At 45.4% G+C, this 1,153,433-nt stretch overlaps 1 protein-coding gene across 2 annotated transcripts; it reads left to right on the top strand.

The window, feature by feature from the left end:
• The first annotated feature begins 230,378 nt into the window (after positions 1–230,378).
• RMDN1 (regulator of microtubule dynamics 1) lies at positions 230,379–1,087,589 on the top strand. Of its 2 annotated transcripts, none has more exons than XM_069621304.1 (9): positions 230,379–230,541; positions 341,323–341,410; positions 412,188–412,347; positions 519,259–519,348; positions 546,479–546,534; positions 669,123–669,210; positions 831,851–831,881; positions 934,363–934,496; positions 1,087,508–1,087,589. In XM_069621304.1, coding segments are annotated over exons 1-9 (696 nt in total). In that variant the 5' UTR covers positions 230,379–230,540; the 3' UTR covers positions 1,087,556–1,087,589. The 2 variants fall into 2 exon arrangements, with proteins under 2 accessions (XP_069477405.1, XP_069477404.1); XM_069621303.1 differs by lacking the exon at positions 230,379–230,541 and adding an exon at positions 322,847–323,122.
• The last annotated feature ends 65,844 nt before the right edge of the window (positions 1,087,590–1,153,433 follow it).

Below are 1,153,433 nucleotides of genomic sequence, written 5' to 3'. Positions count from 1 at the left end.
CTAACATTGATAACTCGTCTACCAGAACCTTTGTCTTGGATCAAAGACATTTTGTGATTACCAACGTTAAGAATTTAAGAATGTGGATGGAAAAGTGACCAGAGAAGCCTTGTGAAACAAAGTGCTTGCATGGCTGCGCCAAAGACCAGGGCCTCGAGTTGTCAGGGCATCGGACCTGAAGATCTTACGCAGGATCGACCCGAGTGTCTGATGCTCACAGCAAACAAGTGACTGCGTCCTAGTGGGCTGTGGGCTCAGCACCTTACCCTCATATCTTAGCTCATGTAATTATCTCCCCATGGGTTGCAAACTAATACTCTGATGCATGAACATACTTTCTATAATCCTCTTTGTTTGGATCCTATGATATACCTTTTTGGGGACTAGACTCCCCACTGTCTTTCTGTTTCTGGGAATTTTGCTGTGATGATATACCTCCTCCTCTCCTCTTATTTTATGTTTTTTGTTGTATAGTTTTCCTTGTTGTTTTTGTCTGTATGCGCCATCATGCCTTCGGGTCCATTGAGCGCTATATAAATGTATAAATAAATGAAAATATTTGCGCTGCTTTCCTTGTGCTTCTCGATTTAAACAAATGCTCCTTTTCTGAAACCTGGGAGGCGTGGGGTTTACTAAGCTCACAAAGGAAATGGCTAATTTCCACAGTTCAGAAACCGAAACTGAAGTATAGTTGATTTCTGCAGGTTGACATCAGGCAACACGGCCATGGGCAGGATGGAGGAAAGCAGTGCAGACAGAAGACAGGGAAGGTTGTAATGTTTACAAGTATGGACCAACGCAGAGCATTACAGATGTTTCCTTGAACACTCTGCCCATATTTCTGTACTGCTACAATCACATGTAAGTTATTCTATTTCGCTCTAGCTTGGCCTCAGTCCCAGCAGCAGTGATTTCAAATTCTCCATCCATCGAACTCTCTACAACCCATGCACCCAACCTCAAACCCACTCTCTACCCTTCTCATCCTTCCTCTCACACACTTGCTTTATTTCTTACCCTCTAACGTCTTACCTTTCCCACTCTTACTTCCTCTTGCTCATCATCGATGACACCCTCTCTTAAGCATTTCCTCCCTTGCTCTATTCTCCTTCCTTCTCATTCTTTGCCATGTCTGCGCCCCTTATTGCGTTCTCCGTTGAAACTTTGCACTCTCCTCCTTGCGACCTGGTACCTATAACAGCAGTAAATGCCAAAACTATTGCCATTGCCAATGTTTTCATTTCAGCAATTTTTTCCTGCATAATTGTTGCCGATTATTTTACCGCAAAATGCAGAGGAATGGGGATGGGAAAGGAAATATGGGGTGAGTAATAGGAGGCGGTTTGTGGGTGAGAGGGTGGTTGTGGGCAGTCTCTCCACTCATTTTGAGTAGAAATTCAAAATCGGCGCCAAAGAAAGCTCCAATGAAAAAATATGTGGTAAAAAGACGTCGTTTCGTCCGTACTTGTTGCATGCCAGGGACCCAGACACTGACTGACGTTTTACTCAATAAATAGATGTCTTCCTTTAGAGAGCCTGCTCATTGTTCTCCTCGCCTGTTTGTATGCACTCACACGCTTCCAAGCTCTGTATGGTTGTGTCTGGATCTTAAATCACTGTCCAGTAATTTATCTACATTTTTTTACTACAATGTTGTGATGTGTGTTACCTCATTGCACATTTCATTTTCTGCGATCAATAAACAGATTTTGAAGAAAGAAAAACGTCCAGATTCTTACTGTTCCTGTCACCGGGGTAATGACACACCGATTGCCACCACTCTAATGCCCCTTCAATATGCTGTGGCTCTCTCCAGCCTTCCAGGTGCGCTATGGAAGCATAATCTCGCCACCCGGTTATGCGAATCAAATGGCTTGCACTCACCTCATAGAAAAAAAAAGAAATGAAATTACTCCAGTGAACAACAGTATTAGAACATTTCACGTTAGACCAGTAACGTGTGTCAAGAACGAAAACATTTACAATGGGGGCGGGGCTGGCCTGCTGATGACAACCATCGTTTCGAGCACAACCGGTCTTCACGGACGAGTTGCTGCCTGAAATGCTGAAACTGGTTTTCCCATGCAAGAGTGACGTATGTCTCAATAATCAGAAATGCTGCTATATTGTTCAGTGCTATTTGTATACGCTGTAGTACATTGTGTATGTTTTTATTCTGGTGCAGCTTGTTTGAATTTGGAACAGGTACAGTTGAATACACGTATTCACGAAATATTTGAACAACACTGCTGTTTATTTTATTGGAAACCTTTCAATTCTGTTTGTTCTAGGATTTTGTGACGTGCACACCCGATACTCACAAGCAACGCACCCAACCCTTACTAAGAGAATTGTATCTGTCAGTTGGGTCTGCTGGACATACATTAATTTAGATACGCAGCGGCTGCAAGAAATTGTAACTCCAGGTAACGCAGGACAAGTCCTTCCTCTAAATAATTCTTGGTTAGCACACCATAACTCACTCTTGGGTCTTTGTGTTCCCTATTGATCAAAATGATGACTAATCTCTACGACTGGCCACAAAATCTGCAACCGAAAGTGGGAGGTTTTGGAAATAAAAATAAGCACTGTAACACATGGATCATTTTAACATGGGAATTACTTCCATGCTACTTATCTACACTCCCGTCTTGCATATTTTTTCTCTAGCTATGGAATCATTTCTGCTAGTTAACTAATACCGCTATGCTGTGGTGAAGCCGGAATGGGGTTGTTGGGGCACAGGGTCCAGTGGCCCCCTTGAACCCTTCTCAATGCCCGGTTCAACCCTCCCACCGATCTCACTTGGGCCGGGCCCTCTTTCAGCTCAAAGTGCTTGCTTTTTAAAAGGAAATACATGTAGAAATGATTGCTCTTCTCTGAGGTTGCTATTGTCAGAGCAACCAGGCTTACACACCTATTTCGGGTGGTGGTAAACAGAGGTGATTTATTTTATTGGCTTATAAATCAAGGTTACACAGTATTCTGTCTCTTACTGGGACCCACCTAACTGGCCTGCTATGCCCTTTAGACCCATTACCTTTGTAGGCCATTGGTCACCTGACCAGGGAAGGTTTGAAAACGCTTCAACTGGGCCTTCAGGCACACGTATCTCGCCTCCCGCCAAAATAATAGCCTGCATTCATCTGACTCTGGTGTCTATCCTCAATGTTCATTAATGGATGGAGGTGGGGACCTCTTCAAACAAGCGTACTTGTGGCCTCACATTCTGACGCGAGGAAGGTCTTCCAACTCAGTGATGACTTTGGTTTCCACCAATGATCCATTATCCTTTCCAGTACATACCAGATTGTTCTGCTGCGCTCAGGTCTGCGGCCTTGTTCCAGTAAACCCAGAGGGGGATGAAGCCCATATTCCTCAGTCCTGATGCACAACAAATCATCCATTTCATGGTTAACAAGCACTACCTTCAGACAACATAGGGAGGGGTGGCATAGTCAAAGTCTGCTGGAAACGGAAACTAAGGGTTATATGGACATGATATCATAAGGGTGGGGAAGATTTGTTTATGTTATATAGGTTTTCCTCATGCAAAGAACACCCCTCTCGATCATCGCGTATCCCATACTTATTCTTTTATTTATTTAATTATTTAATTGAACAATACACTTCCACAGTTCCCCATTGGGCACTTTTAGTGCAACAAAAATCACATTCGATTCTTTCATTAAAATGCATTTCTTCCTTTTGTTTACACGTGCAGCACATTTCATGGGAACCAGGCAAATGCAGATAAGCCTTTCATAATCCCCTAAAATACAATCCAATAAAAAAATAAGCATTTGGATCTTCATAAATATTTCGAACTCTTACTGGATAATGGATAGATGCAAATCTTCTTAGTATAGCTTTTTAACGAGTCTAGAGGACAACATATGTACTACACCCTTGCTCATCTGTTGTAGAACCATAGAATCAAACAAGAGTATTATACACACACTGATGGTGAGGTAAGGCTATTCAGAGATTTCCTTACCAATCGAACAATTGACATCAATACAGAGAAGAACCAGAAGGTGGCTGTACAATGAGCAACCTCAAAAGTCTTCTTTTCGTCATTAAATACAACTTCCAATACGTGCACGCTTTTTTTTTTTACATCAATTATTTTCTTTACCTTCTGCAACAACTCTAGCTGACTCTCTGATGAGAACTATGGCCGACCTTTAGCAGCTGAACATCAGATTTTCAAACCTTCTGGAAATGACCTTCGGCCATCTTTACTGATACTCTATTTACAGGCTGATCAACCTTCTTTCCTCTGCGGGCAAGAAGACATCAAACTGCTGTGTCCCCATCTGTAAAATTAAATGTATATCTACTAATGTTTATTTGTCTTCCTTTTGAAACAATAGCTGACCATTCAAAGTTCATTTCCCCTTCCAATTCCAGCATATTCTGTTTCACACCAGCATCACCTGACGTTGAACTAACTTACTAAAACATTGCAGCTGGGGTGGCTGCAGGGGTCATAGGTTCCAGCTTGTAACAACACCTAACTATAGATCAGTGGTTGTCCCTGGGGCAGAAGTCAGGTAATGTGCAGGAATTCCAAGAGGTCACACCTCCCACACATCTTAATGAGTGACGCTGTGCCAGTTACAGCCTGTACAGGGGCAATCTTGCTAGTCAGTGGCCAGACTCTCAACATCGGAAATTTATCCTTGAACGTTCAATGCTCTGTTTTTGCATCGCTGTCTGCTGCACTTCCACAAGTCTCTCCAGGGCTCCAACTGCACCGGAATCCCAGAATCATTTCAACCAGGATACTTGGCCAGCTGTTGTGCAATACATCTTCTCTGATGCTCAAGAGTTAAATGTTCAGATAGTCTTGCACTACCACACAGGCAATGTCCCACTGTAACATCTTGCATGCTGATATGACTCCTTTGATCAGTTGGACAGACACGTCTCTGGTCATAGCGCTGTGAGTGCCAATCACATGAAGCCCCCCAATATTAGTATCTGTATTTGTGCACCAGTCATAAACCCTGTTGCTCATTGTAATCAACCTAATCAATCAGTTAGTTCTTGGTCCTGGTAAATTCCCTAAGCTACAAGGGCTTTATTTGCATCATACCAAACCTGATTAACCACTCCCTTCTACCCATCCTAGTAAATAATTAATCTACATGCTGCTGCAATCTTACTGCAACTCTTTTTGAACAATTGGGAAACTGTTTTGTGACCTGAAATGCACATAAAGAAATTGAGAAAACCATAGTGCCCAAGAAACATTGACAATCATATATTGAAATCCTGACCCATCTACCTGACTTACAGCATTATACCACGTGGACTGTGACAATCTCAGGATGGTATAAAACCTCTGTCACCTTAAAAGCATGTGGGACCATATATTGTATCATAGAACAAAACCTATTCTCCTTGTGGATACTCTGCTGACATATCACTTGCGACAGATATTGGAACAAACCTTGTTTACTGCTGTGTTGTTTCTGAAATTCAAAGTCATTGTTAGAAAGAAAAACAATTCAACAGTCTCATTGAAGACTATTCCTGACTTGAACTCCTGTTCTTCTATACTGTAAATGCCTGGTACAGCCATCCGGTGTAACGCCTGAGGAACATTTACCGCCCTGTAAGTTTGATTCTCGCTTGACCGTTGCATGGTTATTTTCATCAAGACTGTGGCAACTGACCCCTTGCAAAACCATCAGTTGCATTTCCCATTCCCTTTGTCTAAAGTGTAAAACAGAGAAACAAGATTAGATCAGAAATGTGCATTTTCTCAGGCAAAACTACAGTTGCATCAGCAGGATTAAGGCTAGGCGAACTCTCCTTTTGAATTATCAAGCTGGGAGTTAATAATGTCTTCTGTTCATCTGCTAAAGCTCAGTCATAGTTCTCATCAGAGAGCCAGTTTGGGAGAGCTTTGCATGGGTAAGGAACTTACCTTGGTGCACACTCTGAAGGTTTAGGAAGGAACTCTAGCAGTAAGTTAACTCCACATTCCCAGCACCTCACGAATGCACCGCCTCTCCCTTGCCAATAGGCAACATAGTGCTTGTACCAGTGCCAGGATTCGATTTCACATGTGGTTGCCAATTCTAAAAGTTACATTTTCTTCCAAACCAATGTTGGGTGGGAGAAAGAGGTTTCAATTAATTTAGAGAGAATGAGCAGCTTAAGATAGTAAAGATGCACGTTTTGGACATACATCATCCATTATACTCATTACATTGATGCCACAGCACATTTACACAGGGTAAATGCCTCCACATAAGAATCTCCTGCACCTTAATAGATTAGTTAGTGACTAGTACGTGGCAGGGTCCACGCCACTGTGATGCTAGGACCTCTGCTGGAAACTCTTGACAAGGACGTAATCCCCCAGTCTCATCAAGTGGCAGTCTTCTGTAGGCTCCTTAGGTAATGTCGCCTACATCTTCAGTGGGCAAAGATTATCTCAGCTCTCTTTGCCAACATGCTTTCTGAAAGGCATATCCCCAAGTCTTGGAAACTCGCAATCGTTGTAGTTATCTTTAAAGGGGCGGATAGATTCTCACCTTTAGATATCATTTCTAGATGCAAGCTGTAAGATCTTTTCAAAGCTGGTTTTGCAGGTACTGCGTAGAGATTTGCATGGTAGCCTGGCTGCGGTCGCGCGCGCTCTCTTGTGATTGTTTAGAGCGAGAGCCGCGTGACCAAAGCGAGGCGGTTGATATGTTTGAAATAAGGCTGCGCTGACTAGGGCTCCGGGGAGCTCCTTAAATAAAGAACTCTACTTACATCTTACCGTGCCGCCTCATATCCTTCATTGGCAACGAGGCACGGAGCTCGCCACGGAGCCAGGTTGACGTCCCCCTGGATAAAGCTGTGGTGCCGGGATGTCCACGGTGCTGTTGTCGGGTCCTTGTGACCGACAGAAGCCGCACAGCGAGCGGAGAGGTGCGGGGCCGCAGGGGGACTGTCTCCGCGGCAGCCAGGGGGCGTGGCTCTGCAGGGGGATGGTCTCAGTAGCACTGCGGGAGAGATTTGCATGGTAGCCTCGCTGCGGTCGCGCGCGCTCTCTTGTGATTGTTTAGAGCGAGAGCCGCGTGACCAAAGCGAGGTGGTTGATATGTTTGAAATAAGGCTGCGCTGACTAGGGCTCGGGGGAGCTCCTTAAATAAAGAACTCTACTTACATTTTACCGTGCCGCCTCATATTCTTCATACTGTTAACTTGGGACCGACATACATGCAAATTGGACCTATTTCAATCTGGGCTTAAGAAGGCAGTGGGGACAGGCCTAAATCGTTTTTTGGTGAGTCGTTTAGATGTCCTGGTGTGGGATCAAAAGCAGGCTCTGTACCTGATCTTTCTAGACATAAGCAAGGCCTTCGATTGTGTAAATCAGGAACTACTGTGGTTAAAACTATCTAAGCACGGCTGCCCAAGTGCATTAATAGACATCCTTGTATCACTACACAGTGATACAAAGATCAGGGTAAGATTGGATGCTAGAGGGTCTTGCACTGTCTGCATTGATACAAATAGAGGATTACCCCAGGGATGTGTCCTGGCGCCTTTTTTGCTTAACTTCTGCATAATGGACATGGCCATTTTTTGGGACGCCGTATGTACTAACCCCCCTCGTATAGGCTACACTAAGATCTAATACTTAAATTATGCAGACAATGTCATCATATTTGATATGACACCAATAGGAATTCAACGGACCCTTGATATGCTAAATCTCTATTTAGAAAACCTAGACCTTAAATTACATATAATTAAATCAAAGGTCTTGGTTTTAAACAAAATGAAAACCAAATGGAGATCCTTCAAATGGTCGATCCAGGGGCAGTCCCTGGAAGTGGTGAAGGAGTTTAAATTCTTGGGGTCCATGGTGACGTCAAATAAGTGTAAAGTGGAAACCCACTGGAAATTTAGATCTTCCTTCTTGGCGGCGGCCTCCCAGCTGTGACTGTTCGATAATATGTTTTTCAACTTTGCCTATATTAAAACTCTATACGCAATTTATTTGATCAAAACTCGTTTTTGGTGTTGAAAACTTGGGAGTTACCATAGACTGGTCATCCTTGGTGGTCTTTCTGTGGAGTAGGGTTCTTCACCTTCCCCCCTCACTTCCTATGGCAGCTATAAGGCATGAACTGGGATTGGGTGCCCCTTGGTGCATTAGTTCAATGGAAAGTGCTGCAAACATATGCTTTAATTCGGGCCCCTCGGCATGCGTCAATGTATATAAAATTGGGTGAAGAAGTAAATAAAGCTAACTGTAAAACTTTAGTGGCACAGAAGGATAACTGCAAGAAAACACTGGCGAGGATTGAATCCTCAGCAGTGGAGTTCATAAGTAGCCTAAATAAAGTGAAACTCAAGTTACAAACATACAAATGGCTAAAGAATAGGGCAGCTCTGGTGAATTATGCTTGTTTTAACAATCATTTTGAACATAACATAAAAAGTTTGAATACTTTGTCTTTTTATTTGAAAAAGCATCCCTTTAGGGCTTTTCGAGCAAAGGCATTGAGATTGAGATTTAATCGTTATTTTACAAGGGATGTCCTGGGCTCGATAGAGGGCTTGGAACTTAGTTGCAGAGTTTGTCGCTTTTGTAAACTGGCCCAGGAATCATTGAGACACTTATGTGTGGAGTGTCCTTTGCTCGACTACCTCCAACATGACAAGTTGGTTAGATGCATTCCATCACCCCAATATTGGGATAATTCCTGAAGACCATTTGTGGACTCTTATTCTAAACTTGAATTAAATAAGTTCATTAATAGCAATTTTTGAATTGTTTGAAATAATTTTGAATCCTGAATTTTTAATTGGAAAATGAAATGTTATTATCCTTATATTTTGTACACACTATACATCATGTTTTTTGTGTGTGATGTAGGGATTTCCAGATGAAAATATTTTTGTACTGGTGATTTGTGTGAAAGGTTTTAAATATTAACCAAAATGCACAATAAATAAATTAATAATAATAATAATAATAATAATAATAATAATAATAATAATAATAATAATAATAATAATGTCACCTTCACCTGCTTATGGATGGAACTGACATTACATAACAATGGCTTAACAATCTCACATACGCAAATACGTTCTTACCAGAAAGATGCAATTATGTATCAATAGTTTTCACAGGAGGATGTGAGCTTAGTCTCATGGGGTGCCCATATAGGATCTCATGCAAGGCTTAACCCTATCCTCCTAATGCGAGAACTGCACATATTCAACACTCCTAGAGGGAGGGCCTCTCCTCTCTCCTGGCACAGTTTTTGTTTAATCTAATTCTTGATGATACAATTATTTTGCTCTACTACGCCTGCTAACTGCTGGGTATGGGGTGGGTAGCAGAGATTATGACAGTGCTTAATTTGTAAAAAAAATGTGTGCCAGGGCCCAAAAATGTTGGCCCCATAATGATACTCCATGTCACATGTTTGGTGCTGCAGCAACTGCTGGTACAGGCTAGTAGTGGGATGGATGGGGAAGGGGGGCACACATGGGTTGAGGAAGTATAATGCTTTAAAGTTGTAAAACATTTGTTATGTAGGTGTAGTGAATCCGGCCGGCATTCTGGCACCCCCAGAGGCAAAAGAGTGCATTTGAACGCACTTCTAGTTTTAGACCACAATTGTTAGACGTCTGGACAATACTTGCTGTCCTCGAAGTGATAATGCATTTGATTAAATGGTTGCAAACCTATGGATGTTATCTTATTTGTCAATTTTGTAAAATGCCCCTTGACCCCCTCCCACCGCCCAGTTTCCCAAATGGCTCTGAGCAGAGCTGGGGTCTCTTGTGGGAGTATCTTTCTGTTTTGACGTACACTAATAGACTGTAGTTAAAACATAGGTTTGATTGCATGAAAGTTAACAGATGTTGCAGTAATGAAAAATCTGAGACATCATCAAAACATTTTTTTATTTAACCTCTAACTGATTAAAGAATAAATAAACACACTAAGAATAAATAAACACATTGAATATGGAACAGAACCAAAAAAGAAAGTACAAGGTGCCATGTTTGGCTTTCGTTTTAAACTTAGAAAAGGAGGCAGAGAAGGCATTGCATCTATATCAATTAAATAGACTGTCAGATGCTATTTAAATGTTGTGTTTGTTTGAAGTAATTTACATTCTGCCAGCCACAGTATTTAGTATAACATTCTGTAGACAATTTCACAAAATGTCATGGTAACTCCAATTAAAGATTCTATCACATCTTTGTCAACAGCTGGTTGGGGTCACCATGGCTAAGCTGCCATAGTTAAGTGCAAATTGCAATATATTAACGAAACATACAAATGCAAATAGCAATTACTTAATAAAGTCCAAATACATAATATATTAAATATTTACAAGTGTAATAGTGTGTATAGTTGTCTCTATTCACTCATAAAAGCCCATAAAATGTCTAAATCTGACCTTGCCATGTCCTCTTTTCGTTCCTTACTCCTAGGGTCATCAGCAGCTCTTCATCCTTTTGCAACCCATGAATTGACATAGAGGATGGGGTTGAACTTCTTCAATGGTGGACCAACGTGATTATTGAATAATAAGGATGAAATGGTGTCAGTATGCAGGGATGCTCCTGTTGATGTGCAGACAAGATTCATTTGTGAAAACCCTTGTTCACACTCAGAAGTGGAGATAGCAATAGTGTTCACAGCTGTCAAAAGTTCCTTGTACTGTCTATTAACTTCTTTTCCACCTGTCTCCCTATGTTCCCTGTAAACCCGATTGGTTCGACGAGTTTCATCAATGTCAAATCTTTCCCACAGAGACTATCTCACTTTCTCCATACTTAGGTGGTAACTCATCTGGCCAGTACTGCTTGTACAAAACTTGGAGTTCGCTTATTAGTTTCTCATATGCAACTCTTCTGTCAGCAGCAGCAGAACCTCCTGTAGACAACAAACGACTGCGTACATTTTCTGCAAGACTGCAAAAAACTGTCCATGTTCAATTCTTTTGTCGCACGCCTTTCCTTCATGCAGGGTGACTCCTTGGAACCTATTTTCTTCTATGGCCTTTCTACCATTGCCTCAAACACTGATATTTGTCGGCAAATAGCACGATATGCATCAATAATTGTGTAATCACTTTTTTGTAAGTCAAGAGACAAGTCTGATAACTCTTGAAGTGCATCAAACATAATGCCAAGATTAACATCGAACTGCACAGAAGAAAGGCGCCTTCATAGTCCAGTGTACATGTAACGTGTTGTGCCATCACGAGAACCATCACTAGATGCCAATGTAAAGTTTTTGTAAAGAGCAGGATAAGCATTCCAAAGAGCCTCTACTGTTCTGTAACTTGAGGCAACCCAGCGAGTATCTAACACTCTTCCTATTTTACAAAGCTGAATGTCAAGAGCATCTGCACATTATTTTAGCTGCTAACGATTTTTCACAGATGTGCTAAAAAGAGAATACAGTTTGTGTCTAGAAATGCTTTGAAATGATTTGAAGCTCCTATGTCTTTCATGACATCATTGACTGCGAGTTCTAAGCGGTGTGCTGAGCAGTGCCAGGCTACAATATTGGGAGAAATTCTTTCTTGTAACCATTTCACAACCCTGCTATTTCGGCCAAACATTACTGATGTTCCATCACAAGCGACTGACACCAGACATGTCATGATGCCTACCCCCGGGCATCAGGACCAAGGCCCTCAGCTCCGGGAGCAGGCATCCAGACATTTGTTTAAACCTCAGCAGCCCCGGCTAGGGGCTGTCTGGGTTCAGTCCTGGCGCCTTAGGCTCCAGGCTCATCATCGAAATCAGTCCTGGCGCCATAGGCGCCAGGCTAATAGACTTTACTTACCTGATGCAGACCATGCTGCAAAAGAGTCCAAGCCTACATGAGGCCTGGATGGGACTATTTTGTTACAGGGGTTATTTTTTTTTTTACTCGGGCGTGGCTCTAGGGAACTTCTTACCTGGAACTACTTTGGAGGCTATTTAAACCACACCCGAACAGCAGCACATGCTTCGCGTTATTCTGCATCCAGCAGCGTGACGCTCACCGTGCCTGCAGCCAGCATCCAGTCTTCTGCCACGCCCGCGTACCTGCAGCCAGCATCCGGTCTTCTGCCACGCTCGCCTCGAATCCGGAGCTCCTAGAATAAAGAAGAAGAAAAGGACAAGGTTAGAAAACAAACTTATTTCAAATTCCTCACCTAATTCCGGAACCATTTCATCTCCGGACCTGGAAAGTACATCAGTCCTGCACGCGTCGCTTCGCCAGCTCCAGCACGGCGCCATACTCACCAGTTCTCACAGCATCTTTCGATCCGGCACGGTCTCCATCATTTCTTCGCCGTAATCTGGCACCTAGCGGACACAAGAAAAAACAAGGTGAGCCAAGGGAATCAACAAATATAACCTCTTACCCCCATAGACTTACCTGACATACCACCGGCGGTATTATTCCATAACTCTCCACATTTTCATATGCCGCATCTGTAAAGAGGGAGAAAAACAACACGTTAACGCATGCAATAATTACCGGACAGCGTTGGGTAACACAGACTCTTACCTGAACGCCAGCAGCAGCTACGAGACCTTCTTCTCATGAACACAGTTGCAACTTAAGGAAGGAAGGGGACAAGAGTGAACATCGGGCACATTGAACTCTTCGAACTTGATACTTACCAATCCCGCCAGGGACTTCAGAGTCATTACTTACCGGAACTCTCCCAACGCCTTCAAACCAGTGAAGTAACTGGTATCTACGCGCCCCTGCAAGGCACGCAGGATGGAGAGCTCATTTTTACGAACATAAGGAAAATACTTCTTCGGGTCCAGCAGACAAGACTAGGCGGGCCAGTCCAGACAGTCATCTCTGCACTACGCATCACGTTGAAGGAGACCGCAGCTGTCCGGGTCCGATTGACACCCCTGTGGGGTCCAGGTGAGCGTAACAAGACATTTGGTGAGAAAGTCCTCAATAAAGTTAATTGGGTCCTTTTGGAGCGAAGACAGCAAACTGTTCACTATACCTTCAGCAGACACATCACTGAGCTCAATAAGGTCAACAAAAATATTAGCTGGAGAGTTCATATCCTGTAGCTGAGTACGTAGATACACAATTAAAGCACTTTTTAAAATTTAAGGCAGTTGCCTCATCCAGCAAAAGGCTCACTTTAGGAGAAAATGCAACTATTTTGGCAAATGCCTTTCATTTAATTCCGATGAAATGTGTTGCTGTATACTTGAGCAAGCCAAATTGGAATGTAAAATGCGTCCCATATCTAGCCCATTCAATTGCTGGCAGTCTGGTATTACCCAAATTGTTTGTTTACAATTGACCGAATTTAAAGGGTCACAATTGACCTTTTCACAATTTCACAGATGACCGATCCCCCTCCAAGGAGCAGGAGCTCCCAACCATCACTGCTGGAGCAGTGCACCCCCCCCTAGAAGGTGTAGCTGGAGCTTCCCTTCCCCGAGGCTATCCCAGGTACTGCCCTGCCGTATGAATCAGCGTTTATTTTTCTTGAAGTGCGACTCCTGCGCACATTTCATCCGCCGCGCCTGCTACATGTAAGCAGCAAGGCTCGCTGCGGCTCCGCACGTCCGTGCTATCTGGGCTCCATTCCCGAGGCTGCGGGTGGCGACCTTTCCAAGATGGCGGCCCTGCCTCGCTGACTTCACCTCCACCGGCCCCTCCGACGACATCCCTGCCCATTGGCCGACGACGGCTACAAGGCAGCCAATCGGGCACCGGGAGGCGTGAGCCGGCCCCACAGAACGAAGGCCAGCAGGAACTAAGGCTGTTTCCTGTCTCAGCCTGTTCCAGATGACCGATCCCCCTCCAAGGAGCAGGAGCTCCCAACCATCACTGCTGGTGCAGTGCACCCCCCCCCTAGAAGGTGTAGCTGGAGCTTCCCTTCCCCGAGGCTATCCCAGGTACTGCCCTGCCGTATGAATCGGCGTTTATTTTTCTTGAAGTGCGACTCCTGCGCACATTTCATCCGCCGCGCCTGCTACATGTAAGCAGCAAGGCTCGCTGCGGCTCCGCACGTCCGTGCTATCTGGGCACCATTCCCGAGGCTGCGGGTGGCGACCTTTCCAAGATGGCGGCCCTGCCTCTCTGACTTCACCTCCACCGGCCCCTCCGACGACATCCCTGCCCATTGGCCGACGACGGCTACAAGGCAGCCAATCGGGCACCGGGAGGCGTGAGCCGGCCCCACAGAACGAAGGCCAGCAGGAACTAAGGCTGTTTCCTGTCTCAGCCTGTTCCAGATGACCGATCCCCCTCCAAGGAGCAGGAGCTCCCAACCATCACTGCTGGAGCAGTGCACCCCCCCCTAGAAGGTGTAGCTGGAGCTTCCCTTCCCCGAGGCTATCCCAGGTACTGCCCTGCCGTATGAATCGGCGTTTATTTTTCTTGAAGTGCGACTCCTGCGCACATTTCATCCGCCGCGCCTGCTACATGTAAGCAGCAAGGCTCGCTGCGGCTCCGCACGTCCGTGCTATCTGGGCACCATTCCCGAGGCTGCGGGTGGCGACCTTTCCAAGATGGCGGCCCTGCCTCGCTGACTTCACCTCCACCGGCCCCTCCGACGACATCCCTGCCCATTGGCCGACGACGGCTACAAGGCAGCCAATCGGGCACCGGGAGGCGTGAGCCGGCCCCACAGAACGAAGGCCAGCAGGAACTAAGGCTGTTTCCTGTCTCAGCCTGTCTATGCCTGCCTTGCCTTTTGCCAGAGACCCTACTCGTTGCCGCCTGTATCCAGACTATCACTAGTTATGTCAGCCTAACTCCCCTAAAAGAAACAGATAGGTCCTCCAGCGACGCAAGCGTGCATTCGCCGTTGCCACGCATGGGGTACTTGACGCAGCCCAATATGGCTGACCTATTCTTGTCGCCGATGGAACTACCTACATCCAAGTAAGGACTCTTTCAGTTACTTGATTGCCCATACTGTCCAGCCAGCCATACCCGGGTATTGCTTCTTCCAGTCACTGATTGCCCTCACTGCCAGATGCACATCTTGCCTATTGTGATGTTGTGAGCCCTAGTCACTGTTGCTTTTGCACACAGGTGCATATCCAATCTTGCCTATTGTGATGTTGTGAGCCCTAGTCACTGTTGCTTTTGCACACAGGTGCATATCCAATCCTGCCTATCTTGATGTTGTGAGCCCTAGTCACTGTTGCTTTTGCACACAGGTGCATATCCAATCTTGCCTATCTTGATATTGTGAGCCCTAGTCACTGTTGCTTTTGCACACAGGTGCATATCCAATCTTGCCTATTGTGATGTTGTGAGCCCTAGTCACTGTTGCTTTTGCACACAGGTGCATATCCAATCCTGCCTATCTTGATGTTGTGAGCCCTAGTCACTGTTGCTTTTGCACACAGGTGCATATCCAATCTTGCCTATCTTGATATTGTGAGCCCTGGTCACTGTTGCTTTTGCACACAGGTGCATATCCAATCTTGCCTATTTTGATGTTGTGAGCCCTAGTCACTGTTGCTTTTGCACACAGGTGCATATCCAATCTTGCCTATTGTGATGTTGTGAGCCCTAGTCACTGTTGCTTTTGCACACAGGTGCATATCCAATCTTGCCTATTGTGATGTTGTGAGCCCTAGTCACTGTTGCTTTTGCACACAGGTGCACAACCACTTTTTGTTATTACTATGTCGTGTGATTCATCTACTGCTGCCTTGCACATAGGTGCATAGTCTCATTCTCCCCTTAGTGAGTTAGTCAGCTCACAAGAGAAACCCCCACTTTAGATAGCTAACACCTGCCCACTCCCCTATCCAAACCAAGCCATACCATGCAAGGCTGCTTACTATTCATGATGTTCCCCTTCTGTGCCATCCCGTTTGATACACGTTGCACAGGTGCCCACTTCCTTTTCCACGATAATGGCCTATCCAGAGCAGCCTGCCCCCGTCATCATCCCATCCCATGCCCCACTCCCTTCCTGCCCCGCACCAACCCATTCCACAACCTGCACCCTCCGTTCAACAGTTTAACAGATCACAAATGTATCCAAATGCTACGAAGCAACAACACACCTCACTTTTCACCTATAACAACTACCCCAGTCCTCAGTGCACTTAGACGCACCAGACTCATATCACGGACTTCCACATCTTCCTATCTCACAACGAGAGGACTACCCAAAGTTAATCAACCCAATCATATCCCAATTCTAGGCACATCAAGAACCCTAAGACTCAGATCTAGAACCTTTAACCCTCCTCGTAATATCACCCTTACCAATCATGCTAACACAGAAGGCATACCTCTATCAAGAACTCAAGATAAACACCCCAAAAGTCCCATCATAAGCAAACAACAATCTAACGCTACTGAAACTACCAACACTCACCCACCCACCCCAATCCAAGAGCCACCCCCGGCCTCACACCTCAAAGCAGCCCTCATTAACGCGCGCTCCATACATGCTCATGCCACTGAAATTCACGACCTCATTACTGAGCAAGAACTTGACCTACTCATAGTGACAGAAACCTGGCTCCACCAAGCATCCGGCCCCTCGCTCTCCATTGCCATTCCCCCAGACTATACCATTCTCAGAACTGACAGAACAAAATCAGTAGGTGGAGGAGTAGCCATCATCTCTAAAGACCACCTCAAACTAAGAACCAGCCCTATCGAGAGCCCAGACGGTTATGAAGTCCTGCTAGCTAAACTAGCTACGGACCACAAAACCACTATTAATTTAATAACCATCTATAGAGCACCTAACACCTTATCCCAACCAGAACTAGACATACCATTACTGCTAACGCCACTCATAAAACCAAACACAAAATGCTTAGTACTAGGGGACCTGAATCTAGGATTCAACGACCCCCAAGACCACAAAGCAGATGCACTACATAGTGCACTTAAAGACATGGCTTTCACGCAACTTGTGAACACCCCTACCCACATAAAAGGGAGGACTCTAGACTGGATACTATATCTTAACACTACAGTATCCATAGATTCCATCTCCCCGGTACCATGGTCAGACCACCACTGCATAAACTTCACTATCCTGAGCAAAAAGCCAGATGCACCCAAAACGGCCATGAAAGAATCATATGTAACAAGAAACACACGTAAACTCACAGCAGAAAATATCAACCCACTATTAGCCAAAGCCCTCAATACCAAAATCATTAACGCCAAAGAACCGTGTGCCCTGGCAGACTTTTACCACAACTCTCTTACTAGTACAATAGACGCCCTAGCACCCTGCGTTAATAAAACTAAACGTAAAGACAAAAAATCCTCCTTCTGGTTCAATGAGGAACTAGTCGCCCTTAGACGAATTAAAAGATCGCTTGAACACCGCCTAAAGAAAAACCAGACCCCAGAAGCTTTGGAAGAATTCAACTCGGCAAACAAAACCTATAAATCAGCCATCATCGCCCATAAAGCAGATGCCTTCAACACAAGAATCAGTAATGCGTCCTCCGATAGCAAAGAGTTATTCACCATACTCAAGGAGCTGGAGAACCCGATCCCTATAATTAACCCAGTCAAACCTAGCAAAGAATGGTGCACCACCATCCAAGATGCCCTAGACACTAAGATTAAATTACTACAAAACAAAATTATCTCTAAAAGAAACCTCCTATCCGACAAACACTCCATGGCCAACCAGATCTCCACTACCGGAGTAAACACTGCCCCTTCCTTCAACTTCACACCAGTCTCTCACGATACAGTACTTAAGACTATAGCCAAACTCAAAGCGTCCAATTGCAAAGGAGACAACTTCCCAGCACACCTAATTAAACTCTGCGCCCCCATCCTCACGCCCATAATCACCAACTTTGTAAATGCCTCCTTATCCACCAACCAGGTCCCAATCAGCATTAAAGCAGCCTGGGTCACCCCCCTTCTAAAAAAGCCCACGCTAGACCCACTAGTGCCTACTAACTACCGGCCCATAACAACTGTCCCATTTCTACTTAAAATCATTGATAAAATAGCGTATAACCAACTACAAACTCACCTAGAACAAAATAATTTGCTAGGAGCCAGACAATCAGGCTTTAGGCCTAACCACAGTACTGAGACAGCACTCTTGGATCTAAAAATCCAATTAGACGCTATCAGAGACTCAGGCAAACTAGCTACACTACTGCTACTGGACCTATCAGCAGCATTTGACCTAGTAGATCATGACAAACTATACAACACTCTAAAAAGAGATTTTAATCTTTCCAACAACGCCACTTACTGGATCAAATCCTTTCTTACGGACCGTACATCCAGAGTTGCCATTGGGAACTTTGCAGCGGACCCCATATTAGTGCCCTTAGGGGTCCCCCAGGGATCCTGCCTATCCCCCACACTCTATAATGCATACACCAAACTCTTATTCTCAGCCCTAGACGATATGGGTGTCATCTACACCAATTTCGCAGATGACACACAGATCCTCATCCCTATCTCAGGCGACTACACCCAAGACACCCTCACCATCAATAAAGTTTATTCCATAATCCAAAACTGGATGGCCCTGAACAGTCTTTGTTTAAATGATGAGAAAACGGAGATCCTCATTGTGGGCTCCCAAAAAAGATTAAGCACCCTCCAGCCGGACTACTCCCACATTAACATCGACGGTACCCGGATCCCAGTACTTAAACAAGTCAAAACGTTAGGTGTCTACATCGATGCCAACCTCTCCATGCACAAACAAATAGCAGCCCTCTCCTCATCCACAGCTTACACAGCAAAACTTATTGCTCTCAGTCGCCAATTTCTCACCCCTGCTAATTGTATCACTCTGGCTAGAGCCCTAATCCTAACAAAACTAGATTACTGTAACATCCTCTTCCTGGGAACATCCAAAACCAATATAAACAAAATCCAATTACTGCAGAATAAAGCCCTTAGAGCGGCTCTAGGGATAAAGAAATCAGAACATATCTCTAACATTAGAAGAGAAAATCACTGGCTGCCTATTGAAGCAAGGATCATATTCAAAACCCTTAGCATTGTCTACAAATGCACCACTAACAAAGCGCCCAGCTACCTCAACAACTCTATCAAAAACAAAATGGCTTGCAGATCACTGAGATCCAACAATCTGGCCCTCTTAGAAGTTCCCACATTCAAATATAGCAGAGCAGGAGGAAGTAGTTTCAAAGTTCTAGCCCCTTCGCATTGGAACGCCCTTCCTCTAAGCATCAAAAAGGAGGAATCCTTACAAAACTTTAAAAAAGCTCTGAAAACCTGGTTATTCAATAAATATTGAACTATCTCACCAATTGTAATCTGATTTAGGACCATATTTTCCATTGTAACGTCTGTAAAAATATTACTGTCTTGAAACTGTAACATTGTGTATTAATTGACTACCTTCTGTATCCATTCGCCGTGATACCCCAGGGTCTGGGCGAGTAACAAATGTATTAAATAAATAAATATATATATATATATATATATATATATATATATATATATATATATATATATATATATATATATCATGAAAACATGGAGGAAAAAAACCGCACTCCACGTATGAGGTCAGGAAATCCCAAAAAAGAAATAACCAAAAACTCGAGTGAAGTAAACAACACGAGTTTAATATATGGTAAAAAAATATTTGTACAAAATGGACAAAACACACAGGAAAACAAAACAGGACGCCAGAACAGTGTCCTGAACGACGCGTTTCGCGCTACACACAGCGCTTGATCACGTTAGGGAGACATGGAAACACTGACAATAGATATTGTAGGTTAGTCCTTTTTCCATGTCACCTCACATCACAAGTTAACAACTTAGACAAGAAATCATGGTGGCCATTTTGAAACGTAACAAAAACCAGCAGTGTATATAGGAAGAGCAAGTTAAAAAAGACACATTTATACATGGCACATTGGAATCATACTAAGAATATATAAAAATGTAATATGCATAAAAATGAAGGGACATATAATTTAATAAATTTAAAAGAAGTCTCACTCAGAGAGATGAATAGTGGTAAACAACTGCGACATAAAGTGCAAGTGCATTCCTATGCTGATAAATGAACCTGAGAGCAAAAATGCAGCGTAAAGCTGACAAATAAAATGCAAAGGCATATCTGGTTAAATATGACAATATAGTAGTCATGGACAGAATGTAGACAGCTGGGATAGAATAATACTATCTAATATAAACTCTCTGATGACAATAATAAACAATATATACAGCCCTTGAGATAAAAACATGTTAAAAGCAGAGACCAAAAAGTGCCAATTGTCAGTCTTCCAACAAGCGGACACATAATGCTATAATATATAGTGCAAATGCATATGACAGTAAACATATCCACTTAGCAGCAATAAACAGAGAAGATAGAATAGTAGGCGTTAAGTGCAAGTGCAATTCAAGTGCCAGTATCCTTGTAATATGTGTGTCTAGATTAATACACAAATAACTGCTGACTGGGTGCGAATACATACCCTACGCACCCACTAATCAAAAGAGCCAGTGATACTTGAAAATTCAAATGCCCACAAAGAAAGGGATTTCAACCGTGAATTATACCTAAACAGTGTAAAAACGTGTGACAGAAATAGAGGCAAACGAAACAAAAAAAAAAGGGTAAACAATACAAAAAACAATATCAAAAGTCTAAATTACAAGATATAAATGTAGTCACAAACTCATGAAATTACGTCCCGCTAATATCTCACAGAGACAGAAACAGCCAGGATAAACCAACTAGAAAGGTAAAAAAGTGAAATGACAAAAATAATATAAGTTGTAGAAAATGGAAAGTTCCAGGCCAAGGCAAACAAAATCTGAATATAGAACAAGAGAAACAGCATGCCATTATAAGAAATCAAGATCAAACAATGCAGGAAGAGAGAAAGTAAGTGAAAGCACAGAAGGAAAACAACATAATTTGATTAGGTTCCAAAAAAAGTGCATAACTCCTCGTCAACATTGTGGCCATTGGGATATTTGGTGTCAAAATCCAAGATGAACTTGGTTTCCGGTTGCCTCAATTTTAAAGTGCGATCCCCACCTCTTGGGTCGATCGGTACATGAACCACAGCAAAAAATGTAAGCAAATGGACATCACTATCATGTTGCTGCCTGAAGTGTTTAGCCATAGGGTACGTGGGATCAAAGTTCTTAATAGCTCTAAAATGCTGCAAAACGCGGAGCTTAAGTATACATGTAGTGGATCCCACGTACCATTTCCGGCAGGGACATGCAAGAACATGTACCACAAAAGGGGTCTCACAGTTGATAAAATGTTTCAACCTAAATTCAATGCTCGTGATGGGATGTATAAAGGATTTGCAAGAAGTGGCATGAGGACAGGCTTTGCATTTTTGACACTTAGTAAAGCCTTTAGGTAAGCCAGATAACCAATTGGCCTTTTGGACAGGAGGCAAATAACTGGACACCAGTTTGTCCCTTAACGAAGGTGTTTGTTTATATGTCAAAGTAGGACAATTAGGTAACAATGGGCCAAGGTATTTGTCCAATCTGAGAATATGCCAATGTTTCATAACAATCTTGCGAACATCATATGAGGCATTGTTAAATGTCACAATAAGGCGGGGGCCATCCTGATCCTGATTTTTCTTCCTACTAGTAGTCCCATGTAGTAACGTTTCCCTTGACAATGACCGTGCTTTAAAAAAAGCCATTTCAATAATCTTTTTTGATACACCTGTTTAAGAAATTCTGCGGCAGCCAGACTGCAACAATGATCAAACTCATCGATGTCACTGCAGTTGCGCCGGCAACAAATTAATTCACCATAGGGGATACTGTGCTTACAGGAAGGCGGATGACAACTTGTTACATGTAAAGGAAGGCCAGTATTGGTGGGTTTTTTATGCAGAGAAGTATGGATGCCTAGATTGTCTAATCTTACAATAACATCCAAATATATAATTTTGGTGGAGCTGTGGCATTCGGTGAAACTCAGATTTACAGCATTGTTGTTAAGGCTGTCAACAAATGAACCCCACTCATTCTCATTACCCTTCCAAATGATAAAAACATCATCGATGTACCACCACCAACCAATCCCTTGTGTAGGATAACTAGTTGAAAGTAAATCAGCCAAAAAAGTAGACTCCCACCCCATAGTCAAGTTGGCATAGGAGGGTGCAAATGTACTGCCCATAGCAGTACCCCTAACCTGATGATAAAAAGAACCCTCAAAAAGAAAAAAAATATTGGTCAAACAGAACAGAAGCATATCCAAAATCATACAACTGTGTCAAAAGAAATTTAGAGAATGAGTGTCCAAAATATATTTACAGGCTGTTAATCCAATTGTGTGATCTATAGATGTATAAAGAGAAACAACGTCAAGGGTAGCTAGCATTAACCCCTCCTATATATATATATATAAATATAGGGGTTTTGGGGGGTTTGCCATTGGGTGGGGGATTGTGGGGAGTTCCCCCCACATATATGTTACAATTGACCTTCACAATTCGGTCAATTGTGAAAAGGTCAATTGTAATTCGAACAGTTGTAAAATGAACAATTAGTATACAACCGGCAGTCTATCTCTGATTCAAAACCATAGGCTGGCCTGTTCCGCTTTGCTTCTTTATAAGCCGCTCTGACTATTATGGCAGTTGTTGCTATTTTCCCTGACTGGGCTCTAGAAGTTACTTTAAGAAATGTATCTTTTTTTGCCTGCTCTAATATTTTTGATGCTATGTGTGCCTTTGTCAGTCCAGGTTCGGTAATCTTCTTTCGTAAGAATCTTTGTTGCTTGTCTTTGTTGGTACCATATGAGCTAGCAGTTGATTCAGTCCATTCTTTAGACAACTTCATCCCATGAGTTTTCTCTGCACCAAAGCTATTGACTTGATGGCAAATGGTGCATGCAAGAGTGTGCACTCTAACAATCAACCATGGGTACTTGCTTTGAAAATATTGTTTCTGGTCCAGCTTCCAGCCTTTAGGGAGTCTGCCTTTCGTTAAGGAAGCTGAACGTTGGCATTTCCGTGTCACTCACAATCTTCATCAGTGATACCAGTGCCACGCAGTCCCTCTCTGAGTGGAACGCTTGCTGTCTGGATTTCTGTATGGATGTTGGCAGTAATAGTGCTGGTGGTGTCATCTAGTGTTTTGTCTGGTTCTTCACAAACACTATCTGACTTAGAACCAGATTCCTGTTTACTGCGCTTGCTTTTTTTTTCCAGGTTTTGAAAAGTATGAAGACATTTTCTTCTGGGCTCCAGACATTCTAGAGAAGGAAATGAGAAGTAGGGATAATCGATATCATGGGATTCCTTCCAAGTTTCAATACACACAATGATCAGGCCAGGGTTCAGGACAGGACAACAGACCTCTTAAGTACTTCAAACGGAATCAAGGACTGGTGAACAGCAAATGCATAAGAACAAACACATATAATGATGCACAGTGCACACATGGAATGCAGTTTCCCTTAGAGCCGGGCTAATAAATACAAATGTGCACACATTTGACTTGTCCTGGCTGAAGAAAACATTGCAAAAAGAAATCTAACAACAAATAGCATGTGGGTGGTTTGTAAATTGCTGCAAAGTGCAAGTTGCCTCCTTTTATCCCCCAACACACCACACTGAACCATAGAGTTTTGCAACTTTTGAAATGTCGCTCTGTAGTGTAGTACCCATGGCTGTCTTTATTATTAAAAAACTCCACTTTCCTTGAGTCAGTAAAACAATTACACCCCACTTATGCTTGGTAATGTACGTCTTACCTTGTTTTCAGGGACGGGGATGCATACAACACAGCATCTGCGACTCTCAGACTCTGACTGCCAGCACGATTAACAAACCTCTGATGAAGTCGCTCACTGCAAACCCAAATGAGGCAACGGCACTACGTCAATGAAATTGCAAACCACTGGCATGATACCTTGTATGCTCAATAGGAAATTCAACAGCTGGAGGCAGAATTGGGATATTTGGGTTCACACAAAAGGCACAACCATTGCCCCCTGAACTGTATGCACCAAACATGGGCCAAATCTGTAGGTATTGCAAGTGAGACATTTTACTAACAGGGCAAGGTTTCTATGACAGGACGTTACACACTGCACAATAATTTACTGACCTCCATCACAGCACCCGCAGACATATGTTTGACTTGCACTTGTCTTCAAAAATGCAGAGGGGAAGAAGGAGGTAGAGTGACACCCTTTGCAGTTGAAGTCAGGGTGAGGTTACATTATTTGCCCAGGATTGCACACTTATGCTGAACAGCGAAGCAGGGATTTTAACCCACTTTGCAATTTGGGAACAGATCAGCCACCTTCTTCCATGCTTTACATGGAACAAATATTTAAGTTTTGGTTGTCAACAAGACCTACAATACTGTCCTATAGTTTACTTGCAAAATACACAAATTGCATAAAAGCTTCATGACAACATGTAAATCCTTATAGCGGCATGTTGGGCCAAAATAATATCAGTGTACCTTTATTTTCCACATTCTGGATGGAAAACTATAAGATGCAAAAGGCAAAATATTTATTTACCCACTTTATTTTCATCATTTTAAGACGCACAGTAAAATAAGCTGTGTCATAAACTCACTTAGGTTTGGTCTATGCTGATTGCTCTAGCTCTCTGGCTATGTGTGCCAAAGAAGACAAAGTCCTCACTGGCGCCTACAAGAGCGTTGTTTTTTCAGATTATGTTCTTGCCATCTTTTCCAGGGTGGGAGGTAGGTATCCATTGTGTACTCCCATCAAGTAAAGGTCCCTTTTCACTGCTTCGCTGCAATCACTGTCCCGGGCCTCAGGATAGCTCAGCAGCAATGTGCTCGCCTTGGAAGCAAGACGACATCAAGCAACACAGTTTCGATCCCCGACTCCTCGCTTAGAAACCTCTGGGTATTAAGCGCATTATAAATATGCAACTAAGACATACTCCTCCTGTAACTGCACCACGATGCCCCCAGGCTGTGTGAGCGCTTTAAAAATGCAAATAAATAAAAAATCATTCTGTTTCAGTCAGTGTTGCACTGTATTTGTCTCTACCCTTTCTACCCCATCTGACAGTCGGTTAAAGTACAACAAGTATTGTTAATCGGTCACCTCCAGGAAGAGCACCCTCCCCTCAGCCCGTTCTTCAGTCACCTCATCCAGGCGTTTTGTGTAATCAATTTACTCAAGCCCTTATCAGTCATCACATCGCATAAATGCATCCCCCTTCACCCTTCCTTCAAGCATGAGCATGGTGTTGTATAACTTGGAAAAAGTCATTTCTGCAAGACATTGTTGGGAAATCAACAGCCTGTGCTACTTCTGCTTTAGGACCTCTTTCCACCTTAACATATTAAAAAACGAAATATGTTTTTTCACTCAATATTCAGGAGCCAGAGGAGAATGCATATTCAGATATATCCTTTCCACTCACATGTTCTTGACATACTTCACTAAACTGCGGGGTGTGCTAACAGACGCCCACCTCCCTATCTGAGGATTGTACCTGCTCGGAGCATTGTATTGTACCCAGGTTAAGGGGCCACATCAAGTGTATTGTACTCGGTTCTGGGGGACACATCTTCAGAAGAATGTACACCTATTTGACGCTATCTTGCGCCACTAGTTCACAGCACAGGCCCTGGGATAGGGAGTGAATGCTGTAAAGCTGGGGAGTGGTACATTTGAGAGACAGTCAGCATTATTCTTGACTTAGCAATGCCAATGCAAAGCTGGAGACTATGTAGCGTGTGTGAGTTTAGAGCAGGAATGAACCGAAGACCAGGAACAAGATGGGTTTTCTCCATACCAATTCTCTGGATCTTTAAACAAAATATATGTTTTACTCTTTAAATACGCTGCCACAAGATGAACATCACAGTTATGATTTGGCATTTATAAGTTATTATAACGGGCCTAATACACAAGTGTTTCAAGTTAGTTCTAAATGAGGATCTGACTGCAACTAGAAGTCTACTTTTTCCCGGCATTCCTTGGCATGGTTACTTACTTCCTCTCCCAGCACCAATGAACAATAATGTCATTATAATGGAAAACCTGGAGAAATAGTTATACTCCACCCAGCAGCCAATTTACGACTTATCCATGTCTTCACCTTCGGCAGCTGTACTTAATACGTCACAAACAAGTAGAAAACTATACAGGAAATCTATATATAAAATCTCCCATCAAGAGCTATTCACACGAAACTGCAGCTTGCATTGCCCCTTCAGTGAGCCTCCTGTGCCTGACTTCTGTATACAAAATGGCGCTGAGCATCTTTCCGGTCACCTTTCAATGCCTTAACCTGTGATAACTGCACCCAGCTGCACTTCTGCTCAATAGAATGCACACTCCGTCAAAGGCTGTTTCTCATCACTTTAGGATGCTTCCATTTACATGTTGTAAAGGATAAATGAAAACTTTGCCCTGTGGCATCATTTGGAATACCACCATGTGTTCTGCAACATCCCCTTTCAAATCAGATGACTTTTTATCATCAGAAGCGTTTTGCTGATTTATGGACATCCCATAGGTGTGTGTGCAATGTAAGCATATATATCTGTCTGCTCTTGCTCCACAATAGGTGGTGGTAATGGCTGAAGACAGCCCTCCCATCAAGGCATGTGTCTGTCTACCCCTGAAAGCCTCGTATGGTGCAAAGCCAGGCATACACGGCTGCAGTGAAAAAAGAACGCGGCGGGATTGAACCAAGTGCATTTCTTTGCAGAGCCTTTTAATAAATGAACACACGATATTAATGTATCATCCAAAACCACACTTCAGGATAGAAAACATGAGCTGGAATTATGTAAAAAATGACAGCAAAAGACGGTTGACGGGCATACACGAATACTCAACAATGAAAACTAGTGCTTTTATTTATGACGAGAATGTTTAGTCTCACAGACAGTACAAACAAATATAAAATAAATCGGCAAATGTAAGCAGTTTAAAAGGTTGGCTGCAATTAACTTTTAAAAAATATCCGCGAACATACGAAAAAGCAAAATAATGCTTTGTCAGTGACGGTTATGGCGGGTCACAGAACCAGGAGTCAGGACACCACCAGGGACCAAGCTGCCGCCTGGGCCCCACCCGGACCTGGGCCTTGCCTCAATCACTTTAGACTACTTTCCGTGGGACCACCACGGCCATGCTGATGATGACAAAAACAGGTGTGCGGTGCTGCGCAGCGGCCCCACCGAAGGTCAGATTTTAAAAGAAAAAAAGTATATTTGGGCGCCACTTAAAATAAGTAATTTCTTTTAAAACCTACCTTCCGTGGGGCAGAACCCCGGCAACTGGACCCATGGAAGGTCAGGTTTTAAAAGAAAAAAGTACAAAAAGTACTTTTGGGCACAAGCCACGGGCCTGCGGCAGAGTCATCGGACCATCCGACTCAGTCCGCGGTAGCAGCCCCTGGCCACGGAAATTGGCGTGGGCCTGGCACTGAAGTCAGAAGCACAGGTCACACAGACAGGACCCCGGGCCCCTGGTGGGATCCTGACTCCTGGGTCCTTGCAGGACCCAGGAGTCAGGACACCACCAGGGGACTGCGTCGCCGCCTGGGCCCCGACCTGGGCCTTCCTTGCCTGATCACTAGACTGTGATAGGCTCAGGCTGCTGCTTTACGGTCCAACTTGTTGGCAACAAGTGACTTACCTGCTTTGCCGGCTGGGACTCAGTCCCCTGTCAGAGCCTCAGGGTGGGGGGCCGCAAACTGGCACGTAGTGGCACAAATGAAAAAGCAGGCAGAGGGGGCCCCAGGAAGCAACTAGGTCGCACCATGCAGTGCAGCAGGCTCTCTCTCTCTCACAAGTCAAGACCGAGGCCACGCCTAGACACCTTCACTTCACAGTAACTTGTGAAATGAAGGTGGTACCGCGCTGCCTCCTCTGGCAACAACAACATTTCACCATGTAATTTCACTGGCTCAGAAGAACAGCCAATGAAAACTGCACATTCCGTGTTACTATACAGAATTTATCAAATACTGCATAGTAACAACAGAATGGTAGTTTTCATTGGCTGTTTGTAACAGTTTGTTGTTCATTGCTATTGCTGTTCCCTCCCAGGCCCAGCCAGCCATGGCCTGCAACCTGCAAGCACGAGAGAGATCACAATGACAAATCCCAATGATTTCTAATCGAAGCCAACCAAAGTGGAAGAACAAACAAATCAATTGTACATGCGCTGGCTCCCGCATGAGTAGTTCCGGTGCCCAAAAAAGCACTTATTAGAGAGCTGTTAAAAGTTCTTTCATAACTCCATTGGTAGCAAAATGGGTGCCCTCACTGTTCTATAAGTTAACAGGTATGCCAAACCTTGGCACAAAATTGATGATGAGACTCTTTACTGTAATTGCATATGCTCTACAACAGGAGCATGCCTCTTCCCAGCCAGAGAAAATGTCTAGTATCACCAAAGTGTATTTCAGTTTATTACAGATAGGGAGTTAGAAAAAGTTGAATTGCAAACAGACAAAGCAACCATAATGTGGTTGATGTGCTCCTTGAGTGTCGGGGAACATTCTCCCCACTTTGTCTGAAGGCATATAGCACATCTTCTACAATACCCCTGTGCCATAGCCCCACATTCTGGCACATACCAGTACTTGTTTAACAACATGATCATTCCTTCTTTCCCCACATTGCTTGTCCATGATACTGTTAAGTACTTCAATCAGGCGATACGCCCTGGTCTTAGCCCAGTATGCAGTGCACAACCAAAATGCTTATTTTATTATATATATAGGTTCAATATTTTGAGTGATACACCACTCATATCACACCCTTTTTCAAATACCCCAGGTCAGGATTGACCAGGAATCAGGCTGGTTGTTAAAGGTAATATTTATTTATTTATTTAAAATTCAAATCAAACATATGTTTTTTTTTCAACTTTATTTAACTTTGCACACAGATTAAGCAGTTACATATGCGACATTCAATTTCGGTGAACATAATACATATATTGGCCGATTTTACATTACATTTACGTCAACAGGGGCAGGTAAATCTGCTAGATATTGCTTGTAACGTGCCCATAACTTCCTGGGTCTAGAGGGGGTCATTACTGAGTCTATGTACAATTCTTTGGTGTCGTTAGCCCACAACATGTCGCTGTTCCAGTCTTCTACTGTAGGCGGCCGAGCGTTTTTCCACCTCATCAGTATGACCCTTTTTGCCAACAGCAGACTTAAATTGAGCAGTTTTCGCCAAGTTGGGTTCATTTTCCCAATCGCACCTAATATACACAACTGCGGTGTCCATTCAACCGGTTGGTCCGCCATCTTATCTAGAGCTCCACAGACCCCGGCCCAGTATTGACTCAGTTCTACACAGTCCCACAGCATATGGTATATGTTAGTATTTTCAGAGTTACATCTTGGGCAATTGCCAGAGAGAGCAGGGTATAGACGCTTGAGTTTCGCTGGCGTGTAGTGGGTTCTATGGATAATTTTATAGTGGATCAATTTGAATCTAGAGTTGCATGATATCAGCTTAGTCAGTGCACAGATCTGGGACCAATCCTGTTCTTCTATCGGCTGGTCCAGATCCCGCTCCCAACCGGCCTTTGCAGTGTGGGGTGGTTTCAGGAGTGTTTGCATTATAGTTTTGTAGAGAGTGGAGGCCGTGACCTTCTGAGTCCCCCCCGTGAATATGGAACCAAGACCCATGTTAATTTCGGGTTTATTCGGGAATGATGGGTAAATCCGTTTTGTGGCTGTTGCAATCTTGTCGAACTGCTGTCTGTGTGTGTTTGTGTTTCCTACCGTGTCTTTAATCTCATCCCACTTCAAAAAGTGTTTATCACAAAACATCTGTCCCCATTGTGTGATGCCTCTGGCAGTCCAGTGCATTGCCACCGCACTGTCTATGGGGAAGGGTGTGCGGGGGTCGCCCCATATTGGCATGCTTGGGTGGTATAGTTTGCTGGCTCCAAACACATCATTTATTTTGGCCCATGCAGTGATTGTGACATTGGATGGATGTATAGTATTATATCGTTTAGGTGTGGGCCTAGTGATTTTCTGTAGGGCCAGTATCGCCTCCTGTTCCCTCGCAGGAGGGGTTGGGGGGCCAGGGTTGAGGAAGCATGTAGCCCAGTCGGCAGCATATTGTGCCTGCGCTGCCAGGTAATACAATTCCACGTCGGGAGCCATTAGGCCGCCTCTGGGATACGTATCTGTTAGCACCCTCCAGGTCAGCCTCGAGTGGTCTCCCCATACAAACGCTATGCATGCACTATTAATTCTGGAGAATAGTGCGCGCCCCGGCCACACCGGTACTGGACTGAACAGATAGAAAAGCTTCGGCAGAATGATCATTTTAATTAACGCTATCCTCCCCATCATTGATATAGGAAGGGCATTCCAGCGCTTTATTTTGGTGCAACGTGCATCTGCCAGTGAACTGTAGTTCAGTGTTCGGGACAGTTGAGCAGATCTGATGACAGCAGCACCTAGGTAAACAATGTGTAGTGGGCTCCATATGAGGCCGTGGAGGTTTTGGGGCTGCATGGTGGCATCTGTCAGTGGGAATATCTCTGACTTATTGGGATTTAGGCAAAGACCTGAATATTCGCCAAACTCTTTCACTGTAGCCAGCACCTTGCCCAATGTGCGGTCTGGGTTCTTCAGGTATAATAGAATATCATCCGCATAAAGTGTTATAATATGTGGTTTACCTTCAAGCCACATCCCGAATGTGCTATAACGGAATCTGATTATGTCTGCAAGGGGTTCAATAACCAGGGCGAAGAGTAGTGGGGAGAGTCGGCAGCCCTGCCTGGTGCCCCCCAGTAGTTCTAGTATGTCCGTGAAAGACCCATTAATTCTGATTTTAGCGTATGGTCACGTGTAAAGAATTTGGATCCACCTTATGAAGTTTGGGCCAAATCCATAGTTTCGTAACACCCCGAACAAGAATGGCCATGAGACAGTATTGAATGCTTTCCGCATATCTAAGGAGACCGCTATTCCTTGGGTTTCTGGGGGTATCGTGGCAATGATTTGGTGGAAATATATGCTTTTTAATATATGGGCCAGCAAGCACCAATGTGGTGACAATAACAGATGAGAAAGTATGTAATGCACTTAAATTTACTCTTTAGCAACACAGATGGAAAACACCAGAGAAAAGAACACTTTTGGCTTGTTTGGAAAGATAGCACTTAAGTTAGAATTTTCCCCTGCAATATTCCTCAACCCACAAATAAGCAAATCTAAATATATATAAGGAAGCAGCAGGTAATCAGGAATAAGGAATAAGAAGCAGTATTCGAATCCAACCTTCCCTCCCCAAACAAGAGAGAAAAACGATTTGAAACCCTACTGTTTAAAATGACATGTCAGAAATGGCCGTATAAAACACTGAAAACGTGCAAGAATCCCTAAATCAGTACACATTTCTATGGGAGCAACATTGGAAAGATACTGGCAATCATAAGCAATAGTGTGAGCAAAAGTAAACAATTCAAATTTCAATGGAAGGTTGAAAATAATTCAGAATGAAAATCACACGTGCAAAACTTTGCAAAAATGTTGATTCCCGCCTAAAATTAACCAAACAGTTTTAAAAAAAAAACAGGTGAAATAAACTAATTTTGAGTGCGTTTTTAGAAAAATCGGGTAGTGAAAACAGAAAAGAAACTCAGTTTGGACAAGAAAATATTTACTATAGTTTTACTCTAGACTAGAGCCTTCAGGCTTAGAATACCAAAGAGGGACACAGTAAGCTCTGGAGCTGATTCATGACTTCAACCCCAGATCCCTAGTGCCCGCTCTGGCGGAACCAGTCGGATCACTCGAAATAGGATTGATAGTTTAGGATTTACACAAGATAAAAATTACTTAAGAAACGGCGCTTAGCAAGATAAATCAAAGACAGGATTGCAATAAGGATTCTGACAAGGCTACAAGTTATTAAGGTAAGGATAGGATGGTTTAGAGATTGGGATAGGACAAGGCAAGGCAAGGTATTCTATGGTTTTCTATTATTCCTATTAATACTTACAGTCCACTTTAATTTAGGATTTTGGACCGTCAAGGGTTCTGGTCACCACACGGATTGGGTCTAACCCAGGACAGCTGTGCAATCTAGCAGAACAGGATCAGCTGAGCCGCCCTGGTCATCGGACTGCACTGGACTGGTTATTGGATACTACAGATCAGCGGGATGGTGAGTTTGCAGGCATGAATCTAGTAGCAGCAAGCCAGGCTGGATCAGGATACTTCCCTTGGGATTTTGGGATTTTTTAGAATTTGAGGCCTAGCTGAAAAGGGGTTCAGCAATGCATAGGCCTTGGCTTTGCAATGAAAATCTGGAATCAGGATCAAACAGGATGAAGAAATCAGGAACAGAACGCCACACAGGAATTCAGGAAGAAAGTCAGGAATCAGTGTCTGTCCTGTGTGCTGTCAGGTTCCCTTATTTATCATACTAGATGACATCACTACAGTATATGGTAGGGGCAGGCTTACTACCCACGCCCATAACGCTAAGATTGGGCAAGAGCATAGTTTCCGCCTTGCCTACAGCTGATTGGATCACAGAAAAGGATGTCATGTTTATGAGGTGATTTTTACAGGGTTTAGAAACCTTGCCTAGCTACTTTAACCAAAATCTAATTTTGCCACAAATACATTTTTATGCAGTTATAACCTCTGAGAAAATCAGATACACAGGTTACATATTTTGTGCGTCATATTTCAATTCAAATCCTAAGTCTGTGAGACCTGGTTTTGCCTTTCTGCTACATTTTGGCAATTTAACCTTGAAAGATTTGGCCTAGAATTCCCCAATTTTGCACACAGATGCATGTAGAAAATGTTATGTTTGCAACATCAATACTTTCCCCGTAATCTGTAATTTTTTTACAACTTCTGTTCCTTAAGCAGTAATGAGTTCTACCAAGTTTTCAAAGAAAGAGCATAAAATTCGATTTCGAAAGACAAACTTTTCATATTTTTCCTAATTCTTGCCGCAAAGTTAAACGTCTTTTAAAGTTCAGTTACAAAATCACCTTTAAAACTAAATGTCACTTGATCATTACAAGTAGCTGTCAATTCCTTTGAAGCAGGATGAGGGTCCTCTCTCTTGATTGAAGGTTTTATTGCCCCTCACACTGGACAGGTGAGAGTCTCAGCCTACTATTGTCCCAGCCTGGAGCAAATACGAATGTCTGATGAGCTGGGGAAGTCCCTTTGTTCTGGTGCATTCAAAGTCCTCCAAGCAAGCAATTAGCGCTTTCCTGTGCCAGAAGTTTATGAGGTGTCACCCTTTCCCAGGGCTAGCAACTGGCAGAGCAAGTTTCTTTTTACATATTTTGCCAATTTAGCTTTTATTTTCTCATTTTACACCTTGACTTAAACCTATGGAATCAAAACAGTTTATAGGTGCAATTTTACCAGCAACAAATCCTTTAAGCAGGCCTTCACACAACAATTTACTTTTAAATAGGTGATTTTCTCTCTTCAGTCAGAAAAAGCACATTTTACTATTTCTTTAAATTTGGTTTTCATCTCCAGCAAATACACACTTTCTGCAGCTATAGTTCTTTTCTTGGGTGCTAGAGTTGTTTTGCAGCATGGATACATTTAACAGGCATCTATTTAGAATCTTTCTCTGAACAGCTGATTCCTGCTACTTTTGCAAAGAAAATAGACACGTTTCCTGTGTAAAATGAAAACAAAGCCCCTGGTTGATTCTTCAAAGATACTTTGGACAGGAGCTGTCATTCAAATGAGGCCCGGTTCCTCTGAGACACAACGAATGATCCTGGGTATTGCAGGGCCTTTTTAATCACAGGGGTTCGTGGTAAATGGATTGATTTAGCGCCAATCAGCACTTTTAAGGTTGAAAAAGTGTCATTTTAAAGAGGCATTTTGTGTTTTCAGCAAAGTAATGCTGCCTCTTTCACTTCACTCCATGTTAAATGTTGCAGAGCACACTGGCACATTCCTGCAGTGAGTACTCTGTTCACCCCACCTGAAATGTGTGTGGCAGGGTGGTGCAGCCACTTTCTGGTTGTTGCAAAAATGCAGTTTAGAGATCTTGGCACGCACAGGAGTCAGCGCAGCCATTTTGCTGTTTCTTGCCACAATGCAGAAAAGTGATGTAGCATAGCACAGCTGAGTGGGTCAAAATATCCCACTGATTCCCCCCTGACTTTGTCTGGACTTCCACTCGTGGGGGAGTTGGGCAAGTGGGATTGTTTGTCTTGAAAAGCAGGTTCAGTCGCGTATGAGTCCTTCTTCTATCAGCAAACAATGCAACATGCTCTCCTCGCTTCCTCTGGTTGGAATGTGGAATGATACCGACAGCCTTCTCTCAGGTTTTCTTTTCTGGTGTGGAGCGACACCCCGGATATCCTTGGGTTTTCTTTTCCGGGACCTCGAGGAGGTCCTCCTTGGTAAGGACAGGGCAACGGGTACAAATCTATAAGAGAGAACACAAACCGGTTACGACAATTTCCTCCAATTGGGATGACAGCAGTGGGATACACATGCATTTAGTGACAATTGAAATATTCCTATGCTTCAGGTGTATCCCCACTCGGTTTTCTGTGGACTCCTCTATTCGCTGCAAAGTGTGCCTGGGGTGGCAACTCATTAGCTGATTGATGTGGACCCACTTCTCTTCTGTCAAATCATCCTTGGGGATGCAGATTCTGTAGGCGACTGGTGAGATTTTGTCCACAATTTCAAAAGGTCCCCGTCAGCTAGGCAAAAATGTGCACTCTTTGCTCTGGTTCCTTTGGAAATTGTACAAGTAGACCCTGTCTCCTACTTGGTATTCCTTTTTGGTTGTCTTTAGATCATAGTGGGTCTTCATGCTGTCTACAGATCTTTCTAGATTCCACTGAGCGTACACAAAAGCATGTTGAAGGTGTTTTCTCAGATTCTCAACATACTCATGAGTTGTGGAGGCATGGGGGCATTTATCCTTCATCCAGTCATCAGCTCGAATGGAGACATCTTAGTTGCAGAAGAAGGGGTAGATCTGATGGCCATTAGCACAAGTGGTAATCGGATGTCCCAACTTGGCCCAGAGACTTCCACAAACTATTTTAGTATGCTCACAATAATTTTATTGTACCTCTGAACTCCACCACTAGAGGACAGAGGTATGCAATGTGTAGTTTCCTTTTTACCCCAAGTATCTCCCACATCTTTTTCATCACTTCACTGGTGAAGTGACTACCTCGATCTGACTCAATCCTTTTGGGTAGTCCAAAACGCAAGAAGATGTGATTGATCATCAGGGCAGCTGCTGTTTCTGCCTTGCAATTTGAGGCCGGGAGACATTCCACCCATTTAGTAAACAAGCATGTTACGGTTAACATGCACTTGTTCCCCATAGAGGAGCGAAAACAGGCCCAATTAAATCTACTTGTAAATCTGACCAAGGCAGTGTCATCCTGCTCTTTTGGAGGGGAGCACGGTGTGTGAGTGATGTTGGCTGAAATTGTGCACACACGAGACACCCCTTCAAGTATTGGTCAAGGTCCTGCCCCATGTGTGGCCAGTATGCAACCTCTCGCAAGATTTCTAATGTAGTATGAAACCCCCAATGACCGGCGGTGGCCGCATCATGGGTGTGCCTTAGCATCAGGCCTCGGAATGAGGTAGGGACCACCCACTGGTCACAGCCAGATATGGATCTCCTCACCAACAAACGGTCTTGGATTCGGAACATTTTTGGACATTTCATCAACACCCTGAGGTCCTCTTTCCCAATGCAGTCGGTATCCATCAAGGGAACGTTCTCAGGGTCCTCAATGTGTTGATAAAACTTTCCAATGATTGGATCCCCTTTTTGAGCCATGATTAAATCAGCATCTGGGGTCTCCTTACTCCACTGGGCAGTTGAGAGTTCATTGTGAGCATTTGTCTGGGACCTAGTAATAGCAGTGACCTGGATTTCCCCCAACAGGGACTCAATCTCGAGGCGATCCCTCTGGATGGCTCCGGTTTTGGCCAGCTGATCAGCTAGGTCATTTCCAGTTTTGTCTGGTCCCTCGATTCTGCAATGACCCTTGATCTTTTTCCAGTAGATGGTCATCCCACTATAGGTGACCAGATCATCAATATTTTGTATTAGCTTGCCATGCCTGAGTGGTTTGTTGTTAGCACATAGCATGCCTCTGGTTTTCCAATTAACAGGAGCTTCACAAACCCGTTCCGGACATGATCTGAATCAGTGATTACGACCAATTCGTGGAGTTGGTGTTGGACAGCAATGAGGATGGTTTGATGAACTGCCATCAGCTCTGCCACCTGACTACTACGGGGACTGATTTGGTACCCAGCAGAGGGTTCCGGGGCATCATTCACCCAGGCATTCCAAACGCCGGCCACCAGTTCCTTTTCCCCGTTGTTGTCAACATGGTAGGAGCACCCATCCACATAAACAGTGGGAATTCCCTCACACTTGTTTTCTTCATAGACTTTGTGCGGGGAATTCAGGTACGCCTCCATGTTGTCCTGGGTTTTAAGACTTTTGTCCTCGAGACAGTTTTCTCTGGCACAATCATGTAAGTCAGCCAGACCTTGCACGAGGGGACTCTTCTTGTTATAGCCATATCTGACCTCCACAGGAAAGCCTTGCATTGACAGAATCCAGGAAGTAATTTGGGAATTACTCACATTTCCGGCCCGGATTCTATCGCTTTGAAGATATTGCAAGGGTTGGTGTGGAGTCTCCATGATGTGTTCCCCCTGGATAAACGGGCGGTAATTCTTCAATGCCCACACCGTTGTCAGGTGTGCCTTCTCACAATCGTTGAATTTTTCCTCCACAGAGGATATAGTCTTGCTTGCAGAGGAGATGACTTTATTGACCTTGTCATGCTTTTGATATAATACTGCGGTCAAGCATGTATTTGAGAACCCTGTCTCTAAGAAGAACTCCTTGTTTTTGACAGGGTAAGCTAGACAAGGCACTTGTGAGAGGCTTCTTTTGAGTTGCTTTACTGCCTCAGCTTGTTCTGGACCCCACTCCCACTTGACCCCCCCTTCAACAGGTGGATCAGGGGTCTTGTGATCTCCGCGTAATCCTCAATGAACTTTCTACTGTAATTAGTCAGTCCAAGGAGGTTCCTTAGCTCACGCAGAGTTGTGGGTCTTTTAGTTTCAGGAGTGCTTCCACTTTCTTTACCTGGGGACAGAGACCATCAGGAGTTATCTCATGCCCCAAGAAATTGACCAAGGTCCTGCACCACTGTGCCTTTTGGAAGGATAGTTTTCCTCTGGCAACCCTCAACTTGGTAAGAACATAATAGATTTCCGCTATGTGTTCCTCCACAGTTGAGCTTTTGCTCAGCACATCATCTACATAGGCCAGGTTACCCCTTTCACCCAAGTCTGGCATGGCCTTGTATAAGAAGATGTTAAATTAATTGCTGAGTTGATGCATCCAAAGGGAGTCCGGGTCCATGTATACTGCTGCCCCCGAAGGTAAAGGCCAGCTTGTATTGGTCCTCTCTACTGACAGGCACGGTCCAGTACCCAATGGTCAGGTCAATGGTAGTATACACCTTTGACCCCTGGATCTGGGCCAGCGCATGGACAATGTAGGGAAGAAGCCATCGGGACATATGGACCTGTTTGTTGAGCTCCCTTAGGTCAGCACAGAGTCTACACTGGCCGCTCGGTTTTAAAATCCCCAGCACTGGATTATTAAAGTTGCTGTGGACTGGACGAATTATCCCACGGGACTCAAGGTTTTTGATGATTTCCGTCAGGGACTCCATGGATGCGAGAGGCAAGCGGTATTGCTTCACAAACACTGGATTCATACCAGGGTCCGTGGGAATTGTTGTTGTGTGGATTTCAGTGCGACCACAGTCATATGAGTCCACCGCAAAGAGATCTTGAAAATCTAAGAAAACTTGTTTCAACTTTTGCTTTTGCTCCAGATTCTCACAGGCAACAGCTAGGTTGACTCTCTCTTCAACCATTTGCCTTAAGCCCGGAAAGACTTCTGGCTTGGCTATTTCAGCAGCCTCCTCCAGCTGGGTGAGAGCTCCCTGGTTAAAGTATTGACCTGGACAGAGAATTTCAGGCAGGGCAGGCAGTCCATGTGGACCTGGAAAATCACTTCATCCCTCCTGATGTCACAGGTCACCTCTTCATAAGGGCAGGTGAAGATCCTGTCTGGTGTCATGTCATTGTCGCTATCATTGTCAAAACAGTCATTGGGGATTGGTCCTACCAGTTAATTTCCTAAATCTATGGAAAAATGTCGGTCATCAACCGCTATTCCAATATTGGTGCCTGCGCCCAAAGTGATACTCCTAAGGTTGCTGTTATCCATCAATATTGGAATGGTGTTGTGTTCTATATTGACTAATGGTGTTAGGTTTCACCCCCAACCCTTGCTGTTGGAGATGGGCATTGAGGTGAACATATGCGTCAGGATTTAGCAGTTTCTGTCTCCTTTTAATTTTTAATTCAAGTGGGAATAGTCGTGCCTGCCCTGGGATGGCGATTTCCTCTCCAATTTGAACTTCAACTGCATACGGCACCAATTGGGCTGACCAAAATGCTTTTTCTGAATTATCAAAGTCCATGGGATTACCCCCTAATCGGGACCAGGCTTTGTAGTTTATCAGGTCCAAATTAATGGCAAAGCGATTGAGAATATCACTGCCTAAATAGAATGCAGCAGGGACATCTCGCACGACCCAACAATTATGAACTATGCTTTTGTTACCTATAGAAATTTTTAGCATACACCTGATAGGCAGGAAATGTTTGGAATTGGGAGTCTCCAGGTCCATTTCCCATTCATCGATCAATTTAACTGGGAATGGCTGGATCTTTTGGGAGTTTTCGGAACATGGCTTCGCTGATGAAGCTCTTACCGTTGTTCATGCACACTCGGGTGAGAACAGATTCCTTCCCCTCATTTAAATGAATAGGGATGCAAAACTATTCTCTAATTTTCTGAATGTCAGCAAAAACCTGAGCTGGTTTCTCATTACTCTATGGAGTTGGGATTTTCAGATTGTGAATCAGGGTAGAACTTCAGAGTATTTCCTTCCAGTGTGGAATGCCACTTGAAACTGGAAGGAAGGTTGATTTTCAGAAATGGAAAGGAGTTCCCATCAACAGTTTGTTGTCCTACAGCAATTACTGTCACGTCAGGGATTTGGTTGTTCTGAAAATGGAACTCAATATGATCATGTTTTTGTTCAACCATGTGGCATGTGCCATTTAAACTAACATGGTTGACACTATGTTTTAATTTTATTGGCCGGTTAGTCTGGGTCCAGAGGTCTTTGTTCACACAGTCTATTAGGGGGGGACAACCTTCGAAGGATGTCATTCCCCAGTAGACAGGGTGTTCCCTCTGGAGTCATGACTATGACCAGGTGTTTCCCCTTGTGTCGCCCAATTTTCATTTCCAGATCTGCAGTCCCCTCGACAGGAATTTAATTCCCATTGAAGTTCGGAAGTAGTCCAGGAAGAGGGGTGAGAGGGATCTGGTATCTCTCCCCCCTTCCTGAATTCAGCTGATCAAAGGCCCTCTTTGACAGAAGAGTTGCATGGGATCGAGTGTCCACCAGTGCCAACACTGTACACTTCCCTTGTACTTGGACCGGAGCATAAAATCTTCCCTCCTTCCCCTCAAGGAGGCAAAGATAATGTGCATTTTGGGCAATTTGGTTGGTCAATTTCCTGATTCTTGACTCCGACACAGGGGTAGTTTGGGCATGATTCTGTGTGGGAGCTTGGGGATCTGCAAGAAAAATGTGACAGTTGGATATATGGGGAGGTTTGGGCTCCCCTTTTTCTGATTCTGGGCAGGCTACCCCTTTTTGGAGGCAGTCACCAGAATAGGTTTGGACAGTGTGGTTTCCTTGATCATAATTCTGGTGTTCAAAAATGGGTGATTCTGACTCAGTCCCCACATCCCCCCAGTCTTCATAAGGATCTCTTGGGACTCAATTTTCTTTGTGTGGAGTGCCCCCGTCCTTGAAGAATATATTTTTCTCAGAATCCTCTAAGGACCATTCCCCTTCAAATTGGAGGACACTATACTCCTCCACAAAATGGGCCTTTTTGGGTTCTTTATTTCTCCTACCCGCCCTCTGTTCCTTGGGTTGCAGACTTTTTGGTGCAGGAGATTTTTGTACCAGTTCCTGGGTTTCCAGGGTCTTTTCACGAGTGAGGAGGGGAGCTCCCTCTAAGGCTTTACACCTCCCTTCCCCCCGTGCCTCCTCCTCTGGAATCAGTGAGTTGTCGGGGTGCTCTCCCCATCATTGTTCTGGACTACCAGACCCTTGGTTTGTGGGTTTCTGAGCCACCATGTTCATCTGAGGATTCTGTTGAGCTCTCAACATGCGACCCAGATACTGGGACAGGTTCTGGACCTGGCGCTCCAGTTGGGAAACCCGTTCCGGCTGTCTCTGGTCAATCCTAGGTGAATCACAGGAAGGGTAACTATCCCTTTTCCCATAGTACCCTGGGTTTGGAGAATTCTGGTAACCCTCCGCCCTTGGCCTCTCCTCTCCCGGATTGGGCTGTCTTAGCTCTGGAAATTGGGGAAAGAAAGGAGGGTTGTTCTGTAGATTGGGGTTTTGAGGGTACCGGGGGAAGAAACTCAACCCGGCAGTTGGGGGATTACTGCCCTCCTGGGGAAAGTTAGGAGGGAAGTTTCCTGGGGTGGTACCTACCTGGTTGGATCCCCCCTTCGGCTGGGGGAGTCCACACATACCCCAGGATGGGTTTGTTACACTTGTATCAGGGGCTGATGTAATCAGGGGAGTTAGGGGCCCGATTTATGGGATTACCCCCCTAACTACAGCCTGTCTGGGATTGGCCCAAGGGCCTTCTGATTCTTTGGTTGGATGGATTTTGCACAGGTATATTTTTAGGCCCCCACATCTCCAGATCTAAAATGGGGGCAACCTTCACCTCCGCCACGTTAGCAGCAGCAAGCTTGTTGGCTGGTTTGGGGTTTTTGTTTGTGTTTTTGTTATCTACCGGTATTTGTACCTCATAAATGCAGGTCGCCTGTTCTATGTCCCAGTCCAGTGATCTCTTCTCATTAAAGTCCCTCACCAGCTGGGTCATTATATATTTGGGGAGTGTATGGAAGAAGGTGGTGATGAACTCCCGACTATCTGTGCGCACCCTCCTGGTGGTCTGCGCAAAGGCGCGTTTGAGCTCCTGCATGAATTTGTGTGGGGCCTGATCTTCCCCGCACTGCAAATTGTAGGCCACCTTGCGGTCCTCTTGGGGGTTTATGTGTGCAGAGAAATGTTTTAAGATGGCCACCTTGTAGGTGGACCATCTTGATTGGTTCTGATCCTCCAGTCCCGCAAAGAAACTGGAGTATTCAGGTGAGAATATCCATTTCACATACTGTATGCAACTCTGCCTGTCCTTTAAATGAAAAGTGTCCATCATTTGTTTATATAATTCTAGGTATTCCCAGACAGAATACTTTGCATTTTTATGATATGGAGTTATAACACTCCTAATGGCCTTGATCTGCCAAAGGGGATCTTTTTGCATAGCTCTCTAATTTTGTTTGCCTTCTTGGTTTTAGTCACCCGAGTCCACTCGTCCTCAGACTCAGAGGCACTGCTACTGGAGGTGGCTTCTTGATCGTCTAGGCATTCCCTGATTCTGTGAGCTTGAGAAGGGCTTGCAGAATGTTGGGGCCCAGTTTCCCTATTCCTGTGGTGCTCAGAAGAATCTTCTGACTCTCCCCTACTCCCAGGATTGGCGGAGTACTCCCCCGCCCCCACACTGCCTTAACTGGGTAGAGGTCTTCAGGATATTTTTTTTGGGCTTTATTTCCTGGAGCTCCCCCCCACATTTAACCATCTGATCCTTTGGAAGGCGGTATTTTTGTGGATCCAATTCCCTGACTCTCCCCTCATAGGAGTCTTCCTTATCAGAGATACCAGCCCTAACATGTGGGGATGTGTACAGGGACGCCCGTCCATCAATTTCTGGGGGACACTGATCTGTCAGTCCCATCTTCCCAACCCTATTGAATTCTGCCATCCCCATGGCCCCTGGCTCATATGAGCCAGTAGACATGAAGCTGGCAGTGTTCATGGTTTTGAAGGGGTTTTGAGTCCCTAAGTACAGGGGTCCTTATGTTATGATCAGAGGTTGCTCTGTCCGTCTCTACCATTTCTTTTTCAGCCCCTATTTCCTGGTAATAAGTAAAAATCTGAGCCTTTTGTTCCTCTATCAAGGCTGTACTGGTCTCAATGATTTGCTCTTGCATTGCCACTTGTTGGTGAAGTTCATCGATTTTTCACAGAGGGCCTCATTGTCCCTCTGCACTTCCCACATGTTTTGGGAGCACTGGGACATTCTCTGTTGCAAGTGATTCATCTCCTGGGTTTGGGTGTCTTTGGCTTGGGTGTTCTCTTTCAGAGCACCTTCTACCCATCTGGTGGGCTCTAGTAGCTTCCCATACTCTGTCATTAATTCATTGAGCTCCTGGAGGGCCAGCTTTCTTCCCTCTAACTAGGTGTTTGATTGGCTTAACTCCTGGCCTAAGGTGTCTCTCTACTGACTTAGGGTGCCCCTCTGTTCAGCCAGGTCGTTTCTTTTTTTGGAATGAAATGTATGGCGCTCCTCATCAAATTCTGTTTGAGAGTGTAGGTCTCTCATAATTAATTTATTATTTTCCTCTTTCAAGGTTTCTATCTGGTTTTGTAGGGTAACTATCTGTTCTGTGCAGGCTCTATTATAATTTAATTGTTGCGCCAGTTTCAGTTGACTATGTTCAGAGAGTCAACCCTTTCCTGACACTCCTCTTTTAGTGCCTGCAATTGGGTGTCTTGCTCTGCATTCTCTTTTTGTAGGAGAGCTAGATCTTCTTTTAGTTTTGTGACATAATGTTTAGATTCTGTCTCCAATTCTTGGCACTTCTGTAGCCTTTGTTCAGCAGAGTCTAGACCATTCTGGATTCTCTCTAGTGATTCAATTTGATTCTGTGCCAGAAGTATGTTTTCAGCGTGCTTTTCCCACATCACTCCTATGTGGAGGTATAAGTAGGCCGTAATTCTGGCAATTTTGCTTTGCTCCTCTTTAATTTTTGGGGCCATGTACCATTCACTGAGAGCTTGGTGTAATGGTCCATTGTCCTGCCATGTATCCAGGTTCATGGCAGTGACCTGATCTGTGATTTCCTGCAGCCAGACATGTTCATTATGTTCTGGCCACTCACCCCTGACAAAAAGCTTGTGCGGGAGGTGCTCCCTAGCCATATTGATTTCCACTGGGATCGCCATTTTGGTAATATAAATTTCTTTATTAATTATTACAGGGTTGATTTACTTTTACTTTTACAGACCGGCCTGGTCTTGGAGTATTTGTTTTGGGAGGCGCTTGCACAGTGTAGCACAGTACACCAACCAAGCAAAGTGTCCCTACCCTGCAGGTTAGTCTGCTGTGCCACACTGTCATGGGTGGTAATCAAGCTCAAAATCACGGCACAAGCCCCCAAATGTGTTAAGTATTTCACTCAGCCTACTATGCACAACCAAAATGCTTATTCAATATTTTTAGTGATACACCACTCATATCACACCCCTTTTCAAATGCCCAGCATCACGATGGACCAGGAATCAGACTGGTTGTTAAAAATAATATTTATTTATTTATTTAAAATTCAAATCAAAGATATGCTTTTTAATACATGAGCAGCAATCACCAATGTGGTGACAATAACAGACAAGAAGGTATGTAATGCACTTAAATTCACTCTTTAGCAACACAGATGGAAAGCACCAGAGAAAAGAACTCTTTTGGCTTCTTTGGAAAGATAGCACTTAAGTTAGGATTTCCCACTGCAATATTCCTCAAACCACAAATAAGCAATTCTAAATAGATATAAGGTAGCAGCAGGTAATCAGGAATAAGGAATAAGAAGCAGTATTCGAATCCAACCTTCCCTCCCCAAACAAGAGAGAAAAACGGATTTGAAACCCTACTGTTTAAAATGACATTTCGGAAATAGCTGAATAAAACACTGAAAATGTGCAAAAATCCCTAAATCAGTACACATTTCTATGGGAGCAACATTGGAAAGATACTAGCAATCAAAAGCAATAGTGTGACCAAAAGTAAACAATTCGAATTTCAATGGTAGGTTGAAAATAATTCAGAATGAAAATAACACTTTGCAAAAATGTTGATTCCAGCCTAAAATTAACCAAACGGTTTTCAATAAAAACGGGTGAAATACGGATTTTGAGTGCGGTTTCTGGGTTGAGATGTATCTATAGGTCTTAGGTATAATCCAGAGTTGAAATGAGGTCTCTAGCTATTAAATTGAGGGAGATGTGCAATGTAGAATGAGAGGTGTTTTTCGGAAAATCGTGTAGTGAAACAGAAAAGAAACTCAGTTTGGACAAGAAAATATTTACTATAGTTTACTATAGTTTTACTCTTGACTAGAGCATTCCAGGCTTAGAATACCAAAGAGGGACACAGTAAGCTCTGGAGTTGATTCATGACTTCAACCCCAGATCCCCAGTGCCCGCCCTGGTGGAACCAGTCGGATCACTCGAAATAGGATTGATAGTGTAGGATTTACACAAGATATAAATTACTAAAGAAATTGCGCTTAGCAAGATCAATCAAAGACAGGATTGCAGTAAGGATTCTGACAAGGTTACAAGTTATTAAAGGCATGGTCTAGTAAAATGTTTTATTGTCCCTACGGGTCGGCCATGTTTTTTTAAGCCTAAGTGGCTCGATTTTAGAAAACTTTCCTATGGACCTTACCCAAGTTTTCGTCCATTAAACGCACGCGAAAACAAGCACCAGGGAGCCGCCATTTTCTGATAATCCTATCTTTTCCCCGATCACCCTGGCTGACCTGTTTTTGCGGCACTAAATCAATTCCCCCGCCCCTGAGCCTGACATTATCAAAACATTCATATTCCCCGCCTCTCTCCGTGACGTTACTGTGCTGCGTAGGCAAACGCTCCCAGTCGTCTTCTGCGCGACTCCACACAGAAACTGGAAACCAACACAGATCAACTCACAACACAGCGCGCCACAATTCGGAATATGAAACTGTACTTTAAAATGAAACATCAACACGGTACATTTGGTGAAGTACATTTATTTGACATTAAACGTTTAGAGAATATTCAGCAATTGCCATATGAACTCCGAAAGCCATTTATTTTCTTTTATCTGTATCCGCAATAACTGTTCTGTTTCATCTTGAGTCACGCGCTGTTCCTTTATGGTACACAGGGTGTTCATTTTTGTAAAAAGAATCACTTTGGAAGCACGGTGAACCGCAAGGCTGTTCCATCAACTAGGCACTAGTCCAGCCTAAAGGTTGATATGTTGCTTCTAGCCACTAGTACAGCGTAAGGGCATGTGGGCCCTTGGCGATCGTCCCATAATATGGTGATCGTGCTCCAGTTGTTGACACGAAGCTGCAGGTGTCTGCTGAAGAATCCATCCGCCGGTGTCTCAAACAGATGGCAGTGGCAGAATGGGATCAAATACCTGTTATGAAAACAAAAAAATTATAATTAGTCTCGCTAGCCGAACTTCATTAACATTACACATTTTTTTTTATTACGGCCAATCAGAAACTATTTGCTTGCAAGGATAGTTCAATGGAGTATGTTCGTCTCTAAAATCAATGCAAAAAGTAACGGGATAAATCGAGGCCAACACACAATGATAAACGACAGTTAGTCTACATGCGTGAGGAATGATATGATATATGATATGGCATTTGTAACGCACCTATACTCAAGTGTTTCTAGGCGTGACGAGGCAGGTGGGGAACAAGGGCAGACAGACAATGATCCTACTAGGCCAGGTGTCTTTCTGATCGCGCATGGGGAAGGGCTGTACATGGTTAGTTGAATACAAATTAAATAATAGGGCCAGCTGGTGGCAAGTGCAAGGTAAATGCCCAGAGAAGGGGCTGAAGGATACAGAGACAGTCCCGTAGTGCAGGTAGGCAGTGCAGGGAAAAGTGGCTGGGCCAAGGACCGAGATCGGTGAGACCAGTGGACCTGCATGCCCATGTGCCCACTACGACCACGTTTTACTTGCTTTTCCTAGCTCTTCATTCATTCATTTATTCACGCATCCATTCATTAAATCTTCATTCCGGTATAAAAGCGTGTAAAGATTTACTTACATTATATTTGAAATTTCCATTGTGTCTCTTCGTAATGCAGTCTGTAAAACGGACCGTGTTCTTGACAACGATTTTTCGTATACTGAACTAAAATGAAACTCGGTCTAGTTTCTGAATTTTTTGCCTTATCGTCTCTTACGTTATTGCGCACTCCCTTCAAATGTAGTTCTTTCGGCATGGTCCCTGTCTCAAGGTCAAAAAACAATAGACCCTTATACTTCCAGTGCGACTTGTGGGCCTCATCTGGGCGCTGTCCTTCGCATTCTTTATTTGCAACATCACGTAGTATAGGCATCTGTGAGAACTTGAAGTTTAGAATCCATCTATGTAGTGCGCCTCAATGTGCAAATGCGAAATGGCTTCTCTCCCAAATGCCACGGCCCGCTTGGCTGGCGCGTTCTAAGTGCCCCAATTTTGTCCCCGTTGTCTGCGAGCTTTGCAGCCCAAATTGAGACATTTAATTTTTGGCGGAAGGTCAGGGAAAGTATAAAGTACCACAGGAGTTGAGTTAAAAGTGAGATTTATTGTTTGTTTGTTTGTTTCATTATTTGCAATACGCAAGCCTCCCCTCCATTAACTGTGCGCAGCATTTACATTTACATGAGATGAGACATGAGAAAAATATATACATACACATATGTGAGGTGAATAGAGAGAATTCAAAGATGACACCCAGCTTGTTCGCCAACCATGATGGTGAAGGTAGGGGTTAGGTTTACAGGTACACTGTACAATAACATTTATTTACAAAAAGACAATCGTATTGCAATTATTTAAACCGGGATTTGTACTTCACAATCAGCTGTGCTTCGGGTGGGCATGGCACAGTCGCAATGTTCGGTGACAATGGATCACTGCTCTGCACAGAAACATCCAAAATTCCATATCTGTGCTTCTCTAACACAGCAACAATAAGGCCTTTCTCAAAGTTGAACTGCATTTCATCATAGACTGGTTTGATCACCCATTGCTTACTTCGTTTTGAAAACACCTTAGTGTAGCGAGGCATCCTTACTTTACCCCTAGTCCTAGATTGTTCACGTCCGACATTGCTGTTATGGGCCAAGACCGCTAGTAGAGTGCGATGTTTCATGCCCCGAAAGCTAAAATGCAAGCGTTTTGGCCTGTACTTTAGGCACATATTGTGGAACACCTCCAAATCTCCTGTGTGACAGAATTCTGTCAGTCCTCTCAAATATCTTGATAGAGTTTTGTCGAAAACAATCTTCTCAATGGCTTTGTGTGTCGGTGAAGATGGAATCAACCACTTCTTCTTCCGTGCCTCCTCTGGGGACAAAGGGCCATGTTCACATTGGTGGAAATGTTCATTTGCTGTCCAGCGGTGAACGTTGGTACAGTGGTGCATCAGTGACCACCATTTTTCAAGTAGTATTTCCACTGACCCCTCACAAGTTTTTTAGCTCCACCAAAGATGGTTGGTGATAGAATGTGACCACTGCAAAATACTTTCAAAACTTTTTTTTTTCCCTGCAGCCGAGATTTTCTTATTGATTGATTTAGCAAGATGCCATACGTCAAATTGATGTTTAATATGTGGGAACTGCTCTCTCATTGTCTTGGCAATTGAAACGTGTCTATCCGTGGCTATGAGGTTGATGTGCATTCCCCTTGATTGTAGATATTCCACTGATTTTATAAATCCTAGTTTCTCCATGGCCACTGACGATGTACATTGTGTTACCTGCACGACCACCGAACTCACAATTTTCTAACTATCCATGCCCTGAAAGTGGTAGGTGCAGTACTTGGCAGAAAATCCAGGGCTGTCGCACTGTCCATCGCCGGCTAACCTGAATCGTTTGCCTTCGAATGTACTTGCTAGAGACAATTGTTCAATTTTCCAAGCATCACTAATGACAGGAAACAGATAATCACGTTGGTATATGTAGTACAGCGCTTCAGAAATGAAATGGAGTCCCACAAACTGAAAGAAAGCCTCTAACTTTCTAAAACTGGAGCCACTAAAAAGTGATGCAGCTGCACACAGTAGATTGCCTGCTGGCAGATTCCCCAGCATCGGTTGTGCAGACCATGAGAACGTATGATTTAATCTACAGGCGGCATTTATTTTGACGTTACTGCCTTTTATTTGACGAGTCACATTAATCAATGGCTTCCCACATACTTTCCCTCTAATGGAATGCACACATTTCAGCATACTTATAATTTCCATCAAACAACTGTCGAATACAATGTATTTGCTCTCTTTCATTAGACTGTCATCCTGCATCAACGTTGTTTCGGCCTGTGACGTTGTGGAGATTTCAACACATTGGAAAGTAATATCGCTAATATCAAGTTCTGATGTGTCTATGGATGCTGAGGCTGGTTAATTCTCTGTCATTTCGACATCTATTACTTCAACATTGATGGGAGAACACAACAATGTCGACAGGTTTTTTGGTGGCAAATTTTTGGCGGGTGTAGATTGTGTAAATTGATCTGCAACTACTTCAGAGCTATCGTCAATACATTCAATAACATCTTCTTGTGGTGGTGCGGTCGCACTGTAACTATTGCCCAATGCAACTTTGCTGTAGTCTCCAAACACAGTTAACTCATGTTCTGGCCATTGGACATGAGCATCTCGAGCCTGAACACGCCTCGCCTCAATTAATAGTTCCTCCATAGTGTACACGGTCTGGCAAGCCACATCTCTCATTCGCTTCACTGTCTGTGTGTGTATAGTTCTGACACCCACGGGTAACTGGAGGAGAGATTGGAAAAGGGATGTTCAGTTTAAACACAAGATTGAGTGTAGTAGAATTGACTGGAAAAAAACATAAAATAGTCCCCAGCACAAACGTTTTTTTAAAGTTATGAACTGTTTGTAACTAACGTTTTTTTGTTTTTTTTTCTTTGCAACTTTTTTGACTCGCCTTCAACATCTGCACGCTGTAGCTCCGATTCGTTTCCGCATGTCCTCCCTTCCTCTTGCGCTGCAACAACTATATTTTCTGTATCCGCATAGACAGCACGGAATGAGGCTCCATCGTCTCCCTGGAACATAGTACTTTCATTACTATGTATCAAAATATTGTTAGCATAAAACACACGTGAGGACGAACACACAGGTACATCTCAATAGCCAAACACGATTTAAATATTGTGTGCAACAATCAAACGACAAGTATTCGACCAGTGATGATCTATTTCGATGGAACTGTCAGTATCCATACCTCTGGCTCTGCATGGACTGCCATGAATGGTTGCATTGGAGAGGAGGCATCCGCATCTCCCTGAAACACAGTACTTGCATTAGTATGCTTTTTAATATTGGAAACACAACACACACTTGTGGTCGACGGCACAGGTACATATAAAGAGATAACCACAAATGATGCATTGTCCAAAAGAATCAAGGAAAATCCAAATATGATCACATTTCATCGACTTATTTCAACGATTCCTTTACATCTGCATCATCTAAATGAGATGTTGTGATTGTGGTGGAAGCTCTGTCGTCTCCCTGAAACACAGTACTTGGATTAGTATGGTTTTCAATATTGGAAACATAACACACACTTGGGGTCCAACGCACAGTTACATATAAAGAGATAACCGTAAATGATGCATTGTCCAAAAGAATCAAGGAAAATCTAAATATGATCACATTTCATTGACTTATTTCAACGATTCCTTTACATCTGCATCATCTAAATGAGATGTTGTGATTGTAGTGGAAGCTTCGTCGTCTCCCTGAAACACAGCACTTGCGTTAATAGGGAAGAAAGTATAGCAAATGGAATCACGTTATATGATCACGCACGATGGAGCTGTCATTATCCATACCTCGTGCTGCTGAAGAATATCTATGGATGTTGCAAATGTAGTGCGCACTTCCGAAAGCTGTTGCGCCGATTCGTATACGCATGGTCCCGCTTCCACTTCCCCTGGATTTACTTGAATGTCAGGCTCTGCATCAAGTGCAGGGGTTGACGCTCCATCAACTGCCTGAAACATAGTACTTGCATTAGTGAGGATTACAATAGTGAAAACATAACACACACCTGGGGTCGATAGCACAGGTACATATCAACGGTTAACCACGAATGAAACATTGTGTAGAACCATCAAACGACAAGAATTCCAGCTCTGATGATGACGCTCGATGGAGCTGTCAGTATCCATACCTCCAGCTGTTGAACATCTAGAAATGTTGTAGATGTGGCGGACGCTTCAGCATCTCCCTGAAAGACAGTACTTGCATTAGTGTGGATAACACTAATTATAACTGAAAACAAACACCAGTGAACGATAACTAAGGTGTATATCAATTGGAAAGCACTAACCAAACATTCGGTACAATTATTACATGATAAAATAAAAATATTACTTGACATGCATAAAACAGGTCTGTAGCGGATTAGTCTAGTAAGATTACCTGATACGCGCTAGAAGTGGTTGATAACTGCGACCACGTCAAGGATGTAGAATGCTCTTGCTTCAGATTCAAGGGATAGTCAAGAAGTTGTAAAGGTAAATTAATGATTGATAATGAAATGCCAATATTAAAAATAGCCATGTAAGGCGACAGAATACTTGTAAAATGCTCAATACAGCGCAGTTCCCTGTTCCCATATATATACATTGCGTTTGTGGGTTATGAAATCGAAAAAGAATATATTGGTAAATGTCATTATTCAAAAAACTATACACTCATATCAATATCGAAATTATTACAAGGGATAGAACACCTACAATATCAATTAATCCGTTTGGATACCTACACACTACGCAAGGCCTACAGCTAAATCCGGACACTTGACTCGCCGGTGGCGGAATGTGGACGAATAGAGTGGGAATAGCGTTTTCGAGCAATTTCCGTGTCGTTCGCCATTTATTCTTCTTTGTTACCCAAGATGTTGTGTACATGTCCAAGGAAAAGTGCCGGCTGCAGATGCGGTATCGATCACCCCTCTTGTCCTGTAAGACTTGTTGGACTCTACTTTCCAGCTCATCCAGTGGATATCCGCAATGTCTGACCCATTCTCTTATTCGATCAACAGTTTTCGGGAATACATGTATTGTAGTGCCTTCAGATTTAGCATGGGTCTTCGAAGGGCAACCGCTAATCGAACAGGCAGACATTGTTGATAAACCTGAAAAGTAAATATCGACATTATTATACAATCTTCAAGAATAAAGATTTGATACAAAAGTAAATGAATCATACAATGATAAATGCAAGGTTTGTTTTGGTCGCAGGAACTATACCAGTTCATTATGTGCGGCTTAGTATTTGCATAAGTTGCAGAAATGTATAAATGCTGTGACTAAAAACTGAACATGTGACTCATCCCTTGGATGTTCTGTATTGCACGAGAAGGAAACATGCTTACATTATAGACTGGACCCCCGAAGGGTGCAATTCGATGACAATAGACACAGATGAAAATAAATAGATCTATTGATAGCATAGCAATGGAAACTCAAGTCAATAGCAATGAGACCAATGAACCTAGCACTATTGTGTACTCAACTCGCAAATAGATAGAAATTTAAAAATCTGCAAAATATGACTAGGATACATGGCCTTACCTTGACCAACAAACAGTTGGATTCAGCAAGCAGAGCAGTATGTTGCAGGAGAATAGGTGGGTGGCCACAGGTAGCACACTGATGGGTTTGCTCTAAGCGGTCACAGAAGTTCACGGATAGCACGACGACGAGCAGATTAGCGTAGATCTCAGTGGTTGCCAGGTAACACGTTCAGGAGTTGACTTGCAAAGCACAAAGATGTTCTCATGAGACATATCAAGTGGTTTATAAAGTATTAGAAACAGGGGTGTGTTTGTGAATGAATGACGTATGTATGTCGTGGTCTTAGGGGGGCGGCCTGCTTCAAGGGGAGGCCTGGCTGGAGACACGGGGTCTGAGGAGGCCATGTGACCGATGGGCCCTTGGCGTGGGACACCTTTTGAAGTGTACATGTAGTTTGGCACCTTGGCCTTTTGCGCCCCCGACAGCCACCCATGCCAGCGCGCATCCACCGGCGCGAACCGCCTTTGATACAGGGGGGTGGGATAGATGGGCCTGGGGCATGCAGATAAGGCACAGGAAGACTGCTGAATGGAGACACACTTATGTGGATTGCAGGGGGGTGGCCTGCTTCAAGGGGAGGCCTGGCTGGAGACACGGGGTCTGAGGAGGCCATGTGACTGATGGCCCCTTGGCGTGGGACACCTTTTGAAGTGTACATGTAGTTTGGCCCCTTGGCCTTTCGCGCCCCCGACAGCCCCCATGCCAGCGCGCATCCACTGGCGCGAACTGCCTTTGATACAGGGGGGTGGGATGGATGGGCCTGGGGCGTGCAGATAAGGCACAGGAAGACTGCTGAATGGAGACACACTTATGTGGATTGCCGGGGGGCGGCCTGCTTCAAGGGGAGGCCTGGCTGGAGACACGGGGTCTGAGGAGGCCATGTGACCGATGGCCCCTTGGTGTGGGATACGTTTTGAAGTGTACATGTAGTTTGGCACCTTGGCCTTTCGCGCCCCTGACAGCCCCCCATGCCAGCGCGCATCCACTGGCGCGAACCGCCTTTATATCAGTATATCGTAGCTTATCAATAACAAATGCCACATACCGGAGATTCTTGTGAGCACAGACCCACACTTCAACCTGTGTATTACAGTGGTCAAGACCCTAAGGCCTGTATAATCCAATGGTAATTGTTAGTATAGACATATGTGTGACTTTTATAGAGACATAACCTACTGAAAGACTTTGAACAAGTGTTATTTAGTGCAAGCATTATCGAGAATATGTTATGTTAGCTTAGATAGATAGTGACCACCCTGCTTTACAGAGACCAGACCTTCACCCATTCGGAGCGCAGATGTCTGACGTCCATCCTTGAATGGAGACACACTTGATTCATTTAAAAAATCGAAACAACCGTTGTTAAAATATATGTGGTGTTTTATTTTGTATCTTATTTTCATGACACAAAAATACAAGACTTTAAAGATTATACAGGTCAGGTTGCAGCACAGCGAGAGAAAATCCCCTGTACTGACCGCTGTCACTTGGGAACGTTTCTCTAATGGCACGAACGGCACAGGCGTGTATCACTCTTCCAACGTGTTGTCCAAGCCTCCCGTGGAGCCACCATGTAAAGGAACGATAGGCCACCAGCCTGTATCACCTGTGAAAAGGAATGAAATAAACTGTTTTTAAATTACCAAGATAAGTTTAATAAAAGTTTGTTGTCAATGACAATTCTTGTAACTAATGGCATTCTGCACGGACAAATGCTATCTAGACAATGCACACTATTGAACGACTTACATGCGTTACAATGATATGTAGATGTAATTTTGGATATAGTAGAAGAACATGAAATAGGAGTGGCATGACAAGCAGAGTATACTTACTCGTTACTCGGATTACGAGGACGAACAGTTGCGCGAAGTTCGTGCATAAGCACCATCATTATTCTCAACACTGCCCGTGTGAGGCAGGCTGCCCTGAAGTCTGGCAGCTCGGTGATGCATTGCGGTCGTGGCTCGCCTTCCGAAATGTAGCAGCAGTTCTCGTCCTCAGTTGGCATTAGCTCGCACCGATTGCATGTGCACCAGGTGGAGGCGCCGTCCATTCGACTAGGCTCAGGCTCTTCACCTGTTGATTCGTCCTGCCAACTGCCGTCCGAATCCCCATCGTTTTCACGTGCTTCCCTTTCCAGTAGTTCCTCCTCGGTATACTCGGGCTTGTACATGTAGGGCATTATTGTAGCCATTGTGTGTTAAACAAACTAAAATAATTTATAGCAGTGGCGCTGGTATCTGTTCACACGGGCTACAAGCGGCGAAGGTAGCTGACCAGAGCACAGAAACGAGTCACAGAATACTCAAAGTAACACAGAGAGAGGAATGGAATCGAAAATCTGCTGCTGTGTGTTGGGAAACGGTCTGTTTATACTAATTGAGGAAAGAGGCGTCCTGCCATTTCCATGGCGACACGTCATTAGCTGAAGCGCAGCGAATGTTGACACAAGACGCGCTTTGGCGTTGGGAAATGGGCAGTACGAGTCTGCTGATGACAGGCTCAGGGGCGGGGGAATTGATTTAGTGCCGCAAAAGCAGGTCAGCCAGGGCGATCGGGGAAAAGATAGGATTATCAGAAAATGGTGGCTCCCTGGTGCTTGTTTTCGCGTGCGTTTAATGGACAAAAACTCGGGTAAGGTCCATAGGAAAGTTTTCTAAAATCGAGCCACTTAGGCTTAAAAAAACATGGCCGACCCGTAGGGACAATAAAAATTTTTACTAGACCATGCCTTTAAGGTAAGGATAGGATAGTTTAGAGATGGGATAGGACATGGCAAAGTATGCTATGATTTTCTTTGATTCCTATTAATACTTACAGTCCACTTTAATTTAGGATTTTGGGCCATGAAGGGTTCTGCTCACCACAAGGATTGGGTCTAACCCAGGACAGCTGGGCAAATCTGGCGGAACAGGATCAGCTGGGCCGCTCTGGTAACCGGACTGCACTGGACTGGTCACTGGATACTACAGATCAGAGGGATGGCGAGTTTGCAGGCATGCATCTAGTAGCAGCAAGCCAGGATGGATCAGAATGCTTCCCTTGGGTTTTGGGGATTTTTTAGAATTTGAGGCCTAGCTGAAAAAGGGGTCATTAATGAATAGGCCTTGGCTTTGCAATGAAAATCTAGAATCAGGATCAAACAGGATGAAGAAATCAGGAACAGGACACCACGCAGGAATTCAGGAAGAAAGTCAGGAATCAGTGTCTGTCCTGTGTGCTGTCAGGTGCCCTTATTTATCATGCCAGCTGACATCACTACAGTATATGGTAGGGGCAGGCTTACTACCCACACCCATTATGCTAAGATTGGGCAAGAGCATAGTTTCGCCTTGCCCACAGCTGATTGGATCACAGAAAAGGATGTCATGTTTATGAAGTGATTTTTACAGGTTTTAGAAATCTCACCTAGCTACTGTGACCAAAATCTAATTATGCCACAAATACATATTTATGCAGTTATAATCTCTGAGAAAATCAAATACACAGGTTACATATTTTGTGCGTCATATTTCAATCCAAATCCCAAGTCTGTGGGACCTGGTTTTGCCTTTCTGCTACATTTTGGCAATTTTAACCATGAAAGACTTGGCCTAAAATTCCCCCATTTTGTACACAGATGCGCTCTTACCCATAGAATGTGTGTACAATATTTTATGTTCACAACATCAATACTTTCCCCATAATCTGCAAAGTTAAACATCTTTTAAAGTTCAGTTACAAAATAACCTTTAAAACCAAATGTCACTTGATCATTTTTTTTCTTTCCCCCAACTACAAGCAGCTGTCAATTCCTTTGAAGCAGGATGAGGAGCCTCTCTCTTGATTGAAGGTTTTATTGCCCCTCACACTTGACAAGTGAGTCTCAGCCTACTATTGTCCCAGCCTGGAGCAAAGACGAATGTCTTATGAGCTGGGGAAGTCCATTTGACCTGGTGCATTCAAAGTCCTCCAAGCTAGCAATTAGCACTTTCCTGTGCCAGAAGTTTATAAGGTGTCACCCTTTCTCAGGGCTAGCAACTGGCAGAGCAAGTTTTTTTTAACATATTTTGTCAATTTAGCCTGAGTTTTAGCTTTTATTTTTTAGCAACAAATCCTTTTATATTGCTAAATAAGCAGGCCTTCACACAACAATTTACTTTTAAATAGGCGATGTTCTCTCTTCAGTCAGAAAAAGCACATTTTACTATTTCTTTAAATTTGGTTTTCATCTCCAGCAAATACACCCTTTCTGAAGCTATAGTTCTTTTCTTCAGTGCTGGAGATGTTTTGCAGCATGGATACATTTAGCAGGCATCTATTTAGAGTCTTTCTCTGAACAGCTGATTCTTGATACTTTTGCAAAGAAAATAGACGTGTTTCCTGTGTAAAATGAAAACAAAGCCCTTGGTTGATTCTTCAAAGATACCTTTGACAGGAGCTGTCATTCCAATGAGGCCCAGTTCCTCTGAGACACAATGAATGATCCTGGGCATTGCAGGGCCTTTTTAATCACAGTGGTCATGGTAAATGGATAGATTTAGCGCCAAGCAGCACTTTTAAGGTTGAAAAGTGTCATTTTAAAGAGGCATTTTGGGTTTTCAGCAAAGTAATGCTGCCTCTTTCACTTCACTCTATGTTAAATGTTGCAGAACACACTGGCACATCCCTGCAGTGAGTACTCTGTTCTACCCCACCTGAAATGTGTGTGGCAGGGTGGTGCAGCCACTTTCTGGTTGTTGCGAAAACGCAGTTTAGAGATCTTGGCGCGCACATGAGTCAGCACGGCCATTTTGCTGTTTCTTGCCCCAATGCAGCAAAGTGATGTAGCATGGCACAGCTGAGTGGGTCACAATATCCCACAATACAGCATGTCTGTATGTAATAAGTAATATATTTGGGGTGACCAAGCGACTTTGCCCATCTCTGCACAGAGACTTTATGAAACTGGCACTCTTTGCGTATCCAACTGTCTTTTTCTTTTTCAATTGTATTGTTGCCAACTCCTCTAGAATTGTAAAGTGATATAATTCAGAAATCTTTCCTACTTTCTACAACTTTACCTCTCTTCCCTGAATGCTCTGAAGTACTCTTGATAAAGCTAAAAGGGAATTTTACCTAACCCTCATTCATCTCGCTCAAACCATCCACACCGTTACACTGTTACACTCACTCCTCACTTCTCCTAATTCTATGGCTATCACTCCATTCCCACAGCTAATGATTTAGCTGAATACCTCACTGCAAAAAATTACCAAAATTAGCAACTCTCTCCTGACTTTCCTCATTTTAAAGAGGCATTTTGGGTTTTCAGCAAAGTAATGCTGCCTCTTTCACTTCACTCCATGTTAAATGTTGCAGAACACACTGGCACATCCCTGCAGTGAGTACACTGTTCTACCCCACCTGAAATGTGTGTGGCAGGGTGGTGCAGCCACTTTCTGGTTGTTGCAAAAACGCAGTTTAGAGATCTTGGAGCGCACATGAGTCAGCATGGCCATTTTGCTGTTTCTTGCCCCAATGCAGCAAAGTGATGTAGCATGGCACAGCTGAGTGGGTCACAATATCCCACAATACAGCATGTCTGTATGTAATAAGTAATATATTTGGGGTGACCAAGCGACTTTGCCCATCTCTGCACAGAGACTTTATGAAACTGGCACTCTTTGCGTATCCAACTGTCTTTTTCTTTTTCAATTGTATTGTTGCCAACTCCTCTAGAATTGTAAAGTGATATAATTCAGAAATCTTTCCTACTTTCTACAACTCTACCTCTCTTCCCTGAATGCTCTGAAGTCCACTCTTGATAAAGCTAAAAGGGAATTTTACCTAACCCTCATTCATCTCGCTCAAACCATCCACACCGTTACACCGTTACACTCACTCCTCACTTCTCCTAATTCTATGGCTATCACTCCATTCCCACAGGTAATGATTTAGCTGAATACCTCACTGAAAAAAATTACCAAAATTAGCAACTCTCTCCTGACTTTCCTCACACTCCCTCCTCCTACATTTTACATTCCATCTGCTCTACCATCATCCTCTGTCTCCATCTCCCACTTTAGTCACACTTATACTGATGACGTGCCTCATCAGACCATCTTGTTCCTCAGCCAGTCAAGCCTATTGCCCCTATTATGGCTTCTCCCTTTGCTGAACTCTTCAACCTGTCCTTCGACTCTGCTTGCTTTCCATCTGTTTTCAAAACAGCCACTGTCAACCCTCTCCCAAGAAAGCAGGGGCTGATTAGAATCTACTGGCTAACATTCACCCTCTCTCTCTCCTACGCAGTACTCTAAAGTGCTCAAAAGGGTTGTGTTCAACTGTCTTAACAATTTCTTAGACTACCACAACCCTGGACACCACCTATAAACAGATTTTTGCTCCTGTCACTCCACGGAAACTGCTCTCATGAATGTGGCCAACTTCTTCGCCTCTGCTAAGCACTCAAATCTATCCGATATCCTAATTCTCCTTGACCTGTCTGCTGCCTTTGACACTGTCGATCACTCTGATCTCCTTAATACACTCTTTCTTCTTGGGATTCGCAATCAAGCCCTTGCCTACATTGAATCCTACCTTGCACCTTGTCAATTCTCTGACTCCTGGAGCAACAACACTTTTTAACTCACTCCTCTAACTGTTGGTGTTCCACAAAGCTCTGCCTTGGGTCTGCTCTTTACACTCTACACATAATCTCCTGGGGCACTAATATCCTTCTTTGGGTTCTCGTACCAACTCTTCACAGACGACACCCAAATCTTCTTCTCTTTTCCTGAACTCTCCTCTGATCTCTTTATCAAAATATCCAACTGTCTCTCTGCCATTAAATATTGGATGGCCTCACACTCTGATGTTAAATTCTGCCAAAACAGAGGTACTCTTCTTCTCTGCCAAAAACTCTTTCTCATCTCTTCCTCTGCCTATCCAGTTCCCACCTGACACTCGCCTCTCTTCTTCTGCAGCTAGAAACCTGTGGTTCATCTATGACCATTTTCACACGTTCACTAATTTCCTCTCCAAAACTGGAACAGCAGCTCTCCTCAACCTCCTAAATATTGAGAAAATCAGGCACCTCCTTCTTTTCAAAACCATCAAGCATCTCTTAACCACTCTTGTTGTTATCCTCTTTGGTCTCCCCAAATATGCTTTCTGTCCTCTTGACAAGAACCTTAACGTTGCTACCAGGACTCACTTTGAACTCCCTTACTTCACACCTACTTCCTCATAACATCACCAAGCTGGATGGCTGATGATGCGAAACAGGGCCAGATTTAAATTGCTTCTCCTGGTTCATAAATCTATCCACAGTAAGGCACCACTGTATCTACCCTCCTCTATCCCTCTATCCAACTCTATAAGCCTTCTTGTAATCTCTGCTCTTCCTCCCCGACTTCCCTTGTGGCTCCTCGCCCTCCCTGTCCTTCCTCTCACTTCTGCTCTTTCTCTTTTCTTGCTCCACTTGCATGCAATTCTCTCCCCCTGGACTTCTGCAGCTAGAAACCTGTGGTTCATCTATGACCATTTTCACACGTTCACTAATTTCCTCTCCAAAACTGGAACAGCAGCTCTCCTCAACCTCCTAAATATTGAGAAAATCAGGCACCTCCTTCTTTTCAAAACCATCAAGCATCTCTTAACCACTCTTGTTGTTATCCTCTTTGGTCTCCCCAAATATGCTTTCTGTCCTCTTGACAAGAACCTTAACGTTGCTACCAGGACTCACTTTGAACTCCCTTACTTCACACCTACTTCCTCATACCATCACCAGGCTGGATGGCTGATGATGCGAAACAGGGCCAGATTTAAATTGCTTCTCCTGGTTCATAAATCTATCCACGGTAAGGCACCACTGTATCTATCCTCCTCTATCCCTCTATCCAACTCTATAAGCTTTCTTGTAATCTCTGCTCTTCCTCCCCGACTTCCCTTGTGGCTCCTCACCCTCCCTGTCCTTCCTCTCACTTCTGCTCTTTCTCTTTTCTTACTCCACTTGCATGCAATTCTCTTCCCCTGGACATCCAAGAAAAAATCCACACAGATTTGTTCAAAACCAAACTAAAAGCCTACCTACAGCCACAACTCCGAGTAACCCTCTTAACGTAGCTATGCTAGCTAACATTTTTCCCTTGCCTCTAACCTACTTCTGTCTCTCACTTCCTCTGCCTCCATTCTAGCACTTCACTCATCAAGGTCATGTCCTGAGCACAGCTGGCTGTACCACCTACCTGCACTTAAAAATGTCCATGTTGGTTTTACTTACTCTGTGTGTGTCCACTCAAACTCATCCCATTGTAATAAGCTCACTGCTTCCCATTAAATATGATTTCTTATCTATTGCACATACTTTTGTGATCAAAACAGCAGCATCGTTCCTCGTGTGTATATAAATAAACAAATAAATAAGATGTACTCATCCTGGAACTCAGTAACTGCTGCTACCTTTGTGGTAGAGTCCGTAAAGTCATTATCATAACCTATCTCTTTGTTATTGCTGGTGGGCTGCCCACTTAATTATGCAAATGTGTTGCCATTATCAAGTGTCCTTGGAGATCATGATGGTGCTTTCATGTAGTTATTGTTCTTAGTAGGAGATCTTGAAGAAGTCCAAAATCCTCATTGACACCACAACTGTTTGAAGTCATGGGCAAGCCCAAAGGAACATCTTGCGTCTGTGTATATGTTTGCTGACTGCTGTTAGGCCAACTTACATGCCTTTGAGAGTGCCATGGGTTCAGACACCTGCAATGAGGTAATGAGCCAATTCTCCTCTTTCCACCACCTCCTCCGGGGCACATACAGAGTACCCCACTACCAGTTTACAATTTTGATCTTAGGAACAAAAACCATACACGATATATATCAGGTCTGAATTTTGCGAAAGAATGTCATTTAAATCGTGTTGTGGTGTTAAAAGGAAATCAGTGATGGCAACACAATCATGGGGCTTTGTTTCATGGGATTCACCACCTTGGAGAGTGGGAAGTAGAGGGGCTGAGTTCATCACAGGATATCTAGTCAGAGTAGTGTCGGATGAGTTTCATAATAGAACCTCATACCTATTAGCACAGGACACATATATGTGTTATGATTGAGTCTTCAGTAACAGTAATAACATAGGTTAAGGAACAGCTACTTCTAATGGGACGCCTAATATGTAATTTTTCCACGGTTGCACAGCAATAGCAGCTGCACCAACTGACCTCAAACAAGGTGGCATTCCTGCTGCTATTTGATCTAATATTTTGCTACATCTTTTAATAGGCTCTTGATGAAACCTGTGCTTCTGTGTCAGTACTGCAAGGGCAAAGCTATTTCTCTCATGACAGTATAGAGTGAACAACTTCTTGCAATCGAACAGGTGCAAAGCAGTTGCCTCCACCATTTTCCTCTTAGTATTTGTGAATGCCTGTTCAGCTTCAGATGGTCATTGAAAAAGCTCTACAGTGTTTAGCTTTGTATAGTTATAAAGGTTTTGTCATCTTTGCGTGACCTAAAGTCCATTGCCTACAATTGTCTACAATGCATAGAAATTGTATTATCTGTGTTATTATCTGGGGTTTGGGGATTTTGTGTACCACCTCTTTTCTTAAGGAGGCTCGGACCTGATGACCAATCACAATATTATTCCCCAAATAGTGTATCTTTTCTCTACACAATTGTAATTCTGGTTTCAAAGCTTATGACCTGTATTATACAGTTAATTTAATAACACTTTGTGTATACATTTTAGAAGCCTTGTATGATTGAGATGATATCAAGAAATCCTCTACATACTGCACCAGCACAGATTTCCCTGGGAACCTGATATCATTCAAATATTTCTTCAGCTGTTCTGAAAACATGGTGGACACTCAGTGTACCCTTGGGGCAACCTAGTCCAGGTGTCCTGGATTTCTCTAGGTGGAAATGCAATTAAATATTGACTATCCTCATGTATAAGAATCGAGAGGAAGGTAAAACATAGGTCTACTACTGTGAAATGAGTTGCGTTCAATGGTATGCACGCCACAATAGTAGCGGGATCGGCACAGTGGGAAAGGATGGAATTACAACTGAATTTAATGCCCTCAGGTACAAATAAGTATTTCTACAAGGCTCAGGCAAAATTAGAGCATTACAAGGGGTGGAGGTAGAGTTGAAAATTCCTTGTTTGAAGAGTGATTCTATATAAAGGTTTACAGCTTTCTCAGCTTCTGGTTGCAAGGGACACTGAGGAATGCAGGGCAGTGTGGAAGAAATCGGTCTCCCTTGTTTATTCTAATAATGGCAAACAGAGGCAATTTATTAATTGGCTTGCCAGTCAAGGAATGCGACTTAGGAACCCCACCTAATTAACCAAACCTGCTTTCCAGGCGCAGTATCTTTATATCTTCATGGTCACCTGATCACAGAACATTCGAGATAATCCCCTTTGATGCCGTCTGTCACATTCATCCGGCCTCTGCAGGGACAATAAAACAATTCTTATATCAAATTATCTGTTGTTTCAGTCTATGAATTACTATAACACAGTTCTGGTGTGATGTAGCCCATCAGGTGGTGGAGATGACTTCCAAGAAAGTCACTCTGGCCCTACTGGTTCAGCCGAAGGGCATCCGTCCATCACGACCATGTGTCACTCACTGGGTTGATAACTGCTAGAAGCAAGAAGATGGGACTTGGAACCTGGAGTTGTTATTTTGATTGCAATGCTCGGGTTGAATAACACCAGAGCCTCCACTCTGTGAGGAAAGGAACACTTTTCTGTGATAAGACCTTTTGCTGAACCAGTGAGGCAGACAAAGGGGCTGATCACCTAAAAGAGCGGCAGCGCACACCGACATGGAACCAGCTGAAAAGGAAAAGTAACAGGTCAGTAAGGTCAAAAGACCATATATCAAGGTGCGCATTATCGATCTACCTGTGTCAGTGATTCCTTTTCTTCCTAGCAGTCAATTCCCCTTCTTCCTAGCAGATGGTATCAATGAGTACCCCTACAAGAACAAGGATATTGCTAACCTGGCACAAGTGAAGCACAAGACAAGAATGTAAGAGCAGGGGGTACCTTACCGGTTAGCAGAATACGGGCATGTCAAAGAAGAGTCCAGTAGAAAGGCAACGACAGGAGAAAATAACAAAGAGGAGGATTAGTAGGGTGAGCTGTACCCGGGCAGCACCAGGGGCGCAAAAGGTACGAGGAGGTGCACCTCTCTGCAGAGCGTCCTGTGGTGCACGAAGGCAATCCAAGTGGGCACTGGAGAAGAGTCTTCCAAGGCAAGAAGCTGAAAGCAGGAGCAGTCCAGGTATACAAAAGGGAAGGTTCGGTACACAGGAGTTCGTAAGTAGTAGAATGTTGAGCAGGAGCAGTCCGAGTACACAAAAGGGAAGGTTCGGTACACAGGAGTTTGTAAGTAGCAGAACGTTGAGCAGGAGAAATCCGCGTACACAAAAGGGAAGGTTCGGTACACAGGAGTTCGTAACAATAATGAAAGCACAAGTAAATGAAGATGGAACTTCGGTTCACCAAGCAACTTTAAACAGAAGCAGCGTTTGGCAGGCTGCTGATGCTTAAATCCTTTAAGCAATAGGGAGGCTCTGAACGCTAATTGGTGGGTCGAATCATGTGCGTGTTCCAAGACTAATGGGAAATGTAGGAAGCCTGCAGGCATTACACGGCTGCTGAAGTCCGTCTGCATGGTAATCCGGAGTAACCGAGCAGAGAAGCGCTGTAGGCCTCTCCGAATAGCAGTGAACGACGGAGTCGAGTGCCGTGGTGTAACAGCATCCACCCTCAAAAGCGGCCCCAGCCCCCTGAGAGCATGGAACTGATGCAAAAGCACCGGGGAGTGGATGTTGGTGAGTGGCTCCCAGGATCTGTCTTGAGGTCCATACCCTTTACAATCAATGAGATAGAAAGTACGTCCCTTCTGCAGTTGAAAGTCCAGAATGTTAGCCACCTCGTGCTCCATATCACTACCAACCAGGATCAGAGGAGGCAGGCGAGCAGTCAGAGAGCAGGGTTTCAGCAGGGACACATGAAACACCAGGTGCACCTTGCAGGAAGCTGGCAAGGAGAGGCGCACTGCCACAGGGTGGATGATGGCAGAAATTGGATAGGGACCCATGAAGCAAGGAAGAAGCGACCGCTTGCCCGGAATCCTGAGGTGTCGCTTGGAGAGCCAGACACGCATCCCGGCCTTATAGGTGGGGGCAGGAGAGTGATGTAGATCAGCGTAATGCTTAGCTCTGTCCTGGGCCTTAACAAGATGCACACACACCTCCTTATGGACAGCATCCATGTCACGGAGACAAGCCAGAGCGGCCAGGTTGTCTATAGGAAGAGCAGGATCCAATGGTAAAGATTGCGGATGTTGTCCATACAGGGCAAAGATACCGAGGACAGAGGCATCGTAAGTATTGCCCAATCGTAGCATTGACCCTATAAGTCGGCCTGCCGGTTTGTGGGTGATAGGCAGAACTGAACCTATCGTCAATGCGAGGAGAGGAAGTCAAAGCCTTCCAAAAAACGGGAGGTGAATTGAGTACCACGGTCTGACTCTATTATGGAAGGTAACCCGAAATAGCGAAAGACGATCTTGAGAAAAAGAGATGCCAGGGCAGGAGCTGGCTGGAGACCCACACATGGCACGAAGATGGCTATCATAGTAAAGTAGTGAAGCACGACCAGATTGTATTGTAGCCGCACACAGGAGGTAAGTCAACAATAAAATCCATAGAAATCATATACCAGGGTTTGTGTGGCACTGGTAGAGGAAGCAAAAGACCAAAAGGTTCTGGAGAAAGAGGATTTGCATTGGGAGCAAACCGAACAGGTGGAGAGGTAGTCAATCACATCCTTGGAAATGGACGACCACCAGGCCCAGCGGTGCAGGGATTCTATGGTTTTCTGCTGACCAGGATGCACCACAATGATTGAATTGTGGGACCAGGTAAGGGCATGAATGCGTGCCTCTCTGGGGGGCATGAACGGGCGTCCTTGGATGTATGGCATACCCCGCACTTCATCCAGGTTGAGGGAAGCACACTCTTCCTGGTGCGATGACACCCACTCCGAAATAATCAAACGCAGTGATGGAAGCGGGGTACAGCCGCACACCACACTGCATGGTAGCAGCAAGGACTGCACCCCTGAATAGCTGCAAGGCTCCGTGAGCAGGCAAGACAAATCGTCTGCAAACGTGTTGAAGCGAGCCAGATGATACGTGATCGCGAAATCAAAATGAGAAAAAAACAGGTGCCAGCGAGCCTGCCGGGCGGTGAGACATTTAATGGATTTAAATGACAGGAGACTACAATGGTCAGAGAACACAATCACCAGATGGCGGGCCCCCAATAAATGATGCCTCCATTCAGAAAAAGCCTCCTTAATAGCAAGCAGTTCTCGTTCTGTGATAGGATAGTTATTTTTATATTGGGTTAACTTTCTGGAGACGAAGGCCACAGGGTGGATTTCACCGGAATCGGGACACTGCTGATACGGCACCACCCCGACCGCGAACCCGAAGCATCTGTCTCACCAGGTACGGTAAGACCGGGTTAGGATGCTGCAGTGCTGGAGCTGTAGAAAAGGCTGCCTACAATGCATCGAAGGCTAGTTGGGCCTCGGAAGTCCAGTGATAGGCCCGTTTAGAACTGGTCAGAGCCATCAGAGGGGCTGAAATGGAGGAAAAAAAGAGTGGCTGAACCTTCTATAGAAATTTGCGAACCCCAAAAATGACTGAAGGGCCTTGGTAGTGGTAGGAATTGGCCAGTCGATCCAAGCTTTGTCCTTTGACTGACTCATCCGGATACCATGGTTTGTTAAGTCGTAGTCCAGGAACACCACTTCCGTGGAGTTGAAGACACATTTTTCTGCCTTCACAAATAAATGATGCTCCCTCAACCTCTGATGCACAAGACAGATATGTCCGGTGTGGAGCTCAAGCGAGGAGGAATTAATCAAGATGTCATCCAGGTAGACCTCCACAAATTGGTCCAGGTAATCACAGAAGATGTCATTCATGAATTCTTGAAATTTGGCAGGGGCATTACATAACCCAAAGGGCATGAGCAGGTATTCAAGCAAACCGTATCGGGTTTTGAAGGCTGTTTTCCACTTGTCCTATTTTCTCCTATGAACCAGATTGTATGCTCCTCTAAGGTCCAACTTGGTGAACACCACAAAAGACCCCAGCTGGTCAATTAAAACGGATATCAGTGGTAGTGGGTACTGTTTTTTTACTGTGACCGCGTTCAGTGCTCTATAGTCGATACATGGCCAGAGGTCACCTTCCTTCTTAGGAACAAAGAAGAGGGGTGAGGCCACAAGAGACTTTGACAGGCGAATGAATCCCATAGCCAAGGCCTTGTCAATGTATTCCTTTAAGACTTTGTCTTCAGGCAGGGTAAGAGAGTACACTCTTCCGAAGGGATTTTGGCACCGGGAACCAAATCAATGGGACAGCCGCAGGGCCTATGGGGCAGTAAGGTCTCTGAGGCCCCTTTGTCAGACACATCCCGGAATACTAGTAGCTGAGACGGAATGCTGGATGCTGAATCTGACGTGATGGCACCAATGAGTGCCATGGAGGCTACCATGGCTTGACAAGAAGATTCCGGTGACACACTTGTGTTTTGGAAACAGTTGTCATTGCATACAGGCGAGGGAAACTGTATGACTCTTTTGGACCAATCAATAGCTGGATTGTGGTGCTGTAACCAGCGTATGCCTAGTATTACCCTAAATTGGGGAGCCTTGATCAGAAAAGATATGTTCTCTGCATGTCCATGGTATGCATGAGGAGGGGAGAGGTGTGTTGCGTGACCAACTCGGATACCAAACAGACTGGGTTTGTTCTTTGGTTAAGATAGGAATACTGTTGGTGACAGTATAGCCGTAATCAATGTAATTACCAGTGGCCCCGGAAGCGATAATAGCCAAAGCGGGAAATGACACATCAGGTGCTGGGGTAAAGGTTACTGGAAGACTGATCAGAGCAGAGGCCAGGATACCTTGAGAGTCCAAGGAAAACACACCCGGCGTAGGGACTCCTACTACTGCCGGGCTCTTGCGTTTCCCGGCTTCTTAATGGTTTTTTTTTAGGGCAATCCTTAAATTGATGTTCTACTGAACCACAATACATGCACGCATTGTGCGATCAGCGGTGCTCTCATTGAGCAGGTGTCAAAGGACCACATACAGCTCCTACATGTATAGGTTCAGGAGCCGAGGAATGAGGGCCAGTGGCGTCACACGATAGAAGATGGCAGGGTTTTCCGTTCCCCTTTTTTTTCTGCCCTGCGAGCATCAATATGCAGAACCCGATCCAAGAGCTCTCCAAACACTGTAGGGATGACTGGAACAGTCGCAAGCGTGTCCTTTAAATCTTCCGAAAGACCCTTGTAAAACACAGCCGATTTCTTTTCTTCAGGCCAGTCAGTTTCATCAGCCAGCTGATTGAATCGTGCCAAGTATGTGAACAAGGAAGAAGTACCCTGGCGGAGATTCAAGAACTCCAAGTCTGTGGCCTGTGACTTACAATGGGTGTCAAAAACCCTATTCATAGCCGTAATGAGTGTGTCACAGTCATACAAGACGTGGCTCTTCATTTCTAAGAGGGGATTAGCCCAAGCTGCAGCAGTGCCAACAAGACGTGATAGAACAAATGCTGCCTTTGTGGTGGAGTTGGGAAAGTCTGTGGGGCGACAAAGGAAGTGTAGCTTGCACTGATTAATGAATGAGCGGTATTGTTTGGGGTCACCAGAAAACCTTCCCGGAGGGGGCAATGGAAACTGTGTGGCCATAAGAACAGGGGCTGACTCCTGCCTATAATAGGAGAATCCAGAGTTGGATGCAGTTGCCCCTGAAGTTTCAAACCCTTGAGAACGGGTACTTAACAAATCCTGTGGACTATCAATCCTATGACGCAATGCGTCATGTGCTGCTGTCATATCGGACCGCAGGTCAGCTACCAACTGCACTTAAGGTAGCCAAGGGATCTGCATTCTCCATGGCTGTTGTTTCTGTCACTCACCGGGTTGATCACTGCTAGAAGGAAGAAGATGGAACCTGGAACCTGGAGTCAGGATTTTGATTGCAAACACCCAAGCCTCCTCTCTGTGAGGGAAGGAACTCTTTTCTGTGATACGACCCTTTGCTGAACCAGTGAGGCAACAAAGGGCTGATCACCTAAAAGAGTGAGAGAGCACACCGCCACGGGAACCAGCTGAAAAGGAAAAGTAACAGGTCAGTAAAGTGGTAGATGTTAAAAGACCATATATCAAGGTGAGCGTTACAGATCTACCTGGGTCAATTATTCCCTTCCTTCCTAGCAGACAATTCACCTTCTTCCTAGCAGATGGTATCATGGAGTCCCCCTACAAGAATAGGGATATTGCTATCCTGGCACAAGTGAACCACAAGACAACAATGTAAGAGCACAGGGTACCTTACCCGTTAGCAGAATACGGCTCCATTGGACACAAGCCCACGTCCTCGTTCCAGCAACCACAGAGGGGTGAAGCATAGCTGTTCAGTGTTATTAAGCATACATTTAATGTATATCATTGTCTACAGCCAAGACGGAACATAGAATACCTAATAAATGTTTGCTAAAAGGAAAGAAAATGTAAAAAATCTAAGGACCCACAGGCAACAATATGCTCCCAATCCTCAAAGTAACCCCTGCTCCCCATCTTCCTAGTACTTATGTTCATGCATGTATTTATTTGATTTTAAAAAGAATGTACTCTCGCTCCTTAAGTAGTCTCTTAGAGAAGTCAATTGTGATCTTTACAGGCTCAGCATTTTGAATATGGCCAATGTCATTCTCCACCAAGACTGTGGCATTAGTCTATTAAATCGTTCAAATCAGTAGATCCGCCCCCTTCCTCTGATGCTTTGTATTTGTCGGTCAGAACATGAAGGGCTGCTAAGGCAGCTTCAGTATTCTGACTAGGAACATGTAAACACTCCTTCTGGGGTGCAATAGATAGTACATATGAACACAATCCATATCTACCTAATGGGTACATGGGGGCCTAGGGTCTAAGAAGGAAATATGTTCATCAGTTATGGGATCTAGGGTGACTGTAAGGGGTTCTGTAATTTGACTCACTATGGAATGTTAGAAATGTCTACTGCTTCCACTGTGTCTGCCAATGATGGTACATCAGGAAAACATACAGAGCATAAGACAGATCTGCTAGTGTCAGTGTTAACTTAGTCCACTAGTGGTAAGTGGCTAATAGTGTAGTCTTCTCCCGGACTAAATCAGAATGGATCCTGGTCCATTTGTGGTATCAACTAGGGGGAGAAGTCTGGTGCATTAGGGTTTGGAACATGGTCTAATGAACCCATTGTATGGTTTGGAATAGAACCCCTTTCCTCTGCATGAGGGCCACTAGGGGAATACATTTTCCAGTGGCCAGGTTATTTACAGCAATTGCACGCTGACGAGTGAACATAATGTCCCCGTTGTCCTTAATATCCCTACTGTCCCTGTTGTGCTGGATGTGGGGTTCCTCTGCCCCTGGCTCCAAAATCTCCCCAAAATCCACCTTTCGATGAAGGGGGTGCTTGCACCTGGGCGTGTAAGGTCTGTAACTGTAAAGCTGTTAGCTTACTTTTAATATTCTCCTTCTGTTCCTGTCATGCCACACAATTATTTGCAACCTAAAACACTTCTGATAGAGGCTGTTATGCCACCCAATACAGATCATCTTCAACTGGGCTTGTGTCTTGGGTGACAGACCAGAAACAATATAATTAGCTATTGCTTCCTGTGCTCTCTAATTCGGGTTGTTTAAACATCATCTTTAGTCAGTCTAAATATTCTGCAGGCAATTACTCCCTTATTCTCCTTACACTTCCCAATTATACCCTAATCATTTTTTTCAGTGAAGGATTCCAGGGATGCCAGTGGTTAACCTGTTCTTGATATGATATGATAGGTTATTTATAACGAGCTTAACACCCAGAGGTTTCTAAGCGCGGACCGAACCTGTGTTGCTCCGTCCAAGGCGAGCACGTTGCTGCTGATCTATCCTCCCAAGACAATGCCGTCTTGGCTTTTTCAACGGCATCCACAGTGCCAGGATGTACTGCTGGCCATTTAGCTTGCTGAGTCAGTCATTGCTTAGACCTCAAAGGCATTAGCATCCTAATGAGCTGGTTCATATGAGCCCATAGAGGGCCATAGCACTGCATAACAGTGAGTATCTCATGCAAATCCCCAGGAGCCCAGGGAACATGGACAGTAAGTAAGGGAGGATCCTCCCCTTTAACCGCTGGGGCTTCCGGCATATGCTTGAGTGGCCTCTGAAGGAGTATAATATTGACCCCATACAGTGGGCCACACCTCACAGGAAAGAGGTGTAAGAAGGACGGTCACCGAGCATATTCGAATCCCAAAGAACACTTTAGGTGCTAAATCCTGGATACACTGACACAGTTATTACCTGCATTTACAGCAGCCCCATAGCAGCTGCCTGCAAAGCCCCTGGAATCGGGACATGCAGACCTGCCACATTAGTGTCACTGTACGGACGCTAACAAAGAAGTCAATTAATGTCGTAAGCAGATCCTTCATTCTGTTAATCTTCGAATTTTTCATCTATTATCTGGGGGCACAACAAAGTGGTTAACCCACCAGCCCCTTTTCCTCTCGGAAATCATATCAGTCCCTTCAATTCTCATTTTAATCCTTCAATCCTCTTATCTTTGATGCGTTTAACCTCGTTGTTGCCTCTTCTAACTATATAACATATGCTCCGCACTGACTGGGACTCACCTTTCCCACCTACGCCACTAATGCTTGTATTAAATACATTAACGATTCCAAATAAAAGAAAATTACCTTCTGCTGGAAATTGGGTGTGTCATTGATCTTGCTTCAACATATGCCAAGCCTTGGGAAAACTAAAGCAAAACCAAATGTTGGTGGCTGGAAGATTTTGAAAAAATCATAACCATGGGCACAGCTCTGTGCAACCCTACAGACCATCGTTTTTCAGCCTGCCAAGCCATTACACAAGGGGAAAAGACCATATGGAAATCAGGCTCGACCCACCCTAAATGGGGCAGTCCAGCCCGAAAGTCTAGGTCACATCCCTTCTATAGCTTGGGTTTCTAGGCCCAGCAAGCTTGGGACCCATGCCTGGGCATAACTGTCCCACTGGGGGTAACTAAAGCAATACCAAACGTTGATGGCTGGAAAGTGTTGAACAAATCATAACCACATACACAGCTCTGCGCAACCGTAGGAATGTGGCACTGTTATAGTTAGCATACATGAAGTGGCCATCTGCGTCCTTGGATGGGCTTCCACCTGCTAATCAAAAGCAAAAAGGGGTGCCTGGTTATAAGGCCTGGTCCTCCAGGCTATACATCATATATAGGAACAATGGACCAGAGAGTGAGGGATGACCCTAAACTAAGTGTTAAGGGTCATCCCTCACTCTCACTTCCACCTGCTTAGAGTGTTCCTTGCCCATGTCTGCCCCTTGTTTTAGTGCCAGTCACTCAATCTCACTCACCCTTGTATCATACACACTTTGACTCCAGCCTTATGCGGTCCTGATAAAGTAGGGGGATTTACAGAGACTCTGCCGAGTGGTCCTGAAAGCTCTATAGGGCAATCACCCTGTACTCGCCCTAACTAGCCCAGTTTAGTCTGGGCAATATAGTGTCCCCTTTGTTAACATATCCCATTCCTTGTCCCTCTTCTATAGTTTTAAATCCAGTTACTAGCTAACTGTACCAGAAATTGTTGGGGATCTAAAAAGCTTTACCATACCAGAAACCTGAATATACTTGAGAGCCTATCAGCTCTTACGAGACCAGCCCAACTATCCTAAAACTGCCAGTGCTCAGGACCACATAAATAACCCCAACAATGCTTGTTGGACAGAACAATGCAATCACTACTGCTTGATAATGAGAAACTAGCTGCAAACTTGAAGATATAGTTCAGGCAAGGCAACAACCAACCTATCCAGCCCAACCACGGTTTCACTTGCCTATTTTGTATTGTTTGCCTACTAATACTAACAGAATGTACTAATTCAGTATGGACGTTCTTCGACAGATCAATGCAATGCACATTGAAGTCACCCCCGATGATCAGCCCATCATCTCCCATTTGATCATCGTGTTTTGAAAGTACATCATACACATTCGCCATGATTCCCTCTGTCTCCTTACCCCCCGGCTGGTCATATAAATTCACAAGTAGCAGTTGACTCAGTTTACCAACATGATGTTAATACATGATTACAGAAAGACTGTTTTAATTAGTAGCTGTATCTATTTCAATGGTTGAGATAGGGTTAGGGATGCCAGTCAATAAACCACCAGAAGGCACCCCCTTTCCCGTGGCTTAGCAAGGCATTGATACATATTGTACCCATTCATATAAAAGGCATCTGTAAGCCAACTTTCTTTCACCAATGATATATCAGCCTTGTTCAAGATCAGATGGGCACCATTGCTACTTTTTTAGTTTTTATGTCCCTGTCTGTTCCAGAATAATGATGTATTAGGTCACGGTCTCTGCTTAAGCCTGGTGGGGAGGAATCTGGATAACCATAGCCAGTTTTCTTTGGCCACGTGATGCCCAAATTCCTCCTGGCCCCTACTGATGTTACCTACCACACGACTTGAACTAGTAATAGTTATTTTGAGGTTTGGGTCGCAACTTTTAGTAGTGTTTGACATTTAGTAGCATTAAAAGGACCTGGCCAAGAAACAATCAGAGCATAGTTATTTATATCGTAGCCAAGTTTGATAAAGCATTGCGTGTGGGCTCTAATCATGTTGACTATTACTGCTGATGCACAGTAGACATATGTAGTAGGCGTGGGTACCTGCTACAACAATTCGATAAAATCAATATCCTTCTAGTTAGGCACCCTCAAGTGTTGAATGTACAACGATATTTGCAGTAAGCCTCCCCCGATTCAACACTTCATTGTTTTTGTCCGGAAATAGATTGCCTATGGTAAAAAACATTTGAGGATATCCTTGAGGACAGTATATGCTGCACGCCTACACATTCCAACCCTATGTCGTTCAACACAGATGTCTTCGGTCTTCGATCAGCCATAACATTACTATCTCTAATCGTGGAACACAGGTAGCATCTAGATAGATGTTTGTGTTAATTTGAAGAGAGTCATTATTAGCGTCCCCGTTGAGAGCCTTGGTGGGTTGATTGGATTTAGGTTTTATAATCCATTTACTGAGGTGCCCACGTTGTTGTGTCCTCTTTAATTGTCTTTTTGTCCCTAACTTGGCTTTCCTTATGGTTGTAATCACTTTTGCATGTTCGGGGGGAATCAAGATCTATAATCGAAGCGTCTGGGTTCCCTCATCCAGATTTTTCTGCACCCTTTCCAACAAGCGACTTGTTGACAGTGTTGACATTTTACCTTAGTTTATGTCCAGTATGGTTATAGTTTGCCATCTTCCACGCACCACCACACACACGCGTTTGTTTCTGCACTCCCTAGTGTATTTCATTGCATATCTGCAGGAGAATTTACAAAGCAAACTGCATTGGCTCTAGACAGGCAGTGCTGAGCGAGGTATCAATAGTGGGAATACTGGCCCTTTGATCGCCAAGCTCGCCATGATCATTCAATAAGTCTAGTGTGGCCATGAGACTGGCATTCAATTGACCGCCCAGTCCCTGGCCGTTCCTGATAGTTTCATGTGCAACACAGGGCCCATAACTGTTAACCTATTTACCTAACTCTGCAGCAGAGGTTGAGGAGAGAGTTATTTTCAATACTAGTGAATTTAGATTATGTTTGTACGTTAGCAAAGTAAGTGGACATTTTGCCTCTGTCAATATTTGTGTTCTTTTCTGTGATTTCGACTTCAGACTCTGCATTGTTACTATGTTAATTTTGCAGAGTTTTGGAACCACTTGTGAGTTTGGACAGGCTTTCTCCCTGTTTTCAGGCACCGTTGATATCTGCTTTATTGCCACAGAGGAGTAAAGGTAAAATGCTGATTCTTACTTTTGTATCAAAAATCAGAAGTTACTCACTGTCAGCCGTGGCCGTTTGATCTTTAGCGCTCTCCTGCTGAGGACTGTAGAAGACTGCACTCCTGCTGCACTTGTAGCACGCTCCGTGCCGAGGAGTCATTTTAATGCTATAGTCGGCGTGCCACGCTTTCACTGGTCCTCCTGGAAACCGCTTATTTGAAGTTGTTTGGGTTAATTTGGTAAGATGCCGACTTCTGTCAACTTTCGTCGAAAAGATTTTTTCAGATATTATGGAATGGAATTAGGCAGAAGATATTTGACAAGCCCATCGTCCACCTTTCCACAGAAATCCCCTTCAGCTTCCACTCCTTCTGCCAGGATCCCTGGATCACCTTGTCTATCTCTCTCTTGGGCAGGGACTCTCCAGATGCAGGGGGACTCCAGCTCTTCCCCCTGGGAACAATCAGGGCACTGCAGGACTTCCCTCCAAGCAGCTTCACAGGGTGGCTCTCCTCGGCAGGCAGTGACCTCTCTCAGGTGGTATCTTCCTGTTCTTGGGGCTCTGTTCCTCTCTCCATCAGCGGCTCTTCTTCCTTTACCCCCAGAAGCTTCGGGGATCCCTCCCTGACTCTGTCACCAGAACAGATATAAATACTGACAGGCATAAGCAGCCAAGCAGACCATGAAACTACAGTAAAACCTGAATTTGTCAGCAATGTGACCCGGGCCTTGTGGAAAACGAGATTTACTTCCTTTATTTATTTGATTTATTTGGGGTGTGCGTATTTATTAAGCACAGATCTAGCTTTTAGAAGGAGTGGAGGGAGCACAATGGGTAATAAGAATACTGTTAAGGTGCTAAAGTTACAGCATGGCAGTAAAGCATTGAAAATAAGCAGCAGGAGCAGTAATTAAGGATGAGGTGGGACTGGTTATCAGGCGTTTCTAATGCGTGTTAAGAAGGTGCTCCTTCAAGAGGCAGGTCTTGAGCTTCTTTATGAACTGCATGATGGTCGGTATGAGTCTAGAAATGGGGCTGAAATTGGGCTACATGTTGTATGACAGAAATTGGGCTACATGTCCGGAGAACATAGAATGAGAATACCTTTGATTTTGCAGCTGCAATCTGACAGCATCCTGGCTTGTTGTGGAGCGCTTGCTGCCGACATGGTAACCTTGTTGACTAGGTAGGAGGGAGTATGCAAAGGGACACCTTTGTGAATGGCGTAGGTGGTATAAGGCAAAGTGCTCTTTTAGGGACAACCAATGTAGTTTTAGGGCATGTTATAGAGAATGTTATAGAATGTTATAGAGAAACAAGGGAATGTTCTCTTTTCCTTCTACGCTGATCCCTTTTACTTCCGTTCCTAGGCAAGAGATGTAGTGTAGGTGTATCCATTTGAGGACACATAATGTGGCATAATGTGGCACACACTGGAGGAACATAGATATTTCATCTGAATTGACCAACCAAAGTGCTTGGGGTTTTCACTCCCAAGAACATTTTGTAAATCATGGGTTTAAATGGTGCATTTTGCAGAATACCTTTTATACCAATCTGGGTAAAAAGTCATATAATGTACAATGTTTTCTGTAGGGTAATTAACACTTGAACGGTAACCAGTGATATTAGTGTCGAGAAAAACAGTGTTAGGTGAAACAACAGTAAAACAATAGCGTTTTCATTGAACATTGACATTGCTGAACAACGCTTTAATACATTAATTAACTTTGTCATCGTCTTGCTCAGCGGGAGTTTGGAGCTGGAGTGGTGGCACCTTAGCTACAATACAGTGTTCTGAAGTAATTGCTAGCAGAAGCGGAAGAGGCCATGTAAGGCAAAAGTAAAGGGGGAAATAAGGGAGAGGAATATAGATCAAACGTCAATGGGGAGGAGAGGGTGGTGGGGTCTTAGGCGGGGCAGTGGTGGAAAAGGGAGTGCCTGTATGTTATTGCCCAAGTAGGCGCACTGCAGACAATGAGATGGCTCACTCCAGCTGACAAGGAATGGACGTGCATAGCAGGCCGTGTTCCTCATGTCCTGGTAAATAGATGTATGTGTTTACATTGCTGATGATGTTTGTTCACTGCCGAAGCTCTTTGAATCAAGGAACCAATTTATTTACTGATCTTCTATGTGAATTCCTAAATGCTGCGTGTGTGCAGGTTTGGTCGATGTTTCATTACTAGTCCTTTGGCACCGTGCAATAGCAATGTAAAATCTCACTTTATTAATGGAACAGTATATTTCACAAACAGTGATTTAATAACGGTAATATCACATACAACCCTCTTGAACATATTCAATAAATACAAGGTCACGAACAGTACACAGTAGCGTTTTACAAGACATTGTTATGATGGTTGCGCCCACATCAAATCCATGCATTGCCACTATGAAACACACTTCAGGGCACCTGTGCCCTCAATACAAGTCTGTATTGCCACTGTGAAACACTTTAATGATAACGTGCCCACAACATATGCCAGCATTGCCACTGTAAAATACACTTCATGATCATTGTGCCTAGCATATTTACCAGTGCTGCCACTGCAACGCATGATTGTGAGACTGTTGCCAGTGTATAACACAAATCATGATGCATGTGCCCACTCTATATGCCAACACTACCACTGTAAAGCACATTTTGATGATGCCTCTGTCCACAATATGAACCAGCATTGTTAGCGTAAAACAACATTTTGATGATGCCAATATTGCTACTGTAAAACATGTTCTTGCTAACCGTGCCCAATATTTGCCAGCATGCTACCCTATTGTGTCCCCGTGTTACTCCAAAACTGCTCAAGGGAATGTTTATATCGCATTTGAGGGTAAACAGGATTACACACGTGTGTACATGTCTCCCCTCTCTTTCCCTTGAAATTCCTCCATTTTCTGATGTCCCTCTTTGATTTCTCTCCACATACCTTGCATTCTCCATTTCTCGTAGCTGGAAGAAATGAAAAAGCACATGTAAACATGTGGGAAGCTGAAGCTACCTCTATAGACAGGTAATAATGATGTGCATGCAGCTTCAGAGCATTGTAAAATGACTTATTGATGGATAAACACCTAAATAAACCCACACAATTCGAGCCTACGACTACAGGTTGCACACAGATTTCAGAAGCAGCAGGTCAGCCGACGGAGCTACTTTATCACCACTTTTGCAGCTTGCATTTTATAGGGCCCTTTCATTGATACTAGCATAATTGCATGAATAATGAATGACCTTGGTCATCATCACAGTGATTGCTTTTATTCGACTGTCAATGGAGGCTAATAAACCTGCTCTTTGAGGACCCACCACTCACGCACTTAACACTCTGTGGATGGTGGCTGACCTCATCTCTATGATGGTGGATGAACTCATCTCCAGTTTACACCATCCTCCATCAGTCTTTGTACCAGCTCCAAAGGAGATTGAATGCAGTGTATTGACCCAGTGACAAATCATGACAGTTTTCTTCCTATCACCTCAAGTTTTGTTTTCTTCTGAAACAGTGGGCTGAACACTCATAATCACAGTGTATTAGTCGATAATGTCTCCAGCTTCTGAGCGCTGTACACAAAAAACTTTTCAATTAGTGTATTAAAAATAATCCTGAAATCCCTGCCATTTATTTTCTGATAACGAGACAAGCCATTCACTGTATTACTCTTTTGGTTGTCTTATCACATAATTTCAGCAAATAACACATCCTACTGATCCCAAATCCAAAGCAAAATGGCTCAAAACAACAATTGACCCCTGTAGCTGACCTGCCCTGACCCTCCGAATGCAGTGGAAACAGCATGCCTCCTCAGTCCCCCTGCACTGATGGCTAGATGGCAAAGCATTTGACCAGAACGAGACATTTAGCAGAATGCTTTCATGGCGTTCTTTTAAGCAATGTAATTGAAACATAGTACAGCACACGTAAGCACTCCATTTATGTAATTGGTGACGAGTGAGAAAATAAAAGAAGGTGTCCATTTTACTTTAAAGGATTCTTACACAGTCATGGTAGGTTTTTTGGTAAAACGAATGGTAGGTTTTTTGGTGGGAGAAGTATAAATACTTGAGGGTAAATTGAAGGGGTGTATCGAACTTCGGCTTCGAGTAACTATTCGGCCGAATTCTGGCTGAAAAAAAGCTATTCGGCTCCAGACTAATAGTTTCTTGCTATTTGGTTCTTGCCGAATACTTTGACATTCTCATTTGAATACATGCGACATGAACTCAGAAAGGCAAATATAGACTTCAGTTTGCAAAACTGAATATAATTAGACCAGACAAATTGCTATCACACTGCTGAAAAATATCTTATATTGTAATTTGCTCTTTAGGGCATGTTTTGTTACAGATTCTAAGACAAAAAGGGTGCGCATCTTTTATACTTAACCTGCAACAATACAGGAACATCTTTTCTTTTGGCAGTTGTTTATATGCTAGGTGCACTTTTTTCAGTTGGAAAAAACAAACTGAAAGAAATGTGCATAGATACTTTCAGTTCCTGTCATGTCACTTTCCATTGCGTCATAGTCCCCCCCTTTTAATTGTTTAAGGACTTGAGTCCTGAGTTTAACATTATTTTATCAGGAATTATAAGTTGCATATGTTTGTGTATTGGAGAGAAAGAGTGGTTAGGGTAAGTGAAAAGTGAGCATCATTTTTTTGGGTGGGGTGAATAGTTGTGAGATAGAGTTAACACATTTCAGATCACCTCTAGACTTGTGTCCTGCATGAGCCGACATGGATCATTTTATACATTCCTATGTGAGCTGCAAAGAAGTTTCGTAACTCGACTGCATCAACTTTGCAACTGGATAGAGAATGCAATGCATCTGATTCACAAAGGCAGTCCTTTTGCATTTGTGAAGCCTTCTACTTTAACTGGCACTGAATATGCAACAATCTTCTGTACATTTGGTCCTTTCATTTTGGTTAAATCTGCTTAATTTCTGGATTTTATACTTTAAATAAAGATGCTACATTAATTACAATGAAGAGAAATAAAATTATAGAATGCATTTAAAATGGTGCTTTATTTGTTTTTTAAAAAAGTGTTTTTTTAAAAGTTTGAAACATGATTTATTAAATAAAGCAACTATTCGGCTTGGGTTCTTTTACCAATTCTTCGTGGACGACACTCACATCTTCTTTTATCCTTCTTCTCTGATCTCTCTATCAACATTTCCAACTGCCACTCTGCCATTAAATATTGGATGGCTTTGCACTCTCTGATGTTAAACTCTAACAACACAGAGGTACGCTTCTTCCCTGCCAAAGTCTCTCTCTCATCTCTTTGTCTGCCAATCCAGGTTTCACCTGACTCTCTCCCCTACTCTTCTTATCTAGAAACCTCAGGGTCATATATGGCCCTTCTCCTTCCTTCTCTACTTTCATCTCTAAAACTGGAACAGCAGCTCATCTCAACCTCCTAAATATTAGGAAAATCAGGCACCTACCTCCTTCCTTTCAACACCACCAATCATCTCTTAACCACTCTTGCCTTCTCTAAACTGGACAACTGTACCAACATCCTCTTTGGTCAACCTAACTATGCTTTCTGTCCTCTCAACAAGATCAGTAACTTTGCAACCCGGACTCTCTTTGAACTCCCTCACTTCACACTTACCTCCTCGTACCGTCACCAGGCAGGACGGCTGATGATGCAAAACAGGGCCAGATTTAAATGTCTTCTCCTGGATCCCAAATCTATCCACGGTAAGGCACCACTCTATCTATCCTCCTCTATAAGCCCTTTCTTAATATCTTCTCTGCCTCCTCGACTACCCCTGTGGCTCCTCGCCTTCCTTGTGCTTCCTCTCACTTCAGCTGTTTCTCTCTTTTTGCTCCACTTGCATGAAATTCTCTTCCCCTGGACATCCGAGAAACAGTCCACACGGATTTGTTCAAAACCAAACTAAAAGCCGTCCTCCTCGCCCCTGAGCTACCCTCTCATCTGCCTGTTAGCTAACAGTTTTCCTTTGCCTCTAACCTGCCCCTGTCTCTCACTTGCCCCTGTCTCTATTCTAGCACTTCACCCATCATGGTCACGTCCCGAACACAGCTGGCCGTACCGCCTCCCAACACTTAAAAATGTCCAATGTTGGTTGTCCTTAATCTATGCATGTCCATTTATGCATGGACCCCGGTGACAGTTCCATTTACTCCCCTCCACAAACTGGTTAGAATGTCCCGCAAACTCAATCCATTGTAAGAAGGTCACTGCTTTGTGTCAAATCTGATTTCTTTTCTATTGTACTTTCTTTCGTGATCAAAAGAGCATTGTTCATCCTGTATATAAGTAAATAAATAAACATACTGCAAGGGAAAGACTGCAGAGGCTGCATTTCAAACAGAGTAGCTCTCCTTGCTCTCAGTGACAGACTGACTTCCTTCTACAATTGGAGATCTCGCTCTCTGCAAGATTCCAGGTTTGGGTGGGCCGGTATTTGTGGCCTCGAACCGTGGGACCGCAGATTTAGCACCGAGAACTGCATGGATGCTTGTACTCCCTTCTCCCCAACCCAGTAAAGTACTGACTAAGGGCTTTAATGGGGCTCTGGCTAGCTGGGGCATAGTCTCGGCAGTCTCCACAAACAGTTCCTCAGCTGGGTCTTTGTCTGGGCTCCTGTCTGTCAAACCCTGAAAGGGTTAAGAGGAGATGTTAGGAGCCCATGTTGTATGATCCTCCCCCAGCAGCAATTGCTCTGCCTCCCATCACTCAATGGGTCTTTGAGGTAGACAACCCACTCAGCTGTTTCAGGACTGCTTGGGGACCTACTCCCATTTGTGTTTTTATGTCTTGCACCCAAAGGTGGTCTGCCATAATGGGAGGGGGCACAGTCCACCCGTGTTCTTTATTTGTATGGGGCACTGTGCTGCCTGCCTCTCAGCAGGTGGGCGTCCCCCACTACGCATTTTATGTTTGTTTGTTTTGGAGCACTTTTGGCTCTCCAACAAACTTAGCAACTAGTAATCAGAGGTGGCGGGCCGGCAGAAACCTGGCACTGCCGCCTCCTATTATTCTGCTAACAATGGGACACGCTAACTAACAAGAGAGGAGTCCTTTCCTGTCAATCAGCATGTTTATGTTGCAGAGAGGAGGGGAGGGCCCTCTGGTCTTCTATGGTTGCACGTGCACATGTGGAGGCTGTGAGTAGGTAGGATTAAACATGTTGTGTAGTGTGTGTGTGTGTGTGTGTGTATGTGTGTGTGCCAGCTCCCACACCTACATTTAGTGGCCCCCACACTCCACAGGCCACAACATCTAGGTTTGGGGGCTGTTGGGGTGTGGCATTCCATTTGCTTTACCCTTGATGCACAGTAAAGATACTTTCCTGTGCATCGCAGGTAACGCATGAGGTGATTTCTATCACCTCTACCTCACAGAGCCTTTCCACCACCCCTAGGGGAGTTCCTTAGAACACTGTCCCGCCAGTAGGAGCTGTGGCAGGAGTAGAGGTTGAGAAAAGCAGATACCTGTCACAATGCATTAGAAGAGCGAGTAGGCAACAAACCCCTTCAGTGGGGAGCTATACTGTCTCATTCACACAGGACTTATTTACTAATGTCACATATATTTTTTGATTGATGGTCCACTCCTCAAACCTTCTCCTAGCCCCTTTCTTTTCTTATCAAAACATGCACCATATACAGTATGTCAATTTACAGTACTTCAAATAGATGCCCCACACTTATACGTGCTATAATGTTTCTGACTTGATGCTAAATAATGACCCCTCAAAGAGTGCTCTTACACTCTCCTGTATAGTGTAATTTGTTTTATTATATCATGGCACATTAGGAACGTATTTGCGGACTGGCACTAGCATTGCAAGTCTGCATGTACTTTTGTAATGTGGCATGGGATTTCTTACTTTGCATCAAGGGTAATGCAAACCTGATAAGTTTTATTACGCGGCTAGACTAGGCTACATTAGTGGTGCCAGTCTCCATATATTTTCTTAATGTGGAATGTCATTTTTACTTGGCCTCCAGGATAAGGAAAACGTGATATGTGTTATTACATGGCTAAACTGGCCTACATTAGTGGTGGCAGTCTCCATATACTTTCTTACTGCAGGGATCGAAATTGGGGTTTGTTGACTAGGAGCAAAATCAGCTCCTGGGTATTCCGGCATAACCAGTTAGGCGGGAGCTACCTCTGGGGAACCAGGAGCTAGTATGTCCCTTAAGTGTGTCCTTTATCATCCTTTATATACATCCTCAAACATACATAGTTCGTATCACATAGCTAGGTTTGTTTGGCACCACTTGCCGCAGGAGTCAAAAGTAGCTCCTGGTAGCTGTTGGTTTCAAGCTAACCAGTCTCCCCATGGTTATATCCAGGAGCTAAATAGCTTCCATCTCCTGGGAATTTCGAACCAGTTACTGTGGCATGGCATTTTCTTGCTTGGGATCATGGGTAAAGCAAACAAGATACGTGTCATTAAATAACTAGCCTGACCTACATTGGTGGTGTCAGTGTGCATTTAATTTCTTACTGTGCCATAGAATGTCTTACTTTTTACTTTGCATCAAGGGTAAAGCAAACATGATGAGTGTTTTATGTGGCTAAACATGGATTGCACTGGTGTCCCTGGTATGGCCATATATTCTTTGTGTGTTATGGCATTTTTTCACTTGGCATCAAGAGTACATGCGACTATAAGTGTGAGTACGTGGTACACTGTCTTACATTGATATTGCTAGTCTGGTACTTTCTTTCTGTGGCATGGACTTTTCTACTGACTGGGAGTCCTTACATGGTAATACTGGCATATATTAGTGCAGCCTGCATGGACATGTATGGGCACAGCTAACATTACAATGTTTTATATACTGGCATATTTTGTGGGCAAAGGCATCATAAAACTGTCGGAAAATGGTCCTGTGCACTGTTGGTGACTTGCATCTATTAGTTTTTTCATGTGCTACCATTCAAAACCAATTGCAAACTGTGTGGCTTTTTACCCAATTGCTCACATATAATGCTGTGATATGCACCATTTTAACTCATTATTTAAAAATATGAATCGATTGGAGACCCCCCCCCCCAGGTTATTTGGCCACTTATTGACTGCTCATGACTGTGCTAATCCCTATAGCCATTCCCACCCAGTTCCTGTCTCTCCCTGCCCAAAACACCTCCTTATGGGAACATTTTTGACCTCGCTTTAATCTAGCCTTACCATCAGACATAGCACTGGAATTGCCTGCTAGTGTTTTTTCAAAGCAGTCTGCTGAGAGTTAATGACTTAATTGGAGCTGTAAACATGCTACTGATGTGAACATGTCGTTACCAGGTTTGCCTTCAGCCACTCGATTCATAAGCACTATGCATGTCTTTTACGGAAGTCCTGGTAAAAACAATCATTGGCAAAGCCAACAGATTTGGTTTCTTCATAAGTATTAGGCATTTTCTAGGTACTGCTGCTGGATGCCCAAGTACTCGCAACATTTTGCACCTGCTACCACCAATAGCCAGCTAATACCACTGCAGCAGTGGCTGGCAAATGCCTTTCCCATGCCTACACAAAACACCAAACTGTTGGCATTGCCAGTGCTTCTTTTATCTAGCAGGTGCATTGGGATTGAGATAGCTTGTTGGTCCTTTTCCCATATTGCACAGAGAGACCTACACATAGCAAGTCTTCTTTGTGAAATGTGTATTGATTTTAACATGGAACAACCAGCTGACACGCGCCTCCATGCAGATTCTGCACCAAAAAAGGAAAGGGCTAAAATATTTATGTTTCCTCTGACAAAAAAGGAAAGGGCTAAAATGTTTATATTTCCTCTGATAAAAAAGGAAAGGGCTAAAAGGGTATGTTTCCTCTGACAAAAAGAAACAAGTTTTCTTTAGGAAATGTGTAGATGTGTGTGCAGTCCAAATTGAGAGAAACTCTTTGGACACTGATATAGTACAAAACCTTGCAGAATTTGTAACTCCTATGAGACTAAATTGTCAATTGTTGGATCCAAGGTCATCTAAAGCACATCCTCAGCAGAGAGAAAGGGAGGAGCTCTAGAAATTGTAGATCACTGCGCTTGCCGACAGTGTTTGCTGTTGCGACCTGCATCTGGTGGGCAGTTCCAGAAAAGACGGGGCCCTAACGTCTTATTTGCAAGTTCAAATTGGGTTTAGTGGGGGAACTGCACTCAAACCAAGCTCTGGAGCCTTACGAATCTGGGCTCTTATGATAAATATGAGCCGAGTCTTGGGTAGTGGTTAATTTGTAAGTGCTTTTATTAGCCACTTTTGCCGAATATTCTAGGTTTTTTTTTCAAGGCTGTGGTGATCGTGCAGTGTTGAGGTAAAGTACATCAATGCACCCTTAGCAGATCCCTTGACTTTCAATTGAAACAGTCCATTGAAAAACAATTTGATGTCATCGAAGGAAAGATAAGGTTTGCTCTTAACAATTTCGAATGCTAGTGATTTCTGTTGTACAAAGGCTCGGCATGGAGAATGTAATGAAAATGAGTAGCCAGTAGAGCAGTCTACTGGGCACACAAACCACGGCACAGAAAACATTGTTGATGTAAGATGTAAGGGATCGTTTGAAGGACAGTAAAACTTGGATGTGTGAGATTTATTTTAATTAGTGTTTTGACTCAGTGTCAGATCGACATCTCCCGTATCATACCCCCTAATAATATAGTTCGACCCCACAATCCTAGGCAAACAACAAGCAGTGTGGTCAAAACTTGAATTAATTTGAATAAAGAATTACAGTCAGATACAGACAATAGTGGTCTCCAGCTTCATGCAAGGGAAGTCACTACAATGGTGCACAATGACAAACAACTTTATCTACAAAAACTAATTTGACCTGCCTGCATTAATCTCACTGTTTCCCTCACATAGGCACTCATTTCTACAATCAAATCTGTGTATATTAAGCTCTGAATAATGCTACACATCCCAATTACACTTCTGTTGCTTGTCTGTGTCTGTTAATATCTCTTAAAACCCCTTGACTTCACAAAAGCATCTCTGCACTACGTATAAGGCCACATTTGCAAATGTATCGAAAATACACTTTTTACATTCTCCAATGTCACCCACCATTTACAGAATTAGCAAACTGCGGCAGATTTTACAGATTTTCACATACACGAGGTGCAGGGGATTCCTAACCTGCGTATGCAATTATCAATATGCATATAATACCTTTCATTAGAAAATAAAAAAAAAATGTACAAAATCACAGCTCCTCACCCAACTTGGACGAGTATTCAGACTGCTCTAAATGGTATAAGCAACTCAGCCCTTTCACTTTACACATGAGATCCCCCCCCGTGCAGTCCAGAGTAAGGAGATATGTGGATTTGATATTTTTCACTATTGTCTGTGCTACCTCTCATCCACAATGTTTTTAATAACCTTGGGTCCCACCAGTGGCAAATTATCAATATTGTTCTGTCAGGTTATGAAGCTTCATGACTGCTTCATGGCCCAAACCATTCAGTATGGCAGTAGTAACACAGAGACTCTATTTTAAATTGAGCTTAATTGTACTTTAAAAAAAAAAAACTGTGTTTAAATTGCACAAAAGCGTTGTCAGTTTTATACTGCACACTCAATACAAAAATGCAATGGATTTTATAGAAACTATATTTCACTTTGCGCTTAACTGAAATGAAGAACACAGTGCATTTTGTCCTTACATTGCTCCTGTGTCCCTTTAAAACGAGTGCCCCCTTTTGCTCTTACCCCACCCACACCAGGGAATTATCAATGAAAGTCATATGAGGTCATCTGGATTTACATTGGGGCTTTAGTGTTTACTTTAAATATTGTCTCCCATGTTTGGAAATCAGCCTGAGTCCTCTCAGATGAGAAACCCTCAATAAGCAAGGTCTTCGGGCTGCTCTGTACAGGTTCCCATATGGACTGCCTATTTCCTTGAAATCCCTGATGTCAAGTTCATCCATCCATCTGCCTCTTCCCATATTTTCATTAGCTCCTTTTCTTTTTTTGCACTCTACTTTATAATCAAAATCTCCCTCCACCCCAAGGGTGCTAGGATTCTTCTTATTTTCATTTGCTTGTTCTATCATCATACACTGCTTAATCTTTATTGGATAGTAATGCATCTTTGGCTTTGTGATCAGAAACATTTTGAGGGCCATCCTACACCTCATGCTGTTGATAGCAAATGTGTTTTTATCTTATACGTTTTGACAGGAAAGTGCTAACTTAATAAAAAAAATATTGGGCCTCATTACAACCCTGCCGCCAGGGTCGTTTTATTCCCGGCGCCTGGCAGTGGGGAATTACCGGGGAATTACAGCCCCGGTGGTCCCGGTAATTCCCCATTGCCAGGCGCAGGAAAAATTACTCCCATTCCCATTGGAGTCCTTTAGGACTCAATGGGATGGGGAGGATGGTAGCACCGGCACCATAATTAATGGTGCCGGTGCTACCATCAAGGTCTGCGAGCGGGTGCCGTTCTGGGCTTTGATCATAACCAGATTGGGGTTTACTCATCAAAAGTCCTTCTTGAATTTTGAACATCTTCTGGGATTTCATTAACAATCAAATATCTTCTTTTCCCTGCCAAACCATTCAGGATCTTTTAAGTACTTATAAAATATCCATTTGATGGATTCCTTTTTGTATTTATCCAAGGAGATGTTCCATATCAATGTATTTGCCTTTGGTTGCTCCAGTTTTGGCTTGTTGATTAGCTAAACAGTTCTCTGTTTTATCGGGCCCTTCAACTTTCAAGTGGTCCTTTATTTTCTTCCATCTATCATTTGCATTAGCTTCCGGTGTTTCAGGGGTTTGTTGTTTGCACAAAACATACTTCTGTATTTCCAGATTAATAAATGCTCAACAATTCAATTTCAGACATAGTCTGAATCGGGTGTGATTACTAGTACCTGGAGATGCTCGTTTAAGGCATTAAGAACAGCTTTATATATGACCATCAGTTCCACCACCTGACTACTCCGGGGACCAATTTTATAACCGGCTGTGGGTTTAAGGATATCATTCATCCAGGTGTTCCCAACGCCAGCTACTAATTCCTTCTCATCATTTCCTTTAATAGTGTAAGAACATCCATCCACATAACCTATAGGCATTCCCTGACAGGTGTTCTGATCATACACCTTATGAGGAAAGCTAGATATGCAGCTATATTACTGGTTGTTTTGAGTTCTTCATCCTCGAGACAATTGTCTTGGACACATGTAGATCGGAAAATCCCTGTGCCATAGGGCCCTTTTTATTTTGTCCATATCTGATTTCTACAGGACAACCCTGCATTGAAAGAACCCAGGAAGCAATCCTAGATTTACAGATAGTCCCACTTTGTAGCTGGTCACCCTGCAAATATTGTAGAGGTTGGTGGGTGTCTCCACTATTATATGCTCCCCATGGATCAACAGACAGTAGTTTTACAATGCCCATACCATTGCCAGGAGTGATTTCTCACATTCAATAAATTTGATCTTGTGATAAAGTTTTACTTGCATAAGAGATAACTTTATTAAACTGGTCATGATTCTGGTATAAAATCACAGTTAAACCAGTGTCAGAAAATTCTATCTCCAGGAACAATCCCTTGTTTTCTATGGAATGATCCAAGAATGGAGGTTGGGATAAACTTCTTTTCAGTTGTTTCACTGCCTCTGTCTAAGAGTCCCCCACCCACATGCGACCCCTGCCTTTAAAAGATGGACCAAGCGTTGAGTCATCTCTGCGTAATTCTCTAGGAATGTATGACTGCAGTTAGTCAATTTTAGCAATTCCAAGTGCTGGATTATTAAAAGTACTGTAGATTGGTCAAATGCTCCCACAGTATTGTAATTGTTTATTTATAACGCACTTAATACCCACAGGTTTCTAAGCGCGGACCAGGGGATCGAACCTGTGTTGCTACGCGTCGTCTTGCTTCCAAGGCAATCGCTTTGACCCTGAGCTATCCTCCCAATAATTCCACATTATTGATAATCTGTGAGTGATTTCATGGACACTAGAGGTAACTGGTATTGTCTTAGAAATACTGGTGCCATATTAGGGTTTGTAGGTATGGTTGTGTAATGAAGAGAAGTATGCCCACAATCATAGGTGTCAACATAGAAACCTTTTTGAAATCCAAAAATATCTGTCACATATTGATTTGTGTTCTTCTGTCTCACAAGCATCAGTCATATTGATCTTTTTTCCTCAGCCTGGGAATATTTCTGGAGTGGCTATTTCTGAAGTGTCTTCTAAATCTGTCGAGAGGTCTTTGCCGATGGCGTCTACCTGGGTGATTGATTCCTTAGCATCAAGGTTGTTATTGGTGATTTTGAATACTATCTCACCTTCCAGCATCTCACAATTAACATCCTCCACTCCATAAGGCCACAGGGAGTATACCATAAAATACCCCGTAAATATTTTCTTGTGTGCTACCATCAGAGAATTGTTTAAATCCATGGAAACATGTCTGGAATTGGAATCAACAGCCATTCCAATGGAGGTATCTGGGGATAGAAAAACACTTTGGGGATCATTATTATCAACCAATATTTGGATAGTGTTATCTTTGAGGGCTACTAATTGGGTTAGCTAAAGTAAAAGCCTGTTGCTGAAGAATATTATTTAAATTAATACAAGCTTCTACATTACACAAGGTCTGACTTTTTTATTTTTCTATTTATTGTGATATTGGTCTAAATCAAGTAAACCTTACACACAGTAAAACAAAAAGAACACAATAAATTGCACAGACAGATCCATTTTTAACAATAATAAAAAATGTAACATGCAAACAATCACTTCAATTAATTATCTAAATATATACAGGTAAAACAGAGAAAAACAGTTTCATACAATAGAATATATCAATTTTAAAGTGCTCTGTGACTTGTGGAAGAAATATGTGATCAGGAAATCTAAAACAAGGATTTAAAATCAAATAATTATTTTTAAAAATACCCAATAATAAAACATTAATCACAGACACTCACAGCCTAACGTAGAGCCTTGATTATATTAATTTTGTGTAGACATTTTAATACAGAAATTGTGAGTGGTGTTTCATTCCCATTTGTTAAACGAAACCAAAAATCGTCTTTTACAACCATTCCTTCTGATTCACACAATTCCCCAGTATTAATATTGATACATTGTGTATCTTTGGACACTCAATCATCAGATGCTTCAAGGATTGAGTAACAGCTGGTTTCCCACAGAAGCAAGATCCTTCTAAACCTACGGATTTCTTACATAAAGTCGAAATTTGACCATTTAATCTGAATCTAAAAAATTGAGTTCGCCAGGATATGTTTGGAAATGTAGTCAAGTATCTTGGTAATGAGCCCAATGATTTATCAAATTTGAGAATGTGATTATGTATTTTGTATTGACCCATTTTTTATATTGTGTCATACTAATCCTGCAAAAAGAGCTTTTTCTTTACCCATGCATGGTTGGTGAGTACAATTTCAGCTGACTCTAATAAATTACTTACAATTGCGTCACTCTGTAACATAAAACCGTAGACAAGGCCAACTTTCTAATCCAAAACAATTCTACAAAAATCGCAGAACAACAGGTTTTCAGGCCGTTGTGCAGTGTACAAGGGGGGAGAGGACCGGGTTATGAAACTCGCCATGCATATAATACAGCACAAACGAAAGCTAAATAACCATAGAATACGCATGGAAAGAAACCCCATCTTGTAATTATGTTGGTGGCACAGTCTTGCATGGCCGCGCTACACAGCTCTTAGCTCCATGAAAGGGCTCAACGAGACCCAGATCATTAAGACAGGATGTGTCCATATAACCAGTTCCCATGGAAGCGGCCTCTTGTCCCTCCACTGTTGCAATTACTGTCACTGAGAGGAATGTGCCCTGCAAGGCTGTGAGACAACACTAGGCTCCTCACAGTGCCCATTCATCACAGCCAAGCTGTCAGCAGGCCTCTAACCCCCACCAAGCCTACCTAGAGCCATGGCCCACACCACTGACCTGATCCCAACACCTCTGCATTCTGAGATAGGGAACGACCCCAGTTCAAATCTGTAGCATGGGACGTTGCTCGGGAAACCTACAGGACATAAAAGGTCTAAGTATGAGCGACTGTTTCACCTTGTCCCATAAATACATCCTTTGTAATACAAGGTACAGGGAGGGATACATTATAGATCAATACAAGGGTGGAAGCCTTGGATGCAAGAGGAGCGGTATCAACAAAGCACAGAATGTGTGGGTCAGTGTGACTGTATTTCTTCTCCCTTCCCCTTGGCACCAGTCCCGAACCTCCCAGGTGCATGCCATAGTGATGTAGTAGTAGGCTTAGCATATAATCACTGTTTGTACAATGTAACTCATAAGAGACCTAAGCTTCACTCAGCGGAGAGATGAGCCCTGCTGACCCACGTGGGAACTGACCGACGGTGGAGAAAGCTAGCCAATTGTAGCCTGGCATCCCCTATGAAGCAGGACCATGTATACTGTCTTACCAATGAACTGTGCAGGTTTGCACCCTATATGTGACGCCCTTAGTGAAGAGGGCACTAGCAATAATTCCAGAGCCAGAACATTCTCGAGCAGCAGAGTCCTTTGCTGATATTTTGTATTCTGTACAATTAAACCTTGTTATCCTTGCAAACCATCTCATGGCCTAGAGGGTCGTATTCATTCTGGCATGAGCATAAACAGGGACTTGCCTTGATTTGGTGATACTGGGGACGTGATCCCATTGCCCCCATACCTGCAGAGGTATCCAGGTGGCCTCTCCAGAAGGGCCGTGCCCACCTACAGTGACCAGTCCCAAAATGAGTACCCCGAGTGGCCTTGTGGGAGACGTCTTTGCACAATCCCGCCTGCTCTTTGGAGGGCAGTGTGGCCCAAAAGAGAGGTGTAGGGCGGTTGAGGAACCCCGTGAACTGAGGTCTCCAGGAGAACACGCGCACGTGAGTATGGGCTGCAAGGGATAATGAAGTAGGGGTGAACGTATGGAGCAGTGTGTATAGTGTGAACACGCGGTGACTTGAACAAAGAGTGTAGAGTGCGTTGATTTTTGAGTTTTTGATTATTATTGACTTTTTAAGGATATTAAGGAAACTCCCTTAACCTGTGGGGAAAAATATAAGGATGAATATAGGAGCTCTGCATAATTAGAGATCTTGGGAATAGTCGTGGTTGTTGTTTTAGCTTGTTATTTTAGTTTATTTTGTTGGTGTGTTTTAAAAGTGTAAGGAGGAGGCCCACCTTCTGCCTTCTCTGCTGCCAGGATCTTGCTGCCTGGGCTACGGCAGCCCTGATCTTGCCTACAACATCTCCATAATGGAGCACCCATTTTGCCAGGGTAAGCCCTGCATTTTTGCTGTGCGCATGACGCCTGTGCGTGTTTAACATCTTCATGCCCGAAAATTCGATTCTGCTGCTGGCGGGCTGTTGATACATAAAACAGCAACCTTTTACCATCTTTAGACCAAATTCGTGACATTCCGCATTTTCTGCATTATTCTGCAATTGGACTTCATTGTTTTAGAAAGCCTTCCAAGATAGTCATTTTCCTTTTTTGCAGTGCTAAGGCTCCATTGTCTGGCCTGCTCTCCCTTACCTCATTGGCTGACTGGGCTTTGATAGTCCAATCAGCACAACCGGGAGGCGGGAGCTGGTAACCAACTAAGGGCCACGACAAAGGCCCTGTCTACCCCTGTCCACCATGGTACTCCGCATCGCTGCCCCTCATTAGTGTCTGTGTGCCCCCCATGCCCCTGTGTGTCTGTGTGCTCCCCGTCTCCCCATTGAGTGTCTGTGTGCCCCCTTGCCCTTGCCACTCCCTCTATTTCCCTTCTTGCCTACCTTTTTCCCTCCTCCCCACCCCTTCCCTCCTCCTGTTAAATTCCGTCTCTACCCCAATTGTCATCAGGCATAGTAATCGTAGCCGCCTATCTTTCGCAGCAACACTGCCCTCCCCACCCCACCCCACCCCACCCCAATCTTTTATGTCAACTAGCACTTACTCTTATCATTTGTCTTGTGACCTTTGATAGATGCTTGTCTGCTTCCCCCTTCCTTCCTTGTCTTCTCCACCCACGTCCCCCCAGTACCTGCCTAATTTGTCTTGACCTATTATGATAGTTGCTTGTTTTGTTCCTCTCCTTCGCCCTGACTCCACACCCTCCTCCCCGCCGCCCCCTCCCCTTGTATACTCATGCACTACATCAATTGTCGTCAGGCATAATAATGTTATTGCTGGTTTTGTCTTTTTTTTCCCTTCCCCTCTTCGCCTTAATTGTTCCTTGGACTTGCACCATCGGAAATGTTGCCAGGCTGATTATGATAGTTATTTTTCACATTCTGTATTGTTTCAAGGACTTGTAAGAATGTAACTGTATTTTCCCATGTTCCCTCCCTCCTTGAAGTGCTTTGAAACACATTGTTTATAGGCGCTATGTAAATAAACAATCAATTCATTTCAATTCAGGAGGGGCGAGAGTGGTGTGTGTGAGCGTGTCAGGAAAGCATGAAGTGCGGATGTAAAAAGCTCTGTTAAGGGATAGTGGGGTAGAGGAAGTGAATTGATGATTTTTTGCCCTGTGAAATTTGCTGATGGTGTTAAGGTATATTAGAGACGAAACCGAACTGTACATTTGGTGAACTGATCGAATTACTTATTAACTGTGTTATAGTAGCATAGATGCAGTCCCACAGTCAAGGCACACGAGAGACACGACAATGGGGGTAGAAACGCCCCTAGACCACATATGCAAGGCCCTGCCCCTATATTGTGAGAAGATTAAGAAATATCATAACCAATGGGTGACGGAGAAATGCCTGACCAGACAAGGGCTCTTTTGATAAACATGTATTGGAACATATGCCCACATAACTGACAGCGTAATACAAGGGGAAAACATTGCAGAATAGAAGGGAAGTATTGAACCTATGAAAAAATGTTGAGGACACAGAGGGTGCTAAGGGGGAGGGGGTGACATGCAACAATAGCAAGGAGACAGACAAAGGGGAAAACAAGAAGAAGATAGAGGGGGGAAAAAGTGATATATCCCCTAGTAACTCATCCAGCGGAAGGGTGTACAAATGGAACATATGTATCGGCGGGCACGATGGTAGCTATACAAGGCACAGCCCCACCCCCACCATATTTCTCACGCCCAGAAGTTACTGCCCATACTGGGGTGTGCGGTAGAGACCGAGAAGTAGCACTGGCATCAACATGGACAGAAGTTGCCAGACTAAGGGCAGTATGCATTGCGATCAAAGTAGATACACTGTTGCCGCCTATAGGGGCGCCAGCACAACCAGCAGGAGATGAGTGGAAGTCGGGTGATTTTTTATTCAGAATAGACAGCGCACCCATATGAACTGTTCACATATAGCGGGACAGAGAAACAGATAGTTTGGGGTATAAGAATGTGGGGTCCCAAAGAGTAGACGAAAAATACTGGAGTGACTTCAATGAGACAGAGGACGATGGGGAAGAGGATGCAGAACAAGCACCCATGCCCTCCCTAAGATTAGAAAGTATGTGGGACGGAATACTGAGGGAGAGATTTGGTAGAATAGCGTTAGCAAGGAAAAAGGGAAGTGTGATTAAAGGCGGAAAAGGGAAAATGCAAATGCCGCTGATACACACAGGAGCAGGAAGACCCCATTATGTACCGTGGGCACAAATAGACAAAAATGACCTCCTTAAAGCACTCCCACAACTCACGGTAGGGGCTGGTAAATAGATTTATGTATTTGAAAAGAACACAGCGGGGGTGCCCTTAGCAATTGGGGATATTAAAAGCCTATTAGTGGCTGCAGTTGGGGACCAGGCAGAATCATTGTGGGTCAAAGCGGGGTGCCCCGGAGTAATGCTGAGCAATGATGCCCATGATGGAGCATCTGTTAAAGGTGCCTGTGTTTGCATGTAGGAGTGTCTGCACGAGCACTGACATTACTGTATATAGTTAACCAGCCTTTAATTGTAAGTAGGAGTGTTTGCAGGAAACCTGACTTCTTGTACATAGTTAACCACTTCTGTCCACCACTTTACCCCAACCTGGCATGTGCCCATAGCTACCAGTTTGTTGTGTACATAGTTGCCAGGCTACAAGTTTAGTGACAGAGTACAACTTTAAGCCTGGTGCATAGAGGGCTCTGATTCTGTGGGAAGGCAGTTAAAGGGAGCTTCCCTGGCTGGGGGTCATTATGGATCAAGCATAAACTGATCTGAGGATTAACTATCAATAAATGATAAGTGTTGCAGTTTCCTACCATGTCCATGTCATTCCTTCAATCCTAACACTGTCATTTAACAACAAGATTAGAGCGAGGGTATGGGATGCGTGGCGGCGAACGTTCCCCAATACTCCAGACTTGCAATCAATTATGCAGTGTACAATGGGGGATGATGAAGACGCAGCCCAGTACATTCCCAGGGCACAAGAGATGTGGAGAGCAGAAACGGACAGCGCCTGGGACCAATCAACATCACGTTTTTATTTTATAGTGAAAAGGGGCATACCAGAAGAAGTACAGAAAGCACTTGACAAAATAGCAGGGGTAGAAGCCAAAGGATGGCCTGAACTTCAAAGCCTCATAGTTCGCCATTGTAGTAGAATAAAAGAGCGTGAGAAGAAAACGTTTCAGAGATGACAGGCTGAGAAAGCAAAACTAGTCCAAATTAAACTAGTGAACGTAGCTGCAGTATCGACAGGGCCAATGCCAGAACAGATGGAAGAGGGAGGGTACACCTCTAACATGGTACAGGCAAGAATAGCAGCAGTGTGGGCCGGAGGAGGACAATGACATTGAGGAGGGAACCCACAATTCCCAGGACTCCAGTGGTGGGAGGACAACAGCAAGGACGAGGTGGGTTTCGAGGTTCGGGGGTGGTGAATTTGGGGGTCCAGGAGCAAGAGGAGGGAGCACAGGGCAATGTTGGACATGTGGGAGATGGGGGCAGTCAACAGCAGTACTATGGTCCACACCAAGTGAACCCCCAAGCGATGCCACCCAGAATGACTTCAATACCATATGAAATTCACCAGGCTTACACACAGCTACCACCCCAGATCCCAGGCCCCTGCCCCCCACAACACCCACAGCAGGTAGTTCAGCATTACCAGCCCCGCTCTAACCCACAACAGGCGGAGAATAGGAACGCTTTCGGCAGCGTGGCTAATGGCACCGTAGTCCCATTTCAAGGAGCTACAGTGGTAGGGGGAAATTGCTTTCACTGTACAAGTAGCAATCTATAAAAAGTTAACATTTTCCATTTTAACCAAGAACATAGAGTGAGGATAAACCAAATTCAAACAGGATAATCGAGATTTGAACACAATTTGGGAGTCCAAACCCCTTTTTCGAAATGTTGCTCTCCAGCTTTAAAATAGTTACTTTCCAAATAAATGACACATTTCCAATCCATAGAGGAGTGATGGTATTATTTTTGATACATAAAACTTTGTGAGTGGAACAATAGAAAATCTGCAATACACTTCATTAATCTGCCTCATTTAGGAGACAAATGAAGCTGCTTTTGTGAAAAGCCTGTGCTGGAAGTTGTTTTTGCTAGGGTACGAATCCCCCCTTAAAAGCAAGCATGTGATCTGATTTAAAGGTTCAATCAAGGCACTACCAATTTTCCTAGAAAATGTATACGGCTTCTTAGCGTTAGTATAAAATCTTAGCATTTGCTATTTATTTGCATTGATCACAAGGTCATTGTTCTCTGCATATTGACTAATGGAATTAATGAGACAGTGAAGACCCAATTGCGGATGATCTATAAGATAACGTCATCAGCGTATGCAAGACAAAATATTTAAGTTATTGATATATACAAATTAAAAAGACATGGTGCCAAGACACATCCCTGTCATAATCCTCTATGTATCGACAGTTCTGGGGAAAGGATGCCTTGCTGGTCTAGCCTAACTTGTAAACATGTATCAGAATGTAGGTGGCCTTGTATAGAAAGCAGTGATTTTGAAATAAGCCACTCATCCAACTTCCTCTGTAATAGGCATCCATTTACAGTGTCAAAGGCAAGACAAAAATCAATACAGACAGCGTGTATAGAAGAGGACTTTTCATGCCTTGCTTTTTGTTGGATGATATCTACAATAAAGCCATTTAAGGTTGTACACAACCCTTTCCTTAAGCCTGTTTGAAAAGTCTGCCCTTTTCCAATCTTTACTGTCAATTTGCAGTGTGACGTGTTTTCTGGAAAAGTGAATTCTTCTTTAATTTGAACTTCAGCAGCATAAGGAAGCAATTGAGCTGACCGAAATGCCTTTTCTAAATCATTGCAGTACATCAGGGTTCCCCCGATTCTGAACCAGAATGTGTAATTAATAAAATCCAAATTATTTGCGAATCAATGTAGAGTGTAATTGCCAATTTAAAAATCTCTCCTGACCCAACAATTATGATTTACGTTTTCATTTCAAATTTGGATCTATTGCATGCACATGCTGGTAATCATATGTTTGAGTCCATTATATCAAATCCACATTCATTCCCACTGATCTATCAGATTAAATGTGGAAATGTTCTTGTCCTTCCATAATTTACTCAGCAATCTTTTGCTGATGAAACTTTTTTCTTGAGTTAAGCAAACTTTGGAGAGCACAGCTTCCTTAATTTCACTAAATTGGATATGGAAAAATATGAGTTCTCCTCTTCTATTTAGTGCAGCAAAACTGCTGATTCTGTTTACTGAGTTATCCTTCGGTTGATCTTGATCCTCACGTAGGTCTGCAGCAGATAAAACCTCTAGGTATTTACCTCCAAAGTGGAAAACTGCTCTTTGTTTAGAAGAAGATGTATTCTCAACGGTTCTGTGGGAGTCTTTTCACTTTCATCTTGTTCTTTCACAGATGCAATAGCGATGTCTGAGACTTGAGTGTTCTGGAAGCGAATCTCCAATTCAGTCAGAATGTTTTTCAATTAAATGGCAGGTGCTATTCAAAATGACATAATTGGCATTTCTCTTTAGTTTGATTGGGCAGAGAGTTTTTCTCTAGAGGACCTGGTTCACGCAATCTATCAGAGCTGACAGTCTCCAAAATAAAAGTAAATCATTTCCCAATAAAATAGCTGTGCTCTGAGGAGTTGGGTGAGTCTATGTCGCCCCACTTTGATTTCTATTTCAATATCCCCATCTGCTGTGGTATGCTTCCCATTGAAATTGTGAAATGTCCCCAATTTGAGGTTTGAAGCTAATACAGGGACTTTGCCCCCTTCCTTGGATCATAGTTTCAAGCTTCTCCAGATAGCAATGTAGCCTGAGACCCTGTATATATGGCAGCCAATAAGTCAAACTATCCTTGAATCTGGCTAGGTGCGAAAAACCTTTCATCTTTCATCTCCAATTTACAGAGAAAGTGTGAGCTAGTGGACAATTGCAACTGCATTTTGTTGATATTGGGGATTTCGTGAGCTTGACCTTGGGTATCCACCTCATGGACATCCTGCTCTGGGCCTAATTCCTGTGGGTTGGCCAAGGGGTCTGTAGGAATAAAAACTCATCTAGAAATCAAGATTTGGACAGGGACATCATCCCTTTCTATGGATTCCAGGTCACTGCGGCTGCTTGGATTGTGATGCCTAGAGAGAGGAAGGAGGAGTTGTTCTGTTGAAATTGACAGTTTTAATTGTTCTTGTGATTTGTGTCTGGGGGTTTCTTCGTTACTCTCTTTCTTTTCATTCATGTTCTTTGTCGGAGTTCTTTGAACTCAGATTCTCTGCTCCTTTGGAGGAAACATTGCCTCTGGGAAGGAAGAAACGATCGGTTCTATGTCCACAGAATTCTCTTCTGTCTCAAATGTAATAGTCTTATTCTTTTCACTAAACTTTACCTTTTTATTTTTCTCTGGTCTTACTTCAAGGAATCAAGAGGGTTCACCATCAGCCTTTGCACCTTTTTCAGCAAACTGAGCTGTACTTTTACTGGAGGTAAAGGAAGCATCCGATATAGAATATACAGGTTAGCAAGCATAAAAAACAGGACCCTTTATTATATAGAGTAGTTCAGCATAATCAGTCGGTCTCTTCTGTATACATTGCTTATTTGAATAGGACTTGGGGCATCAGGTTTCAGATTCTGTCTCGAGAAATTGTTGTTTGTTAAGCTAAAATGTTTCATTAAATTAAAGACTCTGCTTTATTCTATTGAAAATGCTTAATAGGCTTTCTGTTACCCTCACCTGATATCCCCAAGGACGTCTGGAAGGCTCTGAGATCTGGAACCCTGGATGCGTAGTTGACCAGTGCTGAATAATGAATCTGAGTTATTTGTAGGGTGAGCTATCCGTCCTGCGTTTCTTGTGCAGGGGCGCTTGATGTATGTTGGTGAGCTGCCCGAGTTGCTTTAATGGTGCAGTACACCTTCCTTGGGCCCAGGCCTGCTTTGACCCTGAATCTGCTGGTAGGCAGCTATGTTTGTTAATTGTAAGCCTTTGCTCTGTTTATGGTGGGAATTCGTTAATGTCTTTAGCTCCTTCTTTTCAGGTGCAAAGGTCTTGATGCTGGTGTGCCAGATGGAGAGGCACGTTTCTAGGTAAGAGAAAGCACGAAGCGCAGCGGCTTTATTGTCTTTTAAAGCTAACCTGTGTTTTCTTCTTCTCCTCACAGGCCGCTGTGGTGCTGCGAGTGGATGAGAGCGTGATGAAAAACAGGCCCCCGGAATCCGTTAAGGTAAGTACAGCGCTGTGCGGTTGTTTAATATTGAAAGCGAACCTGAATATGTCTCTTTTCCTTTGCAGCGGTTTTGTGGTGCTCCGGATGGAAGCGTGGCGTAGCGCGATGGAATTCAGGTAAGACTGATGGAATTCGATGTTTTGGAAGCGCACATTCTAATATTGTTTTTCGTTTTCTCGTTCTTGCAGGTCGCAATGTTCGAACAGCAGCTGTGGTAGCGGTTCGCCGAAAGTCCTTAAGCTAGTACTCACATGTGAGTGATGTTTCTTCATCTCTCGGTTTCCACAGATTGCATCCCAGTTGAGATGCTGAGTGCTGGATGGTGTTTTCTTAGGTAAGACAGAATAATCTTGTTCTTGTTCTTGCAGGATAACAGGAAGATGCTGAAGACCAGGAGCTGGACACGGTGAGCGTCACGCTACTGGTTGCAGAATAACACGAAGCATGTTCTGCAGTCAGGGTGTGGTTTATATAGCCCAGGTAAAGTAGTACTAGAGAAAGTAGTTCCAGGCCTGCCACACCCAAACCACTAGACCGCATGGCTTGCTTCTTAGAACTAGACTGTGTGGGTGCTTCCATGTTGGATTTAAAGGCCCATGTACATAAATGGGACCTAGTTTGAACAGCCCTTCCTTCCTACACATGAGCCTGGTGCCTAAAGCCAGGACTGGCTCCAGGAGCCCATTTGAAGTGGTTTTAAGGCCCTCAGGATTCTGGTGGGAGCCTGCTTGTGGCACAACTTGTGCCCCCTCACAGTGGTCATGACACTTTCCTACACTCCTGCCAAGGTTGCCAAATTTGCTATTGGTACCAAAGTTGCATGCCCAAAGGCCTACATACACCAGCTCACTTTATGCATATGTTTTGGTGTTGTACATATATCTCCTCCTTTTGGTCTGAAGTAGTGGACACTCTTGCTGAGAATACTGGTATACCTCCCTCACTTGTACCCATCAAGTACCTATTAGGTGGCATAGGTAAAGTTTCACTTGTTAATCGCAGGTTAGTCAATTTTGGTTGTTTGATCGCTAGTAAATGTGTGCTTAAAACATGGAAATCTACCAAGTCATGCGGAGTGGATTCGAGGACTGCCTAAAGTTAATAGCCGAGAGGAACTTTACATCAGTATGGTCCCGGTCGGCCAAAGGCCTAATGACATATAGGATGGTTTTCATATTTACTTGCAGAACAGTACAGGATCTTAAATGTTCCTGTAATATTGATGTGAGCATGTTTCACATGAATAGAGGTCTAAGCAGCTTCCTCTTCTAAAGGTTTCTTTTTTTTCTGGTCTTTGTTCTACAGACATGTCACACAGTAATTTCTTTATTATTGCCAACAATTAAAGTTTGACAATTTACATTTAAAAAAAGCTTCCTCTAAGGCTTGGCATATTTTTCTGTCATCTCCCCACTTTCCTTTTCTCCTTGTATATTTTGAACTAGGAGAATGTCATTGTACACCCTGACCTGTCTATTGATTCTGGCTTAGATTTCTATGAGCATTAGAATCTGGATTTGCCTTTTGGGAGCTCATGAGTTGGCCAATGCTCTCTGTCAATTGCTTGCCCTGTTACTGAAGTTGTTGGAATCTTTCTGCACTTTTCAAACTATAGGGTGGTCTTTGGCATAGCTCTGTCCTTTAGAATATTATCTGTCTTTCCTAGGAGAGTAGTTTTGGTAGTTTGGGGATCTAGTGTTGTATGTATTGTTTGATCTCCAATCATCCTTGTATTGGCACCTGTTATCCTGGAACTGAGGAGGATGAGGGTAACTTTCTTGGTAATTGGTTCTGGGAGGAAGGGATTGGCTTCTTTCCTAGGGAACATTTTGATTCAAGTTTCGCTGGGAACCCACTCTTGGGTCCTGAGTATTTCTCTCAGAAGGAGGAAGAAATGTATAGCACAAGATATGCCTAGAAGCTAAATACTGAGGACAAATGCAAGTCTCTGGTTTTGTGAGATCAGTATGCCAGGAGGAAGACTAGTCAGCTGGCTTTGAAGAAAAGGTCTTCTCTGTCTGTTAGGATTCTTAATAGCAGAGGAATAGGTCTTTGACCATCTGTCTCTAAGTCCAACTGGGACATACTTTTGACCTCAGCTACCTTAATGGAGGATGCGGCAGGCGTTTGTTTGGAGTTCTTTTCTTTATTTTTGGGAGTTGTTGGGTTCTGTACTTCAAAGACCCTTGTAGCCTGTGTTATTATCCACTCAAGAAATGTAGTTTTGAAATCTCCAATTTCGGTATCGTCACGTCGAGAAATGGGGGTGCGCTGGAGTTCTTGAGCAAGCTCCTTAGGAGATTGATCTTCACCGCACAGTGAATTATAGGCTGCCTTGAGGGCTTCTTGGAGATTTCTGTGAATTGAAAATATTAAAAAATTGCCCCCTTGTAAGAGGACTGTTCCGGATTGACTGTATGTGACAAGGTCAATACCCTGCCCTTGTCAAGAAAAGGAGAGGGAGTCCTGCCACATTACAGCTCATTGCCAGCCCTAGCCCTGATGGAAAAAGGCTGCTGTGGAGAGTTGAACCCTTACCATTTCCCTTTGTGCCTACCCACAATATACATTTGTCTCAGGCCATACCTCTTTGCCAAGCAACTCGCCAGTCTCTTTCTATTATTTGTGGGGACGGTGAAGCAGCAGAGTACCAAACCTCAACTGATGTCCCATGTCTATGTCACAATAACAGAGAGTGAGTTAACCATGAACAGAAGAAACCCTTCTGGACGCCGTAAATCTTGCATCACGTGGTGGCAGCAAGGAGAGACTGAGAAAGAGAGGGTGTTGACAAACCTACATGAACACATGCCAATAAGCAGGCTTGCTTTGGCACCCATGCGGGCATGCCGCCAGAGACTTGTGTTCAATCCTCGGCTACCAGGAATATGACAGAGGGGCCATACACCCCGAAGGACTTTACTTACTGGGGAGAGCGACTGCCATGGATCCCCTGACAGAGACTAGAACAGTGAACTGGCAGACCGACCATGGTTAACCCACAGTAGCACAGTCTAGAGAGAGTGGGTGGGGCTTAGTACCATTCTAAAGATTTTCTTCTGCACATACATGCCCCGGGAGGGAAAGAGGAAAGAAGATTGGCTAGGGAAAGCTAAATAATAGCTGGATGAGGGGAAGTATAAAGGAGGAGACAGGAAGTTGTGGGTTGTAAGGGTGAGATAAGAGTAGGAAAATGAGTCATACCAAGATGCCAGCAGAGGAAGGAGGAGGCAGTGGACTGTGGAGACTGTGAGGATGCTTGTTTGTGTGGTGAATGTGTAGAAAGTCGAGTGTAGAGAGTGTATGATAACAGGGTGAAAGGAGAGCGTTTGAATATGAGTAGTGGTTTGAGGGAGAAGTAGAGTTGAAGAGGGAGAAATAGAGGTGAGGAGGGAGGAATAAAGTGGAGGAAGGAGCAGTTAAGTGGAGGAGGGAGCAGTGGATTAGAGAAGGGAGAAGTAGAGTGGAAGAGGTAGGAGAGGTAACATCAAAGGGTGGAGGTGATTACTAGGAGGTGTGACACATTGGAAGGACAGAGAATTGGTGGAAGAAATAAGAAGAGGAAAGGAAAGCATGGCCGTGAGTGAACAAGGCTTAATCCAACTGAGCAAGTTCAAGGCGCATACCTAATTCTCTCAAAACGCTAACAACTGGATAGAGTAGGGATAGATAGGAAGTCTCTAAGGAAGTTTAGCGAGCCCGCGTCATAGGTAGTCATCTGTGGCCTAAGACAGAAAACAGGCAGTAGGGGTTACCGGTCAATAGTACTAACCTGGGTTTATGGAGGCATGGGCTAGGGAGGGAATCCCACGGGAGCTGAATGAGAGAGGGGCAGCCCTAGGGCCCACACACCTTAAATAAAAACCCTTTGACCTTCTTTAAGTCTCATGATTTATTTCTGTGCCACCTGTGACACTTTTTGGTATATTCTGTAAAACTGTGCAACTCACATACATTTTCAGCCAGTATATTCTCCGTCATTTGAAGGTAAAAAAGAGATGTGCCAAAAAGTTCACAAACATTTTTTTCTCATCACTAACTGTAGAGGTTGGGTATCATATTTGTAAGGCATCATCTAGCAGACCTTGTGAGGCCGAAATAGCTCCATCTATATTTTGCACCATTTCTTTTATTGCGTATTTCCATTTTTCAATATCTTGAATCAGCCATTTGCCATGCAGGACATATCTGGTTAAGGCATGGTCAATAGCCCAAATCAGCCCTGACATCATGGCTGGATTGTATATCTGATTGCAAATCTAATTATTAAATATATTTGGTTTACCAACCTCTCATCACCTAAACAATCCATTTGAATTATTTTTCTCTATTTCACAATCCACTATTTTTCACTTACAATTCCACAACCAATTCACCACCATTGCCTGTATACTCTATGAGACCATACAACAGGTACACCTTATCCCATGCACTAATGCATCGTGAAACGCACACGTAAACTTGTGGAAATGTGGGTGTTACTCAATGCATGAGTGCATGGACATCAGTGATGTCATCAACCTAACATTACTGCAACAAATCCCTATTTTCTGTGAAGGATATTTTGATTAGTGTTTTGATTCAGTGTCAGGTGGACATCTCTAATATAATACAGTCTCGCCCAGCAATCCTTGGCAAAAAAAACAGGCAGTGTGGCTAAAACTAATTTATTTAAACGAGTTCAAGTCAAATCCAGAGAAAGGTGATCTACATCTTTATGCCAGAGAAGTCACCACAATGTTGCACAATCACAAACTACTTGTCTACAAAATGTTAATATCTCTCAAAAACCCTTGAATTCACAAAAGCATATCTACTCTACAAATAAAGTCACATACAAATGCATCAAAAAGAAACTTTTTAATTTCCCCAATAGCAACCACCATTTACAGAACCAGAAAACTGCTGCAGATTACACAGCTTCTCACATAAATGTGGTGCAGGCACTTCCTAACATGTGTATGTAATTTTCAATATGCATATAATAACTGTATGCTCAGTTAAATGCTGGTCTCTCTTCATTAATTTGTTCCATGTAATAATTAAATGTCACATTGTATTGACAGAGGTTTTAATTTGCGCCTGATGAAGGGATATCAATCCCAAAACAAGGGGTGCATTCAGAACATAAAAGAAGTTTTAACCTATCATCAAGTGGAGTTTGGAAATGTTTCCTCTTGGAACTTTTCTTTGATTCATCATTGTTTGAATTTATAATTGTTATGAACTGACTTGACTGATTTATTTACCAGTACAAAGGTGTGCAGCGGGCGTGTGCTCAACCAATAGCACTACCCCTGGGTCCCAAGTAATGTCCAGGTTCGGTACTTCCCCATATATCATAAGACAGCCCTCCGCCTTCTCAGAATGTTACCAGAGCTGGGCATGACAATCAAACCTGAGCTAAGGAGCCTACACAATTTCTCCAGCAATGCTGGGAGATGCTGGCATTCCTCTTAAGTAGTTTTGTCAGATCTAAGTATTATCTGTGTGTATGTAGATGAGCAGTTCACCCTGGACTAGATGGACTACCATTATTCAACTGCATAGGGTGTCCCCAGTCTTGCTTGCATCGCAACTGGTGTTCAGACATTGAGAATGGCTCTGCTTCTTCTAGAATTCTGTACAGATGGGAGAAGAGGCACCTTGCTCCCTGGAAACTCTAAAAACTTAATCTTAAAACATGGCTCCAATCTAATTGCCCCCCTAGTAGCACCCATCTGCACCTCCTTCTGCATTACCCAATGTCTAAGTTGGAAACATTCCTCTCTGTTAATTATCTATAGGTCCAACGTCTTCTTTACATTCTGGGATCGATTTGATGTTATTTTAAAAAAGATCCCTCAATCAGATACAACCTCCCTCCCGCACTTGGCAAATAAAGTTCTGAAAGGCACAGAGGAGTAATGCGATCCTTCCTAGTCATCTGCCAATCCCACACCTCCAAAACAGAACACATAACTGGATGAACATAAATCAAAGGGAACCTATGCAGTTTAGGGAGCCAGATCGGTTTCTAAAGATTCTTTCCTGCCACTACACTGTCCATCACCCACCATTGCTTGATTGAAGAACTTTTCATTCAATTTCCAACTATCTGCAATTGAGAGGCCACATAATATTTGACAAGAGTGGGACAACTAAAGCCTCCTCTGGCACTACTAATATTGGCTTGACTGTCGGAAGCGGCTGTGAGGGGAGGCGCAGTGCAGCTTGACGGGTTTCCTGCTTCTACATTGATTCATTGACACGCTGGCACGCCGCTGGGTTCCTGCAGGGTTCCTTCCTCTTAATTGTGGTAAGGCCCACCGAGAGAAGCGGCGAGAAGTTGTGAGAAAGTCCAGAGACAGTACGGGTCTCAGAGCCGTGCGTTGACATGGCGGAAAGAGACAGCAGAGTGGTAGCAGTGTGAATTACGGTGCCTGGCTCCTTGAGAGTCGAGACCGTGTGCTTGATGTACACAGGCAGCTTGTGAGGCAGAGACCAAGATGCCTGGGACAGTGCAGAGGCACAGTGAAGTGACATTTGTTCACTGGCGCTCCAGCTCGTAGAGGCGGCAGTAGCTGAAGCAGGGGAAACAGGGGCACCCTCAAGCACATGGGTGAGGAAGTCTCGCCTGTTTCAACCCTGTTTTAAGCACTACATTAGTAGCTGGTATCTCTGCCTTCCACCTGGCACTTGCGTGTGGTTATAGAAAAACTGACCAATATATTACTGTTTAGTTGTTTGTGGTATTGTGTGGCTAGGATTGCTCAGGATTGCCTTCATTTACAATTGGAGGAAGCTGGCAGTGGGAGTGGGTGGCAGGCTTCTTTCATTGCAATCGCGTAGGTGCCAATGCAATAGTGAGCAGCCACGAGAAATAATTGCTTTGGCTGATATGGGGATTGCCTGAATATCACAGTGTCAGTGGTGATGTTTTAGATAGCGAGGCTCTTATTTCCCACAATTTCGGCAATGACTGTTGGGCTATTGTGCTCTTTGGACTGCCTTGCGCATTTACCCAATTATCTGCAAGCTTAAATGTGACAAGCTACAAGGATGAACAGTAAGGTCCCCACCTTTTTTCAGGCTGTGCTCTACACTGACGTGGATAGGACCACAATGGAGGATGTTGGGGCGCAGAAAGAAACCAACATACTGGAATGCACCAGGTCCTCACCTATTGATAATAACTTGCTTCAAAATCTCTGCTACTCTGTACAAAACGGCATACTTAATGCAGTTGTGATTGAGAATAATAACCCATCGGCTACATTGACACAGGAACCAATTGAGGTTGGTGTTGCACTCACTAAGGATGGAAGAACTCCTCACTATCCCTACCCTGACAAGGATTTCTCTGCCTAAAATAAACTAAAGGAAACACTCTAACAAAGGATAGCTGACCCTCACACTTAAACATACAACAAATAAACAAGGCAATTAAAAACAACAATGATCGAGTTCACAAAGCAAGCAAAGTCTCTCTTCAGAACATGAGTGAACTCCCCTTCCCCAGGTTTTAACCCGATTCTGCTTCACAGTTCAAAAGAAGAACCCAAGGAACTCCTGATTCACAACCAAGTTCCAATATAGTCTGATGTAAAGTCAACTTGTCAACAGAAAGTTCTAACACATGGATTATAATATCCTTCTTCTTCCTTGAACAGGTTTTCAGTCTTTCAATAACAGCAATGTTTCTATTGCTCAGGATGATGTGCTACTTTAACACTTTCAGGAAATATAGCTTTCATACAACAGTCTCGCTTGGCCTCCTTCTAGTATTACTAAAACTTACAATGTCTCTGTCAGCACCACCTTCCAGCCCTCCTCCAGCATCCACTTGCCTGCCTCCTTGCCAGACCTACAATCTGTTTTTGTATTCAATGCCAACTGACTAGAGTTACAACAGCTTTACAGCATTTAACAAAGGACAACTTCAAGACTTTCAACACCTTTTCAGGGCAGACAAGATTCACATTCATGCTCTTCAACACTTTTCTGTAAATGATGTTCCTTTCCTTCTGGACACTTATCCACAGAAGGACAGTCTTTTCGCCACTCTTGTTTATCCACTTGACAAACAACCAAAGACTGACAGGGATAGGGTCTCCTTCTACCTCTCCTCTGGTTTTGACAAAGCGTGGGACTCCCATCTTGTACCAGATATTGCATATAACGTGGGCACTTAGTTCCAGAGTTTATATCTCTTGCATTAGCCCCCTTGTGCTGTTTGCAATATTGGCCAGATATCGTTTGCCTTATTTCTAGCCTCTCTTGGCTTGGACAATGCTTACTGACGTCAACTCTCAATAAGGTCCCCCCCCACAGTTGGTTGGGTTTTCCACAAACTTCCACTTTGAATATTACAGTCAATCGTTTTTTTTAATATTAAGTCTTTGCTGCTTTTCCTTAGCTAGATATGCAAAAGTATCTTGGAAACCATTTTCATAATACAAGTGCTGCCTCTGTTGTTTTACAATTGTTCGGTATTCAAAATCAGCGTATTATTATTTGCATTCACACGCGAGTGCTGCTTTGCACTCGTTCTGCTACTACGCAAGTGTCTCTCACTCGCACAACTGCTTCCAGCCTCTGAGCGGGGGCAGATTGCTACGGGGTCACTCAATGTCTCGACGTGCTCCTCTGTTCACCTCGCATTCCACAGGACTTCTGCTGCTCTGGCTCTTCAAGACACAGCAAACATCCTCTGTAAGTCTGCCTTCATTCACGCCTCTACCAATTGGAGCGCCTCTTGCTCCAGAGAGCTACCAGAGACGACCTCGATGCTCACAGGTGCATGCTAGCCACCTGAAACAGTCTCCCTCCTGCTTCCTGCTGCAGAGCCTTTGCAGAAGAGGTCACAAGTGAGAACGCCTTCCTTCTGCATGCTTCCTGCTGTGTGACCTCTGAACCTCGGTTTTCTGGAGATATGAACCCTCTCAGGAACAGCAGCCGAAATCAGCCTTGCAGTGGTCCTGGCGCTCTCTCGTTCCTGCAGCTTCTGTTTGGGCTGCCAACTCGAACAATGTGCCTTCTGCTTCTGACTGCCTCTGCTCTTCGCCAGTTGAGTCAACTCCTTCTCTATGGCCTGCACCTGAAGAGGCTTTTTAAGCCTCCCAGTCTCCCTCAGGTGTGGGTCATCTGCACTAATGAATTGACCACTCCTGCAACATTGTGCCTTTTCAGCCCTCTTCCTCATCCTGGTACTTAGGGAATTCTGGAACTTGACTCTTACATCTGTTGTTTGTTCCTTATGACATTCTTTGAAGGAACTTTATAAGAATTAGTCAGTATCCCTGATTGTACAGAAAGGGGCAATTATTTTACGCTGGTGTTATTCCCAACTTTCTTTTCACTGCCTGCTTGGGTATAAGGGAGGTTCTTAACTTTATATGTCTTCCAGACTTTAGAAGAATCTTGATATCTCTCCAAGTTCAGGGGTGTAGGAGTGAATTCACCCCTATGTGTATAGATATCTTGTGGGCCAACCAGAAGTTTGTTACAACAAGCCATTACAGACTTTGGCATTGCTGGACTATCCTCCCTAGAGGCAGATGAATACCATGTCTTATCCCATGGATTCCTCTCACTCCCCTGCGCACTTTCTCCTCTCAGGTGATCCTCCCACAGAACACCACCCCCAAGGTCAGGATCAGGAAGCATCTGCATTTCCCTGGCCAACTGGGAGGAGACTTTAGGCAGGGAATTAGTGAGGGGTCTGTAGGATTCATCACACTCCACATGACCGATTTTCAAATCATTGCATTAATCCAGTAGATGAACTGTAGAAGTTTGCAGGGCTAGCATGTCTCCTGACAGATTAGGGATCGCGAAGGAAATGTATGTGATAGATTTTTTATTCATTGCTACTCTTTCTCCTAGTGACTGAATCTCCAGGTGTACATTCTCCAGGGATTTCTTCATTTCCTCCTTAAGAGACTGGTTGTCCGGAGTTAAACTATCTTTATGGTTCCCCATGCAGGCTGCCAGATCTTCTTTTGTAAATACTACAGTAGACCCTCCCATTGTCTTCTCCCCAAGCCTCTCATCGCATCACTCCTTAGACATAGATGGGTCTTGTTCTTGTAGTCCCCTTCTTCCAAAGGGAGAATGAAGCTGTCGGGAGCGCTTCTTGGTTTCTGTTTCTGCTTCTCTAGCATAAATATGTTGTTACTTTACTCTGTGTGGACCCCATTCAAGGAGACTCATTTAGCACTTCAGTGATGTTCTCTTAAGTCTCAAAACATTTGCTTACTAATTCCAAGCAATGCCCTTCTGCTGGTTGTCACTGGAATTCACATCTTATTAATTAATAGGGATCTGAATAGGATAAAGGGCCTCTTTTTCTCCCGCACCTCTCTGGTCAATGTAACCCGCTGCCAATCATGTCATCACCGAGTAGCCACGTACATTCACTCTTCTCACTCAATCTTTTTTAGGTGCTTTGGGAGACACATTCTTCAGATTACAGTGACCAGAGTTGAGAAGTTCAGCAGCTCCCAATGTCCGCTACCTTCCCTCCTCAGATCAGCTTTGCCGCCATCACAATACTAAGAGGCCTTCATTCACCTCCTTCTCTGACATGTGTGCGAATATTTTCTGAGGTTCAATCACTCTGCAGTGTTTGGGCATATCTCTGCTTCTCCACTAGCACTCTCACCCGTCACTGAGAGCTCACAGGAGGCAAATTCTTCACCCCTGGAAAGAGAGTCTCTCTCTTTTCACCAGGTTCAGAAACTCAGAAGTATGCCTGTACAGTTATGGGCAGTACTCTGCGTCAGCTGCTCCCATTATCTCTGCAGATTACAGGCTCCAGTTTTACTTCAGGGTTTAAGAGATGTTCTCGCCTTCATTCTTTGCTAATGCTGTGTTGTGGGCTTCTTCCCCAACACTTCCGATACAGAGGAAAGCTTTGTATGGGGCAATTACATACATTTCTTCCTCGTGCAGGATGGGATCTCAGCAGGTTCTGCCCTACCAAGCCGCTATCTTGACTCCACCACCCTGATAATTGTTTGTTCTTACTTCGGTAATGCATGGCAGGGTGACAATTCTGTGTGACAAGTCCTCTGCATATTTTCCAATGTTTATGTGAAAACAACTGATGAGCATGTCTGGATCTGTAAACTTCCACCCAGCCCCGGTTAGCAACCACATCGGTTGCATTTTTAAGGGCTTGTATACAAATGAGGAACACCATGGAAGAAAGCAAACCGGTCAACCCTGGTTGTAACTTAAAAAGACTTCACACAACGACCGGGTGCTTATATTAGATCACACGTCAGAGTAACTTGCATAGAGCAAGTCTAGAGGGGCAAAAGAAAATGAAATTGACCCTCTAAAATATAGAAAAAATATAGTACATTTTATTCAGAAAATTCATAGGGCCTCATTATGACCCAGGCGCTAAGTGTTTAACGGCGCCGTAAAAGGCTGCGTCGCCGTTAAACACTTAGCGCCTAATTACGAGGTCCCTTTGCGGGACCAGACCTTAACGGCTGGTTTTACGTTAAAGTAGGGTGCCGCAAAGGGACCTTGGTGCTAAGTACGGTGCCGCAATTTGCGGCACCGTACTTAGCGCCTTCCCCATTGAGCCCTATGGGTCAAAAATGGGAATGGGGAAGGGCCCAGGGTGAATGGAGAATTAACGCCCCGCCAATCTTGCAATGGGGCGGTAATTCCGCCATTCACCATGGCGGACCCCGGCATGGACCATGGTGCTAGCACCAAGGTCCCTTTGTGGCACCCTACTTTAACGGCTGGTAAAACCAGCCGTTAAGGTTGCCATGATCCACCTTCTTCCCCTACCCAGCCACTCCCCTACTGATCACACCATATTCCTTTCAGTGGAAGGTGCCCAGACTATGGGGCCGTTTCATGGAACAAATCAGCGCCGAAATTAGTGGCGCAAGCTGGCGCAAGCGTCCGATTCATGGAAGGCCCTACGTGTATTTTTCCCGGGATGTGCGCCAAATCCGCGGGTTGCGCACACAGGCGCACACGTCACTGCGACATCCCGAATGCCATGCGCAAAGCGAAAGCGCACAACGTGTAGCGCACACATCAAAAAGGGGGCGGCACATGCGGAATGGGGAACAATGCGTGAAAATGAGGGCGTAACTGGGGAAGTGCTGCTGGGAAATACACAGAACGCCCACACGCACGCGAACAACGAGTATTCATGGAATGAAATACGGGAAACCTGCGCACGCCAAAAGACACGCACAGGCGTAAACATGTCTGCCACACGAAGGCAGGTGGAAGCGTCCCCGCGCAGTATAAAAGTGCGTGCAAACAACAAACGCGCATATGCAGCTACGATGAATGTCCCATTTCTCTCGGCACTGATCGTGGGACACCGCAGGAGGAGCAGAATAGCCAGGCCCTGCATTTTTTTGCCCAGGGCCAGCCTTTTTGGGATGCCTGATGACAAGGTCTATGGCAGGTAAAGGTTTCCACCTCGTATCATCCTAGACCTGGTCACTGAGTGGGAGATGACCTCACACTCACATCACCCACCTTGTGCTCCTAAGCACTGAGCCCTTTGGAAAAGGTGCTCAATGTCCTGCATTTTTTGGCCACTGGGTAATTTCAGCGGACAACTGCCATAGTTGGGGGTGTCTTACAGCCCACGCAGTCACGCTGCCTACACCAGGTGTTGGCAATCATGACTGCACGCCCCTCAGTCTGCAGGCACATATACATGCCCAGAACAACCGCAGAAAGGCAGGCCGTGGTCCAGGACTTTTACAGGGTGGCACACTTCCCCAAAGTGCTCGCTGCCATAGATTGCACCCATGTGGCCCTACGTCCACCTAGGGCCACTGATCACATCTACCGCAACCACAAGCACTGGCATTCCATCAATGTACAGGTTGTATGCGATGCCCATGGAATCATCACCTCTGTCTATGCAAACTATCCTGGGTCTACCCATGACATTTTCATATACAGAATGTCCCCCCTGAGCGGGGACCTGGAAGCTGGGAAGCATGGCGACACATGGCTCATTGGTGAGTACAAATGTCTGTGCACATACATGCATGTCACACACAGACAAATACACAAACCCAACTAATGACAACCATCCTCAACTCCCCAGGGGACAGTGCCTACCCTCTGAGCAACCACATGATGATGCCAATACGAAACCCCACCACACCACCCCAGGTAAGATACAATGTGCCCATATTGCAACCAGGGGCATAGAGGAGTGCACATTCGGAGTGCTCAAGTCACGCTTCCGCTCCCTTGACCACTCTGGTGGGCAGCTACTATATGCACCCCCAGTAGTGTGCAGGATCATTGTGGCAGCATGTGTCCTGCACAATGTTGCAACACGGCAGGGCATACCGGTGGACATGGTGGTGCCCCCAGATCCCCAACCACAGGCACAGGCGCTGCTCATGCGAGGGGAAAGGGCACGTGGCGAGGCAGCCCGGACCCAGTTTCTGGCCACATTTTTTCACCTAAACTCCCACCCCTGCAGAGTGCACAAGGGCCTGGCACATACCAGGTGACAATCGATGATGATAAACAGACAGTCAACTGTCACAACCTTACCACCCTGAGAATGTTGCCACGGAAGTGCTACAATGTGTGCATCCCTAGCTACTTAAACATAACCAATCCTGCAAAACCGGCCATGAAAATCACTGGTATATCACCCAAACCCTCACAACCGACATCTTTCTTGTCGTTCACACCATGACATGGCATGCAACAGCAAAAGAGCAAACCAAAAGCAAAACACATGACCAATTATATACAAAGTGACAAGTGATACATGGAAAGAGGCCTGTGACAATCACGCCTGACATGGAATCAGATGAAATGACTGACCAACAACCTCTCACACATACAAAGTCATACACAAATGCATGCCACCAGCGGTACCATCAACAAAACACAGAATGCCTGTTGGCATGCACATTGGCCAATCCAAATCCGCAAATCCCAAACCCATATGCTCTGTGTGTCTCCTGCAACACACCGCTCAGCACACAGCACAGTGAGCAGCCATTGTTTTGGGGATACACCTTGAGCATCGTATAAAAAGGACAAGCAAATGGTAAGTGATCATGTGCTGCAGGGACAGAGCATGCCAGAGAAGGCCATCTGTGTGCACGTGTGGGCATGGAAGGGTGGTTGTATGTGTGGTAGAGCATTGTGTGTCAGTAGGGACATGTACTCAATACATGCATGTGAAATCAAGTGACCCTCAGTGTCATGTACAAATCACATGTGAACAATGCCCATGTGTACACCTCAGTATGTCAAACCACAACAATCCCCTGACACCTGAAAAGTAAACCCAACACAGGAACATCCATTGACCAGCAGAACACGTCATGTACATATTACCCCACAATGAGAATGTCAGAGCATGCCCAAACACTGTAGCCCAAGCGTACTGTCTGACAACAAAAGGCCCTCCCTCATTTACTCATCACCATGACCTTCAGAAGAACTGTGTCTGGAGTGCATTGGCTTCTTCATTCTAGTCTACCTGGCTTCAAGATCCCCTTTCCCCTTCGTTTTCTTGTTCTTACTTTCGCGTAAATAGGGTCCAGCCCCCTCAGAGGCCACTTTGACTGGTAAAAATACCAAATCGCAGAGAACTCCAAGGAGCCAAACTCCCAAACCAGGGAAAAAGTCTGTAGATACCAAAAAACCCTGGAAGAGTCTCCAGTAGATGACTTGAAGTCGCTGAATATGGCCAAGCACATGTCCAAGCACAATGATAGAATAACTACCAAGGTAGCACACTTGAACAATGGTTCAACAGGGTGGGTAGCAATTTCAGTACACAATAATCAATGAGGATGCCACAACTGATGGGTAGTGTCACACCTCCGGTCTTCAGCCGCAGGAGTGGCACGAACCAACCACCCTGTTAGGCAGAATCCAGGGCAGTTCCCTTAGGGAGCACTAACCCAGATTAGGACTACAGGTGAGAGCAATAAATCCCCTCTGGTATCAGTCCGTACCACAATGATTTAGTTGGTAGCTGTGGCTGAGCAGTCAGACTTATCTCAAGAGGGAGATGAGCAGTATTCAGGGTTGACACAATAGGTAGCACAGTACTATGGAGCAAGGAAACACTGACCAAGGTTTTGTATTAAAAAGAGATATTTATTTTATACACTTCTGAGTGAACACATAGATCACAGTTAATAAAGTAAGTTGCGTTTAGTCAAAAGAAAAGCATATACAACTCCCTATACAATTGTAGACAAGTTTGCGGTGTAGTGAAAACAGCAAAACCGCACAGTGAAAACCAACTACAAATGGCACTCTACCATTTCAACGAAAGGGAGGGAAAATACAAGTTAAACCGAAATGTCTTCAGACACCCCCTAGCAACACTTCCCTGAAGTTTTGTGAACAACTAATGCACAGTAACACTTTAACCAAAAGACAAGTGAATGAAAATTGAGCAAAATGGCACTCCACAAGTTAAAACAGTAGGAAGGAAGAGGGGCTTAGAAGATTTAGGTGCATCAACACATTTCTCATTGAAAACTAATCTAGTGAGAGCAGATCTAACAAATCAGCCAGAGTCAATAGGCCTGAGCCAGAGTCAGTAGTACAGGACCAAGAGCTTAGGAGCAAAAATGTTCTTGTAGCTGCAGTCAAGTCTTTAGTAGAAAACCTTTGAAGCGGTAGATGCAAGGCGAAAGACAATGTTAAGAGAGAGGGCGGCCGACCCTACAAGTAGTCAAAGGATTTAAAACACCTTTAGGGCTACCACGGAGAAAGGGCGGCCTGGCGGAACAATGTACCTTAAACGTGGAGAAGTGGCTCCTGCGGTGGCGGTTGTTCCTGGTAGTTCCTGCAGGTCGAGGGATCCAACAGAGGAAGAAAGGCTCTTGTCGTGGAGGAAGGTTCGAGTCGCTGCACTACCCAGGGATGAAACCAGCCGCAGTGCTGTCAAACGAAGGTAGGTACGCTCCTTTTAATCGCGGTCCGGGTCGATAGCTGCGTGGCTATCCGGTCTTCAAGTGCGGGGCACTGTCGAGTCGAACAAGGCAGGTCCGAGGATGTGATAGGTGAAATGGTTGACCCCACCAGCTCAAGGGAAGGAGGCTCCTCCGCTGAAGATCTCCTCTCGTCGTGTGGAAGGAAAGTGGTGAGACGACCTGGCAGGGCTTCACCGGTGGTGTAGATGCTGAAGATGTCTCTGGCTTGTCTACCCTTCGTAGTTCCAGTGGCGACGTCTTGCTCTTCCAGTCCTCAGGACCCTGCTTTTATGCAGAAAGAGACCCATTCGTACAGCCTAGCTGTCACTCACACAGTGGAGTGGTCTTCTTGGCGGGAGACCCTCCAGTCTATCAGGTTAGAGTGCGACCTGAGTTGCTGTGGCAACTCTGTCTGGGGGTTCTACTCCCCCCCCAAACAACAGACCCACCCCAGACTCGGTGGCGCTGAAAGCAGAGCTTCTTGGCAGAAGTCCGCCAAAAGGACGAACAAAGGATCCCCGACCTGGGTTAGGAAAATGGAGTAAGACTCGAGAAAGAAGTTTTATCAAAGTTCTGGCAAATAAAACCTACCGGAGTAAAGTTAATAATAAAATAAACCGGCGGTATGTTAGAGGCTGTCAGTAAAAGTGGTAGCCTCGAACAATGGGAAGATCCCATAGAGAAATATTTGCGGTCTAATATAAAAGGTAGTAACCACTGCCACCAGCCAGAAACTTTGTAGAGGAGGACTTTAAGGTGCCCTCTCGAAAATGAACATAGGGGAAAAACTATTAACCCCTTCCAGTACTTCCATATTAAGATGGGGTGTACTGGTTAAGTTCATAAAAATCGACTAGTAAAGTCAATGGGGACTTTACATGCCTGGGAGACAGTAGTCAGTCCCAGGGTATGGAGTCTATGTTTGGGGGTCGCTATGACACCCCTATGTCACGGCACGGAGGGTGCTGTGTGACACAGGTGCTTAAAGATGGTTCCTATGGGTGAGAGAAAAGATCCCATAGGCATTAAACACAAAAATAGCCTAGAACACACATAGCAAAAATGCCTAAGAGTGGGAAAAAGAGTTTCACTCTTAGCAGGTAAAAAGAAATAAACCCTTCAAATCCAGCAAAGCTGCTCGGGAACTCTATAGGTAATGGAAATTATCCATGAAATGAGAATTCTCCCTAACACTCGCCCCCCCCCAGACTAAGGGACAGGAGGATCTAATCCACTCCTGGATGAGTCTCATACCTCTAGTCGGTTAAAAACATCCTAGAGAGAACATCTGCATTTTGGTGGTGACATCCTGACCTGTGCTCAATGGTAAAATCAAAGGTTTTCCTTTGTAAGCTACATGACCTACAAACCCTTTGAGAAGCATCTTTCTTTTTAAATCTATAGGGGACTGGTTGACCAGTCCCTCAGAAGTTCGTACTACTCCTGAACCTAAAATAGGCTTTTCCAAGGGGTCCTTATAAAGGATTCCCGTAGATCTAGAGGGGCCTCCAGGGTTCCTCACCACCTCTCTTGGGGGAGCAGGTTGGGTCTTAGGTGTCTTGGTTGGAGGTTCTGGGGTTAGGCAATGTACCTGCTGCCCATTCCTCTTAGATCTAACCTTGCCTACTTTAATACTAGGATTTGAGTTGGAGTCTTCAGGAGAAGGTCCAACAGTCTGAAGGTTTTTGGCCTTAGACTTTTCTTTTCTGGTTTTCCACCAGCACTGAAAATTACCAGTTCTCTTAGGCCTAGATAGGGGCCCAGTTGGTCTATCCACCTCTTGCTCAGGAGCAGGGGGAGTCAGAGACTCTAAAACTGGGGGGCCAATGATGGAGCTTGATTTGGGCTCCCATTTCCCTAACATACTAGCCTGAAATTTGCCTGGGTTAGAGGTCAACGTACTAACACCAGGGCTTGTAGTGGGGTTTTCTGTAGAGGTTCCCACAGGCTTAGAGTGGTTCCTTAAGGTGGCCTCTCTAGCCAATTTGGTTAGGTTCTGCTTCTCCATACTGGGAGGCCTGGGGGTACTGGATACTACTCCTAGAGATTTTAGATCATTCCCCAACAGGGCTCTCCCAGGCACCTCAGTCTGAACACTGACAGGAATCCTCACTGTCATGTTATTACACTGAATGAGGGCTGGTAAAATAGGAACCAACTGGACAGGACCTCCAGAAAATTTAGTGGGACCTTTGGGTGCCTTAGCAACATCCTCAGGCTTGAAAAAGCTTTCATCCACTACTTTTTTGCTGGCCCCAGTGTATCTTCTGGCAGGTGTATCCTGGCTGTTGACAAGAACACTGTGTCATGATGCCTATCCCCGGGCATCCAGACCAAGTCCATCAACCCCGGAAGCAGGCATCATGTTACCCAGAGAAAGCCCAGCAACCCCTGTTAGGGTCTATATGGGTACAGTCCTGGAGTCTGTGGGGCATCATAGGCGCCAGGCTCATATGTTAAAACTTAACTGATGCAGACCATGCTGCAAGAGATCCAAGCCCATGTGAGGCTTGGAAGGGACTACTTTACCTAGGGACTATTTTGTTACTCGGGTGTGGTTGTGGAGGAATACTTACCTGGGACTACTTTGGGGGCTATTTAAACCACACCCGAAGAGCAGCACACGCTTCACGTTATTCTGCATCCTGCAGCGTAACGCTCACCGTGCCTGCAGTCAGCATCCAGCCTCTTGTCACACCCGCCTCGAGTCCAGAGCGCCTAGAAAAAAGGGAAAGAAGAAGAAAGGTTAGAACAAGAACATTATTGGGTTTCTTACCTGATTCCGGATTCATCGCACCTTTGAACCAGAAACAGACTTTATTTTAAACACGTCGCATCACCAGCAGGAGCGCTGCGCCATACTCACCGTTCCTCGCAGCATCTCTACAATCCGGCGCAGTCTCCATCATTATGTTGCCGCATTCCAGCACCTAAGGGGGACAAGAAAACAACAAGGTGAGCCAAGTGAACAAACAAGGACAATCTCTTGCCACCATATACTTACCTTATTTTACCGCCGGAGGTATTATTCACCAGCACGCCAAATCCTCTTACGCCGCACCTGTAAGAAAAGAGAAAGCAGCGAGTTAAACCTTGGCATCATTTAACGGACAGTGTGGGATAACACAGACTCTTACCTGAACGCTTTCAGCTGCACACAACGATCTTCTTTTGGGTCTAAGCTGCAAGATAAACAAAGGAATTGGACAAGAGTGATTATTCAGACATTTTTGAACTATTAAGAACTATATACTTACGGTCCTTCGCCAGGAGGTTTGGAGCCAAGATTTGTCTAGAACTCTTCCAATATCCTCAAACCAGTGAAGTAACTGGCCATCAACGTGCCCCTGCGTTCCTCGATGGATGGAGAGCTCATCATTCAAAACTATAAGATGAGCTTTGTGAACAGGAATATCAGAGGTGATAAATGGGGACGCAGTGAGGGGCTATTACTCAAATCCACGGATGGCTAATTCCCTTTCTCCACCTTTAGGAGACTACTTCTACGGGTCAAGCAGAGGAAGCTAGGTGGGCCAGTCCAGTCAGTCATCTCTGCACTACGCATCACGTTGGTGGAGACCGTGGCTGTCCAGTTCCGCTCGACACCCCTGTGGGAACCAGGTGAGCGTAACACACTGTCCATGTAATATACTTTAGAGTTTTCTGGAAGGGAGTCATTCACATCCCTATTCTGTTTGCTAACCAGACCCATGGACTCTAAGGATACAGTTGCTTGAAGTCTCAAGGGTTCTTCAGCAAAAAATTCAAAGTGAGCACTAGGCATTTGTACTTTCTCCTCAAGAGTGAAGGCTAAGGAGACTGTGCTGATCCCTGTAGGTTTACCCTTACACCTGGGATCTCCTTTGATATGGTCAGTTGCCCCACAGACATAGCATGTTCCAAATGCTCTCTGGAATGGGGGCTTTGGCTGACCTCTCTCTGGTTGAACACCAGAGGACTCACTAGCCCTATTTGGTTTCCCTTGGGGCTTACCCTAGTTATTTTGTTGTTTGTGGACCTCTTCGGTATGGGAGGTATTAGAATTCTCTTGGCTCTCTTTTGGTGGCTGCTTCCTCTCATCCTTCTTCTGAGTTGCCCCAGATTCCTTGTGAGTAGCCCTGTTGGCAACCCACAAGTCAGCAGCCTTGCCTAACATTCAAGGATCCATTTCCTTAGAATCAGCCAAGTGCTGTCTGAGCTCAGGAGAGCAGGCATCATAAATAGACTCCAACATCACACGATTTCTCATTCCCTCATAAGTGTTAACTCTATAACCCTTAATCCATCCCTCTCAGTTCTTCAAACATTCATTCACCCAAGTAGCCCAAGGGGTACTCTCAGGCTTTTTGAGGGTCCTAAACCTCTTAAGGTACTGGGAAGGAGTCTTCCCAAATCTAGCTATTTAAGCTAGCTTTACACATTCATAATCCTTTCTCTCCTCCTCCCCCAACTCCATTACCACATCAGATGCAACTGGGGGGAGCCTAGAGAATAACCAGGGGATCAACTGATCACCTGTGATATCCTGGAGTCCATGATTATATTCAAACATAGCAAGCCAATCTAATACATCCAACTTAGGTTCATACATACCCAAAATCTCTTTAGGCATTCGGGGTCTTTTGGACTGGAGGATCTAGAGGATTCGGGGAGAGAAGCATTTTCCAAAGACAATTTCTTCATCTCAAGCTCATGGTTGAGCTCCATTTCGTTCAGCCTTTGTTCTTGGTGTCTCTGTTCAGTTTGGGCACTAATTCTTTTGAATTCAAGTTCAAGTTTCATTTTTTCTAGGGAGATAAATTCAGGACTTAATGTGGGACCTGTTAAGGGTCCAGTAGCTACAGGTTGAGGCCCTTGAGAAGGCAGAGGACCAGAGGGGGTGACATAGTTATCCCCCTCTTCCTCATCTGTCTCAACAATAACATCTTCAACATTATCCTCATTACTGTTTGCCACCTTTGCTGGAGTAGTCTATCAATCATTTCTTGTTTCTTGCCTTTGACAGGAAGACCTTTCTGTCTACACAGATCCCTTAAATAATCAGCAGTATTAGTAAGGAGGGTCTCCTGGCTATAACTTTCCATAATTTTGACTTTTGTTAAAATAACTTTTGTGATTGTTAACCTTGTGGCTAGTTGCACCAAAGCACTAGTAACACACTAAAATGTCAATCCAATACCTTTATCCCTCCGCTGTACACCAGTGTTGGGCAGAAATCCAGGGCAGTTCCCTTAGGGAGCACTACCCAGATTAGGACTATAGGTGAGAGCAATAAATCCCCTTTGGTATCAGTCCGTACCAGAAAAGATTTAGTTGGTAGCTGTGGCTGAGCAGTCAGACATATCTCAAGAGGGAGATGAGCAGTATTCAGGGTTGACACAATATGTAGCACAGTACTATGGAGCAAGGAAACACTGACCAAAGTGTTGTATTAAAAAGAAAATATATATTTATTTTATACACTTCTCAACACATAGATCACCGTTAATAAAGTAAGTTAAGTTTAGTCAAAAGAAAAGCATATACAACTCCCTATGCAATTGTAGACAAGTTTGCGGTATAGTGAAAACTGAGCAAAATGGCACAGTGAAAACCAACTACAAATGGCACTCTACCATTTCAACGAAAGGGAGGGAAAGTACAAGTTAAACCGAAATATCTTCCGACACCCCCTAGCAAAACGTCCCTGAAGTTTTGTGAACAAGTAATGCACAGTAACACTTTAACCGAAAGACAAGTGAATGAAAACTGAGCAAAATGGCACAATGATTTAGAAGATTTAGGTGCATCAACACATTTCTCACTAAAAACTAATCTGAGAGCAGATCTAACAAATCAGCCAGGGTCAATAGGCCTGAGCCATAGTCAGTGGTACAGGACCAAGAGTTTAGGAGCAAAAATGTTCTTGTAGCTGCAGTCAAGTCTTTAGTAGAAAACTTTTGAAGCGGTAGATGCAAGGTGAAAGACAATGTTAAGAGAGAGGGTAGCCGACCCTACAAGTAGTTAAAGGATTTAAAACACCTTTAGGGCTACCACGGAGAAAGGGCGGCCTGGCGGAACAATGTACCTTAAACGTGGAGAAGTGGCTCTTGCGGTGGCGGTTGTTCCTGGTAGTTCCTGCAGGTCGAGGGATCCAACAGAGGAAGAGAGGCTCTCGTCGTGGAGGAAGGTTCGAGTCGCTGCACTACCCAGGGATGAAACCAGCCACGGTGCTGCCAAACGAACTTTAAGAGGTACGCTCCTTTTAATCGCGGTCCGGGTCGATAGCTCCCTGGCTATCCGGTCTTCAAGTGCGGGGCACTGTCGAGTCGACCAAGGCAGGTCCGAGGATGCGATAGGTGAACTGGTTGACCGGTGGCGTAACACAAGATGTGGGGGCCCCCTTGCGAGCCATGCTGAAGGGGCCCCCAACTCAGCAACAAGTCAAGGGTCGCGCCACACTCTAGGCCGGCCTAGATTATCACACTTGCGCAATACGCACAAACGTGCTGCTGAACAGATATGCCGCACACTGCACTAGGAGAAAGATATAAATATGTATTTTAATATAACATACAGCACACTGTCTGAGAAAAATTTGCTAAAAAGCCAGAGTGTTTGCAATTGTTTTGTAGCGTAACACCAATCCAATAGATCCGAGTCACCAACAGTGCACAGGAACAGTCATTCTTTGCTATTAAAAATTCCATGCCACAATGAAAACTTGTCCAACTGGCTGCACAATGTAGACCAGTGTAGACATGTAATAACAATATAGTAAAGCTTCCCAGCCCACATTTAGACATATCTAGACTGGTTGCACCAAAATGGCAGTCCAAGCAATAACACTCATCGAGAATAGAACACACATTCAAGCCTGTGTCTCTGTGGCCTCTAACAACATGGCCAAACTCTTTAAAATCTGAAAAGAACAGGTCAATCCTGTTGCAGTCTTTACGTCTCCTGTTCCCGCCCAGGCCCTCTGTATGGATCTGTCGTCTCACTTCTACGCTAAAACTCAGGACATCCTGTCCTCCATCTCCTCTTCCTCTCCCTCTTCCTCTCTCGGCCCCCATTTGGCCAACTCTACCTCTCTTCCTCCTTTCTCCTCTTTCTCTCTGACAACACCTGACGAGGTTTCTAGACAAGTCCGATCTATGAAAATGTCATCCAAACAGGTGCTCTCCTGCTCCACCAGAACCATCAAGAACCATATTGACACCCTCGCTCCAGCCTTGACCAATTTCTGTAATCACTCTTTCCCCTCTCCCGTTAAGCACTCCCTTATGCACCCACTCCTCAAGACGCTTTCTGCCGATCCTGCCTGCCCGGCAAACTATCGCCCAATCACCATCACCCCTTTCCTGGGCAAACTGTTGGAACAGCTGTCCATCTCCCAGCTTACTCTCCACACAGAATCTGTTGGTTGTCTCCATGACCATCAGTTTGGCTTCAGAGCTGCCAGAGACATGAAAACTGCTGTCCTGAACACCTGTGAAGTTCTGCTCTCTAACCTTGGTTCCAGCATTCTTTCTGTCCTCATCCTCCTTGATCTTTCCTGTGCTTTCGACACGGTCCACCATGCCATCCTGATCAACCCTAATCAATCGACTCCATGAGAACCTGGGCATCACGGATCAGGCCCTTGAGTGTCTGACCTCCTTCCTCTTGGACTGCCCCTCCCACGTCCAACTTGGTCCCTCTCTCCCAGCTCCATCCTCTCACTCTGGTTTTTCAACCTCTATGTGGCCCTTTTGACCCATCTGATCTCTACATTCTCCTCTAACTTTCAGTGTTATGCGGATGACACTCTGCTTTCCTTCAGGCTCCCCTCATACTCCTCTCATCTCTCGCTCATTCCCGACTGTCTATCTACGATTCAGGATTGGTGTGCCTCCAACGATCTCTGCCTTAATGTCAGTAAGATGGAGATCCTTCTCATTTGGACTCCTGCCCCTGCTTTCCCTCTCTCACTCTGGCAGCCCGCCTTGGTCCCTCTTCGTTCGCCTTCCTGTGAGGCAAACACTGGTGTCATCTTTGACTCCACTCTCTCTTTCTCTCCTCACATGTCGGACGTCGCCAAGAAGTCCCACTACCAGCTGCTCCTCCTCAAAGGGACTCTTCCCTTTCTCACTTTACCCCAGAAGCTCACTGTCTGCAGAGCCCTGGTTCTCTCTAGGCTGGACTACTGCAACAGCCTCTTTCTCAATCTGCCTTCCTCTACTATCCAGCCCCTGCAACTAATCCAGAACAGGACTGCGAGACTTATCCTTGGCCTCAAGCACAGGGATCGCATCTCTCCAGCCCTGAAATCTCTCCACTGGCTCCCAGTTGCTGCAAGTATCAAGTTCAAGACCCTTTGCATTGTCCACAAGGCTTTCTAGGCCCAGGCCCCGCACTACATCCAAGGCTCTCTTCCAAAATATCTTCCTTCTCCAGCCCTTCGCTCAGCTACCTACAACTCTCTAAGGGTTAGACGCTTCTCCAGGAAGAGAGTGGGGGGTAGATCTCTCTCCTCTGCAGGTGCCTCCCTCTGTAATAGCCTCCCTGCCCCTCTCAAGCTTTACTGGACCACCTGAAGTTCTGGAAGCAGCTCAAAACTGTCCTCTTCTCCTCTGCTTTCTCTCTCTCCCTCCCCTGCTGGCCTACCTGACCTACTTGTCTGCTGTACGGACTGGTTGCTTGGCTATCCTCAGAGTCTCACTGAGTCGAGACACTTTCTTGATCAGTCACCCTTGCACTGCCTCTGGTCCTACCATGCACTTAGGGGCTGTAACTGTAACCCTACAGTTCCTTGTTCTCCTTGCACTACCCAGAGCTGTGCTGCCCTTACAGCACTTACTTAGAGAATTGCTGCCCTGTTTTTCTCTCCCCTCTCCCTTGTACTTCCCCCGTCCCTTTCCCCTTGCGCTTCTCGTTATCGCACTTGCACGATCTGAATGACACAAGGCCTAGTAAGATTGTTTGGCTTGTCATCCCTCTATCTTCCATCCTTGTCTTGTCGCGCCTAGAAACACTTGAGTGCAGGTGCGTTATAAATGACTTATATCCTATCATTTGATCACAGATGCCCAGAAAAATATACAATGCCGCAGTAAGAAACGGCTAGACTGGCAGCACCCAAATGGCAGTCTAGCCAGGTAATTCACTTAGCAGGACTGCTTTATCATAAATGCCCCATTAAAAAAAAGTCATACCAAACTGAGGAATGACTAGACTGGCTGCACCAAAATGCCTCTCTAGCCACTAATACCACATATCATGCCTGCTTAGGCTGGACATGGACAGCCATTATAATTTGTCATACAATCCTGCCCCCACTCACACATCCCCTCTCCCTCACACCCCAACCTCCAAAATCAGCTCCTTGGCCCAGAATTACCTCCATGTCCCTCTTCCTTGCCCCAGAGCTTAAGGTTGAGGCTCCTTGCCTCATAGGTAAGTACTGGGATGCAGACGAGTGGGACTAGGCGTAATGAAGATTACAGGTAGCTAAATCAAGCATTACCTCCATGTACCTCTACCACATACCAGTACTTGTGTATGAGGCAGAGTGCCTTATACACAAGTACTGTCTCATACACACTGGGACGAGGAAGAATAGGGCTAGGAGTAATGAAGATTACCAATAATTAATCCAGGCATTAAACACAAGTAACGGTGCAACACCATTGAGTTGAATGGGATTCAGCCCCCCCCCTGAAATGTTGGGCTATGTTGACTAGACCTGGCTGACCTTCAGAGCAGTTGCCAGACAGAAAAGGACACATATGTTAAACAAAACAGCACCTGGGTTTCTCTGTTAACAAGAACCCACCAATTACTAACATAAAGCAATTCACTGTTAGTAACGGCATTCAAATGCCACATTTTTTAGGCAATTGAAATTGTGATGTGGGTTTAAGACTTGCATGCCAGGGGAGTGATTGGAAGGGTGGAGAGGGAACAGGAGACCACTCATTCTCACAGCAGTCCATAAGTGGGTGCTTTAAACCTAAAAGGAGAGAGTTAACTGCTTGTAACATTGAAGCTGCACTAGAATAGTCTCATACAAAATGCATAAAGAAATTAGATGACCCAAACAAATAAGTTTGCCCCTCCTCCACCGCCCATGAAGTTGGCACCCCTCCCAACATTTGAAGGGTTAGCCCCCGAAATGTAGGTTTTGTTGCGCTCCTGAACACAAGCACACACACCATTCACCATATACACACACGCACACCCAGCCATCCATACATTTAAGTGTGAATTCTTTCAACATACTGGCACACCCAGGCAGCCATCCATACATTTAAGTGTGCACCCTTTCACCATACAGGCACACCCAGGCAGCCGCCCATACATTTACGTGTGCACCCTTTCACCATACAGGCACACACACCCAGGCACCCACCCATACTTTTAAGTGTGCACCCTTTCACTATACACTCACACAGGCAGCCACCTATACATTTAAGTGTGCAACCTTTCACCATATAGGCACACCCAGGCAGCCACCCATATATTAAAGTGTGCACCCTTTCACCATACACTCGCACAGGCAGCCACCTATACATTTAAGTGTGTACCCTTTCAACATACACTCACACACGCACACATCATGGGGTTGAGGGGAGCCCTAACACTTAAAAAAGAAATTGGGCCTCATTACAACTATGCTGGACTGTAAACAACGGTGCTGGTAAACTTACCGGCACCGTTGTTTCCGGGCCAGCATATTACAGCTCTGCGGGCGGTTGCCGTCCTGCCCGGCAGGTCAGACCTGCCGGGCAGAACGGCACCCACCCGCATATTTTTCACGGAAGCACTGGCACCGTTATTAACGGTGCCGGTGCTTCTGTGGTCCCCATTCCCATAGAGTCTGATAGGACTTTATGGAAATGGGGACTTCCCAGGCCCGCTGGGATTGTAATCCCCCGGTGTTACCAGAAATCATTACGGGTCCAGCGGCAACCTGCTGGTAGCAATGGCACGGTTGCCGCCAAACCCGTAATGAGGCCCATTGTTTCTTTTTGAAGTCACTCTGACTTCATAAAGAAATTATTTCTGTTACAGAAATAATTTCTTTATAAATGCAGAGTGAATTCAAAAAGAAAAAAAAAGATTTTTTTTTTGCCAAAAAAATATTTTTCTTTTTTCTTCCTACAAGTGGGTGTCCCTCCCAGGACATGTGCTAGCGGGGGCCCTCGCACCGCGGGGGATGCGGGGGCCTCTGTTACGCCAGTGTGGTTGACCCCACCAGCTCAAGGGAAGGAGGCTCCTCAGCTGAAGATCTCCTCTCGTCGTGTGGAAGAAAAGTGGTGAGACGACCCGGCAGGGCTTCACCGGTGGTGTAGATGCTGAAGATGTCTCTGGCTTCTCTTCTGTAGTTCCAGTGGCAACGTCTTGCTCTTCCAGTCCTCAGGTCCCTGCTTTTATGTAGAAAGAGACCCATTCATACAGCCTAGCCGTCACTCACACAGTGGAGTGGTCTTCTTGGCGGGAGACCCTCCAGCCTATCAGGTTAGAGTGTGACCTGAGTTGCTGTGGCAACTCGGTCCGGGGGTTCTACTCCCCCTCCCAAACAACAGACTCACCCCAGACTCAGTGGCGCCGAAAGGAGGGCTTCTTGGCAGAAGCCCGCCAAAAGGACGAACAAAGGATCCCCGACCTGGGTTAGAAAAATGGAGTAAGACTCGAGAAAGACATTTTATCAAAGTTCTGGCAAATAAAACCTACCAGAGTAAAGTTAATAATAAAATAAACTGGCGGTATGTTAGAGGCTGTCAGTAAAAGTGGTACCTCGAACAATGGGAAGATCCCATAGAGAAATATTTGCGGTCGAATATAAAAGGTAGCAACCATTGCCACCAGCCAGAAACTTTGTAGAGGGGGACTTTAAGGTACCCTCTCGAAAATGAACATAGGGGAAAAACTATTAACCCCTTCCAGTACTTCCATATTAAGATGGGGTGTACTGGTTAAGTTCATAAAAATCGACTAGTAAGGTCAATGGGGACTTTACATGCCCTGGGAGACAGTAGTCAGTCCCAGGGTATGGAGTCTATGTTTGGGGGTCGCTACGACACCCCTGTGTCACGGCACAGAGGGTGCTGTGTGACACATGTGCATAAAGATGGTTCCTAAGGGTGAGAGAAAAGATCCCATAGGCATTAAACACAAAAATAGCCTAGAACACACAGCAAAAATGCCTAAGAGTGGGAAAAAACAGTCTCACTCTTAGCAGGTAAAAAGAAATAAACCCTTCAAATTCAGCAAAGCTGCTGGGGGCCTCTATAGGTAAGGGAAATTAGCCATGAAATGAGAATTCTCCCTAACACACTCCCTCCGTGGTCTGAGCACCTTCAAGGTAAAACTTACACAGGCCTCCGAGACCCGGGCGGGGAAAGAGGGTTAGGGATCCGTTGGTTGGATAGGTATCGGTATTTATGATAACTGGAAAGAGGGTCAGGAGAGGGGAGGTGGATGGGAAAAGGGAAAGTAGGCAAAATACAAAATACAACATTTGACAATTACACATACTGAATCAGAGAAACCATGTTCTTGTACTAAATGGCACAAAGGTGAGTCAAAGAGAGACTTATCTCTGGGGTGAGTTCTGGCCTTCTGCCTGCGCACTCTCAGGTCCGGTTACAAGAGCAGTTCAATGCTGCAAAAAGAGCGTGAGTTACTTTTCTGTGTGTGTTTTCCCCACACACACGTAACACCATTCATGACCCGAACTTAGTGACTTCTCCCTAAACAAGCACTCTTGTCTGCTGCTTCGTTCGTATACTTTTGCTTGCCCCCGTGATGGTTCATACACTGTTAATGCGGTAAGGTAGCTGCATGTGGCCCCGCGGTAAATGGAAGACCATGTGTTAAGAATCACACATGATAGAATGGGCCTTGGATGAGCTGCTAGCCGCGTGTGGTGAGGTGCGATTTCAGTACAAGTCACGTTCTGCCAGCCGCGGCTTTCTATAGGCAGCGCACATGGCAAATTGCATATGCTAATGATATGCACTGCACTCGACTTTGTGCATCTCTGGGTGCCCCCTCTTGCGCTGTATTAGTTTGTGGCTAGGAACGCTACTGCGCTAATAACTTATCTTCTCTGGAGCAGGGGGGACTCGAGGATATGGGCGACGCCCCCAGCGTGTGCCCCTGACAACTTGGAAATCTTCTTGGCATTTGCTCCTCAGCGCAGCTTAGCTGTAATGTGCGCGTCTTCCCCAATGCCTGGCTAAGCACCCCAGCACTGGCGCTACTTATCTTGCATGTGTGAGGGGCCTGGAGGAAGGTCGGCTGGGGTGTGGCCCCTCGTGCAGCTCACCTTGCTCGGAGCTCCTGGAAACACGTCTGCTTCTGTCAGACGTCTGAGCAGAAGTCCCATGCATGCACACGTGTGCCCCACCCAACATGGCCATGGTTTTTGTAGTTCTTGGCCCTCTTGGGAAAGGTGGTCTGGAGTCTCCTTTTCCTGCAGAAAGGGATTAAAAGCCTTTCATAAGGCTGGAATCTTTTCCGTGTGTGTGTCTTAATGCTGCTTGTGACTGGGCCATGTCCGAGACCTACATCTGACCTCCTCCCACACAACCCCAGGGTCTCTACCCTGACAGGTAGAGCTGGAACTTGAGTAGAAAATAACCAGGGAGGCTGGCACAACTGGATGGTTGAGCTGAAACCCAATCAATCCTTGATAGCGTGAACAAAGAAAGGCAGAGACAGCACAAGTCTGTAAAGGCATAGTGAATGTGAGATAGCTGGAAACAGCTGGGAGTAAGTTAAGAGCCACAACAGTTGAATAGCATTGTTAAAAGCCAAAAGTCAACATAAAGACATGGATGTAATAGATGAAAGACAGGAGTAGCAACAGAAGTGTACGGAGGTAAACCGAGGCAGTGTAAGAGTACGTGGAAATAACTGCCTAGGAGACAGGCGGACAGATCTGTAAAAAGGACAGTAGCAGGAAGAAAAACAGGGACTAAAGGCACCAGAGTGTGAAAAACAAGTAAAAGAGCTGTAGTCCAGTAGGAAAACTGCGCCATCAGGCATCATCAAATTCCAAGAGGGAAGACAGCCACAACGTGCCGTCCAAACGGAATGGAGCATAGTAGTAGTATAGGCAGACATCTCAGGTGAGGATTGGACCGTGAGTTGTGCCTCTGGGGTCACATTCCTAATGCATCTTCCTTTGACACAATCCCCAGGGGCTGAGCTCAACACGTACCAACTTGACATTGTCAACACCCGGCCCCCTCCCACCATCAGTGTGACTTTGACAGCTAAAGGGTGCAGGCTACCGTCTACAGCATGAAGTGCATCAACCACGTGTACAGGCAAGAAATGAACATACATCACAATCAACATCAATAAATGGACAGTTCAAAAATGTACTCACCAAAACTGATTGCAGACATGCCATGGAGAAACCATCCATAATCCCCACTAGGGGTTTAAACACAAGTAGTACAGCAGCAGACAGGCCACAGATATTACAAAAGTCCAATGCCCTTGTGTATATGGTTGTCACACAGAACCATCCTTGCAAGCCCATGGAGAGAGGAAGCAGGAGTGGCATATGTGTCAGGACCCCAAGCCACAAACACATACACGGGACAAGCTTGAATCGGTCCAGCTGGAACAGACAGTGGATGCTTTCAAAAGCACCACACCGTCACATGAATGCACAACAGACAAACAATTTTAAACTATATTAACTAATTAAACAAAAAAATGGCCACATACGACCCGGGGGAAGGCATCCAGGAGGGGGGAGGTACAGGATGCACCTCAACACCCAAATGCGATGATGTTGAGATAAAAAAAAACCTCCATCGACTCAACGCTTGCACGGTCCGACCTGTGTGGGAGATATGTCGTCGTCCTGCTCACCCTCTGGATGGAAAGCAGAGGTGGACGTTGCACAGTACCCTGACCATGCCTATGTGCAGCTTGCCCCTCGTCGGCAGCAAGTCTGCGGGACTGGTAAGCCTGGTCCTGTGCGGCGATGACATGTAGGTCAGCATGCAGCACATCACGTGATACGCATGCTTCCTCTTGCAAGGTAGCCCGTGTAACGCGGAGTTCTGCCTACATGGCCTCGCATGACATCCGGAGCACCTCCCGACATGCACGTAGCTCAGCCGAGATGGTATTCACAAGCTGCTCCACCCTCTCCTCTGACCGCTTCCCCTGGGATACGTTGAGCACACCCAGAGAAGATTTGAGGGATTGATGGTCATCCCTCAGGGCCTTCCTGTGTGCCTCTGCGTCAGCAGCAAGTGCTTGACACAGAGACACCATTTCAGCCCGGCGTGCCTGCTCTGAGGCTGCCATGCCCAGCCTGAGTGAGCGGGCGATGGACTGTGCTGCCCGCTGCTGGAGATCCACCTGCCTAGTAGGGGGGAGCACGGGTTGGGCCACACGTTCCATGCTCTGAGCGATCTTATCAATAGCTGCCCACTGTTGTCCTGAATTGGCATACATGGATTGCTCCCACTCAGTATACCGCGGTGGCGCACGGCCACCGCGTTGCTGGCCTCAACTCCCGCGGGGCCCAAGGAGCTGTGGTCCTTGCTGGATTGGCACCGACCGCGGCTGCAGGACTGTATCCCTACATTGACGTGATGCCCCAGGCACATCAGCAACTGGTGTGGAGTGTGACCGTGCGTCCCGATCCACCACAGGCAGAGATTTCAACACCGTCTGACCCCTCAGTGCAGGTGTCACGGACAGAAGATTGCCCACATCAGAATCACTCACCGTCGACGAATGGACATGACGTGCATCCAACTCAACATCGTTGTCAGGGTGATCATCCGAGCAAGACTGATTGCCAGCCCTGGACACGATGGTCTGGAGCAGAAGTGGGTTCTCATGGCCTACCACCCCACGACCCACACTTGTGCTGGTTTGCTGATGTGATAGCAACCCTGTGTCAGGATTGACATCACCATCCTCTGGCGACATTGCGTCATCATCTGTAATGTGGAAAAAACAAACATGAGTACACATGTCAGAAGCACATAACCCACACGCACATAGACATCACATCGACAGCCAACACATGAAGCAGACATGTCACACAAATGAAATTCTGGTATGCATCCAGTGGCATTGATATGCAAACACATCCCAAATGTAGAAATGGATGTGTGTAAATAACAAAGTCTACACATGCACTGAATGTAGTAAATCACCTCCATCACACACCACCTCTGTCAGGCACATGTCACAGGCAGGAATGACAGATGGGAACAAAGAGATGGCACATACCATAAGTATGTCTGAACTCCCAAATGGCCACAGCTGCAAGTGAATCCAAACACATCCTGACACAAGTAATATGCATGTACACATGCATCACTAAATCATCATCACCAATATAGCTACACCCATCTGCAGCTCGGCCCGTAACGGGTGTCATGGACCATGTAGACATAGTGAATGTCCCGAGCAAAGTGAGGGCCTGCAACCAGGCATGAGGGACCATAATGCCCGGTACTGTCCGAGCTGCCGGCCACAAAGCCTTCAGGACACCCCTCAGTGCCTGATTGAGCACGTTGTGCATTGATTGTGCCCTAAACCATTTTTCAGTGTGTCAAATCATCACGGCCAGGCCCCACCAGAATAGCTTAGTGGGCCTGGGCGTACACATACTGCATGACAGTGCACCTTCAGGATTGTGCAAGTTGAACATAACGGGCGCAATGCTGAAATCTCAGCAGCATTAATGTTAATCAACTACACATGAGTCATTCAACAAAAAAGCTGCAGAGGACACATGTGTAAATGAACACTATCACACACACACATAAGTGAGTAGCCACAATGTTGCACTACATAGCGTTGAAGCTGCTTGCATATGTACATGTGAAAGTGTTCAAAAACACCCGTGTCCATATAGACCCGTATGGTGATTATGAACAGCATCCTATACAGCAAAGCAAACAGCTAAAACGCTACTTGCTTTGATGTATGTGAAAGTGTACACATACACACATGCAGGCAGCTCCACAGTCATTACAACCCGACTGGCAGGCTATAGTCAATCTGCAGCCTATACCAGTTAGTATAGGCCGCAGATTGACCAATCAACTTTGCTAAACACCACTAGAGTGTTCCTATACTGAGTACATGTGTCACAGGAAGCACCTGTGCATGTGCCTTTCATGACAGTGAAGGGATGACAATCTGACCATACATGCCGGGTCACTTTGACATTGCTGCAGTGAGTCGGCATGTAGAACGGTGTAGCATGGTTCAGAAGTGGGTTGGTGCATTGCAGAACATGTGTACGTAACCGACTATGTACATCAACAAGTACATTATGATGTCAATCAATAAACATGAACGCAATGTTAGGGCAAGGTCAGGCATCACGTGCTATGTGCCTGCAATGGGTTGCATGGCTGTAAGCAAGCCCCCTCTTAGTGAAAATGCAGAAATGCAGGGAGGCATAGCATGGCAGTGAAAGGTTGACCAGAGAACTGTGTATTGGCAGACAGTGTTGAGTAGCATCAATTGCATCATCTGAGTCAACTGACAACACAGCAGATGAGGATGGGACAGTAAGCAAGACACATGATGAACCATATGTAGTACACCCATTTGTGCAGAAGTCACTACACCAGTGGGGGGCCTGAAACCGGGGGAGGCCTGTGCCCCACACAGACCATGACACCCTAAACATGTGCAAGATGCAGGACTGAGCCAGACTGGGCATGGCATGGATGATCAAAAGCCATTAAATGTATGTCATCCTGGAGACGTGCTACTATGATAATCCTGCCAAGGACACATAGGGGCATGCATGGAATGCACATGGAGCATGAATGGGCACTCATGTCCTTGCGGAGCATCTGCCATCTGCACAGTCCCAGTGAGACACCCTGCATCAAGGACAAAGGATGCACCCCACAGTATGTGTCTGGCAGGTTGGCAGGGGGAAGTGTGCATGTACACAGGAACATTGAACAGGCCATTGCAGTAGTCCAACATGTTACCCACCATTGCAATGGTGTAATAGTGGTGCAGGGGAGTGGAGAGGCAAGGGAGCATGCCTACGTGGAGTACCCGCATGCAGGCAGAACACACATGCACGTCCGTCATGCAATGAAATAGTCCGAGTGCTGAGTGGAAAGACACCCCAGGCTACATGCAGAAGGGCCAGTGAGCTGGAACATGGACCGGATGGGCAGCCGGGTGACTAGCATATGAGTAGGGTGCAAGTCTGGTGATGACGACAGTCCCTGTCTGCACTACATGTCCAGCATCCTGCACAGCAGGCACGCATTAGTGAAGCATTGCATGACTCTCACATGAGAACCATGTACACATAGCATGTATTGGCAGTCAAGCACAACACATCGAACAAGCAAACCACACATGGCCTGGAAAAACACGCAAAAACACTCACTGGACGGGGCATCAAAATCCAGCATTTCTCCCACTCCTTAGACCAATTCTGCCAGGATGAAATCTGCAGCGATCACCTCGTGCGGTGTGAGTTCTTCCTCCTCAGGTGGTGGCCCACTGCCAGTCACCCGAGTCATGGCATAATTGGAGGCACGCTTTAGCTTAGCACAGTGTCATCCCAATGCTTTTTGCACTCCTGAGCTGTGCGAATGAACTAACACCCTCTGCAACATGTTCCAGTGGTCCCAACACTGGGCAGCCGTAGTGTGACAATTTGGGCCCACTAGCATATCACGGTCGTGTTCCGACATGTAGCCTACAAGGAAGTCCAGTTCCTGCTTGCCAAAAGGCTTCTTCCTCGACGTGCCGGAGGCCGGAGCCATGTCTGGGGTCCCAGCCTCTTGTGCAGGTGCAGCCTTCCTCCTCTTGGGCAGTGATCCGGACCCTGACTGGTAAATGCCGTCCTGATCAGTAGGGGCATTGGCGCTGGTGGATTGAAACAAGGGAGTGGCAGGTGGAACTAGGACAAAAGCCCTGACTTGAGTCAGTGGCTGCTGGGTGTTCTTGACAGCACCCTGCACAGCAACAGCCGCTGTGCCAAGGTCATTGACCGAGACAGTCCTTGCTGGCAGACTCACAGCCGGGGTGGTGTCGGCTGCATCTGCCCATGCAGTTGCCAACACCCGGCTGCTCGGGGCAGCAGATGACAACACTGCCCCAGGGACATGTGCCTCGGACTGTGCAGCCCTGCGTGCACTTACCACGTGCCTCCTGACCACCTGGAAATCATCTTGGGACTCTTCAGGTACCAACACAGCATGCGCTGGCAGATCCTGAGCCTGGGTGGTGGTGGCCACAGCTGCACCTGCAGCTACCACTACCCTTGGGCCTGTGGCAGTCGATGAAACGGACTGCCGGGTCACTTGGGCGCCAGTGCCAGATGCAAGAGCTGCATCTCCCAGAACCACATGGGGGTGGTGGCATGTCTGCACCAACACATGGCAGAACATCCTGCTGACGTGGCGCACCCCTGCCTCTTCCCCCTCTGCAGCCACCCTGGACACACTGGAGTCTCCCTACCCCCTGGTTACCCCGGCTAGGCCACATCTCTGACCACGCCCGGCACATGGAGGACGCCTCACCTTTGGTGGCCTCCCAACCATGGCACCGATGTAGTAGTGCCAATGGGAGGTGTACACGACAATTGTCCTGGGCAATTTGGGTGAAGGGGGTGGGGTACTAGATGTTAACAGCATCCCTGTGTGCCTGCAAGGCTGTATGTGACCCCAGTGAGAAAATGACGGGTCATGCAATGCAATGCTCAGGCACCCCAAAACTGCAGTAAAACCGTGCACACAACCCCCGGTAGCTCACGTGTGTGGAATTAGCCTCCCGCAGTACGCGGTGGCACCCAGGTACACAAAAAACATGTACGCATGGGACACGCAGGCTACTATGACCTTGAGAACAGGTAAGCGATACACAGGGGGACCTGCAGTGGGATAAATAGTGTGCACGACTCACCGTCTGTCTAGTGTGGTAATGAAAAACATGCGTAGGCAAGACCCCCCGCCAAAAGACGAGATACGTCCTTGATCTGCTGTAAAGTAGTGATGGCACGTGAAACAACCAGAAGTAGCAAAACATGCATCGGTCTCCACGAAAAGCACATACAGCGAACTGCTGGCCCTGCTCACCTTTAACCCGTGCTGAGGGAAATGCCCGCTCACGTCACTTACGCGCTTAGGCCCTTTCCTCGAATTACACGCTTTAACACGCGGACGTGCTGTTTTTTCACATGCTGAATCACTATGCACCCATGCCAAGGGACACACCTGCGCGTGTTATGTCACATATGCGCTTATGCGCTAAGGGCCTTTCCTCGAATTACACGCTGACGTGCTGTTATTTCACGTGCCAAATCACTCTGTATCAAGCTAGTCACGCGACAACACACGGAAGACCACGCTCCTGCCCAGATAGCCATTTTCCTGCACCCTAGAGCCCCGAGCAGACTCCCACCAGCCATCTGCTGCTGCCTACCTGCCTGCTGGCCATGTGCCCTGCTATTTGATGCCTGCACGTCAGCCATCTGCAGGGGTCCAGTTGCTGTGACCACCCCTGCTGGAACAGAAGACACAAAACTGCAGTTCCATCGCTCCACAGCCCAGCACCAGTTCCCAGTTGCCCACCCACACCTGCCTCAGGGGTTGCCATGTTGGGGAAACACCATCTGAGACCACTGGCAACCCCCAGCCAGAGAGGCAGAGGGCTGCCGGCTTCACAGCAGGAGAGGTTGGCATCCTGGTGGAGCAAGTCCTGGTGCATTATGATGCCCTCTTCGCGCCGACAAGGATGGATGGAGGAGGATCTGGATGGACATCGTGGTTGCCATCAACACAGAGGGGGTGGCAACCCGCCACCTACCACACGTCCATAAGCGCTGGGAGGACTTCAGGTCCAGTACCCTCAGGAATGCAGCAGATGCAGTGGGGTGCCGGTCCGCCTTACCAACGACCAGATGAGGGTCCTGGAATGCATACGCCCAACGCTTCACCTCCAGGTCCTCGAGAGGCAGACCCGTCCGGAGTCAAGCGGTAAGTGTCCATGCGTACTGATTGGACGCAGTGCATGTTCAGGTGTGCCAGGAGTGTGCAGCTTGGACATATGGCTTGGACATATGTCTGGCAAGGCCCATGTATGAGCGGACTGTGGTTAAATGGGGTGAGCGGCCATGATGAGGTGCGCGAGGTTGGGGTGCCCGTGGGGGTGCCTGACCCAAATGCCTGACCCGAATGAAGGGCGCTAACTCCTCAAGGTACAAATCAGAATACTGGTAAGACTACACAACTCTCAGCCAAAGAGGGGCATGCTAGTGTGTACACTACTGCTGGCGGGGATACGTGGCTCAGGTGGGTGATCCATGTCTAGGCAGGCGGGCGGAGGGCGCCTCACTCTGTGAGGCTGGGTAGCTGATAGGTCAGCATCCGGCAGGTGGTGGTGATGGAGTCAGGAGCTACTAAAGAGGGGATCCCAACATATCACGATACATATTTGCATGAAATGCCTCATTGGTGATGGTTATGTTTATCATTGACACAGAAGAAGGCACATATACCCCAGTGGGGTGGCATAAACAGAGTCCCGCAGTTCCACATGAAGTCAAATGTGAGTGGAGGCATTGTCTCAATTACAGGAAGTGTTTCCACTCTACACAGATGTTTAAACCTGACCTGACAGAGTTTAATTTGTGAACCCATTTCTGTTCTAAACGGGTCAAAATTCTGTCGACATCTCCCCCTCTGATGGTGGCAGACACTTTCTGAATTACCACCCATTTAACTTCCATGTTGGTGTGGTTTTTCTTGACAAAATGACCTACCAGTGGTTTATCAGGTATTTTGTTTTTTATGCACGAGCGGTGCTCGTATATCCTGGTCTTCACTGGTCTCATGGTTTTGCCCACATATATGAGTCCACATGGGCAAGTTATAGCATAAATGACCTGCTTTGTGTTGCAATTGGTGTGGTCCTGCAGAGTCCAATTGATGTCATTGGCCCTCATTACGACCCTGGCGGAAAGCGACTGACCGGAGCGCCACAGCGTAAATAGCGTTTCCGCCATTGCACGAAGGAGCAAAGTGCGGGCCATTCCGACCCATCGGGCACGAGCACCACGGCATGGCGGAAGTGCAAAGTCCGCGATGGCGGAAATGACCCCAAAACGGCCCACACCGCCGCCGTACGGCGCCCTAGGTGCAATACCGCCACCCCACTTAGCGGTCACCGCAGTGTGCGCCTACCGGAAAGTACGGTGGCCGGAAATATACGGAAACGGAAGTTAAAACATGGGGCCGGAACGGGAAACATCCCGGCGTACACCTATAAATACACTAAAACCACACAACCACTAAAATCACTACCCTGAAACACACCCCAACCCGTCAACCACCCTAGCGAAACCAAGAAAAATGGGAAAAGTAGCGAAGAAAGCGTGCGACCGCAAGCGGCAGGTCCACTTCTCCCGTGAGGAACTCACCGTGCTAACAGAGACCCTCCAGGAGAATGCTGCCGTCGTCTTCTGCACGCAAATGACCAGGACGGCACTTGCAAACAAGAAGGCCATATGGGCTCTGGTGGCACAGCGGGTAAGTGCGGTGGGGACCGCACCCCGCACCCCACAGCAATGCCGCAAGCGATGGGACGACCTGCGGATACGCGTCCGCAGCATACTCTCTGCCAACCGCAACATTGCCACAGCCACCGGGGGAGGTCCTGAATCACCCATCAAGTTGACCCCCTGGGAAGAAATCTGTGCCTCCACCATCGGAATGGAGAGCATAGAGGGAGTCGGAGGGATGGAGAAAGGAGTGCAGACATCCGAAGATTCAGGTAGGTGGGCCAGATAAAACAATGCCAAATCCACACAGTCCATCCATGTGAAGTACCATGCGTCCACATAGTGCAACAGAAACACATGTCCAGGAGAACGCCCACACACATCGGCCTGATAGCGCACGTTAAAACCCACAATAAATACATAAATAATTAAAAACCCCAAATACACGCACTACACGTGCAGCAGGCACACCCTAACTGCAGGCTGCCAAACAACTGCACCCTCACTCCACACACAAATCAAAGCACCTCCAAGGCCCCGACCCAAATCACCCTCAGGTACCACCCCAATGCATGTGATACAATGCCATTCCAATTCCCACAGACCCATCAATAACCCTCGCCCTCCTTTACTCCACCACAGGGTCCGATCCAAACGACGAGCTACAGGACACCCCGACCAGCACACCTGCAAAGAGGGCCAAGACCAACGGCCAGAGACCCTCCACCTCAGCTGCACGCATCAAGACACGGCAGCAGCACAAATCAGGTGGCAGCACAGAGGAGGGAACATCAACAGGCACCCCAGCAGCCAGCATGCCCACAACACCACCACCACAGGTCCCCCCAATGGATGCCACAGAAGGCACTGCCTCTGGTGGCAGCAGCACCATAGGTGACACCCCATTGATGGCAGCATGCTCGGACACAGAAAACGGGGATGCCGAAGTCAGATCCATCCATGACCTGTCCCAATCCCCCTGTCTGTCCCATCCCGTACAACATGAGGATACCACGCAGGGGCACCCACAAGACGACGACTGGCCATCCCCCACAAGCCCTGTGGCAAGGCAACATGAGGACAACAGCCCCTCTGTGACACCCCCGCAAATGGCCATGGCCCAGCAGAGGCAACAGTCCCTCGACCAGTTGATCGAACAACAGCAGCAACTGGCCACGCTCCTCAAGGACCATGCTGATGAATGTGGGGGCACTAAGGCAGACATAGAAACATCAACTGAGACACTTAGGGCACAAATCGAGAGTAGCACCGAGAGCCTGAGAGTCCAAATGGAGAGTAGCACCGAGAGCCTGAGAGTCCAAATGGAGAGTAGCACCGAGAGCCTCAGGGGGGAACTGCATGCGACGGCCAAGGACGTATGTGCCGAACTTGCCGCAGTGCGCCGTGTGCTCACTGAGCTCTCGCAAACCCTTAGGGACATGCATGGACGTGAGCAGGCAGACACATCATCCGTTGCAAGTTCCGTCCAGGGCAGCCCCCAACGTAGATCTGGAAGGAACCTGCGCTCCACAGGCAGGGGTGCCCCTGATACCCGCAGAGGGGGCATGCAATAGCGACAGCCCACTGACAATGAGCATCTTTGGACACTGGTGTTCGGGGGGGAGGTAGGAGGGTGGAGGGGGTGTGTTGGGCTCACTTGGGTGGCGGGTCGATAGGGTGTTCAACATGACATCACATATGCCATTAAAAGTGCACGATCAACCAATGAGATGTGTGGACATTGATCTTTGTGTACTAGGCCATCATAGGCGTACAGTCCATGTTGTGCATGTCCCAGACACACGCAGTGCCACGAGTCCCGTGTCCATGTATCAGCCGGCAGGCGTGAGTGCTAGAAGCATACATCAATGAGATGCTGACGAATGTCACGGGCCTCCGGTGCCTCGCAGACTCCATGAGGTGCTGCCACATCCCCACCCTCATCATGACCATCTTCAGGTGCTTGCAGTTCTGCGTCAGGGGGCATGGGCACATTTCTACGTACGCACATGTTGTGGAGCATGACACATGCCATCACCATCTTTGCAACCTTCTCATGGCGGTACAGGAGTGCCCCGCCAGACCTGCTGAGGCAGCGGAAACGAGTCTTCAGTAGGCCGAATGCCTGTTCTATGACTACACGGGTACGTGAGTGGGCATGGTTGTAGTCCTCCTCATGCTGGTCCCGTGGGTTCCGGACTGGTGTGAGGAGCCATCTCTTCAGTGGATATCCAGCATCACCTGTATGTGGACGAGAAACGTATGATGTGGAATGCCATTGATACGTACGCACACCCCCCCCCCCTTCCTGCCAGGTCATTGCCAATTCACATACCCCACATCATCATGCATGTAATGAGACTCACCGAGTAGCCAGGATCTGTTCCCTGCGTGTCGCTCCATGTAGCGTGGTATTGTAGAGTTCCTCAAGACCATAGAATCATGGGTTGATCCAGGGAATCGGGCACAACAAAGTGTAATGATCCTGTTGGAGTCACACACCTTTTGTACATTCAGGGAATGAAATTGTTTTCGGTTGCGGTACTGGGCCTCCATGGCATGTGGGACGACCAATTCCACATGGGTGCAGTCGATGGCACCAATGCAACCCGGTATGCCGGCAAGTGCATGGAATCCCACTTTCGTGTTTGTAAATTCCTGCTCCGAGCGTGGTAGGGAGATGTAGTCGTCTGCGTGCTGCAGGAGGGCATCGAGCACTTGCAATAGTGTCCGTGAGAACAGTGTCTGAGATATGCCATGCAACTGTCCGACTGTGTGCTGGTAGGTGCCTGTGGCCAGGAAGTGGAGTACAGACACCACCTTCAGTAGGGGTGGGATGGCGGTTGGGCTATCTATCATGCTGACAAGGTCAGCCTGTGTCATGTCCACAATGGCGGCTATGGTGTCCCGGTCCAGACGGTAGAGGGTGTGGATCTGCTCATCAGTGAGGTTGAACGGATGTGCTCGGAGGCATGGTATTGCGGGCTGCCTGCGTGGTGGTAGTGGCTGTGCTGGTGGGCCTTGCTGGCCCTGCCTTGGCCTCCTCCTCCTCCTGCGTCTCCTCCGTGCGGCTGGTTGTAGTTGGTGTTCGTCTTCTTCTTGGAGTTGGAGCACTTGCAGTGCTATCAGGTCCCCCAGGGCCAACATCGCGAGTCCTGCCGGTAGCATTTCGGTGTGGTTGTGGGAGGAGACTGGCTGTGCAATTTATGTGTTTTCAGGCTGTATGGCCTCCACCTGTGGTGATTCATTCCACCTGTGCAAACTGCTCTCCCCTTTGGCCGAGCACGTCACGCGCACAACGCTGCAATTCGGGGAATGGTATCTTGCTATTGCTATCATGTATCTGTACCCGATGGCCGTGTAAAATTGGATTGATATGTTCATTCTGCTGTGGTCCCATTGTTTCCCATACTATCTGTGCAGTCGCGAACAGACTTGTGAAGGGTCAGTGGAACGTAGTACTCGAGTAACGGTGGGCCCTCATGCATCACTGTACCGAGTTGCAACGACGGGCGGGGCGTCCCATTCGTGGGTGAAGGCAGTTGCCATTTTCACACACAGCCGCACTCGATGGAATAATTAGTGATTTCAAACGGCCACAGATGCCTTTCCGACGTGATGTTGCAAATGAGGAATTCGAAGGGCGGCGCTTTCGGTTTCCAGCTAGCGGCGAGGAGATGCCCACAGGTCTGACTGCAAATATAACGTTCTATTGTTCAATGTCCTTGAGACAGGGCCCATGGCGAGGGAGCAATGATTGATATGAATAGTTTGGGATGCGCAATAGCTACGTGGGCGATGAGGCCGGCCGTTCCCAAATACATGTTACTTCACAACACTGGAATTACGGGCTGGGGCACTGTGGATTTTGCAGGCTGCATAACGCACAGACTCAATGGATGTTTCTAATGTTATGTGAGTAATTGTTCAGGCGTTTTGATCCCGGGATGAGGGAATGATGAATGGATGCATGGGCAGGTGATTTGATACAGAGTTTGCCATGTACAGGGCTTCTTGGGATCTATCCGCCTCCCCTACGCTATGTGATGCAGGGCTGCCATAGTGGGACCATCGTCTATCTGGCCTTGTTGAGCCCTCCCTGTCTCGAGGCGCACTCAGACACTTGTGTCCATGCACGTTAACATTCCCATCTGATGGATTCTGTTTTGACAGACGCATGCACAGGTACACTCGTTTGTGATGGTGTTTGCACCTCGATATAGATGTTTATGAGTCGCAAGTGGTTTTAGGGTGGTGATGATCCTTTGGAGTGGGCTAGCATGCATATGGCTGTGGATTTCGTGTGATCATTGAAGTGAGTTGTTCGAATGTAGTTCTGATGGCCATTCTGTTCTTTTTCTTTTCTTTTGGTTGACAGGTATCTCCTCCCCTTTTGCCACTGCCATCTGTATGCCACTCCTGCAGATGGATTTTACTCCCGACACCTGCTGCTTCGTGTTAATCAGTGGAGCAGCATTACGATCTTATGGGACGATCGCCAATGGCCCACATGCCCTTACGCAGTACTGGTGGCTCGGAGCAACATTTCGGCCTTTCAGCTGGACTAGTGCCTCCCCATTGGGACGGCCCTGCGGTTCTGTGCGCTTCCATGTTGCCTTTTCGTACGTGAATGTGGCTCTGTGTACCATGGGGGAACAGGGCGACACACAAGTAGTGGCTGGTCATTTCTTGCGGATGCAGCCCACAATGGTGATTAGTGTTTTGGAGTTCATGGCCTGATGGCTGTATGGGCTTGGTGACTTTGATGTGCATAAATTTCTATTCTGATTTGGCCCGTGTAGCGTTTTTCTTTGCAAGTGGTGTGGCATATGCCTATTTGGGGGGCGATGTATTGTGAGGAGATCTGCATTGGGTTCCAGCTTCGGGGTTTAGTTGCGTGGTACTGTACTGGGCGCGTTTGCCTACTAAGCCCGTGAGGTCAGGGATGGGGGCTGCCTATATGACAGTTTGAATGTTGTCATGCTCAGGGGCGGGGGATTGGGTTTTGTGTAACAGATGCCGGTCAGCCAGGTGGACTGGTGGAATGATGTGATTATCGGAATATTGCTGGTCACAGGTGCCTGTGTTTGCGTGCGTTTCTTGGTGGGGGACTGTGGTCATGTCCATTGGGATTGCTTCTGTATTCGTGCCATCTGTGCCCTGCAGCTCCCATTGGCCCCTCTTGTGTTTATTTTGTTCGTTGGCATGCATGGGTGACTTGTACATTTCAATGGTTGCATTGTGACTTCATTGCACCTACGGGGGGTTGTACTTTGTGGGCAGGGAGCGGTGTACAGGCACTCAGTGGGGCCGTTTACGGTTGATTCGCGATGCCGTACTTCTCGCCATGGCGGAATGGTACATTACGCCATGCCTGATGGCGTTAGGTACATGTCCGCTAGGGTCGGAATTGGCGTACCGTTGCACCATGGTGGTGTTTGCGGTTTGGCATGGCGCGCGCGCGCGTGCTTGGTGCAGTTAGCGTTGGCGTTCACTACGGTGTCGCTAATGGCTTCGTACTTTGCGGTGACGGGTCATAGTCGCACCGAGCGCTATTCGATGGCGGTATTGCATTTCCGCCATCGTTTTTCGATTTCCGCCAGGGTCGTAATGAGGCCCATTGTGTTTGAATATTTTGGTAGTCTCTGTAAATTGGCAGACTGTACATTTGCCACATCAGTAGTGGCCTTGTACGGGTGGAAGATTCCATAGGGTGCTTGTGGACTTGGTGGGCTCGATGAAGGTGTGTACCAAGGATTCTCTGATGTTCCGGTTTTTCTCAAAGGCAAATAGTGGGACTTTTTGTAGTGATCCTGCGTTTCTGATGATGGGCCAGTGTTGTTTGACGGTCTTTTTGATGAGGTCGCTGAGTGGGCTGAACGTGGTGACGCATACCAGTCTGTCAAGTTCCTTTTTAGTTGTTTTGGTGAGGCATATCGTGCGGTCGGTGTTGGCGGCCCGCTTCTTAGCGTTCTTGATGGCTTTCCTGGGGTACCCCCTATCGGCGAGCCTGGTTTGGAGGTCAGTGGCATGTTTGTCAAACCAGGTGGGTTCGGTGCAGTTTCTTCTGATGCGAAGGAATTGTCCCTATGGTAAATTGTACTTCATGCTTTCCGGGTGGTAGCTTTTGAAGTGAAGCAAGGTGTTTCTATCGATGGCTTTGCGAAATAGTTCCGTATTGAGATGGTTGCCAGATCTGTGCAGATCTAGAAAATCTATCCCATGGAAATCCCAATGTATGGTGAATCTGATGTGTTGGTTCCGCTGGTTGAGCCATCCATGGAAAGCCATCAGATCTTCTGTAACGCTCACCTGATTCCCGTAGAGGCGCCGGTCTTGACTGGGCGTATACCGTATCTTCAAAAGTGATGTGTAACACACGGCTGATAGAAAATATGGGATTAAGGAACTGGGTTATTGAATGTCTCTCTCTTCTTCCCTTTCTCTTCTCCTGTAGAACCCCAAAGGTTAACGCTCTCACCTTAGGTAAGTGAACGCCGTGCTCTCCATCTGCCTCGGGGCAGGGTGCTGTAACCAGTTTCTTCACTGGATAAGGGGAGCAGGCCTCTTGACTTCAGAGGACTGCTGTCCGTCGTTTACTGCACGAACGGTAAGTTTCGAGTAATTCTAATGTCTTTAAAGTCTTTAGTAATGATGTTTCTTGTTTTGCAGGGTTCCGGCGATGGCGGATGACGGGCTGAAGTGAGTTGAAGATGGAGCCCGTGTGATGAATAGAAGCGCCTGGAAGCACGTAAGTAAGCGCTTGTTGCCTGCTTCACGATGCGCTCTAACTGTCTTTTTATTTTGCAGGTACAAGTTCGGAGCGGCTGCAGGGTGCCGGAATACCCACTGGGTTAGATGTGGAAAGGAGTAATGGCACGTGAGTATTAAAGTTCCCCAATGTCTTTAAACGCACCTTGTTTTGTCTTTCAGATGCGGGATGCAGCGCCGAAGGCCTCCGGAGCGTGCGAAGAGTTGGTAAGCTTTTGTCTTTCAGATTCCGGAATGCAGTGTGAAGACCTCCGGAGCGCACGAAGAGTAGGTAAGCCTTTGTCTTTCAGATGTCGGAATGCAGCGCGAGGCGTTGGTGACAGCCGATGGACCAGGTAAGTGAAGAGCTGTCACTGAAGCCCGTAATGCTAACCTGTTCTTTCTTGTCTTTATAGGTGTTGCTGAAGACTGGATTCAGGATGGTAAGCCTTTTTCCTTAGGCCCAGGATCAGATGCAGAAGACACGATGAGCGTTCTGCTGCAGAGGATGCAGAATAACGCAAAGCAAGATTCATCCATCGGGTGTGGTTTAAATAGCCTCCTGTAGTGCTTAGGTGTCTCCTTCCACAGCCACGCCTAGGTAAGAAAAGAGTTCCTGCTTTCCAGAAGAGTTCCAGTGTTCTGAATCTAGGGAGTGGCTCCTGCCCCACCCAACAGGAAAAGTAGTTCCAACAGAAGAGGATCAGAGGCTCAACTGGCAGGCAAGTAAGCAGCATGGTCTGCTGCAGGTAAGTCCACCCAAGAATTATGAGCCCGGCGCTTCCAGCGCTGGGACTGGGCATATTTATGAGCCTGGTGCCAATGGCGCCAGGACTGGGTCCAAAAGGTCCCAATTGGGACTGGTTGGCACTCGGAACCTGGGTTATGGATCTGCTTCCAAGGGAGTTGGGAAAACCCTGACCTTTTGGAAGCAGAGATCATGACATCTTCAGAGTTGCCTTTCCAGATGAGAAGAACGTCGTCGATATATCTCTTCCACAGGATGATGTTCTGTTGGTAGGGATTGTGTGCTGACAGGATGTGTTCTGTTTCATAGTGGGCCATGTATAGGTTCGCTATGTCAGGAGCGAACGTGGCGCCCATACTGACCCCTCTGATCTGTATGTACAATTGGTCTCGGAACAAGAAAACGTTTTTGGTCATGGCCAATCTGACACACTCCAAGATGAACTCAGTGGGGACTGCCGTGATGTTGCTTCTGGTGTTGAGAAAAGGTTTTAGTACTGCCAAGCTTTCTAGCTGGGGTATTGATGTGTACAGAGCTTCCACATCCAAGGTAGCCAGGATGTATTCAGGTTGCATATCAATCTCATTCAGCATAAGGATGGTATCTGTGCTGTCCTTTAGATAGGAGTCCATTTTGTTGACGAAGGGTTTAAGAAAAAAGTCGGTATAAACCGAAAGGGGTTGGAGTATTGAATCACAAGCGGAGACAATGGGTCTACCGGGTGGATTGGTGAGGTTTTTGTGCACTTTCGGTAGTATATAAAATGCTGGGATGCGCGGGTAGTTTTTGTTCAAAAATCGATGTTCCTCGTCGCATATCCAGGATTCTTGTAAAGCATGGTTTGTCAGGCTCAAAATTTCTTCCTGCAGTTCTTTGGTCGGATCTCTGTGTAGAGGTGAGTACGCATTGACGTCGCTCAACAGACGTAAGCATTCCGTGTCGTAGTCCGTGGTATTGGAAATGACAATACCCCCGCCTTTGTCAGCCGGTTTGATGGTGATATCGTGATTGGCTTTAAGTGAGGAGAGAGCCTTTCTTTCTTCTGTCGAGAGGTTATCCGGATAGAAATTCCTTTCGGAGAGACCTTTCCGGATCGCGTTGGTCACCATTTTCTCATAAGTGTCGTATTCACAGGGGATAGTGTGCGGTGGTGGCATGAATGTGGATCTAATTTTTAATCTTGTGATGTTTTCTTTATCCCTTTCCGGGGGGTTGTATCTGGATGGTGAATGTTCAGGTAAGTATACCTCAAAGAAGTATTTGAGACGAATGTTGCGAAAAAAGCATTTGAGTTTGACCTCTGTGTGGAATGCTTGGGCCTTGGCCGCAGGAACAAATGATAGGCCCTTTTCCAGGAGGTTTATTTCTGCGGTCGTCATTGTGTGGTTGGATAGGTTGAAGATGGGAATCCTCTCTGTTGTTGTCCTTGGTTGTTGTACCACTGTCGGGTGCGCATCGGTGGTCCCTGTTGTGCCGATCTCCTCTTGAGGCGTCCTCGTTGCATGCCTCTGGGAAAAAAAGGTTGCTGTGGGTGCTGTTGATTTCCTGGGCCTCCACTGGACTTCCGCTGCTGTTGGACGAACTGCCTGAAAAAGTAACCGCGATTTCTTCTGTTAAAGGTGCCTTGTTGTTGGATTTCTATGTAATAGTTCTCTCGGAGATAAGGGTACGTTTTGTCCTCGGCATAGTTGTGTGAGTCCTTCTTGAACTTTTCTGCCTTTCTTTCGACGGTGATAGCTTTGAATTTGTCGATTTAGGTCTCTAGTTTCTCAAGTTTAAGTTTGGCGTCTTTGATGGTGGCGTCCTCTTGGAATTTCTTTTCCATTTCCATGAGTTCGGTGCCTTGTTTTTGACATTCCTCATTCGCTGTGTCGATGACAAGGATCAGACAATCACGGCTGCATTTATTACCGACCCCACTGAAGTTTTTGTTGAATTTGGTGTTGTCGGTGAAGACACGTGGTATATTTTTCACTTGTAAACCCTCTGGTATTATGCCTGCTTTGAGATATTCTAGCATGAATTTACCATGCATTTCGGTGTGGATTAGTTTCTTCTTCTTTTGGTTAATATTTTCTAATTTGTCTTTGGCGAGGCCAAGGGTGAGTATGCCTTCTGGGTTGCTGAGAGTGGAAGTGGTCCCCAGAAGTTTTTTAAAATAATCATCTGAATAAGACAAGATATTGACATTCTCCATGGTGTAGGTTGATGGTGGAGATAGTGTTGTGTTGTCTGGATTGTTTCTTTCTTTGGTTAGGAAGTTGCGAGGATTTCCTGGAGAGTAGGGAACGGTTGCAAAAGCCCACAGCCACGGGCTGTACTCTGAAATGTTTCTCAAAAAGGGCACCTGGTTGATGCCTTGCTCTAACCAGGTGGGTAGTCACGTATTAAAGAGCAAAATTGAGCATGGTCATAGAATACCTGGCTGATTAACGAAGGATGAACACACACCTATGGGGGTTACACCTTGGTAAGTGTGTACAAGTAACTGTGAATGACTTCTGACAACAATATATCAGGACAATTTTGGGTACTGCAGTTAGATTTTTAATAAAACTGCAGTTTACATGTTTTTAGATACACTTGATAGAAAGTAACACAAGATACAACAGTATTTACACATTTTGAAGGTATACTGACCAGTTTGTGAGTGATAAAAATTTCCAATATTTGTAACATCTTTTCATTGCTTACACATCCACTGAGTGGTCCTTGGGAAGGAAACCAGTGGATTTAGTGAGGTGATAGCATGTGATAGTCAGCACATATACATCAAAACAATGAGGGGTTGAACAAGGACAACGCAAACAATATAACAGTCAACACGACAGTGTTTCGGCCAGAAAGTGAGCTTGGATGAGCTCTAATGGTGTGGCCTTCATCAGGACGATTTATTCCAAGGCGGGAAGTATCTTGTGAGGTCTGTTGAAATAAACAGACGGGGTGTTATAGGAGTGGACACATTTGTTGAAAACTAGCACAGGTAGAGGTATCAATACATGAAGGACCGGTGCTTACTGGAACTTCGGAGCGCAGTGGCTCAGGGAGCTGCAGTGTCAACAGTACACTGGAGGATTTTTGAGGTCCTAGAAGTGGCCGTTCCTGTGGAAGTAGGAAGGACATGGAGGCTGTATTAAGCCGTGTGGAGTAGTGGAGCACATAAGGGTAAAAGGGGTAAGAGCAAGCTTACCTTGAGGGCCTGTTGCTGCGCATAATATGGGTAGAACAGGCTGGCGTGATGAGTACGCTGAAGTCAACCGCAAGCGTGAGGGGCTGCTGAAAGAGGGGAAACACGGGGCTAGGATGAAAAGCCTTGGAGTATGTCAAGTGTCAAGGTGCACGTGAGGGTTGGTGAGACGTGCAGGTCACAGATAGCCACGAACCAGGTGTGGCTGATGCAAGTGTGTGTGTTCCAGTGTGATTAATAAATGGACGGAATCGTCCGTGATGTTAAAATTACAACCTCTAAGACAGGCAGCGGAATTGCGGGATAGCCCCTGCAGGATAGCAAGCTTGGCGAGGACGGTATAAAATGGAGGCTGGGTTCCCGTTTTAAAGTGAGACATGCAGCCGGGAAATGGGTGCACGATATCATGGAGCTGCGGTGGTTGCATGCGCATGTGCTTACCTGCGGATGAAGGAAGGAAGAGCGCTGCAGAACAAGCTGTCAGCGGTCGCGGTCCCTGGCTGCACACAGAGTGAGCTGTTGAGCGTACTGTAGTTAAATGGGGTGAGCGGCCATGATGAGGTGCGCGAGGTCGGGGTGCCCGTGGGGTGCCACGGGCACCCCGACCTCGCGGCTGCTGACAGCTTGTTCTGCAGAGGCAGGGTTTGGAGGTGGACTCCACGGCAGCAGTAGGGGCAGCTGAGCCCCCACAAGGGCCTATGGAGGAAGATGGCACAGAGTCATCCAGGGTGGTGGGGGGTTCAATTGAGGAGGAGGCAGTGGAAGGCCCACGCAGGGGGCCTGGAGGGGACGATTCCACTGGTGCAAGTGGTGCAGTCCAGGGCCAGGGACAGGAGGCAGCACAGGCCGTGGAGGGGCCTGTGTGTAATCCTTCCCCGATCCTGTGACTGCATCATCCGGCACCAGCAGGGATGCCTCCTTCCAGACCCATTTTCAGGGAGGGGATGCGCATACAACAACTGGCCTTCAACCTCCTGCGGACGTTGCAATCCATGACTGTATTGAGCCTGTCCTAGCTGTGTTGGCGTTGCGACAACGTGGTATCCGGGATGACGTGCAGGGTTCTCGTCTGGACAATGCACATCATTTCAAATACCTCTTTGGCCGCATCGACCTACTAGGACAGGTCGTCGGCACTGGGTTCATCCATGTGCTGGAACTTCTTGCGACCCCCTCCTCAACTGACCCCCTATGCGCCAGTTGTCCTCCATGCCATCTTCCAGCCCAAGTATCACCTGGGCACCCTGTGGAGCTGCCCCAGAGCCAGCAGCCAGGCTGGTGGAGGACACATCCCTGCCACAGTCGGGAGTCGGAGGTCCAGCAGGGGTGGCCACCCCACCAACTGGAGGACGACGTTCAGGCATCAACAGGCAGGGCACGTGCACGGCAGCAGCAGGCTCAGGGTGGGAGCGATCATAGCTCGGGCCATTAACATCACAGGGGCAGGCATCGACCATCAGGCAGGAGGACCCAGGATTGGGAGTGTCTTCGGTGTGGCAGCGGTTGGGCTGGCAAATAGATGCGGAGCGGCGGTGGGCGGAGAGGGCACAGCTCACAATGGTCAGGGCGGGGAACGCCATGCGCCAGGCGTTGAGGCGGGCTGCGTGCCTCAAGGCAACTCGCAGGTAGTTGTAGTAGGCCATGGCTGCATCCCTGCGAGATCTCAAGGCCAGGGAAGAGGCCCGCCTCAGGGACATTGAAGTGGAGTTCGATGATGTCCTGGCCCGGGACATCAATGAGTGAGCCGTCGGACTAGCCCGCCGCCTTTGTAAATAGTTATGTAGGTGTAGGTTTCCTTATTGTTTTCTTTTTTTCTTTGGGGCGCCTGGACTATGCCCTGCCTTTTTGTATATAGTTATTTATTAGGTAGGATTTTGGTTAGGGTTCCTTTGGATTGTTGGGCTCATGGACCCTTGGATGTTCTTTTGTATATAGTTATGGACCTGGATTGACTTTTTTTTTACCCATGGTGCTTTTCAGTGTAGCATTTGTGGACACAGGGTGATGGGCTGCCTGCGGGGTATGCCCAGTGGTGATGGGCTGCCTGCAGGCCATGCGGAGGGGGTATGGCCACACCCAGGAGGGCGCACATTGCCAAATCGCGTGGAAAACTCCCGCGCACCCCTCCTCATGCCCCCAGGCAGCCCATCACCCCTGGCCATGCCCCGCAGGCAGCCCATCACCCCTGGGCATGGCCCGCAGGCAGCCCATCCACCCTCTCCATGGCCCGCAGGCAGCCCATCACCCCTTGGCATGCCCCACAGGCAGCCCATCACCCCTGGGCATGCCCCGCAGGCAGCCCATCCACCCTCCCAATGGCCCGCAGGCAGCCCATCAACCCTGGGCATGCCCCACAGGCAGCCCATCACCCCTAGGCATGCTCCGCAGGCAGCCCATCACCCCGTGAGGCTCAGCAAGTTTTACGTCCATCACTCAGATGTGCATGTTGGATTGTTTCTTTGCAATCGTGTCCCCACAATAACTCAGAATTTTAGAAAGTTGCAACAGGAAGACAACCTGGTGTTTTATTATTTTCTAAAACCATCCTATATTTTTGTGTTTTCACTTTTATTAACCCCTTTCAAGGGCCTCCTCTTGTAGTCTGTAAAGTGTTAACCTGGAGACCGTGCGAACGGTGCCACCTCCCTCGTTTCAGCTCTTAACGTGAGTGTACCCAGGCACTTAACAGGAGCATGTTATAGAGAGCCATGGTGGGAGTGTGTAAGGAGTAGCACAAAGATGTGCAGGGCTGCAAAGCCCAACGGGAACCTGGCACACGGGTATGGCGACACAAATGAGATAGAGCAAATGGTTTTGCCGGGCTTTCCGCGGGCAGTTGCTGCCAGGGCTCCCTAAATTGATTTTCCTGCATGTTAAAAATAAACGTTAAGGGAAGTGATGCCCAGTAAATGTCCCTATGCATCAATCTTTGTTAGGAGGGTTTTTCTAAATCCCACTGGTGTGGGGTCCAGAGAGATCAACTATTAGTAGTGTGCAGTGCCTCCCTTAACTTTGGCCAACCTCTGACAGGTGAGTGTGACTGAGCTACAAGGCCTGAATCTTAGGGGGATAGTTTAGATTACACACATACAAACACACCAAGAAAAAGCGTGTCCACAAATGCTACACTGAAAAATATACTATGTTTATTAACAAACAAGTGAAAAGCAAACTAAGATCTACAAAAGGTAAGGAAAACACATTAAGTATAGATAAAAACAGTAATGGGTCCAAAAAAGACACCCCCAAACACACTTTGAAGTACAGCAGCACAGTATCAGTTGGCAACAATGAAGTATGCACAGTTGAAGTGAAAAATTAGAAGAAAAGTGGGTCAAACACAATGCTGCTATAACAATTTAAAAAGAGGTGCAGTAATGTCTTAAATGCAACTCTGGCCCTTTACAAAGGTTATGTCAGTGTTCAAAGAGAAGTACTGTTTCAAGATACATAAATTAAATTAAAACACAGTTGGAAGCATCCTCCCTTTGGAAACAATGGTACAAAGACAACACGCAACCGTTCTCTGAAACTCAATCCCCTTACCAGCTCGCAATGGCCCTACAATCCTCCTACTCCTAAAGACCCCTAAAAACGTGCCCTTTTCATCAATACTTGTCCATGGACTAATCCAGATGGACACATAGACTGACGCCTAGACCACAACTCACAGACCCCCCTACCTGACCAACAAACTCACTCTTAAACCCAACACAAGAGTCACCAGATCATCCAATACTCTCAGCCTCATCGTGCCCAGATTCACCGCCAAAAGAGCAGGAGGCTCGAGCTTCACTGTCCTTGCCCCTCAACTTTGGAACACCCTGCCACTGAATATTAAACGGGCCAAATCCTTCCAATTGTTTAGAAAACTAGCCATCAGCTGGCTTCTGGAGAGGGTAATCCTCAGATAGACTAAGCCCAGTACTAATTGTTTATATTGTACATACTCTGAAATGTTTCCTACTACCTGCCTGTACATACCATATATGGCATATCTCCGCCACAATTGTATAACTGTTTGTATTCTGCAACCTTGTAACTCGTCCTTAAGCGCCCATTTACCCCTGGGTCTGGAGCGCTATACTAAATAAAATAAACAAACAAACAAACAAACAGTACTACGCTACTGTTGAAAGACACAATTATAAACCTTGGCTACCTACACCCTGTACACCGCTCCAGTGCTCTCGTGCTAGGTGCACACTTAAATAATAAAATAAAATAAAAAACAAAATAACATGCCATGGTTATGGTGACAACACAAGTAATAATGTAATCATAGGACTCAAAGGTATGAAGGAATTAGGAGAGACCCCACAGATGAATCACAGGCCCAAGTTACACTGCCAAAGTCAAGAGGGGTGGCTGCAGAACAAAGATATCAACATAAGGTAAGAGCATTACGATGTAGGGGCACGACAAACCGTATGAAAATGAGCCCTATGAGTAGATTCAGTGACCCCAGGTAGCTCCAAGACCTGGCAGTATCTACTCTCACTGACGGAAAATGCAATGGGTGTCCAGGAGTTTTGCGGGTGCAGAGGTAGGTTCTAGTATTGGCACTGGGTTTGCCTGGCCTTGGATCCAGTCTCCCTTGATGGACTCAGGGTTAGAAAAAAATGACAGGGACGGGATATTTGGACTCTCAATGAAAGACAACCTCTTTCCTACAACCCTCAAAGAAAAAGGGCACAGAATATGCTGCAGGAGTGCATCAAACGTGCAGGTGACCTTTCCAGCATGTCACAGGTGATGAAAGTGTAAGGGAGAAAAGGTCCTTTGACCCCCCCTACATCCCGTATGAAGTTGAAGTTATGCTCATTCAATTGCTGGAGACGTACCTGGGTCCGGGCTACTGGCAACGATGCTTGGAAGCCATTGCATGACATAACAAACTCCACCTTGTACGACCCCAGACTCCATTTTGGATTATTCCTGGCTCCATTTTTTACTAGGCCGCACTGTGATTTCTAATAAGCTCTCTCTCCCTTCTCCCAGCGCCGTGCATAGCTCACCCCACCTCTTCCGCCCTGTCTGCGTCGCAGCTGTCCTATTCTCACGGAAGCTTGGCCGCAAATTGTTGCAAACTGAAAATGTATTCCTTCTTCTCCTCTGAGATCATTGCCCTGTGTGTGACCGGGCCAAAGCGCCTGGCCTGCGAAAGCCATCTGTCTCCGCAAACCTTCCCCAGCGCCTCCAACCCCCCCCCACCACCTTCAGGAATTATTGCCTGTATAACCCTTGCTCCCCTGTGTTTCTTTTATGTAGCAGACGGTGGGACCCATCTCCATGGGCCACCCTAGATGGCCCCCCATATAACTGATCCAGAGTGATCATATATTCTCCCTGTACTAACACCTATCAATCCATTTGTTTGAACCATGAGGCACCATGTCGATGAATCTCAGGAGGGCACTATCAGATAAGGCACCTGTCCTCACTGAGGTCAAGGTCAAGAATATATGCAGTTCATTACAATTTATAGACGGCCCTACATTTGTGTACATATTTTACACATTAGATTAATGAATTGCATGTCAGTAATTACTGTGTAGTTTAAATTAGTTGGATGACAGGTGTTGTGGACTCAGCCTGACCTTCATCCCTCCCAGAGGAGCCCAGCTGACCCACATGCCACAAGAAGCAACAAACTCAGCATCAGCCAATTAAACAGCACTGTTACCTTATATTGTATACTGAACTAGCAAAACGAGCCAATGAAGTGGTATCATGTAACACTTATAGAAATCATCATAGATGACAATTATTGTGCTTATAATGTCATGTTTCTGTATTATTGGCAGAGCGCTCTCGGAGCAGCAGAGTCCTCTGCAAGCCTCATTTTACTATTATATAAAGCATCCTTTGTTTTTATCCGCAATCCTTCTCCTGGTCTCATTCCCTACAGGGATATGTCCAATGATGTCAATTTAATCTAATTTTATAGTGTATTTTGGGGAATGACCACTTTCACTTGGTGATCCCGTCTAGGCGATGATACGGGAAAGCCCCAGAGCGTTGCGGCGAGATCCAGGGCAACCCCAACAAGGTCGCCTCCACCTACGGCTGACCGTTACCCTAAAACACATATGCTCCTGAACAGGTTCTGCGGGTCCCAGCTTTGCAAATACCCAACCTATTGCTCGCCGGGTTCGGCTCTTGATTGGGAACGGCACTGCGATTGTGGATAGACCACGCACGGAGGCTCTCGGATCAACACGGACAAGTGACTATTGATTGTGAGAAAAATGTAAGGAGGGGTACGGGCAATGGGAATAGAGTGAGATCAAGTAACTGGGGAACGACTGATGGGGTGGAGCATGTATGATTGAGTAATCTTTCTTTCTTTTTCTGCATATGGCCATTAGGATTTTGTATAAGGTGACAGGATAAGATAAGATACAGGAACCTAGCTCCAAAACGGGGTGGAAGGCGGCACCGCGTAGTGCTGTCTTGACCAGTATAGGATTATAAAGGATGAACAAGAAATAAGGGGGAGTCTTGTATATAGAAAAGACTCGGAAAATATTAGTTGTTCTTTTTCTGAAAAAGGTTCTCTAGAGGTCAGCCCAAAAAGGGACAGGAAGGGGTGACTGTGGAGAGTGAAAGGAGGGGGGAAGACTTGGGTTTTATAGCACTGGGTACTGAGCTATGAGGGAAATATAGGTACATGTTTTATGTTATTTGTTGTGAGTAAAGTACAACAGTGCGTCATGTCACTGTGTTAAGTGTTCAATGGTCTTTGGTTATTTGTCATCACTATGAAATGTTCAAAATTTGACTAAAAGCATGATCATAATGCTTTGATGTACACTGGTAGAAGGTTTTTATTTGTTGTGGTAATAGAATTACAAGCATATACAGAATTGATAGCAGCAAGTGAGAGATCCATACATACACACGCTCTTAACTAGTAGACACAAATAATGGGTGTGGATACGCCCCTCTTGCACATATGTCAACACCTCCAACTCTATAGTGAGAAGATAAAAAAGTACCAGGAGCAGTGGTTAACGGAAATTAAGGGAGAGGGGTCGTCTCAAATATGGGCACATGGAGGGACTTTCGATAAAACAGTGTTGGACCTTGTGGCAACATACCTATCGATAAAATACAAGGGAAAACAGCTCCAAAATAGAAGAGAGGTCTTGGACCTCTGGCGTATGTTTGAGGAGCTAGCTTCCTGCTAAAAAGAAAGATAAGGAGGCACAGCCTCAGGTGGCAGCAACACAAGAAGAGGGAGGGGTAGAAAAAGGGAAGGAGGAGGAACCCAAAAAGCTGTATCCATTATTAACTAGACCTGCTGAAGGATATTGTGACCAATCCTATTTCCCCCTGCCAAGCGCACCCACCACACCGGCAGCAGCTCCCCCTCCCCCTTACAATCCTAAAGGTATGTACGGCCCAACGAGCGCACCCCCAGTACATTTAGGATGTCTTAATTGGGACCTGGAAAATGAAATGAGCACTACCCAAGAAGAGCTAACCCGGCTTAGAGCACTGTGTGAAAGTTTGCAGCTTCTGCCGGGGGGTGGGCAGACACCCCACCATCAAAAACTTCCTCTGGCATAGCCGAGGATGAGTGGAAGTCAGGAGACTTCCTCTTCCGTGTTGATAGTACACCCGTTAAGGTATTAAGAATAGAGCGGGAAGAGGAGCAGGTGAGTACAGGACAAGGAAGTGTGACATCGGACAGGGAAGAGGAGTGCTGGAGCGATCTTGACGAGTATGAGAAAGGAGCAAGGGCGGGGAGCATACAACTGCCACGGCGGACACCACCGAGAGAGGAGGAGGAAGAAGAAGGGTGGCAAGGAAGGTTGAGAAACAGGATGGGACGGATGGTGCTGGCAAAGAGAAAGGGAACAAAGGTAAGTAAGGGGAGAGGAAAATCTAACTTGCAGATGCCCCTCATCCACAAGGGGGCAGTGAGGCCTCACTATGTGCCTTGGGCATTGATGGATAAAGCTAACTTGCTGAAGATGCTACCCCCACTTTCCGGGGGTGCGAGTAAGGGGAAACATGCCTTTGAGAAAAATACTGCAGGGGTCCCATTAGCAATATGGGATGTCAAGAGCTTGTTAGTGGCCACAGTGGGTGACCAAGCAAATGGAGAGTGGGTGAAGGCGGGGTTCCCGGGTGTAACAATAGATTGTGACTGCCACGAAGGGGCATCATTCAACAATGTGAGGGCCGTGGTGTAGGATGCACTGCAGAGTATGTTCCCCGACACCCCTGATCTACAGTCAGTGATGCAATGCACAATGGGGGATGAGGAAGATGCTAGGCAGTACATTCTTCGAGTGCAGGACATGTGGAGATGGGCATAGCCTGGGATCAGTCCACCTCCCTTTTTCACTTCATTATCAAAAGAGACCACATGAAGGAAGTACAGAAGGCCCTATGTAAAATTGCTGGGATAGAAGCCAAGGGTTGCCCAGGAATACAGAGCAATATAGTACACCACTGCAGGAGGATCAAAGAAAGGGAAAAGGAAACCGCACAAAGGAGATTAGCAGACGAAGCAAAGCTTGTACAAAATAAATTGGTGAAGGTCGTGGCTGTAACGGCTGCCCTCCCCGTGTAGAGACAGGGAGATAGGGAGCAGGGGCCGGTAGTGGTAGTACCAGCAAGAATGGCAGCATCCTGGGCGGCAAACGGACAAGAGCAATGGGCTGGAGAGGAACAGTATGGAGGGCCCAATAGCAAGGAAGACCTGGAAGAGGAAGAGGTGGGTAACGAGGACAGAGAGGAGGGTATGGAGGACAGCGACCCAGAAGGGGAGGAGGACAGGGAGTATGTTGGTCATGTGGTAGGTGGTGCCACTTTGTGAGGGAATATCACGCCCGTCCCATGGCATACTATCCAAATGCACCAGGGATGAACAGTGAACAGCAGTATGGTCACCCCAACCGGGGTAGCCCATATGGCCTACCTATGGGCATATACAGACAAGAGAAGCAGGTTGACACACGCCATATACAAGGGCAGAGAGCACCACCACAAGGAACACATCAGCGATTAACATGACAGAATCAAATAACAAACATGCACAACAACCCTTTTGTGACCACTGCTAACGGGGCACCAGCACCATTCCAGGGAATGGCCATGGTGGGGGAAAATGCTTTCTCCTTTCCAGGAACAGATACACACCCGACTAGGACAGCCCACAGAGAGCACATGCGTGTCCAATCCTATCGACTACCCTACGTCCAGACGAGGAACCACTGTTGGGGGTGGAGATAGGAAATAAACAGTTCATCTTTATGGTGGACTCAGGGGCAGAAAAATTGTGCCTAATGGAAGGCCGGTTTCCGCTGTCAGACCGGAAGTTGGAAACGCAGGGTTTTTCTGGGGCTGTAGTCACAGTTCCATACACCAAGGATTTGGATATAACATTAGGTGGTAAGACAGTGCGAGCACCCCTATTGTACCACAAAGACTCGCCAATTAATTTGCTGGCGAGGAACCTTCTCAGCAAGCTCAACATGACCCTCTCCTTTACTGAAAGAGGCATAGTGTGTTCAACCCCGGGAATATGTCCCCTCATAGCAATGCTGCTAATTAATACTATAACAAATGAGATAGCGGTCAGGGTGTGCCCATTGACACAGAGGTGCCCCCGAGGTGGTACCTGTGTCCATATTGTCCCTAGATTTACATGGTGTACAAATATCAGCACAACGTATCACATTGATAGGTTTGGACACACTTGGATGTGAGTGGCGAACAGTCCTATGCATAGACCCCAACATAGCACTGCGCGATTTAACAGATGAAGAACTATTCACTGACAATGACAATGATGGAGAGATCATAATGGAAATTTGCATGCCTTGTGACATAATGATTCAACACAGACAAGTGACAAATCCCCTCATGGCCATTGTCAGTACACCCCCAACATTTTTTGATGAAGAGATCCAAGTCCACACTGACTACACGAAGGGCCACAGCATACAAGATTATACTCTCCAGCTCTAACATTCATCTAGTACGCTGCAAAACAGTAAACCCAGCTACATTTCTCACAGAAGCATGCACAGTGGAAGACATGAAAAATCATGACTGTGCCACATATGAAGGGGTGGGCAATGACATTTCCAAAGCAAACGAGAACGCCCTAGAGGAGGGGGAGGTGTATTTTGTGGATGGGTTAGCTTCAATTTGTCCAGAGACAGGGGAAAAACACGTAGGAGCAGCAATCGTGAGATTGGAAGACGGGGAGTACGAGATGATTGTACAGAAACGTTTACCCATTAATTTTTCAGCACAGGCAGCAGAACTTGTAGCACTGATTGAGGCATTATGCACGGCAAAGGGGTGTGGCATGACAATATATACCGATTCGGCATACATGACGACAACCGTACATGGTGGGTTGTCAAGGTGGAGGCGGAGAGGTTTCAGGAGGGCAGATGGATCCCCTGTGCAGCACGCTGAGCTCCTAAAGGAACTAATAGAATCACTAGCAGAACCCTCTGTAGTGGCCCTGGTGAAGTGCCAAGCACACACTAATAACAGTGATGTCATATCATTGGGAAACATGGCAGCAGATGCAGCTGCAAAAGAGGCAGCATACTTTCAAAAACCCCAAATAGCCAAATACATACTAAAAAGAAACGTACAGGAGGAGAGAGAGGAGGGATATAACTAAATGTCAGTGTCACAAATAATAGATTTACAGAAAAAAACTCCAGCAGAAGAACAAGAAATGTGGGCAAAGAGGTGGTGCACACAGTCAGCAACAGACCTCCTGTGGAGCCTAGACAGCACAGGAAAAGTAGTAATGCCCGTAGAGATTTTACAGCTCACATTTCAACAATTGCACTTCCCAGCACATACGGCAAAGCAACACATAGCAGCAGACATACAGAAAGATAGGCTTGTCCCACAATTGCAGGAGCACATAGCAAAATTAACTATTGGATGCATAACATGTCAGACATACAACTCGCGAATAACTTTGAGAACGCTGCGAGGAACGTTGCCCCACCCCCTTGGACCCTTCCGTGACTTGCATATTGATTATGCAGACATGGGGAAAGGTGAAATGGAGCAAGATACCTCATTGTGGTGGTCTGCCCCTTTTCACGCTGGGTGGAGGCAGCACCCTGCACACACACAGGTGCAAAATGTGCAGCAAAGCTTTTAGTAAGGGGGCATTTGTGACATCATATTATTTTAAGATTATTTGACACAACTCACACGTGCAATAAGAAGCATAGCCAAATAGGTTGCACCTGTAACGCTCACCTGGTTCCCACGGAGGCGCGGCGTCAAAGGCGCAGAACTCTGAAGATGGACAGGAAGGGCCCCTCTATTCTGGCTTCCCTGGCTCGTTGGATACCCTCCTGTGCGTGAAAAGGGAGTATTACCAACTGTGGAACAATGCTCAAGCCTCCCACTCCCTTCCAACCCTCCACGATACCTCCTCCACGATTCCCCGTGAAGCCTCACCTTAGGGTTTGGAAGGATGAGCTCTCCATCCTGCTTCTGATGCAGGGGCGCGTTGAAACCCAGTTACTTCACTGGATTGAGGATTGATGGGAGTTCAGGTAAGCTTGACTGTTCAGGTAAGGCGCTGTAAAAGTTCTGTTCAAATGTTCAAGCTTAATAATAATGTTAGTTGTCTAATTGCAGCAAGCGCTAATGCTTATGTCTTTTTCCCCTTAGGGGCCGGGGTTCGGAGTGCCGGAGATATGGCGCCGACCCGAAGTGAAACAGTTCTGGATGAGCGCTCAGGTAATGTCTTTGCATTCGCTCATTCAATGTCTGTCTTTTTTCCCCATAGGGGCCGGGGTCCGGAGATGCCAGGAAGCGGCAGGACCTGAAATGCAGTGGGAATAATCCAACAGGTAAGACTTAAAAGGAAACTGAGCTTTCCTTATTCCTTTTCTCCCTCTCACCTTTGTTCTTGTCTTTTTTCCTCTAGGCGCCGGGGCGTAGCTGAATCCGGAAGATCGCTGCTGAAGATGGAAGCGCCTTGCAAAGGTGAGTAAAATGCAGCGCTGCAGCGATCGAAACAAAATGCCTTTAAAATGATGTCTTCCTTTTCAGGGCCGTTGGAGAAATGACTCCGGGATGCAGATTTAGCAGGTAAGGGCTTTTCTTCTCCTATTCTCTTCCTTTCTCCCCTTGCAGGTGTTCCAGGGTGCTGGCAGGCGTGGCTGAAGTCAGGATGCAGGAGCTGACACGGTGAGCGTCCAGCTGCTAGGTGCAGAACAACGCGAAGCACGTGTGGCTGTTCGGGTGGGGTTTAAATAGCCTTGGAAGAAGTTCCTGGTATGTACCCTTCCACCAATCAGGTATGTATCCTTCCCCGACCACACCCGGGTGGTGAAGTAGTCCTACAGGTAAAGTAGTCCCATTCAGGCCTCAAGAGGGCCTGGATGAAGCAGCAAGGTCTGCATCAGGTAAGTGTGCACCCAAGCACTTAAACACATATCCTCTTCTATGAGCCTGGCGCCTAAGGCGCCAGGACTGGGGTCGGCTATGAGCATGGCGCCTAAGGCGCCAGGACTGAGTCCAAAGGGCCCCGACTTGGGCCCGCTGAGACTTCCCTGGGGAAAATGATGTCTGCCTCTGGGGTTGCTGGGCCTGGCCTGGCTCCTTGGAGGTAGGCATCATGACAGTACCCCCCCTCAAGGCCCCTCCCAAGGTCTTTTCCTCCGGGGTTTTTGGTTTGTGCGGGAATCTTCGATGGAATTGTTGAATTAATCGTGGTGCGTGAACATAGTTACTGGGTTCCCAAGATCTTTCCTGAGGTCCATATCCTTTCCAATCAACAAGATAGAAGAGTTTCGACTTAACTATCTTTGAATCTAAAATGTCTTTCACTTCGAATTCTAATTCTCCATCAATTTGGACAGGGCCTGGGGGCTCAGACAGTCTGGTTCCAGGTTGTACTGGTTTTAGAAGAGATGCGTGAAAAACGGGATGAATCCGCATGTTGGATGGTAAATCGAGTTTAAAGGCCACTGGGTTGATAATAGCTTTGATGGGGTAAGGCCCAATGAATCTGGGATTAAAAGTTCGCTGACCCTTGAGGGGTAGATGTTTAGTTGCTAGCCATACCTGATCTCCTACTTGGTAAGGAGGAGTTTTACTTCGGTGCAAATCAGCGTTTTCTTTATACTTTTTCTTGGCTTGCTGTAAGTGGGTTGTAGCTTCTTTGAAGGCTTGGGTTATTGTGGAATGTAGGTGATTTACTGCAGGCATCTCCAGGGTCAGAGGTGGATCTAGGTCAGAGGTCCGAGGATGGTGACCATACAGGGTATAAAAAGGAGTCTGTCCGGTTCCAGAATGCACTGAATTGTTGTACGCATATTCTGCAATCCAAAGGATGTCTTTCCAATTTAACTCGGATTGGTGTAACATGCACCGCAGATATTGCTCGAGAGTCTGATTGGTTCTCTCGGTTTGTCCGTCGGTCTGGGGGTGGTGGCTGGTGGATAACCGCACGTCTATTTGTGCTAGTTGGCAACATTTCTTCCAAAAGTGGGAGATAAATTGACTTCCACGGTCTGAGACTAATATGGAAGGGAAACCATGTAACCGCACTATATTTTCCATAAATTCCTTGGCCAAGGTGGAAGCTGACGGCAATCCTTTTAAAGGGATAAAATGGGCCATTTTGGAGAATAGATCCACTATTACGAGAATCGTGTTGTAACCACCACAAGGAGGCAGGTCAGTTATAAAGTCCATTGACAAGGTGTGCCAAGGTGCTGGTGGAATGTCCAAAGGTTGAAGTAGGCCGGCTGGCCTTTTCTTTTGACTCTTATTTTGGGCACAGATTCCGCAAGACAACACAAATGACTTTATGTCTTTTCTCCAAGAAGGCCACCAGAAGTGGCGTTTGATCTTTTCTTCTGTTTTCGCGATACCGGGGTGTCCTTCCATTAATGATTCATGATGACGGGTAATGACAAGTTCCTGCAATTCTTTACTTGGCAGAAATAACCGCTCTTGGAAGTAGGGTAAATCATCCTTAACGGTGTAGTGAGGACCCTTTTGACTCCATTCCAGTAAGGCAGAAGAGTCAAAAAGCTGTTTTACTTGAGCTTGGATGTCCTCAATGGTTTGCAATGAAGTCAAGCCCAGAATTCTTTGTTCCGGTATGATTGGCACAGGTTCTAAACTCGAATTGGGTTCTTCCATGCCTATTCGGTATAAGGCATCTGCCTTACAATTCTTGCAGCCAGGGCGATAGGTAATTACAAAATCAAATTCCGCAAAGAATAAAGCCCATCGGAGTTGTCGCGAAGATTGAGCTTTGGCCGTCTTTAAATACTGCAAATTTCTGTGGTCCGTAATTACGGTGATGGTGTGTCTTGCACCGAGAAGATAGTGACGCCAAGCCTTGAAAGCTGATTTAATAGCCAGTAGTTCTTTGTCGGTAATTGCGTAATTGAGTTCAGGTGGAGAGAATTTTCTGGACCAAAAGGCTACAGGGTGTAGTTGGTTAGTTTCCGGGTCTCTTTGCGACAGGACAGCTCCCATGGCCGAACTGGATGCATCGGTTTCCACGATGTAAGGGAGATCTGGGCGCGGGTGCTTCAATACAGGTGCAGAGGTGAATTTGGTTTTCAGGTCCTGAAAGGCTTGTTCAGCCTCAAGAGTCCATTCAAAGCGTTTATTTTTCTTTAGGAGAGCTGTGATGGGTTGAACAGTTCGAGAAAATTCCGGGATGAACCTTCGATAGAAATTGGCAAAGCCAAGCATGCTTTGCACTCCCTTCACAGAGCTAGGAGATGGCCATTTGAGAATGGCGTCCACTTTCCGCGAGTCCATTCGGATTCCTTGAGGTGTCAGGATGAATCCGAGAAACTCCACTTCTGTGGTATGAAAAACGCATTTTTCGAGCTTGGCAAATAATTTGTGCTGGCGCAATTTCTCAAGAACTGCCCTAACATGGTTTCTGTGATCAGATTCTGAGGAGGAATACACCAGGATGTCGTCAATATAAACGATGACACAAACATCGATAAGTTCCCGAAGAACATCATTCATGAAGTACTGAAAGGCGGCAGGTGCGTTGCACAAACCGAAGGGCATTACTTGATATTCGAAGAGTCCAAATTTGGTGCGGAATGCAGTCTTCCACTCGTCGCCCTCTTTTATACGTACCAGGTGGTAAGCTCCTCTGAGATCTAGCTTGGTGTACACACGAGCATCTTTTACTTGGTCGATAAGCTCACGTATCAGGGGCAAAGGGTAACGATTCTTAATCGTTATCTGATTTAGGGCGCGGTAGTCAATACAGGCCCTAAGGTCTCCTTCCTTTTTAGGTACAAAGAACAAAGCGGAAGAGACTGGTGACTTTGATGGGCGAATGAAGCCATTGGCCAGGTATTGATCCAAATACTGGCGCAAATGCAGGTTCTCAGGTTCAGTAAGAGCATAAATCCTACTACAAGGTAGTTGTGCATTGGGTACCAAGTCGATTTGGCAATCGTAAGATCGATGGGGAGGTAAGGTGTTAGCCTGCTCTTTCTGAAAAACGTCTTGGAATTCTTGGTATTCAGATGGTAGCTGTACAGGGGTGGAAGTTACAGAGGCTAGACCCATAGCTGGATTCCTTGGGTAACAGGTTGGTTCACAATCAGGAAAAGTTATCTTCTTTGCTCGCCAGTCTATTCTCGGATTATGTGTTTCTAACCAAGGGATACCAAGAAGTACTTGAAATTGTGGGGCCTTGATCACATCAAACACGATTGCTTCCCGATGCCCGTCCTGACCCACCAGAGTGATTTCAACTGTGGAATGCGTTACAGGCACTGAGGCTATTTCGGTTCATCAACTGTAGTAATTACATCTTGGATTACTTTCGGGCGGAGAGGAAGCTTAATCCTGGAAGCCAATTCACGGTCTATGTAATTTCCAATAGCTCCACTGTCTATGTATGCTTTTATAGCATGCAACTGCTGAGGCTGTAGTGGGTTCACAAGCACCATTGGCATGACAAAATGCGAGGTCAAAGAGTTTGTTTTCAAGCTCGGCAAGCGGACCCCTACGCTTGTCGGGCTAGGTCGTTTCCCGAACCAGGTGTCAATAACTCGTTATCAGTGGCTCCAACAACCTTCTTGGGTGGTTTAACTGGACAACTTTGAAGAAAGTGACCGGAAGTTCCGCAATACAGACAAAGTTGCATTTGTCCCCTTCTCTCTCGTTCCTTCTGCGTTAATGGTCCTTTAACACTGCCAATTTGCATAGGTTCGGAAACGTCAGTACTCTTGGAGTTAACGTGGGTCTTGATAGGTACTCTGGTTTCATACTTGAGCCGATCTGCTTTTCTATTTTGAAGTCTGTGATCAAGTTGAACCACTAAGTCTATGTAGTCTGCGCAGGCCTGGGGTGGATCTACTATCTGAGCTATAACATCTTTAAGCTCTCCGCGCAGGCCTCGATGAAACAATGTGATCCTTTTATTTTCAGGCCATCCGGTTTCCACAACTAGTCTATTAAAGGTGGCGATATAGGACAAAAGATCCTGATTACCTTGTCGTAAGGATAGCAGTTCGTTGTCAAGGGCCTGTCCCTGCGAGTGTCGAGCGAACAATCTTTCCATGCTGGCCTGGAAGCCCTGGAAATCCCGGAGAATGCGATCATCCTGATTTACCAATGGAATAGACCAATCGGCAGCACAGCCACTGAGGTAAGATAGTACAAAGGCTACTTTGGTCTGGTCGTTGGGGAAGGCCCCGGGCCTGCATAAAAAGTGTAAACGGCATTGGTTCATAAAAACGGCATATTTCTTGGGATCCCCCGCAAAACGTTCCGGCGGGGCCAAAGGCATGTGTCCAGGTAGATTGATTTGTACCGGGTTATTCGAACCAATTATTGTAGAAATATCTCCGGAAACAGGTAAAGGAGTGTGCTCTGCCTGGCCCTGCAATAACCTTTTGGCCAGATCATCAGTTCTTTCCTTGGATAGGATTAGTTCCCTGCTGAGAGCATTAGTCTCCTGGCGGGCTGAGTGCACTTCTGCCCGTAATTCCCCTAAAAGATGGGCCAGCTGATCTGTCTCGGAAGTCTCCATAGCGCCCAGGTGGGAAATTGTGGTAATGCTTCGCGTTCTGTAACGCTCACCTGGTTCCCACGGAGGCGCGGCGTCGAAGGCGCAGAACTCTGAAGATGGACAGGAAGGGCCCCTCTATTCTGGCTTCCCTGGCTCGTTGGATACCCTCCTGTGCGTGAAAAGGGAGCATTACCAACTGTGGAACAATGCTCAAGCCTCCCACTCCCTTCCAACCCTCCACGATACCTCCTCCACGATTCCCCGTGAAGCCTCACCTTAGGGTTTGGAAGGATGAGCTCTCCATCCTGTTTCTGATGCAGGGGCGCGTTGAAACCCAGTTACTTCACTGGATTGAGGATTGATGGGAGTTCAGGTAAGCTTGACTGTTCAGGTAAGGCGCTGTAAAAGTTCTGTTCAAAAGTTCAAGCTTAATAATAATGTTAGTTGTCTAATTGCAGCAAGCGCTAATGCTTATGTCTTTTTCCCCTTAGGGGCCGGGGTTCGGAGTGCCGGAGATATGGCGCCGACCCGAAGTGAAACAGTTCTGGATGAGCGCTCAGGTAATGTCTTTGCATTCGCTCATTCAATGTCTGTCTTTTTTCCCCATAGGGGCCGGGGTCCGGAGATGCCAGGAAGCGGCAGGACCCGAAATGCAGTGGGAATAATCCAACAGGTAAGACTTAAAAGGAAACTGAGCTTTCCTTATTCCTTTTCTCCCTCTCACCTTTGTTCTTGTCTTTTTTCCTCTAGGCGCCGGGGCGTAGCTGAATCCGGAAGATCGCTGCTGAAGATGGAAGCGCCTTGCAAAGGTGAGTAAAATGCAGCGCTGCAGCGATCGAAACAAAATGCCTTTAAAATGATGTCTTCCTTTTCAGGGCCGTTGGAGAAATGACTCCGGGATGCAGATTTAGCAGGTAAGGGCTTTTCTTATCCTATTCTCTTCCTTTCTCCCCTTGCAGGTGTTCCAGGGTGCTGGCAGGCGTGGCTGAAGTCAGGATGCAGGAGCTGACACGGTGAGCGTCCAGCTGCTAGGTGCAGAACAACGCGAAGCACGTGTGGCTGTTCGGGTGGGGTTTAAATAGCCTTGGAAGAAGTTCCTGGTATGTATCCTTCCACCAATCAGGTATGTATCCTTCCCCGACCACACCCGGGTGGTGAAGTAGTCCTACAGGTAAAGTAGTCCCATTCAGGCCTCAAGAGGGCCTGGATGAAGCAGCAAGGTCTGCATCAGGTAAGTGTGCACCCAAGCACTTAAACACATATCCTCTTCTATGAGCCTGGCGCCTAAGGCGCCAGGACTGGGGTCGGCTATGAGCCTGGCGCCTAAGGCGCCAGGACTGAGTCCAAAGGGCCCCGACTTGGGCCCGCTGAGACTTCCCTGGGGAAAATGATGTCTGCCTCTGGGGTTGCTGGGCCCGGCCTGGCTCCTTGGAGGTAGGCATCATGACAGCACCCCGTTCACATGAGAAAATGAAACTGACACAACCACTGCAGCAGCAGATAGCCCCAATACGCAACTAATGCCCGGAGAACGGGTCTACATTAGGAGTTTTGTAAGAAGATGGAATTCTCCAAGATTTCATGACCCTTATGAAGTAGTGTATTGCACACCATCTGCGTTGAAAGTGAAAGGCCTGAAATATTGGATACATCTCTCCGACGTCAGGAAAGCACACAGCAGTACACTACCAGAGGGGGAGGAGCCAAGACAAAAAAGCACAGCTGTACCCTAAGTGAAATTACAAATTAATGAATAAATAAGGACACAGGGGGTAAAAAAAGAATGTAACACCGGTAAATATAAGAACATGTGGAAATGATGTAAGTAATCACAGAAAAGGTGAGATATTGTAATGTTATATAATAGACAAAAGTGCATTTATGATTTGCTCCCTATTAACCTACCTCTTTTTATGCCCCCTAAAAGTGTGTTTACTACAATTAGCACTCTGCCTGCTCTCTCTCTCTCTCTCTCTCTCTCTCTCTCTCTCTCTCTCTCTCTCTCTCTCTCTCTCTCTCTCTCTCTCTCTTTTACTGGTTTGCCATGAAAGAAAACTCTATAGGTACAAACATGGCAGAAAGGAGGGCCCTCAATTGCAGTGTTACACCTGTTGTTAGCAATAGGGGAAATATTAGAGCATACTCATATGAGTATGGCTTATGTTTTACTTCTTTTGTGCTCTCTACAATATTGCTATGTTTAGGAATGTACTGGGCAATTTCTTTCATTGTTGATGCGATAAAAGAAGGGGCGAGGAGGTAAAACTGATACAAGAAGGAACGCACCTGATATGGGGTGGTTTTAAACTCATTTGAGCTCACAATGTTTCCGCAAACCTCACTACTCTGCATAAAAACATAACTATTAATGTGCCATTGGTCGAACACTCAGTGATCTGTAATGATTATAATGAGTTTGATGTGTATAATGAGAACAATCCAATTCCTGATGTGTTACTATTGCCACACGAAAATATACAGACAACCACAGACCCTACCTCAAGCGGCAATTACATGCATTTTGAAACTCAAACCCTCACCCGCTTACCCACCCTACCTCGCAGTACTGGCAGCCAAGTTATGAAGAATTCGTCACCAGAGGAGAATGAGGGTGTAAAGTGACCTTGGGTGCAGAAGGAGGAGAAAAAGGGGAGCAGGGCCAAAAAGATATGATGCCTACCATGGACTTTGTCTTGATGAAGTAGAAATGTAGAAGACCTGCACTACCCAGACCAATCTAATCGTTGGTAAGCTGACATGAGTACCATGGGAAGACATGCAAATAACAAGAGTTGCTATGTGTGCTCTTTGATACCCCACACCTCGGGAACACCTAAAATCCTAATACCCCAGGAAACACCTATTGCGGATGCCCAGTGTCTTATTCAACTTGCACTGTGTCGAATTTGGAGTACCTTCCAAGCACACACTGTCTCGTTACAACTGCTGAGAAAATGGGAAAACCTGCCACAGCAAACCTCAAGGAGTACTCTGCATAAAGGAGACGTTTTTTTGTTATAAAGGGGACAATATTTGCAGAAAATGGATGGCAAGAAGAAACCGTCATGTGTAAAGCAGAAGCATTGCAAGGACTATCGAATGAAAAACTTCAATGGGTCAAAAAAACATGCACTCCAACCAGGTCCCTGAACATCGCCAAACTAACGTGGGTAACAGCTCTCGAAAAGCCAATCAATATCCAACGTGAACTAAAATACGAACTGTGTTTCCATTGAGAAGGAAAAGTGCCAGTGGGTGCAAACAAACAGTGTAACAAGACACTCATCCTGCCTGAAATGAAGAAAGGAACAGCGGCTTTAATGGACACTTATTGGGTGTGCAGCAAACAGGTGTATTTGCACCTCCTGCCGTCATGGAGAGGTACTTGTGCCCTGGCCGTGCTGCACTCGGCCCTGATGGTAATCCCTGAGAGCCATATCCAAGGGGAGAGGGTGCCAGCCAAGATGTCCCTGTCACCCCAGTCAACAAACGAAGAACCCCGTTTGTATGATGTACTGTCAGAAGATGAGCTGCACAACCGAGTGTCTCAAAAAAGGAGGGCCTCGAATTACATCTCCACAGACTCTTCTGAAATCTTGGCGCAAATACCTGACAAATTTAAGCTCTTCACATCAGCAGAAGTATTTTTTGCATCGCTCATACCAAGTATCCAGGCTAGAGCAAATGCCAAATGGCTCCAAATCATTCGCTGGTAGCTGATTCAATTGGCCAATGACACCGAAGAAGGCCAAATAATTTTCTTCACACTTGGTTACTTTTTCAAGATCTTTGGTATATTTATTTCATATACAGCTCTTATACAATTTTTTCTCTCTACACGTGTTTCACATTTGTTCATGTCACAAAGGATCTTCAGGAGAGATATGATTGCTATCTTTTCTTAAAAAGAAGAGAAAAACATACATTTTATATTCTTAATTACAGAAGGATAAATTATTTAACTTGAAAAACAAGTGTCAAATGCTATTACATTTTCTAAACATTTTCCAAAAACCAAGTTATTGACAAAATAATTCCATGTATATGACACTCACCAATTTTACGAACTTTCGGTTTGTTTTTCCACAATTCTACCATTCAACTTTGCTTTATGTACTTTCTGTGGATTAGCTTATTGAATTTCCTGTGGGTGTTTTATGCCCTATTTAAACAAGAAAGCACATATAAGTATATTTTAAAGTTTTAGTTAAGTTGAGTTAGATTATTGTTAAATTACATTTCAGTATGCTATCAAGATTTTAAGTATGAGGGGGAATCAGGGTTTCCTTGGCTTACCTATTACTCTGTGGTGATCCGCTTGTCACTCTCTAGCTCCTTTATTTGCGCGCAGTAATTACTAACAATTCACGCGTTATATACTGATTTTAGCGTGTGACGTCATCACGCTCGCATTTTTTGCGTGCGCGGTGACGTCATCACGCGCTTACGTGTGTCACGATGGCCATTATTGAATGCCGCTATTGACAAGACTATATAAGGGAAGTCTCTAAACAACTAAATGAGCAACAAAACTATGAAATATTGGAGCAAAGTCCATTAAAGCAACTAGCTAAAACTTGGAATGAAATGAATGAGTAATAATTGGCTTGAAAAAGGTCTCTTAACAGAGGAGGAACACAGATACATGAATGTTCAGAATCCAATAATGCCCACGATTTACTTCCTCCCAAAAATACACAAGCATTACAATGAATACCCAACTTTCAGACCCATAATAAATGGAATAGGTTCGATCACAGAAAAAATATCACAATTCATCGACATACATCTGCAACCTCTAACAATGCAAATGGCATCTTTCATAAGAGACACAAAACATATTATTCAACAATTGGATTCAATCCCCTGGCAAAATAACTACAACTTGGCAACGTTAGATGTTGTATCACTATATACTAGCATCAACCATAATCAAGGAATTACTGCATCTGAATTCTTTCTGAAAACAAGATCGATATCATTCAAGGAGGAGAACAATATGCTCTTGGAAATGCTAAACTTTGCCCTACAAAATAACATCTTTTGCTTTGACCAAAAAATGTATAGGCAAAAGCAAGGCACCGCGATGGGGTCAAAATTTGCCCCAGCATATGCTAATGGGCTACTTCGAAATAAAACATGCCTGGAAGCACAAGGCCTTTACCCACTCCAAGAATATCATCTTTTGGGGTAGGTTTATTGATGACATTTTTGTGAGCTGGGAAGGAAACAAACTTGAATTTGATCAGTATGTGGAGTATCTAAATGAAAATTAATTTAATCTAAAATTCACCACTAATTTCAGCAAAGAGAGAATTCAATTTCTAGATTTAGAAATCTATGCAGCACAAGAAAAAATCCTTACAAATCTATATGTTAAACCAACTGCTGGTAACAGCCTTCTATATGCTCAAAGTAATCATCCGAAGCATATCATAGCAAACATCCCATATGGAGAAGTACTAGGAATTAAGAGGAACTGCAGTACAGAAGAAGCATTTGAAACCAATATAGAAAAAATGATCACCAAGTTTACACAAAGAGGATACAAAGAGAAAAAAGTAAAAGAATCAATCAAAAAAGCTGAAAAAATTTCAGTATCTGTTGCAAGATAAACCAAGAAGAGATAAGCAACCGACCAAAACGAAATTCATTACCACCTATGGCTCAGATGCCTCAAAATTAAGAAAAATTCTAACAAAACACTGGAATATGTTGAAATTGGATAATGCCCTACTAAAACATATAGATGAAAAGCCAGGTATATGTTTTAGAAAAGCACCAACATTAAGAAACAAGTTAAGTCCCACTCACCTAAAATCCACGGAAAAGGCAGACATAAGAAGTATGTTCCCTGAGCAACCAATTTATGGCTCATTTAAATGTGGTAATTGTAAATATTGTCCGCAAATGGTCAATGGAAAGAAAGCAATCATGTTACCGAATGGAAAAGAACACAAAATGAAACAATTTATCAACTGCAACAGCAAATATGTGGTATATGCAATTGAATGTATCTGTGAAAAAACATATATAGGAAGCACAATAAGAAGTCTAAAGACAAGGGTATTTGAACATTTACGTGCTATAAGGAATCAAGATCTTAAATATCCATTATCACTACATTGCCTAATGGAACATGAAGGACTTAATGTGGAACAATTGAAAATCTATGGAATAGATAAAATTGCAGATCTGCCTCGAGGTGGAAACAAGGAACAAATCCTGAGACAAAGAGAATCTAAATGGATTTGTTCTATGGACACATGTGAGACTGGACTAAACTCAGAGAATGAATTCTGTAATTGGCTTTAAGAGAGAGTAAAAATATTGCTCTAGAGAAAAAATATTGCTTTAGTTAACTTATTTTTGATAAAACATAAGTAGCGCTTTAAATTCCTCTAGACCAAAAAAGGTAAACCTTTTTGTTTAAAAAAATGCTCCAACAATATTTAAATGAAACATCTTTCCTTACCGACACCATAAAAATGCCACTAAGAATATACACGTTGAAGTAAATCATGTTATTCATGTCCCTTTGCAATTGCAGCATCCAAAATGGCCGCCGTGACGTACGTTAGTGGGAAATGATGCCACCACGAACGCAAAAACGCGAGCGTGATGACGTCACACGCAATAATCTTTTGCCTTAAATTTAATTTATTTTGTTTAATAAATGTTCCAACAATATTCATAAGAAACATATTTCCTTACCAGTACCAAAAACATGCCACAAAGAAAATACACGATGAAGTAAATTGTGTTATTTTTGTCCCTTTGCAATAACGGCATTCAATAATGGCCGCCGTGACGCACGTAAACGCGTGATGACGTAACCGCGCACGTAAAAATGCGAGCGTGATGACGTCACACGCTAAAATCAGTATATAATGCACAAATTGTTAGCAATTAATGCGCGCAAATAAAGGAGCCAGTGAGTGACAAGCGGATCACCACAGAGTAATAGGTAAGCCAAGGAAACCCTGATTCCACCTCATACTTAAAATCTTGATAGCATACTGAAATGTAATTTAACAATAATCTAACTCAACTTAACTAAAACTTTAAAATATACTTATATGTGCTTTCTTGTTTAAATAGGGCATAAAACACCCACAGGAAATTCAATAAGCTAATCCACAGAAAGTACATAAAGCAAAGTTGAATGGGAGAATTGTGACAAAACAAACCCAAAGTTCGTAAAATTGGTGAGTGTCATATACATGGAATTATTTTGTCAATAACTTGGTTTTTGGAAAATGTTTAGAAAATGTAATAGCATTTGACACTTGTTTTTCAAGTTAAATAATTTAGCCTTCTGTAATTAAGAATATAAAATGTATGTTTTTCACTTCTTTTTAAGAAAAGATAGCAATCATATCTCTCCTGAAGATCCTTTGTGACATGAACAAAGGTGAAACACGTTTAGAGAGAAAAAATTGTATAAGAGCTGTATATGAAATAAACATACCAAGTATCTTGAAAAAGTAACCAAGTGTGAAGAAAATGATTTGGCACTCATAAGAATTTAAAAACTTTAAAGGGAGTCACAAGTGGAAATGTACAAAAATTTGAAAAATGATTTAACCCTACCTTTGGCAATCTAGGTATTGATGCAATACCACAGCTGACAAACCCTACAATCATAAAAAAGCTAAAAAGAAAGAATTTGCCGGGAGCAAAGTCCAGTAAAGGTTGCCATGTGAGTGTTTAAAGACACTGAAGAAGGGTTCATCGTCATCAAAGTGGAACTCAGAGCCCTAAGGTTGATGACCATGCAGAATAAATATGTGCTGGACCTGCTCACAGCAATGGACAGTGGTGTTTGCTGAAAAATCGTGAGCGCATATTGCACATTCGTGCCTTCTGCCGATGCTGACAATGGGACATTATCTCATTATAGTACACAATATTGGCAAAAGAATGAAGAATGAAGGTGGCAAACAGTCTAATAACTGGTTCAAGGCACTTTTTGAGTGGGTACCATTGTGGCTAGGGACTGTCATGAAGCTACTGGTGCCCATCGTAGTATTTTTCCTGCTGATTTTTTGTGTGTGCCAAGTAGAAATTCAGTGTTGTGTAAAAAAATCAATTCTGAACAGTGCAATGATGATGGTGATAATGGGCAAGCAAGCAAAGGTGCTACAGAGTGCAACAGATGCTCAAGTACAAACAGGGGAGAACCCTGAACCTAAATATTGAATGACAGCGGTATATAACACAGGGGACAGAGTAGACAACCTATACCATACCCCTATTAAGGAACATATGAATTAGAATGGTACAAGGAGGTATGGGTGGACCTAGATGGAGAAGAAGGGTGCATTTATATGACATGCACCCCTGATGAATATGCAAGAAGAGGACAAAGCCTGAGGTCTGTCTGTAGAGCGTGGATGCCCATCAATGGACCCCTGCCTGGGAGGAAGCAGTGCTGGAGGTAGAAAAACAGAAATGTTTACGGGCCCTAGCATCTTTGTTACTTTAGATGTAATCAAAGTGGGGAATGTAAGGGAGAAAGGGTCCTTTTGACCCCACTACATCCCGTATGAAGTGGAAGTTATGCTCATTCAATTGCTGGAGACGTTGCTGGGTCCGGGATGCTGGCGACGGAGCTTGGAAGCCAATGCATGACACATAGCAAACTCCATCTCGTACGAGCCCAGACTCCATTTTGGATTATTCCTGACTCCATTTTTTACTAGGCCGCACTGTGATTTCTAATAAACTCTCTCTCCCTTCTCTCAGCGGAGCGCACATCTCACCCCCACCTCCTCCTCCCCTGTCTACACCGCGGCTGTCCTGTTCTCACAGAAGCTTGGGGCCGAATTGTTGCAAACTGACAATGTATTCCTTTTCCTCCTCTGAGATCATTGCCCTGTGTGTGACCGGGCGGAAGCCTGGCTTGCGAAAACTATCCATCTCCACAAACTTGCCCCAGCTCCTCCAACCCCCCCCCCACCACCTTCAGGAATTATTGCCTGTATAACCCTTGCTCCCCTCTGTTTCTTTTATGTAGCAGACGGTGGGAATTATCTCCATGGGCCACCCTAGATGGCCCCCCATATAACTAATCCAGAGTGATCATACATTCCCCCTCAACTAACACCTATCAATCCATTTGTGTGAACCATGAGGCGCCATGTCGATGAATCTCAGGAGGGCATTATCAGATAAGGCCCCTGGACCACCGTGCCCCTGTCCTCACTGAGGTCAAGATCAAGAATATATGCAGTTCATTACAATTTATAGACGACCCTGCATTTTTGTACATATGTTATGCATTCAATTAATCAATTGCATGTCAGTAATTACTGTGTAGTTTACATTAGTTGGATGACCGGTGGTGTGGACTCAGCTTGACCTTCACCTCTTCCAGAGGAGCCCAGCTGACCCACATGCCACAAGTACCAACAAATTCAGCATCAGCCAATCAAGCACCACTGTTTCCTTATATTGTATACTGTACTAACAAAACGAGCCAATGAAGTGGCTCCTATAGATATCATGATAGATGACAATTATTGTGCTTATAATGTCATGTTTCTGTATTATTGGCACAGCGCTTTCAGAGCAGCAAAGTCCTCTGCATGCCTCATTTTACTATTATATAAAGCATCCTTTGTTTCTATCCGCAATCCTTCTCCTGGTCTCATTCCCTACAGGGGTGTGTCCAGTGGTGTCAATTTACTCTGATTTTATAGTGTATTTTGGGGAATGACCACTTTCACAAGGCAGGTCGACAGGGCTCAGCAATATCCGACATCTTAGTTGCTAAACTCAACCATATATGAAACTGGGTGATCTAATCCCCACTGTTTCCTCCCCTGGTTACTTGTAGACCCATTACTGACAATTGCTCCCTGCCCTGTTGTTAGATCTCCACCCTCTAGTTTATTTGCTCCGTAATCTTGTTCATCACCCTATGAATGGAAAGCGCTCTGTTGCATCCTACAGCTAGGTATGCACTCAATAAATACCCTAAGAATAATAATAATAATAAAAGAGCAGAAATGAAGGCCAGATTAATGTCCAGTTCACAATAGGACCACTATTCCACAGAGTCTAGGGAGGGAAGCAACTAAACAGGTTTCCGTTAGTCGGGAGAGGAGGAAGCATTCCCTTTGCATGATCTGGAGCAGCAGTCAAGGTTTCTGGCAGTCGCCTGTTCCTAAGCCATCATGTTTTTTTTACATTGAGGGTCAAGTGGTCAAATGAGGAATGGCCACAGATCCTCGCCAGATGAAAACATAGCCCTTCTGTCCGAAGGCAAACAGCATTCGAAGTGTTGGTTGCCATCCAATCCTGGGTGGCCAGCCAAACACTATTTCTGACATGCCTTGAGCACGGATGTGGATTAGGGGGTATGGCAAAGCACTACTGCCAGGTGTCTTGACCCACGTTTGAATTATTATGCTACAACATTTGGTGCTGTGGGCTTAGAAAATCCAAGATGGCCGAAAAGCCCACATTTGCGCCAGAATCCAGGAAAACCGCACAGTTTTGCGCACACCAAAATGGTCGCCTGACCTGCCACCCACCAGTGCGAGCGTGATGGGCCAGAAGCGCCATGAGTGAAACATGGTGCCAAAGGAAAAACAGCAGTGCCTGTTAGCTCAAAAAGCACTTTGAAATCACATTTCTTTCTCTGAAATGCAAGCTCAAAATGCCTATTTCAAACATTGCAAGATATTCAAAAATCTTACTAAACACCAGCAGACGTCTTGTAGAATGAAGTCTTGTGTGCCTACCAAATCTGGAAAGATGAGTGAGGAGCCTAAAATAATGTTCATAACAAAACTGGCTGAGCTGTGGATGTCAGCAGCTTAAGTGAAATTGGACTTAAAGCCACTAAAATCGAAATGTTTAAAATAAATGAGTGATTTACTTTGAGTGTCACATAGGTTGAAACTGTTTAAATGTCATAGTTTTGAACTTAGAATCAGCATTCTAGCTGCATGTGTAAAAATTGTAAGTTTGATTTGAATGAAGAAAACTGGAACAAAAGTGACATTTAGCTGAAGCCTGGCTTGAAGAGATTGAATTCTGCCCGGCAACTACCCCCGACAGGAGTTGAAACTTGCCCATCAACTGCATTCCCAGGCCTGGCCTGTCTTCTCCTGCCCCCACCAAAAGGAGATTACACCTCTCTGATTGAATTAGGGGAAGGGTACCTGGGGCTGCAGGAAAACAGAACAATGAACTTTCCTTGGCTCAGGCAAATGCTAAATCAGAGGTCGTAAATGGCTTCCTCTTGGAAGGAAATGGGAGGGGCACTGCCTCTGGGAGCCACCTGAGCTGGAGACAGAAATTCCCCCATGTACTTTGGAACCTAAACCACATCCATCTGGGCCAGAGCATAATTTTAAAAAGATGGATAATTCATAGTACGGAAGTGTCAAAATTATGTAAATAATATCATTATTCCTGTGATTTTTCTGTACACATTTTAAGAGGTGTTAGGACTGTGTGGTATGTTCTGGGGAGTAGTAGCGGAAAATAGGGTGTTACTCCAAGTGTGTATGTTAAAAATCTGACACTTCATCATATGATGCCCATATTCCTTGCGCACATTTGTGTAAATTCTGGAAAAGTTTGAGGTTGTGTTCTGGATGAAAAGGGCAGAATTCTGCAGAAGTGTACACAACATCTTACAAAGACAGGGATCGGATGGTTTGGTGCTATAGAAAATATGTTAACTGGACATATAATATTAGAAAAATTGTACATAGATAAGTACGCATTTGGATCAAAAATAGATTTGTGTGCAAAATGACAAGCGGGGTGTTCTTTCTGTATGCCATAAAAATGACACCGGATGACTCACAACTCTGTTCTCCAGTGAGAGCACAGAAAATCCGCTAACCTATCAGGATCTTCAGAGGGCTGGGCATAGAAAGTCAGCCTTTCCACCCACTTTCAAAAGACATAAAAAGGACCACTGACACCCAGGTAGGGACATTCACTTCTCACTTCAAACTGATTTCCTGAGAAGTGCTTTGCGGGGAGACTCCAGACTTCAAATCCAGACAGATCCAGAGACCAGAAATTAGAATTCAGACTCCAGAACTTGAAGCAGAGGGGCCAATCCACAAGCTGAATCCTTTTCAGCAGGCCTCAAAATCTTTTTGCAAACTATTCAACAGCCGGGCTGTGCTGTTTGACTCTGGCTAGAACCCTATGCCAGAACCCAGAAAGCAGTGCTGTATCCAGAGATAAAGACTCTGGGTAAGTCTCTTGTAAACAGGACTAATGTCTGGCAGAGAGACTCCCAGGATCCCCCTTGTCAATTTGCATATTTAAGCAACTTTGGGTCTCACCCTAAGGTACTAGGGGAATCCAGACGTGGACCCCTTGCTCACTATTCTTAGAGAGGCACAGCTCCTCCCTACTGATGAGGTCCAACCAGACCGAAACACGTGTCTGGGGATGCTGTTGGTACTCTTGTTCAGAGGAGAATTGCCTAGCATTTCAGTGCTGGACTGCCCCAGGGCAGGACAAAGACTGATATGTTTGGGATATTTCTTCTCTGTGAAAGATAGTGAGCTAAAGACTCTGGGTAAGTCTCTTGTAACCAGGACTAATGTCTGGCAGAGAGACTCCCAGGATCCCCCTTGTCAATTTCCAGAGAGACCAGACCATACCGCTCTGCAGTGCCGATAGCAGACCCAGAACAGATTGCTGTGAGCAGAACCAGTACCAGAGACCGTCCGTGGCGAGTGAAGCCCACACCTGACCAGACCTTGGCGGCCTATTTCAAATTTATAGTGTGAGTACTCAGCCAGAACTGTGCAAAACCAATCTCTTAGTCTAACATAATCTAATTCAAACCAGTTCCACCTATTTAGAACTGCATCATAGAAATGGTGTGTTCATTCTGTGATTTCAAACCTGTGAAAGTGTCATTTGCCATTCTGAATCATTATTTCATTTCTGAAAATCTACCTCCACAAAATCATCCGTATCTTTTGAACCGCGTGTGCTAGGAACAAGATTTAACTTAAGCCCTAAACCAACTTTCTACTCCTTATAGTTTTTCTGTAAACACGCGTGACGCACTCGGAAAAAGTGCTGCGAATTGCAATTTGAATCAAATTTCTCCACATGTCAAAATCGCTGTCCTTTGCTTGCAACTGCTGAAATCCGTTTTCAACCTGATAATCCCTCATGAATCACTGATAGTGTTGACCTGAACCAATCTTAAGCAGCTATCACCTACCCTGAATCTCCTATAGGGAATTGAAATCATTTTAGCATATTTTCATTTCTTTGCAAATCACATCAAAAGTATTTCTGCATGTTTTAAAAGCATACCGGTTGCTCTAAGCTTGCTAGGGGGGAACTGAATTGGTATTGCATTTGATTGTATTCCTGAAAATTGTGTGCTCCCCTTCCATCTCCTTATATTGCATAGGGGGGAGTAAATTGTCAAAAGAAAAAGTGATCATATTATCTCTTGTGGAAACCATCTCAGTTATTTCTGTGCTGCATTCTTTTCCATCATTGCATTTCGTTGAACCCATAAAAGCATTCTCAGCTACTTTATCCTCTCTATACCAACTCCTATGTAATTAAAAAAGTGTGCTAGTGTAATATTATCCATTGTTGATCACTGTCATATTCATAAGTGTGCTATCAAATATTAATTTATCTATAAAAGTGTGATATATATTGTTTAATTTTTCAAATAAATCTTTTAATTTGCAAAACAAGCCTACTTCTTGGCTCAGTGAGGTCAGGGGGATTCAAAGAGAGGGGCGCTATACAAGGGTTTAACATCCAGATCTATGAACTTGTCATAAAAATATATAAATAAGGGCTTCCCTTGGGCATCCCAGACTCGGCATTGACTTAGTTGGAGCGCTGAATTGAGGTCACTTAACAGAGTGGGGGCTCGAGCCTTGACGTCTGGATTAGATCTACCACTTCTGCAGCTTAATATAGTGTGCTAACTGACACGATACATAAATCCTGTAGGATCACCACGCTGTGTTACACTGTAAAATCACCCCTCAAAAGAAGGACGCTCTAAGGAGACGGTCTGTTTTGCAAAATAAAATACAAACTTCTGTAAGTCAGGAAGGAAATCAATTTCCAGAATGACGACATTGGTAGATATGAAGATAGCTAGAGAGCACCTCTTACATAAACTGTTTGTGAGAGGTGAATGGTCTGAACAGGACCAGAATGTGTAGCTGCAGGCGATCACACAACAGGTCAATGCGACTGGGTTAGACAGCTGGAAAGATCAGGGTCCCTTACACGTGGCCCTGAGCGAACTATACATGACCCCTAAGGCCAAAGATGAGCACAACAAGATTGTTAGGGTAGTGGCATATTTGTATTTATATATGGGAGCCATACAGGACAAAGGTGCTGAAGGCCAAGATCTGGCAAATAGGCAACAGATGGCATTAGAGAAGGCCCAATCTGACATGGTCTCTTCCGAGCAGAGGCTGCAGAGGAGCCAGGAGTCAGAAAATGATAGTAGGCAGTATATCATTAAAATAAAAGAGGATATGGGTATCCTGCAACAGGAAAAGTCTGACCAGGATATCAGATTTCTGGCCTTGCAGAAGGAGTACCAAGAAGGTTTGGATGCCCTACTGCAGAGCCAGAAAAAGCTGGAGCAACAACTGGACTTCAATAGGGCATGCGCAGAGCAGGTAGTCACCCTGCAAAGGCACCTAGATAGGGAGAAGGCAGAGAGCAACAAACTGATTCTGAAAGACCTGGATACCCAGACAGAATTTGAGGAGGAGCGCCAGAAAGCTGGTGCCTTTCAAAGGCAGAGGGACGACCTGGTGGCACAGATGCAGGCTCTTAGTCAGGAAAGGGACACCTTAGGCCAGGAAGTCTGCCACTTTAAAAGAAAAATGGAAGAAAATCACCTGGCCCTCCATGGACTGGGTGACCTCCAAAAAGAGCATCAGAACTAGTTAGAGCACACCAGGAGGGTGGAAGATGCTCTGGCAAGAAAGGAACAGGCCAGTAGGGATGGGACTCAGGAGGTAACCCTCCTGCAGCAAAGACTGTCCCAGTATTCCAGGACCAACCAGGAGGCACAGAGAGAAAATGAGGCTCTCTGTCAGCACAATGATAGGCTCCGGCAACAGGTAGCCATGCAGGAGAGACTGATAGAGTCTAGTAAGGCCTTGACCGAGGAACTGAAAGCACAGGCTGTTGCATGGCAACAGGGATCAGGGGCTGATAGAGATGAGGTTCGCTGGGAAAGGGAAACACCTGAGCATAACCTCAGGAGCCCTAGTACCAGAGGCCTTCACCTCTCCCAGTCCCTGGACTCTGCCACCCCCATGTCCCCTGGTGCACATGAGCACAGGGCGACAGGGATGGCAGATTACTATCCAGCCAAAAGTATGGGTCTCATAGGCCAGTACCACCCAGGAATGGATGGGCGGGCGTCCGGGTATGGGCACCTAAGTATAGTGCAATTTAGTGGGGAACCCCAGGAGAGTAGGCCCACTAAGGGCATCCTGAAAACCTCTGCCCAGTTAGGTCAGTGGGGGGGTACCCATCACTTCCTGGCAACAAGGAGGGATCTGAAGACTCCTCTGAGCGTCACAGGACACAAGAGACCAGGTCCCCACATTCTGCCAGCCATTCCCAGGCTCGCAGAATCCGGGAAAACCTGGAAGATCAGACGGGCACCTCTGGGAGCAGTGCTTCTGAGTCAGAGGATGAATGGGGTTACCCGAACCAAAAAGGCCAATAAGGCAAAAAGGGCCTTGCTTAAGGACCCCGTAAAACAGATTAAGGCGATAAGGAATGTCATCACCCCTTATCACAAGAACGCCACGTATTCTGTTCGGGAACACTTGGAGCTTTACGAGCAAATGATGGAGACTTTCCATTTGAAGGACAGCAGTAGCTGCATTCAGTATGTAAAATGGACATTCTCCCCAGAATACTCCAGTTTCATTGCGGGGCTGGAGGACCAAAACCATTCAAGATGGTCCACATATAGGGCGGCCATCTTGAAACATTTTTCTGTTCACCGGAATCCCCAAGAGGCTCGCAAGGCAGCCTACAATTTGCAACGTGGGGAGGATCAGGCCCCACAAGAATTTGTGCAGGAATTGAAGCATGCCTTTGCGCAGACTACCAGAAGGGTGCGCACGGACAGTAAAGAGTTTGTAAATACGTTTTCCCATGCTTTGCCCAAATACATCATGACCCAGCTAGTGAGAGATTTTCACGAGAAAAGATCAATAGACTGGGTCATTGAACAGGCTACCCGGATCTATGTGGTGCAGAAGCCCATAGAAAATAAAAATAACGCCCAGAAAAGCCCCAAATCGACCAGCACCCCTGCTGCTGCCAAGGTGGCAGAGGTAAAGGTTGCCCCCATTTTAGATTTGGAGATGGGGGGGCCTAAAAACCTGCCTGCACCGAATAATTCTCAGCCTAGAAGGCCCTCGGGCCAGTCACAGACAGGGAGTCAAGGAGGTAGTCCCACAAATGGGGTCCCTCGCTCCCCTGACTATGTAAGTCCCCGCTACAAGGGAAACCGACCCATCCTGTGGTATGTGTGGACTCCACCACCACAGGGGGCATTCAACCAGGCACCGAACCCACTTCCCTCCTAACTCCCCACAGGAAGGCAGAAATTCACCAAACCCTGGGCAGAACTTTTTTCCCAGGTATCCACCCAATTTCCAGCCCCAAAATCATCCATCCTTCTTTCCCCAATTCCCTGAGCCCAGACCACCTAATCCGGGAGAGGGGAGGCCAAGGGTGGAGGGGTACCCAAATCTTACCAACCTGGGGTAGTACCAGAGAAGGGATAGCTACCCTTCCCGGGATCAGCCCAAGGGAGAAAATAGAACCCCGTATCAGCCTGAGCGGGTTTCACAGTTAGAGCGCCAAGTCCAAAATATGGCACGGGATCTGGGGCACATGCTGAGGGCTCAACAGAACCCTCAGATGAGCATGCTGGTGCAGAATGCCCCAAACTCTGGGCCTGGTGCTCCAGAACAATGACGGGGGCAGCACCCCGATAACCCACCAGTTCCCAGGGAGGAGGCACAAGGGGAAGGGGGTGTAAAGCCTTGGAGGAAGCTTCCTTCCCCACCTTTAAACAGCCCCTGGAAACCCAGGAACCAGAAACAAAATATCCTACCCCTGAAAGTCTGCCACCCAAGGAGCAGAGAGGAGGTAGGAGAAACAAAGGACCCAAACAGACCCAGTTTGTGGAGGAGGTACAGATCTTCCAATTTGAGGAAGAGGGATCCTCAGAGGATCCTGGGAAAAGGATCTTCTCCTTCAGAGATGGGGGAACTCCTCCCAAAGAAAGATGGGTCCCAAGGGATTCACATCCCGACTGGGGAGATGTGGGGACTGAGCTAGCGCCGCCCATCATCTCATCTCAGAACCAACCGCATCAAAATCCCCTGGTTCAAACCCATCCTGGTGACTGCCTCCAAAAAGGGGGGGGCGGCGCAGAACCGGAACCAGGGGAACCCACAATGGCTCAGATTTCCAGTTGCCAACCTTTTCTTGCAGATTCCCATGACTCTCCACAGAATTCTGCCCAAATCTCTTCTCTTGCAATGTCCAAAACTAAAAAATTAGCCCACCAGTTGTCCAAAAATGTGCATTATCTGTGCCCCTTTGAGGAGAAGGAGGGAAGATACTATGCCCCGGTACAAGGGCAGGGGCAGGGTACAATTTTGGTACTGGTGGACACTGGATCCCAAGCTACCCTTTTGTCCAAAAGGGCCTTTGATGAACTAAATGCAGGAAGGGGGGAGAATTACCGTATTCCTCTCACCCCTCTTCCTGGACAACTTCAGAACTTTGACGGGAAGGAAATTCCCGTCGAGGGGACTGCAGATTTGGACATTAAAATTGGGCGACACAAGGTGAAACACCCGGTCATAGTAGTGACTCCAGAGGGCACCCCTTGTTTACTAGGGAATGGCCTCCTGGGAAGGTTGTCACCCCTAATAGATTGCGTAAACAAGGTCCTCTGGACCCAGACTAGCCGACCAATAAAATTAAAACAGAGCGTCAACCATGTTAGTTTAAACGGCACCTGCCACATGGTTGAACAAAAATCTGACCAAGTAGAATTTCACTTCCAGAACAACCAAATTCCAGACGTGACAGTAATAGCAGTAGGACAACAGACTGGTGACGGGGGATCCTCTCTATATCTGAAAATCAACCTTCCTTCCAGTTTAAGGTGGTATTCCACACTGGAAGGAAACACTCTGAAATTCTTTACTAATCCACAATCAGACATTCCGACTCCAATAGTCCAGAAAGATGTGAAATCAGCTCAGAGCCTGGCTGATATTCAGCAAATTGGCGAACAGTTGTTCATCCCTGTTCAGTTAAATGATGGGAAGGACTCTGTTCTCGCCCGAGTGTGTGTGAACAACGGTAAGAGCTTCATCAGCGAAGCCATGTTCCGCCAACTCCCAAAAGATCCAGCCATACCCACATTCAAACTGATAGACAAATGGGAAATGGATCTGGAAACACCCAATTCCAAACATCTCCTGCCAAGCAGGTGTATGCTCAAAATCTCCATTGGCAACAAGAGCATAGTCCATAATTGTTGGGTCGTGCAAGACGTCACTGCCGCCTTTTACTTAGGCAGTGATATTCTCAATCGCTTTGCCATTTGTTTGGACCTAATAAACTTCAAAGCTTGGTCACGATTAGCGGATAATCCCATGGGCTTTGATGATCCAGAAAAAGCATTTAGGTTGGCTCAATTGCTACCTTACGTAGTTGAAATTCAGATTAAAGAGGTAGTCACCATCCCAGAAAGGACCCGAGAATTCGCCCTGGAAGTGAAAGTTAAAAGAGGACAAAAATTGAAAAACCCTGATGCTTATATTCATCTAAATGCTTCTCTCCAACAGCAAGGGGTGGGGGTAAACCCAACACCATTAGTCAACATAGAACATGACACCATTCCAATAGAGGTGGATAACAGCAACTTAAAGAGTATTACTCTAGCCGCAGGCACCATTATTGGAATAGCGGTTGATGACCGACATTTTTCCATTGATTTAGGAAATGAACTGTTAGGACCAATCCCCAAGGACTGTTTTGACAGTGATAGCGATGACAATACAACACCAGACAGGATCTTTACCCGGCCTGGCGGGAACTTCCTGGTGTACACGTCCTGCCCTTATGGTAAGGAAGAGGTTATTTGTGACTTCAGAAGGGATGAGGTGATTTTCCAGGTCCATGAGGGCTGCCTTTCCCACCTGAAGTCTCCAGTCCAAATCAGCACTATGACCATGGACTTCTCCACCCAGCTGGAGTAGGCCTCTGAGATAGCAAAACCAGAAGTCTTTCCAGGCTTCAGGCAGATGGTGGAAGAGAGAGTCAACCTAGCTGACGCCTGTGTGACTCTGGAGCAGAAGCAAAAGTTGAAACAAGTTTTCTTGGATTTCCAAGATCTCTTTGCGGTGGACTCATATGACTGTGGTCGCACCGACATCCACACAACAATTCCCACGGACCCTGGCATGACTCCAGTGTTTGTGAAGCAATATCGCTTGCCTCTCGCATCCATGGAGTCCCTTACTGAAATAATTAAGAACCTTGAGTCCCGGGGAATAATCCGTCCAGTTCACAGCACCTTCAATAATCCGGTGCTGGGAATATTGAAGCCAAACGGCCAGTGGAGACTCTGTGCCGACCTTAGGGAGCTCAACAAACGGGTCCATACTTCCCGATGGCCTCTTCCCTACATTGACCAAGGGCTGGCCCAGATCCAGGGGTCAAAGGTATTCACTGCAATAGACCTGACCAATGGATACTGGACCGTGCCTGTCAGTAGGGAGGACCAATACAAACTGGCTTTTACCTCTGGGGGCTTGCAGTACACATGGACCCGAACTCCCTTCGGATACCTCAACTCCGGAAATGAATTCAACATTTTCCTACACAAGGCCATGCCCGACCTGGGTGAAAGGGGTAACCTGGCTTATGTAGATGATGTCCTCATCAAAAGTTCATCTGTGGGGGAACACATAGCGGAGATCCGTTATGTTCTGACACAGTTGAGGGCTGCCGGAGCATAACTTTCCTTTCAGAAAGCGCAGTGGTGCAGAACCCGTGTTAATTTCTTGGGGCATGAGATTACTCCTCAGGGTCTCTGTCCACAGGAAAAGAAAGTGGAAGCACTTCAGAAACTGAAAGACCCCACAACTCTGCGGGAACTAGGGAGCCTCCTAATTACAGCAGAAAGTTCATTGAGGCCTACGCAGAGATCACCAGACCCCTGATTCATCTCTTGAAGGGGGGGTGAAGTGGGAATGGGGTCCAGAACAATTTGAGGCAGTAACACAGCTCAAAAGAAGCCTCTCACAAGCACCTTGCCTAGCTTACCCTGTCAGAAACAAGTAGTTTTTCTTGGAGACAGGGTTCTCTAATACATGCTTGACTGCAGTATTATATCAAAAGCATGACATGGTCAATAAAGTAATCTCCTATGCGAGCAAAACTTTATCCTCTGTGGAGGAAAAATTCAACGATTTTGAGAAGGCACTCCTGGTAACAGTGTGGGCATTGAAGAATTACCGCCCATTTATCCATGGGGAACACATCATAATGGAGACTCCACACCAGCCTCTGCAATATCTCCAAAGTGACAGAATCCGGGCCGGAAATGTGAGTAATTCCCCAATTACTTCCCGGATTCTGTCGATGCAAGGCTTTCCTGTGGAGGTCAGATATGGCTAAAACAAGAAGAGTCCCCTCGCGCAAGGTCTGGCTGACTTGCATGATTGTGCCAGAGAAAACTGTCTCGAGGACGAAAGTCTAACAATCAAGGACAACATGGAGGCATACCTTAATTCCCCCCACAAAGTCTTTGAAGAAGACAAGTGTGAGGGAATACCCACTGTCTATGTAGATGGATGCTCTTACCATGTTGACAACAACGGGGAGAAAGAACTGGTGGCCGGCGTAGGGAATGCATGGGTGAATGAGTCCGCTCCGCTGGGTACAAGATTGGTCCCCGAAGTAGTCAGGTGGCAGAGTTGATGGCTGTACATCCAGCCATCCTTACTGCTCTCCAACATCAACCTCATTGAACTGGTCATAATCACAGGAGCACCTGGTTAATTGGAAAACCAGAGGTATGTTATGTGCTAATAACAAACCCTTGAAAAATGGGAAGTTAATTCAAAACATTGAGGATCTGGTCACCGGGAATGGGATGACCATCTACTGGAAGAAGATCAAGGATCATTCCAAAGTAGAGGGACCAGACAAAACTGGAAATGACTTAGCTGATCAGCTGGCCAAAACCGGGACCATCCAAGGGGATCTAATAGAGATTGAGTCGCTGTTGGGGGAAATCCAGGTCACTGCTATCACTAGGTCCCAGACAAATGTTCACAATGGTCTTTCAACTGCACAATGGAGTAAGGAGACCCCAGATGCTGATTTGATTACGGCTCAGAAGGGGATCCAATAATTGGTAAGTTTTACCAACACATTGAGGACCCTGAGAACTTTCCCCTGACGGATACCGATTACATTGGGAAAGAGGACCTCAGAGTGTTGGTGAAATGTCCAAAAATGTTCTGAATCCAAGACGTGTTGTTGGTAAGGAAATCCCAAGCTGGCCATGATCAGTGGGTGGTCCCTACCTCATTCCGAAGCCTGATGTTAAGTCACGCCCATGATGCGGCCACCGCCGGTCATAGGGGGTTTCATACAACACTTGAGATCTTAATAGAGGTTGCATACAGGCCACACATGGGGCAGGACCTCGACCAATACTTGAAGGGGTTTCTTGTGTGTGCACAATTTCAGCCAACATCCCTCACACACCATGCGCCTCTCCAAAAGGGGGGGATGACACTGCCATGGTCAGATTTGTAAGTCGACTACATAGGGCCCGTGATTCGCTCCTCTAGGGGAAATAAGTACATGTTGACGGTGACATGCTTATTTACTAAATGGGTGGAATGTCTCCCGGCCCCAAACTGCAAGGAAGAAACAGCAGCTGCCCTGATGATCAACCACATCTTTTCACGTTTTGGTCTACCTCAAAGGATTGAGTCAGACAGAGGTAGCCATTTTACCAGCGAAGTAATGACTAAGATGTGGATGATACTGGCGGTTAAATGGAAGCTACATATTGCTTACCGGCCAGCCTCTTCTGGTGCAGTAGAACGGTACAACCGAACCATTGAGAGCATATTAAAAGAGTTTGTGGCAGATTCTGGGCAAAGTTGGGATATCCAATTACCTCTGGTCGTAATGGCCATCAGATCTACCACTTCATCTGCAACTAAAATGTCACCATTTGAGCTGATGACTGGGCGCAGGATGGTGCTTACCCAGCATTTGCTCTACAGGACCCAAGAGCAGACGTTGATCAATGCTTCCACTACTCATGAATATATTGATAATTTAAGGAAACACCTTCAACATGTTTTTGCCTATGCTCAGCGAAATCTAGAAAGATCAGCCGATAGCATGAAGGCTCATTATGATTTAAAGACTACTAGGAAAGAATACAATGTGGGAGACCGGGTCTATCTATATAATTTCCAAAGGAACCAGGCCAAACAGCGGAAATTCCTGACTACCTGGAAGGGACCTTTTGAAATTGTAGACAAGATCTCCCCAGTGGGTCCATATTAATTAGCTAAAGGGTTGCCATCCCAGGCACACTTTGCAGCAACTGGAGGAGTCCTCTGCAATCCCAGAGGGGACCACTCTAGATTAATACAAGTCCAACCCTAAAATATTCCACATATAGCCTATAAAATTCTATGATTCTGGAATGCAAATGTCTCCTGATGTATAAAATGTATATGTTCGCCCCACCATTAATAGTGGTGGGGAAATGTCTACGAATATGTTTCTGCCGCTTTGCTTTGTCATCCTAGGAGAGATAAACCATGGAGACTGACCAAGGTGGACGACCGGGGGACCGGGAGCAAAGGTCCGAGGGGCCCGGGGTACCGCCCAATACTCCCATCAGGACCGGCGAGGAGAACCGATCGATCCACCCTTATGGAGGAAAAGATGCTGAACTTTGCCATCTGCGGAATCGGAAGAAGATGATGCGGACATCCCAGCGCATGCATCAAAACATCCTTTGCACCCGACTTCCCATCGACTCGAAATCAAAGTGCAGTCGGGCGGGGGGGCTTGTCAGGTGTCTTGACCCACGTTTGAATTATTATGCTACAACATTTGGTGCTGTGGGCTTAGAAAATCCAAGATGGCTGAAAAGCCCACATTTGTGCCAGAATCCAGGAAAACCGCAGTTTTGCGCACACCAAAATGGTCGCCTGACCTGCCACCCACCAGTGCGAGCGTGATGGGCCAGAAGCGCCATGAGTGAAACGTGGTGCCAAAGGAAAAACAGCAGTGCCTGTTAGCTCAAAAAGCACTTTGAAATCACATTTGTTTCTCTGAAATGCAAGCTCAAAATGCCTATTTCAAACATTGCAAGATATTCAAAAATCTTACTGAACACCAGCAGACGTCTGGTAGAATGAAGTCTTGTGTGCATACCAAATCTGGAAGGATGAGGAGCCTAAAATAATGTTCATAACAAAACTGGCTGAGCTGTGGATGTCAGCAGCTTAAGTGAAATTGGACTTAAAGCCATTAAAATTGAAATGTTTAAAATAAATGAGTGATTTACTTTGTGTCACATAGGTTGCAACTGTTTAAATGCCATAGTTTTGAACTTAGAATCAGCGTTCTAGCTGCATGTGTAAAAATTGTAAGTTTGATTTGAATGAAGAAAACTGGAACAAAAGTGACATTTAGCTGAAGCCTGGCTTGAAGAGATTGAATTCTGCTCGGCTACTACCCCCGACAGGAGTTGAAACTTGCCCATCAACTGCATTCCCAGGCCTGGCCTGTCTTCACCTGCCCCCACCAAAAGGAGATTACATCTCTCTGATTGAATTAGGGGAAGGGTACCTGGGGATGCAGGAAAACAGAACAATGAACTTTCCTTGGCTCAGGCAAATGCTAAATCAGGGGTCGTAAATGGCTTCCTCTTGGAAGGAAATAGGAGGGGCACTGCCTCTGGGAGCCACCTGAGCTGGAGGCCGGGACAGGCAGAAATTCCCCCATCTACTTTGGAACCTAAACCATACCCATCTGGGCCAGAGCATAATTTTAAAAAGATGGATAATTCATAGTACGGAAGTGTCAAAATTATGTAAATAATATCATTATTCCTGTGATTTTTCTGTGCACATTTTAAGAGGTGTTAGGACTGTGTGGTATGTTCTGGGGAGTAGTAGCGGAAAATAGGGTGTTACTCCAAGTGTCTTTATGTTATAAATCTGACACTTCATCATATGATGCCCATATTCCTTGCGCACATTTGTGTAAATTCTGGAAAAGTTTGAGGTTGTGTTCTGGATGAAAAGGGCAGAATTCTGTCAGAAGTGTACACAACATCTTACAAAGACAGGGATCAGATGGTTTGGTGCTACAGAAAATATGTTAACTGGACATATAATATTAGAAAAATTGTACATAGATAAATACGCATTTGGATCAAAAATAGATTTGTGTGCAAAGTGACAAGGGGGGTGTTCTTTCTGAATGCCATAAAAATGACACCGGATGACTTGGCCAGAGAGGGCGGCAAGGGCGAGGCGGTCAAGCAACATGCAATGGTCAATGTCGGACGCCACTGAGAGGTCTAACAAGATTAGGGCACCCCCACACCCCCCTTTGGCAAAGAAGGACAAGTCATCATGCACAGAAACTAGCACACTCTCCATGCCTCAACCAGGACGAAAACCTGATCCAGAGAAGAGAAGTGTTCAAGAAAGTAAGTAAGAAGAGGATAAACAAGGGACTCCAACAGCTTCATAAAAAATGGAAGGAGCGAGATGGGACGGAATATGGCTGGTACAGAACGATCAAGGAATGGCTTTTTCAAGAGAGGGAAGGTTTGAGTTCAGAGGGGATAGAACCAGAACGGCAGGAGTTGTTAACTGCTTCCGTGATCCAGTTAGAGATAAATGGTGTGATTTCATTCATGATTCTAGGAGGAATTGCATCTGATGGAGAGGCAGATTTGAGTTAACTAATCACCACCTCAACATCTTTAATAAAGAAGATAGGTAAAGTGGACCATTTATGTTCAAGCAAGGGAACAGTGGTTATAGCATCTCTGCAATCAGTACAGGTGCGGGATAAATGTATCTGATCAAATATTTTGTTAACTTTAGAGAGAAAAAAATTAGCCACGCCATCACACAGAGCCTGAGAGGGGATCACCTTTCGTGCAGTCTCTGGATGGGAAGATAACAAACATACTACTGAGAAGAGCTCTCTGGGCCAATTGAGGGTCTTTCCACCCTCTCAGTATATTAAGTAATTGTAAAGTACACCAAAAAGGTCTTACTCGCCTGGTATAACTATGTGTTATCACAAAAGTAGTAGAGGTATATACTGTTCCTTGAATCTGTGTTAAAATTTCCAGAAAAGTATGTTTGCAAGTTGGTTGACTATGTGATTTCCTTGTTGAGTGTCACTGCAAAATTGGTGTGCCCTATACAGAATGTGTTTACAAAGGTTTTACCCTTCTAGAAATACTGTTCGATGTTCTAAATAAGGTCTGTGCGTTGATCTGTGTATTTAACGCCTAGTGTTGTGTTTTTATAATGTGTTTATATGCTTTCATGATAGTAGTTACATACCCAACAATCTCTTGACCTACGTGTATATCAAATAAACCTTTTTTTGGTATGCAGTAATAAAATCGAGGTAAGAATGTCGCCATTACAAAAAATCATTGCAAAAATGCTGTGGTTTGACCTGGTAAAGATGTACCCCATTATACCATTTAAGAGGAGCGGGGGTTGCAGTGGTTGCGGGGGTGTCCCCTGCTCCCTTTTAATGGTATAATGGGTCTGGTGGTTGCGGGGGTGTCCCCTGCATCCTTTACATGGATTGGGCGGCAAAACCACAGCCTTTTTGCCACAATTCTTTGTGTAAACAGCCATTTTTGCCACGATTTTAACATATGGAACCCTTTTTTTTACACAATACACAATGTGTCAGTTTTTCTTTGGACCATATGTATAATACAATTTCATTGTACTGATTCAACAGCCCTCTCTCCCTCCTAAAATAAGTCTGGCTTCTCTGTCTATGCTTCCATGAACTCAGGTGGTACAGCCTTATACTAAGAGTGGAGCCGTGTACTGTCTCAGTTAAATGGATTTACTAAGCCCTTGGTTACACTTCAGAAAAACTGTCCTAGCACTGTTGGAATGCCCTAGGATACATGTAGATTGCATTACATTGATTATTGAGACACTGTGTGCCCAGGGAAAACCATGCAGTAGGTTTGGTTTAGCCACTAGTGAAGTGTTGTCATGATGCCTACCCCTGGGGACCCAGACCAGGTCCAGCAACCCCGGAAGCAGGCATCAAGTTATTTTGAGCAAGCCCAAAAACCCCTGCTAGGGGCTGTTTGGGTGTGGTCCTGGCGCCTACGGCGCCAGGCCCATATGGAGTGTCAGTCCTGGTGCCATAGGACATAGGCGCCAGGCTCATAGAGTGGAACTTACCTGATGCAGCCCATGCTGCAGAGCGCCAAATGAGGCTTGAAAGGGACTATTTTACCTAGGGACTATTTTTTACTCGGGTGGGGCTGGGGAGGAATACTTACCTGGGACTACTTTGGAGGCTATTTAAACCACGCCCGAAGAGCAGCACACGCTTCGCGTTATTCTGCATCCTGCAGCGTAACGCTCACTGTGTCTGCAAGCCTGCATCCAGTCTTCTGCCACGCCCGCCTCGAGTCTGCAGCTCCTAGAAAAAGGGAGGAACAGAAGGAGAAGAGGTTAGAATAAGAGCAACACCTTCGATCCTTAGCTGAATTCCGGATCCACTGCGCCTTCGAGCTGGAAGAAAGAAGCATTTTACACGCGCTGCCTCGCCTGCTGCAGCGCCGCGCTTAACTCACCGGCCTTTGCAGCATCCTCACGATCCACCGCATCCTTCTGCATGTGTCCGCCGCACTCTGGCACCTAAGGAGAACACAAGAACAGCAAAGGTGAGCCAAGGGAACAAACAGAGGCAATAGTAACTACCCCAATAGACTTACTTGATTACCGCCGGGGGTACTATTCCTCTTCACGGGTCAGCGCAGTCTCCATTGCATCCTCGCCGTACCCCGGCCCCTAAGGGGAACAAAAAGACTTCAAGGTGAGATGAAGGGACAAACAAGGGGAACTCTTCTCACCACAATAGACTTACCTAATTTTACCGCCACAGGCATTATTCCCCGAACTTCATATTTTCTCTCCACACCTGAATAAGGGAGCAAGCCACAGGTTACATTCTGGCCTTATTTTACTGAACTGTGTAGGATAAGCCAAATCCTTAACTGAACTTCGTCAGCTACCACGAGGAACTCTTCGCTTGGGTCAAGCTGCAAACTGCAAGGAATCGGACAAGAGTGAAAGTCAGAACTCTTACGAACCACATACTTTTCAGAGTCAATATTGTTCTGGAAATCACCAATTCCTTCGAGCCAGTGAAGCAACTGGTTATCAACACGCCCCTGCGCTCAATGCAGGATGGAGAGCTCATCTTTTCAAACCATCAGGTGAGACTATAAGAGGGGACATCAAAGGTGATCTGTGGGGAGAACAGCGGGGGTGGGGGGATTTACGCTCAACCCCATGGGTGGTTAATTCACTTTCTCCATTTACAGAAGAATATTCCTACGGGCCAAGCAAACAAAGCTAGGTGGGCCAGTCCAGTCTGTCATCTCGGCCCCACATTGGTGGAGACCGCAGCTGTCCAGTTCAGATCGACACCTCTGTGGGAGCCAGGTGAGCGTAACAGAACGCGAAGCCTACCCACAAATTCCCACCCGGGCGTTATGGATACCTCAGAGACTGACCAATTGGCCCAATCACTAGGGGAACTGAGGGCTGAAGTGCATTCCGCCCGTCAAGAAACCAATGCTCTTAGGAGAGAACTGATTTTGTCAAAGGAGAGAACTGATGACCTTGCTAGGCAACTATTGCAAAGCCAGGCTGGACAAGCACCCCTACCTGGTTCCGGGGGAAATCCAGCTGCTGTGTTATCCAGTAACCCTGTGCAAATAAACCTACCAGGACATATTCCATTAGCCCCACCCGAACGCTTTGCCGGAGATCCCAAAAGGTTTGCTGTGTTTATGAACCAATGCCGCTTGCACTTTTTATGCAGACCTGGAGCCTTCCCAAACGATCAAGCCAAGGTAGCCTTTGCATTGTCATATCTCAGCGGCAGTGCAGCTGATTGGTCAATTCCACTAGTTACTCAGGATGACCCAATTCTTCAGGATTTTCAGGGCTTTCAAACTAGCATGGAAAGACTATTTGCCCGGCACTCCCAAGGACAGGCCCTGGATAACAAACATTTGTCCCTACGACAGGGTAACCAGGACCTTCTGTCCTACATCGCAAACTTTAATAGGTTAATAGTGGAAACTGGATGGCCTGAGGTAAAACGAATCACGTTATTTCATTGAGGGCTTTGAGGAGAACTCAAGGATGTCTTGGCTCATGTCGTGAACCCACCTCAAGACTGCGCTAAATATTTAGACTTAGTGGTCCAGTTAGATCACAGACTTCAGAACAGAAAGGCTGATCGAGCCAAGTTTGAGAATCGGGTGTTGGTAAAAACCCACGCTAACCCCAAAGGAGCAGATGCTTCAGAACCCATGCAAATCGGAGGGGTTAAAGGATCCTTAACCCAGAAGGAAAGAGAAAGGAGACGGCAGATGCAATTGTGTCTATATTGTGGAAATTCTGGACATTTTCTACGGGATTGCCCTGTAAAACCACCCAAGAAGGTGGTAGGAGCTGCTGATAAAAGCTATATGGAGTCAGACTCGGGAAACGACCACGCCCGACAAGCGTAGAGGTCCGCTTGCCGAGCTTGAAGAAGGATACTCAGACCTCGCATTTCATCATACCAATGGTCCTCGTAGATCCAGGGCAGCCATCGCGTATGGACGCAGTAAGGGCATACGTTGATAGCGGGGCCATAGGAAACTATGTGGACTATGAATTGGCTTCCAGGATGAATCTACCTCTCTGCCGAAAAACCACCTCAGATGTCATCACCACAGTCGATGGAACTGAAATTGCCTCTGGGCCTGTAACTCATTGCACCGTAGAGATGACACTATTGGGTCAGGATGGGCATCGAGAGACTATTGTGTTTGATCTAATCAAAGCCCCACAGTTCCAAATAATACTGGGGATACCTTGGTTGGAAACACATAATCCTTGTATTGATTGGCGAGAGAAGAGAATAACCTTCCCGGATTGTGCACAAACCTGTTACCCAAAGAAAAATCAGAACGCAGGCCTGGCCACAGTAACCACAGCAGTCATGCAAGTACCTCCAGAATACCAAGAATTCCAGGATGCCTTCCAAAAGGAACAGGCAAACACCTTACCTCCTCACAGATCGTACGATTGTCAAATCGATCTCATACCCAGTGCACAACCCCCTTGTAGCAGGATCTATGCCCTTACGGAACCTGAGAACCTTCACCTACGACAATACTTGGACCAGTACCTTGCCAATGGCTTTATTCACCCATCCAAGTCCCCTGCATCTTCAGCTTTGTTCTTCGTACCCAAAAAGGAAGGTGACCTCAGAACGTGCATAGACTACCGCGCATTGAACCAGATAACTGTTAAGAACCGATACCCGTTGCCTCTGATCGCTGAACTACTAGACCAAGTGAAGGACGCTTGTATATACACTAAATTAGATCTCCGGGGGGCATACCATCTAGTATGTGTAAAAGAGGGCAACGAATGGAAGACTGCTTTCCGCACTAAGTATGGGTTATTCGAATACCAGGTGATGCCTTTCGGGTTGTGCAATGCACCAGCAGCCTTCCAATGCTTCATGAACAATGTCCTTCGTGAACTCATTGAAGTTTGTGTTGTCGTGTATATCGATGATATTCTGGTATACTCCTCTTCAGAATCTGACCATGTGAAGCACTTCCGAGCAGTCCTTGAGAAATTGCACCAGCACAAACTATATGCAAAACTAGAAAAATGCGTTTTTCATGCCACAGAGGTTGAATTCCTTGGGTTTATCCTGACCCCAAAGGGAGTCCGAATGGACTCACGAAAGGTGGACGCAATCCTTAAGTGGCCATCACCAAGTTCAGTTAAAGGAGTACAAAGCATGCTCGGCTTTGGCAATTTCAACCGCAGATTCATCCCAGATTTTTCACATGTTGTACATCCCATCACAGCACTCTTACGAAAAAATAAACGCTTTATGTGGACTGAAGAAGCAGAAAATGCCTTCCAAGAGCTGAAAGCGAAATTCACATCTGCACCTGTGTTAAAGCACCCGCGCCCTGAACTTCCATACATAGTGGAAACTGATGCATCCAGTCTAGCCATGGGAGCTGTCCTCTCTCAAAAGGACCCTGAAACTGGCCAGCTTCACCCAGTAGCATTTTGGTCCAGAAAGTTATCGCCACCCGAGTTAAACTATGCGGTTACCGACAAGGAGTTATTAGCCATTAAATCCGCCTTCAAGACTTGGCGGCACTATCTTCTCGGTGCCAGGCATACCATTACTGTGATCACAGATCACCGGAACTTACAGTATTTAAAAACAGCCAAGGCCCAATCGTCACGTCAACTCCGATGGGCATTGTTCTTTGCTGAGTTCGATTTCGTGATAACCTATCGACCAGGTTGTAAGAATGGTAAAGCAGACGCCTTATCCCGAATAGGGATGGGAGAGGCAGAAGTGAACCCAGAACCAGTACCTATAATTTCCGAACAAAGGATTCTTGGCATGACTACTCTACAGACACTAGCGGACATTCAGGTAAAGATCCAGCAACTCTTTGATCCTACAGCCCTGCAGGACTGGGTAAAGAAAGGCCCAGACTACTCTGTCACCAATGATCTGCCTTATTACCAAGGGCGGCTATTTCTGCCACACAAGGAACTACAAGAGCTAGTCATTTCCCGTTATCATGATACCCTAATGGAGGGGCACCCAGGTATTGCAAAAACTGAAGCTAAAATTAAAAGACAATTCTGGTGGCCCACCTGGCGAAAGGATATTAAATCATTTGTGATGTCTTGTGGTATTTGCGCCCAAAACAAAAGTCACAAGAAAAAACCAGCTGGACTCTTACAACCTTTAGACATTCCGCCTACACCATGGCACACCTTATCGTTAGACTTTATTACCGATCTACCTCCTTGTAATGGGTTTAACACCATTCTAGTTATTGTGGATCTTTTTTCCAAGATGGCCCATTTTATTTCTTTAAAAGGACTACCTTCAGCCTCAATCCTGGCCAAAGAATTCCCCGAAAACATTGTTCGCATACATGGATTTCCGTCCGTGTTGGTCTCTGACCGGGGCAGTCAATTCATTTCACATTTCTGGAAGAAATGTTGCAATTAGCGCAAATCGACGTGAGATTATCGACCAGTCACCACCCCCAGACCAATGGTCAAACAGAGAGGACCAACCAGACTCTTGAAGAATACCTGCGTTGTATGTTACATCAGACTGAGAGTAATTGGAAGGACATTCTTTGGATCGCCGAATAGGCATACAATAATTCAGTACATTCTGGAACTGGACAAAGCCCCTTTTATACCCTATATGGGCACCACCCTCGAACCTCAGACCTTGACTCATCCCATCACTTAGAAATGCCTGCGGTGGACAATCTACACGCTACGATTACACAAGCCTTTAAAGAGGCAACTGCACATTTAAAACAGGCGAAGGAGAAATATAAGAAAGATGCTGATCGGCATAGAAGTGATACTCCACAGTACCAGATAGGGGACCAAGTATGGTTGGCCACAAAACACATACCTCTCAAGGGAACGCAGACCTTTAACCCTAGATATTTGGGACCTTACTCTATTAAGGCCATTATCAACCCGGTGGCCGTCAAGTTGGACTTACCTGCTATTATGCGAATTCACCTCGTCTTTCATGTGTCACTTTTGAAGCCAGTGCAACCAGGGACAAGACTAACCAAACCACCAGACCCCATCCTTATAGACGGGGAACCCGAATTTGAAGTTAAGAACATCCTGGACTCCAAGATGGTGAAGTCAAAACTTTTTTATTTATTCGACTAGAAGGGTTACGGACCACAGGAAAGGTCTTGGGAACCTAGTGACCATGTGCATGCACCTCGATTGGTGAAAAGATTCCACCAAAATTTCCCAGACAAACCAAAACTACGGGGAAGAACGACTTTAGGAGGGGCCTTGGGGGGGAGTGCTGTCATGATGCCTACCCCCGGGGAACCAGACCAGGTCCAGCGACCCCGGAAGCAGGCATCAAGTTATTTTGAGCAAGCCCAAAAACTCCTGCTAGGGGCTGTTTGGGTGCGGTCCTGGCGCATATGGCGCCAGGCACATATGGAGAGTCAGTCCTCGCACCATAGGCGCCAGGATCATAGAGTAAAACTTACCTGATTTAGACCATGCTGCAGAGCTCCAAGCCAAATGAGGCTTGGAAGGGACTATTTTACCTAGGGACTATTTTTTACTCGGGTGGGGCTGGGGAGGAATACTTACCTGGGACTACTTTGGATGCTATTTAAACCACGCCCGAAGAGCAGCACATGCTTCGTGTTATTCTGCATCCTGCAGCGTAACGCTCACCGTGTCTGCAAGCCTGCATCCAGTCTTCTGCCACGCCCGCCTCGAGTCTGCAGCTCCTAGAAAAAGGGAAGAACAGAAGGAGAAGAGGTTAGAATAAGAGCAAAACCTTCGATCCTTACATGAATTCCAGATCCACCGCGCCTTCGAGCTGGAAGAAATAAGCATTTTACGCGCGCCGCCTCGCCTGCTGCAGCGCCGCGCTGAGCTCACCGGCCTTCGCAGCATCCTCACGATCCACTGCATCCTTCTGCACGTTCCCGCCGCACTCTGGCACCTAAGGGGAACACAAGAACAGCAAAGGTGAGCCAAGGGAACAAACAGAGGCAATAGTAACTACCCCCATAGACTTACCTGATTACCGCCGGGGGTACTATTCCCCTTCACGGGTCCGCGCAGTCTCCATTGCATCCTCGCCGTACCCCGGCCCCTAAGGGGAACAAAAGGACAACAAGGTGAGACGAAGGGACAAACAAGGGGAACTCTTCTCACCACAATAGACTTACCTAATTTTACCGCCGGAGGCATTAGTCCCCGAACTTCATATTTTCTCTCCACACCTGAATAAGGGAGCAAGCCACAGGTTACATTCTGGCCTTATTTTATTGAACTGTGTAGGATAAGCCAAATCCTTACCTGAACTTCGTCAGCTACCACGAGGAACTCTTCGCTTGGGTCATGCTGCAAACTGCAAGGAATCGGACAAGAGTGAAAGTCAGACATGTGAACTCTTACAAACTACATACTTTTCGGAGTCAATATTGTCTGGAACTCACCAATTCCTTCGAGCCAGTGAAGCAACTGGTTATCAATGCGCCCCTGCGCTCAATGCAGGATGGAGAGAGCATCTTTTCAAACCATCAGCTGAGACTATACGAGGGGACATCAAAGGTGATCTGTGGGGAGAACAGCGGGGGTGGGGGGATTTACGCTCAACCCCACGGGTGGTTAATTCCCTTTCTCCATTTACAGAAGAATTTTCCTACGGGCCAAGCAAACGAAGCTAGGTGGGCCAGTCCATTCCGTCATCTCGGCCCTACGCGTCACATTGGTGGAGACCGCAGCTGTCCAGTTCAGATCGACGCCTCTTTGGGAGCCAGGTGAGCGTAACAAGTGTACTGATTGTATTTAACACAAGAACCAACATCATGGCCTGCTTTAGGCCTGAGGACTACATACATGTATCATTCCAAGAATTGATTGTACTGTGTAGGATATGTGGCCTCAATGATAAAGGATGTAAGCTAGACGTATTACAAGGGTTGTGGGACCATAGCATGTTAGGCCTCTCACCTGAGTCCACTCCTGACAATACTGATGAAAATGAGATGATGAGGGTTCGGACAGCTGTGCAAACCCCTTGAAGGATGAATGTGAAAGTTTTGATGAAGAGGATGTTAGTTCACCCCCTAAGTCCCTCTCCTTCTCCTGCCTCTACCTTACCTTATACAATGACTTCTGTAATGTCTCTGGAACTTTATAAAAGGCAACTCTTGTGGAATCACAACTTGAAGATATGGGAAAGTGGGAAAATGTATAACCTATCGGTAGAAGACAGGTTTCGGGACACTTTGTGTTTTCAGGGTCTTCTGCGCCTGAAGCTTCCAGGATCCCAGAGCTGGTGAGTCAGTATGACAGAGAATGTGACATTGCTGTATGGCTGAAAACCTTTGACCTCACCTGTAAAAGGTTAGGTCTGTGTTAGAGTGATAGGATACCCTGGGTTCTTTTTATGCTTTCGACATGTGACTACCAATTGATCGTGGGTATGCATGAAGTTGAAAGAAGTAACTGGGATAGGGTAAAAGGAACTCTCATACATAGATATAAGAACAAAGCTTCTCCTCCATATCAAACCCCCTTAAGGTACCCTGAGAATAAAGATAGGTCTAAAAGTGCTATCCCCTCATCCCTTAAGGAATCCGTTCACACTGAGTGTAGCAGAAAAACTGTGGCCTTAGGCTCAGCTGAGCCACCTTGTAGAAAGAGTGAGGCTCTTAAAATGGAAGTAAGAGAGGTCCCTTTAGGAGACCCCTCCTTACAGATAAACAGCATTAACTGACACTCCATAGGGCGCGTGGGTGTAGCACCCATAACTTAAATAGGCCCACAAAGCTAGAGGTCAGGCCTGTGATCCCACCTTTAGCTGCTGCTAAGGTGATAGAGCCTCTTGAAAAACCAGCTACAGTGGAAGTGGTTCAACTAGTTCCCATAAACTTAGAAACCTCTGTCATATTACCAATATGGTGTGATGCCACCTTCAGTTAACACTGAGGTGAAAGAACCTCTTGAAAACCCACCTACGGTGGAAGTGGTTCACCCTGTGGATAGGAATATAAGTGTTCCTATTCACTCTATAACACTGTGTAAAAACGCTGTTAAAGTCACTGATGTGACTCTACCTTCAGCTGAGCATGACGTAGGAATTCCCTCTGAAACCTCACAGAAAGTGGAGGGGGGTCCTTGAATTTCAAAACCTGGACTCTCGATCATCTGTTGTGGAGGCAATTCCTAGTGCTGACAAGAACATTGATGTTCATGTCACACACCCTGTGTGGTGTATGTCCTTAAGAATAAAGGCCCCTTCAGTTAAATCTGTTGTGGCTGAACTAGTTGAAAATCCAGTTACAATGGAAGTGGTTCCTAAAACTCTAAAACTGTATACACCCGAAAACCCACCTACACTGGAGGTGATCTAGATGGAGGTAAAGAACGTAGGTGTTTTTAACTAACCTAAGAGGACAAGGAGTTTCCTTGACTGCAAGGCAGGAAGTAGGGGAGTAATTTTCCACTCCCTTGAATTTTGTCTGCCACCGGGCCTGAATAGGTCCAGCTCCAACAAGGGGTCTGGCTGTCCTGATTGGACAGCCAAACGCCGCTCTGTAAAATGCTGAGAGAGATTGCAGCAGGGTGTGTGCTGGAACTGTAGAAAAGGTGAGGTGTCTGGAGTGAAAAGCAAGTTGACCACTGGAAAAAGATGACCAGAGATGCCTGCAAACCCTTTGCAACACTGTGAAGCGATCACTCATGCACTGTCCCTGTTTTCTATTCAACAGAGGTGCTCCGAAGAGGACAACTCCTTCCCTTTGGCTGGTGAGAACAACCAGTCCCTAGACAAACTTTGCAATAAGCCTTCTCCCGAGTTTCCAGAGCTGCGGAACCACAATACCAGGATACCTGATGCCCATTTCGAATGCATCTTTGTGGAAGGGCCAAATCTGTCAAAATCTTTGCTGAACCAGTAAGAATACTCCAGAGATCCGATCCAATTCGCCCAGACCCCCTCACCAGAGTGTGGCACTGCAGGAAGGGAAGAAGATTCACCGGGCGATCCGTGTCCTTTGTTGATGCTGCAGAAAAGGTGTCAAAACGGCAGAGTGAACCAAGAAGCTGCTGAAAGTTGTGCCACAGGTCCTCCCTTGAGACTGCTACTGAGAGATCCCATGCACTATCCTGCCGTCAGTCACCAGACAAAGACATCCAGAGCTCGGGACCAGAGCTGCAACATCACAGAGCATCTAGTAGAAACATTTTCTTCTAACCTAAGGTACCAGGGGAAAAAGTTATTGCTTACCTGATTCCAGGAAGTCACTTCAGAGCATTGGAGTGCATGTAGAGGTGTTCAGGGCAATGCCCTCTTACATCAGATGCAAGCCGCTGCTTGTGTCCCCTTCTTGAGTCTGTTTTAACGCCTCCTTTGTTAGTTGTTAACTTGCTGCTTCAATAACACTAGAACCTGGAAGACATCCACAGGAACTCTTCATAATTCGCTGCTTGTCAAGACTTCAAGTCTTCTCCAAACTGCCTTTAGCTAGGGTTGCGTTTTTGGACATAAAGGACTTACTAGGTGAAGAAACCCTCTCTAGAACTTTGAACTAAGCTTATGTTACACTAACTAGCCATTTTCCTCCCTTTAAGTGACTTTACTATATGTGTTTGCAGAGTAAATGTATTACCGTATAAACCATTGAAAACCGCATGAGTGAGCAATAACCAATACTACAATAATATTATCCCTCATGGCGGGTCCGGCAGAAACCGTGTCGGTAAAACCGGCAGGTAGCCCCCGGACCCGTAATGATTTACTGCCGCCTGACTTGCCGGAATCGCAGGGGGATTACGACCCCCACGTTCCGGGAATTCAGGTGGCGGTAAATGTTAATCCCCATTCTCATTCGAGTGGATGCTTGGCCGTTAATAACGGTGCCAGTGCTTCCGTGAAAGTCTGTGGGCGGGTGCCATTCCACCCGCCAGGTCTGCCCTGGTGGGCGGTATGGCACCCGGCCACAGACTCGTAGTTTGCCGGTCCGGAAACAACTGTGCCAGTAAGCTTACTGGCACTGTTGTTTTCGGACCGGCAAGCTTGTAATGAGGACTATTGTCTTTTCCCTTTCTAACATTGCTACAAATGTAACCGCAAACAAACACAAAAGTGAAAGTGGCCTTTGAAGTTAATTATCAAGTGATTCTAAGTGTTGTAGTTTGTTTGTTTATTTATTTGTAGTGCACGCCAGACTCAAGGGTATCAGGGCGCAAGGTACATGAATATTTTCAGCTTATGGTTACATAGTTACAAAGTTGCACAAATATAATACAGTCAAGGTTCAACTACAACAACAAGATATATACATACAGTAAGCAAAGCCGGAAGACATTACATAGAAAGAGAGGTTCAGCATGATATAGTCTATTTACAGTCCATTGTCTATTTACAGTACAAATGAGTGGGGATAGTAGGACGGTAGCTGGCGTATATTTAGTGGTCATTTTCTTTAAACCAGTTGATGTTATGTCTGAAGTTGGAGTATGTCTGGTCCACCGTCAGAAAGGGGTGTAAGGAATTCAGGAGCTGTGCAGCTTTGACTGGGAAGCTGCTACCTCCAGCTTTCATCAGTGTGAGCCTTGGTACCAGCAATCAGTTAGTATTAGCAGCTCCAGTAGGCCGGTTGGAGGATTTTCTATTAATTCTATCTATGAGATAGCGGGGTGCAGCATTGTTTAGGCACTTGTGAGTTAGTGAGGCAGTTTTTAGCAGGATTTTGTCGCTGGTGGAGAGCCAATTATTCTGTCTCCTTACCTCAGAGATATGCTCTTTCCTGGCTATGCCCACTGCTGCTCTAAGAGCGTTGTTCTTTAGAGTCTGGATTTTTCTGACGGTATACTTATTGGCGCCCAGATATAGGGCGTTACAATAGTCCAATTTGGACAACATTAGAGCTCTATTTCTATTTCATTTATATTGTGCCGGTAACTCGCGAGTCTCGGGGTGCAGAAACATGAACACACGAGCTACAATCATGATACATGGGACAGAACGAGGACAGCAGCTGGATGAATGATGTTGGTCAATTAACTAAAAATACAAGTCTTCACATGCTTCTGAAAGTTTAAGTAATTCACTTCTTTTCTTATGTTGATGGGCAAATTGTTCCTAAAACCAGCAGTAACTGTCGGGAAGGATTTGCCTAGACGTAGCTTACGATTATGCTTCGCTACCACAACTTTGTTTTTGTCAGCCGATCTAAGAGAGCGAGTGGGAACGTTTGTATGGATTTTTGATTTCAAGTACCCAAGAGCTTTTCCATGAATACAGCGATGTGCGATGGTAAGAGCTTTAAATTGAATTCAATTCTCTATTTTAAGCCAATGCAATTCTCTCCTGGAATTGCTGATGTGGTCGTGTTTGGGTATGCGCTTAATGATACTGACTGCATTATTTTGTAGAATCTGGTAGGCTTTAATGCATTTGTTATTTGCTCCTACCAACAGAGCATTTCCGTAATCCAGCCGAGATAGGATGGTTACCCTAGCCACTGTGGCGCAATTGTTCTCTGAAAGATAGGGCCTGATGATTATAAGGAGTCTAAGATAATAGCTGCAAGTTTTTTTTGTGTATTGCGACTGTGCTTTGGCTCCTAATAATGCTTCCATCATTATGCTGAGCGTTTTAACTTTATCAAGGACCTTAATCAGTGTGTTATCAATCTGAAAAGAGTTGTATTCTGGGGAGAGGGAATTTCTGACCTGCTGGGAACCGAAGACCATCAACTCAGTTTTCTTTCTGTTTAAACACATCCAATTCAGATCCATCCATAGCTCAATGCTGGAATATATGTTAAGTAGATTTTCATTATCTTTCTTATGATCTCCAATGAGTTCAATCACTAACTGAGTATCGTCTGCGTAGTTCGTAAAGTAGACATTTAACTGCTCCAGAGGCAGAGAAATCTAAGATACAAATTAAACAGCAGGTGAGACATGCTGGCTCCCTGGGGAACCCCACAGAGGATTTCTCTTTCTGACGAAAATGTGTCACCCCAGTGGACCCGTGATGTCCTATTGTTTTAGAAATGGCATTATCCACCCTTGGCTGCCTTAGAGCATTTGGCTGTTTTACTCAGAGCAACCTCTCGAAGGTCATGGCCTAGAAGATCGAAGGCTGCACTGAGATCCAATAGGATCAGGAGGCCTGCTTGCCCATTGTCCATAATACTCAGCATCTTTGTCTGAAAGTCTAGCATCGCTGTCTCAGTACTATCGTCCGTTCTAAAGCCCGACTGTTGGGGATGAAGAGATTCAGATGCTTCTAGATGCACCTGTAGTTGTTGTGTGGCTGTCCTATCCATAATTTTCAAAAGGAAATCACAGTTAGTAATTGACCTGAGATTACTAGGGTTTCTGGGATCCAGGCCTGGTTTCTTGACTAGTGGAGTAACAGTAACCCTTTTTATGTCCAAAGGGACTATTTAGTCCCTAAAAGAGGAGTTAATAATTTTGGATAGTATAGGTGAATAAAGATCAGAGTTTTCCAGGATCATTTTTGCTGGAAGAATATTTTCAGCGCAAGAAGTTGGCTTCATGGTAGTGAGTATTTCTTTCATCTCCTCTGGCGTAATATTGAAGAAGTTGAAAATGTTAACATTGCCAATGGCCTCTTCCGTAGGTAGATTTAAGTTTTTAGGTTTGTCTGATTGGGATTTGGTAATTAACTCTCTAGCAGTTTCAATTTTCATAAAAAAGGCTTGTTGTGTATTCACACAATCTTGTTGGCACAGAATGAAGGGGGGTGAAATGGCCTTAGGCTTTTTAATAGACTTCAGGATTCTGAATAATTTGCCTGTGGCATTACCTGCGAAGTAATTTGGTTGTCGTAGTACAGTTTTTTTGCCTCAGTTATCTCTTTCTTATATCTTAGCTCTATGTTCTTCCATGTTTCCTTGTTCTCTAATGTAGGGTTTTTTTTCCATACATTTTCTAGCTTTCTTTTTTCCCTTTTTAGCTCTAGCAAATCTTTGGTAAACCAAGTGAGGGGTTTAGCAATCGATCTGCGAGTTTTAGACTGAAGGGGAACATTGTGGTCTACCAATTGTTTGAGATGTTCAAGTAGGTTGGTCATCATGCCTTTGCAGGAGTCTTCCTCTTTGATGTTATTATTAACATCTTTTATGCAGGATTCTAACTGTTCCCTACTGATGTTTTTAAAATCCCTTTGGGCTATTTTCAAAAGTGGGTTTTGGATTTTGTCACCGTGAGATGGCGGGTGATTTGAAAGGTGACACTGAAGTGATCTGACCAAATACATGGTTCTGTCTTGTAGTCGTGAGTCTTTAAATTTTTTGTCACTACCCAGTCTACGTGATGTCCATTTTTCATTGTAGGTTCATTGTTGGTAACCTGGAAGTCAACATTGTTTAATAATCGCTCCAGGTTGGTGGCATGTTTATCTGCTGGGTCATCGTATCATCTATTGATATTACCCACTACCAATGTGGCGCAATTAGGGCCTTTGAGAAGGTTAAGAAGGTGGGAGAACTCTTCATTAAAGTCGGGAGTGATAGAGGGTGGTCTATATACAACTATTAGTTTGAGACAGCTGTTTCCGGTCAACAAGTATTTAAGGTGTAAGATTTCACTACCCTTACATATGGATTTACCTGGAAACAGGGAAATCGAATTCCTGGCAATGACTGCCACTCCTCCTCCTTGGCCTGATTCTCTATTAGTGAAATATATAGCATATCCCTCGGGGATTGCAATATCACATGTAGGGCCTATTGGTTCTTTTAACCATGTTTCTGTAATGCAGAATATGTCGATGTCCTCCTCAATGATCCTATCATGAATACATAGAGCATGCTTATTCAAGGATCTAGCGTTAAGTAAGCAGATTTTAAGCTCTATGATAGTTAGTATTTTGGATGCTGGTTTACAGGACTGTGTCTCTGTCCGCTGACCTTTTTTTAAATATCCTTTAATGGCCAGACTCTCTTCTTTCATGGGTGCTGAACATTTACTATCTAACATGTTGTGTACTGCCTTAAAAAAGTTATTAACAAACTGTTGCTTATGATTGTTCATGAGGATTTTAGCCAGTATTGGATTCGGCGTGACTTTTTCAGTTTTGGTGTCCTGAGATAAGGGCTGTATTGGTGGCACTGCACCTGATGGCCACTCACGCAGTTTCCTGGCTGCTGTGTCTAAGTAATGCCATTCAGGAGAGTCGTGGCAGAGAGCTTCCTCCACTTGGAGGAGTTTGGGTCTTTGGGGCTGTATTGGTGGTGTAAAAGAAACATCCTGTGTATGCTGGGGGTTAAACTCCACAATCTTGGTTACTGTGGAGGTACTTACAATCGCAGGCAGGGACATGCTTCCTGGTGGATTGCTGAAAATATTTCTCGCTGCGTAATTGCCTCCAGAACCTCCTGGAGCCCCATCTAACTGGAGAGAGATACCACGTAACCACGTCCGGTTAAGGACCAACACAAACCGGCTTGTCCCCTTCGTGCCGGCACGTTTACACTGGGTTCGGCAAGAAATGCGCCAAAAAGAACTACGGCGCTGCTGGGAAATGTAGTTTCCCAAAAAGTTGTGTGTGCAGGAAGCTTCTCTCCCTGATTCAAATCGCACTGAGGCAGCTAGTATTAGGCTAATCAAAACGTGCTGCTGCAATGCTAGAGGGTACAAACCCAATACAATTATTAAAATGAAAAAGTAACACAGTAAAAAGAGCTGAATAGCAATTTAAAAATAGCGAAATATAAAATCTACAATCAATGCACACACAAACCTGAAGAATCAGGAGAGAGTTATGAACTATATAGTCCGGCCAGACTGGCACAGACCGGCTTGTCCCATTCGCGCCGGCACATTCGTGCCCGGTTTGGCAAGAAATGCCAAAAAGAACTATGGGCGCTGCTGGGAAATATAGTTTCCCAAAAAGTTGTGCGTGCAGGAAGCTTCTCTTCCTGATTCAAATCGCACTGAGGCAGCTAGTATTAGGCTAATCAAAACGTGTTGCTGCAATGCTAGAAGGTGCAAATACCATACAATTATTAAAATGAAAAAGTAACACAGTAAAAAGAGCTGAATAGCAATTTAAAAATAGCGAAATATAAAATCTACAATCAATGCACAAACAAACCTGGCCAGAGTAGTACAACTACTTTTAGATGACAATGGTTTGCCCGCTCGAATCAGTTTACATGTATAAGCCGTGGCAGAGGCCATGGAATTCATCTGTTTGGCAAAGGTAAGGCTAGAATCCAGGTAAAAGCCTAAGGCTTTTACCTCTTTGACGACCTTGATGGTGTTGCCATCAATATTAAAGGAGGTGTATTTGTGACCAAGTTTATTGAGATTAGGCGTAGTTCCCAGAATGATGAGTTCAGTGTGTCATCATTCAGGCATAGACCATAGACTGCCATCCATGCCTGGATGATAAGGTACATTTTATTTACCAAAGCCAAATCCTTATCATAATCCCCAGTATGGTATGAGAATCTGGGTACTATCTGCATAGTTAGTGTAGGTGATACCGAGATGATCCAGATCATCAAAAAGGGGCTTGGTGAATATATTATACAATGTGGGTGAGACACATGAGCCCTGAGGCACTTCACAGGCAATGGGGATGGGGTCTGCTGCTGCTGATAGCGAGAAGACTCTCATAGTCCTATTGCTTACAAAGGATTGGATCCAGACTATGGCCTTCTGTGAGAAGTGTACTGCTGAATTGAGGTGGTTACATAGGACCTTGTGGTCCATCAAGTCGAACACTGCCAAGAGATCAAGAAGGAGTAGTAAGGCTGATTTCCCTTTGTCTCTCAGCTCAATTTGGGCCTTGAGGTCAATCAGCGCTGTCTTAGTGCCATGATGGGGCCTGAATCCTGATTGCCGAGATTCTAGCAACTGGTTATGCCCTAGGTAGTCATGTATTTTGAGGTAAGCCATCCTATCTAAAAATATTAGTAGAAATGGCACTGTTGTTATAGGCCTATAGTTGGTGGGTATAGTAGGATCTAATGATTGTTTTTTGATAAGTACCTAGGACTCCTTTAGATTACTTGGGATGGTGCCAGTAGAGAATGAGGCATTGATTAACTTTGAGATGAAGGGTGCCAGGTCTCTAGCTGCATCTTTAATGATTTGGGCTGGGCATTTATCTCCCTGACAGTTAGACGGTTTGAGGGAGAGAATAATTTTTTCAACTTCAAGAATTGAAACTTTGGCAACATTAAAGCGTTGTGGTGGTTTGGGTGGAGGTGATGTAGTGCTAACCTATGTGGTCATATTGGGTAGGTTTCGTTTTTTATTGGCAATTTTATCCTGGAGAGTGTTGATTTTGTTAGCGAGGGCCTTCTGTATGTCGGAACACCAAGTGTTGTCCTTTACACAGTTGTCAGGCACAGTGATTGGGTTTTCAAGTTCTTTTAGGATAACAAAGAGTTCCTTTGTACTTGATTTAGCTTGCAGGATCCTATTGTTGTACTTTTCCTGCTTAGTACGCAGTATTTCATTTTTTTACATGGTTGAGCTATTGATAAGGTTGGCTCTGTTTACATCGGACGGTATCTGCCTCCAGGTAACTTCACTTTTTCGTTTTTGCTTTCTCAGGGTTTTGAGGTGTGGGGTGAACCAAGAGTTCAGATGTGCTCTGGGTGTGCCTTTTCTCATTTTTAGAGTGGCAATAGTGTCTAGGGCTCCGGTCAAGGTCTTGTTATATTCATTAACTAGGACGGTGGGTTCAGTAGTATCTGGTAGAGAGTTGAGGGTAGGTAGTATTAGAGGTAGTAGTTTATCTGCAGATATGTTTTTTTTTGTTCCTCGTTACGGTGGGAGAAGCGATTAGGTTATTTTTAGTTGAGAGGAGTTTAGCATCTAGTGTAAATGCTACAAGATGGTGGTCAGTCCATAACAGATGGGTTATGGCAGTGATAGAGGTATTGCAATTGTAGTCTGCCACCCAGTCAAGCGTTCTACCTTTGTCATGGGTTAGTAGTATCACTCTTTGAGTGAAGCCAAGTTCAGTGAGGACATTAGCTATTGTTGCTGCTTGCTGGTCTTTGGGTTTGTTGAAGCCCAGGTTAAGATCCCCGAGCAAGAGTACATGCAAGGTATTTGTTAGGTTGTCGGAGAGGATTGTGGAGATGTCCTCCTCAAATGCGCCGATGGGACCTGGAGGTCTGTAAATCAGATGAATGGTAAGCGTTTGGGAGTCAGAGATGGGAAGTTTGGCAGTGAGGGATTCACAGGATTTGACATAAGGAGAGGCGACTAGTCTCAGTTCTAGGTTGGATTTGGCTATGATAGCTATGCCTCCTCCATGAGTCTCGGTTCTGTCTGCTCTAAGAATGGTGTAGTTGTCTGGTACTGCAAGCATGAGGGCAGGGCCTGCTGCTGCATGTAGCCATGATTCAGTAATGGCAAGAAAGTAATAGTTTTCTGCCTGAATTAAGTCAGCTACCTCTGTGGCATGAGCTACTAAGAACCTGGAGTTTATTAAGGCCCCTTTAAGGTTTGGAATATCAATTCCTGTTAGTGGGACAGGTGAGGTGCTGTTGTTGACTTCATCAATCAGTGTCGGGATGTGAGGTTTGTTCTGCTTGTATTTTCTATAGGTAGGATTCTCAAAGTTATGCATGGTGGCTAGAGAAGTAGGATTCATATGTTTCGTTAAGATAGTTTGTTTGTTATAGAGGCATTTTCCCCTAAGGCTAGTATTGGTTATTAAGCTGGCATGCGGTTAGAATCATTTCGTCAATCTAGAGAGGAGTCTGATGTTTCCGGACGAAGAGTGACAGGGTGTATTAGTTCTAGGTGAATTCTGGGTGAGATTAGAGATAAGTGACAGTTGGCCCAGATTGCTTGGTGCTGATGGGGTACCTACGTCACCTGGTGTGGCTACCATGGTGTTTGTTGCAATAAAGTCTGGAGCAGGAATACTAGTGGAGTCTGTGGGATCTAGAACTAATGCCAGTATGGCCCACAGTAAGATTGGCTGTGAGGCAGTAGCGTACATAGTGCACTTAAGGCTGGTTAGGGTAAGGTGGGATAGCGGGCAATGGGCTAATTACCGTTTAGTCAGGTATTTCCAACTACAGAGTGCAATAGGCTAGTTAGCAATATAGTTCATATGAGCTCAACTGCATACAACATGGAGTAGGTTAGTTCAGATAAGCTCAAATGCATACAAAATGGAGTAAGCTAGTTCAGGTAAGCTCAGATGCATACCAAATGGAGTAGGCTAGTTCAGATAAGCTCAGATGCATACACAATGGAGTAGGCTAGTTCAGATAAGCTCAGATGCATACAAAATGGAGAAGGCTAGTTCAGCTAAGCTCAGATGCATACAAAATGGAGTAGACTAGCTCAGGTAAGCTCAGATGCACACACAATGGAGTAGGCTAGCTCAGGTAAGCTCAGATGCACACAAAATGGAGTAGGCTAGCTCAGGTAAGCTCAGATGCACACAAAATGGAGTAGGCTAGCTCAGGTAAGCTCAGATGCACACAAAATGGAGTAGGCTTGTTCAGGTAAACTCAGATGCACACAAAATGGAGTAGGCTAGCTCAGGTAAGCTCAGATGCACACAATATTGAGTAGGCTAGTTCAGATAAGCTCAAATGCATACAAAATGGGGTAGGCTAGTTCAGAAAGCTCAAATGCATACGAAATGGAGCAGGCTAGTTCAGATAAGCTCAAATGCATACACAATGGAGTAGGCTAGTTCAGATTAGCTCAAATGCATACAAAATGGAGAAGGCTAGTTCAGAAAGCTCAAATGCATACAGGAAGGCATGGGCTAGTTCGTGTGAACTCAAATGCATACAAAATTAAATAGGCTAAATTCAGGTGAGCATAAATGTGTGAAAATGCAATAGATTAGTTTGAGCACAGCAACCTGGGCAGGTTGGGCATGAATGCTATGGGCAGGTTCAAGCAGAAGCCAGAGCAACTATATATAAAGTAAGCTGGATCCAGAGGGGTACACGTGGATGGTTAAATGCGTCTACACTGAATCACTTAACAGAGGAAAATATAGGCATATAAGATGCTTATGCATACAATAGGCCGACATTGTGCAGGACCATCGTGAGGCACAGTGATGATCCGGTGATCCGACTAAGATGCAGAAAGTTATTTTAGCATTCGGGAGAGAGAGAAGTGTTCATCGATCATGGTCAAGTACGAGTAGGAAAGTGTCAGGCGGGTAGTTGCTGAGTATAAAAGTCTGAAGTATTTAAAATGATTGTGGTGTAAGTATAATACATATATACTTTTTATATAATTATAGGTGGAATTGCTTCTTGGTTGTGCCTGTCTAGCTAAGATTCAGTCTACTTTACAGCTCACATCTTCCTCTTAAAATAAGCCTGACTGCTCTGCCACTCTACTAAGGTCCTGAGCTAGTACAGACTGATACTAAGAGTTGGGGATCTCCAAACCACTGGAATAGCTTGCTTAAATCTTACTGCCAGTAGGACTTTAGGAAAACTCCCCTAACAAACACCACCAGACTGTCCTGAGCACACTGCTTGCATTAGAAAACTCATCCAGGGTAAAAAGAAAAAGTGGTATGTATGCATAGAATGCTGCTAAAAAAGCAACAATAGAAATCTTAATTAACATATTTAGTTTCATACATTTAAAGTTAAATGATTTGTTTTGTAAGAATACAGATTATTCCATTGAAATCTTGTTATTAAAATTGTTAAATCCAATAAATACATATGAATACTTAACCTATTTTGATTTGATTTTTATATTTTAATATTTTCATTTGATTGTATTGTATTGTATCGTATCGTATGTATTGTATTTTGTCATTTATATAGTGCTCTTTTCCCACTTGTGTGGCCTCAATGCACTTTTTCGGTCGGAAAGCCCTTAGTGACCGTGGTCAATGTGCTGGAAAATTCGAAAGAGTTTAGCCTAGGAGATGCATGTGTGCATTTTGCCGGTCTAGGACTTGGATGGCTGGCTAGGCTCGACTAAGCATCACAGAGAGAGGTTAGGCACGTGAGTGGCAGCTGTTGGTGATTTGCGATAGATTGCTATTGTTAAGACAGTCGATGTGTGTCCAGCTATACCAAGTTCCTTTCAGGTGGTAGTCGATGTATGCTAGTGGCAGAGGTGTTGCGGTAGGTCAGGTGTTTCAGTCTGGATGGCTATATGGAATGCTAGACCGGAAGAGCGTAGACATAGCAGCATTCTATGGTGGATGGATGTGTGGCCGTGCCTGTGGCCTGTGTCCACACTGGTGGTGTGAGATATACCGACGTTAGGCTTCTAAATTGTTTGGCTGGAGCGATCTTTGCCCAGTGCAGCAGAGGAAACAGGCCTAGATTTGAGGATCCTGAACCATGGGGGGGGGGGGCTAGGTTTCAAATAAATAGGGTTTACAGTATAAGACAGTTATTGGTGGATACGACTAGATTACCGGATCCTGTATGTTGGGTTTCACGTTGCAATCTGGGTAAGGGAGAGACACACCTAGATTTGAGAGTCCTGTATAGTGGGGACAGAGGCCTAGGCTTCACAATACAGTCAGTTTCACACTATAATAGGCAGAAATGGAGAAATGGTCTAGGTTTCACAGTGCAGTGGGTTTTAACAGTAAGCAGGCAGAAATGGAGGACACATCTAGTCTTGAGAGTCCTGTATAGTGGGAGAGAGGCCTAAGTTTCACTATATAGTAGGTTTCATATAATAGGCAGAGATGCAGGCTACCCCTAGATTTCACAATACAGTAGGTTTCACAATATAATAGGCAGAGATGAAGGCTACACCTAGATTTGAGAGTCCTGTATGGTGGGAGAGAGGCCTAGGTTTCACAATACAGTAGGTCACACAATGTAATAGTCAGAGATGAAGGCTACACCTAGCTTTGAGAGTCCTGTATAGTGGGAGAGAGGCCTAGGTTTCACAATACAGTAGATTTCACAACAAAATAGGCAGAGATGAAGGATACACCTAGATTTGAAAGAGTCCTGTATAGTGGGAGAGAGGCCTAGGTTTCACAATATACTAGGTTTCACAATATAATAGGCAGAGATGGAGGATACCCCTAGATTTCACAATACAGTAGCTTTCATAATGTAATAGGTAGAGATGAAGGTTATACCTAGAATTGAGAGTCCTGCATAGTGGGGGAGAGGCCTAGGCTTCACAATACAGTCATTTTCACGCTCTTATAGGCAGACATGTTCTGGATGTCATGGTGCAGTGGGTTTCAACAATAAATAAGCAGAAACGGAGGACACACCTAGATTTGTGAGTCCTGTATAGTGGGGGAGAGGCCTAGGTTTCACAATACAGTCGGTTTCGCAATATAATAGGCAGAGATGAAGGCTACACCTAGATTTGAGAGTCCTCTATAGTGGGAGAGAAGCCTAAGTTTCACTATATAGTAGGTTTCACAATATAATAGGCAGATATGGGGCTACCCCTAGATTTCACAGTACAGTAGGTTTCACAATGTAATAGGTAGAGATGGGGGATTTACCTAGATTTGAGAGTCCTGCTACTGCTGGTTTGGGGTTGAGCTATGCCTCTGCAGCCACCTCGATGTTGGCTGTTGGTGGGGGGGGCTTAGGGTATGATACTGTGCCTGGAGCCTCAGGTGGGGGCGCTGCTGGTTCTTCTCATGAGCTCTGTGCATAGAGCTAAGACTAGGTAAAAGGGCGCAGAGTGCTTGTTTCATTGTTATGTGCCATTGAAAGAGGGTGGGTGATTGTAGGTGGGATGGGCTTAGTATATGTTAGTGGCTGGGCCCTGGCCACCTGCTGACACCTGCAGACACTATCTGGAGCCACTACTGTAGTCACCACCCTTTGCCTTGGGGCCCTTAGCCGCAGGGGCTGCACGGGCAGAGAGCTGCCCTGGAAGGGTGAGTTAAGCGCATGGGTATGGGTATGGGGGCGGGGCGAGAGGCGGGAGGAGGGAGGGAAACGGGGAAGTGAGTCAGGGAGAGGGCCGGGACATCGAGGGAGCGAACGATGGCTGGGGGTCTCAAAAAACAAATACTGGATGCAATCAAAGCCCAGGAGGTCCCACACTCACCTGCAACGCCAGGCAAAAAAAGTGGCGTGCAGGGAGGACTGTCAAGACATAGGCCAGGCAGGCTCACTCCAAAGGAACCAATCATGGTACAGGGTGGGACGGGAGGCGGGAGGATGAAGGAGGGAGGGAAATGGGGAAGTGAGTCAGGGAGAGGGCCATGGTGTCCAGGGAGCGAACGGGGCCTGGAGGTTTAAAAAAAATAAATACTAGATGCAATAAAAGCCCAGGAAGGCCCACACTCACCTGCAATGACAGGAAAAAAAAGTGGCATTAAGGGAGGACTGTCGAGGCATAGGCCTCGATTTATAGTTGATTTTTTGACTGCTGATTCATTATATTACATTTAGCACAGATTTTTAAAATAGATGTATCTCTATTTTATGCTAGGTTAAAAAAATATGACTGGATTCTTTTTTGCCACTCCATAAATTACAAAGGCTGCATGTCTTTAAAGAATTCCTCAGCTACTTGAGGTTCTCTGTGATAGACACTTCTTAGGACATGTTCAAAATATTGTTTTATGACTTGTTATGTCTCCTTGATTTCATGACCCACTTAACGCACTAGTCATGGCTGCAAAATGGAAGGGGCAGCAGGTTTCCCTGGCTACTAGTGACTTCCATCTGCACTCCAGCTGTCCACCCGTAGAAGAATCGTCAGCTTGCAATCCAGAATGTCTCCCGTGCTTTTTCTCTAAGATGATGAGAGGGGAAGAGATGGTGTGAAAGTGAAGCCTTGTTCTATTGGGTCACTATAAAGATGATACTGGATACAGTCGGAGTTGTGGAGGAAATGGAGCCCAGATTATTTCCCTACAGTCAACTGAAAACATGGGCCTTGGATTATATTTATGCAGGATGTCTGCCTCTTACTCGCTACCATGATAAAAAGGGTGCAGCTGCGAGATACAAATATTTACGTATGCACCTGAGAGAAATCCTTCAATAAGTAAAAGAAAGTACCACACGCTATCAGCATTTCTAGGCACTTTTAGTATACTGTGTCTGGAAACTGGGTTTTCGATGGCAGGAAAAAGGGCATGCAGAACTACCCCTGTTAAAATCAGAACCTTACCACATGTAAAAGAATAAGGGCCAGATATTTGGAGTGTAATTATGAGCAAAAGAATTCAGCCCGGGTCCCATGACATTTATTATACATCTCTAAAACTGAACAATCTCAGGATTTTACCATGTTCTCATGTTCCTAATGTTGTTTGCAGAAGATGCACTTGTGAAGTATAAAATAATATAATTTGTTTTCAATCAGTGTATCTTGTAATGCAGTTCATTTAACTAATTTGAAACAATGCATTGTATTCATCTTGAAAACGGTGCACATCTAAACTTGTATTTGACTTGGAGTTGTTAGCCCTAACACCAGGAATTTGTGTCATAAGACTTCAGATCAAGAGATTGTGCAGTAATATTCACCTGCCTTAATCCTGTTTAAACCAGTTTCCCAGGATCTGTTCACAAGACGTTGTTTACCCCAAGTGAAAATCAGATTTTAGCTTCATATTAGAGTATCATGGAAAGTGGCGCATTTGCAATGTGCCACCAGTGTCTTAAAGTGGAATGTATTTGACATATATTTCTTGTATAACAAAAAACAAAAAGTTAATTATGTTGCATTCAACCCCAACAATATAATAGATTTAAGGGAATAACTTTATAGTAATAAATGCTAGGGATCTCAAACCAATTGCATTTTGTAGACAAAAATATGTCTTTCTGCCAATTTTGAACATTTATGAAAGAGCAATATCTCTGTAAATATGCATCCCGCAGAGTCAGGAAGTGTTCGAATTGTCTGTCCTGATATGTAGATTTTAATTATCTTTATTTGAGTAAGCTAGTATCTTTACAGTGAGCATTATAATAAACACAATTGCTAGTTTAACATGAAGAGTGATGTACAAGTCTTTAGGAGTGGCTCAAGGCAGAGACATCCAATGAAAATTAGCAACATGTTATTGCCAAGGGAAGGATCTTGGGTTATTAAATATCCTGCACACAGACAAAGCAGGGGATTGTCATAATTATTCTGGATATTACTGGAAGGAAGAACAGGCTCCAGCACAAGGTATGTATTTCCATGGAGGCTGCAGGAAGGATGATCTCTATTCAGAAGGCGACGAGCAGTCCATATTAGTACCTCTGCAGCAGCTAAAAGATAACTTGCAGAATGAGACATTCCACATTGAGAGGTTCTAGGATTATTACCAAAGATACAAAGCAACATTTACCCTGGGAGCAAGGATGGCCTGAGAACAACAGAGAGGATGCTAGTTTTAAAAAGACACAAGCGCAGAATAAGATACAAATGTACTGTGTTTTTTCTTTGTAGTTAAGTATGAATTGAGAATTTAATTTCTATAGACCCATTTCATTCGATGATGAGTGTCAGTGCAAAACTGACAGCATTTTGTGCGACTTAAATGCTGTTTTGTTCTGAAAAATGAAAGAAAATTCAAATAGAATCCATGTGTTCCTGTCCGCATAGTCTATGATTCAGGTCATGAAGGCCTCATGAAGCATTATCACCAGAGAGAATTTTATTGATAATGGTGGGAGCCGAGTCATTAAAAATATATGTTCAAAGGAAAATATATTACAGAACTCATGCAACCCATTATCCTAAAATGCAATGGAATGCGTAGCTGTAATGTGAAAGGGCAAGGGTGCTTTTACAATTGTACCTTAATGAAGAATATTACATCTTGCTTCTCAGCTAGTCAAGTCTATTGTCTCTTTAGTGGCCTCTCACCTAGCGAACTCTTCAACCTGTCCTTTGACTCTGCTTATTTTCCCTCTGTTTTCAAAACAGTCATGGTCAACCCTCTCCTAAAAAAGCAAGGGCCTGACCCCAAACTACCGGCTAGCATTAACCCTGTGTCTCTCCTTCTGCACTACTCTAAAGTGCTTGAAAGGGTTGTCTTCAACCGTTTTACTAATTTGTTAGACATCCACAACCTGCGTGACCTCTGCAAGCAGGTTTCCGCTCCTGTAACTCCACGGAAACTGCTCTCATGAATGTGCCCAACTTCATCGCCTCTCTTAAGCACTCCAACCTATCAACCTATCCTCTATCCTAATTCCTCTTGACCTGTCAGCTGCCTTTGACACTGTCGATTATTCTGATCTCCTTAATACTCTCTTGATTCTTAGCATTTGCAATCAAGCCCTTGCCTGGATTAAATCCTGCCTTGCACCTCGCAATTTATCGGTCTCCTGGAACAATAACAACTCCCAACTCACTCCTATAACTGTTGGTGTCGACAAGGCTATGTCTTGGCTACACTCCTCTTTACACTCTACACCTCAGCTCTTGTAGCACTAATCTACTCTTTTGGGTTCTTGTACCAACTCTTCGTGGGCGACACCCAAATCTTCTTCTCTTTTACTGAACACTCTATAAAAATTTCCAACTGTCTCTCTGTCATTAAATATTGGATGGCTTTGCACTGTCTGATGTTAAAATCTACCAAAACAGAGGTTCTCTTCTTCCCTGCAAAAATTCTCATCTTTTCCTCTGCCTTTCCATTTCTCATCTGACACTCTCCCCTACTCTTCTTCAGGTAGAAATCTCAGCATCTTCTATATCCCTTCTCACACCTTCTCTACCTTCATCTCCAAAACTGGAACAGCAACTCCCTCAGCCACCTAAATATTAGCAAAATCAGGCACCTCCTTCCTTTCAACACCGCCAAGCATCTCTTAACCACTCTTGTCTCCTCTAAACTGGACTACTGTGCAAGCATCCTATTTGGTCTCCCCAACTATTCTATCTGTCCTCTCGACAAGATCATTAACTTCGCTTTGAACTCCTCACTTCACACCTACATCCTTGTACCGTTACCAGGCTGAATGGCTGATGATGCAAAACAGGGCCAGATTCAGATTTCTTCTCCTGGTTCACAAATCTATCCACGGTAAGGCACCCCTGTATCTATCCCCCTCTACAGGCCTTGTTGTAATCTCTGCTCTGCTTCTTCGACTTCACTTGTGGCTCCTCGCCCTCTCTTTGCTTCCTTATCGCTTCTGCTCCTCCTCTCTTCTTGCTCCACTTTCATGCAATTCTCTTCCCTTGGACATCTGATAAACAGTCCACACGGATTTGTTCAAAACCAAACTAAAAGCCTATCTCTTTGGCTCTGAGTTTCCCTCTTAACCTACCTCTCATCTGCCTGCTAGCTAATATTTTTCCCTCCCCTCTAACCTGCCTCTATCCCTCACTTCCTCTGCCTCCAATTTAGCGCTTTGCCCTTCATGGTCACATCCCGAGAACAGATGGCCATACCGACTACCAGCACTTAAAAATGTCCAAAGTCCAATGTTCATTGTCGTTAATCTGTCTACTTATGCATTATCTGTGGTGACTGTTCCATTTGTTCCCCTCCATAACCGGGTCAGAATGTCCCTCAAACTCACCCCATTGTAAGAGGTTCACCACTTCCCATCAAATCTGATTTCTTATCTATTAGATTCTTTTGTGATCAAAGAGCATTGTTCCTCCTGTATACAAATAAATACCATCTCCAGCCCAAAACCTGTATATATGAAAGCAAATGATTAGAGGTAGATTGAAAGCTGTACACACACGTTCCGAAGCCAATGCATCACATCAATGGTAGAATTAGTGTTCTGATCTGGTAATGGTGTGTGTCATTGGGGAAAATAACTTTATTATTATGCATTTAAAATGGAATTGTATGCCTCATTTTGAAATGCTTTTCTGAAACTAAGCAAGGTGAGCGAGATATATAAATTGACAAGTTATAGCAGTGTAATTTGAATGTCCAATTTATTTACAGTTTGATATATGTAAATGAGTGCCTGTGTGTGCATTAGTGAGATTCATGCAGGCAGGTACATTTTGTTTTTGTATATAACCTGTGATTGAGTGATATTGCGGTGACTTCCCTGGCAGAAAAAGCCGGATCCCTCTATTTTTGGATTTGACTTTTAATTCGTTCAACTGCCTGATTATTGCACATTTTTATTTTTTCAAATTTGTTTATTGGCATTTTTCAATAATATCAAACAAGTTGCGTACAATGGAGTCAATCTCAAATAGTTATAAACATATGTTTAACTTAACGTCAAAAAATTACAAATACAAAAACAAAACAACCATAACTGTCTCCATATTCTGTCCGTTTCATATATCGTTAACTGTTTCGGGGGGAGGGTGGGAGCAAAGGGGAACCATCCGGCAACTACAAGGCTTACGCAAGGTCTCTATCCTCTGCAGTACTTCCGCTGCTGCTGGCTTTATGACAGGTCCCACATGAGCCTGGATTAAGTTCCGATTCAGGGGGGTTTATCATCCGAGGGGTGGAACATGTGTCTGGTGTGTTCCTTCCATGCCTCGAGTGACATACTAGAGTCATCCGTGGAGCTGGCCACACAATCCTCCCATGCCACGGTCTCAGCCAGCACCCACCGTTCAGTCTCTTTGTGCCATAGTTTGAACTGAGGGCCCATAGGTTTCTTTCAGGCCATTGCTATAGTTCTTTTGGCCACTATGCACGATATGTCCATGAGCCTTGTTGCATGCTTGAGTTTGGCTTGTATGGGGTAGGTTCCTAAGAGGCACTCGCCGGGTGTCCAATTATATTTACTCAGGCCTGCTTTTTCGCAAGTTTGTTGGACACTGTCCCACAGAGCCCTTGTCCTGGGGCATTCCCATAACATGTGGATCAGATCCGCCCTTTCGCCCTTGCACCAGTTGCAGGTCGGTTGTGCCTGGGGATTGAAGGTGGCTATGCGGCACGGGGTCAGGTAAGTTCTGTGTAGTATGTTCAACCTAATCTGCCTAAATCTATGGTTTCTGGACACCGTTTTGGGGAATGTGAGAGCTCTGTTCCACTCCCCTTCAGTCATTTCCGGGCCTATATCCTCCTCCCATTTGCTTTTCATTTCCATGCCCCGAGGATTTGGCATGTCGATCAGGTGGCCATATATTTGGAAAACGGGTTTACCGCCCTCTCCCAAGTTGTACATCAAGGTGAGGAGTGGGTCTGTATCTGGTTCCATCGGCCACGAGTCCCATTTGCGTCGGGCACAGAAACTGGCCGGGTGATTATTGCACATGATTGTGGGGTGGGACTGTATGAGCAGGGGACATGAGATCAGCCATGTCACACTAATAAGAGCTTATACTGTATATCAGAAATATGTCTTACTGAGTAATGACCTGGGTTTTTTAAATAGAAGGGACGTGGCCTGATCTGAACTTCTCCATGCCTTACTCTCTGTGGTGACTAGCCGAATGCTGTCCTGTCCTGCTGGCCATCTATAAATGCTTAGAGAATGTTGATGGAAGTATGTGACTGACAGCTCCGGAACATTTTCACAATTACTTATTGTGTGAATGTTCTGAATGTGTCAGATGCACAGGCTGGAGTACATGGGGATGTCTGGTGGGTAGTTTCTTCTGTATTATACTCAAGAGAAACTTGAGTCTTAATATAACTATATGTATGTAAAATAAAATCACCTGGAATTTCTAACAAAGAGGCTCATCGCTGATTTGTGTCCGGACTACCATCAATCCTCTTTTAAATCACAATATTTACAACAAGTGGAGACAGGACCCACAGGGACCTCAAGGAATTAATAAGTAGAATTGGTGTTGGTGAGCAGTGAAAGACAGACCACCCACCTTCCCCAAAGGTGTCACCCATCCTCCAAAGTGAACTGCATGAAGCTGCATGGGAAGCAGAGCTGCAAGTAATGAATTGGGAACTGTGCTGCTCAGTGAAAGGACCTCTAAAACACAGAGACTTGTGCAGGGCAAGGATAACTGATAGCAGGAAATTAGGATTCATAGATAAAAGAAAAGAAAGGCCCTCTCAGAATATCATGGCTTATGCTAACTCCAGCAACATACTCTGCCAAGTGTTGCAACCTGAGGGAAAGGACAGTGAAGGAATAGGTGCTGGCCCTAGTTGTATGTTGGTGTTTGGCCACTGGTGTTGGCCTAAAACGCTTCTTGCGTGTAGAGGAAAGAGTTAGGAATGTTAAGATAGAGGCCCCCAACAGTGCTGCAGCGTCATGTTGAACCAGGAGGAATGTTCTCATATATGTGGTCATGTGGTAAGGGTCAACCAATAGTGTACAATATTGTCTCTCCTACAGCTGTCACCTGATGGTGCACTAAGCCTGCCAGGAGCCAGCACAAGGAAAAGGAAGCAAGATGTTTCACGAGAGATTGATGGGGCGAGCACCCTGCTCATGGGAGTGGTTGGGAACTTGTCATATTCTGCCGCTCACCTCCAAATTATGATGCCTCTGGCCGCAGAAGCTGCCAGGCATTTGGCTACTCATCTATGCAGCTCTTCTGCTTTTCATACATAGAGCAACAAAAAGAAGAATGCTCTCAGTGCAGGATGCTGGTGCTGAACTTCTGCTTACTTTTTATTTTTTATTTAAAGTTGCTGGTCGTCAACACAAAAAGCACATCCACATTTCACATAAACAATGCAACTAAATAGAAGGAAGAAAAAGAAAAAATCCAAGAGTCTAGAGAAACGTATCTTCCAAGTTCCCCTGGTATTAAACTAGACATCAAGTCACTCCATATCCAGATCAAGAAATCTGCCCCATATGTCTTCAAATAGTTTGCCTTTCTTCTGTTGTGCAAGGCAACCCTCTCCATGTTGCAGATGGAGTACATGTCCTGGAGCCACATATCCTTGATAGGGGAAGACTGAAGATTTCCAATTCTGCAGGATAACTCTCTTGGCCACCATCGAAGCCCTGAGAAGCCAGATAACCTGCTGGTATGACAGCTACTCTAGACTTGAGTCCTCTCCCAGAATTAAAGTCACACAGTAATATTCTCTATCCACACCAAGGACCATGTTCATTACTCTTGTCATATAGCTCTAAAATGTCTTTACTCTGTAACAATCCCATAACATATGTTCCAACGAACCCATTGTCCAGCCACATCCCCAGCAGGCAACACCTGCTCGGAGTGCAAAAAACCCTGTTCAGCAACTTCACCTGATGTGCTCTCTCTCCAATGTTAATCGACATTTGGGGAATATTTCTGTAGAGGCCCTCCTATCTTGTCACCAACATCTCCACAGGGAGATGGACTGGCCAGGATTCCAGTAGTTTAGCATTCCCCTTCAAATAACCACTTAAGAGTTTGTACACTGCTGAGGCCATGTGTTCCTGACCACCCAAATGGACAATAGATTCAGACAAGTCAGCCTCCACAAGGTTCTTCAGAGGTACAGCAGATTTAATTGACTTATACTCTCCATATACACAGCTGATGAGGTCATACTTAACCTTCATATCTTTGAAGGAGAGCCAAGAATCTCCTTCAAAAAGGTCTCCAACTTTCTGAACACCTCCCAAATACCAGCTGGGCCAGAACATCACTTTGTTGTCGAGTCTAATTGAGGGACTCAATTATATCGATACTGAACCCAACAGAAAATGATCCACCCTCAGATGTTTCGCTATATTATTCCAGCAGACCTGCAGAAATTCTGTAGAACCGAATTTTGTAAGAACAGATTTTCTCCTCTCATCTCATCTGCAGAGGACAGCAAAGGAGAGGGTTCCAGTGGACCTGATACACTCGGTTCAGCAATTAACCACTTATCATGGGCACCTTTAAAAATGGCAGAACATGTCTTGACATAAATGCCAGATGATACATATTAAAATAAGGAACACTCAGACCCCCTTTGTCACTCAAAATCTGATGTTTCCAATGTTTAAGACCTGGAGGCTTATGCTCCCATAGAAAGGTCTGAATCATATTGTCCAATTTTCTCATCAAAGGCTTGCAGGGTTGGAGGGGGATCATACTCATATTGGAGGGGATCCGTGGAGCAGCTGTCATGTTCAAAATGTTCACTTTACCTCTTTAAGAGAGATTGGGGGAATCTCATTTTAGCAGGTCCGCTGATAATTTTTCAATCGCCAATTTCAGATTAGTGCCCATCATGAATCTCAATCCTCTAGTGAACCAGATTTCCAGGTACATGATCTTCGAAGGACACCACTTGAAGCCATGTACCGTTAAATTGGCACTATTGCAAAATTGTAAACTAGGTAAAGCCTCTGATTTGAGCCAGTTGATTTTGTAGTACGAGACCTTGCTGAATCTCTCAATTTGGTCCATTAGAAGCTGGCAAGTCCTGTAACACCAGAAGGAGATCCTCTGCATATAAGCATAGTTTATGTGTCACTCCATGAAAGTTGACACCAGCAATCCTTTCCTCCAATCTAATGGCAGCAGCAACAGGTTGCAATGATAGAACAAAGAGCAAAGACCAGGGAGGACAACCCTGACGAGTTCCCCTATGCAATTCAAACTTTGAGGAAAGAATACAAGTGGTTAACACTTCAGCTGTCGGGCCTTCATGTAAAATCTTCACCCAGCTCATAAACTCTGGGACAAAGTTCATTAACTCTTCCATTTGAAATAAGAAGCCCCAAGGACCACGGTCAAAAGCTTTTTCTGCATCCAAAGAGAGTGCTGCTGCTTCTGTTTAGTAATGGGCTGGGTGGAAATTCAATCTATTATTGTGCACCACTGTAAACGGTTGAAAGAAAAGGGGAAGGAAGCAGCACAGCGAGCGCAAGTGGAGGATGCAAAACTGGTGCAAAAGAAGCTAGTGAAGGATGAGTTGGAAGGGGCTGTTGCGACGACACAGAGAGAAGGACCGGTAGAGCTTAGGGCGGTTCAGGCTGACATGCAAGCGTCACCTGTGTGGGTAAGTGAGAACGACTGGGCAGGTGGGTATCAGCCTCAGGATAAAGGGTTTTTGGGAGGGTTCAGCAAGGTAGATGGGGGTTTTAAGCAGCTCGGGGAGGGTGAGGAGGATTCCGAGTAATGGGAGCACAAGGAGGATGAGCAAGTCAGTGTTGGAGGTGTGGGCGAATGGGACATTTTTTCAAGACAATGCAGAAGTAGACAAACGTTTGCATACCCCCAACAAGAGATGTATCCATACCCTCAGGGAGGACAAGCCCAATACCCCAACCTTATGGACAGTCACCCCCAGCAGTTTCCTATGGTGCACCATTGCCCACCACCCCGCCCACTCCCCCACTGTCATTTCCGCAGTTATCAGCCCCAGGCTCCTGTAACATGTCACCATACGCAGTGCATCTGGGCAACAGCTTGGCCCTCAAATACTAAACAGTAATGCAATACCTGATGGTACAGATGATGTCCTGATTCAGACACTATCCGGGGGCCATAGTGGTTGGATAAAATCCATTTGTTTTTCCGGGAACAAACACTTTTCGAGTCCAATCAGTCACTGCCGACCCAGAAGATGAACCCTTGATGGGATGGAGATAGGTAATACGCCATTCATTTTTATGGTGGATACAGGCCCCACTAAATCGTACCTTAGTAAGGGAGGATTCTCTTTGTTAGGCCAGATAATAGTCATGCAGTGCTTCTCTGGGCATTTCAATTGGTTCCCTTCACAAATAAATCGCTCATTAAGGTGGGGGCAGAGAGGTATGGGCTCCATTGTTGTATTCCAATGCACCCCTGATTAACCTGTTGGGCAGGAACATCTTAAGAACACTCAACATGACCATCTCATTCACCGAAAGAGGTGTGCTGTGTTCGGCACTTGGTATGGATACTGTGAGGGTAATGTTGACCCTACATGCATTGGGCAGTGATTCAGTGGCAAGAGGAATACCAGTTGCCCCTGATTTGTTCATATGTGGGATTACAGTACTTCTCACCACAGTGCCGCAGGTAGGCAATAAGTACTGGTGGGTGCCCTCCGAATTTTTGTTTATGCCTGCTCAACCTCGAGGAGTAGTTGTAGGGACCATTATCATGCTTGACATAGAAGGAGTTTTGTGTTGAAGGGCAAGATTGTGTTGATAGCAGTTGACTTTGCCAATGGTGAGTGAGCACAATTTTGTGTATTGATACTGTCCAACCCTTGAAAGATACCTCGGGTGAGGACCTTTTAGAGAACAAAGATAATAAGGGTTGAGATAATATTGGAGGTATGTGTCACCGGTGAAATAATGATAAAGTAAAGGCACATCCCATGTTCTATGTCACTTTTAGGGAATGCCCCCTCTTTTATTTCAGAAGATATGTGGACAAATGACCGCATGAGTTAGGGACCCTTGCAGAGTGTTGCACCAATACACATCACATTAAAACCAGGTGCTGTGTTGCACAAAGTTAAACAGTATCCTTTATCTAAGGCAGCATAGGAGGGAATCTATGATACCATAATGGTGATTTTGTATCAGGGTATTATAGTACCATCTGATTCTTTGTGTAATACAGCTATTACCCAGTAAAAAAATCGAAGGGGGCTAGTTGGAGGATGAAGCTGGATGTGCCCCCCTCAATAAAGTTTCCGGTGGTTCCTAACCTGCTACAATATACGCAACATACCCACTGAAGCCACTCATTTTACTGTGGTGGACCTGAAGAATGCCTTTTTCTCAGTTCCCTTACATCCAGACTCACAATAGCTCACTGTGTTTGTGTTTGCCGGGAGCAGATTCCAACACACTAGACTCCCTCAAGGGTACAGTGAGTCCGCAAGCATTGTCAACAGTGTCATACCCTTAGACTTAGGGAATATTCATGTTACCAGCACATTATTCAATTTGTGGATGATCTATTGGTGTGTAGTACTACTGAGCAACAGTGCAGGGAAGTATCCATTGCTTTGTTGCAATTATTAGCTGATAAATGATAAAATGTGGACAGGGCAACGTTGCAGCACTGTCACCAGAACGTGCTGCAGTGCTGCACAATACCACTCAACCAGTGACTGTTAAAGATATGCAAACATTTCTTGACTTGTGTAATTACTGTAGAGCATGGATTTTCGACTATACGTCATATACTCAACCACTGCTGCAGGCCCTTAAGGAGACACAACGGAAAAAGAATACCATTATTTGGACTGATGATCACCAGTTTTCGGGAGTTGACATTTTTTATCTCTACTGCTCCTGTTTTAGCAACCCCTGATTACATTAAAGAGTTTTACCTTTTCTCACACTCTAATGGCCAGATGATGACAGCAGTTTTGACACAACAGAATTCCATGTGCCATAAACCCATAGCGTATTATAGTGGCTTGTTGGATTCTGTTATGGAATGACTGTTTCCTTTCGAACAAGCATTGGCTGCAGCTGCTTTTGCCATTGAAAAATGGGCCACTATTGTCGTGGGATGTTCCCTGAATCTGTACATTGAATATGTAATATTTGCACTACTGGAGAGGTCCAAATCAATATTGACTACACAAAGGGCCTCTGCATATATGGTCATTCAATACAGCCCATCTATTCACATTGTTGCAAAAACAGTGAACCCTGCTACCTTTGTGACAGAACCCATCACTAACGATGACGAGGTCCATGACTGTGTCACTTACGAGGTACCGAGGATGACATTCCCAAAGCACGTGACTATGCCCTATATGATAGAGAGGTGTTCTTTGTTGACGGGTCATCAACTATTGACCAGGAGTCAGGTCAGTGACATACTGGTGCATCAGTGGTTCATCTGGTTGACGGGGAGTATGATGTTTTTGTGCAGCAAGGACTACCTGGCCATTATTTGGCCTAGGCAGCAGAACTTATTGAAGCACTTGAGGCAGTGCAGGGGTGCCGATTGGCCATATATTCTGACTCGGCCTATGTCACAACCACAGCACATTCAGGGTTGTCAAGGTGGATGAGGAGAGGGTTTCACAGAGCAGATGGGTCCACAATGCAACCTGCAGCCCTTTTGGATAGAATTATTCATGCCCTCTCACAGCCCACACTCTCTGCAGTCGTCAAGTGTGCCACCCATACAAGTGACAGTGACTTTGCCTCCCTAGGGAACGAAGCAGTGGACCCAGTGACAAAATTGGCAGCATATTTACCAGTAGCAGACATTCCGGAGCATCCAGCCCTTGTTAATATGCAGTTGCAATTACAGTCTCCCTATAGTGCATTACCCATCCCTGAAATCATTGAAATACAAGGTCAGGCAACACAAAGTGTGAAGTTGCTATGACAGAAGAGGGGGTGCACACAAACTCCAACTGATTTGGTATGGAGACAGGCTAGTACTGGAAAGGTAGTCATGACTCAAGAATTGGCTCTAGTAGCATTTGATCAGCTCCACTACCCCGCCCATGCCTCCAAGCAGCATATCGCTGTTGATATACAAGAAGATTGGTAGGTGCACACAGGGGTCGAAATTGGGATTGGTTCACCAGGAACAAAAAGAAGCTCATGGGTATCAGGCATAATCAGTTAGGTAAGAGCTACCAGTGGGGAACCGGGAGCAAGTACATGGCACACAGCAAATCTAATTTTGCGCAAGATGCAAACTCTAACTTCTTTTTCGATTTTTTATTATGCAATATGCTCTAAATGTCCCTTACGTGAATTCTTTATTCTCCTCGATATAAATTCCCAAACATACACAGTTAATATCACATAGCTAGGTTTGTATTGCACCAGTTTCAACAGGAGTCAAAAGTATCTCCTTGTAGTTGGTTGTTTCAGGCAAGCCAGGCTCCCCTTGGGTAAATAGCCCCCACCAGCTCCTGCCAATTTCGAACCCTGGCCCAACATACAAGAATGACTGTCTATGTTCACGTCCAATTGTATTGTCTGTCAGACGTAAAGTACTGGGCAAACTTTGAAATCTTTGAGAGGCACATTGCCCCACCCAATTGGTCCCTTTCCTGATTTTACAGAGTTCGGGCAATGGATGAAAAATGTAATATGTTCTGTTACCTCATAGTTGTGGTGTGTCCTTTCTCATGTTGGATTGAGATTGGTCCATAAGCATATCCTGATGCCAAATCTGCAGCCACGTTTTTGGTGAGAGAATACACTTTCTATGTTTTGTGAGACATTAAAAAAGAATTGGGTCTATTGCTTCCCCCTTGCTTTATTAAGTCTGAGGACTCAGCCCTGTAAGGATCATCACCTTTACCCGCATTAAATAGTGAAAGGGAGATGCATGCACATGCCATTGGCCGCGGTGCATAGTGCGTCTGATGCTCACAGGGCTGTGTCAATTTTGGCAACGAATTTCATTTGTATTTGACTCAGTTCACAAAATGCATAAAATACCTTTCTCAACGGATTGCTCCACGCCAAACTGAAGGTGAAAAAAGCACTGCAACAGAATCTGGGAGCTCGCCACCATTACAACTGTATCCTGGGCATAGGGTTTATATGAAAAACGTTGACAGCAGGTGAAGTGAGCCGCGCTACAATGGAACTTACACAGTAGTGCAAGCTACCCCGCTTGGGGTCAAAGTCAAGTAGTTACGATATTGGTTGCACCTGTCTGATTTAAAAAAAGCATCACAAACATTGCCTCCGACAATAAGCATCTTATCTGAGTGTTTTTGATTCAGTATTGTTTTTGTAATGCAAAAAACCTTTACACCAATTTTTTAAGACTACCTTTATGTGATTGTCCCCTTGGGCATTATTGTATTGTGTTTCTTTTTATGCAGAGTTTAAATGAATTCTTCAAAGGCTTATTTGTGGGTTGTGACACTCTTTTCAGGTATTCGTTTTAACATTTTAAGTGTTTTTCTAGTAGAATATCTGTTCCTTTAATGTGTGGATTTTTCTTTGGTTTATTTTTGTATTTGTCTTGTGAGTTTATATGGTTAGGACATATAAGGGGATGTGGGGATTTATAAGGGAAGGTGAAAACAGTGAATGTTTTGATCATAAAACACCAGTTGATACTTGTATGACTACAGTAGTGAATTTTAAAAGAATATGAGTACACAATATAGTAATATGGCAATTAAAGTTGCGGGTTATGCAGGGATTAGATGAAGAGAATGAATATGATCAGTATAAAGCAGCGGTTTTTGATACGAAGGCTGATGTGCAGCATCCAGAATTTTGTAATATGTGGTACAGCCATATGAGCTCAGTAGGGAAACAGAGGTATAACGACTTCCTGGTGATTTGTCCAGTGTACTATTCATGGGCAGGTTTAAGTCCCTTCCCAGAATAATTCCTTCTCCTTGTAACATTTATAATATTTTCCCTATATCTAGGTAGAAACTACCTCAATCCATGTTGGGGACATAAATATTCCTGAGAATAAGGGGTGCTCCATCGAAAGTAACCTCCATTGCTATATATTTACCCTTTGCATCTATTAATGTACTACTCCTGGTCATTCATGTTTAATTTGGTCTTAACAGTTTGTGTACCCCTCTTGATCTTTGATTATTATATTTCTTAGTTAAAATACACTCTCTGTCTTCTTCCAATAGGTCTCCTGCATGAGAACTATGTCTGTTTCCATTTTACATTTGTGTGTTAATATCTTTCTCCTCTTAATGGAGGTTAATCCCTTTAACATCAGCTTCAGTACAACATATCAGTATATTAGCCTGCCTCTGCAGCGCTATTTCAGCTACATTGTATTTGTCACACACTATTATGACTAAAAAGGGAACATGTATAGGACCCATACAAAAGTACATCGATCAATATATATAACAAACCCAGGGCTCTATTACTCACCAAGAGAAAAAATAAACCATAAGCAATATAACATTCTTATGCTTTGGATGAATCTGACTTGGTTAATCGAAAGAAGTCCATGTGAAGATGCTACCTGTGTTGTGAATGTGTTTGACTGTATGGTTGGATGGATGCATGCTTGTAATGTATGATATCAGAGTGAATGAGGTAAAGATAGAATGGGTTTGTGTGAGTGTAAGAATGCTGTGTCTCTGGTGGTCCACCACTGGCAGCAGCAGAGATGTAGCCTGGGAGTCAGTGGGTTCCTGTCCTGCCACTTACTTGGACATATGTTGCAAGGAGTTAAGTCGAGTTATCTGGAGTGTCATGGATTAATTATTTCACCACTTTGGATAAAGGTACCTTGGTTACTCCAAAGAAGTCCATATGAAGATGTCACCTGCTCTCATTAGGCAGTTAAAATTGTCCCAATCTAGTATTTACTGGGTGGACAAGTCTTACATACCTATTTAATCTGCCACAGCGATTGCTAAGATCTTCATATATACCAAGCAGGTAACTTGTCCCTCAGGCTATTAGGAGGTTTACACAGCAGCCTAGTACGTTATTATGCATGCACAGTCTGTACAGCCAGCAGCCTGAAATTATAGCGTTCTTTTTTCACTATGCAGTTTGAGTTATTGTCATGTCATTCAATGTGGCTCTGATCTGTTTTCCCCACGCCCAGTACAAAAGTGCAGTACACCTCATCTACTCATCTACTCATGGTCCTTCTGTAAATGTCACTGGATGCATTTCATGGAACACCATACTTGTTCCATTGTAATCTGTAGGTGCCTATCCAGTCCTGGTTTTTCTGTGCATTCTGGGATTTGTAGTCAGAGTTTTATAATTGGAAAAGCAGAAATGCGGGTCCCAGAATGCAAGGAAAACCACAAGACTGGATAAGCACCTGCAGCTTGGAAGGGATTATGCTGCTGGAAACTATGGAACACTGACACAATACTTACTGCATTACGTACAACAACACCAAATGGGTAAGGTAAATGGACATATAGCAGGGGATTACCATACAGATAAATGATGGATATAACAACTTGTACTCCTCTGACACTATGTTCTCACTTTGCCACACTCCATGTTCCATTCCGTGGCTATGTTCCGGTTTTCCCATTTTGCCATGTTCAACAAGCATAGTTTCTACTTATAGCAAAATCTTACATGACAAATGCGTTCGATTTTTTAAAGTCATAAGGGATCAGAATACCCAAGGACAATACGAACCTAAAGGACTGGCTTGTACGATGAATCAAATCCTTGCTTTACTTGTATCAGCAAAGAAACACGACATGTCTTTCTGGAGTGACAAAACAATGCCCTCCTTAGCAACCAATGACTGGGCATCACTAAGGGTAGGTCTGCAGATAGTTGAATGTTTTCTGTAATGTAGGGCGTAGAGTGGGGGTTCCTAGCATTTCTGGAAGTGCTGTTACATACAATCGCTGGTTCAGCCATTTTGGAAATTGACATCAATAAGTAAGTAAAGTTGCGAGAGAAATTTGATTAACAATTTTTGTGTATATAGAAAATATAATTCAGTGAAGCTTCAGTTTTAAACATTTTAATCAAGGTAGAGATGGTGGAATATTATTTAATGTGTGCATTCTGAAGTCAGGCAGGAGATTTAAGAAAGTACAAATGGATTTTGATTCATGGAGATCACAATTCAATTCTAGAAAAATAGAAAAAGAGTGAGTACATTAGAGGAGGCTCATTACAATTCTATTTTACATAACATTTGTCAGACAAACATGCTTAGTTAAGTATATGGCAAGATAGTTAATTGTTTTCCTGGAAGAATCATTTTCAAGAAGGGATTAGGAAGTAGCTTATTCCGTATTGACTATTCAGAGGGGGAACAGAAAATAAAATTAAACAGGTAAGGGGGCAACAAGTGCAGATACCTCAACAATTAAGAATTAACATTAACAGAAGTGGAGCCAACTAGTGTTTATGGAGATAATAATGGTAACATTATTATGTTTTTTGTTGTATTTAATATAGATTGGTCTTACATTCACCAATCTCGGAATGTAAGGGTAAAGGGCTTATTGCGCCATGCTGGAGTTCAAACATTTGAAGTGCAGGATCATCTTGTGTCAGAGGCGAGCACTTAACTCACCACCAGGCCTCAGCAGTCCCACTTTCCACAATCATGCATCTCCCGTCCTCCTTTACCAGACACAACCAGCACAAAGGTTTACCGACATAACAACAGTTGGGGGTTGGCAAAGTTACCAAACATACAGGCTATGGAAGCAATATATGGGTCAGCAAATAAGTAATGCATGGAGGAAGCAGCAATTGAAGCATACCCCACATGGCATCGTGTTATAATATGTACACACTGACCTTACGTCAGTGTGGAATGTTTGGAGTTGAACGCTCTCACACAGAGTGTTCAACTCATTCCCATCATAGCAGCCCACCCACCGGGGGCCTTTCATTAAAGCTTATACAAAGCTTACTTGGGTCGTCTCCTAATTACTTCAAATGGCGACGAGGAACACCCCGTAAGGCCCCCAGAGCGGTTTGTGTTCCCTGCCCCTGCCTGCGACACTCATCCTGTACCAGTCGCTCCCACAGCATCCTGCGCCGCACCTTTTGTCCTGCCCTCCCCACCCGGCTGCCAGACGAGACACCAGAGAGGCCTTGCTGACTCTCCCCACGGCCTCCGGTGTTCTGCCAGTGAAGGGCGCCGCTCCTCCCTGCTGGGAGTTCAGAACGGCGCACATTCCCATAAAATCCGGCCTCAACGGTGCTCCACGCAGCAGAAGAGCTGTCCAGCCATCAGGTCAGAGGTGGGGGGAGGACATAACTAAGATTTCTGAACTGTCACGCAAACGCACGCGTTTTCATACAAACGCACGCATTTTTTTTGTTGTTTGTTTGAGCTTTTGAGCTTTAATTGGATACACCTCATTTGCCATTGAAACTGACACCGCTGCCCTGATTAGAACGTTGTCTCTCTTTCAAAAGCTGCCACTTTGTTGCCCTGCAGTGCGCACGCAGCAAGAAGGAATTTCAGGAACTTTCACTCTGCTTCAAGCCTTCATTGCTGCCATTGTGATCCAATTTCAGAACCCGATCTGGACATTCCATTAAAGACTTTCCAGGACCAGCTATCCTACATGTCAGCCCATTGTGAGGTCACAGTCCATGCCACTCATTGTACTGATACCTAGAGACTTTGCAGCACACAATAGTCCCACAAGATTCCATAGGCATCTCATCTCCACCCATAGCTGTGCACAACTTGCCGTGCTCCACCTACGCAGGTTCCCACTGAAGCGCACCACGGCATGCGTCCAGAGGGCTAGCGTGTAGGACACACACGCAGCCACTGATCCATCGCCTGCAAGCCGGAACTATCCCTCGCAGCCCCATTTGATCTCATAGGGCGTCTTCTTCGTGCACCGCCATGCAGACTGTTCCTCCACCAACCAAGTTTCTTCCGTGTCCTGGAACTCCCACATGTCCCTGGGAACAGTGGATAGATGGCTTTCAGGTTTACCTGAGGGCCATTGGTGGTAACAAATTCAGCGATGACCTCAAAGAGGCGACTCTACTTAACTGTACTGGGGCAGAGGCCCTCAGGATATTCAGGGCGCTTCCTGAGCCGGATGATGCAGGGGGTGACGCCAATGGCAACTGCAAATATGTGTCAGGGTCCGGCTTGAATGAATTCCACAGGAGCTGATGCTGGCCCCACAGACCCTCACTAGGAGTTCACCTCTCAACCCTTAATTATAAGCTGAGCTGAAAACCCCAAGAAAGGGAAAGGGGAATTTGGATAAAATAACAACGGAGACACTGCAGCCCTGCAACCGTCTGGTAGGCTCTGGTATCTGTGGTAAACAAATACACCTGGTTATTTATGTAATAAGAAAATTCTGTTTTCTAAAAGTATTCTAAATAAACTCTAAACTCATTACCTCTTAACCTCAGTAAAAGACTTAGAGGCTATTAATCTGTGTGTGATTTCTTGTAAATGTCTCTTGTGTTGTGCATACAGTTCAAACCACGTAGTCTCTCTAGAATTCTAAAGTGATGGTTTTTTGCAAACACCTTTTCTGGATTAAACTTTCCTCTTGCTTCAGAGTTTTCTTTAACCTTATGTAATTTTCAATGCTTTCATAGTGGCAGCCTTTCTCTGAAATATTGAAGTCCATTTGCATAAATTACATTAAGAAAATAAGCATTCTTCAACTTCCTGGAATATTGCTTCCTTATGCGTGTGAATAGTTTTCTTTATTTACATAAGAACGTATAGTTTCTTCCTTAAATAGCGTGTGCGATAAACACGTAAAAATCAGAAGACGTGAAGAATTGTCCTCGCGTTAAAAATACACACGCGATACCTAGCAACACACGCGCTCGCGTTTAAAAATCCACACGCGATTTTTAGCAAACACACGCGCATGAAAAAATACGTACACGCGATAAAAATCACACGCGCTGGTTAAAAATGGACTCGCGCTCTATCGCTACCGAACTCACGCGGAGAGACGAAATGGATTTCACATAAAACAGTTCACGCGCTTAAAACCACTCGCGCTTCACCAAAATGGACTCGCGCTCTATCGCAAACCCACACGCGCTTTGCCATGAGACGTCATTTACGTTAAAATGGACATGCGCTAAAATTCACTCGCGCAATCTTTTGGACACGCGCTCCATCGCTCCGAATACCTGCGCGTCTTCAAAAAACACGTAAATAACAACTTGCGAGCTCGCGCACACATTTAACAGTCTTTAAGAGCATTACACGCAATTAATTTCATTTAAACTCCTACGCATATCTTCAAACTTGTCTTCCTTAATAATAACTTCAACTGTAAATGTCTCTTTTCTCAAAATGACTTTGAAATTTGGTTAACCTTTTAAATGTTCTTAAAAAAATGAAAGTTCTCTGTGACAATTTTAAATCTTTAAAGAAACAATCCCACCTGATGACTTCTTGTTTCAAATGGATCAGCAAACAAAATTCTTACTTCTTTAGTTGATCTTCTGAGCTCTGAAAAGGCCTTACTTAAGGAGCTTAACTAAAACACAACCAGCCACTGAATTTCTCTGGATGAAAGGCAGTTTAGAATCTTGCTCACCTCCCAAGAATCAAACCCATTGTTCTCTCCACCAATCAGGCAAACCAAACATATCATTGTTCCTTTAACCAATCAGATTGAGTTTCTTTCGCTCCATCTTGACTTGGGCAAGCACAATGTTAATCCTATGAACAAACTCTTCCTGTTCCTAACCCAGCCAGTCCTGACAGTACCCCCCTCTTCAAAGCCCTGTCCCAGGGCCTGGCTTAGTAGGGAACCTCCTGTGAAACCTTTTTATCAATTGAGGGGCATGTACATCTACTTGATCCTCCCAAGATCTTTCCTCCGGACCGTATCCCTTCCAGTCAATAAGATACTGCAAGGTACCTCTAACAATCCTGGAATCTAAGATTTTCTTAACTTCAAATTCTTCTTCATTTTCTTCTGTGTATACTGCTGGTGGTGGTTTCCCCAATCTAGTTCCTGACACACAAGGTTTCACTAAGCTGACATGAAATGTAGGATGACTTTTGATACTTGCGGGTAATTTTAATTTGATTGCTACGGGATTTATTATTCTTTCTATTTCAAATGGACCAATAAATCTCGGACTAAATTTAGTTCTTCCCTTTAAACGTAGGTTTTTTGTGGACAGCCAAACTTTTTGACCCACCTGATAATGTGGTGCTTTACGACGTTTCTTATCAGCAAATGTCTTGAATCTTAACTTGCTTTTTTCTAAAGTTTCTTTAGCTTTTACTAAACCATCTCTAATACAAGTCAATCGCTGCTCAACCTCTGGATTAGAATACTCAGATGGCCACACTTCTTTCAAAAATCGTGGGTGAAAACCATAATTGCTAAAAAATGGAGAATACTTAGTAGAATCCTTGACAGAATTATTATAACTAAACTCTGCTAGCCAAAGAAGATCTACCCAACTTCCTCTTTCTTGCCAAAAAGCTCTAATATATTTTTCCAATTCCTGATTTACTCGCTCTGTTTGGCCGTTGGTCTGTGGGTGATAACCTGAAGAAAGTTTTACCTCAATTCCCAACTCTGTACAGAAAGCTCGACAAAACTTAGAAATGAACTGAGACCCTCGATCTGATACAATTTGTGTTGGTAGATCATGTAATCGTACCACTTCTTGCAAAAAACGTTTTGCCAGATTCCTTGCAGAAGCCTTTCCTTTCATGGGAATGAAATGCCCAGCTTTAGTGAGTAAATCCACAACTACTAATACTGTAGTGTAACCTTGATCTTTGGGAAGATCTACAATATAATCCATAGAGATTGTAAACCAAGGACTAGGGGGTACTGGTAATGGATTTAATAACCCAGATGGTTTTCCTCCTCCTGACTTTACTCGAGCACAGACTTCACATGTTTTCACATAGTCTTCAATAGCTTTTTTCATTTCTTTCCACCAAAATTTTCTCTCAACCAGTTCAATAGTCTTAAGAATTCCAGGATGACCTACCAACTTGGATTCATGACATTCTTGTATAATTTCCTTTTGCAGTTCCTTGCTTGGAAGGTAAATTTTAGAATGGACACATGGAAATCCTTCAATTAAATGTCTTCCAGAATCCTCTGCTAACCAAGATTGAATTTCATCTTCTGGTAATTCCTTTAGAATCTTTTTAAGAAGCTGATTCTCTTCCTTTGTAGTACTTAGGATAAATTTTTCTTCTGCAATCACTGGTTCTGGTAATAATTGATTTTCAACTTCTCCGGAAGATCCTTGTCGTGATAAAGCATCCGCTTTACCGTTTAACCGCCCAGGCTTGAATGTTATCACAAAATCGTATTCTGAAAAGAAAAGTGACCACCTAAGTTGTCGAGTTGATAGTGTTCGAGCAGATTTCAAAAACAGAAGATTTCTATGATCGGTTAAAACGGTTACTGTGAATCTTGCTCCCAACAGATATTGTCTCCATTCCTGAAATGCCTTCTTGATTGCCAAGAGTTCTCTGTCTGTAATTGTGTAGTTCACTTCTGCTGGAAGCAATTTCTTAGATAGATAGGCCACAGGATGCAACTGTCCAGTTTCAGGGTGCCTTTGAGAAAGCACTGCTCCAATTGCAACATTAGAAGCATCTGCCTCCACAAAAAATGGTTGTGAAGGATCTGGGTGTAATAAGATCGGTCCAGATGTAAAACAGTTCTTCAATGTTTTGAAAGCTTGATCCGCCTCATCTTTCCACTCAAATTTCATTCCTTTCTTCAATAATTTGGTGATAGGAGCAACAGTTTGAGAGAAATTTTTAATGAATCTCCTGTAAAAATTTGCAAAGCCCAGGAAGCTTTGGATATCTTTAACACAAGTTGGAGTTGGCCACTGTTCAACTGCCTTAATTTTCTTCATATCCATTTCCAAACCTTTGGGAGAAATCATAAAACCTAAAAATTCCACTTCCTTGGTGTGAAATTGGCTCTTTTCTAACTTAGCAAATAGTTTATTCTCCCTTAGTCGTTGTAACACCTTCTTTACATGTTCTTCATGTTGCATTATATCCTTAGAATAAATGAGAATGTCATCTATGTACACTACTACAAAGATGTCAATAAAGTCTCTTAATACCTCATTTATAAAAAATTGAAAAGCCGCAGGAGCGTTACACAATCCGAATGGCATTACTTGATATTCAAAAAGACCAAATTTTGTTCTAAATGCTGTTTCCCATTCATCACCTTGACGTACTCGCACCAAATGATATGCTCCACGAAGATCTAGTTTGGTGAATACTGAGGCTCCTTGAATTTGGTCTAACATTACTGAGATTAAAGGTAGCGGATATCTGTTTTTAATTGTTATCTTGTTTAATGCCCTATAATCTATGCATGTTCGTAAGGTGCCTTCTTTTTTAGGAACAAAAAATAATGGAGAAGCTGCTGGCGACTGAGAGTGCCTGATGAACCCCTTATTCAAATTTTCTTGGATGTAATCTTTCAAATGTTGATTTTCTTTTTCTGTTAAGGCATAGATGCGACTGCAAGGAATGTGGGCCCCTGGTTCTAAGTCAATTTTACAATCATACTCTCTATGAGGAGGTAATTCATTAGCTTCCTTTTCGCTAACTACATCATTGAAATCATGGTAACATTTTGGTAATTCTCCCATTACAGCCCCTATAGAATGTACTATAGTTCCCAAATTCACCAAACCTTCCACTACTTCTGAACAATTACCACTAGAAACATTTTCCTGAATTATTTCTCTACAACAATTTGTAACACAAAAAGTAGAATCCAATTTCACCACTCATTTTCCCCAATCAATCTGAGGGTTATGATACGTCAACCAAGGCATTCCCAAAATGATTTTCAACTGTGGGGTGTCAATCAATTCAAACACAATTTCCTCCCAGTGTCCTCCAATTTCCATTTCCAATGGGATTGTTTCGTGTGTAATTAAACCTGATGTCAGTTGAGACCCATCCACCGCTCTCACATACTCTGGTATACTTTTTACCACATAAGGCACATTCATATCTTTAACCACATTCCAATCCATGAAGTTACCAGTGGCTCCTGAATCTATTACTACTGGACCACTTCCCTTTAATTCCTCTTTAATATATAAGGATACATTCAAAGTAATATGTGGTACCGCTGCCTGAATAGTATTTGCCACTTGTTGATTTCTAGAACTGTTAGGAGAAGCGGAAGTCTTTGGACACCAAGGGCAATTTCCAACAAAGTGTCCTGATTTCCCACAATATAAACATAAATTATTCTGTCTTCGTCTATCCTTCTCCTCCTTAGTTAAAGGACCTCTCACCTTATTTACTCTCTCTACATTCCCAGTTCTCAATTCTTTATTTACAAATTCTAATCTTCCTTTATCAATTCTAGGGAAAACTCTGGGTTGCTCAACTCCTCCTCTTCTACGCTCAGCCTTACGTTCCCCTAATCTATAGTCAATTTGTATGACAAGATTAATTAAATCCTCACATGAAGTAGGTCTATTAACAATTGTAGATAATGCATCTTTCAATTCCTCCTTCAAGCCTCTATAGAATAAAGAAGATCGCTTCTCTTCTGGCCAATTGCTCTCTAATACTAAAGATCTGAACTGTGTAATGTAAGACACCAAACCTTTGGTTCCCTGTTTTAACTCTAATAATTCTCCATCTACTTCTTGAGATAATTGGCGTCTATCAAACATCTTTTTAAATTCTAACTTGAAGGCTAACAAGTTCTTTAGTATAGGATTCTCTTGACCAACTAATAATACTGACCAAGTTGCCGCCTCACCAGTAAGGTAAGACAGTATAAAAGCTATTTTAGAAGCGTCTGTATTAAAAGCTTCAGGTCTACAAAGGAAATGAAGTTCACACTGGGTAAGGAAAATCTGGCATTTCTTGACATCTCCCCCAAAACGCTCTGGAGGTGCTAAGGGGACTGGACCTATAGGTACATTCAAACTTCCCCTACTTCTTCCCTGAGAACTCGTTCCTTCACCCAAATCCTCTCTGATTAACACTGGTAATTCCCTACTAGTATTTTCTGAATCTCTTGACTCCAAAGAAATTTCTTCACCCTTACGGGTAACCCTGGAGTTTAACTCTTCAAACTTAACTTGTAATTCCTGGTTTTCTTTTCGCACAGCCCTCATTTCCTCCCTTAACTCTGAAAACATGTCCCTATGGAACTTGCTAGTGCCTCTGTGGGATCCATATCAGCTCAGGTGGAAAATATTATCGTGGGCCTTTCATCCTGTCAGGGTCCGGCTTGACTGAATTCCACAGGAGCTGATGCTGGCCCCACAGACCCTCACTAGGAGTTCACCTCTCAACCCTTAATTATAAGCTGAGCTGAAAACCCCAAGAAAGGGAAAGGGGAATTTGGATAAAATAACAACGGAGACACTGCAGCCCTGCAACCGTCTGGTAGGCTCTGGTATCTGTGGTAAACAAATACACCTGGTTATTTATGTAATAAGAAAATTCTGTTTTCTAAAAGTATTCTAAATAAACTCTAAACTCATTACCTCTTAACCTCAGTAAAAGACTTAGAGGCTATTAATCTCTGTGTGATTTCTTGTAAATGTCTCTTGTGTTGTGCATACAGTTCAAACCACTTAGTCTCTCTAGAATTCTAAAGTGATGGTTTTTTGCAAACACCTTTTCTGGATTAAACTTTCCTCTTGCTTCAGAGTTTTCTTTAACCTTATGTAATTTTCAATGCTTTCATAGTGGCAGTCTTTCTCTGAAATATTGAAGTCCATTTGCATAAATTACATTAAGAAAATAAGCATTCTTCAACTTCCTGGAATATTGCTTCCTTATGCGTGTGAATAGTTTTCTTTATTTACATAAGAACGTATAGTTTCTTCCTTAAATAGCGTGTGCGATAAACACGTAAAAATCAGAAGACGTGAAGAATTGTCCTCGCGTTAAAAATACACACGCGATACCTAGCAACACACGCGCTCGCGTTTAAAAAGCCACACGCGATTTTTAGCAAACACATGCGCAGGCTTTTAAAATCCACACGCGATTCTTAACAAACACACGCGCATGAAAAAATACGTACACGCGATAAAAATCACACGCGCTGGTTAAAAATGGACTCGCGCTCTATCGCTACCGAACTCACGCGGAGAGACGAAATGGATTTCACGTAAAACAGTTCACGCGCTTAAAACCACTCGCGCTTCACCAAAATGGACTCGCGCTCTATCGCAAACCCACACGCGCTTTGCCATGAGACGTCATTTACGTTAAAATGGACACGCGCTAAAATTCACTCGCGCAATCTTTTGGACACATGCTCTATCGCTCCGAATACCCGCGCGTCTTCAAAAAACACGTAAATAACAACTTGCGAGCTCGCGCACACATTTAACAGTCTTTAAGAGCATTACACGCAATTAATTTCATTTAAACTCCTACGCATATCTTCAAACTTGTCTTCCTTAATAATAACTTCAACTGTAAATGTCTCTTTTCTCAAAATGACTTTGAAATTTGGTTAACCTTTTAAATGTTCTTAAAAAAATGAAAGTTCACTGTGACAATTTTAAATCTTTAAAGAAACGATCCCACCTGATGACTTCTTGTTTCAAATGGATCAGCAAACGAAATTCTTACTTCTTTAGTTGATCTTCTGAGCTCTGAAAAGGCCTTACTTAAGGAGCTTAACTAAAACACAACCAGCCACTGAATTTCTCTGGATGAAAGGCAGTTTAGAATCTTGCTCACCTCCCAAGAATCAAACCCATTGTTCTCTCCACCAATCAGGCAAACCAAACATATCATTGTTCCTTTAACCAATCAGATTGAGTTTCTTTCGCTCCATCTTGACTTGGGCAAGCACAATGTTAATCCTATGAACAAACTCTTCCTGTTCCTAACCCAGCCAGTCCTGACAATATGAAAACGCACTGGCTAAGCTATCCAAACATTTCGGCAACAAGACAAATGTCGTCATGGAGAGGTACAGATTTTTCTCCAGAAAACAATTGAAAGGTGAAACTGTTGATGCCTTCCTTACGTCTCTCAGGACACTCATGTCGACTTGCAACTTCACTGGTGTCGGAAATGAATACCTCAGAGACCAGCTGGTGCTGAATGTCGCTAATCCACAAATTCAACAGAGACTGTGGCAATCCAAGAACCCATCCTTGGAGGAGGCCACCGAGATCGCCAGGAGCATTGAGTTGGGTGACCGTTGCTTGAAGGAGAGATTCGACCAGACAGGGACCTCTGAAGTGAGATCCATCGAAGCTAATATAAGGAAGACATCATTGCATGCCTTGAGGCCCTATCCACCTAGAGGGAGGAACTTGCTACGCTTCAATCAACCTTCTCAACGATGCCAAAAATGTGGTTGGCAGAAACACAGCGATGTTGACAGAGAGTGCCCTGCAGCAGCTGTCGAGTGCTATAGATGCAATCAGATTGGACATTTCGCCAAAGTGTGCAAAAATACAAGAGGCAGGTCGAGTGGCTTTAGGAGGCCATTTACCATGCCAACGAGAGGCACTGTGCGAGCTGTCGAAAATACTCAAGAACACGATGAGATGTTAATTGTTAACATAAGGAGCCCACCCATACAAATACTGACTGTCACCTCTTTACAACACTCTAAGGGCCCTTGGGTCAACATGCAGATCAACGGAGTGTCACTGCCTGTGATGGTGGACACAGGATCCCCATACACAATGGTTGGTGTAGAAACCTTTCTGTCTGAGCTATCTGGTAAAATGAGTGATTTAAAGAACACCACAGTACGAGCTACAGGGTACGGGAAGAGTCCCATTGGCATTATTGGCTATACATGGGTACAACTCAAGTTCCACGACAGAATGACCTACTGCAAGCTTTTCATAGCAAATAAAGGTTCATCCATAGTAGGCTGGGAAGAGCAAGCCGCTCTTTGTGTGAGAATCCATCCCGGCGAGGAGAACCCCATAATGGCTGTTCTGAGCGACGTGAAAAACATCAAAGATACCCTGGCAATACAGTTTCCCAAAGTGTTCTCTAAAAAAATTGGACTCCTGGAGGGGTTTCAGCATAAGATCATTCTCAAAAAAGGGGCCATTCCTATAGCCCACAGAGTCCGTGGAGTCCCCATAGGAACAAAAGAAGCACTCAAGAAAGAACTAATGCGCTTATGTGAGCAGGACATTATACAACCCATTGAGAGCTCAGAATGGCTTTCTCCCATAGTGCTTGTGAAGAAACCGGATAACTCCATAAGAATGTGCGTTGACCTGAGAGACTTAAACAAAAACATATGGATTGACAGGCACCCCCTCCCAAACATATCTGAGCTGTTAACGACTATGAAGCCAGCGAAGTACTTCAGTACCCTAGATCTTTCATCTGCATATCACCAAATAGACCTGGAAGAGGGTTCCAGAAGCCTCACCTCATTTGTAACTCCTCTAGGAGCATTCAGATTTAAGAGGATGCCTTTTGGTCTCGCATCTGCCGCTGCTGTGTTCCAAAGACTAATGTCACACTTGTTTGGGGGTTTGGGAGGAGTACATTGTTTCCAAGACGATATCCTCATATCGGCTGTATCAGAACAAGAACACGATGCAATACTTACCAGCGTATTAAGAGTGATTGAAAAAAGTGGCCTCACCTTAAAATTAGAAAAATGCAACATCAAATGCAACAAAGTGTCCTACCTTGGCCACTCCATAGACTCCAATGGCATCAGTCCCAAGAAAGAACTAATAGATAACATCCTAAGCATTGCCGAACCGATAAACAAAGACCAATTGAGACGCTTTCTTGGAATGACCGAGTATTATTCAAAATTTGTAGGTAACTATACCGACAAGACCAAGAACATGAGGAGTATCATGAAGAAGATGAACAAGTTCGACTGGTCCGAAAAATGCAAAACAGAATTTGAGGAAATAAAACACAACATCAATCAAGCACCCGCCTTAGGTATGTTTGACTGCAAGGCAAAAACAATCATATCGGTGGATGCTAGTAAGATCGGTCTAGGTGGGGTCCTGGAGCAAATCCATAGCAAGGGCAAAGTAACGATTGCCTTTGCATCCAGGGTACTAAGAGGAGCAGAATTAAATTATTCCACGATTGAGAGAGAGGCACTGGGAGTAAGATGGATCCTGCAGCATTTTCGGAATCTAATTTGGGGTTTACCCATTACACTCAGAACAAACCATAAACCACTTGTACACATTCTTCAGTCAAAGACACCGCATCTCATATCCCCGAGAATAAGACGGTGGATCCTCGATATTATGCAATACAACATCAACATATGTTGCACTCCAGGGACACAAAATCGAGTGGCTGACTGCTTCTCCAGGCTATCGACCAATCAGGACATTGAACCTGAAGATCCAGACCAAGACATAATAGCAACCATAAATCCAGCCATTCCCATCGATGAGTGGAAAAGCAAAACAAACAGTGATCCTGAGCAAAGAGAAATTAGGAAAGCAATAGCAGACGATTGGACAACGCCATCCCAAAGTCTTACAGACTTCATTCCCATCAGGCAAGAAATATACATGAACAAAGAACACATCTACAGAGGTGACAGATTAATCCCACCGATACAGCTCAGCAAAAAGTTGCTGGATCTGGCACATGAAGGGCACCTTGGGAGAAGTCTAACGAAGAACCGATTAAGGTGCAACTATTGGTGGCTGAACATGTGGAAGGGTAAGCGGAGGAGTTAGTCAAAAACTGCTCCGCCTGTTCCTCAAGCGATAAGTCCAAAACCACCAGGAAAACACCATTACAGCCAATTGAAAGCCCACAGAATGTATGATCTAAAGTGGCCATAGACATCATGGGGCCATTTGAAAATCTAGAAGCGGTCAAAATCTATATTATAGTCTTAGTAGACTATACATCTAAATGGATGGAGTGGGGTGTAGCAGAGACAAATGTAACCACTAAGAAAATCACTGAATTCCTAACGGACATATTCAATAGGGAAGGTGATCCCAAAGAACTATTCTCAGACAATGGTCTAGAATTCCAGGAGTTCCTCAAAGACAAAGCTATCCATCACATCACCACCTCCTTGTACCATCCAATCTCCAATAGCCTTGTAGAGAGAATGAACAGGCTAGTGAAAAGTGTGATTCAATTAGCCATCGTCAACACACTTCCGTGGAAGGAGACACTCAAGGAGGCCTTATGTGCATACAGGACAACTCCACACTCCACCACCAGTGTTGAACCATTCACAATGATGAGAGGCAGAGTTTCCTGCAATCGACTGAGACCAGCCTGGATCTTTATGGACAATGGAGAGGTGAGATTGGACATGGATCACATTCAGGAACGTGTAAGAGAGAAACAGAGCAAATACAAAACATACTACGACTCAAAGTAAGAGAGATGGTAATTCAAAAAGGAGATTTGGTATGTGTTAAAGAACCCAAGAAGATCCTCAAGGGAGAATCCCGCTTTAGATCCCCGCAAAGGATAGTGAGATGCTTTGGCAAATCTGTACTGTTGGAGGATGGAAAGAAGTGGTCCGGCGATGACCTAGTGAAAATAGAGAGAGACCACAAAAAGCCCAGTACAAGTAAGGACATACTAACGAGAGAGGTTATCCAGCCAGAAGACACACATCAACAAGACTGTGATGAGTACAGTGGCTTGACCACTGAACCTACAGTCAGTCTCTCTAAGAGGAACCGGAGAATCATCCGAAATTATAACGATGACTACGTTTATTACTGATGCACCAAGCACTGCAGTCTACTGCCAAGAGGAAACCTCCGATGAGAAAGTGTTACAGTTCTATTTCATTGTCCTCCTTTCCCTTTTCTCCCCCCCTTCCTTCCTTCCCTTTCTTTCTTCCTTGTAAGGGAGATGTTATAATATGTACACACTGACCTTACGTCAGTGTGGAATGTTTGGAGTTGAACGCTCTCACACAGAGTGTTCAACTCATTCCGATCATAGCAGCCCACCCACCGGGGGCCTTTCATTAAAGCTTATACAAAGCTTACTTGGGTCGTCTCCTAATTACTTCACATCTGTTTCCATTACTGCCTTGATGTTCTCCTCATACCATTCCAACATGGAGACTTACGGAAATGAGGCTTGTTATCATAACAGTCCTCTTATCTATAATCCCAAATGTGCATAATTAGTAGGTAGTACATCTACCAACATAGTGGAGGCTAGTCATTCTTCCATGCATTCATTGCCCTGGTTTAGATTCAGGGGTAGCTAGCATGCTCTTTTGTACTCCTAGTTTCCAGTGTTCGTGCTCTTATTCTTGAGTGGGCTCATATTGTTTGAGCTTGGTCGTGTATAGCTGGAGGTGGATTTCGAATATATAATTCCTGTGATCTTGATATATACCTTTGTTGCAAGTACAACACTCACACTCCTTATTTTTTTACTGTATTTTTGGTAGTTTGATATAGCAAGGACCAAGCCCAAATGCGGGACAGAGAGCTTTACAGTGAAAAGGCTCTGGTGGTATCAAGGTCATGCATGCGGATATCCAGCATCACAGTCAAAATATTTACAATTACCTCTGCTTTTGGCGAAAGACAAACTAAATAATGATTGTACCGATTGTCGGAAGCGACTGGTAACAGTGTGGCTTGAAGATCTCGCACAACGTGTTGAGATCCCTTACTCTAACAGGAAGTCTGAGAAGACTGGAGATGGACTGGATACGACCAGGGTCTACGGACTGAAGTAGTGCCATTCAGGCTGCTGCCATCTAACAGCTGTGCTGCAGACCAGAGCTATGCTGTATTGTGCCTGCATCAGCATGTCACCCTAGCAAGCCCCCTTCTCCTCCCTCGAGATTCTTTGGAGTTTTCCTTGCCAGAGTTGTGTACTGAAAACGGCATCCATGGACGTCCCTTGATGTCGGGGTGCTTCTGATGAGCGCTGGTGAGTGTGTGCATGATATTAGCATTTTCTGGCTTGCTTGCCTGCCCGAAAACTTGAGGTGGCCTGGCAGGATGAAGGTTGTGATCGTTGAACTGTGATCGTGGATGTGAGGTGGGTTGAGGGACTCTCACTCTTCGCAAAATTCATATCTCAATAATTGTGCATTGTTAAACTGGGCAAAGTGCTTGGAGCAGTCTGGTGTGTAGTGGGTAAGGTTACCTCCTCTTGCCTAGTTTGCATTATGCAACCGGCTTGCTTGCGGGATGCAATCTCCTTCCCGCTTAATGCCTTGTGTGCTTTAGTTTTGATCGACTCCTTCACTTCACGGCAAGCCCTTTGTTTTGCTTTGTTTTCCTGTATTTGCAGCTACTTTCTGACTGCATGAAATCCACAACCATGCAAAGATATAATCTGTGCAGTGGGCCTTCCAGTAGGGGGAAGCACTTGTGGAGTCCTACTAAACGCTCTGAGGGGCTAAATGAGGCACCCCGTCCAAAAAAAAGATAAAAAAGAGAATTCCAATGTGGCCTCTGCCTTGCAGCCAAAAATAACTTGCTTCCTTGACAGAGCAGCAATTCCTGGTGTGGTTACGTACAATTTACCAATGCAACCTCCTCCTGCTGCACTTTCTTGCAATATATCCTGCAGTCCTGATAACAGTATTCACTGTTTCTCGCCTCCAAAGGCAGTACAGACTCTTTGTCCTCTCCAAGAAAAGAGCCTACATCCAAGCCCGCATGTCTGTGGCATCTAACAACTCGCACAAACTTTTCAAAATCTGCAAGGAGCTGGCCAATCCTGCTGCAGTCTCTACCTCTCCTGTTTCCCCCAAGCTCCTCTGTATGGCCTTGGCCTCTCACTTCACTACTAGAACTCAGGACATCCTATCCACCCTCTTTTCCTCTACCTCCTCCTCCTCTACCACGCCTGGCCTGTCTGAGGGCATCTCTCCTCCTCGTTTCTCCTCCTTTCCCCTGTTCGCCCCTGACGATGTTTCTAGACGAGTCTGATCTGTGAAAGTCTAATCAAAGCAGGTTCTCCCCTGCTCATCCAGAAGAATCAAGGACCACATCGACAACCTTCCTCCAGCCATGGCTGATTTTTGCAATCACTCCTTTTCCACTGGAATTTTCCCCTCCCCCTTAACACTCTCTTGTGCACCCCCTTCTGAAGAAGCCCTCGGCTGATCCTTCCTCTCCGGCTAACGATCGCCCGATCTCCATCACGCCTTTCCTAGGCAGACTCTTGGAAAAGTTGGCCATCTCCCAGCTTAATCTACATATTGCATCTGTTGGTTGTATCCATGACCATCCGTCTGGCTTCAGAGCTGCCAGAAGCAAGGAAACTCCTCTCCTGATAACCTGTGAAGACTTTCTCTCCAATCTTGACTCTAATCTCCCTTATGTCCTAATTTTTCTCAATCTATCCTCTGATTTTGACAAGGTCAACCATTCCATCCTGCTCAATCGTCTCTGCGACAACCTTGGTATTACTGATCAGGCCCTGGCCTGGTTGAACTCCTTTCTCACTGACCAACCCTCTCAGGTCCAACTGGGGTCTTTCCTCTCTTCTATCTCTCTCTCTACGTGTGGCGTTCCCCAGGGGTCTAGCCTCTCTCCCTGGCTCTGTAACCACTATGTGGTACCTCTTGCCCACTGCATTGCTACTTTCAGCTGCAATTTTCAAAGTTATGCAGATGACAGTCAGCTCTCTTTCAGGCTCCCCTTAGCCACCTCTGCTTCTTCTCTCAATTCGAGACTGTTTGGCCGCAATTCAGGAATGGTGTGCCACCAATGATTTCTGCCTTAATGCCAGTAAGACTGAGGTCCTCCTCATTGGGACACCCACTCCCTCCTTTCCTCTCTCTCTGGCCGCCACTCTGGGCCCTCTTCCTGCTGCTTCCTGTGAGGCTAAGAACCTTGGTGTCATCTTCGACTCCACCCTGTCCTTCTCTCCTCTCATCTCTGACATCTCTAAGAAGTCAAACTGTCAGTTGCACATCCTCAGAGGTATTCTTCCTTTTCTCAATTTCCCCCAGAAGCTCACTGTCTCCAGAGCTCTAGTCCTTTATAGGCTGGACTATTGCAACAGTATCTTTCTAAATCTTCATGCCTCTACTCTTTGACCTTTACAACATATCCATAACAGGATTGCAAGACTTGTCCTTGGCCTCAAGCTCAGGCATCCCATCTCTCCAGCTCTGAAATCTCTTCACTGGCTCCCTGTGGCGGCAAGGATCAACTTCAAGACCCTCTGCATCATCCACAAGGCTTTCTGGGGACTGGGATTGCTCTGCCTCCATCTTTCTCTTCCAAATCATCTTCCTTCTCGAGCTCTCCGCTCATCCACCTCCAACTCTCAGAGGGTCAGACATTTCACCAAGCAGAGAGTTGGGGGCAGATCTATCTCCTCGGCTGGGGCCTCCCTCTTGAACAGTCTCCAAGCCTCTCACAAACTTGAGCAGAACCACCTCTGGTTCCGGAAGCAACTCAAGACCTTCCTTTTCACTTCCGCTTTCTCTCTTCCTTTCCCCTGCTGATGCACTTGACTGCTCCATGCACTGGCCACCTGGTCACTCTCTGAACTCGGGCCGAGGCTTCTGCATGTCCAGTTGCCCTAACACTGACTCCGGGCTCCCCAGCACTTAAGGGCCTGTATCTGCAACCCTACAGTCCCTTCTCTCTGCAACTCCCCCTTCCCCTCCTCACTAGGACTTCTTCCCTTCCCTCTTCCCCGCACTTGCACAATCTGAATGACAGATCGTTATTTTGCCCTCCCTTTATTTCCCTCCTTGTCGTGTCGCGCCTAGAATCACTTGTGTACAGGCACGTTATAAATGCCACATCATATCATATCATATCCTGTAGATAACAACAGCTCTTTACTTAATCGATATTTAAATCTGATACGTAATTCCTAACTCAATTTATTTTGATAATATCATTGGATCAAATTTGTCAGCTAGCCCGAAACTTGAAGCGCTTGTTTCCAACTCTGACTCCACCAGTGACAAAACCGACAGTACTGATGACATCCTAATCTCTTCAAAGAGCATTCCCAGTGCAGAGGGTGCAATTTCTTCCTCTTCAATTAATACAATCCTCTCTAAGATTGATGCATTGTTTATACTCTGCTCTAACACGACTGCAGAGCAGCGTGAACTGAAATCTATTGTAGCCAAAGTTGTTGATGTTATCCTCAACTGCAACTCTGACACTTGGTATGCAACAGCCGGTAGACCCAGAGGGCAAGAATGATGCCCCACCTGAGAAGCTTGATGTTCATAGTAATTCTCATCATATCCAAGCATGTGTACACATTGTTGATTCTTCTAATACTGTATAGGAAATTGACAAGCCTAGCCTTACACTCTTGGGAGTCTCGGCATTGCAACAAAGTTCTCTTAACATAATTGCTGATACCAAAGAAGATGCAATGGAAGCTTTGTGTAATGAGATCTCTATTGTTAACAGCTCCCCTATTGTATATAATAAGCAACGTCGTAAACATCAGCTAGTACGCAAACCCGCTCAGCAAAATAAGCGGCTGGTGTTTGCACCCACTCCCAAGCGCTGCAGTGTTGCATGTAGCCAATCCCATCCAACTGAGTCAAATGCTGTTATCGTGTCTAGGGAGGAAACCACATACTCTGCATCTTCACCTTTTATTCATTCAATGACATAATGCAATCTGTGCAGGTTCCAGGATGTACTCCTGCTGGGGACGTAACCCGCCTGATCCGGGTGTACTAGTGTGCTGATCACTCGCTTCAATCTGGCCGGGAATAGTGCCGCTAGTATTTTACAGTCCTGATTGATCATTGAGAGTGGTCTGTATAACCACATTCTAGCAGTGGTTTCCCAGGCTTCAATATTGGTATTATCACCGACTCCAGTAAACTGGCTGGCAGTAAACCCTCTCAGAGACCTCTTCCATCATTTGCAGGAGGTGGGGCGCCAGTACTGCTGCATATTCCCTATAAAATTCTGCAGGGAACCCATTGGCTCCCAGTGTTTTGCACATGGTTAGCGAGTTTATAGTCTTGTGTAGTTCCTCCTCTGTGAGCAGTGCCTCTAACATGTCCGCATGCTCCTGTTCCAAACGGGGCAGCTCTATTTCCCCCCATGCTTTCTCAATTTACTCGGCTCTGTCCTTCCCATCAGCCTCATACAGGCTCTAGTAGAACCTCTTAAAGACTGATCATTTCCCTGCACCCTTCTGCCCTGCATAACCAGGCTAACAGTTTCCCCTGGTTTATCTTTCCACACATTTTCTATAGTCGTGCTTGACTAATTTTTCCCAGGCAGCTATGCACTCCTGCTGCAGCTCCATGTATTCCCGCTCCCCGTCCCTCTGTAGCCCTTCTCCCTCCATCCAGCTTCTATCTGCCTTTCCACTCTAAATATGGTACTCAATAGATCCTTCTGTATCTTGTCCCCGCCTTCTATATTGCCTCTCCTCTGATCGCTACTTTGAAAGATTACCACATGGTGCATGCGCTGCTCACCTACTCGCGTTGATCTCAAAGAATTTCTCTATCTCCAACCCCCCAGATGTTATCTTAAGTGATCACCCAGCAATGCGTCTTACCATAATCGCCACGTCGGTATGGGGGCTCTGTTTGCTATGTTCTGCCATGTCACAAACAACGGTGCATGGTCCAAGAGTGCCCTAGCTTTCTATGACAATGATACAAATTCCCCTAATGCCTCAGTACCAGTGAGCATATAGTCAAAGTGTGTGTGGACTCGAATAGTAGGAGTACCCTTTCTGATCTCCATGCAGCTGTCACCACACATCCTGCAACTTCAGCTCCCCCAAGAGATCCACCAGCTCTTCAGTGGCCGACGCCCTCCTCCTGCTTCTCCCATCTAATATATCTAGTGTTGGGTCTAGGTTGCAATTGAAGTCCCTCCCACAGCCATAAGGCTCCTCTATATGGAGCTAGTTGTGGGCCCAGCGACTTGAAGAAGGCGGTGGCGTAATGGTTGGGTGCATACGTGGTGATTATGCAGATTTCTCTCTGTTCCAAAATCCTGTGTACAATCATCAATCGACCCTCGTTGTCACACTTACATTCCAGTAGCTTAAACGGAACCTTGAAGGCATGAGGGTGCCCCTTGCATATGCAGAGTATGTTGCGCACCTAACTACTCCCCCCACTTCTTCCCAATCACAGATTGCTTGGCAGCAGTTAAGTGAGTCTCTTAAAGGAGTGCCTCTTGATATAGCTGTTAAGCCCCCTCACATTCCAGGAAGCGATCTTAATACCACTAATTTTCATACTTCGGCATCTGTTTGCAGGGGCGTCCCACTCGCCCTTCTCTCTCAACCCATCCTTTCCTCCCCTGAATTGTGTGTCTACACCCCGACAGGTCGCACTTTGTGTCCTCCTGCCGCCCAGCTAGTCGTACCTTTACCTCCCTCCCCTCCCCGATTCCCCCCAAGGTGGGCCAGCCCAGAGTGCAGGTCAATTTAACATAAAACTCCCCCAACTTCCCAACATGCCAAACGGGTGCCCAACGGTTCATAGTCCATTCATGCTCAGCTGCTTCTTGCTGTAAACGGTGTCCCACACCCCTCTCATCAGGTCCGCACATGACAGCTGAGTGCTTCGTGGCCACACTCTAATTGGGACCTCCCAGGGTTGGTAGGTCGTGCAGAGCTCCCAATTTCCCCATTTTCCTCTGTTTACATTGAAGCCCTACCAGCCGCTAGTTGTTGTTCCCCAATTTCTTACAGCTTGCACCAGTCTCCTCCCGCCATTTTTCAGTGTCTCATGTTTCTGTCTTGATTGTTCTTGGAGCTCAACTAGTATTGTCGAAAAAGTACAAGGCTTCATTGTGGAGTACTTTTAGCTTGGCTGGGAATATCAGCATATATTTCATGCGCGCCTGTTGCAGCCATTTTTTTTGTGGGTCCAAAGGCTGCTCTTTGCTTCTGTACTTTTAGAGTGTAGCCAGGGTAGACTGCAAACCTGGCCGCGCCCCTCTCTATTAGCCCTCCTTGCCTTGAGAAAGCCAGGATCGCCTCTCTGTCCCTATAATTCAGAAGCTTATAATTCAGGTCTTGGTGGCGCACACGGGGGGTCTCCTGGCCAAGGAGCCATGGGCATGTTCAACTGTGAATCCCTGGGACAGGTTTTCTGCATTGACTTCCTGTAGCAGCATGTTCTCCATCTGTGTTGTGGGAACCCTTCCTTCCGTCCCTTTGGGTAGGCCCAATATCCAAATGTTGTTATGCCATGCTCTCCCCTCTGTGTCCTCAGCCCTGCTCTCCAATGCAGCCACCTTCACCTTCAGTTCTTGGACCTCCAACTGGGTTGCTTCCATACCATGCTTATTTTCCTCCGCTTGCACTTCCATCGATGGTACTCACTCCGCCAGCCCCCTTACATCCTGTCTCAAGAGTCCCACATCTTTTCTGACTTCATCGATCCCCATCTCCAGGGTCCTCTGAAGTGTGGCTACAGCCTTCAGGATTTGGTTGTCATCTGTTTTCCCTTCCGGCTGCACTGGCGTGTTGAGACTTGTTGCCTCCTTCCCTTTTGCGAGTAAATCCCTCCATCTTGGTCTGTTTGGAATTGCCATTGTGATGCTTATCCGGCATGTGCATGGCCCACGATCTCTGTGTGGCTGCCTGGTTGTCTATGTGGGTTTCCGCAGCAAGTCTGTGATGGGTAACATGCCCGTCGTTCAGTCAGCCTGCATATGAAGGTGCCAAGAGGGGGTCCGCCGCCGGTGCTCTGTCGTCCTGAAGTCTCTCCCCTCTGTGCGCACCCCCGCTGTTTCCAACTCAGTGTCAGGGCTGGAGGCGTCTGTACCATCCACGTTTAAGCATCCTGCTTTGGTCTTGTGGTTACCTCACGCTGTGGCTCCCTCCACAGGTCGCAATGTCCTCCCAGTACAGTCACTGGCTCCTGTTGCAGTGGTTTCAGTCCACTCCTTCCCCCACAGGTTCCCATTGCAGCTCTCTGGTCGTAGACTATGGACCAGTGTTGCATAGATAGCCTTCTTGCATGAAGGAGGTGGGAAGAGGTAGGAGAGTAGCATGGGTGGTTGTAGAGCTAATGAGTTGCAAAGTAAATTATTTTATTGAGGGTGACAAAAGATCACAAGAGAATGTTGAGGAGGCTGGTGCAGTAGTCAGGCCACATGTGCAAAATGATTTAGAAGAGTGGTAGGTGAGGGCAGATTTTGCAACAATTAAGTATGCCTGCTCTAACACCCCTGGTATTTATAAGTAATGATTTGTAGAGTTTAGTTTTGCTGTCAAAGAGGAATTCAAGGTTGCACGATTTGTGAGATGAGCTCAGGGGATAGGGAAAAGGCTAACCAGGACGGGTAATTGAGATGGTGGGAGCTACATTAATTTGGTTTTGGGGGAGTTGTGTGTAAGGCATTGAAGTGCTATCCAGTGGAGCTTAGCAGATAGAGAGTTAAAGATAGAGGAGGATAGTTCAGAAGTGAAGAGTGGGAAAGAAAAGATGATTTAGGTGTTATCAGCGAAAAGGTGGTAGGAGATGTCAAAAAGTAGAGGATGCTGTGTAGAGAGTGAAGAGGAATGGATACAAAAACAGACCACTCTTCTAGTGGTGGAGGTGGAGGTGGAGGTTGAGATACCAGTGTTCTAAGAGACACAGAAGGACAGCTCAGGGGCAAGGTGTTTATCTTGGAAGCAAGACAAAGCTGTGTAACATAAGTTAAAATCCTGATTTCATGCTTAGAAACAACTTGCTGATATTAAGCGCTTTATAAAAGAATAATTATAGGTAGAAGGTAATCTAAGCAAAGGAAGAGTCATGGGTCAACATGTTAGAGAGATTGAATTGAGTGACCGACAGTGTCAAAGGCACAGAAAGATCAAGGAGGATGAGAAAAGAGGAGAGTTTGGGGTGGTGGACAATTGTGAGGGAGTTGAAGATGTGATTTTGGGTTCAATGGAATGCTCATTGGAGTGATTCACAGAGTTAAACCAATTAAGCAATACATGCTGAAGGAGTTTGGTGATTTTAGAGAAGAGACTTTGGCCCTCATTAAAAGTTTGGCAGTAGATGTAAAAACTGTTTTACCAATCTTTGCATGGTGTTGGGCTGATTAGTCCAAAGGTTGGAGGACAGAACATCAATTGGTTAGCTTATGCTGATGATGTCTCCCTTCTTGATGCTATGCCAATTGGTCTCCAACGATTATTATTGGCTTTGAGTGAATATGCAAGGTCGAACGATCTGATGTTAAATCAAAAGAAATGTAATATTTACTTTGATAGGAACAGAATTAAAAGATGTAGAATTAAACGGATTATTAATAGGATTGAAATTGATGTGCTCTGTGAGATTATTATTTAGGGTTCCACCTTACTGTGCAAACAAATAGGGATATGATCATTAAGCGAATGGAGTGTAAGAGTGACCAATTGATCTTTCAAATGAAGAACATTTTTCATCAGTACTATACATTTTCTGCCAAACCACTTTTGAAATTCTACATTGGAAAAGTAATTCCAAAGTTTCTGTATGGCCTTGAGATTGATCCATTGTTGTTTGGACTAACTTGCATAGATAGGCTAGAGGGCTGTGTTTGGAAGAAAGTCTTCAATTTACCACTTGCAATTACAATGGCTTCCATTCGTTATGAACTGGGTTTACTTTCACTTCAAGCCTGGTTCCAATTGGCAAATTATATCACTAGTGTGTAAAACAAATGTCATCTACCAAATGCTCCTTGTGTTACTATCTATTCAAGGACACGAGTTCTGGTTGCATTAGAGACATACACTGCTAATACCTTGGAACAGTGCGGGAAACAGCGGAATGGCTTGGTCTTCAACCCACTATGGGTAAAAAAAAGGTCAGGAATTGGATTGGATAAATAATATAACAAAGGTATGAAGCTACACTGTCATTGTTAGATAAAGCCTTTGGAACTGTGTCTAAATATTTAGCCTGCTTTCCTTGCCAGGAAGTAAGAAACCAATATGTGCGCTTTCGTTTAAACTGGTGAAATCATGTATATCTGTGACAAAAACCATAGTCTTATTAATAGCACTTGTGGTTATTGTAAAGACTCTGCAGTGCTCTAAACTCTCAAACACATTGTTGTCGAATGAACAATGGTAAAACATCTTAGGACAAGTTTTTGGGGCTGTTTCTTCACATTACGAAATGAAATACTATTTGAAGATATATGGAATTGAGTGAATGCGGGTAATGAATTGTTTTTAACTATGAAAGTGGTGAGAATGCTTGGTGCGTTAGGGCTCATTAAAGAAAGATTATATGTATGTTTTTAGAACCTTTTTATCTTTTTGTACAATTCTAATGATTGTTAATATCTTCTAAATTCAGGTAGTGAAATTGGTTGAAATACTAGAATGTATTATTATTATGTATGATGACATTCAAATGTTCATGTCAATTTTACGAATGATAACATTTAATTTGAAATATTTTCATTAAAATCATGTAATCATGAATTAATATTTTATTGTTATTGCTTTTCTATGCTTATGAAAGATAAATGTATTATTCATAACACAATAAATACAAAAATGTTTTACCAATCAATCTGATTGTAAACCTGTAACCTGTACGTTTTAAAGCTGCCTGCATGTGAGTGGCTGTAGTCTCGCAAATAATAGCAGAAATGGTGCCAGTGGAATTACTATTGGGGGCAATTCCTGTTTTCACTTAAGAAGCTCAATGGGACATCAGAATGAGAAAGAAACAGAATAAACGTAAGAATCAAGCATTATAGAGATGTTGACATGAAAACAAAGACCCAGAAAAGCATACCTAACTTAACTCAAAGGATATGCTGCCACCATCATCGCGATACATTGCATATTTCCAAACTGCAAAATCTACAGAGATGAGGACTCTTCTTGAGCCTCATATCTAGTAGAAAACATGTCCTCCTTTTTTCATGAGATAACATCAAATCAAGCAATCATCACCAATCAAGTAAGATCTTTTCGAAGGTGATGTTGTTGAACAGGGGCCGGCAGGATCTCTATCTTGAGGGATGCCGTCTATTAGTTTGTATGCATGATTTTCATTGCAGGGGTACATTGTGGATGATGTTGGGAAGTAGCGTTGTGCTGTGTTGTGGAGGTGATACGTGGATGTGTGTGTTTTTGGGTATCTTATGTCTTGTTCATATTGTTTTATGTTTGTTGGTTGCATACCTATGGGATGTTATTCTGTATTGTTGCTGTTTGTTTCACATTTGTGGAACTGTTTTGTATATGGCTCGGACACGAGAGAATGTTGTGGATGTTCTGTCACACTGTATTTCAAATGTTTGCATTTTGTCCAGGATTATGTGAAAACTGATAAATAAAATGTATACAAGTAAGATCATTTGATGTGTCCTCTCCAACGGCAAAAATGACTGATGTCAGCTTCACCTTCTTTGACCCCATCACCCAAACAGATGTCACTTCCGTAGTAGAAACATGTAAACATTGTCAGAGAAGATCCTCCATTGCCCAGCAAAGGCCATTAATATAATGAAAACTGTTTTTCTCAGCCGCTAACTGACCTGATCAGCCACTCACCGGACAGTAGAATCTTTAAGAGCCTTCAAAAAAGGCACACATATCTGCACTCCTCAAGAAAGGCAATGATGTGCTGAATTTTCCTTCCAACTACTTGCCCATTTCCACCACCTCCTTCACTGGCAATATCTTTGAAAATGTTGCCACCCAACAAGTGTTGAATTATAGTGAAACTCATTGGGCCTCATTACACGGTAGGCGGTGGACCAAGGTGCTATTAGCACCTTGGTCCATGCCGATAAAATACCGGCACTGCCTTGTAGGAAAGGGGAATTCCCCCTTCCCCCATTGCCCTTCCCCATTCCCATTTTTGCCCCATAGGGCATAATGGGAATGGGGAAGGTGCTAATTACGGTACCGCAAATTGCAGTACCGTAATTTGCACCCTGGTCCCTTTGCGGGTTGGTTTTTAACGCCTGCTAAAAAGCAGGCGTTAAAGTCCCAACCCGCAAAGGGACCTCGTAGTAAGGCGGTAAGGGTTAACAGTCACCGGTTCTATTACCGGTGACCGTTAACCCTTACCGCCTTCCGTGTAATGAGGCCCATTATCTCCCGCATTACCACCAAGCAAGGGCACTGAATCAGCAGACCTATACATGAGGGATGTGCTCTTGAAGTTCCTTTACTGGAGCACCCCCTCTATACTTATTCTCCTGAGCAATCTCCAAACATCCTTTGGCATCAAAGGCACTGCTCTTAAATGGTTCTTGAAGAGACCTTCAAGTTCGATCATACCTCTATCTCTCCTCTATCTCTCCGCCCCACTGTCCTCCATTGCGGATTCCCATGAGATTCCATATTCTTATCCTGGTATTTCAACACATACATCAAATTGCTGACCAACCTCATCACCCTGTTATGTACTACTTTCCAGACCAACGCGAACAACAGTCAGATTGCCTTCAGTTTGAATGATCCCTTCACTAACTCGGACCAGGGCTCCTACAGCCTGGCCAGATACAAGGCTGAATGAAGGACATTTGGTCAATAACAGAAAGTATCTATTTTATCTATTTTGGAACTCCCCCCATCCCCACACATCTACAGTTTGCCTGGCCTACCACAACTCGTTTAATATCCTCTCCCTGGGGGCTACAAAATGCCTGACCTAAAATCACTGTATACATGTCTGCTTATATCAGCTTAAAAGCTCACAGTTTCATTCACAGAGCCTATTGAGAGAGTGATCCAGCTTACCTCCCTTTAGGAGATTTTAGAATATCGGCCTCAGAGATGCCTCAAATTAATGTTAATCTCATAATTACACAGCGATACCACTATTAACACTTGTGATAACCTTAATTCCTTTGGGTGTATCAGCACTAATAATACCGCCAAACTCGCAATGGGATCCAAAGTCTTTAAAGGAGGGAGAGTCAGTGAAGAAGCAGGTGGGGAGAAATGGTGAGCATGCCTTGGGGTTCATGCCAATCAAGAGAGTCAGCTGTTAGATGAGGGGTTCATCAAAAGCTGGGGTCATGGGCATGAGGGAATGAAACAGAGCAAGCAGGTTGTTGTACTCAAAGGGAGTGGCAAGTGCTGTATTGAAGTCCACAACGACTTGCTCAGTAGGGCTGGTATGTGGTTGAGCGAAAGGTAGGAGGGAGGACTTCCGCTGAGTAGGGAGCCATGAAGTCAAGTTTGGATTTGCATCAAGTAATGTGGGGGAGTAGGTGTGGAGAAAAGAAATAAACAAATGTAGCAGATTGAATGGCCTTGGACAGCAGGACAGGAATGAATTGGTATTGGTAATGGTATTGTTAATTTATATAGTGCCTATACACAGGCAAGTGTTTCAACGCGCTCAAGAAAGGTGGGAACATGGGGAAAAAACAAACAGTCGCCCAGAGCCCTTGAAATTCTGAGATGATAATAGTCGGCACAGGCACAGTACGTGCATAAGAAATACATTTAACAGTTTGGGAGACAGTGGGCCTCATTCCGAGTACGGCGCTAACCAATGGCGCTATTAACGCCTTGGTTGACGCCGTACCCGGACCGGCAGCGCCTTGGTGGATGGCGGAATTACCGCCCCATTCCAAGGTTGGCGGGGCGGTAATTCCCCATTCACCAAGGCTCTTCCCCATTCCCAAATGAGCCCCCATAGGGCTCAATGGGAATGGGGAAGATGCAAATAACGGTGACCGTTCATTACGGTCACCGTTATTGGCTTGGAGGCCCCTTTGCGCCCTCGACTTTAACACCTGCTCAAAGCAGGCGTTAAGGGCGAGGGCGCAAAGGGAACTCGGAGTATGGCGGTAAGGGATTACCGCCACCGGTCTCGTTACCGGTGGCTGCTATCCCTTACCGCCATACTCGGAATGAGGCCCAGTAAATAGGCCTAAGGGCGATTCTGCAGTTTTAACAGTACAATAGGTGAGGACAAGGGAGAACAGACAGACGATTTTAGCCGGGGTTGAGAATGGGGCAAGTGCAGAAAGAGCCACTCTCATGGGTTAATTTCTAAGTGCATTGAGTGTGGGTGGGGTGTAGGGCCCGGAGGCAAGTGCAAGAGAGGACTGGCAGGGGTGCCGGGGACCAGTGAGACACTGAGGTACCACTGGCAGCTAGTCAAAATTATGTAAGGACAAGGAGGGAGAGAGGGAAAAAAACAGAGAACTGGGTTAGCAGGGTAGAGGGAGAGAGAAGGAGGAGGAGAAGAGGAAAGTCTTGAGGAGTTTCTGGAATTTAAGGAGATCCGGCTCAAGACGGAGGGTGGCAGGGAGGCTATTCCAGAGGGAGGCACCTGCTGAGTATAAGGATCTACCCCCAAATCTCTGCTTAGAGAACCTACTCACTTGCAGAGGGTTGGAGGTAGATGAGCAGAGGGCTCATGAGGGACAGTATTTTGGCAGGCAGCATTGCAGGTATGTAGGACCACAGGCCCCAGAAAGCCTTGTGGACAATGCAAAGGGTCTTGAACTTGATCCATGCTGCCACGGGGAGCCAGTGAGGGGATTTCAGCGCCGGACAGATGCGGTCCCTGGGCATGAGGTCAAGAATAAGTCTTGTGATTCTGTTCTGGATGAGTTGCAGAGGGCGCAGGGCCAAAGAAGGGAGGTTGAGGAAGAGGCTGTTGCAATAGTGGAATGGAGGGGGTAGTGAATTTGAGGGGCAGAAGAGGAAGACCATGTCAATAGAGCTACCGAGATTTTGTGTGGGCTGGTTGTAAAGGGCAACTAGGGAGTAGTCAGAGTGGATAGAGTCAAGCTCAAGATATTGACAAAGGACAAAAATCAAGCCAGCGGATATGTAAATAAGTCTACTGAAAGAAGCACAATCCCACCAGCAGTCGGGAGCGGTCCCTCTATAAACTCCTCAGATCACTGCACATAATTCACAAAAACATTTATGAAAAATGTGTTTTCCTTTATTTAATTAGAAACATTAAAATGATTATTAAATAAGTCAGAGCTCATACATGAATAAGAGTAAATGTAAATATAGAACATACAACTATACAGCACAAATAAAGTGCATAATGTGAAGAAAATACTAATTTCCCAAAAGGACTGCTAAGAGCTTGCTGCCAGATCACAAGCTGCAGGATGATCACCATCGTCCCCAAATAGGTCTAAGTCAGTGTCGGTGGATTAAACCCACTCGAGAGAAGGGAATCCCTCGGGTAGGAAAAATCCTGGTCAACCGAACAAAGTCAGGATGGTTTAGAAATGAATTCAAAGATGGATTGAATCCTGAAAGTGGCAGAGAAGAAAAATCGTTGTTTCCAAATGTAGCAGTTCAAATATTTCATAAAACGAGAAACTGAAGAATCTTCACAAAAGTAATAATAATAAACGCATACTCTAAAAAATCTAACATGGGATGCTATACGTCAACTACTGAGGTGACATGCGAAATAAACCACAAATACATAAAAACAGTATAGTGAGCATGGCGCCTTGGAACAGGTAGTTTCGATGGAAAACACATCTAGCTGAATTACAGATGATGTCCATCTTCATCAGGACGTAGCATTCCCGTATAAACTTTCTTGAAAATTCATCTCTGTCTTGGATTTACCTACACAAATGTTACACATTACAGAGAGACACTAAAATGAATGTTCTCCAAACAGAAAATAATAATAAAAAGATATAACATCAGAACAACCATATATGTAAACAGCACAATAGTTCATACATAATATCCGTACATAAAAACAAGTGATCTGAGGATCCCAAAGAAGGACCAATCCCCCAACATTGGGTTGGAACGTGCAAAGTGACTAGTAGGGGAGAAAATCTAATTAGAGAAAATCTAATTACCATAATCTCAGATCCTTTTGGGGTGGGCCCAGGAGCCTGGCAAAAGAGTCCAGGAAGTAGCGATCCAGCCACACCGAAACAAATCTCAAATAAATTAGATCTGTAATGGATAAAAAATAAAAAAAGCCACAATGTGGTCATAAAATGTCTCTGGTAAAAAAGACTCGAGTGAGATGCAAGCAGCCAAAGAGGAAAACCAAAAGTAAAGAAATAAATAAATTCCATTCTAAATAAAGTAGACATATAAAAATGTAAAGGAAAACCCAACAATGGGACGACCCATGTGTCAAAGATTAATTGAAAAATAAGAGACGGAAAAGCCGAAAAAGTGATACAATAGTAATGATAAATGGACAATGCAAAGGGTCTTGAACTTGATCCATGCTGCCACGGGGAGCCAGTGAGGGGATTTCAGCGCCGGACAGATGCGGTCCCTGGGCATGAGGTCAAGAATAAGTCTTGTGGTTCTGTTCTGGATGAGTTGCAGAGGGCGCAGGGCCAAAGAACGGAGGTTGAGGAAGAGGCTGTTGCAATAGTGGAATGGAGGGGGTAGTGAATTTGAGGGGCAGAAGAGGAAGACCATTTCAATAGAGCTACCGAGATTTTGTGTGGGCTGGTTGTAAAGGGCAACTAGGGAGTAGTCAGAGGGGATAGAGTCAAGCTCAAGATATTGAGCATACAAGATGTTTGGAAAGTGTAAGTCATCAATGAGAACAGTGCTGAGGGACTTCAAGGGTGAGGTCAAAGCCAGAGAAGAAATACTTGGAAGTCCTAGGGGTTTGATAGATGGGAAAATTAATACAGGTGGGTGCGTGACGTTGAACGGTAATGTATTCAAAGGAAGAGGAGAGTCAGTCAGAGGGGAAAAACACAGCAGCAGGCAGACTCTGTTGATCTTGAGAACTACCCCACCACCTTTCTTCGCCAGTCAGAGAGAGTGGGAAAAATCAGTATGGAGAGCTATTGCAGTCAGTGTTGGCAAGGCTTTATTTCTCATTGATTCCCATAATGGAAAGATGGGGGTTGCAGCCAAACTTGTCAGTGAAGAAATATATTTTGTTACCCAGTGATTGGATGTTCTATAGATAAATGGTTAGGACCAATACATTAAATCACAGGCAGTTATCACCAGAAAATCACAATGCAGGTGGTTATGGTGAAATAGCACAAAGCCAACTGGATTCCAAATGCGTCACACTTAGTAACTGATCACATGATAGGCTAAGACTGAATCAAAGACTTGGTAGCAGATGGTTTAATATCCCAGTGCCTTCTCTCTGAACCACTGCAGGTCTTGAAACCTCTGGTGGAGCAATGGGCCTAGCAGGCTCTATTCTCCTTCTTCTGGTCCAGTCATGTACAGGACTGGGCTCTTTCAAGCCATCAGCAGCAACAGGTACATTGTCCCAGTTCCTTCTGAGGAGCTGCAGGTCTATCATGATACATGGTGAGGAGTGTCTAATTTTGTTTTTAAACTGATTGTGTTGACTTGTCTTTGTTTTAAGATGGTAATTCAAGAAGAAAAACATCCAAGTGTGTCATAAAGGTTTCAATAGGTTCCAATAGAGACAATCAAGCATGCCAGAGCTACATTAAGTCTCATGCCTTAACATATGGGCCGTTGCATGCCAACATTTCACCTCCCTCTTCCATGTCCCCATCTCCCAAATGTCCATACAGCCAAAATCTTAGCCAGGTGTTAGCCATACATATGATGCTTCTCTCAGTGTTTACTATTTTATGAGAAAGAGCCTTAAATAACTTGGAAGTGCATTCCTTTGTCTTTTTCCAAGCAATGTTATGAATATGGTGAGACGCCTGGTTACAATAAAAAACCTTTCTTTTTCAGATAGGCCAAACTCTGTTTTCTATCATTTGATGGGCCTGAACATCTCCCCTGTCTACACGAATAGCTACTTTACCAAAGTCATACCTGCCCAATTGTCACCCTGTAAATGTTCTTCACTGATATGCTGAATTTGAAATATGAGTGGTATGAATTCTAATTAAGGGGAAGGCAAATAATGTCAGACTGTCATTTATGGTCCATTAACCCCAAAACCTTTAACATTTCATTGAAAAATCTCAGTAGTTCAATTGATCTTAATGTTCCATTATTAATTTTCAGAACGTGATACTCAACGTGTTTTCAGAAATCTGTTCCCTTCATCAGGGAATTCCCTTTATGGATAATTGTCAGACTATTTCACAGATGCGTTTTGTGATCTTAGAAGTTGTTAAGGTTTTGCCTAGGGGAGGAAATTTAATTAGGAGACTATCCCAGAGAGAATCATTTTGGACCTGCTTGACACACTTTCACCAAGGGGAATGAATGAGGAATTCACATTTATTTTGCTACATTTCAATTCACTATATTTAGTGCACTGAAAAAGCTACAAATTATTCTGTTTTTCTCTGTTGTTAGGAATAATGCCCAGTTTAGGAACATTATTAGGCATATGTTTTTGGTGTCATACAGATGTACTATTTTGAAACGTAATTTCTCTGATTTTATTCTTTTGGATGCTTTTTTGCGTTCTCTGAGTATTCATTTTTGATCATATTTGATTAAATATTTTGGAATTTACACTATCATTTACTATGACTGAAAATCAAATATAACTGTATGTATATGCGCATGATTGTGTTTTCTATTGTTTATGCGTTGAGATTCTGATCCAGCGTTATGTATATATCAATTCCATTATTGAGTATCTACAGCTATTTTGGCTGTTTGGGCCCATCACTTTGACTATGCCCAATCCCTGTTGACCTTCTCTGTCATGAGAACTGTCTTTAGATTGTTAATGTGGCGACTCGCAAGTTTCAGCGTCTTCTAAAATAAATTGAATTTGGTCTGCCGTCTTTCTTTTTCAGTTATCACTCAGACAACGTTCATTTATTTTTGCACATCTGTAGAGTTTTTGGGTGCCTGTTCTTTAATTCTATCATGGGACTTATCGACACGATCTAGCGCGTCCCAATGATAACGTCATTGCGTTTCTTATATAGAGGCGTCATTGCATACTGTCTATAAGGAAGTATTCACAGGTTTTGAGATTTTCGGTCAGATACCTTTTCGGCATACGACTGTACAGATACACATACTATTTCTTAGACTCATTTTTCTTTTTGCACTTTTCTTAACTTGGTTTCTTATGGACTTGCACTTTTACTTGTAGATTTTCCAGCAACACAAGACCCTTTTGATTGCTGGGCTTAAGCACCTAATTTTCCCAGGAACTTTTATTGATCACAGGCTTTAATGTTTATAGCCCACTTTGGGTATGAAATGGAACATCTCCATAGACTATATAGGGATTCTCATTCAAATTGAATGCTTGTTATGCTGACTTTACATGCATTGGTATTGTAACATTATTATCATACCCTAGTGTGAGAATGGATTACTTTGTGAGTCAGGATTAATAATGAATTTAAAAACAGATGGTTTCCCTCCTTAAAACTATATTTGACATATATTTTTTTCATTGTTTGTTAGATGATTGTATACTTCTCCTCATAAAAGGAATTGATTTCCCGAAACGTGTTGAATATCACGTTCAGAAAATAAATAATGAAATGTTAAGATCAATTGTGTTGCCTTCTTCAAGGCCTGAAAGGAGGACGCGCACACGGAGGGGTTTCTCAACACGTCTTTATTTTACTTTCTCTAACAGTAACTGGCGCTTCTCGCGCCTTACCCAGAACTCCCTTCGTTCCCCAACTCCCTGTCATAAACTCTGCCTCTCCAACGGCGGGGGCTAAACAAGTTAACCCAGTGGTGGCCGGCAACACCACCCCTGAACAATATGTCCAAACATCAACTCAACACTCTTCAACAAGCCTCATAGGTTTCTTGATGGCTCGCCGTGGTCTCTCATCTCAGGCAACTGGCCCTAACATTTCCTGAGTTCCTGCTTCATGGTTTGTCCCTCCAGGGTCTCCTACCTGAGGGGTCCACAGGTCGTCTCGCGGCTCTCGCGGTTCTGGGGAAACCGGTCTCTGAGGTAACTCCACTCCCTCTCACCTGAGATAGTGTCTGAATTGCTGACAGTTCCTGGTGACAGCTCTGTTTTGATCTTCGGCTGTCACCATCGTGCCTTTCACTGCGGTTACCCTCATGGGACTTGGGGCAAACCGCGGGTCTGTCTTTCTAGGTGTTGGCTGTTGGACGAGAACTTCATCTCCAATGTGGAAATATTTTGTCACTGCATGGCGGCGAGTGTCAGTGTCTCGTCTTGCTCTCTCTTTGGCATCTGCATCCTTTTGGAGTATGTCCATGTCCGGCGGCTCATCGCTTGACGGGTTGCATGGTATGCGGGTTCGCACTTTGTAGCGGAGCATTAACTCGGCGGGTGTCTTGCTCGTAGCTTCATGGGGTGTGTTTCTATAGTTTCGTAGGAGTCGGCACAGTGCCTGGTGGGGATTGACTGCTTCGACTCTGGCCCTCTGTATCGTCTTTTTAATTGACGCGATGAAGCGTTCTGCCATTCCGTTCGCTTGCGGGTGGCGGGAGTCATCTTCATATGTCTGAAACCCAGATGCTCCGCCAGTGCCCTGAACTCATGTCCACAGAACGGTGGTCCATTGTCAGATTTAACTGTTTTGGGGATTCCCCACTCACTGAATACTTCCTCCAGTGCCGCTGCTACTTGGGGAAACGCTGTGGTGGTAACCAGTTTGACAATCGAGAATCTTGAATGTTCGTCTATTAGAAGCAGGAGATAGTCACCCGCTTCTGTGGGCCCATAGAAGTCCATGGCTACTCGCTCCCACGGCGATCGGGTATCTGCGTATGCTGTAGTGGGGGTGGGTTTTCAGCCGGGGCCGTGCACTGGCAGGCATGACAGTTCTTCACCCATTCTTCTACTGCTGCATCTAAGAAAGGGAACCAGACATGGCACCTCAACTGTTTTTTGGTGTTTTCGGCCCCTCTGTGCCCCTCATGGGCCGTTCGGACAACCTCGCTCCTTAATGTGGCAGGGATGACAATCCTGCACCCTCTGAGAAGAATATTGTTGTCCTTGACAGCCAGTTCCTTGTGCACCCCTGCCAGTCTTTCGATCTCCTGTCTGCTCACTCCCGGGTGTGCCAGCATTGCCCTGTGATGGTCTTTCCACTTATTGGTCAACGTGAGGCTGATAGCGAGGGCTGTCGTAAGGTCAGCAGCTGATGCGGTGGCAACCATCTCAAGGGATAGGGCCGGTGGCAACGAGTTGGATGCTACGTACTCCACATAGGCGCCATCACCTTTCCGGGTCAGTGGGGATCCAACTGGATGTCGCGACAGATAGTCAGCGGGGTTGAGGTCCCCCCCCGGGATGATGCATAATGTCATAGTCGTATTCCTGTAGACGGATGCCCCACCGCTCAATCCTTGGGGGCATCTTGGTGTGCGGGTTCCCGAACAACGACAGCAGCGCCTGGTGGTCAGTGATCAAGGTGAACCATTTTCCAATGAGGAAGTTGTGAAAGTGCTCACATGCCCAGACCGCTGCCAAACTCTCCTTCTCCGCCTGGGAATAGGCCAGTTCCGGGGTCGACAATGCCCTGCTTGCATAAGCAACCACGTGTCTGGGGTTGATATCTGCGCCGCTGGTTTGGGCTAAGATGGCTCCAAGGCCAACTGGGCTCACGTCTACCACCACTTCTGTGTGCCACGAGGGGTTGAAGTACGTGAGGCGGTGGGCTTCCGTTAGCGCTTGCTTGATGCTGGTGAAAGCCTGGCAGCATGCAGGGGTCCACTCAAAAGTTGAGTCTTTTTGCAGAAGCTTTCTCAGCGGGTCAGTGAGAGAGGCATAATGGGCTATGTACCTCGCACAGTATCCCGCCATGCCGAGGAAGGAGCGGACATCCGGGACCTGCTGTGGTTCGCTGAGGTTGGTGATTGTGTCGACTTTGTCGGGATCTGGCATCATCCCTTCACTGGAGAAGATGTGTCCAAAGAATTTTAGTTTTGTCTTGCTGAATCGGCACTTGGTGATGTTGAGTGTGAGGCCCGCCTCCTGAAGCGCTGCACAGGTGGCGTGTAATGCTTTGTCGTGGGACTCCTTTGACGATCCAAAAATGAGGATGTCGTCACTGTAGTTCAGAGTGCCCTTTATGGGTCTGATGACCTGGCGTATGGCTTCCTGGAAGATCTCCGCGGCGGACGAGATACCAAAATTCAGTCTCCGGTATCTGAAGAGTCTGTCGTGCGTCGCAAACATTGTGATGGGCCTGGATTCAGGATGTAGCTCCAGCTGATGGTAGCCTTGGATTAGGTCGAGCTTGGAGAACATCCGGCCATTGTTTAGTTGCACAATCATGTCCTCGATGCACGGACCTGGATGCCTCTCTCGTTGAATGGCGGTGTTTGCTACCCTCATGTCCACACACAAGCGGATCTTGCCTCCTTCCTTGGGCACGACCACAAGGGGGGATACCCATGGTGTTGGCCCCGTTGCCGGTTCGATAATACCATCGGAAAGCAGTTGTTGGAGTGCTTCTGACACTGCCCCTTGCATGTGGAACCCAACTCTTCTGGGATGTTGTGGCACAGGTTTCACCGAGGGGTCGATGTGGAGTCTGATGGGAGGGGTCTTGAGTTTACCCAGCCCTGTGCATAAGTTGGGGAATTTTCTTGTGATGTCGCCTTGTGTGATGAGGTTCTGTGATTGGTAGCATGCTATAGTGCCGACAGAGTCCCTCGGATTCAGTCTTAAACTATTTCAAATCTGTACTTGTTGACTGACATTGTTCAGTACTGTAGTATGCAGGGGATGGCAGTATATGTATTTCAGTTGGATACCATTCTTCGCACATGTGCTTATGTGGCCTATGTGTAGGGCTATTTTACCTCCCCTGCTCCCAAGTGTGATTTGAATAAACCTTACATTGTATTTTAAGTTCTTTAGTTTGTGGTGTGCATGTGGATGCTTATAGATATTTTCTATTAGCTACAACATGTCTGTTTCAATAAATGCTTCAAACTCCTTATGCAATAGTTTGAAAATGATGATTGTTGAGTCTTTAGACATACAGTATGAGCATTGTTTTCATTTCCTCTCTGCTTTGAGAATGGCCGGAAAGGAGATCTCACTTACTGTATAGACTGGAGATTGTGCCGAAGTGTTCAAATTAGTGGATGAGTTTTGGAAGCAGATACATAAGAGTATATGCTAATTCCTTATATAAGGGCAAGAAACGCTCACAACCCTTTTCAGATGTATGGCAAAAAAGAAATCTTCTTCATGGCGACTTACCTAATTCTTACCTCTGGAAAATCATTAGTGGGAATGAAGACCATATCAATGTACGTCAATCATTTAGGCCAGCCGAGAAAAAGACTTGATCAAATTCTAAGGACTCCAGCCATTATCCCCTACTCTCCTGCAAGACCTTTAATCCAATGTCTGCTTTAATATAATGTATTTATTTTTTAATGTATTTTACATTTTTTGCCAAACAAATTTGAAGTATAATGTACAGAGACCACCAAGGAAAATCTGCTTCTTGCATAATTTCGTTACATTCGAAGTGAGCATGAAGTTGCATGCACAGCCATTTATTTTAAAAGAGATGCCCTATCCTTGTCCCGCCTTATCTGTCTGAGGCACATGAATGGCTTGTTCATTTTCTTCTGTTCATCATGGTCATCATTACTCCACGTAGCAGGGCTTCAGACCACTAAGGTGGATGGAAGCCCAGGAAAAGGCATCCCAACATAAGAGACACGTGATTTTGTTGTTAGGAATTAGAGGCCAAGGCATCAGTGAGGAGCTCCTGGAAACCTGAACTTCAAAGACCTTCCCTTTAGGAAACAACCACTGGTTCCTATTCAGTGGGAGGGGGAAGAACCATTAAGAGCCAGCAGACACTCAGTTGGCCTCCAGATTCAAGTCAGAGGATGTGCAGAAAAGCTCACAGTTCCTTCTTCAAGCTCAAAACTCTTTGGGAGGCCACATCATCACTCTCCTGTCCTCCAGCATCAACACTGAACCCTTCACCTTCCATAGTTCTTACAGCCTAACCAGAATGGCCCATGACATTTGCTCATCTCTGAACAAGCAGACTATATAGCAAGAGAGACATGTCATGATTTCTGTCTAAGCTGTCATCAGCCTTGCCGAAAACCCTTTGTTGGGCAAGGAACTCCACAACCATAATGTAGCAGACAACCACCCACTGGCTAGCCCTTCACACTTCACACCCAGATACTGCCTATTTCACCCTATTGCAGCCAAAAGGGGCCATGGTGGTCTGTTTTCTTTTGCCACGAAAGTTCTCTCTTCAGACTCGCCCCGCTCCTGAATCGTGATCCCTCCCTTTCTCCATATACAGCATTTTCACTATGATTCTTTTTCACTTATTTTACTGCATATGTTTGGCAAGAGGTCTGCGTCCTTCGACAGACCTGCTTTTTGCATTTCCTGAGCAACTATCATAATAACCATTGATCAATGGCATATTTCTGTTTCTCGTGGTTACTGTTCTAGAAGATTGTATGGGAACAGAACCATAAACTCTCAGCCTCTAATGTTACTCTAGAGCTACAATCTAAAAAAGAGCAGACACTTTATTAATACTGTATCCTTTCTTAAATTTCTAGTATCCTTTCTTAAATATCTAACACTCTTTCAGTTCTTGTTGGAGTGTATCCTTTTCTTTACTTACTTTGTGCAACATGAACAAGGGGTATAGGTTTGGAGTGGTGGAACGTGGAACAGCACTGCATTAATAGTAGTGTTTTTCTTCTTATTGTAACACCATCGATAGCAGAAAACAAGACCTGCCAATCGTAAGAAAAATAAAATTATACACACAGAAGAGGTGATGTAAGGTTTCTATGAAACGGTATTGCTGCATGCACATATTGTATAATGTATTTATTTATTGGTTTACAGTTTTCATAAACTTTTACCATTGGGCATCATAATATGATAAGATGCTAGATCCTAATCATTTAAATGTACAATAGTTTCTCTAAAACAGTTTCCAAAAATGTACTTAATGCATAGGACCAACTAGGTCTCTCCCCTGCATAAAGTGCCTCCCACCAAGCTTCAGCGTCTAAACCAAACAATGCCACTAAATGATTACTCCTGTATAAGGTTCTTAGATTTCCCAGTTCTTGGCAAAACAAGACCAGGGGCCTCATCACGACTTTGGCAGTAACCCTTAAATCCGGCGGTAGCGCTATTACCGCCGGATTTAAGGGTCCGCCAAATCAGGACTTCGGCGGATTTCGCCCCAGCTCTGAGCTGGGGGGAAATCCGCCGAAAATTTGCAAAATCCGAAGGCGGTAAGAGTGCAAATTTTCCCCATTGAGCCCAATGCTGGAATGGAATTCCCTACTTTCTGCGCCAGCCGCGTGCGCTAAAATCCATTTCCGCGCACAGCATATTCATAGATTTTAGCTTCCAAAACCAGCCGTGGCGCAGAGTGGCGCAGCGACCCTGCCAGAGCCCCATTACGCCCCCAAACCCTCCCCATGCTCCATGCACAGCGCACAAATCCCGTACATGGCGCACAGGCCCCCAACCACGAAAACGCCTGTAAAACTCCCCGCGCACCCCTCCGAATACACGTACCCCACTGCACGGGGAGTCTCACACGCGATTGGAGCGGGGTACATGTATAACTGGGGTTCACGGGAAGTTTCACATGCGATTGGAGCGGTGTACGTGTATTTTTCGTGGGTGTGCTGGAAGTTTCACACGCGATTGGAGAGGGGTACGTGTATAACTGGGGTTTGTGGGAAGTTTCACACGCGATTGGAGCGGGGTATGTGTATTTTGGGGGTGCGCCGGAAGTTTCACACGTGATAGGCCCTGTGCCAGTCGGGTACGTGCATTACTGGGGTTCGTGGGAATTTTCACACGCGATTGGAGCAGGCTACGTGTATTTCGTGGGTGCGCTGGAAGTTTCACACGCAATTGGAGTGGGGTACGTGTATAACTGGGGTTCACGGGAAGTTTCACATGCGATTGGAGTGGGGTACATGTATAACTGGGGTGCGCGAGAAGTTTCACACACGATTGGGGCAGGGTACGTGTATTACTGGGGTTCGCAGGAAGTTTCACACGCAATAGGCCGTGTGCGAGTGGGGTGCGTGTATTACTGGGGTGCGCGGGAACATTCACACGCGATTGGAGCAGGGCACGTGTATTTCGGGGGTGCGTGGGAACTTTCACACGCGATAGGCCCTGTGCGAGTGGGGTACGTGTATTACTGGGGTGTGCAGGAAGTTTCACACACGATTGGCCCAGTGCGAGCGGGGTACATGTATTTCGGGGGTGCGCGGGAAGTTTCACAAGCGATTACGCTGTCAGAGCGGGGTACCTGTATCCAGTGGGGTGCGCGTGGAGTCCCACACGTGAATTAGCACTGTAGGTCCTCCCAGGTGTCCCCACTACCCCCTCCATGGCCCCTGCAGGCAGCTAACACCACAGGGGACTACCCTGCACCCCTGGTCATGTGCCGCAGCCAGTCCACCCACCATGGGCATGCCCCCCAGCCAGGCCACATGTCACCTTGCACTAGTGATCACCAACTCATGTCCCCCAGCACCCCCACCCCCCAGCAGTCAGGGGCACCTGCCAGCAGGCCTCCACTCATGTCCCCCAGCACCCCCATCTCCAAGCAGTCAGGGGCACCTGCCAGCAGGCCCCCACTCATGTCCCCCAGCACCCCCAGCAGTCAGGGGCACCTGCCAGCAGGCCCCCACTCATGTCCCACTCATGTCCCCCAGCACTCCCATGTCCCAGCAGTCAGGGGCACCTGCCAGCAGGCCCCCACTCATGTCCCCCAGTGCCCCCACCCCCCAGCAGTCAGGGGCACCTGCCAGCAGGCCCCCACTCATGTCCCCCAGCACCCCCAGCAGTCAGGCGCACCTGCCAGCAGGCCCCCACTCATGTCCCCCAGCACCCCCACCCCCCAGCAGTCAGGGGCACCTGCCAGCAGGCCCCCACTCATGTCCACCAGCACCCCCACCCCCCAGCAGTCAGGGGCACCTGCCACAAGCCCCCACTCATGTCCCACTCATGTCCCCCAGCACCCCCACCCCCTAGCAGTCAGGGGCACCTGCCAGCAGGCCCCCACTCATGCCCCCCTACATGAAATACAGATGCACAATCATGTCCCACTTCTACACCAAAATACCACAGCACGCCACCCCATTCTTGAGACGCAATGATTTCCCATCCACCCCACACTGACATGCCTATCTCAAGACACAAACCAATAGTCAACTATGTACATCAACACATGTCCGTCACACACACACACTGGTTGGCATTGATTGTGTAAACCCACATTTTCACATGCATCACCCAATGAGCGAATCCCACACATGGAACTAAAATATGAACATGTATTATGTACAACAAAAAAATCAATGACATGATGTCAGGATCAGGTTCAAACTCCCCCTTCTCCTCACCTGAATCTTCGGAGGTGCGATCCTTAAGTGTAGCTTCAGGCTTCTTATTGTCCTTCTTCCTTTCCTTGGGTTGGTTGTCCTTCAGTTTCCGACCTTTTCTTTCGTGTAAATAAGGTCTGGCCCCTCCAGAGGCCACCGTGACAGAGATGAGAAACTGCCAAAGACCAATATCCAGCAATGATTAGAGTACTGCAAGATGAGAAGAGCTCAATAGCGATGAAGGAACCGGAAAGGATAGTAAGAACAGAAATTCAGGGGGAAAAAGGCACTGGAGCTGACAGGAAATGTAATAGAAATAATAATCTGTGGTAAAGAAACCCCAAACACCGAAAGAATTGGAAGCTAAAGTCAGGTAGGAACGGCCAGGCGCCGGGTGCAAGTAAGTATGGAAATGGAAGTTGCGAGAGCTGCTCGCGTACAGATAAGAAACACTGCCGCTCGCGTGCAAAATCAAAGCGGCTGGGTTTATCTGGCAAGGCGCCGTGAATGCAAGCAAGGAGGACGAAAGCGTAAATAGCGAGAGCAAATAAACAGAAACTGGGTAGAACTATAACGGCAGGATACCGTACAAGAAAGAAAGAACAGAAAACACAGATACAGGAAGAGATGGATCCCGGAGGCCCGGGATACAGCGAACGGGAGTAATAACAGAAAAAATGCGCAAGTAATGACACAGGAGTGCGAGCGAAGTAGCAAGAGGAAAACAAATACAACGCACCGGCAGAAGGGGTGGAGCCGGAAGTTATAGTGCAGACCGCCATGTTAGTTGAGGACTAGAGCGCTACCCGGAATAGATTAATGCCGCCCGCAATTTCATAGTTTCCACCCGCAGTTCCTGACACACGAAAGCATTATATAAATAAATCAAATCAAATCAAATAAAAAAAACAGCAATCATGAAATGAAAAGCATGTGCAAAAGATGAGTAAATGAAAAGTATAAACAATCCAAACAAATCTGAAAGAAAAATAGTCCAATCTCTCCCTCCAACAACGCAAATCCAAAGGAAACGTAAAAAGAAAAATCCATTGATCCATGGTGAAATCAAATGAAAAAGGTCCAAATAATCCATTGTCCAACTATGTACAATCCATTGTCAAGGGTCCATGAGCCCAACGAAAGAAATGAAACCTACCTAATAAACTACCTAATAAAAAAACTATTTACAAATGTGTGTGGCATAGTCCATTCACCACAAATCAAAGAAAAAAAGAAAAGGAAACCTAACTCTAAAAACTATTTACAATGGCAGCGGGCTAGTCCGACGGGCCAGGGCATCATCGAACTCCCGCTCAATGTCCTGGAGGCGGTCCTCTTCCATGGCCCCGAGGGTTCACAGGGACGGCGACATGTTCACCTCCAACTACCTGGGAATTGCAGCGAGGCACTCAGCCCACCTCAGTGCCCTCCGCATGGAGTTCTCTGCCCTGACCATTGAGAGCCGTGCCTCTTCCGCCCGCTGCCGCTCCGCATCTATGGCATGGCCCAACCGCTGCCACACGGAAGGCACTTGAAATCCTGGGTCCTCCTGCCCTCTGGCCGATGCCTGCCCCTCCGATGTTGAAGGCCCCGAGCCATCATTGCTCCCACCATGTTGCTGCTGCTGCTGTGCCTGTGCCTGCGCCCTGGCTCTTGCTGCCTGCACGTCCTCCTCTGGCTGGGGTGCAGTTGTTGTGGTGGCCACCCCTGCTGGACGTCCGACTCCCGACTGTGGCAGGGATGTGTCCTCCACCAGCCTGGCCGCTGGGTCAGAGGCAGCTTCACAGGATACCCAGGTGATACATGGGTGGGAAGATGGCATGGAGAACGACTGGCGCGTAGGGGGTTCAGGTGAGGAGTGGGTCGCAAGAAGGTCCAGCACACGGAGGAATCCAGCACCGGTGACCCGTCCCAGGAGGTCAACGTGGTCAAAGAGGCATCCGAGATGACGTGCAGTCTCTTCACGAAAAGACCGCTGGTCACCTCGCATGCCCTGTTGACGCAACGCTATCCCGGCCAGGACAGGCTCAACACGGTCCCGGATAGCCACGTCCGCAGGGAGAGGAAGGCCAGTTGTTGTGTGCTCATCCGCCCCGTGAAAACGGGTCTGGACGTAGGCATCCCTGCTGGTGCCAGATGATGCAGTGACAGGATCAGGGACAGGATTGCACACAGGCACCTCCGCGGCGGCCTGTGCTGCCTCCTGTCCCTGCCCCTGCACTGCACCACTAGCACCAGTGGAATCCCCACCTCCAGACCCTGTGTGTGTCCCTTCCGCGGCCTCCTCCTCCACCAAACCCCACACCAACCTGGATGACTCGGTGCCATCTTCCTCTGTTGGACCCTGTGGGGTCTCAGCTGCCCCTTCTTCTGCCGAGGAGTCCACCTCCGACCTCCGCCCCTTGGACCTACCCTTGGCAGCTGCGGCCTGGGACGCGGCACCAGACTCCTCACTCCCCGACGAGATAACAATCTGGGAGGGGACCCGGGCCTTGCTTCTCCGGCTGGTGGTGCGATCCCTGCCGCTGTGCTCCACAGCACCCTCTCCGCCCTCTTCATCAGTTGACACTGCAGACAGGGAGAGATAAAACACAGACATCAGGGCACTGTACAATGGACTGATACACACATGACAGTTGCACATGAGTGGCAGTGTCAAACTTCAGACATGGCATCACACTCCACGACACACATGTCATTTCAACTCACACACATGAGCATTTCCACAGCAATATTGCACCAGGCAGCACCATCCATACACATACAACAGCATGAACAGCCAAAGGTGAGCCTGACATCACATGAAACACAGGGAGTGCACTAGACATGCACACACGCCACCACACTTACATGCATGTCTACATCTCCTCCAACTGTCGCAGTGATGAGATCGGCATACATGTCACATCTGGCATTCAGCCTTCTACATATCAGTGTCACGTGCATCCATGTTGCATCACAGTTGCACACTTGTCAAATACACACACATGCACATGTACACAGTGCAGATACATGCAGCAGGAACCACCATCCATGTGTGACACCACAACCATGCCAACGTACATACACAGAAAATCAAACATGTGTGCTCCCACACCTGCATTTGCACAGCATGCTTACCAACACAAACACCATCGATGTGTCTCACACCTAAGAGGACTCACATGTGGCAGCCTCACGACCCTGTTCATACACATCCCTACATGGCCCTACGAAAACACATGTGCAACCTGCAAACTACTGGCACACCACCACACGCACAGCGTCCAATCAGTATGCATGTACACTCGACTCCAGACGGGCCTGCCTCTCAAGGACCTGGACGTGGAGCGCTGGGCATATGTGTTCCAGGACCGTCATTTGGTGGTCAGGTGGCCCCGGTGCCCCTTTGCATCCGCTGCCTTCAAGAGGCGCCAGGCCTTGTTGAGGGTCCTGGACCTGAAGTCCTCCCAGTGCTTCTTGACATGTTGTAAGTCGCAGACTGCCACCCCCTCCACGTTGATGGCAGTCACGATGTCCATCCAGATCCTGGTCCGTCCTTCATTGTCGGCGGGTGAACTTCCAAAGAGGGCATCATACTGCCCGAGGACTTGCTCCACCAGGACACCAACTTCCCTGGCACTGAAGCTGGTGGCCCTCTGCCTCTCTGGCTGGGGGTTGCCAGTGGTGCCAGATGGTGTTGTGTCCGACATGGCAACCCCAGAGGCAGGAGTGGGTGGGCAACTAGGTTCTGGGGCTGGGCTGTGCAGCGATGGTAACCCAGTCGGGAGTCTTCGGTTCCAGCAGGGGTGGTCACAGCAACTGCACCCCTGGCTGATGTGCAGGAAGCAAATAGCAGGGCACGTGGGCAGCGGGCAGTCAGGCAGCAGCAGATGGCAGGTGGGAGCGTGCTCTAGGCTCTGGGGGGCAGTAATTTGGCCTTCTGGGCAGGAGTGTGGTCTTCCGTGTGTTGCTGCGTGGCCAGCTTGATACGGAGGGATTTGGCATGTGAAAATCTTGCACGTCAGCGTGTAATTCAAGGAAAGGCCCTTCACGCGTAAGTACGTCAGCACACGTATGCGGTTTCATTGGACCAAAGGCCTTTAGCGCGTAAGCGCTTCTGTGACGTGACTTGCGCGGGCGTTTCCCTCGTGACGTGGGCATAGTGGTTCAGCACGTGTGAAAAAACTGCACGTCCGCGTGTGAATGCTTGTAATCCGAGGAAAGGGCCTACGCGCCTAAGTGACGTGATGCGCGCGGGCGTTTCCATCAACACGGGTGCATGTTCATCGTACACGTCCAAAAACTGCACGTCCGAGTGTCAGCTCGTGTAATTGGAGGAAAGGGCCTTGTATGTGTGGGCAGCTTTAAAAGGTACGTGTAGGACCCCATTTCCTTGTACGTGCTTTTCGTGGAGAGCGAGTGGGTGAATTCTGTACTTGTCGGGTCACAGGCGATTACTTCACAGCGTTTCATGTTCGTACTCCCTGTTACCTCTGACAGCGTTCTTTATTTTTTTTGTCCTGTTTCCTCAGACAGCGTACAATTCTTCTTTTGGCGGGGTGTTGCCTACACGCACACGCCCATTTTTGTTCACGTTATTTTTCCAGGCAGACGGTGAGTCGCGCACGCATTTACCAACTGTGCTTGCCCCGTGTGTCGCGTACCCCTTCAGAGGTCATTGTAGGCTGCGTGTAACACGCGTACGCTTGTTGTGCACGTTACTTTTTGTTTTCGGGGTGCCTGTGCATTGCGTGACCTGCCATCTTCCCCCAGGGGTCACAGACAGCCTTGCTAGAGCACTAGGGTACGAATACCATCTAGTACCCTACCCATTTCACCCCCAATTGCCCAGGACAATTGTTTACTGCAACTCCCATATGCACAACAACATCAGTGCCATGGTTGGGAGGCGACCAAGCGGTAAGGGAGGCAAAGGTGGCAGACCTCCAAAAGGTGGGCGTGGTGGGCGTGGTAGGGGATGTGGCCAGGATTTGCAGGGTGCCTCTAGACCCCCATGTGTGGAGGACCAATCAGGGACCCCCATACCCCCCCATGGTTGAGGGAAACGTGGCTGATACCATCCCAGCTCAGCCCTTGTTGGACCAGCCCATTGTGGCACCTGACCCGGCACGGGATGACTCCCAGGCTGACTTCCAGGTCAGCAAGTCTAAGCCACGTGTGCCGGTGCAAGTTGGTGTCACCAGGCCACGTGGATCTGGGGCAGCGATGTCATCTGCTGCCCCAACTAGGCAGGGTGGGGAGGCTGCAGGGGCAGCTGCAGCTCTATCCACCCCATCTCTGAGTCTCCCAGCCGGGACAGTGTCGGTCATGGTCCATCAAACTGACGTTGCCCCTGCCAACATCACACTTTAGACAATGCCTGCACCAAAACCTATGGTCATTGTGCATTTGCACACTCCCAGTACCCAGTCCACCTGCGCTTCTGCCCCTACTGACCAGAGCGGCGCAAGCCACTCAGGCTCTGCTCCACATTTGAAGAAGAGGAAGAAGGGTGCTCTGCCACTACAGGCTGAGACCCCAGACACGGCTACACAGTCCGGCAGGTCAAGGAAGCCTAGCTTTAATGACGCCGAACTTGATGCACTTGTGACCTATGTGTCAGCACATAGCCGTGAAATGGTGGTGACTGCAGGATGCAAGACCACACCTGGTCAACGTAGGGCACACTGGCAGACCATCGCGGACCACATAAGTGCCCTTGGATTTGTGAGGCGCACAGCTGATGATTGCTACAAGGGGTGGAATGACCTGAAACGCAGAGCAAAGAACAAGCTGGCCTCAAATCATGCCGCTACTCTGGTGACTGGCGGTGGGTCTCCACCAGAGGACAACGAACTCACTGAACATAAGTCTGCTGCTGGGACCTTTGTCACAGAGAAACAGATCCAAGGCGTGGGAGAGCTACCTGATTACGAGGCATTGTCCGGTGAGTGCCCATGCATGTGTGTAATCCATATGTATGTTGTTTGGGTGACGGGTTCTGATTGAGTGCCAGGTGAGGGTGTGTACTCCTGAGTGTTATGGGTCACCCATGTGCTTCCTCCAATACATTCACATGCCTTTGATTTGGGTATGACAGTATCCCTTCTGCCCACAGTAGCCAATTAGCCCCACATTACTGCTGTTGCACTTGAACTACCATCTTGCAACAACATTGTTCAGTTTTTTTCTGTGTTCATTCAGGCTGATTGTTTAGATTATCCAATTTTTCATATGCTTGTTTCATCCCTAATGCCACATATGTGACATGCTTCTGTCATTGTTTACACCCCACATTGTGCCACTTTAGTTACCTGGTTATGTGAATGATTAAACCATTCAAGGCGAGGGAGTATTGGCCTGTTGAAATTTATTTTTAGGGCCTGTTTGCATGTGGAACATGATAGTTGTTTCCCGTCATGTTGAAGTGACCAACCATTGATGTGTACTGCCTACAATCAGTGTCTAATTGTACACTGCATGTGTTGCAGTGTGCGGCACATGCATATTTTGCAACACTATTCTACATTAATCTTCTCATCATGTCCATGTGACATGGATGTGTGACAGTACTCATTCACTGACATATCGCTGTAGTTGTCTAATTTACCATGGCTATGCTACATGACATCTGTGTGCTGGCATGTGTCATGTATGTGTATTGGACATCCCACTCACAGGCTGATGAGTGATGCCAGTGCTACACGACATGCTGCGAATGTGTTGCTTTTCCATCTTGGTGTCCTCATTGTCTGCCTTTTTGACTCCCCTTCAAAATCATTGACAGTGCATGCATGCCAGGGTTATAGTCATGTGGGACATGTGTAAACCATGTACAGGATCTCTGTCTTGTCAGGCTTATGTTTGTGCTATGGTGCTCATGCCTGTTTCCATTTCTTGTGTTTCATGTTTTTGCAGGTGACGTTGCACTTGATGCTGGTGAGGTTCAGGAGATGGTGCAGACCCAGGAGGATTCTCAGCCACGACCAGGCACCAGTGGGGGACGTGGTGTGGTGGTGGGTGAAAACACTTTGGTACTGCAGACCATACTGTCGAGGGGTGCCTCTGGGTGCAGCTCCCCAGACCTCTATTCAGGTGCTGAGTCGGATGATGAGACTTATGTGCTGTCGCAGGTCAGTGCTTCTGGCAGGGATTCTGTTCTGTCCAAGCCACCTGCACCAGGGTTAGAACCCTCTATGGGGATGTCAGTGTTGGTAGGTCCGCCTTTGGCACTTACGGATGCAGGGTCACACTTCACAGCATCTGATCCTGTTCCTGGGCCAGCAGATCAGAGGGGGGATGCAGTCCTGCAGCCTCAGGCAGTGCCAGCACAGCAAGGTGCAGATCGCCTTGCCCCGAACAGGTGTGGTGCCCGCCGACGTGGTGGCCATGCGCCACCAGGCAATACTGTATGGGAAAACTCCATGTACGGTATGGCAACCCAACAGGCAGCATCAGTGGAAATGATGGCTCAGGCAATGGAGAGGGTGGCCACTTCCATTATCCCCCCTGAAAGGCAGATGGAGCAACAACAGCAGGCAACAGACTCCATTTGCCAATCACACAGGGAAGACATGTTGGCGTCCAACGGGCGGCACTGGAGACTCAATAGAGTAACAGGACCACAGGGAAGCCCTGAGGGTGGAACTCCATAACCTCAGGCAGAGTCTGCTTGAACTTGAGGGTTCCTGAAATGTTAGGGCAGAACAGCAGCTGGAGCTGCAGGCAACACGTGAGGAGATCCGGGCATCCCACGAGGCTGTGCGTGCAGAAGTGCAGGCAACCCCTGACGTGCTGCATGGGGATCTCTGCACTTTAATCCTCCAGAAACAGACCTTGCCAACCTGCATGCTTGCTGCCATGGAGGACCATACCAGGGCTTTGCGTGGGCTGCCTCCCATAGTGCCACCACCTCCTGATGCAGGAGCAGTTCTCCCACAATGGCATAGCCGTGCAGGCCATGAGCCCATGGAGGTATTTTTTTTTGTTGCAACATCCACACAGGTGGGTGTTGGTGTGCACCCTGTCCTCGAACCTCCTGGGTGCCCCCACCCCCTGCCCCCCACATGGCCATTTTTGATTTTGTCTTTTTTTTTTTTTTACAGTGTGTTGCCTTGCGTGGCTCCCGTGGGCATCCACTGTATTCTGGCTGGGTACATGCAGGCTTGTCCTGAGTTTGGGTTAGATGCTTGGGTTTGTGAGACACACACCCCTCCTACTTCCCGTTTCCATGGGCTTGCAAAGGGTGTGACCAAGGGACAGTGACTTACACAGTGACATTGGGCTCCCATGAGCTGTGTGGGCAGTCTGCAGTCAATATTGTGTGTACATCCCTAGTGGGTATTGTTGTTGTATTGTACAATGCATGGTGTATTGATATGTGCTTGTGCATCCATGTCTTCCTCCTAATTTGCAGGTTCATTCCTCATGTCTTCACAAGGCCGTCTCCTTTGCAGATGGAATTCATGTTGTATGCAGTACACTGACACATTTGCGTGGCAGCAACACTCTACAGTTGGAAGGGGTCGATGTGCTGCCTTATTCAGGTTGTAAGACTACCACTACGTTCACTTAGTACTGTCATGTTTTTGCAATGTTTCATGGTGTGTTGCTGTATTGTGTTGGTGGTAAGTATTTGTTCATGTGTGCTGTTTGTTACTGATTACTGGGAGCATATTGTCTGTGGGCAGTTTCCATTTGGGACAGTGCACTTTGTGACACTTGTGCCAGGTCTTGTGCATTGCTTTGTTTGTTTTCACATTGCTTGACATGCCATGGTGTGTTGGGTGGCAGAGCTGGGGAGGGGTTGGGTGACATGGCACTATTTTCATGTTGTATTTTGCAAGGGGGTAGTCATTCATGCAGCATAAATGTGTGTGTTTTTTGTGACACAGCATTGGTTGTCTTTCGGCAGGTAGGGATGCACACAATGTAACAATTCCAGGTGACCAAGCTCAGGCTGGTATGGTTGTGACAGTTGACTGTCCCTTATGTCATCATCATTGATTGTCAGCTGGTATGTGCCAGGGCTGTGTGCACTTCACAGGGGTGTGATTTTAGGTGAAGTAATTAGCCACCAGCTGCGTACAGGCTGCCTCACCATGTGCCCTTTCCCCTCCCATGCTCAGCGGCCGTGCTTGTGGTTGGGGATGTGGGAGAACCACCATGTCCACTGGCAGGCCCCGGCATGTTGCAACGTTGTGCAGGACACATGCTGCTACTATGATCCTGCACACTACTGGGGGCGCGTTTAGCAGCTGCCCACCAGAGCGGTCAAGGGAGCGAAAACGTGACTTGAGTACTCCGAATGTGCGCTCCACTATGCCCCGGGTTGCAATATGGGCTGGGTTGTATCTTACCTTGGGTGGTGTGGAGGGGTTCCGAATTGGCGTCATCATGTGGGTGCTCAGTGGGTAGGCACTGTCCCCTGGGGAGGTGATGATGGGTATCATTAGTGGGGTTGTGACATTACTCAGTATCTGACATGCATGCATGTGCAGGGGCATTTATACTCACCAAACAGCCATGTATCACCATGCCGCCCAGCTTCTAGGTCCCGGTTTAGGGTTGACATTCTGTAATTGAAACTATCATGGGTGGACCCTGGATAGTTGGCATATACTGAGGTGATGATTCCCTTGGCATCACATACCACCTGCACGTTGATGGAATGCCGGTGCTTGCGGTTTCTGTAGATGTGCTCAGTTGCCCTGGGAGGACGTAGAGCCACATGGGTGCAGTCAATGGCACCTAGCACTTTGGGGAAGTGTGCCACCCCGTAAAAATCCTGGATGACAGCCTGCCTTTCTGCAGGTGTTCTGGGCAGGTATATGTGCCTGCGGACTGATGGGCGTGCAGTCATCGTGACTGCGTGGCCTGTGAGACCCCCCCCACTATGGCAGTTGTCCGCTGGAATGAACCAGTGGCCAAGAAATGCAGTACATTGAGCACCTTTTCAAAGGGGCTCAGTGCTTGGGAGCACAGGGTGGGTGATGTGAGGTCATCCTCCCATTCACTCACCAGGTCGAGTATTATGTGAGGTGGAAACCTGTACCTCCCATACACCTGGTCATGAGGCATCCCAAAAAGGCTGGTTGTGGGTGTAAATATTCTGGGCCTAACTATCCTCCTCCTCCCCCTGCGGTATCCCACGACCACTGCTGCGAGGAATAGTATATTCATCTTGGCGTCTGAGCTTGTTTGTTGTTTGCGCACACTTTTATGCTACGCAGGTCCACATACACCTGCTTCCTGCTGGCGTACGTGTTTCCGGATTAGCATGTCTTTTTTGGCACACGCATTGGCCCCGTTCGATTCCATGAATACGTGTTGTAGACGGGCGTGTGGGCGTTCCACGCATTTGGCTCCTGTACTTCCCCCGTGACGCCCACATTCTCATGCGTTGTTCCCCATTCCGCGTCTTACGCCCCCTGTTCCGTCTACTTTAGTTGTGTGCGCTGCGCTATGTGCGCTTTCGCAGTGCGCGTAGTGCACGCTGTTTGAAGACATGTGCACCAGCGTGCGCCACGCAGGATTTTAGCGCACATCCAGGGATTGACACGCGCACGGACTTCCATGAATCGCTGTGCACTGGTTTCGCTGTGATTTTCACACTTGCACTGCGATTCGCACGCTTTCGCACGCTTGTGCGGGAATTTTCAGCGCACATTAATTCCATGAATCGGCCTCCAAATCTTTTAAAGAGAACCAATGTACTTGGGAGCTGGGGAAAAACATTTTTGAGGGGGCTGCTATTTTAGTTGGATTATGTTTTGCGACATCTGAAGTGGTAAAATAACAGTGAACAGCCATGGTAGTCTGCAGTTTAAGCATGGCCTTTAAAAGTGGATCATTTAAAAAACAAAGAGTGGTTGGCGTGGTAATCCACAGCCTAAAACATTGTCTGTGGAAGTAGTCTGCAGCCGGTAAGCATGGTGAATGTATGGTGCTTGGAAAATTGCCTTAATTATGTTATGTTGCATGCAACTCTCCAGGGGTCTTCCTGACCGTAAGGAGTCAACAGGGAAAGGTACAGCAGTAGAATATCTCTATATAAAATGCTCAGGTATGTTTCCGTACTCAGCTGATGCAATTTATCAGTGTTACGTTGCCCTCTGCTGTCCATATGGCATGGTGCACCTACTTCAACAACAGCTATCATCTCAGAAACAGCTATCATTTCGATATACAGGTGCAATTTATCAGTATTAGGTGACCCTGTGCTGTCCAAATGGCAAAGTGCACCCACTTCAACAACAGCTATAATTTCAACAAACACAATGAGCATGGTTTTACGTGGTCACCTTCACCTCCCACTATCGCAAACATTCAGAATAATTTCAAGTTCCTTCTTTCCACCCCCCACTTCTCTTCACACAGGGCACGGCGGTTCCATTGTCAATGAACTGTTAATTACCGGCTCAACGTTTCAGTCTCTAAAGAGCGAAACGCTGTAGGACGAATACCTCCTCACGGCTAAAACTGAGAGTAGGTACTGTAATTATGCTACTACGCAATCTTCTTATGCCATCACAGGGACTCTGCAATTGAACAAGGTTGACAATTATGTGTCTACAAAGACACATCATAGAGGCCCCTGCGATCGATGGAACTTAGATACTGTTTTTATAACATGCGTACCTATCATTCCATCTGATAAATTTAGCCTTTTCAATGACCATTAATAAGTCACAGGGACCTTCCTGGAAGAGATCGGTGGTAATTCCGATATGTAAGAAGGGGGACAGAAGTGACCCTTTGAATTACTGACTGATATTGACCTTTAAGATATGCTGGAACGGTGCATGTTACGCTAGGAACAGCTAGTTTGTTAAAAAAGTTTTAAAGGAACAGTGATAGTCTGTGGTCTAAAATGTGCATGAGAGGTTAGATTTAAAAAAATAATATGAATGGTCACAACAGTTTGCAGGTTCACAGGGGTAGAATATGTCGGCATAAATATGGTGAACTGTCGTGGCCTCAATCCTGGTAAGCAGTGGTGGTTAGCGGGCAGTAAGCATGGGTCATGAATGTCTGCGTTTGGTAAAGAAAACCAGGAGGATAGTTCAGAGCAACGTGCTTGCCTTGGGAACAGGATGGTGCATGCAACATGGGTTTGATCTCCAGTCTTGTAGCTAAGAAGCGGAAGGAGTACAGCAGTGAATGCAATGTAAGCCACCAATTACAATAATATTAGACCACATTAAGAGTTTGGTGGTAATTCTGTGATAAATCAGCCGAATTACCATCAAACTCAATTAATGATACCAAGCTCATTATTTTATGCGTATTTAAAACAAAAAATACAAGTTCATTAGTATTCTCCAATTACTCTAGTGTTTTAAATAAAATATTTCTGGACCATTCTCAATTTAAATGACAAATTGGACCTCTGTTTGTAATTCTAGAGTTGATAGAATGTCACTGTTGCAAGAAGAAAACAAAATGTTGGGGTTTGCTTTATTCAAAGGTTCTAGGAATGGGACTCGTTCACAATTTGGTATGGATTGATGCACTAATTGTTGACTAGGCAGAGTGGCAAAGAAAACATGGCTGCAAAGACTGCATGCATATTTCCATGCGTATGCAATCTCAGAATCTCATTTGACAGTAATTACTTTTTGTGTCTAAAACTTCTAACACATAAATGATAATTTTTTGTCGATCCTCTTATATGTTCAATTTAACAATTTCTGGACATGTATCCTCAATGTCTCTTATGGTGGACAAACTTTGATGAACACATGATTTGTTGTTTCATTTTCTTCGTAGGAAAGCAAGTGCACCAGATTGCTGTTCTGAGTCATGCAAGTAAATGCTATTTACAAGCGGTTACGGTTGAAACAGTAGATTCACAGCAATAGTTACATAGCAGTTGGTGTTTTCAAATGTGAAAGGACCACCTACCGCTGAGTCTGTCAGTGTTTTAAATCTGCGTTTTGCCTTTTTCAGTTTCTTGAACAGAGACAGCTTTTGCAGTTAAATGGGTGGTAGTACCGTTTTTGGAGGTGTACGCCTTTCCGGCACTAACTGCATGTCTAAGTGTGGTGTGTACAAAGAAGAAGGGGCCTCCGTACAAGGTTGGCGGTGCGGGTAAAACGTGGCGGTAAGACCATGACTGCCACTTTTCCAGCACTGCCATTTACTCCCGGAGGTATTAGTGTGTGGTAAATCTGCCAATTTGGGGAGGAAAAGTGGAGCAATCACCTTCAGCTTGTTGCTGAAGGTTAATCCTCCACTTTAACTCCAGAAAACAGTGAATTTACCACACAGTAATTCCGCCGGCGGTAAATCCGGCAAACGTCCCCATGGAGTCCTATCGACTCTAAAAATGGGGAATTACCACAACTTGTAATTCGATGGTAACTCCACGGGACAACGTGGCAGTAATGGTAATTGAGTTTGGCAGTAATTTGGTGTATCTACCCCCAAATTACCACCAAACTCATAATGAAGCCCAAACTCTATTGTACCACACAATTCAAGGGGTGTCATCATTGATCTTGCTTGCACCAAAGTCATGTAGAGACCTGTGATTGTACTTTATTTATTTATTATGCTTTCACTTATGATATAACCTTTCACAATTACATTATTTCTATAAAACACAGTACAAAACAATAAAATACAATACAATGATAAAAAACAGTTTTCAGTTACTTCGGAACAATCTATGTAAAAACCTCACAAAAGCTATGATCAAAGAAACATGATTGCCAGGTACAATTCGAAACCAGGTAGATAAGACATTGGGCCTCATTACGAGGTGGGCGGTAGCCATGGACTAATCGCACCATGGCTGTCTCCCATACCGTGACCGAGTCTGGTGTTGTTCAATGGGGACTTACCGGTGTAGTCCGACCCTGGCGGGACCGGTAAATCCCCATTGAACAAACCACTCCCCATTCCCATTGAGCCCCCATAGGGCTCAATGGGAATGGGGAGGGTGCTAATAATGGGCTCGCGAATGGCAAGCCCGTTTTTAGCGCCCTGATCCCTTAGTGGGACCCGTAAGGGACGTGTGGTCAGACCACACGTTCCTTACGGTTCCCTCCAAGGGACCTCGGAATAGGGCGGTAGGGGATTACCGGCACCGATCTCCTTAACGGTGCCCGGTATCTCTTAGCGCCCTACTCGTAATGAGGCCTATTAATATCTGTTTCGGGGGACAACCCTGCAGCACATCCGATTATTTATTTTTTTTAAAACAAAAAACTGGGGCTGCGGGGGTGTCCCCCTGCAACACACCACTCACTATACGTTACAGTATACTGAGTGGGGGTTACGGGGAAACCCTTGCAGCTCCCGAAAACAAAAAAAAAAACAAAAAAAGAAAAGGACTCTGCGGCACCAGTTCCCGATCACGTGAAAGGGAACTGCCGCTGCAGGGACACAGCGCGACGCAATGACAGGTAAGTGGGGTGTGGGTATGTTGGGGGTGTGGATGTGGGGCGTGTCATGTGTGTGTCATGGGTGCGGGTGGGGGTGTGGGTATGTAGGGGTTATGGATGTGTGTTTGCATGGGAAATGTACAAACCTTTTGTGGTTAGTACATTTCACATGCAAACATTTCAGCCGGCAAAATCAGCCACGGTCGGATCACATAGATCCACTGGCGTAACAGGGGCCCCCACACCTCCCGCAGTGTGGGTGGCCCGCGACCACATGTCCTGGGAGGGGGCCGCACTTGGAGTTTAAAAAAAAGAAAAAAAATGTAGATGTTTTCACATTTTTTAAAAAAAATGTTTCTTTTTGAATTCACTCTGCATTTTTAAAGAAATTATTTCTGTAACAGAAATAATTTCTTTATGAAGGCAGAGTGAACACAAAAAGTCCAGGTTTACGGGTGGCTGCCTGGGTGTTCGTGTACGGTGAAAGGGTGCACACTTAAATGTTTGGGTGGTTGCCTGGGTGTGTGTGGTTGTATGATGAAAGGATGCACAATTAAATGTATGGGTATCTGCCTCGGTGTGCCTGTATGGTGAAAGAGTGCACACTTAAATGTATGGATGGCTGGGTGTGCGTGTGTATATATAGTAAATGGTGTGTTTGCTTGTGTTCAGGGGTGCAACAAAACCTACATTTCAGGGGGGCTAGCCCTTCAAATGTTGAGAGAGGCGCTAACTTCACGTGTGGTGGGGCATCTAACTTCTTTACGCATTTTAGTGAGACTATTCTAGTGCAGCTTTAATGTTACATGCAGTTAACTCTCTCCTTTAAGTCTGAAAGCACCCAGTTATGGACTGCTGTGAGAAGGACTGGTCTCCTGTTCCCTCTCTATTCTTCCAATCCCTCCCATGGTATGCAAGTACTAAACCCACATCACAATTTCAATTGCTTAAAAAAATTGGCATTTGAAAGCAGGTACTAACAGTGAAATACTGTACATTAGTAATTGCTGGGCCGAGCCCTTGTTAACAGCGAAACCCAGGTGCCATTTAACATCTGTGTCCTTTTCTGTCCGGCAACTGCTCTGTCGGTCAGCCAGGTCAAGTCAACATAGCCCACAATTTCAGGGGAGAGAGGGGTGCTGAAGCCCAGTCAGCTCAATGGTGTTGCACCACTACTTGTGTTTTAATGCCTTGATTACTTATTGGTAATCTTCATTACTCCTAGCTCTATTCTTCCTCATCCCAGTACTTGTGTATGAGGCAGTACTTGTGTATGAGGCACTATGCCTCACACTATGCCTCATACACAAGTACTGGGACGGGGTAGAGGTACATGAAGTTAATGCCTGGCTTAGCTACCTGTAATCTTCATTACTCCTAGTCCCACTCTTCCTCATCCTAGTACTTACCTGTAAGGCAAGGAGCCTCATACGTAAGCACTGGGACCAATAAGAGGGACATGGAGGTAATTCTGGGCCAATGAGCTGATTTTGGAGCTTGGTGTAGATGATGGGAAGGGGGGGGGGTGGGATTGTGAAATAAATCATAATGATTGTCCATGTCCATGCTAAGCAGGCATAATAATTGGTATTTGTGGCTAGAGAGGCATTTTGGTGCAGCCAGTCTAGTCATTCCTCAGTTTGATATGACTTTTTTTATCTGGGCATTTCTGATAAAGCAGTCCTGCAAAGTGTAATTACCTGGCTAGAATGGCATTTGGGTTCTGCCAGTCTAGCCGTTTCTTACTGCGGCACAGTATATTTTTCTGGGCATCTGTGATAAAATTATATGATATGATATGTCATATATAACGCGTCTGTGTAAGTGTTTTTAGGCGCGACAAGATAAAGGAAGGAAAACAGAGGGAGGACAAGACTAATGGTCTTACTAAGCGTTGTGTCATTCAGATCATGCAAGTGTGAGAATGAGAAGTGACAGGGGAAAGGGAAGGGGCAGTGCAAGAGAGAGGGGGGGGAAAACAGGGCAGCAATGCTCTGAGTAAGTGCAGCCAGGGCAGCACGGGTCTGGGTAGTGCAAGGAGGACAAGGGACTGTAGGGTTACAGTTACAGCCCCTAACTGCGTGGTAGGCCCAGAGGCAGTGCAAGGTTGATTGATCAAGAAAGAGCCTGGACTCAGTGAGACTGAGGGTAGCCAAGCAACCAGTTGGTACAGCAGTCAGGTAGATCAGCACAGGCGAGAAAGAAAGCAGAGGAGAAGAGGAGCGTTTTGAGCTGCTTCCAGAACTTCAAATCGTCCGGCTCAAGTTTCGGAGGGGCAGCAAGGCCATTCCAGAGGGAGGCACCTGCAGGGGAGAGGGATCTACCCCCCCCCACTCTCTGTCTGGAATAGCATCTAACCTTTAGGGCTCCAGAAGGAAGGTATTTGGAAGAGAGTGTTGGATGTGGTGCGGATTCCAGCCCCAGAAAGCCTTTTAGACAATGCAAAGGGTCTTGAACTTGATCCTTACAGCCACCGGGAGCCAGTGGAGAGATTTCATGGCTCGAAAGATACAGTCCCTGGGCTTGAGGCCAAGGATAAGTCTCGTAGTCCTGTTCTGGATTAGTTGCAGAGGGCGGATAGTAGAGGAAGGGTGATTGAGAAAGTGACTGGTGCAGTAGTCCAGTCTAGAGAAAGCCAGGGCTCTGGAGACAGTGAGCTTCTGGGGGAAAGTGAGAAAGGGAAGAGCCCCTTTGAGGAGGTGCAGCTGGTAGTGGGATTTCTTGGCGATGTCCGAGATGTGAGGAGAGAAAGAGAAAGTGGATTTGAAGATGACAACAGGAATAAGCGAGAGAGTAGAGTAGGCTGAAGGGAGCCTGAATTAAAGCTGAGTGTCATCCGCATAACACTGAAAGTTAGAGGAGAAGGTAGAGATCAGGTGGGCTAAAGGGGCAAAGTAGAGGTTGAAAAACCATGGTGAGAAGAGTCCTGAGGAACGCCACAGGTAGAGAGAGGAGGCAGAGTGAAAGGGACAAAGTTGGACCTGGGAGGGGCGGTCCAAGAGGAAGTAGGTCAGTCACTCCAGGGCCTGATCCATGATGCCCAGGTTCTCACAGAGTCGATTGGTCAGGGTGGCGTGGTTGATCGAGTCAAAAGCAGAGGAAAGTTTAAGGAGGATGAGGACAGAAGGAATGCTAGAATCAACGTTAGAGATCATATCTTCATAGGTGGTCAGGAGAAGAGTTTCCGTGCTTTTGGCCGCTCTTAAGCCAGACTGATGGTCATGGAGACAACCAACAGATTCAGTGTGGAGAGTAAGCTGGGAGATGGCCAGCTTTTCCAAGAATTTGGGAGAGGGGAAAGTTCCAGTGGCAAAAGAATGATTACAGAAATCAGCCAAGGCTGGAGCAAGGGTGTCAATGTGGTCCTTGATGGTTCTGGAGGAGCAGGCAAACACCTGTTTCGATGACACTTTCATAGATGGGACTTGTCTAGAAACCTTGTCAGGTGTTGGAGAGAAAGAGGAGAAAGGAGAAGGAGAGGGAGAGATGGCCAAAGGGGGCTGAGAGCGGAAGAGGGAGAGGAAGAGGAGATAGTGGACAGGATGTCCTGAGTATTAGCAGAGAAGCGAGAGGCCAAAGCCATACAGAGGGCCTGTTGAGGGAACAGGAGAGGTAGAGACTGCAACAGGATTGGCCAGTTCCTGGCAGATTTTAAAGAGTTTGGATGTGTTGTTAGAGGCCGCAGAGACGCAGGCTTGAAGGTGTGCTCTCTTTTTGATGAGTCTTATTGCTTCGGCTGGTATTTTGGTGCAAACAGTCTCAGTATGTCTAAATGTGGCCTGGCATGCTTTACTGTAATGTTATGTGTCTACACTGGTCTGCATTGTGCAGCCAGTTGGTCATGTTTTCATTGTGTCATGGCATTTCTATTAGCTAAACATTAATGTTCTTGTGAACTGTTGGTGACTTGCATGTATTGGATTGGTGTTACCCTACAAAACAATAGCAAACCCTGTGGTTTTTTAGCCAATTCTTCTCAGAAAGTGTGCTGTATATGGCATTAAAATACATATTTATATCTTTCTCCTAGAGCAGTGTGCGGCATACCCCTTCTGCAGCACGTCTGTGCGTATTGCGCAAGCGTGGTAATCTAGGCCGGCCCAGAGTGTGGCGCGACCCGTGATTTGTTGCCAAGTTGGGGGGGGGGGGGCTTTCAGTAAGGCTCGCAGGGGGGGCACCAGATCTTATGTTACGCCACTGCATAGATCCGTTAAAAACATTGCAGCCTCTGTTAGCAAGGGGATGCTTGTGACTGATGCCTTACGACTTGTGAACAAACTCTCCATGTGCGAGACAAAGAGAGAACTGTTCTCTTCATACACATATGACTTTTAAGAGGAGGAAACATACTGACCTGTGGGCATGTTCTTGATTTTAGGTACTTTATCAAACTTGACCACGACAAATTGAATAAGCTCTTGATTGAGATATAGATGTAAACCAACCATTGCTCTGTTCACAGAGCCATGCTCTACATCCAGGTTCCATCAAAATATGACTCCACAGTTAAGGGAAAGAGACAGCACACTCTCCGAACTGCCAATGTTGGAGTTTACCAGTTGCTTGAGGTCGTTATGGCTAGTTGGAAAATTAACAGTGGTAAGCTATAAACCTCAAATTGGCCCATACTTTGAATATGGGGAGTGGGCCGTTTTTCATTATGAAGCATGTTTTCTTTCAACTGTGCACAGTCTGCCAATGGAGACATCGATAATGTAAATGTTTCCCTGTTGGCTGATCGATTAGCTGAGCACTATTTTGTTTAGTTTTGGCAAATTCAGAAACTACACACATTCTGGTGCTTTGTAAGGATTTGAGCAAAAATGGAGTCTGTGGCCTGAACACATATTTTGGAGTACTCCTTTGTACTGGAAGTAAGTCAGAGGTTGATATTTCCTGTGCTCCCTAAAGTGCTATGGCATTCTTTGTGTGTTCATATTTGGAAAAATGCCTGCGCCTTGACTGGTGTCAGTTGAATGAGGTCCACAAACACAATGATTTTTTTCCTGCAAGAGTTGTTCATATCCAGTGTTTAGTACTTCCTGCATTCATAGGCGAATGAAAGCTCGCATTAAGTGGAATCATGTTCACCCCATCTGTTAGGAGGGCCTTCACTTCACACGAGTTTTGCCATTTTAATTTGTTGATTCGGCAGAAAATGCCTGTACTCTCCTTTCCTTTTGTGTTGAACTGGTATCCTGGAAGTAAAACCACCTATGTTGTACGCTACTAGTATAATGGGGGCTGTAACAAAAAAAGGCAGATTATTACTTATCTTTTAGTGTAAGTATGTATAGTGTCATAAATTGTAGCAAATGAAGCAACAAGAATATTTACGTTCATGCTTTTTATTTACGGTGTCAAGATGGTTGTTATTTTTAGTGTTCCCCAACACTTCACAGGGACACAGTTCTCTCCTGGGTAAGTCCCAAGCAACCTTTCCCTTTCTTAGCCTCCTTCCTCTCGTCACTTGCTCTGTCTTCTAGGCCAGGGTCTCTACCCTTCCATTCTCTACCACCTTTGGAGCATGCTCTTTGTTCAGGGCCTCCACCCTTTCTTTCTCTTGTCAGGGCCTCTGCCCTTTCCTGCTCTGCATTCTGCTATGAGAGCCTTGGCCTTAACCTTTACTGTCTTCCTGCTCTGCCTTCCCCCTGCTCAGAGCTTTCACCTTCACCTTCTCTGTCTTTCTCTTGTCAAAGGCCTCTGCCTTTGCTTCCTGTGCCCGTTTCTTTTCTAGGGTTGTAGTCAGGTCTCTACCCATCTGCCTTTTGGTCTCTGCTTCAGTCTCCTTCCTTTTCTGTTTTTCAGGTCTCCAGCTTTCAGTCTCCTCCGGTCTTCAGGTCTTACAATCAGCCTCTCTTCTCCAGAAGTTACATTTCACCACTCCACTACAGGTCTTACATTATGTATGGCAAGTTTCCCCACCTGTTTAAGTCTTGCAATCCATTCTTCCGCTCTAGATCTTACAGCCAGTACAGCAACCTTCCTTTCTTCTCTGCGTCTTAGAATCTGATCTTCCACTCCTGGTTTTACAGCCAGCCCTCAGCCTTCCTTTCCTCTCTGGGCCTAGCACAGCAGCCTTCCTGTCGTCTCTGGGTCTTAGAATCTGGTCTTCTGCTCCAGGTCATACAGCCAGCCCAGCAATCTTCGTCTGCCCTCCATCTGCCTCCTCATTAGCACCAAAACCCGCCTTCTCTGTACCACAAAACTCCCTTTCACTCTTGTCATGGGAGCTGGTCCTTATATAGTGCTTGGACTGACTAGCTTCCTGCTGATTAGCCAGAGGGGTCAGATGCCCATTCTGGACATGCTACATGGCTGAGAAGCTTTTTAATCCTGTATTCATGGGGAGAGTCTTCAAATAGGGGAACTATCATGTTGGATCCCACTTCAGTCTATGTTTGTTGCTGGTTTGTACCCCTGTCTCTGGACCGAGATATTCCTTTCTCTGAATTTCATTTGGTGTCCTCCTGTGTCAGACAGCTCAGGGTATGTATTAAGCATTAGTGCTGTGGGGTGGGAGTTTGGAGAAATGTCCCTCCTTTCTTTGGTGCAGTGGTGGTATTTATTCCTTGCTTTTAATGGAGGCTGCAGCTGCAGGCAATTCTGTCTCCCTTGTGCTGACAGTTGTGACGAAGACATTAGTCCTCTCCTCCCCACTGTTCCTGATAGTGTGGCAAGGAAATGGGGGTCTGTTTGTGTGTCCATTAACTGTACTGATGAGATATGGACTTCCTGATGCCACTCTGGTTTTCAAACAGAGGAGTGTGTTTTCCGCAAGACTGCTCCCTAAGGAGGGTGTAAAACTGTTCCATGGGTTAACCCGGTGTTCCCCATTATCTTCCTAAACCCAAATCTGTAAGTAGTTTTGCTAGTCAGTCTAGGTATTCCTCTGTTGGAGACATATTGGAGATGTAGACCTTTTCTTGTTGGTATGTTTATATGGTTTTGACCTGGCCTAGGTGTCCTGACTGGGTTTTCCGTATGGACCAGCCCCTCATTGGTCCAAAACTTCACTCCCTGAATCCGGTCTGGGTTTTAGATTGTTCAAGAAGGGAATTATGCGCCGTGTTTTTTTCTGGTTAGTTTATGACCGAGGATATGCTTTTACTGCAGGCAGGTGATGTGGACCTAGTGATACTATACACAGGTCGATGTGGTAAAGTCATTGTGGTCACTTCGCCTAAATGGATAAATTGGATTGCAAAACTCTTTGCCAGAACAAACCTCTCCACTAATATGTAGGAGCAGGGGTTGAGATTCAATGTGCATGCATGATCTGTTATCATGGGGTAATCCAGGTTCCACTGCTTTAGTGATGTGAACATAAATGCTGAGTTGTTGCTAAGAAATGCAATGTCTTGTTCATGTTTGTAGCATGATGTCTGAACCTCACTCTTAACTATCTCATCTTTATTCTGAATAAGTGGTCCCACAAGTGGCTCTTGGATTCCTACTTTAGATTGCTGCCTCCCTTAAGGGTTTCTGGCCAGTTTCAAAGGCTACATGTTCTTCTTAGCAAACTTCATCTTCTACCATTTGTTTGGAAAATGTAATCCTTTATACCTAATGCTATTTTTGTTTGCCCCAGAAGTTGCCTAATAAAGCATTGTCCTCTCCTTTCAACTCTTATTCAGTTCACCAAAGTTTGTCAAACCTTTGAAGAGCCATGAAATAGAAATCTGCGTTGGTGTGGTATTTAATATCGATGCAATCATTTGGTTATAATCATGATGTATTTGGAGGCCTTATCAGTTTTGAAATGATATCTATTTTTGGGAGACTTGCCAGTAACAATGCGCCTGACAGCAGACATGAAATTGTTCACCTGACCCTTGGCACATCGAAGTCTATAGAAACTAAAACTTCATTTGGTATAGTATTTGCCCTTGTTCCTGTAACACTGTTGGCAGTATATGTCACACTTATGTCACTGGAAATGTATCGCCTGGGCGCATACGTCTTTGCTACTGTGTTCTAAGTGACTCACAGATCTGATATGCATTTATATGAATTGTAATACTGTGTCATCAGCACCAAGGGCAACCTTTATCCGCAGCAGCATGTATATGTGCAAAGCTCATCTTTACTGCTACTCTTTTTGATAGAATAGAAGAAAAGCTCACCTTTTCCATGTGGCAAGACATCTTTATTGTAGATAAAATGCGACATGACAGGGCAGTGGTGGCGAAAGTAACAAGAAAAGTTTAGTAAAAGATTTTTGGCAGAAAGGGACTGGTTGAGAGTTAGAGCCCTGACTGTAAATTAGTGTGTTAATAGGCTGCAGGTCGAAGCAGGGTGTGGACAACCTGCCAAAGTTGCCTACAAGAAGGAGCTATAAAGAGAGGGTGTAACAAGAAAGGTTCACTGAATCTATTGAATAGACTTCACTGGCACCTTTTCAATGATATGTCTTCCTTGTTTGGTAAGCAGTGCCTAAGAAGTCATGTAAATCATCCCATGCATACTATGCACCCCTGTGACAAACAAAGGGAATGATCCAAGGAACCAGTACCCGTTATCACATGCATATCTTGCAAGGCGTTGGTAATGCTTGACTCCAACACGTTCGGGCCCGTTCAGAGTTTGGCTGAGTGGTAAAAAACGTGGCGTTTACTGACAACGTATTTGGCAGTAATAGAATTACCCCAATTTCAACTGCATCCCCCAAATTACGAGTTTAACGTTCAAGTGGATGATTCACCACCAGCATCATGCTGGAGGTAAATCCTCCAATTTAACTGATAAAATCTGCAGAATTACTGCTCACTATAATTCTGCCAAAATCCCAATGGATTCCTATGGACTCCAAAATGGGGACTAGCCCCACCCTACCACCACTTGTAATCCTGTGGTAAACCCACAAGACCAAGTGGCGGTAACGGAATGAGGCCCTTTGTCTTTATCTTTTTGACAAGTTCATTTCCAGATTCATTTACAAAGTGAGTTCCACATTTCAATGTATGGGACAAAGCAAAGCAGAAGGCGGCCTGGAGTGCATATACATTTTATAAGAGGACCATTGTGTGGCCTCTTGCTAGTACATTTTCAATTGAAGAATTGAAGAAAAGTTATTTTTGAATGATACATGTTTTATTAGAACATTAGCCGGTTAGCAGTTGAATTTCAGAATGCAATGGTAGCGGGGAATACTGATTGATCTACCGTACGTCTCTTGTGCCAATAATCATGTGTTTCATCTCTGTTTTACTTGTTTTAGATAGAACATTGTACCCTGTTGGGTAAGATGTTCTAAAAAGCATAATGCCCCCTCTCTCAGATCGCTTAACCTCACCTTAAGGTCCCATCACCTCTTAATGACTCTTACAATGCAGTGTTATCGATTAATTTAAGAAAGTGTCTAAGGGATACTTTGGTATTGTGCAATGGTAGTGTCCATTTTCTTTTGACCAACTTTGTTCAGCTCCGCAACAATGACATCGTGATGGCGCTAAAACACCAGATACAATCAGAAAAAGCTCATTATCCATCAATAACGTTTCCACCCTCTGCCACTGCTGTCTACCACTTCCCTCCTCCCAGTCTCCAAAAGAACGCTTAAGCATTCCATCTATAAATGGCCTTGCAGGAAGTGTGCTCCTTGACATGGATTGCTTGAATTGATGTAGCACTCCCTCTTTTGCAGCTCTAACTTTTGGCGCCACTAGGAAGTCCCAAATCTGTGTCCACCACCAGGGAATGAGAGGGCCCTCAGCAGACTTCCAGTCCTTGCAGCCAGCAGGAGGTGGGTGATTAGTTTGGCCATCACCCCTGATCTTTGGTACTTATCTGAGACTGGCACCCCTACCAATGTCACTACAGGCTCCAACAGTAGCTGGACCTGGGTTATGGCCTATTTTGTGGAGAGCACCTTACCCCAGAAAGTCTGGACTTGTGGACATTCTCACCACATACGAAAATATGATCACTGTGTCCCACAGTGCCCCACAGTTATGCCAACCGGACTTTTGCTGGCAAGTTGAATGTGTTCTAAGAACACTCGCGGTGTCCTGAAATGTTCGTAAATAAACAAAATGGGGTGTCCTGATGACGCTGTCCGTATTGTTCTCTGGTAAGTTGAATGTGTTCTAAGAACACTCGCGGTGTCCTGAAATGTTCGTAAATAAACAAAATAGGGGTGTCCTGAGAATGTTCTTAAATAAACAAAATGGGGGTGCCCTGAGGACGCTGTCCGTATTGTTCTCTGGCAAGTTGAATGTGTTCTAAGAACACTCGTGGTGTCCTGAAATGTTCGTAAATAAACAAAATGGGGGTGTCCTGAGGACGCTGTCCGTATTGTTCGATGGCAAGTTGAATGTGTTCTAAGAACACTCACAGTGTCCTGAAATGTTCGTAAACAAACAAAATGGGGGTGTCCTGAGGACGGTGTCCGTATTGTTCACTGGCAAGTTGAATGTGTTCTAAGAACACTTGCGGTGTCCTGAAATGTTCGTAAATAAACAAAATGGGGGTGTCCTCAGCACGCTGTCCGTATTGTTCTCTGGCAAGTTGAATGTGTTCTAAGAACACTTGCAGTATCCTGAAATGTTCGTAAATAAACAAAATGGGGGTGTCCTGAGGACGCTGTCCGACTTGTTCTCTGACAAGTTGAATGTGTTCTAAGAAATCTCGCAGTGTCCTGAAATGTTCGTAAATAAACAAAATGGGGGTGTCCTGAGGACGTTGTCCGTATTGTTCGATGGCATGTTGAATGTGTTCTAAGAACACTCGTGGTGTCCTGAAATGTTCGTAAATAAACAAAATGGGGGTGTCCTGAGGACGCTGTCCGTATTGTTCGATGGCAAGTTGAATGTGTTCTAAGAACACTCGTGGTGTCCTGAAATGTTTGTAAATAAACAAATTGGGGGTGTCCTGAGGACGCTGTCCGTATTGTTCACTGGCAAGTTGAATGTGTTCTAAGAACACTCGCAGTGTCCTGAAATGTTCGTAAATTAACAAAATGGTGGTGTTCTGAGGACGCTGTCCCTATTGTTCGCTGGCAAGTTGAAAGTGTTCTAAGAACACTTGTGGTGTCCGCTAAATGTTCATAAATTAAAAAAATGGGGGTGTCCTGAGGACGCTGTCCGTATTGTTCTCTGGCAAGTTGAATGTGTTCTAAGAACGCTCGCGGTGTCCTGAAATGTTCGTAAATAAACAAAATGGGGGTGTCCTGAGGACGCTGTCCGTATTGTCCTCTGGCAAGTTGAATGTGTTCTAAGAACACTCACGGTGTCCGTTAAATGTTCGTAAATTAACAAAATGGGGGTGTTCTGAGGACGCTGTCCATATTGTTCTTTGGCAAGTTGAATGTGTTCTAAGAACACTTGCGGTGTCCTGAAATGTTCGTAAATAAACAAAATGGGGGTGTCCTGAGGACGCTGTCCATATTGTTTTCTGGCAAGTTGAATGTGTTCTAAGAACACTCACGCTGTCCTGCAATGTTCGTAAATTAACAAAATGGGGGTGTTCTGAGGACGCTGTGCGTATTGTTCACTGGCAAGTTGAAAGTGTTCTAAGAACACTCGTGGTGTTCGGTAAATGTTTGTAAATTAACAAAATAGGGGTGTCCTGAGGACGCTGTCCATATTGTTCTCTGGCAAGTTGAATGTGTTCTAAGAAGACTTGCAGTGTCCTGAAATGTTCAGAAATTAACAAAATGGGGGTGTTCTGAGGACGCTGTCCGTATTGTTCAATGGCAAGTTGAATTTGTTCTAAGAACACTCGCGGTGTCCTGAAATGTTCGTAAATAAACAAAATGGGGGTGTCCTGAGGACGCTGTCCGTATTGTTCACTGGCAAGTTGAATGTGTTCTAAGAACATTCGCGGTGTCCGCTAAATGTTCATAAATAAACAAAATGGAGGTGTCCCGAGGACGCTGTCCGTATTATTCGCTGGCAAGTTGAATGTGTTCTAAGAACACTTGCGGTGTCCGCTAAATGTTCATAAATAAACAAAATGGGGGTGTCCTGACGACACTGTCCGTATTGTTCGCTGGCAAGTTGAATGTGTTCTAAGAACACTCGCGGTGTCCTGAAATATTCGTAAATTAACAAAATGGGGTGTTCTGAAGGCGCTGTCCGGATTGTTCGCTGGCAAGTTGAAAGTGTTCTAAGAACACTCATGTTGTCCGGTAAATGATCGTAAATTAACAAAATGGGGGTGTCCTGAGGACGCTGTCCATATTGTTCTCTGGCAAGTTGAATGTGTTCTAAGAAGACTTGCAGTGTCCTGAAATGTTCAGAAATTAACAAAATGGGGGTGTTTTGAGGACGCTGTCCATATTGTTCGATGGCAAGTTGAATTTGTTCTAAGAACACTCGCGGTGTCCTGAAATGTTCGTAAATAAACAAAATGGGGGTGTCCTGAGGACGCTGTCCGTATTGTTCTTTGGCAAGTTGAATGTGTTCTAAGAACACTTGCGGTGTCCTGAAATGTTCGTAAATTAACAAAATGGGGGTGTCCTGAGGACGCTGTCCGTATTGTTCGATGGCAAGTTGAATTTGTTCTAAGAACACTTGCAGTGTCCTGAAATGTTCGTAACTAAACAAAATGGGGGTGTCCTAAGGACGCTGTCCGTATTGTTCACTGGCAAGTTGAATGTGTTCTAAGAACACTCGCGGTGTCCGCTAAATGTTCATAAATAAACAAAATGGAGCTGCCCCGAGGACGCTGTCCGTATTATTCGCTGGCAAGTTGAATGTGTTCTAAGAACACTTGCGGTGTCCGCTAAATGTTCATAAATAAACAAAATGGGGGTGTCCTGACGACACTGTCCGTATTGTTCGCTGGCAAGTTGAATGTGTTCTAAGAACACTCGCGGTGTCCTGAAATATTCGTAAATTAACAAAATGGGGTGTTCTGAAGACGCTGTCCGGATTGTTCGCTGGCAAGTTGAAAGTGTTCTAAGAACACTTGTGGTGTCCGGTAAATGTTCGTAAATTAACAAAATGGGGGTGTCCTGAGGACGCTGTCCATATTGTTCTCTGGCAAGTTGAATGTGTTCTAAGAAGACTTGCAGTGTCCTGAAATGTTCGTAAATAAACCAAATGGGGGTGTCCTGAGGACGCTGTCCGTATTGTTCTCTGGCAAGTTGAATGTGTTCTGAGAACACTCACGGTGTCCTGTAATATTCATAAATTAACAAAATGGGGGTGTTCTGAGGACGCTGTGCGTATTGTTCACTGGCAAGTTGAAAGTGTTCTAAGAACACTCGTGGTGTCCGGTAAATGTTCGTAAATTAACAAAATGGGGGTGTCCTGAGGAGGCTGTCCGTATTGTTCACTGGCAAGTTGAAAGTGTTCTAAGAACACTCGCGGTGTCCGCTAAATGTTCATAAATAAACAAAATGGGGGTGTCCTGAGGACGCTGTCCATATTGTTCTCTGGCAAGTTGAATGTGTTCTAAGAAGACTTGCAGTGTCCTGAAATGTTCGTAAATAAACCAAATGGGGGTGTCCTGAGGACGCTGTCCGTATTGTTCTCTGGCAAGTTGAATGTGTTCTGAGAACACTCACGGTGTCCTGTAATGTTCATAAATTAACAAAATGGGGGTGTCCTGACGACACTGTCCGTATTGTTTGCTGGCAAGTTGAATGTGTTCTAAGAACACTCGCGGTGTCCTGAAATATTCGTAAATTAACAAAATGGGGTGTTCTGAAGACGCTGTCCGGATTGTTCGCTGGCAAATTGAAAGTGTTCTAAGAACACTTGTGGTGTCCGGTAAATGTTCGTAAATTAACAAAATGGGGGTGTCCTGAGGACGCTGTCCATATTGTTCTCTGGCAAGTTGAATGTGTTCTAAGAAGACTTGCAGTGTCCTGAAATGTTCAGAAATTAACAAAATGGGGGTGTTCTGAGGACGCTGTCCGTATTGTTCGATGGCAAGTTGAATTTGTTCTAAGAACACTCGCGGTGTCCTGAAATGTTCGTAAATAAACAAAATGGGTGTGTCCTGAGGACGCTGTCCGTATTGTTCTTTGGCAAGTTGAATGTGTTCTAAGAACACTCGTGGTGTCCGGTAAATGTTCGTAAATTAACAAAATGGGGGTGTCCTGAGGACGCTGTCCATATTGTTCTCTGGCAAGTTGAATGTGTTCTAAGAAGACTTGCAGTGTCCTGAAATGTCCAGAAATTAACAAAATGGGGGTGTTCTGAGGACGCTGTCCGTATTGTTCGATGGCAAGTTGAATGTGTTCTAAGAACACTCGCGGTGTCCGCTAAATGTTCATAAATAAACAAAATGGAGGTGTCCCGAGGACGCTGTCCGTATTATTCGCTGGCAAGTTGAATGTGTTCTAAGAACACTTGCGGTGTCCGCTAAATGTTCATAAATAAACAAAATGGGGGTGTCCTCACGACACTGTCCGTATTGTTCGCTGGCAAGTTGAATGTGTTCTAAGAACACTCGCGGTGTCCTGAAATATTCGTAAATTAACAAAATGGGGTGTTCTGAAGACGCTGTCCGGATTGTTCGCTGGCAAGTTGAAAGTGTTCTAAGAACACTCGTGGTGCCCGGTAAATGTTCGTAAATTAACAAAATGGGGGTGTCCTGAGGATGCTGTCCATATTGTTCTCTGGCAAGTTGAATGTGTTCTAAGAAGACTTGCAGTGTCCTGAAATGTGCAGAAATTAACAAAATGGGGGTGTTCTGAGGACGCTGTCCGTATTGTTCGATGGCAAGTTGAATTTGTTCTAAGAACACTCGCGGTGTCCTGAAATGTTCGTAAATAAACAAAATGGGGGTGTTCTGAGGACGCTGTCCGTATTGTTCGATGGCAAGTTGAATTTGTTCTAAGAACACTCGCGGTGTCCTGAAATGTTCAGAAATAAACAAAATGGGGGTGTCCTGAGGACGCTGTGCGTATTGTTCTTTGGCAAGTTGAATGTGTTCTAAGAACACTTGCGGTGTCCTAAAATGTTCGTAAATAAACAAAATGGGGGTGTCCTGAGGACGCTGTCCGTATTGTTCTCTGGCAAGTTGAATGTGTTCTAAGAACGCTCACGGTGTCCTGTAATGTTCGTAAATTAACAAAATGGGGGTGTTCTGAGGACGCTGTGCGTATTGTTCACTGGCAAGTTGAAAGTGTTCTAAGAACACTCGTGGTGTCCGGTAAATGTTAGTAAATTAACAAAATGGGGGTGTCCTGAGGACGCTGTCCATATTGTTCTCTGGCAAGTTGAATGTGTTCTAAGAAGACTTGCAGTGTCCTGAAATGTTCAGAAATTAACAAAATGGGGGTGTTCTGAGGACGCTGTCCGTATTGTTCGATGGCAAGTTGAATTTGTTCTAAGAACACTCGCGGTGTCCTGAAATGTTCGTAAATAAACAAAATCGGGGTGTCCTGAGGACGCTGTCCGTATTGTTCTTTGGCAAGTTGAATGTGTTCTAAGAACACTTGCGGTGTCCTGAAATGTTCGTAAATAAACAAAATGGGGGTGTCCTGAGGACGCTGTCCGTATTGTTCTCTGGCAAGTTGAATGTGTTCTAAGAACACTCACGGTGTCCTGTAATGTTCGTAAATTAACAAAAAGGGGGTGTTCTGAGGACGCTGTCCGTATTGTTCACTGGCAAGTTGAATGTGTTCTAAGAACACTCGCGGTGTCCGCTAAATGTTCATAAATAAACAAAATGGGGGTGTCCCGAGGACGCTGTCCGTATTATTCGCTGGCAAGTTGAATGTGTTCTAAGAACACTCGCGGTGTCCGCTAAATGTTCATAAAAAAACAAAATGGGGGTGTCCTGACGACACTGTGCGTATTGTTCTTTGGCAAGTTGAATGTGTTCTAAGAACACTCGCGGTGTCCTGAAATGTTCGTAAATAAACAAAATGGGGGTGTCCTGAGGACGCTGTCCATATTGTTCTCTGGCAGGTTGAATGTGTTCTAAGAACGCTCACGGTGTCCTGTAATGTTCGTAAATTAACAAAATGGGGGTGTTCTGAGGACGCTGTGCGTATTGTTCACTGGCAAGTTGAAAGTGTTCTAAGAACACTCGTGGTGTCCGGTAAATGTTCCTAAATTAACAAAATGGGGGTGTCCTGAGGACGCTGTCCATATTGTTCTCTGGCAAGTTGAATGTGTTCTAAGAAGACTTGCAGTGTCCTGAAATGTTCAGAAATTAACAAAATGGGGGTGTTCTGAGGACGCTGTCCGTATTGTTCGATGGCAAGTTGAATTTGTTCTAAGAACACTCGCGGTGTCCTGAAATGTTCGTAAATAAACAAAATCGGGGTGTTCTGAGGACGCTGTCCGTATTGTTCTTTGGCAAGTTGAATGTGTTCTAAGAACACTTGCGGTGTCCTGAGATGTTCGTATATAAACAAAATGGGGGTGTCCTGAGGACGCTGTCCGTATTGTTCTCTGGCAAGTTGAATGTGTTCTAAGAACACTCACGGTGTCCTGTAATGTTCGTAAATTAACAAAATGGGGGTGTTCTGAGGACGCTGTCCGTATTGTTCACTGGCAAGTTGAATGTGTTCTAAGAACACTCGCGGTGTCCGCTAAATGTTCATAAATAAACAAAATGGGGGTGTCCCGAGGACGCTGTCCGTATTATTCGCTGGCAAGTTGAATGTGTTCTAAGAACACTCGCGGTGTCCGCTAAATGTTCATAAATAAACAAAATGGGGGTGTCCTGACGACACTGTCCGTATTGTTCGCTGGCAAGTTGAATGTGTTCTAAGAACACTCGCGGTGTCCTGAAATGTTTGTAAATTAACAAAATGGGGTGTTCTGAAGACGCTGTCCGGATTGTTCGCTGGCAAGTTGAAAGTGTTCTAAGAACACTCATTATGTCCGCAGACAAGCGTAAGCAAATGTTGTCAACAATTGGTGGCAATTGAAATAGAATATTCATTGCTACATTTGCATAGCAACTTACTCCAACTATATTTGAGAGTTTAAATACCAGGTAATTCTGTATCTGATTGATTTTTTTTTTGTTTGTCTTCCTTCTTTGATGAAGTACCTGGTTTACTTTCCCTAATGGTTTCTTTTACTCTCTTTGGAGGTTTTGCAGTGACATCCTGTTGCATTTCTGTTTGATTTAGTTTTCTTTTACAACGTTTTACTTTTTGTGGTACAGAATATGTGTTTAGATGGGGGGTGTATAGTGAGCAAAGTCTATTGTATTCTAAAATGCAAGGAATATGAGCGTTTACTTTACTTGCATCACAGTTGATTAGAAATAGACCGTCAAGTGTACGTAAGCGTGATAGTGCCACGTAGCTCATGCCTTCTTTAAAGACTGTGTTACCTATGTCTATCATTGCTTAGTCTAGGGTATTTATGAATGGGGACTGCGCATGCAAGAGTTAGAGAACATTGTTCTCTGCGTACATACATGTTTTTGAAGTGAAGGAATCGAGCTGTTGAGCATCCTATCCTTTTTACTTCTGAAAGTTTGTCAAAGAAAATATTGACAAACTGAATTTTGTTGTCACATGGGTATGTTTGAAAGCCAACAACTGTACCAAGTGCTCCATTAACTAGTCCTTGGTCCACGTCAAGGTTCCGTTTAAGCATTACTCTGCAATTTAAGGATAATTTTAATATCTTTTCCAAGCCTGCTGTGTTTGAGATTGATTTTTCTAAACTATTTAGTCTTGTTGTGGCTTGGTCACACATGGGTAGTGTCATACCATGTACATCTAGTTGGTCTTTATTGGTTGCATTTCTTTACTTAACATTATTTCATTGAATTTGAAACAGCTTGCAAGAGTTGGCATTAAGGCCATACAATTGACATTTTTGTGGGCTAATTGTTCCATAACATCTGTAGCACATGCATTATCACCATAAAGTGCATGAATGTGCTGGGTTTTCAATATTGCTTCTGCTTCTTTAGAAAGTATACCAACTCTGATACTTTTTAAGATGTTGGCATAAGTGAGATCTGCAGATTGCCGCATCTTTTCTGTTAATTCTCTGTATTGGAAATGTTGCCAAAGGTTGACATTTCCAATGCTGCCAACAGTTTTACGGCAGAGTTTGTGTCCTAATGCTTTAAAAATAGGCTCACCTATTACTGGTGTCAATTGAAGAAGATCTCCGAAAACAATAATGTGTTTTCCTGCAAAGAGCTCTTCATAGTTTGTTTTGAGTACTTCTTGTAATCTGAGTTGAATCAAAGCCAACATTAGGATGGACACCTTGCTCACTTCATCTATTAGTAGCATTTTCATTAGTTTCAATACTCTGCATAGTTCCATTGCAGCTTCTATAGAAAGTTTGTAATAGTCTAATTTGTTTTGGTGTTCTACTGGCACGAGTAGTAATCGGTGTAAAGTGACACCACCTATGTTGTAGGCAGCTAAATCTGTGGGGGCAGTGACAACAGCTGACAGTTTGTTGTTTGTCAATTGTTGATGGAACGTACTGATGATTTTGATTAGGAATGTTTTGCCAGAACCAGCTTCACCACTGACTTGCAGTAGTATAGGTTTGTAATTTTGGCAGGTGCATTCTTTGTTTTCATGTTGTACACCATGTGCAATTTCTTTTGTTACTTCTTGAAAAATGCTACGTTGATCATTGTTTAGTTTTGATTGTAGTATAGTTAAGTCTTCTTTATCTTCATACTGACACATGGTGTTTTCTACTTCTATCATAGCTAATTCTGCCTCATTTGTTATTAGGGGTTCTCCCAGTGATTCTTGGTTTCCTGTTACAGAAGGTTGACTACTGTTAGGAGTGTGATTATCTAGTTGGGCCTGGAGTTCTTCTTCGTGTTTCTGTTCATTGTGCAACATTGTTTTGTACTGTGTAAAGTTTACATCAGTTATAGTGCTTTCATTTGCTTTGAAAACGTCTTCATGTGAGTCATAGTTATCTAGAATGTCTTCTTCTTTTCTCCACGGTTTAAAGAGTTGTAGCAGGAATATACTTCTTTATGTTGAGGAGTATTTAATGACAATTTGAAATGATTAATTAAATTTGGATTGGTGAGTTTTACTAAGCTGCCTTCACAGTTTGTCACTCTGTAGTTACCTTTTTTTCATCAGGTTTTATATTATTTTTGTATGTGTAGTTTTGGGCTATGTGGTATAGACACATGGTGACCAAAGTGGTACTCCTGTTTAGGTAGTATGTGTCCAATAAATTGTTTTTTAAAATGTCTTAGCTTTTGGGATCATGTTTGGCTGTTGTTTCTATATCTTCGTATGATTTTAGAACTCTTTTCCTAGATTTAGCTGGACCAAGACTAAGCCATACTATATTTTCAGATTTACCATACAATGCAGTACTAGTTAAACGATCAGCAGCTTCATAGGGACCACATTCTCTATGGGAGAGCATTTTAATGCCCAAGCTGTATAATTTCTGAGATACTGTTTTATCTGATGACAGGTAATTCCAGAGGTCTTGAAGCTCTGTCTTTTCTGCTTTGGTTAAGTATGCTGTGACATATCGTGCAACTGAGTGGAATTGTCTGCAATGTACTGCACATCTATGTTTGCATTCCATAAGTGGTCAATGATTGCATTGTAATCATTGATATATTTTTCTTCTTTTCTTTTTATGTAATATGTATTTTTAGGTGACTTACCTTTAACACTATGGGCCTCATTACACGGAAGGCGGTGGTCCAGGGTGCTATTAGCACCCTGGACCATGCCGGTAAAATACCGGCACCGCCTTGGCGGAAAGGGGATTTACCGCCCCATTCCAAGGTTGGAGGGGCGGTAAATCCCCTTTCCGCCATTGCCCTTCCCCATTCCCATTTCTGCCCCATAGAGCTCTATGGGACTGGGGAAGGCGCTAATTACGGCACCGCAATTTTGCGGTGCCGTAATTAGCTCCGAGGTCCCTTAGCGGGTTGGTATTTAACGCCTGCAAAAAGCAGGCGTTAAAACTCCAACCCGCTAAGGGACCTCGTAGTACGGCGGTAAGGGTTAACGGTCACCGTTGCCATTAACGGTGACCGTTAACCCTTACCGCCGTCCGTGTAATGAGGCCCTATGTCTAACTGAAGACATTAGGTTGTTCACTTGACCTGTATTTGTAACTGTTCTAGGGAAACCAAATCGGCATTTGGTATAGTATTTCCCTTTGTTTTTGTATTTGTGACGACAATATTTGCCACATTTGTGTCTTTGAAATTGTAAAATTTGTGCATGAAGATCACTATTTGTGGATTCAGATGGAATTTCACAAGTGACATATTTTTCAATAAACTATAAAACAGTGGCATCACTGTCTTGACCAAATTTAGGAGCATCTTTAATCCATAAAAGCATGTGGATATGTGGTGCTCCTCTGGCTTGGTATTCTTTTCTCCGAAAGAAGTGTTGCACTTCTCCAAGGCGAAGAACAGTTTTATTACAAATAACATGTAGCATAGCAATGAAGCGATGGTGAAAATATCTTGAAACATTAACAGGATCCAGAGAACAAAGTTCTCCAGGTGTTAGTATATCTATGTTTGTTTTGTTTTTGTTTGATATGCGTAGGAAATCATGTAAATCTTCCCATGCATATTCTGCACAACTTAATGTAACAAACCAAGTGGGTGGACCAAGGTTTCTGATCATTCAACGTACATCACCATGACGTCAAAACCAGTACTCTTTAGTACCACGCATATTTGCTAATAGATTTGTAATATTTGATTGTAAAATCTCATCTTTTTGTTGAACTTTTTGTAATAATTGTGTAGCTGTCATATTTTGAAAGTGCAAACCTGATTTTAATATGTGTGCAACTCTGTAACATAAAGTTGCTAGTTCACTTTCAAAGAGTAGGTGGAATATGTATTCCACATTTTGTCTAAATCTGGGATCTTCAGAATACATCCGTAATGAGCGGTATTCTGATGCTGATATTTGAATAGGTCTATCATCGTACTTTCCTCCTTTGCCAGTAGGAAAGAGTAGAGGAAAAGCACGTGCTTCTATACTTTCTTCCCATATGCTGATTGGTGATCCTTTTGTTTGACGCATTTGGTACGTTTCCAGTGCATCTTCTATGGTGTCATTAGAGTGCAATGGATGAATTGTATAATGGTCTAAAGTATTTGATATTGTAGCAGGATCTAGGAGCTCAAATTGACCAGCTTTGTGTGTCTCTTGAATTATTTCAGTTGTATCCTTCAAGTTTTCTTCAATATTAATTTCTTTGTAATATTCATTATTCTTTTTAAGACATTCCAAGGCTTCTCTAACTTTATGTAAATCTACCAGCTGTTGCCAAATTTTTTTGTCTTTTGTAGGTACTCCATTTACTAAGATAATTAAAGATTGCTGCATTACTCCTAGAGTGTGCACATTTTCTTTTAGATCTAATGGTAAATACACTACTTTTCCACAAATACCTTTCACTAATTCAGAGGGAGGTAATTTTGCAGTGTTTGGTTGAAGGCGTATTCTTGCTTGAAATGGGTGCACTGTTTGAATTATGATGCTCTCATATAAATTAAGCTGTTCAAGGGGTTTTGGTAGTGGATATAATTCCAAATTATTTGTGATAGCAAGTGAAGGAGTTTGGTTGTTGTCAAGTTTTGTAGTGCAGTAACTACAAAGTATTAAGGGGTCAGTTATTTCATATTTGTGTTCTGCTATAAGATAGAGAGCTAATTCAAACCATTTAGAATCTTCATTGTCTTCTATTTTGGATGCTAGGTCTACAGTTTTTGTGTTACTTTTATAAAAAGTTCTGCAGCAACATACACACACATGGTTTGGTACTTCAGCTGATGTACTTTTAAATTTTAGTATTTCTTTTTTGTATGTGTGTAGTAAAAGGTTGCCATGTGTAGAATTGTTACTAATTTGGTTTACAGCTATTTCATTCTGTAAGTGGCTTTCACTTCCAAAATATTTTTTCTGGATATAGTTGATTTCTTCAAGTAGGTATTTTGCTGTACCATGTAGAAGAATGTTATTTAAATTGGCTAGTGCTAAAGCAGGACTTTTAGCATAGTACAGTTTATAAACTAGATTTCTTATAGTTGAATGATGTGTTGATATCCCTTTGATATCATGGAAGGTGGTTTTGGAAGTAGGTACTGTAATGCAGGCCAATGAATTTCCTTCTAGTCCTGTGTACTTCCGTACTGGACAGGTATCCATATTTTGCAGTAGTTTAATTTTGATTTTGTCTTTGCTTTTCACATATTGATTGAGGAATTGGCGTAAAGACTTGAATGGAGGGGTAATTCTAAGTTTTCAGGGCATATTTTTGTAAGGAGTACTTCTTGTTCCATTATGGTATTATTAACATTTTCCTAACCTCAACCACTGCTATGTATGGCAATTGTATTTGTTTGCTTTTGTTTGTATGCTTCTTCATTAAAGTATGGTTCTGTGCTTGTAGTGTGACTCCATTCACCTCCGCAGATACTTAAGAAGTTCTTTCTGTTGACATTTCGTTTATTGAGAAGTCTTTTTTGTAATTTAGTTATAAGTTTTGTTAGTGGTTTCATTTTGTTTAACACTAAAATAAATAACTTTCTTTTGAGAAGAATTCTACTGTCTATCCACGCATCTAAGATTAATTTCCTACGATAGGTTTTAAGGGTTGAACCTGGTTTCTCTCCTGTTTTTATAAGATTTTGAAGGACTTTGTGACAGAACATTTTGGCTAAAATACTTTTCTTGGTATGCTTACTTTGCACTATATCAAGATTTATAGAAGCAGTTTTATCTGTAGTGATAGCTGATTTTTTGTTAATTGTTTTCTGGTTTGTTTTACATTTTGATAGAGGAGGAAAAGTTTTTGTACTTGAAACTTCTTTTGTTTCACTAAATGACTGTATTAGCTGTTTTGTTTCTACTTTTTTGACAAATTCTGCTAGAGATGGATGCTTATGTTGGACACTTTTATTTTCATTTGCTCTACTTCTGCGTTGCTTTCTACAGACTAGATTTTTGGTAGGCATTCTTTAGGGTCTGTTGAAAAAAATAAAGAAGGTATGGGTTGGGGTGTTCTGCAATGTATGTGTGCTTTGTGCATGTGTGTTTGAGTAAGATGATAAAGATGTATGCAATGGTGTGTGATTGTGCATTGGGCAACTACAACTAGTAGGGATGGGTATTCTTGAATTAATGTGTTACTAAACTTCGGTTCAGATTACAGAAAAAAGTAAGCTAGTGGTGTGGAGAAGTACAAATAGTGAATCTAATGCTATACAATTAAAACAGTTGTTTGTTTTATAACATCAAAATTCTAGTGGCTGAGTTGGGTAATCTGTGTGTCGAAAAATAGGAATTATTGGGCCATTCTGGCTGTAAATCGTTGTTTAAGAAATGGGGACTTTTGGACAGAATGGTGCAGAATCTCTATTTTTAGGCACAGAAATATCATGAATTAATCTTACAGTTTGAGTAATAATAGAAATATTATGGTGGTATTCAACTTACTTTTTTTTCTAAAATGAGCATGTTACTTCTTAGTTGTTCTTTGTACTTCAAAATCGGCTGCTTCTTTCCAGGAGAATGGTCTTCACTGCAATTGTAAAAGAAATATATTAGTAATTTTGTTTGTATATACTACTGTTTTTAATTTAGACATTGATTTTTTTAATTGACAACCTCAGCACCTTCCTCAAAATCATTAAAACTATCTTATTCACATAAGATATGTTGCACCAGTTGAATACAAATCATATGTTGTTAATGAATAAACTGTATTGCAATGACTAACTGTAGCAAACAAAATATCTTTAGTATGCCTTGTGGAGTTCATAATGTACCACTGAATACCACTATTCCTGTAACTAAGCTTTTGCAAGTAATAGTGCCTCAAAGTCATGGGCTGCTTGTCCCATATAAATGTAAGTAATTAATAAATAAAAAATAAAACAAATGTTTATGTAATTGTACAAGTATTGTTGTTTGAGATTTGAACATAGAGTGTGCATGCAATTTTGTTTGACTATATGTAGTCTATATTTTATTTGAAAAATGTTAGTTCAACATGATTTGAGTGTGCGTGTGTGTATAAAGAAATTAAATAGTATAAAGGTTTGTAAGTGACAGTTGATTTTAGGAGATTGAAAAAAGACAGTAGATTCATTTTACAAATTATACAAGCTAAAAGTCAGTTAATCTGTTTATTTGAAAGTAGAAAATGTGTTAATGTACTTTACAGAAAATATGCATACCTGTAGTTTGTGTTTATGCATATGGATATGCATGGAGCTGCAAGTAGAATTCTTGGAGACTTGTACAGTATTTCTTGTAGGAGGTGCTTTCTAATGAAATGACACTTGTACTCAGAGAGATTCACAGTACATTTGCAGTGCTGATCTATGATGATGATGCAGTTAGATGTAGAGGTCTTGGATGTGATTGGTGGATGGTCACGTGGCTTCTTAGCTACATCCAATCATGGAATGGCACAGAGAGTGAAGTGGAAATGGTAGAAGGGCTGTCCATGTTAAGATATGTCTCCGGACATGGCGGTAGTTCGCGGACATCGGGTGTTACATCCGGGGATTTTTGGGTTGGGAAGCCATGCAAATGAGAATGAGCATAGAAAGGGATTGGTCAGGAAAGTTTAGTGGGTGTGTTGTGCTAGGAGAGATTTTCTCACATACACTTTTTGCTGAGAGAAGAAGAGATAGCTATGGCTGTGTGTTTCAAAAAACAGATTGTTTGGATTTTGGGAGACTCGTGGATACATTGGTTGAAGGTGCATGCAGAAAGCTGTGGAGCAGCTGTAGATCTTGGATTCCCATATGTGGAAATACACTGACATGGAGTACGTGGAATGAAGGGGTTGGACTTGTTACCTCTCTGTGCAACTTTGGAGACAGAGCAACATCCAGATATAATTATAATTCATTGTGGAGGGAACAGTTTAGGACATGTGTCTGGAATTTCTTTGCAATTTGCAATAAAAGAAGGACTTGGGAAAGTCATGGACATGTTTCCAAATTCTCAAGTAATTTTTTCACGGATTGCGCAGAGACAAATGTGGCTTCGTTCTTCTTCATTTGGTCCACAAATGGAGAAAGCAGGGCGCAATGTCAATAAGGCTGTTTGTGCCTTTCTAAGAGATTTTGGCATGTCCTCTTTTCACAATGAAAATATTATGTTTCTGTAGAAATCAGGACAGTAGCCGATGTGGAGTTTTGTAGACCTTTATTACACACTGGTTAAATGTAATGTCTTAACCACGGTAGTTGGACTCCAGGTTGACCCCACAGTTACTTCACTGTGAGTAAAAGGCACCATGAGTTCCTCTTCTCTTGAAGTGTCTCCTACTCTCACGGACCCGGATAGGCCCACCAGTTGCTCTCACTCTCCTCTCCTTCTCCCTGCAAAAAGCAACCAAAATGCCATTAGGCCAGTCCCTTTTATACCTGGTGCTTGGAGGGAAAAAGGGCCAATCAGGGACAACTTCCCTCCCCTCCTTTCCGATTGGTGGGGACTCTAGGCACCCACCCTCTATGAATAGAGCTGCCTCCTCCCCTCCTCCTCCTTTACTCTGGCTGCCTGGTTCCGGCTCCCCCTCCCTGTTGTCAGCCACGCCCTCTCCATCGGCCCCGCCCCCCCAACATGGTGTCTCCCTTGAGGCATGCTTCCCGGAGGCTCGTCCTGCTCGAGGCCCCATGCTGCTGCTAGGGGTCTGCGCTGCTTGAGGTAAGGAGGGGGTTCTGTTTTGTTCCCCCTGTCGGGTTCCTGCCCAGCTGTCTGGCGCACCTCTGACGCCGAGCGGTCGGCACGAGCCGGGCTCTCTAATTCCCGAGCCTCGCCGCCGCTCGCTGCTGGAGGCACGCTGTGTTCGCGGGTCTCCCAGCCGCAGCGCCAGTGGACCGAGTCCTCGTGGGCACCCGCGGCGCTGCGGCTGCAACGCCGGCACTGTCGCGGGACGCCGACAAGGCTCTCCCTTTAACAGGGACGCCTCCCCAGCGCCCGCCCTCAGCGTCGCACACGCCCGTGGTACAGTGGGCTCCTCTGGCCGTGCGTCCCGCTCTCCGTCCACCCTCACATCCTCACATACCCCCCCCACAGATCCAGGCCGGTCGGGCCGGATCGAACTCCTGGACAAGTAATCCGCCACCAGCTGAAAGCTGGCAGGTCTATGTAAGGTGACGAAGTCGAAGGGCTGGAGGGACAGGAACCATCGCAGAACTCGTTGGTTGGTGTCCTTGTGTCTCGCCAACCACTGCAGTGGTGCATGGTCGGTATATAACATAAACTTCCTCCCCAGTAGGTAGTATCGCAAAGAGTCCACCGCCCATTTAATGGCGAGACATTCCTTTTCGATAGTGGAATACGCTAACTCATGCGGAAGGAGCTTCCGATTCACAAAACAGAGCGGTCGCAGGAACCCGTCTACCTCCTGCGTCAGGACCGCCCCCAACCCCATGCCAGAGGCATCCGTCTGCAGGAAGAAATGCTTCTGGAAGTCTGGGCATACCACACCGGGTGGGATGATATACTGCGCTTCAGCCCCTCGACGGCCAGTATGGCTGCGTGATTGGTTGACAGGTCAGGGGAACCCCCGATTTTCAACGCCTCGGTCAGTGGCGCAGCCAGGGAAGAAAAACCGGGAATAACGTGCCTATAGTACCCTATAAACCCAAAGAAGGCCCTAATTTGTTTTCTGTTAGTTGGTACTGGGATCCCCTGAATAGCCTCGATTTTGGACACCTGTGGCCGAATCATGCCACCACCGACTATATGTCCGAGGTACTTGGTTTCCTGGGTCCCTAGTACCGATTTCGCTGGGTTGATGTGGAGTCCGGCCTGGGTCAGGGTGCTGACCACCTCGCGTAGATGGGTTAGGTGGTCATTCCATGATGCGCTGTATATCACAATGTCGTCCAGGTAGGCTGCAGCGTACTGGTCGTGGGGCTGTAGCAGGACGTCCATCAGCCTCTGAAAGGTGGCCGGAGCCCCATGCAACCCGAATGGTAGTACTTTATACTGAAAGAGCCCCTGGGGTGTAGCAAATGTATTTTTTTCTTTGTCAGATTCCCGTAGTGGGATCTGCCAGTATCCCTTGGTGAGGTCCAAGGTACTGAGGTAACGGGCAGCACCCAACCTTTCCAGCAGTTCATCCATCCTGGCCATGGGATAGGTTTCGTAGTGGGATATCAGGTTGAGTTGCCTAAAGTCCATACAAAATCGTACAGCCCCGTCTGGCTTGGGTACGAGTACGATTGGAGAACACCACGCACTGGTTGATGGTTCAATAATATCCAACCTAATCATTTCTTCGATCTCCTTCTTAATGATCAACCTTCGGGCCTCGGGGATCCTGTAGGGTCTCAGCCAGACTATCTGTCCGTTTAGGGTTTCGATACGATGCTCCATTAGGCCGATCCTTCCAGGTAAATGGGAGAAGGTGCTGCGGTGTGGTTTGAGCGTCTCCAGGATCTCGTTCTTCATGTGTTCAGTGAGTGTTTCACCCCACTGCACCGCATCCAATTGGCCGGTTGCGTGGAACACCCCCGTATCCTGGGTGGCTAGAATATCGACCGGGGCAGGTTCGGTCCATTTCTTCAGCAGGTTTATATGGTAGACCTTATGTGATGGGCTTCGGTCAGGTTGGTATATCCAGTAATTCACTGGTCCCACCACGTCCTTCAACACATAAGGACCTCTCCACCGAGCCAACATTTTGTTCGTACTGGTGGGTAGTAACACCAGTACCTTATCCCCTGGTTCTAGCTTTCTTAGGCGACAGCCCTTGTTGTATGTCTTCTCCTGCCGGTCTTGGGCTATACTTAGATGGGATTCTGATAGTCCCCTCAAAGTAGACAGATGGTTCTTAAGGTCCTCAGCGTACTCGGTGAGGGACATTTCCTTAGTGTTTTCCCAGTCCTCCTTAACCAGATCTAGGATTGTTCTGGGCTGTCTTCCAAACAGCAGCTCGAATGGGGAGAATCCTGTCGAGGACTGGGGGGTGTCCCTTAATACCATTAGGATCAGGGGTATGACTCTATCCCAGTCCTTCCCCTCCGGGCCTGTTACCCTCTTCATCATTTTCTTTATCGTTTGGTTGTACCTCTCCACCAACCCATCCGTTTGGGGGTGGTAGACTGAGGTACGCAGCCGTCTGATCTGTAGTCTTTCACAGACTTGTCGCATGACAGCCGACATGAAGTTTGTACCCTGATCGGTGAGGATTTCGGTGGGTAGGCCTACCCGTGCGAAGTAGGGGATGAGTTGGTCACATATCTGGTTAGCCGACGTCCCCTTTAGGGGGAAGGCCTCGGGGTACCGGGTGGCATAATCCACAATGACCAGCAGGTATCGATATCCACGACTGACTGGCGCGAGCAGGCCTACCAGATCTATACCTATCCTTTGAAAGGGTATGGTGATCAAGGGCATCCGCTGAAGAGGCGCCTTGGCTGGCTTTTCCCCACTCGTCAACTGGCAGATTTTGCATTCCTTACAGAATTTCGCCACCTCCCCATAGACCCCTGGCCAGTAGAAACGTTTTAGAATGTTTTGCTGTGTCTTTAGGGAGGCCATGTGGCCGCCACACGGGTGATTATGTGCCAACTGGAGGACAATGCCCCTGTGTGTTTTGGGTAGGAGTAGTTGTTCCCTCCGTGCTCCTCCCTCCTCTTGGTAGACCCGATAGAGCAGGCCCTGTCTAGATGTAAAACCGGCTCCCTTGGTCAGGTCTAGGTCCCCATTTGTGATGGCCCTTTCGCGGGCCAATGTTAAGGTAGGGTCCGTCAAGGTTTCTCCCCGGATGGAATCCTCATGGTCCTCCGGGTTCCAGGCTATCCGTTGGGTGGCATACATGGATGCGCACTGAGCAAGGCGAGCTTCCCTTCTTTTCCTAGTGGGTCTCTCTCATCCCTGGGTGTTCGGGGGGATGGGCTCCCTGGCAAAGGGTGCTTCTTCCCACTATCCCTGATCTAGGGCTTTGATAGTCTGGTGGAAGTGGGGCAGATCGGTCCCAATCACCACTGGGGCGGGTAAGGAGGGGAGGACGGCAGCTCTCATCTCTGCAATGTTAGGGCCCACCTCTACTGTTATGGATTTCATGGGGTAGGTCCTCACATCCCCATGTATACATCGAATTGGGATACTAACATTGGTGAGGTAAGGAGAATCACTTACGGTTGGTAGTACCGCCGTCTGCCAACTTCCACTGTCGAGTAAAGCCCTGGCTTGGTTCCCGTCTACCCGGACGTCCATCTCGTAGAGACCTTGGCATCGTGGTCCTTGCTCGGTCCTCATGAATCCGATCTCCATCAGCTCGGTGCCTCTCTTCCGGGGACAAAACCGGGCTATATGGCCCCACTCGCCACAGTCATAACATTGTGGTTGCCGGTATCCCGTGGACAACGGGGTGGACCGCGGGTCGGGACCACTCCTCTTCTCCTCGGATCCAGAAGGGCGTCCTTCCATTGCTCTTCATTTGGGAGGCCCTACTCGCAGGCTCTTGGTTGTGAGGGGTTCCAACGGTGGCATCGTGTTGCGAATGGGAGATCCGACTCCAAAGGGTTTACCCGCTCCCCCTGCCTTTTGGTAGGCCGACGCTATGTCCACAGCCTCAGATAAGGTGGGCCTGTGATGTTGTCGGACCCATCTTTGCATCGGAGGGGGTAGGGCCTCAATGAACTGCTCAAGGGTGACCTTATCTAAGACATCTTGGAGGCCTGTTCCCGGTACTTGTAACCACTTCTCGGTGAGGTCTTTAACCCGGTAGAAGAGTTGTCGGGCGTTCTCCCCCGGTTTGAGTTTAGTGTTGCGCAGCCTCATTCTGTAGGCCTCTTCGTCAAGTCCCAACCGGTCCAATACTGCCTTTTTGATTTCAGCGTAAGGCGTGGTTCCGTTTGGGTTAACGGCCTGGTAGGCACCTTGCATGATGCGAGACAAAAGGGGAGCAACATACTGGCCCCAGCGGTCCACCGGCCACTGAGCGTTTCGGGCGATCCTCTCGAATGTGGTGAAAAAGAAATCCGGGTCTTCGCCTTCCTTGAATTTCTGCAACACTGCGGAAGGGACCATGGGCTGGTTTCGTGTGCCGGTGACAGCATCCGTCAGGTGTTTTATCGTCTCTTGATGTTTGTCCTGAGAGGTGGACTGCAGGGTACCCTGCAATTGTATTGCCTGCTGAAAGGCTTGGCGATCAGCGGCCGCCTGCTGGGCCTGAAGTTGGAAGAGCTGTTGTAACTGTTGTTGCCCCTCTGACAGTGTCTGTATTATTTTCTCCATCGCGTTCTCTTTTATCCTGCCGACTACGCCACTTGTAGAAATCAGGACAGTAGCCGATGTGGAGTTTTGTAGACCTTTATTACACACTGGTTAAATGTAATGTCTTAACCACGGTAGTTGGACTCCAGGTTGACCCCACAGTTACTTCACTGTGAGTAAAAGGCACCAGGAGTTCCTCTTCTCTTGAAGTGTCTCCTAATCTCATGGACCCGGATAGGCCCACCAGTTGCTCTCACTCTCCTCTCCTTCTCCCTGCAAAAAGCAACCAAAATGCCATTAGGCCAGTCCCTTTTATACCTGGTGCTTGGAGGGAAAAAGGGCCAATCAGGGACAACTTCCCTCCCCCCTTTCCGATTGGTGGGGACTCTAGGCACCCACCCTCTATGAATAGAGCTGCCTCCTCCCCTCCTCCTCCTTTACTCTGGCTGCCTGGTTCTGGCTCCCCCTCCCTGTTGTCAGCCACGCCCTCTCCATCGGCCCCGCCCCCCTAACATGGTGTGTCCCTTGAGGCATGCTTCCCGGAGGCTCGTCCTGCTGGAGGCCCCATGCTGCTGCTAGGGGTCTGCGCTGCTTGAGGTAAGGAGGGGGTTCTGTTTTGTTCCCCCTGTCGGGTTCCTGCCCAGCTGTCTGGCGCACCTCCGACGCCGAGCGGTCGGCACGAGCCGGGCTCTTTAATTCCCGAGCCTTGCCGCCGCTCGCCGCCGGAGGCCGCCGAGGTACGCTGTGTTCGTGGGTCTCCCAGCCGCAGCGCCAGTGGACCGGGTCCTCGTGGGCACACGCGGCGCTGCAGCTGTGGGCACCCGTGGCGCTGCGGCTGCAATGCCGGCACTGTCGCGGGACGCCGACAAGGCTCTCCCTTTAACAGGGACGCCTCCCCTGCGCCCGCCCTCAGCGTCGCACACGCCCGCTGTACAGCGGGCTCCTCTGGCCGTGCGTTCCGCTCTCCGTCCACCCTCACATCCTCACAGTTTCGTAGTACATACATTTTTTGCAGAGATGGAGTACATCTAACTTATGTTGGCAAACAGATTTTTCTAAGAAACATACAAAATGCATTGCAACCTTTTTTAGAATTACAGCATCCATTTTGAAATAGGTGTTGAGTATTTTTAATTTTTCAAACACAAACACCACCAAAAGGCACTTTTCAGAGCCACCACCTCCTCCCAGAGAAAAGTGCAATGGTTATGATAGGGCAGCACCCCAAACTTTTATATGTCCGCGGACTTCTAAAAAATACAAAGGGCCTTGCTTCATTCATTTTCACTTCTATTTTTTAACTGTGAAAGGCGGCTCTGAAAAGAGCCTTTTTTTTAATTTTTGTTGTTTTATATTTCTTTTGTTTTTTTATACATGACACACTAGGAGAGGAGGGGAAAGGAGGGTAAGGGGGGGGACACCAACCACAGGGATAAGAAAGGGCAAGCTGAGAGAGGAAGAAGTAGAGTGGGTTTTATTTGGGTAGTGGGCAGATCTTCTCGTGCTCGGAGACGATAGTCTCAAGAGCACTTAGAATCGCTCCCCCCTGCAGAGTACTGCATCACAGTACATACACACAACTGTGACCCTCGAAAGGTAAGGGTCATCAGCATTGCGTATGGCCTGTGAAGCAGCTTGAGGAAGACGCTGTCCCACAGGAGTGTTCCTTGTGGTGACAGGATCAGAAACGGAGGATGAAGTAGAGGAAATCAACCTGCTAATCTCATCGCAAGGTACAACCTTGCGAACGGCCCCAGTCTGAAATGACTTGAGGTGTCGCTTCATGGTAGTGGTCCCAAACCTATACGAACTATGTCTCCCGTGACTGAGTACCATTTTGCACTCATTGCAGGTGACTCAGTTCGCACAAGCCTTAGGACCATTCCCATGAATGGTAAATAACCGCCACACCCAAGACTCACACCGGGTGCTGGTAGTAGGGATTTCCACTACCTCATTCTCGTCATCCTCTTTTTCCTCCTCTGCATCCTCACTCCTGTTACCCTCTTCAGGCCCATGGGGAGGTGGTGGTGGTGGAGGGGGTGGGGGTGGTGCTGAAGCAGGTGCAGCACCAGGTGGCAGTAGTGCAGCCATCGATGCCATCTTGATGAAGATATCAATCTGCAAGTGGCAGGAAAAATCACTGTGCTCTGAAGAATAGCCAGAAACACAATGAGAAGAAGTTCTAGGGCGTGGTCTTTTATAGGGGTGCTTGTACGCGGTTCGCAGACATGCGCGCTTTCCACGGACAAATCAAACAGAAAAAAAGGTTCAAAAAGTTTCAAAAAGTATGTAGAAACTCATGATTAGTATGTGGGACTTGTGCTATGGTGAGTTTTTATTGAAAAATATTGTGGATTACTTGAAAATGTACTTTTAAATTGTTTGGGGACATGAACAGTGTCTGCATTTTAGAGCACGCGATCAGCGTGGGCGCGGTCACATGATCGGTTCGCGAACAAATCCGCGAAGGGAGCGGCTGTCCGCAGGACATCAAATGCACGGACATTGGTTTGCGCATGTGCGTTGATGTTCTACGAACAATGTTTGGGTCCTGAAGTAATTGAAAGTGCGTCTGTTACGCTCACGTGAACCCCACAGGGGTGTCGATCGGACCCGGACAGCTGCGGTCTCCTTCAACGTGATGCGTAGTGCAGAGATGACTGTCTGAACTGGCCTGCCTAGTCTTGTCTGCTGGACCCAAAGAAGTATTTTCCTGCAAGTGGAGACAGGGATTAACCACCTGTGGGTTTTAGTGATGGCCTCCCAACTGTTCTCGCTCTCCCCCACTAATCACCTCTGATATCCCCTTAGTAACCTCACATTATGTTCGTAAAAGATGAGCTCTCCATCCTGTGTGTCTTGCAGGGGCGCGTACATACCAGTTACTTCACTGGTTCTAAGGCGTTGGGAGAGTTCCGTTAAGTATTGACTGTGAAGTCCCTGGCGGAATTGGTAAGTATCAAGTTCAAAGAGTTCAATGTGCCCGATGTTCACTCTTGTCCCCTTCCTTCCTTAAGTTGCAACTGAGTTTGTGAGAAGAAGGTCTCGTAGCTACGGCTGGCGTTCAGGTAAGAGTCTGTGTTACCCAACGCTGTCCGGTAACTATTGCATGCGTTAACGTGTTGTTTTTCTCCCTCTTTACAGATGCGGCATATGAAAATGTGGAGAGTTATGGAATTATACCACCGGTGGTAAGTCTATGGAGGTAAGAGGTTGTATTTGTTGATTCCCTTGGCTCACCTTGTTTTTTCTTGTGTCCCCTAGGTGCCGGATAACGGCGAAGAAATGATGGAGACAGTGCCAGATCGAAAGATGCTGTGAGAACTGGTGAGTATGGCGCCGTGCTGGAGCTGGCAAAGCGACGCGTGCAGGACTGATGTACTTTCCAGGTCCGGAGATGAAATGGTTCCGGAGTTAGGTGAGGAATTTAAAATAAGTTTGTTTTCTAACCTTGTCCTTTTCTTCTTCTTTATTCTAGGAGCTCCGGATTCGAGGCGGGCGTGGCAGAAGACTGGATGCTGGCTGCAGGCATGCGGGCGTGGCAGAAGACTGGATGCTGGCTGCATGCACGGTGAGCGTCAAGCTGCTGGATGCAGAATAACGCGAAGCATGTGCTGCTGTTCGGGTGTGGTTGAAATAGCCTCCAAAGTAGTTCCAGGTAAGAAGTTCCCTAGAGCCACGCCCGAGTAAAAAATAGTCCCTGTAACAAAGTAGTCCCATCCAGGCCTCATGTAGGCTTGGACTCTTTTGCAGCATGGTCTGCATCAGGTAAGTAAAGTCTATGAGCCTGGCGCCTATGGCGCCAGGACTGATTTCTATGATGAGCCTGGCGCGTAAGGCGCCAGGACTGAACCCGGACAGCCCCTAGCTGGGGCTGCTGAGGTTTAAACAAATGTCTGGATGCCTGCTCCCGGAGCTGAGGGCCGTCCTGATGCCCGGGGGTAGGCATCATGACAGCGTCACACGTCCAACCAACAGTTACGGACAGGCGTTTGTTCTTAGAACAGTTTCAACTTTCTTGCGAACAATACAGACAGACATAGCGTCCTCAGGATACCTCCATTTCCGTTTATTTACGAACATTTCAGGAAACCGCGTGTGTTCTTAGAACAGTTTCAACTTGGTAGCGAACAGTACGGACAGGTATAGTGTTCTTCAGGACACCTCCATTTTTGTTTATTTACGAACATTTCAGAACACCCGTGCTGTCCGCGAACACCTAAATTGTTTTTTTTTTAAACTGAAATTAATTACAACGCAATGTAAACATTTTACTTTATTTAACATATATTAACTATTTATGACAGAGAAGGTGAGGCAGAAACGGAAACAAAAACAGGAACATTAGGGCTTTCAACAGGATTTGTATCAGGTGAAGAAGCGATGGAAGTCTCATAAAAACGTTTCGGGTCATGGAGAGGGTTTGGGGATAATTGACTGGGATATGGTGAGGGGGGACAAGTTCATGTGGGACAATGGTATGAGGTTTTTGGTTTAAAATGAACTTCAACAAACGTTTTCAAATTATTAAAATTAGTCAACAATAAATCCATGTTTTCTTTTATGCTGTCAAGAGTGTTATCCATAACAGCTTCTTCAGAGGTATTTTCTATTTTGGTATAGTCTGTACAAACAAAATATATATGTTAAGTGCATATAAAATAATAATAATTAAATGGTTTATATTGTAAAGTATCTACCATTAGTTTTACTATCTTCTGACATTTCCTCATGTGGGAAATGCTCCTCTAGCCATTCCAGAGTACTAGACATTTCTGTGAGAAAAAAAAGATAATATCATTTTTTTTTAATCTAATACAGAAAATGTATAAATATATGAGTAAAATGCGGTACATTTACTATTTAAGGTTTGGTATGTTCTGAGTACTCTATAGGTCTGCTCTTGCTCTTAGTTGTGGAGTGTCTGTGAGGTAATTATGTTGGAAGCCTATTTATCTTCTTTTGGTATATTCCATTTTAGAACATATTGTATTTAAATGAATGTTTAGTGTGTTACATATATGGGTTACACTTTTTATGTATTACTACATATAATGTGTATGTGTGCTGGTTTGTGAATTTGTAAAATGTTCATATGTTATGATATAACAATCAAACAAACCCCCCAGAGTATTTAGGTAGTGGTACTGTTGTCCGCACATGTCCGCGGACATTAAAAGTGTTCGCGGATTCAAACTCAGTAGAGAAGGTTCATTATGTTCAATTTTACATGTAGATAAAATCAGAGTTATTATTATTAAGTTGTGCTACTAAAAACCTATGAAATTCAGTGAAAAAACGTTGTTAAAGGGACGTTATGGTTAAGTTGCGCTACTAAAAACCTATGAAATTCAGTGAAAAAACTTTGTTAAAGGGACGTTATGGTTATAAGTAAAACCGAAAAACCCTTGAAATTCGCCAGTTATGGTAAGCTAAGCAACCATAACTCACGCCACCACCGTGCACTGTTAAGACTAACTAACTAATGTGTGTACAAGGGATTCTTATTATAATGTTGAAAAAAACTGTCAAGGATCATTGGAATAAATGTCATGAGCTAATTAGTGCATTAAGCAATACATTGATATAAATAGCATTCTATTATGAAGTTCTATCCAGTATACTAACCTACTCATGCAGAAACATAGGCATGGTTTGCAGCATATATGATGAAGGTACAATATTCATAATGTTGATATGTTGAATAATGATATGATAACTGTTTTCTTATTAGAGTTTTGCGTACTGTGAAATATGTAATAAGTAGCTAATAAAATCCACGCATTACATAATTGCATTATTACAAACAAAACACAAAGAGACAAGAACACATACAGATATGGGTATATACAGGGAAAGTGAAGTAAGCAAAAAAGCAGAAGTAGTAGCAGAAATAATTCATAACCTAACTGATTATCTTTATGCAAATAAATGATTGCTCTGTTTGAAAGCTGCTGTTTACCCTATGTATATGTATCACATGATGTGACTGGACCCTAAGGAAAGTAATGTGAGTACAATGTATACAAATATGAGCATATACAGGGAAAGTACAGTAATTAAAAAACAACAGAACTATCAGAAAGTGCTGATAACTCTACTGATGATCTTCATGCACAGAAAGGATTGCTGTCTTTCAAGCTTGTGTCTTCCCCTATGTATATGTTTCATATGATATGACTGGACCCTAAGGGAATTACTATAAGAACATACTGGAAGGATAAGTCTACACATATAGTACATTTACAATTTTTAGTTCCTGACTGTTACTGAAGAAAACCATGTGGCTTAGATATGTCAGTAATGGAAAAAAGAGGGAGCCAGACATGTGATGTCATCAGTGATGTTATCAATGACATTTGTGATGTCATCATTGATGTCGTGGGTGTTAGTCTTAACAGTGCACGGTGGTGGCGCGAGTTATGGTTGCTTAGCTTACCATAACTGGCGAATTTCAAGGGTTTTTCGGTTTTACTTATAACCATAACGACCCTTTAACACAGTTTTTTCACTATACATATATATATAGGCGAGAGAGAGAGATTCATAGAGAGATGTATAGCAAGAGGCCTACATTTAAAAGTAATGAAGGAAAATATTAGTAAGTAGAACATAAAGTCCCATACTTTCATTCTTTGACAGTGACTTCTATGTCTTCTAAAGAGAATAGCAAAGAAGTGCAGACCGATGGAGTCGCTGTGGCGAGCACACTGTCGGACATTTTGAATACTTTGAAGGAAGTCAATGGTGCTATGAGTTCATTAATCAGCACTGCTTTACACATCAACCAAAATGTTATACAATTACGAGAAGAAATTGAGAATCCACTTCGTAATAATTCAAAATGTATATTTATAAAAGAGGAAGAATTTGGCCAATTACAACCACGCCGGTTTGATGGAGGATCCCTTTCCACCACATCAGGTAATCATGAGAATAAAGTTTCCCTTTCACCTACTCCTAGGCCTAATCGACGTGATGTTACACCTTTGCTTTCATTTTTAATAAGAGACTAGTCAATGTTGATTTAATTTTGATGTTTTTTCTTGAATGCTCACTTTCTACTTTTAGTGTGAGAATTATTAAGTTATATTGAAAAGGTAAGCTTTATAACACATGCGCTCAAACAATGTACTATAGGAATACTTTTAGGGTAAATAATTAAAATAACTGTGCCATTGCAAGAAAGTGATAGAATACAAAGAGTGCAATAATATCTGTAACCATAGCTTTAATTTCAGAACAATGAATTGTAAAGAACACATATTTATGACACTTATAGAAACAGACATTGAGTGGTTTGGGTGATACCCCCCTGAGGGACGAGGCATAGAGTTGTTAAGTAGGTATTTGTTTTATTGAAAGCGTTGATTATTTCAAAAGCTGCTGCTAACCATTGGCATACATAGAATAGAAATCAGGTGACTAGACTAATACAGATGGTAAGAAGTCATCACTAAAGAAATCTGATCTGGTAGCATACTCAATAACCCATTCCCCACAGTCTTAGTGTGAGTATGACCCACTTATATATCTATATTTATATATAAAGCAGAAACTCTGTTAGTTGGTTCCTTATACAATTCCACACTGTTCCACCAACCTGCACCAAATTTGGTATAGTTACCTGTTAGGACCCTCTGGACATTACAGACTACATGACATTTGGACACCCCACCTCTTTCTGCGGATTTCAGCCACTTCACACCTGAGACAGTTGCCTGCAATCGGCGAAACATCAATGTGCTTGTAGAAGGACTGGATGAAGCTCATTTTAAGCATCTCAACACTAGGAACAAAAAGGTCCCTGTGGGACCTTAAAAACCACACTTCAAGGCCATTTGACGCACCTTTTATGACATGTTTGCACCGAAATGCACTGCAACGCACCAGAGACATTTTGTACTTTCTATGCTTTTCTATTTCCAGATGTCTCCCAAAAAGTCAAAATCCATTGGACAAATGAATCCAAAATCAAAGGCAGTGAGATTATTAACTACAGAACCCGTGTGGAGTACGAGTACGTTTTGCTAGTAAATTATATAGAGGACAGGTTACATTAGCATAGACAAATCCACATATTTATAATGCTACTTGGTATGCCTTTTAATTTTATGCCAAGTAACTATACACATTGGTATTAACCCAATGCTCCTATAATCTTCTTTGTAAGTGCCAGTACTGAAAAACACTATTTTGCTATGCCATAATTAGTGATCACCCTGTACTGTTTGAGTATTGTACAACCTTAAGAATGGGATGTAAAAGTCAACGCACATTTATAGATGAACTAACATAAGTACCCGGCTTCGATGAACAAATATTGTTGTTTGCCACAAAGGAAAAATGCAAAAGACGTTAATTTCACTAATTAATTGAACACCAAATTTTCATTTATCTGCGATTTAAATTCTCACATGAATATCATATTTGTATGCTTACTCTGATTATTTGCAGTGTTGTTAGCAGCGGTGGCCATTTTCACTGCTAAACACACACTGCAAATAATCAGAGTAAGCATACAAATATGATATTCATGTGAGAATTTAAATTGGAGTTGAATACAAATGTGGTGTTTAATTAATTTGTTTAATTTAATTAAATGAATTAGTGAAATTAACATGCATCGATTTTATTGCAAAACAAATCAATGAAAAAAAAATTGAAAACAAAAAAACATAAGACCAGTTTAGCACAGACAGCGCGATGATGACCACTTTCTACAAATGACCTGTAGATGGCATGCGGAAACACCACAAAACGGAATGCCGAAAACACCAAAAAATGTAATTTTCTCAGGAACGGGATGACCTATTGAGCTATAAATAGTTGCATTAATTCAGTAGTGAAATAAATAATATTCCATGCAAAATTCATGACGCCAGTCCTCACCGTTCATGAGGAGTTACGTCCCCAAGATCAACACCATATACAAACACAACTTTTCTTTATATATATAGATAGTGTATGCAAATTGCTCTATTTTTAACCAGTAAAGGTGGCTCGGAAAAGAGCCTTTATGGTTTTCTCTTATTAACAATAATAGCAAGAACAGAAGGAAGGATAAACTTCAACGGAGGAGCAAGGTTATAAAATGAGGTGTTGAGGAGTAATACTAAAAACTGTATGTCAGGAAAGAGAGCAGTGTGATTGGGGCATATACAGTTGCATTAAAGGAAGATTTTAGCTTGTCACCACTACACAACAATGCCCGAGACTCGATGCACAAGTTAGTTAGCGAGCAGTGACTATACTGCCTCCTTGATGGTGGCAACCAACCTCAGGTGCCCTCTTTCTAAACCTGACGTTGTGCAGAGGGGAGAGTGGCAGCAATTGGCCCTTTGCACCACAATGGGAAGCTTTATCCACACAACACATATGTATGTTGTGTGTGTATGTGGAGCATTCTAGAGGATGTGCCATAAGAATATTTGGCACCAGTTCCTTGTCTAAGAGTGGCTCTACAGTCTTTGTAGTGAACACTGCCTGCTTTTATCTTCGCAACTCCCCCTACAGTCTTGGAAAATCGCCAAGTCCATTAGATGTTTCTGGACTAGATGGCTCCTTGGGAGAATCCCACTTCCTGCACAACCTCCCCCTGGTTGAATTCCCCCCTCTCTTCCTACTGGCAGACATCCTAATTCATCCCTTCTGCTGCCATTGAATAAGGAAACACAAGAGATGCTCCCACTAATACAGATCAAGAAGAATGCAGGAAAGCAGGTGGAGTCTTTACTTTAGACATGCACTAAATTTAAGAGGCAGTATGTGCAGTGAATCAGCACATTACTTTAGTACTTAAAATATTTAAGTAATGGAATGGAATGTAAAGTGGTCTTAAATAGTGCCCTTCTGCCATCCTTGTTGGTGGCATTGACGACACTGTGCATAGCACTGTAAGAAAGAATGGAGGGGGGAGTTGTTAGCGGGAGAGCAGTAGAGGCAGATGCATAACCTTTTGTGGTAATGGTGGCATGTCAGAAGTGCCCAAAGTCATACTGCCTTTCTGATTCTTATGGATTGGGCCTCACATTTGAGAATGTTATCCAGTGGAATGGAGCAAGCCTAAAATGTGATAGGTTGAAGAGATTTGGGTGTGGGTAATCCACTCATGTGGGGTGGTTGTGATAGGGCTAAAGAGAAGAGGTTAGTCATAGCTCAATTAATGATGATGTGGTAACTGGTGGGACAGTAGCCATATGTCAGTGTTTTGTGTATGTAGGATATTGATAGAAGATTTTAGAGGGGTGAAGAACCATTTTCAATCATAGTCAATTGTGATTTCCAGGGCGATGAGCAGTCAGTTTAATGGAGATTTGTACTACTATTCATTGAAGTTCCTTTTGGCTTTGTGACATCCAACCCAGATGAGTTTGATTTACAATATTCTTAGTCAAAAAGAGGAATGTGGGGGGGCGTGGCCAACCGGCGACCGATGAAGACGTGAGCCCGCAGAGCTCCCGAAGCTGCCAGCTACATCCTGAAATATCCTACGAATCTGGGCAAATACAGCCCTAAAAAGGTTCCTCAAGGGTGGCGGAAACCCAGTAGGAACAATATCTGCAACTGGTGCTAATTCCGAAGCGTCAATCCCGAGATATCGGCAGTTGGAGAGAGAGAGGCGGTTGGCGCCAAGACGAAATCAAAATGGCCGACGGCGACACAATATAGACCCACGGGCGCTGCCTCCCGCGGAAGCCGAAGAGTAGTGGCGCCAACCTCCGCTGGGGAAAGTCAGCAGCCCTGACTATCGTTGCTGACCGAAAAGAGCAACCACCTCCCCGCCCCCTGTGGCCCTCACTGGGCTAGCTGTCCTCCGGGAGGACATTCCGGCTACGCCGAGGCCCACAACACCAGCGTATCTTGGAAGACCAGCACTACAGGCCTAAGCTGAGCGGGCGCTCCGATCTCTCGTAGAGTGCCTGCCGCCAACAGCAGCGACCGCTGCGACGACGAAAGGTACCTGGAGAGCGGCACGCGGCAAAACGGGTAAGGAGAGGGGGGAGGAAGGGAGGCGATCTCCTGAGACACCGAAGCACAGCAGACGGCACCCCGGACTGTCCGTCCGCCAGCCCGCCTCCACCCCCCCCCCTACTACGAAGAATAGCCGGGGGAACGCACGCGCATTATTCCCCCCACTCGCCAGAAATGGGCAAAGAAAGGCTTAGAAGAACTGGAACCCAGAACACAATGGAGCAATATACAATGTCTGCCCCGACACCTATGGCTCAGAATAGAACTGTCGAATCACCAGTGCCCGAGGACGACATATCCCTTAGAGACGTGATGAATGCTATCTCCAATTCTCGATCCGCCATGGAAGTCAAAATGGACAGCATTTGCACAGAGGTCTCCCTGCTGCGCCATGATCTGCAGAAACTATCATCCCGTACAGGGGAGGCGGAAACGCGCATATCAGTGGCGGAGGATACTATAAGAAGCATGGGTCAACAAGTGAATGCCGCACTAGACCGCATTAAGACACTGGAGGAGAGGGTGGAAGAAGGAGAAGGCCGATCGAGAAGGAATAATATCCGAATCCTCGGCTTGCCAGAGAAAGAAGAAGGACCCAGCATGGAGCTGTTCCTCGAACAATGGTTCACCGATCTATTCGCTCCCAAATCCCTCTCAAACTTCTTCTCGATCGAACGGGCACACCGTATACCGACTGGCAGACCAATTCCCGGAGCACCACCACGAGCGGTGATAGCCAAGATCCTAAATTACAGGGACCGAGATGCGATTCTCCACATGGCAAGGACGAAAGGGACCATGACATATAACCTTCTTCCCTGACTTTACCAAAGAAGTACAAAGAGCAAGGCAATCCTTTGACACTCTCAAAAAGCGACTTCAAGGGCTGAATGTGAAGTACGGCTTGCTATTCCCAGCACAGCTGAAAATCTACCATAAGGGCACTACTGTGCACTTCACGGATCCAAAAGAGGCATGGAGCTGGGCGGAACGCAACCTAGAAGGCGAATGGGGCCCATGGAGATGGCAGGAAAACCGAAGAAACAGACCTCGACCAAACAGGCCGCCAAATGAGCCGCCACAGCAACAAATGGAAGAAATACCACAGAATGACGATGATTAAATACGACCGACAGATCATTGCATGTAACGCTCTCCGCAACTGAACAATCGGAGGCACAAGCTGGAGCAAATACTACACAGAACGGCTGGCGGCTGCGATAAACCACACCACGCAAGCCACCCCCCGATTGCAACCGCAACAGAACGAAACTTGCAATCACCCGCCTTCAACCCACGACGCCTAATACAATACCCAGACTCTCCACTACGGCGCCTCCAACGCCACAGTGACTAGAGACACCCTAAGTTCAATGGTTTGATTAAGTTTGGTTGTGTGGGCGACAGATGCTTCAGTTGGGGAAGGAGTATGGGGAGGGGGGAGAGTTGGGACATGTTCGCGTTATTTGTTGGCAACAAGGAAAGCACGGCTTAGACAAGCACTTTGAGATGGGAAGAAAACAGGGCAGTCCAAACACCCATAGCGCAGGATTCCTCTCGCCAAAACAGCTACCACCGACACGGACATTCAATCAGGACAAGGAATGAGTACAAAAGAGCCAAATACTAAAAAACTTACTATCATGACATGGAATGTCAATGGCCTGGGAAACTGCATCAAAAGAAGACTGGTAACACAATACCTGAATCGTCACAACCCAGACATAGCACTGCTTACCGAGATGCATTTAGCTGGCACACGATGCCAATTCTTCAAAAGAACCAAATACCGTACAGCAATACATGCAGGTTTTTCAATGGGCTCGAGAGGTGTGCTAATACTAATAAACAAGAGAATCCCTATTGAGATATCCAACATAACCCTGGATACCGGAGGGAGATTTGTCCTCATAAAAGGAACGCTATGGAATCAAACCATTGCCATAATGGCGATCTATGCTCCCCCGGCGCTTATAACTACTTTACTCGACGACATCACACCGATCATAGCCAACAACACTGCAGATATACTAGTAGTAGGTGGAGATTTCAATGACGTAATGGACGTCAACTTAGACCGCACACATATAAGAGGGAGAAACCCAGCGATAACAACTAAAATAGCCACCTTCGCTACAGCAATGGGACTGAAGGATGCGTGGAGAGATTTGCATCCGACGGAGAAACAATACTCTTTCCACTCGGGAGCACATGCATCGTTGTCTAGACTAGACTACATCTTCCTCCGTGGCGAAGACATACACAAGGTAACGGAGGCAACGCTACAGCCCAGAGGGATCTCAGACCACTCGCCGCTGATGATCCTACTCGAAACAGAAAGACCCATGCCCCCACTGACTTGGCGCCTGAATTCATATTATCTAGGATTCACAGAGTTAGTAGAAAAGATTCAGGAAGCCACTGCCTCATATTTTGAACTAAATCAAGACTCGATAGACGACCAAGGAACCATATGGGAGGCGTACAAGGCAACGCTGAGAGGTGAAATACTGAGTTGGACTGCCGCTCACAAAAAAGCACACAGGAAGGAGGTTGAAGACGCTGAAACAGACGTCAGAAATGCCGAAATGCAATATATAAATACAGGCGCTCCAGACGACAACAGAACCCTGCAAGCGGCACAAAAGAAGCTGCACAATATCACACTCACCTGTGCGAAACAAGCACATAGAGCTATGCGCACTAGACTATACGAGACTGGAGACAAAGCCGGCAAGATGCTGGCGTGGTTGGAGAAAAGAGAGGAGGGGCAACGCCAGATAAGATGTATAACCACCATGAAAGCTGAACGGACCTGGACTGATTCGGCCATTGCTGAAACCTTCGCAGAGTACTATGAGACACTATACGCCTCCCCGACGACTGCAGTGGATCCCAGTATCCTAGATACACTCACCATACCACACCTAAGTGATACGCAAAGGATGAGCTTAGAAACAGAAATCACTGAGGAAGAACTATCAACAGCCCTATCCCAACTCCAAAATGGTAAAACCCCAGGGCCCAACGGCTTCCCAGTGGAGGCTTGGAAAAAGATTGGCAACGAACGAATAGTACCATACATGCATAAAATGTTCCTGTATGCCAAAAAAAGAGGAACCCTACCCCCGGACCTGAGAAAGGCCACCATAGTGGTGATTCATAAGGAAGGCAAACCAGCAGACATATGCAGCTCCTACAGGCCGATTTCACTTATAAACATAGAAGCCAAAATACTAGCCAAGATATTGGCTAACAGACTCCAGACAGTCATACACACTCTTATCCACCCAGACCAATGTGGCTTCATGCCGCAGAGATCCACACGCATGAATATCCATAGGCTACACGCCGCCATTGAACAGTCCCCATCGTTGCGGGAGTCACTAGCACTCCTCACGATTGACTTCGAAAAAGCCTTCGATTCAGTCCACTGGGAGGCCTTGTGGTGCATCATGGGTAGGATGGGGTTGGGTGAGCAATTCATAGGCTGGGTCAAGTTGCTCTACAATACACCGACAGCTGAGATAAGGGTGAACGGATGGACCTCACGCACCATTAATCTGGGTAAAGGGACCAGGCAGGGGTGTCCCCTCTCGGCGATGCTATTTGCACTGGCAATTGAGCCCCTGGCAATAATGCTGAGAGACTCACAGCTGTGGAGGGGGTTCCAATGGGCCCGGGACTGGGAGGATAGAGTTTCCCTCTAGGCCGATGATCTACTGATCTACATGAGCGATCCACCAGTCTCATACCCCATCGTCACCCAAATACTAAACAGTTATGGAGCATTTAGTGGTCTACGGGTAAACTATAGCAAATCCATTCTATTTCCGATCCAAGGAACTGATGCAACAGCTCTATGCAATTGTCCATACAGAATAGAAACCGAGCAGTTTAAATATCTTGGGGTACAGGTTACGACGGACCTCAAGCAATATGTATCCCAAAATCTACACCCAATCAGAGATAGATTCGCAAACGACGTGAAACACTGGATGACCCTCCCTCTCACCCTATTAGGAAGGGCGGCAATGTTTAAAATGCTCGCTCTACCCCGATTCGTATATATCCTCCAAAACGCTCCACTGTATGTACCCAAAATAGAATTCCACAAAACAGACGAGATTCTCAGAAAGCTCCTCTGGGGTGGAGGACACCCCCAGATCGCACTAAAAACCCTGCAACGCTCTGTATGGGAAGGAGGTATAGGACTTCCCCACCTACAAACATACTATTGGGCAGCCCAGATGCCAATAATAAATGACATCCTGCATAACAACCCTGAATTACCACACATTAAAGCGGATAGCCAGATGGTTATGGGGCTCACCCCACTAGAGACCCTCTACCATAGCAAGGTACGCATGATCCCCAACACAATTAGAGCACACAGAACACAAATATGGCGAGACGCACACAAGCACCTAGGATGGGATGGGAAGCTCACGCTGGCACAGCCCCTATGGCGTAATAGGCGATTACCGGAGCTTGGTAAACTGCCGAAATGGGAGGCCTGGGAGGTAGCTGGGATAACGAGGCTAGCAGACATAATTCAAAACGGAGTGATAATGCCATTCCAGACCCTGAGGGACAAATTTAACCTATCCCCCACAGAATACTTTCATTACAGACAAATGCATCATGCACTTACCACATGTGCGATAGACCTACCGAATATTCCAGATTGCACACCAATTGAGAGGAACATTGTGGTAGAACGTATCGACAGTAAAATAACCTCCATAATGTACAATGCAATAGCCTCTTTCGCCACAACGGAACTTACAGACCTGAAAGCAAAATGGGAAAGAGATGTGGGGCCGATACAACCGGAAGAATGGACCAAAGCACTCATGTACCCAAGGGAAGTCGCCATGTCGGCTAGAATCAGATTGATCCAACTTAAAATCCTACATAGGGTATACTACCCAAGAGAAGCCTTACACCAATGGGGGAGAGCAACTGACCCCAACTGTCTAAGATGCCAACAGGCGAGGGGGTCCTTTTTTCACATCTTGTGGGAGTGCCCACGAATCCAGATCTTTTGGCAGAAATGTTGTGACAGATTGTCAGCGGTCATGGGCCAACGAATACCTATGGACCCCAAACTGCTGTTGCTTGGGATGGATGACGACTTAGATATTTCCCGATTTGAGAGACTCATGTTGGCAACAACCACAGGACTCGTAAAAAGGAATCTGGCCCAACTATGGGGCTCATCCTTATCCCCACAATACGACCAATGGATAACGGACGTGGACATCTGTGTGCAAATGGAAACGAGAATATACACTACCAGAGGATGCCCAGGGAAAGCACGCAAGATCTGGCAAAAATGGGAAGACACATAGTATGTGGTGAGCTCATGAACAGATTTCATAGACGTTCGGACTCCCTTGGAGACCCATCTGCATCATGTATAATTTGGATGATCTGTAACTTATTATATGAGAGACTTGATATTCTCACACTTGCAATGTGTATGAAGAGCCGTGCTTAGAGAATGCTTGTATGCCCGATCGATTCGATTGAATTCTTTGTTCTTGATTTGTATGTTTATGTTTATAAAATGAATAAAATTTGTTATAAAAAAAAAGAGGAATGTGAGTTCCTGGCATGTGCATAAATTATTTAGGAAGTGCAATCCATTGGCATGATATTGCTGCAGGCAGGTTTCAGGGCTCTTGCTCATGCTGGTATCAATTCAGTCAATTGCCATGCTCGTCTTGTGCTGGTGTTTGTTGAATAGCCATGTTTTTAGTTCTTTCCTGAAGGACAGGTGGTCTTCCTCTGTGCACAGGTGGTTGAGAAGAGTTCCAGAGTTTGTGTACTTTAAGGTAGTCTGTGAATTTCTTTGTGATTGATTCAGGCCCACTACCATAGAAGGCGTGGGGGGAGGTAGATCGTTTTGAAGTAAATCATCCTTTTCATTGTGCATAGTACTGAGGTGAAGTGTTTGTACATTATCAACCTTAGGGGAAATATGGGTGCCATGTTTTGGAGGCTTTCTGATCTCTTGAGTAGATATTCTAGTTAAAGGCTGTTGGCCTAGTCTAGTCATCATGGTACAATTGTGATTCCTGCCATCTAACTTTGTGTGAACTTTGAAATGAAACAGCTCCTTACAATAGCTTTAATTTGTGGTTGTATTGTGTGATCAGTATCATTGTGATTCCAAGGGTCCTCACTGTTGAAGTGGGCAATTGGGAAGAGCCTATTATGTCTGGCCAGCGGCATGCTTAGGGGTTTGGTGAAGACATGTCACAGATCATAAGCTCTGTTTTGGTTGGGTTGAATCTGTTTGAAGTCATCCAAGAGTCCAGGGGTGCAAGACATGTACTGAGGTCTGGGGTTTTCTTTGTTGGGTCATTTGTAAATTTGTATTTGATGTGTGTGTCAGCAGCATAGTTGAACCATGTAAGGCCTGAGTTCTTAATAAGGGTGGCAGACGGGGGTCCTTACAACTCTGCCGGTCTGGAAAAAAGTGTTGGTATTCCCATATGCCGGCACCTTTCTCGAGTACACGTTTGCTGATGGAGGTTACCTGATTTACCTCCAGCAAAGAGCTGGAGGTAAATCAGACCCCCACCAGCAAAACACTGCCAGTATTTCTGGCACCGGTGTTACCGGTGGCAGAAATACCAGCACTCCCCTCATGGAGTAGGACTCCATGGAATGGGGATTTACTGGTATTCCTGCCACCTATAATATCCCGGTAATTCTGGGATATTACAGGTGGCGGGAACGGTAGTACCATTTGCTGGTATCCCGCCGGAAGTATTGGCGGGATACTTGCAAACATGTAATGACCCCCAAGATCTAATAGTGGGTCACGTAAATGTTGATGAAAAGAGTAAAGAGGCTGCATCCTTTGGGTACTCTGCATGTCAGGTTGCAAGGATTTGACCTTAAAAGCGCCAGGAGTCAACTCTGTCGCTGGCTGTCGAACCCGCACATAAAGCGAGCAATGACAAGGGAACTTATCCCATTCGAACGTTGCCTAATGACTCAGGCTCCAAAAAAATTATTTCAAACACATACAAATACCTGAACACACATACGGAAGACGTCAAGTGGATATATATGAAGAGATGGCCAAAAGCCCTCCATGGCACTATACCAATGACACGCTGGGAAAACATATGGGGGTTGATCACTAAGCTGACTCAGGCAATTCAGACTAGGGAGATGTGGACAAAGATTCTGGTCCAGTGGCACTACATCCCGCAGAGGCTACATGCAATGTACCCCCAGACCTCAAATGTGTGTTGGCGGGGATGTGGCCAAATGTGGGACTGGAGACACATATGGTGGGAGTGCCCAGAAATACAGCAGTTCTGGGGAGATGTGAAAACACGTTGCAGGAGATGTTGAAGGACACGGGCAAGCTATACGAAAGGGTGTGGCTTTGTGGACTATGGGACCACAGGGAGAAGCTTCTGAGGAAAATACAGAAGCAGAACATTATGGGTCAACTAGTAGCAGCATGGCTAGCAATAGCTCAAAAATGGAAGCAGAAAAATCCACCGTCTATCCTAGAATGGCTACAGAGGGTATGGTCGTTCATGGCAATGGAATGGATTGCGTTGAAGATCCACGAGATCAACACACGTTCAAGACGGATTGGGGTACAATCCTTACATACCTTCAAAGTGACTACATGGAGCAATGGTGCCCGCCCAAAATTAGGATCCTCGATTTATTCAACTCATAGAGATATGAACTCAAAACTGTGGACACAATTAGACGCATTGACAGACCCTTCCGAGGTTGGGGTGTGTTGGGGGAAGAGGGGCGTTGAATGTTTTTACTCTTATTTATGAGCAATTGTAAAACTAATAAAAATACATGTAAACAAAAAAGGTCCAGGAGTTTTGTTTCCATACTCTTGATCCGGAATGAGGCAATCCATCGTAGGCTGATTCCCTTTACTCCAATGTCCTCAAGTATTTTTAGTAGGATCTCCTAAAGAATGGTGTTGAAGGTGAATAAAATGCCCAGTGAGATGAGTTCACTGGGTGAGTCGGTGCCTGTGTTGTTCATTAAGATGACCCATATAGAACATATTTAAACATAAAAATAGGATGACCCATTTAGAGCATATTGTGTATTATGTTCCTCTTGTTGGCCTGAATCTGTGTGTTGATTTGTGAAGGAGGCAATTGTTTTTAGCGTATACCTATAGCTTACACTAGCTAGATTTCACAGGAGTTTATCAATTAAAGGTATATTGGTGATTGTACAGTAGTATGCTGGGTCATGTGGGTCGCCCATGGGTTTTGGAGAGGTTTCACTACGGATGTTTTGAAGTTGTGAGGGATGACTGCTGAATTTATGGAGGCATTAAACAGGGCTAGAAAGGCAGAATTAATTCCAGGTTGCTTGATTATCATTGTGTAGATGTTGGGGTGGACACATGTCTTCCAGAGGGCCTGCTGGGTTTCTGGCGTTGACCACAGAGAGGAGAACATGAGTGGCGAATGGATGGAGGAAAAGTAGTTAATGTTAGCATACAAAATTCTGTAGGTTTAGGATCCGTAGTTGGGTGTGGTCAGGTTATACCTTTCCTGTCCAGGTGGTTCTGGATTTGTAGAATTATTTTGCTGAATTGTGTCACAAAGGAGTTGCAGAGTTTTGTCATGGGTGTTGGTGCTCTATTGCATGCTGAAGAGCTTTTGAATTCTTTGATGCTTTGAAAGCCTTCTTCCTGACCATACTGCTTTGATTGGATTCAATGTGAATAATTGTTTTTTTGCTTTGATATGCTCTACTCTATAGAACCACAGGTAGTCGGATTGTTTTTGGAAAAGAAGTTTCCTTTCCAGATATTCGCAAATTATTGTTTACCTCTTTTTGATGTGGTTAAGCTTGAACGTAAACTACTTAGTAACTTGTTTCTTTTGTGCGACATTTAAGATTTTCTGGTGCTATACTTTTCAAGAAGGTGGTCAATGTTGTTGAATTGGCCATTTGGTGTTCAAGGTTGAATTTCAGTTGTGTGAAGGGTTTTGGAGGCTTTGAGTGTTTCCAAGAGAATGCCTAGCTGAATCACTTTCCATGGTCTAACTAACATTGAGAGTGCTTTGAATGATTTTGCAAGCACTGGTGATTCGGTGAAGATGGTTATTGGGATGGATAGGGGGTCTCCCTAGGAGAAGCTGTGGGGAAGTCCCCATTGCAGAAGATATCATCAAACATTTATCCAGCATCATGAGTTCATCCTTAAACAAGCTGTCTGAGGTGTAGACAACCAATGTTTTTGGGACTTTAGCCTACTTTTCAAGCCATATGTTGATGACTTCCAGTATGGTGAGTCTTTGGGGTCTGCAAAGTGATAAGCAAACATGTCAGCCAGATAGTCTACAAAAGAAGGGCTGTTAGATGGTGGTATGTAGAGGAGTAGAAAGGTTAGCATGGACATCAGTGAGGTTGATAACATTAAGACAAGTAATTCCCAGTCCGGTATGTTGTCAGAGAAACTTTGATAGCGACTCTGTGTACAAGCTTCCCGTGTCCTGCAACCCTCCATCAGTTCAAGTTCTCTAACCAGGAATATACCTCTAAGATAAGTGCACAGCCATATGCAGGAACCTCACAATGGTTGCCCTACAGAACTCCAGTTTCCATTCATACACACCACACAGCAAGACTGCATCATGCCTAGAATATTGAAAAATAACAAGACTTGAGTGGAGGAAGAAGCAGGTAAGCAATGAGTATGCTTTTGCAACACCAACAAATCAATCAACAGAAAACAAAGGTAGTCATATCATCTTCCCTAACAGGTCCCAAATTACTTTCAGCTCTAGATATCATGTCAAAAAATGTATTCCATCAGCAACAAATGACTACGTCTCCGCTCAAACTAGCAACTGACCCGATACAAAACATAAGAACCCACAGAAGACTTCAAACAACAATACATCTGGTAATGCAGCAATAAATGTGGTATGAAAAAAACAATCTGGTTGTACAACAATAGATTTGGCTATTACATAATTAATCTAGATATTCAACCACCACAAAGCTCCTACCGGAAAGCGTGATGGTGGGGGGGGGTTGTAGTTATATAAGATTTGGTTATGTTGCTATGGAAACCTTGTTTTGGGACCTTGCATGAAGTCTATTGGCACCATTTCAAATCTCAGACCACTTTGTATAAGGAGAAATCCAACTTTTCTGGCAAATGTTGACCTTGCAAGTGTCACTGGAAGGTCTATGCAAACACAGTTTAAGCTATATGTGAATTAAATCTATTCGAGATTTCTTGATGCCTCGCGGTGTTACAGAAGTGAATATTCCATCACAGGAGCACTGCAGGGCTTTTATTTTATTTTTTTAAAAGGACAAGCTGACCTATCTGGATATTGTGTTCTCATTATTCTCCAGCATTGGATCTTTCATGGATTCACATGCTTAGAATATTCCCCATCGTCAGGCTGGGAACCCTGACGACGGGGAATATTCTAAGCATGTGAATCCATGAAAGATACCAATGCTGGAGAAATGGAGTTACAGGTAAGAAACTATTCCCGATCGCTGCCTACCATATAGTGACATAGCAATATGTTTGATGTTTGTTTGTTTGTTTATTTTATTTATATGGCGCGCCTGACCCAGGGGTATCTGGGCTCTTAGGTGAAGATAATGGTTACAGGAAACATTATATATACATATTACTGATAGTAGATATAAGTAAAATACAGTTTATAGATACATATTGCACATTTATAGATTCAACATAACAAAGGGCGCAGGGTAGGTGGGGAGACTATACAATTATGGGATACAAAAACGGGGAGAGAGAGCTGTACATGAAGGATGGCAGCATAGGGGGAGTGTTAGGTGTATGGTAAGTGTAGTTAATTGTTATTCAGTAACCATGTGATGACATGACTTCTGAAATGTTCCCTACTGCACCCACTAATACAGATGTTAATGTTTGCCCCACTAATAATGTATTAAGAGCTACACCAGCCTTTGCATCCCAGGGACATGGAGAGGCACCTGCCCATATAATAGTGAATTCCTTAACACTTATCTGTCATTAGGTAGGAGTACCTGATCATCTCAAACACACTGTTCTTACTCCCCTCCTAAAGAAGACTTCTTTCAACCCAACCATACTCATTAAATATCAGCCTACTGCTGGCCTGGCCTGCCAAGAGCCCAGAAAATGTGGTAGTGAATCAGCCGCAAGCACAGAACAGTGTTCTGTCTGAGATAGATTTCAACAAGCCATTTTCCCCAGTCGTAGGATTGCAACAGTACTTCTGACCATTTGGGACAACATTTTTTATCATAGCTGACAATGGCTCTCTCACACTGCTCATCATGCTAGACATGTTGGCAGCATTCGACACTGTCAACCATGGCATTCTGCTTGAATGCCTGAGCTCTGTAGGAGGTGTAGGAGGAATACCCCTAGCTTGGTGCCATTCGTTTCTACATAACCACCACCAATATGTTCAGATCGACTAGTTCTCCATCTCCTCAGTCTTGGTGAAATGTGATGTCCCTCAGGGCTCTACTCTTTCATTAAGCATCTACCTCTGCCATCTTTTTGACCTCTTTCCTTCACTTAATTTTCAGTATCACGTCTATGCAGATGACAGACAGATCTACTTGCAAGTTCATGGCACCCAAGATGATATTTTCACCTTTATCATCTTGACTGGAACATGTCTGCATCTGGCTAAATAATAGTACATTAAATAGAAATGCTTCTGAAACTAAGGTTCTGCTGCTGGAACCTAATGATTCAGTACAGAACATAGCCCACCTCCCTGCCCCACCAGGCTCTCCCATTCACTGGAAGACTAAAGAATCCAGGGTGCTTGGTTGGAATCTGGCCGGAGCATTGAATCAAGGGCACCTTTTTTTTCTACTTCCCCAAATATTTAGTTTCTTGCCTCTCATTCCATCTGTCTTTCATAAGCAGGGAGTAGGCTGCCTCCTTTCTGCACAATTGCATTATGCAAATTCCATTTAGATAGGTCTCCAATCCTATAAACTCCAACACCTAAAAAGCATTAAAAATGGTGTAATCAGACTTATTTCCAGTCAAAGCAACCTTTGATTCTATTGTTTTACCTTTAAAATTGTACATAGATTGATCCTTCTTTACTCCAAGGCCAGGATCAAACCCTATGCACATTAGGTCTCTTCGCTCCTCCTGCCTTCTGCTCCTGGCCTTAGCTCCACCCAGGTAACATAATCACGTAGGTTTACCTTTCAGGTGCCCAGACTGTGGAATTCACTACCACTAGAAATATGAAGCATTCACAGTCTCGTGACTTTTAGCATAGTCTAGAAGTCTCTCCTGTTCTCAATCACTTTTGGTTCCTAATCCAGTGCCTCCTCCAAAAAAAGGCCAAACTGATATTTAGAAATATCAGTCTAAATCTATTAAAAATCATGCCTCCTTCAGGGTCTACTTCATAGAGCGTGCGCTGCTCCCTGGCCACCATGCTCTACTTAGTACCATCTTCTAGCCTCCGGTATATAAATGTTTCAGAAGACACATGATTCCTTCTTTCTCTTGATCCATCCCAATTCTAAGAGCCTGGAGGTTTGGGGTTTGAACACTAAGCCAAACCATAATGCTGTTCCCCACACTCTTGTAATAGTGGGTCATATAAACTAAACACCGTTGGCAGAAAGGACTTTGCTTCTGATAGATTTAACCTGAGGGCTACACATGTCATGTGTGCCCATGTAATTTAATTACTCTGTAGAATGTTGCAAAGAATTCTGACATCACATGCTAGCTGGCATGTAGTGTTTTGTATTGTCATAGTTGACCTAATGCCAACTTGACCTACTCCCATTTGACTGCATCTTTTTGGTCGAATTCAGTAGGTCAAATGGTATATTTTAATACAAACATAGTGGGGTGGGCTAAGGGAATAGTGGGGTGGGCTAAGGGAATAGGTTGCGGTGGGGGGAAGTTGGAGGAAGGTGCGGGGGGGTCTCCCCCCGAATTAGGTCAAAAGAAAATGTGACCAAAAAGTGTAGGTCAAATCGGCAGTAGGTCAGGTTTTTTAGGTCAAACAACCCATATCTTAGGGTTCTTTCTTGCAAATGATTACCAATGGAAAAGATGCTTGTGAAGCACAGGTGGAGTACATTGCTGAACATTATGGACTGTCTGGGTAACATCCATGAGTTCAGCAGACCACTTTCCCGGGAACAGCCAAGTCCAAATTCTGCATGACGCTGACCTCAAAGCCTCTATGCTGTGAAATTGAAAACGTCTTCCCTAGTATACCCTCCCTATACATTTTCCATATAAGTGCCAGCTCATTTAGCACCAGATCAGCACATCAAACGTCCCAGCAACAAGAGAGGGAGGGCAATTGTCAGCAATAATATATAAACCTTTATAAATCTTGGACTGCAATGGGAGCTTCAGGCTGCAAAATTACCCTCCTAAAATGGGAGGAATCTACCCAACCTTGAACCTTTAAATGAGGCAGGAGTCCTCTAAGTGAGTTTCTTAATAAAGCTTGTCAGGGGTCACGTAATCAGCCTGTAGATCGAACCTGCATGTTTCTTGGTCCCCTGACCTCTGCAAGGAGCTCAGCCAGCTGGAATGAGTGCATTTGGTGGTCTTTTGTTGAGCATAGTGTTGCTCTCAGCCCAGTTGAAGCCCCTTCTAAGGATAGAAAGACCCTTCAAAGAGGTCAAAGGGGGGGGGGTCGCATGATCTGTCCGAAGATCTTGTAAAAGCAGGCTGATTCTATTGGAGCCATTTCAAATGCCTCCGACAAACATTAATAGTAGGAGGCATTTACACTTTCCCAAGACAAAGTGGGAAGAAAAGGTTTTATGGCAATTTTGCCTGTTTTAAGACCACTTGCCCGCTCTACCGTTCTAGCAAACAAAGCCGATGTGGACATGTGAACTTTTTATAATCTCCTAATACATGGCCATATTTAACAAATGAATTTATGGACAGCAATGTACCTAGAACCAAGACCACATTATTTTGAATGATATTAGAATCTGAAACCTCAATAATTGCCTTTTGTGTTTTTAAAGAAGGATCAGAACTCTTTGGGCCATGTTGTTGTGCAGATGACACTTTTCTCCAGGATATAAATACAGAACTTGCTCTCATGTACTTTAACTTTTTCTCTTAATAGTGCAGGCAGTTATAGAACAAGCAGACCAACTGTATGGAAAAGGAGAAGTAGAAAAAGTTTATGAGTTGCTGTCCAAGCAAAAAAACAGGTATTTGACTTGTATGGTATACTTCAAAATATCGCCATCTTTTCAGAATGTTGATCTTTTTGGTAACACTACAAAACAGACATTGGCAAAGTCAATAGTTGTGCATTTGCAGTTGTTTCTTGCATATGACCTCTATAGGCATGCTTTTGTGTTGGCCCACAAAGAACAGGCCCAATCCAATGAAAATGCAAACTGAGAGGTTGGGTTAGAAATACATGAAATATGAGACCATGATGTACTGCTTGATGGTTCCATGTCATACTATATCCAATGTAAACCTTTGCATCTGTGTTTTTCCCTCAAGACATTCCCACTGATTCTCCTCTTCTCTCATCATGCTCCTGCGCTTGCAAGGCGGGTCTCTCTCCTTCAGCCTCAATGTGCCTATTACCCCTCCTCCCACCCTCGGCCAGTCATAAGGGGCCTCATTTTGAGTTTACCAGTATTCTGGTGGTAATATCGAAATTGCTGTTACCGCCACTTGGTCCGGCGAAATTACTGCCAGATTTGAAGTGGCAGTAAGGGTGGTAAATCCCAATTCCATGGCGTCCAATAGAACTCCATTGGGGGATTCCCCTGTATTACCGGCACCGGTAATACTGGTGCCAGTAATACAGGCTATCTTTGCTGGTAGGGTGTTGGATGTACCTACAGCTGTTAGCTGGAGGTAATTTCTCCACCACACCAGCAATCTTGTAGTTGGCCGGTGCGGTAACGTGTGGGTATGCATTAATACCGTACGTTATTACTGCACTAGCCAACTTATAATGAGGCTCTTGCCTCCATTTGTCCACCTTGTACCCCTCTGGTGGGTGTTTGTACCCACTGTGCACCCTTGCTTGGGAGGGAGACTCCACCTTCTTTACACAATGATTTACATGCTGCGGTTCAATCCACCTTCCTGGCAACTCCATACACTGTTCACCCCTACATTGTCTTATCTTTAATTTTCAGTGAACGGGAGATGCATTTACCATCAATGATGCCTTACGTTTCCTTCTGTGCTGCCTGTCATTCTTCTACCCTTGTCCTTTTTGGGTTGCCTGCAGTACCCACCCCCAAGATGTGTTTCTGGTATCGCAGGACCAATATCTAGCCATACTGATGCTGCTGTTGCTGCCATGTAATAGGCTCTGATGACTTAGGGTCCATAAATATTCATCCGAGTGTAAAGGTGGAGCTGTCCCAAAACAACCCAAAAACAGGAGGCACAGAATTTTCAACATAGAGTACACAAACTATGGAGGATAGATATGTTGCGAAGCCCTGAGCATTATAATTGTGTTTTTCTGTTCTCCAAGCCCTGCACCTGTACGTCATGCGACTCCCATTTCGACACAAGTTGCAAACCCGTGCACCATGACCTTCCACCTATCTTTTTGATGAATCGCCAAGCTGAGGCACTGCTGTTTGAATTTAATTTCGTCTATTTTCTTTAAATTACCAAGGCAGCTACCTCACAAAAAAAGGGCCTTTCATGGCAGTGGGAGCGTTGTGTTCATGCTCTAACTTTGTAAATTGGCACTAATGCCCTGTCGATTCATTGCATGCATCTTTTGTGTATTTATTTGCCTTTTGCCTTGGACGGCACCTGCTTGTCTGGAATAGGGTTTAAAGTTATGGAGTCTCCTTCCTTTGCAACAATGAATCAATGCCTGCTTTTCCTACCCAAACATCCTGACCTTCGAGACGCCTGCACTCACCACAAAATACAATTCAATTAAAAAGGGCCTTAGTTCTGAAAGGCAACCTAACAGAATAACATGATATAATATGCGCCCTGCACTCCTGATCTTATACCAAAAAGGATGTTCTCTTGCTCACAATGACCGAATGCCGTTCACACTGCCCAAGCACAAACTCCATAACGGGGCATGTCTCAATTCTACGACATAGCATAACACTATGCTTATAAAATTAAAACTATAAAAGAAAAGAAATGCATACAGAAATAAACACATTTGCTTCAAAACGAAAACCACCCTGATACATGTATGTTTGAAGGCTTTACTACATATGTGTTTCAATACTTTGATACATGTGCATTTTTTGCTAAGTATATGTTGCTGCATACATATTTAACTATCATCCTAAAGCTCTATTATAATGAGGCTAATATATACTTCTGTCGCCTCTGTCATTAAACTTACACGTGTCTACATGACAACCACATCACCATTAAGGGCCTAAAATCTAGCTGTTGGGGGCTTTTTCAACTTATATCTGCGCACGCACCTGGGACACTGAATCTGCATGTTTCTATCGCACATAGAAACACTTGTGTACAAGTGCATTATAAATGCCACATCATATCATATCATGTTAAAACTCCCCCCTGTTGTTAATTGATTAATGAGCAACTGTGACCCTCTCCTCTGTGGCCCTATCATAATTATCTTTGGGGGCCCAAACTTTACAAACTCCACACCACGTGCTTGATATTCATCTGGGTACATGACAAAAAAATTACAATCTCCATCTGATTCACAATCTACCCATGCTTCTATGTACCTGGTGAGATGTAGGGGTTGAGAAAAAAGTGCACCCGGGAGACCATTCGGAAGCTCCAACCTAGCCACACAATGTTCAATCTGGCAAATGTTCTGCCGCATTGGTTTGTGAACGTATCTTGAGATGGGAGTGGCAATAGTTTATTGTTCTTCTTTATGTTATTTTCCCTCTTCCCCCCTTCTATCCCCAGTCTTTGTCATGCACTTGAACTATCTGACAATTCATTAGGCATAGTACAGTAGTTTATTGATTATATGCTCTTTTCCTTCTCACCCCCACCGCCTTCTCTCACTCCTTCCTGTCATGCACTTGCACTAGTTGAAATCCCTTAGGCGTAGTATGCTAGTTATTTTCGTTAGCTCATTTAGAAATGGCAAGGCCTAAGAATGACAACTCTATTCCCTTGTTCCCTTTCCGCCCTTGAAGGGCTTTGAAGCAATTCACTTGTGTATAAGAGCTTACAAATAAACAATTACAATTACTATCAGTACTTATCAGTGTTAAAGTCATCATGTTATTCCCCCTGGTCCCAATCCTGCTACACCACCCCACCACTATCTGACACAGAAATAAACGCAATGATCAACACTACGGCAATAGGAATGAAAACTTTAAACATGTTGCTCAACCACCTAGGCATCCAGGAAAAGAGTGAACTGTAGCAATCATCCTTGACCACCCTGTTAGTCTTTTTCTCCATGGCCATATTGAGTGTGTAAAACTCAGTAATGGCATCAGTCAGGCTGCAGTTGTCAGCATCATTTGCTGGGTTCATAGTGCAACAACTTATCTCTATTTTTGTGCACCCCCCTTCCACGACCATTATCATGTCCAAAACATATCTGTTTAGCAAGGCGATCAAGCGCAGTGCCCTCAGCTCCCCTTTCATGGCATTCAAAACTCTTCTGGTGCCATTTGCCAACCACATCCGCACCAGAAGAGGTTTGAATGCCATGAAAGAGGTGCTTAGGGCTTAGGGCACAGAACAGATATGTTTTGGACATGATAAGGGCCATGGAAGGGAGCCAAGTTGCATTGGCTACAGCCTGGACCCCTGAAGCAAATAAAGAAGTAGAACTGTTGCAGTCTTGGAGAAGATACGGAACTCCTACAGTATTTTCTTGAGCTTGTCTGACAACATCTTTGAAAAGTAATTATTCCTTTGCAAATTCACAGTTCTCATTTTCCTTGATAAGGTCACGTTTCCCATTTTGCAGTGCATTTTCATCGATCTCCCAGTACGTGTCTGGTACAGTAATTTGACAGCTGGATGTTCATCAAATGGGATAAGATGCAATTTCGGCACATGCGACTCAGACTAATGTTCACAATTTCATCTCTAGGTGTGGCACATGCTACCATTCACAATTCCATCTAAGTGTGGGACATGCTGACAATTGCATTCTATCTAGATGCGACTTAAGCTTATGTTCACAGTTTAATCTCAAAGTGTGGCACATGCTACCATTCACAGTTCCATCTAAGTGTGGGACATGCTAACATTTACAATTCTATCTAAGTGTGGGACATGTTGACAATTGCATTGTATCTAGATGCGACTCAGGCTAATATTCACGATTTCATCTCAAGTGTGGCCATGCTACCATTCACAATTCCATTTAAGTGTGGGACACGCTACCATTCACAGTTCCATCTAAGTGTGAGACATGCTAGCATTTACAATTCCATCTAAGTGTGGGACATGCTAAAATGCTCAATTCTATCTAAGTGTGGGACATGTTGACAATTGCATTCTATCTAAATGCGAGGCAGGCTAATGGTCACAATTTCATCTCTAAGTGTGGCACATGCTACCATTCACAATTTTATCTAAGTGTGGAACATGATAACATTCACATTTATATCTAGAAATGACACAGGCTAACATTCATAATTCCATCTAAGTACTCTACTCCCCACCCATGACACACTTTCTTGGGTGGTTGATGCTGGTTGACAGCTGGTGTCTGGCTTCCAACTGCTGACACCTGCAGACACTGTTTGGAGCTGCCATTGTTGGAGCCGCCCTTTTCCTTGGGGCCCTTAGCCGCCAGGGCTGCCGGGCAGAGGGCTGCCCAGGGTGGATGGGTTTTGAATAACTGTCTGACCAATCAGGATTACACTGAACATGGTGTATGCATGGAGCCTATCAGGGTCGCAGGGCGGGCTGGGAGGTGGGTGGAGGGAGGGAGAGGGAAGTGGAGCTGCGGGGAGGCAAGCGGGTGCAGGGCTGGGGCAAGGGCCTAAAAAATTGCCAACCAAGCCCTGGAGGGTCTCGGGCTGCATTTCCCACTCACCTGGTACTCGATGGTAAAGAGCAGCCAAGGTGGAAAGCGAGGTGATTACACCAAACACAGTGTATGCAAGGAGCCTATCAGGATCGCAGGGCGGGTTGGGAGGCGGGCGGAGGGAGGGAGAGGGGACTGGAGCTGCGGGGAGGCAAGCGGGTGTAGGGCTGGGGCAAGGGCCTAGAAAATGCTCAACCAAGCCCTGCAGGGTCTTGGGCTGCATTTCCCACTCACCTGGGGCTTGATGGTAAAGACTAGCATCCCACACAATCCACAGCATTTATTGCATCAAGTGATACCACATTTAGCACCTAAAATTTCTAAAGTGTCAGCAATGTTCAATTAAAAAAGTAAGTTGTGTCTAATAGAATTCTTATCAGGAAATGCATACAGATACCTAGGTGTTTCAGTACAATTCATCCAATATTTGATAAACGTACCACTATTCACTTTTGTTGCTAGTTGTTTTAAATCTCTTTCTTTACCAGCCTCATGTCTTACAGTTTTCAATAGGCGCTTAGTTCTAGCAACGGTGTATGTCAACCAGATTAACTCATTCTCTTTTGGCCACTTTATGTACGTATTTCTGAGGTACGTTAAGATACTCAGAACCGCTCTTTTCTCAATGATATCAAAAGTTAACATTAAGTCTACAATCATTGCTGCATTGTCCAGCACATACAGCTTAGTGTATAATATTGCAGTTTTATATTCCAAAATGTCCACAATACACATCAAATTACATTCTAACAGAATGTATTCAATAGAGAGAGATTTGGGTAATCTAAGTAACATTTTAAAGTTTTCCCTTCAAATCTAGCTAATCACTTTTGCTGATTCTAGCATCAATATCATATCATGTCATATATAATATCCGTACCCTGTGCTCCCCTGAGTGTCATGCAACAAATGACTCACCTGTCTCCCATCTCCATCATGCCCCCTGTGCACTGATGCTGCTGGTCCTGCTCACCTCAGCTGCACCCACCACAGTGAACGCAAGCCTGCCACCAATGACAATGTACCCTGTGCACCTCTGAGTGCCATGCAACAACTGCAACAAATCACTCACCTGCCTCCCATCACCAAGTCTCCCACCACACCCATGCTGCTGGACCTTCTCACTGCAGACCAATGCACTGAAGAATACCCTACACAATGACTACTTCCTCGCCGACAACATCACCCCTATGTGCAGCCATGAGTGTCATGCAACAACTCCTCAAAATGACTCATCTGACTCACATCATCATCTGGGCTTGCCAAATCACCCTGTCAGCTCGCACAGACATGCAGTTCATGAATCAAAAACAATTGGACAGCCTTGAGGTGACCTGCATGAAACAAGGAAACCTGACAGGGGTTGCACCCCTGATTGTCTGGGGCCCTGCCCTCGATGTCTCTCAACTTTGCCATCCAGAGCTGCAGGGGCCCCCATGAGTAACAATGCTGAGTAAAGTGTATGGTGCACTGCATCAAAAGGGTCGTGCACAATGGATGGCTTAGCACCCATGGATGTCCAGGGCTCTGACTGGGACACTTTCGAGCCATTGTCACTGGAGAGGCCTGGGGTACCTGACCACCTGGTCTAGCCCCAGTAGCACACCCCTGGGACACCTACCGAACCCTGCCTCCCACCTGGTCCTTCAGCTGCTGGGCTTGCTTAACCTTTCCCTCTGTGGTAATGCCCATTGGTCCCCACCTGCTCTGAGGACACAGTTCGAGCGTGGAGAAGCCTGTGCAGCTCTTGTGACACACATCCGTCCTAAAGGGAGACCCTTCCCACCTTCTACCAAGGAGCCGGGCTACAGGTAAATATAGCTACAGCCTTGCCAATTGTGACTCAGTCTATGTGGTCTGACTGCTGTGGCCATATGGCAAGTTGAGCCCAGCCAAAGGAACACATGGCAAGGGATGGTCCTACCTGACCACATGGCATTGCAGCCATGAGGTTGTGCCTGCCTTAAGGCATTCCTACAGGGTCTTGGTCTTAAGCTGTGACCCACAACCAACGCCCAGCCTCTCTTCCCTGACTCTCATGGGCTGAATCCTGCCACTTTGCCACTGGCTGGCCCAAGACCGTCTGGTGTACCCAGGGTGTGTGGGAGTGTCCTGTGCTCATCGTGGCACAGCCGGAGGAGGAAGGATAGACACCTTTGCGGCACCAGCACTGAGGATGCACCTTTTACATGATAGTCCCTCGGAGGATGAATCCCAGTAGATTGCAACGAGGAAGCTGCTCTACTACTTACAAACCCCTGACCCAGAATCAGGTTGTCATCAAATGATTATGCACTACATTCCCCACAGAAAAGTGTGCCACTATGGGCATGAGCGGTTGCCCCTGTATGCCCACACTCAAGTCCTGAGTCAAGCAACTCCATGCACAGGCCCACAGGCTGGCTACCTTAGGTCAAATGCTATGTTGCTGTCAAAGTTTAGGGGGGATACTGGCTCAGAGGCATTCGGTTATAATCCCACAGGTGGCAGCTCTGCCCCTTTGGACCTTCAGCCACATAAAGTCTGAGAATAGTTTGAGATTGTTTTGGCCCCAAGACCACTAAACATTTGCCTTAGAAGATGAATCTGGGGTATCCAAGTGCCAGCAACCCTGAGTGAAACCTCAGAGGGAACCAGGCACTAGATGGTACAATTGTACATCTGCCCCTGGACCCGGGTCGGACAAACAATGGGCATGGCAGGACCACTATTGAACTCCACCACAGTACCATCTGCCTTCACCCTGCCCAGACATACCGCGCCATCTCTCGGATTCTATCACATACACTCAAGCAACACCTACCCAACAGAGATGATGAGAAGTGCTGATGGTGTGCATGCTGTAATGGGAACCCACCTCAGGTGGTGTACGCCAGACGTCACCTCCATAGTGAGGCAAGCTTTATTCTGGCCCTGCAACTTGTACACATTGTCACAAGATGGGTTGTGTGGGTAACCGACATCATCGCAGACCCCTGTCGCCCTTTGTGCGCCACCCAGCCTCGTGTTGTGAAGTGGTCACGGTACACTGAGTACAGTCCACCCCAGTTGACACTTGCACTGGGAGAAGGGGGTTCTGTCCCCTGTCACTGCCCCAGTGACCCCTGAGAGATGTTGGGACGATTGTCAGAGGAGGGCATGCTGGTGGTCAATCTACCTCCGCCATGTGGACATGTTGAAACTGTAACCAGGGGTCAGTAATACTCTTCATCATAGTGGAGAGCCACCTGCCCCAGGGCATCCCCAGCCAACCTGCAGCCAGTCGTGGCACACCACTATGGAGGTAATGTGCCCTAGGCCCGTCTGTGGGACAGAAGCAACAGAGCATGCATCCCCCAGCAATTGGGGGGGTGAACAGGTCAACCACACTAGCACCGTCAGGCCAGCTTGTGCTGGGGTGGTGGCAGTGGAAGAGGAGAGACTGGGCTTAGACACAACTGAAAGCTGGAGGGGTCACTCCACACGCCACCACCGGGGTGGTGACCGGTGGAGTTGGCACCCCACAAAAGGTCTTACTGAACCACTGCACATACATGCTTGGTGACAAAGGGTGAATAGCATGCACTACTACTGACACCACAAAAGCCTGCCCAAACTAATCTGGCCATTAGTGAGCTTCCAGGATGCCCAGCCTTTGCTCTGTTTCCAGGGGGATCCATCCATGTAAGTGGTCCCACCAGAGGGGGCATACCTCTTGACACAGTACCAAGGCGGATGAATGGCATTTGCTTAATACTGCAGCCTATGGATGGGGGGGGCAGGCAAAAATGGCGAACGCTGTGTGGGAGACCCCAGGCAAAGCAACAGGCCTGGACCAGGGATTATCTCACCAGTGCGAGCACCAAAGAACACACCAAAATCAGAACTCTGGAACAGATTAATGAATGCCAGTGAAGTAAACACATTGCCGGGAGAGTATGTTAGACAGGGATGTTCCTGCCCTGGGCTGTGGGCAATAGGCAGGGCATTGATTACAGTCATACAAGTTTGGCACACCCACCGCCATTGTGCCTTGGGTCCTGTTGGGTACCCTTGTATGAAGGGGTGGGAAAGGGACACCAAGGGAGGAGGGAAAGTGTTGGAGAGAGAACGTTCAAGTGGGGAGGCAGCCGGGAAGATGGAAAAAGGGAGAGGGAGACTGGGTAGGGAGGAGAGAGAGGAAAGAATGGGTAGCTGGGGAGCATAGAGAGAGTGGGGGAGCTAGGAGCAGATTAGCCAGTGGGGAGACGAGGGAGAGAAGGGGGCTAGTAGAGAGGGTGAGGGCTGAGAGAAGGGAGGAGAGAAAGAGCAAGACAGAGGAGAGAGAGGGAAAAGGAAGCAGGGGCAGAGAGGCCGGGAGGCCCACTGATGGAAAAATAGAGCAGGTTGGGGGTGAAGGAGGAAAAAAGGGGGAGAGGGTGAAGGGCAGATAGGGAAAACAAGGGTTCCTGCTAAAGGGGCCTCTTCTGTCTCTCAGCCCCCAAACCACATGGTCAGCACACCCAGAAATAGACCAAGGTCCTCTCTCCCTACGTTTATAAGTCTGTGGCAACCCCACTCCAGAGTCTGCCCCCTGCAATGGACACAATAGGTCAGGGACAGAGGTACGGGTACTCACTCCCCAGCTGTCGCTTCCCCCTCATTCAGAGACCAGACCCAGGATGAGCTGACCCAATGAATCATAGGGTCTAGTGCAAAATCATGCAGGGACAACATATGCTGGAGGGAGGGGGGGTGTTTCTCAGGGATGCACCCACAATATACCATCACATACAGTGCAGTCGTATGCAGAGCATGTGCAGCATAAATGTGGGGAATGAGAAGTCATGCAATATATTGAAGATCAAAATCACATACAGAAAACCAACAGCACACGACAAGTGGCATATATGTCAAACACAGATAAAGGCTGTCAGGGGTCCAAATGTGCTAAGCAGTCCAAACCTAGCTGTTCCAAGTGCACTACATTGGCCCTGTGGGGTGCATGGATGCATACAGGCAGGCCACCCTGCTGTCCTTGTGCAAGTCAGCTGCGTTACTCCTTTTGGCCAGGCAAATTGCTGCCTGGAAATAAACATGACTCACTGAAAAGCACCACAGGCATTACACTAACTGCAACAGTGTCATGGGCCGGCATGATGCCACCAGCAGGGCAAGCCTTGCTGTGACATTGCGTCGGGTGTGGACCTTGTCCGGCTTGGGGAAGGGAAAAGCCAGGGATTTAGTGCCTTCAGGAAGAAAAGGTTGTCCTTTACATGCCAGATGCTGATTGGGGGGAGTTCCAGATTGTGTGAGCTTGGATGGAGAAAGGGGATCAACCTACCCCAGTGGAATTGAAGGAAGGGATGTCATGGCTGAGTGCAGATCCAAGGTTCCTGTTGGGTTGGTGGAGTCAGTGTTGCAGAAAGTCAGGTCCTGTGTTGTGGAGGGCAAACTGCGCAATGCACATGGCCCTGGAGGTGGTGTGTCAGCTGATTTGAAGCCAATGGGGCACTTGTGGGCACTTGCCCACAGAGTGATGTGGACTCTGTGGGCAAGGGCAAAGGGAAGCGAGAGAGAGCGATTGCCAACATTGCCATGATTCAGAGAAGGTAGGAGAGGAAGGGGAAGAATCATGTTAGGAAGTTGAGATGTAGATGACAAGATGTGCATATATAGCGTTGCTGTGGTCAGAGAGTGTTCTGTCAGAATCCATGATGTACCAGGTTCTTCACTGAGCTGGATGCTGTGGACAGGGTGCCCAGGGAGGATGGCCAGTGGGTGCGTTGGTGGAAGAGGGACATTTTAATGCAGATCTGGATTTTACCAGGATTATGGAGAAGGTGGATAGCTGTCATGCAGTAATCCATTTCTGTGAGGCACAATGCGAGGTCAGGATGGGAGAAGCTTAGATCTTGGGGATCAAGAAGATGATCTGGGTGCCATCTGTGCAGTAATAGCAGGTTAGGTCATGTGAGTGGATAAGGGCCAGAAGGGGGCTCATGTAGAGGTTAAAGAGTAGGGGGCATAGGGAGGCCCACTGTGGGACCCCGTTGGAGACAGAGCTGGGGGAGAGGAGTTGTTAACTGTCAGCGAGGTAAGAGGTGATCCATCTTAATGCAGAGGCCCTGATGGCTTGATAGTGGAGTCCGTCCATGAGGATGTTGTGGTTGATAGTGTCAAAGGCTGCTTATAGTTCAAGAAGTGCAGCACAGCCCCCTGAGTCTGCAGTTCTTTGTGGATGTGCAACCAGTAACCCAAAGCACATGCATGGCTGCTCAAGGAGACATGCACACACACAGACCTGTAGGGAAAATCACATCTTCGATGACAGTGACCCCCACCCAAACATTACCAAATTACACCATCCATGCAGACCCTACGTGTACCACCAAATGCCCCTATTGGGGTGCTAACATCACAAGCTATGAACATGGTAGACAGTGCACAACCTTAACTGCTGGTACAGCTGTTCTGCTGTGAATCCTTCACCACCTCCACCTAACACTGCGCCTTCGCATTGGGGCATGGAGGGCCAGTGTCCAGCAGAGGGAATGGGGACTAGAGTTGGAAAGGGTGCCAGGTGGACCTCTCTGGGAGTGTGTGCACTGGATGAGGCAGCAAGATACCTGTAACAACACAGGACATTGGATCGGACCAGCTAAAGTAGTCAGTCAAACAGACTGCACATATGATGAAAAATGTAGGATGTGAACCACACTTGTATGTGGGAGGCTGTATTAGTCTACCAAACCATGGCAGTTGACTCCACTACGCATGACAGCATGGCCAGTGCTCCAACTCAGACTGCACTCAAGAAGGCAATGGCCCATGACATGCGGCAGACTGACAATTTTTGTTTAAAAGGAGCCACCAGGGGGCGTTGGGATATATTGACGCATCTCCACCGGTCTCTTCCACAGGGGTTGAAAAAAGGGAAATGAGCCCCTCCAAACCCCCAGGAGTGAACACCTGACCCCCCAAGAGCATCCTAAGACCTTGCAGCACCTAACGGAAAGAACCCCGGAGTTTCTGTACGACGTAGAACCTTCGAGCCTGCATATAGGAGCAGAAGTGTACGCAGCTCGTCACCCGCCCTGAGGCTCTAAGGCAAACTGCCAGACACTGGTGTGGGCATGACCTGACGGCTGTAAACAGTACAGAGCTCCACATATCCCCTGGTCTCCCCGCTCGACCCAGGCAAGCCCCGGAGGGGATCCACACGACTGACTCGTCTATCAGAGGTGAAAACCTTCGGGCACCCATATCCCGTCTTGCCCGGCTTCGATCCCCCAGATCTTCCTCCGCCGCAGGCCCACCCTCCAGGGAGCTCTGATTGGAACCGAGATGAGGAAGATTCCCCCGCCGGCGACCGCGGCATCCCGCCACTTCCCTCCTCATTCATTGCTGCTTCCTGTCGCCGCCCGCATCTCTCCTCCCCCCCTGGAGAACTGGAAGAGGGAGCCGCAACCGTAAGGAGGCGCGGACTGGATCCGGCGACCTGCGAGCCTCACCGTTCTACAGATAAGTTGCGCAAGGAGGGGTTTGGGGGGCACCATCTTGGGTGAGAACTTTTGCAAACTGGGGGCCTCTGCTGTGGGATACCGCCGGTCTGCCCATGGATGCGTACTTGGTGGGCCTCACACCACTACCCTCCCAGTGCTCTGCACCCAGGGCGCCCCCCTCAGGAAGCTAACCTGCATTCCGGAGCTGATTCCTCTTTGAACCCTACATCCCTAAGCCCGACCTGAGCCCCTTCATTGGGGCCACCAACCACTCACTTCCCTACAACAGCGTCAGTGGGTGTTTTTTCAACCTTCCCGCATCTTCTCTGCTGAAGGCCCTAGCCGCGCTCCTGCGAATAGTCAGCCAGCCCTTCATCCTTGGGTGCCCTCCTCAGACCAGGTCTCCCCTGGCGTCTGTGCCCCCCTGACTCTCTTGGCCCATCCTCCTTCCTTTGGCCTGATAACAAAGGAGGCCTGCAGTGATATCGAAAACAAAGCCAGCAAGGGCGGCTCCTCTTCACAAAGTGTTAACGCCATCATCAACAACCTGTGTCGGCACGCAGCAATATCCGTGGCCAACTCATATCTTGCCAGCCTAACACACCAGCGCCTCCCTCTGCGGTATGGCCTGACTCCCCCCAAGCTCCTTGCCGCCGCGGCTGCCTTAATCTGGTGATCTGAACGAATTGTTGGCAGCTGACAGCTCTGCATCTCTCATCAGAACAAATTGTTGGCAGCTGACTGTTTTGCATCTCTCCTGTGCCCTGCACTCAGCGCTATAAGTTTGTGCTTTTCGTCATCCCATGTGGACTTGCCTGTGTCGTGTTGACTGCCTTCCTCCGACACAAAGCAGGCCAGTGCGGAAAGAGAGCCCCACTATTCGCGAATCCCTGTATCTACAGCTAACTCACTTCTTGGTAGCAGGAGCGCTGCTGAATGTTTTAAAGGAGGAGGAGGGGAGGGGAAACCCTATACAGACCTGCAACCGGGCGACCTTGGGTGCTAGGTTAACATTACGCTGCCCATCTGCACTGGAGGGCCCTGGAGCCACCCTTGCTTCTGCTTGTTCCAGGGTCCGACCCTGCCTTCAACAGCGGAACGGCACTGCCACCTCAATATCCCCCCCCCAAGAGAGATTAGGAGGGGAAACCTCCCGACACCCCTAAGGACATCTACAAGCAGAGCCCCACTAGAACTCTATATTACCTACCAGGTGAGATCCGTTGCAACTGACTCAAATCATTACCAAATACTCAAAACCAATTAGGACCATTTCCATCCAAACGTAAGCAAATCTTTTCTTTTCTGTCCCTGAACATGAACTCAATACTGTTATTAATACTGTTTATTAAAAATTGTCTTTTACAGCAAAATGTATGAACCAATCTGCAAATCACTATAAATCTGTATATATATCACACTCACTGGGAATTGAATCCCCCACACATAATGGGTCCAAACACAAATGTCACACGATAAAAACACAAATCACGAATGGTGAATGCCTGATCTGGGGACCACATTGTCACCAAATATGTATCCAATCCTTATGTATTCAAAAAATAAAAATTATAAATGGTAGCTTAGAAAAAGACCTGTTAGGTCGAAACACGTGTCGGCACCACCTGTTATATCATCAATTGATGAATCCGAGAGAACAAAAGATTGGAAGCAATGAAAATTACAAACCTTGTGGAACTGCATTTTTCGGCGCCGAAACAGGCAATGGGGTCAACCCCAGCATAAGAAATCATACACGCGCCGAATGAATGGAAACTATAACAATTCTCTCTGGATACACACAATAGGTACCACGAGCACAGGCTTTTTTACAAGTTTCCACCGACTGGCTGCTAGTACACTGATAACAGAGATGGAGGGCGCGGCAACCCATGGTACCTGGTGCTCTTAACACAACTGTTAAACTGTCCTCAAACCAAGGAACCCGGCAACCACAGCCTTCCCAGCAAACCCAAATGAACCTAAGAATGGCTGACTATCTACTATCAAGAAAGGAGGATATAAAATCCCTCTTTATCCCCAGAGGTCCAACAGAACAACCAACAGTAACACCATCTGCACAAGTAGAAACACTGTGGTACAAATTTATCAGACTAGAAAGACTCTGCATAAGGGAAATCAACAAGTTTTGGGAGAAATTTACCCTGGAAACATATCTTGAACAAGATAAAATACCCCGTGGACTGAGAATAATAATCTTTCCAGACTTTAAGAATCCAGGGATGCTAATTTAGCAGGCCTATGGGAAGAGAATCTGATGAATGGCTCAAAAATACTCGAGCTACTGATAGAGCACGCTGATAGAGAGCATAAGAGGATCACCATAGATATTGACACACTAAAGGAAGAAATAGAGGCTGATAAAACATCAGTACTCACCAAGGACAAAAACTTCAAACTCATGTATGATATTTTGAAAAACCATCAGGATGAAGTCAAGATTAGAAAATGCCGCAAATTTGCAAGAGATGACACGGACTACACAGAGAACAGGATCTTCACCTTTCAACCAAAATATGACGAACATTATAAACCATCCTCAAGGGAAAGTAATCCAAATAGTTCACCACAGAGCTCTTACGCTGACAGTGAATCTGAAAGCACGGAACAGCCCCGAACAAGTAATCAGGACAACGCGACTGAGGAGGCACCCAACCAACAGGATGAACCTGGCAAACCTACGGAACCAGAAGTTGTATCTGCAAGCATCCAACGTGGATACGTTTTTTTAGATCAAATAAGGATATACAGAAATGGAAACAAACCCGCCAATACCAAACAGGTGAGGTTCAAGGACCCCTTAGAAGCAAATACGGGAATGGCAAGACCAAATACAGAGGAAGCAGGCGTGGGATCAAAAAAACCGCACCGCCGAGAGAGAAGGCATCCTAAGACTAACAAGATCCAGGACGCAATTGCAGCAACCAAGCCAGAGGAAATGAACTTGGTAATGAATTTGTCTGATGAAATATTATCTAAAGCGGAGATAACCATGCTCAACAGAGGACTGTCCTTTGCTCCTACAAACCGGCTAAACTTCACAGATGTGCATGTGGACCTTTTCAAATTCACTTGAAAGCTCAAACTCAAGAAATTCTACGCAACCAAGGTGGAATGGAAAACCAAATCTAAACCCAAACCACTAATTAGCGACATAACCATGGACACATTGGACCAGACACACTTACTAGTCAATCTAACATGTACAGAAGAAGAAGAGGAACTAACAAAGGAATCAGTAATGAATCATCTGGACATTGAGGAGTGTAACATCAAAATCAAAGAACTAAAGAGGAAATCAACCTTCACACCTAACCTGCAAGCGGACAATGCAATTGAAATCTTCTCCAAAGCAGTAACTAGAGACCTGCATATAATGGAAGACAAAATGCGCAAAGCAAAACCAAGAAGGAAAGCTAACCTGAACATCCAGGAAATTCATGCAATGAACAAACTTTGCATGAATTCCGACCTGATCAACAAGGAGGCGGACAAAGGGGGAAACAATGTTGTCAAGAATAGGAAGGATTACATCACGATGGCTCAAACCCACCTGGAAACACCGGGGTGCTACCAAGTCTTACCCAGCAATCCCATCAACAGCATTAAGGAGCAGTCCATCCAACTGATCAAGAAATGGCACACGAGAGGAGTACTAACGGATGAAGAAGAAAGGTTTCTGAGAACTGATCACCCAAGGATCCCGACAATATATTTCCTTCTGAAAGTGCATAAACCTTTCAACAACATACCGGAAAGTAGACCAATAATGAGTGCGATAGGTTCAATCAATGAACCCTTAGCCAAATACATCAACAATGTTATTGAAAAAGAAGTGCATAAAATCCCAACCTACCTACGAGATACTATGCACACTCTGGCTATCCTACAAGGAATCATATGGGAACCAAATTATCTATTGGTTACCCTTGATGTCAAGGCACTCTACACAGCAATCGAACACCATGATGCGTTGGATGCAATTGACTATGCATTTGCACAAATCTCTGATTCTCACTACCAATATCTTACCATGCTCAAGGAAATTCTGGAATTTTCCTTAGCAAATAGCTTCTTTTTGTTCAATGGAACATACTATAAACAAAAGAAAGGCATTGCCATGGGTGCGACCTATGCACCTGCTGTTGCAAATCTGTTCATGCACAAATACGAACAGATTCACGCTTTCAGGGAAGAAAGATACAGGAAACACATCCTAAAATGGCATCGGTTTATTGATGACATCCTACTAATTTGGACTGGTGGGAAAGAACTATTGGAAGAATACAAGGTGTATCTGAATTGTAACACCTTTGGAATAGAGCTGATTGGGACAGAAAATGACCACACCATTGACTTTCTAGATATCAGGATCACCGCCACAACCACTGGACATGAAACCAGAAGCTTGTCATGATTCCTGCCCCTCATGTCCCCAGCCCTCGAAGATGTCAGGCTGGAGCCAGGCCACGATCACCTACATGGCCCTCAAGGGCCTCTCCATCCCTCCAAAGACCCACTTGGAGTCAGACTTGGCACTTGTGGCACCAGACTCATTCACTCCCAAAGGATAACATTGGGGATTGGACTTGTAGTGCATTGATGGGGACAAGATGGATGCCCCCACATATTTCGGTTCCCAGAACTGCATGTGCGGTCTAGTCTTTTGGGTGTGGTTCCGCCCAGAGACACCTGGGTTACCCAGAGACTATTTAAGCCACACCCAGTCTGAGAAACATGCTTTGCGTTTTCTGCACCTGCAGCGTGACACTCACATTGTTCGGATCGGTCTCCAGTAGGCCTGCATCTTTCTTCTATGCTCAGCTCCTGCAAGAACAAGAACACCGTTAGGAGCAGCCTTACCTTTCGGCGCTTCTGCGCATCATTCATCGCTCCTTCTGTTCTGCAGGCATCTTCGGCGGTGTCATTCCCATCCCGGCACCCCGTTTCCTAAGGAAAAGGGAAAAGAACAGAAAAAAGGCATTAGTAAGCATTCTGCACATCTTTGCTTATTTTTAAATACTGTACGAGCTTCAAACGCTTACCTTAATCCCAGCCGCTCTGGGGGAACTCTGTCTCCAGAACTTCTCATCCATCTGCAAGAGGGAAAGACACTCCAGGTTAGCGTGGAAACATCTAGAGGCGCTGCATACCGCGCTTACCCACCGCATTTGTTCTTCATAACCAGCATCCACGCTGAAAACGACGCGGCACCTAAAAGACACAGAAAAAGAACTCAGTTCAATGCAAATACGAAAGGGGTGCATCGCGCATCGCGCTCTCACTTACCTGCAGCGCTACTCATCTCAGCAGCACGCCGCCATCCCCGGACGCCGGTCATCATCTAAGGAAGGAAAGGAACGAAGTTAGAGAACTGTTCAAAAGACTCATTATACTTACCTGTCGGACTCTTGTCAGTGAAGTAACTAGGCAGCAACGATCCCGCATCAATCAACGCGCCCCTGCGCTGAAAGCAGGATGGAGAGCACACTATCCAAGAAAACAAGGTGAGCTGTGGATCAAAGGGAAGGGTTGGACATCGGGGAAAAAGGGGTTCAAGCACACAGAGAAAATAGAGAGTTAAACTCTACCAATCCTGTGTTTCAGGCCCAGTCTCCAGTCAAATAGCCTCCAGGGAAGGGTTCAAGGTCGTAAGTGGTCAGAACAGGCTGAGTGACATCCCCGTGGATACCAGGTGAGCATTACAGAACGCAAAGCCTCACATCAAAATCCACCGGGGCATCATGGAAACGTCAGAAACTGGCCAGTTAGCCCACATGTTGGGGCAGCTACGTTCCAAAGTACATGCAGCCAGGCAGGAGACCAACACCCTGAGGAGAGAGCTGATAGTAGCCTAAGAACGCACTGATGATTTAAGAAGGCAACTTCTCCAGTCACAAGCAGGGCATGCACCATTGCCGGGAAGCGTGCCCTCGATGCCAGCGCCATCAGCCGATCCCGTTCAGGTAACCCTTCCTGGGGCAGTTCCCTTGGCCCCGCCCGAACGATTTACGGGGGATCCCAACAGGTTTGCAACGTTCATGAACCAGTGCCGCCTGCACTTCCTTTGTAGGCCAAGGGCCTTTCCGAATGACCAATCACGGGTCGCTTTTGTGCTATCCTACCTGAGTGGTAGCGTCGCAGACTGGTCTGTACCCTTTGTGGCCCAAGACGATCCTTTGCTGCATGACTTCAGGGGCTTTCAGCAGGAGATGGAAAAGCTGTTCGCCCGTCGTACTCATGGGCAGGCATTAGACAACAAACTTCTGTCCCTACGCCAAGGGAATCAAGACCTATTACCATACGAGTTGGGATTTAACCCTGGTAATTTTTGAACATTGTTGGGACTATTTGCATCTGGGACTCAGCCCTGTTATTATTTTTTGAACTGTGTTGGGATTCAACCCTGTTATTACTTACATCATGATTAAATGACTTGGAACCAGAGTGCGCGCCTGACCTTCTTTTTCTACTTACTATTACCATACATAGCCACGTTCAATAGACTCGTAGTTGAAGCAGAATGGCCAGTGGAGAAGAGAACCACGTTATTTCATCAGGGTTTGTGGGGGGAGTTCAAGGATGTTCCCGCACAAGTAGTGTACCCCCTGAAAGACTGCTCAGAATTCATTGACCTTGTTGTTCAACTGGATCATAGGTTGCAGGACCGAAGAGCAGATCGAACCAGACCGGTCCCTCGCCCTATGTATGTGCGTTCAAAGGACAATACTGCCCGAACAACGGAAGGCTTAGGAGAACCAATGCAAATCGGGGTGGTCAGATCCCCCTTGATTAAAGCGGAAAGGGATAAAAGGAGACAGTAGCAGTTATGTCTTTACTGTGGAAGATCAGGTCATTTCCTTAAAGAGTGCCCTGTGAAGTCACCGAGGAGGATGGTAGGGGCCATGGACAAGGAAGATACAATCAAGGAATCGGAAAACTCCCCAGCCCGACAAGTGTAGGGGTTCACTTGTTGAGCGAACTACAGACCTCCCATTTTGCACTATCTGTGGTCTTGATCAATCACCAACAACCATCTCGGATGCATGCAGTAAGAGCGTACATAGACAGTGGAGCCGTTGGCAATTACATCGACCAGGATTTTGCGGCAAAGATGGGGCTTCCGTTACGCCCTAAATCAACCACCGACACTGTTACCACTGTCGACGGCACGGAAATAGCTTCTGGTCCATTATCCCAATGCACTGCAGCTTTAACCCTTCTGTGCCAGGATGGACACCAAGAATCTATTGTTTTCAACCTCATTAAGGCACCACAGTTCCGGTTGATTTTGGGAATGCCATGGTTGGTAGCTCACAATCCTCGAATCAATTGTCGAGCAAAAGAATTGGCCTTTCCCGAGACTTGCGCCCACACATGTTATCACCAAGAGAAACAACCAATAGACACCAGAACCTCCACACTTGTGACTGTGGTATCAGCACCCTACTAAGTGAATACCAGGACTTTCAAGATGTCTTTCAGAAAGAACAGGTTAATACCCTGCCACCGCATAGACCATACGATTGCCAAATCAACATGATACCCGGTGCACAAATCCCTTGTGGGTGAATATACGCACTCACGGAACCAGAAAACCAGCACCTGATGGCCTATCTTGACTAATACCTGGCCAATGGGTTCATCCCTCCCTCGAAGTCTCCAGCAGCCAGTCCTCTATTCTTCGTACCGAAAATGGAGGGGGACTTGAGAACATGCATTTACTATCGCGCACTGAACCAGATTACTGTAAAAAATCACTACCCCCTGCCACAGATCCCTGAATTGCTTGATCAAGTCAGAGATGCCCGAATCTACACAAAACTAGACTTGAGGGGGGCATATCACCTTGTTCGCGTAAAACAGGGGGGCGGATGGAAAACCGCTTTCGCCCCAAATACGGCTTGTACGAATATCAAGTATTGCCCTTTGGCCTTTGCAACGCGCCTGCTGCATTTCAATACTTCATGAACGATGTCCTACAGGAATTGATTGATCTCTGTGCTCTAGTGTACCTCGACGATATCCTAGTATATTCCGCATCAAAGCAGGACCACGTTAAACACGTCCGATCTGTATTAGAGAAACTCTGTCAACACCAGCTCTACGCCAAGCTCGAAAAGTGCTCATTCCACGTCTCCGAGGTGGAATTCCTGGGCTTTATTCTCAGCCCGAATAGAATCCGAATGAATGTACAAAAGGTAGATGCTATCCTGAACTGGCCATCCCCAAATTCATTCAAGGGGGTTCAAAGTATGGCGGGTTTTGCAAACTTCTACCGCCGGTTCATCCCAGGATTTTCGCAAATCGTGCATCCCATCATGTCATTACTAAGGAAAAGCAACAAAAAGTTTCAGTGGACAACAGAAGCCAAGGAGGCTTTCCAGGAACTCAAAGCAAGATTCATATCTGCCCCAATCTTACGCCACCCTCACCCTGATCTCCCATACCTGGTGGGAACGGACACCTCAAGCATGGCTATGGGAGCTGTCCTCTCACAAAAGGACCCTGAAACGGGCCAGTTCACTCTGTTGTCTTCTGGTCGCGTAACTTCACACCCCCTGAACTCAATTACGCTATCACAGACAAAGAACTCCTGGCCATTAAGTCAGCCTTTAAGTCATGGCGGCACTACCTCCTGGGTGCCAGACACACAATCACCGTAATAACTGACCACCAGAACCTCCAGTACCTAAAAACGGCAAAGGCCCAATCCTCACGACAACTACGATGGGCTCTTTTTTTTGCTGAATATGACTACGTGATTACATTTCGACCAGAGGTGAAAAACAGGAAGGCCTATGCCCTTTCCTGTATGGGGGTGGAAGAGCAAGGGTATCAGACCCCTGACCCAATAGCAATCATCCCGAGTGACAAGCTCCTAGGAATCACAGCAACCATAACTCAGAAAGAATTACATGAAAAAATCCAAAACCTGATGAGTCCGGAGCAATTACAAGCTTGGAGTGCCCAAGGAGAACATTACATGATAAAAGATCAGTTGCCCTACTTCAGGAATCGTTTATTCTTACCAAACGAAGAACTACGAGAACAAGTCATGTCCGGTTATCATGATTCCTTGATCGAGGACCACCCCGGAATTGCTAAAACCCTAGCCAAGGTAAAACAAAATTATTGGTGGCCCACGTGGCATAAAGACATTATCCAATTCATCCTATCTTGTGGAGTGTGTGCTCAAAACAAGTCATCCAAGCAGAAACCATCTGGGCTATTACAACCATTGGAAATCCCACCAGCACCCTGGCACACATTGTCCCTCAATGTTATTACTGACTTACCACCCAGTCAAGGGTTTAACACTATTCTTGTGGTCGTGGACCTATTTTTAAAAATGGCACATTTAATTCCTCTTAAGGGGCTCCCAAATGCTTCCACTCTGGCAAAGGTATTTCTTGAAGGCATCGTACGGCTCCATGGGTTTCCTTCAGTTATGGTCTCAGACCGAGGTACTCAATTCGTATCTAACTTCTGGAAAAAATGCTGCTCTATGGCCCAGATCGACATCCGGCTATCCACCAGTCACCATCCCCAAACGGATGGTCAAACTGAGAGGACAAATCAGACGCTCGAGCAGTATCTGCGTTGCATGTTACACCAAGCTGAAGGAAGCTGGTTCGACCTATTATGGATAGCTGAATATGCTTATAATAATTCCCTACACACCAGCACTGGGCAGACACCCTTTTATACCATGCATGGCAGGCACCCACGTACTTCTGAGTTGGATGTTCCTACAACCCTGGAAAGGCCAGCAGTCAAAACCTTGCACACGACCATTTCTCAAACCTTTAAAAGGGCAGCTGAACACCTACTTCAAGCTAAGAATCGCCAAAAGATGTTTGCTGATCAACACCGAGCAAAGGCCCCCAACTACCAAGTGGGAGACAAAGTCTGGCTGGCGTCTAAACACGTGTCCATTAAAGGAGCCCGAACTTTCCGTCCAAGATACCTGGGTCCATTCACCGTCACCTCTGTGATAAATCCTGTGGCGGTCAGACTAGCTTTGCCGTCAAACATGCAGATTCATCCTGTGTTCCACGTGTCTCTCCTTAAACCTGTTCAACCTGGGACCCTGGTAGCAATGCCACCGAAGCCAGTAGTAGTCGCCGGGGAGCCAGAATTCAAAGTCAAGGACATCCTAGATTCAAAGTGTGTCAGATCCAAATTATACTACTTAGTAGACTGGAAGGGGTATGGTCCACAAGGCAGGACATGGGAGCCTTGTGAGTACATCCATGCACCTCGCTTGCTTAGACGATTTGATCAAAACCATCCACCAAACCAGGACCAGACAGAAGATCCACCTTGAGAGGGGCTTTGGGGGGGAGTGCTGTCATGATTCCTGCCCCTCATGCCCCAGCCCTCCAAGATGTCAGGCTGGAGCCAGGCCACGATAACCTACATGGCCCTCAAGGGCCTCTCCATCCCTCCAAAGACCCACTTGAAGTCAGACTTGGCGCTTGTGGCACCAGACTCACTCACTCCCATAGGATAACATTGGGGATTGGACTTGTAGTGCATTGATGGGAACAAGATGGATGCCCCCACATGTTTCGGTTCCCAGAACTGCAAGTGCAGTCTAGTCTTTTGGGTGTGCTTCAGCCCAGAGACTATTTAAGCCACACCCAGGTTGAGAAACATGCTTTGCGTTTTCTGCACCTGCAGCGTGACACTCACCGTGTTCGGATCGTTCTCCAGTAGGCCTGCATCTTTCTTCTGCGCTCAGCTCCTGCAAGAACAAGAACACCACTAGGAACAGCCTTACCTTGCAGCGCTACTGCCCATCATTCATCTCTCCTTCTGTTCTGCGGGCATCTTCGGCAGTGTCATTCCCATCCCGGCACGCCGCTTCCTAAGGAAAAGGGAAAAGAACCGAAAAAAGGCATTAGTAAGCACTCTGCAAATCTTCGCTTATTTTTACATACTGTACGAGCTTCAAACGCTTACCTGAATCCCAGCCGCTCTGGGGGAACTCTGTCTCCGGAACTTCTCATCCATCTGCAAGAGGGAAAAGACACTCCAGGTTAGCGTGGAAACATCTAGAGGCACCGCATAACGCGCATACCCACCGCATTTGTTCTTCATAACCGGCATCCACGTTGAAAACGACACGGCACCTAAAAGACACAGAAAAAGAACTCAGTTCAATGCAAATACGAAAGGGGTGCATCGCGCATCGCGCTCTCACTTACCTGCAGCGCTACTCATCTCAGCAGCACGCCGCCATCCCCGGACGCCGGCCATCATCTAAGGAAGGAAAGGAACGAAGTTAGAGAACTGTTCAAAAGACTCATTATACTTAACTGTCGGACTCTTGCCAGTGAAGTAACTAGGCAGCAACGAGCCTGCATCAATCAACGTGCCCCTTTGCTGAAAGCAGGACGGAGAGCACACTAGCCAAGAAAACATGGTGAGCTGTGGATCAAAGGGAAGGGTTGGACCCCGGGTAAGAAGGGGTTCAAGCACACAGAGACAATAGGGAGTTAAACTCTACCAATCCTGTGTTTCAGGCCCAGTCTCCAGTCGAATAGCCTCCAGGGAAGGGTTTGAGGTCGTAAGAGGTCAGAAAAGGGCTGAGTGACGTCCCCATGGATACCAGGTGAGCATTACAAACCTTCAGAAAAACTACAGAGGTCAACTCAGTCCTCTACTCCACCAGCTGCCACAAAAGAAATGTGATTGAGAACATACCAAAAGGAGAAATAATAAGGGCTAGAAGAAACTGCAGCACAGAGGACTCCTATAAGGAAGAGTGTGAGCTACTCCACAAAAGATTCCTGCAAAGAAGATACAAGTCATCCAACGTCTCACAGGCCATTGATCAAGTATCAACGATCCCCAGGAATGTGCTGTTGAAGGCAAAACAAAGAGGGAACGCCACAGAACAGATGAATGACATCTGATTTATAACAAAATACAACAGGGATAGCTCAAAGATTCAGAAGATACTCAGTAGACATTGGCATATCCTAGGAGTAGATCAAGATATAAAGGATTGGATATCAGAGAAACAAAAAATGACCTACTGCTGGGCACCAACACTTAAGAGCATGCTCCGTCCCTCATTCATTTAACCCCATGCAGGAGCAGGTGAGAACTGGCTGACCCAACATACTGGGTCTGGATTCCATAAATGCGGAAACTGCACAATGTGTCCTCAAGCCACCACAACCAATAGAGTGCACTTTGATAATCTTTATGAAAAAAAGATCGAACAATTAATGAACTGTCGCACTAAATTTGTTATTTATGTAATAATATGCATATGTGGACTGAAATATATAGGCAGCACTATACGGGAACTAAGGACAAGGATAAGGGAACACCTACATTCCCTGAAAACCACTGAAGCAAGATATCCACTGTCCACCCACTGGCAAGAGAAACATCAAATGGACAATCAGAAAGATATCAGATTTGTTGGTCTCGAGGTCAGCAAGCTCAACTCTAGGGGAGGTAATCGAGCCCTGAGACTTCTGTAAAATGAGGCAAAACTCATTTGTAGAACGAGAAATATGGAGCTCGGTCTGAATACCGAGCATGAGCTCAATGTGTTCTTGTAAAATATAACTATTACCTGTTTTATACTAACCCCAGTATACCACCAGAACGGAGTCAGTAACTCAGACACTGGCCCACACTACTGGGTACTTTTTCCCATGACCTCCATCACATGACAATCCCTAATGGACCCCTGCATGGACAAACCATTAGAATTTTGGTGACTCAATTGACATCCAGACGCCAGTCTGGCACCATGAGAACAGCGTCACGCTCAAACTGAATGAACCATATTACATGCCTGCATCACATTACCCCAATTATAATATATTTTATTACAATTACAATGCATATAATCACTAGCACAATGCTACTAGTCCCCAAAACACAGCCATACCAGTACTACTGTACACAAACCCCTATAATTAGTTAGGCTCTTTTTAGCCCTTATCTGCCCAATGCGCATCAAGGCGCCACAGCCGTATTCAGCGCTGTCAGCAACCAATTGGAGGCCACAGCCCAACAACCAATAGGGATGCCGGCCACGGACCAATGGACACTCGTCTAACAAACCACATAATGCTAAGGGATTACACTCCTCATTTGTAGATGAACCCGGAGGCAGAAAGATACAACACAAGAGGTACGATGCTCCCCAAGCTCGCGCACGGCAATTTTTGCAAAATCTAGTTTCACTTTAATGATAACGCAGGTGCATCACATAACTCAGCCACCATCTATTTGGAAATCCGTTGTTACTTACAACTACGTGCACACCACCGCCAACCCGCAGTTAAAAACAGGCACTGTGAATAACGCCTTATGCAGAATATCATATGTACTCACGCACCAGCGCTCCCATGGTCGGAACCCACACGAGCATAGTCCACCCGGCACGCTCCTAGATCCCGGCCATCATAACATGGGCCAGCACTATTTCACTGTATAAATGCCCTGCACTAAAAGCACAAAGACCCTTCCCACGGTAGCCGCTTCAGGCCAGTGAGGGAAGGGTCCCAGGGCACTAGTGCCCTTATTATGATAATCACCTAGACAACTGAACCCCAACTGGGCACTTTGCCACTGTCGGGGCCGCACAATGGTAACATTTGACACAAAATATGAACTGAACCACGGAACCCTGTCTTTACACTATGTCTAAGCAGCGCAGCCATTGGGCACAAACTATTCACAATAGCCTACAATTTTTCCTGACCCTTAGGCATTCACCTCTAACAAATCAGGCAACTGGGCGGACTGAGCCCACGCCAAGTCAACTACCCAGTAACTAACTGATCTACCTGCAACTAGCAGGACCCAAGACAATCCCTCTATATTACCTACCAGGTGAGATCCGTTGCAACTGACTAAAATCATTACCAAATACTCAAAACCAATTAGGAACATTTCCATCCAAACTTACGCAAATCTTTTCTTTTCTCTCCCTGAACATGTACTCAATACTGTTTTTAATACTGTTTATTAAAAATTGTCTTTTACTGCAAAATGTATGAACCAATCTGCAAATCACTATGAATCTGTATATATATCACACTCACTGGGAATTGAATCACCCACACATAATGTGTCCAAACACAAATGTCACACGATAACAACACAAATCACGAATGGTGAATGCCCGATCTGGGGACCACATTGTCACCAAATATGTATCCAATCCTTATGTATTCAAAAAATAAAAATTATAAATGGTAGCCTAGAAAAAGACCTGTTAGGTCGAAACACGTGTCGGCACCACCTGTTATATCATCAATTGATGAATTCGAGAGAATAAAAGATTGGAAGCAATGAAAATTACAAACCTTGTGGAACTGCATTTTTCGGCGCCGAAACAGGCAACGGGGTCAACCCCAGCATAAGAAATCGTACACGCGCCGAATGAGTGGAAACTATTACAATTCTCTCTGGATACACACAATAGGCACCACGAGCATGGGCCTTTTTACAAGTTTCCACCGACTGGCTGCTAGTACACCGATAACAGAGATGGAGGGCGCGGCAACCCATGGTCCCTGGTGCTCTTAACACAACTGCATACAATATCACCCAACCTGTGTTGGTACTCATTTATCGACCTAAAAAGGATCAAAGGCTGTTTGGAAATGTTTTTTTTTAAAGATATTTTTTTTCTTCAATTTTTTGTTTTCTAAACCGGCCCAAGCGGGGCCAGAAACTGGCTCCCACTCCCCAGGGACGATTTCGGCCTGGCCACGTACTGAAAGGCCAAGGGGCCAATCCGACCCTGGTTCCTAAGCTTTCCAGAATGAGAAGGCGAGGCACAGGCAGACATCATAAGGGCCATCAATGTAGTGATCAGGAAACTCTTCAATGAGGGTAATACCAACGATCAACAGAGCACACAGGGAGGGTCCTCCACCAGGGGCCCCAGGTTGATACTGGTGAGATTGCACTACTTCTCAGAGAAGAGCATAATCTTTGCGCTTGCGAGGGGAAAGGGCCCATTTATCAGGATCTGCCGGCCTTCAATTTGGCACTATTTTTGAATATGAAGGTTACAAATATTGTTTCATCACAGAGGATGACATACACAGGGTGTCCCGAGAACTCCTGGGTGACCCCACCTCAGAATCCAGCCAAGGAAGCAGGGGGAGAGATTAACAGAATCCGAGAAAGCCAACGGTTTCACCGAGAGACGCTTAGTCTGTGGTAATAGGAAACTCAGGAGAGTAACCCCGGCCTCCCCTAGATCCACCGACGACTGACCGTGTTCCTTTACTAGTTCACAGCGGTTTGTCATGTTGGAAGGAGCTGAGTTCGGAACTCACCTCGGGTAAACCCGAGGCAGAACGTTGTTTCTTGACTACGGTTGCTCCCTTCAGTGGAGGAGTGGAGGCAAGCAGGTGCTTGTTCAGTTGGGGGGGGGGGTTGCGGGTGACCATGTATGGTATTTCTGTTTGACTACATGGGAGGGCTCAGATGTGGTATTGTGCTTTGTTTGCATACCTGAGGAAGGTAGACGCTGGTGGCCTGGCCCAATGGAATTCTCTATGTCGCAGGCAGTCCAGGCGCTCGGGGTTTGAGGGGGGTGTTTTTGGGGCTTTGTTCTGGTTGTCTTTGTGTTACTGTGTGTTTCAACTACCAGGCTGTTACCTGTTTTGCATGGGGACTATTTTTTTGTGCGGAAACCAAACATACTGAACCATGAGGGGGACATGGGTAACATATGTATCCTATGAGGGAACTTGTGTAAGTTCCATCCCTCCGATGGATGACACAAATCAGACACTGACGTTAGGTTCACTAAATGTTTGTGGTCTCAATTCTCCCCACAAGAGATCCCTGGTGGTGATGGAATTTAATAGGCTAAAATTGCACTTCTTATTTCTCCAGGAGACCCACTGGGCGAGGGGAAGGGAACCGGCACTCAGGGCCAAATCCATACAGGAAGTATTTCACGCTTCGGGGCCATCTAAGAAAAGAGGGGTGGCACTTGTGGTATCTCCCAAAGCTCACTTTGTACCTGAGGCCCAGCGTAAAGACCCTGAAAGCCGCTACCTACTGGTCAAGGGGAAAGTCAGAGGTAACATGGTGACAGTGGTCTCTATCTACTGCCAGAACGAGGCTCAAGACCAATTCAGGGAGAGGGTGAAACCTAAGATCATGGCATTAGATGAGGGAGCCCTAATTGTGGGTGGGGATTTCAACATGGTCCTCAAACCCGAGAGCGACAGGAGATCGGGGGGCCCCTATGCAGACACACAATCGCAGAGGAGGATGGATGTTTGTTTCCAAAAGGTCAATGAGCAACTAGGGCTGTCCGATGCACATACGACACAGCAAGGACATAACCCTTTATTCACATTTTTCTCTAAAACCCACACCATGTTCTCCAGAATCAACTATATTTTGGTCGACTCATCCCTGCGGGAGAGAATTGCCGACTTCACTGTGGAACTTATCCCTTGGTTGGACCACGACCTTCTTAGGGTCCGAATAGGGGTGTCCCCGAGAGCCTTGGATGGTGCAAGCTGGTCATTCAACGACCTGTTGTTGCAAAATAAAGAACTGTCCCAATCCCTTCTCAAAGCCATAAAAGACTACTTTGTATTCAACAACAACGGGGAGGTGAGCTTGTCAGGAGTCTGGGATTCAATCACAGCCACAATCAGAGGGGTCCTCATCAGTATGAGTGCGAGAAGGAAAAAAGAACGGGCGAAAGAAGAAAAACTTCTTAGATATAAAATAGAGATTTTTCAACGGGGGGCCAATAAGATCCCAAATGTTCCCGGGTAAATGGGCAGAGCTCCAACAGCTTAAAGCAGCTCTCTTAGTGGGTCAGACGGAAAGGAAATTGGCCTTTCTAAAACAAAGATATATGGAAAAGGGGGAGAAGGCAGACAAAATACTCACCTGGAGGTTGAGGGAACTTGGAAACAGTAGGAGAGTTGACTACCTACGCTCCCCTGAGGGACGCAAATGTCTAGATGACTCCCTGATAGCAGCGCAGTTCCGTCAGTATTATGAGTGACTATTCAAGTCAGAATATCTTGTAGACGGGGCTGATGCTGACTGGTTTCTTGATTCCCTCCCAATCCTCTGCCTTCCCACGAGAAGGCTGACCCCCTTGAGCTACCCATCACTCACCAGGAGGTAATAGACACCATCGGCACAATGAAAGGGGGCACCACCCCAGGGGCCAATGGCTTCTTGGTCCTCTTTTATAAATCCTTTCAGTCCTCCCTTGCTCCGTTCCTGGCTAAATTATTTCATGCTGCCCTGGACATGGGAACCCTCCCCCAATCCATGTTATTGGCCCTTGTTGTGTTTATCCCTAAAGCGGGGAAAGACTTGACACAGTGCCAATCGTACCAACCCATTTCCTTTCCCAACATGGATGTGAAAATCTTAGCGAAACTGTTTGCTAATAGACTGGCCCAACACCTCCCATCCCTGCTCCACGGGGACCAGGTTGGATTTGTTCCTGGCAGACAGGGGTTGGATAATATAAGAAAGACCCTAGACCTGATGCACAAGTCCTCAAGTAATGGCCTGGAAGCCTATCTACTTTCTCTAGATTTAGAAAAGGCCTTTGACCGTGTTGAATGGCATTATAAGGGCAAAGTCCTGCAAAGGATGGGCTTAGGCGACAAATTCCCTGGGTGGATTGCACCACTGTACAATGGCCCATATGCCAGATTAGCTGTGAATTGCTCTGTCCCCCCCCCTATTTCTCTCAAGTGGGACTTGTCAAGGTTGCCCTATCTCTCCCCTCTTGTATGCCCTAGCAATGGAACCCCTAGCCATTGCCATCAGACTAGACCAGAGGATCTCGGGGGTTCTCTGTGGGGATCATGATTTTAAACTCTCTGTTTTCGCTGATTACATCCTGTCCTACATGACTAACTTACACAACTCCCTCCCAAGTTTCCTCGACCTGATACGCACCTTTGGTAGCTTCTCTGGACTGAAGATAAACCTCTCCAAATCATGTATAATGCCCATGGGGCTAAGGGACTGGGAAATCATGGGGAGGGATACAATAGGGGATATAAGAATTGAACGTAAGGCTACCCGATACCTGGGAATCCTCATTCCTAGGGACTTAGGAGCCCTCTTTGAGTTGAACTTTTCCACAATCCTCGCCAAGATAAAAGCAGACCTCCTGCGCTGGGCCCCTCTGACTCTTTCATGGTTCGGCTGTATGGTTTTGATCAAAATTAACATTCTCCTCCCCGTCTCCTCTAACTCTTCTCAGCCCTGCCTATCATCATTCCAGACACTTTTTTCTCGACCTTGCATGCCCTGGTCCAGCGCTTCATTTGGAGCGTGAAGAGACTCAGGGTTAAACATGCAACCTTGACTCTCCCGAGATCCTTTGGGGGCTTCAGTCTCCCAGACTTTAGGCAATACCATAAAGCAGCCCAACTCAGGGCAATGTCGGAACACATGAGAGACGAGATGGGCACTTATTGGACAAACATAGAGGACACCCACACACACCCTAAGAAGGTGAGGGACCTCCTCTGGGCCCTAATTAAGGATCTACCCTCCCACGTCAAGACTCACCCGACATTATCAGTACTATGCGCTTCATGGAAGAGCGACAAAGCGAATATGACTCTTTCTTCCTGGCCCTCCCCCTTGTCCTCCTTGTGGGGTCCCCCCTTCGTTCTGGGTAAAAAGGGACTACGTAACACACAGTCGTGGTCAGTCATGGGCCTGGAGAGGGCTGCCCAACTGTTTCACCAGAACGCCTTCATGGATTATGAAAAGATAGCAGAAGCCATGGGGGAGAGACCGTTGTCGATCTTTGAATTCCTTCGGGTTAAAGGAATTCTTACCAATCCCAAATGGTGCGCTGACCTTTAAGATTTATAGAGTCCTGATTATAGCAGAGCTAGAGGGTAGGCATGGCTTCAAACACTTCTGGGAGGGAAAAGTGGGGATGGTACTTGATGAGGCAATTTGGGGTCCAGTCCACAGGCGCTGGCATCCTTTATACGTCAGCTATGGAGCACAACTTTAAGGTCCTTCACGCCTGGCATCTCCCCCCTGTTAGGTTATCAAAAATGTTCACAGGGGTATCCCCCCTATGTCCTAGGGAGTGTGGCCAACGAGGGGCTTGCTATCACATGTGGTGGGAGTGCCAGTCAATCCAGATTTATTGGACCGAGCTTTTGAGTTGGATCAAAGACCTTGTAGGCATCTCCCCAGACTTACACCCCCTTGAACTCCTCTTTGGCATCCCTTCCCCTGATTCAGAGTCAACAACCTTCCCGAAGGTGATAGAGGCTATGCTGAGAGCCTGGAGAATGGCCTTGGCGCAAAAATGGAAACACCCCTCTGCTCCACCCAAGAAAGAGTGGCTTGCCAAGTTGTGGGCCATATTTACATACGGGAAATTATCGGCGATGACCCACGACAAAATTGACTCCTTTTTGCTGAACTGGAACATTGTCCTGCTGCATGAAGGGTGCAATGCCCTTAGACTCTAATTATTCAATCCTGCAAATCCCAAATGGTCCCCAAAGAAATGGAACCCTTCACTTGCTCTAACATTGTTTTTAGTACCCTTTACGTCAGCCATGATATGTTACCTGGTTTCAGTATTTTGATTGTACTTGGTTGGGCTTGGTAGTTTTAGAGCGGGGGGAGAGAGAGGGTGAGGGTTGGGGGGATATTGGTGGGGATGTTATTAACGCTTTCAACAGCTTGTATTACTGTCTTTTTCCTGTTCTTTGAAAACTGTTTAATAAAAATCAAAGTGGAAAAAAAATGTTAAAAAAGGCCCACCCTGGACGGGGTAAAAAAAAAATTCCACTCTGGACAAGGAAAATAAATATAAAACCAAGTCATCTAATGGATGGAGACAACAAAAATAGAAAATGGTCCATCATGGACTGGGGCAAAACATTTGAAAAAAAGGTGCCATCCTCAAGGGAGGGGGGCACAGGTGTCCACATATGTGAAACAAAATATGAAAAGAAAAATACACCATTCACAGACTCAAGGACACCAGGGCACAGGCATGAGAGGTGGTGTTATTCAGCTGGGACCAACATCCTCTGGTGCATCCCGGGATGATGCATCCTGTCCACGCAGTGCCAAAGCCTAGTCTGCATTGGCTTCGGCCAAGCGTGACACAGATGCATGCACAAGGGCCCAATTGTGACCATGTCCTGATGGAAATCATCATGAGTTACCACGTTGTCATCACATGTCTAAAACTGCATGGTGAGAGTTTACCTCAAGGTGGCCATCTCTGCATGCAGAGTCTCTGTCAAGGTGTCCATCAACTACTGCTAATAGTCAAAGACTCTGCAGCCAGTGTAGTTGATGTGGAGATGATGTGGTCAGTCAGGCAATGGAAATCCCTGGCCATCTCCTGCAGGACCTCGTCTTGTTGGGTGGTTGGCTGCAGCATCTACTGCTCCAACTCGATTAGTCCAGCTGGCACATGTCCACCACATGTGCAGGGCCTACGAAGGCGGGATGCAAGGGCCTTCGCAGTGGTTTACCCATCATTGACTGGTGGTCTGCAAGCCCCCTTTGGACGCCAGCCCCTGCTGCTGATTCCATCACACGCAAAGGCAATCTTGCAGACCTATCAACCGTTGAGGCAGGGCTTCCCGCTGCCAGGGCAAGGATTGCCTGGCTCTCCCCCCTACTCTGTGGCCACATCCAAACCACCCATTGGGCCACCCTCCAGGTCACTCATCATGTCCTCCACATCGGGTTTGACAGGATCATCTGAGGATTCTGCAGTCCTGCTGACGATTGACTGAAGCAGGAGGGGATTCTCACCAGCAAACACACAAAGGGCTGCACTGGTGGACAGCTGTGCATCATCCTCCTCTTCCTCTATCACCTCCTCCTCATGCCCGCATCTGCTGTGTCATCACCTACACAACATTCAGAGGTATGAGTTCCTGGCAAAACATTCATATTTGAAAAACAATGCATACTGTGAGGGGTCAGCAATGCGAGGCGGACAACCTTTGAATGATTTTTCAAAATACGACATTTTATTGAATCAGAAATGTTATCAAGTGCCTCACTATCCCTACTCTGACAAGGATTTCCCTGCCTATCAAAACTAAAGGAATGACACTCTAACATAGGATATCTGACCCTCAAACTTAAACATCAAATGCACAAAGAAAATATATGGCAGTTCATAGTAACATCACAATGACATCCATTATCTCTTTTGGTAATCTGGATGAATTTACCTTCCCTGGGTTTCAAGGTATATTCAACTCCAATATTCAACAAAAGAAACAAAGAAATCCGAGTTTGTAATGCAGTCTCAGTTCAGTTATTGGCTTCTTCAATGCTAAAGTAAAGTTTTTTCAACCAAAGTTCCAACAACAGAAAAAGCATTTCTTCTTGGTGAAATACATCTTTCCACTTCCTCAAAATAGCATCAATGTAATTCCCCGTCATGATGCTTTTACACAAATTCCAGTTGTCCAAGAAGAAATACCACAGATCTTGATGAACATTTAGTAAATACAACTTCTGCAAAATGTTAGAAAAACATAGTTCCTTGGTTAGGTATCTTAGTCAGGATGTCTTCACAGAACATCTGCTTCTACTTCAGCAATTTTCAACTGTGAGCAACTTTTACAAACGTTCAACATGAGGGTCTACTCCTCTGCCTCAAAGTATTCCCACTTAAAATGTGCTACTGAAATCTCAGATATACTGACAACCAAATACACCACCACAGCTTAAGTACTTTGTGGCTTAAACAGTGTTCAGATATGAGAAAATTCACTTTCTGGTACTTCCACACCTTCAAGTAAACAAGGCATGCTTTGCACGCTTTCTCTGAATTTTCTTTCTCCAGAGGGGCGGCCTCTTTGCCTCTCATGTCTGTTTGCCACAACAACAACACAGCATTGCCTTTAGGACACACTTCTCTCTAGTTCCTATTGGCTCTGGCAATGTAGGTTGCATCAACGTAAAAAGAAAATCACAAGTAGCAAGCTTCCCTTACCCAACCTTGCCTTTTTCACACTGCCTACTGTTAGCCAGAATAATTATCCCGGAGCTTTGTTGCCACTCTCTTGGCTATAGGTAATGCTTGCACACTCTTCTCTTAGGCAAGACTGATGTTCTGTTTAGCTCACAGCAGCATTCATAGTGTCCTTTGGCTCTGGGAAAGGCTGGTTTCAGTCTTCATGGGGCAATACCTTGTTCACTCTTGGCTTGGGCAATGCTTGCTCTGTCCGACTTGTAATAACACCGTTTCAACACTTGACTTCTCTTCTTATGAATTGTTAACTGCTTTTAATAAAGATTTAGAGGTCACCTTTCCTCTTAGACTCCTTTGTTAGGCACACGCAACAACTTTTTCATGTGTTTGTCAAGGATATAAGTTCAACAATGCAGTTTCACTACGTTCTCTCTTCATGCAAGTGTAAGGGAGAATGCTTGGTCACACACGAGTGCTACAATTAAAGTGTTCCATTGTCAAATACTTAATGAACAACTTCACATCACTTCTACTCATATGCAAGTGATTATTTGGCTGTGTACTGTTGCCGGCAGTGCTCGCACAAGGAATCAGAAAGCCCGGCTCAACTCATCAGCTTCTTGGTACCATTCTCTGCGTGCTGCACAACTTCTACAATTTATGGCTTCACTTGGGACCCACACCCTTCCTTGTTGAGGGCGTCTCCGGTCCGGCCACTCAATTAAGGAGCCTCTCTAACTCCTTGTTAGGGAGAATTCTCTTATAAGGCTAATTTCCCAAACCTAGTGAGTCCTCCAGCAGCTTTGCTGGATTTTTGGGGTTTGTTTTTTTCTCCTGCTAAGAGTGAGACTCTTTTCCCTCCCACTCTCAGGCATGATTTGAGGTATGTCTTTGACTTTTTGTGTGCTTATGGGCTATGGGGTATTTTACTCCATAGGGTATCATCTGTTTTTCATGTGTGTTACACGGCACCCTCAGTGCAGTAACACAGGGGTGTCATGGTGACCCCCAAACATAGACTCCATACCCTGGGACTGACTACTGTCTCCCAGGGCATGTAAAGTCACCATTGACTTTACTAGTCCAAAATTGTGAACAGAACCAGTACAAACCATCATATTGTGGAAGTACTGGAAGGGGTTAATTCGATTGCCCCTGGGTCTCTTTTCAAGGAGGCACTGTCCAGTCCCCCCTTGACGAGTTTCTGGCTAGTGGCAGTGGTTACCACGCAAAATATTCCACCGGAATATTTCCTACAGGATTTTCCCATTGATTTGAAGCGCACCACTTTTTGGTGCAATGTTAAAGATACCGCCGGTTTATTTATTTAAGATTAAATCAACGGTTGGGTCTTTTCGCCAGAACTCTTTTCTAAAATGGCGTTCGTGTCCGTCTCTGTAACTCCAACCAAGGTCGGGCCCTTTGTTCCAATTTTTGGCGGGCTTCTCCACAGAAGCCCTCCAAATGGTGCCACTCTGTCTGGGTTCCACAGGGTGTGTGGGGAGGGGAATTGGCACCCTGGACTGCGTTGCTTTAGCAACCCAAGTTGCACTCCATTCTGATTGGCCCAGTGGTGAGCCGCCCGGCTCACCACTTAGCATGTTTGAGTGACAGCTAGGCTGTTGAATGGGGTTTTTTTCTGCATAAAAGCAGGGCTTTTGGGACTGGAACTTCAGAGGTCGCCAGAGGACCTAAGAATCCGAAGAGGGAAGAAGCTGAGCCATCTGCAAATGACGACACCACCGGTGGAGCCCTGCTGCAACGAACTCACCACTTTCCCAACGACAAGAGAAGATCTTCTGCTGAACGAGTCTTCTTCCTTTGAGCTGGTGGGATCAACCAGTTCACCCCTTTCGCCTTCCAAAGACATCTCTTGGTCGAATCGCCCGTGCCAAGCACCCCGGCGGCCGGATAGCAAAGCTTCACCACTTTGACCGTGAATAAAAGGAACGCACCTTTTAACCAACAAACTCTGCAGCTGGTTTCATCCCTGTGCAGTGCATCGACTCCACGTTTACTCCTCCACGAGATCCTCTTTTCCCCTGGTCGAAACAATGAACAGCCATGACTGCCAGGAACAACTGCCACCGCTGGAGCTTCCTCTCTCTTTAAGGTACTGTGTTCTGCATGGCCTCCCTTTCTACGGATTGCTAAAGGTGACCCTTAAATCCTTGGCTTTCCAACTGGGTTGGCCCCAGACCTTCTAACTTTACATCTTGAATCACCTCAACCTCTTTTGAACATTCTGCAAAGACTTTTAGTGCATTTTAAACTGTGTGATCTTGGGCACATTTCGCTTTGCTCCATTTAAAATGGGCCTGGCCTATGAACTTTGGCTCTACAGTGTGTACTACCTTTACTCCCTTGCTTTGAACTTCTAAAAGTGTTGGGAACTGTTTTATTTCCATGCCCTGCCTTTTTCTCTCCCTTTAACTTAACTATTGGAGTGCCATCTAGGCAACGCACTCACATCTGTTTTGACAAATAGTGGTGTGTTAACTCTGACTTGTCTAATAGTTATCAAGGGAGGTGTGTATACTTTACCTGACTGTGTTTTAACTTGCTTTTGATTTAGAGTGCTAGTGTATTTCCTAAAGTGTGTTTTAAATAAATAATTATATACCTTTGATACAAAGCTCTAGTCAGTGTTTGTTTGCTCTACTGTGTTTTTAGCCCTATTGTGTATCCTCTATATACTGCCCTACTCTTCTTGAGAGAAGTCTGACTGCTCAGCCACAGTTACCAGGTAAATCTGGGTGGTGCAGACTGCTACCAATTGGGTTTACTGCTTACTCCTGTAGTCTTAATCTTCTTGCAGTGTTCCCCAAGGGAACTGCACAGGATTCTGCCTAACACTCCTGAGACTCACATTTTCAAAGAAACTTCTCGCCACAGTCTCTGGCACGCTTCCTGCTGCGCGATCTTTGCATTTAGGCTCACATGACAAGCAGGTGAAATCTTCTGACGTCCATTCTGTTCTCCCACTTCTGCCTAGATTGCCAACACTATGCCTTCTTCCTTCTGCTTCTACTACTGCTGCATACACTCCAGCCACAGTTCCAGCTCCTTCAAACTGGCTGTACCTGAGGGGGCCTTTTAAGCCTCCCAGCTTCCCTTAGGTGTGGGCCATCAGGCTTAATTGCCTGACGACTACTACTACAACATGCCTCTTCAGGCGCCTTCTTCGTCCCAGTACTTATGGGATTATGTGACTTGTAGTCCTTGTCATCAGAATTGGACTGCTTATGTTTCACAAACAGCCATTAAAAGTGTGGGGTTACTGGGAAGGTTAAACAGGGGAGTTTTCCAGTCTTCCTGGCCTATTTCTCCCCTGCCCCCATGTGATCCTTCCACAGAATACCACCATCAGGGTCGGAATCAGGATGCGTCAGCCTTTCCCTGGCCAGATGAGAAGTGTCTGAGGCCAGGATTCTGGTGGAAATCATTACCTATTCATCACAATACAGACACAAAAATTGACAGCCACACATTCATCACACATAGTTACTGAGCACACGCCATGAATGGCATTTGATGACCTGTGTAATCATGTTAGGACGAATTAGGTTGTGCAACATGCATGATTTGTAGGATCAGGAGAACAACCATCATGATTTGCATTCACAATGAATTCTACGCATGCATGACACTGTGGATGTCTGCAATGAGATATGGCTTGCATGACATTGCCACACATGGACGTATTGGCAAAGCAGTGAAATTCTGTACACAGTGGTGTGTACTGTGAAATCAACGTGAACCACACACAGACAAATCCCTGAATGCAGACCATGTGCTGGAAGTGTACATGTAGCATTCATGAAGAGCAAATGGATGGCTGTCAACTCCAGCCAACTCTTCCCCCAACATATGTGAGCATTTCATGCAAAATTTGTAAGCACATATGAAATGCACACATGGCACTCACCTGATGTGTCGACATGGGTGTTCACGCCTCCCACACCAAGCACTTGCTCACTGCTGAGGAGCCCACTTGTGACCTCTTCAATAGGAGCCAGCTACTTCTCCTCTGGTGGACCCACTCCAGTGTCCTGGGCAGAGGCCATGGTTGTCATTGATCTTATCCTTCGTCCATCGCAATAGGCCATCCATCCCCTTGCGCGAACCTGGCCAGTAGTACTCCTCTCCATGCTACAAGCATTGATGAGGTCAGTGACCTTACGCATCCTCATCTGTTGAGTGGGAGTATGGGTACTGCCAGCCGAAGGGTAGAGCTCCACCTGGTGTTCAGCTGCATAATCAGTGAGGATCTGATGCTCCGCATGGGTGAAGTGCTTCTTCCTCAGTGACCCCTTCTCCCTCACATGTGCCTCTTAATGTTGTGGTGCCTCTTCCAGGCCGTCCCCTCTTGGCCCTAGTGGCACCTGTATGCTGAGGCTGACCATGACTTTGACCTGGTTCAGCGGCACCTGTAGGCTAATGCTGACCCACGTCCTCATACTGGTGCAGGGGAACCTGTAGGCTCACCATGTCCTCGCCCACTCCCTCTTGGAGTCTTCCCACTCATGGTGCAGTCAATCAGAAAAGCACACCCCAAAATATATAGCCTACATGCTGGACAACATAGAAAAGTGGTGCTGAAGGCCCGGCAAGGCACCCCCAAAAAGAAATGAAGGTGTGTGATGTGTAACGTAAAGTACAAGGCCCCACTGGGACCCCCGCAAAATGAAGGTTTGCAATGCGTAACGTTAAGTACAAGGCCCTGCAAGACACCCCCAACAATAAAATGAGGTACACGATGTATAACGCTAAGTACAAGGCACATAAGGCATCCCAACAATAAAATGAGGTACGTGATGCGTAACGTAAAGGCAATGGCTCGTGAAGCACCCCCTATGAAATGTGCACCGTGATATGCGTGCCTGTAATCGTAAATCATCTGTATCCATGCCTTCTTGCGCACAACTGGAAATGTGCGTCGCATCTCTCAAATATCCCCGTCACTGCTGTGGGCCGTATATGTGTGCTGCGTGCAGCATCATAAATTGTGCACTACATTTAGTTTAGTTTCCTTTATTATTTGTTAAGCGCTGAAGTGAGCCTGTGGCCATTGGGGCACTAACAATAACAATAACAAACATAACACAAAAATATTAAAAAACAAGCAATACACAAAGGTCACATTATCCTGACTACACATAGAAAGGGCAAAATAAAAAAAGGAATAAAGATAGCAAACCTAAAAAGAGGAAATTCCAATCTCAAGGGGAAACATCCATTCTTCAAAGCTCAGAAAATGCAGGACAAGCTCAACAAATTATAATATAGCAAGTTAACTTTTTTTCGAAGAACCTCTAAAAAGATTTTTACACATACTGAAAAACAATGACAAATGAGTAGTCCCACATTCCACAACAACACAGTCGTTGTTCTGGGCACACCAGTCCTCCAATTCAAGTCTTCTTAAAATCTTCAGGTCAGGTTTTCTAATGACCCCTGGCCCTGTTCTCTGATGCAGCCATGCCAAGACTTTATTGCAAAGGGCTTTTATCAATTCGTTCCCCACAGGCTTCTCAATATTGGTAATAAGAATGTTTCTTCGGTCCATCACAAACCCTCTTACCATTCTGATCTTTATCTCCGCCATCTGCGATTTCCCCAACCTAAATAATAATAGCAGGTTACATTTCAACATTAGCTGGTCGTGGGCAGGGTGTAGATGCTAATGCTGATTTACAAGCTATAGCCAGGGGCGTTGGTGACCCAGCAGTTTAATCGCTCACCAGAAATCTGAGGTAGAGTTGGCGTCACCTCATATGGCACAGATATAACTTCAAAGCCACTGGCAATTGATTTCTAACGGCAAAGTTTGAGACGACTGATCCATCATATTAGGTATGGGCCAGTTTGGCAAGAAATATATGTTTTATCCAAGTGAAACTTCAATACACACTTGTCCAGAGAGCCTACCCAGAGAAAAGATTACATTGATCAAGCTCATGGATTATATTGGCCTTGTCTCGAAGCTACTGAGCTGAATCAATGCTCATCCGTGGTACCCACACACCCTGACAATCGCAGTAGAAGAGGGCTTATCAATGGCTTATGTTAGTCGTCTCCACCCTTTCTTCAGCAGAATGTAAAGCTGAGGCCAGAAGTGACGGGAACCCATTGGTACTTCTTGGATAGATTTCAGTGTAAGTAACCCCGAAAGTACATCCATCATTTATCTGACCAAGAGGACCCCCCATTTCAAATTCCAGACTTGTCTTGTAGGTGCACAAAGCCAAAACAGAGTCAACGTCGTTATCATCTGAGGAGAAAACACGTTTCCCTCTCCCAAAGCCTTTGTCCCCTGGGCACTCTCAGTGCTAAACCCTCCGTCAAAAAATGTCTGTTCGGTGTTGAAGAGGTAGCACTATTGCTATTTTCATGAGGCACAGGATCCGACTACTCCTGTATTGGGCCATCTTTTGAGAGTTTAATAGTTCCTCCCAGCCCAAAAAGATCTGGGCGGTCTATAAAGAACATACATTAGCTGGAAGAGCAGATAAGGGGAAATAGATTGGGGGTGTAGCTCAGCAGTGTACGTGGATATATTTTTGGTGACATATGCCCTGGTAACAGACATTATGTGCTACGTAAAACAGGTGTTTCTGGAAGAGTAATACACCACTCAAACTCCACTGAGCAAAGCAAGTCCCTGCAGGAACCATGCACACACACACAGTCCCAATCCTAATACACGTCTATTTATAATTCCCCAATGCAGGTCACTGTTTATCGAAAAGGCACCAAGCCAAAACTGCAGAATGGTCAAGCAAGCAGACAAGCAGCTTTAGACAAGACTGCTCACAACCCAACCAGCCACACACTACTTACAACACACGAAAATGCCTCCCATATTGCAGGCAGCCACCTGCGGTTGGCACTCTCCACGAACAATCAACCACAAACCACCACAAGCCCCAGGAAAAATGGGAAGCAGTTGCGGCTAAGACCCGGATGGCAGGATGGCAAAGAGTGTAAGGATGGGAAGGGAGCACTGATGCGGAAAGCCGGGTTCAGCAAAGAAGCAGACGGCATGTTGAGACACAACAGTTCGGAGCACATGAGAATTAGAGGAGGGGCCAAGCAACAGTCCTACAGCATCAAGCCGCACTGCCACCACAAAGGTTGCAGCCGCTTTTGACTAAGCTAAGGTCCCTTACTCTTGTGTCCATGCTGCCTCGTGAGTAGATGAGCTACTGAAGTTCCTCCTGCCTCGTGCCATTTTGTTTGCCTCCTCCTGTCCTGTACTGCATCCAAACCTCACCATCTGCTGCTGCCTGGTAGTGTGTGAGTGCCTGCTAACCACCAGCACTGCCTTGGAGTGCCTGCTGTTCCCCCATTGCCTGTTCTCCTGTGGCTAACTGGTAAGGCTCTGTGACCACCTCATCTGCTATCCTGGAACTTCCACCTCTCTGCTCCACCACAGCTCCACAGCACATCGTCAGGACCCAGCTGACCCACACCTGCCTCAGGGGTTGCCATGTCTGCTCCATCCTCCTCTCCATCGAGCAGAACCCCCAAGGCGGGGCAGAGGGCTTCCAATGTAACCTCCACCGAAGTTGTCATCCTTATTGATCGGATCCTGGGGAACCATGATGCCCTCTAAGACCCAGTGACACAGCTCAGAAAGGCTGGTCAGCTGAGCATCAGGGAGTATCTGGGAGCACATCACAGCTGCCATCAACGCAGAGGGGGTGGCAGTCCATACTGTAGAAAATGTCAACAAGCGCTGGGACGACCTCAAGCACCGGAGCCATGATAAGGCGAAGGCAGCCCTACATGCAGGTGCCACTGTGGGGGTTCTGCACTGAGCGGGCTGCCATCGGATGTCACCCCTTCAGCTCTGGGTCCTGGAGAGGTTCTACCCAGTGCTCCAAACCCAGATTACTACCTGGCAGGCACAGCTGGAAGATGCTGGTGAGTACCCATGGGGTGCACTTCTCTACAGTGTATGTGTGTTCTGCATGAGTATGCATGATTTCAGGTACTCCCTTCTGTAAACAGCATTTGTGTTGCATTGATCTACACCACCTTCCAGCCTCATGCCAATGCTGGGTCTATGTGATGGCAGACACCTGTGAAGTGGACAAGCATAGGTATGTGCACTGTCAGTTCTTGGTGAGTTGGTGCACTTGTGCGCATGGAATGTAAGTTGATGACAACAAGTACCCTGACAGGTATACATGCAAGATTGCGATATTGGAGGCATTTGAGGGACATACATGCAAGACATGTCTGCAGGCTGCACATTTGCAATTGAAAATTGCATCATCCACACTCAGCAGCTGAGACGGACACATGTGTATGGATGTCTGGAAATGACATGTTGGTACATTAACCTCTCAGAGATGGCAGTGTGATCTGTCAGTCCAGTGCATGAGGAGCCAGCAATGGGTGCCTGTGCGTGTTGCAGGCCTTCAGGCCATACTGTCAGGAGTACATGTTACAACATTTAATTGGATGTACAAGTGCCCAAACAGGTGTCGTGAGACCTCTCCACCTGCTTGCATGGCCATGCTGTGCACAATCAAATCATGACTGGCTCGAGGGGTACTGCATAGAACAGGGTGGTTTGACAGGTGTGGTGTAACCAGCAGTGCACTAAGCATGCCGGGGGAGGTCCCATGGACCGGCTCTGTTCCCATGCATTCAGTGGTTGGCCACCCTACCAAGGGACCTACTGCCCACCCCTCTATCCCTGTGTTCTGCCTCCCGGTGCCAATCTGCGAGGGATGTGGTCTTTGGCAGGAGGCAAGGGCCATGGGCTGCCTGTGCCTATTATGATCCTTTGAACTGCCAGTTGTCAGCTCTCCATGCTCGGTCATCTGATGGTGGTAGGTCCACATGGCTGGCCGGCTCAGGCGGTCCGGATGGGCTCCAATCTGGAATATACTCCTGTCGTGTGTATGAGGAGGCATGACACTTTTGGCCAGTCTTCCTCTGTCACCCATAGTACACAGTTTACAAGTAAGCATAGTTGCCTTCCTCTGGCTTACTGTTGACAGTGTGCAAGGGTCCTGTCTAGCCTCCACTTGGTTCTCGCTGACACACCCAGACTTTGCACATCCACAAGATGGACATGGGCTGCATCCCACTCAATGTGCCAACAGAGCTTTGCCTGCTCAGGGTGCTCTTCTGAGTAACTTAGTGATTTTGCGGTCCAGTAGGGTGCCTGGCTGACAAATGAACCTCAGATGACTTGCACCATAATGGCAAGACAGCCTGGCCTACACACAGTGGTTGTAAGCCCACATGAGCCACGCCCTTGCACTTCGCAACCAAGCTTGTTTTTTAACTGCAGTGCAGGGCAACTACAGTTCCACAGGGTGGCAGCCCACCCTTTCCCACACCGGTGGTCTGAGCATGTGCAGCAGCTGCCCCCTTCTCGCAGGATTAGTTCCTGGACTCAGGCTCTCCCTCCCACCCATCCAGCTGGATGTTGGCGCATGCATGACCAACAGGGCTACACAACCTGCAGCATTGGGCCATCCACTGACACTTAGGTCACACAACCAGGCCCAAGGGTGTGAATCACATCCCGTGCCCAGTCACCTGCACTCCTGTCTCCTGGCTACGTATTCAGATCAGACATGGCAGATTGCTACATTTAGGCATGTTACTTGAGTGGATCATCATTACATGTTCAGGAGTCCCTCAGTCACATCGAGTGATGCAGGAAGTTCACAGTGTACAGTGCTAATTTAACATCCAACAGTGTACACAGGAAATGTGGAGTAAAGTGGGCAAGTCAAGTCATTTTGATGGAGCTCAACCTACAGACGGTATTATGCCACTAGTGTTGGTGTACTAAGACTGGACCCTGGGTGGTGCCCTTATGGCTAGCACTGCCTCAAGGCCACACGGCCATCTGTTATTTTGGCCATGCCCAACAGCCCATGTGGCGAGGCCAGGCCCACCGGATTAACTGAGTTGCAGCTGGCCCTTCTGGGTCCAACATGTGTCTGCAGCCGGGCTCCATGGACCCCACTTTGTGCATGCTTTGTAGTCTGTGGTATCTCCATGTGTGACAGACATGTGGCATGGGAACTTGAGGGGCTTCTCTGTGCTGGTGCCAGGGCACCGAAGCAGGTGTCTAACTACAGGCCTGGCTTCTGTGCGAGTGGCTAAGCAAGCCCAGCAGTTGAAGGGTCAGGTAGGACACAGGCACTGCTAGGTGTCCCAGGAAAGTGCTAGTGAGGCAACATGAGGCAGTCGACGTCTCCAGACCTCTCAGGAGGGTACTGCTTTAGGGGCATCAATGGCATTGCCCAGGTTGTAAACATTGTGGCCCCACACTTGGGTGTCATTGTGTAGGCATCTGTTGCCTTTCCCCTGCTGCATGTCTATGCGAGAGAACAAGGTGATAATGCGAGCCATGCAATGGTGTTAGTGAGACATGGGCCCAGGTGCACTTCCCATGGCCCTGGCTGCGGTTTACACTTGGGTCACTTTATATATTGGTATTGTTCCATGTCATGATTTCTTGCAATGTGTTTGTGATCACACGTCAATGTGCTGGTATGATATGTGTCATGACTGTGACTCATCGTTGTTCCTACACCTGTGTGTCAGTATTCATGTTGATTGCATGAGCCTGTGTGTGTGTATGTGTGTGTGTGTGTGGCAGTTGCTGGTTGACTTGTGCTGAATGCATGGTACTGTTAATGTTGTGTATGCCACACATGCATTGTCACAGTTGACTGATGTCTTTGTTCTTTGTTCCCTTTTCTATAGTTGCTGCAGCTGGTGAAAAGGATGCAAGCAGCGCAGTGGAGCAGAGCAGCAGGGACAGGGCTTCCAGATCAGGCGCAAACCCCAGCCACTCACAGTTGACACCTCCTCTTCCAAGAGCAATGGAACGGACTAGGGGAGCACCAGTGCCATCGGACAAGGCTGCTGAGGGTAAGTCCCAGGTCGTGATTGTCGTGGGGATCCCCTCAGCAGTGGTGGGACAGGGTGCTGACACACAGGGGCCAATTAAAATGGAGGGCTCTCTGGAGGCATCTTGATTGATGGATGTGGATGTGCAGGAGGAGGCCATTGTAGCCCAGCCCATGGGCTCAGGTGGGGGCATCGCAGAGGGTGTTCAGGCTGTACCCCTAGACCAGAAATATGAGGATGTGCAGTCCACTGCGTAGGGTTCAGCACAACCTCCTGTCCATGGGCCATCTGCTGCAACAGTGACCACCTTCCGCAATGCCTCCACCCAGACCAATCCCTGACTTGTGGCCAATTAGGCCATCCAGGTTTTTGTGCAGCCCCTGCTGGCTGGTATTGCAAGGTGGACAACATCTATTTGTGATGCTGTACATGACTCTCGGGAGGATCTCGTACAGCATCACAAGCAAATGAGCTGCTTCCTTGGCCATTTGGCATATGCACTGCTCCTGGGTGGTTTCTCTGGGCTGGCCTTTGCAATGGCCTCCTCCTCCACTTTCTCCTCTGTGGCCCAGTTGTCCTCCAGACCACAATGGCTGCCTGTGACACAGACACACCACCACCCCCCAGTCTGGTTGTGCCTTCGTCCCTGCCTGAGGTGGAAGTCACTGCGCCAGGACATGAGGTGGTCGCAGAGCCTGTACAGGTGTGCACAAATGGACATGCAATGGAGGAACAGCAGGCTCTTCCGGGCAGTGCAGGTGCCGTGCTCCCCCGACAACAATCATCTATTAAGAGGGGGTACTTAGGCAGCTTGCGCAATGCCCTGCAGCAGCAGATGGCGACCAGGAGGAGGCAGTTGATGCAGAGCAATACCACAGAGGGGAGGCAACCAAGCACCTGGTTGGGCAATGTGAGGCAGGAGGCACACAATGGGACCCTCACGAGCCATGGTGTCTGTCTATATTTGTTAACAGAGGCAACTGGTGTTGGAAAGGTAGCTGGCTAGAGAGGCAGCTGCGATGAGGGCCAGGGCTGAGGTGGTGGAGCGGCAGTCAAGGAGGCGGGCTGCCATCCTGAAGTACGTTTGCAGGGCAGCAGAGGATGCAGAGAGGCAGATGATTGACTACCTACAAGAAGGAGGCCCGCCTACAGGAAGAGGATGTTGAGAGTGAGTCGGCCCTGGTCGAGACCTTGTGGAACATTGACACTGAGTAGCCCACTGCCATCGTATATAGTTTAATTGCATTAGGTCTCATTTTGTACTTGTTGTTGTGTTTCTCCATGGACATTTTTACCCTCCCCCTCATTTTTATGCACATCGTTTGATTTTATGCAAGTTTGCATTCTGTTCATTCCACGCTTCTTGCGGTCTCTTTTTGCATGTGTACAATTACCCTTTGCAGTTCTCCCAGTGCACTATGGCAGTCATGTGGCTGGGGTACTCACTGTGTGTGTCATGTTGTTGCTGTGATGTTTGTTGCGGGGGGCGTGTGTGCATGAAATATGTGCGTGATGGTTGTTGCATCCATGCTCAATGACAATGGGTGGTGTGGTGTCTTGTAGCTGTGGGGAGGTCATTTGCTTTGGGGTTCACATTTTTGACAGCTTTGCCATGCACATCTGTTGATTGCTTGCATGCGTGCTTTACAATACAGGCATATGTGTTTACATGTAGGAGTGGGGTCATCAGATGGCAGGAGTTGGCTGTTGCTGTTTCTCTGATTCCATCACTTGTGCAGGGGCATTGCATGTTTGGTGTCAGTGTGTTAGTGTTGTTGAAGTGTCTTGTAGGATGTGTGTGATGGCTGAAGTGATGTGTGAGATGTATCATGATGGTGTTTTGGGGACTTTCATTGCGATGGGTATTCGCTTGTTCATGTGTATTGCCACATGTGCCACATGTTTTAGTTGCTTGTTGTATCTGGTGACGGCTCATTCACCCCTGCCCATTCGCTATTTTTGGGTTGGATATATTGTACGTTGAGTACGTTCCTGGTCCACTGATGTTTATGTGTTCCTTTGGCACTTGCTAGTCAATGTGTATGTGCCTACACTTCATTCACTGGTATAGGTATTTTGCATTGTGGGTGTTGAGCTGGGATGTGGCCTCACTGTGGATGAGTGGGCTACACTCATTATTTTCACACTCAATGGTAGATTGCTGTGTCACTCCCATTGTACGTCACCCACCAGCTTCTCTCATATCATAATCACCTTTGCCACTGGAATGTAGCTAAGTCCCATGATTGATTGTTCAGTCTAGCTGGACACATTATCAGTCTCCTTGATTCGCACACTCTCGGACAGCTTTACATCACCCAACCACACGCATGTACTGCTGGGTCACTAGCAAGGACTTAGCCTCACCTACCTACCTCTGTGTAGTCTGCAATGCACACAGACATTCTTAATGGCTCAGCCAAATCTGTGTTTCCTTAGACTTGGGTCCTTCAGGGTATTCTGAGACAGCCCTTTGAGGCAATTGCAATGGCTCAAAGGTACTATACAAATGCCATATTGCATTGCATTGCATCACTATGTCACATGTGCATGAAGTGGTCAAAGTGTAGCTGGTGCAACAGTATGCTATCCTGTTGATGTGCAGCTGAGTGTGGTGTATCAGGGAGTCATGGAAGAAGCTACAGTCCTGGCTTCAACAGCTGTGCTCTGAGTTGATTGTGTTGGTGGAAGATTTGTGGCAGTTGTACTTCATGGTGGAGGCAAGCCAGAGAAGTTGGGGTAGGTTGTTGCTTCACATTGGTAGGACTGTGGACTAGTGGGGCCAGACTGGAATAGTGGGAGGAGGTAAGTGGGGGTAGTGGGAGGAGGGAAGACGAGCAGGGGCTTGAGGAGGTTGAGGCAGAGGTCAGTGGGGGTAGTGGATGTGGCAGGACTTGAGGCTGCTGCCTGGGGTTTAGGGTGGAGGTCAGTGGGGGTGGTGGGAGGTGGCAGGACTTAAGGGGGCTGTCTGGGGTGGGGGCGGGGTTCTGTAAGGTTAGTGGAAGGAGAGCGGAGTAGCATGGAGCTACCTCAGGTGGGGGCGGAGATCTGTAGGGGTAGTGGGAGGCGGGTGGACTAACAGGGGGCTGCATCTGGGTTGCGGCAGAGTTCAGTGGGGGTGGTGGGAGGTGGCAGGCCTTGAGTGGGCTCTCTGAGGTGGAGCAGAGCTCATTAGGGTTAGTGGGAGGAGGACAGAGTAGCAGGGAGCTGCCTGGGGTGGGGGCGGAGATCAGTACCAGTAGTGGGAGAAGGGCAGACTAACAGGCCACTTGAGAGGGCTGAGGCAGAAGTCAGTGGGGGTAGGGAGCAGGACTTGAGGGGGCTGACTGGGCTGGTGTGGAGGTTATTAGGGGCAGTGGGAGGAGGGTGAAGTAGCAGGGGCATCTTGGGGGTTGGGGCGGAGGTCAGTGGGGGTTGTGGGAGGAGGGCAGAGTAGCAGGGCGCTGCCTGGGGTGTGGGAGGGGTCAGATAGGTTAGTGGGAGGAGGGCCGAGTAGCATGGAGCTATGCTGGGTGGGGACGGAGGTCTGTGCAGGTAGTGGGAGTGAGCAGGATTTGAGGGGGCTGCCTGGGGTGGGGGCAGAGGTCAGTGGGGTAGTGGGAGGAGGACAGGGTAGCAGGGTGCTGCCTGGGTGGAGGCCAGTAGGGATAGTGGCAGGAGGGAAGACTAGCAGGGGGCTTTAGGGGGTTGAGGCAGAGGTCAGTGTGGGTAGTGGGATGTGGCAGGACTTGAGGGGGCTCCCTCAGGTGTAGAGGTCAGTGGGGGTGGTGGGAGGTGGCAGGACTTAAGGGGGATGTCTGGGGTGGGGGCGGGGGTCTGTAAGGTTAGTGGTTGTAGAGGTGGGGGCCAAGATCAGTAGGGTTTGTGGGAGGCAGGTGGACTAACAGGGCAGAGGTCAGTGGGGGTAGTGGGAGGTGGCAGGCCTTGAGTGGGCTGTCTGGGGTGGGGCAGAGCTCATTAGGGGTAGTGGGAGGAGGGCGGAGTGGCAGGTAGCTGCCTGGGGTGGGGACGGAGATCGATAGGGGTAGTGGGAGAAGGGCAGACTAGCAAGTCGCTTGCGAGGGTTGAGGCAGAACTCAGTGGGGTTAGGGGCAGGATGTTAGGGGGCTGACTGTGGTGGGGAGGAGAAAATTAGGGGTAGTGGGAGGAGGGTGAAGTAGCAGGGGGCTGCTTGGGGGTTGGGGCAGAGGTCAGTGGGGGTTGTGGGAGGAGGGTGGAGTAGAAGGGAGCAGCCTGGGGTGTGGGCGGCAGTCAGATGGGGTAGTGGGAGGAGGGCAGAGTAGCATGGAGCTTCCTAGGGTGGGGATGGGTTCTGTGCAGGTGGTGGGAGTAAGCACGATTTGAGGGGGCTGCCTGGGGTGGGGGCAGAGGTCAGTGTGGGTAGTGGGAGGCGGACAGAGTAGAAGGGAGCTGCCTGGGTGGTGGCGATTAGGGGTAGTGGGAGGAGTGGGAGGAAGGCCGACTAGCAGGGGGCTTGATAGGGTTGAGGTAGAGGTCAGTGGTTGTAGTGGGATGTGGCAGGACTTGAGGGGGGTGCCTGGGGGTTGGGTCAGAGGTCTGTGGGGTGGTGGGAGGTGGCAGGAGTTGAGGGGGGCTGTCTGGTGTGGGTGGAGGTGAGATGGGGTAGTGGGGGGAGTAGCAGTGGGCTGCTGTGGGTTGGGGTGGAGGTTGGTGGGGGTAGAGGGAGGAGGGCAGAGTAGCAGGGAACAGCCTGGGGTGGGGACAGAGGTCAGTAGGGGTAGTGGGAGGAGGACGGAGTAGAAGGGAGCTGCCTGGGTTGAGGCAGAGTAGCAGAGAGCTGCATGGCGTGGGGGAGGAGGTCGGTGGGGGGAGCGGAAGGGAGCAGGACTTGAGGGGGCTGCCTAGGGTGGGGGCAGAGGTCGGTGGGTGTTCTGGGAGGAGGGTGGACGAGCAGGTGGCTTGAGGCAGAGGTTGGCGGTGGTAGCGGGAGGAGGCAGGACTTGGGGGGGCTGTTTTGACTTGGGGGATGCCTGCAGGTGCTGTGAGTTACAGGGGACAATGCATAGTTTTGCTGGGATGCTGCCTTGAGTTATGGGGGTGCTGCCTGGAGTTTTGGGGGACAGTCTGCAGTTTATCCGGGGTGCTGTGCTTTTCAGTTATGGGGCCCTGCCGCAGTTTCACCAGGGTGCTGCCTTAAGTTACGTGGGACGGTCCGAGGGGCCAGAGTTTCACCAGAGTGCTGCCTTGAGTTATTAAGGCTGTCCCGCAATTTAGCCGGGGGGCTGTGCTTTAAGTTACGGGGGACATGCCGCAGCTTCACCGGGGTGCTGCTTGGCACTATGGGGGATGGGCCGCAGTTTTGCAGGGGTTCTGGATGCTTGTACAAAGGCCGGCACAAAGGTTGTTTGCTAGCTCAAGTTGTTGCTTGCGAGGGGGAGAGTTGTGGGCGTACCTGGCGCAACTCGTTTTTCTTTGCGCTACAGGTTACTTTGCACTTTGAAATCCATGAAACGGCTTCTGGCGCTAATCTTTTAGTCCATGCAAATTGTTTCTCGCGCAAAGTAGTTTGCACAGAGTTAGCGGTTTTTCTATGAATCAGGCCCTCAGGCTTTGAATACTCCATTGTCTCCCTCGTAGTTTACAAAGAACATTTTATTTTTAGTTATTAATGTTATATGGTTACAAAATATCCTTTAGCATATCTACAGCAAACCGTAAAATCAGAATACAAAAGTTGATCAACAAAACACAAAAAGTGACAATCATACTAAGTTAATCACCTGTTTTTCTTTCAAGTCCTTTAAAATCAAAGTAAAAAATGTACTGGGCCTCATCACGACCCAGGCGGTAAGTTACCGCCTGGGCCGTGACTTTACCACCATGGCGTAAACTACGTTTACGCCATGGTGGTTGGCGGACTTACCGCCCCATTCCGACCTTGGCGGGGCGGTAAGTCCCCAATCCCCATTTTCCCTTCCCCATTCCCATTTTTGGTCCATAGGGCATAATGGGAGTGGGGAAGGCGTTAATTACGCCACCGTAAATTACGGTGGCGTAATTAACTCCATGGTCCCTTAGCGCCATGGATTTTAACACCTGCTAAAAGCAGGTGTTAAATCCGCCATGGCGCTAAGGGACCTCGTACTCAGGCGGTAAGGGTCGGCGCTGTTTACGCCGTCGTAAAACCCTTACCGCCTGAGTTGTAATGAGGCCCACTGTGTTATCACTAAAGCAACTTATTCCCCTCTCTTGTCTCGCTCCCAGATATGATTAGAATATTAAAAAAATAGTATTACACACACACTGTTAAAAGACAGAATAATTTTCTCTACCAGTACTGTGCATGCCAACACCCATTGTTTGGTTGGCTATTAACCCGTGTTTCTTGCAGTCTACATTTTCTCTTATGCTGCAAATTAAAACTCAAATACATACAAGTCCTTTGTAGAATTTTAAATGGAAAGCTTGTTATATAGGACATTACTGTTCCCTGCTTCATGGGGACATTCACAAATCCTCTACGTCATTGTTTTAGCTAAACTCTCATACTTTTTATTCCTATCCCATAAAAGACTATTCTTTTTACTTACGTAGTTACAAAATGATTTTCCTGCAGCATATCTACACAGGCCACAATACTTATCTTAATTGTATCTAGAAAGTTTGACTACGTCCCAATGGGGTACAATTCTCTCTTCAACTGTTCACCTATATAAGATAATAGGTCAACTTTTTTTGCTGCACTAATCTTCAGAAAGAATATTACTCTTTTGTATTCAATAATGGTTATCAATGACATGCTCGCTCTAATCAAATGTTCGCTAATGGACAGTTTGGTGACCAGACCATAACTTACCATAGGGACAGTCTTCTGTTTGTTTAATGAGATTAGAGTTGTTAAGGAGAAGCAACTTTATTTGGAATGTAAACCCTTTATTGCTGTAAATGTGTGGCTGGTGTCTAAAGCACTTGAGTTGAGGTGAAGTTGCACAAGCTGCTGTTATTTCTGTTAAGACTGATTTCACCAAGAGTTTGATATTTTTTAATAGGGTGCAAACCCACTGGTAGGGTGCCTCCTCGGAATGGCACACAAAATATGAGCAAGAAAAGGACCTAGGCCGTGAAGCCAGTGGTGTGGGCTGTACTCCCAAATACCACGGATGTGGTATAATTCTTTTAGTAGATTCTTTCAAGTGAATTTTTCAAAGAGTTATCTCCATTCAGGGTGATTTTTCAAAAATTACTCATAAAATGTTTTACATTCGAGTTCCACAGTTGAGAATCACTGTTTGAGCAGATGCATAAAATGAGCTACACATGGCCTATGCATTTCAGATTCATATCCTTCCTCAGGGCCAGCTCATGCTGGTTAGCACCTGTGTGTGTTTCTGCCGATCAGTAATCCGTGTGCTTGAAATATGGACTGGAAGTAAATGAAATTCAGTTTGTAATGAGTGCGAACCAAGCGCTTGTTTCGACTGCTAGATGTCTACGGAAGTGTCTAGAGCACTCCATCTTCCCCACAGCCTTCCATCTAGCAAGAGAGGAGAATGTCAAGACAGATGTCTTGAGCTGTTAATCACATGCCCCTTATAAGTGGAAGCTACATAGATAGCTGTTGCCACTAATATTTGAGGCATCAGGCATGGGGAACACCAATACTCAACCTTTTTGCGACCCAGCTCAACAGGAGGTGCACGCTGTACGCCTCCTGGAAATGGCCCAAAAGGATTTGGTACTTAGATCTGGTGACAAGGATCCCCTAGATTTTGCCAAAGAGGCCGGACCATCTGCATCAACAGAAGGAATGGCTCTACACCCCAGCCTAAAGTCACTTTCCTTAGCAGTCAGGTCCCTGAGGACCTAGGTTTTGGTCATCTGAGGTTTTCCCTAGGAAACATGGAGATCATTAGGGTCACACTTCAGTTTCTACTAGGACACGATAAGCCAGCAAATTGACACGATTCTGCCATTGTATAGAGAAATGGCAAAATGCCTCTAAGGTGGGTCTTGATGATAGGATCTATTTTGTTAAGCAGAAATATGTGTGCCAGTAGATTCATGCAGGACTTAGCTTGCAGCATTAGGAGCATATGTCAATACTAAATTAAGGTTGGTTTTGCTGGCAAACCCAAATCAAATAAAAATAAATGTTAATGGCCTACTGAGACTCCACTCACCAAGGAGAATGTCTCACTCACACCACATGGCACCATAATGTGGTCCTATGGCACTTATGCAGAAGCCATTTGAACCCATTTGAACCCATTTGAACCCATGGCTTCAATCTGCCTTTGCTGGGTATCATTGAAAACATCTTTCTGAGTCCTAATTACTTTGGTGCACAGAATAAGAGAACTATAAACGCTAAGCGCAGATTAAACATATATTATTATCAAAGCACGCTACAAATACGACCACATCACTAAGGCCCTCATTGAATTGCACTGGCTCACACTGCAAACCTGTACCATCTTCAAATCGTGCTGGAACATCTACCTCATTGAGAGACACAGCATTTCCGGAGGCTGATGATCCAGCAAAAGTAAACACATGTGCATTCTTGAACTCTGCTGGTTCAGGAAGGAAAGAACCAGAAGAGAGGCCTTCTCTGTCTATGCCCCAATACTCTAGAACCTCCTTCCTGTCAACATCAGACTTACTCTATTGCTTCTACAGTTCAGGAAGGAACTGAAGACCCTCCACTTCAAGCAATGGCTCATCCCTAACACCTAGGTCCACACACCTCCACTCCCCACCCAACCTGAGACTGGGTGACCCGTTCTTCACTGTTTCCTCACCTGTTTGCTTGTAGATCCCTTCCTGCCAAATTGCCAGCCCGCACCCTCCCCTGTTGTTAGCTCCCCGTTCCTTTGTTTCTCTACTTCCTCACATGGTTCTTCCCCATATGACTGTAAAGTGCTCCATTGCCTCCCGAAGCTAGGTCCGCATTCAATAAATACCCTATTAATAATAAGGTTGTTTCTAGTTTCCACATCAATGAAGAAATCTCTTTACCAATCCTCTTTCTGGCTCCCAGCCCATAAGCAGAAAATACGTTGGACACCACTCAAGAGATGGCATGAGCATTGAAAGAATTCAGAAAGGGGGCACAATTGTTTGTGACTTACAGAGGAAGATCGCTAGGTTCAGCATCTTCGAAAGCCACGATAGTGACATGGCTGGTCTCCACAATTGTTGAGGCTTAAAAGTTAAAAGGAAAAAGCCCACCTGAAGGACTCCATGCTTGTCTCTTGAGGGCAAAATCGGTCTCTGTTGCATACCAGAGGCATGTTCCATTACTGGAGATATGAAGGTGACCATTCCCCGTTCTTTTTGCAAGCATTACTTGCTCACTCACAGCTCCAGGAATGACTGAGCGAATCTACAAAACATATTTGAACAGTAGGGAACCAGCCCCCCTTATCATTCTTAGGGATGCTTTGGCATCTACCAAGAGTATGGAGGAAAGGGGACAGGACGTAAGAGCATGAAAACGTTACTCACCATAGTGAAAATGGCACTTTTACTATAGTCCCCTTTCCTCCTTACGCCCACCTATTCTGATGTGATGAAGGGACAGCCGATTGGGCTGCGTGCTCGAGAGAGGTGGTGTGCTGGGGTGCCGCTACAAAGTTCTATTTTATGCTGTTTTCAACAGGCACTGGTCTCAAGAGTATGGAGGAAAGGGGACTATGGGCTCAAACTAAATCTTTTTGGAAAGAGGCCAACTGACTGGAGAGAGGTGTTGCTTTATGTGCCCACACTCAAACTTGAGTTGAGTAACACATGTCAGCAATACGCACTAGCCACTGTTGCCACAGGACCAAAGTACTGGCACAGAAAAGGATTTTAAAAACATGCAAGCAGCTTGGCTTGTGTCCACAGGTTAGGCTGACTCTCGTAGGCTGTTGAACAATTTTACACTGTCATTACTCTTTGAGACCCTAGACCTGAAATAAAAATAGTGGGGGGTGGCATGAGGGGACATTTGTTATTTTCAAATCTAGGAAGTCCAGTGGTTACTTCACCTACAGGAAATATTTGTCACAGTATAACTATCTTTTCGTCTTGACCACTGCAATTTTCTTTTTTTTTCTTTTTTTCTTGTTATCTGATTATAAGAAAATCTTTAACAAAAGCATATATAAAACACAGATCACATCTTAAAAATGCATACAATTTGATACAATTTTAAAACACTTAAAATACTGAATAAAATCCATAAAATTTCTTTCCTTATTAAACATTTTCAAAACATAAAAAAAGAAAGAAAACAAAAAAGAAAAGACAAACGTTACATAAGTGTTTTCCAACCAGTTTCCTTCTACATTACATTAAGTTCGGATCCCTTTGGATGATTCAAACATGATAAAAACAGGACAAAAATGTATTCTAGTAAAGTGTATCATGCCAATATCATAGTAACTGGTAACACTACATCCATGAAGTTACTCACTGCAATAACAATAGCAGTAGTCCTGCCAGATAAACAGAATTCCCATATTGATACATCCTTAGACAGTACAAACATATCAGTAAATCTTTTCAAATAGACTGCTCTTTTCATAGTCAGTGTCAGACAGGATATAATTAGATGCTTATGTGTTTCAATATCCACTGCTGACTGACAAAATCTACACATTCTTGATTCCGAAGATGCCTGACGATATCAAAATAAGATCTCCCGCAGGGAAGTAAATTCAAGCGAAAGCGCAAGAATTTAAATTGATAGGTAAGGGGCAAGAATTCCTTTTTTTTAAAGTCTCCACAAAGTTGCTCCACGGATTTGTTTGCTTTCATCTCCTCCATGGTAAATGTCCAATCGTTATGAAGCAGATTCCAAAAAGCAATCCCCCATATTGTGCAGCATAGTTTTTAAATTTACGAAGTGAGAGTCCTCAGGGGAATTCAAGATTTCATGATAGAAATTAAAACATTTCCAACTGGCCCTTGCTTGCAATGAGTAAATTCCCAGTTCATAACGTATCACTGCAAGAGGCTACAGTTCTGTATTCGCAGCAACTTTTTCCAGATTAAACTTTCCAGAGTAGACAAAAAGTCCAACACCCAAAAGTCCTGTATTTCAAACCCATATAACATTTTTGGGATGACCTTCCCTTTGTCATATCTCAGTGCAGGAATTAGGGAAAACTTTCCATATGGTGAAGACTAGCATTGCGTCACATCTAGACAATTGTAACACTAGCTTGCATCGCATCTAGACAACTGTAACACTAGCTTGCGTCACATCTAGACAACTGTAACACTAGCTTGCGTCCCAGCTCCACTCATCTGGGCGGTGACCAGGACACTCCACCAGCGACCAACACAAGCTGCCCCGGCAGTGTCCAGTACCCACACCTGCCAGGCGGGGACTAGACGACCATCAACCAGCGTCAATGGATAAGGTAGGCACAACTTTCAGGTACTAAAAGCCATGTTAAGGCTCAACTCACCCTAAACAACCAAAACTTGCAATAATTGCAACAATCACACACGCCTGTGACATGTTCTGGGAAGACGAGTGGAAATCCAAGCAAACTTAAAAGCCCTTCATATTTTGAAGCTTAGGCCTTTCCCATACTATCTAGGAATCTCACATTCAGCTGTGTTTATATGTGCCACTCTGTGAAACCCAGGCCTTTCTCCCGCTAGCTAGAAATCTGAAACATAGGTGTGTTTATATTTGCCACTCTGGGAAAACTAGGCCTTTCTCCCACTATCTAGACATCTAAGATGTAGGTGTGTTTATATCTGCCATTCTGTGAGAACTAGGCCTTTCGCCCACTATCAGCTGTGTTTATATCTGCCATTTTGTGTAAGCCAGGCCTTCCTCCTGCTGTCTAGGAATCTCAAACTTAGCTGTGTTTATATGTGCAATTTTGTGAAATCCAGGCCTTTCTCCCACTAGCTAGGAATCTCAACCGTAAGTGTGTTTATATCTGCCACTCTGTGAAACCCAGGCCTTTGTCCCGCTAGCTAGAAATCTGAAACATAGGTGTGTTTATATTTGCCACTCTGGGAAAACTAGGCCTTTCTCCCACTATCTAGACATCTAAGATGTAGGTGTGTTTATATCTGCCATTCTGTGAGAACTAGGCCTTTCTCCCACTATCTAGGAATCTAAGATGTAGGTATGTTCATAGCTGCCATTTTGGGAATCCCAGGTCTTTCTCCAGGCTATCTAGGAATCTTAAATGTAGGTGTGTTTGTTACTGCCTTTTGTGAAAACGATGCCTTTCTCTCACTATCTAGGAATCTAAGACGTAGGTGTGTCTATATCTGCCATTTTTGAAATCTCCCACTAGCTAGGAATCTCAACCATAAGTGTGTTTATATCTGCCACTCTGTGAAAACCAGACCTTTCTCCCGCTAGCTAGGAATCTCAAATATAGGTGTATTTATATCTGCCATTCTGTGAAAAATAGACCCTTCTCCCACTATCTAGGAATCTAAGGCGTAGGTGTGTTTATATCTGCCATTTTCTGAAGCCCAGGCCTTTCTCCCACTAGCTAGGAATCTCAAATGTAGGTCTGTTTAAATCTGCCACTCTGTGAAAACTAGGCCTTTCTCCCACTATATAGGAATCTAAGATGTAAGTATGTTTATATCTGACATTTTGTGAAACCCAGGCCTTCACCAATCGTCCAGGAACATCCGGCTTCCCCCTGAAATCAACTAACCATAGCTTGATCACTACCGAGCTAACTAAGAATGAAGATCAGATTATTCACCTCCCACAACCGACCGATAACACAAATGCCTACAGTCTCTCCAATGCATAATATCCCAACACTACTTCACTTAGACCCTCCACCCACAGGAAAGAGAGATACAAAACCCAAATCCACTATTTAGGCAGCCACCTGGGAAACCCCCAGCAAACTACCTGCATCCTAGAACAACCCAAACCCAGACAACCCCCAATTTCTCCAAAATCACTCATATGCAGACACGCCAGCCAATCTACAACAGCAGCCCACTACATCACAACTACCCCACAATTAGCCGGGATTATAGCTATGTTCAAAAGAAACAAGGCCACATAGTGCACCGTGCAATCACAAGGCAAAAGGACAAGACTCAACACCAAACAAACCACATGAGATGCTACAGGTGGGCTACAGCCCCTGTAAACCAAACCAAAAAAATAAAAGAAATCCAAGCAGTGCGACCACCTAGAGCCACAAGATGCCTGAACATAGAACAGGATGCTGCCAAAGAAACACAGAACAAGGAACAATACCAATGCAGCCGGTCCCTCTTCCAGTAGAAACTGCCACGAATACAGAACACACCCCTACAAACACGACCAACAAAACAAAAGTCATGAGAAGAGAAAAATCCTTATATCTGACACCGTACCTCGCAACTGCCTCCACATCGCAACACCCCTATGCCACCGGCAGTTGTAGGCAGACAGAAAACCTATTGGAACCTTGCAGGAAAACAAGAGGAGATCCGAAAAGAGAAAGGAACAAAATCAACACACTCATTCCCTATACCACAAAAATACAAGGGCAGCGTCAACAAAGACATCAAAACATTGGAGATGGGGAACGCAAAATATGTAATGATGTAATGCCTGTATTTGATTTTGTTGCGTTACTCTGCTAATAAAATAAATTGGAGAAAAAAACATAGAAGATGAAGAAGTAGAAGATTTCTCAAACACAGCTATCAATCTAACGGAACGATTCAATGGCGAAGCAGAGCCCACAGAGCTTCAATCAATTTGTGTAAGCAAAACAGAAGCAACCCAACAGAACTACTGCAAGACAAAACAGACAAAAAATAAAAATAAACATAACGCAGTCGAAAAGATCCGTTGTAACCTAATCAACGCAAGATCAATGTCCAAACATGCCACAGAGATTTTTGACCTCCTGTGCGATGGGGGTATTGACAACCTATTCATAATCGAAACTTGGCTAGACAAAAACTACAAAATCACACTTCACAGCTGCCTCCCTGACAACTTCAAATGCTCACAGGCAAGCAGAAAAAACAAAAGAGGAAGAAGACTGGCAGTAGCTTACCAGGAACACCTGAAATTCAAATGGATAAACCACTAAGCATCGAAAACTGTGAATCCCTAATCGTTCACCTACAGCAAACCCCAAAACAAACCTCAAATTTGTTCTAGTTCACGGACCAGCAACCTATTCTGTGACCTTCGTGGACACCTTCACAGAAGCCATTACCAACCTAGCTATCGAGCAGGAACAATAATCCTGGGAGACTTCAACATCTGGTTTGAAGAAGAAACCGCTAACTCACATATATCACCAGAAAAACAATTGAAGATAATGAAACTACATCAGCTTGTCAAAGGAGCAACGCACACGGCGGATGATACACTAGATGTAATCTTCCCCAACACAAACATCATCACCACAGCACCACCAATACAGATCCTCTGGAGTGACCACTTCATCATCCCTTTTGTAATCACGCTACCCAGAACAACAGCCAAACAACTGGACAAACTGACCACCATCATGAAAAGAAAGTGCAGGACCATCAGAGCTAGCAACCTGATAGAACTGGAAATCAACAAACCACTGACAATGGCCCTGGACGAAGCTGACCTCGACACAAAAACAGAACTTCTGCACAAGTGGACCACCAAAACAATCGCGACATCCCCAAGGAAAAACCTTTCACCCATCATGCAAAAGCAAAATGGTTTAACCCGCTTCTTAGCGACATGAAAAGACAAAACAAGACGCTTGAACTAGAGTGGAGGAAAAAATACGACCAGGCAAAGAAATTACAATTCTAAAGACAAATCCGCTCATACAAAAAGGAAATCCACAAGGCCAAAAAGAAATTCTACGACAACCGAATCTCCGAAGCTGCCAGCACTCAAAAAGAACTGTTAACTTTATAAATGAAATGAGACACCCCTTGGCTGTAACAACACGCCCAGGCCCTCACTGAAACTATGCAACAACCTCACAGATCAAAGTAAAAAATGTACTGTGTTATCAGTAAAGCAACTTATTCCCCTCTCTTGTCTCGCTCCCAGATATGATTAGAATATTAAAAAAATAGTATTACACACACACTGTTAAAAGACAGAATAATTTTCTCTACCAGTACTGTGCATGCCAACACCCATTGTTTGGTTGGCTATTAACCCGTGTTTCTTGCAGTCTACATTTTCTCTTATGCTGCAAATTAAAACTCAAATACATACAAGTCCTTTGTAGAATTTTAAATGGAAAGCTTGTTATATAGGACATTACTGTTCCCTGCTTCATGGGGACATTCACAAATCCTCTACGTCATTGTTTTAGCTAAACTCTCATACTTTTTATTCCTATCCCATAAAAGACTATTCTTTTTACTTACGTAGTTACAAAATGATTTTCCTGCAGCATATCTACACAGGCCACAATACTTATCTTAATTGTATCTAGAAAGTTTGACTACGTCCCAATGGGGTACATTTCTCTCTTCAACTGTTCCCCTATATAAGATAATAGGTCAACTTTTTTTGCTGCACTAATCTTCAGAAAGAATATTGCTCTTTTGTATTCAATAATGGTTATCAATGACATGCTCGCTCTAATCAAATGTTCGCTAATGGACAGTTTGGTGACCAGACCATAACTTACCATAGGGACAGTCTTCTGTTTGTTTAATGAGATTAGAGTTGTTAAGGAGAAGCAACTTTATTTGGAATGTAAACCCTTTATTGCTGTAAATGTGTGGCTGGTGTCTAAAGCACTTGAGTTGAGGTGAAGTTGCACAAGCTGCTGTTATTTCTGTTAAGACTGAGTTTATCAAGAGTTTGATATTTTTTAATAGGGTGCAAACCCACTGGTAGGGTGCCTCCCCGGAATGGCACACAAAATATGAGCAAGAAAAGGACCTAGGCCATGAAGCCAGTGGTGTGGGCTGCACTCCCAAATACCACGGATGTGGTATAATTCTTTTAGTAGATTCTTTCAAGTGAATTTTTCAAAAAGTTATCTCCATTCAGGGTGATTTTTCAAAAATTGCTCATAAAATGTTTTACATTCGAGTTCCACAGTTGAGAATCATTGTTTGAGCAGATGCATAAAATGAGCTACACATGGCCTATGCATTTCAGATTCATATCCTTCCTCAGGGCCAGCTCATGCTGGTTAGCACCTGTGTGTGTTTCTGCCGATCAGTAATCCGTGTGCTTGAAATATGGACTGGAAGTAAATGAAATTCAGTTTGTAATGAGTGGAACCAAGCGCTTGTTTCGACTGCTAGATGTCTACGGAAGTGTCTAGAGCACTCCATCTTCCCCACAGCCTTCCATCTAGCAAGAGAGGAGAATGTCAAGACAGATGTCTTGAGCTGTTAATCACATGCCCCTTATAAGTGGAAGCTACATAGATAGCTGTTGCCACTAATATTTGAGGCATCAGGCATGGGGAACACCAATACTCAACCTTTTTGCGACCCAGCTCAACAGGAGGTGCACGCTGTACGCCTCCTGGAAATGGCCCAAAAGGATTTGGTACTTAGATCTGGTGACAAAGATCCCCTAGATTTTGCCAAAGAGGCCGGACCATCTGCATCAACAGAAGGAATGGCTCTACACCCCAGCCTAAAGTCACTTTCCTTAGCAGTCAGGTCCCTGAGGACCTAGGTTTTGGTCATCTGAGGTTTTCCCTAGGAAACATGGAGATCATTAGGGTCACACTTCAGTTTCTACTAGGACACGATAAGCCAGCAAATTGACACGATTCTGCCATTGTATAGAGGAAATGACAAAATGCCTCTAAGGTGGGTCTTGATGATAGGATCTATTTTGTTAAGCAGAAATATGTGTGCCAGTAGATTCATGCAGGACTTAGCTTGCAGCATTAGGAGCATATGTCAATACTAAATTAAGGTTGGTTTTGCTGGCAAACCCAAATCAAATAAAAATAAATGTTAATGGCCTACTGAGACTCCACTCACCAAGGAGAATGTCTCACTCACACCACATGGCACCATAATGTGGTCCTATGGCACTTATGCAGAAGCCATTTGAACCCATTTGAACCCATTTGAACCCATGGCTTCAATCTGCCTTTGCTGGGTATCATTGAAAACATCTTTCTGAGTCCTAATTACTTTGGTGCACAGAATAAGAGAACTATAAACGCTAAGCGCAGATTAAACATATATTATTATCAAAGCACGCTACAAATACGACCACATCACTAAGGCCCTCATTGAATTGCACTGGCTCACACTGCAAACCTGTACCATCTTCAAATCGTGCTGGAACATCTACCTCATTGAGAGACACAGCATTTCCGGAGGCTGATGATCCACCAAAAGTAAACACATGTGCATTCTTGAACTCTGCTGGTTCAGGAAGGAAAGAACCAGAAGAGAGGCCTTCTCTGTCTATGCCCCAATACTCTAGAACCTCCTTCCTGTCAACATCAGACTCACTCTGTTGCTTCTACAGTTCAGGAAGGAACTCAAGACCCTCCACTTCAAGCAATGGCTCATCCCTAACACCTAGGTCTACACACCTCCACTCCCCACCCAACCTGAGACTGGGTGACCCGTTCTTCACTGTTTCCTCACCTGTTTGCTTGTAGATCCCTTCCTGCCAAATTGCCAGCCCGCACCCTCCCCTGTTGTTAGCTCCCCGTTCCTTTGTTTCTCTACTTCCTCACATGGTTCTTCCCCATATGACTGTAAAGTGCTCCATTGACTCCCGAAGCTAGGTCCGCATTCAATAAATACCCTATTAATAATAAGGTTGTTTCTAGTTTCCACATCAATGAAGAAATCTCTTTACCAATCCTCTTTCTGGCTCCCAGCCCATAAGCAGAAAATACGTTGGACACCACTCAAGAGATGGCATGAGCATTGAAAGAATTCAGAAAGGGGGCATAATTGTTTGTGACTTACAGTGGAAGATCGCTAGGTTCAGCATCTTCGAAAGCCACGATAGTGACATGGCTGGTCTCCACAATTGTTGAGGCTTAAAAGTTAAAAGGAAAAAGCCCACCTGAAGGACTCCATGCTTGTCTCTTGAGGGCAAAATCGGTCTCTGTTGCATACCAGAGGCATGTTCCATTACTGGAGATATGAAGGTGGCCACTCCCCGTTCTTTTTGCAGGCATTACTTGCTCACTCACAGCTCCAGGAATGACTGAGCGAATCTACAAAACCTATTTGAACAGAAGGGAACCAACCCCCCTTATCATTCTTAGGGATGCTTTGGCATCTACCAAGAGTATGGAGGAAAGGGGACAGGACGTAAGAGCATGAAAACGTTACTCACCATAGTGAAAATGGCACTTTTACTATAGTCCCCTTTCCTCCTTACGCCCACCTATTCTGATGTGATGAAGGGACAGCCAATTGGGCTGCGTGCTCGAGAGAGGTGGTGTGCTGGGGTGCCGCTACAAAGTTCTATTATACGCTGTTTGCAACAGGCACTGGTCTCAAGAGTATGGAGGAAAGGGGACTATGGGCTCAAACTAAATCTTTTCGGAAAGAGGCCAACTGACTGGAGAGAGGTGTTGCTTTATGTGCCCACACTCACACTTGAGTTGAGTAACAAATGTCAGCAATACGCACTAGCCACTGTTGCCACAGGACCAAAGTACTGGCACAGAAAAGGATTTTAAAAACATGCAAGCAGCTTGGCTTGTGTCCACAGGTTAGGCTGACTCTCGTAGGCTGTTGAACAATTTTACACTGTCATTACTCTTTGAGACCCTAGACCTGAAATAAAAATAGTGGGGGGTGGCATGAGGGGAAATTTGTTATTTTCAAATCTAGGAAGTCCAGTGGTTACTTCACCTACAGGAAATATTTGTCACAGCATAACTATCTTTTCGTCTTGACCACTGCAATTTTCTTTTTATTTCTTTTTTTCTTGTTATCTGATTAAGAAAATCTTTAAAAAAGCATATATAAAACACAGATCACATCTTAAAAATGCATACAATTTGATACAATTTTAAAACACTTATAATACTGAATAAAATCCATAAAATTTCTTTCCTTATTAAACATTTTCAAAACATAAAAAAAGAAAGAAAACAAAAAAGAAAAGACAAACGTTACATAAGCGTTTTCCAACCAGTTTCCTTCTACATTACATTAAGTTCGGATCCCTTTGGATGATTCAAACATGATAAAAACAGGACAAAAATGTATTCTAGTAAAGTGTATCATGCCAATATCATAGTAACTGGTAACACTACATCCATGAAGTTACTCACTGCAATAACAATAGCAGTAGTCCTGCCAGATAAACAGAATTCCCATATTGATACATCCTTAGACAGTACACACATATCAGTAAATCTTTTCAAATAGACTGCTCTTTTCATAGTCAGTGTCAGACAGGATATAATTAGATGCTTATGTGTTTCAATATCCACTGCTGACTGACAAAATCTACACATTCTTGATTCCGAAGATGCCTGACGATATCAAAATAAGATCTCCCGCAGGGAAGTAAATTCAAGCAAAAGCGCAAGAATTTAAATTGATAGGTAAGGGGCAAGAATTCCTTTTTTTTTAAAGTATCCACAAAGTTGCTCCACGGATTTGTTTGCTTTCATCTCCTCCATGGTAAATGTCCAATCGTTATGAAGCAGATTCCAAAAAGCAATCCCCCATATTGTGCAGCATAGTTTTTAAATTTACGAAGTGAGAGTTCTCAGGGGAATTCAAGATTTCATGATCGAAATTAAAACATTTCCAACTAGCCCTTGCTTGCAATGAGTAAATTCCCAGTTCATAACGTATCACTGCAAAAGGCTACAGTTCTGTATTCGCAGCAACTTTTTCCAGATTAAACTTCCCAGAGTAGACAAAAAGTCCAACACCCAAAAGTCCTGTATTTCAAACCCATATAACATTTTTGGGATGACCTTCCCTTCGTAATATCTCAGTGCAGGAATTAGGGAAAACTTTCCATATGGTGAAGTTTAGCCACGCGTCACAATCAGATAGAAGATTTGTGAAGACTAGCATTGCGTCACATCTAGACAATTGTAACACTAGCTTGCATCACATCTAGACAACTGTAACACTAGCTTGCGTCACATCTAGACAACTGTAACACTAGCTTGCGTCCCACCTCCACTCATCTGGGCGGTGACCAGGACACTCCAGCAGCGACCAACACAAGCTGCCCAGGCAGTGTCCAGTACCCACACCTGCCAGGCGGGGACTAGACGACCATCAACCAGCGTCAATGGATAAGGTAGGCACAACTTTCAGGTACTAAAAGCCATGTTAAGGCTCAACTCACCCTAAACAACCAAAACTTGCACTAATTGCACCAATCACACACGCCTGTGACATGTTCTGGGAAGACCAGTGGAAATCCAAGCAAACTTAAAAGCCCTTCATATTTTGAAGCTTAGGCCTTTCCCATACTATCTAGGAATCTCACATTCAGCTGTGTTTATATCTGCCATTTTGTATAAGCCAGGCCTTCCTCCTGCTGTCTAGGAATCTCAAACTTAGCTGTGTTTATATGTGCAATTTTGTGAAATCCAAGCCTTTCTCCCACTAGCTAGGAATCTCAACCGTAAGTGTGTTTATATCTGCCACTCTGTGAAACCCAGGCCTTTCTCCCGCTAGCTAGAAATCTGAAACATAGGTGTGTTTATATTTGCCACTCTGGGAAAACTAGGCCTTTCTCCCACTATCTAGACATCTAAGACGTAGGTGTGTTTATATCTGCCATTCTGTGAAAACTAGGCCTTTCTCCCACTATCTAGGAATCTAAGACGTAGGTATGTTCATAGCTGCCATTTTGGGAAACCCAGGTCTTTATCCAGGCTATCTAGGAATCTTAAATGTAGGTGTGTTTGTTACTGCCTTTTGTGAAAACGATGCCTTTCTCTCACTATCTAGGAATCTAAGACGTAGGTGTGTCTATATCTGCCATTTTGTGAAATCCAGGCCTTTCTCCCACTAGCTGGGAATCTCAACCGTAAGTGTGTTTATATCTGCCACTCTGTGAAAACCAGACCTTTCTCCCGCTAGCTAGGAATCTCAAATATAGGTGTATTTATATCTGTTATTCTGTGAAAAATAGACCTTTCTCCCACTATCGAGGAATCTAAGGCGTAGGTGTGTTTATAGCTGCCATTTTCTGAAGCCCAGGCCTTTCTCCCACTAGCTAGTAATCTCAAATGTAGGTCTGTTTAAATCTGCCACTCTGTGAAAACTAGGCCTTTCTCCCACTATATAGGAATCTAAGATGTAGGTATGTTTATATCTGACATTTTGTGAAACCCAGGCCTTCACCAATCGTCCAGGAACATCCGGCTTCCCCCTGAAATCAACTAACCATAGCTTGATCACTACCGAGCTAACTAAGAATGAAGATCAGATTATTCACCTCCCACAACCGACCGATAACACAAATGCCTACAGTCTCTCCAATGCATAATATCCCAACACTACTTCACTTAGACCCTCCACCCACAGGAAAGAGAGATACAAAACCCAAATCCACTATTTAGGCAGCCACCTGGGAAACCCCCAGGAAACTACCTGCAAGCTACGACATTTGCCTACAACCAAAACCATACAATAAAAGAACATTCAGAGGAGCATCTTTCTCACACCTGGCTCCTACAACATGGAATTCTGTATCAAAAACATACGAAATACATGGGATCATCTGGAATTCAGAAAACAACTAAAAACTTGGCTCTTCACCCTAGAATCAGAAGGGAACAAGTAGGAATACATTCTGGCAGAAACAGGAAGCCCAGCGAGGGACCTACAATCCATTGTCTAACCATCCCCAACTGGTGGGCGTAGGGAGGACATTTTGGACCTCTAATGCACACACACTGCCAAGTTTACAGAGGAATACCACAGTATGCAGGGGCCCCCTCTAGAAGTCAAGGGAGCAACCCATAACCTTCCAAACTCAACCATCTCTAACCCTAGCGTAGACGGGGGCAAACCTCCACAACCCATGTCCACATACTGCTAGACTTCTACAGAAGATAATTACCACACCGCAACGTACCTGCCGACTAGGATGCCACACATTATCAAAGCACACAGGATGGTCATAGATCCCGACCACAGAAACCAAGGCAAAGAGGTAAGACAAAAATCCCTGCTAACCCTATACTTAAACCTAATTTTTCCGCAAACTCTTCTCCTACAGAAACTCAGACGATCACATTGCTGCACAGCAAACCGCACGTTCACCACACTGCAACAACATACAAACAACACATAACCATGTGCAACGGCACATGGAAACCGCTCAGAGTTGAAAATTACACCTAAGTTCAGCGAACAGGGAAAACCAAACTGAAGCTGCCAACAGAACTTCATATCTCACTTTCCTATTCCCACTGCACTCTACAGAGTTGAATTAACATGCCATGTATATTTTAGGGCAATCTTACGCCTAGTGCACTGATATGATATGATAGGTTATTTATAACGCGCTTAATACCCATAGGTTTCTAAGCGCGGACCCGGGGATCGAACCTGTGTGGCGCCATGTCGTCTTGCTTCAAAGGCGAGCACTTTGCTGCTGAGCTATCCTCATCTTTTGTCTTATTTGGGTTCACCTTCAAGGAATGTGCATCCGCGAATTTCACAAATGCTCTGATCAATCGATGAAAGCCTTTTGCAGTGCAGTCATAAATGATGAAATCGTACGCATAAGCCAAACATAAAACGTTCATATTACAAATCTTGGGGGAAATAAATGCAGCAGCAGTCAGTGTGCCACCAATATCTGACATACACAGATTAAAAAGGATGGATGCCAACAAACAAACCTGTTTCACTCCCCGGTACGTTATCATTTTTATAGAGAGGGCACCTTGTTGGTCCAATCTGACTTGGATATTTGAGCCTTGGTGCAGACCAATAATAAGGCATAGCAGACCCTGTGGGATTCCCCAGTTTTTTAGTTTAGTCCATAACAAGCCCCGGTCGACCGCATCAAAAGCAGCTGTCTTCCTCGCCACGATTGAAAGATCAATCGTGGCGAGGAAGATGGAGTCATATTTTGAAGACCATGCCTGGTTCATTACGCCTTTCAGAATAAAACCATTAAAACTGGTGCCCACGTGCTTACAAAACCCAGTCTGCCATTTCGAGATCCTCCCCACCTTTGATTGCCACCCTTCTAGATGCCCCAACAGCAAAGCCGAGAAAACCTTGCTGTCAGCATCTAGGATGGTGATAGGCCGATAGTTAAGTGGGTCTGATATTAGTACCTTTTTAAGGATGGGTAGGATAAAAGGCAGTAGCCCAGGAAAGGGGAAACGTCTGAGAGGACACAATCTGATCAAATAGAGTAGCCAAGATCCCTGCCCACAATTTTGGATGTCCTTTAAATAACAGATGCAAACGCTTATTGGGCCCCGGAGCCCTTTGATGAACTAATTTCCCCAATGATTATCTCAATTTCCACGGGGTTAACGGATAAGGACCATTCTTCCTTCCCCAATCCTGGATTCTGATTCACATACCCATTGAAACCCACAGGCAGAGCAAATAATGTCTCGTAGTGCTTCACCCATGTTTGCTCTGAGATCTGGTTTAAGATACTATTAATATCTGGGTTATCCAACCCATTAATCGCCTGCCAAACTGCCCAGGAGTTTTAAAATAAAATGGAGAGCATGTGTTCAGCCTCCCGCTGACTCCTCAAAGCACAATGGGCCTCATTATAACTGTGGCGGTACAGTGATAAGGGCGCCGGTAGTGATGCCGGGTCCATTATCACTGTATCGCCACATTACAAGTTCTGCTCGCGGGGGCTGCTCTTCACGCCTGGTCAGACCTTACCCGGACCGTAGTTCCCGGACTGGCAAACTACGAGTTGTGCTCGCGGGTGCCTTTCTGCCCATCAGGACGGACCTGGCGGGCAGAAAGGCACCCGCGAGCACAGCATGTCGGATGCACCAGCACCGTTATGAACAGTGCCGGTGCATCCAACCTCCCCATTCCCATTTGGGGAGTAATGGATTCCACCTCCTGGTAATGGGGACATACAGGGTCCGGCAAGGTCGGCATGGCCCTGTATGTCACCATTGCCAGAGGCCGGAAAAAAGGCAACTCTGGCGGCAGCCGTGCCTGTGTGACAGGCACGGCTACCGCCAGTGTTGTAATGAGGCCCAGTGCCCTTAAAGTTGTCTACTGAAAAGCTGTGATAATAGTTTTGTTGTGAATTAAAGCTATCATACTAAGAAATAAAAGGTATTAGCCCTTAAAAGTGCCAATGCATTCCAACTAATTCCCAGCCACATTCACTCTCAGACCTGTTGTAACATAATCGGGGGCCGAACTCCTCACTTCCCCCAGTCGGAATGTGGCCGATAAAGTGCATTGATCGCTAAATCCTGTGGAATTCATTTTAAGATGTATACCTCTCTCGAATGAACGTTGAATGGCAAACATATAGTCCAATGTTGAGTAGCGTGTGCCACTTCACCAAGTAAAATGGTTCGGAACATCCCCTTCAAAGGCTCCATTTAACATTACAAGACCAATCCCCGTTAGGGCCTTATACCAAACTTGGCCACAATGCTCTTTTCCTTATTTTCTCACACCCACAGCCACTATTGGTTGCAATGGGAGACAAGAGGCATTCAGGTCACCAGAAAAAAAGATTAGTCCACCTTCCCAATTATCCAACCACTCTTTGCTATAACCTAAAATGTCATCGATGAAGATGCTTAAATCATCAAACCTAGCATTCCGGTAAATATGTCAGTTATATGTCTAAGCACAATTCGAATGTGCATAGCCATTATCCCAAATCGAATACTGTCTTGTCCCATGATAGAAATTATGTTAGTAGATTTAATTAATGTTAGCAGTCCGCCAAACGGGCGGCATGAAGGTCCCTTCTTTGCTGATTGAAATGAAAAAGCAAATTCATCAGCCAAGTTTCCTGTAAATTAATTAGTGAGTTCATTTCAAAAAGGTAATTCACAGCAATGCTATCGATATAGAACCTACAAAATGGCTATTAAGTTTCAGCTTCTGCAAAATTCTGCAGTTAATTTGATTATTTGAGTTATAAGAAAGCCCATCTCCTTGAAAATACGTGAGCTGTATTGGCTCGCAGCTGAGGACAGAATAAGGTTTAAGGTCTTAATTATTTGGCACTCGTCCACCATATTTTTTCCAGCTAACGTCATCATATAACCATAGAAAAAAATGATGATCCAACCAAGGCTGCTTGATGACAGTTTGGCAGAACAGATTATACCACAATGGATTATGAGCAGGAAACTTGCTAAATTCTAGGCCATATGGATTTGCTTGCCATTTACTTCCCAATGTCTACATGGTTATATGTTCTTACATCGCCAGGTTTTTTCGCTGACTTTTTTGATGAAAGGTTTTGGCCAAATATACTCATTGACAATTTTTTACAAATATTTGGGGGATCACCCGAAAGCCCCCCTTTCCCTATTATACAGTCCCTGTTGACCTTCCCCACCCTGAACATTTTGGGCAAAAAACTGCAGAAGAAAGCCTGGTGATGTAACAACGTTGTACCGACTGCATATAAACATTCAGCAACTTTTGCCTTTGTGACCACTGTTTAATTAACATAAATGCACATGCCAGTGTTTGCTTCCGTGAAGAAAACTGAAATGGTTGTTAACTGACTTTTGTATGTTTGTGAATAGTGATGATCCCGAATTATTATGGCGCCAGGCACGAGCAGCACGTGACCTTTTCCAGATCAGGCCCCCACTTGCGAATGATAAGAAGAAACTAATATACGAGGCTCGAGACTATGCAAAGGCGGCAGTGGCGAAAAATCCAAATGGTTTCGAAACGCACAAAGTAAGAACCACACTTTTTTATTGTACAGGTCTGATTGTTTTCAAGTCATTCTCTGCCAGCAATGAAGGAACTTTATATGGCCAATTTGATCAAAAAGGGTTAATTGCATGTAGTGGCAGCTGGTGAATTTTCAAAATGGAAGGGCATAAATATTTTCCCTAACTGATCATAGCCTCATTACAAGCCTGGCGGTCTGGAAATAAGGGTTCAGAAGCAGCGTACCGGCACCCTTTCCGGAAGGCCAGATTACAAGTACACCTGAATGGGCCGTTGCTCCCTGCATGTCTGTGTCCCTTTTCCTATGGGACTCGACGGGAATGGGGACTTACACTTTCCGCCGCCTGACATCCGGGCCAGTGGCACAGGAATATCAGGTGCCGGAACAGTGTTATGGTTCAGCAGTAACCCGCCGGTATGCACCGGCGGGTTACCACCAAACTCATAATGAGGCCCCATATGTCAAACAAGTGAGGATGCAAAGTGAGCCTGTAAATACCGCAAGGGCGGTTGTATAGGAGGAATTTGCTGGAGGGGGGGTTTGTCCCCACAAGAAGTTTTTTTTTAATTAATATGGGTGGACATGGTAAATTGTACAGCTCAATTCCGGATTGACATTTATTGCAGTTCTCGAGGCAAACACATTAAACATTGAAATATTTCAGAGGCAGTATCATAATGACGAGTAGGGATTGAAATTGCTGGGAGCTATTTAACACATTTTGGTAGCCTAGAAGACCTTGGTTGACTTGCCAGTAATGGCTAGCACGGGCCAATCAGTGTCAAACAAATATATCTGTGTGACATTAAATCTGTGTTTGGAAATGTGTGCAAAAGAGCACATTAATGGGCCTCATAACGAGTTGGGCGGTGCAGTAAAAATCAGAGGTACCATGGCGGTAATAGTGTATACTGCTGCATTACCGCACCACCCAACTACGAGTTCAGGGGTAAGGTGGAGAAAAAGCCTCCAGCATGAAGGTGGAGGTAAATCCTCTGCCTTAGCGCCCAAATTCAGCCAAGTCAGCAGAATTACCGCTGGCGGAAATACCGTCAAAATCCCCCATGGAGTCCTATGGACTCCAATTAATGGGGACTAACCACCACTCATGATCCGGCGGTAATACTGGGGCCAAGTGGTGGTAACAGCAATTCTGTTTGGCGGTATCTCATTGGATTTGCTGCTGAGACACCGCACAACTTGTAATGAGGCTCATTGTTCTGTATTAGATTTGCATTCTGTAATGAAGACTCAGACAAACGGAATATGGTAAGAAATATATATTTATTCCTCTTCCTTCAGTCTCTTTTTAACACTGTGTGAGCCACACTCTTCTCTTCTCCTCCTCTTTCTCTCCACATCATCCTCTCCTGCTCTGTCCAACACCTCTTAAAGGAACATTCCCCTAATTGTGGAGCATAACACCTCCCCACGACTTATCTCATTGTCTGGTCACATTTCCTCTAGCAGTCTTTGTAGTTTCTTGATCAGTCTTTGTGCTCTTCCAGTGTTGAGTAATCCTCTTAACTCTTGATATCTTGTTTCGTTGTGAATTTGGGTTGTTGCTTCTGGTTTTTTACCATCATCTTCTGTTTTTGTTGTTCTTCAGTTATGTCGTCTTCATTGTTTGTTTTTTTGCAGTGTTAAAAATGTGATGCATTTCTGGTGATCTCTTGGTGTTCTGCATGTGGCTCCTTTTTTGAGTGGTCGGCATGTATGAAAAGAAGTAGTGGAACTATTTTCCCTGCTGGCCTGCCCCATCTCTCCACAAACCTCATTGCGCGCCCCCTCTGATGTGCCATAGAAACCCCTGAATAAATTCAGCTGCTGTTTCATGGAATGTTCAGTGCAGTGCACTGAAGTGCAAGTTTGAACTTCTTCTCACACTTTTATTTTAAAACAAAACCATTCCGTCTGCTTCCGTGTACTATGATAATAGCTGCAATGTTTGCCCAGCCAGGCTGGATTCGAACTCGCAAGGTACTTGCTTGCCCCACGTCCAAGCTGATCGCCTAAACCATGAACCAACCACCCGGCTCAAGGTGGTCTGGTGATCACTTTTTTTCACAAACAAACTCTCAGTCTCACGGTGGGGCCTCTGCAACAACAATGCAAGACTTACCAGCAACACATATTTGCACTTAAATCGCCATTTTGCCCAAAAGAGGAAAAGTTGCAGCGTGTTGCCGCAAACACACTTTTAACCCCCAAACCATCCTGGACACTACAGTAGGTGTTTCTCTGAAAGTGCTGCTTCATGGTTGGCCCACCCAAAAGTCAACTGCTACGATGATCACTACTTGGGTAAACCCTCTTATGTACAGTAGTCCACTACATACTACAGACTGATATCCAACCTGCCCTACCCAGCAAAGATCCCGGAGAATCATGTGTACAGAATCTTTCTTAAATATGTCAAAACAAACATAATACTCGACCGGTCACAAGTTAGCTTCAGAACAATGAGAGGAACAGAATCAGCACTCCGATCGAAATGGGACGACCTAATAAATGCAGACGATGATGCCCAATCGGCCCTCATACTATTGGACATATCAGCAGCATTTGACACAATCAGCCACGCAACACTAATAAAAAAGATTGATGGAATGTGGCAAACAGGAATCTGCACTAAAGTGGCTTACGTCATTCCTAACAAACCAAACTGAAAGAACATGCCTACCACCCTTCATCTCAAACACCAAACATATGTCCTGCAGAGTCCCACAGGGATCAAGCCTCCCTCCTCTGCTCTTCAATGCGCTACATGTGCCCACTGACGAAAATCATTCGAACACAAGGACCTATCGCCTACAACTACGCAGACGACATACAACTGATTGTGAAAACAAACAGAACCCAGGAACAAAATAACAGCCTCAAGAACTGCCTCACAGACATCTACAACTCGATGACAAAGAACAACCTTAAACCGACCCTGACAAAAACGGAAATAATGCTCTCTTCTGCAGGATTCTATGCAGGGAGCCCACAACTGGACTGGCTGACCTGCATGGGAACGCAACCAGAGACTATCAACGTAGTAGATAACCTAGGAATACTCATGGACAACGGTCTAAGCCTGGAACCGCAAGTCAATGCAATCGCCAAAATATTTTTCTTTCTCCTAGGACTGCTCAGAGGATTACTCCCCTACCTTACTTCCCCTCACAGAACCCTCACAAACATATCCCTGATACTCACAAGAATTGACCACGCAAAGAGCCTCTACTTAGGAATGCCGGAAAGACTCACCAAGAAACTCCAAAGAGTACAAAATACTGCAGCCAGGATCCTATCAAGACTAAACAGAAGAGACCACATCACTCCAGTACTGAAAAGCCTACACTGGTTACCAGTAAAAAAGCACATCAAATTCAAAGCACTCTGAATCGCACACAAAGCCTTGCACAAACAAGGAGCTGAACTCCTCCAAGATTATCAGTATTGCCCACAAAGGGGCCTAAGATCCAGCAGCGACCGACACATAGTAGCAAAACACTAAGAAAAAAGAAAATTCATCAGGACAGAGTTCTCACATCTAATTGCTAACATCTGGAAGACCATTCCCAAAGAAATTAGAACCACAGAAGACCACATCACCTTCAGGAAACGGCTCAATACCTGGCTATTCAACTGGCAATGACAACCTCGAAGGACGGCGGAAACAATAACACCACAGACATACAACTGGAGTGGAGACGAGATGGGCCAAAGAACCACAAACAAGAACCGGGCAAGATAACATTAAGCGTCAACCAAAGAGATGCGTCTGAGGCTCCAATCGAATCTACCAACTTACTAACCCATTCTCCCCTTCCTGCTCTGCCAACATAACTGATGCCATACCAGAAAATGAGCTAAACTGACGCCATACCAGACCATGGGCTAGCCACACTACACATAAACAATCCAAGAATCAATTTTATATTCATACTCAGCAACTCAAGGTGCTGAACCACACCTGGATGAACCACTCACATAGTCCATAAAACCATCAACAACGCATTACACACCAAGTCACTGGATAATATTACTGATACGGCCACCCGTGACCCTGGATCTCTTATGGACACTTTCGAACCGGTGTGCACAGCCAAACGCACCACAACCCCACTCAACACACTAACACCAACACAAAACACAACCACGCACCAGAGCCACTGAATCTTAGCCATAAGGTTACAACAAATGAGGCCTCCCACACAAACTCCCACATGCAACACAACACTCACAGATGCCAGTTCCTCCTGGTTCTGAACCTTTCCTCTCACCCTATCCTCATTAACCTCTCCATCCCCCTCTCTTGCAGAGCCACGCAAGTGTCTGGAGACTGCCCTGTGTGGTAGTGGTGGGCGTAATAAATAAACATAACATAACACTCGTACTTGAACAATGCAATACTGAATAAATGTCAGTGAACAAAAGTAAATGAATTGACACTATACTAAATGCACAAACACATCATGCCAATATGATGAGCACAACATAGTCACTTATTTTACCTAACCAATATGCACTTTCTCCAACGTTCCTAATATTGCCATATATTGTGCATCATGGGACTTTAACATTTTTGTTATTGCCAACTAGTTATCACTATGACCGAAAAGCCAGCTTGTCCGTTCTATAGGATACATGAAAAACTTGTTTCGACAATCTCTTCTTCACATAAGAAGAACGTCTTCATCTGGGCAATGATCCTGCAGGAAAACACAACCCATGCCATGATTCAATGATCCTAATAGAATTCTGTGAACAAATTGAATTATTTCAACTGAATTTCAATGGTGACGTATTTAAGTCTCCAAACAACAAAAAACCAATGGTTAAACAATCCACTGTGTTTCATGCCAACATTGATATTTGTCCTTGGTCAACCCAAAACACCACAATTCTGCACTTTGTAGTACTAAAACATACATGTTACGTTAAACTGGCTGCTCTGTATTCTTGTGTTGATTAAGCAATGAACCTAAAACAATGTAGTTGATGATCAGAATCTAATTACAAGTAGAAAATTGCATATAAATACGTTATATATTAACATCCTAATTTCTTTCTCTGCAACAAAAGATGGCAATTCTTTGCACACCCTTCTGTTACAATGAACACTCAACCGCTGAAGGTAGCATGTTAATGCCAAGAGCCTAATTGTGTGGCCGAGTGTCCATGATTGTCAGCTTGAGTGTGTACGCTTCAAACTCGGCGCTCGGTTTGCTGAATGCACAGTTTGTGATGAAGTCAATTATACCCCTGAAAATAATCATGGTGTGCCTTCAAAACCTCTGGGTCCCGTAGTGTGCACTGCTCACAGTCCCAAATCGTGGCTCCTCAGTTAACACACCGTGAGATTTTGCGGCCATCTTGGCCTGCATACATTTATCGAACTGGAAGTACGCTGTCAAGGCAATAGAAAGTGTTGGTATAGTCTCATTATGGATTTCTGTGGGGGGCATATTGAACAATACAAACAATGTAAAGTATATCAGAATTGTTTTGCAAAGGAATAAATAATCCTAACCACAGCCCCAACTGTGCCTCTCATCTTGGTCATTAAGATCATTTATAAATAATTGTAACCTAGACATCCAAATATGTTCCTTTGTATCAATATTACCTCCTCTCGGGTCATGTGTGACTTTCAAGAACAATCAATGTTATATCATCTGCATTGGGACTTACATCTAAATAATGTTGGACTAGAGGAGCATGTATGTTACCTGTACTGATCCGTGAGCGATGTTCTGTAATTCTGAAGTTCACTTGTCTAGACATTTTGCCCACATATATTTTATTACATGGGAACAATATTGCATATTTAACGCAAGATGACTTACAATTCATATGTTTGTCTAAACACCATTGTTGAAATGTCAGAGTTTTGATTTAAGCAATAAGCCAAGGATACTTTAAGTACTGTTTTCTGGCACGGTGGGCTGACATTGAGTGGATTCGGGAGCTTTGCTTCACCAGAGCTCGGATCTTTTCATCACGGCTCACGTACTGCTGTGCAGTCGAGTGTCCGACGGGAGGACGTCTTTCCAAGCTGCAAAGACAAGCCTGACTGATAGAAAGCAAAGAAGGTGACTGTTTTTGTGCTCATATGTGCACGCAGTGCTCGTTGTGCATGTAGTGACCCTCAGCAACCCGAGTGTAGGCTTTGTTAACCTTTGTGTCTGTGTGCTGAAACATCTTTTCTCTTTAATTTCCTTTAGGGTTCTGTGACATATGGACTCCGCCCCCCTGGCGCACCCACCCACCTCTGGTCAAGTTATATTCCCACAAAGCAGCGCACCCGCGCACGCACCCTGAAGTACTTTAAGTACTGTTTACTGTTCACGGTGCGGGGTGCGGAGAATGTGGAATTAAACAATTTAGTCGCTCTATAGGTAGTGTTTAAGCTACTTGGCGGTGTGGTGGAAGGTTGGTTGATGGTGTGCCCTGAATTTTTTTCATTTGCAGGGTGAGTTCATTGTTTGAGGAGGGAGGTTGTTATTAACTTTTCTAAGAATATCTCCCCAATGATTTAAGCGACTAATAATTAACAAAGTATAGTCAGTGTAGTTCCATTTGATTGTAATTTCATCCTTTGAACCCTATGGAGACTATACTTAGAATGTTAAAAAAAACGGAAGGATTGCTCTTCAAAAACCCAACCCAATCTTGAATCTCCAAAAAATGTAAATAAAAAAAAACAGTCCCTCCCTTTCTCTAAACGGGAAACGCTCTTTTCTTTCAATGTCTACGCACAATGAAGAAATTATACCTGTTAATGAGAAGAGCAGTAACTCGGAGATACAAAACAGCAAACTTCCTGTTGTAGATCTATGCTCACTCAAAAAAGCAAACAAAGACATTAAGTGAGATCCGTTTGCAGCAGTGGCTAATTCGTATATGTACCATAAAATTGCTGCTGAGATACATGAAAACAAATACTCTCCTATGGCAGATAGCTCCATGCTTGCACCTGTAATCATGGCAGATCTCGACAAGAAAGTACGGCTGTCCCTTGGTCCTTCGACGCCTGTAGCCACAAATGGGAGCTACAGAGAACATATATATTTTCACAAGTCCATCATGAAAGATCCTATGAGCCCCTTGCGCTTTCCTGAGCAAAAAGAGTCAAAATTTGCACAAAAATTGCAATTTCCCATTACTAGTTCCCCTACTGCAAAGCAAGCGACAGAAACAAATCCTCAAAACGTTATGCCTGCGCAAAGGAACGTGAACGCATCTATACCTGTTTTTAACTTTTCAAATCTTCCTGACGGAGCAAAATACTCAAGATTTCCCTGTCCTCACGCGAAATCTAAATTTATTAGATCGAGGGCATGAACAGATTCTCATCTGTTGTTGCGGGAGTTAAAAAATGACATGACTGCCAACACCGCAAAATTACTGAAAATCGAAGGATATATTCTAGCACAGGAGGCATGTTACAAACATCACCTGAGTTGCCCCGAAAGAGCAGCCTTAATTGTAAAAAAAAGAGTTAATAAATAGAACTCCAGAGTTTGAAAAAATGGACAAGGGATCTCAAACATCGGTCGATCCCCTCCTTCTAAATGGTGTTCCTGTCACTTTCGCGCAAATAATTAATCACAAAGATGACACAGCGAAGGATACCTGGAACAAACCTTTGACTGTACCAAATGACTATATGGAGGTTGCAAGATGACAACACGAAAGGATACTACAGGTTGAAAAAATCCTAGTACAGATGAATCCTAAAGAAAAAATTCTTGAGATGATTGCTTCAGCTGAAGCATCAGAGACAATATTGAGTACGAAGGATACTATGAGCAATCCCTTGAGTGAGCCAATCGACTATATGGAGGTTGCCAGATTATAACACGAAAGGATACTACAGGTTGAAAAAATCCTAGTACAGATGAATCCTAAAGAAAAAAATAATGAGATGATTGCTCCTGTAGAAGCATCAGAGTCACAACTGATTACGAATGGAAAGACAGTCCTTCTATACTTATTAATATCATCGAACAAGACAAACTCCTTGAAAGTCAAGAGAAAGAAAAGGTTCCAAGAGAAAACTTTTATTTTATTTCAAGAAAAGCTAAAAAGAACCATCAGAAATCCATAAAAAGAAGACATAAAAATAAAAGGAGCGCTTTAGTTGCAGAAAAAACCACAATAGTGAAAAATGAAATTCCCACTTCCAACAAGACCCAAACAAATAAAGGTAAACATTCACAAAACGTTATGCCACCTGAGCAAATCTTGAATTTAAGCGAGCTGAATGAGGAAAGCAAAAGAGTTTTGCAGATTAGCTCTACAATTCGTAAAGGAGAGAGCTCTGAAAAGTTGGTAAACACAAATTCAGACTCTAAAATGATGGCCCGTGACTCGGAAGGGATTGCTTCAAAAGTAAATATACCAACGCAAAAAGACCATAATCAAAGTCCACCCATGTTAAGACAGCCAAATCTAACTTCGTTTTTCACAGATATTACAGTGAAGAAAACTGATATCTTTTTGAGATATGATAAAAATAATGAAAAAGAGGGATCTGCGGGAAAAAGTCATCTCCCCAGACCATTGAGGAGACATGCTTGAACCAAGTCGCATTAGTTGAAAAATCTAATATAACTCACCCACTCGCTGAGGCAATTTTGAATCAAGCAAGTGTGGGGCATGATAATGGCCCTATAAAAAAAACAGGCATTTGAACATAACTCAGAACGCACTGCATCTAGGCATATAACGTCGTCGATTCCTCAATCTCCCTACAAGGAGATTTTGATGTGCCAGCAGAATTCGCAATCCAAATAATGACACAAGAAGGGATAGTACCGACAAATCAATCATACAAGGCTACTGAGAATAGGGATGATAAGAGAAACGATGATAATAAGAGTGAAATGAATTCAGTGGTTTGCCCTGAGGCGGTTAATTCGAATGTATCACACACCTTCCATTCAATTCTGAATAAGATGAAAAATACTATAGGATGCAAGAGTGATGCAAACATTAATAGAGTTGTGCAAATTAATCGATTGTTTCTAAAGAACGCTCACTTCAAGATTCCCTCACTCCGTAGCCTTGTTACAAATGATATTGAATGGATTCGGCTTCCAAACGAGAACAACAACCGAATGATTTCCAGGATGTTGTCCCCAATAATTGCAAAACTGATCTGGGAACATGAAAGTGATATAAAGATACTTGGTCTAAATATGCATGCTTTCTCGACCATCAAAGTTGTGATGGATTTCTTAGAATTTCAACCCTCACCTATTATACCTGTTATTAACAATTGTCATAATTCATCTTGAGATAACGATACATCTAAAAACATGATGGAACAACTCTTAGCGCTTACGAACGCCTTGAATAGTCTAAAATGGCTAGAACCACTAATCAAAACAGCAGCCAACATAAATCCACCACATGTTCCATCATAAATTCACGACCTTAGGGTTGCATCATGGAATTGCTGTGGTTTATCGAATCTAGCAAAATGGAGGGATAAGATAAATCAAGATTCCCTTCCTCACATATTGCTGGTTCAGGAAACCATGGCTGTAGTAAATATAGAAATTGATGGGTTTTCTTCTTGTGTACACCATACTACCAGAGGTGCAGAAGGTAGACCAGCAGGTGGTCTTGCAATTTGTATTGACACTAAAGTGAATTTTACTATCAATCATGTAAATGAATCAGACCTGTTTCTACTGGTGGACATAAAAATTGATTCTTTGCATACTGGAAATGTATTTATAATCTCATTGTACTGGAATCCAATATTGTACCCCATCGAAACAGCTTGTGAAATCCTAAATGATGCTATTATCAAGGCATAGAACAATACGCCTTATGCCGAAATCCTTATTGGAGGGGATTTTAATGCATCATTTTGGACAGCGAATAGTAACATTACTAGAAATTCAGCACACTTTCAGATTTCTCTACAAAAAGGAAACGTATGGAGACATTTCCTAAATTGTTGGGATGTGTACATAATTCAACCAGATTATAATCATGTGTCTTTCACATGGAAAGGAGGGGTTCACCAATCATGGATTGATCATATATTTTCCTCTGAAAACTTATCTGGCATGCTAACAAAAACCAGCACTGTAGAAACTCGATTGGGTGATCATTTAATGATTACAACATCCCTTGTGGATCACTTGAAATTGAGACAGCAAGAATCTTGTCTTTCCTTAATTCAAGTCGATAGACCTAGATTATCTATTAATTGGTCGCCTTCTACTTGTAGAAGATTCACTGCCCTTGTAAATAGAGATCTATGGAAGAACAAAGGGCAGAATTGCTATGAAAGTGAAATTATATCAAAATGGAATATGCAAATGATTGCATCTAACCTTGTAACAATGGCGCAAAATAAGGTAGTGCGAAACATAATCAACAATGATGAAATGTATTTCTCTCAAGAAATGTTGAGCTCCGAGAAGCAAGGAAGTCCAAGTTGTTTAGTAATATCTCTGAGTATGTAATGACAACAAAAAAAATCATATCTAAATAGAAGCAAGCTTTAACTCAAAACCGGGCCCTTAATAATTTGAAACTTAATCAAAAATTTGTCAATTTGTTATGTGAGCGGAAGACAAAAGATATTTGGGCGATTATTAGATCTATAGACAAGAAAAAGCCTCTAGAATTTGACTCGGGAATTGACAGTATAACTTGGACTTCTTTTTTTCTCAATAAATGTGCACTTCCTGATGAGTTCAAATCATCTGAATATCAGCCTGATTGTCACTTAATTCCAAATAGTTGTCCTTGGGTCCAACAGATATTTTATATGCAATCCAGAAATTGAAAGGGTCGAAATGTGCAGGACCAGACGGATTGCCTCCTTGCCGTATTAAAGACGATCCAATGCTCTGGTCATCGATGTTTTGTGAGACATTCCATGACATTTTTTGTTTGAAAACAATTCCTCAATCTTGGCTTACCTCAATAATTATTCCTCTTCACAAAAAGGGGGCCTTATCTGATCCGAACAACTACAGACCAGTTGCGATCTTCGCATCTTTGATAATGCAAGAGTTGGAAACTTTTACCCGTATCAACTCTTGCCTAAGCATGGCTCAAGTAGGGTTCAGAAAAGGTATGGGAACCCCCCTCAATGCTAGCATTCTTGCTCACATCATTGCTTCTGCCAATTGTCCTGGAAAAAGACTGCACCAGTGTTTCAGAACAGACAAAAAATATAAAGAAATTTAAAAAATGCCCGCCATGGAAGAGAAATCGGAGTCCGTTTTCCCTTTCCATGGCGGCTATTTAAAGTGTATTGAAAAAGGTAAACAAATAAAATGGACAGCATTGATAGGGAGAAAGGTCTACAAGTAGTCCCTTCTCCCTTTCAATGGTGGGCATTGAAAAATTCAGAAAAACAGTAAACATATAAACATGTTGGCCATGGAAAGGAGAAAAGGGACTACTTGTCTCATCTTGTAAGCCTCCATATGCAATTTTCTGTAAGGACGAGGTAGTTCTTAAAGTCAAACCAACTTTTCTACCGAAGGTTTTATCAGACTTTCATTTATCCCAGAAAATTGTGCTATCATCTTTTTACCCGCCTCCACATCCTAGCAAGGATGAGGAGTGTTAGGGAGAATTCTCACCCAAGTGCTAAATTCCCTCTACCTTAGAGCCTCCAGCACTTTTGCTATATTTTGGGACTTTGAGCTTTTCATTTTCAATGTGTTTTACTTTTGTGTTCTTTGGGTATGGAGTTTTAAAACAACTCCATAGGCATCATCTTTTTCTTGTGTGTCACGGAGCACCTTGAGTGCAGTGGCAAAGGGATGTCTTTCAGACTCCCCAAGGTTTAACTACCTTCTCCGGGACTGACTACCGTCTCCCAGAGCATATAAAGTTAAATTGACTTTACTAGTCTTTTTAAATGTACAGACCCAATGCACCCAATCTCCCTATAGAGTGCTGAAGGGGTTGCCTAGCATCCCCTGAGTCTGAACACTCGTGTAACAGTCAGATGTTACCCTTTCCTACTTTAAATGGCTGGTGGCAGTGGTTTTAAACAAACTACCATGATTTTTCCCGACCGCGAATACCGGTAGCTAATAATTGGGTCAGCCATGATTTCCAATATGGCGCCCAAGACCTATCTGTAAAAACAGACTCTCGTCGACTTTTTTTCACCATTTCTTTTAGGAAAGGTTCTCTAGTGTCAAACTCTACGCGCCAAACCAGGTTTGGTCCCTTTGTTCGTGGGCCTTTGGGGGGCTTCAGTGCTGAAGCCCTCCTCTGGTGCTTGAGTGTCTGGGGTGGACAGGGTGTGAGGGAGGTGCCCGAAACTCCCTGTGCTTACTTCACTAGGAGACCTAAATGCACTTTGGCGTGATTGGCCGGCTGGCTGTCCAGCAAGGAAAGCCACCCTTCTGTGTGAGTGACAGCCAGGCTGGAATGAATGGGGGAAAACTGTTTAAAAGCAGGCATCTGGGACTTGGAAAGCAGAGTCGACCACTGGAACGAAAGAACCAAAGACGAGCTGAAGGAAGAGGACTGCTGCAACTCCTGGTCCACCGGTGAAGCCTTGCTGCAGGTCCGAATTGCCTGAAACTCCATCGACAGAGAAACCCTTCAAGGTTAACTTCTTCCCTTGAGTTTGGTGGGAACAACCAACTCATAAGCCGCCTGGACACCGTCCCCATACTGGTCAAATTTTCTGCAGAGTGCTGTGGAAAACCAGTTGCCAGTGGGAAGGATACCAGTTCATGGTATTTAAGGCACTAACACCTTAAACTAATGTTTTGCCAAGCTTGTGGCCTCTTCCCTGGGCAGTAGAGGAACCTCCGACGGCCTCCTTCTTGTCCCCATCACTGAAACTCAGGAACAGCGAAATCTGCAGGAATAGGCAAGCAACAACTGCCTCAGCTATAGCTCTTCTTCACTTTAAAGGCACTGCGCAAATGCAGTCAGGAAATCTTTTCGGCCGCAGTGAAAGTTTGTGAAACTTTCCCGACTTTGAAGGCTTGTCCTTCCCTAAACCAACATCTAACTTTTCATCTGACCAAATTCTTCTAAGATCTGTGGCAAAGACTTAACCGTTTACTACCAGAACTGTGCTATCCTATACAAGACTCTGAACCATTGACTTTGGCCCAGGCCTATTGAATTGAATTGTGGGTTGTAGTGAACTGAAACCCTTTGCCCTGCCTATGGGCCCATTCCAAAAGGGGCATGGCAACATCTTCTGCTTTAAAGAGAGGGGTGCCGATGAATGATATTTGTGCAGCGGGCCACAGGGTCTTTCATTCACAATTTCACAAAATATTGCTGTCTGCACTCATCCTCAAGTCAGGAAGGAGGATTTGGTAAGGCAGTTTTACATGCTGTCTATTCTTAAATTTGCATCTAAAATGTGTACTCCCTCCTCCAAAGCTAACACTGCTTTGGGAGTCGATCTAAAGATGAGGAATACGTGGGAGGACACAATCCATTCCAATAACAAGTTACTTACCCCCTGTAACGTTCTTTTGATTGGATGTTCCTCCCACCTATTCCTCATCGGCTCTCCCGATGAGGAATAGGTGGTTTGTGCATTACACCTTACACTCTTTCAAGGCTTGGACACACTAATGCCGTTAATTGTGCATGAGCGCGTAAAAACAGAACTGAAGCTAACGGGTGATGCACGTGCTATATGTACCAGTGATGACGTCGACTTCGAGACGGAGGCCCTCAAGGGACATCGAGTCGGCACATCGACGCACAGTGCTCTTTACTGGAAAAACATTTCGAAAGCAGCTAAGCTGGAGAGGATATCTATCTAAAGATGAGGAATACATAGGCGGAACGTCCAATCGAAAGAACGTTACCAGGGATAAGTAACACTTGTTCATCTAGAAATCTGCATATTCTAGAAATCTGCACATCTCTGTGCACCACTGTATAGTAACTGAGGCAATACATAATGTATCTTTTTTTGTCTTCAGAAGCTGCATGCTGTAAAAAAACAAACACTAAATTCCATTGAAACATTAACAAAAAACTGCAAAGATTTTCACAAAGGTGAGGACTGAGATCCTGCTTTTTTCCAAAATGTAGCAATAGGTGCGGGTGCATGTGCGCGTTATACATCTCATCGACGCCAGCATAGATTAAATGATGTTAATATTCATTTTGCATCTATCTTCGACTCTTTGAGGCGCCTTCAAAGACAACGCACAGCATGTTCTCAATGCACCTGTATCTGAGAGATTTTTGAGGTCTTCACAAATGGTGAAAGTGGTTACCGGTGATTAAATAGGCCAGGCATGACAGCAGCGGTGGTGCACTGTACCTTTCCCCCATGCGTAACCTACACCCCCATCCCTTTAGTCCCTCCTTCTAGTACATAAGTATGTGTCACTGGGACAGGTTTCTCTGGTGATGCTCATTAATACTTACGTGGAACACCCCTTTCACTAAGTTTTTACAAAACAATTCAAAACTGAACTGGTGTTCGTCGTCAAGGCAACAATTAATTACATTACGCACAATATGAGGGCACACGTGGCTGACAACCTTTAGAGAAAAGGGAAGGGTTTAGGTGTCAACTTATTTCCACATTTCTTACACTATAATTGAACCTCGGCAATAAGTAGAGTGACACAGCCTGCTGTATGAGTGACACCAAAATGAAAGGGAAAGAATAAAAATGCAGATAATCTGCATTTTTATTTTTATTTGGTTTGCGTGGCATCACTAAGCGACTTTCACAAATTTCTATTCCCTTAAATAAGTGTTTCCAGGAAAATTCTCTGAGCAAGTGCGTGCATCGAACACTGCAATTAGTTCGTTCCTGCTGAGATAAGTTACATCAGAGCCATATGAAACAGCTCGCTGCCAAAATGAACCCTCATACTTACGTGGAAACAGGTACTCTCCCCTTTCACTAAGTTTTGAAAAAGCACTTAAAAAGGTCATCACAAGTATATCAATTAAAATAAGTTGAATCATTCCCATTGACATAACCATTTTACAAAACAATAGCTACCTACCTTGGGAAATGCTCTCGCTTGTTGTGTGTTTCTTTAAAGCATATGTAGCGAGATATGTCACGGGGTAATGAGGAATAGAAACGGGTCACGCACAAGCAGCACAAGACACCGGTCCTCAGTCTCAGTGTCCTTCATAGGGTGTACCGTGAGAGTGCCATCCGCACATGTTACCGCCCAGGGAAGCGGGTAGAACCATTCATGAGAGATGTCCCACACCTTCCTGAACAGATGCGGTAAGGCATCACCGGCCAGACGCGTGAACATTCTGAGAGTCTTGGTGGTGGCGGTGGCGATGGTGAGGGGGAATCCTAAAGTTGCGGCTCCTCTAGAGTGCTTGAGCACCTCTGCCCACACCACGGTGTGGCTGCATGAGTCAGGTACAATCCTGGCTGGTATCCTGTGGCAGGTGCTATTGTACGTACTGGGACTGTAGATAGCGTGCTGTGAAGTGGTTTGCAGTGGAGTTAAACAGAACAGTTTCAACCAATCCCTTTACTGTTTGGTGCTCAGAGCGTCATCATGGCTGATGAGGCAGGCATTCCTATGGGTCCAGCTATTGTACCCAGGCAGATGGGCTCATTGGTACCTTTTGTGGAGTTTGACATAATGGGTGCACCTGTAAAGTATTTTGACGCTACTGGGGAGATGAATGACACTGGAACCATTTGGCGTAACACGGACATCCTTCTCAGATGAGCTATTAAGCCACGATCCAGCACCCTAGCCAGGGTGTCCTACACGCTCCAACGCGAGCCTTCACGACAACCCATTTGTCTTGAGAAAGACTTCTGTTGAAACGCTCGTCGGCTGTTTTTTTGTTTCACCACCCTGGCACATTATGCCTCAACTGTCATGTTGCACCTGAATTAATAAATATCAGTTCACAACTAAAACTCAAGACTGAATTGTGAATAACTACCGACAGTACTGGAGCACCAACTCCCTGCCAGCGCCCGCTACTAACAAGGTTTTGCACCCACCCAGAACTTCTAAACCTCCCGGGAACCCTGGATTTTGGTTCCCCGACTAAACCATGTGCTAGGCCGCAGGCCAAACCCTGACCACAGACGATTGGTTGCGCAGGGGACCAGCCTGTCCCGACATTAAACTCCATACCCCTTGCAATCAGACAGTGGAAAGAGGTCTACTTTATTATACTCGGCAGGACAGGCAGTGCATACAATATTTAAGACCTTCCATCCAGTAGACAACTTATATGCGGCTGTCCCATCAGCACAGATAATAATAATAGTTATAATAATTAGTTTTTTATATAGCGCTTTCATCTAAAGGCTTTACATAGTACATATTTACTTACATACTTTAGCCCCATGGTTAATGTGGTCTATGAGAGATTCCTGCTGAGGGATGCCATACAAAAGGTAGATGAGACTTTTAATGCATTTCATGCGAGACTTTGGCAGTTGTCTTTGATGTGCGTACTGATTAATGAAGAAGATGAGATCGGGCCCAAGTCTGTTGCTCAGTGAAGTTGAGGAAACAGATAACGCATGAGCCTGGAATTAGCCTAATGAGAATACTCGAACTGTTCAGATATCGCCAGCTAGCTGAGGTTAGGGCGTCAAGAATGGACTTTACTCTCAAGTTTGTAATGATAGAGGAAACCTGTGCCATCAACAAGACTCTGACATGCCTATTCTGAAAAAGTGTGCAAAAAAGCAAGAAAAGACAGCTGATGCGACAAGTACATGCCAAAAATGTGGTTATTCACTGCCACATAATAGTGAGTGCCCTACCAAAGGACATGTTTGTGGACCATGCAGACATGCAGACCCAAATCCCACTATTGGTAGCCCAGGGCAAAAGTGGACAAGGCCAACAATTCCCAAAGAGATGCCGGAAGGTTTCTAAAATCGACCTGTTGTCTCCTGAGGCTGCACCTAAAGGCAAGGATAATAAGGAAGGTGAAGTATTCTTCATTTCAAATGTGCTTGGTGCGGACAGACACCGGAGGGGTCAACCAAAATGTGTTGTACAGATTCAGGACACTCAAACTCCAGTGCTGATTCATACCGGAGCATCCACTAACAGCATGGCTCTGTAACGCTATGAAAACCTCTTTGATAAGCCTCTTCTGACAAACACTTATGTATGGATTTTTACATTTGGATGGGTTACCCCCATTCCTTTAAAAGGGGCGTTTATCGCCAAAGTTGCCCATGGCTCAAGCAAACTACGCGCCATATTTGTTGTCACAGCGATGAGTACAGTCAGCCTGCTGGTCTGTGCAGCAGCACAAGAACTGCAAATTGTAAATTCTGCTTCTGGAGTGTATGTGGATGGCGTAACTTCAATAATACACAGGTTTGCGCCAGTGTGTGATGGTATCGTTTGCATGAAGGGCAGCCCCATCCACATGTACATTGATGAGACAGTTCAATCTGTTGTGTTAAACACACAGTAGGGACTGTTCCACCTGCAGGGCAAAGTAGAGGAGAAGCTTGACAAGTTTGTCATCTTTGATGTCATTGAGAGGGTAGAAGGGCCTACTCCGTAGGTCTCCCCAATTTTGGTAGCCCACAAACCGAAGGAAACTGACTTGGTCAGGATTTGTGTAGACATGAGGCTACCAAACAAGGCCATTGAAAGTGAGCGACATATCACGCCCACGATTGATGCAATAGTACCCGATTTGCAAGGAGCAGCATTCTTTTCCAAGTTGGACTTGAGGGTTGGCAACCACCAGTTAGTTGTACACCCCTCCTCATGCTACATAAGGAGTGTTGGCTGAGTGTTGGTTTGGAGCAAACACTTGGAGCCCCACCACTGCTGAGTCTGTTTACCAGCTCTATCTTCTGCTTCCTGCTACTCCATAAAACCTACCACTAGGACGCGGAGCGTCCGCGGAGTGTTGGCTGAGTGTTGGTTTGGAGCAAACACTTGGAGCCCCACCACTGCTGAGTCTGTTTACCAGCTCTATCTTCTGCTTCCTGCTATTTCCTGCTACTCCATTTAACCTACCACTAGGACGCAGAGCGTCCGCAGAGTGTTGGCTGAGTGTTAGCTGAGGGGGCTGAGCCATGGAAATGCCCCCCTTTGACCCGGGTCAGCTCGCTCTCAAAACTCGTAGCCATACAAAAACCCTTTCTGCGGGATGTGATGGCAGCCCTTGCCAGCTGAAGCAAGACCCTTCCTGCCCTGCGTGCCTGGAGCCGAACACGAGCAGGAGTGAAAACACAAGCAATAAGGATGCTGATTTTGCAGGTTGAACTCGCTCTGAAGGTGCAGCAGACTCCGCAGGCCTGGTAAACACCGTGAGCACTGTGACTGTCCAAATTCATGAATACGGAAAATGCGGACCTCCAGATTCTCAAGTTGAGTTGCCCGCTTCACCACAAGTGACCCCTAACCTTTCCCTGCTCCCTGCTGCTGCGGCTTACCTTAATGATGACTTTCAAGTGCGCGCTGTGAGCGGATCGGCTCCCGTGTGCGAGTCCGACGGAGAACCGCCCAGGTCTGCCTCTGTGAACCGAGGGGCGGGGGGTGGAGCGGGTCGGTTGCCCCGTCAGCGCAGAGCGAGGGTTTGTTCACCCAGCTTCCAGCCCCCTCGGATTAACCCCCAGGCCCCTCCCGAAGCATGTCGCTGACATCCAGCGAAGTCCCGCCTCAAAGTGCGGGCCTCTCAACGTCCCTCACAGAAAGGCCTTGTGACGGTAAATCCTCGATCAGAGGACTTACCCGAGGCTTCACCAGCATAAATGGACGCCTTAGGTTACTTTTGTGACCCAACCACAGTGGAAAAACCTGGGCTGACCCTTCAAAATGGTGCAACCAAAAACATGCCCATTAAAAGTCCCCTACATGCACAAAAAGACAATTAGCAGAAAGGTGAAAAACTGCCTATAGCTCATCCAAATGATAGAAATAATCTTGCCCAAATGGAAAACATTTGGGCAAGAGTAACATTGTTCTAAAAAACAAAACAGCAGTAAATCAAAACACGAAAAAATCATCTATTCCTGCGAAAGAAAAATTCCAAACTCATGAAAAAAAGATGATGTCCCTTCAAAGGGTAAAAATGGGCCAGGAAAAAATACAAACAACTTTACCTCCGGAACTAAAATCAATCAGATGGCACTTTCAGCCAAAAGACCTTTTGGTAACAAATAAAGAACTGGATAATATTCTGCAAAAAGCAGTTACCTTGGTCCAGGCTGACTCAAACACATGGAGGGAAGTAGCGGATAATGAACTACTCCAAGCATCCGGGCAACAGGAACTCGCACAAAATACTAGCACTGTTTTGTCCGAAGAATCAGAGGACCTAGACTGCCGGAGAAACAGCCGACATAGGTTTTAAAAAAACACAAACAACATGACAGTTGAACACCTACAGAGACCTGAATACGATCTTCCTGTTCAAAAAAACTATGTCAATTTGTCCCCGTTGGAACACATGGAAACAGGAAATCACACTGCAATGCCAGTAAAACATCCAGACACTTCTACTCCGTATGGCCGCAGAGATAAAAGTCCAATTGTTGAAGTGGAAGCAAACCTCTCCACTGTGCAAATGGCCTTACAAAAAAAACTCAAAACAGGTATAAGCAATATGAGCGAGAATGATTGTCAGGGAAACATTAAAGAGAATCCAGCAGAACCTATAAAACAAAAGCAAGCCATAATTGAGCCAGAGATTGAAAAGCATATTGACCTGAGTGAAATACAAATCTCCACACCATCAACGCACAGTGATGACTCTGAAGTTTCCCATCAGAGTACAAACTGGATTAAAGAGGTCAACAAAGCCAAAGGAACCTGCACATTGTCCAAAGTACATAATCGACATAAAAATGCTCTACAAGATCCGACAAAAGATCCTATACAGGCATGGGCTGATCAATGCTCTAAATTACAAGCGGCAGTTGGCTCAATGATGACAATAAACTTGGCTCCGTTTCTTAAACTGTACGAGGGTCTACATGAAAATTACAAGAATCAGTCAACTCTGTTGGCCCTTGTTCAGACAAACTAATATACTTAGAGTCGTACATCGAAGCCACAAAGGAGAGAAGAATCAGAGAAAAAGAGTCAGAAAATGTAATCTTTAAAACTCTGATTGAATTAGTGGAAGATGCACGTGAAGATAAGAGATCCTTCCTAAACGGCTTTAGAGACATAGTTAAGCTATTGACATCAGAGCGAAGAGAAGAGCCAACTAGATGAAATGACAGGAAGGATAAAACAACCGATCACTTACTACCAGAAAGTGCTTCACCCCGGAGAGGTGATTTGGTGCACAAAATCAATTCAGGAAGCATAAGGAACACTCCACAAGTAAACAGCATGACTGTAGACCTGCAAACCCCAAATCATACACCCATGTGTTTGCAGCAGACCAAAGGCAAAGAAAACATGCCCTTGAACTCAGTGAAACATGTCCAGCTTCAGATTGGCCTGAGTGCAAACGAGGGTGCCTCAATAGGCTCAAATAAGCCATTAAAAGATGTCTTTACAGTCTTTGAGCCAGCTAAATCTACTGGAGAAGTAAAAGGAAAAGAGCTTGGAGCTAGAAAAAAAATCATAGCTCCGCAAATAAAAAAACATAAGAACCAACTGATAGGAAAACTGTCTTGTAATGGCAGTTCGAGACATTTCATTAGAAATCTAAAAAGACAAAGAATTAGAAGGTAAAACAAACACAAGACAATTCACCAAAAATCAGCCAAATATGGCAGAAATGACATGCTCAGAGGAAAGAGACCAAGAGGCGCTCCTGAACCTCTCAACCTATGTGGCAGAGAGCATCATAGAGCTTGAGAGTGAAAATGACCAGGAGGATTCTCAGAGTTTGTACGATGATGAAAACGAACTGAAGTCTCCCCCCCTCATATCCCCCCTTTTTGAAACACTGCAAACAAAGAGAGAGTTTCTGATAAACAAACAAAAACATGAATCTCGACAAAGACAAATAATGGACGTCATGGTTGTGCATTCTAAAAAAGTCTACGTGTCAAACAGACATGCCACAAATGACATTCAAAATAAAATCGAAAATATCAAAAAGTGGGCACCTAAAATAAACAGAGAAGCTGGAAAATGGTCAAAACTGTCGCTCATGCGAATTCTGAAAACAAAGGATGGCCTGATCTTGAACAGGGCACACTTTATGAGGCTACTACACTCGGTTCCCTCTCTACGAGTGATAGAGCCAAAAGACATCAAAATAGTGGCCTTTCCGGACGAAAAACAAACAGATTTCATACACATACATTTTGCCTACAATTCAATTGTGAACTTAATTAAATCTGCAACGGAAGAGCTCAGAATTTTGGGCTTTGATTTAAATAGTCTTCCAGAGAGTGATCATAACAGAAAAACGCAGAGGACGAAAATCAATCCAGATCAAGGGCGTCCTAGCCGAGAGACAATGGGAGACAACGAATCTGATATAAACAGTAAACCAATCAGATTTTCGCCAACAATTCTGAAAGGCTCAAAAGCCCTACGAATTATCGTTAAAGGAACCCCCAAGGAAATGGAACCCACAGATTTTGCAAATCCATCTAGAATACTTACAAAAATTGACAACAAAGCATCCTGGGAATGGCTCTCAACAACTCTTGCAGGACAAAGCAAACAATAGATTGCCCGCCAACAAGATCCAACAAGGACACAAATTGCATCATGGAATTCTAGAGGCTTTAAACATCTGTTTAAGAACATAAACCAGGAACTCTTGGTGGCCAATGTAATATGCATTCAAGGATGCAGGCTACAAAGCAATCCCTTTATTGATGGCCATACGTGTCTGCTAAATAAAGCCCAAAAGGGAGCCCCGGGGAGACCTTTGGTTGGTTTGTTAACCATAATAAAAAACACGGCAAGAAAAACAATCATACAATGCTCTTCTCCATCCCCCCTAATACAAATTGTTATAATGCAGGATGAACAAGAACCAACAGCAATGGACATAAAAACCACCCAAATAATGTTCAACCTGTATTGGAACAGCAAGGCGAAAGAAGGAGTGAAATGTCTGCAGACAGTCATGAAACACATAGACGAGCTCAGAGCAGAATTCCTTCCGTCAAGTCTAATCATTTGTGGAGACTTAAATATCGACTGCATAAAAACTAACCGGACAGGGGACAGTGCACAACCACACCCTAAAAATCCAAACAATGGCTGAAAGAAATTAAAATAAGAGATCTAAAAATGGTAAGTGGAAGGCATCAAAGGTGACCTAACGGGAGCAGTTACCTGGTCCAACTACAATGTCAGTGCTACACTGGACTATTTTTTTGTAGACTTTTCAACAAATTATAGCAATGGATATCGTAAACACTGATAAAAGTGATCACAAACAACTCATTATATCACTTGAACATCTAAGATATCCGGTGAGAGACCAAAAAAATAAACATAGAGACCTATGGCTGCACAAAATCAGCATTAATAATGGCTTAAATAGGTTTCGCCTAACAGCCCGAGAAATTCCTCATCTAAACAACGCAATCCAAGAATGGACAGACCAAAAAAACTCAGATGTTGAATACGAAGAATGTCTCAGCCTTTTTAGAACTGCTGACGCAAAGCACGGAAATGTTGAAATAAAAATACTTCATAAATAGGACCAGCAACTTGCTGAAAAAAAGAAACAATTGCAAAAATTCCTGCATGCGATAAAGAAGAAAAAAGAAATAACAGATAAACGTCTGGATGCAAAAACAGAAATAACAAAATATCGAAATTGGGTAAAGTCTCATTGAGCCCAACTTTATCAGCAGGATGGAGGAAACATGATTCGTGCAATTGAAAACAAAAATCCCATGTTCTTCTGGGCACTCATAAATGAAAAGACAAAGCCGATAGGACACAAACAACTAAATCCTATTCAGGAAGAGCAATGAGTGAAACATTTCAAACAAATTTACAATCCCAAGAAAGAAAACTTAAACCAATCCAAAGAAATTTCAGATAAAGCCTCATGGAAGATCCCTTTCTCAAAAAGTGAAATATTAGCAATCATAAAGAAGGCAAAAGGATTGCGTGCGCCAGGCCCTGATGGGCTATCTAACTTCACCCTTAAGCTAAACCCAGAAATGTGAACAGATCTATGCTGTGCTCTAATTAATAGAATTAACATCACGCGGCAAATACCCAAGTCATGGAAAACCGCTATTGTAATCCCGATTTTTAAATGGGGGGATCGGACTAAGCCGGAAAATTATCGTCTGATTTCTCTACTGGATGTGCTGGGAAAAGTATATGTGGGAATACTTTTGAAGAGATTAAAAGAGTGGATTGCAAAAAGCAGTAACCTAGACATCAGACAGTCCAGTTTTGTGGAACGGGTTGATTGTGGCCTCAACCTCCTCCTGATTAACATCCTCAAAATGAAAGCGTCAAAAGATAACCAACCTATTTATCTAGCTTTCATTGACATGGCATCAGCCTTTGACCGGGTTGATAGAGAAATCCTTTGGAAAAAACTCAAGTCAAAGGTTTGCCTGCTTGACTTACTGTAGGCCATCATTGCCCTCCACACAAACACCAATCTTAAAATACTGCTATATCTAAAAGGTAATCTCAGCAGATTTATAAAAACAATGAGAGGGTTGAAGCAAGGGTGCCCACTGGCCGTGATCTTGTATAACTTCTTCATTCACGACATTGGGAGCTCGCTGGCTCCAGAGAGATCATGTGCCCCTCGAATAGACGGAACCCCTATAACGCACCTACTGTACACTGATGATCTAGTATTATTAGACCTGACCCCTATAGGGTTACAAAGAAAACTAGATGCCCTTCAAGCGTATGTTGCAAACAGCAAGCAACAAATAAATGCAACAAAATCAGAAATTCTAATTCTGAAGAGACCGAAAACAAAGAGAAATAAGGGTTCCCATTGGAGGCTAAATGACACCTCCATTAAAATATCGAAGAACCTGAAATATGTGGGAGTAATGATCAGTTCAGATGGCGGTGACAGTCCATGGAAGACAAACCTGGAGTTAAAAATTGACCAATTTATCACCCAAGCCTTGACCATGAAGAAAAAATGTGGGAAGTTTTCAGTACAATGCTTAATTGACTTCTACAACCCAAAAGTCACACCAGCAATCACCTATGCGGGAGAATGCTGTTTGAGAATGCCATGGGAAACTTGGGAGTGGCTGGAATCCAGATTTTGGAAAAGAGTGTTAAGGCTGCCAAACTGTGTCCCAAGTGGAGTAATAAGACATGAATTGGGACTCTACTTGCTACATGTACAAGTGGCGTGGAAGAGTTTGACAACCTACAGAAAGGCAGAACTTAGTGATTGTCCTGCTCAATACAAGGTGCTGAAGGCACAAACGCCTAAAATGGAGCACGGTCTCTTAAACATCTGGAGACACAAATGCCAAGAAATAATGGAAAACATCGGCATTAACATGGCCCAGTTACATAAAAACCCCAAAAAAGTAAAAGAAGCTCTTTTAGCAATTGATTGGGCCCAAACGGAAGACACACGTGCAAAAGCAAAATCTCACACTCTCTCAAGCAAATTACTCAATTATCCCAAAACTCTACCAAACTACCTAAAAAAGAGTGAAAATTGGAATCACAGACACTTCATTGCGCTTTAGACTGAATATTTTAAGAACTCGTCAGACATTAAAGAAATATGGCTTAGTGGAAACCAGTACATGATGTTTATGTGACGAAGAAGAGGAATCCCTTCAACACCTGACAATGTTTTGTAAACAATTGAAATCCGAAAGAGAAAGGACTCTCTTACTTGCCTTGCCAACAACATGTGGCTTGGATTCCGATGCACGGTGGGATGCCATGTACGTAGTGCTAAACAAAAAAACGGTCAGAGGCCTAGGCTTTAAATGAAGCACTAGAAAAGCTTGCCAAGCAAGTAAACTGAGAAACTATGTGACTTACTCGTTAACTTTAATCAGGACAGAACAGCCAAACATAGGACAATTAAGACAGTGACAACTTCAAAGGAACAATAAGCTGTTCAAATGTTTGGCTTGGTGAAAACGACAAATAGAAAAGTCAAGTAAAAATTGCATTCATTTATGATAAATGCTTTAATAAAAAAAAATAACGATGTTCAATACCCATGAGGGGTTGTTCAGGTAAAAAAGACAGATTTTTGGTGTTTCCTCTGCTGCATTGGTCTTCCAATATCAATCAGGTGTGTACTGGCAGGGTTACAGGGTGCACTCAGTATCAGTGATGATATCCTGGTTTATGCTAAGTCCGAAACCAAACACATGGAACATCTGGAGAAGGTCCCGGAAAAACTACAATCTTTGGGGCTGAGGATACATAAAGAAAAATGTGAATTTCCCAAACGGAAACGTTTTTTCAGATACATATTCCAGAAAAAAAGAGATTTCTGAGGATCCGGTGAATGTTCAGGATACTCGAGGTGCCAAAGCACCAACAAATGTATCGGAAGTGAGGAATTTTCTTAGCATGTTCACATACTGTGGCCATTTCATCAAAAATTTCGCCACCCTGTTGGAGCTGTTAAGGAACCTGAGCAACAAAGACACTTTGTGGCAGTGGCCACCTGTGACGGATTCGACCCTCCGCACATGGAGTGTGCAATCGGGTTACCAGTCATTTGGTCGAAAACCAAATGATAGAATGCCATTTGGTCGAATGCCAAATGGTCGAAAAAATGGTCAATTTTTTTTTTTTATTATTTTTTTTTTTAAGGGGGGGGTTCTCCCCCATCCCCCCTTTTACTTTATTATTATTTCTTTTTACCAACCGAAACGAAAAAAATGTTGGTGGGGACTCCGGATTGGTTCCTTAAAGTAGGCTTAGCCTGCACAAATCACTGGGACCCATTTGGCTTTAAAAGAGGGCCGAGCCCCTGATTTGGCAGATCATCCGACGACTTCGAAAGGAGTAAGAAGAAGGACTCATTTGACCTGGCTGAAGGAACAGTCTGCCTTACATCTTCCGCCAGTGAAGGGAGGCCAGGATTTCCAAGAGGGAAGCAAGATCCCTCCCCTAAACATCTCCCAGGGAACAGAGGGAGATACCGGATTCAGAGGACCTGTGCAGCAGCCCCAGAACCGGTACCCAGCCTGCACACAGTGTGCCCTACTAGGTTCTGCCAGCAAGCTTCCTAGGTGGGAAGTGCCAGAGATTCTCTGAACAAAGGACAAGGTCATTGCTTGCAAACACTTTCCTCAGCTTTGGGCTATCTGCCTTGAAAGGACGCCATGAGCCCTGAAAAGAAGCTACGAAGAGTGACACACAAGCATCAACCAGCGTCCATTTTTTAAGCACATTTTCGAGGCAGTCGAGCCCACGAACCGTGATCGGCTGCACCGCTGACTGTTGTCACGCTGCAGTTACTAAAGCCATCAGAGACGCCTCGGCCAGTGTTCCTGATCCGCCAACCAGCCCAGAGACAGCAATCCTTGACCCTGAGCCACTGTGTAGGCCAGCCAGCAGCCGTCCGTCCAGGCTCGCTTGCCAAACTACATGCTGCCTGATGATACCCGCAGCTGTCTCCCTTCTTGAACTCTGTCGCAGGAGCCGCAAAAACATCCTGGAACCGACTTGACGCTGTCAAGCATCAAGATCATCTCAAGCATCAGGTACATCGTGGTTCTGTACCCCTGGTCCTTCTCCGAAGGCCCCTAGTGATGTTTATGACCCCTTGCTCCCTTGGTGTGTTAGGCAAAGTTTGAATGCAGTACCCTCTTGTATAAGCTTGTACTACACAGTTTTTGTAGCGTGTTGAGCAGCCAGGCTTATCTCAAGAGGGTAAATGTGAGCTGTAGTGGAGCTGTAGTGGAGTTACACAAAGATTCATAGTTACATGTATTCAAATAAACTCTTACACTCAAGGTTTCTTGCATAAACAATTATTAATTTATTAATCAGTTAGTTATAAAGCCTTCTTCAGAAGGGAGCAATGGAATAGTAACACACAAATATACGTCAATACTGTACACTTTGAGTTTCTGAATCAGACAGGAACCTTGGCCCACAGACACAACCTACACCCACGGGTGACTTCAGTAACAAGGGTCATTAATATCTTACTGTTGGCATTCAGAACACTCTTAAATAGTTGGTAAAAGGCAAAGGTTATTAGAACACAAGAGACCACACATTTCTTAAGCAGTGCAGATACTTTCAGAGTTCACTAGAAGAGTTATAAAATTCAATAGGATAAGCCAAAGTCAATGGGCAAAAGTCTTGGATAGGATAAAGCACCTATGGTAAGTAAATGGAAAAGTCTTTGCACAAGTTCTTAGGAGCCTTTGATGAAAAGAAAAATCAAATGTAGGGTCACAATCTGATTAGACCTGTGAGTTGTGGATGTTGCAAGCACAGTAAGAGATAAGTTCTCTTAGATGTGTTTTACAGTACCTTGGTAAAGAAGAAAAAATGCAGCTGATGACATCTGTTCCTGTGCATCTCTGCAGATCTCATTGTTCCTGTGACTCAGTCATGGGGACAAGAGGGAGGACATCAGGGGACTGCTGCAATGCAATGGGACTGCTAAAACCCGCAACCGGCAAACTTCACTTTCAGTGGCTGTTTCGCGTTTCATCTACCATAAATAGCAACAATGCGGTTCCTGGCTGTCAAGGCGGACTGTCCTTGCTTCTAGGGTCCTGCACTCTGCTGAGGGGTTTCAGGCTTCGTCATTCCTGCTTCGGGTGAGTCCAGAGGATCTTCCAAAAGCTTTAGGCCAGTTTAAAGGGAACGCACACAATCTGGTGTCCCTCTCCCTGGCTGTACGGTTTCCTGCAGCAACTCTGAGGAAATTCAACCAGCTCCGAGATGGGTGTCCAGGCGGCTTACTTTGGAGTTGATGGGTCCCACCAACTCAAAGGGAGAAGTTGTCCTTGCAGGGGGTTCTCTGTCGATACGAACTTGGCAAGTTGGCAAGTTGGCACTGCAGCAGGGCTTCACCGGGCAAACCAACGGTCCAGGAGTTGCAGCAGGCGTCCTCTTCAAGTTCATCTTCGGTTCCTTCGTCCAGTGGTTGACTCTGCCTTCCAAGCCAAAAGACTCGCCTTTTATTCAGTTCTCTCCCATTCATTCCAGCCTAGCTGTCACTCACCCAGCAGGGTGGCTGTCCTTGCCGGACAGTCAGCCAGCCAATCACCACAGAGTGCATTTGGGTCTCCTAGGAGACTACGCACAGGGAGTTTCAGGCACCTCCATCACTTCCTGCCTACCCCAGACACTCTGGAGCCAGAGGCGGGTTTCACTCCTGAAGCCTGCCAAAGGCGAAATGAACAAAGAGACCAAACCTGGTTTGGCGCTCAGAGAAACTCTCTAGAAGGACCTTTCCACAAAGATATGGTGAAAAACAAAGACCGGGGACCATTTTGTCAAAGATCGCTCTGTGCCATTTTGAAAAAGATGGCTCCTACGGTTAGCGTTACGGGAGCTGCGAACAGCCGCGGTAAATGTAAACCATGGTTGTTCGGAACAAAACCACTGCCACCAGCCATTCTGTGAGGAAAGGGTAACATAAAAATGTTACATGAGCAATTAGACACAGCGGATAATAAGTGACCCCTCCAGCACTCTATTGGAAGATAGGGTGTGCTGGGTCTAGCAAGTACACTGCTAAGTAAAGTCAATTTCACTTTACTGCTCTGGGAAACAGTGGTTTATCCCAGAGAAGGTATTTAAACCTTGGGAAATCTGGAAGACTTCCCTGTGTCACTGCACTGAGGGTGCTTTGGGACACAATTGTAAACGATGATGCCTATGGAGTTTTTGTTAGACTCCATAACCAAAAGAAACACAGAGGTAAACTTCACATTCAAAATATATGAGAGAGTGGGAAAAAGGGTCTCACTCTCTCCAGGTAAAAAAAATCAAGTCCTCAAAATCCAGCAAAGTTGCTGGGGGTCTCTAAGGTGGAGGGAATTAGCACATGTTTGAGAAATCTCCCTAACATGGTGCTGAAACCAAATAACCTTGAACAGTTAAGCCTGATTGCTTTACCGACCACCCTCCTGTCAGTATCCAGAGTGCATCCCTTTCCTTCGTGAAATTGTCTGTCCTCTGTGTTACTTTACAGGGTGGGTTGCATTTTGTAGTGTGCTATAACTGTCTGTTGTAATAAAAATAAAGTAGATATTTGTATACAACATTGACTGGACAGTCAATTTTGTCATTGGGTAATAATTGTATTTTCCCTGTGTTGCAACTAACCAACAATGCACGACCTTGCACATATAAGCCTGCCGTTCCGTCCACGTTATCAAAATTGGACAAGGAGGTTTATAATTCGGTTGGGATCCCTTCTGGTGTACTAGAGGTGTGGGGCTGATTGATGGTTTAGAAACCAATATTCATCCCTGGACCACCAGTGCCCTGGAAGTTGATTTGTCACAACGCCGTTAGAGAAAACTGCTTGAAGAGATCAAATGATTTCTCACATCAGAATTAATAATGGTGTTTTTTTATCCAAGACTGACATCTGAATTGGTTGTGGATGCAAGTCCATTTGGTCTGGATGCAGTGCTCCACCAAGGCACCTCTGATGAAGTATTACACCCAGTGGCCTATGCTCTCAGGGCGCCGTCACCTGCTGCACAGAGGTATTCACAAATAGAGCGTGAGGCCCTGGCTGTGGTGTGGGGTTGTCGTTACTACCATCTTCTCATTTATGGCAAGCTCATCAATGTAAATACAGGCCAAAAATCACTGACTCCAATTATGTTGGGGTGTTCCCTTTAGTCCCTGGCAAGAATTGATTAATGGCTTTTGGAGCTGCAATACTATAATGTCACTTAGCCATATCGGCCAGGGGGAGACAATCTGGCAGACTATTTGTCCAGACACCCGAGTTCACACAAGCTAGAAACTAGGAACATCGAACTAGAAACTGAACATTACTTATGTATGGTAACAGAGAGCGCAATCCCAAAGTCTATGGGCCTCATTCTGAGTACGGCAGTAGGGGGTTAACGGCTCCGGTAAGGATGCCGGTGCCGTTAACCTCCTATCGCCGCATTCCGAGGTCCCTTAGCGGGTTTACCAGCCGTCCTTAGCGGGAGCCGCTAAGGGACCAAGGAGCTAATAACAAGCCCCCTATTTGTGGGCCCGTTATTAGTTCCTTCCGCATTAGTTAGAAAGTAGAGGTTGTGTGGAAAATGGAGTCTTCTCTAACAGCCTCAGCCATGCAGAGCTTTGGAGAAAAAAGGCTTGATGCTTACAGTGTCTGATGGACACAATAAGAAGGAACTCCTGTTTCTTCAAGAAAATCTGTGATTCGCCGAAGGAATCGCTGATGAGATTTCGCTCTATAATGAGGATGGATAAGACAGTGACGGAGGTGGTCAGAACAAGAGAACGTATTGAACAGGGTGACAGGTTGGCATGAAGTCTCCACAAGTGAAACTGATGTGACCCTGAGAGGCAGATGAGAAGACGACCAGCACACCTGGATGATTATGTTGTGGAATACGTGAGCTGGACAACCTAGTATGTGGCTGTTTGGAGCACATCTGTGGAACTCAGTGTGGTAGTTTAACATGTTGTGATATGTGTTTACTGTTTGGGTTTTTCTGTTTTGTTGGTTATAATAAAGGTGGGATGTTGTCTGTCCCTTTAAGTCACATGGATCGAGACAAGTCACAGAGTGACGTGCAATAAAATAAGGTCACACACAAGCAGCACGAGCTGTGAGCCCAATACACCAGTCCTCAGTCTCTGTGTCCATCATTGGGGGTCTCGTGAGTTTGCCATCAGCACATGTAACAGCCATCCCGTGGAAAGAAGCTGGCAGTAACCCCAAGAGCCCCATAACATCGCTGACAGTCTTTTAAATGTGTTTAATTTGTGTATAGCGAAGGCCAGAGACTCAAACTTATGGGCTAATGCTCTGACAGTGGAAGCACGTGAGCACTGTAATTGCATGTAACAGCGCCTTTCTGCATTGCACAGCCCGGAAGGGGAGGGGACGAAAAATCCTCCTCACTCTCCACCCACAAGGCTGACATGGCAGTCTGAACCTGCTTTGCAACCTCCTATGTTCCTTGTTGCCCAACTTAGGGACATAAGAGGGAGACATAGGCAATTGATCCTGATGGTCTTCACACTCTTTCCATTTTTAGGGGGAGTGATGCCCGAGCGCTCGCATTTACAAACCGTCACTTGCATACCCCACTTGCTAAAGGATTCATCAACCACTCCTGCTATTTGGGAGAATGCTACAGGTTGTACCTGTTCGAGGATTGGGAATCTAGAAAATGCATTGATTGCCATAAGGAGGTAATCACCTTCCGCCATGGGCTGGGTTAAGTCAACTGTGATTAGAGTCCATGGACCTTGTGGTATTTCTGTGCTTTGTTGAGGCAGTGGAGGTTCACTTTTTGCAACACACTGTCAGGCCATGCAGTAGCAAAATATGACTTCTACTAGGTTGTCCTTGTTTGAGAACCAGACTTGATTTCTCAGTAGCTTTTTTGTATTTACAAGGCCTCTGTGATTTTCAGGGGCAATCTGAACTGTTGGTCAGCGTAATGTTCGGGATACCACCAGTCTACATCCTCTTAGTAAGAGGTGTTGTTGTGACACCCCCATATTTCCATGTGAATCTTGGCTAGTCTTTCTAATTCCTTCATACTGGCATTTCAATGACTTTCATGTATTTTGCTAAAAGGTTCCCCATTTGGTCTGAAGTGTAAAGAGTGTGGCTAAACAGATTGGGCATAGGGAGGCTCCATCGGTGGATTGTCCATGGAAGGAGAATTCATTGCATTTCTGTCATCAAGTTTTGCTGCAAATGTATGTGGGGGTGGTTTAGAGTAATAAAACAGGTAGAGGGGGGGCTTGGTAGGATGGGGGGGCTGAAGGAGATCTCCCGCTGCATACATTTACAGCAAAATGTCATAAAAGAAAATGAAAAAAATCGATGAATTCTCCTGTGATGTAAAAAGACCTATGGAATTATATAGAACCAACCGATTGTACGGCCTTCTTTGGAGGCTCTTTTTAACGCATTTATCATGATAACGGGCAGGAGCGTGTTGGAGGTGATATATTGTAGGTATTCTTCTGTTTTGCTATGTGATATATCAGCGCTATTAGGTACGGGGTGCCTTGATACATAGTTTGCCGGGTTAAGGTCCCCACCTGTTCTGTGGACTATGTCATAATTGCAGTGCTTAATTTATAAAAATATAAGTGCCAGGGTCCAACTATTTTCTAGCACGCCTGTGACACATCGGGGCAGGCAGCTTCCTGACAACTGTTGTTACCAGCCATTGCTGCTCCGTACAGTGTTAACATATTTGGATGCACTTTGCGATTTACACATACCAATCAACATATATTAGTTGTGTTGTGAAAAATAAAATAATTCTTTAAGTGTTTCTTTAAAACACATCACTGTTAACATTTTTCTCTGAGCCTTTCAGTGGCAAGCGGAACATGTTAACCAACTATTCACAGAACAAAAAACCAAAAATGTGTTACTTCTTTGGTAAATTGATGGGCATATGCAGGCAGCATTGTCACTGAACTGATGAAGTTTCCTGTCAAACACACCCAGCAGGACCTTCTTATATAGGTTGGCACTCATGACAGGCATTCCCTCTTTGATATTGACCTTTTCGCGGTGCTTGCAACTGTTTTGGGGATGCTGGCTGATGATTTTTCTGTTGTTGTCAGCCCACTCCACTGAGTATTTCAGTAGAGATTGTGCTGCAATACAGTGCAGGCTGAGTGGAGCAGTGTGCAGACATGGCCGGCATCAGTGCCCAGCATTGTCACTTTAAAAGGCCATCCCAAAAGGGTCCTGTCTGATTCAGAAACTCAAAGTGTACAGTATTGACGTATATTTGTGTGTTACTATTCCATTGCTCCCTTCTGAAGAAGGGTTTATAACTGACTGATAAATAAATTAATAATTGTTTATGCACGAAACCTTGAGTGTAAGAGTTTATTTGAATACCTGCAACTTTGAATCTTTGTGTAACTCCACTACAGCTCCACTACAGCTCACATTTCCCCTCTTGAGATAAGCCTGGCTGCTCAACACTCTACCAAAACTGTGTAGTAGAAGCTCATACCAGAGGGTACTGCATTCAAACTTTGCCTAACACACCAAGGGAGCAAGGGGTCGTAAACATCACTAGGGGCCTTTGGAGAAGGACCAGGGGTACAGAACCACGAAGTACCTGATGCTTGAAATGATATTGATGCTCGACAGTGTCAAGTTGGTTCGAGGACACTTTTGCGGCTCCTGTGACAGAGTTCAAGAAGGGAGACAGCTGCGGGTATCATCAGACAGCATGTACTTTGGCAAGCGAGGCCCCTCCTTTTTCTAACAAGGGAAATTGGGAAATCCCAAAATCGCAATTGGCTCCCATCGTCTGCCTATCCATAGTAGGGACAATGGTTCCTGATTGCCTTCTTCCTAGTAATGACCTCAGTCTGCTCACATAGGGTGGCGATTCCCCCCTCTCTCTAAAAGAGGTTGCCTTTTAAGTCGCTCTGGATGCGCCATAGGCTCTGGCATCCTTTCTTCAGGTAGGTCCAAATCCGACCACCTCACTTCCTTATCAGTCTGAAAACACCCCTCAGGACCGCACCCATCAGCACCCTCTTCCCCACGAAGGTTTACCCATCTTCGTCTGACATATCTTGTCCCCAACTAGTATGGCTGTCATCCTTCTCGTCTTTGTTTAGCGTCAGCCTGTCCAAAGACAAGGCTCTATGCTCGAGGCTAAACAAGCTTCCCTCCTTGCCTTGTGATTGGGCAATTTCAGATCGATCGTCTTTCCCTTTATATCTTGATTCACTTTTTGTTGTCATCTTCTGATAAGCCTTCTTGATTCCATCTCTGATGCTTCCTATCTCAAGATTCTCCTCTAGATTTACTCTGGAGGGTCCTGGTATCGGTTCTCGCGAAGGGAGAAACTCCTCTATGTCTTCCCATAATACTACTGGACTCAGTTCCATTAACACTTTCTCAATGCGATCAATGTCGTTTGCCCTCTGTCTTCTCTTTCGTTCCAATTACTCATCGACTTCTCTTTGTGTCTTTGCTTTCTCCCTAACCCTTTCTTCTTCCTGTCTTTTTGCTTCCCTTCTCTCTTCATCTCTGTGTCGTTGCATCCTTTTGTCTCTTAATCTTTGCTCTTACCCTTCTTCTCTTTTCTTTTCTAGCCTATCTTGTTCTTCAACTGCTTTCTGCCTATTGTCATATTTTCTTTGCTCTTCTGCTGTCTCTTCCTTTCTTAACTTTTTTTCCTGATACATTTGTTCCCACCTTTGTCTACTCTTTCTTTTATACTCATCTTCTCTCAATCGTTTCTCTCGTTCCCGTTTTTTATCGTGTTCGTCTTGATCTTCCACATGCCTACTTCCTCAATGCTCTTCCCATCAAGTTTGAGAAATATCCGACGGCCCATCCATTCGTTCTGTAGGAGCGCTATCTCATCAGCTTTGTCTTTTTTCCTTTCCATATCTTAATTTCCCATTCTAGATCTAGGGTCACATTCGGCCGTTCACTTTTTTCTTTTTCCTGTGGGACTTTAGAGATCACATCACAGTCCTGTCTGGGCTCTTGTCACTGCTATACGCAGGCAGCTCATATATCAGATTACAGTATCCTGTCACTGCTTTAAGCTCCCTTAATGGATACAATCCTTCATCTTTCATACTATCGCAATTTACTTCAGGTGCGGTAGGGGGAGCAGAAGGCGCAACACCCCCCTCTTTATACTGGTTAAGCATCCAGTCTTCAGGAGGTGGGTCTTCCCATTTTCCTTGTACATTTTCCACAACTCTAGACTAGCTAACTTTTTTTCCAATTTCTTTCCCATGTACTCAGCGTGCAAGTATGTGATCCTGTGTTGCAAAACTGCTTTTGACAGTGATCCCCCTTGTGGCCTTGGCATGAACATTTTATCTGCAGTGCACTTAACCCATTCTGCACTATACTGCTTAAGCTTGGGTGTGTGTTTTGGCAGCTGTTGGCACAGGTGCATGAGCGAAGTAAAATCCTCCATCATGACAAGGCACAATCGACTGTCAATACTTACTGTTATTTTACACAAAACATACTTCTCAAAAAAACAATATAATATGAGCGTGCACCAATCGTTGCCGCTCCAAACCTCTATGTTTCACTTTATTTGAGTCTACCTATTCAGTCAATACCATTGATGACTAAATAAATAATCTCCTCTCAGCTTTTTACCACTCCTCAGCATTTCATTATTTCCTTAATACATACAATACATGAAATATACAAACAGACAAACTGTCTGGCCCCAATATATATCTTGTCTCATCGTTCCTCGCTGCTTATTCTTACACCTAAAAATACCCTGATGGGGGTTGAGTTATCTCCTTTAGCAGAACCTTGTTCGCTTGTCGCCTATATATCCACTTTTGAGATAACTCCTTCTAGATGTCCCTTGGGCGTAGGATTATGGGCTTAATCTATGATGTTCCTCATCTCACATATACCTCTAAGTGACGTTTTTTGTAATTAACTAAATACCTCAGCAACCCTCCGTTACTTTCTTCCCATTATCACTTTCCCGACTTAATATGCATACATCATTTTTTTGCCACCTTTCTCAATCTACTCACCATTTGCTTTTCAGCTCCTGTCCCTTGGGATCGTCTCCTCCTCAACCGGCCACCTTAGCCTTCGGTCCACTCAGCTGCATGTAGAAATCGGGAGGGGAATTCTGTGAAAGAGAGACCCATCCCACCTATCTCGTTATGTCTTGCAAGAGATTATTTTCAGCCGCTATCCACAGGGAGCCTTGTGGTCCTCCAGCTAAGTGGCGGAGGACATCCGATAATTCCGAGACCCTTAAAAGCCTAGCGGTTTGACTGACCTTTAACCAACCTACCTCTGCTACCACGTGAACCCATAGACCTGGGACCTTTGAGACAAGGAAGCAATACTTAGAGATGGATGGGGATGCAGAATTTACTCAAACATCAATACTCAAACCGACTCAGGAAGTTGGCAAAACTCAGTGCTGTTTTATTGCAATTACAATTGTCTAAAACTGGGAGCTACAGCAGACATCAACGGATGTTGCAAAGCACTTTCATAAAAAACATAACTTTTATAGTCAAAATTCGTCATCATTGACGTCACACTACATGGCAAACTACAAAAAACCTACTTGGGGATGTGATAGACTTACAGGGAACATCTAAGTATATGTTCTATACTAACAGGGGTTGTAATTGGACCCGGAAAAAGGTCAAAACATGGCTCCACGAGCACGACCATATCTCGGCTGTATAATTATGCCATGTTCCTCTACATATGCATGTAATAATGTATTCTCCTTTAACTAAGCTTATATCTGTAACTCTCTTGATACTATACTAATGTACTCCTGTGTTCCTAATGTACTTTTCTGTCTTTTTATGTTCTTGCAATCTGTAAGCATAGAGCTCAGGTGCCTCCGGGCTCAGTGCGTGGTATAAATAAATAAATAAATTAAACTAAACCTCTAACATCAGGTGGACAACTAAGCCCTCCTCTAGTGCAAGTCACCTTCATCATCACAAAATACACGACGATTCATTGGTTATACAAACTATAGGGCTCCCAGTTATTTGGCCCTCTACAATTGGTTGGCACGCTTGTACCCTTCTGGAATATTCCACACGCTAGCAGCACGCAGGCTGGTACCCTAGGTGCTGGGAGGATCGGCCTGGTCATGCCACCCCACCCAATTAGACTAAAACATCTATCATCACTCTTGCGGTCTGCCATTCAATTAAGGCTTTGAACTTGGACTTGCAGAAGCCCCCTGTGCCTGAGAATAAAAGGGAGTGTGGCATGGTCTTATCTGCAGGTTTCGGTGTAGCTCGGCCCAAAACATATTTTCATCTGACCATGTCACTGGAGACCACGTTTGAGCTCTTTGCTGCATAAAATACTATTAAACGATGAACTCTTGACGTCTTCAGTGTTTTTTCATCCTGCTTCAAACAGAAGTTTGTTTCTTTCTCACGTTCATGTAGCTACTTGACAGACAGAACAAAATACAGGTATACACATTGATTTGAATTTAGTTCAATTTAAACTGCTAATATGTTCCCTTTCGCTCACTCTAATAGGAAAAACAATCTGTCCCTCCATGGTGTAGTCACCCTAGGTTGCGCTGGTGTAACGCCTATCTAAAAGGGGACAGAAAGAATCTCATCCTATTGCTACAATGAGGTGATTATTTTAGAACCATAAAAGCACATTCGGGAAAGTATGTCTCGTGTGTGTGTGACAGATAGGACAGGCAGTTCGCATGGGAATTGCTTCTAACTGGTAAAGTACCTGTAATTTTTTATTCACCCTCCGGGAGGTGTGCTTGTCCTTTAGGTTGAGTAAATTGCATAAAACAATGTAACAATGTAAAAAAAGAGAGGGGTTGCCTCTCTAAGGCTGTGTTAGTCACAGTGTTTAGTGAGACAGTGAGTTTTAGTTTATGAGTTTCACAGACTCATAATATTGTTCTTCTATTACTCAAATCGTGGTTCACAGGACATATGAATACAAATTGGACCTAATGTCCTATCTTGTTTAGGCTCTGGTCATTTGTCATCAATATTATGTACATGTGTCTCTCTTAGTTCAGAGCCATCTGTAAAAGGTTTGGGTCGACCGGTTTCAATGACTTCTTTTCTTCTGTCATCTTCATCAGGACCGATTTCTTTGATTCTAGCATTCAGTCCATTCACCTGTTAGTATGACGGGACATCCAGCTCGATCTAGGGAAAAAGGTCAGACGTCAAGAGTGACTATTTGACCGGATGGTTAAGGAAACGTATTGTTTCCAAATAAAAGCATCTTATGCCCTATATATTGGTTCAACATGATCTCACATGGGATATTTCTTGCACATTTCTGTGTGGTCTTCACTACTTGTCTCGGGTATCTCCATGCAATAAGTTGATTTTTGAGTTCAGCCGATTGTGTTTTAAAATCAGTAATATTGGTACAGATCCATCTATAGTGGAGAAACTGTCCAAACGGCAAGTTGTCAAGTAAGACACGGTGGTGATAACTCCTCTATACCTTAGATCATGTTGCAAACACAAAGAAAAAAACCTCAATCTGAAAACATTACAGCAGTTCTAAGCTACTCTCTGGTTTTCACTACCCTTAAGAGAGAGATTATGAAATGATGGCCAATTTTGAACACTGGCTCCAGGGAACTAGCCCAACCAGTGTTCGCTTTCAAGTGAAGACAAAACATCAGAGACAGATTAGTACACACACTAAAAGAACCCCGGGATGAACCCAATATCAATACCATCTGGGATACAAACACACCAAGTGGTCATTCCCCCTGTGGCACACAGACCACAAGGAGCAAATCTGTAGACATAGGGTGGAAAACCCCATGGGAACAACGACGATTCAGCAATTGCAACAGCAAGGGAGTCATTTATTTAATAACATGCCCTGCGATCTAAAGTATGTAGGAATGTCAGCCCGACCAGTAAAAACAAGGCAAATGGAGCATAAGTCCTGCATCAGGACAAAAAAACTGACAGCTCCTCTGGCGGGACACTTTAACCTCCTGCAGCATTCTGCAGAGGACTTTAAGTGGACCGTCTTAGAGATGATTGCTCAACCACAAAGTGGAGGGAATTATCATAATTTTCTATTAAAAAAGGACCAATAGTGGATCTTCCATCTAGACACGATCAATAGTGGTCTGAACGAGGAGATCCAATAGAACACCTTAACCCTTATGAAATAGATATGCATTAGAATCCAGCAGGATGCCCTCCATACAGATATCTTATCAATACATAAAAAAGCCTTACCAACTGCAGCTACCCTGTATAACATGCTTGTGATAGATTGGACTAACAATCCATTAGTGAGAAAAAGCTATCCAATCACAGCAGGGGCCCCTATACACCTTACGCTACTACAGATATACTTTCACTATCTGGTCCGTGACAAGCCATTTCTGTTCACGAGAAATATAGTGGTATGTAAATATAGACCACTTGATCTAGTTAGCATTTACATAATTTACTTGGATTAATTCATAATGTGAAATTTGTATCATCCTTCCATATTCTCATCAATCTAAACGCACAAACATTGTAAGGTGCATTAAATGCAGGCAGGGTTGTTTAATGATACACAATCGAGAACCAGCCCTATCCAAGATGGCGACCACCATGCATTACGCACAGCGTCTGTTCATCAACAAGCATATAAATAAGATACCATGACAACGGCCTTGTTTCCACAAGCAGCGCAAGATTCTTAACAGCGCCTCGCTGCCGTCTTGTTTGTCCGCGGGTGAATTGGGTAAGTCACTTTCCGCTTATAATGTCTCCCTATAGCAATATTTTAGCTCACTCCTCTGGCTTAGAGCACATTGGGCATATCACAGACGGTTTGTGAGCATCACATAACCAATGGGGTATAACAGTGAAAATCATGAGCAATAGAGAGTTCACGTTTACTACTACTTGCACTTTTCATTTGGTCGGACTACCTTTAGAATGAAATTTGCAAGCATGCACAAAAACTGCCACGAGCACTGGCCACATGACAGGTGTATTTGTTCATCGCTACCCCGCCCCTCCATCTGGGGGGGCGGGTAAGCATGTAGATGTAATTGCACTACATGGGTCGGCCACACCTCGCGTCACCCAGAATAATGCATGTTGACTACTTACATGGTAATTGCGCAGTACTGTAATGGATGTAGACAAGACTAAGTGGGAATTGCTTCTCTCTTGTCTCCCCAGGTTCCTACAGTTCTACTCTGCGCACAGACCATCTTTCTAAAATAATCACCTCTTTGTAGCAATAGGGCAAGATTCTTTCTGTCCCCTTTTAGATAGCCGTTACACCAGCGCAACCCTGGGTGACTACACCACGGAGGGGTAGAGTGTTCTTCCTATTAGGGTGAGCGAAAGGGAACATATTAACAGTTTAAATTGAAATAAGTTAAAATCAATTTGTATACCTGTATTTTGTTCTGTGTGATACCGTAACTGTAGATAACAGACAGGTTTAATACCCCGTATGAGGTGAATAATAGAGTAATTATTATCCCTGAATTATTGATATGCTGCTTGACAGACAACCAGGCTCACAGTGGCCTCGAGGCTTGATGCTAGGCTAAGCCTTTCTTGAATTCTCCTTTGACATCAGCTATTTTCCTACTGCATCACACTGCCCTTTGTATTTGCGGGGTAAATGTCTTACTAAAGTTCATTGTGGAACATCCACGTTCTATACATTCCTATGTATATACATTGGTGCATCACCGCGATCTATTCACTACGTAGCCAGCCTCACGATTATTTCATCTACTTGCGTTACAGCATCTGTACAAGTGGAAAATGACTTTGCATTTTCTCCAGCGTTTCTTCGCATAAACATCTTCATTTCGATCCCGAAATGTTGCTCATGTTCGACACCTCTTCTTTAGCTCTTATAGAATGTCTATGTTCTTTCGTCTTGTGTATCTTTTCAGGGTGAATCAGTTCTGCTTCGCATGATGTCACCAGTCTTCATTCTCGTTCATTTTCACACTTCTTCCGGGGCTCTGTCCAGAAGACCATCATTTCTTTGATAATACACATAGGGTTTTCTCAATGGATACCTTGTTTCCAAAACTCTTTGCGATACAGACCTTCTCACTGGTACTGCACATGTTGCAATTTCTGTTTCCCAACATATAGGCAACAATGGGGCAGAGCTTCTGGTAGGGGCTTTTGGCTCGTCCTCTACAATGTTGAAAAGCCAGGGTGAGAGGTTGGAGCCCTGTGGAACACCACGTGTGGAAAGAGGGGTGGTGGAGAGAAACGACCCATGTTGGACGTGGCAGGTTGGATCCAGGAGGGAGGAGGTCAACCAGGCAAGGGCCTCCTCTGTGATACCCACGTTGTCACAGAGATGATTGTTCAGGATAGCATGGTTGACCCTGTCGAAAGCAGAGGAAAGATCAAGGAGCATGAGGACAGAAGAAAGGCTAGAGTTGAGATCAGAGAGCAGGTCTTCACAGGTGTTCAGGAGAGCAGTTTCCGTGATTCTGGCTGCTCTGAAACCAGACTGATGGCCATGGGGACAACCAACAGATTTAGTATAGAGAGTAAGCTGGCAGATGGTCAGCCTTTCCAGGAGTTTGCCCAGGAAAGTAGTGATAGAGATCGGGTGATAGTTTGCCGAAGAGGAAGGATCAGCAGAAGGCCTCTTAAGGAGGGAGTGCACAAGGGAGTGCTTTAGGGGGAGGGGAAGTAGGTCTCTTATGGAGGGAGTGCACAAGGGAGTGCTTTAGGGGGACAGGAAGTTCCAGTGACAAATGGGTGATTGCAGAAATCGGCCAAGGATGGAGTGAGGGTGTCAATGTGGTCCTTAATGGTTCTGGAGTAGCAGGGGAGCACCTGCTTGGATGACACTTCCATAGATCGCACGAGAGAGGTGTTCTGGTTTTAGTGGTGAAGTGAGAAGCCAGTGCCATGCAGAGGGCCTGGGAGGGAACAGGAGAGGTGGAGACTACAGCAGGATTGACCAGCTCCTTACACATTTTGAAGAGTTTGGCTCTGTTGTTAGGGGCCGCAGAGACGCAGGCTTGGATGTGGTCTGTATCCTTTGGAGAAGCCAACAGGCCAGTTTGTCAGAGGATGCACCTGATGCCCTCCACTTCCTCTGAACCACCCTGTACTTGTGTTTCAGGGTGTCGAGGTCAGAGTCATATCAAGAGTTGCACTTGGAGGTAGGATTCAAACGGATCCTCACGACAGGGGCAAGAACATAAAGAGTGTTACAGATAGAGATAGCAGGTTAGAGAGGGCTGTGTGATTCAGCTGCAGGTGTAGGAGGAGGAGAGAAGCTGGCGGCGAAAGCCTCCACTGACGCACACTTCATGGGCCGGATGACCGAGAAGGTAGGTGGCAGTGCAGGGGTAGACTTCACCTGGGAGACAGAGAGTGTCAGGTGGGAGGAGAGCAGAAAGTGGTCAGTCCAAGAGAGAGGAGTGGTAAGAGGGTTAGAGAGTTAGAGAGGGGGATGTCTGAAGAGATGAGAACATCCAGGGTGTTCCCGGCAGAGTGTGTTTGGGCCACAGGGTGAAATAGAAAGAGAAAGAGAGTCGCAGAGATTGCAGAAATGCTGTGAGGAGGGGTTAGAAGCATCCAGATGGATGTTGAGGTCTCTGAAGAGGAGAAGTTGAGATGTAGAGGCATGGAGAGAAGAGGAGAGGTTGGCCTACTCAGAGAGGAAGAGGGCAACTTGCCAGGTGGCATGTAAACGGTGGCCACAGTAAGAGAGAGGCCAGGAGAGATAGAGAGCCTGTAGACCAGGCATTCAATGGAGGAGTAGGCCTGCATTGGATTGACAGAAGCAGGAATGGCACCTTCCAAAATGTATGCAAAATGCAACAGGTGCGCGGAAAATGGTTGATTAGTGACTGTGGATACGGATCCTCCTGACGTTTCCTAAGTGTTTGCGGTGCACACATGTGTGTGGGATCTGTCAGATTTCAGTGTCCACAGTATGAAGGAAGCAGGGTGGTGCACGTCTGCGCTATCGGTTGGGTTTCATTGCTCACGATATATGGGGATGCAGGTGTCTTCTGCAGCTCTGTAGAGGCAAGGAAAGCATGAAGAAGTTGGGCCTTGTCGGTCGCAGTATGGCGGAGGAAATAGTCCATGTTCTGAGAAGATGTGCATGGGAGACCACACTTAGGCAGGTTCGTATATCCTTATCGCCAGTTGTTCTCATTTAGACGTGCATTCTATAATGAAGACGCAGACAATAGGAACATGAGAAGTAGTATACCTTTATTCCTCTTCTTTCTGTCTCCTTTTTACACTTGGAGACCCAAATCCTTTTCTTTTCCCGCCCTTTCTCCCCACAGCATCCTCACCTCCTTAGTCCAACTCCTCTTAAAGAAACATTCCCTTAATTGTGGTATATGACACACACACAGCAGGGCACATCTAGAAGTTGTTTAAAGCATAATAAGTCACACATAATGGGAAAAAAGCTATAGTTTGCATTTCATGACACACTGGGTATTATCCCTCATTCTCCAGGTGGAGGTCCTGCTTACTTGTTTGATGTCTGGTCCCCAGGAGTTGTTTGGCACTGCTACCCATCACATCTTGATTTAGATCCAGCAATCAACAGTAGCAAGTTTTGTCGAACAAAATCATGTACGTACTCATCATACAATGGCATTTGCAATAGAAATACAGGATTCAGAGAAGAAAAGTGTATGTTTATTGCACATAACCTTAAGGCAGTACCTGATACAGTGTAGGCAGTACCTGATACAGTGTTCCACTACCGCACTGAGAAAAAAGGCTGATGACAGGTTAGTGTTGTAACCTGTCAGGTACTGTCAGATTGGAGCGACATATTCTTTTACATACAGTATCATATACTCATTTACATTGGGTCAGGGGAGACACATATTTAGTATAGAAAGGTTTTGGGAAGTTATTATGGGTTATATTTTTAACGAGCCAATTTTGCCCTTAACCTTCATTGCAGTCTAATGAAAATGCCCCAAGCCAAGATGGAGGTTCTCAGTCTCAATTCTGATTGGCTGGAGATTGTTTATAGGGAGGTCAGTGAACATTCTAAACTGCCTTTCATCGTCTTTGGCCAGCTGAGAGGTTGTGTGCTATGCTGCTCCTGCTTAACTTGTTCAAGGGTGTCAAGTTTCAAGCAGTCGAGCGGCATCTTTGAAAATATAACAGGAGTCGTGTATGGAGTTTGGTGGAGACACAGGACAGGAGTGAGAAATTTCCAATTTTCTGAGAAAAGATGTTTTCAAGACTCAATCACAAGATAAGTGACTTTCCATGTGTTGATGAACTTTGTAAAAAGGTTATATTAATTTAAAAGGATTGAAAATCGCAAACCTGTATCTAAAAACTGAAGCGCGTACGTTTGTTTTCTTTCCTACGTATCTTTTCTAACTAGCGCGTGTTTTTTTTTCCGTTACCTTGAGCCTGCGCGTGTGACCCTGCACGTGAGAGTGAAGCGCGTGCGTGAACTTTGGACTCGCGTTTACTGTTCATATACGCGAGGGTTTTGCTACGTGAGTTCGCGTGTGTATTTTATTACGCGTTTCGTATCTGCGCGTGCGCATGAACAAATCTATGTGGAGCTTCCGCGCAAGCTCTCAGAAGTGTCACGTGATAAAATAAAAAGCGCGTGTGCTTTTTTCACGCAATTTGGTTTTTGCACGTATGCGTATTTTTCCGTGGGTTGGACTTTAGCGCGAGTGTGTTTAACTCGCGTCTTGGACTTTAGCGCTTGTGCGTCTTACCCGCTATTTGGATTTTCAGCGCATGTGCGTATTTCCTGCGACTTGGAGTAAAGCGCGTGTGTTTTTTCCCGCGGTTTGGATTTTCAGCGCGTGTGCGTATTTCCCGCGACTTGGATTAAAGCACGTGTGTTTTATCCCGCGGTTTGGATTTTCAGCACGTATGCGTTTTACCCGCGGTTTGGGATTTTAGCGCGTGTGCTGGATTTTTCCACGTGAAGATTTCATCGCAAGTTTTAAACTCGTTCCAGAGTAAAAGACACTCTAAAAAGAAAATATAAAAATAAATACAAGAACTTAAAAGAACTTCCTTAAAACTTATTTAAAGAACTTTAGACCTTGTTCAAGAATCTTGAGGTTGAGAAGACGAAGTACAAAGTTAGATATTACATTCATGGACCTGCTGAGAAGGCTGAATGATCTTTAAGATTCTGGTCAACAAGTAAATAAGTCTTGTCTGCTTATCACTTCTCTGGGCATACTGAAGAGAAGTACCAGGTATGTTTTTTTGACTATTTTGGTAAAGGATATAGAGTTTTAAGTTTAGTATAGTAACCCATTGAGTAATGAGGTGTATTACATGTTTATGGTTTCACTACAGGTGAAGAACCAGCGAGTTGATAGCTTCCAGCCTGGTGTTTGTTTATTTGTCTCTTCCCCCTTTCCCCTGGAAGTGAGGTAAACCGAGCGGTTATAAATATTATCAGCTCAGAGTGCCACATTTTGGGTGGATTGTCGGGGGTTCAGCAGCTTCTGCAGACACCAGGATCTCAGCCTGATAGAATGAAAGGCCTATAAAAAAAAAAGTGTCTGCCCAAGCTGTTATGAACCCCGACGAGACAGCCATGGAGGCATTGGGAGTAATGGTTAGGGAAATGAGAGAAGAGTTACGGGTGGCTCATCAGGAATATTCAAGTCTTTGTCAAAGAATGGATGAGTTAAATTTAAAGGTAACTCAAATACAAGAAAGAGAAGTTGAAGTTTCGGAAGGTGCAGGAAACCCACCTGAGTTGGTGAGAGTAGGAGAAGAACAAGAACCTAGACTTCCCAGGGGGGCAGTGGGAGGTTTAGGAACTTTAGTTATGCCTGTTCCTTTGGCCGCTCCCAAACGTTTTTTAGGAGATTCAAGAAAGTTTCACATTTTGCAGACTCAGTGTGAATTGCATTTTTTAAGTCGTCCAGAGTTGTTTTCCACAGATGCTTCAAAGGTAACATTCACCTTATCATATTTATCTGGAGAAGCTTCTGCGTGGGGAAGTCTTTTGGTGAGTCAAAAGAGTTTGGCTTTGAATAATTATTCCCTTTTCCAGAACGAATTTAAGAAAATGTTTGATAAGAGACAGTTATCTTTAGAGGTTGATGGAGAATTACTGGAACTGCGCCAGGGAGGAAAGGAGTTGATTTCTTATATCACTCAATTTAGAACTTTAATTTTAGAAAGTAAATGGCCAGAGGAGAAGAGGGCTTCCTTATTTTATAGGGGCTTAAAGGATGAGTTAAAAGATGCTCTGGCTGGAGTTTTGGAGTGACCAAATACTTTAGATGCCTTAATTGATTTGGTAGTTCAGTTGGATTTTTGTTTAACAGAAAGACGTTTAGAGCGTAGACGTTCTCAGGGAGAGGTTAGGTTTCCAGGAAGAATGGAGAGGCCTAAAGTTGAGGTGGTGAACAGAGAAGTGAAGTCAAAGATAATTGACCAGCAGAGCCGGGTGAGAGGTCCGTTGTCCAAGGAAGAGAAGGCAAGAAGAAGGGAGAATAATTTGTGTTTATACTGTGGTAGGAGTGGCCATTTTCTTGAAAACTGTCCTTTTACCCCCAAGAAGATCTCCAAATCTTCAGGCAGAGTACAACAAGTGGCTAACACAATACAGACAGCGGTTCCTCACATAACTGTGAACGTATCCTTGATGTTTGAAAAAGTAATTTTAGGTTCTGGGCCAATTATTATTGATTCAGGAGCTACAGGTAATTTCATGGATAGGGGATTGGCAAAAACTCTAGGTGTTCCTTTAGTTGCAAAGAAAGAAGTGGAGCAGGTCAGGGCAGTTGATGGGACATCTCTTTCTTCAGGTCCAATCACTCATAATACAGAGTTACTTGAGATGGAGATGACTGGAGGTCATAAAGAAAATATCTCTTTTGAGTTAATTGATGCGCCAATCTTGAAAATTATTTTGGTTATGCCCTGGCTTACTCTTCATAATTCAAGAATTGATTGGAGTGCAAGAATTGTATCCTTAGAATCAACCTTTTGTCTGGAACATTGTTTTTCAGGAAAATCTTTTGAAGAGAAAGAAAAAGTTGTGAATTCCGTTTCATTTTTGCTTGCAGAAAGAGGGGCAATAGGTTTTGACATTGGAGCATTTGTGGGTGAACTTCCTACTTGTTATCAGGATTTTTGGGATTTTTTGATGAAAAGGAAGCTGGAGAGTTGCCTCCTCATAGATCTTTTGACTGCAAGATAGAGTTGGAGCCTGGAGCTTGTGGGATGTTTTTATCCATGCATCCAAGCCCTACCACCAAAGCTGTGCATTACTGGCATTGAAAACATCATAATGGCCAGAGCTCCCCAGAAAATGCACAGCAAAATCCCATTTCGCCTATATTGTGAGCTCAGAGAGGCAATGCTGATTGCCAAAAGCAAACCCATAACTGTTGGGAATTCATTTTTCTTGAATGTCAAATATGGCAAAATCATGGGCACAGAATTACTTTACTGCAGAAACACACCAATGCCATGTCCTGAACATGGACAATATACTCCATGTAATATCACTTGCTGAAATGAATCAATCTAAAAAAAATCCCAAGGATGGATGCAGTAACCACAAAATCCTGAGGGTGGCGCTAGCGGTCTAAACTCTGACAGGAGAGCTGTCTTGCAAAACTGTCTAGTGCAAAGAAAGGGGTCTTATTTCATTAAAAGTTCAAAGGGGTTGCCTGTCCTGAGAACTCTTGACACTTCAGAACTCAACACAAGAAGCCAGGAAATCACAGGGTTCTGTTAATTAAATGCAAAGTGGCTCCCTGGCCTCCTGATCTCAGCTTCCCAGAGACCACACAATGGCCCCTCTCCTCTGAAAGGAATATGTTGATTTTTACTGTTTCCTGTCAACAAAGGCCTGCCTGCCCAGAGGACACATGTGACTGACCCACCCAAGTCTTGGAGGCGGACTCCAACACTCTGAGAACTGACTTGAAAGCAAAATATATATTTTACAAAAACACTGATAACTCTTTGTAATCAAATGACAGAAATGTATAACCTTGAGAACCCTAAATTTAGAAAATGTACCTTCAATTCAAGCCCAAACTCCAATTTGTGTGATGTTCTGGGGCAAAACCCCGCTAATTGTTAATATTACAGACACTGTGTTTAAGTTAGACAAATGAAAATTTACTGGAGTATGTATGGACAGGCCGTGTACATGTGTACAAATCTGGAGAAAAATCTGATGTTGCAAAACCACTAAAAAAGTGAAATATGTGCCATTTCTGAATGCAAGCCCCCAGGAAGAGCAGAGTTTGAACAGGGGATACCTCCTGTGATATGTGAGGGGTGCATGTAATTTTAAACAAATGTGTACCTGTGCAAATATGTCTTTTTTTTATCAAATGTAGATTGTGTGCACTTTGACAGGGGAGTGTCCTCTCTGCAAGCCATAAAATGACATCGCTCTGACTCACAGTTCCTTCCCCAATCAAGTGAGAAATGGAAATTTGACCAATGGCAAGTGGAGAGGGGTAGGGTCTAGTGATGCTGCACACACACCCACATTCTAAACAGATAAAAGCAGATAGTGCAAGCCAAATAGGGATTCATTTTCCACTTGCAGCTGGAAGCTCTGCCAAAATTCCATACTTTACCTCCATCAACATCCAGAGATCCAGACTTCAAATCCCTCAATCTCCAGAATCCAGAAGCAGTGCTGTACCCAGAGAGAGAGCAGAGCTGACCCAGGCCAATGTTAGCAGAACCAAAGAGATGAACCAGAGTCCAGTCCAAAACCTGACCAGATCCGTGGCGAGGCATATTTCTAAATATAGTGTGAGTACATAGTAGAACTGTGCAGAACCAATCTCTTAGTTAAAATAATATAATTCAATCCTATTTTAATCTAAGTAGAACTGTCTCCTAACTGTCACCTGTCATTTGTAAAGCTGTCACTTGTCATTTTCTAGTTGCAAGCGGCACTTGTCTTTTTGAACTTTAAAATTTCAAATCTGAAAAACTATCTTTATTTAATCGCTCATATCTCCGTAACCGTTTGTGCTAGAGACTTGCAGTAACTTTCCTCTGAAAGCTGGGAATCGTGGCATTCCTATTCTTTATGGTTTTGCCGCAATCGCGAAAGACGCATTCGCAAATTTTGCCGCGATTTGAAAATTTCTCCACTTGCAAAAGATAGCTGCTTTTGCTTTCCTCTGAAAAAAATCGTTTGCCTCATAAAAACTATCCCTGCATCACTGCTAGAGTGAGCCTGAGCTAATATTAACTAGATACCACTCACCTGAACCGCTAGAGGGAATTAAAAGCATTTTAGCATATTTCTTTTCTTCATTGCCAGCACATTTAAAAGCATTTGGGCCTGTGTTTTCAACTTCTGTAGTCTAAGTTGCTGGGTGAACTGAATTACATTTGAATTGCATTTCTGAGAATTGTGTGCCTTCCTTCCCTTTCCATGCATTGCATAAAAGGGGGGGTGAATTGTACAAGAAAGTGGTTACATTGTCTTTGCTGAAATCCTATCAAGTTATTTTCTTTACTGCATTTCATTCCACATTGCATCCATTTGAAACCATAAAAGTATTGTTGCTATCTTATCCATTTCATGTCAACTCCTTAGTGATTATCAAGAAGTGTGCTAGTGCCAGATTCTCCGTTGTTAATCTTGATCATCTCAGATTAAGTGTGATATTCAATTATTAATTTATTACAAAGTGTGATATATATATCTATTGTTTAAATTATCAAATGAACCTTTCAACTTGCAAAACAGAACCACTTCTTGGCTCAGTGGGGTCAGGAGGATTCCAAGAGAGGGGTGTTATATAGGGGTAGTCATCCAGAACGCATGAACTGGACATAAAGATATATCAATAAGGGTTTTCATTCAGTATTCTAGACTAGGCGTTGACTTGGCTGTAGTGCTGAATTGAATCCTCTTACAAATTGGGGGCTCGTGCCGGACGTTTGGGTTATATCTACCATTTGTGCAGATTAATACAGTGTGCCAGCTGACCAGATACACATATCCGGTCGGATCACCACGCTGTGTTACGCTGTAAAGCACTCCTCAAAGCAACGCTCTAAGGAAAAGGTCTATTTTGCAAAAATAAAATACAAACTTCTGTAAGTCAGGACAGAGACCAATCTCTAGAATGACGACCTTAGTAGACATGAAAATAGCCAGAGAGCACCTCTTACATAAGCTATTTGTGAGAGGTGAATGGACTGAACAGGGCCAGGAGGCGTGGTTGCAGGCAATCACACAACAGGTCACTGAAACAGGGTCAGATAAATATAGAGATCAGGGTCCCTTACATGTGGCCCTGAGTGAACTATATATGTCCTCTAAGGCCAAGGATGAGCACAACAAGATTGCCAGGGTAGCGGCATATTTATATTTACATATGGGAGCCATGCAGGACAGATGTGCTGAAGGCCAAGATTTGGCGAGTAGGCAACTGCTGGCATTACAGAAGGCCCAATCTGATCTGGACTCTTCTGAGCAGAGGCTGCAGAGGAGCCAGGAGTCAGAAAATGAGAGTAGACAGCACATCATTAAAATAAAGAAGGATATGGACATCCTGCAACAGGAAAAGGCTGACCAGGATACTAGATTTCTGGCCCTGCAAAAGGAGCACCAAGACGGTTTGGACTTCTTACTGCAGAGCCAGAAAAAGCTGGAGCAACAATTAGACTTTAACAGGGCATGCACGGAGCAGGTAGCCACCCTGCAAAGTCATCTAGATAGAGTGAAGGGAGAGAGCAACAAGCTGATTTTGAAAGACCTGGATGCCCAGGCAGAGTTTGATGAAGAACGCCAGAAAGCTGAAGCCTTTCAAAGGCAGAGGGACGACCTGGCGGCACAAATGCAGGCTCTTAGTCAGGAAAGAGACGCCTTAGGCCAGGAAGTCTGCCATTTAAAAAGGAAAATGGAAGAAAATCACCTGGCCCACCAGGGACTGGGTGACCTCCAAAAAGAACACCAGAACTTGTTAGAGCACACCAGGAGGGTGGAGGATGCTCTAGCAAGAAAGGAGCAGGCCAATAGGGACACAGCTCAGGAGGTAACCCTCCTGCAGCAAAGACTGGCCCAGTTCTCCAGGACCAACCAGGAAGCACAGAGGGAAAATGAGGCCCTCTGTCAACACAATGATAGGCTCCAACAACAGGTAGCGATGCAGGAGAGACTGATAGAGTCTAGTAAGGCCTTAACTGAGGAACTGAAGGCACAAATGCAGGCTCTTGCATTGCAACAGGGAGCAGGGGCGGATAGAGATGAGGTTCGCTGGGAAATGGAAACTCCGGAGCATAACCTCAGGAGCCCTAGTACCAGAGGCCCTCATACCTCTCAGTCCCTGGACTCTGCCACCCCCATGTCCCCTGGCGCACGTGAGCACAGGGCCACAGGGATGGCAGATTAGTATCCAGCCAGAAGCATGGGGCTCATAGGCCAGTACCACCCAGGAATGGAGGGGCGGGCATCCGGGTATGGGCACCCAAGCACAGTGCAACTTAATGGGGAACCCCAGGAGAGTAGGCCCATTAAGGGCATCCTGAAAACCTCTGCCCAGTTAGCTCAGTGGAGGGGGTACCCATCAAATCCTGGCAGCAAGGAGGAATCTGAAGACTCCTCTGAACTGCGCAGGACACAGGAGACCAGGTCCCCACATTCTGCCAGCCATTCCCAGGCTCGCAGAATCCGGGAAAACCTGGAAGAACAGACAGGAACCTCTGGGAGCAGTGCCTCTGAGTCAGAGGATGAATGGACAAGGGTTACCCGAACCAAAAAGGCCAATAAGGCAAAAAGGGCCTTGCTTAAGGACCCCTTAAAGCAGATTAAGGCGATCAGGAGCGTCATCACGCCTTACCATAAGAACGCTAAGTATTCTGTTTGGGAGCAAATGATGGAGACTTTCCATTTGAAGGACAGCCAAAGCTGTATTCAATATGTAAAGTGGACCTTCTCCCCCCCGGAATACTCCAGTTTCTTTGCGGGGCTGGAGGACCAAAATCATTTAAGATGGTCCACCTATAAGGCGGCCATCTTGAAACATTTTTCTGTTCACAGAAATCCTCAAGAGGCTCGCAAGGCAGCCTACAATTTGCAATGTGGGGAGGATCAGGCCCCACAAGAATTTGTGCAAGAACTGAAACGTGCTTTTGCGCAGACCGCCAGAAGGGTGCGCACAGACAGTAGAGAATTCATTAATACATTTTTCATGCCTTGCCCAAATACATAATGACCCAGCTCGTGAGGGATTTTCACGAGAAAAGATCTTTAGACTGGGTCATTGAACAGGCTACCCGGATCTATGAGGTGCAGAAACCGGTGGATAGCAAAAGTAATGCCCAGAAAAACCCCAAAGCCAACAGCACCCCTGCTGCTGCCAAGGTGGCAGAGGTAAAGGTCACCCCCGTTTTGGATTTGGAGATGGGGGAGCCTAAAAACCTACCTGCACCTAATAATCCTAAACCCAGAAATCCCTCGGGACAGTCACAGGCAGGGAGTGAAAGAGGTAGTCCCCCCAATGGGGTCCCTCGCTCTCCTGACTACGTAAGTCCTCGCTACAAAGGTAACAGTCCAATCCTGGGTTATGTGTGGACTCCCCCAGCCCAAGGGGGGGGGATCCAACCGAGCACCGAACCCAGGGAACTTCCCTCCAAACTTCCCACAGGAGGGCAGAAATTTACCAAATCCTGGACAGAACTTTTTCCCCAGGTATCCACCCAACTTCCAACCCCAAAATCATCCATCCTTCTTTCCCCAATTCCCTGAGCCCAGACAACCTAATCCGGGAGAGGGGAGGCCAAGGGTGGAGGGGTATCCAAATCTTCCCAACCCGGGGTATTACCAGAGGAGGGACAGCTACCCTTCCCGGGATCAGCCCAGGGGAGAAAACAGGGCCCCGTATCAGCCTGAGCGGGTTTCCCAGTTAGAGCGCCAGGTTCAAAACATGGCGTGGGATCTGGGTCACATATTGAGGGCTCAGCAGAACCCTCAGATGGGCGGGCCGGCGCAGCACGCACCAAACTCTGGACCTGGTGCTCCAGAACAATGACGGGGGCAGCACCCCGATAACTCACCGGTTCCCAGGGGGGAGGCACAAGCGGAAGGGGGGTGTAAAGCCTTGGAGGAAGCTTCCTTCCTCACTTGTAAACAGCCCCTGGAAACCCAGGAACCGGAAACAAAATCTCCTGCCCCTGAAAGTCTGCCTCCTAAGGAGCAGAGGGGGGGTAGGAGAAACAAAAGACCCAAACAGACTCAGTTTGAGGAGGAGGTACAGATCTTCCAATTTGAGGGAGAGGGATCCTCAGAGGATCCTGGGAAAAGGATCTTCTCCTTCAGAGAGGGGGGAACTCCTCTCAAAGAAAAATGGGTCCCTAGGGATGCAAATCCAGACTGGGGAGATGGGGAGACTGAGCTACCGCTGCCCACCATCTCATCCCAGAACCAACAGCAAGAAAATCCCCTGGTTCAAACCCATCCTGGTGACTGCCTCCAAAAAGGGGGGGGCGGCCCAGAACCGGAGCCAGGGGAACCCACAATGGCTCTGATCTCCAGTTGCCAACTTTTTCTTTCAGATTCCCAAGGCTCTCCACAGAATTCCGCCCAAATCTCTTCGCTAGCGATGTCCAAAACCAGAAAGTTAGCCCACCAGTTGTCCAAAAATGTGCATTATCTGTGCCCCCTTGAGGAGAAGGAGGGAAGATATTATGCCCCGGTACAAGTACAGGGATAGGGTACGATTTCAGCGCTGGTGGACACGGGATCTCAAGCTACCCTTCTGTCCAGAAGGGCCTTTGACGAACTGAATGCAGGAAGGGGAGAGAATTACCAAATTCCTCTCACCTCTCTTCCTGGACAACTCCAGAACTTTGACGGGAAGGAAATTCCCGTCGAGGGGACTGCAGACTTGGACATTAAAATTGGGCGACACAAGTTGAAACACCCGGTCATAGTTGTGACCCCAGAGGGCACCCCTTGTTTACTAGGGAATGACCTCCTGAGAAGGTTGTCACCCCTAATAGATTGCGTAAACAAGGTCCTCTGGACCCAGACTAGCCGACCAATAAAATTAAAACAGAGTGTCAACCATGTTAGTTTAAACGGCACCTGCCACATGGTTGAACAAAAATCTGACCAAGTAGAATTCCACTTCCAGAATAGCCAAATTCCAGACGTGACAGTAATAGCAGTAGGACAACAGACTGGTGATGGAGGGTCCTCTCTATTTCTGAAAATCAACCTTCCTTCCAGTCTAAAGTGGTACTCCACACTGGAAGGAAATACTCTGAGATTCTATACTAATCCACAATCAGAAACTCCCCCTCCTATAGTCCAGAAAGATGTGAAATCAGCTCAGAGCCTGGCTGATATTCAGCAAATTGGAGAGCAGTTGTTCATCCCTGTTCAGTTAAATGATGGGAAGGACTCTGTTCTCGCTCGAGTGTGTGTGAATAACGGTAAGAGCTTCATCAGCGAAGCCATGTTCCGCCAACTCCCAAAAGATCCAGCCATTCCCACATTCAAACTGATAGACAAATGGGAAATGGACCTGGAAGCGCCTAATTCCAAACATCTCCTGCCAAGCAGGTGTATGCTCAAAATCTCCATTGGCAACAAGAGCATAGTCCATAATTGTTGGGTCGTGCGAGACGTCACTGCCGCCTTTTACTTAGGCAGTGACATTCTCAATCGCTTTGCCATTAGTTTGGACCTAATAAACTTCAAAGCTTGGTCCCGATTAGCGGATAATCCCATGGGCTTTGATGATCCAGAAAAAGCATTTAGGTCAGCTCAATTGCTACCTATGCAGTTGAAATTCAGATCAAAGAGGAAGTCACCATCCCCGAAAGGACCCGACAATTCTCCCTGGAAGTGAAAGTTAAAAGAGGACAATATTTGCAAAACCCTGATGCTTACATACATCTAAATGCTTCTCTCCAACAGCAAGGGTTGGGGGTAAACCCAACTCCATTAGTCAACATAGAACATGACACCATTCCAATAGAGGTGGATAACAGCGACTTAAAGAGTATTACTCTAGCCGCAGGCACCATTATTGGAATGGCGGTTGATGACCGACATTTTTCCATAGATTTAGGTAATGAACTGTTAGGGCCAATCCCCAAGGACTGCTTTGACAGTGACAGTGATGACAATACAACACCAGACAGGATTTTTACCTGGCATGGGGGGAACTTCCTGGTGTACCTGCCCCTATGGTAAGGAAGCTGTGACTTGTGACTTCAGGAGGGATGAGGTGATTTTCCAGGTCCATGAGGGCTGCCTTTCCCACCTGAAGCCTCCAGTCCAAATCAGCACTCTGACCAGGGACTTCTCCACCCAGCTGGAAGAGGCCGCTGAGATAGCCAAACCAGAAGTCTTTCCAGGCTTCAGGCAGATGATGGAAGAGAGAGTCAACCTAGCTGATGCCTGTGTGACTCTGGAACAAAAGCAAAAGTTGAAACAAGTTTTCTTGGATTTCCAAGATCTCTTTGCGGTAGACTCATATGACTGTGGTCGCACCGACATCCACACCACAACAATCCCCACGGACCCTGCCATGACTCCTGTGTTTGTGAAGCAATATCGCTTGCCTCTCGCATCAATGGAGTCCCTTACTGAAATAATTAAGAATCTTGAGTCCAGGGGAATAATCCGTCCGGTCCACAGCACCTTCAATAATCCGGTGCTGGGAATATTGAAGCCAAACGGCCAGTGGAGACTCTGTGCCGACCTCAGGGAGCTCAACAAACGGGTCCATACTTCCCGATGGCCTCTTCCCTACATTGACCAAGGGCTGGCCCAGATCCAGGGGTCACAGGTATTCACTGCAATAGACCTGACCAATGGATACTGGACTGTGCCTGTCAGTAGGGAGGACCAATACAAACTGGCTTTTACCTTTGGGGGCCAGCAGTACACATGGACCCGGACTCCCTTCGGATACCTTAACTCCGGTAATGAGTTCAACATTTTCCTACATAAGGCCATGCCCGACCTGGGTGCGAGGGGTAACCTGGCTTATGTAGATGATGTCCTCATCAAAAGTTCATCTGTGGAGGAACACATAGCGGAGATCCGTTATGTTCTGACCCAGTTGAGGGCCGCCGGAGCAAAACTTTCCTTTCAGAAAGCACAGTGGTGTAGAACCCGTGTTAATTTCTTGGGGCATGAGATTACTCCTTAGGGTCTCTGTCCCCAGGAAAAGAAAGTGGAAGCACTTCAAAAAATTGAAAGACCCCACAACTCTGCGGGAACTAAGGAGCCTCTTTGGACTGACTAATTACAGCAGAAAGTTCATTGAGGGCTAAACAGAGATCACCAGACTCCTGATTCATCTCTTGAAGGGGGGGGTCAAGTGGGAATGGGGTCCAGAACAAGCCGAGGCGGTAAAACAACTCAAAAGAAGCCTCTCACAAGCGCCTTGCCTAGCTTACCCTGTCAGAAACAAGGAGTTCTTCCTGGAGACGGGGTTCTCTAATACGTGCTTGACGGCAGTATTATACCAAAAGCATGACAAGGTCAATAAAGTAATCTCCTATGCGAGCAAAACTTTATCCTCTGTGGAGGAAAAATTCAACGATTGTGAGAAGGCACTCCTTGCAACGGTGTGGGCATTGAAGAATTACCGCCCGTTTATCCAGGGGGAACACATCATAGTGGAAACTCCACACCAGCCTCTGCAATATCTCCAAAGTGACAGAATCCGGCCCGGAAATGTGAGTAATTCCCGAATTACTTCCTGGATTCTGTCAATGCAAGGCTTTCCTGTGGAGGTCAGATATGGCCAAAACAAGAAGAGTCCCCTCGCGCAAGGTCTGGCTGACTTGCATGATTGTGCCAGAGAAAACTGTCTCGAGGACGAAAGTCTAAAAATAAAGGACAACACGGAGGCATACCTTAATTCCCCACACAAAGTCTTTGAAGAGGACAAGTGTGAGGGAATGCCCACTGTCTATGTGGATGGATGCTCTTACCATGTTGACAACGACGGGGAGAAAGAACTGGTGGCCGGCGTAGGGAATGCATGGGTGAATGAGTCCCCAGAACCCTCCGCTGGATACAAAATTGGTCCCCGAAGTAGTCAGGTGGCAGAATTGATGGCTGTGCATCAGGCCATCCTCACTGCTGTCCAGCATCAACTCCACGAACTGGTCATAATCACAGATTCGGATTATGTAGGGAACGGGTTCGTGGAGCACCTGGTTAATTGGAAAACCAGAGGCATGTTATGTGCTAATAACAAACCCTTGAAACATGGGAAGTTGATCCAAAACATTGATGATCTGGTCACCTCGAATGAGATGACCATCTATTGGAAAAAGATCAAGGGTCATTCCAAAGTAGAGGGACCAGACAAAACTGGAAATGACTTAGCTGATCAGCTGGCCAAAACCGGGGCCATCCAAGCGGATCTAATTGAGATTGAGTCCCTGTTGGGGGAAATCCAGGTCACTGCTATCACTAGGTCCCAGACAAATGCTCACAACGACCTTTCAATTGCACAATGGAGTAAGGAGACCCCTGATGCTGACTTGATTACCTCAGAAGGGGGATCCAGTTATTGGTAAGTTTTACCAACACCTTGAGGACCCTGAGAACTTTCCCCTGACGGATACCGATTACATTGGGAAAGAGGACCTAAGAGTGATGATGAAATGTCCAAAAATGTTCCGGATCCAAGACGGTTTGCTGGTAAGGAAATCCAAAGCTGGCCACGATCAGTGGGTGGTTCCTACCTCATTCCAAAGCCTGATGTTAAGTCACGCCCATGATGCGGCCACCGCCGGTCATAGGGGGTTTCACACAACATTGGAAATCTTAAGAGAGGTTGCATACTGGCCACACATGGGGCAGGACCTCGACCAATACTTGAAGGGGTGTCTTGTGTGTGCACAATTTCAGCCATCATCCCTCACACACCGTGCGCCTCTCCAAAAGAGGGGGATGACACTGCCATGGTCTGATTTACAAATCGACTTTGTAGGCCCCGTGATTCGCTCTGCTAGGGGGAATAAGTACATGTTGACTGTGACATGCTTGTTTACCAAGTGGGTGGAATGTCTCCCAGCCCCAAATTGCAAGGCAGAAACTGCAGCTGCCCTGATGATTAACCACATCTTTTCCCGTTTTGGTCTACGTCAAAGGATTGAGTCAGACAGGGGTAGCCACTTCACCAGTGAAGTAATGACAAAGATGTGGGAGATACTGGGGGTCAAAAGGAAGTTGCATATTGCTTACAGGCCAGCTTCTTCTGGGGCAGTAGAGAGATATAACCGGACAATTGTGAGCATCTTAAAAAAGTTTGTGTCAGATTCTGGGCCAAGTTGGGATATCCGATTACCTCTGGTCCTAATGGCCATCAGATCTACCCCTTCATCTGCAACCAAAATGTCACCATTTGAGTTGATGACTGGACGCAAGATGGTGCTTCCGCAGCATTTGCTCTACAGGACCCAAGAGCAGACACTGATAAATGCCTCCACTACTCATGAGTATGTGGAGAATTTAAGGAAACACCTCCAACATGCTTTTGCTTACGCTCAGCGGAATCTAGAAAGATCGGCTGATAGCATGAAGACCCACTATGACCTGAAGACTTCCAGGAAGGAATATCAGGTGGGGGACCGGGTCTATCTATACAACTTCCAAAGAAACCAGGCAAAACAGCGGAAATTCTTGCCTACATGGAAGGGACCCTTTGAGATCATCTACAAGATCTCCCCTGTGGCCTACAAAATCCACATCCCCAAAGGTCCTTTGGCAGCGGGGGAAGACAAGTGGGTCCACATAAACCAGTTGAAATGTTGCCATCCCAGGCACACTCTGCAACAACTGGAGGAATCCTCTGGAATCCTAGCGGGTACTGTCTCAGACTGATTCAGTTCCAACCATAAAACATACCACATCTAGTCTCTAAAATATTGTGATTTGCATGAAACTGTCTCTTAGTTATACTGTTTTTTTTTTCAAAATAAGAATGTAATGTTTCGTTATGATGAAATGCATATGCTGCCCCACTATCTCAACAGTGGTGGAAAGACGTCTATGAGTAAGTATTGCCGCTCTTCCTTTGTCGTCCTAGGAGAAAGAAAACCTTGAGACAGGCCAAGGAGGACGATCCGGAGACCGGGAGCAGAGACGCAAGGGGACCAGAGTACCGCCCAATATTCCCATCAGGACCGGCGAGGAGAACCGATCGATCAGTACCGGATGGAGGAAAAGATGCTGAACTGTGCCATCTACCGGAAGAAGATGAGAACTACATCCCAGATCTTGCGGGTCCCACCAGTGAAGGATCAGATGGCCACCGCAAGAAGGGGGGCTTGTGGGATGTTTTTATCCATGCATCCAAGCCCTACCACCAAAGCTGTGCATTACTGGCATTGAAAACATCATAATGGCCAGAGCTCCCCAGAAAATGCACAGCAAAATCCCATTTCGCCTATATTGTGAGCTCAGAGAGGCAATGCTGATTGCCAAAAGCAAACCCATAACTGTTGGGAATTCATTTTTCTTGAATGTCAAATATGGCAAAATCATGGGCACAGAATTACTTTACTGCAGAAACACACCAATGCCATGTCCTGAACATGGACAATATACTCCATGTAATATCACTTGCTGAAATGAATCAATCTAAAAAAATACCAAGGATGGATGCAGTAACCACAAAATCCTGAGGGTGGCGCTAGCGGTCTAAACTCTGACAGGAGAGCTGTCTTGCAAAACTGTCTAGAGCAAAGAAAGGGGTCTTATTTCATTAAAAGTTCAAAGGGGTTGCCTGTCCTGAGAACTCTTGACACTTCAGAACTCAACACAAGAAGCCAGGAAATCACAGGGTTCTGTTAATTAAATGCAAAGTGGCTCCCTGGCCTCCTGATCTCAGCTTCCCAGAGACCACACAATGGCCCCTCTCCTCTGAAAGGAATATGTTGATTTTTACTGTTTCCTGTCAACAAAGGCCTGCCTGCCCAGAGGACACATGTGACTGACCCACCCAAGTCTTGGAGGCGGACTCCAACACTCTGAGAACTGACTTGAAAGCAAAATATATATTTTACAAAAACACTGATAACTCTTTGTAATCAAATGACTGAAATGTATAACCTTGAGAGCCTTAATTTAGAAAATGTACCTTCAATTCAAGCCCAAACTCCAATTTGTGTGATGTTCTGGGGCAAAACCCCGCTAATTGTTAATATTACAGACACTGTGTTTAAGTTAGACAAATGAAAATTTACTGGAGTATGTATGGGCAGGCCGTGTACATGTGTACAAATCTGGAGAAAAATCTGATGTTGCAAAACCACTAAAAAAGTGAAATATGTGCCATTTCTGAATGCAAGCCCCCAGGAAGAGCAGAGTTTGAACAGGGGATACCTCCTGTGATATGTGAGGGGTGCATGTAATTTTAAACAAATGTGTACCTGTGCAAATATGTCTTTTTTTATCAAATGTAGATTGTGTGCACTTTGACAGGGGAGTGTCCTCTCTACAAGCCATAAAATGACATCGCTCTGACTCACAGTTCCTTCCCCAATCAAGTGAGAAATGGAAATTTGACCAATGGCAAGTGGAGAGGGGTAGGGTCTAGTGATGCTGCACACACACCCACATTCTAAACAGATAAAAGCAGATAGTGCAAGCCAAATAGGGATTCATTTTCCACTTGCAGCTGGAAGCTCTGCCAAAATTCCATACTTTACCTCCATCAACATCCAGAGATCCAGACTTCAAATCCCTCAATCTCCAGAATCCAGAAGCAGTGCTGTACCCAGAGAGAGAGCAGAGCTGACCCAGGCCAATGTTAGCAGAACCAAAGAGCTGAACCGGAGTCCAGTCCAAAACCTGACCAGATCCGTGGCGAGGCATATTTCTAAATATAGTGTGAGTACATAGTAGAACTGTGCAGAACCAATCTCTTAGTTAAAATAATATAATTCAATCCTATTTTAATCTAAGTAGAACTGTCTCCTAACTGTCACCTGTCATTTGTAAAGCTGTCACTTGTCATTTTCTAGTTGCAAGCGGCACTTGTCTTTTTGAACTTTAAAATTTCAAATCTGAAAAACTATCTTTATTTAATCGCTCATATCTCCGTAACCGTTTGTGCTAGAGACTTGCAGTAACTTTCCTCTGAAAGCTGGGAATCGTGGCTTTTAAGGGGACCCAGAACCGCATTCCTATTCTTTATAATTTTGCCGCAATCGCGAAAGACGCATTCGCAAATTTTGCCGCGATTTGAAAATTTCTCCACTTGCAAAAGATAGCTGCTTTTGCTTTCCTCTGAAAAAAATTGTTTGCCTCATAAAAACTATCCCTGCATCACTGCTAGAGTGAGCCTGAGCTAATATTAACTAGATACCACTCACCTGAACCTCTAGAGGGAATTAAAAGCATTTTAGCATATTTTTTTTCTTCATTGCCAGCACATTTAAAAGCATTTGGGCCTGTGTTTTCAACTTCTGTAGTCTAAGTTGCTGGGTGAACTGAATTACATTTGAATTGCATTTCTGAGAATTGTGTGCCTTCCTTCCCTTTCCATGCATTGCATAAAAGGGGGGGTGAATTGTACAAGAAAGTGGTTACATTGTCTTTGCTGAAATCCTATCAAGTTATTTTCTTTACTGCATTTCATTCCACATTGCATCCATTTGAAACCATAAAAGTATTGTTGCTATCTTATCCATTTCATGTCAACTCCTTAGTGATTATCAAGAAGTGTGCTAGTGCCAGATTCTCCGTTGTTAATCTTGATCATCTCAGATTAAGTGTGATATTCAATTATTAATTTATTACAAAGTGTGATATATATATCTATTGTTTAAATTATCAAATGAACCTTTCAACTTGCAAAACAGAACCACTTCTTGGCTCAGTGGGGTCAGGAGGATTCCAAGAGAGGGGTGTTATATAGGGGTAGTCATCCAGAACGCATGAACTGGACATAAAGATATATCAATAAGGGTTTTCATTCAGTATTCTAGACTAGGCGTTGACTTGGCTGTAGTGCTGAATTGAATCCTCTTACAAATTGGGGGCTCGTGCCGGACGTTTGGGTTAGATCTACCATTTGTGCAGATTAATACAGTGTGCCAGCTGACCAGATACACATATCCGGTCGGATCACCACGCTGTGTTACGCTGTAAAGCACTCCTCAAAGCAACGCTCTAAGGAAAAGGTCTATTTTGCAAAAATAAAATACAAACTTCTGTAAGTCAGGACAGAGACCAATCTCTAGAATGACGACCTTAGTAGACATGAAAATAGCCAGAGAGCACCTCTTACATAAGCTATTTGTGAGAGGTGAATGGACCGAACAGGGCCAGGAGGCGTGGTTGCAGGCAATCACACAACAGGTCACTGAAACAGGGTCAGATATATATAGAGATCAGGGTCCCTTACATGTGGCCCTGAGTGAACTATATATGTCCTCTAAGGCCAAGGATGAGCACAACAAGATTGCCAGGGTAGCGGCATATTTATATTTACATATGGGAGCCATGCAGGACAGATGTGCTGAAGGCCAAGATTTGGCGAGTAGGCAACTGCTGGCATTACAGAAGGCCCAATCTGATCTGGACTCTTCTGAGCAGAGGCTGCAGAGGAGCCAGGAGTCAGAAAATGAGAGTAGACAGCACATCATTAAAATAAAGAAGGATATGGACATACTGCAACAGGAAAAGGCTGACCAGGATACTAGATTTCTGGCCCTGCAAAAGGAGCACCAAGACAGTTTGGACTTCTTACTGCAGAGCCAGAAAAAGCTGGAGCAACAATTAGACTTTAACAGGGCATGCACGGAGCAGGTTGCCACCCTGCAAAGTCATCTAGATAGAGTGAAGGGAGAGAGCAACAAGCTGATTTTGAAAGACCTGGATGCCCAGGCAGAGTTTGATGAAGAACGCCAGAAAGCTGGTGCCTTTCAAAGGCAGAGGGACGACCTGGCGGCACAAATGCAGGCTCTTAGTCAGGAAAGAGACGCCTTAGGCCAGGAATTCTGCCATTTAAAAAGGAAAATGGAAGAAAATCACCTGGCCCACCAGGGACTGGGTGACCTCCAAAAAGAACACTAGAACTTGTTAGAGCACACCAGGAGGGTGGAGGATGCTCTAGCAAGAAAGGAGCAGGCCAATAGGGACACAGCTCAGGAGGTAACCCTCCTGCAGCAAAGACTGGCCCAGTTCTCCAGGACCAACCAGGAAGCACAGAGGGAAAATGAGGCCCTCTGTCAACACAATGATAGGCTCCAACAACAGGTAGCGATGCAGGAGAGACTGATAGAGTCTAGTAAGGCCTTAACTGAGGAACTGAAGGCACAAATGCAGGCTCTTGCATTGCAACAGGGAGCAGGGGCGGATAGAGATGAGGTTCGCTGGGAAATGGAAACTCCGGAGCATAACCTCAGGAGCCCTAGTACCAGAGGCCCTCATACCTCTCAGTCCCTGGACTCTGCCACCCCCATGTCCCCTGGCGCACGTGAGCACAGGGCCACAGGGATGGCAGATTACTATCCAGCCAGAAGCATGGGGCTCATAGGCCAGTACCACCCAGGAATGGAGGGGCGGGCATCCGGGTATGGGCACCCAAGCACAGTGCAACTTAATGGGGAACCCCAGGAGAGTAGGCCCATTAAGGGCATCCTGAAAACCTCTGCCCAGTTAGCTCAGTGGAGGGGGTACCCATCAAATCCTGGCAGCAAGGAGGAATCTGAAGACTCCTCTGAACTGCGCAGGACACAGGAGACCAGGTCCCCACATTCTGCCAGCCATTCCCAGGCTCGCAGAATCCGGGAAAACCTGGAAGAACAGACAGGAACCTCTGGGAGAAGTGCCTCTGAGTCAGAGGATGAATGGACAAGGGTTACCCGAACCAAAAAGGCCAATAAGGCAAAAAGGGCCTTGCTTAAGGACCCCTTAAAGCAGATTAAGGCGATCAGGAGCGTCATCACGCCTTACCATAAGAACGCTAAGTATTCTGTTTGGGAGCACTTAGAGTTGTTTGAGCAAATGATGGAGACTTTCCATTTGAAGGACAGCCAAAGCTGTATTCAATATGTAAAGTGGACCTTCTCCCCCCCGGAATACTCCAGTTTCTTTGCGGGGCTGGAGGACCAAAATCATTTAAGATGGTCCACCTATAAGGCGGCCATCTTGAAACATTTTTCTGTTCACAGAAATCCTCAAGAGGCTCGCAAGGCAGCCTACAATTTGCAATGTGGGGAGGATCAGGCCCCACAAGAATTTGTGCAAGAACTGAAACGTGCTTTTGCGCAGACCGCCAGAAGGGTGCGCACAGACAGTAGAGAATTCATTAATACATTTTTCATGCCTTGCCCAAATACATAATGACCCAGCTCGTGAGGGATTTTCACGAGAAAAGATCTTTAGACTGGGTCATTGAACAGGCTACCCGGATTTATGAGGTGCAGAAACCGGTGGATAGCAAAAGTAATGCCCAGAAAAACCCCAAAGCCAACAGCGCCCCTGCTGCTGCCAAGGTGGCAGAGGTAAAGGTCACCCCCGTTTTGGATTTGGAGATGGGGGGCCTAAAAACCTACCTTCACCTAATAATCCTAAACCCAGAAATCCCTCGGGACAGTCACAGGCAGGGAGTGAAAGAGGTAGTCCCCCCAATGGGGTCCCTCGCTCTCCTGACTACGTAAGTCCTCGCTACAAAGGTAACAGTCCAATCCTGGGTTATGTGTGGACTCCCCCAGCCGAAGGGGGGGGGATCCAACCGAGCACCGAACCCAGGGAACTTCCCTCCAAACTTCCCACAGGAGGGCAGAAATTTACCAAATCCTGGGCAGAACCTTTTCCCCAGGTATCCACCCAACTTCCAACCCCAAAATCATCCATCCTTCTTTCCCCAATTCCCTGAGCCCAGACAACCTAATCCGGGAGAGGGGAGGCCAAGGGTGGAGGGGTATCCAAATCTTCCCAACCCGGGGTATTACCAGAGGAGGGACAGCTACCCTTCCCGGGATCAGCCCAGGGGAGAAAACAGGGCCCCGTATCAGCCTGAGCGGGTTTCCCAGTTAGAGCGCCAGGTTCAAAACATGGCGCGGGATCTGGGTCACATATTGAGGGCTCAGCAGAACCCTCAGATGGGCGGGCTGGCGCAGCACGCACCAAACTCTGGACCTGGTGCTCCAGAACAATGACGGGGGCAGCACCCCGATAACTCACCGGTTCCCAGGGGGGAGGCACAAGGGGAAGGGGGGTGTAAAGCCTTGGAGGAAGCTTCCTTCCTCACTTGTAAACAGCCCCTGGAAACCCAGGAACCGGAAACAAAATCTCCTGCCCCTGAAAGTCTGCCTCCTAAGGAGCAGAGGGGGGGTAGGAGAAACAAAAGACCCAAACAGACTCAGTTTGAGGAGGGGGTACAGATCTTCCAATTTGAGGGAGAGGGATCCTCAGAGGATCCTGGGAAAAGGATCTTCTCCTTCAGAGAGGGGGGAACTCCTCCCAAAGAAAAATGGGTCCCTAGGGATGCAAATCCAGACTGGGGAGATGGGGAGACTGAGCTACCGCCGCCCACCATCTCATCCCAGAACCAACAGCAAGAAAATCCCCTGGTTCAAACCCATCCTGGTGACTGCCTCCAAAAAGGGGGGGCGGCCCAGAACCAGAGCCAGGGCAACCCACAATGGCTCTGATCTCCAGTTGCCAACTTTTTCTTTCAGATTCCCAAGGCTCTCCACAGAATTCCGCCCAAATCTCTTCGCTAGCGATGTCCAAAACCAGAAAGTTAGCCCACCAGTTGTCCAAAAATGTGCATTATCTGTGCCCCCTTGAGGAGAAGGAGGGAAGATATTATGCCCCGGTACAAGTACAGGGATAGGGTACGATTTCAGCGCTGGTGGACACGGGATCTCAAGCTACCCTTCTGTCCAGAAGGGCATTTGACGAACTGAATGCAGGAAGGGGAGAGAATTACCAAATTCCTCTCACCTCTCTTCCTGGACAACTCCAGAACTTTGACGGGAAGGAAATTCCCGTCGAGGGGACTGCAGACTTGGACATTAAAATTGGGCGACACAAGTTGAAACACCCGGTCATAGTTGTGACCCCAGAGGGCACCCCTTGTTTACTAGGGAATGACCTCCTGAGAAGGTTGTCACCCCTAATAGATTGCGTAAACAAGGTCCTCTGGACCCAGACTAGCCGACCAATAAAATTAAAACAGAGTGTCAACCATGTTAGTTTAAACGGCACCTGCCATAATGGTTGAACAAAAATCTGACCAAGTAGAATTCCACTTCCAGAATAGCCAAATTCCAGACGTGACAGTAATAGCAGTAGGACAACAGACTGGTGATGGAGGGTCCTCTCTATTTCTGAAAATCAACCTTCCTTCCAGTCTAAAGTGGTACTCCACACTGGAAGGAAATACTCTGAGATTCTATACTAATCCACAATCAGAAACTCCCCCTCCTATAGTCCAGAAAGATGTGAAATCAGCTCAGAACCTGGCTGATATTCAGCAAATTGGAGAGCAGTTGTTCATCCCTGTTCAGTTAAATGATGGGAAGGACTCTGTTCTCGCTCGAGTGTGTGTGAATAACGGTAAGAGCTTCATCAGCGAAGCCATGTTCCGCCAACTCCCAAAAGATCCAGCCATTCCCACATTCAAACTGATAGACAAATGGGAAATGGACCTGGAAGCGCCTAATTCCAAACATCTCCTGCCAAGCAGGTGTATGCTCAAAATCTCCATTGGCAACAAGAGCATAGTCCATAATTGTTGGGTCGTGCGAGACGTCACTGCCGCCTTTTACTTAGGCAGTGACATTCTCAATCGCTTTGACATTAGTTTGGACCTAATAAACTTCAAAGCTTGGTCCCGATTAGCGGATAATCCCATGGGCTTTGATGATCCAGAAAAAGCATTTAGGTCAGCTCAATTGCTACCTATGCAGTTGAAATTCAGATCAAAGAGGAAGTCACCATCCCCGAAAGGACCCGACAATTCTCCCTGGAAGTGAAAGTTAAAAGAGGACAATATTTGCAAAACCCTGATGCTTACATACATCTAAATGCTTCTCGCCAACAGCAAGGGTTGGGGGTAAACCCAACTCCATTAGTCAACATAGAACATGACACCATTCCAATAGAGGTGGATAACAGCGACTTAAAGAGTATTACTCTAGCCGCAGGCACCATTATTGGAATGGCGGTTGATGACCGACATTTTTCCATAGATTTAGGTAATGAACTGTTAGGGCCAATCCCCAAGGACTGCTTTGACAGTGACAGTGATGACAATACAACACCAGACAGGATTTTTACCCGGCATGGGGGGAACTTCCTGGTGTACACTTCCTGCCCCTATGGTAAGGAAGCTGTGACTTGTGACTTCAGGAGGGATGAGGTGATTTTCCAGGTCCATGAGGGCTGCCTTTCCCACCTGAAGCCTCCAGTCCAAATCAGCACTCTGACCAGGGACTTCTCCACCCAGCTGGAGGAGGCCGCTGAGATAGCCAAACCAGAAGTCTTTCCAGGCTTCAGGCAGATGGTGGAAGAGAGAGTCAACCTAGCTGATGCCTGTGTGACTCTGGAACAAAAGCAAAAGTTGAAACAAGTTTTCTTGGATTTCCAAGATCTCTTTGCGGTAGACTCATATGACTGTGGTCGCACCGACATCCACACCACAACAATCCCCACGGACCCTGCCATGACTCCTGTGTTTGTGAAGCAATATCGCTTGCCTCTCGCATCAATGGAGTCCCTTACTGAAATAATTAAGAACCTTGAGTCCAGGGGAATAATCCGTCCGGTCCACAGCACCTTCAATAATCCGGTGCTGGGAATATTGAAGCCAAACGGCCAGTGGAGACTCTGTGCCGACCTCAGGAAGCTCAACAAACGGGTCCATACTTCCCGATGGCCTCTTCCCTACATTGACCAAGGGCTGGCTCAGATCCAGGGGTCACAGGTATTCACTGCAATAGACCTGACCAATGGATACTGGACTGTGCCTGTCAGTAGGGAGGACCAATACAAACTGGCTTTTACCTTTGGGGGCCAGCAGTACACATGGACCCGGACTCCCTTCGGATACCTTAACTCCGGTAATGAGTTCAACATTTTCCTACATAAGGCCATGCCCGACCTGGGTGCGAGGGGTAACCTGGCTTATGTAGATGATGTCCTCATCAAAAGTTCATCTGTGGAGGAACACATAGCGGAGATCCGTTATGTTCTGACCCAGTTGAGGGCCGCCGGAGCAAAACTTTCCTTTCAGAAAGCACAGTGGTGTAGAACCCGTGTTAATTTCTTGGGGCATGAGATTACTCCTTAGGGTCTCTGTCCCCAGGAAAAGAAAGTGGAAGCACTTCAAAAAATTGAAAGACCCCACAACTCTGTGGGAACTAAGGAGCCTCCTTGGACTGACTAATTACAGCAGAAAGTTCATTGAGGGCTACGCAGAGATCACCAGACTCCTGATTCATCTCTTGAAGGGGGGGGTCAAGTGGGAATGGGGTCCAGAACAAGCCGAGGCGGTAAAACAACTCAAAAGCAGCCTCTCACAAGCGCCTTGCCTAGCTTACCCTGTCAGAAACAAGGAGTTCTTCTTGGAGACGGGGTTCTCTAATACGTGCTTGACGGCAGTATTATACCAAAAGCATGACAAGGTCAATAAAGTAATCTCCTATGCGAGCAAAACTTTATCCTCTGTGGAGGAAAAATTCAACGATTGTGAGAAGGCACTCCTTGCAACGGTGTGGGCATTGAAGAATTACCGCCCGTTTATCCAGGGGGAACACATCATAGTGGAGACTCCACACCAGCCTCTGCAATATCTCCAAAGTGACAGAATCCGGCCCGGAAATGTGAGTAATTCCCGAATTACTTCCTGGATTCTGTCAATGCAAGGCTTTCCTGTGGAGGTCAGATATGGCCAAAACAAGAAGAGTCCCCTCGCGCAAGGTCTGGCTGACTTGCATGATTGTGCCAGAGAAAACTGTCTCGAGGACGAAAGTCTAAAAATAAAGGACAACACGGAGGCATACCTTAATTCCCCACACAAAGTCTTTGAAGAGGACAAGTGTGAGGGAATGCCCACTGTCTATGTGGATGGATGCTCTTACCATGTTGACAACGACGGGGAGAAAGAACTGGTGGCCGGCGTAGGGAATGCATGGGTGAATGAGTCCCCAGAACCCTCAGCTGGATACAAAATAGGTCCCCGAAGTAGTCAGGTGGCAGAATTGATGGCTGTGCATCAGGCCATCCTCACTGCTGTCCAGCATCAACTCCACGAACTGGTCATAATCACAGATTCGGATTATGTACGGAACGGGTTCGTGGAGCACCTGGTTAATTGGAAAACCAGAGGCATGTTATGTGCTAATAACAAACCCTTGAAACATGGGAAGCTGATCCAAAACATTGATGATCTGGTCACCTCGAATGAGATGACCATCTATTGGAAAAAGATCAAGGGTCATTCCAAAGTAGAGGGACCAGACAAAACTGGAAATGACTTAGCTGATCAGCTGGCCAAAACCGGGGCCATCCAAGGGGATCTAATTGAGATTGAGTCCCTGTTGGGGGAAATCCAGGTCACTGCTATCACTAGGTCCCAGACAAATGCTCACAACGACCTTTCAATTGCACAATGGAGTAAGGAGACCCCTGATGCTGACTTGATTACAGCTCAGAAGGGGGATCCAGTTATTGGTAAGTTTTACCAACACCTTGAGGACCCTGAGAACTTTCCCCTGACGGATACCGATTACATTGGGAAAGAGGACCTAAGAGTGTTGATGAAATGTCCAAAAATGTTCCGGATCCAAGACGGTTTGCTGGTAAGGAAATCCAAAGCTGGCCACGATCAGTGGGTGGTTCCTACCTCATTCCGAAGCCTGATGTTAAGTCACGCCCATGATGCGGCCACCGCCGGTCATAGGGGGTTTCACACAACATTGGAAATCTTAAGAGAGGTTGCATACTGGCCACACATGGGGCAGGACCTCGACCAATACTTGAAGGGGTGTCTTGTGTGTGCACAATTTCAGCCATCATCCCTCACACACCGTGCGCCTCTCCAAAAGAGGGGGATGACACTGCCATGGTCTGATTTACAAATCGACTTTGTAGGCCCCGTGATTCGCTCTGCTAGGGGGAATAAGTACATGTTGACTGTGACATGCTTGTTTACCAAGTGGGTGGAATGTCTCCCAGCCCCAAATTGCAAGGCAGAAACTGCAGCTGCCCTGATGATTAACCACATCTTTTCCCGTTTTGGTCTACGTCAAAGGATTGAGTCAGACAGGGGTAGCCACTTCACCAGTGAAGTAATGACAAAGATGTGCGAGATACTGGGGGTCAAAAGGAAGTTGCATATTGCTTACAGACCAGCTTCTTCTGGGGCAGTAGAGAGATATAACCGGACAATTGTGAGCATCTTAAAAAAGTTTGTGTCAGATTCTGGGCCAAGTTGGGATATCCGATTACCTCTGGTCCTAATGGCCATCAGATCTACCCCTTCATCTGCAACCAAAATGTCACCATTTGAGTTGATGACTGGACGCAAGATGGTGCTTCCGCAGCATTTGCTCTACAGGACCCAAGAACAGACACTGATAAATGCCTCCACTACTCATGAGTATGTGGAGAATTTAAGGAAACACCTCCAACATGCTTTTGCTTACGCTCAGCGGAATCTAGAAAGATCGGCTGATAGCATGAAGACCCACTATGACCTGAAGACTTCCAGGAAGGAATATCAGGTGGGGGACCGGGTCTATCTATACAACTTCCAAAGAAACCAGGCAAAACAGCGGAAATTCTTGCCTACATGGAAGGGACCCTTTGAGATCATCGACAAGATCTCCCCTGTGGCCTACAAAATCCACATCCCCAAAGGTCCTTTGGCAGCGGGGGAAGACAAGTGGGTCCACATAAACCAGTTGAAATGTTGCTATCCCAGGCACACTCTGCAACAACTGGAGGAATCCTCTGGAATCCTAGCGGGTACTGTCTCAGACTAATTCAGTTCCAACCATAAAACATACCACATCTAGTCTCTAAAATATTGTGATTTGCATGAAACTGTCTCTTAGTTATACTGTTTTTTTTTTCAAAATAAGAATGTAATGTTTCGTTATGATGAAATGCATATGCTGCCCCACTATCTCAACAGTGGTGGAAAGACGTCTATGAGTAGGTATTGCCGCTCTTCCTTTGTCGTCCTAGGAGAAAGAAAACCTTGAGACAGGCCAAGGAGGACGATCCGGAGACCGGGAGCAGAGACGCAAGGGGCCCAGAGTACCGCCCAATATTCCCATCAGGACCGGCGAGGAGAACCGATCGATCAGTACCGGATGGAGGAAAAGATGCTGAACTGTGCCATCTACCGGAAGAAGATGAGAACTACATCCCAGATCTTGCGAGTCCCACCAGTGAAGGATCAGATGGCCACCGCAAGAAGGGGGGCTTGTGGGATGTTTTTATCCATGCATCCAAGCCCTACCACCAAAGCTGTGCATTACTGGCATTGAAAACATCATAATGGCCAGAGCTCCCCAGAAAATGCACAGCAAAATCCCATTTCGCCTATATTGTGAGCTCAGAGAGGCAATGCTGATTGCCAAAAGCAAACCCATAACTGTTGGGAATTCATTTTTCTTGAATGTCAAATATGGCAAAATCATGGGCACAGAATTACTTTACTGCAGAAACACACCAATGCCATGTCCTGAACATGGACAATATACTCCATGTAATATCACTTGCTGAAATGAATCAATCTAAAAAAATACCAAGGATGGATGCAGTAACCACAAAATCCTGAGGGTGGCGCTAGCGGTCTAAACTCTGACAGGAGAGCTGTCTTGCAAAACTGTCTAGAGCAAAGAAAGGGGTCTTATTTCATTAAAAGTTCAAAGGGGTTGCCTGTCCTGAGAACTCTTGACACTTCAGAACTCAACACAAGAAGCCAGGAAATCACAGGGTTCTGTTAATTAAATGCAAAGTGGCTCCCTGGCCTCCTGATCTCAGCTTCCCAGAGACCACACAATGGCCCCTCTCTTCTGAAAGGAATATGTTGATTTTTACTGTTTCCTGTCAACAAAGGCCTGCCTGCCCAGAGGACACATGTGACTGACCCACCCAAGTCTTGGAGGCGGACTCCAACACTCTGAGAACTGACTTGAAAGCAAAATATATATTTTACAAAAACACTGATAACTCTTTGTAATCAAATGACTGAAATGTATAACCTTGAGAGCCTTAATTTAGAAAATGTACCTTCAATTCAAGCCCAAACTCCAATTTGTGTGATGTTCTGGGGCAAAACCCCGCTAATTGTTAATATTACAGACACTGTGTTTAAGTTAGAGAAATGAAAATTTACTGGAGTATGTATGGGCAGGCCGTGTACATGTGTACAAATCTGGAGAAAAATCTGATGTTGCAAAACCACTAAAAAAGTGAAATATGTGCCATTTCTGAATGCAAGCCCCCAGGAAGAGCAGAGTTTGAACAGGGGATACCTCCTGTGATATGTGAGGGGTGCATGTAATTTTAAACAAATGTGTACCTGTGCAAATATGTCTTTTTTTATCAAATGTAGATTGTGTGCACTTTGACAGGGGAGTGTCCTCTCTACAAGCCATAAAATAACATCGCTCTGACTCACAGTTCCTTCCCCAATCAAGTGAGAAATGGAAATTTGACCAATGGCAAGTGGAGAGGGGTAGGGTCTCGTGATGCTGCACACACACCCACATTCTAAACAGATAAAAGCAGATAGTGCAAGCCAAATAGGGATTCATTTTCCACTTGCAGCTGGAAGCTCTGCCAAAATTCCATACTTTACCTCCATCAACATCCAGAGATCCAGACTTCAAATCCCTCAATCTCCAGAATCCAGAAGCAGTGCTGTACCCAGAGAGAGAGCAGAGCTGACCCAGGCCAATGTTAGCAGAACCAAAGAGCTGAACCGGAGTCCAGTCCAAAACCTGACCAGATCCGTGGCGAGGCATATTTCTAAATATAGTGTGAGTACATAGTAGAACTGTGCAGAACCAATCTCTTAGTTAAAATAATATAATTCAATCCTATTTTAATCTAAGTAGAACTGTCTCCTAACTGTCACCTGTCATTTGTAAAGCTGTCACTTGTCATTTTCTAGTTGCAAGCGGCACTTGTCTTTTTGAACTTTAAAATTTCAAATCTGAAAAACTATCTTTATTTAATCGCTCATATCTCCGTAACCGTTTGTGCTAGAGACTTGCAGTAACTTTCCTCTTTATAGTTTTGCCGCAATCGCGAAAGACGCATTCGCAAATTTTGCCGCGATTTGAAAATTTCTCAATTTGCAAAAGATAGCTGCTTTTGCTTTCCTCTGAAAAAAATCGTTTGCCTCATAAAAACTATCCCTGCATCACTGCTAGAGTGAGCCTGAGCTAATATTAACTAGATACCACTCACCTGAACCTCTAGAGGGAATTAAAAGCATTTTAGCATATTTTTTTTCTTCATTGCCAGCACATTTAAAAGCATTTGGGCCTGTGTTTTCAACTTCTGTAGTCTAAGTTGCTGGGTGAACTGAATTACATTTGAATTGCATTTCTGAGAATTGTGTGCCTTCCTTCCCTTTCCTTGCATTGCATAAAAGGGGGGGGTGAATTGTACAAGAAAGTGGTTACATTGTCTTTGCTGAAATCCTATCAAGTTATTTTCTTTACTGCATTTCATTCCACATTGCATCCATTTGAAACCATAAAAGTATTGTTGCTATCTTATCCATTTCATGTCAACTCCTTAGTGATTATCAAGAAGTGTGCTAGTGCCAGATTCTCCGTTGTTAATCTTGATCATCTCAGATTAAGTGTGATATTCAATTATTAATTTATTACAAAGTGTGATATATATATCTATTGTTTAAATTATCAAATAAACCTTTCAACTTGCAAAACAGAACCACTTCTTGGCTCAGTGGGGTCAGGAGGATTCCAAGAGAGGGGTGTTATATAGGGGTAGTCATCCAGAACGCATGAACTGGACATAAAGATATATCAATAAGGGTTTTCATTCAGTATTCTAGACTAGGCGTTGACTTGGCTGTAGTGCTGAATTGAATCCTCTTACAAGCTATTTTACCTAGCAGTAGGGTTTATGCCTTGACAGAAAAAGAGAATGATTATTTGAAAGAATATTTAAAGGAAAATTTGGCTAAGGGATTTATTCGGCACTCTCAATCGCCGGCAGCCTCACCATTGTTCTTTGTGCCAAAAGCTGATGGTTCTCTCAGAACTTGTATAGATTACAGGGCGGTAAATAGAATGACAGTGAAAAATCGGTATCCTCTCCCTCTAATTTCAGAAATGTTAAAACAAATCCAAGGTGCTACCATATTTTCTAAGTTGGATTTACATGGAGCTTATCATCTTGTAAGGGTCCAAGAGCGGGATGAGTGGAAGACGGCATTTAAGACCAGATTTGGCCTGTACGAGTACCAAGTGATGCCTTTCGGTCTTTGCAATGCCCCAGCGGCTTTTCAATTTTTTATCGATGAGGTTCTTCGGGAATTTCTTGATGTTTTTGTTATCGTTTATATTGACGACATTTTGATTTTTTCCCAGAATTTGGAGAAACACAAAATTCACGTTCGACAGGTCTTAAGAAAATTGAGAGAGAATAATCTTTACGCTAAATTGGAGAAGAGTCAGTTCCATACGGATTCGGTAGAATTTCTAGGATTTGTGATCACTCCTTGTGGCCTGGAAATGAATCCAAAAAAGGTGGAAGCGGTTTGTGATTGGCCTACTCCAACTAAGGTGAAGGAGATCCAGAGCTTTTTGGGATTTGCCAATTTTTACCGAAGATTCATTGAAGGCTTCTCCAGTTTAGTAGCTCGAATTACTCGACTTTTAAAAAAAGGAGTTCCTTTTGTTTGGGAAGCTAAGGCTGATGAGGCTTTTAAAATTTTGAAGGAGAAATTCATTACCTCTCCTATCTTGATTCATCCTGATACTTCCAAACCATTTTTCGTAGAGGCTGATGCTTCCAATGTGGCAATGGGAGCAGTGTTGTCTCAGAGGCATAATGTTACAGGACAATTGCATCCAGTGGCCTACTTTTCTGAGAGATTTTCACCTGCGGAAGAAAATTACACCATTTCAGACCGAGAGCTTCTTGCTATCAAAGCAGCATTTGAAGAATGGCGACATTTTTTAAAAGGAGCACGTCACACTGTGACAGTATTAACTGACCACCAAAATTTACTTTTTTTGAAGACAGCAAAAACTCGGACACCTCGACAACTTAGGTGGTCCTTATTTTTTGCGGATTATGACTTTATAGTTACTTTTAAGCCAGGTAATCAAAATAAAAAAGCAGATGCTCTGTCACAGCAGTTTCCAGAAAGTGAGGTTAAGCCGGTCTGTGAGCCACTTCCATTGATCGCTGCAGAACGTTTTGTTCTTGCTAGGGTTGAAAAGGAGAACGAAATCTTCAAGAAAGTACGGGAATCCATTTCTGAGACACAACTTGAAGATTGGGTTCGTTTGGATCCAGCTCGCAAAATTAAAGATGGTTTACCTTATCTAGATGAAAGACTCTATTTACCATCAATTGAACTTAGAGAAAAATTGTTGAAGGAGTGTCACGAATCAGTTTTGGCAGGACATCCAGGGTATCGGAAGACTCTTGAGTTGGTCAGAAGACATTTTTGGTGGGAAAAAATTCGACAAGATACCCTTAATTTTGTTAAGACCTGTGAAGTTTGTGCTAGATCTAAGAATCTCAACGGAAAGCCTTCTGGGTTATTGGAGCCGTTACCAGTTCCACCGCGGCCTTGGTACTCAATGTCCTTAGATTTCATCATGGATCTTCCACAAGATAAAGGGTGTACATCGGTATTGGTTGTAGTTGATTTACTCACTAAAGAAGCACATTTCATTCCAATGAAGGGAGAGGTTACCACTGATAGTTTAGCTCACAGTTTCTTGCAAGAAGTGGTAAGATTACTTGGCATTCCCAGTCAGGTCATCTCAGATAGAGGGTCTCCATTTATTTCTAGGTTTTGGAGAGCTTTTTGTAAGAGATTGGGAGTTGAGGTGTGTCTATCATCAGGTTACCATCCTGAAACCAATGGGCAGGTAGAAAGGATAAATCAGGAGTTGGAAAAATATTTGAGGTGTTATCTGCAGACAGGTGAAGAGTGGGTAGATTTGTTGTGGGTTGCAGAATTCGCATATAACAACTGTAGTAAGGATGCCACCTCTATGTCTCCGTTTTATTTGGGACGAGGTTTTCATCCTCGTTTTCTTAGTATTGAGATCAATAATGATTCAAGAAACCCAGAAGTAGAAAGGAGACTAGAAGTCATGAAAAGAAACTTGGAAAAGGCAAAAGGGGTGTTGGTGGAGAGTAAACAAAAATACAAAGGGTTTGCTGACCTTAAAAGAAAGATTAGTCCTCAATGTAGTGAGGGAGATTTGGTGTGGTTATCAACCAAGTTTTTGAGAATTAAAGGAAGAAATAAGTTTAGTCCTCGTTTCGTAGGACCATTTGTTGTCGAAAAGGTGATTAATCCTGTGGCTGTTCGTCTTTGATTACCCAGACATATGAAAACTCATCCAACTTTTCATGTTAGTTTATTAAAACCTGTGGTTAAACGAACTAGATTGACACCTACTCCTTCAGCCGTTGCGATTGAGGAAGATGCTTCCAAAGAATTTCTGGTTAAGAGAATTCTGGACTCTAGAAGAGTAAGAGGAAAGCTACAGTATCTCATTGAGTGGGAGGGTTTTGGTCCTGAAGACCGCACTTGGGAGAAAGCAAGTGATGTACATGCTCCTCGTTTGGTTGAAAGATTCCATAAAATATTTCCATTGAAAAGTGGCCCAGGGACTGGGCGTTAGGAGGGGGGTACTGTCAGGTACTGTCAGGTTGGACCGACATATTCTTTTACATACAGTATCATATACTAATTAACATTGGGTAAGGGGAGACACATATTTAGTATAGAAAGGTTTTGGGAAGTTATTATGGGTTATATTTTTAAACAGCCAATTTTGCTCTTAACCTTCATTGTTTTCTAATGAAAATGCCCCAAGCCAAGATGGAGGTTCTCAGTCTCAATTCTAATTGGCTGGAGATTGTTTATAGGGAGGACAGTGAACATTCTAAACTGCCTTTCATCGTCTTTGCCCAGCTGAGAGGTCGTGTGCTATGCTGCTCCTGCTTAACTTGTTCAAGGGTGTCAAGTTTCAAGCAGTCGAGCGGTATCTTTGAAAATATAACACGAGTCGTGTATGGAGTTTGGTGGAGACACAGGACAGGAGTGAGAAATTTCCAATTTTCTGAGAAAAGACGTTTTCTAGACTCAATCACAAGATAAGTGACTTTCCATGTTTTGATGAACTTTGTAAAAAGGTTATATTAATTTAAAAGGATTGAAAATCACAAACCTGTATCTAAAAACTGAAGCGCGTACGTTTGTTTTCTTTCCTATGTATCTTTTCTAACTAGCACGTGATTTTTTTTCCGTTACCTTGAGCCTGCGCGTGTGACTCTGCACGTGAGAGTGAAGCGCGTGCGTGAACTTTGGACTCGCGTTTACTGTTCATATACGCAAGGGTTTTGCTACGTGAGTTCGCGTGTGTATTTTATTACGCGTTTCGTATCTGCACGTGCGCATGAACAAATCTATGTGGAGCTTCCGCGCGAGCTCTCAGAAGTGTCACGTGATAAAATAAAAGCGCGTGTGCTTTTTTCCCGCGATTTGGTTTTTGCGCGTATGCGTATTTTTCCGTGGGTTGGACTTTAGCGCGAGTGTGTTTAACTCGCGTCTTGGACTTTAGCGCTTATGCGTCTTACCCGCTACTTGGATTTTCAGTGCGTGTGCGTATTTCCCGCGACTTGGAGTAAAGCGCATGTGTTTTTTCCCGCGGTTTGGATTTTCAGCGCGTGTGCGTATTTCCCGCGACTTGGAGTAAAGCGCGTGTGTTTTTCCCCGCGGTTTGGATTTTCAGCACGTGCGCGTATTTCCCGCGACTTGGATTAAAGCGCGTGTGTTTTATCCCGCAGTTTGGATTTTCAGCGCATATGCGTTTTACCCGCGGTTTTGGATTTTAGCGCGTGTGCTGGATTTTTCCACGTGAAAATTTCATCGCAAGTTTTACATTCGTTCCAGAGTAAAAGACACTCTAAAAAGAAAATATAAAAATAAATACAAGAACTTAAAAGAACTTCCTTAAAACTTATTTAAAGAACTTTAGACCTTGTTCAAGAATCTTGAGGTTGAGAAGACGAACTACAAAGTTAGATGTTACATTCATGGACCTGCTGAGAAGGCTGAATGATCTTTAAGATTCTGGTCAACAAGTAAAGAAGTCTTGTCTGCTTATCACTTCTCTAGGCATACTGAAGAGAAGTACCAGGTATGGTTTTTTGACTATTTTGGTAAAGGATATAGAGTTTTAAGGTTAGTATAGTAACCCATTGAGTAATGATTTATGTTTTCACTACAGGTGAAGAACCAGCCAGTTGATAGCTTCCAGCCTGGTGTTTGTTTATTTGTCCCTTCCCCCCTTTCCCCTGGAAGTGAGGTACACTGAGCAGTTATAAATATTATCAGCTCAGAGTGCCACATTTTGGGTGGATTATCGGGGGTTCAGCAGCTTCTGCAGACACCAGGATCTCAGCCTGATATAACATCATTCTAGGGTCCCACTCACATCAGATTCACAAACTCGCTGTGGGTGGACTGTCCATCTCACTGGGGCTGGACAGCATAATTCTGAGCAGTTGGAAAGGTGACAAGATACTGAGGCTCTTGGTTTGGAAGGCTGAGAAAAACGTGCACATCATGCCTATTGGGAGTGTGTGATTGTTCTTGTGAATCAAGAATCAAAATGGGCATATTTGCATTGCTTTTATTACATTTAATTTCAGTATCATGCGCGTTGCATTCATTTTGAATGGAAAACTTGTAAAAGATTTTGACACGTAAGTTCCCATGGGTGCCCATGTCAGCCATGCTTAAAGAGGCATGTGGTGTGAGCCGTAGGCCCAGCCTTGATGCTAATGCAAAGTGCGATGCAAACACTTTCATATTCAGTAAACGCAAGTTGAAAACTTGTATTAGAAATATTGAAATACATTAGATCAGGGTTTTCTTCAACAGTCTGGGTGGAGCACGAGTGACCTTGAGCCTGGTACATTCCGATTCTTTGGTATACGCAAAACCATTCATTGCTCTACAGGCTTTTTCTGGGTCAAAAGCCAATGTTCTAATAAATAGTGAACAAAAGATAACAATGCAAAATACGGCACTGCAGAAGAACTACAAAACGCCACCCTTGCTGTAGTTTACACAAGATCAGAGCTGTTCGCGGACACTTTTGTTGGAAAATTTCCTAGTGCTAGATGACGAGATCGTCCTTGCTATAGTTCACACAGGACAGTTAGTCACTGATACTTTTGTTTATAAGGATTTCCAGTGCTGGGTGACAAAGTCGTCCTTGCTATAGTTTACACAAGAAAGATGTTGGTCACCGATATTTTTGTCTAGAAAGATTTTTAGTGCTGGATGAACTTTGGCGGTTGTAGGCGTGGAACAGTGAATGCCCGAATAGAATAAATAAGAAAGACTTCAAGCCCCAGACACAGCTGTTCGGGGCGGCAGAGCTGGCAAGAAGAGAAGGGGCAGGTGCCGACAGCTGGCAGACTGAAGAGAGAGTCCAGAGGCTTTCCAGAAGGGAAGGGCAACTCCCTCATTTTTCCTGAGCTGGATTTTAAATTTACTTAGCTGGATTCTGGCTGTATTGAGGCATTTTAAGTCCCTAAAGGACTCTGCCTGTTGACATTTTAGCTGAACTTTGATATTGATTGAGCTGCATGGGGAGCAATTTGTTTTTCTTTCCCAAGGCCAATCCCGGCACCCACGAACACAACCACAAAAGACCCGACCACAATGGTTGAACTGTACAATAAAACTGTACTCTCAGCTATAGACAAGCTAGCACTGCTTTCCATGTGAGAAGCTAAGCCAGCAGCACACCTTAATGGATGGTTCACACCAGCCCTAAAAACTCTGTGCATTGTCAAAAGAAAAGCCAAAAACACCTGGATAAAACAGCCAAGTGATCTCAACAAAACTAACTATAAGACTGCTGCGCTTGACTACAAGCGAGTGGACCACAACACCAAAAGCACCTCCTATAAGGACAGAATCACAAATATAAAATCCAAAACAAATGAACTCTTTGCCATCCTCAGAGAACTGGAAACCTCAGTACCACAGGCAGAAGGATGCAACAAAGATGCCCTGTGGTGCTCAAACATCCAGAACGCTCTATCCAACAAAATAACTTTACTTCAAAAGAAAATTGAAGCCAAATAAAATGACTATCCAAATTTCACAACCAGACTCCTTACCCAGTACCACCATCAATGCTAGCACTACACCCCAATTTGGATTGAAGACCGTCACCAATGAAGAAGTCCTCAAAATCATCAACAGCCTTAAACCTTCTAGGTGTCAAGGCAACCCTCACCCAGCCACTGTCATTAAGGAATGTGCCACTGAACTCACCCCATTCATCATGAACCTAATCAATGCCCCTTTCGCTAACAACACAATCCCATTGGATCTTAAAAATGCCTGGGTACTACCGCTACTCAGAAAACCATCTCTAGACCCTAATATACCTAAGAACTACTGCCCTTTTACCAGAGTACCCTTCCTTCTGAAAATATTAGACTGAGCAACATACTTACAAATACAGAATTATCTAGAGACCAACAATCTCCTTGGTCTACGACGATCTGGATTCCGACACGCTACTGAAACCGCCCTATTGGACTTAAAAATCCAAATGGATGATCTAAAAGATAAAGGGAAGCAAACCTTATTGCTCCTACTAGACCTGTCTGCAGCATTTGATCATGTGGACCACAAGATCCTATGTAATCACCTAGCCTCAGCTGCCCTTTTCTCCCCTAATGCCATCCAATGGATCCAATCATTCCTATTGGATAGAACTATTAGTCTTCTCCTCCACTGCAGAAGCTCCGCCCTCACTGGTCACATGTCGGGTTCCACAAGGCTCATGTGTCTCCCCAACACTTTATAATGTATTTACCAAACCCCTCTTCGACCACCTCGACGACCTAGGTGTCACCTACACTAACTATGCAGATGACACTCAGATCCTCATCTCTATCACTGGTGAGCACAGCACTGACTCGGCCACCCTCAACACCATATACCTAACCATTCAATGGCCTGCGCCTTAATGATGATAAGACGGAGCTGCTCCTTTTAGGATCACAACTCCGTAGTGCCAAACTAAACGACTCCTTCAATACTTTAATTATTGACGGCAACCTCATTCAATTTGCCAAAGAAGTAAAAACCCTTGGTTTCTACCTGGACTCGTCACCCTAAACAAACAAGTAAATGCTACAGCATCTGAAACAGCATATACCTATAAGCTCATCAGTGCCTGCAAACCATTCTTGTCTACGGACAGCCGCATTACGCTGGACAGAGCCCTGATACTGTCCAGACTAGATTACTGTAATGCCCTGTATGCCGGCACGAAGATTCAAAACATCAAAAAGCTCCAAGTACTTCAAAACAGTGCCCTCAGCTCTCAGCATTCCAACAACTACCCAAATCTTCAAGATTAGACAAGATGCACATTGGCTACCTATCCAGGAATGTATTACATTTAAAACTCTCACCCTTACTCATGAATGCTTATTAAAGTAGCACCTACCTACATTGCTGACAAAGTAGTTAGATCCCAGACTAACAGGCATACCCGCTCAGCCAATAAGAACTTACTAGCTACACCAAGATTTTACTTACACAAATCAGGAGGCTGCAGCTTCCCCACACTAGCTGCAAAAAATTGGAACGCCTTACCCACTCATCCTAGAGCTGAAAACTCCTTATGGAAATTCTGCAAACAACAGAAGACACACCTCTTCACACAGGGCCTTGCTACCAACCTATGCAATCATGCTATGTAACCAAATGAACAAATCCCTAATCTGTAACATACCTGTATATGTGTAACTACACAAAATTTAATGTCAATGTTTATACATGTAACTGTGTAACTGTACAAAAATGTAATGTCAATTTTCAATTATGTGCAACCCTATGTATGACTATGTAAGATAAGCGCCTAGATCCCACCGGGTTAGGTGCGCTATGTAAATGCTAAAATAAATAAATAAATTAGCTCAACCCTAAGAGCAGACACCTTATTCTGGGTCAGCTATATGCTGGCAACATTCATCCCAATGGACATGTAATTCTTTTTTGAAGCATGTTATTCTATTTTTGATGCTTTTTTGATTAAAAGATCATGGTGTATTAATAGGTAGCTTTTTAATATTTTAGGAATGTTTCAATGTTTCCTTGAATTGAGGATAATCCCAGGCATCCTGTCTTCTCCTACCTCTCCACTCTCTATCTAGCTATCATATTGTTAATCTTTCTCTCCATCCTTGCCCTCTTTTCCAACTCCTTAACCACATTCTTTCCCCCTTCCTCCTGAACCTTCTTCATTCTACCCTCTCTCCTTCTGACTGACTTTGGTGATTACTTCACCATCTGCATTCCACCTAACAATCCTCGTTTACCCATGCCTCCTCTTGTCCTGCCCCGCCCCTTTCTGCTTCGACTCTTGCATCTTCATCCTCTTCGCTATCTTCCTTCTATTTGTTTATTGATTCGGACACTGCTTCTTTTTTATCGTGTACCCATGCGACTGCCTCTCATTCCCTGGCAATGTTGCAGATATTCTTCCTCTCTCCTCTCTGGTTCACAAGTACTGGTGCTGGAGCAGCTTTCTCGCAGTCTGTGGGGGGCTGCAGCGGAGCAGGGGACACAGCCACCTTGGCTAAGTCTTCACAACACCAATCAACTCTACATGGAGGATAGAACAGGACTCCGGGTGAAAGCACCCAGCAGCAAGTCCTAGTATAAAGCACAACTAGGTGCAGGAAAAAGGCTCTCTGGGAAAGTGTCTGGAAAGCACAGGGTGACGCAGCAGCTGGCTGCTATGGAAGGACATGGCTTGGAATTTCTAAAGGTTTGGCAACATACCAAAGACATGTACAGGGAAAGGTATAGGAAGGATTCCCCTAGTGTCAGACCTCAGGTGAGGGTGCAAGAACTACATGTTTTGACAGAAAGTATACGACTAGAAAGCTAGTGAAATAACATTGACACCGACATTTAAATGATGTAAATCTGACCATGGGTGACTGCGCTACACAATTTCCCTGTGATATCAATGAGGGTAAAATGCCTCTCTCACTCTCAAAAACAGTATTGTTAGTGAGTATGAGAGGCCTTTTACCTTCATTGTATCACAGTGAGAAAGGTATTGAGGTATTTGGGAAGGTGCTTCTATGAGGTTGCCCATCATGATTAGGGGAGGCAGATGTTTCTATGAAGATTTGCTAGCATGATCAGTGAGGTTGCCTAGCATGACCTGGTGAGGCAGGTAGTTGGAGTTTATGGTGACCATCTTTTCTTGGAGAAGGTTGTGCAGTCTTAGGGCCTCATTCCGAGTTTGGAGGCAGCCATGGTGCTATTAGCACCATGCCTGCCTCCAAACTCGGGTCCGTGTCCGGGTTCCCTGAATGGGGATTCACCGGGTCATTCCAACCTTGGAGGACCCGGTATTTCCCCATTCAGGGAAGCCATCCCCATTCCCATTCGAGCCCCCATAGGGCTCAATGGGAATGGGGAGGCAGCTAATAACGGGCCCGTTAATAACAGGCCCGTTATTAGCTCCCTGGTCCTTTAGCGGGTCCCGCTAAAGGACCTCGGAATGCGGCAGTAAAGCATCCTTACCGGCGCCGTTAACCCCTTACCGCCACACTCGGAATGAGGCCCTAGAGGTAGAGGCGATGACAATGATTTCAGCTTTTTCATTAATGACTTTCTGCATTTTTAGTGTGTTGTGTATAGTGACAATAACAATAGCAACATTTCTTTATTACATATTTCTCATTATTAAAAGATTTATTTTGTACATGAGAGTGTAAGCTGCATTCATTGAGTGTTCCTTTCTGAGTGTTAACAGAAAGATGTGAACATAAATATTAGGTGTGGGGCATGTATTTGAACTATTGTGTATTGATGTGTTATACAGGGTACATGTCCTTTAATAGACGCCAAGGGTTACTGGATGGTGTGAGCAGTGGACTATCAATAAAATATAATGTGACATTGGTAAACCTCTCCTGTGTTGGCAATTGAGAGCAGCCACCTACTGCAGGGGTTGTTGCCTGCTCTCTTTTCTTTTGCACAGTGGCAGGTACAAGCTTTTCCCTACACCTGCCCCTATAACAGCCCCTGCCGGAGGGGACGGATGGTCTTAGACACTGGCCTGGTGGTAAGAGGAAGGCTCTGGAGGTAGGGGTGATAAAAAATCATGTCAATTTGACAGTTGGTTTAAAGACAACATAGTATGCCAAACATAATAAATTATTGAAAAGCATACTGAGTGACTTTGGATGTGTATTGATGTTCATTTAACAAGGGCGAATATGAGTGTCACAGATATTGTAGTTGTTTCTGAATCATGTAGAGAGATGTATGTGGACTTAAAACATCAACATTCCCAGAAAACTGTTTCCTTCACTCAGCTACACAAAAGCTCAGTACACCAGTTAATCTGAGCACATTGTATGCTCCCTTTTGGAAAACCCAACTCGCACATAAATACTGGAAGATGAAGCACTGCACTCTGGAGACTTGCAGATAACAGCATTTGTATTCACTCCTACATGAGCAAAAGGAGAAGCCACCCTGGTGGAAATTCCACATGATCAGTTGCAACTGGTTTCTACTGAATCTAGTTGTGTCATTTGGGTTTTTGAACATTGGACTATACTGTCTAAGAGAAGACACCAAAAAAATCCTTCTGTTCAAATAAAAGTACAAAGCAGCGCCATTTGAAACCAATAATCAGTCAGCAGATAGAATGTTCACTATATGACTGCTATAGAGGTTTAACAACCAATATGCCAGTAACTGGACCTAGTAGAAACCATTTGTAACTAACTGCATAGCTCTAATTTCCTACAGTGTAAGAATTCACAGACGTAATGAGTGAGTACTGTACATTTCTCTTGGAGCCCTCTGTAGAGGTTTTTTTCTTCAAAAAAGAAAAGCAAAGCTAGAAGTCTTGAATGCAAAGATCATCAGTAGGCTTGGAACGCCTTCTCACACGTAGCATGGTACTTTCCTATGCAATGCAAGCGAGCAAGATGCACCCACAAACCTGCAAGACATACATTGCCTAGTGAGTGATTTTTCAGCAACTCGAGCATTGCTATACCTTTCACTAGACAAATCAAATATGGTCTGTCTAGTATTTTTCCTTAATTCCTCCCTCTCCTAATGTTGAGAATGCATTCCTGGCTTTATTGTTAATGGTGCTCCCACCCTGATTGATTTATTGATGTGTTGTTAAATTGCCCTGTCAATCTGTAAAAGGCAGAGTGATTGCTTCTAACCAAGATGCTACAATTCACATTTTCTTGCTGCATCATCTGGAACTAGAGGGACTGCCTTTCAGCAAACCATGTTTTTTTCTTAACCAGATTCCCCCTTCCACCACTCACATACATTGTCTTATGTTTGGCAATGGAATTTGGAGCCACATGGAATCATTTTCCCTTCCATATTACTGTATTAAACATAAGGCATCGATTCACGATACGTACTTTACTTTTCATTTGTAACCCCACCAAACCCATATAAAACCAGGCACAGCAGCATCTCAAGGCCGCCCTGCCGCATCCCTCCCGGCTAAGCATACCTAGATACAAACATCTCACCTCTAAAGCCAAAACACACAAATCCAAACATTTTCCCAACCTGAACCCACTTGCGGAATGCAGGTGGTAGGAAAAGTACGTCTACAACACAGAGGCAGTGCTGTGTGGGTACCTAGATTCGTCATGCTGGGCATACCATGATGTGCCTGCGCAGAGAGTCTGAAACTGCAGTCAAGCAAAGGCTTCCATAAGAGCAAGTCACAAAGGAACCATGTATATGGACAGCTTTATGTGTGTTTCTGCATTAGAAAAATGATATAAATAGTGTGCTTTAAATGTGCATTGGAACATATTGAAAGCCGTGTACTTCAATAGAGTGCAATGGGTTTCAATGGACAATGACTCAGCAGAGCTGGAACTCTCCTCAGCTTAGTACTCTGAAACCCCTTGGAGCCACCAAGTCGGCTCTTCTCCCTCCTCTGACCTTGTGCCCTTTGTTTGCTTCATTTTGAGCTCCAGTGGGATCTTCGTGTTGCAAACCATTCTTCCCGCCTCCTGTTGTTCTGCTGTACTTAACATTGAGTTGTTTTTCAGAAGTTTGGGCACCTGGAAGAATAGGAAGATGCCCCTCATCTGACCTAATACTGTCCCGTGTTTGCTTGTTTTTCGGCTGTAACAGAACCCTCGTGTTGGAAACTATTCTTCCTGCAACCTGTTTCCTTATTCTTTACATTGGCATATTTACCAAACTTTCTGGCACCTTGAGGATGACTGGGATGTATCTATGTGATCACTGCGCTGACCAAAATGTCGACACCAATTACGGTGCGGCACAGTAATCAGTTAGATCGCTTTGCCCGCATCCCCCGGCCCTCAATCCCCTAGCCACTCCCCCACTTACCTTTACGGCAGCACACTTCTGTGTGCGTCACCGACTCCCTGCTATCCCTGCAGCGTCAGTTCCTCCCACTTACGTGAGATGGAGCTGATGCTGCAGGGTTCTTCTTTTTTTAAATTACTTTCTTGTCCCCCGCTTACCACAATGGTAAGCAGGTAACACCCCCACAACACCCGACTCCCATTACTGCGCCCAGGGAGAGTGGGGGACAGCCCCACATCCTCTGCTGTTCTTTGGCTCAGTAATGGGGGTCGCCAAAAGGAAATGTACCAAAGTCGCCGTAACTGCTTAGTCGTAGTTACGTGGTCGACATTTTAGTACATTTCCAGAGGATACCCTCTCCTTTCCCTTGATACATCCCTGGAGGTGCACCTGGCATATTTTAATGTTTTAATTAATTAAATCACTTTGTTTTATCATAAAACCTTGTGTAGCACAGTCACCCATGTTCAGATTTACATCATTTACTTTCCATTGTCACTTTTTTTCACTAGATTTCTAGCCATATACTTTCTGTAAAAATATCTAGTTATTGCACCCTCACCTGAGTTCTGAGACTTGGTGCATCCTTCCTATACCTTTCCCTGTACCTGTCTTTGGTATGTTCCTAAACCTTTAAAATACCAAGCCATGTCCTTCCATAGCAGCCAGTTGCTGCATCACCCTGTGCTTTCCAGACCCTTTCCCAGAGAGCCTCTTCCTGCATCTAGTTGTGCTTTATACTAGGCCTTGCTGCTGGGTGCTTTGAAGAAAACGGTTTCTAATTAGGAAACCCACGTCCCCTGCACACTATTAATGGCCTAAGCCTTAGAGTTGTTTTTTATAAAACAGTCTAGCGTCTGTTCTCTTACAATAAGCGGAACAAAATAAACTGTAGTGTATTTCAGAGGTATTTAATAATGATTGTATATGTATTTCATCAAACATGCAAACATGCAATTCATTTGAGCAAAAAACATACAATTTGACAGTAGAGGTACGGTATAAAATACTTTAATTTTCAAGTAGCCCAACGCGTTTCGAGAAGTTTCCACTCTTCATCAGGGGCAAAATGTTCATTTCAACCAATTCTACAAAGAAAAACATTTATAAGAGATGTTTTATTTCACATCACTTACATTTTTGTACAATTCAAACATGTTGAAGAGCTTAGTCATAAAGCTGCTCCAATTAGTGTATTTAAAAAATGTAAGCCCATGATAGGTCATTTTTGAACCTAGGTTCATGTAATGATACAATTGAAATAACATACTATCAAATGGAAAGCCGTAATCAAACTTAAAATATGAGTAGTTCATCCAATCCTGGATCCTGCTATATAAAAACCTCAGAGCAAATACCATCAGTTTACATAATAGTTTGATTCAAATGATCTTGATATCTGTGTGTAGTTCAGAATGTAAAAATCCATTTAATAAGGTTTTAGCTATATCAGAAAAATTGTATATATTGTCTAAGTTCGTGTTCCAAGAGACGATCTAATAAACCACGATCTGCTTTTCAAAAGAATGGCATAATTTAAGTCTATCTGACTCTTAAATAAAGCCCTAAAGACCATAAACTAAATTAAATGTGCCTTTCTTACCTAACACTCTGTTGGAACTTGATCTCAAAACTAGTCACAGCTAAGGGTGAGTATTCCGGCTGTCTCATCAGTAGTTCAAGATTTTGAGGACCATCCGTTACTTCCAGTGTGCCATGTTGGAAGACACTTCACGCTAAAAGAGCTAATATTGCAGAAATATTGTTGTTTGATTACCCTTCTGCGACATATATGTGCATCGCTTAATTAATGTGTCTAAATTGTTCATAATTCATACCTATGGGAGCGAGTTCAATGCTTCTATGTATATTGTCAATTCGTCAAGACGGAAATCATCTGCACCTGAATTTGCAAACCGTCCCTATTGAGGGATGTTGACATTAAGTAAACATATCTAGTGCAGTAAGAACTATGCAGTAGTATAGAAAAAGGTTGGCCTTACCAAAGAATGGTACTCCAATCTTGTAAAACGTCTGCAGAATCTGTCTAGATACTGAGTCTTCAAGCATCATGTGAATGCTGAGTTTCTACGCAATGTGAGGGCGTTCCCTCTTTAGATACAATTGATCTCGAATGCAATAACAGAGATCTGCAAGACATAGTATAATGTTTTTAAGGACATGGTGTTAGAACCAAGTTTTAGCACTGGACTGATGCTTGTAAGAACTTACTTGGGGTTAGTAGCAGGAGGAAAGTAGTTAAGAACTGTTGGAACTCTGTCGGGTAGTTTTAGCCAGTCAAGCTGCAACTGCCATTTTGTAAAATGAGTGTGTTTATATACCACAAACAGATATCAAGATCATTTAAATCAAACTATTATGTAAACTGATGGTATTTGCTCTGAGGTTTTCATATAGCAGGATTCAGGATTGGATGAACTACTCATATTGTACGTTTGATTATGGCTTTGCATTTGATAGTATGTTATTTCAATTGTATCATTACATGAACCTAGGTTGAAAATGACCTATCATGGGCTTACATTTTTGAAATACACTAATTAGAGCAGCTTTATGACTAAGCTCCGCCACATGTTTGAATTGTACAAAACTTTAAGAGATGTGAACTAAAACTTCTCTTATAAATGCTTTTCTTTGTAGAATTGGTTGAACTAATATTTTTCCCCCGATGAAGAGTGGAAATTACTCGCAACGCATTGGGCTACTTGAAAATTAAAGTATTTTATACTGTACCACTATTGTCAAATTGTATCTTTTTTTGCTCAAATGAATTCCATGTTCACATGTTTGATGAAATACATATACAATTATTAAATACCTCTGAAATATACTACAGTTTATTCTGTTCCTCTTATTATAAGAGAATAGCCGCTAGACTGTTTTATAAAAACAACTCCTAATTGGAAACCTTTTTCTTGATTCCTTCCCCCCAGCATAGATGCCAAGGCTGAGATTTTCTCTCCTGCACCTAAGACTCTCTACAACATATACAACCAATTGCTTTGCACTTTTTAATTGATTTATCAAGTTACATCTATAATTAGGTGTGCATGGTGTTCTCATCCTTTTCCTGCTGGGTGCTTTGACCCAGAGTCCTGTTCTATCCTCCACATAGAGTTGATGGGTGTTGTGGGGACTTTGCTAAGGTAGCTATGTCCACTGCTCAGCCTCAGCTCACCTCAGACTGCGAGAGAGCTGCTCCACCACCAGTACTTGTGAACCAGAGAGGAGAGAGGAAGAAGATCTACAACATTGCCAGGGAACGGGATAATGAAGGTATAATGAATTGGACCAGGAGGTGAGGCAGTCGCATGGGCACAAGATAAAAAAGAAGCAGTGTCAGAATCAATAAACAAGCAGAATGAAGATAGCGGAGAGGATGAAGATGGAATAGATGAAACAGAAAGTGACAGAGTAGGGCAAGAGGAGGTATGGGTAAATAAGGATTGTTAGGTGGAATGAAGGTGGTGAAGTAATCACCAATGTCAGTCACAAGGAGAGAGGGTAGAATCAAGAGGGATCAGGAGGAAGGGGAACGAATGTGGTTAAAAGAGGGCACTTCTCCCACATGATCGCGCAATGTGCCCTGTCATTCCACATGTCCAACACACAGGAGGGGGTCTTCTAATTTGCCTGCCCTGCATGCCCTGATTATCATTCTCCACATTCTGAAAACCACCTTGGTTATTCTGAAAGTTTCCCTGACTATTCTGAAAGCCTGCTCTACCACGGAACTCTACGCCGTAGGGATATTCAGATGAACCTTTCCTAAAGAATTGAAAACTAAACTTGCATTGCCTACCTAACTGTCCCTAATCTATTCTATAAACCCTGTACTAACCAACTTAAATTCCAAATTGAGGAATTTCAGGTGTAGAGCTGTTGCTCAGCATGGACTCTTAGAGGTTTCTCTTTAAAAAAAAAAATATGTGGGGTAAAGAATATTTGACATGGACGCATGTTGAATGTTATGTGTTTTAATGAAGCCTGATGTGATGTTGGGATGTATGTGAGGATGGGAAGTGTGTGTTTACCACCCACTAAGTAGGAGGGTCATGCCTTCTGCAGTGTGTGTGTGGATGCGAGTGGTGTCCCACCAGGTAGAGGGTCATGCCTTCCACAGTGTGTGTGGATGGGAATGGTGTGCCACCAGGTAGGACGGTCCTGCCCTCCGCAGTGTGTATGGATGGGAATAGTTTCCCACCAAGTAGGAGGGGCATGTCTTCCACAGTGTGTGTGTGGGAATGGTATCCCACCAGGTAGGAGGGTCATGCCTTCCGCAGTGTGTGTGTGTGGGAATGGTGTCCCACCAGGTAGGAGGGTCATGCCTTCCGCAGTGTGTGTGGATGGGAATTGTTGTATTTCCCACCAAGTAGGAGAGTCATGCCTTCCGTAGCATGTGTGGATAGGAATTGGATGGGAATTGTTGTGTTTCCCACCAGGTAAAAGGGTCATGCCTGCCATAATATAGTGTGAGTGAGTGGAGTGAATCCGTACAAAGTTAGTAGTAGTTGTCATGCAAGTTTGCCTTGACCTCAGTTGATAGGGATGTGTCCTTGTTCTGACATGTTAGAAGAGTGCTGCATTAAAGCCAGAAAGTGTAGAAAGGGGGCGGAGACGCCTTCCATGTAGATGCAGAGTATGTCGGGGAGGATGCTCCCTGCCTTTTCTGAGTTGCATCTCTCGTATAAAAAGATGCTGTGTTAGTGTGCCCCTCGTAGTTTTGTGTGCGAGTGTAAAGAAGGGAGATGTGTTGTAATGTGTGTAATGTGCTTGGAGTGAATGCAGGTGCATGATGATGCTGAGAGAATGTTGGTGTGCCTGAGAGAATGTTTGGGTGTGAATGCTGTCGTGAAGGTTCCAGGAGTTAGCAGTTGGAGCAGCCTAGCCTGAGTGATGGGATCCAGTGGTTCATTGTATCATCTTAAGTTGTAATTAGAATAAAGCTCACCTGAAGAACCTTACTGATGTGTCCTAGGAATCTGCTTTTCTACAATCCAGAATCCCGGTATCTAGATTCTGGATGTATCATTTGAGATTCGTACCTTTTAACTAGAGCTCTGACCCATAGGCCCCCTCCCTAAAAGGGTCAGCCTAATGGGGTGCTGTCACATGCAGGAAGCTAAGGGGTGGGCCCGGGATGATACCACTTAGCGGGGAACTGCCACCAGCTCTGTGATGCTGATGCTGGAGCCCCCAGTGTTCCCTCCCTTCAGTAACCTTGTGTGCCAACTCTACTACAGTGGCCAAAACCCAATTGTGGTCCAATTATTGTTCAGATTTTGGGACTCCAAGTTTAGAGACCTCAGCCTAGCCCATTCATGGACTCACCGTTGCAAACGTCTGCCCAAGTTGAGAAGAAAAGGAAGGCTGTGTCCTTCCCTCGGCTATCTGAGGCAGAGCCTGTGGTCTTAAATGACCTTTTGGGCAGGATCCTGCATGGTCTATGATCTGTAATTTCAGAAACATCTCTTGATTCTCAGGCTTTCCTGGTGAGAGTGATCCTCTCAAGAAGAAGCTCTATGAGAGTTGGAGCAAGTCTGTGGGCCTCATCACGACTTCGGCGGTAACCCTTAAATCAGGCGGTAGCGCTATTACCGCCGGATTTAAGGATCCCCCGAATCAGGGCTTCGGGGGATTTCGCCCCAGCTCTGAGCTGGGGGGAAATCCGCAGAAAATTCGCGCTATTAGCGCGAAGATTCCCCATTGAGCCCAATGGGGAATGGGGCATTCCCGAATGGGCTCAGTGGGGAATGGGGACTTACATTACCGCCAAACTCGTGATCCTGCGCTATTAGCGCCGGGGAGTTCGGCGGTAGGGCTAATACCGCCCGCGCTAATAGCGTTACCGCCCAAGTCGTGATGAGGCCCATCTCTTGAGGGCCTGAGGGAACACAGTTATTCAATAAAGAAGAAAGAAATCCTGAGGAGTGTAGCAAGTCCATTAGCCTACAGAGGCTAGACTTCATCACACACAATAGGGCTAGCACAAGTCGTTATGCTTGCTATTTGTCAACGGTGAAGTCTTTTTCAAACCTCATTTTTCATGTGCTGCAGTGTTTATGTTGTTACCAGTGCATGGACACCTAAAAACTGCCACATAGTTTTTCTGGGCTGGTTTTTTCACCAAGACAGTGATTGCATGTTGCAGGCTGGTGGCATCTCTTTACTTTTTTACAGCTGCACTGCAATGTAGCTAATCTACTGTAATGGTAGCCGTTTGCTCACTGGCAGGTGCAATATGTGCTCAATCAATTCTGATGTCCAAAGATAGAACCCCCCTGTCTCCTGCACATCGTAATGCTGAATAGTCAGCCAAAATAAGTATTTCTCATCTCAGGAGTACAAATACACAAAGCATAAGTGAATATTAAGTAGAACGTTTCTGAAGAGAATGAAGCTTCTCTAATGAAGAAAGTGACATTTTTCAACGCGTTTGGAAAGTCCCTTCATCAGGAACCAACTGTTAATGCAATATATTAACAAACAATTAGTTATGAAAAACATAGCTTGTTGGTCACAAAATTCAATAAACATATGTGTTGCTCACAGAAACATTTCAGTGAAAATCCTTATGGTATACACCCTGTAGTACAGATCTGCCAATCATTTGATGTCAAAAATAGAAATAAATTGAATGAATCGTGAATGATGTGTGAACATATAGACATGAAAGTTCAAAAACACCACCACCATGTAGATGTATCAAACAGATAATATCAAAAGGTGTAAGGAAAAGAATAGATATATAATATATAATTAATGGAAGATGGAGTCACCACACACCAACCAGTGTATATAAAAGACTGAAAACAACTGGAAAAAGGAAAACAATTCATACCTAAAGGGCGGTTTGAGCAACTAGCTCAAAGCTTCAAAAAGTCAATCCAAACTAAATTTAAGAATGGACAGAGCAACCATCTCAAACCATCAATAATAGTTGATTGGAAGTCAACTGTGGGAGAGATAGAGACAATTTTGTTATTGTTTTAATTTAAGTGTTTCTAGTTAAATTCAAACCTTAAACACCATAAAAAAGAAAAGAATATACAATCACATTACATTCATTAAAACGGCAAAACGAAGTCATTTAACCTCATTACAAATGTGTAGGTCCGGTAACACTGGTGCCGGTAAGCCTACCAGCACCGTTGTTACCAGACCGGCACACTACGAGGCTGCGGGCGGGTGCCGTTCCACCTGCCAGGGTCAGACCTGGCAGGCGGAACGGCACCCGCCATCAGACCTTCACGGAAGCACCGGCACCGTAATTAACGGTGCCGGTGCTTCCGTCATCCCCATTCCCATTGAGTCCTGTGGGGCTCAAATGGGAATGGGGATTAACAATTTCCCGGTGCCTGACTTCCCGCATCGCCAGGGTCGTAATCCCCTGGTGATTCCGGCAAGCCAGGCGCTGGTAAATATTGCAGGGTTACTGCCGGACTTGTAATGAGGCCCATTGTGAAAATATACCCAAATAAATATGTATTCAAATCCTCATGGCCTACCTACATGTTTCAATAATAGTATAGATTGATGTTCTAAAATAGGTATTCAAATCCTATAGTGCAAAAGTAAGATTAAATGATCGTATTAAAATATTCATTACAATGTATCAATCATCTTAATCAGAGACATCCAGATATAATGCACATTAAAACTCAATAATACATTTTCTCCTGAATAAATATAAACCCAAGTTTGATCACCGTGTATATTTTCAATACCCTTGAATCCTCCATAACCCTTCCTACATATATCCATAAGCTTAGGGCATCCGGTTAGTAAATGCCTGAAAGTCTCTATGCCCATTGTGCACAATCTACATGACCGTTCCTATCTGGGGTTATGAGTCCAAGCGCCCACTCGGAACAGAGTAGGAAGCTGTTCCAAACAAAGCTAGAGGATAAACCTTCTAACATTATCATTATGTAATCTTAATAATGTAGTTAAACAGAACATCTATGGGGAATCCTTGCTTTAAATAATTCACAAAGGTTAATTGCCTGCCCAATTCTCTCATATTTAGATCTTTATACCAACTGATAGCCTTCTGCTTAATTTCCTCAGCAGCACAAGAGAGATTAATAATGTAGACAATATCAAAACCAATGTTCTCAAAAAAATCATTAATGTCTCTCATCCACATTGTTAAAGCTTTATGCGGAGAAATTAAATTCAATAGCTCAAAGAAGTTAATGTATAAGGATGTCGGTTTTATGCTCTCTACAAGCACTTTTAAAAGAAAAATACCTGTAGCAATCTTTTTCAATGTAAGCAAGGAGATCAAACCAAACTCACTGCAAATGGCTTCGATCGGAGTCAAGTTAGACAGCCCCAAAGTAGCTTGCCAAACATTTCCCTCCAACTTCGTAAGCAACAATGCCTCCTTGTTTGTGGACACCTCCATTCCGTAGAGCGCACTAGGGATAATACTATTTTTATAGCCCTGCAAGATACCTTCTGTTGAAAGCCTGCATCTGTGTGCAACACATTTTTTAATAGCAGTGCATTTTCTCTGGACGTTCCTAGTGATGTCCAGAGACAACATACTTGCACTGAGGGAGTCAGTAAAAATATGCCCAGATAAATACATGTATTGATCACCTCAATTGCTTTAAACAAATGTACCACTCTGTTTGTTACTGTGGTTAATCACCATTATTTTTATTTTCTTACAATTTATATAGAGATTATTTTCCTCTGCATGGTTGCACAATGTGGTAAGGCCCCTCTGCAAGTCAATAGGAGTGCTATATACACTTATGTATAGGTGCGTTACAAATGCCATATCATATCATAAGGATCACAAGGTCGTCAGCGTATGCTAGCCAGGCAATATGTTTTCAGTGTATGCACAGGGGAACATTTCTACACTTAGCCAGAACTTCCACAAGTTCCAATGTGTACAGATTAAACAACATTGGAGCTAACCTACAGCCCATTTGATTCCATGGTTCGTTTTTTTTGTAGAGCTAAGTAAGCCTTCTTGATTCAGTCTCAATTGGACGGTGGTATCAGTGTACAGACGTCTAATAAAATAAAGGATTTGAGGATTTGTGGATACCACGTTTTTCCGTTTTTACCAAAGAATTTGTCGGCTAACTATCAAACGCTTTACTATAGTTTATGAAGCAAATGTAAAGCGTTGTTGATTTATCCATTAAAGTCTTACGTATCAAAAACATTATGGTCCACAGACTAGCTAAAGCACCCACCCCCTTTCAGAAGCCTGTTTGCTGATTGCTGAGTATTCTATCTTCAGTTATTCAAGAGTTTTTGTTCTCTAAATGAAAAGAGGAGAATATCTTTGCCATGGTATCTTCCATGGAAAGAGGTTCATAGCTGCCTGGCTTTTCCCTTCTTCCACTCTTAAAAACTGGGATAAATTCAGACTTTCTCCAACTAGAGGGTTATTCTCTCGTCTTAATGACAAGGGAGAATATATTATGAAGAATAATCGCCCAATTTTACGGGTCATGTTTTATTGTGACATATGCCAGGTCACCGGGTCCAGCACCCTGGACGTTTTAAGTCTATTTATCTTGTAAATCACATCCTCAATAGAAATCTAGAATCGCCTCTATTATTGGATACTCAGCAATTACAGCATTTACTGGCTCACCAGATTCCTTATTATCTTTCTCTTGCACATACTTAATCCAGTTATTTTCCGGTACTAGGTTAATTTCCTCACAAAAGTGTAGGGCGAGAGGAGTGGTGTTTAATTAGTGTTCCAGATTTCTGGTAGTCTGGACATCTGAATGCGTGAAACATAATCTGTCATGGTGCAGAGGCCATAGAGCCGTTATGGGCTCATATCCAATTTTTATCTCCCATCGTTAGATGAGCAATAGGACTATTTTCTGCAAGGACAGAGGTGGAAGCTCACTTTCCTTCTTTAATCGCCACCTAAAACTGTTTCTTTCTGACAACAACTGCCATGGCATTGATTCTCGAACATATGGCCCTCCTATAGCTATACTTACCCTGCACTATATCTGCCTTGTACATCACCCTTGGTATCATCCAATCGTAGTCGTTTATCTCATTAATAATAGAAGCACACCCAGGCATAAACAAACATTTGTTAAAAGCATTCACATTTATCTCACACCATATCACCCGGTTACTGGTCTCATTAATACGACTTTTACCCACCAGATTTCTAAAATGTCTTCTATCATCATTGAGTATAGCAAATTGGGATGACCTGTGGCTAAGCTGAAAATCCATAATTATTTCAAAAACATAATCCAAGAGAGCCTGCTACCATTTCTCTAAGTATGGGGTATGCCCCCCCAAGCTATCAAAGCTAGTGTACGAAGGATAGCACAGGGGTAATACGTTGGTCTTGGAAGCAAGACCACACAAAGCAACAGAGGTTTGAATCCGGGATCCGCGCTTAGAAACTGAACTGAGGTATGGTATTAGGCGTGTTATAAAAAAACAATTAAAATAAAAAATAACAGCATTGTTAATTAGACAAGATCTTATATCGCCAACAATGTATGCCAGGCACCCTCTTTACAATCTAGGTCTTTCTCCAAGTGTTCTGTCAGGTTAACTTGATTCCTGTTGAATAAGTCACCATAACAGAGCTGATTTACTGTTAAGTATTGATGTCCAGACCAGGATGGCACTTTGATACTTTATTAAGTATCTGTCTGTTACAGCAGGCACTGCCTCCAGCAACCTGCACCAACTGACTCCAAACAGAATACCTCAAAGCACAACAATCTGAAAGGAATGCATTACCTCACAATGGCATACATAAGTAATGAAGCAGAGCACAACTACTGATGGCATGAACACATGTGACATTTGAATCTAAATCTGAATACAGTAATACAAGTAACGTTTAAGTAAAGTAATAAAAGCAATATCCCAACACATCTCCTCCCTTACAATGTTGAACTTAATTAAGATAATAATCTCTTAACCAGGTAGGTTTACTCCTCACTCTCTCCGAATTCACATTTACATTGCTATCCCTTAATGCATTATTGTTCACACTCATGTTTGCATTTGAACTCGATAACATATTATCCTCATTGTCATTCTCAGTGCATTCATAATCTTCAACTGGCCCATTGTTGTTACATTTCACCAACCTTGACATGGACCAGCATTCACCTCCCTCCTGGCTACATTTCCTCTCACTACGGAAATTCTTTTGGGCCCAATGAATTTACTTTCAATGCACTTAGGAGACATTCTCGGATTTTTTATGTAAACCATGTCTCCTTTTTTCCAAGCTATTGTTTTGGACTTCCTTTCAGCATTCGCCCTCTCTACATACTCATCCTGAGCCTCTCTTATAAGTGACATGACTCTGGTCCTGTCCACATAAGTACTCTTTGCCAAATCTCTCCCGTAACACAATTTGCCAATTTAGACCTGACACCATAGCTAACTGTAGCCCTCCTTTTATAAATCGGTTTGCTCTCTCTACCAAACCATTTGCCCTAGGCTGATAGAGGGCGGTTCTGTAATGTTTGATTCCAAACTTTTTAAAGAACTCCACCATTCTGTCAGAGCAGAACTGAACGCCATTGTCCGATACAATCTCTGTTGGAAATCCCTCTCTATAAAATACCTCTTCAAAAAATGTTATCATTTGAGTAGTGTTAGCCTCTCTTATCGCCTTCCACTCCACCCATTTAGAATGGTAATCCACAAGGACAATCAAGTATTTAAAATCATTTCCTAAATCTTGTAAAGGCCCCATCAAATCTACCGCAACCTTTTTCCATGGCTCACTTGGAACACTTACGGGTCTTATGGGAGTCTCCCTAATAACCTTACTCTTATCACTCTTTTCACATTCTCTACAACCTCTCACGCATTTCTCGACCTCACTATCAATTCCTGGCCACCAGAAAGATTGCCTGATATGTCTTTTGGTGCCCCCCAAGCCTAAATGACCTTGATGCGCAATGTTAACTAACTTGGACCGAATATTACAAGGGGGAACTACCCTTAGTCCTTTCCTGAGCTGAAAACCATCCTCTGATAAATTCAATTCTTCTTTTATGCCATAGTACCCTTCATATTTCTTTTCAATGAGATCTTTCCTGGGCCAACCTATTTTTGTCCATATTTTCACTTGTTTTATTATCTCATCCATACCGTCAGCATCCTTCCACTCATCTCTCCCTATGGCTTCATATTCTACTTCATAAATGCTCAGACCATGCTCCACACTTACTTCCCTAGAGTCGTTGTCTTGTACAGGCAACCTTGACAAACAGTCTGCCACTATGTTGTCTTTTCCAGGTATATACACAACTTTAAAGTCATAAGCCAGTAAATCTACCATCCATCTGGATATTCTAGGGGAACCCTTTGCCCATTCTACACTTCCTAGCAATTGAACCAATGGCTTATGATCCGTCCTCACAGTGAAAGGTTGACCCCAGAGATAAAATTTGAAATGTTCAACAGCCCACGAAACTGCTAGAGCCTCCCTTTCTACAACAGAATAATTTTCCTCAGCACCCCTCAAAGGACGTGAAGCAAAAGCAATAACGTGTTCCACTTTGCCATCATCAAACTGGGAGAGAGCAGCACCTAAGCCCAAGGTACTCGCATCTACTGCTAGTACAGTTTTCCTATTGGCAACAAACCCTCCCAAGGAGGGAGCACCCACAATACAATCCTTGATCCTCCTGAAAGCACTCTGACATTCATTAGTCCATATGTACTTAGCATTTTTCTTTAACAAATCCCTCAGAGGCGAGGACATGGTGGCAAAGCCGTCGACAAACTTGTGGTAGTACTCCGCCAAGCCCATGAAAGAGCGTAACTGCTCCTTGTCTTGTGGTTGGGGAGCATACTTGATGCTGTCCACCAGGGATTTCTTGGGTGAAATTCCGTCACCTGAGATCCTGTGGCCCAAATAATCCACCTCTCTTACGGCAATTTTACATTTTTCTCTCTGCACAGTCAAACCAGCTTCTCTGAGTCTAACTAACACTACTCTCAATATTTCATTATGTTCAAGCTCATTCTCTGCAAAAATAAGGATGTCATCTTGAAAGACTGTGACCTTCCTCAAACCCCTGAGTACTTCTTCCATAACTCTCTGAAAAACAGAGGCTGCAGAGGCCAATCCAAAAGGCATGCGGTTATACTTAAACACACCCTCGGGTGTGATGAAGGAAGTGAGATGTTGGCATTCCTTGGATAATGGAACTTGATGGTATGCTGATGAAAGGTCAATGACAGAAAACCACTTTGGCTCACCCAAGTTTGACAAAGTCTCAGAAATGTTAGGGAGTGGATGTCTCTCAACTATGATGTTCTGGTTCAAGCTGCGAAGGTCAACACACAACCTTAGTTTCCCATTTGCTTTGGCCACCAAGACAATGGGTGACAACCATTCCGTGGCCGTAACTGGCTCAATGACACCCTTGTGAATCAAATTTTTAAGCTCTTCCTTGAGTTGCAATCTCACTTTCAATGGCACTTACCGCACCTTGTGTACTACAGGCTGTGCATTGTTTTTGAGCTTTATATGGTGTTCGAACTTTCTTAGTTTGCCTAACTTTTCTGAAAATACTTCTGGGAAGTCCTTGGTCCAAATATCTTCTATCTCTGCTATGGTCACCGGATTTGGAGCACTGGCTTGAATTCGCACTCTCAAGTTCCTCTGCTCCTCCCACCCAGCAACGAGGTACCTTTCTTCACTACTAGTACCATAGCTTGACAACTTCTTTCTTTATACTGTATCTTAGCTGGAAATTCCCCCAGAATGTCTATAGGCGATTCTGCGTAACCGCAAGCTCTGACACTGGTGGGTCGAATTATGTCTTCACCTTTTTTTAAGACACTGACAAGGGTGTCTCGGGATATGATGGTCCAGGGCGAGCATGTGTCTACCTTCATGACTAGCTCGCACCCATCAACAAGAAATGCGTCTACTGGGCCCTTCGTTTCCCCAGACAAAGCTGATATCTCAAAAACATGCTTGTTGATTGATTCTCTCACATCCGCCACTTCCTGTATGTCATATCCTCTTCTAATGTTTTCTTCTTTGTTTTCTTCTGCTCTGTGTTCTACATAACTGACAGCAGCGACCTTGCAGACATTTGCAAAATGTCCCTTGCCCCTGCATTTGAAACATTCACCAAACTTAGCAGGACACGATGGAAAGTTTGCGCCTTGTCTGGGACTCCCACAGCGAGAACAAGAACTTCTCATATTCCAGTTCCCTTTTTTTCCACTGAACGTATTTGATTTCTTTCTTTGATCCAGGGTGCACACAGCCATTGATGGTGTGATCGATTTGTCCACCCTGAGCTCCTTGACATACTGTGAAGTTTGTTCAATGCCCCTGGCCAACTCCACCGCCTCATCCAGACTCATGTCCTTGGCTAGGAGTTTTTCTTGAACTCTGACATTGTTGGTGCACCTTATCAATTGGTCTCTGATTAACGAGTCACTCAATTGTCCGAATTCACAGGAGTAGCTCAGGGACCTCAAGCATGCAATGTACGATTCTACAGGTTCTGATTTTTCTTATGTCCTCTGGAAGAATTTGTGCCTTTCAAAACTGACATTCTTCTTTGGTTCAAAATGGTCTCGCAGGCGACCCAGAGCCAATTCATACTCATCCATATCACCAGATCCTGACACTTGGTTTCCAGTAAGGCCATCAAAAATTCTTCGTCCTTCTACTCCCAAATTATGTATTAGAAGAGCCTTTTTGCGCGCAGGAGAAAATCTGTCCCCCCCCCATGGCCACTAAATAGTTCTCAAAGGCATCCTTCCATTTATCCCACCTGACTGCAGGCCGGCCTGGTTCATTCAGAAAAGAGAGAGGGGGTGGGATGGAAGCAGCCATGGTGACCAGAGACACTGTAGTTGCAACCTTGGTCCTTCACTTTTGAGTCACAATTAATGTATTTCAGGATGTTGCATATAATGTATTGTAGGATGTTTCAGCAAAGATAAATATCACCATATGACAGATTTTTTTTTTTTTCCAGTAATGCACCGTTGCAAGGCCAAAGGGGGGCGGGGCCACCGTTGCGGGGGCGGAGTCTGCACTCAACGCCGTTCGGGGCTTTAAGGCTGCAGCGCCTGCCCAGCCGCTCTCTCCCCGTGTACGGCTCGAATCACAAGGTTGAGCCTGTGTACGCGCTCCACTCGCGCTTCACGGCTCGGTGAGCGAGAGCTATGAGTCTGAGCTGGCATTCGTTCTGAGTGTTCGCGCTGTGCTCGCGCTCCAGCTGGCGTCCGCTCTGGCGTGCTCGCGCTGTGCTCGCGCTCCAGCTCACCTTTCCTATGCGTTGGGGAATCCCTCAGTATCTGCGCGCGCTCGAGAAAAGGGGTCCCTTCAACCCAGGCTTGCAGCGCAGCGCACTCTTGACTTGCCTTAGCTGGAAATCTCCCTTAATGTCCACTCGCGGCTCTACCTCTTCTGCCTGCTGTCACGGCCGCCGGGAGATAAGGGATCTGCACAGCCACAAAGACGGTTGCGCCAGGACCGTCGCACGAAGGGGTTCAAAGCAATCCTCGTCGCCAATGTTAAGTATTGATGTCCAGACCAGGATGGCACTTTGATACTTTATTAAGTATCTGTCTGTGACAGCAGGCACTGCCTCCAGCAACCTGCACCAACTGACTCCAAACAGAATACCTCAAAGCACAACAATCTGAAAGGAATGCATTACCTCACAATGGCATACATAAGTAATGAAGCAGAGCACAACTACTGATGGCATGAACACATGTGACATTTGAATCTAAATCTGAATAAAGTAATACAAGTAACGTTTAAGTAAAGTAATAAAAGCAATATCCCAACACTTACTTGTTTCTGACTTATTTCCCCTTATGATGGTTATTACAGCAGCCAATATGTTAGGTTCCCTCGCTTCAACTTAAATTCCCTCATGGGTAAATGCTAGTTTGCCCTTATGCGGAGGCTGCCTGGCGGTCTTCCTTTGTTCGGTCATATCACCTTTCTCTGTAACATCTGATATGCACCAATGAACTAAGTGTCCATCATCCACTCTCCTGCAATAAAAACAAGTCTGATGACAATACATAGGCCTGCCCCTCAGTATTGGACACGAAAGTGTTTAAACCTCTGGTATTCTATGAGGTAATAAATATATGTTTAACATTTTCACAATTCTGTCATCCCATTGCATCCAACGCATTTTCTTCCTCATGATAACCCAAATTTTCCTGTTTGTGATTGCTTAGAGCTGCAACTATTCTTTGCGCCAGGACATCAATATTTAGTGGCACAAGATCCAGTTGTAGATCTTCTCATTCATTTATCTTAGGCTCTTTGTTCTTATCTAGAAAGGCCTGCTTTCTCTCGGTTATGTAGCCCATCTCAACAAACTCCAGTGCATGAGACATAATTGATTCAACTATAATGGGTGAGATTAGATGGACATTGCCCAATTAGCGTCACATACGGAGTAGGGTATCTCCACAAGGGCTAAATCTTTGGTGGTTATCACTTGTAATTGGATACGAAATTGTTCTGATTCAGAAGGAGCTATCTCGCCTCGCTTGCGTGTGCAATATTTGTATCATCTTGGTACGATACTTTGTGCCCAATTGCTCTTCTAATGTGAGATTTAGTGTTTTGATCGTGTTCTTTCCCATTGTGATCTTAGGCCTGGCATCCCTAAGTGTTTGGGCCTTTTCCAACTCATTTATTAATAAGGCTTTCTCTTTTAAAGGCCTTTGTAGTAACGTCTCTTGCTCTCTTTCTCCTTCAACGGTGGGGGTCTCTTCAGTTTTACTACACAGCCAAGTTTCTACAGTCTTATGGTGTCCCTTTTTTGGCACACTCTTTTTCCTGCTCAAGAGTGAGGCACCAGCTGTTAATTCAAAATGTCTGCCATTTCCCTACATGTAACACTTTTAGAGGAGGCCAGGATCTGTATTGCTCTAGATAGGGCCATTTTATTCTTATTCAAGAGAGTGATGGCATTGTTAGGACACTTTTTCCATTTACCAAGGCTTTTAGGCTGTTGCCTAAATTCTTGTAGAGCCCTTTTCGTTTTGCTTGTAAAACAGGCCCCCTCTAGGGTATTTCTGTCATTACTACTTGTGATTACCGTTTCCACTGGACTTTAAATTCATTGAGAGTTTGTCGCATGTACACTTATTATTGTATTTTTGACTTCTTCCTCCATGCATATATCCCCCTCATTTTGCATTCCAATGCCAGGGTAAAAATGTGATTATTTGCTTCTGACACTGTGTCAACTAGGCATATGAGTCATTTTTTGTAATCTGTTCTACCTTGTTTAAATGATTGCACAAGGTCAGCATTTCTGTCTCCGAATTAAAGTCCTCTTCCACGGAGTCAGATGAGGAAAATGATGTGCTGTGTTGTGACATTCTTAGCAATTTTTACCAGGTCCAGGATTGGACAGATTTTCCAATTTGGCAGGCAAACCTGTTATTTCATAGTCAGGGAGTCCCGCTTGATCTGCTATGGGGTCGACTTCCTTCTGCAAACTCAGACAGACATTCAAAAGTGAGTTATTGCCAATCGGATCTACCACGGATAGATCCTCTTGTCTCTAATATCATCTCCTCTTGTACTAGCTCGAGCTTCCATGGGGTCCTTTTCGATCGCAATAGGACCTCTCAGCTTTAAAAAGGCAGTAATGTTCCCTTTAGTGGGACCGTTTACACTTTCCTGTTTACTCAGGTTCTAGTCAACTTCCCCGGCAGTAGAATTTTTTTGTAGTTTAATCTTTTCGCTTTTCTTTATGGCTTTTGCGACCGAGAGCTCTTTATTACCAACTGGGCATGCTGTGCTTCGCAGCTGATATTTCGTACATGCCGCGAGCATAGTAGAATGAACTTATGAAGAAAAATCCGGCGACACTAACTTGGTCTAAGAGATAGGAAGGCTCCCAGTGCTTCAGGGTTGTCTGGTTCCAACAATCCCTCTCACTCCCGACCCTCTCCCGACCACTGCAGGACAACTTTCTACTCCACTCCCCGCTCCCCGCTCTGCAGTATAATGACGTTTTCAAGCCTCCTTGCCAGCACCTGCGTTGAGGAAACCGTGCCTGCACAGCAACCACAGAAGAAATCTTCAGAGTCAGTACATGTCTTGCCGGTTCCACTGCGGGACCAATCAAATTCCTGCTCCCCGTTGCGCAGTATAATGGAGTTTTTAAGCTCCTTGACGGCACCTGGAATGCATCGCAGCTACAGACGATATCCTCAGAGTCAGTATGTTTCGCCGGGTCCACTGCAGGACCACTTTCCACTCCACTGTCCCGCTGAAGACAAATGCATAATGTACCCAAAGTCTACATAAACTAAGTATAAATAATCATCATTAGTGATGAGATATAAATATATACATTTTGTTTATGTCAATAAAAAACGATACGGATTCAATTTGGAGAAACTACCAGCTGGCTATAAAAAAGGATACGTGAAAATCCAAACCATAAATAAAGAGTATACCCCACGAGAATAAATGTGCAAAACACTCTCTCACCTAATTCAAATGGCAGCCAAGGTAACCCGAATTGCCAGGTTAGAAGATGAATGTAAACTAAAAATACAAAAATGAGGCAAAAACAGGTAAGCCACGGTAAGAAACCTAAAATGAAGAAACCAATTTCGAAGGAGGTCTATGGGAAACTGTCCTAACTCAAACAGCACAAATCAAAGCCTGGACAGCAATTGGAGTAAACAAAAGAACGTCCGAACGGACTGAGTTAATATAGTCCAAGATGGCGTCCACGCTGCGTGATGATGTCATCATGGAACCATGGCGACATCATCTTGTCTGCTCAGGGATCACGAGAATGGGTGAAAAGTATTCACTAACTGTGTTATAGAGAAAGGAAAAATGAAGAAGGAACATGCAAGTGTATCAACACAAATCGTGAAGCAAAAATAGAAATAGAACAATAAAAAGGTTAACACAAGGTGACCTGTATAAACAAGATAGTTGGGGACTATTTTGGACATCAAGAGTCACATGCATCAATACTAATATTAGACAGGTAAAAATATTTGAAGACCAGAAGCGAGGAAAATCTATTTTGTGTAGATTTCGAGTACATTACGCATTTGGTTCTATCTCTCCCACAGTCGATTTCCAATCGACTTTTATCGATGGTTTCAACTGGTTGTTCTGACCATTTCAAAGTTTAGTTTGGAATGACTTTTTGAAGCTTTGATTAGCTTTGATTAAGTTCCTCAAATCACCCTTTAGGTATGAATAGTTTTTCTTTTATCTAGTTGATTTGCGTCTTTTCTATACACTGCTTGGGGGTGGTGACTCCATCTTCCATTAATTATATAATTAGGAATAATGCCTTTGATAAAGTCAGGCCAGATAAGAAATCATCAATGTGCATGTTCATTCTGATCCACCACCAGTGCCAGGAAGGAGTAAACCAAGCACACTCAATGCTTGTCTTGTACTTCATATGGGATATTTTTGACTAGAGGACCACCTGGCCTACAAAGCTGATGTCCATGGGTCGGGTTCCATTCTGCGTTGCTGCGGCTGCCTCATTGGGATTCTCCTACATGTTGGTTGCAGTTATGGACCATCCTCTGCTTCTGCATTCATGTGCCATCCGCTCCGTGTGCACGTTTTATATATTGACCAGACTAGGTTTTTGGCTGTGGCTGGTTCATTTTTAATGTTTTAAGGCGTGTTGCATCCCACTGTTATTTTTGTTGGGGGTGGCATGTTTTTGTCCTGCAATTTTTTGTTCAATATACTGCCGGACCCTCACCTTGAAAGCATTACGGATTAGCATTGCTATTTCTTTCTCGCTGGTTTTCTTTATGTCTTCTTTATCTGTCTGTTTTCGTTCTCCTCTGGTATTATTTGTCATTTCATTCAATGTACCAATTCATTAATTTTGCAAAGTGCCTTGGCAAAGGCGCTCCAGAAATAAACAAAAAAAACATAAACATATGGTACTGGCAAGGCGGGTGCAACCTATACTTCATTATAGTAAATCACTAGAATGTTTACAGTATTTGGATTAGACAACAACCACTGTCGCAAACAGTGGGAAACAATAACAAACACCTAGGACCAAGGGGTGAAGCCCCACAGCGCCGCCTAATCCCTTGTAATAATATTTTTTGCTGCTGTTTCAACATATGTAATTCTGTTTGGGAGTGTCAGTGGTCTATTCAAAAATAGACTTTTATAGTCTTTTATATTCCATAAAACACTGTAGTATTTAATTGGGAGACGACATGGAAAACGTCCAATGCATTTTGGACTTTAGCAAGTCCTTCTTCAGGGATCACATCCATCTCATTAAAAACATCAAAGTAACAAGTGGAAGCAGCTGCTCCCATCCTTGCTAAAATGTACTGCTCGTGTACATGTTCTGTTTCCATATATCCAGATCCGGCCGCAGGAAGCGGCACGGTACCGGAACACCATTAGCCGAGCCAGATAAAAGCTGTGATTTTTACTAACATTCAGCAATAGAATTACATATGTTGAAAAAGCAGCACAAACTATTTTTGCAACGGATTAGGCAGCGCCGTGGGGCTTCACCCTTTGGTCTTAGGTGTTTGTATGAACATGAACATAAATATGGTGTATTTACAAATTGTAGTGAACATCTCTGTACAAGTCAGTACTCCTGAATTTTAATAGTCATATATGTTATTCAAATTGCTATTGTTATTTTAGCACTCTGGCAGTTGCGCTAATGCTAGTTTTTGTAACATTGTTTTCAACTTTCAGTGGTATGCCATCTGCCTGAACGAGATTGGCGAATATGAAGGTTTCCAGACAAAAATTGAAAACGCCTTTGACATACAGAAGCATTTCCAGGTATGTTAAGACTGTCAATACACCCTGTATCTCTTATTAATGAAAGTGTTTGATTCCTCAACCCTTCCCTGAAAAACGAAATAAATACGATTGTTTTCTTTTCACCATCAATAGCAATTGAGCAGATTTGCCAAGCAACTTCTATACTTTATTTGAGGAAATAGGATGAGGTTGCTAAAAGATGATTGCAGGATCATGCATGCGTTTGTGAGATAAGGCCGTTGTTCAGACACACCATGTCTGTTATCATATGGACCTCATTGTCTCTTGGGACTAAAAAAATGATGGTCACTGGTAGATTTTAATATCCCTTGTAGCTTACAAGACTTGTTACTTTATTTTGTTCGTTGTTTATATGTCATGCCCTGATCTCTCATGGCTTCGTCAGACTGCTATAATGTAATGATGGGTAGGCAAGAGGCATGCGGTGAAGGGCAAAAGGGGACACATAGAGGGGGACAGTCAGCAGAAGAGGAAGGACAGTTGTACTTTTGCTGTAACATGGTGGGTTTCACTGATTTTCAATACTTGGCAAAGTGTCAAAGAGACAATGGGAGAGAGCGTGGCAGCAGCTTCCCTTATGACGTATACCTCATGGGGAGGATGGACTATGTAGTCTTATTTGTCAGCTTCACTACAATCAATGATGCTGCCCCCACATCACAGCAGGCAACCCTGCATCTCTCTAGATGGTCAGGAACAAGCTGCACTAGATTCAGTATTGGTTTTGGTTAACTCAGGATGGTATACACAATCACTGGCAAGCTTTGTGGTTAATGACCCAGGGTTTAATTGTATTTCCTCCTTTCAATTACGTTTTTTCCATTTTATTCCCACATGCCCAAGTCTTCCGCCTTCCCGCTCACCCTTTTCTTTGACTCGGTTCTCTATATTTGTTCTGGTTAGCTCAGCACCATGTGAAGTGCTCTCAGTGCTCTCCAAATGCACCCCTTCTTACTTGACGCTGGTCCCTAAAAGCTACCAGTTGCTACTGATGATGCAACACATCATGTGGGACATCTGTTGGTTACTTCACTGTCTTTCAAACACAATGTTAGGAAAGATTTCATAATTCTATGTCATTTTCCCTCCATGTGTCAAACCCCCAAACTTTTTGCTACTGTTTAAACACCATTGACTGACTTTGCCAGAGAAGCAGAGCCCTCAGCTGCACTCCTCTGGGCTTTCGCTCACTTTCTATGGGGAAACTGACATGCCCTTAAGACAGTCAGTACTGGGAGACTTTGTTTCCCTTAGTCCTTTCCTAATGTTGCAGCTTTTGTGCAACAGGCAACAAGTGTGCGATGTATCTTACCATACAGCACACTTGGGTCTCTAGTCATTTCCAAAGTCCCTAGAAACTCTCGCTGGACTTTTTATGAACTGTGCAGATGTGTCATGGACAGGACTGGTGGCAGCTATCATTTTCTTATATTTTTACCCTTTCTTGCCATGTTAACCGCGTTAACCGTGTTTGGCACGAATAGGTGGCCTGGCTCCAAAATAGCCATGCCACAAAGTTCTTTGTCCTGCCCTTTGACCATCTTGCCCCTTCACCTTACCCAGGTCGAGTCAACCCGGGTCAGTCCTTATTTGGTCATGCACTTTCCCGCGAAACCTAATGCTTTTGCGGGCTTCTCTTTGTGTGTGTGCCTCCAGGTTGTGGGCTGGGATGTCAGATCCCAATACACATCCTGGGTGCCAGAGAGTCTGGAGTGTCCTGAATGCCTGGGACCACTGTGGTCCATGATTGGTCCACGCATGGAGTGAGTGTTTGTGAGCAGATCTCCCATTGGATCCTCTCTGTTTTGGCGCGAAAGTAACTTTGGATAAAAGGAGGTTGAAAACACCACTTCCATGTCGATCTCCTGAGTTCACACCGAGTAAAGGATAAGGAGCCAAGTATCCTGCAACAAGAAGCCGAGTTAAGGAACCGCTGGTGACCCGCTGGAATGTTTGGCACCCTGAGCCCACCGTCGTCCCGTGGGACCCCTCTGCATCTGATCGTCCTAGAAGGTCTGTGAAGACGCTTCGACCCATTGGAATAGTGGGATCAACTATTCTCGGCACCTTCAATGAACCCTGCAAGTAAGCCTCTTCGGAAGTGTCCCTGGGCCAACCAGTGGGCTGACCAGCTTACGAAGGACCTTTGCTCTGTCACTGCCGCTGTTTCGGGGAGGCCCTCGAAACATGGTATACTGCTAGCTCTGTGTCCACGGCATCCTCACACCGAATTTCATATACTTGGCATTCCCAGGTCTGAAGTTGGACGAGTGCGCACGGACCGGAGCAACTCGGGAACTACACAGTGTCAAGACGTCCTGATTGTTGCATTCCAACCTGCCAGAGAAGTGGACTGTACTGGCGAAGTTTGGGTCTGCCTGCATCGGGGACCGGTGAGTAGTCCTTACCCCAACCGGTGGCCCCAAGCGCAGGAGCCCATTTATACGCACGAGTGGCCCCTGAGGGCCCCTTTCCTTTCCACAGCTATTGCAAAATAGCGACTCCATCCCGCCCTCTCAAACTGCATCTGCCCTCAGGTAGAGGTCCTGCTTGAATAGGGGGAACTTATTCTTCATCGCCTTATCCACCTTCCTGAGCTGCTAGAGACCCTTGAAGAGACCCTCTTTTGTCCATTGGCACAAGCGCGTGCATGTACTATTGAGCATAAGGCTCCTCTCTTCGTAGGGCTTGGACTGCCTCTTAGTTAGGTGTATTCCTGATGTGGAACTGGGTCTAAAGATTACTTGCACTGCCTGTTTTCCTCCCCCTCTAGGTGGTCAACCTATTTCGTGCTTTTAACCCCTTAGACCTCATTGGTCTTGTATATATATTGTGTTGATTATGATGTATTGGTTTATTCTAGTGTTACTGTGATTCTTTACTATGGTCCATGTTACAAAGGCCTTGTAATAAATGTGTCTATATTTTTAATATAACACCTGTCTGGAGTAATTTGTAAGTGTACTTGCCTTGTATGCTCATTGAGGTCTTTCAGTCACCCTGACTCCTCCTGAGACTTAGTCTTGACTGCCTGCCATGGCTACCCTGATTGGTCTGGCTTTTCCAGAGGTTACCCTGTTCCAAGAAACTAGGTTGGCCTTCTGAACCTCTGCCCCTCCAGGTCAGAGTTCAGAAATCCTTCTTAACAAATTGGTGTATAGTGGTGGGATAGGACTGAAGGTATCCAGTGTTGCATACTAGTGAATGCATTTCAAGTTATTTCTACCAGGACACATAGTGAATTGTTGTAGTATAACGGTAAAAAGGCCATAGTTCTATCTAACAGTATGGCAACAAGTACCTTGTTAACTTTAAATGCTTCTAGATACGAAACATTGAGAAAGCCCCCCATAAAAAAATTTTAAAAAAAAAGTTTTTGGCGATGAAAGGGTTGGCGATGAAAAGTCCCACAATGTAAAATCATTCGACGAAATGTGGGTATACCCTTCTGAGGATAGTGCAGAAGGAGGTGGTGCTGCTCTCACTGGTAGAACTGATAGTTCTGCCGCTGCACTGAACCACAGCAACCATGAGGACATGGAGGATGTAATGTCTAATGTTTCCTCTGCCGGTGCTGATGGGGAGGCCATACTTGAATTCAACTGCTGTTTAGGCAGAAGGAGCTTGAGTTCAATATGGCCAAACGAAAGATAGAGCAGGCAGAAAAACTGAAAGACAGGGGATCACCAGTTGGAACTGGCCAAGCTTCAAGTTGCCAATGGATCCAAGGGTCCTGGACATGGGTCTGGGGCCTCCTCTCATCCAAGGTTTCCAAAAGATCTGCTCAGTGTGTATGAGGAAAAGAATTACATTATGGACTGGCTGAATACATTTGAGTATGCATGTGAAGTTCACCAAGTTGACAATGCTGTTAAAATTGCCTGGTTACTTAGCAGACTGCCCCATTCTGGCTGCAGTGCCATTATGGAAATGTCAAAAGCTGAGAGAGCAGATTTTGCAATGTTGAAGCAAACTCTCATCTTACATTTTTGAAAGACTCCTGCCCAATACTTAAAAAGATTCAGAGAGTACAAGAAGAAAGAAGGTGGTACTTGGGTATCTTATGTAACTGAATCCTTAAAGAACTTGACTGGCTGGGTTGAAGGTTATAAGGTCTCTACCTTTGAAGGTATGATAAGTATTGTCATGCTGGAACATATTTTTGCATCTTCTTCCCCTGAATTTAAGCAGCATTTGGCAGATTCAAAGGAGATAGATCCTAAGAAGCTTGCCATTGCAGCAGATTTGTGGGTGTCACATAGAGTGTCCCATAAGGACAAGACTCATCCTGGTAAGCAGGAGGAAGGGAAAAAGTCCAAAGATAAGGAGGGTGGGAAAACTGGTAAATCTTCCTCCCAAAAGGGCTACAAAAAGAAAAATAAGGGTAAGACACAAGAGAACGCATAGGGTAGTGGAGGTCAGCCTCCAAAACAGAACTCTGGTTATAATAAGCCTCCCTATGTAAACAGACCCAGTGGATCTTGTTTTGCTTGTGGAGCAACTGACCACGTGAAGGGAGATCCCAGATGCAAAGTCAAAACCTTGGGGGTCCACTCTGCTAATCTGGCCTTCTCCTCCTATGAGGAAGACGATATTACAGGAGCATCCTTCTCCTCAGACTCCTTCCCCAGAGGGACAGAAGCTGAGGTATTTTTAGTTTCCCTGGGTTCCTGGGAGTTTACAGATTCAGAGGCTTATGCTAGGATTCCAGATAACACCAAGCACTACTTTAAAGACAGTGTGCTGATAAATGGAGTAGATACTCCAGCTCTTAGGGATAGTGGGTGTAGTTGAACTGTAGTGGATTCTACCTTGGTAGACCCAGAGGAAGTTGCCAGAGCTACTCTGATGCCCACTAAGTTGGCTGATGTCCCACCTCTCATGTTCCCAGTAATACCTGTAAATCTTACTATCGATGGTACAGCAGTCAGGATTGCAGTGAGCATACAGAGGAGTGTCCCAGGAAAGGTCTTACTGGGAAATGATCTCAGAGCTTTAGGGCTTGTGGGAGATACAGCTGACAGACCCTGCACAAGGTCTCAAAGAAGGGCAGCACTGGCCAAGACCAATGCCCTGCAACAGCCAAAGGGGAAACCCAAGGCTAAAGGAGTCAGAAAATCAAAAAGAGGGAAAGAAAATATTCCCCCTAACTCACCTACCAATGAGGTGGAGGTAGTTGGTCAATCACCAGGACCTGACGAGGAGGTGGTGATGCCTGAAATATTTGACCCCAATGACCATCCTGAACTAAAAGATTTGTTAGCAGAGGTGGTCCTGACAGGGAAGAATTCAGTAAGGGCCAACGTGAGTGCCCATCTCTGGAAGGCCTAAGGGGACAGGCCTGCTCCCAGATTGAGGGTGAACCTCCTGGGAAGCACAGGATTTATTGGGAAGGTGGGCTCCTGTATAGTGAGCCTACAGAGTCTACAGAAGGAGACCATAGGAGGTTGGTGGTGCCCCTTGCTGTACGACCCTTCCTTCTGCAGCTGGCACATGAAGTGCCCCTTGCTGGTCACCTTGGAATTAAGAGGACCAAGCAAAGGTTATCCATGCACTTCTACTGGCCCAAGATGGGGGTGCAAGTAGAAAGTCACTGCAGGAGCTGTGCCTCCTGCCAGTTATCTGGTAAGAGTGGCTCAACAATCGAAGCTCCATTGGTACGAATCCCAGTTGTGGGGGTACCATTTGAGAGGGTAGGGATCGACATTGTTGGTCCCCTTGACCCTCAAACATCCTCAGGCAATAGGTTTATCCTGGTGCTTGTCGACCATGCCACCAGGTATCCCGAGGCCATCCCATTAAAAACTGTGACTGCCAAGTCAGTTGCAAAAGCTTTACTTGGCATCTTTACTAGGGTTGGCTTCCCTAAAGAAGTTGTATCTGACAGAGGCAGCAACTTTATGTCGAAGTATATGCAGGCCATGTGGAAGGAATGTGGTGTCACCTATAAGTTTTCATCCGCATACCCCACATAGACCAATGGTCTGGTTGAAAGGTTTAACAGGACCTTAAAAAGTATGATTGGGGCTCTGGAAGAACCTCAAAGAAGAAAATGGGATCTTTTATTACCATGCTTACTTTTTGCCTACAGAGAGGTACCACAAGAGGGTGTTGGCTTTAGACCCTTTGAACTTGTGTTTGGTTACCCTGTAAGGGGACCCTTAGCCATAGTCAAGGAGGGATGGGAGTTGCCCACTCCCCCCATTACTACCAACGTAGTAGACTATGTGCTAGGGCTCAGAAAAAGGATGGTACTCCTGATGGGTCTGGCTAGTGACAAGTTGAAGACAGGACAAGCTCTGGTGAAACATTGGAATGACCAGAAGGCTTCCCTCATCAACTTCACACCTGGTCAGAAAGTCCTGATCATGAATCCCATAAGGCCTAGGGCTTTACAGGAGAAATGGTCAGGCCCTTACACAGTGTTGGAGTCACTGGGTGAGGTCAACTATTTAGTGGACCTTGGAAGGCCTGGACAAAGGTTTTCCATGTAAATAGACTGAAGGCTTTCATCCCAAGAGTTGAAATCGCAGCACTGCTATTGGCTTCAGATGTTGAGGAAGAGGAGTCGGAACCTCTCCCTGACCTATTCCAAAGCAGTCCTTCAGATAGCTCCATTGAGGGTGTCCGAGTGGCACCTCACCTGACTTCTGATCAGCAGGCTGCAGTGAAAAGTTTGCTTAGTCAATTTTCCCCTCTGTTTTCACAGTCCCCTGGTTTGACACCTTGGTGCAAACATAACATAGACACAGAAGACAGTGTACCTACCAGAAGTAGGGGATACAGAATGTCAGACAAAGTAAGGTCTTACATTAAGACAGAGGTCAACAAAATGTTGGATCTTGGGATGATTGAACCCTCCAGTAGTCCTTGGTCCAGCCCAATGGTTTTGGTTCCAAAGGCAGGTACTTCTGAATTGAGGTTCTGTGTGGATAACAGGGCTCTGAATGCTGTCACCAAGACAGATGCACACCCCTTGCCTAGAACAGATGAGCTGGTGGATACCTTGGGTGCCTCGAAGTACCTCAGCACGTTTGATCTCACTGCAGGCTATTGGCAAATAGCCCTTGCAGAACATGCCAAGGAGAAGACAACTTTCTCAACTCCAGATGGTCTTTACCAGTTCAGGGTAATGCCTTTTGTGTTGAAGAATGCACCTGCCACTTTCCAGAGGCTGGTGAATCATGTGTTGAATGGGTTGGATGAATTCTGTCTTGCATATCTGGATGATGTAGCAGTTTTCAGTGCCACCTGGGAAGACCATGTGAAACACCCAGGGATTGTGTTACAGGCTCTTCAGAAGGCCCACTAGCCCATAAAGGCCAGTAAGTGCCAGATTAGACAAGGATCAGTGGTCTACCTTGGACATGAAGTAGGTGGAGCCAGAGGTCGAGCCTCTACCCAGTAAAGTACAAGCAGTACAAGACTGGCCTACCCCCACTACACAGACCAAAGTGAGAGCCTTTTTAGGACTCACTGGATACTAAAGAAATTTCATGGCAGACTATGGCACCATAGCTGCCCCGCTGACTGTTCTCACTACTCCAAAGAAACCCAAGAAGGTAACTTGGACTGAAGAGTGTGAGAAGGCTTTCAATGGCTTAAAAGACTCCTTGTGCCAGGCCCCTGTGCTCAGGGTCCCTGATTACCAAAGACCTTTTATTGTGCAGACAGATGCCTCTGACACTGGGTTAGGAGTTGTACTATCGCAAGTAGATGAGAAGGGTAAGGAACACCCTATTGGCTTCATTAGTCGCCAGTTTAAGGACAGAGAGCTCAGATGGTCCACAGTAGAGAAATAATGGCCCTAAGGAAGCTGAGGCCCTACCTCTATGGGACCCACTTCACTGTGAAAACTGACCATAAGCCCTTAAAGTGGCTAATGAACATGAAGGGAGAGAATCCAAAGTTGCTTAGGTGCTCCATAAGTCTGCAAGGCTTTGACTTCACTATTGAGCATAGGCCAGGTGTCCAACATAGCAATGCTGATGGGTTGTCCAGAATGTTTAGCCGACCTGAACAAGAAACTCATCCAGGGTGGATTAGTTCCCTCTGTCCTTAGTCTGGGAGGGGCGAGTGTTAGGAAAGATTTCATAATTGTTTGTAATTTTCCCTCCATGTGTCAACCCCCAAACTTGTTGCTGCTGTTTAAACACCATTGACTGACTTTGCCAGAGAAGCATAGCCCTCAGATGCACTCCTCTGGGCTTTCGCTCACTTTCTATGGGGAAACTGACATGCCCTTAAAACAGTCAGTACTGGGAGACTTTGTTTCCCTTAGTCCTTTCCTCATGTTGCAGCTTTTGTGCAACATGTAACAAGTGTGCAATGTATAATACCATACAGCACACTTGGGTCTCTAGTCATTTCCAAAGGCCCTAGAAACTCTCGCTGGGCTTTTTATGAACTGTGCAGATGTGTCATGGACAGGACTGGTGGCAGCTATCGTTTTCTTATATTTGTAACCCTTTCTTGCCATGTTAACCGCGTTAACCACTTTTGGCACAAATAGGTGGCCTGGCTCCACAATGGCCATGCCACGAGGTTCTTTGTCCTGTCCTTTGGCCATCTTGCCCCTTCACCTTCCCCAGGTCGAGTCATCCCGGGTCAGTCCTTATTTGGTCATGCACTTTCCCACAAAACCCAATGCTTCCGCGGGCTTCTGCATGCCTTGCGTGTGTACCTCAAGGATGTGGGCTGGGATGTCTGATCCCAATACACATCCTGAGTGCCAGAGAGTCTGGAGTGTCCTGAATGCCTGGGACCACTGTGGTCCATGATTGGTCCACATATGGAGTGAGTGTTTGTGAGCAGATCTCCCATTGGGTCCTCTCCGTTTTGGCGCGAAGGGAACTTTGGATAAGAGGAGGCTGAAAACACCACTACCATGACAATCTCCTGAGTTCACACCGAACAAAGGATAAGGATCCAAGTATCCTGCAACAAGAAGCCGGGTCAAAGAACCGCTGGTGACCCGCTGGAAGGATTGGCACCCTCAGACCGCTGTCGTCCCTTGGGACCCCACTGCATCTGATCGTCCTAGAAGGTCTGCGAAGACGCTTCGACCCATTGGAATAGTGGGATCAACTATTCTCGGCACCTTCATCAAACGCTGTAAGTAAGCCTCTTCGAAGTGTCCCTGGGCCAACCAGTGGGATGACCAGCTTACGCAGGACCTTTGCTCTGTCACCGCCGCTGTTTTGAGGAGGCCCTCGAAACTTGGTATACTGCTAGCTCTGTGTCCACGGCACCCTCACACCGAATTTCGTACACTTGGCATTCCCAGGTCTGAAGTGAGACGAGTGCTCCCGGACCAGAGTAAATGCGGTTACCGTGTTGCCCTGCTGAGGCAACGACCTGTGCAAGTTCTCTGCATTTGTGACCTCCTTGCCCCTGAAGCCTGCTGCAGTGGAATTGGGCTGACTCAGGTGAGAAATCGCCACTGTCCCATTTGGGAATCCTCGCTGCAACTCGGGAACTACACGATGTCGAGACGTCCTGATTGTCGCATTCGAACCTGCCAGCGAAGTGGACTGTACTGTACTGGTGAAGTTTGGGTCTGCCTGCATCGGGGACCGGTGAGTAGTCCTTACCCCAACCGGTGGCCCCTAGTGCAGGAGCCCATTTTTACACATGAGTGGCCCCTGAGGGCCCCTTTCGTTTCCGCAGCTATTGCGAAATAGCGACTCCATTCCTCCCTCTACAACTGCCTCTGCCCTCAGGTGGAGGTCCTGCTTGAATAGTGGGAACTTGTTCTTCATCGCCTTATCCATCTTCCTGAGCTGCTACAGACCCTTGAAGAGACCCTCTTTTGCCCATTGGCACAAGCGCGTGCATGTACTATTGAGCATAAGGATCCTCTCTTCGTAGGGCTTAGACTGCCTCTTAGTTAGGTGTATTCCTGATGTGGAACTGGGTCTAAAGATTACTTGCACTGCCTGTTCCCCCCCTCTAGGTGGTCAACCTATTCCATGCTTTTAACCCCTTATGCCCCCATTGGTCTTGTATATATATTGTGTTGATTATGGTGTATTGGTTTATTCTAGTGTTACTGTGATTCTTTACTATGGTCCATGTTACAAAGGGTTAGTAATAAATGTGTCTATATTTTTAATATAACACCTGTCTGGAGTAATTTGTAAGTGTCCTTGCTTTGTACGCTCATTGAGGTCTTTCAGTCACCCTCACCCCTCCTGAGACTCAGCCTTGACCGCCTGCCATAGCTACCCTGATTGGTCTGGCTTGTCCAGAGGTTACCCTGTTCCAAGAAACTAGGTTGGCCTTCTGAACCTCTGCCCCTCCAGGTCAGTGTTCAGAAATCCTTCTTAACACCCAATAATACACAGATCCTCATCTGCTATACCTGACTTGAATTTTCAAGAAGCCATTATTTTATTTATTTATTTGCATTTATAAAGCGCACATCCGCCCTCAGGCATCGCGGCGCTGTTATAGAAAGCTTACTTAGTTACATAAGTGCTTGCAAAACAGACATACATACATGTTGCCTTACCTCATGTTGCAGGGTGGCTTACTTAGTTACATAAGTGCAGAGATGTACAGTTTTCCTAACCCCAAGTTGCAAAGTGGCAGCAGCATACAAATACAAAGTAAATTTGGGTGGCACAAACATGCTGCCCAACCCCATGTTGCAGGGTGCCAGGAGCATACAAATGCAAAGTCAATTTGGGTGGCACAAACATGCTGCCCAACCCCATGTTGCAGGGCGGTAGCAGCATACAAATGCAAAGTCAATTTGGTTGGCACCAATATGCTGCCCAGCCCCATGTTGCAGGGCGGCAGCAGCATACAAATGCAAAGTCACTTTGGGTGGCACAAACATGCTGCCCAACCCCATGTTGCAGGGCGACAGCAGCATACAAAAGCAAAGTCAATTTGGTTGACACAATATGCTGCCCAACCCCATTTTGTAGGGCGGCAGCAGCATACAAGTGCAGTAAGTCAGTTTAAGAGGGCGTGGCTTGGCGACCAACGGGGGGGCACACAGCATCACAGGCATCCAAGGAGGGGGATGAACCCAGCATTAGAGAAGTATATTCTCTCTCTGGTTCACAAAAACGTTTTATGGTGCAACATATCACATAAGCAAGTGGTTCCAATCTGGTTGGGAGCAGGGGTACAGTGTCTTGAATGCCACAGCTTCAATTGTTCTTTAGTTTGAATAATCTCTCATAGGTGTTGTAGTTAAGTCCCCCCAAGTCCTCACTCCCCACAATGTGGATCTTCTACATCCAGCTAAGGATCTAAAAGGCAGTGGCCAGATGTCTGTGCCTTATGGCTTGACAGTCTGTCCTTATCCAAACTTGATTTCCAGGCATTCCTGAATGTGCCCATCAGAGGGGAGATGACTGACCTGTTTGTTATCTACCCCACAGAGGCTAAGGGGCCTCTGTGCTCGTGTGTTTGGTTCTAGAGGAGGTAAAGGGTGTGCTGGCTGTGCTGCTCTTCTGTTGCCCCTGCCACAGTAGTCTGGGTATCTGCTCGGAGAGACTACTTTGGTTGGCACTTTGGGGAGGTAATCTTTCCTGAATAGCTTAATAATCCATTTGTGTGATGGTGATAACCAAAGTCCAATTTTTCCACTATGTACCAAGGCCCCTGTATTCTTTATTGGCTTATTTACCTAACACTTTTCTCTAATGAGTCCTCATTGGAAGCGTAATCAGAGATGCAAATTGTCTAATGAGGGGCATTAAGCCCATTAAGGTAAGGGTAAGCCATGTGCCCTGTTTACCATTTGCAAGTCTGCTAACGAGGCTGTGTGTGCTTCACTGGTGAATTGCAGACTTTTTATGATTATAATATGGTGTAGTGTGCTATACCTGGGGTGTCCCTACCAGAAACCTCAGATAAAATCGAGCATCACCGCCATTCACCAATTCCTGCAAGTAAGGTGATGGAATATGGATGTACAGTTCCCTCTGCATTCTACACTGTGGTACGACTCACACTGCTGGCCACACATTGGATGCTCTCATCTCTTTAGGCATCGCCCTCTCTAATCCTCTCACTACTCCTCTCTCCTGGACTGACCACTTTCTTCTCTCTTCTTTCTTGAAATTTCCTGTCACCTTTTCAAAGGCCCTCCCAGTTTTGCCACCTTACTTCGCGGTCATTTGACATATGAAGCGAGTGCCAATGGCTGCCTTTGCCTCCACATTCCCCTCGCCACCTACTCTTGCGGATTACTCCTATCCTGACACAGCCCTTTCCAACCTTCTCCTCTCCATCGCTAGAACTCTGGATATCCTTGCCGATGTTATGAGGATCCGGCTGAAGCCTGTCACAAAGTGCAACTCTTGGTATGACTCCCATTTTGCTGCTCTGAAACGCAAGTGCATAGTAGCTGAGCGGAAGTGGGGAGCTTTGGGTGCACCCTCTGACAAACTGGCCTGTCGCCTGCTCCAAAGACAATACAGAATCTCCATCTTCTCTAAGAAGAGGCTTCACATTCAAGGCCACATCTCTACGGCCTCTGTCAACACGGAAGAACTTTTCAATATCTGCAAGGACCTGGCCAATCCCACTGCAGTATTCTCCTCCTCTACAACCGCCCAGGCCCTCTGCATGGCTCTGGCTTCTCATTTCACAACTAAGACCCAGGACATCCTGGCTGCACTCTCCACCACTTCTCCTTTCTCTTTCCCCACCGCTCTCAGGCCTTAATTGGCCACCACCCCTCCTCTCATTCTCTCCTCCTTCTCTCCTATAACACCTGAAGATGTTTCCAGACAAGTCCAGTCGATGAAAGTCTCATCTAAACAGGTGACCCCCTGCTCCTCCATAACCATCAAGTACAACCTTGGTTCTCTCTTTCCAGCCTTGGCCGATTTCTGTAATCATACCTTTGCCACTGGCACCCCCCCCCTTCTTAAGCACTGCCTTGTGCACCCCCTACTGAAAAGGTCTCCTGATGACCCCTCCATTTAGGAAACTATTGCCCGAACTCTATCACTCCTTTCCTGGGCAAACTCCTGGAGAAGTTGGCTATATCCCAGCTAACCCTCCACATGAAATCTGTTTGTTATCTCCATGACCAGCAGTCTGGCTTCAGAGAAGCCAGAGGCACAGACACTGCACTCCTGAGCACATGTGAGGATCTGCTCTCAAATCTTGACTCTAGCTCTCCCTCTGCCCTCATTCTCCTCAAACTTTCCTCTTCTTTTGACACAATCAACCACAATATCCTGATTACTCATCTGCGCGAGACCCTTGGCATCTCGTATCAGGCTCTGGCTTGGCTGCCCTCCTTCCTCCTGGACAAACCCTCACAGGTCCAGCTTGGTTCTTTTCTCCCAACCACCTCTCTCTCTCTATCTACATGTGGTGGTCCCCAGGACTCTATCCTCTCCGCCTGGCTCTTCAACGTCTATCTGGCACCTTTGGCCCTCCTGATCTCTACCTTCACCTCTAACTTTCAATGTTATGCGGATGACACTCAGCTCTCTTTCACGCTACCCTTGGCCTCCTCCTCCTCCTTGCTCATCCCTGACAGTCTATCTGCTATTCAGTCATGGTGTGCTCTAACGATCTCTGCCTCAATGCCAGCAAGACTGAGATCCTTCTCATTGGGACCCCTGCTTCCACCTTTCCTCTCTCACTCTGGCCGCCCTCCTTGGGCCCTCTGCCCTCACCCTCTGGTGAGGCAAAAAAACTTGGAGTGATTTTTTACTCCATACTCTCCTTCTCTCCACACATGACGGACCTTGCCAACAAGGCCCACTTCCAGCTGTACCTACTCAAAAGTAATCTCCCTTTGCTCACCTTCCCCCAGAAGCTCACTGTCTCCAGAGTTCTGATTTTCTCTAGGTTGGGATACTGCAGCAACCTCTTTCTCAATCTACTCCTTTGCCCTCTTCAACTCATCCAGAACAGGCCCGCAAGACTTATCCTTGGGCTTCAGCTCAGGGTCTGCATCTCTCTGGCCCTGAAATCCCTCCACTGGGTCCCAGTGGCTGCAAGGATCAGGTTTGAGACCCTCAGCATCGTCCACAAGGCTTTTTTGGGCAGTGGCCCTTACTACCTTCCCCTCTCGCTTCATAAGTACCTTCCTCCTAGAGCCCTTCACTTGTCTACCTCTAACTCTCTGCCGGTGAGTCGCTACTCCAAGCAGAGATTTGGGGGTATAACTCTCTCCTCTGCAGGTGCCTCCCTCTGGAATGGCCTCCCTACCTCTCTCCGCCTTGAGCCAGGACCGCCTTAAGTTTCTGGAAACTCCTCAAGACATTCCCCTCTTCCTTCTCTCTCCTTCTACCCTGCTAACCTTCTCTTGCTCCTGCTTTGTCTGCTGACTGGAGGACTGGTTGTCCTCTGAGTCTTACAGGACTCCAGGCCCCCCCTGACCAGTCCCCCTGCACTTGCCACCTAGCCCTACTTACACTGCCTCCTGGCTAACCTTGCACTACTGGGCTGAGATTGCACCTTGTAGTCCCAGCATCCCAGTATTTTACTCAGGCCTCTGCTGCTCTGGGTGCACTTCTCCCTGTACCCTCTCCCCTGCACTTATTGTTTGCGCACTTACATGTTTTCAATGACACTAGGCTTAGTAAGATCGATGTCTTGTCCTCCCACTGTTGCCCCTCCCTTGCCTTATTGCACCTTGAAACACTTGTGTGTAGGCGCATAATAAATAACACATCTATCAATCAGTATGTGATAGTGGCTATTGCCTGCCTCAGAGAAAGGAAGTTACAGTTACCAACGTCAACTGTAACCAATTTGTATATGATATCTGGGATTCCAACCTGAATCCACACCTTAGAGAAAGCCTTGGAATGACCCTCCAAAAGTTGAATGTTGAATTGCCCACTTATTGAGTGGTAAACAGATTGCATGAGTAAATGCAACCCTGTGATTGACGCCTGGGTTCTCTCCCTTGTATAAGTGGGAGGTGTGGTCCCACATGGGGGTAGAACCTTGGGACCAATCTGGAAGCACAGAGAGAAATGGCAACCAGAAGAACAGACAAAGGGAAGGTCTGGCTGAATCTGCAACTTCCCAAGACCCTTGTATGGTTAGGCTTGTGCCAGAGTGAGACTAAGTGTGGTGCTCACTTCCCTTGATAGGGTATGAGCAGCCAATTTGCAAGGTCTCAACCACCTCTAGAATTACTTCATCCAACAGAAGATTTTGCACTACACCTCAGCTCCATTAGCCTTTCTTCTATAGGGGCTCTTCACCCCCAGTAGCCACTTGACTGCTGCTGGAGAAAAGGAACACTAGGAAACATGAGCACTGATCTCAATCATGTTGGGGTCTTGAGCACTAACTATCCATGGGCAACAACTGCTGAAGATACTAGACCACACAATGCCATCCACTATGCTCTTCTTTGGAAGATGTCCAGAGTGAATTTGAAAACAGAGTCCTATATTTCAGAGTTGAGAATTTCTGAACCTGAATTACCTGTGTATTGCATAAACATACTCTGCTTGATCTTTTATGAGTTATAAGTATAATTTGCATACACCTCTGTATGGACGGTGCTTTATTCAAAGTTGTACTCTATTACTCTGAAGCCTTGTCTACCCCAAGCCTCATCTCAGACCAAACATTGCTTGCTCAGTCATTGCCACCAGTAGGTGTGTCAAGAAAGGATAGATCAAGAGTCAACAACATTTGGCTCTCCAGATGCTTTGGACTACAACCCTATCACTCCTAGCCAACACAGGTGATAATGAGGGCCCTTCGGAGTTGTGGTCCAAACATCTGGTGAGTCATAGTTGCCAGACCCATGGGATAGTAATTGTCTGAAAGGACATACCAGAGGACCACATTTTATCAAGGTATCAAAACTATTTATTTTAATTGATACAAAGCCATAAGATTCAAGAATAATCATCAATTCATCTAGAAAAATTCACTTTAGTACAGGTAAAAAGACAAGGAAAAAAAGACAAGGGCCCCTATGGGGGCCCAAAGATGATCCGGGGGGCAAGGCTCTTCAAAAAGGGAGTATGGTGACTGCTTTTAATACGAAATATAAGCAAATGTGTCATCTGGGGGGCCCGGCAACAATTGTTATTGAAGGGGGGGGGGGGCTTAGCAGCAATTTATTTACTCGAGGGGGTGGGGGGGCTTAGCGTAAAAAAGATTGAATACTGCTGCCTTACACATTGAAACTCAATGATGGGATTGGTCTAGTACTTTTGAGTTTGGGAGTTTGAGAGTTCTCATCTTTGATGTGCCGCATCTGGAGACATCTGTCTCCCAAGTGTAACCGTGTGTTCATTAAGGGTACTCCTCTAACAGCATATGGCAGTTTGCAAGTTACCTGGTTTCAATTCTTGTCTAATGGGTGATACAGTAATTTATTGAACTCCTACTCAGTCTCATGGTGGGTCGTTCATTGATTTGTCGATATCTCTTTCAATTTGTGAGTCAAGCACTAATGGCAATACTGTATTTAATTGTAATTGCAGATGCTGTGCACAGTTGGTCCCATGCATTGAAGAGTCAATTCATGTCAAAAAGGACCCCGCATCCCAAATAATAAGTGCTTTGTTCCGAGTCGTCCACTCCTAAGATACTTGTGTCACAAATGTTCAATGATGGTATATTACTTCAGTAGAAACATTTTTGGATTGGGTGTGTTTAATGTCCAGAGCCCACCAGGCAATTCGTTATTAAGGGAATTTGCAGTTTAATCTATATATCTGTAGCATAGTACACATTGACGCACCGCAACAAACAGGGTTTAGAGTACATTGCACAATGTATAGGCAATGCTCACTGGTTGTACCGTTTGGGGGATAGGCAGATGAGTGTGTGCATGCCCTGCTATACAAACCCTGTAATAAAAAAGGGGAAAACAAGGATATTGGACAAAAACAGAATGAAATACTTGTTTTTTAGTGTAGATTATCAGAGAAGAATCAACAGGAGTTAATGCACAACAAAAGGAAGTGATTTACAAAGGTGAAGGGGCCAAGAGAATAGCTCAGGGGCAACAAATGTGTATTGAAAGCAAGACAACGCAGAGTGTTACGTGTTCGGAGGCTGGTCTCGATAGGAAAGCTCCATTTATTTTTTTATTTGAACTTAAAGGTGAAATTGTTATTTGAAAATAGTCTGAAAAGAATAGCGATTCCCCGTATCAGGAGGAGTAAGCCCTAATGAATATGACATACAATGACATACTTTTACTGAAGGTCATACTACTCGAGTCTTTCATTCATAATAGCAGTGGATACGTTTGCAGCCCCTTTGGGGAGCACATGTACACTACTACGAGTTGTGGCAAAGTCGTCTGCCTGTGGCTTAAGTTAGTAGATGAGGCAGACAGAAAGTTGGGTGCCACAGCCCTTGGCATGATGCTGAGCTTCGAGGAGATGTACAAGGATTCCTCAGGACCACTCTACCATGCATTGGACTTTGGCAAGGAACCGTCACATGGGTCCCATGTTTGCCTCTGCCCCCTAATGGGCTCCCAAGTTATACACAGCACTAATAAGCAGTGAAGTGCAGGTTTTCGGAGAGACCACCAGATAAAGTAAGGAGAGTTGTTACATGTTGTGCAAGGCATGCAGACACTTCATAGACCACTGCAATGTAAGAGGGTGGAGACGCTTCAAATAGGCTTTGCCTGCATAGACGCACATTTCAGCAGGATTGAGTGCAGTTGATTTTAACCCATTGAGCCAATCCCATTGGATCCATAATGAGTGCACAAAGCTGATATCAATAGAGAGAGGGGTGGCCCAAAGGAAGGGGCACGACCCCTGCAAGAGAGGGACAGGTATTCTGACCAGGGTGTCCAGTTTTGGAGCTGACAAGTGAGATACAGAGGTGATTGGAGAGATAGACAGAAGGGGATTGAGTCAAAGACAAAGGTGGATAAAGGTGGCAGGAGGGAGAGAGGGGGAGTTGGATAGGAAGGGAAGGATGGGGAGGCATGGAGGAGGCGAGGGAAGGCTAGAATGTGGAAGAGGGCGGAGTTGGGGAGAGGAGTGTCACACTGAAGCTAGTGTGAGCTACAGTAGTCAGGAGGATGGTGAGAGACACAGCAAGATACCTATGGTAGACATCTCAATGGGGAAGGAATGGAGCACACAAGAGGATGTGATGGGTTCTAAGGATGATGGTGCTAACATCAGAAGTAAGAAGGTTGGATGAAATTGGATGGAAGAAAGTGCACAGTACATCAAAAAAGAGGAGGGGTGTGCTAAGGAGTAAGTTGGAAGTGAAATTAAGGGTGCAGAGGAGGAGAACATTAAGAAGGAGATTGAAGATGACCTCAGGTAAGAGGGAAATGAGTAGTGAGGTAGAGATTGTAGAATACAATAGGAAGGATGAGGGCAGGAACATCAAAAAAAAGAGTGGAGTAGGAAGTAGGAAAGTAGTGAAAGGAACTAAGGTGGAGAGCCAGGCTTATCAGCCTTCAAGGGGCAAGTTGGGGAGAATTGGCAGTACAAGGCTGTGGCAAAGCATTGAGGAGGTATGGAAAAAGAGGAGAAGACTGGATATAGGCGAGGGCAAGCTGGGCATGTGACCATTGCAAACTGTACAGAAGATAGAGACAATTGAGGTTTTAGGGAACAGAGCCGGGCCCCACAGTTAGAGACATGGCAAAGAGATGAAAAAAGAAAGAATAAACTAGAAACAACCAGAACAAGGGATTGGACCCTATTATCACTAGCGTGCCTTGAAGACGACCAGAGGGGTCAAAACACATGTCAGCTGATCACTAACTGAAGAATAAAACAACTAAAATTATCTGAATTGATGCTGGAAGATAATTTTTATATCAGTGGACTCTCTATAAACCTTGGGGGTGTTAGGAGCGCGAGACACCTTCCCAAACCAATGTATTTTTGTATTTTCATTAGGTTACTGCATCAACAGTCTCAGGGCCTGATTCTGAGCTCCATGTAAAATAAAAGTGTCACTGCGTGATGGAACAACACTTTTCTTATTTGCTGCACACTGTAGAGCTGAATTCTGAGATTGCCAGAAAGGTAGTGCTAAAAGTCAGCATTATCCCCTGCAGTTTCCATCTCCACTGCTAAGGTGAGTGAGTGGAAGGATTGGGAGGGAGCTGGCGTTCTTTCCAGCATCTAACGCTGGTGAAATCTACTGCTCTGCGTGTGAATTAATGTCACTGCGAGTATTTCAATAAAGTCTGGCACTTTTCTGAAATACCAAATTCGTCTTGAGCTTTCTTTAATTCAGAAAAGTGGTAAATCAGAAAAGAAGCAGTTTTTTGGAAATGCTTGCAGGGACCCTGCTGCACACGCTGCCGCCACAGTGATAGATTTTAGCACCTTTTGCTGATGGAGAGTACAACATGTCCGCTCCAATCTTTCCACCCATCTCAAAAAGGTGGTGCTGGAAACTGGAGGGGAGAATGTCGCCTTTCGGCACTACGTTCATCCCGAGCACAGTCTGAACATAACATATTTATATTTTGAAACACATTGTAGGGAATGATCTTGCTGCTCAGTGATGGAGTTTGTTTGTGACCCTCATTTTAATACAAGCTGGTTTCGGAAGGGTTCGGGGAAATAAACGTACAGCACTGACTAGGGACACCTTTAATTAGACTTGAACCCAAATGCCACAGGTTAACATATCTGGGACCTCGTTTGAGAAGCCACAAATATGTTATGAGACCTATTATATTTGCTATGAGGTCACAACAGTGACCAATTAAAGTGATTAATATTCTCTACACAGCAGTGATAATTCCACTCCGCTGCCCCTCCACACTTGTCCTTAGCCCAACTGTGCAAGGGGAGTGCAGAGGGAGTGCTTTGTTAGCTCCATATGATAATGTCACTGTGAAAAAGTCGCCAGATAGGCAACTTTTTTTTCCACAGCCCGAAAATTCTTTCCACAAATATTCTAGAAGTGGTAATTAGTACCTCCAGTTCTAGAATATTTGGGGAAAGTGTTTGATTGTCTGAAGTGTGCATTTTTAGGAGAATGTTGCCACCTGGTGGCCATTTACACAGCGACATTATGACTGGATAGTAGCTGAAGCAGAGCAGAGGTCTGCAAGTGCATCTGTCACAGAGACAGAACTGCTGATTAGCATTGCAGCGGATAGCGTGCCGGGAGGAGGGTGGTAAGAGCGCCTGTATTGTTGTGTTTTAAGGAGGGGAAGTGGTAACCTAATACAGTTTTTGGGAAATGGTGACAGATTCCAGAAATTAATGCATTAGTGGAAAAAGGGAAAGGAGACACAAGAGGGGAAATGGGGGACAGTGGCAGGAGGACAGATTTTGTTTCGGGTAAGGTTGTAAGTAGTGGGAAGAAAGATCATGAAGGAGGTTGACAGTAAGAGTTGCACAAAGCCAAATATTTCTACTATTTTTGCTGTGCGGTGAGGTCTGATGAAACCTGAAAGAGGTTAGTGAGAGCGGCAGGAGATGAGGGTTATTTTTTGGACATGTTTTGTATGATGCCTGCCTGGCTCCCCTCTTCACCAACTGGACTGTGAAACTGTTGGGGCAGCTCAAAGTCTAGAATGGGATGTGCAGCAGGGGGAATTCAGCATCACATGAGGAGCAGGGGGAAATTCAATATCAAAATATTGCTGGGTGGAAAGGGAGTGTTTTTCATCTTCAGATTCTGAGAGACATCATGGGTGACTCAACATCCCTATTAGTGATTCTTACTGTGGTGCTGCCCCTTTAAGGGCTTCGGCACGCGGCGTGCCTTTATATAAAGGGGACGTGCCCGCATCGTGGAGTGCAACCGGGGAGCCCGAGCCTACAACACGTCTCTGTGTGAGTCTGTACCACAGGGGCCTGGGGGGCTCACGGAATATTGCTAGGGGTATGGACCAACAGTGGTGTGAGGCCGGTAATGCACCCGGGTCCGGCGGTGACAATTGCTGGAATTTTTGTACTTGAACGAGGGACGGAATGCACTCGTTCTACGCCTGGGGGAAGGTGCGGCCCACGCGGCGGTGGCCATTTTGTCTTCAAATCACGGATGTTTCGCGGCGCTCCGGAGGGGCCCACAAATGCCATCCAAACCTAATTTTTGGAAAATTGAATAGCAGACAGCTATTCCTAGATGGACATGCCTGGAATTTTTATTATTTTTCATTTTTCGAGGTGAATCTCGTTGAGTGAAGGTGAGGTACTGGGGGGATACTGGCTGCTCTATGCATGTCCCCTAGACCTCCCTGGCTCAATTTTTGGAGACTCCCCACTGAGCTTTGGGGTCGGGTTACACCTTCAGTGGCTATCTACTCTGTCTGGACTTTCTGTTGTGTTCTCTGTGCCGTGGATTTGTGCTGGTGTGGACTTCTGAAGATCAAGAAGGCCTGCAGGGGTTTTGTTCTGCGTGTGTCCTGGTGTGGAAGTTTTGAAGATCAAGGTGGCCTCAGTAGGCCAATCTGGCTGGGTGAGTTGCGGCCCCTGTGCAATCCAAGAGAGGTACTCGTGCGCTTGACCTATGAGCGATCCAGCTAACCAGGACGGAGGGCAGGCAGCAGTACAACAACAGCAGCCTCAAGGACTGCCCCCACCTCCATTTCCACCCATGGCCCAGATGAGGGTCCCGGCGGCCCTTCCACCCATCCCTGAGTTTGATGGATCTGGCCCACCATCCAGCCTTGGGCCTAGGTGGAGGCGATGGGTTAATCGATTAGACATGTACTTTCGGGCAACAATGGAAACCAGTGACGACAGCAAGCTGGCCACGTTGCTGTATACCGCAGGGCCTGCGGTGCACAAAATGTTTGATTCCCCCCCAGCCTGCTGATGCGTCTATGGCACAGCAAGGAATGCTCTCCACAATTACTTCCTCCCCTTGGCCAATGCTGACTATGAGCATTTTATCATGCTATCCACTCGCCAGAAGGAAGATGAGACACTGGACACTTTTCATGGCCGCCTCAGGAGGCTGTCAGTGGCATGTGCATGTGCATTGAGCATGTGCATAGGACAATCCGGACGACATGGTCAGGAACTAGCTCATCCAAGGGTGTTCCTCAGGAAAGCTACGGAGGCAGGTGCTGAGAGAACCGGGGATCACCTTACCCCACATCCTAGAGCTGGGTCGCTGCCAGGGAATATCAGAGGTATGTGTTTCAAGGATGGAAGGAGGCACACGTCCTGTCAAGTCGGAAGAGATCTGCGCTGTGGGGTGTGGTGGCAGGGGTGCCAGGAGGCTGGCAGGGAATTTCTGCGACAGGGGCGGAAAGCCGGGGGAAGCATGCCTAAAGTGTGGGTACGACCTGTCCCACACTGCAGAATGCCCAGCAGCAGGAAGAACATGTGGGCGGTGCAGCCTGGCAGACCCCTACGTCCAGGTGTGCAGAGAGTTCCTGCCGGTGATGGTGCCCAGGGGCCCAGTGCGGTCTGGGTTCTTCAGACAGTCTCGCCCTCCCAATGTCACCTGGGTGGACCAAGTGGAGGAGGGCGCACAACCTGACGAGGAGGAGGAGGAAGAGGAGGAAAACATTTTCTTCGTGTTGAGCATTGAATCCCTCAAGTCCAAGGGCCAAAGAGAGCCGAGGTGCGTCGTTGCAGTCAATGACTCTCCCATTCTGGTGCTGGTGGACACGGGGGCGTTGGTCAATGTGATGGCCAGAGAGCACTATGGTGCTATGGTTTGGCCCCAGAAACTCTCAATCCCAAAGGCTCGAATTTACATGTTCGGGGGTTCACATCCTATCCCCCTGGACTGTGCATTTGTGGCTCAGGTGGAGCATGGAGGCTCAAAAATAAAAGCACAATTCTACGGGACGCCCGTCAGCACCAACACACTGCTAAGCTGTGCGGCGGCTGAAGCCCTGGGGATCTGTGCAGCCCATTGCCCTCAAGCACCGCAGGGTGCCCTTTCACCTGAGGGAGTTGGTAGACAAGGAGTTGGACAACCTGGTGAACCTGGACATCATCGAGAAGGTGGAGGGTCCAACACCCTGGGTGTCTCTGATTGTGGTTGCCAGAAAACCCAAGCAACCTTTATTTTTTTATTTTATTTTTACATTTTTAAAGCGCTCACACAGCCCACAGGCATCGAGGCGCTGTTACAGGAATTGTTTGTTTTTGGATGCGTAATTGTTTTTTTTTTTTTTGTTGTCTTAGTTGCATATTTATAACGTGCTTAAACACCCAGAGGTTTCTAAGCGCGGACCCGGGGATCGAACCTGTGTTGCTTCGTGTCGTCTTCCTTCCAAGGCGCGCACGTTGCCGCTGAGCTAGCCTCCTGGGACAACCTGACTCAGTGAGAATTTGTGTGGACATGAAACTCCCCAACAAGGCGATCCGATAGACAACATTATTACAGAGATGCAAGGGGCTTGCTTCTTCTCGAAGCTTGATCTCAGGGCTGGATACCATCCAGAGTTAATATACATCACAATGTTCACGTCTCACCGGGGCCTGTACCGGTATAAGTGACTAAGCTTCGGGGTGTCCTCCGCGGCTGAGGTTTTTAAAAACATCATCAGGGGTGCACTGGCAGACCTTGAAGGCGTGCTGAACATCCACAATGACATCCTTGTGTTCGCCAGGTCAGAAGTAGACCACCTACACAAACTGGCCAAGACATTCCAATAGCTACAATCCTTGGGTCTAACGCTCCATTGCGAGAAATGTGAATTTCTGAAGACAAACATCGAGTTCTTCGGCTTCATGTTTAATGCGGGTGGAGTGTCTCCTGACCCCAGAAAGGTAAAAGACATTAAAGATGCACGACCGCCCGACAATGTGTCAGAAGTAAGAAGCTTCCTAGGCATGGTAACCTACTGTGGCCGCTTCATCAAAAACTTGCCATCCAGGTCCGAGCCCCTATGGGCCCTTACCAAGAAGGAGACCGTGTGGCAATAAGGACCACTGGAGCAAGCAGCCTTCGAGGACATTAGGAACACCCTCACGGAGGAAGACACTATGGGTTTCTTTGACCCTGCCCTCCAGTCTGAGATAATCGTGGATGTTAGCCCTTTTGGCCTGGGGGCCGTGCTGACACAAGTTGGGCCTGACTCCAGCGTCCACCCGGTGGCCTATGCCAGCAAGGCCTTGTCTGAGACTGAACAGCGCTACTCTCAGATAGAACGGGAGGCTCTGGCTGTTCTTTGGGGGTGCAGGCACTTCCAGCTGTACATTCTGGGGAGGCCAGTGACAGTGGTTACCGACCACAAGCCCCTGTTACCTATCTTGGCCGGATCCTCATCAAAACCACCAGTGAGGATCGAAAGGTGGATGCTTGTGCTTCTAGAGTATGGGGTCTCGCTGGTATATTGCCCTGGCTCCAACAACACGGCTGACTATCTGTCTAGCCATCTGAGAGGTCACCCCAGACGGCGAGGTGGATGCCTGTGCAGAAGAGGCCGATGATCAAGTTCAACTGGTGGTCGAGGCGGCAACCCCAAATACCCTGCCACTGGAGGAACTGGAGGTCGTGGCCACACAGGACGAGTGCTTTCGCATCCTCAGAGCGGCCATGCAACAAGGGTCCTGGAGGAGCGTGCTGGAGTCGTTAGCAGGGCACACGCAGGAGGCGAAAGTGGTGCTCCAGCAGCTGTGGAAGGTGTGGGAAGAGCTGCGGTTCTCGGCATACGGGCTGCTGTTGTGAAGATATCGGATTGTGGTCCCTCAGGCCAAAGTCCAAGAGGTGATTGGCCTAGCCCATCAAGGCCACCAGGGGGCTGCAAAGACCAAGGCCCGCCTATGCCTCAAGGTATGGTTCCTGGAGCTCGAGCGACGGGTTGATGAGTATGTGGCCTCATGCGTGTGGTGCCAGGCAGCTTCTCCTGCACAGAGGGAGCCCGCCATCCAAGCTATGCCCCGCAGAACACGTCCCTGGGAGGTTGTCCATGTCTACTTTGGTTCCACCTCGCAAGGGACTCACTTCCTGGTGGTGGTTGATGAGTACTCCAGGTACCCAGAAGTAGAATTCATCCAATCGGTGGCCTTCGAACACGTGGTGGTGGCGATGGAGAAAGTGTTTGCGGCTCATGGTCTCCCCACAATCCTGTTCTCAGACAATGGGACCCCTTTCAAAGGAGAGCGATTTGCTGCCCTAATGGACGATTATGGAGTGCAACATCGGAAGGTCACCCCGTTCTGGCCCAGGGCCAATGGGGAAGCGGAGAGGCTAATGCGCACCTTGAAAAAAGTGTTCCAAATCGCACAAGGACAATGGCAGTGCCTGGAGAGGGCCCTGTAGCAGTTCCTGCGGGTCTAACGGACAACCCCACACACCTCGACCGGGGTCGCCCCGGCGGAAGCCCTGTTCAAGCGGTACCCGAGGGGGCTGCTGCCTGAGATCGTTGAGAAGGAACCGGGAGTCATCAATGACCAGCAGGTGGAGCAGGACCGAGGGCTGAGGATCGAGCAGGAGAATGTGAGGAGAGGCCTCCGACCTCAACAACTTGTGCCCAGGGACGAGGTTCTAATTTGAAACAGGCACCCCCGTGGCTAAGTTATCTCTGACATATGAACCTGAGCCGCTGGACGTCATTGCGGTAAAAGTGTCATTGGTGACCGCCTCGGATGGCCGGGCATCGGTCACGAGGAATGTCAGCTTCTTTAAGAAACTGGGGGAGCCCAGGACCGAGGCATCCCAGGACATTGCTGACATACCCGATGAGGGCGGGGGTGCTAAGTCCCTCCCTCGGTCATCTGTCAGCATACCGGCTACCAGTGGATCTCCCATCCCGGAGGCGAGCAGGACAGGGTGAGGGAAACCCGTTCGCCTCAGCGACTATGTTTTGGAGCAATGACTGTGTCTGACCCAGGGAGGGTCTGCCATGCGTGGGGCAGGAGGGCCCTGGGCTGGCTGTGAATAAAGGGGTTTGCTGGGTACAGTTGTGTGGTTTAACAGTGTTAGTGTGTTTTGAGTTCAGTGTGATTATGCAAGTTCATGTAATTATTTGTTTGTCCTCATGGAAAAGGAGGAGTGTGGTGCTACCCCTTTAAGGGCTTCGGCACGCGGCGGAGTGACGTTGCACTCCGCTGCATGCCTTTAAATAAAGGGGGCGTGCCCGCATCATGGAGTGCGACCGGGGAGCCCAAACCTACAACACATCTCTGGGTGAATCTGAATCAGAGGGGACTGGGGGGTCTCACGGAATATAGCTAGGGGTATGGGACACCCCCACAGCACTTACTATGGGTGTACTGAATTTCAGTTTAGATGTGAATATTCGGCTGAAATTCGGACAGAATCAAGCTATTTAGCTTTACCCAATCACCTCCTACAATACTCACTCGAAGCAGAAGTCAAGTCCACTTTCTATGATTAGGTATTCTCACTGTGTTTGGGAGAGATAGCCAATCATATAAAGTAAGGGACCGGCTGCAGAAGCCAAAGAAGATATTTCCTTGTTGGCTGCTGCAGCCACAGGAAAAGAGCGCCAGAGCTTGGCGCAACTGAGCTCCCGTTGCCCCCTCCCTGTTGCTGGGAGGTTGATTGGCCCCTGTGACCCCCACTTGTTTGTTTTATTTTTTAATGTAGGATCGGGAGCCACCGAGGCAAGGCACGGCGACCCACGGCAATTGCAACGGCAGCACTCAATGCTGCATTTACAAAAATAAAAAATGCAGCTTATTGTAAAAGTGCCACCATCTCTGCTCAGTTGTACAGCCTGGCTGACTCTCTTCCATCCTCCAAAGGGCACATGCTGATAGCAAGAGTGCACCTTTGTCATGCATCCATAAACCCTCCCCATACCTTTATGAAAACCAGTAAAGCTGTGAAGTATGATGCTCAGGACAGACCTGTCAGAAGCATGCATGGCAAAATGGTGTTCAGAGATGCCATGGGCAAGTAGTGGTTTTGCTGGAGTTTTCACATTGCAAAAATTCCCAGAATGCCAACCCCTATTAGAAACCATGTTGTCCATATTTGTTTTTATATTTTTGGGAATTTGTCTCTCTCGAATACTTGGAACACCTATTTAGCATTCGGCTGAACAGTAAATTCACTGTTTGGTACACTCCGAATTCCCACTCATCTGCAATTCTACAAATTATAAATAACTAATGAAATAATATATTGTGTTAGATGAGCAATGTAGTTCATTTTTGTCTGCAATAATATATCTTACTGCACAAAGCTGAAATTAGAAAAGAAAACACTTATGTTTGACCTATTAAGAGTATTATAGAAGGAAGCTCATTTGTCTCTTTCATTCTTTTTTTGGTAGAAAGCCCTCGAACTGAATGCTAAAGACCCAGCTTGCATGCAACTGTTGGGGGAGTGGTAAGTCAAGTTTCTTAATGAGTGGGCAAATACTGAAAACGTTACAAAATGTTTAAATGTAATTGTGTTATTAACCTCCTGGAAAAATGACGAAAGCATATCACCAAAGAACTGCATGTAATGACCACTTCAGCAACGGTTTTCATCCATCCAGAATGGGACTCTGTGCCACTAGTAAAAAGAGTAAAAGCGGGTGGGTCCAGCTTCCCCTACCTCGCGCCCACCCTCTGGAATGCCCTACCTCCCACCATCCGTGGCGAAGACTCCCTCACCACCTTCCGCAAAACACTGAAAACTACCCTCTTCACATAAGGACCGACACATCAGCACAAATACTTATCATTTAGGTTTGTAATTTACGCCCAAATGCAATATTTGTAACAACAGTATGATTTCCTGTACTACTCATAATGTGTCAACAATCGCTATCATATGTACCATGTAACTAAGGTATTGCAAGTAACAGCGCCTCAATGCCCCTGGGCTGCTTGCGCGCTATATAAATTTAAATAAATAAACAGGCAGCTGTGCTTATATTCCTTCTATCTCCACTATTCAGAAAAAAATGGACGTTCTATGTAATCACCATTAAGGAAGCAGGGGTAATGTTTTAAGACTAGCTCAGAACTATGAATCTCGCTTATCCCTTGAAATGTCACCAAAGACCCTAATAAAAAGTTGTCATGGATTGTTTCTTTTTGTATAAAAACCTTTTTCAATATCGGGTATCTTTAATTAATGGTGATATCCCGCGAACAAAATGTCAACCGGTTTCTGCAATGTCTATTTAATTCTGGGTGAATTCATCAGGAGCAACACATGTGTCTTGAGTCTATAAGCAGGAATATTCTTACCTGCTGGACCTTGCAGTGACCCTTCACTTATTGTATGCTATGTTTTTCTATAGACATCATCACATCGTATCCTTAACTATACACACGTATATAGAATTCCCCTGTACATCATGGTGTACACGGACTGTTCTCCTAGCGCTCCTTTTGTTTTTTTTGTTGCAAGCAAACATGTGTTGGTCCTGATGAATGAAATAGATGTTGCAGAAATGTTTTATTAGGGACGAAAAGGGGAGCAGAATAAAGAATAGAAGTTCCCTTCTATTCTTCTCTTTTCAATGTATTGCACACTAGGGCATCCAGGCAATTCATTGAGCCTTGCCTGAATAGCTCTGTTTGGTTCCTACTCCTTTTCAAGTGGAATAAAAGAGAAAAAGAAGAAAAAAAGAACACATATCAGGGTGTGAGAATGCTGCCCTAGGGCGTAATAGAACGTTTGTAGTTTCTCTTACTATCCCTGCCCTAGATAGATGGCACACCACAACTATCTAGGGTCAGTATAAAATAAATAGGGGCAGTTGGACTTTTCTTATGGGTAAACAGCCAGCATTAATGCAAAGGTTTAGTTGCTATTTACAAGAGTGGTTCTGTGGGGATGGTCCTTCAATCACCTTAACACAAACAGGCCCACCACTTAAGAAGTGAGTACATGGTTGTACATGAAGCATGTTTATTGTACAAAGCTCTGGGGAACGGTTAGATGGTGTTGCAGGATCAACCTAACCCAAGTCTCAACAATACCACATCAGCTCACATCTTTTATACAGCTTTGCAACAGTTATAACACTCCCATATACTTTATGCCAGTCCACTCCCAAACATGATTGACACAACCCTCATCAAAGAAATCCCATATTTTCCCAATTCCTGTGTTTTCATTGGCCATGGTTACCTCAATCATTATCTTCAGATGATATTGATAACACACCTCTTCTTATGATTCATCCGTAGTAGGTCATGACGACAACACATGGTTAAACATTGGTGTGGAAAACATAATTCATTACTAGTAATAGCTGGTCTAAGCCGTTTAAATCCTAACTCTTGATTTGCACATGCCTCGTATGGACATTTCCTGCAATATGAGGAGGCAGGGTGAATGATTTCCCTTCGTTCGTGATGCTATCTCATTTCCCATGTCACTGTTCTCTTTAAATTTTCAATCTCCAAGATTTCCATTTTATTGTACAATTGTAAATTCCTAAATAGCTTTAGGCACCAGTTTACCCCGTGTTTTCCTATTGACCAGAATAAATAATGAAACTTGGTCACGCTCTCAAACAGCAGGAGATTACATCTACTATCTACGAGACTTATCAGACCATAAAACTCGAGGTTATTCCTGCAGCAGCTAACCCCGAAGGCTGAAGTCACTCATTCACCTGCTTTTCTGCCATCTGAAAACCTTTTCAGAAGTCAAAGTGCATTTTGCAAGAAAGCTTTAACCATCAAGTTCTGATTCATTGCGAGAAAGCCACTTATATTGAGTGTCATGAATTCCACATGTATTTATATTAATGTGCATACATATTTTTACAGTTGGTGGTTTTAATGCTTTATCTTTCTGCGTGCGTGCAAGCTAATATGTATCAGTTCTAGACAAAAGTAGCGGTTGTGCTGTAAAGACTTGAGGGGGGGTATCTGTATATTTGCCCCCTATAGGGTAGGGTAGAGAGACAGAGCACCCCAGCCAAGGTTCTCTATATGGTAGCTTTGGACAAGCAATGAAGGCTTAAGCTCTCAGGAAGTGATGCAGGCTGGTACTTCAGTACAGTGAGTCCCCAAACCCCCACAAAGGAATGTCCACACACTATGTTATGTGCTAACACAGTTCTTTTTTCTTTATTATCATACAGTTATATTAATAACTTTTAAAACATTTACACCATCTTGAAGTCATCAGTACATAACAAACCAAACCCAACATTTAAAAAAGGAAAAGGAAAACCAAATAGATGCTTTAACTTCTTCAAGATTAAAATTATTTCATATACTTCCCCTCCACATTTTAGTAAAGAAGATAAGACAGCCCTCATGTGTTCCAGATATAAAATAAAATTCCAAAACACAGCCAAGGAAATTTGTGGATCAAGCCCCAATGCCCTGAGTGCAGAATCACGAAAATTATCCAAAGCTATACTTTTGAAAAGAAGGTGCTGAACTGATTCCACCATTGGCTCACCACGAAAGTGGTACAGTCTGCCACTTTTGCTGATTTTATGCCATCCCCCAACGATCTCCAAGGTTTTTACTGCATTGAATTGGAAACGTAGATAGTCCCAAACAGAAGGATTTCCAATACAATGACAAATATAAGAGGGAACAACCTGCCTATCTTAATATCTACAGGACGAACCCTTCTGCTGTAGACTTCGAGGCCAAGGTGGTAATCAATTGATCATGAATGAAACTCTCCAGAGATGTTTTCATGATTTTTTTTAAATGAGTAAGGCCAACATCAAGGGGGGTCACACTGGGAGCTCATAATCCATCGAGCAGCTAACTGCTTAATAGTTTCCACGGTGGAAGACTTCATAAAAGGAACTTTGGTGGTAAACACCTCAAACAGGCACCCCATGATTGTATTCCTCTGAGCATAGGCAAACTTCAAGTAGAGAGTCAGACAATTCAATGTTATACACTCTTGGATGGGAAGTAGTCCAAACTCCAAGTAGAGCATTTCGGAGGAAACAAAAGATGGAAGCCTAAGTAGCCCCCTTTAAGATTCATGTTTCAAGCTTGGAGACAACCCCCAGAGATCCCAAGGCCCACACCTCCGCAGCAGAACTGATGATGGGGGCAATTTTCATAGTATACAGTTTGACAAGTGTACCCACTGAATAGCCTCCTCCCTTAATGGTAAAAGAACATATCGCTCCTAGGGTTTGAACAGAGCGCACCTTGAGTTTGTTTAAGTGAGGAGCGCTTCTTATTTTATTGTCCAAGACAATCCCAAGATAAACATATTAACGATTTCAATTGGGACTCCCCTCAAATTCCACTTGTTTAAAGTGAGAATCAAACACCGTGATCTTGGTTTTGGGGATGTTTACTCTAAGAGAGTTTTTCCTTTTTTTCAACCCCCTTTATACCACATACATATGTGGGTGGAGACCCCCCGCATCCTCCCCATACTTGTATTATATCCCATACCCCCACATATATATGTGGTGTGGGGGGGGGGGGTAAACAAAAAAGTCTGCATTTTCGGCAGTCAGAATTCTGGAGGTGACATTTTGGTATATTTCCATTAATACTAGAGCTAGTGAGAGTAGAGAGAGTGAATTGAGGGGGGCAGTCAGATGGCCAAACACCATTCAGTATAACAAAACCACTAGAATAAAGGAGAATCGCCCAGTCAATGCCACAGGAACACCAATGGCCAAGATTGGACTCGTGCACAAGTCCTGATGACTGAAAGTCCTCAATCCCATCCTCCATGAAAGGGTTGCTAGGGATTCAGGAATTAAAGTCCCCACTATCGGGGAGACAGAAGACTCAGAATCAAGCCACCCCTCAAATATTTTTAGGACTGCAGTATGAGGCCCAACATAGGGGTGATCATAGATATTGACAAATAGGATTTCTTTGGGCCCAGTAGAGTTCCTAAGAGACAGTTTGCCCATCAGCATGTTATTGAAAGTCTATGCCAGAATCAAAGGCTTTTTACCACCCAAAACTAAGCCACCCTTGTGTCTCCCCAGCCTCCCCTTAGTTTCAGGCTTTTGTAAGATAGCCCATCCATCTAATACCAGTGTTCCACCATCCAAGTCTCCTGCAATGCAATGGCACTAAAACAGTCAATGGGCCTCATTACGACCCTGGCGTTAACCATGGCGCTATTAGCACCATGGTTGACGCCAGTATTTTACCAACTCCGCCATGGTGGATGGCGGAATTACCGCCCCATTCCAAGGTTGGTGGGGCGGTAATTCCCCATTTACCATTGGCCCTTCCCCATTCCGATTTTTGTCCCCATAGGGCTCAATGGGAATGGGGAAGGCGGTAATTACGGTACTGCAAATTGCGGTACCGTAATTACCTCGAAAGTCCCTTCGCGGGTTCCTTCCTTAATGGCTGGTAAAACCAGCCGTTAAGGTCGGGACCCGCAAAGGGACCTCGTAATTAGGCGGTAAGGGTTTAACGGCGCCGACACCTTTTACGGCGCCGTTAACCCCTTACCGCCTGGATCGTAATGAGGCCCAATGTGTGCAAACAGGCCTTCCTCCTCGTACAAATGTCGATGACCCCTGGTGTTCCAGTTCAAAAGGAAAAATGTACTGTTATGGGCCCTTCAGGGTTCTTTGACAAACCAACCCAGCCAGCCATTCCCAATGCTCATTGTCGTTGGTGGACCCACCACCTAACCCTCTCTGACCCATAGGAGCAGAAGTGCGGCCCCTGGGCACGTCTGTCTGAGCTAGAGGTTGACCCACCAGGGCACAAAGAGGGTTTTCAATATTGTGGGCCCCAGATATAGGCCTATACCCACCAAGCCAACCTTCCCGATAGTCCAATACAGAAAGCTTGTTGCAGCTCAAGACAAGACATTCGTACCATACTTTAAAAAATTGTTGGTTAAATTCGACCGCATAATCTGCCATAGCATCCAAGAAAAAATAGACCATAGATGTAACAAATGCAGCTCCCTCTCACTGAAATGCGGACTTAATAAATATCATGGCTGCCAATAGTGCGAAGCAGGAGAATGGAATGAAACAACTCCAAGTCCTGATCCCGATTTAGGTAATCACTGTGTTCTTTCCAGAAGAGACTCCTAATCTGCAGTGCCTTTTCAGGACTCGCAGCTTCCATAGTATTGCAACTAGGGTTGAAAGTGCTCAAGCAGGGCGGGAAGGAGCCTGCATGGATTTGAGTCACCCTTAAATTAGCAGCGCCAGTCTAAGTGCCTGGGGTGGTAGATATGGAGGGGAGTACAGTAATGGTAGAGGCAGGAGAGGCAAACAGTTGTTTCAGATTGTATACAGGAACAAAAACTTGTGACTGCTTGCCAGCAACCACTCCGGCCTTATGTTTTTTGCAGTTGTTTTGAAGAGCCCTTTTTCTCTTATCATCTGGCACCGGTAATATTGGGGCAGACGTTGTGACCGCATTGGCTAAGTGAACCGCCAGAGAGTTCACGTTGAGATTCACTGCAGTAAGGTCACGCCAAGAGTCTTGCGGATACAAGACAGAAAAGGATGTCTGTACGGCACAATTGTTCCTACGTCCACCTTTACCAGTGTGAACATTGTTTGAGTTTGCCAAACCATCTTCCAAAGTGCCAACCTGTCCCATATCTGCCGCAGCTTTGGCAGAACAGGAGCTGGGCAGACCACGTCTTGGGAGTTTATAGAGAAAATATGCAACCTGGTGTTGGCCTCTTGAGCAGTGTTGAGTGTAGTAGCAGAGGGGCCATTACCCTTGAAGACAGGAAAAACCTTCCTACAATCAGGGGTATTTTGAGTTTCTGAATCCAAGGCGACAAAGGTCTTTTTATAGGAAGAACTTTTCCTAACATATCTCCTCGTCTGGCAAATAACCTTCCTTTTTTTCATGCTGGCCTGACGACTGGATTCCTGGCTGTAATAGATTTCTCAGTTGTTGAAGTGGACACTGCAGGTAATTCAAGTGGTTGGTTATCCACAGTTGTAACCACATGAATAGAAGAGTCAAAAGGCATCAACCGCTTGAGATGGGACTCAATTACAACCAAATTGCTGGATTGGGCTTTTAAAGTAGTGCCCAGTAGTTTTAATGTGCAAGCATGCGATGTGGTAGCCAGATCTTGTTGCTTAAGCTGAGACAGAATATCATCTGACCAAGCAGGAAGAACAGAAAGCACTTTTTCCAAAACCCCAAACATAGAGTCGGAGTCACAGTTAGTTGAACTGCATCTGCTGGTCCGGGATGAGTTAAAAAGGTTAGGTGAATTGGAAAGCGTGCCGTCCAAGGCGGCACCAGCATTGTGGGAAAAAACAGCCGTAGGTTCATTTGGAAGGATAGGTTGAGATTGGTCGCGATTGTAGTTGGAAGTACCTCCACAGATGCATCTACCCTATTGTACTCAAAGGTCGCCGGCACATTAGTTGCAGGTGCATCCAAAACAGCAGCACAGCGCGTTTCTGTGATGTACTGATGCAATGTACCTTCAGGGCCAGATTGCAGATCCTTGCAGTCATTTAGATCAGAGGTCACTTCCTCTACGCCCCTAATAGCAGTAGGAAGCTCTGTATGCAGAGCAGTGAATTCGCAAAGAGAGGGGGATGGACCAGGGAACCCAACTAGTAACCGACTCAATGAATTTGGAACAGACAGATAGCTTATCTATCCACTGAGAACCAAAATTAACAGAAGAAGGGGTAGCTGCAAGTTCAAAGCCTGAATGAACAATATTTGACCTTGTACGGCTGGATAGTAATCAGTCATTTTAGGGGGGGGCTTTAGATGCAAAGTTGTTTTTAGCGCACCAAACCAAAATGTCTTCCGCAGGAAAAATTTCAATTTAGGAGCAGTGTAAGAGGCTGTGGATACACATGTATTGGCTTCTTCAGAGGTGGTTGTCAAATTATTGTTGAGTGTCTTTCCTTCCCCTGGACAGGACAGATCCAATACTTGACATCCTGTAGGAATACCATCAATGCCAGCATTACTTCCGCCCACTGGATCATGGTTGTTTGGTGGAGGGCTGGACAAAGAAAGGACAGTTGAATTGGACAAAAGTGAAATAGGCATAAGTTTGGCCAAGGCATAAGTTTGGCCAACGCAGCCGAAGCGGCACTATGGGTTCCCATGGGCTTATAGTTTGGGGCTGCCCTCGCCCATAATACTCGCTTCCCGGCCACCACCACGACCAGCCCTGAAGCTTTCCGCTTCATAATCAGAGTCAAGAACCAGTAAGGCTGTAAGTCTGCCGTAAAGAGTGGAACATATGCTTACCGTAGGAGCCAACAATAACAATAACCATAAGAAGCCTTTCCTGCTACAGACTCCAGGCGCACAGAACACAAAACACTCTGCTCACTCCGCTAGCTGCGCAAGATGTGAGGCTTTTGAGTGTTACACCGGCAGATGCTGCAGGTAGCCACTCCTCCAGGATAGCAGCAAGAGAAAAAGCACTCAAAATAGCACGCTTGCAGAAAATGAAACAGCAGAGTCCACGGCACAAACCACTCTGCTCACGCCGCTCGCTCTGCGAGATGTGAGGCTTTTGAGTGTTACACTGGCAGATGCCACATTTCTTTATATATAAATAAGGTTCAGAGAAATATACACAATTCAGTAGCACACTTTGTACTCTGGTAATGCAATAAGGACAAATCTATACATTTCTATGTGGTATCACACTTAGACTTTAGATTACTTTGAAATGCATCAACTGCTGGCAATTATAATAGAGCATACAAATCATTCAGTAATGTGTATCTGCATAGATAATAGAGAAGGAAGGCAGGTTAAGGTTAAGCAATGGCAGAATGGTTTCTTTGGATATAGATGCAAAATTCTGAATGAGGATCCCTCCCACCTGGGCAACCTGTAATAAAAGAATTAACAAGCCCAGTCCATAAATGCTCAACAAGCCTTGCTTCTTGGTTAAAAAGTTCAACCACCCCAATGCAACTGAAGTGGGAGAGTTTTTCGACGTTTCTTCGATGATATTCTTCGAGGATGGACCACCTTTGAAGAAGGAGCCACTGGGCATTGAGATCCTCGAGGAAAAGAAGAACTTGCGGCGATACAGCATCTTCGACCTTTGCAGTGCTCTTCGACGATTGTTTCCTCAATGGTGGAAGTCCTTGGAAGGTGAAGCATGCAGTAGACCTTGATGCACAAATGTTCGGTGCCGAGAATAAGACTCTGTGGACTTGAAAAACCTTCAGTGGTGCTGGACGCAGGCCCAGCAGCAGGCGTCGGATGTCGGGAGTCGTGGTTGGCGGTCCTCTGGCCTGTCGGTGCTGCAGCACGTACCTTGGGATAGCTTCGGCGATCTGGACTCGATCACAGACTGGACCTGGGATCTTCACTCCATCAGTGCCCTCGGGACGTCTTTGCCTGCTTCGGGTTGCAGGAAACCCACCTGCGGACTTTCCTCAGTAGCCGGCAACCTCGACTTTCTCCAGCGGGACAAAGTTGCCGATGGTGATGGCAAGGGAGCCCCGTTTCAAATACTTTCTCAGCTCCAGGCGTCGAGCAGCATGGCATCAATGTGTTCCTGCTTCTGGGCGACACGGTTTGACTTGGCTTCCAGCGGTCACAGAAATCTTCCAACCCCCGTCAACGCCAATGGACTTCGACAACTCTCGATGTCCAGGCACTCTCTTCAGGATTCTCGGTGGACCCCTTCTCTGGACGTCAGAATCACAGAACTGGCTTCAGGGTGCTTTGATGAAGAGCAGCAGTTTTTGCACGAGGGTCCCTCGTAGCTCAGAGAGAGGTCTCCTAGCCAGATCCTCTCTTGAATCAGTCCTCGACAGACTCAACAGATTCTGGATTACATCAAAGGAAATGCAGCAGCAATCTTCTCCACCAGCTGGGCTTTAAGGATCAGCTTCAGGTTTCGACTTCAGCTTCTGAACATATTGGTAAGTGAGAGGCCCCAAGATATACACATCTGTCCCTAATTCACTCTGGCCGAGCCAGACTCAGTCAGCCAATCACACCGAAGGGCATTCATGCAGGCAGGCATCCAATCAGGTTCACAGGCATTCAGGCCATTCACTTCCACCCAGACACCCATAACAATGAATGTGGATTGGGGCACATACCCAGCCTTTCAGCACATCACACTGCATTCATGTCAGTTTCAGGCAGGGCTGTCTCATTCATTGTATCACACACACAGAAACCAGACACCCATAACATGGAATGCATATTGGTCATACACTCTATTCACACAGGTCCCACCCCAAGGGTGTACACACAACATACAGTCACTGGGAAGGCTCCAGACATTCTGGCCTGGACTTCCTCACAACCTTATATGGTTCTTCCACCCAACAGCCAGTCAGGGGAAGGGACAGAGTTGGGGCTTCCCAGGACATTGGAAAAACAAGGTAATAGGCAATAGAAACCAAGAGGCTTCAGGGGCCATCTTGCCTTCTATCAGGAATCCACGGATTCCTATGGCAGAGCCTGTGTATCCCAAAATGAAAGATACTCAGAGCTCCTGTCACATCAGCCCATACCTTGCTCTGTGGGAAAGGCACAGGTGCCCTAAAACATACACTAGGGGTGCAGGGTTGGACCCTAACCCATGGGTGTCATAAGGATATCCCAAGGGTCTCTGTTCACCACAACCAAAAAGAGGAAGAGCTGCACTGCCAGGGGTCCCAACTGGACTCCTGTGCAGAAAAGTACACAGACCACACATGATAAGGGAGTACAGGACAAGGAGGCCCTGTCCCTCCAACGCATTTCCAGCATCACAAGCGCTCTATTTGCCACACCCTCAGTCATCAATATAACGCACGCAACATTAATCCCTCATAATGATGGGGGCCCTTCCTGACCACCGCAACAGTTCTTTCACTGTTGTGTTGAAATTAATCTGAGTACTGAAAAGAACCAGTAAGCTTGTTTTCTGAGTTAGAATATGTTTTATCGGAAGCTCATTCTGTGTAAACACGTAACCTGGTTTTATTCCGTAGGCTTTCCTGAGGTGCCCTAAATACCTCAGGTGGCGGTAACACACTCTACATGTACTAATTAAGAGTCAATGAGCCTCATTATGAGTTTGGCAGTGTGGCCAAAAACAGTTGTAACACAGTTACCACTGAATTACCTCTGCATTACTACCCCAGAATGCTGGAGGTAATTCCTCCACTTTACAGACAACAAAAAGGCCACATCGGCAAAATTACCTGCTATGGACTCCAATAAATGGGGACTAAAACTGCCTAGCACCACTTGTAATCCGGCGGCAATTCTGACAGACTAAGTGGCAATAACGGTAAATCCATTTGATGGAATCTAGGCAGATTTACCACTGAGATAACACCAAACTTGAAATGGGGCCCAATGTTTTTTTAATGAAACGATACAAGGCACACACACACACACACACAATGGAACCCACAGGCAGAACTCAGAAGCAAAACAGGAAACGGGCCTTTTCCAACTATGCACTCTGTATCTAGAACAAGTTATCAACCCAGAGAAGACTGGTCCCATTCATTCTACCCTTTAGGAAGGACCTGAACATCTTACTCACACCAGCAAATGTGACTATTGCAATGCTCTCCTCATGGGCACCTCTACAGCCAATCTATCCAAGTTGCAACTCCTCCAAAACAATGCTCTTCGGGCAGCACTGGGTCTTCGGCGGTCTGACCCCATCACGGCCTCCAGGCGTGAAGCCCACTGGTTACCCATTAAAGCGTGCATCGATTTTAAAACTCTGACACTGGCACCCGCTGCATTTAAAATGATGCCCCCAAGGACCTGAACAAGAGCATCTCTCAGAAATACCATTTGCGTGCCTTCCACTCTTCCAACAGCATTACTCGTGTCATTCCACGCTTCAAAAAGTCCAAAGCAGGAGGTGTACTCTTCGTTGTCACTGCCCCCTCACTTTGAAACTCTCTACCCCCAATCATCAGAGATGAACACTCCTATACTACCTTCAAGAAGTTGCTGAAAACCGGGATTTTCAATAAATATGAATAATGACACTTTCCACCTTGTATCTGCAACAACCTGTGCCTACCATGCCATCCCCACCGGGTTGTACCTTTTGTTATTAACCTGCATATTCTGTACAAACGCCATGATAGTCGTGGGTTTAGGCATTACAAAAATGTTATAAATAAGTAACTAAATAAATATATAAATATGCTACCCAAGCACCCTTGCTTGTAATCCCATGGGTTCATCTCCCATGCACAGTGCTCTGCTGCTTACTAGCTAGGTTTGCACTTTATAAATTACATACATACATAAAGATTGCACACTCTGAGGATTACAAGGCAGGAGGGAAACAGTGCAGGCATTAATGAATCTAATAGTAAAAACCAAAACAAAATTGTATTCTTTTAAATTTAGGGTAAGGTAGGAAAGAGAGACCCAACCAGTCTCTAAGGAATAAGGTAAAAGGCCAGGGATTAAGTATCAGGAATGCCTTGGAATGGGCAACTAATTTATGAGTTCACTACCTTAATCTCTTTAAACAAGCTCAATGGCATCCACCAGGCTCCTTGCCGCTTCTCTTTGCATTTGAAGTCGAAGATGTGGTCCGGTCCTCTTGATGTGGCAGGTGGCTTGGGCATAGAAGGCAGCAAGTCGTGTGAGGTGTCAAGTGGTCCAAATAGGCTTTTTCAGTCTGAAGGCAGGGTACAATTCCTCTTTGATGAAAAGTTGTTATGCTGAGAATCAGCAGGTTCCAGGGAAATGCCTTTGAACTGAGAAGATGCTGTTGATTTCAGTCCAGGTTTCTTTGTGTGAGTTGAGACCTTTTCTGCTTCTTTCCCAGCCAAGTAAAGATTTCAAATGTACTTCCAGGAAGCTTACCACAACAGAGGCAGTGGATTCCTGGTTACTGGTATTCTTGGTGCAGACATGCGTATGCTTCGCCCATCATGTAGCCCTCAGAGTTTGGTGAGATTTGATTTGGATAGTGGAAGAAATAAATAATGTAATATTAGAAGAGGTGTTAGACAAGGTTGTGTTCTCGCCCCTTTATAATTTATTTCATACATTAATGCTTGGACTCACCCCTTAGAATGGTGACATCGGATGTCGCCAAAATAGTGGGTTGTTTAACTCCACTACTCTTCACATATTATGCGGTTATACAGGTAAAAACTGAAATAGCCCTATCCAGGTTGCTTGATGCCTTTAAACATTTCTGTAAAAATCTAGACTTAAAAATAAATGCAGTTAAAAAAACATATTATGATTTTAGGAAGGAAGACCAAAAACAAAACTGAAATTTCGTCTAAACAATAAAAGTATTGAAAGAGTCCATGTTTTTGACTACCTGAGAGTTTGTGTCTCTGACAACAATAAGTGGGCTGCTCCACAAGAGAAAGATTATAAACACGCATTCGGCAGAGAACGAGAAGCATACTCTCTTTTTATAGAAACTGCTTTATTCATCGGTGAGATCAGCATTAATGATTTATCGTGCTTAAACAATTGCACAGACATCATTTGGTAGTGAAGCATGGGGTCTTTTTGCCTGTACGACCTTTTACGTATTGAAAATCTCTTTCTTAAAAAATTGCTTAGTCTGCCCAAATCATTAAACAATCTAATTGCGCATTTGGAACTGAACACCCAGTTTCTTGAAACCTAATTCAGTTAAGAGTAGTAACATTTTGGCCCACGATCTGGAGACAGGAAGAAGAGTCCCTATTGTACTCTTTGATCAAACTACATTGGGCAAACCAGTTTAGGCTAAACATTTGCTGGCTTAAATTCATGCAATCTAGATTAGGGGAAGCTGGTAGAGAAGTCTTGATCATCGCTTCAGATGAAATTGGCAAGCACACAGTGGGCCTCATTACGGGGTTGCCGATAAAACCGTCCGATAGGTGGCGGGTTACCGGCAACCCCGTAACACTGTTACCACCGCCTGACATCCCAGTGCTACCGGGATACCACAGGTGGCAGCGGTATGGTTATTTCCCATACCCATGGTGTCTGATAAGACTCCATGGGAATGGGAAACCTGAAGCACCAGCACTGTTACTAATGGTGCCAGGGCTTCCGTGAAAAGCCTGTCGGTAGGGGCCTGAACTCCCGGCAGGTCAGGCTTGCCGGGAGTTCTGTGCCACTATCTGCATACTTATGGCTGGGTGGTCTGGAAAGGGTGCCGGTACGTTGCTACAGGCACCTTTATTTACAGACAGCCAACCTTGTAATGGGGCCCAGTATCCAGCATCAAAGAAAGATTACTTTTATTGAAGCATATTGATAGATGGGAGAGAGATTTTAGCAGGCTCTCAGTAGCCGAATATTTAAATATGTTCAATTGTATCGTTAATCACTGTGCCAGCGGCCTCTTACCATTAACTCATGACAGAGTGCTTTTTACCAGATTACATCGCAGCCTGATCCCTTTAAAAAGCATCAGGTATAGATGATTAAACAAGTCATTAGCACCACAAGTGCTCTGCCTATTCGGTGTAGGCTTTCCAGAGAGTGTATCTCATTTCCTTTTTTTGCTTCTGCTTTAGTATGCTGAGGAGAAAATGGTTGATTTTTCTCCTGCGGACAATAGATCCAGCACATTACCAGGATGCAGCAATAAAGTAGCTTGACCTTGAAAATCCCACATGTCTGCACAAACTGATTATGTATGGTAAAATGGACGTAAAGAGCTATTTTGGTGCATCTATACTAAAATTGCTATTCTTAAGCGTTAACGGCTAAAGCATCAAAGCGCATACTCGCTAATGTAGCCAAAATCATTAACAAAATCAGATAAAGATAGCTCAATTTGGTGCATACATTTGTTTACCTGTGTACATGATTGATGCAATTGCTATGTGTACATCATATCATTTTAACCAGTCATACAGGCTTTATGCTGATGTTCGGATGAAGGATCTAAATGTGCCGATTATATTTGGTTTTATTAGTGGAGTAACTGTCATTTGTCATATATTGGCGCTTCATAATGGGCATCTGCCCGAAATAAACCTATGCCTCTATCTACATTGGCCTATGTTGAACAACATGACAACTGCAGCATCTGTTTCAGTATCCTGTGCAACCAATTAGCTGCAAGATTTATTTCCCATTATAAAGAACAGTAGCGGGGAGAGAAAACAGGTCCTATGGTTTTCCGAAAGCCAATACGCTATAACTTTATGTATTCTAGCCCTAGTTGGGCTAAACATGTATGATCACAGATTGGTGAACCAATGCATGCCAGAGACTATTCTTTAACCTAAACAGTCTTGTAAATATTGGATAGTAATAGCATCTGCCCGGATCAGACTAGTGTGAACTGGTACCTCAGCCTTTGATTGGGAATACACAACAAAACCCAAAGCACAAACCTAGAAGGTTTGAATGTGCCAGTACCAAATGGTTTACAATCTGATAAAAAGTAAAAATGGATGCATCCGAAGGATTGATAGGTACGTTTTGCCCTCATCTCCAAATGTCCCCTAAGGAGAGAGATTGTGCACCATTGCGTTGTTCAATGTTGGGATGAGGCCTTGAAACACGAAGGGGAGGCTACGACTGAAGAAGCTCTTTGGGGAAGCTCTGCTGGATTTGCAGCTCATCCTAGGCCAACCCTGACAGTAAAACTCTCCTGGTGTCTGCAAATACTGGAGTTTCTGGAAACACACAAAGTTCTTGTATCAGTACCTTGCTCCCTTTAACCTGGTGGGATTATCCATACTATCGGCACTAACAACTAACTGACCTCCGAGAGCCTTTAGGGTGTGGCCATGCACAAAAACTGGACATTGAGGCAAGCACACTGAGAAACAAGAGCAGTAGTAAGAGGACAGACCAGCAAGTTTGGGGTTACTACGCAAATGGATTACAATTCTGGGGCCTTTGGTCTACAAATGATTGTTGGTATCTAGGAAAGGTTTGTCTGCTTACCCAAAAACCCAGATTTGTTTTATTATTTGTACTTGATTTACATGAAACCTTTACAAAATTAAACATATAAAAGAATAAACATCATCTACATTCTCAGTACATCACAAATTTTGTTCATATTTTAGTCCATCATAAAATTACATTATATGCCATTCATACATTTCTAATAACATCGCTTACATGTATATTACTTAGCTATTGTGTTTAACCAATTCAGTTTCAATAGTTTTTAGTAAAAGGACAAGAGCAAAGATCAATGGCTTATATCTCCCTGTCATCAGTCTTTTCCATGGATATTCAGTGGCATTTTCGTAATCCAGCTTTACAAATTGTATTAATGACAGAGTTCTAATCACTTTAAAATGTGCACATTCCAACACCGGTCGTAAGCATCCTGGAAAACGACATTTTGTCTGCAGTTTGTTGTCAGTGCCGTTTCCCCAATGCTTGATCCTTTTCCTGGTTAAAAATAGGTTCATTTTGAACCGCATGTAATACATGCATGTCCAGTTGCATGGGAACATCGCTATTTAAGAACCACTGAGATCTCTATTATGTGGACATTTTGCATATTCAAAGTAAGTAGGATATCCTGCAATGGCCTCCAATGTGCAAGTCCAATCTTTTTCAAAACGTTTTTTCTTTACATAAGCCGGTCTAAGGCTTAAATCAACAGGTGCAACTTCTAATTCGTTGAGTAAATTGAGCATTCTCTTATGTAAAAATGTAATCGAATTGGTGCTCTTACTCGCTAGAGTTGCTTGATAGTTCGAGAGCGCACGCCACTCTCCTCTGCATGAAAGTGATACTAAGCAAAACTTGTGACAAATTATGCAGTTAGGTATTGCTAAGGAAAGACGTAGAGCTGCTTTCATTAGACGAACCTGTAGTATATCCAGTTGCTTACCAAGATTATACAAATACAAACATATGTCTAATGCATAAAGGATAACTGATTCAACTTTTAGATTTAAAAATTCAAGCAATGGATGCAATGAAAATGTACAGTATTTTGAAAATTTCAACTTCATCTGGCTTAGAAGAGCTCTAGTTTTAAGGTTAAGTCTTTCTATCCACATTTTAATAGACATTGCATCAGATACATGATAACCAAGATATATGATTTCAGTGGATGGTAGTATATACACCTCATTAAGTTTCCAGCTGTATTTTTTTTAGTTTTTTTCCTCCTTGAAAAATCATCATTGTTGTATTTGGTTTTAAATTATGAGTATAGGCAAACTTTTCAAATAACTGCAATTTCATTTGAAGCCCAGATGGAGTACGGTCAAACAATATGCGGGGTAATTCATAGAAATCAGCGCACAAGTGGCGCATGCGGCTGGCGCACAGTGTGAGCGTGCGGCAGTCTGCGTATTCATGGATTCTAAAATCCATAACGATCCGTGGCGCAGAGTGGTGCAGCGAACCTACGCCCCCAACCCCGCCCCGTGCGCCATGAACAATACACAAATCCCATACATGGCGCACAGGCCAGTGGACCAGCATACAGCCCCCCAACCACGAAAACGTCTGTAAAACTCCCCATGCACCCCTCCGAATACACAAACCCTGCACGCAGCAGGGTGAGCATGGAGAAGCACACACGATAGGCCTTGTGCGAGCGGGGTACGTGTATTTCGGGGGTGCATGTGGAGAATCACACGCGATAGGCCTTGTCCGAGCGGGGTACGTGTATTTCGGGGGTGCGTGGAGAATACACGCGACAGGCCTTGTGCGAGCGGGGTACGTGTATTTCGGGGGTGTGCGTGGAGAATCACATGTGACAGGCCTTGTGCGAGTGGGGTACGTGTACGAGCGGGGTACGTGTATTCTGAGGGGTGCGCAGTGAGTTACAAGCGTGATTGTGCAGTGTGTGTCCTCCCAGGTGTGCCATGTACCCCCTCCCCAGCCCCTGCAGCCAGCCCACACCACAGGGGACTACCCTGCACCCCATGTCATGTCCCATAGGCAGCCCATCCAACCTGGCCATGCCCCCCAGCCAGCCCATATGTCACCATGCACCAGTGAGCACCGAGTCATGTCCCCCTGGACCCCCACCCACACAGCATTGACGGGCACCTGCCAGCAGGCCCCGACAGATGTCCCCCTGCACCCCCACCCACCCTGCATTGACGGGCACCTGCCAGCAGGCCCCGACACATGTCCCCCTGCACCCCCATCCACCCTGCATTGACGGGCACCTGCCAGCAGGCCCCGACACATGTCCCCCTGCACCCTCATCCACCCTGCATTGACGGGCACCTGCCAGCAGGCCCCGACACATGTCCCCCTGCACCCACACCCACCCTGCATTGATGGGCACCTGCCAGCAGGCCCCGACACATGTCCCCCTGCACTCCCACCCACCCTGCATTGACAGGCACCTGCCAGCAGGCCCCGACACATGTCCCCCTGCACCCCATCCACCCTCCATTGACGGGCACTTGCCAGCAGGCCCCGACTCATGTCCCCCTGCACCCCCACCCACCCTCCATTCACGGGCACCTGCCAGCAGGCCCCGACACATGTCCCCACTCAACATGCCATAAAGATGCACATTCATGGGCCAAATGTCCACCAAAATCCCACTGCACGCCACCCCAGTCCTGAGACACAATCAAGTTTCCCATCCACCCCACACTGAAAGGCCTATTTCTTGTCACAAACCAAAAGTCAACTATGCACATCAACACATGTCCGTCACACACACTGTGTGCCTTGATTGTGCAAACCCACTCTGTGACATGCAGTAAACCAATGAGCGAATACCACACATGGAAGTAAGAAATCAAAATGTATTGTGCACAAAATTAAGCAAATGGAATCAAAGCATGAAAATAATATTGATAAAAAAGAAGAATGCATGTCCAAAAAATAAAATAAAAATAATAAAGTCACAATCCAAAGTCATCCAAAATAAAGTCAGTGAAAACTCCTTGTCCACCAAAGCAAATCCAAAGGAAACAGAAATTTTAAAATCCATTGATCCACGGAGAAGTAAAATACATTTTGTTGCAGAAATCCACAGTCCAACTATGTACAGAGATTGAAACCAGGGTCCATGAGCCCAACTAATGAAATGAAACCTATAAAAAAAACTACCTAACTAAGAACTATATACAAAAACGTGGGGCATTCTCCAAGCATCCCAAAAGAAAAAAAAAGAGAAAGGAAACCTGACACTAACTAACTATATACAATGGCGGCGGGCAAGTCCTACGTCTCACTCTGTGATGTTGTGGGCCAGGGCATCATTGAACTCCATGTCTATCTCCTGGAGGCGGGCCTCTGCCCTGGCCCCAAGGTCTCACAGGGATGCATCCATGGCCTGTTCCAACTCCCTGCGAGTTGCCTCGAGGCATTCAGCCCGCCTCAATGCCCGACGCATGGAGAACTCTGCCCTGACCATGGTGAGCCGCGCCTCTTCTGCCCACCGCCGCTCCGCATCTATACGCTGGCCCAACCGCAGCCACACGGAAGACACACCCATTCCAGGGTCCTCCTGCCCTCTGGCCGATGCCTGCCCCTCTGATATTGATGGCCCCGAGTCATTTTTGCTCCCACCTAGAGCCTGCTGCTGCTGCTGCTGTCCATGTGCCCTGTCCGATGATGCCTGCACATCCTCCATCTGCTGGTCTCCAGTTGTTGGGGTGTCCACCCCTGCTGGACCACTGACTCCCGACTGTGGCAGGGATGGGATCTCCACCAAGCTGGCTGTGTCGGTCAGGCCAGGTCCACAGGGGGCCCTGGTGGAATCTGGGCTGGAAGACGGCAGGGAGAACGACTGGCGCATAGTCTCCACAGAGAAGGAGAGGTCCGCCAGAGTGCCGACACATGTAGGAACCCACCGACCATGGCCCCTCCCAACTGTGCCACGTTGCCACACAGCTCTTCGTAATGGCGTGTGTGGTCCCCCAGGAAGCATGCATGTCATCAGGAATGACACGCGTGCACAACGCGACACCAATCAGGACAGAGCCCATACAGTCATGGGACTCCTCGTCCGCAGGTAGTGGAGAGCCAGATGACCTGGGCCTCCCCCCTACTTGCGGACGAGCTTGGGACGGAGCATCCCTGCTAGTGCATGGTGGTGCAGTCCCAGAGTCAGGGACAGCAACATGCACAGGCCCCTCCACGGTGACCTGTGCTGCCTCCTGACACTGGCCCTGGACTGCACCACTTGCACCAGTGGTACTACCCCCACCAGGCCCCATGTGCGGCTCAGTAGCAGGCTCCTCCTCCTCTGTGGAGACCACCAACCTGGATGTCTCCGCACCGTCTTCCGCCATTGCAAGCCCCTATGGGGGCTCACCCGGCCCTTCCGCTACAGCCGTAGTGGCAGACGCGGCACCAGTCCCCTCGCTCCCAGATGATGGCAATTCCTGGAAGGGTGGCTGGGCCTTGCGTCGCCACCCGATGGATGCCCCCCCGCCGCTTAGCTCCACAGCGCCATCTCCGCCCTCTTCATCACTCGACGCTGCATAGAGGGAGACATAGAACACAAGCATCAGGGTACTGTACAATAGTCCCCTAGACAGGAAGCAATAACACATGAGTGGCACTGTCAAACGTCACTTCCATCCTGTCCCTCCACAACACATGGGTCAATGCAGGCAACACACATGCAGAAACAGGCACGGCACATGCAATCAACATCAGCATCCATGTACAAGGGCCTCTATTGACATAAATGTTGCCTTTAAACTCACATGCATCATGGCTCATACTGATCCCATGCACACGCATCACTGGAGGGTCATGCATCATGGCTCGTACACCACAGACGTAGTGGATACAAGGGTGACCAGACTGCATAAGTGAATCTACACATCGTCACGGACATGTGTCATGCATCCATGGTGTTTCAAAGTCACACACATGCTTCTCAGACACACAGACATGTACACCATACATGTACATGAGAGCAGCACCCATCTCTCACCCCCCATCCATGTCCAAGAACAGGGACAGGCATGCATTCATGTGTGCATTCCGCATGCTGCTCCCCATGTTGCATTGGAACACATGCACCATCCATGTGGTTCACGCATTACTGGTCTCACATGCATTACCATGATGTCCCTGCACACACACAACCATACATGGCCTATGTCACACATACAGCCAAGTAGCTGACCACCAGCACACTGCAACATGCCCTGTTTCACACAGCAATGCATGGCCACTTACCGCTCAACTCCAGATGGGTCTTCCTCCGAAGGATCTGGGCGTGGAGCGCTGGGTTTATGCGTTCCAGGACCCTCATCTGGATGTTGGTCAGGCTGACCCGGCACCCCTCTGCATCCTCTGCCATCATGAGGCGCCGGGCCTTGTTGAGGGTCCTGGACCTGAAGTCCTCCCAGCGCTTGATGTCGCGGGTTGCCACCCCCCCACGTTGATGGCAACCACTACATCCTCCCAGATCCTCTCCCGTCCTTCCTTGTTGGCGCGCGATGGTGTGAAGAGGGCATCATAATGCCCCAGAACTTACTCCACCAGGACACCAACTTCCTTCTCACTGAAGCTGGTGGCCCTCTGCCTCTCTGGCTGGGGGTCGATAGTGGTCTCGGATGGTGTTTGCCCCGACATGGCGACCCCCGAGGCAGGTGTGGGTGGGCAACTGGGTCCTGAGGCTGGGCTGTGGAGCAATAGTATCCCAGTTAGGAGTCTTCTGTTCCAGCAGGGGTGGACACAGCAACTGGATCCCTGCAGATGGCTGACGTGCAGGCACCAAATAGCAGGGCACATGGGCAGCAGGCAGGCAGCAGCAGATCGCAGGTGGGAGCGTGCTCGCGGCTCTTGGGGGCAGGAAAATGGCCTTTTGGGCAGGAGCGTGGTCTTTCGTGTGTTTTCGCGTGGCCAGCTTGATACGGAGTGATTTGGCACATGAAAAAAGTGCACGTCAGCGTGTAATTCAAGGAAAAGCCCTTAGGGCGTAAGCGCGTCTGTGACGTATCGTGCACAGGCGTTTCCCTCAACACGAGTGCATAGTGGATCAGCACGTGAAAAAACCACACGTCCGTGTGTGAATGCGTGTAATTCTAGGAAAGGGCCTAAGCGCGTAAGTGACGTGATGCGCGTGGGTGTTTCCCTCCGCACAGGTTAAAGGTGAGCGGGGCCAGCAGTTCGCTGTACGTGCCTTTCATGGAGACCGACATGTGTGTTGCTACTTCGTGTTGTTTCGCGCGCCATCACAACTTCACAGCGTATTAAGGACGTATCTCTTCTTTTGGGGGGGGTATTGGCTACGCGTGTTTTTCATCATCGCGCTAATCTGATGGTGAGTCGCGCACGCTATTTTTCCCACTGCGGGTGCCCCTGTGTATTGCATACCCGTTTTCGAGGTCATAGTAGACTGTGTGTCCCACGCGTACGTGTTTTTCGTGTTCCTGGGTGCCACTGCGTACTGCGGGAGGTTAATTCCACGCACATAGGCTGCAGGGGTTGCGTGCATGGTTTTACTGCAGTTTAGGGGTGCCTGAGCATTGCCTGATCCGTCACTTCATCACCGGGGTCACACACAGCCTTGCAGGTGCAGGGGTGCTGTTAACATCTTGCATCCCATCCCCTTCACCCCAATTGCCCTGGACAATTGTGGTGTACACCTCCCATTGGCACTCCTCCATCTGTGCCGGAACTACTCCGTCTGTGCCATGGTTGGGAGGCCACCAAAGGTGAGAGGCACTGTTAGGATGTGCAGTGTTTCCAATGTTTACCTGTTAAACCATGAGTGTATAATATTTCCTTCACTGTGTCTATTGTCACTTAGATACTATAGAACTTAGAACTGCATCTTATGTAGCAGGGTTCCAAGGTGAGCCAGTGAAGAAGCAGGGCCTTAGTGGGAAGATTGTACTCCTCCTGCTGGGGGTCGTCTTATGTCATCAACTTGCAAATAAAAAGTTCTTTACCTTTAAACTACTGGTTATGTGAAAGCCTCCCTTTGAACATAACATTTGGCGACGAGGATTTTGACTGGGACCCGGAGGGCGACCCCGAGCGCCTTTTCTACAGATCTAGTGTGCTGGCTGTGGAGCGGAGCCAGCCTGACTTGCCTGAGGGAGGGCCTTTTTCAGTGGATTATTGACGGCCTGACATCCAGTGTGTGGCATCCACTGGAGGGACATTGCTAGCGCCAGAGGAAAACCCCTGGAGGCTCCGTGGTCTGTGGGAGCTGGAATTGGACCCCTGCAATTTTGTTGAACTTGTGGAGACCGGGCTGGCAAAGACACGGCTTTGGCACTTTTATAATTGGATTTTGGGTTGTGTGTTTTCCGAGCGGCCATTGGACACCCTGGCCCCACACTGAGCAAGGTTGAGAAAGGAGTCGCCGCCGATGACCCTGGTGAGGCGCTCCAGGGTGAGTACATAACCAAGCAGCTATCTTTTAATTAGTGTCACCTACCTGTTTGGGTGGGAGCTCTATTGGTTAAACCAGAATTGCAAGATTGTTATTCTATTCTGCAACTTTGAGACATGGCAAATGTGCCTGCTCCTGTGTTTTTTCTGGCAGTGCCAGGTGAACCCAGGGTTAGATGGGAAGACTGGAAGGAAGGATTCAGCAAATATGCCTTAGCAGTGTTTGGTGCCAACTACTCCAATGAGCGCAAGGAGGCATTGCTATTTCACTGTTTGGGAACTGCAGGCCAAGAGGTCTTTAAGAGATTGCCGGAGCCTTCTGACATTTTGGATGCTGGTCCATATGAAAGGACATTAGCCAAACTGGACAGACATTTTAGAGTGGAGGAGAACATTATATTGGAAAGATATAAATTTGCCACGAGAGAGCAGAAGAATGGGGAAAGTATCGAGGATTTTGTCACGGCTTTAAGGGGCTTAGCAGTGAAATGCAAATTCACTCACTGTCAGGATGAGCACTTGAGAGACCAGCTAATGATTAAATGTTCCAATGACAGTATTAGGAAAGAACTATGGAAAGAGAGGAACCCCACTTTGGATCGAGCAATTGAGATAGCGAAAATGGTGGAACACACAGATAAGTGCATTGAAGTTCTTCAATCGGATACTGTGAACAATGGTAAACCCAAGTTGGATGAGAGTCAGGGTTCAGTGCTGAAGGTGTCAAAGGTTGTTCAGAGGCAGAGTACGTGGAATCCAAGACGCGCCTCGCAGAATGCTAAAAGGAGCGAAGAGAACAGACCGGCAACTGGCAGAGGATGGCGTCAATGGGTTCCTGCAAAAGATAGCAGAGGGATTCCCAAAGACATGAATTCTTTCAAGATGGTTAGGGATTCAGGACAATCCAGAGGTTTTCCAGGGAGAAGATGCTTTAGATGTGGAAGCTTGTCGCATATAGCCTCGGATAAGGATTGCTTTGCTATTCATATCATATGCAATGAGTGTGGTGTGAGAGGGCACATTGCCCGATGTTGTAGAAATTTTAATGCTGGGTCAAATCAAGTGCATGAAATAAGTGCAAGTTATGAAGATGAGTCATATTGTGAGGATGGCAGAGAAGTGGTATTTACAGTGAATGCTGTCAATGGCAGAGTGAAAATGCAGAAACCTTATGCTGAGGTTGTAATTCGAGGTGTACCCGTACGCATGCTAATGGATAGTGGTGCTGACTACACCTTGATAAGTGTGGAAGTGTGGAGGAACAAATTCGATAGTTGTACTCTGTGGGAAAATACTGTTAAAGCAAATGCTTATGGAGATGTTCCCATAGATATTATAGGTTGCTTTGATGCTGAATTACAGTTTAAGGACAGGAAGGCCAAAGGTTGTGTGTATGTTACCAACAGAGGGGGTGAATTGTTGTCATGGAGTGATCAAGCTGAATTGAAGATAAGGCTTGAGGCAAGTCATCCCGAGCAGGTAAGGTCTGTTGCGGGAGGAGAGCCCACAGAGATACAAACCACGTTATCTGGGAAATTGGGGTGTCTTAAGGGCTTTGTACATGTAATTCGCCTAAAGAAAGGAGCTGTCCCTAAGATTGCAAAACTGCGAACTATTCCTCTTGCTCTTAGAGGAGATGTAGAGGAAGAACTCAAGAGAATGGAAAGAGATGGTGTCATTGAAAAGATAGAAGCATCTGAATGGGTCAGTCCTATAGTTGTAGTCAGAAAAGGCAATGGGTCTTTGAGGCTCTGTATAGATCTTAGACATCTAAACAGCATGGTTGTGGCAGACAGGTTTCCTCTTCCCCGAATAGATGATTTGATGGTGGGAGTAGCTGGGTCAAAAGTGTTCTCCATACTAGATCTTAAATCGGCCTACCATCAGGTTGAATTGCACCCTAATTCCAGGGATCTCACCGCCTTCATCACCCCAATTGGATTGTTCAGGTGTGTTCGCATGCCATTTGGTTTGGTCTCAGCCGCAAGTGTGTTTCAGAGTATTATGCATAAATTACTTGGGGGTGAAAAAGGGGTGATGTGTTATCAGGATGATGTTCTTGTATGTGGGAGCGATGAGAAGGAGCATGATGTTCGTTTGAAAAGAGTTTTGGATATTTTGAAGGAGGCAGGCCTCACCGTTGCCTTGGAAAAATGTACTTTTAAAGCCAACAAAGTGGTGTACCTGGGTCATGAGATCACTGGGGAAGGGGTTAGACCCAAGGAGGAGGCTATTGAGGCCATAAAAAGAATGGAGGAGCCTAAGTCTAAAGGGGACATACTATCATTTTTGGGACTGGTGGAGTTTTACGGCAAATTTGTCAAGGGGTTAGCAGAAATGTCGAGGAATATGAGATTTCTCACTCGCAAGGGAGTCGTTTTTAAATGGTGTGACCGGTGCAAGAAAGAATTTTTGATGATAAAAGAGGCTATTGTCAATGCTCCCATTTTGAAAATATTTGAGGAAAGTAAACCCACATTGCTTTTTGTTGATGCCAGTGATTATGGTGTTGGGGCTGTTCTGATGCAGGAGGATCAGACAGGTTTACAGACTGTGGCTTTTGCGTCCAGGTCTTTGAAGGGCCCAGAATCTAGATATTCAGTTATTGAGAAGGAGGCTCTAGCATGCGTTTGGGGTGTCGAGAAATTTAAAAGATTCTTGTGGGGGAGGAGTTTCACCATTTGCACTGACCATAAACCCTTGGTTGGAATTTTTACGAAAGGTGGTTTGGAGGGAGTGTCAAGACGCATTATGAAATGGGTCACGGCATTGCAAGGGTTACAGTATACCATGCTCCACGTAAAGGGGGAGGTTAATGTGGTTGCAGACGCCTTGTCTAGATCTGTCCAGAGGGAAATTTCTGACGATAGTGACTTTACAAGTTCAGAGGAGAGTGCAGAAATATTCCAGGTGCATGAAACATTAAAGAAAAGTGAGTGGGATGTGTCTTGCACGGAGGATGTTGTATATCAAGGAGTACTTACTCTGGTTGCAGAAGGTAAAATTAAGAGCCACAGGGGCGAGATGAATGGTTTTGCCAAAGTGAGGGAGGAGCTATGGATTCAGGATGGTTATTTATACAAGGGTCACCAGATGGTTGTGCCAGTCGGTATGAGGAAGTCTGTCTTGGAGTTGGCCCATGTTGGGCATTTAGGTCTGGCCAGGACGAAGGGACTTGTGAGGTCTGAATTTTGGTGGCCTGGTATCGACAAGGACATAGAGGAACAAGTCAAAGACTGTGTGGAATGTATTGAGGGAAACAAAGGCTTGAAAGTGCAAAAAGTTCCCATGGTAGTGAGGGAGTCCCCGCGTGTCCCTTGGGACGAAATTGCGTTGGATCTCCTCGGTCCATTTAATATTGGTGGTGGCAGAGATAGCTACCTATTAGTAGTCATGGATTTATTATCAAAATGGCCGGAGGTATGTGTACTCAAGGACATATCCAGTAGTAGTATAATCAGATTTTTGGAACAACTGTTTTGGAGAGAAGGGTTTCCAAGAAAGTGTTTGTCTGACAATGGGACCCAACTTGTTTCCAGAGAGTTTAAAGAATTCTTAGAGAATCATGGGATTGAGCAGGTGAATACTTCTTTATATCATCCCCAGAGTAATGGGTGTGTGGAACGATTTAATAGGACTCTGATGGAGGCTATTAGGATAGCGGTGGCTACTGGAGGAGATTGGGTGAGAACAGTGATGGAACGCACGTTCCAGTATAGGCTAACTACCCATAGTGTCACAGGCGTGAGTCCATTTGAGATCTTGAGAGGAAGAAAACCAAATACTCATTTATGTCCAGGTTGGATGGGCAAATCAAAAATGGTGGATGTGGATCTAGAGAGTGTAAAAAGGAGAATTTTTGAAGCTGGAGTTAGATCCAAGGAGAGGTATGATCAGAAGAATTGTTGTAGGGAACTCAAGGTCAAAGAGGGTGATTGGATTAAAGTCAAGCTCCCCACCAAAGTTCGTAAAGGAGCCTCGTTGTTTTCTGAACCCAAGCAAGTTGTGAAAGACTTGGGTTCGTCAGTGTTGGTCAAAGGAGGAGCTATTTGGAATAAGGAAAGGGTGGCTTTTCCGTTTCAATGTTAATTTGTCTTCAGTTAGTTGGAGACAGGGACTTTCTTGTGACTCTACCTAATCAACCACTAGATGTCATATATCTATGCTCTTGATTTGTGCCAGGACTTGCAGCGCATCCAATGTTTTACCTGTTAAACCACGAGTGTATAATATTTATTTTACAGGTTTCAATTTCAGTTGTTCAATATGTGTTTTACAGGTTTCAATTTTAGTGGGTCCTCACCCACACAGTTACTTGTTATGTTTAAGGAGGAGAGGTGTTAGGATGTGCAGTGTTTCCAATGTTTACCTGTTAAACCATGAGTGTATAATATTTCCTTCACTGTGTCTATTGTCACTTAGATACTATAGAACTTAGAACTGCATCTTATGTAGCAGGGTTCCAAGGTGAGCCAGTGAAGAAGCAGGGCCTTAGTGGGAAGATTGTACTCCTCCTGCTGGGGGTCGTCTTATGTCATCAACTTGCAAATAAAAAGTTCTTTACCTTTAAACTACTGGTTATGTGAAAGCCTCCCTTTGAACATAACAGGCACCTCAGCTGGGCATACTCCTCATGGCGGGCGTGGTCAGGGATGTGGCCGGGGTCACCAGGGAGTAGGGGGACTCCAGGGTGTCCAGGGTGGCCACAGAGGGGGAAGAGGCAGGGGTGCGGCCATGCCACCACCCCCTGCGGCTCCGGGAGATGCAGTTCTTGCATCGACTGTCACGGGCCCAAGGGTAGTGGTAGCTGCAGGTGCAGCTGTGGACACCACCACCCAGGCGCAGGGTCTGCCAGCACGGGCTGCGTTGGCACTTGAAGAGTCCCTGGAAGATTTCCAGGAGGTCAGGAGGCACACCGTAGGTGCACGCAGGGCTGCCCTGACCGAGACACGTGTCCCTGGGGCAGCAATGTCATCTGCTGCCCCGACCAGCCGGGCATTGACAAGTGCAGGGGCAGATGCAGCCAACAACACCCCGGTTTTGAGTCTACCAACCAGGACAGTCGTGGTCAATGACCCTGGCACAGCGGATGTTGCTGCGCAGGGTCCATTCCAGGGCACCCAGCAGCCACTGACGCAAGTCAGGCCTTCGGTCGTCCTTCAACCTGCCACTCCCTTGGTTCAATCCACCGGTCCCACTGGCCATACTGATCAGGGCGGCATTCGCCAGCCTGGGTCTGTCCCACTATCCAAGAGGAGGAAGGTTGCATCTGCAGCACAGGCTGGGACCCCAGACACAGCCACGGCCTCCTGCACGTCAAGGAAGAAGCCTTTCTGCAAGCAGGAACTGGACTGTGGACTACGTGCAGGCCCACAGATGTGACATGCTAGTGGGACCGAATTGTCATACTACGGCTGCCCATCGGAATACCCACTGGAAGCATGTGGCGGATAATGTGAGTGCATTCGGCCATGAGGTGCGCACAGCTGCCGAGTTCAAGAAGCGTTGGGATGACCTCAAACGCAGCACTAAGGCCAAGCGTGCCTCTTATTACAGCATGACTCTGGTGACTGGCACCTGAGAAGGATGACCTCACTCCGAGGCACTCGTTGCAGAGTTCATAGCACCAGAATTGGTCGAAGGAGTGGGAGAGATGCAGGACTTTGATGCCCAGTCCAGTGAGTGTTGTTGCGTGTATGTCCGTGTATGTCCAGCCCAGGTGTGGTTTGCCTGTATGATGTGTTGTGCTTGACTGCACTACATGCTATGTGTACATGGTTCTCATGTGCTAGTCATGCAATGCTTCACAGATGCGTGCTTGCTGTGCAGGATGGTGGACATGTAGAGCAGACGGGGACTGTTCTCATCACCACACTTGCACTCTACTCACATGCTAGTCACCCAGATGCCCCTCCGGTCCATGTTCCTGCTCTCTGGCCCTTCTGCATGTAGCCAGGGGTGGTTTTCCTCTCCGCACTGGGACTGAAGTGCATGTGTCCTCTGCCTGCATGCAGGTACTCCACGTAGGCATGCCCCCTTGCCCCTCCACCACCCGCATCCCAACCCAATTACACCATTGCACTGTTGTGCATCATTTTGGCGTACTGAAATGGCCTGTTCAAGCCTCCTGTGTACATGCTAACTTCCACCAGCCAACCTGCCAGACACATGCAGTGGGGTACATCCTCTGCCCTTCATGCAGGGTGTATCACTTGGACTGTGCAGATGGCAGATGCTCCGCAGGGACATGAGTGCCCATTCATACTCCATGTGCATTCCATGCATGCCCCTATGTGTCCTTGCCTGGATGATCATTGTAGTATGTGTCTTGTATGAGCAACATTTCATGGAATTTCTTCAGCCATCCCATGCCCACTCTGGCCCTGTCCTGCATCACACACATGTTTAGGGTGTCACAGTCTGTGTGGGGCACAGTCCTCCCCCAGTTTCAGGCCCACTGACTCTGTCCAACTGGTGTAGTGGCTTTTGCACACTTGGGTGTACTACTGAGGGTTCGTCATGTGTCTTGCTTACTGTCCCATCATCATCTGCTGTGTTGTCAGTTGACCCAGATGATGCCCTTGATGCTAGTCAACACTGTCTGAAAATACACAGGTCTCTGGTCAGCTTTTGCTACCATGCAAGGCAACCCTGCATTTTCACTGAGGGGGGCTTTGCTTTTAGCCATGCAACCCATTGCTTGCACATTGCACGTGATGCCTGAACTAGCCCTTCCACTGGCGTCACAATTTTTGATACACATCATGAAGTACTTGTTCATGTAGATAGTGAGTAACGTGCACATGTTCTGCACTGCATCAAACCGCTTCTGAGCCGTGTAACACCGTTTGACATGCCTACTCACTGATGCAATGTAAAATTGACCAGGCATGCATGGCAGGTTCTCTTTTGTGTGTGACATGTCTGCTTCATGTGTTGGCTGTCTGTGTGATGTCTATGTGTATGTGTGTCATGTGCTCCTAACATGTGTACTAATGTTTTTTTCTCGCCACTTTTCAGATGATGACGCAATGGAGCCATAGGATGGTGTTCTCATGCCAGGCACAGGGTTGTTATCACAACCACCACCCGGCACAAGTGGGGGTCGTAGGGTGGTAGACCATGAGAACCCACGTGTGCTTCAGATCATCTTGTCTTTGGCTGGCAATGAGTCCAGCCCAGATGACCACTCTGACAGCCATGTCGAGTTGGATGTGCATCAGGTCCATACGTCAGATGTGAGTGATTTGATGTGGACACTCCTCTGTCCGCGACACCTGTACTGAGGGGCCAGACAGTGGTGAGACCTCCGCCTGTGGTGGATCGGGATGCAGGGTCACCCTCCACACCAGTCGCTGATGTGCCTGGGGCATCACGTAGATGGGGGCATGTAGTCGTGCAGCCGCGGGCGGTGCCAACCCAATGAGGACGGCCGGTCCTTGGGTCCCGCAGGTGTCAAGCCCAGCAACGCGGTGGCCACACGCCACCGAGGTATACTGAGTGGGAGCAAGACATGACTGCCAATTCAGAACATCGGGGGGCAGCACTTGATAACATTGCTGCGAGCATGGAACGTGTGGCCCAATCCGTGCTCCCCCCTGCTAGGCAGGTGCTTCTCCAGCAGCAGGCGGCGCAGTCCACGGCCCGCTCGCTCAGGCTGGGCCTGGCGGCCTCAGACAGGGCATGCCAGGCTGAAATGTTGTCTCTGTGTGAAGCAATTGTTGCTCACGCAGAGGCACACATGGAGGCCCTGAGGGCTGAGTCTCAGTCCCTCAGATCCCCTCTAGGTGCCCTCTTGACGTCCCAGAGGGTGCGGTCACAGGAGAGGTTTGCACAGCTTGAGCGTACCATCTTGGCTGAGCTACGTGCTTGCCGGGAGACGCATCAGTTGTCCAGCCAGACCACGCAGGAAGAACTCTGTGTTACACGTGTTACCTTGCAAGAGGAAGCATATGTATCACGGGAGGTTCTGCATGCAGACCTGCGTGTTATTGCCGCACAGAACCAAGCTCACCCGTCCGGCAGACTTGCTGCCAATGAGGGGCAAGCTGCACCTGGGCATGGTCAGGCTCCTGTGCCACATCCTCCTTTACAGGATGAGGCAGACTCGGACAACAAATTATCTTCCACACAGGTCGTGGTGTGCAGGCGTTGAGCCCATGGAGGTTTTTTCTTTTTTCTCAACATCATCGCATGTGAATGTTGAGGTGCACCCTGCACCCCCCCTACCGCAGCCCTCCCCCCCGGGTCGTATGTGTCCATTTTTGATTTTTGCTTTTAGTTTAGTTAGTTAATATTGACTATTTGATAGTTATTTTAATTAGGTTATGTAGGTTGTTCATTGTTAGCTTAATTAGTTAATATAGTTAAATATTGTTTAGCTATTGTGCATTCATGTGACAGTGTGGTGCTTAGTGGCTTTTGAAGGCATCCACTGTCTGTTCCAGCTGGGCCCTTCAAGCTTGTCTTGTGTATGTGTTTGCAGCTTGGGGTCCTGACTCACATAGGCCACTCCTGATTCCCTTCTCCATGGGCTCGCTAGGATGGTTCGGTGTTACAAAATATTACACAAGGGCTTTGGACTTTCCTCGTAACTGTGGCCTGTCTGCTGCTGTACTACTTGTGTTAACACCCCTAGTGGGGATTGGTTGCTTTTTATCCACCCCATGTCTGTGATCAATTTGGGTGAGTACATGATTGATGTCTCCATTAATTGATGTGGATTGTGATGTATGTTCTTTTCTTGCCTGTATATGTGCTTGATGCACTTCATGCTGTAGACAGTAGCCTGCACCCTTGGCCTGTCAAAGTGACACTGATGGTGGGAGGAGTTTGGATGTAGGTCTGTAACCTGGCCCAGTGACAACCAGCATGTAGACACACACACAGGGAACTTTCCTGCCTTATTAATTTATTTTATGCCCTTTCTGCAGGAAGATGAGCCTCCAGACTACCTTTGCCAGCAGACACAGGGACGACTAATCCAGCAAACTGGCCACGTCCGGTGGTGCAGACGTGTGGATTTGTGCGCAAGCAGAAGCACAGGGCTTGTGCTCAGACGTCCGACAGAAGCAGACGTGTTTCCAGGAGCTCCAGCCAAGGTGAGCAGCACAAGTACCCACACCGCAGCCAACCTTCCACAAGGCCACTTGCACATGGATGCTAAGTAGCACCAGTGCTGCGGAGCTTTGCCAGGCATTGTAGGAGAAGCACACAGTAAAGCTGACATGCTTTGAGGGCCAAATGGCAAGTGGCTTTACAAGTTGTCAGGGGCACACGCAGATGAAATCAAACAGATCCTCGAGTACCCCCTGCTCCATTGAAGCATAGTTATTAGTGTAGTAGCATTCCTAGCCAGATACTGATACAGCGCACAGGGACACCCAGCGAGGCACAGACTCGTGGGCAGTGCATGTCATTTGCATGTGCAAATTGCCAGGTGCACTACCTATTGAAATATGCGGCAGCCAGAACACAACTTGTACTGAAGTTGCACCTTTCTATACGTGTCTAGCAGCTCATCCAGGGACCATTGTATCATGTGTGATTCTTGACCCATTGGTCTTCCATTTCCCGCACGGCCACATGCGCCTGCCTTACTGCATTGACAGTGTATGAACCATCGGTGGGCCAAGCTAACGTATGGGTACAAAGCAGCAAACAGAGGTGTTTGTTTGTGAAAAAGTCACTTACTTTGGGGCATGGATGGGGTTGTGTGTGTGTGCTGTAAACACACATTCAGATTAGTAACTCACACTCTCTTTGCAGCATTGAAGTGCTCCTGTTACCGGACCTGAGAGTGTGCAGGCAGGAGGCCAGCACTCACCCCAGAGAAAAGTCTCTCTTTGGCTTGCATTTCACTAATTTGGTACAATATGCATGATGAACAAGTTTTCTCTAATTGATTATGTGTTTTTGTGAATAGTTGTATTTTGCCTACTTTCCCTTGCAAATCCACATCCACTCTCCTGCCCCTCTTTCCGGTTATCCTGATTACCAATGCCTGTCCATGCAACATATCCCTGACCCTCCTTCCCCGCCGGGGTCTCAGAGGCCTGTGTAAGTTTGACCTTGCAGGCGCCCAGACCACGGAGGGGGTGGTTGGTTTGTGCCACTCCTGCGCCTGGACACCAGAGCTGTGACACTACCCATCAGTTGTTGCATCATCATTGTATGTTATGTACCGTAAATGGTACCCATCCTGTTGGACCATTGTTCAACTGTGCTACCTTGGTTGTTCTATCATTGTGCTTGTACATGTGCTTTGACGTTTCCTGCTACTTGAAGTCATCTACTGGGGACTCTCCCAGGGTTTTTTGGTGCCTACAGGCTTTTTCCCTGGTTTGTGGGTTTTGCTACTTGGAGTTATCTGCAATTTGGTATTTTTACCAGTCAAGGTGGCCTCTGAGGGGGCTGTACCCTATTTACACGCAAGCTGGAACATGGAGACCAAGGGGTAGGGTGATCCTGTAGCCAGGTAGAAGGAAGAAGGCTACATGCCCCAGAGACAGTTGTTCAGAAGGTCAAGGTGATGTGTAAGGGAGGGCCTTTTGTTGTTGGACAGTTGGCTTGGCCTACAGTGTTTTGGGCACTGTGACATTGTAATTGTGGGGTACTATGTACATGATGTTTTGTGCTGGTCAATGCCTGTTCCTGGGTTGTCTTTACTTTTCAGGTGTCAGGGGATTGCTGTGGTTTGACATGCTGGGGTGTTCACATGGCCAATGTTCACATGTGATGTGTACAGGACACTGAGGGTCACTTGATTTCACATGCATATATTGAGTGCATGTCCCTAATGACACACACAGTTGCACAATGATCCACCACACGTACAACCACCCTTCCATGGCCACAGGTGCATACAGATTGCATTCTCAGGCCCGCGGTGTCCATGCAGCACATGATCTATTTCCACTTGGGTACCCTGTACATGCGTCATTTGGTTGTAGATTTGATTAGTCTTTTTCATGTGATGCTCAAGGTGTATCTGCAACACAATGGCTGCTCAAAGTGCTGTGTGCTGAGCAGTGTGTTGCAGGAGACACACACAGCACACAGGTTCGGGAGTCGGGATTTTGCCATGCACAATGTGCATGTGAACGGGCCTTCAGTGTTGTGTTCATGCTACAACTGTTGGAAAGCATTTGTGTCTGACTTTGTATGTGTGGGAGGTTTTTGGTCAGTCATTTAATCTGATTCCATGTCAGGCATCATTGTCTCATGGCAGTTTTCATTTATGACATGTCACTTCGTATCTTATTGGTCATATGTTGGCCTTTTGCTATTGCATGCCATGTCATGGTGTGGCAGACAAGGGTGATGTGGTTTGGGAGGGTTTGGGTGACATACCAGGGATTGTGATGGCCTGTTTTGCAGGGGTGTGTGATACACACCTTGCATGTGTTTCTTTTGGTCATACAGGATTGGTTATGGTTAAGTAGCTAGGGATGCACACAATGTAGCACTTCCGTGGCAACATTCTCAGGGTGGTAAGGTTGTGACAGTTGACTGTCTCTTTGTCATCATCGATTGTCACCTGGTATGTGCCAGGCCTGTGTGCACTCCACAGGGGTGGGAGTTTAGGTGAAGTATGTGGCCACAAGCTGGGTCCGGGCTGCCTCGCCACATGCCCTGTCCCCCCCCATGGGCAGTGCCTGTGCCTGTGGTTGGGGATGTGGGGGCACCACCATGTCCACCGGTACCTCCCGCTGTGTTGCAACATTGTGCAGGACACATGCTGCCACAATGATCCTGCACACTACTGGGGGTTCATATAGTAGCTGGCCACCAGAGCGGTCAAGGGAGCGGAAGCGTGACTTCAGCACTCCAAATGTGCGCTCCACTATGCCCCTGGTTGCAATATGGGCATCATTGTATCTTACCTGGGGTGGGGTGGTGGGGTTCTGGATTGGCGTCATCATGTGGTTGCTCAGAGGGTAGGCACTGTCCCCTTGGGAGGTGATAATAGTTGTGATTATTAGGGTTTCTGTATTTGTGTGTGTGTGACATGCATGCATGTGCACAGGCATTTGTACTCACCTAGGAGCCATGTGTCACCATGCTGCCCAGCTTCCAGGGCCCGGCTCAGGGCGGACATTCTGTATATGAAACCTTCATGGCTGGAGCCAGGGTAGTTTGCATAGACAGAGGTGATGATTCCTTTAGCATCGCATACAACCTGTACGTTGATGGAATGCCAGTGCTTGCGGTTTCGATAGATGTGCTCAGTGGCCCTAGGTGGACGTAGGGCCACATGGGTGCTATCTATGGCACCAAGCACTTTGGGGAAGTGTGCCACCCTGTAAAAGTCCTGGACCACGGCCTGCCTTTCTGCGGGTGTTCTGGGCATGTATATGTGCCTGCGGACTGAGGGGCGTGCAGTGATGATTGCCAACACCTGGTGTAGGCAGCGTGACTGCGTGGCCTGTGAGACCCCCCCACTATGGCAGTTGTCTGCTGAAATTACCAAGTGGCCAAAAAATGCAGGACATTGAGCACCTTCTCCAAGGGGCTCAATGCTTGGGCGCACAGGGTGGGTGATGTAAGGTCATCTTCTAACTCCCTGACGAGGTCTAGGATGATATGAGGTGGAAACCTATACCTGCCATAGACGTGGTCATCAGGCTTCCCAAAAAGGCTGGTTCGGGGAAAACAAAATGCGGGCCCTGGCTATTCTCCTCCTCCTGCGGTGTCCCACAATCAGTGCTGCAACAAATGGGGCATTCATCGTAGCTGTACATACGTATTTGTTGTTTGCGTGCACTTTTATACTGTGCGTGGGACGCTTCCGCCTGCCTTCGTATGGCAGACGTGTTGACGCCTATGCGCGTCTTTTGCCGTGCACGGGTTTCCCGTATTCGAATCCATGAATACGGGTTGTTCGTGTGCGTGTGGGCGTTCCGTGTATTTCCCTGCAGTACTTCCCCTGTTACGCCTTCTTTTTCACGCATTGTTCCCCATTCCGCGTTTTACGCCCTGTGTCCCGCCCCCTTTTTGGTGTGTGCGCCGACGTTGTGCGCTTTCCCTGTGCGCGTCACGCACGGCGTTCGGGATGTTGCAATGACGTGTGCGCCTGTGTGCGCCACGCACGGGTTTGGCGCACATCCCGAAGAAAACACGCACAGGGACTTCCATGAATCGCACTCGTGCACCTGTTTTTTCACACTTGCACCATTATTTTCAGCGCACATTTATTCCATGAATCGGCCCCATGATGTCATCAGCGAATGCAAGCCAATGTAGCTTGAATGTCCCAAGTCTTACCGCAAATACCCTCATATTAGACTATATTTTCTCAAGATCACATAGGTATAAATTAAATAATAAGGCAGCCAGGTTGCATCCTTGTTTCAGACCAAGCTGCGTACTAATTGCTTTTGACATTGCACCTTCCAATGTGAGTCTTATCTTGTATGAAGTATTCATATGAAGTTGTACTAGCCAATAGATCTGTGTGTTTGATATACCAAGAGAAGTGAGCTTTGTCCATAGTAGTTCACATACTACTGTATCAAAGGCGTTAGACAAGTCTATGCACGCCATGTAAACCGTACTTGCGCCTTTAGTTTTTGATCCTGCTAGAATATGGGCTATAGTAATCCCATTGAGGGTAGTGCTCATCCCTTTAGTGAAACCAGTTTGTCACTTTGAATATATTTCGTGCAGATCAATAAACTTTTCAATTTCATATAGCAGTAATAAGGCAAAAATCTTAGCAGATGTATCCATCAAAGATATCGGTCTATAATTTTCGGGAGTTCTTGGGTCACTGTTTTTCAGTATAGGGACTATTATTGAGGTGACCTAGGAACAGGGAATCTTCATGGTTTTAAATATAACATCACATTTTATTTTCAATACCCATGCCCAAAGCATCGGGCCCACCTTGTACACACACGGAGGGATGCCATCCGGACCCGCTGCCTTTGAGAAGGATAACTTTCCAATAGCCCACACTATGTCAGCTTTTGACCAATTCAGAGGAGACAACTCCTGACTGCTCTTTAACTGAAAATTGCAGTTCGCAAAGCGGCCAGGAACAAGAAATTGAAATTTAATATAATCTTCCCATACTTCGGCAGAAATTATGTTTGCTGGTTGATCTACTGTACATAAAGAGGGTTGTCTGATAACTGCCCAAATTCGTCGTGTGTCATGTCTACAAATTGGTCTTATTAATTCTTGATTTTCTATATTATATGACTTAACCTTAATTTGTCTCATTTTGTTCTTATATTGTTGTAATGTTTGTTTTTTTTCTTAACAAATATTGGGAACCACTGAGATCGTCATGTTTTAGTTTTCTCAGATTTGTATTCTTTTCACGTTTCAATAGCACAATCTCATCATTAAATTTAGGATTAGTGCGCGCTTGGTGGGTTTCTGTCTTGCTATGAGACCTACTAAGACTTCCTTAATGATATGATATGATATGATATGATATGATATGATATGATATGATGATACGATATGATCTGATCTGATATGATATGATATGATAGTTTATTTATATAGCGCCTATACACAATATGTTTCAAAGCGCTTCAAGGCAAGGGAGGGAACAAGGGAAAATAAAATGACATTCTTACAGGCCATGAACAGTAAGGATGCGAAATTAACTATCGTACTCGGCCTGACGACATTTCAGATAGTGCAAGAGCTAAGACATAGATAAGGAAGGGAGGGAGAGAGTGGGAAGGAAATGGAAACAGACATGCGACTACCGTACTAGGCCTGACAACATTTCTGGAAGAGCCGGAGAAAAACAAAAGGTGAGGGAGAGGGGTGCATGCTTACCTGCTGTCTGAATGATGTTCATTAATGATGTTAGATACCCACACTTCCTTTTCATATACCGAGAATCCCGGTTCCACCAGGTGCTCAATTTCCAATAATTTCTCATGTATACCGGTTACAAGTTTTAAACAAATAGCCGGGTTCCATCTAATTGATAAGTTTGAACGATCCCTACAGGAAGTTGCAATAGTTTCTCAACTGGGTGATTTAATGAAGTAATCCCAATGTTAATTTCTATTGGTGCATGGCCACTGTGAGAAATCCTGTGAACAATATCTGGCTTTGTTATGTTCGTCAGAGGTTTTGAAATATAAAAAGAATCAATTATAGAGGACAATGATCCACGTGACCATGTAGGTTTACAGGGTATGTCAATGCTATCAACAAAGCACAACTCCCAATTTTCTACGTACTGCGCCCTTTTTCCCCTCTTGTTTTGGCCAATTTGGAGGCTTCTCACTGTTTTGCCTCAGCTCCTGCTGAATTCACTAAACAGTGCGAATTAAAATCACCCCCAAGATTATTTCAGAGAACAGGTCAAGAACCCCTGCTTTTTCGAAACAGCAATCAATCTCATCGAACATGTCCTCAATATCAATATTTAAGGGATTCCAATATATGGTAACAAGTAATACTACTCTAGTATGACATGCCTTCATCTTAATTACCACAGCAATCACATGGTCAGATATGTGGATTAATTTCAAGTCACATTTGAAAGAATTATTAATGGCAATGGCCAGGCCTCCCATAATTGCATGAGCACAATATGTACGATAACCCTGTAACATCAGATCATCCATGTTCATAGTTTCTTGATAGAAGATTATATTAGGAATTTGGTCTGGATGGAGAGAAGCCAACCATTCCAAAATTTTACGAAACCACATGAATTCCATGAATAAATTACGAAGTCATTGTTCACTTCCTGCTAGTGATCATCATTATTTATTTTGTTGTTAAAGATTGTTTGTAGCATTGGCTCAATCCAGGCAAGCTCCTTTTTATTCACTGCCAAGGAAAGCAATTGTGAAATACATAATTTTTCGTTGGTCCTATCGCCATTTCTTTGATTGGTGGACTCCGCTGTCTCCTTATTACTAGGGAGATGGAACTGTAAAAATTCACATGCTACTACTTTATCATTAAATGTATGCAACCTAGATCCTAACTCAAACAATTCAGATCTAAATGACCAGATGAATTTCCGCATACTAGCTGAAGACACATTACAGATCATTCTATGATTGTTCAACCTATCTAGGAAAATGTTGTCAAAGTCATCCGTCGTTAACATCCTTAATTGAGGGATTCGTGCAATAAGGTCCAACAGGAATTTCCTATTGATCCTTGCCTCTCCTAATATCTGTGCATTACCTTCCAGACCAATTATATTAAAATCATCTCCCGGGTTTACAATGTTACAATATACAATATCCTCGACTGTTCCTTAACTAGTTCTTGAGCGTCATTAGTAATAGAATTTTGTACATCTATTCTTGTCTAATCAACCATGGTTTTAGTCCCCAGTATGCTCCCTGTACACCCAGTGTTCCTCACTGGTTGGAGTAACACTGCATGAGAGTCTGATTGCCGCACATCAGATACTGTGCACTTGTTTTGTAAGTTCACCTCATTACTTCTCACTACTTTCTGGAGTAATAAGTCCTGAATTCAGTGTTTTTTCAGCGATTCCACCAAACCAGATTGCAGACTAATTTTGTTGCTATCTATTCCTAGTAGTGGCCGGTTCGCATGCAATTCTGCTACAACTTGAGTGCAGTCGTGATGATACGTTTAACTCATCACATCAGTGGACTTCCCCCCTAAAGATAAAATGGGGGGGTCCATCCGTAACCCTTAATCCAAAGTCCTGGTGCGGCCCGGGCAAAGGCCCACTATTGCCTGTCCCAAGCCTGCGCTTCTGCAGAGATAGGACTGCCAACTTCAGCGGACGTAGTGCACAGAATTTACAGGAACATGCCACTATTATGAAGTCCTTCTCACAATGTGGATCGACACCTGTTAATTCCATTTCGTCGCGAGAACATACTTTCGCATATGAGCAACGTTTGTTCTTTTCCTCACATACTCCCTCGAGTTGCACCACATTTTTCCCCAAGATACTCGTAGGAGGGACGCCTGCTGCACATACACGAGTATCCTTAAATATCTGTTTCCTTTCCTCCTGACTAAAATAAGTGTTGATGTTCATCTGTTTCTTTTCAACTTCCGACATCAAGGAAGCTTGAGAAGTTTTATCAATTTTTTTGCAGCATTCCCTTTCCTTTTGCTCTTACACATATTGCTGTCTACCTGAGCCGCTTCACTGCTTGTTTGTGCAGTTATTTCCGGTCGCAGTAATGCTTGATTTTCCTCACTTAATTGTTCAACGTCAATAATATCTTCTTCATTGATGGGGGTATGTTTGATATTTTTGCTAGTTCTATTAGCTTTTAACTTATCACTGAGTGCCATTTCATGATTACTTAAAGGCTCCTTTAACTTGTCACTGGCAGGAGTATTTGTGTTGCTCACTATCCCATTTCCCATTCTTTGTTTTCTCTTTGCTCTTTTAACCGCATGCAACTGTAATTCTTTTGTGCGCCTTGATAAAAAATGGCCCTTGTTATGTGAGTTAGTAGAATGAGATTCATCTTCATCCATTTGTTCAATGATTTCTATTAATACAGACAGGCTATCCACAGACACACAGCCATTGGGACCATCTACAGATGAGGATACGTTTTTAATACACAAAATGTATTGCCTCACCTCTTCAAGCACTAGTTTCATTGCGCTAATATCAGCAGCCAGTTCACCTATATCGAGGTCCATTGCCCCAGAACATTGGGTACTGTTATCAACTGCAATTATCCCCTGTTTGGATAAGACACCTGCAGGATGTGTGCATTGTTCGTTGGATTGGCTTTCGTGTTTAGATGCTCCCTTGCAAGGATAAAGCCTTCCAGCCTATTAGTGGTAGCTAATATGTCAACCATTGCTGCTTTCGTCACCCTTATCTCATGATGGGCGTAATCGTGTCCTTTATCCAAAAAATCAAGTATGCAGATATTTACTGGAAATGTTTGTGGAGCTGCAGGTGAAGAGGGGGAGGATGTATTCACATGTATATCATCATTGTGCAGGGCGCAATCACTACTCAAATCATCGGCAATAGTAAGATTACACACACTAGCTTTAGGGATCCCTTTATTTAAAGGTTTTTATCCCATTTTCAGATGGCATATATTGTTAGCTTGTTTAGAAGGCATCACTAAAGATGGCAACTGTTGTTCTTTGCTACACTTGATAACCCAAGGGGCATTTGTGTTCCTTTGATAAGACCGCTCGTCCATGGCATGTAGGCCCGGGACAAGCTGAGTTAGCATACCTATCGATAGCCTGACGTGCTTATCCAATTCAGCCATCATGTCAGGGCCGACTTTAGATATGTCATTAAATGACCCATTGGTACATTGAGTTAAGTTCATCAGACTTATATTGTGTAAATGCATATGATCAATGTCAATAGTCACAGCACCTTCAAAATGGCTAAACTGGGTAAAAACTTGCGGTGGCTCCGTGCCGCCACCAACTTTGTGAGAGCTCTGCACAGTGTCATACACCAAGACCTTGGTCGACTCCCCACACCCAACACTACCATCCACTTGCAACGTCTGCGCTTCACTAATCCAATTTGCATCGGACGCCACAATGCCTTCCGTTGCCGTCTCTACTTCATTATGGTGCAAGGGCATGGAGTCAGCAAACCATAAGGTCAACATTGATTTTACCATTGGGCGGGGGCTCGGTATAACGCCTACTTCGTAACCCACTCGCCATTTTCCCCTTTTTTAAATGTATTTATTTTTATTTATTTTTATTTCTTTTTTTTTGTTAAACTTGCAAAAGGAACTTTCAACCTCACAACCCCTAGATAGTGCAAGCTCACCTTAGTTAAATTACGACGTTATCCTTAGTTTTCAGCGACTAAGGACACTCACCCCCTCCCACCCTTAAAGCCCAACAGCCGACACACTTCAGGGCACTTCCGGATGCGCGCGCGAGATGCGTGTGCACCGGATATTTATAGGAGGGTTGGGAATGAGTTAGTGGGTGGATCAAAGGGCCGGTTAGCAAGAAGGACTGGGAAAAAAAAGAAGAAACACCGTATTCAGATGGGGCATCAGCCTCACAAACACCAGCACAAGTACACAATAGTGTGCACGAGCACACATACACAGCCACAGTCCAAACTAATTACTTGAATGTCAATGCAGATGGCACTCGCCGTGTTTCACAGCAGTCATTCTTCCTCTTGGCAACTAGTGAGTGCAGGCAGGCTCTGCAAGAGCAGATCTGAGCAGAATGCAGAGATGCAGAGTAGACAGCCCAACAGCCGATACACTTCAGTACACTTCCGGATGCGCACGCGAGATGTGCGTGCACCAGATATTTATGGGAGGGTTGGAATGAGTCAGTGGGTGGATCAAAGGGCTGGTCAGCAAGAAGGATTGAATGTCAATGCAGATGGCACTCGCCGTGTTTCACAGCAGTCAATCTTCCTCTTGGCAACTAGTGAGTTCAGGCAGGCGCTGCAAGAGCTGATCTCAGCAGAAGGCAGAGATGCAGAGTAGACAGCTCAACAGCCGACACACTTCAGGACACTTCCAGATGCGCTGTCAGCAATGGGATTTGCTGTCCCATTGCTAACCAGCAGAAGTATAGAGTGTTCTTCTTTGATATGACGATGGGATATGATATGATTGGTTATTTAAAATGCGCTTAATACCCAGAGGTTTCTAAGCGCTGACCTGGGGATCGAACCTTTGTTGCTCCATGTCGTCTTGCTTCCAAGGAGAGCACGTTGCCCCTGAGCTATCCTCCCTTGGTTCAACCCGTACATTCCTCCAGCAACCGGCAACCCTCAACATCAATGTCACACCTCTGAAACCACCATCAGAATCCCACAAACCTACAGTAGCTAGTTGCCCTCCAGTAACCAAAGACCTCTGGGTAGGTCAGAAACAGATGGAAAAACATTCTAACTGTGAGTTTCCCATAGGCTACCATTAGCCTGCGGGAATGGATGAATCAGCTAATCTTTATTTACTATTAGAAATATCAGGTGTGTTCAAGGGAAAACAGGTCCAGAGTCTTGTCAAGAGCCAACAGACTGGAACCTTAGCCCTCATTACCTGGATAGTATAAGGGGTCAGAAATGAGAGCCGGACACAAGGTTGTCATGATTTCATCAAATATATTTATTAAATGAAAAAGGGTTGGGAAAAGGCCTATCCCGCCCTATGCTAAAGAGGCATTTTCCCTACCTATAAATCAAAACTAATGATCTGTCTGTGTCAGGATGTCAATAACTGAAAAGCCGTCCTTGTGTCCAAAATGTTCTATCCTGACCCTCACTCTACAAACAAAGCAATACGAATGTGTAAGGAAAATATCTTTAACTTGAAACTGGCAAAAAGTGTTTACAACTGAAATGAGAATAATTCCAACAAGAATTTTCTCCAAGGACGAAGCCCTTGGTTCCAGAGGGTGGATCCCTTCCCCTGGTTTCTTAAGTGGAGTGAAATCTGTTTCTTTTACTAGAAGTTCCTTTGTTTCCTGCTTTACTTTAAAAGATTCTTGTTTAAACAATTTCTTCTATGACTGTCTTCCTTTACAGGAATGTTCTCCTTCATGTGTAAAACCCTGTCTTTCTTTACTGCAACTTTTTCCTTGATTTGGAAAATCAACATCAATCTTTCCTTGATTCAGAAAGAAAACACCAATCTTTCCTTAACCAACACAGTGCTTCTTTAACTTTCCTGGGGCTTGCAAATTGCCGGGCCTACTCTCTTGCCAGGTTCCCTTATGCAATGCCCACTGTCTGGTGTACTCTTCTGCCAGGGTTCTTTGTCTAGTGTCAATTTCCTGGTGTATTCGCCTGTCAGGTCTTCACTTAATGGATTTCGTTTCCCTGGTATACTCCCCTGCCAATACTATATATATATATTCAAAGAAAAAACGTTAGTTGCAGGGAGGTTAAGGGGAGCAATACATTGTATAAAAAAACCTTGAAATTCAAGGAAACACATTAGCTGAAGGGACATTAAGGTGAGAACTTAATGGATGGTTGGAGGGTGATAAGATAGGAAAATCTACCTGCAAAACGGGGAAAAAACTGCGGTCCTGGACTACTTTTTTGCAAATAAGATAGACCTGTTCATTAAAGATAACAACTACAGTGCTCATGCTACACTGACCCTAACATATCAAATTAAGGAACAGGGGAAAAAAGAAACTATGTGAGGGTGCCTTGAACTAAATCATGCATGAAATCAAGGGACATGGTCTGGCAAGAATCTGGAGAGGTCTAGCGAGTGCATATTAATGAACCAGCTAGGGATTGCTAACGAAATCATTGCTACAAGTGTGGATGAAATTGAACTTTGGATCATGGAGTTTACCTCCAGGTTCGTATACTACAAATCCTCCCGAATAGGGACTGAAAACATTGGGGAGAGGATTTTTGACATGGTGATCAGGGATAAGAAGCGCAAAATGAGGCAAGAACTTTGTAAGCTCAAAGCGCACTCATCCTTAAGTGATAGACCTTCTATGATTTGAAGAATAAAAAATAAGTATAGAAATGTAATTTACTGGTGGAAATATAACGCTATATTCAGGGAATGGCAGCACCTCGTTAAGATCCTCAACGCAAAAAATGTCTCTAACATTTGGAGAGCCTTAAGTAAGGCCAAAGGTAGCAAAAAACGTAAAATCGTAAATCCTAATAGCGAGGAACAGTGGATGAAGCACTTGACGACCACGCGCCCTGCTAATAAAGATAGTAGGCAAGTCCCAGATAAATACATAAGAAACACCAAGTTTGTGATTGAGTGTGAAGACATTGTGTATCGTATTAAAAGGCTGAAGTCCTCCAGGGCACCCGGTCCTAACGGTTTAGCGAATGTTGTCCTGAAAAAAGAACCAGTTGCCTGGGCCAAAAGTCTGGAGATACTATACAAAAAAGACATCTAGGATGGGATGATCCCTCAGGCATGGCGCACAGCAATTCTAATCCCAGTTCACAAATAGGGGGATGTGAATGACCCAGTGAATTATAGGTTCCTATCTATGCTAAATATCACTGGTTAAATGTTTGCAACATTCCTGCTACGCCATCTGCAGGTACGGGTCAGCGAGAAGAGGCTGTTGGATTGTTGCCAGACAGGATTTAGAGCCTCTGTGCCACTTGGGATAATTTGAGACTCATGGACATATTCACTGAAAGTGCTCAAAGTAAGAAGAGTCCATGGCTATACGCACTTTATGTAGACTTCAAAACTGCTTTCGATCTAGTGAATAGAGACAGCCTGTGTAAAAAACTAGAGGTCTACGGCTGCCCTAATCACATCCTCTACTTCATTAAACTGTTACACAAGGACAATACAGTGAAGGTGAGGCTGGATACTGAGGGGACCTTAACTGCTCCAATCATGATACATTGAGGGGTGAAACAGGCATGCAGATTGGTCTCCTTGCTTTTCAATCTGTATATGGTAGACCTACCATTGGGTAAGAATTGGGTTGGTAACTGCCCTTTCAAGATATCTTGTCAGGGATGTGTGTCATTGGCCTACGCAGATTACTTAGTCATCATGGCCCATATGTTCAGTGGTCTGAAAAGGATGGCATTATAGCTATGGGGTTATGCCGACGAGAACGATCTAGTCATTTACAGAGCGAAGACGCAGTTAATGTTCTTTGGAAAGAAAGGAATCAAGAGAGTTGCTCTAGAAATTGAGGGTCAAACAGTTGGATACACAGACCAATAAAAATAGTGATAGTTCCTCTGAGAGGCTATCACAAGTGTATTTTAGATCGGAACAGAAGAACTAATCAGCTTACAACACTGATCAACCAATATGTGGGGCGCACGAGGGGCTTTACGGTTCTAGGTGCAGGATGTCATACCAGCAATGCTTTGTCCCTTCGGTTCTCTATGGGTTAGAGGCATTGATAATGCTGGACCTAAGGTGACTCCAGGTGATTGAAAGTACATTTTGACGCAAAATCTTAGGACTTCCGCAGTGTGTTCCTTTTGAAATAATTTGACTACAGCTGGGGTTAATCTCCCTGACAAATGTATTAAAACAGAAATGGAGACTAAGAGGGCACAGAGCTATGTAGTCCAAATTATGAACCAATTCAAGGAGTCGTTGCGGCTTAATCGGTTGCCGGTATTGGTCAACACGGGACCCATTCTGAAACTCCCAGCTGAGGAAAGGTATTGCAGAATGTGCAAGAACAAAGAATGTCTGGAGACTGGGAAGCATGTTTTGACGGCTTGCTCTATGATGGGCCCTATTTATGTACAAAATGTAGGTACGCTTGTGCACGACTTGGACACCATTAAGGAAAGGGAATTCTGGTTGCGGTGTCTAAACACAAACTGGAAGTCCAGCCATAGGGCCCTCTACAGAGTATGGATGGTAGTAAAAGTAAAATTACAGGTTGAATGAATAGAAAGGACAATCACTGCCCCTGTTGATATTGTTTTAATACGTTTTATTTATGTAGTGAATGAAAATGATCAATATTTGTGTTTACCAATTTCCTTGATTTTATATGGATTGTATGTTGTGTTTCTTGTAAGTATGGTATTACATCTAAACAAATCTATTTATATATGTGTAAAGTTTTAATTTACTGTAACACATTAAAATAAAAAAATAAAAATATATATATATGACCTAAATGTATCTTCAGTTTTACAAATAAAAGTCTAAAGACATGCCGACATTGTAGCATTCTTTTGGGTGTAAATCTTTTCAAACTCTAGTCGTGCCATTATTTCAAATAATAGGTAGACAATAAAACTTCCCTTTATGTAAATACATCAACACTTACTGCAAGCTACACTTAGAAAATTACAAATGTTATTTCAATACTTCTTGTAAAATCTGTGTGTGCCCTTGTTTTGGCCACCTTCACACATGAGAAGTTAATAATGACATTTCAAGGGGGCGCTGTTGCACACGAGTGGAAATGGCAGCTTCTGCGTGAGCTTCGGCGCAGAAGACACCCGTAGTGCCCAAGATCCGTCACACGACTCCGGTTCATCTCTGAATTAATGTGAGACGTGCAGCAATACATATAGAACTGCCTGGTGAAGTTTGGGAGAGGAAGCTGCTGAGGCGCCCGCATGACAGCGAGAACAACATCCCACGCGCCAAGGTGGGAGTGAGGCCGAGGCGCGCCGTGGGCGGTGGAGGGGAGCCCGCCGCCGGCCAACTCGAGCAGCAACTGGAGACGGAGGAACCCAGCCGCGGCTGGGGCGGGTCGCAGGCGCTCCGGAGCCCGTCGAGCACCTGCGGTCACCTCCCCTCCAGTCCCATTAGTGATACGGCATGGAAAGAGCTGCTCCACCCGGGGGCGGGCCCAGGAGGCGTCGGACATTTTTTGGGCCTCTGGGAAATTGAGGTAAGGCGTTGGGAAGCAACAAGCAGATACGATTGAGACACCAATTCCCCCAACCAGGCGGTCGGTCGGCGACATTGGGGGAAGGACAAAGATACATCACAACCCCCCTGGGCAAATTTGTAGCAGGCCGCTGCACGGGCGACAGGCCGTCCCGCCTGTGTGGAGCTGGCCCACAATCCAGGCCCAACGTAAATAGGGACATAAGCAATACTAACCCAGGGCTCCTCACTACACTGAACAAGATGAAAGGCGGGGGGTACTCCAGGCCTACAAGAGTGCCCCCCTCACCATACAACTCTGGGGAGCGAGCCCACGAGGAACTTCAATTATCGCTCCGCACAGAGGGCCCCCCCATCTATACTCCCACCACAGGGTGATGGTATGAAATTCGACATAGCAAGACAGGCAAACGAGCTGATTTGTAAAGGTGGTGCGGCCTGAAAGTAACTGCAGCCGAACATACCAGGCAAATAAATTTAACAACAATAATAGTGGGCAATTCACATCTCCCCGATACCAAAGTCCACCCTTTGAGACTCCATTTCACGTTCAACTGGACAACGTACAAACTGGTGGCCTCCTTAAAGATAGTGCTACAATCTACTCATTTCAGAACCGTGGACCTCAAAGACAATTGCTGATACACCCTCTCAGACCCGATAACGCGAGGCTTCTGCAGGTCCACGCGGTGTGTCAGCACACATACACTGAGCACAGGTCGTATACACCGAAAGAAACTGTTGGGCTTGCCCCCGGAGCCCACTCTATTTCAGAAGGAGACAAGGAGAATACGATGCCCAAAGGCTTTGGCCCCAAGAGAGGTAAAGGAACCATTGATAAGTACACAGCACCAGTACGGAAAGACACGGAACAAGCAATGGCCAAGGAATCACCCCCACAAGAACAATTGCCCACCGCTGGATCAATGATGGACCCACAGGCAGTTTTTCTAGCCATGCAACAGGGCTTCTCATCCCTCAATGGTAAGCTGGATGGTATAACGGCGATTGTCGCCACCATCAAAGCGCAACTGGACAAAACCACGTCACGGATGACAGAAGCAGAGACGAGGATATCAGGCACAGAAGATGCGCTAGAGACCTTGAAAAACACAGTGTCCACAATGGCAATAGAACTGGGAACAGTGAAAACTAAATGTGAAGATTTGGAGGCGAGATCCCGGTGGAACAACATCCGTATAGTCGGAGTACCGGAGGAGGCACTGAAAGGATCCATGGAAAAAGCAGTGGAAGACCTACTACGTAACCTCCTGGGAGAACCTGGATGGTTGGCTATGTTTATAGTGGAACGTGCACACAGATCACTCGCCCCGAATCCAAAACCTGGCGCATATCCTCGACCTATAATAGCATGCATGATAAACTACAGAGACAGAGACCTAATCCTCAGAACGGCCAGGGAAAAACAGGAATTGAAATGGGAGGCCAACATCATACGCATCTTTCCAGATTTCACGTTAGCGGTACAACAGGAAAGGAAGTTATTCACAGGGGTCAAGAAACTGCTCCGAGAACGACAAGTACAATACGCACTGCTGTACCCGGCGAAACTGAAAGTACACTATCAGAACAAAATATATTTTTTCACATTCCCGGAGGAGGCTGCAAACTTTGTGGAAACGCACATTCCAGCTCTGCCCGAAAGACCTGCAAGAGAGAAAAATTCTTGAATCCTGAACTGTGGAATAACAAGCACGTCACAGATAAAGAATAGAATCATGGAAATCAAGGCTTCTACGGAGCCATCATAAAGGGAAATCTGTGATTCACCCCAGGCAACCAAATGTTAGGAATCATCCCGAATGTGGTATAACTAGTGAGAGTAACATGGCGAACTTGGAACGTTTTAATAAGATGAGAAAATGGCACGGGCACTTGGATTCGCCGCAGTACCCCCTGTAGCAGGTGCACGAAATGTTGTTGGGAGGGAAGGGAGGGAATTTAAAAAGCATAGTTGGAGTTTGGGGAACTATGAGCGAGGGTGGAGGGGCTAGGGAGGGATTGTTGGGACTTAGTTACATTAGGAGGAAACTTGAAACAAAAAGCACAGAGGAACCAAGCACACAGAACTGTAAGCATGATCTGGAATCTAGCCAGCAAGCATACAATTACTACCACATCATGGATAATGGCTGAACGAGGTACGGACGAAATGAATATTCTGAGTTGGAATGTACGTGGCTTAGGTTCCCGAGTTAAGAAAAGCAAGATACTGGCATACATCAACAGACAGACCCCAAGATAATCTTCCTACAAGAAACGCACATAGGCCCTCACCATGAAGGGCAACTGATGCCGAATTGGGGGGCTCATCAATACTAGACAAAGTACTCAAAAAGGGCCAGAGGGACGGCAATTCTAATTCATAAAACCCTCCGATTTACCTGTACTGCCTCTGAATGCGACCCTGAGGGCAGATATGTGTTGCTCCACGGCACCCTACACGAACAAGAGATAGTCCTACTTAATGTATATGGTCCAAATATAGACGACCCAGAGTTTTACTCCACGCTATTTGAGAAACTGGACTTCTACCCTACGTCCAGCTTGATAATTGGGGGTGACTTCAACACAATCCTTGACACACACCTAGATCGCACCTCAACACAACCAAGAGCACTGTCCAAATCAGCACAAAAAATACTAACCCATATGACAGATATGAATTTGAAGGATGCGTGGAGATCGTTGAACCCCCTGAAAAAGGAATATACATACTACTCTACAGTGCATGACATGCATTCTAGGATAGATTTATGGCTGATAGACAACATATCCCTGACATGGGTAGACAGTGCACACATCTACCCCAGAACATATTCAGATCACTCACTGATACAGCTAATGCTACGCATACCTGATGCCACGGTAAACAGACCCCCATGGAGATTTAAACCTGCGGCCCTACAAGACCTGATATACAAAACCGCACTGACTAAACAAATACAGGAATATTTTGAATTAAATGAAAACTCAGTCTCCAGTCAGGCAATACTGTGGCAGGCATTTAAAGTCTGCATACGAGGCAATTCAATCTCCATAGAAGGCGGAGTCCTCAAAGATATCAGGGGTAGGCTAGCACGCTTAGAAGCCCAACTCTCATCCCAACTGAACTCAGAGATTAAACTTAAACTCGATGAATACAAAGAGGCAGCGGACCAGGAGATACAATATTTTGATAGACCTATGGCAGCACGCAGATATGGGGAGAATGAACGTCCTGGGCGGTTATTGGCTAGAACAATAAGAGGGGAAAGAGGCCCCACAAACATACCATGCATAAAACTATCAGACGGCACAGTCACCACTGACAATAATAAAATTCAAGAGACTTTCTATGAGTTCTACAAGGAGCTATACTCTCCTCAAAGTCATGCAACCAAGGAAGAGATTGATAATTACCTTGCTCACATACCCACGACACTGCTGGCAGATGCCACTAGAGAATCGCTAGAAAGTCTGCTAACCAAGGCAGAAATAATCGAGGCCATAAAAACACTACCCAATGGAAAAGCCCCCGGTACAGACGGCCTCGGGGCAGAATTCTATAAGGAATTTAGCCAGCTCCTCGTGCCCAGATTACACGCCGTATGGGTGGAGGCCCTAAATAAAGGGGAGCTGCCTGAAACCACCAGAGAGGCGGTGATTACTTTACTGCTCAAACCAGGGAAGGCCCCGAAGAGTGTGGCTCGTATTGACCACTATCACTAATAAATACAGATGCGAAGATTTTCGCAAAAATACTAGCCACTCGGTTAACACCGTTGATGCCCCACATGGTGCATGCAGATCAAGCAGGATTCATTACGGGCAGGTCCACAGCCACTAACGTAAGGAGGTGTTACATTATTCTAGCTAAAATAACCCCCGAGACTCAAGGTGTAGCGTTATCCCTAGATATGCAAAAAAGCATTTGACACAGTCTCCTGGCCATTTCTATTCGGTGTAATAAAAAACTATGGATTTGGCCCTAACATCATAAAATGGATTCAAGACTTATATGCACATCCTTATGCCAGGATAAAAGTCAATGGCGCCCTGTCGGGCATACTAGAGTTACTCGGAGGCACCAGACAGGGTTGCCCATTGTCACCCCTTTTATTCGCTCTAGTGATGAACCCCTGGCTGACATGCTGCGGTCACGGTACAGCGCATGTGGGCTGTGGCTCGAGGGCAGGCTTCAAATTATAACCCTTTACGCCGATGATATCTTACTGTATCTTCGGAACCCAGATCGCACATTGGGCAAGGTGCTAGCAGAAGTTAGAAAATTCGGTGAATACTCCGGTTTAAAACTCAATCATAACAAATCAGAAATGTTCCCACTCACCCAAAAATACGGTAGCACCTCCGGACCCATGTGGTCTCATCTGGAGCCCGGTTCATATATTGTATCTGGGAGCCTACATAGCAAGGATGGGTCAGCTCTCTCGGGCCCTAAACTACAGTGCATTGGGCGACCCCCCTACAGTCCCGTTGTGGCCTCGTCGTGTCCTGTTCACCAAATTAAAAAGTGCATGTGCTTCATTTGTGTGGGGAGGGCACCCAAGGTTGAGTTGGGGGACATTAACTAATACGTATACAAGAGGAGGCCTGATGGTGCCCGACTTGTAGCTATACTATCTGATGGCACAAGCGCACTATGCCGCCCAGTGGGCAAAAACGTTCAACAATCCTGGGACCCCCCGCCTGATATCAGAACGAGAGGCAACCATAGCAATACACAAAGTGACTAGATCTACCCCGAAGCATCACAATTCTATAGACCCCCATGAAGGTGACGAGCATGGCTTGGGCCAAACTGGCAGATATTTATGGGACAGACAGGCTGTACCATCCAAGTATGCCGCTCTGGGGGGATCCCCAAACACCATTCACGCTAGGCGGGGAGGTGGCCATGCATTGGAGTTCCAGAGGTATTGCCCAGTGGGGACAGTTATTCCCCGAGAAGCACTTTGTGCAATGGGAAGATATTAAAGACAGAGTGGGAAATGCCAACAAATACAAACTACAGTATGCACGCATAAGAACCGCAATACAAAATGCATGCCCCACCTTCCCCAATGAACCAGAAATTAACATGGGGCTTAGCTATATGTTTACAGGAGGGACACAGAAAATCACAGCCTCCACACTATACAAAGTAATAATGCAAACACACCCAGTTGGAGATTACACGGCCAGGAACAAATGGGAGCAAGACCTGGGGCAACAAATATCAGACCAAGAATGGGCTCAGATCTGTGAACTGACTTGAAATATATCATGTAATTCCAGGTATAAAATAATACATTATAAAATAATACACAGAACCCATTATACCCCAGTTAGGCTCAAACTACTCTACCGAGCCATGACAGGAATGTGTCCGAGGTGTTCCGCCGCGGATGCGAACATATACCTATACATGCTTGCTGGGTGCGACCGGCAAAATGAACCCGATTTGGAGAAAATTGTTAATAGCCAAAAGGGCAATACTTATGAAGTGGAAAAATGTTAACCCACCAATAAAACTGATTGGGATAGAGACATGCTTTGGACAAACGATACAGAGGAGCTGTATATAGACTTGGTGATGCCCTCGACCAGACCCAGAAATATATGGGCCAGGTACAAACAATACTTAGCAGACAAAGCTGAACCTGAGAATTCTGAAGCGGAAGCAATATGACTAATTTTCATTTACCGTTAAATGCTGTTTGTGCTCACCCTGTGCAATAATAAATAAAGTCTTAAAAAAAAATAATAATGACATTTCATAAACTACACATCATCTATGACTTTTTTTTTAATGGATAATATTATGTATTACTTCTATTTGCACAGAAAGTTGTGTGCAGTGTGGAATCCCTTCTCTATTAAATCAAACTTAATTTTGAAATATTGTAATTATCTCTAAAATGTCATTAACATGCTTCTTTTCAAATCTGTATGCATCCTTTTTTTGACCACCTACAAAAATAAAACAATTTTCTGTAAACTACGGTAAACCAAATAAAAGTCCACATTGTAAGGACAGAACACATTCTAGGAATGAAAACTTCCACACTTGAAATAGAAGTACTTTACAGAATGTACAAACTAATGCTTAAAGTAGGATGTCTTCCTTTTCAATTGAATTGCAGCAGTTCTTGAAAACTTTGTGTGCGTCCTTATTTTGGCCACATACACACATAAGAAGTATGACACAATGGGGCTCATTCAGACCCTGCCAGTCCGGAAACAAGGGTGCCGGTCAGATTACCGGCACCCTTTTTTCCGGAACGGAATATTACAGGTCTGCCTGCCGGAGCCCCGTGCCCAACAGGTCTGACTCTGCCGGGCACAGCGGCCATGGTAGGCAGACCCGTCACGGACGCACCAGCATGGCTAACAATGGTGCCGGTGCTTCAGTGTGCCCATTCCCACATATGGGACTCTATGGGAATGGGGAACAACATTTTACTGGCGCCTGACTTTTCGGCCGCTCGGGTTGTAATCACCCGGTGGCACCGAGAAGTCAGGCACCGGTAAATATGTATGGTCCAGCAGCAACCCGCTGGTAGCACCGGCACGGTTACTGCCAGACCCGTAATGAGCCCCAATATTTCTAAATCCTCCCATAACATTTTTATTAATAGTCAGATCTAATTTCCTTTAGAAACACTGTACTTTTCTACTTGTTTCAGATGTCAACAGTTATGAATTTATACACTCCTTAACACTCAAAATAATGTACATGGAACCACTTATGTAACCTAACACTTATAGGGAACAATTGTATGTATTAAAATATATAGGCGGTCATTACAACCTTGGTGCTAAGTGCACCAACTTTACCGACATGGTGTAAACTATGTTTACACCATGGTGGACGGCGGATTTACCGCCCCATTCCAAGGTGAGTGGGGCGGTAAATCCCCATTTCCCATTTTCCCTTCCCCATTCCCATTTTTGCCCCATAGGGCATAATGGAAGTGGGGAAGGCGCTAATTACGCCGCCGTAAATTACGGCGGCGTAATTAGCACCATGGCAGGTTAGCGCCATGGACTTTAACGCTTGCCAAAAGCAGGCGTTAAAGTGGGAATCCGGCGTTAAGGGTTAACGCCGTCGTTAACCCTTAACGCCGGGGTTGTAATGACCTCCATAGTGTTTTACACAGTAAAACAGAAGTAGAAGATTGCTGAATGTTGTTTTTAAAAAAATGTATATAATCGTGAGCATCTTATGTATACGTGTATTTCATAGTGATTTTATATTGCACCTAGTAACTATATATATAATTGTTCTTTTATAATGCGCTTAATACCAAAGAGGTTTCTAAGCGCAGACCCAGGTTTCAAACCTGCTTCCAAGACAAGCGCTTTGCCACTGAGCTATACTACCCCATCTATTCTCTAGTTCATATAAAACACTTATTAGCCTATTCTCCCATTTCAATCATTCATTTTGCATGTTTATATTCACAAAGAATATAAAACATATTTTAAAACCTTGGTTCTAGCAATATTAAGTAAGCATTCTTTAAACCCTTTAGCAATAAAACTTGGTGTGTGAATATAGAGTCATTGCAGAGAAGCCAATCTACTTCTGTACGCACCCATGTTGTGAAATGTCCACAGTGAATGGACACCCCCTCATGAAAAATATGTATATTTTTTTTAGTGAAAAAAACTACAGTGTAAAACACAAGGTTCAAACGTTTGTTTCAAATGTCCTTACACATACGCCAACATCATTCATTTAGCCTTCATATCAGGAGATTTAGATTTCTCATTTCACCGCACAGGCAAAGAGATCCGTCAATTACATTGCCAAATCAAATCAAATCAACGCCACTCGATGTGACGTTAATGTCGTGTGTTTCCTGAGGATCAGTTTTCAACAGCATATCCATATAGTTTACTATCGCACAAGTTAGTTTGATATTATTCCCAGAGATAATCGTGGACCACCACGCAACCATGTCGCCGTCCAGAGGGGCAAGGTTCCCAAGATGGAGTGAACATTGATTGCGAGTTTGTTCGTAATCAATTATTAGGTGTTTTGAAGATGCAATGGACGTGTGACAAAAACGACAGAGATTGTCTGTTTACAATAACAGACAATCTCTGTCGTTTTTGTCATGTCTTTGCCAGAGAAGTTCTTTTGTTTTCAATGTGTTCGTTTCGAAGCCTAAGAAATTGTTCTCGATGATGATGGGACGGGCAATGGAGCAGATACCAAGCCTGCTAGTTTAGTTTTTTTTTGGTCACAACCCAAAGAGTTTACTGAGTGCAGCATGCCTCGTTTTTCTTGATTTATTATCCATGCCCAGGCATCACATTTTTTTGGCACATTTTGGCCATTTTAAGAGTTCTTGTTTATTAATATCAGCTACGGTCAAAAATGGCAGTTGCTGATGAATCCAAAGATTTAGTAAGTTTGGACTCGTCAAATCAAACTCATTAGAAAAAATGTGATAAGCCGGAGTTGAGATTCGAGAGATATCTTTCGCAGTAGAGAGATGGATTTCCACACGATTCTGCTACGGAGCGAATTCAATGACAATTTGTGTCCTAATATCGTCATTGATGTAGATTGGGGCATTTTTAAGACATGACGCCAGAATCGCCCCTCCAGCTTATGCCAGATTTGTTCTTTAATGTTCCAACCTGCCTCTGCACCAAACGTAATAACAGGAACAACTTTCTGGAGATAAAATGTCAAAACGGGTGCAATGGAAAATTTGTTGATCTTGGCGCCTTGAAGGGCAAGCTTCGTTATCTTGGCTTTTAGTTCCATGACCCAGTGATGTTCACAGATGGAATTATTGAATTGTATCCCTAGATACCTTATCGAGGGCACAGAAGAAAGAATTTCGCCAGCGACTGACCACCTGAAGGATTTGCCCTTCTTGTTATTCACGCTGCCGATTTTTACTATTTTGGTTTTCAAAGTATTTATCTCAAGTTCGTTGATGATGAAATACTGTTCGATCCATCAGAACCAAATCGTCTGCATATACGATGCAATTTACCGGGACATGGTTAATTTTAGGTGAAAAACACTTGGTCTGAGCCAGATGTAAAGGCAAGTCAGCCAAGAAAAATTGGAACACCTTAGCGGCAAGTGGGCACCCTTGCTTGACGCCTTTTGCCGTCGGTATGAGGTCTGATAAATAAAAATAATTAAACACGTTTTCTTACTAATGGAAACTTGACTTATACAAAATTCAATATCGATGTGTTAATTTTCCTACCATCTACACTGTATCTTTGAAACATAATTAAGAGGTACTTTTTAAAAAATAGATTGTGTAGTGTAGACTGTAAAATGCAGTCTCTGTATTACATGTCATGAAAAGCTTTTGCTGGAAGATCAGAAAAATTCACACTTTTCTGATTAAAGGAACATATAAAAATCTATACATATAAAACATTTAGTATGTTTCCGTACTCAGCTGATGCAATGTATCAGTGTTAGGTTGCCCTCTGCTGTCCAAATGGCAAGCTGCACCTCTGTGTGCCCTTCCACTTCAACAATAGCTATCATTTTAACAAAAAGAATGAGCACGGTTATACACTGTCACTAGCGGTCAATGAACTGTTCATTGACACTGCAACCGCTGTGCCCTCTGTGATGAAGATACATATAGGGCCCGGCAGTTCAAGTGTCAATTAACAGGTCATTGCCAGCTCAACGTTTCAGTCTGTTATGTTATGGCATTTATAATGCGCACCTAATTCCCGAGGGCTGATCGGCTCAAACTAACAAACACAAAACATGAAAATACGACACTACACAACGCAGAGTTTTAATAGGCAGAGGTGTCTACAAGCAGTTCTCTAGCCGAAGAGCCAGGTCTTCAGCTTCTTCTTAAAGAGTTCTGGTGAGGCCAGCGTTCTTAGTGAAGGTGACAAAGCATTCCAGGCGGTAGCAGCTGCTACTTCGAATGACTCTTGTCTTGTTGGTATTACTACGAGGAACTGTGAGGATATTGGAGTTGTCTGATCTGAGTGTTCTTGCGTTTTCTTTCAGGACGATAGCTTCTTTCAAGTAGGATGGCATTTGGCCCATAATTCATTTATGGGTAATAAGAAGAAGCCTAAAACGAATTCTTGCTCCAATCGGGATCCAATGAAGGCTCCTTCTGGCTTCGGAAACATAATCTCTTTTGCTTAGGCCCTTCACTACTCTCACTGCCCCATTCTGAATCACCTGAAGGTGTTGGATTTCTCTCTGAGGGTTGCCCACCAATAGGCTGCACCCATAATCTAATTTAGAGCCAACAATGGCTCTTGCCAAAGTTTCCGAGTTTTTTTCAGAAATGAACGGTCGCAGATGACGGAAAAGTTTAAGGAGGTATGAGGCTGAGGAAATAAGACTATTTACCTGTGCCTTCATATTCAAGTGTTTATCCAGCTACACACCCAGAGCCTTAACCTTATTCAGGATCTCGATGACACAATTATCCAGATTGAAGTTCTTATGGTCAGCTCCCAGTTTGTCCAATTTACTTGGAGAGCCTACGAGAAGAAACTCAGTTTTGGCACTGTTCAGGGCCAGGCCATTAGAGACCATCCAATTTTGGATTTTAGAATACATTTTATTGATGAATACTTCATCTTTTTGGTGTGTTCCTGAGATGGATAGAACGCATTGCATGTCATTTGCATAATTAGCTAACAGGATCCCCTCCTATTCCAACATCTTGAAGAAGGGGATCATAAAGATGTTATAGAAACATGGTGACACGCAAGCTCCCTGTGGAACTCCATACAATAACAGCATGGGGTCGGCTTCTGCCAACCCGCTGGACACTCTAATTTGCCTATCCTTCAGAAAAGATGATATCCATTGAATTGCCTCTTCCGAGAAGCGTGCATTCTCTCTTAACGTGGTGGACAAGATAGAGTGGTCCACCAGGTCAAGGGCCGCAGAAAGATCTAGAATCATCAGTAGAGCAATCTGGCCCTTATCAATGCCTTGGATGAGATGGTATTTAAGGGCAAGAAGAGCTGTCTCCGTACCATGATTGGTAAGAAAACCCGATTGGAAGTTATGCAAGATTTGATTTTTCTCCAGAAATATAGAAATCTGGTTATACGCAACTCCATCTAGGATTTTTAGAAGAAAGGCCATATTAGTAATAGGCCTGTAATTAGAAGGCGTTAGTGGGCAAAGGTTTGGTTTTTTAAAAAGGGGTGTGATCCATGCATTTTTCAGGTTATCAGGCACTAAATTAGACTGAAATGAGGCGTTAACAAATTTCGCTCTGAAGAGCGAAACGCTGTAGTACGAATGCCTCCTCACAAGCTAAAACTGAAAGTAGGTGCTGTAATTATGCACTGTAATCATGCTACTGTGCATTCTTCTGCCATCACAGGGACTCTACAAAGACACATCATAGAGGCCTGTGTAATTAGTATATTGAATTTAGATACTGTACTTATACTGTGCATACCTCTCATTCAATCGGATACCAATAGGCCCTTCAAATTCAAAAGAAGACACTTTCCTATACGTTTAGCCTTTTCAATTACCATTAATAAGTCACAGGGGCAGATGTTTGACAGAATCTGACTATACCTTCTGAAACCTGTATTCAGTCACAGGCAACTATATGTTTCTCTCTCAAAAGTTTGATCATTCGATTCATTAAGTATTGTATCTGAGAATAACAAGATTGTTAATTGTGTTTACAATTAAATATATGAGTCAATAAATAAATTAACGTGCAATGATATTTAATTAATAACCTTTAAGATATGCTAGAATGGCGTATGTTATGCCGGTACAGCTAGTCTTTCTGAAATATCCTGAGTAGTATGATCTTTGTTACATTGTGGACACTTATGGTTTCACTTGCAACTCATTCCTACATATCTATCTACACTAACAGTTTCCTGCAGCAGTAAATCAAAGATAGTCATTCGAAATTCTTCACTATCTACCTGTGTATTTTGGGGAAATTGTGGAGTTTCACTTGCAACAGCTACCATATTTCAGATTGACATTGCTGAATGTGTACTGTGTGGTCTTTGTAAAGCTATTTTAAGAAATGAAAGTTCTGCACATAGCTGCTTGACCTACTGTTAAAGCTATTTCTTGCATCAGTGGTGTCATTTGAAACAACATACACAAAGCTGCAAAGGAATAGCATTCAACTCCTATTTGATTCTTAAATCTACAATGGGAGCATGTCATATTTGTATGCCTTTGCAACACTGGTAGATTCTCTTGTTTTTTAGTCTTAAGAGAAATCACTTTATATGAATGTATTTTCACTGGTTTCTTATTTCTCCTTGCTAAGTGCTTAGCAGGTACACATATAAGTTCAAGGTGAGGAGCATATAGGACATGTCATCTATTATATTCTTCAGTACAAGAAATGTCAGCTGTCACTTTTGTTTCGTCAAAGTTTATTAAAAATAAAACTTCACTATTTTTCACATGTGAGAGGGAAAACTATGACATTCCTTCTTTGAGCACTGTATGACCAATGTCAATGACTGCAGGTTCTAAAGTCAACCCTTCTAATTGCATATGCTGAGCACAATGAAAATTGTGCTCTTTTCACAAAGGTATCCTTAAAAAACATGAAGTGTGCAGAGGTCTGAGAAATCAAATTAGTTTCTTCTACACGATCAAACTTTACTTCAATATGTTCAATATTTGTACTGTTAGGAAAAGTGTGAAATGCTATCACTCTTCCCATTGCTCCATTGACTAGACCAATTTCTACATTCAAGTTCCTCTAAAATTACTGGTGCATTGATTCCCAGTTTTAAAACTGATTCTAGACCTGCTGTTTTCTAAATTGAATTCTCTAATTGAATTAATTGAGCTTTTGCTCTTTTATCTAACTCTAACTTGTTACACTCTCCAATCGTACACATCAAAGCAACACAAGAATTAGTTTTTCTTGAACATTTTTTTAACATGAACTTACAGTACAATCTGTATGAAACATGTTAGAAATCAGTCTTCCTTTTAAGACTGCTTGCAGATTCTCCTCAAGAATACCTATACAAATCTTATTAAGCATTTCTGCATACTCTAAGTCTGCAGATTGCCTCAGGGTCAGCCGCTTCTCCAAACAACGAGTTGGGGGCAGATCTCTCTCCGCTACAGGGGCCTCCCTCTGGAACAGCCTTCCTGCCTCCCTGAAACTTGAGGAGAACCATCTCCGGTTCCGGAAGCACCTCAAAACCTTCCTCTTTTCCTCCGCTTTCTCTCACCCTCTCCCCTGCTAATATTACTGAAACTGCACTGAATCTGCAACTGGGCCACTCACCGTTCTCGGTCCTTTGCCCAGCCACTCTCCCCTGCACTGCCTCCATGGCAACCCCTGCACTACGGGACTGTGTCTGTATCCCTACAGTCCCCCTTCCCAGCACTTGTCTGCACTTACATCGCACTTGCCACCAGCTGGCCCTTGTTATTTATCCTGTTTGCTGTATGCCATTAACCCTGTACTGCACTTTCCCCTCTCCCTTTCCCCCTTGCACTTTTCCCTTTCCCTCTACCCTTTGAACTTTCGCGATCTGAATGACACCTGGCCTAGTAGGATCATTGTCTGTCTCCCCTTGTTCCCCCCCCCTGCCTCGTCGCGCCTTGAAACACTTGTGTATAGGCGCGTTACAAATGCCATATCATATCATATCATATCATATTAATGGTAAGTTCCTGGAATTCTAAACAATTCCAAAGGTAAAAATTACCAATACTCCCTGTAATTTTTTGACTATCCTTAAATTGCAGCATCTTGAAAACTGGTTCACCTTTTACAGGAGTTAATTGTAACAAGTCTCCAAAAACATGTACATGTTTACCTCCAAACAAAACTTCATAGTCTTCAAACCCTCTTACATAATAAAATGAGCAAGGCCAGTTTTCGCTGGTTCTCTTTCGGGCTTGACTACTTTCCTGTAAGGTAAGCCCTTTGTTATTCTGCTTGCCTAAGTCTTTGCCCACTAGCCTCTATTTGAAGGTTACTTTACTATGTATTCCGCCACGTATAAAGCAAATAATACTCTGATTCTAGATAAATATCTAAACCTTGCACTGCAACAGAGTGCGTATACTGGTAATGAGATGAAGCCCTTGATCGCAATCGAGACCAAGTCAGTTTCAGCCCACGAAGATCTTACTTCCTCTCTAAATATTCCGTATTGCACCATTACTTTTGTAACTGATACCAACAACCAAAACATCAAAGGAACATTAACATCTCCCTTTGTGCCATGCATCTCTCCTAGCCATGCAAGGACCTCAACATTGCCTGACACTTTCCCTTTGGACATCACAGAGGACCCGAGCCACATAGGCTGCACTGAGCTCTCTGAACAAATTATTGCTGTTACCAAACCTGTAGATAAAACCAACTATATCCACTCTCTACCTATTCCTGATAGCTCTTCTGATGTTGTCTCAGAAGACTTTAATATCTCTTCATTAATAACATTGCTGGAAGGGTAGTTACGCCATGCAAAGAAACAGCCAATAAAACTCATGTATGTTGTTGAACACACGTTCACTGATTAAACACTCTACAGAGATAGCTGATTTTATTACAGACCATACCATTGAAATTTTGCTATTGCAGAGTTCTGGCTGCATGCTGCAGCAGGTCCGGCACTGGCCTTTGCTCTTCCACCAGTATACAATATATTAGGAGCTGATCGGCTCCAAAGTAAAGGACGGGGAGTGCCGTAATTCTTCACTACTCCATTAACATTCACCAAGTGAAGGTGTCAAGATCAGAAGCACTTGGACCCTCTGGTCTAAGTGGCGTTTCTCTCCACGTCTGCAACATTCCCTGACTTCTACCAACATGGTTTCAAGGAGTTCAATGCAGCGCACTAGTTTCTAGAAAGCTAGCAACACCGACAGATCCACTTCCAGTTTCAGCATTTCTAATACCCGCCGCAGAGACTGATTCCTTGCGTCTGAACGCTAGGATTAGATCTTAGCTCAGTTCTTCCCCCCTCCCCAGGTATATTGCTTCTTGTTTCTTCATTCTGCTCTCCGTAGACCGTGTCTAGTGCCTTTTCTACATTCCTGGCCACCTATTTCTGTGTTGCCATTTTTCGGCTGTTTCCTTCTGTTTCCTGTTTTCGCCTTGGGTCATTTTTGCCCTCTGTATCCTCTCCATGGCTTACATCTCTGCAGTGCTAGCACCTGTGACTGTGCGTTTTCATCCCCTGCCCCTGGAAATCCGTGCCTATTTTGGCTTCTGTGCTTGTACTTGTGTTCCTACGGAATTGCCTCCTGTGATTCTCTTAATGCTACATTTGTCTCCTCCTGGCAACATTTTCAAATTCCGTTCTGCCTGTTTTTCTGCTGCATTGGAATCACTCCTCATTATCAACCACTGAGTACTTCCTGCTTCTATTGGAAATGTATGTCCTCACTCACATTGGAGCTGGGATTCATCCCTCTCTACATCAGCCTTGGATCGGTTCTACTTACCAAAGCACATCAGGTTTTTTTCCCTCTGTCAGAGGGTTTTTCCTGAACTTATTTGGCGGTCTCTCCAGGGGTTATTCTACCAGTGATTTTTTGGAACAGCAGGGTGGCTTTAGGAGAGGCTCATCTACAAGACTCCAGGACAAGGCGAAAGTCACAACAGACCTGGACTCCTGCAACATCCTCATGGCAGAAACAACATGTGAGCCTCTCAATTGAGGAATCTAACAGTTTGGGAAACCCAAAAGATACTTCTACGATAGAACAAATGCATGAGTTGTTAAGGGGCATGCATGAATTGAACTCTCAAGCGCAAAATCTAAAGGCGGAAAATGCTGCACTTCGACAATTGGTTCTAACCAGAGATGCCCTAGACCAGGAAGTACCATGACTAGGTGCTGTGATCAAAAAATACGATGGTGCACCAAGTAAACTGCGCTCGTTTTTTTGGTGGATACATGTATGATCCAATTTACCTTTAAGCCTCACTTCTATGCTATGGATAGAGCAAAGGAGGGGTCCTTGGTTTCTCATTTGAATGGCAGCGCCTTGTCCTGGGAAGAAGAACTAGAAGAGAAATCTGGTCCAAGGTATGCTCATGACTTGCTCTCATGAAGAGCTGTTGTTAATGGTACTGTTTTTTTTGTATTTCACATATCAATTAACGGATATTTATAGTTTTTTTATTGCTTCAAAGGCAAAGGTGCATCCAGATCATGAGTGTCTCCATTTTGATTTGCCGATGCATTTCGGACCAAGTCCGTCTTCAGGGCTAGGACAGTGAGTAATCTGGCTGGGCGGACGTGTGGCCGGTAGCTGCAAAAATTATCTGAAAGTGTGGTGTTGGCTCTCACAGATTAAGTCACCTGGGTTTTACGCATTGCTAAGCGCGGACTGGGTAGAGACCTCCTTAAGACCTTGTCCTGGGCCACCCCAATGGTTTCGGCTACAGATCCATTATTGGACAACCATACTGGGTTTGTTAGAGCCTTTAAAGCAATGTGTCACCGCCCAGATATAGGCCCTCATTACGACCCTGGCGGTAAGTAACAGACATTACCGGCATGGCGTAATGACCGTGTCCGTGCTGGCCAGATACCACTAAAAGCGGCACATTACGACTTCTCGGGCACGAGCATTGCGCCATGCCGGTAATGGAAACACTGCCATGCCGCTAAAGGCATAAAAATGGCACTTACCGGCATCGTATGCTAGGCAAATAGCACCTCCGCCACCCTAGCCTTCCATTTTAATGGCCACCCCTAATAGCGGTGACCGTAAATAGTGGGAACCGCAATTAGCGGTGATTGCAAATAAGCGGATCCGGAAGTTGCGTCACCGCACAGGAACGAGAAAGAGCACGGTGGCCATCTTTTAAAACACAATCCATTGCCATCCTCTTCAACTAGTGGACACCTGACCCCCCCAACCTCCACAATAATTCTCCTACACCTATCAATCATCAGAATGCCTAAATTTCTGAAAAAAAACGGAGATCGGCTGCGGCAGGAGCGCTTTTCTAGGGAGGAGTTTAATATGTTGGCAGAAACACTACAAGAACATGCCGACGTAGTTTTCTCGACAGAGATGACCAGACCGGTGATAACACGAAAGAAGGCCATATGGGACATGGTAGCACAGAGGGTCAGTGCAGTTGGCACAACACCCCGCAATGCAAGACAGTGCAGAAAAAGGTGGGACGATCTACGGCTCCGCGTAAGGAGTATGCTGTCTGCAAATAGAAACCTGGGCATGGCAACTGGTGGAGGAGCTGAGTCACCGATCAAAATGCACACATGGGAGGAGACATGTGCCGCAACCATAGGCACAGAGAGCATAGAGGGGGTCGGAGAAATGGAGAGAGGAGCCCCGACATCAGGTGACGCAGGTAGGTGCCTTAAATCCAGCCATGCCAAACTCACTGAAGTGCAGATTTTTAGGAAGTGCAATGATGCCTAACTGGGTTAACACGACACATTAGCAGAAGACTGCCTACAGGCAGGGTTGATCTGCACCTTGTACACATGCAGTATGCACACCCTTTCTGTAGGCACCCACATGCCTCCATGCTTCTACCACCTAAGAGGGAGACAACCTGTATGTCACTGCCTCCAATGTGCACCATCTAGTAATCAAAATGAATGCAGACATCACAATGCCTGCTCAATGTCCGCAGACCCATCACTAACCCTTTCCCTCCTTTGGTCCACCACAGGCTCTCATTCGGACAGTGCCGACGATGACACTGCCACCACACCTGCCAAGAAGGCCAGGCTCGAAGTCCCAACACACCGACCCTCCACCTCTGCTGCAAAAAGCAAACCCCCACAGCAGCCGAAATATACCAGCACAACACAGGCCAGGGCACAGATGTGCACCAAGTTAAGCACCACGGTACCACCTGCGACAAACATCCACCAAGTGGTGTCCACTGAAAGCACTGGGTCTGCAGGAAGCAGCACGATTGGCGAGACTGCTGTCACCGCAGCAAGCTCGGACAATGATGTAGGGGATGATGATGTTGTTGTGGGTCCCCCCCCTTCCCCCCTTCATTCCCCCTACCTGTCCCCATGCAGCCAGCATGATGATGGCATACAGTGGCAATCCCCTGATGACCCTTGGCCGGCCACTCCATGCCCAGTGGCAGATGTGCAGGGGGGGAGCAGCACAATGGACACGCCACTAGCATTATCCATAGTCCAAAAAAAACTGGAGTCGATGGAAGAAATCATCACGTGCCAACAACAACTGTCCACCCTCTTGACACAGCATGTGGCAGAATGTGGAAGTGCTAGGGCGTGAATGCAACAATGTTCAGAAACTGTGAAGGCTGCCATAGAGTCCAGCTCCAAGGATATTTGTGCAGAACTGGCCGCTGTGCTGCACATACTTTCGGAGCTTGTGCAAACTATGAGGGACATGCGTCCTTGTGAGCAGGCCAGTACCTCCTCGGCTGCAAGTTCTACAAGAACCAGCCCTGTCCGCAGATCGGGCAGGAACCTGCGGCGTACAGACAGGGGTGCACCGGGTGCCGGGAGAGGGGGGTGCCAATAGAGGCCGCCCTGTGGAACGATCACACATGATGCACTTGAGCACTGACATCCACAACATGTTAAGGGGAGTTGAGGGGGAGGGGTGAGTGGGTGTTTTGGGGAGTTGAGGGGGAGGGGGAGTGGGTGTTTTGGGGAGTTGAGGGGAAGGGGGGAGTGGGTGTGTTGGGGAGTTGAGGGGGGAGTGGGTGTGTTGGGGAGTTGAGGGGGAGGGGGGAGTGGGTGTGTTCATTCAAATCACTATTTCAATACACTTTTTGGTTATGCACAAATCACATGTGTGGACATTGCTCATTGCGTACGTGTGCTTTATTGGTGAACAGTCCACAGTGTGCATGTCCCAGACACACACAGTGCCCCAAGTGCCATCTCCATGTGACACCCCCGTCCATGTGTGCTAGAAGCATTGGTTAATGAGAGTCTGACGCATGTCACGTCCCTCCTGTGCATCGCTTCCTCCATGAGGTGCTGCCCCATCCCCACCCTCATCATCCTCTTCGTCAGGTGGTTGCAGTTCAGCGTCAGGGGGCAGGGGCACATTCCGTCTGATGCACATATTGTGTAGCATTACACATGCCATGACGATCTTTGCCACCTTCTCATGGCGGTACAGGAGTGCCCCACCAGACCTGCTGAGGCAGCGAAACCGTGCCTTCAAGAGGCCAAATGTCTGCTCAATCACCACACAGGTTTGTGTATGTGCACGATTGAAGTGCTCCTCGTGCCGGTTCTGTGGGTTCCGGACTGGGGTAAGGAGCCACCTCCTCAAGGGATAGCCTGCATCACCTGTATGTGGGCGACAATGTATGTGTCAGTCAGGACATCAGATTGCAAATCATTACGTGACACCATGGCATGCATTCATCTTTTACCTTGAACCCCATTTCCATGCACGAATGGAGTCACACGATGTGACCGCTATATGTGTATTCCCCTTATGGACAGTTTTGCATGCCATCAACTAGTGTACTTAGGGAGGTCCAGTACCTTGTGAGTGCCCATCCACTGTGTTAGTCCATAGCGGTTGTTTTGGTGATCTGGCAGATGTCCAGTGATATTAATGCTTTCATCATGGCACCATTGCTGTCAGCCTCATGATGATCTCACTGAGCACTAAAAATGTTGTTATGCAATTCATTTGGGCCTCTGTGTCAGTGTAGTGGTGTATTGGTGTTCATGACCGCCATGTGACTTCTTTGTGCGCAGTTATGGGGGACTGGCCTTTCAGTTGATGGTGTTTGGTGCTGTGTATTGCCTGAAGTCATTGCATGTAGCTACATTGCGTTGGGGTGGATGTGGTCTGATTTGGTACAGTGCACATGCAGATGATTGTGGAATGGTTGGAACACAGCTTCATTCACATGGTAGGGCTGATCACATCTAGCATTATGTGGTCAGGTGTCAGCTCAAGTCTGGCCTGCTTTAGGGTATGAGCTTGCTCCATTACCTCTGGTACTCGCAGCCAGGTAAAGTATGGATCTCTCCCCCCCATGTCAGACAGGTAAAGTATGCATCTCCCCCCCCATGTCAGACAGGTAAAGTATGCATCCCCCCCCCCATGTCAGAAAGGTAAAGTATGCATCCCCCCTCCCCCATGTCAGACAGGTAAAGTATGCATTGGTACGTCAATCACCTACCTACTTCACATTTTCATGGCCATGACATGAGACTCACCGAGTAGCCAGGATCTCGGCCCTGCATGTCGCTCCATGTAACGTGGTATTGTGGAGTTCCGCAGGACCATTGAATCATGGGTTGATCCGGGGAATCGGGCACAACATTGTGTGATGATCCTGTTCGAGTCACATACCATTTGCACGTTGATTGAGTGGTATAGTTTACGGTTGCGGTACACTACCTCCATGGCATGTGGGACCACCAATTCCACATGGGTGCAGTCGATGGCACCAATGCAACCAGGTATGCCAGCCAGTGCATGGAAACCCACTTTGTTGTTTGCGATCTCCTGGGCAGACTGTGGCAAGGAAATGTGGTTGTCTGTGTGCTTGAGGAGGACATCAAGCCCTTGGTTCAGCGTACTTGAGAATAATGGTTGTGAAATGCCATGCAAGTGCCCCACTGTGTGCTGGTAGGTGCCTGTTGCCAGGAAGTGGAGCACGGACACTAGCTTCAGTAGGGGGGGGGTGGCAGTGGGTGTTTCAATCATGCTGACGATGTCGTCGTGTATCATGTCCACGATGGTGGTGATGGTGTCCCGGTCCAAACGGTACAGGGTGTGGATCTGCTCAGCGGTGAGGTTGAATGGACTGGCTCTGATGCGTGGGATTGGGGGCTGCCTGCGTGGTGGCACTGGCTGTGCTGGTGGGGCTTGCTGGCCCTGCCTTGCCCTCCTTCTCCACCTGTGTCTCCTCTGTGCTGCCTGTTGTAGTAGTAGTTGTTGTTGTTGTTGTTGTAGCACTTCCATTGCAATCAGGTCCTCCAGCCCCAACACTGCTAGTCGTATTGGAATCATTGTGGAGTGTGACTGGGTGTGGGAAGGGGTGGGGTGTGCTCCTTTTGTACTTGGCCAGTCTGTATTGCCTCCACCTGTGCTGATTGTGTGCACCTGTGTCACTTAGGTACACTGCACATGGCCGTTTGCGGTTGATCCACGATGGCGGTATTAGCACCATGTCGGTGAGGTACTTTACGGCCTTCACAAGGGCGTTAAGAGCATGTCCGCTTGGCTCGTGATTATCCCCACTTTGCGCCATGCTGGTATTTACGGCATGGGAGGTCACGTGCCCACGCCCTTGGCGCTGTTAGCGGCACCGTTGATTACGGTGCCGCTGATAACACTATCTCGGGTCGTAATAGGACCTAGCGGTAAGCGATGCCGGTAATCCTTTACCGGCATCTTTTTTCACTTACCGCCAGCGTCGTAATGAGGCCCATAGTCTTTTCTGCTCAGGAAAAGCTGTTTGACTTCCAACAGGGGTCACTGAACATGCTCACGTATTTAACCAAATTCAAGCAACTGGCCAAAGAGTCAGACTGGTCCCAAGAGGCGTGTTTTACAGTATTTCGATGAGGCCTCCATGAAGATGTAAAAAATGAATTGGCCAAAATAACTCAACCTCCAAGTTTTCAAACCCTAGTCAATATAGCACTACAGATAGACTTTCGCTCTCAGGAGAGGAAGTTAGAAAGAAGAACAACACGAGGCATGTTTCCTAGGTTTTCTCCTCCATCCCCGCTGTTCCATCAACGTCAGTACAGGGTGCCTCTGGTTCCTCTGACATAGAACCTATGCAATTAGTTAATCTTGCGGACCCCTATCAAAAGAAGAGAGGAACAGAAGATTTGAAAAGGAGTTGTGCCTATACTGTGTCTCACCAAATTTTTTGATTTGAAACTGCCCAGTAGCTCCACCCTGCAGATCAGAAAACGCGAACTCCTGTTCCTGAATGGAGAAAGGAAGCTGGAGGAAGGAAAACATTAGCTCCACTATCCAGATAACCCAGACTGAAGTCAGGACCTCACTCATGATTCTCAAGATCTACATTCTCTTACAGGAATCAGAACACATTCAGGCCTTAGCTTTGGTCAATTTCGGTGCTATGTGCCTATTTATAGATGATGAGTGGGCCGAAAAACATAACATACCTCGACTGGGGAAATCTGTGGTACAGACCGTGGAAGGAAATGACGGTCAGCATATGTCTTCCGGTCCAATAACAGAGGAAACCAAACATGTTAGTATGTTGATAGACCATCATTCAGAACATTTACATTTCAATATAATCAAGGTTGCCCATTACCCCGTTGTTCTAGGAAAGCCTGGGCTACTCCGCCATAATCAGTATATCAATTGGATGTTGGGGACTCTTTCTCTTGGGTCTGAATTTTGCACCACATAATTCTTACAAAACACTAATGAGATACTGTTAAACACCACTCAGCCCAATGAATATCAGGATCTAAATCCGTTGGCTCATGTACAACAAATACCAGAGGAGTACTCCGAGTACATTGATGTTTCCACTTCATCTCAATAAAAGGAATTACCTCCAGATCATCCTGAAGATTGTGCGATCGAAACCATCCCAAGTGCCATCATTCCATTCGGCAGTATGTTTATCTTGTCCGCTTCTAAAAAGATCACTCTACGTGAGTAAAAGGACCAAAACCTAAAAAACGGGCTCATAAGAACCTCTAAGTCACCTGCAGGAGCTTCATTGAGATACCTCAGAACTCTGTCCCTGCATGGATTATCACAGACTAAACCAAGTTACAGTAAAAGATAAGAATTCCTTACCCCTTATCACTGATATCTTGGCGGTCTTACAGGGAGTGGTCATCTTCTCCAGACCTGATGTCTGGGGGGCCTACCACATGGTCTGTATCAGGGCTGGGGACGAGTGGAAGACTGCATTCAGAACCCCATTCAGGCATTTTGAATACCTTGTGATGCCCTTTGGATTAATGAATGCCCCAGCAATTTTTCAGAGGTTCATGGACCGGGTATTTTCAGACATACTTTTTCAGTTCATTATAGTATACCTAGATGACATTCTAGTATATACTACCTGTAAAGATGATCAGCCAGAATATGTTCGAGTAGTACTTCACAGACTTCGGCAACATCATCTACTTGCTAAACCAGAAAAGTGTCAATTTAATCACGCAGAGAGTCAGTATCTTGGATATATATAGTGAGTTATTCTGATATTTCCATGGACCCCCGAAAGTTAATTGCCTTTATTGAATGGCCACAACCAACTTCCGTAAAACAAATTTAATCTTTCCTATGCATAGCCTATTTCTACAGAAAATGCATTCCTGGTTTCTCTCAGCTAATGCTACCTATCACTCTTCTCCTAAAGAAAGGCATTTCATTTGTTTGGACTGAGAAACAAGAAAAAGCCTTCCAACAATTAAAACAGTTGTTCACTAGAGCTCTAATCTTACTAAAACCTGATACTTCCAAACCATTTATAGTAGACACAGACACTTCTGATGCTGCCTTGGGGGCAGTCTTAAAACAGCAACATGAGGATTTACTGGAACATCCATTGGTTTATCTGTCCAAAATCCTCAGCGCCAGTGAGAGGAATTATGAATTATTCGTTTCTTGAAAAAGAATTACTGGCCATCCGTCTTGTATTTCTAGAGTCGTGTCATTTACTATTAGGAGCTCTTTTTCAAATACTCATTAGAACCAGTTACTGTAATCTGCAAACCCTCCAGTGTATGGTGTGCAGAAACAACAGCCAGGCAAAGTGGGCATTTTTTATGCACAATATCATTTTAACATAACTTTCCAGGAGACCAGACCTCTGTATACCTTGGAGAATGTCACCACCAAGACTATTTCAAGACAAAGGGCCTCATTACGACCATGCAGGTCTGGAAACAAGGGTGCCAGTAAGATTACAGGCACCCTTGTTTCCGAACTGGTAAATTTTAAGTTTGTCTGCTGGGGCCGCTGCACCCGACAGTTCTGACACTCAGTTCTGACGCGCAGGGGCCCCAGTAGGTAAACTCATCACAGAAGCTTCGGCAATGTTAGTAACAGTGCCACTGCTTCCGTGAACCCATTCCCATGGAGTCCTCTAGGACTCCATGGGCATGGGGACCAACTTTTACCGGCACCCAGATTCCCGCTCTAATGGGGCTTGTAATGTCCCGGTGACACCGAGAAGCTAGGTGTCGGTAAAATGTTACGAGTCTGGCGGCAACCTGCCGGTAGCATCGGCAGGGTTACGCAGGACTCTTAATGAGGCCCAAAGTCTTCATTTACTATACTGACCAGTTTTTGGAACTAACCAGACAGGAACCTTAAAATTATCTGATTTGCAACGATTACTTCAAAACAATCCCTGGAAGTTAATAAGGAAAGATTATCTCATCTTTAAGGAAAAACCTTTGTATCTACCCTCAAAAAGAATACAGGATGTGGCCTTGAAGTTCTGCCATGACACACCACCGGCAGGGCATAGAGGTATAAAAACCACACTTGCAACATGTCAGCGATACCTTTGGTGGCCAAAAATGTCAGATGATGTCAAGAACTACGTGACAACCTGTCAAGTTTGTGCTCAGAACAAGACCTCTCACGAGAAACCAATTGGTCTTTTACATCAACCAGTTCTCCCTGACAGGCCTTGGAAAACAATTGCCACATACTTTATAGTGGACCTCCCACCATCAAGGGGATGTACTAGCATAAAGGTTACTATCGATTTATTTACCAGGATGGATCATTTCTCTCCTTTAGCCAAACTGCCCGATGGCAACGGTTTTCCTAAACGATATATTTTAGTTACATGGACGACAATCATTTCTGACAGAGGAACCCGATACATATCAAATCTTTTGACTCAACTTTGTAAAATGCTAGGTATTTAAAGGCCCATATCATCTGGGTATCATCCACAAACTAAGGAGATCACAGAAAGAATAAATCAAACCTTAGAACAGTATCTGAAGTGCTTTTCTTCACAAGTACATGGTGTTAGGAAAGATTTCATATTTGAATGTAATTTTTCCTCCATGTGTCAACCCCCAAACTTTTTTGCTGCTGTTTTACACCCTGATCTAACCTTTGCCAGAGAAGCGCAGCCCTCCACCATACTCCTCTGGGCTTTCGCTCACTTCTTATGGGGAAACTGACATGCCCTTAAGACAGTCAGTACTGGGAGACTCCGGTTCCCTTAGTCCTTTCCTCATGTTGCAGCTTTTGTGCAACATGTAACAAGAGTGCAATGTAACTTACTTTACCGCACCCTTGGGTCTCTAGTCATTCCAAAGGCCCTATAAACTCTTGCTGGACTTATTATGAACTGTGCAGGTGTGTCACGGACAGGACTGGTGGCAGCTATCGTTTATCTTATGTTTTGAACCCTTTTTTGCCATGTTATCCGCGCTTACCGCATTTGGCACAAATAGGTGGCCTGGCTCCAAAATGGCCATGCCACGAGTTTCTTTGTCCTGTCCTTTGGCCATCTTGCCCCTTCACCTTCCCCAGGTCGAGCCGGCCCGGGTCAGTCCTTATTTGGTCATGCACTTTCCCGCAAAACCCAAAGCTTTCACGGGCTTCTGCATGCCTTGTGTGTGTGCCTCCAGGATGTGGGCTGGGATGTCTGTTCCCAATACACATCCTGGGTGCCAGAGAGTCTGGAGTGTCATGAAGGCCTGGGACCACTGCGGTCCATGTTTGATCCACGTATGGAGTGAGTGTTTGTGAGCAGATCTCCCATTGGGTCCTCTCCATTTTGGCGCGAAGGGAACTTTGGATAAGAGGAGGCCGAAAACACCACTACCATGTCTATCTCCTGAGTTCACACGAACAAAGGATAAGGAGCCAAATATCCTGCAACAAGAAGCTGAGTCGAGGAACCGCTGGTGACCCACTGGAAGGTTTGGCACCCTGAGCCCGCTGTCGTCCTGTGAGACTCCTCTGCATCTGATCATCCTAGAATGTCTGCAAAGGCGCTTCGACCCATTGGAATAGTGGGACCAACTATTCTCGGCACCTTCATCAAACCCTGCAAGTAAGCCTCTTCGGAAGTGTCCCTGGGCCAACCAGTGGGCTGACTAGCTTACACGGGACGTTTGCTCTGTCACTGCCGCCGTTTCGAGGAAGCCCTCGAAACTTGGTATCCTGATTGCTCTGTGTCCCCGGCACCATCACACCGAATTTCATACACTTGGCATTCCCAGGTATGAAGTGAGACGAGTGCGCGCGGACCGGAGTAAAGGCGGTTACCGTGTTGCCCTGCTGCGGCAATGACCTGTGCAAGTTCGCTGCACTTGTGACCCCCTTGACCCTGAAACCTGCTACCGCGGAAACTACACGGTGTTGAGACGTCCTGCTTGTCTCATCTGAACCTGCCAGCAAAGTGAGGGGTCTGCCTGCGTCAGGGACCGGTGAGTAGTCCATACCCCAAACGGTGGCCCCTACACAGGAACCCATTTATTTTCTACCGCTTTTGAGAAATAGCGGCTCCATCCCGCACTCTCACCCTGCCTCTGCCCGCAAGTGGAGGTCTTGCTTGAGTAGTGGTGACTTGTTCTTCATCGCCTCATCCACCTTCCTGAACTGTCAGAGACGCTTGAAGAGACCCTATTTTGTCCATTCGCACAAGCGCGTGCATGTACTATTGAGCATAAGGCTCCTCTCTTCGTAGGGCTTGCACTGCCTCTTAGTTAGGTGTATTTCTGATGTCGAACTGGGTCTAATGATTACTTGCACTGCCTGTTTTCCTCCCCATCTAGGTGGTCTACATATTTCATGCTTTTAACTCCTTAGACCCCTCGGTCTTGTATATATACTGTATTGATTGTGATGTGTTGGTTTACTTCAGAATTATTGTGATTCTTTGCTATGGTCGATGTTACACAGGGCTGGTAATAAATGTGTCTATTTTTTTAATATAACACCAATCTGGAGTAATTTGTAAGTGTCCTTGCTTTGTGTGCTCACTGAGGTCTTTCAGTCACCCTCACCCCTCTTGAGACTTAGGGCCTCATTACACGGTAGGCGGTAAGGGTTTACCGGTACCGGTATTTTACTGGTACCGGTAAATCCTTACCGCCTTACTACAAGGTCCCTTTGCGGGTTGGGGAATTTAACGCCTGCTTTTTGCAGGCATTAAAAACCAACCCGCAAAGGGATCAGTGGAGCTAATTACGGTACTGCAATTTGCGGTACCGTAATTAGCGCCTTCCCCATTCCCATAGCGCCCTATGGGGCAAAAATGGGAATGGGGAAGGGCAATGGTGGAAGGGGGAATTACTGCCCCGCCAACCTTGGAATGGGGCGGTAATTCCCCTTTCCACCAAGGCGGTGCCGGTATTTTACCGGCATGAACCATGGCGCTAATAGCGCCATGGTTCTCCGCTTACCGTGTAATGAGGCCCTTAGTCTTAACCGCCGCCATCGCTACCCTGATTGGTCTGGCTTGTCCAGAGGTTACCCTGTTCCAAGAAACTAGGCTGGCCTTCTGAACCTCTGCCCCTCCAGGTCAGAGTTCAGAAATCCATCATAACACATGGTGACTGCCTAATTCTATTACCTATAGCAGAATTCGCATACAGGAACTGCATTCATTCCTCTCTCAAGTACTCTCCATTTCATTGTACTTATGGTCTTCAGCGACAGAAAAAAATCAAGAGTGACATTTCCTCTACTCTAAGCAGCTTTGATGGATCAACCCCTACTAGGAAGTATGTGAGTCCTGCCACATTCCAACCTCAAGTTACATTTAGAGACATTTCTGAAGTGGAAATCTTGACAATTCTTGAAAGAATCAAACCTACAAATTATAGGGTGGTGTTTGCCCAGCATCCATCGTTAAAGCGTGCGCAGTGCCACTCATTCCTCTGATCACAAAATGTGTTAACTCTCTTTTTTCAAGAGAGCAATGTCCCTTCAGACATCAAACAGGCTTTGATCTCCCCTCTTTTAAAAAGATCCACCCTGAATCCAAATATTGTGGACAACTATCGCCCCATTACTAATCCACCATTCCTGTTAACAATTCTGGATAAAGTCGCTCAGTTACATATTCAAGAGTTCCTAAGCCGCTATGACATCTCCGGTCCAGAGTAATCCGGATTCAGGTGTGATCACAGTATGGAGTCCACTCTATTGGACCTCAAAGCTAACATCATGCAGCAGCACTGTGAAAACCGCTGCCCTGATGCTTTTGGACCTGACTGCAGCTTTTGATCTAGTAGACCATTCCATTCTAGTAACTATACTACAAGAGTGGGCCTCCTTTTCTAATGAGGCTTCTAGATGGGTCCACTCGTTCCTGACAAATCGTACAGCCAGAGTCTACCATGAGGATGCCATGGTACCATGGTACCATGAGGATGCCATGGATACGTAATATCATGTGGAGTGCCTTAGGGATCCTGTGTCTCCCCCATATTATTTAATATCTTCACCCTTCCTCTTTTTGAGTTGTTGGATGCAGGGGGAAAGGTGTATGCTAACTATGCCAACAACACACAATGCCTCACACCACTCTCAGGCAACCATAGTCTTGATACCATTACAATCAACACCATCTAAAGCCTCATCCACAGATGGATGATTGACAACTGAACAATGCCAAAACGGAGATCATGATTACTGGCACAGCATCCAAGTTGCATAAGCTGCACTCCGTTTATCACTCATTTCAAATCGCAGAGTACCCCTTAGCTACCCTCCCTAGAGTCAAAACGCTTGGAGTAGTCTTGGATCAAGAGCTCAGCATGAAGACACATATCAATAGTCTTGTCTCTTAATACATCAAGCTACTGGCTCTGCTTAGACCTTTTCTTGATTCTTCTAACTGTGCTAAGCTAACTCGCACCATTATCAGAGCCCATCTCCATTACTGCTCCAGCCTTTTGCAGGGCATTGCTAAGGCTGAAATTAACCGACTTCAGGTGGTACAAAATAATGCAGTTTGTGTGGGACTGGGGCTGAGGAAATCTGATCATGTAACGGATGCCAGAAGATCCCTACACTGGCTGCCTATTGGTAGGCGTATTACATTTTGGATTTTTTGCATTGCCCACACTTGTCTTTATGGGAAAAGCCCAGCGTGTCTATCTAGCAGGTTGTCTTGGTTTCCGAATATGAGAACTCATAGGTCCAATAAATCCTGCTTCCTCCAAACTCCAAAGTCTAGATTGTCACTTGTCTCTGAAGGATCTTTGCCTTCTGCAGCCCCACACCAGTGGAATGCCCTGCACCCTGATCTAAAGGCCTGCTCTTCTTTAGCAGTTTTCAAGTGCGGTCCAAAAACCATGCTCTTTGGCCCAAACATCTTATTATATGATGTTTGGTACTGACCCCAGCTTCACTTATTCTGCTTGATGTTCTCTGTGTATCTTTCTTGGTTTTAGCGCCTCTATGCCCATGGGCTTTTGGTCTGGTGCTATAGAAATACAATAAATGAACGAATGAAAGCTAACATCAAGTTTCACACCATGCTTACTTCATCTACGATCAAGGTATAATGTTCGTAGAACTTTTCCTACTTCTTGTGCAGCACTTCATACCATTGTTTGATACTAAAATGTATTTGTCATGCTCCACTGGTAGAATCAACAATCGATGAAAAGTAACACCTCCTACATTGAATGCTGCTAAACCTGTTGGAGCAGTTACAATACATGAGAGAGAGCAATCGGTTACATTTTGTATCATAACTCTTAATGCATGATTTAAAAAATATTTCCCTGTTCCTGCTTGCCCACTAGCATACATCAATAGAGGTTTGTATTGGACACAGAAACATTCATGATTGTCATGTTGTAAACAGTGTAAGAACCTATCTTTGATTTTTGCAAATAAATATCTTCTGCTCTACATTATGTCTGCTTACTAATATATCATAATTATTATCTGTAACTTTAGTTTGCTGTATTGCACTACCTACTTCTTCCACAGCAAGCTCAACATCAATTTGAATAAATGGCTCACCTAGCACATTTTCTCTTCCTGGTACTGAATGTTGGCTGCCCTCAGGAGTCTCCTTTGCCAATTCAGCTGCCAAATGTTCTTCTTGATGTAGTTCTTTTTCTAGTAACTCTATGTACTGCTCACATTTTAGATATCTAATTATGCGTTTTTTGTTGCAAAAAATGATTGTTCAAAGGTTTCAAAACTTCCATGCAAATCACTCTCTGCACTCCATGAGAAGAACAACTGCAAAAGGCAATAATGAAATAATTCCTTTTCCTCTGCAGTTTGGTCAGTTTCATGTGGTTAATAAGACTTAGCGTGTCATGTCTCACTGGACAACCAATACATCCATGTACTTTAAACCGTCCTCTGTCATTGTTTGCTTCAATATTTCGATATGGGAGTGGGGTAGAGTGGAGCAGTCCCTGCAGTGACCCGGAGTGTTGGTCTGTTGTTGCTAGAAATCTTTCTTTGAGGCAGAGCTTAACCTCAAAAACGCTGCAACTCCTCGGAGCAGAGTGGCGCAGAGTGGAGCTTTCCTTGCAGTCCGTGCAGGCGAACAGCGCAACGCTGCAACGTTCAATCCACAACAAAGCTGTTTCCTCAGCCAAGGACACGTCAGACCGGTGAGTCAAGCGATTTCAAGTTTTTCTGTGTCGCAATTGGACAGCACAGTTGTTAAACTACCCAGAAAAAAGTCACTAATACACTTCAGAGACGTTGTCGAACAAGTAAAGAACAGTTTACATCTTGATAAATATCTCAGTGAAATTCCAGCACGCGCAGCTTGAGAGAGCCTGTCTCTCATACAAACAGGCAAAGACCTACAGCCACGGTGAGCGAGGCGCATGCGGGGCTAGTCCCTTTGATCCTCAGCACAGAACTGGTTCGAAAATGAGGGGGAAAGCAAGAAGATACACTTTAAGGGGCGACGAAGCATCTTGTTCTGACAAGTCCTCTGAGCAGACTGGGGCACACCACGCAGCCTCCACTGCAAACATGAAACAGGGAAAAATATTCTAATTTTTCCCCAGCAGCACCCAATGTTATTCAGCCAAGTAACCAAAGAAGGGTGTGCTATCTCTGACAGTACCCTGATTACAATAAACGGCACGTTAATGACCAAAGATAAAACAGACAATTCAGAGCTCGAAATGTCGGGTCAAGTTTTAACAAAGGTAGAACAACAAGTGAACACCATCATCTTTAATGCCTGTGTGAGCCTAGAAAATGAAATACAGGCAATTGAAAGCCTACGTGAACGACTGAGAGTGTTCCCAGGCTTATTCAGAACCCAGGACGCACTCAGTGAAGAGATACCAGACACATTATCACCTTATAGTGACAGAATGAACGAGTCCACAACTGCAAGGGATTTCAGTTCTTTGCCTTTCCAGGGGTATGATTCAAGTTGTAATCACTCAATTCACAGTGCTTCAACCTCCCTCACTGCCTTAAATTTGGTTCTGCAATCATCCATACATTTAAACGACACTGTGGCCCATGAGGTAAGAATGAATACGCAGTCCTTATAGGAGAGAATGTTTCTTCTGGTAAACAAAATGTTACCAGGTCAGTTGAACGGATGCGAGAAGCCTGTGGTTATGTGCTCCCCCAAACCATTGCAACAATTGACGAAAACATAGAAGCAACACCACCAGAGACTGTCATCTTGGATGGGACCTCAGCATAACAAAATAAACTGAAACTCACTCACGGCACAAAGAAAAAAAACGAAAAACATGAAAGGTGGATCAAAAACCTCAAACAAGGAGTCATATACGTTTTTACTAAACTTTGGGACTTGCAGAAAAAAAGTATTAAAGAGCATATAAAACACCAATAATAAACACAAACATAAGTTATACCCTCCCAACAGACTCAAGGAGAAGCAACCGCCCATAGGTGGGCACACTCCTCGAACATAGCTCTCACACCCGGGATGATGGGCCAACGAGTCCAGCTGTGTGCCTAATGGGCAAAAATGGGCAAACAGTGGCGAGCCACAGCAGTCTGTTGCGTCAGGCAACTGAGTACTTCCTTATCTTTGAGGCTATGTATGAAGCTGATTGTGATAGTCCACTGAACAGAAGTAAATTGCTCACTCTTCTCACCGCAATCCCACAATTAAGCACAATATCATCGGCGGAGATAAATTACATCCACCTATTTGATTATGACCATCTGGGAAAATGTATGGTATATTTCCATTCGAAAATGGTGGAGAAGTTGGTAATTGGGCAACAGGAGGATATTTTACTCCAGGGCGTCGAACAACATATGCATATGTGGAGCCCCACATGCCTGGTACTCTTTCCTCCAAAAGAAATGTTCCACAGTGTCTATTGGACCATCTTTGTTATTACATCTAAAGTGTAACATGGCAAAAAATCAGTGATGAAAGAATCGTGATACACTTACAGAGTCCATGGAACACAATTCTCCTGGTGTCATGTGTTCTATGTCTTCTTTCTGTGGATAACTTTCACAAATCCACTCTGCAAGATCATCCCAACCATACTCAGCACAACTTAAAGACACAAACCAAGTCAGAGGGCCCAAGTCTCTGATCATATGTATATGTGGAGCCCCACATGCCTGGTACTTTTTCATCTAAAAGAAATGTTCCACAGTGCCTAGTAGACCATTTTCCTTATTACTGATAAAGTATAATATGGCAAATAATCGGTGATGAAAGAATCACAATACACTTTTACCCATTGCAGCCATCCTCACAGAGGGAAGCGGCAGGAGCCCTCACAGCCCAGAAGCTGCTCCGAGCACATGGTGTGCTTTCAGGCAAGCTGCCTCTCTGCAGAAGGGCCTGCCTGACCCTGTCCATATAGCATGCCTGACTCCCGCATGCTGGGCGCTGCGCGGCACAACAACAAGGCAGAACTTCGTTCTCAACGTTCTTAATCTGGAACATCCACCGGTAGGCGGAGTCGCTGGTGGCCAGACAAAGGTCCTGTTTTGCACCTGTTCGGCGCATGGGAGGCACGGCGTGGCCCATTCCTTTGTTCCTGTTTTTCCAAAGTTACCGCAGCCTCGGAAGGAGTAGGAGCTCCCATTCCACCGTAGGAGCCGTGCCATCCTCCATGATGAGCCCCCACCACCACGGTAAGCCCTTGGGCTTTATTTTGCACCATTAGCAGGAAAGCTATAAATCTGCAAAAATTGAGATCTATCATCCACATTCCCCTTAAATGATAAAAGAGCCATTCTGTAACCCTTTTGCGATTTTGCGAGCTGCGCAGATTTGGCTTTTGCCTACTATCCCGCAGTTTATACAGTCTCAAAGAACGAGGTTCGCTATTCTAAAATGGCCGCTCTGTTTCACCGAGGTGCTCGTCACTTGTGTGCTGCTCAGGATTGCCCATGCCCAAAACAGTTCAACAGGGAGCTATAACATGCTATCCCTTTTGCCTAGCCAGTGATCTGGTCAGTTTGTAAGGCTATATGATTACTGCATTCCTGTTACCCACTGCCTACAAACCTCGCCACTGAACTTCCATACTTACCATGCCCTCCAACCAGTCACACGTTTCATCTGGTGCATCCTATGGCACCATGTATTCACTGTCAAATTCACTAATAGTACTAGTTATCATCATATGTTTGAAATCCATTGGTCCTTTAGATTCCTAACTGCATTTCATCTGCCTATGCCTCTGCCCTTGCTGTTGCCTTGTTGCCTGCACTGTGCCTATGCCATTTGAAATTTAACCATTATAGACCATTGTGCCTATGCTGAACTATGCCCACTGTGCCTATCTGAATCTCAGTCATTATAGCCCACTGTGCCTATGCTACTTGAACCTTAGTCATGCAGCCCACTGTGCCTATGCTAATTGAACCTTAGTCATTGCAGCCCACAGTGCCTATGCGTCTTGAACCTTAGTCACTGTAGCCCACTGTGCTTATGCTACTTGAACCTTAGTCATTGTAGCCCACTGTGCCTATGCTGATCTTTACCCACTGTGTCTTTGTGAAACTTAGTCATTGTAGCCCACTGTGCCTATGCTACTTGAACCTTAGTCATTGCAGACCACTGTGCCTATTCTGAACTTTGCCCACTGCGCCTTTGTGAAACTTAGTCATTGTACCCCACTGTGCCTATGCTACTTGAACCTTAGTCACTGTAGCCCACTTTGCCTATGCTACTTGAACCTTAGTCATTGCAGCCCATTGTGCCTATGCTGAATTCTGCCCATTATGCCCATTTGAAGCAGCTTTTTTCAGCTTACTGTGCTTATTGGAACTTAGCTTCCACATCATGAGTAGCACACCCTGTAGCCTTCTAATGTATTTACTCCTCCTAATCATCCCCCACCAGAGAGAGGACTATAGCTTCCCCACAGCGCTCACTAGAGCACTAAACAAATCTTCCATGACCTCCCTAGCTACCGGTACCACCATGGAACCCCTGGATCTGAGTCCTTCAATTAAGTATCCAAGTAACCCATGCAGTCTACTCCTTAGAAATTCCAGGCTACGAGCTAGACTCACAAGACTTCATAAGCCCCTGACTAGAACCCTACCTCCCACCAACAAAAGATCTAACATCCAGAAGGCAAATATCTTCCACTTCAACAGCCTGAGGCCTCTCTCCACCTTTACCAAAACAGAACCGTCCCATCCGACTGCCTCCCCCCTCAAAGGAGGACTAATAAATGCCAGAATCTTGACCGCACATGCCACAGACATCTGCGATTTGATAGTGCTCGATAACTTGGACTTCCTCGCTATCACAGAGTCATGGCTGCATGACGCAGCAGGACCCCTACTCTCCCTAGCAATCCTGGAAGACTATACGATATTCAGGCAAGACGGAACCAATATGTGCGGTGGCGGCATTGCTATCATCGCAAAGACCATCTTAGGCATGAGAATTACACCGACCATAGCATCCGATTCATGCAAAACACTCACCATCAAACTTCCTCTAGCTAGCTCCCAAACACTGACCATCCACCTCATCTACAGACCACCTGGACCCATAGGGACATTTGAGGAGGACATCCACAACCTACTTTCTAACAACCTTAAAACCTCTTTCCAACTACTTGTCCTAGGGGATTTCAACTTGGGTTTCAATGACCCTCTAGATAGAAATGCCACCACCATTGCCAATTCTCTTTCCAACCTGGGTATAACGCAAAAACCCACTCACATTAAAGGGAGAATCCTTGATTGGCTAGCGGACTACAACTGCACCGCCAATATCAAAGCCATTTTCCCTCAACCCTGGACAGACCTCTCCTTCTTGTAATTTGAATTATCTACCTCCAGGCCATCTCCACCAGTATCCATCATGGCCCGCCATGCCTAACAAGAAATAAAAAGAGCATCACCAGAGATAAAGTGATCCCGGTGATTCTACCCATCCTTAACCGATTAGAGGATCATTTAGACCCAGAAACATTAGTCAACGAGTATAACAAAATTATGTTAACCACCCTTGACAACATCACCTCTCCAAAGCATAGACCTAGTAAACTTAAATCTCACCTAAACAAATGGTTTACCCCTGAACTAAAGGATCTGTAACTACTTAAGAGGAGTTGTGAAACAGCCTGGAGGCTTATCCCCTGAGAAGATCATAAAATGAAACTAACAGAAATCTCCTCCCAATGTAAAAAAGAAATCTACTTGGCCAAGCAGAATTCATTCAACAAGCGTATATCCAATGCTAATTCAAGTATGAGGGAACTTTTCACCACCCTCAAGGAACTAGAGTCACCCACCCCCACTCCGGACATATGCTCCCAAGATAAAACTTGGTACTCTGATATTCAACAAGCACTAGCAAATAAAATATCCTTACTCCAAATGAAAATAGCCAAAAAAAAAGCCTCCCTCACACAACCACCCAAGACTTACAACCCAATTATAGACTGTGCGCCAAAGGAACAAGACCCAGCTGCATGATTTATGTTCTCTAAAACATCTATCGTTGAGGTGGAGAAAGTCATCCTTTCTCTCAAGCCTTCAAACTGTCAGGGCGATACCTGCCCTGCCCAGCTCATAAAAGATGCCGCTAGGGATCTTTCTCCATTTATTGCAAAACTTGTCAACTAATCATTCACGTCCGGCACTGTGCCCACCAATCTAAAAGAATCTTAGGTACTACCATTACTCAAAAAGAAAACGCTAGACTCACTCATACCCATGAACTACTGTCCCATCACGAAAGTGTTCCTTTTCTGCTTAAAATCCTGGATAAGATTGCTTATAATCAAATCCAAAGTTTTCTGGAACAACACAAACTCTTAGGAGAGCGTCAATCAGGATTCCGACCCCAACCTGGCACAGAGACTGCCCTCATTGATTTGAAGGCACAAATAGATGATCTAAGAGATAAAGGAAAAATGGCTCTCCTCTTGCTGTTGGACCTCTCGGCGGCATTTGACATCGTGGATCATGGGGTACTTTGCAGCCATTTAGACTCTGCCGCACATTTCTCCAGAGAGGCCATGACTTGGATTGAATCCTTTCTTAGCGACAGTACATGAAGGTGTTCTCCCCATTGGCAACGGCTAACCCGATCCCCATCCTGTGTGGAGTTCCTCAGGGTTCCTGTGTCTCCCCTACTTTATACAACATATTTACTAAGCCCCTTTTTGATGGTCTGGACCTGCTTAGTATCACCTACACTAACTATGCAGATGATACCCAGATTCTCCTCCCACTTTCTGGGGAATATAATAAGGATTTGGCCTTTGTAAATAGGGTGTATATCATCAACCAGGCATGGATGGCAACCCATGGTCTATGCCTAAATGATGATAAAACAGAGCTCATCATCCTAGGGACTCATTCTAACCTCAAAAAACTAAGCCAGGACTACACCTCATTTGAGATTGAGGGTAATATCATCAAGGTGTCTAAAGAGGTGAAGACACTTGGCTTCTATCTGGATGCCACCCTCTCTTTCGACAAACAAGTGAAGTCTCTGGCATCGGCCACCACTTACACATTAGAGCAGGAAAACACTTTCTCTCTGACAACAACTGCCTTATCTTAGCGAGAGCGTTAATCCTCTCCAGGCTCGACTATTGTAATGCCCTCTACATTGGAGCCAATAAATCCATCACCCATCAAATTCAAATTGTACAAAATAACGCCCTGCGAGCTGCCCTCAGTGTGTCCAAAAGATCGCATATTTCAAAGATCAGGCGCCAAAACAACTGGCTGTCCACCCAAAATAAAATCCATTTAAAAGTGGCATCCCTTGTTCACAAAGCCCTGAACAATGCCGCACTGAGCTATCTCACAAACAAATTCACAAAAAGAAACCATACATGCCCAGCTAGAACCTCAAATGCCAATACCCTCATCATACCAAGATTTAGGCTAACTAAGGCGGGGGGAGGTAGCTTCCAGGTTCCAGCGGCCCAATTATGGAATTCACTGTCTCACCCTTTACGTGAGGAGCAGCCCCTTCCGAAATTTAGATCCAACTATATTAATCTGCTGAGGTCTGCCAATGATTAGCCCACTAGCGCCTACTCATCCTCACGAGACCCCCAGTATAGACACATTACTGTCCTGCCTATTCCTGCTTTTGTGGACTTTTTCACTCTGCCCATCTGGCCGATGAGCTAATTTCCAATTAGTGCCTGTACATATATTGTCCTCATTGTACTTTGTACTCATTATGCCTATATGTAAACTGCAATTGCCGTTCTATGTGTAATATACTGTATTTTGTATCTTGTAAATAACCCATGACACTACCCTGTAACTTAAGCTTTGCATTTTCTGTACTGCTGCGCCTGGCTACCTTTGGGTTTGGTGCGCATTGTAAGTGAATAAAACAAACATACAAACAAAACAAACTTACAGGGTCAATTGAACACAATTCTCCTGGTGTCATGTGTTCTATGTCTTCTTTCTGTGGATTACTTTCAGAAATTCAGTCCGCAAAATCATCCCAACCATACTCAGTGCAACTTAAAGTCACAAACCAAGTTGAAGCGCCTACGTTTCTGATCACGCATCTAACCTCTGAGTGGTTTCTTTACCAATACTCCTTAGTTCCTCTCATTGTGGCAAGAATAGTTTTCCTTCTAAAATGTTATTTTTGTTTTTTACCTGCTGCAGCATCTCACATGCAGAAAGATTTTGAAATCTAGATCCGGTCTGAAGTGTATGAACATCAGCATAACACAGGGCCTCATTAAGAGGTTGCCGCTGACCCCAAAAAACTGTTTCCGGCACCTGACTTCCCGGTGCCACCGGGACATTACAAGTCCCGGCGGCATGGGAAGTCAGGCGTTGAATTTGATAAATCCCATTGCTAACGGTGCCAGTGCTTCTTTGACAAATCTGCCTACTGGGGCCGATGCGCCTGGCAGGGTCATGCAGGCAGACTTGGAGTGTGGCGGCCGGAAACAAGTGTGTTGGTACGCTTACACTTGTTTCCGGACCGCCACACTCATAATGAGGCCCATAATGCAGAAAATTCACTTTCACACAATAAGTGAAAATATATTCAACATTGGTGTGGAATTGGGAATCTTCAGAATACATTTGTGTACAATGATAGTCTGAAGAAGAAATTGGAACCTTACGATCATCCAATTTGCCTCCTGCTCCATTAGGGAAAAGCATAGGGGAACAACGAGCTTCCAAAGTTTTTTCCCACACACTGATTGGTGCACTTTTTGTTGCTTTCATTTGGTACAATTCTAAACTGTCACTCATGACTTCATGTGAGTGTAGAGGATGAATATTGTAATGTTCATACAAACTATTCCCTTCTGCAACAGATAGACGTTGGAACTGACCTTAACTGCTTTTGTTTGTTGACGCAGCATCAAGCATAGAGAAGTCTGTACAAATTGTGCTCCAATAGAAACGCAAATGTTTCTATCACCTTTCCAATATCTATAAACTGTCACTAAATGTTCTTATCTTTTGTGGCAACACCATTTACTAAAACAAACAAAGAACTTGTAATATCTCGTTTCACTCCTAGAGTGTTCTTATTTTCTTGCAAATTAAGAGATTAATACAGAACTTTGCCCCTCACACCTTGCACTAATGATTTTGTACGCAGGTTTAATATCTATGTTTGCAATCTAATAATAACCTTTAAAAGATTAACAGTTTGCGTGCAATCACTTCAAACATGTTCGATTTCTGAAGCACAACAGGGATATCAGGTACTACCATGTAATTCAAAATAATTCTAGGAGGAATATATTTTCTATTATTCAAATTTAAAATGGAACGCCAGGACTGGATGGTAACATCTGACAAAGCACAAGCCAACAAACTCCTAAAGCACTTGCCTCCAAACTTCAACAAAATAAAAAACCCCATTGGCCTACTGCTCTAACTTCCCGAACAAACGCCTAATGAAAACGTTTATGAGAGCACGCTTGAACCTGCTCCCAACTCGTGAAATCTTAGCCATCAAACTACAGACAAACGTCAAGTAGTGCAGACTGTGTGAGTCCCCAAACCAAACAGTAACTCTAAGACATCTCCTTATGCACTGTCCCGAGATGAGACAAGAAAGAGCAGCGTACTTGACCCTGCTATGCGCGGACCTCCCCGTGGCAGAAGAGACAGTATGGTGGAACCGGCTGACGGCCGGAGAAAACACAAAATCGACTATTGCCTCTGTGAATTTTTACAAAAGTGCTCTCAAAAAGATCAACCTATCTGCGAACCTGTCGGACTGAGCAGTTCACGTCTGCGCTTCTCCTCTCTGTTTTCTTCTTCTTCTTCTTTCACTTGCCTCGCTTCTTCCTCTTCCTCTTACTCTTCCTCTTCTCTCTCTTTAACCTGGTCCATGGCCTAGGTCACCGGCTTCTGCAAGATAACTTTTCATACACAAACTTTCGCCACCTGTCTGTCTGTCTGTCTGTCGACCACATCTCACTAATCCTCTCACATCTTGTAAAAATTGTAATACGATTATACACAAGTAATAAAAAAAAAATATGTTTTCTAATATAAAACCTGACGCAGTGTCTACAAACAGATAGTGCCTCACTTGTGTCAAATCCTTCTTCTACAAACAAACAGAGGTAAAGTTGTTTCCAAACATCTTCTACACTGTGTTTAATGTTCTCCTCAATGTACACTAGTTTCAATTGAGACTTATAATACGTGTGTCAACAAAACACACAAACAATGTCAGGTCTTTCACTAGAAGACAACTCAAACATTGCAGTACTTTTTAATACTGTTGAAAAACCAGACCCTTTGAAAGCATAGGAACCTCATTTCCACTTCCTGTAAGTGTTTTATCTACGTACGATAATCTTTTAAATGCATTGAATTTATCATTTGAAGTGTAGAAAGTAAACTTTCATGGTATATCTAATAACCACATTTCATACATAGAAATTACAATTTTTATTAAACACATACAATTTTAGCCTTCATAAAATTATCACATTACATAAAACTAGATAGAAAAGATATAAAACAGATGTACCACAGAACACAAGGAAAACAGAAATGTGGGTTGACTTTTCTAATATCTATATCAGAGCTCTGTGTGATTCTTCACACTTGAATTGTTTTTCTTATTTCAAGAGGTTGTTATTATTCACTGAAACCCAACTTGCACAAGTTTCTGTCTTTAAAACACAGACAAATGTAGGACCTTCATCAGGGGTATAATGTTTCTTGTGTTTATACTGGTGATAAATCTTCTCTATTTTCACTTCTTGCTGCTGAACCCCCATCATTCCCTCCAGAGTGTCATGCCCTCAGCTACCAGACAAACAGCTGAGCTCGGCACACTCTGGGGGGAAAGGGTAAGTGCATAAAATAATAAAATCCCAGATCACCTTCGACTACTTTGCTAAAAATAAAAAATAAAAATCTTATTCGCCCCCTTAAACCTCCAACCCCTTTGAAAAATAGTGGAATGAAATACCTGGAATTCCTCTGCAAGCTTCTTAGAGGAAATCTTTATTCAAGTCTTTTTCTTGTCTGTTCCTAGTTGACTTGTAACTAAAAAACACACCACTGAAGCATGGAGTCTTTGGCACTATAAAAATGAATGTTCTGCTTCACAAGAGTACGTTAGTGCAATTTTCCTTGAGCTTGAGTTCTCTAAAGAACTGAACATGTATTCAGACTAAGAACATAAACATTGCCTTTGAGTGTTCTCCTGTGACCTTGGTAATGTATTATTTGCAGTGACTCCTAATTGAAGAAAGAAGTTCTTCTCAGCCTCTGATGCCAGTCACTGCCTTATCCACTCTTAATTTGTCACCAAGAAAACATTGTTTTAAGAACTATAGTCACCGCGCAACCCGCGCTTTAAATACAAATAAAGAAATGCTAATTACAGACTTATTTGCTCAAGCTGCGCGAGGAGTCACGTTCTTTTACCAAAAGGAAATTATTTAAAGATGGAGCTCCCTGCATTCACTTGGCTGGCAGCCGCATCGCAAAAGAAAACAAAATGTAATACACTTAATGGATAGTGGACTCTTAACTGCCTGTGAGTAATCACTGACAAATATATACAGAAACCCCAGTTCAGGGACACTCTTAAAGGCTCTGTCTAAGCAAACTGAAACTGACAATGAAGGCGAGCAGGCTTGTGAACACTTTTCCTAGCAACTGAACGTGGCACAGAGCAGAACTCTCCTTTTGTTTTCAAAACACGAACAAAGTCATAAACACCCAACAAGTTTTTAAATATTTCACTATGAGTCAACGCTGTGAGCTCTTCTGTGGAATGTTGATTCAGAAGCCCAAACAGAGATGTTCTAAAATAGTACTTCAACACAAACATAACTTGACAGTTTTAAAAGCAGTAAATAAGATGTCGTGCACTTAGTTTCACTGAAACCTGATGCCAAAACGGCTGCCTGCTTCACTCCTCTGCTCCTGATCCAAAGCCTTTAACTTCCTTATTACTGATGAAGGCGCCAGTCTTTGGGATTTCCTCTTTTTTAGAAATCACACAATTTTGGGCTTCATAGCTTCTCCCATTCTCATGAATAGCAAGGGGCACATTCTTTACTTGAAGGTAACTCTCCTCATTAAAAATAATTTTGTATGAGACTGTGTTTCCATTCTCCACCAAACACATCACAAAAGTTGTCACGCGCAAGTACATGAACTGTTTATATATGTCTGTGGAATTGTGTGGTCACCATAATTAACATCTTAAGTTTGTTCAAAATAAAAATGAACAATTTTCTTTTCCAATTAAAAGCTTAATTATTACTTCTACTTTTTCCTTTTCTAAACATTTTTTCACAACATATCTAGATTTTGGTTTCACACTTCTCCAAAGATTTGTCAAGACTCGAACCAGCTACTAACAAGATTGATACATTTTTTGTTTAATCACTTTCACTTAAAATATACTTGGTTGCATTCATTTGTTCAGTTGGCACATCACCCATCTGAAATTGGACATTTTCAAAAGTATTATCAATAACAGGCATGGATTTATTACCATTATTATTACTTTCTACAGAATTTGAAACAGTGCTTTTAGATACCTAGTCTTCTAAAATAAAAAAACTTAACACCAAGAATAACTTACAATAACTGCATAACAATACAAATAATAATAGCTTGAACACACAGAAATAAACGCAAATGCACATAGCATATGTGCTAAGGGTAACAACAGTGGAAAGATATAGTTCTACATATGCAAAGCTTACATTACTGTGGTATATGGTTTCTCTCCTTTCATAGTTAATGAAAATTGAAATACTGCTACTTACAATCTCCCAGATAAACATGGGAGAGTATGGTGGGTGATTGCAGTACAGGGGATGGGATAGGTTAAGTAAAGTTGGAGAATGTGGGATACAAAACAGTCACACGGGTAAAAACACTACCGATGACCAAAGTAATAACTCCAGTCATTATGTCACAATTTGCACTGCAACAAAGTGGCCCTTCAATTGTTCAATCAAAGAGCTTGAGCACATCTATCCTTATCAAACTCCTCCATCTACCATCAAAACAACTCCAAACAACATGAAAGCCACAACTTCTCATACAGGGACCTCAGATCCACTTGCTACCATTCCACCTGCACTCAATATTTCATTAATGAAAATCCTGTCAACTATATGCCATGATCGGATTGTCCCTGCCATGTCCACAGCCACCGAAATGTCTGTCTGTAAAAAAAGGAAAACATAATTAGAGAACATACTTTATGAAATACAATTATTTACAAGTGTACACATACATTTAAATGTGTTTACCTTCATATCTAGTGCATCATATGCACTATATTTAATACACCATTTGTGCATAGTACACTGTTGTTCTCTTCACCCATAGTAATCATCAGGTAATTGGGAAACAGAATCCAATGTGGATTAGAAAAACCTATACACTAGTAAATCAATAAGAGAAATTGGTGGGAATACATTTAATAGATACAGGTACACAGAACGCAGTAGGGTGGGAGAAAGTACACAGGCTGCAAGTACAGTAGGTGGGGGATCTCAAACTGGGGTAGTGTACCTGAGGTTCAAAAAGAAGCGATAGGATGGGTTGCGAGTATGGTTCACAGCGGTACAAAGGGTGAAAAAAAACTATGGTACAGCATTCCTACGTTTTCAATATGGGTTAGCCTTTCACTGGAGTTAACTGTACAACATCTCCAATCACAATGACATGTTTCCTTATCCAGTCTCAATGGCTTCTTCAGTAGCTAAAGAGCACCTGAGATACTTGACAATGGCACCTGCCCACCATAGAAACAATAAAGACCCATTCAGAAAGTAAATGCAGATAATACTACCTTCTTTCAACAGATACTAAAAAGAAGAAGCCACAAGAAAGTACACAAATAAAAAAGTTACTTAGATGAACTTGCAAGGGACCATCAATTGTACCACCTAAAAAAAACTGGAAACCGCTGGCGGTCCTTCACAGTGGAAGTGCATTAAAGTTCAGAACATATACAATCAAACCTCCACCCTCAGAGACATGCATACAAAAAGTGAAATAGCTGCATATAAATGTTATTGATCGCTAAATGTAATGTTTTAGCAGCTGTTAGTGAAAGTTAAAAAATACATCAAGAATTAACTGCCACTGAATCTGAGTAGATGGAAAATAGTGGCAATGAATACCATCTGATAGCAGTGGATAATATAACTAACACACACAACACTGCAAATAAACTTTTAACTATGCAAATATTTACAGACACTTTCACATCAGCCACACTCTCAGCATGTTTACAATATAAGTTCTGCAATGTAAATGAGAAAATTGCACAAACTTGTTGCCTTTATACTATCCAAAATCAATACCACAAAAAGAGGACTACATAATATGCAAAGTACTAAAATGACTGACACATTTTCACTGAAACCTATCACAGACAGGTATAGTAGTGCAAAAGTAACAATAACCAATTACAAACAATGAAATACAAAGAGATTTTTTTTAACCCTACATAGACAAAGTTATTCAATGCGGCTACAAGCAATGCCTTGTGGCCGTGGATACACGTACATTTTTTACTAACTCAAAAACAAACCTTGCCAACCTTTAAAACTTCAAATAAGACAATGGTAAACATAAGCACATAAAATAACAAACACAAGTGAAATTGTGTGCTCTAACATCCACATAACAATATGATTATTGCACATAAAATATATGGTTCAATACATGCGGCTATATCTAAAACAATAACAAATGAACTATTGAAACATGTAAATGCACCTACTTGTGACTGTCTGTATACGCGCGGTTATAGAAACAGCGCATGGAGGTTATAAGGTAGAAAGGGTCTTTTTGCCCCCCGCTTTTACATTCTGCATGAAATAAGTCTATTTGCTCGTCCCCCTTGTCTTTAGCTGACGACAGTAGAAGGAAGCCATTGGATGACACACTCAGACTTAATTTTGTGCCACCTCAGACTCCATCTTGTTTGCTAGGCCGCACAATGATCTCTAAGAAGCCTTCTCTCCCCTTGTCCAGAGCAGCGCACAGCCTGCTCTGACACCCCCGCCACCTCCTCCCATGTCTGCGCCACACCAGCCCTGTTCTCACAGAAGCCCAGGCGCGAATTGTTGCAAACAGAACATGTATTCTTTCTCTTCCTCTGAGCTCACTGCCCTGTGTGTGACCGGGGCGAATCTTGACTTGCGTACTCATCCGTCACCACAAACCTGCTCCTGCCCCTTAAACCCCCACCTTTCAAAATGATTGCCTGCACAACCTTTTGCCCCTCTATTCTCCTTTCTCCTTTCATGTAGCAGTGGTGAGACCCTTCCCCCACGGACCACCCTGGATTGCCCCCAATATACCTAATCCTGTGTGATCATATATTCTCCATGAACTAACACCTATCAAACCATTCGTTTGAACCATGAGGCACCAGGACGAATAAATCTCAGATCGAAACCCCTAGATAAGCACCAAGGACCATTGCACCCCCATCCCCACAAAGGCATGGGTTAAGAATGTGTATATATTTGCTCACGATTTACAGGTGAACCTGCATTCTGGTACAAGTTGTATGTTTTGCATTACTCTTAGAATGCCAATGGTTATTGTGTAGTTTAGATTAGTTACAACAATTGCATCTTATGGACCCAGCGTGGAGATGAACCCAGCTGACCCACATGCCCACCGACCGCCCAAACTACAACAACCAATTGGAGTATGGCACTGTATACTGCAACATACTAGGCCATAGGGGCCCACCAATGAACGCTTATATTTTACACTTTATGGCATGACGTTCTTTGTGCACGTAACTTAATGTTGATGTATCATTTGGTAGAGCGCTCTCAGAGCAGCAGAGTCCTCTGCATGCATCATTTATTTGACATAAACTTTGTTCAACTTGTAATCTTTATCCTGGTCTCATTCCCTACTACGGTGTGTCCATTTATTCTGAGTTGGGATTTTGTATTTGGGAAATGACCACCTTCACTTGGTGACCCCGACTATGTGATTGTTCCGGGAAGACCCCTGTACTGCAGTGAGATCCGGGGCGCCCCCATCAAGACCACCAGCACCTACGGCTGACCAGTATTAAAACGTGTATGCCCCTGAGCAGGTTCTGCGGGTCCGAGCTTTGCGAATACCCACCTGCTCGCCGGGCATGGCTTGATTGGGGGACGGCACCCCGATTGTGGATAGACCATGAACGGAGGCTCTCAGATCACCACCGAGATGTGAGTATTTATTGCAAGAAGAATTAAAGGAGGGAAAATTAATGGGAGAAGGATTAGATTAAAACAAGAGGGGGGATAACCTGCGGGTTGGGTTGGGTTGGGTGCAAGTGAGATTGAGCGATTGTGGGTTAAGGTGTTTTTCTTCTTCATATGGCCATTAGTTTTTTTTAAATATGTATATAAGGTGAGGAAATAAGAGGAGATATGGGAACCTAGCTCCAAAAGGGGGTGGAAGGCGGCGATGCACAGTACTGTCTCGACCAGTGCAGGATTATAAGTGAGGAAAAAGGAACAAGTAGGAGTCTTGTATATTGAGTAGACTCGGGATATAGTAGTGATTCTTTCTTTTGTTATTTGACAACCATTTTTTAGAGGTCGGCTCAGAAGGGGCCAGGGTGAGATGAATGCAAGGTGTGAATGAAGGGGGAAAACTTTGCAGTTTTAAAAGAGGTTAGAGGATACGAAAGGTTATCATCAAATACATGTGTCATGTTCTCTGTTGACAGTAAGGTGCAACGGTTTGTCAGGTGGTTTATGTTTCTATGTTCTCTTGTTCGTGTTTATGAAGTGGTCAAAAAACGAAATAAGGTGTGAGCAAAATGTTTTCAAATACAATTTGAAAGGTTTTATGCTAAGAGATAAGATTATTGAAGCGTTGAAAGTACTAACTGACGCACACACGCACGCACCCAGACAGTGGGAAAAAACCATGGGAGCAGATACACCTCTCGTGCACATCTGCCAACACCTCCCCTTGTATAGTGACAATATAAAGAAGTACCATGGGCAATGGCTGACAGAGATTAAGGGGGAAGGGTCATCTCAAATATGGCCAGAAGAAGAGTCTTTCGATAAGACAGTGTTGGATCTTTGGCAACATACTCAATGGCCAAATATAAAGGGAAGTAACTCCAAAATAGAAGGGAAGGGTTAGATCACTGGAGGATATTTGAAGAAACGCCTCCTGGGAAAAATAAAGAAAGGGAGTCCCAGCCTGCAGTGGCCATTAACCAGGAGGAGGGAGGGGGAGAAAAGAAGGAAGGAGAGGAACCTAGAAAGCTGACCAAACCTCCTGAAGGATATTGTGACCCACTATATTTGCCATACGGTCCAACCAGCAGACGCCCAGCCACCATAGCATGCATCACTCAAAATATAGAGGATCACATCATCAATACCCAAACGGAATTGTCTCGACTAACAGCCCTGTGTGAAGTAACACCGCTGCTGCCAAGGGGAGGGCAGACACATCAAAAAATCCATCCATAATAGCGGAGGATGAATGGAAGTCTGGGGATTTCTTCTTCCACATTGATAGTACCCCGGTTAAGATCAGATAAGTGCGGGACAAGGGAGTTTGACATCAGATAGGGAAGAAGAGTGTTGGAGCGATATTGATGAGTACGAGGAAGGAGCAGTGGGAGGAGGCCTGCAAGTACGGTATCTGACACCACAGGTGGGAGGGGAAGAAGCCGGGTGGCAGGGAAGGCTTAGGAACAGGATAGGAAGAATGGCACTAGCAAAAAAAAAGGTAGGTAGGGGGAGGACGAATCCGCAAATGCCTCTCATCCACAAGGGGGCGGGAAGGCCACACTATGTGCCCTGGGCACTGAAGGACAAAACAAATGTGTTGTAGTCCCTACCCCCACTTTCAGGAGGGATGGGGAAATGGATATACGGCTTTGAGAAACACACTGCAGAGGTTCCTTTGGCTATAGGGGATGTCAAGAGCTTCCCAGTATCTGCAGTGGGTGATCAAGCGGATGGGGTGTGGGTGAAATCGGGTTCCCGGGAGTAACAATGGACTGTGACCGGCAATATAGGACATCATTTAACAACATGAGAGCACAGATGTGGAATGCACTTCGGAGAACCTTCCCTGACACCCCTGATTTACATTCAGTGATGCAATGCACAATGAGTGGCAATGAAGATGCTGCGCAGTACATTTTTCGGGTGCAGGATATGTGGAGGGCGGAGAGGGGCAATGCTTGGGACAAGTCAACCTCCCTCTTTTACTTTATTTTCAAAAGAGGTGCAGAAGGCACTAGGTAAAATTGCTGGGATTGAAGCCAAAGGTTGGCCAGAAATACAAAGCATCATAGTACACCATTGTAGGAGGTTCAAAGAAAGGGAGAAAGAAATCGCACAGAAAAGATTGGCAGACGAAGCGAAACTCGTACAAAATAAGTTGGTGAAGGTTGCAGCAGTAACTGCCGCCCTACCCACACACTGCCAAGGAGATGGGGAGGATGGGCCAATAGCAATGCAAGCTAGAATGGCAGCCACCTGGGCAGAGAACGGGCAAGAACAATGGGCCAGATAGGAGCAGTACGCAGGGCCCCAGTGGCAAGGAAGAGGTGGGTACTGGGGCCAGAGTGGGGGATATGGAGGACCAGGACCCCGAGGAGGATGACAGGGAGCATGATGGTCATATGGGAGGTGGGGCACTTTGTGAGGGAATGTCACTCCCGTCCCATGGCGTACTATCAGAATACACAAGGATGTAATAATGAGCAACAGTACAGACATCCCCACCCAGGCAGCCCCTCTGGGTTGCCTATTGGAGGATACAGACAGGGAGAACAGCTTGACACTAGCTTCACTCAACACGGAGCACCACCACAGGGAACACAACAACGAGTAACATGCCAAAATCAAATGGGGAACACTCACAGTAACCCTTGTGCCACCACTGCCAATGGTGCACCAGAACCGTTCTGGGGAACAACCATGGTTGGGGAAAACGTCTTTTCTTTTGCAGGGACAAACACACACCCAGACTAGGACAGCCCACAGAGAGCACTTTCGCGTCCAGTCCTATCAACTACCCTATGTCCAGACGAGGAACCACTGGTGGGGGTGGAGATAGGAGACAGACAGTTCATCTTCATAGTGGACTCAGGAGAGGAAAAACCGTGGCTGATGGAAGGGCGAAAGTGTGGAAAAGCAGGGATTTTCTGGGGCAGTAGTCACGGTTGCATACACTAAAGATTTGGATATAATGGTAGGGGGTAAAACAGTGCGAGCACCCCTATTGTATCACAAAGGCTCGCTGATAAACTTGCTGGGGAGGGACCTCCTTAGCAAGCTCAATATGAGCATTTCCTTCACTGAAAGGGGTACACTGTGTTCAACCCCAGGAATATTCCCCCTCCAGGCAATGCTGCTGATTAACACAATAGCCGTCCGAGGGGTGCCGACCAATACGGACATGTTTGTGTATGGGATACAGGTTCTGGCAAGAGTGGTGTCTGAAATAACACAAAAGGAATGGAGAATACCTTCTGACTTTGTTTTCCGCCCCATAGCCACCCCTGAAAGATTACCAGGTACCATCCTCTCCCTAGATCTGCAGGGAGTGCAAGTATCAGCTGGACGTATTGTGGTAATAGGTCTGGACACACATGGATGCGAGTGGCGATCAGTGTTATCCAATAGGTGTTGCGATATCCACGGAAATGCACGGCAGTCGTTGCTTAGATTAGCCGTTCTTCAAACTTCGCCATATCATTGGCTGGTATTGTAGCCGCAGTTATGGATAATGTTTAAAAAAATATATATAATTTGACATATGCATATCGATATGTATTCGGTACTCCTTGAAATACAATTTTTTAATATATAGGCTATAACAAATGATGGGACTTCAGTATCATGAATACATTCTATATTAAGAAGATAGAAATGCAAAATATATACATAGAATGTACCAAATATGAATAGACTATGAAAATACTGAGTTGATGAGGGTAGTCAGTCTTTGATAAAGTGAGTAGAATTCATATTAGGAATGGAGTCTTAATACATATGATAAGAAAACTAGAATTTCCACTCTTCTATGCTACCCAAAATCAAAACTATAAAATGAGGACTATATAATAAACAAACTACTAAAATGGCAGACACATTTTCACTGCAACCTATCACAGACAAGTACATAAGTACAACAGTAACAACACACAATTGCAAACATAGAAACACACAGAAATCTTTTTTTTTCTACAAACCATCTTTCATAGCCATGGCTATTCAAACGTGGCTACAAATATCACCTTGCAGCCGCGGATACCCGTACATTTTTTTACTAAGTCAAAAACAAACCTAGCCAACCTTGAACAGTTAAAAAAGACATGGGTAAATAAGAGGACATACAATAAGGAACACAAGTAAAAGTGTAAGATCTAACATCCACATAATAATATGATTATTGCACACAAAATGTATGGCAATAGATACGGATATATGTATAGCCATGCATGCAACAGCCAATAAACTAACAAAACACGATACTGCACCTACGTGAGAATGCATGTGCGCATTATAGACGCGGGTATTGAAACAACCTGTGGTGCTGCTTTCTTGTAGCTGTGGCTATTCGGAAAACAAACCTGAACTGATTACTGCACTGAACATTTCAGGACAGATGGTTAATATTTTCTCAGAGTCCACCTACATCACATTCACTGTGCACTCAGGACTGGATAGGTGGGAAAGAAGGGGGTTCAGCACAGAAGGAAGGATGGATCCCCAATTCAGCATGCAGATTTGTTGGCCCAACTATTTGAGGTACGGCCCTCCCAGCAGATGTGGTAAAAATAAAATGCGCCGCCAGGATCTTATTTTACAGGTTAATGACACGGCTGAATGGGCAGCAAAAGGGGCGGCCAACCAGCTTGAAGGAACTGAGATATTATTTCCCTGTAAAAAAGAGAATATCCCCCTGATGGTATTACTATTGAAAGGAAAGGAGAAACATTTCACTACTGAACATTTTAATACCCTACCTATTGTCCAGAGCTGCAAGAGGAAGCACCCCAGGAGGGAGAGTTCTGGGTATAGAGGGGGTGTTCACTTTCCCCCACGCACCTAGTGTAGAGGCAGAAAAGCATAGGGTAGCCTGTAATGCCCAGAACATTGGTGACTGTGGCACTGGAGCAACTCCATTAACCTGCCCATGTGTTGAAAGAACATGTGGCTGAAGAGATTAATGAGAGGTGGTATGCGCCCAACCTTTATGAGTGGGTGGCTGAATTTGTAAATAACTGCATGGTCTGCCAGAAAATCTTGGTGGAACACACATTGAAAACTGTCAGGGCAGCACTGCCATGACCGGTAGGGCCCTTCTGGCACTTGCATATTGACAATGTTGATATGCAAGACAGATGTACTCCATATCGCGATACGATAGTCATTGTATGTCATTTTCCTGTTGTCTTGAGGTGGGACTCTGTGCACTTGATGCACAGTTTTTGGCAAAGGAGGTATTTCTGAGGTTGGGCATATGTGATGAGTTAAGGTCAGAGAGTGGGTACCACTTTGCCAATGATCTCTTCAAGGAGGCTGCAGCCCTCCTTGGGATAAAGCAGAGCATATGCTCAGTGTACCACCCACAAGTCAACAGCATAGTTGAGTGACTAAATGGCCTGCTTAAACAACACTTAGCAAAGCTGACTGTGACATTTGGCAAAAGCTGATTATATTGCCTGCTGCTAGCTTTATTTGCTTTGCGCAACTCACCCTGCACGGATCATTTGACTCCCCACAAAATTGTTACTGGCAGGAGAATGCATTCACCCTCTACTCCTGCATGTACAATTTTGGATGCTAATAGCTCGGCAAAGATCCTTGGTGAAGAATTCCAGACGTATTTGACTGAACTTACCAAAGCTATTCCATATATATCTTGTCAGGTGCACCCACGTCCATGCAGGCCGGCTACAGAGACATTACCCACAGTTAAAGAAGAAGCAGAAGAAAGCTTCCCATCATCTGCACCTCTCTACTCGGGTGACCCAATACTCATTATAAATTGTGTGCAAAAGTGCAAGGACCCATGTTTTACTGGCCCCCACAATGTGGTCTATGCAATATCCACAACAGTCAAGGTGACGGACAAAAAATAATGGAGACACCTTTCTGACGTCCGCAGAGACAGCACAACAGACTTCCTCAGAAAAGAGGAGAGGAGAACGATGTGATGGGAATCCAACTGTCATTGACTTTTTTCTCTGCTATTAGGCTGTACAGGAGGCCCCTGGAGGTGGAGCATGATCTGCCACGGAGTAATATCAGCTTTAATAGAAAGTAGAAATATAATATTTTATGGTATAGCATCCGTGTCTATTGTTTTAGGTGCTTTGCTCTTATCATTGTTAGTTTGTAGGGGGAAACTTAGAAATTTGCCCTTCAACCATTCTATCTAATCCCTCCTGTAGTGTATAACCCTAGATTGCGCTGGTGGGCTGCTTATCTATGGTTGGTTAGGGGACAGATGAAAGAGGCTTGCCCTAACTCGGTCAGGCAATGAAGTGTTTGATCAAATCCCAATATTATGAAAAAGCACATCTATCTATAGGCATTGAAGAATGAACCATAGGGTGTGCTGGAGGTCATACAGGTAAATACCGGCACGGCTGCTGGCGGAGTCATTTTTTTCCCGCCACCCGGCAATGGGGACTTACCGAGGCATTATGGCCCCGGCGGTCCCTACAGCAGGGCGCCAGAAAAAGAAAATCCACATTCCCAGTCGAGTCCCATTGTACTCAATGGGAATGGGGAGGACGGATGCACTGGCACTGTGTGAAACAGTGCCGGTGCATCCGTCAAGGTCTTCGAGCGGGTGCTGTTCTGCCCGCCAGGTCAGACCTGGCGGGCTGAAAGGCACCCGCTCACAGAACACGTAGTTTAACGGTCCGGAAACAACGGTACCATCAAGCTTACCGGTACCGTCGTTTCCGGACCGGCAAACTTGTAATGAGGCCCACTGTTATTTTATTATTTTTCCCTGTGTTGACGCTACAAAGTTAAAAAACAATACTTCAAAGTTCTACACATAGGAGTGTGCAGAATGCCAGCTCACGTATGGTATTCCTCAAGTGTCCCTTTTCCAAATGATACTACACCACTTGTTTTTTCTATGAGCATTGGTATTAAGCCCTTGATAAGAGGAAATATACCAGGCCTACTGGTTTCAATGTCTTTAGTAAGGTGCCACTTTCTTCAGGGCCTCGGAGAAGAGAGAGAAGAGGCTCAGCTTCAGCAGACCGCTGCACCTGTGCGGGGAAACAAACGGGGAGGGTGGAAAGAGGAAGAAAAGAGGTTCTCATTGTACTTCCTGTGTTTTTAAAACACAATTTAAAAGCCCCTATTAGTGTAATCCCTCCTTACCCCAGTTGCAGTTTCTGCCATGCCAAAGAATAGTGTAATGCCTCTTCTGGTTTAGGGGATAAATAATTACCCCACACGTACCTGCAGGGAATAGGCATAGTATATCTTGTAGGTGTAAAGGTACGGAGGGCTTGTTTTGCATTTATCATATTTATAAAAAGGTAGCAGTGCATAGCATGAAATTATTGATATCAAATTTACAGTTTCTTTCAATTAACAATTATAAGCACTCGACTCAGGAGGGGAATACAGAGATTCCACTTCCTCAGATGTATACCAAGGCTTCTTGTTCTTACTTTGATCTGTACTGGGCAAGTCTGAAGTCAATGCGGGACCTCCATATGCTCGCGTCTCGCTCTCTGCAAGATTGCCAAGTGGTTATTTACTTCCATAATCGTGCCTGCGGTCCATGCAAAAAATCACTTGTGTCCGCAATAGACATATTCATCAATCATCTTGCAGTATGTGACTAGAACAGTCATTTACAGGATGTTACTGGATATAACTATGGAGACCACAGTGCTAAGGCTGGATATCCACATTACAGAGGGCTTATCAGCACTCCTGTAATGTGCCTTGGTCTCTTTCACACGATCGAGAAAAAAATAGAGAAAATATTATTCTCGATCTATGTGGGCATATTACCTCGACATTGTATCTGTGTGAATGTAGTTATTTGGAAGGTTTTTTGTCCCTGTATTCTGAGTCTCCATAATGTCTAGCTGCATCCGGTCAGGATGACTGAATTTACGTTTCCATGGCCGGATATTTGTTTCTGTGTGCATTTGCATAAACCGGCAGAAAAAATCCAGGAAAGCGAGTCCTCCTACACTTCATCACCTGAACGAGTTAGGGCAAGCTTCTTTCATCTGTCCCCTAACCCTAGATACGCGGCACACAAGCGCAATCTAGGGTTATACACTACAGCAGGGATTAGATAGAATGGTTGGAGGGCAAGTTTCTAATTTGCACACACGGTAGGTAACTTTAAAAAGACAAATAAATAGAATTACAGACCTGTCGTATGTGTCAAAACAGAGTAACCCATCTAGAAATAAAGGAAGTGTATTTAATACAGATATGTTTCACGATGGCATTGGGAGAGGGCATGGCACGGCATCTGGCAACATTTGGTACAACGATATGCAGCGTGTAGGACGGGAGAGGGCAAACAGCACTTGCTATCTGTGCTCTCTCATCCCACACGTCACAGGGGCACCCCGGCTTTTTCTTCCTCAAGAGGTCATGCTGGAATCAGAAGGGTGTATTATGACCCTATCCCACTGCAAAATTAGAGGGCTTTATCAGGGCTATTCAGTATCGGTCCACTGGATAGTGTATGCTGACAATTACATGGTTAAGAAGAGAGAGCAGCTATTTACAATGCACAACAGGTTGAAATTCCAAAATGAAAAAGGGCACGACATCCCATGGTGCCATTCAAGGCCTTTAATGACAATAGAAGGGTCAGTCGTTCATGATGGGCACTTGGAGGGGGAAATGATTCAGTGTTGAGCAGAGGGGTTGGTGGGTTTGAGCAGAATATAGTGGCTAAAGTAAATAACAGAGCAACCTGGGAAAGTATGTGCATTCATTAACTTGGATAAGCGAAAGACACCAACAAGTACACATAAAGACGCTTACATGATTTTCCTTGTGTTTTAGGTCCACAGGGTCAACATATCTGGGGTCCAATACCAGCTGCACAACGGTGATGAGCAGTATAGCACTGGTGAGTGGGACAGCAGCAGTTGTGGAAAACTGGTGGGCATGTGGGACCCAGGCATACACCCAGCTCCCTCCCGACTCGGGAGGATTGTGATCCATCATCACCCTGCACAGCCCTCCCCTGGTGGTGCCTCAAGCAGACTTGGCGCCCTCTTTCAGGGACCATTCTGCAGTACTTAACAAGAAGATAGCAGAAGAAGAAAAAGTACCTGAGGGACAAGTATACTCATTAAAAAGAGGGATGCACAGTAGTAATTACTGGTCCAGCGAATCCTTTATAAGTTTGGCCGTTATTCTACCTCACTTTATACTATTCTCCAAGGCCTCAACATTTTTTGCATCGCTCTTGCTTCCGGGGGTCCAAGACGTGGCCAGTGCAAAATGGCTGCAGGTGACCTGCAACTGGAAAATTCGACAGAGAAAGGACTGCAAGGGAAGAGCTTTGGGCTGTAAGACTTGTATCACTCCAGAATTGATACATTTTGGATATGCTAACCGCACAGGAGGGTGGCGTGTGCTAGAAGATTGGAAGCAGTTGCTGCACCCTGATTCCTGTCAATTTTTATGTTTTATTTATTTATTTATTACATTTGTTACATGTCCAGACTCTGGGGTATCAGAGCATGGTTACAGACAGCTTGGGCATTAATAATGAGGTAATTACATAAGAATGGACAGTAATGCAAAGGATTTACAGTGAAAAATTATAAACATAGGACAATACCGTGCGAGCACCAATGTTGTAGCTAACGGAAAAATTAACTGAGGCCATCAAGGAATTCTGGGCACTCCATGATAAGATGACAAAGGAAGCAGATGGGGTGTCATCTGATGGCTGGTCCAACACCCTCTTCGCCTGGTTACCCATCTGTTTGGCTAACATCTTCAAAGTGACTGTCCCTGTACTTGTCCTGATGCTCATGACCTTCTGTGTGGGCCATCTACTACTAAGACATTGCACCATGAAAGGGGGGAGGAGACATTTGATGTCCCTGAATGTTGACGGCACAAGGAGTAAGGCACACAGAGACAATTTGGGGGCAAAACAGCCTGGACTTACTGAGCATAATGAAGTAGGGAGTTTCACAATGCCATCTGCAAATATAGAGGAGTATGACACATTCTGGGTAGCATGCATGAAGGATGGGGAAGGGTGTGTGCTAACTGGGAACTCATTAGTAGGGTATGAAGAGGACTGGGGAGACATGGTCAGGATGTCTAGGGTGTGGATCCCCAAGACATTAGTAAAAAGTGGACCGGGACAAAAGAGTTGACCGATAGATCGATCGAAGGGGGGAATCCAGTAAAGGGTGCAGATCCGGCACTGCCAAGGGGGCGCACTTATCAATTATGTGACTAAATAAGAGAGATGCGGTGCAGTAGGCAGAGGGTAGGGGCCTCTGGGGGATATGGACCTCCTTGGTCACTGTGCTATATAATTTTCTTTTTTTGAAATGTGTTGTGCGTTTGATTAATCAAACCTTAAGCACATAAAAGAGGCATACAAAAGACACATACAAATAGTTACAAATATCACACACAGAGAAGAATAAATACATCTACAAAATATTTAATCTCAATGGGAAAATTATTAAAATGCACAAGGATTAAGAAAGATCAGTATCATCACTATACAAGGCAGTACGCAATCAGTCCATTTCCCCAGTTAAGTTGCTGCTGCACATAGGGTCAGTGCCTCCCTCCAGATATGGAAGGCCGAAGATATTATGACTAGAGACTCGGCTCCATTTATCTCACTACAGAATGAATCCCTCTCTATGAATTATTCGTGTTCAACTAGGTCCCGATATGCCTTATAATATTGTGATTTTAACCTGGGACAGGTAGTGAGAACATGACAGCTAGTTTCAATAGAGCCATGGCACAGTCGACATAGTCGTTCCTCATAGGGGTTTTCAGTCCAAGAGTCAGTAAATTCAAAAGCTGGGAGCATGCTAAACCGCAAATAAATAACGAACCTTCTCAGGTTCCCATCACATAGTTTTGACAAATACGTGCAGGGCAAATCCAATTGAAACCTTGCAAACAGTATTCTTGGAATCTCGTTTTATTATGTAGTTTTGACATATTGTCCACCCTGTCCCAGTTTCGAGTCCCGTTTTTCAATAGGGACAGAGCATTAGGTAGGGACAACATTTGTTCCACATGTAGAACTATGCTTCCTAAATGGGAAAATGGCGATTTTTGCAGTTCTTTCAGAAAAATGTTAGCATTCCCCTTTCGCAAGCGAGAAGCAATCAGCCTCAGGAGAGTACTCTCATCATCTTTTAGGGTCAGCAGTTGTACTAGGAGTTACAACGATGGTACACCCAGTTCACACCTAAGTGCTTCGACTTGCACTGTGCTAGGAACACCCAAAATAGACTGTAGCATTTTCCCCTCCAGCCACCTTACGTGTGAGTCAGATAAAACCTCCATACCATAGAGAATTCCCAGTATGATACTGGTGTGAAAAATGGTCAGCAGTACTTCCACATTATCACCGCTCTTTGTTGCTACAAACCTTTAAATGACTAGCAATTTCTTTAAGGCTTTGGAAGTAAAGTAATCGCCATAGAAGGATTGTGCCAGGCACAATTTAATTGGAGAGCCTGAAATATATATATACGCGGTAGCGTCCATGTAGTTATGGTTAAGTTGGTGTTTCCATAGGAAGAGCATTTTTTGGGTGGCTTATTACTTCGCTCCCTCTGGCCCACTCTGAATTTTTTTGCAAAGTTTGGTGAGGATTCGTCCAGGGGGTGAAAATTTATAGGAGGGGTCCCAAAACTTGTGTTTTTTCCTATAGACATAATGGGAAAAAAACTTTGCGCACGGCCACAGGCCAAACCGCTGGACGGATTTACACCAAATTTGTGACAGGAGCGGGGGCTTGGTCCCGAAAGCGTGCTTTTGCAAATTTGGTGTAAATCCGTCCAGTAGTTTTTTATAAAATGACCAAAACATAAGGCAAAAAAATTTGTGATATCTGTGTTCGCTTCGCGGACAGCACCCCGATTGGCCCATGGCCTTGCGTCATGTCCGCGGACATGCGACGTGTTCGCTGATTGGACGGCGAGGGGCGTGGAGCGCGTCAGATTTTCTGTGGTGCCCACCATCTTGTATTCGCTGTCAACCGCCTACAGCGCGGTGAAACGTGGATAAATTGTATTTAGTGCCGTGTGTTGGTGTGTAAGAGTGTTTGGGGAGGGTGGGGGAGTATGAGATAGGTTCAATGTGTTTTTTTTTATGTGCTAGACGTTTTTGTTGCGTTCGATTTGTCCGCGGAGAACACGGCTGTTCTGACATTTTGTAAATAAACTAAATGGTGGGGTGTTTAGAGGACGGAGTATGTGTCATTTTTGTTCGCAAGGAAGGTAAAAATGAGCTATGAACACTCGCGGTGTACTTAATTGTTCTTAAATACACAAACTGGGGGTGTCCTCAGGACGCTGTCCGTATTGTAATCTGTCTAGTTGAATGTGTTCTAAGAACACTCGCGGTGTCCCAAAATGGTTGCAATTACACAAAATGGGGGTTTTCTGAGAACGTTGTTTGTATTGTTCGTTGTTAGGGTGAAAGTGTTTTAAGACCACTCCTTTTGTCCGCTAATAGTACAATTTCCTATGGGCGTCAACCGACTTTTTGTCCACTAAAGAAACGATAAATCCGGCTGGTGTGTGCCGACATTATGTGATAATCCTATGACTGGCGCTATTGACCTGGCTGACTTGCTTTTGCGACACTAAATCATATCTCTCGCCCCTAAGCCTGATATTATCAAAGCATTCATATTCCCCGCCTCTCTCCATGACGTTACAGGGTGGGTCATCAAAAGCGCCCAGTCCTCTGCAGTCCTAAGTGACTTTACACAGAACCCGGAAGACAACACATATTATGTCACAACACAGCGCGCCACAATTCGGAATATGAAACAGTGATTTAAAAGCAAACAGCAAGATTGTAAATTGTGTAAAGTACATTTATTTGACATCAAATGTTTAGAGAATATTCAGCAATTTGCATTTGTCTTTGTTGTCGATCCGCAAAAGTTCATGTTGAGGCACGAGATGTTCCTTTGCGGTACAGAGGGTGTTAGATCAGCTTACAACTCAGTGCGCCATAATTCGGAATATGAGACTGTGGTTTAAAAGTAAACAGCAAGATTGTACATTTGGTAAAGTACATTTATTTCACATGAAATGTTTAGTGAATATTCAGCGATTTGCTATTGTCTCTGCTGTCGATCAGCAAAAGTTATTTGAGCCACGCGTTGTTCCTTTGCGGTAGATAGGCTGTTGGTTTATGATAAAAGCAGTAAATGGTTGCTCTGATAATCGGAAGGTTGCTCCAACAACGAGCCATTAGACCACCCTATTGGTTGGTATGTTGTTTGGAGCCGCTAGTACTGCGTAAGGGCATATTGGTCCAATAAAATGGTGAGGGTCATGAAGTTGCATATTTGGACCTGCACCTGGCAGTTGAAGACCCCATCCGCTGGAGTCTGTAAATCGTGACATAGGCAAAATGGGGCCACATACCTGTGTTAAAAAACATAAATTAGTCTCACCAGCCGATCTTCATTAAAAATCATCATTTTATTTATTAGGGCATGAAACTATTTGCTATCGAAGATAGTGCAATGGAGTATGTTAATAATAAAATAATAATATTTTCCCATTCATATAGCGCTAAGAACCATGAGGTATCTAAGCGGTGCTTATTATTAACCATGGTGTGTGGTGCTCATTTATCGACCACGGAAGGATGAAAGGCTGAGTTTGGCCTTGCCGGGATTCGAACTTGCGTTAGCGAGCTGTACACGGATGTCAAAGCGAGCGTTGTACTCGCTGTGCCACTTGACAGGCTACAGTTAAGTGGCACAGCGAGTAGAGCGCTTGACCGCCTGTAGACCGGTTAAATTATTTCTATTAACCCACCCTGTGTCGTCTGCCTTTTTCAGAGGCCTCTAAACGACAGGGGATCAATTCGGCGGTGATAGTGCGCGGTAGAAAACATTATGCCACTTTCAACGACCAAGTTCAACTTGAGCGGTCATTAATGCTACGCTATTGTAATTATATTTGGTATAAAATAATCTAAAGGGTTACTTACAGTACAATTGCAATTTCCATTGTCTACGAGTAGTGCAGTCCCAAAATACGACTCCGCGTGTGCGAACGATCTTTCGCATAGTGATATAATATATAAAAGTGGTTTCGTTTCAGAAATTTCATCCTTATCTTCTCTTACGTTTTAGCAACACTCCTTCAAGAGAAGTCTTTCATCACAATCTCTGTCTGTCAAGGTCAAAACACAATACAACCTTATAGTCCGCTTCGTGAGCCTCTCCGGGGCCCGAGAAAAAAATGGAAGCAGCTGACCTTCACTGTGAACGAGCATACATTCTTACTTTGCAACATTCTGTGTAAAGCCATCTGTGAGAAGTTGGTTTTTGCATGCCATGTTTTTATATTGTTTGCGTGATATTAAAAAAAGTTTGTTTAAGGGACGTTATGGTTCTAAGTACAGCAGAAAGACCCCAGAAAATCGCAAGTTATGGTAAGCTATGAAAAATAACTTGCGCCACCTCCGTGCACTGCTAAGACTAACACCCAGGACATCAAAGATGACATCGCAAATGTCATTGATGAAATCACTGATGACATCACATGTGTATGTACTTTTCATGGAATTTGTGTACTAGGGATTTTTATTATAATGTTGCGAAAAAAGTGTCAAGGATATTGCAATAAATATCATACCGTTATTAGTGCTTTGAACGATGCATTGATATAAATAGCATTGTATTATGGGATTCTATCTAGTATACTGAGCTACTAATAGAGAAACATAGCATTGTGTGCAGAGTACAAGATGAAAGTATAATATTTGTAATGTTAATATGTTGAATAATGAAATGTTAATTGTCCTGAAATGTTTGAAAATTCACAAAATGGGGGTGTTCTGAGGACGTTATTCGTATTGTGTGATTGCTTAGCTGTATGCAATGAGGGAATGGCACAGAGAGTAAAGTGGACCCCGTCTGCGGACACCGCGGCTGTTCGTGGGCAGGGTGTGCTACATCCGGGTTTTTCCCGGAAATCCAACATGGAAAGAAGACTGTACGGATCAGCCAATCAGATGTCGAGGTTGTGGATTTGTGTTGAAAGAGACTGTGTGTGGTGAAGATGGCAGAAGTAGAGAAAGTCAGGGTGTTGGTGCTTGGAGATATGTTTGTGTATGGTTTACAACAGTACGCTCAATGCAGGCATGTTGCAAAGAACTTAGATGTGAAAGGAGTGGAGGTGGTGTGGAGCACTGTGCCTGATTGCAATGTACAGGGAATTGTACAAGTTTGTGAGGTTATGGCCACGATGAACATGCCGCATGCAGTAGTTTTGCACTATGGTGCTACCCATTTGGGCAACGTCAGTGCCCCTACTTTGTTGGCTGATTTGGAACGCTTGGTTCAAGCCGTAATGAAGATCCTTCCAAATGCGAAAGTAATTATTTCTGGATTACTACCTAGGGCAATACGGGACAATAGTTCAGTTTTTTGTCCTCAGCAAAACATTGCTAGCTGTGTCATCAACCGAGGCATGTGTGCCTTCATGCTTAGAGCTGGTATGTTCTTCTGTAATAATGAGAATATTGATGCCAGTAATGCTGTTAATTTTAAAGAAGATGGCCTTTCTTTATCTTTTACGGGAAATGCCTTTCTATTTTGGAATGTAAGGGTTGCTTTGGAGAAGGTTATGTGAAGATTTTAGGAGTAAAGTAAGAAAAAAAACCAAGAAAAAAATACAAAATAACAGGTGTCTGTCAAGCATCTGTAAAAAAAAAACGGCTCTTTTCAGAGCCACCTTCAAAGGGGAAATGGGGCACACTATTTAAATTTACATTACGCTCAGATTTTCGATATGTCCGCGGACATGGCGGTAGTCAGCGGACATGAAAATCACTACTAGGGGGTTAGTATGTTCTATGTTACATGTATATGAAGTCAGGGATATTATGGTTAAGTTGTGCTATTAAAAACCTATTAAATTCAGTGAAAAAACTTTGTTAAAGGGACATTATGGTTAAGTTGCGCTACTAAAAACCTATGAAATTCAGTAAAAAAACTTTGTTAAAGGGACGTTATGGTTAAGTTGCGCTACTAAAAACCTATGAAATTCAGTGAAAAAACTTTGTTAAAGGGACATTATGGTTCAAAGTAAAACCGAAAAACCCCTGAAATTCGGCAGTTATGGTAACATAAGCAACCATAACTCGCGCCACCATGCACTGCTAACACTAACACCGAGGACATCAAAGATGATATCACAAATGTCATTGATGACATCACTGATGACATCACATGGCTGGCTCTCCCTTTTTATCCTTTACTGACATATCGAAGCCACATAGTTTTCTTCAGTAACAGTCAGGAAGTAAAAATTGAAAAGGTACTATATTTGTAGACTTAGGGTCAAGTCACATCATATGAAACATATACATAGCGGAAGACACAGGCTTGAAAGAGAGCGATCCTTTCTGTGCATGAAGATAATCATTAGGGTTATCAGCACTTTCTCATAGTTTTATTTTTATTACTCTACCTTCACTGTATATGCTCATATTTGTATACATTATACTCACTCTCCTTTCCTTTGGGTGCAGTCACATCATGTGATACACATACATATGGTAAGTAGCAGCTTTGAAACAGAGCAATAGTTTCTCTGCATAAAGACAATCAGTTAGATTATGAACTCTTTCTGCTACTACTTCTGCTTTTTTGTTTACTTCACTGTCCCTGTATATACTCATATTTGTATGTGTTGTTGTCTCTTTGAGTTTTGTCTGTAATAATTATGTATTAAGTGGGTTTTATTATCTACTTATTACATGTTTCACAGTACGCAAAACTCTAATAAGAAAGCAGTTATCATTTCAGTATTCAACATGGCAAGATTATGAATATGGCACCTTCATCATGTATGCTGCACACACTGCCTATGTTTCTGCATGAGTAGCTTAGTATACTGGATAGAACTTCATAATAGAATGCTATTTATATCACGGCATTGCTTAATGCACTAATTAGCTCATGATATTTATCCCAATGATCCTTGACAGTTTTTGGTCAGCATTATAAGAATCCTTTGTACAGAGTTTTTATGACAAGTAAATGCACATGTGATGTCATCAGTGATGTCATCAATGACATTTGTGATGTCATCTTTGATGTCCTGGGTGTTAGTGTTAGCAGTGCACGGTGGCGCGAGTTATGGTTGCTTATGTTACCATAACTGCCGAATTTCAGGGTTTTTTCGGTTTTACTTTGAACCATAACATCCCGTTAACAAAGTTTTTTCACTGAATTTCATAGGTTTTTAGTAGCGCAACTTAACCATAACGTTCCTTTAACAAAGTTTTTTTACTGAATATATATATATATATATATATATATATATATATATATATATATATATATATATATATATATACACCATATCCACCACTTCCAGAGTGGTGTGGGTTTAATTTCCAAATAAAGTGGGGGTTTTTAACAGTCTGTTTCCAATCACCAGTATTTTAGATTTAGAGGTGTTGATCTCCATATGATTGGCAGCTGCAATGGCAGAGAGGGCATCAATAGATCGTTGGAGTCCTATAGGGGTATAATCTATGAGCATGGTGTCATTGGTGTAGCAAAGAAAAGAGGTTAGTTCAGCACCAATGCGAGGAGGAAAATTACATACACCTTTCATTGCATTGTCAAATAAAGACATATAGACTGAATAAAAGGGGTGCAGACACACACCCCAGTTTGAGTCCCTGGGTCGTGACAATGTGATGAGTAACAGTCCTTTCCTGATTAGGGCAAACAACTATGGCGGTGTCCCTATATAAAGATTGTAAATAATACGGGAGGAATGGGTCCACACACAAAAGCATGAGCTCCATAAGCAATAGCGGGCGCAATATCGAGTCAAAAGCCTTGGTGTAATCATTAAAGCATAAATAAATGTTTCTGTTTGAGCATTTGTGGGCTTCTGACATTAGGTAAAGAGGCACACATATATTGAGAGACCTATTGTGTGCCTTCAAATTCCGTTTGGAATTTTCTTAAAAGTCCCTCTTCTCTGGCCATCTGTTAAGTTTTTTTAACATTAACGAGGGAAAAATCTTTTGCCACACTTCTTATATACCGGGACCAGGACGGACTACAACTAGCTGGAATCCCACCCCGGGCCATGATCTGTTGATACAGTTTGGCCAAGAGGTCAGTCCAAAAGGTGGGGTTTGCCTTAAAGACAACATTTGTGATAGCTTTGGGACCCGGAGCCCTAGAGGCCTTTAGCTTCTTAATTATCTCCAAAATATCTGCCTCCAAACATGGAGCTAATTGGGCTCTGGTCATAGATGTCTCAAACTTAAGGTTTGCAAGTTTGTCATCATAATAGAGTGTATTCAAATGTCCCAAACATTGCTCCTCCAATATGGTATTCATTAATGAGCCACATTAGCCAATTAATATGTTAGGGTGAGATCCCTGAGAGCAAAAAGCTTTGTCTATCTCACTCAGACAGGCTAGAATCTTTCTCTACTAATGTTCTGGCTTTGCGGTAGGTTTTCTTTCTTGGATGGACTGCAATATCAAACAGCCTGGGGTGTATGGTGCTATCTTTGCCCGCTGCATAGTTCAGATGTAACTGCCCTGGAGGAGATACCATGGTGGCTCGCAGGTGCCAATTGTTACAGTTCAGTCCATTTTCTAGCAGCAGGTGGTCGGTACAAATAAGCAAATTTATCTTTCTTACATTAATGTCTGACCAAATGATTCTGTTATCCTGTGTGCTTACCCTGATATTACCACCAATTTGCTCTACTTCACGGGGACCAGTCAGGTATTGAGACCAAGCTATTAAAGAATGATCACTTAAGGCTGTGTGAAGTATCGTCGTAGTGAGTGCAATGGACCCCCATTGCATGTTCAATATAGGCCTAGTCAATGATGGATGAGGCCTTGCCGTTGGACCAGGTACATTCCAGAAATGTTCCACCTCGGGACTTCTTATTCAAACACAAAAGATCAAAGGTATTCAGAAACTGCCCCCACTCTTTTCTCTTTTCAGGGCGGGTCTGGTGGAATATAAATGTACCTCTAAATCGCCATCAGGAATGAGCATTTGCTCAGGAGAGAATATATGCGCATTATAGTCACCGGCAACAATGACCTCCCTGCATGGTGAAGGGCATACCAGTGGCAAAGGATCTTTTTTACATTATCCTGAACCGCTTTAGAGGCCACCGCCCCTGGTGGATCATATAAATGTACAATCAATTGCCTCTCCAATGGGTGAGTAGGGTCCTTCAGAGTAGCCGACAGTACGTGGGGCGACATGGTGGATCATATAAATGTACAATCAATTGCCTCTCCAATGGGTGAGCAGGGTCCTTCAGAGTAGCCGACAGTACGTGGGGCGACATGGGGCCTGCCCTAAACACCTTCAAAGGGAGCTGAGATGTAGCTCCTATAACCAAAACCCCTATTGGGTGGCTTCTCTGGCATTGCTTTGTCTGTCTATAAACAATGTTAAAACCCTTAAGAAAAAAGATATCGCTTGCTAAAATAACAGAAAAGCCTAAAGGATTGTTTGATAAGGAACTATGGCCTCAATTTGATGGCTTCAATACTGATTGGCATTAAATGAGTTTGAAATTCATTGTTCCACCTCCCTCAGGCAGGTGGCTTTAGGAAGCCCAATACACTGACTCTTTCAGTACTGTGTATGTTCAAATCCATAGGCAATCCTACACACTTCTTAGCCAGAGATACTTCATTGGTATCTGACATGTTCACAATGTACTTTCGGCACACTGTTAATTGAAATCCCAGCTTTTTCAATTCCACATGGCTAGGGCTCACCAAGGCTACCACCGCCCGAGATATGAATTCATAAATGGTCGAGTTTGTGGTGCTGTGTATATCGGGTAGTTCCATGTGGATTATATCATCTGTACCAATATTTTTCAAGGATGGAATTCAATGCCATAAATCCAGAAGAAATCCAAGATTCATAAAGGGGCTAGTAAACATTGGGTGCAATTCTGCAACTTTGGCCATTTCCCAAGTGACCTGCCCTTATCTAGAATTAACTGGGGTCGGACCGCTCCTTCACCATCCCCATGGGGGACTTCGTTATCGGGCAGATTTCGATAATCCCCATCCCTGTAGAATGCAGTATTCTGTTGTCCACTGGTCTGGGGCCATAAGGCACTCTGTATCACCTGTGGCGCTAAACAGGGGTTATTGTCTCCAGAAGGTGGGCAATTGGATGGAATTTCCACTATTTCAGGTAACTCACTAAGGTTCACAAGGGCCACTATAGGCAACATATATGTCCTGCTTTGTGGGCCAGCTTGTACCCATTTATCGATCAGTCCTTGTAATTGCACCTGGCGTACCATACCATCTTCTAATGTTCTAGTGATGGTGGCTTTTCCCACGGGAGGAGCCTCAGCGGCTCAACAGTTGCAAGCGACCACAGGATTGATGTTATAAGAAGAAGATTATTTATCAATCCGTTTAGTCAGGTTACATTTCTTTAAAATGTTAGGCAGCGTCTCCCATTCCGTCGTCTTTTCCGCATTATCCTGATGAACGGCGGTGTACCAGGGGTCACAGACCTAGATTCACTTGTGGGTGTGGGGGGCGCAGCCTCCTCTTCCTCTCACATGGAGGCTGATGTGCACCTTGCAGGAGTAATTTCTGTACCTGTCAGGATTACCACTGATTCTTGTAGCTTTTGGTGCGTATGAAGTTCAGCCCTTTTCCTTTGCAATAAAAAGGGGCACATGGCTGACATTTAGACAATCATTAGACCATTCAATATTTTATATGCATGCATAAGCACATCGTAGCTATCAAGTATAACATCGCCTACTCGTGTGAGTATGCGTTTCAGATCTTGCTGTTCATTACCAAAAAGGGCATCAACCAAGGAGGCCACTGCATTTTACGTCAAAGATGATGATTCCTCTTTGGCAGACGAAGATTGCATAGTTTGTACAGCGATGTCTGCCTCACTTTCGATGTTCTAGTTTGATATCTTGCCTTTGTCCACTTCATATCAAATTAGCCCCCCGTTTGTATGATGAGGCCTGCCACTGCATGCACCCTCCATATTGTGCTTGGGTGCTCTCCATTCCTCCCTACTGCAATCTCCTGACTCTATTTCTTTGCATTTGAGCTGCCTTCTCTTCTCCCGTACCATCAACCGCCGATCTTGGTTCTTACTGTAGTCCCTCAACTTTCCGCTTGTACTTCCTGCTGCATGCCCGATGTAGCCTCTCATCCTTGAGACATGGCTTTTCCAGTCTGCAGTCACTCATACCTACTCATACCTACTTGTCATAATGCATGCCTACATGCCTTATGTAGCCCCTCATTCATGAGGCGTGGCTTTCTCGGTCTGCAGTCACTCATACCTGATAGTCATAATGCATGTCTGCATGCCTGCTGCAGCCCTTCATGCATTAGGCGTGGCTTTTCCAGTCTACAGTCACTCATACCTGATTGTCATAATGCATGTCTGCATGCCTGCTGCAGCCCTTCATTCATTAGGCGTGGCTTTTCCAGTCTACAGTCACTCGTACCTGATTGTCATAATGCATGTCTGCATGCCTGATGTAGCCCCTCATTCATGAGGCGTGGCTTTCTCAGTCTGCAGTCACTCTTACCTGCTTAGTCTTAATTGTCTGTCTGCATGCCTGATGTAGTCCCTCATTCATGCGGCGTGCCTTTCCAGTCTGGAGTCACTCATACCTGCTTAACATAATTGCATTTCTGGTTTTCCTTAATGCAGTTTACCTGCTTGTTCCTGCACTTTTTTTTATAACTTGTTAATGTAACTCTCACCTCTCGCCTTCTTGCACTCCACTTTCTCTGCCTCATCCCCCTTGTTCATGTTTCAACACTTGCATGTTTTAAACCATCTCACGACCTAGTCAGAATGTTTTGTATGTTCTCCTTCCCTCATCCCCCTTCCTGGACTTTCCCTCCATCCCTTCTCCCCTATTCTCATGCCATAGCACTTGCACGTTCTGAATGTTTCAAGACCTTTTAAGAACGTTTTTCTTATATACCTTTTTCATCATCCCTTGTCTTGATGTGCCTTGAAACATATTGCTGTAAAGTGCACATTACAAAGAACCAATAAAAACATCCTAGTCCAATTGTCCTCTGATGAAAAACATTATGGGGCAACCCAAATGCAGGGAAGAAAAAGCTTCTACAATTAGATTGGATCCAGACGGTGGATAAAAGATTGAAGCATAAATATATGGCCAATGCACCGATGGAAGCTAAAGGAGTCAATACAATTGTCAATTATATGGCAATGTGGCCATGTAAACGCTTGAGGAAGCTGTACTTGAAATACAGGCTGAACCTATTTGAAACAAAAGAAATCTTGATTCAAAGAAGATTGATTCACGCCGATAAAACGAACTGCAGATTTTGCAATCACACTGAAGAAAATCTAAAACCTCTAGTCCTCGTTTGTCCGCACTTAAGAACTATGTGAACTTTCTACCTGGGAAAAGAAATGGACAAATGTACGACCTACAGTAGTGAGGACTGGTGTTGCCAAATGCACAATAGTGATTGTAAAAAACGAACCCCAATGCTGATGAGATACCTAGAAAAACTCCAAATTAAGTTGGATGCAGAGAAGTGTCTCCTTTGATAATAAGTATAGTCTAGGAATCCTTAGTAGTTTTGTTTACATTTCACTTTGTCTTTTTTACTTTATTAATGTAAAAGCGAGGATTTTATCTAAGAATTAATTATTTTTTGTACTAAGTGATGTATGTATTTCAAAAGTTTATTTAAACTGTATGAAATAAAAAATAAATCAAATAAAAAAATAAATACAAGGGACTTTCCCATCAGGGTGGTACTGAAAGGCTGGGCTAGGATGGAACTGCAACAAAGATTGCAGGGCCCCAATCGATTTTTGAACATTAAAGATGCTCTCGGACAGCTTACAGGATATTTGCTCCTCCCCATTCAAGACTGTGCTGTTTGCCACAGCCTTCTCTGCTGCCTTTTTTGGATCTTTAAGGGTCAGTGAACGTTGGCCAATTCCACAGGGCACGCATGTGGGGGGAAGTAGGATTTACTGGCACACATGCCAACATCACTGTCAGGCGGTCCAAGACGAACGAGGAGGGGGAAGGAACAACTCTCATTTAGCTCTGCTGGGTGATGACCAGTACTGCCCAGTGGTAAAGTTAGGCCAATTGCTGCTTACCAGACCCACGGGCGCAGGTGACTTCTTCACACATGTAGACAGGCAATCCCAGACACTCTTCCAATTCCAGAAGGTGCTCAACTGGGCCCTGTCATCAGGTGGCTTGGAGGCAAAGAAATTTGCACCACACTCCTTTAGAATAGGGGCTGCCACGACACTCCAAGGGTGGATTACCCGCTTAGGACATACAAAAGATTGGGCAATGGAAATGTGACAGCTACAAATGATATGTACGCCCTAATATGATCCGTGAACCAGCACCGTGATGAACACAGATGGCTGCCCTCCTGGAGGGCACCACCACACCTTCATGCAGTTTGGGGTTTGCAAGGCAAAATAAAAATAATAAAAAATAAACATTTGTATATCTCGAAATAGGTTACATTTGTGTGGTAATTAGCATTATTAAAGATGATACTGCAGTGACTGATGGAATTAAACTGATATTTGGCTGAATGTGAGAATGTCTTTTATTTCTCCTCGGAAAACATTCGTGTCTGGGTAATTGTACATTCCTATATTGTGACAAAGGTACCAGAGGACATTGTCTTGGCTGCAGGGGCTCTGACATCAGGTGAGTTGGAACACCAGGCATGAAACAGGACTCATTTTAGGGCACTGTTAAGAAAAGACTCGCATAGGATCCTGCCCCACAAGTAATTGTAATTTACTTAGGGGGCAACGACCTCACCGATCTGTGCAGATGGCTCCTCTTGCATAAGATAAATGTCACCCTGATGGCATTGGCCACGCTTATGGGAAATACTAAAATAATATGGTTGGAGATCATACTTAGGAACTCTTCAGACGGCAGCTAAATGTGGCATTGGGGAAATACAGCAAGAGTCAGGGTCTTGGTTTCCATAAGCACACTTTTATAAACTTAAGAGACCCAGGCCATTTCTAGTCTTACACAGTACATCTCTCGGAAACAGGTACTGCCATGTTCCTGCTCAACATACGAAGGTCATTGGAGGCTTTTGGTTGTAACTAGGTGTGGAAACTGTAGGCGCAGGTGGGGGGAGGGGCTCTGAGTCATCAGTTTATTTTCTGAGAGCCTCGGCGGAGATATAGGGTGATCGCAAAAAGAATTAGCAGCCACTGCAACAAAATAAGAGGAAGCTGAACTCATATACCCTGGGGTGAGACATGACATCAGGCCTGAGGAAGAACGCAACTGCACTCTGTCCGTAGAAGAGAGGGCAGTCAAAAGCACTGACTGACAAATGCAAAGACCAGGTCAATAAAATAACTATGCCCCAGAAGTAATCCATCCAGACGTGACCTGTTCACCCAGACCAAAATTGGCCGAAAGTGAAACCTTTTATCCAGAAATAAATCAAGAAAGGGTCAGTGCTATTAATCAGCAGTTATTACATGTAAATATAACACTAACTGAAGTTAATAAAAAAACTGCTTCCTTTTGATTATTCCATCACCTTTGTGTTTGGTTACCAGACAATTGGTCGAAAAAAATTGGTCGACTGGACAAATGGTCGAACCAATTTGGTCGAAAACCAAATGGTCGAATTTTTTTTTTTCACCCCTTTTTTTTTTTTTAGGGGGGGTCCCCCCCAGCCCCCTTTTTTTTCTAAAAAACCCTTTTTTTTTAAAAATGCAAACCCGAAAAATAAATATATAATTTAAAAAAAATTCGACCATTTGGTTTTTGACGAAATTGCGAAATTTTCAGTCGACCAAATGTCTGGACACCGTCTTGTTTATGTGCCTTGGGGTTGCAAGGAATGGAAATTCTGAGTTGTCACTACTATGTGTGCATCTCCCTTTGTCTGCAAGGGAAACACTAGGTGGATGTATGTATGTATTGTAAGGAACTCATGGTGGAAACAGTAAAGACAGACACAAGTGATCACAGCTCAAGGGTGTTTATTAAACTGTATATGCAGGTTGGAAAAACACCTAATCTAAACCTAAATCTAAGATGGGAGCAAGCTACGACCATCAAATAATAATAAGGCAGTCCTAGTGGCGTCTTGTCAAATAAAAGGGCCTGAAAAAAAACTATTGCCAATCCTTACTATAAATACAAAAAGAGTGTGGGATAGGATTCACAAGAAAGAAAGAAGTGTTCACAAATGATAAGTCAGGATGTGGTAGCCAGGGGTCTCCCTTCCCCACGTTTTGAGCACAGGACAAAGCAGGACTCCTGAGCACAGCACACTCTCGAGCTTTCCCACCACGAGACGACAGTTCCATTCTCAGCTATCAGGACCTACGGTGGTTAAGTCTCTTTTCTACAAAAAGTCTCCTCCCTCCGAGGACCTGATGTGTTCAAAATAACAAACAAAAACTTCCTTTCCGCATGCACATTGGGTGATGACTTTTCACCGTGCATCCCCCTCTTCTGGGTTCAGATCTACAAACGTTCCTAGCTGATTTCACTAGGGTGATGGTTCTTTACCCCTGAGTCTCACTGTTCCGGGCTCAGACCCCTATAGAATGTCGGCTTCCCTCTGTCGGGTTCACTATGGCTTGGATTCAAAAAGATTACCTCTGCTACATTCACGTTCGTTGGTTGATGGCTTTTCACCCCTGGATCCCCCTCTTTCAGGTTCAGACCCTTCTTGAATGTTTGCCTCCCTCCGTCTGGTTCACTACGGCTTGGTGTCCAAAACAATTTCACCTTTCGCATTCACAATTCTTAATGTCTTTTTTAACAATCCACTGTGGAAATCTCTCTGTCGGGTTCAATCTTGTCACCACAATGTTCATTGGGGCCTCATGCTTTGGCCCTTTCTGTCGGCATCCCTCCGTCGGGTTCACTCTTGCCAACACAATGGGCCTCATTACGAGCTTGCCAGTCCAGATACAACGGTACCAGTAAGCTTGCCGATACCGTTGTATTCGTACCGGCAAACTCTGAGTTGTGCTCGTGGGTGCCTTTCATTCTGCCAGGTCTGACCTGGCAGAATGAAAGGCACCCGCGAGCCCAGCATGCCTGTGCTACAGGCATCCCCATCCCCATTGAGCCTGGGGCTCAAATGGGAATGGGGATCACCCGGTTCCGGCACCCACTAAAGGGCAATTACCGGGTCCGGCGGGGCCGGAATACCCCGGTAATTGCCCATTCGCGGGTGCCAGACTTTCTTGCAAGTTTGGAGGTAGCCTTGCCGGTTTTACCGGCAAGTCTACCTCCAAACTTGTAATTGGGCACAATGTTCCTTCTCCTTTCACTTTATGCAGGATTCATTTCCCTTAGCTTTCCAATGGTTGTCGGTCAAAGATTTTAGACTGTACAGAGAATCTTGCTAGATACCTGTATGACCACGTTCACCTTTTCCTTGCGGCTTTCCCAAGGCCTTATGGTATCTGTAGTTTCTACAATTGGGGAATTAACCAGAGGCTCTCGAGTGAGCACCCACGTGGTGCTGGACCCCTCTGCAGATGGTATTCCCCTTAGGACTTAATAGTTCTGTGATTTTCCCTTAATTTGTTATTGGCTACTTTCGTTCAACGCAGTTCGGTTTCTTATTGGTTCTCCCCTTGACTCACCAGCTGTTATGAACCGCTTGGCTTTTCTTGTCTCTGGAGTTAAGGATGGTACCACGGTAGTGTCTCTACCTGTCCTGATTATCAGTGTACGAGGGCTTTGTGTATCGTTGACATCTGCTGCAACAAATGCTGGCTATTGTTCGTGGTCTTACGAATCCTTTCACTGAGGATTCGCGGTTTTGGGTCAGAAAGGGCAAGGTTGCTTCTCTCGTTGTCGCCCCTTCGGTTCTCACTGCCTTTCTCCTCCTCTTGTTTTGCCGTACAGGGATATCTGTCTCGTTGTGTGCTCTCGTGCTCCACCTTTTATCACTGTGGGGAAGGGAAAGGGCCATCAGGTGTATGTGATTCTGGTCAATTGCCTGAATTTGCCTGACCCTTGTTTTTGGACATGTCAGGTAAACGGCTCTGGTGTCAGTCCGTTGTATTTCGCGGTGTTTGAAAGTGTTAGTGTCGGAATAGGTGGGGGCTAGAGTTTCTGAGTATCTACGTGGTAGGTTGGGGAAAAGGTGTTGGAAAAAGGGGGATACCACGTTTCACCCATCAGTGTCCCACTTCCACTCTCCAAGGACCCCTCATCCAGGTGATCATCCCTCAGTGGTCCACCCACAGGAATTGGATCAAATAGTGATGGCTGAGTCCTGGCCACATGGATAACAAATCCCCTGGGGACTATTCGGGGAGACACCTTGGCCCGAGGCATCTGGGCACTGAAGGAGAGAAACCAGGGAAAATCAAAGAAACAACCAAAAACATAAACAGGGGGAAACAGAAGAAGAAACAGATTAGGTGTTGGATAATAAGGTCTTTAGTTGCTTTGGAAAATGGATATGCTCAGGTAGAGCAAAGAACGCCAAAGGGAAAGCATTCCAAAGCCTTGGGGGCCTGGCCCAAAAAGGAGCAGCCTCCTGATCTGGACTTGTGTAATCGTGGTACAACAGGTGAAATTTTTATCTTGCTAGATTATTTATAATTCTGATCTGTTTATTTTTGTGTACTACTGTATATGCCCTTTTATGTAATTTGATTTTATGTGTAACTCGTCATTCTTGTAATTTTCACTACTGTACAGCTAACTGTGTAACCAAGAAACTGCATATCCTTATAGTCTGCGCCCAGTTACCCCCGGGTTGGGAGTGCATTATAAATAAATAAACAAACAAACAAACAACAAGGAGCGTAGACTGCAGGAAGGAGTATATGCTTTAAGTTTGTGGCACAGAAAAATAGGGCCATTCGAGTACAAGGCCCTGTGAACAATACACAGGATCTTGAACTCGATCCGTCTACTAACCAGAAGCCATTGTAGTTTACTCAATAAAGTGGTGACGTGCTCACATCGGGGAGCCCCTATGGCTAAACTGGCTGCAGCATTCGGAAAGATCTGGAGTCTATGGATAAGATAAAGTGGTTGACCTAGGTAGATCCCATTTCAATAATCAAGAGACCCTATTGTAGAAGAAGTAACCAAGTAACCACTGTGGCTCGGCAGGTAGAAGGAAGAAAAGGCAGAACTTTCCTAAGTAGTTTTAGTTTGAGTAAACCTGTGCTACACAGGGACGGGCACCTTAGTGGTCACCCCTAGAGGACAGTCCCTTGTCACTCTCCACACAGATGCTGTAAAGGCCCTGCCCTTCTGGTAGGGGTGGCAGCAGCGTCACAGGTTGAGGGGTGGGCCCAAAATAACCCCCTTTATGAAAGTCGAGTAGCATCACTCAGGTTGTTTAGCAGGCCAAAGCTTCGGTACCCTCCCACCCAATCCCTACAGGACGCACCATTGTAATTGTCTGACATTGTGTACCTAACATGTGTTTGTTTTCGCATAAGTCTCAAATGCGGATGGGCAGAGTTACAGTGTTATCCCAAACAGAATAACCAGCCACTGAAAGAGAATAAAAGTGGGCTGCACTCACATACCCTGGGGCTGAGCCATGACGGCTGGACTCAGGAAGACCGCGACTGTACTCTTTTCTGTAGAAGAGAGGGCAGTCAAAAGCACTGATTGACAAATAGGGCAGACCAGGTCATTAAAATAACTATGCCCCGGAAGTAATACATCCGGAAGTGACCTGTTCACCCTGAACAAAATTGCCCGGAATAGAACCCTTTACACTGGAAGTAAATCAACAAAGTGTCACTGCTGTCAATCAGAAATTATTAGATGCACATCATAGCTCTCAACTCACACGCTTTTGGCGGGTGTCACCCGCCTTGTAAACAGCTGACTCACCCAGCTAGTCTCCAGCAAGCCCATTCATTTCAATGGGCCTCTCACCCACCAAAACAAAATCGGGTGTTTTCAGCCGCCTTTGTGACACAAATGGTTGAGAGCTATCTGCAAATTAATAATGCTAAGGTTTGTGTTTCACATGTAAACTAACTCTAAATGAATTTAATAAAAACCTGCAGCCTTTTGATTATCCTATCACCTTTGTGTCTTGTTTAGTTATGTGTCTTGGGGTTGCAAGGGCTGGATTGGATTATTCTGGGTTGTCACTGCTAAGCGCAAGAGAGCTTTGATATGCTGTTTGTAGCTTCAGTTGGGCTTCACTGCTGTCATCCAGGGAGTTATTCTATATGTGTTCTGCGGCTTAAAATATTATTGTTTCAGTTGACCGATTCGTTTGTATCGGATAATGGTAAACGTTAACCTCATGCAGAATGTCTGTCCTACTATTTCTATAAAATGCATTTCATAATAAACCTAAATGATATTGAATTGATTTTTTTTTCTCCAGGTCATATTTCCTTGCTGAAATGCCTTGGGCCCAGAAGCAAATTGCTGCCATGATGTATGAAAATCCACCTACATCTACATACGAAGAGGTACCAGAATACTCTTTTGAAATGAGTGCATTAAATTGCAGCATTGCTAACAAACATCCTACAGCAAAACCATAAAAATGCTAATTTGCTTTTGCATGCCAAACTGCACCACAGAATGGGGGAGTTGGGAAAGGAGATTGGGACAGATCACAAAAAAATGCAAAACAAACATTGGCAAACCATAACATTGGCAAAGTCATAAGGTTTTGGGTGAAATATGCCAAATGAAGTCTCAAATGTCCCAATGATGCCACCACATGCTTGGCATAGACCTCATATCATAAGGTATAATCCCACATGTGAATCTACTGTCATTATATGCCAGGTGCAAAATCAAATGCCCCAAGAATGTGCTTATCCATGCAAGGTGTTGCTACCCTTTATATATATTGGAGATTGGCGCTTTAGTGATACTCTGTAAAGGACTGAGGGGTGCAGCTGCCTACTGGTTGAACAGGAGTGGGGCTCGCACACTTACTCACTTACAAACATAACTGAGTTATTTACGTGTTCCAGATGTAAGCCTAGGGAGGACAGTGCCACCTGCTCACAGGACAGCGCCACCTGCTCACACGTATTGTGTGCGGTGCCTCCACTGGGAGTTAAGTCAGCGGCATACTCCCGCACTCCCGACCCGTGGACATAAGCACATATATGCAACCCGCCTAGCCGACATATGGAATATTATGATGGAACACATAAAACATTAATAAAGCCACAATTCACATAACCCTTATAAATACTGAATAAATAAAAAGAAATAAAATAAATAGTGCATCAACAGTGGGTTCATAAGTACGTTTCCCGATACCAACAGGCCAAACATTAAAAACAACCACACAGGTCTTAAATTGCTTTCTTAATACAAGGAGGATAATAAATACTTTTAAAATAGTGATTTTTCACAGTTTTCTAGGGGTAAAAGTCCCACCAGAGTCTGTCTACACGGTGTGCATCCCACTGAGTATGCATGACGCTAGCCTCCTCCTAGTTAGCCTCTGGTTCCTGTCATCAGCTACCCCAATTCACCTCATAGCGACTGACCACAATCAGTCAGACTACACTTCCAACGTCAAAAAAGACCTCCCCCATCTTGAGGACATCGAACCAACTACATTTCTTCCACCACTGAAGTATTGCTGCCGGCATTACACATTAAACCAACCTTATTTCTCCCAGAATTAATGCCAAGATCAAGCAAACATATTTCCAACCTAGATTGTCTCACCCCGAGTCAATGATCAAGCTACATGCCACCAAACATACACCTCCCAGCCTTGTGAGAACTGTCTCACATTATCAAGATCTTCAACCTTGTCCAAACTCGATTATTGTAATGCCCTCTGTGCAGGTGCCAGCAAACAAATCACTAACAAACTCCAAATTCTGCAAAATAATGCTCTTAGATCAGCACTGAGCATCTCGAGGAAAGACCATATTTCTGAGGCCAGAAGACAGCACAAATGGCTTTCCATCAAAGACAGGATTGAATTCAAAATAGTATCCATTACACAGAAATGTTTCAACAGCGCAGCCCCTTAGTATTTAAGAGAACTTATCAAAAGGACTTCACTGCGCCCGACCAGATTGGCCAACTCCTTTTTGTATCACTGTACCTAAATTCAACTTGTAAAAAGCTGGCAGCATTAGCTTCCCTGCTCAGGCTGCTCGAGCATGGAATGCCCTTCCCCTACATGTGCGTACCGATCAGACCTTCCAAAGCTTCAGAACAAAAACTAAAAAGTGGTTAGTTATGAATGATATCTAACCTCTGTACATTCCCATATCGTTCTCACGCATTTCTGTGGTATCATCCTAATGCACTTGTTGCCTCCCGGCAACTTATGTTCCCTCAACTGCCGTTGCCATTTGTAGCACATATGCAACTGCATTCTCGCTCTGTAGATTTGTCATGTTACTGTTTTTCTCAGAATGTCCTGCATCCCTTTCCTTTTGTATATTCCTATTATGTATTTTAACACCATATTCCAATGTATTGTAACTAAGAAATTGTATATTCACTGCCTTTTTGTAACTAAGAAACTGCATATTCTTGTAATGCGCCCAGATACCTCTGGGTGTGGAGCGCTCTATAAATAAATAAACAAACAAACCTTTCCTAATCCAGTCTCTCTAGGTCTGACTCTCTTACCCAGCATTAATGCGGAGATACTATTTCCTTTCATTAATACCACTGCTAACAGTATCCAGTCTTGGTACAGGCTGTCTACCAATAATAATCCTATATACTAAAAGACCAGATGTCTGGTTGTCTGATGCAGTCATGCGCAGTAGAGACTGCCCGCTTCGCCTGTTGTCACTGCTAGAGAAAGCTGTTGCCTTAGGTATAATGTATTAACAGTCTGGAAATTCCTTCCCTTACACATGTTGGCCCATTTATACAGGCGTTGACACTAGCATAAGGCCAGACAAAAAAGCCTGGGACGCCCCTACTTTTTATTGCCCCTACGGGTCGGCCATGTGTTTTTAAGCCTAAGTCGTTTGATTTTAGAAAAATTTCCTATGGACCTTACCCGGGTTTTCGTCCATTAAACGCACGCGAAAACAGGCATCAGGGAGCCGCCATTTTGTGATAATCCTATCATTTCCCCCAGCCCTGGCTGACCTGCTTTTGCGGCACTAAATCATATCCCCCGCCCCTGAGCCTGACATTATCAAAACATTCATATTCCCCGCCTCTCTCCATGGCGTTTCTCTGCTGCGTAGGCAAACGCGCCCAGTCGTCTTCTACGCGACTTCACACAGAACCCGGAAACCAGCACAGATCAACTCACAAAACAGCGCGCCACAATTCGGAATATGAAACTGTACTTTAAAATCAAACAGCAACACGGTACATTTGGTAAAGTACATTTATTTGACAATAAATGTTTATAGAATATTCAGCCATTGCCGTATGAACTCCGAATGCCATTTATTTTCTTTTATCTCTATCTGCAAATCCGTAAAAGTTTATCGTGAGTCACACGCTGTTCCTTTATGGTACACAGGGTGTTGGTTTTCGTTAAAACAAGCACTTTGGTCGCACGTTGAACCGCAAGGCTGTTCCATCAAGTAGGCACTAGGCTAGCGTAAAGGTTGATATGTTGCTTCTAGCTGCTAGTACCGCGTAAGGGCATATGGGCCCTTGGCGATCGTCCCATAAAATCATCAAAATGGTGCAGTTGTTTACATTAAGCTGCAGCTGGCGGTTGAAAAAACCATCTGCCGGTGTCTGAAACTGGTGGCAGTAGCAGTAGGGAAGGATATACCTGTTTTGAAAACATAAAATGTATAATTAGTCTTGCCAGCCGATCTTTATTAATATTATTCATTTTATTTATTACGGCCGAGCTGAAACTATTTGCTTTCAAGGATAGTGCAATGGAGTATGTTCGGCTCTAAAATCAATGCGAAAAGTAACAAAATAAATCGAGGTTAGTACACAATGAGAAATGACTTTTTGTCTACATGCGTGTGGAATGTGGACCTGCATGCCCATGTGCCCGCTACAAGGACGATCCCACAAACGTTTTCCTAGCTCTTCATTCATTCATTTATTCATGCATCCATTCATTAATTCTTCATTCCGGTATAAAAGCGTCTAAAGAGTTACTTACATTATATTTGCAATTTCCATTGTGTCTCTGCGTAATCCAGTCTGTAAATCCCACTGTGCTCTTGACAACGATTTTTCATATACTGAACTAACATGAAACTCGGTCTAGTTTCAGAATTTTCTGCCTTATCGTCTCATACGTTATTGCACCCCCCCTTCAAATGAAGTTCTTTCGGCATGGTCCCTGTCTCTCAAGGTCAAAAAACAATAGAACCTTATACTGCCAGTGCGAGTTGTGGGCCTCTTCAGGGCGCGAGCTGAAAATCAAAGCCGCTGACCTTCACTAGAAATGAGCATACATTCTTTCTTTGCAACATCCCGTAGTGAAGCCATCTGTGAGAACTTGAAGTTTCGAATCCATCTATGTACTGCGCCTCAATGTGCAAATGCGAACTGGCTTCTCTCCCATCTGCAACGGCTCGCTTGGCGCATTCTAAGGCCCCCAATTTTGTCCTCGTTGTCTGTTAGCTTTGAAGCCCCAAAGAACCATAACTATTGAGACTTTTCATTTTTTGCGGAAGGTCAGGGAAAGTATAAAGTACCCGAGGAGTTGAGGCCAAAGTGAGATTTATTGTTTGTTTGTTTTATTATTTGCAATACGCAAGCCTCCCCTCGGTTAACAGTGCGCAGCATTTACATGAGATTGCGAAAATTAAATACATCATCAAAAATATATACATACACATGTAGACAAGGTCAACAATATGAGGTGAATAGAGAGAGAATTCAAAGATGACACCCAGGTTGTTCGTCACCCACGATGGTGAAGGTAGGGGTTAGGGTTAGCGTACTTTGTATGCACACTGTACAATAACATTTATTTACAAAAAGACAATCGTATTACAATTATTTAAACCGGGATTTGTACTTCACAACCAGCTCTTCTTTGGGTGGACATGGCACAGTGGCAATGTTGGGTGGAAATGGATCAGTGCTCTGCACAGAAACATTAAAAATTCCATATCTGTGCTTCTCTAATACAGCAACAATAAGGCTTTTGACAAAGTCGAACTCCATTTCCTCATAGACTGGTTTGATCACCCATTGCTTACTTCTTTTTGAAAAGGCCTTAGTGTAGCGAGGCATCCTTATATTACCCGTAGTCCTAGATTGTTCACGGCCGAGATTCTCGTTATGGGCCAAGACGGCAAGTAGAGTCCTATGTCTCATGCCCTGTATGCTGAAATGCAAGCACTTTGGCCTGTACTTTAGGCACATATTGTGGAACACCTCCAAACCTCCTGTGTGACAGAATTCTGTCAGTCCCCTCAAATCTCTTGATAGAGTTTTATCGAAACAATCTTCTCAATGGCTTTGTGTGTCGGTGAAGATGGATTCAACCACTTCTTCTTCCGTGCCTCCACTGGGGGCAAAGGGCCATGTTCACATTGGTGGAAATGTAGGTTTTCTGACCAGCGGTGCACGTTGGTACAGTGGTGCATCAGTGACTGCCATTTTTCAAATAGTATTTCCACTGACCCTTCACAAGTTTTGGAGCTCCACCAAAGATGGTTGCTGATAGACTGGGACCACTCTGAAATACTTTCCAAACCTTTTTTTTTCCCCTGCAGCCGAGATTTTCTTATTGATTGATTTAGCAAGATGCCATACGTCAAATTGATGTTTAATATGTGGGAACTGCTCTCTCATTGTCTTGGCAATTGAAACATGTCTGTCCGTGGCTATGAGGTCGATGTGCATTCCCCTCGATTGTAGATATTCCACTGATTTTATAAATCCTAGTTTCTCCATGGCCACTGAGGATGTACATTGTGTTACCTGCACGACCACCGAACTCACAATCTTCTTACTATCCATGTCCTGAAAGTGGTAGGTGCAGTACTTGGCAGAAAATCCAGGGCTGTCGCACAGTCCATCGCCGGCTAGCCTGAATCGTTTTCCTTCGAATGTACTTGCTAGAGACAATTGTTCAATTTTCCAAGCATCACTAATGGCCGGAAACAGATAATCATGTTGGTATTTGTAGTACTGCGTTTTTGAAATGAAATGGAGTCCCACAAACTGAAAGAAAGACTCTAACTTTCTATAACTGGAGCCACTAAAAAGTGATGCAGCTGCACACAGTAGATTGCCTGCTGGCAGTTTCCCCAGCATCGGTTGTGCAGACCATGAGAACGTATGATGTAATCTACAGGCGGCATGTATTGTGACGTTACTGCCTTGTTTTTTCGAGTCACATGAATCAATGGCTTCCCACATACTTTCCCTCTGACGGAATGCCCACATTTCAGCATACTTATAATATCCATCAAACAACTGTCGAATACTATGTATTTGCCCTCTTTCATTAGACTGTCATCCTGCGTCAAAGTTGTTTCGGCCTGTGACGTTGAGGACATATCACCACATTTGAAAGAAATATCGCTGCTATCAAGTTCTGATGCGTCGGTGAATGCTGCTGCTGGTTCATTCTCTGTCATTTCAACATCTGCTACTTCAACATTGATGGGAGAACACAACAATGTCGACAGCTTTTTTGGTGGCAATTTTTTGGCGGGTGTAGATTGTGTGAATTGATCTGCGACTACTTCAGAGCTATCTTCAATACATCCAGTATCATGTTGTTGTGGTGGTGCGGTCAAACTGTAGCAATGGTCCAATACAACTTTGCTGGATTCTCCGGACACATTCAATTCATGTTCTGGCCATTGGACATGAGCATCCCGAGTCTCAACACGCTGCGTCTGAATTAATAGTTCCTCCATAGTGAAAATAGTCTGGCAAGCAACATTTCTCATTCGCTTCACTATCTGTGTATGTATAGTTCGGACACCGACGGGTAACTAGAGGACAGATTGGAAAAGGGATGTTCAGTTTAAACACAAGATAAAGTATAGTACAATTGACTGGAAAAAAACATAAAATAGTCCCCAGCACAAAAAACATTTCTAAAGTTATGAACTGTTTGTAACTAACCTTATCTTTGTTTCTTTTCTTTGCAAGTTTCTTGACTCGAACTTCAAGATCTGCACGTTGTTTCTCCAATTCGTTTCCGCATGTCTTCCCTTCCTCTGGCGCTGCAACAACTATATTTTCTGGATCCACATAGACAGCACGGAATGACGCTCCATCGACTCCCTGAAACATAGTACTTTCATTTCTATGTATCACAATATTGAAAACATAAAACACACGTGACGACGAACAAACAGGTACATCTCAATAGCTAAACGCGAATTAAACATTGTGTAGAACAATCAAACGACAAGTATTCCAGCTCTGAGGATCCAGTTCGATGGAACTGTCAGTATCCATACCTCTGGCTCCGAATGGACTTCCATGAATGATTGTATTGGAGAGGAGGCATCAGCAACTCCCTGAAACACAGTACTTGCATTAGTATGGTTTTCAATATTGTAAACATAACACACACTTGGGGTCGACGGCACAGTTACATATAAAGAGATAACCACAAATGATGCATTGTCTAAACGAATCAAGGAATATCTAAATATGATGAGATTTCATCGACTTATTTCTACGATTTATTTACATCTGCATCATCTAAATGGGATGTTGTGATTGTAGAGGAAGCCCCGTCGTCTCCCTGAAACGCAGTACTTGCGTTAATAAGGAAGAATCACGTCATATGATCACGCTCGATGGAGCTGTCAGTATCCATACCTTGTGCTGCTGAAGAATATCTAGGGATGTTGTAAATGTAGTGCGCACTTCCGAAAGCTGTTGCGCCGATTCGTATACGCAAGGCCCCGCTTCCACTTCCCCTGGAATTACTTGAATGTCAGGCTCCGCATGAAGTGCAGGGGTTGACGCTCCATCTACTGCCTGAAACATAGTACTTGCATTAGTAAGGATTACAATATTGAAAACATAACACACACTTGGGGTCGACCGCACAGGTACATATCAATGGCTAACCACAAATGAAACATTGTGTAGAACAATCAAACGACAAGTATTCCAGCTCTGATGATCTAGTTCGATGGAGCTGTCAGTGTACATACCTCGTGCTGCTGAAGAACATGTATGGATGTTGTAAATGTGGTGCGCACTTCCGAAAGCTGTTGTGCCGATTCGTATCCGCATGGTCCCGCTTCCCCTGGAATCACTTGAATGTTAGGCTCTGCATCAAGTGCGTGGGTTGACGCTTCAACAACTGCCTGAAACATAGTATTTGCATTAGTAACGATTACAATATTGAAAACACAACACACACTTGGGGTAGACCGCACAGGTACATATCAATGGCTAACCACAAATGAAACATGGTGTAGAACAATCAAACGACAAGTGTTCCAGTCCTGATGATCACGGTCGATGGAGCTGTCAGTATCCATACCTCGTGCTGCTGAAGAATATCTATGGATGTTGTCAATGTGGTGTACGCTTCAGCATCTCCCTGAAAGACAGTACTTGCATTAGTATGGATAACACTAATTATAACTGAAAACAAACACCAGGGGACGACAACTAAGGTGTATATCAATTGGAAAGCACTAACCAAACATTCGGTAAAATAATCACACGATACATAAAAACTATTACTTGACATGCATAAAACAAGTCTGTAGCGGAATAGCCAAGTGAGATTACCAGATACGCGCTAGAAGTGGTTGATAACTGCGAGCACGTCACGGATGTTGAATGTTCTTGCTTCAGATTCAAGGGATAGTCAAGCAGTAGTAAAGGTAAATTATTGTTTGATAAAGAAATGCCAATATTAAAAATTGCCATGTAAGGAGACAGAATACTTGGGAGTCGTGCTATTGAAAATGCACAATATAGCACAGTTCCCTGTGCCCATATATAGATTTTGTTTGTGGCTTATGAAATCGAAAAAAGAATATATTGATAAATGTCATTATTCAAAAAGCTATACACTCACATCAATGTCGAAAGTATTACACGGGACACAACACCTAAAATATCAATTAATCCATTCGGCTACCTACACACTACCGCAAGGCCTAAAGCTAAATCCGGACACTTGACTCACCAGTGGTGGAATGTGGACGAATAGAGTGGGAATAGCATTTGCGAGCAATTTTCGTGTAGTTCGCCGTTTATTCTTCTTTGTTACCCAAGATGTGGCGTACATTTTCGAGGAAAAGTGCTGGCTTCAGATGCGGTATCGATCACCCCTCTTGTCCTCTAAGACTTGTTGGACTCTACTTTCCAGCTCAACCAGTGGATATCCGCAATGTCTGACCCATTCTCTTATTCGATCAACAGCTTTAGGGAATACATGCATTGTAGTGCCTTCAGATTTAGCATGGGTCTTCGAAGGGCAACCGCTAATCGAACAGGCAGGCATTGGTGAAAATTCTGAAAAGTAAATATCGACATTATTATACAATCTTGATGAATAAAAATGTGATACAAAAGTAAATGAAACATACAATGTTCAATGCAAGGTTTGTTTTGGTCGCCGGAACTATACCAATTCATCATGTGAGGCTTAGTATTTGCATAAGTTGCAGAAATCTATAAATGATGTGACTAAACTCTGAACATGTGACTCGTCCCTTAGGATGTTCTTTCTTGCACGGGAAGGAAACATGCTTACATTATAGACTGGACCCCCGAAGGATGCAATTCGATGACAATTGACACAGATGAAAATAAATAGATCTATTGATAGCATAACAATTGAAACTCAAGTCAATAGCAATGAGATCAATGAACATAGCACTATTCAGTACTCTACTTGCAAATAGATAGAAATTTAAAAATCAACGAAATATGACTAGGATACATGGCCTTACCTTGACCAACAAACAGTTGGATTCAGCAAGCCGAGCAGTATGTTGCAGGAGAACAGGTAGATGGCCACAGGTAGCACACTGACGAGTTTGCTCGAAGCGGTCACAGAAGTTCACGGATAGCACGACGATGAGCAGATTAGCATAGATCTTAGTGGTTCTCAGGTAGCATGTTCAGGAGTTGACTTGCAAAGCGCAAAGATGTTCTCATGAGACATATCAAGTGGTTTATAAAGTATTAGAAACAGGGTGTGTTTGTGAATGAATGACGTGTGTATGTCGTGGTATTATGTGGTTTGCCGGGGGCCGGCCAGCGTGAGGGTGGCGCAACCTGCCTGGAGACACGGGGTCTGAGGAGGCCATGTGAGCGATGGCCCCTGGGCGTGGGATACCTTTTGAAGTGTACATGCTGTTTCGCACCTTGGCCGTTTGCGCCCCTGACAGCCCCCAATGGCAGCGGTCATCCCCGGGTGCGAACTACCTTTGATGGGGGGTGGATGGATGGATGGGCCGGTGGCCGTGCAGACAAGGCACAGGAAGACTGCTGAATGGAGACACACTTATGTGGATTGCAGTGGGGCGGCCTGCTTTAAGGGGAGCCCTGCCTGGAGACACGGGGTCTGAGGAGGCCATGTGAGCGATGGCCCCTGGGCGTGGGATACCTTTTGAAGTGTACATGCTGTTTGGCACCTTGGCCGTTTGCACCCTTGACAGCCCCCCATGCCAGCGCTCATCCCTGGGTGCGAACCGACCGCCTTTGATAGAGGGGGTGGGATGGATGGGCCGGTGGGCGTGCAGGCAAGTGTGTGGGAGCGAGGGGTCATCAGGCCCCTCTCATCCTTTACTTCTCAGTAGAAACTCGGACCAAGTGCCTCCAGTAGTGGGTTCGCCCCTTGCCCTTATGTGATGTTAACTTTGCTTGACATTCGCGTAGATGGGACCACTGAGCAGGACACGGGGCATCCATTTTTGTACCCCCTTTCCAATCCATCTTGGTGACCAGGCCTCACTGCGCACAAAACATGGCCCCACCCTCGTTCCCACTCTGACTGGAAAACTCCAGAGGTATTTGCAACAGCTAATAAATGTAACACATCACTCTTCCTCTTCGATCACTGTCCTGTATGTGAACCAGCCTGAACTAAACACATAGCTCGTTCATCTCCACAAACGTGTCCTCAATACCTGCATGCATTATTGAGAATATATTATGTTAGCTTAGATAGTGACCACCCTGCTTCACAGCAACCTGACCATCACCCATTCGGAGCACAGATGTCTGACGTACATCCTTGAATGGAGAGACACTTGATTCATTTAAAAAATCTTAACAACCGTTGTTAAAATATATGTGGTGTTTTATTTTGTATCTTATTTTGATGACACAAAAATACAAGACTTTACACATTGTACAGGTCAGGTTGCAGCACAGTGAGAGAAAATCCCCTGTACTGACCGCTGTCACTCGGGAACGTTTCTCTTATGGAACGAACGGCACAGGCGGGTATTACTCCTCGAACGCGGTGTCCAAGTCTCCCGTCAAGCCACCATGTAAAGGAACGATAGGCCACCAGCCTGTACCACCTGTGAAAAGGAATGAAACAAACTATTTTTAAATGACCATGATAAGTTTAATAAACGTTTGTTGTCAATGACAATTCTTGTAACTAATGGCATTCTGCTCGGACAAATGCTATCTAGACACTGCACACTATTGAACAACTTTCATGCGTTACAATGATATGTATATGTAATTTTGGATATAGTAGAAGACCATGAAATAGGAGTGGCATGACAAGCAGAGTATACTTACTCGTTACTCGGATTACGAGGACGAACAGTTGCACGAAGTTCGTGCATAAGCACCATCATTATCCTCAACACGGACCGTGTGAAGCAGGCTGCCCTGAAGTCTGGCAGCTCGGTGATGCATTGCGGTTGTGACTCGCCTTCCGAAATGTAGGCCATGCATCCCGAGTTTTCACAGCAACAGCAGTTCTCGTCCTCGGCTGGCATCAGCTCGCACCGATTGCATGTGCACCAGGTGGAAACACCGTCCATGCGACTAGGTCCAGGCTCTTCAGCTGTTGAATTGTCCTCCCAACTGCCGTCCGAAGACCCATTGTTTTCGCGTGTTTCCCTTTCCAGTAGTTCCTCCTCGGTATACTCGGGCTCGTACATGTAGGGCATTATTGTATCCATTGTGTGTTAAACAAACTAAAATAATTTAAAGCGGTGGTACTGGTATCTGTTAACACGGGCTACAAGCAACAAAGGTAGCTGACCAGAGCACAGAAACGAGTCACAGAATACTTCAAGTAACACAGAGAGAGGAATGGAATCGAAAATCTGCTGCTGTGTGTTGTGAAACGGTCTGTTTATACTTATTGAGGAAAGAGGCGTCCTGCCATTTCCATGTCGACACGTCATTAGCTGAAGCGCAGCAAAAGTTGACAAGAGACGTGCTTTGGCGTTGTGAAATGGGCGGCACGCGTCTGCTGATGACAGGCTCAGGGGCGGGGGATATGATTTAGTGCCACAAAAGCAGGTCAGCCAGGGCGATGGGGCAAGTGATAGGATTATCACAAAATGGCAGCTCCCTGATGCCTGTTTTCGCGTGCGTTTAATGGATGAAAACTCTGGTAAGGCCCATAGGAAATGTTTCTAAAATCGAGCGACTTAGGCTTAAAAACACATGGCCGACCCGTAGGGGCAATAACATTTTTGACCGAACCATTCCTTTAAGTAGGTTTACGTGTCATTTGCGATATTGGCTTCATGATGCCTTCAGAGCCTGATGGATGTGCTGAGAGCTGCATTGAACAAAGACCAGTCGGTAGGGCTGGGTCAGGCAGCCAGCCTTCATTAGCAAGTCATGGACGATTCAAAGACATCTTGCACACTGCAGACAACATACAATTGCACAGAAATGGACACGCACACAATTCACACACATGCATACAAATTCCGGTTAGACAGACACAGACATGCACAAACACATAGGCACCACTGTGAACACAGATGTGTGTAAAGTACCTTTACAAACATACAAAGGCATACACTTTCATGTATATCAACAACATGTACAAACATGCATACAGCACAAACACAGACACATAATACATGCACATACACAATATTTAAATGTGTACACAGTTAAACTACACGCTATATGAAATAAGTGTACTTCATTATATAAATTATGCACATAAAAAGCTACATTTAAACAAATGTACTATACAAAATAAGGTACACATTTTCACACAAAGTATCATTTAACACACACAACTCTAACATATTTTACAAAAGGTGTGATAGTGATTCTATCACATTGTGAAGAACTATAGCATTCCCACAATTATTTAAATGTACTTTATCAGGACAAATAACTCTTTATTGTTACTTTTAATGTTGTAGTGGGATACTGAAGATGTGCACAGAGATTCTGCAAAGCCCGCATGCCGGGAACAACTTTGGGTGAGCCTGTGCGCAGAGGTTTTTCGGCGTGCTCTGCATTTTCATTGAATTGTCTGTGTAAAGGAACCGTATATGCAAGACACGGCCAGAACGCCCCCACGCAAAGCAAAAACAGCCAGAACAGCTAGTTTTGCATGCCCCCTGGGTGCAAATACATGCACCCTTCAAACAGGTATTAATTTTACCGTAATTGTTACCGGGACTCGGATAACATGCATCCGATTTATCGTAACTCAAAAATCTGCGTGCAAACCCCCGTAAACCGTTCCTGCACTCTGCTACACTGCATACATACACCCCTAAGTAAGATTGGAACCCCGGCTGAATACACGCACCTCTAAATCCAACACCCAATCTTACCTCTGTGCTGTGAATCCTACGTGCAAGTGTCAGAATGCCTGACTTCGGGTGGTGGATAGTATGATGTCTTTGTGTGGCCATTTCCCCGCCGAGAGGATGCGCTCTCGGATCCATGATAGTGAGCGTGTGGTGGACTGCATGCGGGCCATCCGTTGCAATGCCCACATTTTCCCCTGTTCTTCCTCATTTTCTGAGTTCTTCCCTACCCTGCCTTCCGCACAAGCTACGCCTACGCTCTGCGTGGTGTCTTACGCAAGGCACTCGGCTTCTCACAGTGACGTGCCGAACCTACACAAAGTCCCTGCAAAGTACGAAAAAGTACTGCACAGTAGAATCCACTAGATTTTGCGCACAGTTTGGCGCGCAAAAGTCACTATTTTCCGTGTAGATAATTCCATGAATCGGGCCCTTAATGCTCAAACATACATTTAAACATACATCTAACAACAACAATAATGCTTTATTAAGGATTTGTACCATAAAAGCAATTTAAATGCACATCTATATAAACATAAAAGGTTAAAAATCAGTTAAGAGCAATTTAAGAACACAGTTAAAAACATAGACTGCCTGATTCATGAAATTATTTGCTTGAAAAACCCAGATTTGCGCGCCTTTCTGCCTGAAAATCCCTATTTGAAGTATGGGGATTTTTGGGCAGAAAGGCGCGCAAATCTGCATTTTTCACGCAAATAATTCCATGAATCAGGCTGAAAATGCTTTGCAAAAGCGACTTACAAGTTAAAACAATGCACCCAATCCTTGCACTGCATGCTGTACTGTTCATATTAGGTGTGATGGTACCTTATTAACATGTGCTATTCCTTTTTATATTTTATATTTCAAATAATGTACAATTGATTAACTTACAGCTTTGCTCTCTGTATGAAGCTATTCTTGTCCATAGTTCATCTGATGATACATTTTCAGTATGAGTTAAGTGCTTCATAAAATAACTTATCTAACATTTAATAAAGCAACACATTCTGTAAATAAATGTTTCAACGTTTCACATTGAGTATGACATAAGTGACATTCAATCTTCTCTTGTGGAATGATCTTCCATCGAGACAAAATCTCATTAGTGTGCCACAAGTTTAAACCAAAATGCAAAAAATCAGATCTGTTAGTAAAACTGGGAGATTTCATTAGATACAAGGGTAGCAGTGAATGGATTTATTTGGAAGTCTTTGTATCCCTCCCTCGTTCTTATCCAATCCATCTGCCATAACTTCATTTTGGCTCTATCCAAATTTGTCAGTAACAGATCAAATGAAATATCAGCCTCGTGCAAGGAGGTTTGTACTGCGGATTTCCATTGTACTATAAAATTGTGGGTAGATGTTCCCACATAGTTTAGTAATATTGATAACAAATCCCCTGAGTTTCTTGTTATGATGCACTTCCGGTATAGAGCACATAACCTCCATATATACATTATATGTAATGACTTACAGACCTAATTCATACCTTACAACTGGCATAGGTTATGAGTGAGACAACTTCAGAACAGATCTCCAATATTTGCCTTCAATTTGTTGCCAGAATTGATTAGATTTATATGTCTTTGTCTCGGCACGATATAGTAAAATTGGTGTGACTTTTTCTTTATAATATATCATAATCAGAAACAATTGAACATTTTCCAAATCTTGCATTTATTATTTTGGCTTGATAGATTGCTGTTGTCAATTTTTCTCTCAATTTCTGCTGATATGGAAGATCCAAAAGGGCATTATAATCAATAAATTTCAGTTTTCACAAATATACGTTGTGTCGCAGTTCTTCGAGTGTGGAGCATTTTTTCTTCTACTTTTTCCTCAAGGGGTAGGGGTCAAATGGCCCTGTGTTGCCCCACATCAACTGCGACATTTTTCTGAATTGTAACATTTAACCAGGTACATGGAAACGTTTTCGTAGTTGGTACAAAGTAAAACCCCACTAGTGTGGGATATTCTGTTAAATTATCATTTACATTTAATCCCATGTAAGTATATTCAGCAACTACTGAGAGTGATTGCTCCGGTAAGTGGCAAGTTCTAGATTTATCGCCTCTCCCAACTGAGCCAAATTGGACTATTTCTGTTTTTACAGTATTTACAGTCAGACAGTTTTTGATTGCATATCCCCCTAGAACATCTAATAACGACTGCAACCCTGCAGAGTTTTCGATATTAAAAACCAAATCATCTGCGTGGAGTAACCACTTTATGGTGGTATTGCCTAGTTTCGGTGAGTCTGAAGTAACATTCATAAAACACTGACCTAAGTCCGATATAAAGAAATTAAAAAGAGCAGAGCAAAGGTGCAGCCTTGTTTAAGCCCTCTCTCAGTTTTTATCGGAGCAGTTAGCAGTCCAGCTATGTTTAAGCAAATGTGCACTGACATTTGATTGTGTATAATTTATTAGATGCTCTGGACAGTGGGCATCAAATAATTTTTTAAATAACAGTTCTCTTGCTACAGAGTCAAACGCCATGCAAAAATCTACTCATGACATATATAATGGTTGTTTTCTATATTGTTCATTTGCTTTAATGATGTTAATGACAAATACATTGATGCTCGTCCCTATTCCTGAGATAAATCCTGTTTGGAAAGGATCCCATAGTCCCCTCTCATCTAGCCATAAGATGAACTCTTTCACAGTAGTCCTGTGAAAATCTATTCCTTTGACTTTTCACACAGCTGTCCCGAGAGCTTACCACAGAAAAGCAAGTGGGGCCAAGGCACAGGTGAATGAGGATTCTTGTGCCCGGCTGACACTAGTGAATAATTATAATTATAATTCTTTTTGGATACAGGTCGCATTTACGCTTCGTGTCACTGTATAGTTTTTGGCATCCACTATGCAGCCTATTTAAGCTTTTGCAGTTGTGTGATCGGGCAGGGCTGCTGCGGTGTCATGCTTATTTCCTTTTAGTCCATGCTCTATATATATAACTTAACACCGCGTAAATGACTCATATTTCATCTGTAGATGTAGAGTACTATTGTGTCCTTCAGGGTGTGTATTGCAAATTTGTTCAAAATTGACTTTAGATACTGTGCGCTTAGACCTCTGTGCAATGGGCAAAAGCGGAGAAAGTGAGTAATGTCCTCTTTGATCTCCAGGCAAAAGGGACATAATTCGGATATACTCATGTGCCAAGCAAATTGGAGTGTTGTCAGAGGAACGGTGCCCAGATAGAATTTAATTGGATTTAAAGCCCCAATATGCAACGGCTTGGTTCGGTAGGACGTAATTAATGCTTGAAGGGTTCAACAATAAAGTGTTGTGTGCTTTATGCAGGTGTGTGCCTTCGTAGCCCAGTGATTTCAATTGAAACGTGACATGTGTGCAGCGTCTTATGTTTGTCCCTCCGCTTTCTGACAGAAGATCCGACATGGCGTCTCTATATTTGGCTGCATGTGGTGAGCTCCGAAGCCAGAGCCAGAAGCGATCAGGGATGAAAGCAATTACATCTGATTTCTGCCTTTAAGGTCTAGGCACAATGTTGTGTTTGGGGTGCTTTGGGGTAAACACATGAAGCCTGATTTCCAAAATAGTTTTTTTATGGGATTGCACCATTGTAAAATGCTTTTGTAAATCATGCCCATGGCCGCCTTGAGAAATGTGTTCTCGGCTAATACTAGCCTAGAACTATTGGATTGTTCCCAAATATCCAAAGCTCTAGCCTGCCTATTATAAAGTTGGAGAGCTCGGGAAAAGGTGCCTTTGACATGATTTATGAAAAATGTTAATATAGTGTTGCTAGATCTTTCTAAGGGAAGCAATGATTTTTCCACATGACCGGACCTATTACCATCACTTCTGAACCTAATGCCAATGTAGTCTCGGGAGGATATCTCATGGGCAACGTGCTTACATTGGAGGCAAGACGACTCGGAGCAACACAGGTTCGATCCCCGGGTCCACGCTTAAAAACCTCTGGGCATTAAGCGTGTTATAAATAACCTATCATATTAGTCAAAACTCTCCACCTTTTCTATCCTATGCCCATCGATCTCTATAGTGAGTCTTTGTTTCTCTTTTTTCTGTGGGGGTGCAAATAACATTTATTTTGGGGAGATGGTTTGGGATTGATTGGAAGGAATTATTTTCACCCCAATATACAAAAGGCTATTCTATGTTTCAATCCATCTAGGGCTGCTGTGCTTCATAAAATGGCCCATTCACGTTAATGGCTAATCCTGATTTTTGGTCATATGTATTGCAAAAGGATTTTTTTGGAAAGAATACATAAATATACTCTACCCTCCTCTCAGTAGTAAGCTTACATCCCACCAATCTACAAACAATGGAAGCACTCGGATCTGAAAAACTATCGCCCTGTAGCAATGCAGGCGGCTCGTAGCAACGTTTTTGCTGCAATATTTTTGGAAGAACTGGATAAATGGGTCTGTAATTTAGGAATATTATCTAAGCACTAGGTGGGTTTTCGTCAGGGACTTGGCACCGCCATAAATGGGATGTTACTATCCCATTTGATTGCTCAAACAAAACGCCCTGGTTTTCTCCCGATATATACAGCAAGTATCAACCTGTCTAGTGCTTTCGATAAAGTGGATCGGGAGAAACTGTGGCATAAAACATGGTCGAGAGGTCTGCCAGAGGATCTGATTAACCTTGTCATACTTTTGTTTTCAGAGACTAGTATCAGAGTGTGCCTGTCCACGGAGGCTCATGTTTCAAGGTCACTTAAAACACCTGTGGGAGAGGGTTTTTTACTAGTCCCTCACCTGTTTAATATCTACTTATCCGATATTGAACAGCTGTGAACCCAGCCGGGAGTATTTGCAGTTAAATGGGGACAGATGAAACTAAATTGGTTGGCATTCACCAATGATATCCTTTTGTTTGATCCTATGTCGCGTGGCCTACAAAAGAAATTGATTTTATTTTTTGACTATGCAGAAAGAAATAATTTGATGAACGGCTCTAAAACCAAGGTCATGCTATTTAATAACACGAGGGTGTCAAGATCCTACCAATGGAGAGTTGGGGACCAGAACTTAGAAACAGTTACATTTCTAAAGTATTTGGGTTTTCATGTGTATTCTAACCCAAATTACACTGCCCCAAAGCCCTGATTAGAAATAATCCCATGATTTCTCAGTTGAATAGGATTTCTAGAACATACTGTAAATTCTCAATCATACCTTTGAGGAAATGTTATTGCATGAATTGTACTGGCGTTGACGAATGTATATGCACAACATAGAAGTCTCTTTAAACTCCTGGGAGGGAATAATATGGAAGAGGGTTTTGGGGCTCTCTCTTGGAGTCCCAAATGCTATTATCCGACATGAACTCGCCCTAACATCGCTAGGGGGAATTATTACATGGAACAAAATGAAGCATTTTGCAAAAATCTTTGAAGCAGCATCTTGGTGTTTATTTCATGAGAATAGGAATAATCAAATGTTGTGCCAGAATATTGCACCTTTTTCTAGTTTTAGCGATTCGATGAGGAAAATGTAGTTTCCATTGGCTCAGATGAAAATTAAATGACAACACTTGCAGATAAAGCAAAGGGAAAACGATTACAATCCGCCTGGTGTAGTGCAAGGGATGACCTCCAATTGTATCTGCATTCTGCAGAATATGTGAAAATCTTGCATAGAAGGGGGACTCTGTCTAAGGAGATACCTGTATTTGAAATGTACTTTTAAACTCCTCCCTTCATTAGAAATGTTCGGTGCAAGACTGAGTACTTTGAGAGAAACCAGGGTGTGTTGAGGGTGTAATCAAGGTTCAAGAATTGAATCGCTACAACACCTAGTGGTCTATTGTCCTACTTTTAATAATATTCAGTATCTGTTTTTTAAGGATGTTATGCATATGAATTATGAAATGGGGGGATGACATTTTATGGCACAGACTTCATGAGGGTAATAGAATTGCATTGATTTGAAAATTATGCAAACTTTTCAAAGGGATTCTTGCATTTTTAATTAAATGTTCTGTAGTGAGATTTAAATTATTTATTTTTCTTTTTTGTACTAAATGGTAAAGAGTTTTTTTGTGAAAGGTTTTGATGTATATATAAACCATTGTGCAATTAAAAAAATACCATAGATTTAGTAATTTTCATTATTAATTGTGAGTCCATTATTGATGCAGTCCTCATGAAATACTCTTTCTTGCTTCGGCAGTCGACTAGGGGCCAGAGAAATTAAGCTGTGTCGTCAGATTGCATATTCTCCCTTGCCTTACCCCAACTCTAATATTTATTGGTGGCGTCACATCCCTGGCTAGGTTGCAGCAAACTCCTGCTGTTTTTGCAATTGTAGAAGCCTTGGATTGCTTTAAGCAGTTGTATTGGGACGTCCAGTTCTTGCATTGTCTCCCATAATGTCACCCTGGGGACGCTGTCAAATACATATTTCAAGTCGATGAACATAATATACAGACTCATTTTCCGAATGAGACATATTGGATATATTGGGCCTCATTAGGACCCTGGCGGAATGGGTTTAACGGCGCCTGTAAAGGTGCTGGTGCCATTAAACCCATTCCACCCTATTACGAGGTCCCCTAGAAGGACCCGCTCTGAACGTCTGGTTTTACCAGACGTCCTTTGTGGGTCTCGCGAGGGGACAAGCAACTAACAACAGGCCCGTTATTAACAGGCCTGTTGTCAGCATCATCCCCATTCCAATTGAGCCCTATGGGGCTCAAATGGGAATGGGGATTAATTTTTACTGGGTCCATGGGCACGGCTACCGCCAGGGTCCTAATGAGGCCCACAGTCTAAATATTTGACCCACCTGAAAGCCAGCCTGAAGATGACTAATAATGTTTGTAGCTCATACCCGGCCATCCAAGTGGAGTAGCAAAGTTCTTGCATATACCTTCCCCACTGCAGAAGGGAGATATGGGGGGTAATTCCGAGTTGGGCGGTAAGGGTTTATGGCCACCGGTAAGGATGCCGGTGCCAGTAAACCCTTACCGCCCTATTCCGAGGTCCCTTAGCGGGTCCCAGCAGGAACGGGTGGTCTGACTACACGTTCTCTGCGGTTCCCGTTAAGGGAACTTGAAGCTAATAGCGGTACCGCAATTTGCGGTACTGTTATTAGCGCCTTCCCCATTCCCATTTGGGAATGGGGAATGGTTTACTGAATGGGGACTTACCGGGTCCTTCAGGGTCGGAATGACCCGGTAAGTCCCCATTCAGCCAGACCGGACCCAGACCCGGTATTGGAGGCAGCCATGGTGCTAATAGCACCATGGCTTCCTCCAATCTCGGAATGACCCCCATGGTCTGTAATTAGTAGGGGTTTCCCAACTCTCTTTCTTGTATGGCAGTACAATAATTGCCCTTGTCCACGAGTCTGGAAATGCCATATTCTAAGATGGCGTTGAACAGGTGATAGAAGACAGGAACCCAAATTCCCTAGGTGTTTTTAAAGATGTCTACAGGCAGAGGCGTTGCTAGGGGGGCCGGGGGGGCTATAGCCTCAGGTCTTTTGGTTGTAGCCCCGGATAGAAGCTCAGGGGCTACAAACAAAAGGCTAGCTAGCCCCGAGTCCCGACAGTCCTGACATTAGCATAGCCCCAGATCTTTTCCAGACCTAGCAACACCCCTGTCTACAGCTATCAGGTCAGGGCCAGGGGCCTTTTCTCACTTCTGCAGTTCTAATGCCTCATTAATTTCTGCCATTATAAAGTGCAGACACAGGTGGATTGTAATGCGGTCCTATCCTCGAATGATCACAATCTGCCCCTAAGCACCCTGCAGATTCAGAATAAAGATTAAAGATAGGTGAGATGCTTTATTCAGCTAATTGCCTTCTGGGTTATTCCCCTGTATTACATTTCTGTCATTAGATGTTACGGTAATGCCGCCAGGATACTGGCAACCTTGTAATGAGGCCCTATATCTGGATTATGTCACTTGTGCAATGCCCTTCCAAAAACCACATAATCAGCCTCATTACAACCTTGCCGGTATCCTGCCGGTAAATCCATCAGGCCAGTAGTTACACAAAGGACAGCAATTACTATGGTTCAAACAAACACTAACTCAAGGTTTCTGAGTAAAAGAATACATTTATTTATACATCAGTTGTAAAACAAGTTAAGTAGTAGAATAATCACACTCTTAATATACTACACGGTATCCAGTCAGTATGTTGAATGCATTTTGGATGCCGGTGCCATTAAACCCTTACCGCCCTATTCCGAGGTCCCTTAGCGGGTCCCAGCAGGAACGGGTGGTCTGACTACACGTTCTCTGCGGTTCCCGTTAAGGGACCTTGAAGCTAATAGCGGTACCGCAATTTGCGGTACTGTTATTAGCGCCTTCCCCATTCCCATTTGGGAATGGGGAATGGTTTACTGAATGGGGACTTACCGGGTCCTTCAGGGCCGGAATGACCCAGTAAGTCCCCATTCAGCCAGACCGGACCCAGACCCGGTATTGGAGGCAGCCATGGTGCTAATAGCACCATGGCTTCCTCCAATCTCGGAATGACCCCCATGGTCTGTAATAAGTAGGGGTTTCCCAACTCTCTTTCTTGTACGGCAGTACAATAATTGCCGTTGTCCACGAGTCTGGAAATGCCATATTCTAAGATGGCGTTGAACAGGTGATAGAAGACAGGAACCCAAATTCCCTAGGTGTTTTAAAGATGTCTACAGGCAGAGGCGTTGCTAGGGGGGGCTGAGGGGGCTATAGCCTCAGGTCTTTTGGTTGTAGCCCCGGATAGAAGCTCAGGGGCTACAAACAAATGATCACAATCTGCCCCTAAGCACCCTGCAGATTCAGAATAAAGATTAAAGATAGGTGAGATGCTTTATTCAGCTAATTGCCTTCTGGGTTATTCCCCTGTATTACATTTCTGTCATTAGATGTTACGGTAATGCCGCCAGGATACTGGCAACCTTGTAATGAGGCCCTATATCTGGATTATGTCACTTGTGCAATGCCCTTCCAAAAACCACATAATCAGCCTCATTACAACCTTGCCGGTATCCTGGCGGTAAATCCATCAGTATACCGGCACATGGGATTACCGTTACCGGCACTTGGTCCGGCAGTATTACTGCCGGATTACAAGTGTCGGTATGCAGTGTTAGTCCCCATTCCGTGGAGTCCAATACAAATCCATGGGGGACTTTTATGGTATTACAGGCGCCAGTGTAATACCAGCGATTTTTGTCGATAGCGTGACTGGATTAGCTGGAGGTGATTACTCCACCCCACCAGCAAACTTGTAGTTGGCTAGTGCGGAAATGTGGCAGTATACGCTAATACCGGCATGTTAATTCTGCAACGGCCAACTTGTGATGAGACGCAATGTCCTGTCTTGTCACTTTCCTCCACAATAGTAATGCCAATGTACTGTTACATTAGCTAATGGTATCATCATTATTTCTCATGTTACGTAGTTTTGTAACCAAACACAAACGATCGAAGAATGGCAGAATCATATGCAGTACCCTTTGGGAACACCACACACAATTAAGTCTACAAGTGACAGTACAAATTCATCTTTGGTACAAGCCCGTACTACACAGTAAAGTGGTAGCGATGGCTGAGCAGCCAGACTTATCTCAAGTGTAAAGTGAGCAGTACCAGTAGTTACACAAAGGACAGCAATTACTATGGTTCAAACAAACACTAACTCAAGGTTTCTGAGTAAAAGAATACATTTATTTATACATCAGTTGTAAAACAAGTTAAGTAGTAGAATAATCACACTCTTAATATACTACACGGTATCCAGTCAGTGGACCTCATTACGACCCAGGCGGTAAGTTACCGCCTGGGTCGTACCTTTACCACCATGGCGTAAACTATGTTTACGCCATGGTGGTTGGTGGACTTACCGCCCCATTCCGAGGTTGGCGGGGCGGTAAGTCCCCAATCCCCATTTACCCTTCCCCATTCCCATTTTTGCCCCATAGGGCATAATGGGAGTGGGGAAGGCGTTAATTACGCCACCGTAAATTACGGTGGCGTAATTAACATCAAGGTCCCTTAGCGCCATGGATTTTAACACCTGCTAAAAGCTGGTGTTAAAATCTCCATGGCGCTAAGGGACCTCGGAATCAGGCGGTAAGGGTCGGCGCTGTTTACGCCGCCGTAAACCCCTTACCGCCTGAGTCGTAATGAGGCCCAGTATGTTGAATGCATTTTTTCGAAATGCAAATATATTGAAAACATTTTGTCGAATTAATTTTTTCGAATGTATTATTTTTGTATTTAATACGTTTTTTGGGGGTTTTGTAAGTTTAAAAAAGTGGTAAAAAAACAGGGGTTTGTGGGGGGGACCCCCCATTAAAAAAAAAAAGAAACATTCGAAATTTATTTTTAGACAAAATGTTTTCGACATATTTGCATTCGAAAAAATGTCATTCGAAATACTCACTGTAAACCATACTACATCACACCCAACAGATTCTGGACAAGTTAAGCTCAAAATGAAGTGTGAGCAAAATGGCACTCCAGCAATTTAAAAGGGAGGGAAAGACAAGGTTAGACAAAAGTTGAGCAGCACCAACAAGTAAGTAAGCAGGGCAATCTAGAAAAACTAACTACAGTGAGGAAATCAAATCAATAGGCCTGGGCCAAAGTCAATGGATCAAAGTCTTTGCAGAGGATCACACAGTTCAGGGTAGTTCACGGTTAAGTCTTTGCCAAGAGTTCAGAACGAAGTTGGTCGGACGAAAAGTTACTTTAAAGAATAGAGAAGGACAAGCCCTCGGATTGGCAAAAGATTTCAAACACTTTCACCGTGGTCGGACGGACCGACCAACCGGGTTTGAACAGTACCTTAAATGAAGAAGGCTGTAGCTGAGGCCGACGTTCCTGGCAGGTCCTGCAGGCTCATGGTTCCTGAAGCGACTGTCGGACTGACACGAAGTAGGCAGACTGGAGGGTCCTGCACTGCCCAGGGAAGGAACTAGCAAAGCAACAAATAAAAGGTGCGCTCCTTAAAACCCAAGCAGGGTCCGGTCCTCCTGGCTATCTGGTTCACTGTAGCTGTGCACAGCAAATTCGACCAGAGGAGGGAGGCCTGGCTTGCAGTTTGGCAAACTGGTTGGTCGCACCAGCTCAAGGGGAGAAGATTCCTTGCAGATCTTCCCTGTCGTCGAAGTTTGGAGATTCGGACCCGCAGCAGTGCTTCACCGGGAGGTTCAGTCGTGGTAGAGGTCCTCTTCTGTCAGCTTCTCTTCGGTTGTCTCGATCCAGTGGCGACTCTGCCTTCTCAGTCCCAAAGACCTGCTTTTTATGCAGTTTTCTCCCTTTCACACAGCCTGGCTGTCAATCACACAGCAGGGTGGCTGTCCCGGCGGGACAGTCACCACAGCCAATCACACAGAGTGCGACATGGATCTCCAAGGAGACTCTGTGCAGGGAGTCTCAAACCCCTCCCTCACATCCTGTCCCCCTCAGACATTCAGGCGCCTAAGGAGGGCTTCTGTGCAGAAGCCCGCCAAAGGACGACAAACAAAGGAACCAAACCTGGTTTGGCGTGCAGAGTAAAACACGAGAAAGACCTTTACAAAAAGAAATGGCGAATAAACCCAGGCGGAACCGAAATAAAATAAAAGGGATCCAGCGGGTTTAAAGTTCGAGGCTACTAACATTACCAAGCTATTAAATAGACCACGGTAGGAAAAATAGGGTTGATACCACTGCCACCAGCCAAATCTTAAATAAAGGGGAACGAAATATTGTTCCATGAGAAACAGACAAAACGGATAACTATTAACCCTTTCCAGAACTCTATGTAAGATAGTTTGTACTGGGTTTGTGAATTTAAAAAGACTAATAAAGTCAATGGCAACTTTACATGTTCTGGGAGATTGTAGTCAGTCCCAGAAAATTGAGTTTAAAGAGGGAAGTCTGAAAAAGGCAACCCTGTGTCACTGCACTAAAGGTCCTGTGTAACACACAGTAAAAAGATGATGCCTATGGAGTAGGTGAGGCTCCACAATCTATGAACACAAAAATGTTAAACACACAAAGCAAAACACATGTAAGAGTGGGAAAGAAAAGGCTCACACTCTTATCAGGTGAAAACAAAAAATCCTAGAAATCCAGCAAAGCTGCTGAGGGACTCAGTAGGTGAGGGAAATTAGCCATTCTGGAGAATTCTCCCTAACACAAACGATCCAAGAATGGCCAAGAATCCAAATTGATTCAGCATGCATCCAAATAAAAAACTGCTAATGTACATAGACACATTAAAAATTGTAAACATATACACATTAGTATAGCTGTGCGCACATAACACGTGGCCACACACAACAGCGCTTTAGCACATTGTCTATAGGCACTATATAAATAAACTATCATATCATATCATATCATAACTAAAACAATTAGCTGAAAAAGATAAACATTTTGCACCAAATGTTTGGTACAAGCTTGCAACATATACCTGATGGCATTTGTTTAAAACAGGTTTGTACAACTGTTCAACACATTCCTACAAGCTGCACGTTTACACATATGTTATATAAACATACCAAGCCCCCTGCCCGCTACATCACCTTTCTTTAGTGATGCTTTACCCCCTTATCTCTGAGGCTCTGGCATACTATTCCCACCTCCTTGTAACAAAGAAAACCACTGTTTTCTGGCGCGAATCCACCTCTCTTCTTACTTTTCCATCATCACATGACATAGTTGTTCCGGTTCCTCTCAGTAAACGTGTCGGCTTCCGGCCTCATCCTCTTCAGGTGAGAGGCATTGGTCCACCGCCTTCGACGTTTTTTATTTTTTAACTTAGAAACCACTAAACAATAAAGAAAACAGCTCAGGGTTCATCATGGCAGTGACAACAAGAAGTCTCAAATATTATCAACTTCTCCCAATGTGACCCTCTACATTCCCTTGCATCCTTCCTGCCCAACCTGCTGCACCCCTTAATTAAAACTAGGAATCATCAGAACTTTATAATCCCAGAAATAGAGGACTTTACACCTGTCCCACCTGGGCATATTCAATACCAGCCGTGGGCATTAAAGGTCAACAGTTACTGCCCAAAAAGAAAAGAAGAAACCTCCTTCCCCAACATAAACCCAAGAACTGCTCCTGTCTGTGCGGACCATATGATCACAGCCGGTATTCTGCCCCCAGGGTCCCTGATATTATCTTGAGCTACTATCTACCATCCTTCAGAACTCTCAGTTTGATAACTAATGACATCTCTTAATCACCTATGGGGGGATGGTGCCAGAGGGGCAACCAGTGCCTGTGTCAATGCATTCCATGATGTCACACTGCTCTATACCAGACAGCCGTTTCCGCCATTTCCCATAGCTTCAGATCTCCCCACCATGCCTCATGCTTATGGCCTGCCTTCGATTTCCATGCCAGTGCAATACGACGTTTTCCTAGTACTCAAACCAAGTCACTCATTCTGGTGAGATGAGCACATCCCAGTCTGCGTGAGTAACCCCAACAAGAAGGCCTCAGGGGGGCATGTATGCATATCTATTCCCCCCGACCATCCTGTTAGCTATCCCTGACTAAAACCCCTGAATAACTGGCAAGTCCAAAAAATATGGAGCATGTCTGCAACATTATTCGCACATCTGGGGCAGTATCTGCCTGGCTGCTCCTGGAAACTGATGTATCCTCTGAGGAGTCATGTATGCCCTGTGCATTACATACACCTGCGTACGTTTAAATCGCTCATTCCTAGAGACTGTCTTTGTGTAGAGCAGTGCACGTGCCCACTCCCCATCTGTAAACGTCCGGCCCAGGACGGCCTCCCATTTGGCACGCAACGCTAGGTCTGTAGTTCTTAGCTTACTCAGTAGCAATTCATGAAGTACAGAGACAGTGCAGCCCCCCTCGGACATGTCATACATCACTTCCAATATAGGGTCAGTCTCAATCCCCTCTTGGAATCCTGGCCATTTGTGTTCACTTTACCTGGCTATCCCCATGTATTGCAGGAATTGTCCCCTGTGTTCCCGTAGTCTGCCTCTAGCTCTACAAATTGCATCATCTTGCCCTCTCAGAGCAAATTCCCCAGGGTAACAACGCCCCTTTTCTTTCAATGCTTCCTAATGATGCAATCCAAGTCAGGGTGAACCCCTGTTATCGCGACTAGGGGAATATTCAAGGGATAGGGATCGGCCACGCCTAGGAGCCTCCAGGCCTGTGCCACAGTCCCCGACCCAGTGCAAGCAATAGTAACATATGAGCAATCCTAACTTTCTGCACCCATAGAACCTCCTTCAGATAATATTGTTGAATCGGCAGCTGCAGGAGCATCAAATCCATCAAGGCCTCATCTGCCAGCCAGCTCATCGCGAACTGCAACTGTCCGGCCAAGTAGTACAACTCGAAATTAGTCAGCCTAATGCCACCATCTTTATAGTCTCTTTATAGCATATTTAATGCAATCCTGCCTGTTTTCCCCCTATATGAATTTGTTAAAAAGGGAATCCAGCTTGCCAAAAAAGAACTGGATATTTCATAGGGAACGAACATTTAAAAAGTAATAAAGCAGTCAGGGGAGCCCTACCATTTTCAGGAGGACCACTTTTCCTGTCATTGACAGGGAAAGTCTTTTCCAGAAGTCATTGGATTTGGTGACCCTTTCAAAAGCCTCAAGCATATTACGTTCGTATGAGGTCTTAAAATCATGCCAGACGTTCACTCCAAGATACCTTAAAGCTGTGGGCCACTTTAGTCCTGAATCAGGTAATTGGTCTAGACCGCTCCCTCTCAGGGCAGCTATCGGAAACCAGCTGGACTTTTCGTGGCTGACTGATGTGCCCGACAGTTACGCAAAATTGTCTATCACATCTAGGATGTGCTATACATTAGTCCCCAGATGTCTGACATAATGCAGCATATCGTCAGTGTACATGGAGTTCACATGCATCACCCCAACAATTAGGATACCAGCGTCAGCATATTCCGACCTGAGGTACTCTGCAAGTGACCTGGGCAAGTATAAATAGCATTGGGGACATCGGGCATCCCTGTTTGGTACCCTTCTTCAGCTTCCAGCTATCTGAAATCTGTTTACCAGTTCTGACCCTGGCGGTCCACTACGTGTTCATCAACTCCACCCAGCTCCTGAATCTTGCCCCAAACCCAAAACTCCTCAGGGTGAAATGCACCCAACCACATCTAACAGAATCAAACGCTTTTATGCGTCCAAAGAGGCCACAACACAATGTTCTTTGCCATGCGAGACACTGTCTATGACATGATGCAGTCTTCTTAAGTTCCAGGAGGTGTTCCTACCTGGAACATAGCCAGCCTGATCAGGATGTATCAAATTACCAACCACCCATTTTAGTCTATTTACAAGTAGGACTGCAAGAATCTTGCAGTCCTGATTTATCATCAATAGTGGCCTGTAGGATCCACACTCCAACATGGGTTTGTTCGGCTTGAGGATTGGCACAATAATGGATCCTCACAGGCTACTGGGCAAAGAAGCCTGCTCATATGCCTTTTCAAACATCGCCAGGAGCTGGGGTGACAATTCTTCTGCAAATTCTTTATAGAATTCCCCCCGCAGCCCATCTGCCTCAGGTATCTTCCCCGATGGCAGCGCCATGATGGTGCTTCGCAATTCATCAACAGAGAGATGGGCATCCGATATATCTACTCTTTCACTGTGTAGGGTAGGCAGGTTAATCTGAAACAAAGTCTCTTCTATGTCGGCTGCACAACCGCTCGCTCCTGCCGAGTACACGCTATTGTTGTATCTGGAAAATGTGTTATTGATCTCACTTTGGGCCTCCACGTGGCTCCACATTTATACACTACGGCACCAATCATTTATTTTTTGCACAACCATGCTAGAAGCTTACCTAACTTATCTCCCTCTCCATGACTTATTTCCATCTCCATGCAACCTCTCAGTGTACTTGGCATAATCAAATGTACTCAGCCTATCGCAATCTGCTATACATTTGTGGCTCAGGGCAATTAAGCTACTCTCCTCAGCACCCTCATGTGCACACACACACTCTATTGTTTCTAATGCAGTCTCCGTCCTGGTTAGGGCCATCCGTCGGGTCTTTTCTGGTACTGCCCATCTTGCCATTTACCTCTCCACTAATCACCACTTTAAAGGCATCCCATAGGGTGCTAGCACTCCTCACAGTACCCTTACTCACTTCAAAGTACTCTGTGATTCTATCCTGTATGTATTCTCTCATTGTAAAAGTCATAATCTGCGGAGGGGTTGCAGAGGGGTGCCAGCTGCGGTTGCATTGAGCCAGCCAGGGTCATGCATACAGTCCATGACCTATACAGATCTTCTTCCGGCTATGCGCTTTTTCATTGCCCTCTTGTTCATCATCGTAAAATTACTTGAAAAGAAAACCCCAGTGCCAACACAGTGCCTTTAGTTGTTTGTTCTTTCTGGGAGTGGGGCAACTCCAATCATGTCTATCCAAGTGTGTGCCTCTGCAGTGTCTTCAAAAAAGTGCAACCTGCATTAGGCAGTACCTTTTGCTTGGCAGGATAAATCAGCATATACTTAGGTGCACTAGGTGCAGAAACTACTTAGTAAGGCCAAACTCAGCTCAACGCCTGTGAACCAGTAAGGTGTAATCTGGATAATTGCCCAGCTTCGAGGATGCTCTTTCTATTGACCCGCTCTCTCTAGAGAAGGCTAATATGCGTTTCCTATCCTTGTAATTCAAGATTCTTGCTAGCAGAGGCCTGGGCAGAGCTCCATGAAGTGGTTTTCTGGACAAGGATCTATGTGCTTGCTCTACAGTGAGGCCCTGCATAAGGGTTCCTGGACCAACCTCCTGCAGAAGCAGGTTTTGCATGTATGCCATAGGATCGTTCCCCTCCTTCCAGCAAACCAAGGATCTAAACGTTATTTCTTCAGGCCCGGCCTTCTGCATCTTCCATTCTGTGCTCATTAGTCTTCACCTTGTTCGAGAGCTCCATTACCACCAACTGCATGTTTGTAATATTGATCTGGTTCTCATGTGCCTGTGTTTCCGCAGTGTTCAATCTATCCGCAATCGAGCGCATATCCTATATAAGCAGACCGATGTACACAATAAACTTGTCAATTTTTTTATGATTCTGAGTAGTTGATAGGGCTGCTATGGCAGCAAAGATGTGGTTCTCCCCTTGGTGACTCTCTGGGGCAAGGTCGACCCAGGCACTGGATCTGTAATTGTGGGAGTGTTATTCACACCATCCCTCTTCGCGTATGCCTTGATTACAGTGTGTTTGGCCCTGCCCTTACTGTGCTTATCGGCATGTGTGTGATGAATGAGAGGGCAGAGGGCACTTGGATGGACTTTGTATATCCGTGAACACTGTTTTGCCAGTATGCACAAGCACCAGCTCAAGGTGACTGTAGTACCACAGATCTAGAATGTGCTCACGGTGTTAAGGCAGATCAAGCACCAAATATTACTTTGTTGGTGTTGCAGCTCTTTTACTTGTATCCAGAGGCCACTATATGCTCCCTGCACAGAGTGCAGTACACATAGCAGGAGGCACTCCTGAGAACAGCATCCAGCATACGCCTAACCTGAGCTATGATGCCGGATCGCCTCAGCAGCGTGAGCCGGCCCCTCCATTTCTAGCTGTTCTCTGCGGGTGCTGCCTACCTCCAAGGGACAGCGCACACTGCATCTCATTCTGCAGGCTTAGAGCTGCTTGATCAGGCAACCAACAGCCTGCGCTTTGGTCTGCGCATGCTCCGCACTCCCCACGGTGCACGCTCCGCTCTCGACCCTCTTTCCACACCAGAGCTGCAGGCGCCATCTTGGTTTCAGCAATCCTTGCTACAGAGTCTCCATGCACAGTAGCCGTCAGGAGTGTCGGCCAATTCCTCTGCGTTAGTATGCAGCAACCCTTTGGCTTTTAGGATCAGATTGTGTAATCCTTAGAAATGTGAGTTAGGGCATATCAGACTGCGACTTCACTTCATGGCTTTCATGGCTTCATGGAGTCCTTGGCTCGTCTGCCGGGTTGGTCACTTTATATCTTAGGCCTATCTCTGCCAAACTGTTCCTAGATTCCAATCACCCTGCACAAAGGCCCTACCCTACCTGTACTGCATTGTATTATTGTTCTGTACAGCTATTCAACTGACCTGTAAAACGAAGTATTACTTGTAACCATATTCTTAAGTCAAGCACCTAGATGTCTGAGGGTTAGGTGCGTGATGCAAATGCAAAAAATAAATAAATACATGGCTAGACAGAACTAGCTGCTCCCAAACATGGCAGTGATGTGGCTTTCCCTCAGTGCACCCAACCAGCCCCTAAATCATTGTCTTCAGCACTTTCATCTGGTGCATGCATAATTGACTATTCATCGTGCAATCACTACACAGGGCAAAAAGGGTTCAAGGTACCTCTCAACAAAGTCTGCTAAAAGGAATAGTAAAATAATAAATGCTAGGGTTCATTGCAAATAGGCTTGGTGTAGGCACCTAACAAGCGGAAGCTTTGCCTCATAATCCCCACCCACTCATTTTACTTCGCCATCCCCACACCAAGTAGTACCCATCGTAATATCACCACATTGTAAGACTAATAATTATGGAAAAACCTGAGGAGCTCTGCGTTTACACATCCCCCTTTACACTTTCTGTGCAACCAATTTCATACACACATATTTTTAAACCCTATATCTGTATTATTCTTATTCGTGATTCTCTGGTTTCTCATTTGCACAGAAGTTGCATCTGTCCTGATTTATCTTCCATTGTATATTTTAATGTTTTCCCTTTTCCTCATTGTAACACAATATTCACTTATTCTCTTCTTTATTATTCATTAAATCACGCAATTCACACTCATGTGCTTGTGCTTTATTCAGAACTTCCAAAAGTGCAAATGATGTGTACATCTCAGGGGTGCCAATTGAAGTCGACGTAGAGGGTTTTCTGTTAATCACTATTTACTGTCTATGTTACAGCATCTATGGCAGCAAAAGCTAATTCGTGTCACCGATGAAATGCAAGCAATTAGCCATATAATGATGGTAATGTAAGTTTGATTAGTCACTTCTTTATGAACAGCGCAGATAATATCCTCTCGAGTGCACAGAGTAACTGTCCAGTGAGTTATCTCAAAAGAGCGCTTTGGTCACTTCCAACATTTGCAAATCCTTTTCATTATCGGTTATTTTCCTAATCTCAGACTAAACACTTTCTATCTTTTCAAACTTACGTGGTACTAATTTGGGTCACTCTTTCAGAAGTTGTATGTTTTACTTAACTGACACCTTTTCTATCGCTGGCCAAAACACATTGGGCCTCATTACACGGTAGGCTGTAAACCAGCACCGGTTACCGCCGGTACCGTACCGGTACCACCATGGAGGAAAGGGGAATTACCACCCCATTCAAAGGTTGGCGGTAATTCCCCCTTTCTCCATGGCCCTTCCCCATTCCCATTTTTGCCCCATAGGGCATAATGGGAATGGTGAAGGAGCTAATTACGGTACCGCAAATTGTGGTACCGTAATTAGCACCAAGATGCCTTTGCGGGTCCCAACTTTAACAGCTGGTCTACACCAGCCGTTAAGGTCGGGTCTCGCAAAGGGACCTCGTAGTAAGGCGGTAAGGGTTAACGGTCACCGGTACCCTTACCGGTGACCGTTAACCCTTACTGCCTTCCGTGTAATGAGGCCCATTGAATTGCTGGGTTTCAGTTTGTAACACAACGTGAATATCTATCTCAAGGGATGGGACAAGTTCCATACATCTACCCTTCCAACTAAAGTAAATCCAAGCACTTCCTTCCAAACATATCCTGTTCCCAGCCAACATTATCTGACCATGTACCAGCTTATTTAATCATTGCTTTTGGGAGACTAGAGGAGCCACAGCATCCATACTGAGCCACTCCCAAACCACAAATCAGGGATTATATCTGACGCAGATGTGAGGTGCCGTGCTGGGCTGTCAGGTGGTCTAACTTCACATACTTCTCACTGCGTTATCCAGTCCCAGTTTCACTATCCTAGTATTGCGATTGGGTCATGATTCACATGTGAAACCACGTGTATCAGCTGAATAGCCCTGTGCTGGCGACAGTGTGTCCAATCCATAAATGATGTAGCTGTCAGGCCATGCTACTGTTGGGTGTGTGATGTGCAGGCATGTAGGTGTTCTTGTCATGAATGCGTCCATATATCAAATGTATGTCATCTTGCGTGGCATCCATGTATGGGTCGAAACAGTACATGCAGCAATGGCAGGTCCCCACGTGAATGGGTCAAGCGCATGGTATTCCATTAGGGTGGGTTAAGGGTGTGTGGCCATGAGGTTGTCTGGTGCCATACATTCTGGTGCGCATCTGCTATCCTACATCCTCGGGGAACACACTAATCTTGTACTTGCCTGCTATGTCGATAAGGTGAATGAGGTCTTGTTGAGGGCAACCTTGTGGGTTGTGAGTTGTTAAGCTCTTCTGCAACAGTGAAGAAAAAACTGTTTTGTGCAGCCTACCTGATTAGTGGAGTGGGACTCACACATTTGATGGCTCCTCAGAATGTGTGGGGGGCGTAAATCCTTTGCCAGATACCTATGAATATGGGCAACATGTTCTGTCCTGCAAGTATTTTGCACAGAAACGGTCTGGAAGGGATTGTACCGTGGACATCAGGCTGTTCCGCTTCAGGATACATTCAGAGTACAGGTGGGTACGTTGCAAGTATGCATGTACCTGTGTGTCCCACGATGAACGACCATCTGCATTGTGAGTCCGTGCATGAACATATGCCTGTATGTGTTTCAATGCCAGCGTCCGGCATGTGCACATGGCAGGGATGTCATCATATGTCTATCCTTTAGGACCACTACATCTGATGTAAGCACAATACTTTACTAGCATGGCACCATGCATGTGTCTTGCTGCAAGCAGTGGGGAGGGATGAGGTCTCAAGTCCCATTTGGGCTTCTGAGTGACTGTGCCTTCCCTCTCCCTGTTTCTTGATTCATTGTTGAAATCTGTCACGGTTGCAGAATATTGGTCCCAGAAGATGGAGAAGTGACAGCCATTCACCTACCATTTTGTGGCTCTCTGTTGATCATGTGCAGTGACATTACCTGGCTGACATGACTGCATGGTGACTGACCCACTCGTGCTACCCCCTGATACGATGTGAGTAATTTGCAATAAAGCGTACAGTCGCTTGTGGCATCATGGACATGTCTGCGTGTCATACATGGTGCTTGTTGCTCATGCTGGTGCTCTTGCGCAAATGTGGCTACTTGCTTCTTCTCTCATGTGCATGCTGGGTGGATATGCAGGGGTGGTGTGAACATGCGGGTTTGTGGGGAGATGTACCATTCCATGGGGTTCATGCAGGGGTCCTGTTGCAATCTACTGATTGATGTGTTGTTGTGCTTTACGACAAATCATCTGGGGAGGTGTCCCTATGTCTGCTTTGACCGAGACGAGGAAGAACCAAGGAAATATGCAGAGTAACCACAGACTGTATTACCAAGAGGCTGTGACGAGGTGGCCACAAGAAGGCATGAGGAGTGCATCAAGAATACCAGAACAAGACATCAGAGCTACACTGTGGAGGGCCCAGCTATATAATCTAAAGACTGAGAAAGGATGAATGTTGTGGGGAAGCAGGAACAGCCACGAGGGAAGCCGCTGTCCATCCTTCACAGCCCGGGAAGTTCAAACCCATGGAATCCGAAGTCCCGAGAGACAGTCGGTCCTCAGGGAAGAAGCAGAGAGGAGCTACACAAGCCAGTGGGAGACCGACTCACTACTGAAGCTGGAAGAATCCGGTGTTGGCAAGAGCTGGACTGCATGGTCCATTAACAGCACCAAGACAGCTGTGGAAACAGCTCCACAGAGCCGCAGCAACCAAGGAGAACCGAGTTAAGAGAACCCAGTCACAGTGAAGGTAATGGGAGCTGTTGGCAAGCCGGTGGGGTCCTGGGAGGTACAAGAGTCAATCATTCCTTAGGAGTGAACTCCCTCGCCACAGTAGTGATAGCCAGAGTACCAAGAGTCAAGTCTTCGTCGGGAGCTATATCCCTTGTCATAATAGTGACACCCAGCGAACCAAGAGTCAAGGAAGTCACAGGAGCAATCTCCCTTGTTTCAATAGCTACAAAGCAGCCAAAGTATAGGGTGCATCAGGAGGGATCTCCCTCGTCACAGTAGTGAACCTAATAAGCCTGGAAAATGTCTATTAAGTCATGTGCTGTCTGGGAGCAAGCTCCCCAATGCTCAAGAGCAGACACTGGGCCCAGGGAGCCCTTGCAGTATAAGGAACATAGGAAGAAGAGTTGATAGACATTTGAGGCAGTGCCCTAAGAATCCCTTGGATGAAGCCAAGATACTTTTAAAGACTTGTGCAAAAGACTGTAATGGAACAGCCATCAAGATTCCAACAGATAGACCAGGGGATTAGAACAATTTTCCTGGTCATATTGGTAAAATAGACACTATTGCAGAAGACTGCTGTTAACCCAGCGTAAGAATGAATTATTACACCAGGAGAAGGGAGTCATTCTCCTGGCATTCTTGTCAAGAGCTTATTGAATCTTTGTGTTTCTTTATTAGTGGCAGGGATAGAGTAGTGGGTTTGGACAGAGGACAGTGTTTTGGTTTGGACATGCATCCCGATGACAAGAAACCTAGCTATTATTTGTTTATGTAGGGATAAACTTATAGAAATAGGGAAAGATAGGTTATTTTTCCTTTTGCTGATAAAACTGTATAGCCAAAATATCATCCCGTTGTCTGCCTCCTCACTCCACCACGCCACAGTGGGTGGACCTTTCTGGTGTGTCAACGTTCCAAGTGGTGCCCTCCCCCCGACCTCCCATACCAGGCTGTGCAGGTATCCAGTGTGCATGAGCTCACCACCAGCCCTCACTATCAGTGCCCTCGATGGCAGCGTTGCAGTGTGATCATGAGTTGTGTTGTTACTGATATTCATATTGTTGTAGCCATCCCAACCCCCTTTCAAGGATGCTGTGTCTGCCTCCCAACTTTGTACCGGTGGGACTAGTGCATCTCGTTGTGTGCTTGATGTCACTTCACCAGGCAGTGTACCATCATGTGTGCATCCCATGGTCCAGGGATACAGTGTTCCAGTCAACCATTGTGCAATTCTGTTCACGCCATGGGGCCACTTTGTGACTCTTGCTCGGAATGGATTCTGTGTCCTGTCCATTCCATATGAATGTTTTGTGCTTCAAGAGTTGTCAGTGCATGCATATGATGACATTGTGAGTGAGGTTCCTGCTGTGTGCAATGACACCACATCCATGCACTGTGGTGATTTCATATTTTCAACATGTGTGCTCTCGAGCTGCCAGGGGGTGCCGAGATGTGCTGAAGCACCTCTGTTGCTCGCCTCCCCAGGACAGGGTTTAATGGTGTCTGAGCCCCCCCCCCAACCCCCTGCAGAACTGAGCTGACACCCCTGGCGATGAGGTGACCCCCCCAGGCTCCGGATGAGGGAAAGTCTGGGGGTCGGCTGCAACAGGACCTAAGAAATAAGAGTTTGACGGTCTGGCCGGAGGAGCAGCGGGAGGCCCATTTCCCGCCGACCGCAGCACATCGCTGTGTGGATCACCTTGTCCTTTCTCCCGTAGCGCTGTTGTTACCTGTGGCGGTGTGGGGAAGAGGAGAGCCGGAATCGAGTGGTCTGTATGTGGCGGCTGGGGACTGCATTCGCCCACGGAGAACTTCTCTGCCCGAGCCTGCCGCGTTCCCTCTGTCCCAGGGGCTGCTGGTGGTGGAGCCACGGCGGGATTGAGGGGCGCTGGAGTCACGCTGGGTGGCGCTGAGGGCCACGGTGCCCGCTCCCGTTCTGTGATTGGAGCGGCTTAGCCCTAGGAGGGTCGGCGGCATCGGGCGAGCGACGGGGGCCCCGGCTTTATAGTGCAGACCTGACGCTGCTGAAGAGGGGGAGCTGCGTGGGAGGTCCCGTCCGCATTCACCCCTAATGTGGGCCCGCTGGAAGGAGGCAGGAAGAGGTGGCATAGGAGCACTGTAACAAGTGCCATCAGATCTGTGGATGTATTCATCAATATAAACTCACTCCCGAGATTGTGGGGAGCTCCTTTCATTTTAGTTCCCAATGGATTAAAAGACATTATGGCCTGGACAAGGATTTCAATGGCTCTTCATCCCAATCCGCTTTTCACATAATAATACAGGCACCTCTCAGGTCAGCCCTCCCCTATGTTGTTATTCAGAGCTGACACCTGATGCATTCTATAAGTCACAAAGAGGGGTAGCCGCCTAGCAAAGTTGAGACATACTATAACTTTGTATGTAATTAATTATATTGGAATTGGTGGTGTATGCAAAGATTCACCAATGATTCATCCTAGTGATGTAATCTAGAACCCCCTGGGGGGTAAACAAGACAATATACATTGCGTTATATGAGTGTGCTCTTTGTTATTAAGAGAAACAACTTTTTTTTTTAGGTGCAGTTTTTATTATTGTTATAATCTATGTTCTAGATTACATCACTAGGATGAATCATTGGTGAATCTTTGCATACACCACCAATTCCAATATAATTAATTACATACAAAAGTTATATTATGTCTCAACTTTGCTAGGCGGCTACCCCTCTTTGTGACTGTTTACCTCAGCCTTAGGGGCTGCCCCTCTAGTTTACCTACCTGATGCATTCTGGCTGTTAAAACGTTCAAGTGCTGGTGAAATGAACACTTCAAAAATTGTCAGGGTGTAAGCATTACATAAATTGTCTGAATTCGCCTTCCCCTGCAGCCTTATCTTCTGGGAGATGCCGATGGGGTTCAATTGAGCACCTATCTGATCTTCTGCTGGACCTCTACCCCAAATGACTTCTTTCAATCAGGGGTAGCCGCAACGCCTGGGTGGGCATTGAGAGCCGGGCCAGCTATTGCACTGTACTTTCCAGCAGGCACCAAAGACAAAAGTGACAAGGCAAAACTCCCTTCTACCTCATTATGCTGTTGGGTCGCTTGTCAAACGCCTGGAGTCCGCAAATGGTTGCTCCGGGAGCGCGGCAGAGCCCCTTCGCTCATCAGCAGCTCTACTTTGATTTTGGTTCTGTGTTGAAAGCGGGGGAGAGGGTGGCCTGCTGGAGTTCCTAAAGGATGTGTGAGCGTCTGGGGCGATCCCTTTTCCACCTCCCCCAATGGACTGGGCGAAATCTCTGCAAAGGTTCCACCATTCTCCCGTGGAGGCAAAGGAAAACCATACCATGTCTGACGGCGGCCATCCAGACGTCATGAGTAGTACTTTGGCGGCCCTGTTGGAAGAGATCCGCGGGTTTAGAGACGATGTTAGTAAGTGACTGGACTCCTTAGACAAAAAGGTTGATTCGGGAGATGACCGAGTCCAAGCCCTGGAGGCTAATCAATCCTCAGCGGACATCCTTGAGTCTCAATTTCATGCGCTGCTGTCAGAGTTGGAGAGGAGAGAGGAGAAGGTCTCCCTAAAGCTGGATGACTTAGAAAACAGGGAGCAGTGTTGTAACCTGAGATTTCTAGGAGTACCTGAACGCGACAGGGAGACGCCGGCACACATTGCTAGAATAGTGAATGTGCTTGTAAGTAAGCTCTTCGATGAGGGAACACCAGTGAGCCAACGATAGACAGAGCCCATAGGGCGGGTGCACCTGCGAGAGGACCCCGGTCGATCCTGGCGAAATTCCATTACTACTCTGAGAAGGCCAAGATCTTGGACCTTGCACGGAGGAAGGGGTCCATCGAATGGGAAGGTTTCAAGGTTTCTATTTACCAGGACTTGTCGGCCCTCACTTTGGCACGCAGGTGTTAGGGAGAAATCTCTGTTAAGGCTAATTTCCCAAACCTAGTGAGTCCCCCAGCAGCTTTGCTGGATTATTGGGGGATTTAATGTTTTCTCCTGCTAAGAGTGAGACTCTTTTTCTCCCACTCTTAGGCATGATTTGAGAATGTCCTTTGACTTTGTAATGTGTTTTATGGGCTATGGGGTCTTATACTCCATAGGGCTTCATGTGTTTTTGGTAAGTGTGTTACACAGCACCCTCAGTGCAGTAACACAGGGGTGTCATAGTGGCCCCCAAACATAGACTCCATACCCTGGGACTGACTACTGTCTCCCAGGGCATGTAAAGTCACCATTGGCTTTACTAGTCTCAAATTGTGAACAGAACCAGTACAAACCATCATATTGTGGAAGTACTGGTAGGGGTAATTTGATTGCCCCTGGGTCTATTTTCCAAGGGGGCAATGTCCAGTCCCCTCTTGTCGAGTTTCTGGCTGGTGGCAGTGGTTACCACGCAAAATATTCCACCGGAATATTTCCTATGGGATTTTCCCATTCATTTTAAACGCACCACTTTTTTGGTGCAATATTAAAGATACCGCTGGGTTATTTATTTAATATTTATTCCCCGGTTGGCTCTTTTTGCCAGGACTCGGTTTTAAAATGGCGTTTGTGTTTGCCTCTGTAACTCCAACCCAAGTTGAGCCCTTTGTTCCACTTTTGGCGGGCTTCTCCACAGAAGCCTCCAAAGGTGGTGCCACTCTGTCTGGGTCTACAGGATGTGTGGGAGGGGGGAATAGGCACCCTCGACTGAGTTGTCTTGGCAACTCAAGTCGCACTCTTGTGTGATTGGCCCAGTGGTGAGCCGCCCGGCTCACCACTTAGCATGATTGATTGACAGCTAGGCTGATGAATGGGGGTTTTGGTGCCTAAAAGCAGGGCTTTGGGCACTGGAACTTCATAAGTCGCCACAGGACCTAAAGAATCCGAAGAGGGGAGAAGCTGAGCCATCTACAACGACGACACCACCGGTGGAGCCCTGCTGTACGAAACTCACCACTTTCCCGACGACAGAGAAGACCTTCTTCCAGGAGAGTCGTCTTCCCCTTGAGCTGGTGGGACCAACCAGTTCGCCTTTTTCGCCTTCCTGGGTCGTCTCGTGGTCGAATCACCCGTGCCAAGCACCCCAGCGGCCGGATAGCCACGCTTCACCACTACCGCGAATAAAAGGGTAGTACCTTTTAACCGGGACACTCCGCGGCTGGTTTCTTCCCTGGCAGTACAACGATCTCCAGCTTTCCTCCACGTCGAGATCTTCTCTTCCCCTGGACGAAGCACCGACTTGCACCTGCTGCCAGGAACAACTGCCCCCGCTGGAGCTTTCTCACCATTTCAGGTACTGTGTCCCGCCTGGTCTCCCTTGCAACAGACTGTCCAAGGTGTCCCGTAAATCCTTGACTCTCTATCCTGGGGTGACTTCGGACCTGTTAACATTACCTTTCTAACTTGATCCAACCTCTTTTTGACTTTCCTGCAAAGACTTTTAATGCATTTCCACTGTGTGATCTTGGGCACATTCCGCCTTGCTCTCTCCAAGAGTGGGCCTGGCCTATGAACTTTTTGCTCTACAGTAGACCCTGCCTTTCTTGACTTGCTGTGGCTCTTTAAAAGTGTTGGTATTGTGTGTTTTTCCTATTTCTGCCTTTTCTCTCCCTTTTTAAATAATTATTGGAGTGTCATTTATGGTTTCGCGCTCACCTCTGTTTTGCTAAATAAGTGGTGTCTTAACCTAGACTTGTCAAATAATTAATTAGGGAAGATTATATATTTCTAGTGACTGTGTTTGAACTTGCTTGACATATTAGTGCCAGTGTATTTTTACAAGTGTGTTTTTAAATAAATAATTATATACTTTTATACCAAAGCTCTGGTCAGTGTTTGCTTGTACTACTGTATTTTGAGCCCTATTGTGCATACTCTACATACTGCCTAACTGTTCTTGAGAGAAGTCTGACTGCTCAGCCACAGCTACCAGGTAAATCTGGGTGGTGCAGACTGCTACCAATTGGGTTTACTGCTAACACCTGTAGTCTTAAACTTTTTGCAGTGGTCCCTAAGGGAACTGCACAGGTTTCTGCCTAACAGCAGGCGCCTCTATAGCCCCTTGACAAAATGGCTCCAGTTCAAGGGAGTGAGGTACAGGTGGGGTCACCCCTTTTCCCTCAGGTTTCAGGTGGAAGGTTACAAGTACTCTCTGATCTCTAAGGTCGACATACAGAGAGTGTCCCAGGAGCTTCTGGGTGATCCGGTTACAAGGGAGGGAAAGTCAAATGGTGATAAAGTCTCAATGGAGCCTCGCAACGTAAACAGCTTTGTGGAAAGGCGCCGCATCCAAGGCCATAAAAAGTTCAGAAGGATGGCACCCTCCTCTCCTGATCAGCCGGCAACCTGACTGGGCCATGTTCTTATCCTGTTCTTGCTTGGTTAGAGGGGAGTGAGGGTTTGGGTTTGGGGGCGCCTCCAGCCCCCGATTCGGGGGGGCAGGGATTTGCTCAGTTTCACGGTCCTGTGCAAGGGATCTCTGTTTAACTTGGTGTATAGGTTTTCTGGGGGGGATGGGGATGAAAGAAGCAGTTACAATTTGATGTGTTCTCAGTGCTGGGGGCGCTGGAATGTTTTGAGCTCGTAGTGTTGATAATCGCCCTGGTGGAGGCGATCTTTGGTGGTCTGGTTTCTGCGTCAAGTTCATTGTCGCAGATATTCCAGGCGCTCAGGGATAGGGAGGGAGGGGGGATGAGGGTGGTGTGTTGTTTCTTTGTGGGGTATAAATGTTGGCATCAACTGCTTGGACTGTCAGGTCTTATGAGAGAAAAATGTTTGTTGGGGTACGGGTGGCGAATCGGTCAAGGGAGAAGTCTTGGAGGTACTTTCAAGCTGAGTGAATTAGAGCTTAGGTACTGTTCCTCTGATGAATGATTCTGATCTTTTGCTGATGCTAGGCTCATTGAATTCTCGTGGTCTTAATTCCCCCCAGAAGCGTTCCCTAGTAGTGAGGGAGTTCAATAGGTTGAAGCTGGATTTTCTCTATCTGCAAGAAACCCACTGGGTGAGAGGTAGGGAACCGTCCATGAAAGCTAAATATATTCAGAAGGTTTTTCATGCGTCCTGTCATGCTAAGAAGAGGGGGTGGCAATTGTGGTTTCGTCAAGCATCCAGTTCTCCCTGAAAGCCATAGATAGGGACCCTGAGGGTCGAATCTTTATGGTCAAGGGGGAAATGAGAGGTTCTAGGTTACACTGGTCTCCGTCTATACGCAAACAACGAGGCCCAGGATCGCTTCTGGATGGAAATGAAGTCTAAAATCATCTCTTTTGCCGAGGGCGCCCTTTTGGTGGGAGGGGATTTTATTATGGTCCTGGACCCGGACCGAGATAGGAGGTCTGAACGTCCTTGTACAGATTGTTTGACAGAAAGACGCCTAGCGACTTCTTTCCAGAGTATTAAGGAGGAATTGGGACTGTGGTATTCTCATTTGGCTAGGGGGAACCAAGACGCATTATTCACATACTTCTCTAGATCCCACTTGTCTTTCTCTAGAATCGATTATATTCTAATTGATCAAGCACTATGTGGGGAGATCACAGGAGTGGAGGTGGAAGTAACCCTGTGGTCTAACCACGACCTAGTTAAGGTTCAGTTGGGGTTGCCGAGGCGAGTTCCTGGCCCAGGGAGATGGACCTGCAATGATCTCTTGTTGAAAGACAAAGAGTTGTTCCAGTCAATCCTTGCCTCTATTAAGGAGTGTGTTTAAATTAATGATGATGGGCAGGTGGAGACAGAAGGGGTCTGGGAGGCCTTTAAGGCCACAATTAGGGGCGTCCTCATAGGGTTGGGGGCAGCGAGGAAGCGTGAGAGAGGCAGAGAGGAGAGGTTGCTTAGGGACAAAATTGACGCCTTGCGACCAAGGGGAAAACTTATGACTCAGATGTGCCCGGGCAAGTGGGCTGAGCTTCAGCAACTAAAGGCGAAACTCGCCTCCCTTTTAGTTGGGCAAACAGAGAGGAAGCTTTCCTTCCTTAAGCAAAGGTACATAGAGAGGGGTGAGAAAGCGGACAAGATCCTGGCATGGAGGCTTCGTGAACAAAGAAAGAATAAAAGGGTGGATTCGCTGACCCTTCCGGATGGGACTAGTTGCTGGGACGATCCAGGGATTGCGGAGCTGTTCCGTCAATATTACGAGTGCCTTTATCATTCAGAATATGATGGGGACAGAGCCGACATTGATAGGTTTCTGGACTCCATTCTGCTTCCCCATCTCCCCCCTGAGAGGTCTGACCCTCTGGAGAGGCCAATAACACTGCAAGAAGTGATTGATACAATCAACTCAATGAAGTCGGGTACATCTCCGGGGGACGAGGGGGCTAAGGTTTTCTTTTACAAGTCCTTTCGTATTGCAACCGTTCTAGCTAGGCTCTTTAACGTGGTTTTAGAGTCGGGCCGACCCCCTCAGTCAATGCTTTCAGCTCGCATTGTGGTTATCCAGAAAGGAAGGAAAGGACACGAGACAGTGTCAATCTTATTGTCTCATCTCCCTTCTCAATACGGACATGAATGTGTTGGCCAAGCTTCTGGCTAATAGGTTGGCCCCCCTTCTCCCTAAACTGGTCCACAGTGATCAGATGGGCTTTATCCCAGGGAGGCAGGGCGGGGACAACATTAGGAAATCTCTGGACCTAATGCACGAAGTAGCGGTTAAGGGCGAGGAGGCCTATCTGTTGTCTTTGGACTCAGAGAAGGCTTTTGACCGGGTTGAGTGGGCTTACATGGGTAGGGCCCTGCAGAAGATGGGTCTGGGGGCTAGGTTTCGTAGCTGGATTTCAGCACTAAACAATGGCCCAATGGCCAGAGTGGCAGTTAATGACACGGTCTCAGCTTTATACTCACTCTCCAGGGATACCCGTCAGGGATGTCCAATTTCGCCCCTTCTTTATGCTCTTGTGATGGAGCCGCTGGTGATAGCCATAAGGGAACACAAAGGGATCATGGGTGCCCGCTGTGGGGAGCTAGAGTTTAAGCTCTCCCTGTTTGCGGACGACGTCTTAGTGTATTTGACCAACCTTCAGTCCTCGCTTCCGAGCCTCGTGGACTTGATCCAAGAGTTCGGCTGCTTCTCTGGGCTGAAAATTAACCCGGGGAAATCATGTTTGATGCCGATGGATAGATCCAAGGTGGAAGTCGAGGGGAGGGAGTCATGAGGGGTCTTCAGAGTTGAGCGTAGGACCACATCCTATTTGGGCGTGCTACTCCCAAGAGACTTATCCCTTCTTTTCGACGTAAACTATCCTCCTATCCTAGCTAAGATAAAGTTGGATTTACTTCGTTGGGCCCCCTTGACCCTTTCATGGTTTGGTCATATGGTGTCAGTTAAGATGAATGTTTTTCCCAGGTTTCTCTACCTGTTTTCTTCCCTCCCGATTGCCATACCGAGGTCTGTCTTCAGATCCCTTCACTTCGTGGTCCAGAACTTCATATGGAAGGGGAAAAAAGCAAGGGTCAACCATGGGACCTTGACACTCCCGAAAACGTATGGGGGCTTTGGTTTACCTGACTTCAGACTTTACCACAAAGCCGCTCAGCTAAGAGTGATGCTTGAGCACTCAAGAGATGACTTGAGAACCTATTGGTCATACATCAAAGATAGGCAAGTTCATCCCAAGAAGGTGAGAGATTTCCTCTGGTCCCTCCCGTATAGAGTTAGGAATCATCCGTCGCTGTCTGTGTTGTGGGAGTTATGGAGGGACAACAGGTAAAACTTGGCTCTTTCACCCTGGCCTTCCCCTTTGTCATCCTTGTGTGGCCCCCTATCGATCTGAGCAAAAGAGATATACGTGGGATGCAGGCATGGTCGGATGCGGGCCTTGAACGAGCAGCACAGTTCTTTCAACAGGGTGAATTCATTGAATATCCCAGAGTAGTGGAGGCTATGGGTGATTCTCCAATGTCTATTTTTGAGTTCATTTGAGTGAAGGGGATTTTGATGGATAGCCAATGGGGGGAGAGGCTGGCCCGGTCCCTTACACCACTTGAGAAAATCATTGTTGAATCCTCATTGAGGAGAGGATCCCTGTCAAGGTTTTAATGGGTCCTAATTTCAGCAGAGGTAGAGAGTAGAGTGAGGTTTAAGAATCAGTGGGAGACTAGGTTGGGGATGGTGGTGGAGGAAGGTACTTGGGCAGCCATCTTTAAATCCCTTTTCTCGGGCCGCCTATACACGGCAGCGATGGAGCACAACTTTAAAATGTTGCATGCATGGCACTTTGCTCCTGAGAGACGCTAAAAGGTTTCCTGGGGTGTCCCCAGCCTGTCCGAGGAAGTGTGGTCAACAGGGGTCTTGGTTCCATTTATGGTGGGAATGCCCGGGTGTTCAGGAATATTTGTCAGACCTCCGGGATAGGAGTCATGAGATTATGGGTCACTGTCTATACACCCCCTTGTGTTCCTCTTTGGCATCTCAATATCTGACGAGGACTCGGTGCTCTTGTCTGGGGTTGTTCAGGCAATGGTCAGGGCAGGGAGATTGGCCTTGGCCCAAAAGTGGAAAAGTGGTTTGGTGCCAGTGAAAGCAGACTAGATGGCTAAGCTTTGGACTATATTTACATATGAGAAACTTTCCGCTTTGACACACGACACTATGAACTCGTTGCTCCAAGACTGGATGATGGTGCTGCTCCATGAGAGCTGTAAAGCAATGAGGCTATGATCCTTCAAAGTATAATTTGACCCTCAAGGGGTGTGTGCCTTCCGGTGTCTGTTAGTCCTTTTTCTCTATTAACTCGAGCCTGACATGTCAGCCAACGTGAAATGTTCGACCCTTGATTGATTTGACTCCACTATTCTGTATGATGCGGTTGTTATTGTGCGGGGTGTGGGGGAGGGTGGTGGGGAGGGGTTTTCTTTTGGTGATGTTCTCTGAGGTTAATGTTGGTCTATGGTTTGTGTATCTAAAACTTGTTTTTGAAAAATGTTCAATAAAACTTAAGTGGAAAAAAAAACATGTGCTCTCTATCTCATCATCACTCTTCCCTTTCTGCAAGAATGCCTTGTGAGTGGTTGTTGTGTGGGGGTTTCTTGTCTTTGCCTGCTTCTGGACGATGGGTGTGTGGCGGATGTTTCACAGGAGGATGGCATATTGTCTGCTTTGTCGAGTCAGCCGATGTGTTTCTGTTGGTCCTGTTGGTCCTCAGCGGTGTGTTATTTTGGCTACTGCACTCGGGACTGTTTGAACTCTGTGGGACTGTACTGTTGTTGTGTTACAATGTGTTGTGCACAATTGGTCATTGTTATGGGTACGGCATGCCCATGTGTGTCATGTCCTGTAGGGCGCATGTGTGCTGGTGTGGGCGTATATGTAGTCAGTGATTCTGGTTCAGGTGGTGCTGTGGGGTACATGGTGGTTTATGTGCTGCTGTCTGCATTTGATTTGCTGTTTATCCCTGCTTACTCCATGGCCTTCTCATATGGGATAAAAGGAATGTGCATTCCGGTGCGATGGGCTGGTTGTATGTGTGTCTATTGCTTTTTTTGTCGTGCAGTGCCGAGCTGTGTGTGTGGAGGGATGCATGTTTGCTTTGTGATGGCATGGCCAGATATCTGTTTCCATGTGTGTCTCAGACTGGTGAGTGCATGCAGGCTGTACCTGGCACATGTCATCCTTACATAATGGACATAGGGCCTCATTACGATTCCGGCGGTAACCAGGTGGTTTTACCGCCGTGGTTACCGCCGGACTCGTATTACCATTCCGCCTTCGTGTCTCCCGGAATTACCAGGGCATTACAGCCCTGGTGTCCCGGGAATTCCGGAGGTGGAATTCAGTAAATCCCCATTCTCATTGAGTCCGATAGGACTAAATGGGAATGGGGAAGTGGAAACACCGGCACCATCTTGTGATGGTGCCGGTGTTTCCACGTCCGCCTGCAGGCGGGAGGTGTTCAACCAGCCAGGTCAGACCTGGCGAGAAGATCACCTCCCGCCTGCAGGACTCGGGATCGGGCGGTCCGGAATTAACAGTGGCGGCGGGTTTACCGCCACTGTTTATTCCGGACCGCCCGACCTGTAATGAGGCCCATAGTCTCATGTGCAGTCAGTGTTCCTTTCTGGCAGTATACATGCTCATGCGACCAGCCGCTCACTCACTCTGGCTGCTGTCGCACTAGGCTTCCCCCGAGCCAGTGGTGTGCCGATACCCTATGATGCCATCCCTTCTCCCTGTGGGGGAGACCCTTTCCTTGAGGCCAGGGAGGTGAGGCCGCTACCCGATAGTCCCCCTTCGAGTGGTACTCGGCGAGTGAATCCCATGGGGAGGGATTCCCACTTTGTGATTCAGGGAGGACATCATGGGTTAGCGTGGTATAGTGCACCCTGACCCACCTTTCTTCCCTCACCTTCTTTTCCTTCCTCTGGGCACACATGTTCGCTCATGTATTTTTGCTATCACAATAGTCTTACTAATACTGGGACAAGGAAGATCCAGACTGACTCCACTAACCTATTCCCTCAGTGTACTAAGAGACAGAATGTCAAGACTAACTCCACTAACCTATTCCTTCAGTTTACTAAGATGAGGAAGATCAAGACTGACTCTACTAAGCTATCGCCTCAAAATACTGAGACAAGTAAGGTGCTCTGCACTAGAAAGTACTCACTAAACCTTCACGTTGAGCACTCTAGCTTTTGTCTTCCATGAAAATCTATCAGGGATCCTCTAGGGCTTGTAATAAATAGGTTACCACTAGTCCAAATAAGGAGCGCACACTGGGCAAGAGGGAACGCTGTTTATTACAGCTGGTCGAGCACAAATCAAACTGCACAGTGGAACAGAACTGATTGATTAGAGCTGACAGACTGGCTTACAATGACCAGTATTTTTATACCGCTTATACAATGTTTGTACAATAAGAAACAGTTGCGCCTCAGACTTTGCATCTTCTTGGTTCTCAAGAAGCTTACTGGGTGAGCTACGTCATACCCCTATAGCAAGACATACATTAGTTGGACATGATTGGAGCAAAAAGACCAGCCCTCCCCAGGCTCATCCCCTCCCCATGTGGCACAACATAACTTCCTGCTACTCCCTGCAAACAGTTTGCAATTAGTAATAACATCATTGTGCTGACCTCTGGGCCTTTATTCATCTGCCATTGGACAGCACCAGAAAAAATGGAACATGAGACACCCTGAACTAGTGGGAAGGGAGGCATTCACACGGCACCTGCCGGATGTTAACCTTCACAACTGCTATTATGGACACTCTGTGAGCTTGTTATTTTGCAGGGATGCCAAAACCTACCGTCTGATTGGCTCTTCTTGGTGCACCCCTCCATTCCACATCCTCGTTCCCATACCTGCTGGCCATGTGGTGATTTGAAACTGCCTTGGTGCCCTGGGAGTGCCCTCTGGATTAGGACAATTTTCCCAGCTGCCATGAGTAGCCATAGGACTGGATCGCTGACCTTGATGTCATCACTGGGTGCTGTTCCTAGCGACCGCGTTCTGCTGGAGACGAGCAGCCTGGAGTCCGCTTCCCCCCTCCCTCAGTCGTGGCTCACGCGCCATGTGTTTGAAGCTGGTCCATGATGTGAGGCCCACCTGGGATACCCCTATGAAGTGTGCTTAACAGCAGTGTGGCCACCCTTGCTGTATGTGGCAGGTTCCCCTGTGTCCATATTGTTATATACAGAGTGTATCCCCTTGTTCCCCTCCATACCTGGTTCTTGGGGCTGGCTACAGTTCCCTGGTGTCCCATTTGTTTATGCCTCAACGGGTGTCCCAACCCACCCTATTTGTTCCCGCAATTGGTAGGTGTGCCCCCGTCTGGTGCTGAATCAGCATCTTCTCTACATTCCCCCCTTTGATCTATCTTTCAATCAACACCTCCTTTCCCATCATCTCCCTACTCTGTTCTTTGGGCACCCATAGCCGTGTTACCCTGTCCAAGACCCCTCCTTCTTCCTGGTATGCTCGCAGTGTGTGCCCAATTATTAAACAATCTGATCCATCTGGGGAGCATGCTACCCAAAAAGCATCATGGTCTTCTGCATTTGATGGGGGGTGCTGCAAAACCCACATGCACTCAGTCCTTCCCCTCATTCAGCCTGGCCGGCTGCCTCCCTAATTAGCTCTCTTCATCACCAGTTTTATTAGCAGACATTATATACCGTACTTTTCCCCTGCAACATTTGATTGTTGGATGATCCAGGGGCCGATGCAGAAGGCAACGAGCATCACGACCAGCACAGGAACAGTTATTTTGAACATAGCTGCTAGCCACTCCAGCACCCAGGCAAATAATGAGTCCACCAAACTGTCTGAGGCAGTATTATGTGTTTCTTTTGTCATCGTTTCATGTAGTGTGCGTACCTCCTCCACAGCCTCAGTGAGTTGCATTGGCAGCATTGTTAGCGGGTATTGCTGTGCAACAGCTGCTTCCAATTTTGTGGCAGACCCCGCCCTTCATTGTAGTCATTTAATGAAGAACAAATCTGTTCTGTAGGGCCACCAGGCGCAGGGCACAGGGCTCTTCTCACACTGTGTTCAGTCCTTTCTCGGTTGAATTTGCCAGCTGTAGCACCTCATAGCGGGTAATCTGCAGTCATTTGGAATTGGCAGCTGCTTGCACCCTGGAAGTTAGTAGGCACATGAAGAAAACTGATGCTTTGTTAAAAAGTCTTAAGTGCTGTGGGATTGTGTCCAAACTCTGAGCTGATTCTGCAAACATGTAGTTACTGCTCCTTTTCTTTCTCACCACTTGCCCTTGCTTGTCTCTCACCTCCTTCTGCTCTTTTTCCTTATAGTTCTGCCATGATGTAGAAAGAGAAAGTTTGTTGAAAGGTAGCAGGTTCTTCCAAGGGCACAACCAATGCACGGTTGTTGCGGGTCACCAGTGTGTGTGCCCCTTACCAGTCTGGTTGCAGCTGGGCATAAGCTTTGGATCCACAGGCCCACCAGAAATCCATTACCACTGATGACCCTTTCTGCAGCGACAGGATGCTCATCGTCCTCTTACAGCCAGTGTTCATCCCCAGTATGGTCATCCCTGTCGCTTTGAATCACAAAGACTGCTGTGTGAGTGGCTTTATGGACACTGGACCGTGTTTCTCATCTATCCATGTCGAGGCATGTACATTCATTTACCATATGCCTCTGCAATCGTTATTTATTTTCTTTACCACCCTCTCTTCATATCCCACCAGTCATTCCACATGACACTGCATCATACCCATTCCTACTTTCCATCATGAAACACTTAACCCCTTATTTGCATCAGGGGTCTGGTGTGGCACCATGGAATATCATGCTCTGTTGAAGTTTTGCATTATATTCTACTATGGTCAGTATCCAGTTGGTGCCCCCTTTGTGCCACTTCTGTATTGTACTCCAGTATCACATGCTTTGTTGCATCTTACCTGGCCATGCTTTCAAGTAGTACGTAATTATCTGTATATACCTCCCCGCCTTCATCTATCCATTGCATTTCTACTGTGTGCCCATGAAACAGCCCCTGAGTTCTGCACAAGGACAAGTGCATCAGGCACCCCCCTGGCTCTGCTACTACATTGTGGCAAGAATTGTCTTGGCGTCCCTGTAACGTGCGGGATTAGCAAGCACACATAGTAACTGACATCAGTGCTCTCTCGCCCCACCCTTTTCATTTTATCGTACCATGCATTTTCAGATGCTGTGTCCCCCTCTTCCCCAATGAAATTATATAACTTCTGAGTTCTTAATATGCTTCTTTTAGTGTGTGTCCCCTTTCCATTGTCAGTGAGCATACCCTTACTTTCTTTATATAGTAAAAACCAGAAGAGAAAGAAAAGAGACCAAGAATCTATGCGCTCACAGAACCAGAAAACCAGCATCTAAAGTCCTATCTGGACCAGTACTTGACAAATGGGTTCATTCGCCCATCCAAATCACCGGCAGCCAGTCCCCTATGCTTCGTACCAAAGAAGGAAGGGGACTTGGGAACCTGTATTGACTATCGCACCCTGAACCAGATCACCGTGAAGAACCGTTACCCCCTGCCCCTTATTCCCGAGATGCTGGATCAAGTCAAAGATGCCCAGATTTATACTAAGTTAGATCTTAGAGGAGCGTACCACCTGGTCCGAGTTAAAAAAGGAGATGAATGGAAAACGGCCTTCCGTACCAAATATGGGTTGTTTGAGTACCAGGTAATGCCTTTCAGGCTTTGCAATGCCCCGGCAGCGTTCCACTACTTTATGAACAATGTCCTAAGGGAATTGATCGATTGCGCCCTGGTCTACATAGACGACATCCTAGTGTATTCAACCTCAAAACAAGACCATGTCAAGCGTGACAGCGCTGTCCTTGCCAAACTGCGCCAACATCAACTATATGCAAAACTTGAAAAATGCTTTGTCCACGTAACCGAAGTAGAATTTCTTGGTTTCGTTCTTACTCCAAAAGGCATTCGAATGGATGCACACAAGGTGGATGCCATTCTTAAATGGCCCTCTCCGACCTCATTAAAAGGGGTCCAGAGTGTGCTGGGCTTTACAAACTTCTACCATCGGTTTATTCCAGACTCCTCTCAGATTGTGCATCCGATCACGTTGCTTCTACGAAAAAACAATAAAAAATTCATGTGGACAGAAGATGCCAAAAAGGCCTTCCAAGAACTTAAGGAAAGGTTCACCTCAGCCCCGATTTTGCGACACCCTCGTCCGGACTTCCTTACATCGTGGAAACAGATGCTTCCAGCATGGCTATGGGGGCGGTTCTTTCTCAGAAAGACCCTGAAACTGGCCAATTGCACCCCGTGGCCTTCTGGTCACAATAATTCACACCCCCTGAACTCAATTATGCCATCAACGACAAGGAAATGCTTGCTATGAAATCCGCCTTCAAGGCATGGTGACATTATCTCTTGGGGGCCAGGCATACAGTCACTGTAATTACAGATCATCGGAAATTACAATATTTAAAAACAGCAAAAGCACAATCCTTGCGCCAATTACGATGGGCCCTTTTCTTCGCCGAGTGTGACTACGTAATCACTTATCGACCAGGCGTAAGAAACGGGAAAGCTGATGCACTATCTCGCCTGGGCATCGATGAAAAAGAATATGCAACCTCAGATCCAGTGGCCATAATACCTGAGGACAAGCCTTTAGGCCTCACCAGAGCTTTAACACAAACTGAACTTAGAAAGAGATCCAACGTGAAATAACCCCGAGCAAGTTACTGGAATGGCATACCAAAGGAAAACAATACACAGTTAAAAATCAACTGCCATATTTTGATAAATGCCTGTACGTGCCTAAACCCGAGCTACAACAACAAATCATTTGGGACTATCACGATTCCTTGATGGAGGGTCATCCCGGAATTGCCAAAACCCTAGCCAAAGTGAAATGCAATTAATGGTGGCCCACTTGGCATCGAGACGTCATCCAATACGTTCAGTCATGTGGGGTGTGTGCACAAAACAAGTCATTGAAGCAAAAACGAGCTGGCCTCCAGCAACCATTAGAAATACCTCTGGCACCATGGCACACACTTTCTCTCGACTTCATTACCGACTTACCTCCCAGCCAAGGGTTCAATACCATTTTAGTAGTAGTAGACTTATTTTCTAAAATGGCACACTTTATCCCTTTCAAAGGCCTTCTGGATGCATCCCATCTAGCAAAGGTGTTTTTGGAAAACATTATCAAACTGCATGGATTCCCTTCAGTCCTGGTCTCTGATCGAGGCAGTCAATTCGTATCTAACTTCTGGAAAATGTGTTGTGCTATGGCTCACATCGACATCCGGCTATCCACCAGCCATCACCCCCAAACGGATGGTCAAACAGAGAGGACCAACCAGACTCTCGAACAATACCTACGGTGCATGCTGCACCAAGTCGAAGGAACCTGGAGAGATCTATTATGGATAGCCAAATATGCTTACAACAATTCATTGCATTCCAGTACTGGTCAAACACCTTTCTACACCCTCTACGGCAGACATCCACGTACTTCCAAATTAGACAGCCCTCCTAGTCTAGAAATGCTGGCTGTAAAGACTCGTCATGCAAACATCACTCAAACCTTTAAAAAGGCAACAGAACAGTTAATCCAAGCCAAGAACAATCAAAAAAGGTTTGCTGACCAACATCGGAAAAAGGCCCCTGACTATCAGGTAGGAGACAGAGTTTGGCTAGCCGCAAAATACATACAGCTAAAAGGAACCCAGACTTTTCGCCCTCGCTATTTGGGACCTTATCCAGTTCAAGCCATCATCAACCCAGCAGCAGTTAAACTAGCATTATCAGCCAACATGCAAATTCACCCAGTATTCCACGTCTCACTGCTAAAACCAGTACAACCCGGTACACGAGTTAAACCACCACCTGAACCCATAATGATCGATGGAGAACCCGAGTTCGAAGTGAAAGAAATCCTGGATTCCAAATATACCAGATCCAAACTATACTATCTACTCGATTGGAAGGGTTACGGCCCTCAAGACAGATCTTGGGAACCTAGTGAGAACATTCATGCACCGCGTTTAATTAGAACGTTTCATCGAAACTTTCCAGACAAGCCTGGACCAGGCAGGAGAATCACCTTACGAGGGGCCCTGGGGGGGAGTGCTGTCACAACCCGTGACCCAAAACCCCACTGGCATGGTCACATGTCAGGTAGGGTTAGGACTCATGGTTCACTTGGGGCCCCAAGGGCCTTGCATTATCATCATAGACTCTCCGGCGGCTTTGGTGCCAGGCTCATGTTCAGATTGGGACTTTATCTTGAAGGGACTACTTTTTCCGTGAAGGCCTGCAGCCAACATGGAGGCACTCAGACAGTCTAGTTCCTAAAAAGCAGACTGTGCGGTGCAGTGTTTGAAGGTGTGGTAGCCCAGACTACTTTACCTGGACTACTTTACAGAGGGCTATATAAACCACACCCAGGCTACAGAACGTGCTTTGCGTTATTCTGCAGCCAGCAGCGTGACGCTCATCATGTTCAGAGACCAGCACCCGGCGATCCTTGAATAGCGAACCTGCAGAGGAGACAAAAGAACATCATTAGCAGTCTCTGCTTACCTGCAACTTTTCATTCATCGATTCCTGCTGCTCGCGGTCTTCCATCCAGTTGGCAGCATCATCAGGACACCACGCACGCACCGGAACGAAGCACCTGGAGGGAGAGAGAAAGAAGGACAACGTTAAACAGGTTACCCACGGCATTCACGGCAGTAATCACAAAATCTGGGCATTTCATGACTGGTTCTGCTCCGGAAATCTTCACACGCCCAGAAAGACCATTGCGACCTGAAAAGGAATAAAGAATACAGGTTAGCAAGAAAAGACATTACCGCACCGCTCTTCGCGCTTAACCTACCATCCATCATACGCTCCTGCAGCCATCATCCTGGCAAGAACCTGATCCAAGTAGCACCCACCGAACCTCCGTGCACCTAAGGGGAAACAAACAAAAAAAAGACATTAATAGCAAGAAAGGAAACCAAGGACATTTAATGACTACTATAACCAGACTTAGGGCCTCACCACGACCTCTGTGGTAACGCCGGCGGTATTAGCGCGGGGGCTATTAGCGCGACCACCATAGCCCCGGCGCTAATAGCACGGGATCACGAGTTGGGCGGACTTGGAAGTCCCCATTCCCCATTGAGCCCATTCGGGAATGCCCCATTCCCGATTGGGCTCAATGGGGAAATTTTGCGCTCATACCGCCGGCGGATTTCCCGCCGGCGGTATGAGCGCAAATTCTCGGTGGATTTCACACCAGCTCAGAGCTGGGTTGAAATCCGCAGAGCGCCCTGATTCGGCGGACCCTTAAATCCGGCGGTAATAGTGCTACCGCCGGATTTAAGGGTTACCGCCGAGGTCGTGATGAGGCCCTTACCTCCTTCAAGACACTTGAATGGGTTAGCACCAGTGAAGTTAACTCGGTCGCTTCAACCTGCAGAAAACTATACGCCCCTGCACAGAAGGCAGGTCGGAGAGCACGCCAGACATCATAACAAGGCCCGACCGCCATAGAAGGCATCGTCCACAATTGGGAACGTCCAGGGTGAATCTGACAACCAGGGCATAAGGGCGTCCCCGTGGATACCAGGTGTGTGTAACAGTCAATAATATTTCTGTTATACTTTCCATCAAGTTGCCTTTTACTCTTCTCCTTCTGTGGTGCTGTTGTTGACCTTGCGGACATCAGAAGCGTGGGTTCATTCCCTCCTTTCTTTTATCTTCATGGGTGTGGGTGTTGCATACACTAGTTTGTAAGGGCCAGTGAATCTTGGCTCCTGCCACCCCTGTACAACGTTATGGATGAGTACTCTGGCCCCTGGGTAGAGAAGTTGTGCTTGTGGACATTGTTCCTCTCTGTGTGCACTTGGCTCTTCTTCAATGTTGGTCAGCTCACTTGTTGAACGTTGAACCTGGCAGGAAATGTATTTGCTGGCACTTGTCATTTCAGTTAAGTATGTTTGTAGCTCCACCCCAAAACCTATACCCTGTTATTTGCATCCAAAATTGAATATGCAGGAGGAATAGGCACATGCATTCTCCTGCCAGTTACAATTGCATGCAGAGTCAAATGGTGATACGTACCGGATGAGTTGTGAAGGGCAAAAAGAGCCAATGGGTGGCAATAAAGCATGTTTTTGCACAATGTTGTTGCGGTTAGCTTTGCAAATCTTTTTTAAGCAAGCCGTTTACTCTCTCAACAATTCCGTTCACTTGCAGCCGGTTAATTGTGCATTGGCTGTGTTTTATTCCCGGGAGGTGTGTTATTTCTTTGAAGCGGTCATGGGCAAAATGTTGTTCATTATCAGACCATATTTCATTGTACACCCCAACCTTGAAAACACCTCTCTGACTAGGAAGTTTTCAGCCGCCTTTGCATCGTTTTTAGCACAGGACCCGCCTCAAGCCAACATGAAAATGACAGACGACGACAAGCATGTACCTATAGGAGGTACATCTCTCTTGCATATCAACATAGTCAATATGCATGTGCCAGAAGGGCCCTTCCAGTCACGGCAGTGTCACACACATGGTTTTCAAAGTATGAGCGGACAAAAACTGCTGATACCCCCACACAATCTCCTGCAAACTCTATCACTCGCTCATGTAAATTCGGAACGTACCACTCCTCATTTATTTATGCCGCTATGTTTTCTTTAGACACATGGACAGGAAAGTGCAGGTGTTCTAATGCTACACCTACACATATTTTGGGCTGAACGAGTTTCCCAATGCTGTTTTGCCTCCATATCCAATCAGTGGGTGAAAGGGAACAAACTCTTTGTATCCATAAATCTTTTTCCTCCTGCGGGGCCTCTCCTTGTAGCTCTAAAATCTGAACAGTCTGTATTGTATTGAAACATTCCCTGCTTTCTTCTTCTTCTTGACCATTTCTTCTCTCCGCCGCCATTATTTGCATTTTCCCTTTCCCACCAGTGTACAGTCTCATACTTCCCTCAGATAAGTAGTCCGCTTCTTTGCTCCGTCGGCCATTTAGTTCCCTAGAGCTAGTCAGTCCTGCTCACCTGTATGGGCGGCACATTTTATTATGGCCACCTCCACTGGCAGTTTCAGTGCTTCTGTCAGTTGCCCATACATCTCAGCGTGTTGTACTGGGGACCTGTCACTTCTCCCGAACCCCCCCCTCTCCCATCACTCTAATCCTGAAAGTCTTGCGATGTTACGTAAGGTGAATCTGAAAATATGTTAGCTGCATGCCCTTCCGTCATGTTTAATGTGCTGATCATGTGGCCTGCGCTGAATAATGCGAAGGTTATCCCTGCTTGGATGCTGTTACATATTTCCCGTTCTTGTAGCATGCTATAGCAGCTCCAGTATGTCTCTCTACCTTATTGGGGTCTATGCTTGATGAACCATCAATGAAGACCATGGCTGCCCCTTCTATTTGTTCTTCTTTTACATGTATTTCCCATCCATGTCTGTCTTCTTCTGCAGGTTCTGCGATGAATGTCGCCGGGTTTACCACACCTCACTACCTTAATTGCTGGGTTTGTCAGTATGACTTTTTATTTATTTTATTGAGCATTTATCGGGCGTCTATACAACCAAATGGTGTTTCCAGGCGCCACAAGTGTTAGGGAGAATTCTCTGTTTAGGCTGAATTTCCTAACCTAGTGAGTCCCCCAGCAGCTTTGCTGGATTTTTGGGGTTTATTTTTTTCTCCTGCCAAGAGTGAGACTCTTTTACCCTCACTCTTGGGCATGATTTGAGTGTGTTTCTTTGAATCTAGATGTGGTTAATGGGCTATGGGCTCTTTTACTCCATAGGGCTTCATGTGTTTTTGTGATGTGTGTTACACAGCACCCTCCGTGCAGTAACACAGGGGTGTCATAGTGACCCCCCAGTATAGACTCCATACCCTGGGACTGACTACTGTCTCTCAGGGCATGTAAAGTCACCATTGACTTTACTAGTCTTAAATTCTGAACAAAACCAGTACAAACCATCATATTGTGAACGTACTGGCTGGGGCAATTCAATTGCCCCGGAATCTGTTAGTCGAGGGGGCACGTCTCCGTCCCCCCTGATCGAGTTTTGACTGGTCGCAGTGGATGCTACTTTTTATATTCAACCGCGAATATTTTCCTATGGGATTTCCCATTGTTTTAGGCTACTATCTTTATTTAATTATTTACGGTAGCCTCGAACATACCGCCGGTTTATTTAATTAATATTAATTCTCCGGTTGGTATTTTTTGCCAAAACTTGATTCTAAAATGGCGTTTGTGTTCTCTTCTGTGACTCCAACCCAAGTCGAGCCCTTTGTTCCACTTTTTGGCGGGCTTCTCTACAGAAGCCCTCCAAAGTGGTGCCACTATGTCTGGGGTACTTAGGAGGGGTGGAGGGGAATTTAGGCACCCTGGACTGAGTTGCCTAGGCAACTCAAGTCGCACTCCGTCCTGTTTGGCCCAAGTGGTGAGCCGGCCGGCTCACCACTTAGCATGTTTGAGTGACAGCTAGGCTGAGTGAATGGGGGTTTGCTGCATAAAAGCAGGGCTTTGGGGACTGGAACTTCAGAAGTCGCCACAAGACCTAAGAATCCGATGAGGGAGAAGCTGAGCCGACCTGCCACGACACCACCACCCGTGGAGCCCTGCTGGACTGCCTCACCACTTTTCCCAACGACAGAGGAGATCTCCCGCCGGAGAGTCTTCTTCCTTTGACTGGTGGGATAACCAGTTTCACTGTCTTTTCGCTTTCCCGACATATCTTGTGGCCGCCTTGCCCGTGCCAAGCACCCCGGCAACCGGGATACCACGTTTTACCACGACCGCGAGACAAAGGTACCACCTTTAACCCGAAAACTCTGCGGCTGGTTTCTGCCCTGGTAGTGCAACGACCTTCATCTTTCCTCCAAGTCGAGATCTTCTCTTCCCCTGGACGACGACGCAACTTGCACCCACTATCAGGAACAACTGCCACCGCTGGAGGATCCTTCCCACTTAAGGTACCGTGTCCCACCTGGCTTCCCTTGCTACCGACTGTACGGGGTAGATTTAGCCCCCGGCTTTCGAATCTGGGTTAGCCTGGGACACCTTGGCTAAACTTTTCTACATCTCTCCCAACGCTTTTCTAAACCCTCTGCAAGACTTTCTAAGCCTAGTGTAACTGTGTGATCTTGGGCGCATTTGTGCTCTGCTCTCTCTAAGAGTGGGCCCAGCCTTTGGACTTCGACTCACCAGTGACTTTTTTTGCTCTCTGCCTTGCTAACAGTGTTCCGGAATCATAGAGTGGTGTGCCTCTTCCTATTCTGTCTTTTTCCCTCCCTTTTTTTGCAAACTTATTAGAGTGCAATCTAGTTAAGTGCTCACCTCTGTATGAAAATAAGTGGTGTTTTACTGTGATTGTCTAATAGGGAAAAAGGGATGTATATATCATAATAGTAACTGTGTTTAGAATATTTTACAATAAGAGTGCTGGAGCGTTTCAACTGTGTGTTTTTAAATAAATAATTATATACTTTGATACCAAAGCTCTGGTCAGTGTTTGCTTGTATAATTGTATCTGAGTGCCTATTGAGTATACTTTGCATACTGCCTAACTCTCTTGAGGGAAGTCTGACTGCTCAGCCACAGCTACCAGGCAAATCTGGGTGGTACAGACTGCTACCAAGTGGGTTTACTGCCAACACCTGTAGTCTTAAATCTTTTGCAGTGGTCCCTAAGGGAACTGCACAGGTTTCTGCCTAACAACAAGACAAAATGGAGAGGGAGCAAAGGGAGTAAAATAACAGTGTCAAAAACAGTAAATACATTATTGCCACAAGACGAGTGGGGGGAGCAAGAGGGCAAAATAGCAGTGGCAAAAACAGTAAATGTACAATCCTGGTCCTTCTAGGCCTTGTTACATTCTGAAGTGCAATTGCTGTGAAGATAAATGCAGGGGATAGGGAAGGGAGGGTGGGTAGGGGGGCCAGGTATGGACTAGTCCTGATGAGAGCCCAGGAGGGAAGTGCAGGGGTGCCAGGATGGAAGCCGATGGCAAGTACTAAGGCTGAGTAGACCCACGGGTGAGATGTACAACATCCAGGAAGGGGGCCCACAGGGGAAGTGCTGAGAGGGCTGGTATTGACTGGGTGGGGGGGACTGGTAACCTGTGAGATTCATGACGGACCAGGCCGCTAGTCTCAGCGGCAGTGGGTGATTTTCAGGGAAAGGAAAAAGAGAAAGAGGTAGAGAATAGCAGAGTTTTGCAAAGTTTCTGGAACTTAAGGAGGTTCAGCACATGTTTGAGGGAAGCAGGGAGGCTGTTCCAAAGAGAGGCACCAGCAGAGGAGAGAGACCTGCCCCCTACTCTCCGCTTGGAGAAGTGTTTTACAAGCAGAGAGTTGGAGTTAGAGGAGCGGAGGGCTCTAGTAGGGAATTATTTAGGGAGGGAAAGTTCAAGATAGTATGGTTGCAGGCCCCAGAAAGCCTTGTGGATGATGCAGAGGGTCTTGAATTTGACCATTGCTGCTACCAGGAGCCAGTGGAGAGAGAGTAGGGCTGGAGAGATACGGTCCCTGGGCTTGAGGCCAAGGATAAGTCTTGCAGCCCTATTCTGGGGAAATAGGGAGGAAAGGGGGAGATTGAAAAAGAGGTTGTTGCAGTAGTCCAACCTGGAAAGGACCAGAGCTCTGGAGACATTGAGCTTCTGGGGAAAGGTGAGGAAAGGGAGGGTGCCTCTAAGGTGGTGGAGCTGGAAGTTGGCCTTCTTGGCAAGGTACAATATGTGGGGGGTGAAGCAGGGAGCAGAGTAGAAGATGGCTGTCATGATGCCTACCCCCGGGCATCTGGACCAAGCCCATCAGCCTTGGGAGCAGGCATCCAGGTGCTTACTAAAAGCCCATCAGCCCCAGCTAGGGGCTGTCTGGGTACAGTCCTGGCGCCATTGGCACCAGGCTCATAGAGGAAATCAGTCCTGTCGCCATAGGCGCCAGGCTCATGTACATTACTTACCTCATGCAGACCATGCTGCAATGAAGTCAAGCCAACGTGAGGCCTGAATGGGACTACTTTACTTCAGGGACTGTTTTTTACTCGGGTGTGGTTCTGGGGGGACTTCTTACATGGGACTACTTTGAAGGCTATTTAAACCACGCCCGAAGAGCAGCACATGCTTCGCGTTATTCTGCATCCAGCAGCGTAACGCTCACCGTACCTGCAGTCAGCATCCAGTCTTCTGCCACGCCCGCCTCGAATCCAGAGCTCCTAGAAAAAGAGGAAAGAAGAAGGAAAGGTTAGAACACGGACATTATTTTAATTCCTTACCTGATTCCGGATCCATGACGTCTTCGAACTTGGAAAGGACATTATTTCTGCACGCGTCGCATCGCCAGCTGCAGCGCCGCGTCATACTCACCTGTCCACACAGCATTTTTCGATTCGGCGCTGCCTCCATCATTTTCCTCGCCGAACTCCAGCATCTAGGGGACAAAAGAAATATAAGGTGAGCCGAGAGGGCCAACAAACACAATCTCCTTTTACCACCATAGACTTACCTGATTTACCACGGGAGGCATTATTCTTTAACATCCCGCAACTTCTTATGCCGCACCTGTAAGAAGAGAGAAAACAACAAGTTAAATACACGCATCTTTTACCGGACCCTTTTGGGTAATACAGACTCTTACTTGAACACCATCAGCTGCCACAAGACAATCTTCTCTTGGACCCAGCTGCAACACAAGAAGGGAATGGGACAAAGTGAACATATGACATATTGAACTCTTTGGACTTTATACTTACGGGTTCTTGCCAGGAGCCTCGGAGTCAATATTCATCCGGAACTCTTCCAACGCCTTCGAACCAGTGAAGTAACTGGTATCTACGCGCCCCTGCATTCCATGCAGGATGGAGAGCTCATCATTCAAAAACATAAGGTGAGATTACTGAAGGGGAATATCGGAGGTGATTAGTTGGGAGAACATTGGGGTGCCATTACTAGAATCCACGGGTGGCTAAATACCTTTCTCCACTTGAAGGAGAATACTTCTACGGGTCAAGCAGACGAGATTAGGCGGGCCAGTCCAGTCTGTCATCTCTGCACTACGCTACACGTTGAAGAAGACCTCAGCTGTCCGGGTCCGATCGACGCCCCTGTGGGAGCCAGGTGAGCATTACAATGACCCCAAGGTTTTTGGTCTCACAGGATGATGAGGGTAGAGGGCCCAAGGAGGGCGGGCAGAGGGTAGGAGGGAAACAGGGCACAGGGTTACCAAAGAAAAGGGTCTCCATCTTACTGGCATTTAGCCACACACCATGCCTCGATAGCAGTCGGGATGAGAGAGGAGGAGGAGGAAGTAGAAGAGGGAAGTTTGAATGATAGCTGTGTGTCATCAGCATAACTCTAGAAGTGAGTAGAGAATTATGCAATGAGGCGAGTTAGATATTGAAGCGCCACAGCGATAGGATAGAGCCCTGGGATGCCACAGGTAGAGAGTGAGGTGGTGGAGGAGAAAGGGCCCAGTTGCAGCTGGGAAGGGCGGTTTGTAAGGAAAGAAGGCAGCCAGTCCAGTGCCCAGTCCGTGATACCGAGGGTATCGCAGAGCTGATTTATGAGGATAGAATGGTTGCCAATGTCATCGGCAGAGGAGAGGTCGAGGGGAATTAGAACATCAGGAGAGTTGGGGGGGTCATCCCGAGTTGGCCGGTATCCCGCGGTAGATGCGCCGGGATTCTGCCCAATGCTATTAGCGTTACCGCAAATCGGTCAGGCGCAATTTGCACGAGATCCCAAGTTGTGGCAAGGTGGTAACACCCCATTTCCATTGGGTCCCTTGGACCCAATCGTGCTTTCTTGGCACTATTAGCGCTGGCGCAATTAGCACTGTGCTAATAGTGGCAAAATGAGCAGAAAGGGGAGGTTTTTACCTCCAGCAAAAAGCTGGATGTAAAACTCCCACTTCCCGCCCAACTAGAGATTGAGCCCTTAGAGTCAAAAGTTGCAATCAAGTCTTCACAGGTGTTCAGAAGAGCAGGTTCAGTGCCTCTGGATGCCCAGAATCCAGATTGATGGTCATGGAGGCAACCAACGAGTTCAATATGAAGAATTGGTTGGGGGAGGGCCAACTTCTCCAAGAGTTAAACTATCAAGGGGGTTTTGGAGATAGGGCGAGCATGTGGGATGTTTTTACCCATGCATCCGAGCCCTACCACAAAAACTGTGCCGTACTGGCATGGATAACATCACATCATCATGAAGAATAGGCTGCCACCCATTTTTGCCGATGTCATGGGCACAGAAGGGAACTGCCTAAAACCCCCATTGGGCTACCCACACAGTAGCCTGAAACCATTGCGAATGGCAATGCTGATTGCCAAAAGCAACCTAGAACTGTGGGGAATTCATTTTCTTAAATCCCAAAAATGGTTGCATTACCAGTACTCACCACTATCAGAAAGCCGGCGTTTTAAAACAACACCAGACATTTGTTAAAAACTGAATAAATTAACCCAAAGCAGGCCAAAGAAAGACTTACTGAGAGGTGGATACAATGTAAAGTTATATTCTGAAGTGATTTGAAGGTTTATAACAAGACTGGCTGAGCTCTGCAGGTCTGCAGCGGCTTAAACTGAAACTGGATTTAAAATTACCAAAAATCGAAATGTGTAAATAAACTGAGGGACAGACTTGTGACTGCCACATAGTTTGTCACTGTTAAAATGTCATAGTTTTGAACTTAGAATCAGCATTCCAGCTGCATGTGTAAAAATTGTTAGTTTTATTTGAATGCAGAAAACTGGGTAACTAAAAGTGACAGTAGCTGGGGCCTGGCTTAAGGAACTGGATTCTGCCCGACAACTTCCCCCCAATTGGAGTGAAACTGGATCCACAGCAGTTCTCAGGCCTGGCTGCATTCTGAGGGGAGGTTACCCCTCTCTGATTGAATTACCAAGGGACTGCTAGAGACTAAACAAAGGACCCAGGCAGAGGGTTTATTGGGGGGAGGTAATAAATGGCTTCCTCTTGAATAATGGGCCTTCCAGGGCCCAGGCAGATGGTTTATTGGGGGAATCGTAAAATAGCTTCCTCTTGGCAGAAGCTGGGAGGGGCAGGGTCTCTGAGCTTGGCAGAAACTGGATAAACTGGTTCCTCCACCATGTGACCTGGGAAGACACACCCCTGTTGGCCAGAATATGATTTTAAGAAAGATGTATAACTCATGGTGCAGACTTGTCAAAATTATTTAAATGATACCATAATTCTTGTGATTTTTCTGTGCAAGTTTTAAGACGCGTTGGGAATTTGTGTGATGTTCTGGGGCAAAACCCTGCTATTTATGTATACTACAGACTCTGTGTTTAAGCTAGAGACATGGGAATTTACCGGAGTATGTATGGACAGGCCGTGTATATGTGTATAATTTTTAATGAAAAAACAATATTGCAAAACCAGTTGAAAAACGCAAAATGTTGCCGTTTCTGAATGCAAGCTCTTAGAAACATCAGAGTTTGAACAGAGTATACCTCATGTGATACGTGATGGGTGCATGTAATTTCAAACCACTGTGTATCTATGAAATATGTCTTTAGGTCAAATATAGATTTGTGGGCAAACTGACAAGGGGAGGATCCTCTGACCCATAAAACCTACAGCATCACCATGACACACATTTCCTTCCTCCAATCAAAGCAGTGCGGAAAGCTTGACCAATGGGCAGTTGAAAGAGGGGCTGGCTAGTGATGCTGCACACACACCCACTTTCAAAAGACATAAAAAGAGCCACCGGAAGCTAGAGAGGACATTCAAATCCAGTTGCTGCAACGCGCTTTGCCGGACCATACAACATCCAGAAGATACCAGATTCAACACTTTGACTTTAAAACTCCAAAGAACTTGATTCAGAACTCAAAGCAAGGGCCTAAACCCACAAACTGAGAACTCTTCTCAGTAGGCCTCAGCATCCAGCAAACCTAACAGCGGTAGCAGCATCCAGGAGCCGTGCAGATCAGTGCTGGGTCCAGAGAAAGCTGTGCAGAAAGATCCAGAAGCAGCGCTGTACCCAGAGAAAGCAGAGCAGTATCCAGAACCAGAGGCCAGAGATCCAGAGTGACCCAGACCGCTGTTAGCAGAACCAGAGAGCTGACCCAGATCACTGTGAAGTGCCGAGACCAGAACCGGAGTCCAGTCCAAAACCTGACCAGATCCGTGGGGAGGCCTATTTCAAAATATATTGTGAGTACCTAGCAGAACTGTGCAGAACCAATCTCTTAGTTAAAATAATATAATTCAATCTATTTTAATCTAACCAGAACTGCCTCCTAACTGTCACCTGTCATTTGCAAAGCTGTCACCTGTCATTTTCTAGCTGCAAGCGGTAACCTGTCGCTTTGAACTTTTAAAATTTCAAATCCGAAAAACAACCTTCACAAAATCGTTCATAACTCTGTAACCGTTTGGGACTTGGTTTAACTTTCCCCTGAAAGCTTAGAATCTCAGCTTTTCAACAAGCTTAGAACCGACTTGCTACTCCTTATACTTTTGCCGTAATCGTGATTCACGCATTCGCGAATTTTGCCGCAATTCGCGATTTGGTTACAAATCCAGCCACGTGTGAAAACAGCAGCTTCCTTGCTTTCCTTTGCCAAAAATTCGTTTAACCTGGTAGTTACTCTAAGATCCTTGCTAAAGTGAGCCGGAACTCATCCCAAGTATATTTCACTCACCCTGAACCTCCTAAAGGGAATTAAAACCATTTTCAGCATATTCCTCACTTCATTGCCAGCACATATAAAAGCATTTTGGGTCTGTGTTTCAAACTTCTGTAGTCTAAGCTTGCTGGGGTGAACTGAATTACATTTGATTGCATTTCTAAGAACTGTGTGCTCTCCTCTTCATTTCATTCCATTGCATAAGGGGGGGGGGTGGATTGCCAGAGAAAAGTGATTACATTGTTTTGTTGAAATCATATTGAGTATTTTCTGTATTGCATTTTCATTCAACATTGCATCCATCTGAAACTAGATAAAGCATTCTCTACCACCTTATTCTTCTGTTCCTATTCCCAAGCGTGCTACCTCATCCTTTATACTACTCCTGGGTAATCAAATCAGTTTATTAGTAGAACATTACCCATTGTTGTTAACTGCTCATGTTCTGAAGTGTGATATTAATTATTAATTTATTATAAAGTGTGATATATATATTGTTTACATTCTCAAATAAACCGTTTAAACTTGCAAAACAGAACTACTTCTTGGCTCAGTGCGGTCAGGGGGGTTCCAAGAGAGGGGTGTTATATAGGGGTAGTCATCCAGAACTCATGAACTGGACATAAAGATATATCAATAAGGGTTTCCATTCAGTATCCCAGACTAGGCATTGACTTAGCTGTAGTGCTGGATTGAATCCTCTTACAAAGTGGGGGCTCGAGCCGGACGTTTGGGTTAGATCTATCACTTGTGCAGATTAATACAGTGTGCCAGCTGACCAGATACACATATCCGGTCGGATCACCACGCTGTGTTACGCTGTAAAGCACTCCTCAAAGGAACGCTCTAAGGAAAAGGTCTGTTTTGCAAAAATAAAATACAAACTTCTGTAAGTCAGGAAGGAACTCAAATTCCAGAATGACGACCTTGGTAGATATGAAAATAGCCAGAGAGCACTTCTTACATAAACTATTTGTGAGAGGTGAGTGGACTCATCAGGACCAGACGGTCTGGTTGCAGGCAATCGCACCCCCGATCACTGAAACAGGTTCAGATACATGGAGAGACCAGGGTCCCTTACATGTGGCCCTGAGTGAACTATATATGTCCCCTAAGGCCAAGGATGAGCACAACAAGATTGCCAGGGTAGCGGCATATTTATATTTACATATGGGAGCCATGCAGGACAAATGTGCTGACGGCCAAGATCTGGCGAGTAGGCAACTGCTGGCATTACAGAAGGCCCAATCTGATCTGGACTCTTCTGAGCAGAGGCTGCAGAGGAACCAGGAGTCAGAAAATGATAGTAGGCAGTATATCATTAAAATAAAAGAGGACATGGATATTCTGCAACAGGAAAAGGCTGACCAGGATACCAGAATTCTGGCCTTGCAGAAGGAACGCCAAGACAGATTGGACTCCCTACTGCAGAGCCAGAAAAAGCTGGAGCAACAGATCAATTTCAACAGGGCATGCACAGAGCAGGTAGCCACCCTGCAAATCCAACTAGACAGAGAGAAAGAGGAGAGCAATAAACTGATCCTGAAAGACCTGGATACCCAGGCAGAGTTTGATCAGGAGCGCCAGAAAGCTGGTGCCTTCCAAAGGCAAAGGGATGACCTGACGGTACAGATGCAGACTCTTAGTCAGGAAAGGGACACCTTAGGCCAGGAAGTCTGCCACTTAAAAAGAAAAATGGAAGAAAATCACCTGGCCCACCAGGGACTGGGTGACCTCCAAAAAGAACACCAGGACTTGCTAGAGCACACCAGGAGGGTGGAGGAGGCTCTGGCAAGGAAGGAGCAGGCCAGTAGGGATGGGACTCAGGAGGTAACCCTCCTGCAGCAAAGACTGGCCCAGTGCTCCAGGACCAATCAGGAAACGCAGAGAGAGAATGAGGCTCTCTGCCAGCACAATGATAGGCTCCAACAACAGGTAGCAATGCAGGAGAGACTGATAGAGTCTAGTAAGGCCTTAACTGAGGAACTGAAGGCGCAGGCTCTTGCATTGCAACAGGGAGCAGGGGCGGATAGAGACCAGGTTCGCTGGGAAAGGGAAACTCCTGAGCATAACCTCAGGAGCCCTAGTACCAGAGGCCTTTATCTCTCTCAGTCCCTGGACTCTGCCACCCCCATGTCCCCTGGCGCACATGAGCACCGGGCCACAGGGATGGCAGATTACTATCCAGCCAGAAGCATGGGGCTCATAGGCCAGTACCTCCCAGGAATGGATGGGCGGGCATCCGGGTATGGGCACCCAAGCACAGTGCAATTTAGTGGGGAACCCCAGGAGAATAGGCACATTAAGGGCATCCTGAAAACTTATGCCCAGTTAGGTCAGTGGGGGGGGGTACCCATCAAATCCTGGCAGCAAGGAGGAATCTGAAGACTCCTCTGAACGGCGCAGGACACAGGAGACCAGGTCCCCACATTTGGCCAGCCATTCCCAGGCTCGCAGAATCCGGGAAAACCTGGAAGATCAGACAGGAACCTCTGGGAGCAGTGCCTCTGAGTCAGAGGATGAATGGACCAGGGTTACCCGAACCAAAAAGGCCAATAAGGCAAAAAGGGCCTTGCTTAAGGACCCATTGAAGCAAATAAAGGCAATAAGGAGTGTCATCACGCCTTATCACAAGAACGCCAAGTATTCTGTTTGGGAACACTTGGAGCTTTATGAGCAAATGATGGAGACTTTCCATTTGAAGGACAGCCAAAGCTGTATTCAATATGTAAAGTGGACCTTCTCACCAGAATACTCCAGTTTCTTTGCGGGGCTGGAGGACCAAAATCATTTAAGATGGTCCACCTATAAGGCGGCCATCTTGAAACATTTTTCTGTTCACAGAAATCCTCAAGAGGCTCGCAAGGCAGCCTACAATTTGCAATGTGGGGAGGATCAGGCCCCACAAGAATTTGTGCAAGAACTGAAACGTGCCTTTGCGCAGACCACCAGAAGGGTGCGCACAGACAGCAGAGAATTTGTCAATACATTTTTCCATGCCTTGCCCAAATATATAATGACCCAGCTCGTGAGAGATTTTCATGAGAAAAGATCTTTAGACTGGGTCATTGAACAGGCTACCCGGATCCATGAGGTGCAGAAGCCCATAGAAAATAAAAACAATGCGCCCAAAAACCCCAAAACCAACAGCACCCCTGCTGCTGCCAAGGTGGCAGAGGTAAAGGTTGCCCCTGTTTTAGACTTGGAGATGGGGGGGCCTAAAAACCTACCTGCACCTAATAATCCTAAGCCCAGAAATCCCTCGGGGCAGTCACTGACAGGGAGTGGAGGTGGTAGTCCCACAAATGGGGTCCCCCGCTCCCCTGACTATGTAAGTCCCTGCTACAAGGGAAACCGACCAATCCTGGGTTATGTGTGGACTCCTCCAGCCCAAGGGGGGGGATCCAGCCAAGCACCTGACCCGGGGAACTTCCCTCATAACTTCCACCAGGAGGGCAGAAATTCTCCAAATCCTGGGCAGAACTTTTTACCCAGGTATCCACCCAATTTCCAGCCCCAAAATCATCCATCCTTCTTTCCCCAATTCCCTGAGCTCAGACAACCTAATCCGGGAGAGGGGAGGCCAAGGGTGGAGGGGTACCAAAATCTTCCCAACCAGGGGTACTACCAGAGAAGGGATAGCTACCCTTCCCGGGATCAGCCCAGGGGAGAAAATAGAGCCCCGTATCAGCCTGAGCGGGTTTCCCAGTTAGAGCGCCAGGTCCAAAATATGGCACGGGATCTGGGTCACATACTGAGGGCTCAACAGAACCCTCAGATGAGCATGCCACCGCAGAATGCCCCAAACTCTGGACCTGGTGCTCCAGAACAATGACGGGGGCAGCACCCCGATAACACACCGGTTCCCAGGGAGGAGGCACAAGGGGAAGGGGGGTGTAAAGCCTTGGAGGAAGCTTCCTTCCCAACTTGTAAACAGCCCCTGGAAAACCAGGAACCGGAAACAAAATCTCCTACCCCTGAAAGCCTGCCTCTCAAGGAGCAGAGGGGGGTAGCAGAAACAAAGGACCCAAACAGACCCACTTTGTGGAGGAGGTATAGGTCTTCCAATTTGAGGGAGAGGGATCCTCAGAGGATCCTGGGGAAAGGACCTTCTCCTTCAGAGATGGGGGAACTCCTCCCAAGGAAAAATGGGTCCCAAGGGATTCCAATCCAGACTGGGGAGATATGGAGACTGAGCTACCGCCGCCCATCATCTCATCCCAGAACCCACAATACCGAAATCCCCTGGTTCAAACCCATCCTGGTGACTGCCTCCAAGAAGGGGGGGGCAGCCCAGAACCGGAACCAGGGGAACCCACAATGGCTCTGATCTCCAGTTGCCAACTTTTTCTTTCAGATTCCCAAGGCTCTCCACAGAATTCTGCCCAAATCTCTTCTCTAGCAATGTCCAAAACCAGAAAGTTAGCCCACCAGTTGTCCAAAAATATGCATTATCTGTGCCCCCTTGAGGAGAAGGAGGGAAGATACTATGCCCCGGTACAAGTACAGGGGCAGGGTACAATTTTGGCACTGGTGGACACTGGATCCCAAGCTACCCTTCTGTCCAAAAGGGCCTTTGATGAACTAAATGCAGGAAGGGTGGAGAATCACCGTATTCCTCTCACCTCTCTTCCTGGACAACTGCAGAACTTTGACGGGAAGGAAATTCCCATTGAGGGGACTGCAGACTTGGACATTAAAATTGGGCGATACAAGGTGAAACACCCGGTCATAGTAGTGACTCCAGAGGGCACCGCTTGTTTACTAGGGAATGACCTCCTGAGAAGGTTGTCACCCCTAATAGATTGTGTAAACAAGGTCCTCTGCACCCAGACTAGCCGACCAATAAAATTAAAACAGAGTGTCAACCATGTTAGTTTAAACGGCACCTGCCACATGGTTGAACAACAATCTGACCAAGTAGAATTTCACTTCCAGAACAACCAAACTCCAGACGTGACAGTAATAGCAGTAGGACAACAGACTGGTGATGGGGGGTCCTCTCTATTTCTGAAAATCAACCTTCCTTCCAGTTTAAAGTGGTACTCCACGCTGGAAGGAAACACTTTGAAATTCTTTACTAATCCACAATCAGAAACTCCCACTCTTATAATCCAGAAAGATGTGAAATCAGCACAGAGCCTGGCTGATATTCAGCAAATTGGAGAGCAGTTGTTCATCCCTGTTCAGTTAAATGCTGGGAAGGACTCTGTTCTCGCTCGAGTGTGTGTGAACAACGGTAAGAGCTTCATCAGCGAAGCCATGTTCCGCCAACTCCCAAAAGATCCAGCCATTCCCACATTCAAACTGATAGACAAATGGGAAATGGACCTGGAAGCACCCAATTCCAAACATCTCCTGCCAAGCAGGTGTATGCTCAAAATCTCCATTGGCAACAAGAGCATAGTCCACAATTGTTGGGTCGTGCGAGACGTCACTGCCGCTTTTTACTTAGGCAGTGACATTCTCAATCGCTTTGCCATTAGTTTGGACCTAATAAACTTCAAAGCTTGGTCCCGATTAGCGGATAATCCCATGGGCTTTGATGATCTAGAAAAAGCATTTAGGTCAGCTCAATTGCTACCTTATGCAGTTGAAATTCAGATCAAAGAGGAAGTCACCATCCCAGAAAGGACCCGACAATTCTCCCTGGAAGTGAAAGTTAAAAGAGGACAATATTTGCAAAACCCTGATGCTTATATACATCTAAATGCTTCTCTCCAACAGCAAGGGTTGGGGGTAAACCCAACTCCATTAGTCAACATAGAACATGACACCATTCCAATAGAGGTGGATATCAGCGACTTAAAGACTATTACTCTAGCCGCAGGCACCATTATTGGAATGGCGGTTGATGACCGACATTTTTCCATTGATTTAGGAAATGAACTGTTAGGACCAATCCCCAAGGACTGTTTTGACAGTGACAGTGAGGACAATACAACACCAGACAGGATGTTTACCCGGCATGGGGGGAACTTCCTGGTGTACACTTCCTGCCCTTATGGTAAGGAGGATGTGACTTGTGACTTCAGGAGGGATGAGGTGATTTTCCAGGTCCATGAGGGTTGCCTTTCCCACCTGAAGCCTCCAGTCCAAATCAGCACTCTGACCAGGGACTTCTCCACCCAGCTGGAGGAGGCCGCTGAGATAGCCAAACCAGAAGTCTTTCCAGGCTTCAGGCAGATGGTGGAAGAGAGAGTCAACCTAGCTGATGCCTGTGTGACTCTGGAACAAAAGCAAAAGTTGAAACAAGTTTTCTTGGATTTCCAAGATCTCTTTGCGGTAGACTCATATGACTGTGGCCGCACCGACATCCACACAACAACAATCCCCACGGACCCTGGCATGACTCCAGTGTTTGTGAAGCAATATCGTTTGCCTCTCGCATCCATGGAGTCCCTTACTGAAATAATTAAGAACCTTGAGTCCCGGGGAATAATCCGTCCAGTTCACAGCACCTTCAATAATCCGGTGCTGGGAATATTGAAGCCAAACGGCCAGTGGAGACTCTGCGCCGACCTCAGGGAGCTCAACAAACGGGTTCATACTTCCCGATGGCCTCTGCCCTACATTGACCAAGGGCTGGCCCAGATCCAGGGGTCACAGGTATTCGCTGCAATAGACCTGACCAATGGATACTGGACTGTGCCTGTCAGTAGGGAGGACCAATACAAGCTGGCTTTTACCTTTGGGGGCTAGCAGTACACATGGACCCGGACTCCCTTCGGATACCTCAACTCCGGCAATGAATTCAACATTTTCCTACACAAGGCCATGCCCGACCTGGATGCAAGGGGTAACCTGGCTTATGTAGATGATGTCCTCATCAAAAGTTCATCTGTGGAGGAACACATAGCGGAGATCCGTTATGTTCTGACCCAGTTGAGGGCCGCCAGAGCAAAACTTTCCTTTCAGAAAGCACAGTGGTGTAGAACCTGTGTTAATTTCTTGGGGCATGAGATTACTCCTCAGGGTCTCTGTCCCCAGGAAAAGAAAGTGGAAGCACTTCAGAAACTGAAAGACACCACAACTCTGCGGGAACTAAGGAGCCTCCTTGGACTGACTAATTACAGCAGGAGGTTCATTGAGGGCTACGCAGAGATCACCAGACCCCTGATTCATCTCCTGAAGGGGGGGTCAAGTGGGAATGGGGTCCAGAACAAACTGAGGCGGTACAACAACTCAAAAGAAGCCTCTCACAAGCGCCTTGCCTAGCTTACCCTGTCAGAAACAAGGAGTTCTTCCTGGAGACGGGGTTCTCTAATACGTGCTTGACGGCAGTATTATACCAAAAGCATGACAAGGTCAATAAAGTAATCTCCTATGCGAGCAAAACTTTATCCTCTGTGGAGGAAAAATTCAACGATTGTGAGAAGGCACTCCTGGCAACGGTGTGGGCATTGAAGAATTACCGCCCGTTTATCCATGGGGAACACATCATAGTGGAGACTCCACACCAGCCTCTGCAATATCTCCAGAGTGACAGAATCCGGGCCGGAAACGTGAGTAATTCCCGAATTACTTCCTGGATTCTGTCAATGCAAGGCTTTCCTGTGGAGGTCAGATATGGCCAAAACAAGAAGAGTCCCCTCGCGCAAGTTCTGGCTGACTTGCATGATTGTGCCAGAGAAAACTGTCTCGAGGACGAAAGTCTAAAAATCAAGGACAACACGGAGGCATACCTTAATTCCCCACACAAAGTCTTTGAAGAGGACAAGTGTGAGGGAATGCCCACTGTCTATGTGGATGGATGCTCTTACCATGTTGACAACGACGGGGAGAAAGAACTGGTCGCTGGCGTAGGGAATGCATGGGTGAAGGAGTTCCCAGAACCCTCCGCTGGATACAAAATTGGTCCCCGAAGTAGTCAGGTGGCAGAATTGATGGCTGTGCATCAGGCCATCCTCACTGCTGTCCAGCATCAACTCCACGAACTGGTCATAATCACAGATTCGGATTATGTACGGAACGGGTTCGTGGAGCACCTGGTTAATTGGAAAACCAGAGGCATGTTATGTGCTAATAACAAACCCCTGAAACATGGGAAGCTAATCCAAAACATTGATGATCTGGTCACATCGAATGGGATGACCATCTACTGGAAAAAGATCAAGGGTCATTCCAAAGTAGAGGGACCAGACAAAACTGGAAATGACTTAGCTGATCAGCTGGCCAAAACCGGGGCCATCCAAGGGGATCTAATCGAAATAGAGTCCCTGTTGGGGGAAATCCAGGTCACTGCTATCACTAGGTCCCAGACAAATGCTCACAATAATCTTTCAACTGCCCAATGGAGCAAGGAGACCCCTGATGCTGATTTGATTACAGCTCAGAAGGGGGATCCAGTTATTGGTAAGTTTGCCAACACCTTGAGGACCCTGAGAACTTTCCCCTGACGGATACCGAGTACATTGGGAAAGAGGACCTAAGAGTGTTGATGAAATGTCCAAAAATGTTCCAGATCCAAGACGGTTTGTTGGTAAGGAAATCCAAAGCTGGCCATGATCAGTGGGTGTTTCCTACCTCCTTCCGAAGCCTGATGTTAAGTCACGCCCATGATGCGGCTACCGCCGGTCATAGGGGGTTTCATACAACACTTGAGATCTTAAGAGAGGTTGCCTACTGGCCACACATGGGCCAGGACCTCAACCAATATTTGAAGGGTTGTCTTGTGTGTGCACAAATTCAGCCAACATCCCTCACACACCGAAAGAGGGGAATGACACTCCCATGGTCAGATTTACAAATCGACTTTGTAGGCCCAGTGATTCGCTCCGCTAGGGGGAATAAGTACATGTTGACTGTGACATGCTTGTTTACCAAGTGGATGGAATAAATGTCTCCCAGCCCCAAACTGAAAGGCAGAAACGGCAGCTGCCTTGATGATTAACCACATCTTTTCCCGTTTTGGTCTACCTCAAAGGATTGAGTCAGACAGAGGTAGCCACTTCACCAGTGAAGTGATGACAAAGATGTGGGAGATACTGGGGGTCAAGAGAAAGTTACATATTGCTTACCGGCCAGCTTCTTCTGGGGCAGTAGAGAGATATAACCGAACCATTGTGAGCATATTAAAGAAGTTTGTGGCAGATTCTGGGCCAAGTTGGGATATCCGATTACCTCTGGTCCTAATGGCCATCAGATCTACCCCTTCATCTGCAACCAAAATGTCACCATTTGAGTTGATGACTGGACGCAAGATGGTGCTTCCCCAGCATTTGCTCTACAGAAACCAAGAGCAAATGTTGATAAATGCCTCCACAACTCATGAGTATGTGGAGAATTTAAGGAAACACCTTCAACATGCTTTTGCCTATGCAAAGCGGAATCTAGAAAGATCAGCCGAGAGTATGAAGACCCACTATGACCTGAAAACTTCCAGGAAGGAATATCAGGTGGGGGACCGGGTCTATCTATACAATTTCCAAAGGAACCAGGCCAAACAGCGAAAATGTTTGCCTACATGGAAGGGACCGTTTGAAATTATAGACAAGATCTCCCCTGTGGCCTACAAGATCCGCATCCCCGAAGGCGGTTTGGCAGAGGGGGAAGACAAGTGGGTCCACATAAACCAGTTGAAGTATTGCCATCCCAGGCACACTTTGCAGCAACTGGAGGAGTCCTCTGCAATCCCAGAGGGTACCGCTCCAGAGTAATTCAATTCCAACCCTAAAATATCCTATATATAGCCTATCAAATTCTGTGTTTCTCAAGTTTATGTGTGCCTGTCTCTTAATTTAAAAAATGTGCATGTTCATATCTGTTGAGTTCTAAAATATATATGCCACCCCACTATATCAATGGTGGGGGAGAAATGTCCATGAATAGGTATTGCCACTCTTCCTTTGTCATCCTAGGAGAAAGAAAACCTGGAGACTGGCCAAGGAGGACGATCCGGAGACCGGGAGCAGAGACCCGAGGGGCCCGGGGTATCGCCCAATCTTCCCATCAGGACCGGCGAGGAGAACCGATCGATCCGACCGGATGGAGAAAAAGATGCTGAACTGTGCCATCTATTGGAAGAAGATGAGGAGAACATCCCAGATCTTGCGAGTTCCATCAGTGAAACAGAATGGCCATCGCAAGAGGGGGGCTTGTGGGATGTTTTTACCCATGCATCCGAGCCCTACCACAAAAACTGTGCAGTACTGGCATGGAAAACATCATGATGGCCAGAGCTTCCCAGAAAAGGCACAGGGAAATGCATGAAGAATAGGCTGCCACCCATTTTTGCCGATGTTATGGGCACAGAAGGGCACTGCCTAAAACCCCCATTGGGCTACCCACACAGTAGCCTGAAACCATTGGGAATGGCAATGCTGATTGCCAAAAGCAACCTAGAACTGTGGGGAATTCATTTTCTTAAATCTCAAAAATGGTTGCATTACCAGTACTCACCACTATCAGAAAGCCGGCGTTTTAAAACAACACCAGACATTTGTGTAAAACTGAATAAATGAACCCAAAGCAGGCCAAAGAAAGACTTACTGAGAGGTGGATACAATGTAAAGTTATATTCTGAAGTGATTTGAAGGTTTATAACACGACTGGCTGAGCTCTGCAGGTCTGCAGCGGCTTAAACTGAAACTGGATTTAAAATTACCAAAAATCGAAATGTGTAAATAAACTGAGGGACAGACTTGTGACTGCCACATAGTTTGTCACTGTTAAAATGTCATAGTTTTGAACTGAGAATCAGCATTCCAGCTGCATGTGTAAAAATTGTTAATTTTATTTGAATGCAGAAAACTGGGTAACTAAAAGTGACAGTAGCTGGGGCCTGGCTTAAGGAACTGGATTCTGCCCGACAACTTCCCCCCAATTGGAGTGAAACTGGATCCACAGCAGTTCTCAGGCCTGGCTGCATTCTGAGGGGAGGTTACCCCTCTCTGATTGAATTACCAAGGGACTGCTAGAGACTAAACAAGGGACCCAGGCAGAGGGTTTATTGGGGGGAGGTAATAAATGGCTTCCTCTTGAACAATGGGCCTTCCAGGGCCCAGGCAGATGGTTTATTGGGGGAATCGTAAAATAGCTTCCTCTTGGCAGAAGCTGGGAGGGGCAGGGTCTCTGAGCTTGGCAGAAACTGGATAAACCGGTTTCTCCACCATGTAACCTGGGAAGACACACCCCTGTTGGCCAGAATATGATTTTAAGAAAGATGTATAACTCATGGTGCGGACTTGTCAAAATTATTTAAATGATACCATAATTCTTGTGATTTTTCTGTGCACGTTTTAAGACGCGTTGGGAATTTGTGTGATGTTCTGGGGCAAAACCCTGCTATTTATGTATACTACAGACTCTGTGTTTAAGCTAGAGACATGGGAATTTACTGGAGTATGTATGGACAGGCCGTGTATATGTGTATAATTTTTAATGAAAAAACAATATTGCAAAACCAGTTAAAAAACGCAAAATGTTGCCGTTTCTGAATGCAAGCTCTTAGAAACATCAGAGTTTGAACAGAGTATACCTCATGTGATACGTGATGGGTGCATGTAATTTCAAACCACTGTGTATCTATGAAATATGTCTTTAGGTCAAATATAGATTTGTGGGCAAACTGACCATGGGAGGATCCTCTGACCCATAAAACCTACAGCATCACCATGACACACATTTCCTTCCCCCAATCAAAGCAGTGCGGAAAGCTTGACCAATGGGCAGTTGAAAGAGGGGCTGGCTAGTGATGCTGCACACACACCCACTTTCAAAAGACATAAAAAGAGGCACTGGAAGCTAGAGAGGACATTCAAATCCAGTTGCTGCAACGCGCTCTGCCGGACCATACAACATCCAGAAGATACCAGATTCAACACTTAGACTTTAAAACTCCAAAGAACTTGATTCAGAACTCAAAGCAAGGGCCTAAACCCACAAACTGAGAACTCTTCTCAGTAGGCCTCAGCATCCAGCAAACCTAACAGCGGTAGCAGCATCCAGGAGCCGTGCAGCTCAGCGCTGGGTGCAGAAAAAGCTGTGCAGAAAGATCCAGAAGCAGTGCTGTACCCAGAGAAAGCAGAGCATAATCCAGAACCAGAGGCCAGAGATCCAGAGTGACCCAGACCGCTGTTAGCAGAACCAGAGAGCTGACCCAGATCACTGTGAAGTGCCGAGACCAGAACCGGAGTCCAGTCCAAAACCTGACCAGATCCGTGGGGAGGCCTATTTCAAAATATATTGTGAGTACCTAGCAGAACTGTGCAGAACCAATCTCTTAGTTAAAATAATATAATTCAATCTATTTTAATCTAACCAGAACTGCCTCCTAACTGTCACCTGTCATTTGCAAAGCTGTCACCTGTCATTTTCTAGCTGCAAGCGGTAACCTGTCGCTTTGAACTTTTAAAATTTCAAATCCGAAAAACAACCTTCACAAAATCGTTCATAACTCTGTAACCGTTTGGGACTTGGTTTAACTTTCCCCTGAAAGCTTAGAATCTCAGCTTTTCAACAAGCTTAGAACCGACTTGCTACTCCTTATACTTTTGCCGTAATCGTGATTCACGCATTCGCGAATTTTGCCGCGATTCGCGATTTGGTTAAAAATCCAGCCACGTGTGAAAACAGCAGCTTCCTTGCTTTCCTTTGCCAAAAATTCGTTTAACCTGCTAGTTACTCCTAGATCCTTGCTAAAGTGAGCCTGAACTCATCCCAAGTATATTTCACTCACCCTGAACCTCCTAAAGGGAATTAAAACCATTTTCAGCATATTCCTCACTTCATTGCCAGCACATATAAAAGCATTTTGGGTCTGTGTTTCAAACTTCTGTAGTCTAAGCTTGCTGGGGTGAACTGAATTACATTTGATTGCATTTCTAAGAACTGTGTGCTCTCCTCTTCATTTCATTCCATTGCATAAGGGGGGAGTGGATTGCCAGAGAAAAGTGATTACATTGTTTTGTTGAAATCATATTGAGTATTTTCTGTATTGCATTTTCATTCAACATTGCATCCATCTGAAACTAGATAAAGCATTCTCTACCACCTTATTCTTCTGTTCCTATTCCCAAGCGTGCTACCTCATCCTTTATACTACTCCTGGGTAATCAAATCAGTTTATTAGTAGAACATTACCCATTGTTGTTAACTGCTCATGTTCTGAAGTGTGATATTAATTATTAATTTATTATAAAGTGTGATATATATATATTGTTTACATTCTCAAATAAACCGTTTAAACTTGCAAAACAGAACTACTTCTTGGCTCAGTGGGGTCAGGGGGGTTCCAAGAGAGGGGTGTTATATAGGGGTAGTTATCCAGAACTCATGAACTGGACATAAAGATATATCAATAAGGGTTTCCATTCAGTATCCCAGACTAGGCATTGACTTAGCTGTAGTGCTGGATTGAATCCTCTTACAAGCAAGAGAGGCAAGAGGGGTCAGCAGACAGCTTATATAGGAGAGGGTGCACAAGTGAGTTCTTGAGGGATAGAGGGAAAGAGCCAGTTGTGAAGGAGGGGTTACAGAAGTCAGCACAAGCTGGGGCAAGAGTGGAGATATTGTCAGTAATGATTCTAGAGGAGCAGGGGAGCACCTGTTGGATGAGACCTTCATAGAGTGGACAACTTTAGAGAACTCATCAGGTGCTATAGGAGGGAAGACAGTGTGGGGGATGGAGGGAGGGGATTCAAGGGAGGCAGGGGTACAGGAGAGGGAGACAGTATATGCTGATGCTGCCATGGCCACAGGCCCCAGAACACAAAAACCACACCATCTAGTGATGGGGGCAATGGGTCACTTGACTCACTTATGTCCCCTTGGGATCCATAAACACAGGGGCCCTGGCTGGACTCAGTCCTGGCGCCTTTGGCACCAGGCTCATATAGAGATGTGAGAAGGAACACTTTATTTCAGTGCAGGAGTGCTTTTACTTTATTTCAGTGCAGGAGTCCTTTTATTTTACAAGAACTTTACAGGAGCTGAAAGCCTTTATTCCACAGTACATCCACATTTGCTGACTCATCGGGTGTGGCTCCCTATGCCTGGTCTTCATGTGCTGACTCATCGGGTGTGGCAGGGTGTGGCAGGCAGTCTGAACCTGGTGGGCGTGGCTTCATAAGCTCAGTTATATAAACTGCTCCATCCTTAAGGCCTGTGCTTCGCGTTAACATGCACTCGCGTGCAACGTGACACTCACCGCAGCTTGGACCAGTTTACTTACCTTTGAAACCAGGTGTTCTCCTGCATATTCACCTCCAGGAAACCGGTGCTTCATCACTTCATCTACAGACTCATCTCCTGACATCCAGTGATCTTGATCCCAATGCCGCAGCAGCGTGCTCCGCATCCATGAACTCGGACCATGTGAAGAAGAAGAAAGACAAGGTTAGAACATCATCCTAGGGCTGTGCCTCTTTTGAACCCTGCGTGCCCCCTAGTTAACAACTTACCAGCTACTGTACCACTGCAGCTTCCTTCCTATTTCCCTCTGGCTGCCGCCTCGCGCTCCGCAGCTTCTGCCGGGCCGGCAACATCACCTCCAACGGAAGAAAGCAAAAGAGCAAACATCAAAAGCGGAACGGACAGCAATACAAGACAACAAACTTTACAATACAACAAAAACAGATGAGGAAAGACAAAGGCAAACAGAAACACTTACCTGAAGTATAGTGGCTTAGTCGCAGCAGGACTGGACTACCACGCAAGGGACCAGTGAAGGAACTCGGTCCAGATCATACAGGCGCCCCTGCCAGAAGCAGCAGGACAGAGTGCTCACCAAAACTAATCAACAGGAGCAGTTCTGAGCAGCATCACCTATTATCACCAGTCACCACATAAGCGCAGAGGGCGAAGTCAGACCCGAGCGACCTCACCCCCGGGAGGGCTGCAACCGTGCCCCAATGCCTCTGCAGAGACCAGGTGAGCGTGACAGAACGTGAAGCCTCTTCAAATCTCTGCCTGGGCGTTATGGAAACTTCTGAAACGGCCAGTTTGTCTGATTACTGGGAGAGTTACGTTCTGAAATTCATGCTTCAAGACAGGAAACCAATGCCCTAAGGAGGGATCTAATTTTGAACCAGGAGCGGACAGATGAACTAGCAAGGCGAATGCTCCAGGCACAGGCAGGCCAGGTCCCAATGCCGGGGTATGCCCCTCCTGCCGCGCCTCCACAGCCCACACCAGTACAGGTGGTTCTTCCAGGAGGGGTTCCCATGGCCCCGCCAGAACGCTTCACAGGCGATCCGAATAAGTACGCCATCTTTATGAATCAATGTCGCCTACATTTCTTGTGCAGACATCGGGCATTCCCCAATGATCAAGCGAGAGTTGCATTTGTGCTCTCATATTTGGGAGGTAGTGCAGCGGACTGGTCAATACCCTTGGTAAACCAGGATGATCCTTTGCTTTGAGACTTCAGAGGTTTCCAGCGTGAAATGGAGAAACTATTTGGACGGCATACTCAAGGACGGGCTCTGGACAATGAACTGTTGTTACAACGGTAGGGTAATCAAGACCTACTAACAATATCGCCTCCTTCAATCGTCTAATAGCACAAACTAACTGGCCAGAGGATAAAAGAACTACGCTCTTTTACAGAGGCTTGCGAGGGGAACTTAAGGACATATTAGCCCAAGTAGTAGATCCCCTGAAAGATGTGCTGAATACATCGACCTGACAGTGCAGCTCGATCACAGATTGCAGGATCTGAAGAGGGATCGGGCCATGGCCGAGGGCGGTCGGTCTATGTGCAACCCTGTAAAAATCAAACCAAATCCCACGATCAGTCCAAGCCAATGCAAATCGGAGGCTTGCGGAGCCCACTCATCAAGGCAGAAAGGGAGAAAAGGAGACAGCAGCAACTTTGTTTGTACTGTGGTAAGGCAGGTCACTATCTCTGAGAATGCTCGGTGAAACAACCCAGGAAAGCAGTTGGAGCAACTGACGAGGGTGAAAAAGAAGAACAGGACTCGGGGAAATTCCAACGCCCGGCAAGCGCAGGGGTCCACTTGTCGAGCGGTGAAAAGGAACCTATACAGACCTCACATCTAGTCATACCTGTGCTCCTGGTAAACCACAAGCAACCGTCGAAAATACATTCCTTGGAGGCATACATTGACAGTGGGGCTGTGGGAAATTACATGGACCAAGATCTGGCTACCCGGATAGGCCTTCCTCTCCGACAGAAGCAGGTTTTGGAAAACGTCACAGCAGTTGATGGATCTCAGCTATCATCCAGCCCAGTGACGCATTACACCGAGAAGGTCATACTTCTGTATCAGGACGGTCACCAAGAGGACATCACCTTCGATCTCATCTGCACTCCTCAGTTCCAGATGATATTGGGAATACCCTGGCTGGAGACGCACAATCCTAAGATTGACTGGCGTAAGCGAGTTCTGACCTTTCCCCAAGACTGTGTCGACACCTGTTATAGCAAGGGATTCTCATTAAAAAGTCTTACCAACCCAGGTTCGTCAAAGAAAGAAACCATACTGGGCCTCACCAGTTCACAACCACCTGAATACCTGGATTACCAAGATGTCTTTCAAAAAGAGCAAGCGAACACCCTACCTCGCACAGACTGTATGACTGCCAAATTGATCTGGTACCTGGAGCTCAAGTTCCCTGCAGCCGGATTTACGCACTAACAGAACAGGAAAACCAGCATCTAAAAACCTACCTCGATCAGTATCTGGCAAATGGCTTCATTCATCCGTCCAGGTCCCCTGCATCCTTGCCTCTCTTTTTTGTGCCTAAAAAGGAGGGAGACCTGAGAACTTACATTGACTACAGAACACTTAACCAGATCACAGTAAAAAACTGGTAATATTACCGCTTATCCCCGAGCTCTTGGATCAAGTAAAAAATGCTCAGATATATACAAAACTAGACTTACGAGGGGCCTACCATGTAGTAAGAGTCAAAAAAGGAGACGAGTGGAAGACGGCCTTTCACACGAAATATGGCCTTTATGAATATCAGGTTATGCCCTTTGGACTCTGTAATGCCCCGACTGCGTTCCAATTTTTCATGAATGACGTGCTCTGCATACTGTTGGACGTCTGCGCTCTTGTCTATATTGATGACATTCTTATCTATTCGACCACCAAGGAGGATCACGTCAACCATGTCTGGGCAGTTTTAGAGAAACTGCGGCAACACCGGCTATATGCCAAATTGGAGAAATGCTTCTTTTATGTGACAGAGGTAGAATTCCTCGGCTTTATTCTCACACCACGGGCGTACGCATGGACACGCGCAAGGTAGATGCTATCCTTAACTGGCCCTTACCGACATCCATAAAGGGAGTAAATAGTGGACTTGTGTTCGCCAACTTTTATCGCCGGTTCATTCCCGGCTTCTCCCAGATTGTCCACCCAATCACCTCTTTACTACGGAAAAATAAACAATTTAATTGGTCCACAGAGGCAGATAAAGCCTTCCAGGAGCTAAAACAAGCATTTACCACAGCACCAATTCTACGGCATCCTCGACCAGAACTACCATACGTGGTCGAAACTGATGCTTTCAACATAGAAATGGGAGCAGTCCTTTCACAACGAGACCCCGAAACAGGTCTGTTGCATCCCGTGGCATTCTGGTCTCGCAAGTTTTCAGCCCCTGAATTGAATTATGCAATCACTGATAAAGAACTGCTAGCAATTAAGGCAGCGTTCAAAGCCTGGAAACATTATCTTCTTGGAGCTAGACATACAGTCACTGTTGTCACGGATCATCACAATCTACAATATCTGAAGACCGCTAAAGTGCAATCATCACGCCAACTCCGCTGGGCTTTCTTCTTTGCGCAATACCACTTTGTCATCACCTATAGACCCGGAGCACGCAATGGAAAAGCAGATTCCCTGGAGAAGAGGCATTCACTACACCAGACCCCGTGGCCATCATCCCGGAAGGACGAATCCAACGCATGATTGCCGCAACCACCACTCTAGACAACTTAAAATCTGACCTGCAACACTTTTTGAGTCCACCAGCGCAACAGGAATGGCTAGGGAAGGGACACTGATATACAATCGTGACCAACCTGCCATACTACCAAGGAGGATTGTACATCCCGGATAAGAAATTACAGAATGAAATCATCGCAAACTATCATGATTCATTAGTAGAAGGGCCTCTGGTAATAGCCAAAAGCCTAGCTAAAATAAAGAGAAATTACTGGTGGCCAACTTGGCGAAAGGACATTGTCCAGTTCCTCACAACCTGTGGCACCTGTGCACAACTCAAGTTCTAAAGACAAAGTCCCACAGGTCTGCTACGTCCGTTAGAAGTACCCCCAGCACCTTGGCATACGCTATCAATGGATTTTATTACAGACCTTCCCTCCTGTAACAGATACAATACCATCTTAGTTGTCGTAGATCTGTTTTCCAAAATGGCCCACATTATCCCCCTGAAAGATCTCCTAACTGCTTCTACTCTGGCTACTGTTTTTTTGGAACAGATTGTCCGGCTACACGGGTTCCCATCAATATTGATATCAGACCGAGGAACTAAGTATGTCTCTGCATTCTGGAAAAGGTGTTGTAAAATTGCCAAAATTGACCTCTGGTTATCTACAAGCCATCACCCCCAAACCGATGGCCAGACCAAACGGACTAACCAGACCCTCGAGCAATACATAACGTGTATGCTACAACAAACTGAGGATACCGGGAAAGACATACTTTGGTTAGCAGAATACGCATATAACAACTCCATTCCCATCAGTACGGGACAAAGCCCATTCTACATAGTGTACGGTCAACATCCACGAACATCTGTTTTTGACCCACTCGAATCATTAGAAATGCCAGCTGTAATGACTTTACACAAAACCATCACCCAGGTTCCTAAGGAAGCAGCAGAGCTTCTTGCCAGAGCCAAAGAGAAACAGAAGCAGTTTGCGGATCGACACCGAAGGGAAGCTCCCAACTACCAAGTCGGAGACAAGGTTTAGTTAGCATTCAAAAACATCCCCCTGAAAGGACCACGGGAGTTCCGTCCCAGATATCTGAGACCCTACACTATCAAGGCTGTGATCAACGCTACGGCCATGAAATTAGAATTACCGGCCCACATGCGGATCCACCCCACGGTTCATGTCTCCCTCCTAAAACCATTGAGACCAGGTACGCGGATCGATACTCCACCGGATCCCAAAATAGTTGAAGGAGAACCAGAATACAACGTTAAAAGGATCCTAGACTCTTAAGATGGTCCGGTCTAAGTTATACTACCTTATAGACTAGAAAGGTTATGGACCCCAAGATCAGACCTGGGAACCCAGTGAGCATGTCGACGCTCCACAATTAATCAGGCAGTTCCACCGCAATAACCCCACTAAACCAGGGCCAGGGGGGAAATCACCCATGAGAGTGGCCTTGAGGGGGAGTGCTGTCATGGCCACAGGCCCCAGAACACAAAAACCACACCATCTAGTGATGGGGCAATGGGTCACCTGACTCGCTTGTGTCCCTTTGGGACCCATACACACAGCGGCCCTGGCTGGACTCAGCCCTGGTGCCTTTGGCGCCAGGCTCATATAGAGATATGAGCAGGAACACTTTATTTCAGTGCAGGAGTGCTTTTACTTCATTTCAGTGCAGGAGTGCTTTTATTTTACAAGAACATTGCAGGAGCTGAAAGCCTTTATTCCAGAGAACATCCTCATGTGCTGACTCATCGGGTGTGGCTCCCTAGGCCTGGTCTTCATTTGCTGACTCATTGGGTGTGGCATGCAGGCTGAACCTAGTGGGCGTGGCTATATAAGCGGCTCCATCCTTAAGGCCGGTGTTTCGTGTTACTGTGCACTCATGTGCAACGTGACACTCACCACCGCTTGGATCAGTTTACTTAACTTTGAAACCAGGCGTTCTCCTGCATACTCACCTCCGGGAAACCGGTGCTTCATCGCTTCATCTGCAGACTCATCTCCTGACATCCAGTGATTTTGATCCCGACGCCACAGCACCGCGCTCTGCATCCACGAACTCAGACCCTGTGAAGAAGAAGAAAGACAAGGTTAGAACATCCGTCCTAGGGCTGCGCCGCATTTGAACCCTGCGCCCCCTAGTTAACAACTTAACAGCTACTGTACCACTGCAGCTTTGTTCCTCGTTCCCTCCGGCTGCTGCCTAGAGCTCCGCAGCTTCTGCGGGGCCGGCAACATCACCTGCAAGGGAAGAAAGCAAAAGGACAAACATCAAAAGCGGAACGGACAGCAATACAAGACGACAAACTTTACAATACAACAGAAACAGACAAGGAAAGACAAAGGCAAACAGGAACACTTACCTGAAGTATAGTGGCTTAGTCGCAGCAGGACTGGACTATCATCTGCAAGGAACCAGTGAAGGAACTCGGTCCAGATCATACAAGCGCCCCTGCCAGAAGCAGCAAGACGGAGTGCTCGCCAAAACTAATCAACAGAAGCAGTTCCGTCCAGCATCACCTAATATCACCAGTCACCACATAAGCGCAGAGGGCGAAGTCGGACCTAAGCAACCGTGCCCCAACGCCTCTGCAGAGAACAGATGAGCGTAACAGATGCCCTTTGTGTCATTAGTGTGATTTTTTGATTGCAAATGCTGCTGCCATGAGCGCTTGTTTGGGGGGGAAATGTCCCTGCATAAATGGGTCTAGAATACCACAATAGTAAGCCAATGATTTGTGTCTCTGTGGCTTCTTTCACATGCGGACCGCCATCATCACTGAGCCATCTGATTGGGAGAAAAAGTAAAACATATCTTTTTAGTTCGGGATGGCCAACACTGGCGCATGTGCCAATGCTTCTTTTAGTTCTGTGAAGCTCTCATTAATTTCTAATATCCATTTTATCTCCCTCATCTCCTTCTGCACTTCTTTAAGGGCTTGCAGTAATGGGGGTTTTAAATGTAGAGTAGTCAAAGACCCATGCCCTGCAGTAATTGCATAACCCTAGGAAATTTTGCATTTCTTTTACTGTGTGTGGTCGTTCAGTCAAGTGAATTGCCTCTACCCTACCCTGTGTTATTTTGCACCCTTCAATGGATATTATTTTTCCCAGGTACACAACCTTCTCCTGGCAGTATTGCCATTTTGCCTTATCCCCCTTGTATCCCTGGTCTGCTAGTAGTGTTAAGTGATGCACCGAATTGACCGTACACTCTTCCTCAGTCTCGATGCATACTAACAAATCATCACCACATTGGATCACTGTGCTTGACATTTGTAAGTTTCTCAGATCCATCTGTATCACTCTGTTGAAAATGCTAGGTGATTCGCAATACCTCTGGGGCAATCTAGTGTGTTGGAATCGGGTTCCCCCGATACGTAAACACTGTCAAATATCTAGGGTTGGGGGAGTGTGATGGAAAAGAAGGCATTTTTCAAGTCAAATACTTTGCCTTTGTTGGGGTGTTGCACAGTATTGTAGCGGGGTTCGGTATGAGGGGAAACTCTGCTTCAACTACATCATTAAGAGGGCGTAAATCTTGTATAAATCTCCATGACCCACCCTTTGATTTCTTTATTGGGTATATAGCCGTGTTGCATGGCGATGAGGATGTCTGTATGATGCCTTGCTGCCATAGTGTATGTAGGGTCGAGTATAGTCCCACATCTCCTTCTCTGGTTAATAGGTATTGTTTTGCTCAGGGCGCAGCAACCCTTCTTTTAACTTTATCTTCACTGCCCCACTCCTTTTAGTACACCTACATCATGGGGTCCTTTTGTCTGTAGTTTCTCTGGAACCCTTTTGAGATCTTCATTCGTATATTTGCTTCCCCTCTTTATCACATGTGTCAGTATCGGCACAAGCTTTTCTACTACTCTTACTGGGCAGGGTATTTGTAGCTGTAACACAATTTCTCCCTCCTCCTCCCCATCGGAGAACAGTTGTTCATCCATTACTCCTGTTACTGTCAGTGTTGTGTCGATGCATAGCCCTGTACGCCATTCCATGTTGTCATTGTCCGTCCTGCATAAGATCACCATGTCTTCATGTATCACCACCTCTTCAGGCTGTAGTACTAATGTGGTGACTCTTATGTCTTCCTTCTGGCACTGTGGTCGGAAGACGAATTCTGATGCCAATCAGAACACTTTCCCTTTCATTCCCAGGACCCATCCCAGTAGTATCTGGTCCCCATACAAGAACATGGTTTGACCTCGTAGTGTGCTCTGAGCGTGTGCTGCCAAAAGGAGCACCGCTTCTCGCGTGTATTAAATGCCTAGCGTTGAGCATGCCATCCCCTTTTTGTGTGAATGATATTGTGGCATTCAGTTTGCTGAGTAAGTCTCTCCCCAGTATATTGATTGGGGTATCTTTGGCATATAGTAGTGGTGATATTCAGTGCTGCGTCCCTATGGTTAGGGGTAAGTCTTTTGTTACTGGAACCATCATTACTGCCCCAGAGAAGCCCTGCGTATCCATCCCTTTGTTTGTAGTGATTCCTTATACAAGATGTGATTGCTCCTGTATCTATGAGGAATGAGAACTCTCTTGGTCCTATTTTCACTGCTACCTTGGGTTCCTCTTCGGGACCATCAGCTACTGCTAGGACTCGGCGCACTCAAGCTTTCTGCAGGCCTTCCTATTGTTGTGGGTTACTTTGGGGAAAAGGGAAAGGATTTCCTACAACAATGCTGACCCCGTGTCGTGGGGTACCATCATTTTGTCCTAACATCACTGTACTTCTCGGGAGGATAGCTCAGGGGCAACCTGCTTGCCTTGGAAGTAAGACGACATGGAGCACCACAGGTTCGATCCCGGGTCCGCGCTTAGAAACCTCTGGGCATTAAGCGCATTATAAATAACCTATCATATCATATAAATAACCTATCATATACTTCCCGCTGCTAGCACTGGTGTCTGTGTCAAATTTGGGTGTGCCATTCCACCATCTGTTGGCCCCACTTGGATCGGCTGTGGTCCCTGTGGCTGGGGTGCCTATCCCTGCTGTAGCTGGGCTGGCCGGGGCTGCATCTGCTGCCACTGCGGTTGTGCTGTGACAAACTCTTGCTGCTGTTCCATTTGCATTGCTTGTGCCTGAGCTTGTTGCCCAAAAGAACATGTGCGTGCAAAGTGCCCCATATTCCTGCATATAAAGCACAGTCCGGAGACCCTCTATTCTGCCACCCTGTATCATCCTCCTCTTCCCTCGTTGCTGTTACCCTCTCCCCATTGGAAGGTACCCCTGGCATGTAATTCCCCTGCTGTGGTGCTCCCCATTGTGGCATGTACTGCAGCTGCACATAGCTCCCCTGCTGTGTTGTGTTCTCCATGGGAAACCCTCCCTGTTGGGCAGATGCCACTGCGGCAGCGTCAGGCACAAGCATTGCCCACTCCATTGTGTACTGTGCAAATTTCTTTTATAGCAGTTTGTTGTCTGTCTTTGCAGCATTTTATGCCTCCTGCCTTTCGCTCGCCTGCTTCAATTCACAGTAGTGTACTATTGTTGCCTGTATCTCGGGCCATCCCTTTGCTTCTATTCCCACAATTCTATCTAATGACACCTGAATATCTGTCAGCAATCGCTTGACCATTATGTGGTAGAATAAGGGTATGCATTTCTCCCAGCACATTTGCATTCCCTGCATCCAAAGATCATGCACCTGTTTTACCAGCACCTTTGCGTTTCCTGCATCCAAAGATCATACACCTGTTTTATATAGTCTCTGGGGTCGTCGTCAGGCTTCATCTTATGTGATATTACTATTCCTAAGTCATAGCTATCTGGGTAAATGCTCCTCAAGACCTCCCATACGTGTGCTTGACAGTTGTTGAATGGAGACTCATTGTGTGCGTTAGTACTTAATTTCACACCCTTGTACATCTCCTGCTGCCATATTGTGTCCCCTTGTTCTCCTATTATGGTCGTGAATTTCATATCCCCTTTTGCCAATGTCACCCCAGTTGTCTGGATACAAATGTCTGTGTCCTTCTTGGTGGACACATGCATTCAGGTCCACAGTGTAGGTTACTCTGCCGGAGTGGGTCCCTTAGCTATAGTTGTTAGTATAATCGGTGTAGATGACTCCCCCCCAGAAAAAGCCTGCATGAGCCGTGCAGTGTTGCAGCAGTCTCGCTGTACACCTTTTGCACACTGCAATGTTATGCAGGATGCAACAGTCATGTATGATGTCACAAAAGACCTGTGGCCTGTACGGGAAGAAACCCGCTGAGTGAGCTAGGTATCTGAATCATGGCTTCAGGAGACCTTAGGACCGCTCAATGATGCCCTTCACGGCCCTGTGTGCCATATTGTACCTTTGCTGTTGCATAGTGGTGGGCCACAGTGCCACCAGGGGCATCATTGAGTGGTCCATAGGCCGCCTGAAGTCACGATTCAGATCCCTAGATTACTTTGGGCTGTTCTCCTTACAGGCAGCACTTTGTGTGCAAAATCATGCATGCCTGTTGCATCCTGCATAACATTGCAGTGTGCAAAGTTGTACATGCAGACCTAGACCGCCGACCCGTGTGGAGCCCAGTGTGACAGCAGCACGATTGAGCAAGCAGCTGGTCAACAGCTTCTTCACATGAGCATGCATGCTGCCAGAAAGGAACAGTGACCGCACATGAGACGGTGTCTATGATGAAAGGAAGACTAGTGTCAGGCACAGCCTACATGCACTAGCCTGCCTGATACACCCATTAATACAGACATCTGGCCATGCTAGCATATAGCAAAAATGCACACCTCCACACACACAGGTGCGGAGTGCACGGAAAAGGAATGTATAGCTACATGCAATCATTGTGGCACGCCTGGACTGCACATCCCCAAAAACACATAAGGTATGATCATGAAATAAGCAGGGATCAGGAGCAACTCCACTGCACACAGCAGCACTCAAACCACTGTGTGCCCCTCAGCACAACCGGATCCAGCATCAGTGTCCACATGTACACCCACACCACCACACACCACACCACCACACATGCGGCCTACATGCGGCCTACATGACATGTCACACATAGCCAAATAACTGCATGCCATACCCACAACAATGACCAATACTGTACGGTACGTTGTGACACAACTAAAGTCCAGTCGAATGGAGTCCACACACTCCCCAGTTCCGTAACTAATACGTCACAATGGAGGACCAACATAAACACATTGGCTGACTGGACTTGCTGAGCGTAATTCGGAAAATACGCCATCACTATATTGCATGGATGTGGTGTCATTACTCACGGCCTGAACCTTACCTACTATGACATCACATGCATGCATGCATGGACAACTATTGTTGGACAGGACATTGTGTTCAATCTGACCAGTAATCGCAAAGTGCCCCCACTGAGTGAGCAAAGCAAACATCCCACCACCCAAAAGCTCACAAAGAACAACTGGAACACTGTGAGACTGCACCTTGGGTTTCACAGATGTTGGACTACAGCCTTAGGAAGTGACAAGCCCCCAAGTAGATACACTGGTCCCACCAAGTACAAAGTTGGAAGGCAGACATAACATCATCAAATCAATAGAGGTGGCAAAACACGGGTAGCCCATTGTGGATTCCAAAAACGACATCACCAAGGAACAGCCAGGGGATGCACTATTGACGCAAGGCCATGTAACTGCAGGTTACAATAAGCTGAACGTCAGTAAGTACCAACGTATGCAACCACAGAGAACACACAACTCATGATGGCACTACATCGCTGGCATCGAAGACACTGATAGTGAGGGCTGTTGGCGAACTGAAAATGCTAATGCATACTGCATACCTGCACTACCTGGCATGGAAGATCAGGGGAAAGGGCACTACTCAGAACAATGTTCTCACATCAGAAGGCTCCACCCACTCCGTGGCAACTACTCCACTTCACTGCATAAGGATGTACAGCACCAAACCCACTCACTGCAGACAACACCTCTCCCCATTTGTGAGCCTCCAACATCTCTCCACTCAGCATGACAGCCCATGGCCAACAGAGGACAAGTGTGAACATCAGTGCACCTTGCTTACCTGATGTTGGACACCACCTGAGACGACCTGTCATAAAGCACCATGACAAATTAACCAGTAGTTTCAACAGGACCACTGCATGAGTCCATTGAATGACGTGTCTCTGCACAATGTCACTTGCACCCACCACCCCTGCATAGCCAGTCAGCATGCACATGAGAGAAGCTGCAGGTATTTATTTATTTATTTATTTATTTATTTATTTATTTATTTATTAGCATTTTTACAGCACGCAGCAACCCTTAGGCATCGTGGCGCTGTTACAAAGAATGTTGCTGGTTACAGAGTATAAAGAAGGCTTTGTGGTTACATCGTAATCATGGCTTACATTACATTTCATAGGTTACATAGGAGAGTGGTTAAGTAACAGTCATGGGTTACATTACTTCTTAGCAGTTTCCTGGAATGCATGAGACATAGTTAGCATATATGCTGTGAGGGGAGCAGATGAGCTAGTTGAATAGAGTAGTTTGAGGGATTTGCGGAATGTGGAGAGAGAGAGGGTTCTGCTCTGAGTGCATTAGGTAGGGCATCTTTGCAGGGTATGTTTGCAGGGACGTCGATTCACCAAAATGCCTGAGGTAGCAGAAGTGACATCAAAGACCTGATGACATCACAGGGAGTGAGGTCACTTGGCCTTTGTTCCAGGTGGCATCAGTTTCTTGTGTGTGTAAAAAAATGTACATAAACATAATACAATTTTAAATACCAAATACGTACTGAAGCAGACAAGACTATTTTAGATACCAACCACATTTTATCAAGGGTGCTGCCTTTGAATGCCTTGGATGGGGTCATGACAGGGTTAGACCCAATAGTACAAAATAGGCAGAGGCAATATTGGTTCCACTATCGGGTTTGCTATTTGCAGATTTGAATATATCTTTAAAGGGGATGTGTGCTCAAAAATGTTATTGTCCTGATCGTTCAAGCATGTATTTTCAAGCATACTCTAATCAATCTTAAAAAATGTTCCTATGCATCGTACCTTTGTTTTCCTCACTTTTACACATGCGGAAACAACGGGTTGGTTACAGCCATCTTGTGCTAATCTTATCCGTTGAGCCATCGCATTAACTTCAAGGGCGCTCGTGGCAAGAATACATATCGTCTGCCCCTAAAGCGGACATCACTAGATGCGTACGGCCCTTTTCACAACGCCGATGCATGTCTCGTGTCAAAGTTTTCTGTGCGCAAGCTATTGATTGACGTGTCTCCATGGAAATGGCTGGATGCCTCTTTCCTCAATAAGAATAAGTAGACCCCTTCTCATCATACAACATCAGAGTTGCGTTTTCAATTGTTTCACTGCATTTTATGGCGATCGCCTGTGACTCGTTTCTGCTCTGTTCAGCTGTGACTCGTTTCTGCTCTGTTCAGCTATCTTCATAGTACGAAGCCCCTACAAACAGATATTTACACTGGCATAACTATTGATTTCAATCGTTACTATCGTTTTATTTAAAAATGTGTTGTATAATGGCAACAATACAGCCCTACCAGTACAAGCTTGAGTATTCCGAGGAGGAAGTAATTGAAAGAGAAAGATGCAGAAACGATGGGGAATCGAACAATAGTTGGGGAGATGAATCACTGGATCATGAGCCTGAGCCTAGTCGCATGGAAGACGTTTCCACTTAGTGTACCTGCAATTATTGCAAGGTCATGCCAACCGAGGTGGAGAACTGCTGCTGCCAAGAAAACTCTGGATGCTTGGCCTACATATCAGAAGAAGACGTGTTACCGATCTGCATGACTTCAAGGCAGCCTGCCTCACAAGGTCTGTGTTGAGGATTATGATGGTGCTTATGCACGAACTTCGCACAACATTTCGCCCTCGCAATCCAAGTAACGAGTAAGTGTATCCTAGATGTGATGTAATTTTGACCCCTGAGACGACTAACATTTTATGTTTGTGTCCTACATTGTTGTAACTTTGATCGATCACTGCCAAATGAATGTAGTCTGCAAATTGAATATACTTCTCTCGCTTTTTGGAAATCAGAGTGTTCATCGTTTACGTGTCTTTCACTTTCAACTAAGAAACAATATTTCTCTTCCACAGGTGGTACAGGCTGGTGGCCTACAGTTCATTTACATGGTGGCTTTATGGGAGGCTTGGATTCCGTGTTCGACGAGTAATACCCATCTGTATCGTTGGAGCAATTTGCGCCAAATTCCCCAGTGACAGCGGACAGTACAGGGGATTTTCTTTGCTGCAACCTCAAGTATACAATTTGTAGTTTGTTTGTGCCATCAACATTACCAAACTAAATAAACATTACCAAACTAAATAAAATACAAATGAGCATATACGAACAATTGTTTACATTTTTCAGTGAATAAAAAACACACTCACTCGTTTATGAGGGACATGAAAGAACGGTTGGTGCCCTTTTGTGCTCACTTCATCTGCAACAATCCATCCCCCCTCCATAATACCTCACTCTGGTACTGGGTGGGTGGGAACGGCCAAGGTGCCAAACATCAGGTAGACTTCAAAAGGGATCTTCTGCACAGTGACCATTGTTATCATGGCCTCCCCAGACCCAGTGTCTCTGGACTCCCCTCTTCAAGACCCCACCCCTGCAATCCGCATAAGTGTGTCTCCATTCAGCAGTGTTCTGGGCCTTTTGGCTCGCCTCATGCCCATCCATCCCCACTCCATTATCAATGGTAGTTCACACCTGTGGCCTGCGCTCGCAAGGGGGCAGGAAGCGTGGGAACGCTTAATGTGCCAAACATCATGTACACTTCGAAAGGGATCTTCTGCACAGTGACCATTAGTCTCATGGCCTCCCCAGACCAAGTGTCTCCAGACTCCCCTCTTCAAGACCCCGCCCCTGCAATCCACATAAGTGTGTTTCCCTTCAGCGGAGTTCCGGGCCTTTTGCGCTCGCCTCATGCCCATCCATCCCCCATCCAGTATCAATGGCAGTTCGCACCTGTGGCCAGGGTCGTACTGGGCCATGAGATTGTCTCTGGCAGCGATGAAAAAGTGGCACACAGTTCAAATTTCTATTCATTCCTTTTTGAACACTGTTTTAATATTAACCAAAAGATGAGTATTTTGGTGAAAAGGTGATGCAAATTGTGCATTTGAATTAATATATATTCATCAACAGCGTTCAACATTACTAGCCGGTTAATGAAGTAGCCCATCAAACTGTCACACTTGGCCCAAAAAAGTAGGCAATTTTTATTAACAACAAAAGACCAACAGAAGTATTTTGCAGTAGTGTTTCAACCCTGGCCCTATTGCCCTATAGGCTGTACGAGCAAGCCGATTCCTGTTCGCTCTTACAAGGGGGCAGGTTAGGTGGGTATGGCATATGAAACGTTGCCATGGAGCCTGAGTTGTTGTCAACAAACATGTCACACATACACATCCAGTTTTCTAATCCTTTATGAACACAATGACATTTAACAGGAAAGCATCTCTGAGATCTATAAGGTATCTCTTCATGCTGCTACCTGTTCCCCAAATACCTGTTCCACGACTACTTGCTCCCCTGCTTGCTGAATCGGTTTGTTTGTTCATCCAAGTAAGGGTAGGCCACCTATTTACTTCTCTGTGTTCATTGAACGCTGATCACAAAGTTTCTATCTATTTCCACTTAATTTACCCAGTATTGTAATGTTCATTGGGCCTCATTACAACCTGTCAGGTTTGGACCGCAGTGATTCTGTGACGACGGTAACAAAGTTTCCGTGTCCGCAAGGTTGCGGAAAGACCATCCGATTACGTGCTGTCGGTTGCGCGCACCACACGGATGCAGAAACGTTGTTACGGCCATCATGGAAAAAGCCACGGAAATGGACATAGCGCTGCCACAAGTAGCCCAAAAACCGCGTCCGCCTCCGTCACCACAGACACGGAACCGGAAATACCATGATCGCCAAAACAGGAAACAGTGAGGCGGCCATCATATAAAGCACAATCCATTGCCATCCAGAGTCAGCACAAGCATAATCCACACTGTGAGAAGGCAAAAGGGACCTCCAGCATGACTGTCATGATTCCAGCTCAGAGGCAGCGCAAACAGCGCTTTAGTGAGGCAGAGCTAACTGTTCTGGTGGAGCATATAGTGGAGCATGCAGAGATGCTGTTCAGTGCCGAACAACGGCGTGCCACAGAGCAGCGGAGGAAGGAAGTGTGGGCGGAAGCAGCACGCAAGTGCACTGCTGTGGGTGTGACTGTGAGGAGCGTCAAGGACTGCCACAAGCAGTGGGACGACCTCAGGCTGAGGGTTCGGAACCTGATCTCCACACACTGCCAACGCAGCAGTGGGACAGGTGGAGGACCCCCTTCCCCACTGAGGCTGCAAGCATGGGAGGAGCGTTGCAGCAGTGTCCTCCACCTTGAGGGCATCCATGGGATCGGGGAGGCTGAGGCAGGAGTGAGCCCACGTGCAGATGCTGGTAAGTGGTGAAACATGAATGCCAGATGAGAATATGTTGATGGCATGACTGGGCCAAAGGACCCATTAACAAACCCCCCCCAAGCAGTGCATGACTGGGCCAAAGGACCCATCATGATCCGTATGGCAACCAATATCACAACAATGCATACCCCCAACAATCAGATGCATGTAACTAACACTATTGAATGATCAACCTGTCTGATGCATGTGATTCACCCATCAGCCACCACCACAACACTAATTGCATGTCCTCTGTGTCCCCACAGCCATGTCAAGTGACAGTGATACTGCACAACAGGCCAGGCAATCTGCACCGGCACGTGTCCAAGCCACCGCCCCTGCACAAGAGGATGCTGCCAGCAGTTCGGCATCTCTGCCCCCAGTACCAACTGCAACAAATGTGCCGGCCACCACCACCAACATCCCCAGCGTCTCCATGCTGCCTGAGTTAACACAGGTGCCACGCGAACCCATCGTGCCCACCCAAACTAACACAGAAGGCAGCTGCACTGCAGAGGAGGCGGCCTGTAGTGACAACAGTGCCCCGGCAGAGCACTCTGATACTGGGCCACAGGGGAAGATGCCCACATTTGATGACCTTGGGATCCTTCCATCAGCTGGAGTTTAGTCCCACCTCACTCCGAAGTCCCATGAGGTCACCCACCCCATCTATGGCAAAGCTTAATTCCCGCATGCAGTGGATGGAGGAGCAGCAGGCTACCCTCACCCAGCTGGTGGAGAGGCAGCTCGAGGAATCTAGGCTGCAGAGGGAGTGCTACAGCACGTCAGTGCGTCGCCTATCAAGGTCCATTGGACGTTTTGCCAGCACTATTGTCACCCTGGCACGCCATGTGCGGGAGGGTAATGACAACACCTCCAGGCAAATATTGCACGTATGCCATCTATACCTGATTCTGTGCCATCCAATACCACCACCCTATCCAGCTCCACTACTGCCAGTCCAAGGAGGCGCTCGAGTCGGCTAACGGGGCTCTCGGGCAAGGATGCACAGGCACAGCAGCGCACACGGAAGTGATGGCATGTGTGTGGGGCACTGCAGGGGAGGTTGTTTTGGGTGTTTGAACATTGGGGTCTGGGTGGGGGTGGGTACGTTTGGGTGGTGGGTGGGCACGGGTGTACAGCTTCCCTAACCATTGCACCTCCTTCCCTGTTGTTAATTCATCAATATATCATCATTTGAAATCAAAACATACATGTGTGGACATCTATCATTTCATTTGCAGTACAACAAATAATTTATTGTCATCACCATGTCCATGCATTGCTGTGAATGTGCTGTGTCTCAAAAGTAAATGCGAATCAGTTCATCCTGTGCTCTTTGGCCATCAAGTGGACCCCCAGGGGGAGGTGGTGCCATCCCATCTCCATCTCCATCTCCATCCCCATCCCCATCTCCATCCCCATCTTCTTCATCTGCGTCTGGGGGCATTGGGATGTTCCTGCGCAGGCAGAGATTGTGCATCATGGCACATACGAGCGTGATTTTACCCGTCTTCACTGGGCTGTACAGCAGTGATCCGCCAGATCTGCTCAAACAGCAGAACCGGGCCTTCAGCAGTCCGAATGTCCTCTCAATCATTCCACGTGTGCGGACATGTGCCCTATTGTACGCCTCTTCATGCCTGTTCCTTGGTCTCCGTACAGGTGTCATCATCCATGGCGTGAGTGCATATCCAGCATCACCTACATGGGATGTAGATGGGGGGACATGTCAGTGTTTGTTGTATCATGTCTTAATCTGATGCTGTGCTATTTTGTATCATTGTTCATGCATGCATGTGTGCCATGCAGTGGTTGGAAGTGTTTATCGGCCATCACAGTGGATGTAGCCAAATGGATATTGACCTACACATTTACGTGCATGTGTACTCTGCCCTGCGGGTGACATTTGATTGTGAGTATGGCATAGTGCAGTGATGTGCACACATGGCAGAGTCACTCCACTGTAATGAAGTAGTTAATGCAGGACGTCTCATTTACAGGCATCATGTGCATTGGGAGGGCAGTGCTCCATTTGTGGGTGGGTGTTTGCAGTGGCACAAGGCGTATGGGACAGTTACAGTATCGGCTGTGTGTGTCATGTGGCAGGGTGTGTACGGGCACACTGTGTTGACCTGTCATGTCTTCCTTTGTGATGTTTGGGATCCGCTGTCTATTTGGTTGATGGCAGGGGGGTGATGCATGTGCGGTCACAGGGGCACACTCACATTGCTCATTGGCCTGGAGACACACACACCACTTCAACAGGGTCGGAGCATTGTCAGCTGTACTCACCTAATAGCCATGTGTTTTGTCCAGCATAGCATTCCATGTACCGTGGCAACGTGGAATTCCGCAGTACCATTGAGTCATGGGTTGAGCCTGGGAAACGTGTGCAGCAGTGTGTTATCAGTAGCGTGGCATCACATACCATCTGTACATTCAACGAGTGATACTGTTTCCTATTGCGGAACACCATCTCAATTGCACGTGGTACTGTCAGCTCAATGTGGGTGCAGTCAACTGCACCTATGCAATTTGGCATGCCTGCTATGGCATGGAAGGCCAACTTGGTGGCAATGACCTCGGGGAGGGTACGGGGTAGGGCTATGTGTTCCGACACATGGCGCAACAGGGCATCCAGTACCTGTACCAGGATTTTTGAAAAACAGGGTTGTGATATGCCGTGCAGCTCACCGACCGTGTGTTGATAGTTGCCAGTGCCAAGGAAATGCAGCACAGACACAACCTTCAGAAGGGGGCGGGGGGATGGCGGTGGGGGTGTCTATGTAGCTGCTGATGTCCTCAATCATGGCAGTGATGTACAGGATTGTTGGACAGTCCAGTCGGTATAGTGTGTGGATCTGTCCTGGTTTATGATATGATATGGCATTTGTAACGCGCCTATACACAAGTGTTTCAAGGCGCGACGAGGCAGGGAAGGGGGAACAGGGGGAGGACAGACAACGATCCTACTAGGCCAGGTGTCATTCAGACCGCGCAAGTGCAGGGATAAGTGGAAGGGAAAAGTGCAGTACAAGGTAAGTAGAATAGAAATAAAGGTAAGGTTCCAGGGTGAGGCCCTGATGCGTGCTATTGCAGGTTGCCTGCGGGGTTGTGCCGGCTGGACAATGGGGTTTGCCATAGGTGCAGGGTTGGCTGGTTGGCGCCTGCGCCTCCTCCGCCTCCTCCTCTGCACCATTACTGCCATCATGTGCCGTGCTGCCTGATGGTTGAGTAGGGCCAGTCCAAGTGCAACTAGAGCTGCTGCCTGCATGGTTTTGTGTTGTGTCAGGCTGGGTGTGGCCCTTTTGTAGGCTCCCGGTGTGCTGCTGGGTCCAGCTGGGCTGATCTGGTGCACCTGTGCCCTGATTCAGTTCAGCAGGCACTGTTTAACGTCATGTTCACGTTGGCGGCGGTAGCGCCACCGTGATCACGGTTTTAACACCATTTTTCTGGCGGTGTTTCCATGTCCGCGCTAGTTGTGATGCTTGCGGTGTTTCGTGTTGCCGGTAACGGAGGGGTTTCCGTGGAGGTGGACTTTACGGGACCCTTAACTCTGCGGTGGCGGTTAGGGGAGGTGCTATTTCCGGGGCCGCGGGTCATGATTGGGCAGACGCGGAAACAGTGCTGGTATGGTTATACCAGCAGCGTTAATTCCGGACTGGAGCACTTGTAATGAGGCCCATTATCACAAAGACTTCACCATTGTCTAATGTTTCAAGCATTTTGATCTCGGTAAAAAGCACATTGCATCACTGTGCATTGTAATAGAATGAATCTTTCGTGTTCCATGTTTGCAAGCATGTTTTCTTTTGATGCTAGAAAGTTCATTCAATGGACTAGTGACACGTTACGATTTGTGATATATCATTCAATTCTGTAAGAAAGCTATGGCCATGTTCATTCGACTAGTTTACGCAGGTTTTCTTTCTTTGAGTAAAACAAATATTGCAGAAAAAGATGTGTTATAATTCCTTCAATCACATGCATACAGTATTATTTTTATTAATTTTTTCATATTTTTTATTCAGATCGTTCAGACTTTTCAAGAAGGCCTTCATGTATCGTTCACGGTTTCCCTTCTGTGAGGCATGCCAAAAGTCTGGGCACAGTTCTGCATACATTCCCTAATTATATTGATTTAATAAGAAGATTGATTATAAATTGCGGTTTTCCAATGGACGAGATTGAAAGTAGAGCAAAGGCTGTTTTGAACGACGTGAGGGCCAATCGATTCTGCCTCTGCATTCTGCACTCTACCGACGATGTGGATGAAAAATCGAAGTACACAAAAAAGCAACGACCCAGAATTCTTCGTAAATTGCTTCCAAATGCAATTCCAACTCGATTTCGGCACACGCTGCTTCGGTTGAGTACTGGACGATGAATTAGTTGTGTTTGTTTGTATGTAGGACGATGGTCTGCATAAATAAGTATTCTCTAGGAGCTCTCAATTTGTTTAATGTAGTGTATTGAAAAAGTAACTTCATGAACGGATTAGAGCTTTTGTTGTATATTTACTTTAAATTTGTCTTACTAAAGTTTCCATAGTTACCAGATTCTATTACATTTTAAAATGTTTTACTTTAATATACTACATCGGTCACCGCTTTCTGGAGCCTCTAATAAATCAGTGAATTGTGACCACTAGTAAACAATGCCATATACCCTTTAAAAGTTGCATAATGTTTTCGTAATCTGTTGCTTGACATATCCCTTTATTTGGTAGAGCACACTGATAGAAGCACAGACACTCACAAGTTACAAAACCACAGACACATCCAGTATCCCATTGGTTAGCACTACCGACATGCACAAAGTGATATTTTTGAGCATTGGATCTGCCCACGTATCTAATACTACTTTAATTTTTCCCTTGTACTACTTTATCACAATGTACTGAAAATGAATGAGCAAGATTCTGCATCAATTATTTTCCGGAGTCAACATCAAGCTCATTCGCCTATCAGGTAATTTTATTGTACTTGTCCTTTGCGAGAATGTGTTATGCTTGGAATTTTTATGTATAGTATCGGTTATTTACACCTAGTGGCATGTATGGGTGTCTCTCTACATATACCATTGTCTGTATCTCATTGTCTCAGTTCAATTTCACTGTTTTCATCCATACTAAAACAAGTACTGTTTTATAGGGGGATACTGAAACTTTGACTACAATCACTACCTCCTTTGCAACAAGTCCAGAGTCTGAGGTATGCGTACTTACAGTTCCCTTGCAAGAATGAAAGTAAATCCTACAAAAGATATTATTTGAGACTGAAATGCATGTAACCTTGCACTGTTTCAAACTTTTCTGATTTTGGTTCTAACGTTACACTTCCTCCCTAATACAGAATAGATAAAAAATCTTTTAAGGCGACATTACAATCAGTGGGCCTCATTATGTGTTTGGCGGTAGCTGGAGTCAATTTTTTCTGGCGCCTGGCAATGGGGACCTACCGGGGCATTACAGCCCAGGCAGTCCCAGTAATTGCCCATTGCCGGGCGCCAGAAAATATTACTCCCCATTCCCATTGAGCCCCATAGGACTCAATGGGAATAGGGAGGACAGATGCACCGGCACCGTCAAGGTCAGCGAGCAGGTGCTGTTCCGCCTGCCAGGTCAGACCTGGCGGGTGGAAAGGGACCGTTGTTACCGGACCGGCAAACGTGTAATGAGGACCAGTATGTTTTGCACAGTGATCTCAGATCAAGTACATGTGTCATCTTGGAAAGATATCAGGTGATTCCTGAAATCGATATTATGACTAAATCACGTACACTGTTTTCTGCAATACGGAATAGATAAAAAATCTTTTGAGGCGACATTACAATCAGTGGGCCTCATTATGGGTTTGGCGGTAACCGTGCCAGTGCCGGTATGGACGCCAGAGTCAATTATTTCCGGTGCCCGGCAATGGGGACCTACCAGTGCATTACAGCCCTGGCGGTCCCGGTAATTGCCCATTGCGGGGCGCCAGAAAATACGACTCCCCATTCCCATTGAGTCCCATAGGGTTAATAATGGTGCCGGTGCATCCGTCAAGGTTTGCGAGCAGGTGCTGTTCCGCCTGCCAGGTCAGACCTGGTGGGCGTATTGGCACCCACTCGCAGACCTCATAGTTTGCCGGTCTGGTAACTACGGTGCCGGTAGCTTACTGGCACCATTGTGACCACACCGGCAAACTTGTAATGAGGAACAGTACCATTTTTATGTTGTAATGTTTTCAAGTCACTCAAGTTGGTTCTGTTTGTAGATATGTACATATGTTTGTTTGCGTGGAAATGAAATTTGTTTGATTTAAACCATATAAAAAAAAAAAATTTTCAGCTTGATGGTGAGGTGGACAAAGAGAAGCTCACGGTTTCAAAGCAAATTAAGAAAACAAGGGTAAAGAATGCACAAGTTTGTTTTGGAGAAGTTTTTAGGCAGATGTTTTATTGATATTAGGTTTTTAGTTTTAAAATGGTATCTGCTGTATGTGTGCTATACCTTGAGCATGTTTTATACACATCTCTTAGAGACCCGGAAGGAAGAGGTGTATAAGGATTCAGACAACAAATGAAACCAAAGATGTCGCTTGCCAAACAGATTTCACAATGGAGCGACTACTTTTTTAGGCGCAACGTGGTCCAGTCAATAAGCAGACTAGTGATGCTTATGTCCAGTGGCCGCAAACTGAATGCAATCTCACTACGAACTGTACAAAGTGTCCATGGACCATTGCTACCATGTGCAGACTCAATAAGATGAAAGTAAATATAATGAAGATGCATTGCAATTCTTAGCAGACCCCTTGACACAATCTACACCCTCTAAAAATGTTCCAATCAAGAAACATTCAACGTTACCTGTTTCTCCAATTCATGTGCAAATATCACAACATGAACTAACAGAGACTGAAGCTTCAAAACAATTGACAGAGGAATTGGCTAAAGATCTCGACTTCAGTTTGCCTAGTTTGGGGGATTTCTCCACCACAGTCGAGTCAAGAAACACATTCATGCCGGACGATTGGCTATTAAAGGAGCAAAAATACATTGTATTTGACAGCTGCATGCTAGAGATTGTACAGATGCTGAAATGTGTCCATACATTGAGGGGGTACATATATGGGAGCCATTGATAAGATATGATATATGATATTTTATTTGTATCACGCCCGTACACAAGTGTTTCAGAGCGCGACAAGGCAAGCGAGGGAAACAAGGCAGAACAAAAACAACAATCTTACTAGGCCCAGTGACATTGAGAATGCGCAAGTGCATGGGAGAGGGGAAGGGGAAACTAGCATGGAAGGGGGGAGAATTGGAAAGTGTGGAGCAAAGGAAAACAGATGAATAATAAAATAAATAAATAATAAAAGGCAACAAACAGTGGTAGTGCAGCCAGCAAGTGGCAAGTGCTGGGTTTATGGCAGCAGACAGGGTATGTCTAATAAGTGCAGGAAAAAGGAGTTGGCGGGACTGTATGGTTACAGATACAGACCCCAGTGCAAGGGATTGCCCGGAGGCAGTGCGGGTGGGTGGCAGGGTGTGCAGGTACCTGGGCCCGGAAGACAGAGGGTAGGCCAGGTGCATGGTGCAGAGAGAGAGAAGATCAGCAGGGTAGGGGAGGGGCGAGAGCAGAAGCAAAGAGGAAGGTCTTGGAGTGCTTCTGGAACCGGAGATGGTTCTCCTCAAGTTTCAGAGTGGCACGGAGGCTGTTCCAGAAGGAGGCCCAGCTGAAGACTGAGATCTACCCCCAGCTCGTTTCATAGAAAAATGACTGACCTTGAGGGAGTTGGAGGTGAAGGAGCAAAGAGGGGAGGAATTTACGAAGGTATAGCTGAAGGTATTTTGGACCCAGGCCCCAGAAAGCCTTGTGGACAATGCAGAGTGTTTTGAATTTAATCCTTGCATCCATTGGGTGCCAGTGGAGAGATTTCGGGGCTGGGGAGATATGATCCCATGGCATGAGGCCAAGGACAAATCCCACAGTCCTGTTCTGGATGAGTTCTAAAGGCCAGAGAGTAGAGGTAGGTAGATTTAAAAAGAGGCTGTTACAATAGACCAACCTACAGAGAACACAGGCTCGGGAGACAGTGATCTTCTGGGGGAAGGAGAGGAAAGGCAGAGTACCTCTGAGGAGGTGCAGTAGGAAGTTTGACTTTTTAGAGACATCGGAGATGTGGGCAGAGAAGGAAAGCGTGGAATCAAAGATGACCCTGAGGTTCTTAGCCTTGCAGGTGGGGGTAGGAGGAGGGCCAAGGGAGAGTGAGGGGAAAGGAGGGTGAAGGTGTGCCGATGAGGAGGATCTCTGCCTTGCTGGCATTCAGGAAGATAACATTGGCGGCACACCAACCCCGAATGGCAGGTAGGCAATCAGAGATGAGAGAAGGAGAGGAGGTGGCCGAGGGAAGCCTGAAAATGATTTGAGTGTCGTCAGCATAGCACTGGAAATTGGAACAGAAAATGGCAATGCAGTGGGCAAGAGTTGCCAGGTATTGGTTGAACAGCCAGGGCGAAAGGTTATACCCCTGGGGAACACCAAAGGTAGAAAGGGAGATAGATGAAAGACAGGACCTAAGTTGGTCCTGGGAGGGTCGATCAGAGAGAAAGTGGCCAGCCAGGCCAGAGCCTGATCGGTGATACCCAGGTTGTCACATAGGCGGTTGAGCAGGATGGTATGGTTGACCGTGTCGAAGGCAGACGAGAGATGCGGATGAGGAGGATCTCTGTTGGTGAATGTGTCTCGTGTATTACAAGGCACTAACCTGAAAATCCATGTCAACTGTGGACACCTCCATCATACATTTTGATGGTCCGCTCAACTGATGTTGGGCAAAGTGCCTGCCGGAAATCTACTATGTTCAGCAGCTTTACTTTTCAGCGGGTCAACTTTCGGTAAGATTTCCAGTTTCTGTCAATTTGTGGAAGTTGAGTTCCTTGCGAAAACCCAGTACTACAAAAGGGAATTCTTATGCCCCCGCTATTAGTCAAGCATAGAAAATCAAACATATGTTAGTGGAAAGTACATTCTCTGGCAAACGTTTCAGGCTAGCTGGCAAGGAACAGTGTGACAGTCCCGGATTTTCCGCAAAGTACTGCACAGAAAGACAAGGAAAGTACAAAATTGTGAGTTCGGTGATCATGCAGGTGTCTGAATATACATCTTCTGTGGCCATGGAGAAACATGGTTTCATCAAATCCGAGGCCATGCGAGAGCAGTTTCTACACATTCGGCATCAATTTGATGTATGGCACGTTGCTAAATCAGTCAATAAAAAAATTACAGCTACTGGGAAAAAAAGGGTTCCGAAATATTTTAAAGTGGTGTCAGTCTTTCAGCAACCATCTTTGGTGGAGCTCCAAAACCTATGATGGATCTGTAGAAATTCTACTTGAAAAATGGCGTTCATTGATGCAGCATTGTTCCAACATCCACTCATGGACCGAAAACCAACATTTCCACGAATGTGCACATGGACCTTTATCGAAGGAGCAGGAACACAAGAAGAAGTGGTTGGTGCCATGTTCCCCTCCACACAAAGCACTTGAGAAGATTGTGTATGATAAAAAGCTTTCAAGAGACCTGAAGACACTCACAGAATTCTGTCAAACCAGAGATTTGGAGGTGTTCCACAATATGTGCCTAAAGTACAGGCCCAAAGGTTGCATTTCGGCATAGACGGTATGGAGGTCATAACAAGACTGGCTGTACTTGCGCATAATGAGAACGTTGGGAGGGAACAAGCTTAAACTGCAGGAACGTTTGGGATGCTTTGTTATCTCATGGCCTTAACAAAACAAGGCAAAAAATGGGTGGCCGAGCCAATATACCAGGAAATTGAATTAAAATCTGTGAAAGATTTTACATTGAATGTGCTGGCCATGCATACTCATGGAATCGATCCTGAATTTGTTCCTAGGACAAATAAGATGCCACGAAACATTGCAAACAAGCCCTGTCCACCTAAAGCGGAACTTCTTGAAAGGTTGACTTGCAGATTTAAATTATTTGTAGCTGTCTTCATAATCTGCTCACAATGACATGTTCGATATGTTACCCAATGTTTGAACATTGTACATAAACAAACAAATGCTATTACACTCAATTTCAATGCTATAAAAAGTATTAAAACATATTTAATTATGCAGATTTAATCGGGTGTATGATTCATTAATGTATATCTTTTAACTTCCCTTCATTTATATTACTGGTCCTTCGATCGATAAGACACATGTCTGTGGTTGCTATTGGTACTATATGTAAGAAGAGAATTGCCCTTACACATTGGTGCTGCACTACCCATTTGGGTGGCAGACATACTGATATGCATATGGGTATTTGACAGCAGTCAAAGGTACAATGACGCTTGGTGTCTGTCAAACCCTTTGTTAGACCCAAACCACATCCACACATGCAGTGCCTGGCACTGGCATTTATGGCCTATAGTGGGTAAGATTTTCATAGCAAATGATAAATCTCCTGACCTGTGTCAACCCCATAACTTCCAGAACATTTTGCTTTACTGGTGTATTATTTTTTCTTACACCTCGGTGAGTGGGCACCTATTTACACACTCACATAGTATTTTAGTCTTTTGATGGGTGTGATTTTTTGGGGTCTCTCTAACTCTACATAGCTCTCCATAGCGTCCATATTGTCTTTTCAAATGTATCCTCTTTGGCAACTTTTTGGCAATAAGTGCCTGTTGTTGCTAGGTTGCCGTAGGTGCACCACTTTCAACTTTCGGTGGCTAACCTTGACAGAACTACAGTTCGCAGAGGGTAGAAAGTATACTTTGATCCCTTTTTGTGATAGTTAGTGTTGCCTGTCTCTCCTCTTGGGAGACATGGTATCGTCCAGTATGTTGTCTTGGTCACGTGGGGAACCACGTGACCAAGTTAATAAAGAGAACGAGCCATTTCCGGCTCGTTAGTCAGACCAACTGGACTCCGTGTGTGTGTGTCTGTGTTAGCACCATGCTGGTGCCTCACCACGTGTGCTGGGCCCAAGGACGGGGCCCAGCTCCAGGACGGTTCCCCTGCCGGGCAACGCCGTCCGGACGGTGCCCCTGCCGGGCAACGGCATCTCCCTGTGTTCCCCTGGCCCTGTGAGTCGGGCCAGGGTGGTGGTCCCGGCCTGGGTGCCCCCAGAGCCGGGGCCGCGGTAAGCCGGTTGCCACCCGGCCATGTGTGGAGATCCGGTGATCCGGATTGGGTGGGGTGACCCCCACCCCTTGTGTCAGCGGCGTGATCGCCGCCCCTGTGGGTCCCGTCGGGTGCTCCCCGACATGAGTATGGGGCTGCCCGGTGACCCAGAGCAGCCCCCAACAATGGCGACGAGGGCTGGAGCCCGCGTGCGCAGAGCGGCGTCGGCCGCTGGAGGTGTAGTGGTGCTGGGGTGGCCCGGGGCCCCGTGTGTCTAGACGCGGGCCGCCTGGTGCCAGAGGATGGAGTGCGGTGCTGGCCGCACGAATAGGGTGGCGGCGTGTGAGCGGCCCCTCTGCCCCTCCCGAGGGCAGGAGAAGAGCTGCCTGCCCCGCCACTGCTGAGCAGAGGAAGAGGCGGCCTTGGCCGCAACAGAGGAATGGCGGGTCGTTGCTGAGAAGGGGAAGAAGCCCCAAGTTAAAGACACTGAGCGGCACCAGCCGCGAGCTGCTGCCCCCTTTTTCCGCCTGGCGGGAGAGAAGACTGAGCGGCATCGGCCCCGGGAGGGTGGATCAGGAACATGCTGGCGGCTGCCCCTCCCCCACCCGCAAACCGCGGCAAACATCGCCGCCGGAAAAAAAAAAGAAACAAAAAAAGGAGGGCCCGAATCCGTCTGGGCCCGCGAAGGTAACTAGAGGGGAGCTGCTGCTCACCCCATGTGGGGGAGGATCTGCGGCGTTGGCCGCACCATGAAGGCGGCAATCAGCCGCATGAGCTGCTGCCCCCCTTTTTCCCCCTGGAGGGAGATAATGTCTGTGGCGTCGGACGCAAAGGAGGTGCTGCCCCTCCCCCACCTGCAAGCCGCGGAGGGGAGGAGTGGCTAACAAGGGATGGCGGGCCCGACTCCAACGGGGCCCGCAAAGGAGTGACGGTTGCCGGCCGCTGCCCCCAACCATGTGGGGGAGGTGAGATCTGCGGCGTCGGCCGCGTGCGTGGCTGCCCTCCCACCAACACCTGAAGGGAGGAAGCTGGCCCCCGCGGGGAGTGAGAGTGCTCGCGGCGTCGGCCATGACGGGGAGGCGCTGCCCCTCCCCCACCCGCGATCGAGAGTGGCCGCAACACATGCTGGCAGCGTCTGCCGCGGAGGAGGAGGACTAAAATGAGGGGCCTCCAAACAGCTGAGGCGGCCCGACAGAGGAGCGGCATCGGCCGCGAGGAAGAGGCGCTGCCCCTTCCCCAGTGGGGGGAGGGAGAGGTGTGGCGTCAGGGGCCCACGAGGAGGGGGAAAGGTGCGGGGCAGCCCCCCCTCAAAGAAGAGATGGGGCGGCTGCAGCCGCATTAACAAAGTGAGCTGCCTGCTCCTCCCCCACCCACGGGCCGCGAAAACGAAGAGCGGCTGCCAGGCGGGGAAAGCGGATGAGGAGGTGGAGTTTCCCCCCCCCCACCCCAGCACGAGGCGGGCCCACCCCAATTGGGCCCATGAAAAGCGAGGGATCTCCGGAGGGGAGAGAATACAATGATGGGGCGCTGCCCCTTATCCAGCAGGCAGCAAACTGTGTCGATGAATAAATCATGATGTCATCACATGCCCCCTTAGACTGTGGACTTGGCCGATATGGCCCCTGGGCCTCCCCAGGTGCGGCTTTGCAGGTTTTTGTATGACTGTGGTGTGACTGTCCTAAACGAACTCTGGTGAGGATGCAAGCTGGTTTCCGGCGACTCCACGAGTGCGGAAGATGGGCATCATAATTTGAAATTCCGCCGAAGACTGTGAGCCTGCAGATATGGACTTGCTTAAAATGGCCCAGTTGGTGCACAATGTAGTGTGGTGCACACCTGTAGACGTGGAGTGCTTTATGTTGTGCCAGTAACTCTCAGTGGTGCCTTTTAGTGACATGAGAGCCACTCGCCCAGGTTAATAAAGGGTGTGCAAAGTAGTAGAGTGGCTCAAGTAGTAGTAGTGGAGGTTATGGGGCGATTTTGGGGTTTTGTTTTGGTGTTATGAAAAAGGAGGAGTGTTGCTTGTCTCCCCTGCTGGGAGACATGGTATCGTCCAGTATGTTGTCTTGGTCACATGGGGAACCACGTGACCAAGTTAATAAAGAGAACAAGCCGTTTCCTGCTCGTCAGTCAGACCAACTGGACTCCGCGTGTGTGTGTCTGTGTTAGCACCATGCTGGTGCCTCACCACGTGTGCTGGGCCCAAGGACGGGGCCCAGCTCCAGGACGGGGCCCCTGCCGGGCAACGCCGTCCGGACGGTGCCCCTGCCGGGCAACACCGTCCCCCTGTGTTCCCCTGGCCCTGTGAGTCGGACCAGGGTGGCGACCCCGGCCTGGGTGCCCCCAGAGCCGGGGTCGCGGAAAGCCGGTTGCCACCTGGCCATGTGCGGTGATCCGGATTGGATGGGGTGACCCCCACCCCTTGTGTCAGCGGCGTGATCGCCGCCCCTGTGGGTCCCGTCGGGTGCTCCCTGACATGAGTATGGGGCTGCCCGGTGACCCGGAGCAGCCCCCAACAGTTAGTATCCCCTTTCTCATTTGAAATAAATGTAACACTTAAGTTACATGGAAAAACTTACCATTAATGGCAGGTGGGAGTAATTTGTTGAACAATTCAAATGATGTGAAAGGCACACCAAGACTTCAATAGAGCATTCAAACTGTACTCACATCACAAGAAATCATGCTCCCACCTTTCTGCTAAGTATGTACATGTTTAGTTTAGTTACCTTTGAAATGTTATGCTATTCTCGAAAGTATATATAACGTTATTTTGCTCACCTGTGAATTGGTTGTACTTCCTACACAAAAGTAATGTTGTTGGTTTGAGTTTATTAATCCTGTAAGAATAATTGTATAACTGGGTTTTGCTTCCCTTGACAGGCTGTTAGCCTGTGCAGATAAAGCCTGCCTTAGGTTTTGCCGACATAACTTTGGGTCATTCATACAGTGTAACACTGGATTTTGCTTTGCATGGTCTGTTTTAGACGGACACAAAAAGAGTTTTAGGTTACACCTGCCTTTCAGTAGTTTGTGGTGTCGGTTTTATTTACCTTGAGTGTAACTGTTATCCAAAACTAAGTTGAAGTAATTGCTTCCCCTACTCTGTGAACCAAAAAGCACTGTAATCAAATATTACACCCCAAGGTCCAACCCCCTAAAATGACTGTTATCCAGATTACAAGTTATAGGTTTATACCGTGCCTATCATATGAGTATCACAAGATCACACTATGTGATTTCTTGCTGAGCATCATGGTATAACGGATGGGGTTAACTATCCATGGTATTACTGAAATGAATGATAGAGGAAGGGAGGCTGTTCCAGAGGGAGGCCCCAGCCAAAGAAGATCAACCACCAACTTGTTGCTTGGAGAAGGGACTGAACCTGAGGGAGTTGTGGGCGGAGGAACGAAGAGCTTGAGTAAGATGATAAATAAACTGTCCTAACAGCATCCCCGTAGCAGACGCAATAAGTTGTTACAATAAGGTATCTATCTGTTTGATATATGTACGAGGTGGGGGTTTGTCGCGTCGACAATAAGTGTGATGAAAGGGTAATTGAAAGGGGTAAAAAGCATGTCCTCGTAGACTTAACATCTATCCCATGGCTCCATTTGGCTACATGGATCAAGACCTTGCATCACTTGACAGTTTAGGATTGGCACAAGGCTACCCATTTCTCAGGGCCGCACTAGAAAGTTAGGGAACAACTCTGAAAAATTGTCTAATGCTCATCCTTGCTTACCCTATGCACTCGTATGGCCGATTGGCACAAGCCCTCATTGGAGCATGAATGCAACTTACTTGGTATGGGCACGCAATGTCACCTGTCTCACATGAACGTAGACAGGGCTGCCTCAGGTGCGATAGATGGTCTGAACGGACATGCATGAATTATAGTAGGTGGCGTGCAATTGGAGGTTGTCCCCTGTTATGCTCACAACAGATTGAATACAACTCTCTGGGGAAAGAAGCCAAGAGATAGCTTGCAGGGTTTAACAAGGTTTAATATGTACCAAATTCAAAAAAAATCAGCAAACATGTCTGCTTTTCGAGAACATTGAGACTCCAGAATGAATGTTTTTGCCTTTTGAGAGGCCACAGCGCAAGTAATAACATCACATATAGGGTCAAAACCCGCACTAGTGATCAGTAAGAGAGTATTCATGATCGTGCTGCATTGGTGGATGCCAGCGTAAAATGTTTATTTTTCAGGCGTATTTTGCATTCCACGTGGTTAAGCTGGGCTCATCTCTCCTTGGAGTGAAGGTCAGGTCATGGGCTGATGCTTGTGGGAATGGAAAAAATTAATCAAGTCACACTGACGCGGCTTGTCCGGTCTGTTTTATTATTGTGGCATTCTTTCACAAAATCGAAACCTACCCGTCTCCAGCTTCAATGGCTGAAAACAAGCTTATATTGTTATTTGGCATTGAGCGAAAGTCAGCAACCGCTAGGCTAGAAGGACACAAGGTGTCGAATACCCACAAAAATGACAACATTTACTATATTGAAAGTGGATATTGGAACATTTTGTTTCAATTTCTGCAATCTGTTGTTCGGAACAGACACTGCGTTACACTGAGAGAATGGAATTCCCTAACATTATGTAAGTTCAACTAGACATACTATCTTTGCGATTAAAAACAGCATTTGTGCTGTATGCATGTTGAATAATTCAGCGACGTGCAAATGTGCGATTTGATGAAAATAACGGACACAATACGTTATGTGGAATTATATTTATGCTGCGCCATATTTAAAAAACCAAGTGCGTACCTCACGGTTTGTTTATAAGTCTATGCAAGTGGAAGAACACTAAGCACACCTATTTAGGTTAAGATTTCTAGTTGTTTAAAGTTACTATGATTAATATTGTAAATAGGTCTTAGAAGTATTGTAAATAGGTCTTAGAAGAAGTTCTAGGTGCAGGGGAGAGATAAACAACCTTGGCATCTAGGTTGTGGACAATATACACAAAAGAAAAGTTCCATTTTAGGGAACTCACATCCCCTGCACACTATTTATAGCCTGAACAAATCAGACAAATTAGTTACTTGTGGGATACCATGCCTAGACAGATCTGCCTGACTTGCAATCCATTTTGGTAGAAGTATAATTTCACAGAATGTATTTCTTAGTATATAAGCAGAAGGTTATGACATTAATGATTCAAATGACAAATTCAAAATTTCACAAGAACATAATATTTATTCTTGAAATGGTTCAATGCTTTTCGAGTTATTTTGACTCTTCATCAGGGGCAAGGAGTTTCTCCATTGTTTCTACAAAAGTACATTAAGAAAGTGACTTAAATTAGGTTCATGTTGGATATTTGGATATTTGGATCTATATATACAAGAAAATTAATCCTATATCGCATTCTTTACTAATTAATAATTTTCTTTCAAATTGTAAAAAATAAATAAAATGATGATTACTTTGGTTATTACATGTAAGAAGCAATCCCATCTTAAAATCAGATCTGACTATGCAACACATTCATATTCAGGGTAAGTCCATTGAACAATTGAAGCTTGCTCGAATATAAGGTGATCTAAACTTGTTAAGATAACTCTAGATAAAGAACCTACTTTGGGATTGGTAATTCTCAGCTCTTAAATCGTATGCAGTAATTCAATTGAATTAGATCATACTAGTAGTTAGCTCTAAGGGACAACTGGACAGAGAAAGAATATGTAGAAATTATTTAAGCGTGCTGACCTTGTGATGAGTTTAAAAAAAAAAGTTTTTGTGGTTAAGTACATCGTAGAGAAGATTTATCTCTGAGGGAGATATATCTTGTGTTCTGGAAACTGTTGATATGTGGAAGTAATATAAATATGCCTTGTAAGTATTTTGAGGATACATAGGATGATAGAATCATTAATACTGAAAATATTGGAAATATGGCGCATGCGCCGATGTTTAAAATGCAAACATATTTATTTATAACTTATCTTATTAACACATGGGATCTTCCTCAGATCGTTCTCAAGATGGCGGGAAAATAATTTGTGGTTATGGACTTGTATAATTTCAAAGCCCGGTGTAAACAAATGTAATAAAAATACAAAAATGACCTCATCCCGCGCATGCGCGTATGATGTTGTTTTTAATGTGCATCACAAAAAATAATAATGACTGAAGAATTTTACCAATGGTAATACGTAATAATACCATTTGCAAGATAGTGCAAATAGGATCTCAAAAGTATAGATAGTAAGATTCATAAAATGAAACGTTGTCTCGCGCTTGCCCGGTTCATGTCATCTCATGAATGTTACAAATGGTAATACGTAATGATATTAATATAGTTTAGATGGTATCTCGAAAAATATACATAAGATTCTAATAAATTAGACGTTGTCTCGCGCATATACTGCTGTTGTCATTTCACACAATGTGTGTTGTGAGAGGTATTAGTTGAAAGGGAAGCTTCGTTCAATAATATTCCCAGTTCCTTTATAAAGCCATCTGTCTGTGATTCCCAATATCCGTCAGGTTCTCGATCTCATTAGAGCTATCCCTACTTCACAGGGTTAACCTTTCATGCACATCGTGGTCTCAAATAATCCTGTATGTTTTCATGTGTGTGTTCATTATATGTGGTTTGTGTTCATGATTAGGTTTCATCCGGTGCAGAATTACAGGCTAAATGGATAAATTCGAATAAAGAGCGGCTACTAAAATATATTTTTATTCTGTTATCTACACAGATATATTGTACCATTCTGTGAATGCCATAGTTTTCAGCTACCATCGGATGGATTCTTCAATCAACGATGGCAGATACGCCTGAACAGAGCTTTTTGCAGTACCGTCATGTGGGAAGACAGAGAGGGACCGATCTGCCCTTTGCCGGTAACAGTGACCTGTCATCGTTTACGGTGTAGCAACATGCTGAAGCAAAAGCATTGTGATTAAAATGCAAACAATCAATTTCTTCTCACGAAAGGAACACCATGTGCATCATTATAAAGTTTTGCTGGTGTAACATAAGGACACACAACAATTGGTTGTTGATCGCAATCAGCGGATCATGAGGACGTTACAAACAACATTCGAAGCATGCAATGTTTACTAACCATAACTTTTATTGCAAAGACACAAAGTTCATTTCGTCGACTTAATGTGGTTTTGGGAGCATTCTTTGATAAATACAAGCACTTGCTACATTGCAGACTAATGATGTTTTCATTAAAAATATAGTTTTCCTATCCGATTTGGGACGTGCTGCGAGTGAGAGCATGTGTGTGTTTATCTTCCTGGTTCTGCGTTAACTGATGTTATGATGTGGGTGATGACTGGGCGCGTTTGGCTATGCTGGCCACTAACATCCTGAACATAGGTGGAGCATATCGTTTGGAATGGTAGTGTCATGTGTAAAAGTGATTAGAGTATGCTTAAAAATACATGTATGAATGATCGGGACAATAACATTTTTGAGCGCACTTCCCCTTTAAGCAATAAATCCAATAGATGCAAGCCCCTTTCAGTGCCCAGGAGCATTAATGATAATGATTTTTTATTTATATAGTGCTTTCGCCAAAGCGCTGAACCTAGCACATATTTACAAACAATTATCATCTCAACCGAAGTTAGTATTAATTTATCAACTTTGGAAGACTGAAAAGCTGAGGTGGCTTTGTCAGGATTTGAACCTGCAACCTGCATATTACACACAGATCACAGCAGTGAGCACTCAACCAGCTGAGCTATCTCTCGGCTTTGCTATTAAAAATGCTAAGCCATTGTAAGAAAACATATCGAAACTGGCTGCACAATGTAGGCCAGACACAAAGAAAACATATCAAAACTGGCTGCACAATGTAGGCCAGACACATTATAACACTTATCATGTTTGCTGTAGCCTTGTTGGGCTCTTAGGTCTAGAGCTTGACAAAGGGCGTTCTTTAGACCGTCAAAGGCTTGATTGCACTCCTCATTCCACATGACCTTTTTAGGAAATTTGGGAGAGGAGATGACATTCAAGGGAGAAGCTATGGTCCCATAGTTCTCTATGAAGTTCCTATAGTACCCAGTAAGACCTAGGAAGGCTCTTACTTGGGTTTGAGTAGTAGGGGTGGCCCAGTTTTGTACAGCTTGTACCTTGCTAGGCAATGGCCTTATTTCACCTCCTCCTACCTCATGTCCAAGGTAGACCACTGAACTCTGATCAATTTGACATTTGCTTGCCTTTATGGTCAGATGGGCCTGTTCCAGAGCCTGCAATACATAACCTAGGTGTTCAATATGTTCTTTCCATTTAGGGCTGAACACTGCAATGTCATCCAAGTATGCCATGCAGAAGTAAGTCCTCCATCCCATTCAGAACTTGATTGACCATCCTCTGAAATGTAGCAGGTGCATTATTTAATCCAAAAGGCATCACCTTGAATTGGTAGAGGCCAGCTGGAGTGGAGAATGCAGTTTTCTCCTTGGTATGGTCTGTCAGGGCTATTTGCCAAAAGCCTGACGTTTGGTCAAATGTGCTGAGGTACTTGGCTGCACCAAGTTTGTCCACCAGCTCATCTGTCTGAGGTAAAGGATGGGCATCAGTCGTGGTGACTGCATTTAGAGCTATATAGTCCATGCAGAATCTCAACTCTTTGGATCCTGCTTTTGGTACAAGCACAACTGGGCTAGACCATGGGCTAGTAGAGGGCTCTATAACCCTGAGTTCAAACATCTTGTTGACCTCATTCCTTATGTGGCATCTGATATTATCTGACATTCTGTACCCCCTGCATTTGACAGGTAAACAGTCACCAGTGTGTATGTCATGCTGGCCCCAAGGGGTCAAGCCTGGTGAAAGTGAGAACAGGGAGGCAAACTGATTTAACAGTAACTTGCACTCATCTTGATGGTCAGATATGAGACTGGAAGAGAGATTAACTCCTTCCACTTGCTCATCTAAAGGTAAGCCTCTGAAGAGGTCAGGCAGAGGTTCACTCTCCTCCTCCTCTTGAGCGGAAGCTAGAAGCAGAGCTCCTATGTCAGGTCTAGAGACATAAGCCTTTAAACGGTTGGTGTGAAAGACTCTGGGAGCCTCCTTAGGGTTGCCTAAGTCCACCAGATAGTTCACCTCTCCAAGTTTACCCACAACCTTGAAGGGTCCTATCCATTTGTCCTGCAAGGCCCTCTGCCTTGTGGGGACCATAACAAGAACAAGCTGTTCTTGAGTAAACTTGACCATGTTAGCCTTCTGGTCATGCCAATGCTTGACCAGAGCTTGACCAGCCTTCAAGTTATCACTTGCCTCTGCCATCATGTGTGACATTCTCCTCCAGAGACCTATCACATAGTCAGTCACTCTGACTGGCTTGGGGGAAGGAGCACTCTCCAACCCCTCCTTAATCAGGGCCAATGGACCGCTGACTGGATGGCCATAGAGATGTTCAAAGGGACTAAATCCTACTCCCTCCTGAGGGACTTCTGTATGAGCAACGAGAAGGCATGGCAGTAGAAGGTCCCATTTTTTTCTATGGGGTTCTTCTAAAGCACCTATCAATCTCTTCATAGTTCTGTTAAACCTCTCTACCATCCCATTGGTTTGGGGGTGATAGGCAGTTGAGAACTTGTAGGTAACTCCACAGGTTTTCCACATGGTTTGCATGTAGTGGGACATAAAATTTGATCCCCTGTCAGATATCACCTCCTTAGGAAAACCTACTCTGGTAAAAATACCAAGTAGGGCCTTAGCCACAGCCGGAGCCGTAACAGTCCTCATAGGTATGGCCTCGGGAAATCTAGTGGCATGGTCCACTACAACCAGGATAAACCTGTTGCCTGAAGATGTGGGAGGGTCAAGAGGACCAACAATGTCACTCCCCACCCTCTCAAAAGGAACTCCCACCACTGGGAGAGGCCCCAAGGGTGCCACATTCTTGGACCCACTCTTGCCAGATATTTGGCAAGTGTGGCAGCTTCTGCAGAATTTGTCTACTTCTGTACCCATCTTAGGCCAGTAGAAGTGCAGAGATAGCCTTTCCTTGGTCTTCTTAAAACTTAAGTGACCAGCCAAAGGTACCTAATGGGCTAACTGCAGAAACTGGAGTCGGTTCACTAGAGGTACTACCAGTCTTTTGTAGTCTCCACGGGTTGACTCAGTTGGTTCACTGTAGAAGAGGCCATCTTCCCAGTGCAACCTATATTTCCCAGGCTCAGTCCCATTGAGCTGAGAAGTGGCCTGTTGGCGAAGACCTTCCAAGGTAGGACCCTCTCTTTGTCCCTTGCTGAAATCCTCCCTGTTGGGTCCACCTTCTGCCAGTAAAGACTGCAGCTCAGGATGGTCAACAGGATCAAGATCTCCTACCAAGGTAAGATCCTCTTCTAGATCTGATTTCTCAGTATCTAGTTTGACCATACAGGGTTGAACCTCACACTCAGCCTCAGCTGGTGTGGGAGTCACAGGTGTGACTTTGGACAGCCTCTGAGATGTCCTTCTGGGCACAGGCGTGCTTGCTGGTTTCTTGCTGGCAGACATAGGTTTCCCTTTTGTCTTTTCTTGCCCTGCAATGGCAGTAAGTCCTGTGGACTTGGGGTGATAGCTTCCTCTATCATGTCCCCAGGAGAGCCTCTTAAGGTTCTCTCCCTTGCAGACCTTATGAGCTCCTGCTTCCTTCTACTGGGGAGCTTGGGGGTACTAGACACAACTCCAAGAGTTTTAAGGTCATTACCCAACAGGACCCTCCCAGGTACGTTATTTTGCACACTTACAGGTATCCTGACAGTCATGTCATTACACTGGATGAGAGCTGGTAACTGGGGAACCATTTGCACAGGGCTTCCAGCTAACTTGGTTAGGTGTTTGGGTGCCTTAGCAACATCCTCCACCTTGAAAAAACATTCATAAACCACAGTTATGCTGGCTCCAGTGTCTCTGATGGCAGGGGTCTCCTGACCATTCACAAGAACACTATCTTTGTAATACTCTTTAGCATTATCTGTGATTGAGTTGTAGACATCTAAGTCCTGTTGTTCCCAAAGACCCAAGGACACTAAAGAAACACTAGCTGAGACTTTCATGGGCTCATCAGCTAGTAGCTGAAAGTTTCCACTTGTCATAGGTACTTCATCCACCTGGGAGAAGGCTAAGGAGACAGTGTTGATCCCTGAAGGTTTACCCTTACACTTGGGATCTCCTTACACATGGCCAGGCAATCCACAAACTAAGCATTTCCCTGACCTCCATCTGGTGTGGAACCAGGTGGTACACTAGCCTGATTCAGTTTACCTTGTGGCTTATCCTTGGTATGTTTGTGGCCCTCTTTTGGATTATTATTATTGAAATTCTCCTTGTTGTCTTTCTTGGACTGCTTTCCCTCTTCCTTCTTCTGAGTTGCCTCAGAATCCTTGCGAGTAGCCCTGTTGGCAACCCACAAGTCAGCAGCCTTAGCTAACATCTTAGGATCTATCACCTTTGAATCAGCCAAGTGCTGTCTAAGCTCAGGAGAGCAGGCATCAAAAATAGACTCCAACATTACAAGATTCCTCAAACCTTCATGGTTGGATTAAGGGTTACAAAGTGTTCACTTTGTAACCCTTAATCCAACCATCTAAGTTTTTCAAACAGTCACACACCCAGGTAGCCCAAGGGGTACCATCATGCTTTTTGAGGGTTCCAAACCTCTTAAGATACTGGGAAGGGGTCTTCCCAAACCTAGCTATTAATGCTAGTTTCACACATTAGTAATCCTGCTTATCAAGTTTAGTCTCATACATACCAATCATTTTCTTTGGCATACAGGGTCTCTTAGGGCTGGGAGACCTAGAAGACTCTGGGAGTGAAGCATGTTCTAGAGATAGTTTCTTCATTTCTAGTTCATGATTCAGCTCCATTTCTCTGAGCCTTAACTCTTGATGTTTTATGGCAGTTTGTGCATCAATACGTTTCACTTCTAACTCAAGTCTCATTTTCTCAAGTGCAATAAATTCAGGAGTAAGTGTAGGACCTGTGGGGGTCCCTGTGGACAGAGGTTGTGCATTCTGAGCAGGCAAAGGAGCTGTAGGGTTTCCTAGCAAGGACTCATCTACTTCTTTTAAATTAATACTCTCAGAATCAGAAACATCAAAATCCACATTGGCTGGAGTGGTAGGCCCTTCTGACCCACTCTCCAGACTTTTTCCCATTAACTTTGCAACCAGTTCAGATTTATTTCCTTTACCAGAGAGATTCTTATCCCTACACATGGTTCTAAGAACCTCAGCAGTATAGAGTAAAAGACTCTCTTCAGTGTAGTTTTCCATATTTGACATGATTTCTCAGTTAAATACAATTAGTGGTGTTAGCCTTGTGGTTAGTTGAACCCAAGCAACAGCAGTACTCTAAGTGTAATCACTCTACTTCCAAATCCTCACCGCTGTATACCAGTTTTAGGCAGAATCCTGTACAGTGCCCTTGGGGACCACTACACACAATTAAGACCACAGGTGGCAGTGCAAGGTTTACCTTTGGTACAAGCCTGTACTACTAAGTTATAGTGGTAGCAGTAGCAGAGCAGCCAGGCTTATCTCAAGAGTATGTGAGCAGTAGCAGAGATTACACAAAGGGACCACAATTACTGGAGCTCAAGCAAACACTGACTCAAGGTTTCAGGTAAACAATATAAGTACATTTATTTTTAAACCATCAGTTATAAACACAACACCTCTTTTAAACTTTAAACAAAACCACACATTAAATATACTACAACTAACCAATTCACTTTGTACAGTATGTCTCAAGGTAAGTACCCTGTGTTTGAATGAACCGGTGTTATGAACAAAACATGATACCGCGGATACGGTTGCGATCACTTTTTGACAGTTCGGTCTACTCAATAAACGCGTATCCGTGACATGAAATGCTACCGGGGCAAAAACACACTTAGAACCTGAGATACCCAGACAGAGTTGGAGGCAAAAATCACAGGCAATATTTAGTTTAGGCAGACAGTATCGAGAAACACTCAGAAACAGGAGTTCAAAAGTCAAAGAGTCGGAGCCAGGGTTAAGTGACACCGGAGACCTGTTGCCGAAGATCACACCGTTAGACAGTTCACGATTCAGTGTAGCCAAGAGTACTTTGATATTGTCAATGTGCGGAAGCAAAAGTTATAAGAAGGAGGGAAGACAAGGGCGAGCCTCGAGGATGAAGAAAAAGGGATTCACCCAGTTTCCTCAAGTAGAGCACAGTACCTTATTCCAATAATGCGGTTTCCCGCAGACCCACGATTCCTGGAGCTTCGTTGTGAAGGAGGACATCTGAAGGGGGTCTGCACCACACAGGGATGAAGCCGGCAGCAGGGACAATGAATAAAAGGTGCGCTCCTTAAAAACAGGAGAGGCTCGGCAGGTGGCCATCCGGACCACTACAGCAGTGTGCAGCGATTTTGACCACGGCGGAGATCTCTGGCTGAAGAAGATGAGCTGGTTATCCCCACCAGGCTCAAGGGAAGAAGACTCCGGACTGGATCTCCTCTTACTCGTCGAAGGGTAGATGGCTCAGGACTGCAGCAGGGCTTCACCGGGACGGGGTAGTTGCAGCAGCCGTTGTTCTCTCCGCTTCTCTTCGGTTCCTTGTAGTTCCAAAGGCGACTCTGACTTCTAGCCCAAGAGACCTGCCTTTTATGCGCAAACCCCCATTCACACAGCCTGGCTGTCAATCACGCAGCAGGGGGGTTTTTCAGCCGAGACAACCACCTCAGCCAATCATGGCAAAGTGCGACTTGGGTTTCCTAGGATACCCTGTGCAGGGAGTGACTACACCCCTCTGTCACATTCAGCCCACCTGGACACCCAGGCGCCTTGAGGAGGGCTTCTCTGCAGAAGCCTGCCAAAAGACGGTGAACAAAGAAGGCGAACCTAGTTTGCCACGCAAAGTAAAACACAAGAAGGACTTCAACAAAAAGAAATGGCGAATAAACCCAACCGGAGCCAAAAGAAAGACGATTTGGTCAAGCGGGTTTATGTTCGAGGCTAATATAATAGCCAAGAACAGTACCATGTTTATCTAATATAATCGCGGTAGAAAAGTTAGGGTAGATACTGTTGCGTCTGAGTTGTCGTGTCCCATTTCTATGGGCATGGTATTTACCGTTAATGTTTGTGTCCGTTCTTTCTGTTGTGTTGAAAGCTGTGACGTGAACACAGCAGGAGGAAGAGGCGGGGCCACCGCCTCCGACGCCAGTTCTGGCGCCGATAATAAAGGAGTTAACATCGGTATACCCTGTCTCCCGCGTTTCATTACATGGCCATCATTTACATATATGATTCATGTTACCAGCGTTTCTACATGCAGTAGAAACCCAACATTGGCGACGAGGTCATCTTACCCACGCCCGCCTGCCAGCAGCTCCAGCGTCGCGTGAGGGCCGCAGAGCTACGCCGCCGCTTCCAGGTCCGCTGCGAAGCGTCGGCCCGCCCACGCCCACCCGCAGGCAGCTTTGAAAGTCACACGCGGGCCGCGGAGCAGCGCCGCTGCTTTCAGCCCTGCAGAACACCGTCGATCCGCCCACGCCCTCCCGCAGGCAGCTTCAGGAGTCACGTGCGGGCCACAGTAACCAGCGTCACGGTCCCAGGCACGGCCGTTTTCATCTTCCTGCAGTGCTGCAGTGGAAAAGGAAGGAAGACCCTGCAACTCTCCCACACACACAGGGAAGGAAGCGCTGCAGCCCAGTGAACAAGGGCCACCTGCTACCCATGATACCCTCATGCAACCCAAGTCGCCGCTAGCCCCCACGTTCAGCGGGCGAGGCCGCGCTGGTGAAAGCAGAGGTGAGGGACTTTCAACACACGCCACCCCAGTGAGTAGAGTGCCCCAGCAGCGCAGCCCAGCCATGTCCACCAGCACATCAGCAGACACTATTGACAGTGGCCTACAGAGCCCCCAAGCCAGCTCCACTCCGAGAGCAGCCAGCACGGATGAGGACAACTCCTCTGAATCCCTGCAGCTACAAGCAGTCCCGCATTTCGACATGACGGACACCAACAGCCTGGCACCCAGATGGGCTCGATGGCTGAAAGAACTCCACATCTACATTGATGCCTCGGGCGTGCGAGAAGAGCGCCGGTTAAGAGGCATCCTGCTTCACTCTCTGGGCCCCGTGGTGAGGGACATCGTGTTCGAAATGCCCGAGGACAACACTAACTCTTTTCAAGGCATAATTGACTCATTGAACGCGTATTTTGCATCCTTACGGAACGTCGACTACGAGAGGCATGTGTTCCACACAACAACGCAAGACAATGATGAAAGCATGGACAATTTCATTATGAGGCTAAGGAAAAGAGCCAAATATTGCGATTTTGACAAATATTCCACTGAAGAGGGACTCAAATCACAAGCCATCGCAGGGTGCGGATCCCCTGACTTTCGCAGAAAATTGTTGCAGAAAAGCAGAACGCTAGAAGAGATCCTCCAAATTGCAAGAGCAGACGCTGCACTAACTCTACAAACAGAATCTCTAGGCAAGATCTCCATCACGCAAAATGCCAAATCAGCCTCCCTCTGCCCCATCCGCACGCCTGTCAGTCCGTCAGAACCAAAGAAGTGCTACCGATGTGGTTTCCGTTTTCCTCATGTCGGCCCATGCCCTGCGATTGGGCATCAGTGTGACAAATGTGGAGGGGATAATCATTTCCAGTCCGTCTGTAAGAACATCAAATTCCTCCAGAACTCAGGAAGCAACAGGGAAACCGGACGTCAAGAAGGTGGACACTCGAGGCGGGAAAGCCCGCGCAGAAACTCACATCGACGCTCCACGCATGGAAGAAGGCGCTCTCACAGCTCAACCAAAGAACAAGCACTGTCGTCGAGGAGGCGAGAAGAGAGGAGAGAGAGAGAAACGTCCAACCACCGAGAGAGCAGACGCCACTCCCCGCACCGCAGACCAAGGCACAGGATCAGATACGTGGATGATTCGCCTCAAGACAGACACGCAATCAGATCATCCTCATCCAGTGGAGAAAGAAAGCGAGCATACGTGCATGCCATTGGAAATGCTACAGCGGCTGAATACAGTCCGACCCTCCTACTCCAACTGAATGGCCAAAATCTAGAGTTTCTGATAGACACGGGCGCCACTGTGAATGTCATCAATGACATAATATATAAATCGTTGGAAGTCAAGAAAGACTTAAAGAAAGCCGACACGCTAATATACCCCTACGGATCCAACAGACCGCTAGACTGCATTGGGATGTTCAACGCACGCTGCAACTACAAGGAGCAGAGCCAGAAAGTGAAAATATATGTAATCAGAGGTGAAGTCCCGGGAGGAAGCATCCTAAGCTTCCGCACAGCGATACAAATGGGCCTCATCAGTATCATGTATCAGATCATGTCTGCATACACCTCCAGCGCCAAAGACATGATACAAAAAGTATTTCCGGCCCTGTTCAGAGGACTAGGATGTCTAAAAGACAAACAGATCAAACTGCACATTAATCAGCAAGTGAAACCTATTGCCCAACATTATCGGGGCATTCCCCTCAACATACAACGGCAAGTTGAATACGAGATCCATTCATTACTACAACAAGACATAATCGAACCAGCGTCAGGCCCGACTCCATGGGTTTCACCAATAGTACCCGTACCCAAGAAAGATGGCACATCCAAGATACGCATCTGCGTGGACATGCGTGCTCCAAACGTGGCCATCGAAAGAGAGAGACACTTAGCTCCACGCATGACTGACATGATACATCTTCTACACGGGGCCACCATCTTCTCGAAGCTAGACCTGAACAAGGGTTACCACCAACTCGAACTTCACCCGTCCTCTCGATATATAACCACATTCTCAACCCATCTAGGGCTCTTCAGATACAAGAGACTAAGCTTCGGTGTGTCATCCGCAGCCGAGATCTTTCAGAATGAGATACACCAAATAATTAAACACATCCCGCATTGTTTGAATTACAGTGATGATATCCTCATCTTCGGCACTTCCCAGGAAAGCCACGATGACACGTTACGGAGGGTCTGCATGGCGTTAGAAAATGCCAACCTCACACTCAACCCAGACAAATGTGAAATCAACAAGACCACACTCAAGTTCTTTGGACACATATTTTCTAACAAGGGCATGCGTCCAGATCCTGAGAAGGTGCAGGCCCTGGTGGATGCCCCCACCCCCACCTCATCATCGGGCATACGATCATTCCTGGGCATGGCAAGTTATTGCACGAGATACATCCAAGACTTTGCATCGGTGAGCACCCCGCTAAGAGTCCTCACTGGGAAGGATCAGGAATTTGACTGGACAACTGAATGCGACAAAGCATTCCAGGAAATTAAGCGACGCATATCATCAGCGTCCTGCATGGCCTATTACGACCCTGACTACGACACGGAACTCACCGTAGATGCCAGTCCAGTAGGCCTGGGTGCCATTCTAGCTCAATCCAGACCGGGAGCACCACCCAATGCACCCAAGCGCATAGTAGCCTATGCCAGTCGGAGTCTATCAAAGACAGAATGCGCGTACTCGCAACCCGAAAAAGAAAGTCTCGCAGTCATATGGGCGTGTGAGCACTACCATCTCTTCCTCTATGGCCGCCCATTCACTGTTGTGACTGACCACCAAGCACTAACCACAATATATGGCAAACCCACTGCCAAAATGCCACCCAGAATTGCCAGATGGGGTCTACGCTTACAAGAGTATTCCTTCAAGATCATACATCGCCCAGGGAAAGAGAACAACCCCGCTGATTTTCTCTCCAGATACCCGCTACCAGCTCAAGTGGAACGACAATCCACAAAAGCGAACCAATACCTCAATTTCCTGGTTAACAATGCACTCCCTAAGCATGTCTCCATCACCCAGCTCGTAGAAGCCACATCCACAGACAAAATGATGCCCATCATAAAAGAGTGCCTGCGAACGGGCAGGTGGCATGTCAAGGACCTAACAGAAACAGAAAAGGCTCAACTTCGCGTTTTCAGACTGATACGACACACGTTATCCGTGTCTCCAGAAGGTTTACTTCTCAAAGAGAACCGAATTGTAATTCCCTCCAGCCTGCAGAGGCAAATACTGGACATAGCTCACGCTGGCCACCGTGGAATAGTGTCCACCAAGAGACAACTGAGAACAAAGGTCTGGTTCCCCAAAATGGATGAACAATTGGAACAAATCCTAGGCAACTGCCTCACCTGCCAAGCGGTGAGTCCACGAACATTCCCGGCACCCCTACAACCATCAGAGATGCCTCCGCAAGTGTGGGACCGAGTGGCTGTAGACATGTTTGGACCCCTGGCAAATGGGAAATACGTACTGGTCATTGTGGACGAAATGTCACGGTTCCCAGAGGTGCACCTCATTCACTCGACAAGCGCCCAAGCGGTTATACCTGCCCTGGACAAGACCTTCGCTGATTACGGCATACCATCGACAGTAAAGTCAGACAATGGCCCCCCATTCAGTGGACATGACTTCGCAATGTTCGCGGAACATCTTGGATTCCAGCATAGAACAATCACACCGCTGTGGCCACAAGCGAATGGAATGGCTGAGAAATTCATGAGTTCTCTCAAGAGGACACTCCAAATATGTTCCATAACAAACAGGTCATTCATGCAGGCCATCTGCACCCTCCTACGTGAGTACCGGAACACTCCACACAGCACCACAGGGGTGTGTCCGTCCACGCTAATGTTCGGGCGCATCATACGTACCCAACTGCCCCACAATCCCCATGCCCGTCCGTCGCCAACAGCCGTAGGTGACGCCTTCAAAAGAGACAAAAGGAGCAAAGAACTAACAAAGGCATACACCGATCAAAAACGACAGGCCAAGCCTTGCCATATTCAAGTGGGCGACGTGGTGCTGGTAAGGCAAGAACAAAATACCAAGGACACCCCGGCGTTCAGACCTGAACCGCTAGAAGTGATGCATGTAAATGGCTCCATGATAACAGCAGCCAGCCCCACAGGGACCATCACGAGAAATTCATCATTTTTCAAGACCTTTGAGGGACACGCTGAACCAAGCACGGATCACTTGAGGTCGGACCAGGAATCCTCAGAGGTGGAGTCAGAGTATCAGGTGGAAGAACGAGATGCGGACGACAGCGACAGTGACACCCCTGGGCGCTGGGAGAGAACACCTCGGAGGAGCCCGTCCAAAAGGACTATTCGTCGACCTCCTCGATGGATAGAGGAAATGTAATAAGGTGCGCCTCTCTTTAAGTGGGGGGGAGATGTTGCGTCTGAGTTGTCGTGTCCCATTTCTATGGGCATGGTATTTACCGTTAATGTTTGTGTCCGTTCTTTCTGTTGTGTTGAAAGCTGTGACGTGAACACAGCAGGAGGAAGAGGCGGGGCCACCGCCTCCGACGCCAGTTCTGGCGCCGATAATAAAGGAGTTAACATCGGTATACCCTGTCTCCCGCGTTTCATTACATGGCCATCATTTACATATATGATTCATGTTACCAGCGTTTCTACATGCAGTAGAAACCCAACAGATACCACTGCCACCAGCCAAGTCTAAATGTTAAAAGAGCGAAACAATGCTCAGGGAGGTACAGACAGAAAAGGGGTACAGATTAGCCCTTTCCAGTACTCGATGTAAGATGGGGTGTACTAGGTCTGTGGTAAAAATTATTATGTAAAGTAAATAGCAACTTTACCTTTCTCTGGGGGACAGTAGTCAGCCCCAGCAAAATGGAGTCAGAGGGAAGTCTTAAAGACAACCCTGGGTTACTGCACTAAAGGTGCTGTGTAACCCATACAAGAACAGGGGCACTTGGAGTGGTGTGCTCCAGTGCCCAAGGTCACAGAATGAGTAAAAACACATAGGCCAAAACACATGTAAAAGTGGAAAAAGGATGTACACTCTTACCAGGTGGAAAAAATAAACTCCAGAAATCCAGCAAAGCTGCTGGGGGACTCACAAGGTGAGGAAAATTAACCCTAGAAGGAGAATTCTCCCTAACAGTCCCCCAAGGCTCATGTGTGTCCCCTATGCTTTACAATGTGTTCACAAAGCCCCTCTTCAATAACCTCGACCATTTGGGTGTCACCTACACAAATTAGGCAGATGACACCCAAATAGTCATCCCCATCACCGGCGACCATACAGCTGATTCCAAAGCACTCAATGACATTTACCATGTCATTCAGGCTTGGATGGCGCAGCATGGGCTCTGTCTTAATGATGATAAGACATTACACGGATGAGAAGAGCTTATGGGAGGGTGCACAGTTATGAGAACCATAATTGCCTCTGCCAAGCCAGGGCCACTAGGATCAGAGCTGAACTCAAGGCATCTAGAACCCTGGGGATCAGGGGGAATGGTGGGAAAATGTAGAAAAATGTATCCATTCATGGGAACGTGAAGGTGTCCCCCAGGCTTCCTGTTGGGGCAACCTGTTGGCAACCGCGCTGGATTTGACATTTTGCCCTGTGGTGAAGAGATCTATCCCTGAAACACCCCACATCTGGGGGCTGAGACGAAGTTGATTGTGAAGGAGTTCCCACTCGTGGCAGAAGTGAAGTTCCCTGCTCAGGGAGTCAGCAATGGAATTGCAGATGCCTGGTAGACGAAAAGGCCAACTTCCAACATGACGGGTCTCTGCCGAGAGCAGTGGTGATGAGGTGCTGTCTTGTTTTCGTATGTAAAACATGGTTGTGGTGTTGTTGGTGTTGTCACCAAAGCCACAGGTTCCCTGGAGAGGGGGCGAAAGGAATTCAGGGCCCAGACCTCAGTTTGAGAACGTTAATATGCAGCAATCAGTCTGATGAGGGCCACAGGTCTTTGGCATGATAATCGCCAGTATGCGCATCCCAGCCTTCCAAAGAAACACCAGTGGTGACTGTGGCCTGATACTTTGAAGGGTGGAATGGAGCCCCTTTGCTGAGGTTGGTGGGGGCCGACCACTAGAGCAGGGCAAGCTGGCACCGCTCTGAGGCCTGTGGGCTATTTAGCGCTTTATAAAAATGAAATAGAATAGAATAGAATAGAATAGAATAGAATAGGCAGGGGCGTGCAAGTGACAACTTGTCCACAACTCCCTGTCATAGCAGGACAAAATGGCCAAGCAAGTAGCAGCTTTAACAGAAGTGGCCATAACAGAAACAACAATGTGTATGGGTGGGTAGGTAAAGTTCTATGCCTAGGCTCTGTTTCTAAACAAAATCACCAGTTAGTGTTAGTTCAATTTTGGTTTATTACCAATTATTTGTTGGGCTGTGTGTTCCAAAAGGTGCCAACATCCTCCACTTGTAGGCACGTGCACATGTTTGTCCCGTACCTGGGCTTTCTCAAGGCACAGTGAATTACACACAATTAACAGATTGGTTTCAATGTGTCTACTACGATAAATCTTCGTACATTCTATATACACACACGTTAAACATGCATATGAATGAATTCTTCCTTAACACGTGGGATCATGATTGTTTCTAATATCATAACATCCTGTTACTATTACTTCATAATAACATAGTTTTCTCAATTAAATCTAAATTTCTTGCATATTGAATCTGTGTAGTTGTCCATTGATTGGTTAATCTATCGGGAGAGTCAAGAAGGGAGAGAAAAAAAAGACACAACAGTTAGGGAAGTTTATAGATTGTATCTTCATTAGGTAGTTACATTTAGTTATCAGATCCTATTACCTATATTTAGTACTTAATTCTAGTTAATCCTTTAAATCTAATGATTCAGTCCTTGCAATGAGTCCCTTATATATGGACTACTGCATAAGTTTATCTGAAAGACATTAGGTGTTTTTTCATCAAATTAGATTGATGCTATGATGTGTCTTTTGATTTATGCAAGGTAGTTTGTTACTCAATGTCTTTTGCATATGGTCAGCATACTCTTGAAGAGGTCTCATCCGGAGTCAACATGCTGTGTCAAGGGGATGCAAGAGGACATCATCTCGATGAAAGTTTTCAGAGAAAGGACCGAAACCGTTTGCTTCCGTGAGAGGAAGTCAGTCTACGCCAGGATGGCTGCAACCTTGTCTGCCGAAGGGATAGCCAGGCAAGAAACTCTTTCTAGTTGTGCAGCCAGGAACACAATCTGCTGGGAAGGAGCAGAGCAGGACATCCTGTAATTGACTGAGAATCCTAGAAAGGATAACACTGCACATGGTCTTTGTGGTGTGACTTATAGCTTGATGTACGGAAGGTGAAAATCCTTGGGGCAGACATGAGGCCGAAGGGTAATGCACTGAATTGATAGCCCATGCCCCCTTGTTGAAGTAAAGACAGAACCTACTTGTCTGTGATGAATTTTGACCTCTCTCAGTGAGGAACTGGGAAAGACACCCTCTCACGGTAGAATGGAAGTGAGGGGATGAGTCCGCAGACTGGTCAGGCCTGCTTACAGACTTGACCACTTGGTTGGGAGGAGATGAACTGATGGTGGTTTCTACTGTAGGACTGGGACTTTCCACTGCAGGTGTTTTTCGGGATGGATAGGTGGAAGATAGATATGATTGCGACCCATAAGACGGGCTACATTCCTTGTTGGAGCTTGAAAACTGTGACTTCCCTGAACGAAAGGACTTGCAGCGCGGTTTCAGGGTACCCAGAGACTTGACAGTGTCATTATTGATGGCCTCAAATGTGTCGTTGACCTCCTTGCTGAAGAGGTCCTCTCCATCAAAAGGCATATCCACCATTTTGGCTTGCACTTCCGGACGGAATTTGGTAGCCTTTAACCATCCCTGTCGGCGCAGCACCACACCGTTGCCCATCTGCCAGAAACCAGTGTCAGCGATGTACACTGCGACCAAGATGGGCAAAAAAGGCCTTGCCTTCCTGAAGAAGTTTAAGCACCTCCTCTTTCTTGTCGTCTGGCAAGAAATCCAAAATAAGGCCCATTTTGAACCACAGCTCCCTGGGCCCTGTACTTTTTATCAAACCTGTCCTTTTTTGGAGGAGCCTTAAAGGGGTTCTTTATGGTTAGGAGACCATCCTCTCAGATTTCATGCAGTACAGGAATAGAGACAACTGTGTCTTCCATGCTTGTTCTCTGAGATGGTAAAGGACGCCTTCTTTTCTCTGCTCCCACAAAAGCAGATCAAACATCCTAGCAGCCTTAGACATGAGACAGTGGATAGGAGGAGGCGAATCCCTGATGGGTGGATGATCAGGTTCACCATCCACAGGAACGAGGCAATCAAACTCATGAGTAATAGTGTGAGTAGTAGCACCATCCTGAGAAGAGTCTTCTTCGGTCACTGATGCAGAGGTCTCAACAGGAGGATGAGGAGTCAATAGAGAGACATGGTTGTGGCATCTAGGATGAGCTGGGTAGCAGGCAACCAATGGTACCCTGTGCTGCAATTCGGACACAGTCTGTAGTGTAGACAAAATGTCCTGTGAAAGAGAGTGTGCCTCTGCTTGACTGGGGGCAGGCATAGGATGAGGAGCAGTGGGATCGTGAGAAGTGCATGGTGGCTGCATTGTCGGAAGTGCTGGCGTTGGTGGCAGCGACTGTCCGGGCAATGACGACAGGACTATGCCCTCTTCGACATTGGGGAAATGCACATCCTGGTTCCACAAAATTAGTATCTATCAGATGCTCAAAGATTTCCTCACCTTGGAAGGACCTGGAATAGCAGAGGAGCATTAGGAGCGAGCGTAAACAGAGGCTGTTTTCATCGAGGAGAGGCGGCAGAATTGTGTGTCATTGACGAAGTGGCAACTGTTGTTGACAGAGTTTTTTATCGTCGTCGACGAGGTGGATATCTTGGATCTTGGATATTGATGGTACCATAGACAAAGCCGTTGTCGACGGAGTCGCTGATGTGTATGCCAATGGAGTGATGGATGAGGGCATAGAGGGGATGGAATCTGACTTGCTCTGCTTCGTTGCCATCGACGAGGACGGCACTGATGTAGTTGTCTTAGTGGACTAATGTGCCATAAACACAGATGGCATCATCGGAGCAGCTGTCGACAAAACCACCATAGCGGTCTAAATGGATTCTGGCCTCTTTCGTGGAGACTTTGGCTCATTGACTACCTTATCCTGGGCGGACTGAACATGGGTGGTATGTTCCTTCCTCACCCTCTTACCAAGGGAACCTCCTCATGGGACGTTGACCTCTTGGAAGGGGTAGTATGCACCTGGGGACTGCTGTGGCAGAGCAAAGCATGGCTCTGAATGGAATGAGTGTCAGAGGGTATAGTATCCTCGTCAAGTCACCAACCTTCTTTGCCGTTCCCAGAGATTCTTGTTGGAGAAGGAATATAGTACACAAATTGACATTGTGGTCACGGTACAGGCAGCATTTACACTCTACATGCTGATCCTCCACGTTGATATTCTTCCAGTGGAAGGTGGAACATGCCTTGAAGAGATTTTTCTTTATCTTCAGATCAGCCCTGTTGGGGTGTAGAGCAACCTTCAACGGGCCTCAACCCTGTGGTGGCAAAGGTATGGCCACCAAATATGAAAGCACTCAATAGAGACATTTACAAAAATATCAATATGATGATGAGAATCGCAGAAAGGATTGTGTAGATCATTGAATGAAGAAGAGAACTTCAAGAGGATTCCCACCACTTGAATGTGCAGTAATAAATCTGAAGATGGTCTCCAGGGAAGGAGCAAGGGACTTTCTGCCGATTGGCTATGGGGCAATATGACCCAAAATAACTAAAAGAAAGTAATTGCAGTTTCAAATTTGAATGAAAACTGTAAGATTAGAATGGTTCCAAGGAATGAGTATGCAGCTGTAGTTGTGAATGATAATAATATAGCGCCTTTTGTCCATTTCCATCTGACATCCATTTGTATCTTTAAATGTAAACTTAATGTTACTGAGGATTCCCAGCCTGATGACGTGGAATATTCAAACAGCATGTGAATCTATGTAAGATCCAATGCCGGAGAAATATGGAACCTATTCAGAGAATACCCCAATTCTCTGATATGAAAACACAATTTGAATTCATAAAGGTCAGATGTAGAACTGAAGATGTTCTAAGACACTCAAATAGCGTGGAGAAAGCCCCTCTCTAAGCATGGCTTGGGAAGACTTGAACATTTGTTAACAGTGTTATGTCCTCCCATTTCCCAGAAATTGAATGTATTCACCCTTTCCCAGTGAGAGTGAAATTCATCGAAGTTAATCCAAGTGCTGAAAATGATGTACTGTGTGCAGTGTTTCTATTGTTTCTTTAAAAACGTTAGGGAAAAAAAGGGTTAATTTTTCTCACATGGCTTTCGCTATCTTGGTCTCACGCACATTGCAGTGAGTTGCAGGTTGCAGGTTGCATGGGCTGACTACAAGAAAAAATAAATAAACAAATATATATTACAGGGCCTGCAGTAGCATGAACAAATCCTCACCAAACTTTGCACAAAAAGTGTATTCTCTGTATGATTCTGGGAAGTGTGGTGCGGTTTCGTCAAGGGAGCCAAAGTTATAGGGGGTCCCAACATTTGTGGAAATCCTCATAGATGCAATGGAAAATAAAAATTGCTCACGCTTAAAGCCCAAACCGCTAGATGGATTTTCACCAAATTTGTGCCAGAAGCAGGGAATTGGTCTCGAAAGAGTGCTTTTGAAAATTTGGTGTAAATCAGTCCAGTAGTTTTGTCAAAACTGGCCAAAAAGTAGGTAAAACAAAGTGTGATATCTGGGCCAGATCTGCGCCCGTTGATTGGATGGTGAAAAGCGTGATGTGCGTCATTTGTTTTTTAACAGTCGCCAAGTTGGATCCGCGGACATTGGTTGGTGTCTGCCGATAGTCTGGTGGGGGAAAAGACTTCAAAACACATTTCAGGTTACTTTGTGGTCGAAAGAGGGTCTGGAAAGGGTGGGGGAGGAATAAAGGTGATAAGGGCTTTTTTGTAGGTGAAAAAGGTGCATGCAGGTGCCGCGATAGTCCGGACATCACTGTGAATGAAAAGTTTGAAAAACACATTTGGGGTTATTTAATGGCTGAAAGAGGGCATGGAAAGGGTAGTGGAGTGGAATAAAGATGATATGGAACTGTTTTTTAGGTGAAAAAAAGGGTTTGCAGATGCTGTCGAGTCTGCAGTAAATTTTAGTGTCCTCATACATAATTTTGATTGCAGGGGGTTCAGGGCTAGTTTTGTTATTTGAAGGTGTATTGTACATACTTGTTATATAGTTTAATTATATTGTGGTGGCTGTGGCCAGTGTCCCTGGCCAGTGGCCACATACACTATGGTAATATGTGTTTAGTTATTATAGGTAGTATAAGGGGAGTATACCATATTTGTAATATGGTGGAGTGATACAATTGAAGTGTATATGGTATTTTTGATTGTAGTACAATTGAGGATAGTGCTCCTTGATCTCTCCTCTGCCTTTGATATGGTGAACCGTTCTATCTTTAATTAACGCCTCAATTATATCTTTGGCTTCACAGACTGGGCACTGGACTGGTTGACCTTTTTCCTGACTAACTGCCCTTTACAGCTGCAACAGGGCCGTTTGTCCTCCACCATCACACTTTCTACCTACAGCGTCTCCCAGGGTTCTATCCTATCGCTGTGGCTGTTTAATATGTAACCAGCACTTAGGTAGTGGCCTCCCACATTGTCACCCATTGGCTATTCCTTCCCGGGCTCCCATCAGCACTTGCCCATCCCCATTCCCCCTTTCATTAATACATATCTCTTACTGCACAATGAATATTGTTGTATAACTAAATGAAATGCAGATGAAAGATATTTGTAGAATATTGTTAAGTGGCAGTTGGTGTGTGGAAGTTTAATATGTTGATAGGGTTACATCAACTGTGACTGTTCAAAAGCAGGCAATGAGGGAGTGTTGCAAACATAAAAGTGAAAATGGTAGAAGGGCTGTCTTGTACGATAGGGTGCACATGCTATCCAGGTGTTTTAATGATGCGTAGTCTGGAAAGGGAACTGCGTAGACCGCGGATAGTTATGAAGGTCCATTGTTTATGGTCGTTGTATGCTACAGAAATGTATTTGTGACAGAAAATTGTTTCTTTCCTTTTTTCTTTTTCTCTAACATACAATTGACCATTATTTCCATTAGCGTAGTGCAAACTGCTAATAGAAATGTTGGAGAGTCTTATTGAATCTAACTACTTTATTCGAAAATCTAAAGTAGGTGGAATCTATAAGATAAATCTTTTTTAGTTCAATTCTTTTACTGTAAAAGGTGGCTCCAAAAGCAACCTTTCTTTTTGTTTTGTTTTATTTAGTTTTTTTTTCAGGAGAGGCCAGGAAGTAAGGTCCGGGAAGGAAATGAGGGAAGGGGCACCAACCACAGATATGAGGGGCAGATGGACAGTGGAACATGTTGGGTGTGCCTTAAATCTACGGTAAGGGGCAGTGTTTCGCATGCTCGTGGATTGAACCCTCGAAAAGACTTCGAACCTGCTCCCTCTTGCACAGTTATGTGTTGCAGTTTATGCAGAGTACTGTTGTTTTTGAAATATATGGATCCACAGCCTTTTTTATGGCTTGCAAGTTAGATGGTGGGATCTTCTTCCCCATAAGTATGGTGGCAATGTCGGTTGAGGAAGATGAGGGAGAGGAACATAGTCTACTACTTCCTGAGAAAGGAACAGACTTTCTCAGAGCATCCCGGTGGTTGGATGTGATGTGGCGGCACATGGAGGTGGTCCCGTAGGAGCACTGTCCAGGCTGTCCACGACTGAATTAGTGCATTTCACCATGGTAGCCTCAGCCTTCGGTACACCCCCAATTCTCTGTGGGTGCTGCAGGTAGGTATTTCCTCTATTTCATCTTCCTGGTCCTGTTGATTCTTCTCTGCATTATTGTGCTTTTTTCGTTGTCCAGGCCTTCCAGGTGGTGGTGGTGGTGGATTGGTGGCGGTGGCTCCAGGGGGGAGGCATGGCCATGGATGATGCCATTTTTTAAGTTAAATAGCAGTTATGCTAATACTCTTGCAAGCATGTGCTGTCTCCCGGCCTGGATTGCAGATGGAAAATCAGTAAGAATAGGTGTAGGAGCTCTGAAAGGATAAGCATTTAACTTAAAGGGGAAGTATGCTAAAAAATGTTACTGTCCAGAGCATTTGGGCATGTGTTTTTAAGCATACTGTGATTGATCGTAAAAAATAAATCCTATGCAGCTTGCCTTAGTTTCCCCACTTTTACACATGCGAAAACAACGGGTAGGGCGTGGCCATATTGTGCTAATCTTATTGGTTGCATTAACTTCAAGGGCGCTCGCGGCAAGAATACAGATCGCCGCCCCTGAAGCAGACATCACTATTCCAAACAATATGCTCCACCTATTTTCATGACGTTAGTGGGAAGCGTAGCCAAACTTGCCCAGTCATCACCCATGCCATAACGTCAGTTAACGCAGAACCCGGAAAATCAACACACACATCCTCTCACAGCGCATCCCAAACTGGATTTGCAAACAATATTTTTCAAGAAAACATCATTAATCTGCAATGTAGCAAGTGCTTTTATTTATAAAAGAACACTCCAAAACCACATTATCATTATCCGCTGATTGTGATCAACAACCAATTGTTGTGTGTCCTTAGGTTACAGCAGCAAAACTTTATATTGACGCACATGGTGTTCCTTTCAGGAGAAGATGCAGGTTCGACGCACCTTCAATTTCAAGGCTTCTTGCTACACCGTAAAGGATAACAGGTCGCTGGTACCGCATATTGGGCATAAAGGGCATATTGGTCCCTGCCTGTCGACCCACATGACTGTAATGCTAAAAGATGAGTTTAGGCGTATCTGCCATTGTTGATTGAAGAATCCATCACACGGTAGCTGGAAACTACGGCATTCGCAGAACGATAAAATGTATCTGTGTATATAACAGAATAAATATATATTTTAGTAGCCGTTCTTTATTCAAATTTATCCATTTACCCTATAATTCTGCACCGGATGAAACCTAATAATGAACACAAACCACAAATAATGAACACACACAGACAACATGGAGGAGTATTTGAGACTTTGCGCTGTGAAGTAGGTATAGCTCCCAATGGGATGGAGAAACTGACGGATAAAGGGAACAAGAGACAGATGGCATTATAACAGACTGGGAATATTATCTATCGAAAAGCGCTGCAGGTTCCCTCTGAAAATGTTCTGCTCCTGGCACATCCACCCAACACCTACTTTAAGGTGCACAATAATGCAACTTTGATAGCACACCCTGATATTCCATGGGACAAAGTGGTTTAGATATCACTAGCCTGCATACAGGTTGTAGTTGCGGGTCGTTGATGAATAATCGTCACAATATGCTCCAACTAACAACCCATAACAATGTCAGTAAGCAATACAGGCCAAAAAATCAAACCTTGACTCATGTCTCTTTATACTATACACAAATAACAATTATTAATAGACTTATAAAAAAAACGCAAGTTACACACTTGGTTTTTTAAATATGGGACAGTATAAATTTAATCAACAGAGCAACGTATTGTGTCCACTATTTTCGTTTGGTCAAATGGCATATTCGCACGTCGCTGAATTGTTCAATATGCATACAGCACAAACGCCGTTTTTAATCGCAAAAATATTATGGATAGTTGAACTTACATTATGTTTGGTAGTTCCATTCTCTCAGCCTAACGCAGAGTGTCCGCTCCGAAAAACAGTTTGCATAAATTGAAACTAAATGTTCCAATGTCCACTTTTAATATAGTAAATGTTATCATTTTGGCTGGTATTCAACACTTTCTGTCCTTCTAGCCTAGCGATTGCTCACTTTTGTTCAAGGTCAAATAACAATTGAAGCTTGTTTTCAGCCTATATGCGTGGTAGGTTTCAATTTTGTGAAAGAAGGCCACAATAACAAAAGAGACCGGACAAGAGGCGTCAGTGTGAACTGATTAATTTCTTCCATTCCCATTCCCACAAGCATCAGCCCAGGAAGTAACCTTCACTCCATGGAGCGATGAGCCCAGCTGACCCACGTGGCAATCAAAATACGCCTGAAAAATAAACAAATTGTTCGCTGGCATCCACCAATACTGCGCAATCATGAATACTGTCTTACCCATTACTAGTGCGGGTTATGAACCTATATGTGATGTTATTCATGACGTTGTGGCCTTTCAATAGGCAAAATCATCCATTCTGGAGTCTCAGCGTTCTCGAAGAGCAGACACCTTTCATGATTTTTTTTTTATTTTGGTAAAATTTAACCTTGTAACCCTGCAAGCTATCTCTTGGCTTCTTTCCCGAGAGGGTTATATTCATTATGTTGTGAGCATAACAGGGGACAGCCTTCAATTGCATGCTGCCCTTTTGTAATTCATGCATGTCCTTTAAGACTATCTATCCCAACTGAGGCAGCCCTGTCTACATTCAAATGAGACAGGTTAAATTGCATGCCCATACCAAGTCAGTTACATTCATGATCCGACTAGGCCATGTGCTAATCGGCTGTGCGAGTGCATAGGGTAAGCGAGGATGAGCGTTAGACAATTATTGGAGTTGTTCCCTAACTTTCTAATGCAGCCCTGAGAAGTGGGTAGCCTTGTGCTCAACATTGCAGTAGTGCATGAAAGTGCACAATCGCGAAGGTCAAGTAAAAAGCGGTTCTTCTTGAGAATTCCGGAGCAAGTCAGGAAGGGGCCTGAGTCGATAAAGAATTGGTTCCCGCTATTCGAGTAGGATGTGCCCTTGGCGGCAGATCGGTTTTCAAAAGGTGAAAAAAGCTGGTGAGCGCAGGCTAACTCAGCCAACATCGAATTCCTTTACTAGACCCTATCCGTTGTACCTTGAAGCTCAGCAAGAAATCACATAGTGTAATAAACTGGACAATAAATGTTTCTGATCTTCTGATACTCATATAATAGGCACGGTATAAACCTATGAATTTTAATCTGGATAACTGTCATTCTAGGGGAGTTGGACCTTGGGGTGTAATATTCAATTACAATTGCTTTTCGGTTAACAGAGTAGGGGAAGAAATGACTTCAACTTAGTTTTGGATAACAGTTAAACTCAAGGTGCCTCATTACAACCTTGGCGGAGGACCATGGTGCTATTAGGACCATGGTCCATGCCGCTAAGGTTGCAATTCCGCCATGGTGGATTGCGGAAATACCGCCCCATTCCAAGGTGAGTGGGGCGGTAATTCCCCATTCACCAATGGCCCCTTCCCCATTCCCATTTTTGCCCCATAGGGCATAATGGGAATGGGGAAAGGCGATGATTACGGCACCGTAAATTACGGTGCCGTAATCATCGCCAAGGTCCCTTTGCGGCATGGCTTTTAACGCCTGCAAAAAGCAGGCGTTAAACAGCCATCCTGCAAAGGGAACCTTGTAATCAGGCGTTAAGGGTCGGCGCCGTTTACGGCGCTGTAAACCCCTTAACGCCTGAGTCGGAATGAGGCCCAAGGTAAGTAAAACCAATACTACAAGCCACTGAAAGGCCAGTGTAACCTAAGATTCCTTTTGTGTCTGTCTAAAACAGACCATGCAAAGCAAAACCCAGTGTTACACTGTATGAGTGATCCAATTTTATGTTAGCAAAACCGGAGGCAGGCTTTATCTGCACAGGCTAACAGCATGTCAGGGAAGCAAACCCCAGTTATACAATTATTCTTACGAGAATAATAAAATCAAAACAACAACATTACTTTTGTGGAAGAGGGACAACTAATTCATAGGCGAGCAAAATAACCTTATATATACTTTCCAGAAAAGCATTACATTTCAAAGGTACCTAAACTGTCACCAAAAGGGACCAAAGGATACTTTCTACTCTTTGCGAAATGTAGTTCTGTCAAGGTTAGCCATGGAAAGCTAAAAGTGGTGCACCTAGGGCAAAAGGTTGCCAAAGAGGATACATTTGAAAAGACAATTTGGACGCTATGGTGAGCTATGTAGAGCTATGGAGACCCCAAAAAATCACACCCATCAAAAGACTAAAATACTCTGTGAGTGTGTAAAAAGGTGCCCACTCACCAAGGTGTTTAGAAAAATAATACACTGCTAAAGCATAACGTTCTGGAAGTTATGGGGTTCACACAGGCAGTCGATTTATCATTGCTATGGAAATCTTACCCACCATAGGTCATCCACGCCAGTGCCATACACTGCATGTGTGGATGTGGTTTGGGTCTAGCAGAGGGTTTGGCAGACACCAAGCCTCAGTGTTCGTTTGACTGATGGCAAATATCCATGTGCCTATCAGTATTTCAGCAACCCAAATGGGCAGTGCAGCACTGATGGGCTAGGGCAATTCTCTTCTGAAATATATCACCAATTGCAACCACAGACATGTGTCTTATCGATCGAGGACCAGTAATATAAATGAAGGGAAGGTAAAAGCTACACATTAATGAATCATACACCCGATTAAATCTGCATAATTAAATACGTTTTAATACTTTTTATAGCATTGAAATTGAGTGTAATAGCATTCGATTGTTTATGTACAATGCTCAAACATTGGGTAACATATCGAACATGTTATTGTGAGCAGATTATGAAGATAGCTACAAATAATTTAAATCTGCAAGTCAACTTTTCAACAAGTTCCGCTTTAGGTGGACAGGGCTTGTTTGCAATGTTTTGTGGCATCGTATTTGTCCTAGGAACAAAGTCAGGATTGATTCCATGAGTATGCATGGCCAGCACATATTATGGAACACCTTCAAACCTCTGGTAAGACAGAATTCTGTGAGTCCCTTCAGGTCTCTTGAAAGCGTTTTATCGTACATGATCTTATCAAGTGATATGTGTGGAGGGGAACAATCACTTCTTCTTGCGTTCTTGCTCCTTAGATATAGGTCCATGTACACATTTGTGAAAATATTGGTTTTCTGTCCATGAGTGTACGTTGGAACAATGGTGCATCAATTAACGCCATTATTCAAGTAGAATTTCTACAGATCATCACAAGTTTTGCCAAAGATGGTTACTGATAGACTGACACCAATTTAAAATATTTTCCGAACCCTTTTTTACCAGCAGCTGTAATTTATTTATTGACTGATTTGGCAACGTGCCATACATCAAATTGATGATGAATGTGTGGAAACTGCTCTTGCATGGCTTTGGCTATTGGAACATGCCTGTCAGTGGCTATCAGGTCTATTTTCATTCCCCTGGATTGAAGATGTTCGACGGATTTATGAAACCATGCTTCTCCATGGCCACAGAAGATGTGCATTCGGAAACCTACACGATCTCCGACCTCACAATTTCTTTACTTTCCATGTCTTGAAAGTGGTATGTGCAGTACTTTGCTGAAAATCCAGGGCTGTCACACTGTCCGTCGCGAGCTAGCCAGAAACGTTTGCCAGAGAATGTACTTTCAATTGACATCTGTTCAATTTTCCAGGCTTGACTTATAGTGGGGGATAAGAATTCCCTTTAATATTTGTAGTGCTGCGTTTTAGCAAGGAACTTAACTCCCACAAATTGACAGAAACTGGAAATCTTACCAAAAGTCGATCTGCTGAAAAGTAAAGCTGCTGAACATAGAACATTTCCAGCTGGCACTTTGCCCAGCATCTGTTGAGCAGACCATGAAAATGTATTATGGAGGTGGACACAGCTGGCTTGAATTTACAGGTTAGTGCCTTGTAATACACGTGACACATTCACCAATGGCTCCCCGCATATGTTCCCCCTAAATGTATGGACACATTTCAGCATCTGTATAATCTCTAGCAGGCTGCTGTATTTGTGCTCCTTTAATAGCCAATCGTCCGGCATGAATGTGTTTTGTGACTCGACTGTGGTGGACAAATTGCCCAAACTAGGCAAACTAAAGTCGAGATCTTTAGCAAGTTCCTCAGTCAATTGTGTTGAAGCTTCAGTCTCTGTTAGTTCAGGTTGTGATATTTGCACATGAATTGGAGAACAGGTAACCTCAAATGTTTCTTAGGTGGAACATTTTTAGCAGGTGTAAATTGTTTCAAGGGGTCTGCGAGGAATTTCAATGCATCTTCATTGTATTCAGTTTCATCTTGTCGAGTTGTCACATGGTAGCAATGGTCCATGGACACTTTGCACGGTTCGCCAGTGACATTCCATTCAGTTTCCGACCACTGGGCATAAGCATCAAGAGTCTTCTTATTGATTGGACCACGCAGCACCACCGATAGTATTTGCTCCATTGTGAAATGTGTTTGGCAAGCGACATCTTTGGTTTCATTTGTTGTCTGAGTCTTTATACTTCTCTTCCTTCTGGGCCTCTAAGAGATGCGTTGAAAAACATGCTCAATGTATAGCACACATATAGCAGATACCACTTTAAAAACAAAAATATTATATGAATAAAACATCAGCCTAAAAACTTCTACAAAACAAACTTGTTTGTTCTTTACCCTTGTTTTCTTGATTTTCTTCGTAACCATGAGCTTCTCTTTTCCCACCGCACCATCAAGCCGAAAACACAGCATTTTTATATGGTTTAAATCAAGCACATTTCATTTTCACCCAAAGACACTAATGTGCATATCTACAAACAGAACCAACTTCATTGACTTGAAAAAATTACAACATAAAAATGTATTCCAAATGCAATGTGATGTCCAATTCTATTCAATATGAGGTTATGTTCACCTCTGGTCCATGTGCCTCCTCTTCTAATTCTGCACCTTATGTACATTCCTTGAATAGAATATTCAATAAAAAAATAAAAAATCAATCGTACTGGACACTAAAATCTTTCATCGCACAGAGCACTCACACACAAAGTGGTATTACATGATTAAGAACCGTATCCTACAACGTTTGTTGTCACAAAATTAATAGAACATTCATATGAACGTACCCTCGCAAACAGTGTACATCATTTAGTCATAATATAGATTTCAGATTTCACCTGATAACCTTCCGAGATGACACATGTACTTGATCTGAGATCACTGTGCAAAACATGCTGATAGTAATGTCGCCCTCAAAAGTTTTTGAATTTATTCTGCATTAGGGAGGAAGTGTAATGTTAGAACTGAAATCAGAACAGTTTGAAATAGTGCACGGTTACATGCATTTCACTCTCAAATAATATCCTTTGTAGGATTTACTTTCATTCTTGCAAGGGAACTGTAGGTACGCATACCTCATACTCTGGACCAGTTGCAAAGGAGGAAGTGATTGTAGTCGAAGTTCCAGCATCCCCCTATAACACAGTACTTGTTTTAGTACAGATGAAAACAGCAAAATGGAACAAGACAATGGGCCTCATTACGAGTTTGGAGGTAGCCATGCCACTTTTAGCGGCATGGCAACCCCCAAACCGGGTCCGGGTTCCAGGAATAGGGAATTACCGGGCCATTCCGACCTTGAAGGGCCCAGTAATTTCCTTTCCCGGGACCCGGACCCGGTACATCCCCATTCCCATTGAGCCCCTGTTGGGCTCAGTGGGAATGGGGACGATGCTAACAACGGACCTGTTAATGACATTCCCGTTGTTAGCATCCTGGTATGCTAGCGGGTACCGCTAAACATGCCTGGTCCAACCGGACGTCCTCAGTGGGACCCGCTGCAGACCTCGTAATGAGTCAGCCCAGAATGATCGGTGCCGGTCCCTTCCCAGCACCGTTCATTCTGTGGCCGCCTTCCTCGTAATGAGGCCCAATGAGTTGCAGAGTTGCAGACAATGGTACATATAGAGAGACACTCATACATGACACTGAGTGTAAATATCCTTAGCATACATAAACATTTTCATTTTATTTGAAATTACAAGCATAACACATTCTCGTAAAGGACAAGTACCATAAAATTACTTGATAGGCGAGTGAGCTTGATGTTGATTCCGGTAAAGTAATTGATACAGAATCTTGCTCCTTCATTTTCAGTGCATTGTCATAAAGTGGTACAAGGGAAAATTATAGTTGTATTAGATATATGATATGATATGATAGGTTATTTATAACGTGCCTAATACCCAGAGGTTTCTAAGCGCAGACCCGGGGATCGAACCTGTGTGGTTCCATGTCGTCTTGCTGCCAAGGCGAGCACGTTGCCGCTGAGCTATCCTCCCAAGACCTATGTGGGCAGATCCAACGCTCAAACATATCACTTTGTGCATGTTGGTAGGGCTCACCATTGGGATATTGGACGTGTCAGTGGTTTCGTCACTTGTGAGGGTCTGTGCTTCCATTAGTGAGCTCTATGAAAAAAAGGGACACGTCAAGCAACCGATTACGAGAACATTATGCGACTTTTAAAGAGCACTATGGCATTGATTTCTAATGGTCATAATTCAGTAGAATCTGGTTACTATGGAAACTTTAGTAAGACACATTTTTTGTAAATATACACCGAAAGCTCCAATCAGTTCATGAAGTTACCTTTTCAATACCCTGCCCTAATTAAATCGAGAGATCATAGAGAATACCTATTTATGCAGACCATCGTCATACATACCAACAGAAACAGCTAATTCATCATCCAGGACTCACCTGAGGCAGCGTGTGCATTAATTCTGTTGGAAATGCATTTGGAATCAATTTATGAAGAATTCTGGGTCGACCCTTCTTTGTGTACTTCCATTGTTCATACATACGTCGGTAAAGTGCAGGCTGCAGATGCAGAATCGATTGGCCCTCACATCCTTCAAGTCATTCTGTGCTCTACTTTCAATCTCGTCCACTGGAAAACCACAATATTTAATCCATCTTCTTATTAAATCAATATCCTTCGGGAATGTATCCAGGACTGTGCCCAGACTTTCGGCAGAAGTGCACCATAAACCATACAAGCAGGCATTCTTGAAAAGTCTGTAAGATCTGTACAAAAAAAACTGTATGCATGTGATTGATAAAATTATATCACAGCTTTCTATGCAATATTTATTTTAGTCAAAGAAGGAAAACCTGTGTAACCTAGTCGAATGAACACAGCAATAACTTTCTTACAGAATTGATTGGTATACCGCAAACCATAACATGTTACTTGTCCGTTGAATGTACTTTCATGCATCAGAAGGAAAAATGCTTGCAAACATGGACCACTAAAGATTCCATTCTATTACAATGGACATTGATGCAATGTGTTTTTTATCAAGATCAAAATACTTGAAACATTAGATAATGGTGAAGTCTTTGAGATAAAGGAACATTACAATACTGGGTACATTAGGTGGAATTAGAAAGAAAATTTGAGATCAGCGATCGATGAATATAGCGAAGTAAATAGGAGACCTTCCCTTACCTGGATGAACAAACAAGCCGATTCAGTAAGCAGGGAAGCAAGTAACTGGGGAACAGGTGGCATGATAAAGAGATACTTTGCAGAGCTTAGAGATGTTCTCCTGTTAAATGTCAAGGTGTTAATAATGGATTAGAAAAGTGGGTGTGTATGTGAATGTGTGACATATTTCTTGAAGGGTCTTGAAGAGGGGATCCTGGAGACATTGGTCTGGGGAGGCCATGTGAACAATGGTCATCGTGCAGAAGATCCATTTTGAAGTGTACATGGTGTTTGGCACCTTGGCCGTTCAAACCCACCCAGTACCGGAGTGGGGTATAATGGAGTGGGGATGGATTGTTGTGGACGAGGTGAGCATAAAAGGGCACCAACCATTCTTTTACGTCCCTCATAAACGAGTGAGCATGTTCTTGATTCATTGAAAAATTGAAACAACAATTTCTAAATGCTCTTTTGTATTTTATTTAGTTTGGTGATGTTGATGGTTAAAAAAAACTACAAATTGTATACTTGAGGTTGCAGCACAGTGTGTGAAAATCCCCTGCACTGTCCGCTGTCACTGTGGAATTTGGTGCAAATGGCTCCAACGACACAGGCGGGTATTGCTCGTCAAACGCGGAACCAAAGCCTCCCATAAAACCACCATGTAAATGAACGGTAGGCCACCAGCCTGTACACCTGTGGAAGAGAAACATACATACTGTAATTAAATGAACCTGATAAGTGTACAACCCTTACTTGAAAATGCACCCTGTATTCTATGACATAGTTGCCCGTACAAAAGTTACTTCATGGATAAATGAACTTGGGCTTTGAAGTCTCGACACATTACAAAAGTGAACACCCATTCAATACATAAAGTTTGGGGGAACAGAGAAATATTGTTTCTTAGTTGAATATGAAAGACACGTAAGCGAGGAACACTCTGATTTCCAAAAAGTGTGAGAAATATATTTAATTTGCAGAATACATTCATTTGTCAGTGATCGATCACAGTTACGACAATGTAGGAGACAAACATGAAATGTTAGTCGCCTCAGTGGTCAAAATGACATCACATCTAGAGTACACTTACTCGTTACTTGGATTGGGAGGGCGGACTGTTGCGCCAAGTTCATGCATAAGCGCCATCATAATCCTCAACACGGACCTTGTGAGGCAGGCTGCCTTAAAGTCATGCAGCTCGGTAATGCATAGAGGTGGTGTGTCTCCTTCAGAGTTTTCTTGGCAGCAGCAGTTCTCCACCTCGGTTGGCATGACCTCGCAATGATTACAGGTACATCAGGTGGAAACGTCTTCCATGCGACTAGGCTCAGGCTCATGATCCGGTAATTCGTCTTCCCATCTATCGTTCGATTCCCCATCTTTTCTGCATCTTTCTCTTTCAATTGCTTCCTCTTTGGAATACTCAGACTCGTACTGGCTGTACTGGCTGTACTGGCTGTATTGTTGCCATTATACAACACATTTTTAAATAAAACGCAAGTAACAATTGAAATCATTGGTAATTCTAGTGTAAGTATCTGTTCACAGGGGCTCCGTGCTATGAAGATAGCTGAACAGAGCAGAAACGAGTCACAGGCGATCCCAAAAAAAAGACAGTAACACGATTCAAAAATAAAACTCTGATGTTGTCTGATGAGAAGGGGTCTGTTTATACTTATTGAGGAAAGAGGCGTACGGCCATTTCCATGGAGACACATCAATAGCTTGCACACAGAGAACCTTGACACGAGACGTTCATTGACATTGGGAAATGGGGCGTACGCATCTAGTGATGTCAGCTTCAGGGGCGGGCGTTCTATTTTCTTGCCGCGAGCACCCTTGAAGTTAATGCGATGGCTCAACGGATAAGATTAGCACAAGATGGCCGTACCCAACCCATTGTTTTCGCATGTATAAAAGAGAGGAAAACTAAGGTAAGCAAAAATGCAGAAGTGTTCGCGAAGCACAGACCCATTCGCGAAGGGCTGACCCATTCACGAACACTTCATCACGCCACACGCGCGTGGAAAATCACGCGAATATCGCCAAACAAAAAAAGGTGTAAAAAGTTGTAGAGAGTTTATAGAAGTGTTAAGAATGTTGCTAGAAGGTGGGGAATGGCACAGTTTTCACTTAAAACTTCTTAGATTGGCCAAAAATGCTGCTATATTGGGGTGACAATGATATTAGGAAGTAGTAGCAAATTAGTGTGCACTGGTAAAAACCTATGAAATTCAATGAAAAACTTTGTTAAAGGGACGTTATAGTTAAGTTGCACTAATAAAAACCTTTGCAATTCAGTGAAAGGGATGTTATGGTTACAAGTAAAACCTAAAAACTCCAGGAATTCACCAGGTAGGGTAAGCTAAGCAACCAGAACTTCCGCCACCACTGTGCACTGCGAAGACTAACACCCATGACATCAAAGATGATATCACAAATGTCATTGATAACGTCACTGTTGACATCCCATGTGAAATTAATTTTGATGAAAAGTCCCTACAAGGGGTTGTGTTTATAATGTTGGGAACAATATATCAGGGGTAATCGGGAGACCTATCATGAACTACTTAATGTATTAAAGAATACTTATCTAAACAAAACATTATGTTGAAGTGTTGTTATTAATACAGGAACCTAATCATACATACACATAGGCAATAGCTGCAGCATGCACCATAGAAGTACAATATTTGTAATGTGGTCATTTTGGATAGTAACATAATGAATGCTACCATATCAGAGTTTTGAGTAATGTTAAACATGGAATAAATAGCTAATAATTCCAGACTTACTACACACTTGTGTTAGTACAAGCAATACATATGAAGACCCACAATCCATACAAATCAGAGGCACATACAGGGAAACTAAAGTAAGGAAGAAAAAAACAGCATCACCAGAAAATGGCAATAACAGTAAAGTTCATCATCATGTGTATAAATGAATTGTGTGTTTGATGCCTGCTTATTGCTCCATATATGTGCACCATGAGCTGAGACCAAACCCTAAGGAAAGTACTTTAAGAACATACAAGAAGTTTAACGTCTAGATATATAGCACCTTTTCAATTGTCATATTCTGACTGTCAGTGAACAAAGCCACTTGGTCTAGATATGTCAGTGAAAAAACACAAGTGGCACAGATATGTGATGTCATCAATGACATTTGTGATGTTATCTTTGATGTCCTGGTTGTTAGTCTTAGCAATGCACGCTGGATGTGCAAGTTATGGTTGCTTAGCTTACCATAACTGGCAAAATGTCTGGGGATTTAGTGTTTTACTTGTAACCATAATATCCCTTTAACAAAGTTTTTTCACTGAATAAATATACATATATAACTGATCCATAACTGCAATCCTAAGGAAATCACCAGATAGTTACAAAAGCAGGTCATAATTCCATAATGCTACTGAACATTTCATTAATTTGCCATTACGGCTTATATAGTTTTTGACTACCCATGAAATCATAAGATATTGATTATCAGCTTCTAACACAGAGTTATGTCGTATATTAAACACGATCATTTATGTAATCTCATTACATTGATGATTAGCCACTTAGGTTGAATTGTAGTAGCTATAACTTATTTTTCCATTTCATCCCACATGGACCATACTTCAAACTGATGTTTAAAATTTTAAGAACATCTATACTTTCTCATTGCTTTTTACTTTCTGGGTTTACACGAATAACTGCACTTTTGCACTAGTCACTATTGAATACAGCCTCATACATGCACACATTATATTTATGTTTTTCAAAGGCAATTGTTTGAAAATAGGATTTCTGTCCTATTCCTATGTTTAGAAAAAGAAGTAGAGGAAAAAAGTATGAAAGTTGTCTTTTTGCAATGTCTATCACACCCTTGAAACCATGATTAAGCTGTGGAGGCAGTGAAAAGTCAGTTTGCGTTGCAGCATGAGTTAATAAAACGTACTGGTAATTGTGTAAGTCCTGGCCCGTTCTTCCCGCCACATACTTTCAAAGCGATGGATTGCCTATTGTGCACCTGCCTGCCTTCACGGCCGATGAAGCAGTAACTTTTTGGTCACTGTGTATATATTTCTGATGCTTGTTAATTTGCTTAGAATCACATGCTGTGCATATAGTCTGACATCCAGTGGTAAGCACAGAGTATTGCATCTTGTCTTTCGAGAATAGAAAGGGGACTTTGACATGGACGTACCTGTAACACTATCCATAACATAACGTGTAGTGTACCCAAAATCCCTCACGCGCCAAGGTCCCTCAGATTGTTTTTTTCCACCCAGTATACTGGTCGCCTTATGCAGAGCTCTTCCAGAGACATTGCTATTGTTATCCTTTTCGACCTTTGGTTGGATATTATATAGATATATATTGTATATCATCTGCCGTCCTTTCCTTCGACGGCTGTTTCCTGATCTACGCCGAAGCCTGCTCCACAGACCTTCGATGAAAAGTAATCGGTCGGCGCTGCCGACCACGTGGCCGGGCCCTCTAGATGGCCTACACAGTAGGGAGAGTGGGGTCGGGGTGGACATTTCCTTTTTTAAGAATACCTTTCACTTCCCTCTCTCTTTGTTCCCTTGGTCTCTTTGTCACTGTGTTTTTACTCAACTATGGAGAGGACTCCATTTAGGTTTTGTCTTTCTTGCAAGGCCAAATTCCTGTGGAGAGACAAATACCTTAAGTGTAATAGGTGTTTACCCCATAATCACAACGAGACAGTTTGTGCGGCTTGTAATCTCCTGCTTCCGAAGACACTCAAGGAGCGCTGTGTTAAGCAGTGGGCAGCCTATGGAATGTCGCAGGCCAAGAGTAGTTCTTCCGCAGCCACAACCGCCGATTGCGACGAGGGGCTTAGTGACGAACAGGGATCCGAATCGGAGGCCATTGACCTCTCGGCAGAGCGTCCCGCTTCGTGTCGTTCGTTACCGGCCCCGCCAGATAAGAGGCGAGTCCTGCTATGGGGACTGTACACCCCGGCAACAAGGACGTACACTCTCCCCACACCGAGGATACAACCCCTGGTAAGTCTTCGATGAAACAGTCGAAGTGTCCTATAGCGCCAACGGGCACATCGGATACTTTGGCAGTGCCCGCCGGTCGTCAGGATCGCCAGCCATCCCTGCAACCGCAGGTGCGACCTGCGACCGGGTATTCTAAATCGAAGGGCGCTTCCACCAATATTCAAACCACCATCGAGATGCATCGGAAGAAAGCGTCAGCAGTAGAGAAGGCCCCGGTTCTGCCGAAAACACCTGTGCAACCGCAGGCCCAGCCCATGCACCTTCCTGCGACTGAAGACATTGCCGAAAGCATTGCTAGGATCGTTTCGGCAGCTAATCAGAAGGAAAGGTCCAAGGGATTCGTCGAAACATAAAGATAGGCCTAAGGATTCATCAGAACCTGCAGAGAGGCCTAGGGATAGGTCAAAAAACACACCTCAACCATCGGTCCCTCTAAAGGACTTTCCGGAAGGCCCTGGGGGAATTTCTTCGACGTTGAAGGAGAAATCTCGACTTTCTGCAGCAGAAGATCCATTAGAGGAACCTTTCCCACCCCTAGACTCCTCTGGTTCTTCAGTTTGGATAAGGGAGACATTTGAGGGTTGCATAAATAGGTTAGAGAGGTTTGTGGAACTCTCAGAGAAATCCACACCCAAAAGACCTCGTGAGGAGAATCTTGTTCCCCCTGTTGCAACATTTCTAAAAGTCTTTGATCCTTCGCAAGAAGAAGAATATACTTATGAAATCACTGAAGATGAGGTCCTTGCAATACAATCAGGATGAATACCCTTTTGGGGATCCTGAGGATGTGCACATTGACCCCACGGAGGGTTGGGATGACAACCAAGACCCGATCGACCCTCAACCTTGGGCTTCACCTAATCCAATACCGGAACCTGATGCCCTATGCATGGATTCCCCCCTACCACACCCGCTCGACAGGCCTCCCCAGGTGAGGACCAAATGGCGTTTAACGTCATATTGAGAAGTGCAGCTGAACATTTCCACATTGCTGCCCAGTAAGCTGTAACAGAGGCTGATTTTGTCGAGGACATTTTAAAAGAAAAGCCATCAGGCAGCCAGGCAATTCCTTTCTTAAATTCAGTCAAGAAAAGATTGGCTCCTTCATTATTGACATCCGCCCTTAAGAGAGCGGACAATCCTAGGGTGGAAAAGCTATTTCGCCCTTCCCCTTCTGATCCCCTTTAAATCAGGGGACCTGTTACTCCAGACTCACTGGTGGTAACTAGAACCAGGAAGAGAGCGGGGGTTTCATGGCCAACGGTTTCCCTCAGAACCAATATGGCTCATGAAATATCTGGTCCTCGCCACTAGGAACTGGCTTCAACACCCTGTATCCCCCTAGAGGTCAACGACGTGGAAAGGGAAGAGGCCGGAATTCCACCCCTAGAGGCTCCCCGGCCTCAGTCCAGAAATGACCACCAGATCCGGGTCCCCTCACATACCTCACTGGTCAGGGGCCGGCTAACATAATTTCTTCAAGCATGGGAGGGGATAACATCAGACCAGTGGGTACTCAAGACCTTCGCCCACGGGTACTGCATAGAATTCTGCCGGACCCCCAGTTCAGACCTCCACAAGCAAGGCGCCTGCTCCAGAACATCTACGCATCCTGCTACAAGGGGTCCAGACCCTGCAGGAAAAGGGCGTCATAGAAGTCGTACCTCTTCTACAGGTAAACAAGGGTATTTATTCAGTGTACTTGCTTGTACCCAAAAATGATCTCACCATGCGCCCTGTGCTAGATCTGCGCCCAGCGAACAAATATGTCAAACCTCAAAGGTTTTGTATGGTCACTTTGCAGCACATACAGGGGGATTACATGGCAACATTGGACATGAAAGATGCATACTTTCATATTTCAATGTTGCCAGCCCACAGAAAATACCTCTGATTCATGATAGAAGACAAACACTATCAGTTCAAGGTACTACCCTTTAGCATTGCCTCGGCACCAAGGGTATTTACAAAGGTTTTGGCAATGGCAGCAGCACACCTGCGCACATTATCCATTCAATTTATCCATACCTCGACGACTGGCACATAACAGGGGATTCCTACAGATCATGCCTGTCAAATACCCAAAAGACAATAGACCTCTTATTCAACCTGGGATTCTCCATAAACTAGAAGAAATCCAGCTTAGACCCCAGTCAAGTCAAACAGTTCCTAGGGGCTCTAATTCGAACAAGGGACAGCCTCGTCTTCCTCTCCAGCGAGAGGGTCCAAAACATGCTGTTTCAAATCCCTCAATATGTAGCCAGTCGAGAGGTGATGGTATGCAAGGCTATGCGACTGTTAGAGATGCTGGCGTCATGCATTTATTTGTTTCCTCATGCGCGCTTGCGCATGCGTCCAATTCAAGAGTGGCTCAACAGCCAGTGTTGTCAGGCCAGCGGACAATGGGATGATCTAGTGGTTGTCTTACCAGCCCTCATTCTCTCCCTGCAGTGGTGGACGAAGAAAACCTCTTGAAAGGAAAGTCCTTCACCACCCCTGCAATAGATGCCACTCTCACTACAGACGCATCTCTCACAGGGTGGGGAGCTCACCTGCTTCATCAAACAGCGCACATAGTCTGGTCATCGGATGTAGTATCCAACCACATAAATCTGTAGGAGCTGTTAGCAGTATTCAAAGCTCTGAAAGCCTTTCAGACACAACTGCAAGGAAAGACGGACGTCCCGATTCTTACAGAAAGCACCACGGCCATGTATTAGCTGAACAAACAAGGGGGCACTCACTCTCCAGGGCTGTCCAAGCTCTCCCTGAACATTTGGAAGTGGGCTCTCAAACACAACATGTTCCTGTTGTCAAAACATGTTCCAGTGGAACTCAATCTTCTGGGAGACGTACTTAGCAGAGATTTCCCACTACCCATGGAGTACGAATGGCGATTACACGAAGACATCGGGCCTCATTACGAGGCTGGCGGTAAGGGGTTAATGGCGCCGGTAAGGATGCCGGTGCAGTTGACCCCTTACCACCGCATTATGTGGTCCCTTAGCGGCTCCCATTAAGGACGGCTGGTAAAACCAGCCGTCCTTATTGGGAGCCGCTAAGGGACCAGGGAGCTAATAACGGGCCTGTTATATTAATGTGCCCGTTATTAGCTCCCTCCCCATTCCCATTGTGCCCTATGGGTGCTCGAATGGGAATGGGTATGGGTATTTTGAATGGGGACTTACAGGGTCTTCCAAGGTTGGAATGACCCGGTAAGTCCCCATTCAAGGAACCGGAACCCGAACACGAGTTTGGAGGCAGCCATGGCACTAATAGCACCATGGCTGCCTCCAAACTCGTAATGACCCCCATCGTCTCCAACATGTACGCAGAATGCCGCTTCCCAGAGATCGACTTGTTCGCAACTCTGGAGAACGCTCAGTGCCAAGATTACGCCTCCAGGTATCCCGAGAACCGTTCCATGGGGAACGGACTCTGGATCACATGGTCAGGGAAATTTGTTCATGCTTTTCTCCCAAATCCCCTACTCAACAAGATAGTACACAAGATGCACCAGGAACCAGTCACCATGATATTGGTGGCCCCTATGTGGGCCCGCCAACCTTGGTTTGCTCATCGGATGGCGATGTTCCTATCCCCTCCAATGAAACTGCCTTGCCCGTACAACATGTTGTCCCAGGACAAGGGGGAGACACTCCACCCACGCCCACAGACAGTGAATTTAGCAGCCTGGCACCTGAGGTCATAGAGTTCGGGCACCTGCAACTCCCTCAGAGATGTATGGACATACTCAGGCAGGCAAGGAAACCTAATACACTGTATTGCTATTCCCGTTAAGTGGAAGCGGTTTGTTCTCTGGTGCAATTCTAAGAGCATCAACCCCATTGACTGATCTTCTACCCATATCGTTTTGTACCTGACTCATTTACTAGACTGTGGCCTAGTTTTTAACTCTCTTAAATTTCACTTAGCTGCTCTTTCAGCCTACACTACATCACAACACAGGGTGTTGTGGTGGAAGATACCAGTTATTAAGGCTTTCATTGAGGGAGTAAAGAGAATTCACCCTCCCATTTCTAACCCGGCTCCCGGATGGGACCTAAATGTGGTGTTGACGAGACTTATAGGATCTCCGTTCGAGCCCATGCATAAAGCAAGTCTCAAGGATCTCACCTACAAGACTGCCTTTTTGATAGGCATTACTTCCATAAGAAGAGTCAGCGAACTACAGGCCCTTTCAGTTCTAGACCCCTTTGCTAGGGTTCACAGAGATAAGGTGGTTCTGCGTACTCACCCTAGGTTTGCACCTAAATTCATTTCAAAGTTCCATGTGAACCAGTCCATAGAACTACCAACGTTCTTCCAGAACCCCTCAAGCATGGCAGAAAGAAGCCTGCACACAATGGATGTACGCAGAGCAGTCATGTTTTACATGGAAAGAACTCGACCACTAAGAAAGACTAATCAGTTTTTCATTTCAGTGGCAGCAGGTAGAGAAGGAGACCCTGTCTCCAAAGCTACTATCTGAAGGTGGCTTGTCAAATACATCACACTCTGTTACACTCTTGCTAAGAAAGAACTGCCCTTCAAGCCTAGAGCACACTCTATTTGAGGCACGGTGGCTTCCATAGCATTCATTGCAAATGTTCCTCTAGAGTCCATTTGCAAAGCGGCAACCTGGAGTTCTGTACACACCTTTACAAAACACTATTGCCTAGACAATCCTTCTAGGTCTGAATTTCAGGTGGGACAAGCAGTACTAAGACATCTTTTCACTACTGTTCCTTCTCACAACCCACCTCCAACTATGGGTACTGCTCGCTAGTCTATGCACAGCATGTGATTCCAAGCAGATTAACAAGCATCAGAAGACATGCATTACTTACCGTAAAAGCATTTCTGATGATTGTGTCTGCTTAGATTCACATGCGTCCACCCTTCCTCCCTGCTCGGATGGAAGGAACATAGACGTCTCACTACCTTTCTCTCTTTTCTGTACTCACTCACAATAGTCGTAAGGCTCCCTCACGGCAGAAGAAATACAATCAGAGGGACCTCGACGTATGAGGGATTTGGGGTACACTACACATCATGTTAGGGATAGTGTTACAGGCACGTCCATGTCGGCGTCCCCTTTCGACTGTCGAAAGACAAGATGTAATACTCTGCGGTTACCACTGGATGTCAGACTATATGCACAGCATGTGAATCTAAGCAGATACAATCATCAGAAATGCTTTTACGGTAAGTAATGCATGTCATATATGTATACATATTTATATATCTGACGAAGCCCGTAAGGGTGAAACGCGTTGTTGTTTTGTTCTCTCCTGAGCAACTTGTCCACTATATCTGCCAATAAAGGACGTTTGATGGAGATCCTTTTTGTCGTATCCCGGTGATTTTTATTATTGAGGAGAGTGCCGTCCAGAAAGCTGTAACTTGCTTTCACTTTTTCTTTCTTTTGACATATATATATATATATATATATATATATATATATATATATATATATATATATATATATATATATATATATATAAGGAAAAATCTTTAGTTGCAGGGATGTTAAGGTGAGAACTTAACGCAACAAAACCCCTGAAATTCAGCTAAAGCCACCTTAATGTCACGCCCCCGGTTGCGCAGCCTATGACCACAATGATGACATCACAGATTACATCATTAGTGACATCACTAATAACATCATCTATGGCATACACACTAGTCAATATATTACAAAATTGGATGCTATTTACAGATTACTTTTACTTTGTACAGTTTGTGTTTGATTTCAATTTTAACATGTTAATCACTTACAAAAGACACACAGAAAGGAATAAACATCTATGTACCTGTTTTCAAGCAACTGTTCAATTTTAAAATTAAATTCTTTTCTATACATATATAAATTTAGAGTAATAATCCCTTTTTTTGAATACCCATGTATGAAAAGTCTTCAAATATATCCTAATACTACCTGTATTTAAAAAAGGGGACGGGGGTGATCAACTTTCATCCAATTGCACTGCTGGACATCTTTGGCAACATTTTTGCAACACTGTTGCTGCTCCGTAGTGTGTCATGGTCGAACGAATCAGGCCGATTTGATCCCAGACAGATGGACTTTGTAAAGAGAGTGGGTACAACCTCAACCTCTTCCTGTTAAGCCTGCTGAAACTAAAAGCCATTAGATCAAAGAGCAAAATATATATGGCCTTTATTGACTTGGAAAATGCCTTTGACAGAGTGAGCAGGGAGAGGGAGGCTGTGGTGAAAGATGCTTCCCTGGGGATGCCTGCATGACCTGATTGACGCAATAAAAGCTTTATACACTTCAACATCATTCCAGGTGAGATTATCTAAGGATGGAGTGTTCTCTGAGAAAATTCAAACTTTTAGGGGATTAAAGCAAGGGTGTCCACTGGCCCCAGATCTGTTTAACATGCATCTGTCTGACATGGGAGATAATCAGAAATTGGCAAAAGCCTTTCCTCTAAAAATACATGGCATCTCAGTCCCCTGGATCCTATATGCCGATAACCTAGTTATGATGGATCAGAGAGCAATAGGATTACAGAAGAGACTAAAGATTATCAAGGGCTATATGGAGGAGAATGGCTTGAGAGTCAACATGAAGAAAACAAAAATCATGTTGTTAGCCAAGTCCCAAGGTAGCAAAATCTCAAAAGGTACATGGGACTTGGGCAAGCAGAAATTGGACAGAGTTTATTTGTTCCCCTAATTGGGGGTCTCTATTAATAATAACATCAACAAGATTGGGTGGAGGGCAGCCTTTAGATCTAAAGTCAAAACCCTGGCTTCATTAGCCTTGATTATGTTGAAGGGGAGGTACGGCATGTTCACAATGTGTCCAAACGTGACCTTCTACAAGCAAAAGGTGATGCCTATTCTAACTTACGGCGCGGAAGCAGCCTTGAATTTTTCATGGCAATTTTGCGATCTCCTGGAAGGTGACTTTTGGAAAGCAAGTACTCCATCTCCCTACAATCCTCCCTATAGCATCAATTAGCTATGAACTGGGTTTGCAATCTCGCCACTCCATTGTCCTGTGGAAATCTCTAGCATTGTATCTCAAATGTGTAATGCTAGATTACCTTCCTCCGTTCGAGCTTCTGCTGAATAGACATAAGCAGAGAAGTGAGAGGCTTGTGGGTAAATGGAAGGAGTGATGCCTCAGTTGGTTTTTTCTCATGATTTATCGGAGAAGACCCTAGTGACTAACCCTGACAAGGTCAAAAGTAAGATACGTACACAAGACTGGATCAATACTCAAAACAAACGGAGTACGTACAAACTATCCTTTGACTTGTCCTATGAAAGGAGATCCATTGGTCAAATCCCCTTATACCTGTCCACATTCTCCTGTGTGGTTTATGCGCTTACACCTAAATATATTACCGACAAGAGAGGTTTTAATTAAGTATATGTGGGCAAATTTCCAGCTCTGAGATGTACTGCAGATTTTGCACCAAGCAGGCGATGATAGAATCTGGGAAGCACCTCCTCTTAGAATGCACAGCTGTTATATCGCGGCAAACTACATTTTTGGCCGATATTAGTAAGACCATGGAAACTGTGACAATAGAAGATTGGTGGGTATGTTTTTAAGTAGGGATAACGTTTATTTGATTTTTGCGGGAATGCCATTTTCAAGTGTTGACTTTGTAGTAAGGAGTGAATTGGTTTGGTTTGAACTGGATAGTATTGGTGGTCAGTTTTAATTTTGATGTTTTAGATGAACTGGAAGAAAATGTATAGTATGAAAAGTTTGCAATAAACTAAACATAACTATATATATATATATATATATATATATATCCTAATACTTAGTTGTTCCCTGTTTTAAAAGCACTTCTCGTGTCATTTAGAAAATAATACATGTACACAGTTTTCTTATAACAACACAATTGAGTATTTAGGTATGTTTATTTTAAAACGTCATGCATAATTAGGGTTTAACGTGTGTTGTTTTCTATTTATTCCTACTAATTTATTTGTAAATATACAGATTATATTATAGTGAGCATGTCTTAGATACATATTGCTCAAACAGGAACATTCTAAGCAGTGTACTATTTAAAATTCAGATATCTTTTACAAACCTAAAACAAAGGAAAGCTTCACACGTAGTGATATGATTCATGTGTAGCTGTTTTAAACAATGTACTCATTGATATGAACTAGTCTAAAATGCTAATATCACATTTGTAGAAACGTAAACACTTGCAACCCATCACAGAGAGACGTTCATCAATCACAAACTGATTTTCACCTGTTTTGACAGTGGTATTGTTATGTATAAAAGATTGCAGGCTTTGCGAACTTACAATCTTTTTAGGCAATGCGCAATGAGATTTAATTATTTGCCATGGACCACAGACTTTGGTTAAGCAGCATGATACACGCCCCTTGTTTAATGGCTGGTCTCCTGGTGACTGTTGTGATACATCGCACAACCCCAACTAACCGCATTAAAGCACCGTGGAAACGGTACAAAAATGACTGGCTGAGAGAATAACAAATGCGCAGGACACTTTTGCGAAAATCAAAAGCTGGCACCCATGAATGTACGCACAGTAAGTGAAATATACAAATGTAGTTCAAGAAAGTGCACAAGACAAAATAGCATTGGACTTTTCAAAAAAGTCATGAACACCATAAAAATAACCTGAGAGAGAAAATGGTCCAATAAATATGCTTGCAAAGTATAAAAGGTGCTCACCTTTTAAAACCAGCAATGTGTCATGAAATATTCCCTGGTTTTAAAAGGAAATCCCATTTCAAACAAGTGCTTTTGGACTTGTGGGTAAGCGTCTGCACTGGGATCATGACAACATGAGTAAAATCCTGGTAGCCAAATACTTGAGCAAGCTTGCCAATCTAAAAAAAACCCAAGGAGCTGCATCCGCCCTCTGAATAAAAGGAGCTACGTCCGTCCTCTGAAAAAAAGTTACGCTGTCCACCCACATGTGCCCTTTACTGGTGCCGTGAAAATCAGCCACAAACAGGGGCAAATAACTGCACCAGTGTCCAGGATTGCAAACTCTCTTGTCACATCTTGGGCAAATGCTCAGGACTTATTTGCCGTCTCATTTCCCCTTCTCACCCATATGTCTGGCTTTCACCAATACTCTGCTTTGTAAAGATAACTTGAGAAGTACTCATACCATATTGTCACTTAAATATATAAATCATTATAGAAGTATGATAGGCAAAAAGTGTACATTTGTGGCATTATTCCCAACATCTTGGCTGGGAAACTTCAAATGCCAGAATGCAATTCAACAAACGGCAAAATAATGGTTTCTAAGTGCAATACTTTCAAGGACTGACATTAGCACGTTTTAAAAAGAAATGCGGATGCTGTGGGTTTTTGAACCATCCAGGAACATCTGGACAGCCAGCCAGCAGCAAGGAACAACACTGAGTCAGGTAAGGACAAACAGCAAATGTACTTTATTTCTTAGATCTCAGGAAGAAGATTACAGAGGAGAGATAGGGCTGGGCATCCTTCCCATTCTGGTTTCCATCTCCAAGTCTGCACCAACGGTCCTCCCTGGAACCTCCAACACACTACATTCCACATTCTATCTAGCTTTCGAGAAACAGCTGGCACACAGATGCATTCAATCAACATACAGACAGGCCAGATCCCACACACATCCCTTCCTAAAGAAGAAACCACCCTAACAATACACACAACCACTCAGGCCCAAGGAGTACATTTATATATGCTTCAATACTCCACTTATAGCCCACCTGCACCACAGTGCACTAGTGCCTACCCTGAGACACTGACTGTCTCCTAGAAGCACAAAACTACCACTCCACTACAAACTGATTGCGCAACAGTGCAATAACATCTGCTCCATGACATTATCAACTTCAAATCGTCCTACACAACTGCACAACAGTGCACTAGTGTCCACTCCCTGACACAAACTACAACAAAGCTTCCTGCACAAGAGTGACCTAATGTCTACTCCCTGAGATCAACTGCTACAAAACTTCCTCCACAACAGTGAGCTAATATCCACTCCCTGACATTAATTCCTACAACACCTACTCGTCCCTGGTGTTCAACTCCAAACTTCACCCTGGGACCACCTTGACCTAACGAGTGGTTCGCTTGGCCACCGACTAGAAGTTATATTCATGACATCTACTCATAACTGGTGTAACAATGCTCTCTGAGAACTACTAACATGCACCTACAAATCTCTGCTGCACAAACTCCTCCTCTACTACAGGTGCACACAACTGTACAAATACTACAACATCACCACAAGTGCTACACAACTGCACCACTACAACTAAACCTTACCATAGGAGCTACCCAACCGCATAAATACAACAACAATACCACTGGTGCTACAAAACTTCACCCAACCACAACACTGCTCAACAACTAGACACAAAAACATCAGCTCTCCTTGAGTGATGGCTACACCTACTCTTACCTAGTTTCCCCAATAATCACAGAATAATCACACCTACATATACCTGGTGTATAAAACGCCAAATATATAACACATGTGTATGATCTACTAAACATCCTTACTCGATAACACACATGGTGGGTACATTTTCCATTTGTACTTATCTGACTCAGTGTTGAAAATGGAGTCTGTTTTCCCCTTCCATGGCGGCCTTTCGGGAGCAGACCTCCTGGGAACAGAAGTGTTCCCGGCGCATTCGCTCCCAAAAAAGGAGAATTCAGAAGGTAAGTGGGGTTGGGAGGGTGGGGAGGGCGGAGGAAAAAAACCAAAAAAAACACATACCTCAATTCCCGGCAGGGAACAATGGGCCTCATTCCGATGTTGGTGCTAGTCATGGCGCTTTTAGCGCCATGACTAGCACCGTTACCGGTACCGTGTCCACCCTCGTTCAATGGGGACTTACCGGTCTAGTCCGACCTTTGCGGGACCGGTAAGTCCCCATTGAAAATGTCAATCGCCATTCCCATTCAGCCCCCATAGGGCTCAATGGGAATGGGTAGGATGCTAATAATGGTACCGTAAATTACGGTACCGTTATTAGCTCTGAAGTCCCTTGGTAAAGCAGGAGCTTCGAGCCTCCTAATTGGCTGAGGGGCTGCCACGCCCCCCCGCCAGGAACAACGGCGTCAAATATTATCAAAACGACTTGCACGGAATAACTCCAAACCACAAAAAGGCCTCTTTTAAACGCTTTGTGCCCAAGTTGTTTTGGACCTGGTCCAAATTCATCCAGTGGTTTTGGCTGTGCGGTTTGGCAAAAATTGACCTTGTTTGTCAATTGGAAAATGAATGGGAAGTAGACTGCAACTTTGGAAAAAGTATTGTCTTCTTAATAACTTTTTTATTTTTTAACAAATCTTTACCAAACTATGCAGTCTGGGGTGCCGCGTGTCCCTAATCACTTTCAAAATGTTGAACAAATCTGTTACTCAAATCAAAAGTTATTAACAATAGAATTTTTGAGGCTCCTATGGGAGTCTAATTCGCCTTTAACATAAGGGCGGCTATTGCCACCCTATAACATATATATATTTATTGTAAGATATTTGGGAAGTATTGGAAGCTACACCACCTGAAATCTGAGCCGCCCTGTTGTGCAGTTCATTAGCACGTTGATGACATTACTTATGACATCTTTTTTATGAAGCTAGCCTGAAAAGGTTATCATTGCTGCAATATGCTCTGCAGTTTTTTAGGCTTTTAAAAAATCGCACTGTTTGTTTGGTGAACAGATTATTCCTACTTTCTTTTCAGCTTTAACATAGATATTAACATTACCAATTTTAAAGTGTGCAATATTTCCATTACTTTCAGCATACCTCAAGGAACTGCAGCTATGAGGAAACTCACACAGGCTGCCACCATTTTTTTCATCTTTCAGGTTGCATGTGGTAAATGCAGTGTCTACCACCCGAATTGACAGGTATGAGCAAAGCCAGGCCCATTTAAGAGGATGTTGGGTCGTTACGCACCAAATACGGCCCACCACTTAGTAGCCAAGTTTATATTTCAGTTTATATAGTGCAAACCTAGCCAGGAAGCAATGGACAGCTGCCAAGCAATTTGGTGTTAACAGAGGTCAGTGGAGGGGAAGGTTACAGGTTATAGTAGGTCAGATATCCCACACTACACGGCTGGTATAAACCTCAGACTAGCAGGTCCTAAGTAACTTCTAAGGATTCCCAGAATATCAACGTCTTAAATTTCTTCCTGAACTGCAGGAACGTTGGAGAGTTCCTGATTGTGACATACATGGTGTGTTCCAGTATGCTGGGGCATTGCAAGAGGTGGCCTGTTACTGGTTTTCTTTTCCCATGGTATTTTACTCTCGAGCATCACAATGGCAGAGCTCCTAGAGTATGATATGATATGATATGGAATTTATAACGCGCCCATACACAAGCACATCCCACTTAAGCCTGTGAGTTTTGAGACTAGGTAGGTTGATGTTCAGGCAGTATTTGTCTATGTCCATAGCGTTATTACCGTTAGCAATCTGGGAAAATGTCCATGGGCCAAATTACTTCTCTAAAACAAAAAAAAGACAAGGTGGCCACCATGGAAATCTGGAAGGGACCTCTTAGAAGAGCCCCTTTTCGTTTTCCATAACAGCTGGTGCTCGCAGGAATCATCATGGAAAGGGCAGGACAGGCAGAAGAGGAGACAGGCAAGTTTACATTTTTAATTTTAAGTTTATGGGGGGAGGGAGGGCAAAATGAGATGATCATGGGTAGGGAGTCAGGGCAGCCAAAAACCTGGCCTACCAATGTGTCTTCTATCTGCTCCAAGCAACCTAACTTGGCACTCCGCACCCCTCCTCCTCTTCCAGTGCTAATGATCATTTCAATGATATCTTCAAAACTATAGTCAATAACATCTCAATGACCATCATGTGGGTTAGATACATTCTGGAGCAGTAATAGCACAGTGAGGTTTAAGCGTGTTCGCTATATTTAGAATATAATGCACAGTTCAGGGTACGGACCAATGTCGAAGTCCATCTTGTTTAATAGTCTCTTAATTGTCAAATATACCAAACATTGCCTTATTGTAACAAAGGTCATAGGTCAGGCATAGCAAAGCAATATTATATTGAGTGGAGACATAGTTTTCAGTTCGTTACTTTAATGAGTCAACACAGTTGCTGTCTAGCCAAGTCCTTGTTGACTATTCATTTATTCAGCGAGCTTGCAATGTTAGTATTAGCTTCTATTGCAGGCCTTTTGTAAAGGCAGTGCATCATTTGAGGTCTGTCTATCTCACGGCACGCCTTCCATCTACTGTACCGTTAAAGGCAGTTGTTGCTAGTCCGGCGAGCCATGGAACCTGTAAATTATCTGATACACCACGTCTTCTTTCCCCTTTCATCTCTATACCCCATGCGTCCTTCTGCTTTCATAAGTGTTAAAGGGCCCTTACATTGGGGCTGTGTCCAGTAGCTTGGCGCTCTGAATGCATGATGTCTATGAGACGGAGTAGCCCACAGTTTAAGATATACTGGACTTGTCCTTCAAAGGGATAGAGCTTGTTTTCCATGGACAGAGCGCCTCTTGTTTTGGACCGCATGGGTTTATGGTTGGGGGGCTCAGAATCTTCTAAAAACAGCGTGGTGCATAGATAACATTACCATGAATCACGGGTTCTTTCTTTTTTCTGTAAACCCACGTTTTTTAATGAACTGCCCAAGTTGCTAATGTAAAAAAAGATGTGCTTTCTATACTCTTCCTGAGTTGGTGTATGAAATGACTGTGATTGTTGTGGGAAGTTTAAGTTTCGACATGTCCTAAGTTGCCTTTGTAAAGAAATGCATTACCATACAATCTATGTCTGTGCTCTATGCTCTAATATGGCATTCTTGTATTAGCGGATAGGATGAAAGGATAAACCTATCAAACGTGCTGTTAATTGAGTGTGTTGATGTTTATTTTTCAGGCTTTAAAACTCTTTCAGAAGGTTGAAGAAGGTACAGTATTTAAACATCCATGTTTAACTTTCATGTTGAGAGCAAAGCCCTTTCCATGCGTGTACCTTATCAGCTGTTACCGTTTTCTGCATTAATTTTAAGACATACAAAACTCCATTTATTGGATCAGAAAACACCTTTTTCAACTTTTCTTTCCATTTTGAGATGTTGTCTCATGTGCAAAAGTTCCTCTGCATTTTTCCTTTTGGCTAATGTGGCACTTATAAGCCGAAACTATTGCATTAGAGTACAGCTAGGGGAGAAATGGCATATGAGCAGAGATACAAAGGTTGTAGGTGTTGTTTGGTTATTTCCCCACCCATTGACTGCCCATGGCCCTGTTAATCTCTACGGCCAATCCCACCCACTTCCTGCCCTTCTATGCCCAAATTACACCCTCCTAGGATCTCTCTGAGCTAGGTTTATGAAGCTTTACAATCAAACCTTGGCCTTGAACAGCCTGCCAGTGTTTTTTAAAGCAGTCTTCTGAAAGGTAATGACTTAATTGGAGCTGTATAGGTGCTACAGGTGTAATAGAAATGTCTTAACCAGATCTACTTTCAGCCACTTGATTTGTAAGCACTATGGGGGTCCATCACGGAAGTCCTGTTAAAAACCAACAGTGGCAATGCTAACAGTTTTGACTTGTGTAGAAGTATTAAGATGTTTCAGGCAGTGCTATTATATGCCCAGGTACTTGTACCATTTTGCAGCTGCTACCATTGATGACCAGTTAATACCACTACGGCAGTGCCTGGAAAATGCCTTCCCAGGCCTACACAAATGCCAAAACTGTTGTCATTGCCAATGCTTGTAACAGATTGAAATCCTTTCCTTTTTGGAGTATTCGAAACTACCACAGTGATTGTGCAGTTCAGTGAAAAAAGCAAAGTAGTCTGCACGGTTTGCATCGTTTCTGCAACCAAGGAATGCTGCAGGGCATCCATTCAAAAGTATGGGCTTATTTCTCTTTTTTTCATTCACTTCTAAATAGGGTAGCTAATACAGATTTACAATACAATTGTGCATGCTGTTGCTATAATGTGCAATGTTTGCCCTGTTCCTAGCACCAAGGCCGGAATTCTCCCTGGTGCAAAAATGCATTGAAAGAATACATGGCTTGCACTAGAGCATTTTATGTACTTGCACAGTTGCAACATTTCTGTATTTTTGGACCAGGGACCTCATCACAGAAACTTTTCACTAGTGTGAGTGCAATTTTGAACTAGATTAGTGCTAGGACAGTGATTGTCACAAATCTAAAAAACATATTATGTCAATGCATTTTATGCAATAAGGCAATGTACCTTTTTGTGTTGGCACTAGGGAAAACATTGCCCTAATGCAAAAAAAAAGCATTGATATAATATTTTGACACTAATACCATGGACAATTGCACTTGAACTGGCATACTATTTCTGTAACGAGGCCCCATAAGGAGGCAGGCAGAGGACAGAGAGGAAGCAGTGAAGTTAGCACTGCTGCTGCTTCAGCGCGGCTCATTGGTGACCCCTGTCTGAGTACACAAGCCTGAACTTCCCATTCCCATAACATGTTTGCAAGTTGCAACACATTGTGTAACAAATGTCGCCCCCAGTAACCAATGGGTGCCGAAGGGCAGTGGGGGCCACACCAGTGCTTACCAGATGAGACTACCAGCAGGCGTGCAGAGCAAGCATTCATGAAACCACAGACGAGTGAAGAGTGCGCAGCTGCTGAGTTATTGAATGGTACAATTTGTATGTTCCTTTTTCAACAAGATGCGAACATGCAAACATATAGACAGCTGATATGTGGGTCTACAGTTTATCCTATATCTGACCCCCTCAGATTTGGGAGCAGTGGGAATAGGTCACAGGGATGAGCAAGGCTTTGTAGCAGCACAAGTAAATGCTGTTCATACTGGAACTGTGCTTACCAACAACAGCTCAGCATATGCTGGCCCTGCCTGGACTCCTGACTGGCAAAGTGTAGAAGAACACAAAGCTGTAAACACCCTTCAAAAACTTTCAGGGGATTTGTACTAAAAGGCCTACCTGTGCTCTATGGGCCTGGACAACTGTGTAATTGCACTTGCGTATCCGAATGAATGCGGGTGGTGCGTGTACCTCTGTGCATTCGCACAAGGAGTGAATGCGCTATCTGTTCCAAGTACCTTCTGACGGGCACCACGCATGCTCATGGTCCTCATGTGGCGGGCAAACTCTTTCATTGCCTTTCCTCGCCTGCTTACCACAGGTTTACTAACATGCAGAGAGCTGACAGAGTAGAAGCTACAGTCTGTGGTGGATATACACTTAACAATTCCAGAGACCTGGGTCTCCTGTGGCAGTGACTCCACTCTGTTTATCAAAACAATAACTTGTTCAACACAAACTGAGAGAAAAAGAATTGCCTCATTATAAATTGGAAATGTAAAGCCAGAAACTGCAAGGGAGAAAGAAGACCAATCATATTATATAGGTGCAGCAGCGACTACCCATGCAATTACAGTGAACATAGTAAAGTTAGGAAGGAGTAAATCATATAGGCCACTAATATTGAGACCTTTGTAATAACTATAAGAGTCACAATCTTACATAGTTAAGAACAACAATGATATTAAAGGGGTCAATCAGTGTTTCATGGGTTTGTTTGAGGACAGAAGCAGATAATCCTAATTCCCCATGCCTCACCCATCTCTGAATGACTAAATCAAATGACGAGCTGCTCCATTCGAGGAGCTAACACTAAAGGGGTGATGGGCTGGGGGAAGTTTCAGTGAACCGTGAGCACGTGGAAAAACGCAGGTTGTGTAAAAGTTACAGAGCAATTAAACTGAAGAAAATAGTAATCAGAAGGAAAGAAATAAAAAAGTCATCAGTCCTAAAAAAAGGAAATCCTGGAAAAGAAAAGTTCTGACATGAATTTAAGTGAACATTGGCCTAAATGCTGTAGGGTAAACCCACAACGCGATCGATAAAAAGTCACTCCACAAGTGGTTTTATTACATGCAAATATGGCCGGGAGTGTCAGTCAGTCCCATGGAATTGAAAACTGAAACCACGCTCAACACGTCCATTTCTAGTTACATCTGTTGGGAAGGAGGCAGCTCGCCACCCCCGCTAGGAGCTTTAAAGTAAGGCTAGATGCATGTGAGGCACTGTGATGAGCCAGAGGAGATGGGGGAGAGTAAAAGGGAGGCTTTCCCATCCAACAGGACCCTATGTTAATGTAACCAAGTATAGCAAACTTATACAAAAGGAGACCAGAGGCACAATTATTGACACCAGGAGATGGCCCCACCAAAGCCAATGGACAGTACAAAAACACCAAAGTCTCCTAGCGGCGTCACTCAACACTCTCTCTCCCTATGTTTCCACAACTCAGCCCCTGGACCAAATACGTGCTGAGTCTAATTTATTATGAAAGCAATATACACATTTATTAAGAAAAGTCAGGTTCAATCAATACATTTGTTATAAACGCACATCACATAACTAATATAAATACACATGTGTATCAAGTTAAACACATGTGTATCAAGTAGCACCTATCTAAAACATCTCACAACCCTAGTGTACAACCTAACATTATAAAAAACACCCTTCCTATACAAAACTAAAATCAGTAATGTACAGAAAAAACCCTAAAATCATTAGTATAGCATAATCATATGGTGTGGCCCAAGGTGCAGGTGGCATCGCTATTTCACCTAGATATTTAATAATCCTAGGTAGAAGAGAAAGGCTTGCACGATAAAGGCGGAATTACATGCACTAGGCCGGAATCCACAAGGTTACAGAAATCTCCAGTCATGCCCGAGCTCCCGTAAGGACAGCTTGCACCCCCACTGTTTATTCATTGTTTGTGAAAGTGTTGCAAAGATCTGTCTTTCACCCAAAAGGAATGAGCCCAACAAGGCCGCGATCAGAGGCCGGCACCTGGTGTGCATGTTATCTCACTGCGGAGATTGGCCTCGCCCATACCATATTTGTTGATTTATTGAATCGCCATGCCTACTCACCATCTACCCAATGTTATCCTGTAACACTGCTCGCTGCCCATCCGACTGGCGAGCCACCGGCTGATTTACTACTACGGCCATGTCATAGGTCTGGTCACCAGCATTACCTAGGCTGAGTGTGCACATTGTCTGACTGGTATTCCATGCATACATTGTGAAGCATCCATTGCCTATTTCTTCACTTGTATATGCCTTAAAACTACACCCTTCTTATGCACCTTACAGCTAGTCTGGGAAGTCGACTCTATTCATCTGAAATGCACTCCTCATGCGCACCTTTACGACTATGACTGCCCATCTCCCCGCAAACTGAACCCGCGTCGTTCAGGATCCTCTGTCAGCATCCTACCTCCCGACTCACACCGAGGCCCACCACCCTCTAGAATCACCTTGCACCCCTCACTGCTCTTGCCTAAATCGGCACACGCCTGATCTTCACCCCTGTCTGTTCCCTGCAACTTTTACTGTTTACTATGAATCAAACTTACCCACTATGCTCTCCATAACCTTGTTGCCAACTAGGAAATTAAATCTCACCTGTGCTCACTGAATTCTCTACATCACTGCTGCTCACTAGGATACTGATCCCACCCACTGTGTCCACTGGAACTGCACCTCTAATGCTTACTCACTGAATTCTCTGCTGCTCACTAGGATACTGACTAGGTACCCACTGTGTCCACTGCTCGGCCTCCATTACTACCATCTCCCCCCAGCCATGGTCTGACCACCATCTTCTTACCTTCTCCCTTGAGGCCTTAACCCCGACCCCCCCTCAACAACACGCTAGCCCCAGCCACCCCTATTAGAAACAAAAAAGAATCACAGCTGAAAAACTCATCCCTCTCATTCTTCTGACCTTGAACTCCATCACAGAATCTACCGACCCCCTCTCCCTCGTAGACGAATACAATAAAATAATGGCCTCAGCACTAGACTCCATCGCCCCGCTGAAACTTAGAAAAAGTCAACCTAAAAGACATCTGAACTCATGGTACTCCCCTCACCTGAAATCACTCAGACTCGAAGCATGAAAAAGTGAACAGGTATGGAGACAATCTCCTTCAGACAATAACAAGACTAACCTCAACAAAATTACTGCCCGCTATAAGAAAGAAATCATACTGCCGAGCAAGACTCTTACAACCAGAGAATCTTGCAAGCAAACTCCAGTATAAAAGAACTGTTTACCATTCTTAAAGAGCTGGAATCCCCCATCCGAGTCCTAGACACGGGTGTGAAAGACAAACACTGGTGTACTAGCATCCAAAATGCCCTCTCCAATAAAGTAGCAGGCTTGCAGGTCAAGATAACCAACAAAAAAGAAACCCTCCTCCACACCGCTCCTGCAGCCAACATCACCCCACCTACTCAAAAACCTACACCTAAACCCCCACTCTGCTTCAGCTTCTCTAAAATATCTACCCTAGAGGTAAAAAAAGTCATTCTCACCCTTAAACCATCCAATTGCCAAGGTGATCCCTGCCGTTCGCAAATCATCAAAGACGCAGCCAGAGACCTCTCACCCTTCGTTTCTAAGCTTATCAACTCCTCCTTCTCTACAGGTATCATCCCCAGTAATCTCAAAAAGTCCCCCCTACTAAAAAAGCAATCTCTGGACCCCTCTATACCCACCAACTACAGACCCATCACCACTGTCCCCTTCCTGCTTAAAATATTAGACAAGGTAGCTTACCTTCAAATACAGCAATACCTAGAAAAAAGCCACCTCCTGGGCATCCGTCAGTCCGGCTTCAGACCACAACATGGGACTGAGACAGCACTGATTGACCTCAAGGCACAAATCAACATTCTCAGAGACAATGGGAAAGCTACACTACTTCTACTCCATGACTTATCAGCGGCGTTTGATTTAGTAGACCATAAAATACTCTGCAACCACCTAGATTCAGCAGCCCACTTTTCGCAAGAGGTGATAGTTTGGATTCCATTCTTCCTTAACAACAGGACCATCGTGTCTTTTTGACCTCGCCATCCGCTGACCCTATTCCCATCACATGCGGGGTGCCCCAGGGATCATGTGCTTCCCCCACTCTGTACAACATTTTCACGAAGCCCCTTTTCGATGATCTCGATGGTCTTGGCATCACCTACACCAACTATGCTGATGATATCCAGAACCTCATACCGCTGACGGGAGATTACGACAAGGATTTGGCCTTGGTGAACAGAGTGTACTTCATCATCCATGCATGGATGGCATCTCATGGTCTATGCCTGAATGATGACACAACTGAACTCATCATCCTTGGCACCACCCTCAATATAAACAAACTCGGCCCTAACTACTTGAGCTTCATTATAGATGGAAACATTATTAATGTAGCCAAAGAAGTCAAAACTCTAGGCTTCTACCTAGACGTGATCCTCTCCTTCAACAAACAGGTCATCTCCATGGCCTCCGCTACAGCCTATACTTGCAAATTAATTAGAGTGGCTGAACCTTTCCTCTCTATCAATAGTTGCACCACCCTGGCCAGAGCCTTCATTTTGTCAAAATTGGATTACTACAATGCCCTATACCTAGGCGCAACAAATACATTACAAACAAAATCCAGATTTTGCAAAATAACGCTCTCAGAGCAGCACTGACTATCTCCAAAAAAGAACACATCTCTGACACTAGGAGAGCCAATAATTGGCTCACCACAACAGACAAGATCTCTCTTGAAGTAGCCTCACTTACACACAAATGCCTCAATAACTCTGCCCCTGGCTACCTAATAGACAGATTCAAGAGATATTACCCCAACCGACCGACTAGAACAGCTAATTCAACCCTCCTCACAGTGCCCAGATTCAAACGCTCTAAAACCGGAGGAAATAGCTTCGAGGTGAAAGCTGCCCAACACTGGAATTCCCTTCCACCTTCCTTAAGGGTAGACCAAACGTACCTACACTTTAGACACAACTACATTCACTGGATGAAGGAAAACGACTGCTAACTCAACCCTGCCTATCTATCGGTCCTCTCCCACCCTGTGACCTGGAGATCCATCCACATCTGTATATATTGTAAATTGTTGTTATACGTATTCTTTTTGTATTTGTACTTTGCATTACCTCCTCTGTATGTGTATATGTATATATATATATATATATATATATGTATATCAATGTTCAGTACTGTAACCAAGCCTAAAATATTCTTGTTGCTCTCTGCAGCCTGATACCCTTGGGTCCGACGCGCATTACAAATAAATAAACAAACAAACATATAATTGACTGAACCCTAAGATCCCCAAATTCCATGACACCAGGTGCCCTTTGACCACCAATGAAATGTTCAAAGACGATGGAAAGGGTAAATCGTTGAAGCGACAATCGGGTGATTTGTATTGCGAGGTGCTGGGAGGGAGAAATTATAGTTCATAATGAGGGCAGAGACCTTGGAGCCGGATGGCGCAGAGGGAGTGAGTGAAATGTGTGGGTGAAGGTTAGAGCGCCCCAGAACCTTCTGTGGGCACTTCTTAAGGCCTGCCAAGTGCAATGTATGAGTGATAAAAAAACTGTTTAGTAGGAGTATAATTCATTTGTTTTCTGACCTTCAACGTGAGAAGAAGATGAGCCCTGCAGCACCCACATGATGGAAGATGGACATACTGGGCTGGGACCAATAAACTGCCATCCAATATGGAGAAAGGCAGTACCTATATAGGGTCCATCCAATCAGCTGCACTGGTGTTTATTGTATGCAGCAGAGTAATTTGCTGTTGCTCTCATCTGCGCATGAGAATGAACTTGTTATCCTTACAAGTTCGACTTGGGCCTTTCTTCCCTAACGGGTGGCATTCTCTCTGGTGTGAGCGTTCAGGGGCTTGCTTTCAATTGGTGACCCTGACGTGATTCCAGCAGCCACCGTACCTGCGGAGGCTGCCAGGCCGCTTCTCCAGAAGGAGCTGTGCCCACCTGCAGTGACCAGCCCCGAAAAAACACGTGTTCGGAGTGGTTTAACAGGAGCTATTTTAGGAAAAGTTCTCTCTGCTCTTTGAAGCGGAGTGCAGCTTCGAGGAGAGTGCAGGCTGGTGTTGGAACCCTGTGACGGAGGAGGTATATGGAAATAAAAAGTAGTTGTCTCTTATAGAGTAGTAGGCCTGGAACAAGTAGTGGTTGTTAGTATAGTGTGTTGGTTCAATTTATGGTAGTTGTGTTTTTTGGGCAGTAATTGTGTGCATCGCGGTGTGGTGTGGTGCTGCCCAATTTCCTGGAGCAGCATGTGTGCGTGTGGAAGGGTGAGAGAGAAGTGTAGGGGTTGATTCTCTTGTTTTTGTTGTTACAAACAAGCGGCAGCGTGCGCCGCGCATTCACAAAGCATTGCGGGGTCAGTAAGAAATAGACGTCACTAGCATGGGGGGAGGATCACCAATAGAGCACATGTATCAGGCCCTGCCACTGTATCGTGACGGGGTGGAGAAATATCATAAGCAGTGGATAGTGGAGACAGGAGGAGGGAGTATGCCCTGCCCATGGCCATGGCAGGGATTGCACAACAAGAGCATTTTGGAACACATGTCCAAATTTTTTGTAGCAAGATATAAGGGAGAGCAGCTACAGAAGAGAAAAGGGATTCTCAACCTTTGGCGTATGTTCGAAGACACAGAGGATCAAGGGAATGGAGTGGAGGCGCAGAGGCAGAGAAATGAGAAGTGCAGAAAGAGAGAAGGGGAAGGTGGGGCGCCAGTAGGGAGTAGGGGATTATATCCCCTGATAACATATCCCACAGAAGGGTACACTAATCCAAGCTATGTACCTGCTGTGATAGGGACCCCTCCTGCTGCGGTTGGATCCCCTGCATTATCAGTAACACTACAGGCTACCGATCCCCCACCACTGAACGCCCACCCACCTGAAGTACCGGCACCAACGAGTTACAGGTCCAGGGAGTTTGAGGATAGGTTGACAGGATTGCTATCGGAACTGAAAGAGATATAAGTGCAGAAAGAGAAGGATTGAGAGAGTAGAAGTCAGGGGAAGTATTGCTCAAGATGAATACTGAAGATATAAGACGTGTAGGTGTTGAGAAAGAAAGGAGCATAGGTGGGTGAATTATCCTCAGAGAAGAGAATACAGTGTTGGGAGAGAATGTGGAGGAAGGGGATGCTGGTACATTCACAGAGGATCCGAGTGAAGAAGAAGGGAGGGGTGAAGAGGCAGCTGAAAATACCCCCCAAGTAGAAGGTATGATAGCAGGGGGCAGGTTGAGGAACAGGGTGGGCCAGATGGCATTAGTAAAAAGAAAAGGAGCAGTGAAGAAGGGTGCGGGAAGTAGAGCAAAAATGTAGACGTCCCCCATAAATAAGGGGGAAGGGAGGACACAGTACATGCCTTGGCCCCAAATGGATAAGAATAATTTAATTAAGGCCCTCCCACAGCTCACAGCATGGGCGAGCAAGCGTATATACAAACTCCAAAAACAAATGGCAGGGGTGCCTCTGACAGTAGGGGATCTTAAGATCCTGTTGATTGCCGTATTCGGGGATCAAGCTGGAGACATATGGCTTAAGGCCGGGTACCCCAAGGAGTAACCTAACTTTGAGGGACGATGCGCATGATGGAGCATCATTTAATTGAGTTAAAGCATTGGTATGGGATGCACTACGAAGGGCCATTCTGGACACTCCTGATTTATTGTCTTTCATGCACTATAGCATGGGTGATGATGAGGACCCAGCTAGATTTATTCTTAAAATGCAAGAGAAAGTGGAGAGCTAAAACAGGAGGGCTGTGGGATCAATCAATACCATTCTTCTATTTTATCGTAAAGAGGGGTTTGCTAAAGGAAGTGCAGAAGCCACTGGATACGATTGTGGGTATTGAGGCGAAGGGCTGGCCGGAAATACAGGGTATAGTAGTACCTCATTGTAAGACGATTAAGGAGCAAATATGGGGGAGAAAAAACTGGCAAAGGTGGCAGTTCTGGTGCCTGTGCCGACGCCAGTACAGGTGGAAGGAACAGAGATCACAGGTGAGTGCCACTATTGTGGCACTCTCAACTTAAGGAGGACAAGGACAGTGGGGTGGGGGGCAACAGTACTCCAGCCCACAATGGCAGCAAAGAGGGCCGCAGCAAGGAAGAGGGGGATTTTGAGGAGCAAGAGGAGGGGGTTTGGACCCAGGGGAGATGGATTCGGTCAGTCTCAATGTTGGAATTGTTTAAGGTGGGGGCATTTCACAAGGGAGTACAGGAGCAGGTCCACAGTGGGCTATAATTATGGGCCGCAGCAACAGGGCCCCAAGGATCTCAAGGACTAGGGTACTGGCAACAGAGTCAAGGCTACCAGAACCAGGAGTACCCACGGGGACAATACCAAATTTATGACTAGCAACCCCAAGCACTGGACAGACAAGTGCGGCACCCACTGCAGCAACTACAGGGCAGTTCTGCCCCGGCAATTAGGGTGCCAGATGAGATGGCTGCTCCCTTTTGGGGAAGCAGCAGTAATAGGAGGTAGCCCCTTCTTGTTACCTGGAACAAGCATGTATCCCGATTAGGACAGCCCACAGAGAACACTCACGTGTCTGGTCCTGTTGATGACTATCCACCCTGAAGAGGAACCATTGGTGGGGGCGGAGATAGGAAATAAGCAATTTATATTCATGGTGGACTATGGTGCAACTAAATCATGTATCATGGAAGGAAACTTTTCACTATCAGGAAAATATCTTGATGTGCAGGGATTCTCTGGGGCCATTTCCAAGGTTCCATACACTGAGGAGTTGGATGTAAAGGTGGGAGGGAAGGTAGTATGGGCGCCCTTACTATATTTTGAGAGTTCCCCAGTCGATTTACTGGGGAGGGACTTGCTCAGTAAGTTAAACATGACTATATCCTTTGAAGATCAGGGAGTAGTCTGTTCCACGCCTGGGATTTGCGCTGTGATGTGAGGGCGATGTTGATAATCCACATGATGGCAAGGGAGGTGGTGGTCCATGGGATTCCCCTAGACCCGGACATGTTTAACTATGGTATCACTGTTCTTGTGAAGGCGGTGCCCCAGATTGCCAAGCAATGCTGGCGAGTGCCCCCTGATTTTATTTTTTGCCCTGCTGTGTTGCCGAGGTGGTGGCAGGAACAATATTATTGCTTGACATGCAGGGGTTGTTGCTTTCGGACAGAAGGTTTGTCCTATTAGGAATGGATAGGGACGGGTCTAAGTGGCACACAGTGCTCTGTGTAGACCCAAGAGTGCAGCTAAAGGAGTTGATGGATGACAAACTGTTTGAGAATAACAACAAAAAGGGGGAAATAATACTGGAGATTTGCACTCCTTGTGACATAATGATACAGTATCGAAGAGTGCAGTGTCCTTTAATGGCAGTAGTAATGCCATCCCCATTTTTTGACAAAGATTTACAGCATTTGCCCTCGCAGTTGTGGACTACAAATCCACATGATGTAGAGTTATTGAAAGATGTAACACTTACGTGTATAATCCTGAAGCCAGGTGTGGTGCTGCCCAGGGTAAGACAATATTCACTGTCAAGTGAGGCAAAGGAGGGCATTAGAAAAACAACACAGGCCCTACTGGACCTGGGGATTATCGTGCCATCTACGTCCTCGTGCAATACGGCAATGTATCAGCTTAAAAAATCAATGGGGGCTTATTGGAGAATGATCTAGGACTTGCACCCTCTAAGTTATGTGGTACAGAAAGAGTTTCCAGTGGTTCCGAATCCTGCAACAATTTTATGTAGAATCCCCAAAGAAGTGACATATTACACTCTAGTGGATCTGAAAAGTGCATTCTTCTCGATTCCACTCCATCCTGAGTCGAGGTACCTGACAGCATTTACACCGGGTCAGATGAGGTTCGAACACACTAGATTACCTCAAGAGGTTCAAAAACACTAGTTTACCTCAAGGGTACTGTGAGAGCCCAAGCGTATTTAACCGAATACTGCATGCCGATCTTGGGAACATTCAGGTGCTTAGCATGATTATCCAGTACATGGACAATCTGGTAGTGTGTAATGACAGTGAACAGCATTGTCGAAGGGACTCTATTGCACTTTTACAACTGTTGGCCTCTAAGGGGTACAAGGTCGATAAGGCTAAATTAGAATATTGCCAGCAGGAAGTAATCTATTTGGGGCAGTTCATATTAGTGAATGGGATAAGGATATTGCCCGATAGGGCAGCATCAGCATGCGTCACCACCAGACCCACCTCAGTTAAAGAGATTCTGAAGTTTATGGGCCTGTATAACTGCTGCAGCGCCTGGATTCTGTATTATGCGGCATACACAAGGCCACTTTTACAGTCCCTGAGAGATGCACAAAAAGCAAAGGACCATAAGTTACAGTGGACGGCAGAAATGATTAAGCAGTTTGATGACTTAAAAGAAGTCATTAGTTCAGCACCCGTACTGGCCACCGGAATTATACCCGTACTACACACAGGAATTTTATTTGTTTACGCATTCTGATGCTCACCTTATGGCAGCGGTTTTGACGCAAAAAAGCATTATGGGCTACAAGCCATTGGCATATTATAGTGTCACTCTGGATACAGTAATGCAAGATCAGATGGCCTGCAAACAAGTATTAGCAGCGGCTACCTGTGCTATAGAAAGAAGTTCTCCAATTATAATGGGGTGTTCAGTAACGTTGTATGTAGAACATTCTTTGTTTGCTATTTTAGAGAGGTCAAAATCTACCCTGACTACTCAGAGGTCATCAGCATATGAGATTATCATCTCCAAACCCCATATGCATGTGGTTAGGTGTAAGATGGTGAATCCTGCCACCTTTTTAACAGGCATGCCTACTACTTAGGACTTGACAGTGCACGATTGCAACACAAATGAGGGGGAGGAAGATGATACCCCCAAAGCAAGGGATTGAGCATTGACAGAGGGTGAGGTACTTTTTGTTGATGGGTCATCCACAATTGGTCTGGAGTATGGGCAGAGGCAGACAGGGGAAGCAGTGGTATGACTTGAGTGAGGGGAGTACAAGCACGCTATTCTGCACAAGCGGCAGAACTCGTGGTGCTCATCGAAGCACTGAGAGCATCGCAAGGTCGTCATGTCACAATATATTCTGACTCAGCATACACTACATCAACGGTATACGCTAGTATTTCGCATTGGAAGAAGAGGGGGTTTTGGAGGGTGGATGGATCCCCAGTGCAGCATGTGGTGCTGTTAGAGATGCTGACAAGTGCACCGCCCATACTTCTGGGACAGACAAAATCTCAAGGGGGAACACAGCCGCTGATGCGGCAGCCAAAATGGCAGCGTACCAGTCAAATGAAATGTCCACTGAGTACGTTGTGACTGCCCCACGGACAGATGAGCATGCAGTGCCTTATACTGCACTACCCATCTCCCAGATTATTGAGTTACAAGGAAGGGCACCTTAGAGGGAGAAGGAGTTGTGGTTACGACAAGGGTGTAAGCAATCTCCGACAGATCTGTTATGAAGGCAAGAGAGCTCTGGGAAGATAGGAACCCAGAAACTGCTAGCAGTAGCATTTAGCATTGCACTACCCGTCCCATAGTTCGAAACAACACAGCCGCAGACATACAGGAGTACTGGTTCACACCAAATATACAGGAGAGCATCACAGATATGGTCATCCATTGCACCACATCTGAACATTTAAGTACAGGGATAACACTATGAACATTACGGGGCACTTTGCCTCACCCTACTTGGCCATTCCGTGAGTTACATATCGACTACGCTGATATGGGGGAGCATTGCAATGGATCTAGGTACCTCATTGTAGTGGTGTGTCCCTTCTGAAGGTGGGTGGAAGTAGGGCCATGTGCGCACCCGGATGCCAAGTGTGCACCCGGATGCCAAGTGTGCTGCAAGGTTTCTAGTGCGGGAACTTTTCCCGCGCTGGGGCGTGTGCGAGGTTTTAAGGTCAGACAATGGCACACATTTCTTCAATGCATTATTACAACATGTTACAGCACTTCTTGGCGTCAAACTTTGGATGTGTTCAATTTATCACCCACAGGTCAATGGTATTGTAGAAAGAATAAATGACCTTCTCAAGAGTAAGTTATCTAAATTGTGTACCACATTAAAGAAAAACTGGGTGTACTGTCTACCCCTGGTGCTTTTTAGTTTCCGCACACAGCCAGATAAAGACCATCATCTGTCACCTCATGAGGTGGTTACTTGCCGGCGCATGCATGCCCCCGTTCCTATGTGAGAAGGGTTTCTGATGCACATAGGATTGCAGCGGTGTTAGGAGAGGAGTTCAAGGAATATTTGACGACAGTAACTTGGGCCATTAAATGTGTCTCATGACAGATTGCACCTCCCAGGATAGTGACTATAGAGATGCCCGATGCTGCACAGACAACAGGGACAGATCGTGAGTATATAACGACCAGACCTCTGCTGCCGGGAGTTACATCTGCGTTCGCAATTTCCTGCACCGTTGGAACAATCCCTGGTTTCAAGGATCGTACGAGGTGGTGTTTTGTACCCCCCTCATGGTCAAAGTAAAGGAGTTGCGCTACTGGGTCCACCTTTCTGACATTCGTAGGGCACCTCCAGAAAGCACGGTGGTGCATCAGTTATCTTGAGACCAAGGGTAGCAGTGCCTGCATCCCGAGCACCTGACTGGCCTGTCCAGTGGAGAAACGGGTGTGGTGGCATGTCCGAGTGGCAAGCCAAAGCTAAGCTGCTAGCTCTGCACTATTCTTTTTCTGGGAGCACTTTTCTCTCTCTCTCTCTCTCTCTCTCTCTCTCTCTCCCTCTCCCTCTCTCTCATTCTCTTTTATTTCTTTTTTCTTTTTGTACAGTGTGCTTCTTGTACATCCTTCCTGTTTTTTGTTGTCTTGTGTGTCTGTGCTTCTATTTCAGGAAAGAAGATGGAAGCAACAAATATATATAGTTTGTTAAGTAGGTACCCTGAGGCGTAGAGACACGAATGAGAGGTTGTGGACATATATCTATTATTGTGGATGAGTACTTGCTGGAGGATTGTGTGTGATATTGCTAGCACTACTGGGAGTGTATTGGGGAGGGCATTATAGGGGGATGTCATATAAAGGGGCTTAATGGGGGAAATAGGATTGTATATTATCCAAATAGAAAGATACATATAAATGTGAATAACACAAGCGGAATTACATATATCAGTACTAATGTGAACACTAATAATAATAATGGAAATGGATTATATGACTCCGATATGCAGGTTATGTCTGTAAATGAAGCACAGATTAGGTTGTTTACAATAAGGAGAGGATTGTCTGCCACATGCAAAGGTATAATGGTATTTCTGACGGTACTACGGAAGCAGACATTCTTGAGAATGTGTATAGCAGAATGAAAAGAGAAGTAAGACGGAAGTGTAACACGTATCAAGGGTTGGGTTTTGATGTGATCAAGGATATTCATCACCCGAATTCTCTAATTCATGGTACGCTAATATGAGTGGTGTGGGGAGAAAGGCTGGGAATGGGAGCTGTTATGTGTGTTAACTCATTCCGCATGCGTCAGGGGATCCCAAGTTGTTAGTGCCACAAGCAGTCCCAATTATAAAGGCACAATACCTGGTTCATCTTGCGCTATGCAGAATAAAAGGAATGTTCCAGGCACACAGTGTGAAACTGCAAATGGTGGGCCCAGATTTTGCAAAATGCACCAAAGACCCGAGTAACATCATGTGTGTGGAGTTACCCTATCTGGTGGTGAAGGGGTGGAAGCATGTCATTAACAACTGGCAGGACAGCACACTACCTTGCTTGGCAGAAGGACTGGTAACGTATAGCAAGGAAAGAATAGCATGAGTGGTCAACTTCTGTGTGCAAATCTGGACGGAGCATATCACAAAGCTGGCGTGGATTTGTCAGGCTGAGAGGTCCTGTGTCCGCAGAAGCTGCTGAACCCCCAACGATCCCCCTGAAATGTAATTCCCAGAACTAGATTTCAATTCAGCTCTGTAAACTACACCCCAAAGGGAAAGGGGGAAGTGGATAACAAAACAACACCAGGCAGACTGTGTCAAGGCTAACCAGAGCTGAACCTGCAGAGGATATAAGAAAAGCAGATACAATTCCTTTATTTACTTACTTAACCTTAGGAATGGGAAAGACTTTAAATCCTTAACTAATAATTAAGAATCATACCTGGCTCTTCTCTTGAAATTTCTTAGAGAAGCTTGTAAAGAAGCTGAAAATCTCTCTTACTTGAGACTCTTGAAATTCACAGCAACTTCTTACTTTGGGCAAATCTGGAAAGTTTAGTTCATTGTCTCTTTTCCAAAATGCACTAGATGACCAGTTAAATTGTCTTTATTTATTCTTTCCTTTTCTTTCAAACTATTTACAATTCCATTGAGTTTGTGAATTCTTGAAGAAACACGTGTTAAACTCACACGCGGGTTATTTCCATACAGATGAAGTTCACGTTGAAAACTTCCTGCGTTGAAGAACACGCGCACGGAAAGCAAAATCCACGCGCAGAAAACACACGCGCAAGCCTAACCACGTAAAGTAGAATTCACGCGCAAACGAGAACACGCACAGAAAAAACACGCGCTAAAAAATTTCCGTGTTGATGAACTTCCGCACCTATTCACATGCGCCTTATAATCCACGCGCAATGAGTTCACTCGCGATCGAATACACGCGTTTAAAAAGACACGCGCAAGAAACCACACGCGCAATTGAGTTCTAGTGCAGAAGCACACACGCTTGAAATCACATGCGCTATAAAGTTCTCACGCGGCAATTAGATTTTCGCATCCGGAAGCACACGCGCTAGAAACACACACGCTTTAGAGTTCTCGCGTGACAAATGAATCTCACGCTAGGAACACTCGCGCTGGAAAACAAACGCGCTCTTGAGTTCTCACGCGACGAACAGATTCTCGCGCTAAGGAGCACCCGCGCTGGAAAACACACGCGCTCTTGAATTCTCACGCGACAAACAGATTCTCGCGCTAAGGAGCACACGCGCTGGCAAACACATGCGCAGTTGAATACACTCGCACGCGCAAAGGTTCAACGATATTTTCAGATTACAAGTAGTACGCGTATTTTCAAATAGCATTCAAGCGCACTCAGGAAGTTCAATAGTACAAGTACAAAGATAACTTTTTACGAATTTTCAAGGAAATGTCATTAAGATGAACAGAGCTGCAGTACAAACAAAGTCACTTATCTCCAGAGCGATAAGGATCTTCAGAGTTTCCTGTCTTCAAAAACAAATCCCTGACAACTGATAGCTTCTCCAGAAACCCCCAAGAAAGTAGCCGCTCAACTGCTAACGCCTGAAGGATAAAATCCACCAGGCCCAAGTCTAAAGCAGGAGCAGCCACTAAACACGTCCTCTCAGCTGGGGTTTAGATGATGAAAGGCACAGAATGACAGTTTAGAATGTTCATTGTTGTTCTGCAGTGTCTTGTAACCAATCAGAGCTGTCACTGTGAGACTCCATTTTGCCTTGGGTCAGAACCAGGATTCTGAATCAGCAAGTTAAGGCCAAACCAACTACTATAGAAAACTTCCCACCCAAATAAGGCTAATCTAAAAAAGATTAATAAAGAGAAATAATGAGAAGGAAACTTGAATAAGGGAAAATAGCCTGAATAGGGGAAGGAAACCTGACAGTACCCCCCTCCTAATGCCCAGTCTCTGGGCCTACCTTATGTGGATTTTTAGCATGAAACTTAGCAACTAAACGGGGGGCATGTACATCAACTGAATCTTCCCATGATCATTCCTCAGGTCCATATCCCTCCCAATCAATTAAATACTGCAACCTTCCCCTCACTTTTTCTGGAATCCAAAATTTGTTTAACCACAAATTCCTCAGATGAATCCTCCAAAATCACAGGGGAAGGTGGTGTTCTAAATCTAGTTCCTGAACAAACTGGTTTTAAAAGGCTAACATGGAAAGTAGGATGTACCTTCAATTGCTTGGGTAATTTCAATCGTACTGCCACAGGGTTGATGATTCTCTCTACCTCGAATAGGCCTACAAATCGTGGACTGAATTTATTCTTCCCCTTAATTTTTAGGTACCGGGTAGAAAGCCAAACTAAATCTCCCACCTTATATTCAGGACCAGCCTTCCTTCTCAAATCAGCACACCTTTTATATTTCAATTTGTTTTCTCCCAGCACCTTTTTTGCTCTATCCAAGTTATTCTGCATTACCAACAAACAATCTTCCACTCTAGGATTCCCAGAATCCTCCAACACCTCAAAACTCAGAAAGCGAGGATGAAACCCACGACCCAAAAAGAAAGGGGACATAGAAGTAGCATCTTTTCCACAATTGTTGTAAGAGAATTCTGCCAACCATACCAAATCCACCCATTCCTCTCTAGCTTGTAAATAACACCTTAAGAACTTCTCCAATTCCTGATTTACTCTCTCCACTTGTCCATTACTCTCCGGATGATACCCAAAAGTCAAACTAACTTCCACTCCAAGTTTCTTACAGAAGGCCCTCCAGAATTTTGAAATAAATTGAGAACCCCTATCAGAGATAACTTGACTTGGGAGTCCATGTAGTCGAACTACACCTTGCAAAAAACTATGAGCCAGTTTTTCCGCGGTAACCTCTCCCTCCATTGGTAAAAAATGTGCTTCTTTAGTAAGAAGATCCACTACAACAAGAATGGTAGTACAACCCTTACCTCGAGGGAGATCAACAATGAAATCCATAGAAATAGTGTGCCAAGGACGAGGAGGAACAGGTAACGGCTCCAATAAACCATGCAGCTTCCCAACTTGACTTTTTGTTTGTGCACAGACTACACAAGTTTTAACAAAGTTCAATGTGTCTTGGCGAATTTTTTCCCACCAAAAATTCCTTCGAACCAGTTCCAGAGTTTTTCTGAAACCAGGATGTCCTGATAAAATGGATTCATGACAATTTTTCAAAACCTTTTCCCTTAACTCTTCAGTAGGTACATAAAGCTTGTTATCAAAAAAAGGAAGATCATCTTTCAAACTTCTGGCTGGATCCAGTCTCACCCACTCCTCCATCTTCTGCAAGGACATATTCTGGCGAACTTCATTCAAAAAATCCATTTCTTTAATGGTTCCAGCTAACAAAAAACGTTCTGGAGCAATTATAGGTTCTGGTTCCAGAATCTCTCTCTCCTCACTACCAGGAAATTGGCGGGATAAGGCATCAGCTTTTTTGTTCTGACTTCCGGGTTTAAAAGTCACAATGAAATCATAATCGGCAAAGAATAAGGACCAACGAAGTTGTCGTGGAGACAAAGTTCTTGCAGATTTGAAAAACAATAAATTTCGGTGATCAGTAAGGACCGTTACCGTATGTCTTGCCCCTTTCAGAAAATGTCTCCATTCTTCAAAAGCGGACTTTATTGCTAATAGTTCACGATCTGCAATTGTGTAGTTCACTTCAGCGGCAGAAAACTTCCTAGAAAAGAATGGAACTGGATGTAGTTGACCAGTATTTTCATTCCTTTGAGAAAGCACCGCCCCCAATGCTAAATTAGGAGCGTCCGCCTCCACAAAAAAAGGTTTAGAGAGATCAGGATGAATTAGAATTGGACTAGAAGTAAATCTTTGTTTTAACTCTAGAAAAGCTTTTTCTGCTTCAAAGTCCCAGTCAAATTTCACTCCTTTTTTCAAAAGTCTCGTTATAGGAGCAACCAGCCGAGAAAAACCTTTGATAAATCTCCTATAAAAATTGGCAAACCCTAAGAAACTTTGTATTTCCTTAACCTTAGTAGGAGAGGGCCATTCAAGAACTGCTTGCACTTTTTTAGGATTCATTTCTAAACCCTTAGGTGAAATTATAAAACCTAAAAACTCCACAGAATCTGTATGGAATTGACTTTTTTCCAATTTGGCAAACAAATGGTTTTCTCGCAGCTTTGTAAGATAAGCGCACATGTTTCTGATGTTGATCCAGGTCAGAAGAGAAAATCAAAATATCATCGATATACACGACAACAAAAATATCTAGGTATTCTCTAAAAACCTCATCAATGAAAAATTGGAAAGCCGCTGGAGCATTACATAAGCCGAATGGCATAACTTGATATTCAAACAGCCCAAACCTGGTCTTAAACGCTGTCTTCCATTCGTCCCCTTCCTGCACACGCACAAGATGGTAAGCTCCTCTCAAATCTAATTTAGAGAAAATATTTGCTCCTTGTATTTGATTAAGCATTTCCGAGATGAGAGGAAGAGGATACCGGTTCTTAACCTTGACTTTGTTAACTGCTCGATAATCTATGCAAGTTTGAAGCGTTCCATCCGGTTTTGGTACAAAAAATAAAGGAGAGGCCGCTGGTGACTTAGAATGACGAATAAACCCTTTGGCCAAGTTTTCCGACAAATATTCTTTTAAATAATCATTCTCTTTCTCTGTAAGAGCATATACCCTACTACTAGGCAAAATTGTTCCTGGCTCCAGCTCAATTTTACAATCAAAGTGCCTATGGGGTGGTAATTCTCCTGCCACTTTCTCATCAAATACGTCCCAAAAATCTTTGTAACACTGGGGAAGTTGACCCACTACAGCTCCCACATCATGACATCCACTTCCAGAAAACTAGACACTGAATTACTTTGTTTGACATCTTCCTCTAAGAGACTTCCTGAAAAGCAATTCTCTTTACAAAAATCTGACTGCATGTCAATTGTCCTAGCACTCCAATCAATCAGAGGATTATGGAGAGTAAGCCAAGGCATACCCAAAATAATCTTCAACAAAGGAGCATCAATTAACTCAAACGAAATTATCTCTCTGTGACCTCCTGATAACTCCAAAGTTAAAGAACCAGTCCTATGAGTAATAGGACCAGAAGATAGATATGTACCATAACAGCCCTAGCCTGCTCTACAACCTCCTTCTGAATAATTGGAATTCCCAAAGATTTTGCCAGACCCCAATCCATGAAATTCCCGGTGGCACCAGAGTCAAGCATTACAGGACCATTTCCCTTACACTTCAACTCAAAGAACAAGGATACATTTATGGTTATATGGGGAACCGCTGTCTGCACCGTATTGGCGATCTTTTGCACCTTGACCGCTGAGGTAGAAGTCTTCTTGGGAGTGTAAGGACAGTTCCCTAAAAAGTGCCCACCTCTTCCACAATATAAACACAGATTGTTATCTCTCCTCCTAGCCTTTTCTTCCACTGTTAAAGGGCCTCGGACCCTGGGAGATGGATTATTCCCTTTGGATCTACGCTCTACCTTAGGTCTATCCACTCTAATTAGAGACTTTAAGTCACTCTGACAATGACGCCTCTCTGCCTTCCTTTCACTCAAACGAAAGTCCAATTGAATAACCAAATCAATCAGACCTTCACAAGTAGAAGGGCGTTCAACTACTCCAGACAATGCATCCTTTAACTCATCTCTAAGGCCCCTATAAAACAACAAGGCCTGTTTAACCTCGGGCCACTTGCTTTCTAACACAAGGGACTTAAATTGTGTTATATAAGCAATCAAGTCTCTATTACCTTGTTTTAGTTCTAAAAGTTCACCATCCACTTCCAGAGATAACTGTCTTCTATCAACCATCTTTCGGAATATCTCTAAAAAACTGGTGTAATTTCCTAAAACCGTACTCTTTTGACTCACCAACAACCCAGCCCAAGCAGATGCCTCCCCAGAAAGATAGGACAACATAAAAGTTATCTTAGATGCATCCGAGGGAAATAATTCTGGTCTACTCATAAAATGTAATTTACATTGTGTCAAAAACACCCTAAACCTCTTGGTATCCCCATGATAAAGTTCTGGAGGCGCCAAAGGAACTGGCATAATTAAACTCCTTACCCCTTCTGCCACTGGAGGCGCCCGTTGTATTTGTGGTAAATGATCTTCACCTTCCCTTTCTAACTCAGGTGGAGAACCAGCGCCCCCTGAAACCTCATCCTATCTCCTTTCTCCCCTCCGTTGAATTTGTGTTACTTTAACACTCAAGTCATCCACCTTTTGACTAAGTAAGACATTTTCATCCCGAGATATTTTCAACTCCTCCCGTAACTCCCTGATCAAAGATCCTAACATCTCCATGGATTCGTCGGGGTTCATGACAGCTCGGGCAGACTAAATTATTGGCCTTTCATTCTGTCAGGCTGAGAGGTCCTGTGTCCGCGGAAGCTACTGAACCCCCAACGATCCCCCTGAAATGTAATTCCCAGAACTAGATTTCAATTCAGCTCTGTAAACTACACCCCAAAGGGAAAGGGGGAAGTGGATAACAAAACAACACCAGGCAGACTGCGTCAAGGCTAACCAGAGCTGAACCTGCAGAGGATATAAGAAAAGCAGATACAATTCCTTTATTTACTTACTTAACCTTAGGAATGGGAAAGACTTTAAATCCTTAACTAATAATTAAGAATCATACCTGGCTCTTCTCTTGAAATTTCTTAGAGAAGCTTGTGAAGAAGCTGAAAATCTCTCTTACTTGAGACTCTTGAAATTCACAGCAACTTCTTACTTTGGGCAAATCTGGAAAGTTTAATTCATTGTCTCTTTTCCAAAATGCACTAGATGTCCAGTTAAATTGTCTTTATTTATTCTTTCCTTTTATTTCAAACTATTTACAATTCCATTGAGTTTGTGAATTCTTGAAGAAACACGTGTTAAACTCACACGCGGGTTATTTCCATACAGATGAAGTTCACGTTGAAAACTTCCTGCGTTGAAGAACACGCGCACGGAAAGCAAAATCCACACGCAGAAAACACACGCGCAAGCCTAACCACGTAAAGTAGAATTCACGCGCAAACGAGAACACGCACAGAAAAAACACACGAGCTAAAAAATTTCTGTGTTGATGAACTTCCGCGCCTATTCACACGCGCCTTATAATCCACGCGCAATGAGTTCACTCGCGATCGAATACACGCGTTTAAAAAGACACGCGCAAGAAACCACACGCGCATTTGAGTTCTAGTGCAGAAGCACACGCGCTTGAAATCACACGCGCTATAAAGTTCTCACGCGGCAATTAGATTTTCGCGTCCGGAAGCACACGCGCTGGAAACACACACGCTTTAGAGTTCTCGCGTGACAAATGAATCTCACGCTAGGAGCACCCGCGCTGGAAAACAAATGCGCTCTTGAGTTCTCACGCGATGAACAGATTCTCGCGCTAAGGAGCACCCGCGCTGGAAAACACATGCGCTCTTCAATTCTCACGTGACGAACAGATTCTCGCGCTAAGGAGCACACGCGCTGGCAAACACACGCGCTCTTGAATTCTCACGCGACGAACAGATTCTTGCGCTAAGGAGCACACGCGCTGGCAAACACACGCGCAGTTGAATACACTCGCACGCGCAAAGGTTCAACGATATTTTCAGATTACAAGTAGTACGCGTATTTTCAAATAGCGTTCAAGCGCACTCAGGAAGTTCAATAGTACATGTACAAAGATAACTTTTTACGAATTTTCAAGGAAATGTCATTAAGATGAAAGGGAGCTGCAGTACAAACAAAGTCACTTATCTCCAGAGCGAATTCATAAGGATCTTCAGAGTTTCCTGTCTTCAAAAACGAATTCCTGACAACTGATAGCTTCTCCAGAAACCCCCAAGAAAGTAGCCACTCAACTGCTAATGCCTGAAGGATAACATCCACCAGGCCCAAGTCTAAAGCAGGAGCAGCCACTAAACACGTCCTCTCAGCTGGGGTTTAGATGATGAAAGGCACAGAGTGACAGTTTAGAATGTTCATTGTTGTTCTGCAGTGTCTTCTAACCAATCAGAGCTGTCACTGTGAGACTCCATTTTGCCTTGGGTCAGAACCAGGATTCTGAATCAGCAAGTTAAGGCCAAACCAACTACAATAGAAAACTTCCCACCCAAATAAGGCTAATCTAAAAAAGATTAATAAAGAGAAATAATGAGAAGGAAACTTGAATAAGGGAAAATAGCCTGAATAGGGGAAGGAAACCTGACAGGATTGCAATGATGGAAAAACTGGTGCAAGTGCACAAGGAAGTAGAGTATAGACTCTGTTTCCGCAGTCAAGGTACATTCTTTGTTGGTACAAACCAAACAAACATTGTAATAAAACTCTCTTGATCATAGACATTAAGAACGGAACGGAGGGGCTGATGGATTACTACTGGATCTGTGGCCAACAAGCCTACTTGCACCTCCCAGCATCATGGAGGGGCTGTTGTTCGCTGGCTACATTGTATTCAGCGCTATTAGTAATCCCAGAAGAACACCTGAAGGAGGGAGTGCTGCCCGCAGAGGGGCCAACCAGTTTCCCCAGAGTGCAAACTGGGGGTTAGAGCTTGGTGCCATGCAAGAGCCCCACATCCGGCTGGGGAAAGGGCAGTTTCAGCAACCGCAGAGGATGAAAAGATTGAATTACATTTCTAATGACACTTCCACATTGCTTGCCGAAATACCAGAAGAGTGCAGACTTTTTAGTTCAGCAGAATCGTTTTATGCCTCTTTACTGTTGCCGGGAGTGAAGGCGTCAGCCAATGCCAAATGGCTGCAGACCGTGAGGTGGGAAATGGTCCAGCTGGTAAATGACACAGAGAATGTGTTCAACGTGATCAAGGTTGAGTTGCGGGCGTTAGACTAATGATAATGAAGAATCGCTATGTGCCGGATATGTTATCAGCAATAGAGGGCCGGGTTTGCAAAAAACTTGACGATTCCTGCTGTACATTCGTACCTTCAGAAGACACGGAAAATGCATTGTTATCCCACATCATTGCAGCTGTCCATGGCTTGGGTGCTTGTATGAAGACGGAGGAGGGGATTCAGGGCAGTAATTGGTTGAATATGACATTTGACTGGGTCCCATCGTGGCTGGGAGCAATCGTGAAGATGCTCATATATTTTACCACAACTCAAACCTACTTCCAGATTCATTCTTTTAAGGGATTTTAATTACTGGCTAGCCGTTGACTCGGATCGCCTTGCGACGACTTCAAACAAGCCTTGGATCATTTGGGATTTTCTCAACTAATGTACGCCCGCGCACATGCATCTGGTCACACTTTGGACTGGTTATGCACTCATAATGTTAACAGCAAGAATATTAGCGCAAGCGTGTGCCCCTGGTCTGACCATTCTTTTGTGCACTTTACGTTGGACACGCCTTTTCCTATGAAGCTGCCAATTATGCCACTTCATTTGGAAATACGCAGTCAAAAGAAGATCACATTGGCTAACATAGAGCCTTTGCTAAAGGACAGCTTAGTAAACTTTCATACGGAGATGTCTCCACAAGATATGGCAAAAGTACTGATAGATAACCTGGCGGCTATCTCCAACAAGCTAGCTCCCCTCAAATTGAAAAAGATTAAGGTCAATGAGCATAAAAGTAAGGCTTGGTTCACGGATGACCTTAGAACTAAAAAAGCTGATGTTAGTAAAGCTTACTTTGCTTGGAAAAAGGAGCAGCACGCAGAGTCATTGGCTAAGTATAAGAACTCTGTGCGTGGTTCTAAAAAGTTGATTTTGGACACAAAAAAAGACTTCCATAACAGCCGGATAAGCAAAGCTAAATCTAACACAAGGGAAATCTTTAAGATTTTAATGGAATAGGAAACTACTCCGGTCTCTCCTGATTCCCTAGTTAATGTGGACGCGGAATGGTGTAAACAGATACAAAATGGTTTACATAATAAACTCTACAAAATTAGGGCAACCATGCTTGAAAAAAGGGAACTAACCATTGATTATGGTGGGGCTGTAACTGAAGGTTTCAAGCGTGACCCGTCAGTCCCCCATTTCAACTTTCATTCAATCACAGAAAGTGAGCTGGTAAAAATCATAGAGCATGTGAAACCATCGCAATGTAGAGGCGATGCCTGCTCCTCTATGATCATAAAAACATGTCCACCGCAGCTCATTAAAGCAGTTTGTAACTTTGTAAATGCCTCTCTTAAGGCAAGTAGCGTTCCAAACGAATAAAAAGCAACCATAGTCACCCCCATCTTAAAAAAAATGGGACTGCCTATGGATAATCCGTTAAATTTCTGACCTATTTTCAACACTCCCGTCTTACTTAAGATTCTGGATAGAGTTGCCTATAGTCAACTTGCAGAGCATTTAGACCTGCATCATATCCTCCATCCTAATCAGTCGGGTTTTAGGAAAAAATATGGGACGGCAACCTCTCTCTTGGAACTGAAAACTAAACTAATGGGGGAAATGGATAGAAGTGGACTATCACTGATAATCTCATTAGATCAATCAGCGGCTTTTGATTTAGTCGAGCACTCTATCTTAATTCCAAGGCTACAGGAGGTGGCTAATCTCTCAGAATCAGCAGCCCTGTGGATCGCCTCTTTTTTGGAGAACAGAACAAGCAGAGTCTGCTCGGCCACCGCTGAAGCTAGCCCACTTTCGGTTCTTTATGGGGTTCCACAAGGGGCAAGCTTGTCCCCTTGTCAGTATAATATGTTCATGGCCCTTTTCTTCTTTATGTTACAGGAGGAGGGGGTCGTGTTCTCTAATTATGCAGACGACACCCAATGTGTTATTAAGTTATCGGGACATCACATAAAGGATGAGGCAGAGGTGAGCAGAGTTTTTGCCCTCAATGAAAAATGGTTGTTGAATAACTTCTTGGCTCTCAATCGCAGTAAGACTGAGCTGATGATAGTCGGCAGTCCTAAGGCGATCAGCAAGCTAAGTCAAGACTATAGCGCCTTCAAATTGGGGGAGGACATTATTACTCCCTTATCTAAAACAAACATTTGGGTGTAATTCTGGACTCGACATTAAGCATGAAAGCTCATGTCTCATCAGTGGTGGCATGGATAGTCTATTATATCAGACTAATGGCTCATCTGATGCCCATGATTTAGCAGGAAAGCGCTGAGACCATAGCCAGGGCAATTATAGGAGCAAAATTGGACTATTGTTGCAGCGTCCTGCTGGGCATTAACCAAATAGAGCTGCACAGATTGCAGGTAGCCCAGAATTGGGCGGTCAGAGTTGTTCTTAGACTTCCACGGCATAGTCATGTAACTGGGGCCAGACGCTCATTACACTGGCTACCGATTGAAGCCAGGATTAATTTTAGAGTCTTGGTTATAGTCTTCAAATGCCAGTCTCAAGTAATGCCTGAGTATCTGCAACAATACATAATCTCAAAGAGTAATGTTAGATCTCTTAGATCTGATCTCTCTAATCAAATCATACAGCCAAGATGTAAAACTACAAAGGCAGAAAAGGGAGCATTCAAGGTGAAGGCCCCCTCGCTGTGGAACAATCTTCCTTTAAGCTTGAGAAGTCACTCCTCTCTCATATCTTTCAAAAACGAATTGAAGACTTTCCTATTCATCTGACCTATTGAATAAAAGGATGCCTCCATGGGTGAGGCTTCATACGTCAGGGGTTAGTGGAACAATTTTGTCGAGGAGTCTAATGATCTTCTATCTCTAAGCCTGTCCTCACCTGTGCTGTATGTCTTCTCTGTTGTCTGCGCCTTTATGCCCAAGGGTCAATAGTGCGCATAACAAATGAAATGTAATGTAATGTAATGTAATGTGATGCACATCATTGTGTTCATCCTGGTCATTTTCTGCAGGTGTTAGCTGGTTGGTCGATGCTGTGCCACTGTTGCACCTGATAGCGCAAGAATGATGGTATCAATTGAGGGTTCAAAAGCACCTTGCGAAACAAAAAACATGTCCCACAGGTTGTCCCGAAGTATGAAATGTTCCCATCCTGTATAGAGATGAAGTTGGTCCTCTATACCACACTATCATTTCCCACCCCTTAACCCAGAAAATTACAACGAGGTTTGGTTGGACCTGGCGGGGGAGAGGGGATGCATTTACATGGCCTGTTCAGCTGAAGAGTACGCACATAGGGGGGAGAGTTTGCAATCAGTGTGCAGGGCGTGGGTGCCAGTAAAAGGGAAAAAGCCATATGTGGATGTAGAAACTAGGGACTGGGAGCGCAGACCTAATCCAGAATGTGTTACTGTAGAAGTAACAAAAGGTGGGAATGTTGGGAAGGGGGCAGCCCCGCCCCCCCAGGCACTTTAAAGTAAAGTTGAGATGCATTTGAGGCACTGTGATGAGCACTCTGATGAGTCAGGGGGGAGTGGGGACAATGAAAGGGAGGCTTTCCCATCCAGCAGGACCCTATGCTAATGTAACCACGTATAGTGTAAGCATATCGTGTGGCTCAAGATGTGAGCGGCATCACTATTTTGCGTAACTTTTTAATAATCCTAGGTAGAAGAAAAGGCTTGCGCAGTAAAGGCGGCATCACATGCACTAGGCCCGAATCCACGAGGTTACAGAAATCTCCAGTCATGCTCGTGCTCCCATGCGGACAGTTCACACCCCCACCCACAACACTGTTTATTCATTGTTCTTGAAAGTGTTGCAGAGATGTGTCTTTCACTCAAAAGGAATGTGCCCTACAAGGCCGTGATCAGAGGCTGGGGCCTGGTGTGCATGTTATCTTACTTTGGCCAAAGCATGACCTGGCCCATTCCTAAGTGACCATGAGTTATAGCCCATATAACTGACTGAACCCTAAGATCTCCAAATTCCATGACATCAGGCGCCCTTTGACCACCAACCCAAAGTAAAAAGTCCTGAAATGTTCAAAGAGGATGGACAAATTGTATTGTTGAAGCGACAATCGTGTGATTTGTATTGCAAGGTGTTGATAGGGATACATTATAGTTCAAAATGTGGGCGGAGACCTTAGAGCCGGATGGCGCAGAGGGAGGGAGTAATGTGTGGGAGAAGGTTAGAGTACCCCAGAATCTCCTGTGTGTCCATCTTAAGGCCTGCTAAGTGCAAAGTATGAGTGATAAACAAGCTGTATAGTAGGAGTATAATTAATTTGTTTTCTGACTTTCAAAGTGAGGAGAAGATGAGCCCAGCAGAACCCAGTTGATGGAAGATGGACGGACTGGCTAGGACCAATACACTGCAATCCCATATGGATAAAGGCAGTACCTGTATAGGGTCTATCCAATCAGCTGTGCGGGTGTTTACTGTATGTTGTTGTATCACTATGACGCTGTGTACCTTTAAGGGTTTCTGCTTGTACCTCTTTTGGCAGAAAGTTCTTAGCAGCAGAGTTCTTTGCTGTTGCTCTCATCTGCGCATGAGGTTAAACTTGTTATCCTTATAAAATCGACTTGGGCCTTTCTTCCCTAACGGATTATATTCTCGCTGGTGTGAGCGTTCAGGGGCTTGCTTTCACATCTTTTATAGTGGAAAACAGCACATTAGCATAAGCAAAACCTATCAAATACAACATAACCCCACATTCCCCATAGTTCATCACTCCATTGGTCAGACATATCTAAGTACAACCCCTTACAAAAGGACCACATTGTGCAGTAAGCAGAAAACACTGTTATATGTTTGGTCCACTACATTCAGGTACTTAGTTGCAACAATGGACTCTCTTTGTTAGTCAAAGTAACTTTTGCCAACTCGTGATGTGCATACCCCCGAGAGGACCCAATCAGGGAGCAAGTGTGAATAATGAGGTCAACCCTGCTTGGTAATATAATGGCTTCCTCATAAGACCAGACAATTTTGCACTCCCAAATTGCTTCTTTTACCTTGCAGCTGCACTTTGTTGGCATCACCTCTTGTGATTCCCATCTGAGAACACATTGAAACCCTAGCAGGCTTCCTACTCTTTCTTTCTTGGGAACCAGGTGCTTTATAAAAAGCACAATTGAGGCACCGTTCTTGGGAATTAATTTCTCATATTTATTTACTCTTTTTGCTCAAACACCTGTATTTCAAATGGACCGGACACATCTCAATGGGTGCAGTGGTACTCCAAAACCTAGCTCTACATTTGGCAGTGCCCAATACCAGGCCCTGTTCTCATAACATTCATCCTTCACAGCTGCAGCACTAACCTAATTGTATGAAACCAACATTCCATTCCGAGCTCCTGTGGGCTGCTCAACCTGACACAATTAACTCGCTATCTGTGCTGTGCGTATCCCTTCTTTCCTCACCCTTTGCAATCTGATCATTCGCTGTGGGGATGGATGCATAAACTCTAATAAAATTAACAGAGCAAAAGCTCCAACGGCTGGACTAATTCTCAAACTACCAAGGCCTAGTCCAAAATGGCGAAATTCTTGCTGTTGGGGAGAATACTCATAAATCTGCTCATTCCCTTCAGCTTAGAGACCCCAGCAACTTTGCTGGAATTTGAGGACTTGATTTTTTTACCTGGAGAGAGTGTGAGCCTTTTATCCCACTCTCTCATGTATTTTGATGTGAGCATTAGTCTTGTGTTCTTTGATTATGGAGTTTTAGAAAACTCCATAGGCATAATCTTTTCATGTGTGTTACACGGCACCCTCAGTGCATTGACAAAGCGCAGCCTTTTTCAGGCTGTCCCAAGGTTTAAGTACCTTCTCTGGGGTAAACTACTGTTTCCCAGAGAAAGTAAAGTTAAATTGACTTTACTAGTCTGTTTAAATTCCAAGACCCAGCACACACGATCTTACAATAGAGGCTGGAGGGGTTACCTAGTATCCCTGTATCTAGAAACTCATGTAGCAGTCAAATGCTACCATTTCCTATCTAAATGGCTGGTGGAAGTGGTTTTCCAACAAACTACCATGATTTTTCCCGACCCCAAACACCGGTAGCGTTAAATCACGGGAGCCATGTTTTTAAAGATGAGATCTGAGCCTCCTTTGTTTAAACAGGTCCCGGTCTTCTTTTTTCACCATTTCTTTTTGGAAAGGTTCTTCTAGAGTTTGTCTCTGCGCGCCAACCTAGGTTTGGTCCCTTTGTTCGTACGCCTTTGGCGGGCTTCAGGACTGAAGACCGCCTCTGGCGCCTGAGTGTCTGGGGTGGCCAGGAAGTGAGGAAGGTGCCCAAATCTCCCTGTGTTTAGTCTCCTAGGAGACCCAAATACACTCTTGCGTGATTCGCTGGCTGACTGTCCGGCATCCTTGCTGGGTGAGTGGCAGCTAGGCTGGAATTAATGTGAGAAAACTGTTTAAAAGGTGAGTCTCTTGGCTTGGAAGGCAGAGTCGACCACTGGAACGAAAGAACCAAATACGAGCTGGAAGAGGACGACTGCTGCAACTCCTGGGCCGTTGGTTTGCCCGGTGAAGCCCTGCTGCAGGTCCGAATCGCCAAGTTCATCTCGACAGAGAAGCCCTTCAAGGACGACTTCTTCCTTTGAGTTGGTTGGATCAATCAATGCGTAAGCCACCTCAATATCATTCTCGGAGCTGGTTGTATTTTCCTCAGAGTGCTGCAGGAAACCGAATAGCCAGGGAGAAGGACACCAGTGTGTGTGCTTGAAGACAGCTACCGGAATTGAAGAATTGACATTTTTCCAGCTTTGTGACCAGTCTCCGTGCAGTGCAGGAGTCCCCCGACATCCTCCCTCTTGTCCCCACGACTGAGCCTCAGGAACAGCGAGATCGGCAGGTACTGCCAGGAACAGAAGTCTTCAGCTGCATCTTTTTCTTCAATATAAGGTACTGTGAAAACCCAACCGAGAGAACTTACCTCTGACTGCGAAAGTGCGTGAAACTTTGTCAACTTGCAGGTCTAGTCAGCTTGTGACCCGACATATAACTCTTTCTTCTAAGAACTAATTCTGAGAACCGTGGCAAAGGCTTTTCCATTTATCTACCAGAACCGTTTTTACCTATACAAGACTCTAGCCCATTGACTTTGGCCTACCTATTGCATTGGACCAACTCTCTGATGAACTCAAACTATTTGCGCTGGTTTCAAGTAACTCTAATTTTCATTTTACTAACCTATGCCTTTTTGCTCCTACTTCAAATGCTCTGAATGCCATTTTGCTCCTCCTTCAAAGTAGCTTAAATGTTTCAGAACCGGTTAGTGTGAAGTATTGTAGGATATTTTTGTGTGATATTGATTGCCTCCTTTTAGTGAATGTTTTCTAACTGACTGTGTAATAAATTAATAAGTGGTTTACCAAGAAACCTTGAGTGTAAGTGTCTATTTGAATACTTGTAATTGTAGACCTCTGTGTAACTGTCATGATGCCTGCCCCCTGGGACCCAGACCAAGTCCAGCAACCCCGGAAGCAGGCATCAAGTTATCCTAAGCAAGCCCAACAACCCCTGCTAGGGGCTATTTGGGTCCAGTCCTGGCGCCTATGGCGCCAGGCTCATTTGGAGAGTCAGTCCTGGCACCATAGGCACCAGGCTCATAGATTAAAAATTACCTGATGCAGACCATCATTTGTCAATTCATTTCACATTTTTGGAAAAAATGCTGTCAATTGGTGCAAATCGATGTGAGGTTATCGACCAGTCACCACCCCCAGACCGATGGTCAAACGAAGAGGACCAACCAGACTATCGAACAATACCTCCGTTGTATGTTTCATCAGACTGAGAGTAATTGGAAAGACATTCTTTGGATCGCCGAATATGCATACAATAATTCAGTACCTCTTCACGGGTCAGCGCAGCTTCCACTGCATCTTCGCCGAACCCCGGCCCCTAAGGGGAAACAAAAGGACAGCAAGGTGAAAAAAAGGGACTAACAAGGGGAACCCTCCTCACCACAATAGACTTACCTGATTTTACCGCCGGAGGCATTATTCCCAGAGACTTCATACTTTCTCTCAGCGCCTGAATAAGGGAGAAAGCAACAGGTTAAATATTGACATTATTTTATCGAACTGTGTTGGAAAATACAAATCCTTACCAGAATACTACCGGTTGCCGCGAGGAGCTCTTCATTAGGGTCAAGCTGCAACCTGCAAGGAATCGGACAAGAGTGAAAGTCAGGCATTTGAACTCTTACGAACTTTATACTTACAGCGTCTTGCCGGGAATCTCGGAGTCAATATTGTTCTGGAACTCACCGCTCAATGCAGGATGGAGAGCTCATCTTTTCACACCATCAGGTGAAACTATAAAAGGGGACATCAAAGGTGATCTGTGGGGAGAACAGCGGGGGTGGGGGGATTTACGCTCAACTCCACGGGTGGTTAATTCCCTTTCTCCATTTGCAGAAGAATATTCCTACGGGCGAAGCAAACGAAGCTGGGTGGGCCAGTCCAGTCCGTCATCTCGGCCCTACGCGTCACATTGGTGGAGACCGCAGCTGTCCAGTTCCGATCGACGCCTCTGTGGGAGCCAGGTGAGCGTAACAGAACGCGAAGACTACCCACAAGTTCCGACCCGGGCGTTATGGATACCTCAGAGACTGACCAATTGGCCCAATTACTAGGGGAACTGAGGGCTGAAGTGCATTCCGCCCGTCAAGAAACCAATGCTCTTAGGAGAGAACTGATTTTGTCAAAGGAGCAAACTGATGACCTTGCTATGCAACTATTGCAAAGCCAGGCTGGACAAACACCCCTACCTCGTTCCGGGGGAAATCCAGCTCCTGTGTTATCGAGTAACCCTGTGCAAATAAACCTACCAGGCTTATGGGAGCCAGGTGAGCGTAACAGTAACCTCATTACAAGCTCACATTCTGTCTTGAGATAAGCCTGGCTGCTCAGCTCGCTACCAAAAACTGTGTGGTACAGACTTATACCAGAGGTTGGTTTTGCTTACACCTGTAGTCATAGTTGTGTGCAGTGGTCCCAAAGGGTACTGAATGCAAACTTTGCCTAACACTTGCGCACACAGCGCTCATGTTCCTATGACACAATCCATACCCTACCTTACTGATAAAAATCAACACATTCTAGTCTCTCCTCGCTACTACCAAAGCACCACTTCAATTACTACTACTAGATACATACTATTAAACATGCCCTAGCTCTAACCTCTGAATATATAAGCAACATTATTACATTTGTTACTCCTCCTTTCATTGTGTAAGGCTCTGTGATGTTCTCTAAAAGTGTGTCAACGCTAACTACAAATAACACATGTGCATAACTACCAAACCAAATGGCAAAATACGCAGCCTAAACCTGGTTGGGGTGTTGCACTTGCATCCCAACACTGCCGCCTTTAGTTAATTCATTAACTGATCTTGCTTCCCTCTCCCTATGGGAATCATCCTTGGGCACCCACACCTTAGACACATGACGTAGGCTTTCTCCACGCTGAACATATTTTTCTAGGGTACAGGTCATAAAACAATATCCCCCATTTCCTGCAAGATCGACTGAATGCGCTACATAGTTCTCTGGGTCAGCTGGGGAGTAGGACAGTGTCTCTGGGGGACCAACTGGCTCTCCTATCCTTACCATCCTATACTCCTTTTCGCCATTCCATTTTTTGGTCTTGTGTGTACATGTGTTTTAAGATGGGAGTGGCCTTAACTGTTGTGAGGGACATCATCATTGCTCTTTTGGGTAATGTCATCGTAGGACAAGCTGACAGGAACAGAATACAAGTAAAATGACCACTATGGGAACTAGAACTTTTATGGCTAGGCCCAACCAGGAAGGAGCCCATCAAAACAATGAATCCAGCCAATCATCTTCTCGCACCCCCGCTTCCTTTTCCATGGTGATACGCAAATTGTGCAGGGCCCCAATAGCATGGGTCAGGGACCCATTGTCCGAGTCATTGGGGGGATACATGTGCACCATGAGCTCCCTATCTTTCTGCAGACACCCACCATCCATAACAGTGAGGAGGTCTAAGATGTACCATTTCTGCAGTGTCATCAGCCGATCGGCCCGCAACTCCTCTTTGATCGAATTGAGTCCATGCTCCATCTCATTTGCTATCTGCAGCATCTCCCATCTAGTGATTCGTAACCATTTGTAGTTTTCCGCAGTTTGGATACCTGGAGCAAGCGAGGGTGTAAACAACGTCTCAGTCCTAGTGAAGAAGCAAAATTGGTCTGGTGTTGCCTTAAGCTTGTCCGCAGATTGTTGAGAGAGATCATTTGAATTTTATAGCGAGGGGAGCTCATTGATTGATGTGCACGCTTGTGGGGAGGGGGCACAGTTGTAACTGGGGGTGGCTGTGGCACATTTATGATGGTGAGGCGAGCATCAGGCATGATATGGACAGCAGAATATAATGTCGGCTCATTGGTGCCAACAAGCACACTGTCATTGCCTCTGAAACACAAGGAAAAACAAGTAAGTATCTGTACTTTAGCAGGTCGTTCATTCATCTGTATCCATGTCAGCTTCCATATATATGTATTACATGCATCATAACAGCTCTCATTTACGTGTGCCACTACTTCCTCTGAAAATCCAGTAATCCCCAGGCTCTGCAACTCACCAGCCTCTCCTCCCATCTGTTGTTGGAAAACACTGCTCCTGCTAATTTTAATTGTGGTCTGAGTCGACACCGCATTTGCTCCTTATTCTCAGAACACTCACGGGTGTCTGGTCGCAGCATGGTGGTTTGAACCTTGTGTCCTTGGAACAACCCCTGCACCCTACATAGGGCTAGGTGCACTAAACTTTTGTGCTATGAGAGGTGGCATTTCTTTTGGAATAAACAATCTGGGATTGCCAGTTACATGTGGAATCAGGGAGCATATATAACAGGAATCCTTTGATCTTGCTTTTCCCACCTCACGCATGTCATGTGATTGCACCAAAGGCTATCCATGTTGGGGTGATACACATCTGCAACAGTGTCCAAGAGAACCCCTTGATATTCAATGTCCCCAAATTCAGTTTCCCTTTTGCTCCTAGGCACTAATGCACTTCTATTTGTACCACATATACTACTTCAGTATCATTATACCCACCTTTATATGTCCCCACCTTATAACCCTTGCCAAAAGAAAGGAAAGAAAGAGAAAGACACAATACACAACATGATATTCATATTTTGATGCCCTGGTCCTGGAAGCAGTGAAGGAAAATCAATACTTGTGCCCCCAAAAGGACACAGCCCTTGAAGAAATGGTAAAAATATGTGGGTCCCACTCATCTTTTAGGGCTGTCCCTCCTGTGTATCCTGGGGAGGAGGGCTGGTACTGGTGTCCTTTCTGATGTCTGTGAGATGAATCCTGTATTTCACTCCTTTAACTTTCACTGCAGATGGTGTGCAGTAGACAACTTTGTAGGGTCCAGGTAAGCATGTGTTATTCCATTTCCTGATGAACAAGCAAGCATACATGTGGTCTCCTGGGAAGAGCTGAGGTTGCTGCAGAAATACTTGGTCAATGGAATCTGTTGCAGACAGCTGTTGTGAATGTGGTGATAACTGTTGAAAGATAATTCTTACACATTTGGTAGCCCTGAAAATCATCCCCATAAACATCATCTGTTCTGTGGGGATCAGAGGCTGTGCATGCATGTGTTACTGGTGTGTGCAGCCTCCTGCCCGTCACTATTTCGTGAGGGGTCAAGTGGTGGTCTTTCCATGGCTGATTCCTGAGGCTAAACAAAGTTGGGGAGAAGCAGTGGAGCCAGTTCTTACCAGAGAGTGGAAAATATTTGACAATCACTGCTTCAATATGCCAATACGATGCTCCACAAATCTGTTGGCTTACAGATTGTAAACTGAACCTAGTCTATGGTTTATTCCCAGTAAGGAAGTGATTTCCTTGAACAGCTCGTTGAATAATTGTGTCCCATTGTCTGATATCAGGACATCACATATTCCCCTGTGAGGACATACCTTGCCTACAGAAATGTGGCTACCGATTTGGCCTCAGGGTGGGCAGAGGGTCCTTCTTCAAGCCAACAAGAGAATGGGAAACTCCAACAATCAAATAACGATAGTTACTACACCTGTTAACCATGTCAAGATAATCAGTGTGAAGCTCTTGAAAGCGCCCTGAGGGACCAGGGGCAACGCTCCTTTTAATGTCCTATGGGTGTAGCCAGTGCTATAAAGGTAGTACAGTTAGCCACAAAGTGGTCCACGTTTTCTTGAAGATTTTGGACAAACCAGTCCTCCTGAATGTCTGCAGCAATATATTGCTTAGATATATGTGTAGGATACTGTAATTGATTGAAGGCAACTGTAAGCAGTTCTTGAGGCATTACTAATTTACCTGTAATATTTTGTCTCCAGATTATGTCAATGGGGGAAAGGAGAATCCTCTTTTGACCCACAAATCCTTCTCCTGTTGGGGAGCTCATCCTTGCAGTTCAATTATATGTGTTAAGGTAGTTGAATTGTATGCTGGCAGCTGCGCTTGCTGCAATGCTAACTCAGGGTATGCAGTGACATCTAGTATTTTTATGTAGGCTGCTTCTTTCGCTGTTTTGTCTGCTGCATCATTACCATAAGAAATTGTGGCTGTATTATGTGTATGGGCTGAACATTTTACCACAGCAACTACTGAAGAACCAGATAACGCATCAGTTAATCTCCCTAACAATGCTGCATGCTGCACAGCTGTTCCGTCAGATTTTTCAAACCTTCTCCGGCGCCATCTTGATAGTATGGATGCACAGTGGAAATGACATATGCAGTAGCAGAATAAATGGTAACTAGGGAACCTTTTGACATTTCCAATGCTTCTATTTGTGCTACGAGTTCCACAGCTTGTGCGGAAGAATGTGCTGGAAATCTCTTTTTTATCATGGCCTCGTACTCACCATCTACAAGGCTCACCACCGATGCACCAATATATCTCTGTCCCATCTTGTGAGCGATCGTCAATGAATCATAAACGAAAAGCACTTCTCCCTCCTCAAGTGCATCTTCCCTGACCTTTATTATGTCATCCTCATAACCCACCTGGCTGCACATGTTCTGCAATAAATAATGCTGGGTTCACTGTGTGACGCCTGTCAATGTGAATGGAAGAATTGGACAAAATAACCTCATAGGCAGACGCTCTCTGTGTGGTGGGGGTTGATTTGGATCTGTCTAGATTAGCAAAAGTGTCACTGGGCATACAATGGTAATTGTCAAACTTTTTTCTATTGTAAAAGTTGCTGCTGCTAGAGCCTTGTGGCAAGTGAAATTACCTTTCATTACTGTATCTAGAAGTCCACTGTAGTAGGCCAGCGGCGTGTGTCCCAAGGATGTGTGTTTTGTGAGGACAGCCGTCATCACTTGACCATTATAATGTGAGAACATGAAAAATAATCTGGTGTTGCATAATCTGGTGTTGCTAATGCTGGGGTATTTCTTTCAACCCTTAATAAAAGGCTTGGTGTAGCTGGAGAAATCAAGATTCCATGACCTACAATAATTACAAAGCACTAGAAACTGTTGCATTTGTTTAACAGTGGTTGGCTGTGGTGTATTCTGCACTGCTGTTGCTCTCTCTGGTGTTATTCTCTGTCCTGCTGAGGATATTATTTGCCATAGGTATACTACCACTTTGTAACAATTTTCTGAAAGTAATGTGAAGAGGGTCACTGAAGTTCCCGATATTGTAATTCTGTATGGCTTCAGACCGAAATATAATCTACATATTGAATTATTGAACTCAGTACTTGTATGTTACCTAAATCCATTTGTAATATTCTGTTAAAAATACTAGGGGACTCACAACACCCCTGAGGCAAAATAGTGTGCTGGAATCTTTGCCCATGGTAAGTAAAGGTTGTGAGATATTGGGACTTTGGGTGCAACGGGATGGAGAAGAATGCATTCTTAAGATCTCTCATAGTAAAGTGTGTTGCTTCAGTGGGAATGTTGCAAAGAATCGTAGTTGGATTGGATACCACTGGGAATTCTGCATCTACAATATTGTTCAATTGGTGTAAGTCCTGTGCCATCCTCCAGGAGGTATTTTTCAAACTCTATATGGGCGTGTTGCATGGGGACTCTGATGGTTGTATTATGCCATGCCCCCACAATGCTACAATGGTGTCATATATCCCTTCATCTGCTTCTCTTGACATGGGGTATGGCCTTACTCTTACACTGAAGGAAGCATTATGGATCGATGAGAAATGCATTGGCAACATGCCTCATATGCTATAGTTAGGCAGACTGCCATGATCCCTAGTCTCACCCCTAGCAGAACATCAACACATAGAGTAGGCAGAGTCTGGACACTAAGAGTTGCTGGTTGGCGCAGGTGGCAGTTCACAAACACTGGCACTTGCCACTACCAAAATGGCATCCGGAGCAGGATGCCATACCGGAACCAAGATGGTCCCTGGCAACCCTCATCAGAAGTCTCCTTGGTGGTCTAGTGGAGCTGGGTACAGCCCAGGGCTATATAAACCCCACCCTGGGCCACACCCCGCAATTAGCGTTTTTTCCAGCTGGTAAGCAGGCAGCGTAACGCTTGCTCCTCTGTCCCACGTACTGCTCTGTATGCGGCCCGTCTCCAACTACCGGCCTCTGCAACCGGCATTCTAATCCAGCCCTGCAGTGACTGGTGCCTGCATCTGTGTCTACGAGCATCCAGAGCTGGCGGCTGTTCTCTACTTTCTCATACTTACCTCGCGGTGGCCTCTGCAGCTTCCATTCTCGCTCTACATTTACCTAGGAACAGAGGAAAACTGTAAGCCACTTCTGTTCGGCTTCAGCGGTCCAACTGAAAGTTCAGTTTTTACGAAGCAGGGAAGTGATGGGATGCACTATGTCGGAAAAGTCTGTGATGAATCGCCTGTAAAAATTGGCGAACCACAGGAAACTTTGGATTGCCTTGACGGAGGTAGGTGAAGGCCACTGGAGTATTGGTTCCACCTTCCAGTTATCCATCTGGATTCGCTGTGGAGTCAAGATGAAACCTAGAAATTCCACCTTGGTCACATGGAAGGCGCACTTCTCGAGCTTTGCAGACAGATGGTGCTGGCGTAGTTTCTCCAAGGCCACCCTCACATGTTGTACATGTCCTTCCAATGTCGTGGAGTAGATTAGGATGTCGTCTATGTACACCACTGTGCAAATGTCCAGTAATTCCCACAAGACATCGTTCATGAAAAACTGAAACACTGCTGGAGCGTTGCACAGCCCGAAGGGCATAACATTGTATTCAAATAATCCAAACTTTGTGCAGAAGGCCGTCTTCCACTCGTCCCCAGCCTTCACGCGAACCAGATGGTAGGCTTCCCTAAGGTCAAGCTTTGTGTAGATTCTATGGGCCACACCAGTACAGATACTTAAGATTGGAGATGCTTATTCTCCTCATGTGCCTTTGGCGGTTGACCTCTGTCATGATATTAGCAAACTTATGGTCACTAGACGATGGGAAGCTTCAGGTGTCTTGTCCTGCAGAGACATGTACGAGGGAGGCATCTTCAAAGACTTTGATGATATTGCCTCTAACACTGGGCTACATAGGCACCAATTTATAAGATACTTAAGAGTCGCCAAACTGGCCAGAAGGAAGTGGACTGACTGGATGGCAGAACCAGAACCTAGCAAGACACTGATTTTACTGTACAACATTGAAGATGTGTGGAAACCGGTATCACAGCTATGCAGTGGACTCCTGTCAGCGGCATGTATTGCAGTTTAAAGATTAGGACAGCTTGGGAGTCAGATTTAGGACTAGAGCTGGAGGACAAGCAGTGGGAAACTGCATTACTTTTTGTTAAGCGCATGTCTAGGAATGTGCGATTTCTATTGTTACAACTCAATGTCATACATCAGACATATATGACACCTGCTATAGTTGCTAAATTTAACAGCCAAGCATCATCCAACTGTCCATGGTGTGGAAATGACCTGGCAAATATAATGCACATTTTCTGGAGATGCCCGAAGGTGTAGGCTTTTAGGGACATAGTCCAATTAACGCTTGAAAAAGCTGTCAAGTCCAGGTTCAAGTGGATCCCAACTGAATGCTTGCTGGGGATTTATGGTAGGCCCAACAAAATAAGACACAACATTAAACTCATGGACCAGTCATGTGTCCTTACAAAAAGGAGAATTGCATTGGCATCGAAGACATTCAGCACTGGAGCACTGCTGAGACCGTAGTGTGGCACAGAGCCATGCAGACAGGCCTTAGGGAGTATACCACCAACATAGAGGCTTCGAATGCCCTCCTTTTACCCATGTTTGGTCCATCTGACGACACACCCCCATGAATGGCGAGATCCCTTTCTTTAGTTGCTTTACTGATGGACAGAGATGGTCTGCTTGCTCCCCCTCCTTGAATGGTGTCTCTAGCCCTTGATGATGGTGGAGTCCTGCGGGGAGCTGGTATTTACCTTTTCTGTTTCCACCAGGTCGGGATAACTTCTTGGGGCTCCTTGGCACCAATATAACACTGTAATTGTGAGACTGATGCCCAGTTTGTTTGTTTGTTGGTTGGGTTATGTTGAAGTTCAATCTGTACCTTGGTACCATGATCTCCTGTATTTTTTTGTGTGAAGTGATGATGCTTATATGCCAATAAACAGATTTTAACATTAAAACAAAAAGTCATAAATGGAAACATCTATCCCACACCGTTAGTAGCCCTCCACCATACCCGGAACAATGTGCTCACTGGCATCAAAAGATTTCCAAGCTCCCTCACCCAACCCCTAGCAATGCCAGGAATTGATGCAGCGTTGATTCTTTCATGATCCACTTGGTATTCTGATCCCTGTGCAGTCTAACGAACCAGTCCATATGGTGCAACAATGCTGCCCAGTAATATGATCTAAAATTTGGTGCACCTATACCCTCCTTCCCCGCTGGTAACCGTAATGTACTCAATGCTATCCTCGGGTTCCCTCCTTCCATAACAACCTGGATAGGGTTCTATGTAACCAACAAAAACACTCCGTCAGAACCATTGTCATTACTTCAAACACATATAACAGCTCGGGTAGCATTATCATCTTCACCAGCGCCAACCGTCCCCTCAGATGGGAAATTAAATTCAAAATTCAGCAAGCCTCTCAAAGATAATAATCAGCTTCCCCACATTTTGACAGTACATCCAGTCCCAATCTGGGCTAACTTGTATACCCAGGTATTTGAAGACTTTCAACAGTTTCCATTCATAACTGCTCTAACTCACCCTCAGAGTTAATAGGCAGCGCATAGGCAGCTGACTTGTTTATGACAAATCCCGAGAGTTCCCGAACTCTCCAATAGTGGCCATGACCCATTGCAGATTCACCTCCAGATTCCGTACGTACAGTAGCACATCTTCTGCATACATAAAGATACAATGCTCTGTCCCTCCTAGCATGACACCAGTATCCATACACTCGCTCTGATACACCCTACGCAGTGGTTCAATCACCAGGGCACTTATCAGAGGGGAGAACAGGCTTCCCTTCTGCACTTTCCATGAAGTGAAAATCATCCCATTAACCTTCACCTTGTCGATGAAACGGGTTCCAAGGCCCATGCTTTCCAGCACCATGCACTGAAAATCCCAGGAGGCAGAGTCAAGCGCTTTGTATGAGTCTAGGCTAACCACTGCCAGCCTCTCTACTAGACATGTGTGCTTGTCTAGGATCAAGAGAAGATGTCTCAGGTTGTGTATAGTAGACCTACCCGGAATTAATCCAGTCTGGTCCGATGGACCCGGGCTTGCATGCACAGTGATAACGGCCTGCCAGTACTTTGGACATAACTTTCCCATCCACATTAATCATGGATACGGCCCTGTACGATGCACACTGAGCAAGGTCCCGTCCCTCCTTGGTCAGAGTTAGTATCAACGCTTCCAGCATGGACTCAGGGAGTCCTCCTAACTCCTTGGCTTCAAGAAACACCTCAACACCTCAAGTAGCTTGGGTTCCAAGATATCAACATATGTACTATATACTTCCACCATTACCATTACTTCCACCATTAACCCATTAATTCCAGGTGTATTACCCCGAATCAGACTATTTACTGCCCTAACCACCTCTTGTGCCTCCAAACCACTGGCAACCGTTCTTATTTCTCCAGGTCCAGTGCAACGAGGCCAGCCTCCGCAATCCAGCTTGCGTTCCATCAGAACTCCCTCACATAGCCCGTTCCCACATTCCTTCCTTTCCAACCAGGCCAATCATTTACCCATTTTGTCTCCCTTTGAGTGTTGTTGAGCAACGTACCGAGTATAACAAAGTGTGTCCAGCCACTCCCTTGCCCCATGCAGCTCCCACTTCCCGTCAGTAATCACCTTGGCAAGCACATTCCCCCTCGCCAACTCCTGTTCCAGTCTCTCCACCTTCAACTCCAAACCTTTAACTTCCTGAGTGAGAACCATATGCACCCCCAGACCAGCCAACATACAAACATATAAAGTCCTTCAGTGCCTCCCATTCATTGGATCTATGTGATGTGGTTCCCCATTTAGCCTCCAGAAATTAACCATTGTCCCCAAGCAACATCTTAAAATCTTGAACGCGTTGTCCTCCAATATTCAGTTATCAAACTTACATTTGGGTATGGGCGGGTGAGTGCCTCTTTTGACCAACCCCACAAAAATGGAAGAGTGATCCGACAGTGTTCAATCCAGATACTAAGCCGACGTGACCCAATCAAACTTTTCCTCCCCCAAAAACACGTAAGTAGGATCCATGGACCGCAGAGAAATAGGAATAGCTGCACTCATCTCTGTGTAACACCCTCCAATCATCTCTAAGAGCGAGATCCCCTACCGTCCGTGTCAGCGTTCTTGCCACCGTACCCAGCTGTCTAATTGTGCCACTAGCCACATCCAGTGTGCAATCCAAGACACAATAAAAAATCCCAAACCAAAGGGCCCATCTGCTCCTATGTCATATCAAGAGATCCTGCATTCTGTGAAAGAACTCAGCCTGAGCCACGTTGGGGGCGTAAGTCCCCAACAAGAACTTCCGAGTACCCAGTATCTCCCCAAGTATAGCTACATAACCCCCCCTTCACATCTACCATGTTTTGCGTGACCTTAATCATTGCGGACCCCCTGATCCATTTAACCACCCCTCTGGAGTAGGTGGAGAAAACCATACCAACAACATCTTGCTTCCATTGTGCTCTCAGTGCCTGTAGCTCACGTCTATCCAAATGGGTCACCTGCAGATAGCCACATCGACTTTGTCCACATTAAGGTATGATTCGATCTTGCCTCTCTTAATAATAGTGTTCACTCCTCACAATTTCCAGCAAATAATCTTCAACTCTGCCATTTCGCCCAGTCTGCATCAATATGATCCTCCCACACTAGTGTTGGCTCCAAAACAAACCCCTCACCAAACAAGACTTTCGCACTCAAACACAACTATCCCCCAACCCCATAGAACACTCCCACCCCACCACGCACCCACAACCCCCAACATAGGATGTACCCTGTCTCCTCTACCCTAGCTGCCCTGGTCAGTCTCCTGTGTTCCAGCTTCCCCCCTTAGCTCCAGGATGCCATCCTCTGTCCTCCGGCCCTCAGCGTCCTCTGGCCTAATCCCAAGCGCCCTTGTGGCTGTGGCAAGCACGCCCAAACTGGATTGTAGTGCTGTCACCGCATCCTCTACATCCCCCATTCTTCTCTCCACTTCAGAGACCCTCTCCCCCATTTTTCCAATGTCCACCCGCACCAGCGAGATCTCAAACGTTATATTCTGCACCTTGCCCTCATGCAAGGTTCTGGAGCCCTGGAATGCTGCCAAAAGTTGCCCCATGGTCACTGATTCCTTGAGCAACCCTAGGAGTGAGTCTTCCCCAGCAGATGACATGGTCTGCTTTGGCTGTTTACCCTTGCCCCCATGCACTGCTCCAGTTTTTGCTGGCCTTCCTCCAAAGGGATCCATGTGAGTCCAGCACCAGGGTTCTGCAGCACAACAACAGGCACCCCTCACATCCAATCAAAGCCCTAATGGACCCCCTGCAGCACTCTTCCAACTGCATCAGCATTGGCAGTGCCAGCACATGTTGTGACCAGGGCCAATGGATCCCAACTCTACACGGTCAGTTCTTCCCCACTCCACCAATCAGTGGCTTGACAAACCAGGCCACCACCAAGCCTCCAGCATTACAGTCTGGCACCCAGATCCGTAAGCCCAGCCAAAGGAGCGGGAACCCCCCCTTTTCTCCTCCACTCAACAACAGCAGCCTCCGCTCACTGGCTCCTTCTGTGTGCCTTTCAGTACTGTACCCATTGGATGAAGTCCCAATGCTCCGGGCCCCCCGCTGATACCCAATATCTGGCACTGGCCTCTTATTCACCAAGGGCTGTGGCCCGACTCAAGTTCACCCCTGCAGGCCCTCAGACCAACCAGGGTCGGGTGCACCCACCCAGCCTGACAATCAGTGCCCAGCACTGCTAGCTCACCTTGCACTCAATATCTATCACACTAAGGTTGGTCGGCCAAATCACTGCTCTCCACGTGTTCACAGGATGATTAATGCCTGAGGGTCCATTACAGTGTATGGCAACCATCTCACCTCGGAGAAGCCTTGACCTGTCAGGGCCAGGATATTCAGGATATCCCTCAGCCGAACGGAGCTCAGAGAACTGTGGCCATCTTGGTCAGGCTCTCTAGCGCCACCGCCAGCACATGGCCGACCTTTAATGCATATTCAGTAGTGTTTACAGATGTATATGTAAATGGCCTATTGGCTTTTTAGGTTGATTTTGAACCCATTCAGTGAGTGTGACATATTTCCTCAGGTAACTGCTGTTGAATGAAAAGCAAGGACAAAATGATTCCATATGGTAACATTGGTGAGCTATAATGCTTTTGAAAATAATATATATTTCCTGATATCAAAAAGCACTTCCAACATACTCTAGGACTTGGTAAATTGACTAATCTAACTCAATGTTCCTAGAATATTTGGGGGAGGTACTTGGTGTGGTCAGAAAGCAATTAGGAATAAATATTGTTTCAAAAATGGTATTTATGTTGCCAATATCATCCCTGGATGCCAGTCAGAGTGTCTGTATGCTTTCTCAAAGAAGTGGTACTGTGTATTCATGGACATTACATAATTGCCCATGCATTAGATAGGGAAGATGCATTCAGCATTCAGGGAATGTCACAGACAGATGGCATTTCTCTCACAGACCCTGCTAGAACCTGAAAGGGGCCAACGGCCCTGAGAGTGACATGTGTGATGAAGTCACATGCTGGAGGCAAGTGGGTGGTACTGGCGTGATGCAGTGGTCTGGGGACGGCCACCTGAACTGAGATACAGGCCCAGAAGTGGTATGCAGTGTATTTTCCAGGTCCCCAGTCCCATTCATAGCCTCACATGTAGAAGAACTCCTGATGCCCTAAAATTAGTGCCTGGAAATCACATACGCAATGATGAAATGAATAAAGAAAAAAATGAAAAAAATAAAGATCTAAACCAAAAGCAAGACATACAGAGACCTGCTCCTTGTGTGTCTGTGAGCTACATTTTGCATACCAAGAATCATGTTTTGCACCACTGGAGGAAAATGGTCTGGACCACACTTATGTGAGCACCTGCAGAACTCAGGAAGTTATGCACGATCATTCTGCTGATGGGAATGTCCTGTGGCATTCAAGAGGAGTTGGCAGTGTATGATCAGCTGTCATTGTCTTACATATTTCAAAATGGCGGATACACCATTTGTGAGCTTGGCTTGTGGAGATATGTGGTGGTCTGCTCTGTAGTGTAAGTCACCTGGGGAGTTAGTAAATTGTGCAGGTCCTACCCAATCCAAGGACACGCTCAACTCGTTCATACACCTGGCACACAAGAAATTGGCCTGGCCCCTGCCCTGAAGTCTTATATAACAGGGACAAAGCAATGGGCTTTGTGGGAGCTAGGATTCGATGTGCAGAATTGCAGGTGCAGAGCAAAATGTAGCCGAAGAGGTGGAGAGGAGCAAGAAAAGAGTGGAGGCGGTGGAAAGGATAGAAAGAGTAGCGGAGGAGATTAAAACAGGGATGAGAGATGAGTGGAGGTGGTGATGAGGGTGAAGTAGAGGATGGGCAGGAGAGACAGAGGCTCAGATTTGGTGGATAGGATAGAGAGCATGGTGGATAAGGAGTCAGAGAGAAGAGAAATAATGGTGAAGCAGTGAGGAAGGGAGCTGAGGAAAGCAGGAGCAGTGGAGGAAGAGTGCAGTGGAGAGGAGGAAAGGAGGAAGAAGGAAGAAGGAGCAATAGAGGAGTCAAGGAGGAAAGAGAGAGCAGAGGTGAAGGGGAGAAATAATAGAGGACAGGCAGGGAGGAGAAAGAGAAGATGGGAAGGGGAAATAGAAAGAAAAGAGCAGAGGAAAAAGGTGAGAAGTAGAAGAGATATGAACAAAGGTGGAAGGAGAAAAGGGAGGGAAGCAACAGAGTTCCTAAAACCTCCGTTTCATGAAGCATTATAAAGTGATGGAGGGTCGCTCTGTTACAACTAAAAATCCTGTAGGCCCACCATTCAATGTTACCTCTTAACACCAGGAGACAAAGCCTGATGACCTCTGACACTATGTTCAATTTTCCAACTACTAGCGAAAGGCATGAGGGTTTCAGATGGTGGCACCACATAGTAGAGTCCAGGTTGACCAATGCCAGATACTGATAATTTTAGCAACAACAAAGAAACACTCACAATCACACAGAGTGAGTGACTGTTTGCTGTCCAGAAGTCTGCTCCGATTTAGGGAACAACAAGAAGGCCTGAGGAACACAGTCCTTAAGTAAATCCAACAGAGTTGTGAAAAACCATCCATACAAAATGAAAGAAGAAAGTGATACTGTGTATTGTTTCGTCTCGTCTGTGATCACTAGGCTGTGACACATGCGAATCGATGAGAGGATGTGTGCATTCTTCCAAGAGGGTGGGGAGTTAAGTCGATGAAATCCAGACTATCTGACAAGATGAATCAGGTGCCCAAGAACTATATGTGAGGGGCGTAGGGTACAACTGTTGACAGGGGCTGTTAACTTGTGAGACCCTCTTTGCCTCCTCTTTGATACTGAAAAGAACAGTCCCCTCCATGCAGGCTCAGAACTGATTGAAGGGCATTATGGTATCACTGTGAAGATTATGTGAGAGGGAAATTGAAGTCCACTACGGCCTTCAGAACCTCTGGAGGTGGTCATGCCCCAGGATATTCCAGGGGACAGAGACTGACTAGAACCGAAAAAGGGTCTGAGAGCGATAGAAGCATAGTCCACATGCCCTTCAGCCAGACCCCACATCTCTCCCTAACAAAATTCTGCTCGCAAAGAGGTAGTTGTCTGAACTAAAATAATAGCCAGATAGTGCTTACCTATAAATCAATCTCCTTCACAAGTCTAGCTCCATCTTGAACTAGGCGCCCCAATATATCCTCCCACATATATCTAAATGTACCCTTTTGAAATCTGACTAACATGTCCTGCCATTGATGTCAAACTATATTCATCCTACCACTTAAATAAATAGATCTTCCATAGAGTCTAGCTACTCCTTCCCAAGAAGTGGTTTAAACAGACTTCATGCAGTGGTCTTCCTTACATACTACATAATGTGGTCTTCATATACTGAATCTCTTTGAGAGATGTAAAGATGCCTTAAAACGGTCATACTAGATTGATTAGATTAGTGAATGAATGAAGAGGTGGAAGAAAGATTGTGTACACAAATATGTCAAAATATGTTACCCAACAAAGCACAGCCTTATGTAACCTTTCATTGGACCAAGCTGGACTGTGGGGTGCTTCAAGCAGCTCTGTGTCATCAGGATGAGATTTCGAGTAAGTAAACAGTTTTCGCTTTTTCGCTTAGCAACCAATGTGTTTGCATATTTGTATGTAACATTTTATCAACCATTTGCCACCTTTTTCAAAAGACGCTTGCTTTTCTCCAGCATCAAAACAAGTATGGTATCAGAGGAAGTTACTTGGCCAAATGACATTCAATGCACATATTCATTCAACTTAGCTCTCCTGTATGAGTGTGGGGTTGTAAATGTATAGGCTATGTGCAGGTTGTTCAAATGTAGACAAGAACAAAATGCATCTGACTCCTACAGGTTTGGAATAGGAAAATAATACTCATAGAGGATTGCCCTCTTTCCTGCATACATCTGTGCAGTTTTCTTTGAAAATGTGTATGCAACTTTCAATCTAAGTATGTGTGCAGCTTTCAATGAAGATATGGTGGCAACCTTCCGTATGCATGTGTCTGTCTGTGTGTTTGCATGCAGGTGTGTGTGTGTGTGTGTGTGGCCTTCAATCCAATACTATTAGTTTATCTTCCTAACTGCAGTTTTTGGGCTGTAGATATAATGTTCTCCATTAAAGAGATGCAATGTTAAAGCATCCGTGCCCTTTCACATTACACATAGCCCTGCCTATGTTCAGGATAGGGGATTGCATATTCTTAGGTTATGCACCATAATTGTCTGTGAATGGAATTAATTCTTTGAGCTACTTTCAGTTTTGCAAGCTTCTATTTACTGACTAGGCTACCACTGCAATACTAAATGATACTCTGTCAAACAAAATGATCCATGATGGCAATATGGTCTGCATGATTCTATGCAGCATGAGCCACAGATTCTATTCTTATTTGGTTTGATTCTAAAAAAACGATCTGCATTTAGTTACTCAAATTGCTGTCAGTTTTAGATTCTGCCTCTCAATACAAAAATGTATTGGGCTTTTGGAAATGAAATCTCACTTGCATTCAGTATCAAATAGAGAAGACCGAGCCATTTTATGTAATACTGCACCTGTGTCTCTCTCTTTCAGATTAGCATACCCCCTGGCACCCAGCTTCTTGTAGTCCCAGGTTTTACAGTGGATCGCACTAGAGGACTATCTAGAGTTGTATATGGGTTTTCCACTTACATTTTAAATGTGGATTCTTATTTTTAGAGCATCAACAAGGTCCTTCTTAGCTGCCTGTCTGGAAATCAGTCTCCACGTGGCCTGCTAATTTCTCTCTGAAAGGGCTCCTTTCTCCAGTCTGCCTGGAAACTTGTTGGTCTCAGTTCAGCTCCCAGCCATCTCTCAGTTGTATCCATAGATATTGTTCAATATTAATCCCCTTATCTGTGTGCATGCTACTATATAACCAAAAAACTACTCCCCTCATCTTGTGACTAAGGTGTGGCTATCTACCAGTCTTGTGACTGCATGATCCACCCTTAGCCTTGTGACTGTGAAGAGAGGGAGAATCATGCCTAATCTTGTGAACGGTTATTTCGTGTTTGCAGCATAACTGCTTATGTGAATGGGCTGGTTTAATAAAATAAAGATAATTTTAATCTATATGTCAGAAGGAACAATTCAATGAGCCTCATTACGAGGTCGGCGGTAACCCGCCGGTGCGACAGGCGGGTTGCTGCGACCTGGTAACACCTGATCCATCCACCTGACTTCCCAGTGCCACCGGAACATTACAAGTCCCGGCGGAGCGGGAAGTCAGGCGGCAGGTTTTATAAGTCCCCATGGAATGGGGACTTGGAAGCACCGGCACCGTTGCTAATGGTGCCAGTACTTCCATGGCAACTCTGCCTGCTGGGGCCGCTGGGCCCGGCAGGGTCAGACCTGACGGGCGCAGCAGCCCCAGCAGGTAGACTCGTAGTGTGGCGGTCCTGAAACAAGGGTGCAGATAACCTTGTTTTTGGGCTGCCACTTTTTTTTATGTATAAATCGCAATTTTTAAGACTTTTCAAAAGTTACACATTTTTATTTTATTTGATTTTTGGGTGAAAATGCAAAAGACGAACTTTCTATTCCATTATGATCCAGACTCACCGTACACATTTTTTCTGTTTTGTTCCCATCTTTGTATTGTTTGTCTTGTTTTTCTCATGGTTGTTTTAATCAGACTCATTATTGCACCAATGTCACTATGTGTTACATATGGGAATAACAAACACATATCAATTAATGATATCTTCTTTGAAATTTGTGTTCACGTATTTTGCGGTCTAAAATGACATGAAATTTGGGCTGTTTGTGATTCGTAATCATGGGGATTTATATTTGACTTTTATACAATGAGTTGGGTGCTCTGTGACTGCTTTGTAATGGTTTGCTGTGGGGAATTACTGTTTCCATGAATCATTTGTATTGTCTTTTTTTGGGTAAAAAGATGTTATTATCTAAACAGGCCCAGCCTTGAAAAGGACCTGAGTGGGTCGAAACACGTGTTGGCTACCATGAGGGACGCACATATGACCAATTTATGTTGATCAAATAAATCTAAAGGAGCTTAAAATGGACTTTGAATAGCATGCTTTGGTTTACATACTGTATAAAGTGGAGTGAAGATTCTTATATTCAATACAAATCCATTGATATGAAATAGTTACACAAATATTGTATGTCAGTCAGCGCACATTCCATGCAAACTTTGTAGTAGCTTACCCTGCAACACTTTTTGCAACTCCTGGCCCACTTTCCTCTGGCTATCTCTTGGGAACCAGGTGGCTTCATAATAAAAACGTAACTGAGGCCACACTCTTTGGAAATTAATGTATCATATTTATTCGTACTACCAAGCCATTCTATTGCAGACCCAGCTGTCCCAACACTCCCTAGGGGGGCACTATAAACACAATCTAGTTTGACACTTTGGCAATGTCTCCACTCCACTCAAGACTTTGTTCCCACAAACAATATATCCTTTCACAACTATTGTACTTACCTTTTATCGGGAAGACAACCTGTTATTCTACATTTCACTGATAGCTCCTGAGAACAACTACGCCCTGCAACAATAAATAATATGTGTGCTGCACCTCACCCTTCCTCCAAGGACCTTGGCATGCTGAACTCTCGCTGGGGGAAGCAGGAATACAGTTTAATTAAATGGAAGGACGGAGGCTCAGATCTGCGGCGTAGTGCCCTGAATGGCAGAAATCTACAACTCTGACACAGACTAGTTCAAAATGGCAGGACTCAAGCTAATGTGGCAAGAGACCCTTTTGCTAATGAAAACCTGCAACAAAATATTTTGCTGCCCCTCATTCCACCATGTACTTGGTAGCCTAGTGCTCTCTAGAATGTGGCAAAACTAAATCCAATTCGAAAATAGCCTGAAATGCTGTGACAAATGACAGAAATACTGACACAGAAAATGACCAAATCTTTATGCTCATAGAATTTCTGCAGCTTGTACTTCCCTTCACGTTTAGGGCATTGCACCTGCATCCTAACAAGAAGAAGAAAATATGTCCAAGGTATCCGAACAAAAAGGGCACATCAGTGACTCAGACGATACAAAAGCTGCCATATACTAGAACACCGTTCTGTGGTATAGTCGGTATTGATATGAACATGTGCACTCTGTTAGAGGGTTTCTCGCACTCAACATTCATGTGCCTATCTTCATAAGAGTTGGCCTTTGCCCTAGAGGACCTGTCTATAGATTTTGGTTGGTACAACCAGGGGCTCACATGTACAGACGTTCAGAGTACAACTAACATGGTTTAGCAGTCTAATCTTTTTTCCATGACCTATTATGTCCCCAATGATCTGCCTTGGTAATGTGGCAACAGGATTTGCCCATGTGGAGAGCCACGTCAGAGCCAGGGCTATGATGTTACTATCCTCAACATAGTTCATACCCAGTTCCACATGAACTGAAAATGTTGGTGCTCCCTGAGGAAGAGATAAAACATATTCTCTATACGTCGCAGTGTAACCGCCAACTCTGTTTCCCATATCTCAATGTCATAAAGGCCAATGGCGGCAGCTTTGAAATTGTTGACCCTTTGTCCTCTGGGACCAGGTACCTGATCACCCTGCCACCCTCCCGCACTGCCTCTGGGCCACCCCTTGCACTGGGGTCTGTATCTGTACCCATACAGCCCCCCCTTTTCTTCCTGCACTTATCAAACCTACTTTGTCTGCTGCCTTAAACCCAGCGCTTGCCACTTGCTGGCCGCTACCATTGTTTGTTCCCTTTATTATTTATGTATTTATTATTATTTATCTGTTTCTCCTTTGCTCCGCACTTTCCAATTCTCCCCCCTCCCATGCACTTTTCCCCTCACCCACTCGCATGCACTTGCGCATTCTCAATTTCACTGGGCCTAGTAAGATCGTTGTTTTGTTCTCCCCTGTTCCCCTCCCTTGCCTTGTCACGCTCTGAAACACTTGTGTACGAGAGCGATAAAAATAAAATATCAATATCATTATGTCCACTAGCTGTGTTTGTATGCCTTTTGTAAAACGGGATATGCTCCCTACTGCCTGACTCATTCTAATTTTTTTTCGAGTGTGATGGTTCGAGCGTCGGCGGGTTTGGTATTTTAGCGTAGTCCTGTTCGCCCATGATATTAACAGTAGCGCCTGAGTCGACCATGAATTGGAATTGGCAGTTCCCCATTTTGATCGGGATTTTGGGGGCTTCCCTGGCCTCTTCATTGTCAAGTATAAGATTGACGTATTCATCCTGGTCGAATTGATCATATGGCGCGTTGTATGTTGCTTCCGGTTCGTCGTGGTAGAATGTTTCAGGCCTATATTCTGCTGGTGGGTAGTCATACTCATCCGTGAAATATCTGGTTTGGTCGGCCTGGTCCAACTGTGGTGGGTACCCCTGTGCTTGGTACTCGTCAATGGCTCTGACGTATCGCCTCTGTCCTTGCCCTTGTTGGTAGTATCTGGGTTGGTTGTATTGTGGTGAGGGCGAGCGGAGTGGCGTCCTGGCAGGCGCTTGGGGGCGCATTGGAGGAAATGGTATGCCTTCTCTACATACAGAGTGAAAATGCCCCTCTCTTCCGCAGTTTGTGCATCGTTGGGATAGAGCTGGGCATGACCCGGAGTGTGGGAAGGACATCCTACAGCGGTAGCATTGTCTCTGTTGGCGTGGAACCTGCGTAGCTTGTGCTCTGTATGATTGCGACCCTCTGTCACCTTGACGAGGGGGCTGTTTGGCTGCGAAGAGTTCATTGGTGTCTTGTTTGGGGTTGCCTGTGTTGCTCATGGATGAGGCTTGGTCATCAACCCTCTCATGTATGCGAGCAAGCTTGCTGACTTCTGGGATGGTGAGGTTTTTTTTTAGTAGCTGTTTCTTGAGTGCGGGAGACAGGCACTCTTCTATGACTCTCAGCCTTATCGCTTCTTCTAGGGAAAATGCGTCGAACTGGCAATTTGCACCCTTCACTCTCAAGCGGGTTATGAATTCATCGACTGTCTCTTGTGGCAATTGAGTGCCTTTGTTAAATAGATATCGCTCGTAGTCGCGGTTGACTTCGATGATGAGGAGTTTGTCTACGGCCCCAATCAGGTTCGTGAATGTGGTTTGTTGAGCTGCAGGGATCGTTTTCACAACTGTCTTTATAGTAGTGCTGAAAATCTTCCATCCAGTCAGTCCATCTCGGCCCCTTGGTGGCTTGGGGCGCCAAGGTGAATGGTAGGGGCAACCGCAGCTGTATTGGTTTCGTCTCGCGGGCCAGTTGGGGGGTTCCAGGATTGGACACAGGGTTGCTCATGTCGCTGGGCGGTGGGGGCCCGCGGGCGTACAGTCAGTCCAAATGCTGCCTCAAATTCTCTGGGCCAGAGTGGCGACCGCGCCACAAATGATGGCGTACGCTGGTGTAGGCCTAAACACGCAGGTGAGCTTGGACTTGCACTCACTTGAGGGTCTGGAGACAAGGATGGGCCCTTAGGCGAGAGGAGGTTGGAGGAGGGCGTGGGTGGGATCACCGGCACGCGTCGCTGGAGCGGACCTGGCGGACTGCCAGGACCGAAATGCGCACTTCCCAGTGCTTGCGCAGCTGTCTGGCACGCCGTCCCAGGCGTGACGATGGAGGAGGAGAGGAGTTCAGCGGGTAAGCAAACGCCCATGCGCACGCGGCGGATTGCCGTTGCTCGTACTGGAGGAGGAGTAGGAGGAGACTCGGCGGTCATCCGAGAGAGGGTAAAGCGGATTGCCAAAGGAGGACTCCGTTGTGTGCACGGACAACCTTCGTCGCCAGTGTGCCTCTTACGAGGCCTGAAAGGAGGACGCGCACACGGAGGGATATCTCAACACGTCTTTATTTCACCTTCACCACTATTAACTGGCGCTTCTCGTGCCTTACCCAGAACTCCCTTCATTCCCCAACTCCCCGTTATAACTCCACCTCTCCAACGGCGGGGCTAAACAAGTTAACCCATTGATGACCGGTTACAGATGGGTACTTTACCCCACTACAGCTAAAAAAAACAGACACCTAAGTAATCAAAATAAATAATTTTGAAGTAATGCCGTTAGCCACGAAGGCTCTAGATGCTGTACGGGCCTTGCCCGTCACCATACCTGATGACTTTACTGCATTCATTTCCAGTTTCCCATTGGACATAAAATTAACATACCAGTCTAAGAGCATCTGTATCCGTTTACGTTAGGGGAATGGCACTCAGTTCCACAACTCCACACAAGGCATAGGTAGCAAAATTCAGCACCTTAGTAGAAGAGAGTCCTTTTGGGTGGATGGAGTAATAATGTAGCCTGCTGAGCGTCAGCGAGGAGATTAATTCTTTGCTATATGGAACTTTGAGGTTTGGACACATTTTTTTGTAGGGGAGGTGATGAACTGCTGAAGATTCAGGTTGCTGTCAGGGATAATACTCACAATGCAAACCTTGGGCGATGGCATAAAAAGGTCAGGTGAAAGGATGGAGCAAAAGGGAGATTGGCAGTGACATTCGTAACTGGGAGAAATATCACTTCTGGTTCAGATGGCCTGAACATCAGGCAATTTAATGCCATCCACTGATGGATATAAAAGGGGCCATTGGTCATGCAGGGTACAGCTCTGTTATAAAAGGAGGGACAGGAGCCGAAGATTTGAGTATCATTGGCAGACTGATGAAATGAGGAGCAAAGGAAGAGGCTAGCTCCAACAATATATATCAGCAGCCGTTATTCCTGGATTTTATGTGTTTAAATTGTAAAATAAAAACGTTAAACCTCCAAAAAAAGGAAGAGGCTAGATCCAAAGCCACCCACGTGAGGATCAGTGTTCTCTTAGGACCAATATATGAGAATTCGAAGAAATGAGGGATGCTCATCTGCGTCCAAGGTGGCAGAGAGATCACAGAAAATGATAGATGACAGAGTAGATAGGAAGCAAGTGCACGCTGAAGACCTATTAAATTAGAATAAACACAGGTATGACTAGGCAAGCAGGACATGTGGCTTACGGGCAAGCTTATAAGCTGATCATGAAATATACGTGGATGGAACACCAAATTACATGACCCAGGCTTCCTTCCATTTTTTTTAAAAATAGTTTTTATTGTTTTTGCTTTACACACATCAGACAACGTATGAGGTAAGACAATCCTTTGAACATTCTGTATCACGTTAGCCCTCATATAACATTCCTCAACTAACCATTCCTACCCATCCCCCTTTCCCTCCCCAGCCTATTATTACCACATTAAACCTGAGACGGATGCCGTGATTGAAGGGTTGTTGTCCCCTGACTGGATTCACTATCTGTTGGTGTGAACATAGTGAGCAAAAGGGCGTCCCACTCTAAGATGTCATTACGAATGTCCTCTGAGCCTTTATCGGCTGCCCTTCTTCACGCAGCTGCCTTAGCTAGTGCCCATTTTTTCACATCCCTCCACCATTGCTCTATCTTAGGGCCCTTGGGAGACTTCCATGCCATGGTGATCCTCCGCAAAGCCGATATATACGCCAGGTCTTTCATCTTCTGCATGCATTTTGTGCGCTTAGGGCGCGTAAATCTGGATCAAAACAATTTTTATTTTCCATATTAACAAATAAAACATAATATAACGTTAATCCATCAAATATGCACACAATCAACCAAAGTCAGAACATATTAAGAAAATCATCATAAACCAACTCCGAATAATAAATAGAAGAGAAAGAATAGAGGTGCATGAAGGGGGAAAAGGAAAAAGAAGAAAGGAAAAAGAAAGAAAGCAGTGAAGCCAATGACTGAAAATTACATTTGAAATAAACCTTGCAGCAAACACAACAATATTATAGACCCATTACATAAACCAATAAATAAATACACATATTTATAATAATCAAAGCTAGAGGTGTATCGTTCCCAAAGTAAAGTCCAGTTTCATCCATAGACATCAAGAAAACATATCCAAATGTCCCAAAATTTGTCAATTTCATCAGCGTTTCTGTAAATGGCTTTTTCATATGTTGAAACAGTGAGAAGCTCCTCCACCCAGTCATTAATATTAATGGAATTACTTGATTTCCAGGACCTCAATATTATTTTTTTTGCAACCATGCATGTGCGCAGCAGCCATACTTTCCTGCCAAAGTCAATTTCATCCAGCAAAGAGATATCACCCAAAACCAATAAGGAAGCATTCATGGGAATCGCAGTATTTAAGACTAAACTCAATCTTTCACAAACCTTTTCCCAGAACTGCATTGTTTTGGGACATGACCAAATCAAGTGACTGAGGGAACCTCTTGTCAACTTGCACTTCCAGCAGAGATTGCTGTCCAAAAGTTGTCTCTCAAACAACTTTACAGGTGTCCAATAAGCCCTTTGTTTGAGAGGCTCTGAGGCCCCAATCCAAGCTCATCAAACGAGTGTTATCACAGCACCTTCGCCAACACCTCAAGTCAACATTTTCCCCTATCTCCTCCGCCCAAATTGCAGGTAATCGCAGATCTCCATTTTGATTTGCTTTTATGATTCCGTACATGGTAGAGCAGGGTGTGACACACTCGAGCATACCTCTAATGTTGCCCAGGCAGTACTCTGATTATTCAACTGCAGCACTTCAACACAAGCAGAAATAATAATATTCAGTTTTCTGTATTCAGCAAACGAGCATTCTGCCATCTCGTATATCTGACCAAGTCGAGCGTATGGTATCCAACTGCCTTCCTCAAACAAATCTTTCAAGTACTTTATACCAGCCACAAACCATTCCGTCGAAAAGAGGGTCTTCCCCTGGTACAGCAATGCCGGGTTATTCCATATGGATGCATCCGGGTGCAAATAGGTATCAGCACCCAAACGAATTGAGAGTTAACACCAGCAGTCTTGCAAGAACGAAGTGAGCACCCAGGATTTTTTCGATTTACATCTTTTAGTAGTCAGTCGAGATTTAGGGTCCAGTTGGGAAACCGCACCACATTCCCACGACAAGAATTCAGATTCACCAGACTGTTCATTCATCGAGTCAGCAACCCTGCATAAGTGGCGAATGGAGAAGGACAAATGATAGTCTAAGAAATTAGGCAAGTTCATTCCCCCAATTTTCAATGGGAGTTGAAGCTTCCAAATTGCGAGCCTTGGAGGTTTCCCATTCCAAATAAAGTTCTGCATAGTAGTTCCCTGAGGTAGAAACTCGACACAGTGGGCTGGAGCAGTTGTGTATCCAAAGCGGGGTCATTAGCCAACCAGTCTACCACGAACTGCAGCTGCGCAGCGAGGTAATATAACTCGAAGTGCGGAACCCTGATCCCCCCTCTTCATGGGTTCTTCGTAGGGTGAAAAGCGCTATTATGTTCCTACCATTCTGCCACAAAAACCCGCTACATATAGAGTCTAAGGTCTTAAAAAATGTTTTAGGTATGTGAAACGGGACATTAGCAAAATAGTGTAGTAGCCTGGGAAGGGCTACCATTTACCTTTATAGAGTTCCTAATACCATCTAGAGCCTTCAACGTGTTGTTAGCATGTTCTTTTATCAAGTCATGGGATATATGGACCCCCAGGTACTTAAACATGGTCGTGCTTCAATGCAATGCTAGGATTGGCAGCTCTTCTCTCTTCCTCTTAGCTAGCCCCGCCAGTAGGAACTGGGCAGATTTATCTATGCTGATCGTGATCCCGGATAGCGTAGCAAAGAGTGCCATGCCTCCATAATCAATTCCAAATTGTCCTCAGGGTTCTTAATATATAGTAATGTGTCATCTGCGTACATCAATATCAGGTGATTCACTCTGACTATAACTATGCATGCAGTGGCATACTCAGTCCTTAAGTATTGTGCTATGGGTTGCATGGCTAGAATGTAAAGTAGTGGGGATAGCGGGCATCGCTGCTGGTGCCTTTTTCTAGTTGCCACAGGTCTGAAATATGTCTACCTGTCTTTACCCTTGTGACTGGCTGGGTATATATCAGCTGCACCCATCTCATGAACTCCCTCCCAAAGCCAAACCTGCGCAACGTGGCGTATAGCCATTCCCAAGTGAGAGAGTCAAACACTTTCACTGTGTAAAGCATGGCCACCGCTTAAGGGTTCTCCCAGGATGCAGTGCTCTCTATAATATGATGCAAACGCGTCAAATTCCAGGCCATGCTTCTCCCTGGCACATAACCCATTTGGTCTGAGTGTACCAGTGTGGGGATCAACTTTTTGAATCTGTTAGCAAGTATTGCCGTCTGAATCTTATTATCCTGGTTAAGTATGGAAAGGGGCATATATGAGCCGCACTCAGTTGAGGGTTTGTGCAGTTTGAGGAGTGGTATAATGATTTATTCCCTCAAGCTGAGGTTGAGGATACTAGCTTCGTAAGAATCCACAAATGCATTAAGAAGTGGAGGGGCTAATTCCTACGCAAATGCTTTGTAGAATTCTCCTGGCAGTCCGTCCATCCCCGGGGTCTTGCCGGACGGCAAACCTCTAATCGTGGCCTGTACCTCCTCGAATGTAATGGGCGCGTCTAAGTCTTCCACCTGTTCCTGACTGAGGCTCGGGAGTGCTATATCAGTCAGCACCTTATCTATGGTCTCGGGAGGACAGCTCAGCGGCAACGTGCTCACCTTGGAAGCAAGACGACACAGAGCAACACAGGTTCGATCCCCGGGTCCCCGCTTAGAAACCTCTGGGTATTAAGCGCGTTATAAATAACCTATCATATCATATCATCATATGTGTGCTTGGGACACTTAGGTCCTATCCTGGTAGAGGGAGCTGTAAAAGTCTCGGAAGGTATCAATGATCCCCTCCTGGCTATGACACAAATCGCCCACGGCTTATTGATCGTATAGATCAGACCCCTCCTGTCTTCTTTTTTATATAGCCATGCCAATAGTCTGCCCGTTATATCTCGTTCCCTATGCTGCCTTTCGATATACTTGGCGTAACTATGAAGGCCCAATCTATCCCAGCAGCTCAAACATTTCTGTCGCAGGGACGTTTCCACTGCTTCTTTGTCGTTTTGCCTTCCTCGGGACCGCTGCACCACCCTTAGCTTCTCCTCTGCCTCTGCCAACTCCGTAGCCTATCTTTGCTTGTGCTCCGCTAGACGCAGCAATGGCTTTACCCCTGATCACCACCTTTAGGGGCTCCCACAAAGTGCTGGCATTGGATACACTGCCTGTGTTAATGCAGACATATTCCGTAATACCTACCCTGATGCCATCCTGAAAGGAATCGTCCCTCAAGGACTCTCCTCTAAGGTGGGTATTGGAGTTCTAGGGGGTACATAATGCCATTGTATTTGAAGAGGGGCGTGATCCGATAATACCCTACTTTTGTATTCAGCCTGTTTAAAGTGACCCGCTTGTTCTAGCCCAACGAAGAAATAATCTAGCCTGGTGTGGACGGCATGTGGTGTGAAAAAAAAATGAGAGCAGTGTCTGGAGTTCGGGTAGAGCAGCCTACATATGTCTACCAAGTCAAGTGCGGCTGTGAGCGTTAGCAGGGACCTGGCGGATGGCAGTGGTTTGCGAAGTTTGTTGTCAGAAACGGTCTAATTTAGGGTTCAGGGTGTAGTTAAAATCACCTCATCATGCAATGTTACTGTTCGTGTAGGGGCAAAGTCTTGAGTACAGCGCTTGAAAAAAAGTGACAGTTTTGTGATTGGGTGGGTAGGTATTAATCAGGCATATATCAACATGCTCTAAGAGGCCCTGCACCAGCACCATTCTGCCTACATCGTAAGTCTTAATGTGAGTGACGTTGAACGGGACAGTGGGTGCTAAGCCAATTCAAGACTCTGCGGGCATATGCGTGCATATGCAGAGTATGGGGAGCCCATCACACGTCCACTCCATTTACAGGTAAGTAGGGACTGTTTATGAGGGGTTACATGTGTTTCTTGCAGGAAGGCAATGGGCCTCATTACGAGGTTGCCGGTCCGGTAACAACGGTACCGGTATGTTTGCCGGTACTGTTGTTACCGGACCGGCAAACTCCGAGTTGTGCTGTGGGTGCCTTTTATTCCACCATGTCTGCCCTGGCGGTATGAAAGGCACCCGCGAGCACAGAATACCTGTAGCACCGGCACCGTTCTGAACGGTGCCTGTGCTACAGGCATCCCCATTCCCATTGAGCTCTATGGGGCTGAAATGGGAATGGGGATTTGCCGCCACCGGCACCCGCAAAAGGGCAATTGCCAGGTCCGGTGGGGTTGGAATACCCCGGTAATTGCCCATTCACGGGTGACAGACTTTCATGCCGGTATGGAGGTAGCCTTACCGGCAAGACTACCTGCAACCTCGTAATGAGGCCCAATGTCTATCTTGCATCATCTAAGATAAGGGTAAACTCTGTTCCTTTTCACATAATCATTCAGACCCCTAACATTCCATGTAAGTACATTTACGGTATCTGCCATAGGCTCTTTTCAGGCGCCAGGGTCACTCCATTCCAAGAATCCCACCCCCAAACCATCCTGCCTCCCACGCCATGTGTTCTTTGTGGAATTGAAACCTGCGACCAAAACAGGCAACACATACCCTTCGCCAAATTCCCCAACCCGCAAAACTGAAAACATTTGCCCAGCATTAATGTTCCTGCTCAGGCGTGCCGGTTTCTCGCTTCCACCTCTGGAGTTCGCACCTGAGGTCTCTGCGTAGCGGGTGGGCACACAAACAAGCACCCTTAGAAAAAAGGTCTCAGGGGTGTTTTAGCAGCTGCTACAAGCTCGTACTTGACCCGGGGGTCTGCTGAGGAGTCTGCAGCGCAAGCCCTCCCGCTCTCTTTAAAAAGAGAAAAGGAAAGGAGTTCTGGTAGCAGTACAAGGGACCACAAAGTGAATGACCCTGTTGTCCTGGGGTATCTTTCCAGCATGCAATAACTGAACCCAGAAGCAGAGCAGGCACTGCTGGTAATGACTCTCCATCTATCCTTTGTTTTCAGGCCATTCAGTGGGTTCCCCATGCGTCGATCAGATGTCTTCACCTGCTCCGCCGGGGCCCAGTTTCTCTCTGTACATCCAGGCCTGTGCTTCCTCTGGGAGATCAAAGAACAGGGCGCAGTTTTTGTATAAGACCTTAAGGCGCACAGGGTAGATCAGCATATATTTTAGCCCAGCTGTCTGCAGTCTCGCCTTCACTGCAAAGAATTTCACCCTGTTCTTCTGCACCTGGAAGGTGTAGTCAGGGTAGACCGCCAGATCCGTTGACGCTTTATGCAAAGTTCCCCCCTGTCTGGACTAGGAAAGAATCTGTCTTTGTAATTCAGGTCCTTCACAATTATAGGCCTGAAGATGGCACTGGGGGGACGTCTGGCGAGGGCTCTGTGCGCCCTTTCTATGGTGAAGCCTTACGGCAAGTTTCCCGGCCCCATTTCTTGCAGAAACATATTCTCAATGTATGTCATAGGGTCGTCCCCTTTCCTCTCCTTTCGGCAGGCCCACTATGCGGACATTGTTCCTTTGTGCTCTGCCCTCCCTGTCCTCCACTCTGGTTTCCAGCAGACTAACCTTCTGTTGCAGGATATGAACATCTGCGTGCGTCTCTCTGAGTTCTTCGGTATTCTCTGTGGATTGAAGTTCCAGGCTCATGGTGCGCTCTGCCAGGTTCCTGACGCAGCAACCCCACATCTATTTTGACTGCCTGGATTTGGTTGCCTAGAGTGGCCTTAAAATCTGCTATAACCTGGTCATGCATCTCTCTGGAATCCCCTTCCTATGTTTGTGGTGTCGCCATTTCACCTTCAGGAGTCAGCAGCGGGTTTCTAGCGTAGTCGTCTAGCGTCCTTTGGGTGGCTTTCAGCTCAGCTCAGCGGCTTTAGGAGGCATCTGGTCAACAGAACCTAAACCGTAAATTATCCCCTGCGGGTCCTTCGGAGGTCTGTAGGCAGTTCTTAGGTCCTGTTAAAGTTGTGCCTTATTAGAGGTGGCCGATATATTGGCGCCTTGTCCATACGTAGAAGCAAATCCTTATTTACAATGTAATTAAACAGTCGCAGTCAATTATTTGGGCTCAGTACCAGCAGCCACTGCAGCCTGTGTGTCACTCGACCTCTCCTATATGATGGCCGTGGAGCCAGCAAGTGGCCACACCAGCCATGCCCCCTGCCTGTTCGCGCAGGTTTAATGTATGGGGCAACTTCACCCAATTAGTGCGTAGATCGGTAGAGGCCCCACGCTGCTCTCGCGCTGGGGTGGACAGTTCCACTAGGGTGTTCGGCCCCAGGGGGCAAGCAAGTAGCCCTTTGCCACAGTGCCGCAGCATCCAGACACGCCAAGTTCTTCTCACGTGCATTCTCACGTGTTTGCTGGAGAACGCTCCGGCCCCAGAGCACCACAGTCGCGGCCGCCATCTTTAAAATTCATATGCCTGCACTCGTCCTAATCATGAGGCCGCCTTATAGCTATTGCAGCAGAGCCCGCACTCCGCTACGGCAACCACGTATTCCTGGTGCTTTCGACTTGTGGAAAGTGTAGCTTGAAAACCGGTCCTTTAAAGCGGATAATGTCAGGATCAGGCAGGAGCTGCTTTGGATGATGGCTTACTGCATGGCTTGCACCACGCCACAACCCAGGCTTCCTTCAAATGCAAACATTATATTATTGTGCTACAAGAAACATGCTCATATGTACTTGAAATCAAATTACTATCATTCATAATAAACACAGCTATTTCCGGTTCATGTTTATAATGTAATATTGGCCCATAGGGTATCTAAGCCCTGGAACTATGAAGCAGAAAGAAAGCCCCAAGTTTTGAGCCTTTTTTTAAGTATCCAAATTTGATTGTTGCAACAAACATCCTCAGGGAGGGAGTGCCAGAATCTGGCAGCCAGAACCTGAAGGAATCATCGCATGGCTTTTTCATGTTTGAAACTAAGAATATTGACCAAAATCCCTTCATCTAGGCATCAATGAGGTCAAAGAATTGTTTGTTGTGATTTTGCCCACAAGGTCGCCTGAAAGTCTAAAGATAATTTATGTGTTGTCACATATTTGTGGAGTGACCAGCAGATCATGTATATGTTAAAAAATGGAGGGGAGAATCATGACCCTTGTGGGACTCTGCAGTCAACTATGAATAAAAAGGATTCAAAAGAGTCCACTATCACCCTTGATGATCTGCCACTGAGAAATCATCCAAACTATTTTTCAACCATATCGGACAGTGTACACCCCTTCCTGCAACGTATAATGGATGAGGGGGTGGCGCTAGAGAGCGGACCAGGATGGTGGACTCCTTGTGAGCTCCGCACAGCAGCTCTAATTAATCCTGTTTGATAAGGGCTCCGAGGTGGCCCGTGTTTCAGAGAAGGTGCCTGCAGTGCTTTGAAGGTGTGGAGAGTAATGTGGAGAAAGCTTGGTCGGCAGTGTGACGGTTATCCTATGTTAGCCTGGCTGCTGAGATTGGGCCACGTCAGCACTACAGCAGCTGACAGGAGGGTGGCCGCCACTAGTGGTGGAGTGGAGGTTCCACAGGCAGTGCAGCTAGCAGACTGAAGAGGAGGAGGCTGTTTTGATGGGCTATCTGAGGTGCGAGGCGGACCCGGAAGCAGGCAGGCAGACTCTGGGTCAGAGTGAGCTTGGGATTGTGATTGGCAGACACAGCGATTGGCCGGTGGCCTACCAGGTGGCAGCCCCCCCAGTGGGCCTGGCAGGGGGTTGAAGTCTGGTGGAGGTGTGCCTGTCTCCCCCTGGCCAGCTGGACCATGATGCAGATCCTGACAGTGGAGAGCAGCGTAGCAGGGCATTGCAGGTGGCGAGCAGAGCCAGCCTGGAGCCTGCCTGCCACTAACACATCTAGCCATAGTGGACACTGCGGCTGGTAGCTCCCCCACCCAGGACTGCTGGGGATGTCTGTTGGGGCCTGCAGTGACGAAGCGGGGCATTGCAGGTGGTGGGCAGAGGTAGTTTGGAGCCTGTCTGCTACTAATACACCAGGCCATAGCGGCCGCAGCGGCTGGTGGCTGCCCCTGGACTGCTGGGGTGTCTGCTGGGGCCTGCAGGGAAGCAGCGGGGTACTGCATGTGGCAGGCAGAGGGAGTCTGGTGCCCACCTGCTACTGATACACCAGGCCTTAGTGGGCACAGTGGCTGGTGCCCCCCCTGGAATCCTGGGGGTGTCTGCTGGGAGAAGCAGTGGGGCATTGCAGGTGGCGGGCAGAGGCAGTCAGGAGCCCGCCTGCTACTGGTACATCAGGCCATAGTAATTGCAGCAGCTGCTGCCCCCCCCCGGACTGCTGGGGGTGTCTGCTGTTGCCTGAAGAGACACAGTGGAGCCCTGCTGGTGGTGTGTGGTAGCGAGTCGCTGGCTGCCTGCTCATACAAAGTTTGAGGCTTGTACAACTCGGCCTGGCACTGTTAGGGTCTTTTTCCTGCCCAAGTCCATTATCTGACCCATTATTGTGACAGCTCCTCCTGGGCTGCCATACGTGTCCTGTGGGTCTCTGGGCTGCTGGATGCTGCAGGCCCGGCCCCGGAGTAACGGCTTGTGGGTTCAGGCAGTTTAGTGACTATTCTCAGCCATTACGGTGGTCCGGCCGGACCGGTGTTGGTCGAGCAGGTCCTGTGTCCTGTGCCTGGTGGTGTGGTGCTTTTGGGAGCCGGGTGCCATTCATTGTTTTTGTTATGATTTAAGTGATCAAAGTTTGCCTCCCCCTGCCTGCGTATCAGCTGCCTGGCCTGGTTCCTACCCACCGTGTGGCCAGTGGAGTGGTTGTCACTAGTGTCTCTGGGCCCACGATGGTGAAGACCAACAAACTCCAGAAGAAAATCACCTTAGGGGGGGGTGCATCCTGCAGGACACCCCACGCCATGCCCCAGCAGGGTGATCCGGGACCAGTGAAGGCTGCTCTCGAGGCAGCAGTCCAGGAGCCGGAAGTGGATATCAGGGTGATTCTTTTGGATCTCAAGGCTGGGATCGGAGGGCTGGACTCCAAGCATAACTCACTCTGGTCCAAGGTGGACATGCTCCAACATCGACTGGATAAGCATGGCGATCGTCTTGATGAGGTGGAGCATAGGGTGTCTGGAATCGAGGTGTCACTCAAAGCTAGGGTCTCTGCTTTGGAGATGCAGCTTAAGGCAGTTTGTGCCAAGAATGAGGACTTGGAAGGGCAGGCCCGCAGAAATAATATCAGGCTGGTTGGGATCCGGGAGCACCAGGGTCAGACTAAGATGGAAGAATGAGTCGAGTCCCTGTGCAGAACTCTCCTCATTGTTTGCTGTTGAGAGAGCAGACCACATACCAACATCTCGGCTGGTGATGGCCCCCCCGCTCTCCATCATAGTACACTTATTGAATTAACGGGACCGTGACACCATCCTTCATCCAGCTCAGACCTGGGGGGAAACAAGCTGAAAAAATTAGATTTTGGCGCAATTACTGCCAGTTAATACCGGTGGTGGTAATTGCGCTGAAAATTCCCCATTGGGTCGGACCACATGAGGAATGGGTAATAACGTTTAGCGCCCAACCCGTGATCCGGCAGTAATACCGCTGGACGGGTTGGCAGTAACTCAAATAAAGTTGGGCAGTATCCCACTCGGGATACCGCCCAACTCGTGATGAGGCCCACATAATTTTCTTGATCAGTGGTGCCAGATCATAGGCACAATCCTTCATCACTGGACAGGGGTAAAGGTCTTGATCCCAGAAGGTATGATTCAACTTAATAATAATGGCTTGAGAATCACCCACACTGATGGAGTGAAAAGAAAAGTAATTGGAATTGAATTCCATTTTGGTAGCAAATGGGTGCTGAGTTGATGTTAGGATGGTTTTTTCATATACGTTTTTTATATTGCGTATTTTGCCAATTTCGACTATTTAAAAGGATTGTGGCCCATTACCTCATTTCACTGAGGAGGGTGGTCTGTTAGATTTTGTGAAGTGGCTGGCCATTTGCGTAAGGTTTTTAAACACTCTTTTGTTCGAGTTCCGCTAATCTTTCTGAGCAAATTTCTTAAGGATGTTCTTTCCTCCCCTTCCTTGAAGCACCTCTGGCCTTAGCTTGAGTAGTGTCACATGGTGCACTGAGTGGGGGGAGACAAGACTAAGGTGGGTGTGAAAATAAGAATTTGAATGAACGTTTGCAGGGAAGTAGCATCATTTCAAGCAAGGCAAGTATTGTGGATAACTCAAAGTAAGAGTGGCATTAGTAAAGAAACTATAAATCAGCTTGTCTCAGCATGGCCCTATTTCTGAGTCCTCTGGGGTGTCTGAACCGTGATTAAGAAAATTCTTTATTCATGAAACATAGGGTGTATGAAAGAATGGAACTGGCAATCTTAATTCTCTAGCTAAGCTCTTCTAGAGAACGTGAAAAATATATTACAGAGGTCCTTGCCAATGTTTCAGGGGGTTGGCCTTGGTCCGGTCCTCTGCAAATGACCAATCGACGATCTTGGTCTTCATCTCCAGGTTTCTCTGAGTTTATGAACAATTGTCAATCGAGTAGGTTAATCAGGTCCTCCGTGGCCAACACACCCCAGGCTTGGGAACAGCCTTAAGAACTCGAAGAAAATAAGGTGATGGTTAAAAAAGAACAATTATACTGCTTCAGCTCAGATGGGTCGGGCTCAGGGAGATCCCCATTCACTGGGCAACTCCCTACTCCTAGCCTTGTCTGCTTTGGCACCTTCTGTCTGGCCCCACCTAAGGACTGCTGCTAAACCCCTGTGAAATTGTATCATCTAATACCTCCTTCCACCAGTTCCAGGTTCTGGCTTCAACCGACCTGGTCCAACGCATCCTCCCTGATCTTTTTTCCTAGTGGTAAGTGCTCACATGCCATCCCCTTAGGTTGTAGTGGTATATCTATTCTCTTTCTGCAAAAGATATTAAGGGTTTGCACCAAATCCCCCCTCCTGGTCTGTTGTTTCTCTAGTTGCTCTCCTCCAACCTCCTGGCACTCACTCTCTCTAAGTGGTACCAATTCTCCAACTTTCAGTTCCCTCCTATAGATGATAGTCTCTTCCTTCAACCTCTTTCCAACTCTCTTTCTCTGATGGTCCACCTCCTCATCCCTCAACAGCTCTTGTTTCCCTGTTGACAACTCTCCCTTGCCCAACGTCCTCCCAAATCCCTCTCTTCCTCTGATGGTGTTCTCCCTGTGATAATAACTAATTTTCCCTCCACCTTCCCCCATCTCCCCATGCAGCCTCCTGCTCTCCTCTTAATATGCCACTCTCTTACTGCTGTCTGTAAAACTCATTCTTCCAACTCCTACTCACATTCCCCACACTTTCAGGATGAGAATGATGCTTCTAATACTCTGGTCTCCCCTCTACTGGGGTGGTGCTTGTTATCATAGGTTGCACTTGTGAGGGGTTTGTTCAACTGGCCTGTGATGGAGCCAGGTGTCTAAGGTTATGTGGGTATGAAAGTTATTGATTAGGGTTACTTTAGGGCCAGCACTATTTCGGATTGCATAGGGGCCGTGATCTACTTCATGATGCCCTGGAGGTTCAATGCTACAGTCTACCCCAATCTATGCCCTCTTGGATTCTCACCTTGTGACTTTGTACACTGGGAGACCTCCAGTAATCATCCAAAGAATACAATGCTTGCATTTATTATTTTTGTGCATTGCACCCACTCTCTGGAAAGAACTGTTTGTGTTTGTTTTTGTGCACAATGAGTGCAGGCAGGTCCTCTGGCTTCTTCAAGCTAACTGTCTGAGTTTGTCAAACTCTTCCTCACTCAAAGATCTTGGTCTGTTATTCCTTCAGCAGTAGACTGCTGTAAATTAGGAAGTTCCAAATTGAATGCAGAACATTTGAGACTGGTCTGTTGTTGTCTGTCTCACTTGCTAGCCAGTGGTGTTAGTGAGGGTGTTAGGACTTCTGTGACTGACTCCTTGGTGATTATGGGTATGTGTAAGAGTGGTGAAGGTGTAAGTGCTGCCTTGACTGCTCCCTTATTGGCCCTGGGTGTCTGGAGAGGTGTGTGCCAGCCTGTGTGACCCCCACACAGGCACAGGTAGGACTCCTCACACCATAGGCGCAGACACCCCCAAAGAATACACAGACTCGGGGTGTAACTCAAATATATCTTTACTCTTCCACAACAGTTCCCTAACTGGGGAAACCATGTGCCCTCTCCCCGTCCCGCCCCCTCCCTAGTCCAACGTCACTTCCCATAACAGCATAGCTCTCAACTCACACGCTTTTGGCGGGTGTCACCCGCCTTGTAAAGGGCTGACTCACCCGCCAAGCCTACTACATGCCCATTCATTCCAATGGGCGTCTCACCCCCCAAAAACAAAATCGGGTGATTTCACCCGCCTTTGCAACACAATTGGTTGAGAGCTATGTAACAGCCTGGCCCAAAGTGTGGGCCACCCACATAACGATGTGTGGGGGGCGAGACCAGCCACATCACAATGTGACATCTCCCCCCTTTTTAACGTGCAACGTCACATGTGCTTTCACCCCATTCCGTCGATTAGCCTGTGGGGTTTTATGCGACATCGTTGAGTCCTCCTGGGGGAGGGAGGTCCTGGGCTAGTGACCATTCACCTCCAAAGCTTCCCTCTTCTTCTGATTGTTCCCCATCTCCTTGATAGGGATCGTCCGAGAGAGAGCTGTACTGTCTTGTGATTGTTCCCATCTCAAAGGCACTCTGCCCGTGAGTCTCTTATTGAGAAGAGTTCCTGGTTATTGTCCGGTCTCTGCCTGGGAATGATTAATAAACCTTGTAAATCAGGTCTTTGGCTGGGGATGATTAATAACCTTTGCAAATCCTTGTGTATGTTTTTTAAGGTAGATTATTTATTCGGTTCCAGTTTTAGTTTCATTTTAATTAGTCCTTAACTCAGTCTATTCAGAGTGAGGTGGAGTTCCCAAGCCAAGATGGTGGAGGCAGTCAGAGGTCTTGATTGGTTGTTATTATAACGAAGGGGAAGGCAGAACATTCTAAACTGCCTTTCATCAAGATTTGTTCAAGAGACTGGTCCTGTATATATTTCCTGTTGAGTAATATCCTATCTTTGAAGAAATATAACTTCATAGCTCTCAACCATTTGTGTTGCAAGGGCGGGTGAAATCACCCGATTTTGTTTTTGGCGGGTGAGACGCCCATTGGGATGAATGGGCGTGCAGGAGGCTTGGCGGATGAGTCAGCCCTTTACAAGGCGGGTGACACCCGCCAAAAGCGTGTGAGTTGAGAGCTATGCGACTTTTAGACGACTTCATTCCAGTTGTTTTTAATGAAGAAAGTAACAAGCAAGCAGTGGAAGAAAAGCAGCTGGAAGATTTGGACCGTACCATCTTCTTTTCAGATAAGTGCATTTGATTATAATAAAAAGAGAAAATAATTAGAACTAAATAGCTCCCTCTAATTATAAACTTCATTATAATTCATTTTAGTTGTTAGGTTCTAGTTTCTCTGTGCTTTCGTATATTTAGGCTAGTATTGCGAAGTTAGGATTTGAAGCATGTGCGTTGAGGAAACAGTCCGTTTATTTCCTTTCAGGAAGTTGATTAATTGTGCTCGCGTTACTTTCTTTTCAGCGTTTCGCGGCTATTAGTTTGGTTTTCGCTTCATTTCCGGGTTCGGATTTCAGAAGCGATCCTTATTTATATTCAGGTTTGGTAGCGGAGTTAAGGTAAGAGTTTTATTTTCTTTATTTTTATTTGTAGATTGTGTTGGTGTTAGATCTGTAACTGTTGTTTTCATTTCATTTTCAGTTACATTACGTGCGTGTTATTTGAGGTGCAGTGTTTTTTCGGCGAGCAGGCTTGTGCTAGTTTGCTTTTCAGTTCTTTCAGAAGGGTCTATTTTCACATTCATATCGTTCTCATTTTAGTGCAGGACGTTGTTAGATCTGATAGTTCAGATATTGTTAGAGGTTAATGTATTTCTTATGCAGTGTTTAATGGTGATTTGTTCAGAACTTCTTTCTTGAGACCCTACTATGTTTTATAAAATATAATAGAATTTTAGTTTGCTTTCTATCTCAAGTAAATAATTAAATAAATAGGAAAATAAATTAAAAAGGTTTGTAAAATTAACACTCCTGCAGCACTGAATATATTCCTCACTTATTAATCTGCAAGCAGAATTTTAGTCAACATTATAGTGTTAGGAATTAGGTCTCCAGTTGAAGAAGTGACTATTTAATTCAGAATAACTTCCGAAGGAACAAGGTATTTTGGAGGACTTGAGACTTTTTAATAAAAGAAAAGGAAACCAGAGGATTCTTCAGATTTGGAACAAGAATAACTGTTAAACATACCTCTTCAGGAAAAAGACAATAAAACATAACAGAAGAGATATTCTTGGACAACTGCATTTAAGGAGACTCAGGTTTCCTAGCGTAAGATTGCAGTGGTTCTATTCCTCTAAGCTTACGCAGAGGAATTCTCAGGTATTCTAATTACACTATTTTAGGGAGATGACGTTGGAGAGGAGATTTGTTATTTTTTAAAACACAGGTGTATTTTATTTTCTTTCTTTTTCTTTCATGCAGATACCAACCCTTAAGAAGAGGGCAAGCCTTTCCCCAAGGGGTGTCTAGAGTCCAGCTGTAATCCTAATCAGTTGGTTTTGTGGGTCGTGGGGCTCAGCAGCTTCCGAGGAATTTCGAAGTCAGGACCTGACAGAATGAAAGGCCCAAGTAGTTAATTCCTCCAAAGCTGCTTGAGTTCCCTTGAGACCGCAATGGAGGCCCTGGGAGAGATGTTAAAAGAGTTAAGGGAGGAAGTGAGGGCAGCCCACAAAGAAAATGTAAATCATAATCAGAAGATGGAGGAATTAAGTCTTAAGGTAGCGCAGATTCAAGAAGTCACTGGGGCTGGGAGGCCGAGTGGGGGTTTAGATATTGAAGCTAATCGGGAACCCCCAGTTTTCATTAGGGAGGAAGCCAGTGGTGGTGGTGACACAGGAGGAATTTTAAGATCTGTGGTTGTTCCTGTCCCTGTGGCCCCTCCAGAACGTTTTGGTGGGGAATCCAGGAGGTTTCAAAATTATATTACTCAATGTGACTTACAAATTCTTAGTAGACCTGAAATTTTCCCTTCCGACACTTCTAAAGTTACATTTATTATGTCCTATTTGTCAGGTGAGGCGGCAAGTTGGGCAGGTTTGTTGGTCAAGTTGAAAGACCCAGCTTTGCATGATTTTAGTCTTTTTAGGGAAGTGTTTGGTAAAATGTTTGAAAAACGGCAGGTTTCTTTGCAGACTGATGGTGAATTATTGGATTTAAGACAAGCGAACAGAGATCTTATTGGTTATATCACTCACTTTTAGATCTAAAATCCGCTACAATTATGGGCTGGGAAAGCAAAGAAGTACGATTCGGCAAGGCTCGTGTGAATCGTACATTTATGATGACTGTTATTCAAGATATCCCTGCCCTGCGGATAATTAGATCCAATGACATTGACTGGGTGAAATTAGCAGCCATAAATAACAACAGAATGATCTGTAAATGTATGTCACCATTTATAGTGAAGCTGCTATGGGAACACATAGAAGATTTAGCATCTATTGGTTTAACCATTTCTATTTTTTCGTCGCTTGAGGAAGCACTAAACTATCTAGAAACCATGCCTCCTCCCATTGAAAGCATAGCGGTCAGTTCCGCTCATGGTACTTCTGCAAATTTTGACGCTGCTACCATGAAACAGTTTATGTCATTCATGTCAGCCCTAAAGGAGATGTCATGGAGGGATCCTATAAATGCTCAGCCTCCCGATCAACCAAAGACAATGAGAGATTCTTAGCCTGTCTAAGCTGCACATTATCTCGTGGAACCCTTGCGGTATAAATAATTTAAAAAAAATTGTATAGCTTAAATCAGCTCCATAAACCTGACATTATATTCATTCAAGAATCTATGAATCTAAGCCTCTTTACTATAGAGGGTTATTCCTCCTTCGTTCAGGTCGCGAAGCGGGGGTCCTGGGGCAGACCCTCAGGTGGGCTTGCCATACTTATCAATACCGCTTATAAGTGTTCCACTGAGAGGTTCAGCAGTTCTGAATCTATTCTCGCTATTATCTTGAAAGATGAAGTGGATCCCTCCATCATTCTTCTGCTGATCTGCATCTATTGGAATAAAATCACTAATCCGATTGAGAACATCTTGGACGAAATGAACGATGTATTAGAAAGGGGTATGATTTTCTATCCTTCAGCAAGAATCATTGTAGGTGGCGATTTTAATTGTTTTTGTTATGATTTAAGTGATCAAAGTAATGAATTATGGAATAAGCACTCGTTAACCTCAAGGAAGTTTGGGAAACTATGGAGTACCTTCTTCCTTGAGTGGGACTTGCAAACCCCTTATTTTGCTTCTGAAACATACTCTTATACATGGGCGAGAGGTAGCTGCAAATCTTTCATTGATTATTTTTTTATCTCTTCGAAGTTATACTCGGCTTTAAATGTTCTTAAAATCATTAACCCAAACCTAGGAGATCATATGATTGTCTCTTTGTGCTTAAACATACCCATGGCCCGCTTTGACGACAACCTCCTTTTATCTTTGGCAGAATTTGACCGTTACCGCCATACAGTAAGGTGGAACCCAAAAGTTTGTGCTATATTTATTAAGAATCTGGAACGTGACCCAAACGTTTATTTATTTCCAACTTCCTTTGATTCCTCTCTACCGAATTTAGATTCCCTAAATTCCTCTAGAATCCAATTTCATCTTAGTTTACTTATACACTCCCGTAATCAGAATGTATTAGCTATTCACACTCATGCTCATAAATTCAATTTACAAGTTGCATCTTTAAAAGCGGAAAAAAATCATGAGGTTCGTATACTCAAAAAACGATTTCTTCTCCTGTGATTTGTGGGAAATATATAAAATTGGTGAAGCAACGCTATCAAAACAAGCTGAAATGGCTAAAAGGAAAATTGCATTATGCACACAACCAAAAAATATTTTACCAACTACTTAAACATGACTCTAGGAAAATATGGAGTACATTGCGCTCTCTTACTTCCGATGCTGCGACCCAAATTGAATCTGTGATTCCTGCCAAAAGATGGGTCACATACATTAAGACCAAATATCTCATGCCTGAGCGTTTCTGTTCCCTACAGGGTGGAGAGACTCGCCTGCGCTTAGATCAGAATCTGACATGGTCTATTGATGATATTGTTGATGCCATTGGCAAACTTAAATCATCTAAAGCGCCAGGGCCTGATGGTATTCCATCATGCGTATATAAGTCTAACCCTGGTTTTTGGGCTCACATCCTCAAAATAAAATTTGATTTGATCCTGCATACGGGCACAATTCCTTTAACCTGGTCTTCAGCTTTGGTCATCCCAGTTTACAAAAAGGGCCCTCCTGACTGTCCCTCTAATTATCAACCTATTGCTTTAACTGACTCTTCATCGAAGATCTTTTCTATTCTTCTTCTCCATCAACTACAATCCTACATTCATGCTAATGATTTGCTTTTTATCTATCAGGTAGGATTTAGAAAACATATAGGTTGCCAGCTTAATGCTACCATTCTCTCTCACTTCCAAGCTCACAATTCTGTTTCTTATTCTGGAACAGTATATATGGCTAGCTTGGACTTGACTGCAGCCTTCGATTGTGTCATTCGTGAAATTCTATGGAAGAAAATGATTGAACTGGGTATTTCTCACCAATTGGTTACGCTGATCGCATTACTCCACAAAAATACAAATTATCTCATCCGCTTGACAAAAGAAGGCGCTATGACCGATCCTATTGCGACAGATATCGGAGTAAAACAGGGCTGCAATATGGCAGCAGTGCTATTTAACTTATACCTGTTGGGTCTGGATGCAAACTGGCTGGCTGGGGAATGTTTTCCTGTGAAGCTTGGTTCTTTGAGGATGGATTGGTTGGGTTTTGCGGACGATCTGCTCTTTTTTAATAGAATCCCCTTCGGTCTTCAACGCAACTTGAATTTATTTGCAGAGTTTGCATATAATCACAATCTTAGTCCTAATCCTACTAAAACTTTCATTTCGATTTATTCCAATAAAAAATTGCTCAGTCACCGTTATTCCTGGTTTCTAAATGATATCAAAATCGAATATTCACCTATGATGCGATACTTGGGATATCCTTTGACTGATCAATATTCTCTCACCATGTGGAAAACTTAATTTAATCAAAAAACAAGATTTCTGTCTTCTCAAATGAAACTTATTTATCACAAGTACTGTATGTTTTCCCTCTTACCTTTAATACAATTTTATTTGCAGAAGGTGGAACCCATCATTCTTTATTGTTTGGACATATGTACCTATGATCTTGATGCTTATCTAAATATTCTTCAGGGCAAACTATGGAAATCTGTTTTGGGGCTAGCACTTTCGATACCAAATGTTATGATTTGCATTGAGTTAAATTTATTACCATTATCTGTTAAGCATATCTGGAGAAGCATCACTAACTTAAACAAGATGCACAATTCTCCAAGGAATACGCTCTATATTGCATTGAACAAATTACTGTGTGAATCGCAGATCAAATCTCTTAAAATTTTGTCTCATAAATTAACTAGCATCCTCTCATTAATAAATGAAACTCCTATGTCTATGAGTATGTGGTTGCCCAGCCAAAAACTTAAATTCCAAAGATTATACTGGTGTAAAATGCTTGATGAAATGGGCACCTACTCATCAAATAAAGAATATAACGTAGTCCGGGGAAAATGGGGATACAGACAAAAATATTTAGCACAATTCCCTTCTGCTAATTCAAGGAAAATCTATATGCGATTTCGCCTAAATCAATTTCATAGTCGAGAGCAAACTAAACACTGGGCCGGCAATTCTAAAAGTTATAACGACACAAGATGTCGCTTTTGTAAAAATCATAGAGTACTTGAAACTTTGAAACATCTTGTAATTGCATGTTCTTATTTTGAGAGATTTTGTGTTCAGCTCTTTAAGCATTATTACGCGAATTCTGAGCTTGCAAAGGAATTATTATGGAAACGATGCATGGAAGGTTCCAGCCAAAAACGTATGTTTTGCTTGATCAAACTGTTAGAAATAATAGAGATTAAGCTGGTGGAAGAATTACCGCTGGTTTAAAAATAGCAATTCTCTAATATTACCTAATGCTCCTGGTTTCTTAAAATTTTTTCTTAATGTAAACATGGTCTATATTCCATGTGTTTTATGTTATGTGTATTCCAGTATTTGTATTTAAAGGTATTAGTTTTGTATGTGTTATATTTGATGTGGTTTTGTTATTTGCTGTTTTTTAATTGTCGATTCGATATGTAAAATCTTCGGATGATGTAATTTTGTCTGAGCATGAACTACAACACATTCATTTGTTGTGGTTGAATATTGGAAAAAAAAATCCTTTTCCTTGTTTATATTTTTTTATCTTCTTATATACATACATTTTAAATGTAACAGTTTTTTTGTTGCTATTGATCTGTAAAGGTTTTGTTTCTAATAAACCCAAAAAATAAATAAATATATACCACTCACTTTAAAACTTTGGTTTTAGAGAGTCACTGGCCAGAAGAAAAAAGAGCTTCATTATTCTATCGAGGGTTAAAAGAAGGATTCAAAGATGCTCTTTCTGTTGTTACTACTAGACCAACTTCTTGTGATGATCTTATAGACTTAGTTTTACAAATTGAGTTTTGTCAGAATGAGAGAAGAGCTGAGCGAAGAAGAGGTTTTGGTGAAGGAAAACAGGGTTCCAGGTTTGAAAGACCCAGATTAGAGTTTGTGAATAAGGATGTCAAATCTAGAGAGTCTAAAGAACCTGAACAGTCAAATACAATTAGAGGGCCTCTTTCTAAAGAGGAAAAGGAAAGAAGAAGAAAGAATAATCTGTGCCTTTATTGTGGAAGGAGTGGCCATTTTCCAGGAAATTGTCCCTACACACCAAAAAAGATGATGACCTCTTCGAGTAAGAGTTCGCAGATTGTGGCCAACACTCTCCAGTCAGCTGTTCCTCATATAGCAATAAATGTATCCTTCTTTTTTAATCAAGTTTTGTTGGGCACTGGTCCTGTGATGATTGATTCAGGGGCGACAAGACATTTTATGGATTGGGGGTGGCTAAGGCGATGGTAGTTCCTGTGAATAAAAAGAGTATAGTAGAACAGGTAAGAGGCGTGGATGGGTCGGCTCTGACCTCTGGTCCTATAACTCATGAAACAGCTTCTCTAACCATGTTTGTGTCTGAAAACCATGGAGAAGAGTTAGTGTTTGAATTGATTGATGCTCCTCAGTTGAAGGTGATATTAGGTATGCCGTGGTTAACCTTTCACAATCCACAAACTGATTGGGGCGACGAGTTGTGGAATTAAACTCAGATTTTTGCAGGAAGAATTGTTTTAGTTTTCAAATCAGTCAAGAATAGGAATCATCAGTGGCTTCGGCAGTTCAGGGATTAGCTGAAGGAGTTTGTTCTCAAGTACATTCTATTGAAGCTGTGGTTGGAGAATTACCGGAGTGTTATAAGGATTTCTGGGATGTTTTCGACGAGGTCGAGGCAGGCGAACTCCCTCCTCATAGATCATTTGACTGTAAAATAGAGTTGGAACCTGGGGCTAAATTGCCATGTAGTAGAGTTTATGCTCTGTCTGAGAATGAAAACGAGTATATCTTAAAGAATATCTTGCAGAGAATTTGTCTAAGGGGTTCATCAGACATTCGCAGTCCCCAGCTGCATCTCCTCTATTTTTCATTCCTAAGAAGGAGGGTTCTCTCGGATCCTGCATAGATTATCGTGCCTTGAATAAAGTAACAATTAAGAATCGATACCCTTTACCTCTGATATCGGTTATGTTAGATCAGATTCAAGGAGTGGAATTTTTTTCAAAGTTGGATTTATGTGGGGCATATCATCTTGTGAGAGTGAAAGAAGGCGATGAATGGAAGATTGCATTTAAAACTCGGTTTGGGTTGTTTGAATACCTTGTTATGCCTTTTGGACTCTGCAATGCCCCAGCAGCCTTCCAATATTTTATTAATGAGGTACTGCGTGAATTCTTGGTTATCTTTGTATTAGTGTACATTGATGATATTTTAATTTATTTCCAAAGTGTAGATCAACATCAAGAACATGTGAGATTAGTGTTACAAAAATTAAGAGAAAATAATCTGTTTGCTAAATTAGAAAAAAGCCAATTCCACACAAGGTCGATGGAATTTCTTGGTTTTGTGATTTCCCCAGATCGATTGAAGATGGATTCAAAGAAAGTTCAGGCAGTGATTGATTGGCCATCACCCACTAAAGTGAAAGAAGTGGAATGTTTTCTGAGGTTTGCTCATTTTTACCATAGGTTCATTGAGGGGTTTTCTCAAATAATTACTCTAATTACTAGACTTTTAAAAAAGGGAGTACGTTTTGTTTGGAGTTCTGATGCTGAAGGGGCTTTCCAAAAATCTTAAAAAAAGATTCATTTCTGGACCGATTTTGCTTCATCCAGATCCCGAAAAAACATTTTTTGTAGAGGCTGATGCTTCGAATCTAGCACTAGGAGCTGTACTATCTCAGAGGCATTAGTCCACAGGACAATTACATCCTGTGGCTTATTTTTCTAAAAGATTCTCTCCGGCAGAAATAAATTATACAATCATGGATAGAGAAATGTTAGCCATTAAAGCAGCCTTTGAAGAGTGGCGTCATTATCTGATGGCTGCTAAATTTACTGTCACTGTTTTAACAGATCATCGGCATTTGCTCTTTCTTAAATCAGCCAAAACTTTGACACCTCAGCAATTACGATGGTCACTGTTCTTTGCTGATTACAACTTTATTATTACTTTTAAACCTGGCAGATTGAATGGGAAAGCGGATGCTTTATCGCGTCAATTTCCTGGTAGTTAACAAGTGAAAGAATGATCTGTGCAACCTTTAATTGCTTCTGAGCGTTTTGTTTCAGCAGGTGTTCAAAAACATGCTAGTATTTGTAGAGGTGTGCAGGAAAGCATGTCTAAGGAACAAATGGAGGATTGGGAGAAACTAGATGTAAGCAGGAAAATTTTGGATGGATTGCCCTGTCATGATTCTAAACTTTATCTTCCCACAAATGAACTTCAAGAAAAGGTTTTAAAAGAGTGTCATGAGTCTATGTTGGCTGGCCATCCTGGTTTTCGTAAGACTTTAGAGTTACTCAGGAGAAGTTTTTGGTGGGAAACAATGAGAGTAGACACCTTGAATTTTGTTAAGACCTGCGAGGTTTTTGGTAGAGCTAAGTCTTTGAGTGGTAAACCAGTGGGACTTCTGGAACCTTTACCCATACCTCCTCATCCATGGCATACCATCTCTTTAGACTTCATTGTTGATCTTCCAGAAGATCAAGGTTGTTTCACAATTCTGGCGGTAGTGGATACTTTGACGAAGGAGGGACATTTTATTCCTATGGTGGAGGAAGTTACTGCTAACAATTTAGTCCAAAGTTTTTCCCAAGGAATTATTATATTGCCCAGTCAAGTAATTTCTGATAGAGGGTCACAATTCTTATCAAAGTTTTGGCATGCTTTTTGTGAAAGTTTGGGAGTGGAGATTAACTTGTCTACTGGTTATCATCCTGAATCCAATGGCCAAGTTGAATAAGTAAATCAAGAGCTTGAAAAATATTTGCAGTGTTATTTGCAAACTGGAGTTAGTTGGGTAGACTTGATTTGGTTGTCTGAGTTTGCATATAATAACTGGATGAAGCACTCTATATCTAAGTCCCCTTTCTTTTTGACTAGAGGTTTTCATCCAAGATTTTTAAGAGAATTGGTTGAAAGAGAAGAAAAATCCAATCCAGCAGTTGAAGATAAATTGCATATTATGAGAAAAAATTTGGATCGTGCAATTAAGGCCTTATGTAAAACTAAAATCAGTTACAAAGAATTTGCTGATAAAAAAAGGAGACAAGGACCTAAGTACACAGTGGGTGACAAGTTTGTTTATCAACTAAATATGGCAGAATTAAGGGTCGAAATAAATTCAGTCCCGGTTTTATAGGACCTTTTGAAATTGAGAGAATCATTAATCCTGTAGCGGTACAATTGAAACTACCTAACACGCTCAAGATACATCCAACCTTCCATGTGAGTCAGTTAAAACCCTTTTTGAAAGGTACCAGATTAGGAATTCTCCCGAAACCTATTATTCTGGAAGATCAGTCTGTTGAATTTGAAGTAAGAGATATTGTTGATTCCAGAAGAGTTAGAGGGAAACTTCAATATCTTATTGATTGGAGGGGGTTTGGTCCAGAAGAACGTTCTTGGGAAGTAGCTCAGGATGTTCATGCCCCAGTTCTGATAGCCAAGTTTCATAGAAAGAATCCTTGTAAACCTGGCCCTGGCTCTGGGCCATGAAGAGGGGGTACTGTCAGGTCTCTGGCTGGGAATGATTAATAAACCTTGTAAATCAGGTCTTTGGCTGGGAATGATTAATAACCTTTGCAAATCCTTGTGTATGTTTTTTAGGGTAGATGATTTATTTGCTTCCAGTTTTAGTTTAATTTTAATTAGTCCTTAACTCAGTCCATTCAGAGTGAGGTGGAGTTCCCAGCCAAGATGGTCGAGGCAGTCAGAGGTCTTGATTGGGTGTGATTATAACAAAGGGGAAGGCAGAACATTCAAAACTGCCTTTCATCAAGATTTGTTCAAGAGACTGGTTCGGTATATATTTCCTGTTGAGTAATAGCCTATCTTTGAAGAAATAAGACTTTTAGAAGACTTCATTCCAGTTGTTTTTAATGAAGAAAGTAACAAGCAAGCAGTGGAAGAAAAGCAGCTGGAAGATTTGGACCGCACCATCTTCTTTTCAGATAAGTGCATTTGATTATAATAAAAAGAGAAAATAATTAGAACTAAATAGCTCCCTCTAATTATAAACTTCATTATAATTAATTTTAGTTTTTAGGTTCTAGATTCTCTGTGCTTTCGTATATTTAGGCTAGTATTGTGAAGTTAGGATTTGGAGCATGCGCGTTGAGTAAACAGTCCGTTTATTTCCTTTCAGGAAGTTGATTAATTGTGCTCGCGTAACTTTCTTTTCAGCGTTTCGTGGCTATTAGTTTGGTTTTCGCTTCATTTCCGGGTTCGGATTTCAGAAGGGATCATTATTTATATTCAGGTTTGGCGGCGGAGTTAAGGTAAGAGTTTTATTTTCTTTATTTTTATTCGCAGATTGTGTTGGTGTTAGATCTGTAACTGTTGTTTTCATTTCATCTTCAGTTACATTACGTGCATGTTATTTGAGGTGCAGTGTTTTTTCGGCGAGCATGCTTGTGCTAGGTTTGCTTTTCAGTTCTTTCAGAAGGGTCTATTTTCACGTTCAGATCATTCTTATTTTAGTACAGGGCGTTGTTAGATCTGATCGTTCAGATATTGTTAGCAGTTAATGTACTTCTTATGCAGTGTTTAATGGTGATTTGTTCAGAACTTCTTTCTTGAGACCCTACTATGTTTTATAAAATATAATAGAATTTTAGTTTGCTTTCTATCTCAAGTAAATAATTAAATAAATAGGAAAATAAATTAAAAAGGTTTGTAAAATTAACACTCCTGCAGCACTGAATATATTCCTCACTTATTAATCTGCAAGCAGAATTTTAGTCAACATTATAGTGTTAGGAATTAGGTCTCCAGTTGAAGAAGTGACTATTTAATTCAGAATAACTTCCGAAGGAAGAAGGTATTTTGGAGGACTTGAGCCTTTTTGATAAAAGAAAAGGAAACCAGAGGATTCTTCAGATTTGGAACAAGAATAACTGTTAAACATACCTCTTCAGGAAAAAGACAATAAAACATAACAGAAGAGAGATTCTTGGACAACTGCATTTAAGGAGACTCAGGTTTCCTAGCGTAAGATTGCAGTGGTTCTATTCCTCTAAGCTTACGCAGAGGAATTCTCAGGTATTCTAATTACACTATTTTAGGGAGATGACGTTGGAGAGGAGATATGTTATTTTTTAAAACACACGTGTCTTTTATGTTCTTTCTTTTTCTTTCATACAGATACCAACCCTTAAGAAGAGGGCAGGTCAGTGTCTGAGTTTATTGTTTTATCCCATATTCCCCTTTCCCCCAGGGGTGTCTAGAGTCCAGCTGTAATCCTAATCATTTGGGTACTAGATGCTTTTGTGGGTCTGTGGGGCTCAGCAGCTTCCGAGGAATTTCAAAGTCAGGACCTGACAGTTATGGAGTGCTGGTGTTCTCCGCTGGCGGTTATCATGGTGCCCTTTTTACTGGTCACCACAAGCCATTCCGGAGCAAATGTTGGGTCTTCCTTCCCCACCTTCGGCTGGCATACCAACACTTGATCTCCTGGTTCTATTTCACACTCCTTTGCCCCTCGACGTGCATCTGCTCTCTCTTTCATTTTTTCCTTCTATTCCTGGTCACAAATCCTGACCTGTAGGTCTAGGGGCTCAGCCTGTGTTGTAGCCGGAGCTTCCGGTAGTCTGGTCCTAATGACTTGACGAAACATGAGGCCAGATGGGCTGAGCCGTGTGGCGCTGTGGGGTGTGTGGCGGTATTCCCGTAGGAGTTGATACAGCACCTGCTCAAACGGTTTGTTGACTAGATTGGCTGTCCCCAGGGTTCTCTTGATGGTGGCATAAACCGTTCCACAATGCCATTTGCCCGAGGCCACCGCAGGGTTATCTTTCGCTGTTGGAATCCCATATACTGTGCGAAGTTCTCAAAGTCGTGGCTCATGAACGGGGGCCGGTTGTCTGATTTTATTAACTTCGGTATCCCGTAGGTTGATAACATTCAGTCTATTGCTCGGTGACGCATGTCGCTGCTGTGGAGTCGATAAGTTGTGCATCCAGGAAGGGAGCTCGATGAGCACCACTACGTATGTTCCGTTGCACAGTGGTGGAAAAGAAGTCCACAGTTAGCTCTCCCCAGACACCTTCTGGGAGCTGGGACATCTGCAGTGGATTGGGGTGCGGTGGCTGAGCCACCAGAGCGCAGATTTCGCACCTGCCAATGGCCTCCTGCACCAGAGCATCCAGCTTGGGGAACCACACATTCTGATGCAGGAGGCATTTTGTGGAGACCACCCCCCGCTGGCCTTTCATGACGATGTGATCATCCACCACCGTTAGTCTTTTTTTTAAACAATTTTTGTTATTTTTATTACAACCAAAACAAAATGCAACAAACTTACAATGCACGTTATAACATTTCAAAATGTACATTTACTCTTCCATGTCTGCTGCCCGCCCCCCTCCTCCCCTCCGAGCCTACTCCGCTTCTCGCTCTGCACCTGTTTCTTCTAAAGGGATTCCTCTTTCTGTATCCTCCTCTGAGTCCTGATCACTTGACCAGTCCTGGGTGGGCCCATATAGTGTGGCCACTAAGTGCTTCCAGGCCGTCAGGGTTTCTGCCTCTTCCTCCCCTCCTCTACTCCCCGTTTCGTGCCATACTCCTGTTTCAGCTTCAGTCCATTTTTGAAGGTCACTCCACCAGACTTCTATTCTAGGTCTGTTACATGCTTTCCATCCCATGGCAATTCTGCGCTTGGCAAGTATGTATGCCAAGTCCTTAAATTTGCTCACATATTTTAGTTGGCGTAGCCTAGGGAATCCTCCTATCAAACATGCTCACGCTGATTCAACATTTAATTTGATCCCCTTCTCTTCAAGCCGGTGGGCTATTTCTTCCCAAAATTTCCCAATTTCCGGGCATGCCCAAAACATATGTGTCATTCCTGTGGTGTCTTCCCCACATTTGGGGCATGTTTGCCATTTTACATTCTTGAATCTGGCTATTCTTTGGGGAGTCATATATGCTCTGTGGGTTATATATAGCTGTATTTGCTGTAGCCTCGCATTTCTAGATACTTTCTTGTGGTACCCTTGGGCCCGCTCCCACATCCCATCGCTCATTGGTACCCCCACCTCTTCTTCCCAGTCATGTCTCAATTGTGCCACCTCCTTCCCCACTTTGGACATCAGAAGTTCGTATAGTCTGGATATCTCATGCCCTCCTTCTGCAATATCATATATATCGTTTCTATGGTGGTGTCAGGTTGCTCTTCTAATGTTATCTCTGACCATGTCTCTTTAATCTGCCGTACCATTCTGTTATATGTGATGTATTGCCCCTCATGCAACCCTGTTTCCTCTACCAGCCCCCTGAATGCCTTTATCTCCCCTTCCTGCCATATATCTCCCATTGTTACAATTCCTACCGGTTCCCAGTGCCTCCTAATTGTCTTCATTAGTTGCTCATCCCTTCCCACCAGTGCGACCAGCGGTATTTGTGGAGAGCACAGTGTCGGGTTCTCCATGACCTGACAAGCTTTTCGCCATACCAGCCATCCCAGTACCAGCATCTTTGAGCGCTCTTTTATCTCTACTTTGGGCAGCCATATTATTTCCTTTAGGAAGAACGGGGCGCATTCTAGTCGCAGCAATCTCGATTCTGAGGTGTGGTCTTCCGACAGCCATTTGGCTACATATTGCAGTTGACTAGCTAGGTAATAGATCTCATAGCTCGGCAGTTTTCTACCCCCTTTGTCGTGTGTATTCTCCAACTTCCAAAGGGCGATTCTGTTCCTTGTTCCATGCCATAGAAAACCCCTGCATGTGCTCTGTAGCTTTGTGAAGAATCACCTCGGTATCAGGTATGGTATATTCCCGAAAAAATGTAATAGTCTCGGCAATGCTACCATCTTCAGCAGCGCCCCCCTTCCCATCATTGTCAGGGGGAGCTTAGACCAGAACCTCATACTATTTTCAATTTTCTGTACCGCTTTCTCAGTGTTGTTCTGATGTTCCGCCTCCACCGGGTGATAAATGTCTATCCACAGGTATCTAAACGTTTTTGGCTCCCTTGGTATTTGCAAGACCGGTGATTGATCGCATGGGACTGCTACATACCTCCCTAATGGCAATATGCATGATTTTCTGGGATTCACCGCTATACCCGATAGCGACGCGAATCGCTCCATCACTTCCAAGATATATTGGAGATTTTCTTCAGGGTATCGTAAGTATAGCAGCATATCGTCTGTGTATAGAGATATTAAATGCGGCTCCCCTTTTATTCCGATCCCTATTACCTCGTACTGCTGCCTCAGGTATATTGCCAGGAGTTCCAGTGCTAAGATATACAGCTTCGGAGACCATGGGCATCCTTGTCTAGTATCTCTGCTCAGTTGCCATCTTTCGGAGACGATGGCTCCCATTTTGACTCTGGTTAGCGTTGTGCTATACAGTAGTTTGACCCATTTGAGGTACCCCGGTCCTATCCCATAGTGAGTCAGGGCCGCGATCAGCCAGGGCCATTTGACAGAGGCAAAGGCTTTTATTGCAACCAGTGATACAATTGCCATCTCCTCCAAGATTTCTTTTGTGTGTTCTATAACCCGGTGGAGTCGTCTAAGGTTGTCGGATATGTTCCTGCACGGGACATACCCTGTTTGGTCAGGGTGTATTAATTTGTTAATGATCCGTTTCATTCTGTTTGCTAATACCACTGTAAGTATTTTGCTATCTTGATTCAGCATCGATAGCGGTCTGAACGATCCGCAGTCCTTGCCTGGCTTGTTGGGTTTGGGGAGTGGGATGATTATTGCTTCTCTTAGGGATTCTGGTAGCCACCCTGTCTCGAATGCCTCATTTAGCATTGCGAGCAGCGGGGGAAGTACCTCGTTCCTGTACATTTTGTAAAATTCACTGGAGAGCCTATCCGCCCCTGGGGTCTTACTAGTGGGTAGTTTTACCACCACCTCTTCCAGCTCGTCTAGAGTGATCGGGGCATCTAGGACCTCACGCTCCGCCGCGCTTATTCATGGCAAGCCTATGTCCTCCAATGTGTCCATTATTTCCCCGCTGTTGCTACCTTCTTCGTCGCCATATAATTTCCTATAGTATTCAAGGAACTCTCGATTGATGCCCTATTGAGTGTCCACTAATTGCCCATTCTCCCCTGTTATTGCACTTGTTGTAGGTCGGGGGGTCTCCCTTTTGTACAATCATGCCAACATCCTTCCTGGTTTGTCCCCCCACGCAAGATGCCTCTCTACATACTTTTTATAGTTCAGATTACATAGTCTCTCCCAGCATTCTGCACATTCCTGTTGCAGTCGCCTTATAGTTTCGGCATCCTCCTTCGTGTTATCCCCCCTGCCCAAGGTTATCTCTAGTGTGGTTTCAGCCCATCTGCAATTCCCTTAGTATGCCTCCCTGTAGCCCTTTGGATTTGGCTGTTGCTATCCCTCTCACCACCACCTTAAAAGCTTCCCATAGAGTACCGGCCGACTCCACGCTCCTAGTATTGGTCTCAAAGTACATTACAATTTCTTCTGTTAGGTCCTCCCTAAATATTGCATCTTTAAGTGCTTCGGCTCTGAGTCGCCAAGTTGGTATCCTGGCTCTTGGGGGTCAGTATTGCCATATTAAAACCAATGGCGAGTGATTCGATAGGACCCTTGCCTTGTATTCAGTCTGTAGTACTTCTGATATCACTTCCTGCGTGGCGAACATGTAGTCTAGTCTTGTATACAAGTTGTGTGGGGCAGAGTAATGCCCAGTTGTGTGGGTGGCGCATCCGCCATATATCTTCTAGTCAAAGGTCCGTCAGCAAGGTCTGCGGGGCCTTGGCTGCAGGGCCGAGCCTGTCTTGTTTATTATCCAACGTGTCTACCTTCGGGTTTAATGTGCAATTAAAATCTCCTCCCCAGATCACCCCCCCCCTCATATGCAAGCTCAATTTGCTGTATAGCGTCTTGAAGTATGTCACTCTGTCCTGATTCGGGGCATATGTGTTAATAATGCATATTTCTTTATTTTCCACCAGCCCCCGTATAACCACCAACCTCCCATCCGCTTCAATTGTGTAGTGTAGTGATTGAAATGGGACATGCAGTGCTATCCATGTAAACACTCCCATGGCATAAGCCGAATATGTTGCCCCGATAACGGTCCCTCCCCACTTCTTCTGGATCATCTCTCATTTTTCTTTTGTGAGGTGGGTCTCCTGTAGTAGAGCTACATCTATTTTCTGCCTTCTTAGATACATTACGATCTTGTTTCTTTTTAGGTAGCTGTTGAGCCCCCTGACATTCCAAGAAATTACCTTAAGGCCCCCCATGTTCTAGCCTCTCCCCACCCCCCTTTTGTATCTTCCCAACCCCTGTCTAGTATGCAAGTGCTAGCGCGTGTAAGCTCGTACCCCAACATAAACTGCCCTTAACTATTAACACTTCAACTTCCCCAACCTCCCCAACTCCCCTCCCTGCCCCCTCCCTTCCCTGCCCCAACTTAATCCCAGACTCCCTACATCCCCTCCCCCATCCCACCTGTTGCCCAGCTCCATCCCTCGATCTCAGGCACCCCCGCATCTAGCCCGTTTCTTGGCTGTCGCCAGTACTCGGGGCACAGCAGGGAGATATCGCCCTACTGGCGTTCCAACAACTTTAACTACTGGGGGTAGGTCGTCTTCATCCTATGTCTCCTATATTGACGATAGTTCGCAGCGCGTTTGTGACTCATAGCTACCTTGTACAATTCTATATTCCAGTCCAACAAGTCCGCCTACTGAATTTATCAATTAATTAGCATCCGCACCCCTCTAGCGCGCACACTTCACCCGTTTCTGATATCTCACTGTAGCTTCTCCCACCTCCTGCAATATCAAGCATGGCGCGGTGTCACTTATCCTGTCCATCTCGTTCTTGACCGTCTCCAGACTCTGCACAGCCCTGGGTATCCAACCAGCATGCCACCTCCTCCGGGGTTTCAAAGAAGTGTACTTTGCCTTTGTGTAAAACTTTAAGTTTCGCAGGGTACAAAAGCATGTATTTGAATCTGGCTGTCCGCAATCTTCTTTTCACCGCGACGTAGCTGTACCTCTGTCTCTGTACCAGCATGGTATGCTCCTTGATGCCCAGCTGTCGTCCGCCTTTGAAGATAAATGCCTGCTTCCCTGGCCACCACGACCCTCACAGCGGGCACAGTGCGCACATCCAGGGGCTCCTTTGTTCAGAGCTTGCCGCCATCTTGCTGCCAGACCTGCATCGCCCATCGGAGGCTTTGAAGTTCCATAACTCCTTGCATCTTCACTCGATCTGCACGCAGGAACGTGCGTTAGAGTCCGCTCACTTTCCTATTTATTCGGTCTGCATTTCTTGCTGGAATTTGTGGCCAAAAGGCATGCGCTCGTCTGGATCAATTTTCGGATCCAAGCCACGCCCCACCCCCCGTTAGTTCCAGGACCTTATGGCGTCCCTCACCGACTCCTGCTCATGCCTGACTTGATGTTTGGTGTGTGCCATTCTGTCTGTTCGGATACAGTGGGTTACGATGGCAAGTACTGGGTCATTCATTGACTCTTTTCGTATGGTGGCACACTCTACTGGTAGAGGTAGCAGGTGATGGATGTATACATCTGCAATATAGGAGCCCACTTGTGGGAGACCCGTGGGGTGTCTCAATAGGTAATCAGCTGGGTTACTCTCTTTGCCTGGACGATGCACAGTGTCAAACTTGTAATCCTGCAGCTGCAGTCCCCACCTGGCTATCCTGGGGTTCATCCTCACTTTGGGGTCACTGAATATCGTCAGGAGGGCCTGATGGTCGGTGACAACTGTGAACGCCTTTCCGAAGCAAAAGAGGTGGAAGTATTCACAGGCTTACAACACTGCCAGGCTCTCTTTCTACACCTGGGAGTACGCCTGTTCAGTGGTCGTGAGGCTCCTGCTTGCATATGATATGATATGATATAATCGTTTATTTATATTGCGCCTATACACAATGGGCCTCATTATAACCCAAGCAGGACGGGGTTAACGGCGCCGGTAAAGGTGCCGACACCATCAACCCCATCCCGCCTGATTCCGAGGACCCCTCGCGGGACCCGCTCTGCACGTCTGGTTTCACCAGACGTGCAGAGCGGGTCCCGCGAGGGGAGGAGGGAGAAAACAATGGGCCGCTCGTAATCGGCCCGTTGTTTGCTCCCTCGCCCATTCCCATTCAGCCCTGTGGGGGCTGAATTTGGAATGGGGAAGGTCCGGGTTCGTAGAAGGAGGAATTACCGGGCCCTCCGAACTCGGAATGGCCCGGTAATTCCTCATTCTGGAAACCTGGACGCGATTTTTGGCGGCAGCCATGTCGCCAATAGCGGCATGGCTACTGCCGAGGTCGTAATGAGGCCCAATGTGTTTCAAAGCGCTTCACGGAAAAGGAGGGAACAAGGGAAATACAATGACATTCTTACAGGCCATGAACAACAAGAATGTGAAATTAACTATCGTACTCGGCCTGACGACATTTCAGATAGTGCAAGAGCTAAAACACAGATAGGAAGGAAATGGGAAACAGACAGGTGACTACTGTACTAAGCCTGACAAAATTTCTAGTAGAGCCGGAGATTAACAAGAGGTGAGGGAGGGGGGAGGAGAAAGGAGGGAGAGGAACATAACAAGCGACTATTGTACTAGGCCTGACAACATTTCAGATAGTGCTCGAGAGGGGGGGGCACAAGTAAAGGGAGGTGGGGAGGAGACAAACATGTGTTGCTACCATACTAGGTCCAGGGACCATTCTGATAGAGTAAGTGCATAGAAAAAAGTAAAGGAGGGCAGGAAGAGAGAGGGAGAAGGGAGAGGAGAGAAAACAGAGAATAAAACAATTATGGTGGACAGTCATAATGTCGAAAAAAAAATGTCGACAGACAAAAATGTCGACAAAAAAATGTCGAAAAAATAAATGTCGACTTTCTCTTTTTTTAATTATATATTTATTTTAGGGGTTTGGGAGCTAAAAAAAAGGGAAAAATTAAAAAAAAAATTCAAAAAGGGGGGATGAGGGGGGAACCCCCCCCCCATATAAAAAAAAATGCATTGAAAAAAAAAGTCGACATTTTATTTTTCGACATTTTGACTGTCGACATTTTGACTGTCGACATTATGACTATAAACCAACAATTATATATAAATATATAAAATGCAGGTGCCAGTGGGGTCATCTCAGGCATTTCATAGACCACTGTGAGCCTGCCATTGGAGTTTGAGGGGTCTCACTGCATTAGGATGGAACTGAGGCCGACTGGGCTGGTGTCCACAACGACTTCGGTCTTTCTATCTGCATCGAAGTAGGCCATGTCCTTTGCCTTAGAAATGTGGTTGCGATTGGTTTTGAAGGCACGTTGGCAGTCCGTTAACCACCCAAAAGGTTGATCCATCCATGTGAGCAGGCAGAAAGGGTTACTGACTGTGGCATAGTCCTGCAGGTATCTCCAGCAGTAGCTTGCTAGTCCCAGAAAGGAGCGTAGTTCGGATACATTTTGTGGCGGCTGGGCTGTGTTAAGCGCCACCACTTTTTCGGGGTCCAGCCTCATGTGCTTTTCAGAGAATATGTGGCGGAAAAAACCTGAGCAAGCCTTTCTTGAATTCGCATTTCGCTCGGTTAAGTGTTAGTCCCACTGCCTCAAGCACTGAGCAGACTTTGTGGAGGGCCGCATTAGGTTCTTCCTTCGATTTGCCAAACACTAGCACATGGATCTCCTCCTGAAAAATCTCTGCCGCAGACGAAATGATGAAACTGAGTCTTTGATATTGGAATACACCCATGTGGGTGACGAAGGTGGTAATATATCTTGGCTGCGGTATAATCTCGATCTGGCGGTATCCTTTTGTGAGGTCCAGTTTTGATAAGAATTTGGCACCATGTAGTAAGTGTATCATATCTGTTATTCAGGAGGCCTGGTAACGTTCTCTTTCTAATGCCTCATTCGCTCTCCTCATGTCCACACATAGTCTGATGGAGCCGCCCGGGGACTTTTTGGGGACGGGTACTACAGGGCACACCCATGGAGTGGGTCCTGTAGCCGGCTCTATAATGTGTTGTTTCAGCAGCTTGTTGATCTCCTCCTTCACCTGTCTTTGGATATTAATGGGTATGCCCCTGTAGTGCTGAGCTAAGGGTTTGACCTTTGGGTTGATGTGGAGTTGGACTTTGCAGTTTTTCAGATTCCCTAGCCCTTTGAACAGGTTTAGAAAATCTGCCTTGATGTTCTTCTGGCCAAGCGAAGAACTTATGAGCCATCAGCTGGTATAAAATGTGCACTAAGCCCATTTCCACTGTGGTTTTAAAGCTGAGTATACAGCCACTGTTCACCTTTGTTTTGAGGACATGTAGCTGGATATTTGTGGCATGGGCCTTGTGTGTGCACATGGTGGAGATTATGCCTTTACATGGCAGTGGCGTGGCGTGGTGGAGCCGTATGGGTAGATGTCGACGGTGGACTTCTTAAGCTTGGGTGCCTTCATGAGTGTGTTGTATGCCTCCTCACTGATTATATTAACCGTGGCCCCAGTGTCTATGAGAAAGTCCATTGGCGTGTCGTTGACTAGTATGGATGGCACCGGGCTGTGCTGGGTTGCTCCGTTGCTCCGCTGTTGTTCAAGGCCCATACATATCCCTTTTTCCGCTGGTCCTCGCCCGACAAAGACGATTCACTGGGTGTCCAGTTAAAGTACCAAATACAAAAGGATCGAACCTTTTAGACCACAAAAAACAGGGTTTGGGGGGGACGCCTCCAAGAAAAAATGTACGAAAAGAAAATTCCACCCTTTGGTTTTCGGTCCTTTTGATTCGACCCTTTGGTCATTCGATCCTATGTATTCGAAACTTTGACCTAGAACCGATTCACTGCTGGAGGACGACTTCATTTCAATGTAGTGGACATAGCGCCTTCGTCTGGGGCCATAAGCCGGCCTGTACTCCTCTCGTGAGTATGTTCTTCTGTGGTTACGCTCCTTCCGACGCTGCCATCTTGAGTCTATGTCTGGTCCACCCTCGGCGGACGCTTGTTGGTGCTGTCTTCCGACGTTCCATGAGGCTCCTCTGACGGGTAGGGTGAGTGGGTGCGTTTTTGCACATGGCCCTGAAGTGGTCCTCACCACCACATGCAGCAAATTTTTCCCAAGGGCCGGCAGTCGCCGGTGTGGGGGTATTCATACCCCCATCTGTAGCACATGACGTCTGTGTGTCTGGGCAGGGGGTTCGGTGTCATGAAGAGTCTGTTGACAGCGTCCCGGTCGGTGGTTTTTGATTGTAGTGTGACTTTGCCTAGGCTGTCTAACTGGGGTTCCACTGCTGCCTCCATGCGTGCTAGGGCCAGAATTTCTTGCAGCGACCAGTGTTTTTGCCGGAGTTTCTTTTGAAACTCCTGGGAGTCACAGTCAGCTATCACCTGAGATCGTAGGGCTTCCTCGTTTGAATATAGGTGGAATTCGCAGTGTTTTGATTTGATTCTCAGTCGGATTATAAAGTTGTCTAGGGATTCTCCCTTCTCCTGGCTTGCTGTGTGAAAGACGTGTCTTTCATAGTCGACATTCATGTGGGGTGTGAAATATTCCGATAGTTTGGTGAGCAGGTCCTGGTAGGATGCAGTGTCAAGGTTAATCAGTTCACTTGCAATGTCTCTGACAGTCGGCCCCACTGCCATGGTCAGCGTGTTCTTGAGCCATGCGTCATCAATGAGCCCTATGGCCCCCACATAGAATTTAAAGTCACGTAGCCAGGTCGCCCATATGGGGCCTAGGTTGCTAGTGTCTCGTATGTCGAAGGTGTGAGGTAGGTGTAGTACCTGGGAGCCCCCGCCTGATGATGGGCTTGTCCTGGAGCTCCAGTTATAATGTACACTCATCTTTTATTTCCCTTATAGGTTACTCATATCCACAAGGCGTAATCTATCAGCCAACAATTTAGCGAACGTATTGTAAAACAAGAACAGGTGATCACCTACCATTTACCGTAGCAGGATATTAGACTCACATAATGCATATTGATTTGCTAACCTTGGGAGTAGGCTGAGCTATGGGTCACCTACTGTCATGATCTCTGCTTCCAAAAGATCAGGACTTGCCCGACTCCCTTGGAAGCAGACCCATAACCCCGGTTCCGAGAGTCAGCCAGTCCCAATTGGGACCTTTTGGACCCTGTCCTGGCGCCAGTGGCACCAGGCTCATAAAGATGCCCAGTCCCAGCGCTGGAAGCGCCGGGCTCATAATGCTTGGGTGGACTTACCTGCAGCAGACCATGCTGCTTACTTACCTGCCAGTTGAACCCCTGATCCTCTTCTGTTTGGGACTACTTTTCCTGTTGGGTGGGGCAGGAGCCACTCCCTAGGTTCAGAACACTGGAACTCTTCTGGAAAGCAGGAACTCTTTTCTTACCTAGGCGTGGCTGTGGAAGGAGACACCTAAGCACTACAGGAGGCTATTTAAACCACACCCGATGGATGAATCTTGCTTTGCGTTATTCTGCATTCTCTACAGCAGAACGCTCATCGTGTCTTCTGCTTCTGATCCTGGGCCTAAGGGAACAAAGGCTTACCAACCTGGAATCCAGTCTTCAGCATGACCTGTAAAGACAAAGAAAGAACAGGTTAGCACTACGGTCTTCAGTGGCAGCGCATCTCTTACCTGGTCCATCGGCTGTCACCAACGCCTCGCGCTGCATTCCGGCATCTGAAAGACAAAGGCTTACTTACTCTTCGCATGCTCCGGGGGTCTTCGCACTGCATTCCGGCATCTGAAAGACAAAAGCTTATCAGCTCTTCGCACACTCCGGAGGCCTTCGGCGCTGCATCCCGCATCTGAAAGACAAAAGAAGGTGCGTTTAAAGACATTGGGCAACTTTATTACTCACGTGCCATTACTCCTTCCCACGCCGAATCCAGTGGGTATTCCAGCACCCTTCAGCTTCTCTAAAGCTCCGAACTTGTACCTGCAAGATAAAAGGGACAGTTAGTGCGCATCGTGAAGCAGGCTACAAGCGCTTACTTACGTGCTTCCAGGCGCTTCTATTCCTCACGCGGGTTCGATCCTCAACTCTCATCAGCCCGCCATCCGCCATCGCCGGAACCCTGCAAAACAAGGGATATCATTACAAAAGACTTTTAAGACATTTGAAGTGCCCAGAACTTACCGTTCGTGCAGTTAACGACGGACAGCAGTCCTCTGAGGTCAAGAGGCCTGCACCCTTATCCAGTGAAGAAACTGGTTACGGCACCCTGCCCCGAGGCAGATGGAGAGCTCGGCGTTCACTTACCTAAGGTAAGGGCGTTAACCTTTGGGGTTCTACAGGAGAAGAGAAAGGGAAGAGGAGAGAGGCACCCAATAAACCCAGTTCATTAATCCCATATTTTCTATCTGCAGACATCTTACTCTTCGAGTCAGACATACAGTGCACAGAGGTCCAGCCCAAAGAGCCAACCGTGTGTTACACATCACCTTTGAAGATACGGCATTCACCCAGTCAAGACCGGCGCCTCTGCGTGAATCAGGTGAGCGTTACAGAACGCAAAGCCTACCGCAAAACTCCCACCCAGGCGCTATGGAAACCTCGGATACCGACCAGCTAGCCCAGTTACTTGGGGAACTAAGAGCAGAAGTGCATGCAGCCCGTCAGGAAACGAATGCTCTAAGAAGGGAACTGATTATTTCCAAGGAGCGAACAGACGATCTCGCTAGACAATTGCTACAGTCACAAGCCGGACAAACTCCGTTACCCGCATCAGGGGCAAATCTTCCTTCAACATCCTCTACGAACCCAGTGCAGATCAACCTACCTGGGAATGTACCTCTGGCTCCGCCCGAACGATTTTCTGGTGACCCAAAGAGGTTTGCAGTATTTATTAATCAGTGCCGGTTGCACTTCTTATGCCGGCCAGCAGCCTTTCCAACTGATCAAGCTAAGGTAGCTTTCGTGCTTTCGTACCTTAGTGGCAATGCGGCAGACTGGTCGATCCCTCTAGTTAATCAAGATGATCCGGTTCTCCATGATTTTCAAGCTTTTCAGCTCAGTATGGAAAAACTGTTTGCAAGACATTCACAGGGGCAGGCCTTGGACAATGAGCTCCTTTCATTGCAACAGGGTAATCAAGACCTTTTGGCTTATATTGCGTCTTTCAACAGACTGATAGTGGAAACTCGATGGCCTGAGGACAAAAGGATTACGCTGTTTTATAGAGGTCTACGTGGAGAGCTCAAAGATGTGTTAGCCCAAGTAGTGAATCCCCCGCAAGACTGTTCGGACTATATTGACTTAGTCGTTCAAATTGACCACAGACTGCAGAACAGAAAGGCCGATCGTTCCAAGTTTGATGCTCGAGTATTTTCCAAACCACCAACTCCTACCAAAGGAGTAGACTCCAGGGAACCCATGCAAATAGGGGGCCTGAAAGGACCACTAACACAAAAGGAGCGGGAAAGGAGAAAACAGCTGCAATTATGCCTCTATTGCGGAAACTCGGGGCACTTTCTTCGAGACTGTCCGGTGAAACCAGCCAAGAAGGCAGTAGGAGCTGCAGTTACCAGGGTCACAAACTCTGAGCAGGGAAACGACCTCGCCCGACAAGAATAGAGGTCCTCTTGCCGAGCGCTAAAACCAGTTCCGTGACCTCGCATTTTGTGATACCTATGGTCCTCATTAGCCCTGAACATCCGGATCGATTACATGCGATTGAAGCTTACGTCGACAGCGGTGCCATCGGCAATTATGTGGATCATGAAATGGTTTTGAGGATGAATCTGACTCTTTGTCCAAAGGCTGTAAAGGACGTCATTACTACGGTGGATGGTACGGAGATAGCCTCCGGACCAGTAACGCATACCACCCAAGAAGTGACGCTAGTAAGTCAAGATGGACACCATGAGAAGATCGTGTTCGATGTGATCAAGGCCCCTCAGTTCCAGATTATTCTAGGAATTCCTTGGTAAGAGAAGCACAATCCTCAGATCGATTGGCGAGCAAGAACGGTTCAGTTTCCAGAATGTGTCTCTACTTGTCACCCTCGACCTGGTGTTGCACTGGCAGCAATTTCCTCGGAGGCTCCCCAGTTACCTCCTGAATACCTAGAATTCCAAGATGTTTTCCGGAAGGATCAGGCTAACTCTCTACCTCCTCATAGGTCTTATGACTGCCAGATAGACCTGATACCTGGATCTACTCCTCCTTGTAGTAGAATTTATGCCCTCACCGAGCCTGAGAATCTTCACCTCCGACAATACCTGGATCAATACCTAGCGAATGGGTTTATTCGTCCTTCCAAGTCCCCTGCTTCCTCAGCTTTGTTCTTCGTTCCAAAAAAAGAAGGGGACCTTAGAACTTGTATAGATTATCGCGCCCTGAACCAGATCACCGTGAAGAATAGATATCCGTTACCTTTGATCCCTGAACTCCTGGACCAAGTCAGAAAAGCATGCATACATACAAAGCTGGATCTTAGAGGAGCCTACCACTTGGTACGAGTAAAAGAGGGCGATGAATGGAAGACGGCCTTCCGCACCAAGTACGGGCTATTTGAATATCAGGTCATGCCCTTCGGACTTTGCAATGCCCCGGCCGCCTTTCAATATTTTATGAACGATGTCCTCAGAGAGCTCATAGATGTGTGTGTTGTTGTTTACATTGACGACATCCTCGTTTATTCTTCATCGGAATCTGAACATCGGAAACACGTGAAAATGGTCCTCGAGAGATTGCGTCAACACAAACTTTTCGCTAAGTTGGAAAAATGCGTTTTCAACGTGACTGAAGTTGAATTCTTGGGATTCATATTATCACCTAGCGGAGTGCGTATGGATTCAAAGAAGGTCGATGCAATTCTCAAATGGCCATCGCCATCCTCCGTAAAAGGTGTTCAAAGCATGTTAGGCTTCGTTAACTTTTACCGCAGGTTTATCCCCGAATTCTCTCGAATAGTCCAGCCCATCACCGCCTTGTTAAAGAAAAACAAACGTTTTGAATGGTCTACCGAGGCGGAACAAGCTTTCCAGAATTTGAAGACTAGATTTATCTCTGCACCGATCTTAAAACATCCTCGCCCAGAACTCCCCTACATCGTTGAAACTGATGCTTCGAGCCTTGCCATGGGGGCAGTTCTATCACAAAAGGACCCAGTAACCAATCAGTTGTATCCCGTGGCATTTTGGTCCCGCAAATTCTCGCCTCCTGAAATCAATTACACTATTACTGGTAAGGAACTTCTAGCTATCAAGTCCGCCTTTAAGGCTTGGCGGCATTATCTTCTGGGGGCCCGACACACCGTTACTGTGATTACAGATCACCGAAACCTGCAATATTTGAAAACCGCAAAAGCTCAAGCCTCTAGGCAACTCCGTTGGGCACTATTCTTTGCCGAGTTTGACTTCATAATTACCTATCGACCTGGTACAAAAAACGGTAAAGCTGATGCCCTTTCTCGGATGGGAGTGGAAGAACATTTGATCAATCCTAAACCTGTACCTATCATTCCAGAACAAAGAATTCTAGGTGTAATCGCCACACAATCCATAGAGGAAGTTAAGGATAAGGCCAGGCCACTGGTAACTCCAGCAGACATACAGAATTGGCATCTGCAGGGAAAGGACTTTACGGTGAAGGACAACATATTATATTTCCAAGAACGGTTATACCTGCCCAGCACAGATTTACAGAAAAAGGTAATCTCTTGTTATCATGATTCTTTAATGGAAGGACATCCCGGTATGACCAAGACCTCGGAAAAGATCAAGCGCTACTTCTGGTGGCCGTCTTGGAAAAAAGATATCAGAGACTTTATAATGTCCTGTGGAGTATGCGCCCAAAACAAGAGTCAAAAGGAAAAACCAGCAGGCCTCTTACGCCCTATTGACATCCCGCCTCGCCCTTGGCATACGCTTTCTATGGACTTCATCACCGATCTACCTCCATGCTCCGGATACAATACGATCCTAGTAATCGTGGACCTATTCTCCAAGATGGGGCATTTCATTCCACTCAAAGGCTTACCAACAGCAGCAACTCTGGCCCGAGAATTTCTCGAAAACATCGTCCGGCTGCACGGTTTTCCTTCAGTTCTAATTTTGGATCGAGGTAGTCAATTTATTTCTCATTTTTGGCGAAGTTGCTGTCGGTCGGCTCAAATTGATGTGAGACTTTTGACCAGCCACCACCCTCAAACCGACGGACAAACCGAGAGGACCAATCAAACTCTGGAACAGTATTTGCGCTGCATGCTACAACAAACTGAAAAAACTTGGAAAGATATCCTTTGGATAGCCGAGTATGCCTACAATAACTCTGTCCACTCGGGAACTGGGAAGACCCCGTTTTTTCTTTTATACGGTAGTCACCCTCGAACCTCGGAGTTGGATCCACTCCAAGATCTTGGACCACCAGCAGTAGACCACCTGCATTCTACAATCACCCTAGCCTTTAAGAAAGCCATTTCTCACCTTCAAAGGGCTAAAGAACAATACAAGAAAGGAGCAGACCAACATCGGAAGGAAGCCCCCCAATATCAAGTAGGAGATCAAGTCTGGTTATCCACCAAATATCTACCTCTAAAAGGACCACGCACATTCAACCCAAGATACCTTGGTCCCTATTCCATCACTACCATAGTAAATCCAGTAGCGGTCAAGTTGGACTTGCCCCCTCACATGAAGATACATCCAGTCTTCCACGTCTCTCTATTAAAACCCGTGCAACCTCAAACCCGACTAACTACATCTCCAAAACCTATTCTAGTTGATGGAGAACTCGAGTTTGAAGTCAAAAGCATCCTGGATTCCAAGATCTCCAAATCTAAACTATTTTACCTGATTGACTAGAAAGGCTACGGTCCCCAAGAAAGATCCTGGGAACCTGCAGAATATGTCCACGCGCCTCGTCTAATCAAAAGATTTCATCGAACATTTCCTAACAAGCCCAAACCCCCGGAGAAGCCCGGTTTGGGAGGGGCCTTGAGGGGGGGTGCTGTCATGATCTCTGCTTCCAAAAGATCAGGACTTGCCCGACTCCCTTGGAAGCAGACCCATAACCCCGGTTCCGAGTGCCAGCCAGTCCCAATTGGGACCTTTTGGACCCTGTCCTGGCGCCAGTGGCACCAGGCTCATAAAGATGCCCAGTCCCAGCGCTGGAAGCGCCGGGCTCATAATGCTTGGGTGGACTTACCTGCAGCAGACCATGCTGCTTACTTACCTGCCAGTTGAACCCCTGATCCTCTTCTGTTTGGGACTACTTTTCCTGTTGGGTGGGGCAGGAGCCACTCCCTAGGTTCAGAACACTGGAACTCTTCTGGAAAGCAGGAACTCTTTTCTTACCTAGGCGTGGCTGTGGAAGGAGACACCTAAGCACTACAGGAGGCTATTTAAACCACACCCGATGGATGAATCTTGCTTTGCGTTATTCTGCATTCTCTGCAGCAGAACGCTCATCGTGTCTTCTGCTTCTGATCCTGGGCCTAAGGGAATAAAGGCTTACCAACCTGGAATCCAGTCTTCAGCAGCACCTGTAAAGACAAAGAAAGAACAGGTTAGCACTACGGTCTTCAGTGGCAGCGCATCTCTTACCTGGTCCATCGGCTGTCACCAACGCCTCGCGCTGCATTCCGGCATCTGAAAGACAAAGGCTTACCTACTCTTCGCATGCTCCGGAGGTCTTCGCACTGCATTCCGGCATCTGAAAGACAAAAGCTTACCAGCTCTTCGCACGCTCCGGAGGCCTTCGGCGCTGCATCCCGCATCTGAAAGACAAAAGAAGGTGCGTTTAAAGACATTGGGCAACTTTATTACTCACGTGCCATTACTCTTTCCCACGCCGAATCCAGTGGGTATTCCAGCACCCTTCAGCTTCTCTAAAGCTCCGAACTTGTACCTGCAAGATAAAAGGGACAGTTAGTGCGCATCGTGAAGCAGGCTACAAGCGCTTACTTACGTGCTTCCAGGCGCTTCTATTCCTCACGCGGGTTCGATCCTCAACTCTCATCAGCCCGCCATCCGCCATCGCCGGAACCCTGCAAAACAAGGGATATCATTACAAAAGACTTTTAAGACATTTGAAGTGCCCAGAACTTACCGTTCGTGCAGTTAACGACGGACAGCAGTCCTCTGAGGTCAAGAGGCCTGCACCCTTATCCAGTGAAGAAACTGGTTACGGCACCCTGCCCCGAGGCAGATGGAGAGCTCGGCGTTCACTTACCTAAGGTGAGGGCGTTAACCTTTGGGGTTCTACAGGAGAAGAGAAAGGGAAGAGGAGAGAGGCACCCAATAAACCCAGTTCATTAATCCCATATTTTCTATCTGCAGACATCTTACTCTTCGAGTCAGACATACAGTGCACAGAGGTCCAGCCCAAAGAGCCAACCGTGTGTTACACATCACCTTTGAAGATACGGCATTCACCCAGTCAAGACCGGTGCCTCTGCGGGAATCAGGTGAGCGTTACACCTACGGCATTTACATGCCCAGATTATCTAGAATCTGCATTTCAGATAACACAATTTGGTTTGTGTTTCTCTATGGTACTGCATTGGGGACAGACACTAACCTTCAATTAGGTCCTCAATAATAACGTCTTAGTAATTAATGCTTCACTTGGAATTGTCTGTTTAGTATTAAATGTGTTTCTAATCGCTTTATTTGACAAATTAACACTGACAAATAGGACGGAGTTTGAGGAAATTCTATGTGTCATTTGATGAACGTATCTTTTGATATTGGCTGGCCTTTGAATTGAATTTCTATTTATGGCAATTGGAACCTTGTTACAACGATCAACAATCAATTTGTTAAACTAATCGGGCTATGCATTTGTTTTTCTCCCCCTTGTCCCATCTATCTTCCGTCAAATACTATTTTCTGTTGCTTTGTATGCCTTTTTCATCATACCACATAAATTATTATTTTTTTGCTTATGTATGGCATTGTTAAATTCCATATGGCTATTTTGGTGTGGTTGAAAAATATGTCTTTTCCTTATTCCCCTTTTTTCACTGCAGTATCATAAATTGTTTATTATTATTTTTTGACCATTCATTTCCTATTCAAATGATGTTGTTTTTTTGATTGTAATGAACATTGATTCAGTGGTCAATTGTAATAGGCCCCGCCTTGAGAAAGACCGAAGTCGCTCGAAACACGTATCGGCAAAGATTGGCCCAAATTCTGAAATTGAGAAAAATAAAACACAAATTGTAACTCACGCATTGAATGTATATTTTGAAGCTCTTAGCTGTTTCATATACTTAAAAACTTAGGGCAGGCATCTCTTGAGAACAAACTTGGTTTGCTGTAACTCAAACACCTCTTTATTCTTCCACAACAATTCCCTAACTGGAGAAAACCTGTGCCCTCTACCCGTCCCAACCCATCCCCAGTCCCACGTCACTTCCAATAACAGCCTGGCCCAAAGTGGGGGCCACCCACATAGCGACAGTGTGAGGGTGTAAATGCTTCTGTGAGTGTCCCCTGCATTAGTGCAGTGGCCCAATGTGGCGGCCAATGTGGCATCCCCTGCATTCCTCCTTCGGGTCATTTGGGTCCAGCATCCACGAGGTCGGGCGGCCTGGACCAATTTGATCACCTGACTGTATGTCCCCAAGCTTAACCAGGGGGCTTTGTCACAGCAGGCATAAAGAACAATGGGAACGCAAATCTGGCAGGTTCAGATCATCTGCAATACAGAGACATGTTTACAAGTGATGCATTTCATAGTGTCACCGAACATTTCATTGATCAACATAATTCTTCCAAACCATCAGAATTCTCGATATCTAACGCCTTCGTAACTTTAATAGTAATGTAAACGATTCTGACAATCCTAGGAGGCGTTTGGAATGTAAAATTGCGAAACTAGGCAGGTGAGCACGAAGCAATACAGGAATAGCACATAGGGATGAAAGACAACCATGGAACACGGACACAGGCCTTGTGTGTCATAAACTGGCATGGTATTAGCAACACGTACAGTATCCACAACAAAGATATGCCATCATTCGCCATAGAAAGGTAGACACTGTGATAGATTATGTTGACATCCCACTGAGAAACTGATAGACTACCATACAGAAGGCTTGGCACAGCAAGGGTGATGTGTAGAGTTGAAAGCAACCACAAATCCAGTCCAATTGCAACTAACAATTCAGCTTAATGTAGGAGGGGATGGAAACACGATCTAAATCTGCAAAACAAAACACTTCCCCACCCCCCACATGTCATTTTGTCATTTCTCACTAGCTATACTGTAATGCAATCGATTCGGCTTATAGGTGGAGCTTTAGTGCCACCTAATAGACAAAATAAAAAATTAGTTAAAGAACCGAGTAAAAATGAAGGCGGGGAAAGAAATAAGATGCCTGTAAGAGGAAACCAATCTGACGGCAGAAATCAGATCTCAAAAAGCTGCTAAATATAGAGACTGCAACACATTTGGGGGCAGGTTTCCTGAGGCTCAGATGTATTTGACCCAGAAGTAGAAAGTAAAAGTTCTCAAGATGCATGGATCCTACATCTCTACAACCTCTTGTATAATGAACTCCCCGGTATCCAGGGCAAACCGGAACAGCAGAGGAGATTACAGCCATGTGTCCAGAAACCAAAATAATGACGTCCATGGAATAAATGAAACTTGGGGCTGCATCTTATCAAACATGAACTGTACAAACAGTAACAAGCATGGCATTACTAACCAATAGGTTGGCCCTCACAATGCAGAATATATGTATGTATTATATATTTATATATTATATATATTATATATGTATATAATGCAGCATAATGTTGAACCCATCACAATGCCCACACATAGCATGCCTGTGTTGGGGAATGGCTAGTTGGTCATTTTATTTTTGGTTTGCCTGTACAATGGTTGCTAAACATCTAACTATATTGAGAATAGGTTCATGTTGGTTAACGGAAGAAAACCTTGACTTTGTAAAAATGATCAATAAACATGATAAGGTAGTGTATGGTAAATATGCATATTGCAATGCTTTGTGTTTAACAAATGAACTAACATGTACATGTCGAACTCCCACCTCCTTCCCTCATTTTCATAGTGTCACCAAATATGTTCCCCAAAAACATGCTTTTCATGGCGAAGACCTTTTTAAAAATGAAGAACAAAGAGAAAGCTATCGAGTGGTTCCTGAAGGTCAAGAAATTTAGTGCTAAGACAGATGAGGATAAAAAGGTAAATATATGATTTCTTTGTGAGCCATATTTAATATAATTAATTAGTAAATGGATACTTAATAATACCTCTGTTATCCTTATGTTCTAACTTGTACGCAGTGCCACAAGGATGTATGTATTTATACATCCTAAAAAGGTAAACAGTGGAATTTATTTTGCCTGCAGCATGTTTATGTATACGTCCTAACAGCATGGTGGGTAAACCATTCCATGCAACAAGACCCTAATTCAAGTCCCGGGGACTCCGAGGGTGGTGTGGTTTTGTAAGCATTGCTTCAGGTGTCCTTGGGGTTGTGTACACACAAAATGTTGCATTTGTTTTAATGTTTGGGGCTTTGTAGCTTTCTAACTAGTCTAATGGGCATGAGAACGGTTTGATGTGATATAATTATCGAGCATTGAAGTCGCATTCCAAAAAGACAGATTTATTCCCGCCGATTTGGTGAAACCTTCAATATTAGTTAATATCACCTGTTGGAGGGGTTTCAGCCCCCCCCCCTTCGGACCCCCGCACTGCACCGAACCTCCCTGCTAACCAGTCCCCTCCTGCCCTCACCCTTTAAGTAAGGGGTTCATCCTCCAAATCCACACACACATACAAACACACAAACATATAAACAAACACTTACCTAACTCACCTGCAACTTCCGTCTTCCGGGCCGGCAGCGCCTATCAACCCCTGCGGCACACTCATGCGTGGCAGGGGCGTGACAGTTCGATTTGGAAAGGCCGCCCTGAGCGGTCTCAGAGCGGTCTTTCTAAAGCAACCATTTTTATTTTAGAGAAAATGAAAAAGGGATTTTGTCAGATTGACGTAACGCTGGACATAGTAGTTGCACCTGCCTACGGCTTCATGATTAGCATGACAGTAACCGTAAAACAGGCAGTATTTTAAATAACTGCTATTTTTAACCAGCTGATTTATGAGCTTGGATTGCATGGAATATTTACGCCATCGGTTACACAGAAAGTGCTGCATGAATTAAATAACATTTTTGCACCATGCAGGTCTTTCAATGCGCTTCATGCCATAACATCCCATGGAATCCAAACACATAATAAGATGGTATGTTGGGATGAGGATGGTTAGGTCATGCCTTGAGGCACTGCTGACCCCTCTGTCTGTCTTCTTCTTGCTGATAGATTTTTATCCATCAGCTGTGATTTTTGGATACCGAGGCTTGAGCCTCATTACTCCATCTTCGCGGGTTGAGTGTGTAGTTGTGAGTTAGGATTGTTCATGGTCTGTGTGCACTTGTCACTGTAGGGCTGGTTTCACAGGGTCTTCACTGAGTCTTCTGATCAGAGGGTTCGGGTTCGGGTTCTGATCCAGTCCTTGGCAGACGTTCTTACTCAGCTTCGCTACACCACCGAGTGCTTGCCTTCTTATACTTGGATTCCTTCGGAGGTTTCTGGGAGGGGCTGTATTAATTGCAAGGTTGGGTTTTCGCAGAGTGAATGGAGGCGGGGCTGGTTTAAAATGCATCACAAACACACAATAATTGAGAATCATGGTGTATGCAGCATTGAGGCAGCCAAGGTGCATTCAACTTGGTTTAGTATATGGAACATACTGCCATTATTGCCTAAGGCCTCTCAGTGTCCAACGTTAACACTGTCACCCCAAGGGCCTGATTCACAGAGCGTTTTCCTATGGGGTTGCGTCATTATAAAACACTTCTGTGAATCAGGCCCCAAGTTGTTTAGATCAACTAATGCTAGATATTTTGTCTGGTTTCCAAAAATGTGTAAGGGACCAACCTGTTCTTGTTGTGCACAATATGGATGCATGTAATGTTCACCTATTGTGTTCCACATGTGCATTTGTCAGCTAACCTGTTCAGTTCACATGACTGTTAATGTTGTGTTCCTTCCTGTGTAACTTGGATTATTATTATCAATCCATGTAGGAGACTATTAGTTCTTGGATCACTAAAGCTCTTTTATAAACGTGTTAAGAGTGATACATATTATAAGAGTCTCTGAGTCACTATATTCTGTTATCCTTTCGGGGCGCCCTGATCAATTCTATGACAAGACTGGAGGCGAGCATTATGCTTCATCTTCTTTTATTTCTACCCTTCAGCAGTTCAACAAACATATATAACAAATCATGAAAAAGTGTCTTAAACTAGCAACTTTTCTCTTGTCCAAAACTACACAATCCATGAACCTCTGTAGTCCATGCTCCCACCACCAGTCACAATCCACTTCCTGTGCCTGGGCTCCTCCTCTTCTTTTACTGCTCTTCAAGCAGATAAGTACTATTTCTTTCCTCTCCTAATGCCTATAGAGAAATTGGCTGACTGAAGAGGGGAAGGGTAGATTAATGATAGAACATATGTTCAGAGAGTGTGTCTGGCAAGGGGGACGTGAGAGAATGTGTTTGGCGGAAGTTTCACCGCAAATGTCACAATACGCGCGCGCGTGCTAAGCGTAGTAATTTTCCCCTACTACAGGCGCACTCGCCGCGTGGGTCTCGGCGGAGCCCCAGGGAAATTCCCTTGACCGATAGGGACGGCCGTGAGGCTGACGGCCCCGTGCCGTATACCCGGCACATCAGGGGTTCAGTCGGCCTCACGAGCGACCAGAGACAGGTCGCGCATAGCCTCCCTCTGGGGGCCGGAGCTTGCGCGCGAAGCGCGGGGCGGATCGCCTCATCGACATAGCCCCCACCCGTGGGTGGGCGGAGCTTCCGCGCGAAGCGCGGAGCGTCTCGCTCCAACAACATAGCCCCCACCCGCGGGTGGGCGGAGCTACACGCGCGAAGTCGCGTAGCGTCATAACGAAGCGGCGAAGACTAAATACCTTCGCCAGCGTTCGTAGACGCAGAGTTTCTCGACCCCAACTAGTGGGAAGCGAATTTAACGATCGTACGATCGCGCGCAGCACGATCAGCTGTTACACTAACCTCAGCACTGCTCATAGTCCTTCAGCCGCGGGAGCTGGGAGACTCGGGTCTGGGAGCCCTACACTGCCGTGAAGCAGTAGATAATTGATTGGAGGCCGGAAGGCTAAAAAAGGACAGAGGTGCAGCCACATATAAAAAAAAAAAAAAAAAAAAAAAAAAAAAGACAATTAACATCATAAGAGAGTGGTGGGCGTGCTAAGACACCTGTTCCAGGTATTTTAGGCACACAGCACAGAGGAATATGTCAGACTTTGAGTGGAGCGAGGAGGAGCAATCCCAGGACCTCGCTGCCAGCTTCAAGCAAGTGCTGGGTAGCTCTCTTATGGATGCAGTGGCAGAAGGGGTGAGACCCCTACAAGAAAGGCTGGAGACCCTAGAAGCGATACTCTCGCAGCCAAAGACCAGCACCAAAGTGGATAAGCGCACGCCCACAGAACCCTTGAAGGAGGGGCATAAGGGGAGTAAGTTAGCCCTAAAGAGGAAATCCTCTGACGACCCCCGGGGCTCATATGAGGAGGCGATAGAAAAGGCCTCGGAGGTGCCTGACGCTTTTGCTAAGCTCAAGGAAGCGTACCTACAAAAGCAGGCAGTGCCGAACCTCACGACCCCCGCTCCAGGGGAGGACAATATGGGAGAAGACCTTGGCTCGGAGGAAGAGCTAGTAGATGAGCAGGGCTCTTTAGGGGATGAAGAAGCCGAGGAAGAGGACTGGACTAGACCCAGTGGGGGCAAGAAAGAGAGGAAGGAGAAACACCTCGTAGAGAACGAGGAGGATATGTTCGACCCAGACAGCATACGTAATCCAAGGTCCACCGAGTGGCAACCATCCCCCCGAGTGACTCAGTATATGGCGGCAAGATTGCGCAAGCCACTAGACAAGGAGGTGAGACAGCGCCTGCGGGCAGAGTGCCCGCGCCCGGATTTGCCAGGAAAGGTAGCGGAAGCACCGGAGCTCGACCCAAAAATGCTGACCTTTGTAGCCAAGACGAGCAAGGACCCCCGGAAGGGGATTGATAGATCCTGGAAATCCTGTCAGGAGAAGTTATTAGACTTAGCAGGCCCGCTCGCAAAAATTATGGACCTAGCAGAGAGGGCAAAGGACACGGGTGAAGAAGTTGATCCGGAGGCCCTTGCAGGGTGGGCTCAGAGAGCCGTCTGCCTGCTTGGAAACGCGAATTGTGCCATCGCGTCAGAGAGGAGAAAGGGCCTATTGCTCAAGATAGACCCAAAATTGAGCGATCTGTCGTCATATGAAGCAGGGGAAGGCGCACAAGGCCTCCTGTTCGGAGAGACCTTTGGGAAGGAGATGGGCCGGTTCGTAGGAACATTCGCGTCGCTAGAGAAGGCCCAAGCATCTATTCGCAAGATATTCCCCAGCAGAGTTTTTGGAGGGACCGGCCGCTACAGAGGTCGCGCTGCCGGTCGCTACCAAGGAGGGAGAAGACCTCAGAACACCAGGGCACAATACTGGGAGAGCAAGAGCCAAGACACCTTCTTCCCGTCCAGGGGGAGATTCCCAAGAGGCCGAAGGCCCAGAGGATCGGGAAGAGGCCAAGGATTTACGCCAGGTGAGAGCGATTATGTATCCCCCAGTAGGGGGGAGGACGCGCAGATATTTAGAGAATTGGCGCAAGCTTTCAAGCGATTCCTGGATACTGCAGACCGTCAGCGGTCTGCATCTAGATTTCATAGAGACCCCAGTGCAGCGATACGAGCCGCGGGGTCAGAGATTAGAGCAAGCGGAACAAGCATGGCTAGACAGCGAGATAGCGCAGCTAGTCACCAAGCAGGCGATAGAGAAATGCGAGACAGCCCCGAAATTTGTGAGCAATATGTTCCTAGTGCACAGGAAGGAGAAGGTACGCCCGGTGATAAATCTCAAAGAGCTGAATGGCTGGATCATATATCGGCACTTCAAGATGGAGGGCGTCCATCAGCTCAGAGACTCCCTAAGAGAAGGAGATTGGTTGACACGTCTAGACCTAAAAGACGCTTACCTCACAGTACCTGTTCTCGAGGAGTACAGACCATTTCTAGCTTTTCGCTGGCGAAGTCGATTCTGGCAATTCAAGTCGATGCCATTCGGTCTTGCTTCGGCACCATGGGCTTTCACAAAGCTAATGAAGCTGGTATCGGCAGCAATCAGGGAGAAAGGAGTAAGGCTTATTATCTACCTGGACGATCTCCTGCTTCTTGCAGAAGATCGGGAGGTATTAGTATACCAAACGAGATGGGTGCAGGACCTTCTGGCCTCGCTAGGATTCCTAGTGAACACAGAGAAATCAGATACCATACCAGCGCAAAGGTTAGATTTCCTGGGATTCAATCTAGACACCAAGAAAGCGACCTTGGAACTTCCAGCTCGGAAGATGAGAGACATCAAGAGAGAGATCAGAGTATGCTTAGAGAAGCAACAAGTATCTCTCAGGACATTAGCGAGAATAGTTGGGCTTCTAGCAGCATCTATCCAGGCCATTTTTCCGGGGCCACTGCACTACCGTGCACTGCAGAGATTGAAAATAAAGCATCTGCAGCTAGGTCTGAAGTACCATCAACAAGTGCCGCTGGATCAGGACTCGATTACAGAGCTAGAATGGTGGTTAAAGAATATGGACGCTTGGAATGGGCGAGCCATATTCGGAGACAAACCGGACTTGATAATAGAGTCGGATGCCAGTCGGAAAGGCTGGGGAGCCAGATGTGGGTCCTTACAGACCGGAGGCAAGTGGAGCGAAGAGGAGCTTCGTCTACACATAAACTGCCTAGAGCTCCTAGCAGGATCATTCGCGATCAAAGCCTTTACGAAAGAGAGAGTGAAATCTTGTGTCCTGCTGAAGATGGACAACATATCAGCAGTGCGCTACATCAACCATTTGGGTGGTACGAGATCCAAGATGCTCGCAGAGTTAGCGAAGGATCTGTGGCATTTCTGCCTTCGATCAGGGACGTCAGTGACAGCAGAGTACCTGCCAGGGACACTGAACGTCGTAGCAGATTGGAACTCGCGGTACCTGACGGATTCCAGCGATTGGAGGCTGGATCCAGCAGTGTTTCAGAGACTAGACACGAGATGGGGACCATTGCAAGTAGACCTATTTGCTTCCCGGCTCAATACGCAGAGGAGCAGCTATTTCAGCTGGAGGCTGGATCCGGGAGCGCTAGGAACAGACGCGTTTCTGCAAGAGTGGATAGGAGGTCCACATTACGCTTTTCCTCCCTTTGTGATGTTGAGCAGAGTATTGGCGAAATGCCGGAGGGAGAAAGCAGAACTAGTGTTAGTAGCACCATTATGGAAGTCTCAGGTGTGGTTCCCCACCCTAATGGAACTAGTATCAGACATTCCCAGAGTCCTCCCCGACGAGGAGCGACTACTCACGGACCCAGCTGGGTCGTGTCATCCTCTGAGAGTGAGAGGGACACTCCCGCTAGTCGCGTGCAGGATATCCGGAAACGGTGGGCCTTGCCAGGAATTTCGGCGCAGGCTGCTCAGCTTATCGCTGAATCCTGGGCTCCATCCACTAGGAGGAGCTATGACTCAGCTTGGGCAAAATGGACAAGCTGGTGCAAGGACAGAGGTGTTCATCCCGTTTCGGCACCTGTAGTGGAGATTCTGAACTTTCTAGCGAACTTATTACAGAGCGGGAGAGCTTTCCGTACTATAGGAGTGTACAGATCGGCGATTTCTGCGGGTCACACGCCATTAGAAGGCGTTCCGGCAGGAGAACATCCTGCGGTGGTTAGGCTCATCAGAGGAGCTAGATTTAAAGCGCCGCCAGAACCCAAGTATACCACGACATGGGAAGTGACGACAGTGCTGCGCCTACTAGCGAGTTGGCCGACCAATAAATATCTCTCGCTTAGGCAATTATCTGGAAAGCTAGCGATGTTGCTATGCTTGATCTCCTGCAAGAGAGTATCGGACGTAAGAGCACTAGAGGTTAATAGACGATCCTTCGGGCCGGAGGGAGTTACATTCTCCATAGTCAGAAGGACCAAGACAGGGACGTCTACGGTACATTACCTGTATTTCCCGAGTAATTTGAAATGGTGCGTAGCACGATGCATCAAGGAGTACGAGAATAGAACGGCAGAGTATAGAGCAGCAAGTACCACTCAGTTATTGATAGCGCGCAGGAAGCCCTATCACGCAGTTGCATCAGCTACCATCGCAAGATGGGTCAAGGAAGTTATGCATGCAGCAGGTCTGAACGTGAGCACGTATGGAGCTCATTCGGTGAGGGGGGCTATGGCCTCATCCGCCGTGAGAGCAGGAGTGCCTTTGAATGAGATAATGCTGGCGGCAGATTGGTCAAGCGATAGGACTTTTAAAGAATTTTACTTTAAGCCAGCGGAGAGTTTAGCAAGTACGGTGTTGGGTAAGCTTTGAACAAGCATAATGCTCGCCTCCAGTCTTGTCATAGAATGTAGATTACCCCTGCTATCTGCGCAGGGAGTATTAATTCTATTAAAGACTAGGAGGCGAGCATTAAATTCCCACCCGAGTCTGGTACTGTGTATACGATGGCAATGCTTTATTATGTATCAGTACGAGACGTTGCACCACCCTAACATAATCTTTGTTGATCTTTTCATAGGAGAGGATCAGAAGAATAACTGATGGTGAGGACAGAGCAGAGAGAGTCAGGAGCCCAGAGCCTTTGCAGCAATTAAGTTAAAAGTCCAAGAGAGTCTTCGCACAGTTGTCGAGGATCAGTTAGAGACTTTCAGAGCGAGTAAAAGCAGAGGAGGAGCCCAGTCACAGGAAGTGGATTGTGACTGGTGGTGGGAGCATGGACTACAGAGGTTCATGGATTGTGTAGTTTTGGACAAGAGAAAAGTTGCTAGTTTAAGACACTTTTTCATGATTTGTTATATATGTTTGTTGAACTGCTGAAGGGTAGAAATAAAAGAAGATGAAGCATAATGCTCGCCTCCTAGTCTTTAATAGAATTAATACTCCCTGCGCAGATAGCAGGGGTAATCTACATTGTGCACATTATATCTTGGCTAACCTGGACAGATCAGGGAGGTGCCAGGAGCCCTATCAATCAAACTAAGGTCTCTCTCTACACGGCTAATGCAGCCGGTCTGCTAACTGCTCTTTAGTTTAAATGTATGCGGGCTGAACAACTACATAAAGGGTAAGAGGCTACCTCGATTGACCTGGAGTCAAGGTAGCCCTGGTTAAGAGTTCCATTTACTGGGCTAATGAAACGGAGCGTTCAGTAGGCACTGGGGTAATGCGGGGTGGTATACATCTTACTCTGCTACCTCCAGTGGGCTGCTCCCTCTGGTGCATAAGTCAGTCTCCTTTCAGGCTAGCGCCATGGGCACAGGAGGTATTGTATTGTGTCGGGTTCTGTCTTGGTTGCAGGCTCGTACTGATCAGCCCAGACAGTTCATTAACGACCCGTTCGTCTGAGCAATATTCTGTGAAGTCAATTTCTACTACATTGATTGTGTGGTACTACTAGAGTTAGTGAATGCATGGTTGTGTGATGGCCTTGACATGTGCTCAAGAGAGCCCTCTATGTATGAAGGATTTTTCTTTAGATAACATTTTTGCTGTCCTTGCCTGTAAAAAGGCAGGATGATCTGGGGGTGCCAAACTAACTCACGGAAGAACCAGAGCCAAGAGTTGGCAGTGTAATGGTGAATGAGGGTAACAGATAGGGGGAAAAGAGGGAAGGGGAGGATGGGATAATCTCGAACTTCCAAGAGCCATAGCTGCTAAGACATTGGATGAGGGGTGAGATTAAGTGAACAGTGGTAGGTGCTGTGACTAAAATGAAGTGCAGTAGGTACAAGGAGGCTATTAAAAATGAATGATGTGTTCCCATCTATAACTGAAAATAAGTCCAAACCCTCTTTCCGGGGACAGAGGTAGCCTGTATCATATCCTCCAGGGGACCAATAACTGAGTGTCCACCATTAATTCAGAACATTTAGACATTCATGATCAATTCATGGGACAGGGAAGATATTCCTGAAAAGTACAGGGAAGGCATTCCTATTACACCCAAACTACCAGAATCTGACAACGGTATGGTTGCCGTACAATGACCAAATGTTGGCGCCTTAGTACAATTGTCATTGTTGCTGTACTCATAGTTGCAAAGGAGAACAGATGTGCTTAAGGAGCCCAAAGTATAACGCTATGTATATAGAGACACCTATGTGCATTACATACTCTAAGAGGTGGCATGAAGCTAGTTGATTGCCTGCAAGTTAGTAAGCAATGCAAGAGCACTATGGCTATCCCCGAGGAAATAGGCATTAAAAACTGTAGGTTGTGGAATGATACATTTTATGAAAGTGTACCCCAGCCTTCAGTCCGTTTATAGAGGACAATGGCCGGTCAAACTCCTCAAGGCATATATACCAAACTAAAACAGTACAGCAGACCCCAAAATCCCCATACATGCTGTGCTCAATAGCTACTCATCTCTTGCGCGGAACCAGCGCAGCTGCACTCTCTGAAACCACATCAAGCAGTACTCCAGATTGCCTTCTGCAGCAGGTGCACCGTCCATACACAAGACTATTCAGTAAAACTATATAGCCACTGAGTGAGCTAGAATTAAACATACATCATTTTCCTCTGAGATTCAATCGTACTTGAGCAACGGCCTGAGTGCCAGGACCAGGCTAGTAGGCTAAAGAGAGCCATAGCGCCAGGTCATGCCATTTTACCAGTAGGACAGAGGTACTAACTAAAATAATTGGCACCTAGTGGTATAAATAAGATGTTCATTGAACAGCAGGTTCATAATAGGATGGGACTAAACATTCATGTACACGCCTAAAAAATGGTAGAGAAGAAATGCAAATCTTTTTACAGGCATAGCACCCGGCATTTAGAACGTCCAGTTACAATGTGAGGTAACATTCAGATGTAGATAAGTGGAAACGTGGCAGCATCTGCAGAGCGACGATGCAGATATTCCTTTTCCTGGCACCTCTGAAGGTGTGAAGAGTCAGGCTATGATGAGGTGTTAGGGAGGGTAGTGTGTTTCTGTGGGAGGACAGCTAATTCAGTAACGTCCTTTTTTTAAGTCGATCAACATAGAGACTTGCCATTAGGGTTGGGAGAGCTATCCAGTAATTCCATCAGCAGTGCAATGTTTTTTTACACCTTTTCTGACCACTCTCCAATCCTGGGTAAAAGCAGACTGTGGGCGCGTTTCTGAGGTGCAGGCAATAATAGAAAACTGTTCTTCCATGAAGGAGGAACACTTTTCATAAATGCACCATATTCTAAAAAAGAAAGAAAGTGGTGTGAGGAGTTGAACGCGTCGGCTTTTGCATGCGCCTCATTTACGGCCTGACAATGGCCCTGGTAACCACCAGGAATGCAAGGCAGGGACTGCATCGGGACTATCAATATTTGTTTTGATTATTATAATTTTTTTATTGTTCATTTATAATGCACTTAATACCACGCGTTGCCCTTGGGCTATCCTTCCTCCCTGGCAGAGCTCTGCTTTTTGTATATTTAAAAACACGAGTTAAAATGTGGCACCTTCTAGATGCTGTTCACATCTACTGCACATGTTTTCACGTCATAAAAATAGCATTTGCCTATCTGAACATTTGGCTCCCATTGCACAAATTCAGAGAGGACAGAGAACAGATGTACTTTAAGCCCAGATTGCTTCGTGCAATACCTGTTATTTGATGGAACTGTATGTTGAACCTGAAAAGATAGGCCAATCTGACACAATAGAAAGGACTGAACCACTTCTTCACCTTATGTTGGGGGGGTTAACGTTGGGGGGAGAGGAAGAGGAATTTAACATCTATATTATTCTGTTTTCTCTTCTTTTGTATTGTTATCATAAATGAGCATGGGCATCGAAACGCACTGTCCCCCCTGATGAGGGTACTGAAAATAGACATGTAAGAAGTATTACATCTATATTACTGATCAATTTATTAGTTTATACATGTATATGTGCTCCAAAATTTAAATAAAGTTGATAAAAAAAAATATAGCATTTGCCAGACTGCAGCACCACTTTTCTAATTTGCTGAAAGTTTAAGGGCACTTTTTCAAATTAGAAAAGTGGCAGTCTTTTAGGAAATTCTCACAGTCTCCCACAACAAGATATGTTAGTGGATTTTGCTGCTGGAACGCACATCTCCCCGCCAATCCGCCCGCCCACCACATAATGGTGGTGCTGGAAACTAGAGGGGAGAATTTCGGCTTTCTTCACTACACTTATCAAAAGCTCAGAATTCGGCCTTTGGTGGTCTTCATGTTGAGCACACCCCTGGTGCTTCAAGCTGTTATCACCCCTGGTGCTTCAAGCTTTGAAAGCTGAGATCAGGTTGCAAACTACTCAGTACTTTAAGCTGAATGTGGTCTCTGTTCCCCTTAAGTCAACTCTCTGGGATGCTTTCAAGGTGTATACTATGAGTGTCAGCATTGGGGCTGGAAATTGTGTCCTAAAAACTACAGACATATCTCTGACTGGAATCCTCTTTATGAAATGTTGAAAATAGAATTAGTTAATGTCAGGATCAAATTACCAGTTTCTCCAAGTGGTTGAAAGGATAGTTTACGAATAGTCAACATTTAGTTGTAGGCACCCGTCTGCGAAAACGAACACGGCCCATTGACCTGTTCTTTGAGAAGGTACACACTCGAGAGTCTGCACCCACACTTGAGCTCACTGTACCTTTCACAGATGGGAAATATCCATTTGCATATCAGTTTTTGTCCCGCCCACATGGGCAGTCCTGCACCGAAATGCTATGGCAATTCCCTTCTGAACAAGAGTACCAACAGCAACCCCATACACGTGTTTCAGCCTTGTTGGGCATCATCAGTAAGGTGGAGCTGTGCCTCTTTGAGCACAGTGAGCAAGGGGTCCACGTCTGGATTAACCTGGGAAACTTAGGGTGACTAGTCCTAAGGCCCTTGAAATAATCAACATTTCCTCATAGGCGCCCCTCTGCGAGAACAAACGCAGCCCATTGACCTGTTCTTTGGGAAGGTACCCACTCGAGAGTCCGCAGCCACACTTTAGCTCACTGTATCTTTCACAGATGGGAAATATTTCACTCTAAACTATGCAACTTATCATTCCAGCCCACATGATCCCAACCCACACCTTGGCAACTCTATTGAAAATCCATGATCTATCAGTGCTCCTTTCCCCGCAAGCAACCCACATCAGGTTTAATTGTTTGGCCCTAAAATCCAGCCCTGCTAGTTGGTCGGACTCCGCCCATGATTCAATAACAGACTCCTATATACTTACAAAAATTGTATGCTTGGAAGAACCTATATTCCCCCAAGGATATTGAATACATCTTGTATGAAATTATCCTACTGTTGCAACCCTTGACAAACCTATTGCAGTACAGGAAATCCTTTCTCCTATTGAAGACCTTCTGTCAGCTAAAGCCTCCGGCCTTAATGACCTTACCGTAGAACTTTATAAAGGGTTTGGCCCTGCATTGGCTCCAACATTACTGGAAGTTTATTTTTTGTTTATACTTATGTATCTCTATATATACCGCCGGAGCCCGCAGGCATCAGGGCGCAATCAAGAGAAGAGGCCATAAGCCAGAACCAGAAAATCTGGAAGTGTGGCGGAAGGCAATGACAAGGATATTCTTCCTTCTTTGCACATCACTGTTCTTTTCAAATGTGGGCAGGATACAGAACCATGTGGGCCTTACAGACTTCTTTAGACAATTAACATTAATGCAACGCTTTTTAGGGAAAGTATTTGCCACTTCGGATTCATCTGGACCAGTATTAGAAGTCTGTACGATTTACTTCCGCAACCTTAGGAGGTTCTTTAAAGTGCCATTCACTCATGCTCCTGCTGCCTTTTCAGATGCCAAAACGGTATTCAATTCAGTGCCCTGGGACTTCCATTTTGCAGTCATGTGCAGCAAAGTTACCTTTGAGGAATATAAGGTTTAAAGGAATTTGGCTGCTGTACTCTGCCCCTAGTAGTAGAGTGTGCAAGTTCGATGATCTCTCAGATTTTCACGTTGGTGCACAGGATGTGAAAGGGGTGTTTACATTAATGCCTCTCTGTTCCGCATTGCTGTGGAGCACCTTGAACTGCGAATTAGGAACCACCACTCCAACTGAGGCATAGCTCTGGGATTTGGGGGGCATAATGCAATCATCTCACACTATGCTGATGATGTACTTTTATATATTAAGGACCGGGTGAAGAACTTCTATAACTCATGAGGTCATGGCCATTTGATGCTACAGAGGGCTGCAACTAAACTGGACTAAGTTTACATTCTTTCTATCACTGCTACTCTGTGCAGCCTTAAGGATACTGATAATTTCAGGAGGCCCCTTGGCGTATATGGAGCCCAGGTTTTTGGCAGTCTAAGTCCGGATTGCAGTGCATTGGTCATAAGAGATACATTGGTCCTAGGGACAGATGCATAAATGCCCAGATGTCGGCTCCCTGACAGTGAAATGCTATGGGTCATCCCAGGAGAAATCGCTCCATATAAACATTGAATTGAGAGGAATATGACGGCTTGGCCAAATCCTTCCTACCAGTCATCAGCAGTGCAAGTGGTAAAAATGCAATTGAACAGCCCAGCATCGACGTTCTACATCAGAAAACCGGCCAGCAAAAGACCTGCACAAAAATGCAATGAAGGACATGGTCTGATCAACATAGGCACTAGGGACATTCAAGACCCGATCTCTGAGGAAGAGCTGCTCTAGATTGCTACAAAACAAGATCGTATGTGAAATGCCAATGCTTCCAGGTTCACTTAGGCAAACACTGTTTGAATGCCTGGTCAGGAACATTTCCCTGTGCTCTACCTCTGATTCAGCTACAGTCTAGTGGGTCCGTTTTACTCATAGCACCAGCCTGGATGAGTTTGATATGGATTGCAGGCCTTATTGACCTGTCGTGTCACCCCCCACCAATCACGCTGAGGGTGCACCTAAGATTTCTAACCAGGGAGAAAACCAAGATTCACTGGCTTGGACAGCATGGCAACGGAGTGGTTGCCATTCAATCATGTGAACGTCCCAGGGGATTGTACTCTGTTTTAATAGATGCCACATGCATATAACAGGGAATGGAAACATTACTACATGTGTTGTGCACAGAAGGGTTTTTTGTGCGACATCACCTACTACCAGAAAGATAATAGCAACAATTCCTCTTGTCGGGAATGTCAGAAAAACGTGTCTAAAAGGTTTTTAAGAACATTACCCCAGACTAAGGTAGACTGCCACACGGGAGTTCAACAAGGCATGGTCCAAGCTCACGAAACAATCTTTGAGCCCATGAATAGGACTAACATCAAATACTCCTCCAAGAAAAACACCTTCCTCGTTGTTAGGCAGAATCCTGTGCAGTTCCCTTAGGGAGCACTACAGAAGATTAAGACTACAGGTATGAGCAATAAATCCCCTTTGGTATCAGCCTGTACCACAAATATTTAGTTGGTAGCTGTGGCTAAGCAGTCAGACTTATCTCAAGAGGGAGATGAGCAGTATTCAGGGTTTACACAATAGGACTACAATACTAGGGTACAAGGAAACACTGACCAAAGCTTTGTATTAAAAATAATATAGATATTTATTTTACACACTTCCAAGTTAACACATTAATCACACTTATTAAAGCAAGTTAAAATCAGTCAAGAAAAGTATACACAACTCCCTAGTTAAATTGTAGACAAGTTTGAGCACAAGTGAAAACTGAGCAAAACGGTGCAGTGAAAACCAAACACAAATGGCACTCTAGCAATTTCTCACAAGGGAGGGAAAGCACAAGTTATACAGGAATATCTTCTTAAACACCTTAGCAACACTTCCCATAAATTTGTGAACAGGTTTAGGCAAGGCAGTAATTTAGCATGTATAATACTTAAATGAAAACCAAGCAAAATGGCACTTCACAGGTTTCAAAACTGGGAAGGAAAAGGTAGTTATAAGAAGTGGGTGCACCAACACAGTTCTAGTTGAGAAGCAATCTAGAGAAGGCACTTCTAACAAATTCAGCCAGAGCCAATAGGCCTGTGCCAGAGTCAGTGGTACAGGGCAAAAGGGGCCAGGAGTAAAATGTTCTTGTAGCTGCAGTCAAGTCTTTGTTAAACGATTCGAAAAGGTGGATGCAGGAGGTGAAAGAAAATGTTAGAAGATAGGGGCGGCAAACCTAACAGGTAGGTAAAGGATTTAAAAACACCTTTAGCACTACCACGCGGAAAGGGATGCCTGGCGGAACAAAGTACCTTAAAATGAAGAAGAGGCTCCTGCGGTGGCGGTTGTTCCTGGTAGTTCCTGCAGTTCGGGAGATCCAGCAGACAAAGAGAGGCTCTCGTCGTCGAGGAAGGTTCGAGTCACTGCACTACCCAGGGATGAAACCAGCCGCGTTGCTGCCAAACAAAATAAAAGGTACGCTCCTTTAAATCGCGGTCCGGGTGGACGGGTGCCTGGCTATTCGGTCTCTGAGTACAGGGTACTGGCGATTCGACCAAGGCAGGTCCAGGAAGGCGATTGGCAAACTGGTTGGCCCCCACCAGCTCAAGGAAAGAAGGCTCTTACAGATGAAGATCTTCTCTCATCGTGTGAAGAAAAGTGGTGAGATGCTGCAGCAGGGCTTCACCGGTGGTTCAGTCATTGCAGATGTCTTTGGCTTCTCATATCTTCGGCTTCTTAGTTCCAGTGGCGACGTCTTGCTCTCCCAGTCCTCAGGACCCTGCTTTTATGCAAAAAGATCCCCATTCATACAGCTTAGCTGTCACTCACACAGTGGAGTGGTCACCTTGGCGGGAGACCCTCCAGCCTATCAGGGCTCAGGAAACCCTGTCCAGGGGTCCTATTCCCCCTCCCACACAATGGATCCACCCCAGACTCAGTGGCGCAGAAAGGAGGGCTTATTGGCAGAAGCCCGCCAAAAGGACGAACAAAGGATCCCCGACCTGGGTTAGGATTTTAGAGAAAGACACGAGAAAGAATTTATATAAAAGTTCTGGCAAATAAAACCTACCGCAGTAAAGTTAATATAAAAATAAACTGGCGGTATGTTAGAGGCTGTCAGTAAATGAGGTAACCTCGAACAATGGGAAAATCCCATAGGGAAATATTCGCGGTCGAATATTTTTGGTAGTAACCACTGCCAACAGCCAGAAACTTTTGAGAGAGGGACTGTAGGGTACCCTCTCGAAAATGAACATAAGGGAAAAACTATTAACCCTTTCCAGTACCTCCATTTTAAGATGGGTTGTACTGGTTTTGTTCACAGAGATTGATTAGTAAAGTCAATGGGGACTTTACATGCCCAGGAGACAGTAGTCAGTCCCAGGGTATGGAGTCTATGTTTGGGGGTCACTACGACACCCCTGTGTCACTGCACGGAGGGTGCTATGTGACACATGTGGATAAAGATGGTTCCTATGGAGGTGAGAAAAAACCCATAGACATTAAACACAAAAAATAGCCTAAAACACACATAGCAAATATGCCTAAGAGTGGGAAAAAGGGTCACACTCTTAGCAGGAGAAAAAAAAAACCTTCAAATCCAGCAAAGCTGCTGGGGGACTCTATAGGTAAGAGAAATTAGCCATAGAATGAGAATTCTCCCTAACACTCATTGCTATCAAGTGAGAAAGGAAGAAGAGTTTTAGGTTTTCTGTGTCAAAGAAAAGTAAAGCTGTTTTAGAGACAAAGTTGTGCCGAAAATATAACATTGTAACATTGTAAGCTTCGCATATACTTGTTGCTGCGCCCGGTAACCTAAGGGTCTGGTGCGCAATATAAATAAATAAACAAACAAACAAACGAAAATACACTCGTGTTTATAGCAAAGCTATTCTTCATTAGGGAAAGTGTCACCCCCTTTATTGAACGACCATTGTTTGCTGTTGGTTAGAGCTCTCTTTGAATGCTAGACATGAAGCAAGCCATTAGCTATTACTTGAACAAGACAAAAGACTTGCATACATTAGAGCATCTGTTTGTTGTTTCTAGGCAGGATGTCAAACGTGTACGTATTTCCGAGCAGGGCAGGTCATAATTTGTAACTGTACACACACTCACCATTCAAAAGCAAACAGGAGAACCCTGGGTATGCTGACAGCGTATTCTACAAGACGTAGAGTAGCTACAGCACTATAACCCACCCTACTCCCCAAAAAGGCTTGGTAAGGTATACTTTAAAGCACAATACGTGTAAGAGCTGGAACACCACCTAATTGGTAGAGACAAAACGGATAATGATCGACTACATGCTCTCATGTTTTAAACTTTGCTAAGATGTTGTTTGAGCCTTACAATTCCAAAACTGATGATAAATTATTCAAATGAAGTGATTCTATCAAACGTCCAACATGGGACTTTAGTTACAGGTATGAAACTAATTCCTGATATACATAGGAGAGCTTTTGTGGGCATTCCACAGTTGCCAGTACTAAGGACTGATACATATTCTCCAGGAATATGGCAGACATACTAGAATCCCTCTAATCAGTTATATCCCCACTTCAGTGAAGTGAATAGGTGATCTCTATTTAGTGTCTCATTACATCTAGGATTCATTTCATGGCACTAATTCTGATATGTGTGGCACTATAGAACATGATCTTTTTCTAGAGTTCCTTATGATGGACACAATTCTTTGGGGGTCATTACGAGTCTGGCGGTATATGTTAAAAGTGGCAGTAACGGATTTACCATTCTGCTGAATTATGAGTCGACGGTAATTCCACCGACTGTATTACAGTCGGCAGAATAACAGTGGGATGATTTATTACTGAAAACACCAAAGCTGTATTACCGTCCTATTACAGGTCTGGACTCGGCGGTAAGTTTGCTGAAAAGACAGCGCAGTTACTTCCAGGTGGAGGCAAATGCATACAGGTGCCACAAATTAAGCCACAGGTGCACCTAATCCGCTCAAGAGGGCTACATAAGGCACTGGCCTTCACCAAACACACTTTCCAACACCATGCTGCTACAATGCCATTGCGAGCTGAGACATGCAGCTGCTCATGATGCACCTGGAACTACAGAGGAAGGAAAACCAGTGCAGGGCACATGGTGCAGAGAGGACAAGGCGGAGGAGGAGACACCATGCAAGATGAGAGCCCATCATATCCCAGGTCAGGACAGCTGTGCCCCCATTGCTAAAGCTAGTATCCGTCCTGCAATTCCGGGGAACTTGCACCTTTCAGCACTCCTTGGCCATGCTGCTGAGCATGCCACAGCCAACATTTTCTATCATGCTTGACCAGGTGCTGGAAGCCTTCCTGTGCCATGTGTCGTGGTATATCTCTCTGCCCACAACCCCGGCACAAGAGCATGCCATGAAGGCTTAATTCCATGCTGTGGCACACATGCCAAAGGTCATTGCAGCCCTGGACTGCACCCGGGGGGCACTGGTGGCCCCCCAGGCACATAAAGTGGTATAACACAACAGGAAGTACTGCCACTCACTGAACGTCCAGGGTGACCTGCAATCCAGGCCTCTACATAACACACTGCTATCCCTGCTTCCCTGGTTCCACCCACGATGCTATGGTCCTGCGCAATAGTACACTGCCTGGATACATGAAGAGGCATAGAGGACAACAGACGCGTATAGTGGGTGAGTACAAGTGCCATCACACTATGTCAATGTGTTGCAATGTAGCCCAGCAATTTGGGGCATGGGGGCTGGTGCATGGGCAAAACAGCAACATGCATGCCCTGACAAGGCCATGTACATGCAGGCCTGCCCTCTTAACGCACAGATTATAGTCTACAACCCACAGGAAAAGTACATGATGGACAAATCTGTATATGCACATTGACACAATGGACTACCAATACACACACATGAATACTGGTACCACAATGCAACATGATACATCCTTAATCATAGTATCACAAAGTGCGACAGGTCACCAAAGAACAGTAACCCTGGCAGTTCCTTAGCCAAGTACTCTGACACATGATGCCATCATGTAAGAGACACAGGCACCAGAAACCCACTGAGCTGCAGGTAACCAACCATCAGGGCACATACATGAGAGCAATATACAGGCACTTTGGCATCTTGCCATAACAACCATAAACCCTGGAAATTACAACTGCTGCAAGTGAGCTGGGTGCATGATGTAACAAAACAATGCAAATACTGCTCAATTCCACATGCACAGACTGTGATAGCAAGACATGTGGTGCAATGAAGTCCCTAATGCATGCACAGAATGTCCATCGACATGATGTCATAAATAGCACACCTGCACAATGCACTGTGCTGACACCTCGACCTTTCTCCTTGCAGGTGACTCAGGGTACCCGCAGATGCTGTTGCTCATGACACCTGTGTGATCCACAGAGGCCACAGGAGGTGGCCTACAATGACACACACAGAAGGACCAGGCTCTGAATTGAACAGACCTTCAGCCTCTTGAAGCTGCCTGGACCGTAACAGGGGGGCACTTATGTATAGGACTGAAAAGGTTGAAAAATGGTGCTCGTCTGTGCCATGCTGCACAGTATGTTCCACAGGAGGAATATCCCTCTACCCCCTGATGGGGACATGCCACCCCCTGAGGAGGCAGATACAATGCCTGTGGCTGAGGCAGTTGCATGCAGTGGCCAGGATGAGGTTAGAGCAGCATGAATGGTTCGTCAGGAACTCATGGACAATTTTTTCAAGGCACATTTCTTTCCACATGCCATGCACCACTGTATATATTGTCACATTTATGATTAAACACGTGTACACAATAAGAAATGTCCTGACATTGCATTAGGGGAACTAAGGTTTCATGTGAAAATGGTTGCAAACACCCTCCCACACCCCACACCCAACATACCAACCCCCCTATCACACCCCCAACACCATCCCCAACACATCATCCCCCATCCCCACCCACAACACCATCCCCAACACACCATCACCCCTCCCCCACAACACCATCCCCACCACACCCGTCACTTGCGTGGCCTCTTCCCCTTCAAGGTTTCCCCCAGCGCCTTTGGGGCCAGAATGCGCTCAGAACAGCGCCTTGGGGTGCTTGGCAATGAACCCTCCGTTGGGGTCACAGACCTGGATTGTACTGACCCTGGCCCCTGAATGTGTTGCATCATGAGCTCTATGTTGTACTGCATGGCCTCGACAAAGGCTGAGATGCCTTCAGTGAGCTCACATACCCTCTGCTCGTAGACAGTCAATGCAGCAGATGTAGCAGCCACCGGAGCCCGATTAAGCTCGATGGACCGCACAATCCGGCGTGTTGCAATCTGGATGCAGTCTCAGATGGCCTGGAGGTGGAGGGACTGGGTGTCCGCAATTGCCTCCAGATGCACCTTGCACCTTTTCATAGCCTAAAGCCTCCACATGATAGTGGTGCCCGGTGTGGCCTTGGGAATGTGTTGAGGGCTATGGAGAGGGCTGGGGTTGAAACATGGTGAACCATATGACGGGATGTCCGAGACACCCTCAGATGACTGGCCCTGCTGCCCAGGCTGTCCTGTCCAGGTGATGTTGGTGCGTCATGGGCATGTCGGGTGGATGTAACCACAGGGGCTTCAGCACGCCTGCCAGCAGCTCGCTCACCCATCATGACCACTTTGGCCAGCTGTTGGGGAACAGATGGGGTTGCCATGTCTGCAGCAGGTGGAATGGGTGCAGTTCTGCACTGGTAGGTGTGGTGCTGCTGGACCTTGGTGTCCCATGGCGTCCCTTACGCCTGCCCTACCCGTCAGTTGGCCCTTCACGGGTGGTTGTTGTGGTCGTCGCCCTGGGGACCCGGCCATGGGTCATCGATGGGCTTTCGCCGTCCTCCTCCTCCTCCACCTCATCCTGAGCCGGCTGCGCCCCTGTAGGGAAACACATTACATGCTGTCAGTCATGCATTCCTGTATGTGGCTTGCAAGTCACACCTGCTATTTTTTTAGGGACATCCTACACATGTAGGCAGAAGGGTATGGTTGTTCATGGGCCATTCCGTGTGACCACAGCAAGGTGGCTATGGTTGCTGCTAAGTGTGTGCACCCCATCAGCAGGTGCTCTTTGCCCCTAATGCTGCCAAGGTGGCTTGTCTATACAGTTGTTCTGGGGGTCCTCTTTTGCACTTGGCCCTTCACAGCACACATGGGTGCTGCAATTGCAGTTTCATGCTGCTGTGCATGGTTACATTCACAGTTTAGACACCACCCATGCATGCAGTAACAGCGTACGCCGGACCGCACATGGGGAATGATGTTGTTCTGTGACCCCCTGGCGTGTTTGTGGGGCCGATATGTGAAACCTTGGGCAACTGGCAGGATCACTGATGCCTGCAACTGGCTCTGCATGGACATGCACTGCGTGGCATATACTTATGGACATGTGCTGGCATCTAACCCTGTCCATTGGGCCCATCTGAGCTAAGGGACCAATTCTTTGGCTGGTCATTTGCCCTGTGCATTGGTGTGGTGGGGAGATGACAAACTCTCCTCCTGCCTCTTGGCTGCTGACACCAGCCTCCGCTCCACTGACTCCCTCAATCCTCTGTGTTGATGATGGTGCTCGCCTTCTGCTTCCACCGTGTCAGGGCAAGGGGCTCCATGGTGCCGCCTCCTATCTGTGTTGGGAGAGCAGACTGCGCACTCTGACCGTTAGGTCATTCCACCTTTTACGGCTGTCCTCTGCATCCCGGGGGACCATGCCTACGGTCGTCACATTCTGGCTGATGGATGCCCAGATTGCAGACTTCCGCTGGACAGACGTTTTCTCTTGGTGGGTGCCATAGAGTTCCTCGCAATGGGCAACCACCTCCTCAGTGAGGACATGGAGCTCCCCCTCACTGAATTTTGGCTTACGTAGCCGATGTTCAGGCCCCTTCCTTCTGGCCTTCTCTTGGGAAATTTCTCAGTGACTTGTGGGTCCTGATGGCTACATGAAGTGGGGGATTCAGGGTGAATTGAGTTTTTCAAAATGGCCACTACCATGCTTCCCGTTCCGGCGATGATGCTATTTCCGCTGGCAAATTAGTGCCGATTGGTCAGGCTAACAGTAATTCTTCTGGATATCGGCAGATTTACAGCCGGGGTATACTGTTTCGGCGGTAATTCTGCCAGGCATTCCACTGAGCGGAATTACAGCCATATTACCGTCGTACTCGTACTGACCCCCCCTTATATCGAACACAGAAATAGAACTTCCAGAAGATACAGGTTGAACTTCAAAGATTACTGTGACAAGAAAAGTCTCATTGAGTGCCCATTAACATTAAACAAACCATTTTGGGATAGGGCACTAGGTCATGTACAGTGTTACAACTGGGCCTCTTTACTGACCGTAGCCAATGAGAAGACATAGAAAAAAAGGTTAGATCCCTTCATTGACTATGGCACTGGATGGTAAAGTCAGCAGAAAAAGAGCTTGCATGATGGCAAGCACTGGCCGAATCCTAGAAGCAAGACACAGCAAGGTAGGTTAGTCAGGGAAAGGCTGATTGCAAAAATCACTGTTAAATGGGTCAAGTTGTGGGAAGTCATGGCAAATGTGGTGAGGAACAGGCCATTCAAGTTTTTGATAATGGATTCATACAGCACCTGTGGTAAATGGTGTATAGTGATTCCACCTGGGTGTTGGCATAGCATAGTCTGAGGTTAAGAAAGAGTAGGAGATGTGGAAGGGAAGTTATAGGCCCCTCACGCCTAACGCCTAGAGCCTAGCATCCCCCTCTTAACATTAGCCTAAGTGCCTCAGATAGTCGATCAACTACCTAAATTCCACTTCACCATTCACATGTCCCATTTAATATGATATCTACTGCTGATATTTTGCTACTCACCCACGCCTACATGGACCTAACCCGACACTAGGAGGGATCTACCTACCCTGCCCACATTGATATCAAGCAACATGATCAACATGTCTAGCACAACACTTACCTCCTGCAGTAGACCTGCGTCCCTCAGAGAGCATTCCTCCATCGACCTTCCTGCCATCTTGCCTGCAGGTCACTAACAATACTACCACCGCGTTACCACCCAACCCGTATTTGAACTCACCAGCCTTTTGGTTGGAACACTTCAACACCAAACCTACTCCTAATCAACCGTGCGCCTTACATCTTAGGAACACTAGACTAGGCTCTAGATTCCCACACACAACACTACATCGCCGGATCCCATAATCCAGAATCCTCCCATCAAACATATATACACTCCCAAGACATCAACCACTACGAACACAGAGAAGACTCCCTCTACTTGCCATTGTCAAAGGACATCAAAAGTTCCTACGATTCGTGGTCCAAGGGCGACACTATCAGTTCAAGGCCCTTTACTTCGGATTGAAGTCGGCACCCAGGGTCTTCACCAAGTGCCTGGCACCGGTGGCAGCACAGCTGCGCCTACAGGGGATCCACGTTTACCCCTACCTGGACGATTGGCTCACTGACAGTGATCACACTCCGGACAAAGCGACCACCATCAAGGGTGTACTAATTAATGCAGGTCACTCCTCGCTCACGCATTAGATATTGCAGACTATATCACGATGCATGACTTAGACTTCTTAGCCATTACTGAGAACTGGCTTCATGCAGCTGCAGGTCCTTTACTCTCACTCGCCATCCCCAACGGCTATTCCATCACAAGATGTGATAGAGACTCTAACCACTCCAAAGGCGGTGGCGTCGCCTTTATCTCAAAAAGCTCCTTAGGCCTCAGACCCATTCCTGACCAGCACATTCCATCAGCTGAGTTATTATCTGTTCTCCAGCATGGGGTCTGGCATGGATTCACATACTCATGAATATTCCCCATCATCAGGCTGGGAATCCTCGGTAAAGAAAAAATCAGTTTCAGTTTCGTTTCTGAACTGTCTTTCTACTAGTAACCAATCACTGGTCTCTGGGTCACACTGCCCCCAGCCAATGACTGCCCTCTACCTAAGCCCCTCCTCTGGCAGCCATCTTCAGATTTGTACCACACGTTCAAGTGTTGGGAGTCCTCGTGATATACCTCTCGAGCTTTTACTGGGTTTTGCGATTTTTTGAAGAGTTTACTCTTATTTTTTCAGTCAATCGAGCATCAAGCTCCACCGATTCTACTTCCGATCAACGGGGACCCGTTTCGGATTTCTACGCCCCTCAAGGGTGAATTTTCATAAAGTTTTCGCTTCTTGCAGGATTCCGGAAAATCTTTGAGACCCACCCTGCGTGGACATGGCCCAGGACAAAGGAAACACGACGCCTGGATCCAAACTGTTCAGGAGCTGCCCTGGATGCAGATTACAGAATGTCTTCAAGGAAGATGAGTACTCTCGGTGCCTCTAATGCCTTCACGACGGCAAATCGTACGTGAAGAAGGACTGTGCGTTCTGTAAGAACATGTCTGAGCGGACAATGAGGGATCATCGGACCTGACTCACCAACTGACTGGAGGGGAAAATCCAGCAGCAGGTGAGAAGAAGAAGTCCGAGCGGTCTTCTAAGACCTTTGAGGGCGCTCTGGCGACGGGGGCCTAACAAAAGGCAAAGCACCGCGTGTCCGCGGGCACCGGGAGCGCCGATGGTTCGGGCTCCTTGGCTGCCAGGCAGGGCGCGATGTCACCGATGCCATCAACCACGAGCCAACGCTCTGGCTCGGTGAAGAGGAAGTCGGAGAACCCAGGTAAGCTTCGGGAGAAGCCCCGGTCGATCCCAACAGTGGCAGGGCCACGAAGTCGCGAAGGCCCTGATTCACCCAGCTCAGGCCTCGATCGAAGGAGTCGTGGTGGCCCTGGCGAAGCCTGTGAAGGCTACCCAAGTGGAGACGACTTCCGGGCTAGAGTTTCCCTGCCACCCCAGAGGGAATCCTCTTTTCAGCCTATCGATAAGACCCCTGTGAAACCCCAGGTGGAGAAAGAGGGGGGCACAGTAGCCATAGCGGACACAGATACCACCTCTGAAGATGAGCTGGCTGGTGTTGCAAAGATCCTGGACAAGAGGTTCGAGGAAGTCCGGTCCTACGGGAGGGATCCCGACGAGGCGGACGTAGAAAGCAACGGTGGAGCCGACGAGGAGCCGCGGACCGTGGCGGAGACGGAGGACCCTACTCCCCAGCCGTCGCTACCGTCGCAACCGGTGCCTATGCCACAGCACAACTCAGGAGCAATCTTGATGGCTATCCAGGCCCTGTGTATGGAGATAAGGACAAGGTTGCCCTTAACCCCAGCGGAGGATCCTGCAACGCCCGGACCGTCGGGAAGCCCACCGAACAAGCGGAGGCGAATCCATCCTCCCCCTCCTTTCCAGCCTTCACCTCCTTCCCCTCCACCCAGGGTTGAGACGGGAACGGAAACGGCGATAACGACAGGACGGATCTCCCATCACCTCCTGCCCGGGCCTCCCCTCCCAACGAAATTGGCTCCTTTCGCGCCATGATCACCAGGGCTTCGGAGCTCTTCCAACTTTGTCCTGAAGAACAGAAGGAGGGTTTCCTCTACCAGCGACGGCTCCACCGACCGTTGGGTGCTGGACGCGCTGGCCCATGGGCACACTCTGGAATTCCAATGTAAGTGTCCCCGTCTACCACCTGTGGCCAGGAAGGAAAACCACGTCCCACAGCTACTTTGGGAGGTACGAGCAATGCTGAAAAAGGGCGCGACAGAACTTGCCCCGAAGAGGCTCCGGGGCTCCGGAGTGTACTCGCTGTACTTCCTCGTCTGAAAGAAGACCGGCGGTTGGCAACCTATCCTGGACCTTCATCGTCTTAACAAATACATCAAGTCCCAGAAATTCCAGATGGTCACTCTTCAGCGCGTGCTGGGACACTATCGTCGCTGGACTTGGAGGATGCCTACTTCCCAATTCCCATTCTCAAAGGACATCAAAAGTTCCTACGATTCGTGGTCCAAGGGCGACACTATCAGTTCAAGGCCCTTTACTTCGGATTGAAGTCGGCACCCAGGGTCTTCACCAAGTGCCTGGCACCGGTGGCAGCACAGCTGCGCCTACAGGGGATCCACGTTTACCCCTACCTGGACGATTGGCTCATCCGAGCAAAGTCAAGGGAACTTGCCGTCGATCACACAGCAAAGACCATCCAACTGCTCATGGATCTGGGATTCTCGATCAACTTCGCAAAATCCCACTTGGTACCATCGCAAAACGCCCTGTTCCTGGGAGCCAGATTCGACACAGTGGCGCGATTGGCTTCGCCATCGGAGGAAAGGACGAAAGCCATCCTGGGCAAGGTACAACAGCTGTTGACCATGGACGTGGCTAGGGTGAGGTCCATCAAGTCCCTACTCGGCATGATGTCCTCGTGCATCTACCTCGTGCGCCTATGCCATGCCAGGCCCCATGCTGGAGAAAGAACAAGTTACTTACCTGTAACTGTTGTTCTCCAGCATGGGTCTGGCATGGATTCACATGCGAACCCTCCCTCCAACCCCTCTGCAGCTCTTCTCTTGGGCCTACTGCCACTTTACGTGCTACCAAATCTGAAGATGGCTGCCAGAGGAAGGGCTTAGGTAGAGGGCAGTCATTGGCTGGGGGCAGTATGACCCAGAGACCAGTGATTGGTTACTAGTAGAAAGACAGTTCAGAAACAAAACTGAAACTGATTTTTTCTTTACCGAGGATTCCCAGCCTGACGACGGGGAATATTCATGAGCATGTGAATCCATGCCAGACCCATACTGGAGAACAACAGTTACAGGTAAGTAACTTGTTCCTTAAATTGCCTGTCTCAGCTACCCAAACCATTACCATCTATAGGCCACCTGGACCAGTCTCTACATTCATAGACAACATTACCACCCTCTTATCAGCAAACACCAAGCTCAAATCACAAATCATCATATTAGCTGACTTCAATCTCGGCTTCCAAGATTCCAACGACCATAAAGCCCTAGACACTGCTAGCGCTATAACAGAATTGGGCTTCTCCCATCTCATCCAGGACCCTACACATATCAAAGGTAGAACACGTGATTGGCTGGTTGAACTTAATTGTAGCATAAATATAGTGGCCAATACGCCATGCGCTTAGTCAGATCACCATATGATAACCTTTAATATCAATGCTAATAACCACTGTTTAAAACAGAACATCCAGAACATTGCACCTCCCATCATCACGAGAAATAAAAGGGACATAACAAGAAGAAATTGATCCCACTAATTCTACCTTTACTAAACAAAGCTACTGAATCATGCACTGCCCCCAGGTCCTAGTTGACACATATAATCAAACCATACTCAATGCCATTAGCACCATTGCCCCACTCAAACTACGAAAATCCAAGCCATGAGCACACTTAAACTCCTGGTTTACGTCATACCTTAGAACACTATGCAATGAAAAAAGAAATGCAGAGGCCCGCTGGAAAAGCTTACCTTCAGCTGCGAATAAGGACAGCCTTATACTAACATCCCTGAATTATAAAGAGACAATCTTCCAAACCAAAAAAGACACCTATAACATCCGGATCTTGCAAGCTAAGTGGAGCACTAAAGAGCTCTTCAAGATACTGAAAGAATTAGAATCACCATCAGATCCCCCCGATACCTGCGTCAAAGACAGTGCATGATGCTCTAATATTCAAAATGCACTCTTAGATAAAATTACCATGCTACAAACCAAAATAAACACCAGAAAATGCAATCTAGCAGCTGACTCACAGCACAGGACTCCCACTAGAGCGCATGACCCCCATCAACACACTCATAAATCTTTCAACTTCGCACCACTCACTATTAAAGAGGTAGAAAATATTATCCTCAAACTTAAACCCTCTAACTGCCAGGGCAACACATGTCCAGCCCCCATCATTAAGGAGGCAACTAATGAATTAGCACCATTTATCACTGCCCTAATAAATGGCTCTTTCAATACAGGCATTGTGCCAGACAACCTCAAGGATGTTTGGGTCCCACCCTACTCAAAAAACCGTCACTAGATCCAAGTACCCCTACCAACTACAGGCCAATTACTACTGTCCCCTTCCTGCTCAAAATATGAGACAGAGTGGCTTACCTGCAGATCCAGGACCATTTAGAATCTAATAACCTCCTTGGCCCACGGCTTCCGACCCAGACATGGAACCGAAACAGCATTAATTGACTTAAAAACCCAAATTGAAGACCTTAAAGATAACAGCAAGATGGCCCTCCTCTGATTGCTCGACCTCTCGGCAGAGTTTGATTTGGTTAACCATCAAATACTCTGCCAACATCTCAAAACCACAGCCCACTTCTCTGACAAAGCCACTACCTGGATCAGATCATTCTTGGAGAATAGATCTATGAGGGTCTCTTCCACACAGGCTTCTGCTGAACCATCACCTGTTCTGTATGGGGTCCCCCAAGGATCTTGCGTATCACCAACATTATCCAATGTGTTTACCAAGCCCCTGTTTGATAATCTTGACTATTTGGGTGACTATTTGGGTGTCATCTACACCAACTACGCAGATGACACCCAAATACTCATTCCCATTACGGGAGACCACAAAGCCGACTCAAACGCACTAAACGATATCTATCTGGTCATCCAGGACTGGATGGCACAACACGGGCTCTGTCTTAACGACGATAAGACAGAGCTGCTCCTCCTTGGATCCCAACCTAGACTTAACAGACTAGATCCTGCCTTCAATGCCTTCATCATCGGTAGCAACATCATAAAGGTATCCAATGACACAAAAACCCTAGTTATTTATCTGAATTCTACATTATCCTTGACAAGTCAAACTAATGCCATAATATGATCCACAGCCTACACCTGTAAACGTATCACCGCCTGTCGACCGTTCCTTACTTCTGCCAACTGCATCACTCTTGCTAGAACCCTCATCATGTCGAAATTCGACTATTGTAACGCACTCTATCTAGGGACCAGCCAACAAAACCTAAATAAGTTTCAAGTTACACAAAACAACGCCATTAGGGCAGGCTTAAATATCCCGCGAAAGCATCTATATCCGACACCAGATGAAGCTTACAAAGGCTCTCAATTACCCAAAGAATCACCCTCAAATCTCTGTCACTTACGCATAAGTGCCTAGCCAACAAAGTACCGACAAACCTATCCAACCGATTCACAACCATCTCCTCCGATCGCCCTCATAGAGCAGCCCAATGTCACTGCCTCCTATTACCCAGGTTCAAGATGCAGAAAGCAGGGCGCTGCACTTTCCCGGTGCTCGCCGCCAAGCTGTAGAATTCGCTACCCAACCCTCATTCTATTCATTCAGAAGCAAAACCTGGTTTGCATCACAGGACCACCCTAACCGTTACTAGACACACTGTCAACAACAACTTACGCTTGTTCTCCACATCTGTGTCTCACCTGTTATGGATCTCCTCTGTAAATATATATTGTATGTAAATGGATATGTAATAACGTTGTTGTACAGGTCAATTGTATATTTATGACTCTTGTTATACTCATGTAACCGTAACCTTGTAAGAAATGCGCCCAGATGCCTTTAGGACAAGCACGCTATACAAATAAACAAAATACAGATAGGAAATAAGGATTAATCAGTAGATGGACAGTTTGTTGGGAAAGAGCAAGTTGGAAAGAGCAGAGTGGATATGGTTGTGGTAGCAGGGATGCATGTTTATTAAATGTAGATTCATTATCAGGTAAACATGCAGCAAAGTGTCAGGAATGTGAAGTTCCATTTCGGAGAACGTTTTAATGTGTTGGCAATTTGTAGACTAGTCGATGCATGGTACAAGAGGTAGTTAGTGCGTGGTTGCATAATGGACTTGAGATGGGCTCAAGCATACCCTCGAAGTACAAGGGCTTTCACCAGACTACTCATCTAAGAGACACCCCCCATGTATGAGGGAAAGGTCTGGGTTTTCCAAGGCATGTGACAGATATGTCGGCACCAATAGTTGGGCATGTATAGATGAATCCATTTGAGAAACATGAGGTAGGGGATGGGAGGAAGAGAAAAAGATGAATATTAAAAATCCCTGAACTGTGAGCTAGGTATTATCACCATGACTTGTGATGTTACCGCCAACCTCATAATGAGGCCCATGCTCTAGATTTCAATGGCTCCCTTTTATATTGATTGGCAAACTGTAAAGGAGTCTTTAATAAAGATATTGGGAACGCATAGGGACAGGTCAAGTGGGGGAGCTTGTGAATAGTTCTCTGTGTGTCCTCTGCCAAAAAGCCAAGGAGAGGGATGAACAACACACACACCTGAAAATATGAATTTTGTATATATTTTTACTTAATAGTCAGTTGCATTTCAACGTTGCATAAGTACTGGCCATACCACTACACCACTTTGTTCTGGGCCTACCACATAATGCTATGGGGAATGATCAGAGGACGTGGTGTCTAGATTTGAGCAAGTTCATAAATCCCTCTGTTAGGAAGAATTCTCATAGTTGTGCTAATTCCTCTTTACCTTAGAGACCTCCAGCTCTTTTGCTGACCTTTGGGAATTTGTGCTTTTAATTCTGTTTATTTTCTGTGTTTGTTTCTTTGATTATGGAGTTTTAGGTAACTCCATAGGCATCATGGTTTCATGTGTGTTACACAGCACCCTCAGTGCAGTAACACAGGGAAGCCTTTTTAGGCTTTCCCAAGGTTTAAATACCTTCTCTGGGATCAACTACTGTTTTCCAGTGAATGTAAGGTTAAATTGACTTTATTAGTCTTTTTAAATTTCTAGACCCAGCACACACTATCTTCCTATAGAGTGCTGCCAGGGTTACCTAGTATCCCCTGTGTCTAGAAACTCATGTAGCAATCAAATGCGACCCTTTCCTATCGAAATGGCTGGTGGCAGTGGTTTTACAACAAACTACCATGATTTTTCCCGACCGCGAACACCGGTAGCTAAAAATCGTGGGAGCCATGTTTTTTCAAGATGGCGCCTTAAGCCCCTTTGTTTAAACAGGTCCCGGTCTTTTTTTATCACTATTTCTTTTTAGAAAGGTCCTCCTAGAGTTTGTCTCTGCGTGCCAAACTAGGTTTGGTCCCTTCGTTTCTATGCCTTTGGCGGGCTTCAGGACTAAAGACCGCCTCTGGCGTCTGAGTGTCTGGTGTGGGCAGGAAGTGAGGGAGGTGCCCGAAACTCCCTGTGCTTAGTCTCCTAGGAGACGCAAATGCACTCTGGTTCGATTGGCTGGCTGACTGTCCGGCAAGGACAGCCACCCTGCTGGGTGAGTAATAGCTAGTCTCGAATGAAAGTGAGAAAACTGTTTAGAAGGCGAGTCTCTTGGCTTGGAAGGCAGTGTCGACCACTGGAACGAAAGAACCGAATTTGAGCTGGAAGAGGACGCCTGCTGCAACTCCTGGACCGTTGGTTTGCCCGGTGAAGCCCTGCTGCAGGTTCGAATTGCCAAGTTCATCTCGACAGAGAAGCCCCTTCAAGGACGACTTCTTCCTTTGAGTTGGTGGGACCAATCAACTCGTAAGCCACCTGGATACCATTCTCGGAGCTGGTTAGGATTAACCAGGGGGAAGGAGACCAGCTTGTGTGCTTGACTACAGCTACTGAAACTGAAGATCTTCCATTTTGCCAGCTTGTTTGACCTGTCCCCATGCAGTGCAGGAGTCCCCCAACGTCCTCCCTCTTGTCCCCACGACTGAGGCTCAGGAACAGTGAGATCTGCAAGAAGTGCCAGGAACCAACGTCTCCAGCTGCATCTTTTCTTCATATTAAGGTACTGTGCCAACCCGATTGAGGGAATTTACCTCTCGCTTTGAAAGTTCATGAAACTTTCCCAACTTGCAGGCCTAATCAGCTTGTGACCCAACATATGATTCTTTTTCGGATAAACTACTTCTGAGAACTTTGGCAAAGACTTTACCGTTTACTACAAGAACTGCTCTTTCCTATCCAAGACACTAGCCTATTGACTTTGGCCTAGGCATATTGAACTGAATTGAGTCCTCTAGTGAACTGAAACTATTTGCACTGCCTAAGAAAGTATTTGTGATCTATTTTTATTAACTCGTGCCTTTGAACTCCTATTTAAAGTGACTGAAATGCCATTTTGCTCCTATTTCAGGGGAGCAGAAACTTATTGTTTTGGTATTGAAGTGTATTTGTGTATGATATAAAATTGCCTCCTTCTAGTAAATGTTTCCTAAATGACTTCGTAATAAATTAATAAGTGTTTTACCAAGAAACCTTGAGTGTAAGTGCCTACTTGAACCACTGTGATCGCAAGACCTCTGTGTAACCTCTTTTACTACTCACATTCCCTCTTGAGATAAGTGTCAGGCTGAGAGGTCCTGTATCCGCGGAAGCTGCTGAACCCCCGACAATCCCCCTGAGATGTATTTCCCAGAACTAGTTTTCAATACAGCTCTGTAAACTACACCCCAAAGGGAAAGGGGGAATGGGACAACAAAACAACACCAGGCAGACTGCGTCAAGGCTAATCAGTGCTGAACCTGCAGAGGATAAAGAATAACATATACACTTCCTTAATTCACTTACTTAACCTTATGAATGGGAAGTCATTAATCCTTAACTAATAATTGAGAATCCTACCTGGTTCTTCTCTTGAAATTTCTTAGAGAAGCGGATAAGAAGCTGAAAATCTCTCTTACTTGCGATACTTGAAATTCCCAGCAACTTCTTACATTAGGCAAAACTGGAAGTCTTAGTTCTTTGTTTGTCTTTTTTCCAACATGCACTGGTAGTTCAATTAGATTGTCTTTAAAATGTTCTTTCTTGTCTTTTCAAAACTTTTCAAACTATTTATAATTATCTTGAGTCTTTGAATCCTTGAAGAAAGAGGAAACACGTGCTAACTGCACACGCAGGTTATTTCCATTAAAATTATCGATGAACTTCACATAGAAATCTTCCTGGTTGAAGAACACGCGCAAACGGATGAAGACGCGCGATCAAAATAATCCACACGCGCAAAAATTTACACGCGCAATAGTCCACACGCGCAATAATGTTCTCCTGCGAGACACGCAAAATAATAACACCCGCGCTATTGAGTTCAAACGCAACGAAGTGATTCTCACGCGCAAAATCAATCGCGATGGAAAAAACACACACGCACTCTCATGGCACGCGACAAACAGATTCTCGCGCTTTGTATCCCCGCGCTAAAAATCACAAGCGCTTTGTATTTCACACGCGCTTTGTACACCCGCGCTAAAAATCACACGCGCTTTGTATTTCACACGCGCTTTGTATTTCACACGCGCTTTGTACACTAGCGCTAAAAATCACACGCGCTTTGTATTTCACACGCGCTTTGTATTTCACACGCGCTTTGTACACTCGTGCTAAATATCACACGCGCTTTGTATTTCACACGCGCTTTGTATTTCACACGCGCTTTGTAGTTCTCACGCAGCGTATAGCTTTTCGCGCAAAGGATCACCCGCGCAATAAAACACACGCGCGTTTAAAATGGCACGAGACCAACCTCTACTCGCGCTCGGAATACACACGCTAGAAAGCACGCGCTAACTTGAATACGCACGCGACAGTCAAAATCTCGCGCTAAGGAACACCGCACTGGAAACACAAGCGCACTCCGATAGTTCAATAGTTTTAGTAGAAACACTACTTTTAACGAATTTTCGAGGAGACTGTTATTAAGATGAACAGATTTACAGTAGAAATAAAGTCACTTATCTCCTGAGCGAATTCACAAAGATTTCCTGCTTTTCCTATCTTCAAAACGAATTCCTGCCAGCTGAAGACTTCTCCTGAACCCCCAAGAAAGTAGCCGCTCAACTGCTGAGATCTGAAGGATAAAATCCACCAGGCCTAATACTAAAGCATGAGCAGCCACTGAACACGTCCTCTCAGATGGGGTTTTGATGATGAAAGGCACAGAGTGACAGTTTAGAATGTTCATTGTTGTTCAGCATTGTCTTCCAGCCAATCAGAGCTGTCACTGTGAGGCTCCATCTTGCCTTGGGTCAGAACCAGGATTCTGAATCAACAAGTTAAGGCCTAACCAACTATAATGGAAAACTTCCCACCCACACAAAGCTAATCTGAAAAGGATAATAATAAAAAGGAAACTTGAATAAGAGAAGGAAACCTGAAAATGTTTCCTAAATGACTTCGTAATAAATTAATAAGTGTTTTACCAAGAAACCTTGAGTGTAAGTGCCTACTTGAACCACTGTGATCGCAAGACCTCTGTGTAACCTCTTTTACTACTCACATTCCCTCTTGAGATAAGCCTGGCTCCTCAGCTCGCTACCAAAAACTGTGTAGTACAGGCTTATACCAAAGGTTGGTTTTTCTTACGCCTGTAGTCCTAATTGTATGTGGTGGTCCCAGAGGGTACTGTATGCAATTCTGCCTAACACCCTCCTGCACGATGATTTCTCTGTTATTTCCAGAAATAAACAAAAAGGGACCATAAATATGAGAGCTTCTCTAGTGAGAATGAACACTGCTTAAATAGCCTGTTTCATGAGAAGGTACCCACTCAGAAGGGTCTAGAATCACGTTGTAGCCTACTGTGCATTATCAAAGAAGAAATATACATTTTCCTATTAGTCTGGTTACACCCAGAAGGACAATTCAGCACTGAAATGCTAGGCAATTCTCCTCTGAACAAAAGTACCAACAGCAACCCCAAGTAACATGTTTCTGTCTTGTTGGGCACATCAGTGAGGTGAAGCTGTGCCTCTCAAGGCACATAGAGAAAGGGTCCGCATCCGGATTACCCTTAATCTAGTTTAGGGTTATACTCTAAGTCTTTCAAAAGAAGTCACAAATATAAGAGCCCCTCTACTGAGAAGGACCACGTCTTAAGTACACTCTTCTATGGGGAGGTCCCCCTGCTATGTAAAGGGTTATGTCATTTTTCCACTTTTTGAAGGCTGCACAAAAAAGACCAATTTATTTCAGTTGATTTTGTGCGACCCTCAAAAAGCCAAAAAAGGACATGCCTGAGTTTTTTTCTTCCCGGGTTGGTTTCACCCGCCGAGCACCCCTTTCCTGCATGCTACTCCGCCCCTCCCACCCCCAACCACATACACACCCAAACACTTTCATTCCCCCCACCCTTCCCCTTCTAAAACATTTGTTTTCCCTCTCTCTCTGACACACACACACACACACACAAACACACAGACACTCACCTGACACTCCAGTGGCTCCTCCTCTGGCGCACTTGTGTGCGTCGCAGGGGTGGACAGTTCAATTTGGAAAGACGGCTCTGCGCGGTCACAGAGCTGTCCTTCTAAATCAATCCTTTTTTAAACTACTTTTTGACTTATAACCAAGTAAAGGTCTCTCATTGAAAATTAAGGCTCACTGTGAAGGATTGCCATCTGGCAAGGGTGTAGAAGTGCTGACTTTTTGAATTGTTATTATTAATAAAATGATGCAGGTTATTGTATCTCTGAAAGGGTAATCTGCTAACCAGATTCCCCTTTCATAAACCTTCTGCCAAACTCATAGTATCTACCTGTACCCTACTGGATCAGTATCCTGATCTTCAGCACCTGTCCTACTGGTGGCAGAGAGCAGGTTCAGAGGTCACAGGTGCTCTCATGACAGCTGCATTGACAGCCAAGTCTCTGCAGTACAGGGGTTACATTTAAGATGTGTACCCCTGCTCCAAAGCATTATGATTATGCATAGTCCATGCTGGTGTCAGTGTAAAATCTAAAAAATAGGCCATGGCTGGGGGCATGGTGCATGGCACTGCTCATAATCATTGCAGGCATCTCCAATTGAGATTGCACATGTGTCAGCTCCTATGAGCCATCTCAACTGTGGAAGGTGGTGTGTATTCTGGCCAGACAGGCTGTTCTTGCTAGTGACAGGACAGGACAGGAACCTGATTGGCCATGTCTCTTCTTTGATCTCTTTGTAAGGGTAGGTAACCCTCCCCCGCCCCCAGCCCCGCTCCAGATATATCAACTTAACGGGAAGCTGGTCTGGGCCCAGGAATCAAAGGAGCACACCCCTTCAAAAGGAGTAGCCTCCCATAAGGGTGTTGCATACCAAAGGGGCCTTTGATCCTATTGAGAAGGAAAGGGGACAGGGTTTGTGTACACAGTCAGAGCTCTGCACAGTTGAGGGAAGGTTCCATCATCTTGTTTCTCTCTGCCTCTCCTTTCTGTCCCCTCCACTTCCTGTAGAACAAAGAACTTTGGGTGTGATGTCAGATGGGCAAAGTCCACTTCTTTCAAGAATAAGGATTGGACCCCTAAAGCAGACTAGCTTTAGTCAAATGACCTATGGACTTTTACTTTTAAAAGAAGGGGTCTACCACCACTACCTTGGCTCACTTGGGAATAAACACCTGAGAAGGATTCATTGGACCTCTTTTGGGAGAGTTTTACTTTCCAAAGCCTTCAACTACTGAGGTGAACAGGGAGCAGTCAAAGGCAGGAGGTCTGCTCCCTAACCACTCCCAGGACACATTAAGGGTGACTCTTGGGGTGGAACAGGACCTGCTACTCTGCACCAGAATCTCCCATGGCTGGGAGTGTAGACCCGGAAAGGACTCATCCTGTCCTCAAGCACCTTAAGTAGTTCTCACAGCATCTAGAGGACCACAATAGCTAAGGTTCCCCCTTTTTGCTGCATTGAAGCCGGTCAAACTGCCATCGAAGCAGTGCTTGATGCAAAGGGATCCCACAAGTGCTACTTTCTGACACTCCTCTAAAACTACGAACTACAGTGCCTGCATCTCAAGCCCAGTCAATGCTGCATCTTGCCCTTACTGAGCCCATGGCCTGCTAGGCCAGAGTTAACTGCTCAACACTAGGGCTGGACTGAAACTGCTGGAGAGTCACTTGCCGATTAACACCACAACTCGACCGAACTTGCCTTCAAACTGCCACTTTGTCCAAGAAACAGGATCAACGTTTCAACAATAGCTGCTTGCACAGCCTTCCCTCGGCCCACGTTATCACAAAAGGCAAATAAGGTATATCTCTTAACTATGCCTGTTTGACCTTAATGATTGTGTGGGCTCTTGGTTTGCAGAAGTGTGAGTGCTCAGCGAGCATTTTAGCCGCTATACATCCTTATACTCCTGAGGGCAGAAGTCAATTTGTCACGCTTGCCTGGTGTTCTAGTTCAATGAAAGGTAAAACAACAAACACAGGATGGCTTTGTTGTGGTTTCCAACATATAAAGGGTCTCTGGATGCAATTGAAAATTCTCTTCTTGGAATACATTCTCTTACTCTGGAGTCCCGTCCCACAGAGATATTTTGGCTACTCATATTCTGGGGGTGTTTATGTGGTCCCACACTCCTTCCTTGACTTTTGGCTTCCTCGGTTGCTGCCAGCTTCTTTTCATCCTGTTATCAGGTTCTTGGTAGAGCTTGCCGTTTATATGCCAAGACTTTGTTATGTCAGGGTGACAGGTGTGGGATGTATTTACCCATGCATCCGAGCCCTACCTCAAAACTGTGCAGTACTGACATGAAAACATCATGATGGCCAGAGCTTCCCAGAAAATGCACAGGGAAATGCAGGAAGAATAGGCTGCCACCCATTTTTGCCGATGTTATGGGCACAGAAGGACACTGCCTAAAACCACCATTGGACTACCCGCACAGTAGTCTGAAACCATTGGGAATGGCAATGCTGATTGCCAAATGCAACCTAGAATTGTGGGGAATTCATTCTTAAATCCCAAAAATGGGTGCAGTACCAGTACTCACCACTATCCAAAAGCCGGCGTTTTAAAACCACCCTGTGTTCCTCTGAAGGCAAGCCAAAGTGTCTATTTTAAACATTGCAACATGTGCAAAATATTCACTGAACACCAGCAGACATTTGGCAGAATGAGGTTTTGTGTGCTTACAAAATCTGGGAAATGAAGAGCCCAAAACAGTGCTTATAACAAAACTGCTATGGAGTCAGCAGTTTAAGTTGCACTGGATTTAAAGACACTAAAATCGAAAATGTTTAGATTAAATGAGTGACCTATGTTTGGTGTCACATGCCTTTGCAATTGTTTAAATGTTATAGTTTAAACTTAGAATCAGCATTCTAGCTGCATATGTAAAAATGTTTAGTTTTATTTGAATGCAGGAACTGGGGAACAAAAAGTGACATTTTATCTGAAACTGGCTTAAAGAGATTCCAATTCTGCCTGGCAACTACCCCCATCAGGAGTGAAACTTGAGTCACAGCTGTGTTCCCAGGCCTAGCTGCCCTTTTGCTGCTCACACTAAGGATATGCCATCTATCTGATAATTGAATTACCTGTGCTCTGCAGGAGAGTGAACAATGCAACTCCCTTCACCCAGGCAGAGGGTTTATTGAGAGGATCATAAATGGCTTCCTCTTGAACAATGAGCCTCTCCTGACTCAGGCAAAGGTTTTATTACAGCAGTCGTAAAATGTAGCTTCCTCTTGGCAGAAGCTGGGAGGAGCACTGCCTGTGAGAGCAAGCTGGCTTGGCAGAACTGGATAAACCAGTATTTCTACCTTGTGCTGAGAGGAAACCACACCCCTTTGGAGCCAGAACATAACTCTAAAAAGATGAATAACTCATAGAGCGGACATGTGAAAATTTTATAAATGATACCATAATTCTTGTGATTTTTCTGCCCACAGTTTAAGAGGTTTTTAGAACCGGTGGTATGTTCAGGGGGGTGTTAGCGGAAAAGTGGATATTACTCTAAATGTATGCATGTTAAAAGTCTGAAACTTCATCAGTTAATGTCCATACTCCCTGCACACATGTATGTAAAGTTGGGTCAATGTCAGAAATTGGAAAATCAGTTAAAAAGTCAATTATGTGCCATTTCTGAATGCAAGCTCTTAGAAACAGCAGATTTGGACAGAGACATGGCTAAATTCAGCCACACCATGTATATGTAATTTGAAGCAACTGTGTAACTGTGAAATATGTCTTTTATTATCAAATATAGAATGTGTGCAATCTGACAGAGGAGTGTCCTATCTGCAAGCCATAAAATGACATCCCTCTGACTCACAGCTCCTTCGCCAATCAAATGAGAAATGGAAGTTTGACCAATTAGAAGCTGAGAGAGAGGTAGGGTCAGTGATGCTAGAACACACCCACATTCTAAACACATAAAAGCAGACAGACAGGACAGATAGGGACTCTTGAATTCCATCTGCCGCTGGAAGCTCTGCCGGAAAAATCCATACTTACCTCCATCAACCTCCAGAAAGCAACATAGAGACTTCAAATCCATCAGGCCAGACCAGAAGCAGAGTAGAGCTGACCTGTTAGCAGAACCAGAGAGAGCTGACCCAGATCACTGTGAAGTGCAGAGACCAGAGGCGAGTCTAAAATCTGACCAGATCCGTGGCGTGGCCCATTTCACTCAAGAATATAGTGTGAGTACCCAGCAGAACTGTGTAGAACCAATCTCTTAGTTTAAATTCATCTAATTCAATCTATTTAATCTAAGTAGAACTGTCCCCTAACTGTCACCTGTCATTTGTAAAGCTGTCACTTGTCATTTCCTAGTTGCAAGCTGCACTTGTCTTTTTGAACTTTAAAATTTCAAATCTGAAAAACGACCTTTATTTAATCGCTCATATCTCCGCAACCGTTTGTGCTAGAGACTTGCAGTAACTTTCATTTGGAAGATGAGATCCTAGGCTTTCCTAGGACCCCAAAACGATAGAGATAGTCCTTGTGGTTCCTCTGTAATAGCGCTCGGCGCATCCGCGAATTTTACCGCGATTTGCAAATTTCTTCACATGTAAAAACTGCTGCTGCTTGCCTTCCATTTGCCAGAAATTCGCTTAACCTGCTAATCATTCCTGAATCATTGCAAGAGTGAGCCTGAGCTAATATTAACTAGATACCACTCACCCTGAACCTCTGAAAGGGAATTAAAAGCATTTCCAGCATATTTCTCATCCATTGCTAGCACATATCAAAGCAATTTGGGCCTGTGTTTTCAAACTTCTGTAGTCTAAGCTTGGGGGGATTGAACTGAATTACATTGATTGCATTTCTGAGAACTGTGTGTTTCCTTCCATTTCCTTGCATTGTATCAAGGGGGGGAGGGGATTGCCAGAGAAAAGTGATTACATTGTTTGGTTGAAATCATATTGAGTATTTTCTGTACTGCATTCATTGAATATTGCATCCACCTGAGCTTACATAAAGCATCCTCTACCACATTATACTTTTGTTCCTATTTACCAGTGTGCTACCTTATCCATTTCATGTCAACTCATTAGTGATTATAAGAAGTGTGCTAGTGCCAGATTCTCCGTTGTTGATCTTTATCATATCAGATTAAGTGTGCTATTCAATTATTAATTTATTATAAAGTGTGATATATATATTTTAATTTATCAAATAAACCTTTTAAACTTGCAAAACAGAACTACTTCTTGGCTCAGTGGGGTCAGGGGGATTCCAAGAGAGGGGTGTTATATAGGGGTAGTCATCCAGAACGCATGAACTGGACATAAAGATATATCAATAAGGGTTTTCATTCAGTATTCTAGACTAGGCGTTAACTTAGCTGTAGTGCTGAATTGAATCCTCTTACAAATTGGGGGCTCGAGCCGGACGTTTGGGTTAGAATACCACTTGTGCAGCTTAATACAGTGTGCTAACTGACGGGATACATACATCCAGTCGGATCACCACGCTGCATTACGCTGTGAAGCATTCCTCAAAAGGGACACTCCAAGAAAAGTTCTGTTCTGCAAAAATAAAATACTAACTTCCGTAAGTCAGGACAGAGACCAATCTCTAGAATGACGACCTTAGTAGACATGAAAATAGCCAGAGAGCACCTCTTGCATAAGCTATTTGTGAGAGGTGAATGGACTGAACAGGGCCAGGATGCCTGGTTGCAGGCCATCACGCGACAGGTCACTGAAACAGGGTCAGACTTATGGAGAGATCAGGGTCCATTACATGTGGCCCTGAGTGAACTATATATGGCTCCTAAGGCCAAAGATGAACACGACAAGATTGTTAGGATAGCGGCATACCTGTACCTATATATGGGAGACATGCAGGATAGATGTGCTGAAAGCCAAAATCTGGCAAATAGGCAACAGATGGCGTTAGAGAAGGTCCAATCTGACCTGGTCTCTTCTGAGCAGAGGCTGCAGAGGAGCCAGGAGTCAGAAGATGATAGTAGGCAGCAGGGCTTTAAGTGGGGTAAGAAATCGAGAGGGGGCCCTCATTTGGGGGCGTGGCTTCTGGGAGGGGCGTGGCCTAAAAAGTACGCAAATCGTAAGGTCTGCACACAAATATATATACATGTTATATATCTGTGTGCGTACCTTACTATGGTTTGTGTACTTTGCAGGCCATCTTTTCTAAACATAGAAATATGCTACATATGTTACATATTTCTATGTTTAGAAAAGATGGCCTGCAAAGTACACAAACCATAGTAAGGTACGCACACAGATATATAACATGTATATATATTTGTGTGCGTACCTTACGGTTTGCCTAGTTTTCAGGCCATGTTTTCGGGTTTATAAAAGATGGCTTTGAAAGTACACAATTCAAGCCATCTTTTATAAAGCTTTGACTACCTCCGTCGGCAAAGCTTTATAAAAGATGGCTTGAAATGTGTACTTTCAAAGCCATCTTTTATAAACCTCGAAATATGTCGAGGAAACCCCAGGTTCGCCGAGGGTTAAAGAGGCCTCGGCGACCTGGGGAAACAAAGGAACAGTAACTGCCTCTGATGACCCCCTCGCGCGAGGGGTCACCAGAGGCAGTTACTATGACTGACAGAAGTGGCAGCCAGGCACAGCATCGCTGTGGTTGGCTGCCACTTCTGTCAGCTAGCCTGACTTCATGGCAGGCGCATCTCCCGTCGCGGCTGCGGCCGCGACGGGATAATGCATCCCGCCAATGTTGCGTGCGGTGGGACTGGGGGCCCCGGCAGGGCCCCGGCTCAGCCCCACTTTTTGGAGACTGCCGGGGCCCGGCCCCGGCAGGCCCCGGCCCACTTAAAGCACTGGTAGGCAGCACATCATTAAAATAAAGAAGGATATGGATGTGCTGCAACAGGAAAAGGTAGAACAGGATACTAGATTTCTGGCCCTGCAGAAGGAGCACCAAGACAGTTTGGACTCCTTACTGCAGAGCCAGAAAAAGCTGGAGCAACAATTAGACTTTAACAGGGCATGCACGGAGCAGGTAGCCACCCTGCAAAGTCATCTAGATAGAGTGAAGGTTGAGAGCAACAAGCTGATCTTGAAAGACCTGGATACCCAGGCAGAGTTTGATGAGGAGCGCCAAAAAGCTGGTGCCCTTCAACGGCAAAGGGACGACCTGGCGGCACAAATGCAGGCTCTTAGTCAGGAAAGAGACGCCATAGGCCAGGAAGTCTGCCACTTAAAAAAGGAAATTGAAGAAAATCACCTGGCCCTCCAGGGGCTGGGTGATCTCCAAAAAGAAAACCAGAACTTGGTAGAGCACACCAGAAGGGTGGAAGATGCTCTAGCAAGAAAGGAGCAGGCCAATAGGGACATTGCCCAGGAGGTAAACCTCCTGCAGCAAAGACTGGCCCAGTTCTCCAGGACCAACCAGGAAGCACAGAGGGAGAATGAGGCCCTCTGTCAACACAATGATAGGCTCCAGCAAAAGGTAGCGATGCAGGAGAAACTGATAGAGTCGAGTAAGGCCTTAACAGAGGAACTGAAAGCACAAATGCAGGCTCTTGCATTGCAACAGGGAGCAGGGGCGGATAGAGATGAGGTCCGCTGGGAAAGAGAGACTCCTGACCATAACCGCAGGAGCCCTAACACCAGGGGCCTTCATCTCCCCCAGTCCCTGGACTCTACCACCCCCATGTCCCCTGGCGCACATGAGCACAGGGCTGCAGGGATGGCAGATTACTATCCAGCTAAGAGTATGGGGCTCATAGGCCAGTACCACTCAGGAATGGAGGGGTGGGCATCCGGGTATGGGCACCCAAGTACAGTACAGTTCGATGGGGAACCCCAGGAGAGTAGGCCCATTAAGGGCATCCTGAAAACCTCTGCCCAGTTAGGTCAGTGGAGGGGGTACCCATCAAATCCTGGCAGCAAAGAGGATCTAAGAGTGTTGATGAAATGTCCAAAAATGTTCCGAATCCAAGACGGGTTGTTGGTAAGGAAATCCAAAGCTGGCCACGATCAGTGGGTGGTTCCTACCTCATTCCGAAGCCTGATGTTAAGTCACGACCATGATGCGGCCACTGCCGGTCATATGGGGTTTCACACAACACTGGAAATCTTAAGAGAGGTTGCATACTGGCCACACATGGGCCAGGACCTCAACCAATATTTGAAGGGTTGTCTTGTGTGTGCACAATTTCAGCCGACATCCCTCACACACCGGGCGCCTTTACAAAAGAGGGGGATGACCCTGCCATGGTCAGATTTACAAATCGACTTTGTAGGCCCTGTGATTCGCTCGGCTAGGGGGAATAAGTACATGTTGACTGTGACATGCTTGTTTACCAAGTGGGTGGAATGTCTCCCAGCCCCAAATTGCAAGGCAGAAACTGCAGCTGCCTTGATGATTAACCACATCTTTTCCCGTTTTGGTCTACCTCAAAGGATTGAGTCAGACAGAGGTAGCCACTTCACCAGTGAAGTAATGACAAAGATGTGGGAGATACTGGGGGTCAAGAGAAAGCTGCATATTGCTTATAGACCAGCTTCTTCTGGGGCAGTAGAGAGATATAACCGAACCATTGTGAGCATATTAAAGAAGTTTGTGGCAGATTCTGGGCCAAGTTGGGATATCCGATTACCTCTGGTCCTAACGGCCATCAGATCTACCCCTTCATCTGCAACCAAAATGTCACCATTTGAGTTGATGACTGGGCGCAAGATGGTGCTTCCGCAGCATTTGCTCTACAGGACCCAAGAGCAGACACTGATAAATGCCTCCACTACTCATGAGTATGTAGAGAATTTAAGGAAACACCTCCAACATGCTTTTGCTTATGCTCAGCGGAATCTAGAAAGATCAGCTGATAGCATGAAGACCCATTATGACCTGAAAACTTCCAGGAAGGAATATCAGGTGGGAGACCGGGTCTATCTATACAACTTCCAAAGGAACCAGGCCAAGCAGCGCAAATTTTTGCCTACATGGAAGGGACCATTCGAGATCATAGACAAAATCTCCCCTGTGGCCTACAAAATCCACATCCCCAAAGGTCCTTTGGCAGAGGGAGAAGACAAGTGGGTCCACATAAACCAGTTGAAATGTTGCCATCCCAGGCACACTCTGCAACAACTGGAGGAATCCTCTGGAATCCTAGCGGGCACTGTCTCAGACTAATTCAGTTCCAACCATAAAACATACCACATCTAGTCTCTAAAATATTGTGATTTGCATGAAACTGTCTCTTAGTTATACTGTTTTTTTTAATCAAAATAAGAATGTAATGTTTCGTTATGATGAAATGCATATGCTGTCCCACCATCTCAACAGTGGTGGAAAAAAGTCTATGAGTAGGTATTGCCGCTCTTCCTTTGTCGTCCTAGGAGAAAGAAAACCTTGAGACGGGCCAAGGAGGACGATCCGGAGACCGGGAGCTGAGACGCAACGGGCTCGGGGTACCGCCCAATATTCCCATCAGGACCGGCGAGGAGAACCGATCGATCCGACCGGATGGAGGAAAAGATGCTGAACTGTGCCATCTATTGGAAGAAGATGAGGGAACATCCCAGATCTTGCGAGTCCCATCAGTGAAACCGAATGGCCATCGCAAGAGGGGGGCTTGTGGGATGTATTTACCCATGCATCCGAGCCCTACCTCAAAACTGTGCAGTACTGACATGAAAACATCATGATGGCCAGAGCTTCCCAGAAAATGCACAGGGAAATGCAGGAAGAATAGGCTGCCACCCATTTTTGCTGATGTTATGGGCACAGAAGGACACTGCCTAAAACCACCATTGGACTACCCGCACAGTAGTCTGAAACCATTGGGAATGGCAATGCTGATTGCCAAATGCAACCTAGAATTGTGGGGAATTCATTCTTAAATCCCAAAAATGGGTGCAGTACCAGTACTCACCACTATCCAAAAGCCGGCGTTTTAAAACCACCCTGTGTTCCTCTGAAGGCAAGCCAAAGTGTCTATTTTAAACATTTCAACATGTGCAAAATATTCACTGAACACCAGCAGACATTTGGCAGAATGAGGTTTTGTGTGCTTACAAAATCTGGGAAATGAAGAGCCCAAAACAGTGCTTATAACAAAACTGCTATGGAGTCAGCAGTTTAAGTTGCACTGGATTTAAAGACACTAAAATCGAAAATGTTTAGATTAAATGAGTGACCTATGTTTGGTGTCACATGCCTTTGCAATTGTTTAAATGTTATAGTTTAAACTTAGAATCAGCATTCTAGCTGCATATGTAAAAATGTTTAGTTTTATTTGAATGCAGGAACTGGGGAACAAAAAGTGACATTTTATCTGAAACTGGCTTAAAGAGATTCCAATTCTGCCTGGCAACTACCCCCATCAGGAGTGAAACTTGAGTCACAGCTGTGTTCCCAGGCCTAGCTGCCCTTTTGCTGCTCACACTAAGGATATGCCATCTATCTGATAATTGAATTACTTGTGCTCTGCAGGAGAGTGAACAATGCAACTCCCTTCACCCAGGCAGAGGGTTTATTGAGAGGATCATAAATGGCTTCCTCTTGAACAATGAGCCTCTCCTGACTCAGGCAAAGGTTTTATTACAGCAGTCGTAAAATGTAGCTTCCTCTTGGCAGAAGCTGGGAGGAGCACTGCCTGTGAGAGCAAGCTGGCTTGGCAGAACTGGATAAACCAGTATTTCTACCTTGTGCTGAGAGGAAACCACACCCCTTTGGAGCCAGAACATAACTCTAAAAAGATGAATAACTCATAGAGCGGACATGTGAAAATTTTATAAATGATACCATAATTCTTGTGATTTTTCTGCCCACAGTTTAAGAGGTTTTTAGAACCGGTGGTATGTTCAGGGGGGTGTTAGCGGAAAAGTGGATATTACTCTAAATGTATGCATGTTAAAAGTCTGAAACTTCATCAGTTAATGTCCATACTCCCTGCACACATGTATGTAAAGTTGGGTCAATGTCAGAAATTGGAAAATCAGTTAAAAAGTCAATTATGTGCCATTTCTGAATGCAAGCTCTTAGAAACAGCAGATTTGGACAGAGACATGGCTAAATTCAGCCACACCATGTATATGTAATTTGAAGCAACTGTGTAACTGTGAAATATGTCTTTTATTATCAAATATAGAATGTGTGCAATCTGACAGAGGAGTGTCCTATCTGCAAGCCATAAAATGACATCCCTCTGACTCACAGCTCCTTCGCCAATCAAATGAGAAATGGAAGTTTGACCAATTAGAAGCTGAGAGAGAGGTAGGGTCAGTGATGCTAGAACACACCCACATTCTAAACACATAAAAGCAGACAGACAGGACAGATAGGGACTCTTGAATTCCATCTGCCGCTGGAAGCTCTGCCGGAAAAATCCATACTTACCTCCATCAACCTCCAGAAAGCAACATAGAGACTTCAAATCCATCAGGCCAGACCAGAAGCAGAGTAGAGCTGACCTGTTAGCAGAACCAGAGAGAGCTGACCCAGATCACTGTGAAGTGCAGAGACCAGAGGCGAGTCTAAAATCTGACCAGATCCGTGGCGTGGCCCATTTCACTCAAGAATATAGTGTGAGTACCCAGCAGAACTGTGTAGAACCAATCTCTTAGTTTAAATTCATCTAATTCAATCTATTTAATCTAAGTAGAACTGTCCCATAACTGTCACCTGTCATTTGTAAAGCTGTCACTTGTCATTTCCTAGTTGCAAGCTGCACTTGTCTTTTTGAACTTTAAAATTTCAAATCTGAAAAACGACCTTTATTTAATCGCTCATATCTCCGCAACCGTTTGTGCTAGAGACTTGCAGTAACTTTCATTTGGAAGATGAGATCCTAGGCTTTCCTAGGACCCCAAAACGATAGAGATAGTCCTTGTGGTTCCTCTGTAATAGCGCTCTGCGCATCCGCGAATTTTACCGCGATTTGCAAATTTCTTCACATGTAAAAACTGCTGCTGCTTGCCTTCCATTTGCCAGAAATTCGCTTAACCTGCTAATCATTCCTGAATCATTGCAAGAGTGAGCCTGAGCTAATATTAACTAGATACCACTCACCCTGAACCTCTGAAAGGGAATTAAAAGCATTTCCAGCATATTTCTCATCCATTGCTAGCACATATCAAAGCAATTTGGGCCTGTGTTTTCAAACTTCTGTAGTCTAAGCTTGGGGGGATTGAACTGAATTACATTGATTGCATTTCTGAGAACTGTGTGTTTCCTTCCATTTCCTTGCATTGTATCAAGGGGGGGAGGGGATTGCCAGAGAAAAGTGATTACATTGTTTGGTTGAAATCATATTGAGTATTTTCTGTACTGCATTCATTGAATATTGCATCCACCTGAGCTTACATAAAGCATCCTCTACCACATTATACTTTTGTTCCTATTTACCAGTGTGCTACCTTATCCATTTCATGTCAACTCATTAGTGATTATAAGAAGTGTGCTAGTGCCAGATTCTCCGTTGTTGATCTTTATCATATCAGATTAAGTGTGCTATTCAATTATTAATTTATTATAAAGTGTGATATATATATTTTAAATTATCAAATAAACCTTTTAAACTTGCAAAACAGAACTACTTCTTGGCTTAGTGGGGTCAGGGGGATTCCAAGAGAGGGGTGTTATATAGGGGTAGTCATCCAGAACGCATGAACTGGACATAAAGATATATCAATAAGGGTTTTCATTCAGTATTCTAGACTAGGCGTTAACTTAGCTGTAGTGCTGAATTGAATCCTCTTACACAGGACTAAGCAGAATCAAGGGGGATGTCTAAGGACCGCCAGACCAGGTCCCAGAGTGGCCAACACACTCTAGGTCCTAACCAGGTTGGAAGGCTAGTTACTGTATTTCGGCCATTTCCTTTCTTTAGGGGCCCTGTCTCTGCTTCCCACCTCCCTGCTTTTAACAGCCTTCTCAATTTTCTGTGATGATCTTGCTCCTAAAGGGCTCACTTGCTCCTGGCCTCAACTCTGCTCCTCTGTGGTTGCCTTGTTTCCCTCCTACAACCTCTTCAACACTCGCCATGCTCTCGTTCCTCATGTCTCCAGACTTGGGACATGCCTTATTCTCCGCTCTGCCTCCTCTGGCCTCTCTTCGGCTAACCAATTCCTTCCTCCAATCTGGGTGAATACCCCCTGTTTTCTCTAACCCCTTCCTCGTTTCTAATCTTTGGTGCTCCTTCACCTCTAGCTTTCGTCTCCTTATTCTTTCCCTATTGCTGTTAGCTCCTCCATACTTTCTTCACTCTCACCACCTCCAGATCATTTTCCTCCTCCACTGTGAGTCTCCAATCTTTCTTGGTCACCTTATTTTTACTCTCCTTCTTCCCCTGGTTGCTTTGCCTCCTTGCTTCAACACCACCTTCTCTCTGGTGTCCTCCTATCTTCACCAACTTCTCCTCTTCCATTCTGATCTCTTCTCTCCAGCCTTTTTATCTCCTCTCCTTCACCTCTTCTTCCCCTCCACACTCCCACTCCACACTCCACCTGCATTGAGTGACCATTCCTTTAAGCACTTTTGTATTTTCACCTGTTCATACAAACCACTCACTTTTACTTTGAAAATAAAAGATTCAATCTAATTCAACAATAGACATAAATGCAAAGAAGTTAGTGGTAATAGATATCTTCCTCTCGCAGATACCTCATTACTCGAAATAGCTCCAGTCACAGTCTGGACTCAAATCTTAAAACATCCACCAGTAGACATCAGAGCTTAACTCTGATGGCGCTATCAAAGCTACATACATGCAGCTGCTCATACCCCTTTCCAGTTCGGGATCATCTTAACGCTTTATCAGTCTGGTAAATATAGGCTTGCTGGGGGGGCATGGCTTGGAGCTGCCGCGATCGGCATGACTTCGTAGAAGCTCCTGGCTGGCCCGATGCGCGGAACATAATATCGGCATCTCCAGACCCTGTTTTTCGCCAAAAAAGGACCGCAGTGTGGGGTAAGCTCTGGAGCTGCGGTACGGAGAGTGGCACCCGGATCGGCGCCCAGCCTGCCACGATCGTACGCATTTAGAGCCCGGGGATCCCTCGGCGGCAAGATGGCGGCCGCTTCACTGAACCACGAGAGGCGGCGAATGGGGGAGGGGCAGCGGTATGAACACGACAAGGGCTGCCGAGGAACTGTGAACCCATGCGGTATGGTAGTGCCGTAACGAGGAGTGCCGTGTGCTAGCAACCCTCCAGCCAGTCCCGGGAGGCTGGGGACACTTAATATCTCGCCGACGGAAGGCTCCTGGAAGACAGTCAACAGCGGAGCAGTGAGGATCTCTAACGGGCAGGGGGTGCATTAACCCACATCCCTGGTCCGGACTGCTGGAGGGGAAGAAAAAAGGCTGCAGAGGGGGCACTCCATGCTCCGAGCCAGGGATCGGAGGCTGTGGTGAACGGCGTGATTGTGAAGCCATTGCACTGCGCGTATTGCGCGGGTAAAAATCGGACTCGCCGGGCCCCCCGCAGCCTTGGATATTGGAGGAATAAAGGGAACACGGCAGTACTGCGGAGACCCTGGACCCCTCTGGCTCGCGGTCGCCCCTCACCCGGCAGCAGAATAAACAAGCGTAAAGAGTGCCAAGGGGGGGACTCAGAGTCTAATCAGGGGCAAGGATGTCTAGAAGTGGGAAGATGTCAAAGCAAACAGACATTGCAGCATTGATGGCCAATGCCCCGACAGAACGCTCCAAGAAAGGGGAAACGCCCGAGAATCTCCCCGTCAAAAAGAACCCCGCCAACGAGGCATCGGCGAATAATGCAGCACAAATGGTAACTAAGAATGACCTGCAGGAACTGCTCGCGGCACTGACAAAAAAAATTCATAAAAGCACAGAAGAAGTAACCCAAAAAATAAACTCCCTGGACAAGAGAATGATTGAGGTGGAGAGAAGGACAGCGGAGTTCGAGTCAGAAGTCTGCGACCTGCGGTTTGAAGGTGAGATCGGCAGGGATAGAATCAGAGCTCTGGAAGAAAGGTGTGAACTCTTAGAAGCGAAACAAGAAGACGCCGAAAATCGATCACGGAGAAACAACATTCGTATCCGGGGGATACCAGCATCCATACCAGACACAGAGCTAAGAAACTACGTCTCCCAACTGCTTCGATTCATCATAACGCTGCCGGACGAGTCATCCCTGGAGTTGGACCAGGTGCACAGGGCGGCTCGGAGGTCGACTTCTAACTTTCCCCCAGATGTACTGGTAAGGGTCCATTTCTACCAAATCAAAGAAGAAAACATGAATGAAGCAAGACAAATGGGCCAAATAACGTTCCAAGGATCCAACATAACACTATATCAAGATTTGGCAAACTCCAAGCTCCAGAAACACCGAGCCATGAGAACATTCACAGAGTGGCTGAGGGGGAAAAAGATTACCTATTACTGGGGATTCCCAACGTCGTTCAGGTTCACTTGGGAGGGGACTCAGAGACAAATCCGTTCACAGAAAGAGGCCGACAAATTCATGGGCATCGGAGAAACAGGTGGAGGATCAGACTCTGAGGAACCGTCCCAATCTCAACACAACAAACCTTCCGATGGAGAGTGGTCAAAACGTGCACGGCGACGCAGACCTCGAGGGCCACCTAGAAAAAGCTCTGTTCCTGACTGATATTTAACTACGTACACCCATAAACTCCCCAGATGATAGAGCTTTTACAACAGTATGAACTAACTGAAAATAGGCAAGATGGACGGATCCTCGAGTCCAAATAAAGATGAGAGTCTCACGTTGGAGCTTGCGCTCAACAAGGCACAGGAATCGACACCCCAAGAAGGGGGGCACGCAGCAGTTCTTTTCTAAGTTTACAGTTGACTCGGCGGCCCAGTTGGCCAAGATATGTGCATCAGCGCCACCAGTTCCCGGTGGCAGTAGGACAATGTTCCAATGTTCATCCTACATGTTTGTTCTAGGGGGGGTGGCTGGAGGGTATAAGGGACTTTCGAAAGACAAATGGAGACCCTGGGTCTGGAGGCCCCTGCTGTTCAGCCCGGGACTCAAGCACATCACGACAGGTCAACAACTGCAACATCGAAACATTACAAAACATTGTAGCTACTTCAGCTATGGAGGATCATTCTCAGCAGACAGACATAAGCTCACACTCAGAGGAAAAAAAGGAATAAGAGAATATGGCTGATACGAGTGCAATAACAATTCTCTCATGGAATGTTTAAGGGCTCAACTCGCCACGGAAGCGGAAATCCGTAGAACACAGGTTGGGTCAATTAGCGGGAGACATTGAGTTGCTTCAAGAAACTCATTTACTGCAGGAAGACAAACACAGAGTGAGATTTAAAAGGTACCAAAAGGCATATTTTGCCACCTCGAGCCAAAAAAAAGGGGAGTGGCAATACTCTTAAACGATAGGATACCCCTAACAAAAGTCACTATAAAAAGAGATCCAAATGGGAGGTTCCTCCTACTCAAAGGGATGTTTGAGGAGCTCCCAATCACTATAGCGTCAATTTATGGCCCCAACTCTGCTCAAGCTGCCTTCATCACAAATTTAGTCCCAACCATTCTAGCATTCCAAGAAGGGCATCTGATTATGGGCGGAGACTGCAACTCAATGCCAAATCCCCAGATGGACAAGACCCTTCCGCCCACTAAAACTGACTATACACAAGCGCTCTCACTAGCCAAGCTACTAAGGGAAACGGAAACAGTGGACGCCTGGAGGCTGTTCAACGGGACTTTAAGAGACTACTCCCATTATTCTGAGGTGCAGAAAGGCTACTCAAGAATCAACCTTATTTTGATCTCGGGGGTCATTTACCCATGTTTGGAAGCAACAGCAATACACACCTGTATGATCTCGGATCACGCCCCAGTGTCTGCGAAAATAGCTATATCGGGACAAAAGCTACCGGCACAGAGACACTGGAAACTGAATGACGCTTTGCTATTGGATGAATGCATTAAGATGGAAATAGAGAACACAATAGTCAACTACTTCAATGAAAACACCACAGAGACCTCGCCCATTAACATTATCTGGGATGCAATGAAGGCAGTTGTCAGAGGCTCTCTAATCAGTGCAGGTGCGGAACAACGCAGGGTCTCTAATATAGCCGCAGCCAGACTGGAGGAGAAGGTGAATCACTTGGAGACCGACCTGAAAAGACGATACTCCAGAAAGGCCGAGAGAGAGTTAAGGAAGGCCAAAACAGCCTTAGAAATGCACTGCGCCGATCGCACCGCTAAATCCTTAGCCTTCACAAAACAGTTCTATTATATGAAGGGGAACAAAGCAAATAGAGTATTAGTACAAAAATTGAAAAAGACCCGAACCAGAAACAACATCCTCACAATAACTGGGGCGGATGGCAAAGCCCTCTACACCGATGCAGACAAAATGGCGGAATTATCGAGATACCATTCAGAAATCATGAGAGGGTCACCAACAGTGCTAGATAACTTGCCAAAGTATCTACAGTTCATACCCAAGCAGAACGCGAATCAGCTGGAGCACCTGGAGAGGCCTATTTCAGCGGAGGAAATAATCGACGCCATCAAATCATTGAAACCCACGGCTCCCGGACCCGATGGCTTATCCGCATCATTTTATAAGAAGTTCTGTAGGCTCCTGGTCCCTCAGCTGGTGGAACTATTCAACTCTTTCCTGACATCTTGCTCCGTCTCCAGATCTATGGCGGAATCATTGACAGTTCTACTGCACAAACCCGGAAGGGCTCCTGAACTAGCTGCCTCCTACCGCCCGATCACGCTTATGAACAATGACTGTAAGATTTTTGCTAAAGTGCTGGCGGGCAGGCTGGGCATGGCTCTACCGGGCCTAATTGACAGTGATCAGACAGGGTTTATACCTGGGAGAGGGACGCATGACAATATTCGAAGAACAATAGACATTATTGAACATGCCCACAGGTCTGGGGACGGAATGGCAGTGATTTCATTAGATGCTCATAAAGCATTTGACATGATGGATTGAGGGTACATGCGGGCGACCCTGGAACATTTCGGATTCGGCCCAAACTTCATCAAATGGGTCATGGCTAATAACCAAATTCCCTCAACACAATTAAGGGTTAATGGCAGGAGATCTGAGGCAATACGGATATCAAGGGGCACCAGACAGGGGTGTCCACTGTCCCCACTAATTTTTGCTCTATCTATGGAGCCCTTTGCCGCCAAGATTAGGCAGAATACCAGGATAAGGGGGGTCCAAATAGTGGGCCAGGAATATAAAATTGCGCTATATGCGGATGATGTTTTAATAACAGCATCGAACCTGGCAACATCCCTTGATTCCCTATGGAAGGAAATTGACGAATTTGGAGTATTGTCAGGGTTCAAAATTAACCTAGATAAATCATCAGCCCTAGCGATCAACGTCACTAAACTGGAAAGAGCAGCCCTCCGCCCGTTAATGCCTATTCCATGGAAAAGAGAAGCGATAGATTACCTAGCGGTGAGAATTACTAAGGACCCGGCCCAACTATACACCGCATATTTTCCGCAACTGATTACAAATCTTAAGAATGACCTAAAGTCCTGGTCCTCCAAGGAAATGTCCTGGTTCGGCCGTATCTCGGCCATAAAAATGAACATTATCCCCAGATGGATATACTCCTGCACCGCAATACCGACCCGTATCCCGGGCCCGGTATTGGTGGACATGCAAAAGAAACTGCAGGGATTTGTCTGGGGTGGGAAAAAGCAGTGCATCAGTAAACGAATAATGATGCAGGACAAAGACCATGGGGGACTGGGGGTCCCAGACATAGCCAGATACACTCTAGCAGCTCAACTATCACATGCCTTCTCATGGGTGCAAGAAGAGGATCCCCCAAAATGGACGCAGATAGAGGAGTCCTGGTGCCTGGGCAGCCCTGCGGACCTCCCGCACCTACCAGAAAGGAAAATGCAGGCTAACACAGGCCCTCTGGCTGCTACAATCACAACAGCCCGATGTTGGAAAGCAGCAGCTCGGAAGTGGGGTGGTAGGGGCACGCTGGGCCCTCTATACCCGATTTGGAACAACCCAGAGTTTTCGCCAGGCTGTAGCCCCAATAATTTCCAGTCTTGGAGGGAGGGCGGATTACTTAAAATGGGTGACTTTCTGGAGGAGGGCATGCCCATCACATTTGAAAGATGCAAAGAGAAATTTGGGGTGGAAGAGAGGGAAAGATTTCATTACACCCAAATAAGACATTGGTTATCTAATAGGGCGGTTCGCGAGAAATGCTCGAGAGAGAGCTAACGGCTCTGGAGAGCACCCTTACAACCCCTACAAAAAGAAGCAAAATCTCTACACTGTACCGTCTCCTGGACAGGGTGGACCCCAAGAAAAAATAAAGATACATGACTGAGTGCAGAGGGACCTGGGACGGGAAATAGAGGTGGAGGAATGGGCAAAAATATGGACCAGACTGCATAAAAGCTCACAATGCATCACAAACAGGGAGGGGGGCTACAAATGTTGCTATAGATATTATGTGACCCCGGTCCAAATCAACAGAGCTAACTCACATCTCTCGGACCAATGCTGGTGGGGCTGCGCCACCCCCGGTTCATTATTTCACATGATATGGGCCTGCCCAAAGGCAGAGGCATACTGGAGGGAGGTAATTAAACACATTAAGGACATCACGGGACTCACTTGGGACCCGGGGATCGTTCTCCTAGGTGAAACACGGGAAGGCACATTACCAATTTCAGGTCACATACCTCGTTTGTGTACGCACTTACTCCTTGCAGTGAAAATTGCCATGGCCCGTCTGTGGAAGCATGAGGAGGGACCCTCAATAGCATTATGGTGGCACAAATGTTGGGACATTGCAGTAGCAGAAAAGGTGACCGCGATCCGGAACAACTCATTCACCAAAAACATGAACATCTGGGATCCTTTCATGGACTGTGCAACGAGATTCCCGGCCCTGTCCAGAAGGCCACCACTCACCAGATGGTTACAAAGCAGCCCCCTCTGCTGACCAACCCAGAACCCTCAATCACAGACACCCTTCCCAGAACTCTTGACAACTGCGCTAAGCCCAAATGAATTATCGGACATTCGAGCTAGGCCGTCCACAGACTATTTTTTTATCCTCCATATGAACTTATATTTCTGATTACCGCGATTATTGATCAATTTCGGTTGTTGATGTATTGATGACTTTGTGCACCTTAATAAAATATTGTTATGAAAAAAAATATATATAGGCCTGCTGAGCCAGCACAGGAAGCAGGGTTGGCTGCTTTTGTTCAGAGGTTGTTGCCTAAGATTCAAACACAATTGAAGAGTATTTACATGGCGCAGCAAACAAAGCCCCTCCTGGAACTTGTTTTTGTAGCAAATCAATGTGCTTCCTGTCAAGAGCGGAAGAAGGAATTGAGTGAGGGTAAGCTTATGTCGCTTCAATTACAGACTTTCAGCAGCAAAGAATTGAGTGTTTTTGATTGTGGGCACTGGGGGACAGCAGCTGTGAGATGAAGTGGGTGACCAAACGCAAGGGCTAGAGGCTTTAGAGGTGGTGGCCCCAAACTGAAAAGTAATCAAAGTGGTTTTGTGGCTATTAATGCACCGTGTCACTATTGCAAACAAGAGGGACATTTCAATTGTCAGTGCCTGAATTAACCCCAACTTTAAGTAAGGGGAACCATTGTTAATTGGCCCTCCCTTTCCAATCGTGAATGCAAAGAAACTCCTGTTGCAGACTAAACACATCAATGGTTAGAAATTCTATGAGAACAATTACGCTCTATGAGAACAATTACGCCTTGCTATTTACATTGATTCCACGAGACACAAAGGTCCTTTTGTAAAGTGTGAGATAAATGGGAAGAATATGCCATGTCTAATAGACACAGGTATAAATCGTTCAGCAATCAAATATAAAGGTTTTCCAAATGTGCTCCACTATCATCTGAAACTGTGCAAGCTGTAGGTATCAATAAGAATCCAGTGACCCATTCTGTGACCTAACCTCTAACAGTGTCCATTGGTCCAGTCTGAGATATAGCAGTGTTATAAAGAGGACAGCCCTTAAAGGAAGAGAGGGGTAGGACACATTAAATGAAAGAGGCAGACGTAAAGAGGTTGCTATGAAAGGTGCCTCCGAAATTGTGGTTTTATTGCTGAACGATTTGCCCCTGTGTCTATTAGACATGGTGCAATCTTCTTTCTGAAAAACAATCCAAAAAGACTTCCCACTCTCTTATTTTATTTTCCTTCTCTTATACACTAAAGTATGTTGTAAATGAGAAGGCTTAATCCGATCAAAGGTCCCCATTCGTCATGGTGCTCCATTTTTCTATGTATCAACAAGTCTCTGGTCGATAATTAATGCGCTTGAAGTGTCCAGCTGTACCCATTTGGAGCAATAAGCTATTTTGATTGGCTACCTGCATTTTCTGCCCAAAAGGATTTCTCGCGTTTCACATAATTCTATGTACCACTTTTATTGTGTTCTAGTTCATAATGTCTGACTCCAAGCTTACTGTTATACTGTTATTACAGTAAGACAGATTAGAATAAAATTATATTTCATTTTCTCTAAAGGCATTGTCTCTTTTTTTCTATCTCCCCACCTACCTATCGTCCTGAGCCTTATTATTTCGGTGTTGTTTTTATTCTATCTATCTAAAAAGAATTATATTTCGCCTCTCGCCCAAAGGCCTCAGGGTGCTCACATGACAGACAACAGAAAACACAGAGGGTCAGCCAGAATAGATCACACTAGGATGGCATAGAGTTTAACCTATTTCTTTATCAAAGAGGAATGTGTTTAGATACTTTTTAAAGAGAGCAGTTGAAGCACACTCTCTAATGTCCGGTGGAAGTACATTCCACAAGGCTGGTGCCCAGACATCGAAATTAGCACCACCAATTTGTTTAAAAGTGGCTCGCAGTTGATGGAGTCTGACAGTGTTAGTAGAGGGTAAAGTATGGCTAATGGGAATGTTATTAACTCTAGAGGAAAGATGTAAAGGCACTTCATCCCAGAGACACTTAAAGACCATGACCAGGCCCTTAAACTGAATCCTTTGCTCAACCGGAAGCCACTGCAATTTGCTCCGGCTTCAGATACTTGGAACTGATGCTTCAGGCCACAGACTGCCCATTCTGCGCCATTTTGTGTGACCTGCAACTTTCTTATTCTTTATTCCCTCCGTTGTATTCTGTCAATTCCCTTTATTGCATTAAACCAATTTATTCTACCCTTCTTGCCTCCACCTGTGATGGGACTTTAATTAAACAATGCAGGCTTTCGTACTGTTCAAGAAGACACACAAACTTGAAAGTCCTCCTTTGCAATCCATTGTAGAGGTTTAAATTAGGCCTCCTAATTATCCTTTTTGGTCACAGAGGGATTTGAGTGGAAGTGGACCACTATCTGTTACTGTCTCAAATGCACCTGATGTGACAGCATCAAATTGTAGAAGCCCAAATCCATCACCATATAATCAAATAAGCAACCTCAGGCAGCAACAGTAGAGGCAAGATGTACTCCTATCCAACTGTACAGAAATGAAAAGGGAAACTGGCATAGTATCCCTGTTTCTAAATTGTTGCGCCCAGACACCGAAACCTCTGGATTTGTATAGGATTGTACACAATGAACCTTAGACATAAGAGTCAGTTTGACACATTTAGTCTGTTACATTAACAATTAACTTCCTAAGGGAGCATACGCTGACATTGAAGTGCATGGATTTACATCATAATTAGAAACCTGTACCATTCTACTCAGCCCACCCTAGTGAGACTGACCACTGTCCCCACCAGATAATTCCATTACATATAACAAGACCTAGTCATGCCACTAGTGCCCACTTGACTCCCCTATTCAACTTCTTTTCAGGCAGATAACTATACCTTCATGAGATGGCGTGAGGCATCATGTTGAGTGCCGATGAGCCTTGGACAGAGGCTTACATCATACCTGCACAGCCTTATGGGCTCTCATGTGCATGCCAACTAATGACATTTCTCACACAACACCTTTCCAAAGATGGTTGTGGTCACCACCTCATCTCCCAGATATGATTTTGATTTTGTTCGGTCCGTGGCTCACGTACGATTGCAGCTCATCAGAAATAAATGCTGTTAAGGAAATCCTGATCAGCCTGCGCACAGTGGACTATTTTGGCAGATATTGGTTTCCCAGGATGGCTGTCAGGAGGCACTTGGGAAAAAGTATATCAGGTTTTGTAGTAGGATTCTGGTCAAACAGTTAAACATGCCATTTCACTGTGAACATTATTTTGCACCAAGGTTCAAGAATTCCAGAGCTCCTTCCAAATCATTGGGTCTGTCTTCACCAGTCAAGATCCAAGGATTTTTACAGCTACTCATTCTCTGGTCAATCCTTTCAGCAGAGACTGAGTTAGCAGCAACAGTAAATGCAGAAACATCAATGTTGCTTTCATTTTGAAAGAGGTAGAGGTTCTTTTGCACCCTTTCCCTTTAGTCTGCACGCACACCAAGTACAAGACTATGTTCTTCCATCTACTCGAAAAGGAGTACAGTTGGGTAGGATAAGCCCTTTCTTCTGGGTTGGTAGACTATTACAATGGAAAGTCCAAGAAAAAATATTTGACTGGTTGCTGCCTCCCATTTTGAAAGGGAAAACCCTCTAAATACTCTTTGTCCTGTGTTTCCCTTTTATAAGGGCGAGATACTGGCTCAGGAGGTTTGAGAACTCATTTGCCCAGGTACAATAGAGTGGGCTCTGGTTCAAGAACTCAGGAACAGCTTGTACTCAAGGTACCTTTTATGTCCACAATCTAAGGCTTGATTCGTGAACAAGTTCCTTTGAAAGGAATAGTGTAGAATGGAGAATGTGTGCAAGATCCTCCAAGCCCTTTCACAGAAAGCATGACTCTCTACCTAGAGGAATCATACTTTGTGTGCACAATTATGTCAACCAGGAGGTACCTGCAATTCATTGCTGAGAATACTTCACTTTACTTCTGTGCCTTTCAGGTTGAAATCCACCCAAGCAGTTACAGGAAGTTCCAGGCAGTGGTTTCTGCTTCCCTCAGGAGGCAAAATCTTGATGTCTGGGAGACTGCTGTCTGAAGGCAGTATCAGACATGGTATCAACATACCTAGACAAAACCAATGTGTTTCTGAATTTTCTCGTGGTACTCCAATACCTTCAAAAGCAGTGCCTCGCTTTATTGAAAACATATCAGTTCATTAGTGCGATGCTTGAGTTGGGAAAGTTTCCACCCCATCAGACAGAGTACAAAACTTCTTTCAAGCAGTGTCTGGGCTTTGTCTGAATATTTTTGATGACCAACGTTATTTTGACTGCTTGGTCCCACAGCCTTGTGCATCCCTAGTCGTGTCAGATTTGAGTGAGGATGTGATCTGTTCAACAATGACTGTGTTCTCGGTGGTGCCAGTTGTAGGAAGATAACAAGGATCGATCAGATTTTGGCCCACACTCATATTCACTGTGACCTTGTATGTTAAACACTGCAAGCCCAAACTACTCAAGGGCAGCTATTTCATGATTCTTACTGAGAGCTAAAATTATTGACCAATGCCTCCCTGTTTGAAAAGGTGCTCTTCAGTCAGATCTCTCAGAGGGGTGTCAGCAAAAAAGAAAGGATACTTTTGCTCTGTGGCCCAGACAGGTTAATATAGATGTTATTAGGCATCTAATAAAACATTATAAGAAATGATTAGCCAATTGGGGAAATGAGAAACAGTCAAAGTGCATAGGAGCAATTTGCTGTAGCAGAAGTATGCAGCTCACACACATTTTGGGAATTGGTAGTTTATGATCTGGGGTGAGCTACTGAATTGGCTATTGAAATAGATGTGTTAGCTGAGTATTGGGCAATGCATTTCTTGAACTTATACGATGGTGGCTCCAAATGTGGCATAAATATGGGAATGAGCTAGAATAGTGATAATTTGGGTACAGATTGCCCTAGTTTGAGTGATAATTGTAAGCAGATAACTACCAGAGATATGTTGATGGCCCTCAAATCGATGAAGGCCCACAAGAGCTTAGGAACGATTGTGTTCCAATAGATTTGTTTAAAGCCCATACCAATGTTTGGGTAAAGTTGCATTATAATGTGTTTAAGGCTTCAGTTGTAAGCAATACATTCTGATGTCATAGAGGAAGGCAATAATTGTTCTTATTTATAAGAAGGGTGAAAGCTCACTCCCCATTAACTACAGGCTGATTCCTCTCTGAGATAGTGCTTTCAAGCTACCTGGGAACATTGCTATGGTGAAATAGCAGAAATGGGTTGAAGCGAAACAAATGTTGGCCTTAACCCAGATGGGATTTAGAAGCCGTTTTAACAGGAAACCAATTTGTGGTGGAGGTGGATTACTTTCTAACACACACAACTGGAGACAAGCTATACTCCTGCCGCAGCAGCTGCAATCCAGAGGTTTATCCGTAAGGATTCCTAGGTAAAACAGAGGTAGCAAGGGCGAAGAACGAGGTTGATGTCCGGAGCTGTTGAAAATGAGCTGTCGGAGTGCAGGATCGAGAAAGAAAAAGAAGACATTTCAAGGTAGGCGGGCCACGTCAAGCTTACGGGGCTTGAGAGGCAGGCTGACGAACTTTGTTGCAGCAATGGATGCTGCACATGTAGCTAGGCATCCCCCAGCAAGCTACAGTGTTCTAGCAGAGACAACGCTGTGAGACGCTGCAAGACCAGCTGCTGGGGATTCTGGTGGTCATATGCTGTCATTTGGTGGTGAGCGGAGGTATTGCCTGTAACAAGTAAGGTACAACAAAAAGTCAAGAGGGGAGGATAAAGGTAGAACGACAAACCCAAGGGGGCACTCTGCACAATTACCAAAGGGTGACATAACCGGTGAGGGAGCACTAACTGTAGTAGTCCATAGTCTGTAAATCAGAGTTGTCCATGGCAAACATTCCATGACCAGCACTTATCCTGCCTACACCAGGAGAACCTAGCATTCTCAGATTGAAAGGGTGCACTTCTGTTTCACTGCTTGAGCCATGACGGCCAGGACATCTACAAAAGACTGCCTGAACTAATGCCTTTGAAACAGATTAGCAAAGCTGGACAAGCACTTTCAAGTTAAGGAGAACAAGATGTAGCACAGTATCATTTGCCACTAGGGAACAGAAGAAGGGTGAATCAAAATAGAATATTGTAACAGCAATGCAAGGATTGGCTCTGAAGTGTAGGTTTGAACATTGTTATGAAGCACACATACAAGACCAATTGATAATAAAATGCATAGATGACAAGATCCGAGAGGAACTGTGGAAGAAGAAAGATCCCACATTTGACTGAGCCATTGAGATATCGAAGGACATTGAACACATGGAAAAGTGTATTATGGAACTAGGGGATAGCAACCTGAAAGATCAAAGTGAAACCAATGCTGTTATGAGTACTGCAAGGAAGGAAATGCTCGGGGAGAGACACAGAGGACAACGACGTGAGACAAACCCATGGGGCAAGGAGAGGGCCCAAAGATGGTACAAGGAGTGGCAAGGACCCACGCTTGTATGCTGGAGTGAGACTGTGGATATAGTGTTAAGAGGTAGTATAGATGTGGTAGTACTCAACATCTGGCTAAGGACAAAGAGTGTGCAGCTGTTCATGTAGAATATAGGAAATGTGGGAGAAAGGGACATCTTGTTAGATGTTGTAGGTTTGGGAAGTGACATGGAAGGTTGGTGAATGAAATGGAAAATGGGGAATGGGAAGATGTGGCTGATGCTGTGGAGGAAGCTAATCTGGTTAATGGTATTATTGGTACCCAGAGGGAGACACCACATGCCATAATTTTAAGTGAATGGAATAGATGTTGACATGTTGATTGACAGTGGATCTGATTACAGATTGGCGAGTAGTGATGTGTTGATGACCACATTGGGATGCTTCAAACTGAGTCAAACGTAAAGGCAAATGCTTCTGTACAAGTGGCCATTATTATTGTAGAGTTGGAGGCCAATTTAGAATGTCAAGGTGTCAATGCCAAAGGAACAGTGTTTGTAACCAGTTTTGGGGAAAATGTATTGTCATGGGGTCACCAGCCACAATTTGAAATACAACTGGATCCCAATAGAGTCCAACAGGTATATGCTATGAAAGATACCAGAGAAAACAAAACCGGAGGTGTAGGGCAAGTGAGCACCGGAGGTGTTCAGTGATAAAGTAGGTTGTTTAAAAGGGTTTGTTCACAGAATCAAGTTGAGGAGGAATGCTGTGCCAACTTCAGCCAAGCTAAGGACACTACTTTTTGACACGGGGAAGGAGGTAGAAAGAAGGCTGGCAAGGTTACAGGCAGGGGGATCATTGAAGCAGCAGATGCCTAAAGCCCTATCGTGGTTGTGAAGAAAACCAGTGGGGCCATAAAGCTCTACACAGATTTAAACGAGTTTACTAAAAACATATTAGCAGAGACATTCCTGGTGCCAAATATCAGTGAGTTAGTGTTGTAAATTTCAAGAGCAAGGGAGTTTTCCCGGTTAGACTTGAAATCAACATATGATCAAGTAAGGCTACACCCTGAGTCTTCAGAACGTACTACATTTATAACACCAGTGAGTCTGTTTTGCTGTGTACGCAGGCTGGTGTTGTGGCTAGTGGTTTTCAAAATATCATGCGCAAGCTGCTACATTGGGGTATATGGTGTGAAATATTACCAGGATGACATATTAGTCTGGGGTAGTGATGATGAAGAGCATGATGGGAGTTTCATGGACGTGTTGCGAAGATTGAGTGAGGCATGACTCACTTTAAGGCTACTAAAGTGCAAATTCAATCAAGGTAGAACTGATTATCTAGTCAGCGGAAGGAGTATGACCAAAGTTAGATACGGTCAAAGCTATAGTAGAGATGCCCAAGCCACTAACCAAGCCAGAGTTAGCATTGTTTTTGTGTTTGATCAAGCACTATTCAAAGTGTGTGAAGGACATGTTAAGTAAAACGAAAAATTTGAGTAGGCTAACCAGAAGAGGGGTTTCATGTGCGTGGCCAGAGTGTCCGATGATACATTTCAAGAAATTAAAAGTGATATAGTAAAGGTGCCTGTTTCCAAGGAAGCCAAGGAGGAGTGGGAGACAATAGTTTACAGTGATGCCAGTGAATCAGGTTTAGGGTCGGGTTTTGATGCAGAGTAATGGTGGGGAAGAGCACATGGGAGCGTTTGCCTCCAGGTCATTGCAGGAGTTTGAAACAAAATATTCGGTCATTGAACAAGAGGCATTGGCTTGTGTGTGGCAAGGCAACAAATTCAAAGCATATTTGTGGGGAAGGCCCATTACCATAAGAACAGATTTCAAGCCATCAGTGGCCATATTTAACAGGAATGGGATGGATGGAGTCTCACATAGAATTGAAAAATGGCATTAGCATGCAAAGTTTAAGATTTGTAATACAACAGGTTTCTGGAAGAAGAAATGTGGTCGCAGATGAATTATCTAGAAATCCTGTTGTCACTGATGAAGGGATGGATGCTTTGCTGGTTGAAAGTGATGTATGAGATATTTTCATGGTTTAAGGTGGTATCGAGAAGGATTTGTGGGATTCATCTTGTCAAGAGGATGAGTTGTATCTGGAGCCCGAAGAAGGGTGTTGACAAGGTTGGCACATGGTGATTGATGAAAAGGTACTCAAAGAGTACCACTAAGTTAACAATGAATTGGGGAGACAAGATGGGTATGTTTGTTGAGATCAGAGGCTGGTATTACCAGAGGGCATGCGTGATAAGGTATTGGTTCATAGGTCATCAAGGACACTTGGGTATTGATAGGACCAAAGCAATAATTTGCACTTACTTATGGTAGCCAGGAATGGATGAGTTTATTGAGAGAGGGGTGCGAGAATGTATAGAATCTGAGGAAAGTGACAAAATACTAAAGATTCATACATCACCAATTGTGGTGCATCAAACATCAAACATACTAATATGTTTGATGCACCACCGATTGTGGTGCATCAAACATACTAATACTGTTCTTTCACCTACGGAGGAGCTGGAGCTCCATCTGGGCACTACAGGAGCAGTGTTCAGCCCAGGAGGAAAGAGCCCTTCTGAAGAGCAAATTCGGTAAGCAGACTGCTAATTCTGCAACTGATTTCAGACTGCCGCCTTCAAATTCGTTGGAGCACATCTATTTTCTGAAGTGCATGTAACTAGCACCGCCGTCTGTATTTCGAATGGAAATCTGCTGCAAAAATTGTATTTCGCCGCCTGAATGCCAAATTCGCCATTGAGCACCATGAGGAGTGCACTTTCCAAGATGGCTGACCTAGATTTGCTGGCCTAGCACCCTCCACCAAACCAAGCCTAAGCTCTGCTGCCAGGTTTCGGATTGGCTATTGGCGCCTACACCACTACCTATCAGGCGCCAGCAGGCGTAAGCCGGCCCACCTCAGCAAGGCCCAGGAAACAAGGCTTCTTCCTGTCCTCAGCCTGTCACTAGCCGTCCTGCCGTTTGCCAAGAATGCTGCCCAACTAGTTGCCGACCCTGACTATAAGGTAACACCATTTCATAATAGCATATAAACTCCATGTCAGTCGTTAGCTTCGTCTTTTATGCTACATGTGAAGCTCGACGCCTCTCCCAAGCCCCATCTCACTTGTTGCACACTCGTAATGCACTCCGTTGCTGCATTCTACTAACCTCCACGTTTTGCCGCCTCCCCAATGCGACCGCGAGCATATGTGAAAGACGATCACTAAGAGACAGCACCAGCACCCGGCGATGAAATCGCTTTGCGCTCATATCTTGCATCTCACTTCTAACCCTTCTCTGGTCACCGCCTTTGCCTCCCCGTATCCCGATTACTTTGTTGCCGCTCCACCTTTGGGAGTATACTGCAAAGTTTGAACAAAGAGCACCACTTAAGCCCAGTCTCCCACGCAGTACTTGCCTTTGTGCTTTACTACACTGGACACGTACTGGCTTTGTAGCTAGTCTAAACACCAACTGTACTATTCTCTGAACATTGCTATATATCCACTGTATTGAAAGTCTGTTGCTTACTATCATGAGTATACATATTGCATGACTCAAACACATGTTACCAACTATGCTTTTTGCCCTTATAGGCCATAAGCTCCTGCATTGTTTATAGTGCTGACCTATGTCTCTATAGGCCAGCTATCATTGGTATATGTTAATATCCTTGGTAAAATCGATTCTAGAAACGCCACTGATGCTAGCTACTCTATACATAGTGGATTCTAGGCGCCTTATGTAAAATTGATGTTAGCCTATTCTATGCAAAATTGATGTTAGCTAGTCTATACTATTGGATTCTAGGCACCTTATGTCAAATTGATGTTAGCTAGTTTATACTATTGGATTCTAGGCACCCTATGTAAAATTGATGTTAGCTAGTCTATACTAATTGGTTCTAGGCACCTTTTGTAAAATTGATGCTAGTTATTCTATGCAAAGTTAACTCTAGAGCCATTGTTGTAGCTCTAACCTGGTCCCTTCTGTCTCAAACTATACTGCATAGCCATTGATTGAGCTCTGACCTATGTACCCTATGCGTCCCATCTGTACTGTACAGTTTTTGTTTCTAGCCGTGGCCTGGTCCTTTTGCCCTACCTGCACAGCATAATTATTGTCCAGTTTTGACCGGACCCAGGCACTAATTGCTTTGCACACTTACTGCTCCTAGTATAGACTTGGTCCTATGCACCCACCTGTCCCACATCGTGACCAGTTGGAAAGATGCTGAATCTAATAATATACTATTGCACAATGGCTGCCACTATACTTTCTGCTACCTTGAGTTAGGAATGTCATACTGAGACCCCTTCTTCAGTGCCAGACCCCATTTCACTCACCCTGCCAAAGATAGTTCCGAATAATCCCACCACTCTCCAATCTAAACACTATGGTGCCTCAGGGATAGAAATCTACACCTCTCTCCCATGCACCTTATCCGATAGAAACTCTAAACTCCACGCAAGACTCACTAAATTGTATGAGCCACCGAGAAGAGCCTTACCAACAACAAATTTAAAAACAAACTACCAGTACAGTATGAAACAGAACCATACTAACTTGCCACCTCCACCTTCTGCCTCTAATATGAACGCCACACAAACCAAAAGACATAAGCCCCAGCCTACGGATACAACTACCTCCCCTCCTATCCAGGTCAAGGTTGTAGCTGAGGCTCTACCTCTCAAAGGAGCACTTCTCAATGTGAGATTGCTTGTCGGCCATGCCCTTGACATAGCAGATCTAATTATAGAAGGTAATCTGGATTTCCTAGCGATAACCGAGACTTAGTTACACAATGCAGCAGGCCCATCACTCATGCTAGCCATCCCAGAAGGCTATACTATAACCAGACAAGACCGAGATGGCTCTCGAGGTGGCGGAATTGCCATTATTTCCAAATTGAGCCTCTCTCTCAGAAAAGCCCCTACTCAAATTTTGCAATCCTGTGAAAACCTTTCTGCTAAATTCCAGATAAACAATACACAGTCACTCACCATTCATTTAATATGCAAACCTCCAGGTCCCCTTGGTTCCTTTGAGGAGGATTTGCAGAGCATAATCACTAGGCACACTTGAGAAACACACAGTTTCTTTGTTAAAGGAGAAATTTCAAAAGAGCAACTTGTCTCTAGTTTGGCTTTCAAGCATATGTGAATGAACTGTGTCGTGCTAAAAAACACATGTTGGACCACATCCGAGGTGGGTCATGTGTCTGCTGCTTTCTAGATGAAAGGAAACGAAATCTTTAATGGATTTTCTCTGTCAAGCAGGTGCAGAAATGTTAAAAAAGAAGAAAAGGGGATGTTCTTCGATGAATCTTTCTCTCTCAATTCCTTCATAAAAAATGGGACCCTCAGGGTTACTTGAATTGGGGATCCATAGTCCAAATGCACTGACTTTGGGTAATCTTGTTGTACTCTTGGGACAGGACATTTCATAGCCGACCGGTTTCTGTGGTAGGGGTTAATTAAACCACATTCATCGGGGCTCAAAATCTGGGCAAGTGAATAAATGCCCTCTTCTTTACTATTGCAGCGTTGTCTGCATTAATAAGGTTCCTCTACCCTATCCATGTTTTCCAAAACTTCTCCTTTAGAAGTAGAAAAAATCATTCTCGCATTCAAACCGTCTAACTGCAAAGGTGATATTTGCCCAGCACAGCTAATAAAAGACAGTGGCCACCATTTATCTCCAAATTGATTAACGCTTCCTTTGCATCAGGTACCATCCCAGCCAACCTAAAACACTAGTGGGTGCTCCCACTCCTTAAAAAGTAGGCACTAGACCCTCTCATCCCGACGAATTACAGCCCTATTTCCATGGTACCATTCCTCCTTAAAATACTGGACAAAGCTGCCTACATTCAGATTCAAAAATATCTTGAACTGCACAAACTTCTAGGAGCCAGACAATCTGGCTACCATCCACTGCATGGAACGGAAACTGCCTTAATTGATTAAAAAAAAACAAATTGATGAGCTGAGAGATAAAGGGAGGACAGCACTCCTGCTCCTACTTGATCTCTCAGCTGCATTCGACCTTGTGGACCACAAGGTCCTCAGTAGACACCTAATTTCTCTCCTGAGGTCATTAAATGGCTAGAATAATTCCTGAGTGAGAGAACCATGAGAGTATTCTCCCCATCTGCAGCTGCAGACTCCACTCCCATCTTGTGTGGTTTCCTCTAGGGTTCATGTGTCTCGCCAACTCTATACAACATCTTCACCAAAACCTTGTTCGACGATCTGGACCTTTTGGGTATCACCGACACTAACTATGCAGATGATACACAGATTCTCCACCCACTTTCAGGGGATCATAGTAAGGACACAGAGTTGGTGAATAGGATATATCTTATCATTCAAGCATGGATGGCCCCCCATGGCCTGTGCTTGAATGATGATAAGACAGAGTTGATAATCTTGGGCACATATATAAACATCAGGAAACTAGGCCAAGAATACTCCTCCTTCAATATTGCTGGAAATATTATCAAGGTTTCCAAGGAAGTAAAAACCCTTGGCTTCTACCTCGATTCCACTCTGTCATTCGACAAACAAATAAAATCTCTGGCCTCCACCACTGCCTACACTTGTAAGCTGATAAAAGCTGGCAATCCATTCCTTTCCAATGACAGCTGCATAATCTTGGCTAGAGCCTTAATACTCTCTAGAATTGACTACTGCAATGCGCTCTACAGCGGTGCTAACAAAATTACCATCCAGAGACTACAAACACTACAAAATAACACCTTCAGAGCAGTGCTTGGCAGAAACAAAAGAGTACATATTTCTGCCATTAGACGCCAACATAAATGGCTATCCACAGATAACAAAATACAGTTAAAAATGATCTCACTGACCCATAAAGCTTTAAATAACTCTGCCCCCTGTTACCTTATGAATAAACTACATAAAAGAACGTCCATTAGACCAACTAGAGCTGTTAACGCTAACTGCCTAGTAGTACCAAGGTATAAGTTAACCACGAATGGTGGCATTCGTTTTCCAGTGAAGGCTGCTAAACTTTGGAACTCACTAACATATAATCTGAGAGCAGTCCAACCCTACCTTCACTTTAGAAGGAACGCCATCCAACATATCATTTCCAAGGACCCCTAGTCACCTTATATGCCAGATCTGCCCTTTGGCCCACCCCACCCCTTTTGCCCACTCCACCCTTATACCCTTAGTTGAATTATGTCATACTATCGGTATCATCTTGTGTAATTTATTCTGATACTTTGTGTTCCATGTAGCTTTACTGTAACCTGTATAATGTGTGACTTTGTAAGCTTTGCATTGTCTTATTGCTGCACCCTGGTACCCATGGGTTTGGTGCGCATTAGAAATGAATAAACAAAAAACCAAACAAACAACAAACAAACACTGAGAATGCCATGGGATGAGCTGGCAAGTGGGTTTACTTGGGCATCTCAAGTTTAAGGGTGCCTGGGAAATGTATGTGTTGGCTATGTATGTGTTGGTTGTGAATGATTTGTTGTCAAAGTAGCCAGAGATTTGAGATTTTGAGGAGCGCATCTTCTGCAGGCTTAATTAAAGCAATAGAAGTTCTGGGGTGTAACATGGAAAGTACTCATAGACAACGGGCCACAAATGGCATCTAGGAAGTTGGAGAAGTTCCTAAACAGTTGTGACATTAAACATGTGACTGCAGCTCTGTGCCATCCTAAAAATAATGGGTGTGTTGAAAGATGTAATAGAAAGATAATGAATTGCATAAGAATGTCTATTATTGTGAGTTGCAACTGGATTCAGGCATTTAATGAAAGGGGGTTTCGATACGGATTTGCACCAGACAACATCACTTGAGTGACTCCTTTTGAATTGTTCCGGGGTAGAAAGCCCAATACACATGTGTGTCCTGGATGGTTGGGAAAGTCGCATATGTCAAAGATTGTTATAGAAGGGATGAAAGAGAAGATGAGGATGTGTGGGGGTGCAGCAAAAGAGAGAAATACTAACAAATATTGCTGTATAGAATTGCTGTATGTACCAGGTGTTAGGAAAGAATTCTCGAAGTGCAATTGTCCCATTGGAGCCCAGCCTTCTGCTGTACTTTCCGGGGCTTTTGCTAATTTGTTATGGGGAAACTGACAAGTCCTTCAGACTGTCAATACTGGGAAACATAATTTCCCTTAGTCTTTGACTATGTTGCCATTTCTTGGCAACTTTGTATCTATGCGCCAAGTACCTTACTGTACTGCGCACATGGGTCTTTTCATTTGTATGGCCCTAGTCACCCTCTAAGGATTTATGGTGGTTATACAAGTGTGCCTAGGACGAACTGGTGTCAGCAGTTTACTTTACTGGTATTTTTACTTCTTTTTATCAAACCATACTGTTTGGTCCCTCGCAGTGGCCAGTGCCAAAAATGGCCTTGCCATGAAGTCTTTTGTACTCCCCTCTGGCCATCTTGTCCTTAGCCTTCACCCATGTCAAGCTGACCTGGGGCTTCTTTATTTTGACATGCAGCCTCCTGCGAAAACTGCATCTTTCATGGGCTCCTGCATATGGCGCGTGCTAGTGCCCAGGAAGAGGAATGGGGCTGTCTGGTTCCAATCCACACTACTGGTGCCAGGATGACTGGGGTGCCTGAATGACTGAGACGGTAGTCAGTCAAAATCTCGAAACCAAAATATCGAATACAAAAAGACCGAAAAAAAAAATATCGAAAAAAAAAATATCGAATTTTTTATTTATTTATTTATATATGTTTTTGGGGTCAGGTAAGTAAAAAAAAGGGGTAAAATAAAAAAAAAATGAAAAAAAAGGGGGGTTGGGGGGGAACCCCCCCATTTTAAAAAAAAACACATTGAAAAAAAAATTCGATATTTTATTTTTCGGCCTTTTGTATTCGAGATTTTGGTTTTCGAGATTTTGGTTTTCGATATTATCACTATGAACCGACTGAGACCACCATGGGCCATGATTGGCCTACGCCTGCCGTGCATGCAAGAGAGCAGATCTTCCATTGAGCGTGAAACGAATCTTGGATAGGAGAAGGGGCGCTGCAACCAATCCAGGTCGATCTACTGAAGTACACTTCGACCTATAGAAGGAGCCAAATAGCCTGAAACGCTTAAGCAGACCCGTAGAACTGCCGAAGACGCCCTGGAAAGTTTGGCATCCTGAGCCCGCTGCTGTCCTGTTGGACCCCTGCTTATGTCATCGATCTTAGAAGGCCTGCAAGGGTCTTTGACCCTTTGGAGTAGTGGGCACCTCCTGATTACCTGCCAAATGAGCCTTCTCGGAAGTGTTCTTGGGCCATCCAGTGGACTGACCAGTTCTACAAATATGTATCGCATAGGAGCGCTGCATCCTGAGTCGACACTCGAGACTTGGGAAATCGCTAGCTTGTGGTCATCGGCCCTCTCCCTGCAAATCTCGTAGTCCTAGCTCCTCTGGGTTGAGATCTAGGATAATGCCCCACACCACAAGTCTTTGTGATCCCTATTTGCCCTCCTGTGTCTGGAAGCCTGCTGCATGGGAATTTCCTTCCTCTCTTCTTTGTGAGCTGAGAAAAAGCTACTGTCCCATCACAGACGATCATCCTGTCCCGCAGCCACTGAAAGCCAGAGCACCAAGAAATTACAGCGCTCTAACCTACAAGCAACCTCTACTAAACTGGCAAAGTTTGGTCCGACGTGTGTGGAGAAGCTGTGAGTTCACTTACCGGTGGCCCCTCACACAACCGATATCCTTTTATGCACGAGAATCCCTCAAAATATCCTCACTTTGGCTGGGTTAGCCTATGCTCCCTAGCTATTCCCGAATATTAAACGTTACTCTGCCTGCAAGGGTAGACCCTCCTTGAATACAGAAACTTTATTCTTCTTCACCTCAAGCCCCTTCCTGAACTGCTACAGCCCCCTGAAGACAGTAGCATTTTCGGTCTTGACGGTGACCGTGCTTTGTAAACGCATTTTTTTTTACTTTTGAGAGCAAGGCCCCACACTTGGTAGGGTTGGACTGCTTAAGTTAGGGTTTGGATTCTGAAGATTGCCCAATGCAATAATTGTGTTAACCCCCTTCTATTACAGATTGTGGATGTGTTTTCCCCCATCTTGAATTAGGCTAAGAGCAATTGTATAAATCAGGGGTCAAGTCCTAAGAATTAAAGTGGGGGGACTCATCCACAAACGTAATCGGATGTGATGAATGGCATTTGCCTTTCATAAAATCAACACACAGACAAAACTAAGAGAGGATATTTTCTTCTAATAGTGTATTTGAAAACGTTAAAAGGTATGCATGTTTTAAACTCCAAGAACCAATATAAATGTTTTCCCTGGGACTTTCAGCAACGAAATGAGACATTTCACTGTTAGTTGTTTGTTATTTTTCATCAGGTTATATACTGCATTGGTGAAGGGTCCAGCCTGGAAACCTGACAAATGCTTTTCGATTCCTGAGGTCGTCTTTAATTCATAAATCCTAATAGGACATTCAATGTTTCTCATTTTAGCAGGGGGGACTGAGTCCACCCTCTGAAAAAAGTGGGTGGACTCCGTCCCCCTGCGTGTACCCTCAACTTGAGCCCTGGTATAAATGTAATATAGTGATACGGTTTTGTGGTAATTGTTTCTTATTATTCTGGTTATTCGTGTTTGATTATAAGGCCTATAATAAATGTGAGAGTAATCTGTGGCTTGTTACTGCGTGTGCTCATTGTGGGCTTCCGATCACTCTGACCCCCACCTGAGACTTAACCGCCACCAAGATACAATGATTGGTCTGGCTTTTCCATAAGGTTCCCCTGTTCCACTAAACTAGGGTGGCCTCTCTCTTTCTCATCCTTCACACCAGACATTCGCGCCACTCTCTCTTCCTGGCTTACTGCCATTAAGTCATGATGACCTCTCGTTTCTCACCTTAAATGCCAGAAAGACAGAAGTTCTTTTCTTTCCTGCTACTACTCGTCCACCTCCTTCTCCTCCTCCTTCTATTCTCTTTCCCCCTCGACCCTGCTGATCTGTCCTACTGCCTGTAATCTTGGACTCTATCTTGACTCCAACTTCTCCTTTAGCATCATATCTGACCTCTTGTGCTTGTCGTTATCACCTCTTTAATATTCGCAAAATGTGTCCCTTTCGCACTTTTCACTAAGCTCTTGGTCTCCTCTCTAATTTTTACTCAACTTTTCTACTGCTCTGTTCTACTCTTTGGTCTTCCTCGCTCTCGCCTAGCCCCATTCAAATCAATTTATCATTCTTCCATCCGCTCGCTTTGCTTATTATCCTATCGTGACTCTATCTCCTCTTCTCGTGACTCTCTTGGATGGATCTCCTTTCATTCTCAGCTCAAATTCTATTTCCTCTGTTTAGTATTCAAATCTATATATGGCCTTGCCCCTGATTACCTTGCTTCTCTTCTTTCATTTTACTCTCCTTCTCGTCCTCTTCGCTCTGCTGTACTCTTTTTACTTACTGTTCCACGTGCCCCCTGTGCACAATCTCACTTTCGATCTTTTCAACTGCTGGCCCCTCTCCACTGGAACCTTCTTCCACTATTCCTCCGATCTATAACTTCTTACTCTCTGTTTTGCTCCTCCCTAAAATGTCACCTACTTCAGTCTCCTGTCTGATTGCTATTGGCTGATTCTGAACACAATTGCTTATGCTGATTTTAATGTACTGTTGACTGTTTCTTTGTGAAGTGCTTTGGTAAAAAGCGCTATATAAAACTCAATAAAATGCAAGTACAGAAATAAACTTCTGCCCACCAGGTCAGAGTTTAGAAATCCATCTTAACACCGGGCATTGAAGTAAAAATCAAATTACCTAGATGGGGGAGGAATGCTGAATCAAGATTTTCTTGTACGAAGATGGTGATAGAGGATCTTAGGAATGTTGTCAGATTACAAGGAGGAGAGGTCTGGAGCAAAGGAAGTATTGCAAGATTGAAGAGTTGAGAGGACTGATACTAATTGATTGCACTTCTGTGTCAAACATTACTGAAAGTATATGTGTCTTGTATAGTAGGTATCAATTCATCAGCACACCTGCACCCTCCTTTCCTGTCACTCTCTGGCTGGGCTTTCTCAAATCTGATGTTGTCCCCGGAAGCTGCTGAACCCCCGCAGTCCCCTTTGGATGCTAACCTCTTAACTGGTATCAAACAGTTCAGTTGAGAGCACCCCCAAGGGAAAGGGGGAAAATGGGACAAAATAATAAACTTCAGGTTTTGCTCAGCTTCTTTATCTGTCAACCTGATTATCCTCTGTGAATAACGTAGAGGACGTGTGTGAATTCTACTGAAGAAAACATAAAAATAGAGTCTCAGATGCTCTTACTAATTTCTTCAATTCGGTTTTGAAAAACTGCTAATCTCTCTCAGTTTAATGAGTTTATCTTCAAGCAGTTCAACTGTCTTTTACCCAAACAACCCGCTGGAAATATTATACATGTAGTTTGTATTGGTTTCTAGCTTCAACACAAATTCCAAGAATGACACTCTGGCTATTCAATTTAAAATTGTTTGTTTCCTGAATGTATAAAAGTGTTCATTAATTGGATCTTTTGCTTGCCAAGAAGATCGCTCATAAAAGAAGCGTTCCTTTAACGAGAATATGCGCATGCGTGAAGATATTGTTTACTCCTTCTAAAATGGAAGCGCACATGAACAAGGAATTGAGTTCAAAAATGAAACTGGCATGGGCGCATGCGTAAAGGAATAGTATTCCACTCTTCTTAATATGAATTGTTCAAACATGAAAGAAGAAATTCCTCAGTTCCGGACACTAATCCTTGAAGAGGCAGCCCAGTGATGATCACGCGCCAGGTTAGAATGTTAGTAAATTAAACATAACGCCTCTGAGTCGCGTGGCTACCACACTGTCACTTGCGCAGACAGTGTAAGATTTCTAACGCTAGTCCGACGCTAAGAAAAGCACTGTTACCGTCAAAAGGTACAATACTCAATAATCTTTTATACGGCCGAAAAAACACACGACGCTAAAATGATAAACAGACCTCCACACTCCAACTTGCCAGGTGCAAAAAATGTGACGCAGTTCAATAAATTTAAATACAGTTCTAGAAGTTCAAAAATAAATTCTTGAAAGAACGAAATGAACTACTATTTAAACAAAAACTAAGAAAAACAGGAACAAGTTAATTAATGGTATTGATATTTAACTCCTGCTTGAAAATCATAACATTCCATAAAAGATAATGAATTCACTTAGCTTGCTTCTTTCTTTCACCGGAACGTTTTCTAAGTTTCTTCTTAATTCTCCAACACTTTCCTGGTCCAAATAACTAATTTTAGGCACAAGGGCCTAACTAAAGTTTTCTAAATCTTAAGAGCTTCAAACATAAGACCTTCCAGCTGGGCTTCTGACAATGAAAGGCGGTTTAGAATGTTCCAACAATGCCTTTCTTTTACTTCTGACCAATCACTGATCCTTTTGGAATTCTCCATTTTGACTTGGGAAGCTCTCCACACTCTGCACAGAAAGTTAAGGCCCAAACCATACTTTATGTCAATCATATCCTCATCCCACCACATTCATCCAAATCCCACGAAACCTGACAGTACCCCCCCTTAATGCCCTGTCCCAGGGCCAACTTTAGAAGGATACTTTCTATGAAATTTTGCGACTAATTGTGGTGCATGCACATTCACCTCATCCTCCCATGTACGTTCCTCAGGTCCGAAACCTTCCCAGTCTATTAAATATTGTAGTTTCCCTCTTAACCTCCTGGAATCTACAATTCTTTTCACCACAAGCTCTTCAGATGAATTCTCTAACTGAACTGGTGAAGGTGGATGTACAACTCTAGTCCCCTGAATCACCGGTTTTAATAGACTAATGTGAAAGGTGGGATGTATTTTCAAGGAAGTAGGTAGTTTTAACCGTACTGACACTGGATTGATCACCTTTTCTACTTTAAATGGACCTACAAAACGTGGAGTAAATTTGTTTTTGCCCTTAATTCTCAAATGTCTCGTCGAAAGCCAAACCAAGTCACCAACCTCATATTTAGGACCCAACCTCCTTTTTTGATCTGCAAATCTTTTGTACTTCTTTTTACTATCGAAAAGTACCCTTTTTGCTCTTTCCAAATTCTTTCTCATAGTTTTTAATCGAACCTCAACTCCAGGATTCTCTGACTCTTCAGTAATTTCAAAACTTAAAAACCGTGGGTGAAAACCTCTTCCAAGGTAAAACGGAGACATGTTAGTTGAATCTTTAGCACAATTATTATAAGCAAATTCGGCAAGCCAAATCAAATCCACCCATTCTTCCCCTGCCTGTAGATAACACCTCAAATACTTCTCCAGTTCTTGATTTACCCTTTCTACTGTCATGATCTCTGCTTCCAAAAGGTCAGGGTTTTCCCAACTCCCTTGGAAGCAGATCCATAACCCAGGTTCCGAGTGCCAACCAGTCCCAATTGGGACCTTTTGGACCCAGTCCTGGCGCCAGTGGCACCAGGCTCATAAATATGCCCAGTCCCAGCGCTGGAAGCGCCGGGCTCATAATGCTTGGGTGGACATACCTGCAGCAGACCATGCTGCTTACTTGCCTGCCAGTTGAGCCTCTGATCCTCTTCTGTTTGGAACTACTTTTCCTGTTGGGTGGGGCAGGAGCCACTCCCTAGATTCAGAACACTGGAACTCTTCTGGAAAGCAGGAACTCTTTTCTTACCTAGGCGTGGCTGTGGAAGGAGAAACCTAAGCACTACAGGAGGCTATTTAAACCACACCCGATGGATGAATCTTGCTTTGCGTTATTCTGCATCCTCTGCAGCAGAACCCTCATCGTGTCTTCTGCATCTGATCCTGGGCCTAAGGAAAAAGGCTTACCATCCTGAATCCAGTCTTCAGCAACACCTATAAAGACAAGAAAGAACAGGTTAGCATTACGGTCTTCAGTGACAGCTCTTCACTTACCTGGTCCATCGGCTGTCACCAACGCCTCGCGCTGCATTCCGGCATCTGAAAGACAAAGGCTTACCTACTCTTCGTGCGCTCCGGAGGTCTTCACACTGCATTCCGGCATCTGAAAGACAAAAGCTTACCAACTCTTTGCACGCTCCGGAGGCCTTCGGCGCTGCATCCCGCATCTGAAAGACAAAACAAGGTGCGTTTAAAGACATTGGGGAACTTTAATACTCACGTGCCATTACTCCTTTCCACATCTAACCCAGTGGGTATTCCGGCACCCTGCGGCCGCTCCGAACTTGTACCTGCAAAATAAAAAGACAGTTAGAGCGCATCGTGAAGCAGGCAACAAGCGCTTACTTACGTGCTTCCAGGCGCTTCTATTCATCATACGGGCTCCATCTTCAATTCACTTCAGCCCGTCATCCGCCATCGCCGGAACCCTGCAAAACAAGAGACATCATTACTAAAGACTTTAAAGACATTAGAATTACTCGAAACTTACCGTTCGTGCAGTAAACGACGGACGGCAGTCCTCTGAAGTCAAGAGGCCTGCTCCCCTTATCCAGTGAAGAAACTGGTTACAGCACCCTGCCCCGAGGCAGATGGAGAGCACAGCGTTCACTTACCTAAGGTGAGAGCGTTAACCTTTGGGGTTCTACAGGAGAAGAGAAAGGGAAGAAGAGAGAGACATTCAATAACCCAGTTCCTTAATCCCATATTTTCTATCTGCAGACATCTTACCCTTCGAGTCAGACATACAGTGCACAGAGGTCCAGCCCAAAGAGCCAGCCGTGTGTTACACATCACCTTTGAAGATACAGTATAGGCCCAGTCAAGACCGGCGCCTCTACGGGAATCAGGTGAGCGTTACATCTACTTGTCCATTGGTCTCGGGATGATAACCTGATGATAAACTGACTTCCACACCCAAATCCTTACAAAAAACCCTCCAAAATCTAGAAATAAATTGAGGACCTCTATCTGAGATAATTTGATTAGGAAGACCATGCAGTCTAACTATTTCTCGCAAAAAGACTTTGGCCAAACTGTCTGCAGTAACCTCTCCCTCCATTGGAACAAAGTGAGCCTCTTTTGACAAGAGGTCCACCACAACTAGAATAGATGTACAACCCTTGTCACAAGGAAGATCTGTAATGAAGTCCAGGGAGATTGTATGCCAAGGACGAGGTGGAATAGGCAACGGCTCCAACAACCCGACTGGTTTTCCGGTTTGATTCTTCATTTGAGCGCAAATAGCACAGGTTTTTACAAAATTTAAGATGTCCTGACGCATTTTTTCCCACCAGAAGCTCCTCCTGACCAATTCTAGCGTCTTTCTAAAACCTGGGTGTCCGGACAGCATAGATTCATGACAGTCTCTTATTACTTTCGCTCTCAATTCCAAAATAGGTAAGTAAAGTTTATTTTCAAAAAACGGCAATCCTTTCTCAATTTTTCGAACCGGATCCTTTCGAACCCATTCATCCATTTGTGCAATTGACATGGACTTTCGAACTTCTTCCTCAACATCTTCAATTTTCTGTATTCCGGTAGAAATAAAACAGCATGGATCGATAATGGATATCATCTCCTTTTCTGATTCCATCTCACTTCTAGGAAATTGACGTGATAAAGCATCAGCCTTTCCATTAAGCCTACCTGGCTTAAATGTCACTACAAAATCGTAATCAGCAAAGAACAATGACCATCTTAACTGCCTTGGAGTGAGAGTCTTGGCTGATTTTTAAAAAAGCAGGTTTCTATGGTCTGTAAACACAGTCACTGTATGTCTTGCTCCTTTTAAAAAATGCCTCCACTCTTCAAAAGCAAACTTGATTGCCAATAATTCTCGATCTGAGATCGTATAATTTTGTTCTGCCATAGAAAATTTTTTAGAATAGTAAGCCACTGGATGAAGTTGTCCTGTCTCTCGATGTCTCTGAGAAAGTACAGCCCCCATGGCAAGATTCGATGCATCCGCTTCTACATAAAAAGGCTGAGATGGATCTGGATGAATTAAAATAGGGGCCGAACTGAACCTTTTCTTTAATTCTTGAAATGCCTCCTCTGCCTCTGTCGACCACACAAATTTGGCACCTTTCTTTAAGAGTTTTGTTATGGGAGTAATCAACCGAGAAAATCCTTCAATAAATCTTCTGTAAAAATTTGCAAAACCTAAAAAGCTTTGAATTTCTTTTACTTTTGTTGGTGTTGGCCAATCCGTGATGGCTTGAACTTTGTTCGGATTCATCTCCAATCCCTTGGGAGAAACAATGTATTCTAAAAATTCCACAGAATTAGTATGAAACTGGGATTTTTCTAATTTAGCAAACAAATGATTCTCTCTGAGTCTTTGTAGAACCTTTCCCACATGAATTTTATGAGACTCTAAATCCTGAGAATAAATCAAAATATCATCAATATATACTACTACGAATATATCTAAAAAATCTCTTAAAATGTCATCCATAAAGAATTGAAAGGCAGCTGGTGCATTGCATAAACCGAAAGGCATCACCAAGTACTCATAAAGCCCAAATCGGGTTTTGAATGCCGTTTTCCACTCATCACCCTCCTGGACTCTCACCAGATGATAGGCACCACATAAATCTAGTTTGGAAAAAATTGTGGCTCCCTGGACCTGATTCAAGATTTCCGAAATTAGAGGGAGAGGATACTTGTTTTTGATTGTAATCCTATTCACAGCTCTATAATCAATGCATGTTCTGAGAGACCCATCTGGTTTTGGTACAAAAAATAATGGAGATGCGGCTGGAGATTGAGAATGACGAATAAAACCCTTAGCCAAATTTTCTGCAAGGTACTATTTAAGATAATCATTCTCCTTTTCAGTTAATGCATACACTCGACTACTTGGTAAAACCGCCCCGGGCTCCAAATCAATTTTCCAGTCAAAACTCCTATGTGGAGGTAATTCTCCTGCCTCCTTTTCATCAAAAACCTCCTTGTACCCTTGATAACACTCCGGAAGATGTCCTAACACCGCTCCTATATTATGTCCTGTAATACCTGCATCAGTCAGAAAAAAGGAAACCAAACCTTGTGTTTCTTCCCGCCCAGGATTACCTTTCAAAAGGCAATTTTCTAAACAGAAACTAGACTGTAATTCTACCACTCGCCTACTCCAATCAATTTGAGGATTATGCAAGGTTAGCCATGGCATGCCTAAAATTATTTTCAAAATTGGTGTATCAATTAAATCAAATGAGATTTCTTCTCTATGACCTCCAAGTAATTCCATAACCAAGACACCAGTTTCATGAGTTATAGGACCTGATGAAAGAGAAGTTCCATCTACAGCCCGAACCTGTTCCACAACTTCCTTCCGCACAAGTGGTATTCCCAATGCCTTAGCTACTCCCCAATCCATAAAGTTCCCGGTGGCTCCTGAATCAATCACTACCGGTCCATACCCTTTCCTTTCCTCCTTCAAATACAATGATACATTTACAGTTATGTGTGGAACCGCTGACTGAACTGTATTTGCAACCTGCTGTCCTTTTCCTCCGGCTGATGAAAATTTTTTGGGTGTAAAGGGACAATTTCCTAAAAAATGACCACCCCTTCCACAATATAAACACAAATTATTCTCACGCCTCCTAGTCTTTTCCTCCTTTGATAAAGGACCTTTTATTCTAATTTGTTGATCATTTACCCTTGGTTTCACTTCTTTACTACCCACCTCAAGCCTTGAACGATCTCCTCTAATGACTGACCTCACCTCCCCCTGAGTACAACGACGCCTTTCTGCTTTCCTTTCACTTATACGATAGTCCAACTGAACTACTAAATCAATCAATTCCTCACAAGAAGAAGGGCGTTGGACTACACTGGACAAGGCATCCTTCAATTCCTCCTTGAGGCCTCTATAAAAAAGAGAAGACCTCTTCTCTGCTGGCCACTGGGATTCTAAAACCAAAGACCTAAACTGTGTGATATATGTGACCAAGTCTCTGTTTCCTTGACCCAAATCTAATAATTCCCCATCAACTTCTAAGGACATTTGTCTTTTATCAAACATTTTCTTAAATTCTTCCATAAAAAGAGAAACATTTTTTAAAGATAAACTCTTCTGCCTGACCAATAAACCTGCCCAAGTAGAAGCCTCTCCAGATAAATAAGACATCATAAAAGTAACTCTGGAAGCATCAGAAGGAAATAGTTCGGGCCTACTAAGAAAGTGCAACTCACATTGGGTTACAAATGTCTGATATTTACTTGAATCTCCATAGTAACGCTCTGGAGCTGCCAAAGATACTGGCATAACTAATGCCCTAAAACCTCCCTCTGCCCCATCACCTCTACCCACACCTCTCTCCTCACCAGCCCTTACCAATTCCAGGGGGAATTCTTCTCTCCCAATTCCCTGCGTCTGTGCCATCTTTTCACATAACTCATCTACTCGTTGTCCTAATTTTTTATTCTCTTGATATGCCACCTTTAATTCCTCCTGTAATTCCCTCACTAAAACACTTAACGCTTCCATTGAGAACTCGGGGTTCATGACAGTTTAGGAGGACTATTTTTTCTGGCCTTTCATACTGTCAGGCTTTCTCAAATCTGATGTTGTCCCCGGAAGCTGCTGAACCCCTGCAGTCCCCTTTGGATGCTAACCTCTTAACTGGTATCAAACAGTTCAGTTGAGAGCACCCCCAAGGGAAGGAGGGAAATGTGACAAAATAATAAACTTCAGGTTTTGCTCAGCTTCTTTATCTGTCAACCTGATTATCCTCTGTGAATAACGTAGAGGACGTGTGTGAATTCTACTGAAGAAAACATAAAAATAGAGTCTCAGATGCTCTTACTAATTTCTTCAATTCGGTTTTGAAAAACTGCTAATCTCTCTCAGTTTAATGAGTTTATCTTCAAGCAGTTCAACTGTCTTTTACCCAAACAACCCGCTGGAAATATTATACATATAGTTTGTATTGGTTTCTAGCTTCAACACAAATTCCAAGAATGACACTCTGGCTATTCAATTTAAAATTGTTTGTTTCCTGAATGTATAAAAGTGTTCATTAATTGGATCTTTTGCTTGCCAAGAAGATCGCTCATAAAAGAAGCATTCCTTTAACCAGAATATGCGCATGCGTGAAGATATTGTTTACTCCTTCTAAAATGGAAGCGCACATGAACAAGGAATTGAGTTCAAAAATGAAACTGGCATGGGCGCATGCGTAAAGGAATAGTATTCCACTCTTCTTAATATGAATTGTTCAAACATGAAAGAAGAAATTCCTCAGTTCCGGACACTAATCCTTGAAGAGGCAGCCCAGTGATGATCACGCGCCAGGTTAGAATGTTAGTAAATTAAACATAACGCCTCGGAGTCGCGTGGCTACCACACTGTCACTTGCGCAGACAGTGTAAGATTTCTAACGCTAGTCCGACGCTAAGAAAAGCACTGTTACCGTCAAAAGGTACAATACTCAATAATCTTTTATACGGCCGAAAAAACACACGACGCTAAAATGATAAACAGACCTCCACACTCCAACTTACCAGGTGCAAAAAATGTGACGCAGTTCAATAAATTTAAATACAGTTCTAGAAGTTCAAAAATAAATTCTTGAAAGAACGAAATGAACTACTATTTAAACAAAAACTAAGAAAAACAGGAACAAGTTAATTAATGGTATTGATATTTAACTCCTGCTTGAAAATCATAAAATTCCATAAAAGATAATGAATTCACTTAGCTTGCTTCTTTCTTTCACCGGAACGTTTTCTAAGTTTCTTCTTAATTCTCCAACACTTTCCTGGTCCAAATAACTAATTTTAGGCACAAGGGCCTAACTAAAGTTTTCTAAATCTTAAGAGCTTCAAACATAAGACCTTCCAGCTGGGCTTCTGACAATGAAAGGCGGTTTAGAATGTTCCAACAATGCCTTTCTTTTACTTCTGACCAATCACTGATCCTTTTGGAATTCTCCATTTTGACTTGGGAAGCTCTCCACACTCTGCACAGAAAGTTAAGGCCCAAACCATACTTTATGTTAATCATATCCTCATTCCACCACATTCATCCAAATCCCACGAAACCTGACACCCTCTTTCTGCTCCCACCTATGAGGCTAAGAACCTCGGGGTCATCTTCGACTCCACACTCTCCTTTTTCTGATGTCTCTAAGAAGTCAAACGACCAACTGCACCTCCTCAGAGGTATTCTTCCTTTCCACTCCTTCCCCTGAAGCTCGCTGTCTCTAGAGCTCTGGTTCTCTCTAGGCTGGACTATTGCAACAGCCTCTTTCTAAATCTGCCAGCTTCTCCTCTCCCCCCTCTGCAACTCACCCAGAACAGGACTGCAAGACTTGTCTTTGGCCTCAAGCCCTGGGATCGAATCTCTTCAGCCCTGAAATCTCTTCATTGGCTCCCAGTGGCTGCAAGGATTCAATTCAAGACCCTTTGCATTGTCCACAAGGCTTTCTGGGGCCTGGGTCCACAATACCTTCAACACTCCGTCCGTAAGTACCTTCCTACTCGAGCTCCTTGCACCTCCACCTCCAACTCCCTCAAAGTCAGTCGCTTCTCCAAGTTTGTTTGTTTGTTCGCTCTTCCTCTCCCGTGCTGATCTGTCTGCTTTGGCACCGGGCACCTGGTTACGCTCTGATTTTCTGGCCCAGGTCCTTGCCCACCCAGCCACACACCTGTACTGCCTCCTGGCAACCCTTGCACTTGGTTCTGTATCTGTAACCCTACAGTCCCCTTACCTGCACTTATCAGACACCCCTTGTCTGTGCTTTAACCTTGCACTTGCCACCTTGCTGGCTGAACTACCAGTTGTTTTTTTATCCTTTCTCAGCACTTTTCACTCCTCCCCTCTCACTTTCCCCCTTTCCCTATCCCCTGCACTTTCGCTTTCTCAATGGCACTGGGCCTAGTAAGATCATTGTTTTTGTCCTCCCTTGTTCCCCTCCTTTGCCTTGTCGCGCTCTGAAACACTTGTGTATGAGCGCGATACAAATAAAATATCATACATAATAAAATATCATACAATTGTAACGCTCACCTGATTCCCGCAGAGGCGCCGGTCTTGACTGGGTGAATGCCGTATTTTCAAAGGTGATGTGTAACACACGGTTGGCTCTTTGGGCTGGACCTCTGTGCACTGTATGTCTGACTCGAAGAGTAAGATGTCTTAGGTAAGTGAACGCCGAGCTCTCCATCTGCCTCGGGGCAGGGTGCCGTAACCAGTTTCTTCACTGGATAAGGGTGCAGGCCTCTTGACCTGAGAGGACTGCTGTCCGTCGTTAACTGCACGAAGGGTTCCGGCGATGGCGGATGGCGGGCTGATGAGAGTGGAGGATCGAACCCGCGTGAGGAATAGAAGCGCCTGGAAGCACGTAAGTAAGCGCTTGTAGCCTGCTTCACGATGCGCACTAACTGTCCCTTTTATCTTGCAGGTACAAGTTCGGAGCTTTAGAGAAGCTGAAGGGTGCTGGAATACCCACTGGATTCGGCGTGGGAAGGAGTAATGGCACGTGAGTAATAAAGTTGCCCAATGTCTTTAAACGCACCTTCTTTTGTCTTTCAGATGCGGGATGCAGCGCCGAAGGCCTCCGGAGCGTGCGAAGAGCTGGTAAGCTTTTGTCTTTCAGATGCCGGAATGCAGTGCGAAGACCTCCGGAGCATGCGAAGAGTAGGTAAGCCTTTGTCTTTCAGATGCCGGAATGCAGCGCGAGGCGTTGGTGACAGCCGATGGACCAGGTAAGAGATGCGCTGCCACTGAAGACCGTAGTGCTAACCTGTTCTTTCTTTGTCTTTACAGGTGCTGCTGAAGACTGGATTCCAGGATGGTAAGCCTTTGTTCCCTTAGGCCCAGGATCAGAAGCAGAAGACACGATGAGCGTTCTGCTGCAGAGAATGCAGAATAACACAAAGCAAGATTCATCCATCGGGTGTGGTTTAAATAGCCTCCTGTACTGCTTAGGTGTCTCCTTCCACAGCCACGCCTAGGTAAGAAAAGAGTTCCTGCTTTCCAGAAGAGTTCCAGTGTTCTGAACCTAGGGAGTGGCTCCTGCCCCACCCAACAGGAAAAGTAGTCCCAAACAGAAGAGGATCAGGGGTTCAACTGGCAGGTAAGTAAGCAGCATGGTCTGCTGCAGGTAAGTCCACCCAAGCATTATGAGCTCGGCGCTTCCAGCGCTGGGACTGGGCATCTTTATGAGCCTGGTGCCACTGGCGCCAGGACAGGGTCCAAAAGGTCCCAATTGGGACTGGCTGGCACTCGGAACCGGGGTTATGGGTCTGCTTCCAAGGGAGTCGGGCAAGTCCTGATCTTTTGGAAGCAGAGATCATGACAGCACCCCCCCTCAAGGCCCCTCCCAAACCTGGCTTCTCCGGGGGTTTGGGCTTTTTAGGAAATGTTCGATGAAATCTTTTGATTAGACGAGGCGCGTGAACATATTCTGCAGGTTCCCAGGATCTTTCTTGGGGACCGTAGCCTTTCCAGTCAATCAGGTAAAATAGTTTAGATTTGGAGATCTTGGAATCCAGGATGCTTTTGACTTCAAACTCGAGTTCTCCATCAACTAGAATAGGTTTTGGAGATGTAGTTAGTCGGGTTTGAGGTTGCACGGGTTTTAATAGAGAGACGTGGAAGACCGGATGTATCTTCATGTGAGGGGGAAAGTCCAACTTGACCGCTACTGGATTTACTATGGTAGTGATGGAATAGGGACCAAGGTATCTTGGGTTGAATGTGCGTGGTCCTTTTAGAGGTAGATATTTGGTGGATAACCAGACTTGATCTCCTACTTGATATTGGGGGGCTTCCTTCCGATGTTGGTCTGCTCCTTTCTTGTATTGTTCTTTAGCTCTTTGAAGGTGAGAAACGGCTTCCTTAAAGGCTTGGGTGATTGTAGAATGCAGGTGGTCTACTGCTGGTGTTCCAAGATCTTGGAGTGGATCCAACTCCGAGGTTCGAGGGTGACTACCGTATAAAAGAAAAAACAGGGTCTTCCCAGTTCCCAAGTGGACAGAGTTATTGTAGGCATATTCGGCTATCCAAAGGATATCTTTCCAAGTTTTTTCAGTTTGTTGTAGCATGCAGCACAAATACTGTTCCAGAGTTTGATTGGTCCTCTCGGTTTGTCCGTCGGTTTGAGGGTGGTGGCTGGTCGAAAGTCTCACATCAATTTGAGCCGACCGACAGCAACTTCGCCAAAAATGAGAAATAAATTGACTACCTCGATCCGAAATTAGAACTGAAGGAAAACCGTGCAGTCGGACGATGTTTTCGAGAAATTCTTGGGCCAGAGTTGCTGCTGTTGGTAAGCCTTTGAGTGGAATGAAATGCGCCATCTTGGAGAATAGGTCCACGATTACTAGGATCGTATTGTATCCGGAGCATGGAGGTAGATCGGTGATGAAGTCCATAGAAAGCGTATGCCAAGGGCGAGGCGGGATGTCAATAGGGAGTAAGAGGACGGCTGGTTTTTCCTTTTGACTCTTGTTTTAGGCGCATACTCCACAGGACATTATAAAGTCTCTGATATCTTTTTTCCAAGACGGCCACCAGAAGTAGCGCATGATCTTTTCCGAGGTCTTGGTCATACCGGGATGTCCTTCCATTAAAGAATCGTGATAACAAGAGATTACCTTTTTCTGTAAATCTGTGCTGGGCAGGTATAACCGTTCTTGGAAATATAATAGGTTGTCCTTCACCGTAAAGTCCTTTCCCTGCAGATGCCAATTCTGTATGTCTGCTGGAGTTACCAGTAGCCTGGCTTTATCCTTAACTTCCTTTATGGATTGTGTGGCGATTACACCTAGAATTCTTTGTTCGGGAATGATAGGTACAGGTTTAGGATTGATCAAATGTTCTTCCACTCCCATCCGAGAAAGGGCATCAGCTTTACCGTTTTTTGTACCAGGTCGATAGGTAATTATGAAGTCAAACTCGGCAAAGAATAGTGCCCAACGGAGTTGCCTAGAGGATTGAGCTTTTGCGGTTTTCAAATATTGCAGGTTTCGGTGATCTGTAATCACAGTAACAGTGTGTCGGGCCCCCAGAAGATAATGCCGCCAAGCCTTAAAGGCGGACTTGATAGCTAGAAGTTCCTTATCAGTAATAGTGTAATTGATTTCAGGAGGCGAGAATTTGCGGGACCAAAATGCCACGGGATGCAACTGATTGGTTACTGGGTCCTTTTGTGATAGAACTGCCCCCATGGCAAGGCTCGAAGCATCAGTTTCAATGATGTAGGGGAGTTCTGGGCGAGGATGTTTTAAGATCGGTGCAGAGATAAATCTAGTCTTCAAATTCTGGAAAGCTTGTTCCGCCTCGGTAGACCATTCAAAACGTTTGTTTTTCTTTAACAAGGCGGTGATGGGCTGGACTATTCGAGAGAATCCGGGGATAAACCTGCGGTAAAAGTTAGCGAAGCCTAACATGCTTTGAATACCTTTTACGGAGGATGGCGATGGCCATTTGAGAATTGCATCGACCTTCTTTGAATCCATACGCACTCCGCTAGGTGATAATATGAATCCCAAGAATTCAACTTCAGTCACGTTGAAAACACATTTTTCCAACTTAGCGAAAAGTTTGTGTTGACGCAATCTCTCGAGGACCATTTTCACGTGTTTCCGATGTTCAGTTTCCGATGAAGAATAAACGAGGATGTCGTCAATGTAAACAACAACACACACATCTATGAGCTCTCTGAGGACATCGTTCATAAAATATTGAAAGGCGGCCGGGGCATTGCAAAGTCCGAAGGACATGACCTGATATTCAAATAGCCCATACTTGGTGCGGAAGGCCGTCTTCCATTCATCGCCCTCTTTTACTCGTACCAAGTGGTAGGCTCCTCTACGATCCAGCTTTGTATATATGCATGCTTTTCTGACTTGGTCCAGGTGTTCAGGGATCAAAGGTAACGGATATCTATTCTTAACGGTGATCTGGTTCAGGGCGCGATAATCTATACAAGTTCTAAGGTCCCCTTCTTTTTTTGGAACGAAGAACAAAGCTGAGGAAGCAGGGGACTTGGAAGGACGAATAAACCCATTCGCTAGGTATTGATCCAGGTATTGTCGGAGGTGAAGATTCTCAGGCTCGGTGAGGGCATAAATTCTACTACAAGGAGGAGTAGATCCAGGTATCAGGTCTATCTGGCAGTCATAAGACCTATGAGGAGGTAGAGAGTTAGCCTGATCCTTCCGGAAAACATCTTGGAATTCTAGGTATTCAGGAGGTAACTGGGGAGCCTCCGAGGAAATTGCTGCCAGTGCAACACCAGGTCGAGGGTGACAAGTAGAGACACATTCTGGAAACTGAACCGTTCTTGCTCGCCAATCGATCTGAGGATTGTGCTTCTCTAACCAAGGAATTCCTAGAATAATCTGGAACTGAGGGGCCTTGATCACATCGAACACGATCTTCTCATGGTGTCCATCTTGACTTACTAGCGTCACTTCTTGGGTGGTATGCGTTACTGGTCCGGAGGCTATCTCCGTACCATCCACCGTAGTAATGACGTCCTTTACAGCCTTTGGACAAAGAGTCAGATTCATCCTCAAAACCATTTCATGATCCACATAATTGCCGATGGCACCGCTGTCGACGTAAGCTTCAATCGCATGTAATCGATCCGGATGTTCAGGGCTAATGAGGACCATAGGTATCACGAAATGCGAGGTCACTGAACTGGTTTTAACGCTCGGCAAGAGGACCTCTATTCTTGTCGGGCGAGGTCGTTTCCCTGCTCAGAGTTTGTGACCCTGGTAACTGCAGCTCCTACTGCCTTCGTGGCTGGTTTCACCGGACAGTCTCGAAGAAAGTGCCCCGAGTTTCCGCAATAGAGGCATAATTGCAGCTTTTTTCTCCTTTCCCACTCCTTTTGTGTTAGTGGTCCTTTCAGGCCCCCTATTTGCATGGGTTCCCCGGAGTCTACCCCTTTGGTAGGAGTTGGTGGTTTGGAAAATACTCGAGCATCAAACTTGGAACGATCGGCCTTCCTGGTCTGCAGTCTGTGGTCAATTTGAACGACTAAGTCAATATAGTCCGAACAGTCTTGCGGGGGATTCACTACTTGGGCTAACACATCTTTGAGCTCTCCACGTAGACCTCTATAAAACAGCGTAATCCTTTTGTCCTCAGGCCATCGAGTTTCCATTATCAGTCTGTTGAAAGATGCAATATAAGCCAAAAGGTCTTGATTACCCTGTCGCAATGAAAGGAGCTCATTGTCCAAGGCCTGCCCCTGTGAATGTCTTGCAAACAGTTTTTCCATACTGAGCTGAAAAGCTTGAAAATCATGGAGAACCGGATCATCTTGATTAACTAGAGGGATCGACCAGTCTGCCGCATTGCCACTAAGGTACGAAAGCACGAAAGCTACCTTAGCTTCATCAGTTGGAAAGGCTGCTGGCCGGCATAAGAAGTGCAAACGGCACTGATTAATAAATACTGCAAACCTCTTTGGGTCACCAGAAAATCGTTCGGGCGGAGCCAGAGGTACATTCCCAGGTAGGTTGATCTGCACTGGGTTCGTAGAGGATGTTGAAGGAAGATTTGCCCCTGATGCGGGTAACGGAGCTTGTCCGGCTTGTGACTGTAGCAATTGTCTAGCGAGATCGTCTGTTCGCTCCTTGGAAATAATCAGTTCCCTTCTTAGAGCATTCGTTTCCTTACGGGCTGCATGCACTTCTGCTCTTAGTTCCCCAAGTAACTGGGCTAGCTGGTCGGTATCCGAGGTTTCCATAGCGCCTGGGTGGGAGTTTTGCGGTTGGCTTTGTGTTCTGTAATGCTCACCTGATTCCCGCAGAGGCGCCGGTCTTGACTGGGTGAATGCCGTATCTTCAAAGGTGATGTGTAACACACGGTTGGCTCTTTGGGCTGGACCTATGTGCACTGAATGTCTGACTCGAAGTTTAAGATGTCTTAGGTAAGTGAACGCCGAGCTCTCCATCTGCCTCGGGGCAGGGTGCCGTAACCAGTTTCTTCACTGGATAAGGGTGCAGGCCTCTTGACCTGAGAGGACTGCTGTCCGTCGTTAACTGCACGAACGGTAAGTTCTGGGCACTTCAAATGTCTTAAAAGTCTTTTGTAATGATATCTCTTGTTTTGCAGGGTTCCGGCGATGGCGGATGGCGGGCTGATGAGAGTGGAGGATCGAACCCGCGTGAGGAATAGAAGCGCCTGGAAGCACGTAAGTAAGCGCTTGTAGCCTGCTTCACGATGCGCACTAACTGTCCCTTTTATCTTGCAGGTACAAGTTCGGAGCTTTAGAGAAGCTGAAGGGTGCTGGAATACCCACTGGATTCGGCGTGGGAAGGAGTAATGGCACGTGAGTAATAAAGTTGCCCAATGTCTTTAAACGCACCGTCTTTTGTCTTTCAGATGCGGGATGCAGCGCCGAAGGCCTCCGGAGCGTGCGAAGAGCTGGTAAGCTTTTGTCTTTCAGATGCCGGAATGCAGTGCGAAGACCTCCGGAGCATGCGAAGAGTAGGTAAGCCTTTGTCTTTCAGATGCCGGAATGCAGCGCGAGGCGTTGGTGACAGCCGATGGACCAGGTAAGAGATGCGCTGCCACTGAAGACCGTAGTGCTAACCTGTTCTTTCTTTGTCTTTACAGGTGCTGCTGAAGACTGGATTCCAGGATGGTAAGCCTTTGTTCCCTTAGGCCCAGGATCAGAAGCAGAAGACACGATGAGCGTTCTGCTGCAGAGAATGCAGAATAACACAAAGCAAGATTCATCCATCGGGTGTGGTTTAAATAGCCTCCTGTAGTGCTTAGGTGTCTCCTTCCACAGCCACGCCTAGGTAAGAAAAGAGTTCCTGCTTTCCAGAAGAGTTCCAGTGTTCTGAACCTAGGAAGTGGCTCCTGCCCCACCCAACAGGAAAAGTAGTCCCAAACAGAAGAGGATCAGGGGTTCAACTGGCAGGTAAGTAAGCAGCATGGTCTGCTGCAGGTAAGTCCACCCAAGCATTATGAGCCCGGCGCTTCCAGCGCTGGGACTGGGCATCTTTATGAGCCTGGTGCCACTGGCGCCAGGACAGGGTCCAAAAGGTCCCAATTGGGACTGGCTGGCACTCGGAACCGGGGTTATGGGTCTGCTTCCAAGGGAGTCGGGCAAGTCCTGATCTTTTGGAAGCAGAGATCATGACAACAATTAAGAAATGTATATAGTTAAATCCAGCATGTAAATAGTTAACTGGCTTTTATAGAATTAAACATGCTGTATGCTGCTTACTTTCCAAGAGAAGCTTGGTGAAGAATGTTATTATATGAAAGGAGAGGCTGGGAAAGCTCTGTAAGTGGGGACTGCGGCTGTGATGGTGTGAGCTTTAATAAAGAAGTTAACTGGAAAACGGTGTGTGGTGAAGGTGGGTTTCTTTCTCACACACACAACAAAAATATTAAGATACCTGAGCATCCCCAGCAACCAGCTAAGGATAATTATGGGCCTGCATGTAGTAAGCATGGCATCTATTATATGTAGCCGGACAATTCACATGTAGTTTCAAAATTAACTGCATGATGTAGGAGAGGTTATGAGCTAAAGGATTTGTGCAATAAATTCTGTGTGTAGATAGGTAGCATTGATACTAGCACTTAGTATTGGAGGTAACAAGAGGGGTAATTGAATACTAAGAATTCATTACTAACCTACTTCAAGTGCCTAGATTCAAACGTATAAAGACTGGTGGTAGTAGCTTCCCGGTCAAAGCTGCCCAAAACTGGAACTCACTCCCACCCTCTTTAAGAGAAGACATGCCCTACCCACGCTTCAGATCGAACCTCATCCAATGGATTAAGGAGCATGATATTTGACCCTCCACCACACTGCCTACCACTGTCCACTACTGCGTATAATTGTATATATGTTATATAACTGTTGCTTTATGCGCTACTATTTTGCTCATTTGTTTGATATATGCCAGCACTGTTTTTAATATTTTGTATTGCAATGCACAGCAATGTAACCTAAGCTGAACAATCCTCTTTTCCTTTTTCTGCGTCCTAATATACCCTTGGGTCTGGTGCGCATTATAAATAAATAAACAAACAAACATAAACAAACTAACACTTAGTGTTGGTAGAGTGGGCTAGATTTGTTAGGCCACATGCTGCAAAATTACTGGCATAGTCTGTAGGACCCTTTGGTATTTGGGAGCAGATGTAGGGTTCCTTTTCCAATGCTGGCCTACGTAGATTTTGCTTGAAATACCTATTCAGATTGTATGGATTATTTGCATATGGATAGACAGGGTAAAATCCATTCTCAGGGCGTTGAGATGCAAAAGCGAAGACTCGGGCTTTGTATGGCTCTGACATTTGGGAATGTGTGAAATGCAGTCCCATCCCGCTGAATAAAAGAATATGAAGGCGTCCTGCTTCAGCGCTTGTGCATGCACTGCATAAGAAACTGGCCATGAAGTATATTGAAGATAGGTTGAAACTGAACTCTAACCTGCTTTTTGTACATTTTCTGACAAAATCCAAAGCCCTGCTTGCACTGACTAACTTACCATATACAAAAGAGGGGGAACCTGCTGTAATATTTAAAGAAAGACATGGTTATTAAGTTACACCATTTTACCAACTGTGGGGCTATTTTAATTTCATGGGAGAGCATCATTGTATGATCAATAAAGATAGAAACCAACTTAATTATAAAAATATCCTTTTACTGTGTGATTTAATGAATGAAAATAATATACAGTAGGCAAAAGTTCATGCACATATATTCAATGTTCAGAAGTTACACACAACACAGGCAAGAAGCAATGGGAAATATACAAACTACATAGGTCAAAAAAGTCATCAAAATAAACTCACACATTGATAGTTCACTAATGAAAGTACAATCTGCCACAATATTAAAATTAAGGCATTTTGACAAGCACTTCTTTATTTAGACCATACAATTAAGGATGCACAGTCCACATATATTAGTAATAAGAAAGCAGTCAAAAAATGATACAGTTTACAGACATGTAGTCAACTATCACATTGAACAGTCTTGCGACCAACTGGCTACATGCAGCCTTACTTCATTTATGTAACAGTATTCTATTTTTGGATTCATATTTTAGCATATTCCTGTGTCAAACACTTTCTTTAGGACAAGGTTCTCATGCATAGAATCAATCTTATACCATATGAGCAAGCCTAAACCATACATTGGGCTTCATTACAAGCTTGCCAACCCGGAAAAAAGCTACGTGTAATAACGTATACTGGCACCTTTCCGGACCAGCAAACTGCAAGTCTTCTGGTTGGGGCTGTGATCTACAGGCAGGCGGCCTGACCTGCTGGTAGATCAGGCCCCTACCAGCAGATAATTGCTGCAATCACGCCTGTGATTGCGACAACCCATTCCCATGGAGTCCAATGGGACTCCATCAGAATGGGGAGTTACCGGCGTCTTCACCGCTCTAAATATCCCGGTAACATTGAGATATCAGGCGGCGGAGACGGTACGGTAGTTACCCGGTATCCCGACAGAATTACCGGCGGGATACCGGGGAACTTATAATGAGCCTTATTGTGTTTTTAACAAGGTAATTTTCCTCCTTTTCACATCAATCACTCATTTTCCCTTGCTGTCTTTTTGGACATAATATTCACAATGGTGTGCAGTTATAAAATCGACGTAATTCAACGTAATTAAAAAGAAATGTGACTTTTTTTTCGACATTATTTTTTGATTTTTTGACTTTCGACATTATTGTATTCGATTTTATGACTATAAACCATTGTGGGTAGAGAATTGGGAGGTGGTGTGTGGCAGGGCGAGGTAGTGCGAGTGGGTTAGATGGGGGCAGAAGGGAATCCTACATTTTAAAAAAGTGTCTGACCAAAACAACCTTGAGGAAAAATGCACGATTATTGTGCAAATGAGGAAAGTGACCATATTTAAAAAACGTACAGCCGTCTACACAAAAAAAGGAAATAAAACAAGAGGTTAGTGCAATCAAATGGAGTGGGGCATCTATTGAGTTTTAGTGAAGGTAGAACATTAATTACTCATATCCATGGTTAAAATGATGGTAACCTGTGGTTGAAGATGAAAAAACTAATTCAATATGTATCCAGGACAATAATCCCCACTTGCACTCAGAGGGTATCTAACAAAAATGTTTGAAGAGATAGTAGGATGAATTATTGCACTGCTATAAATGCTGTGAATACACAATATATTCCTCATCCATCTATTTTTCGAAAAATATCACCATTGATAAATAATGCTGCTGTTCCCAATGGATGATTTTGTGAGGTATAGCAGATTTGATTATAAAAGGCCGTTTAACAGATGCACCTTCTTCCAGGTATTACATCTCCAGAGGAGAAATAGAAAGTAAAAAATAGACACAAATGCAATTTGACTTAGTGCCTTTGCTTAAGAGGCAGAGATATAAATCAGTAAGTGCCCAGGTGGGAGGGCAGAATAGATACTGACTTCGCCCTGCAGCACAACATAGTAGTTCCATTCGTTTATTTCCCGATCTATTCAGCCCCCACTTAATAGGGTCTTGGTGGCACCGTACATTTCTAACATGTAGAAATAGTTTTAAGGAGCCATCTTGGAATACTTGTTTATGGCCGTGTATAACAGTGTGTGAGCAACGTAAACTATGTCCTGCCCAAAACAACCAGAAAGTTAATGTGATGTTAGTACTTTTCATGCTATTCACATGGGTTGCTTTGGTTGCTTTGGTAGTATGACATTCAATGTCATAATTTAAAAGTATATGATATGCCCATATGAGTTTGACATACTAACCTGACCCTTAGGGGACAATGAGGATTACAAATATTATTAGTCACCCTTCTGGCATCAACAATATAATATTCGTTTTATAAATGGCAATCTAAAATCCCCTGTAGTGTGAGATTTATGGATGTCAGGGATTATAGTCCAACATTGCTCAGCATAGGAACAAAATCAAGATAGGATGGAAGACAAAGGCTTTTCCCGTACATAGCGACCTAAGAAAGTCTGTAGTTAATTCACTGAGGCCACTAACATTACTCTTAATTCTATGGGTCTACGTAGATTCCTTGTAATCCAAGGTCCTATCCAAAGTTAGACTCCAAACATGTGGATGGGCAATATCAAAAATCCATCATGTTATATAATTTTCCAGATGAGCTAAATCACTGAAATGATGCACTGGCGGACCGCCCTAGTCTGCTTCTTAATCCAGTATTTATATCCAATAATCCTCGTGTTGATCATGTGTGTGGTCTTGCCTATATAATTCAATCCGCGTGTACATTGAATACAGGAAATAGTGTTCAAATTTCTACATGTGGAAACATGTTTAAAGATCCAGCAGTGACCCTGAACGTCCATCTCTAATTTCTTAGTTGTCAAGACACACACAGAGCAATTACCAGACGGCTCAGGTCCCACGGAATGTGATGAATTCCTCAGAAAGTGTCCTGTTTCCGTTTTTCTGGTTTAGGTCTCGAATGTACAAGAAGGTCCTTTAACTTCTTGGCTCTTTTTAAAGCAAACAAGGCTTGTTTTAGATACAAAAAACAATCACCTTGACCTTCTAAAATAGCACCTGTACTAAATGTTTTCTTAAATGATCACCTACCTAAATCTCAACCTCATATACTTACACTGAATTTCCACCAAATGTCGACTCCTACATCTCACCACGGTTCCATGTGATCATTTCGCCGCAAAAATATCGCCATACAAAAATATCGCCATATTTTTGCTGCAAAATTCACAATGGACCCTGCGGGGGACACCCCCGCAACCGCGCATCACTTTTTAATGTGCGGGGACACCCCCGCAACCCCGCTCTCACATAAAATCCCCACTATCCCCAATATCCCCAATAAAAATATCGCCTATGGCGAACCAAACGGCCATATTTACGGCGATATTTTTGTTGGGGATATTATTACCTGATACCCTCACCACTAGTATTCAGACATAAATATATGAAAATGAAGCAATAATTCACCCTCCAATCAGCTCTCTGCCCCATAACTGCCTTTAATTAAAAATACTTCAGTCGGCCTGAAGCTTCTTGCTTTGCTCAGCACGTATTGTATTCAAATAATGACCACTAGAAGGCAGTGAAGGTACATGAATGAAATCGGTGGAGTTCGCCAGCAGAGGCAATATTGTGAATACATTTAAAAAAGGTTGCAACGAGAAAAACAAGCATTGGCGAAGCCAACAGTTTGGGCTTTTGTGTAGGCGTGGGATAAGCATTTGCCAAACACTGCTGTGTGAAATTAGGTCGAAAATGGCATGGGTACGTGGGCATATTACATCAGTGTCTGGTTAAGGTCTAATACCTACACCCAAGCTAAAACTTTTATCTTTGCGAATGCACGCAAGCTCTAATAGAATTAAAAATACAGATAGATGAACTGAAGGATAAAGGAAAATTAGCCCTGCTGTTACTTCTCGATCTTTCGGCCGCCTTCGATTTGGTGGACCACCAAGTCCTCTGTAAACACCTGGCCTCTGCGGTGCACTTTTCACAAGGCGCCATTACCTGCATCAAATCATTCCTGAATAATAGTACCATGAAAATCTTCTCGCCACTTGCAGCGGCCTACCCGATAACTTGTGGTGTACAAGGGTCTTGTGTCCCTCCCACATTGTATAATATATTCACAAAGCCACTGTTCGATGACCTAGATCATCTGGGTGTCACCTATACTAACTATGCAGATGACACCCAGATCCTCATACCCCTCTCGGGTGAGTATGACAAGGACCTGGCTTTGGTGAATAAAATATACCTTAGCATGCAGGCCTGGATGGCCACACACGGTCTATGCCTCAACGATGATAAGACCGAGCTGCTAATACTCGGTTCCACAACAAACCTCAGAAACTAGCCTCTAACTACACTACCTTCAATTTTGATGGCAATCACATTAAAGTGGCAAAAGAAGTAAAAACCCTACGTTTTTACATCAACTCCGCCTTCACACTTAATAAACAAGTCATCTTCCACTTAATAAACAAGTCATCTTCCACGGCCTACACATGTAAGCTGATCAGAGCCTGCAAACCTTTCTCGTCCAAGGAAAGCTGTACAATCCTAGTGAGAGCACTTATCCTCTCCATGTTGGATTATTGGAATGCTCCGTACTTGGGGCTAACAAACACATCAACAAAATCCAAATTCTGCAAAACAATGCTTTTAGAGCTGCTCATGGTATACCAAAGAGAGAACACATCTCGCACCTGAGGAGACAGATCAAATGGCTCTCGACCAAGGACAAAATCATGCTTAAAACTCTATTACTAACGGATAAATGCCTTAATCAAGCAGCCCCTATCTACCTCTCTGAGAGAATCACAAAAAAATCCACTACACGTCCCACAAGGACAATCAACTCAGCATGCCTGGTTGTGCCCAGATTTAAGCTAAAAAAGGCAGGAGGAACTAGCTTCCCTGTCATGGCAGCGCAAGCATGGAATGCCCTACCCCCCCTCATTGAGAGCCAACCAACCTTTCCTCACGTTGAGGCGCAACACCATAAAGTGGCTGGTCACAAATGACACAAACGGTCAGCCCTAGAGGATCCCTGACAATTCCGACCTCTATGACTCCGCCTAATAACCTCCGCTGACTACTTAGTAATTCACTTAAACTTGTACATTTGTATATTTTTCCCTTACGCTTGTTTGCTTTGTCTTACTCACTGTATCCTTGTTTCATTGTCTCTATTGTATCCGCTGTATCTATTGTAACTAAGCTTAAAGTATACTTGTAAGGCGCCGAGATACCCCTGGGTTGGGCGTGCCATACAAATAAATAAACAAACAAACAAACAAACAAACAAACAAACAATGCCTGTTTTTAACAGGACTTGGTGCAGGAAACAGATATGAGGACACACACATTGCTTATAAATTACGTGGCTGAAGGTAAAAAAATGGTTAAGGCATTTCTATTAGACCAACAGCAAATACTGCAACCAACATCACACAATTGAAATCGTAACCAAATAATTCTTGAATCGGCATAAAAGCCCACGTTATTGGACAGCCTGCACGCTCCAAAACATCACGCTGCCGCCACATGATGAAAAGACAAAAATTGCTATGACACCCGAACAAGACAAACAATTGCAGCCGGTGGGGGTTAAAACCGGGGTAATGATGGTTTGTAACAGAAGCACTTATCTGGTTGCCACCGCTGTAGTCCGAAAATGTTCCCAACGTGCGCATCACTGCTTTAGCCACGCAAACCCAACTTATTTGTTACAGTCCCGTTCAGGTGTAAAACCTACTCAACTATCTGTCCCCTGGGGTGGAAGTCATATAACACAGTGTGCCCTAAGAGTCAAATCCAATCAATCTTAAATTCATGTATCATTCAGAAACCCTGAACATGGTAATCAATATTTATTTCCCTTCATTTAGTTATTCAGTGATTCAATAACTGACTCTTTCTGTGAAATGGAATTTTTCCATGGGGCTTTTTTCGTTGCCCATTCTATTTACTATGTATTTTTCTATTTTCCAAACGCTAATATATGATATGATAAGGCATTTATAACGCGCCTATACAAAAGGGTTTCAAGACGCGACGAGGCAAGGGAGGGGAACAGAAGGATGACAAAGACAGCGATCTTACTAGGCCAAGTGACATTGGGATTGCGCAAGTGTAGGGGAGAGGGGAGGGGAAAAGTGCCAGGTGAAAGGGAGGAAGGCAAATGCCAGACACAGGATCAAAAACAAGTAGTGCGGCCAGCAGATGGCAAGTGCAAGGGTTAAAAGTGCGGACAACAGGTGTCTAATAAGTGCAGGTAAGGGGACTGTATGGTTTGAAGATACAGACCCAAGTGCAGGGATTGCCAGGGGGCAGTGCAGGTGTGCAACTGGGCGGGCAGGGACCTGGGCCCGAATTCAGAGGGTAGCCAGGTGACCAGTGCAGTAACAGACAGGAGATCAGCAGGGGAGAGGAAGAGAGAAGGCAGACGCAAAGAGGGAGGTCTTGAGGTGCTTCCGGAACCAAAGATGGTTCCGCTCAAGTTTCAGAGAGACTGGGAGGCTGTTCCAGAGGGAGGCGCCAGCCGAAGAAAGAGATCTGCCCCCAACTCTTTGCTGTGACTGACCCTCAGGGAGTTGGAGGTGGAGGAGCGTAGAGCTCGAGTAGGAAGATATTTCTGAAGAGAGATTTGGAGGTATTGCGGTCCCAGGCCCCAGAAGGCCTTGTGGACAAAGCAGAGTGTCTTGAACTTGATCCTTGCAGCCACTGCGAGCCAATGGAGAGATTTCAGGCTGAAGAGATACAATCCCTGGGCTTGAGGCCAAAGACAAGTCTCGCAGTCCTGTTTCGGATGAGTTGTAGAGGACGGAGAGTAGAGGCAGGCAGATTTAGAAAGAGGCTGTTGCAGTAGTTCAGCCTAGAGAGAACCAGAGCTCCGGAGACAGTGAGCTTCTGGGGGAAGGTGAGGAAAGGAAGAATACCTCTGAGGAGGTTTAGTTGGTAATTTGACTTCTTAGAGATGTCAGAGATATGAGGAGAGGAGAGTGTGGAGTTGAAGATGACCCGAGGTTCTTAGCCTCATAGGTAGGAGCAGGAAGAGGGCCAAGGGAGGCTGGCCAGAGCAGGACAGGAAAGGAAGGTGCAGGTGTGCCGATGAGGAGGATCTCAGTCTTACTGGCATTAAGGCAGAGATCATTGGCGGCACACTACTCCTGAATTGCAGACACACAATCCGGGATGAGAGAGGAAGAAGAAGCAGTGGAGGGAAGCCTGAAAGCGAGCTGAGTGTCATCTGCATAGCACTGAACGTTGGAGCAGGGGGCAGCAATGCAGTGGGCAAGAGGTGCCAGGTATTGCTTGAACAACCAGGGAGAAAGGTTAGACCCCTGGGGAACACCACAGGTAGAGAGAGAGATAGAGAAGAGGAAGACCCAAGTTGGACCTGGGAGGGTCGGTCCAAGAGGAAAGAGGTCTGCCAGGCCAGAGCCTGATCAGTGATACCCAGGTAATCACAGAGCCGGTTGATTAGGATGGCATGGTTCACCGTGCCAAAAGCAGAAGAGAGGTCAAATAAAATGAGGACCGAGGGGTGATTAGCATCAAGGTTAGAGAGCAGGTATTCACAGATGTTCAGGAGAGCAGTTTCTGTGCATCTGGCTGCTCTGAAGCCAGACTGATGGTCATGGGGACAACCAACAGATTCTGTGTGAAGTTTAAGCTGGGAGATGGCCAGCTTTTCCAAGAGTTTGCCCAGGAAAAGTGTGATAGAGATCGGGCGATAGTTAGCCGGACAAGAGGGGTCGTCTGAGGGTTTCTTGAGAAGAGGGTAGACAAGACAGTGCTTCAGGGGGAGGGGAAGATTCCAGTGGGAAACAAGTGGTTCCAGAAGTCGGCCAAGGTTGGATGAGGGTGTCGATGTGGTGATGGTTTTGGAAGAACAGTGAAGGACCTGTTTTAAGGAGACTTTCATATCTCGGACTTGTCTAGAAACCTCATCAGGGTTGAACAGCGGAAATATAGAGAAGGGAGGAGGAGAGGTGGCCGCAGGGGGATCGCAGGTAGAGGAGAGCGTAGAGGAAGAAGGGGAAGATGACAAGAGGGTGGACAGGATGTCTTGGGTTTTTGAGAGGAAGTGGGAATCCAGGGCCGTGCAGAGAGCCTGGCAGGGAACAGTAGAGGTAGAGACTGCAGCAGGATTGGCCAGCTCCTTGCAGATTTTGAAGAGTTTGACCGAGTTGTTAGATGCCACAGAGAAGCAGGCTTGGATGTGAGCTCTCTTCTTAGTGAGGACAGAGAGTCGGTATTGCCTTTAGAGCAGGCAGCAGGCCAGTTTGTCAGAGGATGCACAAGATGCCAGCCATTTCCTCTCAGCCACCCTACACTTGCGTTTAAGGGTGACAATGTCTGAGTCGTACCAGGAGTTGCACTTGGCTTTGGGCTTCAAGCGGATCCTCATGACAGGGGTAAGTACATCAAGAGTATCAGAGATAGCAGAATGGAGCATGGAAAGGGCTGTGTCAGGATGTGAGTCAGACAGAGGTGCAGGAGTGGGAGAGAAAGTGGTGGCGAAAGCCTCAACTGACACACGCTTCATGGGTCGGATGACTGAGAAGGTGCGTGGCAGTCTGGAGTAGGCTCAGCCTGAGGGGTAGAGAGAGAGAGATGAGAGGAGAGGAGAAAGTGGTCACTCCAGGAGAGAGGAGTGTTGAGAGGATTAGAGAGGGGGAGGTCTGAGGAGATCAGAACATCCAGAGTGTGCCCTACAGAGTGAGTCGGGCCAGAGGGAAGTATAGAGAGAGAGAGAGAGAGAGAGAGAGAGAGTCGCAGAGGTCGCAAAAGAGTCCAGTGGAGGAACAGGAAGCATTCAGGTGGATGTTGAATTCTCCAAGGAGGAGGAGTTGAGGCCAGGAGGAGGAGGAGAGGTCTGCCCACTCGGAGAGGAAGGAGGTGATCTGACCAGGTGGCTGGTAGATAGTAGCCACAGTGAAATAGTGGCCAGGAGAGAGAGAAAGTCTGCAGACAAGGCATTCGAAAGAGGAGTAGGCCTGCATAGGAATGATAGAGGCAGGAATCCACTCTGGGATGATCAAGGCTACACCCCCACCGGTAGGGTTGGATCTGGGCACGGAGAGGATCTTGTAACCATCAACAAGAAGAATGTCAAAGCTTGTGACAGAGCTGGCCATGAACCATGTCTCGGTGAGACCAAGAACATCAAGGTTGAGTTCTTCAAGGAGACGGCAGATGTCAGAGAAGTGTTTGACAGCTGAGTGAGATTTGAGAGGGGCAATGTGGAGGTTGCCACCCATGAAAGACTTCCGGGTAGGGGTACAAATCAGAGGTACTCCCTGCGGAGGTGTAGAAGGATCCCGAGGGTGGGAAGAAGAGGAGGGAGGAGAGGGAAAGGTAGCCAAGGAGAAGAAAGAGGGTGCCAGAGAGATGGCAGAGGGAAAAGAAGTTGATAAAGCGCAGGAAGCATCTATCTAGGAGGAGGAGGTTGGCCTGAGGGCCTTGGACAAGGATGGTGCCATTCAGGTAAACATTAATGATGACCTTAGAGGAGTGGAAGGGGGCCAGGAGGGCCTCCAACCCAGTGCCACTATTAATGGGGGAGGAAGAGAGAGGAGAGAGCACAGTGACCATGTGAGGAGTCCATAGGTCTGGCGAAGGAACGACAAAAAGGATGTCGGTGAGGGTCTGTCTGGAGCAAGAGTTGGTGTAGGTATCAGCGATAGGGAGGCCTGGGTTGGAGACCAGGATATCCTTTTTGAACTTCTTCCTACCAGAGTTAGTGAGAAGGCCAGGATAGTCAATAGAAAATCAGTTATAGAAGATAGAAGACACAGAGAGCACCATAGAGGATGCAGGGGTGGGGGAAAGAGGAGAGAAGGAGAGGGGTCTGGGTGGCAGTGGGAGAAGAACAGTGAGGGGGGAGACACTGGGGGAGGATATAAGGGGTTGGGGGTCCAAGGAGTGAGACGGAACGAGACAAGAACAAGTAGGAAAAATAAACTGAACTGAGTAGACATAGGGCTCAGAAGAAGAGAACAAACGAACACAGGACAGTATGATGAAGAACAATCAGGTTAGCATGGCATAAACCAGAGCAGTCAACGATAGAAAACCGAAACCAGAGGAAGAGCACCGAAGAACACAAAGCAATACACGGCAAAAACAGAGCAGTCGAAGAAAGATAACCTAGAGGGAGGAGAGCACAGCAGAACAAAGAACAATACACCAAAGGGCAGAGAAGAGGCTGGGAGGAGGAACAGGGCAGGGGGAGGCGAGGGTAAGGGATCGCAGGGGAGCAAGGATGCTCAGGGGGGCACGTGGGTGCTGGTGAGCTGGAGATGGAAGGGTGCGAGGCAACCCTCGAGCTTAAGGATGTGCAGGCACACGCATAGCCAAGGAAGGAGGGGGCGAGGAACCAACGCGATCCAGGATTGCGTGGGGACCGCGTGGGTTAAGGACGCACAGGCACCAGCATAGCCAAGGATGGAGGGTGCGAGGAACCAACGCGATCCGGGATTGCATGGGACCATGCGGGCTAGGGAGGCGCAGGCGTTGGCGAAGCCAAGAATGGAGGGAGCAAGGAACCTGCGCAATCAAGGATTGCGTTGGACCACGTGGGCTGGGGACACGCAGGAGCAAGCATGGTCAAGGATGGAAGGGACATGGAGGCACACACAATCGAAGAATGTGAGGGACCATGCAGGTGGGGGATGCACAGCATGAGCGAAGCCAAGGATGGATGTGGCACAGAAGAACACGCGATCACGAGGGACCCCGCGGCCTGATGACGTGCAATATGACCAGGCAAGGAAGGAACGAAGGGGCGCGGAGGCACACACGATCGAAGATTGCGTGGGACCATTCAGGGGATGGAGGATACAGGGATGGAAGGGGTGAAAGGGAGCTCAAGGGGGGGTGGGAGGGGAAAAGCGCAGGTAGGAATCAACAGGGAAGGGAGCGCACCCAGCAAGGGGCAAAGGCAGAGCACGGGTCGAAGTGGTAGGAGGGGATGCAGTCAAGAGAGAGGAACAGTCGGAAGAGTTAAGAAGTGCGGAGAAAGCAAACTCCCCAACTTCGTACCTGGCGGCTGTAGACAGGAGGGGGAATTGTCTGCGCTCACTGTCTATGCCGCAGACCCCTTCATTGCCAAACACCTGTGTCGTTCAACACCGCTACCTTGTCCTGCGAGGGCTTTGCCACAGAGGGTCCAAACCTCGGAATGTATAGGTCCGGTAGCATGAACGTAACAAACGTGTTACGTGAAATCGGGCAGCGTCTCCTGCGAGCCTGCTTCATTCAACACCATGGCCTTGTCCTGCGAGAACTTTGCCACAGAGGGTCTGAACCTCAGATTTTATAGGTCCAGCAGTGTGGACGTAACAAACGTGTTACGTGGACTCGGGCTGCGTCTCCTGCAAGCCTGTGTCATTCAACACTGTGGCCTTGTCCTGCGAGAGCTTTGCCGCAAAGGGTCCGAACCTCGGATTTTATAGGTTCGGTAGCATGGACGTAACAAATGTGTTAAGTGGAATCTGGCAATGTCTCTTGCCAGCCTGTGTCTTTCAGCACTGCGGCCTTCTCCTGCCAGTGTTTTGCCGCACAGTGTCCGAACCTCAGATTTGATAGGTCCGGTAGCATGGACGTAAATGTGTTACGTGGAATCGGGCAGCGTCTCCTGCGAGCCTGCATAATTCAACACTGCAGCCTTTTCCTGTGAGGGCTTTGTCGCAGAGGGTCCGTAACTCAGATTTTATTGGTCCGGTAGCATTGACGTAACAAACGCATTACGTGAAATCAGGCAGCGTCTCCTGTGAGCCTGAGTCGTTCAACACTGCAGCCTTGTCCTGCGAGGGATTTTCTGCAGAGGGTCCAAACCTCAGATTTTATAGGTCAGGTAGTGTGGACGTAACAAATGTGTTACGTGGAATCGGGCAGCATCTCCTGCGAGCCTGCGTCGTTCAATACGCCAACCTTGTCCTGTGAGGGCTTTGCCACAGAGGGTACGAACCTCGGCTCTTATAGGTCAGGTTGCGTGGACGTAATAAACGTGTTACGTGTAATCAGACAGCATCTCCTGCAAGCCTGCGTCCTTCAACACTGCGGCCTTGTCTTGCGAGGGCTTTGAGCAATTCATTTAGTGTTCTTTAGAGCTAGAAATGTCCGATTTTCATTCATACATCGACGTGAGAGATACATTAGAAGAGCAAAGGACAGTACATTGTGCTGCCAAATGCATCAAGTTAAAATGTTATGTTATTTTATGTTATATTAGGTGTACCTATTAAGCACATGTTCACCAAAGGCATCTTGGCACTGGAGAAGAGAGAGGAACAGTGTTCAAACTGCAACAGCGCTAAAATAAATGAGTTTTAAGAGCCTTTCTGAAGGCAAGGTGCTTTTTCAAATTTTTTAGATGAAGCGGCAGACCATTCCAGAGTCGGGGTGCTGCAACAGAGAAGGCTCGCCCACCAAAACATGAACAGCAAAAGGCTTGAACAACAAGTACGCCAGTTGAAGCTGGCCGCAGAGACCGCAATGGAACATAGCGTAGGAATTTAGCACACAGATTTTCCGGCCCTTGGGTCTGGAGGCCACGTTAAACCAAGCACAAAGTTTTAAAAACAATGCGCTGGGCAACCGGCAACCAATGAAGGGTCCACAACACCGGGGAGATGTGGGCACCATAAGGGGAGCCGTTGGCAACCCTAGCAGCCATATTCTGTAACTGTTGCAGCCGCTGAATGAGTCCCTTACGTTGGGATAAATAAAGGGAGTAACAATAGTCTAAAAGACTAGGCAAGAGCAGCGACAACAGGCGGATGGAGATGAGTGGGAACAAAGGGGAGAACCTTCTTAAGAATAGGCAGGTAAAAATGCCCTGCTTTGCATACAGCGGCAACCTGGGGCTCCATGGAGAAAATGGCCGTGATTATTACTCCCAAATTTCTAACCTTATCAACAGGAATCGGAAGGGGACCCAAAGATGAAGGCCAAAGGGAAGACACCCAAAGTGAAGGGTCAGGGGGGATCCCACCACCAACACCTCAGTCTTATCCCCATTCAACTTCAGCCAATTGCAGTTTATCCAATCTACGACGGCTGTCAGACATCTCATCAGGCACGACAACATCTCAGCCTGATCGATATCCAGTCGGATCAGGATCTAGGTGTCGTCGGCATATGAGTAACATCTGACGCCGAAGGAGCGGATGAGTCACAAAAGAGGACAGATGTAGATATTGAAGAGAATGGGGGACAGGGCGGAACCTTGAGGGACACCACAAAGAAGAGAGAAAATAGAGGAAAGAAATGGGGGAAGTGAAAGAGTCTGAGTTCTGTCGGCCAGGAAGGAGGCAAACAAGGCGTGAACCTGGCCCGAGATTCTGACTTGGGCCAGGCTGCCGAGCAGGATGCAGTGATCGACAGTGTCGAATGCTGCTGACAGATCTAATAGAATCAGGACACCCACCCCACCTGTGTCAACTAGCCTGAACATATCATCCAGAACCGAAACGGTCTCGGTCTACCGACCTGGCCTGAACCCAGATTGGTCAGGATCGAAAAGCCCAGTAGACTCCATAAAAGATCACATTTAAACACAGATACAGATATAATCAATGTTTTAACTCAAAAACTGCACATTTACATTTACATATCAAAGAAGACCAAAATCAAAAAAGGCCTGCAGGGGTTAAAACCTGGGTAATGATGGTTTGTAACAGTAGCACTTATCTGGTATGCCACCGCTGTAACCCAAAAATGTTCCCAACGTGCGCATCACTGCTTTAGCCAAGCGAACCCAGCACATTTGTTACAGTCCTGTTTAGGTGTAAAACCCACTCAACTATCTGTCCCCTGCGGTGGAAGAACACACCAGCCATATCCTGGAGGGAATATTGAAAGGGATAGCGGACATCCCAACTACCCTGGAAGAAAGATGGCTGTTGATAAATGCTACAGTACCCAGCGCTGGCCAATGGGCCGGCGCTTGCTGGACCAAGATCCGGCATCAAAGCTCTAGCCGGATCTCAGGATCTGGCTTGCCTCTGCCTCAGCCCCCGGCAAACAACCCACACAATGCCCGATTAAAGCATAATTACACCACACCGGGCCACACACAATACAAGAACCACAGGGGGCTCTGTTGCTGAGTTTGTTTGTTCGTGTCAATTGAGCCTTCTGCTGGTCTTGTATTGTGTGTGGCCCAGCGCGCCGCTCTTGAGCAATAGTAAAGGGTGCTTTGCCTCCAGCTCGCTGCCATGCAAACTTAAGTATCGGTCGATACTTAAGTTTGCATGACAGTGAGCTGGAGGCAAAGTGCCCTTTGATGCTCACCTACTGCTGGAGGCCCTGCACCAGCTCCCTCGTTGCTGTGGGGGATCGGACGGGGCACAATAGTGCTACCACTAGCACCATCTGTGGAGAGAATCAAGATAGCATTGTAAAGGAAGGTGTTGCTCATCGAGCCCTAGGAATACATCTGCACACTTTGTGAGTCCCCATCTAAATGAACAATAAAATAAATTAAATTAAAAATAAATCTGTCAAACACATCGTCCATTGTAACTCCCTGCCTGCCTACACGTTGCTCCATACCTCAAAGGCCCCCGCATGTGGTAGCCCGTCCCTTTATAGGGATAGTGTGGCAAAGGGGTAAGGTGGGATGTCCGAACAGAGGGCATTTATAGGGTTTGGGGGCTGGGCGTGGTCTGGTGCCCATGGTGTGAGGAGGTAGAAGCACTGAGCTCTGGCTGAGATCCTATAACACGATCCTGTAACGGTGGACAGAAGGCACTATCACTGAAAATAAGGGAGTTCCGAGAAAGAAAAAGCGCCTCCCAACTTCGCTCCAACAACTCTGAGTAAAATCGGACCTGAGGAAGACAACTGAGCCCTCCTGAACTGGTCCCCCTGGAGCCGCACAAAATGGCGGGCCCGATCGGGAGCCTCTGCAGCTAAAGGGGGGGAATGGCAGAGCGCTGCTGCAATCCTACCGTGTGGGAAGCCGCCTGGAGAGAATCGCGACAACCCGATCAGACGGTGAGGCACACAGTGTCGGGCAAAGAGAAGGAAGCCGCTTGAGCACCGCCAACGCACTAAAGCGGACGCGGACCTCCCTGGGCCACTGAGACCGGGAGGCGAAACATCAAGCAGCGGCGCAAGAGACAGCGGGATCAGCATTGAGACTGATACCATGACGGAGAAGAGCGAGCCACGCTCTGGAGAAGCATAAAGAGATCCGGACATAACAAGGTGCCCTGGAGATTACGCGGAGACAGAGAGGATTCCCTCGAGCAGCAGAGCAACACACCAAGGAGAGAGACGAGGTGAGACACAGGACGCAGGACACCATCAGCGGAATAGAGGACAATTGGAGTGGAAATACGACCAGAGAAGTACAACACTAGCCGGCGGCACCGTCGCAAAGGAGGTGAGAGATGAATCCATGGGGTGCAACTAACAGCCTCGCAGAGTAAATAGTCTTAACAGCGGGCAGATGCCAGAAGTGAAAATTAGGCATTAACTTACCACGATGGTTGGGGTACACCCCGCCAACTAGACCAACAAGAACACGCAAGCGCTGGGTAGCTTGGGTACAGGGCAGTAGGCCAGTAAAAGCAAGCGAACCCACCAAAACTGCACCCCATCCGCCCTAAGATACCTCACAAGATTGGACCCACACACTACTGAAACAACACACCCTCAATGATCCAGAGGACAATGGGGTAAGCAACACTACAACCCCAAATGAATAGGAGAGACTGGCGGACTGGCCTGGGGTGGACCCAGGACTAGAAGCAAGAACGATGAGAAGTCGAACAATCCCTGGTGAAGAATAATCAACGAAAACTGAAGATAGTAAGATGGGAAGGTGAGCCGGCGCGAAAAGAAAGCACATGAACAGGACACTGGGGAGATTGACCACTTGGATCAACACAGGAGACAAACTAAAGTACACAACCCATGTGCACTCCATAGCTGCAAAAGCCCACATTACTGCACTGTGAACCAAAAGGCAGAGCTGAAATAAACCTGCCTCCCCAGGCGTGGAGAAGTTGAAATGCGCAGCAGGGGGTGCAACACTATCACCCCACTCCGCACAAACGTGCAACAAGCCAAACAATAACAGGCCAGACCGAGTGGCCCCAGTGCTGCGCAAGACCAGCCACGAGTAAACAGAGCACTGACAAAAAATGGCTGGGGCTCAACCTGAATACCTACTGAACTAAGTGGGAAATGCTGGCAGCGACCCACGAACACCCCAAACACCAGAACTACATCACAAGTAGCGCTCAACACCAACATGTCATCTTCCAGAAATAAAGGGAAGACAACTATAATGGACTTGTTTGCCGCAACTAAGCCCAACACCACATCGCAAACCGAGACTCCTGGAACTGAAACCCAGAAAACAACGGATGGGGCCAACAAAGACAGTAAAGTATTGGAAGCCATAGCTGCGCTGAGAACCTTTATAGACACTAAAATCGAAGAGGTAAAGAATGACATGCAGCTTGTGCGCCAGGACGCCCGCAACCTAAGGGAGAGGGTCACTAATGCAGAAACAGCACTCCAAGAAACAACAGAGAGCACAGTGGACCTGAAAATCAGAGTAGCTGAGTTAGAAAAGACAGTGGTCATGCTGGAAGCAAGATCTGAGGATGCAGGAGGGCATGCTAGATGCAGCAACATAAGGATACTGGGGTTACCCGAAGGGCCAGAGGGACCAAACCCAACAGGCTATGTCGAAACTCTACTACAGCAAGAAATTGGAGCGAGCCGACTGACACAGGGCTTCGCTGTTGAAAGGGCTCACCGATCCCTCCAGAAGAGACAACCGCCAGGCTCATACCCCCGCCCGATAATTGCAAATATCCTCAATTTCCAGGACAGGTAGTCTATCCTCAAATATTCCAGAGAAGGTGGAATGATAGAACAAGACAACTCCAAAATAACCATCTACCCTGACTACACACCAGCAGTACAGAAAAAAGAGAGAGAAACTCTTTTGTTCCAATCAAGGCCAGGCTCAGACAGCTGAAGTTGAAATACATGTTGCTCTACCTGTCTAGACTGAAGGTGATACACAAGGGGCATGCAATATTTCTGGAAACACCGGCACCAGCCACCATGTGGATGGAGCACAACAACCTAGCGGATGATAGGATGAGGAAGCGACCACCTGAAAATAGGAAAAAAATGTAAAAAATACAATTTTGTGCCAGAAATGTAACCGACAGGGGAATCACATCTACTCCCTTCTTTCTTTCCCCTAATGTAGGAGCAACATAAGTATGCAAAATGACCACCGGAACAACATGATACAGCAAGACGGCTGAGGGACATGCTCGGCCTCCCCAACTGAGCACATAGTCCTAACCCACGGACCGATTAGTGAGGGCCTGTTGCCAGCACAAGACTACTCACGCTCGAAACCCAGAATGGGACTAGACAGCACGAGGGCGCCTGAGCGCTGGCAGGGAAACGCAGCTGCTGGGCGCAACTGTTTGGTTTATGTTTATTGTTACACTTGTTATACTGTCTACATGCTGCAAATAAATGGTGGGAGAGGGGGCATACATCTCAGAGACAACAGAGCTAAGGAGGGGCCCAACCTGGAGGGAGAGACCACAACCTGGGAATGCAAGCCAGACGAGGGAGGAAGCTGACTAGCGGGACGGTAAGATATGACCATGTCTACCCAGCTTAGAATAATGACATGGAATGCGAGGGGATGAGCTCATACCTGCGAAGAAACCAGATCAAATCCTTTTTACAGAGAAAGAAAATATTGATAGCCCTACTCCAGGAAACACATCTCACGGCAGAGGCCACGTCCAAACTGAAAGAATGCTGGGAGAAAGGGGGCAGGTGAAGGGAGCACCCTACTCTAAATATGCGAGAGGAGTATTCACGTGGGTGAGCCCAGAGGTACCATTCCAGCTGCTGGGAACCAAAGCTGATAAAGAGGGCAGATACTTGGTAATGTGGGGGGTAGTTGAACAAATCAAAGGTGTTACACAACCTCACAGGCGTTAAATACAATGGTTGACCACTTGGATCTGGTTGACGTCTGGCGGGAACTACACCCCACGGTCAGATGTTACTCACACTACTCATCCCCACACAGCCTATACACTGGGATAGATTACCTTCTTATTGACAGGGATCAAATGCCACAAGTAGAATCCGCACAATATCTAGCCAGATCAATATCAGACCACTCCCTCTTACTTCTGCAATGGAAAACCAAAGGACCCGACCCCCTATCCCGCTGTGGCGCATGCCCACAGAAGCACTCACTGATCAAGCGTTCAGTGAAGAACTTGGAGAGAAACTAGAGGAATTTGTACAAATTAACAAAGGCAGCGTGGACCGATGGGGCACGCTATGGGAAACAATGAAAGTGGTGACACGGGGGAAGTAATAGCGGGAGCAGGGGGTGTCTGGAAACAATTAAAAAAGAACTGGAGGGCCAGGAAGAGGAAATAAAGCAGTTGGAAACCAACACCCAGAACACTAGCGCAGACGAGACAAAATTGAAAGAGATTAGAAATAGATGCCAAGAGGCATGGGGACGGCTATCCAAATTCAATTACACAACACGCACCAACAGGGCACACAAAGAGGCAGACAAGCCAAGCAGGCTAGCAAGCGAGAGCACGTGAAACACCTACCAACTGAACTAAAAGACGAGAGCGGGACAGTACATAAGACACAACTATCGATCAATGACACTTTTGCTGCTTTCTACTCTAAACTCCATGCCCACGACATCCAGGTGCCGAAAGAGGATATTAAGGACACACTAGAAGAGATAAGACTGGCCAAGCTAAGCAAAGAGTAGAGAGAGGCACTAGATGAGGCTATCACCACCGAAGACGTAACGGAGACCTTCAGATCTCTAGCCACATGTAAGATCCCGGGTAGCGATGGCCTACCACCAGAATTCCATAAGTCCTACGAGCCAACCCTAACTCCACTGTTAGACAAAGTATTTATGGAAGCGTATGAGTCTAGGACCCTACCAGAAAGTATGAGGGAAACACTGATAGCCCTGATACTCAAGCCAAACAAACCTGCAGAAGACTGCAACTTGTACCGCCCACTGGCGATGTTAAACTATGACAGTAAGATATTGACCACCATATTGGCCAAGTGATTGGCGAGAGTGGTGGGAGCCCTAATCCATGAAGACCAAAATTGATTTGTACCAGGCCGCAACATAACGGCCAACCTAAGATGTCTCCAACACATCATGGCACAAACTCTAGAGAGCGAGGAACAGATGGCAATATTATCGTTGGCCGCCATCAAGACGTTCGACTCCATATATTGGGAATTAAGGTTGTGGGGGAGTTCGGGTTTGGAGAGGGTTTTATGAGATGGGTTAAAGTGATATCCACCGCCCCAACGGCTAGAGTGAAGACTGGGAGAATGGTGTCGAAGGCGTGGGCGATACAGAGAGGCACCAGACAAGGCTGCCCGCTATCACCCATGCTATACATCCTGGGGCTCGAGCCAATAGCTATCTACCTTAGGAAGCAGCTCTTTGATGCAGGGATAAAGGTTGGGGGCAGATATAATATAATATCCCTCTACGCTGACGACGTTCTACTATACCTGAGAGATCCACACATCAACTCCCCGATAGTACTAGAGATTCTAGACAACTACGCGCGTTACTTGGGGATACAGTTCAGCAAACAAAAGTCCTGTGCCTTGCCGCTAGCATGGTTACGGGGGTTGAACACAGCAGACTTACCTAAGGTGGGAATCCGATGGCAGCCAGAAATGTTCAGGGACCTGGGGGTCAACATCAAACACACACCAGAGCTCACTCATGAATGCAACACGGTGGCTGTAATGAACGGTTTACGCATATCCATGAGGTTCTTGTCCAAGCTGCCACTATCTATGATGGGTAGGGCGGCGATCACCAAGATGATCATACTCCCGAGATTCCTGTACTATTTCCAGAACGTATGCTACTATATTGGGTCACCCTTCTTCAGAAAGCTGGAGGTATTGCTTAGAGAATTCTTATGGGGGCCGACCCGACATAAACTGCCCCTAACCATACTGACACTACCACACAAGGAAGGGGGGATACAACTACCAGATCTTGAGAAGTATTACCTGGTGGCACAGCTTAGACATTTAACGAGATGGCTATCGGATGAAGCCACAGCCAAAACCAGCCTCTTGCAACAATTGATAGCCCTGGCACACCTCCAGGAAATAATATGAAATCCACCACTAGACCTAGCACATACACCCATGATCGTAACCTTGGCAGACAGGTGTGGAACAGAACCAGATTGGCGCCTCACTTAAAGCACCCCTACTCACCCGACACACCAATGGTAGCATATGTATGTAAGGTGCTTGCTGACATACCTGCAATGAGAAAATGGGAAAAGGTGGGATTGTACACCTGGGGAGACATGTTTGACAAAGGAGTCTTTAGGGACTTTGATGCGCTACACGCACATGAGGGACTGGCAAAGGGACAATTTTTATGGTACCAACGTATCAAACACACTGCCAAAGGGAAATGGGATACATGGCCGGAAAAGCCAGCACCGAGCCCTATACTGGAAGAGATGTACAATTTAAGCGATGGCTGGAGGCGTGTTTCCAGATTATATGGCCAACTAACGGACAGGCCCAACCCCCGCAGCGCCACACTAAAAGAAAAATGGGAGAAGGACGTAGGAGTCACTGTAACTGAGAAAGAAGGGGAGCGGGTACTGATACATCCAAAAGAGGTGTCCAGGAACACCAGATTCAGACTAATCCAGCTGAACGTCCTATTTAGGACCTACATGACCCCTCTTAGAGTCGCAAGCTTCAACAAACAAACTCGGCCGAAGTGCCCCAGGTGCAGCAATGAAGAGGCTGGTATAATGCACATGTTCTGGTGCTGCCCCAAAACACAGAGCTTCTGGGCTAAAATTGAACGAACCTGCAGAAAGGCAGGAGTGAACAGATACAACTGGCCCCCTAAAGAGTGCCTATTGGGCACATACCCCAGACTGAGTAAGCATAAACACATAGTGAAACTAATGGACCTGATGTGCATTCTAGCAAAAGGGGCAATTGCAATGGCATGTAAAACACCTGGAGGACCAAATTATGAGCTATGGTACAAAGAGCTGGAGAGATGGGCTGCAGCGGAGACCAATGCTTGGAACACAGGATCAAGGGGTCTGAAGGCGACATAAGCGCCACGTTTGAAGCATGGAAAGTCCCAATAAGGGACATGCCTCCCTGAAAACTGTACAAAAAACATTACACAATTGCATCACAACATGAGGTGAACACTGAAGGACCGCCCAGAACAGGTACCTCCACAATAAGCACTTTAATACCAGAACCACCACACCACCTAAATAACAGCTGCTACGACTTTACTTCAGCAATAAAGACAGTCACTGTTGTTTGTTGTTTAATGTTTAACTGTTGTTAGATACCAGTATTACAGTCATTATAAAATAAAATAATTACAGCAATGCAAAAACCTAACACTGTATGTTCAATTACAAATGCAAATAAAATACTTAAAAAAAAAATAGGGCTTGCCACAAAAAGCAACAACACAGGCAAAAGTAGAATTTAATGAAAGCAATTCAGAGTGGTGGAACTTTGTTGAAAAAACCAAATCAAGTCCACCTTTAGAAAAAGTATTGAAGGATTATTTAGGGAAATGAGCTTTGCAAATTACGACATGTCGCTCCTAACCAGTTGAGCTAACCCAAGTAAAAAAGGAAGATCTTCCTGGAATCATTCTGTAGTCATCCGATGACTCCATCCTAGAGTCATCCATGGCCAGTCCAGGGAGATCGTCCGAAACCATCCTGAAGTATGTTTATGGGCCGAAATATTTAAATGAGATGACTCTAGAGTTATCACAGAAAATACTCCAGGATGAGGTCTGATTACTTCTAGTGATGACCTTGTATTACTCGAGGATGACCCCATGACAACTTCAGGATGTGTGGGGATTACTCCAGGATGACACCACGATGAACTTCAGGATGGGTGGAGATTACTCCAAGATGACCCCATAGTAACTTCAGGATGGGTTGGGATTACTCAGGATGACTCTATGACAACTTCAGGATGGGTGGGGATTACTCCAGGATGACTCCATGACAAATTCTCTATGGCTGGGATTACTCCAGGATGACTCCACGACAACTTCAGTATGGGTGGGGATTACTCCAGGATGGTTCAATGAGAAAATTAGGATGGGTTTGGAATTGTGAATGATTATTGCAGACAACTCTAGAATGAATTTAAATTACTTCAAGATGCTTCCTAAAGATTTAGGAAAAGGGTTTTCATTACCCCAGGATGTATTCTTTGTGATTAAGACGGGTGGTATTACTTTAGGGCGGGTCTAGTTAGAGTTAAGCAATACGCCCGAGCCACGGGGGCAAAACTGAGTCAGGTAATGCCCCGGGGCACATAGCTACATGAGGGACGTAACGAAGGCCCCGGGGCATTACCTGACTCGGTAATGGGTGGGGATTACTCCAGGATGGTTCTATGAGAAAGTTAGGATGGGTTTGTAATTGTGAATGATTATTGCAGACAACTCTAGAATGAATTTAAATTACTTCAAGATGCTTCCTAAAGATTTAGGAAAAGGGTTTTGATTACCCCAGGATGTATTCCTTGTGATTAAGACGGGTGGTATTACTTTAGGGCGGGTCTAGTTAGAGTTAAGCAATACGCCCGAGCCACGGGGGCAAAACTGAGTCAGGTAATGCCCCGGGGCACATAGCTACATGAGGGACGTAACGAAGGCCCCGGGGCATTACCTGACTCGGTAATGGGTGGGGATTACTCCAGGATGGTTCTATGAGAAAGTTAGGATGGGTTTGTAATTGTGAATGATTATTGCAGACAACTCTAGAATGAATTTAAATTACTTCAAGATGCTTCCTAAAGATTTAGGAAAAGGGTTTTGATTACCCCAGGATGTATTCCTTGTGATTAAGACGGGTGGTATTACTTTAGGGCGGGTCTAGTTAGAGTTAAGCAATACGCCCGAGCCACGGGGGCAAAACCGAGTCAGGTAATGCCCTGGGGCACATAGCTACATGAGGGACGTAACGAAGGCCCCGGGGCATTACCTGACTCGGTAATGCCCCCCTGGCGAGGGGCTTATTGCTATTAGTACCCCGGCCCATAAGCCCGGGGTACTAAAAGTATTTTTGTTCTGTTCCAAAATGCTCTGGCATTTCGGATCAGAAAAAAAAATGTAACAAAATGGCCACCGGGGAAGGGAAAACAAAGTCTGTTTTACCTTTCCATGGCGGCCATTGAAAAAAAGTTAACAAAAAAATGGCCGCCATGGAAAGGAGATAAGGGACTACGTGTAGTACATTCTTCCTTTCCATGACGGCCTGTTGCGTATCGGGAGCGGACACGCTGGGGACAGAAGTGTTTCCAGTGCATCCGCTCCCGAAATGCACCAGACAGAAGGTAAGTGGGGTTGGAAGGGTAAGGAGGGGATTGGGGGGGGCACAGGGAGGGAAAACACTTACCTCGATCCCCGGTGAGGGAAGATGGCAGCCTCCAGCCGTGTGGTGGCTCGAAGTGGGGATTACCCCGTTCCAAGCCTCCTCATTGGCTGAGTGACTGCCACACGACGGGGCTATGAAAGAAGGTAGGGATTCAAGAGATTCCCGGTCGGGTAAAGCCCTGGCGAGGGCCAATCAGATTGATTGTTACATTCTGATTGACCCTCGCTGGGTACTAATTATGAATAGTGTACTGAGAAATCTCAAGGGAATTCGCAATCATCACCTTCCATCTTTGCCTTTTACGCTAGAGCACCCAAATGTTGCTAACTAAGTTCTCTGATTGTGTGTACAAAACTACAAATCCACCTCACAATGTCACAAATCCACCTGTAAACTCCCTCATTTCAGTTCTCATCTCTGGCTAACATGGCATCACACCCAATAAACTCCCACAATTACAAAGCACTGCACTAAAATACACAACACTTTCAGCGACCAAAACAGAATCTGTTAACGGTCTGCCTACACGAGACCGCCGACTGTCACTTCAACCAATATCACTGTGAGCAGCTATCAATTAGTTCCACCATTCACCACACACAACAACAACAACAACATTTGCTGACCCCAACAGAAATCATAGACCATACCCAACAGCACAAAAACATGTACCATTTACAAGTTGGCACCAACCTACAAATTCACCAGATCAACCATGTAGTTCTACACACAAGTGCACTTGCATCTTCACTTTCACACAGCAGCATGTGAACTCTACACACACACACACACCTAACCTATACTTGTATGGTTTCACCACAGTAATCAGTAACTGTGAGGCAATCTTTTAAAGATGAACATTGTTGTACATTACGTGGCGATTAGTAAGATCACTTGCATTAGGGTGTAACTAGTTTACATTAGGATAGTAAAATACTGTGCAGGTATAAATTGCTGTGGCTATAAGATGTCTTGAATCAAACATAGGCACAAAATGTATTCAACATTTTTTTATTTACCAAATGCAGTTCAACGGCATAGCTGTATTCTATAAGAATAAAAACCAATTGCAAAAATACAAATAAAAATCAACCATTCTGCATTTCGAAAAGGTGGAGTCTTCTTTTGGACTCTTCTGGCATTGCAGATTTTGGTGGCAAGCTTTCTTCTTATCAATCTGCAGTCCACAGTAGGCCAACTCTTGGCCATGCACACAGATCTCAAAAATTCTACAAAAAAAGAAAGGATACATGTATATACATGGACATCTGAATAGGCACTCAGACCCCAACCACAGAGCCACACCCATACAGACACTCCTCCCCCACACACTCAGCCCCTCACACAGCATCTAGCTACCCCAACGCACACACAGCACCCATGGCCCAAATCAGCACACAGCCCCCACACACACACTGCACCTAGGCGCCTCAACTGCCCCCACCATTCTCCCCAATAGCCTCCCACTAATTTTCCACAAGTGCCCCCAACCCTCTTTTCCCCCAACTGTTCCTCCAACCCTCTTCTCACACAATTTCCCAGCGCATGCTCACACAGCCACCCCCCTGACATACACAGCCCTCCCCCTGTTCCCAAATAACCCCTTTCTGCCCCACCCTCTCCTTCCGCAACTACCCCTTTCTACCCCCACCACTCCAACTGCCCCTACCATCTGCTCCGCCAGACACAGTATCTCCCACCCATTTACACACACACAAAACCTCAGCCCCACAACACACACACTCAGAACCCAAGCCCCCATACACATACCCCAGTACATAAACTCATAACCCCTCAACTACCCCCATTCTCCAAAAGTGTAGAACATGTCCATCTGCTAATGAATACCGTCTGCTTCACATTGTACAAGGGCTAGCTTGCACCGACTGTTGACCAGCAGCTGCACACTACCAGCAGTATTTCCAGAGAGTAATTAACCAGATGCCGTGCACACGTTCATCAGGCAGGCGCTGCCCGAGCACATGTGGAGCGCATCCATATAAACACATCAGTCCCCTATCCTGAATAAATAAGCCTACGAGCTACACGAAACACTCCTCCGAACACCCAGTTTCACCCAACTCCTCTTCAAAGGAAAGAAAATTACCTCTGGTTAATCCAAGTTACTCCAATCGTTTGTGCTCCGATTCCCCACGACGGCTGCCATGATTGCAGTGACCTTTCTTCTCTCCCAGGTAGAGACAGCAGCAACATAAAGAAAGACCTCAGTGTGGCATTCAGACAGAGATGAAAGACTCACCATGTCCTATATGAATGCTTACTGTTTTATCTCTGTTTGCGCTCAGCTGTTCTCTTTCTGCCTTTGGAATATGCTCTGCTCATAGGCCCAGATTGGAAAAAAAGAAAAAAAGGTAAAGTTGCCCCTCTTATGCTCACCAAGAGCTTTAGGTTTCCTCATGACCTGGTCATCTATATCTGTTCTTCACTGTGAAATCTGCGACTTAGAGTTTTGTGTTTTACACTTTATAAATATAGTCTGACAAAGCAAAGAAAGGGACTGCATGCCATACCCAGACCCATGCATAGGAAAAGCATAGAACTCAACAAACCATAATTGTATTTTTTTGAAGACATGTAAGGCATTTTTTAATTATATTTAGTTGTGGTTCAGAATGGCTTTGTGATGTGGTTGTAAATCCTGTGACATAGTTTTGATGTTTCTGTGGTTGCAATTGTAAAGCACTGTTTGTCTCACCTTTTGGTAGCACAAGCCCAACCCAAAACATGGCTCTGCCAGTTGCTTAGGAATGCAGTATTGAAAAGGTCAAGTTTCCAGTACTATCATATTTAAAGGAGACTCAGAACGTTATAATATTATGAGGTCTAGGAATGTATCCACGTTTGGTTCCTCCTCTTCGGATGTTGTCCCCGGAAAGAGATTGGACTCTGGTCTGTAATGCATGCAGCAACATGACTAGTAGGTGCATGTCTGCAGCTGCATGTGATTTTTTTTCATGTGTGTTTTTATTTGAAACAAAAGTCAAATGGGATTTTTCACCCAACAGTCTCAAGCTTTACCTATTTGTCCCATTGAGGATGGGGAGTACTTGCTTTTGACTGAGATGGCAAAGAATTCTCACCCATGGGGTGCATGCTATGTTTAAGCATCTGGCTTCCACTTTGGTCCAACGTAGTTTCAGGCTTTACCCATGCCACATTGGGGATTGTGAGGTAGTGGGTGTCTGCTTGACTGGGATGGCAAAGGATTCTCACCCCGGGGGTGCATACTATGTTTAGGCATCTGGCTTTCACGTTGGCGCAACATAGTCTCAAGCGTTATCCTTGCCACACTGTCGATTGTGAGGTATTGGGTGTCTGCTTGACTGGGATGGAAAAGGATTCTCACCCAGGGGGTGCATGCTATATTTAGGCATCTGGCTTTCACTTTGGGGCAACATAGTCTCAAGCGTTTACCCTTGCCACACTGGGGATTGTGAGGGTGCTGGGATACCTGATTTTGACGGGGATGGCAAAGGATTCTCACCCAGGGGTTGCATGGTATGTTTAGGAGTCTGACTTCCACTTTGGCACAAAATTGTGTCAAGCTTTACCCTTGCCTCACTGGGGATTGTGAGGTTGCTGGGTGCCTGCTTTTGACTGGGATCGCAAATGATTCTCACCCAGGGGGTGCATGCTATGTTTAGGAGTCTGGCTTCCACTTTGGCACAGCATAGTCTCAAGCTTTACCCTTGCCACACTGCGGATTATGAGGGTGCTGGGTGCCTGCATTTAACTGGGATGGCAAAGGATTCTCGCCCATTGGGGGCATGCTATGTTTAGGTGTCTGGCTTCCACTTTGGCCCAACATAGTCTCAAGCTTTACCCTTGACAGATTGGGGATTGTGAGGTAGTGGTGTCTGGCTGACTGGGATGGCAAAGGATTCTCACCCAGGGGGTGCATGCTATGTTTAGGCGTCTGGTTTCCACTTTGGCCCAATGTAGTCTCAAGCTTTACCCTTGCCACACTGTCGATTGTGAGGTATTGGGTGTCTGCTTGACTGGGATGGAAAAGGATTCTTACCCAGGGGAGCATGGTATGTTTAGGAGTCTGGCTTCCACTTTGGCACCAAATAGTGTCAAGCTTTACCCATGCCTCACTGGGGATTGTGAGGTTGCTGGGTGCCTACTTTTGACTGGGATGGCAAAGGATTCTCACCCACAGGGTGCATGCTATATTTAGGAGTCTGGCTTCCACTTTGGCACAGCATAGTTTCAAGTTTTACCCTTGCCACACCGGGGGATTATGAGGGTGCTGGTTGCCTGCATTTGACTGGGATGGCAAAGGATTATCACCCATTGGGGGCACGCTATGTTTAGGCATCTGGCTTCCACTTTGGCACAACATAGGGCCCAATTCATGGAATTATTTGCACGGTTCAAAGTGACTTTTCAATGCTAATAAGTGATTTTGCACTGCCGACACAAACCCTGATTCATGGAACTGTGCAAAGTGTATTTCTGCAGTGCAAAGTCAGTGCAATGTCATTTTGTACTGCAAAAATGACTTTGCACTGACTTTGCACTGACCTTGCACTGCAAAAATACACTTTGCACAGTTCCATGATTCAGGGTTTGTGTCAGCAGTGCAAAGTCGCTTTTCAGCAGTGCAAAGTCACTTTGAGATGTGCAAAAAGTTCCATGAATCGGGCCCATAGTCTCAAGCTGTACCCTTGCCTCATTGGGAATTTTGAGGTTGCTGGGTGCCTACTTTTGATGGGGATGGGAAAGATTCTCACCAAGGGGGTGCATGCTATGTTCAGGGGTCTGGCTTCCATTTTGGCCCAACATAGTCTCAAGCGTTACCCTTGCCACACTGGGGATTGTGAGGTTGCTGGGTGCCTACTTTTGACTGGGATGGCAAAGGATTCTCAGCCAGAGGGTGCATGTTATGTTTAGGAGTCTGGCTTCTATTTTGGCACAGCATAGTCTCAAGTTTTACCCTTGCCACACTGGGGATTATGAGAGTGCTGGGTGCCTGCTTTTGACTGGGATGGCAAAGTATTCTCACCCATTGGGGGCATGCTATGTTTAGGCATCTGGCTTCCACTTTGGCCCCGCATAGGGCCCAATTCATGGAATTTTTTGCACGGTTCAAAGTGACTTTTCAATGCTAATAAGTGATTTGACACAAACCCTGATTCATGGAACTGTGCAAAGTGTATTTTTGCAGTGCAAAGTCAGTGCAATGTAATTTTGTACTGCAAAAATGACTTTGTACTGACTTTGCACTGACCTTGCACTGCAAAAATACACTTTGCACAGTTCCATTATTCTCCAGCATTGGATCTTTCATGGATTCACATGCTTTGAATATTCCCCGTCGTCAGGCTGGGAATCCCCGGTACATTATATAGACCCTTTCCCGTAGGAAAACTTTTTCGACGCTTATGCGTCCTATCCACCTCGTTTTGTATCATGCGTGCCCGTGCCGTCAGGACGTCATGATATAAATACAGGCCCCGCCCCCGCGCTCCCTCAGATTTCAACCGTCTTTCAAAGCAGTGGGATCTTCGTGTTACTACTAGTGATAACTAGATTGTTTTTTTGTCTGTTTCGCGTAAGCGAAGTTCAAATCTGGAGAATTATGTCTGGAAAGGCGTTATTTCGCCCATGTGCAACCTGTGGCCTCAAAAAGGTTTATGAAGGAGACGGCCACATGGACTGTATCTACTGTCTCCACCCGCACCACACGGCGGATACATGTGAGATATGCCAGGGTTTCTCCCAAAAAACCCTTAAGGACCGTAAAAGAAGGCTGGTCGACTGGCTTAATGACGGAGCGGGTGCCTACCCGGCTTCGGAAGTTGGCTCCACGGCCTCCAGGAGCAAGTCGGAGCCTCCATCGAAGAAGGTGCGGCCAGCAGAAATTCGCCCTGAGGACAAGCATAAGGGGAAACATGCTGGATCCTCCTCATCTCATAAAAAGCCCTCCTCCTCCTCATCATCTAAGACGGAGAGGCTGGCGCTGTCTAAATCCTCCTCAGGGGACCGTCCCAGGTCTTCCGTGAGTCGAGAAGCTTCAGCCGGGAAGTCGGCATCAAAATCGACAACGAAGTCTAAAGGCTCGACGACGACGACTTCCTCGTCGACCTCGGTGTCATTGACGATGCCTATTACCGTTCAAGCAGCAGCGGTTGGGATTCCTTCGTCGACGGAAACTCAGTCTATGGCTTGGCTGCCTGAGGTCTATGACCCGATCCCCCCTGAGGTCTTACTGCAGCCAGACACGGCCTGCTCGGCGGAAGGGGAAGGTGACATGGTTCTGCAGCCATTGGATTTAGGCTTACGGCCTTCCACGTCGACGACGACGGCGACGAGTGCGAGCGGGGGTATGGTACCTATATCATCCACGTTGCTGAACCCCCAGACAGTTTTGTCTCTGGATGTGCTTAATACTCTTCAGAAGCTACTACAGCGGCTGGATACCCAGTTCCCTCAACCTGGGACGTCATCGTCACTTCTGTCTGTACCTTCCGTCGACGAGCAAACTTGTACGGCTCGCTCGTCGACGAATCACCCATCGGCTCCCCAGGCGGTAAAAGATCGTCCTCGAGCTCAGGAGGAGGGTGAGTTGTCGGAGTCCGACTCTATACATGATGACTCTGGGTCAGACATCTCCCTGTCACCGTCGAGGGACCCGACATGGAATTCGGATGTAGAATTGGAGTCTACGAGGAGCCAGACACAGCCATCTCCCCCTGATGATGTGGGAGCCTTCCATGCAATGATGGGGAAAGCGTGTTCCGAATTCGGCTTGATTCCTGAGGAGCAGAGGAAAGACTGTTTCCTTTTTGACCATATGGGTCAAAGGAGAAAATCGGTATTTGCCATCCCAATCCTTGACCACGTGTGGCAAGAAGGTCTCAAAACGATGCGCCATCCGTTCTCGGAACCAGCCATAAAGGGACGGATCGAGAAAAAGTTTAAAGCTCCGGAGTCCACTCCAAAATGTCTAACATCACAGCCTTTGTCTGACTCGGTGGTGTCGGCGGCAGCAGCTAGGAAGGCCAGGGTCCAGCAAAAATGTTCAACGCCACCGGAAAGCGAGGCTAGGAGGCAGGACGCATTTGGAAAGAAGGTGCTCTCGGTCGGAGCGACGACAGTAAGAGCAGCCAATTCCTTAGCGATCGTGTCACGATATGATAGGGAAATGTGGCACAAATTAGCCCCTATCCTAGAACACCTGCCAGACGAACACCGAAAAGCAGCTATGTTACTGGTGCGGGACGGCGAGGAGGCCTCGAACCACGCTATTAATATCGCAGTGGACCTAGCAGAGTCTGGTTTCAAACAAATCAACCATGGAGTAGTGCTTCGTCGACAAGCGTGGCTCAAATGTACTACTTTCCGTCCTGAAGTACAGTACAAAGTCCTGGACATGCCATGCGAAGGGGAGCACCTGTTTGGCGAAAAGGTTGATGAAGCGCTGAAAGGGATGAAAGAAGACACGGATACTGCTAGGTCCCTCGGCGCCCTTCAAACGGGTAGAAATTTTCGCTCTTTTCGCCCTTTCAGAGGTGCTTCTGGAAACTCCCGCTTTGGAGCCTCGAGGGACCGTGGATTTAACAGGCCCTCGTACTCTTCACAAGGGTTCAGACGAGCGTCCCAGTCGGCACGTGGAAGCAGGGACTATCAAGCCTCCAGGCGGCGAGGCTCAGGTCTGTCGTCAACGAAGAACAAGCAAACCAGCAACCAATGACGGCCTTCGGAACGTCCTGGGGGGTCGAGTCTCTCATCACTTCGACCGATGGAAATGCATCACCAAAGATCGATGGGTCCTAGACACGATTCGCATGGGTCATGCGCTGCAATTCAAAGACAAGCCTCCGCGTCTTCCTCCTTTATTCTCGACACAGCCCCACCTCCAAATCCTACGACAAGAGGCGGAGCTTATGTTGCGAAAAGGGGCGGTAGAAAGAGTTCCTGTGGCACAGGAAGGCCAAGGAGTTTATTCCAGGTTCTTTGTTGTCAAAAAGCCAAACGGCAAATGGAGGCCCATTCTCGACCTGAGGGTACTCAACAAGTGGCTAAAGAGCCAAAAATTCAAAATGCTAAAACTCCAAGAGGTTATCAGATCGGTGCAACCCATGGACTATCTCTCTTCACTAGACCTTCAGGATGCTTATTTTCACATCCCAATACGCCCACGACACAGGAGATATTTAAGATTCGTCGTCGGGAGAAAGCATTTTCAGTTCAAGGTCCTCCCGTTCGGGCTCAAGTCCTCCCCCAGGACGTTCACCAAGTGCTTGGCCCCTATAGCGGCCCATTTAAGGAAGGATGGTCATCATGTCTATCCATATCTAGACGACTGGCTAATCAGAGGGTCATCCAAGGAACAAACACGAGACAGTCTACGAGCCACAATGTCCATCTTACAGGAACTGGGCTTCGCAATAAACTTCAACAAGTCCTCAGTAGAGCCTTCGAGGACCTTGGTCTTTCTAGGAGCGGAGTTTCATACGCACACAAGCCTGGTGAAACCATCCAGCGAAAGAATTCAGAAACTTCAAAACAAGGCGTCGGAATGGAGCGGCGGTACCAGAGTCTCTGTGCGCAAGTACATGTCCCTGCTAGGGACCATGTCGTCCTGCATTCCGTTAATAAACAACTGCCGTCTGTTTATGAGGCCTTGCCAGGAATTTCTAGCGGACCGTTGGGCACAGAGCAGAGGTCGCTGGTCCGACAGACTGGTCGTCGACGAACAACTAGTTCAAGCACTCGGCTGGTGGAAAGTGTCTACTCACCTAACGAGAGGGATGCCTCTACTGGAACCAGAGTTCCAAAAGACGGTGGTGACGGATGCATCGCTGAGCGGATGGGGAGCTCATCTGGATATGTTACAGGTACAAGGCCAGTGGTCTTTGCAGGAGTCCTCCCTGCATATCAACCTGCTAGAACTGAGAGCAGTGCGATGGGCTCTGAAGTCTTTTCTTCCGCAACTGAGGGACTCGGTGGTGCGTGTCATGACGGACAACACCACTACGATGTTCTACTTGAGGAAACAAGGAGGGACACGTTCCAGGTCCCTATCGACAGAGGCACAGAAAATCTGGCATTGGGCCCTTCAACACAACATACAAATCTTAGCATTTCACCTACCAGGAGTGAAAAACGTGGAAGCCGATGCCCTCAGCAGAGAAATGAACGAAGTTCACGAATGGGTGCTGAACGACCAACAACTTCAACAAGTATTCAAGGAATGGGGACACCCTTCCATAGACCTGTTTGCAACGAAGAACAACAAGAAATGCCATCAGTACGCAAGCAGATGGCCTCAGCAGGGCTCACTGGGGGATGCGTTCTCATTCCCATGGACGAACAAATTCCTGTACGCATTTCCTCCTTTTCCCCTTGTCAGGAGGACGTTGCAATGGATCCTCAGGTACCCATGTCGGGTAATTCTGGTGGCCCCATACTGGGCCAGACAAGTGTGGTTTTCAGACCTACTACACTTAGCGGCGGCGGAACCGATGAGATTCCAGAAGACCCCCGACCTTCTGTCTCGACAGGAGGGTGTCGTTTGGCATCACGACCCGGACAGCCTCAAGTTGACGGCCTGGCTCCTGACTTCGCCGAATTTGGTCGGCTAACGATTCCGGAGGACTGTCGACGTATCCTGCAAGCGGCAAGAGCACCTTCCACAAACGCCTCATACGCGTACAAATGGAAAAGGTTCTGTCAATGGTGTGAGGATCAACCAGGTTTGGCCCCGCAATCGATTAGGCCGGAACAGCTCCTTCCATACTTGCTGTTATTAGCTCAAATGGGCCTGTCGGTGTCGTCAATAAAAGTACACCTAGCAGCCATTTCCAGGTTTACTCGTCGACGGCACTCGGCACCATTGTTCAGCGACCGCCTGATTAAGCACTTCCTTAAAGGCCTCTTTCGGAGTTTCCCTCCAGAGAAGAAATTTCCACCGGAGTGGAGCCTCAATCTGATCTTAACGTCTCTTATGAAACCTCCGTTTGAGCCAATGTCATCATCGTCTCTGAAGTTTCTGTCGTGGAAATTGGCCTTCCTGGTGGCCATCACTTCAGCCCGACGTATCTCAGAAGTTCAGGCTCTAATGGTGGACCCACCATACTTACGATTTTTCAAGACCAAGGTAGTCCTAGCCACTAACCCACAGTTCATACCAAAAGCTCCTTCGGTGTTTCATAAACACTCTTCTATCGTGTTGCCTACGTTTTTTCCGGAGCCATGCTCGGGAGCGGAGCGCATGCTACACACATTGGATGTAAAAAGGGCTCTCAAGTTTTATCTTCATCGTACGCAACCGTTCAGAGAAACGAGACAGCTGTTTGTGGCCTATGGGTTGGGTGCTAGAGGAAAAGCCATTTCAAAGCAAGGACTTTCAAGATGGGTGTCATCTACCATCTCGTACTGCCATTCCAAGGCAGGGAAGCCTCTTCTACGACGGCCAAGAGCTCATTCAACTAGAGCAGCGGCATCGTCGACGGCACTGTGGGCCGGAGTCCCTCTAGGGGACATCTGCATGGCGGCTACCTGGGCGACTACACACACCTTTACCCGCCATTACTGCCTGTCGCAGCAACATGCCGAAGACACCCGGATGGGACAGGCGGTGCTTCGACACCTATTCCAGTAAGGTAAGCCCCGGCTGCGGGGTGGCATCCTGTGGAATTTATGACTGTATGTGGTCAGTTTTTTCCCTATGTAAACTATTACTGATGTATACATAATCTTAGGGAACGGCCTTTTGCGAAGAATGTATAGGGGTTTGCATGCACACCTCCTCTTGGGGGTAGTACTGCTATGTAATCTATTCAAAGCATGTGAATCCATGAAAGATCCAATGCTGGAGAAGGGAATAGTTTCTTACCTGTAACTCCATTTCTCCAGCATTGGTATCTTTCATGGATTCACATGCGCCCACCTGCCTCCCCTGATCATGCAAACCGGTTTCCCCACTACTTTGGGGGCCGAAATCTGAGGGAGCGCGGGGGCGGGGCCTGTATTTATATCATGACGTCCTGACGGCACGGGCACGCATGATACAAAACGAGGTGGATAGGACGCATAAGCGTCGAAAAAGTTTTCCTACGGGAAAGGGTCTATATAATGTACCGGGGATTCCCAGCCTGACGACGGGGAATATTCAAAGCATGTGAATCCATGAAAGATACCAATGCTGGAGAAATGGAGTTACAGGTAAGAAACTATTCCCTTCAGGGTTTGTGTCTGCAGTGCAAAGTCGCTTTTCGGCAGTGCAAAGTCACTTTGAGACGTGCAAAAAGTTCCATGAATCGGGTCCATAGTCTCAAGCTTTACCCTTGCCTCATTGGGAATTTTGAGGTTGCTGGGTGCCTACTTTTGATGGGGATGGGAAGGATTCTCACCAAGGGGGTGCATGCTATGTTTAGGAGTCTGGCTTCCATTTTGGCCCAACATAGTCTCAAGCTTTACCCTTGCCACGCTGGGGATATTGAGGGCGTGCTGGGTCCCTGCTTTTGACTGGGATGTCAAAGGATTCTCACAAAGAGGGTGCACGTTATGTTTAGGCATCTGGCTTCCATTTTGGCCCAACATAGTCTAAAGCTTTGATATGATATGATATGATATGATATGGCATTTATAACGCGCTATACACAAGTGTTTCAAGGTGCAACGAGGCAAGGGGGGGACAAAGGGAGGACAGACAACGATCCTACTAGGCCAGGTGTCATTCAGATCGTGCAAGTGCATGGGAAGGGGGGAAGGAAAAGTGCGCGGGGGAAGGGAGAGGGGAAAGTGCAGTACATGGGAAGTGGAGTAAATAAGATAAATAAAACACATAAAATAGCCAGCTGGTGGCAAGTGCAAGGAAGTGCAGACATAAGTGCTGGAAGGGGAACTGAAGGGATACAGAAAAAAACCGGTCCCCAAGTGCAGCGGTTGCCAGGGAGGCAGTGTAGGTGGGTAGTTGACGGGGCCTGCGCCAGAGATCAGAAAGGGGTGGCCAGGTAACCAGTGCAATTTCAGTCAGGAATTCAGCAAGGGAGGGGAGGAGAGAAAGCAGAAGCAAAGAGGAAGGTTTTGAGGTGTTTCCGGAACCGGAGATGGTTCTCCTCGAGTTTCAGGGAGGCAGGAAGACTGTTCCAGGGAGAGGCCCCTGCCGAAGAGAGTGATCTGCCACCAACTCGTTACTTGGAGAAGCGACTGACCCTGAGGGAGTTGGAAGCAGATGAGCGAAGAGCTCGAGAAGGAAGATATTTAGGAAGAGAGAGTTGAAGGTATTGCGGCCCCAGGCCCCAGAAGGCCTTGTGTACAATGCAGAGGGTTTTGAATTTAATCCTCGGAGCCACTGGGAGCCAGTGCAGAGATTTCAGTCCTGGAGAGATACGATCCCTGGGCTTGAGGCCAAGGACAAGTCTCGCAGTCCTGTTCTGGATAAGTTGCAGAGGGCGGAGAGTGGAGGCAGGAAGATTAAGATAGAGGCTGTTACAGTAGTCCAGCTTGGAGAGGACCAGGGCTCTGGAGACAGTGAGCTTCTGGGGGAAGGAGAGGAAAGAAGAATTTCCTTTACTCTTGCCACACAGGGGATTGCTACTTAGCAGACCTGATGTACCATCCATAAAGTGTATAGACTCCTATACATAGTGTGGTGTTTTCATGTGAAATAAAGTACTCACCTGTAATGTAGAGATTCATTTATATCTTAACGTTTATGTAAAGACTATATTTTTTACCAAGATATATTGCGTTGACAATCTTTAATTGTGTACTTATGGCGGTTGACATTTACTTCGACAAGTCTGCTTGACTTGGGGGTCTTTACTTGTAGTTAGCAGCAGACTTAATTTTCAATCATTGTACCTCATTGTGGTTACAGACACATGCACACATACACCTCACCCATTACACGAAAATCATAGAAAAGAAATCCAGCTGTGTTATTCATTTATGCTTTTATCATCTTTCTAATGTACGTAGACAGGGCAGTATGAATGTGAATTGGGGAATATGACAAAGTTCAGTAACAGATTATCATTCATAAATAGCAAGCTTTACTTTTTATGTCCAATGAAAACATTTCACATAATTTGTACTGACTAATAGAATTGTTGGCAGCAGTGACAGAATAGTGTTATATATTTTTAATTTGACTATATATCCTTTTTTGTATAGAACTGTGGTAAAAATGCAAGTTCAGCACGGTAAAAAGGCGTGAATTTACCAGCTGTGGGATTAGCCTACTAAAAAGCGGAGGGGGCTTCATTGATAGCCACACTATTATATGCACTAGGCTGGAGAATGCCCTTAATAATAGTGTTTTAAGCTAACAGCACATAGGCAATACAGTTAAGTCGCAGGTAAGTATACAAGGTTTAACCATAGACCAAGGTTTAACCATTAACCAACAGGCCTCAAAGCATACTTTTTCAGAAAATAGTTCACATTTCATTAACTTGCTTAGTAGCCGCAGAGGCTTGTAGCGCATTGCAAATCCCACGTTCCCAGGTTCACTCTGTAGGAAGCTAACAGCCTTTGTTAGTTTGAATGTCAGGAAACAGCACATGGGTGGAATGGAAAGATAAGGAATGTACAATTATTTTATAATTTGGCATATTAAATTATGAAGCTGGTCTACTCATAGTTTCAAATTGCCCATGGCGGTCTCAAATTACCCTTTAACACATCCTAGCCTGGGAAGAAGTTCAAAGAGTTCCTAAGATGCAACATTAAAACAGTAACTTGTTGGTGGTTAAAGGCTCTGGCAGTGTCATGATCCAAACGCCTTCAAGTGAGAAGCCAGTCAAGTAAGGTAATGTATGCCCTTCTATTGGGGAATGATCCAATCCTACCAATCAGGTTCTGTGGGGGAATGTTCTAATGTTGCAATGTGGTTTGATGTTAATTAGTTTTTGATATTATAAAAACGTTTGTTTTAGAGGCGTTTCTTTGACAGCACTTTTCACGCAGTTATGTTCTGCATTCTGTTTGAATTTCGCTTTCCCAGCTGCTACTGGGCCCAGAATAAATTGCGTTACTTCTTGCCCAGTGTACACTCTGAGTACTTTTGTAATTTTTACTGGTGAGTTCCACGGCAACCCGCTGAACAGAACTTTGGTTGGGCATGTCTTAATTTAGGATTCATTGCTTTAATCCTGTTTCAGTTGCTTATCTTACCAGCTCACATTGACTTCTCAAAAAGTATATACTGCCCTTGTCAGTTTTATTCACCTATATGATTGGGATCACTGATGGTTTTGTAGTAGTGTGGGGGCTGAGTACACAGTGTAGACAGTACTCCTCGCTGTAATTCTGCAGACCATTAGGCATTACGTCACAGGCTTCAATGTCAAATGGTGGACTGATTACTGTATGAAAAATGGTAAGGTCAGATAATTGTGGCTTAGCCCATGATTGACTGCATGGCAGACCATACCAATATGTGTCTTGAAACGCATGGGGCATCATTACGAGTCTGCCGGTCTAAAAATAAGGGTGCCGATAGCAACGTACGGCATCCTTTCCAGACCGGCAGACAACAACTCTGCTTTCCTGGGCCTGTGCACCCAGCAGGTCTGACCTGCCGGGTGCAATGGCCCCGGAAAGCAGAGTTGGCACGGAAGCACCAGCACCGTTAGCAACAGGTCTGGTGCTTCTGTGTCCCCACTCCCATAGAGTCCAATGGGGCTCCATGGTAATGGGAACTAACATTTTCCGCCGCCTGAACTCCCGATCCACCAGGAGTAATGTCATGGTGATACTGGGAAGTCAGGCAGCGGAACCAGTGTTTTAGTCTGGCGGCACCACGCCGGTAGCACCAGCTTGTTACCGCCGAACTTGTAATGAGGCCCAAGGATTTGGTTTGGCAGGGTGCATGAACTAATTAAAATGATTATTTTTGACTTCAAAATGTACTTAGCAGGGCATATGATTTCGTCACTTATTACTGAAAGAAAACTACTTCTGTGGCATGTGTGCTTTTTAAGTGTGATTCCTGTTGAATGGTTTAACACTTATACATTGGGTGTTCCAATTTAAAGAATATCGATATTATGCTTTTTACGGGCCATTAAAAAGAATACCAAAAAGGATGTGTTTAGCAAAGCATTCTAAAATCATTCAGCACAAGTGCAACAAAGCAAAATCTGAATGACATTCAGTATTAGTCCCCAAATCATCCTTCAAACTCTGTGATGCTCGGAAGTAATCAGTAAGTCATCCCCAAATCATCAAGAACAAACCTGTTTCATGGTGATGCTCTTAAGTAATGAGCAGGTCATCCCAGAATCATCCCCAAATCACCAGGGACAAACATACGATGGCATTGAAGTAATCAGAAGTCATCTTAAAATAATCAGAAACAAAGAGTTTTCTAAAATAGGGATGATGTTGGCATAATCAGCAAGTAATCCTTAACTCATCCCCAAATCATCACACAATCACACACCATTCTGAGACATTTGCTGATGACTTTAACAGTGTGATGACTTCTGATGTTGTGGGAAGGACCTCTAATGTAGTTCCATGATCATCCTCTAAGGTCAACATTTTAGACCATGGGAGAGACTGACGGTTCGTTTGAGTTCTGAACATACAGCATAGTTTGCCTGGCGTGTCAACCTGAATTCTAGTCTCCATTGTCCCCTGACAGGCAGATGAGTTTGCTGCATTCCCCATGCCTCTCCCACCACCCGCTATTGCAAGTAAAACCTTTTCTGAAAGTACCCCGAGGCCCACAGTCCTCTTGACTGGGGCTGAGAGACCAAATGCCAATCCTGAAAACAGAAGCCAACATCAAGATAGTGCACGTTTATGGAGTGCAAGAGTGGGTGGATCTAAGCGAATCATTAAATGCCCGCCGACCTCTGCACTTAAGTGCTCCAATAGCTGGGGGCTTATTGCTTAATTGAGCCTGGAATGCAGTGGAAGCAGTAGTTCCAGACAGGAGAGAACACACGTCATCACATGTCAGGCCTGTGTGTCTGAAGGGCCAGAAGGACTGGGAATTCACATACCAGTCTTGCTACTCTGAAAGCCAGCAGGGCTGGGAAATGAGGTCACCTGTGTCGGCGAGTCAAGTGTCTGGTGTTTATGAAAGGCGAGCAGTGCAGAAGGAAGGGTTCTTCTAACAGGACAGAAGTTCTGGGCCGAGTACACAAGTCCGCTGGCACTTTTGCAAGGCTGGGAAGTCTAGGATTGGGACAGGACCAGTCAAATGTAAAGCTGTTGCGCGCTCTATTTGATCAGCCTGGTTCCTTTCTTGTGGCCTGAAAGGAACACCACAGGAATCAAAGGGCCATGTCTATCACTGGGGTGGGGTCATCACTGTTGAAAGCAGGCTTTCTACATGCTGGCATGTTCATTTTACGCTTTCATAGAAAAAAAAAGTAATTTACAACCTCAAAATGCTGCTTAAACTTGCATTCACTAGTTTTCTTTGAAATGTGTTTCCACCGCACAAATGCCCTGTCATTTTTGTGCCCCTTCCTTTGTGCTTTACCTCAGGTTATATTTATGAAGATGTTAAATGCTTGTCAAACTGCTTAATCACAAATACATGCTTCTGTTGTGCTGACAGCAGTTATTATGAAATTAAACCGTGGGTTCATGGGTGCCAACTTTTAATGTTCACTGCAGGCTCAGAAACACCCCCGCCCTGAATATGAGTAAGCGACCAGTCCAACCCATGCCCTGGCAAAACACATTTTATAGCACTTGTTTTTTTTATAAGGAATTGCAAAACGTCATACGATTAGCAACCCGTTTTTACTATATAACATCTCTGCAACGGTCTCTCAACCTGCTGAGCTACCCTGGTAGCCTTCTAGTGTAGTGCTGTCTATGGATCCCTTAATGTACTAAAAATCACTGCATTTACAACAGTATTTTGGGTGCAGCACTGCCATGGAAGGGATTTAAAGTGGAATTGGTATACAGTGTTTGGAAAGAAGAAGCTTGAAAGACATTTTGCACCATTTATAAACTATTATTTTGAACATTTCCTTTGAGCGGAGTTCAACTGCCAGCTCTGCCCCCTCAGAACTCCGCCCTCTACTCCAAACCCTGCCCCAGCCCTTCTGGGATCCCCTTTTACATGTTTTCCATTTCCACCCCTGGCAGCACCATTAAAGCATGGTAGCTGAAAGTATCTGCTACAACTATGACTAACAATCCTAACTTAAACCCAGGCCTTAAACAGCAACAACATTGAGTAAAGCATTAATTCCCACGCCAAGCACACAAATTGCTCACAACAATCTCTTGCGGAAAACCAAACGAAATTGCCTGGCTTATAACTGTAAAAGATTTAGGGCCCGATTCATGGAATTAAGCGCAGGGTAGAAGCCCCCAACACGCCCCCACGCGCAGCAAAAAGCCAGCAAAATGCCCGACACTGCGCAAGCCCCCGCGTCATTCCTGGTCCAGCATACTGTCCATCCCCCCCCCCCCCCCCGCCCGGCAAATCTCGTAAAAATCTGTTGCAGACGGGGCACGCACCCAGTTTCCACACGACTTGACTGGGGTGTATCCGGGGTACGCAATGAGTTCCCACGTGATTTGGCTGGGGTGCGGTGCATCCGGGGTACGTGCTGAGTTTCCACGCGATGTGTCTGGGGTGCGTCCGGGTTATGCAATGAGTTTCCATGCAATTTGTCTAGGGTGTGTCCAGGATACGCGATGAGTTTCCAGGCAACTTGTCTGGGGTGCGTCCGGGATATGGAATGAGTTTCCATGCGACTTGGTGGGGTGCGCCCGGGCTACGCAATGAGTTTCCATTCGACTTGGCTGTGGTGCGCCCGGGGTACGTGATGAGTTTCCACGCGACTTGGCTACGGTGCATCCAGGGTACGCAATGAGTTTCCATGCGACTTGTCTGTGGTGCGTCTGGGCTACGTGTTGAGTTTCCATGCGATTTGGCTGGGGTGCATCTGGGCTACACAATGAGTTTCCACGCGCTTGGCTGGGGTGCATCCGGGGTATGCAATGAGTTTCCAAGCAATGAGTTTCCACGCGATGAGTTTCAATGTGATCACTCGACCTGCACCCCAGCCAAATTGCATGGAAACTCAGCATGTACCCCGCGAAACACGCACAAATCCCCTGGAAAATGACCCCTCCTCATGGGACAGCCACATCCCAGCCCCCGTTACCTGTGACCACCTCCGCAGGCAGCCCATACCACATGGGACCCCCATCACCCATGACCACCCCGCAGGCAGCCCACACCACATGGCACCCCCATCACCCGTGACCACCCCCGCAGGCAGCCTACACCACATGGGACCCCCATCACGCGTGACCACCAATGAGGCAGCCCACACGACATGGGATCCCCCATCACCCGTGACCACCCCTGCAGGCAGCCCACACCACATGGACCCCCCATCACCCGTGACCACCCCCGCAGGCAGCCCACACCACATGGGATCCCCCATCACCTGTGACCACCCCCACAGGCAGCCCACACCACATGGCACCCCCATCACCCGTGACCACCCCCGCAGGCAGCCCACACCACATGACACTCCCCCCATCACCCGTAACTACCCCCACAGGCAGCCCACACCACGTGAGACCCCCATCACCCGTGACCACCCCCGCAGGCAGCCCACACCACATGGAACCCCCGATCACCCATGGCCACCCCCACAGGCAGCCCACACCACATGTCCCCCCACCAACACCTTTGACGGCAGGCTGCAGGCAGGCCCCACCTCATGTCCCCCCAACAACACATGTGACTGCAACCTGCAGGCAGGCCCTGCCTCATGTCCCCCGACCAACACATGTGACACCAACCTGCAGGTAGGCCCCGCCTCATGTCCCCCCACCAACACCTGTGACGGCAACCTTCAGGCAGGCCCCGCCTCATGGGACACACCCCACCCCAAAACACTTTGGACCAATATACATTAAAGCAGCACATGTGAAATCAAATGCCACCACACGTTGCACACTCCCGGTGTACCTCAACACCCATTCATTGGTCATGCTCCCCGGTACATGCTCCATGGCATCAGAATCCTAAAATCACACATGCATGCATGTGTACACACACATGAACAACATTGGTCAACACCAGGGACACAGAACTGAGTCAAGGAAGAGTGAACCTTGCACTAAACCATTGAGACTAGACACCACCTTGATTTCAATTGGTAAAAATATATTAAAAAATCTGTATTAAAGTCATACTCAGTAAAAACAACATATAAAACCAAAACCAGATAAAAACAAAAATGAAAAGAAAACCATTCCTCGATGGTGACCTAAAATTGAACCCGGATAAATACAACTATTTACAAACAACCAGGGTCCATTGTCCCAAAACATGTCTTAAAATCCTAAAAAATACCATTAAAAAAGAACTATGTGCAAAATGTGGAGCAAAGTCCAGGAACAAAAAAAAAGTGAAAAATAAATAAAACCTATGGCTAAAGAACTATATACAATGGCAGTGGGCTGCTCCTCACCATTCTCCCTCTCGGTCTCCGCCAGGGCATCATCGAACACTGCGTCCACTTGGCGGGCCTCGGCTTCCCCCTCGAGGGCTTGCAGGGACTCCACCATGCTCCTCTCAATCTCTCTGTAAGTCTCCTAGAGGACCTCCACCTGCCTCTCTGCCCGACCCAGTGAATTCTCCACCCTATGGCCATAGCGAGTCATGCCTCCTGAGCCCGCTGCCGCTCTGCCCCGATCTGCTGGCCCAAACACTCCAACACGGAAAACATCCTTGTTGTAAGGTCCATGTTTGCCTCCTGCCTGATGGCCGATACCTCTCCCTCTGCTGTTGAAAGCCCAGAGTCCTGTTGCCTCCTACTCTGAGCCTGCTGCTGCCAATATGCCCGGTGCCTGCACATCAAGGACAGCCTCTAGGATGATGACACCCCTGGGGCTGTCATGCACGTGCCCTTCGCCTTGGTGCCTGCTCTTCCTCCATTGCCATAGCTCCTGTTGCTGTGGTGACCAAATCTGCTGATTCCACCTTGACTCCTGACTCTGGCAGGGATGTGATCTCGACCAGACTGGCCGCTGGGGTTGGGACAGATACACAAGGGGCTCTGGTGATATCTGGACTGGAAGATGGCAGGGAGGACGACTGGCGCACAGAGGAGGAAGAAGAGGAGGGGGTCACATAAGTGGCCAGCCCACAGACGCATTGTGACACCGTGAAATGTGCTAGCCAGTTCAAGAGATGACAGACCTCATTGTAAAGACGTGCAAGCCCCCGATTGGAAGCCTGCACCTCATTACGGATGTTGCCTGTACGCCTCGTGATACCAGCTAGCAACGGTTCCACCCGTCCCGAATGGTATCATCCGCAGGTATGGTTGTTACGCTCACCTGGTCTCTGCGGAGGCGTTGGGGCATGGTTGCAGCCCTCTCGGGGGTGAGGTCGCTCGGGTCTGGCTTTGCCCTCTGCGCTTATGTGGTGACTGGTGGTAATAGGTGATGCTGCTCGGGATTGCTCGTGCATGGATAATAGGGGGTGTGGGTATGCCAGCTTGTGCGCCTGATCCCCTTCAAGACCCCTTCTCCCAAACCGTGGTACCTGTGGGATGCCCTGTGCCTGGAAAGCTCACCTGTTGATTAGTTTTGGCGAGCACTCCATCCTGCTGCTTCTGGCAGGGGTGCTTGTATGATCTGGACCAAGTTCCTTCACTGGTCCCTTGCACGTGGTAGTCCAGTCCTGCTGCAACTAAGCCACTATACTTCAAGTAAGTGTTCCTGTTTCCCTTTGTCTTTCCTCGTCTGTTTTTGTTGTATTGTAAAGTTCGTTGTCTTGTATTGCTGTCCGTTCCACTTTTGATCTGTGCTCGTTTGCTTTCTTCCCTTGCAGGTGATGTTGCCGGCCCGGCAGAAGCTGCGGAGCTTGAGGCGACAGCCGGAGGGAATGAGGAACAAAGCTGCAGCGGTACAGTACCTGGTAAATTGTTAACTAGGAGCGCGCAGGGTTCAAATGCGGCACGGCCCTAGGACGGATGTTCTCACCTTGTCTTTCTTCTTCTTCACAGGGTCCGAGTTCGTGGATGCGGAGTGAGGTGCTACGGCATCGGGATCAAGATCACTGGATGTCAGTAGATGAGTCTGCAGATGAAGCAATGAAGCACTGGTTTCCTGGAGGTCGGTATGCAGGAGAACGCTTGGTTTCAAAGGTAAGTAAACTGGTCCAAACGGCAGTGAGCGTCACGTTGCACGCGAGTGCACAGTAACGCGAAGCACCGGCCTTAAGGATGAGCAGCTTATATAGCTGAGCTTCTGAAGCTACGCCCAACAGGTTCAGCCTGCCTGCCACACCCAATGAGTCAGCACATGAAGACCAGGCCTAGGGAGCCACACCCGATGAGTCAGCACATGAGGATGCTCTCTAGAATGAAGGCCTTCAGCTCCTGGAAAGTTCTTGTAAAATAAAAGCACTCCTGCACTGAAATAAAGTAAAAGACCTCCTGCACTGAAATAAAGTTTTCCTGCTCACATCTCTATATGAGCCTGGCGCCAAAGGCACCAGGACTGAGTCCAGCCAGGCCCCTGTGTTTATAGGTCCCAAAGGGACATAAGTGAGTCAAGTTACCCATTGTCCCCATCACTAGATGGTGTGGTTTTTGTGTTCTGGGACCTTTGGCCATGACAATGGGGTGCATCTGTTTGCGTGGATACATCCGCCACCTGCGTATGGGTCCGGCCTGAGGCATGCCTGCAGGTGCATACAGAAGCAGTCATAGTCCCAGGGGCAGGAATTAGCACAGGCACCTCCACGGCGACCTGCGCTGCCTCTGGCCCCTGAGTCTGTACTGCAGCAGTCAAGCCTACATCATCACCCCCACTGGGCCCCATGGACTGGGCTAATGTGGCCTCCGCCATATCCCCCGCCAACCTGGATACCTCCCCAACGTTTACCTTGTGGTGTAACTAAGCTTTAAATTATCTTATGCTCTGGTGCGCAATACAAGTAATAAAACAAACAAACAAACCGTCTTCCGCAGTTTCTTGCCCCTGTGTGGGCTCATCTGTCCCTCCCACTGCTGAGGAGTCCTCCAACACCTTCGCCCTCTTGGACCTACCCTCAGCAGCTGCAGCCAGTGACTCCGACGCAGCACCAGCCTCCTCGCTCCCAGAAGATGACAGTACCTGGGAGGACAACTGGGCCTTGCATCTGTGCCTGGTGGAGGCATCCCTGCTGCGTTGCTCCACAGCGCCTTCTCCGCCCTCTTCTCCCATCGTCGCTTTGGATGTGAAAACAGAGAACACAAACATCAGGGGACTGAACATGTGTGTGTTTGGCACAATGCAAATGTACATCAGTGGCACTATCAATGGTCAGAACCATCATCACGGTCCACTGCACACCAGGAAGTTGCATTCACACACATGCACAATCATGTATGTCATGCACAACAGACATTCACATCCATGTACAAGGCACTGTGAGCACTTCAAAATCATGTACCCACCTCACATGCATCATGGGACTTACACATCTCATTCACACACATCACTTGACAGTCATGCATCAGCCCATGCAGCTATCACGTCAGAGTGCACATGATGCCAATTTGGCAGCATGAGTCAATCACACATTCAAATGCCCATGTTTCATACATCCATGAGTGTTGGCCAGTCACACACTCACTTCCCTGACAAATGCACATGTACACCATGCATGTCCGTGATGTTGATGAAAGCACACATGTGTAACACGACTAACATGCCCCAGTACAGACACAAGCATGCAAACATGTGCATGTCGCTACATGTTTGCGCACATCACACATTGAAACCCAAACACCATTGCTGTCACACATGTTTGAACTGACTCACATGTCTGTGACATGTACACAGACCTCTGTACAAGAGGCATGCCAGACATGAGGCCAAGGTGCACAGTCCAACCACACATCAACATGCACATGCACCATGGTGTATGAGAACACATGGACACTTACCAGTCGACTCCAGGCGGAGCTCCAAATCCCAGACCTGGGTATACAGCGCTGGATAGAACCTCTCCAGGACCCGATAGTTGTCGTTGGTCAACCTGCCCCGGCGCCTCACTTGGTCCTCACCAGCCTGGAGGAAGCGCCAGGCCTTGTTTTGGGTCCTGGCCTTGAAGTCCTCCCATCGCTTGTGGACATGGGTGTAGTCACGGGGTGCCACCCCCTCCGCGTTGATGGCACACACAATGTCCGCCCAGATCCTCCTCTGTTCTTCCTTGACGACATGCGATGGTCCGTGGAAGAGGGCATCATGATGCCCTAGGACTTGCTCAACCAGGATGTCAACTTCCCTGGCTGAGAAGCTGACAGCCCTCTGCCTCGCTGCCGGGGGATTGCCACTTGCCTCAGGTGATGTTGGATCAGACATGGCAACCTCCGAGGCAGGTGTGTGTATGCAAGGTGGTCCTGGGGCTGGGCTGTGGAATGGTGGTATGGCACATCATCGGGAGTCTTTGGGATCAACAGATGTGGTCACAGTGACAGGAGCACTAGCAATGGCTGTACAGCAGGCACCAATTTGCAGGGCACATGGGCAGCAGGCACACAGAGTGGGCAGGCAACAGCAGATGGCTCGTAGGAGGCAGCTCGGAGCATTTGGAGGCAGGTAAATTGGCTGGTAGGCAGGAGCGTGGGTCTTCTGTGTTACTCACGTGGCCAGCCGGAAACAGAGTGACTCTGCATGTACGGAACCAATGCGTTAGCGTGGATTTAGAGGAAAGGCCCTAAGCGCGTAACGTACGTGACACATTCTTAACGTTGGGCGTGGCATTCAGGATCGGGATAAACTAATGCATAGGAGAGCATCACACACTTGCTGAGTTATAGCGGACGGACGTGTGGACTTCGTTTCCACGCTATCTCTTCACTGCGTGTGTGCCTCTTATTTTGGTGGGGGATTGCCTCCGCGCACACGCTCGTGTACTTTTGAGGCTGACAGGGAGTTGTGTACGCATTTTGCCATCTGTGGGTGCCACTGTGTGTCACGTAACCCCTTATTTAACATCACCGTAGCTTACATGTCCTCCTTGTTCGTATTTTTTGTGTTGCTGGGTGCCACAGCATACTGCGTTGGGTTTTTTCTTTACACATGGGCTGCCCAGGCATCGCGTACATCTTTTTTTCATATTTGGGGTGCCTGTGCTATACGCGGCCCATTTATTGTTTCCCCAGGGGTCACATTGAGCCTTGCCTGGGTACACTGGTACATTTGACAACACGTACACTGCCCCCTCACTCAAATTGGCCAGGACAATCGATAGCTGCACCTCTCATTGCACCAATCCATCTGTGCCATGACGGGGAGGGCAACTAGTGGGAATGGAGGCAAAGGTGGCCAGGGTGGCAGAGACGCCCAAGGTGGCAGAAGCACCTGAGGTGGCAGAGGTGCCCAAGGTAGCAGAGGTGGCGGTGGCGCCCGAGGTGGCGGAGGTGGCAGAGGTGGCAGAGGTGTATGGACCCATGCAGGGAAAGCCATTCCACCCACCCAACAGGGTCAGGAAGCTGCAGGGGCAGCCGTAGCAACCACCATCCAGCCTCCGTGTCACCCAGCCATGCCTGTGGTGCTACCCACCCCGATCCACAGAGACGCTGGGGAAGATGCTATCCGTGCATCAAAGGGGAAGTGACATGCTGTGCAGCGTCATGGCACCGGCACCAAGGCACAGCAGTGTCACCTGCTGTACGCACCTGCAAAGGTCAGGTAGCTGCAAGGGCAGCTGTTGCAACCACCACCCAGCCTCCGGGTCACCCAGCCATGTCTGTTGTGCTCCCTGCCCCGGTCCACGGAGACGCTGGGGCAGATGCTATCCGTGCATCGAAGGGCAAGGGAAATGCTGGGCAGCTAATGGCACCGGCACCAGGCTACAGCCACTTGTAAGGGCACCTACAGTCACACCATCAGTGTGTGATGCCACAGCCCAGGCCACCAGTGCTCCAGCCCCTACTGACCCAAGTGGTCCCAGCCACTCGGGGTCTGCACAGCTTCCTAAGAAGGCAAAGCGTGCAGTAGGCAAACAGGCTCAGTCCCAAGGCATGACACTGGAGACCTGCATATCGAGGAAGAGGAGCTTTAGTGATGAGGAGCTCCAGGTCCTTGTGGACTACGTGCAGGTACATGAACACGACATGCTTGTACGGGCAGGGAGCACACATACGCCTGCCCAGCGTATGGCCCACTGGCAGTGTGTCGCTGACCTTATTTACGCATTGGGCCATGAGAGGCGCTCAATCTACTGACGCAATGAAGCATTGTTAACACCTCCAGAGCCGAGCCAAAGGTAAGATGGGTGCCAACTATGCCTCTACTCTGGTGACTGGAGGTGGGTTACCATGAGAGGACGAAGAACTCACTCCACAGGAGAAGATCATAGCTGCTATGATTGATGTGGAGCAGATCCAAGGCGTGGGATACCTGCCAATTTATGAGGGAATGTCTTGTAAGTGGTGATGCGTATGTGTCCAGGTCATGTGTATGTTGCTTGGATGAAGTGTGTTGGTTGTCTGGCAGTTCTGGCTGCATTTGCATGACTGCAATGGGTGAACCATGTCATGGTGGACTGACACATGCTTGTTGACCTTCAGACTGCATATGCACAATGTGCTGCACAATGTGACAAACACCATCACCACACCTGCTCACTCCTTTCATGTCACTCTGTCCAGACTCTCCTGGCCCTCTTCCTGCTCCAACCTTTGATGGCGGATAGCCTGTGACAATCTTGCACTCCACACTGGCCTTCTCTCTGCACATCTCTGACGTCTCTGAGAGGTCACCCTGCCAGCTGCACCTCCTCAAGGGGATTCCTCCTTTCCTCTCATTCCCCCAGTAGCTCACTGTCTACAGAAGACTGGTCATACTTATGGTGGGGTACTGCAACTGCCTATACCCAGATTTCTGTGCCTCTACTCTCTTCCCTCTGCAACTCACCCTGACCTGGACAGTGCGGAGTGCCTTTTGTCTTTGTGCCAGATATTGTGTCTCTCTAGGACTGTGATGATGGCTCTGGCTCGCATGGGCTACGACTGTTCATTTTCAATCGCTCTGCATTGTCCACAGGGCCTTATGGGTCCGGGTGCTGCAGTTCCTTGAACTCCATCTTCCCAATTTGCTTAATTCTCATGATATTTGATCTTCCCTTTCCTACTCCCTCAGGGTCAGTTACTTCTCAGAGCAATTATTTGGTGTTTAATGTCTATCTTTGGCTGGTACCTCCCTCTGCAACAGCCTCCCTGCCTCAATGGCACTGGAGGTGAACCTCCTCTGGGTCTGGGGGCTCTTATGATCCTTCCTCATGTGTTCTGCTTTCTCTACCTCCTCTCCCCTGCTAGAGTCCTGGATGACTGAGAGAATGCACTAATCACCTTCCCACACTATGATCTCCGACACAGTTCTCTGAGCCACGAGTTGTACCCATGCACTGCCTCCCTGCCATACCCCACACTCAGTGGCTGTTTACTATATCCCTACAACCCTGTAGCAGCTATTGCCACCTGATGTCTGCACATACACTTCCACCAGCCCACTGCATTTTCATTGATTATAATGTAGTTGTATTTAATTGGTATGCCATTCCCATGTACTGCACTGCCCACTCCCACTTCCAACCCCAGGTTTCACCTTCACTGTGACTATTCACTCGCGTGATGTCAATGTGAGCTGGCCTCATGGGATGAATGTGTCTGGCTTCACTCTAATCCACCACCCTTGCACCGTTGCACTGTGTGAAACCTGTGTGCATTGCGTTTGTGATTTACATGTCATGTCATGTCACATCCATTGTACATGGCTCTGGGAGAGTAGTCAGCAAGTCCCATCTCATACAGTATTACAGATCAGGCATGACTATGGTACGTAGCATATGTGTTTTTGCATCTGTGATGTTGGTGGATGAACTATGCCGGTCAGGTACTCGTGTGTGTAGAAGTACAGGTTATATTTAGCCCTTCCACACAGGTCCATGGCTGCTTTCATGCTACCCTTCACTTGCATTGACACTGCCTAGGTGTGGGAGTGTGTGACATGGCAGCTTGATGTGTTACATGACGACATTGTGATGCCTATGTGTGTGATCTATGGTATTTACATGGCTCTTCATTTATTTTTCTGTCCATGTGCATGTGATGAGGCACTGGATACAGAGGAGGAGGTGGAGGAGGAACAGGATAGCGAGCCACGACCAACCACCAGTGGAGAACGTGGTGTGGTAGCCCAATGAAGTTCCACTGGTGCTACAGGCCATCCTGGCCCAGACTCAGTCTGAGTCTGCCTCCGAGGAAGCCTTAGGCTCTGGTGGTGAATCAGACATGGATACCTCTGTGGTATCACAGATGAGTGCATTGACTGTGGGTGCTGTTGCATCCCAAACATCGGGAGGGGGGAAGACCCTTCACAGGGCCAGTCAGCGTTGGGACGTCCGTCTGTGGTGGTTACGGTTGCAGGGTCATACTCCAAAGTATTTACTCCTGGTTCTGGGGCAGCAGATCAAGGGAGGGATGCAGTCCTGCAGCCACAGACAGCGTCATCACATCAAGGGCCAGGTACCCTTGGCTTAGGCAGGCATGGGGTTCCGTCAATGCGGTGGCCATGTGTTAGCTGGCAATACTGTGTGGGAGCAGTCCATGTATGCTGTTGCGCAACAACAGGCTGCTTCACATGAGATGTTGGCTCAGGGCATGGGTAGGGTGGGCAATTCCATGATACTCCCAGCAAGAAAGGTGGAGAACCAGCAGCAGGCATTGCGGTCCACATGCCGCTCACACAGGCTGAATATGGTGGCCAGCAACAGGAGCCGACGGGCAGAACTGAGGGCTCTGCGTGCATACTTGGCTGCAGACGGTCGGGCCAACAGGGAGGCCCTGAGGTCAGAGTATAGGTCCCTCAGGGTTACACTGACTGCACTCGAGGCATCCAGCAGTAGACGGTCTGAACAGCAGATGCAAATGATGACTTGTACCATCACGGAGGAACTGCGTGCATACCGTGAGGTGATGCATAGAGACCTCCGGGCCATCATGTTGCAGATGCAAGCATCTAGGTCCCGCATAGCCACTGCCATGGAGGACTAGTCCAGGGCTATACGTGTTTATCCTCCCTTTCCACTACTATATTCTGATGCAGCACCAGAGGGCGGCGAAAGCAGCGACAGGTCTCCCACTCCATCATAGCCGTGCGGCCCATTAACCCATGGAGGGTTCTTTTTTAACATCTACACATGTGGGTGTTGATGTGCACCCTGCACCTCCTCCCTCCTGGGTGCCCCGCCCCCCCATCCCCAATGGGCATTTTTGCTTTTTTTAAATTAGTTTCTTGTCTATTGTGCATTTATGTGACAGTGTGTTGCTTTGTGTGGCAGCCGAGGGCATCCACTGTAGGCTCCAGCTGGTCCCATAGAGGCTTGTCCCATGTTGGTGTTTGTGCCTTGGGTCCAGACCCATATGCCACTCCTGCTTCCCCTTTCCATGGGCTTGCTAGGAGTGCAGCGTGCAAAAGTAACTTACACAGTGGCATTGGGATTCCATTCTATCTGTGGGCAGTCTCAAGTTTGACCTGTGTATACACCCCTAGTGGGATTCATGATTGTTTGTCCAGTGCATGGTTGGCATCACTTTTTGTTTGTACATTGAGATGCATCCTTTGTTCATGTTCCATCTTCACAAATTGCCTTGACTGTCTCCATTGTTGTTAGCCTTCATGCTGTATGAAATTCCCTGGCCCCCTTTGGTTAGCAGTGCCACACGAATTTAGAAGGGTGGAATTTAGAAGGGTGGCATGTGCAAGTCACGACACATTGAGGCACATGTGCATTTGAGTATGGTCACGGTCAGACAGATTAACTCTTGGGTCCTGTGTTTCTGGTTTGTTGTACTGGCCAATTGATGTTCATGTGTACATGATTATATTGATGAGTGAGTTATTTCTGGACTTTTTAGGTTGATCATTGCACCCTTTGTGACAGTAGTGTTATGTGTTGGCCATGTATTTCTCTGTTTGGACATTGCATGCCATGGCATGGTGTGTCAAGCAGGTGACATGAAGTGTGGGAGGGTTTAGGTGACATACCGGCATTTAGATGAGTACATTTTCATGGTGTTTGTGGCATACACCATCTTCCATGTGTTCCTTTTGTGCGCACCAGATTGAGATATATTTAATACTAAGGAATGCACACAATGTAGCACTTCCAAGGACACATTCCCAGGGTGTTAAGGTTGGGACAGATGATTGTCCCTTCGTCATCATCGATTGTCACCTGGAATGTGCCAGGGCTGTGTGCACTCAGCAGGTGGTTGGATTTTAGGTGAAAAATTGTGCCACAACCTGGGTATGGGCAGCCTTGCCACATGCCCTTTCCCCTCCCATGTGCAGCCACCATGCATGTGGTTGGGGATGTGGGGGCACCACCATGTCCATGGGTATGCCATGCCATGTTGCAACGTTGTGCAGGACACATGCTGACACATGCTGCCACAATGATCCTGCACACTACTCCTGGCGCATATAGTAGCTCACCACCAGAGTGATTAAGGGAGCGGAAGCGTGACTTTAGCACTCTGAATGTGCGCACCACTATGCCCCTAGTTGCAATATGGGTTGCGTTGTATCTTACCTGGGGTGGTGTGGTGGGGTTCTGTATTGGCGTCATCATGTAGGTGCTCAGAGGGTAGGCACTGTCCCCTGGAGAGGTGAGATGGGTTGTCAGTGGTGTGGTTTTGTCTGTGTGAAACATGCATGCATTTGCAGGGCCTTTTGCACTCACCAATGAGCCATGGGTTGCCATGCCCCCCAGCTTCCAGAGCCCACTGTAGGCGTGACATTCTGAATATGAAACTATCATGGGTGGACCCCGGATAGTTGGCATATACAGAGGTGATGATTCCCTTGGCATCACATACAACCTACCTTGGCATCACATACAACCTACACATTGATGGAATGCCAGTGCTTGCGATTGCGATAGATGTGCTCTGTGGCGCTAGGTGGATGTAGGGCCACATGAGTGCACTTGATGGCACCAAGCACTTTAGGGAAGTGCACCACCCCGTAAATGTCCTTGACCACGGCCTGCCTTTCCGTGGGTGTTCTGGGCATGTATATGTGCCTGCGAACTGAGGGGTGTGCAGTCATGATTGTCAACACCTGGTGTAGGCAACGTGACAGCCTGACCTGTGAAATGCCCCCAACAATGGCTGATGAAATGACCCAGTGGCCAAAAAATGCAGTACGTTGAGTACCTTTTCCAATGGGCTCAGTGCTTGGGAGATGTGAGGTCATCTTCCCACTACGTGACCAGGTCTAATATGATATGAGGGGGAAACCTATACCTGCCATAGACCTGGTCATCAGGCATCCCAAAAAGGCTGGTCCTGGGTAGGTGACTGCGCTAGACGGTATGCGTCTTCGCTGGGCGTCTCGTGTAAGACGTTCGTGGTGTCGCAGTGATGTGTTGGACCCGCGCTGATTCAGCGCAAGTCTCCAGTAAGCCATGCAATATGTGTTCCATGAATCAACAAATGGGCACTTGCTGCACGTTTTGCAAGCAAGCGCCCGTTTTTCAGCGCTATTTTATTCTATGAATCGGGCCCTTAGGCTCCCTGCAGATACACAGAAGGTTCGTCAGCCAGGGTGGGAAGCATTATTTTACAATTAGACCAAATACGCTGCTTTTGTCACTCTAAGGTGTTATTTCGTCATTAACAGCATTTGCATTTAGAAAGCATATTAGTTATCAAGTCTTTCACTCATTTTGATATGCCTGGTCATTTATTATATGTATATTGATGTTCTTAAGCAAATCATTTGTTTCACTATATGCCCAGCCCCCTGTCACTGTGTGTCTGTGTTAGGCAGAATCCTATGCAGTTCCCTTAGGGAGCACTACAGAAGATTAAGACTACAAGTATACACAATAAATCCCCTTTGGTATCAGTCTGCAACACAAAGATTTTGTTGGTAGCTGTGGCTGAGCAGTCAGACTTATCTCAAGAGGGAGATGAGCAGTATTCAGGGTTTACACAATAGGACTACAATACTATGGAACAAGGAAACACTGACCAAAGCTTTGTATCAAAAAGGATATATATATTTATTTTACACACTCTGATGTTGACACACAAATCACTATTATTAAAGTAAGTTAAAACAGTCAAGAAAAGTATACACAACTCCCTATTTAAATTGTAGCCAAGTTTGAGCAAAACTGAAAACTGAGCAAAAGGCACAGTGCAAACTAAGCAGAAATGGCACTCTAACAATTTCTTCAGAGGGAGGGAAGGACAAGTCATACAGGGTTAGACACCTAAACACACCAGCAACACTTCCCAATTAGATTGTGAACAAGTTAGGCAAGGCAGTACTTTAGTATAAGCAATACTTGGATGAAAACCAAGCAAAATGGCACTTCAGCAAAATAGAAAGGGGAAGGAAGGGTGGTTATAAGTGTTTAGGTGCACCAACACATTTCTTAGTGAGAAGCAATCTAGAGAAGGCAGTTGTAACAGATTTAGCCAGTTAAGAGGTATGTGCCAGAGTCAGTGGAACAAGGCAAATGCCCAAGATCAAACTGTTCTTGTAGCTGCAGTCAAGTCTTTGTTTAACGAGTTGAAAAGGCGGTTGCAGATGTAAAAAGATAATGTTAGACAAAAGGGGCGGCCAACCCAGGAGGTAAGTAAAGGATTTAAAACACCTTTACCAGTACCCAATGAAACGGGAGGCCTGGCGGAACAATGTACCTTAAAAGTGGAAGAGGCTCCTGCGGTGGCGGTAGTTCCTGGCAGTTCCTGCAGTTCAGGAGATCCAGCAGAGGAAAAGAAGTTCTCGCAATGGAGGAAGGTTCGAGTTATTGCACTGCCCAGGGATGAAACCAGCCGCGGTGATGCCAAGACGAATAAAAGGTACGCTCCTTTAAATCGCGGTCGTGGTGGACGGGTGCCTAGCTATCCGGTCTCTTAGTGCTTGGCACTGGCGATTCGATCAAGGCAGGTCCTAGAAGGCGATTGGCGAACTGGTTGGCCCCACCAGCTCAAGGGAAGAAGACTCTTGCAGGTGAAGATCTTCTCTAGTCGTTGGAGAATAGTGGTGAGGATCTGCAGCAGGGCTTCACCAGTGGTTCAGTCGTTGCAGATGTCTTCGGATTCTCTCCTCTTTGGGTTTCTTAGTTCTAGTGGCTACGTCTTGTCCTCCAGTCCTCAGAGCCCTGCTTTTATGCAGAAAAACCCCCATTCATACAGCCTAGCTGTCACTCACACAGTGGGGTGGCTATCCTGGCGGGATAACCCCCCAGCCTATCAGGCAGAGTGTGACTTGGGTTGCCTAGGTAAGCCTGTCCAGGGTGCCTATTCCCCTTCCCACACATCCTGTCTACCCCAGACTCAGTGGCGCCGAGAGGAGGGGTTCTGTGCAGAAGCCCGCCAAAAGGATGAACAAAGGATCCCCGACCCGGGTTATGATTTCAGAGAAAGACACGAGAAAGAAATATTAACAAAGATCTGGCAATAAAAACCTACCGGAGTAAAGTTAATATTAAAATAAACCGGTGGTATGTTAGAGGCTGTTAGTAAAAGTGGTACCCTCGAACAATGGCAAAATCCCATAGGGAAATATTCGCGGTCGAATATTTACGGTAGTAACCACTGCCACCAGCCAGAAATTTTGGAGAGAAGGACTGGACGGTACCCTCTCGAAAATGAACACCAGGGAAAAACTATTAACCCTTTCCAGTACTTCCATAGTAAGATGGGTTGTACTGGTTTTGTTCATAATTATTGACTAGTAATGTCAATGGGGACTTTACATGCCGTGGGAGACAGTAGTCAGTCTCAGGGTATGGAGTCTATATTTGGGGGTCACTATGACACCCCTGTGTTACGGCACTGAGGGTGCTGTGTAACACACATGTTAAAAAGATGATTCCTATGAAGGTGAGAAAAACCCCATAGGCCATAAGCACACAAGATAGCCTAAAACTCACACTAGCAATCAGTCTAAGAGTGGGAAAAAGAGTCTCACTCTTAGCAGGAGAAAAAAAGAAACCCTTCAAATCCAGCGAAGCTGCTGGAGGACTCTATAGGTAAGGGAAATTAGCCTTAGACGAGCATTCTCCCTAACAGTCCGTGTATCGCTGGGTTCCCTGCCATCCTGTTCAGGTGCATGGTCTCGGGCACTTTTAAGACAACCATCATATCACATCACTATGCTTACTTTCTACTATACACCATCACACAACTAGAACAGAGCTTTACCACTGACAAATTCAGCCTAGCTGCACCCACACACCTTATGACACTATCTCTCTCTACTGACCAGAACTGCGGTTCCAGAGGGCGTTCAACCTACCAGCGCTTTGAGATCATACCAATGATGCATAGAGAGATATATAAATGCCAAGTAACATAACATAACAGATAGAATGGATGGAGTGTATGGGTGCATTGAACGGTTGAAAGGTTGAAATAAATGAAATGGGTTAAATGGAGTGGATGGAGGCGATGGAACAGATGGAGCGTATGAAGCGGGCGAAGCAGATAGGGCGGATGGAGTGGATGAGTGGAACGGATGGAGTGGATGAAGCGGATGAAGTGGATGAAATGGACAGAGTGGATAGAACGGATAGAGCGTAGGGAATGGATGAAATGGACAGAGTGGATGGAATAGATACAGTGGATGGAATGGATAGAGAGGATGGAATGGATGAAGTAGATGGAATGAATAGAGTGGATGAATGGATAGAGTGGATGAATGGATAGAGGTGAAAGAGTGTATGAAATGGATAGAGCGGATGGAATGGATGGAATGGATGGAGCGGATGGAATGGATGGAGCGGGTGGAATGGATGGAATGAACAGAGTGGATGGAACAGATGTAAAGGATATAGTGGATGAAATGTATAGAGTGGATGAAATGGATAGAGTGGTTGGAATGGATAGAGTGGATAGAGTAGACGGAATGAATAGAGGGGATAGTGTAGACAGAATGGATAGAGTGCATAGAGTGGACGGAATGGATAGATTGGACAGAGCGGATGGAATGAATAGAGCGGATGAAATGAATAGAGCGGATGGAATGAATAGAGCGGATGGAGTGAATAGAGCGGATGGAGTGAATAGAGTTGATGGGGTGGATGTAATGGACAAAGTGGATGGAATGGAAAGAATGTATGGAATGATTGGAATGGACAGAAAGGATGAATGAACAGAGTGGATGGAATGGATAGAGCGGATGAAATGCAAATGTAAATGTTAACATGCCCCACACGTGTATCACTGTGCACCCTGCTTTCCTGTTCCCCATGCTGTTGCTATATATCCATATCCCCCTCCTGTCGCTGTAAGCCCAGCCCCCTGTCTCTATGGGTCCGTGTGTCCCTCTGATCCTTGCCATCCTGTTCATGTGCCTGGTCTCCGGCACTTTAAATATAACCATCATATCACATCACTGCGCTTACTCTCTACTATACACCATCATTCAACTAGAACACATCTATACCCCTGATTAATTCGGCCTTGCTGTCCACATACGAACACGACCCCATGAACACCTCACCACCCTATAAAACGCAGCTAGCCGAGCACATTCCGGTTAATTGCTCACATAGGCGTCCTTCAGGCCTAATGCAGCCAGAGCCCAGTCTGGGTGTCCACCCACCAGACTGCACACATCTAACTGATATCTTCAGCACCACACCTAACCCTAGGATGCAGCTACCATCCGGCAATTACATCAGCTGCGCACTATCTGGTGCACCCACGCTCCCTATGACACTATCTCTCTCTACTGACCAGAACTACGGTTCCCAAGGGCGTTCAACCTGCCAGCGCTTTGAGGTCATACTAATGATATATAGAGCGCTATATAAATGCCAAGTAACATAACATAACACAGATCCGTGGGGGTCAGTTGTGAGGCACCATTCCTGGATGTGCAATGCACATTTTTTCATGGACGTCCAGAACAAGCTACTTGACATGCCCTTTGATGGGAAGGAACGTTTTGTTACAAATGTTATGTTTTGTCAAAACGATCTCATACTGCTCCAAATCACCACTGTAGTAGTTTCAGGGCATCAAGGCTTGTGCGTGGATTGCCATACTATTCCCACCACCAGGGGAATCCAGACCATAGTCTGCTGGATAACGAATTGCTAGATACATGCAAACTTCTCTGTGTAACTGTAAAATCGTTGAGGCTTGTTGGCCTCTGTCCCTTAGAGGCCTCATCAGAACCTCTTTCCAAGATGGCCGTTCCCATGGGTGAGCCAGCTGCTAGAGCAGCACAAGCACCAGCCCCTGCGGCCCAGCGGGGATATAGATTCCTCCTGTGGTCTGGCCTGTCAGGTGTTTGAATAGCTTTAGGAGTTGCTGCACTTTTTCCTTCTTTAATGGAAGGTCAGAAATTCTCATTTTCTGGACCATTGGACACAGATTACTTCAGACAAGTGGGTCATGCAAAATGACTCAAAGGGTACCGCCCTCTTTTCAGGGAGAACCCCCTCCCAATCTGCTCTACTCCATTCCAACGTTTTGGTTTAGTAGATTACAAAACCTGTTTGCTTGGAGGTCATGGAGCCGGTTCTGCTCTGTGATCAGACCTGGTACTCGGGATACTCTCTCTTCCCCAGGGCAGCCTTGCAGCTATACTGGACTTCGACCTGTTGAAGACATTCCTCAGGAAATAACAGGTCAAGATGGGAACTTGAGCACATTTTACCATTGTCCTAGACCCCATGTTTAGGGAATACCAATCCACATCCTGGTAGAGAGACGTCTCTAGTTTATCCCTGACCCTGCAAAGGGTGACATAGCTGAGCAGTCCAGACTATTCTCTATTAGAAGAAAGGAAGGTATGGGTTTCATTTAGTAGCACACTTGAAAAAACACCCTCCACTGTTGGGTCAGAAAGTCATTTTTAAGTCTTCATTTGCTGACTTAGTTGCTTGACTTTTTGCCTGCTTTTTGGAATCCAAGCTTATTTTTGCAGACAAGGAAACCTCTACCGTGGTCCATCTCACTTACCTTGTTTGTCTCTGTCCACGTATGCCTTTCACAGAGTCCATTCTGGACTTGACCCCATGGGTCTGTTTCGACACAGCCACGCTCTACTTTTAGTAATACCTATTTGTCTTTCTGAAACGGCCTTCACCTAGATGTTCCTGTCTCCAACAGACTCCTTAAAGTGCGCCCAAGCTATCACAAACATTATCTTTTTTTTTCCCCCACCCATGGAACCCCTTTTCTGTTGGTGGTAGTTTGTCTTTCTTCAGGTTTCCTTTGGCAAACTGAGCATAGGAGACCAACTCTAAATATGCCACTTCTTCATGATTCCCTAGGTCTTCAGATACAGTAAGGATAGGGATTTCTGGGGTTTACTTCCATGATATAGAGGAGTAAACATTACCGTGATCTTCTGATAGCCTGCATGCAGTTACTTCTATTGTTTTCCGGCAGCAACTAGCATGGAGATTTAATCACCTCTCACAGCAAGGGGCAAGCAGGTACAGCTCTTGAAGGATATGGCTATTCCCTTTTTCCTGGATTGGTGAGCGAGGTGACATTTGAAACCTTATCTGGTAAAGAAGCCTCCACACTTTAAGGGCACTGTTGGGTACATCTAGAGTCCATCACACATCCATGCAGTGAATATCTCCAGTACCAGGCAGCAATGTTATAGAACAAGACTTCACTGAAAATACTCATTGTTACGAATCAGTGTTCTTCCCACTTTTCATGATCAGCTCTCTGGTCCATTATCAAGGATTTAACACGCACCCCTGCTCCAGCAGTAGGGCACTCTCCCCTCACGCCCCCACTACCGTTCACATTGATTGTCTGTTCATGTCTGTCCTACTTCAGCCACACCTACCCTCTCAGCTTTCTGCCCTCTTCCTTTCTCCCATAGCCCACGCTCTATTTACCACCACTGTCCATGCGAGTCTCAGACCCGTAAGAGCACTACTGCAGCGACGGGCACCGTACACAATCTCATTAACAAAAAACGCACATTATTTCTAAATGTCAGTGTCAGAGGCAATCACTGCAACATGCGTTCTGTTGTTAAAAATGAATCCAAATCTCCTAATAACATTATTAATCCATGTGATTTTACATTTCAAAAACCATGTTTCCATTCTTGGTAAATATGTGTACACCGTGAATTATAATTGTCCTTTTACAAGGCGCTCGAGTGGTTTCTAAGTGTGGGATTGGGACTCGAACTTGTGTTGCTGCAAAGTTGTTTCCTTCTTCCCAAAAATGTGCAAGGCATGTATGGTCCACATAATAATATTCCCTGTATAGAATGCGGCTTCAAATAACAAGCACATTTGGAAACTGTGCAATCACCTCCACTAAGATATGAATGAGGGCCCAACCAATCATGTGTAAGACAATACTTGAAATATCGTGTGTGCCATCTGGATTTTCAAACTGGAAACATTATCCTTGCTTATTGGATTCAAAATTAGTTGGAAATCAAAATCTATTTCTCAGTGTAGCTCTGTACAATGGCAGCAGGTAACTCATTTGTATTCGAAATCAACTGTCTCACAGTGCAAGATGGGAGCAACATGACTTATTCAACTATGCAGAATTATTATTGAATGAATGTAACTTAGTATTGGGGTTCAGTATTTACCAGAAAGCATGCGATATGTTTGCAGTCAAATGCCTACAAATATAAACTTGGTTATTGCCTATTTATCAGTGTGCTGTTTTACAACTGTGCTCTGAATTACCTTTTTATATCTTGTATTGCAGGCGCTGCAAGAAGCTATAGACGTGCTCCGTACTCTTGGCATAAAGTAGGACCCTTCAACGATAAAGGCACTTTAAAAAATAATCGATTGTCTTTTCTTGTATGGCCTGTCCTTTCTTCCTGTTTACACAGGACTTAAGGCAATCAATAGATGTGAAAAGGGTGGGCAGCCCTCTACAGAGCAGAAACACAAGCTGAGTGAGCGTGCTCTGTGGTCTTCATGGGTGCCGCTGCCTCGCTAGGTATATAGAGCCATGGGTCCTTGCATGGCTACCCCATCTCACCAGGATGAAAACTCTCAAAGGGATTCCAACAATGTGTGACACATCCTCTATGGAGAATACTGGAAAGCTCAAATAGCCTGTTTTCTGGTCTGTGACACACGTACGAGCACACAAAAAAAGAAAGAGCAGAGCAGAAGATCTATTGGCAGATCGGTTTTAATCCGGCTCTTAAGGGTAGTCCACCCCGAACTTCCAGCTAAATCTTCAAAAGTACCAACAGCCAGCCAGACACTTATTTCTGCATTATTCGGCATCCTCCACGTGATGCGGATGCCTCTCTAGGCACAGAGAGCGAGGCGCCCAAGTCACATATACTTTTAGGATGACTATGAGAAGTCTTCTGCTTAAAACAAACAAAAGGTAAAGTAAAATAGATTTATGTTTTAACCTGTATTCATTATACTCCTTTTCAACTGAGGAGAACAATTTAAACCCAAAACAAACACGACAGTTTGGTAAGATATCAAGGAGGCTATCGTGGACTCACTGCAGAAGTTGAACCTCAGGCAACTAGCTAAAAAGTATATGTGCAATGAGGTAATATTATGTCTAGTTCTCACAAAAGAATCATCTCCTGGACACCCTAGAAAACCATGAGTATTTCAACAGAGGGTAAGAAGAAGAATATGGTGGAATAGAAATATTAAATGAGAACTGTAAAGGGTAACAGATACAGTGATATCCCATATCTTATGTCTCACTATGCAGGGTTGAAATAACAGAAAAAAACCTCGCGAGAAAAAACAGAGGCTTTAGGTGAAAAAAGAACCCTACCCCTTCTCCTGAAGAGATCCCAACCACATGGTTGGGTTCCAGTCCTGAAGAAAGCGGCCAGACTAAAGGCAATTCTGCTGAAACCGGTTGATGACTATAATTGTTCAGGGTGATTCCCTGAACCCCCAAGACACTCAGACTAACTGAGAGCCTGGGTGTAAAAATATGTTTAATGAAGCAAGCAGAGTTAACTGCAGAACATTTTGTCTTTACATCAGAGAGGGGGGAATAAAGAGTAAAATCTCTGTTTAGTGTCTTGTTTTTAGATATAGAAAAGTAGTGAGTTAGTTGAGGGTCAGTCTCTTCTCTATCCCCTGTTCAAGATAGGTGGCACATCAGCGCCAACTAGGAAAGGAACTAAAGAACTGAGGGATAGTTATACTTTCTGATAATGAGATTTAGTGAGCTATAGGCTGCTATATATGTAGAAGAAAAGAATAGAATCTCAAACAACTTCTTCTTGTGTTGTGTGAAAAACTGTGGGCATCAGGCAGAAGTTGCTGCTCTTTAGCCCTTTTCTACAAGAGTGTGTTTGGCTAAGTCTAGTTCTCATCAATAGGTTCGTGTGAGAACAGTTGACATCAACAGTGCAACAGTTAGGGGTTAGGGACTATGAGATGCATTTTTAGAGCTAAGTGCGAGATTGGGTTCAGCCTTAGCACATACTAAGGTAAACTGTAGGATATGTTTTGGGGTTATATCTAGTATGTTGTGGTATTTTTGTGGTATTTTGCTGTACTTTGCTATGGTGGTATTTATGTGGTATTTTGCTGTACTTTGCTATGGTGGTATTTTTATAGTGGTGAGACTAATTTCAGAATACTGGCTAATAAATATTTCAGAAGGGTCACTATCAATAAACAAATACTGGACTTAATACGTGCTGAATAAATGGCTCATGCTCTCCTGTGATGCTTTATTTACAACATCACACTTATGCCCTTCTGGCTGTGTTTCAACAAATGTAAAGCATGCAAATGAAATACAAAACATTCATTCAGCCTCACTAAGTAAAACAATTTACTGCGGCTAACTTTTTTTTGGAGATATTTCTTACCGCACGTTTATCTCTCTATGCATGTCAAATCAATGAGACTGAATGCAGAAGGAATACACTAAAACTAAATTACCTTTTAGAACTTGTTCTTTATCATAAGCTAGAATTATGCAACTTACACAGAGTGACACGTACACCCACGTTATAATTCACAATGTGAGCAAAGTTTTTCTTGCAATGGCTTTCAACGCTCTATCTGTGATAATGTGCCAAGCTCTGCCAAATCAATCTTGGCTTCGCATAAAACTTGGCAGGGAAAATACACTTTGAATAACAGCAAGGATTTGAGACGTATAAAAACAGTTTTAAATGCACATTTAAATTTGCATCGTTAATGCAGTGCCTACAAATTAACTGAATTATCTAATCTGTGCTACATAGTATCATTCACTTCACCAGCACCTCAATTAACAGATAATTACCTAGGTTAAGATGGCGATAATCCCTTACTCAGCTTGCCAGTGTTCCAGGGTCATTCACAGCTAAGGTTGTTAGAAATGTCGCAGCCCTTCTAAAGATTGCCAACCCGGGTGAACTGGATAACCCAGCCCTTTAAGATGAGTAGCAATACCCTGGAGATGGATTGGGATGCAGATTTTATTCATACATCAATAATCGAACCAACTCAGGTAGTTTGGCAAAAGGATAACTGTATTAATATCAATTGTCTAAAACAGGGAGTACAACGAACATCAACAAACTCGCTCGATCCTCTTACTCAAAGCATTTCATAAAAAACAGAGCTTTCATACTAAAGTCACGTCATCAGTGACATTAACCTGCGTATCACTAATGTCACGCTACATGGCAAACTACAAAAACCTATGAGTATGGGTGATAGGCTCTCAGTGAATCATCTAATTATATGTTATATATTATTATGGTATAATGAGTGAAAGTGATTGGTTACTTAACATCAGGTGGGGCAACTAAGCCCTTCCCTAAAAATGAACACTATGAACGTCACTAAATGTATGACGTCCCATTCATTACATAAACTATAGGACCCTTAATCACGCGGTCCGCTACAATTGTTTGGCTTCTAACCTCCGTCAGTACTTTTCCATCTACGTCTAGCAGCATGCAGGCTGGCCGTCCAGGTGCTGGTGAGCTCGCCTTAACCATAGCATCCCTCCAATTACCAATTATCAATCTATCATCACCTCCGTGGTCTACTGTCAAATAGGCTTTGAAGCTCATCCTTGAGAGTGTTCTTAGCTCTGAGAAAATCAGGGAGTGAAGGCACACTCTGCCCTCATGCATAGGTGTGACCATCTCATTCGTCCAACTTCGTCCTTCCACGTGACTGGAAACCATGAAATCGAGCCTTTGGTGCATTTAAAATACTATTTCCTGATAGACCTCTGACGTCTTTGTTGTTTTGTTCATGCCTTTTGAACAGGAGTTCTGTTCTTTCACACGATTTGTATCCAATGTCAGTTTGCTCTGGTTTGATAAGACCTATGCTTCTTTTGCTCATCCAACCTAGCCTTTCCGAGATTCACTTTGTTAATTAAAGCTGCTTTTTAACTGCGACACACTGAAAATTAGGCCTTTTTGTTAAAGTCCAGCACTGCTATAATGCATAGTGGAAATATCCATTCTCCACTTGATCATCTTACATATATGTGTATATTGGCGCTTGCTGCAATCTATTCACTATAAAGCTAGCCTCATTATTACTTCAACTGTTTGCGTTTCTTGCATCTGTACACGTGTAAAATGACTTGATATCTTCATTGTTTCTGTGGCATAAGCTTCTTCACCTTGATCCCAAGATGACACTTATCCTAGGTACTTTCTTGATGCCTTATAGAACATCTTCATTCTCTTATATCTCTGCATCCTCTATGTACGTCAACTCGACTCAGTGTGATGTCACCATTCGTTTTTATTGTTTATTTGCTCTGTTACTTCAGGAATCTCATTTAAACGACTATCATACTTCCTCGTATGCAGATATGGTTTCCTCAATGGGAATCTTGCTGCTAGGATTCTCTTAAGTACTGGTATTCTTAAAGGTACCGCACGGTTTTCATACTGTGGTTCCCAACACATAGGCAATTTACACTACGTGGTTGAGGTGGGGGTACTTGGCTCCTCCTCTACACTCCCCCCCTCTGGGTGATTCATCGACCACTTTCACATCATCTTTCACATCCAGACATCCTCTTCTGAAAAAGAGCTTCTTAGGGATCCATATCTTTACAACTCCCTTCAGGCAACCTGCTGATTTGACATGCTTGTCTTTGTTCAATGTCATGAGTCTGCATTGTCCACTTGGACTGCAATAGATCCATCTTTCCACACATTTCTTATGGTTCCTTGGATACAGGAACTTCGTTCCCTCAGGTGTATGGATACAGGCCTTCACAAAGTCTCTGATTTCTTCATCTGTCAGTTTGTTGGCCTTCCATCCCTGCTCAACATCTTCATCCCTTTTGCTTCCTTTGCTGTCTTCTTGCATTGCGAGATTATCAACTTGATCACACAGAATCCAAGCATCACTATCAGTGCTCCAAGGAACTGGAAAATGTCTGCCATCCATTGTGGAATCCAAGAAATGAGTGATCCAAACCAGCTGTCATCAGCAATGTCTTTAACTTCGTCTATCATCTGACCATGTAGCGTAGTCACCATGTCTATGGCCTCTGTCAAGGTTCCATTCTCGTCATCATGAGAAGGAATGAATATCCAACATGATTCTCTAATTTTTGCACAAACACCGCCATCCATTGCTTTGATCATGTCCAATACATATCTATTCTGGAGAGTCATCAGTCCTATGGCTCTCATCTCTTCTCTGATAGCATTTAATCCCTTTATGTTAGTATTGATAATATGTAGCAATTCCCATCTAGTAATCTGCAGCCATTTGGTATTTGCTCCAACTTGGCTTCTCGGCATAAAGATCATTGTGAACAGCGATGAGGTCTGGTTGCACAGCCTGTGTTCATATGGAATAGCATCAAAAGCTTCTATGGATTCTGCTGAGAAATAGTTCTCTCTTTTCATTCTTTTCCTCAGTTCCACAGATCTTTTCTTCCTCAGGTGAGCATCTGCTTTTGGAAAACTGTCAAGATATAGGTCACTTTTTGGAATCACCAAAGCTGAAACATGAACATTCACAATTGAGCAAAGTCCTCCCCAATTCTCTGGCAGTTTCATATATTCTCTGTATCCGCAGGCCCAGTAGTGATCCATTATCACTGCTGTCCCAATCTTCATTCCTGGTACATCAAAGATTCAGCCACATTTCTGATTTTCTCCCATTTTTATTGGGCCATTATTTGTGAAGCAAAATTTTGCACTCTCCAACGGGACAATCTGTAAGGGTCCTCCTCCATCTTCGACCTAAGTCAGTAGCTTGGCAAGTCTCGGCCATAATGGTTTACATCCATGCTGCACAATACCAATGGTTGACTTAGGGAGACCAATTATCACCCAGGCTCTGTAGATTACGACCCCATCCCCCCATCCTTCTGGAAACAACACTGAGCCCCAGATCTGCATCTGTCCTCTGTTCTTCCATTTTCGAAAGTGTTCTTCTGATTTTCCTGGACTGTCAAGTTTTTCATTCACTTCCCATCTGATTCCAGCTCCTTTCTCTCCAGGCTTTTCATATCTAATTGATGTGTTCTCTGTCTCTTGTCTTTGTATCTTGCACATAATCATCTTCATCTGGGTCTGTCCATTCAGTTGCCTATTTGAGATAGGCATCTCGGCCCATGAACTGGCCTCTTGTTCGGCAAAGTGCTACGTGCAATAGGCAATGTGCTGCCTGGACATCTATTTCAATGGCTATGAACATCTTGTACTTCCCCATACTATAAGGCAGCAGTGCACACACACAGCATCCCTCCTATGAGGCTCTTCTTCCCACTTCCTTTATATGTTGGTACCATATGTTGTTTCCCAAATGTGCTGTACTGTCCAGGTAATCATTTAGCTCAGAATCATCCTCCTTGGTACTTCTCTTAGGTCTCATTCTTCTTTCGTGACCTTCTATAATCATTTCATGAAGTACGTCAGCAAAACACTTCTTTACTGGATCAATCATAGGTGCATTTATTAATGGTCTGGGTACGTTCACATGTGCTACTTGTGTAGTAGGAGGTTCAAAAGGCTTCTTTCTCTCAGCATACCCTTTTGGCATGAAAATGTCTTGCAAAATCTCCATGGGTGACGTTTAGGAACTAACCTAGGGTCCTTTATCACAGGACTAGGTGTGTTTGCATGCATTACCTGTATAGGCTCACCTTCTATCAACCATATTTTCTCTCTCTCTTGAAAAGCCTGTTTCTGATGTCCAAAAAGAGCTTCTAAGACACTTCTTGCATGTGAATGACTGTTAGTGACATTTATCTCAGACTCAGGCAATTTGTCAACTTTCTTTGGAACAGGAATGACTACATAGGGTCTTGGCTGCCTAGTAGTTGCCACGATTGTACCTTCCTTCTGCTCAGGAAGATTCACATGAGTCTTGGCTCCAGGTACATCAATGTAGTATGACATGCGCACTGTGAGTGAAAGCAGTACAATTATGAACAAAATGCAAAAGTAAATTATGAAAAGGTACGAAATCTTACAGCATCTACTTTGTGGACAGCGTGGACATCTCTCTTTGTCGGGCATAATTATATTACTACTAACACTTCCCATTTTTATTGCCTAAGGAAGGAAAAAAAAACTTTAATACTGCAACATTATATACTGCTTCTGGAAGCTGTTGAATTGACTCTGCACTTTTGTCCTCGATCAGCTGTCTGCTTTCTGGATGATAGAAACAAGACTCAACTATCTCCTTGTATCAGCCTTTATCAGACAAAATGTAGATGCCTCTTGAATATGAAGAAAACGATTTCAGCAAATGTACTCTTAGACATTTTCTCCAGAAAGTCTCCTTTTAGAATGTTCTCATCTGCTTCAACTGTCTAGATAAGTTCAATGACATATACCAGTTCCCAGTCGATGCCTCGAATTTGCTTTAGACCAGACAACATGATGAATTTCTTTCAGCATGAAACAACATTCTTTTTTTACCAGCAACCTCTCGCTCTGTCCCGCGAAGGGACTGCACCCTCTTCCATTTGTCAAAAATAAACTCAGAATTTGGCATATTTTTCTTCTTATCAAGGATTAAGCATGCCCCGCTCCAAAATCAATAAAACTCCTGCGGTTTAAGAACAAAGATCTTTCCTTTAACCATGCACAGAGCATTCAAATCTCTTCCCTTAACTCTTTTATAGGTGACTAAAAAGAGTGTCGAGAAACAAGCCACAGTCCAATGATCTCTTTGTCTTTATTTGACAGCTTCTGCATCCTTCTTCCTCATCATAGATCTCATCTGCACGTGCTGAGGTTCTTCCCCAATGCTCGCTTCTGGTAGAGGTGGGGGCAGAGGGGTTTCTCCAGCATTAACCTTGATGTCACCTAAGAAAGTCCAAGCACGTCTGCCTTGTACTCTGATTGCAGACGGGGTGACGTCTTCCACAATAGAAGGACCATTGAAGCAGGGTTCATCCCACTTCTTCCTTGTGTGATTGCGGATTAAGATTGCTTCTCCGGGGAATAGTTGGGGAACACAAAGTTCTTTACATTTATTTGTTGAAGCATCTCCTTCTGTGTTCTGTGCTGCCCCACACCCTTGTCGCTGTAGCTGACCTGAAATGACAGAGATACTTGAAGTCATACAAGTAAGGTACTCACGTAGCTCCATTCCTAACAATTCTGTAGTTGGCTGAGCATCACTTCTAACTCTGGATGTAGGTGTGAGGGGTGTCCTCATGCGCCTCCCTGTCACTATCTCATGGGGGGTGATATGGTGGTCCTAACCTGGTTAGTTCCTCAATGCATATAATGCCAGTGGTAGGCAATGCAATCACCCTTTCTTCAAGGTAAGCTTTAACTTGGCTATTCTCTCTTTAAGCAAACCATTTAGCCATTCACAAACCCCATGTCCTTGTGGATAAGCAGAAGAAAATGTGTGCTTTATACCAAGCAACAAGCTTATCTGTTCAAATGTCTGATTCACAAACTGAGGACCATTGTCTGACCTTATTACTTCACATATTCCCCATCTAGGAAACACTTCCCGCACTAAAAATGTTGCTGCACAGGTAGAGTCGGGGTGTGTACATGGACCAGCCTCAATCCATCTTGAAAAGGGACAAACTACTACAATCATGTATCTACCCCCATTACATACTTGCAGCATGTCGACATAGTCGATATGCAAATGCTGAAAGGGGCCATTGGGTCTCTATTGGAATAACTCCCCTAACTGTGTGCAGTGTATGCCCAGCCATGAATCTTTGACACACAATATAATTTACTACATAAAAGGCAACATTTCTAATATGCTTTTGTTTTTGAAAGTCATAGTTCTCTCTGATGAGCAAAGCATCAATAAGCTCTAAAAGCCACAAAGTGTCAGCAATGGCATTGATGAGAAGTTGACGTGTCTGTGGTTATTTACACTTCAGTGGTGCTACCACTCGCCAATGGCAGTGCACTGCCCGCCGTAGCACTACTGAAACTTGAGTGTTTTGAGCTGTCACTCTCCCCACATTCACATGCTTCTCTCGCCTGTCTTTGCCGCTCTTCCAGTGCTGATACACATCATCAAGATTTACTTAATTATGTAATAGATACACCTTTGTTCGCATGAGCATGTCAAGGTGACTTTCTTCCAGTCGATTCCTTGATTTGGTCTTAATGATGTTCATGAGACTGAACCCTCGCTCACACTCTGAACTTGAGGCTTGAAATGTGGCGCATATGTCCATGAGCTGTGCCACCACATTGTACTCCATGACATGCTGAAGTGTGAAATTCACCATATGGTGAAAACATTTTAAAGAACCACACTTGTTCCTCTCTGCTACCACATACTAAGGCATTATACTGCGTAACAATGGAATCCACTGCAAGCATGGTAGGGTCTGATTCTAAACAGTCCACCTCCTTACAATCTAAAAATGTCTTCATATTTTTCAGCAAGATGCTTAACATTTTCTATTCCAAAGTCAAAGCTGCACTGTTGAGTGGCTAGTAAATCAAAATCAAAACTGGCCCAGTCCTTCAGTGTGTTTTCTGGAACCCTTTTCTCCATATGCTCACACACCAAGCCAATAAAACTCAGAATAGATGCAGTACTGAAATCCTTCTCATTGTCAGAGTATTTTGAGATCAGATCTCTAACTGTGCTGCTCCAGAACACTTCCTGACCAAGGTAGTGTCCCCTAATCTGGTTGATCTTGCTGCGTGCAAACTGCATGGCTTCAATTGGGGTAAGACTGCTTTTTTGGAGTAACTTGGACAAGTCTGCTAGATCGCGAAGAATATCATTTAACACTGCCAAAGAAATGTGATAAGTGGGGTCAGACAGTTTCTTAAAACAGTATTTCGCTATAGAATCATTTTCCTCCTTCATTTCGTGATCAAAATATTTTAACAACACCTCATAATTGCGCATTAATGCATTCACTGCAAAATGTCTTGATAACGACCTCACTTCATTGAGGGGTCGAAATGACAAGGCATCACATTCAATGACAGATGCCATTTCTTCAAATTTAGATTATCGCAATGGAGATCTGCAAAACACAGAATAAACAGTTCTTAGCAAGGTTTCTACTTCCATAATCATTGGCACCTTCTTCCAAGATGCCCAATTCCTCACAGTGAGATACACACTGTTGCTCAATTAAATGTGGAATAGATTGTTTAAGTTTTGTAGCAACACCGTTGTTTTTGCCAAGCATAATGGATGCACCATCTGATGTGAACATCACCATTTTCTGTAGATTCAGACCATTGGCAGAGTAAAATTCAGTAATTGCTGAAGTGACAGCTTCCGCATTGCAAGACCTTAACTTGACAATTCCACCGAACACAGTTTTGTACATTGAATGTGGTGTTGGTGCAAGCGATCTCATTTTAAAGTAAATAACTAACATTTTGCTGACTGAAATGTCAGTGCTTGCATCAACAATCATAGAGTGAAATGGAGCATTGAGAACTTCTGCTGAGATTTCTGATCTTATTACGCTGCTGATGGACTCTAGGAATTCAAACGCATAATTTTGACTTCTCCAGCTATCTGATATTTTGGTGTAGTGTGCTATGTCATTGTGGATTTCTTGCACAGATAGCATGGAAGTGTTTAATTTTACAGCTAACAAAACATTGTGGAGTAGAACTCACCTATTCAGGCTTGGACCGTTGTCGCTCAACCATGGCCAATCTATTACCTCTCTCAGTTGACGTTTGTGCCAGCATACTACGCAATCCAAACCCCAGTTTCCCTGCCGCATTCCTGTGCCTGAGAGCCTGTACAGCAGCAACATGAACTTTTCCAACTAACTGGCATTTCATGGAATACAATTACCACCCATCGGCTCATTTCTTTCCTGTAGAAAATTCTCCAGTAACTTTAGCTTCCCCACATACTATGCAAATCAGGCCCACATCAGCATTGTACTGAAAAATCTCTCCAAGTCGCACATGTACCTTATCTAGTGATTTCTGCGACACTGTTTCGACTATTTCCTTTAACCAATCCTCTTTGAAAGCAGCACAACATTTATTCTTAGCTGGTGTAGCAGCTGCTGCAGCACTCCCTTGCCCTTCCTTTGATGAAGAAGACTGGGATCTTCTGAAGTTAAACAGTTTATCCATTATCTGGTTAAAAAAGAAATAGCATTTATTTGCATGGAAACAAAGTGCTGTGCTGCCTGCTGCTGTCCATGTGCAAGTGGAGAACTTGTATTCATCATCACACCAGGCCAAGGGCAGATGCTGCCATTTATCTATTAGCTCACATCTTGAAATGTTTACCCAGCCCAGGCAGCCACACAACACAAGTAGCAAAATGCTTATCTAACATGAGCTACAGAACACTTGATGACTAAATGTGCAGCTTACACTTCAGTGGACTCGAATGACTGCCCCATAACAAGCTGGTCTAGGGAAGCACTGTGGTATAGAACTTCAGTACCACTGCATGTTGCACTTAGAAATGGCTAATGTTGGTTGTCCTTAACCTATGTATTTCCACCACCCCAATGCCAAATGTAATTTGTCACCGCCGGGAGTGACTGTTCCAATTAGTAGCCCCACTTCCCCCTCTCTCAAAAACCCGGTCAGAATGCACTGGAACCCACTGCATTGTAAGAAACTCACTACTTCCCGTCAAATCTAATTTATTATCTATTATACATACTTTTGTGATCAAAAGAGCATTGTGCCTCCCTGTATATAAAATAAAATGAGGACTGTCTGCAACAGCCGAGGATCCTGGCTGATCACACGAGGCACGGAAAAGATGCAAGCACCCTTTAAGAGCACATCAGGGAGTAGAAGTGAGCGAGTATTTGACCTTGCTACAACTTTGCTAGTCATCATGAAAGAGAAACCACCTAGCTTGTAATGATAAGTGGCAATAGTGAGTGACACAAGGAGAGCAAGTCTGGAGTTGGACCTTGTTTCACCGCATGCAATCCACATGCAATGCATACCTGTTAGAGAGCAGAGCGGGCCACTCTGCTGGCCTGCGTGTAAAGGGCCTTCCTTTGCCGACTCGAGTCCGACCAGTGGACCAGTGGGCCTGAAAAAAAGCTGGGCCCGGAGCACGAGCTATCAGCCACACCAAGAGCTCCAACCTAATGCATAATGCAACTCCTTACGCACGAGGTCAGACTGGGAGCCACTGTGTGTGATTGGCTGTAGCAGAGCACAGCACATGCAGCCAGGTGCTGCTACAGCCAATCATATTGAAAGAATGGTGTGCAATCCAATACTCAGTGTCCAGAAGACCAGCCCAGCCCTGAACACTTGTTTCACTGCATGCAATCCACATGCAATGCATACCTGTTAGAGAGCAGAGCGGGTCACTCTGCTGGTCTGGGTCTAAAGGGCCTTCCTGTGCCGACTCGAGTCCGACCAGTGGACCTGAAAAAAAGCTTGGCCCGGGCCGGCCCCGGAGCACGAGCTATCAGCCACACAAAGAGCTCCAACCAAATGCAACTCCTTATGCACAAGGTTGGACCGGGAGCCACCGTGTTTGAATGGCTGTAGCAGCGCATAACACGTGCAGCCAGGCGCTGCTACAGCCAATCATATTGAAAGAATGGTGTCAAATCCAATGCTCAGTGTCCACAAGAGTGAGCTTCTCACACTGCCTAAGTAAGCACCTAACAAGAAAGACCCGCGGCCGCCGCTAGCCCGGGCCTGCCACCATTATAATAATGCTGCTGCCAGTGCCAGGCCAACTCCTCCTCACATGTCGTGCCATTTCCAGCAGCACTATAATTATACTGCGCACTGCGCAGAGAGGCCGACAACACCGTCAATGAAGGATGCTCCCAGAGTCAGACCCAGTCCCACCCACGCCAACCAGCCCAGCCCTGAACACTTGTTTCACCGCATGTAACGCTCACCTGATTCTCGCAGAGGCGCCGGTCTTGACTGGGCGACTACCGTATCTTCAAAGGTGATGTGTAGCACCCGGTTGGCTCTTTGGGCTGGACCTCTGTGCACTGTATGCCTGACGTGTAGAGTAAGATGTCTGCAGATAGAAAATATGGGGTTAATGAACTGGGGTTATTGGGGTGTCCCTATCTCTTTCCTCTTCTCCTCTCCTGTAGACCCCCAAAGGTTAACGCTCTCACCTTAGGTAAGTGAATGCCGAGCTCTCCATCTGCCTCGGGGCAGGGTGCTGTAACCAGTTTCTTCACTGGATAGGTAGCGCAGACCTCTTGACTTCAGAGGACTGGTGTCCGTCGTTTACTGCACGAACGGTAAGTTTCGAGTCATTCAAATGTCTTTAAAGTCTTTAGTAATGATGTCTCTTGTTTTGCAGGGTTCCGGCGATGGCGGATGACGGGCTGAAGTGAGTTGAAGATGGAGCCCGTGTGATGAATAGAAGCGCCTGGAAGCACGTAAGTAAGCGCTTGTTGCCTGCTTCACTATGCGCTCTAACTGTCTTTTTATTTTGCAGGTACGAGTTCGGAGCGGCTGCAGGGTGCCGGAATACCCACTGGATTAGATGTGGAAAGGAGTAATGGCACGTGAGTATTAAAGTTCCCCAATGTCTTTAAACGCACCTTGTTTTGTCTTTCAGATGCGGGATGCAGCGCCGAAGGCCTCCGGAGCGTGCGAAGAGTTGGTAAACTTTTGTCTTTCAGATGCCGGAATGCAGTGTGAAGACCTCCGGAGCGCACGAAGAGTAGGTAAGCCTTTGCCTTTCAGATGCCGGAATGCTAACCTGTTCTTTCTTGTCTTTATAGGTGTTGCTGAAGACTGGATTCAGGATGGTAAGCCTTTGCCTTTCAGATGCCGGAATGCTAACCTGTTCTTTCTTGTCTTTATAGGTGTTGCTGAAGACTGGATTCAGGATGGTAAGCCTTTTTCCTTAGGCCCAGGACCGGATGCAGAAGACACGATGAGCGTTCTGCTGCAGAGGTTGCAGAATAACGCAAAGCAAGATTCATCCACCGGGTGTGGTTTAAATAGCCTCCTGTAGTGCTTAGTTGTCTCCTTCCACAGCCACGCCTAAGTAAGAAAAGAGTTCCTGGTAAGAAAAGAGTTCCTGCCTTCCAGAAGAGTTCCAGTGTTCTGAATCTAGGGAGTGGCTCCAGCCCCACCCAACAGGAAAAGTAGTTCCAAACAGAAGAGGATCAGAGGCTCAACTGGCAGGCAAGTAAGCAGCATGGTCTGCTGAAGGTAAGTCCACCCAAGCATTATGAGCCCGGCGCTTCCAGCGCTGGGACTGGGCATATTTATGAGCCTGGTGCCACTGGCGCCAGGACTGGGTCCAAAAGGTCCCAATTGGGACTGGTTGGCACTCGGAACCTGGGTTATGGATCTGCTTCCAAGGGAGTTGGGAAAACCCTGACCTTTTGGAAGCAGAGATCATGACACCGCATGCAATCCGCATGCAATGCATACCTGTTCGAGAGCAGAGCGGGCCACTCTCACGCTGCTGCTGGCCTGGGGGTAAAGGGCCTTCCTGTGCCAACTCGAGTCCGACCAGTGGACCAGGGGGCCTGAGAAAAAGCTAGGCTAGGCCCAGCCCCAGAGCACGAGCTGTCAGCAACACTAAGAGCTCCAACCAAATGAAACTCACCCTCTCTGCACCCTCATACCTATCAGAGTCTATAACTAAATTCACCTCTATACGACCCACCAGGACTCAATACACCAGCCAACTTCACATCCCACGAATCATCAGGGCCAAAACTGGCGGGTTAGGCTTCCCCTACATTGCTGCCAAATCTTGGAACACACTACCCACAGATATTAAAGCAGAAAACTTGCTCCTTGCATTCTGAAGAAAACTCAAAATTTCACTTTCTACTCACACCCACTGAATGACCGCTCTCTCTCATGTCTGTACTGTAAATTGCAAATGTTTACCTATCTGTAACCAAGAATTGTCTGTAACAAGCGCCAAGATGCCCCCGGGCTGTTGCATCCTTTACAAATCTGAATTAATAAATAAATAATAAGCACCTAACAAAAAAGACCTGCGGCCGCCGCCAGCACAGGCCCACCACCATAATAATAATGCTGCTGCCAGTGCCAGGCCAGCTCCTCCTCACATGTCGTGCCATTGCCAGCAGCACTATAATTATATTGTGCTCTGAACAGGGAGTCCGACAACACTGTCAAGAGAAGGACGCTCCTAGAGTCAGACCCAGTCCCACCCACGCCAACTAGCTCAGCCCTGAACACTTGTTTTACTGCATGCAATCTGCATGCAATGCATACCTGTTAGAGAGCAGAGCGGGCCACTCTCACGCTGCTGCTGGCTTGGGTGTAAAGGGCCTTCCTGTGCCGACTCGAGTCTGGCCAGTGGGCCTGAGAAAAAGCTAGGCTAGGCTAGGCCTGGCCCTGGAGCACTAGCTATCAGCAACAATAAGCGCGCCAACCAAATGCATCTCCTATGCACAAGGTCGGACCGTCGGAGTGGGAGCCACTGTGTGTGATTGGCTGTAGCAGCGCACAGTATGTGCAGCCAGGTGCTGCTACAGACAATCATATTGTAAGAATGGTGTGCACTGTGCAGCAGAGGTCCGTGATTGGATGAATTTTCACCAGTTGATAAATCATACATGCATTCTGATGATGAAGGGAGGGCAGGGCAGGAAAATTAATGTGCGTGTGGTAAACAAAAGGATATGCGCGGCACCAAAATCAAAGGTGCGTGGCCGCACAGCCACGCACCTTACAGGGAACATTGGCGGCACCTGTATATCTCCGCCCATCATTTTGATCGATCCTTGAAGAACCGTCAATAAAAACAATCTCTCCCCCTGCCAAAGGATTCTCTGTTTTCGTAGGGATTTCATCATAGAACTCTTCATAATTTGCTCAATCGTGTACAGGCTCTCCTTCTGTCATTGGCTCAGCTACAAACATGGCAGGATTCACTAACTTGCATCCATCTATTTTAATCACTGGATTTGATATGACTACCTCATAGGCAGAAGCCCTTTGAGATGTCAACGTGCCTTTTGGTTTCTCCAGAATGGCAAACAATACATGCTCAACAAATAACGTCATGGAGCATCCCATCACTATGCTTGCAGCTTTCTCTATGGCGAACGCGGTGGCTGCCAAAGATTGTTCGCACAGAAAATGACCTCTCATTACTGGGTCTAAAATCCCACTGTCATATGCAAGGGGCTTGTACCCCAACGTGGTTCTCAGCGTGAGGACTGCTGTCATAACAGTGCCTTCTGTATGCGAAAATAAAAAGAATTCCTCAGCATAATGAGTAATCCCTCAAACTGGAGCTGTGTAAATTGCTTTTTTCAGTTCGTCAAACCCTTCTTCCATTTCCTCAGTCCACACGGTTTTCTCTTGCGTTGCCTGTACTTTCTTTAAACCCTGTAATAAAGGCCTTATATATGAGCTATAGTCAAAGACCCATGCTCTGACGTAGTTACATAATCCCAGAAACTTCTGCATGTGTTTTATCGTCTGTGGCTTAACTGTTTTTAGAATAGCCTCAGCTCTTTCAGGGTTAACCTTCTTTCCTTCATGTGAAATCAACTCGCCTATATACAACACTTCTTGCTGACAATACTGTAACTTTTCTTTGTCAAGTTTATATCCCTTGTCAGTGAGTGTAATCATTAGCTGAACAGAATCGCGTCTGCACTTTTCCTCTGAAGTGCTGCAAACTAAAATGTCATCTACGTATTACAACACAACACTTTCTAAATCAATATTGCATAAGTCCATCTGTAGGACTCTATTGAAAATCGATGGAGACTCACAATACCCTTGTGGTAAATGAGTGCTTTTCAGGCGAGTTTGTCTGTCATAATAGAATGCTATTTATATCAATGCATTGCTTAATGCACTAATTAGCTCATGATATTTATTCAAATGATCCTTCACACTTTTTGGTCAACATTATAAGAATCCCTCCTACAGAGTTTTCATGAAAAGTAAATGCACATGTGATGTCATCAGTGATGTCATCAATGACATTTGTGATGTCATCTTTGATGTCCTGGGTGTTAGTGTTAGCAGTGCACGGTGGTGCGAGTTATGGTTGCTTATCTTACCATAACTGCCGAATTTCAGGGGTTTTTCGGTTTTACTTTGAACCATAACGTCCCTTTAACAAAGTTTTTTTTACTGAATTTGATAGGTTTTTAGTAGCGCAACTTAACCATAATGTCCCTTTTAACAAAGTTTTTTCACTGAATTTCATAGGTTTTTAGTAGCGCAACTTAACCATAATGTCCCTTTTAACAAAGTTTTTTCACTGATTATACATATAAATAACATACGATATCCATACATTTCAAATAAGGTAGAGTCTTTCATTGACAAACATCGGCAATCAAGAAGGGCTACCAAACAAAGTGATGTAATAAGTCCACCATAGCATTGACACCCTTATTATATGCTGAGGTTTAACATGGCACAGCTTTGGATGGGATGCAAAGCAAGTGCAAAAAAATAATACATCAGCCTTTTTACTCAACAAAAAAGAACATAACATTTATTTAACATAATTCAAACTCTTCATTTCAAGCTCTGTGTGACACCAGTGATAGTGCTAGAACTAATATCAGCGCAAGAGTGGATTTTGCAGTACCACCAACAAAGGTGGCGACACATTCGGTCTTGAAAGGAATTAAGTTTGATATAGGTAGTCGGCATTCAGGTCTCGATAATGACTAGGCGATCACTGTGATGACTGATGTCCTGTGGGCTTTTACTCTCATGTATTACTGAGTATCGTCCTGTGTTGGTGGTTGGCAACATCAGGACCATTCAGGAGTGTGAACAGAGGCTCCATGTAAAGGTTAATACTGAATCCCTGATAGGGTGATGTTGTTCTGTAATTCCCAAAACCAAAGCTGCATATCCTCTCTGCACAAGAGGGACTGACCCTTCACCGCCTCTCTTGTTGACATAATGCATGGCCACATAATCAACATAATGTTTCGATTTCACTGCAAGGCACCAAATATTTTGATAAACATCATTTTGCAGTTTTATTATACCAATTTTGCCCATTACCAGTAGGGGTTTAACAGTACCGTGGCCTCCTCCAATAAACCATAAAAATCGTCACTTTGTTCGCACCGGTTTACCATATTGGGACTAGCTTTAAATCTGCTTTCCAGAGGCTGCAGTGAGTAAGTGCTTCATTTCTTGTATTACAACCTGGAAAGCGGACGCTACAAGGGGCTGCTCTGTTTGACAGATGCATGTGTAGAAGATGAGGGGCAGCAAAGCAAGTTCACGCAGTGCTTAGAGCCGTCTAGTGAATCCAGACATTGTCAAAGATCAGGCGACCTCCATTTGCCCCACTGGAATTGCATGGGTAAGGTATTTGTTTGACCGTTTACTTTTACACACTTCTCAGGGTCAACGCAGTCCGCTCATAGATCATATATAACTGCTCTTTGCAGTCACGCTGCAATGCCACAGATATTATGTACTTGCCACGCCCCAGGGTCCGTCACGTTTGTTCAGGGAATTAGAGATGCCCTAAACATACGGCAGTTGTCAAAGTTTACTCTGTGTTTTGGTTTCCTTTTCCTCGTATGGTAGTAATCAAGTGTAAAAATGTTATGCGACAGCTGAGAGCTGTCAGTAGCATGTTTGATAATCAACCATCCGAACAGCAGGCAACTGTGTTGTGTGTCTTCTAAAATCTTTCATTTTTAGCTTAAGTTAAAATATTATAGAATACGAACATGCAAATAAACCAAGCTACCGTCTGGGCTGTTTGTTTGAAGTTGCCTTCACTGGGCAAAATGTGGTTCTGTTATTTCTGCAAAGACCCAGGTTAGCCACAAACAAACTTAATTTCTTTAAAAAATAAATGAAATCCCTGAAACAAAAAATAAATCTTTGTCTTTGATCTCAACAAATAATGAAGCACCATACAAAACGCATCACATTTAACATGAGTTAGTGTTCATTAACACAACATAACAAATACAAACACACAACATAACAAATACACAAACAATATTTCCATATTTCAAATGAACCCTATCATCCTCTGTTCATTTCCATGTACCTCCCCACCAAAACTCACATGATGGTACGTCGCTCTCTTAACTGCCAACCTTAATATGATCACAATCTCACTCCTTTGGTCACCACCAATGTCCCTTCTTTTTTCACAATTTCCAAATTGCTCCATAAGGTTTATAGTGAAAGGTTTGAATACAAAAGGATCGAATGCAATACTTTTGAACCAAAAGGATCTAAAAAAAAAATGTGAATGTTAAAAAGTCAACTACTCGGGCAAGCACTAAAACGCTGCCAATTTCTCCAAAATATTTTTCAAAAAAACCTTCCAAGCCAGTACAATAATATTCTCTTTGTTTCTTTGTTACAGTTCTATCGATTCTCACTGTCCTGCTGTTTTATTATGGCCCATCTAAAAAGCTTGTCTTGTTATATATTTTTCTCAACTTTTGCCCTCCTACGATTGATTGGCGCCAATAGCTTGTTTTTAGGATCTGGTACATTGACACATTGTTACTATCATTCTATGTTTCTAGTTAAACAAATCAACTTCTTACACTGACATATTCATAACCCCAAACAAAATGTGCACACCTATTTTTACGATTGTCTTTCTTTACTTTCTCTAGTAAGGGTATCTCATCTCCCAGTTTACCCCATTTTGGAGTGTGACATGCATTCTTCATTTCAACCCTGCCTCATGAATCCTCTCTAAAAATACCCACTTTGGGAGTGTAATGCATGCCCTTCGACCTCCTTGAGGATAGGTATTCGAGGCAATATTTCTCTCTTAATCAAAATCATGTTACTTTTTCCCCCATTATAATATATATATTTGCACATGCAATTCAATCACTTCCCCTTAAACAAAATCCTGTTGCACACATATATATATATACTGTTGGTTTTGCCCCCTCCCCCCAACTGGGGTTTTACACTTTGTAATCAGAGGTTGAGTTGTTTCCTGGCTACTTGAATGACTACAGCAACCAGAATCCCCTGAGGCCATCACTGGTACTAACCATCAACACCTGAATAAACACCTGAACAGACTGCCTCCCTGATGATTGCAAGAGGCAAGAAAGCACGCTAGGAGGAGAACATCTACTGGACTGTGGAAAGGTACATCTAGCTGGGACCCAGAGTGCGCCCCTCGCACCCTTCTTTGTCAAATCTTTTAGGAGTCCCGGGCTCCAGAGGCGGCGGCACCGGGGTGACACATGCACCTACTCAGGAGAGCAACACTGTTGGTTTTCCCCCCTCCCCCCAACTGGGGTTTTACACTTTGTAATTGGAGGTTGAGTTGTTTCCTGGCTACTTGAATGACTACAGCAACCAGAATCCCCTGAGGCCATCACTGGTACTAACCATCAACACCTGAATAAACACCCGAACAGACTGCCTCCCTGATAATTGCAAGAGGCAAGAAAGCGCGCTAGGAGGAGAACATCTACTGGACTGTGGAACGGTACATCTAGCTGGGACCCAGAGTGCGCCCCTCGCACCCTTCTTTGTCAAATCTTTTAGGAGTCCCGGGCTCCAGAGGCGGCGGCACCGGGGTGACACATGCCCCTACTCAGGAGAGCCACACTGTTGGTTTTCCCCCCTCCCCCCAACTGGGGTTTTATACTTTGTAATTGGAGGTTGAGTTGTTTCCTGGCTACTTGAATGACTACAGCAACCAGAATCCCCTGAGGCCATCACTGGTACTAACCATCAACACCTGAATAAACACCTGAACAGACTGCCTCCCTGATGATTGCAAGAGGCAAGAAAGCGCGCTAGGAGGAGAACATCTACTGGACTGTGGAAAGGTACATCTAGCTGGGACCCAGAGTGCGCCCCTCGCACCCTTCTTTGTCAAATATATATATATATGTACAGCCCTTCCCCTTGCACAATGTATAATTTACTCATAGTTTATGAGGCTGCCTCTAACCTTCAAATCTGCTATCTGCATTGTACTGGAGGGCATGGAAACCCCCACCCAGATAGCTGTTTTGATAAATGTGGTCAGATTGCGCATGCCTTTCCTTTTGCCTCCCATCTGGCTCTGTGAGATCTTCATGCCCTCCAGTGCAGCACACCAGAGAAGATTCTGGGCTCTTGTCGCTGTAATCTTCAAAAGATTAAGACGTTTCTTTGTTGTTGCTATATGTAGAGATAGGGTCATTCCTCAGACATAGCAAATGCATCCATCTTTGGAAGTAAACACACAATGTGCAAGAAAGAGACATTTATTTATCTTCCCCATGGCCAGCAGGGAGCGTTTGTTTAATCAACCATGGTACGAGCTGACAAAAGAAAGTCTCAGAGTCCTCCTATATCTAACATATATTTATAGAAAGAAAAGCATCACACATCCGTTCTGATCTAGCATGACTTCTGCTGTATAATAGGTCAGGTTTCTATAAGTAAAATACATTGCTCTCTCTTATTGGGTACAAATGCTTCCTGAAATGCAGCATTATTTCCTCTCCCAATGACCTCATACTCTGCTGACCAGCATAAAACTTGTTATTCGCAATTTCAATGAATCACAGAAATTATTTTGCATCTTAAAAGCTGGACAGAAGTAGTTCTAAAATGATGCAGGCTGTAGCAAACTCTGCCAAGGACATAAGGCTTGGTGTTGCATTCTCAATGGCCCATTTATATAGCTTATCTATTTCTTTCTTACTGCCAATTTCAATTATAAAAAAAACTCATGAGCAACACTGCTGGAAACCGTCTATTCTACTATTTAATTCAGCCAAATGTGTGTGCCTGGCTCTGATTAAGCAGATCCTTTCTTTTTTCTACTTTCTTTTTGCAACTTTCTCAACCCTGCCTGGTTCCTTTGCAATGCATGCTTTGGCGTCCATTTTAAATAAGGTGGATACCTTTTGCTGTAGCATTTGTATGTTAATGAAATGCATCCATATTATTCATGTTGTACACAAATGTATGCATTTCCTTATATTTGTGTTTTCCTACATGAATGAGTGCAGTGTAATACTGTCCAAGTGCATTCTTTTAACTCATTATTCATGTAGCTTCAGGATGAATGTAATTTACTTCATGTTTATTGAATGTGTACATATACCCCTATCAATTATTCTTGCTATTTTCAATTTTACATTGTATGTATTCCCTAATGCACCTGCCTGGAATAAGATCAGTATGGCTGCCTCAATGAATAATGCTTCTCCCTTTAACAATGTTGGACAGGAGTGCGGGGAACAGGCCCTAAGTGACATGTTCACCTGTCCATCACCAGAGGGGGAGGGGGAGTCGCTTTTGGTCTTCTCCACTTGAGTAGGATTTCTTTGTTACAGTGAGTCTGTCAGGACAGGCACCTTTCTTCGCATGCGTGTTTCAAACCTCCCTATATCTCATTTTCTGTGCACTACAGAGCACCCCATGTGTAAATCGTGTTCATGTTACATTTTGACGGTTTCAACATTGTATCTTTCTGAGCATGTGCAAGTCTAATATACATCAATCCTAAACCAAAATGAACACTAAAGTAACATATCCATCCATAATTAACTACACTCGATAAATATGAAACTGTAACATTGCGCTCAATTTGCCACCACCCCCAGTCATCAATATGGTGTGCGCAGCAAGAACCCATTTTGTTCATGGGGACCTTTCCTGACTAGCCCAACAATGTTTAGACTGGACATTGTGTCCGAACCAAGACGTCCTCATCAAGGAGGTATGCCTTACCACCATACTCGTGGCCATGGATCTGCTGCCACAATCAGGCATAATCAGTCTCGATTATTGGATCTGTCGACAGCCTTCCCTGCCATCACCAACCATTGACAGGAAGCTCTCATGCATCTCCCCCTCAGGGATGTGCTCAGCCGCACTGGTCACAGCAGACCACAGACCAATAAAGAACTTCACCAGGATGCAAAAGGTGTACATTTCCGTGAAGGGTAAAGCTGCCCAATTCAAAAAAGTTCTTCCCCTAGGCGTCCAGCTTTCTCATCTCCCGATCGGGGGTAGAGAAGGAAAGGTGGGTGACTTCAAGTTGGCAGTCTCAGCCTGTACCAGTAAACTCTCCGGGGAGGGATGGGTGGACTAAAATATTGGATCTGAGTGCGCAGAACGAGGTTTCCTAGCTTACTCCCCATCAGCCACAGGTGTAGGGTTGGTCTCTCCCACAACTTTAGCACCTGGCCCTCAATTGCCAGATTGTACGGTAGCAGGGTTTCCTTTTTAGGTCCCTCATCCAGGATGACTGTCAAGTCAAATTAAATTTTGGGCCTGGACATAGCAGATATGCCCAGGGTCTCAGCTGCCTTAGCAATCAATTTCTGAAAAGACGCCTGAGCTAAGTGGGAGCTAGAAGAATGTTCAGTTCAGGGAAGGGGTCCAGACCACTGGTCTTTTCGAGGTCCAGAGCCAGTCTCTGGAAGTCATCACCTTCCTCAAAGAACTCCTCTGGAAGTCGCTCTCTTCCCTGGAGACCAAAGGATCTAACCCAAAGGGCTCCTGGTCCCCCTCTTCATCTTAGATATTGTACCTCTTTGACATGGAGGGTTTCAGAGGAATAGGAGCATATTCCTGAGGGACACTGACACCCCTAGCAGTGATCAGCACATTTAACTTCAAAGACGAGGTCCGAACTGGCATGGAGACCTCCTTGCCCGAAGGGGGAGTCTGATAACAATAGGGGTCCAGGCCTGAGCGTCGTCAGTGCCAGAGCCAATGGCGGTGAAGCTGCTGATGCCTTGGCGAAGATGTCGAGCATCTTCCAGCAAAACTGTTCCCATTCCTCCAGTGTGTAGGATTGAGTTAGAGAGGATATTAGATCCACCTTCTCTGGGGAGTCCCTGGAGTGGTGGCTCTTCTTTTTAGAAGAGGACAAAAATGCTGGTGCAAGGATCCGCTTGGGTAGCGGGATCACTAGCAGTGTTTCTTCTTTTTCTTGTCCTTCTCCTTTTGTGGGGGCAACTTCATTTCAGAATGCCAATTCACACCATGCAACCTCGAACTAGTCCGCCCAACGTCATGCCCTTGTGGACTTAGGTGAATACTTTCACTGCCATTCCTGTAGCGCCTTTTGGGGCATAGAGTGGAACGACCTGCAGTCTTAGGTGTTGTGCTCCTCGCCCAGACAATATAGTAAAATCCTTACAAAAAACTGCCTGTCAAAGAATTGACAAGTTACCCAGTCACTCATGTGGGGCAAATAATAAAATACCCCTGTTACATTCCACACAAGGAATTTTATTTATACTCAGAATTGTGTTTATCATATGTGCCCATGTCACCAATTTGTTTAAATCAAGATATTTTCATTATATCACATTCAAAGTAAAAGTCATATTTTAGACAAACAATTTCATTTCAAAGAAGAAGGAAGAAACACAGAATAAATTATAATAATGACATGAAAAATGCATCCATATTTAGGCACTCAATTGGTATTGTCATCAATCACCATATCCTTCTCCATCTTGTCAGATAACAATCCTAAACTTATATCGGAGTAATAAAGTATCAAGAAAGAATGTATATCATTGATTGAAGAACTCTTCTATAAGCTATACACTATGTGTTTATGGGGAAACGCCCCTTCTTCAGGTGTGAATGTTGTCCTTTTTCAATATCTAAAAAAATTAAAATAAATGTTTTATTAAGAAGTCAAACTTAAACCAAACTCTGTACTCCATTTTCTAGAGGAAATTGAATGGGAGAGGCAATAACCTATATAGTCTTTCAAGTATCACAATCAATACTCCAAAGTGGGAGCTGAAAAGAGAATAAATATTGCTCTGTATGCTAATTCTTCTCATTCTAAGCATCAACTAGATGGTTGTATTAAGAAGTGTCTATATTGAAAAAACGGACCTTGTTTCTCTCTCATTTATTCCATTAATGTCTGTTGCACTTGATCACTATGGTAATAATAAGTCACCCTCATTCAATTGATTGAGCTCATCTGAAAATGAAAAAGACATGTTGTACCAATTATAGTACAATATTTTGAGTCGTCCAATTCACTATACCAATGCTCGCCTAATTTTTGTAGTGCTCACTTATCACTGTTACATTGTTCACGCTCGACACAGGAAGTGGGAGACGGCTGTGAAAACAACCTCCCATCCTGTGCTGCATAATATAAAAGAAAACATTACACGTAACCTATAACGTCACGTGAACTGTGCTAATCACATAACATAGTACATTTTTTGTTCTTCCACAGCGGTCATTGTTAAATGTTCCACTCTCTAATAAAAGTGTAACTACATCATATCTCGCCACCTAAGGATGAGATATCTCTAGCATTTCATTTGTGTGAAAGTGTATCTTCACCACACTACTCACTTGTGTTGTTTAGCGTTGAATTACCTCTATTCCGCTAATGGTGCCAGATGCAGGAATCGGGAGACGCTGTGAAAACAGACTCCCGTCCTGCGCCGGCGTAATATAATGAAAGGAACACATCACATAACCCATGGCTTCACGTGGAGTTTCCCTACTTGTTATTCGAAGGCGGCCATTAATGAATCTACCACCCTCTCAAAAGCAATGTAATTTCTATAGCCTTTGCCAATTGATATGTAGCATCACATGGAACTTACACGGTGGCCACTGTCAAATGTACCGCCCTTCCAAAAGGAGTTTAAATACACTATCCCCCACCAATTAGTGCCGAGATCTATCGAGAATTCTATTCACGATTGAATGTCTCTCCAATGATATAAATCACACAAGAAAACCGCAATGCAATAGTTCACTTCAAATTAGATAGACGAATGTCTCTTGTTAATGTGCACTGTAGAGGTATGACTACCTCAATCCTCGATAACACCTCAAATTATTTGTTCATTCATGCAAAAAAGTCTATAAAGTACTCCCACCAGTCTAATCTATACTGTAATTTACAGGAATATCAGGAAACGTAATACATAGATATATGTCACTATTCACTTATGTAAATATCACGTGTGGATGGTCTATTGCTCCAACGTAATCACACACAAGGTTTATAATGGCATACACAAAGTTCATTCACAAATATAGCTCCATTGGACTGGCAAGAATTATTCTGAACCTCCCAAGCAGCTCATATTATCAACATCTTCTAATGTAAGTAATCAATATTATCAGATAAGTTCTGACATTTAAAGGTTACATTCTTAACAAGTGTCAATGATCGCTCTTATTTATCTCCATGTGATTTTTTATAATTCTTATTCTCATGTTTTCAGCACCGATCAATTCATGCTGAAGTACGCAACACATTGTACACAACAAGCACAACATATCAAGGAGCATCAAGACACTCTATTCACATGTTCTAAAATTATAAATCTCATTTGTGCTATAGTATGTTGAGCAATATCAAAATGTTGTACAACTGGTGAGTGTAATGCGTGCGTCCGCTGGATTTATGATCCGTCCACCTAGTTTTTACTTTTCTTGTAGTTAAGCCTACATAAAAGAAGCCACGCGGGCATCTGATTCAATAAATCACATTAGAGGAATCACAGGTTGAAGTATGTCTTAGTTCAATCTTTTTGCCAGTGTATGGATGATTAATATAATAGCCTTTTATGATATTATGACAATGCTGACAATTGTTACAAGATAATGTTCCTTTAAATGATGTGTTCAATACTGAGTTATCAGCAATTCTGCCCAAACCAGTTAATCCCTCACTGACTTGCTCTTTTATATATGTAAACGTGGGGGGGTTGTTCAAATAACGGCACTAATGTCTGATCAATTTTGAAAATGTCCCAATTCTTTTAAATAATTCTTTTGATTTTTGAACATTGTTGAGAATAAGTTGTTACATAAAGTAACTCTTCTTCTTAAAAATTTTTCGAACAGACATCAATGCTAATTCTCTGGTCATTGCTGCAGCCTTCTCTTTAGCTTCTAGTAGAGTCGCCTCAGGGAAACCTGTCGCCTCAGGGTAGCATTCAACGTTTCACCAATCCTGGATTATCTCTGCACAATGTTGGTACCAGGTCCACTCTCAGACCTCTCAGGATCTGTTGAGATTAAGGGATCGATGGATGGAAAATATTGTGATAATGTACTGGCATTCACTTTTTTGATTAATCTCTCTCCTTATCAGCTTTTCCAATTGACTTATTAATGATTCCTTTTTTTTAGCATTAGTGCACTCCCGTTCAGAATGCGTAATTACATTTAATATCTGTGTTGCTTTCTCTTCTGAAAAGCCCAAAGTTTCAGCTCTATTCATAGTTAGAGACCCTATTTTTGAAAATGACATGCTTATAAAGATACAATATTGATTCTAAGGTTTGTGTGCCGTCCCCATACAATGTGTAGCTAAACAATTGTTACAAAACAACAAAAATGACAACCAGTCATCAAACAAAGAATCGTTCAATAAACTTCAGGTGCCCTGTGTGGCCCCATACTACTGGGACAAAATAATTACAAAACACCTGCTGTCAAAGAATTGACAAGTTATCCAGTCACACAAGTGGGACAAATAATAAATTACCCCTGTTACATTCCACACAAGGAATTTTATTTATACCCAGAATTTTATTTATCATATGAGCTCATGTCACCAATTTGTGTAAATCAAGATATTTTCATTATATCACATTTAAAGTAAAAAATCATATTTTTGACCAACAATTTAATTTCAAAGAAGAGGAAGGAAGAAACACAGAAAAAATTATAATAATGATCTGAAAAATGCATCAATATTTAGGCTGTCATCAATCACAATATCCTTTTCCATCTTGTCAGATAACAATCCTAACTTATATAAGGCATCAACAATGATGGTATATCATTGATTGAAGAACTCTTCTATATGCTATACATTAAGTGTTTCAGGGCAAACACCCCTTCTTCAGGTGTGAATGTTATCCTTTTTCAATTTCTAAAAAAGTAAAACAACTTGAAACATTTCTTAAACAGAAGTCAAACTTAAACCAATCTCTGTACTACATTTTCTAGAGGAAATTGAATGGGAGATGCACTAACCTATATAGTCTTTCAAGTATCACAATCAATACTCCAAAGCGGGAGCTGAAAAGAGAATAAATATTGCCCTGTATGCTAATTCTTCACATTCTAAGCATCAACTAGATGGTTGTATTAAGAAGTGTCTGTAATGAAAAAACTGACCTTGTTTCTCTCATTTATTCCATTAATGTCGGTTGCACTTGATCACTATAGTAACAATAAGTCAGCCTCATTCAATTGATTAATCTCATCTGCAAATGAAAAGGACATGTTGTCCCAATTATAGTTCAATATTTAATTTGGTCCTATTAACCATACCAATGCTTGCCTATTTTTTGTAGTGCTCGCTTATCACTGTTAGATTGTTCATGCTCGACACAGGAAGCGGGAGAAGGCTGTGAAAATAGCCCCCCTTTCTGTGCCGACGTAATATAAAAGAAACATTACAAATAACTTATACCATCATATAAACTCTGCTAATCACATAACATAGCAAATTTCTTGTTCTTCCAGGGTGGTCATTGTTAAATGTTCCGCTCTCTCATAAAAGTTTACCTACACCGTATCTCACCACCTCAGGATGAGATATCTCTAGCATTTCATTTGTGAGAAAGTGTATCAACACTATACTACCCGCTTGCTTGTTTAGCGTTGACATACCTCTATTCCACTAATTGCGCCAGATGCAGGAATCGGGAGACAGCTGTGAAAACCGCCTCCCGTCCTGTGCTGCCGTAATATAATGAAAGGAACACATAAAATGACCCATGGCATCACGTGGAGTTTCCCTCACTTGTTGTTCCAGGGTGGCCATTAATGAATGTACCGCCTGCTCAAAAGCAATATAATTGCCATATCCCTTGCCAATTATATGTCACATGGAACTTACACAACGGCCACTGTCAAATGTACAACTCTCCAAAAAGGAGTTTAAATACACTATTGCTCGCCAATATAGTAAAATCTGACATTTGTCAGCCGCAATATGCTCCCAACTTGGAACCCGAGGCTTTCGCAGTGTTGGGCATTGTATTGCAGAAATTCAAAAAGCACAATGAGTGTGTTCCTGATAGGGAACAGAGTGCACAGAAAAAAGGAAGGGCGGTTACAGTGTGCTGCTGGCTCAATAAGGACTCAAAGTGGTTTTGCGGCTGGAGACGCAATGGAGGGCACTGAGGTGGGAGTGGATTGTGTTGACTTCCCTCCTCCACCTCTTGAAAATCTGGAAACCCTCCTTTGACTCTGACAAGTAGTAGTCTGTCTTCCCTTTTCACTGGGCATTCGAATTTGTGGTTTTTTTACCACTGCTCCTAAAGATTTTGCTTCAGCCTTGGCAGCCTGTAACTTCACTGAGGCTATTGTCAGTTATCGTCAGCTTTTGTGCCAAACAAATGGGGCCCATGTCAAGTAGTTTTGTCTGCACCTCTTGTGCAAAGCCGAATTTTCTTATCCAAGAAAATCTAATTACGAAACCCGTAGCCATAGCCCTTCTGACACAATCAGGCCATGTTGAAGCATGAATGGAGGGCTTGACAAATTGCCTCCTTGCCATCCTCTATAATGTTCAGAAAGCCATCCCTCATTTTCCCTTCAGGGTTAGGCTCCGCCGCCTCAGATAAGACAGACCAGAAATTATGCAGGTACTTGGCAAGTGCATTTGCAGCATTAACTGCCTTCAATGCCATTCTGCCAGAGGCAAAGACGTTTTTGGCAAGAGCGTCATACCATTTATCTTTATTTTTGTGTATTGCAGTTAGTGAATAACTTTTTACACATTCAGTACCATATAAAAATAATAATTGCCAACACATTAATGCATTAATACAATTTTACAGGGTAGTTCCATAGTCAAGTTGTCTTGCTTCAAAGTAACTGAAGACTAAAAAGAACACATCAAGGTCCCTAAAATCAAGGTCTGTGATTTAATTTCTTATTATAACTATGTTATTTCTGTTTATCATTCAGGGTTCACTGTGATTTAATTGCAGAAATAACAAAGATATACAATTACAGAGTGCAAAAAATATTGCAAGAAAAAATATCAAAAGTCCTTTACAGTGCACATTGTAAAATTACCTAATTTCGGGGGGACCACCGATTCCCCCTTACCTCTCCTATTCTTAAACTCTCCTAGTCTCCCTCCCCTTTACCCCAATTTTAACCTAAATCTGTTTATTTTTTACACCCAAAACCCACCAATATCATTACATTTTCTTTTCATTATTTCAATATTTAGGTATTTTTTACCTACTCTATTATATCTTGCAATATTTTTTCATCTTTTAAATTCATTCTTTATTATTTCCTGCAATATTATCACTGGATACCATAATTCAGTAAATCTAGCAATTTAAACAAAGAGCTATCCTTTTCCAATATATTCCCTGTTATGAATTTCCAAAAAATAGGGCAGAGCTGTGGTTAGAGGCATATATCTACTCATGAGACAGTAAATACAGAAGTCGTTGGATGTTAAATGTTCAATATTATATCAATATTTGCAAAGGTAAAGAATGTGGGTGTCAACTAGACCCTCGCATTGAGTCAGCAAATGCCTGGAACTTTCTATTTGATTACCCCTTCCGCATATTCTGCAGTATTGCTCCTTTATTTCCATTTTAATTCAATGTAACATGACTGCTTTACAGGGAAGAAGGTCAATTAAAATGGGGCTGCATAAACAATCTGCATTGAGATGGGCACAGGAATTCAATAAAGTATCCTTGAGGAATATTTCTAAGATAGGTGTGCTGGATGCACTCTTAAGTCAGCTTGTAATGAAGTAAACAGTCCAAATTGCAGCATCTGTCCCAGTCTGAAGCTTTCAATAATAATTGCTTTCTTAATGTAGAAGAGACCTGGGCCCAGCAAATCTGCCACTCAATTGTATGGAGAAAAATTATTATGCTGTCGATTAATTTCTTCAGTTTAGTGTTTATCTTACAGCTAATTTCTTCATTAATCAAACTAAAACGTAGGGAGATCAGTATATTTTCTCATCGTAATATATAAGGTACATCTCTTTATGTTCAATTGTGTGCTGAGAGAAATGAACCCCAATTCTAATCTAATGCTACATATAGGAACCCAATTTGGGAGACCCTGAATGTGGCACAATTACTGATGCCAGGGCGTTTAGCCACTTAAGATTATTCCTTCTGGAACATTCCAACCCATAACGTACTGCTGGAGTAATTCTCTATTTGTATATCAACAGGCCTTTCAGTCTATAGCCACATCCTTTTTTTACATATCCCATAACAACGTTCAATTTTCTAGTAGCTTTAAGCTTAATGTGAGCCTGCATGTCAGCCTCAGACTTTTTCTGTGAAAAGTACATACCTAGATAAACGTATCCAGTAGTTACTTCAGGAGCTTGTTTGTTAATATTCCAGTTAACCATAGGTATCTTTTTTTCCTAGATCATTTGCAGCAGCATATTTCTCTAAAGCAGTCACTACTCATAGATGTATGATCCATAAATATATCATTGTCTGCTTAAGCCATTATTTTGATGTATCACCCCAATGTGGAGGAAAGAGGCGTATACCATCCAAAGCCAACGGCACGTCAGCAGTATAAAGATGAAAATGTAGAGATGACAGCACGCAGTCTTGTACTAGTCCAGTGTTAGTAGTGACTTTTTTAAAGAAATTGCCAGAAGCATTCATCCTTACTTGAACTGCTGTCGCAGTATCCAATTGGCTGATTGTGGTAATCAAGGTGGGAGGGGCTCCCCAGCTTTGCAGTTTGGCCACAACTTTTCTCGGTCGATGGTATGGAAAGCCCTGCTAAAGTTAAAAAAAATGCCACATACAGTGGCAGATCACTCTTTTTGGCCTCATTTGACAGGGTTTGCAGGATAAGTATATTCTGCAGCGCACCAACCCTTTCTAAAACCCGTCTGTCGAGGACTATGAAGTTTTTCCTTTTCCGCCTACTGGGTCAGATCTTTTAAAAGGGCCCTCGCAAAAATGTTACTAGAGGTGTCTAGCATCGCCAATAGGCGGTCATTTTCCGGGTTGGCTCTATCACCAGCTTTATATACAGGGATCAGGAGCAAAAGTCACCATCTGTACGTAATAGTAGTTTTCTCCAACATAGTCTTAAAATGCCTCAAAAGCATTCCTGCCCAGAGAGATGGAGCACTTTTTATAATTTCATCATTAATCCCATCTAGGCCAGGAGCCTCATAATTGTTCAACTTCCTTATCATCATTTCTAAGTCTGTCTCATCAACATCTTTCATTTGATAATGGAAGGAGGAAACTTAAGATACAAGTGGCTGCCGCTTATTGAACCTATCCAATATGAACTCTTTCCAGGCCGGCTCATTTATTACCTGTATTATGGAAGTAATTGATCCAGAGATTTGGCTGTTAATCAAGGACCAAAACTGTTTAGCATCATTAGTTGCTAAGATTTTGTATGTGCTTTGCCAATTTCTGGTCCTGTTGGAGTAGTGAATGGAGGATAGCACAGGGGCAACGCATGCTCTGGTCTTGGAAGCAAGTCTACGCAGAGCAAGAGGTTTGAATCCTGGATCCGCGCTTAGAAACTGAACTCAGGTACGGTGTTAGTTGCGTTATAAAAAAAACAATTGAATAAAATAAGCCAATTCTTATATACATTTTTGACACTTTTCACCAGAGCTCTGGTTTCTTCTTTGCTGCCGTAGAGGGAGGAATATAATTTTTGTTTTTCCCACCTCATTATATTTTTGTGCATAGCTACCCGAAGATCATAAGTTAACACACAATCTTTTAGCTATAGCTGCAGTTTTTCTGCCTCAAAATTTGATCTCCGGGCGGAGCTATAGGTTACAATCTTCAGGGTAGGATCATGGTATGGTAGCTATGTCTGAATATGCCAGTTCCAGTGCTAAATTAAAGTTGTCAATGCCCTTCCATGTCCATTTTATTCTGTTGCTGTGAGTGTTAGTCTCTAGTGTGCGACCTGCATGTTTTTTGAAGTGTATCACTGAACTTCAAAGAGTCAGGGCAACTAGGACGTGATCACTGAAATTGTTTTAGCTTATAACCAATTCTTCCACTAATGCTTATTTATTGCAGTCCATAAAGAAGTAGTTGAGGACTGCCTGTTTATTAGCTAAATACCAGGTCAGGTCTCTTGAAGTTGGTCCCCTTGCTCTGCCATTTATCATTATGAGTTAACGAGAAGCCAATAAATGTAACCATTCCTTACCTATTTCGTTTCCCATACTGCAATTCAGTTGTGTGATGGGAATTTGCAAAGGCACCCGGCCCCTAAGGGCCTGATTCATGGAATATTTTATACAGTTGAAAGTGACTTTGCACTGCTGAAAAGTGACTTTGCACTGCCGACACAAACCCTGATTCATGGAACTGTGCAAAGTGTATTTTTGCCATGCAAAGTCAGTGCACTTCTGCTGGTGTTCAGGAGGGCTATGTGAATAATTATGGGGATGTTATTGATATTTCTGATGATGATCAAGGGGTCGATGTGCGCAATGATGAAAAAGTCTACAATGCAGATGTTAATATTCCAAATGCTCCGCTGCAGAGTGTTCAACCACAGGCGATTGTGACTGCCAAGGTTCCATCAACATCACACACTACACCAATACACCTCTTAACACCTTGCGATGAGCACATTATAATTTTGGATAGTGATACAGCCACGCAAAATGAAGGTGATCACGGTGTGGGAACCGGGGACCATTTTGGGGTCATTAACATTTCAGACACAGTTACTTGTGAGCGTGTAGCGGTTATTCAAAAGAACAAGAAAAAAAAGCCCACTTTTAAAAGAATTATAAGAAATTATTAAGAGATGTCAAAAATTTAAAATCCTATTGTAAAAATAAGTGGTTTGTACAATCTATGGTTCAGAGCGCTTTTGAAAATGCAGAAGGGGTTGTTTTAACGCTACTAGAGCACCTGAGGTGCGATACTAACGCCTTAGCGACGCCATCTTGTGGGACAGGTACGGGTTTGCTGGTCAATATTACACTAACCGATGCCCTGGTTGTTGAACACACCCCTTTGGTCATAGGCGGGGTCTCTGATACACCTTGGGATACATTCACAGAGGTGCACCCGGCTACAGCCCTAGGCATCGCACCAGTTCTTGCACACAATGCACTAACCGCCTGTATAGCCACTTTTCCACAAACATTTGTGGGGCATAGTATATACGCATCTCTGTCAAGCCCTACTCCGTAAATATCCCAAATATTACACATACCAGAGGAGCCCGCAAAGTTATGACTAGCAACTAGTGAGCCCCCTCAAGTAAAATTTAAAACACAACCGCTAACAAACCCATTGTTACATATGGGCTAATTGTTCAAAGTGGAAGCAGATATCCATTTTGACAGTGCACTAAAAACAGGAGACAAAACTTAAAATGGGCTAGATCTTGAGCTCAGAGGCGTTGCCTATTTAAAATCTTAAAAAAGGCACAACTGGTTATATCCAGACGTGATCTAGCTAGCATGCCGCAGATATGAACCCCCAAGACGCCGGATTCACTGGTTTATTTGGAAAGCGCGCAGTCTTATCAGAGAAGTTATAAAACATTTTCAGCCGTGGAACATTATGAGGAATTTAGATTTGTGAACCTGGATCACTTACGCTCCTTGGGGCACGAGATAGCGGTCATAATGGATGCTGTGGAAATGTTAGTCCAGCAAATATTGGAAACTGTTGGAACCAATGATTTTGTGCAAATAAGAATGGAGGCTGATGGTTTAAACAGACCCTTGTTTACACAGCGCTCACATTGTGACACTTTTTGCTTTTTTCAGTTCTTCCCGAGAGTCACAACTGTGTCGGGATGATTTGAAGCGTGTGCAAAGTTTCCATTGTCAACACGACTGAACATCTGTGCTACATGGCGGCCGGCAGACTGCAAAATAATTGTTATATTTCCTTCTGTATATCGTCGTTGGTGCTTCCAAATAACACAGCAGCTTTGGCCATATAGTAGCCAGCTGCTCTTTAAGTAGATCCAGCAATAACTGCTGTACTCATCCAACAACTGGTTTCACATTAAATTGATCACTTTTCAGCAGATGTTCATTTTTTATTTCCTGCAAATAAGCGAAAAATACACATGAAGACATGTACAGTATCAGGCCTAATAGGTCGGTTTACGGGGTTCCTTGCACACAGCTCTACCATACTTGCTTTTGTATATTTTATCCCCCATTTACAAACTGTTTTCTCGATAATGCTTCTAACACACATCGAACAGCCCCATCTAAATTGCTTCATTTTCAAAAGGGGGTTATTTGCCGTTTGTATCACCCACAATGTTTTAGATACACATTGCTCCACCCCATACCACCCAGCCATTAGCTGTGTTAGCGCCGGTGTCAAGCACATCATTTCTACAAGGCGTTTAGAGCTCAGCATGTGACATATTTTACGTCGCTAATTATCCGTCTAAGCTTTTTCCAAACATTTGTGAGTATCCTGTCGGGGGTCATCAATTTAGTGACCTGAGCGCCATCTATGAAAGTGTTGTTTTAAACATGTTTTCACAACAGCAGCCGTAATACCTTTGATAGCCATGATATCGATCCAGGTCACAACCGCTATAACCGTATAATTTATACGCTATCAGTTTCCATTAGCGAAACACATGCAGGACATTATCAGAAGCCCCTGAGTTTTCAATTTGGTTTGAACAGCAAATATTGATGGTCTCTGCTACATCCTGGTTGTCCTCAATGCCGTCCACGTTATCGGTTAAAGGCTGAAAACAAAACAAATATGCACAGTATTAACTAACTGCGACTACTTCTTACGCCCTAAAAAAATACACATGATCGCTTTAAAACATATTTACTGGATAGCACACCATCCGATACCCTGGGCACTTGGCCCTCCAGTTTTCCTGATGGGGCAGTAGGGCATAATCCGTCTCTGGCATTGTCGCCACGGCAGCCTGCAAAACCATAGATTCATATACATTATTGTCTTCAGCGCCTGCATCGAACGCTGTTAATTGTGCCATAATCACGTCATCGCCATTCCAGGTCACCATCCCCAGTTTATCCATTGTTATGGGCACATGCTCCTTAATGTTTTGTATGCAATATCCAACAGACTCCCACACAGCCGTAACAGTAAGCGCTGGATTGCTGTCAACAGAAAATGTAGCCATGTTTTCACAGTGCTCGCCGGTCTCATGCTCCGTCAGCAAGTCTTGATCAATCTCCAGATCATCATCGTCCATAAAACAATATGGGGTATAACTATCTTTGGAACCCCAGGGACTTCGTGGAGGGTTTTCCCCTCGTCGTAGCTACAGCTGATCATAGTCAGCATTTTCTGAATAACCCTTAGTTAACTCAAAAAGCGCTGTGTTTTCCACCCCACCCCAAAAAGCTATATATCCAGGTTCTAAAACCCACCCCTGTGTCACCCTAGCCTTAAGCCACACCTTTCAATCAAGTTTTATATTAAAATTATATGAAGCGTATATGAAATGTATTGAGGGCTTATCAAATGTATTCCAGCTTTAGATAAAAATAATTAAAAGTTTATATAAAATCTGTTATAAAATTATGATGTCACCCCGCTTTATATTACAGCTCTCATACATTTATATAAAGTTTATATAAAATCTATATTCAATGCTGACATCACCCCATCTGCCTAGCTTAATATTACAGCTCTATAAAAATGATATAAAGTTTATATAAAATTATTCAGAGGCCTAGCAAAATAATGTTGATATTTTTTAATTTCGGATATAATTTTGATATATTTTTTTAATTTTGATATAAAAATCCAATACAATTTTGATATCACATTTTTTAATTTTGATATCCGAAACAAATTTGATTAAAAAAATCTATTTTGATATTAATTGATATTAAAAAAATCTGATATAATTTTGATATCAAACATTTTTATATCAATTTTTTATATCAAACATTTTTGATATCAAAACACATTTTTAAAGCACTTTGTGTGTTTTTTTTGTTTTTATAAATAGAAATAATATAAAGTTAATGTAAAATTATTCAAAGGCTTATCAAAGGCCAGCTTTATGTAACATCATGACGTCATAGCATCACGGCCACAACCCACTCCCGCGTCATTAAAGCATCACCAACACCTCACACTCGCCAGCTAAATCCTCAGAACTCACTATGCCCTCGACCAAGCAACAGTGCACACGCACTCTCCCATATTAAAAAAATGTTAATATAAACTTTATATCAAACTGATATACATGACACCCTTTTTATATCAAAACATATAAAAATACACTTCCTATAAAAAAATACATTTGATATCATTTGATATCTTTTTTTAATATAAAACATGTTTGATATTAAAATTCATATCAAAAACCTATCAAAAGGGGGCAGACTAAAGACACAAAGGGGGCGTTAGCACCTGTCAAAATTTGCTTGAAGAGAAAAGGGGGCCCCATCTACTACTAAGGAAGCCCCCTGATCAAATTGGATGAGATATGGAAGTAGATATGGAAGTAGGGTTTGTCTGATTGCAAAAATCTTTGATACAATGTTAGCATCAACATTCGTTTGGGCAAAAGGGCAAATCATGGAACACTTTCAGCTTTGAGGTTTCATAATGCATTTTGTACCCTTTGGGTCCCTTAAGGTTTGAATATACGCCTGTTTGACCTTGGGTTTCAAGTAAAGCTCCAGGAGTTTGTCAGTTTTATTACTTTTTCCATAAAATGTATATTTCACATTTAAGATTGGTTTTAGCCCTATTAATGGAGAGTATGCATTTGGTCTCTGTGGACAGTTAGCCTATGCAAAATTGTATTAGAGCTTAAAAACCGTATATTCAGCTACTAGGGAGCGTAATTCAGCAGTCAAAGGCTCTAGTTGTAACCTAGTTCTGGCCACATTAAACACAAATGCTTACGAGTCCAACCTGCCCCATCACTGCGCCCTCTCCACTCTGCCAACAGTATCTTTCTCGCCACACCACAATTCAAAAAGTCCAGAGCGGATGGTGTTAGCTTTGCTGTTGCTGCCCCCACACTCTGGAACACTCTACCGCCACATGTCAGAGACGAGACTTTCTATACTATGTTATGTTATGTGTACTTATAAAACATGCGATCGCCCAAGGGCATCTTGACGCTAAGTAGCGGGGGGCCAGCAGCGGTAGCAAGAAGCTTAAAATAACAAGGTTTTCAAAGAATGGTGGAAGGAGAGATGGTCGGCTGTGGCTCAAAGAGCACACAGCAGATCATTGCAGGCTTTAGCAGCAGCCACAGAAAAGGCACGGCCACCTATCCGTGACAGTTTGACACAGGGGACAGACAGCAGATAGGCAGACTGGGAACTGAGAGAATGAGTGGGAACATATTGTGGAAACGTATCCTGAAGATATTCTGCTCCCAGCTCATAAACAGCACAGTGTACAATACACATAGATTTAAAAAGAGTTTGCTTCACAACAGGCAGCCAGTGAAGCCGTCTGAGAAGCGGGGACATGTGGGCCTGAGGTGGAGTGTGCAAGATTACTCTGGCGGCCGCATTCTGAAGCATTTGAAGTCGATTTGGGAGATAGCGCAGTTGGTCAAGGTAGAGTGAGTTGCTGTAGTCAACTGTGCTAAGAACAAGCGCAGTGACGACCGGGACATGGAATTCACTAGGAATGAAAGGAAGAACTTTCAGCAGGATGCACAGTTTAAATGACCAGATTTGCAAACAGCCGCAACCTGCTCTGCCATAAATAAGGAGGATGTGATCTTTACCCCCAAATAATTTACAGAAGAGAATATCAGGGGAAACGGGCCCCAAGATGTGGGCCAAAAATCAGGAGTCCAAAAGGAAAGAGGACTGGTGGTTCCCACAACAAGGACCTACATCTTATTTCCATTCAATTTTAGTGAGTTAACCGCCATCCATGATCCCAGATCCTCCAGGCATCTCATAAGCCGTGCCACAGTGTCAGCCCGGGTGAGATCCAGACGCACCAGAATCTGTGTGTCATCGGCCTAGGAATAATATCTAAACCCATGTGATCGGATAAGGAAAAGAAGAAATCTGATATACATATTGAACAGTATAGGTGAGAGTGCGGATCCCTGAGGGAACCCACATGTCAATAATACAGATTTAGAGCAAAAAGGAGGGAAAGAGTCTGATTGGGAGCAGTCGGCCAGAAAGGCAGAGAACCAGTTCAGAACTTGGACAGATATCCCAGCATCCGACAACCGGGAGATCAGAATGGAATGATCAACCGTGTCGAATGCTCAGATAAATCTAAGAGAAGAACAGCACCAACTCCGCCCTCGTTGACTAGGAGGGCAAGATCGTCAAGAACAGAGTTAAGAACCAATTCTGTGCCCCTCCCAGGCCAAAAGTCAGAATGGAAGACATCAAAGAACCCAGAGTATTCTAGATAAGACGAGAGAAGGGAAGAAACAAGAGCCTCCAGGACCTTCATCAAGAAAGGTAAAATAGAGATGGGGCGAATGTTTGCAAGCACCCCGGGATCCAGCGAGGGCTTTTTTAACAAAGGAAGCACAAGAGCATGCTTCAAGGGCCTGGGGATAAATCCATCTTGAAGCGAAGCATTTACAGCAGCAGTGATGTGAGAGATAAAATCTCCAGAGATGTCTTTAACTAAGGCTAGTAGAATAGCATCGGCCGGAGAAGCGGATTTGAGGCCGTGGAAAGCCCCAAGTATATCCTGATCAGAGAAGGAAGGAAAAGAGGACCACGTGGAATTAGATATAGGCGGTTCGAGAAAAATCAGAGCCACAGTGGATTGATCGGCCATGACACTAATGTCACTGCGAATAGTAGCAATCTTAGTATGGAAGAAGGAAGAGAGAGAATCACATTGGACTTGAGATGGTACTACAAGAGAGGCAATTTTAATAGGCGTGGAGAGGGATTGGACCAATTCGTACAAGGTCTTAGGTTTGTTAACAGCAGTTTCAACTTTCTGACCAAAAAATGATTTTTTGCAGCGATAATTGCTTTTTGATATGCGGTCAAGCTATGGCAAAAGGCAAGTTTATCTACAATCAGGTAGCCATCATGCCACTTCCTCTGGGCCTCTCTACAGTGCAATTTTTTACCTCTAAGTTCGTCAGAAAACCACGGCTCGGAGGAGTGGTTTCTCTCCTTGGAGAGCCTAAGAGGGGCCAGCAAATCAGCAGCCACAGAGAAAGACTCTCCTAATGTGGCTAGAGAGAAAGGAGTGTGCTGAGCCAACTGTGCCTGGAGGGAAGCTACCAATTCATTATTAGTTACCTTACGCAAGCTGCGTTTAAAAGTAGCAAGTTTAATCAGCAGTAAGATAGGGTCTAATTGAAGAATAGAGAAAGAGAACAAAAAGTGATCAGACCACAACAGAGGACAAAAGGAGGAAACAGAGATCAGTGACTTTGGGGCACAGATGAACTCCAGAATATTACCCAGCTGATGCAGCAGGCCGAGATCCGCCATTAGAGAAAGAAAATTGGCAACCTGGCCTGTAGATGTGGTATTAACAGGGAGGTCAACATCTCCCACAACCCAAAGATTGGGGTGTTTAATCTGAATCTCAGAGACAAAAACAGGGAAATCAGTGCAGAACGCAGTATCAGTACCTGGAGGGCGATACACTACTAAAATAGTATGTGTAGAGGTAAGAGAGAAAGAGATGCAGGCCTGAAGACACTCCATTTTAAGAGAGTGCACAGGCACGGTGCACACTATTTTATAAGAAGCCTTGTGAATAATGGCCAGTCCCCCCCCTGGATGAGTTGACAGGCGATCAATATGGGCCAGGTCGTAATTAGGGGGTTAGGCCTGAACAATAGAAGGACCAGATGTCTCCCTCAACCAGGTTTCCATTAAAAACAGGAGATCCAGCTGAGAGTTAATCACCAAGTCGTGGCAGTCTAGGGCATGTGCCACCAATGAACGAGTGTTAAGCAGTCTGCATTGAAAGCCCACTGCTGTAGACACAGTAGCCAGTATGGGAGATTTGACAAAGCCAGGTGGGCATCTAATCTCACCTGGGGCTAGGGATAGCAGAGAGCTGCGGTCCAGAGGTGCAGCTGTCCCCGAATTGCCAGTCCCAGAATGCAGACCCTGCCCGGCCCTTGCACGGACGGGCACAGACGGACTTGCCTGTAGCACGCTGACCGCACGCTGACAGTGTGCCCGCTCTGTCCATCCGCTGAGCGGGCGAGTGATGCAGCACATAATATGCCGACCAAGACCTAATGGAAGCCGAGAAGCCGCCTATAGGTCGACAAAGAAAGAGGACTGGGCGCTAAATGGCATCCTAGTTCAATTTCAATACATAATAGAAACCAAGCATCAGCAACACGTAGTTAAAAAGGTTATGCACTAAAATAAATCAGCAAGCTGTTAAAATAAGGGTAACACCAGTAAAATTATATTAAGCACCTAGCCCCGCTGCTGGGTGGCTTTAAACTGGAAGTCCAAGGCGACAACCTCACCTCTCGCAGGACAGCAGGCAAGTGATGCAGCACATAATATGCCGACCAAGATCCAATGGAAGGCGAGGAGCCGGCGATCGGTAGAAAAAGAAAGAGGACTGGGGGCAAAAACAGCGTCCTAGTTCACTTTCAATAGACAATATAAACCAAGTATCAGCAAAGCTGAGTTAAAAAAGTTATACGCTAAAATAAATCTGCAAGCAGATAAAATAAGGGTATACTACCTTCGAGAAGTTGGTCACCTTGAATATATCCCAGTTGTTAAAGGAACCTTCCGTAGGGTTAAGATTTTTTAAAAGTGTCAGATTTAGTCAGTTATTCCTTTGTTCACAACTCCAAGGAAGTTTCTGGAATGAGGCCAAGTCAGGTGTGTTGAGTGTCTACAAATAAATCGCTGAGTCAAAAGAACAGGACTGTGATATGAAATATTAATGTCTCCCATGTTTGAGTTCCTTACAGAGTCAGGATGCAAAGAAGTAATCAATTCTAGCTTAATGTTTATGAATGGGAGTGAAACATGAGTAAGCTCACTGTGTTTCCTCTAGCAGTCTCCAAATATTAAACCCCAAAAGTAGAAATTTCTTTACGTTGTTTTGTAAGGATTCTTCTCCCGCAGATTCCTCATCCAGTGTCAGCTGCTCGGAAACCTTTTTGACAAGGGGTGCAGTACATCTCGACATCGACGGTCGACTCCTCTTGACTCGACCGCACCACTTCTCGATTCTGGTGTGACATTGGGCGTTACATATTATGGCACAGCGCCCCTGTATGGTTGTTTCCATTTTCAACTACCCAGGACGCATTGACACTGCCATTATTCCCAAATGACGGCCCCATGAGGAGCCCAGCAGTCATTGTCAATACTGACCATTCAACTCAACTCAGGACCCCATAGGGGGCATTCACCCTTCGTAAATAGCCTTGATAAAGACCCACAGGTCGAAACATGTTTCGGCTGACCACTACTGGTACCATGAGCCCACACTTCATACGAATTGATGAATAAAATCTCTTTTTGCACTTACCACCTAATAATTAGCGGCGTGGAAAATCCATTTGTACTAACTAAACCAACAGCAAGGTATCCAGGATACTCCCCGATTATACTACAAAGGAGGTGCAGGCTTCACCTCAAAAAAACACATCCTGTGACCTTGCACCAAAGAAACGGATAACACTACAAGTAACAGAGCTTAGCAAGGAAGGTTCCATACCTAGAACCCCAATACCGAATCTTTCCATTTTGATGTTTGTTTCACATTGATTAAGACACCTATGTTTAGGGCTTTGTTTCTAGGGTGTACAAATGTTGTTGACCCTCGCATATTAGTGTTGCACAGAGTTGACTCCAACACAAATCCGCAGGGTCGGATTGCAGTGGGGGATATCAGCATTTTTTGCAAATTACACATTGCACTTTATGATATTTTATTTGTATGTATATTGTGATGTTTTGGAAATGATGAAATTACATGTGTATCTCATTTTGTAATATGTTTCCAACAAAACAATTAGCCAGTGACGGCCCGCTTTATAAAATGACACAAAGACTAAATAAATAAAGAATTGTTGTTTTACAAAGCGTATCCTCATTCTATCTTTCGGTGTCAGTTCCTCACCTTTTTTCCCCAGAGCTCAACAGCCGCGGAGTTAGGATCTATAGGATTCAGCTTAATGACAGCCAAAAAACGCATAATAACTTTTAAAAAAATTTGTGAGCAACAGTCACTGTACTGAGAAAACTGGCTGACAGTACTCAATAGATGAGGTACCAAATCATGCTTAACACCTAATCGTCATCACCTCAAGTTCTCATCCCATTAGCAGAGAACAACCAGACAACAGCAACAGACTACTTTCATAGTGGGGCAGGATGGGAGGGCGATGAAGAATATGCGGGAGAACAAGCCATAGAAACAACATTACCGGCAAGGGAAATGTACCATTATGTCATCCTCATTTGTGCGCCCCCACAGTCACTGAGCAGGGGTTACAGGGGTTTCCCCCACTCTCCTTGGGGGCAGTAATTGTGTTAAGCGGGGGACAGGAAAGTAAAAAAAAAAAGCAAAAAGAAAAAGCACCTGCAGCGTCAGCTCCGACCCACGTAAGTGGGAGGAACCGACGCCGCAGGGATAGCGGGGAGTCAGCGGCGCACACAGAAGTGTGCCGCCGTGAAGGTAAGTGGGGTGGGGGGATCAGGTAGGGGTACACGGGGTGGGTACACTGCGCTGTGCCATAATTGGCGTTAACATTTTCATCGGCGCAGTTACGGGCGGTGCAGTGATCACATATATTCCCGGTAAGTCATTTCTCCTACAACGGATTGCATTCTCTCACAGATTCATCATCCGACAGACTCCCAAAGCAGTACAGAGTACAGAGGCAGGAAGAAAGCCCTAATACAAGGAATCTCTGTAACACCGGCCAGCCGAATCAGGCATCAGAGCCATGTGCCACATCCAAGCAATAATGCTTGGTAAACGTGTGGAGTGACAACCACTTTGCTGCTCGATATATCTTTCACTGGCATACCCCTTTGCAATGCAGATGATGCACCACGCCCCTGGTGTAATGTGATCTGATGCCTGGTGGCAAATTTTTCCTTGCTCTCTGTAACACTATGCAATGCAGAGAATTATCGAGCAAGAAATCGTCTGCATGGATACATCCCGACAGTTCCTGGACCGAGAGAAAGCCAGAAAGAGTTGGTCATCACACCTAAATTCTGCGACTTCACTGTGGAGGCTTGAACCACCAAACCCTTGGGCATAGGGTGTGATGACAGGAAGGGTCGGTCTCCCCTGGCCGGTTCATATTTCATTGTCAGTTCTGGATACACAGCTGGTGTGGAGCATGCTTTTGCCACAAAGTTCTGATGGGGTGGTTTATGGCCACTTTAAAGGATAACGCCCTCTCAGTTGGAGGGCCTTTGTCCAAGATGTCTGTAAGGTCATATTCAGTAAAGGGCTTGGCTGGGGCCGGGATCACTTTCTCCACTGTCCCTCTGTATTGGGAATTGGGGTGCCCATAAGGGGATGCCTGCTGCAAGTCAAGATCAGGGGAGGTGTCCAGCCCACTTCCATCGTGCAGGCCTTCAGCTAGAGTCAGCAAGTTGGCCTGGTCCATCAAGAAAGCTGAACCCCTGACTCCCCAGCTCATTGGATCCATACCAAAAGGGACCAGATCCCCTTCCTCATTGTAAATCAACCTCATGGAGTTGGAAAACTCTGATCGCTACTCGGGGACAAAGGAGACCTCGACCACTGGTGTGACGTTGACAGGATTGTTCCCACAAATCCTCTCAGGGCCGATGCCTTGAAGGCCACGGGCGCTGATGGAAACTTTGCAGACATCAAGGTCGAGCACAAGGGCGTATGACTGGACATGGTCACCTTGGTTCCAGAGCCACTGGGCGCAACTGGTACCTGACCTGCCTACGGCATCGAGCCCAGAGCCGTACCTGCCGGGCACTTTTGGAAAAACTGGAGCATTTGCTCTTTAAATGCCTCGTTCGAGTACTCCGATCGCAGAAGCCATGCCTAATGCCTCCCTGTTCCCATCTGAGGGAGTTTGTGACAAAGGTAAGCCATGCAGGCTTTGGTTACTGCATTCGTACTAGCCATTTAAAAATGACTGCCCAACTAACGACTACAGCAGCAGGTCCAGGCTGCACTGCCTGTGCTCGCCTCTGGCTGCATTTGATTGAAGGCCTGTGCCTCAAAGGTAGTCTACTCTAGGGAGCCGGCTGGTGACGCCGGCCCCCAGTAAAGGCCGACTTTAAAGGCTGGATTCTTCATACCCTGTCAGACCCTGTCCGGCAATTGCCACAGGCACACCGGCCCACTCTTGTCCTCTTAGCCTCTACATCTTTGTTACTCCGTCCCTATATCCAATACTGCACCGCTGTACCGGACCTGATCCCACTGCCTCCTATACCTCACGCCCTGTGGAGCAACACCAGTTAAGGGCTTCTACACCCTTTACAGGCCTTCCACCTCCATAACTGTCTGCTGACCCATTGGAACTGATATCCCGCCACCTTATTCTGTCTACACACTTTCTCGAACATGCTACCCTCGGGTCACACAGCGCTTGTTGCATACTGTGATACCAGGCATTTTTCAATAGGACTGTAGGACTGTTGCAAAGATTTCATTCAATTGCTGCCTATTTCTGTTCACATTACACTGCATCTGCTGTCGCCTGTACCATGAGGTATAGCCTAACCTATTTGTGCATTTACATGTCTCTTACTCACCATTCCTGTCTACTCAGCAGCTATAGCCCCCCGCTCCATGAGGAGAGGATTTATGTGTTTGTTCATCCACCTGTCTTTAATGATGCCGACTAAGTCTGCCTGCTTGCCTGATGTAGCTCCAAATACCAGGAGGTGAGGCTTTCCCAGTCTGCACACACACACACATACACACACCCACCCACACGCACACACCTATTTTGTCTCATATGCTTGTCTGCACACCTTATGTAGCCCCCTGTACCATGAGGCAAGGCTTTCTCAGAACTCTCAACTAAATCGGAAGATCTGAAACCTTTCTGTGATGTCTTGGTCTTTTCATTCTTTGGTTTGGTCTTTGTCTGGTCACGAAGACGTTCTTTTAAGAGATAGGACCTATCCTACACAGTCGCCACAGTGACCTCCGAGGGTGACGACTGGTTGGACACTGGGGCGATCTGGCAGGAAGTGTCCTGAAATCTTGAGGGAAAAGCCAACAAGGCAGAAAAACTCTCTTGGAATTAGAGATCGCTAGATGGATAGGAAGTATTTGTCTAGCAGAGAGTGTCCGTTTGAAGGGTGTTCTCCAAGGCAGGATAGCCAGCAGGTGAATGATGAATCCACAGGAATGCGAGGCCACGCGGGCAAGTAGGGAGTCCTGGGAAGGGGGACTCAGGGGAGAACAGAAGCCCAAGGGCACCAGAAGAGAGGGTAGGGAGTACAGGGAGAGCTGGATTCCACAGGAGAGAGCTACCAGGTAAATAGTAGCTGGGCGAACCCTGAGGTTCCAAACGGAAGAACAGCTGAAGGAAACAAGCAGTGAGGTGATGCCCAGGAATCCAAGTCAGAAATAAGCTGATGAGGAAGTAGCAGCCGGGAAAGCAGCAGGGCGAAAACACAGGGATCCAAGGGGAGACACTACTGATAGGAAAGGCAGCTAGCCAATGCAGGGCGAACAACAGAGAGAACAAACAAAGGGATCCAAGCGGGCGAAACCGCTGACAGCATGCAGAGGCAGCAGGGCACAGAGTAAACAAACACAGGGATCCAAGCAGGAGAAACTGCTGACAGCAAGCAGAGGCAGCAGGAGGAAAGCAATTGAGGGACAAGCGAGAAGCCAAAAACGGGAGGGTGTCGACTAGTAGGATGAGGAGGATAGAGGGTATGGAATTAGGAGTGATTGCCATGTCGGACCAGACATTGTAACACTGCAGGGCTGGGCCCAGCGCCTAGGACTATGGTCATGGACCTTCCCCAAAGAAATACTTCAAGATGCAATAATGACGGAAGAACTAGGCAAGAACATAGATGTCTATTTTGAGATGAATGCCACACAGGGGATAACAGAAGAAGGCCGATGGGATGTTTTTAAAGTGGTAATAGGGGGGAATATATAACATTAAAGGCCCAGAGGTCGAGACAACGAGAGGCATTGGAGAGGGAATTAGAGGCCCAGCTACGAGAGGTACTCCAATCAATAGTGGGAACTAGGGGGAAGAAGAATAGGAAACTATATGAGAAGTTGAAAGAGGTGAAGAGCCAATGAAAACTCCTACATTCTAGGAAGGTAGAAATAACCCTACTGGGAATGGAACAGAGATATTACATCCAGGCTAACAAGGCGGACAGAATGTTGGCTGGACAACTGAGGAGAAAAGAGTCTAACCTCACCATTACACGTATTATCCAGTCGGATGGCACATTGGCGACAAACTCAGAGGCCATAACAGCAGCCTTTACTGGGTTCTATAGCACTTTGTACACCTCTGACCACACAGACCCAGAAGCAGTAACACAATACCTGAGCCATCTGCCCCTAACTAAACTGACACCATTGGATAGAGAGCGATTGGAGGAAGACATTAGCAAAGAGGAGGTTGAGGCGATAATCAAGGATCTACCCAAGGGTAAGGCTCTGGGGCCTGATGGATTCCCGGTAAGCTTCTATAAGAATTATTGTAAGAAATTAAGCCCTCTGCTTGCGGATCTCTATAATTCAATAGGACTGAAGGTGTGTGTTACACAAACAATGGCAGAAGCCAAGGTGGTAGTATTTGAAAAGCCCAATAAGGATCCGACGAAATGCAGGTCCTATAGACCAATCGCTCTACTAAACATAGATTCAAAAATGTAGACGTGTGTTCTAGCAGCAAGACTAAACCCCTTATTGCTGATACTGGTCGGGACGGACCAATCAGGCTTTATTAAAGGACGACAGACGTGGGACAATACTATATGGTTATTACACTTGGTGAAAAAGGCAGCCGTACAGTGCGTCCCATCTGTGTTGATCTCACTCGATGCCGACAAGGCTTTCGAGCGCGTAGAATGGGTCTTCCTTTTCGAGACCATGGAGCGCATGGGAATGGGTGCAAAATTCATGCAGATGGTTAAAACTAACTACAACCATCCCACGATGCGTCTCTCAATCAACACCCAAATATCCTGAAGCATTAATATTACAAGGGGAACCAGACAAGGATTCCCCATGCCCCTGCTTTTATATGCAATATACCTAGAACTAATGATAACTACAATAAGGCAGAACCCACTTATTCGGGGAATCCCATTCGGGGGGGAGGAACACAAGATAATGGCATTTGCGGACGACGTGATGATATCTTTAACAAATGTAGAGACGTCCATACTGTAAGGATTACATGGTATCACGAATAGACAGACACAAGTGATCACAGTTCAAGGGTGTTTAGTAAATTGTATAGGTAGGGTGGAACACGCCTAATCTAAACCTAAAGGGAGTGCTCATTAATGCCAGATCCCTCCTAGCACAAGCCTTGATATCACTGATCTCATCGTCACCTACGACCTAGAGTTCCTAGGAATCTCAGAAACCTGGCTACACCCAGCCGCTGGTCCTGTCCTCCCCTTGGCCATCCCTGAGGGATACACCATCCTCAGGAAAGACAGACTAATTTCTAAAGGAGGTGGAATAGCCGTCATTGCCAAAAATAAACTTCCTGTCAGAGAAATTCCTAACCAAGCCATCGCATTGGGAGAACTTTTATTATTCAAAATCTCCCTATCCGCTATATCTACCCTCACAATGCACCTAATCTACAGACCACCGGGACCCCTGCTTTCATTCGAGGAAGACATCGTACAACTCCCCTCATCCAACACCAAGCCATCCACAAAAATCATCATCATGTGGTACTTTTAACTTAGGTCTCCATGACCCATCAGACGCACAAGCACTTGCCCTTGCAAACACTATTGAATTGCAAGGCTTTCTTCTTTGAATTATCAACCCTACCCATGACAAAGGCCATATAATGGATTGGCTAGCAGACATTAACTTCCACACAAACATATTAGCCAACAACCCATGCCCATGGTCTGACCACATCGTCATCCTATTCTCCATCCACGATATAGCCCAGCTGAACACCACGCCTCAACTTACCCAGGCCAACCTCTCGAGAAACTTGCAAAACATCACGCCCAACAACATACTCCCCCTGCTACTACCTCTAACCACTTACCATCACACCAACACCGATCCCACATCCATGGTCACGCTCTATAACCAAACTCTACTTGATGCCATTAACAAAGTTGCCTCTCAGCCAACCGCAAATCCAAACCAAAAGCCCACCTAAACTCCGGGTACATCCCTAGCCTCAAAGCCTTACATACCGCGAAAAGAATCGCCGAGAATGTCTGGAAAAAAACACCTTCTCATGCGAACAAAATACAATTCAACACCCGGGCCTTAGATTACAAACGAGCCATTCTACTATCAAAAGGCAACCCCATACAACAAAAGAATTGCAAAAGCAAACTCTGGCACATGAGAGCTCTTTACCATTCTATGTGAACAAGAATCATCAGCCCCTTCACCCGACCACTGCAACAAAGATCTACCTTGGTGCGCAAACATCCAAAATGCCCTCCTTAGTAAAATTTCCCAACTCCAAAACAAAAAGATTATTAAAAAATGTAAACTGGTCCCAGCTGCACAGACCCTTAACCGGGGACCTACACCTTCTAGACCTGTGCCTAGATTCGAACTCACCCTCGTAACCATCACTGATACTACCAAAATTATCAATGGCCTGAAACTCTCAGATGCCAAGGAGACATCTGCCCAGCCTCTACCATTAAAGACTGCGCCGAAGAGCTTGCCCCCTTCATCACATCCTTAATCAACAACTCCTTCGCATCTAGCTATGTACCAGAAAATCTTAAAGAAGCATGGGTACTCCCACTTCTCAAAAAACCTACACTAGACCCCAAAGGTTCCTTTCCTCCTGAAAATACTTGACAGAGTGGCATATGTGCAAATTCAAAAATACTTGGAAACTCACAACCTCCTTGGCCTCTGTCAATCAGGCATCCGCCCTGGTGCCCTCTTATGTCTCAAAATCAAAATGGATGAGATTAAAGTAAAGACAAGGGCAATTTAGCCATCCTCCTCCTTCTTGACCTCTCAGCAGCCTTTGACTTAGTAAATCACAAGAGACTGTGCCAACACCTCGCACTAGCTGCCCACTTCTCAGTCAACAACATAAAATGGATTGAATCCTTTTTATCCAACCGTACCATGAGAGTATTCTCAACCACTGCGGCAGCCCCACCAGCCCCAGTAATGTGCGGAGTACCCCAAGGTTCCTGTGTCTCACCAACTCTGTACAACATTTTCACCAAGCCACTTTTTGACCTCCTAGACAAACTGGGGATCACATACACTAACTATGCGAATGATACCCAAATACTCCTCCCCATCACTGGCAACTATAACACAGACTCCAACGCACGGAGTGAAACTTACCTAACCATTCAAGCCTGGACGGCGCAACATGAGCTATGCCTGAATGAGAAGACGGAACTACTCCACATTGGCAGCCAATCTTGGCTAAACAACCTATCTGACTCTTACAAATCTTTTACCGTTGACGGAAACAACATCACTGTAGCAAAAGAGGTAAAAACCTTAGGAGTCTACCTTGACTCCTCTCTATCCCTAACTAGGCAGGTTAACGCAATTGCGTTGGCAGCAGCCTACACTGCCAAACTAATCAATTCCAGCAGACCATTCTTGACCACCGACAATTGCACCACCCTCGCTAGAGCCTTATACTGTCTTGGATAGATTAATGTAACTCCCTCTTTGCAGGCTCTAACTCATGTAGCATTAACAAACTACAAATCATCCAAAATAATGCTGTAAGAGCTGACCTTAACATTCCAAAAAAATACCACATCGCTACAGCTAGACGAAGAATCCACTGGCTCCCGGTCCAGGAACTTATCACATTCAAAACTTTATCTCTGACACACACATTTCTGGCAAACAGCACCCCAATCTACCTATCCAGGCAAAAATCTAAAGCCCAGTCCAATAGACTGACATGATCTGCATGCTCATGCCTCCTCACTATCCCTAGATATAGATGCCAAAGAGCTGGAGGGTGCAGCTTCCCTGTGATTGCTGTTAAACAATGGCACTCCCTACCCCTTACGCTGAGATCAGACCCCTTCCTTTGGTCCTTCTGCAAAGGCCTCAAAACCTGGCTCTTCTCACAAGATATCTAGAAGATCTGCAACTTTACAGGTCCTCCAACTCCGCTGCACTAGCTATGCACTAGTACCTGCGAAAAACTGTATCTACTATGTCCTAAACTCAATACTTTTGACTGTTTGTCTGCCTCCAGATTTTGCAGCCCTATGTAACATGTAATTAACTGTAACCAAATTTAGTATGTATCTACTGAAACTACTGTAACCAAACATATTATGTATCTATTGTAACCCCCACTCTTATGTAACAGCGCCCAGATGCCTCTGGGTTAGGTGCGCTATATGTTAATGTTAAAGGATATTTGTACCGCGCACTATCAACACCGGAGTGGTCCCCTGGCGCTCTGGCGGATCTGAAAAGGAAAGGGGATGGGGGCGAGTTAGTGGGACAGAGCAGGAAAAGTGCAAGAGAGCAGTGATGTGCTATTGGCAGCTTCAGTTCGGTTAGCACTGCTCACTGAGCGTAGGTGTGCTTTTCGGTTGGTAGCCGTCGTGTTCTGTTGTGCAAAGCTATGTGTGATTTGTTTTTTTGTTGCGGTGTAGTGAAGTTTGTGCAGTTTGCTGTGCTTTAGGGTTGTGGTTCTGTTTGGTTAGAGTTTGTGAGGTGTATGGAGAAGGGTGGGATTGTTAGTGGGGTGGTTAGTGGTCTCGCTATCTAGATGTGATACATGCTAATTTCCAGATTCTTTCTAGATGTGGTGCGTGAATATCTCCCAATCTCCATACAGATGCGGTACCGGCTAATATTCACAATCCTGTCCAGATGCGACGCAAGCCAGTGTTCACAACTATATCTAAATGCGGCACTAGCTAACATTCACAATCCTGTCTAGAAGCGACTCATGCCAACACTCACAATCCTGTCTGGATGTAACGCAAGCCAATATTCACAGTTCTAGCTAAATGTGGCACTGGCAATATTCACAATCCTGTCTAGATGCGATGCAAGCCAATACTCACAATTGTATCTAGGTGTCACACTGGCCGACATCCACCATCCTGTCTAGATGTGACGCAGGCCAATATTCACAATTTTATCTAGGTGTGGCACTGGCAGTATTCTTGTGGATATTGGCTTACGTTGCAATTGGACAGGATTGTTCCTGTCCAATTGCAACGTAAGCCAATATCCACAATTCTATCCAAATGCGGCACTGGCAATGTTCGCAATTCTATTTAAATGTGGCACTGGTAATATTCACCCATTTCTCGTTTCTAGGTGTTGTCTGTATCGTCAAGGGTTCTGTCAGCCTGTTATTTTGCATTTCCTGTATTATTGTTTCAGTTGCTTCCGTCTAGTTCTGAGGTGTTAAAGAGCCAGTTTTTCAGTAGTTTTCTGAATTTTAGGTAGTTTTTGGTGTTTCTTATTCCTTTCGGGAGGTTGTTCCAGGTGTTTGCCACCAGGTGGGAGAAAGAGGATCCTCCTATTTTTTTCTGGCGTATGGCTTTGGTTCCAGGCGGATTTCATTGCTTGACCTGAGGAGTCTCGTTGGCTTGCAGATGGTTATTGTGTCCTGTAGCAATTCTGCTCCCTGTCCGCTGATTGCCTTGCGTGTTATGCACATCGTTTTGAACGTGATACCTTGTTTGATTGGAAGCTAATGTAGCATTTTTAGCGCTGGTGCGATGTGATCTCTTCTAGATAGTTTGAGGAGGAGTCTAGCCACTGTGTTTTGGATGCGTTGTAATTTCTTCAGGCAGTGTTCCGGCATCCCGAGGTAGAGGCTGTTGGTGTAGTCAATTCTTGACATGATGAGGGCGACGATTGTCAGTGTTTTGTGGGCGAAGGATAGGAATGGTAGGATCCTTTTTGTCGAGTGAAGGAGGAAGAAACATTTCTAAATTATCGCGTTTACTTGTGGTTCTAAGGTTAGTGCATTGTCCATTAGGACTTTTTTGACTACCTTTGATGGTGTGAGCACGGTTCCTAGTTCTATCGGCCATAGTATCTAGATGTTGTTCTCTTGGTTTTTGGATATAATCATGATTTCTGTCTTTGCTGGTTTGAGTTTTAGGTTGTTGGCATCCATCCAGTCATAGATTTCTTTTAGACATTCTCCTAGAGTTGAGTGTTCTGTTTGTGCGTCTTCGATTTGTAGATTTGAGTATCGTCTGCATAGTTGTCGCACGTAAGATTGTATTTTTTTGAAGATCTTGATTAGTGGAGTCTGGTAGATGTTGAAGTACAGTGGTGATAGTGAGGATCCTTGTGGTACTCCACAGTTGTTAATTCATGGAGTGGATTTGAAGGGCTTTAATCATATGGTTTCTGTTCTGTTCGCTAGGAATGATTTAATCCAGAGTAGTGCTAAATCCGTTACACCTATATCTTCTAATCTCTTGATGAGGGTGTCATTGCTTACTGTGTCGAATGCTGCTGAGAGGTCGAGCAGAATCAGGGCTAAAGATGTGTTGGAGTCAGCATTTGTTTTTAGTTCATCTCAGGTGGATAGGAGTTCTGATTCTGTTCCTCTTGAGGGTCTGAAGCCAACTTGTGCTTGGTCCAGCAACTGGTGTTTTACTACGTGTTCTTGGGTTAGTTTATATACGTAGGTTTGTAGGAGTTTTGCCGGGTAGCAGATGTTTGAGATCAGTCTGTATTTGGAGAGGTCTTCCACATCGCCACTTGTGTTCTTAAGAAGTGGTTTAATATATGCTGATTTGAAGGATCGTGGTACGGTCCCTGTCGTGAGCGACAGGTTCAAGAGATTTCTGTAATATTCAGATGGTGTTCCAAGTGTGAGGATTGATTTGTAGATGTCTGGGGGACAGGCATCCATGGGCGAGCCTGCTTTCTTGCTATGTTTAACCAGCGTGACGAATGTCTCCACTGATATTTGCAGGAAGTTTTGGAGTTAGTGCTCTGGCTCCTCATTGGATCTGGTTGGCTGTGTATTAGGATTGGTCGGTCTCTTTTGTATGATTTGTCGGATGTTGTTCATTTTATTTTTGAAATGGTCTGCTAGGTTGTTGCATAGTTTCTGTGAACGTATTGGAGTGTTGTCACACCCTGGTGGGTTTCTCATTTCGTTCATGATGTTGGACATTTCTTTTTGTGTGTTGGTGGCTCTGGTGATTCCATCATCATAATGCCTTTTCTTTGCCTTTTGAACTTCCTTCTTGTACGATCGGATTTGTCTCTGGAACTGAATTTTCTTATCTTGGTCATATTCTTTCCTCCATTCCAGTTCCAGCTTCTTCTTGTTCTTTTTCATGGTGCTTAGTAGTGGGGTGAACCATTTTGCCATTGCTCTTTTTCTTGAGGGGGTACACGTTTTTTCCGGGGACATGTTTTTGATTGTATCTGCAATCCATTTATGTAGTAGGTGTGGTTTTTTCGTCTAGGTCTGCTTTCTCCAGTTCGATCGTGGATGGTTTTGTCAGTTCTAGATGTTCTATTAGGTTTCTTGCTTTGACGGTTTTCCATTTTCTTTTTGTGGTGGTTGGGAGCTTGAGGGGCTGGTTGGTAGCGTCATGGTTGTTAGTTTCCTGATTAGTGAGCTTTGTGAGTCGACATGTTTTTCTTCTAACCATATGTTGAAGTCCCCCAGGATTATCAGATGCTCATGTTGCATGGCTATGTTTGTGATGGCTTCAATGAAGTTGTCCATGAAGGTTGCATCGTATGTCAGTGATCTGTAAACCAGTATGAATTCAATGTTTGTTTTTGGATTCGCAGTTAGGTGTATGACCATAGATTCACAGTTCAAGATATTTAGAGGTTTGTCTGTTTTTGTTTGCAGGCGTTCTTTGAATACTATTGCAAAGCCTCCTCCTTTTTTCCTTTCCCATTTAACTGTAGGCATTTGAAGTTGGTGGAGAGGCAGCTTTGGAGTGTGGTTTTGTAGTTGTCATCCAGCCATGTTTCTTTGATGAATAGGATGTCGATACCGTTGTCGCACAGCAGGTCGAAGATCTCTGTCGAGTGTTTTGATATTGATCTTGCGTTGATTAGGTTGCAGTGGATTTTTAAGGTATAATTTGGTTTCTGCTTTATTATCGCTGTTGTCGTGTGACTGGTGTTTTGGCTTTCTTCCATGGGGATCTCTGGTTGTGGTGTTGGTACAGTTGTGTTTGTGTCGTCGTTGAATAGCTCTTCTAGGTTAAGTCTTGGGTTTTTGTATTCATCAGGTTCCTCTTCTACACGTTGTGGCTGCTGAAGGGTGGGTCCTCTTGTTTTGGTGATGCATGGGGTTAGGGCATCGATCGTGTTCTTGTACCCCTAGTTTTGTCTGTTCTTCTTCTGTGTGGTTGTGTTTTGTTGTCGGTCTTTCTTGATTCGTTCGTTGGGTTTGTTCGTTCCGGTGAGTGGTTGTTTTCGAGGAATGGTGTTAGATATAGGGATTTTTATCTTCTGCTGGTGCAAGTTCTCTTTTCGTTCTTGTCCATGGGTGTGCGCTCCGCCGTTGTGGATCTGTGGTGGTGTTCAGTTGGGTTTGTTCTCTCTGCCCTTTGTCTTTCTCGTGGTCCTATTTGTTTTCGTGGCATTTTGCGTTATTTGGCGGTCAGTTGTGGGGTTAATGTCAGAGTGTTTCTCCCTTTTGGTTTTTATTTGGGTTGTTGCGGTCACTTTCCTAGTAAATTGATCAGTTTTTATTTCCTTTAGTTTCCTTCGGGCTTGAGGTTGCGGTTGCAGGGGCGTTAGCCCACATGCAGTTCTTAGTTGGTTGACTCGGTTTTGTTATGATTGTATGATTGTATGTGTTTTTATGGATTGGTTGCGTTCCTTCTTGGTTCCTTATGTGCATGATTGTGGGCCTGGTGTTGTCGTCGTGCTGAGTCGGTCTTTCGTGCTTAGTATGGCTGTCTTGCTGGGTTAGTCTGGGTGAGGTGAATTTGTCAAATACAGGCTCAGGGGCTGTCTGGTGGTGTGATTGCTAGATAACCTGTGTCAGGTTCAATATGTGGCTACGGTGAGGTGGACTATGTGCAGTTGGTGGCAGTGGGGATGGTCTATTGGGGTAATATAGCCAGGGAACTAGAATTTGAGATATTGCCAATATTCACAGTACTATCCCAATGTGGCACAGGCCAACATTAACAGCACTATCTCAAAGTGGCACAGGCTAATATTCACAGTACTATCGCAAAGTGGCACTCTCTAGATGTGACTCCGGGCCGTGTTAAGAATTCTAAGGAACAACGCAGGCTAATGTTCACAGTACTATCTCAAAGTGGCACAGGCTAATATTCACAGTACTATCTCAAAGTGGCACAGACTAATATTCACAGTACTATCTGAAAGTGGCACTCTCTAGATGTGACTCCGGGCCGTGTTAACAATTCTGAGGGGCGACGCAGGCTAATATTCATAGTACTATCTCAAAGTGTCACTCTCTAGATGTGATACAATGCAGTGTAAACAATTCTAAGGTGTGTCGCAAGCTACTATTCACAGTACTATCTCAAAGTGGCACTCTCTGGATGTGACACAAGGCAGTGTTAACAATTCTAAAGTGTGATGTAGGCTAATATTCACAGTATAATCTTAAAGTGGCACAGGCTAATATTTGCAATACTATCTCAAAGTGGCACTCTCTCAATGTGACTCAAGGCAGTGTTAACAATTCTAAGGTGCGACGCAGGCTAATATTCACAGTACTATCTCAAAGTGGCACTGGCTAATATTCACAGTACTATCTCAAAGTGGCACAGGCTAATATTCACAGTACTATCTCAAAGTGGCACTCTCTAGATGTGACTCAAGGCAGTGTTAACAATTCTAAGGTGCGACGCAGGCTAATGTTCACAGTACAATCTCAAAGTGGCACAGACTAATATTCACAATACTATCTCATTCTTGGCACAGGCTAATATTCACACTAATATCTCAAAGTGGCATTCTCTAGATGTGACTCAAGGCAGTGTTAACAATTCTAAGGTGCGACGCAGGCTAACACTCACAGCACCATCCCAAAGCGGCATAGGCTAATATTTACAGTACTATCCCAATGTCGCTTGGTTTGCTATGTGGCCGGCTTCTGCAGTAGAGTGATTGCTCTACTCTGCACCTGGGCCACACCTACCTTGATAGTAGTTGCTGGTTGTCGGCTGGGCGCTGGTCTCCCCTGCTGACACCTGCAGACACTATCTGGAGTCACCTCTGTTGGAGCTGCTCTTTGCCTTGCCGCCCTTAGCCGCAAGGGCTGCTGGGCAGAGGGCTGCCCTGGTTGGATTGTCTATTAGGGGCGGGAACCAATCAGGTGTCCTGGTAGGTCCAGGTAGCGTTGAGGAGGAGGAATCAGGAAGAAAGCAGGGGAGATGGACAGAACGTGCAGGGCGCACTGTTTTTCCAGTTTAAAAGCCCCCAAATACTGATTAAATGGTGGCTGAGAGGGTCAGAGCCCTGGCTGCTCTCACCTTAGTCTTGTGGGAATTTCACAGCACGATGGTGGCACGCCGATCCTCAGGCTGTTGGGCCTTGTTGTGCCTGGGGGAAAACAACCAATCAGGTGCCTTGGGAGGTCTGGGAGGCGTGAAGGAGGAGGAATCAGGAAGCGGGCAGGTGAGAGGGACAGAACGCGCAGGGCGCGCTGTTTTCAAGTTTGAAAGCCCCCAAATACTAATTAAAAGGTGGCCGAGATGGTCGGAGCCCTGGATGCTCTCACCTTAGCCTTCGTGGGACTTTCAAAGCACAATGGTGGCATGCCGATCCTCATGCTGTTGGGCCTTGTTGTACCTGGGGGAAAACAACCAATCAGGTGCCCTGGGAGGTCTGGGAGGCGTGGAGGAGGAGGAATCAGGAAGCGGGCAGGGGAGAGGGACAGAACACGCAGGGCACACTGGTTTTAAGTTTAAAAGACCCAAATACTAATTAAATGGTGGCTGAGAGGGTCGGAGAGCCCTGGCTGGTCTCACCTTAGCCTCGTTGGAATTTCAAAGCACGATGGCAGCACAGCGATCCTCAGGCTGTTGGGCCTTGTGTCGGGGGAAAACAAATAAATGTCAAATAAATAAATAAATAAGATAAATCTAAAATGGGAGCAAGCTACGACCATCAAATCAAAATAAGGCAGTCCTAGTGGTGTCTTGTCAAATAAAAGGGCCTATACTAATACAAACCTATTGCCAATCCTTATGCTAAATACAAAAGAGTATGGGATAGGGTTCACAAGAAAGAAAACAAGAGCTCATAAATGATAAGTCAGGGTGCGGTAATCATGGTCTCCCTTCCCCACGTTTTGAGCACGGGACAAGGTGGGACTCTGGAGCACAGCACACGCTCGAGCTTCCCAAGCACGAGACAACAGTTCCGTTCTCAGCTATCAGGACCAACGATGTCCAAGTCTCTATCTCTGAAAAACGTCTCTTGCCTTTGTGGACCTGATGTGTTCAAAATAACAACAAAAAGTTCCTTTGGGGTTCAGATCCCTAAACAGTTCTTGGCGATATCAGGTCCTTCGTAGTTTAGCTTTCCTGTTTCCGATGGCCTGATGGATTCAAAATAAATAAACAAAAAGTTCCTTTTTGGGTTGCATTTGAGGTGAGGTGATGATTCTTCACCCCTGAGTCCCCCTCTTCTGAGCCTCAGACCCCTCTCAAATATCTGCCTCCCTCTGTCGGGTTCACTCTGGCTTGTATTCAAAAACTATTTCTCGGTTGCATTCATATGCTGTTAGGGTGATGGTTTCTCACCCCTGGATCCCCCTCTTTCGGGCGCAGATCCTTCTCAACTGTTTGCCTCCCTCCGTCGGGTTCACTACGGCTTTTCTACACAATCTCCTTTGTGATATTCACAGATCGTAATGTCTTAAACCGTTCACTGTGGACAACCCTCTGCCGGATTCACTCTTGTCAACACACTGTTCTTTCCACTTTCTAACGATGTGGTATTCACTTCCCTTAGCTTTATGATCATCTTTCGGTCAACGACTTTCAACTGTACAGCGGATTTTACTAGACCCCTGTATGACCACTTTCACCCTCTTTACACCTGTCCCAAGGCCTTCTGGTAACAGTAATTTCAACAATCGGGTAATCGCCCAGAGATTCTAGAGTGAGCACCCACGTGGTGCCTGGCTCCTCTGCAGCTGCCTTTCCTTTTTCACATTAAAAGTTCTTTGTTCTTTCAGCAATCAGCCTTTTGCTACTTTTGTTCAACACAGTTTGGTTTCTTTATCGGTTCTCCCCTCGACTCATCGGCTGTGATGAACCGCTTGGCTTTCTTCATATCAGGAGTCAAGGCCGGTACCACAGTAGCATGCGTCTCCCGCTGGCCTGCTTATCAGCGTAGACACGCTCTGTGTACCGTTGACATCTGTTGCAACACATTTCTATTGTTCGCAGTCTTACGATTCCTTCTCTGGAGGTTGCGCAGGCCTGGGTTGGAAAAGGCAAGGGCGCTTCTCTCCTTGTCAGCCTTTCCAGTCTCGCTGACTTTCTCCTCCTCTTGAAATGCTGTGTCTGGATAGCTGTCTCGTTATGCTGTCTGCCTCATGCGCCACATTATATCCCTTTTTCGTGAAGGGAAAGGGCTGTCAGGTGTGTGTGATTCTGGTCAGGTGCCTGACTTTGCCTGACCCTTATGGTGGGACATGTCAGATAGACGGCTTGGGTGTTTGTCTGTCGTATTTCGTGGTGTGCAAAAGTGTTCGTGTCAGAAAAAAAAGGGGTGGGTAGAGCGTTTGAATGTCCTACCGGGTAGAATAGGGAAAAGGTGTTATAAGAAGGAGGATACCGCGTCTCACCCATCGGTGTCCCAATTCCACTCCCTGAGGGCCCCCCATCCAGGTGATCCTCCCTCACTGGTCCACCCCCAGGAACTGGATCCAAAGGTGATGGCCGTGCCATAACCACCTGAGAGAGAGATCCCCGGGGACTAGCAGGTGAGACACCCTTTGGTTTCTCACAGGTGGTAGAACCTTTTAAAAGAAAGTACAAGGTTATTGAACATTATTGAAATGGGCTGTAAAAGACAAGATAAGTTACTCTGTACCTCTTCCCTTACCGGTTGCCCAGGTGGGGGGATCTTCACACAAAATTGTATATCTAGTCTAAAGAAAGCATTCTTCCACTGTTCATAACTAGCCTGCCTTTCTTCCCTATTCTATGCTGATACACCTCACATAAGAATTCACATGCCTATTTAAAACTGTATGCAGTTAGTGCATTTCTTACTGAATTTAAGAATCATGTGGTACCACATATAGTGTATATATTTGCCATTCTTTGAATAAGTATTTCCAAGTACAAAGTGTTATTATTTAAATGTATATATATTCTGGAATCTTATTTTATATAAAGAAGCTGTGTTATCACCTAACATAGTGTGTGGACATTCCTTTGTGGGTGCTTTGGGGATTCACTGTACTTAAGAACCTGCCTGCACTACCTCCTGAAAGCTTAACCCTGGCTGCTCATCCACTGCTACCAACTAGAGAGCCTTGCTGGGTGTTCTGTGCCTTTACCCTACCAAATAGAGGGCAGAAGTACAGATACCCCCTTCAGTCTTTACACAGGTTTACTTAAATACCCCACAACCTCCCAGGATTGGTCACTTACCTTAAGGAATAGCTTACCTGGCTCCAGGGGGTGTGACAGGGGAAGGTCATGGGAGGGCTTAAAAGGGCTGGTAAGGCATGCCCCTTTTCAACATGGACCCTAACATCAATGGAAGTTATATTCTTCAAGGACTGCAGGGGGCCTTTTAAATTAACAATTATATCCCTTGGTGGTTTAGTGGCGGCTTGTCCCTGTGCAAGTTCCATTGATGGCCGGTGTTGTGGGTGTTACAGCACTCCTTGGTTCTCTCCAACCCCTTTCTGTGTTCTCCAGCGTGAGGTGGTCGGTGTTGTGCCGCTCTAGGCACCCCTTGGTATTTTTCACACTGTTGCTCCGGCCTCTTCATTGCTGCTGCTGTGCTACTCCTGCGGCTTGGAGCCCACCATCTCTGCAGGTAAGTGTGACGTGTGAGTCACATTATGCGCATGCGCGAGCCTCGTTCGGGCTACGCGCATGCGCGGTTGAAAATAAAGTGCGCCTGTGCCGGCAGTTGCGGCCGGGACGTGAACCGGCCAACACCGTGTCCCGTGTGTTCCTGCATGAGTGATCGCATGAGTGCATGCAGGCAGGCCCGAGGCACGGGCGGCCACACAACATCGTGGCGACGAGGCGGGATGCAAGCGGGGCGTAGTGTGATACGCCGCCGAATGCTTTCATCTTCATAACGCTGCATCGCGGTACGTTACGAACCCGGCGCAAACACAACAGAGGTGTTTTCACGCTTGGTAGACAGCAGTAGCGGCCTGAAAAGGTGCTCGTGCGCTGCTTTTACCTGAAAAAGCCTCTCAGAACCTAATTTTTGGAAATTCTGCAGTCTTCACCAGACAGGAGGACTGCATCTGAACTAGCCGCCACCAACCAAGGGGCAGCCGGTGCAAAATACAGGCAACTTGGAGGTTCAAGGACTGTGCAGTGATCCAAGGTACGTCCACTAGTCACCCAAGTCAGGTTTGCGGCCTCGAACCGACCACGAGGTGCCTGTGTGACCTGTGAACATGGCAGAGAGCAACGGCGAACAAGAGGCAGCGAGAGTGGTGGTAAGGAGGCAACAAGGGGCGTTACTACCCATGCAAGAATTCGACACGACGGGCCCCCCTTCCAAACTAGGCCCGAGGTGGCTGCTGTGGATCAAGAAATTAGACATGTACTTTACTGCGACGGGGGAAACCGATGACGACGCAAAGAGAGCCACCCTGTTGTACTCGGCGGGCATGGACGTATTACGCATCTATGAGTCCCTGAATCTACAGGTAACAACCTATGACGCCGTCAAAGCTGCTCTTGAGAACTACTTCATCCCGTTGTCCAATGTGGACTATGAGAGATTCCTGTTTTGCGGCGAAAAGCAGCGGGAAGAGGAGTCACTCGACCAGTTTTGCGCTCGCCTGCGTCAAATGGCTACAACTTGTCGGTGGGACAATGAGGAATCCATGGTTCGGAATCAGGTCCTCCAAGGCTGTGGCTCAGGCAAGTTACACAGGCAAGTTTTGAGGGAGCCGGGTTGGACTCTATAACAAATTTTGGACAGCGGCAGGACTTATGAGCTGGCGGAGTCAAGGGCTGCCAAAATGGATGCCGCAGTGCGCCCAGGAAAAGTGGATGAGGCATTTGCCATTGGCAAACAGGTGGTGTCGAAGGCTAAGTGGGTCCAAAGGCGCCAGGACACGGGGTCGGTGCAAGGGGCGTCGTCTGTGTGCCAATACTGTGGATATGACCTACCACACTCTGAAGAGTGTCCGGCCAAGTCGAGAACATGCGGCAGATGCAACAGTCCTGGTCATTATGCACGGATGTGTTGTGCTCCCGCCCCGGTGACAGTACAGAGGGGCCCCGCCAGGGCGTTTGGCGGAAATTCAAGGAGACAAAGGAGTGTTGCAGTGCTAGAGCAGGAAATGCAGAGGCTCAACATAGCCGAGGAAGAGGAAGCGGAGGAGGAGGAGGTGTTCTTCATTTCAAGCTTGGCCACGGGGGCGAGAAAGAAGAGGCAACCGAAGTGTGTTGTGGACATTCAAGGGGTGCCGACACAAGTACTGGTAGACACGGGAGCCTCGGTGTGTGTACTGGCGTCCAACCACTACCAGTCCATACTGGGCCCACCGGCGCTGGACGTTTCAACGGCGAAAATATTCACGTTCGGAGGAGATACACCGCTCCCTATCAAGGGCGTTTTCGTGGCACCGGTGTCCAGAGGAGGCAAGACCATCAAAGCTTGCTTTTTTGTCACAGACGTGAGCCCTCACTCTCTACTCAGTTGTGCAGCTTCTGAGGCCCTCGACCTGGTGCATTTCGCATGCGAAGTTTACCAAGTCGACATTGAGCAGTTACTGGGCAAGTTCCCACGTATTTTCGAAAGTGTGGGGAAATTGAAGGCTCCTCCGGTACGTCTGCACATAGATGACACCGTCAGGCCTATGGCGCTCAAGCATCGTAGAATCCCGTTCCACCTCCGGGAAAAGGTTGAAGAGGAGCTTTGTTCGCTTGTGCAGATGGACATCATCGAGAGGGTGGAAGGCCCTACGCCCTGGGTCGCGCCCATTGTGGTAGCCCCCAAGCCGAAGCAGCCTGGAGCGGTGCGCATATGCGTAGATATGCGTCTCCCCAACGCTGCTATCAAGAGGGAGAGACACATCACACCCACTCTGGACGACATTATAGGCGAACTACAGGGTGCAAGAGTGTTCTCGAAGTTAGATTTGCGAGCAGGCTACCATCAGCTTGAACTCCACCCAGACTCCAGATTTATTACGACGTTCACGACGCATGAAGGCCTATACCAGTTTAAATGCCTGAGCTTCGGCATTTCATCAGCTGCCGAAGTCTTCCAGAACACCATCAGGGGGGCGCTGGCGGGCCTAAAAGGCATTTTGAACATGAGTGATGACATTCTAGTGTTCGCAGAATCTGAGTCTGAGCACTTGAAGAGGTTGGAGTGCACATTAAAGAGGTTGGATGAAATGGGACTCACCTTACATCGCGAAAAATGCGAATTTTTCAAGGACAGAATCAGGTTCTTCGGATTCATCTTCCATGCCAGTGGTGTGTCTCCGGATCCGGCAAAGATTAAAGACATTTGTGAGGCCGATGCGCCCCAATCCCCTACCGAGGTGAGGAGTTTCTTGGGGATGGTCAATTACTGCGGGCGCTTTATCAGAGGGTTGGCCTCCTTGTCGGAACCCCTCAGGGCATTGACCAGGAACGATGCTGTGTGGGCATGGGAGAGGAAGGAGCAAGAGGCCTTTCAGCTCCTCAAGAATGCCCTGTCGGATAGTGACACCATGGCGTATTTCAACCCATCAGTTGAATCTGAAATTGTTGTAGATGCGAGTCCCGTGGGTGTTGGAGCAGTACTACCACAGCCGGACAAAAGAGGGGACATGCGACCTATCGCTTATGCGAGCAAAGCACTCTCTGACACTGAAAGGCGCTACTCGCAAATTGAAAGAGAGGCTCTAGCTATCCTATGGGGCTGTCGCCACTTTCGGCTGTACATTCTGGGCAAGCCTGTGGTGGTCGTGACTGACCATAAGCCGTTACTGCCCATCCTGGCGGGAGTGTCGTCCAAGCCGCCTCCCAGAATCGAGCGTTGGATGCTGGCCCTGATGGAGTATGCGGTGAGGCTCGTGTACAGGCCAGGCACCAACAACCCGGCGGACTACCTGTCGCGTCACCCCAACAAGGGGAGTAGAGACCTGAACGAGGAAGCGTCGGAATGCCAGGGACTACTCTGCCACATAGTGGAAGGGGCATTGCCAGTGGTGCTATCGAGACTCACCATCGCAACTGAGTCATCCAAGGATGAGGTGTTCCACATCATCAAGGCAGCAGTGAGGAGTGGTGACTGGAAAGCTGTGCTAAGGGACAACTCCAGGCGGCAGCTAGAAGCACAAAAGGACCTTCAGGCGCTCTGGAAGGTGAGGGAAGAATTGTCCATTTCGGATGATGGGCTGCTACTGAGAGGGAGACAAATTGTGATTCTGCAAGCCCTGAGGAATCGCGTCCTGGAGTTAGCACACATCGGGCACCAAGGGGACGTCAAGACCAAAGCGAGGCTCCGTCCAAAAGTGTGGTTCCCCGACCTTGAAGGGATGGTGGAGCGCTTTGTGGGAAGGTGTCTGCCGTGTCAAGCAGCGGCTCCCGGGGACAAGGCCCCACCGATTAGGTCGATGGAACGGAGCGAGAAGCCCTGGGGAACTGTCCACGTGGATTTTGGATCGACTGGTCGGGGCATGTATTTTTTAGTGGCCGTGGACCAATGGTCGCGATACCCGGAGGTGGACGTGGTGGAACACACGGCGACTGAATACACCACTAGGGGCCCTGGACAAAATGTTTGCGACACATGGATTCCTGGAAATACTATGCTCTGATAACGGACCCCCGTTCACCGGCAGTGTTTTCGCCCAGTACCTCAAAGACAGAGGCATTCACCACCGGAGAGTGTCACCTCTGTGGCCTCGCACCAATGGGGAGGCCGAAAGGTTAATGCGCACATTGAACAAAGTGCTAAGAATTTCCGCTCATGGAGGGGAAGACCTTCCAAAGAAGCTAGTGGAATTCTTATGAGAGTACAGAACCACCCCGCACCAGTCAACGGGGGTAGCCCCCGCTGAAGCACTGTTTGGACGTTGCCCGGAGATAGATGGCCGCGGGCCAGGCTTCATTGACAATGAGAAAGTCAGAGAGGATCGCATCGCACGAAACCAGCGAGAAAGTGAAAGGAGGGGTCTACAAGACAAAGAAGTACGTGTAGGTACGTGTAGGGGACGCGGTGCTAGTCCTTAACCGCCACCCCGAGGGCAAGTTGCCACTGCCCTACGAACCCCACCCAGGGAAAGTCACACATGTAAAAGGGACCATGATGACGGCAGCCTGTGCCCGCGGCACAGTCACTCGCAACAGGTCCTTCTTTAAGAGAGTGGATACTTCATCAGAGACGAGTGAGCCGAGCGAGAGCAGGGCTTCCGAGGAAACCCCGGAGGGTCGAGTGGAAGACATCCAGAGGGATCCTGGCTCAGCTGAGGATGGTCTCCGTGGAGCTGCGCCAGAGATGTCCAGGTACCCGATGAGGAGGGGTCGCAGACCGCCCTCCTACCTCAAGGACTACGTCCTGGACTCGGGAGACTGAGCCGAGGTGGGGGAAGGCGTTCTCTGAGAGCAAGAAAATGTTTGGGGTGTTATAAGTTTGAACTGTTATTTTTCAGGTATGTTGGGTTTGTGTTTTCGTTAAAGAAAAAAAGGGATGTGACATGTGAGTCACGTTATGCGCATGCGCGAGCCTCGTTCGGGCTACGCGCATGCGCGGTTGAAAATAAAGTGCGCCCGTGCCGGCAGTTGTGGCCGGGACGTGAACCGGCCAACACTGTGTCCCGTGTGTTCCTGCATGAGTGATCGCATGAGTGCATGCAGGCAGGCCCGAGGCACGGGCAGCCACACAACAGTAAGGAGGGGTGAGGAAGGAGGCTGACTGCATTCAGGTACCCGTGTTGGGTTGGGCTGGGCTCCCCACCTTGACAGTGCCTCGACGCTGGCCATGTCAAACAGCGCTCAAATCCCAAAGCTTTAGGGCCCAACATCTTGACGAAGATCAAACAAAAATGTCTCACTGAAGAGAA

This window comes from Ambystoma mexicanum, chromosome 5q (genome assembly GCF_040938575.1).
Source record: "Ambystoma mexicanum isolate Mex_15411 chromosome 5q, UKY_AmexF1_1, whole genome shotgun sequence".
NCBI classification, from domain to species: domain Eukaryota; kingdom Metazoa; phylum Chordata; class Amphibia; order Caudata; family Ambystomatidae; genus Ambystoma; species Ambystoma mexicanum.
Note: the sequence above shows the minus strand (reverse complement) of the source record. Positions and strands in the feature narration are given on the sequence as shown.

Excerpts from the sequence above, each read along its gene's own strand:
- RMDN1 (XM_069621303.1), top strand. The coding sequence starts at position 322,849 with ATGTCTTCTAAAGAGAATAGCAAAGAAGTGCAGACCGATGGAGTCGCT. Across the intron at positions 323,123-341,322 it reads ATCCCTTTCCACCACATCAG|TGCAGGCAGTTATAGAACAA; the intron begins GTAATCATGAGA and ends TTCTCTTAATAG. Across the intron at positions 412,348-519,258 it reads ATGGTTTCGAAACGCACAAA|TGGTATGCCATCTGCCTGAA; the intron begins GTAAGAACCACA and ends TTCAACTTTCAG.